Source organism: Pristiophorus japonicus, chromosome 9, assembly GCF_044704955.1.
Source record: "Pristiophorus japonicus isolate sPriJap1 chromosome 9, sPriJap1.hap1, whole genome shotgun sequence".
In the NCBI taxonomy this organism is placed as follows: domain Eukaryota; kingdom Metazoa; phylum Chordata; class Chondrichthyes; family Pristiophoridae; genus Pristiophorus; species Pristiophorus japonicus.
The window spans coordinates 108,982,162-110,135,594 of NC_091985.1; the positions used below are offsets into that span (position 1 = coordinate 108,982,162).

The following is a 1,153,433-nucleotide window of genomic DNA, read 5'->3' on the forward strand; positions in this document are numbered from 1 at the left end:
GACTGAACAGTCCAATACGGGAATTACAGTCTCTGCCACAGGGGGGGCAGACTGTTGGTGGAGGAAAGGGTGGGTGAGGAGTCTGGTTTGCCGCACACTCCTTCCGCTGCCTATGCTTGTTTTCTGCATGCTCTCAGCAACGAGACTCGAGGTGCTCAGTGCCCTCCCAGATGCTCTTCCTCCAGTTAGGGCGGTCTTTGGCTAAAACATGTGTTGAGCAGCAAGAAGGAGCCCTCGCCAGATCTATTTAAAGGGATCAGCAACAACTTGCAGCTGACTTGCTTTTTGGTTTCTACTGGCTCTGTGTAAGTTTGTGCAACTGTTTGGAGCTTTATACAGTTATGCAAAGTTGGTGAGGTGACTGAGAGTGGTGCTGCAAGTGGAGAACGCCTTGCTTCTCCTACCTATACTTAAGCCAGGAGCAGTGTATTCGGAGGCTCCGCTTCACCAACGAGGTGGTCACAGACACTGCCGCCTCCAGAAAACAGACCTGCAGCCTCAGAGCAGGGCACGACGGCACTGCCAGTGGCCCTCAGGGTGACCTTGGACCTCAATTTTTTTGCCACTGGATCCTTCCAGTCTGGAGCAGGTGACATAGCTAACATCTCCCAGTTCGCCGTCCATCGCTGCATCCGGGAGGTCACAGAGGCTCTCTACACCATGAGAACGGATTTAATTTTCTTCTCTCTGTACAGAGAAGCAGGAGGAACACGCATATGGCTTTGCCAGGATATTAGGCTTCCCCATTGTGCAGGGTACCGTCGACTGCACACATGTGGATTAGCGGGCACCACATATAAATCCTGAGATGATTAGTAACTACAAAGACTACCATTCTCTTAACGTGCAGTTGGTGTGTGACCATGCCCAGCACATCATGATGGTCATTGCCCACTACCCTGGCAGCAGTCTTGATGCCTTCACCCTGCACCAGTCCTCCGTGCCTGCAATCTTATAGCCACCACGTCAGACCCAAGAGTGACTGCTCGGAGATAAGGGCTATCCGCACTCCACCTGGCTGATGACTCGCCTCCACATCCCCACCACTTGTAGCCAACACTCATAAAATGAGAACCATACTGCCACGAGGAACCTCATTGAGCAGACCATTGGGATGTTGAAGCAACGGTTCTGCTTTCTTGACTGCTCGGGAAGAGCCCTCCAGTACACACCGTAGCGGCTGTCCCATTTTGTGATGATCTGCTGCATCCTCCACAACATGGCCATCAAGAGGGCGCAGCCCTTGCCACCACGGGTTCCGGGACTAGCTCAGCAAAAGGATGAGGAAGGGAGGAGACAGGCAGCAAATCCCTGTTCTGGATGGGCTGTCCACGAGCGCCTCATCAGACTCCGATTCCAATGAATGAAATTCAAGATTCGCTTGGCTCACATCTTCCCCATTTTACCTCCCCTCAGTCACGGAACATCACAGCATCCTCCTGGGCACAAAGCTAAAATGAGAGCCACCAAAAAACAAACGATCCAAACAAAATTTATAAACTTATTGGCACGTATCCTACATGGCTACTGTTGGTACTATCACAAGGTGTGCCACCAGAGGGCACAGCAGTGGGAGATTGGTTACCAGTACAGGTGTACCTGGCCTACAGCTCCTCAAGGAGCAGCAGCAACCCAGGCTGCAAAGAAAAGACACGGAGGTCACAGGCATCTGTGAACCTGCCCGACACTAGGAACCACGGCAACAGCCCCAAGAGCAGGCAACTTGAGCCAACCGGGTTCCCACTGTCAGCACTGGGCACCGCGCCAGCACCAGACTGCAGGGACACCATCCAGCAGTTCTGGAACTAGTTTGTCCTTACGCACCGGTCATCGCATCGATAATGTATCTCACCAGTCTAACGTACTTGTCTCACAACGGAACCACAAATGTAATGCAACCTTGTTTTTCTGAACTTGAATGTATATGAATGCAATGAGCCTCCAGCATAATCTATATGTGGTGGGGGGAGTGGAGGTGGCGGGGGGTGGAGAATGGAGTGATGGAGTGGTCAGGGATGCACACAACAGCAACCACCAGCACTCTACTGCATCAACCACTCACCCAAGATTGAAACGACCTGTCAAGGGTCAATCAGATAGAGCTCAGATAGAGCTAAGCCCAGAGCACAATCAATGCAGAGGCAATTTGCACTAAAGGCTTAGGGGAGAGTGATATCATGTATCCTACATGGCTACTGTTGGTACTATCACAAGGTGTGCCACCAGAGGGCACAGCAGTGGGAGACTTGTAGGTTACCTGTACAGGTGTGCCTGGTCTAGTATAAAAGGCAGGCCACCAGGTGTGATCCTCACTCTGGAGTTAGCAAATAAAGGACTAAGGTCACTACAGTTCAAGTACAACACATTGCCTCGTGGAGTCATTATCAGAGCATCTAAGGACACAACAATTGGCAACGAGATTACGAACTTTCACGCGAAGATGGCTACCCTTGGTACATTGCAGCAGTTTGCCGATGGTGATGATTGGGACGCCTTTGTGGAGAGGCTAGAACGTTTCTTCACAGCAAATGACCTGGCAGGAGATGACCCGGCCACACTGGCTAATAAGCGCAGAGCTATCTTGCTAGCCAGTTGTGGGCCCACCGTCTATAGCCTCGTCAGGGACTTGCTGGCATCAGTGAAGACAACGACCAAGACGTACAAGGAGCTCATAACCTGATCCAGGAGCAACTCAAGTCCAAGGAGAGCATCCTCACAGCCAGACAATGGTTCTACACCCACCGACGGCCCAAAGGCCAGGAAATCGCGAAATTACAGAGTATCCATCATAAGTAATGAAAAGTTGTGCGATGTAGGATTTCAACTGCACACAGCCAATGCAGCGGGCAGACACCCATCGGGAGCACACAGGTCCAGCGAACTACCCAATGCTGTAGCCTGCATCCCGAGGACCAGAGTTATGCACCATGGAGTGTGGCCACAAGCAGCCAATACACACGAGCTGCAGAGCAAGCGACCTCAGCAGGGCAACGGTACTGGTATCGATACCATGCCCCGTGTCGGCTCCACCTCTCAGGCACCCAATGGCACCAACCGCCACAAGCCTGAAAGAGCAGACTGTGCTAAGGCGCAGTCCTCAGACCCCATTGCCACCAAGACCATACCCATAAACGAAGAGTCACCCGCTACAGCCCCCCCGCAAAGGGGACCTGCACCAGCCAGGATCTCAAACCAAACAACGCCCAGGCTAGCGAGTCAGCAGTTCCCTGTGCAGTGCAAGACGACAGCTCCTCAGGAAGCAGCAGCGACCCAGGATGCAAAGAAAGGACAGGGAGGTCACAGGCATCTGTGAACAGGCCCGACGCGAGGAACCATGGCAACAGCCCCAAAAGCAGGCAACTTGAGCCAACCGGGTTCCCACTGCCAGCACTGGGCACCGCGCCAGCACCAGACTGCAGGGACACCATCCAGCAGTTCTGGACCTAGTTTGTCCTTACGCACCGGTCATCGCATCTATAATGTATTTCACCAATCTAACGTACTTGTCTCACAATGGAACCACAAATGTAATGCAAGTTTTTCTGAACTTGAATGTATATGAATGCAATGAGCCTCCAGCACAACCTATATATGGGAGAGGAAGAATAGAGTGGTCAGGGACGCACACAACAGCAACCACCAGCACTCTACTGCACCAACCACTCACCCAAGATTGAAATGGCCTGCCAAGGGTCAATCAGATAGAGCTAAGCCCAGAGCACAATCAATGCAGAGGCAATTTGCACTAAAGGCTTAGGGGAGAGTGATGTCATGTATCCTACATGGCTACTGTTGGTACTATCACAAGGTGTGCCACCAGAGGGCACAGCAGTGGGAGACTTGTAGGTTACCTGTACAGGTGTGCCTGGCCTAATATAAAAGGCAGGCCACCAGGTGTGATCCTCACTCTGGAGTTATCAATAAAGGACTGTCACTTGAGTTCAAGTACAACACATTGTCTCGTGGAGTCATTATTAGAGCATCTAAGGACACAACACTTATCAGTTTCAATATGACACAACAACGTCAACTAATTACCCTTGTGCATTTCCTTAGTGCCAGTCTTCAGTGTGACTTTGCCTGTCCTAGTGCTCCTACACAGTGCTACCCCAGTGGCTGCACCATGGCTAGTGGAAGGCCGCTGACTTTCAGTGGGGGAGACTGCAGATGGTCTTGGAGGACAACCTCGAGCAGCTCTGGGCCTGTAGACTGCACCATCTCGGCATGTGCTACAGCAGTCTGGGCTGGCTGGCTGACAGGCAGCAGTAAAAGCACTGGCGGAATGGCCATGGTGGGCGTCATCCTAAGAGAGATCAGGAGGTTCTTGCTTCACAGAGCTACTGCCATTCCCCTGGGGCGGCACCTCAATATTCCTAGCCATCTGTCGGAGAACAGATTGCTGGATTGCTATGAGACCCTGCAAGCCCATTTTGACACTTGTAAACCCAGCCTCGATGGCATGAGTCTGAGCTTGTGTGACAACAAGCTGAGACTGCAGGAGAGCACTCTGAGCTTTCACTGCAGCACTGAGATGTTATGACACTTCTGCCTATGCTGCAATAGAAGCTACGAGATCGGCCATCACACCCAGCATCATGGTTGGTTCCACAAGTTCCCTAATGGAATTTCCCGTCATTTCCATCCTAAAAATCATGGGCTCCAAGCTCCACGCAAAACCTCGTGCAATGTTGGAGCTGGACTCCTCCATGCTCCTCGACACTGACAAGAGGCTCTCTAGCAGGGTTGCTACAGCACCGAACATTTCTGTGTCCATGCCCATCACCCTTCTTCTGATGGCCACTCCATCGAGGTCATCATTTGAGTCCTGTACGGCAGAACTTGTGTGTGAACGTGCCTTCCAGGAAGCTGGCATCCAAGCTACCCTTTCCCCCTGGCCTGGCTGTACCCCACTTGGGCCCGGTGACTCACCATGTGCAGATCCTGCCTCTATACTGCCCTCTAAAGTCGACGCAGTGCCATTTTCTGAGCTTTTGCCTGTGACTGTCAGATTGAGTGATGGAACCTGTTCTCCTTCACTCTCTTCCTCCATAACTTCAGGAATAGGCTGGGCTAGTGGGACTTCTTGGGTATCTGAAAGGAGAAAGGCACAAGGATTGGGTTGTAATGAGGCGATTGGGGAAAGCAAGATGTACATGCTTACACCATCAGCAGCTTGTAGTGAGAAGAGATGGTGGGATGAGGGAGAAGTGCAATATGAGAAGAAGAATTAGGTTGAGCATACTGTCATCATCAACAATGCTTTTAACTTCGCCTCTCGCCACGGACTCAGTGTCGGCCTCTTCAAAACTGTCCTCTAGCTCTGCGAGGTTCTGCAATCAAGCTTCCCCTCCGCCCGTCTGCTGCTGCTCCCGACAGTTATGAGCCACCTTTGCCTGCAAGAGAAAAGGAAGTGTGTCAGTGCGTGTGATGCAATGTGTGTGGGTGATGTGACTGCAATGATTGAATAGCTGGCAGTGTGTGCAAGGTGTGTGATGTGTGTGTGAGGGTGAACTGAAGCTATGATTGTAAGGTATGAGTGGTGATTGCTAGAGATTGTTGGTAGGTGAATGATGGGGCTGTGTGAACAGTGTGTGAGGCTAATGGTGCAGTTGGTGGAATATGACATTCACTCACCTTGACCACTCGTGTGAGCTCATTAAACTTCTTGTAGTCCTGGGGACAACACTCGTGGCACTGACAGGGGGACAGGAGGCCTTATGCGTGCTGCCTGGAAGGCCTCCTGTCTCCCTGTGAGTAGAGGACCTGACATCGTATGTGACCTCCGTGGACTAAAGACTCCAGTACCACATCCGAAAACCTCCTCGTCCTCTCTCTCTTGACTGTTGGGCCATGGCTTCATCCACATTGACAATGAGGTGCTTCTGCAACAAAGGACCTCCCCTTTAAGTAGTGCAGAGAGGCTAGGCCAATTCTTATTGGCCAGTAGACTGCACCCAATATTGGCCCCTCTGTTTGGCACTAAGATCAGCACTACAATCATTATAATGAGCAGTTAGCATGAATTTTGCATGCAGCCTGCACCACTTTGAACGGGCATGGGCACATCGCATTCCCTGCGTCTGTTTTACCATAGTGGTAAGCTACTGAACTAGTAATCCAGAGGCCAGGATTAATAATCCAGTAGACGTGAGTTCAAATCCCACCACGGCAGTTGCGGAATTTAAAATTCAGTTAAATAAATCTGGAATAAAAAGCTAGTATCTATAATGGGGACTGTTATGTATGCAAACCTCACCAATGTGTAAGACTTGCCACCAGGGGGCACTCCTGTGGGAGACGTAAGGGTGCACCCTGGGCAAGCAGGTATAAAAGGCAATCCACCATGCTGCTTCCTCACTTTGGAGTTACATTAAAGAGACCAAGGTCACAATGGTTTGAGCTTACAACACAGTCTTGTGGAGTTATTCTGAACATAACAATTGGCGACGAGTTACAGATCACGAACTTTCACGCAGTAATGGCTGCCATTGGTATTCTTGAGAGATTTATTGAGGGTGATGATTGGGAAGCCTTCTTTGAGCATCTCGACCAGTACTTCGTGGCCAATGAGTTGGACACGGCTGAGACGGCGATCAAGCGCAGGGCGATTCTCCTCACCGTATGGCCTCATCAAAAATCTGCTGGCACCGGTCAAACCAATGGACAAGACTTACACAAAGCAGTGCATGCTGGTTCGGGAACACCTCAAGCCGAAGGAGAGCATCCTAATGGCTAGATATCGCTTTTACACGCACCATCACTCCAAGGGCCAGAACGTGGCGAGCTTTGTCGCCGACCTAAGACGCCTTGCGGGACAGTGCGAATTTGCCGGATCTTTGGGGGAAATGTTGCGGGACTTTTTCGTGCTTGGAATCGGCCACAAGGTCATTCTTCACAAACTGCTGTCTGCCGAATCCCTCGATCTGAGCAATGTCATCACGAAAGCCCAGGCTTTCATATCCACGAGCGACAACACGAAACAGATATCTTCACAGCATCGAAGCTCACCGGCAAGTACTGTGCATAAAATAATGCCTTCAGCAGGCAGAACTGTACATGGCGGGGCCTACACAACTGCAGAGGCCAGGCCTAGGGTGACTCAGAGGCCGCCGTAGGGTGTGAAGCGAATCCATTAACACCATGTTGGCACTGTGGGGGTAGTCATAGAGCCCATCAATATTGATTCAAGCACTATGTGTGCAAGGGCTGTGGAACAATGGGGCACCTCCAGTGAATGCGCAAATGACCTCTGACTCATCATGTGGCAGAGTCAGCAGAGGACGACCGATCCAACGTGGATCACGCTGAACGAGCAGGAGAGACTACTCAACCTGAGGATGAAGAGGAAGTGTATGGGGTACACACCTTCACCACCAAAAGAACTCCGATAATGTTAAAAGTTAAACTTAATGGCATTCCAGTCTCCGTGGAATTGGACACAGGGGCGAGTCAATCAATCATGAGCCAGAATAAGCATAGAAACACAGAAAATAGGTGCAGGAGTAGGCCATTCGGCCCTTCGAGCCTGCACCACCATCCAATATGATCATGGCTGATCATGCAACTTCAGTACCCCATTCCTTCTTTCTCTCCATGCCCCTTGATTCCTTTAGCCTTAAGAGCCACATCTAATTCCCTTTAGAATATATCTAATATGAACTGGCCTTAACAACTTTCTGTGGTAGAGAATTCCTCAGGTTCACAATTCTCTGACTGAAGAAGTTTCTCCTCATCTCGGTCTTAAATGGCTTTTCCCTTTATCCTTAGACTGTGACCCCTGGTTCTGGACTTCCCCAACACCGGGAACATTCTTTCTGCATCTAACCTGTCCAATCCCGTCAGAATTTTATATGTTTCTATGAGATCCCCTCTCATTCTTCTAAATTCCAGTGAATATAAGCCTAGTCAATCCAGTCTTTCTTCATATGTCAGTCCTGCCATCCCGGGAATCAGTCTGGTGAACCTTCGCTGCACTCCCTCAATAGCAAGAATGTCCTTCCTCAGATTAGGAGACCAAAACTGTACACAATATTCGAGATGTGGCCTCACCAAGGCCCTGTACAACTGCAGTAAGACCTCCCTGCTCCTATACTCAAATCCTCTCGCTATGAAGGCCAACATGCCACTTGCCTTCTTCACCGCTTGCTGTACCTGCATGCCAACTTTCAATGACTGATGTACCATGACACCCAAGTCTTGTTGCACCTCCCCTTTTTGTAATCTGTCACCATTCAAATAATATTCTGACTTCCTGTTTTTGCCACCAAAGTGGATAACCTCACATTTATCTACATTATACTGCATCTGCCACACATTTGCCCACTCACCTAACCTGTCCAAGTCACCCTGCAGCCTCTTAGCATCCTCCCCACAGCTCACACTGCCACCCAGCTTTGTGTCATCTGCAAACTTGGAGATATTACATTCAATTCCTTCATCCAAATCATTAATGTGTATTGTAAATAGCTGGGGTCCCAGCACTGAACCTTGTGGTACCCCACTAGTCACTGCCTGCCATTCTGAAAAGGACCCGTTTATTCCTACTCTTTGCTTCCTGTCTGCCAACCAGTTCTCTATCCACGTCAATACATTACCCTCAATACCATGTACTTTAATTTTGCACACTAATCTCTTGTGTGGGATCTTGTCAAAATCCTTTTGAATGTCCAAATACACCACATCCACTGGTTCTCCCTTGTCCACTCTACGAGTTACATCCTCAAAAAATTATAGAAGATTTGTCAAGCATGATTTCCCTTTCATAAATCCATGCTGACTTGGACCGATCCTATCACTGCTTTCCAAATGTGCTGCTATTCCATCTTTAATAATTGATTCCAACGTTTTCCCCACTACCGATGTCAGGCTGACTGGTCTATAATTCCCTGTTTTCTCTCTCCCTCCTTTTTTAAAAAGTGGGGTTACATTAGCTACCCTCTAATCCATAGGAACTGATCCAGAGTCTATAGAATGTTGGAAAATGACCACCAATGTATCTACTATTTCTCGGGCCACTTCCTTAAGTACTCTGGGATGCAGACTATCGGGCCCTGGTGATTTATCGGCCTTCAATCCTATCAATTTCCCTAACACAATTTCCTGACTAATAAGGATTTCCTTCAGTTTCTCCTACTCGCTAGACCCTTGGTCCACCGGTATTTCCAGAAGGTTATTTGTGTCTTCCTTAGTGAAGATAGAACCAAAGTATTTGTTCAATTGGTCTGCCATTTCTTTGTTCCCCATTATAAATTCAATTGATTCTGACTGCAAGGGACCTACATTTGTCTTCACTAATCTTTTTCTCTTCACATATCTATAGAAGCTTTTGCAGTCAATTTTTACATTCCCTGCAAGCTTACTCTCATACTCTATTTCCCCCCTTCTAATTAAACCCTTTGTCGTCCTCTGCTGAATTCTAAATTTCTCCAAGTCCTCAGGTTTGCTGCTTTTTCTGGCCAATTTATATGCCTCTTCCTTGGATTTAGCACTATCCCTAATTTCCCTTGTTAGCCACGGTTGAGCCACCTTCCCCATTTTATTTTTACGCCAGACAGGGATGTACAATTGTTGAAGTTCATCCATGTGATCTTTAAATGTCTGCCATTGCCTATCCACTGTCAACCCTTTAAGTATCATTCGCCAGTCTATTCTAGCCAATTCACATCTCATATTATCGAAGTTACCTTTCTTTAAGTTCAGGACCCTAGTCTCTGAATTAACTGTGTCACTCTCCACTTATGGAAGAATTCTACCATATTAAGTTCACTCTTCCTCAAGGGGCCTCGCACAACAAGATTGCTAATTAATCCTCTCTCGTTACACAACACCCAGTCTAGGATGGCCAGCTCTCTAGTTGGTTCCTCGACATATTGGTCGAGAAAACCATCACTTATACACTCCAGGAAATCCTCCTCCACTGTATTGCTACCAGTTTGGTTCACCCAATCTATATGTAGGTTAAAGTCACCCATGATAACTGCTGTACCTTTATTGCACACATACCTAATTTCCTATTTGATGCCATCCCCAACCTCACTACCACTGTTTGGTGGTCTGTACACAACTCCCACTCGCGTTTTCTGCCCTTTGGTGTTCCGCAGCTCCACCCATACAGATTCCACATCATCCAAGCTAATGTCCTTCCTTACTATTGTGTTAAACTCCTCTTTAACTAGCAACGCTACCCCATCTCCTTTTCCTTTCTGTCTATCCTTCCTGAATATTGAATACCCCTGAATGTTGAGTTCCCAGCCTTGGTCACCCTGGAGCCATGCCTCTGTAATCCCAATTACATCATATCCGTTTACCACTATCTGTGCAGTTAATTCATCCAACTTATTACAAATGCTCCTCGCATTGAGACACAGAGCCTTCAGGCTTGTTTTTTTAACACTCTTTGTCATTTTATAAGTCTATTGTAATGTGGCCCTATTTGATTTTTGCCTTTGATTCTCTGCCCTCCACCTTTCCTTATCTCCTTTCTTCCTTTTGCTTCTGCCCCCATTTTACTTCCATCTGTCTCCCTGCATAGATTCCCATCCCCCTGCCATATTAGTTTAAACCCTCCCCAAAAGCACTAGCAAACACTCCCCCTAGGATATTGGTTCCGGTCCTGCCCACGTGGAGACCATCCGGTTGTGCTGGTCCCATCTCCCCCAGAACCGGTTCCAATGTCCCAGGAATTTGAATCCTTCCCTCTTGCACCATTCCTCAAGCCACGTATTCATCTTAACTATCCTGCTATTTCTACTCTGACTAGCACGTGGCCAAAACTGAGCCCGATTCACACAACGCTGCGCATTTACACCAAAGAACTCTTAACCTGTTACCGGCAGTGCATCTGTGAAAGTATCGTACGACGGAATGGTGCATGATTTACCACAATGGATTGTACCAGGCGATGGCCCAACGCTGTTCAACAGAAGCTGGCTAGGGAGGATCTGATGGAACTGGGACGACATCAAAGCACTGTCTTCGGTGGATGATGCCTCGTGCGCCCAGGTGCTAAACAAATTCCCGGCGTTATTTGAGCCAGGCATCGGAAACTTCACAGGTGCCAAGGTGCAGATCCATCTTGTTCCTGGGGCACAGCCCATTCATCACAAGGCCCGAGCAGTCCCATATATGATGTGAGAGAAAGTCGAGATCGAGCTGGACAGACTTCAACGAGAGGGAATCATATCGCCAGTCGAGTTCAATGAGTGGGCCAGTCCAATCGTGCCGGTGCTAAAGAGCAATGGGACGGTCAGAATCTGCAGGAACTACACGATAACGATCAACCGAGTCTTGTTAAAGGACCAGTACCCACTACCTAAAGCAGAGGACCTATTCGCAACGCTAGCGGGGGAAAGTCGTTCACCAAGCTAGATCTAACCTCTGCTTACATGACACAGGAGCTGGCTGAACCATCAAAGAAATTGACGTGTATCAACACGCACAAAGCACTGTTCGTGTACCACAGATGCCCCTTTGGGATTCGCTCAGCTGCGGCCATCTTCCAGAGGAACATGGAGAGTCTGTGAAATTGGTTCCACGCACCGAGGTGGTCCAAGACGACATATTGATCACTGGTCGCAACACCACCGAACACTTGCACAACCTGGAAGAGGTTCTAAAGTGACTGGACAGAATGGAACTCGGGCTAAAACGCTCCAAGTGTGTTTTCCTGGTGCCAGAGATCGAAATTCTGGGGAGAAAGATTGCGGCGGATGGCATCAGACCCACGGACTCCAAGATGGAGGCCATCAAGACTGCACCCAGACCACAGAATGTGGAGCTGCGTTCGTTCCTGGGACTCCTCAACTATTTTGGTAATTTTCTACCGGGGTTGAGCACTTTGCTGGAACCCTTGCATTTATTGCTACACAAGGGTGACGACTGGATTTGGGGTAAATCTCAAGAGACAGCCTTTAATAAGGCCAGAAACCTGCAATGCTCTAACAAGTTAATTGTATTGTAAACGTTTAGTACTAGCTTGTGATGCGTCATCGTACAGGGTCGGTTGTGTGTTACAGCAAGCAAATGTGTCAGGCAAACTGAAACCGGTTGCATATGTGTCCAGAAGTTTATCCAAGGCTAAAAGAGCTTACAGTATGGTTGAGAAAGAAGCTTTAGCATGTGTATACAAGGTTAAGAAAATGTACCAATACCTATTTGGTTTCCGGTTCGAGCTCGAAACCGAGCATAAACCGCTTACTTCACTGCTCTCAGAAAGCAAAGGTATCAACACCAATGCTTCGTCCCACATCCAAAGATGGGCACTAACATTGTCTGCCTATGACTATATCATCCACCACAGACCAGGCTTTGAGAACTGCGCTGACGCCTTCAGTCGGCTACCATTGCCCACCAACGGGGTGGAAATGGCGCAACCCGCAGACTTGCTTCTGGTAATGGATGCTTTTGAGAGCGACAGGTCATCTGTAACGGCCCAGATCAGGACCTGGACTAGCCAAGACCCTGTGCTATCACTAGTAAAAAGCTGCAACCTTAATGGGAGCTGGTCAGCAGTTCCTGGGAAATGCAAGATGAAATTAAGCCATTCCACCGACGTAAGAATGAAGTGTCCATCCAATCGGATTGCCTCCTATGGGGGAATCGCGTGGTTTTGCCAAAAAAAGGCAGGGAAACGTTTATGCGCGACCTTCACAGTACCCACCCAGGCATAATCATGATGAAGGCTATCGCCAGGTCACACGTTTGGTGGCCCGGCATTGACTCCGAATTGGAGTCATGAGTATACCAATGCAACACTTGCTCACAGTTGAGCAACGCACCCAGGGAGGCCCCACTGAGCCTGTGGTCATGGCCCTTCAAACCGTGGTCCAGGGTCCACGTAGATTTTGCTGGCTCTTTTCTAGGAAAAATGTTTCTAGTGGCAGTGGACGCTTACTCTAAATGGATTGAATGTATAATAATGTCATCATGTACGTCCACTGCCATGATTGAAAGCCTCAGGACTATGTTCGCCACCCATGATTTGCCCGATGTCCTTGTTAGTGATAATGGACTGTGTTTCACCAGCTCGGAATTCAACGAGTTCATGACACGCAATGGCATTAAGCATGTCAGGTCTGCCCCATTTAAGCCCGCATTCAATGGTCAAGTGGAACGGACAGTCCAAACCATCAAGCAGAACTTGAAATGTGTAACGGACGGCTCGTTGCAGACCCGGTTATCTCGGGTCCTGCTCAGCTCACCGGGGTTCCCCCGGCAGAATTGTTAATGAAGAGAGCACTCAAAACCAGGCTCTCCTAAGTCCACCCAGATCTCAATGATCACGTAGAAACCTGGTGGCACCTGCATAACGCGTACCATGATCGCGTGGCTGTATCGCGTGACATTGAGGTTAATGATCCTGTGTTTGTTCTCAATTACGGTCATGGTCCCAAATGGATTGCTGGCACAGTTTTAGCCAAGGAGGGGGAATAGATTGTTTGTTGTTAAACTGTTGAATGGGCAAACGTGCAGAAAGCACTTGGATCAGACCAAACTGCGATTCACTGACAACCAAGAACAGTTTGAAGAAGACTTTACCATCTATGATCCACCAACACACACCCAACCAGCAATCAACCTTGCTGTCAACCACAAGGATGAACCCACCATGCCCGACAGTCTGATCAGACCAGCCGCACTGTCAAGCAGCAATGATCCGACAAATCAGCCATGCCAGGACTTCAACTCAGGCGATCGACCTGAGAACACAGAGCGCCAGATTGCCTCAACCTGTAAATAATTTGTACATAATACTTTGGGGGGGAGTGATGTTATGTATGCAAACCTCACCAATGTGTAAGACTTGCCACCAGGGAGCACACCTGTGGGAGACGTAAGGGTCACCTGTGCACCCTGGGCAAGCAGATATAAAAGGCAATCCACCATGCTGCTTCCTCACTTTGGAGTTACATTAAAGAGACCAAGGTCACAATGGTTACAACACAGTCTTGTGGAGTTATTCTGAACATAACAGGGACCATAAAACCGGATTGTCGTAAAAACCCATCTGGTTCACTAATGTCCTTTAGGGAAGGAAATCTGCCATTCTTACCCAGTCTGGCCTCCAGACCCACAGCAATGTGGTTGACTCTTAACTGACCTCTGAAAAGGCCTAGCAAGGGCAATTGGGAATGGGCAATAAATGCTGGCCTTGCTTGCAACACCCACATCCCAGAAACAATTTTTTTTTTAAGTCCCTAGTGGGGAAATAAAATCATGTTTATCTTTCAGAGCTATCCTCTTTTAGATTTAAATAATAATATAAGAAAATATGGAACAGGAAACGATCATTTGGCCCATCAAACCCATTCCATTCTCTGAGGCTGTGTGATCCATTCTCTACTTTGGATTCTATATCATCTATTTGCTGTGCTCGGGAATGGTTCTTCAGAGTTTCTCCCAGGCCATCAAAGTGAAATCAAACAAAATTCCAGAATCTTACACCCTAAACTACGAATCTTCCCTTCTATCTCTATCTGTACTTTTCCTAAAATCACCAACCCTGTTTCTAACTAGATGTTTATTCAGCTCTTTCTAAAAGGTGTTAATTGATACAGCATCAGCTGCTTTAACCTTCATCAATGTTCATATCCTGCCACCATTATGGCCGTCATCACCGCACGTTTCTGCACCACATGACACAGAGGGCATTTTACAATATTGTGATGTTTGACCCGAGTATAAAAAGGTTTCATAGAGGAATAAAGCATTATGTTGTACCACTAAATAACATGTCTGTACATGAGTACAATGCCAGTATAAAACCATCCTGTCCATTGGCTGAATCCACTGCCATCAACCCTTTCTCCTGCCGCACATGTGCAACTGGGAAGCTCATCGAGCCTGGGATACTGTGTAGTTTTCCTAGCCTCTCGCACGGCTCGTGTTATTAATGGAGAGTGCTCGTGGATCGGAGGCACAATAAAATCACTGTTCCTGTAGCTTTTCCTGTTAAAGTACATGGAACTGCAACATGCTGTACACGCCTTTAAAAGGGTATGATCAGTGCTTGAGCATTTTAAAGGATTGCTGTGGGAAAATATAACCATGGAACGAAATGGGTGTCATGGTACATCAGTCATTGAAGGTGGGCATGCAGGTACAGCAGGCGGTTAAGAAAGCAAATGGCATGTTGGCCTTCATAGCGAGGGGGTTTGAGTACAGGGGCAGGGAGGTGTTGCTACAGTTGTACAGGGCCTTGGTGAGGCCACACCTGGAGTATTGTGTACAGTTTTGGTCTCCTAACTTGAGGAAGGACATTCTTGCTATTGAGGGAGTGCAGCGAAGGTTCACCAGACTGATTCCTGGGATGGCTGGACTGACATATCAAGAAAGACTGGATCAACTGGGCTTGTATTCACTGGAGTTCAGAAGAATGAGAGGGAATCTCATAGAAATGTTTAAAATTCTGACGGGTTTAGACAGGTTAGATGCAGGAAGAATGTTCCCAATGTTGGGGAAGTCCAGAACCAGAGGTCACAGTCTAAGGATAAGGGGTAAGCCATTTAGGACTGAGATGAGGAGAAACTTCTTCACCCAGAGAGTGGTGAACCTGTGGAATCCTCTACCACAGAAAGTTGTTGAGGCCAATTCACTAAATATATTCAAAAAGGAGTTAGATGTAGTCCTTACTACTAGGGGGAATCAAGGGGTATGACGAGAAAGCAGGAATGGGGTACTGAAGTTGCATGTTCAGCCATGAACTCATTGAATGGCGGTGCAGGCTCGAAGGGCCGAATGGCCTACTCCTGCACCTATTTTCTATGTTTCTATGTGTCTTTGAAAAAATATAATGATAAGGCTTGTAAAAATGTACGCTTATACAACATAATAGGCACTATGGAGATATCCCCAAATAAAGCAGCTGTGGTCTGCAACGGGCAGCAGAATCCCCATTATGCTGCACACAGTGCAGCGTGTGTGAGCAATGTGATTCACAGAACTCTGATCTCCACTGCAGAAGAGATAAGTGAGTTTTGTTTATGTGCAAACAGCAATTAAGCTCTGAAATTCACAACCTGACAGTTGGTGCTCCAGGGCAGTCGATTCTACTTCCTGCAGATGGCTGCTTAATCCTTGCAGAGGTGATGAAACCTGAAGGCAAGCACCGAACAGGTGGTAATCGTGACTGACACAATGATGCCCTGTGTAGACATGTTACCCACAGACAAAAAAAACAGGTAGCTAACAAGACCTCTGTACGGTTTTTCCATGATCTTTCTCCATCGTCAGTCACAGACTGAAAGGAGCTCCTCACTGCTTATTTGTACAGTAAAAAAAATCACTGCTGCCAATATTTGGGGCTATGATAGTACGTTAACCGCAATTCCAAACTATCTAAACTCACTGACTGCACGATCAAAATTGTATAAACCAGCTTTGTTATTAAGAGTTTGTTGTCTATATTTTACAGAGACATGGGCCTAGCAATTCGTTTGCCCTTGAAAACAGGCGCGGGCATCGCGATGCGCAATGTAAGGGGTGGTCCCGGGGGTCAGGTTCACCTCTGACCTACTTGAGCGGTTCGAATCGCTCCCACTCCCTTGGGTTCTAGACTTGGGATTTATTGGGGGGATGTGATAAAGTGCAAAAGACCACTGGTTTGGTGCAAAAGAACTTTGATTTTATTAAGGATAAGAAAATACAATGTCACACTTATAATTACACTAATAAAGAACAGTACATCACACATTCAAAGGGGTTGCAGTGAAAATTACACCTCCCACCTCCAAAATACCTAATTCTAGCTAGGTTAGACTCCAGGGCAGACAGGGACTATGCTTACCAATCCTTTCTGGTCAGTTAGTGGTAGTTCACGATTTCGGGGTTCATTGGATTCTGTAGGTTCTGCTTGCCGTACCCCGAACATCAGAGAAGACTTCTTACTGCGCAATCTTCAGTTGGGTTGAGTCCGTTGATGCGGTAGGGCGCGTTTTGGATTTGTGGGGTAAGTACCCGTTTTCTTTCGTTAGAAATAGGTTTCAAAGTCCTTTTAGGTAACGTTTTCACCTGTTGGTCGTCAGGTCTAGATTGTAGAGTGGAAACTTTCGATTCTTCGGTTTCTTCCTTGTGAAGTTTTGTTTCGAGGTTGGTCGATCGCGGTGGTTTTAGTGGTACCACGTTGGCTGTGGTCGGTTGCTGCCGCGATGGGGATGTTTTTCCTTCCTTTTCGATTTCAGGACGTCGAAGCTGGAGAAGTTAGTTTACAACTGTCGGTTGGTTTCTCTCCCTTCTTGATGACACAGGCGTAGTATGGCATTAGCACTGGCACAAGCGCAAGCAGTGTCTCTCGAGGCAGTAGCATAAGCAGCAGCAAAGCATACCCTTTGTTAAAACAGGGGCCCAGTTATATTGTTTGAGCTGTCCTAATCTTTGCGCCAAATCAGTCCAGAATTCTTTGTTTAATTTTGGCGGGCCCGAGAATTCTTTGTCATATTTTGGCAGGCTCGTTAAAAGTTAATATGTCTCGGGTGGGCTAATCTTCTAAATCTGTTTCTTGATGGAAATATTAGCTTGATAACTACAATGTTCTTTTGTGCTTGGTTTTTGCATGCAGGCTAGAGTGGGCCTTTTGTTTTTATGCATAGGCTGAAAATGGCTTTCCAGGTTCAGGTTGATGGCTGGCCATCTCTGAGTTAATTGTTGCAATGTTGATGTCTCATGTGGAGAAGGGTTTTCAAGTATCCATTTTCCAGACAATTTACTTTAGTCTCAATGCCCCAGACAGTTTCAATAATCAAACTGGCTTCTTTAGTTCTCTAGTCCTGCCCATAGACTGAATTTGTCTTGTAAAATCACAAATTCGATTAAAGTTCGTAGTTTCTTCCATAAGCACTTTAGGATTTCAAACTTTCTGGTAGATAGTTCCAAATTAAATTTCCTTTCCAATGAGTCCAAACACTGGGGGGGCTTCCCATGAATTTTGCCCTTCTCTTACAGCAAGCAACCTGCGCCTGTTCAGAGGACTGCAGGCAGCACATGAACGTCGTGCTGCCTGCTCATTTCCACGATTGTGGCATTCAGCCCAGCACGGAACATGCTGCTAAGTGGCTGAACACTCAACAGAGGGCTCCAGTTCAGGCGAGGCCAGCACCAATTAAAGCTAGCCTGCACTACGTAAAGGCAACCTGCACCTCTTAAACAGGAGGTCCATTCTGCCTGCAGCAGATCATTGAACTGGCTGAGGAAGATGGTGGAAAGGAACTATTAATGGTGGTATCAAGGTTCTCTGATGCAACACTGGAGGCCTTGGTGAAGGAGGTCAATAGGAGGCGAGAGATCCTCTTTCCACAGGGGGGCATAAGGCCCTCCAGTGGTCCTAGTACTGACCCCTGGGGAATACCGCTGTATATCTTTCTCCAGTCCGAAAAACAACTGTCCACCATTTCTCCCTGTTTCCTGTCACTTAGCCAATTTTGTATCCATGCTGCCACTGTCCCTTTTATTCCATGGGCTTCAACTTTGCTGGCAAGCCTATTATGTGGCATTTTAGCAAACGCCTTTTGCAAGTCCATATACACCACATCAACCGTATTGCCCTCATCAACCCTCTCTGTAACCTCATCAAAAAACTTGATCAATTAGTTAAAACACAATTTGGCTTTCCTTAATTAATCCACACTTGTCCAAGTGACTATTAACCTTGTCCCGGATTTTCATTTCTAAAAGCCTCCCCACTACTGAGGTTAAACTGACTGGCCTGTAGTTGCTGGATTTATCCTTACACCCATTTTTGAACAAGGGTGTAACATTTGCAATTCTCCACTCCTCTGGCACCAGCCCCGTATCTATGGAGGATTGAAAGATTGTGGCCTGTACCTTCACGATTTCTTCCTTAACCTCCTTCTGCATCCTAGGATACATCCCATCCGGTCCTGGTGACTTATCAACTTTAGGTACTGACAGCCTTTCTAATACCTCCTCTTTATCAATTTTTATCCCATCCAGTATCTCCACTACTTCCTCTTTCACTATGACTTTGGCAGCATCTTCTTCCATGGTAAAGACAGATGCAACGTATGCATTTAGTACCTTAGCCATGGCCTCCGCCTCCATGCGTAGGTCTCCTCTTTGGTCCCTATGTGGCCCCACCCTTCCTTTTACTACCCGTTTATTGGTTATATGCCGATAGAAGACTTTTGAATGTAAGCCTGCACCTCTTGCTTTCCCTCCTCCCGTCGCCACAACCCTATCTTTGTGTTTTTCTCATTTCAGGGATCCAGAATTCCAACCTGCCCAGTCAGTGGTTCAAGAAGAGAGAGAATGACGAAGAAGATGAAACACCCTCTCTGCACAGAGTTTAGAAGGTAGCTTAGAGGCAAGATCTGCATGTGGTGAGTCACAAGGCACAAGTGAGCTGCAACCAGGACAGAGGGAAAGGGTAGCTTAGGAGCCAACTCCCCGGAGGGCAAGGTCGTACACTAGTTCTGCTGCAGAGGACTCAGAAGGGGACTTCTATGAGATGGCTTACAGAAGAACGCTAACGGATATGCACATTGAAATGCTTGGTGCATTGGCAGACCTGCCAGAAAGCCTGAGTGCAATGTCAAGGAGCATGGAGGAGTCCAGCACCAAACTTGCACAGGGCTTTGCACAGAGCTTGGAGACCATGATTTCCAGCATGGAAGGGATGAGTAGATCCATTAGCACACTTGTGGACCAACCATGATGCAAGGTCTGATGGCCGATGTCTCAGCTTCCTTTGCAGCACCAGCACATGCCACCCAATGTCTGAGTGCTGCAATGGAAGCTCAGGCTTCCGTCATGGAAGCTCAGACTGCTGCCATCGTGGCTGCATTTACCTGTGTGGAAAGGGGCTTGCAGGGTGTCACAGCAGTCCTGCAATCTGTCCTCCAACAGATGACTGGAAAGACTAAGGTGCCGCCCTGGGGGAGTGATCATGGCTCCATGGAGCACGAACCTGCTGTCCTCTCTCAGGATGATGGCATTTGTCCTCCCACCATGGCCACCCCATCAGTGCCCTTGCTGTTGCCTGTCAGCCTGGCAGCCCAGACTGCTGCCATCCATGCTGAGATGGTGCACTCCGCAGCTGGGCCTTGTCAGCCCAGACGTGTTCGAGGTCGAACTCCCGTCTCTCCCACTGAGAGTCAGCGGCCTTCCACCAGCCACGCTTCAGCCACTGGGGTAGCACTGCGTAGGAGCAGGCAAAGGCACATGGAAGACATCACTAAAGGGAATGCACAGGGTGATTAGTTGACTTTGTTAGGTTATATTGGATGCATTGATGGATAAAATTGGATTGGAATGTTCCTTTTGTGGTGACTTTTATTTCAGCATTGTGGCCACTGTGATGGTCAGTAACAGACGGAACTTGAGGTGTGGGACTATTGTTGAATGGGGATTTGGGGTTACGTGCACTGGCACCACTGTCAGATGAGTCAATCACGGACAGCCTGAGCAGAAAGGGGCTGTCTGGCTTGCTTCCTTCCTTCTGCTTCTCCTCCTCCTTCTTAGCTGGTTGCCGGATGCCCAGTGGCAAGGGTTGGGCTCTCATGATGGCGAGGTTGTGGAGCATGCAGCAGACCACAACGAATCTTGAAACGTGTTTGGGTGAGTACTGCAGGACTCCTCCAGAACGGACCAGGCAGTGGAAGCGTTGTTCAAGTATACCAATGGTCTGCTCTATCAGATTCCATGAGGCAGTGTGGCTCTCATTGTACGCGTGTTTCCCAATTGTGGTTGTGTTGCAAGGCAGAGTCTTGAGCCAGTTGGTCAGCAGATAGCCCTTTTTGCCGAGTACCACTCTGGTTTGTCTTGATGGCTCAAAGACTGAGGGAATAGTGGACTGGTGCAGAATAAAAGGAAGATGACTGTTGCCAGGATACCAGACATTCACCACCATAATGTGCTGGGCACGGCCGCACACCAACTGCGATTGTGGTTGTGGTATATCTCAGCATTTAGATACGGTGCCTTCAAAATCACGTGCATGCAGTCGATGGCGCCCTGCACCATGGGGAAGCCCACTATCCTGGCAAAGCCACGTACATGCTCCACCTGCTTCTCTCTGGTCAGAGAGAAGACAATGAAGCCCCTCTCCTGGCATAAAGAGCATCTGATATCTCTCTTATGCAGCAGTAGAAGGCAAACTGGGAGATGTTACAGATGTCGCCTTCTCCAGCCTGAAAGGATCCCAATGCGAAGTAATTCAGGGCCATCTTCACAGCCACTGGCATCACTGTCCTTGCCCTGGAATGAGGTTGCAGGTCTGGTTACAAAAGGTAGCAGAGTTCTGTGAGCATCTCCTTCGTAAAGCGCAGACGGCTCACACACTGCTCCTGGCTCAGGCTGAGTTAAGAGAATTGCTCTCAGAAAACCCTCGTTGGTAAGGCCTCCTGCTGAGAGCCCTTCTCCCCCAATCAACATTAAACAAAACAGATTATCTGATCCTTATCACATTGCTGTTTGTGGGAGCTTGCGTGTGCACAAATTGCTTGCCGCATTTCCTACATTACAACAGTGACTGCACTCCAAAAGTACTTCATTGGCTGTAAAGTGCTTTGAGAAATCTGGTGGTCATGAAAGGTGCTATATAAATGCAAGTATTTCTTTCTTCTTTCCTCCTCCTCCCTCTGTAAGCAGCTTGTCCTCTTCTTCACTACCTCTGCTCCATCTACCTGTCACACTGCAGCCCAAGGGGGATGACTCATATATTCTTTACCACCTCACAAACACACAGACTTTAAGATGGCTGTTAACTCCAGGAACTTGTCAGGTGACCTGTCACCTGATGCCTTTTTATTGTTAAAAGAACTCGCGCACAGGCATCTTTCACCCCTTCAAAATGAAGTTCGAGACCTGGAACGTCAGGACCCTTATGGACAACTCCAACAGCGACAGGCCGGAACGCTGCACCGCCATAGTTGCCCGGGAACTTTGACGCTTCGACATTAACATCACCACACTAAGCGAGACCCGGCGGGCAGGGGAAGGCCAGCTCACGGAACATGGTGGAGATTCCACCTTTTTCTGGAAAGGGAAATCAGAGGAAGAACGCCGCCTTCACGGAGTCGGCTTCGCCATCAGAAATGAGCTGGTCAACCGCCTCAAAGACTCCTCCTGCGGGGTTAATAAATGCCTCATGACTCTTCGACTCACCCTATCCCAGAACCAGTGTGCCACAGTCATCAGTGCATACGCCCCAACACTCGAAGCAATGGACGAGACCAAAAAGAGTTTTTACTCCAGCCTTGAAAAATCCTTGTCCCACAGCCCCGCAGACGACAAACTGATCCTCCTCGGTGACTTCAACATCAGGGTCAGCAAAGACACAGCCCTCTGGGGAGGCATGATTGGCAGAGAGGGGGTAGAGAAAGCCAACTCCAGTGGTAACCTACTCCTGACAAAATGCCTAGAACATGAACTCCTCATCACCAACACCTTGTTCCGCCAGAGGGACAAATACAAGGCATCGTGGCAATACCCTCGCTCCAAACACTGGGACCTGCTTGACTATGTCATCGTCCGAGCCAGGGATCGCAAGGATGTGCGCATCACCCGCGTCATGACAGGAGCTGACGACTGCTGGATGGACCACCACCTAATCCGATCCATCATTGACATCCTCAAAGCGGAGGGGACAGCAGAAGCAGTGCCGCAAAAAAGTCAATGCCGGGGCGCTTAAAGACGCAGCCCTTTACAGCCAGGGTCTCACAGCTAACTTGGCGTGCCTTGATGACCCTGAGACGCAGAATGCCAACAGTGCTTGGTCTGCCCTCTAGGCCTCCATAAGCAGTGCCTGAGAAGAGACACTTGGCCACTCAACCAGAAAACACCAGGACTGGTTTGATGAGAATGATCAGGAGATCCAAGAACTAATAGATCGCAAGCACAGAGCATTTCTGAGCCTTAAGCAGCAACCCAACTCGGGAGCTGCAAAGCAGCATTAGAGACGGCTCAAGGCTGAGGTCCAACAAAAAACTCAGGACCTAAAGAACAGATGGTGGATGGAGAAAGCGCAGGAGATACAACAATTTGCCGACAGCCATGGTGTGTGAGGATTTTTCATCACAGTCAAGGCTATCTACGGTCCAAACTCCCAAGGCCCCACCCCACTACTGGCCAAGAACGGGGAAACGCTCATCAAGGACACCGAGGTAATCAGGGCCCGCTGGAAGGAGCACTTTGAAGATCTCCTCAACCGAGACTCTGACTTTGACTCGAGTGTTCTCGACTCCATCCCGCAGCATGCGACCCGCCACCACCTCAGTGAAACTCCAACGTTGCACGAGGTAGGAAAAGCCATAAGACAGCTCAAGAACCAGGTTACAGGAGCAGATGGAATCCCTGCTGAGGCACTAAAATATGGTGGAGCGGCGCTGTTGGCACAAATACACGACCTCATCTCTCTCATCTGGAGGGAGGAGAGCATGCCGGGAGATCTCAGAGATGCAGTGATTGTGACCATCTTCAATAAAGGGGACAAGTCCGACTGCGGCAATTACGGAGAAATCTCCCTGCTATCAGCCACTGGGAAAGTTGTCGCTAGAATCCTCCTCAACCGCCTTCTCCCTGTGGCCAAGGAGCTCCTCCTGGAGTCACAGTACGGATTCCGTCCCCTATGGGGCACAATGGACATAGTTTTTACAGCACGACAGCTGCAGGAAAAATGCAGGGACCAGCACCAGCCCTTATACATGGTCTTCTTCGACCTTACCTGTCAACCGCGAGGGACTATGGAGCGTCCTCCTCCGTTTCGGATGCCCCCCAAAAGTTCATTAACATCCTCCGCCTGTTCCACGATGACATGCAGGCCGTGATCTTTACCAACGGATCTATTACAGACCCAATTCATGTCCGGACCGGGGTCAAACAGGGCTGTGTCATTGCCCCAACCCTCTTCTCAATCTTCCTCGCTGCCGTGCTCCACCCCACAGTCAATAAGCTCCCCGCTGGAGTGGAACTAAACTACAGAACCAGTGGGAAGCTGTTCAACCTTCGCCGTCTCCGGGCGAGGTTCAAGACTATCCCAACCTCTGTCGTCGAGCTACAGTACGCAGACGACGCCTGCGTCTGCGCACGCTCAGAGACTGAACTCCAGGGCATTGTTAACGTATTTAGTGAGGCGTACGAAAGTATGGGCCTCACGCTAAACATCCGTAAGCCAAAGATCCTCTACCAGCCTGTCCGCAGCGCAGACCACTGCCCCCCAGTCATCACGATCCACGGCGCAGCCCTGGACAACGTGGACCATTTTCCATATCTTGGGAACCTCTTATCAACAAAAGCAGACATTGATGAGGAGATTCAACACCGCCTCCAGTGCGCCAGCGCAGCCTTCGGTAGCCTGAGGAAAAGAGTGTTTCAAGACCAGGCCCTCAAATTTACCACCAAGCTCATGGTCTACAGAGCTGTAGTAATACCCACCCTCCTGTATGGCTCAGAGACATGGATCATGTACAGTAGACACCTCAAGTCGTTGGAGAAAATGCCACCAACGATGTCTTCGCAAGATCCTACAAATTCCCTGGCAGAAGAAATGCACTAACATTAGCATCCTCATCCAGGCCAACATCCCCAGCATTGAAGCACTAACCTCACTTGATCAGCTCCACTGGGCGGACCACGTCATCCGCATGCCAGACACGAGACTCCTGAAACAAGCGATCTACTCGGAATTCCTTTATGGCAAACGAGCCAAAGGTGGACAAAGGAAATATTACAAGGACATCCTCAACGCCTCCCTGGTAAAGTACACTCCTAGGAGTCTCCAGCCGAAGACCACCCTGGGTGGAGGAAGCGGATCCGGGAGGGTGCTAAGTACCTCGAGACTCGTCAGCAAGTACATGAGGAAGACAAGCGCAGGCTGCGGAAGGAACGTGCAGCAAACCTGTCCCACCCTCTCTTACTCTCAACGACTGTCTGCCCCACCTGTGGCAGGGACTGTGCTCTCGTATTGGACTGTTCAGCCACCTAAGGACTCATTCTAAGAGTGGAAGCAAGTCTTCCTCGATTCCGAGGGACTGCCTATGATGATGATGATGATGATTTTATTGTATTTACATCAATGGCTGCAATACCACAGTAGTCCACTAGGTGGAGCAGTAGTCCCCCAGCTGGAACTATATTACACATCTCCCTCCTTAATGAAGAAGTAATTATAACAAACAATCATCATACATAAGTTGCATGGTTATACATAACAAAAGATATAGACTTATTTTGCCATATTTATAAATCAAACTTAACCATAGGTTTTCTGTTTCAAAGAGGATACCTTCGCTCTCGAACAGAACCTTCCAAGCATGGTGTCGAAATTAGACTCATTCTCAGCTGATCCTGAGGAGAATTTGTCTCCAAGGAATGCCCTTGATCTACATTTGAACTCTCTTCTTCAGACTGTTTGTCTGCCTGACTCAGGCTCAGACTTAAATTCTGACTTTCTCTTGGACTTGTTTCTAGTGCATCTGATGTAGGATATGCTACTGATACTCTACTTGTAACAAAACTATCTGATGCGTCATAAATAATAGAATCATTCCAACTTTCAACTCCTTCCACATCTGTAGGTAAAATATGATCAATATGAACAAACCTAACCTGTCCATGATCAAACATCTTGACCAAATATGTGCGAGGACCACATATCTTTCCTTTGACTTGATGAGAACTAGCAAATTTTTCAGGGTTTCATATACCTCGGGGCCCGCTTCAGTTAGGAAAATAGTCCATTTTCTTTCCAACACCACCCGGTTACGGTTTTCATTATCGGGAACTTCAATGATACTATTCGCGGTGAATAACATTTCTAGCCACACTCCACATATGCTCCAAAAGTTTCACTGTCACGATGAAATTCACCTAAGCGGCCTATTATTCCCATAGGCCCGGCCATCTGGACTCTGGCAGTTCAGCCAAGTGTGCTTGTAATTTACCTTGGATTTTTAGCTGTTCAGCAAACAAAGGACCTCTCTAGTCTCTCTGTTGTTTGGCTGGAATCATCCACCAACAAAAATTTCAGCTAAGGAATCCGATTATCCTATCCTCCTCGCCAATGTGATATATTCTTTACGACCTCACAAACACACAGACTTTAAGATGGCTGTTAACTCCAGGAACTTATCAGGTGACCTGTCACCTGATGCCTTTTTATTGTATTTACAGCAATGGCTGCATTACCACAGTAGTCCACTAGGTGGATCAGTAGTCACCTAGCTGGAACTATATTACAATGACAACTGGAGCAACTATGACTGGGAGTAACTGAACCTTTGAAGCCTCCTTCACTTGCCGCACCATTCCCTGTCACCTCACCAACTTTAAACAACACTAGAAAGTGGCAAACACTTCCACAAACGTACACAGAGCCAGTAGAAATTAATCAGCAACTGACCTGAGATTGGTTGATGATCTTTTTAAATATTGTTAGTAGAGGGTCCATGCAGCTACTAAACGCATGTTCAGCTGTGCGAGGTTAACACAGGGCCTTACTTCCAGCGTTGAGGATGAAAACAGCAGTGCTGGCATGAAATCAGCACTCTGCACAACTTGCACTCTGGCACCACAATCTGCCGATGCTACATACTCTTGGCACACGCTTGCAACGCCGACGTTACCGCCCTCAACAAGAAGGCTCGCGGCAGAAATGTGCATGTGCTGCTTGGACGGCATTTTCGTCCAAAAAAGGCACTTGTGATGCCCAAACCATGGGCACTACACAATCGAATTTCTAGGCCTTTACATTCTAAGTTAACAAATGTTTTCACACCAGCAAGTTCTTTTTATTTCATCCACTCAATCGAAATAAGATTCAAGGTGGCTGTTTCCGACTGCCCTGAATTAACTGCATTGGTGAGATTGTTAACAGCTTTGACATGAGATTACAATGTCACGCTGCTGGTTAAACTACATGGTGAAGCTGGGAATTAGGAGCATTCAGAACATAATTATTTTGCTGGTGATTAAACAGGAGCTTTTTGTGTACTGGTTGGCAAATTGCACACAGTAAAAAAAAAATCACAAAAATACCTCTCTCTTCATTGCTAAAAGTGATTAAAAGAAGGATCCACAAGCAGAGTTATGAATGTTACAGTTGTATAGTGCTGATTGTTAAACCTCATCCGTGCCTTTGTTACCTCGAGACTTCATTATTTCAATACACTCCTGGCAGGCCACTCATCTTCCACCCTCCATTTACTTGAGATTAAGGGGCTGAAATTGGCCCTTTCGTTGAGGCCTCTGGCCGCCAGAAAGCGGGGGAATGGCCGCCGGGTTTCCGTGGAGGGGACGCCATTTTAGAAATTGCCTTTCCTCCGAGATCACCCCGTCCATTTTCCCGCCGCGGCGTGCACACGCTGACAACTTACCGTCTGGCAGGGACCCCCCTCGCCAAATTGGCCCTTACCTGAAATTGCCCCGCCGGAGCAGCATTGCCGCAGGCCGGTGTTCCCGACAGCTTTTACTGTCGGTACACTCTGTGTGATGTGGCAGCGCGGCCATTCTTAAAGGGGAGGGCGCACTGCCGCGGCCACCGTATTATTTTTTTTTGTCGGCCAACTGCCGGGTCAGGCCAACAATTATGCCACTGGGTTCTGCCAGGCCGCCAATAGGCAGCCTAGCACCCCGTCTTGAGTGGCAGGCTGCTGGCCCGGCCGAAACCCTCCCTGGTGGCCCGGTGGACCTAACTGAAATAAGTGCAGGGTTCGCAGCAGCTCTCCCCTTTAACTGAAGGGGAGAGACATTGTGACACGCCAGCACGATGATGTCATCAGTGGACACTCCGTCCCTCCCCCACTTCCAACCGGTAGTGACGGGCACTCTGCTCCGCTCCCACTTCCGCCCCCTTGATGATCTACTTCCGCCCCACTGGAAAAAACACCCCGAGCTGCTGAATTTCTCCAGATAGGCCGCTCCATCCTTTACGGCGGCCAGAACACCTCAAACACGGTTGATGCGCCCCGTTTCCGGTGGAGGGCAATTTCTACCCCTAAGTTTATGGAGGGCGGAAGATCGGAGGCTGACCAGGAGTGCATTGGAATAGTCAGATCTAGATGTAACAAAGGCATGGATGAGGATTTCAGCAGCAGCTGAGGCAGGAGTGGAGTCAGGCGCTGTCACGGAGGTGGAAATAGGCGGTCTTAGTGATGCCATGGCTACATGGTTGTAAGCTCATTTCGGGGTTAAGTACTACACCACATTTGCAAACTGTTTCATTCAGCATCATGAAAATGGCTAGGGAGAGGGCTGGAGTCGGTGGCTAAGGAATGGTGTTTTTGACAGAGATTGAAGACGGTGAAGACGGTGAGGGTTAAACTGGTTAGCCCCGGAAAACAGGCGTGGGAATCGCGATACCCAATTGAGTGGAATGCAGGCAGCACGTCGACTTTGTGCTGCCTCCTCATTTTAATGATTTCTGCATGCAGCCAGTGCTCCTCGTGCTGTTCATTGACTGCTCGCATCAGCAGGGGGCCGCAATATCGTTGTTAACTTGCACTACTTAAAGCTAGCCTGTACCTCTTAAAGAGGAGGTGCATTGTAGCTGGAGCAGGTGCTGGGAGTCATTCTGTAACTGAATCTGATCTGAGAAAGAGAATAGACTGGCTGATCGTGGGAGTGAGCGGGCCCCAGGTTTTCGGACGCTGCACTGGAGGTCTTGGTGGAGGAGGTGGCAAGGAGGAGAGATGTCCTTTATCCTCAGGGAGGGCAGGCTCTCGAAACATATGATACAAAGGTAGTGGGAACGGATAGCCGCGGAGGTTAATGCAAGGAGTGTAGCTTGAAGGACCTGGATATAGTGCCAGAAGATGTTTAATGACCTCACACGAGTGGTCAAGGTCAGTGAGTGCATCATCAAATGTCATATCCTACAAACTGCTCAATTCACCACACCCTCATCACTCACCGACCAACAATCTCTATCGATCGGGACTCATTCCTAACATTCATATGTTTCACCTCACTCTCACATACTTAGCACTATTGCAAGCCTCACACCCACATCTCACAGTTTGCACATGCTGGCAGCTATTCAACCATGACAGCCACATCACCCAAACAGATTGCACCACACTCACTAACACACTTTCCTCCCTATTGCAGGAGAAGGTGGCACACAACCGGAGGCAGCAAGAACTAACTGGAGGGGGAGAAATGCGTCTGCATGTTCGAACCCCCATGAAGGAGAAGGTACTGGCCATTATGGGAAGGGCCATTGTTGAGGCTGTAGCCACTGGTGGGAATGAAGCCACTGAAGATACGGTATCCTCATACCTAATCTTCCTTCTCACATCCCACTTCTCCTTCATCCCTAACCCTCTTCTGACTTACAAGCTATATATGGTGTAAGCAGGCACCTCGTACGTTCTCCCCTCCCCTCACCACAACCCAACCCTTTACCCTTTTTCATCTCAGCTACCCAAGAACTGTAGCCTGCCCAGGCAGTGCTGGAAGAACAGGAAGACAGTGATGATAAAGACACACCGTCGCTCAATTGCACACTTGCAGCTATCAGCTCAGAAAATTACACTGCGCGTAATCTAAAGCAGGGGTTCTCAACTGAGGGTCCGCAGGCCCCGAGGGTTCTGTGAAATGGTTTCAAGGGGTCTCCCAAAAATAATTAGACGATATAGATCCTCATTTATAACTAGAAAGTCTGATGTACGAGTCCCAGAATTGGTTACACCGTGAATTCGTCTCTCCCGGCTACAGTAAGTGTCATTTTAAAAAACTTATCAAACTGCTATGTTTTCCTCGGTGATCTTTCTTCAATCACCAGAAATATCCTCAGCAAAGCCGCTCCAATTGTTTTCTCTATATATATATATATATTACTCAAATGCAAACCTTTTCCTGTCCCCACACACTACAATTTACTGTTTCCTTCAAGTTTATCAAAACCGGTCCACCTCTGCTTTTAAAAACAGATAAAGGTTGGATTAGTTGGATCCTCTCTAAAACTTGCTTTTAAAATGTGCCTGTTTTTATCAATCATTTTCTTTGGGAGGGAAACACGCACTTCCCCCTCCTTCATTCATTCACTCAGCTTGCTGCTGACCATTTCCACACTTTTACGGGGAGATATTGGGGTTACCACCTTCGAAAGGAAATGGAGGGCAAAATAAAGTGCTCCACTTCCTTTCTGGGCTGGTAGCGGGGCGGACGGGTCAGGAGCAGGACGCAGAGCTAGGCACTAGGCCAGGTAGTACTGTCACGTAGGAAGAGCTCTTCCTTTAATTAATGAGAAGGGCCCAAGCTGAAAACTCTGCAGCAACAAAAGGGTCTCCCTTGACCACTGGGGAATGGAGGTGCTGTGCCAACAGCCCTCAAGCAGAGTGCCGCACTGACCGATCGCGGCATGGATCCTGCGTTCAAAGCGCCAGTGGGGTGTAGAAAAAAAATCTGAGTTTTTTTTTTAACCGCAGCACACCTCCCCTTTAAGTTTCGCCCCGCGAGTGGCCGGCTGCCCAGTACGCATCCCCTGAAGCTGTTGCTGCCATCGCCCGGCGCAGTTGCTGGGGACGATACCCAATTTAGTGCCCGAGGTGTTAACAGGGCGCTGCGCACAGTGATGACATCAGCATTGCCGGTGGAGCGAGGCGCAATGGGTCACCACTGATTTTAGCGGGAGTCATTAGTGGCGTCGTTTGCGCCACCAGGGGGGCGCTAAATGGAGGCGCAAATGATCCGAATTTCTCGGCCTTAATCTCTGTGTTCAGCGATCAATGATCAAAAGCTTCATCGTTTTATTCCCGTTGACTTTTTTTTGTTTTAAGAGTCTGAACGTTGTCTCTGAATTTACCTTTGCAAGAAAAATAAACTCAACACAGGGACCAAGCCGAAGCAATATGCATCTTTTATCTATCGATCGGTTTTAGTTCTTATTTCCCCAAAGTCCGGCTCCTGTTATATATATTTTTCAATCCAATCCATTGTTTTTTTCTCAGATTAAACAATCTTCCATTTCATTTTCTTTCTCTCATTGGATTTTCTCTCTCACTGCTGTCTGAGTAATTAACACAAGCAGCTTTCAGTGAGTTTGTATTTGCATTTAGGCAGGTCAAACACAGTTGACTACATATAAAATAGATGTCGGGGGTAAAGACAGCATAACTACTGGTACAAACAAGGCCAGATGGGGTAATGGAGCTCTTGGCTTGATGAGGAATCTATACAAATGACTTTGAATTAGTTTACTTTCATAGACTATTGTGTATGGGTGTGTAGGTTAGTCCTAAGTTTTTGCATAATATTAGCAGCAAAAATGTTTTTTTTATTCATTCCTGGGATGTGAGCATCGCTAGCAAGGCCAGCATTTATTGCCCATTCCTAATTGCCCTTGACAAGGTGGTGGTGAGCTGCCTTCTTGAACTGCTGCAATCCCTGTAGTAAAGGTACTCCCACAGTGCTGTTAGGGAGGGAGTTTCAGGATTTTGACCCAGCAACAATGAAGGAACGACAATATATTTCCAAGTCAGGATGGTGTGTGACTTGGAGGGTGTTACGTATTTAACCCTTTGTAACTTGCATTACACCTGACCACCAGAGGGCCCACCTGTTGGAATCCCAAGGGATCCCAGAATCCCTTGGGAGCACAGTATATAAGCAGGCCATCCACGAAGTACCTGCACTCTGGAACCTTAATAAAGGAGCTAAGGTCACACTTGCTCATTACACACAGTACTCAGTCTCATCATTTATTATGAGCATAACAATTGGCGACGAGGTAGCGAACAACTGCGCGAAAATGCAAAGAACAGTTGGCAACCTGGAGAAGTTCTCAGGAGGGGACGATTGGGAGGCCTTCGTGGAGAGACAAACCAATACTTCGAGGCCAATGAGCTGTAAGGGGATGAGAACGCCACCAAATGAAGGGCGATCCTCCTAACTGTCTGTGGGGCAACAACCTATGGCCTCATGAAGAATCTCCTGGCCCCGGCAAAACCAACAGAGAAATCCTATGAAGAATTGTGTACACTGGTCCGGGAGCACCTAAATCCTAAGGAAAGCGTTTTGATGACGAGATATCAGTTCTACACGTGTCAACGGTCGGAGGGCCAGAAATTGGCGAGCTACGTCGCCGAACTAAGGCGCCTCACAGGACATTGTGAGTTTGAGGGATTCCTAGAACAAATGCCCAGAGACTTTTTTGTACTGGGCATCGGACGTGAGACAATCCTTCGCTTGTTGACTGTAGAAACTCCGAATTTGAGTAAAGCCATAATGATAGCCCAGGCATTTATGTCCACCAGCTACAACACCAAGCAGATTTCACAGAACAAAGAAGTTTTGGCCAGTACTGTGCATAGAATAATGTCGGTTTTGAGCAGAAATGTACATGGCAGAACGTACACGCTGGCTGCTGTGGCCCGACCTCAACTGACCCAGAGTCTGCCATCATCTGTTAATGCGAGGTAGTTAACACCCTGTTGGCGCTGCGGAGGTGATCATCGGCCCCATCAATGCCTCTTTAAGCACTTTGCGTGCAATGGTTGCAGAACAATGGGACACCTCCAACGAATGTGCAGGTGAGCTGCAATCCCTGCAAACCCTGCAAATTACCATGTTGCAGAGGAAGATCGATCCACAGTGGATCAGACTGAGTTGGAAATTCATACGGAGGAGGCAGAAGTGTACGGGGTACACATGTTCATGACGAAATGCCCACCAATAATGTTGAAAGTTGAACTGAACGGCAGTCCATAATGAGTAAAAAAGCCTTCGACAGGCTGTGGGGAAAGAAGGCACACAGGCCCAAGCTCAGCCCCATTCACACTAAACTGAGGACTTACACCAAGGAACTAATCCCTGTAATTGGCAGTGCAGAAGTCAAAGTCTTCTATGATGGAGCAGCACACGAATTCCCGCTGTGGATTGTGCCAGGGGATGGCCCCACGTTTGGCAGAAACTGGCTGAGGAAAATCCGCTGGAACTGGGACAACATTCGAGCGGTTTCGTCCGTTGATGACGCCTCATGTGCCCAGGTTCTAAGCAAGTTCCCATCGTTATTCGAGCCAGGCATCGGAAGCTTCTTGGGGGCGAAAGTGCAGATCCATTTGGTTCCCGGTACGCGACCCATCCGCCAAAGGCTCGGGCGGTACCGTACATGATGCGTGAAAAAGTGAAAATTGAGCTGGACAGACTACAACGTGAAGGCATCATCGCATCGGTGGAATTCAATGATTGGGCCAGTCCAATTGTCCCGGTACTCAAGGAGGACGGTACGATTAGAATTTGTGGGGACTATAAAGTAACGATTAACCATTTTTCGCTGCAGGACCAGTACCCGCTACCCAAGGCAGACGAGCTATTTGCGACCCTGGTTGGAGGGAAGACATTCACCAAGCTGGACCTCACCTCGGCCTACATGACGCAGGAGCTGGAGGAGTCTTTGAAAGGCCTCACCTGCATCAACAGATCTGTTTTTCTACAACTGGTGCCCGTTTGGGATTCGGTCAGCCGCGGCGATCTTCCAGCAGAACATGGAGAGCCTGCTAAAGTCGGTTCCTTGCACAGTGGTCTTCCAGGACGACATATTGGTTACAAGTCGGGACACCATGGAGCACTTGAAGAATTTGGAGGAGGTTCTTAGTCGGTTGGATCGCACGGGGCTCAGGCTGAAACGCTCGAAGTGTGTTTTCCTGGCACAGGACGGCAAATTCTTAGGAAGGAGAATCGCAGCAGATGGTATCAGACCCACCGATGCCAGGATGGAGGCCATCAAGAACGCTCCGCGACCACAGAACATGATGGAGCTGCGGTCGTTCCTGGGACTTCTTAACTATTTCAGTAATTTCCTACCTGGGTTATCCACTCTGCTAGAACCCCTGCATGCACTACTGCGCAAAGGAGACGACTGGGTATGGGGGAATTCACAAGAGGCTGCCTTTAAGAAAGCCAGAAATTTATTGTGTTCTAACAAACTGCTTGTCCTGTAGAATCCATGTAAACGATTAGTGTTAGCTTGCGATGCGTCATCATACGGGGTCGGGTGTGTGTTACAACAGGCTAATGATTCGGGGATTTTGCAATCGGTTTCATATGCATCCAAGAGTTTGTCCAAGGCTGAAAGGGCCTACAGCATGGTTGAAAAAGAGGCTCTGGCGTGCGTTTACGGGGTAAAAAAAATGCACCAGTACTTATTTGGCCTCAAGTTCGAGCTTGAAACTGACCACAAGCCGCTCATATCGCTGTTCTCTGAGAGCAAAGGGATTAACACCAATGCCTGTGCATGCATCCTAAGATGGGCGCTCACGCTGTCGGCATACAACTATGTAATCCGCCACAGACCGGACACAGAGAACTGTGCATTCACTCTCAGTCAGCTACCATTGCCCACCACCGGGGTGGAAATGGCACAGCCAGCGGACTTGCTCATGGTCATGGAGGCATTTGAGAATGAGAAGTCCCCCGTAAGGACCCGCCAGATCAGGACCTGGACCAGCCAGGATTCTTTACTGTCCTTGGTAAACAAACTGTGTTCTACATGGGAGCTGGTCCAGTGTCCTAGTGGAGATGCAGGAAGCGATTAAGCCGTTCCACAGACGCAAAGACAAGTTGTCCCTGCAGACGGACTGTATTTTGTGGGGCAATCACGTGGTCTTGCCCAAGAAAAGCAGAGACGCATTTATTTGCGAACTGCACAACATCCATCCTGGCATCGTAATGATGAAAGCCTTAGCCAGGTCTCAAGTGTGGTGGCCAGGCATCGACTCAGATTTAAAGTCTTGCATGCGCCAGTGCAACACTTGCTCTCAGTTGAGCAATGCACCCAGAGAGGTACCGCTAAGTTTGTGGTCGTGGCCATCCAAACCGTAGTCAAGGATCCATGTAGACTATGCGGGCCCATTTCTAGGCAAAATGTTTTTAGTTGTCGTGGACGCTTACTCAAAATGGATTGAATGTGCAATAATGTCTGTAAGCACATCCACGGCCGCCATTGAAAGCCTACAAGCAACGTTTGCCATGTACGGCTTGCCTGATGTCCTAGTCAGCGACAACTGGCCGTGCTTCACCAGTGCTGAATTCAAGGAATTCATGACCCGCAATGGGATCAAACATGTCACATCTGCCCCACTCAAGCCCGCATCCAATGGCCAGACAGAACGGGCAGTTCAGACCATAAAGCAAAGCTTAAAATGTGTGTTGGAAGGTTCCCTGCAGACCCGGTTGTCCCGAGTGCTGCTCAGCTACCGTACCAGACTCCACTCATTCACTCGGATTCCCCCAACTGAGCTGCTCATGAAAAGGGTGCTTAAAACAAGGATCTCTCTTGTCCACCCTGATCTTCATGATCACATGGAGGGCAAGTGGCATCAACAAAGTGTGTACCATGACCGCGCAAATTTGTCACGCGATATTGAGATCAATGATCCTGTGTTTGTGCTCAATTATGGACATGGTCTCAAATGGCTTGTTGGCACGGTCACAGCCAAAGAGCGGAGTAGGGTGTTTCAGGTCAAATTAACCAATGGACAGACGCACAGTAAACATTTGGACCAAATCAAATTACGGTTCACCAACAGCTACGAACAACCTGAAGAGGATATCACCAACTTTGACCTTCCAACAAACACACATGTGGCAACTGACATCACAGTTGACCACAAAACCAAACTCATCATCCCCAGCAGCCCGGCAAGGTTGGCTGCCCAACAGTCCAGTGAAGAACTGACCAACTCACCCACACCAGCATTTGTACCGAGACGATCGACAAGAGAGCGCAAAGCCCCAGATCATCTCACCTTGTAAATAAGTGTACTGTTGACTTCATGGGGGAGTGATGTTATGTATTTAACCCTTTGTAACTTGCATTACATCTGGCCACCAGAGGGCCCACCTGTTGGAGTCCCAAGGGATCCCAGCATCCCTTGGGAGCACAGTATATAAGCAGGCCACCCACGAGGTACCTGCACTCTGGAACCTGAATAAAGGAGCTAAGGTCACATTTACTCATTACAGACAGTATTCAGTCTCACCATTTATTATGAGCATAACAGAGGGGACCTTGCAGGAGATGGTGTTCCCATGCACCTGCTGCCTTTGTCCTTCTCGGTGGTAGAGGTTGTGGGTTTGGGAGATGCTGCCGAAGAAGCCTTGGAGAGTTGCTTCAGTGCATCTTGTAGATGATACACACTGCAGCCACGATGGTGGAGGGAGTGAATGTTTAAGGTGGTGGATGGGGTGCCAATCGAGCGAGATGCTTTATCCTGGATGGTGATGAGCTTTTTGAGTGTTGTTGGAGCTGCACTCATCCAGGCAAGTGGGGAGTATTCCATCACATTCCTGACTTGTGCCTTGTAGATGGTGGAAAGGCTTTGGGGAATCAGGAGGTGAGACACTCACCACAGAATACCCAGCCTCTGACCTGCTCTTGTTGCTCAGTATTTATGTGGCTGGTCCATTTAAGTTTCAGGTCAATGGTGAACCCCAGGATGTTGATGGTGGTGGATTGGGCAATGGTAATGTCAAGGGCCGGTGATTAGACTCTCGCTTGTTGCAGATGATCATTGCCTGGCACTTGTGTAGCACAAATGTTTCTTGCCACATCAGTTCAAGCCTGAATGGCGTCCAGGTCTTATTGCACGCGGGAATGGATTGCTTCATTATCTGAGGAGTTGCAAATGGAACTGAACAATGTGCAATCATCAGCGAACATCCGAACTTCTCACCTTATGATGGAGGGAAGATCATTGATGAAGCAGCTGAAGATAGTTGGGCCTAGGACACTGCCTTGAGGAACACCTGCAGTGATGTCCTGGGGCTGAGATGATTGACCTCCAACAACCACAACCATCTTCCTTTGTGCTAGATATGACTCCAGTCAGTGGAGAGTTTTCCCCCTCATCAAACCTCCATGTGGGGAACACCTGCCCAGCTCTGATTATAATATAATTAGATTTAATTTTATTGGCCAATCTAAGGCTGCAGCCAATCTAATTTGGTCCTGAATTTTAAGAGGGCTAATTTTCAGTAGATTGGCAGCGATTGGGTGCAGAACCGGTGTCTGGCTGTGAGGATGCTCTCTTTTGGTTTGAGTTGTTACGAGCTCCTCGTGTGTTTTGGTCATGTCTTCGCTGGGGCTAGCAAGTCCCTGACGAGGCCATAGACAGTGGGCCCACAACTGGTGAGCAGGATAGCTCTGTGTTTATCAGCCAGCGAGGTCGGGTCATCTCCCGCCAGGTCGTTCGCAATAAAGAAGTGGTCGAGCCTTTCCACAAAGGCCTCCCAATTGTCCCCATCGACGAATTGTTGAAACGTGCCAAGGTTAGCCATTTTCGCGTGGAAATTCATAATCTCGTCGCCAGTTATTAAGCCTATAAGCACTCTAGTAATGACTCCACGAGGCAAGGTATTGTACTTGAACTGTGGTGACCTTAGTCCATTTATTACAACTCCTGAGTGAGGATACAGCATGGCGAGCTCCCTTTTATACCTGGTTGCCTGTTGTGTACAGGTGACCCCTAGGTTTCCACCAGTTGCACCCTCTGGTGGTACAAGCATAGTGTATACAGTGTGAAGGTACATCCAGTAGTCCAATGTAACTGTACATTGAGTGTACAAGGAGTATATTTATGTTATACATACACACCAGTCACCAGCTAATCTCCTGCCTTAGTTTCATCCTAAGACTTGACACTTTCCCTTTCTACTCGGTCATTCTCGGGAGCATGAAGATCCTGCAGAATACACCTCAGAGGAAGACAATGCCCCCTGAGGATGCACTGTCACACACTCCATCCTTCCCAAGCACAAGCTCAGACATTGGCACTCCATGTGGTTCATAGTGAGGCAGAGGGATCTGCACATGTTGAAACACCGTGCACCAGTGAGCAGCCTAGCAAGTACTTGGGGACAACTTGTTGGCCGAAGAGGTCCTGAACTGGACAGAGATGAGGACTTCAGGGATCCAGATATGAAACAAAAACTGCTTGTCTTTCACAAGTAGCAGTACGAGGTAGTGGGAGGCCTGCCAAGGAGTTTCTGCATGATGGCTGAAAGTGTGGAGGAGTCAACTTCCAGCCTGTGTGGTGTCATCTCACATGACAGCAGCACCTCCTGGGACACGGCAGTCAGGCCCTCACAAAAGGATGAGTGTCACCAGCCTTTGTAGCTTTGGTGGAAGCTCAAACTACTGCCATGCGGACTCTGGGCTCCACCTTGGCAGATTGGTAGACCGAATGCAAAGGAGTTTTCAATGAGTCACTCATCTTCTGCAGTCTGCTCTCCTGCAACAGCCCACAGAAACGGTAGCCTTGGGATAGGATAAGTGTGTGTTGCCATTTCCTCGGATGTCAGCACATCTGCTCCTTCACCAATCCCACAAACCAATACGTAGAAACGTAGAAACATAGAAAATAGGTGCAGGAGTAGGCCATTCGGCCCTTCAAGCCTACACTGCCATTCAATGAGTTCATGGCTGAACATGCAACTTCAGTACTCCATTCCTGCTTTCTCGCCATACCCCTTGATCATCCTAGTAGTAAGGACTACAACTAACTCCTTTTTGAATATATTTATTGAATTGGCCTCAACAACTTTCTGTGGTAGAGAATTCCACAGGTTCACCACTCTCTGGGTGAAGAAGTTTCTCCTCATCTCGGTTCTAAATGGCTTACCCCTTATCCTTAGACTGTGACCCCTGGTTCTGGACTTCCCCAACATTAATAAGAACATAAGAACATAAGAACATAAGAATTAGGAACAGGAGTAGGCCATCTAGCCCCTCGAGCCTGCCCCGCCACCTAACAAGATCATGGCTGATCTGGCCGTGGACTCAGCTCCACTTACCCGCCCGCTCCCCATAACCCCTAATTCCCTTATTGGTTAAAAATCTATCTATCTGTGATTTGAATATATTCAATGAGCTAGCCTCAACTGCTTCCTTGGGCAGAGAATTCCACAGATTCACAAACCTCTGGGAGAAGAAATTCCTTCTCAACTCGGTTTTAAATTGGCTCCTCCATATTTTGAGGCTGTGCCCCCTAGCTCTAGTCTTCCTGACCAGTGGAAACAACCTCTCTGCCTCCATCTTGTCTATCCCTTTCATTATTTTAAATGTTTCTATAAGATCACCCCTCATCCTTCTGAACTCCAACAAGTAAAGACCCAGTCTACTCAATCTATCATCATAAGGTAACCCCCTCATCTCCGGAATCAGCCTCGTGAATCGTCTCTGTACCCCTTCCAAAGCTCGTATATCCTTCCTTAAGTAAGGTGACCAAAACTGCACGCAGTATTCCAGGTGCGGCCTCACCAATACCCTATACAGTTGCAGCAGGACCTCCCTGCTTTTGTACTCCATCCCTCTCGCAATGAAGGCCAACATTCCATTCGCCTTCCTGATTACCTGCTGCACCTGCAAACTAACTTTTTGGGATTCATGCACAAGGATCCCAGGTCCCTCTGCACTGCAGCATGTTGTAATTTCTCCCCATTCAAATAATATTCCCTTTTACTGTTTTTTTTCCCAAGGTGGATGACCTCACATTTTCCATCTGCATTGCATTCCATCTGCCAAACCTCAGCCCATTCACTTAACCTATCTAAATCTCTTTGCAGCCTCTCTGTGTCCTCTACACAACCCACTTTCCCACTAATCTTTGTGTCATCTGCAAATTTTGTTACACTACACCTTGTCCCCTCTTCCAGGTCATCTATGTATATTGTAAACAGTTGTGGTCCCAGCACCGATCCCTGTGGCACACCACTAACCACCGATTTCCAACCCGAAAAGGACCCATTTATCCCGACTCTCTGCTTTCTGTTAGCCAGCCAATTCTCGATCCATGCTAATACATTTCCTCTGACTCCGCGTACCTTTATCTTCTGCAGTAACCTTTTGTGTCACCTTATCGAATGCCTTTTGGAAATCCAAATACACCACATCCATCGGTATACCTCTATCCACCATGCTCGTTATATCCTCAAAGAATTCCAGTAAATTAGTTAAACATGATTTCCCCTTCATGAATCCATGTTGCGTCTGCTTGATTGCACTATTCCTATCTAGATGTCCCGCTATTTTTTTCTTACTGATAGCTTCAAGCATTTTCCCCACGACAGATGTTAAACTAACCGGCCTATAGTTACCTGCCTTTTGTCTGCCCCCTTTTTTAAACAGAGGCGTTACATTAGCTGCTTTCCCATCCGATGGCACCTCCCCAGAGTCCAGAGAATTTTGGTAGATTATAACGAATGCATCTGCTATAACTTCCGCCATCTCTTTTAATACCCTGGGATGCATTTCATCAGGACCAGGGGACTTGTCTACCTTGAGTCCCATTAGCCTGTCCAGCACTACCCCCCTAGTGATAGTGATTGTCTTAAGGTCCTCCCTTCCCACATTCCTGTGACCAGCAATTTTTGGCATGGTTTTTGTGTCTTCCACTGTGAAGACCGAAGCAAAATAATTGTTTAAGGTCTCAGCCATTTCCACATTTCCCATTATTAAATCCCCTTTCTCATCTTCTAAGGGACCAACATTTACTTTAGTCACTCTTTTCCGTTTTATATATCGGCAAAAGCTTTTACTATCTGTTTTTATATTTTGCGCAAGTTTACATTCGTAATCTATCTTCCCCTTCTTTATTGCTTTCTTAGTCATTCTTTGCTGTCATTTAAAATTTTCCCAATCTTCTAGTTTCCCACTAACCTTGGCCACCTTATATGCATTGGTTTTTAATTTGATACTTTCCTTTATTTCCTTGGTTATCCACGGCTGGTTATCCCTTCTCTTACCGTCCTTCTTTTTCACTGGAATATATTTTTGTTGAGCACTATGAAAGAGCTCCTTAAAAGTCCTCCACTGTTCCTCAATTGTGCCACCGTTTAGTCTGTGTTCCCAGTCTACTTTAGCAATACCCGAGCATCAGCGTTAGTAAATCTCCTTTTAACAAAAGCATTATGGGTTGATCACTTGGTTGAGAAATGAATGGAAGACAATTAATATGTTTGCCATTAAATTAATTACCTTTATCACATTTGGCACTTTGGTCTGCCATGTGGTTTTAGAGCAGCTTCTGAGCCTGCATTGTCAGAATGTCATTGATATAGAAGCTTGCTGAATGGTTTCGATGTTCTTTAAAGCAGGATTAAGGGAGTGATGAAGGATGTAACAAGGACTGTTAATGCAGAGGGGCTTTGTGGAAATTCTCAGGGCAGGGGAATGAGCAAGTCGCCTGAATTGCTGAGCAATTACCTCACATCTCTTGCTGCAAGGCATTGAGGCTGTCGGTCTGCTGCTGCTTCCTCACCTCATTGGTCTTCTTCATTGACCAAGATGCTGCTGCTGTGCCACCTCCAGATTCAGGCCTCCATTTGGCAAGGTTGTCGATGGAGCTTAACATTGCTCTTTGTGGGACATATTGTAGAGAGCCCCCAGACCTGAATCTCAGCTTCAGCATCCCAACAGTGTGCTCAATAATGATCCTGGTGGCCCCTTGGCTTTGATTATACATGTGTTGCTCAGGTGTGGTGGGGTTGTGGAGCGGTGTCATGAGTCACCTCTTTCGGGGTATCCCTTGTCCCAATGAAGTCATTCAAGAATGTTCCAGAAACACTGGAGGGATAATAGACGAGTGCAGGATTAATGCATTGTGACAGCTGCCTGGGTACCTTGCATAAACGTGCATGATCCTGCTTGTATGATCAGACACAGCCAGGACATTAATGCATGGTGGCTTTTTCTGTTGACGAATTGCTGCTCGTTGGTGTCCTCGGTGAGTGTGACACAATGTATTTGGGTGATAAGACTATCATGGTTGAATAGCTGACAGTGTGTGCAAGCTGTGAGATGTGGGTGTGAGGCTTGCAGCAGTGGTAAATGTGTGAGGGTGAGGTGAATTTCTGAATGTAAGGTAGGAGTCGTGTTTGGTAGAGATTATTGGTAGGTGAGTGAAGGAGGTGTGGTGCACTGAGCAGTGTGTGAGACTAGTGGTATGTGGCATTTGAAGATGAATTCACTCACCTACCACTCGTGTGAAGTCATTAAACTTATTCCTGCACTGAGTCCATGTCGTCGGGGCAACCCTGCTGCCATTCACTACATTGACTATCTACTCCTATTGCACTTTTGTCTGTTGCCTAGAGGGCCCCCTGGCCCCTTGTGGAAATAGGACCGCTCTCCTACTATTGACCTCCTGCACCAAGGTCTCCAGTGCTGCATTGGAGAAACTTGGTGCTCACTCTCTGCCCTGTTGTGCTATCATTAATAGATTTTTCCTACTCTCTTCTGCAGCCAGTTTGATGATCTGCTGCAGGCAGAATGCACCTCCCCTTTAAGAAGTGCAAACTACCATTCAGTAGTGGAGACTAGCTGTAATTGTAGTTAGCTTCACATGAACTTGAGCCCCCTGCTGAGCGTTCAGCCACTCAGCAGTGCATTCAGCACTGGGCTCAACAACACAAGCCTGCTGATCAGCAGGCAGCACGCAAACTTGGTGCTCCGTCCTCTGAATGGATGCAGGTTGCTAGCACTTCGCAATCCCGCGCCCTTTTCTGGGGCAGACCAATTTCTAGGCCAAAGTGATCTGTCCCACCATGACATCGTCCTCACCGATCTCTGTAATCTCTTCCAGCACCACAATCCTCCAAGACCTCTGTGCTCCTCTAATTCTGGCCTCTTGAGCATCCCCAAGTTTAATCGCTCCCCTCTGGTGACTGTGCCTTTAGCTGCCAAGGTCTTAAGCTCTGGAATTCCCACCCTAAACCTCTCCGCCTTGCTACTTCTCTTTCCACCTTTAAAACCTACCTCATTTGCCCTAATATCTCCTTATGTGGCTCGGTGTCAAATTTTGTTTTATAACGCTCCTATGAAGCGCCTTGGGGTGTTTCATACGTTAAAGGAGCTATGTAAATGCACGATTTTGTTGTTATTTAACCCGAGCCTCATGATGTTTTCCACAACAATAACAGATTGGTGCCTCTAGCATTGTGAAACCCCATTTCAAACTGTCGTTTCTATAATTACTGAAATCAATTAACAGTGTGATTTCCTACCCTTGTCTGTTTATGATATTGTTCTTCTTTGTGCTTTAACTCTGAATACACTAAAGTGTTCTTTAAAAAATAATTGGTAGGTTTTCTCTAAATAGAGGTGTACAATATATACTATTTACATTTTTATTTTTCAATGAATGTAAGAACAGTGTAATGAAAATCTAAACTTGGTGATCTTATTTTCAGCAGTTGGTACATACCTGATCAACATAAAACAATTCCCAGCCCCAGTGGTGCAGAACTTTAATGAACTGACATGTCAACTACAAAGCGATGGATTGCAGTTTTGGCCTTGTGTGTCTACAGAGTGACCTCCCAGGCTCAACAGAGGGCATCTGGGGAGGATGGAACAAGCACAGAAGATGCTGCTTTTGCACACAACCTAGCAACCATTCAGAGTCACATAGGCAAAGGTCTGGAACAGATTGTCTGCTCTCACACAGGGGCTTATGGCACATACCAAATGTGGGATGGACACAACTTATGGGCTCCAGGCCCATAAGTTGGGCTGCTTGAGTCTGAGAGCTGTCAGCCATTTGAATCTATTTACCTCAGTCAGTTGAGTTATGACAATTCTTTTCCAGGTAGTAGATGGGGCAGTTTGCAGCTGTGAGTATTCCATGGGAAAGTGAAGTATTCTCATTTACTGTCGTTTCAAAGACCAGCTTATTTTCCAGAACATTTATGGAACCATCAGAAATGCTCAGGAAAATTAGCAGTATTAATAGAGAGAAACAGACAAACAGACAGATGGCATTGGTCCACTGTCTAATCTGTGAGGTCTAATTTTGAAGTGTCCCGGGCAGTTGGAATATGTAACTTAGGGGCCTAACACATTTTAAAGGACCCATTTGACAAATTGGTTACCTCATGAGCCTGGCCTGCCCCACTCAGGATTCTTCAGTGTCCCCCATGTCCACCAACCCAAGGTAAGTTTCAAAAACAACTTTGTTAAGAGGCAGGAGGAGCAGCAGTGCTCCCCAAACTCCACAGGAATCACGATCGCCACCTTTCCTGTAGCATGCTCCAACCCCCTCCTCCCAGGACTTACCTAAGTGCCATTGCTGGCACGGCAGGCAGCCTGAAATTGGTTTCTCCCGTGGGGAAAGCTGCCTGTACAGGCATGACTAGGCTAACCCAATTATTTAGCTGAGGCCCAAGGGCCGATTTATATTCTCGGGCCACTTGTTTCAGGCGGTGCTGTCTCTGCAGCACCACGTCTCGACCTAGACCCATTTCTAACCCATCATTTTCAGAAAATTTATAGACATTTTCAAAATTGTCCACTGATGTGTCATACTGATGAGGCCTGGGATGTATAGCACATTACATTGCACTTGCTCATTTGGTGTAATTGGGGTCAAATACTTGCGGGGTATTTTTATTCTGCAGGATCATTAACAATTTGTAATTGGGGAATGGGGAAAGGACATGGACGCCCCCACAGTCGTTGGCACCAGTGCAGATACAGTCTGAGCCAACAGCAGGCTGGCAGAAGTCAAGTTTTCATCCCGAGCCAAGATCCTCCCTGTTCCTGAGGCATCCTGCCCAGTATTACAGCAGAGAGATAATAAAACCTGTTCCATTTACAGGGCTATTATTAAGCCATACTTGAGTAAATAATTGCTTCAGAGTAATTCAAAATACACTAGAAAATCCATCAAAGTACATCAGATGTCAGTGTTGGTTTATTTTAAATGAGTACTGTACTATTAATAATGAAGCTGATTTTGTTAAAGCTCTAAAACCCTGTGTTGAGTCGAAGTAACAGAGGTTAAGTAGTCTAGAAAGGATAAAGGGTATGACAAGATTCTGTCTACCAAATGTCAGGCAATACTGGGATTCAAGCCCTCATTAATAGTAATGTCGATGAGAATCCCGGAAGATATGATGTTGGGCAAGGCCACTATAGACTTAAAAATAGGTTAAGCAAATTTTTCTGCAGATAAGTTAAACTTAAGTATCACAAACTCCACCAGCCATGGAGCAAGCAAAGAAATCAATTTCCGATTTCAACCAAAATGTCAAGTTCTCAATTGAAATGAGTGTACAATTTTCAAACAGATTGTAAATTGCCCATGGCATTACCCATAATCAGCTGATGAATATAAGTTTTATATAGAAGATGGTGACAGAGTTGAGGGAGCAACTCACTCACATCGATCCACCTAGTGGCCGTGCTTGCAACTGCATTGTGACAGCTGACATAGCAAAATTGAATTGGAAATATTGACATAGCAAGTTACAATAATAAATATTGTTAGAAAAGCTTGACAAAAAATGGTGACAATAAGAAGTAAGTTTGTGGACAAAATGTGTGTGCCGTATACAATATTTTCAATAGATAGATTAAGTGCATTTTGAATCAAAGATAACACCCATGCTAGAACATAACACAAGAATCCACACACGTGGACACAAGCACATTGTTGTCAATGTATACGTGGGAACAGTCCTGCATCACCTACAATGTGTGGGCCATTAGAAACACAAACTGAAAACCCAAACTAAATAAGTGCATTCCAGCCTAACTTCTGAAAGACAACATGCTGCCCCAAGGAAATTAGTGCTTTCATTGCAGAAAGTGTGTGAGTGTATGCAGCACTAAAAGCAATGTGTTAGTAAGTGAAAAACTACACAAAGCTTGATGACCTATGGAGGGTTTTGGGATCCACTTGTATCCCCAGGTCAGGCACTGAGATTTGGTTATTTCTGTATAAGCCGTTTGGGTATTCAATATGTGAATCCAATTTCTCCAGCATTTCTGCCCTATCCTCTCGTAGCCCCAGAAATGTTTTCTTTCTCTTTTTCCTCCCCCCTTCCCATTTATTTCTCATGCTGGTGATGGGTGATGTGCTACTTATTTAATTCCACATGCAGAAACCCATCACCTCAAACCAGCTACTAAGAAGTCCACGCGAGCACGTATATTACTCTTTGCCTCACTGCTGAGTGCCCATCCTCTTCCCCATAAGAACACGCCCCACTTGAGACACTACAATTGGGCCTCTCCGCCCAGGTGGGGAGGAGAAAATCAGCTGGATATTCTACTGATTTATTCACTGCTGGCCAATATTTAATCCTCAACAAACATCACGAAAACAGATTATCTCGTCATTATCTTATTGCTGTTTGTGGGAGCTTGCCATGTGCAAATTGCCTGGCACGATTCCAATATTGTAACAATGACTACACTTCAAAAGTATTTAATTGGCTGTAAAGCACTTTGGAACATCCTGAGGTCGAGAAAGGCGCTATATAAATGCACTTGTTGGTATTCCTTTTTTTCTTTCCTATGATGGCCTGTGGAATGTACTTTCCATCGGTCCACTATTTGCAGTTGTAATGCCTTCCTTGGTCAACAGTCTTAATATATTTGTGTGACTACAGCATGTACTCTGCAACAACTTAACCTCATCTCCATATCTGTCCTCTGCAGTTATGTTACACCAATATTCTTGCCTTACTTTGGTACTCTTTATTAATTCTGGAAACTTCCTTCAGACTTCTTCCTAGTCCCCCCCCCCCCCCCCCGCAAGGAGTCGACTCGACTTCACATGATTTGTAATTTATCACAGTGCAGCTTACCCATGAACATGTTTGTACAAGACGATGACAGAGTTGGGAGTGTGGCCTCAGCAACTCATTCCTCAGAGCCTGACCAAAAGGGTCAAGAGGATAATCTGATTTCTCCATTATTCCATCAACAAGGACATCTACGGCCAAATCAATGTAACAGACTTTATGAATTTGCCACTGAGCTTTTTCTCAAAAGCTTTGTGCACGTCATTCCTGAACTTGTTTCTTTTAAACCAGTTAAGTAGTTACTTGGTTGCTGAGAGGCGTCAATTAATCATTATTTGGGTATTTTGTGATTGACCAGGTTCTGCTCCTGCTGTCAAAATAATGTTGCCTAAAATTGCATGCAGCAAAATTACACAGACCTACCAGAGGACATGGGAACCTTAAAAAGCTATGAAAAAAAGGCTTTTAACTTCTCTGAAAAAAAGAGGAAAATAAGTCTAACTCTGGGTCTGACCTGGAGTAAAATATTGAGCTTTCAATGTGATTCTGCTGCGAAAGAATGCTGCACCAGATCATCGTTAGTGACCTTCCCAGGGATTTCAGGAACATTGGCTGGAATTTTTTACCGTGGTGTCGGGTCGGGTCGGGTGTGTGCAGGCCGCGTGGCGGGCCGGGAATGCAATGTTTGCTCAGCGCGTTCTTCAGCGCGACTTTAGCGTAATGGTCCCACTTAAATCAGTCGTGCACATTTCCCGGCCCAATTAAACGGAACAGGTCTGATTACATCATCGATGACTTGTTTCCGGCGCCGATATTCAAAACAGCCTTGCACGCAACACATTTGAAGGTTGCTGGAGGAGGGTGGGAGCTGAAATACAAAGGGTTGAGTGCTGTTCTAAATTATCAATGATGGATAGTCAGAGGCAGAGGGCAGCACCATGATTTTTTGCCGTATCCCTACGTACTTTGGTGGAGGCAGTGAGAGCACGCAGGGAGATCCTGTTCCCTGCAGATAGCCGCAGGAGACCTCCAGAAGACACCAAAAGAGCCTGGCTAGAGATAGCAGAGGAAGTCAGCAGCAGGGATGTGGTGAGGCAGACCTGGATGCAGTGCAGGAAACGATTCAATCTCATGACGTCAGGAAAGGTGAGTGCAATGCCACACTCACCTTCACACTGATGTGCCTGCGAACACATCCCCATCACTCTGCCTACTCCTGCATATCATTCCTCACACCAACATACCTTGCACGTCCACCCATCCTTCTCTCGCTATGTTGATATTCACATCCCCATCTGACTACCACACCTGTCATGTATGTACATGCTGTTTGTAGCCACCAGATGGTGTCATTGTTGGAGGCCACTGAGCACCACGCACATAGTGCTGCTCTGGTATAAAAGGCCAGCCATTTTGTGAGTCAGGCACTTTGGGCCATAATAAAGCAGAAACAAGGTTGTACCTTGCTTCGTTAAACAGTACTCAGTTTGAACCTTTATTGCATACACAACATTTGGTGACAAGAATACAAGAACCTTTGTTTGCAAAATGAGCATGATTGGATTTTTAGAGCGTTTTGTGGAGGGAGAAGATTGGGCAGACTTTGTGAGCCGTTTGAACCAGTACTTCGTGGCCAACAAAATGAAGGGGGTCGACGATGCAGATCGGTGCTGGGCCGTGTTCCTCACTGTGTGCGGTTCAAAGATATACAGTCTGATAAAGAATCTACTCATGCCTAGTGATCCAACAGAGAAAACATAAAGGAGTTGTGTACATTGGTATGGGAGCACCTCAAGCCAGATGACGGCATCATCTCCAGATACAGGTGTTATGCACACGTTCGATCGGAGGGCCAGAGCGCGGTGGAATTCGTTGCCGACCTGAGACGTCTAGCGGGACCGTACAAGTTCAGGACGGTGTTGGTAGACATGCTGCGGGACTTCTTCGTTATCGATATTAACCACAAGGTGATCCTGCACAGACTTCTGGTGGTGGAGGAGTTGGATTTAAAAAGGGCCATCGAGATTGCTCAATCATGTATGCCGATGGACAGGAGTTTCAAGCAAATATCGGTGAAGAACCGAACCTCGGCAAGTACTGTAAATGCGATTCATTCGGCGTTTGGCAGAGCTGCACATGGCAGGGCCTATCCGGCTGCGTTCGCGAAACCTGTGGCTGCCCAAAGTCCGCCAGCGGGAATGTATCTGACTTCTCCGTGTTGGCGTTGTGGGGGAAATCATCGGCACCAGCAGTGCTGATTTAAGCAATATAGTTGCAAAGGCTGTTCGAGAGTGGGGCATCTCCAGCGCAAGTGTCCGCAGATGAGCAAGCGAGCTGTGACACACCACATGGAGGATGAGAGTCAGACTAGTGCGGATCTGGATACACAATCCGAGATGCCAGAAGAGGAAGTGTATGGACTGTACTCCTTCATAACCAAGAGTAAACCGATTTTGATTAATGTGAAGTTTAACGGGATACCGGTATCGATCGAACTGGACACAGGGGCGAGTCAATCGATCATGAACGAGAGGGCATTTAATAAGCTGTGGGATACTAAGCCTGTGAGGCCCAGGCTGAGCCCTGTTAATGCCAAGCTGCACATGTACACCAAAGAACTGATAAAGGTGATAGGTAGTGCACAAATTAACGTGTCGTATAACAGTGTGATTCACGAGTTACCACTTTGGATTGTTCCAGGCAACAGCCCAACGCTGCTCGGCAGGAGCTGGTTGGAGAAAATCAGATACGGCTGGAATGACATAAAGGCATTGTCGGAGGAGGAAGATACATGTGTTCAAGTATTGAGCAAGTTCCCCCCGCTGTTCGAACCTTCGGCAACTTCACGGGAGCCAAGGTACAGATCCACATGGACTCAGGTGCAAGACCCGTCCATCATAAAGCTCAGGCAGTGCTGTATATGATGAAGGAGAAGGTTGAAATTGAACTGGACAGACTCCAGCGTGAAGGGATTATATCACTGGTCGAATTTAATGACTGGGCCAGCCCCATTGTTCCTGTGCTGAAAAGTGATGGCACAGTCAGAATCTGTGGAGACTACAAGGCTACGATCAACAGGGTTTCAAAACAAGATCAGTACCCGTTACTGAAGGCTGATGGCTTGTTTGCGACGCAAGCCGGAGGGAAGTCGTTCACAAAACTGGATTTGACGTCGGCCTATATGACGCAGGAGTTGGTCGAGACGTCGAAGAGACTTACGTGCATTAACACGCACAAAGGACTGTTTATTTACCACAGGTGCCCGTTTGGAATTCGCTCGGCTGCAGCAATATTCCAGAGGAATATGGAAAGTCTACTGAAGTCCGTTCCCAGAACCGTCGTGTTCCAAGATGACATCCTGATCACCGGTCATGACTCCAAGGAATATCTGAACAACCTGGAAGAGGTTCTACTGTGTTTGGACAGAGTGGGACCCAGACTTAAACGCTCGAAGTGCATCTTCATGGCACCGGAGGTCGAATTCCTCGGGAGGAAAATCGCCGCTGATGGCATCAGACCTACTGACGTGAAAACCAAAGCCATCAAGAATACACCCAAGCCGCAGAATGTGATGGAGCGTTTGTTCCTGGGTCTACTCAACGACTTTGGTAACTTCCTCCATAAATTGAGCACCTTACTAGAACCACTGCACGCTATTGAGAAAAGGCAACAACTGGGTGTGGGGGCGCAATGCAAGACAGAGCTTTCGAGAAAGCCACCAATCTGCTTTGCTCGAACAAGCTACTGGTACATTATTACCCATGTAAACCTTTAGTTTTGGCCTGTGGCGTATCATCATATGGAATTGGTTGTGTACTCCAACAAGCCAATGAATCGGGGAAACTTCAACCTGTCGTATATGTATCCAAAAGTTTGTCTAAAGCAGAAAGAGCCTACAGTATGGTAGAAAAAGAAGCTTTAGCGTGTGTGTATGGTGTTAAAAAGATGCATCAATACCTGTTCGGTCTGAGGTTTGAATTAGAGACCGATCACAAGCTGCTCATTTTGTTGTTTCCCGAGAGCAAATGTATCAATACCAACGCTTCATCCCGCATCCAAAGGTGGGCGATGACATTATCTGCCTATGATTATGTCATTCACCACAGATCTGGCACAGAGAATTGTGCCGATGCTTTGAGCCAGTTGCCGTTGCCTACACCGGAGGTGGAAACGCTACAACCGTCAGATTTAATGTTAATCATGGATGCTTTTGAGAGTGAAGGTACCCCTGTCACAGCTCAACAAGTTAAGACCTGGACCAGCCAGGACACGATATTATCGGTGGTAAAGGGTTGTATCCTCAAAGGGGATTGGTCTGCCATACCTAAGCAAATGTGCGAGGAGGTCAAGCAGTACATTCGTTGCAAGGTCAAACTGTCTATTCAAGCAGATTGAGTATCGTGAGGCAATCGAGTTGTAATGCCTAAGAAAGGGAGAGATAAGTTTGTGCGTGAGTTACACAGCACACATCTTGGTATAGTGATGATGAAGGCCATCGCCAGCTCCCACATATGGTGGCCAGGAATTGATTCTGAGCTGGAAGCATGCGTGCATCAGTGCAACACCTGCATGCAGCTCAGCAAAGCACCAGCGGAATCGCCACTAAGTCTGTGGTCATGGCCATCCAAACCTTGGTCCAGGATCCATGTAGATTTTGCAGGACCCTTCCTGGGCAAGATGTTTTTAGTGGTAGTGGACGCTTATTCAAAGTGGATAGAATGATAATCATGTCATCCAGTACGTCCATGGCAACCATAGAGAATCTCAATGTCATGTTCGCGACACATGGCTGCCTGAGATTGTGGTGAGCGACAATGGGTCGTGCTTCACCAATCAGGAGTTTCAGGAGTTTGTAAAATTCAATGGTATAAAACATGTAAGGTCAGCACGATTCAAGCCTGCGTCCAACGGGCAAGCAGAACGTTCAGTACAAATTATCAAGCAAAGCACGAGGAGAGTAATCCAAGGGTCACTGCAGACCCGCTTATCTTGCATACTGCTGAGTTACAGGACAAGACCCCACACACTCACAGGGGTGTCGTCTGCTGAACTCATGATGAAAAGAGGACTTAAGACCAAGTTATCTCTTGTACACCCGGATTTAAGTAATCATGCTGCATACAGAAGAGAGAGTCAACAAGTGCACCACGATCTCGCAACTGTGTCACGCGAGATTTATGTTAATGATCCGGTATATATGTTAAATTATGGTCAGGGTCCCAAATGGATCGCTGGTACGGTCATGGCCAAGGAGAGCAACAAAGTATTTGTTATTAAGCTTAAGAATGGGCAAACTTGCAGGAAACACATGGATCAAACAAAGCTGAGGCACACAGACGAGCCAGAGTAGTAGACGAAGAAACCATCGACGACCAACCAACCTACCAGCAACCTTCAGTGGACTCAAGGGTCATTAGTGAACCCGGAATTTCCATCATGGACTTGTTCAATAAAAATGGACTTGCAATTCCTGACATGGCCACTGCCACCCCCATTAAGTCAGCCATCCAGCCACGAGCCACAACAGACTCCGCAACTCACCCAAGGCCGGAATCGAACTGAGACGGTCAACCCGGGAGCATAAAGCACCGGACCGTCTCAACCTGTGAAAGACTGTGATAAGATCTCAGAGGAGGGTATTTTCATGTATGTACATGCTGTTTGTAGCCACCAGATGGTGTCATCGTTGGAGGCCACTGAGCAGCACGCACGTGGTGCTGCTCTGGTATAAAAGGCCAGCCATTTTGTGAGTCAGGCACTTTGGGCCGTAATAAAGCAGAAACAAGGTTGTACCTTGTCCAGTTAAACAGTACTCAGTTTATATCTTTATTGCATACATAACACCACCCTGACACTAACCCTCATCCTAATGCAATCATAGCAAGTAACACCACAAAAGGAGGCCATTTGGCATTGGCACCCCACTCCCTCATAGTCACCCTCTACAGATGTAATCCATCCATTCCTTATATTCATTCCATCACTCTCACTCAAACTTCTCTTCTTTTCCTCCATGCAGCAGAAAAGAGCCCACAACACATGGGAGAGGCAGAGAACCAGAGGAGGTGCTCCAGTATCTACCCAACTGACACCAGCAGAGGAAGGGACCCTGGAGGTATCAGGAGTTGCAAAGCTGTTGGTAGTGGGAGACGGAGAGAGGGGGAACTCTCAACAACCTGCTGACAATATTACATCTTATACATCATCATCATCATCATAGGCAGTCCCTCGAAATCGAGGAAGACTTGCTTCCACTCTAAAAATGAGTTCTTAGGTCACTGAACAGTCCAATATGGGAATTACAGTCTCTGTCACAGGTGGGACAGACAGTCGTTGAAGGAAAGGGTGGGTGGGATTGGTTTGCCACACGCTCCTTCCGCTGCCTGCGCTTGTTTTCTGCATGCTCTCGGTGGTGAGAATCAAAGTGCTCAGCGCCCTCCCGGATGCACTTCCTCCACTTTGGGTGGTCTTTGGCCAGGGACTCCAAGGTATTGGTGGGGATGTTGCATTTTTATCAAGGAGGCTTTGAGGGTGTCCTTGAAACGTTTCCTCTGCCCACCTTGAGCTCGCCTGCCGTGTGGGAGTTCTAAGTAGAGCGCTTGCTTTGGGAGTCTTGTGTCAGGCATGCGAACGATGTGGCCCACCCAACGGAGCTGGTCGAGTGTGGTCGGTGCTTCGATGCTGGGGATGTTAGCCTGGTTGAGGACGCTAACGTTGGTGCGTCTATCCTCCCAGGAGGTTTGCAGGATCTTGCAGAGGCATCGTTGGTGGTATTTCTCCAGCAATTTGAGATGTCTACTGTATATGGTCCTATCTGAGCCATACAGGAGGGCGGGTATTATAACAGCCCTGTAGACCATGAGCTTGGTGGTAGATTTGAGGGCCTGACTTTCGAACGCTCTTTTCCTCAGACGGCCGAATACAGTCACATCTCATACAGTCACATAGCATACAGCAGTCACTCATATGATGACTGATGTCAGCAGCCAGTGAAATGTCATCATTTGCAGAATGATAACTTTACTTATTCTTATTACAACACTTCGAATTCATCTCTTTACTCTCCCACAGGTCCAACAACTACCCCTCCCACGCCCCCACTGGCCAGCTGGAGGAAGAAGAAGACTCCTCAGAGGAACCTCCAGCCTCTGAGCATGCAACATCAGCAAACCCAAGCGTACCCAGCAGCAGCACAGATATGCACACCTTGTTGGGTGCTGTGTACCATACAATAGTGTTGTCACCTGATGTCTCACACTTCATAAGTGAACAAAAGCAAGTGGTGCTGACAGGGACAGCGGTGGAGACTCCTCGCCGCAGGGCACATGATGCTCAGAACTCTGCTGAGCTGTATGCAGATGCTGAGCCTCGGGGGCCATCAAGAAAGAGGGTGATCCTGGAGAGGCAGCAACAATTGCACGAGTCTCTGGCATCTTTTGCAGCCACGATGTCTGCAAATGTTCAGAGAATGGAGGAGTCCATCTCCAACATGAGCACCACCATGTCGCAGGCGATGGCGATGATGTGTTCTTCCATGGAAAAGATGGCCAGGTGTATGAAGCAGGAAATGGGCCAGTCATATGAGCACATGCTAGCTGTCGACAACAAATGGCAGACACTCATGGACCTCGGGGCCGAAATTCAGGTCCGCCCGAAATGGGGCACACCTACCGCTTTTTGGCCGCCATTACCACCGCAATGGTTGTGGTGGCCACTCGATCGAAATTCAGTGATTTTTTTTTAAATGGCGCACAGCGGTATTGGCCGGCTGGAATCGGCAGCGGTGTGGTTGGGGAGCTTGGAGCGGAGTTTCCACGGGAAAATTCACCTTCTGTTGATTTGGCCTTCACGAGCCAGCTGCTCCCTGGCCTTCTTAAAGCCCAGGGTTTGCAGCTCGGCCCTGAGGAGGGAAGGCGTTTGAGTGAAGGTCATGGCTGCTGCACCTGTACCAAGGAAGGCAACCCATTTTTCCAGTGCAGGTCTGGAGGCACTGATGCAGGCTATGGAGGGAAGGAGGCGAGTCCTGTACCCTGATGCAGACAGACCTACTCGGGAGGTTTTTACAAATGCCTGGAGATAGATGTGGACATGTCAGGGACCTCCATTCATGATCGGACCACAACCCAATGCAGAAAAAGGATGAATGACATAATTCGTCTGATGAAAGTGAGTACCTGTTCCACCAACTGCTGACCTTCCATCTGCGAGCCTCTCCTTCATCCATCTCTCATTTCCCGCCTTCACTGTATAGACACTGAAGCAGCATTTCAATGGGAGCTCAACAGCCTTCCAGCTTCCAAGCTGAGGTCACTGGGGCTACACTTCGTAGGAGCACGGGGATAGGGAAAGGCACAGAATACAGCACCAAGGTTGGGTCTTCATTATTTCTGTGAACTATTAGACACAGGTGAAAGTGAGTTGTTGGATAAATTGTTTTTTGCTCTGGATTTGGTATTGGTGTTGATATTTGTAGTGAAGTATTGTTGAGGCCTCATATATATATATATTATATGTGGATGTTCTCGCAGTGGAGGCCCCCGTTCATGTCACAGTTACAGCTGCATGTCTGGGGTACACACTTGTGCACTCATTGCTGAGGCCTCATGACACTGTTACTCAGCAACCATTCTTTGTTTTACAGGCCAAAGTTGCACATAATCGAATGGAGCAAAGGAGGGCTGGTGGTGGCAAGGCTCAGCTTCAGATCCTAACGCCTCTGGAGGAGAGGGTGGAGTCGCTAGTGGGCAGACATTCTGCCTTCTCTGTGGCCTCTGGTCAGCCGATCCCGCTGTGGCCAGCATGGGTAAGTGAAGGCCCTCCTTTAATGCTATCTCTCCCTGAAAGCGACAGCGACTACTGTGCCTTTCATTCCGAAAGTGTGTAAGTTGCAGCCTCCATGCGTCAATTCCCTACCTCCCCCTCATGGCAGCGCTCGTGCCATTTATACTTGCAGATGAGAGACCGAGTGAGAGCAAAGTCGAGGGTCCTAGTGCTGGTGCGAGTGGGAGGGCAATGCAGGGCGGCAGCTTTGAAGGCAGTTTCAGCCGAAGCCAGGGAGAGGATGACCTAGAGACTGAGAGGCGAGGCCTGGAGGACAGCCTTTTGAAGGCAGTGGCAGCCGAAGCCAGGGAGAGGATGAACTAGAGACTGAGAGGCGAGGCCTGGAGGACAACCTTGAAGGCAATGACAGCCATGGCGATCCTGACACCATGGAGGACATTGGGGGCTGGAGCCTGGATGGGAGTCTGGAGGCCACTCCATGTGTTGGTGCCATCTCAGATGAGGCAGAGGATGAGGGGTACAATGCTGTCAGCACTGTGTCACTGCTTCCTACAGTCACACGCTCCAGCTCAGATACTGGGAGTACACATTTGGATCTATTATACATAGCAGAGGAGTCTGCACTGAGTGTTGCACCAGGGCCTAGCAGGCTGCAACATGGTGACGGGCATAGGGAACTTCTGGTGCCATCTCTCCGGGGGGGCGAATGCACATGGGAATCCTGCTGAAGAGGACTCAGATGAGCCCATCGATGTTGAGGCTTATGAAAGGATGGAGGCCATACATTCCTAGATGTTGGGGTCAGTGGCAAGGGTGCCAGACAGACTGTTGCAAGTGGTCAGGAGTGTGGAGGAGTCCGCCTCCTGCATTGTCGACAGCTCTGCACACACCATGGAGCCCATCATTGCCAGTGTGCAGGTGATGGTGGATTCAGAGACGGTGCGGAGCCAGCTGTGATGCCGCGTCTCGTTGGTGATGTGGCAGCTGCCATTACAGCGCAGGCGCAAGTGAACAAGCGTCTCAGTGCTGCTTTGGAGAGGATGGCCGTGGCCCTGGAAGCTCAGGGTGCTCTTATGCACACTGGGCAATAGGCCACGGAGCGACTAACTGCTATTATCTCTGGTGTCTTGGAGACTGTGGCTGCTCTCATGCAGTCTCAGCTGGATGCCACCTGACACCTCAGTGTTGCCTTCGCGGCTGGGTCCACCACGGGCCACGGGGGATCTTCCGGTGTGGTGCAGCAGCACCAACCTGAACTCCCTCAGATTAGTGCCGGTGGTGGTGTGCTGCTCCGGGGAGTGATGCAAACTCCTCAGACCAGGAGCCTGATGATGTGCTCTCTCAGGATCACACCATTCCTGGTCCCAGACCTGTCATTCCGCCATTGCCTCCAAACATGGAGTCGCCCAAGCCAAGGCTGACTGAACCCTCCAAGGAGGGTGCTGCCCAGTCTCCAGCCGGCCCTTCCAGGGCCAGAGCTGGTCGAGGGCATCCTGGAAGGACATCTGTAGCTTCTATACAGGAAACACAGCAGCCTTCCCACACCCATGAGGCAGCCACAGGGGAGACACTGCGGCGTAGTAGCAGGATAGGTTTGCATAAAAGGGGTTATAAGAAGATGCACAAGGGTGAGAAATGATGTTGTGTCTGTTTCTTGCATCTTTCTTTATTAAGTAATAAATCTTTATTTTGTGTTCCTATATCTGGGCAAGTATATTATTTGACAGTGGGCAATGATTTATGAAAGGATTCATTGGGATGGCCATGGAAAAGCAAAGATCAAGGGTGATGTGGGCATTAACTCAGCGGAAACGAGCAGCGATGAGATGGGTCTGCACTTCCCTTGTAGGGTTGGGATGGTGACAGCGCCTCCTGGTCCTCCACCTCCTCCTCTTTTCCTCCTCCTGCTGCTATGCCTCCTCCTGAGGTGGTACTGCTGGATCGACCTCCAGCAGCTGGCCCCTCATGATTGCTAGGTTGTGACGCATGCACAAATAGGGACACTCCACCATTTTGATTTGAATTTGATAACTTTATAATTTTGTTTGGAATGTGTTGTGTGGTGGCTCTCATTTCAGCTTTGTGCTCAGGTGGATGCTGCGATGTTCCGTGAGAGAGGGATGGTATGATGGGATGTGGTGAGCAACAGGGATCTGGGGTTTGTTTCACTTGAATTGGAGTCTGATGATGCGCTCACGGACAGCCCGTCCGGAATAGGGATTTGCTGCCTGCCTCCTCCCTTCCTCCTCCTCTTCCTCCACCTGATCCTGCTCCTCCTCCTTGTCCTCCTCCTACTGAGGTGGTCCCGCAATCCCTGGTGGCAAGGGCTGCGCCTTCATGATATGGCCCTTACAGCTAAAGGGATCAAGGGGTATGCAGAGAAAGCAGGAAAGGGGTACTGAGGTGAATGATCAGCCATGATGTTATTGAATGGTGGTGCAGGCTCGAAGGGCCGAATGGCCTACTCCTGCACCTATTTTCTATGTTTCTATCTGTCATGTATTCAACCAGCATTGTAACCCATGTATAATCTGACCTAAGTTGTACACCGTGAGAACACTGGCCACTAGGTGGTGAACTTGTGGGAGACACTCCTAACCTAGACCTTCAGTTAGAAAAGGGGCAGCTCCACCCACTTGCTGCACTTGAGTGCTATGAAATAAAGGACAGGTCACAGACTGACCTTCTCTCAAGCATGGGCCTCGCTACAGTGTTGAGGAATGGTTGGGACAGAGATTCAACATTGTTAAAGCAGCACACAGTTCTCCAGGCAGACAGGGGCTATGGGATGGTAGAAAAGGAGGCGCTCGCACGTGTGTATGCGGTAAAGAAAATGCACCAGTACCTGTTTGGCAGGAAATTTGAGCCGGAGACAGATCACAAACCCCTAACGTCCCTTTTGGCCGACAACAAGGCCATAAATGCAAACGCATCGGCCCGCATACAGAGGTGGGCACTCACGTTAGCCGCCTATGACAATTCGGCATAGACCGGGCACCGAAAACTGCACCGATGCACTCAGCAGGCTCCCACTAGCCAGCACTAAGGGGGCTACTGAGCATGCTGCTGAGATGGTCATGGCTGTTGAAGCTTTCGGAAGCGAAGGCTCACCCGTGACAGCCCGTCAGATTAAAGTCTGGATAAATAGAGACCCGCTATTGTCTCTAGTCAAGAAATGTGTCCTGAATGGGAACTGGGCAGCCACGTACAGGGCATGCCCTGAGAAATTTAAACCATTTCACAGGCGCAAGGATGAACTCTCGATTCAGGCCGATTGCCTACTGTGGGGAAACCGCGTAGTCATGCCCCAGATGGGCAGAGAGGTGTTCATCAGAGAACTCCACAATGGGTACCCGGGCATTGTCATGATGAAGGCAATTGCCAGGTCACACGTTTGGTGGCCAGGGATGGACGCAGATCTAGAACTTTGTGTTCGCAGGTGCACCACGTGTGCCCAGCTGGGCAATGCGCCCAGGGAAGCCCCCCTTAGCCCCTGGCCATGGCCCGCCAAGCCTTGGTCACGCATCCATGTGGACTACGCAGGTCCTTTCATGGGGAAAATGTTTTTGGTTGTAGTAGACGCCTACTCCAAATGGATCAAGTGTGACATTTTAAATTCAAGCACATCCTCTGCCACGGTAGAAAGTCTACGGGCAATGTTCGCCGCCCACGGTCTACCGGACATCTTGGTCAGCGGCAATGGCCCGTGCTTCACAAGCACTGAATTCCAGGACTTCATGGCAGGCAATGGAATTAACCATGTCAGAACGGTACCTTTCAAGGCGGCCTCAAACAGCCAGGCAGAACGAGCAGTGCAGATAATCAAACAGGGGATGCTCAGAATCCAAGGGGGTTCCCTACAAACCCGCTTATCACGCCTCCTGTTGGCCTACAGATCCCGACCACACTCGCTCACAGGGGTTCCACCCGCAGAGCTGCTAATGAAAAGGACGCTCAAAACCTGGCTATCCCTTATACACCCCACCATGAAAGAAATTGTCGAGAGCAGGCGCCAGTCATAATATGACTACCATGACAGGAATGCGAAGGCGCGATGTATTGATGTAAACTACCCTGTTTTTGTCCTCAATTACGCTGCAGGGCCCAAATGGCTTGCAGGCACTGTGGTTGCCAAAGAGGGAAATAGAATTCTGGTAGTTAAACTTACCAATGGACAAATCTGCCGCAAACATGTGGATCAATCAAAAAGGAGGTTCAGCAATCCCATAGAAGAAGCAGAAGAAGAACACGATGTTGAGTTCACTCCAGCACAGGTGACCGAACACAGGAACCAAAGGGAGGAGAGCCCAGTCACTGTGGGCAGTTCGGACAGGCCTGAGGCACCGCAAACAGCAGACACTCAGGCCAGCGCCCAACAACCGGAGCCCCAACTCAGGCGCTCTACAAGGGAGCGTAAACCACCAGAGAGACTCAACCTGTGATCCCAATAAGACTTTGGGGGGAGGTGATGTCATGTATTCAACCAGCATTGTAACCCATGTATAATCTGACCTAAGTTGTACACTGTGAGAACAATGACCACTAGGTGGTGAACTTGTGGGAGACACTCCTAACCGAGACCTTCAGTTATAAAAGGGGAAGCTACACCCACTTGCTGCACTTGAGTGCTATGAAATAAAGGACAGGTCACAGGCTGACCTTCTCTCAAGCATGGGCCTCGTGTGCATTTATACTGTATAGTAAGGACGTATCACTATCTTTCTATGATGGCCAAGTTGTGGAGCATGCAGCAGAACCAGGAAATGGGACACCCGCTCCCTTTACTACTGGAGGGCTCCTCCCGAGCAGTCAAGGCAGTAGGATCGTTGCTTCAGCACCCTGTTGGTCTGCTTGATGACGTTCCTGGTGGCGGCATGGCTGTCATTATACGAGTACTGGCCACAAGTGGTGAGTTGTGGAGGGGTGTCACAGCGTAGAGTGAATAACCCTTGTCTTTGAGCAGGTACCCTCAGGTTTGACATGGTGGCTGTAAGATTGCTGGCACACTGGATTGACACAGGATAGCGGGCATTTTCACCATCATGATGCGCTGGGCGTGGTCACACAACAACGGCACATTCAGTGCGTGGAACACGCAGCATTTTTACATGGTGCCCGCAAAGCTCCGTGTGCGCTGCCGATGGCACCCTACAGCATGTGGAAGTCCGCTATCCTGGCAAAGTCGCATGCGCGCTCGTGCTGCCTCCCTCTGTTCAGAAGGAAGACAATGAAGTCTCTTCCCCTGGAGTGGAGCGCCTCTGTGGCAGATGTAGCGATGGACAGCACACTGGGAGCTGTTAGCTATGCCTCCTGCTGCAGACTGGAAGGATCCACTGCCGAAAGAATTGAGGGCCACGGTGACCTTGAGGGTCACTGGGAGTGCTGTGGTCACCCTGCCCTCAGGCTGCAGGTCTGGCTCCTGGAGGTGGCACAGTTCAGTGACCACCTCCTTGGTGAAGCGGAGCCTTCTAATACACTGCTCCTGGCTTAGGTGGATATAAGAGAAGCGCTCTCGGAACAGCCTAGGTGGGGAAGGCCTCCTGCTGAGAGTCCTCCTCCTCCTCCTTCTGCGAGCATCTTGTCCTATTCTTCGCTGCCTCCGCTCCCTCTCCCAAAGATACTGGAACATGAGGGGGACTGCAAGTAGAGCCCCCCCAGGACTGTGAGCAAGTGTTGTGAGCAGAAGCCTTTAAATTAGAATGAAGGCATTCTCCATTCGCACCAATACTTCCTGTCACTTCAGGAACTTTAAAGAAGTTTAGAAAGCTGCAAGAGTTGCAGAAAGCTCCACAGAGCCAATCAAACTGAGAAACCATGTCAGCTGCAAGTTGCTGCTGATGACCCCTTTAAATATCGCTGCTGGAGCCTCCTTCTTGCTGCGGAACGCTTGGTCAGCTGGTTGTAATTAAGAGAGGGCGGTTAGTGGAACAGCGATCTACAAAATGGCAGATCGTGCGTCAAATCAGTGTTGCACACTCAATGACGTCACGATCTGCCTCATTTCCATTTCTGCAGCGAGCATAGGCAACAGCAGCGCTGCCAACCTACTGAAGATGGCGGCCGCTGCTGGACCAGCCGGAAGCGAGTCGGCCGCCAGTTTTTCTTCAAAACGGGCCTCAACTGCCGCCGTTGAACCCCTGAATTTCTAGGCCTCAGGGCTTAGTATTTCATGTTCTTGGTAATTTTAGTGAAGAGAGTAGATTTTGAGTAGTGTTGTAGTTGCAGAAAGTGCTGACGGACTGTTACCCCACATAAAGGCCGCGATTTCACCAATCATGGCATGTCCGGGGCGGCCGGGGTCAGTGGCGGGTTGCGACCCCGCTCGTGGCTGCAGCCCACACTGTGAAAAAAATCTTCCGTTGATGGGGCTTGTTAAGCCCGCTGCAATGTATGCACCTGTGAGTATGCTCACAGGTTTGTAGCTGTAGACAGCAAAGACCAAATGGCCAAGCGGTCTAAAGTGCTGTGTTCAAACTGTAGTTTCCTTTGGAAGCGTAGGATTGCATCCCACGTTTGAAGTTTAAAAAAAAATGCCATTATTTAAAGGGGCTGCTCCTCAATTTCTAGCTGAACTTCAGTCCCACACTCCTGATCTTTGGGCACCCTGTGCGGAGGGGAGCGGGTAGGTCCGAGGGCCTCCTCGTAGGACTGTTCCTGGGCACGGCCAAGGGTGCCATCAGCCGGTCCAGGCAGCGGGCGATCGAGGGGGTTGTTCAGCCTGACTGCCTGCCTCTCTTCCGCGCCTACATCCGCGCCAGAGTGTCCTTCGAGATGGAGCACGCGGTGTCCATCGGTACGCTCGCGGCCTTCCGCGAGAGGTGGGCGCCGGAGGGACTGGAGTGCATCGTCACCCCTGGCAATTTGATTTTAAATGTTTTCAAGTTTCATTTGTTTATTGTGCCGGGTTTTAGTGTCCCCTCCCCTTTTAGCCAGGGGACACTTGTATAATTTGTGCTTTTAGTGCCTCCCCCCAAAAAAAACAAGGGGCACTTGTTTGAAAGTTTTTGGAGTGTCCCCCCCTTTAATCAGGGGACACGCGATTTAATTGTTTAATTGTCTTCAACCCAAAAGAGTTGTAGTTGTAGACACAACGAAAATAGTTGTAGTTGTAGAACTGTTGATATGTTCGCGCCAGGGTGTCCCTGGAGATGGAGCACGCGGTGTCCACCGGTACGCTCGCAGCCTTCCGCGAGAGCTGGGCGCCGGAGGGACTGGAGTGCATCATTACCCCCAGCAAACAAATTTTAATTTGATCATTTAAGTTTAAAGTTTAATTTGTTTAATTTGCCGGTTTTAGTGCTCCCCCCGCCCCTTTTTTAGCCAGGGGGCACTTGTATAATTTCTGTTTTTGTAGCTAGTTGTAGAACTGTTGACAACAAAATAGTTGTAGAACTGTTGAAACGTTCGCGCCAGGGTGTCCTGGAGATGAAGCCCGCGGTCTCCACCGTTACACTCGAGGTGGGCACCAGAGAGACTGGAGTGCATCATCATCCCCGGCAACCAAATTCTAATTTGACCGTTTAAGGTTCACAAAGTTTTATTTGTTAATTTGTCGGTTCTAGTGCCCCTTTAATAAGGGGGCACTAGGCTTTATAGTTTAATTAAAATAGTCATAGAACTGTTGGTTGGGAGTGGTTTAGCCAGTCAGGTGATGCTCACAACACTCAAAAAAACTTCAGCCAGTTGGCTTCAGGGGATCCACGATGGGCCAAACATTGCAGACCATTAGAGTGAACCCGATATTAAGCCCCCTCTCTTAAGCCAATACGCAGCATGTTTAGTACTGAGATCAGAGCTGCAATCATGTTAATAAGCAGCCAGCACAAATTTTCCTTGCTACCTGCACCACTTAGAAGAGGGGCATGAAATTTCGCTGGGCAGTGCCCCCTCCATTTTTGAACTTTATCCAGTTTCTAGGCCTAAGTGTCATTGTGAATACCAGGAAATCAGTATTATTCACAACAAAGGCATTAGAATAAAAGTAAACTACTATGGATGCTGGAAATGTGAAATAAAAATATAAAAGGCTGGTGCTGATGTAGAATTTATAATTAATGATTACTGTATCCATAATTAACAGGGCATGAATATAAGACCCAAATGTGAATCATTCCCAGCACTTCACAGGATGCCACAAAGACAAATGGCCAAGATTGTATTCCATTAAGTTGCTTTATTAGCGGTATTTACAAATTCAGCATAGTTGCATTGCAATTTCCCAGCACAATTTTGACAGTCTAGAAGTCGAATTTTAAATTGGTCAAGAACATTTCATCTATTTAGTCCAACAATACAATGAAATCTGTAGGTCAACAGCTTATCATTAGTTGTTACCCCATCCACTTCAAAGATCATATTTTCAAAAAATGGATCATCAAAGATAGGTTGGAATGGGGTACTCAAAAGGAAATCCATCAAAAGCAAATAGCCTCTTCAGAGAAAATTATACCCCAGTCCTCAGAACTCACTTCAATTTATATGGTTGGTCTGAGAAGGACCAGATACAAATTCTAACAGACAGCAAATCTACTGTAGCTGACATCAGCAAGAAATGTTGGGCAAGGTCATGTCCCATGTTAGCTCTTGCCATATGGATTTGATTTTATAAACAACATGGGTTGGAAATTCATTACGGCCCGTTATCACGTGCGTAACTCACGTCGTGCTTCCAGCACAAGCCCGAAGCGGGAGGGTTGAGGCTCAACAGAAAATGGGCCCCAGGCCTCATTGTAAAACTACCAGTGAGCTGCAGATTGTGTCACACAGCTCGCTGTGGTACCAATGAGGGCCGGCTGCCTTGTCCGAAGGGGGACCGAGGTAGTGCTGTGGAGCTGGGAGGAGTACACCTGCTCTTTTTGACTCCACACGAATATATGTAAAAAAAGGTTTGCATACCTTTTCCTCGGCGGACTCCAGCGGTCTCTCGTAGGTTAGGCCACTGAAAAACTGGAAAGATGAATCGTAATATGCACGGCACGGCACGGCTCCATCTAGTTTTTGACTAATTTCTGTGAAAGGGCCTAAAACAGTCATTAGACCTCTGATTTGCATGTACAAAGAGCCTAATGCCTGGTTCAGGCAGGCACCACGGATGCTTGGGTAACCTCATTGACCAATATGGCACCACCCATGCCCTAGATGCAAATCTGACGTGGGATGTTGCGCCCCAAAATATTACGCACAGAAACTGGGCTCAACAAGGACTCATTTCCCCACCTGCTATGTGTGCAACAATCTAAGAATTCTGCAGTGCTCAGTGAAGTGGAATATGTCCATGGGAAGGCTCTTCTCATTCCACAGCTGTTCAAATTACTTAGATTTTGGACTTTTCTGATCTACATCTATTTACTTCTTATATAAGCAAAATAAATAGTACGTTAGCTTGTCACAGAATATCCTAATAAATTGGTTATTGTAAGGCATACATCAAACATCAGCTGAGCACTACAAGAATATGGGATCGAAATTCAGTCTCGCCGATTTTGAGGTGGAGTCACCGGCTAAGAGGATATTTTACCGCCAGGCGTTAGGGGCGGCTCCAAAACACGAAATTCAATTTGGCGCCTGAATGCAATGTTAAATCATGGCGTTGCACACGTACCTGGAGGCAGTAAGCACCGATGAATGGGCCGTTAAGCGTGGCCTCACCATCCGGGCGTTAGGCAGCATTTGGAGCTGCACCACAGACATAGTGGCACCACCTGGATTCCACTGAGGCATTGATTGGGGGCCTCAACGCCTCGTGCTTATATTCGCTTCCTCCACACTCACTCAGACGGTGAGCATGACAGACCGAGCAGCAGCAGCTTGTCAGCATGCCTACAGGTTCTCGGATGCCACCGTGGATGCACTCCTTGATGCTCTGGAGAGGCAGCTCAGGACAGAGGCTGGGAAGAGACCACATTCACAGACACGGTGACATGGTAGCCAAGACAGCCACTCAATGCCAAAAAAAGTGCAGTGACATGACACAGCTGGTGAGGGTGTGCATCTTAAATCTTAAACATCAACATGCTATGCTCTGAGCACAATGTGCACTCTCTGCTCAATCCATGCTCTACATGAGTGAGGCCAGGTGGAAGGTTCCCATTTGAAGCCTCACCCACTGCAAGGGCCTGCATGCGCTGTTAACATTCCTACTCAGTTCTGCAGACCTACCCCTCATGTTGTTAACTCCTCAGTCTTCATATGCGTCTTGAAGATGGTAGCCTCCCCTTCACTGTTAGGTCCTGGCCCCCTAATTCAAGCTGCCACAGCAAGTCCACACAGCGAATAGAAGTTACCTTGAGCTGTGAAGACTCTCATACAGTAACATCTACTAAACTATGTAATGCACTTGGGACAGACTGATAGAAGGGCTCGAACTCAGACGTTCTCTTTAATCTTACAGGTGAAGCTCGCACACAACCGCAGAGAGCAGATGAGGACTGGAGGAGGGGACTCTGAACTCCGCTGCCTCGCTCTGTTGGAGGAATGCATCTTGGCCCTGATGGGCTTTCAAGTTGGTGCCTTGGCGGTGGGTGAGGCCGACCCCCCCTGGGGACAGTGACAGTGTGTTGAGTTCCTTTGCAGCATCTGGCAGGCCCCTTAGGCCTGACACCACAATCCTTCAGCTCTTTCCATGAGACTGGCATTCTTGAATGCCTTCACTGCTCCTGGCCCCCTCCCCTGCAGGTAACCAGTCTTCAATGTGTTTGTGCTTTCAGATGATCAACCAGATGCACCAAGGCCTTCACATCAGCCTTCCACTGGTGGAGATGCTGCCAAGGAGGAGAAGGAAGAGGAAGAGGAGGAGAACAACTCCTTCAGTGGCATCTGAGAGTGGGGCCAGCACCTTTGTTGATGAAGAGATGGTCAGGGATCCGGATGTGGGTGATGCTCCAGGACCCAGTCACCTGCAGCAACGCCACGGGGAAAGGGAAGTTCCGGGACCAGCTCCCCGGAGGGTGAATGCACGCCTGAGCGATGCTGAACAGCACTCTCATGATGAACTGGAACTAGAGGTTGTCGCAAGATAATCCCTGCAGTTGCACAGCGATCTGCTGGGTGCACTAGCAAGGGTGCCACAGAGTCTTGATGCACTCGCTGTGAGGATGGAGGAGTCCGCCTCAACTGTTGCTCATGTCTCTCAGCAGCCCACCGAGCCCATCCTTGGTAGATACCAATGGATGTTGGATGCAAACAATGACCGTGGGGTCCCAGACATGGTGGCATGGGCTATGGCTGACGTTGCAGTGTCCATTGAGCACCAGGGCAAAGCTATTGCAGACCTGCAGACTGTAATGTCATCAGTGCATGGTGGCATCAATCAGCTCTGTATTGTGCTGCAGTCGCAGTCAGTTTTAATGCAGAGGCAACTTGATTCCACGGACGCACTGACCATTGCCTTCGTGTCTGGGGCCCCATCAGTTCAACGGGGACCCAACCTTGCCCAACCAGAGCAGCAATCTATTCTCACCGAGATTGCTGCAGATGATGAGGCACCGTATCGGGCTTGTTGGAATGTGATGTGGTCTCTCAGCATGACATCATTCCATCTTTGCACTTGCCGCTCTCTACAACCCATCCACAACAGAGTGCTGCCGCCCATGCTGAGGTGAGGCAGTCCGAAGCCGGGCTTTCCAGAGCCCAAGCTGGTCGGCCATCATGTTTGGCTGTGGCTCCAAATCAGCAACCGACTACCAGCCTTGCTGCAGGACCTGAGACCCCATTGAGGAGGAGCAATAGGCATGAGAGGAAGGGATACAGGAAGGGGTGGTAAAGCACTGTAGAAGAGCAATGAAAGACTTGTGGGAAGGTGGCCACATATCCTCACCTAAGTTATGAACTCATATAACTGTATGACCCAGCAAACAATTGCTTGATAGTCAACAAAGATGGCTACCTTGTCGGAATGTGAGCTCATGTAAATTGTTGCATTTGGATGAACGAAGAAACAATTGTTTGCTAGTCATCAGAGATGGCTACCTTGTTGGAAAATGAACTAATGTTAATAGTTGCATTTGGATGTCATTGAGAATGTTTGAAGGGGTTTTGTGGGTATGATTATTTGTTGGGGATGAAGGCGTTGTCTTGTGCTTGCTTTCAGCACAACTTGGTTCACATGTTAAATAAACAAAGTTTACATTCTTCACATTATTGTGCTGCGAGTTATATATACAGAGGATTGCAGGGTGGCGAGCGACGTGTGTAGGTGCCAAGGTGTACAGGCTGGAAAATGAGCACGTCTTCAGTCATTCAGTGGAATCGATGCGCGTTGAGTCTCTAACGAGTAGCCCTTCCAGCTGCAGCAGTGTCAGGCTGTCTGCTCCTTGGCTGAAGCTCCTCATCTTCCTCTTCATCGTCATCATCCTCCTGAGGAGGGTCATCCATCCCTGGTGGTATTGGCTGGCCCCTCATAATGGCCAGCTTGTGCAACATGCAGCACGCAACAGTGAAGATGGAGACTTTATCAGGTGAGTATTAAAATGCCCCTCCAGAGCAGTCAAAGCAGCGGAAACGCTGCTTCAGGACCCTGATACTTTGTTCAATAATGGTCTGGGTTGTGGTATGGCTGCTGTTATAGTGCTGCGCGGCAGGGGTGGTGGGATTGCGGAGGGGTGTCATGAGCCAGGTGGTAAAACCATATCCTTTGTTGCCCAGGAGCCTGCCACGGCTGGAAGAGTCGTGGCACAGTGCCCTCCCACAGGATGAAGGCATCATGGCAGCTGTCAGCATATTGGGCATTGACAGTGAGGATCATCTGCCTGTTGGCGCAGATCAGCTGAACGTTGAGGGAGTTGTATCGGTTATGTATGCAATAAAGTTACAAACTGAGTACTGTTTAACTGAACAAGGTACAACCTTGCTTCTTCTTTATTATGGCCCAAAGTGCCTGACTCACAAAATGGCTGGCCTTTTATACCAGAGCAGCACCATGTGCGTGCTGCTCAGTGGCCTCCAACAATGACTACATCTGGTGGCTACAAACAGCATGTACATACATGAAAATACCCTCCTCTGAGATCTAAACACAGTCTTTCACAGGTTGAGATGGTCCAGTGCTTTACCTCCCGCGTTGACTGTCTCAGTTCGATTCCGGCCTTGGGTGAATGTGCGGAGTCTGTTGTGGCTGGTGGTTGAATGGCTGACTTGTTGGGGGTGGTAGTGGCCATGTCCATTTTTATTGAACAAGTCCATGATGGAAATTCCGAGTTCATTGATGACCCTTGAGTCCACTGAAGGCTGCTGGTAGGTTGGTTGGTCATCGAGGATTTCTTCGTCCGACTGCTCTGGCTCGTCTGTGTGCCTCAGCTTTGTTTGATCCATGTGTTTCCTGCAAGTTTGCCCATTCTTGAGCTTAATAACAAATAATCTGTTGCCCTCCTTGTCCATGACCGTACCAGCGATCCATTTGGGACCCTGACCAAATACAGGATCATTAACAGAAATCTTGTGTGACACAGTTGTGTGATCACGATACCCTTGTTGACTCTGTATTCTGTATTCAACATGATTATTTAAATCCAGGTGTACAGGAGATAATTTGGTCTTAAGACGTCTTTTCATCATGAGTTCAGCAGGCGAGACCCCTGTGAGTGTGTGGGGTCTTGTCCTGTAATTCAGCAATATGCAAGACAAGCGGGTCTGCAGTGACCCTTGGGTTACTCTCCTCATGCTTTGCTTGATAATTTGTACTGCACGTTCTGCTTGCCCGTTGGATGCAGGCTTGAACGGTGCTGACCTTACATGTTTTATGCCGTTAAGTTTTACAAATTGCTGAAACTCCTGACTGGTGAAGCACGACCCATTGTCACTCACCACTATGTTAGGCAGACCATGTGTCGCGAACATGACATTGAGATTCTCTATGGTTGCCGTCGACGTACTGGACGACATGATTATGCGTTCTATCCACTTCAAATAAGCGTCCACCACCACTAAAAACATCTTGCCCAGGAAGGGTCCTGCAAAATCTACATGGATCCTGGACCAAAGTTTGGATGGCCATGACCACAGACTCAGCGGCGATTCCGTTGATGCAGGTGTTGCACTGATGCACGCATGCTTCCAGCTCAGAATCAATTCCTGGCCACCATACGTGGGACCTGCCGATGGCCTTCATCATCACTATACCAGGATGTGTGCTGTGTATCTCACGCACAAACTTCTCTGTCCCTTTCTTAAACATTACAACTCAATTGCCCCATAATATGCAATCTGCTTGAATATACATTTGGTCCTTGAACTAATGTACTGCTTGACCTCCTCGCACATTTGCTTAGGTATGGCAGACCAATCCCCTTTGAGGATGCAACCCTTTACCACCGATAATATTGTGTCCTGGCTGGTCCAGGTCTTAACTTGTTGAGCTGTGACAGGGGTACCTTCACTCTCAAAAACATCCATGATCAACATTAAATCTGATGGTTGTGGCGTTTCCACCTCCGGTGTAGGCAACGGCAACCAGCTCAAAGCATCGGCACAATTCTCTGTGCCAGATCTGTGGTGAATCATTGGTAGATGATGTCATCGCCCACCTTTGGATGCGGGATGAAGCGTTGGTATTGATATCTTTGCTCTTGGGAAACAACAAAATGAGCGGCTTGTGATCGGTCTCTAATTCAAACCTCAGACCAAACAGGTATTGATGCATCTTTTTAACACCTTACACACAAGCTAAAGCTTCTTTTTCCACCATACTGTAGGCTCTTTCCGATTTCGATAAACTTTTGGATGTATACGCGACAGGTTGAAGTTTCCCCGACTCATTGGCTTGTTGGAGTACACAATCAATTCCATATGACGATGTGTCACAGGCCAAAACTAAACATTTACATGGGTCGTAATGTACCAGCAGCTTGTTTGAGCAAAGCAGATTGGTGGCTTTCTTGAAAGCTCTGTCTTGCAATGCGCCCCACACCCAGTTGTTGCCTTTTCTCAATAGCATGTGCAGTGGTTCAAGTAAGGTGCTCAACTTAGGTAGGAAGTTACCAAAGTAGTTGAGTAGACCCAGGAACAAACACAGCTCCGTCACATTCTGCAGCTTGGGTGTATTCTTGATGGATTTGGTTTTCACGTCAGTAGGTCTGATGCCATCAGCGGCGATTTTCCTCCTGAGGAATTCGACCTCCGATGCCATGAAGACGCACTTCGAGCATTTAAGTCTGAGTCCCACTCTGTCCAAATGCAGTAGAACCTCTTCCAGGTTGTTCACATGTTCCTTGGAGTCATGACCAGTGATCAGGATGTCACCTTGGAACACGGCGGTTCTGGGAACGGACTTCAGTAGTGCCAAGTATGAATAAAGAATCTGACTGGATACTGTGAGCTCAAAGTAAAGTGTGACCATATTCTTTTATTGCAGGTCTCCAGAGTGCCTCTCCAGCCTGTGAGGCCTCCTTAAGCACCTGTGCTCCCAAGGGATTAAGGGATCCCTTGGGACTCCAGGGGATGAGCCCTCTGGTGGCAGTAAAAGGTATATGATGTCCGAGGGGTAACATTTGCTAATGCAGTTCGGAAGTGATTAAACTAATAAGGCAAGGGGATGGGAACCTATGCAGCGAGACAGGGCGAAGTAATATGGATTCAGAAACAGATGGTAGAAAGGTAAAAAGCAATAGTGGAAGGCGGAGTAAGCAAAGGCAAGAAACAAAAAGGACCACACTACATCATAATTCTAAAAGGACAAAGGGTGTTAAAAAAAACAAGTCTGAAGGCTTTGTGTCTTAATGCAAGGAGTATCCGTAATAAAGTGGATGAATTAACTGTGCAAATAGATGTTAACAGATATGATGTGATTGGGATTACAGAGACATGGCTCCAGGATGATCAGGGCTGGGAACTCAACATCCAAGGGTATTCAACATTCAGAAAGGATAGAATAAAAGGAAAAGGAGGTGGGGTAGCATTGCTGGTTAAAGAGGAGATTAATGCAATAGTTAGGAAGGACATTAGCTTGGATGATGTGGAATCTATATGGGTAGAGCTGCAGAACACCAAAGGGCAAAAAACGTTAGTGGGAGTTGTGTACAGACCTTCAAACAGTAGTAGTGATGTTGGGGAGGGCACCAAACAGGAAATTAGGGGTGCATGCAATAAAGGTGCAGCAGTTATCATGGGTGACTTTAATATGCATATAGGTTGGGCTAACCAAACTGCAAGCAATACGGTGGAGGAGGATTTCCTGGAGTGCATAAGGGATGGTTTTCTAGACCAACATGTCGAGGAACCAACTAGGGGAGAGGCCATCTTAGATTGGGTGTTGTGTAATGAAAGAGGATTAATTAGCAATCTCGTTGTGCGAGGCCCCTTGGGGAAGAGTGAACATAATATGGTGGAATTCTACATTAGGGTGGAGAATGAAACAGTTAATTCAGAGACCATGGTCCAGAACTTAAAGAAGGGTAACTTTGAAGGTATGAGGCGTGAATTGGCTAGGATAGATTGGCGAATGATACTTAAGGGGTTGACAGTGGATGGGCAATGGCAGACATTTAGAGACTGCATGGATGAACTATAACAATTGTACATCCCTGTCTGGCATAAAAATAAAAAAGGGAAGGTGGCTCAACCGTGGCTATCAAGGGATAGTATTAAAGCCAAGGAAGTGGCATACAAATTGGCCAGAAATAGCAGCGAGCCTGGGGACTGGGAGAAATTTAGAACTCAGCAGAGGAGGACAAAGGATTTGATTAGGGCAGGGAAAATAGAGTACGAGAGGAAGCTTGCAGGGAACATTAAAACGGACTGCAAAAGCTTCTGTAGATATGTAAAGGGAAAAAGGTTAGTAAAGACAAACGTAGGTCCCCTGCAGTCAGAATCAGGGGAAGTCATAACAGGGAACAAAGAAATGGCAGACCAATTGAACAAGTACTTTGGTTCGGTATTCACTAAGGAGGACACAAACAACCTTCCGGATATAAAAGGGGTCAGAGGGTCTAGTAAGAAGGAGGAACTGAGGGAAATCCTTATTAGTCGGGAAATTGTGTTGGGGAAATTGATGGGATTGAAGGCCGATAAATCCCCAGGGTTTGCATTCCAGTGTACTTAAGGAGGTGGCCTTGGAAATAGCAGATGCATTGACAGTCATTTTCCAACATTCCATAGACTCTGGATCAGTTCTTATAGAGTGGAGGGTAGCCAATGTAACCCCACTTTTTAAAAAAGGAGGGAGAGAGAGAAAACAGAGAATTATAGACCGGTCAGCCTGACATCGGTAGTGGGTAAAATGATGGAATCAATTATTAAGGATGTCATAGCAGCGCATTTGGAAAGAGGTGACATGATAGGTCCAAGTCAGCATGGATTTATGAAAGGGAAATCATGCTTGACAAATCTTCTGGAATTTTTTGAGGATGTTTCCAGTAGAGTGGACAAGGGAGAACCAGTTGATGTGGTGTATTTGGACTTTCAGAAGGTTTTCGACAAGGTTCCACACAAGAGATTAATGTGCAAAGTTAAAGCACATGGGATTGGGGGTAGTGTGCTGACATGGATTGAGAACTGGTTGGCAGACAGGAAGCAAAGAGTAGGAGTAAATGGGTACTTTTCAGAATGGCAGGCAATGACTAGTGGGGTACCGCAAGGTTCTGTACTGGGGCCCCAGCTGTTTACATTGTACATTAATGATTTAGCTGAGAGGATTAAATGTAGTATCTCCAAATTTGCGGATGACACTAAGTTGGGTGGCAGTGTGAGCTGCGAGGAGGATGCTATGAGGCTGCAGAGTGACTTGGATAGGTTAGGTGAGTGGGCAAATGCATGGCAGATGAAGTATAATGTGGATAAATGTGAGGTTATCCACTTTGGTGGTAAAAACAGAGAGACAGACTATTATCTGAATGGTGACAGATTAGGAAAAGGGGAGGTGCAACGAGACCTGGGTGTCATGGTACATCAATCATTGAAGGTTGGCATGCAGGTACAGCAGGCGGTTAAGAAAGCAAATGGCATGTTGGCCTTCATAGCGAGGGGATTTGAGTACAGGGGCGGGGAGGTGTTACTACAGTTGTACAGGGCCTTGGTGAGGCCACACCTGGAGTATTGTGTACAATTTTGGTCTCCTAACTTGAGGAAGGACATTCTTGCTATTGAGGGAGTGCAGCGAAGGGTTCACCAGACTGATTCCCGGGATGGCGGGACTGACATATCAAGAAAGACTGGATCAACTGGGCTTGTATTCACTGGAGTTCAGAAGAATGAGAGGGGATCTCATAGAAACGTTTAAAATTCTGACGGGTTTAGACAGGTTAGATGCAGGAAGAATGTTCCAATGTTGGGGAAGTCCAGAACCAGGGGTCACAGTCTAAAGATAAGGGGTAAGCCATTTACCTAAGTTGAGCACCTTACTTGACAACAGTGTAACTATTTACAATGTAAGTTGATCTGGGGCTCTTCTTGTCCTGGTTGATCATCTCGGTTTGAAAGCTGGTATTAGAGAATCACTTGTTGGGCCCTCACTGGGCTGCTGTGCAGCTGCCTTGCTGGGCTGCCTGGTGTGGTGAGTCCTGCTGGGCTGCTGTGGATGATGGGTTCTGCTTCGTGGCCAACCGAGGTGCCGGTTGCCACTGGTGTGTATGTTGGGGGATCAAAGAAGGTAGGGTCCAAGGTGGGTTGCTCAGGATAGTCCGTGAATCTGAGTTTCATTTGGTCCAAGTGTTTCCGGTGAATGAGTCCATTTGAAAGTTTGACCCGAAACACGCTGCTCCCCTCTTTGCCCACAATAGTGCTGGGAAGCCACTTGGGAACTTGTCCATAATTCAATACAAATATAGGATCATTGATTTCAATTTTGCGTGACACATTAGCACTATCATGGTGTGTACTTTGTTGAAGCCACCTGCTCTCTACCTGTTCATGTAGATTAGGGTGAACTAACGAGGGCCTTGTCTTAAGTGCTCTTTTCATGAGAAGTTCAGCAGGTGGAATCCCAGTGAGCGACTGGGGTCTCGTGCGGTAGCTAAGCAGGACCCGGGATAGGCGAGTCTGCAGTGAGCCTTCAGTTAACCTCTTCAAGACCTGCTTGATGATTTGCACTGCTCTCTCTGCCTGACCATTGGACGCTGGTTTAAACGGGGCAGATGTCACATGTTTGATCCCGTTACGGGTCATGAATTCTTTGAACTCAGCACTGGTAAAACATGGCTCGTTGTCGCTCACCAGGACATCAGGTAAGCCGTGTGTGGCAAACATGGCCCGCAAGCTTTCAGCGGTGGCAGCGGACGTGCTAGCCGACATTATCTCACATTCAATCCACTTGGAGTACACGTCTACAACCACAAGGAACATTTTACCCAAGAACGGGCCTGCATAGTCGACATGTACCCTAGACCACGGTGCGGAGGGCCAAGACCATAAACTTAGCGCCACCTCCCTGGGTACATTGCTTAACTGCGAGCATGTATTACATCTGTGAACGCAGGACTCTAAGTCCGCATCGATACCGGGCCACCACACGTGGGATCGGGCTATCACTTTCATCATTATGATGTCTGGGTGGGTACAGTGGAGGTCATTGATGAAGGTGTCTCTGCCCTTCTTGGGGACCACTGCTCGATTGCCCCACAGAAGGCAGCCTGCCTATATAGATATTTCATCTTTGCACCCTGGAACGGCTTTATCTCTTCCTGCATTTCCACTGGGACACTGGACCAGCTCCCGTGAAGCACACAGCTTTTGACTAGAGATAATAAGAGGTCCTGGCTCGTCCAGGTTTTGATCTGCCGGGCAGTGACGGGTGATTGCTCACTCTCAAATGCTTCCATAACCATGGCTAGATCTGCAGGCTGCGCCATTTCCACCCTCGTGGTGGGCAATGGCAGCCTACTGAGAGCATCGGCGCAGTTTTCTGTGCCTGGCCTGTGGTGGATGGCGTAGTTGTATGCAGCAATGTGAGCGCCCATCTCTGGATGCGGGCCGATGCATTGGTATTTATCCCTTTACTCTCGGAAAACAGGGATATAAGTGGCTTATAGTCAGTTTCCAATTCGAATTTTACCCAAACAGGGTATTGATGCATTTTCTTTACCCCATAGACACACGCTAACGCTTCTTTTCCAACCATGCTGTAGGCTCTCTCGGCCTTAGACAGACTCCTGGATGCATAAGCAACCAGTTGCAGTTTCCCGAAATCATTAGCTTGTTGCAATACACACCCGACACTATATGTCGACACATCACATGCGAGTACCAAATGCTTACATGGATCATACATGACAAGCAATCTGTTTGAGCATAACAATTTTATCGCTTTTACAAAGACATTTTCTTGGCTTTTGCCCCAAACCCATTCACCCCCTTTTCGTAGTAAGACATGTAGTGGTTCGAACAGGGTGCTGAGACCCGGTAAGAAGTTACCAAAGTAGTTCAAGAGTCCCAGAAACTACCGCAGCTCCGTCACGTTCTGTGGCCTCGGTGCGTTCTCGATTGCCTCCATCTTCGCGTTGGTGGGTCTGATGCCATTCGCCACAATCCTCCCCAGAAACTCCACTTCAGGCACCAGGAAAACGCACTTCGAGCATTTTAACCTGAGTCCCACGCGGTTGAGTCAACTAAGAACCTCCTCCAGGCTCTGCAGATGCTCGACTGTGTTCCAACCTGTGACCAAGATGTCGTCCTGGAAGACCACGGTGTGCGGGACCGACTTCAGTAAACTTTCCATGTTTCTCTGGAATATGGCCGCCGCTGATCTGATTCCAAACGGGCATCTGTTATAAAGAATAAGATCTTTGTGCGTGTTGATGCAGGTGAGGGCCTTCGATGATTCCTCCAGTTCCTGCATCATGTAGGGTGAAGTCAGATCCAGCTTCGTGAATGTTTTTCCTCCCGCCAGCGTTGCAAAGAGGTCGTCAGCCTTTGGTAGTGGGTATTGGTCCTGCAGGGAGAAATGATTGATAGTTACTTTGTAATCGCCACAGATTCTGACGGTGCCATCTCCCTTGAGGACTGGGACAATAGGGTTGGCCCACTCGCTGAACTCGATCGGTGAAATGATGCCCTCTCGTTGCAGCCGGTCTAGCTCGATCTCTACGCTTTCTCTCATCATGCACGGTACTGCTCTCACCTTGTGATGGATGGGTCGCGCCCCCGGAATTAAGTGGATCTGCACTTTTGCTCCTTGGAATTTCCCGATGCCTGGTTCGAACAGCGAAGGAAATTTGTTTAAGACCTGGGCACATGAAGTGTCGTCAGCAGGCGATAGCGCTCGGACGTCGTCCCAGTTCCAGAGTATCTTTCCCAGCCAGCTCCTGCCGAGCAGCGTGGGACCATCGCCCGGTATCACCCAGAGTGGTAGCTTATGCACCGCTCCATCGTAGGAGACCTTTACGGTAGCACTGCCGATTACAGAAATCAGTTCTTTAGTATAACTTCTGAGTCTCGTGCGAACTGGAGTTAAGACTGGCCTTGAGGCCTTGCTGCACCACAACCTTTCGAAAGTCTTTTTGCCCATGATGGAATGGCTTGCGCCCGTGTCCAGCTCCATTGACACCGGGAGTCCATTTAGTTCAACCTTCAGCATTATTGGGGGATAATTCATGGTGAATGGGTGCACCCCATGTACCTCTGCCTCCTCTATCTGAGGCTCTGGTTCGTAGTGATCCTCCGTGGATCTGTCCTCCTCTGCAACGTGGTGATTTGCAGGTTTAACAGGCTTAGCAGCTTGCCTGCACACTCGTTGGAGGTGTCCCATTGTTCCACGGCCTTTGCAAACGTATCCTTTGAATCGGCATGAATGGAAACGATGATCACCCCCGCTGCGCCAACAAGGTGTTAATGGCCTTGCATTCATCATCCTTGGTGGTGGACTCTGAGATATCTGCGGATGTGTAGCTGCAGGTATGTGTGACCTGCCCTGTACGTTATGGTTCGAAAACAACATCACTTTGTTCACAGTATTTGGAGCAGCACTTGTGTGCTGAGAGATTTGCTTAGTATTGTCACTGGTGGCAATGAATGCCTGGGCTATCGCTATGGCCTTACTCAAGGTTGGGTCTCTTCGGTCAAAAGCTTGCGAAGAATGGTTTCCATGCCAATGCCATATGCTCCAAATGTCCTTCAAATTCGCAATGTCCTGCAAGGCGTCTCAGCTCGGTGACATAACTTGCCACTTCCTGGCTTTCAGACCTTTTGTAGGTGTAGAACGGGTACCTCACCATCAGAACGCTTTCCTTTGGGTTCAAATGCTCTCAGACCAGTGCGCACAAATCGCCGTGCGATTTCTCCATGGGTTTCGCTGGAGTAAGCAGATTCTTCATGAGGCCATATGTTGGTGCCCCACAGACGGTGAGGAGGATCGCTCTACGTTTGCCAGCGCACTCTTCCCCATCTAGCTCGTTGGCCACGAAGTATTGGTCGAGTCACTCCACAAAAGTTTCCCAATCATCTCCCTCCAAAAATTTCTCCAGGATGCCCACTGTTCTCTGCATCTTTGGGTTCGCTATCTGTATCTCGTCGCCAGTTGTTGTGTATGGAGAAAGAGTCAGACTGAACACTGTGAGTTCAAAGTAAAGTGTGACCTTAGTCTTTTAATGCAGGTCTCCAGAGTGCCTCTCCAACCTGTGAAGCCTCCTTAAATACCTGTTCCCCAAGGGATTATGCGATTCCTTGGGACTCCGGGGAATGAGCCCTCTGGTGGCTGGACAGAGTAAATAGAAGTCCATATATATAACATGTAGGTCACTGATGAAGGTGTCTCTGCCTTTCTTGGGGACCACTACCCTAGTCTGGCAAATCACTGCTCTTGCAAAGTAATGGCTGAAGCAGGTAGGTCAGACATTCCAGCAGCCAAAAAGGCAGGGCTCAAAATAATAGTTCAATGGTTCGGGAGGCGGAGCGGGGGATTGCTGAGGCCTACAAGAGGCCCGTTAGTCCGAGGAGCAGCAACGTCGATTCGGGAGGCCGACAAGAGGCCAGCCGGTACAGCTACAGCAGGGAGAGAAGGCAAAAAAGAAGCAGAAAGAAATCGAAAGGTGACGTCACAGCCAAGGGGGTAAGTGATTGGCTGGTGATTGTTAAGTATTTTTTTATCTTTTCTTTATCAGTAAGTAACCTGTCAGCATTCTTGTTTGCAAATTAAGTTAATCTATGGGTTAAGTCATGGCAGGAGAGCTCGGACACATGTTATGCTCCTTCTGTAATATATGGGAAGTCAGGGACGCTCCCAGATGACTACATGTGCGGGAGGTGCATCTGCCTGCAGCTCCTGACAGACCGCATTGCGGCACTGGAGCTGCAGGTGGATTTACTCTGGTGCATCCACGATGCTGAGAATGATGTGAATAGCATGTTAGTGAGTTGGTCTTACCGCAGGAAAAGGGTACACAGCCAGATAGGGAATGGGTGACTAACAGGAAGAGCAGTGCAAGGAAGGTAGTGCAGGAATCCCTTGCGCTCATCCCCCTACAAAACAGATACACCACTTTGGGTACTGTTGAGGGGGATGACTCATCAGGGGAGAGCAGCAGCAGCCAAGTTCATGGCACCGTGGGTGGCTCTGCTGCACAGGAGGGCAGGAAAAAGAGTAGGAGAGCTATAGTGATAGGGGATTCAATGGTGAGGGGAATAGATAGACGTTTCTGCGGCCGCAACCGAGGCCCCATGATGGTATGTTGCCTCCCTGGTGCAAGGGTCAGGGATGTCTCAGAGCGGGTGCAGAACATTTTGGAAAGGGAGGGCGAACAGGCAGTTGTCGTGGTGCATATAGGTACCAACGATATAGGTAAAAAACGGGATGAGGTCCTACAAGTCGAATTTAGGGAGCTCGGAGCAAAATTAAAAAATAGGACTTCAAAAGTAGTAATCTCAGGATTAGTACCAGTGCCACGTGCTAGTCAGAGTAGGAATCGCAGCATAGCTCAGGTGAATATGTGGCTTGAGGAGTGGTGCAGAAGAGAGGGATTCAAATTCCTGGGACATTGGAACTGGTTCTGGGGGAGGTGGGACCAGTACAAACCGGATGGTCAGCACCTGGGCAGGACCGGAACCAATGTCCTAGGGGGAGTGTTTGCCATTGAGGAGGAGTTAAACTAATATGGCAGGGGGATGGGAACCTATGCAGGGAGACAGATGGAAGTAGAATGGGGGCAGAAGCAAAAGATAGAAAGAAGAAAAGTAAAAGTGGAGGGCAGAGAAACCTAAGGCAAAAAGCAAAAAGGGCTACATTACAGCAAAATTCTGAAGGGGTAAAGTGTGTTAGAAAGACAAGCCCGAAGTCTCTGTGCCTCAATGCGAGGAGTATTCGGAATAAGGTGGATGAATTAACTGCGCAGATAGCAGTTAACGGTTATGATGTAATTGGCATCAGGGATCCATGGCTCTAGGGTGACCAAGGCTTGGAACTCAACATCCACGGGTATTCAACATTTAGGAAGGATAGAAACATAGACATAGAAACATAGAAAATAGGTGCAGGAGCAGGCAATTCAGCCCTTCTAGCCTGCACCGCCATTCAATGAGTTCATGGCTGAACATGAAACTTCAGTACCCCCTTCCTGCTTTCTCGCCATAACCCTTGATCCCCCGAGTAGTAAGGACTTCATCTAACTCCCTTTTGAATATATTTAGTGAATTGGCCTCAACTACTTTCTGTGGTAGAGAATTCCACAGGTTCACCACTCTCTGGGTGAAGAAGTTTCTCCTCATCTCGGTCCTAAATGGCTTACCCCTTATCCTCAGACTGTGACCCCTGGTTCTGGACTTCCCCAACATTGGGAACATTCTTTCTGCATCTAACCTTTCTAAACCCGTCAGAATTTTAAGCGTTTCTATGAGGTCCCCTTTCATTCTTCTGAACTCCAGTGAATACAATCCCAATTGATCCAATCTTTCTTGATAGGTCAGTCCCGCCATCCCGGGAATCAGTCTGGTGAACCTTCGCTGCACTCCCTCAATAGCAAGAATGTCCTTCCTCAAGTTAGGAGACCAAAACTGTACACAATACTCCAGGTGTGGCCTCACCAAGGCCCTGTACAACTGTAGCAACACCTCCCTGCCCCTGTATTCAAATCCCCTCGCTATGAAGGCCAACATGCCATTTGCTTTCTTAACCGCCTGCTGTACCTGCATGCCAACCTTCAATGACTGATGTACCATGACACCCAGGTCTCGTTGCACCTTCCCTTTTCCTAATCTGTCACCATTCAGATAATAGTCTGTCTCTCTGTTTTTACCACCAAAGTGGATAACCTCACATTTATCCACATTATACTTCATCTGCCATGCATTTGCCCACTCACCTAACCTATCCAAGTCACTCTGCAGCCTAATAGCATCCTCCTCGCAGCTCACACTGCCACCCAACTTAGTATCATCCGCAAATTTGGAGATACTGCATTTAATCCCCTCGTCTAAATCATTAATGTACAATGTAAACAGCTGGGGCCCCAGCACAGAACCTTGCGGCACTCCACTAGTCACTGCCTGCCATTCTGAAAAGTACCCGTTTACTCCTACTCTTTGCTTCCTGTCTGACAACCAGTTCTCAATCCACGTCAGCACACTACCCCCAATCCCATGTGCTTTAACTTTGCACATTAATCTCTTGTGTGGGACCTTGTCGAAAGCCTTCTGAAAGTCCAAATATACCACATCAACTGGTTCTCCCTTGTCCACTTTACTGGAAACATCCTCAAAAAATTCCAGAAGATTTGTCAAGCATGATTTCCCTTTCACAAATCCATGCTGACTTGGACCTATCATGTCACCATTTTCCAGATGCACTGCTATGACATCCTTAATAATTGATTCCATCACTTTACCCACTACTGAGGTCAGGCTGACCGGTCTATAATTCCCTGTTTTCTCTCTCCCTCCTTTTTTAAAAAGTGGGGTTACATTGGCTACCCTCCACTCCATAGGAACTGATCCAGAGTCAATGGAATGTTGGAAAATGACTGTCAATGCATCCGCTATTTCCAAGGCCACCTCCTTAAGTACTCTAGGATGCAGTCCATCAGGCCCTGGGGATTTATCGGCCTTCAATCCCATCAATTTCCCCAACACAATTTCCCGACTAATAAAGATTTCCCTCAGTTCCTCTTCCTTACTAGACCCTCTGACCCCTTTTATAGACAGAAAGGAAAAGGAGGCGGGGTGGCATTGCTGGTTAAAGAGAAAATTAATGCAATAGTAAGGAAGGACATTAGCTTGGATGATGTGGAATCGGTATGGGTGGAGCTGCGGAATACCAAAGGGCAGAAAACGCTAGTGGGAGTTGTGTACAGTCCATCAAACAGTTGTAGTGAGGTTGGGGACAGCATCAAACAAAAAATAAGGGATGCGTGCAATAAAGGTACAGCAGTTACCATGGGTGACTTTAATCTACATATTGATTGGGCTAACCAAACTGGTAGCAATGCGATGGAGGTGGATTTCCTGGAGTGTATTAGGGATGGTTTTCTAGACCAATATGTCGAGGAACCAACTAAAGAGCTGGCCATCCTAGACTGGGTGATGTGTAATGAGAAAGGACTAATTAGAAATCTTGTTGTGCGGGGCCCCTTGGGGAAGAGTGACCATAATATGGTAGAATTCTTTATTAAGATGGAGAGTGACACAGTTAATTCAGAAACTCGGGTCCTCAATTTAAGGAAAGGTAACTTCGATGGTATGAGGTGTGAATTGGCCAGAATTGACTGGCAAATGATACTTAAAGGATTGACGGTGGATAAGCAATGGCAAGCATTTAAAGATCACATGGATGAACTTCAACAATTGTACATCACTGTCTGGTGTAAAAATAAAACGGGGAAGGTGGCTCAACCGTGGCTAACAAGGGAAATTAAGGATAGTGTTAAATGCAAGGAAGAGGCATATAAATTGGCCAGAAAAAGCAGCAACCCTGAGGACTGGGAGAAATTTAGAATTCAGCAGAGGACAAAGGGTTTAATTAAGAGGGGGAAAATAGAGTACGAGAGGAAGCTTGCCGAGAACATAAAAAATGACTGCAAAAGCTTCTATAGATATGTGAGGAAAAAAGATTAGTAAAGACAAACGTAGGTCCCTTGCAGTTGGATTCAGTTGAATTTATAATGGGGAACAAAGAAATGGCAGACCAATTGAACAAATGCTTTGGTTCTGTCTTCACGAAGGAAGACACAAATAACCTTCCGGAAGTACTAGGGGACCGAGGTTCTAGTGAGAAGGAAGAACTCAAGGATATCCTTATTAGGCGGGAAATTGTGTTCGGGAATTTGATGGGATTGAAGGCCAATAAATCCCCGGGGCCTGATAGTCTGCATCCCAGAGTAGTTAAGGAAGTGGCCCTAGAAATAGTGGATGCATTGGTGATCATTTTCCCAAGGTCTATTGACTCTGGATCAGTTCCTATGGACTGGAGGGTAGCTAATGTAACACCACCTTTTAAAAAGGGAGGGAGAGAGAAAACGGGTAATTATAGACCAGTTAGCCTGACATCAGTAGTGGGAAAATGTTGGAATCAATTATTAAGGATGAAATAGCAGTGCACCTGGAAAGCAGTGACAAGATCGGTCCAAGTCAGCGTGGATTTATGAAGGGGAAATCTTACTTGACAAATCTTCTGGAATTTTTTGAGGATGTAACTAGTAGAGTGGACAAGGGAGAACCAGTGGATGTGGTGTATTTGGACTTTCAAAAGGCTTTTGATAAGGTCCCGCACAAGAGATTGGTGTGCAAAATCAAAACGCATGGTATTGGGGGTAATGTACTGACGTGGATAGAGAACTGGTTTGCAGACAGTAAGCAGAGAGTTGGGATAAATGGGTCCTATTCAGAATGGCAGACAGTGACTAGTGGAGTGCCGCAGGGCTCAGTGCTAGGACCCCAGCTCTTTTCAATATACATTAATGATTTAGATTAAGGAATTGAGTGTAATATCTCCAATTTGCAGATGACACTAAACTGGGTGGCGGCGTGAGCTGTGAGGGGGACACTAAAAGGCTGCAGGGTGACTTGGACAGGTTAGGTGAGTGGGCAAATGCATGGCAGATGCAGTATAATGTGGATAAATGTGAGGTTATCCACTTTGGGGGCAAAAACACGAAGGCAAAATATTATTTGAATGGCAGCAGATTAGGAAAAGGGGAGGTGCAACGAGACCTGGGTGTCATGGTTCATCAGTAAGCTTTCCATGTTTCTCTGGAATATCGCCGCCGCTGATTGAATTCCAAACGGGCATCTGTTATAAATGAAGAGACCTTTGTGCGTGTTGATGCAGGTGAGTGCCTTCAATGATTCCTGTAGCTCCTGCGTCATGTAGGCCGAGGTCAAGTCCAGCTTCGTGATCGTCTTTCCTCCCGCCAGCATAGCAAAAAGTTGTCAGCCTTTGGTAGTGGGTATTGATCCTGCAGGGAGAAACGATTGATAGTTACTTTGTAATCACCACAGTTCCAGCGTATCTTTCCCAGCCAGCTCCTGCCGAGCAACATGGGACCATCGCCCGGTACCGCCCAGAGTGGTACCTTGTGCACCGCTCCATCGTAGGAGACCTTTACAGTAGCACTGCCGATTACGGGAATCAGTTCCTTCATGTAAGTTATCAGTTTCGTGCGAATTGGAGTCAAGACTGGCCTTGAGGTCTTGCTACACCACAATTTTTCGGAAGTCTTTTTGCTCATAATGGACTGGCTCACGCCCATATCCAGTTCCATTGACACCGGGAGTCCATTTAGTTCAACCTTCAACATTATCGGGGGACACTTTGTGTAAAATGTGTGCACCCCATATACCTCTGCCTCCTCGGTCTGAGGCTCTGGTTCATCGTGATCCACCGTGGATCTGTCCTCCTCTGCAACATGGTGGTTTGCAGGATTAACAGGAGTTGCAGCTCGCCTGCACATACGTTGGAGGTGTCCCATTGTTCCACAGCCCTTGCAAACGTACCCTTTGAAACAGCATGAATGGAAACAATGATCACCTCCGCAATGCCAACAAGGTTTTAATGGCCCTGCATTCATCACCCTTGATGGTGGACATCTGCGGATGTGCAGCTGCAGGCATGTGGGGCCTGCTTTGTACGTTGCGATTTGAAAACAACATCACTTCGTTCACAGTATTGTAGCAGCACTCATGTGCCGAGAGATTTGCTTAGTATTGTCACTGGTGGCAATGAACACTTGGGCTATCGCTGTGGCAAAGTATCATTTCATGGCAGATGCTAAGTACGAAAAAGTCTCTGAGCATGTGCTCCAAATGTCCTTCAAATTCGCAATGTCCTGCAAGGCGTCTCAACTCGGTGACATAACTCGCCACTTCCTGGCCTTCAGACCTTTTGTAGGTGTAGAACCGGTACCTCGCCATCAGAACACTTTCCTTCAGGTTCAAATGCTCCCGGACCAGTGTGCACAAATCAGTGTATGATTTCTCTGTGGGTTTCGCTGGAGCAAGCAGATTTTTCATGAGGCCATACATTGGTGAGCCTCAGATGGTGAGGAGAATCACTCTTTGTTTGGTAGTGTTCACTTCTCCTTCCAGCTCATTGGCCACGAAGTATTGGTCGAGTCGCTGCACGACGGTTTCCCAATCATCTCCCTCCTAGAATTTCTCCAGGATGCCCACTGTTCGCTGCACCATTGGATTCATCATCTGTATCTCGTCGCCAGCTGTTATGTATGAATAAAGAGTCTGACTAGATACTGTGAGCTCAAAGTAAAGTGTGATCTTAGTCTTTTATTGCTGGTCTCCAGAGTTCCTCTCCAGCCTGTGAGGCCTCCTTAAGTACCTGTGCTCCCAAGGGATTATGGGATCCCTTGAGACTCCAGGGGATGAGCCCTCTGGTGGCAGTACAAGGTATATACAAGTTTACATATATAACAAGTAGACTTTCCATATTCCTCTGGAATATTGCTGCACCTGTGGTAAATAAACAGTCCTTTGTGCGTCTTAATGCATGTACGTCTCTTCGACGTCTTGACCAACTTCTGTGTCATATAGGCCGACGTCAAGTCCAGTTTTGTGAACAACTTCCCACCGGCTAGCGTCGCAAAAAGTCATCAGCCTTCGGTAATGGGTACTGATCTTGTTTTGAAACCCTGTTGATCGTAGCCTTGTAGTCTCCACAGATTCTGACTGTGCCATCACTTTTCAGCACAGGAACAATGGGGTTGGCCCATCCATTAAATTTGACCGGTGATATGATCCCTTCACACTGGAGTCTGTCCAGGTCAATTTCGACCTTCTCCCTCATCAGATATGGCACTGCCCGAGCTTTATGATGGACGGATCTTGCATCTGAGTCCACGTGGATCTGCACCTTGGCTCCCGTGAAGTTGCCGATACCCGGTTCGAACAGCGAGGGGAACTTGCTCAATACTTGGGCACATGTATCTTCCTCCGAGACAATGCTGTTCCAGTCGCATCTGATTTTCTCCAACCAGCTCCTGCCGAGCAGCGTTGGGCCATTGCCTGGAACAATCCACAGCGGTAACTCTGAACCGCACCGTTATACGACACATTAATTTGTGCATTGCCAATCACCTTTATCAGTTCTTTTGTGTATGTGCATAGCTAGGCATTAACAGGGCTCAGCCTGGGCCTCACAGTTTTAGTATCCCACAGCTTATTAAATGCCCTCTCATTCATGATCGATTGATTCTCCCCCGTGTCCAGTTCGATCGATACCGGTATCCCGTTAAACTTAACGTTAATCAAAATTGGTTTATTCTTGGTTATGAAAGAGTACAGTCCATACACTTCCTCCTCTGGCATCTCGGATTGTGTATCCAGATCTGCGCTAATCTGACTCTCATCCTCCACGTGGTGTGCCACAGCTCACTTGCTCATCTGTAGATACTTGCGCTGGAGATACCCCACTCTCGAACAGCCTTTGCAACTATATTGCTTAAATCGGCACTGCTGGTGCCAATGATTTCCCCCACAACGTCAACATGGAGAAGTCGGATACATTCCCGCTGGTGGACTTTGGGCAGCCACAGGTTTTGTGAATGCAGCCGGATAGGCCCTGCCATGTGCCACTCTGCTGAACGGCAAATCGATCGCATTTACAGTACTTGCCGAGGTTCGGTTCTTCACCGATATTTGCTTGAAACTCCTGTCCATCGGCATACATGATTGAGCAATCTGGATGGCCCTTTTTAAATCCAACTCCTCCACTGCCAGAAGTTTGTGCAGGATCACCTCGTGGTTGATACCGATAACAAAGAAGTCCCGCAGCATGTCTGCCAACACCGTCCTGAACTTGCACGGTCCCGCTAGACGTCTCAGGTCGGCAACGAATTCCGCCGCGCTCTGGCCCTCCAATCGAACGTGTGTATAAAACCTGTATCTCAAGATGATGATGCTGTCATCTGGCTTGAGGTGCTCCCATACCAATGTACACAACTCCTCGTACGTTTTCTCTGTTGGATCACTAGGCATGAGTAGATTCTTTATCAGACCGTAGATCTTTGAACCGCACACAGTGAGGAACACAGCCCGTCACCGATCTGCATCGTCGACCCCCTTCATTTTGTTGTCTACGAAGTACTGGTTCAAATGGCTCACAAAGTCTGCCCAATCTTCTCCCTCCACGAATCGCTCTAAAAATCCAATCGTGATCATTTTACAAACAAAGGTTCTTGTATTCTCGTCGCCATATGTTATGTATGCAATAAAGGTACAAATTGAGTACTGTTTAACTGAACAAGGTACAACCTTGTTCTTCTTTATTACGGCCCAAAGTGCCTGACTCGCAAAATGGCTGGCCTTTTATACCAGAGCATCACCATGTGCGTGCTGCTCAGTGGCCTCCAACAATAATACCATCTGGTGGCTACAAACAGCATGTACATATATGACAGTAGCTATCCCTTATGATTCCGAAACATCTCTCCATCTTGGGACGGGGATTTCAATGCCACATGTGTGCAATCAATGGCTCCCTGAACGCTGGGGAAGCCTGCTTTCCTGGCAGAGCGACGGGAGTGCTCACCTGGTTCTCCCTGGACATGCTGAACTTGATGTATTGCATTCATTTGGTGTAGAGAGCGTCGGTCCCCTGGCGAATGCAGCAATGTACTGCAAACTGTGAGACGTTGCATATATCGTCTACAGGAGACTGGAAGCAGCTGGTAGCAGCGAAGTTGAGGGCTACTGTCCTGGTGCCAATGTCAGCTGCCAGGTATGTCTGCAAGTGGTGGCAGAGCTCCGTCACCTCCTCCTTGCAGAACCTCAGCCTTTTTAGGCATTGGTCCTCGGACATCTGAAGGTAACCAATTATGTACACGGTAAACCCTGCGAGTGTACAGCCTCCTGCCCCGCCGTCTGGGGTCTCTCCTCTGGCAAGCATCCACATTTTCCATAAGCTGTCTCTGCAGCCGGCGCCTTTCAAGTCCGCCACAGGACGAAGTGGTGTGTGATCACTGCCCGCATAACTTTGCAGAGGTAACAGCGATATGCTAGTTGCAAATTTAACTGGTATTGAACCCACCAATGTCTCCGAAATGCGAGTACTGAAGCTTAGGAGTCAGTAGCCATTGGACACCATCACCTTTGAACTGTGCAAGCATCCAATGCAGCACGGACCATGAGCTTTCTGAGCTGGCTGCAACTCCCTTTAAATAACGCCCCGGATTAGTTTCCCCGCTAACTTTTTCAGGCATCTTCACCGTCAGCCGGTAAGTGAGACGGCAAAAGTGAATTTGGCGAGACCGGCGCCAAGGAAGCATTGCACACGTACTGATGTCAGGATTTCCATGGCAGTAGTCAGCGGGCCGGTAAATCTTTAGAGCCTTGAAAAAGGACAACCGAATTTCCCATCAGGCGGCACCCACGCATAACGCCGCCGGCCAGACGTTCACGCACTGTTGCCGCCTCACTCAGGCGGTATCAGCTGGCGGTAGCAACCGAATTTCGACCCCAATATCTTTATTTTTTATCACCACTATTACAGATAATAATATGATTTTGTTTTATCAGTGATGCTGGTGATTCCATTCCGATTTCATATCTATGCTTTCTAACAATATTGCAGTACTGCTAGATTATCCCAAGAATTTGAGGTCATTGAGGTCTTGTCTCAGAGGAGAAAATTATACAGGCATCATTCGAAGGCTCAATGCTGATCATATGGCATTGTTCCATTAGTCTTTCCAATATAATAGACTTTGAGAGACTTAACATTAACAACAACTTTTATTTATTAGCGCCTTATAAAGTAATTATAAAGTAATAAAACATCCCAAGGCGCTTCACAGGAAAGTTATTAAATAAATAGACACCAAACCATATAAGGAGATGTTAGGGCAGATGACAAAAAATTTGGTCGAAGAGGTAGGTTTTAAGGAGCATCTTAAAGGAGGAAAGAGCAGTGGAGAGGTGGAGATATTTAGGGAGGGAATTCCAGAGTTTAGCACCTAGGCAGCTGAAGGCACGACCCCCAATGGTGGAGCATTTAAAATTGGGGATGTCCAAAAGGCCAGAATAGGCAGAGTGCAGAGGTCGATGGGGAATTATAGGGCTGGAGGAGATTAAAAAGATAAGGAGGGGCGAGGCCATGGAGGGATTTGAAAACAAGGATGAAAATTTTAAAATCAAGGCATTGCTTAACTGGGAGCCAATGTAGGTCAGCGAACACAGGAGGGATGGGTGAGTGGGACTTGGTGTGAGTAGGAAATGGGCGGCAAAGTTTTGGATGACCTCAAGTTTATGGAGGGTAAAACTAGGGAGGCCGACCAGGAGTGCATTGGAATAGTCAAGTCTAGAGGTAACAAAGGCAAGGATGAGGGTTTTGACAGCGGATAAGTTGAGGTAAGCAGATGGATGAGATTACGAAGGTGGAAATGGGCGGTCTAAGTGATAGAATGTATATGAGGTAGGAAGCTCAATTCATGATCAAATATGGCACCAAGGTTGAGAACAGACTTGGTCAACCTTAAACATTTGCCATGTAGAGAGAATCAAATAAGTGGAAAGGAAACCGAGATTGTAGCGTGAACTGAAGACAATGGCTTTGGCCTTCCCAATACTTAATTGGAGGAAATTTCTACTCATCCAGTGCTGGATGTCGGACAAGCAGTCTGATAGTATAGAGACGGTGGAGTGTTTGAGAGAGATGAAGGACTGGTTGAGCTGGGTATCATCAGAATACATGTGAAAACTCACGTTGTGTCACCGGATGATGTCACTGAGAAGCAGCAGGCAGATGAGAAATAGGAAGGAGCCAAGGATATATCCTTGGGGGACATCAGAGTTTACGGTGCAGGATTGGGAAGAGAAGTCATTGCAGGTGATTCTATGGTTACGGCTGAAAAGATAGAAATGAAACCAGGCAAATGCAGTCCCATCCAGTTGGACAATGGTGGAGAGGCGTTGGAGCAAAAATTTGTGGTCAACCATGTGAAAGGTTCAGAAGGACGAGAAGGGATAGATTACCTTTGTCGCAATCAATTAGGATGTCATTTGTGATCTTGGTAAGAGCAGTTTCAGCAATGTGACAGGGGAGAAGCCTGATTGGAGGGATTCAAAGAAGGAGTTCTGAGACGGATGGGCATGAATTTGGAAGGCGACAACACTTTCAAGAACTTTGGAGAGGAATGGGAGGTTGCAGATGGGACAATAGTTTGCAAGGATGGAGGGATCAAGAGTTGTTTTTCTGAGGAGAGGGATGATGACAGCAGATTTGAAGGAAAGGGGGACAGTACCTGAGGAGAAAGAACCATTAACAATATCAACTAACATGGGAGCCAGGAAGTTGGTTGGTCAGTAATATAGTCGGAATAGGGTCAAGAGAGTAGGAGGTCAGTCTCATTAACAAGATGAGCATTGAAAGGGCAAGAGGGAAGATGGGAGAGATACTAGAGAAATATGCAAAGTCCATGAGCTCCTCACATTTATTGTTGCAGGTGAGGGAGGAGGAGACAGGGGAGAGTGGTTTGAGAAAACGCTTAGTGGTGGAGCAGAGAAGTCTGGTGTTATTTTTACCATCTGGGTTGACCTTAGAATAGTGGGCAGTGTTAATGATGGAGAGCAGGACCCGGTAGTGCTTTATATGATCTAACCAAATCTGCTGATGAATGATTACACCAGTTGCTCCCCAAAAACGTTCAACTTTGCGTTCCTTGGTCTTAAGGGAGCGGGGATGAGGGATATATAACTAGAGTAAGAGAGTGTAATGACTTTTGTGAGGACAACAGCATCAAAGATGATGGAGAGGGTGTTATTTAGTAAGTCAATGGGCTCAATTTTCCCCAAAACCATTTTTTGGCCTATTTCAAAAGTTACTCTCCTTTTTTTTTGACCCGACTACGCCAAAAAAAATGTCAAAGTTACCCCGTTCTAATCTTTGACATTGGTGCCGCACGGCCTGTCCTTTAGCTTTGGGTGGGTGGAGCCTAAAGTCTGCACCGAAAAAAGGAGGACCACCCCCACCCCGCTCTGCGCATGCGCGAAAAAATAATTACGTTTTCTACGTGACTGGTATGGGCGCACATGCCCAGTACAGTTCCCGGTCTGCATTCAGTCATTTTTAAAGAGCCAGTTGTGTGTGAGAACTTTTATTCCAAGTGGAAAAAAATTGGAGCTGCAATATGCAATGTGGCTCAAGGACCAATTGGAGGCACTAGTTATCATAATTGAGGTCAGATGGCATGAGCTGGACACCAGCAGAGGTCAAATAAAAGTTTCACCCAAAGAAATGAAGAAACACTGGAACCAACTTTCACAAGATTACTGTGCAATGGTGACCACTCCGAGGTCCGGAGGCCAGTGCAAAAAGAAAAGGCAGGACTTTGGTGTAAGTAATATTTTCATTTATTCACTGGAATTGCAATTGTAAATGTCTATCTATATATGTCCCACCCAGCAAAAAGTTATATTTTCATCTTTGCAGAGGAAGGTGGCACACAACAAAAGAGAGAGAACTCGAACAGGAGACCCGGCAAATCTGCACCCACTGATACCCGTGGAAGAGAGGGTCGCTGCTTTGATGGGTCCTGCCTGGAGAAAAGCAAGCACCACTGCACAAGCTGGGCCCACACTCGAGGGAGAGGGTAAGTCCTGCAAATTCCACAGTCTGGCTTTGCTAAATGTTAAGTACTGCGTGGGCTAGCCATGCTTCGGTTCATGGGGATGTCTCCGTCAGCTACGCTTCGATTGATACAATGTGCTAACATTCATCGTGGTCCTTCAAATGAGCCTGCTGCCTGCACTGTGTGAGCCTACTCATACCACCCACCCTGCCCCCTCCTCTGCTGCTAACCATTTGTCTGTTCTGTTATATTTTGCAGAACTTGAGGCCAACCCTGACGATGCAGAAGCCGCTGCAGATTAAGATTCAGATGCGAACGAGCCTGAAGAGGAGAACATCTTCCAATCCCACCTTTCAGACCAAGAGCATTTGGGTGAGGGGTAGGGTGAGGGGAAGGATGAAGCCCCCAGTGTTGTACTCACTCTGGTGGAGGCGCTGATGCCGTCCATTGAGGTGTCAGACCCTTTTCTGAGTGGTGCGAGTGTTGGGACATTTTATGGTTTCATACTGTCCGAAGCTGGGGATTCCAGTGGGGTGCAGCGAGCCACACCCAGGGTGAGGAGGGGAAGGAGAGCTTGACAGCACTTTCCTGAGATGCAGTATCTGACAGATGTGGTTCAGATGATGGCAATGAGTGCGGAGAGCTTAACCGAGCACTCCTGGACACCATCAGTGGGTGATGAGGTACTGGGACTGTTGGAAGAAGTAACAACACTCTCACAAGAAATGGGAACACTATCCAGACATATGAGGGAGGGAATGTCGCAGGCAGCTGATACACTGTCGATGAACATGAGGGAGGGAATGCTGCAGGTAGCTGGGACGCTGGCAGAGCACATGAGAGAGGTAATGTCAGAGTTAGTTGTTGCAATAAGGGAACATGCCCAGACCCCGCACCCATTGACAGAATCAACTGCCACTCGCATTCCAATCCCCAGACCAACCTCTGAAGAAGCCCAAGCCGGGCCTTCCACATTACCGCATGCCCACACCCCCCCACCCCCCCCCATCAAGAAGTGCGCACATTACCCGAGATGCTTGAAAGAATAAGCTTGGTACCAACCCGAGAAACGCTGCACCACCGCCTGCGGACAGGGGTGGAGTCACCAATACCAAGCGCAGCGGGCGGTCTTCGAATAAGGTGGAGGAGAGATGGGTGCAGCCTTTCTTTGCTGCTGTTGTAGTTGTTGTTATTATTGTTGTTACTGTTCCCAAATTAAAAGTTTTTTGTAAGTAATGTAAATTTACAAGTTTAAAAGTTTGTAAGTGATCTTAAAGTTTATAAGTGATCTTAACTGAATAGTTTAAAGTTTGATACAAGAATATTTTTATTACAGTCAAGTTAAGTACAAACAAGTGTTAAACTTTTGAATAAAATATATTTTAAATTATAACTGAATCACTTACATTATTTGTTCCATTATTAACACAGCGTTTTGAACTAAATAAGAATATTTACATTGTTGCTCCATTATTAACACAACACAACATTATGGAACAGGTCCAAACAGTAAACATGGTCTATTTTGAATAGTTGCCGTTGAGCCTTCAGGCAGCAAAGCATTCACGGATGAGCTGTTGGCACAAGGCTCGAGCAATTATTAAAGCGGCACGACAACCCACCCTCCTCTACCATTGTGCTCTGGGTTCAGGTAGTTGCATGGCTTCCTCGTCCTGCTCCTCATCATCTGCATCTTCCTCTTCATCATCAGCCACTCTCACTTCCAGGTGGGTCTTCTACTATCAGCTGCTGCTGCCTTATGATGGCTAAGTTGTGCCCCATATAGCACACAACAGTGAACTCACCAACAACCTCAGGGGAGTATTGCAAGTAGCCTCCAGAACGATCCAGGCATCGCAGACGCTGCTTCAAGATGCCAATGGTCCTCTCTATTATGCTGCACATTGCAATGTGTGACATGTTGTATTCCCGATCAGCTTTCATCGGGTTATGCGTAGGGGGCGTCATGAGTCAGGTGGCGAGGCCGTGCCCTTTGTTCCCCAACAGCCAACTCTTCCCTTCTGGCTGCTGCTGAAACATGGCAAATATAACGCTCACACGCAGGATGAACGTATCATGGGTGCTCCCAGGGTATCTCCCATCAACTGCCATGATGCGATGCCTGTCGTCACACACAAGCTGCACATTCATGGAGTAGAAGCCTTTTCTGTTCCTGTACATCTCAGAATTTTCCAAAGGTGCTCACAAGGCAATGTGGGTACAATCAATGCAGCCCTGTATCTTGGGGAAGCCAGCAATCCTGGAAAAGCCCACAGCCCTTTCACACATTGCCTGGGGAACTTTATGTAGTCATTCCTCCGAACATATAGTGCAGCAGTCACCTGCCGAATACAGATATGTGTTGCATGTTGAGAAATGGCGCACACATCCCCAGTTGTGGCCTGGAATGATCCAGATGTATAAAATGAAAGTGCAGCTGTAACCTTTACTTCAACTGACAAAGCAGTCCTCCTGACGCTTCTAGGCTGCAGGTCTGCTTTTATTAACTCACAGATCTCGGTTACAACTTCTTTGAGGAAACGCAGCCTTCTCACACAGTCTGCCTCAATCAGGTGCAGGTATGCACGCCTGTCTCGATATACCCGATGTGGGTAAGGCCTCCTGCCCATCATCCAACGTGCTTTGAGGTTCCTCAGGTGATGCTGTCTAATCAATCTTCTCCTCCGCAGCACCATCATGCAGAAGGCTTGCATGACATATGGCATTGTCAATATTGCCCCCATAATTAAATTGTAGCTTTGCAACTACCTCAAAACAGTAGGTCAAAGCACTCACACCTCTTCTTTCCTCTGTCTCTCCAAGGTGGACGTCCTAGTATGGACCACACCCTGGTCTGCATATGCGCAATAGGCTTGCTTACAATGGGACGTTAGGCATTCAATGAAGACATTTGGGGCAACAAAGTTTAATGTAATTCTTGAATTTTTGAATTTTTTCAAAGTACCACCCCACCACCGAACGTCTCCTCATCAGGCTCGAGGTTCGGAACACGGCCCGCAGAATTGCTCCCTCGCCCGGACGCAGGGGCTCAGCTTCCACACCCCTCCGGGCTTCTTTTGAAGCCGAGCAACAAGCCTCTGTGTCCGGACGAGGGAGCGATTCTGCCAGCCGACGCTCCGAACCTCGAGCCTGATGAGGAGAGGTTCAATGGTGGGGGTGGTACTTTGAAAAAATCAAAAATTCAAGAATTGCATTACACTTCCAATTTCTCCCGTTTGACTTTGAAAAAAATTAAGATTTATGATGCATATTCTCTGCCTTCTTCACTCACTCCAAAACTTTGGCTAAAAACAATGGCGTCTTTCTGCGCCGATTTTGTAATGTGCGCTGGTTTTTCTTAAGTGCCCAGAACGTTTTTTGGGAGTGGTCACATACACCGTCCGAGGAAAAATGTAAGTTGGCCAAACTTGCTTAAATGTCAAAAACTGGCGCAGACATCAGATTACGTCCCCTCTGACGTAGTCTAAAAAAATTGTACCTAACTGAATTACGCTGGCGCTGAAACTTTGGGTAAACTTGGAGATTTCAAAGGTAAACTATCCCTTCTCATCCTTCTGGAGCTGTCTGCAGCCTTTGACACAGTTGACCACTCCATCCTCCTCCAATGCCCCTCCATGAATGTCCAGCTGGGTGGGACTGCACTCGCCTGGTTCCATTCTTATCTATCTAACCATAGCCAGAAAATCTCCAGCAATGGCTTCTCTTCCCACGCCCACATCATTACCTCTGGTGTCCCCCAAGTATCTGTCCTTGGTCCCCTCTTATTTCTCATCTATATCATCTGAAAAAACAGAGTCAGTTTCCACATGTACGCTCACAACACCCAGCTCTACCTCTCCACCACTTCCCTTGACCCCTGCTTGGTCTCTAAATTGTCAGATTGCTTGTCCGACATCCAGTACTGGATGAGCAGAAATTTTCTCCAATTAAATATTGGGAAGACTGAAGCCATTATCTTTGGTCCCTGCCACAAACTGCGTTCCCTAACCACTGACTCCATCCCTCTCCCTAGCATCAATCTGAGGGTGAACAAGACTGTTTGCAACCTCGGTGTCATATTTGACCCGAAATGAGTTTCCAGCCACATATCCGCAGGGTAACTAAAACTGCCTGTTTCCACCTCCGTAACATTGTCCGCCTCCGCCCTGTCTCAGTTCTTCTGCTGCTGAAACCCTCATTCATGCCTTTGTTACCTCTAGACTTGACTACTCCAACTCACTCCTGGCCGGCCTCCCACACTCTACACTACGTAAACTTGAGGTCATCCAAAACTCAGCAGCCCATTTCCTAACTCGCACCAAGTCACAATCACCCATCACCCCTGTGCTTTTTGACTTACATTGGCTGCCGGTTAAACAACGCCTCGATGTCAAAATTATTATCCTTGTTTACAAATCACTCCATGGACTTACCCCTCCCTATCTCTGTAATCTTTTTCAGCCTCACAATCCCACAAGATGTCTGCGCTCCTCAAATTCTGGCCTCTTGAACATCCCTCATTATAACTGCTCAACCATCGGTGGACGTGCCTTCAGCTGCCTGGGCCCTGTGCTCTGGAACTCCCTTCCTAAACCTCTACGCCTCTCTACCTCTCTTTCCTCCTTTAAGACACTCATTAAAACCTATCTCTTTAAACAAGCTTTTGATCATCTGCCTTAATTTCTTCTGTGGCTCGGTGTCAAATTTATCTGTTGTGAAACGCCTTGGGACATTTTACTACGTTAAAGGCGCGATATAAATAAAAGTTATTATTATCACTATTATTATTTTTATTCACTCAAAAAAAAACATGCACGCAAAAAAGACAGCGCAGATAATTGGGGAAAATTGAGCCCAGTAGCTGTAGAAATGTCACAAAGAATTATCGGCCAAATGCTAGATAGTTGGGAATTAGAAAGTGCAGTGGTAAGGGACTTGGAAAAAACATAGGGGTTAGGAGAGGGAAGGAGTATATGGGTAGAGAGTGATATAAGCAAATGGTCAGAAATTGCCTTATCGCTAATGGTTACGGAGGGGATAGCAAGGCTATGTCAGATGATAAATTCGAGGGGGTGGCCATGAATATGGGTGAGGGAGTTGACATTAAAGGAGAGATTCGGGGAGGAAAGGAGGGCAGTGAACTTAGAAGGGAGGGAGCAGGAAGAGTTGATGTGAAGGTTTCAATCACCAAGGATGAGAAGTTTCTTGGTGTAGAGGCAGAGGGAGGAAAGTAGTGAAGATATCTGTGACAAAATTGGTGTGGTATTTGGGTGGGTAGTACAAAACAAATCCTCCCTAAATCAGGGATGGACTCTAGTCTCATTACAAACAGTTATAAGGATTATCAATTGAACAAAGATCTTCTTGTAGCATCTCACAGCTAGATATAAAAAATAATATATTAATTTCCTTTCCATAATATTTTTAGAGGATTTTCAGGAATCAACCCCACAATCAATTCAATTTGCTAATCTGAGTCTGTCCCAACCAGTCAGGAATCTTTAGATTCTTCAGATGAGGATGTCATCCTCTCCACATGAGAGAATTTTCTCAAATTATAAATGCGACTTTATAAACGAATTTTCTCTGTTCACTATAAATAGCAGCCAGTGGTGAGTTTTCAGTATCAGTTGTACAGTTATGGAGAAGGACAGAGCATAAGCCAAGCACTTCCCCAGATGGAGGGATGATACGCCAGAAGGGGAATCACTTGTGGCACAGTTGCATACCTTCTTGTGATAGCTTTTAAAGAACCATTGGCAGAGGCTTGGAGCAGATTACCTGCCAGCCTCCTTGATGGACTGTAGAGTTTGGCATAAGGGCGCAGGATGAGAAGTGGCGACAAACAACAAATACCTCACCAAAACATACTGGAGTCCCAGAAATGTCTCCAAATGACTTACATAACTTGCACAGTGACAACAACAAAAAAAAAACATTTGTATTTTTTAATTCACAAGCAAAAGCAGAATATTAATAAATCTTAATAACTTAATTATCAACAATGGCTTCTCTCAGGGCGAAAAGATTTATTTGAGTGATATTTGTTTTATTGGTGCTATTAAGTATAGTAGTTTTTTTCATTTCTGGCTCTGTGACCCAAGGGTTCATTTTAATCAATACCCAGCAGTCTCGAGTTGACATGTTCATTTTCAGTGGGACATGCCAACTTAAAGCAACTGAATGCTGATTAGAATTGAACCCTGGCACATTTGAAAGTTTGCCCTAAAGTTCAAAACTGACAGCTGCACTATTCAAACATACTTGTCCTTATAATTTATTTCATTTTAATCTGTCATACTCTTACAGTTATTAGTCTGAGCTTTTGAAAATCTGTAACTTACACAAGGTTTTTAGCCTTCAGCAGGCAACAAGAGTTAAAAGCATTGTTGGCGGCTCGTTTTTACTGCGGATTTCGTAAAACAATTCTAATTGCCTTCTATTGTTTTGATTATAAGTTTTAATTAAAAAATATTTTGTAGGACAAACTGTATTTGATAACTGACAGTCAAGTGGGATAACAGACAAATATTGGCTGTAATTTGCAGTCCCTATGGGCATGTTCGAGGTGGGCACGCACCCGTAGGGGCCACAAGAGTTCCGAGTTTCGGCATGCGCTGCGCGAGTGCTAAAACCCGGAACTTGCGATCTGTCAAGAGTTCTCTTGACTGATCATCCGCTTCCTCGGGAAAAGGGCCTCCGTGGGCAGAGAGTTGGGCTATTTGCGAATGCCCATGAAATTCTTACACCTGGTAAAAGCCGGCGTAAGGGCTGCTTTTACCAGCGTAAGAGTTTTAAAAACCAGGAAAATAAAATGTTATCAATTATTTATACATTTAAAAACCTGTGAAATAAGGTACGTTTAAAACATGTACATTTTTCAAAAAGTTAAATTTTTGTGTTAAATATTTAATTAAATGCCATTTTAATTAATTTTAAATGTGTGATTTTTTAAAATTTGATGTACAGTTATTTTGGGGGGTATTCCCATTCATACTTATAGGGTTTTCGTACATACTGAATCCCCATAAATATGAATGGGAATCCCCTTCTGTCATTCGTTTGGCCGGCCCACGTGATCCCGGGATGCTTGCGAAACACATGCGCCACTGAGATACATGGGCCTCTGCCCATGGGTACCCAGAGAGGCCCAGGAACACGAGTCTCCGTACTTCCCGGACCACCAGGTACGCTGGCATTTTATTTGCGGATCTGAGGCATTTCCCCGCGGGAAGCCTCCGACTGCACATTCAGGGCCACTCAGCTGACATTTTCGGGAAGTTGGCAGTGCTGCCGTTGTCCACACTCACTGAAGATATGTAGATTATTCAGATCGTGACGTCAGTGAGTGTGCAGCACTCACCTGATTCCCGATCTGCCATTTTCACGTTCGCCGCTCCACTTACCGGCCTGTGTTAATTACGACCGGCTGACCAAGCGTTCAACAGCAGGAAGGAGCTTCCAGCAGCTATATTTAAAGGGATCATTGTCAACAACTTGCAGCAGTTTGACGAGCTCTGTGGAGCTTTCTGCAACTCTTGCAGCTTTCAAAACTTGTTTCAAGTTCCTGAGGTAACAGGAAGTGTTGGTGCCAGTGGAGAAGGCCTTCCTTCTTATTTAAAAGCTTCTGCTCACACCACTTGATCATGGGGCTCGACTGGCAGACCTTTTGCGCTTGAGTATCTTCAGGAGAGGGAGTGGAGGCAGCAAAGAAGAGGAGAAAATGTGCACAGAGGGAGGAGGAGGCAGGCCAGGAGGGCACTCAACAGGAGGCCTTACCCATCGAGGTCTTCCAGGAGCAATCTCTTATGTCTACTTAAGCAAGGAGCAGTGTATTAGGAGGCTCTGCTTCACCAAGGAGGTGATGACAGAACTCTACCACTTCCTGCAACCAGACCTGCAGCCTCAGAGCAGGGTGACCATGGCTCTCCCAGTGGTCCTCATGGTCACCGTGGCCTTCAATGTTTTTGCCAGTGGATCCTTCCAGTCTCCAGCAGAAGGCATAGCAAACATCTCCCAGTGCGCTGTCCATCACTACATCTGAGAGGTCACAGAGGCTTTCTACTCCAGGAGAAGGGACTACATTGTCTTCTCTGACCAGAGAGAAGCAGGACGAGCGTGCATGTGGCTTTGCCAGGATAGCGGAATTCCCATGGTGCAGGGTGCCATCGACTGCACAAACGTGGCTTTGCAGACGCTGTATAGCAATCCTGAGATTTTCCATTACTGCATGGTTACCACACACTTAATGTGCAGTTGTTGCACGACCATGTCCAGGGTATCCTAATGGTCAACGCCCGCAATCCTGGCAGCAGTCATGGTGTGCCAGCAATTTTCCAGTCACCACGACAAATCCGAGCATGGCTGCTCAGAGACAAGGGCTATCCGCTCTGCACCTGGCTGATAACTCCCTCCGCATGCCCATCACTCGTGCCTAACACTCATATAATGAGAGCCATGCTGCCAGCAGGAACACTATTGAGCAGACCACAGGGCTGCTGAAGCAATGGTTCCACTACCTTTACCGCTCGGGAGGAGCCCTTCAGTACTCGTCAGAGTGGGTGTCCCATTTCATGGTGGTCTGCTGCATGCTTCACAACTTGGCCATCATGAGGAGGCAGCCCTTGCTAGCAGGATTGCGGGGCCACCTCAGGAAGAGGATGAGGGACAGGAGAAGGAGGAGAAAGAGGAGCAAGAGGAGAAGGATAAGGAGGTAGTCGAAACAGAAGGGAGGAGGCAGGTAGAAAATCCTCCTTCTGGACAGGCCGTCCATGAACACCTCATCAGACACCGGTTCAAGTGAATGAAACTCTAGATCCCCGTTGCACACCACATTTTTTTAAATTCATTCCTGGGATGTGGGAGTTACTGGCAAGACCAGCATTTATTGCCCATCCCGAAGGTGGTGGTGAGCCGCCTTCTTGAACTGCTGCAGTCCGTGGGGTGAAGGTACTCCCACAGTGCTGTTAGGGACTAAGTTCCAGGATTTTGACCCAGCGATGATGAAGGAATGGCGATATATTTTGAAGTAAGGATGGTGTGTGATTTGGAGGGGAACTTGGAGGTGATGGTGTTCCCATGTGCCTGCTGCCCTAGTTCTTCTAGGTGGTAGATGTCATGGGTTTTGGAGGTGCTGTTGAAGAAGGCTTGGCAAGTTGCTGCAGTGCATCTTGTAGATGGTACACACTGCAGCAACGGTGAGACAATGAAGGAACGGCGATATATTTCCAAGTCAGGATGGTATGTGACTTGGAGGGGAACGCCATGCACCTGCTGCCGTTATCCTAGGTGGTAGAGTATGGAGTTTGGGAGGTGCTGTCGAAGAAGTCTTGGAGAGTTGCTGCAGTGCATCTTGTAGATGGTACACACTGTGGCCACCGTGTGCTGATGATGGAGGGAGTGAATGTTTAAGGTGGTGGATGGGGTGCCAATCAAGCAGGTTGCTTTGTCTTGAATGGTGACAAGCCTCTTGAGTGTTGTTGGAGCTGCACTCATCCAGGCACGTGGAGAGTATTCTGTCACCCTCTTGACTTGTGCCTTGTAGATGATGGAAAAGCTTTGGGGAGTCAGGAGGTGAGACACTCGCCACAGAATACCCAGCCTCTGACCTGCTCTTGTAGCCACCGTATTTATGTGGCTGGTCCAGTTAAGTTTCTGGTCAATGGTGACCCCCAGGATGTTGATGGTGGAGGATTCAGCGACGGTAATACTGCTGAATGTCAAGGGGCTGTGGTTAGACTCTTGCTTGTTTAAGATGGTCATTGCCTGGCACTTGTGTGGCACGAATGTTACTTGCCACTTATCCGCCCAAGCCTGAATATCATCCAGGTCTTGCTATATTCGGGGATGGACTGCTCCATTATCTGAGGAGTTGCGAGTGGAACTGAGCACTGTGCAATCATCAATGAACATTCCCACTTCTGACCTTATGATGGAGTGAAGATCATTGATAAAGCATTTGAAGATGGTTGGGCCTAGGACACTACCCTGAGAAACTCGTGCAACGATGCCTTGGGGTTGAGATGATTGACCTCCAAGAACCACAACCATCTTTCTTTGTGCTAGGTATGATTCCAGCCAGTGGAGAGTTTTCTCACTGATTCCCATTGACTTCAATTTTTACTAGGGCTCCTTGATACCACACTCGGTCAAATGCTGCCTTGATGTCAATGGCAGTCACTCTCACCTCACATCTGGAATTCAGCTCTTTTCTCCATGTTTAGATGGAGAAAAGCATGTAATGAGGTCTGGAGCCGAATGGTCCTGGAGGAACCCAAACTGAACATCAGTGAGCAGGTTATTGGTGAGTAAGTGTCACTTGATAGCACTGTCGACGACACCTTTCATTACTTTGCTGATGATTGAGAGTAGACTGATGGAGCAGTTGTAGGCCGGATTAGGTTTGTCCTGCTTTTTGTGGGCAGTTTGTGGGCAGTTTTCCACATTGTCGGGTAGATGCCAGTGTTGTAGCTGTACTGGAACAGCTTGGCTAGAGGCGCGGCTAGTTCTGGAGCACAAGGGACCAGCAGAACAGCCGTGATGTTCTCAGGATCGACAGCCTTTGCTGTATCCAGTGCGCTCAGTGCGCACAAGGGGGATGTGAGATGTGAGAAGAAGGATTAAGATTGTCCATACCGTTATTGTCCCCATACCATTCAATCTCACCTGTTGCCACGGCCTCAGTGACTTCCCCTCCAATGATGTCGAGCACCATCTCCTCCAGCAGAGCTAGCCTCCAGTTTTAAATGCAGTCTGCACTTCTTAAAGGGAAGGTGCATTCTGCATTCAGCACCTTATTGTACTTGTCAGGGCAAATGTCAGACAGTTATGGCTCAACAGGGCAGAGAAAGAGCAACTAGGTTCTCAGGTGAAGCACAGGAGGCCTTAGTGCAGGGGGTTGAACTGAGGAGATAGGTTCTCTACCCATAGGGGGCCAGGAGGCCCTCGAGACTCAAAGTAAGGAGGCAGTGGGAATAGATAACTAAAGAGGTCACTGCCCCGAGGATAGGGAATCAGTGCAGGAAGAAGTTTAATGACCTCACACGAGTGGTCAAGATCAGGGAATTTATCTTCCAAATGTCATATTCCACCAATTGCTGCACTAGAGTCACACACTGCTCAATCAATCACGACTCATACCTCAAATTCACACCTTCACCTCACCCTCACACACTTACCATTGCTGCAAGCCTCACATCCACATCTCACAGCTTGCATACACTGCCTACTATTCAACCAATAACAGGCACAAACACGTTGCACTACACCAACTGACACACTTCCCTTTCTCTTGCAGGCCAAGATGGCGCCTAACAGGAGATAGCAACAGCTAACCGGTGGGGAACAGATACAGCTACATATACTGATACAACTGGAGGAGACTGTGCTGGACATTATTGGAAGGGCAGTCACATATACCGTGGCAATCGGCAAGGCTGGAACCATTGCTGATGATGGTATGCTCATACCTAATCCTTCATCTCACATCACACTTCCCCCTCATCCCATAATTTCTTCTCACTTACAAGCTGCTGATGGTGTAAGCATGCACTTCTTACTTTCTCACCCTCCCCTCACCACAACCCGACGCGTGTCTTTCTCCTTTCAGGTACCCAAGAACTTTAATCTTCCCAACCACTGCAGAGAGAACCAGAGGAGAGTGATGGAGATGAAGAGACACCGTCACTCGATCTGACACTCCCAGGCACCAGCTCAGATGCTGGCATTATGCATACTTTAGAGGGTAGTATAGAGGCGGGATCTGCATGTGGTGAATTACCGGCCACACGTGACTTGCAGCCAGGGCAGGGGGCAAGGGTAGCACAGGTGCCAGCTCCCCGGAGGGTCAGATCGCACTTGAGTTCTGCTGCAGAGGACTCAGATGAAGATTTCGATGGTCCAGCCTACAGAAGAAGGCTGATGACACAGAAATTCTTGGTGCATTGGCAGGCCTGCCAGAGAGCCTCTTGTCAGTGTCAAGGAGCATGCACAGTGCTTGCAGCCCATGATTTCCAGGATGGAAGTGATGAGAAACTCCATGAGAGCCCTTGTGGACCGAACCATAATGCATGGTCTGATGGCCAACGTCTCAGCTTCCATTGCAGCACAAGCAGTAGCCACCCAACATTTCAGTGCTGCAGTGCAAGCTCAGACTGCTCTCCTGTAGGCTCGCAAGATCAGACTGCTGCCATCGCAACTGCATTTAGCAGTGTGTGAAAGGGGCTTGCAGATTACTAGGATTGCTGAAGCGTTGCTCTGGGTGAGTGGCAATAGCTCCATGGAGCATAAACATGCTGTCCTCTCTTCAAGTGATAGCATTCATACGTCCACCACTGCCACTCCGCCAGTGCCTTCGCTGTTGCCAGTCGGCCAACCAGCCCAGACTGGTGCCGCCCTTCCCGAGATGGTGCAGTCTACAGTCGGGCTTTCTAGGCCCAGAGCAGCTTGAGGTCATCCTACAAGGCCAACTAAGTCTCCTCGATTCAAAGTCAGCAGCCTTCCACGAACCATGCTGCAGCCACTGGGGTAGCACTGCGTAGGAGCACTAGGACAGACAGAGGCACACGGAAGACAGACAGTAAGGATTACACAAAGGTGCAGTATTGGATTAAATGATTTATAAATTTGGTTTGGAATGTTTGTTTAGTGATGGCTTTCATTTCCTCATTGTAGCCAAGAGGGCGCTGTAATATTGCGTGACAGAGGGATGGTAAAGTGAGGAAGCGTTGAGCAATGGGGATCTAGAGTTTCATAGCATAGAATAATAGAATGGTTACAGTACAAAAGAATGCCATTCGGCCTGTTGAGCCTGTGCTGGCTCTGCAAGCGCAATTCAGCCAGTCCTACTCCTCCGCTCTTTCCCCGTAGCCATGTAAAATGTTTCCTTCAGGTACTTATCTAATTCCCTTTTGAAAGCCACGATTGAATCTGTTTCCACCACCCTCTCAGGCAGTACATTCCAGACCATAACCACTCGCTGCATAAAAAAGTTTTTTCTCATGTCGTCTTTGGTTCTTCTGCCAATCACCTTAAATCTGTGTCCTCTGGTTCTCGACCCTTCCACCAATGGGAACAGTTTCTCTCTACTCTGTCCAGACCCCTCTTGATTTTGAATACCTCTATCAAACCTCCTCACAACCTTCTCTGCTCCAAGGAGAACAACCCCAGCTCCCCCAGTCTATCTACGGAACCGAAGTCCCTCATCCCTGGAACCATTCTTGTAAATCATCTCTGCACTCTCTTTAAGGCCTTCACATCCTTCCTAAAGTGCGGTGCCCAAAATTGGACACAATACTTCAGTTGAGGTCAGACCAGCATTTATAAAGGTTCATCATAACTCTAAGGTTGTATGCTGGAAGTGGAGCACACCAACTGCTGGCTTCCTAGCACCATGTACAACCTGTGAGTCCCTCTCATTAGCACATGTCAGACAGGTTCTTTATTATTATATGATCATTGTGGAAGATGTCAGATTGTAACAAAGATGAGAAATCCATTATTTAATGTTGGGGGAAAAGCTAGGTAAGTGTGCAAGTGGTGGAGTTTCTTTACCGCAGTAGGCCAAGTGGGCATAGGGGAGGAATACATAGGGTGAGGGTAGAGCAGGTCATGGCTGAGGGGCTCGAAGTAGAAGCGGGATAATAGTGTGTGTCAATATGCAAACCGCTAGATAATAACTTAAAACGTATAAATATATTTAAAAACTCAAGAAAAACAGTAGTTGAGATAGACAATGAAAGCAGAAATTTTCCAAACTCATGCCTCTTTTGGTCACAATTTCTCTAACAATTATCTGTCAGGATTGGGTGGAATTTTCACGGCTTGTGTGAGTCAGTTATATGCAAAGAGAAATTGTGCATTGGCCTTTTCTCATTCTGATAGAACTCACAAAGGTCAGCAACAGTGTGTGTCTCCACAACTGGAAGACACAGTAACCTAGGATTTACATATCTTTTCTGTGACACTTGATGACAGGAAAGGCGCTTACAGGCCAATTTTGTGTGTGGAGGATTAGTTTTAATGGGGTTGCTTGCTGCCGGATATTAGCTAACACAGCAGGATCCCAGAATTAATGTCAGACCTGGATGTTGGAGAAAATATCCTGTGTGCAATGTCAGAAAACATCTGGCAGGTATCGACCTGGTTCCTATGGAGCAGTTTGCCTATTTCAGTATAGGGCATAAATGCGCAATAAATGAAATTAAATTACATCACTTTCAATCACTATACAATGTGGCGACACAATTGAAAAAGCTGATGGAATGCTAAGATAGTGGCCACGAAATTTGGCTCCGTAGCAGCCATTGTTTCGGTGCTACGTGTGCCGTTTGGATGGTGTCTGCGGCACGCGTACGCACTTCTGGTGTGAGTCACACCGGACGGCATCTTGGTGAGGGCGTTAGGGTGGGCGCGGTGAGCGCGCGCTGGAAGCATGCAGAGTAGGCAGATCATGACATCAATCAGCATGTAAAGCTGATTTGATGGCGGCGCTGCCATTTTGGAGCTCAATGCTCCAGTTAATGTCCTCTGCTGAGCGTGTACAGCTGAACGCGTCTTCAGCAGGAGGAAGGACCCCCCCACCAGCGCTATTTAAAGGTTATTTGCTGATTGATTTCGACTGGCTGTTGCTGAGTTTGTAGAACAGTTTGCGGTCTCTAGAGTTATTTAAAGTTGCAAAGTCTACAGGGGGTGGTGTGACAGGTACTGAAGGACTTTGTCCAGAATTCAAGGATTCTGCACAGACCACTTGCTCTCAGACATGGGTGCAGTAGGAAGCATTCCACTTGGCCTACAGCATGACAGAGAGAATAAGCCGAGGCCATACAAGCTGCTGGCAGAGGGAGGAGGAAGAGGTGCAAAAGGGCACTCAGCAGGAGGCCATATGAGCCTGGGGAGTTCAGGGAGCAATACTCCTACCTGAACGTCAGTGAGGAACAGTGTGTGAGAGATGTCTGCTTCACCAAGGATGTCCTCACTGAGGTCTACCACCTGCTGTAGCCATAACTCCAACCTCAGAGCAGGATGAGGACCGCATTGCCAGTGGCTGTGAAGTTAACGGTGTCCTTGAGCATTTATGCACTGGGCTCCTTCCAGGCTGGAGCAGGAAAAATTTGTATCATTTCCCAGTCTGCCATCTATTGTTGCATAAGGAAGGTAACTGAGGCTCTCTATTCCAAGCGAGCTGAATACATTTCCTTCTCTCCGGCCAGAGAACAGCACTCAGAGTGAGCATGTGGCTTTGCGAGGATTGCCGGCTTCCCCATGATGCCATTGACCGCACGCACATCACTTTGTGGGCGCCACATGTAAAATGAGATGTACCTCAACCAAAAGGGATTCCACTCCTTCAATCTCCAGCTGGTGTGTGACCATACTCAGCAAATCATGCAGGTCAACACCCGGTAAGCGGACAGCAGTCGTGATGCCTTCATTCTGCAATGTCCAATGTATCATGGGCCTTTGAGCCACCATGACAAATCAGAGGGTGGCTACTGGACGGCGAGGACTGTCCGTTACAACCAGCTTACCACTCTGGTGCTCAACCCATGCACACCTGGACAGCATTCATACAATGAAAGCCAGGTTGCCACACAAAATATCACCGAGCAGACCATTGGTGTGCTGAAGCAATGCTTCCGCTGCCTGGACCGCTCTGGCGGAGACCTGCATTCATGGTGGTCTGCTGCATGCTGCACAACCTCGCCATCGTGAGGACACAGTCCTTGGCACCAGCTATACGGCGAGCAGCTGAGGAGCAGGAGGAGGTGGAAGAGGAAGTGGAGGAGGAAGAGGAAGGGAGAAGACCACCGAGACAGCCCCATTCTGGCTGGAGTATCCGTGACCGACTCAACGGGATCCGAAACCAGTAAATGCAACCCCAATTCCACATTCACCAACAGTCCCAAATCCTACCTTCCCTCCATTACTAATGGTCACAGCGTCCACATGGCCACATTGCAAAAGTAAAAGCCAACACAAAATAAGCATTCCAAACCAAATTTATAAATCAAAGCATGCCATATTGCATACAAACGTAAACTAATCACCCTTGTGCTTTCCCTTAGTTCCTGTTTTCCGTGTGCCTCTACCTATCCTAGTGCTCCTATGCAGTGCTACCCCAGTGGCTGCAGCATGGCTGGTGGAAGGCTGCTGACTTTCAGTGGGGGAGCGCAGATGGCCTTGCAGGATGACCTTGAGGAGCTCGGGTCCTAGTAGATCCACCTGCGGACTGCACCCCCTCAGCAAGGGCGGCAGCGTTCTGAGCAACACCAGTATCCTTAGCCATGATGGCAGCAGTCTGAGCTTCCACTGCAGCACTCAGTCATTGGGTAGCTGATGTCTGTTCTGCAATGGAAGCTGAGACATTGGCCATCAGACATACACCATGGTTGGGTTCACATGTGTGATAATGGAGTTGGCCATCACTTCCATGCTGGAAAGGATGGGCTCCAAGCTCTGCGCAAAGTCCTGCGCCAAGTTGGTACTGGATTGATTCATGCTTCGTGAAGTTGTATGCAGGCTTTCTGTCAGGCCTGCCAATCCAGCAAGCATTTCATTATGCATACCCATCAGCCTCCTTCTGTAGCTTGTCCCATCAAAGCCCTCATCTGAGTCTTCTACAGCAGAACACATGTGCGACCTTGCCCTCCGGCAAGCTGGCACCTGCGCTGACCTTGTCCCATGCACTGGCTGCAGGCCACCCGTACCCAGTGTCTCACCATGTGCAGATCCCGCCTCCAAGCTGTCCTCTAAATGAGTTGCAGTGTTAGTACCTGAGCTGGTGGCTGCATGTGCAAAATCAAGTGACAGTGCTTTGTCTTCAGTATCACTGCCTTCTTCCTCTTCCACCTGTTGCTCATCCACCATTGCCTGGACATGTTGCAGTTCTTGGGTATCTGAAAGGAGAAAGGCACAAATGTAGGGTTGTGGTGCAGGAAGTGGGGAATGTACGAGGTGCATGCTTATACCATCTGCTGGTTTTAAATCAAAATAAATTGTGCGATAAGGGGGAAGTGGAATGTGAGAAAGAGGATTAGGTATGAGGATACCGTCACCTTCAATGGTTTCAACCTGTTATGTATGCATGCTTATAATGTTATGATGTACTGTAACACTGAATGTACCTTCACCCTGTACACACCTTACCTGTACACCAGAGGGTGCTGCTGCTGGAGACCTAAGGGTCATCTGCAAACTGCAGGTAACCCAGTATAAAAGGGAGCTCACATCTTGGTGTCCTCACTCTAGGAGCTACAATAAAGGACTACAGTCTTCACAGTTTAAGTACCATACCCCTGCCTCGTGGAGTCATTAACAGAGTGCCTACATACACAATAACTGGCGACGAGGTCACGAACTACATGCACAACATGTCGAATCTCAGCAACTTTCAACAATTCACCGTTGGGGAAGATTGGGACGCCTTCATGGAAAGGTTGGAACACTTCTTCATAGCCAACTACCTGGATGGCTATACTGCCGAACAAGCAAAGGGCCATCCTGCTTAGTAGTTGTGGACCCACTATCCATTGCCTTGTCAGGGACTTGCTAGCCCCAGCGAAGACAACAACCAAGAGCTATGGGGAACTTGTAACCTTAATATAAGAGCAACTAAAACCCAAAGAAAGCATCCTCACAGCCAGGCACAGGTTCTACACTCACCAGCAACCCGAAGGCCAAGAAATTGCTAAGTATGCTGCAGATTTAAGAAGACTAGCTGCACCGTGTGATTTTGGTGACCACCTTAACGAAGCACTAAGGGACATATTTGTTATCAGAATTGGCCATGAGGGCCTCCTCCACAAATTGCTCTCTGTGGACATCACAGTCACCCTGCAGAAGGCAATTAAAGTGAGCCAGGCGTACATGATTTCGGTCGGCGACTCCAAGCAAATGATGACCCACACCCAGGACACTAAACTAACGAGCGCAGTGAACCGAATGGCGAGTTCTAAAGGGAGAAATGCTGCCCCGAGTCCCTCAACCCTGAGTCCGCCACATGGGGCCAACCGGCTAACCCCGTGCTGGCGCTGTGGAGGAAACCACAAGGCCCACCAATGCCGCTACAAAGACTATACCTGCAAAGGCTGCAACGCGAAAGGTCACCTTCAGAGAATGTGCAGAAAAAGCTTTACTCACCATGTCTCTGAAGAGTTGGCTGATCACGTGGGCTCCGACACAGATGAAGACGAAGCTGCTGAACCCCTGGAAGAAGAGTATAGAATTTATACCTGCTCACCGAGAGTTCCCCTTGGAAGATGGAAGTGGACATCACCGGAGTTCCAGTTTCGATGGAGATCGACACGGGGCGAGCCAGTCTTTGATGAGCCAGACGACCTTTGAAAAACTTTGGATCAATCCCGCCAAATGACCAAAACTGTCTCCTGTCCAGGCGAAGCTGCTCACCTACACGAAAGGCAAAATCCCAGTCGTTGGCAGCATGGACGTCCAGGTCTCCCAGGGCGGCGTGATGAACAAACTCCCCCTGTGGATCATTGCAGGCTGCTGGGAAGAAGTTGGATGAAGCAGGTCCAAGTGGGTCGAAGTGACGATGGCCTCCGGGCTCCAGCAATCCACGTCCCATGCAGTCCCAAACATGAATCCATCACTGCACCTAGAAATCCTACTGTCCAGCTCGACTGCGCGGCAACGACTTCACAACACCGTGGCGAGATCACCAAAACCGAATGTCCAGACTTCACCTTCCGGGCCATGGCAGGACTCCAAGGGAAGAATATTGTCGAAAAAAGTGGATTCCTGACATCTGCGGCTGAACCTGAGAAGGAAAAGATCACCACAGCCTACCTGTAGGAGAGCGAGAAGATAGCGGCCGCACCACAAAGCAAAGAACCTAAAATCAAAATGGCTGCGACCAGACCATGAGGGACAGCATTGGAGGAGCGACACGTGGCACCGAGCGGTGAACCGGATTGGAAGGCCCCCTTAAAGGAGACTGGTATCCCAACGAATTTAAAGGGACAGTTTCACTCTAAAGATGACAAGGACTTTAAAGTTAAAAATGCAGTTAGCGAATGCAGGTATGATAATGTAACGTTGAATTGTGATGCCGGAGTAACTGATGAGAAAAATTAAATGAATGCTTGTGTAAGTAATGTTAAGAACAAGTTTGTAATGCTTAATGATGATGATAGAAATTTTAAAATGACAAATGTAACCATGTATGGAGAGACCGAGATACAAGAAAGTGATGTAAATGCTGTAAGTAACAATGTAAACAGAGATAACAGTGTAGACTCGACTATGTATGATCAGAGCCAATGTGTCATGTATGCAGGAAGTAGACTGTTAAAGGATACCGGGTTCTACAGGGACAATGTAAATGCCAGAGGAATCCTCCCGTGGGAGACCCCCAGGTTCAGCAGGCTACCTGACCATGTAGCTTGGACTTTTGGGACAAATGTGATGCCCCAGGAAGGGCTCACTCACACCCAGTGGGAGCAGACCCACTGCAGGGACAGCGGTCAATGGGTAGCACAGCCACCACCATGGGCAACCTGCGTCAGATCAGCCCTACACCCCCTGGCCACCAGGACCAACACCAGGAGCAAGAGGCCAGTAGCCTCCAGCTTTCCTGGCGGACCCTGGGATGACCAGACTTTATCACAAATGGAGGACAAGGAGCTCATACAGTCCTGTGGCCCTGCCCACCACCACACAATTATCCACTCTACAGAGTATGTACCCTACCCACTGCTGCACTGGCTCCCCCACAACAGTGACACCCACATGGTCTGTGTGTGAGGCGGGGGGGGCAATGTATGAGGCCAGCCTCAAGCACAGGGATCACACCTGGTACCCACAACTTCCCACAGCCCACTACTGATCACCTCCCCAGGTCATGGCAATAAGGACTTGAAAAATGCTTAGGGGAGAGTGTTGTTATGTATGCATACTTATAATGTTATGATGTACTGTAACACTGAATGTACCTTCACCCTGTACACACCTTACCTGTATGCCAGAGGGTGCTGCTGCTGGAGACTTAAGGGTCACCTGCACACCGCAGGTAACCCAGTATAAAAGGGAGCTCACCTCTTGATGTCCTCACTCTAGGAGCTGCAATAAAGGACTACAGTCTTCACAGTCTAAGTACCATACCCCTGCCTCGTGGAGTCATTAACAGAGTGCCTACATAACATACACAATACAACCCTGGTGTTGGCCATGGCTCCAATGATGGCGAACACCATCTGCTCCATCGGGGTAAGGCAGTGCAGCCATACTGTCCCTGGCCGGTTAGTTCCTGCTGCCTCTGGTTATGTGCAAACTTGTCCTGCAAAGGAGAGGGAGGTGTATGAGGGTGAGATGAAGCTATGAATGTTTTGTTTGATCGAGATTATTTGTAGGTGAGTGATGGGGGTGTGATGCATTGAGTAATGTGTGAGGTTAGTGGTGCAATTGGTGGGATATGGCATTTGAAGATGAATTCACTGACCTTGACCATTCTTGTGAGGTCATTGAACTTCTTCCTGCACTGCATCCGGGTCCTCGCGGCTTGACTAGTGGCATTGACCGCCACGGCTATCTGCTCCCACTGCCTTCCCAGAGTTTGTCTGGGAGACCTCCTGGCCCCCTGTGGATAGAGGACCTCTGTCCTCCTGTCCAACTCCTCCATCAAGGTCTCCAGTGCAGTGTCAGAGAATCTTGGAGCATGCTCTCTCCCCTTTTGCGCCATTATTCAGTGTCCTTCCTGCTCAGAGTCTCCTCCACAAAGATTTCCAGGACCTCCTCCAGCCAGAATGAGGTGTTCAGCGCTGGCTGAACTCTCCAATTATTTAATTTAGCAGAGAGCACGAAGTTTGCCTGCTGCCTGCATCGGAAGCAACCGGCACGGTTTAATTGTTGTGTGACTCCCTGTGCCCATTTTCGGGAGCTATCGAATTTTGCCCCCATAGTATAATAACACTTACACTTATTTATCACTTTATCATATTAAAATGTTCTAAAGGGATTAACATAATGATTTTTTTCAAACTACAGTGACTGTTGTCATTTTCTGCATACCAATGTTCCAAAAACAGCAATTATACAATTGATTAATTAGTCTGGTTTTGGTAGTACTGACACAGTATTTCTCCCTTCTCTTAGTGTCATCAGATCTTCACCATCCACCCGAAGGGACAAAACCGTGGCCTGGATTTTCTGCTCATTTACGCCCCATTTAGTGACTCTGGTGAGGTTGTTAAACTTTTTTCGGCACTGTGTGCCAGTCCCGAGCACAGTGATGGAAGCTGAGGCCCCGTCAGCTATCTCCCTCCAGATCGGTTTAAAAACGGCAGACAGAGTCTGGTTGCCACCCCCACTCCTCCCACATAGATGCAGTGCCACCCACCTCCTCTCCATCGCGGCCACCAACGCTTCATTGGCTTCATGCGTGAAACGCCTGACACACTGCCTTCCCTCTTCCTCCTCCGTCTCAGCAGAATGTTTGAAGTGGGTCGGTTTAAATGCGCATGTGCACAGGAAGTAGCCGCGCCCTGCATTACCGTTTGTACCATTTGCGACAGGAAACAAAACCAGGAGGTGAAAAAATAAGTGCATGCACAAAATGGCCGCCCCCTTCACCGCCGGAGGTTTCGGCTCTGGCCCACAGGCTCTGTCGTGCAACGCCGGACTTAACGCCAACGCTCCTCCAGAGCTTTCTCTCGCCGAAATTTCCCCCACTGCGTCGCTAACGTTATGCCAGTGCGAACTTTTGCGCTCCACCGCAAATTGTGCTCGGAAATCCTTAAAACCGAAAATCCAGCCCCTTGGCTTTACACATCATCCAAAGGAAAGTAGCATGTACAGTCATTCTTCAAAAGTTATCATAAATTTGGCCCATCGTGTCAGTGAAAGAGCTACCCAACTGGTCCCAGTCACCTGCTCTTTTCCCTTAGCCCTGCAACTCTCTCCTTTTTAAGTAGAGATCGAGGGCCCGAACTGGGTGGCCTTACCGTCCGCTGCCACCGACTGCCGCCTAGTTTTTTCGGCAGTCTCTCCTCGGTGCCAGTTTCAACTAGGCCTCCCGTCGGCGGGAGGGGGTTACCGATGAGAACCGCCCACTGACGGCCGCTAGCGCACAAGGCGCATAAGTGACCTCCCGCCCGCTGAGCTGGCAGATTCCACTGGTTGGGAGTTGGCGGCAGCAGGGGGAAGGACCACTGCATGGAGGCAGGTCTAACCCCAACGGTACGTATGAAGATCTGCAAAAAAAGGTTAGTGAACTTCTTTTATTTGTTTATTTTTCAGCAATTTATGTGGATGGGGACCCCTGAAGATCTTCTAGTTGGTTTTTTTTCTGTAAATTTTTATTTTTATATGCTCGCCCCTCCCTGGGCCCGACTCAATCCTCAGCGGCACTTTGGCGAGGATCGCATTTGCCGCCGAGATTAGGAGCTCCCCGCCTCTGCCGCCCAGATTCACGGCGTAAGTCCCTTTTTTGCCGCTGCGCAGTCTTTCAAGGACTTTTATACGAAACTCCCGCCCAAAGTACGGTCAGGTATCTCGGCGGTCCTTTAGGTAGCACCTGGGCGGAACTTGGCTTCCACCATGTTCGAGCCCCAAATTCCCTTTGGAAAGTTACTATTGAATCCGCTTCCACCAACCTTTCAGGCAGTACATTCAGATCATAGCAACTCGCTGCATAAAAAAACATTCTCCTCATCTCCGCCCTGAATTTTTTGCCATTGTTCATTTACTGTTTTGCTTACCAATGTTTGATTCCAATCCACCTGGGCCATACTCCTTTTCAACACACTGAAGTTAACCCTCCTCCATTTAAGTATTTTTATCCTATTAATAAAGCATACGGGATCATTGACTTCATAAATAAAGAGATAGAGTACAAAAGCAAGGAAGTTTTGTTAAATCTTTATAAATCACAGGTTAGATATATATTAATGATATATAGGGCATAATTTAAAAGTTTGCAGATGACATGAAATTCAGAAATGTAGTAAACCGTAAGTAGGATACTAAGAGACTGGTGAAATGGGCAGACACATGGCAGATGAAATATTATGTAGAGAAGTGTGAAGTGATAAATTTTGGTATGAGGAGAGGCAATATAAACTAAATGATACAATCTTAAAGGGGTGCAGGAACAGAGAGAGCTGTGGGTGTATGTACACAAATCTTTGAAGGTGGCAGGTCAAGTTGAGAAGGCTGTTAAAAAATATATGGGATCCTTGGTTTTATTAATAGAGGCATAAAGCAAGGAAGTAATGCTGAATGTTTATAAAACACTAGTTAGGCCCCAGCTAGAGTATTGTGTCCAATTCTGGTCACCACACTTTAAGAAAGATGTCAAGGCCTTAGAGAGATTACAGAAGAGATTTACAAGAATAGTACCAGGGCTGAGGGAGTTCAGTTATGTGGAGAGACTTGAGAAGCTGGACTGGTTCTCCTTAGAGCAAAGAAGGTTAAGTGCAGATTTGATAGAGGTGTTCAAAATCACAAACAGTTTTAACACAGTAAATAAGGAGAAACTGTTTCCAGTGGCAAAATGGTTGGTAACCAGATGATACAGACTTAATTGGCAAATGAACCAGAGGCAACATGAGGAAACATTTTCTAACAGAGAGTTATTGTGATCTGGAATGCATTGCCTGAAAGAATGGCGGAAGCAGATTCAATAGCATCATACAAAAGGGAAAAGGATAAATACTTGAAGGGAAAAAGAATTACAGGGCTACGGTGAAAGAGTGGGACTAATTGAATAGCTCTACCAAAGAGCCAGCATAGATGGGTCGAATGGCCTCCCTCTGTGCTATATGATTCTATAATTTTATGATTATCTACTGGTCCTGCCACCTTCAAAGATTTGTGTATGTGAACACCCAGGTCTCCTTGTTGCTGCACCCCCTTTTAAATTGTACCATTTCGTTGATACTGCCTCTTGACAATTTTCCTTCCCAAATGCATCACTTCATATTTCTCTGCATTAAGTTTTGTTTGTCATGTGTCTGCCAATTTTACAGTCTGTCTGTTATATATGCAAACCTGTAAATACCATGTTTAACCATCAGTGGGCTCAGCTCCTGGAGTCCCAAGGGATCCCACAATCCCTTGGGAGCACCTGTATATAAGGAGGCCTCACAGGCTGGAGAGGCACTCTGAGACCTGTAATAAAGGACTACGGTCACACTTTACTTTGAGCTTGCAATATCTAGTCTGACTCTTTATTCAAGACATAACAACTGGCAACAGGATACAGATGACGAACCCCACCGCAACAATGCAGAGAACCGTGGGCACCCTGGAGAAATTCTCAGAGGGAGATGATTGGGAAACCTTCGTGGAGCAACTCGACCAATACTTCATGGCCAACGAGCTGGAAGGAGAAGCGAATGCTACCAAACGAAGAGCGATCCTCCTCACCATTTGCAGGGCACCAACGTATGGCCTCATGAAAAAATCTGCTCGCTCCAGCGAAACCTACAGAGAAGTCATACGATGATTTGTGCACGCTGGTCCGGGAGCATCTAAACCCAAAGGAAAGCATTCTGATGGCGAGGTATCGGTTCTACACATACAAGAGGTCTGAAGGCCAGGAAGTGGCGAGCTATGTCGCCGAGCTAAGACGCCTTGCAGGACATTGCGAATTTGAAGGTCACTTGGAGCACATGCTCAGGGACTCCTTTGTACTTGGCATTGGCCATGAAGTAATACTTAGCAAACTTTTGACTGCAGAGACCCCAACCTTGAGTAAAGCCATAGCGATAGCCCAAGCATTTATCGCCACCAGTGACAATACCAAACAAATCTCTCAGCACACGAGTGCTGCTGCAAGTACTATGAACAAAATAATGTTGTTTTCGAATCGTATTGTACAGGGCAGGACTTACATGCCTGCAGCTGCACGTCCGCAGGTGACTCAGAGTCCACCATCAAGGGTGGTGAATGCAAGGCCATTATAACCTTGTTGGCGCTGCAGGGATGATCATCGTTTCCATTCATGCTGCTTCAAAGGATACGTTTGCAAGGGCTGTGGAACAATGGGACACCTCCAACATATGTGCAGACGAGCTGCAAACCCTGCTAATCCTACAAACCACCATGCTGCAGAGGAGGACAGATCATGATGGACAGATCCATCATGAGATGGATCATGATGAACCAGAGCCTCAGACTGAGGAGGCAAGGTATATGGGGTGCACACATTTACCACAAAGTGTCCCCCGATAATGCTGAAGGTTGAATTAAATGGACTCCCGGTGTCAATGGAGCTGGAAAATGGCAACGAGCCAGTCCATAATGAGCCAAAAGACTTTCGATAAATTGTGGTGCAGCAAGGCCTCAAGGCCAGTCCTGACCTCCATTCGTACTAAGCTGAGAACGTACACAAAGCAACTGATTTCCATAATCGGCAGTGCTACCGTAAAGGTCTCCTACGATGGAGCGGTGCACAATTTACCACTCTGGGTGATACCGGCGATGGCCCAACGCTGTTCAGCAGGAACTGGCTGGGAAAGATACGCTGGATCTGGGACAACGTCTGAGTGCTCTTGTCCGTTGACGACACTTCATGTGCCCAGGTCCTAAACAAGTTCCCCTCGCTGTTCGAACCGGGCATCGGGAAGTTCCAAGAAGCAAAAGTGCAGATCCACTTGATTCCGGGGGCGCGACCCATCCATCACAAGGTGAGAGCGGTACCGTACATGATGAGAGAGAGGGTGGAGATCGAACTGGACAGGCTGCAATGAGAGGGCATCATTTCGCTGATCGAATTCATCTAGTGAGCCAGTCCTCAAGGAAGAGGGCACCGTCAGAATCTGTGGCGATTACAAAGTAACTATCAATCGTTTCTCCCTGCAGGATTAATACCCACTACCAAAGGCAGATGACCTATTTGCGACGCTGGCGGGAGGAAAAATATTCACGAAGCTGGACTTGACCTCGGCCTACATGAAGCAGGAGCTGAAGGAATCTTCGAAGGGCCTCACCTGCATCAACAAAGCTTGCTGAAGTCGGTCCCGCGCACCGTGGTCTTCCAGGATGACATCTTGGTTACAGGGCGGGACACCGACGAGCACCTGCAGAACCTGGAGGAGGTTCTTAGTCGGCTTAATCGTGTAGGGCTCAGGTCAAAACGCTCGGTGCTTTTTCCTGGCGCCTGAAATGGAGGTCCTGGGGAGAAGAATCGCGGCGGACGGCATCAGGCCCACCGATTCGAAGACGGAGGCAATCAAGAATGCACCGAGACCACAGAACATGACGGAGCTGCGGTCGTTTCTAGGATTCCTGAACTACTTTGGTAACTTCTTACCGGGTCTTAGCACATTGTTAGAACCACTGCACTCGTTACTGCGTAAAGGAGATGAATGGGTATGGGGTAAAGCCAAGAAAATGCCTTTGAGAAAGCTAGGAAACTGTTATGCTCAAACAAATTGCTTGTGTTGTACGATCGATGTAAGCGTTTGGTACTAGCATGTGATGCGTCGTCATATGGTATCTGGTGTGTATTGCAACAAGCTAATGAATTTGGGAAATTTCAACCAGTTGCTTATGAATCCAGAAGTCTGTCTAAGGCTGAGAGGGCCTACAGCATAATCGAAAAAGAAACGTTAGCGTGTATTCATGGGGTAAAGAAAATGCACTAATATCTGTTTGGGCTCAAATTTGAATTGGAAACTGACCATAAGCCACTTATATCTTTCTTTTCTGAAAGTAAGGGGATAAATACGAATGCATCGGCCCACATCCAGAGATGGGCGCTCACGTTGTCCGCATACAACTACACCATCCGCCACAGGCCAGGCACAGAAAACTGTGCCGGTGCTCTCAGTAGGCTGCCAATACCCACCACAGGGGTGGAGATGGCACAGCCCGCAGATTTAGTTATGGTAATGGAAGCATTCGAGAGTGAGCAATCACCTGTTACCGCCCAACAGATTAGAACCTGGACGAACCAGGACCCCTTACTGTCCTTAGTAAAAAAAAACTGTGCTCCAGGGGAGTTGGTCGAGTGTCCTGTTAGAGATGCAGGAAGAAATAAAGTGGTGCAGAGATGAAATGTCTATACAGGCAGACTGTATCCTATAGGGTAATCGGGTAGTGGTGCCAAAAAAGGGCAGGGACAACTTCATTAGTGACCGCCACAGCACCCACCCAGGCATCGTAATGATGAAAGTGATAACCAGATCCCACGTGTGGTGGCCCAGTATTGACACAGACTTAGAGTCCTGCGTGCACAAATATAATACATGTTCACTGTTAAGCAATGCACCCAGGGAGGCGCCACTGAGTTTATGGTCCTGAACCTCCAAACCGTGGTCCAGGGTCCATGTCAAATATGCAGGTTCATTCTTGGGAAAAACTTTCCTAGTGGTTGTAGATGCGTACTCCAAATGGATTGAATGCGTGATAATGTCGGAAAGTACGTCCGCTGCCACCATTGAAAGCCTGCGAGCCATGTTTGCCACGCACAGCCTGCCTGACATCCTTGTGAGTGACAATGGGCCGTGCTTCACCAGTGCCGAATTCAAAGAGTTCATGACCCGCAATGGGATCAAACATGTCACATCTGCCCCATTTAAACCAGCATCCAACAGTCAGGCAGAGCGAGCAGTGCAAGCAATCAAGCAGAGCTTGAAGAGGGTAACTGAAGGCTTTGCGGACTCGCCTATCCCGAGTCCTGCATAGTTACCGCACAATACCCCACTCGCTCACTGGGGATCCCCCTGTTGAACTGCTCATGAAAAGGGCTCTTAAGACAAGGCTCTCGTTAGTCCACCCTGATCTAGACGAACAGGTAGAGAGCAGGCGGCTTCAACAGAGTACATATCATGATCGCGTAAATGTGTCACGCGAAATCGAGATTAATGATCCTGTATTTGTGTTGAACTATGGACAAGGTCCCAAGTGGCTTCCTGGCATTGTCGTGGCCAAAGAGGGGAGTAGGGTGTTTCTGGTCAAACTTTCAAATGGACTCATCTGCAGGAAACACTTGGACCAAACCAAACTCAAATTTATGGACTATCCAGAACAACCCACAATAGACTCTACCTTTTTTGACCCCCCAACACACACACAAGTGGCAACCGACCCAACGGTTGACCACGAAGCAGAACCCATCACCCGCAGCAGCCCTGCAAGACTCACCACACCAGGCAGCCCAGCAAAGCCAGCTGCGCAGCAGCCCAGCGAGGGTCCAACAAACAACTCACCAAAACCAGCATTTGCACCGAGACGATCAACCAGAAAGGAAGGCCCCAGATTAATTCACATTGTAAATAGTTACACTATTGACTTTGATGTGGGGGGTGATGTGTTGTTATGTATGTAAACCTGTAAATACCATGTTTAACCACCAGAGGGCTCATCCCCTGGAGTCCCAAGGGATCCCATGATCCCTTGGGAACACCTGTACATAGGAGGCCTCACAGGCTGGAGGGGCATTCTGAGACCTGTAATAAAGGACTACGGTCACACCTTACTTTGAGCTCACAGTATCTGGTCTGACTCTTTATTCAAGACATAACATTGTCTATGCCCTCTTGAAGTCTGATACTATCATCCTCACTACTTATTACATTTCCAAGCTTTATGTCAGCTGCAACCTTTGAAATGATGACCCGATATCCAAGTCCAGGTCATTAATATATATATTTTAAAACAGTGGCCTTAATGCTAACAATTGGGGGACACCACTGTGTAATTTCCTTCAGTCCTAAAAACAACCATTCACTACTATTCTCTGCTTTCTCTCTCACAGCCACTTTCGTATCTGCCACTGTCCCTTTAATCCCACCGGCCTAACTTCTGCTCATGTCTATTCTGAGGCACTTTATCGAACACCTTTTGAAGGTCCATATACACAACAACAACTACGCTACCTTCATCAACCCTCTTCATTATTTAATCGCAGAACTCAATCAAGTTAGTCAGACAGGATTTATCTTTAACCAATCAATTTTGTCTGTCATTTATTAACCAATGTTCTTCCAAGTGACAAATAATTTTGCTCCAGATTAAGGTCTCTAGAAGTTTCACCAACTTTAGGCTGTCTGGCCTGTAGTTACCGGGTTTATCTCGCTCCACTTTTTTGAAAAAGAGTGTAATATTTTTAACCCACCAGCCATCTGGCACCACTACCATATTATTACCATACAGTCTATTTTAGATCCAGTATTGTGCAATGAGAAAGGGTTAATTAATAACCGTGTAGTAAAGCAACCTTTAGGGAAGCTGACCATAATCTGATAGAGTTTTACATTAAGTTTGAAAGTGATTTCGTTAAATCCAAAAGGAGGGTCTTAAATCTAAACAAAGGAAACTACATAGGTATGAGGGAGAGTTGGCTAAGGTAGATTGGAAAACGACATTAAAAGATATGATGATCGACAAGCAATGGCTAGCATTTAAAGAATTAATACATGATTTACAACAAACATACATTCCGTTAAGACACAAAATCCCGACAAGAAAAGTGATTCAACTGTGGCTAACAAGAGAAGTTAAAGATAGTATTAGATCAAAGGAAGAGGTTTATAATGTTGCCAAAAATAGCAGTAATCCTGAGGATTGGGAAGATTTTAGAATTCGGCAAAGGAGAATCAAGAAATTGATAAAGATAGGGAAAATGGAATGAGAGTAAACTAGCGAGAGACATAAAAACGGACTGTAAAAGTTTCTATAGGTATGTAAATAGAAAAAGATTAGCAAAAGTAAATATGGGTCCCCTACAGGCCGAGACAGGAGAAATTATAATGGGGAATAAGGAAATGGCAGAGAAATTAAACAAATACTTTGTGTCTGTCTTCACGGAAGAAGACACAAAAGACCTCCTGGAAATAGTGGAGTATCAGGGGTCTAGCAAGAATGAGGAACTGAAAGAAATTAGTATCAGTAAAAAAATAGTACTGGAGAAATTAATGGGACTAAAAGACGATAAATCCCCTGGACCTGATGGCCTACAACCAAGGGTTTTGAAAGAGGTGGCTATAGAAATAATGGATGCATTGGTTGTCATCTTCCAAAATTCCATAGATTCTAGGATGATTTCTGTAGATTGGAAGGTAGCAAATGTAACCCCACTATTTAAGAAAGGAGGGAGAGAGAAAATGGGGAACTACAGACCAGTTATCCAGACACCAGTAGTAGGGAAAATGCTAGAATCTATTATTAAGGACATGGTAACAGGGCACTTAGAAAATAATAATAGGATTGGGTAGAGTCAACACTGATTTATGAAAGGGAAATCATGTTTGACAAATCTGTTTGGGATTTTTAAGGTTGTAACTAGCAGAATAGATAAGGGGGGACCAGTGGATGGATTTTCAGAAGGCATTCGATGAGGTGCCACACAAGAGGTTATTGAACAAAAAATTAGGGCTCATGGGATTGGGGTAATATACTAACATTGATTGAGGATTGGTTAATGGACAGAAAACAGAGTAGGAATAAACGGGTCATTTTCAGTTGGCTAGCTGTAACTAGTGAGGTGCCGCAAGGATCGGTGCTTGGGCCCCAGCTATTCACAATCTATATCAATGATTTGGATGAGGGGACCAAATATAATATATCCAAGTTTACTGATGATACAAAGCTAGATGGGAATGTAAGTTGTGAGGAGGATGCGAAGAAACTTCAAGGGGATATAGACAGGTTAGGTGAGTGGGCAAGAACATGGCAAATGGAATATAATGTGGAGAAATGTGAAGTTATCCACTTTGGTAGGAAAAATAAAAAAGCAGAGTATTTATTAAACGGTGAGAGATTGGGAAATGTTGGTGTTCAGAGGGACCCGGGTGTCCTTGTACACGAATCACTGAAAGTTAACATGCAGGTATAGCACGCAATTAAGAAAGCAAATGGTATGTTAGCCTTTATCACAAGAGGATTTGTGTATAAGAATAAAGACGTCTTACTACAATTATATAGGACCCCTGGTGTGACCGCACCTGGAGTATTGTGTACAGTTTTGTCGGCTGAAATTGGCCCTCTCCATAAGTTTCATTACCGCCTCTAAGAGACGGGAGCGGCGGCGGCACCAGTCGGTGCCACTGAAAGCTTTCCCCAGCGGGAAGCTGTCTGTGGCTGGGCAGCATGTCCACCCTTAAAGGGGAGGTCATGCAGCCGGCGACTCCATTTTATTTTTTATTATTAGCCTACTGCCATGTCGCGCCGACAATTATGGCCACGGGTTCAGCCAGGCCGCCAATAGGCAGCCTGGCACACCCCCTTGGGCGCCAGGTCGCTGGCCTGGCCAAAACCCTCCCCGGTGGCCCAGTGGACCTAAATGAAAATTCTGCAGCGTTCGCAGAGGCCCTCCCCTTTAACTGAAGGGAGGGACGTTGTGACCCGTCTGCGAGATGTGACACGTCGTCGACGCGCTGATGACTCGGAGTGGCGGCCGTTCCGACCCGCCCGCACTTCCACCCCGCTGACGACACGACATCCACCCCGACCAAAAAAAATTCCAAGTCCTGATTTTCTCCCATGGAATGGGGCAGAGAAAAACTTTTAAAACTTTTAAAAACGGTAGGTGCGGTGCTCAATTTTGTCCCCTTCGTCTCCTTACCTTACCAATTGCCATTGAGGGAGTGCAACGAAGGTACACCAGACTGATTCCTGGGACGTACGTCAGACTTGTAGATTAATGAAACTTTAAACAATGATGGAAAAGCACCCAAAATGCATAGAATTGCAGCAACAGTCAGAAGAAATAATCCAGCAACTAAACTGCAAGTAGTTGACAGTCCCCGTAAATAGCGCTGGTGTGGGATCCTTCATGCCATTGAAAGTGTGTTCAGCTGTGCGAGGTTAAGAAAACGGCGTAGGCTGGAACATGGAGCTCCAAAATGGCAGCTCTGGCATTAAAAATTTGGCATCGTGATCTGCCTGCTCTGCGTGCTGTCGGTGGTTGTTAGGTGCGCCTGCAAACCCCTTTACAAATGTGGCATCCCGCGCACTGAAGTGTGCACGCACCTCGTGGACGCTATTTTGGTACTTTAAGAACAGGCGCTACCAAGCCCAATTTGGGAGGATCACAAAGGAAGGGGACAGAGCAATGTTAAAAAAGGAGTTTGTTAGATCTTTTAATAAATGTAAGCAACAATAATAGCCTTAAGAATTGACAAGCAATTAGCTTGTGAGCTCGGCAATGACAAGACCATGAGGGGAGGGGGCACCTTGTCCCTGGTCTGTGCTCGGAGACTTCCGTGTGGCCGGAGCTAATGTCCCAAGTGTCCCAGGGCAGGCAATGAGCCAGGGCAGCTCTCCCTCAGTCCAGGCTGGGTCACTGTGTCACTGACAACAGCCGGAGAGACTCACACAGTCTGGGCAAAGCTGAGCGGCCCCCTCAGCACTCAGTCGTGCCCCCATCCACCAACCTAACCAAAAAGGAGACGGTGCCCAAGTTAAAGAGTTGCTCACAGCACACAAGCAGTGATATAATTTAATAATTCTCCTTCTAAACTAAAGTGGTAGAAATGCTGAGTGTTTGCGGTCTGTCTGTTTCCAGTCATTCCTTTGGCCTCAATTTTCAATCAAAGCGTTTAAATAATAATTAATACTATTGATTACGTTTAAGGCATCTCAGCAACATTAGAAAGGGCGCAGGTTCCGACTCCAGTCCAAATCTTAACAGAAGTTACCCAAGATTACCCAGCTTAATTACAATTCGGCAGATTTACATTCTAATTAATGAATCAGTGCATCATTACAATTATAAATGTAATAATTTAACACTTACTCTTGCGGATGAAACAAGACTGTTCCAGTGCTTGCGGCACTGGTCTGCCTCTCTTCTATCGCGGGCCTACCAATGAGAGTATCCGTCCATATTCTCTGGTATACTCTTGCGGGGGATGGGGGGGAGGGGAGGGAGTTTCCCATGTCCACCCGGATTAATTGGACCCACCGAGTCACCACCTCATGGACTAAGGCCTCATTTGCCTCTTCAGAAAAGGCTTCCGCCCTCCTTCTCCCTGCAACCTCCTCAACACTCTTCCAACTTCTCGTGCTCCATCTCCATTTGGAAAGCAGTGACAGGATCGGTCCAAATCAGCATGGATCTACGAAAGGGAAATCATGCTTGACAACGTTTCTAGAATTTTTTGAGGATGTAACTAGTAGAGTGGACAAGGGAGAACCAGTGGATGTGGTGTATTTGGACTTTCAAATGGCTTTTGACAAGGTCCCACATAAGAGATTGGTGTGCAAAATTAAAGCACATGGTATTGGGGGTAATGTACTGACGTGCATAGAGAACTGGTTGGCAGACAGGAAGCAGAGAGTCGGGATAAACGGGTCCTTTTCAGAATGGCAGGCAGTGACTAGTGGGTTACCGCAAGGTTCAGTGCTGGGATCCCAGCTATTTACAATATACATTAATGATTTAGACGAAGGAATTGAATGTAATATCTCCAAGTTTGCAGATGACACTAAGTTGTGTGGCAGTGTGAGCTGTGAGGAGGATGCTAAGAGGCTGCAGGGTGACTTGGACAGGTTAAGTGAGTTGACAAATGCATGGCAGATGCAGTATAATGTGGATAAATGTGAGGTTATCCACTTTGGGGGCAAAAACACGAAGGCAGAATATTATCTGAATGGTGACAGATTAGGAAAAGGGGAGGTGCAATGAGACCTGGGTGTCATGGTACATCAGTCATTGAAGGTTGGCATGCAGGTACAGCAGGCGGTTAAGAAAGCAAATGGCATGTTGGCCTTCATAGCGAGGGGATTTGAGTACAGGGGCAGGAGGTGTTGCTACAGTTGTACAGGGCCTTGGTGAGGCCACACCTTGAATATTGTGTTCAGTTTTGGTCTCCTAATCTGAGGAAGGACATTCTTGCTATTGAGGGAGTGCAGCGAAGGTTCACCAGACTGATTCCCGGGATGACATAAGAACATAATAATTAGGAACAGGAGTAGGCCATCTAGCCCCTCGGGCTGGCTCAGCCATTTAACAAGATCATGGCTGAACAGGCCATGGACTCAGCTCCACTTACCCGCCCGCTCCCCATAATCCTTAATTCCCTTATTGGTTAAAAATCTATCTATCTGTGATTTGAATACATTCAATGAGCTAGCCTCAACTGCTTCTCTGGGCAGAGAATTCCACAGATTCATAACCCACTGGGAGAAAAAATTCCTTCTCAACTGGTTTTAAATTGGCTCCCCCATATTTTGAGGCTGTGCCCCCTAGTTCTAGTCTCCCCGACCAGTGGAAACAACCTCTCTGCCTCTATCTTGTCTATCCCTTTCGTTATTTTAAATAAGATCACCCCTCATCCTTCGGAACTCCAACGAGTAAAGACCCAGTCTACTCAATGTATCATCATAAGGTAACCCCCTCATCTCCGGAATCAGCCTAGTGAATCGTCTCTGTACCCCCTCCAAAGCTAGTATATCCTTCCTTAAGTAAGGTGACCAAAACTGCACGCAGTACTCCAGGTGCGGCCTCACCAATACCCTGTACAGTTGCAGCAGGACCTCCCTGCTTTTGTACTCCATCACTCTCGCAATGAAGGCCAACATTCCATTTGCCTTCCTGATTACTTGCTGCACCTGCAAACTAACTTTTTGTGATTCATGCTCAAGGACCCCCAGATCCCTCTGCACTACAGCATGTTGTAATTTCTCCCCATTCAAATAATATTCCCTTTTACTGTTTTTTTTCCAAGGTGGATGACCTCACATTTTCCGACATTGTATTCCATCTGCCAAACCTCAGCCCATTTGCTTAACCTATCTAAATCTCTTTGCAGCCACTCTGTGTCCTCTACACAACCTGCTTTCCCACTAATCTTTGTGTCATCTGCAAATTTTGTTACACTACACTCTGTCCCCTCTTCCAGGTCATCTATATATATCGTAAACAGTTGTGGTCCCAGCACCGATCCCTGTGGCACACCACTAACCACCGATTTCCAACACGAAAAGGACCCATTTATCCCGACTCTCTGCTTTCTGTTAGCCAGCCAATTCTCGATCTATTCTAATACATTTCCTCGGACTCCGCGAACCTTTATCTTCTGCAGTAATCTTTTGTGTGGCACCTTATCGAATGCCTTTTGGAAATCTAAATACACCACATCCATCGGTACACCTCTATCCACCATGCTCGTTATATCCTCAAAGAATTCCAGTAAATTAGTTAAACATGATTTCCCCTTCATGAATCCATGTTGCGTCTGCTTGATTGCACTATTCCTATCTAAATGTCTCGCTATTTCTTCCTTAATGATAGCTTCAAGCATTTTCCCCACTACAGATGTTAAACTAACCGGCCTAAAGTTACCTGCCTTTTGTCTGCCCCGTTTTTTAAACAGAGGCATTACATTAGCTACTTTCCAATCCGCTGGTACCTCCCCAGAGTCCAGAGAATTTTGGTAGATTATAACGAATGCATCTGCTACAACTTCCGCCATCTCTTTTAATACCCTGGGATGCATTTCATCAGGACCAGGGGACTTGTCTACCTTGAGTCCCATTAGCCTGTCCAGCACTACCCCCCGAGTGATAGTGATTGTCTCAAGATCCTCCCTTCCCACATTCCCGTGACCAGCAATTTTTGGCATGGTTTTTGTGTCTTCCACTGTGAAGACCGAAGCAAAATAATTGTTTAAGGTCTCAGCCATTTCCACATTTCCCATTATTAAATCCCCTTTCTCATCTTCTAAGGGACCAACATTTACTTTAGTCACTCTCTTCCGTTTTATATATCGGTAAAAGCTTTTACTGTCTGTTTTTATGTTTTGCGCAAGTTTACTTTCGTAATCTATCTTTCCTTTCTTTATTGTTTTCTTCGTCATTCTTTGCTGTCGTTTAAACTTTTCCCAATCTTCTAGTTTCCCACTAACCTTGGCCACCTTATACGCATTGGTTTTTAATTTGATACTCTCCTTTATTTCCTTGGTTATCCACGGCTGGTTATCCCTTCTCTTACCGCACTTCTTTTTCACTGGAATATATTTTTGTTGAGCACCATGAAAGAGCTCCTTAAAAGTCCTCCACTGTTCCTCAATTGTGCCACCGTTTAGTCTGTGTTTCCAGTCTACTTTAGCCAACTCTGCCCTCATCCCACTGTAGTCCCCTTTGTTTAAGCATAGTATGTTCATTTGAGACACTACTTCCTCACCCTCAATCTGTATTACAAATTCAACCATACTGTGATCACTCATTCCAAGAGGCTCTTTTACGAGGAGATTGTTTATTATTCCTGTCTCATTACACAGGACCAAATCTAAGATAACTTGCTCCCTTGTAGGTTCTGTAACATACTGTTCTAAGAAACAATCCCGTATGCATTCTATGAATTCCTCCTCCAGGCTACCCCGTGCGATTTGATTTGACCAATCGATATGTCGGTTAAAATCCCCCATGATTACTGCCATTCCTTTTTCACATGCCTCCATTATTCCCTTGCTTATTGTCCGCCCACTGCGAAGTTATTATTTGGGGGCCTATAAACTACGCCCACCAGTGACTTTTTCCCCTTACTAGCTCTAATCTCCACCCACAATGATTCAACATTTTGTTCATTAGTGCCAATATCATCTCTCACAACTGCCCTGATATCATCCTTTATTAACAGAGCTACCCCATCTCCTTTCCCTTCTTGTCTATCTTTCCGAATTGTCAGATACCCCTGTATATTTAATTCCCAGTCTTGGCCACCCTGCAACCACGTTTCTGTAATGGCCACCAAATCATACCCATTTGTAATGATTTGTGCCTCAACTCATTTACTTTATTTCGAATGCTGCATGCGTTTAGGTCGAGTGTTTTAATACTAGTTTTTAAACCATGATTTTTAGTTTTGACCCCTCCTGCAGCCCCTTTATATTCATACATTTTGTCCCTTCCTATCACCTTGTGGTTTACACTTACCCCAGTGCTACTCTGCTCTGTTGCCTCCTGCCTTTTGAATTCTTTCTTGGGGTCCTGTTCATCTGAGCTCTCCCCCACTCTAACTAGCTCAGAGTCCTCTCCTGGGTTCCGAATACTCCTCGCATTGAGGCACCAAGCTTTCATGCTTGCCTTTTTATTACACTTTGACCCTTTAGAATTTTGCTGTACAATGGCCCTTTTTGTTTTTTGCCTTGGGTTTCTCTGCCCTCCACTTTTACTCAACTCCTTTCTGTCTTTTGCTTCTGTCTCCATTTTGTCTCCCTCTATCTCCCTGCATTGGTTCCCATCTCCCTGCCATATTAGTTTAACTCCTCCCCAACAGCACTAGTAAACACTCCCCCTGGGACATTGGTTCCGGTCCTGCCCAGGTGCAGACCGTCCAGTTTGTACTGGTCCCACCTCCCCCAGAACCGGTTCCAATGCCCCAGGAATTTGAATCCCACACTGCTGCACCACTGCTCAAGCCATGTATTCATCTGAGCTATCCTGCAATTCCTACTCTGACTAGCACGTGGCACTGGTAGCAATCACGAGATTACTACTTTTGAGGTCCTACATTTTAATTTAGCTCCTAGCTTCTTAAATTCGTCTTGTAGGACCTCATCCCTTTTTTTACCTATATCATTGGTACCAATGTGCACCACGACAACTGGCTATTCACCCTCCCTTTTCAGAATGTCCTGCACCCGCTCCGAGACATCCTTGATCCTTGCACCAGGGAGGCAACATACCATCCTGGAGTCTCGGTTGCGGCCGCAGAAACGGCTATCTATTCCCCTTACAATTGAATCCCCTATCACTATTGCTCTCCCACTCTTTTTCCTGCCCTCCTGTGCAGCAGAGCCAGCCACGGTGCCATGAACTTGGCTGCTGCTGCCCTCCCCTGATGAGTCAGCCCCTCAACAGTCCTCCCTGTTTTGCAGGGAGATGACTGCAGGGGACCCCTGCACTACCTTCCTTGCACTGCTCTTCCTGCTGGTCTTCCATTCCCTAGCTGGCTGTGGACCCTTTACCTGCGGTAAGACCAACTCACTACACGTGCTACTCACGTCATTCTCAGCAGCGTGGATGGTCCAGAGTGAATCCACCCTCAGCTCCAATTCCGCAACGCGGACCGTCAGGAGCTAGAGGCGGATACACTTCCCGCACATGTAGGCTGGACTGACATATGACTAGGCTTATATTCACTGGAATTTAGAAGAATGAGAGGGGATTTATTAGAAACATATAAAATTCTGACGGGAATGGACAAGTTAGATGCAGGAAGAATGTTCTCGATGTTGGGAAAGTCCAGAACCAGGGGTCACAGTCTAAGGATAAGGGGTAAGCCATTTAGGACCGAGATGAGAAGAAACTTCTTCACTCAGGGAATTGTGAACCTGTGGAATTCTCTACCACAGAAAGTTGTTGAGGCCAGTTTGTTAGATATATTCAAAAGGGAGTTAGATATGGCCCTTACAGCTAAAGGGATCAAGGGGTATGGAGAGAAAGCAGGAATGGGGTACCAAAGTTGCATGATCAGCCATGATCATATTGAATGGTGGTGCAGGCTCGAAGGGCCGAATGGCCTACTCCTGCACATATTTTCTATGTTTCTATGTTTCCATGTTATCTGATTATTCTTTTTATCAATTCTTTCAAATGCACGAGCCTCCACAGACCTTCCTTCTCTCTCTCCCTCCCTTTGCCTTCTGAGCATGCACAGATGACCCCTGACACCCCAGAATCGCGGGAAAAGTTATTTGCCTGGAAAAAAAAGCGCATGTGCAGAACGACCGTTGCGATGGATGCCAGCCTTGCACGACTGAATACATCGTTATCACCCATTTCACATCGTGAAGGTTATCGGCCAAATTAAAAAGGCGAAACTAGCGGTTTTTAAAATGGGCGATCCTGAAAAATAAAAAAAGCACTAATGCCGGAAATAACGCATTTTTAGGCGATAGCGATTGTTATGTACGTAAACTTTAATAGTGTGTAAGACTTGCCACCAGGGGGCGCACCTGTGGGAGACCCAAGGGTCACCTGCACACCCCGGGCAAGCAGGTATAAAAGACAGTCTACTCTGCTGCTTCCTCACTCTGGAGTTACATTAAAGAGGCCAAGGTCACAACAGTTTGAGCTTACAGAATACAGTCTTGTGGAGTTATTCTGAACATAACAGCAATCATAGTGGAAAGTCTAGCCGATGATTTGTTGCATTGTGCATATCATCCATTTTTGGTTCCTCTAAGATATCATAAGCTGAACTAATTGAACACAAATACTTTATTTTGATGCAAAGATTACAATGTGTTAACTCATCAGAATAAAATCAAGAAAGAAAAACAAATCTGGAATTAAAAAGCTGGTACCAGTAAAACCTGTTGGATTATTGCAAAAACTCAACTGATTCACTAATATATTTTTGGGAAGAAAATCTGCCGTCCTTTCCCGGTCTGGCCTATATGTGACTCCAGCCCCACATCAATGTGGTTAACACTTAACTGGCCACTGAAGTGGCCTAGCAAGTCACTCAGTTGTATCAATCTACTCTAAAGAAAAACAAGAATCAAACCAGACAGACCACTTTCGTAGAATCATAGAATGGTTACAGCACGGAAGAAGGCTGCTTGGCCTGTCGAGCCTGTGCCGACTCTCAGTTCGTCCCACTCCCCTGCCCTTTCCCCATAGCCCTGCAAATTACTTTCCTTCAGATACTTATCCGACTGCCTTTTGAAAGATAAAAGTGAGTCTGCCTCCACCACCCTTTTAGGCAGTGCATTCCAGATCTTAACCACTCGCTGCGTTAAAAAGCTTTTTTTTACGTCGCCTTTGGTTCTTTTGCCAATCGCCTTAAATCTGTGTCCTCTGGTTCTCGACCCTTCTGCTAATCGGAATAGTTTCTCTCTATCTACCCTGTCCAGACCCACCATGATTTTGAATACCTTTATCAAATCTCCTCTTAATCTTCTCTGCTCCAAGGAGAACAACTCCAGCTTCTCCAGTCTATCAACGTAACTGAAGTCCCTCATTCCTAAAATCATTCTCGTAAATCTTTCCTGCACCTTCACTTGGGGCCGAACCAGTGATTTCTACAGGTTCACCATAATTTCCCAATTTTTGGTATATCTCAATTTATGAAGTCCAGGATTCCGTAAGCCTTTCCAACTTCTTTCTCAATCTGCCCTGCCATCTTCTATGATTTATGCACATATACCCCGAGGTCTCTCTGTTCGTGCATCCCCTTTAGGATTGTACCATTTAGTTTATATGGCCTCTCCTCAATCGTTCTACCGAAATGCATCATTTCATACTTTTCTGCATTAAACTTCATCTGCCACATGTTCGCCCATTTCACAAGCATGTCTATGTCTTCCTGAACTCTCCTCCTCACTGTTCACTATATTTCCAAGTCATCTGCAAATTTTGAAATTGTGCCCTGTACACCCACGTCCAATTCATTAATATATATCAAGAAAAGCAGTGGTCCAGTCATCTGGAACCACCCCTGTATCTATGGAGGATTGGAATATTATGGCCAGTACCTCCGAGATTTCTGCCCTCAATTCTCTCAGTATCCGAGGGTGCATCCCATCTGCTCCTGGTGATTTTATTTACTTTAAGTACAGCCAGCCTTTCTAATACCTCTTCTTCATCATTTTTTATCCTATCAAGTGTCTCTACTACCTCCTCCTTCACTGTGTCTATGGCAGCATCCTCTTCCTTGGTGAACACAGATGCAAAGTACTCGTTTAGTACCTCAGCCATGCCCTCTGCCTCCATGTGTAGGTCTCCTTTTTGGTCCCTAATCAGCCCCATTCCTCCTCTTACTATCCATTTACTATTTATGTGCCTATAGAAGACTTTTGGATTACCTTTTATGTTGGATGCCATTCTATTCTCATACCCTCTCTTTGCCCTTCATATTTTCTTTTTCACTTCTCCTCTGACCTTTCTATATATAGCCTGATCCTCAGATGTATTTGCAACCTGACATCTGTCATACATGCTTTTTTTCTGCTTCATCAGATTCTCTATCTGTTTCGTCATCCAGGTAGCTCTGGCTTTTGTTGCCCTACCTTTCCCCCACATGGGAATGTACCTCGACTGTACCCAAACCATTTCCTCTTTAAAGGCAGCCCATTGTTCCACTACAGTTTTGCCTGGCAATCTTTGATTCCTGTTTACCTGGGCCAGATCCATTCTCATCCTATTGAAATTGGCCGTCCCCCAATTAAAATATTTACTCTAGATTGCTCCCTGCCCTTTTCCATAGCTAATCTAAACCTTGACCCAGAAATTGGGGTCGGAATCTTCCTGAGGGCGGATGCCTCTAACTGAAAACGTTTTTACAAAAGTACCTGGTGGTCCCGGAGGAACGTAGACTTGTGCTCTGAGGCTTCCCTTCACGTCCAGTGTATGGGCCCACAATTCCCAGCAGCTGTGTGCAGCCTGGGATCACGTGGGCTGGACCAAACAATGAAAATGGCGTATGCCCAATCACAGTAATGATGATCTCCGTTTGTATAGAGATCAACATTTCTCTGAATGGGGATACCCCCAAAAACACGTAAACATCTTAAGTGAATAAGAAAAACACTTCACATATTTAAAATTAATTGAACTTGAATTTAATTAAATGTTTTAGGCAAAAAATTATCTTTGCTGTCGGGATCGTTGGACCATCTGATTTCCCAGGTGGTCAGTGCGAGGCGCACTTTGCGGCGTACGGGTGGGGCTGAAGTTCAAACTTGTGCCGGTGTCCCAACCAGGGGCATTGCACACCGGGCGCAGCTCTTCCGGGTAGTGCTGCTCAACGCCACCGCTAAACCAGACCCAAGGATCGCTGCAGGGCGCTGGAGGCTGATCACCCAGCCAAAACACCTCACCACCACCATTGCCGCCGCTCCAGGGCGAAAAACGGAGCGGAGAAGTCCCGAAAATCAAGCACTAAAGTTCTTGCACCTCTCTGTAATTTCTCTGCAAATTTGCTCCTCCATATCTTTCCCACTATTTGGTGGTCTATAGAATACATCTAGTCATGTAACGGCACCTCTATTATTTCTTAACTCTAGCCATGTAGATTCTGTCGTTGACCCCTCCAGGTCCTCCTCCCTCTCCAGCACTAGCATTCTCCTTAACCGATACAGGTAGAGCGTCAAAAATTCGGAAGCCTCGGGACCGAGGCCGTTCCGGATTCTGTGTCTTTCCAGACTTCGGAACATCTTTCTGACGTCCCGAATCGGGAAACGCCCGAGCCCAGGTTCGGGTATTTCCGGACTTCGGAACGTCTTTCTGATGTCCCGAGTCCGGAAATGCCTGGGCCAAGGTAGGTAGGGGAGGTGGACGGTGGGGGGAGGGGGGGAGTCGGCGGCTGAGCAGCGGCAGAGGAGGGGTGGTTGGCCCGAGACGGGGGCAAGGTCAGCGGTGGTCCGAGGTGGGTAAGAGGTCAGTGGGGGAGAGGTCGGCAGCAGCCTGAGGTGGGGGAGTCCAGCGGCGGGAGGGGGGGGCGGCGGCTGGCCGGATTCCGGAACATTTTCCGGATTCCGGAGGACCCCACCATGGATCATCCCGGTGTCCGAATTCCAGAACAGTACAGATTCCGGAACTCCAGATTTTCGGCGCTGTACCTGTACTGCCACACTTTCCCTTCTTTCCTTCCCTATCTTTCCTGAACACCTTATAACCGGAAATATTTAATACCCAATTCTGCCCATTGAGCCAGGTCTCAGTTAATGCACAACATCATATTCCCATGTGGCTATTTGTGCCTGCAACTCACTAACCTTGTTTACTACACTCTGTGCGTTCACATACATACACTGTAAACCCATCTTAGACCCAGCTTGTTTTCTCTTTTAGTTGGATCCCACCCAATACCTTACTATTTCTTACTTTCGTGCTCTCTGCCTCTCCCAATCCTTTGAGCACTTTAATTCCCATTTCTCATGTTGCATTCTGATGCACATCCCCCACCAAATTAGTTTAAACCCTCCCCAACAGCACTAGAAATCTTCCCGCGAGGAAATTCGTTCCGGCCCTGTTGAGGTGCAACCTGTCCGGCTTGTACAGGTCCCACCTCCCCCGGGAATCTGAAGCCCTTCCTCCTCCACGATCTCTCCAGCCACGCATTCATCTGCTCTACCATCCTATTTCTATACTCACTAGCTCGTGGCACCAGGAGTAGTCCGGAGATTACTGCCTTTGAGGTCCTTTTTTAATTTCCTTCCTAGCTCCCTAAAATCTGCCTGCAAGACCTTATCCCTCTTTCTACCTATGTCGTTGGCACCAATATGGACCATGACCTCTGGCAGTTCACCGTCCCCTCTCAGAATATTCTGCAGCCAATCAGTGACATCCTTGACCCTGGCACCAGGGAAGCAACATACCATCCTGGAGTCATGTCTGCGGCCACAGAAACACCTGTCTGCTCCCCTAACTATTGAATCCCCTACCACTATTACTCTTCCATTCTTCTTCCTCCCCCGCCCCCCCTTTACAGCTGAGCCACCCGTGGTGCCACGGACTTGGCTCTGGCTGTACTCCCCAGATTAACCATTGCCCTCACCGGTATTCAGAACTGAATACTGGTTGGAGAGCGAGATGCACTCAGGGGAATCCTGCACTACCTGCCTGGTCTCCTTTTCTGTCGAGCGGTCACCCATTCCCTCTCTGCCTGTGCACTCCTTATCTGCGGGGTGACCACCTCCTGAAACGTGCTATTCACGAAGCTCTCAGCATTGCGGATGCACCACAGTGACGTCAGCTGCTGGTCAAGCTCCGAAACCCAGAGCTTGAGCTCCTCCAGCTGACAAAACTTCCTGCACACGTGGTTGTCCAGGACATGAGAAGCGTCCTGGATTTCTGGCATGGCACAGGATGTGCATTCCACTGGTCCGAGCTGCCCTGCCATGCTTTTATTTAATCGACTAATAACTAACTTTACAGAAATGTAAGACTACGGCGTATCTAATTCAAGTTATTAATATAATGTAGTATTGCAGTTACTAATTTTATATATTATTAACAGTTATTAAAATAATTTAATATTAACAGTTACTAATTTAATACAGTATTAAGAGTTACTAATCTCCAAGCTTCTGCTTTATTACTAATCAGCTATTTAACCCAGGCCCCTAACTTGAAGTTAAAAAACGGTGTACCCTTTACCAACCAATCAGTTACCAGCTATCCTGTGATGTCATTCTTTTTGGGGTTTTTCTGACCCTTGCTGAGACCGAGGCATTGAATCAAAACATGACAAGACACACCCAGCCCTGGTGACCCTGTAAGTTCCTCCTCTCCAACAGCTGGGGACTCATGCCAAAGTTGTTCCACTGGCAGGACAGACCCATAAGAGGTGTGAGTACAGTGGCATACAGTCCAGGGGGGGTGGGGTAGCCCTGGGAGGCCTCAACATTGACTCTGCACCCCGAGGTCTCATAGCTTTAGGTCATTACCACCTACTGCTGATTACCACTTACTGCACTCCCTCAGCTGATGAATCAGTACTCCTCCATGTTGAACACCACTCGGAGGAAGCACTGAAAACAGCAAGGGCACACAGAATGTACTCTGGGTTGCAGGAATTCAATGTCCATCACCAAGAGTGCTACAACAGTACCGCCACTGATCAATGGTGAACATCCTCCATCATATCATACGGCACTACCATTAAGATAAGTTAGATAGTTTAAGAACAGATCTAGCAGCTCAAAACTGGACATCCATGAGCTGCTGTTGGTGCAAAAGACAAGGCTAAAGCTTTTGTAACCATCTTCAGTCAGACATGCAAATGGATCTTTCTCGGCCTCCTCCTAAGGTCCCGACCATCACAGATGCCGATCTTCCACTGATTCAATTCACTCCACGTGACATCAAGAAACAGCTAAGTATACTGGACACAGAACAGGCTCCGGATCCTAACAACATCTCGGCTGTAGTGCTAAAGGTCAATGCTCCAGAACTAACCGTGCCCTTAGCTAAGTTGTTTAAATGCAGCTACAACACTGGTATCTGCCCAACAATGTGTAAAATTGCCAATATGTCCTGTCCACAAAAAGCAAGATAGATCCAACCCGGCCAATTACCATTCTATCAGCCGAATTCCAATCATTAGCAATGTGATGGAAGGAGTCATTAACAGTGCTATCAAGCGGCACTTATTCATCAATGCAGTTTGCAATCCATGAAAACCACTCAGCTCCAGACATTACAGCCTTGGTGAGATGACTTCAAGACTGCATTCAGTCGAGTGAATTGTATGTTGTCTTGATGTCACCTCACCAAGTAGCATTAGAACAACCAAGTTCATTGTGAATCAGGGGGAAACACTCCAGTGGCTGGAGACATACCTGGTACAAAGGGGGAAGGTTGCAGTTGTTGAAGGCCAACTATCTCAGGCCCAGGACATCGCTGCAGGAGTTTCTCAGGACAGTGTCCTAGGCCCAACCATCTTCAGCAGCTTCACCAATGACTTTCCCTCCGTCATAATGTCAGAAGTAGGGATGTTCACTGATGATTGCGCAATGTTCTGCTCCATTCGTAATTTCTCAGATAATGACGCAGTCCATGCCGACATGCAGCAAGGCCAGTACATTATCCAGGCATGGCCTGATAAATAGCAAGTAACATTCACACCACACAAGTGCCAGGCAATGACCATCTCCAACAAGAGCCTTAACAATCAATGGCATCACCATCACCACGTAACCCACCATCAACATCCTGAGGGTCACCATTGACCAGAAACTGAATGGACCAGCCACAGAAATCCTATGGCTACTAGGGCAGGTCACATGATGAGTATTCTGTGGTGAGTAGCTCACAGCCTGACTCGCCAAAGCCTCTCCACCACCTACAAGGCGCAAATCAGGAGTGTGATGGAATACTCTCCCCTTGCCTGGATGAGTGCAGCTCCAACAACACTCAAGAAGCTTGACACTATCCAGGACAAAGCAGTCCACTTGATCGACATGGCATCCATAAGCCTAAACATTCACTCTCTCTCCCATCGGCTTATCATGGTTGCAGTGTGCCCTATCTAAAGGGCGCACCGCAGCTGCTCATGAAGGCTTCGTCAGCAGCACCTCCCAAACCCATGACCTTCATCATCTGGAAGGACAAGGGCAGCAAGTGCATGGGAATACCACCACCTCCAAGTTCCTCTCCAAGTCACACGCCATCCTGACTTGGACATATGTCGCCTTTTATTCCTCTTCACTGGTTGAAAATCTTGGAACTCCCCATCCAACAGCATGTGGGATCTTCACCACACAGACTGCAGCAGTTAAATTAATGGGTTCACTGCCACCTTTACAAGGGCAACTAGGGCAATAAATGCCAGCCTTACCAGCGACACTCACATCCTGAGAATGAAAAATAAATCTCACGTCGCCATTTCTCACAGCACTTGTCAATGTAACCTTTGGCATGAATGATATCTTGATAGAATACACAACCACTTTCAGCAATGAGATGCACATTCAATGGGCTCAGGTTTTGCCCAAGCTCATTTTCTGGCATATTGCCAGAGTTACTCCTGTTTTTCTAGGCCAGAAATGCGGCGGAAATATTTTACCAAAGTTTCCCCGATGTATAATTCAAATTTGGCACCGCGCAGTGTGTCCAGTCGCCTCGGGGGGGGGGGGGTGGAGCCTGCTATCTGCGCCGAAAAAACGATGCCGCACCTTCTGCGAATGCGCAACAAAAAAAGTGATGTTTTTTACGTCATTGCAATGGAACGCATGCGCAGCACAGCTCCGGGTTGGCAAGCAGCCATTTTTAAAGAGCCAGTTGTATATGTGAGAAGGAGTGCTGTGTGAGAGCATTGGAAAAATCCGGTCTGCAGCAATACAAGATGCAACACGGTGCAAGGACCAGGAATTTCTTACAGGATGAAGTGGAGGCACCAGTTACTGTGATTGAGAACAGATGGCAGGAGCTGGACATCAGCAGAGGTCACATAAATGTTCCACTCAAAAAAGGAAGAAACACTGGAACCAAGAAGATTGCTGCACAATGGTGACCACCACGAGATCTGGAGGCCAGTGTAAAAACAAGTGGCAGGACCTTGGTCAAATACTTAGTGATGTGTCTTGAATAAAGAGTCAGACTCAGTACTACAAGCTCAAAGTAAGGTGTGACCCTAGTCCTTTATTATAACGCAACCGAGACTCCAGGATGGTATGTTGCCTCCCTGGTGCAAGGGTCAAGGATGTCTCGGAGCGGGTGCAGGACATTCTGAAATGGGAGGGAGAACAGCCAGTTGTCGTGGTGCACATTGGTACCAACGACATAGGTAAAAAAAGGGATGAGGTCCTACGAAAAGAATTTAAGGAGCTAGGAGCTAAATTAAAAAGTAGGACCTCAAAAGTAGTAATCTCGGGATTGCTACCAGTGCCACGTGCTAGTCAGAGTAGGAATCGCAGGATAGCGCAGATGAATACATGGCTTGAGCAGTGGTGCAGCAGGGAGGGATTCAAATTCTTGGGGCATTGGAACCGGTTCTGGGGGAGGTGGGACCAGTACAAACCGGACGGTCTGCACCTGGGCAGGACCGGAACCAATGTCCTAGGGGGAGTGTTTGCTAGTGCTGTTGGGGAGGAGTTAAACTAATATTGCAGGGGGATGGGAACCTATGCAAGGAGACAGAGGGAGACAAAAATGAGGCAAAAGCAAAAGACAGAAAGGAGATGAGGAAAAGTGGAGGGCAGAGAAACCCAAGGCAAAGAACAAAAAGGGCCACTGTACAGCAAAATTCTAAAAGGACAAAGGGTGTTAAAAAAGCAAGCCTGAAGGCTTTGTGTCTTAATGCAAGGAGTATCCGCAATAAGGTGGATGAATTAACTGTGCAAATATATGTTAACAAATATGATGTGATTGGGATTACAGAGACGTGGCTCCAGGATGATCAGGGCTGGGAACTCAACATCCAGGGGTATTCAACATTCAGGAAGGATAGAATAAAAGGAAAAGGAGGTGGGGTAGCATTGCTGGTTAAAGAGGAGATTAATGCAATAGTTAGGAAAGACATTAGCTTGGATGATGTGGAATCTATATGGGTAGAGCTGCAGAACACTAAAGGGCAAAAATCGTTAGTGGGAGTTGTGTACAGACCTCCAAACAGTAGTAGTGATGTTGGGGAGGGCATCAAACGGGAAATTAGGAGTGCATGCAATAAAGGTGCAGCAGTTATAATGAGTGACTTTAATAGGCACATAGATTGGGCTAGCCAAACTGGAAGCAATACGGTGGAGGAGGATTTCCTGGAGTGCATAAGGGATGGTTTTCTAGACCAATATGTCGAGGAACCAACTAGGGGGGAGGCCATCTTAGACTGGGTGTTGTGTAATGAGAGAGGATTAATTAGCAATCTCATTGTGCGAGGCCCCTTGGGGAAGAGTGACCATAATATGGTGGAATTCTGCATTAGGATGGAGAATGAAACAGTTAATTCAGAGACCATGATCCAGAACTTAAAGAAGGGTAACTTTGAAGGTATGAGGCATGAATTGGCTAAGATAGATTGGCTAATGATACTTAAGGGGTTGACTGTGGATGGGCAATGGCAGACATTTAGAGACCGCATGGATGAATTACAACAATTGTACATTCCTGTCTGGCGTAAAAATAACCGTGGCTATCTAGGGAAATCAGGGATAGTATTAAAGCCAAGGAAATGGCATACAAATTGGCCAGAAATAGCAGCGAACCTGGGGACTGGGAGAAATTTAAAACTCAGCAGAGGAGGACAAAGGGTTTGATTAGGGCAGGGAAAATGGAGTACGAGAAGAAGCTTGCAGGGAACATTAAGGCGGATTGCAAAAGTTTCTATAGGTATGTAAAGAGAAAAAGGTTAGTAAAGACAAACGTAGGTCCCCTGCAGTCAGAATCAGGGGAAGTCATAACGGGGAACAAAGAAATGGCAGACCAATTGAACAAGTACTTTGGTTCAGTATTCACTAAGGAGGACACAAACAACCTTCCGGATATAAAAGGGGTCAGAGGGTCTAGTAAGGAGGAGGAACTGAGGGAAATCTTTATTAGTCGGGAAATTGTGTTGGGGAAATTGATGGGATTGAAGGCCGATAAATCCCCAGGGCCTGATGGACTGCATCCCAGAGTACTTAAGGAGGTGGCCTTGGAAATAGCGGATGCATTGACAGTCATTTTCCAACATTCCATTGACTCTGGATCAGTTCCTATCGAGTGGAGGGTAGCCAATGTAACCCCACTTTTTAAAAAAGGAGGGAGAAAGAAAGCAGGGAATTATAGACCGGTCAGCCTGACCTCAGTAGTGGGTAAAATGATGGAATCAATTATTAAGGATGTCATAGCAGCGCATTTGGAAAATGGTGACATGATAGGTCCAAGTCAGCATGGATTTGTGAAAGGGAGATCATGCTTGACAAATCTTCTGGAATTTTTTGAGGATGTTTCCAATAAAGTGGACAAAGGAGTACCAGTTGATGTGGTATATTTGGACTTTCAGAAGGCTTTCGACAAGGTCCCACACAGGAGATTAATGTGCAAAGTTAAAGCACATGGGATTGGGGGTAGTGTGCTGACGTGGATTGAGAACTGGTTGTCAGACAGGAAGCAAAGAGTAGGAGTAAATGGGTACTTTTCGGAATGGCAGGCAGTGACTAGTGGGGTACCGCAGGGTTCTGTGCTGGGGCCCCAGCTGTTTACATTGTACATTAATGATTTAGACGAGGGGATTAAATGTAGTATCTCCAAATTTGCGGATGATACTAAGTTGGGTGGCAGTGTGAGCTGCGAGGAGGATGCTATGAGGCTGCAGAGTGACTTGGATAGGTTAGGTGAGTGGGCAAATGCGTGGCAGATGAAGTATAATGTGGATAAATGTGAGGTTATCCACTTTGGTGGTAAAAACAGAGAGACAGACTATTATCTGAATGGTGACAGATTAGGAAAAGGGAAGGTGCAACGAGACCTGGGTGTCATGGTACATCAGTCATTGAAGGTTGGCATGCAGGTACAGCAGGCGGTTAAGAAAGCAAATAGCATGTTGGCCTTCATAGCGAGGGGATTTGAGTACAGGGGCAGGGATGTGTTGCTACAGTTGTACAGGGCCTTGGTGAGGCCACACCTGGAGTATTGTGTACAGTTTTGGTCTCCTAACTTGAGGAAGGACATTCTTGCTATTGAGGGAGTGCAGCGAAGATTCACCAGACTGATTCCCGGGATGGTGGGACTGACCTATCAAGAAAGACTGGATCAACTGGGCTTGTATTCACTGGAGTTCAGAAGAGTGAGAGGGGACCTCATAGAAACGTTTAAAATTCTGACGGGTTTGGACAGGTTGGATGCAGGAAGAATGTTCCCAATGTTGGGGAAGTCCAGAACCAGGGGTCACAGTCTAAGGATAAGGGGTAAGCCATTTAGGACCGAGATAAGGAGAAACTTCTTCACCCAAAGAGTGGTGAACCTGTGGAATTCTCTACCACAGAAAGTAGTTGAGGCCAATTCACTAAATATATTCAAAAGGGAGTTAGATGAAGTCCTTACTACTCGGGGGATCAAGGGGTATGGCGTGAAAGCAGGAAGGGGGTACTGAAGTTTCATGTTCAGCCATGAACTCATTGAATGGCGGTGCAGGCTAAAAGGGCTGAATGGCCTGCTCCTGCACCTATTTTCTATGTTTCTATGTTTCTATTACAGATCTCAGAGTGTCTCTCCAGCCTGTGAGGCCTCCTTATATACAGATGCTCCAAAGGGATTGTGGGATCCCTTGGGACTCCAGGGGATAAGCCCTCTGGTGCTTAAACATGGTATTTACAGGTTTACATACATAATAACACTCCCCCCCCCCCCGCAAAGTCAATAGTGTAACTATTTACAATGTGAGTCGATCTGGGGCCTTACTTTCCCTGGTTGATCGTCTCGGGGCAAATGCTGGTTTTGGTGAGTCGTTTGTTGGACCCTCGCTGGGCTGCTGCGCAGCTGGCCTTACTGGGCTGCTGGGGGTGGTGAGTCCTGCTGGGCTGCTGCGGGTGATGGGTTCTGTTTCGTGGTCAACCGCTGGGTCGGTTGCCACTTGTGTGTGTGTGTTGGAGGGTCAAAAAAGGTGGAGTCTATTGTGGGTTGTTCTCGATAGTCCATAAATCTGAATTTGGTTTGGTCCAAGTGTTTCCTGCAGGTGAGTCCATTTGAGAGTTTGACCACAAGCACCCTACTCCCCTCTTTGGCCAAAACAGTGCCAAGAAGCCACTTGGGGACCGTGTCCATAGTTCAGCACAAATACAGGATCATTTATCTCAATTTCGTGTGATACATTTGCACGATCATGATATATATTCTGTTGAAGCCGCCTGCTCCCTACCAGTTCATGTAGATCAGGATAGACTAACGAGAGCCTTGTCTTAAATGCCCTTTTCATGAGCAGTTCAGCAGGAGGGATCCCAGTGAGTGAGTGGGGTCTTGTGCGGTAACTGAGCAGGACTCAGGATAAGCGAGTCTGCAGTGAGCCTTCAGTTACCCTTTTCAAGCTCTGCTTGATTATTTGAACTACTCGTTCTGCCTGACCGTTGGACGCTGGTTTAAATGGAACAGATGTGACATGTTTGATGCCATTGCGGGTCATGAAATCCTTGACCTCGGCACTGGTAAAGCACGGCCCATTGTCACTTACAAGGTCATCAGGCAGGCCGTGCGTGGCAAACATGGCCCGTAGGCTTTCAATGGTGGCAGCAGACGTGCTTGCCGACATTATCACACATTCAATCCATTTGGAATACGCATCTACAACTACTAAGAACATTTTTCCCAAGAATGGGTCTGCATAGTCGACATAGACCCTGGACCACGGTTTGGAGGGCCAGGACCATAAACTTGGTGACGCTTTCCTGGGTGCATTGCTTAACTGTGAACATGTATTACATTTGTGCATGCAGGACTCTAAGTCTGCATCGATACCGGGCCACCACAAGTGGGATCTGTCTATCGCTTTCATCATTACGATGCCTAATGAAAGTGTCCCTGCCCTTTTTTGGCACTTACTACCCGATTACCCGATAGGAGGCAGTCTGCCTGTACAGACATTTCATCTTTGCTCCGCTGGTACAGCTTTATTCCTTCCTGCATCTCTAACGGGACACTAGACCAACTCCCGTGGAGCACACAGTTTTTTTACTAAGGACAGTAAGGGGTCCTGGCTCGTCCAGGTTCTAATCTGTCGGGCGGTAACAGGTGATTGCTCACTCTCGAATGCTTCCATTACCTTAACTAAATCTGCGGGCTGTGCCATCTCCACCCCTGTGGTGGGCAATGGCAGCCTACTGAGAGCATCAGCACAGTTTTCTGTGCCTGGCCTGTGGCGGATGGTGTAGTTATATGCGGACAACGCGAGCGCCCATCTCTGGATGCAGGCCGATGCTTCGTATTTATCCCCTTGCTTTCAGAAAAGAGGGATATAAGCGGCTGAAGGTCGGTTTCCATTTCAAATTTGAGCCCGAACAGATATTGATGCATTTTCTTTACCCCGTAAACACACGCTAACGCTTCTTTTTCGATCATACTGTAAGCCCTCTCAGCCTTAGACAAACTTCTGGATGCATAAGCAACCGGTTGCAATTTCCCAAATTAATTAGCTTGTTGAAATATACACCCGACCCTGTACGACGACGCATCACATGCTAGTACCAAACGCTTCCATGGATCGTACAACACAAGCAATTTGTTTGAACATAACAGCTTCCTAGCTTTCTCAAAGGCATTTTCTTGGCTTATACCCCATACCCAATCGTCTCCTTTACGCAGTAAAGAGTGCAGGTATTCTCACAATGTGCTAAGACCCGGTAAGAAGTTACCAAAAATAGTTCAGGAGTCCTAGAAATGACCACAGCTCCGTCACATTCTGCGGTCTCAGTGCGTTCTTGATTGCCTCCGTCTTCGAATCGGTGGGCCCGATGCCGTCCGCCGCGATTCTTCTCCCCAGGAAATCCACTTCAGGCGCCAGGAAAATGTACTTCGAGCATTTTAGCTTGAGCCCCACACGTTTAAGCCGACTAAGAACCTACTCCAGGTTCTGCCCTGCTCGATGGCGTCCCGACCTGTAACAAAGATGTCGTCCTGGAAGACCACGGTGCGCAGGACCGACTTCAGCAAGCTTTCCATGTTCCTCTGGAATATCTCCATGGCCGATCGAATCCCAAGCGGGCATCTGTTGTAAATGAAGAGACCTTTGTGCGTGTTGATGCAGGTGAGGCCTTTCGATGATTTCTCCAGCTCCTGTATCATGTAGGCTGAGGTCAAGTCCAGCTTCCTGAACGTTTTCCCTCCCGCCAACATCGCAAATAGGTCGTCTGCCTTCAGCAGCGGGTATTGATCCTGCAGTGAGAAGCGATTGATAGTTACTTTGTAATCACCACAGGTTCTGACGGTGCCGTCTCCTTTGAGGACTGGAACAATCGGATTGGCCCACTCATTGAATTTGATCGGCGAAATGATACCCTCTCGTTGCAGCCTGTCCAGCTCTATTTCCACCCTGTCTCTCATTATGTAAGGTACTGCTCTCGCCTTGTGATGGATGGGTCGGGCCCCCGGAATCAAATGGATCTTCACTTTTGCTCCTTGGAACTTCCCAATGCCTGGTTCGAACAGCGAGGTGCACTTGTTTAGGACCCGAGCACATGAGGTGACATCGACGGACGAAAGCGCTCGGACGTCGTCCCAGTTCCAGCATATCTTTCCCAGCCAACTCCTGCCAAACAGCGTAGGACCATCGTCCAGTACCACCCAGAGTGGTAACTCGTGCACCGCTCCATTGTAGGAGACCTTTACAGTAGCACTGCTGGTTACAGGAATCAGTTCCTTTGTATACGTTCTCAGTTTAGTACGAATGGGAGTCAGGACTGGAATTGAGGCCTTACTGCACCACAACTTGTCAAAAGTCTTTTTGCTCATTATGGACTGGCTTGCGCACGTGTCCAGCTCCATGGACACTGGGAATCCATTTAATTCAACCTTCAGCATTATCGGGGGACACAATGTGGTAAATGTGTGCACCCCATATGCCTCTGCCTCCTCGGTCTGAGGCTCTGGTTCGTCATGATCAGTGGGGTGGGTGATAAGGTAGCGGGACTGTTGGGAGAAGTAACAGCAATCTCATGACAAATGGGAACAGTGTCAGTGACCATGAGGGAGGGAATGTCACAGGTAGGTGATGCGCTGTCAGCGAACATCAGCGATGGAATGTCAGATATAATGCAAAACTATCACTGAACATGAGGGAGGGAATGTTGCAGGTCGTTGAGACAGTTTTGCTCAACATGAGGGAGGAAATGTCGCAGGTCATTGAGACACTGTCAGGGTGCATGAGGGAAAGCACGTTGGAGTTAGCTGCTGCAATAAGGGAACACACACAGAACCCGCGCCCATTGACAGAATTAACTGTCACTCCCACTCCAATTCCCACACCAGCCTCTGAAGAACCCCAAGCCGAGCCCTCCACATTGTCGCCAGCTGCCCCCACCCCCGCCCCAACAGGTGAGCGCTACCTGAGATCTTAGAAAGAATAATCTTGGTACCAACCCCAGAAACACTACGCCACCGCCTGCGGGTAAGGGTGGTGGAGTCACCACGAACAAGCGCGACGGGCGGTCTTAGAATAAGGTAGAGGACAGATGGGTGCAGCCTTTCTTTGCTGCTGTTGTTGTTATTATTGTTACTGTTGTAACTGTTATTCTCGAATTAAAAGATTTTTGTAAGTTATGTAAATTTACAAGTTTAAAAGTTAGTAAGTGATCTTAAAGTTTTTAAGTGATCTTCGAGTTTGTAAGTGATCTTAAAGTTTGTAAGTGATCGTAACTGAAAACTTTAAAGTTTGATACAAGAATAATTTTATTCAAGTTAAATTAAGTACAAAGAACTATTTGTTAAACTTTTGAATAAAATATAGAACTAATGTCCTAGGGGGAGTGCTTGCTAGTGCTGTTGGGGAGGAGTTAAACTAACATGGCAGGGGAATGGGAACCAATGCAGAGAGACAGAGAGAAACAAAATGGAGACAGAAGCAAAAGACAGAAAGGAGATGAGTAAAAGTTGAGGGCAGAGAAACCCAAGGCAAAAAACAAAAAGGGCCACAGTACGACAAAATTCTAAAGGGTCAAAGTGTAATAAAAAGGCAAGCATGAAAGCTCAGTGCCTCAGTGCGAGGAGTATTCGGAACCCAGGAGAGGGCTCTGAGCTAGTTAGAGTGGGTGAGAGCACAGAGGAACAGGACCTCAAGAAAGAATGCAAAAGGCAAAAGGCAACAGAGCACAGTAGCACTGGGGTAAGTGTAAACCACAAGGTGATAGGAAGGGACAATATGTATGAATATAAAGGGGCTGCAGGAGGGGTCAAAACTAAAAATCATGGTTTAAAAACGAGTATTAAAACACTCTACCTAAACGCATGTAGCATTCGAAATAAAGTAAATGAGTTGACGGCACAAATCATTACAAATGGATATGATTTGGTGGCCATTACAGAAACATGGTTGCAGGGTGGCCAAGACTGGGAATTAAACATACAGGGGTATCTGACAATTCGGAAGGATAGACAAGAAGGGAAAGGAGGTGGGGTAGCTCTGTTAATAAAGGATGATATCAGGGCAGTTGTGAGAGATGATATTGGCTCTAATGAACAAAATGTTGAATCATTGTGGGTGGAGATTAGAGACAGTAAGGGGAAAAAGTCACTGGTGGGCGTAGTTTATAGGCCCCCAAATAATAACTTCACGGTGGGGCGGACAATAATCAAGGGAATAATGGAGGCATGTGAAAAAGGAACGGCAGTAATCATGGGGGATTTTAACCTACATATTGATTGGTCAAATCAAATCGCACAGGGTAGCCTTGAGGAGGAATTCATGGAATGCATACGGGATTGTTTCTTAGAACAGTATGTTACAGAACCTACAAGGGAGCAAGCTATCTTAGATCTGGTCCTGTGTAATGAGACAGGAATAATAAATGATCTCCTTGTAAAAGATCCTCTCGGAATGAGTGATCACAGTATGGTTGAATTTGTAATACAGATTGAGGGTGAGGAAGTAGTGTCACAAACGAGCGTACTATGCTTAAACAAAGGGGACTACAGTGGGATGAGGGCAGAGTTAGTTAAAGTAGACTGGGAACACAGACTAAATGGTGGCACAATTGAGGGACAGTGGAGGACTTTTAAGGAGCTCTTTCATGGTGCTCAACAAAAATATATTCCAGTGAAAAAGAAGGGCAGTAAGAGAAGGGATAATCAGCCGTGTATAACCAAGGAAATAAAGGAGAGTATCAAATTAAAACCAATGCGTATAAGGTGGCCAAGGTTAGTGGGAAACTAGAAGATTGGGAAAAGTTTAAACGACAGCAAAGAATGACTAAGAAAGCAATAAAGAAAGGAAAGATAGATTACGAAAGTAAACTTGCGCAAAACATAAAAACAGATAGTAAAAGCTTTTACCGACATATAAAATGGAAGAGAGTGACTAAAGTAAATGTTGGTCCCTTAGAATATGAGAAGGGGGATTTAATAATGGGAAATGTGGAAATGGCTGAGACCTTAAACAATTATTTTGCTTCGGTCTTCACAGTGGAAGACACAAAAACCATGCCAAAAATTGCTGGTCATGGGAATGTGGGAAGGGAGGACCTTGAGACAATCACTATCACTAGCGGGGTAGTGCTGGACAGGCTAATGGAACTCAAGGTAGACAAGTCACCTGGTCCTGATGAAATGCATCCCAGGGTATTAAAAGAGATGGCGGAAGTTATAGCAGATGCATTCGTTATAATCTATCAAAATTCTCTGGACTCTGGGGAGGTACCAGCGGATTGGAAAGCAGCTAATGTAACGCCTCTGTTTAAAAAAGGGGGCAGACAAAAGGCAGGTAACTATAGGCCGGTTAGTTTAACATCTGTAGTGGGGAAAATGCTTGAAGCTATCATTAAAGAAGAAATAGCGGGACATCTAGATAGGAATAGTGCAATCAAGCAGACGCAACATGGATTCATGAAGGGGAAATCATGTTTAACTAATTTACTGGAATTCTTTGAGGATATAACGAGCATGGTGGATAGAGATGTACCGATGGATGTGGTGTATTTAGATTTCCAAAATGCATTCGATAAGGTGCCACACAAAAGGTTACTGCAGAAGATAAAGGTACGCGGTGTCCGAGGAAATGTAATCGCATGGATCGAGAATTGGCTGGCTAACAGAAAGCAGAGAGTCAGGTTGGAAATCGGTGGTTAGTGGTGTGCCACAGGGATCGGTGCTGGGACCACAACTGTTTACAATATACATAGATGACCTGGAAGAGGGGACAGAGTGTAGTGTAACAAAATTTGCAGATGACACAAAGATTAGTGGGAAAGCGGGTTGTGTAGAGGACACAGAGAGGCTGCAAAGAGATTTAGATAGGTTAAGCGAATGGACTAAGGTTTGGCAGATGGAATACAATGTCGGAAAATGTGAGGTCATCCACCTTGGAAAAAAAAACAGTAAAAGGGAATATTATTTGAATGGGGAGAAATTACAACATGCTGCAGTGCAGGGAGACCTGGGGGGTCCTTGTGCATGAATCCCAAAAAAGTTAGTTTGCAGGTGCAGCAGGTAATCAGGAAGGCGAATGGAATGTTGGTCTTCATTGCGAGAGGGATGGAGTTACAAAAGCAGGGAGGTCCTGCTGCAACTGTACAGGGTATTGGTGAGGCCGCACCTGGAGTACTACGTGCAGTTTTGGTCACCTTACTTAAGGAAGGATATACTAGCCTTGGAGGAGGTACAGAGACGATTCACTCGGCTGATTCCGGAGATGAGGGGGTTACTTTATGATGATAGATTCAGTAGACTGGGTCTTTACTCGTTGGAGTTCAGAAGGATGAGGGGTGATCTTATAGAAACATTTAAAATAATAAAAGGGATAGACAAGATAGAGGCAGAGAGGTTGTTTCCACTGGTCGGGGAGACTAGAACTAGGGGGCACAGCCTCAAAATACGGGGGAGCCAATTTAAAACCGAGTTGAGAAGGAATTTCTTCTCCCAGAGGGTTGTGAATCTGTGAAATTCTCTGCCCAGGGAAGCAGTTGAGGCTAGCTCATTAAATGTATTCAAGTCACAGATAGATAGATTTTTAACCAATAAGGGAATTAAGGGTTATGGGGAGTGGCCGGGTAAGTGGAGCTGAGTCCACGGCCAGATCAGCCATGATCTTTTTGAATGACGTAGCAGACGCGAGGGGCTAGATGGCCTACTCCTGTTCCTAATTCTTATGTTCTTATGTTCTTATGTATGTAAACATTATAGCAGTGTAAAACTTGCCACCAGAGGGCGCACTTGTTGGAGGTCCAAGGGACACCTGCACATCTCAAGCAAGCGAATATAAAAGGTTGCCTGCCATGCTGCTTTGACACTCTGGAGTTTTATTAAAGAGACTAAGGTCATATCAGTTTAAGCTTACAGTACTCAGTCTTGTGGAGTTATTTTAAACATAACATTGTCAATTAGTAACAGATCACGAACTTTCACGCGGTTATGGCTGCCGTTGGTATTCTTGAGCGATTTGTAGAGGGTGATGATTGGGAAGCCTTCATTGAACATCTCCACCAGTACTTCATGGCCAAAGAGCTGGATGCGGACGATAAAGTGATCAAGCGCAGGGCGATTCTCCTCACCGTGTGTGGGTCTACAACATACGGCCTCATCAAGCACCTGCTAGCACCGACGAAACCAACCGAAAAGGCATATGATGAGTTGTGTACGCTGGTTCGGGAACACCTCAAGCCGAAGGAGAACATCTTAATGGCCAGGCATCACTTCTATACGCACCATCGCTCCGAGGGCCAGGACGTGGCGAGTTATGTCGCTGACCTGAGATACCTTGCGGGACCTTGCGATTTTGCTGGATATTTCGGGGAAATGCTGCGAGACTTTTTCGTGCTTGGAATCGGCCATGAGGTCATTCTTCACAAGCTGCTGTCTGCCGAATCCCCAGACCTGAACAAGGCCATCACGATAGTCCAGGCTTTCATGTCCACGAACGATAATACTAAACTGATATCTTCTCAGCATCGAAGCTCACCGGCAAGTACTGTGCATAAAATAATGCCATTAGCAGGCAGAACTGTACATGGCAGGACCTACACGTCTGCAGCTGCAAGACCTAGGATGACTCAGAGTCCGCCGTGGGGCGTGAATGCGAATCCATTAACACCATGTTGGCGCTGCGGGGGTAATCATAGAGCCCATCAATGTCGATTCAAGCACTACGTGTGCAAAGGCTGTGAAACAATGGGTTACCTCCAGTGAATGTGCAAACGTGCTGTGACTCACCACGTGGCAGAGTCGGCAGAAGATGGTCGATCTGAAGTGGATCATGCAGAACGAGTAAGAGAGGCAACTCAACCCGAGGCCGAGGAAGAAGTGTATGGGGTACATACCTTCACCACCAAGAGCCCTCCTATAATGCTGAAAGTCCAATTAAATGGCATTCCAGTTTCCATGGAGTTGGACACAGGGGCGAGTCAGTCAATTATGAGCCAGAAGGCTTTTGAGAAACTGGGGCAACAAGGCACAAAGGCCCAAACTGAGCCCGATTTATACGAAGCTGCGCACTTACACCAAAAAGCTCATACCAGTCATTGGCAGTGCGACAGTGAAGGTATCATACGATGGAGCTATGCATGACTTATCACTGTGGATTGTACCAGGCGATGGCCCAACGCTGTTCAGCAGAAGCTGGCAAGGAAAGATTCAATGGAACTGGGGTTGACACCTTGTGCGCTCAAGTGCTGACCAAATTTCCATCGCTATTTGAACCAGGCATCGGCAACTTCACAGGCGCCAAGGTGCAGTTCCATCTAGTCCCCGATGCAAGGCCCATTCATCACAAGACTCCTGTGGTTCCATATATGATGAGGGAGAAAGTCGAGATCGAACTGGTCAGATTTCAACGAGAGGGAATCATATTGCCAGTTGAGTTCAATGAGTGGGCCAGTCTGATTGTTCCGGTGTTGAAAAGCGATGGCGCGGTCAGAATCTATGGAGACTACAAGGTAACAATCAACCGAGACTTGTTACAAGACCAGTATCCACTACCCAAGGCGGATGACCTGTTTGCAACGTTAGTAGGGGGGAAGTCGTTCATCAAATTGGATCTAACCTCCGTTTACATGACACAAGAGCTGGCTGAATCTTCGAAAAGATTGACATGCCTCAACACGCACAAAGGACTGTTTATATACCACAGATGCCCTTTTGGGATCACTCAGCTGCTGCCATCTTCCAGAGGAACATGGAGAGTTTGCTGAAATCGGTTCCGCGCACCATTGTGTTTCAAGACAACATCCTGATCACCGATCGTGACACCATCGAACACCTAAACAACCTGGAAGAGCTTCTATGTCGACTAGACTGAGTGGGACTCAGGCTGAAATGCTCTAAGTGTGTTTTCCTGGTGCCAGAGGTGGAATTTTTGGGGAGAAAGATTGCGGCGGACGGCATCAGACCCACGGACTCAAAGACAGTGGCCATCAAGGATGCACCCAGACCACAGAATGTGACGGAGCTGCGTTCGTTCCTGGGACTCCTCAACTATTTTGGTAACTTTCTACCCGGGTTGAGCAGTTTTCTGGAACCATTGCACATGTTGCAACATAAGGGTGACGACTGGATTTGGGGTAAATCTCAAGAGACAGCCTTTGAGAAGGCCAGAAATCTACTTTGTTCTAATAAGTTACTTGTACTGTATGACCCGTGTAAATGTTTAGTACTAGCTTGTGATGCATCTTCGTACGGTGTCGGGTGTGTGTTACAGCAAACCAATGTATCAGGCAAACTGCAACCGGTTGCATATGCATCTAGAAGTCTATATAAGGCTGAAAGAGCCTGCAGTATGGTTGTGAAAGAGGCATTAGCATGCTTATACGGGGTTAAGAAAATGCACCAATACCTATTTGGACTCCGGATCGAGCTTGAAACCGACCACAAACCGCTCATTTCGCTGTTTTCAGAAAGCAAAGGTATTAACACCAATGCTTCGTCACGCATCCAATGATGGGCACTAACATTATCTGCATCTGACGATGTTATCCGCCACAGACCAGGCACGGAGAACTGTGCTGATGCCCTCAGTCGGCTATCATTGCCCACCACCGGGGTGGAAATGGCGCAACCCGCAGACTTGCTTCTGGCCATGGATGTTTTTGAGAGCGAGGGGTCACCCGTCATGGCTCGCCAGATCAGGACCTGGACTAGTCAGGACCCTGTGCTATCACTAGTAAAAAGTTGCGTCCTCAATGGGAACTGGTCGGCTGTTCCCGGGGAAATGCAAGATGAAATTAAGCCGTTTCACTGACGTAAAAATGAAATGTCCATCCAGCCGGATTGTCTCTTATTGGGTAACCGCGTAGTTTTGCCAAAAAAAGACAGGGAAACGTTTATACGCGGCCTACACAGTACCCACCCTGGCATAGTCATGATGAAGGCTATCGCCAGGTCGCACATTTGGTGGCCCGGCATTGACTCGGATTTGGAGTCATGCGTACACCAATGTAACACTTGCTCACAGTTGAGCAATGCACCAAGGGAGGCTCCACTGAGTCTGTGGTCATGGCCCTCCAAACCATGGTCCAGGTCCACATAGATTTTGCTGGCCCCTTTCTAGGAAAGATGTTCTTTGTAGTAGTGGACGCTTACTCTAAATAGATTGAATGTGTAATCATGTCATCATGTACGTCCGCTGCCATCATTGAAAGCCTCCGGGCCATGTTCGCCACCCATGGCTTGCCCAACGTCCTTGTTAGTGACAATGGACCGTATTTCACCAGCTCGGAATTCAACGAGTTTATGACCCACAATGGCATTAAGCATGTCAGGTCTCCTCCTTTTAAGCCCGCATCCAACTGTCAAGCGGAATGGGCAGTCCAAACTATCAAGCAGAGCTGAAACGTGTGACAGTCGGCTCCCTGCAGACCTATTTATCTTGGGTTCTGCTCAGCTACCGGACGCGACCCCACTCGCTTACCGGGGTTCCCCCGGCAGAATTGTTAATGAAGAGAGCACACAAAAACCAGGCTCTCCTTAGTCCACCCGGACCTTAATGATCATGTGGAAACCTGACGTCACCGGCAAAACATGTACCACGATCGCGCGGCTGTATCGCGTGACATTGATGTAAACGACCCTGTGTTTGTCCTTAATTACGGTCATGGTCCCAAATGGGTTTCTGGCACTGTCTTGGCCAAGGAGGGGAAGAGAGTTTTTATTGTCAAACTATGTAATGGACAAACGTGCAGAAAGCATTTGGATCAGACCAAACTGCGATTCACTGACAACCATGAACAACTTGAAGAGGACATCACCATCATCGATTCTCCAACACACACCCAACCAGCAATCGACCTCGCCATCAACCAAGAGGATGAATCCAGCATGCCCAACAGTCCGGTCAGACCAACATAAGAACATAAGAATATAAGAATTAGGAACAGGATTAGGTCATCTAGCCCCTCGAGCCTGCTCCGCCATTCAAAAAGATCATGGCTGATCTGGCCGTGGACTCAGCTCCACTTACCCACCCGCTCCCCATAACCCTTAATTCCCTTATTGGTTAAAAATTTATCTACCTGTGATTTGAATACATTCAATGAGCTAGCCTCAACTGCTTCCCTGGGCAGAGAATTCCACAGATTCACAACCCTCTGGGAGAAGAAATTCCTTCTCAACTCGGTTTTAAATTGGCTCCCCCGTATTTTGAGGCTGTGCCCCTTAGTTCTAGTCTCCCCGATCAGTGGAAACAACCTCTCTGCCTCTATCTTGTTTATCCCTTTCATTATTTTACATGTTTCTATAAGATCACCCCTCATCCTTCTGAACTCCAATGAGTAAAGACCCAGTCTACTCAATCCATCATCATAAGGTAACTCCCTCATCTCCGGAATCAGCCTCGTGAATCGTCTCTGTACCCCCTCCAAAGGTGACCAAAACTGCACGTGGTACTCCAGATGCGGCCTCACCAATACCCTGTACAGTTGCAGCAGGACCTCCCTGCTTTTGTACGCCATCCCTCTCGCAATGAAGGCCAACATTCCATTCGCTTTCCTAATTACCTGCTGTACCTGCAAACTAACTTTTTGGGATTCATGCACAAGGATCCCCAGGTCCCTTTGCACCGCAGCATGTTGTAATTTCTCCCCATTCAAATAATATTCCCTTTTACTGTTTTTTTTTCCAAGGTGGATGACCTCACATTTTCCGACATTGTATTCCATCTGCCAAACCTTAGTCCATTCGCTTAACCTATCTAAATCTCTTTGCAGCCTCTCTGTGTCCTCTACACAACCCGCTTTCCCACTAATCTTTGTGTCATCTGCAAATTTTGTTACACTACACTCTGTCTTCTCTTCCAGGTCATCTATGTATATTGTAAACAGTTGTGGTCCCAGCACCGATCCCTGTGGCACACCACTGACTACAGATTTCCAACCTGAAAAGGACCCATTTATCCCAACTCTCTGCTTTCTGTTCGTCAGCCAATTCTCAATCCATGCTAATACATTTCCGCTGACTCCGGGTACCTTTATCTTCTGCAGTAACCTTTTGTGTGGCACCTTATCGAATGTCTTTTGGAAATCTAAATACACCACATCCATCGGTACACCTCTATCCACCATGCTCGTTATATCTTCAAAGAATTCCAGTAAATTAGTTAAACATGATTTCCCCTTCATGAATCCATGTTGCGTCTGCTTGATTGCACTATTACTATCTAGATATCCCGCTATTTCTTCCTTAATGATAGCTTCAAGTATTTTCCCCACTACAGATGTTAAACTAACCGGCCAATAGTTACCTGCCTTTTGTCTGCCCCCTTTTTTAAACAGAGGCGTTACATTAGCTGCTTTCCAATCCACTGGTACCTCCCCAGAGTCCAGAGAATTTTGGTAGATTATAAACAATGCATCTGCTATAACTTCTGCCATCTCTTTTAATACCCGGGGATGCATTTCATCAGGACCAGGGGACTTGTCTACCTTGAGTCCCATCAGCCTGTCCAGCACTACCTCCCTAGTGATAGTGATTGTCTCAAGGTCCTCCCTTCCCACATTCCTGTGACCAGCAATTTTTGGCATGGTTTTTGTGTCTTCCACTGTGAAGACCGAAGCAAAATAATTGTTTAAGGTCTCAGCCATTTCCACATTTCCCATTACTAAATCCTCCTTCTCATATTCTAAGGGACCAACATTTACTTTAGTCACTCTTTTCATTTTTATATATCGGTAAAAGCTTTTACTATCTGTTTTTATGTTTTGCGCAATATTACTTTCGTAATCTATCTTTCCTTTCTTTATTGCTTTCTTCGTCATACTTTACTGTCGTTTAAAATTTTCCCAATGTTCTAGTTTCCCACTAACCTTGGCCACCTTATACGCATTGGTTTTTAATTTGATACTCTCCTTTATTTCCTTGGTTATACACGGCTGGTTATCCCTTCTCTTACCGCCCTTCTTTTTCACTGAAATATATTTTTGTTGAGCACTATAAAAGAGCTCCTTAAAAGTCCTCCACTGTTCCTCAATTGTGCCACCATTTATTCTGTATTCCCAGTCTACTTTAGCTAACTCTGCCCTCATCCCACTGTAGTCCCTTTTGTTTAAGCATAGTATGCTCGTTTGAGACACTACATCCTCACCCTCAATCTGTATTACAAATTCAACCATACTGTGATCACTCATTCCGAGAGGATCTTTTACTAAGAGATCGTTTATTATTCCTGTCTCATTACACAGGACCAGATATAAGATAGCTTGCTCCCTTGTAGGTTCTGTTACATACTGTTCTAAGAAACAATCCCATATGCATTCTATGAATTCCTCCTCCAGGCTACCCCGTGCGATTTGATTTGACCAATCGATATGTAAGTTAAAATCCCCCATGATTACTGCCATTCCTTTTTCACATGCCTCTATTATTTCCTTGATTATTTTCTGCCCCACCGTGAAGTTATTATTTGGGGGCCTATAAACTACGCCCACCAGTGACTTTTTCCCCTTACTGTCTCTAATCTCCACCCACAATGATTCAACATTTTGTTCATTAGAGCCAATATCATGTCTCACAACTGCCCTGATATCATCCTTTATTAACAGAGCTATCCCAACTCCTTTCCCTTCTTGTCTATCCTTCCGAATTGTCAGATACCCCTTTATGTTTAATTCCCAGTCTTGGCCACCCTGCAACCATGTTTCTGTAATGGCCACCAAATCATACCCATTTGTAATGATTTGTGCCGTCAACTCATTTACTTTATTCTGAATGCTGCATGCGTTTAGGTAGAGTGTTTTAATACTAGCTTTTAAACCATGATTTTTAGTTTTGACCCCTCGCGCTGCAGTGCAGCAATGGTCCAACCAACTCACCCATGCCAGGGTTCGAACTCAGGCATTCAACCAGGGAGCGAAGAGTCCCGGACCGCCTCAACTTGTAAACAACGTATATCAAAGACTTTGGGGGGGAGTGATGTTATGTATGTAAGCATTATAACTGTGTAGGACTTGCCACCAGAGGGCGCACCTGTTGGAGGCCCAAGGGTCATGCAAGCGAGTATAAAAGATTGTCTGCCATGCTGCTTTGGCACTCTGGAGTTTTATTAAAGAGATTAAGGTCACACCAGTTTAAGCTTACAGGAGTCAGTCTTATGCAGTTATTCTAAACATAACATATATTTTACATTAAATCTGAATCATTTTCATTATTTGTTCCATTATTAACACAGCAGGCAGGACAGATTCTTTGTTCTTTCCCCCCAAGGTCTGTATGGATGGACTTCTCTTACCGCCCCCCACCCTTTCCCCCCCCCCCCAACTCATTGCAGTCTTGTGACTTCTCCCCCCCTCCCCCCAACTCATTGCAGTCATGTGCCTAGTGCAGCAGCCTTCCAATCGCCTCCTTCCTCCCTTGACTCAGTGCAGAAGCCTTCCGATCACCACCTCCCTCCCCCGCCCCCCCCCCCACCCCCCCCCACCCCCCCACCCTCTGAGCTTGTTTTCCAGCCAAGTCCAGAGCCCCTGTGTCTGGGCGCGGGGCCAATTCTGACGGCCGATGCTATGACCCCTCCAGTCCTGCTTGAAGATGTTTGGTGGTGGCGTGTGAGTAAAAATAAAATGAAAACTTCAGAAATCCAAGAAACTTCCATGTACTCCTTTGAAAGCTAAAAAAAAGTTGAACTTTATTGTGAATATTTCAAGTGTTAGAGACTCCCTCCAAAAACTTTGATGAGAAACAATGCAGTCTTTCAGCGCCAGTTTTTCAATGTGCGCTGCTTTCTGTTAACTCACCAGAAGGTTTTTCGGGAGTAGCCAGATACACCGACCTAGGATAAAAAATTTGCGACAAATGCTGAAAACTGGTGCAGGCAAGAGGGAACCCTATGACGTCAAAAAAACCTAACCTAGAAAGATTGTAACTAAAGCAGTTACGCCGGCGCAGATTCCAGGGGGGAATCTTTGAATTAAATAATTATGCCAGAAAAAACAGTGCGTGCCAAAAAAACGGCGCAAGTGACTCTGAAAAATTGAGCCCATTTACTTTACACTTAATGCTGCTTGGACACTACAGGTGACAAGATTTATAAGGTATAGGTTCTGCTGTCATTTCCACATTTTTGTTCTGCATTCAAGTTTATTAGTATAAGAGCTCCTTGTAATCACTTCTGCAGTAAGGTTATTTGGCACTTACTTATGTTAGCAGGTTCTTACATAATTAAACAAGTAGTTGGTTGTTATTCAGAAATCTTTACACCTTATTTTAGCTCTTTATTGAATTGAAGTAAGCAGAAAGGGTACAGGACATAGTGATAAACAATTGAGCACCATGTGGTGTCTTTGTAAATCATTGTAGTTGTGACTAAAGTTTGATTCTTATTGCTGGAACCCAAATGGGAGAAGATCCAAAGGATATATGAAAGCTCATTCATCATCATCTCTTGGAGAACCATGGCTGCATTTCCAGGCTGGAATTTGGAGAAATTTCCTCACAAAACAGTTCTAACTCCTCTCTATGTGCTATTTATTATTAAAAATATTACATCTGTGCACTCTTCTTGTCTGCAATTCTGCTGTAACTCTTTTAGTCACACTTTTGTGTCAACTTTTCCAATATATGTTCCTATGTCCACATTTATGATGTAAAAGTGTTGTGATTTGTTTGTGTCCAGCACGCTTGATGTCACACGTGCAAAGCATTTGTCACATTTGGTGTGATTGGCTCAAATAACAAAAAAAATCAAAAAAAATAACTAAACTAAATGATGCTGATTGTCTGAACAGATAGGGCGGCTACCAATGAACAAGTACCAAGAGGATATGAAAACTACCAATCAAAAATCAGCAAACAGTTACCAATAATCTATTATCAGGGAGGAAAAGGAGAATCAATGAAATTGCTCAAGAAACATTTTGGAAATGTTTTTGACCATCATCTTCTTTTGTCAGTAATCTAAGGATATAGCACTAAAACTAAAATTTGTAACATAACGCATAAAAACTTAAATAATTCACAAAAATATTTAGAATTGCCCATAAAATTGTCCCTGTCCCCTTGGAAATCTGTTCAACAGGTTTTATCCCCGGAGGGGAGGACAAAATTGCCCCCCACTTTAAGGTCCATTACCGCCTCTAAGATCCATTACCGACCGGAAGCAGGCAGATGGTCCGACTCGTCCTAAATTGCCCCCGAGCCGGGGGTGGTAGAAACGTGTTTCCCGTCGGGCATGCACCGACCCCTTACCGCTCGGCTGCAACCCTTTTTCACCCTGCGAGGGGAATTGCCCCGCAGGAGTGGAGCCACCGATGCTCAGTGCCCCCGACAGCTTTTCCCAGCGGGAAGCTACCAGTGACTGGGTGGCATGTCCGACCTTAAACAGAGAAATTAAATGCAGGAGGAGGCCATTCAGCCCTTCGAGCCTGCGCCGTCATTCAATAAGGGGAGGGCGCACCACCGCGGCCGCCATTTTATATTAATTGTCGGCCGACTCCAACTCCTTTTGGGTACCGGGCTATTGGTCCGGCTGTCACCCTGTCTGGTGGTCCAGTGGGCGCTACTAAAGTGATTGCAGAGCTCACAGCGGCCCTCACCTTTAACTGAAGGAGCGGGACGTTGCTATGCGTTAACACGATGCATTGCGCTGACGTGCTCAGCGCGGTGCTGATGACACTGCCCGCCTTCCGCCCCGCTCCTGACGCACTTCCGCCCCTCAGTCATCCCAAACACCACCGCAACGATTTAGAAAAGTTAAGGAGGCCAATTTCCCTCTATTCTCCGCCCCATGGATTTGGGCAGAGATTATTCATTTAATTCGAATTATCTGCCCCGTTTGGGGCGGAGGGCAATTTCTTTCTGTTTCTCAGTGACTTGGAGCTTGAATTTGTTCCTTTCCTGGAGCTTGCTCTGTCCAGGTTACACTTTGCTCCCAATATGTTGGGTTGCCACCCTTATGTCTCAAGTGAAACTTTGCCATTGTTTGATGCTTGTGTATTTTATCATTTACACTAGAATGGTTCATGAGTGCTCAAGAGCAACCTGCAAAAAACACTGAATGTACCAATATTGAAGTTATAGAGGAAGGTTCTGAATAAAATACTTGCATTTTAAAATATTTATTTAATTAGAAGTACAGCAGTTATCATAGAATGTTACCAGAGAGAAACAGAACATTCAGACATTTAAGTCTGAGCCATGTTTTTCTCTGCACTGAGCCACCTTGTCTAATCATGCTCCCTTCCTATACCCTTTATTGTTCTCTTTTCAAGCAATTCTCTTTTAAAAGAATTTAAGGATTCTGCTTCTCAATGGTTTTTGGCACAGAGCTACATATTATCACCACCTTCTGTGTAAAGATTTTTCTTCTGACCTTTGCTTCATTTCTTTTTGATAACCTTAATGTGTGTCCTCTCATTGCCATATCACCAACCAAAGGAAATGGGCGATTATTATCACACTTCATAATTTTGAAGACCTCTATCAGGTCACCCCTTAACTTTCTCAGTTGCAATGAAACAAGCCCTAACTCCTCAGGAATTTCTTCATAACTGAAACCTATCCATCATCATAGGCAGTCCCTCGAGGTCGAGGATGTCTTGCTTTCACACTAAAAATGAATACTCAGCTGACTGATGAACTAATTTTAAACGGTGGAAGATGCCTGTGCGTGAATTCTCTTAACGTGGGGTGGCCGTTGCACACCAGCCATCAACGGGCTTGACGGAGCACGGTCTTGGTTCAGTGGCAAGGGGATCCAAGACGACTGGAGACCAGGCTCTGCTGCATGTGCCAATACATACACACAAACTCAAACATACTCCTACTGTCCTCCCTCCTTCCCACAGGCCCTCTCTCTACGTGGAATTGATAGTACGCAATGTGAGCCTCATGACCTCACAGCCTCACTACTGGCCCGTGCTGCGCCTTCCCTTGTTCTTATCCATGCTGCTCCACCTCTGGGCTCCGACCTCTCCGCTCCTCCATGCCTCGTCCGTCTTCTCCTCTCTGCTTCCGACCTCCGCTCCTCGGCACTTCCGACCTCCGCTCCTCGCCGCTCCCGACCTCCGCTCCTCGCCGCTCCCGACCTCCGCTCCTCGCCGCTCCCGACCTCCGCTCCTCGCCGCTCCCGACCTCCGCTCCTCGCCGCTTCCGACCTCCGCTCCTCGCCGCTTCCGACCTCTGCTCCTCGCCACTCCCTACCTCCGCTCCTCGCCGCTTCCGACCTCCGCTCCTCGCCGCTTCCGACCTCCGCTCCTCGCCGCTTCCGACCTCTGCTCCTCGCCACTCCCTACCTCCGCTCCTCGCCACTCCCTACCTCCGCTCCTCGCCGCTTCCGACCTCCGCTCCTCGCCACTCCCTACCTCCGCTCCTCGCCGCTTCCGACCTCCGCTCCTCGCCGCTTCCGACCTCCGCTCCTCGCCGCTCTCGACCTCCGCTCCTCGCCACTCCCTACCTCCGCTCCTCGCCACTCCCTACCTCCGCTCCTCGCCGCTTCCGACCTCCGCTCCTCGCCACTCCCGACCTCCGCTCCTCGCCACTCCCTACCTCCACTCCTCGCCGCTTCCGACCTCCGCTCCTCGCCGCTTCCGACCTCCGCTCCTCGCCACTCCCTACCTCCGCTCCTCGCCGCTTCCGACCTCCGCTCCTCGCCGCTTCCGACCTCCGCTCCTCGCCGCTCCCGACCTCCGCTCCTCGCCGCTTCCGACCTCCGCTCCTCGGCACTTCCGACCTCCGCTCCTCGGCACTTCCGACCTCCGCTCCACGCCGCTTCCGACCTCCGCTCCTCGGCGCTTCCGACCTCCGCTCCTCGCCGCTTCCGACCTCCGCTCCTCGGCACTTCCGACCTCCGCTCCTCGGCACTTCCGACCTCCGCTCCTCGCCGCTCCCTACCTCCGCTCCTCGCCGCTTCCGACCTCCGCTCCTCGCCACTCCCTACCTCCGCTCCTCGCCACTCCCTACCTCCACTCCTCGCCGCTTCCGACCTCCGCTCCTCGCCGCTTCCGACCTCCGCTCCACGCCACTCCCTACCTCCGCTCCTCGCCGCTTCCGACCTCCGCTCCTCGTCGCTTCCGACCTCCGCTCCTCGCCACTCCCTACCTCCGCTCCTCGCCGCTTCCGACCTCCGCTCCTCGTCGCTTCCGACCTCCGCTCCTCGCCACTCCCTACCTCCGCTCCTCGTCGCTTCCGACCTCCGCTCCTCGTCGCTTCCGACCTCCGCTCCTCGCCACTCCCTACCTCCGCTCCTCGCCGCTTCCGACCTCCGCTCCACGCCACTCCCTACCTCCGCTCCTCGCCACTCCCTACCTCCGCTCCTCGTCGCTTCCGACCTCCGCTCCTCACCACTCCCTACCTCCGCTCCTCACCACTTCCTACCTCCGCGTTGTTGATTCTGCTGCTGCGGGTGGCTAGATTGTTTTGATTTGCCCACAGCTCCAACCTTGTGCTCCAAACTGCTCCTCTGATTATCCCATGTGTGGTGTATGTAGGCACCTTTTTGTAATGACTCCACGAGGCAGGGTATGGTACTTAAACTGTGTAGACTGTAGTCCTTTATTTGCAGCTCCTAGAGTGAGGACACCAAGCTGTGAGCTCCCTTTTATACTGGGTTACCTGCAGTGTGCAGGTAACCCTTAGGTCTCCAGCAGCAGCACCCTCTGGTGTACAGGTAATGTGTGTACAGTGTAAAGGTACATTCAGTGTTACAGACATCATACAACAAAACAAGCATGCATATATAACAACCCTCTTCCCTAAGCATTTTTAATGTCCTTATTGTCATGACCTGGGGAGGTGATCAGTAGTGGGCTATGGGAGTTGTGGTGAGGGTTGTGTGGGTGCCAGGTATGATCCCTGTACTTGAGGCTGGCCTCGTACGATTCCCCCCCACCCCACACACAGACCATGTGGGTGTCACTGCTGTGGGATCCCTCAGTGGGGTAGCCAGAGCAGCAGTGGGTAGAGTCCATACTCTGTGGTGTGGGTGAGTGTGTCGTGGTGGGCAGGGCCACAGGACTGTGTGGGCTTCTTGTCCTCCATTAGGGATGAGTGTCTGGTCATCCCAGGGTTTGCCAGGGAAGTTGGAGGGTATTGGCCTCTCACTCCTGGTGCTGGCCCTGATGGCCAGGGTGTGTGGGGCTGGTCTGGGCAGTTTGCCAGTGGTGGTGGCTGTTCTGCCCATCGACCACTGTCCCTGTAGTGGGTCTGCTCCCACTGGGTGTGTGAGTGTGTGCCCTTCCAGGGGTATCACATTTGTTCCAAAGGTCCAGGCTACATGATCTGGTAGCCAGCTGGATCTGGGGGTCTCCAACAGGGGGATTCCTCTAGCATTTGCATGGTCTCTGTAGAACCCAGTGTCCTTTAGCAGTGTCGTACCTGTATACATGACACCTTGGCTCTGATCACACATAGTCGAGCCAACATTATTGACTGCCTTTACATTATAAATGACAGCATTTGCATCACTTTTTGGTATCATGGTCTCACTAGACATGGTTACATTAGGCATTTCAAATTCTCTGTCACAAACATCACACATAACAAACTTGTTCTTAACCTTACTTACACAAGCATTTACCTAATTTGTCACATAAGTTGCACCAGCATCACAATTCATGGTTACGTTAACATACTGGCACCCTTTTATTGAATCTTTGGCTTTAAAGTCCTTGTCCTCATTAAGTTGAAACTGTCCCTTTAAATATTTTTGGTTACCGGTCTCCTTTAAGGGAGCCTTCCAATTTGATTGGCCGCTCAGTGCCACGTGTCACTCCAGCAACGCTGCCCCTCGTGGTCTGGCCGCGGCCATTTTGTTTGCAGGTTCTTCTCCTCATGGTGCGGCCGCCATCTTCTGGCTCTCCTCCAGGTAGGCTGTGGTGGTCTTTTTTTCTTCAGGTTCAGCCATGGGCATTGGGAATCCACTTCTTTCGACGATGTTCACCTCTTGGAGTCCTGCCCCAGCCCGGAAGGTGGAGTTTTCAGTCCTGGAGATTTCGCCGCGATGTTGTGAAGTCGTCGCCGCGCAGTCGAGCTGGACGATGGGATCTCTGGATGCAGCGATGGACCCATGTTCGATGTCGATCACTGGAGCCCGGAGGCCGTCGCCACTTCGACCGACTTGGAACGGGTACATCCAATTCCTTCCCAGCAGCGTGGGACCGCCGCCGGCTACGATCCACAGGGGGAGTTTGTTCAACACGCCGCCCTGGGAGACCTGGACGTCCATGCTGCCAACGATCGGAATTTTACCTTTGGTGTAGGTGAGCAGCTTCGCTTCGACAGGATGCAGTTTTGGTTGATTGGCGGGATTTATCCAAATTTTTTCAAATTTGGCTCATCACAGACTGGCTCGCCCCTGTGTCGATTTCCATAGAAACTGGGACCCTGTCAATGTCTACTTCCATCTTCCACGGAGAACTTTCGGTGGAGCAGGTATAAATTCCATACTCTTCTTCCAGGGGTTCATCTGTGTTGGAGCCCCAGTGATCAGCCAACTCATCAGAGACGGGGTGAGTACAGCTTTTTCTGCACATTCTTTGAAGGTGACCTTTCTCTTTGCAGCCTTTGCGTGCATAGTCTTTGTAGTGGCACTGGTGGGCCCTGTGGTTTCCCCCACAGCGCCAGCACGGGGCCATCCGGTTTGCCCCATGTGGCGGACTCAGGGTTGCTGGACTCGGGGCAACATTTCTGCCAGTTTAGAGTCCTGGGTCAGTATTCGCCTGGAGTCGCCGGCCGAAACCATGTAGGTCTGGCTCACTTGAATTGCTTTCTGCAGGGTGACCGTGATGTCGGCAGAGAGCGATTTGTGTAGGAGGCCCTCGTGGCCGTTCCGATGACAAATATGTCCCTTAGTGCTTCATTAAGGTGGTCTCCAAAATCACACGGTGCAGCTATTCTTCTTAAATGTGCAGCATACTTAGTAATTTCTTGGCCAGTAAGTGTAGAACCGATGCCTGGCTGTGAGAATGCTTTATTTTGGTATTAGTTGCTCCTGTATAAGTGTTACAAGTTCCTCATAGCTTTTGGTAGTTGTCTTCACTGGGGCCAGCAAGTCCCTGACGAGACCATGGATGGTGGGCCCACAACTGCTAAGCAGGATGGCCCTGCGCTTGTTCGGTCGCGTAGCCAGTGTGTCCCCATCCAGGTCGTTGGCTATGAAGAAATGTTCCAATCTTTCTACAAAAGCGTCCCAATCTTCCCCATCGGTAAATTGCTGAAAGTTGCTGAGATTCGACATGCTGAGCATGTGGTTCGTATCCTCGGTGCCAGTTGTGGTGTATGTAGGCACCTTTTTGTAATGACTCCATAAGGCAGGGTATGGTCCTTAAACGATGTAGACTGTAGTCCTTTATTTGCAGCTCCTCGAGTGAGGACACCAAGCTGTGAGCTCCCTTTTGGTCTCCAGCAGCAGCATCCTCTGGTGTACAGGTAAGGTGTGTACAGTGTAAAGGCACATTCAGTGTTACAGACATCATACAACAAAACAAGCTTGCATATATAACACCATGAAGTCGGGCTTTTTTTAAATGAAACCTATAATGAAGTGTACAAAACAGTACACAATACTCCAACTAAGTCGAACTGAACTCTTGTACACATTCAACATTGCCTCTTTCCTTTTGTATTCTGTACTTCTAGATACAAAATCAAGGATTCCGTTCACTTTTTTTGGTCCCATCTACTTGCACTGCCACCTTTAATGATTTGTGTACCTGCACACTAAGGCCTCTCTGATCCTGCAGTCAAATTAAAATCTTAACATTTAAGTTATATTTCCCTCTCTTATTCTTACTTCCAAAATGTTTTACTTCACATTTCTTTACATCAAACTACATTTGACACCTATCTATCTGCAGTCGTTCAAAGTCTCAGTCACAATTTGCCATACTCCCACCAAATTTTGTGTCATCAGCAAATTTTGATACTGTTCTGTGAGGCCAATTGTTATTTAGTATCTCCCATTCCCTTATTGTCTGCTGTAAGCTTATCTCCTTCCTCTCTTCGTAACCTTATTTCTACCTTGACTCATCATCATCATAGGTGGTCCCTCGAACGAGGATGACTTGCTTCCACGAATTCACAGGTGTTTCGATGAAGGACCCAATGTTCCAGTCCTGAACTCCAATTGAGGGAGTGTGAAGATACCTGTGCGTGAATTTTTTTTAATGTGTGGTGACCATTGCACATCAGCCACCACACGGGCTTGACTGAGCTATGCCTCTATCCAGTGGCAAGGGTTAACCAGGACGACGGGAGACCTGCTCTGCTGCACAGACCCAGCGCGCACACATATCGCAGTGTGGGCTGGCCCGTGCTGCCCCTGGGCCCTCGGCTGTTCTGGGCCCTGTACCCTCATCTGTCACATCTCTGCCACGATCTCTCGGTGCTCCTCCGCCATAAACATTCACCGCATCTCGCCACAAACGCTCATCCGCCCCGACCTACCCACTCCGCTGTATCTGGGCCCTGCCGGTGTTCCTGCCCACGCTCCAAAACAGCGACCAGGGTTTTGATGACGTCACCCAGTCGCCCATCTCAAAATCGTCGCATACTTGGAACAGCTCGCGCTGGAGGTTGGAGTGTATGCCGCTCCAACTCTTTTATAGCCCGACCTTGATAAAATACCTTGACTATTCTCTTGCTAGTAATATGCCAATATAAAGCTTATTGAGGTAATATAAGGCATTCAGAGAGGACTGAAGATTATCTACTAATATCGGTGGTAGTGCCCCTCCATATGTTCTGATCCTCCTTCGGTGTAGGAAGGGAGTTCTCTATAAGTCTCTCGATGTCTTTGGTTTTACAGGTAAACTTCAGCCCAATTGTATGACTTGTGTATGATGCTGCACACTTCGCAGTATATTTTAATAAAATGTTAATTATAACCAGTTTCCTGTTCTTTTTGATTGAAATGGTGTTTGTAGTGGTTTAAAACATAATTTATTGTCTTGGGTGCATGTAGATGATGTGTAACACAACAGTACTGTCAAGCTGACCGATTATTTTGCAAAATTCATGATTTAATTTTTTTTAATCATTGCACGCACTCAATTTTACAATAATTCCAAAAATTCCAACAATTTTGAAATTAGAAATGCAAAAAATACATTATAGTCTCCTTTCGTGTGCGGCAAAGTGAAGACAGTGAGCTTTTGTAGACTGTTTTATGTTTTCTTAGATTGTTGAGTGTTTTTTTTCTGTGACTTTTTCATCTGGCTTCCAATCCTGCATGATCTCCCATCCTGGTGGGCCATCTGTTTTCCTTCTAGTTCTTCCTCTGCTCACATAATTTACGCTGTTTTCCCTGAGCTCCCTCTACATTCTTCTGGCTCCCTCGAGCCTGTTCTGCCATTCAACTGGATCATGGCTGAGATGTGTCTTAACTCGATTTACCCACCTAGGTTCTGTATCCTTTGATGTCGTTGCCTCGCAAAAATCTATCAATCTCAGTTTTGAAATTTTCAATTGACCTAGCCTCAACAGGTTTTTGGGGGAGAGAGTTCGAGATTTATACGACCCTTTGTGTGAAGAAGTGCTTTCTGGCATCACCCCTGAATGACCTAGCTCTAATTTTAAGCTTGTTCTGGACTCTCCCATCAGAAGAAATAGTTTTTCGCTATCTACCCTATCCATTCCTTTATTTTTGGCGCAGTGGCTCCGACCTGCAAGGACCATCAGCAGGTCGGGGCCTTCAATACCACTTCAAGGTACAGCACGTGCTGGAGAGTGACGTCTGAGAAGAGGGCAACTGGATTGGACGTCACCAAGGTCCAGGTCGCTGATTGGAGCGTAGGCAGGTACAGCAGGAGAGGCGAGGTTGGGGCGCAGGAGCGGCAAGTGACCATGGAGCGATGTGATCGGGGCCCAGGAGAGGTAAGGGCCCAGGGGCAGCACGGCCCAGCCCACACTGTGATATGTGTGCGCACTAGGTCTGTGCAGCAGATCTGGTCTCCAGTAGTCTTGGTTAATCCTTGCCACTGGACCAACACCATGATCTGTCAAGCCCGTGTGGTGGCTGGTGTGCAACGGCCATCACACGTTAAAAAAAAATCCACACACAGGCATCTTCCACCCTTCAACATGTAGTTCTGGACCTGGAATATTAGGCCCTTCATTGAAACACCTGTGAACTTATCCCTTTTTGGCGTGGAAGCAAGTCATCCTCGATACGAGGGACCGCCTATGATGATGATGATGACATTGAATGTTACAACACACAAACAGGCCATTCGGTCCATCAGTTCTATGTTGGTGTTCATGTTGCACATGAGCCTCCTCCCATCTTACTTCATCTCACCCTATCAACATATCTTTATATTCCTTTCTTCCACATGTACATATCTAGATTCCTCTTAAATGCATCTATGTTATTCGACTGAACCACTCCATGTTGCAGAGTACCACATTTTCACCACTCTCTGAGTGAAGACGTTTCTCCTGAATTCATTATGGGCTTTATTGGTGGCAATCTTATATTTATGGCTCCTAATTTTGGATTCCCCACAAGTGGAAACATCTCTATGTCTACCCTATCGAACCCCTTAATAATTTTAAAGACCTCTATCAGGTCATCTCAGTCTTCTCTTTTCTAGGGAAAAGAGCCCCAGTCTGTTGAGTCTTTTTTGATAATTGTACCCTCTTAGTTCTGGTATCATCCTTGTCCAACTCCTTCTTACCCCTCTTACGCAGACCTATCCTTACAGTACGCCGAAGTGTCTCCCCTGTGGCTGCCTCATAGCTTTGGGAAGCTGGCAGTGTGTGTGTAGAGGAAGCTGCAGATGACCTTCTCGGACGCCCTCGACCAGCTCTGTTGTGTATGTATATACCCTGTACACTCAACGTACAGTTACATAAGATCAATGAATGTATCTTTACACTGTATACAATATGCCTGTACCACCAGAGGGCGCAACAGGTGGCGACCTAGAGGTGACCTGCACACTGCAGGTGACCAGGTATAAAAGAGAGCCCACCTTACTGTAACCTCATTCAGGAGCTGCAATAAATGGACTAAGGTCACAACAGTTCAAGTGCAATACTTTGCCTCATGGAGTCATTACTAGAGTGCCTGCAAACACCACAATTGGCGACGAGAATACGAATTCCACGCGAAAAATTGCTAACCTTGACAACTTTCAACAATTCGCTGATGGGGAAGATTGGGATGCCTTTGTGGAAAGGCTAGAACACTACTTCATCGTGAACGACCTGGCTGGAAACACACCGACCTCGCTGGCTGATAAGCGCCGAGTCATCCTGCTCAGAGTTATGGGCCCATCGTTCATGGCCTTGTCGGGGACTTGCTAGCCCCAGAACTGACGACAACGAAAATGTTTACGGAACTCGTAACCCTGGTACAGGAACAGCTTAAGCCAAAGGAGAGCATCCTAACAGCCAGACACCGGTTCTACACACACTGTCGGCCCGAAGGCTAAGAAATCGCAAAATATTCTGCAGACCTAAGACAATTGGCTGCACCGTGTAATTTTGGCAACCACCTCACCGAAGCATTGAGGGACATTTTTGTTATTGGAATCGGCCACGAAGGCCTCCTCCACAGGCTGCTCTCTGCGGACACCATCGTCACCCTGCAGAATTAACGTGAGCCAAGCGTTCATGGCCTCGGTCTGCGATTCCAGAAGGATGATGACTCAAACCCAGGATTCTAACACGGCAAGTACAGTGAACTGAATGGTACCTTTCAAAGGCAAGACTGTGACCCCGAGCCCTGCAACCCTGAGTCCGCTGCAGGGGTCCAACTGGCCAGCCCCATGCTGGCACTGTGGAGGAAATCACAGAGCCCACCAATGCAGATACAGAGACTATACTTGCAAGGGCTATAACACTAAAGGCCATCTACAGCAAATGTGTAGCAGAAATTTTACTCACCGAGTCGCTGAAGAGTTGGCCGATCAACCGGACTCCAGCACTGATGAAGACGAAGAGAGAGTCCAGGAGGCAGCTCAGCCCCAGGTATACGGAGTGTTTACCTGCTCCACCGAGAGTTCCCCGTTGAAGATAGAAGGCGAAATCAACGGTGTTCCAGTCTCGATGGAGGCCAACACAGAGGCGAGCCAATCACTGATTAACCAGGCAGCCTTCGAGAAACTCTGGGACAATCCTATCGAATAACCTAAAATGCTCTCAATCCAGGCAAAGCTGCTCACTTACACCAACAACACCATCCCAGTCGTTGGCAGCGTGGATGTCCAGGTGTCCTACGGCAGCGAGATGCACAGGTTACCTTTGTGGATTGTTGCTGGTGATGGCCCAACTCTGCTTGGAAGAAGTTGGATGAAACAAATCCAAATCTGTTGGAGCTGGGAAAGTCTCCAGGCCCCACCAATCGACGTCCTAGGCAGCCCCAAATTTGGATCCATCGCAGCACCTGAAGATCCTACCATCCAGCTTGGCTGCACAGCGACGACACTGACCGCACTACCCAATGGCGAGATGATCCAACCCGAACAACCAGAACACACCTTCCGAGCCGTGGCAGGACTCAGAAGGGAGAAGATCGCGCAGAAGGTATTCCCCCGGCTTCAGTGGCAGAACCTGGGGAGAGAAGGATCACCGCAGCCTACTTCGAGGAGAGTGAAAAGATGGCGCCCGCACCACGAGGCGAAGTGCCTCAAATCAAGATGGCCGCGACCAGACCACAAGGGGTAGCGTTGAGGGAGCAACACGTGATGCCGAACAGCGAACCGGATTGGGGTAAAGATTGCAAGGCCCTCTTAAAGGAGAGCGGCAACCCAGAACAATTAAAGGGACAGTTCCACTTTTTGTACAGTGATGCCGGTGATACTAATGTGAGACATGTAATTCACAAATGCAAGTATTTAACTGTACCGTTGAACAGCAATGCCGGTAGGATACGTGGAAAAGGTGTAATTGATGAACACAAGTATCTAAATGTAACATTGTACAGCGATGCTAGTAATATACAGAGAGAATATGTAATTGAGGGTAAAGATGTAATTGACAAATGTGAAACATAGAAACATAGGAAATAGATGCAGGAGTAGGCCATTCGGCCCTTCGAGCCTGCACCACCATTCAATAAGATCATGGCTGATTATTCACCTCAGTACCCCTTTCCTGCTTTCTCTCCATACCCCTTGATCCCTTTAGCCGTAAGGGCCACATCTAACTCCCTCTTGAATATATCCAACAAACTGGCATCAACAACTCTCTGCAGTAGGGAATTCCACAGGTTAACAACTCTCTGAGTGAAGAAGTTTCTCCTCATCTCAGTCCTAAATGGCTTACCCCTTATCTTTAGACTGTGTCCCATGGTTCTGGACTTCCCCAACATCAGGAACATTCTTCCTGCATCTAACCTGTCCAGTCCCGTCAGAATTTTATATGTGTCTATGAGATCCCCTCTCATCCTTCTAAACTCCAGTGAATAAAGGCCCTGTCGATCCAGTCTCTCCTCATATGTCAGTCCTGCCATCCCAGGAATCAGTCTGGTGAACCTTCGCTGCAATCTCTCAATAGCAAGAACGTCCTTCCTCAGATTAGGAGACCAAAACTGAACACACTATTCCAGGTGAGGCCTCACCAAGGCCCTGTACAACTGTAGTAAGACCTCCCTGCTCCTATACTCAAAACCCCTAGCTATGAAGGCCAACATACCATTTGCCTTCTTCACCGCCTGCTGTACCTGCATGACAACTTTCAATGATTGATGTACCATGATACCCAGGTCTCGTTGCACCTCCCCTTTTCCTAATCTGCCGCCATTCAGATAATATTCTGCCTTCGTGTTTTTGCCACCAAAGTGGATAACCTCACATTTATCCACATTATACTGCATCTGCCATGCATTTGCCCACTCACCTAACCTGTCCAAGTCACCCTGCAGCCTCTTAGCGTCCTCCTCACAGCTCACACTGCCACCCAGCTTAGTGTCATCCGCAAACTTGGAGATACTACACTCAATTCCTTCATCCAAATCATTAATATATATTGTAAATAGCTGGGGTCCCAGCACTGAGCCCTGCGGCACCTCACTAGTCATTGCCTGCCATTCTGAAAAGGACCCGTTTATCCCGACTCTCTGCTTCCTGTCTGCCAACCAGTTCTCTATCCACATCAGTACATTACCCCCAATATCGTGTGCTTTAATTTTGCACACCAATCTCTTGTGTGGGACCTTGTCAAAAGCCTTTTGAAAGTCCAAATCGTACCTGAGAGCGATCGGAGCCAATGTATCATGAATGTAAACGATGTAATAATGTGTGATGCCGGGTTCAAGATGCACGCCGACAAAACCGAGGGCAATCTCCCGATTGAAGCACCCAAGTCCAGCGGGCTACCCAATCATATAGCCTGCGGCTCCGGGACCAATGTGATGCCCCAGGGAGTGTGGCCACACACAGTGGGAGCTTACCCACTGCAGGGCCAGCGATCAGCGGACGGCACAGGCACCACTACTGGCACCCTGCCCCAGATCGGCCCTGCCTCTCTAGCCACCAGGACCAGCACCGGGAGCAAGAGGCCAGCACCCTCCAGCCCTCCCGATGGGACCTGGGATGACCAGGCTCCCACTACCGCTGAAGGGCAGCAAGGAGACCCTGCAGCCCTCAAAGGAGGACAGGGAGGCCACACATTCCTGTGGCTCTGCTCACCACTGGGCAAGGGCAAAGGCCCTGAGACCCAGCCAAGGGAGCAATCTGAGCCCACCCAGCTGGCAGGGGGCGCAGCGCCGCCATCAGACAACTGGTCACTCAGAAACTAGTGTCCTCACCCACCTGCACCTACGCCCTAGGGGGAAGACTGTGATACCACGTATGTACCTTACCTGTAAAGTGCACTTGTTCCACTACTGTTAAACCCAAACAGTCATGTAACCAATCCTATTTTTTGTACATGCGTGTAAATGCAACTGTCGAGCCACACACATGGTCTATGTGTGGGGGGGGGGGTGGAATGGGAGTATGTAGCCATGGACACATGGATCACACCCAGAACCCACTCAAACCCCCACTTCAACCTCCAACGGTCCACTGCTGACCATTTTCCAATGTTCTGGCAATAAGGACTTGGGGTTCACAGGCACAGACAAAGTGCAAGGGCTTTGGGCACTCAAGTCGAGGGCCAGAGCACACAGTGCAAAGGCCAGTGGCACAAGACTTAGGGGGGAGTGATGTTGTGTATGTATATATCCTGTACACTCAATGTACAGTTACATAAGACCAATGAATGTATCTTTATACTGTACACAATATGGCTGTACCACCAGAGGGTACAACAGGTGGAGACCTAGAGGTCACCTGCACACCGCAGGTAACCAGGTATAAAAAGGAGCTCACCTTACTGTAACCTCCTTCAGGAGCTGCAATAAATGGACTAAGGTCACAACAGTTCAAGTGCAATACCTCGTGGAGTCATTACTAGAGTGTCTGCAAACACCACAAGCTCTGGCCCTGGAAAGGCCGGCTGAAGACTGGGCCGCGTCCTCCTGTGTGCCTTCTGTCGGAAGTGGCTGGGGTAAAGCCATGGTTGGCAGCAATTGGGAACTGGCAGCTCTCAGCTCAGGGCTGATGTGAACCAGAGAGGCAACTTCAGTATCCTGGTCAAAGAGCCAGCGCCACACGCCAGGGGCAGCACCCCACCTCCCTCACTAAGCTGCTGGAGCACAGGTCGGCGGGGTGTGGTGGCACCATTAGGCCCCCGGTGGACTGTGATGGACCCAGCTGCAATTGCAGCAGTCAGATGTCGCTTAGCCTCCAGCTGAGTCTGCATGACAGCAATCACATTCTGAAAGCCATCAGAATCGAAAGCAGTCAGAGGCTCCTTGTCCTGTTGCCCAGAGTGCATGAGAACATTCTGAGCTTCCAGGGTAGCGGCCATCCTGTGCAATGAAAGGTCAAGATGAACTGAAGACACAGCTGCAAAACCGGCCCTTTAAGAAGGCCAGGGAGCAGCTGCATCGTTAGCATGATGCTTTGCATTAAATGAATAGAAGGGGAATTTTGCAGTGCAAACTCCACACCACAGGCACACCGCTGAAAGCAGCCCTTACCACCGGTAATTAACACTCCGTTCCATTTCGGCCACAAAATAGAGCAATTTCTATCTTATTAACACCACATCCATATCGGCGGTAACAGACGGTAAAATGCGGTGCGGCTCTCCGTTTCAGGCGGGGAGCAATTTTGGCCCATTGGTGTCATATTTGGGGCCGAGATCAGCTTCCGACCGCATATCCATGCCAGCACTAAGACCACCTATTTTCACCTCTGGACCATTGCCCGACTCCACCCCTGCCTCAGCTCATCTGTTACTGAAACGCTCATCCGTGCCTTTGTTACCTCTAGACTTAACTATTCCAATGCACTCCTGGCTGGCCTCCCACATTCTACTCTACGTAAACTTGAGATCATCCAAAACTCTGCTGCCCATGTCCTAACTCGCACCAAGTCCTGCTCACCCATCATCATCATCATCATCATAGACAATCCTCAGAATCGAGGAAGACTTGCTTCCACTCCCAAAGTGAGTTCTTCGATGGCTGAACAGTCCAATACGAGAGCCACAGACCCTGTTACAGGTGGGACAGACATTCATCGAGGGAAGGGGTGGGTGGGGCTGGTTTGCTGCACGCTCCTTCCGCTGCCTGCGCTTGACCTCTTCGCGCTCTTTGCGTTGAGACTCGAAGAGCTCAACGCCCTCCTGGATGCACTTTCTCCACCTCGGGCGGTCTTCGGCCAGGGTCTCCCAGGTGTCAGTGCTGATGTCGCACTTTACCAGGGAGGTGTTGAGGGTGTCCTTATAACGTTTCCGCTGCCCACCTTTGGCTCGTTTACCATGAAGGAGCTCCGCATAAAGCATTTGCTTCGGGAGTCTTGTATCTGGCATGCAAACTATGTGCCCTGCCCAGCGAAGCTGATCGAGTGTGGTCAGTGCTTCAATAATGGGGATGTTAGCCTGAACGAGGACACTAATGTTGGTGCACCTGTCCTCCCAGGGGATTTGCAGGATCTTGCGGAGACAGCATTGGTGATATATCTCCAGAAATGCCTTCTATACATCATGCCTCAGATCCATACAGGAGGGCTTACCCATACCCCTGTGCTCACTGACCTACATCGACTCCCGATTAAGCAATGCCTCGATTTTAAAATTCTCATCGTTGTTTCCAAATCTCTCCATGACCCTGCCTCTCCCTATCTCTCCTCATTCAGCCCCACAACCATTGTTCCCTGGAATTATTTTTGGCATCACGTGGCCCATTTAGGGGGCTGCACGGCCCATTCAAAATATCATGCATGCATGGTTTTTGCACTGTAAAACCGGCAAGCCTGCTGCATGGGACCCCTTGAGTGCTGTGGGGCGGTGCTTATTCAGAACATAGCCCACAACCCTCTAATTCTGGTCTCTAGAGCATCACAGATTTTAATCGCTCCACCGTTGGTGGCCATCCCTTCAGCTGCCTAGTCCCCAAGAACATAAGAGCATAAGAATTAGGATCAGGAGTAGGCCAATCGGCCCCTCGAGCCTACTCTGCCATTCAATAGAATCATGGTTGATCTTCTACCTCAACTCCACTTTCCTGCACTATCCTCATGTCCCTTGATTCCTTTGATATTTAAACATCTATCAATCTCAGTCTTGAATATGCTCAAAGACTGAGCCTCCACACCCTCTATGGTAGAGAATTCCAAAGATTCATCGCCCTCTGAGTGAAGAAGTTTCTCCTCATCTCAGTCCTAAATGGCCGACCCCTTATTCTGAGACTGTGACCCCTGGTTCTAGACTCCCAAGCCAGAGGAAACATCCTCCCTGCATTTACCCTATCAAGTCCTGTAAGAATTTTGCATGTCTCTCTTTAGCTCCGAGTTGTACCATTTACGCCCTCTCAATAAAGAGCAGCAACTATCTACAATGCTGGATATACATTTGTAGGAAATGCTGTAAACATTTTTAAGTAGTTTTTATATAAAATATAGGTTTTGTTCCCCCAAAAGCTTTAACTTTTAGCTCCGTTTCCCAAGATGTCCCCGTTAACGCTGATTTCGATCGGACTCGACTAGGTATGGCAAGCTTTTTAAAAATGGTATTTATCACTGTCCTTAAAAAGATCCTAATTAGGGAAACTCTCAAAAATGGTGTTATCGTAGGGTTTGATGCCGAGTGACATCACAAAAACGGTTCTCAACAAAATCAGCCCTTATTTTTTAAGGACGGCGTTACACCATTGGCGAAACTAGCAAAATGGCCTTAAATTTATTTAGCTCCAAAAAAAACTTTCAGTTCCAAAAAAATGGAGCTAAATCGATTGTTACGGTGATGAATTTCTGGCCCTATAGGGCCTAGTCTACTTAGCTATTAAGCTTTGGAATTCCCTCCGCTTCTCTATCACTCTTTTGTCCTTTATAATGCTCTTTAACACTGACCTCATTAACAAAGCTTTTGGTCATCTGTCCCAATATCACCTTATGTAGCTTGGTGTCAAATTTTGTTTTATAGCGCTCCTGTGATGCACCTTGGGATGTTTTACTACATTAAAGGCGCTGTATAAATGCAGCAAGTTGTTGTTGTCATGAATGGTGCTTATCCAACCATTAGCTTGTTCTTCGGGACACAAACCTAATAAGAAGAATGACCTTTTTCAGTATAGGAGTTTCAGTGGTAATTTCTGAGATGGTTTATCTGCATTCTTTATTTATCGTCTGTTCAACTCACCATGCAATTGTTTCTAGTTTAGTTGATAGCATTGCAAAGATATATTTTACAAACTCTAAAGGTGTGGTCTGAATTAACAGGATCATTAGGTCTGGGAATAACAAGTCCTGTGCCTTTCTTTGGGTCTCTCTTGGAATCATTACAAAATCTCTTCTGCGCAGTCCTGTCACCTTAGCTGACATCAGATGTTATAATTTCCTCAACAAAGCATTTTTTCAGGAGTCATTTATTAATAAATTCTACACGAAGCTGCACGAATTCTTTTTCTGACATCCCCAATGGCTCAGTCAGTAAATATGCTGAAAAAGTCTCTGTTCATGTGTCACTCTGACTCATTGAGCATTGACCAATGAGTGGCACTAATGGTATCCATGGAGATGTCTACATGCTAGACTGCTTTGCCCTGCTGACCAGGGCAGCAGACACACTAATTTGGAAGGAAGCAAATAGTGGAGATAAAAAGAACTTATGAAAGAAAATTGCTCTTTTTGTTTTCTTTTCACAACCATTAGTTATCTGTCTCTGCTTTTCATTGCACTGCCCCATTCTTCGATTAAATAGAAAGCTATCTTTAGCTCAGTTTGGGTCATATTTTCACTGACATGTCTGTGCTTCTCTTAAAGATGATTTCACATTCTCTTTCAGGTTACTGCCACTCACTGCCAACATCCGTGCTGTTCGGTAGATGGGCACAACAGCTCAATGGATTAATTTAAGTTTTAACTGTAACTGATAAGATTTTAGCCATGGTGTTGGCCACATGTCAAACAAAGCTAGTGTCATCACTAACGCAACTGCATCAGACAGACATTCATTCAGGGTTGTCTCTTTTCTGCTGTTCATGTGTGGATAAAATTCCCTCGTGACAGATGCATCAGGTGCAGAAATAGCTCTCAATAAAGTCAAGTGGTCCTCCATTTTGTTGACAAAATGTTTGTAATTCAGTATGTTTTGTGGCTTAACATAAACTCTCCAGAATTAATGCTTGGTAATTGATCTATTTCATAGGATCATAGATATTTACATCACAGAAGGAGGCTATGTCGGTCCATCATGTCTATGCCGGCCAACAAGAGGTTATCCAGCCTAATCCCACTTTCCAGCTCTAGGTCCGTAACCCTGCAGGTCATGGCACTTCAAGTGCACATCCAAGTACTTTTTAAATGTGGTGAGGGTTTATGCCTCGACCACCCTTTTAGGCAGTGAGTTCCAGACCCCCACCACCCTCTGCGTTAAGAAATTTCTTCTCAAATCCCCTCTAAACCTTCTACCAATTACTTTAAATTTATGCCCCCAGGTTGTTGACCCCTCTGCTAAGAGAAATCGGCCCTTTCTATTTACTATATCTAGGCCCCTCATAATTTTATACACCTCAATGAGGTCTCCCCTCCGCCTCCTCTGTTGCAAGGAAAAGAAACCCAGCCTATCCAATCTATCCTCATAGCTAACATTCTCCACTCCCAGCAACATCCTCGTAAATCTCCTCTGTACCCTCTCTAGTGCAATCACATCCTTCTTGTAATGCTGTGACCAGAACTGCACGCAGTACTCCAGCTGTGGCCTAACAAGTGTTCTATACAGTTCAAGCATAACCTCCCTGCTCTTGTATTCAATGCCTCGGCTAATAAAGGCAAGCATTCCGTATGCCACCTTAACTACCTGGCCTATTACCTTCTCCAAGGTTCCTTTGTTCCTCTACACTTCTCAGTACCCTACCATTTGATGTGTATTCCCTTGCCTTGTTAGCCCTCCCCAAATGCATTACCTCACACTTCTCCAGATTAAATTCCATTTGCCACTATTCTGCCCACCTGACCAATGGATTGATATCTTCCTGCAGTCCACAGTTTTTTTCTTCATTATCGACCACACAGCCTATTTTTGTATCATCTGCAAACTTCTTAATCATACCCCCTATATTCAAGTCTAGATCATTGATGTATACCACAAAAAACAAGGGGCCTAGTACTGAGCCCTGTGTAACCCCACTGGAAACATCCTTCCAGTCACAAAATCACCCATCAACCATTACCCTTTGCTTCTAGCCACTGAGCCAATTTTGGATCCAACTTGCCACTTTGCCCTGGATCCCATGGGCTTTTACTTTCGTGCCCAATCTGCCATGTGGGACCTAAACAAAAGTCTTGCGAAAATCTATATACACTACATCGAACGCACTACCCTCATCGACCCTCCTTGTTACCTCCTCAAAAAATTCAATCAAGTTAGTCAGACACGACCTTCCCTTAACAAATCGGTGTTGACGTGTCTTTCTAAATGTAGATTTATCCTGTCTTTCAGGATTTTTTACAATAATGTTCCCACTACTGAGGTTAGGCTGACTGGCCTGTAATTACTCAGTCAATTCCTTTCTCCCTTCTTAAACAAAGGTACCACATTAGCAGTCCTCCAGTCCTCTGGCACCACATCTAAAGCCAGAGTGGATTGGAAAATGATGGTCAAAGCCTCTGCTATTTCCTCTTTTGCTTCACTTAACAGCCTGGGATACATTTCATCTGGGCCTGGGGACTTATCCACTTTCAAAGCTGCTAAACCCCTTAATACCTCCTCTCTCACTTTGTTTATTTTATCTAATATTGCACACTCCTTCTCCTCGATAGCAATGTCTGCATCGCCCCTCTCTTTTGTGAAAACAGACGCAAAGTATTCATTAAGAACCATATCCACATCTTCCACCTCCACACACAGATTACCCTCATGGTCTCTAATAGGCCCTAGCCTTTCTTTAGTTATTCACTTGCTCTTAATGTATTTATAAAACATCTTTGGGTTTTCCTTGATTTGACTTGCCAATAATTTTTCATGCTCTCTCTTTGCTTTCCTAATACCTCTTTTAATTTCACCCTGGACTTTCTATATTCCTCTAGAGATTCTGCAGTATTTAACCCTTGGTATCTGTCATAAGCTTCTCTTTTTTTATCCTACCCCGTATGTCCCTAGACATCCAGGGGGCTTTAGATTTGTTAGTTCCACCCATTTTCTGAAAGGGTACTTATTTGGCCTGAACCCTGCGGACCTCCTCCTTGAATCCCTCCCACTGCTCTGACACTGATTTACCTTTAAGTAGCTGTTTCTAGTCCACTCTGGCTAAATCACCTCTCAGCTTAGCAAAGTTGGCTTTTCCCAATTTAGAACTTTTATTCCTGGTCTATCCTTGTCCTTTTCCATAACTACCTTAAACCTAACTAAATTATGGTCCCTAGCACCTAAATGCTCTCCCATTGATAGCCTTTCCACCTGCCCAGCTTCATTCCCAAAAACTAAATCCAGAACCACTCCCTCCCATGTTGGGCTTGTAACATACTGGCTAAAAAAGTTCTCTTGAATGCATTTTAGGAATTCCTCACCCTCTATACCCTTCACACTAATTTTGTCCCAGTTAATATTAGGATAGTTGAAATCCCCTTACTATTACTACCCTATAGTTTTTGCACTTCTCAGAAATGTGCCTACATATTTGCTCTTCTATCTCCTTTTCACTGTTTGAGGGTCTATAGTACACGCCCAGCAGTGTGATTGCTCCTTTTTTATTTTTATGTTCAACCCATATCATTTGATGATCTCTCTAACATATCATCCCTCTTCACAGCTGTAATAGTTTATTTAATCAATACCGCGACCCCCCTCCCTTCTTACCCCCCTCTCTATCCCGTCTGAAAATCCTGTAACCAGGAATGTTGAGCTGCCATACTTGTCCCTCTTTTAGCCAGATCTCTGTAATAGCTATAATATCATACTCCCAAATGTCTACCTGTGCTCTCAGCTCATCTGTCTTATTCGCTATACTCCTTGCATTGAAGTATAGCCTTAGTACAGCCAGACCTCCATGTTGACTACTTTCTAGCCATTGTTTCCTCTGTCCTTCAAATTCACTTTTTACATTCTTGCTTTCCAATTCCAGCTTTACTTCCCTCCCGACTGAACCTATTCCCACGTTCCCATCCCCCTGCCAAGCTAGTTTAAACCCTCCCCAACAGCACTAGCAAAGCCCCCATTTCTTTATGCTGTACCTGAAACACATGTCTTTTGAGGTGAAATTAACTTTAGAACTCACTATTTGGATATCCTTTTCTGTTGCTGAATGCATGGAATTTCACACAGGTACTTGAATGGCCATAAAAATGCAGTCAATGCTGCCCTGTACACTGGGAATGCCAGACCTATCATTGAATTGTCTATGACTCTTTAGCAACTACTGCACCTCAATGCTGAGTGTAATGTAGTTACAAACTGTCATGTATTCAACCAGCTTTGTAACCCATGTATAATCTGACCTAAGTTGCACACTGTGAGAACAATGACCACGAGGTGGGAGACACTCCTAACCTGGACCTTCAGGTATAAAAGGGGAAGCTCCACCCACCTTCATCACTTGAGTGCTAATGAATAAAGGACAGGTCACAAACTAACCTTCTCTCAAGCATGGGTCTCTTGTGCATTTATACTGTATAGTAAGGACGTATCAATGGCGACGAGAAACTGGGATTTAAACCACGCAAGCATGGCCACTAGCAGAACAGACGAGAGGTACTGTGTTAAGGAATGGTTGGGACAGAGATTCAACATTGTTAAAGCAGCACACAGTTCTCCAGGCAGACAAGGGCAGTCGGGCATGCCCCAACATGTAGTCGAACCCAGAGGGGGAGTTCGACAGAGACAATGGCAAGTTGAACGGCGATTCATGTCATTGCAAGGGACAATGCGGCCAGTAATGCGGCCATCAACACCTGTTAATGGCGCACTCAAGGACAGTCACAGGGGCAGTCAGGGATGATCGACTGGCAAGGGACCTTTTGTTTCCAACAGCAGCTCATGTTGGAGGCGTGGAGGCACACACTCAGCCGGAGTTTGCAGAGATGAGCAAAATATCTGCAGAAATTGCAGAAATGAATGCTGGGGGAAATCGCTGGAAGCTGAAGTTCAGCGAGTTTATGTGGAGCACGTATACAGTTCATACACCAGGACGCCACCGATAATGATGAAAGTGCTCCTCAATGGCATCCCAGTATCAATGGAGCTAGATACGGGGGCCAGCCAGTCCCTGATGGGTATCAAACAGTTCAAAAAGTTGTGGGCGTCCAAGGTCAAGAGGCCAAAATTATCGCCGATTGACGCACAGCTACGGACTTACACAAAGCAGATCATTCCGGTGCTAGGCAGCGCCATGGTAGTCGTGACCCACAAAGATTCGGAGAACAGGTTGCCACTCTGGATTGTCCCAGGGGATGATCCCGCACTACTGGGGAGGAGTTGGCTTGCTGTCATGAACTGGAAATGGGGCGATGTCAATGCAATTTCCTCTGTGGAGCGAGTATCATGCTCACAGATCCTGGACAAATTTGACTCATTATTTCAACCCGGCATCGACACTTTCATGGGGACCAAGGTAGTGATTCACATTAACCCGGACGCCAGGCAAGTACACCACAAGGCCAGAGCGGTGCCATACATGATGCGGGAAAAGATAGAAGGCGAATTGGACCACCTACTGAAGGAAGGCATCATCTCGCCAGTCGAATTCAGTGACTGGGCGAGCCCGATCATGCCGGTGCTCAAGGCGGATGGGTCGATCAGGATATGTGGTGATTACAAGGCCACCATCAATCAGGTGTCACTCCAAGACCAGTACCCGCAACCGAGAGCGGAGGACCTCTTTGCGACGCTATCCAGTGGCAAACCTTTTTCAAAATTGGACCTGACCTCAGCTTACATGACCCAGGAGCTGGCGAGTGAGTCGAAGAAGCTGACCACCATCACGACACACAAGGGGTTGTTTGAGTACAACAGATGTCCGTTCGGGATTCGCTCGGCCGCCACGATCTTCCAACGAAATATGGAAAGCCTCCTCAAGTCGATTCCAGGGACGGTGGTTTTTCAGGACGACATCCTCATCACGGGTTACGATACTGAAGAACACCTCCACAACCTGGAGGAGGTGCTACGCAGACTGGACCGGGTAGGGCTGCGACTGAAAAAGGCAAAGTGCGTCTTCCTAGCTCCAGAGGTAGAATTCCTGGGGATGAGGGGAGCAGCAGACGGGATCAGCCCTACTGCGTCCAAGACGGAAGCGATCCAGAGAGCACCCAGACCCCGTAATACGACGGAGCTGCGTTCGTTCCTGGGGCTCCTGAACTATTTTGGTAACTTTCTTCCCAAATTGAGCACGCTGCTAGAGCCACTACACGTGCTCCTACACAAAGGTCGCGAATGGGTCTGGGGTGACAGCCAGGAAAGGGCTTTTAATAGAGCACACAATTTGTTATGTTCCAACACTCTGTTAACACTATACGACCCATGTAAGAAACTTGTGTTAACGTGCGATGCGTCGTCCTATGGTGTCGGGTGCGTGTTGCAGCATGTCAATGTCAAGGGTCAGTTACAGTCGGTAGCTTATGCCTCCAGGAGTCTGTCCCAGGCAGAAAGGGGTTACGGAATGGTAGAAAAGGAGGCGCTCGCATGCGTATATGCGGTAAAGAAAATGTACCTGTTTGGCAGGAAATTTGAGCTGGAGACAGATCACAAACGCCTAACGTTCCTTTTGGCCGACAATAAGGCCATAAATGCAAACGCATCGGCCCGCATACAGAGGTGTGCACAACCGTTAGCCGCCTATGACTATACAATTCGGCACAGACCGGGCACTGAAAACTGCGCCGATGCACTCAGCAGGCTCCCACTAGCCACCACTGAGGGGGCTACCGAGTATGCTGCTGAGATGGTCATAGCTGTTGAAGCTTTCGGAAGCAAAGGCTCACCCGTGAAAGCCCGTCAGATTAAAGTCTGGATAAATAGAGACCCGCTATTGTCTCTAGTCAAGAAATGTGTCCTGAATGGGGACTGGGCAGCCACATACTGGGCATGCCCTGAGGAATTTAAACCATTTCACAGGCGCAGGGATGAACTCTCGATTCAGGCCGATTGCCTACTGTGGGGAAACCGCGTAGTCATGCCCCAGATGGGCAGAGAGGTGTTCATCAGAGAACTCCACAATGAGCACCTGGGCATTGTCGTGATGAAGGCAATTGCCAGGTCACACGTTTGGTGGCCAGGGATAGACGCAGATCTGGAGCTTTGTGTTCGCAGGTGCAAAACGTGTGCCCAGCTGGGCAATGCGCCCAGGGAAGCCCCCCCTTAGCCCCTGGCCATGGCCCGCCAAGCCTTGGTCACGCATCCATGTGGACTACGCAGGTCCTTTCATGGGAAAAATGTTTTTGGTTGTAGTAGACGCCTACTCCAAATGGATCGAGTGTGACATTTTAAATTCAAGCACATCCTCTGCCACGGTAGAAAGTCTACGGGCAATATTCGCCGCCCACGGTCTACCGGACGTCTTGGTCAGCGACAATGGCCCGTGCTTCACAAGCACTGAATTCCAGGACTTCATGGCAGGCAATGGAATTAACCATGTCAGAACGGCACCGTTCAAGCCGGCCTCAAACGGCCAGGCAGAACGAGCAGTGCAGATAATCAAACAGGGGATGCTCAGAATCCAAGCGGGTTCCCGACAAACCCGCTTATCACGCCTCCTGTTGGCCTATATATCCAGACCACACTCGCTCACAGGGGTTCCACCCGCAGAGCTGCTAAGAAAAGGACGCTCAAAACCCAGCTATCCCTTATACACCCCACCATGAAAGAAATTGTCAAGAGCAGGCGCCAGCTACACTATGACTACCATGACAGGAATGCGAGGGCGCGATGTATTGATGTAAATGATCCTGTTTTTGTCCTCAACTACACTGCAGGGCCCAAATGGCTCGCAGGCACTGTGGTTGCCAAAGAGGGAAATAGGATTCTGGTAGTTAAACTTACCAATGGACAAATCTGCCGCAAACACGTGGATCAAACAAAAAGGAGGTTCAGCAACCCCATAGAAGAAGCAGAGGAAGAACAAAACGTAGAGTTCACTCCAACACAGGTGACCACACACCGGAACCAAAGGAAGAAGAGCCCAATCACTGTGGGCAATCTGGATAGGTCTGAGGCACCGCAAACAGCAGACACTCAGGCCAGCGCCCAACAACCGGAGCCCCAACTCAGGCGCTCTACAAGAGAGCGTAAACCACCAGAGAGACTCAACCTGTGATCCCAATAAGACTTTGGGGGGGAGGTGATGTGATGTATTCAACCAGCATTGTAACCCATGTATAATCTGACCTAAGTTGTACACTGTGAGAACAATGACCACTAGGTGGGAGACACTCCTAACCTGGACCTTCAGGTATAAAAGGGGAAGCTCCACCCACCTTCATCACTTGAGTGCTAAGGAATAAAGAACAGGTCACAGACTGACCTTCTCTCAAGCATGGGCCCCGTGTGCATTTATACTGTATAGTAAGGACATATCACAAACATGTCAGAATAGGGTATCTGCAACCATTGTAAGGCAGTTGTGAGACACAAACTGACAGATCATTGTGAAGTGCAATACCAGTGCCTGGAATGAATCAGTGGCATAAACCTGTGGTGCTAGTGACAATTTCACTGTGACAGGCAACACAGTGCTGATGTTGATCCTCGGCTACAGGTTAGTTCCAGTAGATGGCACAATTCATGAAAGGCATCCCTAGTGAGGCATAGCCTCTTCACAGTATTCCTCAGGGAGCTGGAAGTAACTCACTAGCCTGCAGTAGACACACTACCTGGAGTAGTAGTGAGTGCTGGTAGTGAGCCTCTTATGCTTTCTGACCTCTCTGGCCCTTCTCCTCCAACATATTTACAAAACCATATTGTGCTGTGTAATCATTCATTAACCATAACTCCATACAACACCTCCTTTGTACCTCTGGAACTTTGCTGGCTCCCTTAGCTGCTGGAATGCCAACTTTCATTGGGCATCAAAAAAACAATATGCACATGAAGCAAAATATGAGGAATTTTGCAGAAAACCCAGTTAATTGCCAAATAATGAGCCTTTAATACATCGAAACATGTTAAATTAAGAAAAAATAGGAGAGGGGTAGGCTATTTGGCCCCTCGAGTCTGCTCCACCTTCAATAAGATCATGGCTGATCTGATCTTGGCCTCAACTCCACTTCCCTGCCCGCTCCCCATAACCCTTGACTACCCTATCGTTCAAAAATCTGTCTATCTCTACCTTAAATATATTCAATGACCCAGCATCAACAGTTCTCTCGGGTAAAGATTCTTGACCCTCTGAGAGAAGAAATTCCTCCTCATCTCTGTTTTAAATGGGCAACCTCTTATTCTGAAACTATGCCCCCTAGTTCTAGATTCACCCACAAGGGGAAACATCCTCTCTGCATCTACCCCGTCCAGCCCCCTTAGAATCTGATACTTTCCAATAAAATTAACTCTCATTCTTCTAAACCCCAATGAGTATAGACCCAATCTGCTCAACCTTTCTTCATAAGAAAATATCTTCTTCTCAGGAATCAACCTAGTGAACCTTCTCTGAACTGCCTCCAATGCAAGTATATCTCTTCTTAAATAAGGAGATCAAAGCTGTATGCAGTACTCCAGCTGTGATCTCACCAATGTCTTGTACAGTTGAAGCAACACTTTCCTACTTTTATACTCTATCCCCCTTGCAATAAAGGCCAACATTCCATTTGCCTTCCTGATTAATTGCTGTACCTGCATACTAACTTTTTGTGTTTCATGTACAAGGACCCCCAGATCTCTCTGTACCGCAGCTTTTTATAGTCTCTCTCCGTTTAAATAATAATTTGCATTTTTATTCTTCCTACCAAAATAGATAACCTCACATTTTCTCACATTATACTCCATCTGACAAATTTTTGCCCACTCACTTAACCTATCTATATCCCTTTGCAGATTCTTTGCATCCTCCTCACAACTTGCTTTCCCATCTATCTTTGTATCATTAGCAAATTTGGCTACATTACACTCGGTCCCTTCATCCAAGTCATTAATATACATTGTAAATAGTTGAAGCCCAGCACTGATCCCTGCGGAACCCCACTAGTTACTGATTGCCAACCTGAAAATGATCCATTTATCCCGACTCTTTGTTTTCTGTTAGTTAGCCAATCCTCTATCCATGCTAATATGTTACCCCCAACCCCGAGAACTTTTATCTTGTGCAGTAACCTTATGTGCTGTGTGGCGGGGTCAGGTTGGTGGACACAGCATTGCCTCCCACCCCAGTCATCAAAATCCATGGCGCGGCCTTGGGCAACGTGGACCATTTTCCATACCTCGTGAGCCTACTATCAGCAAGGGCAGACATCGACGATGAGGTCCAACACCGCATCCAGTGCGCCTGCACAGCTTTCGATCACCTGAGGAAGAGAGTATTGAAGACCAGGACCTCAAATCTGGCACCAAGCTTATGGTCTACAGGGCAGTAGTGATACTGTCCTCCTATATGGCTCAGAGACGTGGACTTCATACAACAGACACCTCAAAGCGCTGGAGAAATACCACCAACGCTGCCTCCGCAAGGTCCTGCAAATCGACTGGGAGGATAGATGCACCAACATCAGTGTTCTCGATCAGATCAACATCCCCAGCAACGAAGCACTGACCACACTCGACCAACTCCGTTAGGCGGGCCACATCATCCGCATGCCCGACACGAGACTCCCAAAGCAAGCGCTCTACTCGGAACTCCTACATGGCAAGCGAGCATCAGGTGGGCGGAGGAAATGTTTCAAGGACACCCTCAAAGCCTCCTTGATAAAGTGCAACATCCCCACTGGCATCTGGAATCCCTGGCCCAAGACCGCCCTAAGTGGAGGAAGAGCATCCAGGAAGGTGCTGAGCACCTCGAGTCTTGTCGCCAACAGCATGCAGAAACCAAGCGCAGGCAGCGGAAGGAGCGTGCGGCAAACCAGTCTCACCCACCCTTTCCTTCAACGACTGTCTGTCCCACCTGTGACAGAGACTGTAATTCCCATATTGGACTGTTCAGTCACCTGAGAACTCACTTTTAGAGTGGAAGCAAGTCTTCCTCGATTTCAAGGGACTGCCTATGATAATGGCACCTTATTGAATGCCTTCTGGAAATCCAAATACACTACATCTACTGGTACCGCTTTATCCACCCTGCTCGTTACATCCTCAAAGAACTCTAGCAAATTTGTCGAACATGATTTCCCTTTCATAAATCCATGCTGACTCTGCTTGACTGTATTATGATGTTCTAAATGTCCTGCTACTACTTCCTTAATAATGGACTCCAGCATTTTCCCAACGACAGATGTTAGGCTAACTGGTGTATAGTTTCCTGCTTTCTGTCTCCCTCCTTTCTTGAATAGGGCGTTACATTTGCGGTTTCCAAATCCACAGGGACCTCCCCAAAATCATGGAAATTTTGGTAGATTATAACCAACGCATCCACTAACTCTGCAGCCACCTCTTTTAAGACCCTAGGATGCAGGCCATCAGGTCGAGGGAACTTGTCCACCTTCAGTCCCATTAGTGTGCTTAGTACTTTTTCTCTAGTGATAGTGATTGTTTTAAGTTCCCCCTCCCTATAGCCCCTTGATTATCTATTATTATTGCGATGGTTTTAGAGTCTTCTACCATGACGACAGAGACAAAATATTTGTTCAAAGTCTTTACCATTTCCCTGTTTCCCGTTTACTTTAGCTACTCTCTTCCTTTTTATATACCTGTAGAAGTTCTTACTATCTGTTTTTATATTTCTTGTTAGTTTACTCTCATAATCTATCTTCTCTTTCTTTATTATTTTTTTAGTCATCCTTTGCTGGTTTCTAAACATTTCCCAATCCTCTGGCCTACCACTAATCTTCACAACATTGTCGGCCTTTGTTTTTAATTTGATACCATCCTTAACTCCCTTAGTTAGCCACGTGTGGTTCATCCTTCTGCCACTGCTTTTCTACCATCTTACCTAGTTCGCTGGTTCGGCTGGGCCACCAATAGGCAGCCCAGCATCTCCTCTTGGGTGCTGGGTCGCTGACCTGGCCGAAGCCCTCCCTGGTAGCCCAATGGGCATCAAGGAGGCCTCGCTAGGCCGCGCTGAGCACATAACAATTTTTTTCCCCTTCCCTTTAAGTGAAGGGGAAAGACATTGCTACGTGCTCAGCGCGGCACTGATGACACCGCCCGCCCGCCTCCCAACTCTCTTCCGCCTCTCTGCCAACTCCAACACCGCCCCATTTATTTTTGTAGTCAAAAGTGCCCAATTTGCCTCTTTTCCCCACCCCATCTGTACTAGCGGTAATTCGCCATTTAATTTGAATTATTCGCCTCAAAAGGGGCAGAGGGCAATTTGGGCCCCCAAGGTGTATTAACTGCTTGAACTTCACACCGGTGGTTTATAGCACCACGGATTGTGTTCCTGCCTTGTAACTCCCTCCTTTTATCATCTTCCCACACTCTGCACAGCGCCATCTGGTGCATGCACATGCAATAAAGGTTATAGTTTAAACAGGATTAGGATTTCGACAAATGTTTGAGAGAGTGTTTGGGAGTGTAAATATGTTCTTTACCATAATTGTTATGTGTTTAGATGATTCAAAATTCATTGAATCATCTCGGTGAACTCAATGGATAAATGCACTGCCTGATGTAATCCTGAGCAGCAAGTTCCTGGTGTAATCCTGAGCAAGAAGTTTTCAGAGCAACCCTTGGCCTGTGCTGAAAGTGGCACTAAGGGAATAACAACGCACTTCAGTATCCCCGGGTCAAGGAGAGCAAAAATCAACCAGGGCACCTGCTCCAGATTGCTATCCAATGATTTCTGCTGGAAAAAGTGTGAATGTCAACTGCAATCATATTCCGGCTCAGTGTTGTGCCTCACATGGTAAAATAACCTGCCAATACTTACTGACTACGATCACCCTTGGTTGTGGTACAGGAAGGCTACATCCATCATAAATCAGCACCTTCAGGAGAGAAGAGGACAAAAGGGGGAAGGGAAACTTCATCACAACAAGGATTTTTTTTCCCTTGCTAATTTACTCATTAATTTCCTCACTCCTTCCCGCTCTTAACCAAAAAACATTTACTGGGTATGTTATCACTGACACTGGGCACCCTCCAGTAATTCAGACAATGAATAATGGTTTTATTTACTGTTCTATTCTTTTATCCATTTTAACTGTTGTATCAAGTTTGGCAAGAAGTTAACAATGGAATGCAAAATGGATTACAATTATAGTACTGTACAAAAGTCTCATGGTTGTTGTGGATAACTGAAAGTATGTTTATGTCATTGGCTTCATTACAATATACATATAATAGTGCAGCACAATAATCTTAAGAAAAGGACTTAAAAATCTTTAAAAAAGGACATAACAAAAAGGACCTTTAAAAGCAGAACAATGACATCCAGCAATACCGTACAGTATTTAATAGTTAATCATTTTTTTTAGAAGAGTTCATTATATGGTTTGAGCATTAGAACCTGATGAGACACTATTAGGAACCTAGGAACATTTGGAACAGGAGTAGACCATTCAGCCCCTCAGGCTTGCTGCACCATTCAATTAGGTCATGGCTGGTCTGCACCTCAACATCATTTTCCTGCCTTTGCTTCATATCCCTTGATTACCTTATCTAACAAAAAATATCGATCTGAGTCTTGAAAGCTCCAATTGTGCCTGCACCCACAGCTTGTTGGGGGAGTGAATTCCAGGTTTATACTGCCCTCTTTGTGAAAAAGCATCTCCTGATTTTGCTCCAGAATGGCCCAGCTCTAATTTTAATGTTCTTGATTCCCCACTAAAGGAAATAGTTTCGCCATATCTACCCTATTGAATCCTTTTAACATTTTAAACAGCTTGATTAGATCACCCCCAATCGTCTTCTTCTACACTAAAGGGAATACAAGCCTCGTTTATCCAACCTGTCCTCATAATTTAACCCTCTAAGGTCCAGTATCATTTTCACATCTAACCAAGTGCACTTGTCACATTGATTGCCAAAAATGCTTGAGCCCCAGCACCTGATGAGGTGAAAAGGGCAGAATCATTACTGAGAGGTTACTAGCTGATTCTCATATCTATACAGAAACACTTTTAAAAGGTGCTTAACACATTGATTGGCTAAAAGGGCTTAACACATCAGTTTTAGCGAGGGAGTACAACACTTAAATAAATAAATCCAGGCTTTTGCAATTCATTTAAATGTTTTATTCATTTAACAGTTATTTAGTTAACAGGGATATCTATCATTGGAAAAAACAGAAAAGGGATTTACACATGGAGATTTTATTCTCTTAAATGTTTTATTCTTTAATCAGTTATGTATTTAAGAGGGCTTAACTATTTTTATGTGTGACTCTTCGCTTAAGTACACTTCCAGTGGGAACTGCTGATGGCAATCAGGAACAGAAACTCTGGCTGATTTTTCTCTCTCTAACTTGAGGCCAATTGCCTTCTTCTGCCACCACCCCAGGAAGTAAACTGGGCACAGTCCTGGTCTTTATGCTCAGTGTCTCATTGGATAAAGGTGTTGAGCCAATAGAGAGCCCTAGGTTTTAGATTGCTGCTACTACATCAATTATTCATGGTAAATCAATAATCTGCTTTCGACATTACATTGATTTAACAGGAGTGTGAATTAAAACATTCATTTTCCGTGGTCAGCTCATATATAATAAAATAAAAATCTACACTTCAAAACTTTGCAGTTCCTTAAATCTTTCCTTTTACTTTGTGTTTACCTTTCCTTTAGGCCTCATTCTGTCATTTGGCTCTCCTCATCAAGTCTTGTAGTGTAAGTGTTCGATTGTTCATTTCCTGACCTGATAGTTGCAGATTTGAATACCAAATGGCTATTACCAGAGTCTGCCTACATAGAATTACATAGAATATACAGCACAGAAACAGACCATTCAGCCCAACCAGTCCATGCCGGTGTTTATACTCCACTGGCGTCTCCTCCCATGCTTCCCCATCTAACTCTATCAGCATAACCCTCTGTTCTTTCTTCTTTATATGCTTTTCTAGCCTCCCTTTAAAGACATCTATACTATTCGCCTCAACTATTCTCTGTGGTAGCGAGTTCCACATTCTTACTACTCACAGGTTAAAGAAGTTGCTGCTGACTTCCCTATTTGATTTCTTGGCGACTATCTTCTATTGGTGGCCTCTGGATTTGCTTTACCCACAAGTGGAAACACTCTCTCTGTGTCTACTTTCATAATGTTAAGGACCTCTATTAGGTCACCCCTCAGCCTTCTCTTTTCAAGAGACAAGAGACCCAGCCTGTTCTTCTTCCTCCCTTGATAGGTATAGCCTTGCAGTTCTGATATCATTTTTCTAAATCTTTTTTGCACGCTCTCCAATGCCTCTATATTATTTTTATAATATGGTGACCAGAATTGCACACAGTACTCTAAGTGTGGCCTAACCAAGGTTCGATATAGTGTTTAGCATAATTTCTCTACTTTTCAATTCTATCCCTCTGGAAATATACCTTAGTGCTTGGTTTGCTTTTTTTTAATGGCCTTATTAACCTACGTCACTATTTTCAGTGATTTGTGTATTTGTACTCCCAGATCCCTTTACTCCTCTACCCCATTTAGATTCTTATTTTCCAAGTAATATGTGGCCTCCTTATTTTTCTTACCAAAATGATTTACCTCACACTTAACTATGTTGAAATTCATTTGCCAATTATCTGCCCATTCTGCAAGTTTTTGAATGTCTTCTTGTAATTGACTAGCCCCCACCACCCCACAATTTTTTATTGACTGCAAATTTAGAATTGTGTTTTTAATTCCAAAGTCTAAATCGTTAATAAAAATTGTGAACAACAGTGGTCCCAACACTGACCCTTGTAGGTGCTCACTTCCACTTCTGTCACTGAATCTGCTTTCTGGCTTGCAGTCAGCTAGCTATCCAGGTGAGATGAAATGAATTGTATCTGTTCTGGGTCATCCTGCCAAGTGGAATACCTCAAGAATGTGTAGGATTCCACTTTGGAGTGAAGACCAGAAATGAGTGAAAATAGAGACTAGTTGACTCTCTTACCAATTACAAGAACACCTATCAGGCAAACCCAGAGTACTGTTGGTAATACAGTACTGGCAGCATCAAAGATGAGATTGAAAAGTTATGTTTTATTCAGAGTTGCATCTGTCTAACCACATGTAAGGATACTTCATACTAGGCACACAGATAAGAAAGCTTTTAGAGGGAACTGGTTAAACTCTGTGGACCTGTGTTTCAATATTTGTGGGAACAAAATTTCCTCTTCCTCAGACTTTAAGGGGCCAAAATTATCCTCTTCCTTAAGGTCCATTACCGCCTCCAAGAGGTTTACCACCTGAGGATAGGCCTCACTAACCGGGGGCAGGCGGATGGGCTGACTGTTCCTATATTGCCCCCAGGCTGGGAGCAGTGGAAATGGGTTTCTGCGCCGCCCGTATTGCCGCCCCGTCGGGCATGCACCGACCCCCTCTCGACCGGCGGCGATCCCCTTTTTGCCCCGCGTAGGATGTTGCCCAGCGGGAGTGGCGTCGCTGCCGCTCAGTGTCCCCGAAAGCTTTTTCCGGCGGGAAGCTGTTTGTGGCTGGGCGCGCGTCCGACCTTAAAGGGGAGGGCGCGCAGCTGTAGCTGCCATTTTATTTTAATTGTCGCCGACTGCAAGGTCGGCCCGACACTGGCGGCCATGGGTTCGGCCGTGCTGCCAACAGGCAGCCCAGCACCCCCTCTTGGGTACCAGTCTGCTGGCCTGGCTGAAAGCCCTCCTGGTGGCCCAGTGGATGCCACTGAAGTAGCTGCAGAGTTTGCAGCAGCCCTCCCCTTTAACTAAAGGGGAGGGACGTTGTGAGGTGCCAGTGCGGCGCTGATGATTCGGACCAACGTCCACCCCACTGCAAGACCACTTCCACCTTCAACACCATTCGGCAGGAGAAAAAAAAATAAAGTCCTGAATATCGCTCGATTCTCCGCCCCATGGATTGGGACAGAGAATATTTGTCAAAAAGGGCAGGTGCGTCTACTTTTAGACGGGGGGGGAATTTCCGCCCCTAAAGATCTTAACTAAACTAATTTAGGCAGTCTCAATCCAGTACCCAATATGCATGAGACATCACAGGACTGGCCACAAATCTTCACAGTGAGGATATAAATTTGCAGTCTCGCACTGAACACCCACAAGGATGGCTGATGTGAGAAAAGGAAATATCACTCTCATGTAGTTCTATTTGGGAAAAAAAAGACTCCTGGTGCCCTAGCCTACAATCTTCCGACCACCAAAAATTGATCATTCACTCCATGGCGATTTGTGGAATCTAGCTGTGTGCAAAATTGCTCCTGTATTTGCCGACATAGCAACAGTGACTGCATTTCAAATATAATTAATTGGATGTGTAAGACGTTGGAATGTCCTGAGACATTCAATGAGATGCTATATAAATGCAAGTTCTTTTTCTTTCAAAGTAAATGGAATCACAGAATGATACAGCAGTGACTAACACAGTGGATGATTATAGGTTCAATTATTCTCATTCTGCCAATGTCCAATCTGCTACACAAGGAAGGGCTGGCTGGAGGCCAGATATCCCCTGACATGGTGGAGAGAAAACCAGGGAACCGATTAGAATCATAGAATGATACAGCATAGAAGGAGGCCATTCGGCCCATCGTGCCGGCTCTTTGAATGAGCTAAGCAATTCGTCCCACCCCCCTGCCCTCTCCCCATAACACTGCAATTTTTTTCCCTTCAAGTATTTATACAATTCCTTTTTGAAAGATATGATTAAAAGTATATACCTACCATTTTTTAATAAAAGGTTGGTATCGCCATCAATTGTAGCGTATTTTTGAATTTACTTCACTTACATTCATTTTACAGAAGGATAATTTGCTCTTCAATAATTGGTACTTGGAAACATTTTAGAGAAATGAAAAAGTGGCTCATTACTGCAGTAACAGTACGTACAAAACAGCTAAAATTGAATGTTCGAATTCTAACCTGTGAAACATAATCTTCAGGTCTCTCCATTCCAAATTTAGTCTACATCCAGTCCATCCTCATCATCATCATCATCATCGGCTGTTTCTCGAAGCGAGGATGCCTTGCTTCCACGCCAAAAAGGGATGAGTTGACAGGTGTTTCAATGAAGGCCCTAATATTCCAAGTCCCGAACTACATCCTGAAGAGTGGAAGATGCCTGTTTGTGGATTTTTTTAACGTGTGGTGGCCATTGCACACCAGCCACCACACGGGCTTGACAGAGCTAGGTCTTGGTCCAGTGGCAAAGATTACCCAAGACGACTGGAGACCAGCTCTGCTGCACAGGCCGAGTGCGCACACATATCACAGTGTGGGCTGGCCCATGTCACATCCAGTCCATGCTATACGTGACTTGGGAGTGGTAACACTCAATGGAAAAAGTGCAACAATATATCCATCGTTATCTTGATTAGGATCAAATTCATGAAAATAGAAAGAATTCACATTTATATATCACCTTTCCTGTTCATAGGATGCCCCAAAATGTAGTCACTGCTGTTATGTAAATAAACACGGCAACCAATTTGCACACAGCAAGGCCCCAAAAACAGCAATGAATACAGGATAAGTACACTGCCCACCGTGTTGGATTGGGCTTTTCTGCTGGTTTCAGGAGCACACGTCAGACAAAACTATTTAAATTGGGATCCTGCATCTTGCAGCACCTTTTTCTGATTTTGTTTTACCCCAGACACATGCAGTCTTCACCCAAAGTCAGCAGGAAGGATTTCTCACCAGCGATATTTAAAGGGATTATACAGTGTTACAGGTTAGTTACTGCTTTATCATTTCAGGATGCTGGTTAACTTCTGGGTGTTTTTTGGTGTGTTTTATGACTTTGGAAAAGTCAGTTTGTCCACTGGTGTTGCTGGTGTTGTACTGTTGTTGGCTGCCTTATAAGCAGTTTGATTGCAGTCGTGTGCGGTGTGGAAGGGCTGCCTTTGGGGCTGGAGGAGAAGCGGGAACAGCAAGAAAGACAGCAGAGAGCAGAAACAGATGCAACGAGGGGCAGAGGAGGAGGGCACTGCACAGGAGGCCATATCCACAGCAGGTATTCAGAGAGGACTTTATCTACATGAACTTTACTGAGGAACAGTGTCTCAGGTGGCTTTGCTTCACAAAGGAGGCTATCACCGAGCTGTATCACCTGCTACAGCCACAACTTGAGCCTCGCACCAGGGCATGGACAGCACTCATAAGCGATTTGACTTCCTCAATGTACAGCTGGTGTGAGATCACATGTAGCATATCAAGGACAGTGGTAAGGATTGTGGGTCTGTTGGCTTATTGGGGATGGGAGGTGTTATATTTGCAGACTATAGAGATACTCTCTGTGTAGTCACTGTATAGTTGCATAATATGGAGACTTGTTTACCTGATGTATTATCAATAAGGTTTACACTGTTTATATAGTATGCTGGCACCACTAGAGGTGTGCAACTGGTGGAGACCGGGGTTTCCTGCTCTGATGGCAGAGGCCGTATAAAAGGCTGCCAACCATGCGGCTGCCTGGACTCTGGAGTTACGAATAAAAGACCAAAGTCACTACAGTTTGAGTACAACACATAGTCTCGTGGAGTCATTCATAAGTACATTACAGACATAATAACTGGCGACAAGTATACAGACTTTTACCTGATAATGGCTACCTTTGGCACACTAAAAGACTTCGCAGAGGGTGATGATTGAGATGCCTTCACGGAAAGGCTCGAGCAATGTTTTGTGGCAAACGACCTGGAATGGGAGACAGACACATTGGCGGAAAAGCGCAAGGCTATACTGCTGACTAGTTGTGGGCCCGAGGTCTACCGCCTCGTCAGGGACTTGCTGGCACCCACGAAGGCCAAGGATAAGACATATGATGAGCTGACTGAACTAATTCACGACCAACTAAAACCAAAAGAGAGCATCCTCACAGCCAGGCACAGATTCTACACTCACCGCAGACCTGAGAGCCAGGAGATTGCAAAATATGCTGCCGACCTCAGGAGACTTGCGGCACCGTGAGATTTTGGCACGCACCTCAACAAAGCATTGCGAGACATCTCCGTTATAGGAATTGGCAACGAGGACCTCCTTCACAAGTTGTTATCTGCCGACACCACAGTCAACCTGCAGAAGGCCATCAGCATCAGTCAGGCATTCATGACCTTGACCTGTAGCACCAAGTAAATTATGCATCCTGTGGACTCAAATCCGGCAAGTACTGTACACAGAATGGTGCCTTTCATAGGCAAGACTGTAGAACGTGGCTCTGTCCAGGGCAGAAAGCGCAGACCTCAGGGTTCCAGAACTCAGAGTCCGCCGAGGGGTGCTAATCGAGTTGCACCATACTGGCGTTGCGGAGGAAACCATAGGGCTCACCAGTGTCGGTTTGCTGAGTACGTATGCAAAGCCTGTAACATGAAGGGCCACCTCCAGTGTACATGTAAAAGAAATACGACTCACTGTCTAGCAGAGGAGTCGGTAGATGACTTTGAATCCAGCGGGGAGTATGATGATTTGGCTAGAGAGACAGCTCAGCCCCAAGAAGAAGTGTATTGAACATAAGAACATAAGAACATAAGAATTAGGAACAGGAGTAGGCCATCTAGCCCCTCGAGCCGGCTCCGTCATTCAACAAGATCATGGCTGATCTGGCCGTGGACTCAGCTCCACTTACCCGTCCGCTCCCCATAACCCTTAATTCCTTAATTGGTTAAATATCTATCTATCCTGATTTGAATACATTCAATGAGCTAGCCTCAACTGCTTCCTTGGGCAGAGAATTCCACAGATTCACAACCCTCTGGGAGAAGAAACTCGGTTTTACATTGGCTCCCCCGTATTTTGAGGCTGTGCCCCCTAGTTCTAGTCTCCCCGACCATTGGAAACAACCTCTCTGCCTCTATCTTGTCTATCCCTTTCATTATTTTAAATGTTTCTATAAGATCAACCCTCATCCTTCTGAACTCCAATGAGTAAAGACCCAGTCTACTCAATCTATCATCATAAGGTTACCCCCTCATCTCCGGAATCAGCTGAGTGAATTGTCTCTGTACCCCCTCCAAAGCTAGTACATCCTTCCTTAAGTAAGGTGACCAAAACTGCACGCAGTACTCCAGGTGCGACCTCACAATACCCTGTACAGTTGCAGCAGGACCTCCCTGCTTTTGTACTCCATCCCTTTCGCAATGAAGGCCAACACTCCATTCGCCTTCCTGATTACCTGCTGCACCTGCAAACTAACTTTTCAGGTGAACTCCAAAAAGAGTTTCATGCACAAGGACCCCCAGGTCGCTCTGCACCGCAGCATGTTGTAATTTCTCCCCATTCAAATAATATTCCCTTTTACTGCTTTTTTTTCAAGGTGGATGACCTCACATTTTCCGACATTGTATTCCATCTGCCAAACCTTAGCCCATTCGCTTAACCTATCTAAATCTCTTTGCAGCCTCTCTGTGTCCTCTAAACAACCCGCTTTCCCACTAATCTTTGTGTCATCTGCAAATTTTGTTACACTACACTCTGTCCCCTCTTCCAGGTCATCTTTGTATTTTGTAAACAGTTGTGGTCCCAGCACCGATCCCTGTGGCACACCACTAACCACCGATTGCCAACCTGAAAAGGACCCATTTATCCCGACTCTCTGCTTTCTGTTAGCCAGCCAATTCTCGATCCATGTTAATACATTTCCTCTGACTCCGCGAACCTTTATCTTCTGCAGTAACCTTTTGTGTGGCACCTTATTGAATGCCTTTTGGAAATCTAAATACACCACATCCATCGGTACATCTCTATCCACCATGCTCATTATATCCTCAAAGAATTCCAGTAAATTAGTTAAACATTAAGTGTATACCTGCACCACCGATTGTCCTCCAGTGAAGATGGAAGTCGAGATAAACTGCATTCCAGTCTTCATGGAAGTGGACACGAGAGCGAGCCAGTCAGTGATGAGCCAGGATGCCTTTGAGAGGCTATGGAACGAAAAACGACCTGAGCTAGTTCCAGTACAGGAAAAGTTGTGCACCTACACCAAGGAGCTGATCCCAGTCCTTGGTAATGCGGATGTAAGTGTAATCCATAATGGCGTGGTGCACAAGTTACCTCTCTGGATTGTTGCAGGTGATGGTCCAATGCTACTCGGAAGACGGTGGATGAGGAAGATCCAGTGGAAATGAGAAGACCTCATCACTCCAGCAATCGGTGTCCCCCATGCTCAGAGGCAGAGCAAAACCTCACCTTCGCTTGGGCCAGGCACCAGAGAACAGACCAGCGCAGCACCTGAGGCACAGACCGTCCATCATGACTGCGTGGCAATGATCCAACCGGAACAACCTAAAAGTACCTTCCCGGCTCCAGTGGCAGGACTCTTGGGGAGGAAGATTGAATTCACAAGCACTCTTCCAGCTTTTGTGGCAGAATCGTGGGAGAGAAGGATCAAGGCAGTCGACCTCGAGGACAGAGGCAAGATGGCGTCCCTGCTGCAACGAGGTGCAGCGTGGCTGAAAAAAAAGATGGCTACGGCAATACCACGAGGTGCAACGCTGAGGGACCAACACATGGTGTCTAACAAAGGATTTGATTGGGATAAAGCCAGCAGGGTTCTCTTAAAGGAGACCTGCAACCAACTGAACTTAAAGAGGCATTGTATGCATGGCAATCAATGTAACGAACTGATTAAGATTGTTAACAAAATGTTGTTGCGAGATGTCGGTAGTTTCCTAATGTAAAAAACAAAATGTTGTTGCGAGATGTTGGTACTATTCCTAATGTAAAGAACAAAATGTTGTTGTGAGATGTCGGTAGTTTCCTAATGTAAAGAACAAATTCGATGTATTACTACCCGGGATGTCGGCGTCACTAACAAGGCCAACATTTATTGCCCATCCCCAATTGCCCTTTCGAAGGTGGCGGTGAATCACTGCACTCTGTGTGGTGAAGGTACTCCCACAGTGCTGTTAGGGAGGGAGTTCCAGGACTTTGATCGAGCGATGATGAAGGAACGCGATATACTTCCAAGTCAGGATGGTGTGTGACTTGGAGGGGAATTTGGAGGTTGTGAGCTTCCCATGCGCCTGCTTCCCTTGCCCTTCTAGCTCGTGGGTTTGGGAGGTGCTGTCGAAGAAGCTTTAGTGAGTTGCTGCAGTGGATCTTGTAGATGATACACACTGCAGCCACGGTGCGCCATTGGTGAAGGGAGTGATTGCAAGCTCACTAACAGGCTGCACAGAGCACCAAACATTTCCTGGTTTATGCCCATCAGCCTTCTTCAGTAGGCTGAACCCTCAAAGTCAGCATCTGAGTCTTCTGCAGCAGAGGTGATCTTGTCCTCCAGCAAGTTGGCCCCTGTGGCATCCTAGCCCCTTGCCCTAGCATCTGTACATTTGTGCCCAGTGATTCACCACATGTAGACATCTTCTCTAGCCTAGTCTCTAAAGTAGACATGGTGCCAGTATCTGAACTGGTGCTTGCTCGGATCAGATCGCGTGATACTGCATCATCAGAAAGGCTGGCCTCTTCTTCCTCTACAGGCAGAGGTATGTCCACATCTTCATCACCTAAAATGAAAGAGAGGGACAAGGGTTAACAATTAGTGTGAAAGGGAAGCAAAGAGAGATCAGGGTCTGGTGAAAACACCTGCAGTTTGTCGTGCAGAGTATGTAGGGTGACATATATGTAAGAAGATTAAAAAGTGGAAGCGGGTGGAGAGTATTGTGAGAATTGCGGCTAGGGGCGGTGGAAGTGTGAGCAGAGAGTAAGAGAGCAGTGCTATTACCTTACCAATTCTGGTGAGGTCGTTGAACTTTTTCTGGCATTGCAACCATGTCTTTGGATATACTTACTTTGCCACCACTTCCCACTGGTCACAGAGTTGTTGCCTGGAGGGTTTTCGGCCTCCTGTCCAATGCCTGGACCAAGGCAGCATTGGTTCTGCCAGAACCACTCGGCTCCAGACCTCGTTACAATCTTGGTCCAAACATGGACAAAAGAGTTGAATTCAAGAGGTGAGTTGAGAGTGACGGCCCTTGACATCAAGGCAGCATTTGACCGAGCATGGCATCAAGGAGCTCCAGTAAAATTGAAGTCAATGGGAATCAGGGGGAAAACTCTCCACTGTCTGGATTCATACCTACCACAAAGGACGATGGTTGTATGAGGTCAATCATCTCAGCCCTCGGACATCGCTGCAGGAGTTCCTCAGGGCAGTGTCCTAGGCCCAACCATCTTCAGCTGCTTCATCAATGACCTTCCCTCCATCACAAAGTCAGAAGTGGGGATGTTCGCTGATAATTGCACAGTGTTCAGTTCCATTCGCAACTCCTCAGATAAAGAAACAGTCCATAGCTGCATGCAGCAGGCCGTGGATGACATTTAGGCTTGGGCTGATAATTGGCAAGTAATATTTGCACCATAAAAGTGCTGGGCAATGACCAACAAACAAGAGTCTAACCACTGCCCCTTGACATTCAACAACATTACCATCACTGAATCCCCCACATTCAATATCCTGGGAGTCACTATTGACCAGAAACTTAACTAGACCAGCCACATAAACACTGTGGCTACAAGAGCAGGTCAGAGGCTGAGTAAAAATACATAATTAGAGGAAGGTAAATTTCAATGGGATGAGAACGTATCTGGTCCGGGTAAATAGGAATCAAAGACTGGCAGGCAAAACTGTGGTGGAACAATCAGCTGCCTTTAAAGAGGAAATAGTTCGGGTATACTCAAGGTACATTCCCACTGAGGGTAAAAGTAGGGCAATTAAAGTCAGAACTCCCTGAATGACAAAAGAGATAGAGAGTAAGATGACTTAGAAAAAGAGCGAGTATGACAGATGTCATGTTGAGAATACATCTGAGAATCAGGCTGAATATAGAAAGTTCAGAGGAGAAGTGATAAAGAAAATAAGAGGGGAAAAGAGAGGGCATGAGAATAGAATGGCAGCTGACATAAAATGTAATCCAAAAGTCTTCTATAGGCATATAAATAGTAAACGGGTAGTAAGAGGAGGGGGGTGCTGATTAGGAAAAAAAAGGAGAGCTACGCATGAAGGCAGAGGGTATAACTGAGGTTAGAGGGAGGGTAAGTGGAGCTGAGTCCACGGCCAGATCAGCCATGATCTTATTGAATGGCGGAGCAGGCTCGAGGGGTTAGATGGCCTACTCCTGTTCCTAATTCTTATGTTCTTATGTTAAATGAGTACTTTGCATCTATCTTCACTGAGGAAGAAGATGCTGCAATAGACATAGTAAAGGAGGAGATAGAGGATATTCTGGATGGGATAAGAATTGATAAAGACGAGGTACGAGAAAGGTTGGCTGTACTTAAGTCACCAGGACCGATGGGATGCATCCTCGGATGCTAGGGGAAGTGAAGGAAGAAATCGCAGAGGTACTGGCCATAATCTTTCAATCCTCCTTAGAAATGAGGGTGGACCAGAAGACTGGAGAATTGCAAATGTTACAGTCTTGTTCAAAAAAGGGTGTAAAGACAAACCCAGCAACTATAGACCGGTCAGTTTAACTTTGGTAGTACGGAAGCTTTTAGAAACAATAATCAGGGACACGTATGGATTAATTATGGAAACCCAGCACAGATTTGTTAAAGGCAAATCATGTTTAACCAACTTGATCGAGGTTTTTGATGAGGTAACACAGAGGATTGATGAGGGCAATGCAGTTGAAGTAGTGCACATGGATTTCCAAGAGGCATTCGACATAGTGCCACATAATAGGCTTGCCAAAAAAGTTGAAACCCATGGAATAAAAGGAACAGTGGCAGAATGGATAAGAAATTGGCTAAGTGACAGGAAACAGAGAGTAGTGGTGAACGGTTGTTTTTCGGACTGGAGGAAGGTATACAGTGGTGTTCCCCAGGGGTCGGTACTAGGACCACTGCTTTTCTTGACATATATTAATGACTTGGATGTGGGTGTACAGGGCAACATTTCAAAATTTGCAGATGACACAAAACTTGGAAGTGTAGTGAACAGTGAGAGGATAGTGATAGATTTCAAGAGGACATAGACAGGCTGCTGGAATGGGCGGACACGTGGCAACTGAAATTTAACGCAAAAAAGTGCAAAATGATATATTTTGGTAGAAAGAATGAGGAGAAGAAATATAAACAAAATGGTACAATCCTAAAGGGGGTGCATGAACAGAAAGATCTAGGGGTATATGTTCGCAAATCGTTGAAGGTGGCAGGGCTGGTTAAGAAAGTAGTTAAAAAAGCTTATGGGATCCTGGACTTCATGAATAGAGGCATAGAGTACAAAAGTATGGAAATTATGATAAACCTGTATAACACACTGGTTCGGCCTCAACTGGAGTATTGTGTCCAATTCTGGGCACCACACTTTAGGAAGGATGTGAAGGCCTTGGAGAGGGTGCAGAAAAGATTTAGGAGAATGATTCCAGGGAAGAGGGATTACAGTTCCGTGGATAGACTGGAGGAACTGGCGTTGTTCTCCTTAGAGCAGAGAAGGTTGAGAGGAGGTGTTCAAAATCATGAAGGGTCTGGACAGAGTAGATAGAGAGAAACTGTTCCCATTGGAAGAAGGGTCGAGAACGAAAGGACACAGATTTAAGGTGATTGACAGAAGAACCAAAGGCGACAGAAGGAAAAACTTTTTTACGCAGGGAGTGGTTAGGATCTGGAATGCACTGCCTGAAAGGGTGGTGGAGGCAGACTCGATCACTGCTTTCAAAAGGGAGTTCGATAAGTACCTGAAAGATAAAAATTTGCAGGGCTACAGGGAATGGGCGGGGATGTGGAACTAACTGAGGTGCTCTTGCAAAGAGCCAGCATGGACTCGACAGGCCGAAGGGCCTTCTTCCGTGTTGTAATCATTCTATGATTCTATGAGTGTCTCACCTCCTGACTCCCCAAAGCCGTTCCACCATCTACAAGGCACGTCAGGAGTGTGATGGAATACTCTCCACTTGCCTGGATGAGTGCAACTCCAATAACGCTCAAGAAGCTTGACACCATTCAGGATAAAGCAGCCCGCTTGATTGGCAACCCATCCACCACCTTAAAGATTCACTCCCTGCATCACCGGCACACCGTAGCTGCAGTGTGTATCATCTACAAGATGCACTGCAGCAACTCGCCACCTAGAAGGACAAGGGTAGCAGGCACATGGGAACACCATCACCTGCAAGTTCCCCTCCAAGTCACACACCATCCTGACTTGGAAATATATCGCTGTTCCTTCATCGTCGCTGGGTCAAAATCCTGGAACTCCCTCCCTAACAGCACTGTGGGAGTATCTTCACCACAAGAACTGCAGCAGTTCAAGAAGGCAGCTCACCACCACCTTCTCAAGGACAATTAGGGATGGGCAATAAATGCTGGCCTTGCCAGCAATGCCCAATCCCAGGAATTATTTTTTTTAAACCTAGGGGCACAATCTGTAAATCTAGCAGCCATTTTGCTATTTCACTTACTTCATTCTGCAACCAGAATGCACTTCCCCTTTAAGAGGTGTTAGCTGCCTTTAAGTGGCATCAGGGAGACCCAATATCTGCCCCCCTCCACCCACCCCACCCAATCCCCAAGGAGATGTGCAGTTAATGAGCAGGCAACACGAATATTACATTTTGTCTGAGATAACACTAACAGGTGCATGCAGTGCACGCCCCACCCACTAAGTATTTCTGGGCCATGACAATGCAGCACCGAGGTGTCAGCCTGAATTACATACTCAAGTGTCTGGAGTTGGGTTTGAAACCAACAACATTCTGCCTCAAAGGCAAATGTATTATCACTGAGCCAAGGCTGACACTCAAGAAATCAGAGGCTAGACTAATTTGTATGTTTATATATTGGCATAAACATAGTTTTGCAGTTTAAGTATAAATTAATATTATAATTTTTCATTGACAAGAATAAGTTACATCATAGTTTGGGGAAGTCTCAACTTCAGTATCATAAAATTCACAATGAAATACATTCAAAACCAGCAATAGGCTTTTTTATATAACATGTTACATATATTTTATATGTTACTTCTATTATCTTTGGTTCAATAAAATTTCCATGCAATTTGCTTTAGGAGCTAGATATTTTAAAGAGTACTAGCAATAAAATAACACAAATTAAGGAGAAACGCTCTTTTAAGTAAGAGATTATGGAGATTTAAGAACCATTGTGATCCTCACACAAAGATCTTATCTATCCAGATGACCGCTTCAAAATTATATGAACCGCAAATTCTACATTAATATTCAGACTATTATCAATACAGTGGAGCTCTCCAACTATCAGAGTCAATTTACAAATCAAGTACATGATGTTAAGGGGCTAAGACATTAAGTGAGCTTATCAAAACAAATGAAAAAGGTAGTCATGGAACTTAATGAAGAAGAAATAAATGAAAATCAGAAGGCACAGCTGTACTTAGAAATATTTTTTTCCCATCTAGGCATCTCAGAAATTCCCATTACTTTCAATGATAACTACATGTTTGGCTTACAAACAATTTGAAAAGTGGTTGTTAAAGCTGTGGTACTATTTGGGCTGAAATCTTTATTTAATGCAGAAACAACTTTTTCTTTTGAAATGCAACAATGCTGTGTACATGAGTGTTAAATGGATCCCTGTGTTAAAGATCAGGCTTTATCCAACACTTTCCACATGCAAGTTGTTGGATAGTCTTTGTTAATAGACTACAAACCGTGCAAGCTGAAACCATATGGGGGCAAATTGTGCCCTGTTTGGGGGTGGTAACAACCACGAGGTGGGAATTCCAGGCGCGGAGGTCCCGTCCCGCTCTCGATATTGGAGTTATCACCCCCGAGAGGAAGTGATGCACAAAATAACGCACTGCACTTCCTCTGTGGGGCGTGAGCGGGGCGGAAGCACAGGGAGAGGGGCTCAGCGTCACGTGCTGGGACGCTAGGCACTGCCACGTAGAAGGGGCCCTCCCCTTCATTCAAGCGGAGTGCCGAGTTGCCAGACTCTGCATTCCACGATGCAACGGGCCGCGACAGGTAAGTCGGGCGATATTTTGTTTTGCGCATGCCACGCCACTTTAACTAGCGCCTCGTGAGCAGCCAACAGCCCGGTACGGGCACCGTGAAACTGTCGCTGGCATCGCCTGGCGCAGCTTCAAGGGGCGCTCCCGAATTCTTGTCCACGGTGAAAGCGGGTCGCTGTGCATGGTGATCGTCATCACCGGCTCATTGGAGTGGGGCGCTACCGGTTACCGCCACCGCGAAAGTCCCAGAGAATTTAGCGGTGCCGCGCCCAGCCGAAAGGTCATTGTGCCTCGTTAGGTGAAAATGACCCCAATTGTTCCCCCTTAGTCTTCAATGGTCTGCATAGGAACAAGAGTAAGTCATTCAGCCCCTCGAGCGTGTTCCACCATTCAATTCATCTACCTGCCTTGGTTCCGTAACCCTTAATACTCTTGCCTAACAATAAGCTATCAACCTCAGTTTTGGAATTTTCAAGTGACCTAGCCTCAACTTGGGGGACAGAGTTCTAGGTTTCCACTATCCTTTGTGTGAAGAAATGCTTTCTAACAACACCCCTGAACAGCCTAGCTCTAATTTTGCGGTTATGGCCCTGGACACTCGCACCAGAGGAAATAGTTTCTCTCTATCCGTCCTATCAAATCCTTTAATCACCTTAAACACCTCAACTAGTTCACCCCTTAATCATCTATATACAAGGGAATACAAATATAGGACTGGATTTTAGACTTTTATGGTTTTGGGGCGATAATGGCGGTGGGGCGGGAAAGTTGACAGCCGGGAATAGTTTGCACCTCAGTACGTAAGTTTGGGCAGCTGGGCCCTGCGTCCGGGGAACAGCGCTAAGGAAGGCGTTGTATACCTCTCTTGCGCAACGATGGGAAACTCCCGAGCTAAAGAGCCGGGCCGGGAGCGCACCAAAAGACGTCTGGAGGTGGGGGGGTGGGGAGGAACCTAAAAAAAAAACACTAAAACATTCCCAAAATATTGCCCACGCCACCACAACACAAATCGCTAAAAAAAATTAAAAGGAAAAACAATCACACTTACCATAGGAGTCCATTACTCACCTCTTTGCCGACAGGATGGGAAGACCGTCCTGATTTCCCAGGCGGTCATTGCAGGCGAACTTCTGGGCGGATGGATGAGTCGGGCAGAAGCTCAAACTCGTGCCAGTGTCGCAACCAGGACCATTGGACACTGGAACAGCTCTTCCAGGCTATGCTACTCCGCACTGCCACAAAATCAGACCCGAGGATCCCTGTGGGGCTGCCCAAAAGCCTTCACCGCCACCATTGTCGTCGCTCCGGGGCCAAACTTGGAGTGCAGAAGACTGGAAAATCCATCCCTTAGTCAATGCAACCTGTCCTCATAATTGAACCTTTTTAGCCCCAGTATCATTCTGGTGAATCTGTTCTGCATGCCCTCTGTTATGTATGTAAACCTGTAATTACCATGTCTAACCACCAGAGGGGTTATCCCCTGGAGTCCCAAGGGATCCCACAATCCCTTGGAAGCCCCTGTATATAAGGAGGCCTCACAGGCTGGAGAGGCTCTCTGAGATCTGTAATAGAGGACAACGGTGACACTTACTTTGAGCTTGCAGTATCTAGTCTGACTCTTTATCCAAGACATAACACACTCCAAGGCCAGTATATCCTTCCTAACGTGTGGTGCCCGGAACTGAATGCAGTACTCTAGATGGAGTCTAACCACAGCTCTGTACAAATGTAACATAACTTCTACCCCTCGGTTAGACCACACTTGGAGTTCTGCGCACAGTTCTGGTCTCCATGTTATAAAAATGATATACAGGTGCAGCGTTGAGAATCCGGAACCCTTGGGACCGAGGCCATTTTGGTTTCAAAACATCAGAAAGTGTGTGGGGGGGGGTGGGGTCCCCGCTGAGGAGCTGTTCGAGGAGCTGGCCCCATCGATGAAGTCGTCAGGTGGGACCCCACCGCCAAGGAGGTGTTCGGGCGGGCACCGCCGATTTTTACCGCTGGACGCATTTTGTAACGAAACTAAGGCCTTTAAAAAATTAGTGTGATTAGTGGAATTTGAGTAAAAAATGCCGAAAAATTACTGCTATGACCACAAAACTAATTTCTAGCCCCATATAGTGTCAGCCTAGAAGTGAGTGTCAGCGGGATATTCATCCATAGGGAGCCTTACAGTTGAGCGAATTCAGTACCAATATCCACATGTGCCACTTCCAGCAGGGGTCACCAGGTAACAGTTAGGAGCAGGTACCTTACCTGATTTTTCTTCTCCCTAGGTCAGAGGTGCTGAGACTAATTTTAACACCCCAGCTACCATCCTGACTAAGATAAAACTAACTCAGTACAGGCCATGGAGTGCACTTGAACTCTGTGGCCCATACTGCAACAAACGGTGCATTTACCGTGGAAATTCAATGACCCTCAGAAACTTCTATTACCTGTGTGCTCAATTGGGTTGGTTATCATTTTTATCCTGAAGACAGCGACTCATGTCAGGCACTCTCTGTTACCTTCCCTAAGCAGCTTTTCTCAAGCTATGATCTGAATATTGACAGGCTATATAACCATGAGAGGCCTCACAGCTTAGCCCAAATCTGCCCCCACCCAGCAGTCGTGTACATGCACTTTCCAGCAGAGGTCACTAGACATTGATCAGAAGCAGGAATCTGGCTGTTTTTTCGCCCTCTGTATTCTAAAGTTTCTGGACAATTGTTATGTCCCAACTGTGACCCATCTGAGATCATCTAGCTCAGTACAAATTGAAGATTTAACCTGTAACATTCCGAGTTGTAAGTCTACCTATACCAACTGAGACATCTGAGTTCATCTTGTTTATCTGTGTACCCATTACTGTGTACCCAGTTCCTGCATATCAATTAACTCGTGAATATTTTAAAACTGCTATATTATTTACACTGATTTTGTTTATCATATTTTTTCAGGCGCTTGTTATTTTAATAAGTGTTAAATACAGCTTAAAATGAGATTATAAAGCAGTTGGATTTGTATGAAAAGATCTTGCATCCATAGAAAAACTACTTCAAATTCTGATGAATATCAAATTTTAAATTACTGTTCAGATTTATAAATCACTCTGAATGATGGAGCTCTCTACCAGAAGCAATTGTATGATATTAAGGGGGCAAAATATCACGTGGACTTATTAAAACAAATTGAAATAATGTAATGACAGGACTAAATATGAAAGAAACAGGAAATCATGGCAACTCAAACAAGACAGATGCAAGGTAAATGAAGAAATGAGAACAGAGAGAATTGAAGAAATGCTACAGGAAAGTGAAAAGGGAAGGATTATTTATATGATCACAGTGAGTCACGTGCTAACAAATGAATGAGACTGCTGATGGAACAATTCCTTGCATATCAATACATATCAATACATATGAATATAATCACATAAAGTAGAAATATGAAAATATCAAACTGTTTTCTTGCTTTAATTGATGTACTTACTGGAAAAGGTTTCAACCAAGGTTATTATTATGTAAGTAAACCTGTAATTACCATGTCTAACCACCAGAAGGCTTATCCCCTGGAGTTCCAAGGGATCCCACAATCCCTTGGGAGCACCTGTATATAAGGAGACCTCACAGGCTGGAGAGACACTCTGAGATCTGTAATAAAGGACTACGGTCACACTTACTTTGAGCTTGCAGTATCTAGTCTGACTCTTTATCCAAGACATAACAACTGGCGACGAGATACAGATGACGAACTCCAACGCAACAATTCAGAGAACCGTGGGCATCCTGGAGAAATTTTCAGAGGGAGATGATTGGAAAACCTTCGTGGAGCAACTTGACCAAGACTTCATGGTTAACGAGCTGGAAGGAGAAGGGAACGCTGCCAAACGAAGTGCGATCTCCTTCACCGTTTGCAGGTCACCAATGTATGGCCTCATGAAAACCCTGCTCGCTCCAGCAAAACCCACAGACAAGTCGTACGGTGAGTTGTGCACACTGGTCCAGGAGCATCTAAACCCGAAAGAAAGCGTTCTGATGGCGAGGTATTGGTTCTACACATACAAGAGATCTGAAGGCCAAGAAGTGACGAGCTACGTCACCGAGCTAAGGCGCCTTGCAGGATATTGCGAATTTGAAGGACACTTTGAGCATATGCTCAGGGAATTCTTTGTACTTGGCATTGGCCATGAAGTAATACTTCGCAAACTTTTGATTGTGGAGACCCCAACCTTGAATAAAGCCACAGCGATAGCCCAGGCGTTTATCTCCACCAGTGACAATACCAAACAAATTTCCCAGCACACTAGTGCTGCTGCAAGTACTGTGAACAAAGTAACGTTGTTTTCGAATTGAAATGTATATGGCAGGACTTACACACCTGCAGCTGCACGTCTGCAGATGACTCAGAGTGCGCCATCAAGGGTGGTGAATACAAGGCAATTAACACCTTGTTGGCACTGCGGGGTGATCATCGATTCCATTCATGCCGCTTCAAAGGATACGTTTGCAAGGGTTGTGGAACAATGGGACACCTCCAACGTATGTGCAGGCGAGCTGCAAACCCTGCTAATCCTGCAAACCACCTGCAGACCGAGGATGCAGAGGTATATGGGGTGCATACATTTACCACAAAGTGTCCCCCGATAATGCTGAAGGTTGAATTAAATGGACTCCTGGTGTCCATAGAGCTGGATACGGGCGCAAGACAGTCCATTATGAGTAAAAAGACTTTCGATAAGTTGTGGTGCAACTAGGTTTCAAGGCCAGTCCTGACTCCCATTCGTACCAAACTGAGAACGTACACAAAGGAACTGATTCCCATAATTGGCAGTGCTACCGTAAAGGTCTCCTATGATGGAGCGGTGCACAAGTTGCCACTCTGGACCGGGCAATGGCCCAACGCTGTTCAGCAGGAGCTGGCTGGGAAAGATACGCTGGAACTGGCACGACGTCTGAGTGCTTTCGTCCGTCAACGACACCTCATGTGCCCAGGTCCTAAACAAGTTCCGCTCGCTGTTCGAAACAGGCATCAGGAAATTCTAAGGAGCAAAAGTGCAGATCCATTTGATTTCGGAGGCGCGACCAATCCATCACAAGGTGAGAGCAGTACCTTACATAATGAGAGAGAGGGTGGAGATCGAGCTGGATAGGCTGCAACGAGAGGGCATCATTTCGCTGATCGAATTCAATGAGTGGGCCAGTCTGATTGTTCCAGTCCTCAAGGGAGACGGCACAGTCAGAATCTGTGGTGATTACAAAGTAACTATCAATCGTTTCTCACTGCAGGATCAATACCCGCTATCAAAGACAGACGACCTATTTGCGACGCTGGCGGGAGGGAAAACATTCACGAAGCTGGACTTGACCTCAGCCTACATGACACAGGAGCTGGAGGAATCTTCGAAAGGCCTCACCTGCATCAACACGCACAAAGGTTTCTTCGTTTACAACAGATGCCTGTTTGGGATTTGATCGGCCGCGGCAATATTCCAGAGGAACATGGAAAGCTTGCTGAAGACAGTCTCGCGCACCATGGTCTTCCAGGATGACACCTTGGTTACAGGTCGGGACACCGTCGAGCACCTGCAGAACTTGGAGGAGTTTCTTAGTCGGCTTAATCGTGTGGGGCTCAGGCTAAAATGCTCAAAGTGTGTTTTCCTGATGCCTGAAATGGAGTTCCCGGGGAGAAGAATCGCGGCGGACGGCATCAGGCCCACCGATTCGAAGACGGAGGCAATCAAAAACGCACTGCAACCACAGAACCCGAGGGAGCTGCGGTCATTTCTAAGACTCCTGGACTATTTTGGTAACTTCTTACTGGGTCTTAGCACATTGTTAGAACCCCTGCACTCGTTACTGCATAAAGGAGATGAATGGGTATGGGGTAAAAGCCAAGAAAATGCCTTTGAGAAAGCTAGGAATCTGTTATGTTCAAACAAATTGCTTGTGTTGTACGATCCATGTAAACGTTTGGTACTCGCATGTGATGCATCATCGTACGGGGTCAGGTGTGTATCGCAACAAGCTAATGAATTTGGGAAATTGTAACCGGTTGCTTATGCATCCAGAAGTCTGTCTAAGGCCGAGAGGGCCTACCGTATGATTGAAAAAGAAGCGTTAGCTTGTGTTTACGGGGTAAAGAAAATGCATCAATATCTGTTCGGGCTCAAAGTTGAATTGGAAACTGACCATAAGCTGCTTATATTCCTCTTTTCTGAAAGTAAGGGGATAAATACGAATCAACGACCCGCATCCAGAGATGGGCGCTCACGTTGTCCGCATACAACTACGCCATCCGCCACAGGCCAGGCACAGAAAACTGTGCCGATGCTCTCAGTAGGCTACCATTGCCCACCACCAGGGTGGAGATGGCACAGTCTACAGATTTAGTTATGGTAATGGAAGCATTCGAGAGTGAGTAATCACCTGTTACCGCCCGACAGATTAGAACCTGGACGAGCCAAGACCTGTCCTTAGTAAAAACTGTGTGCTCCACGGGAGTTGGTCTCGTGTCCCGTTAGAGATGCAGGAAGAAATAAAGCCATACCAGCGGCGCAAAGATGAAATGTCTATACAGACAGACTGCCTCCTATGGGGCAATCGGGTAGTTGTGCCAAAAAAAGGCAGGGACACTTTAATTAGTGATCTCCACAGCACCCACCCAGGCATCATAATGATGAAATTGATAGCCAGATCCCACATGTGGTGGCCTGGTATCGATGCAGACTTAGAGTCCTGTGTGCACAAATGTAATACATGTTCACAGTTAAGCAATGCACTCGGGGAGACGCCAATAAGTTTATGGTCTTGGCCCTCCAAACCGTGGTCTAGGGTTCATGTCGACTATGCAGGCCCATTCTTGGGAAATATATTTTTAGTGGTTGTAGATGCGTACTCTAAGTGGATTGAATGTGTGGTTATGTCGGCAAGCACGTCCGCTGCCACCATTGAAAGCCTACGGGCCATGTTTGCCACGCACGGCCTGCCTGATGTCCTTGTAAGTGACAATGAGCCGTGCTTTACCAGTGCCGAATTCAAGGAATTCATGACCTGCAATGGGGTCAAACATGTCACATCTGCCCCGTTTAAGCCAGTGTCCAATGGTCAGGTAGAACGAGCAGTTCAAACAATCAAGTAAAGATTGAAAAGGGTAACTGAAGGCTCACTGCAGACTCGTTTATCCCCAGTCCTGCTTAGTTACCACACAAGACCTCACTCGCTCACCGGGGTCCCTCCCGCTGAACTGCTCATGAAAAGAGCACTTAAGACAAGGCTTTCATTAGTCCACCCTGATCTACACGAACAGGTAGAGAGCAGGCGGTTTTAACAGAATACATATCATGATCACGCAAATATGTCACGCGAAATTTAAGTAAATTATCCTATATTTGTGTTGAACTATGGACAAGGTCCCAAGTGGATTGCTGGCAAGGTTTTGGCCAAAGAGGGGTGTAGGGTGTTTGTGGTCAAACTCGCAAATGGACTCACCTGCAGAAAACACTTGGACCAAACCAAACTCAGATTTACGGATTATCCAGAATAACCCACAATCGACTCTACCTTTTTTGGCCCTCCAACACATACACAAATGGCAACCAACCCAGCGGTTGACCACGAAGCAGAACCCATCACCCACAGCAGCCCAGCAAGACTCACCACCCCCAGCAGTCCAGCAAGGCCAGCTGCGCAGCAGCCCAGAGAAGGCCCAACAAACGACTCACCAAAACCAGTATTTGCACCGAAATGATCAACCAGGGAAAGGAAGGCTCCAGATTGACTCACATTGTAAATAGTTACACTATTGACTTTGTGGGGGGGGGGGGGTGGGGGGTGGGAGTGTTGTTATGTATGTTAACCTGTAATTACCATGTCTAACTACCAAAGGGCTTATCCGCTGGAGTTCCAAGGGATCCCACAATCCCTTGGGATCACTTGTAAATAAGGAGGCCTCACAGGCTGGAGAGGCACTCTGAGATCTGCAATAAAGGACTACGTCACACTTACTTTGAGCTTGCAGTATCTAGTCTGACTCTTTATCCAAGACATAACAGTTATAATATAAGAAAGAAAGAAAGACTTGCATTTATATAGCGCCTTTCACGATCTCCAGACGTCTCAAAGCGCTTTACAGCCATTGAAGTACTTTTGGAGTGTAATCACTGTTGTAATGTGGGAAACGCAGCAGCCAATTTGCGCACACCATGCTCCCACAAACAGCAATGTGATAATGACCAGATAATCTGTTTTTGTGATGTTGATTGAGGGAGAAATGTTGGCCAGGACACTGGCGATAACTCCCCTGATCTTCTTCGAAATAGTGCCAGGGGATCTTTTACGTCCACCTGAGAAAGCAGACGGGGCCTCGGTTTAACGTCTCATCTGAAAGATGCCACCTCCAACAGTACAGCTCTCCCTCAGCATTGCACTGGAGGGTCAGCCTAGATTTATGTGCTCAAGTTCCTGGAGTGGGAATTGAGAGGAAACAAAGATAGTAAAATAGAGAGACGAAAAGAAAAAAGAAGGGAGTGGGAGAGAGAGAATGTGGCAGACAGAAGAGAGAGGGGCTTTTATATAGTGCCTTTCATAAGTAAGACATTTTAAATAGTTAAGAATAGTTAAGAACTGATGCAGATTTTACCAGAATGCTATGTGCTAATAGCACCATAATTTCATGGGTCTGCATAATTATTCACAACTCCAAGTGCAGACTTGGATGGGTAATGGAAAGACATTAGTATTGGGAATGGAAAGTTATGTGTAGATGGAACTTAAAGAGATCTGGACAATAAAGGGGATGCTGCAGAAAAGGGCCTTTGGAAGGCTCAAATAGCATCTGAATGCATTGGCAGCCTTTGCCAAGATGGAAGGGTGAAAGAGCTAAGAAGTGACAAGCAAAAATTAAGGAAAAGGAAATTCATTGTGCAAGTATGAGTCTGCAGGCAAGCTATGGAGTAGCCTGCAATGGATCTTTCTTTGTTACCTGTTGAAGTGGAGCTGCTGCTGCATGAGGTGGTTGTTAAGAGGTTTGTCTCTGTGGGGCACTCCACAGCACCATCCCCATAGGATAGCACTGTTTTGTGAAAAAGTGCTTCCTGATAACACTCCTGAAAGCCTAGCTCTAACTTTAAGATTGTGGGGGAGAAATTGCCCTATACCCCAATTGGGGGTGGTAACCTGCTTGGGATGTTACTTCCTGTGCCCGTACCCATGCCCGACCCACCCCCGCAGGGCCGGAGCCCCCTGGGATCGAATCCTCCACGGGATCAAGGATCGGACCTCCTGGAATCAGACTGGCCAGGATCAGGGATCGCCCCCTTGGGGTCAAGGATCGAACCCATTCCCGGGGTCAGGGACATGAACCCCTGGGATCGAACCCCCACCCCCCCTCCGAGATGAGGATCGGACCTCCCAGGGTTAGGGATCAGACCCCCACCCCCGGGTTCGGACTTCCCCAGGGTCAGGGATTGGCACCTTCCGGGATCGGGGCTCGGACATACCTGAGGCTGCGGTCTCTTCTCCAGTATTCCCCATGGGACTGGAAGCCAAGCCTGTCCATCAGGCCGACTTCCGGGTGGGGAACCTGTCAGTGATGTTTCATGCACACTGTGTGGAGTTAAAACTTCACAGCTTATGGGGAGAGCCGGACTTCCGGATTTTCCAAAACACATTACCTCCCAACACCACCCCCACCAGATCCAAAAGTTAAAATTCCCCATTTTGTCGCTGATGAGAGATGCCAGTAATTTCCCTTTAACACAGCGTAAACTTACAAAATCTGTAGTTTCCTGGTTTCCACCACCCTACTGTCTTAAATAATGGAGTGATATTTGTAATTTTCCAAATCAGGGACACAGCTTCCAAATCTTGAGAGCTTTGGAAAATTATGACAAATGGATCTGCAATTTCCCCTAGGATGAAAACCATCAGGTCCTGGAGATTTGTCTACCTTTAAATCCCATTATTTTCTCCATTACTATTTTAAATTTTATATTAAATCCACTAAGTTCAGCCCATTGACTTATTTTTAGGTTCCCTTATACCACTGAAATTGTGTCCACTTCCTGTAATGTGAAAACAGATACCAAGGATTAATTTAACAAATCTGCCATTTCCTTATTATCCATTCGTCTCGCCGACATCTGTCTTTAATGGTCCCATATTCCCATTACCAATCTCTTTCTCTTAATGTATTTGTTTAAAAACTTTTACCATTAGTTTTGATATCTCTTGCATAATCACTTTTTGCAGCTCCTACTTTCTATATCTTTTTTTTTATAGTTATCTTAGATTACTGGATTTCCACTTTTTCTTGTATTTTTGTAAGCCTTTTTTTTTAGCTTGATACTACAGGTTGGACCTTTCTGGTCCAGTATTCTCTGGTCTGAAAACATCCGTGGTTCGGCTTCGGCATCGGCATCGGCATCGGTTTCCCGCACTTCCTGGCTCTCATTGATCAGTGCGCAACTGCCGCTTTGCGTCCCGGTTTCCAGCTCTTCAGTGAGGTGGCCAGGCAAGGAAAGGAAAGGGCAGGCGGCTGACTGAGGCACTGAAGCTGGGCCTGAGGGAGAGGAAGGTTTATAAAAAAAGAGCATCAAACCAGAGCGTTAATTAATAAATGTGGCTGGGAGATTTCTACAGAGAGAGAGAGAGAGATAGCGAGGCCCGAGTTTCACAGCCTGAGCTGGAGCATGGCAGAAGTGTTCAGGAGCCCGGGTGCTGCCTTCAGGTAAGCCTCGGCTCGGCGTGACCTCCCCTGGTTTGGAAAATTCTCTGTTCTGGCACCGGTGAGGTCCTAAGGGTGCCGGACCAGAAAGGTCCAACCTATACCTCTTACCTTGTTTGGTGACCATGGTTGCTTAAATGCACATGTGGAACTGTTGCCTTTTAGGGGTATGTACTGGTTTTGTAATTCTCTCTTGCTCTCCTTGATTCTTTTCTCTCTAATCTGTTGTCTGTTTCTCTTTCCATTGTTGTTTTTCTTTTAATTCTCTTTCTTTCTCATTCCCATCCCTGTCATTTATTTTCTCAATAGTGTACTTCTTCTCTTCATAGGCTGTCTTGGGATACTTTTTTACATTAAAGGCGCTCTATAAATTCAAGTTGTTGTTGTTGTTTTGCTTTTGATTTGTTTCTTCTGGCTTTCATTCTCTTCTTTACTCCATATCGCTCATGCTCACTGCCTTCCCTTACTGGCAGAAACCAACTAATCAATTGGACATTGCGTCATAATAAAACAACTGCCATGATTTACAAAATATGTACAAGGCTTATGGGGTAGGATTTATTGTTCCTGCACCTGGGTGTATTGGGTCACCTGGACACAATATATAGAATAAAATTGTGCAGTGAGGAACGTATACCTGTGAGGGAATTGCCTAGATTTTAAATCCTTTTAATTCATAGATGGAAAATTGGGCTGACACTGTTTCCAGCTTACAATTTTTCTATATGTACTGCACTCGGGGGATCCAATATTCTCAAGTGCAGGGTCAGGAAAATCTGCCCTTATACTCTCTCAGAGCTCCCAATGACTCAGTTGATAAATGCACTACAAAAACCACAAAGGTTCCAATCTTAATTCCAAATCTGTGCTGAGTTGATTGATCTCAGTTGGGTGAACTATAGAAGAGCTATAATTGACCTCAGCACCCTCAGGTATGAAGAGGAAAATTCAGACAGTGTTTCTGCTCTTGATCTATTAATTGACTTCTGCTGGAAAATGCACGTGTTGAAGTCAGGTAACGACAAAATCGACAACAATTATTGTCCAGGCACACACATAGAAACATAGAAACATAGAAAATAGGTTCAGGAGTAGGCCATTCAGCCCTTCGAGCCTGCACCGCCATTCAATGAGTTCATGGCTGAACATGCAACTTCAGTATCCCATTCCTGCTTTCTCGCCATACCCCTTGATCCCCCTAGTAGTAAGGACTACATCTAACTCCTTTTTGAATATATTTAGTGAATTGGCCTCAACAACTTTCTGTGGTAGAGAATTCCACAGGTTCACCACTCTCTGGGTGAAGAAGTTTCTCCTCATCTCGGTCCTAAATGACTTACCCCTTATCCTTAGACTGTGACCCCTGGTTCTGGACTTCCCCAACATTGGGAACATTCTTCCTGCATCTCACCTGTCTAAACCCGTCAGAATTTTAAAGGTTTCTATGAGATCCCCTCTCATTCTTCTGAACTCCAGTTGATCCAGTCTTTCTTGATATGTCAGTCCCGCCATCCCAGGAATCAGTCTGGTGTGGAGAATGGTCACTTGCAAAAGGTAACAGAGGGCAGCTTGTTCCATGAGACTGCACTAAGGCACAACTCAGCGCCTTCAGGAAAGGAATCAAGAAAATTGGAGAGGGAGTTGTGGAAATTAGAGGAAAAAAGAGAACATTGGTAACTATTTTTGAAGGTTAGTAACCTTTAAAAAGATTTGCTTTTGTGTGTACTATCCTGTGTTTCAGAAGTGTCTTAAAGTAAATCACAGAATAAATGACTGTGTATTGCAGTGACTGTTATTATGTAGGCAAACGCCTAATTAATTAAAAGCCCATTGAACCTCTTTGTGGGAATCAGTCCCATATCCTTATTCTAATTGGGGAAAATGGGAATCACTGGGGAGATGGAAACAATAATGCAAGTAATTACGTTTTAATTGAATTGAAGGGTTCAGAGGACATTACAATCCTCAGTGAAGTTTGAGTGGTTAATGGACATTATCTGATCCTTTTAATTATTGCACACCTTTTACTCACTCTCTACCATCTATTATTTTTATGTATCTGCTGTAGCCTCAATAAAATGAAACACAGCTAACTATATTTGTTAGTGAAAAAACGTAATTGAGGATGATATGCGATTATTGTACAGTCATCATCGCAGAATAAGAGAACATTCAATTACGAAAGAAAATTATAAAGGTGATTCCAAGTGTTCTATGATATAAAGCACAGGAACATGGGAATCACAGGATTATAAACAAGTATTGTGGTCCTAGCCGGTACCAGAATTAAAAAAATGCCTTACTGCACTGTCTCAAATGTTTCTTTTGCCAAAAGATTTAACTAAAAATGGTTTGATTATAGGCAAGTTTCTTAATATATTTAGTTTTCCTGTGATGAGACTAACAATAATACAAATAATTAGGCTTTAGTTTAATTGAAGGATTCAGAGGACATTAACAATCCTCATATGTTTTCCTCCACTAATATTAGTGAAAAAGTAGAGGGTCTGAACTTGGTGGCTTTACCGCCCACTGCCACAGGCTGCCGCCGAGTTTTTTGGGCAGTATCCCCATGGTGACAGATTCCTCTAGGTCTCCTGCCGGCGGGAGGGGAGGACCGCTGGGAACCGCCCGCTGACGGTCGCTAGGGCGCAAGTCGCGTAAGTGTCCTCCTGCCTATCGAGCTGCCATATTGGTGCGGGCGGGAGTCAGTGACAGCAGGGGGAAGGATCGCTGTGTGAAGGCAGGTCTAACCCAACGGTAAGTAAGACGACCTGCAAAAAAAGGTTGGTGAACATCTTTGAATTTTTTTTCAGCGATTTATGAGTATGGGGTCCCCTGAAGGTCTTCCAGTAGTTTTTTTTTATTTTTTGTGAACATTTTTATTTTTAAGTGTTCCCCCCTCCCCGAGCCTGACTCAATCCTCGGTGGCACTTTGGTGAGGATCACATTTGCAGCCGAGATTGGGAAGTCCTGCCCGCTGCTGCCCAGATTGACAGCATAAGTTATTATTTGTCTGCCGGGCGGTACTGTCATATCTTTTAGAGGAATCTTCTTGGCAAAGTACCACTCGGTCTCTCGGCAGTCCTTGTCCAAATGCGGCACTTGGACGGGCCTTGGCTTTCACCAAGTTCGGGCCTAATGTTTAAAGTGATAGGCCTTCAATGGTAGTGCTAAACAGGTGATAACAAATCAGCAGCCCATTTTATACCCCGCCCGACTTTCTTATCCATTGATTTCACCAAAGACTAATTTCACCATGAAGGTTCCAACCTTAATTCCAAATCTGTGCTCAGTTGATTGATCTCAGTTGGGTGAACTATAGAAGAGCTATAATTGACCTCAGCACCCTCAGGTATGAAGAGGAAAATTCAGACAGTGTTCCTGCTCTTGATCTCTATTAATTGACTTCTGCTGGAAAATGCACGTGTTGAAGTCAGGTTACGACAAAATCTGATTAATTTGTGTTACCTCCCCAGGTTGCAGATCCTGACAACAATTATTGTCCAGGCACACACATGGAGAATGGTCACTTGCAAAAGGTAACTGAGGGCAGCTTGTATCATGGGACAGCACCTACGGCACAACTCAGGGCCTTCAGGAAAGGAATCAAGAAAATTGTTGAGGGAGTTGTGGAAATTAGAGTTCTGAACATCTGCAGAGCCACATAAATGTCCCCTAAGAGCTTGCCTAGTTGAGGGAGTAGTATTGGTGGGTCTTTTCTACCTCGTGCAGGGCTGGGGTTTTGCTGAGATGGTGACGGGTATCATGCTGCGGGATAGAGTCGAGGACACTCGTGTCAAAGGCAGAGTCTTGGTTAAGGAGATCTTCAAAGTGCTCCTTCCAGTGGGCCCTGACTGCCTCGGTGTCCTTAATGAGTACCTCTCCGTTCTTGGCCAGCAGTGGGGGGGGGGGGCCTTGGGTGCCTGGGCAGTAGGTGGACTTGACTGCGCTAAAGGAACTTTTACGACTGTCTGTCCCACCTGTGACAGAGACTGTAATTCCCGCATTGGACTGTTTAGCCACCTGAGAACTCACCTTTAGAGTGGAAGCAAGTCTTCATCAATTTCGAGGGACTGCCTATGATGATGATTGGTGGATAGCTGCTCAGCCAACTGTCGAGCCTGCAAGGGATAGAAGAGGACCAAACTCACTAGCTGCAATCTCCTGTTTTATCAACATCGGTGTTAGGAATCTCCTTTTGTTTTTAAAGCCAGCACTTTCAGCCACTTGAGCAATGTTACATGAGAACTCAGAACTGTGTGGATGTGACTACCAATCGGCTGCTCCTGTGCTTCAGCATAAATGTCACTGCTGGAAACTTTCTCCTCATGATCCCTACTGATCTGTCTCAGTACAGAGCACTGGAGATCTGTGAGTTATCTGAATCTCCTCTTCATGTAAAGGTTGTCTGTAACTATTCTCTACATGAGTTGAAGCTGGCCATTGCTGAGCCTTGGAATTTGGATGGCAAAACATCTAAAGCCACAGTGGGAGCATTCATGAGAGATGCTTCTACAATATCTATGTCCTACACCACTGATACCAATTCTACAGATGCCACTGCTGTTGCTTCCCAATCAGTGGCAGACTGCATTGCATTCTTCAAAACCTAGCTATACCACCTTCCACTGCTGTGTGAATGGCAAGTGAGTACTCAATACGAACCTTGTGTTATAAAATCCTCTGTTGAAAACAAGGACCATTAAGGTCTATAACCCAGACAACTCAGGAAAAGCTGGCTGATGTGGAAGAGGCGAGGGATTTAGGGGTTCCGGTTCACAAGCCATCAACATTCGCTCCCCAAGTGAAAAAGGCCATAAAAAAGCAAATGGAAAATGGGTTTTATGGCAAGAGGTACAGAATATAAAATTTAAGATAATATAAAACCTAAGAGTACAATTAGAGTATTGTTTTGGGCTCCACACTATAGGAAGGATGTTGAGGCCATGGAGAGGGTACAGCATAGATTCACTGGGATGCTGCCTGGTATGAGGAAAGACTTGAAAAATTGGGACTTTTTGTTAGAACAGGAATAATGGGGTGATATGATAGAGGTTTAAATTTATGAGGGATGGGGCAAATAGAAACTATGGCCTAGAAATTCGATTGGATAGCGTTGGTTCAAAAATGGCATCCGAGCCGTACGCGCACAGTTCTGGTGCGGGCCACACCAGACGCTATCTTGGTGAGGGCGGTAGCATCGGCTCTAGGAGCGTGTACCAAAAGTATGTGGAGTAGGCAGATTGTGATGTCAATTAATGTGCAATGCTGATTTGATACCAGTGCTGCCAATTTCGTTCTCAATGCTGGAAGTAAGGGCCTGTGTTAACCTCATGCGTTTAGCAGCTGCAAGGACCCCCTACCAACAATATTTAAAGGGATTATCAACCATGCTTAGGTCAATTACTGAGTAATTTCTATTGGCTTTATGTAAGTTTGTGAATGTGTTTATTACTTTCTAGAGTTGTTTAAAGTTGGTGATGTGACAGGGAATAGTGCTACAAGTAGAGAAGGCCTTGCTTCTGAATTCAAGGGTTCTAGTCAGACCACTTGCCCCCATCTAATTGTCATCCCCCTTGGCCTGCAGCAGGACAGGGAGATGGAGCAGAGGTAGCAAAGAAGACGACAAGCTGCTCACAGAGAGAGGAGGAGGAGGGGAGAAAGGCTCTCAGCAGGAGGCCTCACCCACCTTGGGTCTTCCGACAGCAATTCTCTTACCTCAGCCTGAGCCAGGAGCAGAGTCTGAGGCGTCTGCACTTTACGAACGAGATGCTCACAGAACTCTGACAGCTCTTGCAATCAGACCTGCAGCCTCACTCCAGGGCAAGAACGGTGCTGCCAGTGGCTGTGAAGGCTGTGAGGAGGAGGAAGTGGAGGCTGTTGTGTCCTTACACACTACAGCAAATCAACACGAGGCACATACTGGAGACAAGGTCACTCTGTGACCTGAACCTTTATTCACAGGACCAAGGAGTCCTGACCCTGCGTGGGACCTCCCTTTATATACCTGGATGACCAGGTGAGGAGTGTCTCCCACAAGTTCACTCCCTGTGGTCAAGGTGTGCATTTCTCAGGTGTATACAGTGTACAGTGTTGTTACATAACGTTTACAAACATGACAGAGGCGGAGGAAGCGAAAGAGGAAGAAGCGAAAGAGGAGGACCCAGAAAGGAGGAGGCAACCCAGATAGTCCCTTTCTGCCCGGGTTGACTGTGATCGACTCATTTGACTGTGGTACCAGTGAACACAACCCCAATCCCCCATTCAACAATAGCCCCACACCTTACCATTCCTCTGTTGCTGACCCTCACAGCGTCTGCTTGGCCACAATGCTGAAATAAAAGCCACCACAAAATCAACATTTCAATCCAACTTTATCCATCAGTCCATCCAATATAACCTAAGCAATCACCCTTGAGCATTCCTTTAGTGTCTGTCTTCAGTGTGCCTTTTCCTGTCCTAGTGCTTCTGTGAAGTGCTACCTCAGTGGCCGCAGCATGGCAGGTGGGAGGCTGCTGACTTTCTGTGGGGGAGACTGCAGATGGCCTTGCAAGACGACCTCGAGCACCTCTGGGCCAAGAAGGTCCTGCTGCAGACTGCACCATCTCAGCATGGGTGGCAGCAGTCTGGGCTGGCTGGCTGACAGGCAACAGCAAGGGCACTGGCAGATTGGTCGTGGTGGGAGGACAAATACTGGTATTCTGAGAGAGGACAGCAGGTTCAGCCTCCACGGAGCCACTGTCACTCCCCCGGGGCGACGCCTCAGCAGTCCTACCCATCTGTTGGAGGACAGATGGCTGGAATACTGTGACACCCCGCAAGCTCCTTTCCATACAAGTAAATCCAGCCACAATTGCAGCAGTCTGAACGTACGTTGGCAGCAAGCTGAGCTTTCACTGCAGCACTCAGACAGAGGGTGGCTTGTGTTTGTGCTGCAATGGAAGCTGAGACATTAGCCATCAGACGCTGGATGATGGTTGGGTCCACAAGTGCACTGATCTTCCCATCCCTTATGTTAAATATGGAAGAACTCCACAAGACTGAGTACTGTGAACTAAAACTGATGTGACCTTAGTCTCTTTAATACAACTCCAGAGTGCCTAATCAGCATGGCAGACAACCTTTTATACTCCCTTGCAGGGCTCAGTGCTGGGACCCCAGCTCTTTACAATATACATTAATGATTTAGATGAAGGAATTGAGTGCAATATCTCCAAGTTTGCAGATCACACGAAACTGGGTGGCGGTTGGAGCTGTGAGGAGGACACTAAAAGGCTGCAGGGTGACTTGGACAGGTTAGGTGAGTGGGCAGATGCATGGCAGATGCAGTATAATGTAGATAAATGTGAGGTTATCCACTTTGGGGGCAAAAACACGCAGGCAAAATATTATCTGAATGGCGGCAGATTAGGAAAGGGGGAGGTGCAACGAGACCAGGGTGTCATGGTACATCAGTCATTGAAAGTTGGCATGCAAGTACAGGAGGTGGTGAAGAAGGCAAATGGTATGTTGGTCTTCATAGCTAAGGGACTTGAGTATAGGAGCAGGGAGGTCGTATTGCAGTTGTACAGGACCTTGGTGAGACCTCACCTGGAACATTGTGTTCAGTTTTGGTCTCTTAATCTGAGGAAGGACGTTCTTGCTATTGAGGGAGTGCAGCGAAGGTTCACCAAACTGATTCCAGGGATGGCTGGACTGACATATGAGGAGAGACTGGATCAACTGGGCCTTTATACACTGGAGTTTAGAAGGATGAGAGGGGATCTCATAGAAACGTGTAAGATTCTGACGGGACTGGACAGATTAGATGCGGGAAGAATGTTTCCGATGTTGGGGAAGTCCAGAACCAGGGGACACACTCTTAGAATAAGGGGTAGGCCATTTAGGACTGAGATGAGGAGAAACTTCTTCACTCAGAGAGTTGTTAACCTGTGGAATTCCCTGCCGCAGAGAGTTGTTGATGCCAGTTCATTGGATATATTCAAGAGTGGGTTAGATATGGCCCTTACGGCTAAAGGGATCAAGGTGTATGGAGAGAAAGCAGGAAAGGGGTACCGAGGGAATGATCAGCCATGATCTTATTGAATGGTGGTGCAGGCTCGAGGGGCCGAATGGCCTACTCCTGCACCTATTTTCTACATTTGTACGTTTCTATGACCCTTGGGCCTTCAACAGTTACGTCCTCTGGTGGAAAATCTTGCACAGTTATAACGTTTACATACATAACATCATTCCCCCCCAAAGTCTTTGATACAAATTATTTACAAGTCGAGATGATCCGGGGCTCTATGCTCCCTGGTTGATCATCTGAGTTCAAACTCTGGCATGGATGAGTTGGTCGGGCCAATACTGCACTGCAGCACGGCTGGTCTGACAGGACTGTTGGGAAGGGTGGGTTCATCCTCTTGATTAACAGCGAGGTCGATTGCTGGTTGGGTGTGTGTTGGATCGATGATGCTGATGTCCTCTTCAGGTTGTTCCTGGTTGTCGGTGAACCTCAGTTTGGTCTGATCCAAATGCTTGCTGCACGTTTGTCTATTCAATAGTTTGACTATAAACACTCTATTCCCCTCCTTGGCCAAGACAGTGCCAGCGACCCATTTAGGACCATGACCGTAATTAAGGACAAACACAACGTCGTTAACATCAATGTCACGTGATACAGCCGCGTGATCGTGGTACATGTTTTGCCGGTGACACCGGGTTTCCACATGATCATTTCGATCCGGGTGGTCTAGGGAGAACCAGGTTTTGAGTGCTCTCTTCATTAACAATTCTGCAGGGGGAACCCCAGTGAGCGAGTGGGAATGCGTCCGGTAGCTGAGCAGAACCCGTTATAAACGTTTCAAGCTCCGTTTGCTAGTTTGGACTGCCCGTTCCACTTGACCGTCGGATGCGGGCTTAAACGGGGCAGACCTGACATTCTTGATGCCATTGCGGGTCATAAACTCGTTGAATTCCGAGCTGGTGAAACACTGTCACTGAGAAGGACGTCGGGCAAGCCATGGGTGGTGAACATAGCCCTTTCAATGGTGGCCGTGGATGTGCTGGATGACATGATTATGCATTCAATCCATTTAGAGTAAGCCTCCACTGCAACTAAAAACATCTTTCTGAGAAAGGGGCCAGCAAAGTCTACATGTTTGGAGGGCGATGACCACAGACTCAATGGAGCCTCCCTTGGTGCATTGGTCAATTGTGAGCATGTGTTGCACTGGTGTATGCATGACTCTAAGTCCAAGTCAATGCCGGGCCACCAAACATGCAACCTGGCTATAGCCTTCACCATGGCTATGCCTGGGTGGGTATTGTTAAAGTCGCGTATATACGTTTCTCTGCTTTTTTTTTGGAAAAACCACGCGATTACCCCATAAGAGACAACCCGACTGGATGGACATTTAATCTTTGCGTTGGTGAAACGGCTTAATTTCATCTTGCATTTCCCCAGGAACGGCCGACCAGCTCCTGTTGAGGACGCAACTTTTTACAAGTGATAGTCCTAATCTGGCGAGCAATGACGGGTGACCCCTCGTTCTCAAAAGCATCCATGACCAGAAGCAAGTCTGCGGGCAGCGCCATTTCCACCCCGGTAATGGGCAATGGTAGCCGACTGAGGGCATCAGCACAGTTCTCTGTGCCTGGTCTGTGGCGGATAACATAGTCATAGGCGGATAATGTTAGTGCCCATCTTTGGATGCGGGATGAAGCATTGGTGTTTATACCTTTGCTTTCTGAAAACAGTGAAATGAGCAGTATGTGGTCGTTTTCAAGCTCAAATCGAATTCCAAATAGATATTGGTGCATTTTCTTAACCCCATATACACATGCTAACTTTCTCGACTATACTGTAGGCTCTTTAAACCTTAGACAGACTTCTAGACACGAATGCAACCGGTTGAAGTTTGCCCGATACATTGGTTTGCTGTAACACACAACCGACCCCGTACGAAGATGCATCACGAGCTACCACAAATCGTTTACATGGGTCATACAGTGCAAGTAACTTATGAGAACAAAGTAGGTTTCTGGCCTTCTCAAAGGCTGTCTCTTGAGATTTACCCCAAATCCAGTCATCACCCTTACGTAGCAACATGTGCAACGGTTCCTGCAAAGTGCTTAACCCGGGTAGAAAGTTACCAAAATAGTTGAGGAGTCCCAGGAACGAACGCAGCTCCGTCACATTCTGTGGTCTGGGTGCATTCTTGATTACCTCTGCCTTTGAGTCCGTGGGTCTGGTGCCGTCTGCCGCAATCTTTCTCCCCAAAAATTCGACCTCTGGCGCCAGGAAAACACACTTGGACCGTTTCAGCCTGAGTCCCACTCTGTCTAGTCGACTTAGAACCTCTTCCAGGTTGTGCAGGTGTTCGGTGGAGTCACGAACGGTGATCAGGATGTCGTCTTGAAACACAGCGGTGCGCAGAACCGATTTCAGCAGACTCTCCATGTTCTTCTGGAAGATGGCAGCAGCCGAGCGAATCCCAAAAGGGCACCCGTGGTATATAGACAGTCCTTTGTGCGTGTTGATGCACGTCAATCTTTTAGAAGATTCAACCAGCTCCGATGTCATGTACGTGGAGGTTAGGTCCAACTTGGTGAACGACATCCCACCTGCTAACATTGCGAAGAGGTCATCCGCCTTGGGTACTGGTCTTGTAACGAGACTCGGTTGATCGTTACCTTGTAGTCTCCGCAGATTCTGACCGTGCCATCGCTTTTCAAGACTGGAGCAATTGGACTGGCCCACTCGTTGAACTCGACTGGTGATATGATTCCCTCTCGTTGAAGTCTGTCCAGTTCATAGAAACATAGAAACATAGAAAATAGGTACAGGAGTAGGCCATTCGGCCCTTCGAGCCTGCACCGCCATTCAATGAGATCATGGCTGATCATTCCCTCAGTACCCCTTTCCCGCTTTCTCACTATACCCCTTGATCCCTTTAGCCGTAAGGGCCATATCTAACCCCCTCTTGAATATATCCAATGAACTGGCATCAACATCTCTCTGCGACAGAGAATTCCACAGGTTAACAACTCTCTGAGTGAAGAAGTTTCTCCTCATCTCAGTCCTAAATGGCCTACCCCTTATCCTAAGATTGTGTCCCCTGGTTCTGGACATTCCCCAAAATCGGGAACATTCTTCCCGCATCGAACCTGTCCAGTCCTGTCAGAATTTTATACGTTTCTGTGAGATCCCCTCTCATCCTTCTAAACTCCAGTGTATAAAGGCCCAGTTGATCCAGTATTTCCTCATATGTCAGTCCAGCCATCCCTGGAATCAGTCTGGTGAACCTTCGCTGCACTCCCTCATTAGCAAGAACATCCTTCCTCAGATTAGGAAACCTAAACTGAACACAATGTTCCAGGTGAGGTCTCACTAAGGTCCTGTACAACTGTAGTAAGACCTCCCTGCACCTATACTCAAATTCCCTAGCTATGAAGTTCAACATACCATTTGCCTTCTTCACCTCCTGTTGTACATGCATGTCAGCTTTCAATGACTGATGAACCATGACACCCAGGTCTCGTTGCATCTCCCCTTTTCCGAATCTGCCACCATTCAGATAATATTCTGCCTTTGTGTTTTTGCCACCAAAGTGGATAAATACACATTTATCCACATTATATTGCATCTGCCATGCATTTGCCCACTCACCTAACCTGTCCAAGTCACCCTGCAGCCTCTTAGCGTCCTCCTCAGAGCTCACACCACCACCCAGTTTAGTGTCATCTGCAAACTTGGAGATATTACACTCAATTCCTTCATCTAAATCATTAATGTATATTGTATAGAACTGTGGTTCCAGCACTGAGCCCTGCGGCACTCCACTAATCACTGCCTGCCATTCTGAAAAGGACCCGTTTATCTCTGCTTCCTATCTGCCAACCAGTTCTCTATCCACATCAGTACATTACCCCCAATACCATGTGCTTTGATTTTGTACACTAATCTCTTGTGTGGGACCTTGTCAAAAGCCTTTTGAAAGTCCAAATACACCACATCCATTGGTTCTCCCTTGTCCACTCTGCTAGTTACATCTTCAAAAAACTCTAGAAGATTCGTCAAGCATGATTTCCCTTTCACAAATCCATGCTGACTTGGACCAATCCTGTCACTGCTTTCCAACTGCGCTGCTATTTCATCCTTAATGATTGATTCCAACATTTTCCCCACTACTGATGTCAAGCTAACCGGTCTATAATTACCTGTTTTCTTTCTCCCTCCTTTCTTAAAAAGTGGTGTTACATTAGCTACCCTCCAGTCCATAGGAACTGATCCAGAGTCGATAGACTGTTTGAAAATGATCACCAATGCATCCACTATTTCTAGGGCCACTTCCTTAAGTACTCTGGGATGCAGACTATCAGGCCCCGGGGATTTATCGGCCTTCAATCCCATCAATTTCCCTAACACAATTTCCTGCCTAATAAGGATTTCCTTTAGTTCCTCTTTCTCAGTAGACCCTCGGTCCCCTAGTACATCCGGAGAGTTATTTGTGTCTTCCTTCATGAAGACAGAACCAAAGTATTTGTTCAATTGGTCTGCCATTTCTTTGTTCCCCATTATAAATTCACGTGATTCCGACTGCAAGGAACCTACGTTTGTCTTCACTAATCTTTTTCTCTTCACATATCTCTAGAAGCTTTTGCAGTCAGTTTTTATGTTCCCAGCAAGCTTCCTCTCGTACTCTATTTTCCCCCTCCTAATTAAACCCTTTGTCCTCCTCTGCTGAATTCTAAATTTCTCCCAGTCCTCAGATTTGCTGCTTTTTCTGGCCAATTTATATGCCTCTTCCTTGGATTTAACACTATCCTTAATTTCCCTTGGTAGCCACAGTTGAGCCACCTTCCCCGTTTTATTTTTACTCCAGACAGGGATTTACAATTGTTGAAGTTCATCCATGTGATCTTTAAATGTTTGCCATTGCCTATCCACTGTCAACCCTTTATGTATCATTTGCCAGTCAATTCTAGCCAATTCACGCCTCATATCATCGAAGTTACCTTTCCTTAAGTTCAGGACACATGTTTCTGAATTAACTGTGTCACTCTCCATCTTAATAAAAATTTTTACCATATTATGGTCACTCTTCCTCAAGGGAGCTCGCACAACAAGATTGCTAATTAGTCTCTTCTCATTACACATCACCCAGTCTAGGATGGCCAGTTCTCTAGTTGGTTCCTCAACATATTGGTCTAGAAAACCGTCCCTAATACACTCCAGGAAATCCTCCTCCACCACATTGTTACCGGTTTGGTTAGCCCAATCAATATGTAGATTAAAGTCGCCCATGATAACTGCTGCACCTTTATTGCACACATCCCTTATTTCTTGTTTGATGCTGTCCCCAACCTCATTACTACTGTTTGGTGGTCTGTACACAACTCCCACTAGCGTTTTCTGCCCTTTGGTATTCCGCAGCTCCACCCATACTGATTGCACATCATCCAATCTAATGTCCTTCCTTACAATTACATTAATTTTCTCGTTAACCAGCAACGCCACCCCGCCTCCTTTTCCTTTCTGCCTATCCTTCCTAACTGTTGAATACCCTTGGATGTTGAGTTCCCAGCCTTGGTCACCCTGGAGCCATGTCTCCGTGATGCCAATTACATCATATCCGTTAACTGCTATCTGCGCAGTTAATTCATCCACCATATTCTGAATACTCCTCGCACTGAAGCACAGAGCCTTCAGCTTGTCTTTTTAACACACTTTGCCCTTTTAGAATTTTGCTGTAATGTGGCCCTTTTTGTTTTTTGCCTTGGGTTTCTCTGCCCTCCACTTTTACTATTCTCCTTTCTATCTTTTGCTTCTGCCTCCATTTTATTTCCCTCTGTCTCCCTGCATAGGTTCCCATCCTCCACCCTATTAGTTTAACTCCTCCCCAACAGCACTAGCAAACACTCCCCCTAGGACATTGGTTCCGGTCCTGCCCAGGTGCAGACCATCCGGTTTGTACTGGTCCCACCTCCCCCATAACCGGTTCCAATGTCCCAGGAATTTAAATTCCTCCCTTCTGCACCACTTTTCAAGCCACATCTGCGCTATCCTGCGTTTCCTACTCTGACTAGCACGTGGCACTGGTAGCAATCCTGAGATTACTACTTCTGAGGTCCTACTTTTTAATTTAGCTCCTAGCTCCCTAAATTCGTCTGGGAGGACCTCATCCCGTTTTTTACCTATATTGTTGGTACCTATATGTACCACAACAACTGGCTGTTCACCCTCTCTTTTCAGAATGTCCTGCACCTGCTCCGAGACATCCTTGACCCTTGCACCAGGGAGGCAACATACCATCCTGGAGTCTTGTTTGCAGCTGCAGAAACGCCTATCCATTCCCCTTACAATTGAATCCCCTGTCACTATAGCTCTCCTACTCTTTTTCCTGCCCTCCTGTGCAGCAGAGCCACCCACGGTGCCATGAATTTGGCTACTGCTGCTCTCCCCTGATGAGTCATTCCCCTCAACAGTACCCAAAGTGGTGTATCTGTTTTGCAGGGGGATGACCGCAGAGGACCCCTGCACTACGTTCCTTGCACTGCTCTTCCTGTTGGTCATCCATTCCCTATCTGGCTGTGTACCCTTTACCTGCGGTAAGACCAACTCGCTAAACGTGCTATTCACATCATCCTCAGCATCGTGGATGCTCCAGAGTGAATCCACCCGCAGCTCCAGTGCTGCAATGTGGTCTGTCAGGTGCTGCAGGTGAATGCACTTCCTGCACATGTAGACATCAGGGACACTGGAAGCGTCCCTGACTTCCCACATATTACAGGAGGAGCATAACACGTGCCCGAGCTCTCCTGCCATGACTTAACCCTTAGATTAACTTAATTTGGCAACAACAATGCTAAAGGTTACTTACTGACAAAGGAAAAGAAAAAGAAAAACTACTCAACAATTACCAGCCAATCACTTACCCCCTTGGCTGTGACGTCACCTTTCGATTTCTTTCTACTTTTTTGTGTACCTTCTGCCCCTGCTGCAGCGGCACCAGCTGGCCTTTATTGGCCTCTCCAACGCCTCCTCCTCCTTGACGCTGCCGCTGATCCCCGGACTCCCGCTGAGCCTTTTATAGGCCTCTCGACTTTCCCCCTCCTCATATATGGAACCGCTCGAGCCTTGTGATGAACAGGCCTTGCATTGTGGACTAGATGGATCTGCACCTTGGCGTCTGTGAAGTTGCCGATGCCTGATTCAAATAGCAACGGAAACTTACTCAGCACTTGGGCGCACGAGGCATCAGCCACTGAAGATAGTGCTTTGATGTCGTCCCAGTTTCATCGAATCTTTCCCAGCCAGCTTCTGCCGAATAGCATTGGGACATCGCCTGGTACAATCCACAGTGATAAATCATGCACAGCTCCATTGTTTGATACTTTGACTGCTGCACTGCCAATGACTGGTATGAGCTCTTTGGTGTGGGTGCGCAGTTTTGTCTGAATCGGGCTCAGTTTGGGCCTTTGTGCCTTGTGGCCCCACAGTTTCTCAAAAGGCTTCTGGCTCATAATTGACTGACTCGCCCCCGTGTCCAACTCCATTGATACTGGAATACCGTTCAATTTGACTTTCAGCATGATAGGAGGGCTCTTGGTGGTGAAGGTGTGTACCCCATACACTTCTTCCTCGCATTGAGTTGCCTCTCTTGTTTGTTCTGTGTGATCCGCGCCGGATCGATCATCCTCTGCTGACTCTGCCACGTGGTGAGTCGCAGCACTCTTGCACATTCGCTGGAGGTGCCCCATTGTTTCCCAGCCTTTACACACGTCATACTTGAATTGACATTGATGGGCTCGATGATTATCCCCGCAGCGCCAACATGATGCAAATAGATTTGCATTCACGCCCGATGACGGACTCTGAGTCATCCTAGGTCTTGCAGCTGCAGATGTGTAGGCCCTGCCATATGCAGTTCTGCCTGCTAGTGACGTTATTTTATGCACAGTACTTGCCGGTGAGCTTTGATGCTGGGAAGATATCTATCTGGTATTATCGCTCGTGGATATGAATGCCTGGGCTATCGTGATGGCCTTGCTCAGGTCTAGGGATTCGGCGGACAGCAGCTTGCGAAGAATGGCCTCGTAGCCGATGCCAAGCACAAAAAAGTCCCACAGCATTCCCCCCAAAAATCCAGCAAATTCGCAAGTTCCCGCAAGGCGTCTCAGGTCAGCGACATAACTCGCCACGTCCTGGCTCTCGGAGCGATGGTGCGTGTAGAAGCGATACCTGGCCATTAAGACACTCTCCTTTGGCTTGAGGTGGTTCCGAACCAGTGTATATGTCTTCTCCGCTGGTTTCTCCAGTGCTAGCAGATTCTTGTATATTGTGGACCCACACACGGTGAGGAGAATCGCGCTGCGCTTGATCGCTTTATCGTCCCCATCCAGCTCGTTGGCCATGAAGTACTGGTCGAGGCCTTGTCCATTTGTGTGAGGTCATTAAACTTCTTCCTGGACTGAGGCCATGTCCTTGGGGCAACACTGCTGGCATTTACCACATTGGCTATCTGCTCCCATTGCATTTTTTTATGTTGCTGGAGGGCCACCTGGACCCCTGTGGAAAGAGGTCCTCTCTCTTTGAATTGACCTCTTGCACCAAGACCTCCAGTGTTGCATTTGAGAATCTTGGTGCTCGCTCTCTCCCTTGTTGTGCCATTATGATTTGAGTTTTTGCCAATTGAATGATGATCTGCAGGCAGAATGCACCTCCCCTTTAAGAGGTGCAGACTACCTTTAAGTAGTTCATGCTGCTTTAATTGGTGCTGGCCTCGCATGAACTTGGGCCCCCTGCTGAGCGTTTAGCCACTCAGCAGCGCATTCAGTGCTGGGCTGGACTCCACAATCATGCAAATGAGCTGGCAGCACAAAGTTCACATGCTGTCTGCAGTGCTCCATACGGGTGCGGTTTGCAAGCACATTTTGATCCCCTCGGCCGTTAGCGGGGGCAAACCAATTTCTAGGCCTTAGTGTTTACAGTATTCATGCAGACATAGATATAAGATTAAATGTAAGAGATGTAGCACAAAGAACAGGAGAAATCTTTTTACAGAGAGGGTTGCAAGGTTGTGGAATGCACTAGAATTTGTGATTGAAGTAGTGACCATATCAATATTTAAGAATAGTAGATAGGTGGTTGAAGGAAAAGGGAATAAAGGATATACATAGATGGGTTGGTCTAATGGCTTGTTATCATGTTGTAATTTCTATGTAGTTCACATAGAATTGTAATTACATAAAGGAGGGACAGTCAGTACACTGAACCTCCACCTTGCATCTTTTGGCTGCTCATCAATCCTATTCTGCTATCTTTTATCACCAGGATACTGTGCTTCCTCATCACATCAATAGCTAATTGTTGCAAGGTTACTGTATCTGTGCTGCTTTATAATGTCAGTGTGTGTCGTGATGGTTAGTGCTTTGGTGACTTTGCTGTTTGATTACACACTGAACACATGCTTTTCTTTGCTCTACGAATGATGGAACGCCAAGAGTATGTAGCATATTTATCCATTTGGGTATTGTATTGTCATTACATGAAATATTAAGCACTTACAATCAATCAATGTTATGGATATTTTGAAGTAACATATAGCGTAAATCAGAGAATGTTTGATTAATATGGTACATATCAGTTGGTCTGCACAACTCTCCAATCCGCTCAGGCTCAATGCTTCTGAGGCTTCCCTCCCCCACCCCCCACCAAGTAATTCCACAACTCCCTGCTCATATTAGCTTCTCCTGATGTAGTCCAACACCTGTTCCATCCTGTGCCCTCCATTATGTGCAAGTTGTCTCTTTAAATGTAACAGCACAGTACATTAAGAGCATGATTTAGCCCAAGGAAAGTCATGCCATATAAAATGTAATTTTCATCAGTCTGCTATTTTTGCCTTTGCTACATTTCTCGCTATTTCCATCTTAACATATTTCTATATAAGAACGGTAATTTTGCATATATCCATAGCAAATACCACATAACTTAATATTGGGCCGAAAATTGCGGTCGGAGGTTTCCTTCGTATAAACACCTCTGACCCGAAAAAAATCTACGAAACTACCTGTCGGTCCCGGAGGAACATAGGATTCCAGTCTGAGGCCTTCATTCACTGCGCAGCGCATGGGAAGATGTCTTTCACGTACGAACACATTTGCTGGAATCATGTAGGCCTGGACCACCAGTCACTATCTCGTATTCTCATTGATAAAAATGGGAACTCTGTTTGTATGAGCTCCCATTACTATCACTGAGAATAACCCCCTAAAACAAGAAACACAGCTCAATAAATAAAAAAACACCTCACATATGTAAAATTAATTGAAATGTTTTAGAAAAAAAATATTTTTTGGAAATGTTTTTTAATGTGTTTTAATAGGGTTAAAAATAAACTTACCTTAATGGACAGGGTTTTTTTAATATAAAACTGAATGATTAAATTTAATTTTTCTATGTTTTACAAGTGTTACGCTGATAAAAAGAAAGCTAAACGCTTACTTTTACCAGGCGTAAAAGTTTGAATGAAATTTGCTGGGCATGAGTTGGGCAAATGGCCCAATCTCTGTCCCGCAGATGTCCTTCTCCCGGGGATACGTAGAATCTGTTTTGGCAGATCAGAAAAGCCGGCTCTCGGCGCATGCGCATCGTGTCCCGAGAACCAGCTTTAGCGAGGCCTCGCCGGGTGCGTCAGCCCAATCATTTTTTCCTATGTAGCTACTTTACAATAATATTCCTGCCTTATCTTGGTGTGCTTTCTTACATGATGCAACTTCTTCTGGACCTCCTTCCAGATACAGTAGCTGACACCAAGTTCACACGCTCCGTGATGTATTACCACGCTTGTTGTCTCTGGATCATACTTGTGGGCCATTCTCCCAGACCAAAAAGTTCATCCTATTTCTCCTTTGCACCGTTGATAAGGACTGGCAGGATTCAATCTGTGACATGGCCTTTATGAATTTGTCACTGAGCCATTAAGCAGAAATATTGTACACATCACAGTTGGATTCACAAACTTTTTTAGTCATTTATACCAGTTAAAAAGAAGGATCCAACTATTTGTACTAACTGAATGGCCGCCTTTTCTCTGATTGGCTCTCCAATATCACATGACCTATTGCTGATTGGACCCCTTGGAGGATAAGCCACACCCTGAAGTTTCTCCAGAATGTGTAAATGGAACCACCCAACCTAAGATCTGACTGGCTTTGCAAATTGTCATATGATCCTTTCTGACTTCAGAAGCCAGAGAGGACACATCTCGAACAACCCAGCAAAAGCCACCAAGTTCCAGCCGAAGTCCCCAGTGCAAGTGCTTCCTCCCTCAGCCGAAGTCCCTTACCCTAGCGCAAACGCTGCCGCAACCAGCAAAAGTCCCTTACCCAAGCACAAGTGCATGACCTTACCCCCACCGCCCCCCCTCCCCCCCGCCATAAATGGGGCATTGTGTGTGGATTGTTAACGGGTTTATTGGGTATGAAGTCAATAGTGAGTGGCGTGACTTCTGGATTTCATCCACTCCAACGATGTCCCTTGTAACACACGCACCGAGCTTTCCGAGAAATCGGGTGTGGGTGTAAAGGGGGTTAGAAGAATGCAATCCGTCTTCCCTGAGTTTCCTCTCTCCTCTCTCCCCTCCGATCCCCCCACCCCCCCCCCCCATGTCTCTCTCTTCCCCACCCCCGGGCTCTCTCTCTCTCTCCTACCCACCCTCCACCCACCCATCCCTCCGCCACCACCACTCCCCCCCCCCTCCCCTCCCGCCCCGGGCTCCCTCTCTCTCTCCTACCCTACCGCCCCCCCAGCTCTCTCTCTCCTCCCCGCCCCCAACCCACACCCCCTCCCCTCCCCCCCCGGCCCCACACCAGGCTCTCTCTCTCTCTGACGAAGACCTGAAACATTAACTCTGTTTCTCTCCAAACATGCTGCCTGACTTGCTAAGAATTCCAGCATTTTCTGTCTTTATTTCAGATTCCAGCATCCGCAGTATTTTGCTTTTGTCTCTCTCTCCCCGCCGAGGCTCTCTCTTTCTCCCCCCCAAGCTCTCTCTGTCACCCCCCTCCACCACCGCGGTTCAGCCGGAGGCTCGTGGCTTGGTCGGACAACATGGTCAGTTCAGAATGAACATGTTCAGGGCCCCACTTCCAGTTGGGGCAGGGGTGGAGTCGGGAGGATCCATGCACAGAAAGCAGTTAGTACAAATAGTTACTCTGTAAAAAGAAATACTTGCCTTTATATAGCGCTGTTCACGACCTGAGGAAGTCCCAATCGGCTTTACAGCCAATTAAATACTTGTGAAGTCCACTCACTGTGTAACATAAGGAACACAGCAGCTAAATTGTGCATACAGGGTCCCACAAACTGCAATGAAATAAATGATCTGATCATCTGTTTTTGATGCTGGTTGAGGAATAAATGTTGACCAGGAAACTGGGAGAGCTCCCCTGCTCTTCTTTGAAATAATGGCATGGGGTCTCATGTCCACCTGAGAGGACAGACAGTACCTTGATTTAACGTCACATCCAAAGGACAACACCTCCGACAATGCAGCACTCCCTCAGTACTGCACTGGAGTTTCAGCTAGATATGTGCTCTCAAGTCTCTGGAGAGGGGCTTAAACACACAACCTTCTGACTCAGAAGCAAGAGCACTACCACTATATCAAGACCTGGATAAGCCAAAGAATCCTACAGCTAAATTTCAACCATCCTCTTCGGTTTGTGTTATAATTCCCAAGCCTCAGGCCATCAATTTTCCCTGTTGCTATCTCAAGTTGTGTCAGCAGTTTGGAAGCTTGACATCCTGCTCAGCCCCAAGCTCAGCTTCCTCCCCCATATTCACACTGTTACCAAATCACTTCCTTCCACCTTCACCACACTGCCCATCTCTACTCTGTTATATATGTAAACTTGTATTTACTCTGTACAGCCACCAGAGTGCTCATCCCCTGGAGTCCCAAGGGATCCCATAATCCCTTGGGAGCACAGGTATTTAAGGAGGCTTCACAAGTTGGAGAGGCATTCTGGAGACCTGCAATAAAAGACTAATGTCACACTTTACTTTGAGCTCACAGTGTTCAGTCTGACTCTTTCTCCATACACAACAACTGGTGATGAGATACAGATAGCGAACCCAAAAATGCAGAGAACAGTGGGCATCCTGGAGAAAGTCACGGAGGGAGATGATTGGGAAACTTTTGTGGAGCGACTCGACCAATACTTCTTGGCCAACGAGCTAGATGGGGAAGAGAACGCTGCCAAACGAAGGGCGATCCTCCTCACCGTCTGTGGGGCACCAACATATGGCCTCATGAAGAATTTGCTCACTCCAGCGAAACCCACGGAGGAATCGTACGATGATTTGTGCACACTGGTCCGAGAGCATTTGAACCCGAAGGAAAGCGTTTTGATGGCGAGTTAACAGTTCTACACCTACAAAAGGTCTGAAGGCCAGGAAGTGGGGAGTTATATCGCTGAGCTAAGACGCCTTGCAGGACATTGCGAATTTGAAGCACATTTGGAGCACATGCTCAGAGACTTTTTCAAACTTGGCACTGACCATGAAACCATACTTAGCAAACATTTGACTGTAGAGACCCCAGCCTTGAGTAAGGCCATAGCGATAGCGCAGGCGTTCATTGCCACCAGTGACAATACTAAGCAAATCTCTCAGCACACAAGCGCTGTGACAAGTACTGTGCACAAAGTGATGTTGTTTTCGAATCACAACGTACAGGGCAGGTCATACATGCCTGCAGCTGCACGCCCGCAGATGTCTCCGAGTCTACCATCAAGGGTGATGAATGCAAGGTCATTAACATCTTGTTGGCGCTGCGGGGGTGATCATCGTTTCCATTCATACCGATTCAAACAATATGTTTGCAAGGGCTGTGGAACAATGGGACACATCCAACGCATGTGCAGACGAGCTGCTAATCCTGCTAAACCTGCAAACCACCATGTTGCAGAGGAGGACAGATGCACGGAGGATCACGACGAACCAGAGCCTCAGATCGATGAGGCAGAGGTACATGGGGTGCACACATTCACCACGAATTGTCCCCTGATAATGCTGAATTTTGAACTAAATGGACTCCCAGTGTCAATGGAACTGAACACGGGGGCGAGCCAGTCCATCATGGGCAAAAAGACTTTCGAAAGATTGTGGTGCAACGAGGCCTCAAGGCCAGTCTTAACTCCAATTCGAACGAAACGAAGAATTTACACGAAAGAACTGATTCCCGTAATTGGCAGTGCTACCGTAAAGGTCTCCTATGATGGAGCGGTGCACAAGCTACCACTCTGGGTGGTACCGGGCGATGGTCCCACGCTGCTCGGCAGCAGCTGGCTGGGAAAGATACGCTGGAACTGGGACGAAGTCCGAGCGCTATCGCCCGCTAACGACACTTCGTGTACCCAGGTCTTAAACAAGTTCCCTTCGCCTTTCGAACCAGGCATTGGGAAATTCCAAGGAGCAAAAGTGAAGATCCACCTAATTCCGGGGGCGCGACCCATCCATCACAAAGTGAGAGCAGTACCGTACATGATGAGAGAAAGGATAGAGATCGAGCGAGACCGGCTGCAACGAGAGGGCATCATTTCACCGATCGAGTTCAACGAGTGGGCCTGCCCAATCGTTCCTGTCCTCAAGGAAGACGGCACCATCAGAATCTGTTACAAAATAACTATCAATCGTTTCTCCCTACAGGACTAATGCCCAGTACCAAAGGCCGACAACCTCTTTGCAACGCTGGCGGGAGGAAAGACGTTCACAAAGCTGGATCTGACTTCAGCCTACATGATGCCGGAACTGGAAGAATCATCGAAGGGCCTCACCTGCATCAACACGCACAAAGGTCTTTTTGTTTATAACAGATGCCCATTTGGAATTCGATCAGCGGCGGTGATATTCCAAAGAAACATGGAAAGCTTACTGAAGTCGGTCCCACACACCGTGGTCTTCCAGGACGACATCTTAGTCACACATCGGAACATAGTCGAGCACCTGCAGAACCTGGAGGAGGTCCTTAGTCGACTCAACCGCGTGGGGCTCAGGTTAAAACGCTCAAAGTGCGTTTTCCTGGTGCCTGAAGTGGAGTTCTTGGGAAGGAGGATTGCGGCGGACGGCATCAGGCCCACCAACGCGAAGACGGAAGCAATCGAGAACGCACCGAGGCCACAGAATGTGATGGAGCTGTGGTCGTTTCTGGGACTCCTGAACTACTTTGGTAACTTCTTACCGGGTCTCAGCACACTGTTAAAACCACTGCATTTCTTATTACGAAAAGGGGATGAATGAGTTTGGGGCAAAAGCCAAGAAAATGCCTTTGTAAAAGCGAGAAAATTGTTATGCTTAAACAAATTGCTTGTGTTGTATGATCCATGTAAGCATTTGGTACTAGCATGTGCTGCGTCATCATATGGTGCGGGTGGGTATTGCAACAAGCTAATGATTTTGGAAAACTGCAACCAGTTGCTTATGCATCCAGGAGTCTGTCTAAGGCTGAGAGAGCCCACAGCATGATTGAGAAAGAAGCGTTAGCGTGTGTCTATGGGGTAAAGAAAATGCATCAATACCTGTTTGGGCTAAAATTCGAATTGGAAACTTACCATACGCCACTCATAGCCCTGCTTTCCAAGAGTAAAGGGATAAATACCAACGCATCGGCCCACATCCAAAGATGGGCGCTCACGTTGTCCGCATACAACTATGCCATCCGCCACAGGCCAGGCACAGAAAGCTGCGCCGATGCTCTCAGCAGACTGCCATTGTCCACCACGGGGATGGAAATGGTGCAGCCTGCAGATTTAGCCATGGTTATGGAAGCATTTGAGAGTGAGCAATCACCCGTCACAGCCCGACAGATCAAAACCTGGACGAGCCAGGACCCCTTTATGGCCCCAAGTTTCCACATGATTTGCTCCTGATTTTTAGGAGGAACTGGTGTAGAACGGAGTATCTTAGAATTCGGAATTCTCCACATTTAGTTTTCTGCAGTTCTAGTCAGGTAGAACAGTTTCACTTTGGAACTGAATTTTTTTTTCAAAAGGGGGCGTGTCCGGCCACTGATGCCTGATTTGAAAGTTTCCACAGTGAAAACGTACTCCAAACTAACTTAGAATGGAGCAAGTGAAGATTTTTGTAGGCTTGAAAAAACCTTGTCTACACATTAAAAAATCAGGCGTAGGTTACAAATTAGGCGTCGGGAACAAGGTGGGGGGAGGGGGGAAGGGAAGTCATTAAATTCTACAATAAATCCTTAGTTATACTTATACAAATATGATACAAATAAATCCAACCTGAATAAAAATTTATAAGCAAAGAAAAGATTAAATAAACCATGTTCCTACCTGTGTGAAAGTGCTTCAGGCAGGCCTTTCAGTCAGCGCTGTGGCGTCGGTCCCGACGACGGGAGGGGCAGGCAGGCAGCCGTTCCTGACGGCAGGGGGGGGAGGCAGGGAGAAGGCTGCAGGAAGCCTCATTACTTGAGGCAGCCGTTCCCGACGGCAGTGGGGGGGGGGGGAGGCAGGGAGAAGGCTGCAGGAAGCCTCAGTACTTGAGGCAGCCGTTTGCCGTCGGGCCCGACAGACGGCAGGGGGAGAAAGCTGCAAGAAGCCTCAGTGCTGATCATGGAGGGCAATGTGGTTTTATTAAAAAATGTTAAATATTACAGCTACAAAGAATTTGAATAGTCTCAAACAAGTGCATGTGTCCCGTTTATCACAGTCTATCTTTAATTACAGAATGCACTCCCTCACCCTCACACACAGAAATATCAAGAAAATTAAAATGCAAGCCTTTGCAAGGGTTCAATAAACAAATTTTCACTTTTTCTGCAGCACTTTTTAAAATGGCCGAGTGCCAATGTTTACTTCAGACTGCGCATGCGCGAACGCTCCAACGCGCACGCGCAGGGTTGCCGGCACGAAAAAAAACTCATTTAAATTGTACCCGCCCCCTCCTACTTACAAAATCGGCGCGAGTGGTAGGCTCCGCCCCCTGGGCGCCGCACCAAGCAGACATCGAGCTGCAAAGCGCTCGAGAATAGCGCGTTTTTTTTCAGGCGCCGTTTTCAGCGCGAAAAACGGGCGCCCAGCTCGGAGGGGCGCCTGTTTTGCCGCGTGTGGAAACTTGGGGCCATTATCCCTAGTCAAAAGCTGTGTGCTTCATGGGAGCTGGATCAGTGTCCCAGTGGAAATGCAGGAATAGATAAAGTCATTCCAGTGGAGCAAAGATGAAATGTTTATACAGGCAGACTGCCTTCTGTGGGGCAATCGTGTAGTGGTTCCCAAGAAGGGCAGAGACACTTTCATCAATGACCTCCACAGTATCCATCCAGGCATCGTAATGATGAAAGTGATAGCCAGATCCCATGTGTGGTGGCCCGGTATCGATGCGGACTTAGAGTCCTGCGTGCACAGATGTAATACATGCTCGCAGTTAAGCAATGTACCCAGGGAGGCGCCGCTAAGTTTATGGTCTTGGCTCTCTGCACCGTGGTCTAGAGTACACGTCGACTATGTAGGCCCGTTCTTGGGTCAAATTTTCCTTGTGGTTGTCGACGCATACTCCAAGTGGATTAAATGTGAGATAATGTCGGCTAGCACGTCTTCTGCCACTACTGAAAGCCTGCGGGCCATGTTTGCCACACATGGCCTACCCAATGTCCTGATGAGCGACAACGGGCCATGTTTTACCAGTGCTGAATTCAAAGTATTCATGACCTGCAACGGGATCAAACATGTCACATCTGCCCCGTTTAAACCAGCGTCAAATAGTCAGGCAGAAAGAGCAGTGCAAACCATCAAGCAAGGCTTGAAGAGGGTAACTGAAGGCTCACTGCAGACTCGCCTATCCCGAGTCCTGCTTAGCTACCACACGAAACCCCACGCACTCACTGGGATCCCACCTGCTGAACTGCTCATGAAAAGAGCACTTAAGGCAAGGCTCTCGTTAGTTCACCCTGATCTACATGAACAGGTAGAGAGCAGGCAGCTTCAACAAAGTACATACCATGACAGCACAAATGTGTCACGTGAGATTGAAAACCATGATCCTGTATTTGTATTGAATTATGGACAAGGTCCCAAGTGGCTTCCCGGCACTGTCGTGGCCAAAGAGGGGAGCAGGGTGTTTCGGGTCAAACTTTCAAATGAACTCATTCACTGGAAACACTTGGACCAAATTAAACTCAGATTCACTGACTATTCTGAGCAACCAACCTTGGACCCTACCTTTTTTGATCCCCCAACATACACACCAGTGGCAACCGACACCACAGTTGATCACGAAGCAGAACCCATTATCCACAGCAGCCTAGCAGGACCCAACACACCAGGCAGCCCAGCAAGGCCAGCTGCACAGCAGCCCAGCGAGGTCCCAACAAATGATTCAACAACACCAGCTTTCACACCGAGACGATCAACCAGGGCAAGAAGGGCCCCAGATCGACTCACATTGTATATAGTTACACTATTGACTTTGGGGAGAGTGTTGTTATATATGTGGACTTGTATTTACTCTGTACAGCCACCAGAGGGCTCAGCCCCTGGAGTCCCAAGGGATCCCACAATCCCTTGGGAGCACAGGTATTTCAGGAGGCTTCACAGGTTGGAGAAGCACTCTGGAGACCTGCAATAAAAGGCTAAGGTCACACTTTACTTTGAGTTCACAATGTTCAGTCTGACTCTTTCTCCATACATAACATACTCCATCTCTCCCCTTCTACATCAAAACCCTAATCTATGCCTTCATCACCTCAAGCCCTTTTTGCTAACCTCATTGCATCAACCTTCTAAAGCTGCAACCCATTCAAAATTCCACAGTCAGCATCCTCATCACAATATGTCCTGCACTCCTTTCAAGCTCTGCCCCAACTCTCACCCCCCCACCCTTGAAAAAAATTTGGTCCTCTTGAAGCTACACAAGATCCCTATGTCCCAGTGTATCACTTGTCCTTCTTGCTGTGAAGCACTGAAACATCTGATATGATCCAAATATCTTACTGAATTATTATATAGTCCCAGCTGAAATGTGTTTTAAAGTAAGTATTTAACCTCCCTCCTCCAATATACATACGCAATAAAATGTAATCCTCAAACTTTAATGATGTTTGGCACAACAATCTGGAACGATTTATTGTTAAAATTGGCCCCTGGAGTAGGTAAAGCAGCCTACAACTGATAATAGTCATTGGGCAACAGTTTTCTTTGCAACAAAGACTTTGGGCCCTGTTCACTAACACTTTGCAGTATCCACCTAATCCCCTCCCAAACTGGCTGATCTTAGGGTAAGTTTATTATTAAATTACCATTTAACAGCAGAAAGCTTTTGCTGCAAATTCATTGAGGCGGTATATTAAAGGGTGTGGTGACATGTCCATAACATTTCTGTGGGCACTTCATGCTGTACTTGTTTTGTTAGACTCTCAAATAGTTGTTGCATTTGGAAAAATAAATTGGAATTCTCTGTGCAGCAGCTCTTTATTTTGGTTTTAGGTAGTAGCCTCTGGCCATATATCCAGTAATTACTCCAGCAAGCGCCTCAATGGAGGCTGCACTGAAAATGGGTGGGCAGAAAGAATAAAAGTAATCTCTAAGTTTTCATGTTTTTTAAAAAATTTAGCTTCTTGGATATTTTGTATATTTTTACAGAATTCCTCAGGTGCCAGTGTTACATATTTGAAGTGGGAGAGGGAGAAGAGGGAGAGTAAAGCCTGTTAACATTCTCTTAGTGCTGCCACTGGTTGTCTCAATAAACTAGAGTTCAAAGACAGTCCACTGTCGGGTGACCTTTCGTAATAGCAGCTAGTCAGAAGTGAAATGAGCTTTTGTAGTCTCAGTCTAGTCATTATAGGATGTGAATTCATAGCCCAGAACATTTACTTTAGGCATTTTTACAATATAGAAATTCACCCAGCGGGAGATATATGTGTCTCCCTTGGCCAGCCACACTCTGGCATAAATGCTCGTGGAAGCAGCAGTATTGTAGACCCTCAAACAGGTGGGTCGATGAATATGCCATTGGATTAAGGGAGCCAAGTTCAGAACAGCAAACACAGGGAGCCAATCTCTGACATTTCAGTGATTCAGCAACTGGGTCTACACATTGTATACTGGACCTCAATGCTCATCATCATCATCATAGGCAGTCCCTCGGAATCGAGGAAGACTTGCTTCCACTCTCAAAGTGAGTTCTTTGATGGCTGAACAGTCCAAAACGAGAGCCACAGACCCTGTTACAGGTGGGACAGACATTCATCGAGGGAAGGGGTGGGTGGGGCTGGTTTGCTGCGCGCTCCTTCCGCTGCCTGCGCTTGACCTCTTCACGCTCTTTGCGTTGAGACTCGAAGAGCTCAACGTCCTCCTGAATGCACTTTCTCCATCTCGGGCAGTCTTCGGCCAGGGTCTCCCAGGTGTCAGTGGTGATGTCGCACTTTACCAGGGAGGTGTTGAGGGTGCAACCAATAGGTAAAGGGGTAGAATAACTCATGGATGTCACTCTCCCAAGATAGGAGAGAAACAACTAAGCAATATAGAGACATTTTTTGGGAGTGGTGGGAGTGGGGGAGGGTTGTATTCTGACAGATCTAGGGGTATATTTACCTTGATATTTTTTAATTGATGAGAAAGTATAGGTACATAAACAGTGGAATAATAACCAATAGAAAGCGGTTACAGAAGTTACCATTAGTGTCACTATTCTGAGTCTTGCTCTAATTCCAAAATGAGCCAAATGAAATTAACAAGAAAAAATGTTGCCTGTTAAGGACTGCTAAGCTTTGTAAAAGGCCAATCACAAGAAGTGCAGACTGAAATACGAAGGGTAGGATACAAGTGAAAAGGAGTCCTAAACTTACGCACAGATTTGACTTTGTTGAATGAAGATTTTGAAGTTTTGCAATACTGACAGAAATAAGTAATACGGGGGAGTTTCAGTCTCACAGAATGGGTGCAGCAACATTTTGGGGCCGAAATTTACCTACACCCGAAACAGGTTGCACCTTCCGCTCCAGAAGTATTTTTTCTGCCGCTCCAGATGAGGTTACCTCTTTCTGTAAATTCAGCTCTTTGTCCTTTTTTTTGCAGTGGACCAGAAGTCAGTCATAATGGGGGCAGAAGTGCGGCAGTGGGTACTCCTGAAGGATAAGTTCTTCTGGTGTCAGTCAACAGTGGAGCAGAGATAACGTGTGTGCATCACCACGCCCTCCCCTTCACTTAAAGGGGGGGCGTCTAGGGCATTTTAAAACTTTGGTCCACTGGGCCACCAGGGAGGGTTTCGACCGGGTCAACGGTCTGGCACCCAAGAGAGGGGTGCCAGGCTGCCTGTTGGCGACCCGGCCGAACCCAGGGGCATAATTGTTAGCCCGACCTAGCAGTCGGCCGACAAAAGAATAAACATGGCGGCCGCAGCAGTGCGCCACGCTGCCATGGCTCACAGAGTGAAACTGGTGCACCGGCAGAAAAAGCTGTTAGGGGCACCACCCGGAGTATTAAAGATTTTTGCTGCTAAATTTCACGAGCGGTGTGATGGAGGTGTGGAAGATCGGCGGTGCGCCCTTTGATGACGCACTTAGGACCATCGGAAGCAGCGGAGCGGAAGTGGGGACCGCCAGAAAAATCCCCGAGGTGAATTTCGATCGTGGCGGCCATTGTATCGGAAGTCAGCAGTCGCTTGACGCCGCCACTTTCTGGCGGTAAGTGTCCTTTTTGGGAGCTCAATTTCGGCCCCTTTATCTCTTAGAGCAGCAGGAGAGGGCAGTGAATGAAGGGAGAAGAAGTGGACTTACCACATCAAACTCTGCTGCTTGGGTAGAAGGGAGGATTGATGCCTAATGAGGATGTGATGGCAAAGAATTGTCACTGACTGTACATAGCATTTGCAACACAAGTCATTTGGTTCAACTGGTCTATGCCGGTGTTTATACTCCACACAAGCCTCCTCCCACTCTAACTGCTGGACTAGTGCTCCAGACAACGTGAATTCAAATCACACCATGGCAGTTTGTGAATTTGAATTCACTTTATTTTTTAACCTGGAAATTTAAATCATTGGTAACAGAAAAAGTGATCACGACGTGTTGAATTGTTGTAAAAACCCAACTGGTTCACCAGTGACTTAATATCCTTTAAGGAAGGAAACCTGCGGTCTTTACTTGGTCTGGCCTATAAGTGACTCGAGTCCTACACACCAATGTGACTGACTATTAACTGCCCTCTGAAGTGGCCTAGCAAGCCCTTCAAGTTATATCAATAAGGATGGGCAAGAAATGCTGGCCTTGCCAATGATGCCCACATCCTGAGAATGATTGTTTTTAAATGACGTCTCCCCAACCTGCCTTTGGATCCCTCCATTCCCTTCCCTTACATTGATCAATGCTATCTGCTTCCATCATTCCATGTGGTAGGGGGATCCACATTCTCACCATTCTCAATGTAAAGACATTCCTCCTAAATTCTTTATTTCATCTGTTAATCTATGAATGCCAGTTGATCACTCCAAAGTTCTCTGTGCATGATATTGCTGGAGACTATCTACTCACCAAGCTAACTGACTTCTCTAAGTATGAAACATTGGGCAGGTTTGAGGTCTTTGAATCCCTCCTTCATGATTGTCTCCAGCATTGTGCAAGTGAGTTGAAACCAATTACAGCTGTCTTACCCAACCTATCCATACCAGCTTCCACTGCCACATGTACAGAAAGTAAGGAAACAAGCTGCTCAACACATTCCCTATGTTCTAACATCGTCCATTGGAAAGTCCACCAACAATAGCCTTTATCACAGAGACAATGCAGGAACGGCAGGCAGCATGCCAGACCTCTGCCCTGCATATGCTTGACCTTCATCAATCTCTTCTTCTGCTAGTTCTACATCACCAGTACCCTGTGTTTCACTGAAAGTTCCCTCATGCACACCAATATATATTTGACATGAGGTGTCTGGATTTGCACTGGTGTTTGCTTCAAATGTGTCCGATGATGATTAGAGCACTGCTAACTGTTGCTCTCTGGCTGAACATTATGGCAAACCATTTGTTTCTTACTTTGTGAAGAGAACACATGATACCAAGCATTTGTTCACAATCAGTATAAATGGCGTAAATATGATGGCGTAAATCACAGAATGCAGTACAGTCGATTTGCAGTCATTCAATCTCATCAGGCTAAACACATTTAAGACCATCCAAGCTGTAACTGTGGAATTTCTGTTCTATGAGAATAGTATTTCTGCAGGGTTGAGGAGTCCACCACCAGTCCCACTCCTTGCTCTGCTATCATATACAAGTTTTGCTTTAAAACATAAGAATTACAAGGACTGATATGATTATTTATTACATGTTTTTTTTAATATCTAGAAACAGCTATTGTTTAACTTAGTCCTCATATATGTCCTTCAAATCTATATTAAAACAATGTGATTTACCACATGGATTTTCATTCCTTGTTTATGTGAACAAAGCATTTTTTTTTAATCTATGAAACAAATACCTCTTTACTTCATCTTCATGTATATCTTATTGCTGTTATTTTACAGTAATATTCTTGCCAAATTTTGGCACTCATTTCAAGGCATGACACTTGTTCTAGATCTCCTTTCAGTTCCTCACAGTAGTCAGGCCCAAGTTCACATGCTCTGTGATACATTGCCAAACATTTTGTCTCCAGAGTGTTCTTGTGATCAGTTCAGCCTGAGTGAAAAGGTACTCCTGTTTCTCCATGACTCAATCCACAAGGACATTCATAGTACAGTCACTGAAGCATTCCTTTCAAATTTGACACTGAACCGTTACTGTAAAGTTTTGTGTGCTTAACAGCTGGATTAATGAAACGTTCATCATTTAAATTGGTTAAGTGGCTCATTAGCTGCATGGGTAATATAAAATGCGTATTATTACAGGTGTATCATGTTTGGTCTATTTGTTGGCTTCACATTAATAAAGTTGTATTGCACAAAATCGCCCACAGCACTACTTCTCTTACTGGTCATTTGAAGCTGCCCAAAAAAGGTTCTTTATGTTTCTTTTTAAAAGAGGCAATTATGAACTCTAGTTGCCTAATTTGGCAGAAACAGGCCAAACCCAAATCCCTTATTGTGGGCATCTCACCGAATAAAACTAGTCATCAAACTATAAAGGTCTAAAAACTAGTGGAAAGGTACAAAAATAATTTAAAAGTCTAATGGAATGTTAGCCTTCATCCGGCATGGACATGATGGGCTGAATGCACTCCTTCTGTGCCATAAATTTCTATCATTCTATGATTCAAGGAGGTTGGAATACAAAGAGGTGGAAGTGATGCTACAGTTGTATAAAGCTCTGGTTAGACCCCATCTGGAGTACAGCATTCAGTTCTGGGCAGTCCACCTCAGGAAGGATATTTGGAGGGGATGCAACACAGATTCACCAGAATACCAAGACTAAAATGTTTACATTTTGAAGATAGGTTGCATAGACTAGGCATGTATTCCCCTGAATATAGAAGATTAAGGGGTGATCTAATTGAGGTGTTTAAGATTAAAGGATTTGATAGGGTCGATAGAAACTATTTCCTCTGGTGGGGAAGTCCAGAACAAGGGACTATAATGGTTAAATTAGAGCTAAGCCATTCAGGGGTGATGTCAGGAAGTACTTCTTCAAACAAAAGGAAATGAAAATCTGGAACTCTTTTCCCCAAAAAGCTGTTGATGTAAGGTCTATTAAAATTTTCAAAACTGAGATTGGTAGATTTTTGTTAGGTAAGGGCATTAAAGAATATAGAACCAGGGTGGGTAAATGGTGTTAAGACACAGTTCAACCGCGATCTAACTGAAGGACACTGAATGGCCAACTCCTGTTCCTATGGATTCAATTTTCCCCAAAGCCGTTATTTGGCATACTTGAAGAGTTACGCCCACTTTTTGGGGGCCCAACTATGCCCCCAAAAAATCATCCAACTTTCCCCGTTTGAATTGTTGATTTTGACGCCGCGAAGCCTGTCCTTTAGCTTTGGGGATGGAGCCTAAGATCAGGTTGCCAGGGTAACGAGGAACACACTGCAGGCTGAGGCTGGAAAGTGAAATATACAACACATTCTGGCCAGCTCACAGCAACCTGCACAAGCACCTTGCACATTGCAGCAGCCTTCCAAATTATTAAAGAGTTTATGCCAAAAGTCTATCCCCCCCCCTCTCCTCCCAGTGCCCAGTGCTGCTCCTAACCCTGGCCGAAAGGCTTCCCTCCCCTGCCGGTGCTGGTTGCCGCTGCTAGCCCTGGTTGAAAGGCCTCCCTCATCCTGGTGCCGATTACCGCTGCTAGCCCTGACCGTAAGGCTTCCCTCCCCTCCCGGTGCGCCAGTTGCCGCTCCTAACCCTGGCCAAAAGGCTTCCCTCCCCTGCCGGTGCCGGTTGCCACTCCTAACCCTGGCCGAAAGGCCACCCCCCCCTCTCCCCTCTCTCCTTTCCCACTCTCTCTGCTCTCCCCCTCTCTTTCCCTCTCTGCTGCTGCTGTCTGGGCCATGGAACTGCATCTGCTGCGTTGATTCTCTTACCTGCGCCGATTTTGTTAACTGCCCAGAAGGTTTTTCCAGAGTGGTCACATATGCTGTCCTAAGAGAAATTGGAGTAAATCGGAGCTGGCCAAACTTGCTTAGATGGGCAGAATTGGCGAAGGTGGCAGGTTACGCCCCCAATGAGGTAAAAAAAATCATAGCCTAAAAAAAATCCTACCTAAATGAATTACGCTAGCACAGAAACTTCGGGGAAACTTGGGGATTTGAATTTACTCAAAAAAAAACATTGCACGCCAAAGAAAATTGGGGAAAATTGAGCCTATGTTTCTATTGGCTACTTATCATTTTACATTTAAGCACAGAAGCTTTACTTTGTACTTGAGAGGCAAAGGAGATTGTAGTGGACTGGAAAGATGGAAGTCAGTTCTTCTATGCCAGTGTAGTACTTTTGTTTGGTAAGTGTTTGTGATTTCATATTTGTATGCAAATAAATTGAATTTAAAGGGAATACATTTATTGCTTTTGCCATGAGTCTCACATACAATTCTCCCTATTCACTTTAAAATTCTAATAATTAATTTAGGTTATCCTGATAGTCACTGGGGATGATTTTCAACTGCCACCCACCCGTTTCTTACCTGAAAAATGGCCAGCCGGCAGAGAAAAACCCACTCTTTCCTGGCTCTAGTTCAGCCTAAGATGAATAAAAACAAGAAAAATTATGTTCTCCTAATAACAGCTGAGAGGAGCCAAGTGGCGATCCAACATATGCTATCACTAAGAACATTGTTTGCTGGAATTTGGCCACTATGTTAAACAGCGGTTTGGATAATAACACAGGCCAGGAGCATCACATTGGTGATGTACTGCTGATCTTTCCTACTGAAGGTTATACCTAATCCATTTTAGTCCAACCCAGATCTTTTAGAACTAGATCAAAGGCAGATACCAATAGCTGCGCTTGATCATGACTTAAATGCCAGCCTAATCTTACCTGTGGTGTTGAAACAAAGGCTTGATCAACTCTTCTGAAATTTTCTTGAAGTATTTAATTTTCAATTAAACTGTCAACATTGCTCGGTTTTAAATACTAAGGTGACATTCAGTACGTAGGTGGTTAGTCGATAGCATTCTCACCTCGAACTCAGTGGGTGCAGTTTCTTGAGCAGAATTTGAACACATAATATACGTTGATGTTTCATGTGTCCTGGGCAATATTTATCCCTCAATCAACATAACAAAAAAAAAACAGATTATCTGGTCATTATCACATTGCTGTTTGTGGGAGCTTGCTTGTGCACAAATTGGCTGCCGCGTTTCCCACATTACAACAGTGACTACACTCCAAAAGTACTTCATTGGCTGTAAAGCGCTTTGAGACGTCCGGTGGTCATGAAAAGCGCTATATAAATTCAAGTCTTTCATCTTTCTATACTACTGCCGGAGTGCTGCATTATCAAAGGTACTCTCATTTTGATAAGAAGTTATACCAAGACTCCATCATCCTGTTCAGGTGGATATTAAAAATCCTATAGCCCTATTCAAAGAAGAACAAGTGAGTTCTTCTGGTGTCATGGCCAACATTCCTCCATACCCTAATACTCCCTAAAATAGATTAACTGAGCATTTGTCTTATTGCTGTTTGTCGGATCTTGTTGTGCACAAAATAGCAGTTGCATTTGCCGACATTACAGTTCCTAAATTTCCAAGCAATGCATTGTATGTAAAGCACATTGAGATGTTTCTGAATGCTGTGATAGGTACTATACAAATGCAAGTCTTTCTTGAATACAGGGTACTCTAATTATGTGGAATGTTCTCACAGTAGATCCATAAACAGCATGTCAGCATCTTGCTTAACATATATGCAGGACAGCACAACACTAAGCATAAACTAACAGATCTTGGTGTTCAGTGACCTGATTAACTAAGAATCTATACTGAGAAAAATTCACAAGCTCCTTTTATTTATTTCATTATGAACCCCCCCCCCCCCCACACCCACACCCCTACCACTCACTCCCTAACAATATATATGCTATGGCATTTTGTCATCTATTGCATTCATAGTGTACAGGGTGGAAGTGTACATGATACAGTGAGATAAGGAGTAGCCCTTACAAAGTGGATTGCAAAAGACCTTGGGCCCGAATTTGATGAAGGCCCCCGCCCGCCCAAGTGTAGCCCAAAGGACCGGCGATAGCTGCCGAGGTCCCTGATGGTTCTTTGGGCGGGGTTTTCATCACCCAGGTCCCTCGAAGGTCGGCGGCAAATTTGCGACGTACACTGCCAATCTGGGCAGCAGCGGGCGGGAGTTCCCATTCTCGGCAGCAGAGGCGCTTGCCACCCAAGTGCCGCTGAGGATGGAATCGGGCCCACGGAGGGTTGAAGAGCTGAAAATTAAATTCATCAGAAAAAAAAAATCCATTGGAAGGCCTTCAGGCGGCACCATTGAGGTAAGTCGCTGTAAAAAAATGTTTTTTTTTTAAAGTTTGCGAACTTTTTTCAGGATCGTCATACCTACTGTCGGGGACAGGCCAGCCATCTCTCAGCAGTTCACCCCCGTTCTGGCGTTGACTTCTCCCCGCATGAATCTGGCATCTCGACGGGCGGGAATCCATTTACGCCACTCGGCCATCCGCTGACGTCAGCCGGCGGTTCCCGGTGGCTCTCCCTCCTGCCCGCTCCAGCCCAAATGAAAAGTGGCACTGGGCAGAACCCGAAGAGGAATGTCGGTGGCAGTCGGCAGCAGTGGGCGGTGAGTCCATCAAATTCGGGCCCCTTGAGATTGTTTCTGGGGAGTGCTGATAGTGTTCGGATCCACTATTGTACTTTTCCACTGAGTAAATGTCTGGTGGATTTGGTAATGCAACCTTTGTGAATTATCACATTCAAGTGGAGTGAAATATGTTCTCTTGAATGGTACTTAGCCCTGTGGGAAATGGTGTCAATGTGTCAACCAGCTGCTGTCAATGGGCCAGATACGAGGACCAGATTTTGGAGAATTTCTCATGAGTCAGTTTCAATGAATACATGATTTTCTCAGACTAAGCTCTTATTATAATGTCTTCAACCCACAATGGTGGTTGTGACAGTCTGTTTGTTTTTGCTCAGTGGAATGCATTGCTGGGCCTTGGTTGGAGAAAGCCTAGAAACTTACTTGTCATGTTTGGGTCTGAGGGACTGAGTCAGCTTGGAAAGATATTGGGGAGAAATTTCAGGCAATGTGGTGAAAAAAATCTGTTATTACTGAACACAAGAAGGATTTATCTATGCAATGTGAGTCATGAAAAATATACCTGTACATGGGGGAAGAACCTGATTAGCTCGACTCTATATTGTGATTTCTTGGAGATACATCCTGACAGTGTTGAATTTCACTAAAAAGTATTTGTATCCATCTATTTTTGCTGTTTCAAGCAATAAAAGTTCAAGATAATAGTACAAGTCTAACTGTTGAGTGACAAGATAAATCTCATGTGAATTCATATGCCCTATGTTTGGGAAAGAAGGGAGAAGACATTTCTACTACTCTGTGGCCTAGAAATTTGGTTGCTTAGCGCCCATTGTTTGGGCACTACTGATGTCGAATTGGGATCAAAATGGCATCCGAGCAACATGCACACACTTCTGATGTGGACTACGTCGGATGTCCTCTTGGTGAGGGTGGTAGGGTGGCCGTAAGGAGCGTACGTTACAAGTATGATAAGTGTGCAATGCTGATTTGATGCCAGCGCTGCCATTTTCATCATCATTGCTGGAGCTAATGCCCTCTCTTAACTTCGCACAGCTGAACATGTGTTCAGCAGCAGGAAGGCCCCCCCCGGCCCCACCACCAGTGATATTTAAAGTGATCATTAACAACTTACAGGTAACTTGATTTTTGATTTCTACTGGCTCCGTGTAAGTTTGTGGAAGTGTTTGGAGGTTTCTAGAGATGTTTAAACTTGGTGAGATGATAGGGAGTGGTGGTGCAAGTAGAGAAGGCCTTGCTTCTGACTTCAAGGGTTCTGATCAGACCACTTATCCCAGTCATGGGTGCTGTAGTTGCCATCCCCCTTGGCCTGCAGCATGATAGGGAGATGGAGCAGATGCAACGAAGAAGAGGACAAGCTGCTTGCAGAGGGAGGAGGGGGAGCGGGCGGGGAGAAGGGCTCTCAGCAGGAGGCCTTACCCACCTACGGTCTTCCGAGAGCAATTCTCTTACCTCAGCCTGAGCCAGGAGCAGAGTCTGAGGCGTCCATGCTTTATGAAGGAGGTGCTCACAGAACTCTGCCACTCCTTGCAACCAGACCTGTAGCCTCACTGCAGGGCAAGGACAGCGCTGCCAGTGGCTGTGAAGGTGACCATGGCCCTGAATTTCCTTGCATCAGGACCCTTCCAGAATGGAGCAGAAGACATCTGTAACATCTCACGGTTCGCCGTCCACTGTTGCACAAGAAAGGAGACAGAAGCTCTTTAAGCTCGGAGAAGGGAGTTCATTGTCTTCTTTCTAACCAGAGAAAAACAGATGGAGTGTGCACGAGGCCTTGCCAGGATAGCGGACTGCCCCATGGTGCAAGGCACCATTGACTGCACGCACGTGGCTTTGCGGGCACCGTATATAAATGCTGAGATGCATCGCAACTGCAAAGGTTTCCACACGCTAAATGTGTGGTTGGTGTGCAGCTATGCTCAGCACATCATGATGGTCAATGCCTGGTATCCTGGCAGCAGTCATGATGCTTTTATTCTGCGCCAATCCGCTGTTCAGTCTTTGAGCCACCAAGACAAACCAGAGGGTGGCTACTGGGCGACAAGGCCTATCCCTTGACCACCTGGCTCATGACGCTACTCTGCAACCCAAGCAAACATGGACAGCATGCATACAACAAGAGCCATGCTGCCACACAAAACATCATAGAGCAGATCATTGGGCTGCTGAATCAACGGTTCCACTGCTTGGACCACTCTGGAGGAGACCCAGTACTCACTGGAGCATGTGTCTCGATTTGTCGTGGTCTTCTGTATCCTCCACAACCTGGTCATCATGAGGGCACAGCCCTGCCAACAGAGATACGGCTGTCAGCTCAGGACAGGAGGAGGAGGAGCAAGAAGATGAGGAAGCGGAAGAGGAGAAGGAGGGAGATAGAAACATAGAAACATAGAAACATAGAAAATAGGTGCAGGAGTAGGCCATTCAGCCCTTCTAGCCTGCACCGCCATTCAATGAGTTCATGGCTGAACATGCAACTTCAGTACCCCATTCCTGCTTTCTCGCCATACCCCTTGATCCCCCGAGTAGTAAGGACTTCATCTAACTCCCTTTTGAATATATTTAGTGAATTGGCCTCAACAACTTCCTGTGGTAGAGAATTCCACAGGTTCACCACTCTCTGGGTGAAGAAGTTTCTCCTCATCTCGGTCCTAAATGGCTTACCCCTTATCCTTAGACTGTGACCCCTGGTTCTGGACTTCCCCAACATTGGGAACATTCTTCCTGCATCTAACCTGTCTAAACCCGTCAGAATTTTAAACGTTTCTATGAGGTCCCCTCTCATTCTTCTGAACTCCAGTGAATACAAGCCCAGTTGATCCAATCTTTCTTGATAGGTCAGTCCCACCATCCCGGAAATCAGTCTGGTGAATCTTCACTGCACTCCATCAATAGCAAGAATGCCCTTCCTCAAGTTAGGAGACCAAAACTGTACACAATACTCCAGGTGTGGCCTCACCAAGGCCCTGTACAACTGTAGCAACACCTCCCTGCCCCTGTACTCAAATCCCCTCGCTATGAAGGCCAACATGCCATTTGCTTTCTTAACCGCCTGCTGTACCTGCATGCCAACCTTCAATGACTGATGTACCATGACACCCAGGTCTCGTTGCACCTCCCCTTTTCCTAATCTGTCACCATTCAGATAATAGTCTGTCTCTCTGTTTTTACCATCAAAGTGGATAACCTCACATTTATCCACATTATACTTCATCTGCCATGCATTTGCCCACTCACCTAACCTATCCAAGTCACTCTGCAGCCTCATAGCATCCTCCTCACAGCTCACACTGCCACCCAACTTAGTGTCATCCACAAATTTGGAGATACTACATTTAATCCCCTCGTCTAAATCATTAATGTACAATGTAAACAGCTGGGGCCCTAGCACAGAACCTTGCGGTACCCCACTAGTCACTGCCTGCCATTCTGAAAAGTACCCATTTACTCCTACTCTTTGCTTCCTGTCTGACAACCAGTTCTCAAGAGATGGGGAAAGCAGAAGGAAGAAGGCATCACAGACAGTCCCTTTCTGGCTGGAATATCCAGGATCAACTCATCCGTGACGAGAGCAGGAGAGTCCGTGGCGAGAGCGGGAGAGTCCATGACGAGAGCGGGAGAGTCCATGATGAGAGTGGGAGAGTCCATGAGTTGCAGGGAGTCCAATTTCAGGAGGTCGGCGATTCGGTAGGCCCTGAGGTCAGCGAGTTGGTAGCCCTGAGGTCGGCAATTCGGTAGGCCCTGAGGTCAGCGAGTCGGTAGGCCCTGAGGTCGGTGAGCCGGTAGGCCCTGAGGTCGGTAAGTCGGTAAGCCCTGAGGTCGGTGAGTCGGTGAGTCGATAGGCCTTGAGGTCGGTGATTCAGTAGGTCCTGAGGTCGGGAGTTCAGAGGCCGGGAGTTCAGAGGCGGAAGGTCGTTGAGGTGAGTTGGTAAGCAGCTCTCTTTTCCCGATTTTCTTTATTTCTTTTTAACTAGGTCGGGAGTTCGGAGACTGAAAGGTTGGGAGGCTACAGAGGTCGGTGAGGTGAGTTGGTGAGTAGCTCTCTTTTCTCTATTTCTTTTTAAGTAGATTTTAAACTAGATAAGGCTAACTAGAGGGATGGCAGTGCAGCTCAGTCCCATGGAGTGCACATCCTGCGGCATGTGGGAAGTCCTGGAAGCTTCGCGCAGCTTAGACAACCATATGTGCAGGAGGTGTCTCCAACTTCAACTGTTCGAGCTCCGCGTTTCGGAGCTGGAGCAGTGGGTGGAGTCAATAAGGTGCATCCGCGAAGCTGAGAGTTACGTGGATTGCACGTTTCAGGAGGTGGTTACCCCGCAGCTTAAAGGCGGCAGGTGATGGGGAAGTGCGTGACCACTGTTAAGTGTTGAATAAAGAGTCAGACTAGATACCGCTAGCTCAAAGTAAGGTGTGACCGTAGTCTTTTATTACAGATCTCAGAGTGCCTCTCTAGTCTGTGAGGCCTCCTTATATACAGGTGCTCCCAAGGGATTGTGGGATCCCTTGGGACTCCAGAGGACAAGCCCTCTGGTGGTTAGACATGGTATTTATCGGTTTACATACATAACAACACTCCCCCCTACCCCAAAGTCAATAGTGTAACTATTTACAAGGTAAGTCGATCTGGGGCCTTCCTTTCCTGGTTGATCGTCTCGGTGCAAATGCTGGTTTTGGTGAGTCATTTGTTGGGCCCTCGCTGGGCTGCTGCGCAGCTGGACTTGCTGGGCTGCTGGGGGCGGTGAGTCCTGCTTCGTGGTCAACCGCTGGGTCGGTTGCCACTTGTGTGTGTGTTGGAGAGTCGAAAAAGGTGGAGTCTATTGTGGGTTGTTCTGGATGGTCCGTAAATCTGAGTTTGGTTTGGTCCAACTGTTTCCTGCAGGTGAGTCCATTTGAGAGCTTGACCACAAACACCCTACTCCCCTCTTTGGCCTAAACAGTGCCAGGTAGCCACTTGGGACCTTGTCCATGGTTCAACACAAATATAGGATCATTTATCTCAATTACACATGACACATTTGCTCGATTATGATATGTATTCTGTTGAAGCCGCCTGCTCTCTACCTGTTTGCATAGAACAGGATGTACTAACAAGAGCCTTGTCTTAAGTGCCCTTTTCATGAGCAGTTCCACGGGAGGGACCTCAGTGAGCGAGTGGGGTCTTGTGCGGTAACTAAGCAGGACTTGGGATAAGCGAGTCTGCAGTGAGCCTTCAGTTACCCTTTTCAAGCTCTGCTTGATTGTTTGAACTGCTTGTTCTGCCTGACCGTTGGACGCTGGTTTAAACAGGGCAGATGTGACATGTTTGATCCCATTACGGGTCATAAATTCCTTGAATTCAGCACTGGTGAAGCACGACCCATTGTCACTTACAAGGACATCAGGCAGGCTGTGCGTGGCAAACATGGCCCACAGGCTTTCAATGGTGGCAGCAGACACGCTTGCCAACATTATCACGCATTCAATCCATTTGGAGTATGCATCTACAACCACTAAGAACATTTTTCCCAAGAAAGGGCCTGCACAGTTGACATGGACCCTGGACCACGGTTTGGAGGAACAGGACCATAAACTTAGTGGCACCTTCCTGGGTGCATTGCTTAACTGTGAACATGTATTACATTTGTGCACGCAGGACTCTAAGTCTGCATCGATACCGGGCCACCACACGTGGGATCTGGCTATCGTTTTCATCATTACGATGCCTGGGTGGGTACTGTGGAGATCATTGATGAAGGTGTCCCTGCCCTTTTTTGGCACCACTACCCGATTACCCCATAGGAGGCAATCTGCCTGTATAGACATTTCATCTTTGCGTCGCTGGTATGGCTTTATTTCCTCCTGCATCTCTAACAGGACACTAGACTAACTCCTGTGAAGCACACAGTTTTTTGCTAAGGGACAGTAAGGGGTCTTGGCTCGTCCAGGTTCTAATCTGTCGGGCGCTAACAGGTCATTGCTCACTCTCGAATGCTTCCATTACCATAACTAAATCTGTAGACTGTGCCATCTCCACCCCTGTGGTTGGCAATGGCAGCCTACTGAGAGCATCGGCACAGTTTTCTGTGCCTGGCCTGTGGCGGATAGCGTAGTTGTATGCGGACAACATGAGCGCCCATCTCTGGATGCGGGCCGATGCATTCGTATTGATCCCCTTGCTTTCAGAAAAGCGGCTCGTGGTCGGTTTCCAATTCAAATTTGAGCCCGACAGATATTTCCTTTATCCCGTAAACACACACTAACGCTTCTTTTTCGATCATACTGTAGGCCCTCTCGGCCTCAGACAGACTTCTGGATGCATAAGTAACCAGTTGCAATTTCCAAAATTCATTAGCTTGTTACAATACACACCTGATCCCGTACGACGACGCATCACATGCTAGTACCAAACGTTTACATGGATCGTACAACACAAGCAATTTGTTTGAACATAACAGCTTCCTTGCTTTCTCAAAGGCATTTTCTTGGCTTTTACCCTATACCCATTCATCTCCTTTACACAGTAAAGATTGCAGGTGTTCTAACAATGTGCTAAGACCCAGTAAGAAATTACCAAAATAGTTCAGGAGTCCTAGAAACGACCGCAGCTCCATCAAGTTCTGTGGTCTCAGTGCATTCTTGATTGCTTCCGTCTTCGAATCGGTGGGCCTGATGCCATCTGCCGCAATTCTTCTCCCCAGGAACTCCACTTCAGGCATCAGGAAAATGCACTTCGAGCGTTTTAGCCTGAGCCCCACACGATTAAGCGGACTAAGAACCTCCTCCACGTTCTGCAGGTGCTCGACGGTGTCCCGACCTGTAACCAAGATGTCGTCCTGGAAGACAATGGTGCGCGGGAGCGACTTCAGCAAGCTTTCCATGTTCCTCTGGAATATTGCCGCGGCCGATCGAATCCCAAACGGGCATCTGTTGTAAACGAAGAAACCTTTGTGCGTGTTGAAGCAGGTGAGGCCTTTCGACGATTCCTCCAGCTCCTGCGTCATGTAGGCCGAGGTCAAGTCCAGCTTCGTGAATGTTTTCCCTCCCGCCAGCGTCACAAATAGGTCGTCTGCCTTTGGTAGCGGGTATTGATCCTGCAGTGAGAAACAATTGATAGTTACTTTATAATCACCACAGATTCTGACGGTGCCGTCTCCCTTGAGGACTGGAACAATCGGACTGGCCCACTCATTGAATTCGATCAGCGAAATGATGCCCTCATTGCAGCCTGTCCAGTTCAATCTCCACCCTCTCTCTCATCATATACGGTACTGCTTCTCGCCTTGTGACGGATGGGTCGCGTCCCTGGAATCAAATGGATCTGCACTTTTGCTTCTTGGAACTTCCCGATGCCTGGTTCAAACAGCGAGGTGAACTTGTTTAAGATCTGGGCACATGAAGTGTCGTCGACGGACGAAAGCGCTCAGACATCCTCCCAGTTCCAGCGTATCTTTCCCAGCCAGCTCCTGCCAAGCAGCATGGGGCCATCGCCCGGTACCACCCAGAGTGGTAACTCATGCACCGCTCCATCGTAGGAGACCTTTACGGTAGCACTGCCGATTACGGGAATCAGTTCCTTTGTGTACGTTCTCAGTTTAGTACGAATATAAATCAGGACTGGCCTTGAGGCCTTGCTGCACCACAATTTATCGAAAGTCTTTTTGCTCATTATGGACTGGCTTGCACCCGTGTCCAGCTCCAGGGACACCGGGAGTCCATTTAATTCAACCTTCAGCATTATCGGGGGACACTTTGTGGTAAATGTGTACACCCATATACCTCTGCCTCCTCTGTCTGAGGCTCTGGTTCGTCGTGATCCACCATGGATCTGTCCTCCTCTGCAACATGGTGGTTTGTAGGATTAGCAGGGTTTGCAGCTCGCCTGCACATGCGTTGGAAGTGTCCCATTGTTCCACAGCCCTGGAAAACGTATCCTTTGAAGCGGCATGAATGGAATCGATGATCACCCCGCAGCGCCAACAAGGTGTTAATGGCTTTGTATTCATCACCCTTGAGGGTGGACTCTGAGTCATCTGCGGACGTGCAGCTGCAGGCGTGTAAGTCCTGCCCTGTACATTTCGATTCGAAAACAACATTACCTTGTTCACAGTACTTGCAGCAGCACTCGTGTGCTGAGAAATTTGTTTGGTATTGTTACTGGTGGCGATAAACGCCTGGGCTATCACTATGGCTTTACTCAAGGTTGGGGTCTCTAAAGTCAAAAGTTTGCTAGGTATTACTTCATGGCCAATGCCAAATACAAAGAAGTCCCTGAGCATGTGCTCCAAGTGACCTTCAAATTCGCAACGTCCTGCAAGGCGTCTTAGCTCGGTGACATAGCTCGCCACTTCCTGGCCTTCAGACCTCTTGTAAGTGTAGAACCAATACCTCGCCATCAGAACGCTTTCCTTCGGGTTTAGATGTTCCTGGACCAGTGTGCACAACTCATCGTATGACTTGTCTGTGGGTTTTGCTGGAGCGAGCAGATTTTTCATGAGGCCATACGTTGGTGCCCTGCAAAGGTGAGGAGGATCGCCCTTCGTTTGGCAGCGTTCGCTTCTCCTTCCAGCTCGATGGCCACAAAGTATTGGTCAAGTCGCTCCACGAAGATTTCCCAATCATCTCCCTCCGAAAATTTCTCCCGGATGCCCACGGTTCTCTACATTGTTGCAGTGGGGTTCATCATTTGTATCTCGTCGCCAGTTGTTAAGTCTTGAATAAAGAGTCAGACTAGATACTGCAAGCTCAAAGTAAGGTGTGACCGTAGTCCTTTATTACAGATCTCAGAGTGCCTCTCCAGCCTGCTCCCAAGGGATTGTGGGATCCCTTGGGACTCCAGGGGACAAGCCCTCTGGTGGTTAGACATGGTATTTCTAGGTTTACATACATAACAACCACCAGACGTAGTAAGTGTGCTAGGCAAGTAGCGCAGGAGTGCCCCCGTGAGTCCATCTCGCTTTCAAACCAATATACAATTCTGAGTATCAGTAAGGACAATGGTGCCTCTGGGGAGTGCAGCCAGAGCCAATTTCAAGGCACCACAGGTGGCTTAGCTGCACAGTGGGGAGGGGCGAAGAACCAAAAAGCCCTTGTGATAGGGGATTCTATATTTATGGGAACAGCCTGGCGTTTCTGCGGCAATAGACGTGACTCCTGAATGGTTTTGTGCCTCCCTACTGCCAGCATCAAGGATGTCACAGAGCGGATGCAGGGCATCTTCAGGGGGGGAGGGTAAACAGCTAGAGGTCATTGTCCATATCGGGACCAGCGACATAGGTAAAATAAGGGATGAGGTCCTACAGGAAAAATTTAGGGAGCTAGGAAGAAAATTAAAGGGTAGGATCTCAAAGGTAGTAATCTCCGGGTTACTACCGGTACCATGTGCCAATGAGTATAAGAATAGAAGGATAGAGCGGATGAACACGTGGCTGGAAAATTGGTATAGGAGGGAGGGCTTTAAATTCTTGAGGCATTGAGACCGCTTCTGGGGGAGATGGACCTGTACAAATCGAACGGGTTGTACCTCAACAGCACTAGGGCCAATATCCTCGCGGGGAGTTTTGCTAGTGCTGTTGGGGAGAGTTTAAACTAGCTTGGCAGGGGGATGGCAACCTGAGAACGAATTCAAAAGGGAAGTAAAGCAGAAGTTGGATAGCAAGAATCTAGAAAGCAAATCTGTAAGCGAAGAAACATGGCTTAGTATGTAGTAAGCAAGGAGGTCTTCCTGTGCTGAATGGTATATACTATAATGCAAGGAGTATAGCGAATAAGGCGGATGAGCTAAGAGCACAGGTAGACACTTGAGAGTATGACATCATAGCCATTACAGAAACATGGCTGAAAGAGGGGCAGGTTTGGCAGATCAATATTCCTGGTTACAGGATTTTTAGACAAGATAGAGAGGGGGGTAAAAAGGTGGGGGGAAGGAGTTGTGGTACTGATTAAAGAAACTATTACAGCGGTGAGGAGGGGTGATATATTAGAGGAATCATCAACTGAGGCCATATGGGTCGAATTGAAAAATAAAAAAGGGACGATCATACTGCTGGGAGTGTATTATAAACCCTCAAACAGTGGGAGGGAGATAGAGGAGAAAATATGTAAGCAAATTGCTGTGAAGTCTAAAAACCATAGGGTAGTAATAGTAGAGTTTTTAACTATCTAAATATTGATTGGGACAAATTTACTGTGAAGGGTACAGAGGGTGCGGAATTCTTGAAATGCATTCAAGAGAACTCTTTTAGTCAGTATGTAGCAAGCCCAACACGAGAGGGGGCGGATTTGGATTTAGTTTTGAGGAATGAAGCTGGGCAGGTTGAACGGGTATTAGTTGTGGTGCACTTGGATGCCAGTGACCATAATTCAGTCAGATTCAAGTTGGTTATGGATAAGGACAAGAATAGGCCTGCAATAACAGTTCCAAATTGGGGAAAAGCTAATTTTGCTACGTTAAGGAGTGATTTGGCCATAGTGGACTGGAAACAGCTACTTGTGGGTAAATCGGTGTCGGAGCAGTGGGAGACATTCAAGGAGGAGATCTGAAAGGTTCAGGCCAAACATGTGCCCTTAAATAAAAAGTCTGGGAAAAAAAGAGCCTTCTGGATGTCTAGGGACTTACAGGGGAGGATTCAGAAAAAAACGGGACGCTTAAGTCACATATCAACGGCTAAATACTTTAGAATCTTTAGAGGAATATAGAAAGTTAAGAGGCAAAATGATAAAGGATATTAGGAATGCTAAGAGAGAGCACGAGAAATTCTTGGCCAAGATTAAGGAAAACCCTAAGATGTTCTATAAATATATTAAGAGTAAGAGCGTAACTAAGGAAAGGGTAGGGCCTATTAGAGACCATGAGGGTAACCTTTGTGTAGAGGAGGAAGATGTTAGTAGGGTTCTTAACGAATACTTTGCATCTGTTTTCACAAAGGAAGGAGGTAATGCAGATACTGCCATAGAGGAGGAGTGTGATATTCTGGATGAAATAAATATAGTGAGAGAGGAAGTATTAAGGGGTTTAGCAGCTTTGAAAGTAGATAAGTCCCCAGATCTGGATGAAATGCATCCCAGGTTGTTGAGCAAAGTAAAAGAGGAAATAGCAGAGGCCTTGACCATTATTTTCCAGTCCTCTTTGGATATGGGCATGGTGCCGGAGGATTGGAGGACGACTAATGTAGTACCCTTGTATAAGAAGGGAAAAAGGGATAGGGCAAGTAATTACAGGCCTGTCAGTGGTGGGAAAATTATTGGAAAAAATCCTGAAAGGCAGGATAAATCTGCATTTGGAGAGGCAAGGATTAATTAGGGACATTCGGCACTGATTTGTTAAGGGAAGATCGTGTTTGGCTAACCTGATTGAATTTTTTGAGGAGGAAACCAAGAGGGTGGATGAGGGTAGTGCGTATGATGTCGTATATATGGACTTTAGCAAGGCTTTTGATAGGGTCCCGCATGGTAGGCTGGTCATGAAGATTGAAGCCCATGGGATTCAGGGCAAAGTGGCAAGTTGGATCTAAAATTGGCTTGGAGATAGGAAGCAAAGGGTAATGATTGATGGATGTTTTTGTGACTGGAAGGATGTTTCCAGTGGGGTTCCGCAAGGCTCAATTCTGGACCCCTTGCTTTTTGTGGTATATATCAACGATTTAGATTTGAATATAGGAAGTATGATTAAGAAGTTTGCAGACAACACTAAAATTGGCTTTGTGGTTGATAATGAAGAGTAAAGTCATGGGCTGCAGGAGGATATTAATCTACTGTTCAGGTGGGCAGAGCAGTGGCAAATGGAATTTAATTTAGAGAAGTGTGAGGTGATGCACTTTGGGAGGGCTAATAAGAAAAGGGTATACACATTAAGCGGTAGGCCACTTAATAGTGTAGATGAACAAAGGGACCTTGGAGTGCTTGTCCACAGATCCCTGAAAGTAGCAGGCCAGGTGGATAAGGTGGTTAAGAAGGCATACGGAATGCTTGCCTTTTTTGGCCAAGGCATAGAATATAAGAGCAGGGAGGTTAGGCTTAAATTGTATAATACTTTGGTTAGGCCACAGCTGGAGTACTGCGTGCAGTTCTGGTCGCCGTATTATAGGAAGGGCATGATTGCACTAGAGAGGGTGCAGAGGAGATTTACTAGGATGCTGCCTGGAATGGAGAATCTTAGTTATGAGGACAGATTGGATAGGCTGGGTTTGTTCTCATTGGAACAGAGGAGGTTGAGAGGAGACCTTATCGAGGTGTACAAAATATTGAGGGGCATGGACATAGTGGATAGTAAGGGTCTATTTCCATTGGTGGAGGGGACTATTACGAGGGGGCATAGTTTTAAGGTAGTTGGTGGAAGGTTTAGAGGGGATTTGAGGGGGGGGCTTCTTTACGCAGAAGGTTGTGGGGATCTGGAACTCGCTGCCTGGAAGAGTGGTGGATACATAAACCCTCACCACTTTTAAGAGATGGTTGGATGGGCACTTAAAGTGTCATAACCTGCAGGGTTACGGATCTAGAGCTGGTAATTGGGATTAAACTAGATGACCTTTTGTTGGTCGGCGCAGATATAATGATAAGTACTGCAGGGAATAGAATACGGCCAAGGTGATCGCCTGGACTAGTTTCGGTCGCTTGGATGGGTCAGAGAGGAATTTTCCCAGACTTTTTCTCCCTAAATTGGCCTGGGTTTTTATCTGGTTTTTGCCTCTCCCAGGAGATCACATGGCTCCAGTTGGGGTGGAGTGTCAATGTTTTTAGTATAAGGGGTGTTGCAGTGGTGTGGGGCAGACTGGTTGGGCTGGGTGCTCTGCCTTTCCGTCATTGTTCATGGGTTTGTATGTAACCTTTAGGGCTGTTGACAAAGGGCCGTACGGCTCTTTGTCAGCCGGTGCAGAAATGATGGGCCGAAATGGCCTCCTTCTGCGCGGTAAATTTCTACGTTTCTATGTTTCTGTTTCATTCGCCTGTGGTCCAACTGACCACAACCCCTTTCAACATTAGTTCCCCACCTTATCTTCCCTCTGTTACTGACCATCACAGCACCCCCTTGGCCACAATGCTGAAATAAAAGCCAACATTCCAATCAAATTTTATCCATCTATCCAACTAATATTACATCAAAAAATCAAAGGATCATCCTTGTGCATTCCCTTAGTGACTGTCTTGCATGTGTCTTTGCCTATCCTAGTAGTCCGACGCAATGCAACCCCAGTGGTTAGAGCATGGCTGGTGGAAGGCTGCTGATTTTCAGTGGGAGAGACTGCAAATGGCCCTGCAGGATGACCTCGAGGAACTTTGGGCCTTGTAGACCTGGCTTTGGACTGCACCCCTCGGCATGGCTAGCAGCGATCTGGGCTGGCTGGCTGACAGGCAACAACGAGGGCACTGGCAGAGTGGCAGTGATGGGAGGACAAATGCTGTCTTCCTGAGGGAGGACAGCAGGGTTATCCTCCACGGATCCATTGCCACCCCCCCCCCCGCCCCCCATCCCACCCAAGGGGCAGCACCTCAGTAACCTGCTGGACTGCTGTGACACCTTGCAATCCCTTTTCAACACTGGTAAACCCAACCACGATGGCAGCAGTCTGAGCTTCCATTGCAGCACTCAGACATTGGGTGCTACAATGGAAGCTGAGACTTTGGCCATCAGACATGGCATGATTGTTGGGTGCACAAGTGCGTTAATGGATCTGCCTGACCCTTCCACACTGGAAAGGATGGGCTCCAAGTTCTGTCCAATTCCTTGTGCAAGGTTGGTGCCGGACTCCTCCATGCTTCTTGATTTTGCATTCAAGCTTCCTGGCAGGCCTGCCAATGCACCAAGCATTTCGTTGTGCATCCCCTTCAGCGTTATTCTGTAGATCACCCAATCAAAGTCTTCATCTGAATCCTGTGCAGCAGAAATTAGATGCAAACTGTCTCTCCAGGGAGCTTACACCAGAGCTTCCCTGTCCTCCTGCCCTGGCTGCAGGCCAATCGTGCTCGGTGTCTCATCTCGGTGTGGCCCGAACCTGGACGCCTGTTTTTCGCGCCACAAAGTGCGCCTAAAAAAAACTTACCTATTCTCCAGCTCCCTGGAGGCCCTCTGGAGCTGGGCGCGGCGCAGCACAAGCTGTGGGGGGCGGAGCCAGGTCCCTGCGCTGAAAACGGTGCCGGGACCTCTGCACATGCGCTCTACAGTGGGCGCGCATGTGCAGTAGCTCCAGGCGCCCAAAACTGTGGGAGGGGCCCGAAGCACGCAGCCCCTAGCCCTGGCCGAATGGCCTCACTAGGGCTGTGTGGATAAGGCTGCCTCCCATCTGACCGGACGCGACCCGACCCAACCCGACCTCCACTCTCCCCTCCCCGGACCTCCGCGACTCTCTCTCTCCTCCGGACCTCCGCGACTCTCTCTCTCCTCCGGACCTCCGCGACTCTCTCCCTCCCCCGCCCCCGACCTCCGCGACTCTTCCCCGCCTCCCCCCGGACCTCCGCGACTCTTCCCCCTCCCCCACCGCCGGACCTCTGCGACCCCCCCCCACCCCGAGACCCGACGCCACCTACCTGTAAATCCAGCCCGAGGTCTTGGGCCCGGCTGTACAGTCTCCTTCTCTCCCTTCCCTCCTCCCTCTCTCCTTCCCTCTCCCCCCCTCAACCCCCCTCTCCTTCCCTCCCTCCTTCCCTCCCTCCCTCCTCTCTCCTTCCCGCCCTCCCTCCTCTTTCCTTCCCTCCCTCCTCTCTCCTCTCTCCTTCCCTCCCTCCTCTCTCCTTCCCTCCCTCCTTCCTCTCTCCTTCCCTCCCTCCCTCCTCTCTCCTTCCCTCCCTCCCTCCTTCCCTCCCTCCTTCTCTCCTTCATTTCCTCCCTCCTCTCTCCTTCCCTCCCTCCCTCCTCTCTCCTTCCCTCCCTCCATCCTCTCTCCTTCCCTCCCTCCCTCCTCTCTCCTTCCCTCCCTCCTCTCTCCTTCTCTCCCTCCCTCCTCTCTCCCTCCCTCCTCTCTCCTTCCCTCCCTCCCTCTCTCCTCTCTCCCTCCCTCCTCTCTCCTTCCCTCCCTCCTCTCTCCTTCCCTCCCTCCTCTCTCCTTCCCTCCCTCCCTCGTCTCTCCTTCCCTCCCTCCCTCTCTCCCTCCCCCCCCACCCCCCTTCTCCCCCTTCTCCCTCTCCCCTCGCTGTCAGAAACGCAGACACTGACAGACAGAGAGTGAGAGACACACACAGACAGACAGAGAGATAGAGACACTGACAGAAACATACTGGGGGGGCCGTCCCAGCACGCTGTTGGAGGACTCCCGCTGCTGCAATCGGTAAGTAGAAAATGTTTTATTTATTGATTTTTTTAATTTTTTATTAATTTTTTTTGATTGATTTATTGGTTGATTTATTGATGTACTTATCATTTATTATTGATGATGGCTCTTTATTTGTAAAGCTGAAGTGTTTAATGTTTGTAAACTTCCCTTTAAACCCCCCCCATTCCCTACGCCTAATTTGTAACCTGCGCCTGATTTTCTAAAGTGTAGACAAGGTTTTTTCGAACGTACAAAAATCTTCACTTACTCCATTCTAAGTTAGTTTGGAGTAAGTTTTCACTGCCTAAACTTTGAAAACAGGCGTAAGTGGCCGGAAAAATTCTGTTCCAAAGTGAAACTGTTCTAACTGACTAGAACTGGAGCAAACTAAATGCCGAGAATTCAAATTTCTAAGATACTCCATTCTAAACCAGTTGCTCCAAAAAAACAGGAGCAACTCAGGCCGAAACTTGGCCCCATAGATCCCACGTCTAACCTAACCTCTAACGTGTCAGTATCTGGGCTGTTAGCTGGGAGTGTGAAATCAAGCAACAGTGTTTCTTCTTCCTCTTCTTCACCCTCCTCTCACTCTTGTTTAACCATTGGCTGAGCAGACTGGATTTCTTGGGTGTCTGTAGTGAGAAAGGCGTAAGGGTAGGGTTGTGGTGAGATATGGAGGGGAAAGCAAGAGATTGTGGGATGGGGGGAAGCGAAATGTGAAAAGGAGGATAATGTATGTGAATAATATGTCAGTGAGTGTGGTGTAATAGAAACATAGAAACATAGAAAATAGGAGCAGTAGTAGGCCATTCGGTCCTTCAAGTTTGCACCGCCATTCAATATGATAATGGCTGATCTTCTATCTCAACACCATATTCCTGCTTTTTCCCCAAACCCCTTGATGTCTTTTGTTTCTAGAAATCTATCTATCTCCCTCTTAAATATATTCAGTGATTTGGCCTCCACAGCCTTCTGTGGTAGAGAATTTCACAGGTTCACCACCCTCTGAGTGAAAACATTTCTCCTCAGCTCAGTCCTAAATTTCCTACCCCGTATCCTGAGACTGTGACCCCTTGTTCTAGACTTCCCAGCTGGGGGAAACATCCTCCCCGCATCCAGTCTATCCAATGCCATCAGAATTTTATATGTTTCAATGAGATCCCCTCTCATTCTACTAAACTCTCGTGAATGCAGGCCTAGTCGACCCAATCTCTCCTCATACAACAGTCCTGCCATCCCAGGAATCAGTCTGGTGAACCTTCGCTGCACTCCCTCTATGGCAAGTATATCCTTTCTTAGATAAGGCGATAAAAACTGCACACAATACTCCAGATGCGGTCTCACCAAGGCCCTGTATAACTGTAGTAAGACATCCTTGCTCCTGTACTCAAATCCTCTTGTAATGAAGGCCAACATACCATTTACCTTCCTAACTGCTTGCTGCACCTGCATGTTTGCTTTCAATGACTGGTGTACAAGGACACCCAGGTCCCTCTTTACATAGACACTTCCCAAGCCATCACCATTTAAATAATACTTTGTCCTTATGTTTTTCCTACCAAAGTGGATAACTTTACATTTATCCACATTGTACTGCATCTGCCATGTGTTTGCTCACTCACTCAACCTATCTAAATCGCCTTCCAGCGTCTTTGCATCCTCCTCACAACTCACAATCCCACCTAGTTTTGTGTCATCAGCAAACTTGGAAATGTTACATTTGGTTCCTTCATCCAGATCATTTATATATATTGTGAATAGTTGGGGCCCAAGCACTGATCCCTCATCACTGTCTACCACCCCGAAAAAGACCAGTTTATTCCTACTCACTGTTTCCTGTCATTGTGTTTGGGTGATGTACCTTTCATGTTTGAATAGCTGACAGACGTGGATGTGAGGCTTACAGCAGTGGTAAGTGTGTGCAGGTGAGGTGAAGTTATGAATGTGAGGTGTGAGTCGAGTTTGTTAGGGATTGTTAGTAGGTGAGTGTTGTGGGTATGGTGCATTGAGCAGTGTGTGAGGCAAGTAGTGCAAATGGTAGGATATGGAATTGGAAGATGAATTCACTGACCTTGACCACTCATGTGAGGTCATTAAACTTCTTCCTACATGGCTAAACTGCTAGCGTTTACAACATCAGCTATCTGCTTCCTCTGAAAAGTTGTCTGTTGCCTGGAGGGCCTTCTGGCCCCCTGTGGGAAAAAGGACCTCTCTCCTGGAGTTGGCCTCCAGTGATGCATCCGAGAATCTTGGAGCCCTTTCTCTGTTGAGCCATTACTCCATTTTCTTGTTTATAACACTTACCTCCACAAGCAGTTCCAGCACCTGTTGCAGGAAGAAGGCACCTCCCCTTTAAGAGTTGCAGACCGTCTTTAAGTAGTACAGACTAGCTGTAATTGGAGTGAGCCTTGCACAAACGTGGGCCCCGTGCTGAGTGTTCAGTCACTTACCAGCACTCGGCCAAATGCTACAATCATGTAAAGTAGCAGGCAGCACAAAGTTTACATGCTGCCTGCAGTCCTCCGAACAGACGCAGGTTTCTATTGCATCGCGATTCCCGCATTCGTTTTCAGAGGATACCAAATTTCTAGGCCAAATGTTTAAACATTTACAACTGAGAGAGGTAGGACTAGGACAGAGTGATGTCAGGTTGAGTACTCAACACAAAGCTAGAGTAAGTGCCTGTGTTAAGCACAACACAGAGAATAGCATAGACATTCAATCCAAAATGGAGAACTTGTTGGATAAAATATTGGCACTGTCACCTCCAAAATAATATAATATATGTTTAATTTCAGTCAAACAGAGAAAAAGCAACAATACAATACACCTCTTCTAGACTTATCTTTTGTTTTTTTATTTGTCCCATGACCCTATCTCCTTTTGCTTTGTACTATCATCCCTTTTGTCATTTAATCCTTATTAAAGGTACAATAGAACCCACAAATTAACAAAAAAACTTTAAATGGAACTTTAACAGTTCAAATTAAAATTTTGTTGCCGGGGGTGCCCACCTCTCGCGGAAGGCCACAAGCGTAATAGTGGACACCCCGTGCTCCATCTCCAGAGAAGAGAGGAAGAGAGGCTGTCGGGCTGAATGACCCCCTCGACCGCCCGCTGCCTGGATCAGTTAATGGCCACCTTGGCTAGGGCCAGGAGCAGTCCTACGAGGAAGTCCTCCGACCTGCCCACTCCCCTCAGCTCCGCCCTGAAGTGCAACCAGAAATCGAGGAGCAGGCCCTTCAAATAATGGAATAGGGGCTGCAAACTCACGCATTTCAGATAAACATGGAACACGGACTCCTCCAGACCTCAGAAACTGCAGGCGGCCTGGGAGTCCGTTAACCGACTTAAAAACTTATTGCACGGGACTGCCCCATGCAACACCCTCCAGGCCAAGACCCCAATAGATAAAGGGGGGATTCCTGTATAGAGAGCCCTCCATCGGGGTCTCCCGCCTCCTCCAGACGGCAAAATGGTGCTCCATGGCATGTCCGGACGACAGACGAGGATGGCAAAATAGAGGGTGTGCAAGAGCAGCCCTTACAGAAATACCTCTCTGTGCAGAACTTCAACAGCTCTACAAACCTGTGAGCATACTCATAGGTGCATACATTACATTGGGTTTATAAATAGAGGCATAGAATATAAAAGCAAAGAGATCATGCTAGAATTTTAAACATCATTTGTTAGGTCTCAGCTGCAGTATTGTGAACAATTCTGGGCATCACACTTCAGGAAATGTAGAAGGACCTTAGAAAGTCATTATCATCATCATCATAGGCAGTCCCTCGAAATCGAGGAAGACTTGCTTCCACTCCAAAACGGGAGCCACAGTCCCTGCCACTGGTGGGACAGACAGTCGTTGAGGGTAAGGGAGGGTGGGACAGGTTTGCCGCATGTTTTTTCCGCTGTCTGAGCTTGATTTCTGCATGCTCTCAGCGATGAGACTCAAGGCACTCAGCACCCTCCCGGATGCACTTCCTCCACTTAGGGCGGTCTTTGGCCAGGGACTCCCAGGTGTTGGTGGGGATGTTGCACTTTATAAGGGAGTCTTTGACAAATTTGCTCGAGTTCTTTGAGGATGTAACGAACAGGGTGGATAAAGGGGAACCAGTGGATGTGGTGTATTTGAACTTCCAGAAGGCATTTGACAAGGTGCCACATAAAAGGTTACTGCACAAGATAAAAATTTACTGGGTTGGGGTAATATATTAGCATGGATAGAGGATTGGCTAACAAACAGAGAACAGAGAGTCGGGATACATGGTTCATTCTCTGGATGGCAACCAGTAACTAGTGGGGTGCCGCACGGATCAGTGCTTGAACCCCAACTATTTACGATCTATATTAATGACTTGGAAGAAGGGACTGAGTGTAACGTAGCCAAGTTTGCTGATAATACAAAGATGGGAGGAAAAGCAATCTGTGAGGAGGACACAAAAAATCTGCAAAAGGACATAGACAGGCTAAGTGAGTGGGCAAAAATTTGGCAGATGGAGTATAATGTTGGAAAGAGTGAGGTCATGCACTTTGGCAGAAAAAAAAATCAAAGAGCAAGTTATTTTTAAATGGAGAAAGATTGCAAAGTGCTGCAGTATAGTGGGACCTGGGGGTGCTTGTGCATGAAACACAAAAGGATAGTATGCAGGTACAGCAAGTGATCAGGAGGGCCAATGGTATCTTGGCCTTTATTGCAAAGGGGATGGAATATAAAAGCAGGGAAGTCTTGCTACAGTTATACAGGATATTGGTGAAGCCATGCCTGGAATACTGTGTGCAGTTTTGATTTCCATATTTACGAAAGGATATACTTGCTTTGGAGGCAGTTTCAGAGAAGGTTCACTAAGTTGATTCCAGAGGTGGGGGGATTGACTTATGAGGAAAGGTTGAGTAGGTTGGGCCTCTACTCATTAGAATTCAGAAAAATGAGGGGCGATCTTATCAAAATGTATAAGATTATGAGGGGGCTTGACAAGGTGGATGTGGAAAGGATGTTTCCACTGATGGGAGAGACTAGAACTATAGGGCATGATCTTAGAATAAGGGGCTGCCCATTTAAAACAGAGATGAGGAGAAATTTCTTCTCTCAGAAGGTTGTAAATCTGTGGAATTCGCTGCCTCAGAGAGCTGTGGAAGCTGGGACATTGAATACATTTAAGACAGAAATAGACAGTTTCTTAAATGATAGGGGGATAAGGGGTTATAGGGAGCGGGCGGGGAAGTGGAGCTGAGTCCATGATCAGATATGATCTCATTGAATGGCGGAGCAGGCTCGAGGGACCATATGGCCTACTCCTGTTCCTATTTCTTATGTTCTTATGTTCTTTGAGCGTGTCCTTGTAACGTTTCCTCTATTCACCTTTGGCTCGTTTGCCATGAAGGAGTTCCAAGCAGAGCGCTTGCTTTGGGAGTCTCGTGTCTGGCATGCGGACAATGTGGCCTGCCCAGCGGAGCTGATCAAGTGTGGTCAGTGCTTCAATGCTGGGGATGCTGGCCTGGACGAGGACACTAATATTGGTGTGTCTGTCCTCCCAGGGAATTTGTAGGATCTTGCGGAGGCATCGTTGGTGGTATTTCTCCAGCGACTTGAGGTGCCTACTATACATGCAAAGGAGGTTTACCAGGATGTTACCAATGAGGAGGGACTTCACTTATAAGGAGAGGCTGGTAAAATTAGGACTGTTCTCCTTGGAACAGAGACGGTTAAGAGATGACCTAATAGAGGTTTTCACGATGATGAGAGGTTTTGATAGAATAGAGAAAACCTGTTCCCTCTGGATTGTGGGTCAATAACCAGAGGTCATAGATTTAAAATCATTGGCAAAAGATCTAGAGGGGAGATGAGGAGACTTTATTTCACTCAGAGTTGTCGGGATCTGGAACATTCTACCTGAAAAGGTGGTGGAAGCTGATTCCATAAATAATTTTAAATGGGAGTTGGACAGGTGCTTGACAATGAGGAACTTACCGGGTTACGGACAAAAAGCGATGACTGCTCCTTCAAAGAGCCAGCAAAGGTACGACAGGCTGAATGACCGCCTTCTGTATTGTAAGTTTCTATAGGGCCGATATTGATCAAGGCTTCCGCCCGCCCAAGTGCCGTCCAAAGAGCCGCCGATGGCCGCCAAGGTACTGGACGTTACTTTGGGTGCGATATTTATGAAGAAAGTCCCTCGAAGGTCGGTGGGCGGCAAATGGCTGATGTACAACGCCAATCTGGGCGGCAGCGGGCAGGAAGTCTTATTCTCGGCGGCAGAGGCACTTCAGGGGATCCCATCCAGGTAAGTCGCTGTGGAAACAAATATATAAAATGTTCACTAACCTTTTTTTCAGGTTCTTCATACTTACCGTCGGGGACAGACCAGCCTCCTCGCAGCGGTCCACCCCCATTCTGGCGCCGACTCCCGCCAACTCCCGCCAACTCCCACCAACTCCCGCCCGCACCAATATGGGAACTCGGCAGGCGGGAGGTCAGTTGCACCACTCGACCGTCCACTGACGTCAGCGGGCGGTTCCCAGTGACTCTCCATTCCTGCCTGCTCCAGGCCACCTCGAAAGTGGCACTGGGCGAATCTGTAAGAGCAATGTCGGTGGTAGTCCGCTGCAGCGAGCAGTGAGTTGATGAATTTCGTTCCCTATGATTCTATGATTAAGACAGGTGACCAAAAGCTTGGTCAAAGAGGTAGGTTTTAAGGAGGGTTTTAAAGGAGGAGATAGAGGTGAAGAGGCGGAGAGGTTTAGGGAAAGAATCTCAGAGCCTAGACAGCTGAAGGCGTGGCTGCCAATGGTGGGTGAAGGAAGTGGGAGATGCATGAGAGGCTAGAGTTTGAGGAACGCAGAGTTCTCAGAGATTTGTAGGGCTGGAGGAGGTTACAGAGATAGGGAGGTGCAAAATCCTGGAGGCATTTGAACTCAAGAATGATAATTTTAAAATGGAAGCATTCCGGGACAGGGAGCCAATGTAGGTCAGCGAGCATTGGGGTGATGCGTGGACAGGACTTGGTGTGAGTTTGAATACGGAATAGAATTTTGGAAGAGCTCAAGCTTATGGAGTGTGGAAACTGGGAGGCCAGCTAGGAGAGCATTGGAATAGTCAAGTCTGGAGGTAACAAAAACAAGGGTGAGGGTTCCAGCAGCAGATGGGTTGAGGTAGAGGCAGAGATGCTCAATGTTATGGAGGTGAAATTAGGCAGAGTTAGGGATGATATGGGGTCAGAAGCTCAGCTCAGGCACAAATAGGATGCTGAGGTTGCAAACAGTCTGGTTCAGCCTCAGACAGTGGCCAGGGAGGGGGATGGAATCGATGGCTAGAGAACAGATTTTGTGGTGGCTGCTGAAGACGATGGCTTCGGTCTTCCCAATTGGAGGAAATTTAGGCTCATCCAGAGCTTGATGCTGGACAAGCAATGTGACAAAGCATAGACAGTGGAGGGGCCTAGAGAGGTGGTGGTGAGGTAGAGCTGGGTATCGTCAGTTTACTTGTGGAACCTGACATTGTGTTTTTAGATGGTTTTGCCGAGGAGCAGCATGTAGATGCAAAGTCGGAGTCTGCCAAGGATAGAGTGTAACATAGAGCTCCCCCTAGTGGACCACTGCTCCACCTAGTGGACTGCCGATGTAATGCAACGACTACTGTGAATACAATAAAAGGATCATGTGACAAGATCACATTTCAAGTTTCTGTAGAGCCATCTTGTGTGTAGTGTGCTGAGTGATGTCGTAAAGAATATATCACATTGGCGATGTAGGATAGGATAATCGGATTCCCTAGCTGATATTTTTGTTGGTGGATCATCCAGCCAAACAACAGAGACTTTGTGAGGTTCTTTGTTTTGCAGCACAGCTAAAATTCCAAGGTAAATTTCAAGCACACTGTTGACATTGCCAGAGTCCAGATGGCTACACCTATAGGAATAATAGGACCCGTGGGTGAGTTCCATCATGACCGAGAGACTTTCGGACATATGTGGAGCAGCTAGAAATGATTTTTACCGCAAATAATATCATCGAAGTCCCCGATGATGACAACCATAACCGGATGGTGTTAGAAAGAAAATGAGCCATTTTCCTGACTGAAGCAGGCCCCGAGGTGTATGAAATCCTGAAAAATGTGCTTGTTCCCGTCAAGCCGAAGGACACGCCAGTGATGGAAAAGGCAGTTGGGCCCCAAGACCTCAGCAACTGGCCAAGGTAACAATAAATTGAATCTGTACCCTGTATCTGGGACAACACATTGATCAAAGTTGTCCATATGTGAAGGCAGAGTGTTTCTTCTGCAAGAAAACAGGATTTCTTGCAAAGACTTGCCGACTGAAGAGTAAATCAACTTTCAATGTGATAAATAGAAATCACCAGACACTACTTAGTATTAAAGGGAAGCAACAGGACGAGGATTTTATGGAGATACATGTCATCAGGAACACGAGGGTATCTAACAACGATTCATGATGTATCATCATCCAAGTAGATGTTGCACGAACCAGGATACCCATGGAAATCGACACTGATGCACCCGTGAGCGTAGTACTGGAATCGCTATGTGTCGACAAGTTGCACGATTTTCGACTGGCGAAATCGAAGAAAGAGCTGCAGGCTACTCAGGAGAGCAAATTCCTGTTGTAGGACATATTACTATACCAGTGAGATACAAGGATCATTTTCAGAGCTTGCCTCAAATGGCAGGAAACAAGCCTTGATAGGTAGAAATTGGTTGGGATCACTGAAGTTGGATTGGAACGAGATTTTTCATGTAGAAACAAAATTTGCATTGAAACAGGATGTCATCAAAGAGTATCCAAAGGTGTTCTGTGAAACAGGCAATCCGATCCAAGACTTCAAGGCAAGTGTCAGAGGGCAGAAGGACACAAGACCAGTTTACTGCAAACCACGTCCCATACCATACACACTCAAGGAGAAAGTTGAGCAAGAACTCAAAAGACTAGAATCTGAGAGCATTATCTCTAAGGTAGATCTTAACAATTGGGCAACACCCATTGTTATTGTACCTAAGTCAGATGGTAATGCTGATGCTATATCCAGGTTGCCATCCCCATCACAAGTTACACCCAATAGGGAAGAAGTGTTCTATTTTTCATACATTGATGAACTTCCAGTCACAGCTGAAGAGATTGGTAGAGCAACCAAACGTGACCCAGTTATGTCAAAGGTGTATGATTACATAGCAAATGGCTGGGCAAATCAGGTATCAGAGAAAGATATTCATCCATGCTTCATTCGTAGGAATGAATTGTCCGTGGATAAAGATTGTATCATGTGGAGTGCAAAAGTAGTTATTCCAAATAAGTTCAGGTCCAAATTGTGAAGAGAACTTCATGACCATCACCTGAGAATGTGCTTGACCAACTTTATACATGCAGTTAGTTATGGTGGCCAGGTTTAGATAAAGATATAGAGTACATCATCAGTCAGTGTATGACATGTCAATCGGTAAGCAAGAAACCACCATCAGTACCATTACAGCCATGGAAATGGCCTCCCAGCCTGTGGCAAAGGTTACATGTAGATTTTGCTGAGCTAGAAGGTCAGAAATTGTTCATTGTGATTGATAGTCATTCGAAGTGGGTAGAGGTGTTTCCGATGCAAAAAATAACACAAGTAAAACACTAGATTTGCGAAGATTGTTTTCTTCATATGGCCTCCCAAAAGAAATTGTGTCTGATAATGGGCCACAATTTTGTTCAGAACAATTTGCACAGTACCAAATTTGCACAGTATTGTGAAACATACCAAGGTTCCACCATACCAACCTGCCTCAAATGGTGCAGCAGAATGCACAGTACAAATTATAAAACGTGCCCTAATCAAGCAAATGTTGGATCCAAATCCAAAAAAATGGCAATTGTCGTTGAACCATAAATTAGAAAATTTTCTAATTACTCCCTATACAACTACTGGTAGTGTTATGTATGTATGTAAACCTTACCAAAATGTAAGACTTGCCACTAGGGGGCACACCTGTGGGAGACCTAAGGGTCACCTGTGCATCCTGGGGCAAGCAGGTATAAAAGGGGATTCACCATGCTGCTTTCTCACTCTGGAGTCTGAATAAAGAGACCAAGATCACAACAGTTTGAGCTTGCTATATAGTCCTGTGGATTTATTCTGATCATAGCAGGTAGAACACCAGCAGAGTTGTTTCTCAAACGACAGCCACGAACCAGGTTCTCGTTGTTAAAGTCAAACTTGGCACAATCAGTAGAAGAGAAACAATTAAGACAGAAAGAGAATCATGATAGAGGTAGAGTAAGAGAGAGAAGTGTGACATTGAATCAGAAGGTTAGAGTGAAGAACCATGGTTAAAGTGGTTACCAAGAAGAGTAGTAAAGATATGTGGACCTCGCACATATTTGGTCAAGATGTTTGATCATGGAACAGTTAGATTTGCTCACATTGATCTTATTTTACACACAGATGTGGAAGGAGTTGAAAGTTGGAATGATTTGATTATTTCTGATGAGTCAGATAGTCTTGTTACAAGTAGAGTACCAGTAGCAAATCCTACATCAGATGTACTAAAAACAAATCCAAGAGAAAGTCAGAATTTAAGTCTGAGTCCGAGTCAGGCAGACAAAAAGTATGAAGTTGTAGAGAGTCCAAATGTAAATCAAGGGTTACCCTTGGAGGAAAACTCGCCTCAGGCTCAGCCTAAAATGAGTCTATAAGTTCAACACCAAGTTTGGAAAGTTCTTTTCAAGAGCGGAAGTCTCCTCTTCGAAACAGAAAACCAATGGTTAAGTTTGATTTGTAAATATGGAAACATGTGTCCATATTTTTTGTCGTGTGTAACCATGCAAGTTATGTATAATGATTATTTTGTTATGATTACATCTTCATTAAGGAGAGAGAAATGTAATATATAGCTCCCCTAATGGACTACTGCTCCACCTAGTGGACTACCGATGTAGTGCAACCACTGCTGTAAATACAATAAAAGTATTAGGTGACAAGATCACGTGACAAGTTTCTGTAGAGCCATCTTGTGTGTAGTGTGCTTGGTGATGTCGTAAAAAATATATCACACAGAAGGATAGTGCACCATGGTCATAGTCACATAGGATGCCATTTGTGACTTTGATAAGGGTTGTTTCAGTGCAGTGACAGGGCGGAAATCTAATTGGAGAGGCTCAATCAGGGAGTTGCGGGAATGGTGTGCAGAGATTTTGGAGACGAGAATATGTATAATAACTTTGGAGAGGAAAGGGAGCTTGGAGATGGGGCGGTAGTTTGTAAGCACAGAGGGTTCAAGGGTGAGTCTTTTGAGGAGAGGGTGAAGACGTCAGATTTGAAAGGGAGAGGGACAGTACCTGAGAAGAGGGAACCATTTCCAATATCAGCTAGCATGGGGGCCAGGAAGGGAAGTTGGGTCGAGGGTGAAAAAGGTGGGTCTCCTAGATAATATGAGCTTGGAGAAGGCAAGAGGGGAGATAGGAGAAAGACTAGACAAAGATGCGGGTTCAGGGCTAGGGCAGGAAGGAGCCTTGGATGAAGTTTGGTTAGGTGGACTAGGGGAATGGAGGGATGCAGCAGAACAGCTGAATGGATGATCTCAATCTTAGTGCAAAGAAATCCATGAGTTCTTCACACTTGTTGGAGGTGAAGGCGGAGGAGGCAGAGAGAAAGGTTTAAGGAGATAGTTGGAGGGGAAGGCAGAAGCCAGGTGTTATCTATGCATTCCATGGATGATCCTGGAGTAGTGAGCAGTTTTATCAGAAAAAAGCAATATTTGATGTGGTCCAGCCAGATCTTGCGATGAATGGCCAAACCAATACTGGACGAGTGGGCTATAGGCAATCTCCCGAGGTGCCTAGTCTCCTTTGCAAATGCAACTTACCTTTTTATAATACCTTTTTATATATGAAACTTCCCAAGTGCTCCACAAATGAAGGACAACGGACACTGAGCAAGACCTAGAAAAGATTAGCGGAGCCTTTTGAAGCTGCGGAAAGACATAACAAAGTTTTTAAAAGTTTAAGAAGAGAATTCCAAATGGAGTGCATTACAACTGATGCATGCACCACCAATGGTGGAGAGTGGTTGGGGGGGAGGAGATATCCTGAAATTCAAACTTAGAAGAGCTGAAGGTATTAGCTGGGACAAGAGGGACTGGGACAGAAAGTTGCGGAGATAGGGCGGGTGAGTCCATGGAATGATCTGTAAATGAGGGCAAGAATTTTGAACTGATTGTGCTGAGGATGCAGGTCAGTGAGAGTTTATGGTCGCGATTTCGGCAACGGTGGCAAGTCTGGGGCAGCTGGCATTGGTGGTGTGTGGGGAAGGCAGTCCCGGCTCCAGCTCACCCTCTCATAACAATCTTCCATTGATGGGGCTTGTTAAGCCTGCCCTGGGAGGTTCCAGGTCAATTAACAGGAAGCAGGTCTGATGATGTCATTTGATGACGCATCATCAGCCAGTTTCCTTAAAGGGACCATGGACATCTTTTTTTTGACAGTTGTTCTGTCAGTGTTTTGCAGCATTGAAGTGCTGCAAACACTGACAAGCACTGCACAAAGGTGTACGACTGCACCCAGGCTCTCCCATGACACCCTCTAGATGCTTATGGATGAGGGGTCACAGCACACAGGAAGGTTCTCTTTCCTTCCAATGGGTGGAAGAGACCTCCACAGGACACCAACACAGCCTGGTTGCACATTGCACAGGAGGGCACAAGCAGGGATGACGTCAGGAGGAACTGGCTGCAGTGGTGCAAACCTTTCAATGATCTCAGTAGATCACGAGATGTTACTGCAAAACCGCACTCATCCTCATCCTGCTGTGCTACTCATCACATCCCCCTCACTCTGTCTCCCCTACCCTACTCCTGCACCAACTTACCTTGCACCTCCACTTATCCCTCTCTATCTACATTATCACATCCACATCTCACTAGCCACCCCTAACACTCACCCTCATCCTAGTGCAAGCATACCAACTAACAAAACACAAGGGTAGACACTTGAGTGTTTTAGCCACTGTTCATGTAGAGTTTCTGCTAATGTATTGTCCAACATTGAAATCTTTATTTTCAGCACTTTGTGCCCTTGGACAGATTTGTGGGCACCTTTGGAAGTGGCTTAGTGAGTTGTAGTAAATGTTCTGACATAAGGGTACCCTGCATAATGGTGATGAGTGTGACCACGAGCTTGGTGGCAGTTTTGAGGGCCTGGTCTTCAAACACTCTTTTCCTCATGCGGCCGAAGGCTGCATTGGCGCACTGGAGGCGGTGTTGGATCTCGTCGTCAATACCTGCTCTTATTGATAGGAGACTCCTGAGATATGGGAAGTGGTCCACATTGTCCAGGACTGCACCGTGGATCTTGATGACTGGGGGGCAGTGCTATGCGGCGAGGACAGGCTGGTGGAGGACCTTTGACTTACGGATGTTTAGTGCAAGGTCCATGTTTTCGTACGCCTCAGTAAATACGTCGACTATGTCCTGAAGTTCAGCCTCTGTATGTGCACAGACGGAGGCATCGTCCATGTACTGTAGCTCGATGACAGAGGTTGGGGTGGTCTTGGACCTGGCCTGGAGACGGTGAAGGTTGAACAGGTTCCCACTGGTTCTGTAGTTTAGTTCCATTCCAACGGGGAGCTTGTTGACTGTGAGGCCTACAGGGCTGTAGTAATACCCACCCTCCTGTATGGCTCAGAAACATGGACCATATACAATAGACACCTCAAGCCGCTGGAGAAATACCACCAACGATTTCTCCGCAAGATCCTACAAATCCCTGGGAGGACAGACACACCAACATTAGCGTCCTCGACCAGGCTAACATTCCCAGCATTGAAGCACTGACCACACTTGATCAGCTCCGCTGGGCAGGCCACATCGTTCGCATGCCAGACACGAGACATAGAAACATAGAAACATAGAAAAAGGTGCAGGAGTAGGCCATTCGGTCCTTCTAGCCTGCACCGCCATTCAATGAGTTCATGGCTGAACATGCAACTTCAGTACCCCATTCCTGCTTTCTCACCATACCCCTTGATCCTCCTTGTAGTAAGGACTTCATCTAACTCCTTTTTGAATATATTTAGTGAATTGGCCTCAACAGCTTTCTGTGGTAGAGAATTCCACAGGTTCACCACTCTCTGGGGGAAGAAATTCCTCCTCATCTCGGTCCTAAATGGCTTACCCCTTATCCTTATACTGTGTACCCTGGTTCTGGACTTCCCCAACATTGGGAACATTCTTCCTGCATCTAACCTGTCTAACCCCGTCAGAATTTTAAACGTTTCTATGAGGTCCCCTCTCATTCTTCTGAACTCCAGTGAATACAAGCCCAGTTGATCCAGTCTTTCTTGATAGGTCAGTCCCACCATCCCGGGAATCAGTCTGGTGAACCTTCGCTGCACTCCCTCAATAGCAAGAATGTCCTTCCTCAAGTTAAGAGACCAAAACTGTACACAATACTCCAGGTGTGGCCTCACCAAGGCCCTGTACAACTGTAGCAACACCTCCCTGCCCCTGTATTCAAATCCCCTCGCTAAGAAGGCCAACATGCCATTTGCTTTCTTAACCGCCTGCTGTACCTGCATGCCAACCTTCAATGACTGATGTACCATGACACCCAGATCTCTTTGCACCTCCACTTTTCCTAATCTATCACCATTCAGATAATAGTCTGTCTCTCTGTTTTTACCACCAAAGCGGATAACCTCACATTTATCCACATTATACTTCATCTGCCATGCATTTGCCCACTCACCTAATCTATCCAAGTCGCTCTGCAGCCGCATAGCATCCTCTTCGCAGCTCACACTGCCACCCAACTTAGTGTCATCCGCAAATTTGGAGATACTACATTTAATCCCCTCGTCTAAATCATTAATGTACAGTGTAAACAGCTGGGGCCCCAGCACAGAACCTTGCGGTACCCCACTAGTCACTGCCTGCCATTCTGAAAAGTCCCCATTTACTCCTACTCTTTGCTTCCTGTCTGACAACCAGTTCTCAATCCATGTCAGCACACTACCCCCAATCCCATGTGCTTTAACTTTGCACATTAATCTCTTGTGTGGAACCTTGTCGAAAGCCTTCTGAAAGTCCAAATATACCACATCAACTGGTTCTCCCTTGTCCACTCTACTGGAAACATCCTCAAAAAATTCCAGAAGATTTGTCAAGCATGATTTCCCTTTCACAAATCCATGCTGACTTGGACCTATCATATCACCTCTTTCCAAATGCACTGCTATGACATCCTTAATAATTGATTCCATCATTTTACCCGCTACCGATGTCAGGCTGACCGGTCTATAATTCCCTGTTATCTCTCTCCCTCCTTTTTTAAAAAGTGGGGTTACATTGGCTACCCTCCACTCCATAGGAACTGATCCAGAGTCAATGGAATGTTGGAAAATGACTGTCAATGCATCCACTATTTCCAAGGCCACCTCCTTAAGTACTCTGGGATGCAGTCCATCAGGCCCTGGGGATTTATCGGCCTTCAATCCCATCAATTTCCCCAACATAATTTCCCGACTAATAAGGATTTCCCTCAGTTCCTCCTCCTTACTATATCCGACCCCTTTTATATCCGGAAGGTTGTTTGTGTCCTCCTTAGTGAATACCGAACCAAAGTACTTGTTCAATTGGTCCGCCATTTCTTTGTTCCCCGTTATGACTTCCCCTGATTCTGACTGCAGGGGACCTACGTTTGTCTTTACTAACCTTTTTCTCTTTACATATCTATAGAAACTTTTGCAATCCGTCTTAATGTTCCCTGCAAGCTTCATCTCGTACTCCATTTTCCCTGCCCTAATCAAACCCTTTGTCCTCCTCTGCTGAGTTCTAAATTTCTCCCAGTCCCCGGGTTCGCTGCTATTTCTGGCCAATTTGTATGCCACTTCCTTGGCTTTAATACTATCCCTGATTTCCCTTGATAGCCATGGTTGAGCCACCTTCCCTTTTTTATTTTTACGCCAGACAGGAATGTACAATTGTTGTAGTTCATCCATGCGGTATCTAAATGTCTGCCATTGCCCATCCACAGTCAACCCCTTAAGTATCATTAGCCAATCTATCTTAGCCAATTCATGCCTCATACCTTCAAAGTTACCCTTCTTTAAGTTCTGGACCATGGTCTCTGAATTAACTGCTTCATTCTCCATCCTAATGCAGAATTCCACCATATTATGGTCACTCTTCCCCTAGGGGCCTCGCACAACGAGATTGCTAATTAATCCTCTCTCATTACACAACACCCAGTCTAAGATGGCCTCCCCCCTAGTTGGTTCCTCGACATATTGGTCTAAAAAACCATCCCTTATGCACTCCAGGAAATCCTCCTCCACTGTATTGCTTCCAGTTTGGTTAGCCCAATCTATATGCATATTAAAGTCACCCATTATAACTGCTGCATCTTTATTGCACGCACCCCTAATTTCATGTTTGATGCCCTCCCCAAAATCACTACCACTGTTTGGAGGTCTGTACACAACTCCCACTAACGTTTTTTGCCCTTTGGTGTTCTGCAGCTCTACCCATATAGATTCCACATTATCCAAGCTAATGCCCTTCCGAACTATTGCCTTAATTTCCTCTTTAACCAGCAATGCTACCCCACCTCCTTTTCCTTTTATTCTATCTTTCCTGAATGTTGAATACCCCTGGATGTTGAGTTCCCAGCCCTGATCATCCTGGAGTCACGTCTCCGTAATCCCAATCACATCATATTTGTTAACATCTATTTGTACAGTTAATTCATCCACCTTATTGCGGATACACCTTGCATTAAGACACAAAGCCTTCAGGCTTGTTTTTTTAAAACCCTTTGTCCTTTTAGAATTTTGCTGTACAATGGCCCTTTTTGTTCTTTGCCTTGGGTTTCTCTGCCCTCCACTTTTCCTCATCTCCTTTCTGTCTTTCTGTAGAGACTCCCATAGCAAGTGCTCTACTCAGAACTCCTTCACGGCAAATGAGCCAAAGGTGGGCAGCGGAAGCTCAAAGGTGGGCAGCTCAAAGAGCAAGTTATTATTTAAATGGAGAAAGATTGCAAAGTGCCGCAGTACAGCGATACCTAGAGCTACTTGTGCATGAAACACAAAAGGATAGTATGCAGATACAGCAAATGATCAGGAGGGCCAATGGTATCTTGGCCTTTATTGCAAAGGGATGGAGTATAAAAGGAGGGAAGTCTTGCTACAGCTATATAAGGTATTGATGAGGCCACAACTAGAATACTGCGTGCAGTTTTGGTTTCCATATTTACGAAAGGATATACTTGCTTTGGAGGCAGTTCAGAGAAGATTCACTAGGTTGATTCCGGGGATGAGGGGGTTGACTTATGAGGAAAGGTTGAGTAGATTGGGCCTCTACTCATTGGAATTCAGAAGAATGAGAAGTGATCTTATCGAAACGTATAAGATTATGAGGGGGCTTGACAGGGTGGATGTGGAAAGGCTGTTTCCACTGATGGGGAAGACTAGAACTAGAGGGCATGATCTTAGAATAAGGGGCCGCCCAGTTAAAACAGAGATGAGGAGAAATTTCTTCTCTCAGAGGGTTGTAAATCTGTGGAATTCGCTGTCTCAGAGAGCTGTGGAAGCCGGGACATTGAATAAATTTAAGATAGATAAGGGATAAGGGGTTATGGGGAGCGGGCGGGGAAGTGGAGCTGAGTCCATGATCAGATCAGCCATGATCTTATTGAATGGCGGAGCAAGCTCGAGGGGCTGTATGGCCTACTCCTGTTCCAATTTCTTATGTTCTTACGTAAGGACACCCTCAAAGCCTCCCTGATAAAGTGCGACATCCCCACTGACACCTGGGAGTCCCTGGCCAAAGACCGCCCTAAGTGGAGGAAGTACATCCGGGAGGGCGCTGAGCACCTCGAGTCTCATCGCTGAAAGCATGCAGAAATCAAGTGCAGGCAACGGAAAGAATGTGTGGCAAACCAGTCCCACCCACCCCTTCCCTCAACAACTATCTGTCCCATCTGTCTGTGGCTCTCGTATTGGACTGTTCAGCCACTTAAGAACTCATTTTAAGAGTGGAAGCAAATCTTCCTCGATTCCGAGGGACTGCCTATGATGATGAGTGTGAAAGGAATGGGTTGGGCGTTGTAGGGATGCTTTATGGTGTTGGTGTGGGGTGGTGCCAATCTGGTGTATTATGTAGCAGCCAGGTTGTACAGCATCAAGTGAAGTTAATGTGGCCATGGTGAGACCATCCCTAGCATCCCAGGCCGCAATGTTGTCTGGTGCTGATGCCCTGTGTCTTGTGCAGCATCAGGTGATTGCAAATAAGGTTGGTGTTGTTGTTGGTGATGCTGGTGTGTTTGGTGATGTTGGTGTTGGGGCTGATTGAGGTAGGCTTCTGAGGACCAAGGTGAGATTTTTTTCAAGGGCACCGATGCTGCTGGAATAGATGACAGCTGAAATTTAGATGACAGAAGCGATCTGTCAATGGTGAGAGAAGTTGCTCCAAGGAGGTGACAGTGAATAGAGAGTTCACTGCAAATTCTTTCAAACTGCTTGCAGTTCAAAAGTAACTTCCAAATCCTGAAGGCTTCAGCTTCTGAGATTGGAAAGTGAACAGCTGTGAAATGGTAGCTTTTACACCACTTCTGCAGCTGTAAACTAGCCAAAACAATGGAGAGTCACTGAGAACCCTACACACTTACCTGGCGTGAAACCCAAGGGATGGCAAACTCGTTACAAACTTGGTAAAATGGTAAGTGCCTGATAAAATTAATTTGAATTACCATTAAAGTGCCTTTTAACAATCTTAATTGGCTGGCCCGCCGCTTGGTGTCGGGTCTGCGATCCGCAGGCAGCCTTGACACTTGAGAAACTGACAAGGAGGCGGGTTGAGAACAGATTTCCGACCCGCTGTTAATCACGGCCATTTTGACAGCGGGCCCACCTCCAAACCTGCACCTCACAGGGCTAGTAAAATTCCAGCCTATGTATTGGGTGAATGGTTCCTAGTGATATGATTTGAGTGGCAAAGTTCTGGATGAGTTGGAGTTTGTATAGCATGGAGCTTGGGCAGTTGGCTGGGAAGGCATTGAGAAAGTAAAGCCTGCAAGCGATAATGATGTAGTTGAAGGTATCAGTGGTGCTAAGGTTGAGGAAAGGATGAAGACAATTATGTTTTGGAAGTGGAAATAGATGATCTTGGTAACAAAACAAAAAACGAAAATACTGGAAATACTCAGCAGGTCAGGCAGCATCTGTGAAGAGAGCAAACAAGTTAATATTTCAGGTGTTTCTTCCAAATAGCCAGTCTGGGTATGAAATGGATGTGGGTACCCCCTGATGAGTCAGTGTCCTCAGGAGATGAAGGGAGAAATTTTGCAGTGGGGAATAAGTGCATCTTTTAGGGAGTATTCTGTTACAAGGTTAGGAATATGTCCAGTCTGCTTTTAGGAGAATTTAGGACATTTCTAGGATGTGCTTAAATAACCAAATGGTTTTCTTCATCCAAATCTGTCTTGTGATCATAGGATGATGTCAGTAGCGTAATGGTTTTTATTCATAGTTTACTCAACTACTGCTTGGCATCTGTTTATTTCAGTTCAAACGTTCATAAAACATGCAACCTAAAACGTTGTGACTCAGGGCTGGCTCAGATTTGTTTGGGTACTTAACTTAATTATATGCTGAGGCCTACTTTAGCTTCAGCAGCTACAGCACTACATAAAGATTCCCAGTATCTAAGCACTAATGTTAAGCAGTTGCAATTTTTATTTAAAAGCAAAAGCTTGATTTTAAATTGAAATAATTCATGTGTTAATGTGCTATGGAGACATCAACTTGTAAAATTACCCAAAATAGATAACAGAAAATAAGCAAGAAATCCTGGGGGGGAAATTGCCTTGTGACCCAATTGGGGGCAGTAACCTTCTGGGGCCGGGACGTTTATTGCCCGGTGCAGAAGTCCCATCCCCGCCGCAGAATTGCCCTTACCGCCCCTGAAAGGAATCAGAGCACAATCTCGTGCATTCCACTTTCTTTAGGGGCGATAACCGGGGCGCTGAAGGATGCTCCGCGAAGTGCTGACCCGCTTCAACGCCCCTCGCCTTCGATTAAAGGTGTGGGCTGCTGCACACTCTTCACGACCTCTGATTGCCTCCATTGGACCACCAGGGCACTGTGTGACCGGGCCTGCAGCCCAGCACCCAAGCCAGATGGCGGCCCGGGGCGCTGGCACCCTCCCCTTTAATGAGCGCCCCAAGAGCAGATGTCGGACAGCTTCGCAAAATGCGAAACTGCCGTTGATATACGCTCACGCCAGCCTTGCGGACCGCAGGGCAATTTCCCATGCGGGGTGGCATGGGGTCGGCACATGGCGGTGAGGTGTTGCCATGCACGGCGATAACGATGACCCTATGGTAGTGCCTTCGCAAACCCCTGGGCAATTTCCCGGGAGGCAGTAGTGCCCCCCTCCCCCGGGCAAACAGTGCCCGGAGGCGCTAACGGGGCTATAAAAAGGGGAAATTACGCCCCCTCCTCGTTCCTTAGCTCTATCCAGCAACCTCATTAGAGGAGTACATGTGAAGGAAGAAAACACCCCCCCATGCCCATAACCGAATAGCATGCTGGCACTCACGTTTAAGGGTCACTCAGGAAGAGTAGCAGTTGGACAAGGAAGAGAAACTTGCATTTAGATAGAGCTTTTCTATCCTCAAGATGTGGCAAATATGTTTTCACTGCCAATTAATTACTTTTGAAGTATAATCACTGTTTGTTTGTGGTCAAATGCAGCAGGTCCCATGAACAGTAAATGAGATAAATAACCAGATATTTTTTTTTGATGGTGTTGGCTGAAGAATGAACAGTTGCCAGGAAACCAGAAGAATTTCCAGCTCTTTAAACAGTGCCACGGTATCCTTTCTATCTATCTGAACAGGACCTCTGCCACCATCCTGCAGTGGGGCCTAAAAGCTTCTGACTCAGAAGCAAGACTACTATCAACTGGGCCAAGCCAACACTATTATAGAATCATAGAAATTTACAGCACGGAAGGAGGCCATTTCGGCCCATCGTGCCCGCGCCGGCCAACAAAGAGCTATCCAGCCTAATCCCACTTTCCAGCTCTTGGTCCATATCCTTGTAGGTTGCAGCACTTCAAGTGTATGTCCAAGTAGTTTTTAAAAGTGGTGAAGGTTTCTGCCTCTACCATCCTTTCAGGCAGTGAGTTCCAGACTCCACCTTCCCCCACCCTTTGGGTGAAAAAAATTCCCCTCAAATCCCCTCTAAGCCTCCTATCAATTACTTTAAATCGATGCCCCCTGGTTGTTGACCCCTCTGCTAAGGGAAATAGGTCCTTCCTAGCCACTCTATCTCGGCCCCGCATAATTTTATACACCTCAATAAGGTCTCCCCTCAGCCTCCTCTGTTCCAAAGAAATCAAACCCAGTCTATCCAATCTTTATCAGCTGGCACTTGGGCAAGGGACCTTAGGATGTCCAGTATCTTATAACTATTTCCCAACAAGTAGTCAGTGCACTCAGGAAAGGAGTGCAGGAGGGTGAAAAAATTGACAGAAAAATTTGAGAGAGAAAGAAAAAAAAGTAACATTACTTTGTTTCACCACCAGGGGGACAGGATTACCTTTTTCTTCATCCAATGCATTGTGGGAATTATTACATCATTGTCACCAGTTTATTCATCTTAACTACTGACTCAATAAAAAGTTCTAATTATTTTTCTGTCGTGAAGTTATTTTTAATGTAACTATATTATGAGCTCTTATTGTCTACAATGATGTTATCCAATTCAAAATTCATTCTAAGATAAAGGATCAATGAGAACCCTGGTTTGGAAATAATGCAGTGTCATAAACTGAATTATTCCACAACATGCAGCACATGGCTCAGAAAGCTTGGCAGTAGATTTTGTTCATGAGCAAACTACTGAAATACTAAGTATGAAAATACAGCTTAAATCAGGAGATGCTTATTTTAATGCAATCGTAAATCAAATTTCCACGAAATGACAACAGAGCTGTATGGAAAATATGGATGTGAGTACAGAGATGTATATATACACCAAGCTCAAAGTCTTTTGCTACTTCTCTCATACCCCATCTTGAACTGCAGGGTTTAGGCTGGAATTTGGACTGGAGCAGTCCCTGTGTACTAGCTGGCTGGTAGCAGGAGCCTGCTGGTACTGACTACAGTCTATCTATAGAGGATATATCTAGGTGGGCTGTGAAAAGAAAAATAGAGATGGAAAACAGAGGAAGAGGAGGAAAGGAGGGAAAATACAAGGAAAAGCAAAAGGCAAAGAAAAGAGACAGGAAAAAAAACAGAAAGCAGAGAAAATACAGCTTTTATACTGCACAAATGGCTACAATTTGGGCTGTATTTTTATGGCAAAGCAAGGAGAGAGCTTTGTTTTCACAGGCTGCTCACATTCTTGTGAAATTGGGGAAGGCAGAGCTTCATGCATGCATAATTGAATGCACACACAGCACTCCTCACTGGCCTCCCATCACTACTAGTGCAACCGTTAAAAACAGATGTGGAAATAGTCTGCTCTTTACAATTATTAAAAATTGAATGGTGGTGGAGTGGGATGGCAAAGTTCGCTTTCAAATTTATACGTTTACCATTTTTGGCACTGTTGCATACCAACTGCCTTTACAACAACAGTTGATGCCTGTAATTTCAAGGTGACTTCACTAACATTGCACCAATGTGTATTTCCCAATTTTTTTTACATGCACGTGATGATACCCTGCACCATTCCAATATCAAACATGTAGCATAAAAGCAACATAATGGGACTATTGCAAAATTCAGATCATTTGCAGGGGTCATAGGTTTAAGAAGTGAATTGCTGTGATGCACAGAAATGTGAAATTATGGTTGATCATTTGTTCCTGAGTTTTTAGGGCTCCGTTTCTGATTCACTGGTTCAGAGGCCAAGGTTTATAGTGGACAGGCTGAGCACATAGCTTGCCTGTGCAGCTCAGCATTGCAGATTCCTGATTGCTGGCCTATAGGGAAACTTTCTCAATGATCTTGGAAGCTTCGCTGGCGGCCTCAATTTTTATGGGGGTGGGGGAGGGCTCAGGAATGGTGTGCGCGTATCTGCTAGCTGGCAGCACACATACACAGGTCGGGACATGGAAGGATCTTAATGGCAGGACCTCATTTAAGTAATACTTTCTGGAGTCCAGCCCGACACCTGGCTAGATTCACTACCTGGACGGTTGGCAGGAGTGAGAATTTGGCCTCAGGAAGCCGCAGCCAAGAACCCATGAGAAAGGTCCCTGGATGTTGGTGGGAGGAGTGGTTCCAGGGCAATCGTGATCCACGATTGGGGAGGGGTGAGGATTCCTTTGTAGTTGCTGATTGGGCATTCCCTTGTGATGTGAGATCAGAGGGAGGCCGGGATGGGGAAAGCCCAAGGACCTCTTCAGAGGCCTAGGGCTCCTCCTATCCCACAAGGCCCACAAAGAGATGGACATTTTTGAAACTTACTTTGGTCTCTTCTGGCCAGTTTGGCTCCTGCCACTATGCTTCTGTGACCAGGCAGCAGAAAGTGCAGTACTTCCCCTGGCTTGTCATAAATATTTAGTTGCAGTTCTGATGATATAATTGGACCACGACTTTTACAGTTTAAGTAGGCCTCCTCCTCCTTTTAGCAGGAGCCTCACTGCTGTTAATATTACAGCGAGATTTCAATTTTCAAGATTTTAACCCCGTGCCCGACTGTCTCCTGCTCTTCGGGGGCAGTTACAATCGAGGCCAAAGTCTCAAATCGGACTTTCAAATAAAAGGGGTTGTGGGAGATTGTATATGGACAGTTGTTTTGTCTGTTGCCACCAATGCTTTGGAACCTACGCTGTTATATAATAGGGACAGATTATATAACACAAGGAGCCGACAGCATTCTCTTCTAAGCAATTTGATAACATTAACAGAACAGCAACAAAGGTATATATTTTTGGAAGGTTGTTTACAAAATTGCTGTTATCTTACCGATTTCTAGTGCTCCAAATAATGGAACACGTCCCTAGGTGTTGCTAGATAATTGCACCAAAACATTTCTTGACATAAAAGATTGTGGGGGCGAAATTGCCCCGTGGCGCGATAGGGGGCGGGGACTTTAATCGCCTGGCGCGAAAGTCCTGCCCCCGACGCTGAATCGGGCTTACCGCCCCTCAAAGGAAGCGGAGAGCTGTCTCCGGTGCTCCACTTCCTTTGGGGCGGGTCCCAGGGCGTTAATGTGGAAACGCCACGCGGATGTGCTACAACGCCCCTCCCCCTAGAGGGGCTAACAGGGCTATAAAAAGGGGTCCCCTGTGTGAGATAATAATATCTACACTCTGGAAGTCTCTTGCACACAATGGGTCAGTTTGCATACATCCGTATTCTAAACCTCCCTTTAACTCCTCTGTACCTTGGTTAACTGCATTTTGTTAATTCTATAGGTAAAGATACTACAATTTTCTAAATGTTAGAAAGAATCCCTCATGATAGTGAAATGTGTCATCTTCGGGGGGGCTAGTGGAAATCCTGACAGATCCCAACTTGTTTTTAAATGATGATATTGAAGCTGTCGCTTGTTCATCATTCTTCTAAAAAGACAAAGCTGCTTTTGGAACACCTTAGACAACCGAGCTGTACCGTGAGTGGTCTTCAACATCTAAGATGTCAGAGGAAATGGGAGTCTGTACAATGTTTAAAATATTAATCTTTTTAGAGTGTTTTAAAAATATGAGCCGCTTGCATTTTTTGTTACCCACCGCCCTGATGGCTCAGTGGATAAATACACCATCTAGTGCGGTCCTGCATTATATGGAGCGGGAAGTCCTCAGGTTTGATCCCTGGTGCTGAATTAGCTGAACTCAGCAAGTAATATGTTGGAGATGGTATGATTAACCTTACTGTTCTTGGACTAGTATGGGACAAAACAGCCATAGTCCTTCCCCCTCCCTCCATTCGTTGTTGAACACTGCTGTAAAATGCATGTCTATTGCTGCTGGTGAAAACAGGATAGGACTCAGTTGCAATATCTTCAGTCCAATAACCTGCCACACTCACTATCAAGCCTGAAGCATAAAAAATGGTCTCCTGGCTGAGTTTTGGAGAGCAGCTGCTCCCAGTGCAACTGTAATCCAGCGTGAATCACCACCTTCAGGAAAGAGGAGGAGAAATGTGAGAAAAAAAAGTTCATAAAAAAAACTTCTTACCTGAAACACATTTCTAAACCTGCTCAAAAATATTTTTCCAAAGATCGTGGCAGACTCCCAAATCTTCTACAATCTTTCATGTTCCTGCTTTATTTTCAAGTAAGAGTTTCTGAGATAGCAGACTATTTTGTTGAGTTTGTGGAAAAAGGTCTGCACAAGCACTACAGTTTAACCTAGTGCTGCTGCAATCACAAGGTACAAGTGGGCTTTTTTAGAGCAAAAAGCAAAGATTTAGCTCTATGCTATTAAAATGATAGTTCGGCATTCTATGGGCTGACACTCTTGCCCATCAACCGATATGTACAATGAATCTGCTAAACTCTCAGCTGGATTGTTAGGGCTGGAATCCAAACGCAAGTTATAAGCTGACACTGAGAGCGCCACACCTTCCATTGAAAACCATACAGCTTGTCAGCTGAGTTAGTTGCAGAGTGCCATTGGAGTCAGAAGCTAAGGAGGAATTTGTGGCCTGCTTGTCTGGTTCTTTCAGCTGTGGTTTGATGGTGTAGAACTCAGTGGCTTTATGATTAAAGCATATCTCATTTAAAGAAAAGATTCGGAGCATTGTAGGGAGACTTAGTGCAATGTATCTCAGTTATTAAAGACACAAGTATTTCATGGTTGGTAAAATCCTGCTGAAGTTCGCACATATTATCTGATATCCTGATATGCATTTTCAATATAATATTATTCATGGTCTAAAAGCTTTTGGATTTGTAGGATTATCTGTGATAATGTTCAGTCTAAAAGTTACGTTACTGGGTTTATAATATGCCCAGTAATTTCTATCCATAATCTCCTGTAAAATTGCTCAAAAACAAACTAATGCATTACATTTTAAAATACTAACAAAAATATTAAAATAATATACTTTTACCATAATTATTTTTATTTTGTTTGCTCTTCATACCAAATTATTTATAAAAATGTATTTTTTGTCTCTAATAATTGGCTTTCAATCTCCAGTTTACTTTTGTACTTGTGCTTCTTTTCTGCTTCCTTCTATTGTTTTGAAAAGCATTTACAAGTTGTGTGCTTGCCACTCAACAGCATAAATGATAATTAAATGTGTTTGGGTTTTCTGTTATTAAAACAATCAAAATGCTTCAGTATTTTAACCAAAATAGAAGAAAGACATGAGAGCAACTGTTGATATCCAAGGTGTGTTTGGACCAGGAGGAATGAAGGAATTGAATAATGAGGCCCAGGTTGGAACAAGACCGAAGCTGGAAGTGGGGAGCACACTGACCAAGGATAGTAAAAGGCACAAAGTTCAGAACAAGGGGCCAAGAGAAAGGGTAGCATGAACAGGGCTTATGTGATTTCTGAGAATGGATTGAACTAGGCCTGGGTAGAGAAAGCTTGGGACATAGAGGCAAACAAGTATTGGTTGGGGCTTGGATGGAATGGTGAAATATGATGCTTAGGAGTTTGGTGCGAGGTGGAAAGGGGGATTGTAGAGATCTGGAACCTATTGCCATTCAGTTGTTCGTAAGTGTAGTCTGGTTGCTTGATGATTTTGTATCACCCTGCAGTGTGATAAAGGGTGGGCCTTGCAGTAGCTCATGGGACTTGTACAGTGGTTGTATGGTTCAGAATGTCGGACCTCAGCTGGGTAGGTTGGACTGAAAAGTGTGAGAAAGGGATATTGCAATGGTCAGAAATTTTCACAAGGCCCAATTCAGTGTGCAGGGTCATACAAGAGCAGAACGTTGTTAGTGATTGGACTATGGAATGGTAAGTTTGTGATTTTTTTCCCCTAAATTGTTGCATATTTGTGTTTCTTATGTTACAACAGAATGTGTAGAAACTATCTCTGGGATTTTTTTTGCTGGATTGTGATTGGGTAGTGTTTCTTTGGCAGGGTGTGATTGGGGAGAAAATAGAAATTAGGGAGAAAAATTTTGCATAATGTGATTGTGAAGAACAAAACATTAAAATAGAAAATAACTTGCAAGAAAGCAGAAAAAGATTTAACACAAGAAAATTGACCAATAATTTGATGTAAACTGTCTGAGGCTGAACCAGACTGTTTGTGTCTTATTTGACCCTGAGTTGAGCTCCTGACCTTATCTCCATCACCAAGACTGCTTACTTCCACTTCCATAATATTGACTAACTGCCCATCTGTTGCTGAAACACTCATCATGCATTTGTTACCACCAGACTTGACTATTCTAATGCTCTCCTGGCCAGCCTCCCATTTTCCATCCTCTGTAAACTTGAGCTCATCCAAAACTCTGCTGTCCATATCCTAACTTGCACCAAGTCCTGTTCGCCCATCATCCCTGTGCTCGCTGACCTACATTGAATTTAAAACTCTCACTCTTGTGTTCAAATCCCTCTATGGCCTCGCCCCTCCCTGTCTCTGTAACCTCTTCCAACCCTTCAACTGTCCAAGATCTTTGGATTCTTCCAATTCTAGCCTATTGTGTATTCCCGATTTCCATTGCCCCACCATTGGCGGCTGTGCCTTCAGCTGCCTAAGGCCCTAAGCTCTGGAACTCCCTCCCTAAACATCTACGCCTCTCTACCTCTCTCTCCTTCTTTAAGACGCTCCTTAAAACCTTCCTTCTTTGACCAAGCTTCTGACCACCTGTCCTAATATCTCTTCATGTGGCTTGGTATCAAATTTGCTCATGTGAAGCGCCTTGGGACATGTTATTACATTAAAGGTGCTATGTAAATGTAAGTTCAACAGTTGCAAGAGTGGTTATACAAATTTGAGTGTGATATATGTATCAATAAAAAATCTGACAAAATCTAGAGATTTTTTCAACATAAGATATGTCGATTTTTCTTTTACACCTCAACTTTTTAATATTAAGCACAACTTTGTTTTCAAAAAATAACATGCATGGAAATTCTTTGTTGTTTCATACTTTCTGAAAACCTATTCCGTATCAAAAGGCCATTTTTAATTTTTATAAAAATAAAAATGAGTGATGACAATTTAACTTCCAGGTTGTCGAAGTAAACAGATTCCCTTTAAGTACTAACGTTTTCTCAAATTACCTCTCTTTAAATGTCTTCTTATCAGAAAGGGGCAGTAGATGTTGATGGTTACCACTGTAAAATAATGTATGATTAAAAATGTGTGCAGCTTTAAATTGCACTGAAGTGGCTGTTATAAGAACATGTTAATTTTCTTTTTATGATTAATTTTTTTACTTTAAAAAAAATTGTGCTGCCAAAGCAATCAATTTTACTTCCGCGCTGCAGCCTGAAGTACACAACAAACCATAATGTGGTTGTTTGAAGAAATTAGTTTCCTCCCTCCGAAAAAATACTGCTTGTCTTGCTATTCATTTCTTTCTTTCTGTTTAAATTCTATGGAATAACTGTGCAGCCTATCAGCTTATTTAAAATATTGAATATGAAACTGTTCTGGGCGTCATGAGCCCATCGATTTACATTGAAATGTCTTTTATTTGCCCCTTGCCTCTGTTGATCGAATTTCAGATCAGCCAGGATTTGCAACTAACCTTCCGGCATAACTGAACCCAACTGACGCTGGGAAACATAAAGATCAAAAAGCCTTCTACAACCATTTTTATTTCATACAAAATATCGCTGGATCACTATTGCAAACTTCAAATTCATTTGCAATAAGGGTTTCTTTTGCAAACGTCTGGATTATTTGATTGCAAATTGGGAAAAAGGAGAACAAAAGGGACATATCTTTTACCCAGGGCTGACGTCAGTTTGATTTTACTGACAACTATTGATGCGTGTGAAGCAATTGCAAGCAACTCCCTTTCATTAGGTAAATGAAAAAAACTGGTAGGATCTGACTGAAAACTTCTGAAATGGGTTTCAGTGTCGGCATAAACCAATTGGAAATAAATATCATACAGCATTTTTAGATTAAAAATAACGATTTTTCAAATTTGTTTTCAATGTAAAAGGACCTCCAGAGGGAGTGTATAGGAACAGCAAATAGGCACTGAGCAGAGCAGAGAATGCTTCAACCTAGGAATGTTGTTCATTACACTGAAGGAAAGGACACATTAGAGAAAATAGTCCCTGCTATTTTTGCTTGATTTTTCTTAATCCCCATTCTCAAATCTGAGTTGCCACACCAGTCTGGGATAGGTGGTTTTTGGATGAATATTTTTTGCTGGCAGAGTTTTGATTTGGATGCTGGCAGATGTGTATAAGTTAATAGCGTAAGGATCCAGTGATCCTGTGATTATGTCTAACTCTGAGGCTGGAGAGAAATAGATTGAACCCGGGGCAGGGAGAGAGCAAAGAACTGGACTGGATCATTCTGGCACACGCAATGTAAAAGGAAACATTAGTCACTTTTGTAAAATAAAATAACGAAAGAAATTTAGTCTTAATCAGAATATTTTAATAATGATATTTGCAACGATTATTGAAATAAATATAAACCTGTTAGATTGTTTTCAAAATAATATGGCTTATGCAGGGAAATCTATTTAACTGCAATATCATATTATAAAGACGTTGTTCATTAAACTGGTGTTTTCTAAATTGGAAACCAAGTTTGAAGTAGTTAAACTTAATACCAAGCGCATTTTGTTTGGTGGAGGGTCAGTTCTATAATGTTTAAAGCTTTGGCTAAGATGCATTCAATGTAGAACAATTATTTTTGTAATTAACAGTTAATGGCAAAATATTATATAATGAAAGAATTACAAACAAAAGTGAACTAGAATTAATGTTGTCATTGTTCCAGACAATGGAACAAAGATTTTGTCATAAAAATGTGAAAATTGCAACGAGTTCTTACAATAATTATGAATAAACACGCTCTACTAATGTTAAAGATGGATTATAAATATTAAAGGATATGAGAAATTGGAATCCAAATTCAATTAGGAAATGAATGGGAGTAAAAACTATATATTTTAAAGACTGATATGTTTAGTTTGCATACTGTATGTGTGAGAGAGGCAGGCTCCAGCCCGTGTTTTCGAGTTGATGTGCAGTAATAAGGGGAATGGATAATAGTTGTTGGAGTCCTCATGCCATGCTGGGCCAGAGGCTCAGCTAGATATGTATTTACCCATATCCGGGTTAGAGAGGAAAGGAAAGTTTGATTTTTAAAACAGATCTGGAGAAAGTTTTCTACCTATTTAACAAAAAGACGGAGAGAAAAATAGAATTTAATATATTATAATAATCACCATGCAACAAAAGAGAGCGTGAGCCTTTTTACTCTTGCTTTCAAACTGGAGGAGGACGAGTTTTTTTTTCCTTTTTAATAATATTTAATGATCGGGTGTAAAAGGAAGAGAAGAAGCAGACGTGTCTGTGTGTCTCTCCCGTCTCCCCTGCTCTCTCGCTCTGACTGATTCTCTGAGAGATGATCATGGCCGCTCAAGTAGCAGCAGCTCCGGCCAACAGTAACAACAGCGGCAGCAGCCCCGGCTCCGGCAGCCTGAGCAGCCGCGACTCCGACAGCATCAACAACGGAAAATCGGCCGCTCAGGCTCAGGCAGGAGGACTCGGCGGCGGAGATCCCAGCGGTAGCGGCTTGAACCTGAACAGCGTTGATCATCACCACCATCCCCGCCACCACCACCACCTTCACCCCCACCAGCAGCACCACGGCGAGCTGAACATGGCCAACTCCTCGGGCCCGGCCAACAACAACAACAGCGGCGGCGGCGGCGCTGCTGGAGGCTCGGGGTCGGCCCCGGACAACAACAACCCCAACCCCGAGCCGGCGCACAAAGAGCCCGCCTCGGCCTCGCCTTCCTCGGCATCCACCGCCTCCTCCTCGTCCGCCAGCGAGGCGGGGATCGTTCCCAATCACAAGCTGAAAGCGAGCGGCGCCGAGCTGTTGCTTGCCCCCCATCACCAAGGAGAAGGAGGCGGCGGGGCAGACGCTCAACATGGAGGCGGTGGCGGCGGCAAAGACAACAGTCTCCTAACCGCCGACAACCCGGGCAACAACAACAAGGCCGACGACGAGCTGCTCAAAATGGGCGACCAGCGATACGAGCACCCGGCAGCCGCGGGCTCCAACAACCAGGCGGGCCCGGCCCCCGGCGTCCCCGATTATAATCACTATTACCGAGCGGGGCCGGGGCCGGCGGCGGGGACAGGGACTGCGACAGGCCCCGGCCCTTACTTCGATCAACATGGCGGACAACAAAGCCCCGGGCTCGGCGTTCACCCTTCGAGCAGCCTGGAGCTGAGCGCCAGCCCGCTGCACAACTCGCACGACGGCTACTCCAACAGCTACAACCATTACTCGGGCTACAGGCCGGCCTACGGCAGCCCCGGCTACGGCATGATCAGCTCGCCCAGGGCCAACAGCATGGTGTCCAGCAGCGGCGCCACCAACAGCGGCGGCGGCCACCCTCACCACCACCACCACCACAGCAAGCAGCAGCAGCAGCAGCCGCCGCCTCTGGCCGGGGCCTTTCAGCGCTACTCGGGCCAGAACCAACACACGGGAGCCACGCCGACCCTTAATCAGCTCCTGACGTCCCCCAGCCCCATGAGAGGATACGGCTTCCCGGACTACAGCAACCCCGGCGCCTCGCAGGCCTCGCTCAAAGGGAGCGACATGGGTAGTCAGTACGGAGTAGGAAGCAGCCAGGCCTGGGGGGGAGGAGGAGGAGGAGGAGGTGGCGGAGCAGCAGTGGCAGGACAAGCCCGCAGCCACCCGGCCATGAGCCCCGGCAGCACGGCGCAGCCCCAGGGCAGAGCACAGGTAAATCGGCCTGTGTGTGTGTGTGTGTGTCGGTGTCTTTGCTGTGACCCCCGCAGCTGGAACAGAGCTGCCGGTTGTGCGATGTGAGGACATTGGAGAGAAAACACTCCGTGAAGCGCTAGCCAGGGCCGCTCTATTTTTCCTGTCACTTCTTGTTGGGAAGGCTAGAGCTTCAGCGATTCTGCCCGCTGTCTGGGTTTGGTGCTGCTTGTTTGTTTATCTTTTTGCCCCGGCCCCCGCGCCGAAAGGTGCCCCGCCATCGACTGTACGGGTTATTTCCATATTACTAAATTATTTTTTTTCGTAAATTTAAATTGCTATCTGCTATCTCTGTTGCCCTCCACCCATTTCTCTGTGTTATTTTTGCCCTCCAGACTACTCGGGTTGATTCTGGTTTGTGGTGCGTGTGTGAAAACTGGCAGTTCCGTTCAGCTCGCACTCGAGTCACTTCAACTTCTTTTGCAAGGTTTGCAAATTTGAATTGTGGAGGTAAAAGGCCTGGAATCGAGTCTCCAGACAGCTGCCTCCGAGTTGACATCTAATCTGCCATCTGATTGGCTCTCGCACTCACCACTGGGCATTTATCAGTGCTGATGTAAATACAAGTTGCTGAGCATCACAAACCCACAGCCAGCACCTTTCCCATTGCACATTCCCCAACAATCCACACAATTTACACAACACTTGCATAATTGGAAAACAGATTAAAAACTCGCTTCCCATTCCCTCCAACATTCTAGATATATATTTAAAAATCTAGCACTGTATTTATATTTTAATAATTGCAGTATTAAAAATATTTTTTTATTCAACTAACCATGTTCAGAAATTATAGACATTCAGATCAGAACAAAAAATAATTTGTTTAAAATCAAGCTGTTGAAAAAATATTTCTAACTTTCTGTAATAAACAACAGCTTGTGCAAATTTAGTAAAATCAAGTGTTAATTATAAACATTAGTAATTTTATGTAACAGCAATAGATTGTTCCGTATGTTTCAAAACCTGTTCCTCATAACCAAGGGATATAAATGCTTATTAAGCTAATTGATTATAAGTAAATTAGAGCTGTTTAGTATTTTATTGAAATATTCATGAAATGAAATCTATAGTACAAATGAGGTTATTTTTTTCTGGTTCATTCAAAAAATCTTACTAACTATTGTCAACGGTGTATTGCACGTGGAGTAATTTTTTATTGTAGAATATCATCTACCTATAAATGTTACAGCTTTTGATTCCACATCAATTGCAGTAATGCCAAATATATTAGAACTTTAATCTTTGGTTCTTAACTAAATAATTCCTGTATTTTGAAAAAAACGTTGCTGCCTGACTTCTCAGTTGGTAAATGCTGCGGTACAGCCATACAGACCAGGGATGTCCTCAGTTCAATTCCAGCTCCATGTTGTGTTGAATAGTTGTAACTTAGGCGATAAGTGTGCCATTTGTGGCTTCATATTTGTGGCTTCATCTCTTTGGCTGAGAGAACTGAAAATTGGTGAAGGTTCAGCAGCCCCTTCAGCAGGATAGGATTGTACTCTGAGTGTGATGGCTTCCTCAATAATTGATAAATTGCCAACTTGAATGGGTATTGGTCATTAAAGTATGCCATTTGAGGCAGGTATTGAAGTTATTGCTGCCTGTGGAACTATACCCTATATGAGTTGCTCTCTCTTGGAGAGAATGGGAGAAGGCAGAAAACGGAAGAATTTTTAAAAATTGAAGCTCAAATTGATTTATTAAAGGAAAAGTTTGATAATTCTATAAGGCAATTGATCATAAAAAGTAAGCAATTTCTTTGGGCAGAACACTTGGGGTGGAGTCATATACCTGCTATTGGATGTGGATCTATTTGAACAATATATTTTAAAACCGTATCTGTTTGAAAATTTAACTGAATTTTTTAATGATCTCCATGTCACTAGGATTTCACTAAAGTGTCATGAAAATTATAACATTTTACTATGAGATCCATTTGAATTGTGGAAAAATACAAATTACACTTGCAGATTGTGTCCTCCTAAACTCGGGTTGTGTCTGAAGAGGAACATTTGGAGCTTATTCCTGTAACTAAGTAATACTGATATTTGACTAGTTAATTGCTGGAGAAATCTTGGCATTTTTGCATGTGTGTTGTCTTGAGTGTATCTGTCAGATGGAATTAAATATTTTTTTCTTGTATTTGCAAATCGGCTACCAATTGGGAGTTTTATTTATATATATATATTATTGTGTGTGTGTATATATCACTCTATACACTAGGATGAAGTCAAGCATCAGTATGCAGGATCTGTGTTGAAGTCCAGATATTTTGGTGATTAGTTACATGTCAAATGTTGCAAGTTTGCTGCTTTTCAGTTTGTTCAGAGACAACTGGTAATAACAACACGTTCCCTGGTTTAGGTGCTCTACTATTTAAGGCAAAAATAAATGAGCAGTTATTATCACAGACCTGATTGAAACGGGAACATTTTAAAGCATTGGAAGAAACTTCTTTATAACTGAAGCATGAGAGTTAATCTTTGGTTTCTGTTTTCATTTTGATTGTATGCAACTAAGGGGAATATTTTAGTAATATAGACTTGCTTCATGATTTAATATTACTGTAGCATATTAGTTGTCTTGAAGTCTTCTACCAAGTGCTAAGTCGCTCTGTTCTAAGACTGAGTACAAGAGTTGGATAAGATATGGGATATACGTGTGCATAGAAATTACGTACTGTTTCTTTTCCTGGAATATACCTATTGGATATAATTTTTGGGGTCTTCCATTCACAGCCTCTTGCCTGAACCTACCATGCATTGTGGCTAGTTTGAACAACCAACCAACATGCTCCAAAGACTGCTGGTTTTCCTAATTTCTCTCCCTTTCCCTGCACCCCAACTGTGCCTGATATATTCTCAAACCAAACCATACAGCTGGAAATTTTTGAGACTTGCTCTGTAGCTGGCCACTAGGCGGTGTTTGAGAAAGGCAAGGGATGACTGATCTTGAGGTTATCCTGTTAGGTCCCTGCTTTTCTCCCTATTCTGGCACAATTGAGAGTGGAAACTGAGCATAAACCCACAGCGTATAATTCTATGGTTTTGGAACCCCAATATTCTGATCTGGTGTGTCACCTGTAACTACCTATTGGAGCTGCAGCAAAGCACTATTTGTTTTTTTTATTGTTCTCCCTTTTAGGGAATTACCAGACTTTTGCCTAGTTTTGTGTGGCCAAGTCTGGAAATATGACACATTATGGCCACAAAGCCTATATTGGACCTCTGGCCTAATGCATTGGAATGTGCTGCATTTTAGTGTTTGGCATTGGACTTGTATATTCAAACTTTGCACTCACTGCACTTTTCATAGGTGTCACTATGGCATAGAGAATATATAATTTATAGTTCCTCAACCCAGACTACTACTAGTACCTCAAAGAATAGCTCTGTTGCACCAATGTGTCTTTACAGTCTCGCACACTGCTTTATGAGCTGTCTGAGCTGGTGCTCATTCTCGGGTTTTGTATTGGTGACTAGATTACCTACTTAAACTGTGGCTCAGTTCCACACTAGGGGTGAATTTATCAAATGAACCATTTGAACAAGCATGATAATGTATGTTCTATCAGTGTAGTGTACCTCTTTCTATTCTTACCCAACACTCCTGAGCCTTTTATCATTCTGTAGACACATAAGTTGGGTGTGGAACAGCTGTTTAGAGAGAATGTCCCTTTAATTTTTACCTCTCGCCTTGGACAAAGAGAAAAAGCTGGGCTTCATTTGACCCCTATCTGTAGCAAGGCTAAACGTTGGAAGTTACTGGGGAGTAATCTAAAGGCACAGACCGTATCCTAGCATGGTACAACAAAATGTGTCTTCAGTTTGCTGCAGCAGTGCCATACTACCTAAACCCATTCAGCATTAATAGGTGTCATTTTAGGGTGGGGTAAGAAAGAAACTGTTGTTCTTTGCAGTGAGCCATGATGCTAGAGTTAATGGGGATCATGCAATGGGATATTTACAGTTAAATTGCTGAGGTGGCATTGTGCCATAAGGTGGGGGGGAGGAATTGATGGGTAGCTTTCCTATTAGTTCCTCCAATGTAATGATGCTAATTGAGACTAAAGAAACAGGGTTGTGCATCTGGGAGGGATAAGGGTGAAAAGTAATTTTAAATAATAGAGTATCGTTCATACTGTGCTGCTGATATTCCTTTGTGTGTGAAAAGAGTGATCTTGTGGATCTTCTGTTGAACTGAAAGAACACCAATATAATGGAACAACAGCAAACCATCAGCTGTTTGACTTGTCTTTTGATTTTTCATATGATCTGGTTCAAAGTGACCTTACTGGCTTGCTTTTTTGTCCTCTTTCTCCAAAGGGGTGTTGTCAGAAAATTCCAATTCTTTAAGACCCTATATGTTTTCAATAGCCCTAGTTGGTCATGCTTTGTGGATGGTGCAACAGTTGACCACTCCTGCTTTCCTAAAGCTGGTTTGTATTCCCAAAAGAAAAATTGATTTTAAGAAAGTACAGCATTCACATGTTAATGTGCCTTAATTTATCATAGAATTACATAGAACATACATCATCATGATCCAAATTTACTATAAATTTGTTTATAATTTGTAAATAAAACAGGTGAGAATGTTTAATCCATTTCTGTTCTCGGTTTACTACTTTTTGTTTCAAAACATGGGTTAAATTTTAACCGTCTAGTACATCATATGATGTGGACTGTTGAATGTGATAATTAACTTTCAGTTAATTATCATGCTTCAAGGGTGTGGGATTATGACTAATACCCATAGAATAAAACTTTTTAATGAGTTCTAGAATAAAACTTGCACTTGGATAACTTGATGTTATTACAGTTGAAAATTAGAATTATACAAATTGATTTTGGATTAAAAAAATATATATCAAATGCAGATCAAAATATCAGTGTTATTTATTCATGTTTTATCTGGGGTTTTCTGGCACCCAAGTTTCTATGTCTAAATTTGTTGTATTTTATTCCCCCCGCCTCTCCCCCCCTCCCCCGCAGTTATTTTTCTCCTTTCTGAAGACACTGACTCTTGAGTTTAAGTTTCATGGATGCCAGCAGCCCTCCTTACCCATTCGTCATGTGACATTAGACAGTGGGCATCAACAGGCTATTCAGTCTTGGAGAGCATCACTTCAGCCAGATCCTGTCCTTGCCCAATGTCCACACATGAACATTTTCTAGGTGGAGTCAATGAATGATGATCAAGAGACTTATAATTGCACTCCAGTTGACCTCGGTAGTGTGGTAGGGAGGGGAAAAATCTTCATGATGGGTATGTATTGGGGGACATAAGGCTCCCTGGACTGGCCAGCGCAAGATTGGGTTGTCTCATAATGGTGAATAACCCATTTACTTAATGTGTAGAATCACCCATGAAGAATGGTCATTTGGGTCAGATACCAGAGGATTCCCAGGTGCCCATGGCAATGTACTACAGCAAGAGGCAACACCTTAGGGAGATGTACATAGCTAAACTACAGGAGGGATAAAATGTACCTTGTCTGTCTTTTCCCACTACAAATATGCCTCCTATCGGATGATCACAGGGTAAATATTTTATGCAATTTGTGAAGAAACGTGTAGTCTGGGTCACTGGTATTAAAAGTAAGAGAAGGAGAAGGTAAAATCAAATAATTAACCAGGGTTTTGGTTCTGAGCTTGTTTGAGTAAAGCTGCTTCTAGTTTTAGATAAATATAGAAGCCCTAAAGTTAGTGGAGAAGTGCAATACAGTTGCTTAGTTTTATTATTGTTTCAAAGCAGCAAATGACCGAGAGATCTTCAGCTTGTAAAGTTGAAGGAGGAGGATGATTTTGTGTAGCTGTAACTACTGTTAACTCGAACTGAGCCTTGTTTCACAGTGGATAGCTATACTGGCACTTGCTATAATGGTGGTAGTGTCAGTTTTGATCTATCTGGTTATGACATTACTATATAAATTAAATCTAATGTTAATTGAGTACTGGTGATTTTCAGTTTTTTGGCAACTTCGTAACTTGGATCCATTTGTCAAGGGTAAATTACAATACATGCAGAAGGCTGCCATATGCCTTTTTAAAAATGTATATTTAATATACCCTAATATTTTTCATGATACCTAAATACCTTTTATGTTCTGAAAAAAATCCAGTGCAGCTTGTTCAGTCTCCATCTATATTGTATCTGGTTCAGCTGAAGTAGTGGACGCACCAGTGATGTTATTGTGACCCTTGCTGTATGTAGTGCATGAGGAGAGGCAGGCTACAGTGGATGAAAATCAAAATGGTGATCAAAATAAGGTAGCAGAAAAGTTACCATTTTTGGTGAACCCCTTTCACCCTCCCCAGTCTTGTCTAGTTATTATAGTGAATAAAATTGCTATTTGTTAGTGTGAAAATAACTTGCCTTGTTTTAAGGTATCCCCTTCTGCTGTTGTGCTTTTTCATTCAACTGGGATAGTTGGGTGTTCTGGCCCACATGATTTTCATGACTGTTGTCAGCTGGCTAGAGGTGTGCCTTAAATGATTGAGCAGGTTGATTTTTATTTTTTTTGCTCCAGTTAAATAGAATGTTCTGTAGCACTTCTATTTGACAACTAGCAAATACAGGGAGTGTGTGAAATTCATTTGAGTTTTGGATTCAAATTAATCACTGTCTGTTGGGGAACTTTGGTTACTGCGTCATGCGTATTGACTGGTTTTTAAACTTGGAAGTGATTGAGGAGGTGTAAAATGCCACCAAGGTACTCCGGTTTAGCAAGTTTTACCTTTTAATTATTGATCATATCAGTGTTTGTAATAATAGGCAATAAGATGTTATGGAGTATTAGAGAAAAAAGTAGTGTTGCAGAAGGAAAATGGACAAAAAGAGCAGGGGAATTCATAGAATCATAGAAGTTTGCAGCACAGAAGGAGGCCATTTCGGCCCATTGTGTCTTTACAGTCTCGCATATGGCCACCAAGAGGCTATCCAGCTAAATCCCACTTTCCAGCTCTAGGTCCGTAACCCTGCAGGTTACGGCACTTCAGGTGCACATCCAAGTACTTTTTAAATGTTTGACTCTACCACCCTTTCAGACAGTGAGTGAGTTCCCCCACAACCCTCTGCATGAAGAAATTTCCCCTCAAATTCCCCCTAAATCTTCTACCAATTACTTGAAATTTATGCCCCCTGGTTGTTGACCCCTCTGCTAAGGGAAATAGGCCCTTTCTATCCACTATATCTAAGGCCTCATAATTTTATACACCTCAATGAGATTTCCCCTCTGTTCCAATGAAAACAAATCCAGCCTACCTAATCTGTCCTCATAGCTTAGATTCTCCACTCCCGGCAGCATCCTCGTCAATCTCCTCTGTACCCTCTCCAGTGCAGTCATGTCCTTCCTGTAATGTGGTGACCAGAACTGCACGCAGTACTCCAGCTGTGGTCAGTGCTTCAATGCTGGGGATGTTAGCCTGGACGAGGACGCTGATGTTGGTGGGCCTGTCCTCCCAGGGGATTGGGTGTAACGTTCGATTGTTCAATGAGCCAAAGGTGAGCAGCGGAAATGCTACAAGGACACAGTCAAAGCCTCCCCCATCCCCACTGACACCTGGGAGTCCCTGGTCCAAGACCGCCCTAAGTGGAGGAAGTGCATCCAAGAGGACGCTGAGCACCTCGAGTCTCAACGCCAAGAGCATGCAGAAATCAAGCGCAGACAGCGGAAAGAGCATACGGCAAACCAGTCCAACCCACTCCTTCCCTCAACAACTATCTGTCCCACCTGTGACAGAGTCTGTGGCTCTCGCATAGGACTGTTCAGTCACCAAAGAACTCACTTCAGGAGTGGAAGCAAGTCTTCCTTGATTCCGAGGGACTGCCTATGATGATAATGATATGATCAGTTCTGTGGGAATCTCTGCTTGTATTCTAAATTTATCGTAAAAAAACACTTGCAGGCTCTGTATAACTGGGCCCAATTGAAAAATCTACTCCTGGTGTGACTGGAATGAAACTGGCACTGTTGTGGTTCTGGAAGCCAGAATAACTAAGATAGGATTATTTAAACGTTCCACATGTGGATTTGGTTGTGGTGTCTGGTCTCGGACAGAATAAGATAGCTTATGTTTATCTAAATAACAATGTGAGCTTCCTGGAGAATGATGGTATGATTTTTATTTTGTTGAGCAAAACAAAATTACTAAACTGGCACAGCTGCATTATCTTCAAGAATTTAATTTTTTTTTTAAATCAGAGAATCAGATGTGGGTTCATCGTGGATATAAAAGCATCTGATAACGTCTCAGTGAATATAACATAATTTATTCCTTGTTAAGTCACTATCTACTTTATAACGTAGCATTTGAAACAAAATGATTGTTTTCATTGTAATGGAAGATTGTTTGAGGTGCCAGGTTTGTATGTATTTTGTGGAACTTCTACTTCTGAAATCGTGAAAGTCATGCAAAAGATGTTCAGAATCTAGTAGAAATGTGTAATCTGGTCAAAAATTGTTAACAAAAATGAACTCGAGGTATTTGTATTAAATGAGCAGACACTGAAAACTACTTTCTATCAGTAGTCACTTATCCAAATGTTTCACTTGAATTGAGCCAATTGCAATATTTTTGTTAACATCTGCCGTGTATTTTTAATCAAAGAATTGTTGTAATAGTTTCTGGAGCTCGTTGTCCTTGCACTTTTATTTCCAACATTTTAATGAAATGATGCACAGTGAAAAAAGTTAAATATCAACAATAGTATTTTACTATAACTGCCACCAATTTGTTCATGTGAGTTGTAAAGGAGAAGGCACAGTTGAGTGCCAGGTGAATAGTGGGAAACCTGGTTTGTGAGACTATTGCAGGTTGAATCACATGGTCAGCTGTGTTGCTGTGTTTTTTGCTGCCAGAAGCTATCTATTGCTTTTCAGCAATCTCTCTTATTGGGCACTAATCCAAGATGTTTAAGACAACCCCCTATGTGAGCTGTTCCAAATTTAACCTCTTTGACTAAAGTGCCATGACCTTCACATATGTAGATTAGCCATGTGCTCTTTGAATTGAAACTTGCCTCAGGAAGAAAAGGCTTTTTACTTGTGAGAATTGACAGGCATTCATCTCTGACCTGGGGAGAAAGTGAGGAAAGGGAGATTAGGACTGACTGGAAACTATGGAAAATGGAATTGAGTGAGCAAAGATTCACTGCCACTACTTTTATTTTAACCCTAATCATTCCTTGGCCTCCACGAGAAAATAATTAAAATGTCCACATCTATTGTTTTATTTTGGTTTGATATTTATCCGAAGGCAAAAAAAAACTAGGTTGGTGGATGAAATCTTTTTTTGGTTGCACTGTAGTAATTTGTTTTTCTTAAAAGCTCACATTTTTTCCTCCTGAAAGCATTGATTTCTTCCCAGGTCTATAGTTCCGTGAGCACTGTCTGGTATTCTGTTCCAGTGGTCCGTCACCGTGCTTGTGTTTAGATGGTGATTGTTGGGTGGCTATTCCACCACCGGGGGAAGTGCAGCCAAGCAAGGTACTCCTCTCATAGAAACATAGAAAATAGTTGCAGGCGTAGGCCATTCGGCCCTTCGAGCCTGCACCACCATTCAATAAGATCATGGCTGATCATTCACCTCAGTACCCCTTTCCTGCTTTCTCTCCATACCCCTTGATCCCTTTAGCCGTAAGGACCATATCTAACTCCCTCGAATATATCCAATGAACTGGCATCAACAACTCTCTGCGGTAGGGAATTCCACAGGTTAACAACTCTCTGAGTGAAGAAGTTTCTCCTCATCTCAGTCCTAAATGGCTTACCCTTTATCCTTTAGATTGTGTCCCCTGGTTCTGCACTTTCCCAACATCGGGAACATTCTTCCTGCATCTAACCTGTCCAGTCCCGTCAGAATTTTTTATGTTTCTATGAGAACCCCTCTCATCTTTCTAAACTCCAGTGAATACAAGCCCAGGCGATCCAGTCTCTCCTCATATGTCAGTCCAGCCACCCCAGGAATCAGTCTGGTGAACCTTCGCTGCACTCCCTCAATAGGAAGAACGTCCTTCCTCAGATTAGGAGACCAAAACTGAACACAATATTCCAGGTGAGGCCTCACCAAGGCCCTGTACAACTGCAGTAAGACCTCCCTGCTCCTATACTCAAATCCCCTAGCTATAAAGGCCAACATACCATTTGCCGCCTTCACTGCCTGCTGTACCTGCATGCCAACATTCAATGATTGATGTACCATGGCACCCAGGTCTTGTTGCACCTCCCCGTTTCCTAATCTGCCGCCATTCAGATAATAATCTGCCTTCGTGTTTTTGCCCCCAAAGTGGATAACCTCATATTTATCCACATTATACTGCATCTGCCATGCATTTGCCCACTCACCTAACCTGTCCAAGTCATTTTGCAGCCTCTTGGCGTCCTCCTCACAGCTCACACCGCCACCCAGCTTAGTGTCATCTGCAAACTTGGAGATATTACACTCAATTCCTTCATCTAAATCATTAATGTATATTGTAAATAGCTGGGGTCCCAGCATTGAGCCCTGCAGCACCCCACTAGTCACTGCTTGCCATGAAAAGGATCCGTTTATCCCGACTCTCTGCTTCCTGTCTGCTAACCAGTTCTCTATCCATGTCAGTACATTACCCCCAATACCATGTGCTTTTATTTTGCACACCAATCTCTTATGTGGGACCTTGTCAAAAGCCTTTTGAAAGTCCAAATACACCATATCCACTGGTTCTCCCTTGTCCACTCTACTAGTTACATCCTCAAAAAATTCCAGAAGATTTGTCAAACATGATTTCCCTTTCATAAATCCATGCTGACTTGGACTGATCTTGTCACTGCTTTCCAAATGCGCTGCTATTTCATCTTTAATAATTGATTCCAACATTTTCCCCACTATTGATGTCAGGCTAACCGGTCTATAATTACCCGTTTTCTCTCCCTCCTTTTTTAAAAAGTAGTGTTACATTAGCTACCCTCCAGTCCATAGGAACTGATCCAGAGTCAATAGACTGTTGGAAAATGATTACCAATGCATCCACTATTTCTAGGGCCACTTCCTTAAGTACTCTGGGATACAGACTATCAGGCCCCGGGGATTTATCGGCCTTCAATCCCATCAATTTCCCGAACACAATTTCCCACCTAATAAGGATTTCCTTCAGTTCCTCCTTCTCACTAGACCCTCTGTCCCCTAGTATTTCACGAAGGTTATTTGCATATGCATATACTTTCCAGGAGGAAAGCTTTGGCTGACTTCCTCATCCCGACAACCCCCCCCCCCCCCCAAACCCTTAGATTGGGGCACCATAACTCCTCCTTTTGTTGTGATTAGTTAACTTTGCACAAACAAGGGATCAAACATGGGTTTCTCACACCACAAATGCTGCCTGGCCTGCTGAGTGTTAACAGCATTTTCTGCTTTTGTGTGGGACATGCTGGTCTGTTTCAATATGAATAGGGCCTGTCGTCAACCTCTTGGTTGAACAGTGAAAAGTAACTGGATGTATGAAAGTTGTAATGGAAGTTTGTGCTCTTGGGTAGTGGAGCATGTTTAGAGATGCATTCTAAATGCCTTGACATCTCTTTTCCACAGACCATTTGTAACTTTTTGTACAGTCTCCTTTTTATGATGGTAATTGGGCAATGCTTTTATAAATTTATTGTTAAATAATGTGTCAATGTTCTCTAAATTATTACCTTTTAAATCCTGACTCTCATCCTTTTTGACTGGAATTTTGAAATGTTACAAACACAAATTCTGAAACTTGGAATGCTGTCCTCAATGGTCATATTGACCTTAAAATATGAAGCTTCCCTCGTGTGACAGTTCTTTTGGAAAAAGCAGCCATGAATCTCATGAAATAATTGCTTCTGAAAATCGCAGCAATACCTTTCATATAACTAATATTGATCACTTAAGCAAAGCAAGATCACCTGCTTTCTCTATGGTTAAATGTACCATCCAGTGTGGTACAGACTAGGAAGGTCCCAAGTTCAATCCTGTGTCTGTGTGAAACTGTCTGAAGTGGTGTTGTTATAGTAGACCTTGGTGTTGAGAAAAGATCTGTTTGGTTCCTGCTCTTGATCACTTTCTTATAATTTCTGCTGCTGGAAAATGTGCTTGTGTGGACATCAGGTAAGGATAAAGTTAAGCACAGCTGTGATGTCCACTTATGGTCAAATAGTCTGGAAATATTCAGGTTGGCTTATGCATGAACAAATGGCCAGCTGGGAAAGATACCAGCGCCACCAGAATGTACCAGAACAAGAGTCAAGGCCTTGAGAAGATGGGAGAAAATTAGGGAAGTGAAAGTGAATATTATGTTAGTGTTAGAATAAGAACATTTGTGGGATGTTCTCCGAATGGCTCAGCAAGTTTGAGGCTCTGAGCAACACTGAGTAGGAAGGCCCTCAGTTTAGTCCCTAGTTTGTGCTGAGTTAACCGATCTTAGCTGGGGTAGCACTGGTGATACTATTTGCATGTGCACCCCAGAATTAGGGAGGGGAAAATCAGCCGTGCTTCACTATCCAATAATCCTTGTTGGGAAATGTGTGTGGGGATATTGGGCGAGGACAGGATCAAATGATGTTTACTGGCTGTATTCGCTATCCATAATCATGCATAAGTTAGTGACCACTTGGATGAGTTATTGAACAGCAAGTGATGCAGAGAGCTGCACCCCAGAAAGGACTGATGCTTTCAGAAGAGGTGCAGGGGGAGAAAAAAAAATCCTGATTGTAGGATTAATTACACTGCTGATTGAGAACTTTTATAACTTGAGATTGAGCATGCTATTGATTGGTGTACTCAGCAAGTCTCATTTAACATTTGATTGTGCACTCAGCCTCGCTCATTAAAAATAGACCAATCCGTGCTGCAGTTGAGCATAATGCTATATGCAATTCTACCAAATGTATCCAGAAAATGTTTGGCCCAACAGCCACATACTTAAGCACTTGTTTTTCTGCAAAGCAGCACCAGAGCAAAAACTCCAACTCTTGATGTAAGGCACAAAACATGCAAATTTCTCACTCCCCAACTTCTCAGGCTCTTTCCTTTTCCCGCGCTCCACTTTGATGATTTGTTTGTGCTAATCAAAGGAAGGGATGTCAGTGCTGGGGATTAGGATGCCAGTGACGCCCACATCTCATGAATGAATTAAAAAAAAAAAGAAAAGCATATAAGGTGGCCATTCGATCCGTCATGCCTGTGATAGCTCTTTCGTAGAGCTATCCAATTAGTCCCATAGCCCTGTAAATTTTTCCATTCAAGTATTTATCCAAATCCCTTTTGAAGGTTACTATTGAAGCTGCTTCCATCACCACCATCCTTTTAGGCTGTGTTTAAAAAAAAATGTTTCCTCATGTCCTCTCTCATTCTTTTGTCAGTCACATTAAAACTAAGTCCTCTGGTTACCGACCCTTCTGGAAACCATTTCTCCTTATTTACTCTTATTAAAACCCTTCATGATTTTGAACACCGTTATCAAATCTCCTCTTAACCTTCTCTGCTATAAGGAGAATGACCCCAGCTTCTCTGGTTTTCCACATAACTCAAGTCCCTCATCCCTGGTACCATTCCTATAAATCTCATCTACCCACCTCTAAGACCTTAACATCCTTCCTAAAGTATGGTCCCCAGAATTGAACACAATACTTCAGCTGAGGCCTAACCAGTGTTTTTTAAAGGTTAAGCATAATCTCCTTGCTTTTGTACTCTATTAATAAAGTCAAGGATCTCATATGTTTTTTTAACAGCCTTCTCAACTTGTTTCTGCCACCTTCAAAGATTTGTGTATATCCACCTCCAGGTCTCTCTTCCTGCTTCCCATTAAAATTGTACCTTTTAGTTCATATTGCTGCATCTCATTCTTCCTACCAAAATGTATCACTTCACATTTCTCTGCATGTCATTTCATCTGCCATGTATCTGTCCATTTCATCAATCTGTCTATGCCCTCCTGAATTCTGTTACCATCTTCATTGTTGATTACATTTGAGTTTCATGTCATCTGCAAACTTTGAAATTATGCACCAATATGCTATTTTCCATACCAGCTACCCTATGGCCTTTCAGAACAAAACTGCCAATAGGGACAGTTTGCGCTGTGAGAATGTTTTAATAGGACTCTTGCAGCCAATAGACAAGAAAATTAATTCATCAGTCTGGCTGCATTTAAACCTAGGTCCCAGAGATGAAAGGGAAATCTGCTAACCCACAGTACTACTCAGTCCTTTACATGTAGCTGTCTTCAGTTGGGAATGCAGGATAATGTTGAAAAGTCCACTGCACACTAGTTTTATTTTTCTAATTTATTCTATGTGCTAATGCTTGTTGGAGTACAGTTCCACAGGCGCCATCAGCCCTCTAGTGACCATGTGAGCTTAGCTAAAGCATGTTAGCAGACTATTTTACCAGGGAATTCATCTAAGCCCATATGCAATTTGTAGCAAGGATTACTGGCTCGTGACTTTTGAGATGGAGCCCTACTTGATTTATTTTTCCCTCCTTGCGCACTGACACCTACAAATTTGACTTGACTTCAGATCACCTAACTTACAGCAGACCAAAGATTAAACTTGGTTCAGTAACACATGTGATGCATTACTTCACAAAGCCATTGGATGCTTTTTCTGTGATGATCGTTTTTTTGTATTGTCAGCTAGTGATATTTAACATACCGGTTTGTGGTGTAGTGGTTAAACTCCTTTGGTGTGTATGCATAATTTAACAAAAGTTAACTCCATTTCAATGTACTTCAGAAAATTCTGTGAGCTGTATCACTACTTTAAAAAAAAAAGTAAATAAAAAGCCAGGTGAGGCAATTTTTGAAACCTAGAATATACGTACTGAAATAAACCATGTACCGTGATCAATGTAGAAATGTGAAATATTTCCATAAGGTATTCTAATTAGATCGGCAGTCACTGAGCTATGTACAGCTTCATTAAGGCCGTAGCACTCTTTTTGGATACCAGGTTTGTAATTTTAGTCATTCTCATGTAGCTTTTCTTCTTTCTAAATATTTAAAATCAAACCACAATTTATTTAAAGTGTTTAGTAAAGGGGTGAATCAATTGATAAATGAAGTTGTATGTGAGTCATGATGATTCTTGGTCACAAATGACAATTTGGATAGTTTAGTGGAAATTCACATTGGCCATGGGTATATGCTATATTTTATTAGAGAACATTCTAGGCATATATAGCCTTGTCCTATTTTTATTCAAAGAATACTTCCGTATTACTATTTTCTAACAAAAGTAGTTTATCACCTGTTGATGGGAACCAACATTTTTTTTTCTGTTTCTGGAGGTGGGTCAATGAAATGTAATGTTTCTGATTTCCTCCCCACCCTTGCCATCCACTTCTATTGCTTTCAGAAGTGATGTTATGCACAGTTGGTCAAGTCAAATTTTGAGTATTTTTTAAAAAATTACTGAATTTCATCTGAGTGCATATTTAGCTGAATGTTGTGCCATATCTTTACTTTATGAGTTGAGGGTTGTTCATAGTGGGAAATATACCTTCCTTCCCATTGCCAGCTTCAAGCATCTCCAGTCAGATATTGCACATTTAAATGCAAAGTGAAACTCCCTGCCCTCTATCCTAACATTTTGCCTTGGCCCCAAGCTCGAGCATTCCTATTGTAAGACTGGGAAATTGAGTTACCCCATTTCAACTGTTCTCTGACCACAGAGATTGAAATTATATGCTCTGAGACTGTCCAAACTCATTTCATTGAACACTCTTGTAGGCAGCAGAAAAAGGAGATATGTTCATTGTCAGTTTGGCTGGAATAAAAGCCAGGTAATCGAGATGAAGGGGCAGGATTTGTAACTCACTGTCACTTGCATTCTTGTTTTTTTCCTCCTCATTTTTTTTTCTAAAATCAATGCATTTTCTTTACCTAAGTATAAGGGAAGTAAAGTGAAAAGCTTTTTCACTTATGTGAAGAGTCACAGAACTGTCAAAGACTGTATTGGGCCATTGAAGGACATTCAAGGACAGGTTACAAAGGACTCACTGGGTATGGTGGAAATATTAAATGAGTACTTTGGATCGGTCTGAACTGTTGCAGATGATGCTCGACTATTAGAATTGAATAATGTTACTAACAAAACTAGTATGATTAACAGATGAACATATTGTTTCAGAACAAATTAAGACCTTGAAAATAGAGCAGCTGGGCTGGATGATATCCACCTGCGGGTCCTCGGGGAGATAATATATGCGCTGTGCGAGCCCCTGGCCTGTATTATTAATAGCTCACTGCACTCTGGAATTGTTCCCGTAGACTGGAAAGAGGCTAATGCAGTCCCCATCTTTAAAAAAGGTGACACGACGGACCTGGGTAACTATATGCCCATTAGTTTCACATCAGTAATAGGTAAAGATGCTTGAGGGAATCATTGGGAGTGTAATATATGAATGCTTGGAAAGAGATAGACATATTGGGGACACCCAACATGGCTTCATAAAATGTCACGTCTTACAAATCTAATTGTATTTTTTGAAGAAATTACAAAGTTGGTGGATAAGGGAAGCTCAGTAGACATTATTTATCTAGACTTCCAAAAAGCTTTTGATAAGGTATCACACAAGAGGCTTCTCTAAGATCGAAGCCTCTGGTATTAGTGGTAATATATAGAGCTGGATTGAGAACTGGCTGACAGGACATAAGCAAAAAGTAGTTAAAGATGGATTTGGATCTCTTTTGAGACCAGTCACCACAGGGATCGGTGTTGGGAGCGTTGCTCTTTACTATTTTTATTAATGATCTAGAAGTGAGTGTTGGGGGCACGATCTGCAAATTTGCACATGATACGAAGATCTTTTAGGACTGTAGACAATGCTCGTCTGCTTTAGGCAGGTCTTAATGTGTTGGGAGATTGGGCTCAAGACTGGCAAATAGAAAGAAAGAGTCTTGCATTTATATAGCGCCTTTCATGATTATTGGACGTCCTAAAGCACTTTACAGCCATTGAAGTACTTTTTAAAGTGTAGTCACTGCTGTAATGAAGGAAACACAGCTGCCAATTTGCGCACAACAAGCTCCCACAAATAGCGATATGATAATGACCAGATAATCTGTTTGTGATGTTGATTGGGGGACAAATATAGGCTAGGACACCGGGGATAACTCCCCTGCTATTCTTCGAAAATAGTGCCATAGAATCTTTTATGTCCACTCGAGAGAGCAGACGGAGCCTCGGTTTAATGTCTCATCCGACAGTGCAGCACTCCCTCAGCACTGCACTGGAGTGTCAGCCTAGATTTTTATGCTCAAGTCTCTGGAGTGGGACTTGAACCCACAACCTTCTGACTCAGAGGTGATGGTGCTACCAACTGAGACCGGGCTAACACAATGCACTTATCCAAGTTATTCATCAATGTTATGCATGTGGGCAGGACAAATGATCAACGTTCACACGCCCTTCAGGCAAAAGCATTAAAGAAGGTGGGGATGGAAAGAGATTTGGATATTCTAATACATACATCTCTAAAGATACATGAGCAATGCTATGAAGCGATAGCTAGGGGTGTATCCATAGGACAATTGCTGCAAGACGAGGCATACTATTTAGTCCTTGTACAATACCTTAGAATCATAGAATGGTTATAGCACAGAAGGAGGCCATTTGGCCCAACAAGCCAGTGGCAGTTCTCTGCAAACATAGAAAATAGGAGCAGTAGTAGGCCATTCAGCCCTTCAAGTCTGCACCGCCATTCAATATGATCGTGGCTGATCCTCTATCTCAACACCATATTCCCGTTTTTTCCCCATACCCCTTGATGTTTTTTGTTTCGAGAAATCTACCTATCTCCCTCTTAAATATATTCAGTGACTTGGCCTCCACAGCCTTCTGTGGTAGAGAATTCCACAGGGCCACCACCCTCTGAGTGAAAAAATTTCTCATCTCGGTCCTAAATTTCCTACCCCTTATCCTGAGACTGTGACCCCTTGTTCTAGACTTCCCAGCCATCCAGTCTAACCCAGTCAGAATTTTATACGCTTCAATGAGATCCCCCCACCCCCCCACCTCATTCTTCTAAACTCCAGTGAATACAGGCCTAGTCGACCCAATCTCTCCTCATACGACAGTCCTGCCATCCCAGGAATCAGTCTGGTGCACCTTCGCTGAACTCCCTCTATGGTAAGTATATCCTTTCTTGGGTAAGGAGACCAAAACTGCACACAATACTCCAGGTGCGGTCTCACCAAGGCCCTGTATAATTGTAGTAAGATATCTTTGCTCCTGTACTCAAATCCTCTTGCAATGAAGGCCAACATACCATTTGTCTTCCTAACTGCTTGCTGCACCTGCATGTTTGCTTTCAATGTCTGGTGTACAAGGACACCCAGGTCCCTCTGTACATTGACACTTCCCAAGCCATCACCATTTAAATAATACTTTTTCCTTATGTTTTTCCTACCAAAGTGGAAAACTTCACATTTATCCACGTTATACTGCATCTGCCATGTGTTTGCCCACTCACTCAACCTATCTAAATCGCCTAGCAGCGTCTTTGCATCCTCCTCACAACTCGCAATCCCACCTAGTTTTGTGTCATCAGCAAACTTGGAAATATTACATTTGGTTCCCTCATCCAAATCATTTTATACATTGAATAGCACTGATCCCTGTGGTACCACACTAGTCACTGCCAGCCTCCCTGAAAAAGACCTGTTTATTCCTACTCTCTGTTTCCTGTCAGTAAACCAATTTTCAGTCCATGCCAATACACTACCCCCAATCCTATGTACTTTAATTTTGCACACTAATCTCTTATGTGGGACTTTATCAAAAGCCTTCTTAAAATCCAAATACACTACATCCACTGGTTCTCCCTTATCTATTCTATCAGTTACATCCTCAAAAAAAACTCCAGTTGGTTTGTCAAACATGATTTTCCTTTCATAAATCCATGTTGACTTTTTTAATCCCGTTGATATTATCTAAGTGTGTTGTTATCACATCCTTTATAATGGACTCCAGCATTTTCCCTACTACAGTCAGGCTAACTGGTCTGCAGTTCCCTGTTTTCTCTCTCCCTCCTTTTTTAAATAGTGAGGTTACATTTGCCACCCTCCAATCTGCAGGAACTGTTCCATAATCTATAGAATTTTGGAAGATGACAGCCAATGCATCTACTATTTCCATGGCTACCTCTTTTAGTACTCTGGGATGCAGATCATCAGGCCCTGGGGATTTATCCGCCTTCAGTCCCATTAGATTCTCCAGCACTACTTTCTTACTAATTATCATTTCCTTTAATTCCTCTTGCTTACTAGAGGGTTCCCTAGCATTTCTGGGACGTTATTTGTGTCTTCTTCCGTGAAGACAGAACTGAAGTATTTATTTAATTGTTCTGCCATTTCCTTGTTCCCCATTACAAATTCTCCCGTTTCTGTCTGTAAAGAACCTACATTTGTCTTCACTAATCTTTTTCTTTTTACGTACTTGTAGAAAAACTTTGCAGTCGGTTTTTATGTTCCTTGCAAGTTTACTCTCATACTCTCTTTTTCCCCTCTTAATCAATCTCTTGGTCCTTTTTTGCTGAATTCTAAACTGTTCCCAATCCTCAGGCTTGCTACTTTTTCTGGCAACTTTGTATAACTCCTCTTTGGATCTAATACGATCCTTAATTTCTTTTGTTAGCCAAGGTTGGGCCACTTTTCCTTTTTGTTTTTACACCCGAAAGGAATGTATAACTGTTGCAATTCATGCATTCGTTCATAAAGTATTAGCCATTGCCTATCCACCGTCATGCCTTTTAATGAATCTTCCCAATCTATCATAGTCAATTCATTCCTTATACCTTCGTAGTTTCCTTTGGTTAGATTTTAGGACCCTAGTTTCGGATTGGACTACTTCACTTTCCATCTTGATAAAAAATTCAATCACGTTATGGTCACTCTTCCCTAAAGGACCCCGCACAACAAGACTGTTAATTAACCCCTTCTCATTACACAATACCCAATCTATGATAGCCTGTTCCCTAGTAGGCTCCTCAACATACTGGTCTAAAAAAACATCTCGTGCACACTCCAGGAATTCATCTGCCACAGTATTATTACTAATTTGGTTTGACCAGTCTACATGTAGATTAAAGTCACCTACGATTACTGTAGTATCCTGTTTGATGCCGTCCCCTACACTACCACTACTGTCAGGAGGCCTATAGACAACTCCCACCAATGTTTTCTGCCCCTTGGTGCTTCTTAGCTCCGCCCAGACTGATTCTACATCTTGATTTTCTGAACCAATATCCTTTCTCACTATTGCTCTGATTTCATCCTTTATTAACAATGCCACACCACCCCCTCTTCCTTTTTGCCTGTCCTTCCTAAATATCGAATATCCTTGGATATTCAGTTCCTAACCCTGGTCACCTGCAAGAGCCCTTCCTTTCCCCATAGCCCTGCAATTTTTTACCCTTCAGTTACTTATCCAATTCCCTTTTGAAAGCCACGATTGAGTCTGCCTCCTCCACCGTTTCAGGCAGTGCATTCCAGATCCTAACCACTCGTTGCTCATGTTGCCTTTGGTTCTTTTGCCAATCACCTTAAATCTGTGTCCTCTGGTTCTCGACCCTTCCGCCAATTTCTCTCTACCTACTCTGTCTAGACCCCTCATGATTTTCAACACCTCTATCAAATCTCCTCTAAACCTTCTCTGCTCTTAGGAGAACAACCCCAACATCTCTAGTCTATCCACATAACTGAAGTCCCTCGCTTAAAGACCTTGGTCAGAACTCTCTTGAGACAACTGTCTCCAGTTTTGGTCTCCTCACATGGTGGGTGATATTGAAGCTTTGGAAAGGGTGCAGAGGAGGGCCACGAGATGAATTCCCAGTTTAAAGCATCTTGGTGATCAAGATAGGCTAAAAGACTTGGGACTCTACACTTTAGAGAAGCGTAGGCTTAGAGGGAATCTGATTGAGGTTTATAAGATAATGAAGGGAATAGATTGTGTTCCAATTGACAGTTTACTCCAATTAAATAGGTTATGGAGGACCAGGGGTCACAAATTTAAGTTGTACAAGACTAGATCTAGGTTAGATGTCAGCAGCTGGTTCTTTTCCAGAGAATAGTGGACCTCTGCAACAGGCCGCAGACTCGTGCTGTGGATGCTGATTCGCTGAGTTCCTTCAAGCGAGAGCTGGACCTGTTTCTGGCTGGGGTGGAGATCACTTCTTACAGAATGCAGTTACTACAGAGTCAGTATGATAGAAACATAGAAACATAGAAAATAGGTGCAGGAGCAGGCCATTCAGCCCTTCTAGCCTGCACCGCCATTCAATGAGTTCATGGCTGAACATGAAACTTCAGTACCCCCTTGATGATCTGGACTTGTTTTGATTGCCTAGATGGGTTGGAGAGGAATTTCCCAGATTTTCTCCCAAATTGGCCTGGGTTTTTTGATCTGGTTTTTTGCCTCTCCCAGGAGATCATGTGGTTTTGGATGGGGTGGAGAGTATATATTGGGATACACCAGGTATCGCATTTGTGTGGGACAGACTCGATGGACCAGAGGGTCTTTACTTGTCTGTTATTTGTAAGTGCGTTGTAGAGCCTTCAGTTGGAGCAACTATTTTCTGTTCACCAATTTTTCTGACGGTTGAAACAAGGACATAAAAAGTAGTCTACTGTTTTATTTTATTTGTATATAAATATAAACTCCATTTTTACTTCCCCCGCCCCCATATCATGTTCTCTTTGACCAGTAGGGAAACTGAGAACCTGCTCCAAAGTGTCTATCTGTGCCAATTCTAAACTGATTTGCCTGGAAGTTCATGTCAATTTGTGTCCAAAACAGTGTTCTTTTGCAGTAAGAACAACGGTGAGGCTATGAGTGTTCACTGTTATTAAGGAGTAAATCGGACAGCAACTTCCTGCGTCCACACATGCGCAGTTAAATGTGGAAATCAGGAAGTTGCTGTCAGAATGGCCCTGCTCCTCCACAAGCTTTGCTACATTGGTACCTCACTAAGAGACTCGGCATTAAAACACATTAACGGCATGAGATTGTGGTACTTGCCCGCTAAACACGCCAGAAAATGCTAGGGCTTGTACATTCAAGTTTAAGTGAATTTTGAAGAAAGACTTGCATTTATATAGCACCTTTCAGGACCACCGACCATCCCAAAGCTCTTTACAGCCAATTAAGTACTTTTTGAAGTGCAGTCACTGTTGTAATGTAGGAAACGTAGCAGCCAATTTGCATCTTAGCCAAAAGACCGCACCACCAACAGTGCCGCACACCCTCAGTACTGGAGTGTCAGCCTAGATTTTTGTGCTCAAGTCCCTGGAGAGGGACCTCGAACACACAACCGTCTGACTCGAGGCGAGGGTGCTACCAACTGAGCCACAGCTGACACTACTGGCATATTAAGTCTTAATTACTACCTCTCAGGCATTGACATTTTACTTTTATAAGTGTGTGGTCTCAATTCCTTCAGATTTAAATTATTGTTGGGAGATGTTACAAAAAAAATAATCTTTCTTTCCCTCCTCTCTCTCTTGCTTTCTGTACATGATTTTACAACAAATTAAATATTCTTTCTGCACTTCCTGGTGGGAAATTGCACCGTGCCCCGTTTGGGGTGCACAATTTTGAATTTAATTAATATTTAGCGTCCGGCGAGATGGACTGCTATATGTCGCTGAATTGGGGTCTTTGTTTGAAAAATTTGTGCGGGGCAGTATCGGAAGCACGCGGCATTAGCGAGGCATGAGGCTCAGCGCTGTCGCGTCACAACGTCCCTCCCCTTTAAGGGCAGCCGCGATGCCCCATGACATCGCCCTGCGCCAGTCTCGTGGGCAATTTCCCCCATGGGACGATAAGGGGTCGGTGTTCACGGTGCTTACATCATTGCCATGTGCGCCCCTGTCCGGGACGAAAAGTAAGGGGCGCAGCGCAAACCTATTTTCGCCTGCAGCATCCTGGGGGCAATTCCAGACGAGTCACTTCCGCTGCCCGCCCCCGGGCAATAAATCATTAGCAGCCTTTACTAACGGGGCTATAAAAAGTGACAATTTCGGCCTGTGTGTGTCTCGGTAAGGATTCTTCAATCTGATTGGTTAAAGAGAGACACTGTTCACACAGCTCCTAAATTCCCTGTAGAGGATGCAAGGCTGAAATGGCTCTCTATTTGCCGTAAGTTACCGTGCAAAATCCCTCTGTCAGTGGGCAGCTATATGTGTAATGAATGGCGAGCGCCGTTTATTCACCACTGACTGCAAATGAAAGGCTGGAAACTACCTTCCAATTTTGTTGTTCCTAGGTTGCAGTAATTAAAGTGTACAAGTAATGAAGTCTTTCCATTTGTGTCTTCAAATTTAATCCATTTGACCAAGTAAGGTACAAATCATAGAATACAGAGGGAGTGGAGTATAGCTCCACAACAGTGTCATTATATTGCTTAGAAAGTTCTTAAATATATAATTTTAGATTAAGTGTTATGTATGTTAATGTATGCACTGTAACACTAGGCCACTGTACCTTCACACAGTATACACCATACCTGTACCACCAGAGGGTGCTACTGGCGGAGACCTAAGGGTCACCTGCACACTGCAGGTAACCAAGTCTAAAAGGGAGCTCACCTCTTGGTGTCCTCACTCTAGGAGCTGCAATAAATGGACTAAGGTCACGACAGTCAAGTACTATACCCTTACCTCGTGGAGTCGTCATTAGAGTGCTTGCATATACTACAAAAAGAAGTTAAAAGGCCTTGTAATTGGTCATTAACACGATGAGAGCAAGCTGGTGACTTGGGAGAGCTGTACTATTGTGTGAAGAAGTGGTGTCACAGTCAAGAAAAATTATCTAATTTTTATACACATAGCTTGTGAAGAGCACACAAAACATTCTGTCTGTTCTCGAAGACCCAGAGAACAGGAGTATTATTAGTACAGGTAATGGTGAATGATTAATTGGATGTTGTGCTTTAGAGAGATTTGACAGGACAATGCTGGAGCCATCCACTTTATCGTGGAAGCAGAGGGCACTTTAACGTTGTATTGTAATCGGCCTTTTTTTAAAAGCTCAGGCATAATCCAATTAAGTGCACAGGAACGTTTGGTGTAAATTGACATGGGCAAAATTGGCGTATGAATAAATATAAATTAGAGTGTAACTTCCCAGTTACACTGCTACAGGATATTCTACCCCATTATTGGGAAGTGTTCTCAAGTTTGGGAGGAATTTGTAGCAAGTACATAAACGTGAGTGACAACAGTTTGGTGTTCATAATTCCCAAATTATGTTCACTTTTTAAAAAACTGATAAACAGTGATGGTGTGAAAAATAGTATATGAATTTGCACGCACATATTCTCGCTCAACATTTATGCAGTCTCAGCCACACCACGCAGGAAAGCAAGTGTGCAGATTGGTGTAAAATTCAAATTATAGAAGCCAGGATTTTCCAATCATTATTATAAATGTTATATCTTTGACATTACAGTAACACAGATCAGAAAATCTAGGCTGTGCATGTATTCCTAGCTGACCTGTGTTTGCCAAAGCAGAGACCATGAAGCATGCCAAACAGTTCTAGTTTGTATTTTGGTATATAAACGGATTTTCTGTGTGAATGATAGCAATGGAGGTGTAATCCAAAAGAGTACAGTTGGCTTGAAGTATCATTCTCTCCAGCTGTGGGCAGTATAATCTTTTTCAGGCCAAAAGGAAGTTCAAAAGTGGAAAGGTAGTTTGTATTGTAGAAAATGTAAAATTGTTAAGAATTACTAGGACACCATGAATTTGGTTTCCTTTTATCAATAATTAGGCTATTTACCTGTGGAATCCATTTATTGACATGAAGCTGCAGCTTCTTAAAGAATATTCTGTAACTTGCCTGCTATGAAAAATAGCCTGGTGGAAAAAAATAGCAGTTTACTTTTGGATTATTTGTTTAAGAAGGAAGATTTGCACACAAAATGCATCCTTAGTTTTAGACATAAGAAGAACATAATGCTTCAGATACTTATGAAGTTGTTCCTTACAATGCTAACTATATTGTGTATTCTAATACAGTGCATTGGTAGCTTGCATGTATAAAGTTGCACAGCTTTTATATTCTGCAGTGTCTAGAATAAGAAACAGGAGGTTATCCAAATTTTCTGTGTTTTGCTTGCTGCCTGATCCCTGTCCAGGTTTTCAATAAGAAAAAAATTGCAGGCTTTGAAGATAAATTTCTTGGCGGTGGTATTGAATTTCATCAGGTCTCTCTATGATGTTGGGTAAAGGATTGGCTTTTGTGTACCAGTAATTAGGGCGATTTTTATCCTGGCTGCTTGGTGATTGTGGAGGGATTTGCTGCAAAGGAAGGTAAACATTTGTTCTACGTTTGGTGGAAAAGGCATCTTCATAAACAAATGCAGCTAAATTTTCTCTTTGGGATTTTGTTTGACTTCAACAATTAACCTGGTGACAGCTGTGGTAGTGTAGTTACCCTCTAGTGCAAATACAATTTATTTCCTCTCCTGAAGATTCTGACCTGTGTAGTTCCATAATTGTCAGCAACCTTCTGGTACCTCAGTCAAGAGGCTATTATATGGGGTTGAGCCCAAATAGTGGTGTTTCCAAGCTTTTGTATCATGGGTACATCACAGTTGAGCCAATGCTGTCCTTAGTAACACATGCACTTTGCTGTGGGATAATGATTGGGAATGGGAGCCATGGCTTTTTATTCATTCCTACCTTTCCCTAGCGCAGTGGTGCTCCTCTGAACTCCTTCACGGCAAACGAGCCAAAGGTGACCAGAGGAAGCATTACAAGGACACCCTCAAAGCCTCCTTGATAAAGTGCAACATCCCCACCGACACCTGGGAGTCCCTGGCACTAAGACCACCCTAAGTGGAGGAAGTGCATCCGGGAGGGCGCTGAGCGCCTCGAGTCTCATCGCTGAGAGCATGCAGAAATCAAGCGCAGGCAGCAAACCTGTCCCACCTTCCTTTACCCTCAACGACTATCTGTCCCACCTGTGACAAGGACTGTGGCTCTCGTATTGGACTGTTCAGCCAGCTAAGGACTCGTTTTGAGAGTGGAAGCAAGTCTTCCTTGATTCCGAAGGACTGCCTATGATGATGATGATGAGGGTGCAGAGGCCAATTGTAGTGCTTCCACTGTTGTCTCAGCTAAGCACAGACTTGAATCAGACCTGAGATGGTCCAAATTTTTATTGTAAATACAATTTACATGAATCATTTGTCTGCTGTGTCTTCATTTGAAATCTGGTGTGAAATAACTGTCGGGAAGTCCCTCTGCTCAAACCTGATCCTACTGTTTGTTCTGTGTCAGCTGGTCTGGATGACACCAGAAATGGGAACAAATGGAAATTCACCTTTATGTGAACATTGTTCTAAGTTAAAAGGCAAGGAGAAGTGTTTTAGGATCTATGACTTGATGATGGAGGGTATGTATGTGTAAAGTTTGTACCATGTAAAATTAATTTGAATGTTTCTGCCAGTTAATGCAATCTTTTAGTTTCATTTTGAAAGGAGTCATCATATCTTATTTTAGTGACCGTTGGAAAAGCAGATGCATTATTTGTGTCTGACAATGTCTTGTCCTTGCTGCAGAGTTTACCGTATTCTTGTAAAAGAATCCTGTCCTAGCTGATAATAGCTCAGTAATTGTTTTACTGAATTCCTCCCAGTACCAGATGATTTTCTGTTAAATAGACCCACGGGGTTAGTCTAACATTATCTATTAGTCAATTTCAACAGCAAAGTCTAGTTGTTGAGACAATGTACAGTAATCAATTGTGGCACTGTTTGTTAAAACTTGGACATTAAGATTATTGATCATTTTGTAAAGTTTAAATAAAAACCATGTTTACACGATTGGGACAGATCTAAGTGATGCAACATCTGTTTATAACCAAATGCATGAGAAAATAAATGGTTTGCATGGCATTCAAAGCTATGGCTTTAGGCTGAAATTTTAGTTTATGTGTGTAAACTGCTTGTGCCAAGTTAATGTTCGATTTGTGCAAAGTGAACAGTGTCTTCAGTACATTTACAACGCATTTATCAAATAAAACTTATTTGAGTTGTGCTGCATTGTTTGTCATTCAATTGACTGTCACTAGAATTTCCATAAGCTTCTAATCATGGCCTAAACATTGCTCATTGTGTGAAATACTGCCAATCCTGAGTCTGTTTTAAACTTCATTACCTGTGACATACTTTAGGACATTTATTTACTCTCGCATATGCTTTTTTTTTCTCAAATGTACTCTTTTCTTAAAATTTTTTAAAAAATTGTTTGTGCTCTTTTCTTTCTCTGCTTGTCCAACATCCAGTACTGGTTGAGCAGAAATGTCCTTCAACTGAATATTGGGAAGACTGAAGCCCCTGTCTTTGGTCCCTGACACAAACTCTGTTCCCTGGCAACTGTCTGCAGCTGAGCTTGACCGTTCGCATCCTTGGTGTTGCGTTTGACCCAGAGATGAGCTTCCGACCACATATCCACGCCATCACTAAGACTGCCTACTTCCACCTCTGTAGCATCGCCTGATTCCGACCTTGCCTCAGCTCACCTGCTACTGAAAGCCTCACCCATGCCTTTGTTACCTCAAGACTTGACTATTCCAATGCTCTCCTGGCTGGCCTCCCATCTTTCACCCTAAATGAACTCCCAGTCTGGCAATGCCTCCACTTCAAAATTCTCATCCTTGTCTTCAAATCCCTCCATGGCCTTTTCCTCCCTATCTCTGTTACCTCCTCCAGCCCTACAAGCATTCGAGATCTCTGATTCCTCCCATTCTGGCATCTTGCGCATCTCTGATTTTAATCGCTCCACCATTTGCAGCTGTGCTTCCAGCTGCCTTGGTCCTAAGTGCAGGAATTCCCTCTCTACCCCTCTCTTCCTTTTAAGATGCTCCTTAAAACCTGCCTCTTGCCCAAGCATTTGGTTTTCTGTCCTAATATCTCCTTCTGTGGCTCGTTGTCAAATTTTGATTGGGATGTTTGCTACGGTAAAAGATGCTATATAAATGCAAGATGTTTTTGTCTGTCTCTCGCTCTTGCCCTGCGTACTGTCTCTTGTTCTCGCCCCCACGTTCTGACACAGGCACCCGATTCCTCACTCTCTCACTGGATCTGGTCAGAAAGCACTGGGCCAAACAATTCAGAGGATGTGCACCACTGGAATTTAGTCTGATTGAGGAGCCAGTAAGATTGGCAGAATCAGAACTTTGTATAGCTAATGGTAACATTGATCATGTTTGCAAGAGCCAAATGGGATAGGTTTTGCTAATGTTATACTGTAAGGAGTTCTGAATCATCCAGTGTTTAATGTTGGAGCAACAGTCAGGTAATACAGCAGTTGCTTGGAGTTACTGGAGGTGACAGAGATACAATTGCTTGCCATTGGAAACTGAGCATGCTTATCAATGATACTGCCTACGGATGGCATAACATGGCAGATGCAACATAAATACAGCTGCTAGCACTTTGTCATCTGAGTTATCCAGCAGAAATGCTCAAGGAGGGTTTTGGTGCCTTTGGCAGCTCTGGTCTTACATTATTTGTGTTACTGGGTTCTCTCTGATAGCATTAGCATGTGAGTTTGAGGTCAGTTGCCTACAGCTTGGATTACAGAAGTTATTGGCTCTGATATTTTATTATTAAACCTCCCACACTAGATAATGGCAGAAGTAGCTTAAATTGAATTGCCCTATATTCTCCCAGGAATTCATTAAACTGGATTTGTGAAAGTAATTGTTTTTCACTTTAATACTCACCTAATTGGTTGAACTCAATTCAACAATTACCTTTTTTTGAATAGCAGTGATAGCTGTGTTTTGTCTCGGTGTGTGCAGTGTAACAAGTTACTGAGCACATAATAGATTCTGTTTACTGCCCAGGAGGAAATACAAACCTCCAGGCTAGTGGTGATGTTTTTAAAGAGAAAAATATCATAAAACTTTACCTGTGTGGGATCCTATTTTTTTAATATAGAATTATGGAAGTATGTTTCCAGACAAGTTTAAAACATTAGAACAAACTTGCATTTATATAGCCCTTTCGTGGCCCCAGGACATCCCAAAGCAGCCATTGAAGTACTTTTGAAGTGTAATCAATGTAGTAGGGAAACATGGGAGCCAATTTGCGCCCAGCAAGGTCCCACAAACTGCAGTGAGATAAACGACCAGATAATCAAATTGTGATGTTGGTTGAGGGATAAATATTGGACGTTACACCAGAAGAATTCTCCTACTATTCTTCGAATAATGCCATTGGGTAGATCGGGATTTTGTTTAATATCTCATCTGAAAGACAGGAACTCTGACAATGCAACACTCCCTCAGTACTGCACTGAATTGTCAGCCTAGATTATGGGCGCACTTCTCTGAAGTTGGCGTTGAGCTTATGACATCCAACTGCGATGTGAGAGTGCTACCACTGAGACACGGCGGACACCTTAAGGTACTTAAAAAGGCCATTGTAGGTGTTTATCCTCGGGTGGCCCATGTTGACTGCGAGCCAATACCACAGAACTGAACTCTGACCACCATGCTTTCCTTAGACATTATCTTCTACAAGCATGAAGCCAGTTTGTGCATATTTGCTAATGGAATCCAATTACATCTCTGCCACCTGCACTGACTCCAAGGCAATTGTTGTAGTATCCGATTGCTTCTTGAACATCAAGCCATTAGGTCTGGTCACTGTAAAATTGTTCTGAGTGAAATAAAACAAAATCTGAATATCATTCTGTTTTGATTTTGTAAACTATAAATATAATGTTTTGTAATGTTTATTGTATTGAAGTTTAGGCTCCATCACTCATTATAACTGGAACTACTTTTGTGACTGAGGAAATCATTAATTAATGGGAGAAATAAAAGAGAAAATGCTGGAAATACTCAAGCCTGTCAGATTGCATTGCCCCCGTCCACCATCTCTGCCATCCCCGGCCACCACCTGTGGTTCCTATTCTAGAATATTTCTGTTTTAAAGATTACAATCCATAATGTCTTGCCATGATAGGTGTATTTTCAAATATATATTTTTAAGCAAGTTATGTTACAACAAAGATGTTTATTCCTATTATTTACAATCTTCATTGGAAGACATTGGAGTTGTTAAAAAGGAAACTTGATTGAGTTTGCATAGGCTTTTGACTTTGAGAAAATGGGTTCGAATCCTGATGAGATGACAGTCTCTTCTATGTACTTAATATAAAAATCTGATGTGGGCTGCTTGGTGGACATGGGCCTGGAGTACAAAATTATCTCTAAATTGACAGTTTTGGTTAAAGATGACAAAATAGCTGATGTGTCAAACTGAAATAATACCACAGTGATGCTGTAGTATTACATAGAATGTACAGCACAGAAACAGTATGAGGTGCTCTTCTGAGTTGTGAGTTGAGATACATTGGGGTTGAGTCAAGGGAAATTTGCTTTGAATCTGACTGTCCTAAAAATTGGATATTCATTATCTGCAAAAATGTTCATGGGAATTGGGTTTGGATTTGCATAAACCACCTAAAATGTTATTGAATGTTTAGTTTTTACTCCTTGATATTACAGGCTGTGTTCTTGATCCAGTAGTGGTTGTTATCTGGATATTCAGTACCTGGAAGAATTTACTATTCAGGAATCTCATTTTTATAAAGAAAAACATTGATTATTTTTTATTCATTCTTGGAATGTGGCATTGCCGATGATGATGGAATGGTGAAAAATGTCCAGGTCAGGAAGAAGGGGAACTTGGAGATGATGATGTTTCCATGTATTTTTTCTGCCTTTCTCCTACTTGAGTGGTGGAGGTCATGGGTTTGCATGGTGCTGCAGTGCATCCTGTAGATAATATGCAATGCAGCCATGGTAATAGTTGATGTTAAAGCTCGTGGGTGGGGTACCAATCAAGCTGATTGCTTTGCTTTGTCCTGGAATGTATTGAACTTTTTGATCTGCACCCATCCAAGCATTGGAGATTATTCCATAACATTCTTAATTTGTGCCTTGTAGCTGGTGGATAGGCTTTGGGGAGTTGGGAGGTGAGCCATTCATTGCAGTATACCCAACTTCTGATCTGATATAGTAGCCACGTAATTTATGTGGCAGTTGCAATTGATTTTCTGGTAAATGGTGACCACCAGGATTTTGATGGTGGAGGACTTGGTGATGGTAATGCCATTGAATGTCAAGTGGAGGTGGTTAGGCTCTCTCGTGTTGGAGATTGTTATTGCCTGGCACTTTTGTGGCGCAGATGTTACTTGCCACTTATCAACCCAAGCCTGGATGTTGTCCAGATTTTGCTACATGCAGATATGGACTGCTTCATTGTGTGAGGTAATGTGAACAGAGCTAAGCACTGTGTAATCATTTGTGAACAGCCCCACTTCTAACCTTATGGAGGGAAGGTCATTAATGAAGCAGTTGGAAATAGTTGGGCCTAGGATGTTCCCCTGAGAAACTCCTGCAGCTATATTTCGTGGCTGAGATGCTTGCTCTCCAACAACCACAACCATGTTCCTTTGTGCTAGGAATGACTCTAGCAAGCCAATGGAGAGTCGTTTCCCCCCCACCCCGATCCTCACTGATCAGTTTTACTAGGGCTCCTTGGTGCCACACTCTGTTGAATGCTGCCTTGATGCCAAGGGCAGTCACTCTCATCTTGTCTCTGGAATTCAGCTCTTATGTCCATCTTGGACCAAGGCTCCAATGCAGTCTGGATTTGAGTGATCCTGGCGGAATCCAAACTAAACATCGGGGATCAGGTTATTGTTGAGTAAGTGCACATGCTGGGAACTTGATCAACCTAAATAGACCAACTAGAATTTCAAAAACTCATTCAGACAAAAAATATTGGGGGGGTGGGGGGAGCAGATTGTGCAGGGAGTCTATTATTTGCAGTTTTCATTATTCATTGAGGATGGGGGTTTATTATGGTGGATGATTGAGACTTGATGTGCCTCATTTAGGAGTGCCTTGATGCTGTCATTAGGTGCCTGAAAGTGTTCCATTTCCAATCTTAGCTTCTTACTTCAATGAAGCCAACTTTGCAACTGAATCTGTCGCCTATCTTTTTGTATTAACAAAACTGCCCTATTCATAGCAGGTAGTGTTTAAACTGGCAGGGAGCCAGAAGGCCCATTGCCTGATGTATTTTGTGTATTAGATGTGATACAAGATTATCATCTATTGGGAAGAATTTGGTATGACCAATGGGGAGGGAGATAAACTGCTGCTGTTTATGAAATGATCATGTATTGAAATAATTTCTGAGCAAGTACGTGACACACATCATCTATGAATAGCAGTGAGAATGTTCTGAGGTGTTTCCTAGCCTGTTTTTGCACTGAAATAGGATATGAATTACCTATATGTTGTAGTTGTTTAATATTTATCAGTTATCCATTGTTCTTGATGTAGGGCAATCCAATCGAACAGATGGGTATGAAAAGGCCCCAGCTATACGGGATGAACAACAATCCTTATTCGCAGCAACAGCAGCAACAACAACAGAGCGGACCTTACCCTGGGCAACCATATGGACCTCCCACACCACAGCGCTATCCAATGAGCATGCAAGGCAGGACTCAAAGTAGCATGGGGGGAATGCAATACCCACAGCAACAGGTAAATATAATTATATATTAAGCAAATGTTGAAATCGATTTTCGGCCTATTTTTCGATTCCAGCAGTTCTTGTATTCACTTTTTTTGGACAACTTGAAATTCATTTTTCTGTTGATCATGTCAGTTACTGATGGGAGTGGAAAACATTTCTTGGGTTTAATATTTGTGGACTCTCTAACGTATATGGGATTGAAGCATACTGCAGAGAAAACCATAGCACAGCAGGTAGTAAGTAGTTTGATCCAAGAGGTGCAGATAGCCGAAGTATCATGTGTGAAGTTTGAGTAGTTTATAACAGTCATCTAATTTCTGCAGTGAGAAGCTGCTGCCTTGAAACTGTTCCCATTCATCTGTCACTTTTTAAAATCATGACTGATGGAGTGGAGGCAGAAAAGCTTCCTTTTTCCTTAAGGTTGTCCCCTGTCTTGACAGATATCAACCACTATGCTGTTAAATGGGGGAGAATGCAGAAGCTGCAAGTATCTAAATCAAAAAAGACTCCCAATAGTGCATACAATAACTGCAAACCTAGAACCGAATCATGCTGTTGAGTAAAGCTCACGCAGAAGGATTAATACTTGCAAAAAAACCACGCAACTTTTTTGATTCTTATCGTGCAGTTATGATCAGAAAATATTTCCATTTATATCATAATGGTTTTAATGAATGGGTAAAATATCTGAAGAATCTTCACTGGGCTATGAAACTATAATGAAATCCATATTGTAAAGGAATTAATTATTTGACAGCCACATAAGAGAGATAATTAGACTTTGATCTAAAGCTGTGAATAATTCCAAGGCGTATAAGGGATAGAATTGTATATTTTCCATCCATGGTCTGTGTTGAGTTAACTGATCACAGTTGGAGCTATGGCAGCAATCCTACAGTTTGCCTCCATCTCTGAATTAGCTGGGGGAGAAATTGGGACAGGATTCCCATCGCTATATAGTGACTTCTCCCGAAAGTCTGAGTATAGAAACATAGAAACTTACAGCGCAGAAGGAGGCCATTTCGGCCCATCGTGTCCGCAGCGGCCGACAGAGAGCCGCACAGCCCTCGGTCAGCAACCCTGTAGGTTACATATAAACCTATGAACAATAGCGGAAAGGTAAAAAGCACCCAGCCCAACCAGTCCGCCCCACACAATTGCGACACCCCTTATACTGAAACATTCTGCACTCCACCCCAACCGGAGCCATATGATCTCCTAGGAGAGGCAAAAACGAGATTAAAAACCCAGGTCAATTGGGGGAAAAAAATCTGGGAAAATTCCTCTCCGATCCATCCAGGCGATCGAAACTAGTCCAGGAGATCACCCTGGCCATATTCAATTCCCTGCAGTACTTACCATTGTATCTGCGCTGGCCAACAAGAGGTTAACCAGTCTAATCCCAATTACCAGCTCTAGGTCCGTAACCTTGCAGGTTACGGCACTTTAAGTGCCCATCCAAGCACCTTTTAAATGTGGAGGGTTTCTGCATCCACCACCCTTCCAGACCCCCACAACCCTCTGCATGAAGAAGCTCCCCCCTCAAATCCCCTCTGAACCTTCCACCAACCACCTTAAAACTATGTCCCCTCGTAATTGACCCCTCCACCAATGGAAATAGGCCGTTGCTATCCACTATATCTAGGCCCCGCAAAATTTTGTACACCTCAATGAGGTCTCCTCTCAACCTCCTCTGTTCCAATGAGAACAAACCCAGCCTATCCAATCTGTCCTCGTAGCTAAGATTCTCCATTCCAGGCAGCATCCTAGTAAATCTCCTCTGCACCCTCTCTCGTGCAATCATGTCCTTCCTATAATACGGCGACCAGAACTGCACACAGTACTCCACCTGTGGCTTAACCAGAGTATTATACAATTTAACCACCTTGGATGTGGATAAATTCATAGAATGAATTACGACAGACTTGGTCTCGGTTGTGATCACTACCTCTCCTCGGTCAAATAGCCTATTAGTCACTATTGAGGCACAGTTTTATCTGTGAGCACTCAGATTTGCACATGGTCTCCAGCTGCACTGAGGTTTTTCAATAATTTTAAAGAACCAAAAGCAGAAGCTGCTTTTGTTTTGCCAATTCCTCCTTCCACCCCCGGCTGGTTCTGATTCTTGCTGGAGCACAGTTCACAGGATGCTAGCTGCCCTCCAGTGCTGTGTCCAAGTAGCCATTCTTCATGTGTGAGCCCAGAGTGTTGCCAGGCAACCTGACTGGGGTTATCACAGCTGACATCCAAACTCAGGTACTTTCCAACAGGAATCGCAGATAATGATCTGGATCGGAGAACTTTTTATAAACTACTTCTCTAATTTTTACCTGAGACCAATAATAGTGTCTCCTACTGGCACCTCATGTGAAATTACTTGGAATTTTATCTAGATCCTTCTGGTCATATGCCTCAGCTACATGATTCCTTTACTAATTAAGCCATTACGGAGTCAGCATAGTGAGCAGTTGATAGTTGTTAAAAAGTAAAGGCATTGCAACAGGCTGCCAGAATTGACCATTTTAATAGTCTGCATATGATATTATGCATTTTGCTACCAATCTCAATGTTTGTATTGCTGTTCCATGTCAAATGCAATGTTTCTTTTAAGCTGCGCAGCATTGAAGCTCCTGTGCAGCTGGTTCACTGGCTTTTAAATGGAAAAAAATGCATATATGCGGAATTTTGAATGGACCATGTGAGCCAAAGAAAATTTGAGGGAATATTGATCAAATGAATTGCATCGCGAAGGCGATTGAAACATTTTTGTGGGTGTTGTTTATGCTTCAAACTTCGAATGTAGATACTGATACAGTTGTACTTCATATTTCTCATTTGTATTGTGCACTTCAAAATGCATTAACTCTCCATTCCATTATTACAAGGTTGAAGCTGTCTGACTATTGTGATTTCCCACAATAATCCTAATTTGGGGAAAATAAACTATTTGGTTCGTATTGGAATCGTTAGTCTATGTGTGGGTGTGATGTGGACCACAGACTGCAGTCCACGATACTGACCACTTTAATGATAAATGAATGCAGCAAGTTTTATATTACATTACCACATCTCAGTAACTAAAGGGAATAGGAGATTGACTTTAAAAATAAAAATCTCAAAGTAGTGGCTATTTTAGGAAGTACTGTGCATAACTACATTTTATTTCCTATTTTTTTTTAATTCCATCTAATTTTAAAATGCTGCGGTCTCTTGATATTTAAATGTGGTGACATTTATTCTAGAATAATGAATTTTCTTGCATGTTGATACTGGATTTGAGAGATTGTTAATTGGCTCGAGATCTTCGGTTCCTGTGTCAAATTCAGTGAAACATTAATATCACTCGTACATATTAAATGTTTGGGAATGCAAGCTCCTATCGCTCATTAGTGCCTGTTGTCTTGGCTAATTCTGTCACTTGCAGTTAATTTATTTACTAACCTAATCTAACTTGAGATGTTGTTGAGTAAAATCTGATTGGCTGGTCAACAGTGATTGTTTCTTTTAGATTGAAGAATACATTTTAAAGTTCTTAAATTGACTAAAACAGCGCAGGAAAAAGAATCTTCCAAGACAACACAATAACTGATTCTAGCTTGCCAGCTGTGATTTAGTTGGTAGATTATGGGAATTGCCATCTATTAAAATATGATGGTGCTCTCGCGTGTCATTTATTTTAAAAGGGGATTTAAAAAGAACTTCTGGTCCTTACCTTTCTCCCTTCTTCCCACAACTATTCAGTCCATGTTTCAGAAATGGCAGCACTCAGAAAATTTCACAAGTGACAAGGATCAGTGATCTAACTAATAGGATAAATATTATTACAGATAGGAACAGCAATTGTAAATGAAGTAACACATATAACTGTTAAATGTGAACAGAAGCAGAACATACAGGAGCATATATATATGTGTATTAAAAAAGACTTTATTGAAAGATTATAACTAGTGGGTATTGTGGATGATGTATTTGCATTTTAATTAGTTAGGGTTATGTAATATATGTGCCTATTTGAGCCTGAAGTTGGAAATCGTTTTTCATCAGTGTTAATTATGATAACTCTATTTTGACTTCCATCAGTTGATGCTTTTGTCATGCTCATATTAGTGTTGTTCGTTGGTGAATTAAGTAAAGAAAGTTAACAAAGAACATAATGATCTGTGTTGCTGATTTTAAGTAAGCATCATGAAATGCCTGCTTTTGGACGTCTGTACTGACCATGGGTGTGGATACGTGCCTGTGAGTGAGCTGGAACAGCTGTAATGTTATAGTATGCCAATAAAATTTAGTCAAGTGAACAGAAATGGGAAAAGTCAATAATGAATCCAAGAGAGCAAAAAACTTGCAAAGACAGTCCATTAACATAAAACTCTGTAGTGTTTGCCATGGACTTGGTAACATAATTAATCATATAGGTAGTATTAATAGAACAACACTTGCAGTAGGTTACATTATCACAGATTTATCTTGAAAGTTAAGAACAATGGTGTGTTTCCATCAGGTTAGATGATCACGGAGTCCATTCTTATTCTCTACCTCAGAATAAAAACAATTGGAGACTTGAAGTTGGTGATGGGAGAAGAGACTTTGTACAAAAAGTATGGGAACACTCATAATATTTACTCATAAACTCTGGCTACAATGCTGGTAGTTCATTTTTTTAAAAATTCTAAACCAATTTTAAAAATGTAAATTTATTTAAAAAAAAAAAATCTGTTTCATACTACATTGTTAACACAAGTCCAGGTCAGCTTAATTTTAATATTTAATCAATTGTAAAATAAGGTCGGTCCCACAGGACCTTTTTTAGATTGTTCAGAAATACTCAGATAGCCATGTATTGGGTATGTGCTTTCTCATACATTAAAGAAGCGAACCTTTTTTTGAGGCGGTTGGGGAGTGGGGGTGGGGATGCGGGGAGCTTGAGATTTCCTGGCAGTGACATGACTATGCTGCACTTTGACTGAAGATCAGTAATAATGGCCAGCATTGAGAGCCCGAGTCAGCAATGTAATTATGAAGCCTGGCTTGGAGACAGGATATTGGTTTTCTGTTGTTGGGTATCGGCCACTGTTTCAATACTGCTCTGAGGATGCTGATTCAGGGCCTGAGCTGGCAAGGTCTGCTGATGTGCAGTCAATGGGGAGAGAAAATGCTGCATTGTGCTACCAGAAGCAGATCATTGAGTAATAGTTAAGGATTCTGATAGCGATAATCAGTTTTTGTTCCATATTGTTCCATAACGCACTAACTCGTAATCAGCATAAATTGACAGCAAATGTAACCTTTTGGCTTTCTGAAGTGGCTTATTATGTTTTATTTATGTTTGTACTGGCCACAGACTTAGCTGGTAATGAGCTACAAATTACTGCAAGTTTACTGAGAAATAATTACGTCACAGTCACTAATCCAGTCATTAATGTCTTTTGTACATCAACAGCATGGAGCATACTGGCAGCCGACAATTGTACTGGCAATGGTTGCTGGCACAAGAACAGACCTGAAACTGAATGAATTAAGCCATCTCATAAATGATCATACATCGACGGGATGCATCCCAGGTTGCTGAGGGAAGTAAGGGAGGCTCTAGCCGTAATCTTCCAATCCTTCTTGGACATGGGAGTAGTGCCAGACAACGGGAGGATTGCAAATGTTCCAAAAAGCAAAGGTTAAACCCGACAACTGCAGGCCAGTCAGCCTAATGTTGGTGGTGGGGAAACTTTGAGAGACATTAATCTGGGGCAAACTTAATTGCACTTGAAAGAATATGGGTTAATAAATGAAAAACAGCTCATATTTGTTAAAGGCAAATCGTGTTTGACTAACTTGATTGATTTTCTTCGATTAAACTAATTGAGAGGGCTGATGAGGGTTGTGCGGTTGATGTTGTGTATAAGGACTTTCAAAAGTCGTTTGATAAAGTACCACTTAATAGATTTGTTAGCAGAATTGAAACCCATGGGATTAAAGGGGGCAGTGGTTGCGTGGATATGAAATTGGCTGAGGGACAGAAAGCAGAGAGTAGTGGTGAATAGTTGGTTCATTTTCAGAATGGAGGCAAGTGTGCCCCCCCGCAAATTATATGAAACATGGAAATGTAGTAAACAGCGAGGAAGATAGCAAATTTCAGGAGGAAATAGACAGACTGATCAAATGGGCAGACACATGGCAGATGAAATTTAACAGAAATGTGAAGTGATTAATTGTGGTAGGAAGAATGAGGAGAGCCGATAACAAAATAAATCATACAATTTAAACAGAGACCTGGTTTGGGGGGGAGTGGTGGGTGGTTGGGGGGTATGTACACAAGCCTTTGAAAGTGGCAAGACAAGTTACAAAGGCATACAGGACCCATGGCGTTATAAATAGTGTCATGAGTACAAAAGCAAGGAAATTATAGTAAATCTTTACAACATGCTGGTTCGACCCCAGCTGGAGTATTGTGGCCAATTCTCGGCACCGCATTTTTTAGGAAGGATGTCAAGGTCTTGGAGAGGGTGCAGAGGAGATTTACTAGAATGGTACAGAGGGATGAAAGATTTGGGTTACGTGGAAAGACTAGAGAAACTGGGTTTGTTTTTCTTAGAGCAGAGCATGTTACGGGGAAATTTGATGATGGTGTTCAAAATAGTGAAGGGGTTTTAGTAGAGTAGATAAGGAGAAACTATTTCCAGTGGCAGAAGGTTGGTAACCAGAGGGCACAGAGTTAAGGTATTTGGCAAAGGAACCAGAGGCGACATGAGAAAAAGCAGATTTACGCAGTGAGCTGTTGTGATCTGGACGCACTGCCAGAAAGGGTAGTGGAGCAGATTCAATACTAACTTTCAAAAGGGAATTGGATAAATAGGAAACATTTGCAGGGCTATAGGGAAAGAGCAGGAGAGTGGAACTAATTGGATAGCTCTTTCCAAGATCCGGCACAGGTATGATGGGCCAAATGGCCTCCTTCTGTGCTGTATCATTCTATGATTCTATTCCACATACGTGCCTGATGCCAATTTTATGCCAGCAGTTTGTAAGGCATGTGTGTCCCGTTTTGGGGAGGTGGTACACTTAATTAAATCAGGCTCCCACAATGCCGATAGGGGCCTGATTTAACTTCCAACAGTTGATGGCTGGGTTTCCCAGGACTCTGGAAAATTGGCAGCGACGTGGAGATGGGAACATCTGGCTGCAGCAGGTATGTGCTTTTAAGAGCGGTCCTTGTGGACCAGGAGGGGCAGCAGTGGCATTCCTTCTGCGAGCGGCCGCCCTCCAATCCCTGACCTCCAGCCTGTTCTGGGATTGCCGACATCCATTTCCCCAACCTTCCCGATTGCTGGGCTCCGACACACCCCCTCACCATTGCTGGGCTCCGACTGCTACAACTGCACATGTACAAGATTCAGTTGTTTGAGAGTTGCAATTTGTAACTTTATTTCTTATAGCCATGCCTTGCCCAATATCTGGGAACGGTAGAGTTAGGCCATTGAACGAGATTCATATAACTTGTATTGCTGGCCCATACAGGCAGATTGGCCGTTTAGCTCATCTGTCATAAATAAAAGGAGCAGCTTCTCCCTGAGGTGGCAGCTTTTATTTGTCTCCATAACCATTACAGAGCAGCTCTTTAGGTATGACTCTCTGCCTTCAAAGGCAGCAGTACTGATACCTCAAGTCATCACTCATCAATGGAAGCACTGTGTGTAATGTATGTACCTGTGAGTATGCTCACAGGTTTGTTGAGTTGGGAGTGGCTTAGCCAGTCATGTGATGTTCACAAGACTCAATAAAACCCCAGCCAGTTGGGTTCAGGGGATCCACGATGAGGCAGGTGGTTGTGAGCCTGGTGGATGAACTGGTAATGTATAATGTGATTGTTAAACCTTTGCTAAACCAACTAGTTCTTAATAGCAACGTATTGCTATGAATTCTTAAGCAAATAACCCATGAAGCAAATACATTACACTATGAAAGGACATAATTTCTCGCAACATGACATTTTATCGTGAACTTGGTGTGTGGAAGAACCTGACCACTACATGGCAATTTTGCTAAGAAAACATCCCAAGGTGCTTCAAAGGTGTGTAATAAAACAGAAATTAACAATGAGCCAAAGATGGGGATATTCGTATAGCTGACTAAAAGCTTGGCAAAGAGGAAAGTTGAGATAGGTGAAGAGAAAAAAAGGAAGGAAATTCCAGAGCTGAGGGACAAGACTGCTGAAGGCAAGGCCGACAGTGGTTGGGGGAAGGGAGTGGAGGATCATAAGTCTTGGAGTTGGAGGAACGCAGAGTTCTTAACAGCTTGTAGATTTGGAGGAGGTTACAGAGATGGGGAGGGGCGCGGCCATGCAGGGATTTGAATATGACGATGAGAATTTTAAAATTGAGTCCTTAGTGGACTGGAAGCCATTGTAGGTGAGTGAGTGTGGGACTTGGTGAGAGTTAGGATTCAAGCAGCAGAGTTTTGGATGATTTCAAGTTTATGGAGGTTGGAAGATGGGAGGTCGACCAGGAAAGCATTGGAATAAATAAGTCTGGAGATAGCAAAAGTATGGATGAGGTTTCAGTAGTAGATCAGCTGAGGCAGGGGCAGAGATGGGAAATGTTATGGAGGTGGAAGTTGATGGTCTTTTTGATGAAGAGGATATAGGTTGGAATCTGACCTCAGGTCAAATAAGACACCAAGGTTGCGAACAGTTTGGTTCAGCCTGAGACAGGAGGGGATGAGCCAAAGACAATACTTCGGTCTTAGTGGGAGAAATTCGGTATTGTCCCGTTTGGGGGCGGTAACATATGGGAGGCAGGCATTACTGCCCCCGGAAGGAAGTGGCACTGCCACATCTGAGGGGCCCTTCCCTCAGTTAAAGGGAAGAACCTACACTGCTGACTCTGCAAAACAAAACGGCACCTATGTAGATCACCAGGGAATGGGGATGTCGCGCGATCAGCCCGGCAATCGAGCAGAAGAAACTGCATCAGGAGCAGCAACAAAAAGGTACGTTTTTTTTCTGCACTCGGCCACCTCCCCTTTTTAATTTTCAGCCCAATACGTGCCCCCTGAAGTTGTTGCTGTTATTGCCCGGTGCTGCTGCAGGGGACGAAAGCCAATTTTGGGACCGGGGCGATGCGCATGGCGATGTCGTCAAGATCTCTGGGCACAGGAGATCGGGGCGTAACGCCGTAGTGCCGCCGCTAAACTACCGCCTAATATGGCGGTTGTCATTAACAGCACAGCGCCTGGTTGCGAACTCATTTGCGCCCCATTAGTACTAACGGGAGGTGCAAAGGAGCCCACTTCCCCGTCCTTAATGTTTAATTTAAGGTATGTTCATTTTTTGGGAAATACCAATTTTAAAGTTGAGGAAAATACACTTTTTTTAAAAAAAAGTAAAGCAAACATTTTTAAATACTGATCAGGCATTTGTAAAGGATTTTTGATATTTGCAAATAGTTTTGAGTACGAGATAAAGATGGTTTGAATAAATCCTTTATGGTGATCGTGACAGTGAGCTAAATGGATTGAATGGTTTTCTCCTTATGTTGAACAGCATAAGCAGCTGTTAAACTTAAATAAAAGAAAGGAATTAAATGGAAAATCTTTATCAGCAACAGCATACATTTCTAAAATAATGTTTTCAATGCATGTTTCTTATTCAGTGTTCTAATATAATACAATATATTAGCAATTTATCACCATGTTGTGACATTCTCTACAATGCGCTTTTTTTGTAAAATTCCTCATTGGGGAAAGGCTACCATCTGGTGACAACTTGATATGTGGCAAATCGTGAAGGCGATGCAATGTCCTTCCATTCTGTTGCATATCACAGTGGTTCGCCAGTACTTTGGGTCATTACCAGATTACTTTTGGCGATATTGATGAGTTCAGATTTACTGAGTGTATGACTAATAAGTTTTTAATCAGCCATTTACGTCTGCCCTCTCAGGTGGATGCAAAATATCCCATTGCACAATTTGAAGAGGAGCAGGGGAGTTATCCCTGGTGTCCTAGCTAATAATTATCCCTCAATCAACACCACTAAATCAGATTATCTGGTCATTATCATGTTGTTGTTGGTGGAAGCTTGCTGTGCACAAATTGGCTGCTGCGTTTCCTACATTGCAACAGTGACTACATTTTTTCTTAAAGTACGTCATTGGCTGTAAAGTGCTTTGCGACCTCCGGTGGTCGTGAAAGGCTCTATAAACGCCAGTCTTTCTTTTTTTGGAAATCATATGATCTAAAAATAAAGTTACTTTTAGGTTGTCTTTTGGTTCAGTAAGTTCATCCATTGAGTAGATAAGCCTACCGACCCTTTATCCTTATGTCCTTGCAAAGAACCAAACCATCTCCAAACCCCCCTTTGGTCTCAAGACCTTGAACGTGTTGTCGCCTCCCAAATCCGTGTTCATCTTTCCTGCAACTCCATGCTTGAACCTCTCCAATTGGGTTTCCACCCCTGCCACAGCAATGTAACCGCCTTAATTAGAGTCACAAATTGCATCTTGTGTGACTGTGGAAGTGGTGCACTATCCCTCCTCATCTTTCTCAACCTTGTCTGCAGCCTTTGACAAGGTTGAGCACATCATCCTCCTTTAACGCTTCTCCTCCGTTGTCCTGCTAGGTTCCACTCTTACCTATCCAATTGTAGCTAAAGAATCTCCTGCAATGGCTTCTCTTCCCACCCTGCACTGTTATCTCTGGAGTCCCCCAAACATCTATCCTTGGCCCCCTCCAATTTTTCATCTACATGCTGCTCTTCGACAACATAATTTAAAAACACAACTTTAGGTTCTATTGTCTTCGGCACTCGCTACATTCCATCCCTTAGCTACCGATTCCATGCCCCTACCGGGTCACTGCCTCAGATTGAACCAAATCGTTTGCAACCTCGGCATCGTAATTGACCTTAAGCTGAGCTTCTGACCCCATACCCTCTCTGATAAAGACTGCCTACTTCCAACTCCGTAGTATTGCCTATCTGCTGCTGAAACTTTCATCCATGATTTCGTTACCTCCAGACTCGACTATTCTAATACAAAAACAAAATACTGCAGATGCCAGAAATCAGAAAAAAAAATGCTGGAAATATTCAGCAGGTCAGGTAACATCTGTGGGGAGAGAAACAGAGTTAACGTTTTAGGTCAATGACCTTGCATCAGAACTGGAAGAGGTTAGAGTGCTTAAGCAAGTACAGAGGCAGGGGAAGGGAGGAAAGAACAAAAGGGAACGTCTGTGATGGGGTGGAAGGCATGAGTGATTAAATGACAAAAGGAATGATCATACAATGCAAAAGGGAGGCAAGTGAAGAAACTTGTCCGGAGGAGCTATAAATGGCAACAGCAGAACCATTACCAGCACCTGCTGTCCAAAATTATGGGAGCAGTGGTTATGATCTCAAATTGTTGAACTTGATGTCGAGTCCGAAAGGTTGGAAAGCACCTCATCGAAAGATGAGATGCTGTTCATTGAGCTTCTGTTGAGCTTCATTGGAACAGTGCAGGAGGCCGAAGTGGGAGTGGGACAGAGAATTAAAATGCCAAGAGACCAGGTTCATGCTTGCGGACTGAAGTGAGCTGTATAGCAAAGCGATCACCCATTCTGCGTTTCCTCTCCCCAATATAGAGGTGACTACAGTATAATAAATTGAAAGATGTACAAGTAAATCGTTGTTTCATCTGGTAGGAGTGTTTGGGGTCCTGGACGGTGGGAAAGGAGGAGGTAAAATGGCAGGTGTTGTGTTTCCTGTGCTTGCCCTGAAAGTTACCATGGAAAGGGGAGCGGTTGTTGGGGGCTGATTGAAGAATGGATTAGGGTGTTGAAGAGGGAACAGTCCCTTCGGAATGCTGAAAGAGGAGGGAGTGGAACATGTTTTTGTTGGGGGCACTGCACTGGAGGTGGTAGAAATGGCAGAGGAATCCAATGCTATTCCAATACTGGCCTCCCATCTTCCATCCTCCATAAACTTAAGCTGATTCAAAACTCTGCTGCACCAAGTCCCATTCACCCTGTGCTCGCTGACCTACATTGGCTCCTGGTGCAGCAGACTACAATTTTAAAATTCTCATTCTTGTGTTCAAATCGCTTCATGGCCTCAACCCCCCCCCGCCCTGCCAATCCACATAGCCTCCTTCACCCCTCCGAAAACTGCATTCCTCCAATTCTAGTCTCTTATGCATTCCCCACTTCCTTCGCCCCACCAATGGCGGCCGTGTCTTCAGCCATCTAGGCCCTAAGCTCTGGAATTTCCTCCTTAACTTTTCATCCTGCTCCCTAAATTTTGGATCAGGTTTTTGGTCACCATTGCACCACCTTTGGCTCAGTATCAATTTTGTCTGATTGCGCTCCTGTGAAGTGCCTTGGGACATTTTAACTATGTTAAAAGTGCTATATAAATGCAAGTTGTTATTCTTGAGCCATTCAAGGAAGGTCCCAGGTTGGACTTCCATCAGTCTGTGCTGAGTTAGCTGATCCCATCTAGGTTTCTAAAGGTTCACAAAACATTAATGACAACACCTCAAAGTTGATCTGTGTGGAGTTGCATTCCTGATGCCCACTTGAAAGTGCGCATTTGTGGACATCCGGTGAGGACCGGGTGGGATTTAACTGTAACGACCAATGTAAAAATAGTCTGCCAAGGCTCGCTGTCGAGAATAAACATTTTTGAGCAGGTAGCAGACATGGTAGATGGGGGAATTGCAATTGGCATGGCGTGCATGTACTTAAGGCAACCCTTTGACCAGGTACCAATTGGGCGATTAGTAGAGAAGAATAAGGCATAAGGAATTGGGGAGAGGGTAGCAAACTGGATTCAAAATTGGTTACAAGGGAGAGGCAGTTTTTCAATGTGTTTGGAAATGGGTAGTGGTGTCTTTGAGTTCAGTTTGGGGACACTTCTGCTCACTGTATATCAATGGTTTGGATATAGTCCTCGAGGGAGTGGTGTTGAAATTTGCAGGTGATACCAAAATAAGATGGGCTAAAAAGTGGCAGATGGAATTCAATGCCAATAAATGTGTGGTAATCTGTTTTGGTTAAACAAAAATGCAGCTGTAATCACACTGGGTGGAAATGGGCTCGGCATTGTTGGAAGGGCAGAGGGACTTTGGGGAGGGGGCGGTGTATAGGTTCACAAAACATTAAAATCAACATCTCAAAGTTAATGAGGCTCTTGTTTAAAAGAAAATAGAATTATAGATTTTATCTTGAGAGGTATTGAATATAAAAGCCAAGAGATAATGATGAAACTGTAAAGACCCAAGTTAGAGTACCATTTGCAGTATTGGGTTCCATACTAATGGAAAGTTATTGAGGCTTTAGCGAGGGTAGAATTCATATTCACTAGAATGGTGCCTGGTATACAAATACAAAGAAAGACTTGAAAAATTGGGCCTTTTTTATTACAATAATGCAGGGCAATATGATTAAAGTGTTTAAAATTATAATGTATGTGATAGATTAGATAGAAGCAGACTGTTTCCAGTAATTGAGGAGTCAAGAACGAGGGCGAAAGATACAAGATTAAAGATCATTGAATGGCGGTGCAGGCTCAAAGGGCCGAATGGCCTACTCCTGCACCTATTTTCTATGTTTCTATAACCGATTTAGAACAGGACAAGAGAAACTTCACACACACACTTGTGAAGCTGTGTAATTCACTTCTAAGGCTAGTGATTGAGGCAGAAACTATTTCAAGATTAGGTGGATGAAGGAAAAGGAGTTGAAGGTAAATGTGATTAGATCTATTTGCTCACGTGGAGGGTAAACACCAACATGGACTGGTTGGGCCGAATGGTCTGTCTGTGTTGTTACATTTATGTATTTCTATTTATTTCAACACTCGCAAGTGAATAATGAGCACTTAAGTGAGATATTGGAGAATGCCAGTAGAACTGTATGCCAGCAAGTAGTTGAAGCTTTTAATAGAGAGAAAACTGGCAAGGCATTTAAAAAAAAAAGAGCAAATAACAACAAATGATCGACAGAGAAAAGTGGAATAAATAATACCAGCAGAATTGTGGTCAATGTGGGTCATGCTCTCAGAAAGGAGGATGGGTTAATTAGATTAATTCTTGACCACTTTAGTTATTCTTGGTGCTCGGAGTGACGGTTTTCGCCCTGAGCAATGGTGACCCCTTCTAGCAGCTTGTTGAGCTCCTTGTCATTGTGGATGACCAGCTGCAGGTGTCTGGGAATGATGCAGGTCGTCGTCTTGTCTCGTTGCCAGCCAGCTCGAGGATTTCAGCAGTCAAGTACAGCAGCCAGAGGTCTGGCACACACATGCTCAGCATAGTTCCCATTTCGCAGGAGGCTGTGAACACGGCCTATAGGGAACTCCAGTCCAGCCCAGGATGGGTATGACTTGGCCTGGTTACTATCATGTGTTTTTAATCTTCAAATATTGGTACATAGCACGAATATTGGGATTGATTTCAGCAATTCTATTTATTTTAAAGTTTTCTTGCGCCAAAATTGCACAAAACAAGCATTGAATGTATTTAAATATCTTCTAGATTCAGTGAAGAGTAAATTGGCAAGTCAGTTTCTATACTGGATTTTTTGAGTAAGAATTACAGTTCCTGTGGAACAGTCTGGTCTCTTATATTTGACTTATGATCAGAAGCACAGATCTCTGTTAGTGTTACTGCTCTTTTTCCCCCAACTTATTCCCATTTCCCTCCTCTCCTGAATGCTTAATTCTTTCTGTCTATCGTCAGCAGCAGTGGGCAGCTGGAAAGTGTGAGACTGGACCAAGGGCCGCAACAGTATCTCTGGCCTTGCCTTACAAGTGGAATCTCTATCGACATCCAATTGGTGTGCAGATCTGTCTGAATGTTGTTGTTACCTGCTATCGTTTTACAGTGTATATATGGGAACAGCTACTTGGACAAGCATGGACTAATAAAGCAGAGCCAACACAGAGTTGTTGAGGGCAAATCTTGTTTAACTAACTTGATTGAGTAACTGAGAGGGTGGATGAGGTCAGTGTAGTTGATGTGTATATGGAGCTCAGTCACAAGATAAACCCTTTAGACTTTACTCAATGGAGTCGTGCATTGCAGTGCCTGCATGTAATGTTTTGTTGGAGTTACCAGCTGGCTGGCTAAGGTTATTAACACTATATATGTGGTAAATTGAAATGTTAACACAAAAAGTTTTATTTTCCTCCCTTCTGCTTTGTTTACGGCCTACCCCAAAATATGTCGCACATCATTCGCTCATTAAGAGTGTGGGTTTCTTCCATGCATTTTTCTAGCCAGTTCCTGGGTGTCAAAACTGGCTCAACCTGATATCACTATGCTGCCAATTCCCAGAAACTTATTTGGGATTACTGGGGACAGAAACTTGCTTGCTGTGGCAGTGTAGGTCAGTGCCACTGAAAGATTGGAGTATCAGAACTGCACTTCTGTTTTTGTGTTTTACACCATTTAAAAACTGGCGCAAACAACTGGAAGTTACATTCCAATTCTCTGTCATGTTAGTGACAATTACACAGGCTTATAAGCCAGTTCCCTCTACTTGGGGTGGCGTGGGGGGGGGGGGGGGAGAGTGGAATAAAATAAGAATCTGATATTATTGACTTGTACATCAGTTTTTACTTTTTCTACTTGCACTTTTCTCCTCCATCTTTCACCCCAATGGGCTATTTTGCCCTCCAGCTGGGCTCTGGAGTTTCCTATGACTTTCTGTGGTTACTTAAAGTTGGTTGGGAGATTATGATGCCTGTCACTACTAAGAGTTAGGTTGATGCCTCAAATATTATGAAGTATAGCACTTCAACCGTTCTATGATTAGAGGCAAGTTACTGTGCATGCCTTTAATTCAGGATTGCACGCATTTATACACAGAGCGGCTATGGCAATGCTGAGTTGTAAATCCGGTTGAAGATTGTTAAGGAAAGGAATTATTTTGGGTTCATTGGTCAAAAAATTGATCACCACCACTCTTGTCTGTGGTGTGACAGTGGTGTTTGTTGTTCCAAGGTTACTTTGTGTCTTGATCTGTGGTTATGGGGAGGTGATGTAACTAGATTCCCTTGTATAAAGCAAAGGACCAGGGTCCACCCTGAGCATTCCTTTCATAAAGTTTTCAGAACAGTATTATACATTAAGCTATGATTAGTAGTTGTGTCTACTTTTAAGTAATTTTGTAAATATCACTGGAAATAACCAGAATGTAATTTTATTTAGTTGAGAGAATGCACTCTTTAAAATCTCCAAATAATCCAGCATTTTGCAACGGTGATGAGATGGACTGGTTATGACTTGGTTAAAACCATAAATTTCTTTGAAAGTAATGTAATTATACAATTTTTAACATGGCCATGAATATTTGAAGTTTATTTCCCAAAATGTAATTTTATCCTTAGAATCATAACAGCACAGAAAGAGGCTATTCGGCCAACCGTGCCTGTGCCCGGGTCTTTGAAAGAGCTATCCAATTAGTCCCACTCCCCTGTTTTTTTTTAAACTTCACCTTTTCAATTCCCTTCTGCAAGATACTATTGAATCTGCTTGCACCACATTTTCAAGTAATTGTCCAGAACATAACAGGTTGCTGTGTAAAATAATTTATCCTCATTTCCCCCCTGAATTTTTTTTGCAAGTTATCTTAAATCTGTGTTCTATGCATACTGACCCTCCAGCCAATGGAGTCACTTTCTCCTTCTCTATTCTATTAAAACAACTCAGAATTTTGAACACCCCTATTAAATCTCTCCTTAACCTCCTCTGCTCTAAGAAGAACAATCCCAGTTTCTCCAGTCTCTCCACAGAACTGAAGTCCCAAATCCCTGGTACCATGCTAGTAAATATCCTCTGCACCCTCTCCAAGACTTTGACATCCTTCCGAAAGTGTGGTGCCCAGAGTTGGACACAATAGTCCAGCTGGGGCCTAACCAATGATTTATCAAGGTTTACCATAATCTTCCTTGCTTTATATTTTATGTCTCTCTTTATAAAGCCAAAGATCCGGTATGATTTGTGACTGTTAACCCGCAGATCTCTCTCTTCCTGAACCCCTTTAAAATTGTACCATTTAATTTATATTGCCTCTCATTTTCCAAAATACATGACTTCATCGTCCCTGGATTAAATTTAATTTGCCATGTGTCTGCCCATTTGACCCGTCTGTTGTGCATGTGCTCCTGAAGTCTGCTACTATCCACCTCACTATTTACTACGTTTCCAAGCTTTGTGTCACCTGCACATTTTGAACTTTTGCCCCCTAAACCCAAGTCAAGTTATTCTTCATATATATCAAAAAGAGCAATGGTCCTAATAATAACCCCTGGGGGACATCACTGTATACTTGCTTCCAGCTCGAAAAACAACCATTCAGAATTACTCTCCTTGATTTCTGTCTCTTAGCCAGTTTCGTATCCACACTGCCACTGCCCCTTCAATTTTGCTAACAAGTCGAATATGTGGCACTTTATCAGAAGCCTTTTGAAAGTCCAAATGCAAAACATGGGTTATGATCAGTGTTCCCACTAATTTCTTTTGGGCCATGCGGCCCTTTTTAACAGGCTGTGTGTCCCATTCAAACTTTCACTACCTTTATTTCATTGAAGAACTCTAGGTTTGTCAGACACAATTTGCCTTTAACAAATTCATGTTGGCTGTCGGTTATTAACCCTTGTTAGAAAGTACTTCACACAAATAGATAGATTTTTGTTGGGCAAGGGTATTAATCAAGGCGGGTAGATGAAGATACAGATCAGCCAAGATCTAATTGAATTGCGGAAGAGGCTCGAGGGGTTGATTGGCCTACTCCAGTTCCTGTGTTCCGAAATATTCCTTCTCATTATTTGGTGTCGTATGCAGCCAGCAATGTAACAGCTCCTGTGCTACTCCTTAACTCTAACCAAATAGATTATTTCTTTGAACCCTCAAGCACATTATACCTTTCCAGGACCTTAACAGTATCTTTGATCGATATGGCCATTCCCTGCCTCCCCTCCCCCCCCCCCCCCCCTCCCCTTTTTTGGATCCCTATTCCTCCTGCAGACATTGTAGCCAGGACTGTAATGGTTCTATTCCTGACCTTGTGTGAGGCAGGTTTTTGTTATTGCCATTACATCATAACCAACGTTCCCTTTAAGCCACATGGCCGCGCAGCTGTCTCGATGTCCCGCGCAGCTGGCGGGCCGGCTTCACAATGCAAAAAAACGTGCATGCTCGGAAGTTTGAATGGGCGGCACAGGCTGTTAAAGGGGCCATGTGGCCTCCCCCCCCCGCCCCCAAAAAGAAAATTAGGGGGAACATTGATGATAATCCCATATGGCAACCTGTGCCTGCAGCTCACCAACCTTATTTGTCACACTCCGTGCATTTAAGCATGTGCACTCCAAACCCGCTTTAATCTGCTCAGAATTGCTCCTATGTCTGACCCTTCTCTTTCTGACCTATATTCTAATGCCATTTGTCTCTCCCAAACCTCTATGCACATTGTTTCTGCTCTGACGATTCATCCTGGTTCCCCTCCCCCTGCCAACAGGACTAGTTAACCTCTCTGCAAGCCATCCTTTTTTGAGTCTCTTCGTCCCGCAAACTATTCCTTGACCATTGCCAATTGTGAATTGTTGTTCAATGTGGCAAACGTATTGATTGATTTTGGTTTTGGATTTTCCTCTTCCTGAGCAGATCCGTTTTCCCTCAACCATGTGACATGTTGACGTAAGTTCGCTGTGGCAATCTTACACTCGAGCACAGCTAGATGTTCAGATCTGTAACTCAGCATTGTGTTTTACCCACTGCTTTAAGTTTGAGTATTGTGTGTTCCTTATTTCAACAACAAATACAACAACTTGCATTTATATAGCACCTTTAACATACTAAAATGTCCCAAAGCGCTTCGCAAGAGGGTTATCAAACAAAATTTTGCACTGAGCCACAAAGACAATTAGGACAGATGACCATAAGCTTGGACAAAGAGGTAAGTTTTAAGCAACGTCTTGAAGAATATGTGCGAGGTAGAGAGGCGGAGAGGTTTAGGGAGGGAATTCCAGAGCTTAGGGCCTAGGTAGCTGAAGGCATGGCTGCCAATGGTAGGCGATTTACAATCTCCAAGGTTTGTAGAGGACCTGGAGGAGGTTACAGAGTTAGGGAGGGGTGAGGTCTTGGAAGGATTTGAAAGCAACAATGAGAATTTTAAAGTTGAGGTGTTGCTAGACTCTGAGTCGGTGTAGGCCAGCGATCACAGGGTTGATGGGCAAATGGGACTTGGTGTGGGTTGGGATATGGGCAGCAGCACTTTTCATGAGCAAGTTTATAAAGGTGGAAGATGGGAGGCCAGCCATGAGATCATTGGAATAGTCAAGTCTGGAGGTAACAGAGGCATGGATGAAGGTTTCAGCAGCAGATGGTCTTCGCGCATTTGGTCTGGTTTTCATGTTCAGGTCTGTAGTGAACTCTGCACTAACCTGAATTAGAATAAGTAAGCTGAATTTTACTTTCCACACTTAAGCATTTAGAGGTCGAAATTCAGTGCCGTCGTTTTTGAGGCGGTGTCACTGCCTGAGTGCTGATTTTACCGCCAGGCTCCAACTGGCAAAGTCAATTTTTACACCCAAAGATGAGAGAACAGCACTAAAAAGTGGCGTTGCACACACATCCTCTGGCGGAATTTCGCATCTGGAGGCTGCTACCATGTTAGCTAGAAAAAGGGAAGGAAGAGAAAAAAAACCTAAAACTTCTCCGACCCACACAAACTTCCCCACTGTTACAACAAATGAAAAAAGGAAGAAATAAATACTGAAAAATATTTACCTTGCTCTCTGGCTGATTCCACCCGAGTTCCGCTGTTTACTCACCACTTTTTCCAGGTTGTAAGAATGCTTGCCGGGAAGGCCGATGTTGAAACAAAATATTGCAATAAGAGCACTCGGGAGGCGTTGCACGCTGGATGATATCACCACACTGATGGCGTTAGCCGGCGCAGTGTTGGCTCTTGACGCCTCTGCCAAAGAGTCAACTGAATTTCTGCGCAGGTATGGACGTCGCTTACCGTCTAAGGTAGGCCTTTGCCGTCCATTAGCTGTCTCCCGTGCGTGGTAACCGGTGGCGGTAAAAACTGAATTTCGACCCCTTAATGTTTAAAAACTTATAATTTAAATTCGACAGACTTGATTTTTTTTTTAATGTTCGTTTGAGACTTGCATGTCTTCACATAAGAGTCCCTGTGCTTTGTGCCATGCTTTGTTCAGTACAGGATGGAAATGTGCTTGTCTTCTGCTGGAAGAGTGGTTAAGGTCAACTATCCTTTGATTTTAAAAAGGAACAGAAAATGCTGGAAATACACAATGGGTCAGGCAGCAGCTGTGGCGAGAGAAACAAAGTTAACGTTTCAGGTCGATGGCTTTTCAGCAGAAGTTTGGTTTTGCTTGTTTTTGTTTCTCTTCCTGTCCCTTTAGGAAATGCTTACCCTTCATTTAGCTGTTGCCTTTCACTTTTGCTCCCACTGGATTGGTGGTTGAGATGGGGGAACGTGCAGCAGAATTTGATATGCAACTGTGCCATTTCATGATACGGGGTGCTAGAGCTCACTGTGTTTTCTCTCTAGTTGGTAGTGCCTTTGCTCACAGTCCAGGTCTCCATTCACAGTGGTGCTGGTCTTACATTAATTATGTTCGGTCACCGAGCCAGGAACTAGCGCATGCAGTTGATGTCATGTTCTCGACAATGCTAGTGTTTGGTTTGTACTTGGGTTCTGCTTGTAATGTACTGGAATTATTTTACACTGGAAAACAGACCCGAGACCCAGTGTGCGTTACATGCAAACAATTGTACAAAAACAGACCTTGAGGTGATTATAGTGTTTAGCTTGCACTGTTTAAAATTGGAACATAGCATTGTTACACACTAATGTGCAATTTTAGAGAAGCATTCTGGTATCAATCTACTGCTGAAATATCTGAGGGCTGTTCGAAAAATGAGCAAATAACTAATTTTGACTGCAGTTTTTGAATGATAAATATTTCATAAGTGATGGAGCTTTAAAATGCTACATGTCTCTGGTGTGTTGGTTTTGGCATGGCCAACAAATTTCATGTGTATTTTAAAGGTGCACTTCAAATGTACCTAGTTAGCAGTAAAGCGCTTTGGGATATCCTAAGTTCATCAAAGGTGCTATATAAATGCAAGTTCTTTATTTTCTATTTTTTTTCTTTGCTTTCTTTGAGATTGATAACGAGCTGTTTGTACTCCAATTTGAATAAGTTCCACATCTTTCCCAGTAATAATGGCTGATGTTTTGCGCAGTATAATACCTGTTGGAGCTTGAATGCTTCTGCTGCAGTTTGGCTTGAAGTCACAGGTGGAGCTTCTCTGAGCAAGTTCTAGCAGGTAATAGTTGGTTGATATGGGGGGTGGGTGGGGGCGCTGTCTCCTTTCTTGCACCTGGTCTAACATACTGGTGTTTGGTGCAGTTAGACATCCTTTGTCTGATGTCGATGATTTGTGAGTAAAAATTCAATTTGTGTTATCTAATTTAAAAATTATTCTGATTTACTAATTCTTTCTGATTTTGTTTTTTCACAGAACAAACTGGTGTGCTTGTAAGTTAATGACTTGAAATGCATATTGCTAATTTAAAACATTTTATTGCTATTATGGAAGCAGTGTATGTAGATAATTGTTGGTGTTCGCACGCAGATGCAAGAGGGCTGCTGAAATGCAGTCCAAGCATGCAAGTTTCAGCCCCACTTTTAATAATACTGCTTAAAAAAAAATTGATATGTAGAAATGGCAGTTGCTTACTGCTGTAACATGTTGTAGCATTATTATGCTATAAGTGGTCTGGGAGCATGCTGAAACACAGATTCAGAACCTCCATTTGCTGACTTCCCCTCTTGGTGTTTCTGCATCCCCAAGGCCAGAATCCTGCAATTTCCGTTGCTAAAAGGGAGAAAATCTTGTTCTGTTTTGGAGACCTGGACAAATGTGGGGGTCCAAATTCAAATTCAAATTCCTGGGACATTGGAATCGGTTCTGGGGGAGGTGGGACCAGTACACACCGGACGGTCTGCACCTGGGCAGGACCGGAACCAATGTCCTAGGGGGAATGTTTGCTAGTTCTGTTGGGGGGGGGGGGAGTTAAACTAATACGGCAAGGGGATGGGAACCTATGCAGGGAGACAGAGGGAAGTAGAATAGGGGCAGAATCAAAATATAGAAAGAAGAAAAGTAAAAGTGGAGGCCAGAAAAACCTACGGCAAAAAGGGCCACATTACAGCCAAATTCTAAAGGGGCAAAGTGTGTTAGAAAGACGAGCCTGAAGGCTCTGTGCCTCATTGCGAGGAGTATTCGGAATAAGGTGGACGAATTAACTGCGCAGATAGCAGTTAACGGATATGATATAATTGGCATCACGGAGACATGGCTCCAGGGTGACCAAGGCTAGGAACTCAAGATCCAGGGGTATTCAACATTTAAGAAGACAGACAGAAAGGAAAAGGAGGCGGGGTGGCATTGCTGGTTAAAGAGGAAATTAATGCAATAGTAAGAAAGGACATTAGCTTGGATGATGTGGAATCGGTATGGGTGGAGCTGCGGAATACCAAGGGGCAGAAAACGCTAGTAGGAGTTGTGTACAGTCCACCAAACAGTAGTAGTAAGGTTGGGGACAGCATCAAACAAGAAATAAGAGATGCATGTAATAAAGGTACAGCACTTATCATGGGTGACTTTAATCAACATATTGATTGGGGCTAACCAAACTGGTAGCAATGTGTTGGAGGAGGATTTCCTGGATTGTATTAGGGATGGTTTTCTGGACCAATATGTCGAGGAGCCAACCAGAGAGCTGGCCATCCTAGACTGGGTGATGTGTAATAGAAACATCGAAAATAGGTGCAGGAGTAGGCCATTCGGCCCTTCGAGCCTGCACCGCCATTCAATGAGTTCATGGCTGAACATGCAACTTCAGTACCCCATTCCTGCTTTCTCGCCATACCCCTTGATCCCCCTAGTAGTAAGGATTACATCTAACACCTTTTTGAATATATTTAGTGAATTGGCCTCGAACAACTTTTTGTGGCAGAGAATTCCACAGGTTCACCACTCTCTGGGTGAAGAAGTTTCTCCTCATCTCGGTCCTAAATGGCTTACCCCTTATCCTTAGACTGTGACCCCTAGTTCTGGACTTCCCCAACATTGGGAACATTCTTCATGCATCTAACCTGTCTAAACCCGTCAGAATTTTAAACGTTTCGATGAGATCCCCTCTCATTCTTCTGAACTCCAGTGAATACAAGCCCAGTTGATCCAGTCTTTCTTGATATGTCAGTCCCGCCATCCCGGGAATCAGTCTGGTGAACCTTCGCTGCACTCCCTCAATAGCAAGAATGTCCTTCCTCAAGTTAGGAGACCAAAACTGTACACAATACTCCAGGTGTGGCCTCACCAAGGCCCTGTACAACTGTAGCAACGCCTCCCTACCCCTGTACTCAAATCCCCTCGCTATGAAGGCCAACATGCCATTTTCTTTCTTAACCGCCTGCTGTACCTGCATGCCAACCTTCAATGACTGATGTACCATGACACCCAGGTCTCATTGCACCTCCCCTTTTCCTAATCTGTCACCATTCAGATAATAGTCTGTCTCTCTGTTTTTACCACCAAAGTGGATAACCTCACATTTATCCACATTATACTTCATCTGCCATGCATTTGCCCACTCACCTAACCTGTCCAAGTCACTCTGCAGCCTCATAGCATCCTCCTCGCAGCTCACACTGCCACCCAACTTAGTGTCATCCGCAAATTTGGAGATACTACATTTAATCCCCTCGTCTAAATCATTAATGTACAATGTAAACAGCTGGGGCCCCAGCACAGAACCTTGCGGTACCCCACTAGTCACTGCATGCCATTCTGAAAAGTACCCATTTACTCCTACTCCTTTGCTTCCTGTCTGACAACCAGTTCTCAATCTATGTCAGCACACTACCCCCAATCCCATGTGCTTTAACTTTGCACATTAATCTCTTGGGTGGGACCTTGTCGAAAGCCTTCTGAAAGTCCAAATATACCACATCAACTGGTTCTCCCTTGTCCACTCTACTGGAAACATCCTCAAAAAATTCCAGAAGATTTGTCAAGCATGATTTCCCTTTCACAAATCCATGCTGACTTGGACCTATCATGTCACCTCTTTCCAAATGCGCTGCTATGACATACTTAATAATTGACTCCATCATTTTACCCACTACTGATGTCAGGCTGAGCGGTCTATAATTCCCTGTTTTCTCTCTCCTTTTTTTAAAAAGTGGGGTTACATTGGCTACCCTCCACTCGATAGGAACTGATCCAGAGTCTATGGAATGTTGGAAAATGACTGTCAATGCATCCGCTATTTCCAAGGCCACCTCCTTAAGTACTCTGGGTTGCAGTCCATCAGGCCCTGGGGATTTATCGGCCTTCAATCCCATCAATTTCTCCAACACAATTTCCCGACTAATAAAGATTTCCCTCAGTTCCTCCTTCTTACTAGACCCTCTGACCCCTTTTATATCCGGAAGGTTGTTTGTGTCCTCCTTAGTGAATACCGAACCAAAGTACTTGTTCAATTGGTCTGCCATTTCTTTGTTCCCCATTATGACTTCCCCTGATTCTGACTGCAGGGGACTTATGTTTGTCTTTACTAACCTTTTTCTCTTTACATATCTATGGAAACATTTGCAGTCCGTCTTAATGTTCCCTGCAAGCTTCCTCTCGTACTCTATTTTCCCTGCCATAATCAAACCCTTTGTCCTCCTCTGCTGAGTTCCAAATTTCTCCCAGTCCCCAGGTTCACTGCTTTTTCTGGCCAATTTGTATGCCACTTCCTTGGCTTTAATACTATCCCTGATTTCCCTTGATAGCCATGGTTGAGCCACCTTCCCTTTTTTATTTTTACGCCAGACAGGGATGTACAATTGTTGTAGTTCATCCATGCGGTCTCTCAATGTCTGCCATTGCCCATCCACAGTCAACCCCTTAAGTATCATTCGCCAATCTATCCTAGCCAATTCACGCCTCATACCTTCAAAGTTATCCTTCTTTAAGTTCTGGACCATGGTCTCTGAATTAACTGTTTCATTCTCCATCCTAATGTAGAATTCCACCATATTATGGTCACTCTTCCCCAAGGGGCCTCGCACAACGAGATTGCTAATTAATCCTCTCTCATTACACAACACCCAGTCTAAGATGGCCTCCCCCCAAGTTGGTTCCTCGACATATTAGTCTTCAAAACCATCCCTTATGCACTCCAGGAAATCCTCCTCCACCGTATTGCTTCCAGTTTGGTTAGCCCAATCTATATGCATACTAAAGTCACCCATGATAACTGCTGCACCTTTATTGCATGCACCCCTAATTTCCTGTTTGATGCCCTCCCCAACATCACTACTACTGTTTGGAAAGGACTAATTAGCAATCTTGTGCGAGACTCCTTAGGGAAGAGTGACCATAACATGGTAGAATTCTTTATTAGGATGGAGAGTGACGCAGTTAATTCAGAAACTAGGGTCCTGAACTTAAGGAAAGATAACTTCGATGGTTTGAGGCGTGAATTGGCTCGAGTAGACTGACAAATGATACTTAAAGGGTTGATGGTGGATAGGCAATGGCAAACATTTAAAGATCACATGGATGAACTTCAGCAATTGTGCATCTCTGTCTGGAGTAAAAATAAAACAGGAAAGGTGACTCAACCATGGCTAACAAGGGAAATTAAGGATAGTGTTAAATCCAAGGAAGAGGCATATAAATTGGCCAGAAAAAGCAGCAAACCTGAGGACTGGGAGAAATTTAGAATTCAGCAGAGGAGGACAATGGGTTTAATTAAGAGGGGGAAAATAGAGTACGAGAAGAAGCTTGCCGGGAACATAAAAACTGACTGCAAAAGCTTCTATAGATATGTGAAGGGAAAAAGATTAGTGAAGACAAACGTAGGTCCGTCGCAGTCAGATTCAGGTGAATTTATAATGGGGAACAAAGAAATGGCAGACCAATTGAACAAATACTTTGGTTCTGTCTTCACGAAGGAAGACACAATGAACCTTCCAAAAGTACGAGGGGACCGAGTTTCTAGTGAGAAGGAGGAACTGAAGGATATCCTTTATTAGGCGGGAAATTGTGTTAGGGAAATTGATGGGATTGAAGTCCAATAAATCCCCGGGGCCTGATAGTCTGCATCCCAGAGTACTTAAGGAAGTGGCCCTAGAAATAGTGGGTGCATTGGTGATCATTTTCCAACAGTCTATCGACTCGGGATCAGTTCCTATGGACTGGAGGGTAGCTAATGTAACACCACCTTTTAAAAAGGGAGGGAGATAGAAAGTGGGTAATTATAGACCGGTCAGCCTGACATCAGTGGGATGAGGGCAGAGTTGGCTGAAGTAGACTGGAAACACAGACTAAACTGTGGCACAATTGAGGAACAGTGGAGGACTTTTAAGGAGCTCTTTCATAGTGTTCAACAAAAATATATTCCAGTGAAAAAGAAGGGCGGTAAGAGAAGGGATAACCAAGGAAATAAAGGAGAGTATCAAATTAAAACCCAATGCGTATAAGGTGGCCAAGGTTAGTGGGAAACTCGAAGATTGGGAAAATTTTAAACGACAGCAAAGAATGACTAAGAAAGCAATAAAGAAAGGAAAGATAGATTACGAAAGTAAACTTGTGCAAAACATAAAAACGGATCGTAAAAGCTTTTACAGATATATAAAACGGAAAAGAGTGACTAAAGTAAATGTTGGTCCCTTAGAAGATGAGAAGGGGGTTTTAATAATGGGAAATATGGAAATGGCTGAGACCTTAAATTATTTTGCTTCGGTCTTCACAGTGGAAGACACAAAAACCATGCCAAAAATTACTGGTCACAGGAATGTGGGAAGTGAGGACCTTGAGACAATCACAATCACCAGGGGGGTAGTGCTGGACAGGCTAATGGGACTCAAGGTAGACAAGTCTCCTGGTCCTGATGAAATGCATCCCAGGGTATTAAAAGAGATGGCGGAAGTTATAGCAGATGCATTCGTTATAATGTACCAAAATTCTCTGGACTCTGGGGAGGTACCAGCGGATTGGAAAGCAGCTAATGTAACGCCTCTGTTTAAAAAAGGGGGCAGACAAAAGGCAGGTAACTATAGGCCGGTTAGTTTAACATCTGTAGTTGGGAAAATGCTTGAAGCTATCATTAAGGAAGAAATAGCGGAACATCTAGATAGGAATAGTGCAGTCAAGCAGACGCAACATGGATTCATGAAGGGGAAATCATGTTTAACTAATTTACTGGAATTCTTTGCGGATATAACTAGCATGGTGGATAGAGGTGTACTGATGGATGTGGTGTATTTAGATTTCCAAAAGGCATTCGATAAGGTGCCACACAAAAGGTTACTGCAGAAGATAAAGGTACGCGGAGTCAGAGGAAATGTTTAGCATGGATAGAGAATTGACTGGCGAACAGAAAGCAGAGAGTCGGGATAAATGGGTCCTTTTCGGGTTGGAAATCGGTGGTTAGTGGTGTGCCACAGGGATCGGTGCTGGGACCACAACTGTTTACAATATACATAGATGACCTGGAAGAGGGGACAGCGTGTAGCGTAACAAAATTTGCAGATGACACAAAGATTAGTGGGAAAGCGGGTTGTGTAGAGGACAGAGAGAGGCTGCAAAGAGATTTAGATAGGTTAAGTGAATGGGCTGAGGTTTTGCAGATGGAATACAATGTCGGAAAGTGTGAGGTCATCCACCTTGGGAGGAAAAAAAACAGTAAAAGGGAATATTATTTGAATGGGGAGAAATTACAACATGCTGTGGTGCACAGGGACCAAAAAGTTAGTTTGCAGGTGCAGCAGGTAATCAGGAAGGTGAATGGAATGTTGGCCTTCATTGCGAGAGGGATGGAGTACAAAAGCAGGGAGGTCCTCTTGCAACTGTACAGGGTATTGGTGAGGCCGCACCTGGAGTACTGCGTGCAGTTTTGGTCACCTTACTTAAGGAAGGATATACTAGCTTTGGAGGGGGCACAGAGACGATTCACTAGGCTGATTCCGGAGATGAGAGGGTTACCTTATGATGATAGATTGAGTACTGGGTCTTTACTCGGAGCTCAGAAGGATGAGGGGTGATCTTATAGAAACATTTAAAATCATGAAAGGGATAGACAAGATGGAGGCGGAGAGGTTGTTTCCACGGGTCGGGGAGACTAGAACTAGGGGGCACAGCCTCAAAATACGGGGTGAGCCAATTTAAAACCGAGTTGAGAAGAAATTTCTTCTCCCAGAGGGTTGTGAATCTGTGGAATTCTCTGCCCAAGGAAGCAGTTAAGGCTAGCTCATTGAATATTCAAATCACAGATTTTTAACCAATAAGGGAATTAAGGGTTACAGGGAGCAGGCGGGTAAGTGGAGGTGAGTCCACGGCCAGATCAACCATGATCTTGCTGAATGGCGGAGCAGGCTCGAGGGGCTAGATGTCCTACTCCTGTTCCTAATTCTTATGTTCTTATGTATGTTCTTATGAAAATGTTGGAATCAATTATTAAGGATGAAATAGCAGCGCATTTGGAAAGCAGTGACAGGATCGGTCCAAATCAGTATGGATTTATGAAGGGGAAATCATGCTTGACAAATTTTCTGGAATTTTTTGAGGATGTAACTGATAGAGTGGACAAGGGAGAACCAGTGGATGAGATGTATTTGGACTTTCAAAAGGCTTTTGACATGGTCCCACACAAGAGATTGGTGTGCAAAATTAAAGCACATGGTATTGGGGGTAATATACTGATGTGGATAGAGAACTGGTTGGCAGATAGGAAGCAGAGAGTTGGGATAAACGGGTCCTTTTCAGAATGGCAGGCAGTGATTCGTGGAGTGCCACAGGGCTCAGTGTTGGGACCCCAGCTCTTTACAATATACATCAATGATTTGGATGAAGGAATTGAGTGTAATATCTCCAAATTTGCAGATGACACTAAACTGGGTGGCGGTGTGAGCTGTGAGGGGGACACTAAGAGGCTGCAGGGTGACTTGGACAGGTTAGGTGAGTGGGCAAATGCATGGCAGATGCAGTATAATGTGGATAAATGTGAGGTTATCCACTTTGGGGGCAAAAACGCGAAGACAGAATATTATCTGAATGGTGGCAGATTAGGAAAAGGGGAGGTGCAATGAGACCTGGGTGTCATGGTTCATCAGTCATTGGAAGTGGGCATGCAGGTACAGCAGGCGGTAAAGAAGGAAAATGGTATGTTGGCCTTCATAGCTAGGGGATTTGAGTATAGGAGCAGGGAGGTCTTACTGCAGTTGTACAGGGCCTTGGTGAGGCCTCACCTGGAATATTGTGTTCAATTTTGGTCTCCTAATCTCAGGAAGGACATTCTTGCTATTGAGGGAGTGCAACGAAGGTTCACCAGACTGATTCCCGGGATGAACGGACTGACATATGAGGAGAGACTGGATCAACTGGGCCTTTTTTTCATTGGAGTTTAGAAGGATGAGAGAGGATCTCATAGAAACATACAAGATTCTGATGGGACGGGACAGGTTAGATGCGGGTAGATTGTTCCCGATGTTGGAGAAGTCCAGAACCAGGGGACAGAGTCTTAGGATAAGGGGTCGGCCATTTAGGACTGAGATGAGGAGAAACTTCTTCACTCAGAGTTGTTAACCTGTGGAATTCCCTGCCGCAGAGAGTTGTTGATGTCAGTTCATTGGATATATTCAAGAGAGAGTTAGATATGGCCCTTACGACTAAAGGGATCAAGGGGTATGGAGAGAAAGCAGGAAAGAGGTACTGAGGGAATGATCAGCCATGATCTTATCGAATGGTGGTGCAGGCTCGAAGGGCCGAATGGTCAACTCCTGCACCTATTTTCTATGTTTCTATGTCTCTTGTTACTGGATCTATGTGAGTTGAGTCCTTTTATCCGAGAATGCTGTCACCAACAGGAGAGCCTTGCATCAACTGTTCACATTCCATCAAAGCAAGTTTCAGCAGTCGTCCCAGCCATATAGAGTGGGTGACCCTCATGAATGCATTTTCTTAAACTTTAAGCTTACTGCTTGTGTTTTGGCTAATTTTTGTCAATTACTCCAGAGCCACCTGCAGCATTTAACTCTCACTCTGTAGCGCGCCAATGTGAATTTGTTACTTTACAAGCTGATTCAGTTAAGGCTTTCTCAGTAAAGTTGCCACTTGAGGGCAGTTTTGTTCTGTGTCTCCTCTCCCGCTCAGAACTGAGTTGAGCGTGCTCAAACTCATTTCATGTCTGATCCTACAAGTGCCGAATTGAAATGTTCATCATATTAATTAAACCCAGGTTCCAGAGAAAAAGGAAAGACGTCCCAAAGCATTTTGCAGGCAATGAAGTATTTAAAAAAAAAAGCTATCGTCACTGTTTAAGTCAATGTTTGCGCTAATTTATTTTGAGTGCGTGACCCCTTTAATGGGCTGCACAGCCCATTCAATTTCTCGTGCACGCGTGGTTATTTCAATTGTAAAGCTGTTGAGCGGCCTGGCCTGCATAGGACCTGCAGGTCGCTGGAACTGCAGCTTAACAGCAACATTGGTTGTTATGTAGGAAATGTGGCAGCCAGTTTGCGCACTAGGTCCACAAACATCAATGAGATAACCACCGGATAATCTGTGTTTGTGATGTTGGTTGAGGGATAAATATGAGCCAGGACAAACGCGCTTCTTGAATAGTGCCATGTGATCTTTTATGTGCACCTGAGAAGGTAGACAGGGCCTCTGTTTAATGTCTTAGCTGAAAGATGGCACCTCCAACAGTGCAGCACTACAATGAAGTGTTCGCCGAGATTATGTGCTCAAGTCTCTAGAGTTGAACTTGAACCCATAACCTTCTGACTTGGAGGTGAGTGCTGCCACTGAGCCAAGGCTGACACCTTTAAAAGGTACAGTACCTAACACATTGTATTACCTATTCCTCCTGCAGTGGTTTTCTGCAATGATGTTTGTAGCTACCTTTTTAGCGATTGCCATTTACCGTGATGCACAATCCTGCAAAATATTGAACATGATAGTAGCATAAAATGTAATATTAAAGACTTAAAATTCCCATTTAATTGGGACAGCATGCAATGGGCCTTCACTTAACTCTCCAGGCCTTGCATATTGATAGAATGCAGTCAAGGGCAGTTAACTTAATATTCCTGCTGTTGACAGCACTTACTAAGTTATGTAATATTCCTGCTGTTGACAGCACTTACTAATCATAGAATCATACAGCACAGAAAGAGGCCAGCCCGTAGTGCTTGTGCCGGCGTCCTGAAAGAGCTGCCTATTAGTCCTACTCACTGGTTCTTTCCTCATAGCTGTGCAAATTTTTCATTTTTAAATAGATATTCGATTTCCAAGTTTCTATTGAATTTCCTTCCACCAGTTTCAGCCAATACATTTCAGATCATCATAATTTACTGAGTAAATAAATCTGTCCTCAACTCCACTGGCTTTTATGGCATTAAAAAAAAAAAATCTGTGTCCTCTGGTTACTGACCCTCCTCCCAATGGAAACAGTTTCTCCCTCTCTACTAAAACCCTTCATAATTTTGAACTACTCTATTAAATCTCCCCTTAACCATCTTTGCTATAAGGAGAATAATCCCAGCATCTCTAGTCTCCACATACCTGAAACCCCTCGCCCTGGTATGATTCTTGTAATTCTCCTCCGCACCAATATCTTGATGACTTTTAAATGTAGTGCCCAGAATTGGACACACTACTCCAGTTGAGGACTAAACAGTTATTTAGAAAGATGTAGTTTAACTTCCTTGCCTTTGTGCTCTATGCCCCTATTTATAAAGCTAAAACTCCTCTTTGCTTTCTGTATGCTTTTTTAAATAACTTTATCGATTTGTCCTGCCACTGTCAATGATTTGTGTATGTGAACCATCAAATCACTGTTCCTGTACCCATGTAAGATTTAATCTAGAAGATCAGATCTCTGTGACTGCATAGACATCCAAAATCCCCTTTTTAATGGACCAAGCAAGCTGCTGTTACACTCTGTACCTCCAGTAAAAACTTGCATATATGTAGAGTCCGTTCTGTTCAGAGCATCGTGATGTGGATCCATCCTGGATTGAATGGCGAACTTTATTCCTCAAATTTGCCCCCTCGTGTGAGAAATGCGGCATTCTTTTGCCATGCTGATTTTGTTTCCTGCCAGCCCCTTCGCGAAACGTTATTTGAAAATCTCTCTCTTCCTGCCTTCCACCACATCCACTGTAATGCTCTCCGCTTGCCTGATTCAATTTATGTTTCATACTACTCTGAATTTGCACTGTTCTAAGTCTTATTTTAATTATGCTCTGTGTCATATCCATGCCATTGGGAATTAAATCACTCAACTGCGCTGTTTCAAGCCAGTTGCTGAACTGGAATGTGGCCCTTTCATGGTGGGAGGGGCAGCTCTATACTTCACTTGTTATGGTAAGAGTGGAGTTCTTGGTGTGAGCTGCTCCTTATGGACATGTTGCCTCCCACTTTCCCTATAAGCAGCACGGGACCGGCGCTTCCAATCTGAAATTTTGCACATGAGTGGAACTTTAGGCCGCTCAGCCCAAAATAAATTGGAGGGAAGCAGGAACATTGGTTGTCTCCCAGTTGGTACTGGCAGTTTAATTTAAGGAGACTCAATTGACACATTGGGCTCATGACTGGAAAATTATATATAACTTGAATACGTGCAGTGTTATGCATGTGGGCAGGCCAAATGCTCAACATTAATCATCATAGGCAGTCCCTCGAATGAGGATGACTTGCTTCCACAAGAGTTCAGATGTTTCAATGAAGCGCCAATTGAGGGGGTGGAAGATGCCTGTGTGTGGATTTTTTTAACGTGTGGTGACCGTTGTACACCAGCCACCACACGGGCTCGACAGCGCTAGGCCCTTATCCAGTGGCAAGGGTTGAATAATATACCCTTCAGGGAAAAGCATGAAAGAAAATGGAGATAGAGATTTGGGCATTCTAGTGCATACATCTCTAAAAGTGCATGAGCAATGACAGCTCGAGCTAGAGTTGGGGTGTATCCATAGAACAATTGATTGTAACACGAGGCACACAACTTTATCCTTGTACAAGACCTTGGTCAGGTCTCACTTGGAAAACTGTGTCCAGTTTTCGTCTCCTCACATGGGTAATATTGAAGCTTTGGAAAGGGTGCAGAGGAGGGCCACTACACAAATTCCAAGTTTAAAGCAACTTCGTTATCAAGATAGACTCATCATCATCGGCAGTCCCTCGGAATCGAGGCAGACTTGCTTCCACTCCTGAAGTGAGTTCTCTGGTGGCTGAACAATACAATATGAGAGCCACAGATATTCGCCAGGGGAAGGAGTGTGTGGGGACTGGTTTACTGCATGCCCCTTCCGCTGCCTGCGCTTGACCTCTTCACGCTCGCGGCGTTGAGATTGTAAGAGCTCTACGCACTCCCGGATGCACTTTCTCCACCTAGGGCGGTCTTCGGCCAAGGACTCCTAGGTGTCAGTGGTGATGTCGCACTTTATCAGGGAGGCTTTGAGGGTGTCCTTGTAACGTTTCCGCTGCCCACCTTTGGCTCGCTTGCCGTGAAGGAGCTCCGCATAGAGCATTTGCTTAGGGAGCCTCGTGTCTAGCATGCAAACTATGTGGCCTGCCCAGCGAAGCTGATCGTGCGGTCAAAGTTCAATGCTAGGGATGTTAGCCTGGACGAGGACACTGATGTTAGTGCACCTGTCCTCCCAGGGGATTTGCAGGATCTTGCGGAGACATCGTTGGTGATATATCTCCAGCGACTTGAGGTGCCTTCTGTACATGGTCCATGCCTCTGATCCATATAGGAGAATGGGTATTACATGAGCTTGGTGGTAGATTTGAGGGCCTGGTCTTGATAGTACGGTTGGGAGGGCTTTAAACTAGCTTGACAGGGGGATGGGAACCCAGGAGAGGGCTCTGAGCTAGTTAGAGTGGGTGAGAGCTCAGATGAACAGAACCCCAAGAAAGAATGCGAAAGGCAGGAGGCAACAGAGCAGAGTAGCACTGGGGTAAGTGTAAACCACAAGGTGATAGGAAGGGACAATATGTATGAATATAAAAGGGCTGCAGGAGGGGTCAAAACTAAAAATCATGTTTTTAAAAACTAGTATTAAAACACTTTACCTAAACGCACGCAGCATTCGAAACAAAGTAAATGAGTTGACGGCACAAATCATTACAAATGGGTATGATTTGGTGGCCATTACTGAAACGTGGTTGCAGGGTGGCCAAGTCTGGGAATTAAACATACAGGGGTATCTGACAATTCGGAAAGATAGACAAGAAGGGAAAGGAGGTGGGGTAGCTCTGTTAACAAAGGATGATATCAGGGCAGTTGTGAGAGACGATATTGGCTCTGATGAACAAAATGTTGAATCATTGTGGGTGGAGATTAGAGCTCGTAAGGGGAAAAAGTCACTGGTGGGCATAGTTTATAGGCCCCCAAATAATAACTTCACAGTGGGGCAGACAATAATCAAGGGAATAATGGAGGCATGTGTAAAAAAGGAACGGCAGTAATCATGGGGGATTTTAACCGACATATCGATTGGTCAAATCAAATCGCACGGCGTAGCCTTGAGGAGGAATTCATAGCATGCATACGGGATTGTTTCTTAGAACAGTATGTTACAGAACCTACAAGGGAGCAAGCTATCTTAGATCTGGTCCTGTGCAATGAGTCAGGAATAATAAACGATCTCCTCGTAAAAGATCCTCTCGCAATAAGTGATCACAGTATGGTTGAATTTGTAATACAGATTGAGGGTGAGGAAGTAGTGTCTCAAACGAGCGTACTATGCTGAAACAAAGGGGACTACAGTGGGATGAGGGCAGAGTTGGCTAAAGTAGACTGGAAACACAGACTAAACGGTGGCACAATTGAGGAACAGTTGAGGACTTTTAAGGAGCTCTTTCATAGTGCTCAACAAAAATATATTCCAGTGAAGAGAAGGAATAACCAGCTGTGGATAACCAAGGGAATAAAGGAGAGTATCAAATTAAAAACCAATGCGTATAAGGTGGCCAAAGTTAGTGGGAAACTAGAAGATTGGGAAAATTTTAAACGACAGCAAAGAATGACTAAGAAAGCAATAAAGAAAGGAAAGATAGATTACGAAAGTAAACTTGCGCAAAACATAAAAACAGATAGTAAAAGCTTTTACAGATATATAAAACGGAAAAGAGTGACTAAAGTAAATGTTGGTCACTTAGAAGATGAGAAGGGGGATTTAATAATGGGAAATGTGGAAATGGCTGAGACCTTAAACAATTATTTTGCTTCGGTCTTCACAGTGGAAGACACAAAAACCATGCTAAAAATTGCTGGTCACAGGAATGTGGGAAGGGAGGACCTTGAGACAATCATTATCACTAGGGGGGGTAGTGCTGGACAGGCTAATGGAACTCAAGGTAGACAAGTCCCCATGTCCTGATGAAATGCATCCCAGGGTATTAAAAGAGATGGCGGAAGTTATAGCAGATGCATTCGTTATAATCGACCAAAATTCTCTGGACTCTGGGGAGGTGCCATCGGATTGGAAAGCAACTAATGTAACGCCTCTATTTAAAAAAAGGGGGCAGACAAAAGGCAGGTAACTATAGGCCGGTTAGTTTAACATCTGTAGTGGGGAAAATGCTTGAAGCTATCATTAAGGAAGAAATAGTGGGACATCTAGATAGGAATAGTGCAATCAAGCAGACGCAACATGGATTCATGAAGGGGAAATCATGTTTAACTAATTTACTGGAATTCTTTGAGGATATAACGAGCATGGTGGATAGAGGTGTACCGATGGATGTGGTGTATTTAGATTTCCAAAAGGCATTCGATAAAGTGCCACACAAAAGGTTGCTGCAGAAGATAAAGGTACGCGGAGTCAGAGGAAATGTATTAGCCAGCCAATTCTCGATCCATGCTAACAGAAAGCAGAGAGTCGGGATAAATGGGTCCTTTTCAGGTTGGAAATTGGTGGTCAGTGGTGTGCCACAGTGATCGATGCTGGGACCACAACTGTTTACAATATACATAGATGACCTGGAAGAGGGGACAGAGTGTAGTATAACAAAATTTGCAGATGACACAAAGATTAGTGGGAAAGCGGGTTGTCTAGAGGACACAGAGAGGCTGCAAAGAGATTTAGATAGGTTAAGCGAATGGGCTAAGGTTTGGCAGATGGAATACAATGTCGGAAAATGTGAGGTCATCCACCTTGGGGGAAAAAAAACAGTAAAAGGGAATATTATTTGAATGGGGAGAAATTACAACATGCTGCGGTGCAGAGGGACCTGGGGGTCCTTGTGCATGAAACTCTTTGAGTCTACCTGCAAAACATAAAACATTAAACCGTGCCACCCGACCTGGGTGACACACCAGACATTTACAAGGCCCTTTTTTTTCCTTTTTTTGGTTTTTTTTTTGTGTTTTTTTTTGAATCCCAAAAAGTAAGTTAGTTTGCAGGTGCAGCAGATAATCAGGAAGACGAATGGAATGTTGGCCTTCATTGCGAGAGGGATGGAGTACAAAAGCAGGGAGGTCTTGCTGCAACTGTACAGGGTATTGGTGAGGCCGCACCTGGAGTATTGCGTGCAGTTTTGGTCACCTTACTTAAGGAAGGATATACTGGCTTTGGAGGGGGTACAGAGACGATTCACTCGGCTGATTCTGGAGATGAGGGGGTTACCTTATGATGATAGATTGAGTAGACTGGGTCTTTACTCGTTGGAGTTCAGAAGGATGAGGGGTGATCTTATAGAAACATTTAAAATAATGAAAGGGATAGACGAGATAGAGGCGGAGAGGTTGTTTCCACTGGTCGGGGAGACTAGAAGTAGGGGGCACAGCCTCAAAATACGGGGGAGCCAATTTAAAACCGAGTTGAGAAGGAATTTCTTCTCCCAGAATGTTGTGAATCTGTGGAATTCTCTGCCCAAGGAAGCAGTTGAGGCTAGCTCATTGAATGTATTCAAATCACAGATAGATAGATTTTTAACCAATAAGGGAATTAAGGGTTATGGGGAGCGGGCGGGTAAGTGGAGCTGAGTCCACGGCCAGATCAGCTATGATCTTGTTGAATGGCGGAGCAGGCTCAAGGGGCTGGATGGCCTACTCCTGTTCCTAATTCTTATGTTCTTATTATGTTCTTACGGCTAAGGGGATCAAGGGCCATGGAGCGAAAGCAGGAAATGGGTCCTGAGGGAATGATCAGCCATGATCTTGTTGAATGGCGGTGCAGGCTTGAAGGGCCGAATGGCCTACTCCTGCACCTATTTTCTATGTTTATATGTTTCTATCCTCCAAAGTTTGCAATTGCCTTGTCAAGAAAATCATGGACATGCATTCGTTATTGGTCTGTTAATCATTGGAAGAATGCTGCGTACTCATGAGGTGGATTGACTTTGCGCTGGAGTTGATGCAATGCACAGAAATTACGCCATCTTAACTTGTCAAATGGATTTCCTAATTTTAGCAGCTATTGGCTTGCTGTAATGTCCATTTAGTGGTGTAAATGGGGTAGGGAATAACCTTTATTATTTTGCTGGACTCTGACAATGTTCTCTCTAATTTTCTTTTTGGTGTGTGGCCACTTTAAATTTGTTGAGTGGCCGGGGTATCTTTTCCAGTGGCAGCAGCTGATGAGCTGCTTGCGTACAATTGGTGCGCGGCCGTGTGCCCGTGCACCTTGGGGAGAACATTGGACGTGGTTAGATATTTTTATTTCTGAATAGATTATTTTCGCTCCCTTCAGGTTTCCTTCCTCCAAACATCATTGCCGACCTAAAAGGGTGGATAGACCAGGCTGCCATCTTATGTGACTTACGAGAATTTGGATTTATCTAGATTCTTTCATGTCCTCGCAACTTCCCAAAGTGCTTCACAGTCAATGAATTACTCTTGATGTGTAGTCACTGTTGTTATGTAGGGAAACATGGCAGCCAATTTGTAAACAAGCAGCAATTTCAACAATTCATGTCCTTTTGTCTTTGAAACACTCTACAGTGTGCATGATTTTTAAAAATTATTCGTTCATGGGATGTGGGCGTCGCTGGTAAGGCCAGCATTTATTGCCCATCCCCTAATTGCCCTTGTGAAGGTGGTAGTGGGCCGCCGCCTTGAACGACTGCAGTCCGTATGGTGACGATACTACCACAGTACTGTTAGAGGGAGATCCAAGCTTTTGACCCAGCGACGATGAAGGAATGGCGATATACTTCCAAGTCAGGGTGGTGTGTGACTTGGAAGGGAACGTGGAGGTGGTAATATTCCCATGCACCTCTTGCCCTTGTCCTTCCAAGTGGTAGAGGTCGCGGGTTTGGGAGGTCCTGCCAAAGAAGCCTTGGCAAGTTGCTGTAGTGCATCTTGCAGATGGTACACACTGCAGTCACGGTGCAGTGGTGGTGGAGGCAATGAATGTTTAAGGTGCTGGATGGGATGGCGATCAAGAGGGCAGCTTTGTCCTGGATAGTGTTGAGCTTCTTGTGTTGTTAAAGCTGCACTCATCCAAGCAAGGGGAGAGTATTTAATTACACTCCTGACTGTGCCTTGTAGATGGTAGAAAGGCATTGGGGAATCAGGAGGTGAGACACCGCAGAATACCCAGCCTCTGACCTGCTCTTGTTGCCACAGTATTTATGTGGCTGGTCCAGTTAAGTTTCTGGTCAGTGATGACCCCCAGGGTGTTGATGGTGGGGAATTCGGTGATGGTAATGCCGTTGAATGTCAAGGGCAGTGATTAGTTTCGCTTGTTGGAGATAGTCATTGCCTGGCACTTGTGTGGCGCGAATGTAACTTGCCACTTAAAGACTTGTTCGTCATTCCACTTCTTCCACACACTGTAAATTGATGTGTTCTGGGAGCATGGAAACATCATCATGTTCCTAGATGGTATAAAGCCATTTTGCTGGTTTGATTTTCCCTAGCTTAAATGCTCCTTCTGTCAGGCCTCATGGTGCCGGATATTTATGATAAATTTTACAGGAATAGGTTAGCTTAGGCATTAAGAGTATCAAACTATGTTTAAAAACTCAGACAAGCTGAATTGATTGTGTTTTTTTAAAAACGAATGACCCTTTGTCATACCCACTTACTTCTCAATCAGAGGAAATTATCTTTTCCTGTTCACCTTATCAAAACATGATTTTAAAAAGCTGCTATATCTCCTTTTAGACTTCTCTGCCCCAGTGGAAATAGTTCCAGTATCTCAAAGTCTCTCTTCAGAACTATCCTGATGAATGTATGCTCTTGTATTGCATTCTGTAGTGAGGTGCCGAACACTGCACACAAGGGGCCCAAGTTTCCACATGATTCACGCCTGATTTTTAGGAGCAACTGGTGGCGAACGGACTATTTTAGAAATCGCAATTCTCCACATTTTTTTTTCTGCAGTTCTCGTCAGGTAGAACAGTTCTAGTTTAGAACAGAATTTTTTCTTCAAAAGGGGGCGTGTCCGGCCACTGACGCCTGATTTGAAAGTTTCCACAGTGAAAATGTACTCCAAACTAAAGTAGAATGGAGCCAGTGAAGATTTTTGTAGAACTGAAAAAACCTGTTCTACACATTAAAAAATCAGGCGCAGGTTACAAATTAGGCGTCCAGAACGAGGTGGAGGGGGAGGGAACTCATTAAATTCGACAATAAATCCTTATTTATACTTCTACAAATAAATCCAACCTGAATAAACATTTATAAGCCAAGAAAAGATTAAATAAACCATCTTCCTACCTGTGTGAAAGTGCTTCAGCCAGGGAGAATTCTGCAGCCGTTCGTGCCGCTGAGCGGGAGGGGGAGAGAGGGGTAGAGGGAGAGAGGGGGAGGGAGGGAGAGAGAGGGAGAGAGAGAGAGAGGGGGCCGTCGGGTCGGGGAACAGGAGCGCGGGTCGGGTCAGTCGGGGGGGGGGGGAGCGGGTCTCGGGTCGGGGCGGGGGGGGGGGCGGGTCTCGGGTCGGGGCGGGGGGGGCAGCGGGTCTCGGGTCGGGGCGGGGGGGGGGAGCAGGTGTCTGGTCGGAGCGGGGGTGGGGGGTGGGAGAGCGGGTGTCTGGTCTCGGGTCGGGGCGGGGGGGGGGTGGTTAGCGGGTGTCGGGTCGGGTCTGGTCAGTGGGGGGGGGGGGGGGGTGGCGAGTGTCAGGTCTGGTCAGGCGGGGAGCAGGAGCTGGCCGTGGGAGGAGCCCCAGTGAGGCCATTCAGCCAGGGCTAGGGGCTGCGTGCTTCGGGCCCCTCCCACACAGTTCGGCGCCTGGAGCTACTGCACTTGCGTGCCGACTGTAGTGCGCATGTGCAGAGGTCCCGGCATTGTTTTCAGCGCCGGGACCTGGCTCCGCCCCCCCACAGCTCGTGCTGGCTGTGCCGAGGGCCACAGGACCTGTAAGTAGGTGCAGAATACCGAGGATTTTTTTAGGCGCCGTTTTAGGCGCGAAAAACGGCTGGGCGCCTGTTTTTTTTTCTTGTGGAAACTTGGGCCCAAGGATGCACCAGTCAGCACTGGTCAAGGAATCACTAGAAAGTATGCTAGACCGGGCTTTTGAAGAAAGCATATAAAAAAATAAAAGTTGTGCTCTTTACGTTGAATGGCAACACCAGCAACAGATTCTTCATTACTTTAACAGCCATATAGAGTGCAAATAGGGCTGGTAAAAATACATAAATGAATTAGCACACAAGGGTCTAATGCACAAATTGGAATTTTGCACTGAGCATAGAGAATGTGCGTAGCTGGGCAGTGGTTGTAAAGTATACCCTTCAGCATTACTTTGCCTGGATTAAAACTGAAGTCCCTCCATAGCTGGGTTAGCATCAACATCTGTCAAACACTGTGCTTAAGAATTATGTCTCATCCAGTCAGACATCACTGAATGCACATCAGCACCAATTAGCGCTGAGGAATTGAATGGTCAGTGCCACTTGGGGCCACTGTATTGTTGGTGTTGACCGGTACTGAATTCAATTTAATTTTAAGGGTTCCAAGGAAGAATCATAACATGACATCTCTCAGATGGGGACCTCTAAGCTCCCTGGTGCTGGTCAACAACCAGACCAAGTTCAGACTGTTGGATAATCAAAATGTAAATATTCGCTGAGGACATTAGATCTTCCAAACCATAATCTGAGCGAGTCTGTTGAAGTGGGTCTGACTATGCACTCGCAACCCCCACTTTGGGGGATGGGTAGCCCATGTAAATTTGCATTGAAGGCTCTTTCCGTACAACTTCCAGGACTCTGAGGAGGATTCGAAAAGACTAAGCAGAAATCTGGCACCCCCTCCACGGATGATATGCTCTGGAACCGCAGAGACCAGTTCAAGACTGAATCAGTTGGCTGAACAAGACCAATAACTTTGCAGAGTTAATAAAAGTTGTAACTGGTTGTTACAGGGCCAACGATGCACTTTGAAACAAAAATTGCAAATGCATTAAGATACTGGCCCTGAAATTCCAGGCGGAGGCTTCTTTTGGACGAACGTCTCTGCCCAGAGAATTTATTCAAAAGTACCTGATGGTCCCGGAGGAACTTGGAATTTCGGTAGGGAGGCCTTCTCTTCCCACGCTGCAAAGTGCGCTCCCGTCCTCAAGGTTCCCACGTAGAAGCGCAGTCACGTGTGACTGCTCAACCAATCAGGTACAGTATTCTCATTAATAGCAATGAGAATTCCGTATCTTCGAGTTCTCATTTTTATTAATGAGAAAAATAACACAAACACAATAACACCATAATAAATAAAAAACACACCTCACATAATTAAAATTAATTGAAATTAAAGTTAATAAATGTCTTAGAAAAAATTTTCCGATTTTTAAAAATGTATTTTTAATTATGGTTTAAAATATATTTAAGAGTAGGCAGGGTTTTTAAAACTATAATGTGTTAAATTAAATTTTTTATGTTTTAAGTGTGTTTTAAAACTCTTACGCCTGTAAAAGTAGGCTGTGCGCCTGCTTTTATCAGGCACAAGAGTTTTGAGGACATTTGCTGGGCAAGATATGGGTAAATACCGCAGTCTTGCCCTTGCAAATGTCCTCGCTCCCAAAATGCGTGCGATAAATTGTAAAAGCCAGTTTTCAGCGCATGCGTATTGTGCGCTGAAAACCGGCTTTTCCGATGTCTTTCCGCGTCCGTACGGACACGGGGAGGCCGGGATTTCTGGGCCAGCTTAATTCTAAACAAAAGCAAAATACTGCAGATGCTGGAAATCTGAAATAAAACCAAAAAATGCTCAATGCTCAGCAGGTCAGGCAGCATCTGTGGAGAGAGAAGCATCAGATCGATGACCTTTCATCAGAATTGGAAACAAATTAGAGATGTAGGAGGTTTTAAGCAAGTATGGAGGCAGGGAAAGTGGGAGCGGGAGGAAAGAACAAAATCGAAGGTCTGTGATGGGGTGGAAGTCAGGAAAGATTAAATGACAAAAGCGTTGGTATAAGGTGAAAGAAGATGGTAATGGGACAAGTAACGAAACAAAAATGGATCTAGAGGAGGTGTAAATGGGAATATCAGAATCATCAGCAACAACTACCATCCAAAAAACTGGGGGCAGAGGTTATGATCCGAAATTGTTGAACTCAATGTTGGGTCCGGAAGGCTGTAAAGTGCCTAAGATGAGGTGCTGTTCCTCGAGCTTACGTTGAGCTTCATTGGAACAATGTAGGAGGCCGAGGACCGAAAGGGTGTGCTCCAGTGAATTAAAATGGTAAGCGACCGGAAACTCGAGGTCGTGCTTGCGGACTGAACAGAGGTGTTCTGCAAAGCGGTCACCCATTCTGCATTTGGTCTCTGCATTGTAGAGGAGACTGCATCGTGAGCAGCAAATACTGTATACTAAATTGAAAGAAGTACAAGTAAATCACTGTTTCATGTGGAAGGAGTTTTTGGGGCACTGGACGGTGGGAAGTGGGGAGGTAAAAGGGCAGGTGTTGCCTCTCCTGTGCTTGCACGGGTAGGTGCCGTGGCAAGGGAGTAGGTGTTAGGGGATATTAGAGGAGTGGATCAGGGTGTCGTGAAGAGAGCGGTCCCTTCAGAATACTGATAGGGAAGGGGAGGGGAGGGATAGATGTGTTTGGTGGTGGGATCATGCTAGAGATGATGGAAATGGTGGAAGATGATCAGTTGAATGTGGAGGCTGGTGGGATGGAAGATGAGGACAAGGGGAACCCTATTGTGGTTAGAAACATAGAAACATAGAAAATAGGTGCAGGAGCAGGCCATTCAGCCCTTCTAGCCTGCACCGCCATTCAATGAGTTCATGGCTGAACATGAAACTTCAGTACCCACTTCCTGCTTTCACGCCATACCCCTTGATCCCCGGAGTAGTAAGGACTTCATCTAACTCCCTTTTGAATATATTTAGTGAATTGGCCTCAACTACTTCCTGTGGTAGAGAATTCCACAGGTTCACCACTCTCTGGGTGAAGAAGTTTCTCTTTATCTCGGTCCTAAATGGCTTACCCCTTATCCTTAGACTGTGACCCCTGGTTCTGGACTTCCCCAACATTGGGAACATTCTTCCTGCATCCAACCTGTCCAAACCCGTCAGAATTTTAAACGTTTCTATGAGGTCCCCTCTCACTCTTCTGAACTCCAGTTAATACAAGCCCAGTTGATCCAGTATTTCTTGATAGGTCAGTCCCACCATCCCGGGAATCAGTCTGGTGAATCTTCGCTGTACTCCCTCAATAGCAAGTATGTCCTTCCTCAAGTTAGGAGACCAAAACTGTACACAATATTCCAGGTGTGGCCTCACCAAGGCCCTGTACAACTGTAGCAACACCTCCCTGCCCCTGTACTCAAATCCCCTCACTATGAAGGCCAACATGCCATTTTCTTTCTTAATCGCCTGCTGTACCTGCATGCCAACCTTCAATGACTGATGTACCATGACACCCAGGTCTCGTTGCACCTTCCCTTTTCCTAATCTGTCACCATTCAGATAATAGTCTGTCTCTCTGTTTTTACCACCAAAGTGGATAACCTCACATTTATCCACATTATACTTCATCTGCCACGCATTTGCCCACTCACCTAACCTATCCAAGTCACTCTGTAGCCTCATAGCATCCTCCTCGCAGCTCACACTGCCACCCAACTTAGTGTCATCCGCAAATTTGGAGATACTACATTTAATCCCCTCGTCTAAATCATTAATGTACAATGTAAACAGCTGGGGCCCCAGCACAGAACCCTGCGGTACCCCACTAGTCACTGCCTGCCATTCCGAAAAGTACCCATTTACTCCTACTCTTTGCTTCCTGTCTGACAACCAGTTCTCAATCCACGTCAGCACACTACCCCCAATCCCATGTGCTTTAACTTTGCACATTAATCTCCTGTGTGGGACCTTGTCGAAAGCCTTCTGAAAGTCCAAATATACCACATCAACTGGTACTCCTTTGTCTACTTTATTGGAAACATCCTCAAAAAATTCCAGAAGATTTGTCAAGCATGATCTCCCTTTCACAAATCCATGCTGACTTGGACCTATCATGTCACCATTTTCCAAATGCGCTGCTATGACATCCTTAATAATTGATTCCATCATTTTACCCACTACTGAGGTCAGGCTGACCGGTCTATAATTCCCTGCTTTCTCTCTCCCTCCTTTTTTAAAAAGTGGGGTTACATTGGCTACCCTCCACTCGATAGGAACTGATCCAGAGTCAATGGAATGTTGGAAAATGACTGTCAATGCATCCGCTATTTCCAAGGCCACCTCCTTAAGTACTCTGGGATGCAGTCCATCAGGCCCTGGGGATTTATCGGCCTTCAATCCCATCAATTTCCCCAACACAATTTCCCGACTAATAAAGATTTCCCTCAGTTCCTCCTCCTTACTAGACCCTCTGACCACTTTTATATCCGGAAGGTTGTTTGTGTCCTCCTTAGTGAATACTGAACCAAAGTACTTGTTCAATTGGTCTGCCATTTCTTTGTTCCCCATTATGACTTCCCCTGATTCTGACTGCAGGGGACCTACATTTGTCTTTACTAACCTTTTTCTCTTTACATACCTATAGAAACTTTTGCAATCCGCCTTAATGTTCCCTGCAAGCTTCTTCTCGTACTCCATTTTCCCTGCCCTAATCAAACCCTTTGTCCTCCTCTGCTGAGTTCTAAATTTCTCCCAGTCCCCAGGTTCGCTGCTATTTCTGGCCAATTTGTATGCCATTTCCTTGGCTTTAATACTATCCCTGATTTCCCTTGATAGCCACGGTTGAGCCACCTTCCCTTTTTTATTTTTACGCCAGACAGGAATGTACAATTGTTGTAATTCATCCATGCGTTCTCTAAATGTCTGCCATTGCCCATCCACAGTCAACCCCTTAAGTATCATTAGCCAATCTATCTTAGCCAATTCATGCCTCATACCTTCAAAGTTACCCTTCTTTAAGTTCTGGACCATGGTCTCTGAATTAACTGTTTCATTCTCCATCCTAATGCAGAATTCCACCATATTATGGTCACTCTTCCCCAAGGGGCCTCGCACAATGAGATTGCTAATTAATCCTCTCTCATTACACAACACCCAGTCTAAGATGGCCTCCCCCCTAGTTGGTTCCTCGACATATTGGTCTAGAAAACCATCCCTTATGCATTCCAGGAAATCCTCCTCCACCGTATTGCTTCCAGTTTGGCTAGCCCAATCTATGTGCATATTAAAGTCACCCATTATAACTGCTGCACCTTTATTGCATGCACTCCTAATTTCCTGTTTGATGCCCTCCCCAACATCACTACTACTGTTTGGAGGTCTGTACACAACTCCCACTAACGATTTTTGCCCTTTAGTGTTCTGCAGCTCTACCCATATAGATTCCACATCATCCAAGCTAATGTCTTTCCTAACTATTGCATTAATCTCCTCTTTAACCAGCAATGCTACCCCACCTCCTTTTCCTTTTATTCTATCCTTCCTGAATGTTGAATACCCCTGGATGTTGAGTTCCCAGCCCTGATCATCCTGGAGCCACGTCTCCGTAATCCCAATCACATCATATTTGTTAACATCTATTTGCACAGTTAATTCATCCACCTTATTGCGGATACTCCTTGCATTAAGACACAAAGCCTTCAGGCTTGCTTTTTTAACACCCTTTGTCCTTTTAGAATTTTGCTGTACAGTGGCCCTTTTTGTTCTTTGCCTTGGGTTTCTCTGCCCTCCACTTTTCCTCATCTCCTTTCTGTCTTTTGCTTTTGCCTCATTTTTGTCTCCCTCTGTCTCCCTATATAGGTTCCCATCCCCCTGCAATATTAGTTTAACTCCTCCCCAACAGCACTAGCAAACACTCCCCCTAGGACATTGGTTCTGGACCTGCTCAGGTGCAGACCGTCCGGTTTGTACTGGTCCCACCTCCCCCAGAACCGGTTCCAATGCCCCAAGAATTTGAATCCCTCCCTGCTGCACCACTGCTCAAGCCATGTATTCATCTGCGCTATCCTGCGATTCCTACTCTGACTAGCACGTGGCACTGGTAGCAATCCCGAGATTACTACTTTTGAGGTCCTACTTTTTAATTTAGCTCCTAGCTCCTTAAATTCTTTTCGTAGGACCTCATCCCTTTTTTTACCTATGTCGTTGGTACCAATGTGCACCACGACAACTGGCTGTTCTCCCTCCCATTTCAGAATGTCCTGCACCCGCTCCGAGACATCCTTGACCCTTGCACCAGGGAGGCAACATACCATCCTGGAGTCTCGGTTGCGTCCGCAGAAACGCCTATCTATTCCCCTCACCATCGAATCCCCTATCACTATCGCGCTCCCACTCTTTTTCCTGCCCTCCTTTGCAGCAGAGCCACCTACGGTGCCATGAACTTGGCTGCTGCTGCCCTCCCCTGATGAGTCATCCTCCCCAACAGTACTCAAAGCAGTGTATCTGTTTTGCAGGGGGATGACCACAGGGGACCCCTGCACTATCTTTCTTGCACTGCTCTTCCTGCTGGTCTTCCATTCCCTATCTGGCTGTGGACCTTCTCCTGCGGTAAGACCAACTCACTACACGTGATACTCACGTCATTCTCAGCATCGTGGATGCTCCAGAGTGAATCCACCCTCAGCTCCAATTCTGCAACGCGGACCGTCAAGAGCTCGAGGCGGATATACATCCTACACACGTAGCGCCCAGGGACACCGGAAGTGTCCCCGAGTTCCCACATGGTACAGGAGGAGCATATCACATGGCCGAGCTCTCCTGCCATGTCTTAACCTTAGATACCCTTAAATTGGTAATAACAATGTTACAGTTCACTTACTGATATAAAAAAGAAAAGAAAAGCTACTCACCAATCACCAGCCAATCACTTACCCCATTGGCTGTGATGTCACTTTTTGATTACTTTCTACTTCTATTTTGCTTTCTCTCCCGCTGTAGCTGCACCGGTCGCTTTTGACAGGTCGCTCCCCTCTCACCAACTGCCGCTGGCTCTCGATCTCCCGCTGGGCTTTTGACAGGTCGCTCCCCTCTCACCAACTGCCGCTGGCTCTCGATCTCCCGCTGGGCTTTTGACAGGTCGCTCCCCTCTCACCAACTGCCGCTGGCTCTCGATCTCCCGCTGGGCTTTTGACAGGTCGCTCCCCTCTCACCAACTGCCGCTGGCTCTCGATCTCCCGCTGGGCTTTTGATAGGTCGCTCCCCTCTCACCAACTGCCGCTGGCTCTCGATCTCCCGCTGGGCTTTTGATAGGTCGCTCCCCTCTCACCAACTGCCGCTGGCTCTCGATCTCCCGCTGGGCTTTTGACAGGTCGCTCCCTTCTCACCAACTGCCGCTGGCTCTCGATCTCCCGCTGGGCTTTTGACAGGTCGCTCCCCTCTCACCTGGGAAGGAGGGAAAGGGGTGAGAGTAGAAATGCGGAAAATGGAGCGGACACAGTCGAGGGCCCTGTGAACCACAGTGGAAGGGAATCCTTGGTTGAGGAAAAAGGAAGACATATTGAAATCACTGGCATGGAAGCTGACATCGTCAGAACAGATGTGACGGAGACGGAGAAACTGGGAGACTGCAATGGAATCCTTACTGGAAGTGGGATGGGAGGAAGTGTAGTCCAGGTAGCTGTGGGAGTCAGTGGGCTTATCGTGGATATTGGTCAATAGCCTATCCCCATAAATTGAGACAGAGAAGTCGAGGAAGGGAAGGGAAGAGTCGGAGATGGACCATGTGAAGGTGAGGGAAGGGCTGCAATTGGAAGCAAAGATGATTAAACTTTTCCAGTTCAGGGCAAGAGCAGGAAATGGCACGGATACAGTTATCAATGCACCGGGAAATGAGATGAGGGAGGGAACCAGAGTAGGACTGGAATAAAAAATGTTCCACAAATCCCATAAAAAGACAGGCATAACTAGGACCCATATGGGTTCCCATAGGAAGTGAGTGGATTCAAAGGAGGAGTTGTTCATTGTAAGAACAAGTTCAGCCAGCCGGCGGAGATGGTGGTGGATTGGGACTGGTTGGGCCTACGCTCAAGGAAGAATCGGAGCGCCCTCAGGCCGATTAGTGGGGGATGGAAGTGTAGAGGGATTGGACATCCATGGTGAAAATGAGACAGTTAGGGCCTGGAAACTGGAAATTGTTAAAGTGGCGGAGAACATCGGAAGATTCGCGGATGTAGGTAGGGAGACCGGACAAGCGAAGAAAAAGAGTTGAGATAGGAAGGAATCCGTTCCACGTGGATCTTGGGAAAGAGGTAGAAGCAAGCCGTGCGGGGTTGGGGGACTACGAGGTTGGAGACCATGGAGGGAAGATCGCCAGAGGAAATGACGTCAGTGACAGTCTTGGAAACAATGGCTTGATGTTCAGTGGCGGGGTCATGGTCCAGGGGGATGTAGTTGGAGGTGACAGAGTTGGCATTCAGCCTCCAGAAAATGAAGGTCAGTTCACCAAATAAAAACAGCACCACCGTTATCAGCAAGTTTAATGACAAGGTTAGGGTTGGATCAGAGAGAAGACTGCTGTAAGTTTTGAGGGAGGTAGGCTAGAATAAACGAGGGAGCAGAAAAATTGAGATGACTGATGTCATGCCAGCAGTTCCCAATGAAAAGATATAAAGAGGGTAAGAGGCCAGGGGCCAATACAAGAGTTGGCATGACACAAGTCCCAATGGGAATTCTTTATTTATCGAAGGATCATGCTGTTTCAACTAAAAATAGAATTTCCAAAATCAGTTGCTGCCCTGATTGAAGACCAAATGGTGGCTGCTCCATTACAGTAGGAAGCAGCTATGCCCAGAAGCTTCTCCCAGTAATTCTCCTGTCGATCAAGACTGCCTAAGGCACATATCAGTAACTGGCCAAATATTCAGTTCCTACTTGCATAGGGAATGCTTATATGGGATATCATGGGTCCTATAGACCATCAGAAGGTTTCCCTCTTCATTTCACAAGTACACATCTGATTCCATGGGAACTCTTATAACAGTTTTGTTAGCTGAGATAGCGAAATACTAGCATCAGGAGTCATAAAAAGAATTCACTTCCGTCAAAAGGTTTCGACTCCAAGTATTCTCTATTTCTTACAAAAATGGAAGGAGTGTGGGCTGCACCTTTTTCCCTAGGTCACAGTGATTTCTAAAACAACAGAAGCCAAAGATCCCCACACTACTACAAATCGTTGAGGCAGTGTGCCGAGAGTACTGATTAGCTGCCATAGACTTAAAAGATGCAACTTGCATGTCATCATTTGGGAACACAGCCAGTGTTTTCAAAGTGCCGCCTTGTAGTCAAAATATATCTTGGGATGCATATTATCTATACTTGACGATTGGCTCACCAGAGTCCCATGCTAATAATCTACCAGCACAGCTGTGCAGTAGATAGATCGGGCGAGTTTCAAAGTTCGAACCAGAGGCGTTGCACACCGGCTCGCCTCTCTCGGGTGGTACTGCTCCACACCCCTGCATATCCGGCACTGAATGTCCTGGCTGGGCGATGGAAGCTGGCTGCTCGCCTGGAAATGCTTTCCTCCACCATTACTGCCCCTCCAGGGTAAAAACAGAGGCGGCAACGAACTGAAAGTCCAGCCTTCTGACTGTTAAGAGAAAATTTCCATTCACTGCTGGAAGGACCATAATAGTTTACAGCAGGGGAGGGAATTTGGCCTAGTTGTGTCTGTGTCAGTTCTTCAATCCAAATCTAATCCCACTGCCCGGCTCTCTCCTCATAGCCCTGTATTTTACTCTGCTTCGAATGTTTAATGTAATCTAATTCTTAAAAGATCCGATGGTTTCTGCCTGAACTCCTTCCTGTGGTAAAGCATTCTGTGCACCAATAACTTTTTATATAAGGACATTTTCCTAAGTCCTCTCCTTGCTCTCTCAATGATCATTTTAAATTGACCCGTTGTCACTTCCCAATCAGAGGAAATAAATCATTCCCTGTTCTCCTTATAATTTTCACTTCATAATCTTAAAAAGCTACTAAATCTCTGGCCTTCTCTGCTCCAGTGGAAACAGTTTCAGTATCTCAAAAGCAAAATATTGCGGATTCTGGAATTATGAAATAAAAACACAAAATGATGGAAATACTTAGTAGGTCAAGCAGTATCTGTGGAGAGAGAAAGAGTTAACATTTCAGGTCAATGATGAAAGGTCATCGACCTGAAACGCTAACTCTGTTTCGCTCTCCACAGATACTGTCTGACCTACTGAGTATTTCCAGCATTTTCTACTTTTATTTCATTATCTCAAAGTTGCTCTTCATAACTGTAGTATCCCAAGTATATCCTGATGAATCTGTACTGTATTGCTTTAACATCTTCTACAGTGAGATGCCTAAAACTGCTCAGAGTAGTATAACTGTTAATCATTATCGTGCATCAATTATTACCACTTCTTTACTCTTGTATTCTTGTGGCCTGCTTTATAAAACTCTTAAGGGCTAGAAATTGGTCTTTTGGCGATGGCGGTATTTTTCGGGCATTTTTCGTCAAAAATACCGCTAATCATTCTGCCATTTTTTAAAGGCCTAAAATTGGCACAAAAAAATATGCCCAGTGGTAAAAATCGGCATTGCACGAGGATTCGTGGCGGAGACTGCGGTCCACCCTAACTTTAGTCCGAGGTCGATTACCATTAAAAGATAGGCCCTAGGAGGGAGGAAAACACACAAAAATTGCAAAAAATAAAAAATCACAAGACATTCACAAGACACTTATCTAGCGAATCGCTGAAAAAGAATTTAAAAAATTAAAACTTTAAACTTTTTTTTGCAGGTCTTCATACTTACCGCTGTTTCTGGGGCTGCAATGCAGGCATTTTTTTTCACCCAGACTACAGGTGCGCCGAACGACCAATTTAAAGCGATAGCGCTTTTTTTCATCTTGCACGATGGCGGTTCGCTTTTCAGCGGTATTTCAAAACCGCCGGCGCAACACTTTGGCCAATTTACCTAATCACCTTTTTCCGCCAAAAACGGCAAAATATTGCCGAAAAGACAGGTGCAAAGCTGGCCAATTTCCAGCCCCTAAGTGCTGTTGGCCTTTTTATACGGATTTAGCTCATTACACTTGCACTTTTAAGGAGTTGTGTATTTGAACTCTGGTTTTGTTCAACATTCTTCAGATCTTTCCACTGAATACTGCTTCCATTTCTAGTTTTGTCTACAAAATGTAATACCTTACACTTCTCTGCATTAAATTGGACCTGTCACTCGTCTTTCCATTTCGCTAACCTCTTGTGTTCTTTCAGTGGGGAATTTAACAACGTACTTACTGCAGAAGTGTCGAATGCTACCTCCGTTTCCCTGATTTGGCTATTACGCAGATTGCCAGCTCTGTTGGTGGGGGGTGAGTGCAGCCTGTTTCGGAGATGTTAGTGACCGACCGCAACTTCAGGATTTCCACATGCGCCTGCGCATTCACCAAATCCCCAAGTTGTGGTCAGTTTCAAAGGCGGAATGACGGCGAACGCTGCCAGCTCGCCATCATCCCGACCGCAAATTCCTGGCCAGTAACTTCCATATCCTCCATAACTAGATTTTCCTTTTCATTCCTAAGCGACCAGGCCCCCTCTAACTGTTGTACTTTTAATATGCTTATAAAGGCCCCTTATTTTATTTTATCTTATCTGCTAGCTTTTTTATGTTCTCTTTTTAGTTATTATAATCCCTTTTCATTTCCCCCCTACACTTTTTATGCACCTCATGATTTTCTTTGGTACTATTAGATCTTACCTGACATTGCATGCAGTATGTGGCTGGGAGCCTTATGGGAAAATTGGTGGGTGAAGAAAACTTTTATTTGAAGTCTAGGAGTTGGTATTGGGTTCGGGTGGAAGTACAATTTAATAGTAATGTGATGAGTTGATAGCTAAAGACAGTTTTTAAACAGTTGGGTTAGGGTTGCACATGTGAAGTTGCAGTGGGGCAAAATTTTGAAAGAACTGGGTTTGGTGTATGTGGAGAGAGGAAAGTTTTAAAAACCTGGGGCCAGGACTGAGACTCTAGGGTGGGGACTCTGGGGAGGACAACATTTTCAACAGTGGATGGGGTTGGGGACATTTTGCAAAAAGGCAATAGTTTTGACGGAGGGTTTAAGGAGGAAGAAGCACCTCATTGTGAAAAGTTTCAAAAGCTCGGCGTTAGAGCTGGGAACCTGTGGTGGGGGGAGTGGGGGGGCTGCAGTAGGGGAAGAAGAGTTAAAAGTTTTGAAGAGGTGGCTGGGGTCAAGTTGAACATATGGACCAAGAGAATGGTTATTTTTTGCAGTTAGGGCGGGAAGCTACCGGCAGGGAAATCCTTTTTGAAAGAGTGGGGCCAAGGATTGCACCCAGGGTGTCAGAAAATCCCATGGCTGGGTTGGAGGCAGTCAGAAATGAAAAGAAGCCCTACTTTTAGGGGCCAGGCAGGCAGCCGGAAAAGGTTTAGATGTTTGGTGATAGGATTGCAGCAGGTAAAAGTTTATGTAGGGAATTGCCATTATAAATGTTTATATTACTGTTGTAAGTGTAAAGCATCACACAAAATCATGACCTAGGAAGCTGGACAGGAAGTGTGTGAAAACACAAGATTTTTAACAAAATGTATGTAGATAATAACCCTAGTTTAATCATATGCCCCTTTATTAAGTTTCAGTTTAGTTTCAATCTTTTTATCCATCATATATCTTATTGTATACTGTATCCATCCTTTATCCTTCTTGGCTCAGTGGTTGTTACCTTGCTTCTGAGTCAGAAGGTTGTGGTTTCAAGACCTTGGATCTAGTCTGGAGGCAACGAAGGTTGAACAGGTTCCCATTGGTTCTATAGTTTAGTTCTACTCCAGCAGGGGGGCTTGTTGAGCGTGAGATGGAGCATTGCAACGAGGAAGATCGAGAAGAGCGTTGGCGCGATGACGCAGCCCTGCTTGACTCCGAGTCCGGCCGTGAATTGGATCTGTGGTGGATCCGTTGGTCAAGATCACGACTTGCATGTTGTCATGGAGCAGGTGGAGGATGGTGACAAACTTTTGGGGGCAGCCGAAACAGAGGAGGACACTCCATAGTCCCTCACGGTTGACAGTGTCAAAGGCTTTTGAGAGGTCAAAGAAGGCCATGTACAGGGGTTGGTGCTGTTCCCTGCATTTCTCCTGTAGTTGTCGTGTGGTGAAGATCATGTCCGTTGTAACCCTTAGTGGATGGAATCCACATTGTGACTCTGGGAGGAGCTCTTCAGCCACAGGGAGAAGACGATTGAGGGGGATTCTAGCGATGACTTTCCCAGGTACCGACAGCACTGACCACACTCGACCAGCTCCGTTGGGCGGGTCACGTTGTCTGCATGCCCGACATGAGATTCCCAAAGCAAGCACTCTATTCGGAGCTCCTACAGGGTAAGCGAGCCCTAGGTGGGCAGAGGAAACGTTTCAAGGACTCTGTCATAGCCTCCTTGATAAAATGAAACATCCCCACTGGCACCTGGGAATCCCTGGTCCAAGACTGCCCTAAATGGAGGAAGAGCATCAGGGAGGGTGATGAGCACCTCAAGTCTCGTTGCTGATAGCATGCAGAGAAGAAGCGCAGGCAGTGGAAGGAGCGTGCGGCAAACCAGACTCCCCACCCACCCTTTCCTTCAACAACTGTCTGTCCCACCTGTGACGGAGACTGTAATTCCCGTATAGGACTGTACAGTCACCTGAGAACTCACTTTTAGAGTGGAAGCAAGTCTTCCTCGATTTCGAGGGACTGCCTATGATGATGGTGATGATGTGGTTTCAAGCCCCACACCAGGGCTTTACTTAATCTTACCTGACACTTCAGTGCAGTACTGGATTGTTGGAATGCTTTCTTTTGGTTGACATGTTAAACTGAAATTCCACCTGCCTGCTCATGTCGACTTAAAAGATCCCACGACACTTTTCTAAAATGAGCAGGTAGTTCTACCGATATCCCTCAACCAACACCACTAAATCTAACTAAATTATTATCTGAATGGTGACAGATTAGTAAAAGGGGAGGTCCAACGAGACCAGGGTGTCATGGTACATCAGTCATTGAAGGCTGACATGCAGGTACAGTAGGCGGTTAAGAAAGCAAATGGCATCTTGGCCTTCATAGCGAGAGGATTTGAGTATAGGAGCAAGGAGGTCTTGCTGCAATTGTACAGGGCCTTGGTGAGACCACATCTTGAGTATTGTGTGCAGTTTTGGTTTCCTAATCTGAGGAAGGACATTCTTGCTATTGTGAGTGTAGCGAAGGTTCACCAGACTGATTCCTGGGATGGCAGGACTGACATATGAAGAAAGACTGGATCGACTAGGCTTATATTCACTGGAAATCCTGACCGGACTGGACAGGTTAGATGCAGGAAGAATGTTCCTGATGTTGGGGAAGTCCAGAACCAGGGGTCACAGTCTAAGGATAAGGGGTAAGCCATATAGGACCGAGATAAGGAGAAACTTTTTCAGTCAGAGAATTGTGAACCTGTGGAATTCTCTACCACAGAATGTTGTTGAGTCCAATTCGTTGGATATATTCAAAAGGGAGTTAGATGTGGCCCTTATGGCTAAAGGGATCAGGGGGTATGGAGGGAAGGCAGGAGTAGGGTACTGAAGTTGCATGATCAGCCATGATCTTATTGAATGGTGGTGCAGGCTCGAAGGGACGAATGGCCTGCTCCTGCACCTATTTTCTATGTTTCTAAATCAGATTATCTCATTTGCTGTATGCAAGTTGGCTGCTGCAGCTGCCTACAGATCAGTAATTACACTTCAGAAGTCATTCCTTTGAAGTGCTTTGGGACATCCGGAGGATGTGAAAGGCGCAATATCAATACAAGTTCTTTTTTTCTTTATTATTCAGGGAGAACATCCACTAATACCGCTTATGGCACAAATTTAGAAAAGTTTGTTTAACAATCTACTAAGAAGTTTAGCCCTGTTCCTGTAATGCCTTGCATACTCTGTGGTATCTCCACAATTTATGCAATGTTGTTTTCAAAACCTTGTATTCACATTCATGATGCAGATATTTCAGTCTTTTATGACCTATTTGTGTTTGATTACCCATTGGTGTTCCGTTTTATGTAAGCGGTTTGGAATTTTATGTGCCGCTAGGGCCTTTATGGCTCCCATCTGGGACTCTTAATAGATCTTTATAATTTCATGTACCCAAGATGTGAGTTTAAGTTTTTAATGTGCAGCAAGCTGGATTGTTGTTGTTTAGTTTCATTTTGTAGAGTTACTGAATTGCAAGCCCTTATGGTAGATCATCAGGAATTTGATTTTGCTTTCTGTCAGAATGGTCCTTGGGACTCAACCAGAGTTTTTAAACTAGGGTCGTTTCCTAGATTCGTTTAGGTCAGGAAATTGTTGCCATGTGTCCGAATTGGAACATTGTTTCCACTATGCTTGCAGAGCCTAAATTGTCGTGTCTCTTGCACAGTAATTTAGGCAGTCTCAACAGTTATTTGTTTTCTGTGTGCAAAGACCCAAGGAGAACCGGTGATTAACTAGTGGACAGCCAAATGGTTGAGTGGATCCTACACTGCTATCATCTTGCAGGGCAGAAGCCCAGTGGGCAGGTTATGGGTCAGTCCCCTCATCCCACAACTGCTTTCTGGGCCATCTCTGAATTGATAGCTTATGCAGGGCTGCCACTTGGTGCAATCCTCATATATTTATAAATGTAATTGTGGTACATGGCAATACTTTCAGTAGGTTGGTCTTGACCAGTGTTATCTAATACTTTAGTCACTAACCACATGTGGCTGATTGAGAATATAGATGTGGCTGTTTGCATTTCTGATTAGTAAATCAAAAATGAGTAATAACCACTCTCCAATTGTAAATTTTCCTTACTTTGCGATGTTTGAAACCTATAGAATGAAAATAGATTCCTGCAGCATGCTTTCATCTTCGAGCAGTATGTTTCATCACACATCACAGACCCTCTATGCATTCCTGCAAGTGCATTGTGTTCTTTGGAGAGGGAGATTAGTATTACAGGATCAGTTAGTTTCAATTTAGCTTGACATCAAAATGAAGTGGTAAAATGGAACAACTGCTTGGATACAATGGTGGTGGATGTACTTCATGTGTATATTTACTTAATAAACATTTCACATCTACTTTATATATTATATACATGATACAACACAGGAGTAGGCGATCACTTGCAGTGCCATCTATCTGCGGTGTCATGAAGATGAGGTGGTGACCTGCTCACAGACCTCTACCAATGCCCCTGTCCATCTCATTATTTCTTCCTCTCTGCCCAGAAACATTTCTCCCGCTGTGTGGCACTTTGCCATGAAGGGATGATTCAAATTTTGTGTCTGGGCGTATGTTCTGTTCCTCTGTGGAATAAGCGGTTGGAATGCCAGTGTACTGAGCTGGATAGCTTCCCTCTGTTTGGTGTGATGGGTTTAGATTGCATCACGTTTAAAATTTAAACTGTACAGCAATGCACGTAGTATTCAAAACAAAATGGATGAATTGGAGGCAATAATTTGTAGAGGAGTCTGGATTTGATAGGGATAACTGAAGTGTGGCTACATAGAGAACCGGATTGGCAGCTAAATTTTGCAGGAAGGAAGGAGGGGTGGTGAAGTAGCTGTACTAGTTAAGGATAACATAATGGCAGTAGGAAAAAAGGATATAACTAGCCGTGAGGTAGGTACAGACTCCATATAGATTGAGTTAAAAGATAAAAAGGGATCTGATCACCCCAATAGACCACCAAATAGCGAAAGGGAATTGGAGGAAGAAATATGTAGGCAAATCTACGAGGTGAATAGAATAATCATTATGGGAGATTTCAATAGCTCCAAAATAAACTGGCAGGAAAAATAGCAATAGGAGAAAAGGGATCGAGTTTTTACAATGTATACAGGACTCGTTTTTCACTCCGTATATAAGTCCAACAAGAAAAGAATCACTGGTTCTTGCAATGGGTAAAGAATCAGAACAGATAGAACTGGGAGAGCAGCTTAGTAGTGATCACGACATACTGAGGTTAAGGATTAAGATCGCGAGTGACATAAGAAGGACAAAGACTAAGGAGAAGAAAAAAATTGAGAAAATGAGGGTGAAACTAAAGAAGGTAAACTGGGAGCAAATTTTGAAAAACAAAGATAGAAAAGCAATGGGAAACCTTTAAAAGAGTAATTAATCGAGTTCAAGAGAAATATGTTCCACTACAAGCCAAAAAATAAGCAAGCTAATTATGGATGAATAAAGAACTAAAGGGAAAACTGAATCCAAAGAAAAAGACGTGCAAGAAGTACTTGGATATTAAAGGGGAGGAGGGCAAAGGGGAATATTAAGAACTTGGGAGAGAAGTTTAAAAAAACATCAGGAAGACTAAGAGAAATTACAAAAACAAATTATCAAGGAATATAAAAGGAAATAGTGTTCATTGGACACATAGATAACAAAGGAAAAAAAGTAAAGATAGGGCCAGCTTAAATAGCAGAAGTATTGAATAACTACTCTAATTTTACTAAAGAAGATAACAAAATAGACACTTCAGTGAAGCATGAGCTTAAAAAGAATATTAATGCAGTTGGGATAGAAAGGGAGAAAATAATTGACAAACTAGCAAAACTAAAAGAGGATAAAAAAACCCAGGTCCAGATGGTATGCACCCATATGCATACTCAAGGGAACTAGGGGGGAGATAGAGCCATTCGTTTATATATACAAAAATTTCATAAAAGAGGGGGTAGTGCCAGAAGACTGGTGGACAGTTAATGTTGTTCCTATATATAAAAAGGGAGCTAGAACAAAACCTTGAGACTCTAGACCAGTCAGTTAAATCTAAGTGATGGTAAAGATACTGGAATCTGTACTAAATTAAGTGGTCGAAGAGCATCTAGGGATCGAAAATATAAAAAATAGATGGATTCAGAAAAGCTAAGTAATGCTTAACTAACATGATAGAAATTAGAAAGATTAGATAAGGATAACAATAGCAAAATACTGCAGATTGCTGGAAATCTGAAGTAAACAGAGAAAATGCCGGAAATACTCAGGAGGTCAGACAGCATCTGCGAAGAGAGAAACCAAGTTAATGTTTCAGGTCAATCACTTTTTGTCAGAACAAGTCATTGACCTGAAACATTAACTCTCTTTCTCTTTCCACGGATGCTGCCTGACCTGCTGAGTATTTCCAGCATTTTCTGAGTAGATCAAGATAATGCGGTAGATGTCATACTTGAATTTTCAAAATGTCTTGGATAAAGTACCACAAGGTAGACCCATGATAAAGGTTAGAGCATCTGGAATCTGGGCACAGAGAGCTGAATGGATAGCAAATGGGCTAAAAAAAAAAATAGAAAACTGTAGGAAGGGATAAATGGTAGTTATTTAGATTGGAGTAAGGTATAAAGTGGTGTTCCCCAAGGATCAGTGTGGGACCACTGTTGTTCATAATTTACATTAAGGATTTGGACTTGGGAACAAATAACCCAACATCAAAATTTGCAGATGATACCAAACTGGGTGTATCACTAACACTGAAGACGAATGCAGCATAATACAATAGGACATTTGAAAACTTATAGACTGGGCAAGTAAGTGGCAAATTAATGTTAACACAGATAAATGTGAGGTGATGCACTTTGGTAGGAAAAATAGAAACATCACCTACACTTCAGAAAATAAGAATTGAATGGGATAGAACAGCCAAGGGATCGAGGGATACAGGTGAACAAATCATTAAAAGCAGCATTATAAGTCAGCAAAGTAATTAAAAATGCACTGGGATTTATTTCTAGGGGTATAGTTAAGCAAGTTAAGTTAAACTTGTGTAGGACCCTGGTCAGGTCGCACTTGGAGTACTGTGCACAGTGCTGGTCTCCATACTAGAAAAAGGAACATGGCAACCCAGGGTCATTAGAAAGTATCGGTAGGGAAATTATTGCACGCCTGTGTAAGCAGTTTTAAAAATTCACATCAAAAGTTAACATTACAATGCTCTTTGATGCTGTACTGTGCTATGCTACAAGGTGCTAAGAGTTCCCTATCTTGGCTGTGCTGTTGGGGATGCACCTAGTTGAAACTTGGCACCGTGTTTAAGAAGCAATCGGGGAAATGTAGGGAGAAGAGCAAACAAATTCTTAAAATGAGGAGGTGGTGGAAAATGGCCATAAATTGAATAGCTTAATAATTGTATTTAATCACATAAAAACAACTTGCATTTATGTCTTTTGTAATTAATTAAATTTTGTTTACAAAGTGGGACTTTCTTCACTTGTTGCCTATTTAGTTGTGAGGCTGAGCATGCACCAAAATCTGCCAACTATGGAATGTAGCAGGTTAATGACTCTGGCACCATGCAAGAGGCTTGTGGCAAAGCTAATGGTATATGTAATTAAGGGGCATATAGCTATATGGATAGAGAAATAGTTGTAGGCAGAAAGCAAAGGTTAAGATAAAAGGAAGAGTCTTGGATGGAAAGGTACAACTCGTGTTCCACAGGATTTCAGTTGAGGCAAGTACGTGAGGGAAAAGTTTTGAAATTTGTTGATAGCAAATTGCAGGAGGGGTATGACAAATTGACAAGACCGCAGGAACATATATAGGTGAGGCAAGCAGACTGGAAGATGTAGTTCAATGTAGAAAAGTGTAAGTAATATATTTTGGAAGTAACGATAGGGGAAGGAAATACACTGTAAATGGTATAGGGGAGTAGAAGGATCTTCGTGCGCAGATAAGCAAATCATTTAAGGTGCCAGTGTGAATGGACACGGCTATAAAAAGCAAGTGGAATCATTGGTTTTATGTCTAGAGGCATAAAGTATAAAAGCAAGGACGTAATATTGAAATTGCAAAGACTGTAGTATGATATAATTGGGATTACGGAGGCATGGCTCCAGGGTGAGCAAGGCTGGGAACTCAACATCCAGAAGTATTCAACATTCAGGAAGGATAGACAGAACGGAAAAGGAGGTGGGGTGGGTAGCGTTGCTGGTTAAAGAGGAAATTAATACAATAGTAAGCCGAAATTAATACAATAGTAAGGAAGGACATTAGCTTGGATGATGTGGAATCTGTATGGGTAGAGCTGCGGAATACCAAAGGGCAGAAAACGATAGTGGGAGTTGTGTACAGACCACGAAACAGTAGTAGTAAGGTTGGGGACAGCATCAAACAAGAAATTAGAGATGCGTGCAATAAAGGTACAGCAATTATCATGGGTGATTTTAATCTACATATAGATTGAGATAACCAAATTGGTAGCAATATGGTCGAGGAGGATTTCCTGGAGTGTATTAGGGATGGTTTTCTAGACCAATATGTCGAGGAACCAACCAGAGAGCTGGCCATCCTAGACTGGTGATGTGTAATGTGAAGGGACTAATTAGCAATCTTGTTGTGCGAGGCCCCTTGGGGAAGAGTGACCATAATATGGTAGAATTCCTTATTAAGATGAAGAGTGACACAGTTAATTCAGAGACAAGGGTCCTGAACTTAAGGAAAGGTAACTTCGATGGTATGAGATGTGAATTGGCTAGAGTAGACTGGCGAATGATACTTAAAGGGTTGATGGTGGCTAGGCAATGGCAGACATTTAAATATCACATGGATGAACTTCAACAATTGTACATCCCTGCCTGGAGTAAAAATAAAACCGGGAAGGTAGATCAACCGTGGCTAACAAGGGAAATTAGGGATAGTGTTAAATCCAAGGAAGAGGCATATAAATTGGCCAGAAAAGCAGCAAACCTAAGGACTGGGAGAAATTTAGAATCCAGCAGAGGAGGACCAAGTGTTTAATTGGGGCGGGGAGGGAAATAGAGTATGAGAGGAAGCTTGCTGGGAACTCAAAAACTGACTGCAAAAGCTTCTATAGATATGTGAAGAGAAAAAGATTAGTGAAGACAAACGTAGGTCCCTTGCAGTCAGAATCAGGTGAATTTATAATGGGGAATAGAGAAATGGCAGACCAATTGAATAAATTCTTTGGTTCTGTCTTCACAAATAACCTTCCGGAAATACGAGGGGACAGAGGATCTAGCGAATCCTTATTAGTCAGGAAATTGTGTTAGGGAAATTGATGGGATTGAAGGCCAATAAATCCCCAGGGCCTGATAGTCTGCATCCACTATTTTTAGGGGCTATTTTAGTAACCCTAAAAATAGTGGATGCATTGGTGATCATTTTCCAACAGTCTATCGACTTTGGATCAGTTCTTATGGATTGGAGGGTAACTAATGTAACACCGCTTTTTAAAAAAGGAGGGAGAGAGAAAACGGGGAAAGAGAGACCGGTTAGTCTGACATCAGTAGTGGGGAAAATGTTGGAATCAATTATTAAAGATGAAATAGCAGCACATTTGGAAAGCAGTGACTGGATCGGTCCAAGTCAGCATGGATTTATGAAAGGGAAATCATGCTTGACAAATCTTCTAGAATTTTTTGAGGATGTAACTAGTAGAATGGACAAGGGAGAACCAGTTGATATGGTGTATTTGGACTTCCAAAATGCTTTTGACAAGGTCCCACACAAGAGATTGTTGTGCAACCTTAAAGCACATGATATTGGGGGTAATGTATTGATGTGGATAAGAGAACTGGTTGGCAGACAGGAAGCAGAGTCTTGGGATAAATGGGTCCTTTTCAGAATGGCAGGCAGTGACTAGTGGGGTGCCGCAGGGCTCAGTGCTGGGACTCCAGCTATTTACAATATACATCGATGATTTCGATGAAGGAATTGGATGTAATATCTCCAAGTTTGCAGATAACACTAAGCTGGGTGGCGGTGTGAGCTGTGAGGAGGATGCTAAGAGGCTGCAGGGTGACTTGGACAGGTTAGGTGAGTCAGCAAATGCATGGCAGATGCAGTATAATGTGGATAAATGTGAGGTTATCCACTTTGGTGGCAAAAACATGAAGGCAGAATATTATCTGAATGGCGGCAGATTAGGAAAAGGGGAGGTGCAATGAGACCTGGGTGTCATGGTTCATCATTCATTGAAAGTTGGCATGCAGGGTCAGCTGGCAGTGAAGAAGGCAAATGGCATGTTGGCCTTCATAGCTAGGGGATTTGAGTATAGGAGCAGGGAGGTCTTACTGCAGTTGTACAGGGCCTTGGTGAGGCCTCACCTGGAATATTGTCTTCAGTTTTGGTCTCCTAATCTGAGGAAGGACGTTCTTGCTATTGAGGGAGTGCAGAGAAGGTTCACCAGACTGATTCCCGGGATGGCAGGACTTACATATGAGGAGAGACTGGATCAACTGGGCCTGTATTCACTGGAGTTTCGATGAATGAGAGGAGATCTCATAGAAACATATAAAATTCTGACGGGACGGGACCGGTTAGATGCAGGAAGAATGTTCCCGATGTTGGGGGAAGTCCAGAACCAGGGGCCACAGTCTAAGGATAAGGGGTAAGCCATTTAGGACCGAGATGAGGAGAAACTTCTCAACTCAGAGAATTGTGAACCTGTGGAATTCATTACCGCAGAGTGTTGTTGAGGCCAATTTGTTAGATAAATTCAAAAGGGAGTGAGATATGGCCCTTATGGCTAAAGGGATCAAGGGGTATGGAGAGAAAGCAGAAAAGGGGTACTGAGGTGAATGATCAGCCATGATCTTATTGAATGGTGGTGTAGGCTCGAAGGGCCGAATGGCCTGCTCCTGCACCTATTTTCTATGTTTCTATGCACTTGGTGTATTGGGTGCAGTTTGGGCTCTCTTGATGGCAATCAATGGAAAGTTGCTGTGTAGATTTGCGACGATGTTACCAGATGTTAACTACGGAGAGAGATATGGGAAGCTGAGGTTTTTTTTAGACAGGATTGGAGACGGTTAAGAGGTAAATTGACAGGTTTTCCAAGATTATGAAGGATTATAAGATAAAATAGTGATACTATTTCAACTGGTGTTGAGTTGATAAAGAGGGGGCACAAATTTAAGATCCCAAACAGAATTAAAGTTGAGATTATAAAAATATTCCTTTCACAGTGTGGTTAGAAAGTGAAGTCTCATCCACATTGTTAGGAACAGGAGTAGGCCATTCAGCACCTCAAATTGATTCTGATGGGCTCTGTATTGCAAAAGCACCTGAAGGCCATCATTACAAAGGAGTTCACTATAATAAAAATTTCTTCCAAGCAGAAGTTTGGTGAAGTAGAAAGGTTCTTTGAAAGAGAATTTGAACACCACCTTTCTGTATGTTACAAGACAAGCAAAACTGACTCAATTAACCCAGTATGAATTGAGCAAAGATTTTTCAGTCACAATCTAGCTAGTGATTTGGTCATGAATTAAAATTGTTTGTATGTCCATGGTAATATAATTACTGAGAATTCATGCACATCCCATATGTGACTGTCTCAAGTACTTATTAATGTTACTGAAATTAATCAATTTTTATAATGAAATGGCTAGAGGTGAAATTAATAAGCTTTTTAATTATAAACACTGCAATGTGTTATTTAACCCTTCAGAATTGTGGATCAGAGTTTTCAGCAATATGTTACCAATTAAATTAAAATAATGTGAGCAGCAGAATGGAATGGAAATTATAAGTTGGCTAATTAAATTTCCTGGAGGTTGACTGCTTCCATAAGATTCCTTCTCTTGCATGTGTTTGTCAGACTTAGTGAGGGGATACTCCCTGTCTTGTATGTCAGTGTAACTTTTGAAGAGGGAAGTGACTGACAGACACACCTGCTGGCTATGTGGACAGCTGCTTTGCTGCTTGCTGCTAATTTCTTCACCAATCCGAGCAAATTGAGGGTGGGAGTTTTGTTCCAAGGGTAGGTTGAACTGCAGTTGGCTACTTCATCGTGAATCTGAAAATTCCTGCAACAATTGATTATTTTTACAGGAAATGCTTGAAATACTGAAATGGTTTGTACACGTCATTGTGTCCTATTAAATCATAATACAAAAAATAGATAAGCATGCATTTTATTTGATGGGATAGAGAATAAGTTATAAACCTTATTAATGGGACACTGTTGAGAGGAATGCATCCTATTTAAGATCGTTAGCAATGCTGTGTTGAATAGCATTGTATAAGATGGATTCACTGTTCTTTCCAGGCATTTCTGAAGGAATCGTGATCATTTTTTCAGTATTGATTGGTAGACTTGCCTGGAGACTTGGTGTGCTCCATTTGCATCCTAAACAGTGGGATATAGTGAGCTCCCCAAATACAGTACTACATTTTTGTATGGTTCAAGATGGGATGTCTAAAGTATTGATTAGAAGATATAAGGGTATCTGACCCAATTGTTGGTTCTTGATGGGTACTTGGAAGTTCTGTTGTATGCCAACTTTAGCTTGAACATAATTCTTTGGGGTGGCACTAAGAGTTGAAAAGGCACTTTGATCTATCGCCTGTCTTCAGTAACTGCAAAATTCCAATTCACGTTAAAGCCGATAGCATTTGCATGTTGAAACAGTTCTTTGTGGTTTGAAACTCTAAGATGTGTAACTGAAGGGCTTACTCTGGTCCATTATGAGATCCAAATCCAACCTGCAAGGGAAATTAAAGCAAAATGTGAAAGCAGTTGAAGAGAGGGAGGGAGAGAGGATGGGTGGGGGTTGGGGTGGTGCTTCAGCCTATAATAGTCTGTCATTCAGCACTCTGGTGGGCACTTTTCCAAAGCCCCTCATGGTGACTCTGATTAAGTAGTTGATGGCAAGTAAAACTGGCAGGCAGCAATGGACATGGGTGCCTAGAACGTCAAGATGATTGACACATTGCAAGCTATGTAGTTAGTAATGATCCTTGCAGCACACTGAAGGCAGATGCCTGTTGTACAGCTGATAAGGAAACTTGATGTTTTGAACGACAGCTGCAGGAGGTGTTACTTGGAGGCCAGGTATGAAAACCTACACTCGTATATCTCGGGTTCAGTGCCGACCACAATTTTCCATTTGGGTGATATGTCACCACAGATTTTTGGCAGGATGGGCTTTCTGTCTGCCCCAATGACCTGTGGTTTTCTATCCCCTACACGTTTACCTTTTCTTGTCATTAATGTGTCTTTTTAAGATGCAGAGCGTATTTGGGTGACATGTTCAACGCATGCTTTCTGATGGAAAATCCTGGAAGCAACTTTGGGGGACCAGTGGAACAATTCTCCATCTGAATTTCCTACCTGCCCCAGGTCCACCCAGAATTGAACAGATCGGAACAGATGAGCCTTGCAGTCCCTTCAGACAGATAACAGTAATAAAATAACACAAAGTTAAATGATTTCAGGACATTCAGCTAAATGTTTCGTAGCAAGAAATAATGAAAAGAGAAAGTCAGGAGATAAATTAGCTAGATATTAAAAAAAGAGAATTCACAGTACAGACCTGGGACCTGCTCTATAAGACATGGCATAACATTGGATGCTGCCTTTATGTGCACAGTAGTTGAGAGGAAGGATTAAATTCAGGAAGTTTTAATAAACAAAATAGGAGAGCAAGACTGGAACATTTGCAATTATGTATATTTTGAAGAAAATGGCCCAGGAGAAAAAAAACACATGGAAATAAAATAATCAAAAGAATACAGGAAACCAATTATAACTGTATTTTTCTCTCTTGAAAATGTGGCCTATGGGTTACTGTTGCTCACAAACTTGTTACTGGGTTAATCCTCACAGCCCCAACAATGGTTCGACTGGATGTAATGGTGTTTGTGTGCATCTCCTTCATTTCATTATTGGAAACCATCAGCCTAGTTTTAAATATAATCATAGGTAGCCCTGTTACAAATGTTGTTAATGTGGTGCGGGACTGAACTTGTTGGTGACAGTCCTTTATACAGGGATTGGGCCATGATCCTCTTGCAGTTTGTAATGTATTTCCACAAGTTTATTCTGACACTTAACCGTTGATGACAAACGACCAGAGAGATTTTAGGCTAAATTTGTTTTAAAATTTTCCCATAGTTACCTGTTTAGAGTCAGTATTGACCCAGCCAAGCATTTGGAGATTAAATTTGTACATGTGTTTAAAGCTGAGTCACAATTATGCAGTTAAGGTTGGAGTACCTAAGGACAGATTCTACTTGTCTCCTCTTAGCCATTATCAGTCATCTTTTTGATGAAGGTTGAACCTGAGGCTACATGACACGAAGAAACCTTGGAGTTTATCGCCAAAAGTAGAGATACAAAACCAAGAGGATAGCTTCAGAAATGTTTATAGACATGCTGGCCAGATTTTCATGATGAGACAGATAGTTGATAACTGCTGGGAGTTTACAAAAGATCCTATGGTTAAATACACCAGAACTTTCTTGTTATTTCATAGACTTTTAGCAGATGCATCACTCACTATGGCAAAATGGTATCTGGAAGTTGCTGGAACTGTATGGAATAACCAAAAAGATTACCAAACATCTAAAGGAGATACGCAAAGAAGCAAAAGCAGGTTTAAGCATTGGAAGAAAAAGATTTGTGTAAGGAATGAAAGGATGGTTCAGAGGGGAGAAATAGACTGTATCTTGCCACCAACTTGGTTACGTATTGTCATGGACTATGTAAGGATAGGCCATGACTTGGAATACGTGTCATTTTTGGATCCTTGTTTGCTGTTGAGATGACAGGACTTGTTTAGTGAAGATCAATACCTATTAGAAGGGGCTGAAATAAGTCCCATATGAGAACAGGCCACATGGCAGATCAAAACTGAGATGATGGGAATATGAACAGAGATACCTGAATGGAGGAATAGCAATGGATAAACAGCTGCAAGATCTAGCAGAGTGTAAAGCATGATAGTTCTGTCTTGTGATTGTCTGTAGAAACATAGAAACATAGAAAATAGGTGCAGGAGCAGGCCATTCAGCCCTTCTAGCCTGCACCGCCATTCAATGAGTTCATGGCTGAACATGAAACTTCAGTACCCCCTTCCTGCTTTCTCGCCATACCCCTTGATCCCCCGAGTAGTAAGGACTTCATCTAACTCCCTTTTGAATATATTTAGTGAATTGGCCTCAACTACTTTCTGTGGTAGAGAATTCCACAGGTTCACCACTCTCTGGGTGAAGAAGTTTCTCCTCATCTCGGTCCTAAATGGCTTACCCCTTATCCTTAGTTAGCTTAGTAATGACCACTGACAACATAAGAAAACAAGAAATAGGGGAAGTAGTAGGCCATACGGCCCCTCGAGCCTGCTTTGCCATTCAATAAGATCATGGCTGATCGACCGCAATTCCCCTTTCTTGCCCTATCTCCATATCCCTTGATTCCCGTAGTGTCTAAAAACCTATCGATCTCAGTCTTAAAGATACTCAACGACTGAGCATCACAGCCTTCCAGGGTTGAAAATTCCATAGATTCACAACCCACTGAGTGAAGAAATTCCTCCTCATCTCAGTCCTAAATGGCCGATTCTTTATCCTGAGACTATGACTTTTGGTTTTAGACTCTGCAGCCAGGAGAAGCCTCTCAGCATCTACCCCGTCGAGCTCTGTAAAATCTTATACGTTTCAATGAGATCACCTCTCATTCTTCTCATCTCCAGAGCATATAGGCCCATTCTTCTTGATCTTTCCTCGTAGGACAACCCTCTCATTCCAGGAATCAATCTAGTGAACCTTTGTTGCACCTCCTGGAAGGCAAGTATATCTTTCCTTGAGTACGGAAACCAAAACTGCAACCAGTACTCCAGGTGTGATCTCACCAAAGTCCTGTACAATTGCAGCAAGATTTCCTTACTCTTGTTCTTCAACCCCCGTTGCAATAAAGCTCAACATACCATTTTCTTTGATAATTGCTTGCTGCACCTGCATGTTAACTTTCTGTGTTCCATGTATAATGACACACAAATCCCTTTGAACACCAACATTTAATAGTTTCTCACAAATTTAAAAAATATTCTGTTTTTCCATTCTTCCTACCAAAGTGAATAATCTCATGTTTCCCCATATAATACTCCCATCTGTCACCACCTTGCCCACTCACTTAACCTGTCTATATCACTTTGGAGCCTCTTGCGTCTTCGTCACTGTTTACTTTCCCACCTAGTTTTGTATCATCAGCAAACTTGGATACATTACACTTGATCCCTTCATTTAAGTCATTAATATAGATTGTAAATAGTTGAGGCCCCCTCGCTGATACTTGCGGCACCCCACTAGTAACAACCTGCCAACCTAATTATCCCTACTCTGTTTTCTGTCATTTAACCAATCCTCTATCCATGTTAATATATTGCCCCCAACCCCATGAGCCTTTAACTTGTGCAACAATCTTTTATGTGACACCTTATTGAATGCCTTTTGGAAATCCAAATATACTACTTCCACTGGTTCCCCTTTATCTACCTTACTAGTTACATCCTCAAAAAACTCTTAATAAATTTGTCAAACACATTATTCCCTTTCCTAAAACCATGTTGACTCTGTTTAATCATATTATGGTTTTCAAAGTGCTCTGTTTACCACCTGCTTAATAATGGATTCTAGCATTTTCCTGAGGACTGACGTCAGGCTAACTGGCCTGTAGTTCCGTTTTCTCTCTCCCTCCTTTCTTGAATCTACTGGGATCATTCAGAATCTAGGGAATTTTGGAAGATCACAACCAATGCATTCACTATCTCTGCACCCACCTCATTTAGAACTCTAGATTGTAGGTCATTGGGTCCAGGGGATTTGTCATCTTTTAGTCCCATTAATTTCTCAAGTACTTTTTCTTTACTAATAATTGCTTTAAGTTCATTACTTTCATTAGACCCACTATTTCTGGTATGTTTGTGTCTTCCACTGTGATGAAGATGCAAAATATTTATTTAACGTTTCTCCCATTCCTTATTCTCCATTATAATTTCTCCTGCCTCAGCCTCGAAGGAACTCGCATTTACTTTCGCTACTCTCTTCCTTTTTACTTAGAAGCTCTTACAATCTGTTTTTCTATTTCTTGCTTGTTTTTGATCCATTTTTTGGTGATCTTTTGCTGTTTTCTAAAACTCTCCCAATCCTCCGCCTTATTAATACTCGTGGCAACATTATAAGCTGCTTCTTTTAATCTGTTACTATCCTTAACCTCTTGTGTTAGCCACAGATGGATCACCTTTCCTGTAGAGTTTTTATTTCTCAATGGAATGTGTATTCGTTGACGATTTTAAAGTATCCCACGATTATTGCATTACCTTTGTTACAAGCTCTTATTTCTTGATTAATACTCCGTTCAACAATGCTGTTAAGGGGCGAATAATTACTCCCATCAGTGTTTTCTGCCCCTTTATTCTTATCTCCACCCGTACTGATTCTATTTCTTATTCGACTGAGCCAAGATCCTTCCTCACTACTGTCCTTATGTCATCCTTTATTATCAGGGCTATCCCTCCTCCTTTTCCATTTTATCTGTCTTTTCAAAACATCAAGTACCCTGGATTATTTGGTTCCCAACCTTGGTCACCATGCAACCACCTTTCTGTCAAGGCTATTCGATAAAACTCATTTATCCCCATTTGTGCCATTCATTTGTTTATCTTGTTACAAATTCTCCATGCATTCAGATAATGCGCCTTTTAACTTTTTACCATTCACAGATGCACTATTACTGTTAAACTCTCTCCCTTCCTGTCACACTCTGCTTATCTTTACCCAAATCGCTACACTGCTCCATAGCCTTGATTTTTCTATTTAGATTTATAAATTTCCCCTCACCTGAAATTTCTTTCCTCACCCCCCCCCCCCCCCCCCCCCCCACACACACACCTTTTTAGTCCTATTTACAGCCCAAGTTACTTGATTCGGCAGGACACCTGTCCCAGCCCGGTTTAATTGCTGACTGTAATCCTTCGGGCCCAAGTTTCCACATGATTTGCGCCTGATTTTTAGGAGCAACTGGTGGAAAACGGACTGTCATGGAAATCGCAATTCTCCACATTTTTTTTTCTGCAGTTCTAGTCAGGTAGAACAGTTCTACTTTGGAACAGAATTTTTTCTTCAAAAGGGGGCGTGTCCGGCCACTGACGCCTGATTTCAAAGTTTCCACAGTGAAAACGTACTCCAAACTAACTTAGAATGGAGCAAGCGAAGATTTTTGTAGAACTGAAAAAACCTGTTATACACATTAAAAAATCAGGCGTAGATTACAAATTAGGTGTCCAGAACGAGGTGGGGGGGGAAGGGAAGTCATTAAATTCTACAATAAATCCTTATTTATACTTATACAAATATTATACAAATAAATCCAACCTGAATAAAAATTTATAAGCAAAGAAAAGATTAAATAAACCATCTTCCTACCTGTGTGAAAGTGCTTCAGCCAGGGAGAATGCTGCAGTCAGCCTCACAAGTTGAGGCACCGGTTCGTTCCGCGGGGGGGGGGGGGGGGGGGGAGGCGCCCGTTCGTTCCCGTGGGGGGGGGGGGGGAGGAGGAGGAGGAGACAGTGAGAAGGCTGCAAGAAGCCTCAGTGCTGATGGCAATGTGCTTTTATTAAAAAATGTTCAAAAATTAAACGGCTACAAAGAACTACAAAAATGGCCGAGTGCCAATGTTTCCTTCACACTGCGCGTGCGCGAACGCTCCAACGCACAGCGTTGCCGGCAGGAAAAAAACTAATTTAAATGGTACCCGCCCCCTCCCACTTACAAAATCGGCGCGAGTGTAGGCTCCGCCCCCCTGGGCGCCGCGCCAAACAGACAAGGAGCTGCAAAGCTCTCCAGAATCGCGCGTTTTTTTTCCGGCGCCGTTTTAGGCGCGAAAAACAGGCACCCAGCTCGGAGGGGCGCTCGTTTTTTATCGTGTGGAAACTTGGGCCCTTCATGTCCTTACTAGAACTGTGGTGCCTGAATTGGTTTAGCATAACTTCCTGGCTTTTAGACTCTGCCTCTGTTTATTATGCCCAGGATTCCATATGCCTTATTAACTGCTTTGTTAACCTGTCCTACCACCCTCAAAGATTTGTGCACAAATACCTCCAGTTGTCTCCGTTCTTGCACTCCCTTTAGAATTGTACTACAGGTACAGCATTGAAAATACGGAGTTCCTAAATTTGGACACCGGGCTGATCCGTGGCGGGGTCGTCCGGTAACCGGCAAGTGTTCCGAAATCTGGACTCCCCCTGCTCGGCTGCCCGACCTCCGGTTGCTTGGGCCCCCTCAGCTGCCTGTCCTCCTGCCACACACCCCCCCCCCCCCCCCCACTGCCCCTCGGCCGTCCGACCGCCCCCCCCCGGCGCCTTGGCTGCCCAACCTCCCCTCCCACTGCCTGACCACCTCGGCCGCCCGACCGCAAAGTACAAGCCACATTCAGAAAAAAAAAAATACAACCAAAAAGCAGCACCTGCTCCTTTTAGGGAAAAAAAAGCTTACTCACCTGTCCCTTTGCCAAAATGGGGATAATTGAAAAAGGACATTTGGTAAAAGAGTCTGATATAATGAGCTACATGTTTGAGATGTAATAAAGTTAACCTGTTTGGGGCAAGTTTTTAGTAAGAATATGAAAGAATGAAAGTGGATGTTACCATATATCTAGTACCGTCCTTTCAGAAATACCTCTGCCGCCCGACCTCCCCTCCTCTCCCCTGTGTACCTTGGTCCAGGCATTTGCGGACTCGGGACGTAGGAAAGATGTTCCAAAGTCCGAAAAAACCCGAACCTGGGCTTGAGCATTTCCGGATTCGGGACGTCAAAGACATTCCGAAGTCCACAAATATGCAGATTCTGGAATGGCCTCTGTCGTAAGGCTTCTGGATTTTCGATGCTGTACCTGTATTTAAATGGTATTGTTTCTCCTCATTCTTCCTTCCAAAATGTATCACCTCACACTTTTTTGTGTTGTATTTCATCTGCCAAGGGCCCACCCATTCTACCAGCCTATCCATGTCCTCTTTGAAGTGTATTACTATCTTCCTCACTGTTTACTATACTTCCAAGCTTTGTGCTATCTGCAAATTTTGAAATTGTGCCATGTACCCCAAGTCCAAGTCAATGGGCCCAAGTTTCCACATGATTTCCGCCTGATTTTTAGGAGCAACTGGTGGAGAACGGACTAGCATGGAAATCGCAATTCTCCACATTTTTTTTTCTGCAGTTCTAGTCAGGTAGAACAGTTCTACTTTGGAACAGAATTTTTTCTTCAAAAGGGGGCGTGTCCGGCCACTGATGCCTGATTTCAAAGTTTCCACAGTGAAAACGTACTCCAAACTAACTTAGAATGGAGCAAGTGAAGATTTTTGTAGAACTGAAAAAACCTGTTCTACACATTAAAAAATCAGGCGCAGGTTACAAATTAGGTGTCCAGAACGAGGTGGGGGGGGGGGAAGGGAAGTCATTAAATTCTACAATAAATCCTTATTTATACTTCTACAAATATTATACAAATAAATCCAACCTGAATAAACATTTATAAGCAAAGAAAAGATTAAATAAACCATCTTCCTACCTGTGTGAAAGTGCTTCAGCCAGCCTCACAAGTTCGTTCGTTCGTTCCCGACGGCAGCGGGGGGAGGAGGAAGCCATTCCCGACGGCGGGAGGGAGGGAGTGCGGGCCCGCCCGCCTGCCTGCCCGCCCGAACGCAGTTGGGGGGGGGGGGGAGGAAGACGTTCCAGACGGCGGGAGGGAGGGAGTGTGGGACCGCCCGCCCGCCTGAACGCAGCGGGGGGGGGGGGGGGGGGGGGAGAGAGGGAGGAAGCCGTTCCAGACGGCGGGCGGGAAGGAGACAGTGAGAAGGCTGCAGGAAGCCTCAGTGCTGATGGCAATGTGCTTTTATTAAAAAATGTTCAAAAATTAAACAGCTACAAAGAACTACAAAAATGGCCGAGTTCCAACGTGCACGCGCAGGGTTGCCGGCAGGAAAAAAACTAATTTAAATAGTACCTTCCCCCTCCCACTTACAAAATCGGCGCGAGTGTAGGCTCCGCCCCCCTCGGCGCCGTGCCAAACAGACAAGGAGCTGCAGGGCTCTCCAGAATCGCGAGTTTTTTTTCCGGCGCCGTTTTAGGCGCGAAAAACGGGCGCCCAGCTCGGAGGGGCGCCCATTTTTTATCGTGTGGAAACTTGGGCCCAATATGTTAGCAAAAACAGCAGTGGTTCTAGTACTGAAATCATCATAGGCAGTCCCTCGAAATGAGGATGACACGCTTCCTTGCCAAAAAGGGATGAGTTCACAGGTGTTTCAATGAAGGACCTAATATTCTAGATCCCAAACTACATCTTGAAGAGTGGAAGATGCCTGTGCGTGGATTTTTTTATCGTGTGGTGGCCGATGCACACCAGCCACCTCACGGGTTTGACAGAGCTCGGTCTTAGTCTAGTGGCAAGGGTCAACCAAGACGACTGGAGACCAGCTCTGCTGCATGGACCTAGTGCGCACACACATCGCAGTGTGGGCTGGCCTGTGCTGCCCCAGGGCCCATGCCTCTTCTGGGTCCCGAACTCGCGCCTCTCCTGGGCCCCGATTACATCCCTCTATGAACTCTTGCAAGAGTAGTACCGAAAACCCTGGGGAACACCACTGTATAGCTCCCTCTGGTCCAAAAAACAGCTATTCACCAGCTCTATTTTATATCCCTTAGCAAATATTGTATCCATGCTGCTACAGCCCCTTTTTGTTCCATGGGCTTCAATTTTACTAACAAGCCTAATATGGGGTACTTTATCAAAAGCCTTTTGAAAGTCCATATACTCAGCATCAACTGCACTGACCTCCACACCCTCTCTGTTACCTTATCAGAAAACTCAAATCAAGTTAATCAAAAACGATATGCCCTTAACAAATCCGTGCAGGCTCTCCTTTATTAGTTCAAGTAGCTGTTAATTTTCTCCCGGAATGTTGTTTCTAAAAGCGTCCCCGCCACCAGCGTTAAACTGACTTGCCTGGAATTGTCAGGTTTATCCTTCTCCCCTTTTTTTGAACAAGGGTGTAACATTTGCAATCCTCCAGTCCTCTGGACCTACCTTTGTATCTAAGGAGGATTGGAAGATTGTGGCCGACACCTCTGCAATTTCTACCCTTCCCTCAGCAACCAAGCATGCATTTCAACAGGACCGGTTGACTTAGTCACTTTAAGTACTGCCAACCTTTCTAGTAACTCCTCTTATCTATTTTTATCTCATCAGGTATCCTGACAACCTCCTCATTTACCGTAGCTTTGGCAAAGTCCTCTTCCTTTGTAAACACCAATGCAAAATTATCATTTAGTACCATGCCTTCGACCTCCACCAATATATCTCCATTTTGATCCCTAATTGGCCCCACCGCTCCTTTGACAACCTTTTTACTGTTAATACCCCTATAGAAGACCTTTGGATTTCCGTTTATGCCCCTTATTCTCATACTGCCCTTTTGCCCCTCTTATTTCCTTTTTCACTTCTCTGTGCTTTTTATATTTGGCCTTTCATACATCCCCTTTTTCTGCTTCATCCTACTCTCTAACTCCTTCATCATCCAGGGAGCTCTGGCTTTGGTTGCCCTCCCTTGCCATCTTGTGGGTATGCACAAAGACTGTACCCAAACCATCTTCTCTTTAAAGGCCACCCATTGCTCCATAACACTTCTGTCTGCCATTTTTTGACTCCAATTTACCCTGGTCTGATCATTCCTCAATTTGCTGAATTAACCCTCCTCCAGTTAGGTATTTTTATTCTAGATTGCTCCTTGTCCTTCTCCATAACTAATCTCAATCTTTTGATACTGTGATCATAATATGCAGCTCATTCCAGTTGGCCAGCCAGGCATCTGCAGTAGGGTTCAAATAGACCTTCAGGTACAGGAAGTGAGTGAGGTTGCTGCGCATGCTTCCTTCACAAGTCACAAGGATCGTCTATAATGACGAGCACAACTTGGGACACATGATGAGAGGACAACCTCCATGTCTGGCTCGCACAATGCCAGTCCGAAAACCTTCTTGCATAGGAGGCACAGGAGTGCTCTATGCAGGACCAATTAAAGTTTTGCTTCCTACCTTGCTCGGGTAAACATTAACTGAGGAAACAGTACTGAACACACTGAGAGAAATCCTCTTTCTCACTGCAAATATTTTCCATATCCCAGTCAAATCATTTTTGGAAAGTTTGAATCGGCAATTAGGACTATTTTTCATACTTCCATCTCTAATTTGTTTTCAAATTTAATCACAATTTCCTATGCACTGTTTGGCAGTGGATAAAATGCTCCCAGTAATTGGAACGATTGCTTGCTTATTAAGCTTAATACAAAAGGATTTTGTTTAGGCCACTTTTCTATTTAAATCCTTATGTTGTAATTCTTTAATATTGTCTCTAACTAATATTGCTGCCCTCCCCCCCCCTTCTTTCCCAATCCCCTTTATTCTCCTTTTTTGAACATGCAACTTCAGTACCCCATTCCTGCTTTCTCACCATACCCCTTGATCCCCCTAGTAGTAAGGACTTCATCTAACTCCTTTTTGAATATATTTAGTGAATTGGCCTCAACAACTTTCTGTGGTAGAAAATTCCACAGGTTCACCACTCTCTGGGTGAAGAAATTCCTCCTCATCTCGGTCCTAAATGGCTTACCCCTTATCCTTAGACTGTATCCCCTGGTTCTGGACTTCCCCAACATTGGGAACATTCTTCCTGCATCTAACCTGTCTAACCCCGTCAGAATTTTAAACGTTTCTATGAGGTCCCCTCTCATTCTTCTGAACTCCAGTGAATACAAGCCCAGTTGATCCAGTCTTTCTTGATAGGTCAGTCCCGCCATCCCGGGAATCAGTCTGGTGAACCTTCGCTGCACTCCCTCAATAGCAAGAATGTCCTTCCTCAGGTTAGGAGACCAAAACTGTACACAATACTCCAGGTGTGGCCTCACCAAGGCCCTGTACAACTGTAGCAACACCTCCCTGCTCCTGTACTCAAATCCCCTCGCTATGAAGGCCAACATGCCATTTGCTTTCTTAACCGCTTGCTGTACCTGCATGCCAACCTTCAATGACTGATGTACCATGACACCCAGGTCTCTTTGCACCTCCCCTTTTCCTAATCTGTCACCATTCAGATAATAGTCTGTCTCTCTGTTTTTACCACCAAAGTGGATAACCTCACATTTATCCACATTATACTTCATCTGCCATGCATTTGCCCACTCGCCTAACCTATCCAAGTCGCTCTGCAGCCTCATAGCATCCTCCTCGCAGCTCACATTGCTACCCAACTTAGTGTCATCCGCAAATTTGGAGATACTACATTTAATCCCCTCGTCTAAATCATTAATGTACAGTGTAATCAGCTGGGGCCCCAGCACAGAACCTTGCGGTACCCCACTAGTCACTGCCTGCCATTCTGAAAAGTCCCCATTTACTCCTACTCTTTGCTTCCTGTCTGACAACCAGTTCTCAATCCATGTCAGCACACTACCCCCAATCACATGTGTTTTAACTTTGCACATTAATCTCTTGTGTGGGACCTTGTCGAAAGTCTTCTGAAAGTCCAAATATACCACATCAACTGGTTCTCCCTTGTCCACTCTACTGAAAACATCCTCAAAAAATTCCAGATGATTTGTCAAGCATGATTTCCCTTTCACAAATCCATGCTGACTTGGACCTATCATATCACCTCTTTCCAAATGCACTGCTATGACATCCTTAATAATTGATTCCATCATTTTACCCACTACTGAGGTCAGGCTGACCGGTCTATAATTCCCTGTTATCTCTCTCCCTCCTTTTTTAAAAAGTGGGGTTACATTGGCTACCCTCCACTCCACTGATCCCGAGTCAATGGAATGTTGGAAAATGACTCTCAATGCATCCACTGTTTCCAAGGCCACCTCCTTAAGTACTCTGGGATGCAGTCCATCAGGCCCTGGGGATTTATCGGCCTTCAATCCCATCAATTTCCCCAACACAATTTCCCGACTAATAAGGATTTCCCTCAGTTCCTCCTCCTTAGTGAATACCAAACCAAAGTACTTGTTCAATTGGTCCGCCATTTCTTTGTTCTCCGTTATGACTTCCCCTGATTCTGACCGCAGGGGACCTACGTTTGTTTTTACTAATCTTTTTCTCTTTACATATCTATAGAAACGTTTGCAATCCGTCTTAATGTTCCCTGCAAGCTTCTTCTCGTACTCCATTTTCCCTGCCCTAATCAAACCCTTTGTCCTCCTCTGCTGAGTTCTAAATTTCTCCCAGTCCCCGGGTTCGCTGCTATTTCTGGCCAATTTATATGCCACTTCCTTGGCTTTAATACTGTCCCTGATTTCCCTTGATAGCCATGGTTGAGCCACCTTCCCTTTTTTATTTTTATGCCAGACAGGAATGTACAATTGTTGTAGTTCATCCATGCGGTCTCTAAATGTCTGCCATTGCCCATCCACAGTCAACCCCTTCAGTATCCTTCGCCAATCTATCCTAGCCAATTCACACCTCATACCTTCAAAGTTACCCTTCTTTAAGTTCTGGACCATGGTCTCTGAATTAACTGTTTCATTCTCCGTCCTAATGCAGAATTCCACCATATTATGGTCACTCTTCCCCAAGGGGCCTCGCACAACGAGATTGCTAATTAATCCTCTCTCATTACACAACACCCAGTCTAAGATGGCCTCCCCCCTAGTTGGTTCCTCGACATATTGGTCTAAAAAACCATCCCTTATGCACTCCAGGAAATCCTCCTCCACCGTATTGCTTCCAGTTTGGTTAGCCCAATCTATGTCCATATTAAAGTCACCCATTATAACTGCTGCACCTTTATTGCACGCACCCCTAATTTCCTGTTTGATGCCCTCCCCAACATCACTACTACTGTTTGGAGGTCTGTACACAACTCCCACTAACGTTTTTTGCCCTTTGGTGTTCTGCAGCTCTACCCATATAGATTCCACATCATCCAAGCTAATGTCCTTCCGAACTATTGCCTTAATTTCCTCCTTAACCAACAATGCTACCCCACCTCCTTTTCCTTTTATTCTATCTTTCCTGAATGTTGAATACCCCTGGATGTTGAGTTCCCAGCCCTGATCATCATGGAGCCACGTCTCCGTAATCCCAATCACATCATATTTGTTAACATCTATTTGCACAGTTAATTCATCCACCTTATTGCGGATACTCCTTGCATTAAGACACAAAGCCTTCAGGCTTGTTTTTTTAACACCCTTTGTCCTTTTAGAATTTTGCTGTACAGTGGCCCTTTTTGTTCTTTGCCTTGGGTTTCTCTGCCCTCCACTTTTCCTCATCTCCTTTCTGTCTTTTGCTTTTGCCTCCTTTTTGTTTCCCTCTGTCTCCCTGCATTGGTTCCCATCCCCCTGCCATATTAGTTTAACTCCTCCCCAACAGCACTAGCAAGCACTCCCCCTAGGACATTGGTTCCAGTCCTGCCCAGGTGCAGACCGTCCAGTTTGTACTGGTCCCACCTCCCCCAGAACCGGTTCCAATGCCCCAGGAATTTGAATCCCTCCCTGCTGCACCACTGCTCAAGCCACGTATTCATCTGCGCTATCCTGCGATTCCTACTCTGACTATCACGTGGCACTGGTAGCAATCCCGAGATTACTACTTTTGAGGTCCTACTTTTTAATTTAGCTCCTAGCTCCTTAAATTCGTTTCGTAGGACCTCATCCCTTTTTTTACCTATGTCGTTGGTACCAATGTGCACCACGACAACTGGCTGATCTCCCTCCCTTTTTAGAATGTCCTGCACCCGCTCCGAGACATCCTTGACCCTTGCACCAGGGGGGCAACATACCATCCTGGAGTCTCGGTTGCGGCCGCAGAAACGCCTATCTATTCCCCTTACAATTGAATCCCCTATCACTATCGCTCTCCCACTCTTTTTCCTGCCGTCCTGTGCAACAGAGCCAGCCACGGTGCCATGAACTTGGCTGCTGCTGCCCTCCCCTGATGAGTCATCCCCCTCAACAGTACCCAAAGCAGTGTATCTGTTTTGCAGGGGGATGACCACAGGGGACTCCTGCACTACCTTCCTTGCACTGCTCTTTCTGTTGGTCTTCCATTCCCTATCTGGCTGTGGACCCTTTCCCTGTGGTACGACCAACTCGCTACACGTGATACTTACGTCATTCTCAGCATCGTGGATTTGTATCATTGGCAGCACAGCCAAGCCATTTCTTGTCCTTAGCTGATTGCCATACATGCACACATTCTAGCAGGGCCTATGTATAGTGATTGAGAGCATGAGCCATGATTTTCAACTTTCTACCTTCCCCCGCCCCCACCACCAGCCCAAAGGAGCTGAGGCCAACTGTCAGTGTTCAATTAAGCTTAGCTAAGCTGCACACTAAGCATTTGAGCTTTGGAACTTCCTGGATTTTGTGGTTTACTACCACATTAGCTACCGCATTTACCCCATTTCACCTGAAGAAAAGCATCTAATGTCAAAGCCCTCCTTGAATAGCAGGTCTCGACCTCAGATGAACAGTACCCTTGGATTACGGTGACATTACTATGTACCACAGTCTGATCTTAAAAGTCTCTCTTTAAACAAGCTTTGAATCCAAGGGTGGCTTTGTAATTTAGAATTGTTTCCAGTTTCTCTTGGGAAGCTTCACACAGAGTCAGTGCCGTGTTGTTGTGGACTGAGACTTGCTATCAATGACCTTGGTTTCGATTAGAATCTTGTTGCCTTATCTTACACTTGGTTGTGATGTAACCAGAAATCTGGTGTGGTGAGCAGCACGTGGAAAGCTAGGAGAATTTTTCAAAAATATTTTTGTTCAAATTTATGTTCTAATTGAGATGAGGGATGTACACTCATTCCCACTTTGATCACCCACTATCAATGGGCTCAAAATTGGCCAGGAGTTGCTCCGTTTTTTTTTTAGAGCAATTTGACTTTTCTGGACTATCTTAAAAATTCCCATTTTGCACATTCAATTTGCGCCAGTGTAAGTGAGTTAGTTAGGATTTGTTTAGTTTAGTTTAGTTTTCTTCAAAAGGGGACATTACCAGCCACCTACGCTAGTTTTGGCCATTTACTTTGGACAGCTAATAGTTACTCCAAACTAACTTAGGCCAGCGTAGGTGGCCACTTGTGGCCCCACAGAAAACCCTTGCGGAGAGTTAAGAAATCAACGGAGGCCAGCAGAAGTTAATGACTTGACTAAAGAATGTGAATAGGATCAAACAGCTATACAGGACATCATATGACAAACTTCGCAAAGTTAATTTACTATACAACAGAAGCATTCATGGAAGCTTAAACTATAAAAATAAAAGAAGTAAAGAGACAAAACATATTTACATAATTTTTTCAAAATATCCAAATAAAAAATAGAAGTACCTCCTGTTCGTAATTCTTATGTTCTTATGTTCTCCCAGCCGCCTAAGCTCAGCCACCATCAGCCCGCCCCTTACAAACAACCCTACCTCCCGGGGTCAGGGATCAGACCCTCCAGGATCAGAACAGCACCTCGGGTCAGGAGAGATCGGACATGTCTGGGGATCAGATCTTCCCTAGGGGTCGGGAATCGGACAGCCTACAGGATCGGAACCCCCTACCCTCATAGGGTCGATGATTGAACCCACCCTGCGGTTCGGAATCCCACCCCCCCATCCCCGCCGCCCCGGCTAGGGCCCCGCACCAATCTGCTTGTGTGGCCGCCTAGCCCGGGAAGGCAGAGGGCCAGCCTCTGCAGGAAGCCCTCGGCCTGGGATAGGAGCAGGACGCATCGGGTACCACGCTACAGCACGCACATAGAGGCTGGGGGCAGGAGCTATTGCACATGCGCACACACTCCCAACGCGCGCATGTGCAATAGCTCCCCAATCGACTGGCTACGCCGCGTCAAGCCCCGGGAGAGACAACACAACGGCCAGAATTGGGGGACATTTTTTCGGCGCCCTTTTCAGCCTACAAAGTCGACGCATCTCTGGTGAGTGCGCCGGAAAAAGAGGTGGGCTAATTTTGAGCCCAACATACGGTTTTCTTTCTCAAGTCTGGGGCAGCTCCACTTACTGTGCCCCAATATTAACTTCAATTTCAGAACACTACCTACTTCCACCAGGAAATTGGGCTAATTTGGCAAATTAGGCTCAATTTTGTTCTGTGGATCATCATTCACAAGAATGTTGTTAGTTTTTGCACTGGTCATCAATTCCAACCAATATCTTGAAGAGCTGCTCTCAAGGGACCCAAGTTTCGGGCCGCGCCTAAAACGGCACAGCCCGGACCTGGACGCCCGTTTTTCGTGTCACAAAGTGCGCCTAAAGAAACTCACCTATTCTCCGGCTTCCTGCAGGTCCTCCGGAGCTGTAGGGGGTGGAGCCAGGTCCCTGCGCTGAAAACAGTGCCGGGACCTCTGCACATGCGCTACAGTGGGCGCGCTTGTGCAGTAGCTCCAGGCGCCCAAAACTGTGGGAGGGGCCCGAAGCACACAGCCCCTAGCCCTGGCCGAATGGCCTCACTGGGGCTGCGTGGATAAGGCTCACCTCCCACGCCCAGCTCCCTTCCGACTTGACTCCCGCTCCCCGGACCGGACCCGACCCCCGAGCCGACCCGACCTCCGCTCTCCCTCTCCACCTCCTGGCGACCCGACCTCCCCGCCCCCCCCCCCGACCTCCGCTACTCCACCCCCCCGGATCCGGGACCCGATGCCAACTACCTGTAAATCCAGCCCGAAGTCTTGGGCCCGGCCCGTTCAGCCTCATTCTACCTTCCTGCCTCCTCACTTTTCCTTCCTTCCATCCCCTTCCTTCCCTCCCTCTCTCCTTCCCTCCCTCCCTCTCTCCTTCCCTCCCTCCCTCTCTCCTTCCCTCCCTCCCTCTCTCCTTCCCTCCCTCCCTCTCTCCTTCCCTCCCTCTCTCCTTCCCTCCCTCCCTCTCTCCTTCCCTCCCTCCCTCTCTCCTTCCCTCCCTCCCTCTCTCCTTCCCTCCCTCCCTCTCTCCTTCCCTCCCTCCCTCTCTCCTTCCCTCCCTCTCTCCTTCCCTCCCTCTCTCCTTCCCTCCCTCTCTCCTTCCCTCCCTCTCTCCTTCCCTCCCTCTCTCCTTCCCTCCCTCTCTCCTTCCCTCCCTCTCTCCTTCCCTCCCTCTCTCCTTCCCTCCCTCTCTCCTTCCCTCCCTCTCTCCTTCCCTCCCTCTCTCCTTCCCTCCCTCTCTCCTTCCCTCCCTCTCTCCTTCCCTCCCTCTCTCCTTCCCTCCCTCTCTCCTTCCCTCCCTCTCTCCTTCCCTCCCTCTCTCCTTCCCTCCCTCTCTCCTTCCCTCCCTCTCTCCTTCCCTCCCTCTCTCCTTCCCTCCCTCTCTCCTTCCCTCCCTCTCTCCTTCCCTCCCTCTCTCCTTCCCTCCCTCTCTCCTTCTCCTCCCCCTCCCTACCCCGCTGTCAGAAACACAGACACTGACAGACAGAGAGTAAGAGAGACACACAGACAGACAGAGAGATAGAGACACTGACAGAGACACACTGGGTGGGTGGGTGGGGGGGGGCATCCCAGCTCGCTGTTGGAGGACTCCCGGTGCTGCAGTCGGTAAGTAGAAAATGTTTTGTTTTATTGATTTTTAAATTTTTTTTGATTTGATTTATTGATGTATTTATTATTTATTATTGATGATGGCTCTTTATTTGTAAAACTGAAGTGTTTAATGTTTGTAAACTTCCCTTTAAACCCCCCCCCCCCATTCCCTACGCCTGATTTGTAACCTACGCCTGATTTTCTAAGTGTAGACAAGGTTTTTCTGAGCGTACAAAAATCTACACTTACTCCATTCTAAGTTAGTTTGGAGTATGTTTTCACTGCCTAAACTTTCAAAACGCGCGTAAGTGGCTGGACACGCCCCCTTTTGAAAAAAAAATCTGTTCCAAACTGAAACTGTTCTAACTGACTAGAACTGGAGCAAACTAAATGCCGAGAATTGCAATTTCTAAGATACTCCATTCTAAACCAGTTGCTCCAAAAAAACAGGAGCAACTCAGGCCGAAACTTGGCCCCAAGAATACTATATAATGTACTACACCACAGAGTGAATAGAATTCCACAGGTGAGTTCCTGATTCAGATACCAATTGAAGGCAAGCTACTTCTTCCCAGGAAGAGAAGAAAAAAGTATGACCAATAGTTCTATTAAACACATGTATTTTTTTATAGGGCCTTTTTATATGTTGTTTGCAAACTAGGATATTCCCACTTCTTGATAGTTAATTCTGCTGGAGAAGCGGTATAGAATAGAAGAAAGGGCACAGCACTGAATCCTAGCTCAGGCAAAATCCTACAACCAGGTTGTGAATGAAAGCCCAGAAGCACATGGAGTAAAAAGTCTATAATGACTCGCAAGTTTTTTTTATTTTGAGAACTGGAGTCCTAAAATATCAGTTGTCTCTATAAACATTGTTGGGACTGTTGAAATTATGCAGGCGGTTCCAGACACTCCATCTGTGTTTGCCTACCAGAAGCTGTTTAAAATGTAGGTGTAATTATAGGAATCATTTTGTATTGCCTGATGTTAATGTGTGGTTTCATGACTTGTAGTCTAATTACAGATAACCCCCTCCCACAATTTTATACCTGTTCTTGAAGATTAGTGGGGACAACAGAATAGAACTCTTAAGATTTGAACTTTCTCGATTAATGCTCGACTATTCTGTATTGGTGTAATTGTTGTGAGGTGTATTTGCAGTTGAAACTATTAAAGACATATTTGTTCTCTTTTAATGGCTGTGATCCAGGATGATTGCAATGTGAAGACAGCTCTCATTCCTCTACACTGTTTACAAGATGGGTGTTTAAGGTTTTACTGAATTATGATGCTCAAGAAAATGGTTGCATGTTTGAAAATTGCATGTGTGTGTGTGTGTGCGTGTGTATATAAGTAAATAAAAAAGAGTTGACTGGAAGTATACATTGAGGAAACGTTTGTTGTGAGCTCTGTAGGCTGTTAATATCTTACTGCCAGGAAAATGTTTCATTTGGAAGAAATGAAACATCCTAGAACGAGCAATCCGTGTAATCAGTTGAACTGACGAAAACGTGAGCTTTTTCGATCTAATTGTGTTGTTAAACACCCAAATCAAAGTTAAGCCTTGTTGGAATAGTTGTAACTGGAGTTTTAATGGCTTATTGATTGCTGAACAAGCATTTTGGCCCTGAAAAATGAATGCTATATTTGTGGTATTTCAAATTTTTCCATTATGATAGAAAATTACTAGATATTAAAAATAATATACTTTTAATGTTTTTCAAATTTTGTTTGATATTTCAGCTTCTATCTTAAAGAAAGACTTACATTTCTATAGCGCCTGAAAGACTTAGTTTCTATAGTGCCTTTCACGACCACCAGACGTCTCAAAGAGCTTTACAGCCAATGAAATACTTTTGAAGTGTAGTGATGTGGGAAACGCGGCAGCCAGTTTTCACACAGCAAGTTCCCACAAACAGCAATGTGATTATGACCAGACAATCTGTTTTAGTGATGTTGATTGAGGGATAAATATTGGCCAGGACACCGGGGATAACACCCCTGCTCTTCTTTAGTGCCATGGGATCTTTTACGTCCACCTAAGCGAGCAGATGGGGCCTCAGTTTAATGACTCATTCAAAAGATGGCATCTCCGACAATGCAACACTCCCTCAGCACTGCCTACACTGGAGTGTCCGCCAGGATTTATTTGCTCAAGTACCTGGATCTGGTCCTGTATAATGAGACATGATTAATGAATTATCTCGTAGTAAAGGATCCTCTATAAAACAGTGATCATAGCATTTCAAATTCAGTTGGAGGGTGAGAAAGTTGGATCTCAAACCAGTGTTCTGGTCTTAAATAAAGATGATTACAAAGGTATGAAGACAAAGTTGGCTAAACTGGACTGGGAAAATAGATTAAAATGTAAGACTGTTGATAAGCAGTGGCAGACATTTAAGGAGATATTTCATAACTCTCAACAAAAATATATCCCATTGAGAAGGAAAGACTTTAAGAGAAGGGAGAACCATCCGTGGCTAACTGAGGAAATAAGGGATAGTATCAAATTGAAAACAATGACCTACAAAGTGGCCAAGATTAGTGGGAGGCCAGAAGATTGGGAAAACCAACAAAGGACGACTAAAAGAATAATAAAGACAGGGAAGATAGAGTACGAGAGTAAACTAGCAACAAATATAAAAACAGATAGTAAGAGCTTCTAACAGGTATATAAAAAAGAAGAGAGTAGCTAAAGAAAACGTTGGTCCCTTAGAGGATGACACTGGGGAACAGGGAAATGGCAGAGACTTTGAACAAATATTCTGTGTCGGTCTTCACGGTAGAAGGCAATAAAAACATCCCAATAGTGGATAATCAAGGGGCTATAAGGAGGGAGGAACTTAAAACAATCAATATCACAAAAGAAAAAGTACTCGGTAAAATAATGGGACTAAAGGTGGACAAGTCCCCTGGACCCTGATGACTTGCATCCTAAGGTCTTAAAAGAAGTGGCTGCAGTGATAGTGAATGCGTTGGTTGTAATCTACCAAAATTCCCTGGATTTTGGAGAGGTCCCAGTGGGTTGGAAAACCGCAAATGTAACGCCTCTATTTAAAAAAGGAAGCAGACAGAAAGCAGGAAACTATAGACCAGTTAGTCTAACATCTGTCGTTGGGAAAATGCTGGATTCCATTATTAAGGAAGCAGTAGCAGGACATTTGGAAACGTATGATTCAATCAAGCAGAGCCAGCATGGTTTTATGAAAGGGAAATCATGTTTGACAAATTTGCTGGAGTTCTTTGAGGATGTAATGAGCAAGGAGACAAGGGGGAATCAGTGGATGTGGTGTATTTGGATATCCAGAAGGCATTTGATAAAGTGCCACATAAAAGGTTACTACACAAGATAAAAGCTCACGGGGTTGGGGTAATATATTAGCATGGATAGCGAATTGGCTAACTAACAGAAAACAGAGAATCGGGATAAATGGGTCATTTTCAGGTTGGCAAACGGTAACTAGTGGGGTGCCACAGGAATTGGGCCTCAACTATTTACAATCTATATTAATAACTTGGATGAGTTATGTAGCCAAGTTTGCTGATACAAAGATGGGTGGGAAAGCAAGTTGTGAGGTGGACACACAAAATCTGCAAAGGGATATCGACAGGCTAAGTGAATGGGCAATAATTTGGCAGATGGAATATAATGTGGGAAAGTGTGATGTTATCCACTTTGACAGAAAATAAAAAAGCAAATTATTTAAATGGAGAGAAATTACAAAATGCTGCAGTACAGAGGGACCTGGGGATCCTTGTGCATGAAACATAACAAGTTAGTATGCAGGTACAGCAAGTAATCGGGAAGGCCAATGGAATGTTGGCCTTTATTGCAAAGGGGATGGACTATAAAAGCATCTTGCTACAATTGTACAGGATGTTGGTGAGGCCACATCTGGAGTACTGCGTACAGTTTTGGTCTCCTTATTTAAGGAAGGATATACTTGCATTGGAGGCAGTTCAGAGAAGGTTCACTAGGTTGATTCCGGAGATGAAGGGGTTGACTTATGAAGAAAGGTTGATCAGGTTGAACCGATACTCATTGGAGTTTCGAAGAATGAGAGGTGATCTTATTGAAACGTATAATATTCTGAGGGGGCTCAACAAGGTAGATGCAGAGAGGATGTTTCCCCTTGTGGGGAAATCTAGCACGAGGGGGCATAGTTTCAGAATAAGGGATCGCCCATTTAGCGCTGAGATGAAGAAGAATTTCTTCTCTCTCAGGGTTGTAAATCTGTGGAATTCTTGCCCCAGAGAGCTGTGGAGGCTGAGTCATTGAGTATATTTAAGGTAGAGATAGACAGATTCTTGAGTGATAAGGGAGTGAAGGGTTATGGGGAGCAGGCAGGGAAGTGGAGCTGAGCCTAAGATCAGATCAGCAATGATATTAAATGGCGGAGCATGCTTGAGGGGCCAAATTGCGCTACTCTTTCTCCTATTTCTTATGTTCTTGAACCCACAACCTTCTGATTCGGGTTAGTGTGCTACCAATTGAGACACAGCTGAGCACACCCCATGTGTGCATCTCAATCTTTATTTCACTCTGTTTAAAAAAAAAAGTAAAAATGAATTGAATCAGTGCTTTTTATTTCCTGGTTTGCTCTCTGAGAATGCTTTAATATGATTAGCAAATTAGACAGCTTGATCACATCACTCTTGTATCGCACTGGTGATACCTTTTTGACTGCACTACAATCAATTTAATGTCGAGAAAGCTTAAGATTTTGCGGGGTCTTTGTGGGTAGCTTGAAAGAAAGAAAAAAAAGCTTTCTTTGTGGTCAGCGGCGATCACCATTGTTTCAGTGCTGATCACAAATTCCGGGCCATTATGTATTCTTGAATTTAAAAATGGTCTTGTGGTTCAGCCCAATATGCATAACATGTCATGCAGTGAGAAAAAGCACTCTGAGCACATCTGTCTAGACCAGGCAAATATCTATTTAGTCCCACACTTGACACTATGTCGGCAATTCATGCATTAAAGTGATGGAACATGTGTTTTCCCTTTCGCACCGAAAGTACAAAAAAATATCCTGGCTGTAAATAGTTGTTATTGAATCTGTAAAATCTGCATCGAACATCTGCTGAGAATTCTGTATGATATAAAAAGTATGTACATTTGGTGAAGTGAAAAGGTCTTTAAGAGGCTTAAATGGACTGCATTCATTCTTATTCATGCAGTGGGCCAACATGTGTGTATTGAAATCAGCTGGAGAGATTTGGAAGTTTTGATTTCTGTGCCCTGAAGTTCTGAACTCTCTGGCCTCAAACTTCTCACCCCAGAGAAATCTAATAAATTGGATAAAGTTATCAGATTCAATGTTGTTGCAGTACACCAGGGAAATTGGATTTGACTAAAAACATGTACATTTTTGAATAGGACACAGAGAATGTTACATTTTGGGGATAATTGGTAATGAATAGTATAAATTATTGCAGTACCTATTTGTGGCTGCACATCCAGCATTATACTTGGTCTGTTCCTTGCACCCAAAAAACAGTAACAGAAGCGGGTGAATACTGTTATGGTTCCCTCTTGTTCCTCTCCCATCATGCGCTCATGTGCGCGCACACACACGTACACATACACTCTGTAAATAAAATGGGGAATTCAGGGGAAATGACATTTAAATTTAAAGGTAAGTTGACATTTAAATTTAAAGGCAAGTTATTTTTTGTGTCTTTAAATGACAATTTCAAGATGTCAGACTTGGCTCAATGTTAGCACTCTCGTCTCTGAGACAGAAGGTTGTGGGTTCAAGACTTATTCCTGAGATTTGAACACATAATCTAGATTGACACTTTAATGTAGTACTGAGTGACTTCTATGTATCTTAGATAATAGATACTCATATTGCTAAAGTTTTGCTTTGTACAAGGGTACCCATGGATAATCACCCACAACTTTCCCTGTTCTGTTTGATAATAGTTTCAGTTCCTCTTAATTTTTTCGTTTTATAGTTTTTTTGTGGTAAAGGAATGAATGCTGAGACTTTTGTTGTAAATTGTGGGAATTTGTATAGAAGTATATTTGTATCTGGATCTGACTACTGTGACGAGGATAAGGTTTTGTTTATGTAGAAACGAAATTAATGCTTAATATGTTGACATTCCTAAAAAGATGAGGATTTTCAAGGAAATAAATGTACTAATTTGGCATTGGTCTTAAGAGTTATTAATATTGGGATTTTGGCAGATTAATTTGCCTCCTGCTGTACTCTGTTATGGCTCTATTTTGATACTGATTGCCTTCACTTTGATCCCAATTTCCATGACACACATGATGAGCATTCTAGCATTGTGATATTCCCACACGAGTGCTCTACTCGGAGCTTCGACACAGCCAGCAAGTCCCAAGTGGGCAGAGGAAACACTTCAAGGACACCCTCAGCCTCCTTGAAAAAATGCAGCATTCCCACCGACACCTGGGAATCCCACGCAAAGTGGAGGAAAAGAATCCGGGAAGGTGCCGAACACCTCAAGACTCTACGTCGGGAGCAAGCTGAAGCCAAGCGTAAACAGCGGAAGGAGCGCATGGCCACCTAAGCACCTCACCCAACCACCCTTTCTACCACCATCTACCCCACCTGTGACAGAGACTGTAAGTCCCGCATCGGACTCATCAGTCACCTGAGAACTCCTTTTTAGTGTGGAAGCAAGGCACCCTTGACTCCAAGGGACTGCCTAAGAGAGATTCCAGTAGACTTGAAGATGGTGCAGGGAGACAGGACCAACTTGATTAATAGATCAGCTTTTCATCTGCCAAAAATAGCTACTTGTTGAAACAAATTCTATTTACATTTTGCACCTGAACTTACATTGGTTTCTTGTATATGGGTCCTATGTTGATGCCATCTGAACTGTTCTTTTTGCAGTGCAAGAATGGGTTTGTTCTCGCAGGTGAATTCTCCAGATGGTGCGAGTATGTAATAATCGTTTATCTACTATAATTATTTTGGTAGATTTGACATTTCCAATTGACCTTGACTCATTCATATTATCATCATAGGCAGTCCCTCGAAACGAGGATGATTTGCTTCCTCGCCGAAAAGGGATGAGTTCACAGGTGTTTCAATGAAGGACCTAATATTCCAGATTCCAAACTACAGCTTGAAGGGTGGAAGATGCCTGTGCGTGGGTTTTTTTAACGTGTGTTGGCTGATGCACACCTGCCACCACACAGGCTTGACCAAGCTAGGTCTTGGTCCAGTGGCAAGGATTAATTTTAGAGGGAGCAGCATGCAGCGGCCCGGCCCGGAAATCATTCATATTAAGAGGTCTACTGACAAACAGTGAAATCAATAGGAGCACCTTTGCCAATGGCCAAACTAATTTATGTTTCTACTGTTGAATTCTGTAAGATAGCATTTATTTCAAGGAAGGCAACGGAAACAATGCAATCCTGCGACACACACACTGAGGGCTGACCCTCGAAATCAGTTCATGTGCTGGAAGATATTAAATTATCTGCCTGGACAAATGAACTGACAGCTTTCAGAGCTAAAGTCCAGTCAGAGATGAGAATTTTGAACTTTACATCCCAGATCAGCACTGACATTTAAGACTGCGGAAATTTTATTTTGTCACGCAGTTGTTGAAAATGACAACCTGGCCGCTTGACAGGACGTGTATCAGCAGCCAATTTTGAAAGAGTTGTTAATTTGCAGCTACTAAATGGAGCTTTAGATTTGATGGTAGCTGTGGAATGAGCCAGTTGAAAAACATGCTGCTCATCTTTGACCACGAACCTCCAGATGAGTGAAGCAGACAGACTAATTGAGTAGCTTGCACTGCCTTGTGAAAATCTGGTAACCATTCTGCTTGTTTGAGATGACAAACTACCCAAAGCTGTCATTATAGTGTCAATTTTATACAAGTGTGAATCCCTTAGTGAGGCTGTATCAGTATAAAGCTGATAATGTAGCTCTGTATGCAGTGTTTAAACTTAATTGCTTGTACAGCAAAAAGCATGCAGATAATCTGTAGCGCATGTGTAAATATAAATATCCTTGAGATCTGTCTCGGGTGCACAGATCTCATTGCTAGTGGCAAGAAGATGGATCCCTCCACTGTGCAAAACCCTATGCCTCCTATCACAAGTATGTAGTTTGAACACTATCAGTCAGAGGATGTGATGTATGGCCCCTACCTAGAACTGGAAAAATGTCAAGCAGTCGAGAGCCCCATCTGAAGGCCTATACAACAGGTCCATCGAGTTCAACAATTTCATTACCTCTGCCCCTAATTTTTTTCACATGGCAGCTGTTGATGATTCTGCCATTCCCATTTACACCTCATCTAGACTCATCTTTTGTTTCTTAACATATCCCATTACCATCTCCTTTTGCCTTGCACTATCATCCCTTTTGTCTTTTAATCTCTCCTGCCTTCCATCCTGTCATAGATCGTCCCTTTTGTCCTGTCCTCCCTTCTCCCTCTCCCTACCCCTGTACTCGCTTAAAAACCTGTTACACCTCTAACTTTTTCCAGTTCTGACAAAGGGTCATTGACCTGAAATGTTAATTTCTACTTATCCGGCTCGGTGTCAAATTGTTTTTATCTCATAACACTCCTGTGAAGCGCCTTGGGACGTTTCACCACGTTAAAGGCGCTATATAAATACAAGTTGTTGTTGCAGTTTACAGCTTTTTTCCTCGCTATCAACCACGCGGCCAATTTTTGTAATATCTGTAAACTTCTTAATCATGCCCCCTACATTGAAGTCTAAATCATTGATGTTTGCTTTTCTTCCCGGCTACTCAATAATGAAATCAAGTTTCATTGCATAGCCCCCCGTTGGGACTAATTTTCTCAGGATTTCTAATTGCAGAGCACTTAAGAATGTGCTACACAGAGAGTCCTAGGTGCATGACACAGGGTCTCTGTCTCAGCTGCTTGATAAATGGCAGTGATTTGTTAGAATAAAGGAACAGAGAAAAGAATGGTCAGTGTTCTGGGCATTTTACCTCTTCCTCCATATAAACTCCCCTATCATTAGTGATGGCCACCCCCTTGAACTTGCCATCAACCATCGTCTCTGCACTCCTGATCACTGACGAGAACATCTCTAATCGCTTCCTTGCATCCCTCACCACCCATGTCACCGTACTCCTTTCCAACCTCACTTCCTTCTACATCTGTCTCGGGGTGGGTGGGGTGGGGGTGGGGGTGGGGGGATCTCCCAACCCAGTCGTTCCCCCTGGTATGGCTGCATCTTCGCTCCCTCAAGTCCAAGAGGTGTACATTCGAGTGCACCTCTTACAGAATTGATTTAGCCATTCGTCACCTTATCCAGCTGAACCACATCAAGTATTATCAATCCTTGTTCTTTCCTGCCCAAATCACCCACAACACTAGAATCATCCTGGAAAGCAACAGTTGTTTTCTCCATTAACAAGTGCCACCTTAAAACCCTCTCTCCGCTCCTCAAACACATCTCCAACAAGTGCAAGGAGTTCATGGACCTTTTTGTTACCAAGATAGAGCCCATCCGTTCAGCTGCCTCTGCTGCTCCCCCCCAACTCCTCTTTCCAGTCCTGACTATTCTCCACTATATTTTCAGATCCTAGTTGTTTTTCGATTATACTTTGAATAAAGATTACATTGGCCCAGAATTTGGGGTGGGTAATAATTCGCTGTTACTATCCCTTTGAAACTGACTGCAACTTCAGGATTTAGCGCATGTGAATTCTAATGCGGAAATCCTAAAGTTGCAGTCAGTCACTGCTCTGGCACTGGCTGCGTGTGCAACCCCCCCGACCTCGCCTGCCACGCAAACTTTTGCTTTTCCGCATTAATGTCGTTTTTAAATAGCCCATTTAAAAGTTGGAGCTTTTTGAATTAGGTGTAACTGCGGCTGTAACAGTGTATTGACTGCTAAACAAACATCATGGTCCTGAAAACCAATCTTAATTTTGTGAAGTGTCAACATTTTTAAATTTTGGCAAAAATTGCAATTAAGAAACTTCAAAAAAAAGTTATTCATATTTATTTCAGGTTTACCTTTCCCCAGTCTTTGCTTTGCCGCCTATAACATTCTTAAAACGTTAGATTAAAAGGAGCTTCATCATCCTGGTTCCCAGTCTGAGAATTCTGCATTGTGATTGGCTGCTTGGACAGCTTGTTGATGTCACAACAGCTCGCACTCGGAATTCCCCATTAAATTACACTGATCGGAAAAGCCTAACTTCTCGCCACAGAGATCGCAAGATCTTTGTGGGAAGCTGTCGGAGGGGCTAGCTGACAGCAAATTGCGGGCCATTATCTTTCCTGCCGCTAATGTTAATCTAACTGGTCTATAGTTCCCTGGATTGTTGTTACCTCCCTTTTTAAATATAGAAATAACATCAGCTGTCCACTATTACAATTTCTAATGAATTATATACATCTAATAGTACCTTTGCGATCTCATGCCTAACTTATTTAAATATGCGCGGATGCAATCCATCCGGACCTGGAGTTTTATTCTCTAAGTTTGGTTGGTTGATGAATTATCTACCCCTCCACCCCCCGACACACTTTCTATATTAAATGTCTTTATATCTTTTCTGATTTCTTCTAATCTAATTTCCATCTTGTTAGTCTCCCTGGTAAATACTGAGTCAAAGTCATTATTCAATATTTCTACCATTTCGCTGTCATTACCTATGAATTTATCTTGTGCATCTTTTAGTGGCTCTGTTCCTGTGCTGATTTTCCTTTTGTTATTTATGTGCCTGTAGACTACCAATTCTTTTTATATTCTTTGCTAGTATAATTTCATAGTTCCACTTTGCCTTCTGAATAGTTCTTTTGACTTCTTTCCTAATCTCTTTGTATTCCCTTTTGTTATCCTTCTCCTTGTACACCTCTGTTCTTGCAAACCACTGTCCAATCCCTCTCCCTCTCCCTCTCCAAAAGTCCTTGAAGATGTTCTCATCTCCCAGATCTGTGCCCATCTTTCACACAGCTCCCTTTTTGCATCTCTTCAATCAGGTTTCCACCCAGGTACAGCACAGAAACAGCCCCAACTAAAGTCGCGAATAAAATCCACTGTAACTTGTGCATTATCCCTCCTCATCCTCCTTGAACTCTCTCTAGCCCTTGGCACAGTTGACCATGAAATCCTCCTTCAGCACTTCTCCTGCAGTGTCCTGCTCATTGGGACTCCTTTGCTTGTGTCCACTCTTACCTATCCGATTGCAGCCAGAGCTTCTCCAGACATGACTCTGCTTCCCATTCCTTCATCATTAACTCCAGAGTCCTCCAAGGATTTATCCTTGCCCCCCCCATCTCAACTACATACCTCCTTTGCAACAGCATCTGCAGACATGTGGTCAGCTTCTACATGCTGACAATGCCAATGGGGGGGAGGAACGTAACAGAATCACAATCACTAAGGAGGTGCTACTCAGTAAGATAATGGGACTAAAGGCAGATAAATCCCCTGCACCTGATGGCTTGCATCCTAGGGTCTTAAGAGAAGTAGCAGCAGGGATTGTAGATGCATTGGTTGTAATTTACCAAAATTCCCTGGATTCTGGAGAGGTCCCAGCAGCTTGGAAAACTTCAAATGTAACACCCCTATTTAAAAAAGGAGGCAGACAAAAAGTAGGAAACTATCCACCAGTTAGCCTAACATCTGCTTGGGAAAATGTTGGAGTCCATTATTAAAGAAGCAGTAGCAGGACATTTGGAAAAACAGCATTCGGTCAGGCAGAGTCAGCATGGATTTATGAAGGGGAAGTCATGTTTGACAAATTTGCTGGAATTCTTTGAGGATGTAATGAACAGGGTGGATAAAGGGGAACCAGTGGATGTGGTGCATTTGGACTTCCAGAAGGCATTTGACAAGGTGCCACATAAAAGGTTACTGCACAAGATAAAAGTTCACGGGGTTGGGGGTAATATATTAGCATGGATAGAGGATTGGCTAACCAACAGAAAACCGAGAGTTACGATAAATGGTTCATTCTCTGGTTGGCAGTCAGTAACTAGAGGGGTGCTGCAGGGATCCGTGCTGGGACCCCAACTATTTACAATCTATATTAATGGCTTGGAAGAAGGGACCGAGTGTAACGTAGCCAAGTCTGCTGACGATACAAAGATGGGAGGAAAAGCAGTGTGTGAGGAGGACGCAAAAAATCTGCAAAAGGACATAGACAGACTAAGTGAGTGGGCAAAAATTTGGCAGATGGAGTATAATGTTGGAAAGTGTGAGGTCATGCACTTTGGCAGAAAAAACATCAAAGAACAAGTTATTATTTAAATGGAGAAAGATTGCATAGTGCTGCAGTAGAGCAGGACCTGGGGTTACTTGTGCATGAAAGACAAAAGAATAGTATGCAGGTACAGCAAGTGACCAGGAAGGCCAATGGAATCTTGGCCTTTATTGCAAAGGGGATGAAGTATAAAAGCAGGGAAGTCTTGCTACAGCTATACAGGGTATTGGTGAAGCCACACCTGGAATACTGCATGCAGTTTTGGTTTCTAAATTTCCAAAAGGATATACTTGCTTTGGAGGCAGTTCAGAGAAGGCTCACAAGGTTGATTCCGGAGATGAGGGGGTTGACTTATGAGGAAAGGTTGAGTAGGTTGGGCCTCTTCTCATTGGAATTCAGAAGAATGAGAGGTGATCTTATCAAAAGTTATAAGATTATGCGGGGGCTTGACAAACTGGATGCAGAGAGGATGTTTCCACTGATGGGGGAGACTAGAACTAGAGGGCCTGATCTTAGAATAAGGGGCCGCCCATTTAAAACAAAGATGAGGAGAAATTTCTTCTCTGAGGGTGGTGAATCTCTGGAATTCGCTGCTGTGGAAGCTGGGACATTGAAGAAATTTAAGACAGAAATAGACAGTTTCTTAAACGATGAGGGGTTATGGGGAGCGGGCTGGGAAGTGGAGCCGAGTCCATGATCAGATCAGCCATGATCTGATTGAATGGCAGAGCAGGCTCGAGGGACCGTATGGCCTACTCCTGCTCCTATTTCTTATGTTCTTATGTTCTTATGTTCTTATGTTCTTATGTTCTTATGTCCACCTGTCTCTGCCCTCCCACTGCTTTTGTGTTGTTAAACTGCTTGTCTTGGATGAGCTGCAGCTTCTTCCAGCTAAACACTAGAAAGTGTGAAGCGATCCTTGCCACCAATTCCATCCTCCTCCTGGTCAGTGTCTCAGGCTCAAGCACCATCCTATTCAACCCTGAGCTGAGTTTCTGACCCCATATCCTCTTCATCAGAAACACCACCTACTTCCACCTCTGTAACATTGCCTGCTTTCACCCTTACCCCAGCCCAACTGCTGCTGGAACCCACATCCATACCATCCTACACTACAACAGTGACTGCACTCCAAAAGTACTTCATTGGCTGTAAAACACTTTGAGACGTCCAGTGGTCGTGAAAGACGCTATATAACTACAAGTCTTTCTTTCTTTGTCACCTCCAGCCTCGACTATTCCAATGCTCTCCTGGCCTGCCTCACATTTTCCACCCTTCGTAATCTTCAGCTCTTCCACAACTCTCTTGTTCATATACTGTTCTGCTCACCCATCTTTCCTGTCATCATTGACCTACACAGGCTCTCAATCACCTGACATCTCAAATTTAAAATTCTCATTCTTGTGCTTAAATCCGTTCATAGCCTCCCCACTCTCTATCTCTAACCTCCGAAAACACAGTTCGCCGGACTCTCCAATCCTATTGTGTATTCCCCAACATTCACGCTGTCCTTCTCCCTACAAATGACAGCAGTGTTTCTAACTGCGTAGGTTTCACACTGGAATTTCATCCATGGCCTCTATTCCTGATCATTGACGAGGCCATCTGGAGTAGGGCAATTTAAGAACATAAGAACTAGGAGCAGGAGTAGGCCATGCAGCCCTTCGAGCCTGCTCTGCCATTCAATAAGATCATGACTCATTTTTGACTGCAAGGCCACTTTCCTGCCTGATCCCCATATTCCTTGATTCCTCCTGAGTCCAAAAATCTATCTATCTCAGTCTTGAATATACTCAGCAATTTTGCATCTGCAGCCCTTTGGGGTAGAGAATTCCAAAGATTCACCACATTGTGAGTGAAAAAATTCTTCCCCATCTCAGTCTTATAAGGCTAACCCATTATCCTGAGGCTATCCCCCTCGTTCTCGACTCTCCAGCCAGGGGAAACAATCTCTCAGCACCTATCCTGTCAATCCCCCTCAAAATCTTGGTATGTTTCAACGAGATTATTCTTCATTCTTCTAAACTCCAGAGAGTAAAGGCCCAATCTCCTCATCCCAGGAATCAATCTAGTGAACCTTCATTGCACCGCCTCTAAGGCAAGTATATCCTTCCTTAGATAAGGAGACTAAAACTATGCACAGTCGTCCAGGTGTTCTCTCACCAAAGCCCTATACAAGACTTTGTTACTCATGTACATGTACTCCAACCCCCTTGCAATATGACATTTGCCTTCCTAATTTCTGGCTGTATCTGCATGTTAACTTTGTGTTTCCTGTACAAGGACATTTAAATCTCTCGGAACACCAACATTTAATAGTTTCTCACCATTTAAAAAATATTCTGTTTTTCTATTCTTCCTACCAAAGTGAATAACCTCACATTTCCCCTCATTATACTCCATCTGAAACCTTAATTGCCCACTCACTTAACGTGTCTATATTCCTTTGCAGGCTCTGTGTCCTCCTCACAGCTTATTTTCCCACCTCGCTTTGTATCATCAGCAAACCTGGATACATTACACTCAGTCCCTTCATCTATGTCATTAATATAGATTGTGAATAACTGAGACCCAAGCACTGATCCTTGTGGCACCCCACTAGTTACAGCCTGCCAACCGGAAAATAACCCATTTATCCCTACTCTCTGTTATTTTCTGTCTGTTAACCAATCCTCTATCCATGCTATTGTATTACTCCCAACCACATGAGTCCTTATCATGTGGAGCAACCTTTTATGTGGCACCTTATTGAATGCCTTTTGGAAATCCAAATATACCGCATCCACTTGTTCCCTTTTATCTACCCTGCTAGTTACATCCTCAAGAAACTCTAATAGACTTGTTAAACACGATTTCCCTTTCATAAAACTATGTTGACTCTGCCTAAGCATATAATGATTTTTAGGTGCCCTGTTACCACTTCCTTATAAATGGATTCCAGTATTTTCCTGATGACTGATGCCAGGCTAACTGGCCTGTAGTTTCCTGTTTTCTCTCTCCCTCCTTTCTTGAATAGCAGGGTTACATTTGCTACCTTCCAATTTGCTGGGACTATTCTAGAATCTAGGGAATTTTGGAAGATCACAACCATCCATCATCTCTGTAGCCACCTCTTTTAGAACCCTAGGATATAGGCCATTGGATCCAGGAGATTTGTTAGCCATTAGTTTTACAAGTAGTTTTTCACTACTGATCTTAATTACTTTAAGTTCCTCACTCTTATTAGCCCCTTGGTTCCCCACTATTTTTGGTATGCTTTTTGTGTCTTCCACTGTTTAACGCCTCTGCCATTTCCTTATTCCCCATTATAATTTCTCATGACTCAGCATCTAAGGGACCAGTGCTTACTTTTGCTACTCTTTTTACATACACCAATGGATCACCTTTCCCGTGGAGTTTTTATTTCTAAATGGAATGTATATTAATTTAGAATCTTGCAATATTTCTTTAAATGTTTGCCACTGCTTAACGACAGTCATACCTTTTTAATCTAATTTCCCAGTCTACCTTAGCCAACACACCCCTCATACCATAGTAAAGTTTAAGACTTGTTTCGTACTGAAGTATTTCATTCTGAAACCAATGTGAAATGATATCATATTATGATCACTCTTCCCCAGAGGATCCTTTACTATGAGATTACTAAATTTAACCCTTTCTCCTTACACAATATAAGAACTAAAATCATGTGTTCCATGACACATTGTTCTAGGAAACTGTCTCAAATGCATTCCATGAACAGCAGAGGAGGACAAAGGGTTTGATTAGGGCAGGGAAAATAGAGTACGAGAGGAAGCTTGCAGGGAACATTAAGACGGACTGCAAAAGCTTCTATAGATATGTAAAGAGAAAAAGGTTAGTAAAGACAAACGTAGGACCCCTGCAGTCAGAATCAGGGGAAGTCATAACAGGGAACAAAGAAATGGCAGACCAATTGAACAAGTACTTTGGTTCGGTATTCACGAAGGAGGACACAAACAACCTTCAGGATATAAAAGGGGTCAGAGGGTCTAGTGAGAAGGAGGAACTGAGGGAAATCCTTATTAGTCGGGAAATTGTGTTGGAGAAATTGATGGGATTGAAGGCCGATAAATCCCCAGGGCCTGATGGTCTGCATCCCAGAGTACTTAAGGAGGTGGCCTTGGAAATAATGGATGCATTGACAGTTATTTTCCAACATTCCATAGACTCTGGATCAGTTCCTATGGAGTGGAGGGTAGCCAATGTAACCCCGCTTTTTAAAAAAGGAGGGAGAGAGAAAACAGGGAATTATAGACAGGTCAGCCTGACATCGGTGGGGGGTAAAATGATGGAATCAATTATTAAGGATGTCATAGCAGCGCATTTGGAAAGAGGTGACATGATAGGTCCAAGTCAGCATGGATTTGTGAAAGGGAAATCATGCTTGACAAATCTTCTGGAATTTTTTGAGGATGTTTCCAGTAGAGTGGACAAGGGAGAACCAGTTGATGTGGTGTATTTGGACTTTCAGAAGGCTTTCGACAAGGTCCCACACAAGAGATTAATGTGCAAAGTTAAAGCACATGGGATTGGGGGTAGTGTGGTGACGTGGATTGAGAACTGGTTGTCAGACAGGAAGCAAAGAGTAGGAGTAAATGGGTCCTTTTCAGAATGGCAGGCAGTGACTAGTGGGGCACCGCAAGGTTCTGTGCTGGGACCCCAGCTGTTTACATTGTACATTAATGATTTAGACGAGGGGATTAAATGTAATATCTCCAAATTTGCGGATGACACTAAGTTGGGTGGCAGTGTGAGCTGCGAGGAGGATGCTATGAGGCTGCAGAGTGACTTGGATAGGTTAGGTGAGTGGGCAAATGCATGGCAGATGAAGTATAATGTGGATAAATGTGAGGTTATCCACTTTGGTGGTAAAAACAGAGAGACAGACTATTATCTGAATGGTGATTGGGAAAAGGGGAGGTGCAACGAGACCTGGGTGTCATGGTGCATCAGTCATTGAAGGTTGGCATGCAGGTACAGCAGGCGGTTAAGAAAGCAAATGGCATGTTGGCCTTCATAGCGAGGGGATTTGAGTACAGGGGTAGGGAGGTGTTACTACAGTTGTACAGGGCCTTGGTGAGGCCACACCTGGAGTATTGTGTACAGTTTTGGTCTCCTAACCTGAGGAAGGACATTCTTGCTATTGAGGGAGTGCAGCGAAGGTTCACCAGACTGATTCCCGGGATGGCGGGACTGACCTATCAAGAAAGACTGGATCAACTGGGCTTGTATTCACTGGAGTTCAGAAGAATGAGAGGGGACCTCATAGAAACGTTTAAAATTCTGACGGGTTTAGACAGGTTAGATGCAGGAAGAATGTTCCCAATGTTGGGGAAGTCCAGAACCAGGGGTCACAGTCTAAGGATAAGGGGTAAGCCATTTAGGACCGAGATGAGGAGAAACCTCTTCACCCAGAGAGTGGTGAACCTGTGGAATTCTCTACCACAGAAAGTTGTTGAGGCCAATTCACTAAATATATTCAAAAAGGAGTTAGATGTAGTCCTACTAGGGGGATCAAGGGGTATGGCGAGAAAGCAGGAATGGGGTACTGAAGTTGCATGTTCAGCCATGAACTCATTGAATGGCGGTGCAGGCTCGAAGGGCCGAATGGCCTACTCCTGCACCTATTTTCTCTGTTTCTATGTTTCCTCCTCCAGACTACCTTTGCCAATTTGATTTACCCAGTCTGTATGAAGATTAAAGCCCCTCACGATTATTGTATTACCTTTGTTGCAAGCTCCTATTATTTGATGATTAATACTCTAACCAATGGTATAGCTACTATTTGGGGTCCTATAAACTACTCCCACCAGTGTTTTCCACCCCTTGTTTTTTCTTATCTCCACCCATACTGATTCTACTTCCTGATCTTCCGAGCCAAGATCGTTTCTCTCTACTTATGTCATCCTTTATTATCAGGGCTACCCCCACCCTTTTTCCATTCTGCCTATTTTTTGGAAACGTCAAGTTCTCTGGAATATTTAGTACTGAAGTTGGTCACCTTGCAACCATGTGTCTCTAATGGCTATTAGATCAAAGCTAATTATCTCTATTTGTGCCACTAATTCGTCTATCTTCTTATGAATGCTTCGTGCATTCAGATAACAAACCTTTAATTTTAACTTTTAACCATTATTCCCCATCTTTCACCTTATTCGCTGATGTACTATTACCGTTAAGCTCTCTATCCCTTGCTGTCACACTCTGCTTATCTTTACCCTAGTAGCTACACTGCTCCATTGCCTTTACTTTTTTCTTTAGGTTTCTAAATTTCCCCTTACCTGCCCCCTTCCCCATACTTTTTAGTTTAAAGCCCTATCTACAGCCCTAGTTACTCGATTCGCCAGGACATTGGTCCCAGCCCATTTTAAGTGGAACCCATCGAAACGGACCAGCTCTATCTTTCCCCAGTACTGGTGCCAGTGCCCCATCAATTGAAACCCCTTCCTCCCCACACCACTCTTTGAGCTACGCATTTAACCTCCTCATCTGTTTATCCCTATGCCAATTTGCACATGGCTCAGGTAACAATCCAGAGATTAATATCTTTGAGGTTCTACATTTTAATTTGGACACTTGCTCCTCAAACTCTCTCATCAGGACCTCATTCCTATGTGGACCACAACAACAGGATCCTCCCCCTCCTACTCCAAATTCTTCTCCAGCCATGAGGAGATATCCTTAACCGTGGCAGGCAACACAGCCTTCGGAATTCCCGATCGTGGCTGCAGAGATCAATATCTGTCCCCCTGACTATACTGTCCCCGACCACTACAACATGACTTTTCACTCTTTTCCGCCCCCACCCCTCCCCACAAACACTTGAATGGTCTCCTGTACAACAGTGCCATGGTCAGTTTGCTTATCCACCCTGCAGACTTTGCCCGTAACCCAGTACCCCCCCCCAATTTCTACCTTTACTTCCCTCAGCATCCTAAGATGCATCTCATCTGATCCTGGTGACTTATTTACTTTAAGTGCAGCCAGCCTTTCTTGGCACATCTATTAATTTTTATCCCATTCAATATCCCAACTACCTCCTCTTTCACTGACTTTGGCAGCATCTTCTTCCTTGGTGAAGACAGATGCAAAGTACTCATTTAGTACCTCAGCCATGCCCTCTGCCTCCACGTGTAGGTCTACATTTTGGTTCCTAATCAGCCCCACCCCATCTCTTACAACCCATTTATTATTTATATGCCAATATAAGACTTTTTTGGACTTTTTATGTTATCTACCAATCTATTCTCATACTCCCTCTTTGCCCCTCTTATTTCCTTTTTCACTTGCCCTCTGAACTTTCTGTATTCAGCCTGAGTCTCACTTGTGTTCTCAACTTGGGTCTCACTTGTGTTCTCAACCTGACATCTGTCATATGCCCCTTTTTTTACTTTACCTTACTCTCCATTTCTTTCATCATCCAGGAAGCTCTGGCTTTGGTTGCCCTACCTTTCCCCCTCGTGGGAATGTACCTCGACTGTACCCGAACCATCTCTTTAAAGGCAGCCCATTGTTCGATTACAGTTTTGCCTGCCAATCTTTGATTCCAATTCACCTGGGCCAGCTCTGTTCTCTACCCAATTGGCCCTCCTCCGATTAAGTATTTTGATTCTAGATGGCTCTTTGTCCTTTTTCATAGCTAACCTAAACCTTATGATACTATAATCACTGTTCCCTAAATGTTCCCCTACTGAAACTTGATCTATCTGATCCACCTCATTCTCCAGAACCAGATCCAGCAATGCCTCTTAATTCCATAAAGCCTTTCCACCATCCACAGGGCACAAGTCAGGTGTATGATGGAATACTCTCCAATTGCCTGGTAGAGTGCAGCTCCAACAACACTCAAGAAGCTCGACACCATCCAAGACAAAGCAGCCCGCTTGACTGGCACCACATTAAACATCCACTCCCTTCATCGACACACCATAGTTGCAGTGTGTACCTTCTACAAGATTCACTGCAGAAACTCGCCAAGGCTTCTTCCACAGCATCTCCCAAACCCGCGACCTCTACCACCTAGAAGGACAAGGGCAGCAGGCGTATGGGAACACCACCACCTCTAAGTTCCCCTCCCAAGTCAAACACCATCCTCACTTGGAAATATATTGCCGTTCCTTCATTCTCGCTGGGTCAAAATCCTGGAACTCCCTGCCTAACATCACTGTGGGAGTACCTTCACTACACGGACTGCAGCAGTTCACCAGCACCTTCTCCAGGGTAGTTAGAGATGGGCAATAAATGCTGGCCTTGCCAGTGATGCCCACATCCCAGGAACAATTTTTTTTTAAGGAAGCACTTTACACGAAGAGTAATGGAAATCTAGAACTCTCTCCCCAAAATGTCTAAACTGAAATTGATAGATTTTTGTTATGTAAGAGTATGAATGGTTATGGAACCAAGGCGGGTAAATGGAGTTGAGGTACCAATCAAGCAGGCTCTAATTGAATGGTGGAACAGGTTCGCGGGGCTGAATGGCCAACTCCTGTTCCTATGTTCCAAATAACCTGACTTAAACTGTTTGGGTCAGATCAAGTTCGCAATTCACAAATTTAAAACTTTGTTGTTTTCCAGAGTTAGAATTGAAATTGCTCAATGTGGTGTGCAGGTGAATATATGACTCTCTGGTGTTACTATTCCAGCCAAGATTTCTTGTAGTTAGCAAACACAATTTGTGGAGATAGTGTTATTTTAGTCTAACCCACAGCATGCCAGACAATGATTTATTCCTATTCTCTACTATATTTGAGTAAACCCAGATTAGTGGAATGCCCTGAGTGGAATGATTTATTTATGGTGTTTTGTGCTGACCTCTCATTTTTCAATCTTACTTAAGTGTCTACTGGCCTTTTGTTTCACTGTGCCAATATAGTTCCAATCTGGATAGGAACTAATTGACACCCATTCTTAAACAGAGTAACGATTACCGTACACATTGGCAAGCACAAATTCATTTGTTTGTCTAAATGAGTTTCTCAGCAACTAATTATTCACTGGCTGTTGGAATCTAGACCACTTAAATAGTCTACTAAATTATAACCGTCTTTGTAATTGACGTAGTGCATTTACCTTGCAGTGCTGCTGCCAGCTGCACCCCCAATTTAAACCATGGTTGGCTGGTAAATGAGATGGCACAGCAGCCTCAGGAGGAGCCGAGACCTATCAAGATGAGGTTTTCTGATGGTCTGCTTGAGGTCATAGAAATGGAGCACCAATATGAATGCACATGCCACCAAAGGTGTGGTGATGTATTTGCAGTTTCTCTTCCATGGCATTCCATGGTTGAGATTAATAATGTAGTGTCTTGGGAGCTGTGCTCTCCCTCTCTCACTGGCATTGTGCTATTGCTTCTTTATAAGAACATAAGGAATAGGAACAGGAGTAGGCCATACGGCCCCTCGAGCCTGCTCCGCCATTCAATAAGATCATGGCTGATCTGATCATGGACTCAGCTCCACTTCCCCGCCCGCTCCCCATAACCACTTATCCCCTTATCATTTAAAAAACTGTCTATTTCTGTCTTAAGTTTATTCAATGTCCCAGCTTCCACATATTTGCATCAAACATGTTTGTAGCAGTCAATGGATGGTCAGTAAAAATATATATTAGTATTTGTGAGTGGAAGTGCAATCTCTGTGCAAGCAGTGTTCAGATTGTCTCAGCCCCACACACCCTGTAAACCTGTTTTTGATTTTATGAATTCCACCTACCACCACTTTATAGCCTGTCAATCAAGAAATTAATTTGGTCTGTTCTGAGCAGTGCATTTCCTTTTTTTACAAAAGTTATAACAACTTGTAATCATGTTCCTGAGGAATAACTGAAGCAACAGGATCCTTTTTCACTCTCACTTTTCATCAAGCTTTGCTTTCATAAAAAAAAATAACAACTTCGTGTGAGAGAATACAATAGTCTGAATTGCAGTTTTTCGTTTAGCTTTGAAACTTTTTGATTATATTGGAGCTAAACAAATGTTCAGTTTAAACTTGCTGGTTTGATAACAACATAAAGCATGAGTGTATTATGGATTTCTTCCCCTCACAATTTGTAACTTTCAGCGGATAATTTTTCAACCTGTGTTAATTACATTGCAGACCAGAATAACATTGTGGATAGCCGAACCACTACAGCAGACTATCTGCTTAAATGGCTTGCAAATTCAAGAAATATGAAGTACTCCTGGATATCATACTGGGACAAAATACTGCTCTTTAGCTTTTTATACTGGTGCATTTTCCAACAAGGTTCATTGGATCGTGCACAAGAGTGAGAACCACTCCTTTTTCCCCCTTTTTATTCAGGGGCAGAGAGGTGAACTGGAACACTCCAGCTGCCAGCTCGGATCAGCTACTTTGGTGCAGACCAGGGATTTAACCTGGGAATTTTCTGGTCTAATGACTCCGCCTAATATTAAGCCATGCACCAGCTTCCAAACACTTCCGAAGGGGTTTTTCAGGGATCTTGGAGGAATTGTCGATTTTCATTTCCCTTTGTCAGACGGCCAGTGTACTTATGGCTCCTTACGTTGCGGTTGCTGCAGTACTGTGCTCAGCATACATGAGGTTTGATTGAATTTGGAGCAAGATTTTTTTTATTTAACAAATTAAAAGATAGTTTTGAGAGAAGAGAAATATCCTGAATCTTTCCCTTTTGAAAGTTGAAGTGATCTGTCATTGCACAGTGATTCATTTAGTGATTTGATCAAAAGCTATCCAGGAGCTTGATCTTTGCATGATTGCAGACTAGGGGCTAGATTTTCGGTTTTCAGCGAAAACGGTAGTTTTACGCCAGCATTACTGTTTTCGTTGCGCTACAGTTTTTAAGCCCACTTTTCGGCCTTTAATTCTGCACCATGAGGTAAAAATCAGCGTTGCACGAGGATTCGCAGCGCAAACCATGAATTTTGGCAACTTTAGTTCGGGGCCGATAGTGCTGCAAGAGAGACCTTGGGGTGGGGGGGGGGGGCGGTAATTGCAAAAAAAACATTCACAAAACCCTTACCTACTAAATCGCTGAAAAATAATAAAAAAAATAAAACCTTTAACTTGCCTTTTTTGCAGGTCTTCATACTTACCGCTGCTGGCAGGGTTGCATCGACAGGTTTGACCTGTCGCTATTCTGGGCGCAGAATACGGGTCCCGGGAGAGCCAAAAATCGATCGCAAACACAATTTGCGATGTTGAACGTCGGCGCACCTCTCCCCGGTGGTACGTGGAAGCGTCGCCGCAAAAAGGTACCCCGAAGATCCCGCTGACCGGTTTTCGCCACGGAGGGTCAAATCGCGGCAAAAACCCGGTCGCAAAGTTGTCTCACATCTCGCCCTAGGAGTCTGGCTGAGACTTTTAGACCTTTCACAACTGCACTTCACTACAGGATAATGATGCTTTGCTCATTTAGAATGATACCACTGATGCCCGATGTAAACTTGCAAAACTGCTTCCACTACAAGCGTTTTTATAATATATGCCAGTTCCCTTGCTGCTGAACCTGGCTAGTTTATTTTGCAGGGTAGATTTCAGCATAACTGCTACCTGGGTTTGCACACTTCATTTCCTAAAGTAGGGTGGAGGTCTGCTACACAGGCCAGCAATAATCAAAATTTGGTGTTGACCTGAACAGTTGAGTGGTCGATGCAATGCTGCTGACATGATGCCCAGAAAAATCCCCAATCAGAAAGACTCTTGAGCTACTTTTGTATTGAAGCCCAGGTCTCTGGAAAGCCAGTTGGCTTTGGTACTCATTATTATGCAATGTGAAAATGCTACTTCTTTAAACCAGCTACACTGCGAGGCCCCTACATTCTGTACTTCACAGGGCTGGCCGTAACTTTTGCCGCATATGCATGGAGTAGTGATGTCATTCCGTCACTATAAAGATAATGGAATTGTGTGTGATGACATCACCAGTAAAATCTGCTGCAGCAACGTGTAAGTCAGCTAGTAATTTAGACTTTTAACCAACTGCCCAAAAAAAGCCATATTTTATATTAATATATCAAGAATGCTTGGAAAGGAAGGGGAACTGTGCTCGAATTGTTAAACAAGCCTCGGTATCTTTTTTCTTCGAATTTCAGCATTTTATTTCCTGGAAGGTGAGAAATTGGCTTGCTTGTCTGATATTTCACAAACACCAATGACACGTTCTTCAAGTACTTAATCAAGCTGCTCAAAATTGATTAATTTCTGTTTTTTCTATTTTGTTTTGAAGAAATCTTTTGTTAGAATACATGGAAAATTCCACTGAGCAAAGCTCATTAGAAGTAGTTTCTGAGCCTGACGGTCACTGCTATAGCACCATGAGTTTAACAACACTATCTCTACTGATTTCAGCTCCCTCGCGCTCTCTGTCTCAGCAACAAAAGTTGCGGTCTCGGGCCTCGAGTTGGAGGGTAGTGTAATGATCCATGGATCCCAGGGACGCAGGTGGTGCGGAAGTGTACCTGGGATCACGTGGGCCCGGTCCTCCATGACAAAGCAGAATTCCATTTCAATCATTTGTGAAGGGAATCCCCTAATGAAATACAATGGAATCCCCAAATCTAATAATTATACCATGTACAGAATTGGCATTTTATTCGTAATTATCTTCATTCCACCAACCTTACTAAAAATTCAATTTTTTGATAACTTTATACATCATTAGTTGGGATATTGGATGGGTTAAAACTTGATAGTGTAACCCGGGCCAATATTTGCATAACCTCATTTAATATAGTGTATGTGCATAATTTAGGATATGAAAATGTTTAATTAAAACCTTAGATATTCCCTTGCTCTCTCAAGCCAGTGTGATGGCTGATGTGCAACAGTCCTCACACGTTTAAAAAATTCACGCCCCCTCAACTGGAGTTAAAGACTGGAACATCGGGTCCTTCATTGAAACATCTGTGAACTCACGTAGAAGCAAGTCATCCTCGTTTGAGGGAGCGCCTATGATTTTATGCATGCTTGCATCCACTGTAAGACTTCTGTGCTCAATCGCTGGCCAGTGGCTGAGCAAATAGTCCAACTCTGCACTAGTGATTGCTTTTTTGGGGCCCCTGCGGAAGGCCTTTCATCGCGTATGTTGACGGGCCGCAAGTTTTGGATTTCGCGCATGAACAAGCGTACGTGGAAATCCCGAACTTGCAGGGCATTTCAAAGGGAATATGATGGTGAGTACATCGTTACTGACACCGCAATTTCAGGGCTCCTATATTTCCTCAAAAATCTCTTATAGTGCTGATGCTCCAAGCTGCTTGTGCAGTTCATTGCTTATTTTCTATTTTGTAAATGAATGAAGAATAAAATGAAAGTCAAAATGTAATGTTAGGAATATTAAATGGGATTGTATTCTGAATAAAAGGAAAGTACCTGTAATGGAAAATTGAACTTTTCAACTATTGTACAAAACAACTTTACCAGCCCAAAAAATGAGATGAATTGAAAAATAAAAGTTACTCGTCTGCTGATTGATTGCATTCCTTCAGTTTGTCAACATCAATAAGCAAACAATATCTCCATCCAACTCCAGGTTCACAGTTCTTGAGGAGTGCAATAGATTTTATATTGGTTGTAGTTAGAAATCTCTTTTGTGCCCCTCTGTCTTTGTTGGACTGCGGTCTATTTTTTGTGTGTCGAAACCCATGACTATCGGTTTTCCCAACTGTGCTTGAAAATGCCACAATGTATTGAAAGTGCCACTTGGCTTTATACTTCACGAGTACTTTTTTTATAAAGTTACTGTATCACCTTTAAGCTGAACTTGAATCGTTTACTGGACTGCTGTGTTTTCTGCAATTGGCAGACATAGGCAGGTTGAGTTGATTGTGCAAGTTTTGGAGAGTATAGATTTGGCATGTGTAATGTATTGGTGTGTTTTCATTCCCTTTGAGGATTTATACAAAACTTTACTTCAGGTTTGGAGCAATAAAATGTTTTGAAGTAAAACTTACGGAGGTTTTTAAGTTGTGAAGAAATGTTGACGTAAGAAACCAATCAAGTAATTCACTACAGGTGGAATTAAAATATCTGATGCTTTTAGGAAAATGTATTCAGAATATTCTGAAACTTTCACTCCAGTGAGTGGACCTTTAAAGTCTATTATACATCCTAAAGATAACTTTAATTTTAAATGTATATGCATGATTTGACATCAATTTATCAAGGTGTTTAAATATGCTGGTAGTATAATTCTACATTGATTATATAAAAGGTGTGTAAATGTGGAACTTTTCAAATATATTACATAATATACACAGCATAGAACACACTATTCGGCCCAACTAGTCTGTGCTGGTGTTTATACTCCACGCAAGTCTCTTCTCATTCCATCCACCTCATCTCAGCCTTTCAGCACATCTTTCTATTCCATTTTCTCTCATATACCTGTACTTGTCCAGTGTACATTTGAATCCATCTAGGCAATTTGCCTTAACCACTTCCTGTGATAGCGAGTTCCACTCTCTGAGTAAAGAAATTACTCCTTATTTCCCTACTGGGTTTGTTAGCAACTATCTTGTATTTATGGCCGCTAGTTTTGGATTCTCCTACAAGTGGTAACATTCTCTCCACATTCTGTCCAACCTATTCATAATTTGAAATGCCTCTATCAGGTATCCTCTAAGTCTTCCCTTTTTTTAAAAAAAAAGTAAAAAGTCCCAACCTGTACAATGTTTCCTGATAACAGCAATATCTTAGTTCTGGTATCATCCTTGTAAATCTTTTTTGCACTGTCTCCAGTGCTTCTCGGGTCCTATACACGTTTAACATAACTAAACTACTTTTGAATTCTATACCCCTAGAAATAAATCCCAGTGCTTTATTAGCATTTTTAATTGCTTTGCTGAGCTGCGATACTGCTTTTAATTATTTGTTCACCTGTACCTCTAGATCCCTTTGCTGTTCTACCTCATTCAGATTCTTACTTTCTAAGGTGTAGGTGATGTTTCTATTTTATTACCAAAGTGCCACTTAACTGCCCAGTCTGCAAGCTTTTAAATGTCTTCCATTATGTTGCATTCTTCTTCAGTGTTAGCTATACGCCCCAGTTTGGTATCATCTGCAAATTTTGATGTTGGTTTACTCGTTACTAAGTTCAAATCATGAAAGTAAATTATGAATAACAGTGATTCCAGCACTGATCCTTGGGGAACACTGCTTTCTACCTTATTCCAATCTGTATAACTACCATTTACCCCTACCTACTGCTTTCTATTTTTTTAATCCATTCAGCTATTTGTTCTGAATCCACATCCTCTAATCTTTGCCAGAAGCCTAGTTGTACCTTATCTAAAGCCTTTTGAAAATTCAAGTAAATGACATCTACTGCATTACCCTTATCTACTCTGAGAAAATGCTGGAAATACTCAGAAGATCAGGCAGCATCATGGAGAGAGAAATAGAGTTAACGTTTCAGGCCTACTGCAATACCCTTGCTATTCTTTCCATTTCCCTGGCAAAGAAGTCTGTCAGGTTAGTTGAGCATGACTTAGCCTTTCAGAATCTATGCTGACTAATTTTTATTATATTTCCTTCTCGAGATACTCATCATTTTTTTTATATATAGATTTTCGTACATTTCCTATCACTTATGTTAAGCTGATTGGACTATAGTCCCCAGGATGTTTTCTATTACTGGTAAGCTGATTTAGTCTATAGGGTTCAGGTTTCGGCCTGAGTTGCTCCTATTTTTTTGGAGCAACTAGTCTAGAATGGAGTATCTTAGAAATTGCAATTCTCGGCCTTTAATTTGCTCCAGTTCTAGTGAGTTAGAACAGTTTCATTTTAGAACAGATTTTTCCCCAAAAGGGGGCGTGTCCGACCACTTACGCCTGTTTTGCAAGTTTAGGCAGTGATAACTTACACCAAACTAACTTAGAATGGAGTAAGTGTAGATTTTTGTACGCTCAGAAAAACCTTGCCTACATTTGGAAATCAGGCGCAGAGAACGAAAGATGGGGGGAGGGGGGGCTGCGGGGAGAGGGAAGTTTACAAACATTAAACACTTCACTTTTACAAATAAAGAGTCACCATCAATAATAAATGATAAATCAATAAATAAACCAATAAATCAATCCAAATAAATAAAAAAATTAAAAAAATAAAAAAATCACTCAATAAGGGAGAAGAGGGCGGGTGGGGGGGGGGAGGGAGGTAGAGAAGAAGAAGATGGGGGGGATGAGAAGAAGATGGGGGGGGGATGAGAAGAAGATGGGGGAGAAGAGAGGAAGGGGGGGAGAAGAGGGGAAAATGGGGGGGGGAGAAGAGAGGAAGATGGGGGGGTGGGAAGAGAGGAAGATGGGGGGGGGAGAAGAAGATGGGGGGGGGGAGAAGAGAGGAAGATAGGGGGGGTGGGAGAAGAGAGGAAGATGGGGGGGTGGGAGAAGAGAGGAAGATGGGGGGGGGTGGGAGAAGAGAGGAAGATGGGGGGGGTGGGAGAAGAGAGGAAGATGGGGGGGGTGGGAGAAGAGAGGAAGATGGGGGGGTGGGAAGAGAGGAAGATGGGGGGGGGAGAAGAAGATGGGGGGGGGAGAAGAGAGGAAGATGGGGGGGTGGGAAGAGAGGAAGATGGGGGGGAGGGGAAGAGAGGAAGATGGGGGGGTGGGAAGAGAGGAAGATGGGGGGGGGGAGAGAGGAAGATGGGGGGGTGAGAAGAGAGGAAGATGGGGGGGGGAGAAGAAGATGGGGGTGGGAGAAGAGAGGAAGATAGGGGGGTGGGAAGAGAGGAAGATGGGGGGGGGAGAAGAAGATGGGGGGGGGAGAAGAGAGGAAGATAGGGGGGTGGGAAGAGAGGAAGATAGGGGGGTGGGAAGAGAGGAAGATGGGGGGGTGGGAAGAGAGGAAGATGGGGGGGGGGAGAAGAAGATGGGGGGGGGGGAGAAGAGAGGAAGATGGGGGGGGGAGAAGAGAGGAAGATAGGGGGGGTGGGAGAAGAGAGGAAGATGGGGGGGAGAAGAAGATGGGGGGGGGAGAAGAGAGGAAGATAGGGGGGGTGGGAGAAGAGAGGAAGATGGGGGGGTGGGAGAAGAGAGGAAGATGGGGGGGTGGGAAGAGAGGAAGATAGGGGGGGTGGGAGAAGAGAGGAAGATGGGGGGGGGGAGAAGAAGATGGGGGGGGAGAAGAGAGGAAGATAGGGGGGGTGGGAGAAGAGAGGAAGATGGGGGGGTGGGAGAAGAGAGGAAGATGGGGGGGTGGGAGAAGAGAGGAAGATGGGGGGGTGGGAAGAGAGGAAGATAGGGGGGGTGGGAGAAGAGAGGAAGATGGGGGGGTGGGAAGAGAGGAAGATAGGGGGGGTGGGAGAGAGAGGAAGATGGGGGGGGGAGAAGAAGATGGGGGGGGTGGGAGAAGAGAGGAAGATGGGGGGGGTGGGAGAAGAAGATGGGGGGGGTGGGAGAAGAGAGGAAGATGGGGGGGGTGGGAGAAGAGAGGAAGATGGGGGGGGTGGGAAGAGAGGAAGATGGGGGGGTGGGAAGAGAGGAAGATGGGGGGGTGGGAAGAGAGGAAGATGGGGGGGGTGGGAGAAGAGAGGAAGATGGGGGGGGTGGGAGAAGAGAGGAAGATGGGGGGGTGGGAGAAGAGAGGAAGATGGGGGGGGTGGGAGAAGAGAGGAAGATGGGGGGGGTGGGAGAAGAGAGGAAGATGGGGGGTAGAGAGAAGACGACGAAGAAGAAGCCAGACCCTGCCGAGGACTTAAGGCGGGGCCCGCAAGCAGCTGATGCCGGGCCGCCGACGTCTCTTTGGACGGGGCCCGCCCCAGCAAGATGTGGGCGGGCAGGCCCCGCCGACGACTAGAAAGCCGGGCCCCACCGAGGACTTCGGGCGGGGCCCGCAAGCAGCCGATGCCTTGTTTTCGTTTTGTTAGTTGTCAATTATTTTCTCCTTTTCTATCGCATCTGCATTAATATTCCTTTTAAGCTCATTGGCTATTGATGTGTCTATTTCGTTATTTTCTTCAGTAAAAACTACGGTGAGGTAGTTATTCAATAGTTCCATCATTTTCTGAGAGTTTATCTTGCTTATCCTTTAGTGGCCCTATCTCTACATTCATTTTCCTTTTGTTATTTTTTTATTATTCGTTCATGAGATGTGGGCGTCGCTGGGAAGGCCAGCATTTATAGCCCATCCCTAATTGCCCTTGAGAAGGTGGTGGTGAGGAGATGCCTTCTTGAACCGCTGCAGTCCGTGTAGTGAAGGTACTCCCACAGTGCTGTTGGGGAGGATTTTGACCCAACGGCGATGGAGGAACGGCAATATACTTCCAAGTCAGGATGGTGTGTGACTTGAAGGGGGAATGTGGAGGCGATGGTGTTCCCATGTGCCTGCTGCCCTTGTCCTTCTAGATGTTGGAGTTCTCGGGTTTTGGAGGTGCTGCCGAAGAAGCCTTGGTGAGTTGCTGCAGTGCCTCTTGCAGATGGTACACACTGCAGGTACGGTGCGCCGGTGGTGGAGGGAGTGAATGTTTAAGGTGGTGGATCGGGTGCCATTCAAGTGGGCTGCTTTGTCCTGGATAGTGTTGAGTTTCTTGAGTGTTGTTGCAGCTGCACTCATCCAGGCAAGTGGAAAGTATTCCACCACACTCCTGCCTTGTGCCTTGTAGATGGTGGAAAGTCTTTGGGAAGTCAGAAGGTCAGTCACTGCAGAATACCCAGCCTCTGAACTGCTTTTGTTGCCATAGTATTTATGTGGCTGGTCCAGTTAGGTTTCTGGTCAATGGTGACCCCCTAGGATGTTGATGGTCAGGGGTTCAGCAATGGTAATGCCATTAAATGTGAAGAGGCGGTGATTAAACTCTCACTTGTTCGAGATAGTCACTGCCTGGCACTTGTGTGATGCAAATGTTACTTGTCACTCATAAGCTCAAGCCTCGATGTCGTCCAGGTCTTGCTGCATGCGGGTATGGACTGCTTCATTACCTGAGGAGTTGCCAATGGCACTGCACACTGTGCAGTCATCAGCAAACATCCCAACTTCTGACCTTGTGATGGAGGGAAGGTCATTGATGAACCGTGTTGAAGATGGTTGGGCCTTGGACTCTGCCTTGAGGAACTCTTGCAGCGATGTCCTGGGACTGTGATGATTGACCTTCAACCACCACAACCAACTTCCTTTGTGGTAGATATGATGTATTGTGGATGCATTGGTTGTAATTTACCAAAATTCACTGGATTCTGGGGCGATCCCAGCAGATTGGAAAACTGCAAATGTAATGCCCCTATTTAAAAAGGGGGCAGACAAAAAGCAGGAAACTATAGACCAGTTAGGCTAACATCTGTGGTTGGGAAAATGTTGGAGTCCATTATTAAAAAAGCAATAGCAGGACATTTAGAAAAGCAAAATTCGGTCAGGCAGAGTCAGCATGGATTTATGAAGGGGAAGTCATGTTTGACAAATTTGCTGGAATTCTTTGAGAATGTAACGAACAGGGTGGATAAAGGGGAACCAGTGGATGTGGTGTATTTGGACAACCAGAAGGCATTTGACAAGGTGCCACATAAAAGGTTACTGAACAAGATAAAAGTTCACTGGGTTGGGGGTAATATATTAGCATGGATAGAGGATTGGCTAACAAACAGAAAACAGAGAGTCGTATTAAATGGTTCATTCTCGGGTTGGCAATCAGTAACCAGTGGGGTGCCACAGGGATCAGTGCTGGGACTCCAACTATTAACAATCTATATTAACGGCTTGGAAGAAGGGACCGAGTGTAACGTAGCCAAGTTTGTTGACGATACAAAGATGAGAGGAAAAGCAATGTGTGAGGAGGACACACAAAATCTGCAAAAGGACATAGACAGACTAAGTGAGTGGGCAAAAATTTGGCAGATGGAGTATAATGTTGGAAAGTGTGAGGTCATGCACTTTGGCAGAAAAAAATCAAAGAGCAAGTTTTTATTTAAATGGAGAAATATTGCAAAGTGCTGCAGTACAGCAGGACCTGGGGGTATTTGTGCATGAAACACAAAAGGACAGTATGCAGGTACAGCAAGTGACCAGGAAGGCCAATGGAATCTTGGTCTTTATTGCAAAGGGGATGGAATATTAAAAACAGGGAAGTCTTGCTACAGTTGAACAGGGTCATCATCATCATATGCAGTCCCTTAGATTCGAGGAAGACTTGCTTCCATTCTTAGCATGAGTTCTTAGGTGGCTGTACAGTCCAATACGAGACCCAAAGTCTCTGTCACAGGTGGGACAGACAGTGGTTGAAGGGAAGGGTAGGCGGGGAGTCTGGTTTGCCGCACACTCCTTCCGCTGCCTGCGCTTCATTTTTGCACGCTCTCGGCGACGATACTCTAGGAGCTCAGCCCAATCCTAGATGCACTTCCTTCACTTAGAGCGGTCTTTGGCCAGGGACTCCCAGGTGTCAGTGGGGATGTCGCACTTTATCAGGGAGGCTTTGAGGGTGTCCATGTAACGTTTCCTCTGCCCACCTTTGGCTCGTTTGCCGTGGACGAGTTCAGAGTAGAGCGCTTGCTTTGGGAGTCTCGTGTCTGGCATGCGAACTATGTGGCCTGCCCAGCGGAGCTGATCAAGTGTGGTCAGTGCTTCAATGCTGGGGATGTTGGCCTGGATGAGGACGCTAATGTTGGTACGTCTGTCCTCCCAGGGGATTTGGTGAGGCCACACCTGGAATACTGCGTACAGTTTTAGTTTCTATATTTACGAAAGGATATACTTGCTTTGGAGGCAGTTCAGAGAAGGTTCACAAGGTGATTCCAGAGATGAGGGGGTTGACATGAGGAAAAGGTTGAGTAGGTTGGGCCTCTACTCATTGGAATTCAGAAGAATGAGGGGGTTATATCGAAACGTATAAGATTATGAGGGGGCTTGACAAGGTGGATGCAGAGAGGATGTTTCCACTGGAACTAGAGGGCATAATAGAATAAGGGGCCACCCATTTAAAACTGAGATGAGGAAAAATTTCTTCTCTGGGGATTGTAAATCTGTGGAATTTGCTGCCTCAGAGAGCTGTGGAAGTTGGGACATTGAATAAATTTAAGAAAGAAATAGACAGTTTCTTAACTGATAAGGGGTTATGGCGAGCGGGCTGGAAAGTGGACCTGAGTCCATGATCGGATCAGCCATGATCATGTTGAATGGCGGAACAGATTCGAGGGGCTGTATGGCCTATTCCTGCTCCTATTTCTTATGTTCTTATGACTCCAGCCAGTAGAGAGTTTTCTCCCTGATTCCCATTGACTTCAGTTTTACTAGGGCTCCTTGATGCCACTTTGAGTCAAATGCTGCCTTGATGTCACCTCTCCCCATACCTCTTGAATTCAGTCCTTTGTCCATGTTTGGACCAAGTCTGTAATGAGATCTGGATCCGAGTGGTACTGGCAGAACCCCAACTGGATATCAGTGAGCAGGTTATTGGTGAGTAAGTACCACATGATAGCTCTGTCGACAACATCTTCCATCATTTTGCTGATGACTGACAGTAGACTAATGGGGCGATAATTGGCCGGATTGGATTTGTCCTGCTTTTTGCGGACAGGACTAACCTCAGCAGTTTTCCACATTGTCGGATAGATGCCAGTGTTGCAGCTGTCTTGGCATGAGGCGCGGCTTGTTCTGGAACACAAGTCTTCAGCACGACAGCTGGGCTGTTGTCATGGTCCATTGCCTTTGCTTTATCCAATGAGTTCAGCCGTTTCTTGACATCATGTGGCGTGAATCGAATTGGCTGAAGACCGGCTTCTCTGATGGCGGGGACCTCAGGAGGAGGCCAATATTGATCATCCACTTGGCACTTGGCTGAAGATTGTTGCAAACACTTCAACCTCGTCCTTTGCGCTCACGTACTACGCTCCGACATCAATGAGGATGGGGATATTCATGGAGCCTCCTCCCGTCAGCTAGTTTAATGGTCCACCACCATTCACGACTGGATATGGCAGGACTGCAGAGCTTTGATCTGATCCGTTGATTGTGGGATCGCTTAGCCCTGTCTTATAGCATGCTGCTTCTGCTTTTTAGCTTGCATGTAGTCCTGTGTTGCAGCTTCCCCATGTTGGTGCTGCTCTGAGCATGCTCTTCTACACTCTTCATTGAACCAGGATTGGTCAGCTGGCTTGATGGTAATAGTAAAGTGAGGGATATGCCGGGCCATGAGGTTGCAGATTGCAGTGGTATACAATTCTGCTGCCGCTGATGGTCCACAGCGCCTCATAGATGCCCAGTTTTGAGCTGTAAGATCTGTTCTGAATATATCCCATTTAGCATGGTGGTAGTGTCACATAACACGATGTCCTCCGTGTGAAGATGGGACCGTCTCCACAATGACTGCGGTGGTCACTGAATCTGCGACACATAGGTTGGTGAGGACGAGGTCAAGTAGGTTTTTCTCTTATGTTGGTTCTCTCTCCGTCTGGTGCAGGCCCAGTTTGGCAGCTATGTCCTTCAGGACTCGGCCAGCTCGGTCAGTAGTGGTGCTACCAAGCCACTCTTGGTGATGGACATTGAACATAAGAACATAAGAAATAGGAACAGGAGTAGGCTATTTGGCCCTTGAGCCTGCTCCTCCATTCAATAAAATCATGGCTGATCTGACCATGGCCTCAGCTCCACTTCTCTACCCGCTCCCTATAACCCTTTACTCCCTTATTGCTCAAAAATCTGTCTATCTCCGCCTTAAATATATTCAATGACTCAGCTCCACAGCTCTCTGCGGCAGAGAATTCCATAAGCTTACAACCCTTTGAGCGCAGAAATTTCTCCTCATCTCAGTCTTAAATGGGTGGCCCCTTATTCTAAAACTATGTCCCCTAGTTTTAGTTTCCTCGTTGAGTGGAAATATCCTCTCTGCATCCACCTTGTCAAGCCTCCTCATTATCTTATAAGTTTCAATAAGATCACCTTTCATTCTTCTGAACTCCAATGTGTATCGGCTCAATCTATCCTTATAAGTCAACCCCCTCATCTTCAGAATCAACCTAGTGAAGCTTCTCTGAACAGCCTCCAATGCAAGTATATCCTTCCTTAAATATGGAGACCAAAACTGCGCAGTACTCCAGGTGTGGCCTTACCAATACCCTGTACAGTTGTAGCAGGACTTCTCTGTTTTTATACTCTATTCCCCTTGCAATAAAGGCCAACATTCCATTTGCCTTCCTGATTACTTGCTGTACCTGTATATTAAGTTTTTGTGTTTCATGCACAAGGACCCCCAGATGTCTCTGTACTGCAGCACTTTGCAATTTTTCTCCATTTAAATTATAATTTGCTTTTCTATTATTTCTGCCAAAGTGGTTAACCTCACATTTTCCCACATTATACTCCATCCGCCAAATTTTTGCCCACACACTTAGCCTGTCTATATCCCTTTGCAGATGTTTTGTGTCCTCCTCACAATTTGCTTTGCCACCCATCTTTGTATCATCAGCAAACTTGGCTACATTACACTTGGTCCCTTCATCCAAGTCATTAATATGGATTGTAAATAGTTGAGGACCCAGCACCGATCCCTGCGGCACCCCACTAGTCATTGTTAGCCAATCAGAAAATGACCCATTTATCCCGACTCTCTGTTTTCTGTTAGTTAGCCAATCCTCTATCCATCTAATATATTACCCCAACACCGTGAGCTTTTATCTTGTGCAGTAACCTCTTATGTGGCAACTTCTGGAAATCCAAATACACTACATCCACTGGTTCCCCCTTACGCCTACATCCTCAAAGAACTCCAGAAAATTTGTCAAACATGATTTCCCTTTCATAAAAACATGCTGATTCTGTTTGAATCATGCTTTTCCAAATGTCCTGCTACTGCTTCCTTAATAATGGACTTCAGCATTTTCCCAACGATAGTCCCCCATCTAGAGTACATTCTGTGCCCTTGCTTACTCTGTGATTCTTCCAAATGGTGTTCAACATGGAGCGGTACTGATTCATCAGCTGAGGGAGGGCAGTCGGTGGTAATCAGCAGGTTTCCTTACCCAAGCTTCATGGGGTCAGGAGTCAACGTTGAGTACTCCCAGGCCACTCCCTCCTGACTGTATACCACTGTGCCACCACCTCTGGTGGATCTGTGCTGCTGGTGGAGCAGGACATACTCGGATGATAAGAACATAAGAAATAAGAGCAGGAATAGGCCATACGGCCCCTTTTAAAACGATTGTGGCTGATCCGATCATGGACTCAGCTCCACTTCCCTGCCCGCTCTCCATAACCCCTTATTCCCTTATCGTTTAAGAAACTGTCTATTTCTGTCTTAAATTTATTCAATGTCCCAGCTTCCATAGTTCTCTGAGGCAGCGAATTCCACAGATCCACAACCCTCAGAGAAGAAATTTCTCCTCATCTCAGTTTTAAATGGGCGGCCCCTTATTCTAAGATTATGCCCTTTAGTTCTAGTCTCCACCATCAGTGGAAACATCCTCTCTGCATCCACCTTGTCAAGCCCCTCATAATCTTATATGTTTCGATAAGATCACCTCTCATTCTTCTGAATTCCAATGAGTAGAGGCCCAACCTACTCAATCTTTCCTCATAAGTCAACCCCCTCATCTCCGGAATCAACCTAGTGACCCTTCTCTGAACTGCCTCCAAAGCAAGAATATCCTTTCGTAAATATGGAAACCAAAACTTCCAGGTGTGGCCTCATCAATACCCTGTACAGCTGTAGCAAGACTTCCCTGCTTTTATACTCCATCCCCTTTGCAATAAAGGATGCAGAGAGGATGTTTCCACTGATGGGGGAGACTAGAACTAGAGGGCATGATCTTAGAATAAGGGGCCGCCCATTTAAAACTGAGACGAGGAGAAATTTCTTCTGGGGGTTGTAAATCTATGAAATTCGCTGCCTCAGAGAGCTGTGGAAGCTGGGACATTGAATAAATTTAAGACAGAAATAGATAGTTTCTTAAACGATAAGGGAATAAAGGGTTATGGGGAGTGGGCAGAAAAGTGGAGCTGGGTCCATGATCAGATCAGCCATGATCTTATTGAATGGCAGAGCAGGATCGAGGGGCCATATGGCTTATTCCTGTTCCTTTTTCTTATGTTCTTACGTACTTCTTGTATGTTTTTTTTTTAGTTTCAATTTTCCCTTTAGTTCATTATTCATCCATGGTGCCCCATAATTAGCTTGTTTGTTTTTGGCTTTTAGTATTTTTCATTATCCTTTTACATAAGAACAAAAATTGGAACAGGTGTATACCATACGGCCCCTCGAGCCTGCTCCGCCATTCAATAAAATATACACAGCGGATTTTGACCTCAACTCTGCTTGCCCACCCAATCCCCATATCCCTGATTCCCTTAGAGTCCAAAAATCTATCGATCCCTGCCTTGAATGTACTCAATGAATGTGCATCCACAGCCCATTGGGGTAGAGAATTCCAAAGATTCACAAATCCTCTGAGTGAAGAAGTTTCTTCTCATCTCGGTCCTGTCCCCTTATCCTGAGACTAAGCCCCCTAGTTCTAGACTCTCTAGCTAGGGGAACTAGCTTCTCGACATCTACCCTGTCAAGTCTTCTCAGAATTGTATATGTTTCAATGAGACCACCTCTCATTTTTCTAAACTCCAGAGAATATAGGCCCACTCTCCTGAATCTCTCTTCATAGGACAACCCTCTCATGCCAGGAATCAATCTGGTGAAATTTCGTTGAACTCCCTCGAAGGCAAGTATATCCTTCCTGGGGTACAGAGACCAAAACTGTACACAGTACTCCAGGTGTGGTCTCACCAAAGCCCTGTACAATTCCTGCATGACTTTCATACTCGTGCTCCAAACCCCTTGCAGTAAAGGCCAATATATTATTTGCCTTCCTAATTGCTTGCTGTACCTGCATGTTAACTTACTGTATTTCATGTACAAGGACACCCAAATTCCTCTGAACACCCAACATTTAATAATTTCTCACCATTTCTAAAAAAGTGTTTTTCTATTCTTCCCACCAAAGTGAATAACCTCACATTTCCCCAACTTTTACTCCATCTGCCACGTTCTTGCCCACTCACTTAACCTGTCTATATCCCCTTTGTGTCCTCCTCACAGCTTACTTTCCTATCTAGCTTTGTATTGTCAGCAAACTTGGATACATTATACTTGGTCCCCGCATCTAAGTCATTGATATAGATCGGAAATAGCTGAGGCCCAAGCACTAATCCGTGCAGCACCCCACCAGTAACAGCCTGCCAATTGGAAAATGACACGATTATTCCTACCCTCTGTGTTTTGTCCTTTAACGAATCCTTTATTTGTGTTAATATATTGCCCAACCGCTTGAGCCCTTATTTTGTGTAACAACCTTTCGTGTGGCATGTTATTGAATGCTTTTTGAAATCTAAATATGCGCTGTCTACTGGTTCCCCTTTATCTACTCTGTTAATTACATCCTCAAAAAAATCTAATTAAAAACCACATTGACTCTGCCTGATCATATAATGATTTTCTAAGTGCCCTGTTACCACTTTTTTATTAATACATTCGAGCATTTTCTGATTACTGATATCAGGCGAACTGGCCCATAGTTCCGTTTTCTCTCTCCCTTCTTTCCAGAATACTGATGTTACATTTGTTACCTTCCAATCCACTGGGACTGTTCCAGAATCTAGGGAATTTTGTAAGATCACAACCAATCCATTCACTATCTCTCTAGCCACCCCTTTTAGAACCCTAGAATGTAGGCCATCGGGTCATGGGGAACTTATTGGCTTTTAGCCCCATTAATTTCTCCAACACTATTTCTTTACTAATAATCGTTAGACCCTTGGTTTCCAACTAGTTATGGTATGTTTTTGTGTCTTCTACTGTCAAGGCAGATACAAAATATTTCTTTTTATATTTCTTGGTAGTTTACTCTCTCATTCTGTTTTCTCTTTATCAATTTTTGGTCCTCCTTTGCTGGTTTCTAAGGGCCCAAGTTTCGAGCCGCGCCTAGAACGGCGCAGTCCCGACCTGGACGCCCGTTTTTCGCGCCAGAAAGTGCGGCGAAAAAAACCCTCCGTATTCTCCACCTCTCTGCAGGTCCTCTGGCCCTCGGCGCAGCGCAGCAGGAGCTGTAGGGGGCGGAGCCAGGTCCCTGCGCTGAAAACAGTGCCGGGACCTCTGCACATGCGCTACAGTGGGCGCGCAAGTGCAGTAGCTCCAGGCGCCCGAAACTGTGTGGGAGGGGCCCGAAGCACGCAGCCCCTAGCCCTGGCCGAATGACCTCACTGGGGCTGCGTGCATAAGACTCCTCCCACGGCCAGCTCCTGCTTCCTCCCGACTCCTGCTTCCCGCCCCTGCCCCCGGACCGGACCCGACATCCGCTCTTTCCCCCCCCCCCCCCCCCCCCCGGACCGGACCCGGCACCCGCTCCTCCCCACCCCCGCCCCCGGACCGGACCCAATACCCACTCCCCCCCCAGTCTCCAGACTGGATCCGACCTGACCTCCCTCTCCCCCCGAACCGAACCGACATCCCTCCCACCACCCCCCCCGACCCGACCCAACGCCACCTACCTGTAAATCTGGTGCTGGGGACGGGCCCTGCCCGAAGTCTCGGGCCCGGCCCGTTCAGCCTCCCTCCCCCTTCTCCTCCCCCCACTCCCCCCAATCTCCTTCTCCCCTCACCCCCCCAATCTCCTTCGCCCTCACCCCCCCAATCTCCTTCCCCCCACCCCCCCAATCTCCTTCCCCCCCCCCACCCCCCCCAATCTCCTTCCCCCCACCCCCCCCAATCTCCTTCCCCCCACCCCCCCAATCTCCTTCCCCCCCACCCCCCCAATCTCCTTCCCCCCCCAATCTCCTTCCCCCCCCAATCTCCTTCCCCCCCCAATCTCCTTCCCCCCCCAATCTCCTTCCCCCCCCAATCTCCTTCCCCCCCCAATCTCCTTCCCCCCCCAATCTCCTTCCCCCCCCAATCTCCTTTCCCCCCCAATCTCCTTTCCCCCCCAATCTCCTTTCCCCCCCAATCTCCTTTCCCCCCCAATCTCCTTTCCCCCCCAATCTCCTTTCCCCCCCAATCTCCTTTCCCCCCCAATCTCCTTTCCCCCCCAATCTCCTTCCCCCCCCCAATCTCCTTCCCCCCCCAATCTCCTTCCCCCCCCAATCTCCTTCCCCCCCAATCTCCTTCCCCCCCCCAATCTCCTTCCCCCCCAATCTCCTTTCCCCCCCAATCTCCTTTCCCCCCTTCTCCCCCATCCCTCCCCCCTTCTCCCCCATCCCTCCTCCTTCTCCCCATCCCTCCCCCATCCCTCCCCCTTCTCCCCCATCCCTCCCCCTTCTCCCCCATCCCTCCCCCTTCTCCCCCATCCCTCCCCCTTCTCCCCCATCCCTCCCCCTTCTCCCCCATCCCTCCCCCTTCTCCCCCATCCCTCCCCCTTCTCCCCCATCCCTCTGCTCCCCCCCTCTCTCCCTCTGCTCTCTTCTCCCCCATCCCTCCCTCACCCCTCCCTCTGCTCCCCCCCTCTCTCCCTCTGCTCTCTCCCTCTGCTCCCCCCCCTCTCTCCCGCTACCCCCCACGTCCCCCTCCCCTCGCTGTCAGAAACACAGACACTGACAGACAGAGAATGAGAGACACACACACACACAGACAGACAGAGAGATAGAGACACTGACAGAGACACACTGGGGGAATATCCCAGCACGCTGTTGGAGAGCTCCCGGTGCTGCAGTTGGTAAGTAGAAAATGTTTTATTTATTGATATTTTAAAAAAAAAATTATTTATTAATTTTTTTGAATTGATTTATTGGTTGATTTATTGATGTATTTATCATTTATTATTGATGGCTCTTTATTTGTAAAACTGAAGTGTTTAATGTTTGTAAACTTCCCTTTAAACCCCCCCCCCCCCCCCCCCCCACATTCCCTACGCCTGATTTGTAACCTACGCCTGAATTTCTAAAGTGTAGACAAGGTTTTTTCGAGCGTACAGAAATCTTCACTTACTCCCTTCTAAGTTAGTTTGGAGTAAGTTTTCACTCACGAAACTTTGAAATCAGGCGTAAGTGGCCGGACACGCCCCCTTTTGAAAAAAAATTCTGTTCCAAAGTGAAACTGTTCTAACTGACTAGAACTGGAGCAAACTAAATGGCGAGAATTCCGATTTCTAAGATACTCCGTTCTACACCAGTTGCTCCTAAAAAAACTTGGAGCCTATAACTCTCCCAATCCTCAGGCTTGCTACTCTTCTTGGCAACATTATAAGCCTTTTTTAATCTAATACTTTTAAAGATTTCTCACTGTTTTTCTATCTTTATTTTTCAAGATTTTTCCCCAGTTTACCAACCTATGTCAATCTCGACTACTAAGATGCTGCCCCACTCTTACTTTGTACTATCTGTATGTATTAGAAACATAGAAACATAAAAAATAGCTGCAGGAGTAGGCCATTCGGCCCTTCAAGCCTGCAACACCATTCAATGGCTGATCATGCAACTTTAGTACCCCATTCCTGCTTTCTCTCCATACCCCTTGATCTCTTTAGCCGTAAGGGCCACATCTAATTCCCTTTTGAATATATCTAACGAACTGGCCTCAACAACTTTCTGTGGTAGAGAATTCCACAGGTTCACAATTCTCTGAGTGAAGAAGTTTCTCCTCTTCTCAGTCCTAAATGGCTTACCTCTTATTCTTAGACTGTGACTCCTGGTTCTGGACTTCCCCAACTTCGGGAACATTCTTCCTGCATCTAACCTGTCCAATCCCGTCAGAATTTTATGTTTCGATGAGATCTCCTCTCATTCTTCTAAATTCCATTGAATATAAGCCTAGTTGATTCAGTCTTTCTTCATATGTCAGCCCTGCCATCCCGGGAATTAGTCTGGTGAACCTTCGTTGCACTCCCTCAATAGCAAGAATGTCCTTCCTCAGATTAGGAGACCAAAACTGTACACAATATTCAAGGTATGGCCTCACCAAGGCCCTATACAACTGCAGTAAGACCTCCCTGCTCCTATACGCAAATCTTCTCACAACGAAGGCCAACATGCCATTTGCCTTCATTGTTGGATATACCTGCATGCCAGCTTTCAATGATTGATGTACCATGACACCCTGGTCTCGTTGCACCTCCCCTTTTCCTAATCTGTCGCCATTCAGATAATATTCTGCCTTCCTGTTTTTGCCCCCAAAGTGGATAACCTCCCATTTATCTACATTATACTGCATCTGCCATGCATTTGCCCACTCATCTAACCTGTCCATGTTATCCTGCAGCCTCTTAGCATCCTCCTCACAGCTCTCACTGCCACCCAGCTTAGTGTCATCTGCAAACTTGGAGATATTATATTCCATTCCTTCATCTAAATCATTAATATATATTGTAAATAGCTGGGGTCCCAACACTGAACCTTGCGGTACCCCACTAGTCACTACCTGCCATTCTGAAAAGGACCCGTTTATTCCTATTCTTTGCTTCCTGCCTGCCAACCAGTTCTCTATCCATGTCAATATATTACCCCCAATACCATGTGCTTTAATTTTGCACACTGATCTCTTGTGTGGGACCTTGTCAAAAGCCTTTTGAAAGCCCAAATACACCACATCCACTGGTTCTCCCTTGTCCCACTCTACTAGTTACATCCTCAAAAAATTCTAGAAGTTTTGTCAATTAGATTTCCATTTCATAAATCCATGCTGACTTGGACCAATCCTGTCACTGCTTTCCAAATGCGCTGCTATCTTTATTAATTGATTCCAACATTTTCCCCACTACCGATGTCAGGCTAACCGGTCTATAATTCCCTGTTTTCTCTCCTTCCTTTTTTAAAAAGTGGGGTTACATTAGCTACCCTCCAATCCATAGGAACTGATTCAGAGTTTGTAGAATGTTGGAAAATGACCACCAATGCATCCACTATTTCTAGGGCCACTTCCTTAAGTACTCTGGGATGCAGACTATCAGGCCCTGGGGATTTATCGGCCTTCAATCCCATTAATTTCCCTCACACAATTTCCTGACTAATAAGGATTTCCTTCAGTTCCTCCTTCTCCCTAGACCCTCGGTCCCCTAGTATTTCCGGAAGGTTATTTGTGTCTTCCTGAGTGAAGACCGAGCCAAAGTATTTGTTCAATTGGTCTGCCATTTCTTTGTTCCCCATTTATAAATTCACCTGATTCTGACTGCAAGGGACCTACATTTGTCTTCACTAATCTTTTTCTCTTCACATACCTATAGAAGCTTTTGCAGTCAGTTTTTATGTTCCCTGCAAGCTTCCTCTCATGCTCTATTTTCCACCTCCTAATTAAACCCTTTGTCCTCCTCTGCTGAATTCTAAATTTCTCCCAGTCCTCAGGTTTGCTGCTTTTTCTGCCCAATTTATATGCCTCTTCCTTGGATTTAATATTATCCCTAATTTCCCTTGTTAGCCATGGTTGAGCCACCTTCCCCGTTTTATTTTTACACCAGACAGGGATGTACAATTGTTCAAGTTCATCCATGTGATCTTTAAATGTCTGCCATTGTCGATCCACCGTCAACCCTTGAAGTATCATTCACCAGCCTATCCTAGCCAATTCACGTCTCATACCATCGAAGTTACATTTCTTTAAGTTCAGGACCCTAGTCTCTGACTTAACTGTGTCACTCTCCATCTCAATGAATAATTCTACCATATTATGATCACTCTTCCTCAAGGGGCCTCGCACAATGAGATTGCTAATTAATCCTCTCTCATTACACAACACCCAGTCTAGGATGGCCAGCTCTCTAGTTGGTTCCTCGACATATTGGTCTAGAAAACCATCCCTTATATACTCCAGGAAATCCTCCTCCACTGTATTGCTCCCAGTTTGGTTAGCCGAATCTATATGTAGATTAAAGTCACCCATGATAACTGCTGTACCTTTATTGCACGCATCCCTAATTTCTTGTTTGATGCCAACCCCAACCTCACTACTACTGTTTGGTGGTCTGTACACAACTCCCACTAGCGTTTTCTGCCCTTTGGTGTTCCGCACCTCTACCCATACAGATTCCACATCATCCAAGCTTAATGTCCTTCCTTACTATTGCGTTAATCTCCTCTTTAACCAGCAACGCTACCCCACCTCCTTTTCCTTTCTGTCTATCCTTCCTGAATATTGAATACCCCTGGATGTTGAGTTCCCAGCCTTGGTCACCCTGGAGCCATGTCTCCGTAATCCCAATTACATTCTATCCATTAACAGCTATCTGTGCAGTTCATTACCGAATGCTCCTCACATTGAGACACAGAGCCTTCAGGCGTGTTTTTTTAACACTCTTTGTCCTTTTCGAATTATGTTGTAATGTGACCCTTTTTTATTTTTGCCTTTGATTTCTCTGCCCTCAACTTTTCCTTCTCTCCTGTCTACCTTTTACTTCTGCCCCCATTTTACCTCCCTCTGTCTCGGCTAGAGTTTCTGCTTTGGGTGCCACTAGTGATCCATGTGCAAATCGCACATAACATTGTGCTAGTTTTGAGAAGCATTTTTTTTCTCATCAAGCTTCTGCTCAAACTCATTTGCCTATCACCGAACATAAAATCTGCCATGAACTTGCACAATTGGGCAGCTTTTTAGAAGGTAATTTAATAAAAACTGTTGATTCAAAATATATTCTGTGATATTTTTAAATGGTCACTTAGTGCAGTTTGATTAATATGGCTGAAAATTGGTTTATTTAAAAAAATAAGCACTTTTCTACCATTAGTGACTATCCTGATTTTAAATTACTGAAAACGACTTTAAAAAAGTATAAGATCCATTCAGTTTAAAAAAAAATTCAAGAGCTTTTCAAATGTGCCTATTAGTGTCCTTGCACCTAAAAAAAAACCTTAGTTTTTAGAGCCTCCTCGAAAGCCTGTAAATGAGCGCAATTAGCAGACACTCCCAATGGTGATTAATTCACTCCGGGGATGTGGTCAATTTTGTGGGCAGGGCTTCCAATGCAATGCTTTTTAAACTGTCGCAAAAGATCACGGAAACATAATTTGTGCTGAAGATTCTGTGATATTTTACACTAGTTTCACCAATTTCTGTCGAATTGCGCCAGAAAATCCAGCACAACCTAGTGGAATCTCCAGGCCTATGTGTTTAAGAAGGTCTTGTGTAGTTGAGAACTTTAGAGTTTCAATCCCTGGCAGCAAAACCGATTGGCTCATAGCAGCAGGTTGCATGATATAAGTTAGAACAGCTCCCAAGAGAGGAAAGGATAGAATTCCCCCTCTTAACAGTAAATTGTAGCTCTTTTGTCGTGTTTAACCATTACTTTAAAAAATTTGCAAAAGAATTTTGCGTTTGATTTGTTGTGAGGTAAATCTTGTAAACCACAATTATTTAACAACTTGTGATGAACAGACATTGGGCAGGCTTGCTTTGGTAATTGTTCATTAGTTTTATTCCACTGCTCACAGCTTTTTTGTGCTGTTCTAGTGAAAAGATGATTAGTAAACGTGAGGTTTCCGTTGGTTTGGAATGCGTATGGATATGTGTGAAGTTGGCAGTTTTGCTGCCAGCATTCTCACTTTGTGCATGGGATAGGCAACAGTTCAGTACAACCAAGTATAGCAAAAATGAGTGTATGTTGAATGGTGGCATACCATATTTGGACGTTCCACTCCTTTTTTTAATATGTCAGAACTATTGCAAGGGAAGAAAATAATTGCTGTTGGCTGAGTAATGGAATTTTGATTGTTGCTTAAGGCCCAATTCTTGTTGTCTTTCTGTGGAGAATACTTTTAATTACCTCGTTTTGGAATGTCAAGTTTTGTGTAATTGCCCTTAAAGTGGAATGAAAATGCTGCATTACAGTGTAGATCATAATTTCATCTGTTAGTGTGGGCCGGATTACAATTCATCATCTAATTGAGATGCGGTTGAAATGATTGTCTAATTGAGATCGAATGGAGTGTGTTAATGATGCAGTGTCATTGATACTGGACTATCCAGTGTCTTTTGCATAGTGACCATCAGTTTAAGTAAAAAAGCAAGAGCAACTTTGATCAGCCATGATCTTATTGAATGGTGGTGCAGGCTCGAAGGGCCGAATGGCCTGCTCCTGCACCTATTTTCTATGTTTCTAACTTTTACTTTCTATCCTGGAATATTTTGGTAACATTGCCTTTATTTGGTATTGGTAATATAAGCTCTGATTACATACTGAGGGCTAGAATTTCCTAACAATACGCCAGCGCCTGTTTGCCGACCAAAGGGCCGCTAAGATTCCCAAGATTATTGCCGGTGAAAAATTTCCCTAAAAAAGAAATCCGCCCAGCGAAGAAAATGGGCATTGCACCCCGATTCTCGGTGTAAAATTTGAATTTTGGGTTGATTGGGTGGTTCTTAAAGAAAATGGGCAATAATGAATACATTTATTAAAAATTTACACCGAGGCTGCGGCTTGGGCCTCGGAGGAGAAAAAGACGAAAAATATATTTTTTAAAACATAAAATAAAAAATCATAACATTCTCAGGACCCTTTCAACTTAAATCACTGCAAGAGAGTTTTAAAATAATTAGTAAAAATCCAATTACTTATCTTTTTCTTGCAGGGCTGCTCACTTACCGCCCAGCTCCGCTGATTCTCGTGGGCGTTTTAAAAAAAATACTTATCTACGGGTCACCTGAGCCAAAAATCGCGCCATGGCCTGGTCTGTGGACGGTGCATGCCGGCAGTCCGCTCCCCAGCGGTACTTCGAAACGGCCGGTGGAACTCAGCTGGGGAATTTTTCGCCCAAAACTGCCAATACCGCCGAGAAACAGGGCGGTGAATCACTAGAAATTCTAGCCCTATAAATCTTTGCTCTTATTGCACTTGTACATTAGCGTTGGGTGGAGTGGATTCTCGAGCTTTTCAATTTGTACCTGTATAACGTGTAAAGTAGAGATCAGCTAGACATATTTCATTATCCATCAGGGGTCATGGGGAAGGAGAGAATTGGTGTGTACTACCAAGCAGGAAGATGGTCATTGCTATGCATGGTGCTGCTGACATTGCAACTGGCAAATCCTTATACCACTGACCGACAGCACCTTGGAGTTGACCTCGTTTGAGTTGGCACCAGGAATGTACTACACCAATTTAGGAATGATCTTGTGAAGATGGAATGAAACCACTGAAGTATAGTATATGTATAATGAGGATGTTTGGCTCTTTCTACATTTCCTATTACTGGCTCATGACAAGTCTGTCATGAGGGTGACATAGTGTGATGGAGCCAGTTTCTGATCCTTACAGAAGTTCGGAATAGTCTTATCCATTCTTGTCTTGCAAAAAAAAAACTTTTTTAGTACAGGGTACACATGAACATGTGTGTACACACATACTCCCATTCCAGAGATTTGAGCGCAAAATTAAGTCTGACACTCCCATTCAGATGTTAAATTGAGGCCCTGTCTCAGGAGGACATAAGTGATTCCTTGACACACTTTTGGTTTTCCCAGTGTCCTAGCCAATATTTATCCCTTAACCCACATCACTAAAACACATTATCTGATATTGCTGTATATAAATTGGCTGCCACATCTCCTGTAGTCACTATCATTTAGAAGTACTTAATTGGCTGTAAAGCACTGGGACATACTGAGGTTGTGAAAGGTGCTATATAAATGCAAGTTCTATCTATCGTTAATAACGGAACATGTTGGTCTTCAGAAACAAAGAAATGCTTTCTAGTTTTCACTTCCCGTGAGATGCAGCACTTTGCAATATGCCGCTGTCTTTAGTACACCGGAAGGAAACTGCTAAGAGTGGCTTGGTGAAAACCGGCAGGTCACTTGGGTCAGTTTATGTTCTATCCAGGCAGTGTATACTGTCTGGCTCTCATCGGCATTCTCCTGCCCAGGTAAGAACTCTGTACACTTTGTGCTTCCAGGCTTGTACAGATGCTCCCTCTCAGTGGTTACAATTTATTGTTTTGAGAGCATAGGCAGGAACATCTGCACTTTCTCTAAACATTCAAATGAACTTTGATTATTTTTTTACAAATAAAACGTTCAGGGCATCCCATGGAAGGTACAATTATTTCTGCTGCAAGACTTTTGTGTCTGATCCTTTTGTACATCACTATTGTAAATTATTATTGCCTTTCTTGCCAACATTTTTTTTAAATCATGTATTTCATCTTATTTGATCATAGATGTATAGCTGCGGGTATTAATCCTGACTTGATGAAGTGTTAAGTGCTTAGGATAATGCTGCTAATCTTGCTAGCAGTCTGCCTGGTAATGTTTACTATTATTTTTAGGTTCCAGCAGTGCTTTCAGACCTGACTGGTGACTGGAAGGGCTGGCTGGACTCTTTCTCTTTCTTTCTCTTTTCTTGTTATCGCTATTGTGCATGAGTTAAGATTGGCACGTGAGCATTTGTGGAGCTATTCATAGTGCAGAAGTACCAGCATTGTACCAAAGGACCCTCATTAAAGTGTGCTCGTTGACCTCCATCTTTTGTACTTGTATTCAACAGCTGGTTGTCAAAAGCAAACTAAATAAGACAAACTAGAGCACTTTGTAAGACAGAAAGCAGAGTAGCTGGGCGGGCATCTGGGTTAATGAGATTTGATTGTAAATGTTTTGTTCCAAAATAATTTGCTATTGCAGGCAGTATAGAATACTTCTCTTTTTTTGGATTCTGCTCATTATTCATTCCAATAACATTTGATTCATAAACTATGGCTGTAACAAAGCTTCAAAAAAATAATTTAACCTGTCTTGAAGTTTCAAATGCCTGATGACTATATTCTTTGCCACCATTATGGTGAGGAACATATAATCACAAAGCAGGCAGGGAAAGGAACTTTGAAAGAACGTTTTTTTTTGCCTCTCAACCAGGATGGAGTGAATGAAAATCAATAAAGCTTCAGTAATAAAAACAGAAAATGCAAGAAATACTCAACAAGTCAGGCAGCATCTATGAAGAGAGAAACAGAATTTTCAGGTTGATACTCTTTCGTTAGAACCTTCACCACTTAAATAATGAGGATTGCTTATCTAGTTGGTGAATGCATCATCATTAGAGAAGATTGACTTAAACTAAAACTTGAAGGGTGAAGTAAATGTTTGAAGAAGATTGGAATTTATGGGCGGCATGATTGATAGATTAGTCTGTTGCTCTATTGAGGAGAAACAATATCCCAAAATTGTGGCTGTTTTAAATTCTTGTGAGCTCTTCTTTTAAGAATTTTTTGATTTAAATAATTCTGCAGAGGGAGTTATTTGGTGTTAAAACAGTGTTGGTAGCTATTTTGCCACTCCATCTTTTTATAATGTGTGTTCAGTATCTTGCACATTAAATAATGACTAGACTATTAAAATTGTGGTTTGCACCTTTTGGGGGAAAGAAACAGCAGTTCACTCTATACTCCTGACCTGAAGGGTTCCTTTTTTTCTTTGTTTTCCATTATGAACATTTCTATTTCATTTCAAGTGCCTTGTAAGTTCTGCTTTTTGTTCGTAATTTTTTTTCGTAACACTGATGTAGACAACATGACTGAACTCTTGCATCTCTCAATACCTGGTTACAGAACAACATTGGTAAAAGGCCTTGGAAACTGGTTGCCTCTCTGTCACGGAATGATGGGCTCAGGTCTCGGCTCGAGTTGCTCCTATTCTTTTTGGAACAACTGGTTTAGAATGGAGCATCTTGGAAATCGCAATTCTCGGCATTTAGTTTGCTCCAATTCTAGTGAGTTAGAATAGTTTTGTTTTAGAACAGTTTTTTTTTCAAAAGGGGACGTGTCCAGGCACTTACGCCATTTTTGCAAGTTTAGGCAGCGAAAACTTACTCCAAACTTAACAGAATGGAGTAAGTGTAGATTTTTGTATGCTCAAAAAAACCTTGCCTACACTTTATAAATTAGGCGTAGGGAACGAGAGATGGGGGTGGGGGGGAGTTAGTGAAGTTTGGGAATTTTACAAGCATTTAACACTTCACTTCTACAAATAAAGAGCCATCATGAATAATAAATGATAAATAAATCAAATAAAAAATAAATTAAATTTTCCTACCTGTCTGAAGCAGCAGCAGCAGGCCAGTACCGAGCTGTTTACAAGTTTGGCCGCTCGGCTAGGGGATAGGGGCAGCGTGAGGCAAGAGCGACGGCAGTGCAGCCCGGCAGCAGTAGGCTCCGAGCTGCGAAGACAAGTTCGGTCAGGGGATAGGGGCAGCGTGAGGCAAGAGCGACGGCAGCAGTAGGCTCTGAACTGCGAAGACAAGTTCGGCCAGGGGTTAGGGGCGGCGGGAGGCGAGAGCAAGGTCAGAACAGCCCGGCAGCAGCAGCAGGCTCCGAGCTGCGAAGACAAGTTCGGCTGTTCGGCCAGGGGATAGGGGAGGCGTGCAAAGCACCGGGAGGGAGAGCCAGCAAGTTTAAAAGTTTAATTTGTACTTCAATATGAGTGCTACATTATCAACACCACGGATTATGCAATGGTTCGCCATCAATTCACTGCATAGGAGAGAATTGATTAGAGCTCACCGCACCAGGAACTTCATAGCCGCAGGTTGATGGGCAGGAGACAATATCGAACCAGGCACTCGTACCTGGACATGAGCGAGGCTGATTGTGTCAAAAAGCTGCGTTTCCTCAGAGAAGTTGTCGTTGAGATCTGTGATATGCTGAGAGCAGATTTACAGCCGAGAAGCAGAATGATGACTGCCTTGTCTGTTGAAGTGAAGGTTACAGCTGCACTTTCCTTCAATGCCTCAGGATCGTTTCAAGCTACAACTGGAGATGTGTGCACCATCTCTCAACGTGCAATACATGCCTGCGTTTACCAGGTCATGGCTGCACTGTATGCGCGGAGGAATGACTTTATCAAGTTCCCAATGACAGGCCAAGCAATGATTGACAGGGCTGTGGGCTTCTCCAGAATTGCCGGCTTCCCAAAGGTACAGGGCTGCATTGATTGTACCCACATCGCCTTGCGAGCATCTGTGGAGGATTCCAAGCAGTACAGGAATAAAAAAGGCTTCCACTCCATTAATGTGCAGCTCGTATGTGACGACAAGCAGCGCACCATGTCAGTCGATGCGAGATACCCTGGCAGCACCCATGATGCGTTCATCCGATGCAACAGCATTATATCTGACATGTTTCAGTAGCAGCCAGAAGGGCAGAGCTGGCTACTGGGAGACAAAGGGTACGGCCTCGCCACTTGGCTCATGACGCCTCTACGTGTAACACGGACGGAAGCTGACCATCAATACAACATGGCGCACATTGCGACGTGCAGCATCATAGGGAGGACCATTGGCATCTTGAAACAGTACTTGCAATACTGTCCTAAGATTGTCGGTCACTTCACTGTTGTGTGCTGCATGCCGCATAACTTAGCCATCATGAGGCAGCAGGAGCCGGTAGTGGAACCAGAAGACCCACATGAGGGGAGAGTGCCCGATGATAGTAATTTGGAAGAGCAGGATGAGGATGATGACGACGATCAGGAAAGCATGCAAGTGCCTGATGCCGGAGCACGAGGTCGGAGGAGGGCGGTCCATCGTGCTCCTTTCACGATTGCTCGAGCCCTGCGCCAGCAGCTCAGCCGTGAACGCTTCAATTACTGATGCCTGAGGGCTCTGCGATAACTGTTGCGCATGGACATGTTTATTTTTTGGAATTGTTCCTATGTTGTGTGTTGTGTTGTGTTAATGGAACATGACCACTGGGATCCGCAACGTCGGAATCTGTGAAACCATGGAAGGTGGAACCAGAACCTATGCAAGGGTTTGAAACATTGACGTCCGTTGATTTGGGCTCATAAATATTAATTTCTAAGGTCTCCCCTGAAGACATTTCAGTCCACGCCCGCAGCCATCCTTGGTCTGGATCGTCCGCATCTGGTTCTTCTGGATCTTCAGGATTGGCATCATCTTCTGCAAAATATATCAGAACAGTCAAATGTTTAGCAGCACAGGAGGGGCAGGATGGGTGGCATGAGTACTCTCACATATAGCAGGCCAGGCAGCAGGTTGATTTGAAGGGCCATGATGCCCCCTCCCTCGCGTGCTGTGCTGTACTGATTGCTTTTCTCCATGTATGACTCATCAAAGCAGCGACTCTCTGTTCCAAGGGTGTCAGTGGATGCAGATTTGGCATGCCTCCTCCTGTTCGAGTTCTTTCCCTTTTGTTGTGGGCCAATTTCTTCTGCAAAGATTAAACTATAACTTTTTACAGAGTGCGTCTTTCTGCAGGATGGGACATAGACAGATGGTCACATTTCCATTGAAAAATGAAAATATTACTGACACTAACTACTTGACCAAGGTTGTGCCATTTCTTTTTACACTGGCTTCCAGATGACCTAATATGCACCACTGCGCAGTAATCTTCAACTTGGTTCCAGTGTTTTTCATTTCTTTGGATGACACTTTTGTGCGACCTCTATTGCTGGTATCCAACTCTTGCCATCTCTGCTCAGTTATGTTAACTAATGTCTCTACTTCCTCATGCAAGAAATTCTTTGTTCTTGGTGGATGTTGTTCCATTGCTGTGTTGAATTGATACTCTGATTTTTCAAAACACACAGTCCTTATTTTGCATGCATCTATGCAGCACTTGTTCTGGAAGTTTAGCAGCAACAAACAGCACTCACTGATTTCAGCAGGTGATTTCTTCCACAGTGCTGCTAAAAGCACTCCTTCAGGCACAAAAAAAATCACAAGTCTTTCCACAACTCCACAAAAGCAAACAGCACTGTTCTTTTTCTACCTTTAAAAATGGCCGAGTGCCAACGTTTGTGTCCCACTGCACATGCGCGCACGCTCCAGCGCGCATGCGCAGGGCTGCCGGCACTAAATGTGATGCTGTGAACTAGCCCCGCTCCCCTGCTGGCAGTTCTTCGACTCGACGCCTTGGCCCCGCCCCCAGCAGCTCCCGCTGCGCCGCGCCGACCTGGAACGGGCCTGAAAATATCGCAGAATACGGAGGTAGGTAATAGGTGCACTTTTGGTTCTACAAAGTAGGTGCGCTGTTCTAAAGGAAAGCCGAAACTTGAGCCCGATATGTCGCTGAGGGAGACGGAGTTTCCATCAAAAATGAAGTTAAATTAAAATTTTGAGAATTTAAAAGAAGCTTGCTTTTTTTTTTCGAGATCATGAGTTGAATAGATTCAGTCGTGCGATGGTGTGTGTGTTGCTATTCTGGTGTCACGTTCAGTGCTTCTCCTGCTTGCATATAGACTTTTAGTTTAACTGTTAAAAATGATTAGGATTTTCCAAAATCAATACCCAAATGCTTTGCAATAACTGAGCTGAAGTAAGTAGAAGTTTATTTTTTAATAACTTAATACACAGATGTTCACGGGTAGCTTAGTAGTGAATCCCATCAGGTGCTAATAAAAAGGCAAAAAGCTCTGTGATCATATTTGTGGGCTTTGGAACCTCTCGGGAGCCCCAGAAGTGGCTCAGATGTGTGTACAGCATTGTCATGCAAACACTGCAGCACTGTCATGCAAACACTGATGGACTGATGTGATGACAAGTTAATTAAGCCTGCTCTGCAGGACTGTAATGGCAAAAATCATTGCTTCTGCTAGTTGATGCATGTAATTGTTTACAGTTTTGTCCCAGAACAAGGTCTGTACAATTGGGCATGTGTGTGTTTTGTGAGTAAAGTTATATGAGAGAGTGGTCCTACGATAATGAAAATTTGCCATAGTACAAGCATATAAGAATTATGCAATCAAATATTTTTTTGGTCTGGCAAGCTTTTTCATTCTACAGACCATGCGTGAGTTCGGGGCCCAGAAGAGGCGAGGGTCCAGGGGCAGCACGGGCCAGTCCACACTGCAATATGTGCGCGCACTAGGTCTGTGCATCAGAGCTGGTCTCCAGTCGTCTTGGTTAATCCTTGCCACTGCACCAAGACCTAGCTCTGTATCTGTCAAGCCCGTGTGGTGGCTGGTGTGTAACGGCCACCACACGTTAAAAAAAATCCCGCACAAGCATCTTCCACACTTCAACATGTAGTTTAGGACCTGGAATATTAGGTCCTTCATTGAAACACCTGTGAACTCAGCCCTTTTTGGCATGAAAGCAAGTCATCCTCGATACAAGGGACTGCCTATGATGATGACCCGTAAAGTTTTAACTGACAAATTACAAATCATACTGCTGACTTCATTAATTGATGCAGTTCTAACCTGCATCCTTGCTGACAGTCTTCATATCTGTATCATATTCTTGTAATACTTAGGGGGTTACAGGAGAACTAAATTTATCTTACAATATGCAGTGCAAATGCTGTTATTATTTGTAAAGTGACAATTGTATTAACTATTTTCTTTCATCCTACTTGGACTCTTATTCATATAAAAGCACTATTATAAATTACATTGATATGTACAGAAATTTGTTTCAAACAGACTTGTTTGGACGAACTGGATAGGTAAGTGCAGTTATCAGAAAGTCTAACAACAACAACTTGCATTTATAAGAACATAAGAAATAGGAGCAGGAGTAGGCCACCTAGCCCCTCGAGCCACCTCCGCCATTTAATAAAATCATGACTGGTCTGATCATGGACTCAGCTCTATTTCCCTGCCCGCTCCCCAAAACCCTTTATTTTCTTATCGCTCAAAAATCTGTCTAATCTCCGCCTTAAATATATTCAATGACCCAGCCTCTATGGTTCTCTGAGGCTGAGAATTCCATAGATTTACAACCCTCTGAAAGAAGAAATTCCACCTCCTCTCAGTTCTAAATGGGCGGCCCCATATTCTGAGACTATGGGCTAGAATTTTCATTCTGCCCGCCAGGTTACCGCCCAGTTACCGCTCGTTTTTGCCAGAAATGCAAATTACCACCCGTTTTAGTCCAGAATATTGGCAACGGTAATTTCGGCCTACGATTGGGCGGGAAGCGTGGCTGCACATCGTCCGCCCACGCTTCCCGCCCAAATAATGAAGAAAATTCCCCCGCAGCGCTAATTGCCCTAATTATGCCGTTTTTAGTGCCCACTATCGCTGAGGAATATGTACCACCCATTTTTTTAGGTACTTACCATGCCTTGTCCCAGTGTTAATGCCTCCAGTTAGTTTTTTCTGTGGGGGAGCGGAAAGGCTGTGTAAAGTTGCCAGCATGCTGGAATGTATTTTTTTTGTGATTTTCATTGATTTTGAGTGATTTTTGGAGTAGTTATTAAGGGATTTTGAATATATTGTGGATAATTATGTGGATATTTGAATATACTTGTGTGCTTTCAAAGAAATGGGGCCTGTCGTTTCACTGCCAATATTGCTGACCCGTACAATGATTGTTACTCCTCATTTTCCAGAAGTGAGTGAGACACAGTACAAAAATAGTTTAGTTGAATAATTTTTTTAAATAAAAGTTGTAATTTGAATTAAACTTTAACAATTTAATAAAATAAAATAAATAAAATAATAACCAATTGTTCTGAATGAAAATTTTACAAAACAAAACATTATCAACAACAACCAGCAGCAACAACAGTAAAAACAACACTCAAACCACCCCTGCACCCTCCCACGATTCTATCTGCGGCCACCTTTCCCAGCGCCTTTCCTCCCCAATCCCCCCCTGACCCCTGGCCCTGCCCACGTCGGGACCACACGTCGTGCAGCAGAGCACCTCGAGCATGACTGCTGAAAGGAGGGCGACAGTGGCAGCTCTGGAAATGTGTGGAGGCTCTGGAGAAGCTGGGGGTGCTAAGGGACCCATCTTCAAAGTCGGAAGTATTCCTCCTGACGATCAAGTGGTGTCACCATTGGTGGTATGGCACCTTGGGGAACAGTGCCATATCCCACGACTGCCGATTGCCACATAGCATTGGCATTGACGGTCTGTGTATTCTCCCTCACTGCCGCAATCAGCTCGCCATGTCCTCCGATTAATTCGACCAACTCCGTTGGGTGGGCCACATCGTCCACATATCCGTCACAAGACTCCCAAAGCAAGTGCTCGACTCGGAACTCCTACACGGCAGGCAATCCCCAGGTGGGCAGAGGCAACGTTTCAAGGACAAGCCTCTTTGATAAAGTGCAGCATTCCTACCGACACCTGGGAATCTCTGGCCAGAGACTGCTCTAAGTGGAGGAAGAGCATCTGGGAGGGCGCTGAGCACCTCGAGTCTCGTCGCCGAGGGCATGCAGAAAACAAGCACAGGCAGCGGAAGGAACGTGCGGCAAACCAGACTCCCCACCCACTCTTTCCTTTGACTGTCTGCCCCACCTGTGACAGAGACTGTAATTCCCGTATTGGACGGTACAGTCACCTGAGAACTCATTTTTAGAGTGGAAGCAAGTCTTCCTCGATGTCTATGTATGATGTCCTCCGATTGACTGGCTGTTAAAGCAGCAATGTTTGCGGACAACACAGCAATGGCAATGCCCTGGAGGAGCTCTCGACTCAAGTTGCTGCTCATCCGAGACAGTCCCACCATGTCCAGGTTTGCATAAGTCAATCCCTTCATCTCCGGAATCAACCGAGTGAACCTTCTCTGAACAACCTCCAATGCACGTATATCCCTCCTTAAATAAAGAGACCAAAACTACGCAGTACTCCAGATGTGGCCTCACCAATACCCTGTACAGTTGTAGCAGGACTTCTCTGCTTTTATACTCTATCCCCCTTGCAATAAAGACCAACATTCCATTTGCCTTCCTGATTACTTGCTATACCTGCATACTAACTTTGTGTGTTTCATGCACAAGGACCCCAAGGTCCCTCTGTATTGCAGCACTTTGCAATTTTTCTGCATTTAAATTATAATTTGCTTTTCTATTTTTTTTCTGCCAAAGTGGATAATCTCATCTTTTTCCACTTTATACTCCCATCTAATAATTTTTTTCCCCACTCACTTAACCTGTCTATATCCCTTTGCTGATTTTTTGTGTCGTCGTCACAATTTGCTTTGCCACCCATCTTTGTATCATCAGTAAACTTGGCTACATTACACTTGGTCCCTTCATCCGAGTCATTAATATAGATTGTATATAGTTGAGGACCCAGCACCGATCTCTGCAGCACCACACTAGTTACTGTTTGCTGACCGGAAAATGACCCATTTATCCCGAGACTCTGTTTTCTGTTAGTTAGCCAATCCTCAATCCATGCTAATATATTACCCCCAACCCCGTGAAGTTTTATCTTGCGCAGTAACCTTTTATGTGGCACCTCAGCGAATGCATTCTGGAAATCCAAATGCACCACATCCACTGGTTTCCCCCTTATCCATCCTGCTCGTTACATCCTCAAAGAACTCCAGCAAATTTGTCAAACAGGATTTCCCTTTCATAAAACCATGCTGACTCTGCCTGATTGAATCATGCTTTTCCAAATGTCCTGCTACTGCTTCCTTAATAATGGACTCCAATATTTTCCCAACAACAGATGTTAGGCTAACTGGACTACAGTTTTGTAATACAGATTGAGGGTGAGGAAGTTGTGTCAGAAACGAGCGTACTATGCTGAAACAAAGGCGACTACAGTGGGATGAGGGCAGAGTTGGCTAAAGTAGACTGGAAACATAGACTAAACGGTGGCACAATTGAGGAACAGTGGAGGACTTTTAAGGAGCTCTTTCACAGTGCGCAACAGAAATATATTCCAGTGAAAAAGAAGGGCGGTAAGAGAAGGGATAACCAGCCGTGGATAACCAAGGAAATAAAGGAGAGTATCAAATCAAAGACCAATGCGTATAAGGTGGCGAAGGTTAGTGGGAAACTGGAGGATTGGGAAAATTTTAAACAATAGCAAAGAATGACTAAAAAAGCAATAAAGAAAGGAAAGATAGATTACGAAGGTAAACTTGCGCAAAACATAAAAATAGATAGTAAAAGCTTTTACAGATATATAAAACGGAAAAGAGTGACTAAAGTAAATGTTGGTTCCTTAGAAGATGAGAAGGGGGATTTAATAATGGGAAATGTGGAAATGGCTGAGACCGTAAACAGTTATTTTGCTTCGGTCTTCACAGTGGAAGACACAAAAACCATGCCAAAAATTGCTGGTCACAGGAATGTGGGAAGGGAGGACCTTGAGACAATCACTATCACTAGGGGGGTAGTGCTGGACAGGCTAATGGGACTCAAGGTAGACAAGTCTCCTGGTCCTGATGAAATGCATCTCAGGGTATTAAAAGAGATGGCGGAAGTTATAGCAGATGCATTCGTTATAATCTACCAAAATTCTCTGGACTCTGGGGAGGTACCAGCGGATTGGAAAGCAGCTAATGTAACAACTCTGTTTAAAAAAAAAAGGGGGCAGGTAACTATAGGCCGGTTAGTTTAACATCTGTAGTGGGGAAAATGCTTGAAACTATCATTAAGGAAGAAATAGCGGGACATCTAGATAGGAATAGTGCAATCAAGCAGACGCAGCATGGATTCATGAAGGGGAAATCATGTTTAACTAATTTACTAGAATTCTTTGAGGATATAACGAGCATGGTGGATAGAGGTGTACCGATGGATGTGGTGTATTTAGATTTCCAAAAGGCATTCGATAAGGTGCCACACAAAAGGTTACTGCAGAAGATAGAGGTACGCGGAGTCAGAGGAAATGTATTAGCGTGGATAGAGAATTGGCTGGCTTACAGAAAGCAGAGAGTCGGGATTAATGGGTCCTTTTCGGGTTGGAAATCGGTTAGTGGTGTGCCACAGGGATCGGTGCTGGGACCACAACTGTTTACAATATACATAGATAACCTGGAAGAGGGGACAGAGTGTAGTGTAACAAAATTTGCAGATGACACTAAGATTAGTGGGAAAGCGGGTTGTGTAGAGGACACAGAGAGGCTGCAAAGAGATTTGGATAGGTTAAGTGAATGGGCGAAGGTTTGGCAGATGGAATACAATGTCGGAAAATGTGAGGTCATCCACCTTGGGGGAAAAAAACAGTAAAAGGGAATATTAATTGAATGGGGAGAAATTACAACATGCTGAGGTGCAGAGGGACCTGGGGGTCCTTGTGCATGAATCCCAAAAAGTTAGTTTGCAGGTGCAGCAGGTAATCAGGAAGGCGAATGGAATGTTGGCCTTCATTGCGAGAGGGATGGAGTACAAAAGCAGGGAGGTCCTGCTGCAACTGTATAGGGTATTGGTAAGGCCGCACCTGGAGTACTGCGTGCAGTTTTGGTCACCTTACTTAAGGAAGGATATACTAGCTTTGGAGGGGGTACAGAGACGATTCACTAGGTTGATTCCGGAGATGAGGGTGTTACCTTATGATGATAGATTGAGTAGACTGGGTCTTTACTCGTTGGAGTTCAGAAGGATGAGGGGTGATCTTATAGAAACATTTAAAATCATGAAAGGGATAGACAAGATAGAGGCAGAGAGGTTGTTTCCACTGGTAGGGGAGATTAGAACTAGCCTCAAAATACGGGGGAGCCAATTTAAAACCGAGTTGAGAAGGAATCATTTCTTCCAGAGGGTTGTGAATCTGTGGAATTCTCTGCCCAAGGAAGCAGTTGAGGCTAGCTCATTGAATGTATTCAAGTCACAGATAGATAGATTTTTAACCAATAAGGGAATTAAGGGTTACGGGGAGAGGGCGGGTAAGTGGAGCTGAGTCCACGGCCAGATCAGCCATGATCTTATTGAATGGCGGAGCAGGCTCGAGGAGCTAGATAGCCTACTCCTGTTCCTAATTCTTATGTTCTTATGTTTACTGCTTTTTGTCTGCCTCCTTTTTTAAACAGGGATGTTACATTTTCAGTTTTCCAATCCGCTGGGACTGACCCAGAATCCAGGGAATTTTGGTAGATTACAACCAATGCATTCACTATCTCTGCAGCCACTTCTTTTAAGACCCTAGGATGTAAGCCATCAGGTCCAGGGGACGTGTTCGCCTTTAGTTCCATTATTTTACCAAGTACTACTTCATTGGTGATAGTGATTGTATTAAGTTCCTCCCTCCCTGTAGCCCCTTGATTATCCCCTATTGGGATGTTTTTAGTGTCTTCTACCATGAAGACCAATACAAAATATTTGTTCAATGTCTCTGCCATTTCCCTGTTCTCCATTATTAATTCCCCAGTCTCATCCTCCAGGGGACCAACATTTACTTTAGTCACTCTTTTCCTTTTTATGCCCCTGTAGAAACTCTTACTATCTGTTTTTATATTTCATGCCAGTTTACTTTCACAATCTATCTTCCCTCTCTTTATCATTTTTTTTAGTCATTCTTTGCTGGCTTTTATAAGTTTTCCAATCCTCTGGCCTCCCACTAGTCTTGGCCACATTGTATGCCCCTTGTTTTCAACTTGATACCATTTCTTATTTCCTCAGTTAACCATGGATAGTTATCCTTTCTCTTACAGTCTTTCCTTCTCATTGGGATGTATTTTGGTTGCGAGTTGTGAAATATCTCCTTAAATATCTGCCGCTGCTCATCAACTGTCTCATACTTTAATCTATTTTCCCAGTCCACTTTAGCCACCTCTGCCCCTCCTACCTTTGTAGTCTCCTTTATTTAAGCTTAGGACCCTGGTTTGAGATCCAGCTTTCTCACCCTCCAACTGAATTTGAAATTCAACCATGTTATGGTCACTCATTCCTAGAGGATCCTTTACTAGATAATTTATTAATCCTGTCTCATTACACAGTACCAGATCTAAGGCATAAAAATTGGCCAGAAATAGCAGTGAACCCAGGGACTGGGAGAAATTTAGAACTCAGCAGAGGAGGACAAAGGGTTTGATTAGGGCAGGGAAAATAGAGTACGAGCGGAAGCTTGCAGGGAACATTAAGACGGACTGCAAAAGCTTCTATAGATATGTCAAGAGAAAAAGGTTAGTAAAGACAAACGTAGACCCCCTGCAGTCAGAATCCGGGGCAGTCATAACGGGGAACAAAGAAATGGCAGACCAATTGAACAAGTACTTTGGTTCGGTATTCACTAAGGAAGACACAAACAACCTTCCGGATATAAAATGGGTCAGAGGGTCCAGTAAGAAGGAGGAACTGAGGGAAATCCTTATTAGTTGGGAAATTGTGTTGGGGAAATTGATGGGATTGAAGGCCGATAAATCCCCAGGGCCTGATGGTCTGCATCCCAGAGTACTTAAGGAGGTGGCCTTGGCAATAGCGGATGCATTGACAGTTATTTTCCAACATTCCATAGACTCTGGATCAGTTCCTATGGAGTGGAGGGTAGCCAATGTAACCCCACTTTTTAAAAAAGGAGGGAGAGAGAAAACAGGGAATTATAGACCGGTCAGCCTGACCTCAGTAGTGGGTAAAATGATGGAATCAATTATTAAGGATGTCATAGCAGCACATTTGGAAAGAGGTGACATGATAGGTCCAAGTCAGCATGGATTTCTGAAAGGGGAATCATGCTTGACAAATCTTCTGGAATTTTTTGAGGATGTTTCCAGTAGAGTGGACAAGGGAGAACCAGTTGATGTGGTATATTTGGACTTTCAGAAGGCTTTCGACAAGGTCCCACACAAGAGATTAATGTGCAAAGTTAAAGCACATGGGATTGGGGGTAGTGTGGTGACGTGGATTGAGAACTGGTTGGCAGACAGGAAGCAAAGAGTAGGAGTAAATGGGTACTTTTCAGAATGGCAGGCAGTGACTAGTGGGGTACCGCAAGGTTCTGTGCTGGGGCCCCAGCTGTTTACATTGTACATTAATGATTTAGACGAGGGGATTAAATGTAGTATCTCCAAATTTGCGGATGACACTAAGTTGGGTGGCAGTGTGAGCTGCGAGGAGGATGCTATGAGGCTGCAGAGTGACTTGGATAGGTTAGGTGAGTGGGCAAATGCATGGCAGATGAAGTATAATGTGGATAAATGTGAGGATATCCACTTTGGTGGTAAAAACAGAGAGACAGACTATTATCTGAATGGTGACAGATTAGGAAAAAGGGAGGTGCAACGAGACCTGGGTGTCATGGTACTTCAGTCATTGAAGGTTGGCATGCAGGTACAGCAGGCGGTTAAGAAAGCAAATGGCATGTTGGCCTTCATAGAGAGGGGATTTGAGTACAGGGGCAGGGAGGTGTTACTACAATTGTACAGGGCCTTGGTGAGGCCACACCTGGAGTATTGTGTACAGCTTTGGTCTCCTAACTTGAGGAAGGACATTCTTGCTATTGAGGGAGTGCAGCGCAGGTTCACCAGACTGATTCCCAGGATGACGGGACTGACATATCAAGAAAGACTGGATCAACTGGGCTTGTAGTCACTGGAGTTCAGAAGAATGAGAGGGGATCTCATAGAAACGTTTAATATTCTGACGAGTTTAGACAGGTTAGATGCAGAAAGAATGTTCCCAATGTTGGGGAAGTCCAGAACCAGGGGTCACAGGCTAAAGATAAGGGGTAAGCCATTTAGGACCGAGATGAGGAGAAACTTCTTCACCCAGAGAGTGGTGAACCTGTGGAATTCTCTACCACAGGAAGTTGTTGAGGCCAATTCACTAAATATATTCAAAAAGGAGTTCGATGTAGTCCTTACTACTAGGGGGATCAAGGGGTATGGTGAGAAAACAGGAATGGGGTACTGAAGTTGCATGTTCAGCCATGAACTCATTGAATGGCGGTGCAGGCTCGAAGGGCCCGAATGGCCTACTCCTGCAGCTATTTTCTATGTTTTTATGTTTCTAAGATAGCCTGCTCCCTGGTTGGCTCCGCAACATACTGTTCAAGGAAACTATCCCGGATACACTCTATGAACTCTTCCTCAAGGCTACCCTGGCCAATTTGGTTTGTCCAATCAATATGAAGGTTAAAATCATCCATGATTATTGCTGTTCCTTTTTTACAAGCCTCCATTATTTGTTGATTTATATTTCGTCCAACAGTGTAGCTACTGTTAGGGGGACTATAGACTACAGCCACCAGCAACTTTTTCCCCTTATTATTCCTGATCTCCACCCAACTGATTCAAGATCTTGATCTTCTGAGCCAGTATAGCACCTTTAACGTAGTAAGATGCTTCCCAGGAGCATTATCCAACAAACTTTGACACCGAGCTACATAAAGAGATATTAGGACAAGTTAAAGAGTCAGGTTTTAACGTGCATCTTAAAGGAGGAGGATAGAGTGGTAGAGGTGTTTAACGAAGGAATTCCAGAGGGCCGAGACAGCTAGAAGTAAGGCTGCCAATGGTGGGGCGATTAAAATCGTGGCTGCGCAAGAAGCCAGTATTGGAGGAGCGCAGAGATCTTGGAGGATTGTCGAGCTGTAGGAGGTTAGAGAGATGGGGAGGGGCAAAGCCAGGGAGGGATTTTAAAGACGAGGATGAGAATTTTAAAATTGAGGCATTGCTGGATCTGTAGCCAATGTATGCCAGTGAGCACAGGGGTGATGGGTGAATAGGAGTGGGTGTGAGTTAGGATATGGGTGGCAAAGTTTTGGATGAGCTCAAGTGTAAGGAGAGTGCAAGGTGCGAGGCTAGCCAAGAGAGCATTGAAATAATTGAGTCTAGAGGTAACAAAGACATGGGTGAAAGTTTAAGCAGCAGATGAGGTGAGGCAAGGGGCAGAGACAAATGATGTTACCGAGGTTGAACTATGTAGTCTTGGTGATGGAGAAGATATGGGGTCGGAAGCTCACCTCAGAGTCAAATCGGATGCTAAGGCTGTGAACAGTTTGGTTCAGCCTGAGACAGCAGCCAGGGAGATGGAGTTGAGGGCTAGGGAACAGAGTTTTTGTCAGGGACTGAAGGCAATGGCTTTGGTCTTCCCATTATTTAATTGGAGAAATGTTTGCTCCGCCTATGCTGAATATTGGACAAACAGCGTGACAAATTAGAGGCAGTGGAGGGAGTGGTGAGGTAAAACTGGATGTCATCAGCATACACGTGGAACATGGCATGTTTTTGGATGATGTCGCTGAGGGGCAGCATGTAGAGAGAAATAGGAAGTGTCCAAAGATAGATCGTTGGTGAACACCAGAGGTAACGGTATGGGAACAGGAAGAGTAGCTATTGTAGTGGTGATTTTCTGGCTATGACTGAATAGATAGGAATGGAACCAGGCAAGGGCAGTCCCTGGACATGTGTTCACCCATCATTCACTCATTAAAAATGTCCAATTTTTAACTTAATTTAGCATTAGGTGAAGAGTGTAAAACGTATAAAACTAAAAACTCTGATCTGTGTGACATAAAAATCTCGGCTTTGACAAAATGGTGAAGTGTGAGAAATGTTCCTATGGTAATCTGCGTATATATTTTATTTCCTCCCCTCTCATCCTCTCCTGAAGACGTAAAGTTCTAGGTGCAGTACAGTTCGCTGGATGATCCTCCCAAGAGCCCATCATTCATCTGTGAACTTTGGCAGTAAGTGGGCTTGGGGAATCACCACTGAGCCCAATCCTGTCCTCATTCAGATTGCACCCATTCACTTCTAGCATGGGTTGCTCGATACCAATCAGAAGTGAGAACTCTGACAGATTAGTCTCAACACCTGGATGCTGAGGCCCAATGGTAATGCCCTACCACCTCCCTGGCTGGGAACTAACTTAGCACATACCTGGAACCTGGAACCTTTCTTGACTGCATGGCTGAGCTACTCATTAGATAAACTTACTCGGCTATCTTTTTCTTAAAGAAAAATTGAGCAGTTGGTTGTGCTCTTGCACTTCTGCATCTTTTCTAACTAATGTATTCTGCACTTGGTTGCAATTAGCTGTGGGGAGTTACAGGAGAAACATGTCAGAGTTACAAGAAAGCTTGCATGTAGTGAAATTTAGAATATACCTTTTAGAAATTTAGTTACTGGATGAATCAGATTAAAATTGCTGTACTTAATTATTATCCAAGTTATACTGACTAAAGACATGATTTGCTGGAAAGTGACTGACTTTTTTGTGCTATTACAAGTCACTTGGTCTTTTAATCTTTTGAGAGTTAAGTTTGAGCATCAAAATATTAGATTGCCTTACCCGACTGATTTATTATGTGAGCGGAGATTGTCAGCTGGTATGTTCACAAGTGCTTTACTGACTTGACCCTCAATAGATTGTCCTTTCTCTATGCTTGTTAGCAACCTCATCGAAAATAAGTATTATTTGCCATTGCTTTGAGTCATTGAATGTAAACTAACTTCTTTCTGTTGATGCTAGTTTTGATAGTTGCTCTTGCATGCATTACATAGAAATGGGAAAACGGCTGTGTATATTAGTCTGTATTCATGGGAGAACACTGAGAGGATGCTGCACAAACCTACTCTCTGTGCTGAAATTTAAGTTTCCTGCAGTTGGTGTCTACCTGAATGACGAGAATTGATGATAAATCAGAATAATAGCTGCTTTTTCTTCTGTATTCTGTCACTTCTCGTCACCTGAATAAATTCTTTATACCACTGACTGTTGGAGAATATGGAAAATGGCAGAAAGTCTTATTGAATAAGTACATTAAATCCTCCTGTAAGATGAAATGAAAATTTATCTAGGTAGGGATACGGAACTGCTATTGCTGTGGTGACTGTCATGCCACTTAATTCTAGACGTTAGTTATTTTTACCTGTCTTGCCATCTCTCTTTCATAAGTATGCCTGTATACAACAACAACAACTTTTATTTATATAGCGCCTTGTAACGTAGTAAAACGTCCCAAGGTGCTTCACAGCAGCAAATCTAAGACAAAACAGATAAATTTGACACTGAGCCACATAAGAAGAAATTACAGCAGCTTGGTCAAAGAGGTAGGTTTTAAGGAGCGTTTTAAAGGAGGATAGAGAGCTCGAGGGAGGGAGTTCCAGAGCTTAGGGCCCAAGCAGCTGAAGGCACAGCCACCGATGGTTGAGCAGTTATAATCGGGGATGCTCAAGAGGGCAGAATTTGAGGAGTGCAAACATCTCGTGGTAAGAAAGGTAGGGAACTGAAGTATAAACTATTGATGTATATTATAAATTGCTAACAGTGAAATTAAGTTTTTAATTCAGCGTTTTGCTGATGTTCCTGTAGTTTGTTATCTGAACCCAACAATTAAATTTAAGTGCCAGCTATTTGTTATCTTGTATTTCCTACATGCATCCAATTGCAATGAAAACGTAAATAGAATATAAGCTGGGACTTCTAAATATGCAAAGCACAGAATAGCAAAGAAGTGAATTGCACCAGCTACGTAAGAAAAGATGCATATTCGTATGAGTAATATATCAACTCTAAATGCTGAAGTCAATGCCTTCACTTAAAGGGGGACTACAAGAAGTGTTCTGTTCAGTGACCAGAAATTGTTAATAAAAACCACTTGTTGATGGGACATGTGGCTCTCTAATTGGAGATATTGTATAGCAGTTAAACACTGTGTTCTCAATGCCAGACAGTGGTATAATTCTGTCTCTCGTGTGCAAATTAGATTTTCAACAACCAATCAAGATTCACTTGAGGAAAAAAAAAGTGATTTCTTGCTGAAATTTCAGAATGTCTTTGTATTCTGTTTCTAATGACTTTTTTTTCTTTTTGCAAATTTGACTGCATTTTTGAAGTATTTTATCTCCAAACTTCCGTTATTACAGGTTGAACCTCTTATCCGGGACTCCCTTATCCGGCACCACCCCTTGTCTGGCACCATTCCCGGGTGGCGCATGCGCAGAACGTGGCCAGTCAAATTCCTTCCTTACCCGTCTCAACATACATTTAAAAAAAAATTCGGACAGGGTACTTACCAATATAATCTTGCTCCTCAATGTCGGGGTTATTGGCTGCCTCCTTCTTGTCGCCCTGCTGGAACTCCTGCAGCCACAGTCCTCTGCCGGCTGCTCCTCCCCACAGCGCTCCCTCCGAGGGGTTGGGCCGGTGGGCCGTGTCCTTGGGCTGGCTGCTCCTCCGCTCAGCGCTCCCTCCGGGGAGATCGGACACGGTTGGGCCGCGCCGACTCTGGGCCTGCTCGGGCTGCGGATCCCCACACCCACCTCTCCAACCTTAGGCGAACCCCTCCTCCCCGACCTTGGGCGACCTCCTCCTCCTCTCTGACCTCTGGCCACCTTCCCCCCCCCCCAGGCCCGATGACCTCCCCTCATTCGGCGCAGGCCTGGTCCCGAGGATGCTGGTTAAGGGAGGTTCAATCTCTATAACTGTTTTGACTGCTGAGAGGCAATACAAACTAAAGGGGGTGCAGGAACAGAGAGACCTGGGGATATATGTACACAAATCATTGAAGGTGGCAGGGCAGTTGAGAAAGCGGTTAAAGAAAGCATGGGATCCTGTACTCTATGCTTCAGAAATAGAAGCATAGAGTACAAAAGCAAAGAAGTTATGATGAACCTTTATAAAACACTGGTTCAGCCTCACCTGGAGTATTGTGTCCAATTCTGGTCATAGCACTTTAGGAAGAATGTGAAGGCCTTAGAAGAGGGCACAGGAAAGATTTACAAGAATGTTTCCAGGGATGAGGGACTTCAGTTACGCTGATAGACTGGAAAGCTGGAGTTTGTAGGTTGAGAGGAGATTTGATAGAGGTGTTCAAAATCACAAGGGGTCTAGACAGAGTAGATAGAGCGAAACTGTTCCCATTGGCGGGTGGGTTGAGAGCCAGAGGAAACAGATCTAAGATGATTGGTAGAAGAACCAAAGGCAACATGAGGAAAAACTTTGTTGTTATGCACTGCCTGAAAAGGTGGTGGAGGCAGATGCAATCGTGCTTTCAAAAGGGAATTGGATAAGTACCTGAAGGAAAAACATTTGCAGGGTTACAGAGAAAGGGAGGGGAAGGGGGAGTGGGACTGGCTGAAGTGCTCTTGCAGAGAGCCGGCATGGGCTTGACTGACCGAATGGCCTCCTTGTGTGATGTGTAACTATTCTATGATTCTATGTTATTGTGATATTGATCTTGACCTAGAAATAGAATTTTAAATTTACTAAAAGTAAATTCTTCCTGTCCTATTTTTCTTCCTCAATTTCCTTTACCTCAGTCTGTGTCTATTTTTATTAGCCCAGTGGTGAATTCATGCCACAATTTGCTGGAAAAATAATTAGAATGCGCCGCAGCAAGCATATAGTGGTGGATCGGGAGTGGCGCAGTCACTGTCTGATACACATCCAAGGTACCGGGATCCAACACTGAATAGAACAACAGGTTATTGAACAGGGAAATGATTCTGAGCAATGGCTTCAATCTGATAACGGATGGGTTTCAGTGTGTATGGGCAGAGTATCCAAGTCATGTTTAATTTGAGTATAAATATATATATCGCTGTTAAGAAAGAACCCGTTTGTACAGGGTTGTCTGATGAACTGCATGCAATCCCTAGTCATATTTCATTGTATGAATCCATGCTTAGTGTACAAGCTTAGTAAATGGTAATATAAAAATATCAGTCGGGGGAAAATCAGAACATCCCTGGCTGTCAAAACGCTTATTTTATTACTTAATTGTGGTTTAGGATTTCAATTAAGTTCCTGGAACAAGTTGGTACCCTCGGGCAACCTGCTGAGCGATTGCATGCTTTACTAATTCTGAGCCCTCCAGTGCCAACCTGTAATGGTCTAAATGGCTGTGGCATTAATTCAGCAAACTCGATCTCGCCATTGATTTTAATGGACGTGGAACTTTCATAATTAGCTGTTTAACCTTTTCGGCGCGTGTCCCTGTGGAGCAGCACAAAAGTCCTAGCAAGTTCTGATGTGGCATACGTAAAGGCATAACTCACTCGCGCCATAATTTCCTGGAATTTCTGCACTATAATAATTGCATTTGCCGTAGATGGTGCAAGTTTTCAGTAAATTCAGGCCCATTATTTTAACTTTAGTTGTTGCCATCCTCTCACCTTTCAAGTTTAAAATAATTTCCTTGTTTCTTCTGCCTCCCTGCTCTCAATATATTTTGGAGATGGGTACAAGTTTTTGTTTTATGAATAACAGCAGTTTGACTTAAAAGACTCTGCAAATGCAATCCAGCCAATTGAATGGCAAAGAATGTAAAATTTGATAGCGTGACCAGGTCAGCTGTTGACGTGCAAAAATGACGAAGCAGGAATGGACTCTGCCTGACAAATCAGAGGAATTTGTCAAGTAACAAAACTTGACTTTTTGATCCCTTTCAAAACACTCGGGTATAGCTCATTCAAATTGTTCTGTAAACATTAAAAATTTGTGAATGCTTTTTGCACCTTGATAAATTCCATGCTGTAGGAACAAAACTAGGAGGTCTGAGCAGTTTCACACCTGCCAAAGATATCTTGACAGGTTTCGTGCAATTCATCCTGTTGAGAGGAAATGTATTGCCTTATTTCTACCAGACATATCAAAAGATATCTTGGGATGATTCTTTCCTGCTCTGTTCATTTCTAGTGAAGATTTCTATAATGCACTCCAGAAACCGGCATTTTCTGATGGAGAACACTATGATACTGAAAAATACTCTTATTGAGTAAGGTTGGTATGATATTGTTGGTTTGTGGATTCTGTGCTTTCTGACAAAGGTTAAATAAATGCTGGTGAGTCTCGTGACATCTGGCAATCCAATATTGTATGACTTTAGGGACACACATAGTTCACATAATATACCTGGCAAAAATGTTATTTACAATCTTAATGAAAATTATAGCTAAAAGGTTTTAAACCCTTGAAAATTGAAATTCCAGTTGTTTATATGAAGGTTAAAGTGATGCATATGCGAGCTGTATGCTTGGTACTTTCATTCAGCTGTCTCATGGAAATCTCTCTCTCGACTTTCCTTCAGCAGATGCCCCCTCAGTATAGTCAGCAGGTCATGAGTGGCTACTGCCAACAGGGCCAGCAACCTTACTACAACCAGCAGCAGCAGCAGCAACAGCAGCAGCCTTCGTACATGCAACAGGCACAGCAGAGGTACCAACCCCAACAGGTAAGCGTATCTGCTTACTGGAAGCCATCAGGGTTCCAGAGAATCCCAATGGACTGGCAGACACACATTAACAGAAGAAAAAAATAAATGAGTGAATTGTTTACCTTGCACTGAATACTTCCAACATTGATACCTAGATTCAACCTTGGACTAACTTCGCTAATGTGAAGTTGTGGTTAAATGTTTTTGTTACGGAAAAGTCAGTTTATTGGCTTATTGATATTTCTACTTTTGAAATCTTTTAAAGCGGTTACTTCTCCTGACTCCCAGTTATCTGTGACATTCTGATAGGGATGATTGCTTTGGTCAGTGCATGCAGTGAGATCATAACTACATTGAACAACACCAGCGACTAGAGCGAATCTTCCCCTCATTTAATTATTTACTTGGATTAAAAAAAAGTAGCAACTAACATTTCAGTTTTAGAAATTAAATGATTGCAGCTGAAATGGTTAGCTTTGAGTTTTAGTCTTCATAAGGCATAATGAGAATGTGTGACACCTGAAAAGCTAGGTATTAAAAGTTACTGTTGAGTGTTTTTACTGTTAATAATACTTGTGAAAATTCAAGAATTATTTCTGCCTTTGAAAGAAAATGGAAGATTTTTGTTTTCATTTTGTTTGTCCTTTGTCGTGTGCTTCATGCTGTTTCCAAAATGTATCTCCCAAATCCTAATTTAAGATTTCCCACAGTTAGAAATACATTTATTTTGTTTTTGTGACATTCTGATTACCACAACACAACATAGAGTAGAACATCTTAAATTATAAACACCACCATGAGGAGTAAAGTGAGCCTTTTATCGATTTTATTGAAAGGATGTATGCTGATTCCAAATGGTAGTAACCTGCCCTCGAAATTCCAAGAATTAAAATGATGCATTAATGGATTTTCATCAGGAAACTCTAATGTCACTTGGGCTTGTTAGGCTGTATTGGACTGCTGTATGAGAACGACGAGATTGTTTTAGTACATTTTGCACAATCATATTAAATATATCTTAACTGTTCATAAAACTAGTTAACATTCCTTGAAGAAGGTCACAATACTTGATTTAACGGCCTATAATTGAACATTTTTAAACACTTCCATCTATTAACACTTCCAGTGCAACAGGAGACAATTAGAAGGAGAAATGTAATCATTACCCTGGAAATCTGAGAGCCAGAATTAGCCATAACACCTGAATTGTATGTTGCTTTTTGTAATTCCTGCTATGGAATATTTAGAGTCTCCCAGGACAGACGGGTGAGGCCTTAACTTAACATCTTAACTGATAGTCAGTGTCTCCAGGAATAATGTGCCTGTAATATAGTAGTAAGATATCACTAGTTCAAGTTTTTGAACATAAAATATTCTGATCCAGTATTGGAAAGCAGGGCCAGCTAACACAAGAATATATAAATAATTAACATTCCCACCAACAGTGAGTCAGCTGACAGAGGTCTATTTTATTAGTTTGTCCATAAATCTCCCATGGTGTTGCTCATGGATTTGTATGGGCTTTACATCTGCCCCACTGGTTCTTGTGGCAGATGCTGAACTTGGTGTGAGAGAGCATAATGCTGGGTCCAAGGTGGTATTGTGGAGCCTGTGCTTTTGTTTTGAGTAGGAGGCTTGGCTTTAGTCAGGCAGGAAATGTCATGCCGTCAGTCTCTCCTTTTTTGCAAAATCTGATTAGTGAATCAGAAAATTTAGAAAGGAGGAAGGTATTTCTGGCAAATAATCTTTTGGTTGTTTTGTGGAACATGATTGAAGCAACCATCAGAAAGTGGAAATTCTCATGCACTTCCTAAAAATTAATTCTCGGGATATGGGTGTTACTGGCAAGGCCAACATTTATTGCCCATCCCTAGTTGCCCTCAAAGAAGGTGGTGATGAGCCTCCTTGTGTAGTGAAGGGACTCCCGCAGTGCTGTTAGATGGAGGGTTCCAGGATTTTGATCCAACGACGATGAAGGAATGAAGATATACGTTCAAGTCGAAATGGTGTGCGACTTGGAGGGGAACTTGGAGTTGATGGAGTTCCCATATACCTGTTGCCCTTTTATTCTATGTGGTGGAGTTTGTGGGTATGGGAGGTGCTGTCGAAGAAGCAGTTCCCATTGCGAGTGGAAAACTGAGAGCAAGAATTAAGGGTAGGTACTGGCAAAAGATGGGAAGTGGTGATCCACATGGATGGTTGCCAGGAACACTTTTGTTCACCATTTGCATAAATTATTTGGACTCTGGAATTGGAAGTACTATATCAAGATTTGAAGATAATACCATATTGGGAAGTATAGTTAACAATGAAGAAGACTGCGTCAAAATAAGTGTGAGGTGCTGCATTTTGGTAAGAAGAATAAGGCCCCAAAATTGCCTTTCGCCCCAATTGGGGGCAGTAACCTTCCGGAGCCCGGACTTAATGTGCCCGGCCCGGATGCCCTGCCCCCAATGCGGAATTGGGCCATGCACCCCTCAAAGGCACCCCTCCTTTGAGGGGCACTCCCGGGGCGGCAGCATAACACTGAGTCTAGCGGCATGCAGAGCAAGCCAACGCTATGCAGATGTTCCCGTAGCACTGACTCACTACAACGCCCCTCCCCTTCATTAAAGGACAAGGCCGCTGCACACTCTGCCACTGGGCCACCAGGGAGGCAATTGACCGGGCCAGCAGCCCGGCACCCAAAACGGAGTGCCGGGCTGGACGATGGCGGCCTGGTCGACGCAATGATCGCCATTGTTGGGCCAACACAAGAGTCGGTCGACCAATAAAGATGGCAGTCCGGGGCGTTAAAGGCCTCCCCTTTAATGGGCGCCCCAGCGGCGGATCCACCCGTGCCAGCCCCGCAGGGCACAAAGGGGTCAGCTTGGGATGGTGAGGGGTCGGCACTCACGACGTTAACATAATCGTCAGTTGCGCGCTGGCTTAGGGCACTAATCGCGAGTGCGCGCTGTCGGGACAGGGCCCCCAAACCTCTAGGCCAATTTCCTGGGAGGCGCTAGCCCCCCCCTCGTCCAGGTGAAAATGCCATTGCACCCTATTAGCGCCCCCCAGAGGTACTAACAGGGCTATAAAAAGGGGCAATTTCATCCCCTAAGAGTCTAAATCAAGTAGAGAAGCAAAGGGATTCAGGGGCACAAATACACAAATCACTAAAAGTAGCGATACAGATTAATGAGGCCATTTTTTTTAAAGCAGACAGAGCACTGGGGTTCATTTCTAGAGGGATAGAATTGAAAAGTAGAGAAGTTATGTTAAACTTATATAGAGAAGTTCTATGCACAGTTCTGGTCTCCATATTATAAAAAGGATATAGAGGCACTGGCAAAGATGCAAAAAAGATTCACAAGGATGATCCCAGAAGAGTGAGGTCATACCTATCAGGAAAGTTTAAACAGGCTGGGACTCTTTTCTCTATATAGCGCCTTTCACGACCACCAGACGTCTCAAAGCACTTTACAGCCAAAGGCTGTGAGGCATGAATTGTTAGAGGTCTATAAGATTATGAAAGGGTTTGATAGGGTAAAGAAGGTGTTTCCACTTGTGCAGGAGACCAAATAGGGGCCATAAATATAAGATATACTAATATATCTAATAAGGAATTTAGGAGAAACTCCTTTACCAGAGAGTGGTTAGAATGATTCCAAAAGTGAGAGGTTATACCTATCAGGAAAGATTGAACAGGCTGGAAATTTTTTCTCTATCTATAGCACCTTTCACAACCACTGGACGTCTTAAAGAACTTGCTACCACAAGGAATACTTGAAGCGAATAACATAGATACATTTAAGGGGAAGCAAGATAAGTACAGGAGGAAGAAAGAAATGAAAGGTTATGCTGATAGGGTTAGATGAAGAGGGGTGGGAGGACGTTCGTGCGGAACATAAACACCGACATGGGCCAGTTGGGCGGAATGGCCGATATCTGTGCTTGTATGTTCTATCATGTAAGTAGGGACCTCAGGATGAGGCCGGGAAAGATCGTGCACTCGGCACTTCTCTTTGAAGATGGTTGCAAATGCTTTAGCCTTGTCTTTTGCACTCGCATGCTGGGTTCTGCCATTATTGAGGATGGAGATGTTTATGAAGCTGCCTCCTCCTGTTAGTTGCTTAAATGTCCAACAGTATTTGTGACTGGATGTGGCAGGGATGCAGAGCTTTGACCTGATCTGTTGGTTGTGGGATCGCTTAGCTCCATCTGTAGCATACTGCCTCCGCTGTTCGCATGCACTACAGACACTTAACCAGTCATAAAGAATACACACACTAAAGACACATTGTAAAGATATATAATCTAACCGTTTACATCCCCCCCAATATTTTGCTTTCTTCTCCCCTTCCTTCCTTAAGTCACTGAATCATGCTGATCAGAATGTGTGTACTTGACAGGATGACACTCAGCGTTAAACTAAATGAGCACCTTGGTTGCATCTTATTGATGAATGACATTCCCTCAACCACAGTTAGAAATGCAGCAAATTGTCTTCATACTAAAAGAGATAATTCACCAATCACATATGAGTACTGTACCTTCTACTCCATTCAGGGGCCAATTAATCAGAAACCAAGTAAAATTTGTTGGGTTAATATTGTGTGTGTGATTAAGTCTTCTGAGCAGTTCTGGTCAGTATCTCCTCTTTCTTCCCTAATCTGTTTTATGGATGATTTCATGGGTGTGAGTATGATATTGGAAGCTTATTCATTGGTTTAAAACAGGTTTTTTTGGTCCCACCTTGTTTCCCTTTTTCATGTCGTCCACTCCTGAAGGCATTGACTCTCTTTGGGGTAGAGTGCCACCAGCACCAGTCACTGGTATTTCACTCAAGTGCCATTCTTCCCAGTTATTGAGCTATATGGGTTATCACAGTTGAGAATAGATATGAACATGCATGTGCACTTTTCCACAGGATTACTGGTAATTATCAGGAGCGGTAGAGGAGGGAGGAAGTAGAGCTATTGGACAGGATGAAAATAGCTAGAAAGGAGGATCTAAATAGGTTGGCATCACTCAAAGTTAACAAGCCACCGCTCCAGATGGGATGCATCCGAGTTGTTGAGCTAGGGTGCAGATAGCAGAAGCTCTAATGACAAACTTTCAGTCTTCCTTAGCTATGGGAGTGGTGCTAGAGGACTGAAGGATTGCAATCGTCACACACCTGTTCAAAAAAGGTGAGGGGGATAAACCTGGTAACAATCCGTCTAAAGTCAGTGGTGGGAAACTACTAGAGACCATTGTCGAGGACAAAATTAATTCTCACTTGGAGAAGCATTGGTTAATAAGGGACAGCCAGCACGTATTTGTTAAAGGCAAGTTGTGTCTTGTTGAGTTCTTTGATGAGTAACAGAGAGGGTTATAGAAGGTAGTGCAGTAGATGCTATGTTGATTTTTTTTAAAGTCATTTGATAAAGTACCACATAACAGACATTCAGAAAATAGAAGCACATGGTATCAAAGGAACGGTGGTAACTTGGGTACGTAATTCGCTAAGCGATAGGAGGCAGAGAGTGGTGGTGAACGGATGTTTTTCTGACTGGAGAGGAATATGCACTGATGTTCTCCACGGGTCTGTATCAGGACCATTGCTTTTCTAGTTGTATATAAATGACATAGATTTGGGTACAGGAGCACAATTTTGAAGTTTGCAGATGATCTAAAACTTGGCAACATAGTAAATAGTGAGAAGGATAGTAACTGACTTCAGGAGGACATAAACTGGTGAAATGGGCAGGCAGATGGAATTTAATGTAGATCAGTGTGAAGTGATGCACTTTGGGAGGACCAACATGGAGAGGCAGTATGATCTAAATGGTACTGTTTTGAGGGAGCTGCAAGAACAGAGGGCGTTGGCGGTGCATATTCACAACCTTTGAAGGTGGCGGGGCAAGTTGATAAGGCAGTTAAGAAAGCATATGGAACACTTGGCTTTGTAAATAGGAGCATTGAAGTCATGCTAAACCTTTACAAATCTCTGGTTAGGCCTTGGCTGGAGTATTGTGTACAATTCTGGGCACCATAAACAGGAAGGGGATGTCAAGGCCTTGGAGAGGGTGCAGAGGATAAGGGACTTCAGTTATGTGCGGAGATTGGAGAATCCAGGATTGTTTTCCTTAGAGCAATGAAGGTTAAGGGGAGACCTAATAGAGGTATTCAAAATTATGTGGTTTTGCTAGAGCAAGTAGGGAGAAGCTCTTTCTTTTGGCAAGTGGGTCAGTAACCAGACGATATAAATAATTCGCAAAAGAACTAGACGGGAAATGAAGAGAATTTTTTTCACACAGGGTTGTTGAGATCTGAAACACACTACCTGAAATTGTGGTGGAATCTGATTTCATAGGAACTTTCAAAAGACAATTGGACATAGGAACAAAAGAACATGGGGTCCAAATTTTCCCAGCAGTTGCTCCATTTTTTTTTTGGAGCAACTTGATTTTTCTGGAGCATCTTTTTAGTTGCAATTCTGGTCATTTAATTTGCGCCAGTGTAATTGAGTTAGGTTTTTTTTTGTTTTGTTTTCAAAAGGGGGCGTTACCAGCCACTTACACCTGTTTTGGCCATTTAAGCAAGTTTAGCCAGCTAAAGGTTACTCCAAACTAACTTAAGCTAGTGTAAGTGGGCACTCTTGTACGTTCAGTAAAACCTTGCGGTGACTTAAGAAATCAGCGCAGGCAGCCAGAGATTGGGGAGGGGGGGCGGTGAAGGGGGACCTTGCAAAGCACGAAACACCTTCACACAACATTAAAGAAGCATAAATACATTTAAAGCACCAAGCACTAAACAAAGCAGTACATTTGCACCAAGCACTAAAAGTAATAAGCAATTAATTAACAAATAAAAAATAGAAGGAACCCTTCACTTAAAGCACTAAGACCAAAGTAATAATCAATCAATAAATAACAAATTTTTTTTAAAAAAAGAAGGAACTCTGCACCTAAAGCACCAAGACCAAAGTAATAAGCAATCAATCAATCAGTAAATAAAAAATAGAAGTCCTACCTTAGGGAACGCAACGGGCCGCCGATGAGGGAGCCCATTCGGCCAGAGCTAGGGATGACGTGCTTTGGGCCCGTACCACATAGCCTGCAGCGCGCACCCATGGATTCGGCCTGCCAGGAGCTACTGCACATGCACGCATAGAGTTCCCGTCACTGTTTTCAGCGCTGGGACCTGGCTCCGCCCCCAATCCACTGGGCCACGCTACGCCGCCACCAAGGAGAGGCTGGGGAGCGGCCAGAATCGGGAGGAAGATTTTCGGCGTGCTTGGAGGTGGACAAAAGCGGTGCACCTTGGGTGAGGGCGCCAGAAAAAGGGGTTGGGGAAATTTGAGCCCATAAGAACTAGGAACAGGAGTAGGCCATATGGCCCCTCGAGCCTGCTCCGCCATTTAATAATATCATGGCTGATCTGACATGGACTCAGCTCCATTTCCCCGCCCGCTCCCCATAACCCCTTATCCCCTTATCGTTTAAGAAACTGTCTATTTCTGTCTTAAATTTATTCAATGTCCCATCTTCCACAGCTCTCTGAGGCAGCGAATTCCACAGATTTACAACCCTCGGAGAGAAGTTATTTGAAGAGGACTAATTCTGTGATTTTTATCAAGCCATGAACAATTTCTCCTCTGAAGCACAAAGTGCTGAGGCTAATTGTAACGCTTCTTTATTGTCACTCTGGCTGAGATTGCTGAGATGATTCAGCATAGACTGGGAGCCAAATCTGGGATGTTCAGGTTTATATAACTTAGTTGCATCTCTTTACCAATTGAGCTGTGGGACAGCTTTTAAAAGCATTCCGCTATATTCCTTATAATGCAATACCAGCCTGAGTACGGAGTATGCTAACGGACTTTCATAACTGCGAAAGGGAAGGAGGAAGAACTTTGCTGATATATGTTGATTCCATATATTGATTAAAATACAGGGCAATACTTTACTCCTTATACTTAATGTCACAAAAAATAGTCATTGGAAGCCCAGAGCAGATATGCTCACTGGCAGTCGTTGATGATAAATCGGGAAAGGACATTGAGAGCGGGAAACTGTCTACATTTTTGTTCGCCAGAGAGATAGGTTGCAGATTCTAGTTAGATATTTCAAATTCCGGATTTACAATTTATGGGCATGTTGGAGCTGCACCATGGTGAACCTGGAGTATGTGAGCCCTGAGGTTCTGAAGCTTGCAGGTAATGAATGCCAAGGCTTTAAAAATGAAATCTATTCCTTGGCATGAAAGCTAAAGAAAAGTTTAAAATTGGAATTGTTTCTAAAAGGTGCAACTGCTGTTGCTGGCATCATTCCTCACATTCTCAACTCTGATTGGCAAGAAAGGACACCAGATTACTCTTGAGCATTGAATTGCCTGTCTCAGGACTACCATCTCCTGTTAACTCAATGTAAAGATGTTTAGAGGTGGCTGGAAAGATATCCTTTTTAAAACATTCTTTTTAAAATTTTGTACAGTATGGCTGAGAGAGAGGGGGTTAAGTTTAAGTGATGCTGTACTGTGGACTCGGGTAAAGCTAAATTTGGGGACAGATCTTTTATGATGAAAATAGAACTGTGAAACTTTTAAGAAAGTGGAAGAATTCTGTTACAACCTGTTTTCCTTTTTATGCAATTTGCCTGAGATTGTGATCTTGTCAGCATGCACACAGAGACCGATTTTTTTTTTATAGAGAGGTTCCCATAGCTACGTGACAGTTGATCACATTTTTGAAAAGGACTAGCGTGCCACACCAACCTTCACTGAAATCCTGGTGACAACCTTGATATAAACACCATGGCCTGGAGTTTCTGTCCAGTTGCAGTGGTTTTTTTTGGGTGCTATTGGTCCAAAATTGGCGTAACTAATGCCAATCACAGAATTTTAAGCAGAAATTACGTTCAGTTCAAATCGAGTTTTCGTGGTCTTTTGTGCTAGTTTAAAAACGATGTAATTATTTGCTCAAACATGGGAGCCTAAACACTGCCCCGCCCTCACTGGAGCAGTGCATGCACACCCAGAGCTAGATTTTTGTTTTTTAGCGAAAGACAGTAGTTTTACGCCAAAACTACCGTTTTCGCTGCGCTACCGTTTTTAGGCCTAACTTTCGGCCTTTATGTCATCGGTAAAGTCAGCATTGCACAAGGATTCGCAGCGCAAACCGCGAATTTCGGCAACTTTAGTCTGGGGTCGGTAGCGCTGAGAGGCCTTAGGAGGGGGGCAAACCTCGCCAAAAAATTGCAAAAAAAACATTCACAAAACATTCAAAAAACCCTTAACTACTAATTCGCTGAAAAAGAATTAAAAAATAAAAACTTTAACTTGCCTTTTTGCAGGTCTTCATACTTACCGCTGCTGGCAGAGCTGCACCGACAGGTTTAACCCTCTCTGTATTCTGGGCGTGGCGTGAGGGTGGGAGAGTGCCGAAAGTGCGACGCAAATGCAATCTGCGTCATTGCACATCGGTGCACCTCCCGCCGACTGGGTTTTCGCCGCGAAGGTCAAATCGCGACGAAAAGCCAGTCACAAAGCCGTCGAAAATCCAGCGCCCAATGTTGCGGCTGTGCATGCGCACCAGAGGGCCCTTGTCCTCCCATCGCTGGCGGCAGAGGCCTGAGCAGTAGGACAGGCATCGAGGTGGGAGTCTGGGTGTTGGGAACAGTCTCAGGCTCTGCAGTCACAGAGCCAGAGCCTCGACACCGCTTACTGTCTGTTTGTGTATTTCTGGAGCGATTGTTTTTCCCCCACCCCTGGGTGGAGTAGTTGGGCTGAAGTTTTGTCCTGTTGATGCTGCACATGTTTGGGTAGACAGTCAGGGGATCAGAAAGGGGAAAGTAGAGGGGATCAAAGCGTGGGAGTGGAGCGGGAGGGAGGGAGACGGGCAGGAGCTCTCGGGGAGGAGGGGTGGGGAGAAAAGATCAGGAACTCGATAGTTGGGAAAGGTCAGGAACTTGGCAGGAGGATGGGAAGAGGTCAGGAACTTGGCAGGGTGTGGCTGACGGTCGGGAACTTGTTGGGTGGGGGCGGGTGAAATTCAGGAACTTGTTAGGGAGAAGGTCCTAACCCGGGAGGGTGAGCCCTGTCAGTTCTCTGAAAGCAGTCGTGGCTGCGTCAGCCTGGCTGTCCAAATGAATGGATGAAATTACACATTGCAAAGATCTTGATGACTCCAGCAGGCAGAATAGAATTATACATTCCAGACAAACTATTGGGTGTGTCTTCTCCTCCAAGAGTATTAACCAGAAATCTGGTGTTGCAGCCTTTAAAAAACAGTGTAACGATTGGCACTGCACTTTTTTTGACAGACATGTGTCTGTCAAGCTCCATCCCCCCCCCCCCTTCCTGGCCCGAATCATTCCCTCCACGTGATGCAGGACCTGAGGTCCTGACTACTTTCACCTGCTCAGGCCCTCTCCCCTCCTCCCACCCCCCAACCTCCCCCGGTGGGCCTGGGGCTGAGAGCAGCGGGCCTGGGGCCGAGAGGATCCGTGGGCGGCCAAGAGGGAGAGGCTGGTGGCGAGGGGGGCGACGGATCACATTCTTCCAACCCCCTGCAGGGGACATCGTTGGTGTGGATGATATCCAGAAATCATGACACTGTCACTATTCACTTCACTTCGTACCCAATAAACCTGTTAACAATCCGTACGCAATGCCTGCCCCATCTATGTGGGGGGTGGGGGGTGCAAGGCATGCACTTGGACTGGGGTAAGGCACTTTGGCTGGCCCTTGCTGTCTTCTAGGGAGCTCTGTCTCCTGTCGCTTCAGGTTGTCAAAGTGAATCGAGTTACAATTTGCAAAGTCAGTGAAACCTTGTGATGGGCGGTTCCAGTGACACATTTCTGTGAAACTTCAGGATGTGGCTTATCCTCCAAGGGGACCAATCATAGACAAAGGGTGGAGCATGGTGGCCATTTTTGCAGTATAAATAAGCACATCCTTTGAGCGAGATGCTGATCCCCCTCCCCCCCCCCCTGCAGAACAGGCCACACCCCACATGGTGAATTAATCACCATTGGGAGTTTCTGCAAATTGCACTCGTTTACAAGTCTTCCAGTTCAAAAATTAAGCTGGTTCTTTTGGGCGCAACTTCACTAATGGGCACGTTTTTAAAGCTTTTGAATATGTTTTTTAGTTTACTAAGAAACTGTCTCTTGTGCCGCAAATAGTTCTGTATATTTTTAAATCATTTTCAGTGATTTTAAAATGGGTTACTCACAGGTGGCGAATTGACATTGTGATTAAAAATGCTTAATTTTTTTGATAAACTCATTTTCAGCTGTAATAATCAAACTGCATCGACACTTAAATATATCAAGGAGTTCCACATTCTCACCACTCTTTGGGTTAAGAATTTTCTTCTGAATTCCCCATTGGATTTCTTGGTGACTATCTTATATTGCTGGCCTCTAGTTATGCTCTTCCCCACAAGTGGAAACATTCTCTCTCTATCCAGTCTATCAAAACCTTTCATAATTTTAAAGACCTCTATTAGGTCACCCCTCAGCCTTTTTTCAAGGGAAAAGAGACCTAGCCTGTTTATCCTTTCCTGATATGTATGCCCTCGCATTCCTGGTATCATCCTTGTAAATCTTCTCTGCACCCTCTCCAGTGCCTCTATATCCTCTTTATCATATGGCAACCAGAACTGTATGCAGTGCTCCAAGTGTGGTCTAACCAAGGTTTGATACAGGTTTAGCATAACTTCCTTACTTTCCAGTTCTATACCTCTAGAAATAAACCCGAGTGCTTGGTTTGCATTTTTTAATGGCCTTGCTAACCTGAGTCGCAACGTTTAGTGATTTGTGTATTTGTACTCCGACATCCCTTTGTTCCTCTACCCCACCTAGACTCGCACCCTCAAGTAATAAGTGACCTCCCTATTCTTCCTACCAAAATGTAATACCTCACATTTATCTGTGTTGAACTTCATTTGTCAATTATGTGCCTATTCTGCAAGTTTATTAATGTCCTCTTGTAATTTGTTGCAGTTCTCCTCAATATTGACTATCCCTCCGCCCATCCCCCCCCCCCCAAATTTGGTGTCATCCGCAAATTTAGAAATTGTGTTTTTGATTCCAAAGTCTAAATCGTTAATATAATTTGTGAACTACAGTGGTCCCAGCACTGATCCTTGTGGAACACCACTACCCACCTTCTGCCACTGTGAATAGCTACCTTTACTTCTACTCTCTGCTTTCTGTCTTGAATCCAGCTAGCTATCCATTCTGTTACTTGTCCCCTGACTCCGCATTCTCTGACCTTGTTCATCAGTCTATTATGGGGCACCTTATTGAAGGCCTTTTGAAAATCTAGATAAATTACACCTACTGCATTACCATTGTCTACTCTCTCTGTTACCTCTTCAAAAAATTCAATGAGTTGGTCAAGCAAGACTTTCCATTTTAAAATCCAAGCTGACTATTCATTACTTTTTTTTTGATTTCTAGATGTTCTTCCATTATCTCCTTCAGTAGGGATGCCATTATTTTTCCTACCACCAATGTTAAGCTGACTGGTCTATAATTCCCTGGACATGTTCTAACCTCCTTCTTAAACATAGGTACCCTGTATTATGTTAGCTATCTGCCAGTCCTCTGGCACTACACCGCTTTCGAACAAATTATTATATGTGTGGTAAGGCCTCTGCTAACTCTTCCCTAGATTTTCTTTTAAAATGCGTGGAAGCAATCCTTCCGGAGCAGGGGTTTTATCCGCTTTAAGTTTGATTCGTTTATTTAATATAACCTCTCTTTTTATTTTAAATGCACTTATCTCATTGCTAATCTCATCATCCAATGTCAGGTCCACCTGTCTATCTCCATGGTAAATACTGAAGCAAAGTAATTATTGAATATTTCTGCCATCTCTCTATCGTTAGCTGTGGTATTATCCTGTCTATCTCTTAATGGCTCTATTCTCCTCCCAACATTTCTTTTTTATTGATCAGCATGAGCCTGTGGGGTCCCCGCAAATTCCGGGTTTAGGTATGCAAAGCACGTGCGCCTAAAACCAGCACTTGCAATCTGTCAAAAATTCTTTTGACAGATTGCATGAATCCAAAATTAAAGGGCCTCCACGGGCAGGGAGTTCAACTCCTGCTCATTGAATGTCCTTCAAATTCTTACGACTGAAAAAAAGCAGGCGTAAGACTTCTAAAATACAGAAAAATACATTTTTTTAAATACTTCAAACATTTAAAATCCTGTTAAATAAGGTTATGTTTATTTTTAGACTCTTTAAAATATGTAAATTTAGTTTTCCAAAAATTAAATTTTTGTTCTAAATAACTAATTACATTCCATTTTTATTAATTTTTAAATGTGATTTTTTTTAATTTTGAGTGTTTTTGGGGGTATCCCATTCATAATTATGGCAGCTCCATATATACGGAATTTCCATAAGTATGAATAGGAGTCCTCCTACTCTGATAGGTTGAGCTGGCCCATGTGATTCCATTGATGCGTAGGAAACCCTTACACTCCTGGGATATGTGTGCTTCTATGAAGGCTATCATGTAGAGAGCCAGGACTGCAAGCCTACGAACCTCCGGGACCACCAGGTAGATTTGTAGAAATTTTTCAGGTCGGCCATCCGCAATTTTTGGGCCATTGTTTTTTACTTGCGCGCACTTTTTACCTCCAACAGTTCTACCAAAGGAGGACATTGAAGGATTTGAGGCATCAGTGATATTAAATGAGGGATAATTGTTGGCCAGGACACCAGAAGAACTTCCCTGCCAAAAAGTACATTATAGACATCTTGCAGTACAGTTCTCTTTATTGATTGATGTTCCACTGTGAGTCGGCAATACCAAAATTTGCTAGCAACACAAAAATAAGGAGTAAGGTTAACCTTGAAGAGGGCTGTAAATGACTTCAGGGAGAAATAGGCTAGTAGATTGGGCAAATAGATCTCATGAAATTTAATGTGGAGAAATGCAAAGTGATACATTTTGTGAGGAAAAAATAATGTGAATTTATGTAATGCCTTTCTCATCCTGAGGATGTCCAAAAGCACTTTTAGAGCTAATTAATTCCTTTTGAAGTGTAGTCACTGTTATGTTGGCAAATTTGCACACAGCAATATTCCACAAATAGTAAATCAGAAAGATGACCAGGCAATCTTTTTTGGAGATGAAAATTGAGAAATGATTGGTAAGGGCACTGGGAGAAGTCCTCTGCTCTTCTTTGAAAAGTGTTGCGGGATATTTTATGAGGCAGATCTGTTTAACATCTCAGCTAAAAGATAGCACCTCTGACAACACAGCACACTCTTATTTACTGCATTGAAGTGTCTGCCCCACATTATTTGTTCAACTCCTGTAGTGGGGCTGAAATCCATGACCTTCTGAGGAGGAATAAGGAGAGGAAATAGACACAAAAATGTAAAACTATAGAAGTAGAGGAGCAGAGAGACTTAGGAGTTCAGATACACAAATCTTTAAAAGTAGCCAGACTGTTAAAAATGGCCAGACAGATTAATAAAGCTTTGCGGGAGGGTGGGTGGGGAGGGGGGGCGCGGGGGGGTGACATTCTAATATTTATAAATAGGGGCAATGAGTACAAAAACAGAGGTAATGCTAAACCTATACAAATTATTGGTTAAGTCAGAGTTAGAATATTGTATGCAGTTTGGATGCTTTACTTTAGGAAGGATGCAACAGCCATGGAATGCAGTGGAGGAGGATTTCCTGGAGTGTATTCAGGATGGTTTTCTTGACCAATATGTCGAGGAACCAACGAGAGAGCTGGCCATCCTAGACTGGGTGTTGTGTAATGAGAAAGGACTAATTAGCAATCTTGTTGTGCGAGGCCCCTTGGGGAAGAGTGACCATAATATGGTAGAATTCTTTATTAAGATAGAGAGTGACACAGTTAATTCGGAAACTAGGGTCCTGAACTTAAGGAAAGGTAACTTTGACGGTATGAGGTGTGAATTGGCTAGAATACACTGGCAAAGGATACTTAAAGGGTTGACGGTGGATAAGCAATGGCAAACATTTAAAGATCACATGGATGAACTTCAGCAATTGTACATCCCTGTCTGGAGTAAAAATAAAACGGGGAAGGTGGCTCAACCGTGGCTAACAAGGGAAATTAGGATAGTGTTAAAGCCAAGGAAGAGGCATATAATTTGGCTAGAAAAAACAACAAACCTGAGGACTGGGAGAAATTTAGAATTCAACAGAGGAAGACTAAGGGTTTAATTAAGAGGGGGAAAAGAGAGTACGAGAGGAAGCTTGCAGGGAACATAAAAACTGACTGCAAAAGCTTCTATAAATATGTGAAGAGAAAAAGATTAGTGAAGACAAACGTAGGTTTCTTGCAGTCGGATTCAGGTGAATTTATAATGGGGAATAAAGAAATGGCAGACCAATTGAACAAATACTTTGCTTCTGTCTTCACAAAGGAAGACACAAATAACCTTCTGGTTGTACTAGGGGACAGTAAGTCTAGTGAGAAGGAGGAACTGAAGGATATCCTTATTAGTTGCGAAATTGTGTTCGGGAAATTGATGGGATTGAAGGCCGATAAATCCCCGGGGTGAGTACTTAAGGAAGTGGCCCTAGAAATAGTGGATGCATTGGTGATCATTTTCCAACAGTCAATCGACTCTGGATCAGTTCCTATGGACTGGAGGGCAGCTAATGTACCACTTTTTAATAAAGGAGGGAGAGAGAAAACGGGTAATTATAGACCGGTTAGCCTGACATCAGTGGTAGGGAAAATGTTGGAATCAATCATTAAGGATGAAATTTGGAAAGCAGTAACAGTATCGGACCAAGTCAGCATGGATTTATGATCGGGAAATCATGCTTGATGAATCTTCTGGAATTTTTTGAGGATGTAACTAGCAGAGTGGACAAGGGAGAACCAGTGGATGTGGTGTATTTGGACTTTCAAAAGGCTTTTGACAAGGTCCCGCACAAGAGATTGGTGTGCAAAATCAAACCGCATGGTATTGGGGATAATGTACTGATGTGGATAGAGAACTGGTTGGCAGACAGGAAGCAGAGAGTCGGGATAAACGGGTCTTTTTCAGAATGGCAGGCAGTGACTAGTGGAGTGCCGCAGGGCTCAGTGCTGGGACCCCAGCTCTTTACAATATACATTAACAATTTAGCTGAAGGAATTGAGTGTAATATCTCCAAGTTTTGTGGATGACACTAAACTGGGTGGCGGTGTGAGCTGTGAGGAGGATGCTAAGAGGCTGCAGAGTGACTTGGACAGGTTAGGTGAGTGGGCAAATGCATGGCAGATGCAGTATAATGTGAATAAATGTGAGGTTATCCATTTTGGGGACAAAAACACGAAGGCAGAATATTATCTGGATGGCGGCAGATTAGGAAAAGGGGAGGTGCAACGAGACCTGGGTGTCATGGTTCATCAGTCATTGAAAGTTGGCATGCAGATACAGCAGGCGGTGAAGAAGGCAAATGGTATGTTGGCCTTCATAGCTAGGGGATTTGAGTATAGGAGCAGGGAGGTCTTGCAGTGAGGGCCTCACCTGGAATATTGTGTTCAGTTTTGGTCTCCTAATCTGAGGAAGGACATTCTTGCTATTGAGAGGGTGCAGCGAAGGTTCACCAGACTGATTCCAGGGATGGCTGGACTGTCATATGAGGAGAGACTGGATCAACTGGGCCTTTATTCACTGGAGTTTAGAAGGATGAGACGGGATCTCATAGAAATGTATAAGATTCTGACGGGACTGGACGGGTTAGATGCGGGAAGAATGTTCCCGATGTTGGGCAAGTCCAGAACCAGGGGACATAGTCTTAGGATAAGGGGTAGGCCATTTAGGTCTGAAATGAGGAGAAACTTCTTCACTCAGAGAGTTGTTAACCTGTGGAATTCCCTGCCGCAGAGAGTTGTTGATGCCAGTTCATTGGATATATTCAAGAGTGAGTTAGATATGGCCCTTACGGCTTAGGGGATCAAGGGGTCTGGAGAGAAAGCAGGAAAGGGGTACTGAGGGAATGATCAGCCATGATCTTATTGAATGGTGGTGCAGGCTCGAAGGGCCGAATGGCCTACTCCTGCACCTATTTTCTATGTTTCTATGGAGAGGTTACAGAAGAGATTCACTAGGATGATACCAAAATGAGCAGCTTTAAATATGAGTAAAAACTAGGGAAAATGGGTTCTTTTCGTTAGAATAAAGAAGATTAAGAGGAGATCTGATTGGGGTTTTCAAAGCTCCAAAGGCTTTTGCTAAGGTAAATGGGGTAAAACTATTTCCACTAATAAATACTAAAACTATTTCTACGATTAAGAGTTACCTATAAGTAGAGAGCATAATGGAATTGGTGTTCCGTCGAATTTTGGGGGGCCACAAAGCCCCTCTAGAGCGCTGCGCCTCCGCACAGCTTAAAGGGAAAGTTGCATGGAATGTCCCACCAGAAACAACGGTAGATCTAAATTCCATAATAACTTTTAAAAAGCCTTAGTGGATAACCTAAATAGTATGGGGGGTAAAGCAGAGGAATCGCTTTTACACAGACCTGGCATAGACACAATGAGCCGAGTTGATTCCTGTAAAATTCTATGATTCTGTGTTCCGTATGGGTGTGCTGACACATAGCGTTAGCTTGGTTTGGTGGCAGCATTCTTATCTCTGAGTCATAAGGACGTAAGCTCGAGCCCCATCACAGGACTTCAACACATAATCTAGGCTGGCGCTTGAGTGCAGTACTGAGGGAGTGCTGCACTGACAAGGTGCGGTCTTTTAGATGAAATACTAAATTGAAACCCTGTCTGCCCCCTCAGGTGACCGTGAAAAATCCCATGGCACTATTCAGAGAGCAGGGAAATTCTCCGTGTCCTGGGAAATACTTGTCCCTCAAGAAACATACCGATTACCTGGTCATTCATTTCATTGCTGTATGTGGGACCTTGCTTTGTGCAGATTGGCTGCTGCTTTTGCCCACATTATAACACTTCAGAATTACTTAATTGATTGTGAAGTGCTTTGGGATATACTGAGGATGTGAAAGGCGCTACATAAATGCAATTTTAAAATTTCTTTTCAAGTCAGTCATATCATAGAATCACACAGCACAGAAGGAGTCCCATCGTGCCTGTGCCGGCTTTTTGAAAAAACTATCCAATTATTCCCACTCCCCTGCTCTTTTCCTGCAGGCCCTACAATTTATTCCCCTTCAAATATTTATCCAATTCCCTTTTGAAAGTTACTATTGAATCTAGTTCCAGTTCCCTTTCAGGCAATGCATTCTAGATCATAACAATTCGCTGCGTAAAAAAAAAATTCTCATTTCCCCTCTGGTTCTTTTGCCAATTACATTACTTCTGTGTCTTCTGGTTATTGACTCTCCTGCCAATGGAAACAGTTTCTCCCTATTTATCCTATCAAAATCCCTATAATTTTGAACTTCTCTGCTATATCTTCCTTTAACCTTCTCTGCTCTAAGGCGAACATTCCCAGCTTCACTATATTCCCAGCTTCACTATAATTAATGTCCCTCATCCCTGGTCCCATTCTAGTAATTCTCCTCTATACCCTCTCCAAGTCCTTGACATCCATCCTATGGTGTGGTGCCCAGAATTGGACACAATACTCCAGCTGAGATCTAACCAGTGATTTATAAAACAAACTTTTTTACCTTTGTCATCTGTGCTTCCAGTTATAAAGCCATATGCTTTTTCAACAGCCATATCAATTTGTCCTGCCACCGTCAGAGGTTTCTGTACATAAAACCACAGGACTCTCTGTTTCTGCAACCCCTTTAAAATTGTAGTATTTAGTTTATAATGTCTCTCCTCATTCTTTCTTCCAAAATGCATCACTTCATACTGCTTTGCATTAAATTTCATCTGCCATGTGTCTGCCTATTTCACCAGTCTGTCTCTGTCCTTCTAAAGTCTGCTACTATCTTCCTCATTGTTTACTACATTTGCGACTTTTGTATCATCTGCAAATTTTGAAATTATGCCCTTTATCCCCAATTCCAGGCCATTAATATATATCAAAAAGAACAATGGTCCTAATACCAACCACTGAATACTTCCCTCTGGTCTGAAAAGCAACTGTTCACCATTACTCTCTTTTTTGTCCCTTACCACATTCATATCCACACTGCCACTGTCCCTTTTAATCCCATGGGCTTCCATTTTGTTAACAAGTTTATTATCTGGTACTTTATCAAACGCTTTTTGAAAGTCCATTTACACAATGTCAACCAAACTACCCTCATCAACCCTTTCCATTACTTCATCAAAGAAATCAATCAAGTTTGTCAGACACGATTTGCCTTTAACAAATTCGTGTTGGCTGTCATTTATTAACCCATGTTTTTCAAAGTGACAGTTAATTTTGTCCTAGATAATTGTCTCAAAGTCTCCCCACCATCTACATGTGGCTTACTGGCCTGTAATTACTAGTCCATTAACATAACCAGTATGCTACTGTACAGGTCCTTACCTGGTCTGTCCTATGTGACTCCAAACCCACAGCAATATGGTTGACTTTTAACTGCCCTCTGATATGGCCTAGCAAGCTACTCAGTTGTACCAAACTGCTACAAAAAAGAATAAAATCTGATAGACCACCTGGTATCGACCGAGGCACCGGACACGACAAAGGCGTATCCAACCCAGTTGACCCTGCAAAGTCCTCCTCACTAACATCTGGGGACTTGTGCCAAAATTGGGAGAGCAGTCCCACAGATCAGTCAAGCAACAGCATGAAATAGTCACACTCACAGAATCATACCTTTCAGCCAATGTCCCAGACTCCTCCATCACCATCCCTGGGTATGTCCTGTCATATTTCAAGAAGATATGAGTATAAGAGTAACAATGTCTTACTACAATTATATAGGGCCCTGGTGAGACCGCACCTGGATTATTGTGTACAGTTCTGGTCTCCTTACCTAAGGAAGGATATACTTGCCATAGAGGGAGTGCAATAAACTGATTCCCAGGATGGGGGGGGGCGGGAATGTCCTGTGAGGAGAGATTGAGTAGACTCGGCCTATATTCTCTAGAGTTTAGAAGAATGAGAGGTAATCTCATTGAAATAAACAAACTTCTTAGGGCTTGAGAGGGTTGTGAATCTTTGGAATTCTCTACCCCAGAGGGCTGTAGATGCTCAGTCATTGAGTATGTTCAAGACCGAGATCGATAGACTTTTGAATATTGAGGGAATCAGGGGATATGGGGATAGTGCAGGAAGGTGGAGTTGAGGCAGATCATCAGTCATGATCTCATTGAATGGTGGAGCCTACTCCTAATTCTTATGTTCTTATGAAAAACCTACTTGACCTTGTCATCGCCAGTCTAAGTGTTGCAGATGCATTTGTCCATGACAGTATTGGTAGGAGTGACCAGCACATATTTCTTTATTTGATGACAAGTTTGTGTTGAATTAGCTGATCTAATCCACAGAGGCAGCAAGAAACTATGCATTGAAACCTGTACAAACAGACACTTACTGACCGTCCCAAATAACTTGCATTACAATAGATACAAACTGCCCCTTGCAAATTACAAACTACAAGGTACATGAGCAATGCCGTGCAGCGATAACTAGAGCAAATAGGGTGTTGGGGTGTATCCATAGGACAATTGAGTATAAGACGAGGCGTACTGTTTTGTCCTTAGTCAGGCCGCATTTGGAATACTGTGTCCAGTTTTTGGTTTCCTCACATGGTGGGTAATAATGAGGCTCTGGAAAGGGTGCAGAAGAGGGCCACAAGACTAATTCCAAGTCCAAGTCGAAAGCATCTTAGTTATTAAGATGGGTGAAAAGAGTTGGGACTCTTTACCTTCGAGCAGAATAGACTTATGGTGGGGGTATATGATTGAGGTTTATAAGACAATGAAGGGAATAGACAGTGTTCCAGCTGACAGTTTATTTCAATTAAATAGGTTAGGCAGGACCAGGGGCACAAATTTAAGTTGTATAGGGCTCGATCTAGGTTAGATGTCAGGAGGTGGTTCTTTTCAAAGAGACCTCTGGAACAAGCTGCTGTTTCAAATGGTGGATGCAGACTCGCTGAATTCCTTCAAGCAAAAGCTGGATTTGTTTCTGGCTGTGGCGGATATCGCCTCTTACGGAAGGTCGGTACTGCAGGGAATTTACTGGCCAGCGTAATCTCTTGGACTAGTTTTGATCGCTTAGAATGATCGGAGAGGAATTTCCCATATTTCTCTTTTTCCCCCCTCCCAAATTGACCTGGGTATTTTATCTTTTTTTTGCCTGTCCTAGGAGATCACATTTGCGGGAGTTCTTTGAATGTAACGAGCAAGGTGGATAAAGGGGAACCAGTGGATGTGGTGTATTTGGATTTCGAGAAGGCGTTCGATAAGGTGCCACATAAGAGGTTACTGCACAAAATAAGAGCTCACGGAGTTGGGGTAATATATTAGCATGGATAGATGATTGGTTAACTAACAGAAAACAGGGAGTCAGGATGAATGGATAATTTTCCGGTTGGCAAACAGTAACTAGTGGGGTGCCGCAGGGATCGGTGCTAGGTCCTCAACTATTTACAATCTATATTAATGACTTGGATGAAGGGACTGAGTGTAATGTAGCCAAGTTTGATGATGATACAAAGATGGATGGGAAAGCAAATTGTGAGGAGGACACAAAAAAATCTGCAAAGGGATATTGACAGGCTAAGTGAGCGGGCAAAAATTTGGCAGATGGAGTATTATCCACTTTGGCAGAAATAATAGAAAAGCAAATTATAATTTAAATGGAGAAAAATTGCAAAGTGCTTCAGTACAGAGGGACCTGGGGGTCCTTGTGCACGAAACACAAAAAGTTAGCATGCAGGTACAGCAAGTAATTAGGAAGGCAAATGGAATGTTAGCCTTTATTGCAAGGGGGGTAGAGTATAAAAGCAGAGAAGTCCTGCTACAACTGTACAGGGTATTGGTGAGGCCACACCTGGAGTACTGCACACAGAACAGAAGAGCTCGGTCGTGTGATATGCTCCTCTGTACCATGTGGGAACTCGGGGACACTTCCGGTGTCCCTGACGACTACGTGTGCGGGAAGTGTATCCGTCTCTAGCTTCTGACGGACCGCGTTGCAGAATTGGAGCTGAGGGTGGATTTACTCTGGAGCATCCACGATGCTGAGAATGACGTGAGTAGCACGTGTAGCAAGTTGGTCTTACCGCGGGTGAAGGGTCCACAGCCAGCTAGGGAATGGAAGACCAGCAGGAAGAGCAGTGCAAGGAAGGTAGTGCAGGGGTCCCCTACGGTCATCCACCTGCAAAACAGATGCAACGCTTTGGGTACTGTTGAGGAGGATGACTCATTAGGGGAGGGCAGCAGCAGCCAAGTTCATGGCACCGTGGCTGGCTCTGCTGCACAGAAGGATGGGAAAAAGAGTGGGAGAGCTATAGTGATAGGGGACTCTATTGAAAGGGGAATAGATAGGAGTTTCTGTGGCCGCAACCGAGACTCCAGGATGGTATGTTGTCTCCCTGGTGCAAGGATCAAGTATGTCTCTGAGCGGCTGCAGAGTATTCTGGAGAGGGAGGGTGAACAGCCAGTTGTCGTGGTACATGCTGGTACCAACGATATAGGAATGAAGTGGGAAGATGTCCTACAAGCTGAATTTAGGGAGCTAGGAGTTAAATTAAAAAGTAGGACCTCAAAGGTAGTAATCTCTGGATTGCTACCAGTGCCACGTGCTAATCAGAGTAGAGGGAGCAGGATAGTTAGAATAAATACGTGGCTTGAGCAGTGGTGCAAGAGGGAGGGATTCAAATTCCTGGGACATTGGAACCAGTTCTGGGGGAAGTGGGACCTGTACAAAAGGGACGGTCTGCACTTGGGCAGGACTGGAACTGATGTTCTAGGGGTAACATTTGCTAATGCAGTTCGGGAGTGTTTAAATTAATATGGCAGGGGGATGGGAATCTATGCAGCGCGATAGGGCGAAGTAATATGGAGTCAGAAACAGATGGTAGAAAGGTAAAAAGCAGTAGTGGAAGGTCGAGTAAACAAAGGCAAGAGACAAAAAGGGCCACACTACATCATAATTCTAAAAGGACAAAGGGTGTTAAAAAAAACAAGCCTGCAGGCATTGTGTCTTAATGCAAGGAGTATCCATAATAAGGTGGATGAATTAACTGTGCAAATAGATGTTAACAGATATGATGTGATTGGGATTACAGAGACGTGGCTCCAGGATGATCAGGGCTGGGAACTCAACATCCATGGGTATTCAACATTCAGGAAAGATAGAATAAAAGGAAAAGGAGGTGGGGTAGCATTGCTGGTTAAAGAGGAGATTAATGCAATAGTTAGGAAGGACATTAGCTTGGATGATGTGGAATCTATATGGGTAGAGCTGCAGAACACCAAAGAGCAAAAAACATTAGTGGGAGTTGTGTACAGACCTCCAAACAATAGTAGTGATGTTGGGGAGGGCATCAAACAGAAAATTAGGGGTGCATGCAATAAAGGTGCATCAATTATCATGGGTGACTTTAATATGCATATAGATTGGGCTAACCAAACTGGAAGCAATACGATGGAGGAGGATTTCCTGGAGTGCAAAAGGGATGGTTTTCCCGACCAATATGTCGAGGAACCAACTCGGGGGGAGGCCATCTTAGACTGGGTGTTGTGTAATGAGAGAGGATTAATTAGCAATCTCGTTGTGCGAGGCCCCTTGGGGAAGAGTGACCATAATATGGTGGAATTCTACATTAGGATGGAGAATGAAACAGTTAATTCAGAGACCATGGTCCCGAACTTAAAGAAGGGTAACTTTGAAGGTATGAGGCGTGAATTGGCTAGGATAGATTGGCGAATGATACTTCAGGGGTTGACTGTGGATGGGCAATGGCAGACATTTAGAGGCCGCATGGATTAACTAGAACAATTGTACATCCCTGTCTGGCGTAAAAATAAAAAAGGGAAGGTGGCTCAACTGTGGCTATCAAGGGAAATCAGGGATAGTATTAAAGCCAAGGAAGTGGCATACAAATTGGCCAGAAATAGCAGTGAACCTGGGGACTGAGAGAAATTTGGAACTCAGCAGAGGAGGACAAAGGGTTTGATTAGGGCAGGGAAAATAGAGTACGAGAGGAAGCTTGCAGGGAACATTAAGACGGACTGCAAAAGTTTCTATAGATATGTAAAGAGAAGAAGGTTAGTAAAGACAAACGTAGGTCCCCTGCAGCCAGAATCAGGGGAAGTCATAACGGGAAACAAAGAAATGGCAGACCAATTGAACAAGTACTTTGGTTCGGTATTCACTAAGGAGGACACAAACGACCTTCTGGATATAAAAAGGGTCAGAGGGTCTAGTAAGAAGGAGGAACTGAGGGAAATCCTTATTAGTCGGGAAATTATGTTGGGGAAATTGATGGGATTGAAGGCCGATAAATCCCCAGGGCCTGGTGGACTGCATCCCAGAGTACTTAAGGAGGTGGCCTTGGAAATAGCGGATGCATTGACAGTCATTTTCCAACATTCCATAGACTCTGGATCAATTCCCATGGCATGGAAGGTAACCAATCTAACCCCACTTTTTAAAAAAGGAGGGAGAGAGAAAACAGGGAATTATAGACCGGTCAGCCTGACATCAGTAGTGGGTAAAATGATGGAATCAATTATTAAGGATGTCACAGCAGTGCATTTAGAAAGAGGTGACATGATAGGTCCAAGTCAGCATGGATTTGTGAAAGGGAAATCATGCTTGACAAATCTTCTGGAATTTTTTGAGGATGTTTCCAGTAGAGTGGACAAGGGAGAACCAGTTGATGTGGTATATTTGGACTTTGAGAAGGCTTTCAACAAGGTCCCACACAAGAGATTAATGTGCAAAGTTAAAGCACATGGGATTGGGGGTAGTGTGCTGACGTGGATTGAGAACTGGTTGTCAGACAGGAAGCAAAGAGTAGGAGTAAATGGGTACTTTTCAGAATGGCAGGCAGTGACTGGTGGGATACCACAAGGTTCTGTGCTGGGGCCCCAGCTGTTTACATTGTACATTAATGATTTAGACGAGGGGATTAAATGTAGTATCTCCAAATTTGCGGATGACACTAAGTTGGGTGGCAGTGTGAGCTGCGAGGAAGATGCTATGAGGCTGCAGAGTGACTTGGATAGGTTAGGTGAGTGGGCAAATGCATGGCAGATGAAGTATAATGTGGATAAATGTGAGGTTATCCACTTTGGTGGTAAAAACAGAGAGACAGACTATTATCTGAATGGTGACAGATTAGGAAAAGGGGAGGTGCAACAAGACCTGGGTGTCATGGTACATCAGTCATTGAAGGTTGGCATGCAGGTACAGCAAGCAGTTGAGAAAGCAAATTAGGATTTATTGGAACAGTTGACAAGACTTAGGACATGTACATTTCAATGACACCAACATAAATATTTGTGGGAGCAAGTGAAATATTAATTACATTTGTTCTTGGTTAGGGTAATGAATGCACCCGTGAGTATGCTCACAGGTGTGTAGAGCTGTTGGAGGTGTGGTCTAATCATTTGGAGCAGTGAGCTGGTGGAGAGAGGAGCTTACTGAAAGTACTCCAGCCTGGAAACCTGTGTGTACCCAGGAAGAGGAGGAAGGGGCTCCTGAATTCAAACACCTTGAGGGAGAGGAGGAGAGCAAGAACTTCAACAACACTGCCACAGAGAGTTGGAGAGAGGGGGAAAAGAACAATATCAACAACCTGAAAAATACCATCCAGTGTGGAAAGAGGGAGAGCCACTATTCTACATCATCGACAGGTGGGTGTATTGGTGCACTCCCCAAAAAGACTTTGTTTTAGCGGTGGGGGGAGAAAAGAAGATTGACTCGAAGGCCGGAACATTGTGGGGGGTGTGTGTGTGTGTGTGTGTGTGTGTGTGTGGAAATGTGGGGCTCTTGCTAAAAATTTGGCCCCACACACCACTAAAGCACCCCACCCCCATTGCCTGGCCCGGGTTAGCTGGAGCTACCTGGGTGAAGAATCGTTAACACCCTAATTAACATTGTTGGGAGTACTGTGTCTGGGTAGTTCCAGCTATCCCGGGTGAAGACATCTTTTTCCCCCCCCCACCCGAAGACCATCTACTAAGACTTTGTCGAGTGTTTTACCATCTGGGGAGTGCACCCCTGCGAACACCCACCCATCGCTGTGACGTGGGACCTGTTCCCACAGCTTCCCGCTTTCCCATCTCTCTCTCTCTCTCTCTCTCTCTCTCTCTCTCTCTCTCTCTCTCTTTCCCCCCCCTCTTCTCTCTCTGAAAGGCCCCTTTCTCCCCTAATTAATTTAATTAAAAAAATAAAAAGACAACTGAGCAGAGGGAGAAAGACCCCTCCCCAATCGTCAAGTACGGGAGAGGTGTGCCTTGTTAAGAGCTCCCTCTGCTCAATAATTACAATAAGGCCAATTAAGACACATCAGGCCTGTGACCTTGGAGTAAGTACAGCTCTTAAAGGGACCCCATAATGGCGACCCCCATCTACGCCGGTGGCAGGGCCAACAATGAAATATGTGCACGTAGTGTCCACAGCCACGGCGCCTCCTGCTGCCCTGCCACCATTTAAACTCATTACAAAAAAAACACAGGGTCAAGAGCTGCACTCGCCCCAACATGAGCATCGAGGTGTGCGTGAGGGCAGTAGCTGGGGTAGTCAGCCCCTCGGCCATTGTCGCAGCCTCCAAGATGTCCGGTAAGGCTATGTTCTTCCTGAGGTCGGAGCGGGCGGTGTCCCTGGCCCTTCAAAAGGGGCTCACGGTGGGCGGAACATTCCTGCCAGTGGACCCTCTCGAGGCCACCGTGCAGAGGGTCATCATTTCGAATGTCCGCCCTTTGATCCCGCTGAACTCCTCCTCCCCCACCTACATCAACTGCGGGAGGTAAGGTCGGGGGTCAATCCCATACCGCTTGGTCTCGGAGGCCAGCCTCCGTCATGTGTTCTCCTTCCGCCGTCAGCTTTTTGTTCGGCTGGTGCGGGAGGAGACCACCGAAGGATCCTTTAATGTGGTCCACGAGGGGACTGCCTACCGCGTCTTCTGGACGTCGGATGGCGTGCGGTGCCACGCCTGTCGGGAGATGGGGCACGTTCACAAGAATGCCCCGCCTCCAAGGCCGCTAAAACAACTAAAGCGGCCAAGGCTGGCGCCGCCGCCACTACTCCTCCCCCTAGTACCGTCCACATGCCGGGAGCTGTAGGTGCACGGGCATCGTCAGAGGACTTTGTCTTCGGCCTCCAGTGGTGGGGGAGGGAGTGCGTCCGGATGGGAAAAAGGCGCGGCGTAAAACTAAACACCTCGAGGCTAGTCCCCTCAGTGGGCCAGACAGCCCCATCACCGCGCTCAAGCCACCCCTTTCACCGGCGAGCGTGGGGTATCCCGAGCCCGAGCTCTTGACCGCTACCGCGGAGAGCTTACCACCCGCGGTAGGGCTTGGGTGCGGGCAAGACAATTCAAAGGGGGGACTGGAGCCAGAGGCCTCGGCAGACATGGAGGTCTCCCTGCTTTCGCCACCCCCAGACATAAAAGGAGGCACTGCTCCAATGAAGCGGAGGAAGAACAACGTACCTCCATGGAGGAGTTGGTGCCCGCCGCATGTCCCGTGTCCCCCAACAGTGCTCCCAAACCGCACCGAAGGCTGGGGGGGGCGAGTCCATCCCCGGGGAGGGTGAGACAGCCGAGGGTGCCCAGCCTCTGCCTCCCGGGGATAGGGAAGAAGATCTGCCTATTGCAAGGGGTGCGGGGCTGCCGGATCGAGCGTCCCGGGGACTGAGGCGGGTGAGGCCGAACCTGAGCCCGCCCAGCCAATAACCAAAATCCCCCGGGATCTGCTCGACCAGGCAGAAAAATAAAATGAAATATTAAAAATAAATGAATTTCAAGAACCCGCACCAGCTGGGCCGGGAGTTGGTGGCAAGGAGGGTGATGAATCCCAACCTTCATCCCTAACTTTGGAGCCGGGGGACTTGGAGGAACTGGAGCGGTACTTCGGCCTGGTTTCTCCGTGTTCCCCAGTGCCTGGGGCGGAGGGGGACCCCCGTCTACTGCTGCATCCCGACCCGGCTTCACAAGTAAAAGAGCCCAGGGGGGACTCCTCTGCTGACTATCCGGGACCTGGACCGCGGCTGCCCCTTCTCGCTTGGAAAAAAGACAGGGGGTCCGTAAGCAGCTCTTGACACTGCTGGCCAACGACGGATCTCTTGTCTGGGATCCGGAGGGCATCAGCAACAGACCCTGAGACTATTGCAGGGCTCTGTTCTCTCTGGATCCGTCCAGCGAGGAAGTGCGTCGAGTTTTGTGCTGAAGGTCGGCCTAGAGGGCCTGGCGGAGCTGACCGGTGTCCTTGACCAGCTCTCGAGGGGAAAAACCGTGGGGCTGGACAGGCTGACCGTGGAGTTCCACGGGGTGTTCTGGGACATCTTGGGGGGGGGGGGGCGACTACACGCGGGTCCTGGGAGAAAGTCTGGCGACCGGGGAGATGCCCCTCTCTTGGCGCAGGGCAGTCATCGTCCTGCTGCCTAAGAAGGGCGATCTCCGCCTACTTAAGAACTGGCGCCCGGTCTCCCCCCTCAGCACGGATTACAAAATCTTCACCAGGGTGATGTCTGCTCGCCTTGGCGCCGTGCTGGACCACAGATCCACCCCGACCAGTCCAACACGGTCCCGGGCCGGACAATCCACGATAACATCCATCTGATCCGGGATCTGATCCATCACTCCCAGGAGGCTGGTCTGTCGGTCTCCTTCCTATCCCTAGACCAAGAGAAGGCGTTCGACAGGGTGGATCACGAATATCTGTTCGGAACTCCGCGCGCTTTCGGCTTCAGGACGCATTTCGTCGTCCGGATCCGACTTTTGTATGCCGCCGCGGAGTATCTGATTAAGGTTGATGGGTCTTTGACGGCGCCCCTTCGCTTTGGGAGAGGGGTGCGCCAGGGTTGCCCATGTCCGGCCAGTTATATGCCACCTGCGTGGAACCTTTCCTGCGCCTCTTGCAGACGAGGTTGACGGGACTGGCTCTGCAAAGGCCGGGCGTGGAGGTCGTTCTCTCGGCTTACGCCGATGACATGCTCCTCATGGTCGAGGATCCAGTTGACCTGTGGAGGATGCGTGATTTACTCGGCCGCATCCTCCGCCAGGATCAACTGAGAGAAATGTTCCGGACTCCTGCTGGGTCAGTGGCGGGTGGACTCCCTGCCGGAGGAGCTCAGGCCTTTTGCCTGGAGCACGACCCATCTCCTCTATCTGGGAGTCTGCCTTAGCCCCGACGAGGAAGCCTGGCCGGCGAACTGGCAAGAGTTGGAGGCCAAGGTCGCCGCTCGCCTAGGGCGCTGGACAGGACTGCTCCGAGTGCTGTCCTACAGGGGTCGAGCGCTAGTCATAAACCAGCTGGTGGCCGCTATGCTGTGGTACCGGCTGGTCACTTTGACCCCTTCCCCTGCGTTTGTCGCCAAGATACAGAAGAAGCTGGTGGACTTCTTCTGGAACAGCAGGAAGCACTGGGTCTCTGCTGCGGTCTTGAGTCTCCCACTTAGGGAGGGCGGTCAGGCGTTGGTGTGCGTCAGCGCCCAGCTAGCGACTTTCCGTCTTCAGACCCTGCAGAGATACCTTTACGTCGAGCCCCCTCCTAGGTGGCGTGCGCTGGCGAAGTATTTCTTCTGCCAGCAGTACAGCCTCAATTACGACACGCAGCTCCTGTTTGTGAGCTTGCGGGGCGTCAGGACCGCCATACGGGGGCTGCCTGTCTTTTACCAGGAACTCATCAGGGTCTGGAACAGAGTCGTCACCGTCTGGAGTGGCGACTGTCCTGCAGAGCCGCTGCTCAGGAATCCGTACCTCCGCGACCGGGGTTTTAGGTGGCAGGCGGATGAGAGGACTGGCTGGCGAGGTGACCAGGGTCAGGGACCTGCTCGATGGTGGAAGCGCGGGCTGGATGGTGCCAGACGTGCTGGCACGGCACCTAAACTGGGCCGACGTCCGGCGCGTGGCCGATGCCATTGAGTCGCTAAAAACAGCACTAGGCCCTGACTCCATTAGGTGTGTCGAGGAGGCTCAAGCACGTGGGGAGATCCCGTCCAAACTGACACCCATCCGGACGGAATTCCTCATCGGTGCCAAGCCCCGAAACCTCCCTCGGGAGCTGGCGCCTCACAACTTGAGCTGCCTCAGGGAAATCCCCTCCGTGCCTTTCAGTTCTGCGCGGAGGGGTTTCCTGCACAGGCTGCTCCTGCACACTCTCAATCTTGCCATCCTCGTCTGCCATCTGGACACGCCATGGCGTACCATCTTGCCGTCCAGAGGAGGCGGGGGTCCCCGATGGAGTGCACTATACGCGGGAGTCCTCCCCCTATTTATTGGGGACTTGGCCTGGAGGGTGGTGCACGGAGCAGTCCCGTGCAATAAATTTTTAAGTCGGTTCATGGGCTCCCAGGCCGCCTGCAATTTCTGCGGTCTGGAGGAGTCCTGTGTTCCACGTTTTTATGGAATGTGCGAGGTGGCAGCCCCTGTTCCATTATTTAAAGGGGCTGCTCCTCAAATTCTGGTTGCACTTCAGTCCCACACTCCTGATCTTTGGGCACCCTGTGCGGAGGGGAGTGGGTAGGTCTGAGGGCCTTCTCGTTGGACTGCTCCTGGGCACGGCCAAGGGGGGCATCAGCCGGTCCAGGCAGCGGGCGGTCGAGGGGGTCGTTCAGCCCGACTGCCTGCCTCTCTTACGCGGTTACATCTGAGCCAGGGTATTCCTGGAGATGGTGCACGTGGTGAACACCGGTACGCTCGCGGCCTTCCGCGAGAGGTGGGCGCCGGAGGGACTGGAGTGCATCATAACCCCTGGCAATCAAATTTTAATTTGATTTTATATGTTTCAAAGTTTAATTTGTTTTATTGTGCCGGGTTTTAGTGTCCCCTCCCTTTTAGCCAGGGGGCACTTGTATAATTTGTGGTTTTAGCGTCCAAAAAAACCACACAAAAACAACCAAAAAAGGGCACTTGAAAACTGTTTGGAGTGCTCCCCCCTTTTAATCAGGGGGCACTTGATTTAATGTTTGTTTTGTTTGCAACAAAATAGTTGTAGAGCTGTTGCATTGTGAGTGGCTTAGCTAGTCACGTGATGCTCACAAGACTCAATAAAACCCCAGTCAGTTGGGTCTCGGTCATCCATGATGAGATACGCAGTTGTGAGCCGAGTGGATGAACTGGTAACGTGTAGAGTGATTGTTAAACCTTTGTTAATAAACCAACTCGTTCTTAATATCAATGTGTTGCAATGATTTTTTAAGCAAAGAATCCATGAAGCAAATACATTACAGTTAGGCTATTCTGTTCACCAGCAAATTTTACATTAGCAAACAAAATTAGGAAAACGACCATTAAACAGAAGAGTCCCATAGCTTTAGACAGGGCAAATCCAAGAATAGCATACAAGAACAACTGCTCCTTCAGAGAAGGTTTCTGGCATAGTCAAAAACTGTTCCAATACCTGCACTGGAACCAGCCAATCCTACTGTGGCAGCTCTCGCACCAATAAGCTTTGCAGTGGTGCCAATGTCCTGCCTTGTAGCACTTGTCTGAAACTCTCTGAGTACTTATTGAGTAAATGAATTCTAGCCCTGGGTCCTTCTCAGAAGTTCTGTGTTTCCCTCATCATATTTGTGTACCTCACAATAACAACAGTGAAGGACTGATAGTTGTTCACCCACTTGCAGATGGTTCAAGGCTCAGTGGGCCCGGATGACAGAACCTTTAGTGTGAACATGACTGACACTGAAAGTAGTTACAAAGAGCTCTAGACCCATTGTGAATTACTGCTGCGGCCGATACAGCTTTACTGTGCAATTAAACATCACAGCGGTGAAACGGTCAAATCCGAACAGTCACCAGCCGAGACCAGCAAAATCCACTGCAGCGGCAGTCTTTTTCCCTCCCTCCTTTTCGTCGTCTTGCAGGGCACAGCCGCTGCTGTCACCATATTCACCACCCTGTTCAGCAGCGCCTGGCCGCTCCGCACTGGCTCGCTCTCCATTACGGATTGTTTCTTTTTTCGCGGACCCCCTGTAAGGTCTCCCTGGATGCCAGTTTGCGAACCACTGGAATAATCAAGTCTAGAGGTAACAAAGACATGGATGAAGGTTTCAGCAGCTGATGAGTTGAGGCAGGGACAGAGTCGGGCGATTTTCCGGAGGTGGAAATCGGCGGTCTTAGAGATGGCGTGGATATGTGGTTGGAAGTTCATTTCAGGGTCAAATATGGCACTAAGGTTGTGAACAGTCTGGTTCAGCCTCAGACCGTTACCGGGAAGAGGGATGGAGTTGGAGGCTATAGAACGGAATTTGTCATGGGGTCCGAAGACAATGGCTTCAGCCTACCCAATATTTAATTAGAGGAAATTTCTGCTCATCTAGTACTGGATGTCAGACAAGCCGTCTGACAATTTAGAGATAGTGGAGGTGTTGGGAGAGGTGATAGTGAGGTAGAGCTAAGTGTCGCCGGCATACATGTGGAAATTGACACTGTCTTCGGATAATGTCGTTGAGGGGCAGCATTTAGATGAGAAATAGGTGGGGGCCAAGGATAAATCCTTGGGGGACACCAACAGTGCGGGAGCAAGATGAGAAGCCATAGATAAGAAAAGACCCAGGTGAATGTAGTATCACCCAGCTGGACAATGGTGGAGAGACATTTGAGGAGGATTCTGTGGTCACCCGTGGCAAAGGCTGCAGGCAGGTCAAGAAGACGAGGAGAGATAGCTTACCTTTGTCACAGTCACATAGGATATCATTTGTAGCTTTCATAAGAGCCATTTGGTACTGTGGCAGGCGCGGAAACCTGATTGGGGAGATTCAAGCGTTGAGTTCTGGGAGAGATAGGCACGGATTTTGGAGGTGACAACAAGTTCAAGGACTTTGGAGAGGAAAGGAAGATGGGGGCTGGTAGTTTGCAAAGACGGCGAAGATCAAGGGTGGAGGGATCAAGCATTATTTATTTGAGAAGAGGGGTGGTGACGGTAGATTTGAAGGCGAGGGGGGCAGTTAACAATGTCAGCTAACATGGGAGCCAGGAAAGGAAGTTGTGTGGTTAGCAGTTTAGTGGGAATAGGGTCCAACTGAGCAGGATGTGAGTCTCGGGGACAAGATGAGTTCGGAGAGGGCATATGGGGAGATCGGAGAGAAACTGGAGAAAGATGCGAGTTCAGGAATAGGGCAGGAGGGACCCCAAGAGGAAGTTTGGCCTGATGGGCTAGGGGGAGGGAGGGAAATGGCAGAGGCAGCTGAATGGATGGTCTTGATCTTAGTGACTAAGATGTCCATGAGCTCCTTGCACTTGTTGGAGGTGAGGGTGGAGGAGACAGTGGAGTGGGGTTTAAGAAGACGGTTTGTAGTAGGGAAAAAAAGCTAGCCTTTATCTTTGCATTCCACGTCGGAGGAGCAGTGCTTTCGAAGGCTGAGGTGGTCACGTCAGGTGGATGCAGACCTCTGCAGCCCCCTACTGGAAGACAAGTTGCCTGCTGGACTTGGCCGCCATGCATTACTAATGGCTGTGAAAATCACACTGCCCTCAATTTCTTCGCCTCCAGCTTCTTTTAGGCCTCGACTGGAGACAGTGCGATGGTCTTGCAGTCGGCGGCACATAAATGCATCAGGCGGGTAACGGACTGATTGTTTCTCATCATTGGGAGGTATATAAGCTTCCCCTGTGTTAACAGTATTCAGAATGAGTGGGCACTGGGATTTGTGTCTCTGGATGGCATCTCATAGGTGCAAGATGCCATTGACTGAACACAAGTGGCAATCCAAGCACCTCCTGACCAACCAGGAGCATTCATCAACCACAAGGGATTTAATTCAATCAGTGTGTAACCACAAAGAAAGGTTCATGCAGCAGTTTCCATGGGAGCTGTCATGATGCATTCATACTGCAGCAGTCTAACATCCCCAATATGTTCAAACCTGGAATGAACCTTCAAGTGTGTCTGCTAGGCGACAAAGGATACCCCCTTCAAATCTGGCTGATGACACCTCTGAGGAACCCCACCGATGAGCACCAGGAGCGGTACAACTCAAGCCATATGAAACCAAATGTATCATCGAGCATGCCATGAGCGTGCTCACGTTGCACTTTCCAGTGGCTATACAAGTCTGGAGTTGCCTTTCAGTACTCACCAGCGAGGACCTCGAAGATAATCATCGTCTGCTGTGTTCTGCACAACATAGCACAGCAGCGAGGCTAGAGATCCAGGAGGAACAAGACATTCAGCACTCCTCATCTGCTGAAGATTCCAATGGTCAGTATTGTGTTCCTAACACAGATGAGGCTGCACACAGGGAGGTTAAAGTAACAGAGACCTCAGTCTTTAATAAAACACTCCAGAGTGAGGAACAGGCCTTAGGGGCCGGCTTATATACAGTGCTCCTAAGGGATGCTGGGATCCCTTGGGACTTCAGGGGATGAGCTCCCTGGTGGCGGAACATGGGAGTGCATGCTTTACAGATACACAACATCACTCCCCCGGCCCCCCCCCCCCCCCACAAAGTCAAAGTGAAAACTATTTCCAAGGTGAGGCGGTCGGGAGCCTTTCTTTTCCTGGTGGACCGCCTCGGTACAAATGTCTGTTCTGGTGTGTTGGCTGTGCCCTCGCTGGGCTGGCGTGTTGTTGGTCCTGCACGGCTGCTGGTTGAGCCTGGGCTGTTGGGCGTGATGGGTTCGATTTTCTGGTCCGACGTGGTGTAGTTAATCCTTTGGGTGTGTGTTGTGGGCTCGAAAAAGGTGGTGTCTGCTGTGGGTTGTTCAGGGCCGTCTGTGAACCGCAGTCTCGTTTGGTCTAGGTGCTTTCTGCAAATTTGTCCATTGTCTAGTTTGACTACAAACACCCTACTCCCTTCTTCAGCTATCACCGTGCCCGCGATCCACTTGGGACCATGTCCATAGTTTAGCACATACACAGGGTCATTCAGATCAATTTCCCGTGACACAGTGGCGCGACCATCGTTTACATTTTGTTGCTGCCGCCTGCTCTCTACCTGATCATGCAGGTTGGGGTGAACCAGCGAGAGTCTGGTTTTAAGTGTCCTTTTCATGAGTAGCTCAGCTGGGGGCACCCCTGTGAGCAAGTGGGGTCTCGTGCGGTAGCTGAGCAGTACTCGGGACAGGCGGGTTTGGAGTGAGCCTTCTGTGACTCGTTTAAGGCTCTGTTTGATGGTTTGTCCTGTCCGCTCTGCCTGCCCATTGGAGGCTGGTTTAAACGGGGCCGAGGTGACATGTTTGATCCCATTGCGTGTCATGAATTCTTTAAATTCGGCACTGGTGAAACATGGCCCGTTGTCACTGACCAGTATGTCAGGCAGGCCGTGGGTGGCAAACATGGCCCTCAGGCTTTCAATGGTGGCGGTGCTTCCCGACATTATTTCACATTCAATCCATTTTGAAAAAGCATCCACCACCACCAGGAACATTTTACCGAGAAACGGGCCCGCATAGTCGACATGGATCCTCGACCATAGTCTGGAGGGCCAGGAACATAAACCTAGTGGTGCCTCTCTGGGCGCATTGCTCAACTGAGCACATACGCTGCATTGCGGTACACAGGACTCTATGTCAGAGTCGATACCGGGCCACCGCACGTGGGATCTGGCTATCGCTTTCATCATTACTATACCCGGGTGTGTGCTGTGGAGATCCAAGATGAACGTCTCCCTGTCCTTTTTTGGGAGCACTACGCGGTTACCCCACAACAGGCAGTCTGCCTGAATGGACAGCTCGTCCTTTCGCTGGAACGGCTTGATTGGCTCTTGCATTTCAACGGGGATGCTGGCCCAGCTCCCATGCAGTTTTTTACTAGGGACAGCAGAGGATCTTGGCTGGTCCAAGTCCTAATCTGGCAGGCCGTGACAGGTGATTTATCATTTTCAAACGTTTCCATGACCATCAACAAGTCTGCGGGCTGCGCCACCATCAACAAGTTTGCAGGCTGCGCCATTTCCACCCCTGTGGTGGGCAATGGTAGCCGACTGAGAGCATCCGCACAGTTCTCGGTAACTGGCCTGTGGCAGATGGTATAGTTATACGTTGATAGCGCGAATGCTCACCTTTGTATGCGGGCTGAGGCATTAGTATTTATCCCCTTGTTTTCAGCAAACAGGGATATGAGGGGCTTGTGATAGGTTTCCAGCTCAAATTTGAGGCCAAACAGGTACTGATGCATTTTCTTTACCCTGAACACACAAGCTCATGCCTCTTTCTCAATCATGCTGTAGGCTCTCTCGGCCTTAGATAAGCTGCTGGAAGCATAGGTGACAGGTTGCAACTTCCCCGCAACGTTAGCTTGTTGTAATACACACCTGACACGTCACATGCTAGCACAAGTCTTTTACACGGGTTATAAAATACAAGCAACTTGTTGGAGCATAAAATGTTTCTGGATTTCTCAAAAGCAAGTACTTGTTTTTTTTCCCCATACCCAGTTCTCACCTTTGCACAATAACACATGTAGGGGCTCTAAAAGAGTACTTAACCCTGGTAGGAATTAACCAAAATAGTTGAGCAGTCCCAGGAACGACCGCAGCTCCATGACGTTCTGTGGCCTGGGCACGTTCCTGATAGCCTCTGTCTTGGCATCTGTGGGCCAAATGCCGTCCACTGCGATCTTTCTCCCCAAAAACTCCACTTCTACTACCATGAAGACGCATTTCGACCTCTTCAGCCGCAGCCCTATGCGATCCAGTCGCTGGAGGACCTCCCCAGGTTTTGTAGGTGCTCGGCGGTGTCCCGACCCGTGACCAATATGTCGTCCTGAAAGACCACAGTGTGTGGTACCGACTTGGGTAGGCTCTCCATGTTTCTCTGGAAGATTGCTGCAGCCGACCGAATTCCAAACAGGCATCTGTTGTAGATGAACAGTCTCTTGTGCATGTTGATGCAGGTGAGGCCCTTCGAAGACTCCTCCAGCTCCTGCGTCATGTAGGCTGAAGTCAGGTCGAGCTTGGTGAACGCCTTGCCTCCTGCCAGCGTCTCAAATAGGTTGTCTGCCTTAGGTAGCGGGTATTGGTCCTGTAGCGAGAAACGATTAATAGTTACTTTATAATCGCCGCAAATCCTGACCGTGCCATCACTTTTGAGTACTGGAACAATCGGGCTGGCCCACTCGCTGAATTCCACTGGGGAGATGATGCCCTCGCGTTGCAGCCTGTCCAGCTTGATTTCCACTCTCTCCCTCATCATGTGAGGTACCGCTCGCGCCGTGTAGTGAATGGGTCATGCCTCTGGGACCAAGTGGATCCACACCTTCGCCCCGGAAAAGTTTCCGATGCCTGGCTCAAAAAGGGAAGGAAATTTGTTAAGAACCTGGGCACATGAGGCCTCATCGACATGTGATAGCACTCGGATGTCATCCCAGTTCCAGCGAATTTTGCCCAGCCAGCTCCTTCCAAGCAATGTGGGGCCATCGCCCAGGAAAATCCAGAGTGGCAGTTCGTGCACCGTGCCCTCGTAGGTGACCTTGATCATGGCGCTGCCCAGGACAGTGTATAAGCTCTTTGGTATACGTTCTCAGTTTCGTGTAGATGTGGCTCAGGGCTGGTCTGAGTGCCTTGTTGCACCACAGTCTCTCAAACATCTTTTTACTCATGATGGATTGGCTAGCGCCAGTGTCCAGTTCCATGGCTACGCGTAAGCCATTCAATTTTACGTTTGGCATTATAGGTGGACATTTCGTCGAAAATGTGTGCACCCCATGTACTTCAAGCATCTGCCTCCTCTCTCTGAGGCTCGAAATTGCTTTGATCCACCATGGACCGATCTTCCTCTGCCACGTGGTGGTTAGCAGGTTTTGCAGAGCTTGCAGCTCGTCTGCAAGCTCGTTGGAGATGCCCCATTGTTCCACAGCTCTTGCAAACATACCCTTTGAAGCGGCATGAATAGGCTGAATGGAAGCCTCCACAATGCCAACAAGGTGTGGAATTGCCTTGCATTTATCCTTTGTTGGGGAGAGGGGAGCGACCTATAAAAGGCCCAGCGGGAGATCGAGAGCCAGCGGCAGTTGGTGAGAAGGGATCGACCTATCAAAAGGCCCAGCGGAAGATCGAGAGCCAGCGGCAGTTGGTGAGAAGGGATCGACCTATCAAAAGGCCCAGCGGGAGATCGAGAGCCAGCGGCAGTTGGTGAGAGGGGAGCGGCCTATAAAAGGCGACCGGTGCAGCTACAGCGGGAGAGAAAGCAAAATAGAAGTAGAAAGTAATCAAAAAGTGACGTCACAGCCAATGGGGTAAGTGATTGGCAGGTGATTGGTGAGTAGCTTTTCTTTTATTTTTTATATCAGTAAGTGAACTGTAACATTGTTATTACCAATTTAAGGGTATCTAAGGTTAAGACATGGCAGGAGAGCTCGGTCACGTGATATGCTCCTCCTGTACCATGTGGGAACTCGGGGACACTTCCGGTGTCCCTGACGACTACATCTGCAGGAAGTGTATCCGCCTCGAGCTCTTGACGGTCCGCGTTGCGGAATTGGAGCTGAGGGTGGATTCACTCTGGAGCATCCACGATGCTGAGAATGATGTGAGTATCACGTGTAGTGAGTTGGTCTTACCGCAGGAGAAGGGTCCACAGCCAGATAGGGAATGGAAGACCAGCAGGAAGAGCAGTGCAAGAAAGATAGTGCAGGGGTCCCCTGTGGTCATCCCCCTGCAAAACAGATACACTGCTGTGAGTACTGTTGGGGAGGATGACTCATCAGGGGAGGGCAGCAGCAGCCAAGTTCATGGCACCGTAGGTGGCTCTGCTGCAAAGGAGGGCAGGAAAAAGATTGGGAGCGCGATAGTGATAGGGGATTCGATGGTGAGGGGAATAGATAGGCGTTTCTGCGGACGCAACCGAGACTCCAGGATGGTATGTTGCCTCCCTGGTGCAAGGGTCAAGGATGTCTCGGAGCGGGTGCAGGACATTCTGAAATGGGAGGGAGAACAGCCAGTTGTCGTGGTGCACATTGGTACCAACGACATAGGTAAAAAAAGGGATGAGGTCCTACGAAAAGAATTTAAGGAGCTAGGAGTAGTAATCTCGGGATTGCTACCAGTGCCACGTGCTAGTCAGAGTAGGAATCGCAGGATAGCGCAGATGAATACATGGCTTGAGCAGTGGTGCAGCAGGGAGGGATTCAAATTCTTGGGGCATTGGAACCGGTTCTGGGGGAGGTGGGACCAGTACAAACCGGACGGTCTGTACCTGGGCAGGACCAGAACCAATGTCCTAGGGGGAGTGTTTTCTAGTGCTGTTGGGGAGGAGTTAAACTAATATGGCAGGGGGATGGGAACCTATGCAGGGAGACAGAGGGAGACAAAAATGAGACAAAAATGAGGCAAAAGCAAAAGACAGAAAGGAGATGAGGAAAAGTGGAGGGCAGAGAAACCCAAGGCAAAGAACAAAAAGGGCCACTGTACAGCAAAATTCTAGAAGGACAAAGGGTGTTAAAAAAGCAAGCCTGAAGGCTTTGTGTCTTAATGCAAGGAGTATCCGCAATAAGGTGGATGAATTAACTGTGCAAATAGATGTTAACAAATATGATGTGATTGGGATTACGGAGACGTGGCTCCAGGATGATCAGGGCTGGGAACTCAACATCAAGGTCGTATTCAACATTCAGGAAGGATAGAATAAAAGGAAAAGGAGGTGGGGTAGCATTGCTGGTTAAAGAGGAGATTAATGCAATAGTTAGGAAAGACATTAGCTTGGATGATGTGGAATCTATATGGGTAGAGCTGCAGAACACTAAAGGGCAAAAATCGTTAGTGGGAGTTGTGTACAGACCTCCAAACAGTAGTAGTGATGTTAGGGAGGGCATCAAACAGGAAATTAGGAGTGCATGCAATAAAGGTGCAGCAGTTATAATGGGTGACTTTAATATGCACATAGATTGGGCTAGCCAAACTGGAAGCAATATGGTGGAGGAGGATTTCCTGGAGTGCATAAGGGATGGTTTGCTAGACCAATATGTCGAGGAACCAACTAGGGGGGAGGCCATCTTAGACTGGGTGTTGTGTAATGAGAGAGGATTAATTAGCAATCTCATTGTGCGAGGCCCCTTGGGGAAGAGTGACCATAATATGGTGGAATTCTACATTAGGATGGAGAATGAAACAGTTAATTCAGAGACCATGGTCCAGAACTTAAAGAAGGGTAACTTTGAAGGTATGAGGCATGAATTGGCTAAGATAGATTGGCTAATGATACTTAAGGGGTTGACTGTGGATGGGCAATGGCAGACATTTAGAGACCGCATGGATGAATTACAACAATTGTACATTCCTGTCTGGCGTAAAAATAAAAAAGGGAAGGTGGCTCAACCGTGGCTATCAAGGGAAATCAGGGATAGTATTAAAGCCAAGGAAATGGCATACAAATTGGCCAGAAATAGCAGCGAACCTGGGGACTGGGAGAAATTTAGAACTCAGCAGAGGAGGACAAAGGGTTTGATTAGGGCAGGGAAAATGGAGTACGAGAAGAAGCTTGCAGGGAACATTAAGGCGGATTGCAAAAGTTTCTATAGGTATGTAAAGAGAAAAAGGTTAGTAAAGACAAATGTAGGTCCCCTGCAGTCAGAATCAGGGGAAGTCATAACGGGGAACAAAGAAATGGCAGACCAATTGAACAAGTACTTTGGTTCAGTATTCACTAAGGAGGACACAAACAACCTTCCGGATATAAAAGTGGTCAGAGGGTCTAGTAAGGAGGAGGAACTGAGGGAAATCTTTATTAGTCGGGAAATTGTGTTGGGGAAATTGATGGGATTGAAGGCCGATAAATCCCCAGGGCCTGATGGACTGCATCCCAGAGTACTTAAGGAGGTGGCCTTGGAAATAGCGGATGCATTGACAGTCATTTTCCAACATTCCATTGACTCTGGATCAGTTCCTATCGAGTGGAGGGTAGCCAATGTAACCCCACTTTTTAAAAAAAGGAGGGAGAGAGAAAGCAGGGAATTATAGACCGGTCAGCCTGACCTCAGTAGTGGGTAAAATGATGGAATCAATTATTAAGGATGTCATAGCAGCGCATTTGGAAAATGGTGACATGATAGGTCCAAGTCAGCATGGATTTGTGAAAGGGAGATCATGCTTGACAAATCTTCTGGAATTTTTTGAGGATGTTTCCAATAAAGTGGACAAAGGAGTACCAGTTGATGTGGTATATTTGGACTTTCAGAAGGCTTTCGACAAGGTCCCACACAGGAGATTAATGTGCAAAGTTAAAGCACATGGGATTGGGGGTAGTGTGCTGACGTGGATTGAGAACTGGTTGTCAGACAGGAAGCAAAGAGTAGGAGTAAATGGGTACTTTTCGGAATGGCAGGCAGTGACTAGTGGGGTACCGCAGGGTTCTGTGCTGGGGCCCCAGCTGTTTACATTGTACATTAATGATTTAGACGAGGGGATTAAATGTAGTATCTCCAAATTTGCAGATGACACTAAGTTGGGTGGCAGTGTGAGCTGCGAGGAGGATGCTATGAGGCTGCAGAGTGACTTGGATAGGTTAGGTGAGTGGGCAAATGTGTGGCAGATGAAGTATAATGTGGATAAATGTGAGGCTATCCACTTTGGTGGTAAAAACAGAGAGACAGACTATTATCTGAATGGTGACAGATTAGGAAAAGGGAAGGTGCAACGAGACCTGGGTGTCATGGTACATCAGTCATTGAAGGTTGGCATGCAGGTACAGCAGGCGGTTAAGAAAGCAAATGACATGTTGGCCTTCATAGCGAGGGGATTTGAGTACAGGGGCAGGGAGGTGTTGCTACAGTTGTACAGGGCCTTGGTGAGGCCACACCTGGAGTATTGTGTATAGTTTTGGTCTCCTAACTTGAGGAAGGACATTCTTGCTATTGAGGGAGTGCAGCGAAGATTCACCAGACTGATTCCCGGGATGGTGGGACTGACCTATCAAGAAAGACTGGATCAACTGGGCTTTTATTCACTGGAGTTCAGAAGAGTGAGAGGGGACCTCATAGAAACGTTTAAAATTCTGACGGGGTTTGGACAGGTTGGATGCAGGAAGAATGTTCCCAATGTTGGGGAAGTCCAGAACCAGGGGTCACAGTCTTAGGATAAGGGGTAAGCCATGTAGGACCGAGATAAGGAGAAACTTCTTCACCCAGAGAGTGGTGAACCTGTGGAATTCTCTACCACAGAAAGTAGTTGAGGCCAATTCACTAAATATATTCAAAAGGGAGTTAGATGAAGTCCTTACTACTCGGGGGATCAAGGGGTATGGCGTGAAAGCAGGAAGGGGGTACTGAAGTTTCATGTTCAGCCATGAACACATTGAATGGCGGTGCAGGCTAGAAGGACTGAATGGCCTGCTCCTGCACCTATTTTCTATGTTTCTATGTTTTCTATGCTCTGAGTCATCTGGGTCACCTGAGGCCTGCTGGCAGTTGCAGACTCGTGGGTTCTGCCCTGTACATTTCTGCTCGCAAACACAGCTCCAGTTAATTTATGAACATTGCTAGCACTTGTGTGCTGAGAGATTTGTTTGGTGTTATCACTGGTAGACATAAACGCCTGTGCTATCGCAATGGCCTTACTGTGGGTCGGTGTCTCTACAACCAAAAGTTTTTGTCGGATGGTCTCATGGCCAATGCCCAGTACAAAAAAGATCTCTGAGCATTTGCTCCAGGTAGCCATCAAACTCACATTGTCCTGCAAAGTCGCCTTAGTTCGGCGACGTAGCTCGCCACTTCCTGACCTTCAGATCGCTGGCACGTGTAGAACCGACACCTCGCCATCAGCACGCTCTTCCTCGGGTTAAGATGCTCCCGAAGCAGTGTACACAGCTCCTCATATGACTTATCTGTGGGTTTCACCGGAGCCAGAAGATTCTTCATGAGGCTGTAGGTCGGTGCCCCGTAGACTGTGAGAAGGACCCTCTCCTTTTTGCAGCGCTTCCTTCTCCGTCCAGCTCGTTGGCTACAAAGTACTGGTCTAGCCGTTCGACATAGGCTTCCCAGTCCTCACCATCCGAGAACTTCTCCAGGATGCCCACAGTTTGCTGCATCTTTGCGTTGGATTCGTATTCTCGTCGCCAGTTATTGTGTTCCTAACACAGATGAGGCTGCACTCAAGGTGGTTAAAGTAGCAGTGACCTCTGTCTTTAATAATGCACTCCAGAGTGAGGAACAGACCTTGGGAGCCGGCATATATACAGTGCTCCCAAGGGATGCTGGGATCCCTTGGGACTTCAGAGGATGAGCTCTCTGGTGGCGGAACATGGAAGTGCATGCTTTACAGATTTTCAACAATGAGGAGGAAGATGTCCAATGCAAGACTAGCCAATCACATTGCTCCTCAAGGTGCCAGGAATGTCTTGATAGCCCGAAAATTCGGTTTGTCACTCACAATGGACCAATGTCACGATAACACCCACCGCTCCACCACACCCCACCCCCAATTCCCCCGCTTGCGCAAGCAATTCTGTAACCATCCATTCACAGGTTCTACATCCACCAATTGTTGTCAGTCAATTCATCTCTCCACCTTTAGCCCCAAAGAAATGAAAAGCAAAATGGGCACTCATCATTCAATAATGGGGCACACGTGGAAGTGGTGTAAATTTATAAATTTCATCTGATCCAACAACTAAAATATGAATAACAAATATAAAAAAAAACAATGTGCCACCCTTGGTGAACTATAAAGACTTTATTTTTCTGTCTCTGCAATATCCACATTGTATGACCCTTGTGGCTTCAGTCGAGGTAGTGGCAGGCTGCTCTGTGCCCTGCTGTGTCTTATGAGGTGCTTGCAGGCAACGGCATCTAGGTGTTGGAGCCCGTGAGTGTCCTTCCAATGACTTATGCACCTGTGGAGGGCAGACTCAGCCATCGGGAGAGGAGGTAGCATGTCGGGTACTGGTTGGGGGAGGGGGGAAACGGTCAAGATGTGCAAATGTTTTGAGACGAGTGTGCACTTTGCACTCTCATCACCATCCACCCTCCTCTGGGCTAGCGACACATTACTCCTGCCCCATGAGATCCACAACCTCATGGTGACGCTCCTGCTGCTCACTCTATCTCAAGTGATGCCTTCTTTGTGTTGGCAGCAGGTTTGTTTTACCAATTGCTGGGAAACACAACTTCCCTCCTGTCGCTTACTGTATACCCAGCAGAACATCCCTGGACGACTCAGTGAATCTGGCCTTTGCTCTCCTTCCACCCATCTCAATGTTCTCCTTCCAATCCACTACCTTTCAAGCTCCAAATCTCCTTCGTCTCTGAACTTGGGCCATTAAATTGTCTAGGTGAAATCGTGTCCTGCGCAGTGGAGAGGCGAAACCTGGAAGTAAAATGATAATCAGGCATCCCTGTTGAAATCAGACCCCTCCCATGATGTTGCCCATTCGGCACTCGCAATCTCCCCCTCACCCACCCCCCACTCCATTCCCGTCTCCATGTTAACATTGGGTTCTATGTGTCTGCGTAAGTAGACTGGAGGAGGGGATTAAGTCATTGCTGTTGCACGTCTCGTCTCAAATAGTTTTAATTCATGTGTCTATATTCTTTGATGGAGCAAGTTGGCTCACCTGCCACCTTTTATTTTTAAGTATTCTGATGCAGTATTTTGAACAATCTGCTAATTATTGGACAAAGGTGATCAGATTTCAGTTTGAAGATGATACAGCTTCAATATTATAATCACACTTTGGATTGGTGCACATTATAAATTGGACATTATGCAAAATATGACCAATTTTGATCTGGTTCAAGTGTATGCTTATCCAACCAAGACTGTATTCCTTCTAGGTATGATGAATCCATTGCAGTGTGTTGCTGCAATTGCATTGCTGTGTAGTGTGTGGAAATCTTTTTACAGCTGTAACTCCCTATCTTTATATGAGAGTTAATTAAAACAATTCAAAACCTGCTGCAAAATGTGTTAACCTCATTGAATTTCTGAAGTGATTGAATTTCATTTACTTTGTCAAAGTTGCAGCAAGAACATGGATGAAGATAAGAATTAGGAGCAGGAGTAGGCCATTCGACCCCTCGAGCCTGCTCCACCATTCAATAAGATCATTGCTGAACTTCTCCCTCAACTCCACCTTCCTACACTATCCCCATCTCCCTTGATTCCCTTAATATTCAAAAATCTAGCAATCACTGTCTTGAATATACTCAACGACTGAGTATCCACAGCCCTCTGGGGTAAAGAATTCCAAAGATTAGCTACCCTCTGAAGAAATTTCTCCTTATCTCAGTACTAAATGGCCGACCCCTGTTCTCGACTACCAAGCCAGAGGAAACATCCTCCCTGCATCTACCCTGTCGAGCCCTGTAAGAATTTTGTTTATTTCAATGAGATCACCTCTCATTCTTCTAAACTCTAGAGAATATAGGCCGAGTCTATTCAAACTCTCCTCATAGGACAGTCCCCCCCGCCCCGCCCCCCCCCCCCCCCCCCCAATCCCAGGAATCAGTCTGGTTAATCTTGGTTGCACTCCTTCTAAGACAAGTATATCCTTCCTTAGGCAAGGAGACTAAAACTGTACACAGTACTCCAGGTGCAGTCTCACCAAGGCCCTATATAATTGCAGTAAGACGTCTTTACTCTTGTACTCAAATCCTCTTGTCATAAAGGCCAACATACCATTTGCTTTCTTAATTGCTTGCTGTACCTGCATATTAACTTTCAGTGATTCGTGTACAAGGACACCCGGGTCTCTCTGAATACCAACATTTCCCATTCTCTCACTGTTCAAAAAAAAACTCTTTTTCTATTTTTTCTACCATAGTGGATAACTTCATAGTTCTCCACATTATATTCCATTTTCCATGTTCTTGCCCACTCATTTAGCCTGCCTATGTCCCTTGAAGTCTCTTTGCATCCTCCTCACAACTTAACATTCCCACCTAGCTTTGTATCATTAGCAAACTTGGATCTATTAAATTTGGTCCCCTCATCCAAATCATTGTTATAGATTGTGAATAGCTGGGACCCAAGCACCGATCCTTACAGCATCTCATTAGTTACAGTCTGCCAACCCGAAAATGACACGTTTATTCCTCTCTGTTTTCTGTCCATTAACCAATCCTCAATCCATGCTAGTATATTACCCCCAATCCCATGAGCACTAATTTTGTTAAATAGCCTCTTGTATGGCAACTTATTGAAAGACTTCTGAAAATCCAAATACACCACATCCACATCCCTTATCTATTCTGCTCGTTACAACCTCAAAAAACAGATTTGTCAAACATGATTTCCCTTACATAAATCCGTGTTTACTCTGCCCAATCCTATTATTATTTTCTAAGTGCCCTGTTAACTCGTCCTTAATAATAGATTCCAGCATTTTCCCTACTCTTGATGTCAGGCTAACTGGCCTGTAGTACCCCATTTTCTCGCTCCCTCCTTTCTTAAATAGAGGGGTTACATTTGCTACCTTCTAATCTGTGGGAACCTTTCTAGAATCTATGGAATTTTGGAAGATGATAACCCATTGCATTCACTATCTCTATAGCCACCTCTTTCAAAACCCGAGGATGTAGGCCATCAGGTCCAAGGGATTTATCGGCTTTCAGTTCCATTAATTTCTCCTATACTATTTCTTTACTGATATTCATTTCATTCAGTTCCTCATTCTCGCTAAATCCTTGCTTATCCACTATTTCCGTGAGGTTTTTTGCGTCTTCCATGAAGACAGACACAAAGTATTTGATAATTTCTCTGCAATTTCATTATTCTCCATTATAATTTCTCCTGTCTCAGCCTGTAAGGGACCTACATTTACTTCTGCTAATCTTTTCCTTTTTACATACCTATAGAAGCTTGTTTTATGTCTCTCGCTAGTTTACTCTCATATCTATTTTCTCTTTCTTTATCAATTTCTTGGTCCTCCTGCTGAATTCTAAAATCCTCACAATCCTCAGGCTTACTGCTCTTTTTGGCAACATTATAAGCCTCTTTGATCTAATACTATCTTTAACTTGTTAGCCACGGTTGGACCACTTTTCCTGTGGTGTTTTAGTGAAATCCTAGTACCAAGGAAGTTTGTCCACATCATTGAGCTGTTTCATGACAACATGACAGGTGAAGTGCTCTCAGACGGTACAACCATGGCCCCATTTGCCATCTCAAATGGAGTGAAACAAGGTTGTGTACTTGCTCCAGTTCTGTTCAACCTATTCTTTACCTGCGTCTTGAATTATGCCATAAAAGACTTGGAGTTTGGGGTCTACCTGAAATATCGATTAGATGGTTCACTGTTCGACCTCCGCCGCCTTGCTGCAAAGACCAAAGTACGGAAACGACTCATCCTAGAGGCACTCTTTGCTGATGACTGCACCCTTATGGCACACAAGGAGAGTGACCTACAATTCATACTCAGCAAATCTGCTGAGGCAACAGAATTGTTTGGCCTAACCATCAGCCTTAGTAAAACCGAGGTTCTCTATCAGCCTGCCCCTGGCACCACAGCACCTGCTCCCACAGTCTTGATCAGCAGTATACAACTAAAGACAGTGGACAGCTTCAAGTACCTTGGCAGCACCATATCAAGTGATGGGTCCTTGGACAAGGAGATTGATGCAAAGATCTGTAAAGCCAGCCAGGCACTTGGTCGCTTGCGCACTAAGGTGTTGAGTCACCACCACATCTGACTGTCAACTAAACTGTTGGTGTATAGAGCAGTCGTTCTCTCATCTCTCCTTTATGGATGTGAGACCTGGACACCCTACAGGCGTCACATCAAAAAGTTGGAAACTTTCCATATGCGCAGTCTCAGATCTATACTCCACATACGCTGGCAAGACCAGGTGTCAAACTTTGAGGTTCTGGAGAGAGCACAATCAACTAGCATCGAGGTGATGATCATGCGAGCCCAGTTCCGGTGGGCTGGACATGTCATCCGCATGGATGAGTCAAGGATTCCTCGTCAGCTTCTTCATGGCGAGCTCTGTGAAGGTCGGGGACACCAGGGGCGCCCCCGCAAGCGCTACAAAGATTGCATACAGGCTAACCTCCAGTACTGTGGCATCCGACCAAAGGACCTCGAGAATACAGCAGCTAATAAAATCCAGTGGCGAACCCTCACGAGGACTGCCTGCCAGACCTTCGAAGAAAGCCGATGTCAACGCCTGCGGGACACTAGAGATAGACAATATCAGGTGGCAGTACTGTCAGCATCAGGCACATCGAACTTCCCTTGTCCAAAGTGCAAGAGACTATGTGCATCCAGAATTGGCCTATACAGCCACTTGAAGACACATGCCATTGATGATTAGCACATCAACGTCTTTGTTGGATACGACAGACTACCAAGAGTGCCAACATTGTTTCCAGACCTTGTTGGGCTTTGATTGGGACAAGCACATACAAACTATTGACGGTTAATGTTTACTTGAATTCTATGCTCGCTTTACTCAGCAGCAGGAAGTTTTCAACATTGGTCCTAAAATATATATCTGTTGCTGGATTGGGAATGATACTGGGTCTAAAAAAAAACTTGTTAATAAGTACTGCCACAATATTGTTCTAATGTGGAACAGTTTAATGAATAAGAGACTTCCTTTCATTCGATCCTACATATAATTGAGAACTCTTAATATAATATTTACATAACATGCATTAAGTTCAGAGCTGGCACAGGCAAGATTTGTTAAATGGCTTCTACATTGCAATTCCTGTGTGTGACTCTGTGTACGGCCAATTGTCCCATTGTGCCTATATCACTACTGACCCTCCAACATGAGCTGTCCATTCTAATACTGCTTTCCCTCCCTGACCCCATAATCTTTAATATTTTTCCTCCTTGAATGCTTTACCTTTTGTACCTGTACATGAGCTCGGTTATCAAAAAGACTAATTAAGAGTCTATTAGCCTTTATCTCAAGGGGAGGAAGTTATGCTTCAGTAGTGTTGAGCCTTGGTCACTCCCTATCTGTAGTACTGTATTGCGTTCAGATTTCGGCAAAGCACCACAGGAAGAATATATTGGTCTTGCGGGGGAGGGTACAGCGCAGATACACCAGAATTATATTGGGGTTTAAATTATGAGGAAAGGTGCATAAACTTGGTTTGTGTTCTCTTGAGTTTAGAAGAGATTCAATAGGGTAGATAAAAATTATTTCCTTATGGGGGAGTCCAGAACAAGGGGACATAATCTTAAAATAAGAGCTAGAAAATTCAGGAATGAAATTAGGAACCACTTTTTCACACAACGGATAATGGCAATCTAGAACTCTTTCCCCGAAAAGGCTGTGGATGTTGGGTCAATTGAAACTTTCAAGTCTGAGATCGATAGATTTTTGATTGTTAAGGGTATCAAATAATATGGATCAAAAATATGAATATGAATAATATGAATATGGATCAAGGGGGTACGGTAGCCATAGTGGTTATGTTACTGGACTAGTAACCTTTAGGGAAGGACATCTTCCGTCCTTACCTGGTCGAGTCTGTATGTGACTCCAGACCCACGCCAATTTGGTTGACTCTTAAATGCCCTCTGAAATGGCCTAGCAAGCCACTCAGTTATATTCAAGAAGCCGGCTCCCCACCGCCTTCTCGAGGGCAATTGGCGATCGGCATTAAATGCTGGCCTTGCCAGCGACGTCCACATCCCGTGAATAAAAAAAAAAGTGGAGGCACAGGGCAGATTAAACAACAGAACAGACTTGAGGGACTGAATGACCTCCTTCTGTTCCTATTTAATTTCTTTTTCAATTATTTAGTTTTTGTCTAATTAACCACTCTTCCTGTGAAAATAATTCTTATTTCTCTCTGCTTGTCTTATGATAATTTTGAATCTGCTACTTATTTGCCAAACAGTGAAAACAATTTTTCATTATTTGTCCTCAATATCTTTTGTAATTTTGAAAACCTTACCTATTTTCCCTCAAAAATTCCATCTCTGTTCCTGCAAAAATGCCCTGATCTTTTGAGTCTTTTTTCATAACTAACTTCTCATTGCTGGTATAATTTGAGTGAATCTTTTGTAGTCTTTCCAGCTCTACCAAGGCGCTTACCTTCCTGTAAAATATATTGTGAATTACAGTATAAAATAATGACAGGATGTTGTTTGGTCTTAGGGGTTCAAACTGCATGCATTAACTATTTCAGCTTCAGTCTTGTTTCCATTATTTGAATCTGATTATAAATGTGGAGCCTTTTTCTAAGCGTACTTTTCCTTTCGGTCTCGCGTGCCCTCTCCCTGCCTGGCATGCCCTCTGTCTCTCCCTTTCCTGCTTTCGCCCCCTTCCCCTGCCCCCGTGCCTGTCACGCCCCCTCCCCCTGCTTTCCCCTTGTCTCCCGCTGCCTGGCATGCCCTCGGTTTCTCCCGCTGCTTGCCCCCTCCCTCTGTTCTGCCCCCTGCCTGGCGCACCCTACGTCTCTCCCTCTGCCTAGCACGCTGAATAAACTTGCTGATCCATCAGAGAGTTGGCAACTTTCAAGTGCTCATTTTTTTAAATATATAGACTAATCTGTTCAGAGGAATTGTCGATCGTAAATCAGATGCTCAATGGGAATAGAAAGGCTGTTTGTTTCAGGAATATGAATGACCTTAACACGTGAATAATAGTGAACACATTATGAAGAACTAACTGACAAATGAAGTAACTATCTTACTATTTTCCCCATGGTGTATTCATTTTATAGTGTAAGTAAAATAGACATGAGCCAATATTAAATTTTTTTATAATGTTTTAATTATTTGTAGAGCAAAATTAATTCTTCAAATTATGTTAAGGATGCCTGTTCCCTGCACCAGAAAACATCCGTTGCCTCAGAGAACCCCTCCTAATTATGTGGAAAATTTTTCACAGAAGCAACTTTATGATTTGATACTGTGAGAAAGTTGTTGATGATTGTCTAAGATATGACTAAGAAAAGAAAGTGCCCTTAGGAGACATTTTGAGTTGTGAAATGGTAACGGTTTCAGTGGTTTTCACTCCATGGCTGTATATAAACAAAGTTTTTTAAAAAACTGTGTGAGGAAGGTACTCCTGCATTTTTTTAAAAAGAAGCAAAATTGCCTCATTTACTAGTACTTTTGTATCCTGCTATTCGCTCTCATGTTTATTTGTAAAAGAAAAGTTCAGCTGGTAACGATCTCTTTTTCAACCTAAGGGCGATGACAATTCAGCCTTGGAAACATGCAATTCTTGTAGCTGTCGATTCATGCCATTCCAGCCAACCAGTTCCACTTTTAACAGTAGATCCATCCAATTCAACCAACCAATTCTGCTGTAAGCAGTAAATTCATACCATCCTACTCAGCTGGCTTTATTCAATACTTGATCTACACAGTTAGCTTGTTCTTTTAAAGCCATTTTGGATTCCAGGCCCTGTAGAAAATGTAAAACAAGTGCATTTAAATGTTTAGAATCCCTCAGTATGAAAGTTGGATAGTGACATGCTATACTTGTACTAGGACTTTGTACAGTACACTCAAAGAAGCAAGCTGAAACTTTGTACAGTTGACATTAATGAGGAAATGTCTCTGTTTTAAGCATGCTGCACCACTACTACACTGCAGAATGAATTTAAATTTCTAGTGAATTAGCACAACTACTTCACATACATGCAATACCGATGGGATTCTCTCAGCAATCTGATGTTGCTATTAAGATTTGTGTTAATTATTTAGACCAACTTTTTATATGTTGTAATCGTAACAATATTCCACTATATTTGTCTTTAAAAATTATTTCAACTTTTTTGGAGAATTTTAATCAGAACTGTCCCAAAATTTTGGCATAAAATGTTTACAATGGTGGGAAATGAACAGTTTCGCACTTTCAATCTGATAACTCTATTAAATAACTTGGGTCAGGTGTAGCATGGGTCAGCAGTAATGGTAGTTTTAATGTCAGACCATTTTAATATTGCTAAGTAGATCTAAAATACATCTTTTTATTGCGAAGAATGTATGGCTGACAGGCTTCAGAGATCAAAAGAATTAATGTACTTTAATGTTTGAAATTTGGTCTTTGTTGTATGTTCTCTGACCAAAGGAGAGGTTGGAGTTAGATTAACCCTCTGTGTACTAAATTGCAATGTAGCATCAGCTATATTGCCAACCCTACCACCTCATAAATCGGGAGGCAAACTCTTTAAAAATCATGAGATTTGGTATAGAAATCATGAGTTGCTATTTTTCCCTGACCCAAACCCTTGCTATCCATTGCGCCAAGGCAGGAAGCGCTTTCCACGACCTTTGCTCCCAGACAGGAAGCGCATTCGGCCATCACTAACCGATTACTGACATAAGAAATAGAAGCAGGATAGGTGAATTGGTACCCCCCCCCCCCCCCCCACTGTCACGTCACTCGTAGACCGGCCTTGCTCTGCCTTTGACTGTTAATCTTTACGGAACTGTGGTCATTTATTAACTAATAAACAAAAGCGTTTAAAGAAAGTGACAAAAGCGTGCACATTTTTTGAATGACTATTATTTTTCTCCCAGGTGTTGCTCGCAGCAGTGCCCAGGAGATGAATCTTTAATTCCTGGAGATTCCAGAGCAATCCTGGAGGGTTGACAACCCAAAACAAAGGCCTGTGTTGAACCAGTAAACTAATTTATTTATTATTTTTTTTTACTGCTTTAGAACCATAAAACTCCTTGACCCTATTCCCTGTAACAGTGGTTCCCAAATGCACTGAGTGGGTTATTTTTTAATTAGGTACATAATTCTTTTAATCTCTAATTTCATAAACCCATTTCCAGTTGCAGATGTACAGAAAATGACTGTCATATTCAGGCAGTTAAACCATTTATGTTCCTTAACATGCAAGTTAAGAATTTGTTTTCCCCTCATTGAATTCCTCTGATTCCTTATCAAAAATAGGTGTGCTGGAAACTGGATCTATAAATACCCAATTTTTAGAAACATAGAAAATAGGTGCAGGAGTAGGCCATTCGTCCCTTCGAGCCTGCACCACCATTCAATGAGTTCATGGCTGAACATGCAACTTCAGTATCCCATTCCTGCTTTCTCGCCATAACCCTTGATCCCCCTAGTAGTAAGGACTACATCGAACTCCTTTTTGAATATATTTAATGAATTGGCCTCAACAACTAAATAACTTGAAATTCTTTGATTTAAATGTATTCAGTAGCTTGTGTTTGGCTAACTGTTTTTTTTTATCTCCTTAAACACAGAAAAAGTAGAGTAGGTGCGGTCCATTATTTAATGTATAATTTCAGAAAAAATCTATTTCTCTCTGCAATAATTTTGAGCTTACAACTGGTTTCTGCCAGTGTGAAGCAGCTCCAGCGAAGTTGAATCATTTTAATTAACGACTGGAGAAATAAATACAAGGAGAGTGAAAAGTAGTAAGCAAACCATTAAGTGAATTTAGCACCAGTAGATTCTCACTTCTTGACAATTGCAAGATTGTGTAGATTTCTCTCGTGGCATGTTTTTTTGTTTTTGAATGATTTCCCAAAAGCAATCTCTTGACACATGCTAATGAGAGATTTTGGTGACTATTTCTCACATTTCTATATTGAACATTAGTATTTCCATTTGGGGGGGGAAAGTTGTTTAGGTACTTGGTTGAAGCACCAGAATTGAGGTAGCACAAAGTGGTGGAATGCAGGACAGATTTCCAACTCTTGAGTTCTTGGCTGGGGGACAACCTTAGCAGATCCCATGGGCTGTATTTTTGGCTTGTTGCCACCTCTGTTTTCGCCCCGGAGCGGGGGCAATGGCGGCATAAACTCTTGCGGATGGGCGGCTAGCTTCCAGCGCTCCGCTGGGATTTTCGATGCTGGTTTCGGCAGGACGCGGAGCATTGCCGTCCAGAAGAGGCGAGCCTGTGTGCAACACCCCTGGTTGCGACACCGGCTCAATTTTTGGCTCCCGCCCACTCCGTAGAGCTCCGTCGAGTGCCATGCTTGGACCGCCTGTGAAAGCGGGTGGTCCGAGCTGTAGCGGCTGCAGGGAGGTAAGTAATATCGACCAAAAGTAAGTGTGATTGTTTTTTTTTGCGATTTGTGGTGGCTGAGTTATTAATTAGGAATGTTTATGATGGGGTTTTTTTTTCTCCCCTTTTTTTTCTCCCCAGGTCTCTCTCAGAGCGCTCTAAGGCCGTCTTTTTAGCTAGCACCTTACGAGCGGTGTGCAACGCCTCCCTTAGCGCTCCGCTCCACACTCGGCCCAGCTGCCAAATTTTACTGACTGAGGCGCAAACTGTTCCAGGGCGCAAACTTTACCATCCCGCCGCCATTACCGCTCCGAAATGAGCAGAACTGAAAATCCAGCCCTATAAGTTTACTTAGCATCCTATTAAATCCCAGTATACAAATAGCTATAGAGTGACACAGGCAACTCAGGAATGGGCCATCTTTCTGCCCTTTTGACTGCCTAGGAGGTGTGTAATGTGTTGGCAGACTGGCGGAAGAAGTCATCGTCAGAGGAGGAATTTGCAATATTAAAACAATTCTTTTGAATGCTGTTGGGCTTAATTTTTATTCCATTTGTAAATCCTTTTGCCATTGATTTTGAATAGGATATTCTTCTATACCCTATTCAAAATCAGTCTGATATTCTGAACCTCTTGTTATGCCAGGCTATTTGTCTTAAAATCTAATGCTACTCGCGCTGCTCAATTGGAGTTCTTGTAACTTCTGTTTATCACCATTATCATAGCTTTTTTTGCGGGAGAGGTGGTGTTTGAAAGAAACTTAGCTAGTACTCAATGCTCCCCTAATTTTTGGGGGTCGCATGGCCTCTTTAAGGGTATGCGCATTACCCGCGCCATCAACATAGCCCCAAAGCGGCGAGGGCAGCAGAAGCAGTGCCGCAAAAATGTCAATGCCGGGGCACTCTAAGACCCAGCTAAGAGAGCCCTATACAGTGAGTGCCTCACAGCTAACCTGGCGTGTCTTGATGACCCTGAGACGCAGAAGGCCCACAGCGCTTGGTCTGCCCTCCAGGCCTCCATAACCAGTGTCTGTGAAGAGACGCTCGGTCACTCAACCAGGAAACACCAGGACTGGTTTGATGAGAATGACCAGGAGATCCAAGAGCTAATAGATCGCAAGCGCAGGGCATTTCTGAGCCTTAAACAGCAACCCAACTCTGGAGCAGCAAGGCAGCATTACAGACGGCTTAAGGCCAAGGTCCAATAAAAAACTCGGGACCTAAAGAACAGATGGTGGATGGAGAAAGCACAGGAGATACAGCAGCTGGCTGACAGCCATGATGTGCGAGGATTCTTCACCACAGTGAAGGCCACCTACGGGCCAAACACCCAAGGCCCCACCCCATTGCTGGCCAAGAACGGCGAAATATTCATCAAGGACACCGAGGCAGTCAGGGCCCGCTGGAAGGAGCACTTCGAAGATCTCTTCAATCGAGACTCTGCCTTTGACTCGAGAGTCCTCGACTCCATCCCGCAGCATGCTACCCGCCATCACCTCAGTAAAACCCCAGCCCTGCACAAGGTAGAAAAAGCCTTAAGACAACTTAAGAACAACAAGGCTACGAGAGCAGATGGAATCCCCGCTGAGGCACGGAAGTATGGCGGAGAGGCACTGTTGTCGCGAATGCACTATCTCATCTCTCTCGTCTGGAGAGAGGAGAGCATGCCGGGATGTAAGTGGTTTCCCTTGGGTGTTTTCGACGCACCCCCACGTTACACTAATTCTAGACGTGGGAGTGATTACTGTACTGAACAGATGAATGAGTCACGGACAAATACCTCGGTCTCAACCGGCAATGCTTTATTAAAGCTAAACACACACCTGCATTCAGTAAAACCACACACACCCTGGTGTGTAAAACAAACAAATGCAGTACAATACACAATATGGCATGTCGAACAAGCCCCTAACGCAAAGTACCCATATATAAACCCCCCCCCCCCCGAAAACCCCAAAGAATTTGGTTGGGAGAACGCACGATACTCCCTCACATCGTGGCTGTGATCTTAAAAGATGTGTGTGCAGAAATGCTCACCGATTTCACTGGCTTACTCGCTGCTTTTTCCGATGAAAAGATGTCTCTACTGGTTTCTTCTCTCCGTCCAGTATGGAGGGTTAGATTCTTGTAGGGGTAAAGCAGCGAGGCAAGAGAGAGAGCTGTGTCCACATGGTCTTCTTTTATACCCAGTGCTGTTTGCCTTTCCTGGGTCATTGCTGTTGAGGCATCCTGTGGGTGTGTCTTCCTTTGGCCTTTATTTCAAGGTTTTCCGTGAGTATGTCTTCTGCTTTTACGCAATAAAGTTCCTTGTTTTCGAGTTCCTGCGTTTGAGTCCAGTGATGGGTTTTCGCTTCCAGGCAGTCTGGGCTTAATGGCTCTCTATTGTTCTGATAACTCATCCAGGTAATCACTGATTGACGAGGTCACCTTGCCTAACAATGAACTCCATTAGCCCACCTCCTGCCTTATGTTGGCCATTGTCATTCCAGACTCCCTGTCCATCATTCTAAGTCCAACATGGAGCCGCACCTGGGCCCCTCCCACAAACAGTTTTCTTTCTGCGGTGAGAAAAATATTAAACGCAATGTCCAGACAGTGTCCAATAAATCCTTGGGGGTTCGATGCTTCCAGTCCTTACACATAAAACAAAGGTCCTCCACCAACCTGTCCCCACCGCACAGCACTGCCCCCCCAACCCCAGTCATCAAGATCCACGGCGCGGCCTTGGACAATGTGGACCATTTCCTATACCTCGGGAGCCTCTTATCAACAATGAGACATTGACGATGAGATTCAACACCATCTCCAGTGCGCCAGTGCAGCCTTTGGCTGCCTGAGGGAAAGAGTGTTCGAAGACCAGGCCCTCAAATCTGCCACCAAGTTGGTCTACAAGGTTGTAGTAATACCTGCCCTCCTGTATGGCTCAGGGACATGGACCATGTACAGTAGACACCTCAAGTCGCTGGAGAAAAACCACCAACGATGTCTCCGCAAGATCCTGCCAATCCCCTGGGAGGACAGACACACCAACGTTGACGTCCTCGACCAGGCCAACATCTCCAGGACTGAAGCACTGACCACACTTGATCAGCTCCACTGGGCTTGTCACATTGTTCGCATGCCAGACACGAGACTCCCAAAGCAAGCTCTCTACTCTGAACTCCTTCAAAGCAAACGAGCCAAAGGTGGGCAGAGAAAACGTTACAAGGACCCCCTCAAAGCCTCCCTGATAAAGTGTAACATCCCCACTGACACCTGGAAGTCCCTGGCCAAAGACCACCCTAAGTGGAGGAAGTGCATCTGGGAGGGCGCTGAGCATCTCAAATCTCACCGCCGAGAGCATGCAGAAATCAAGCGCAGGCAGCGGAAAGAGCGTGCAGCAAATCAGTCCCACCCACCCTTTCCCTCAATGACTATCTGTCCCACCTGTGACAGGGACTGTGGTTCTCGTATTGGACTGTTCAGTCACCTAAGGACTCATTTTTCGAGTGGAAGCAAATCTTCCTCGATTCCGAGGGACTGCCTCTGATGATGATGACTCAAAACAGCCCTTTTTTTCTGAGCAGAGCTAATTTAATTGTACCAACTATAATTGACGCTAAATTGGAAATTTCACCTGTTGGCTGCTTCTGATGGTTATACTCAGTACTGTTGGATAAATATGCATTGTTGGTGAGAGAGAAGCTATTAGTCATTCCTCGTCCCATTGCACTTCCCCGCTTGCCCCCTTACCCCTTCTGTCTCACTCCCACCTAGTTCCTGTGGCATAAAGAGTCAAATCTGGGCATGCAACTACAGGGCTGTAGACTTAACACCTGGCTATCCAGGACCAGGGATTTAAATAAAATAAATCTACCGCTGCAAAGCTCAAATTCATCACTGGGTATGTAGCTAAACACATTATTCCTTCCAAGGCTGAGTACATAGGAATGGTTTGGAGCAGAGACGTACAGTAATCTCCTGGCCAGTCTGGTCCCAATGTAGAGTAATTTAAACATGAAGCATTGCACAGCAACAGATGCACTCGCTGAGGGCTGAAAGAGTGCAGTTCTCTGACTTCGCCGTTTGGACAGCTCCCCCCCCCCCCCCCCCCTCGCATTACCATTGGTGGCTGTGCCTTCAGCCGTCTAGGTCCATGCTCTGGAATTCCCTCCCTTAACCCCTACACCCTATACCCCTACATCTCTCTCCTTGGAATGCCTCCTTAAAAGCCACTTCCTTGATCCGTCACCCCTCTTAATAGCTCCTCCTTTGTTTCAGGGATCCATTTTTGTCTGATTAAGTCTCCGTTGAGTGCATAAGGAAATGTTTTTAATGTTATAAGTGATATTAAATGCAAGGTGCTATGTTCCAAAGATTGTGGTGTTTGACAGGCTAAATGTTTGATTCATGTTAAGCAAGTTTATAAAAATAAATCTGAAGCATTCAACTTTATACCGCCATTTATAAATGACCAAATTTATCTTGAACTCTAACCTCTGCTTGTCATTATTAGATACCCAAGCACTTTTAGCCAATTGACACTAAAGTAAACAAGACCTACCTTGCTGGTACATACTGTTCCAGTCCCAGTTCTCACACAAGCAGGTATTTGCTATTATAAGTAGAATCAGGACTTGTGACCCAAAATCAAAACACATTTGCTGAGAAGCATTGCTGTACCCACCTGAACCAGCCAGCAATTGTAAAAAGCTGCATGTACACTCTGTGTCTAATGCAGGGGTGGGCAATTATTTGGGCTGGAGGCCCATTTAACATGGTTGCACATCAATGTTCCCCTAACGTGTGCAATCGCACACCAATTGCGAGGTCCCATGCAGGCCGCTCACCGGCTCTTGCCGCTGGAAGAGATACTGTGCATGCAGTATTGTTAAATGGTCCTCCAGCCAAATAATTGGCTACCCCCTGAGTAAGAGCTTTTGACTAAGAGCTGCGTTCGCACTATCTTTGAAAACATGCAGGGGTTACGTGTTTGTGCAGCTGGCGGTTTGCCATGTTATTTCCAGTACTCCATGCAGGTATCTATAGTTCCTTATTTTGCTATTGATTTCAAGGCTACCTCTATACAAGGCTATTCTCGAAATGACTCACTGCACAAAACCCTTCATCAGCCCCAGCACAGTCCAAAATCCGTAGAAATTCCAATTAGCATGAACACTGACCCAGCGAGCAAAAATAAACCCACATCACAGTGCTCCAGCGACAGTAAGGTTGACATGAAGAGCCCTCTATTATGATGGAAACAATATTGACTACAAAAATGATGGAAGACTAAACGCGTTGCTGTATAAGCAATGGGGGCATGTGCAGTATCTAATATCGCCTGCTATTACCTGGAGTCCTGTGCTCCAGGAACCACTCCCATGTCGAAGACGGCGATGAGAACTTCCCTGCCATCGTACTCTGGGTACCGGGAGAGGAAGGACGCAGCGCCGGTCTCTTCGGTAAAAGAATCATGGAGATGTGCAACCATGACTCGACTCTAAAGTGGATAGGGCATATTGCAGTATGCAGTACATTCTGGGTACGGACATTCGCCATTGGGCCCCAGAATTGTGGAATAGATCCTTTTAAAATCGGGCTGGGGAGATTCACTTTTGCATATAGATAAATTGAATTAAGTATTACTGTGTGTTTCCTGGCTGAAGTTCTGGTTCGTCTCTGATCCATGAGAAGTGAAAGTGAGCTTCAGCTCGCATTCAATTTTTGTCCCGTCTAGCGGGCTGGATAGAATGACTTGGCAGGTTGGATACGGCCCATGGGCCTTATTCTGCCCACCACTTGTCTAATGACTTATGACTGTGTATTGCTTGTGTTTGCAAATCTATATAAACTAAACACACAAACTCAGTCAAGCTGCGTAGCCTTATAAAACAGGCAACTCCAGAGGTGTCAGTCTTGGCTCAGTGCGAGCATTCTCGTCTTGAGTCAGAAGGTCATGGATTCAAGCCCCATTCCAGATTTGAGTACATAATCTAGGTGGACACTTCAGTGCAGTATTAAGGGAGTGCTGGATTGTTGAAGATGCTGTCTTTTGGATGTCATACTAAACTGAGACCCTACCTGCCTGCTCAGTTGGCCTTAAACAAAATGTTTTAAAAATCACCTTTTTACAGTTCTAGTGGTATCCTCAGCAGCATTCACCGTCAACCAACACAACTGAAACAGATTAACTGCTTATTTATTTCATTCTTGCCTCTGAATCAGAAGGTCATGGGTTCAAGCCGTACTCCAGGACTTGAGCACATAATCTACGTTGACACTTCAGTGCAGCACTGAGTACTGCATTGGAGATGCTGCCTTTTGATGAGACGTTAAACATCTGCCCTGTTAGGTGGTTCAAACATATCCCAGGGCACTATTTGAAGAAATGCAGCTGATTTGTCCCGGTGTCCTGGCCAACATTTATCCTTAACCAAAAACAGATGAACTGATCATTTAGCTCATTGCTTTGCACAGATTGGCTGTAGCATTTGCCTGAAAAACAACTGTGACTACACTTCAGAAGTAACTCATTAGCTGTAAAATGCTTTGAGATATCCCATGGATGTAAAACACACTATATAAATATAAATTAAACCATGTGAGTGCATTTGAATGCAGAGCATGAATTACTGCGCGGGATCTTAACATCAGCAAGATTCAAAAAGAAATTAAGCTACCTCCAATCGCTCGTTGGTTAATGAACCCCGTCTGACACTGATCCATGCAAATTGGGTGGATCCTTTTGTTTCCCAAGCTTGGGTGAGGTAAATGATCTTGGCTAAGCTGGTAGATGGGGTATTGCATGTGGCCTTGGTGCTCTTGAGCTCGGGAGAGGAAAAATCAACCAGTTTTCCTGCTCCAGACTGCTATTCAGTGGTCTCTACTGGAGATTATGGGCCCAAGTTTCGAGCCGCGCCTAGAACGGCGCAGTCCCGACCTGGACACCCGTTTTTCGCGCCACAAAGTGCGCCTAAAAAAAACCCTCCAGATTCTCCAGCTCCCTGCAGGTCCTCTGGCCCTCGGCGCAGCGCAGCAGGAGCTGTAGGGGGCGGAGCCAGGTCCCTGCGCTGAAAACAGTGCCGGGACCTCTGCACATGCGCGCTACAGTGGGCACACAAGTGCAGTAGCTCCAGGCGCCCGAAACTGTGTGGGAGGGGCCGAAGCACGCAGCCCCTAGCCCTGGCCGAATGGCCTCACTGGGGCTGCGTGCTTAAGGCTCCTCCCACGGCCAGCTCCTGCTTCCTCCCGACCCGACTCGACTCCCGCCTCCGGACCCGACCCCGCCCCGGCTCCCGCTCTCCTCCCCCCTCCCCCCCCCCGGACTGGACCCGACCCGATTCCCGCTCCCCCCCGCCCCCGGACTGGATCCGACCTGACCGACCTCCCTCTCCCTCCCCCCGAACCGAACCGACCACCCCCCCCCCCCACACCCCTCCGACCCGACCCGACCCGACCCAACGCCACCTACCTGTAAATCTGGTGCTGGGGACGGGCCCTGCCCGAAGTCTCGGGCCCGGCCCGTTCAGCCTCCCTCCCCCTTCTCCTTCCCCCCCGCCCCCCCCCAATCTCCTTTCCCCCCCCCCCGCCCCCCCAATCTCCTTTCCCCCCCCCCGCCCCCCCAATCTCCTTTCTCCCCCCACCCCCCCATCTCCTTCCCCCCCCCCATCTCCTTCCCCCCCCATCTCCTTCCCCCCCCCCATCTCCTTCCCCCCCCCCATCTCCTTCCCCCCCCATCTCCTTCCCCCCCCATCTCCTTCCCCCCCCATCTCCTTTCCCCCCCCATCTCCTTTCCCCCCCCCATCTCCTTCCCCCCCATCTCCTTCCCCCCCATCTCCTTCCCCCCCATCTCCTTCCCCCCATCTCCTTCCCCCCCCCATCTCCTTTCTCCCCTTCTCCCCTTTATCCCCTTCTCCCCCCCTTCTCCCCCATCCCTCCCCCTTCTCCCCATCCCTCCCCCTTCTCCTCCATCCCTCCCCCTTCTCCTCCATCCCTCCCCCTTCTCCTCCATCCCTCCCCCTTCTCCTCCATCCCTCCCCCTTCTCCTCCATCCCTCCCCCTTCTCCTCCATCCCTCCCCCTTCTCCTCCATCCCTCCCCCTTCTCCTCCATCCCTCCCCCTTCTCCTCCATCCCTCCCCCTTCTCCTCCATCCCTCCCCCTTCTCCTCCATCCCTCCCCCTTCTCCTCCATCCCTCCCCCTTCTCCTCCATCCCTCCCCCTTCTCCTCCATCCCTCCCCCTTCTCCTCCATCCTTCCCCCTTCTCCTCCATCCCTCCCCCTTCTCCTCCATCCCTCCCCCTTCCCTCCCTCTGCTCCCCCCCTCTCTCCCTTTACCCCCCTCGCTGTCAGAAACACAGACACTGACAGACAGAGAATGAGAGACACACACAGACAGACAGAGAGATAGAGACACTGACAGAGACACGGTGGGGGTGGGGGTGGGGGGGATCGGATCCCAGCATGCTGTTGGAGGGCTCCCGGTGCTGCAGTCGGTAAGTAGAAAATGTTTTATTTATTGATTTTTTTAAAAATTCTTATTAATTTTTTTGATTTATTGGTTGATTTATTGATGTATTTATCATTTATTATTGATGATGGCTCTTTATTTGTAAAACTGAAGTGTTTAATGTTTGTAAACTTCCCTTTAAACCCCCCCCCCCCCCCACCATTCCCTACGCCTGATTTGTAACCTACGCCTGATTTTCTAAAGTGTAGACAAGGTTTTTTCGAGCGTACAAAAATCTTCACTTACTCCATTCTAAGTTAGTTTGGAGTAAGTTTTCACTGACGAAACTTTGAAAACAGGCGTAAGTGGCCGGACACGCCCCCTTTTGGAAAAAAAAATTCTGTTCCAAAGTGAAACTGTTCTAACTGACTAGAACTGGAGCAAACTAAATGACGAGAATTCCGATTTCTAAGATACTCCGTTCTACACCAGTTGCTCCGAAAAATCAGGAGCAAATCATGTGGAAACTTGGGGCGTATGTGTGTAGGGATGTTGAGCAGGATTGGGCTCAGCTGTGATGCCTTCCCATCGTCGAATTGTCTCCTGACATTCATTCACCATCCTCGCGCATGATAATGTGCACTTAGGTGAGATCAAAAATATCTGCCACCATCATCATCATCATCATCATCATAGGCGGTCCCCAAAGGAGGATCATTTGCTTCCACACCAAAAGGGATGAGTTCACAGATGTTTCAATGAAGGACCCAATATTCCAGTCCTGAACTCCAGGGTGGAAGATGCCTGTGCGAGTATTTTATTAACGTGTGGTGACCGTTGCATATAAGAACATAAAAAATAGGAGCAGGAGTAGGCCATACGGCCCCTCGAGCCTCCTCCGCCATTTAATACGATCGTGGCTGATACGATCATGGACTCGGGTCCGCTCCCCATAACCCCTTATTCCCTTATCAGTTGCACATCAGCCACCACACGGGATTGACAGAGCTAGGCCTTTATCCAGTGGCAAGGATTAACCAGGACGACTGACGACCTGCTCTGCTGCATGAACCTAGTGTGTGCACACACATCGCAGTGTGGACTGGCCCGTGCTGCCCCTGGGCCCTCTGCTCTTCTGGACCCCGTACCCCCATTTGCCGCTCCTCCGCCCCGATCTCTCACTGCTCCTCCGCTGTACCTGGGCCCCGCCGATGTTCCTGCCCACGCTCCAAACGCCGACCTGGATTTTGATGATGTCACCCAGTCGCCCTCCTTGAAGCCATCGCGCACTTGGAGTGGCTCGCGCTGGAAGTTGTAGTGGTGCCCCACAATGTTCCAGGGCCCGTGCTCGATCTTTTATCCTCCCGACCTGTGGTGGTGTCCTCTCGCGGGTCAGGGTGACCACGATGTTCCAGGGCCTGCGCTCGCTCTTTTATCCTCCCGACCTGTGGTGGTGTCCTCTCGCGGGTCGGGGTGACCACGATGTTCCAGGGCCTGCGCTCGCTCTTTTATCCTCCCGACCTGTGGTGGTGTCCTCTCGCGGGTCGGGGTGACCACGATGTTCCAGGGCCCGCGCTCGATCTTTTATCCTCCCGATTGCCTGTGCCATCAGCACACACTGGTGCATTCAGGAGAGAGGGGAGAAAATGGGAACAATAAATGGAATGTGTACTTAAAGATAGAGAAGGAAAATTGTCAAAATATTCCAAAATGGGAGTAAACGTGTGGTGTGGACATCTATCTGCACAGTAATGTGTTTGACAGAACAGACGCTTCTGAGTGCATTTGTCTGTTTGATCCAGGTTAGTGGTGTCGAAGCTTTCGTTATGGACGCTTAGCTATGCTCTTTATGCAATAGTGACCAAAACTGTGGAATATACACCTGTTACTTTAAAGTTTTTTTATTTACTGTTTTTAGTTTACCCTATAAAGGATAGAACTAGCTTGTTTCTTGCCATCAAAAATTTTCAAATTCTATAATGGCTAAAGAAATAAAATTACTATCTGACAGTTATGGTCTCCACTTTTGCTGATATATATTCAAGATACCTTGTGGTAGAGACATAAATGCAACATTTATATACCATTTGCGTTGTCATTACCATCAAATATGACATGCAATGAAACTGAGCCCCAATTATTTTAGAAGCTAAAAATAAAAATTAATTTGTCAGCTGTAAATGGCCTGTCCATTGTAAAAAAAATCATCATTAAAGTTTACATTTCTGTATATATTTAAGATGCAAAATTGCTAAAACCTGTAGATGTGAAAATAGTTAGTCTTGCAGTATTTGAAATAGCAGGAAGTGACAAATCAACTGAAAGGGACATGTCTATGACAATAAAAGATTCACAATTATGTGACTCCCTCTGTTACCTAAAAGTTGGCAATTTTAGAAATGGTTTCTTTAGGTTTTTGTGGAGTGGATTCAGTGTCAGGTTTTGTTACTGAGGGGATTTCTCACTGATTTTTTTTTTGAAAGTGAGAAATAAATTCCCCCCATTTTCATTATACACAAGTGAAACATTTGAATATATTGGGGAAACTATAAGTGCGTGAGCTGAAAATTATAGAATAAATCAGTATCACAACAACTTGTACTTATGAGTGCCTTTATCTGTTATGATAAGTGAAAAGAAAGAAAGACTTGGATTTATATAGCACCTTTCACGACCACCAGACATCTCAAAGGGCTTTACAACCAATGAAGTACTTTTTGGAGTGTAGTCACTATTGTAATGTGAGAAACGCAGCAGCCAATTTGCGCACACCAAGCTCCCACAAACAGCAATGTGATAATGAGCAGATAATTTGTGTTGGTGATGTTGGTTGAGTAATAAATATTGGCCAGGACATGGGGGGGGGGGGGGGGGGGGGGGGTAATTTCCCTGCTCTTCTTCGAAATAGTGCCATGGGATCTTTTACGTCCACCTGAGAGGGAAGTTGGGGCCTCGGTTTAATGTCTCATCTGATATCTGTTACTTGGCTTGAAATTACCAATAAAAACTCAACCTGAGATCGGAAAAGTTTTTGTGTATAACAAGAAAATTCCATTCAGTCCAGCAAGCTTGTCCCTTTTCAGCAGGTCATTTATAACTTACAATTTATAGGGCTCAATTTTCCCCAAAGCATTATTTTGGCGTACTTGAAGAGTTACGCCCGATTTTTTTTTTTTGGGCCTAAGTACGGCAAAAAAAATTCCAAGTTTCCCAGTTGGATTTTTTCATTTTGATGTGGGGGTGGTTTGGGGGTGGAGTCTTGATCGGCGCTAAAAGGATCGGGCTGTCATGGTAACCAGGGACACAATGTGAGCTGAGGCTGCAAAGTGAAGCATACTGTCAGCTCCCAACACATTAAAAGAATTGAAAAACACACGGCAGCAACTTATCTCCAAACCCACCCGAAGGACTTGCCGGTCTGGTCCCATTCTCGGTCCCTGTTCTCCCGGTCCAGTCCCATTCTAGGTCCCCGGACACACACACACACCCACATACCTCTCTACCTACCTCTCTCGTGCTCTCGTTCTTGCTCTCTCTCTCTCTCTCTGGGGACCAAGAATGGAACCGGACTGGGAGAACGGAGACTGAGAATGGGACCGGACCAGCAAGCCTTCAGGCGGGGTTGCTGTATGTATTTTTCAATTCTTTTAGTGTGTCCGGGCATCTGCTGTGCCGATTTCCATACCTGTGGCGATTTTCTTAACTATCCGGAAGGTTTTTCTGGAGAGGCCACATACACTGGCCTAAGCAGAACTGGAGTAACTCCCAGCTGGCCAAACTTCCCTTGGCGTAGGTGGCTGGTTGCGCCCCTTTTGGCTGAAAAAAAAACTGACCTAAAAAAGTCGTAACTGACTGAGTTACACTGGTGCAAACTGATTGGGGCAACTGTGGTTTTTCAACTTAGGCCAAAAAGAGCAGCCTGCTCCATTTGCAGCCTGCAAATCACTGGGGAACATTGAGCCCATAGACTCTCCCAAATGTATTTAGTTTCCTGAAGGCAGCAGGGATTCCACAGGGTTTTGGTACATCACCTCGGTGGGCATTCTTTGTGTCTGAACTTAGATACTGTGAAGCAGACTATTTGACTGTGGGTTTGAGGGTCTTGCAATTGAATCCAATACTGTCCTTGCCAGAAATCCTTGTGGATTTCCACTGAGATTTCTGACTAGTAACCAGACAAGGTACCTTGGCTAATGCACTTCCTCCCTCCTAACGCCAGGTAATGTGAGTACAGCTGCCCTTGCTGCCACACTCACTGAAATTAACCAATGCCACATGGACCACGGATTAATCCTTGGACCTTCCTAGTCTGTATGACCCGGTGCCATATCAGGCGGTGCATTTTTTAAATCTGTTACCTGTCGGCTTTGTCTAACTAATTTCTCCAAGTCTGCTCGAATGTTTCAGTCATCCTTACAAGTCACTTGGATCACACAACGTGTCAAAAACAAATGTTTTAACTCTCCTCAATATGTTAAGAGATCACTAATTGGAAATTGTGTTTACACGCAGTTTTGGTTGTTGCTAATCTGTCCACTTTATATTGGACATATTGGGCTCAAGTTTCGGCCTGAGTTGCTCCTATTTTTTTGGAGCAACTAGTTTAGAATGGAGCATCTTAGAAATTGCAATTCTCTGCATTTAGTTTGCTTCAGTTCTAGTGAGTTAGAATAGTTTCGTTTTAGAACAGTTTTTTTTCTCAAAAGGGGTCGTTACCAGCCATTTAAGCCTGTTTTGTAAGTTTAGGCAGCGAAAACTTACTCCAAACTAACTTAGAATGGAGTAAGTGTAGATTTTTGTACACTCAGAAAAACCTTGCCTACACTTTATTGGCCCAAGTTTCGGGCCGCGCCTAAAATGCCGCAGCCCTGACCTGGACGCCTGTTTTTCGCGCCACAAAGTGCGACTAAAAAATACTCGCCTATTCTCCGGCTCCCTGCAGGTACTCTGGAGCTGGGTGCGGCGCAGCACGAGCTGTGGGGGGCGGAGCCAGGTCCCTGCGCTGAAAACCTCGCCTATTCTCCGGCTCCCTGCAGGTACTCTGGAGCTGGGTGCGGCGCAGCACGAGCTGTGGGGGGCGGAGCCAGGTCCCTGCGCTGAAAACAGTGCCGGGACCTCTTGCACATGCGCGCTACAGTGGGCACGCATGTGCAGTAGCTCCAGGCGCCCAAAACTGTGGGAGGGGCCCGAAGCACGCAGCCCCTAGCCCTGGCCAAATGGCCTCACTGGGGCTGCATGGATAAGGCTCCTCCCACCCAACCCGCGACCCGACCGACCGCCCGCCGCCGCCCCCCCCCCCCCCCCCCCGGCGACTCGACCTCTGCTCCCCCCTCCCCCTCCCCCAGCAACCTCTGCTCCTCTCTCCCCCCCCCCCCCCCCCCTCCCCGAGACCCGACGCCACCTACCTGTAAATCCAGCCCAAAGTCTTGGGCCCAGCCGTTCAGCCTCCTTCTCTCCCTCCCTCCCCCCTCCCTCCCTCCTCTCTCCTTCCCTCCCTCCCTCCTCTCTCCTTCCCTCCCTCCCTCCTCTCTCCTTCCTTCCTTCCCTCCCTCCTTTCTCCTTCCCTCCTCTCTCCTTCCCTCACTCCATCCTCTCTCTTTCCCTCCCTCCATCCTCTCTCCCTTCTCCCTCTCCATCCTCTCTCCCTTCTCCCCCTCCATCCTCTCTCCCTTCTCCCCCTCCCCCCTTCTCCTCGCCCCTCCTCTCCTCTCTCCTCCTCTCCTCTCCCCAACCCCCTCCTCCTCTCCCCCCAACCCCCTCCTCCTCTCCCCCCACTCCCCCTCCGCCTCCTCTCCCCCCCACCCCACCCTCCTCCTCCATCCCACCCCACCCCCCTCTACCTCCTTCCTCCCCCTTCTCCCCCTCCACCCCCTTTCTCCCCCTCCCCCTCCACCCCCCTTCTCCCCCTCCACCCCCTTCCCACCCCCCTTCAGAAACACAGACACTGACAGAGAAATAGAGACACTGACAGAGACACACTGGGGGGGCCGTCCCAGCACGCTGTTGGAGGACTCCCGGTGCTGCAGTCGGTAAGTAGAAAATGTTTTATTTATTGATTTTTTTTTTTAATTTATTTTTTATTAATTTTTTTGATTGATTTATTGGTTGATTTATTGATGTATTTAGCATTTATTATTGATGGTTGCTCTTTATTTGTAAAACTGAAGTGTTTAATGTTTGTAAACTTCCCTTTAAACCTTCCCCCCCCCCCCATTCCCTACGCCTAATTTGTAACCTACGCCTGATTTTCTAAAGTGTAGACAAGGTTTTTTCGAACGTACAAAAATCTTCACTTACTCCATTCTAAGTTAGTTTGGAGTAAGTTTTCACTGATGAAACTTTGAAAGCAGGCGTAAGTGGCCGGACACGCCCCCTTTTGGAAAAAAAAATTCTGTTCCAAAGTGAAACTGTTCTAACTGACTAGAACTGGAGCAAACTAAATGCCGAGAATTGAAATTTCTAAAATACTCCATTCTAAACCATTTGCTCCAAAAAAACAGGAGCAACTCAGGCCGAAACTTGGCCCCAATAAATTAGGCGTAGGGAACGAGAAATGGGGGGGAGGGGGGAGTAAGTTTACAAGCATTAAACACTTCACTTTTACAAATAAAGAGCCATCATCAATAATAAATGATAAATAAATCAATCACTATAATGTTTTGAAAATTATTACACCATCCCACACCATAACTATTTTTTGACGTAGTAAATTTGCTAATTAACTGTTGACATGCCTAATCACAACCATCTATCTCAGCCAGTTCCTCCGAACGTATGTCTTGGATTACAAGCTTACTGCTTCATGCATTGCTAAATCAGACGTGCTTCAGAACTGCCCCTCCTTTACCATATTGATTGCTTTTACAGAATCCTCGGTAAACTAACACAAATCTACACACAACAGATAGGTGGAGATAAAAGCTGCATAAAGTACAGTAACACAGGATCTTTACACCCTCAAGTGATTTTTGTATAGTTTATCAAATTATTTGAAGCTGTCTGCTCAACACTACATTTTTAGCTTTGTCATTGTAAACTCCCAAATGGCTGAGCTCATTGTAATTGCTTCTTCAGAAATTAATGCAAAAACACACAACTCCATGGGGTGGGGGAGAACAGACACATGTTTAGGAACAAGCCCATCCCTTTTTAAATAATCTCAACCCCAGAAACCTAGCTTTTCCCCATACCCTTCAATCATTTTCTCTCCAGAAACTTACCTTAAACTCATTTATTTCAGACTTTATGTTCTTTATAGTACTCTCAGCTGAACGCGGCAGGCACTGTTCGCGCAGGTCGCGGCGGGAAGCCCATTCGGCCAGGGCTAGGGACGGCGTGCTTCGGGCCCTTCCCACACAACCTGCACAGATTTGGGCTGCGAGGAGCATGTGCAGAGGTCCCGGCACTGTTTTCAGCGCCGGGTCCTGGCTCCGCCCCTTGTGCTGCTCTACGCCGAGGACCTTCATCGTTCCAGCTGTGGGGAGAATAGCAAGGTAACTTTTAGGCGCGGTTTTTGTTCTAAAAAGTTGGCGCAGCTCACGGAAGTGCGCCGTTCTAAGCGTGGGGGCAAACTTCGGCCCATGGAAGAGCCCGCACCCTGGGTGACTTGTCATTCCCTGCACCTTTCCTTTTTTGATCAACCACTCCAGTTATCTGTTCATTTTGAGTTAGTCAATAACAGTTGTAAATTATTGTTTATTGCTGTGATTAATTAACTTCTATCTAAATTGCTTCAGCCATCTTTCTTTCTGCACCAATTTGTACCCATTCAATGACCATTATGCTCTCCTTTACAACTAATGCCACTCACTTTGCCAACTTTGTGCTTTGGTGTCTTTGTTGCAAAATATTGAAACCCCTCTTGGTTTAATCTCTTATCCACCTTCTGCTTCTAATGTCAATACCTTTGTTAGCTTTTATATTCCTTGCATATGTACAAAAGCATTTAAAGCTTATAATCAACACTTTTGTATCCTTACTCTGAAGAGACTTATTTCCTTCTGTCTCTTAGTAATAACCATTTGCGTATCTGTTTGCCAGAGACTTAGCCTCTTCGCTAAGACGGCATGCACACAGTGGGGCCATGGTGATGCCTTGTCTCATATTGGCTACTTTTATAAGAAGACTATCAATTACCTAAGAATTAGGAGCAGGAATAGGCCATACGTAGGAATCGAGCCTGCTCCACCATTCAATAAGATCATGGCTGATCCTCCACTTCAACTCCACTTTCCTGCCCGATCCTCATATCCTTTGATTCTCCTCGAGTCCAAATATCTATGTATTTCAGCCTTGAATATACTCAGTAATTCCACAGCCACAACCTTTTGGGGTAGAGAATTCCAAAGTTTCACGAACCCTCAGTGGCGAAATCCCTCCTCATCTCAGCCTTAAATCATGAGACTACGCCTTTCTAGTTCTAGATACTTTAGCCAGGGAATACAATCTCTCAGCATCTACCCTGTCAATCCCTCTCAGAATCTTGTATGTTTCAATGAGATTACCTCTCATTCTTCTAAACTCCAGAGAGTATTTGCCCAATCTAATCAATCAATCATAGGACAACTCTCTCATCCCAGGAATCAATCTAGTGAACATTTATTGCACTGCCTCTAAGACAAGTATATCCTTCCTTAGATAAGGAGACTAAAACTGTGCACAGTACTCCAGGTGTGGTCTTACCAAAGCCTGTACAATTGTAGCAAGTCTTCCTTACTCTTGTACACCAACCACTTTGTAATAAAGGCCAACATGCCATCAGCCTTCCTAAATTGTTTGTTGTACCTGCATGCTAACTCTGTGTTTCTGGTACTAGAACACCTAAATCTCTGAACACCAACATTTAATAGGTTCTCACAATTTTAAAATATTCTGCGGTTTTTTCTTCCTACCAAAGTGAATAACCTCACATTTCCCCCACATTACACTCCATCTGCTACCTTATTGCCCACTCACTTAACGTGTCTATATCCCTTTGCAGGCTCTCTGTGTTCTCCTCACAGCTTACTTTCCCACTTAGCTTTGTATCATCAAAAACTTAGATACATTGCACTTGGTCTCCTCATCTAAGTCATGAATATAGATTGTAAATAGCTGAGGCCCAAGCACTGATCCTTGTGGCACCCCACAGTTACAGCCTGCCAACCTGATAATGACCCGTCTATCCCGACCCTCTGTTTTCTGTCCGTTAACCAATCCTCTACCATTCTAATATATTACTCCCAACCAAATGAGCCCTTCTCCTGCCTAACAACCTTTTATGTGGCATTTCTATCTTTTCACTTTGAATTGATCAAACGTTGGTGATTTGCACAGCCCAGCACACACACACTTGTTTGGTAGTGGTAAAGTGATAAGTTGGATAGTGGCGAGGCTTTAACCAATTATTTTGGATTTTGAGTGTGCATTATATTGAAGCAGTGAATTCTGTTTGTAGTTATAGAAGTGAGCTACAGGCAACCAGCCACTACTTCAGCTGTGGTTCAGTGGGTAGTACCCTTGCCTCTGAGTCAGAAGTTTGTGGGTTTAAGTCCACCTCCAGGGATTTGAGCACAAAACAAAATCTAATCTGACACTCCAGTGAGTGCTGAGGGAGAGCTGCATTGTCAGAGGTGCCATCTTTCGGATGAGACGTTAAACCAAGGCCCCGTCTGCTCTCTCAAGTGGACGTAAAAGATCCCATGGCACTATTTTGAAGAAAAGTATGGGAGTTGTCCCTGGTGTCCTGGTCAAATTTTATCCCTTAATCTACATAACAAAAAACAGATTATCTGGTCATTATCACATTGCTGTTTGTAGAAACTTTCTTGTGCGCAAATTGGCTGCTGTGTTTCCTACATTACATCCGTGACTACACTCCAAAAGTACTTTATTGGCTGTAAAGCGCTTTTGAGACGTTTGATGGTCATGAAAGGCTCTATAAATCCAAGTCTTTTTGGAATAATTTTGGAGAGCCAATATAGCCTCTGGCTTCTTTACTCTCCTACTAACTGTCTCCTTAAACCCCTCTTCCATGCCCTCTCCATCCTCACCTCCAACAACAAATGCAAGGAGCTCATCGACTTCTTTGTCACTAAGATTGATCGGTTCAAGCTACCTTTGCTGCTTTGAAGAAAAAGCTCCCCACGCCCTTTCCCTGATCTTGTGTCTTTCTCTAGTTTCTCTTCTAAGTCCTCTCATACCCTCAGAAGACCTATGCAGCCACGCTCTCTCGACCCTATTCCCACCCAAATTACTGATGATTCAATTTTCTTCCCTCTTCCTTATCTACTTGCCGCTCCTTGGCGACATCAGCTGCAGACATGACTGCTCCAAGCTCTACCCCTGTACCACTTGTCTTAACCCCTCCACTGCTTGTCTGGCATCCAGTCTTGAGTGAGCTGCAGTTTTCTTCAGCTAAGCATGGCGATGACTAAAATCATAATTTACGGCCCCCGCCAGACTCTGTATACTTGCCATTGATTCCATCCCTTTCTCTGGCCACTGTCTCGGGTTGATCCAGACTGTTCGCAACCTCGCTGTACAGTTTGACCTGAGGTGAGCTTCCAACCCAATATCTTCTCTCTCACAAAGACTGCCTACTTCTACCTCCATAATAACATCACCCACCTCTGCACCTGCCTCAGTCCATCTGCTGCTGAAACTCACATCCGCTGACTGCTGACCTACATTGGCTCCCGGTTCCCCAGTACCTCCAGTTTAAAATTCTCATCCTCACCTTTAAATCCCTTCATGGTGTCACACCTTCCCATCCCTGTAACTTCCTTCAGCCCTTGGAAACCCCTTTCAACCAAACTCTACGTTCCTCTAACTAGCCTTTTGTGTCCTTCCAGAAAGAATTGAGTCTTCAAAAGTCATTAGATGTGAACTCAGCTTGGAACAAATGACACTGTTTTGTACCTTAAAATATGTGAGGAATGATTCTTATTTTGATAGGTAATGTTTCCTGAAGAAAGTGTCCAGTGGAATTGCAATTGGTTGGTCAAAACATCAGCAATACATTAATAATAAAAACAAAATGCTGGAAATCTCAGCGGGTCAGGCAGCATCTGTGGAGAGAAGCAGAGTTAACGTTTCGGGTCGATGACCCTTCGTCAGAACTGGAGAGTACATTAATCTCTCTTATAATAGCTATATATGAAATAAGTCTGCAAATGGAACTGCTGCAATTTGCCCAGGACTATTTCCCGTTCCAGTAGAGAAGCGGAGAAATTTGCCAAATACAAATGTCTCAGCTGATGTGCTGCAGAATACTTTCATTGAATCCATTCATTCAATTTCAGTGCATTTTATAAGCATACACAGAAAGTAATGTTGTCTAAAACTAGATTAGCAAGTCCTGTGATCAAGCTTTTGAATGTTTGGAGCAGACACACAAGCACATTGCATGATTATTAGTAACACTTAGGTGCATATTTTTGTTCAGGAAGTTGGAGTCCAGATCTACCATGTGGAGCAAAAATATACATTTTCTTTTCAAATAAAGATTAGCTTAAAATTTGTTCACAATTTGGTGTTTGGTTTGTGTGTGTGTGCACATGTAATCTATAATGAAATTAATCAGTAACAGTTGAGCCAGACCAAAACACGGTTGTTTAAGCTCACAGCAGGGGTGCACAGTGGGGTTCCCTTCCTGCAGGGGCTGTGGGTTTAGCTTTCTGAATTTGAAAGTATTTAACCTTTTACAGCCCACAGTTAACAATTTTGTTTAGCCAGAGAGCACTTGAATCCTATTTAACAGTATTTAGTAAGTCCGGAAGCTAATGATGGCCAAGGTCAGTAGGAACCTAAAGAAAATTTTCATAAATTCTGAGTGATACTTTGTATATTTTAGCAAGTAGAGCAGCAGAACTCGCCATAAAATGTGTGAATGTGTGTATTGCCATCATCTTTCTGACCATAGCTTAACCTTTAAGTTGTAGTTCCACCAGTTAGATGTGTGGAAATTCAGTAGCAACGCTTGGTTTCTCTGCAAGAAGGTGCTAATATAACGCTGGAAATCTCAGCAGGTCAGGCAGTATCTGTGGAGAGAAAAGGTTTCAGGTCAGAACAAAGGGTCATCGGCTGAAACGTTAACTCTGCTTTCTCTCCACACATGCTGCCTGACCCGCTGAGATTTCCAGCATTTTCTGGTTTTATTTCAGATTCCAGCATCTGCTGTATTTTGCTTTTGTATGTGTTATTTATGCTCAAGATACCCGGCCTCCAGGTAATGCCTTTCAGCAGCTGTCATCCTGAGTGTGACTTTCCTTAACAGCGAAATGATGAGCATAATAGTGAAAGGATCTACTTGGGACATCTTATAATAAAACAGTCATGTTCAATAACCTACAGAAGGTTTACATGTCACAAACTGCTTAATCCAGGTCCTCATACAAGGCAGTGTGACTGTTGAGGCTGACTGCCCCGCCATGATACTCAGTCACAGGTTGGCATAGACGCCCACTCTCCCTACAACTGTGTTTTCTTCATACCAGAAATCTACCATAGAGCTTAGTCCCAAATCTCTTGCGTAGATCAATGGAAGCACTTTATGTTGCTGAGGAGCTCTGAACCATAAGAAAACACTCATTTTTAATAGGCAAGAGATAAATGCTTATTACACAGAATAAATTAAAGATTTTTGACAAGCCAAAGATTCTGTGACCTGAAAGCAATCCCAGAAACCCTCCCCATTTACAGATTTAGTTACAATGCATCTTAATGACTTTATTGTGTCTTCACCCTCATAACATTTTCCTCTGGTTGGAAGATCTATAAAGTGCCAATTTGATGCAGGATTTATTTAAGAATAAAACCTTAGGGGCTAAACTTTCCTTTCATTTTCGGCGGGTTCTCGGCGATTTTCTCGGCGGTACAGCTGTTTTTCCGCCCGGCGAAAGTTTCTCCTTTTGTTTTTCAATGTTATCTCCCAAATCTGAAAACGCCCGCGGGACCAAACAGCCGGCGTGCACCGCCGAGAAAATCACCAGGGCGTAAGTTTTGTCTCAACGGAAGCCCGTCCGGATCACTGAGGGAACTGCCCTGTGAAAGCTGCTTACTCAGAGCAATAGGTGAGTACTCTGCAAAGAAAGGTAAGTTAAAGGTTTTTTTTTATTTTAAAACGACGATTAGGTGTAAAAGTGTCTTGGGAATGTTTTTTAACTTTAAAAAATTTTTTTTAGTGAAATTTAAAAAAAGTTTTCCCCCTTCCTAGGCCCAACCGCAGCCTTGGACAAATTTTTTTTAAAAACGCCCGTTTTACTTAGTTTCCACTTAACCGCCGAGAAAACCGTCGAAATGGTGCAAGACCCATTTTCTTGCCAGACGATTAGTTTTAACTTAAAAGTGGAAATTTTTGCCAACGTTACCAAACGTTAGCAGTTTTTCTGGACGGGCAATAGGGCGTTGAGGGGCTCTCGGGAAAGTCTAGCCGTGGTCTTCTAGGTTTTGAGAGAGACTGCAGGAATATGTAGAAATTCTGTTACGATGATTATTCACTAACCTGGCTGGTGCTTGTGTGAGCAATTTTGAGTGTTGGCTGCAATATTTTGACCATGTTGATGATCAGAGTTGTGACAGAATGAAATATTTACACTGTTTCCTATTTTTTCCAGTTTTATTTTTCTGCTCAGTTAATGCTTCAAATGAATAAATGTTCTCCAGGTTAGTCCAGTTCTACTGGATGTTCAGTTTGGAAGTTTGCATGAAAGGTTTGGTAAAGGTGTTTTGAATGCTCAAAATGGTTTTGGGAAAACATATCCTAGTGGGTGATCTTTTAGTATGAGCCCAAATTTCTGCCAATGTTATTTTGGGTCAGGTTTTAACACTACAAATAACTTTGAAGGTAGCAAGACAAGTTGAGAAGGCTGTTAAAAAAGCATACAGGATCCTTGGCTTTATAAATGGAGGCGTAGAGTACAAAAGCAAGGAAGTTATGCTAAATCTTTATAAATCACTGGTTAGGCCCCAGCTGGAGTATTGTGTCCAACTCCGGGCACCGCACTTTAGAAAGGATGTTAATGCCTTAGAGAGGGTGCAGAGAAGATTTACTAGAATGGTTCAGGGATGCAGGACTTCAATTATGTGGAGAAATTAGAGTAGCTGGGATTGTTCTCCTTGGAGCAGAGAAGGCTAAGGAGAGATTTAATAGAGGTGTTCAAAATCATGAAAGGTTTTGATTAACTAAAGATGAACTGTTCCAGTGGCAGAAGGGTCGGTAACCAGAGGTCACAGATTTAAGGTAATAGGCAAAAGAACCAGAGGCGAGATGAGAATTTTTTTTTTACGCTGCGAGTTATTACGATCTGGAATACACTACCTGAAAGGGTGATGGAAGCCGATTCAATAATAATTGTCAACAGGGAATTGGATAAATATTTGAAGGGGGGAAATTTGCAAGGCTATGGGGAAGGGCCAGGGAATACTGGTAATTGGATAGCGCTTTCAAAGAGCTGGTGTCGGCATTATGGGCCGAATGGCCTCCTGTGCTGTATGATTCTACAAATCCAAATCCAGTTTTTCTTGAGTCAAGCCTCTAGAAGTATTAGATGAAACTATTCTAGTGCTGTCTTTGTTGCCCATAACCCACCCTCTAAACTCTAATTTATCCAAAACACTATATTGTCCTGCAATAAATGCCTCTTGCTCATTCACCCTGGTCTTTTCTAATCTTTACTGTCTCCCTCTGCTTTAACACCTTCATTTTAAAATCCTTGTATGCTTCTATAAATTTCTCAATGACCTTGCCCCCCTCCGAGAGTCTTTCAGGCCTATATGCTTTTCATGCGGCTCCATTTCTCTGTCCATCCCTACTTCCCTTCACCCACCTTTGATGGAAGAGCTTCCTGGCTCATTGTCTGATTTCCTAATGCCTATTTGTGAAGTGCCTCAGGATAATTCTGTGCATAAGTGGTGTGATATAAATGCACATGGGTTTTGTGTTATTAGTCACTTGAGTTGAGCAACCAACAGTGACTGGATTAACTTTTTAAAGTTTTAACCAATGACATTGATGGGCAAAAGTGAAGCCTGCCATTTATCTTGTAAAACCTTTTGTTAATTGAGAAAGACGAGGAATATAATGTCGGAAAGTGTGAGGTCATGCACTTTGGCAGAAAAAATTAAAGAGCAAGTTATTATTTAAATGGAGAAAGATTGCAAAGTGCCACAGTACAGCGGGACCTGGGGGTACTTGTGCATGAAACACAAAAGGATAGTATGCAGGTACAGCAAGTGATCAGGAAGGCCAATGATATCTTGGCTTTTATTGCAAAGGGGATGGAGTATAAAAGCAGGAAAGTCCTGCTACAGCTATATAAGGTATTGGTGAGGCCACACCTGGAATACTGCGTGCCATTTTGGTTTCCATATTTATAAAAGGATATACTTGCTTTGGAGGCAGTTCAGAGACGGTTCACTAGGTTGATTCTGGAGTTGAGGGGGTTGACTTATGAGGAAAGGTTGAGTAGGTTGAGCCTCATTGGAATTCAGAAGAATGAGAGGTGATCTTATCGAAACGTATAAGATTATGAAGGGACTTGACAAGGTGGATGCAGATAGGATGTTTCCACTGATGGGGGAGACTAGAACTAGAGGGCATGATCTTAGAATAAGGGGCCGCCCATTTAAAACAGATGAGAAATTTCTTCTCTCAGAGGGTTGTAAATCTGTGGAATTCACTGCCTCAGAGAGCTGTGGAAGCTGGTACATTAAATTTAAGACAGAAATAGACAGTTTCTTAAACGATAAGGGATTATGGGGAGCGGGCGGGGAAGTGGAGCTGAGTCCATGTCAGATCAGCCATGATCTTATTGAATGGCGAAGCAGGCTCGAGGGGCCGTATGGCTTACTCTTGTTCCTATTTCTTAGGTTCTTATGTTATAATACAGGACACCACTAGGGGTGAAGATTTGAAAAGGTGAGCCAAATCAGAAAATAGAGATTAGGTGACACGAGACTGGGGTTTCAAAAGCCTGAAGATTGTAGAAAGAAATGAAGTCTGATGAAATTGAGATGTTCCACAGCTTTGAAGTCCCGCGAGTGAATTAGAGTAGGAATAATACGATGAGTTTCTATTTCAAAACACTTCAGAATAAAAGTAGGAGCAGTATTTAGGACAGCGTATTTACAATTTCCAAAAAACATAAAATAAAAAAATCAGAAAACATTCTCGGGACCCTTTTCAACTTAATCGCTGTAAAAGAATTTTAAAATAATTATTAAAAACCTTTTAACTTACCTTTTTTTTGCAGGGCTGCTTAACTACTGCCCAGCTCCGGCTGCTTCTCGTGGGCATTTTTTTCAATCTTCCCTACGGGTCACCACTGAGCCCAAACTTGGACGGTAGCGTTTTTTGGATGATGCACACCGGCGGTCCGCTCCCCAGCAGTATTTTGAAACCGCCAGCGGAACGCTGTGGAAATTTCTGCCGGGTGGTTTTCCACCCAAACCGACCAGTACCGCCGAGAAACCGGACGGAGATGCAGTAGAAAATCCAGCCCTTTAAGATTATGAAAGGGATTGATAAGATAGGAGTAGAAAAGGTGTTTCCACTTGTGGGTGAGACCAAAACTAGGGGCCATAAATCCAATAGGGAATTCAGGAGAAACTTCTTTAACCAAAGAGTGGTTAGAATGTGAAACTCGCTACCACAAGGAGTAGTTGAGGAGTGTAGTATAGATACATTGAAAGGGAAGCTGGATAAACACATGAGGGAGAAAGGAATAGAAGGTTATGCTGATAGGATTAGATGAAGAGGGGTGGGGGAGGTTTGTGTAGAGCATAAACATTTACCAGTTGGGTACCTGTGCTGTACATTCTATGTAATTTACTATTGAATCTGCTTCCACCACACTGTCAGGCAGTACATTCCAGATTATAACTCATTGTGTAAAAAATGTTCTCTTCTCGTTCTTTTGCCAATTACTTTAAATCTGTGACCTCTCGTTACCAACCCTTCTACCACTGGAAACTGTTTCTCCTTATTTACTCTATCAAAATCCTTCATGATTTTTGAAATCCCCTATCAACTCTCCTCTTAACCTTCTCTGCTCGAAGAAGAACAATCCCAGTCTCTCCACATAACTGAAGTTCCTCATCCCTGGTACCATTCTAGTAAATCACCTCTCTACCCTATCCAAGACCTTGCTATCCTCTGAAAGTGTGCTGCCCAGAATCTTTTTTTCTCTTTTTCTTCCTCTTTTCTCTTCTCTGTATCTCTCTGTCTCTCTTAGCTGATCTCTTTCTCTCATGCTCTTGCTCTTTCACTTTCTCTACTCTCCTTCGAAGGATTGATGTATAAAGAGGAATTGCTAACATTTGAGTCAGTTTTGCAAAACAATGGATTGTGGATTTGAGTGCAACTCTATTCAGTTGACTTTTGTGACTGAGGAAAGGCATGTATCCTGGTTTCAGATTCCACTGCCAGCACAGCAATGTTGAAGAGTTAAGCATGGCTTTAGTCCTTTTTATCCTTTTTTCTTTTTTTTTCTCACTCTTTATCTGTCGCTGTTTCTTTACCCTCCCTTCCCCTGCAGGATAATGTTATTGTCCTAGCCAAAGTACCAACTTAACCATTTACATCTCTGTCCGTGCTTAATCAATTTCAAATCAATTTTACCCTATTTAACCGTAACATAGGTCAGATTGCTTTCTATCAAAGATAGTAGTGGCAGAGACTAAGGCCTTGATTTTTGCATGTAGTGGACGATACACCCGGCAAGGTCAAGAACGTGGAGAATCTGTTGATTTTACTGGCTAGACTTCATTTGAATAAATAGTTGCAGCGTCCCAATTAGATAGATAAGAGTGGAACCAGGTGAGTGCAGTCCCACCCAGCTGGACGATGGTCGAGAGACACTGGAGGAGGATGGAATGGTCAACTATGTCAAAGGCTGCAGACAGGTTGAAAAGGATGAGGAGGGATAGTTTACCTTTGTCACAGTCACAAAGAATGTCAATTGTGACTTCGATGAGAGCCGTTTCGGTACCGTGGCAGGAGCGGAAAGAGAGGGCGATAGGCCTCCAGCTGTCTGTCCGATCGAGGCTGGTACCAGCTGCTTGTCACAGTCGTATGTTTTTGCTGTATATCTAGTGTATTATGTTCTGTCTTAAACTTCAATTAAGCACAATATACACACCATATTGGTTGCACTCGATCCTGATTATTTGAATTCCAGAGAGATAAGTTAATCTCAACAACAAGGAGTTCAAAGACAGACAAAGTTTTAAAACTTACCTGGGCTGCTTCTGGTCAGTCGGCTCCTCTGTTGTTGCTGCTGCTGGACAGAAGACAACGCAGGACTCTCCCTGCGCAGTCCTTAAAATGATGTCATGGTGCTGATGACAACATTGGGCTGCGACTTTAGAATCTTAAATAGGCTGCCAACTGCTTTTAGTGAGAGCCTCGTTTCGGGCCTGAATCACTGCCATGAATAATGGCCTAGAATTTGCTGGGAAAATAAATAAGTTAAATGCACACGCCGTTATTTGTATGTACGATAAAAACAGCAATTCGTGGCAAGGCAGAGACACGCTGTGAGTTGCAAATCGCCACAAGTTGTTGGTTGATTCCACCGTTTGCCTCATGAAAATGGGAGCTTGCCATCAACCTCTGAGTTTCAAGAAATTGCTGCATTTGCACTGTTGAAACAAAATTAAACGCCACAGAAATTTGGGTATTTAACGACGTGATGACCCTTTTAATGATGAGATGTACGTTGCTGCAATGCCACTCAACCTCAGAGGCGCAGAAAGGGAACAATTGATACTCTGAAGTCTCTCTCCTGCAGGTAATAAATTGTTCCTAATGTAAAGTCCTTACACAATACCACAAATCCACACGAGACACATTCTAAGGACAAGGTCACTTCATGACCTGAACCTTTATTCACAGGACCAAGAAGTGATGACCCTCCGTGGGACCTCCCTTTATATACCTGGATGACCAGGTGAGGAGTGTCTCCCACAAGTTCACCCCCTGTGGTCAAGGTGTGCATTTCTCAGGTATATACAGTATTGCAGTGTTGTTACATAAAGGTTACATACATGACACCTAGAGGTATTTAATATTTTTAAAACTCTCTTTTCCTTTCCATCTCTTTTCTCTCTCTTTCTCTCTCTCTCAACCCAATTTCCTCCCTCCCCTCCATGTATTTCTCTTTCTATATCTAATTTGACTGTAATTTCTTCTTTGTCATTCCTCTGTTTCTTTATCTATCCTTAAATTTAATTGGTTAAGGAGATAGATTGTTGCTCCTGTTGTTCAACAAGGTCTCGGATGCCCCGTTAACCTCGCTGTGCCATTATTGGCTGAGACTTCTAGCAATATGCAGTGCAAAAAATTTTCGAGCTGAAGTACTAAGGGGGAAAAAAAACAATTTTACGGGACCTGTTCCAGCAAATTCTGACCTGTTGTGGTAATCGGGAAGTAATATGTTGTTGTTTGAATTGAGTGCTAAATGTGTGCTATAGCAAAAATACTTTACATTGTTGACATAAATGAAAATTAAATTTAGAACAGAAGCTTTGCAAATTGTGTCCTTTTAACTTCCAAGGTTTCAGTGATATTTGTCTATGTAGACATTTACTTTGAAGGCATTTTGACTCCTTTTAAAATTGTATTTTCTGAGGACCTAGACCTTTATAACGGAGCGTGAAGAGGAAAAGGTTTTGCTACTTTTATGTGTGTATTTTGTTCCTTTTTTTCTTATCTCGCATATGTAACTGTCAGTCTCGACAGAAAAAAAACAAATGGGATGCAAAGTCAGTGCTTGCTCATTTTGTTTGCCCATTGTAAAGCTGTCTAACTTTGGGTCCTGTTATAGTGGGGTGGGGAGATTTCAAAAGAAACCTCAGACATTTGTTGGTTTTAAACATCACTGTTAATCCCTTGAAACCTGCTGGGCTACGCAGTGGGAGGTTATTGTGCCAGAGGAAACCGTGTCTAGCAGTGGAAGATAATCACTTGTCTGCTTTTGTCACCCTCTAGTTGAATTGTTTCCCTCTGCTGGTTATCTCATTACATTGCTAGCCTTTTGCCCTGATGGCTGCTCATGATTCATGCTTACAGGTAGATGGAGCTTTTTTTAAAAAAATGAGTTTTGTTTACACAGGATATATCTCAGGAAAGCTATGGAACTCGGACTGCGCCTCCATTGACATCTAGCAAGCCCAACCATGAAGATTTGAACTTGTTACAGCAGGAGAGACCATCGAGTTTGCCCGTAAGTGACTCATGATGTTGCTTGTAACTCAATTGACGTTCACTGTTTAGAGATACTATTAAAAAAAAATTGATATTCTGGTAGAACTAGAATAGTTTTATCAAATACTTCTAATGGCTTGGCTCCAGAGAAAAATGGATTTGGATTCATAGAATCATACAGCACAGAAGGAGGCCATTCAGCCCATCATGTCTGTTCCGCCTCTTTGAAAGAGCTATCCAATTACTCCCCTGTTCTTTCCCCTTAGCCCTGCAATTTTTTCTTTTTCAAGTATATATCTTCTTCTCTCTTGAAAGTTACTATTGAATCTGCTTCCACCACTCTTTCAGGTAGTACATTCCAGGTCATAACTCGCTGCATAAACATATGTTCTCATCCTGTGCCGCCAGTTACCGTAAATCTGTCCTCTGGTTACTGACCACTGGAAACTGTTTCTCACTATCTACTCGAGCAAATTCCCTCAGAATTTTGAATACCTCTATTAAATCTTCCCATAACCTTCACTGTTCTAAGGAAAACAATATATGTACACACACACACACCTGCCCCAACACTTGTAAGTTAAATCATTATAGTCTAACCTTTGTAATTATCAATGAGTGAAAAAAATCAAAAGTGAGAAAGTTACTTACTTGGTCATTGAGTATTATGTTCAGCCATGAACTCATTGAATGGCGGTGCAGGCTAGAAGGGCAGAATGGCCTACTCCTGCACCTATTTTCTATGTTTCTATGAATGCAATTTAGAGTAATTGCTCTTCACTTATTGCGTATTTATGTTGAGACATTAGTTTTCTGTTGCCTTTGGACTTTTGAGAGCCAGTCTTGCAAATACGTAGCAAGTGTACCAATGTGATTACTTTCCCATCGTATGGGTATCCTTTGCAGCCCTGGAAGTTTAAAGACATATTATGATATTGGACCAGACACCTGATTTCAGGGAAGGGATACTAGTATGATCTCCTTGATTGGAGGAGTATATTTTCCAACCAGTTGGGGAATTGCTGGTTTTAGATTGATTTAGAATTAAATTTTTTTATATTAATTGAGTCTGTTCACTTGCTGCCTATAAGAACCAGTTCTTTTTTCTATGATCTATGAAGCCAGCTTTCTACATACACACACATGCGCGTATATAAATATATATAGTATAGCATTGTTTGAAAAACAGAAAGGATTACGAAGTTATAATGAAGGGTCGACTCAGTTACAAATTGAGTATGTCAGTTAGAGCTATACAGAGATTGCTCCTTAGGCCAAATGGGGCTACTTGTGAGTCTATTTTGAATATAAATTGGTTAAAATGTATTCCAAGAGTAGGGTCTTTTTCTGTCGGAAAAGTAATTTGGAGACATTTACCCCTAACTTGTTTTCCAGCTGAACTTTCAAATGGATAGGTGCCCCATAATGGATAGTTCTGATAGCCCAACTGCACAAATAGTGGCCAGGTGTTACTGGCATTTTGCCAGTATTTGACTCCTGCGATGGCTAATGATGTTGTAAAACTGCCGCAGCCATTTGTATAGTTCTCTACATGGTTTAAATCTTAAACTGCAAAAATAATTTGTGCAACAAAGCTACATCTTCTCAAGTTTCATAATGTTTGAATCAAAATTTATTTCATTGAAACAGTTTTTAATGAGTACACAGTTTTAAAGCAAGACCAAAGCGGAAATGTAAAATGAAACATCAGGCATGATTTGTATTGAGGATTTTTTTAATACTTGGTAAACTTTGTGTTCACCAATATTTAAAAAAATGCAGTGTTGTCAGTAAAATTTCAGTAAAGCCTCATGGGTATGTGAAATGTTTGTATTAAGTCCACTTGAATTGTAACAATTAGCCAAAGTACAATTCTAGATATCATCTTTCTGAACATTGGTTGTGCCTAGAGAGAACATTTTGAGTTGTAAATTTACCAAAGCTAGAAATTCATTTTTCTATACCTGGTTGGTACCGAGTGCAACTGAGTTATAAAGAAAGACTGGGGGAAACTGACTTTTCAGTTTTGAAAGGTGACTAAGAGGTAACCTTAAAGAGAGATGCACGATTATAAATGGTATGGAAAAGGTAGATCTCAAAACAAACCATGAAAGTAGGGCATGGGAACACCCATTCAAAGTGGTAAATGGAAATTTTTGAACTGATCTTGAAGTTCTTCACACAAAGTAATCAACACATGGAATGAACTTCTGGTTAGGTTAGTGAGGCAAAAACCCTAGAATCATTTAAACAGCAGTTGGATGCCTTAATAGGGGGACTATAGGGCCTTCCTGGATGAATAAGCTAAGATGGGCCAAATGGCATTCTTCATCTGTCTATCTTGTAATCAATACACTAAGTAAGCCCAGTGACAACATTGGGATGTAGGTGCTGGTTAATGCACAATTTCCAAATTCTTTCCACCTAGTATCTGAGTTCAGCACAGAACCAGATATAGGCCCCAAGTTTCCACATGATTTGCTCCTGATTTTTAGGAGCAACTGGTGTAGAACGGAGTATCTTAGAAATCGGAATTCTCGTCATTTAGTTTGCTCCAGTTCTAGTCAGTTAGAACAGTTTCACTTTGGAACAGAATTTTCTTTTTCAAAAAGGGGCGTGTCCGGCCACTTATGCCTGTTTTCAAAGTTTCGGCAGTGAAAACTTACTCCAAACTAACTTAGAATGGAGTAAGTGAAGATTTTTGTACGCTCGAAAAAACCTTGTCTACACTTTAGAAAATCAGGCATAGGTTACAAATCAGGCGTAGGGAATGGTGGGGGGGGGTGTTTAAAGGGAAGTTTACAAACATTAAACACTTCAGTTTTACAAATAAAGAGCCATCATCAATAATAAATGATAAATACATCAATAAATCAACCAATAAATCAATTAAAAAAAATTAATAAGAAATAATTTTTTTTTTTAAATCAATAAATAAAACATTTTCTACTTACCGACTGCAGCACCGGGAGCTCTCCAACAGCGTGCTGGGATGCCCCCCTCAGTGTGTCTCTGTCAGTGTCTCTATCTCTCTGTCTGTCTGTGTGTCTCTCATTCTCTGTCTGTCAGTGTCTGTGTTTCTGACAGCGAGGGGAGGGGAGCAGAGGGGGAGAAGGGGGAGGGATGGGGAGAAGGGAGGGATGGGGGAGAAGGGGGAAGGATGGGGGAGATGGGGGTGGGGGGAAGAAGAAGGGGGAGGGAGGCTGAACGGGCCGGGCCCGAGACTTAGGGCAGGGTCGTCCCCAGCACCAGATTACAGGTAAGTGGCATTGGGTCGGGTTGGGGTGGTGGAGGGAGGGAGGTCGGTTCGGGTCGAGGGGAGGGAGGGAGGGAGGGAGGGAGGGAGGGAGAGGGAGGTCAGGTCGGGGGGAGGGAGGTCAGGTCGGATCAATCCGGGGGGGCGGGGAGGGGAGTGGGTGTCTGGTCCGGTCCGGAGGCGGTGGGGGGGGGGTGTAGAGAGCGGGTGTTGGGTCCGGTCCGGGGGCGGGGGAGAGCGAGTGTTGGGTCCGGTCCGGGGGCGGGGGGGGGGAGCGGGTGTCGGGTCCGGGTGGGAGGGGGGGCGCGGGTGTCGGGTCCGGTCCGAAGGCGGGAGTCGAGTCAGGTCGGGAGGAAGCAGGAGCTGGCCATGGGAGGAGCCTTATTCACGCAGCCCCAGTGAGGCCATTCGGCCAGGGCTAGGGGCTACGTGCTTCGGCCCCTCCCACACAGTTTTGGGCGCCTGGAGCTACTGCACTTGCGTGCTCACTGTAGCGCGCATGTGCAGAGGTCCCGGCACTGTTTTCAGCGCAGGGACCTGGCTCCGCCCCCTACAGCTCCTGCTGCGCTGCGCCGAGGACCTGCAGGGAGGTGGAGAATACGGAGGGTTTTTTTTAGGCGCAATTTGTGGCGCGACAAACGGGCGTCCAGGTCGGGACTGCGCCGTTCTAGGCGCGGCTCGAAACTTGGGCCCATAGGGTGCAATTTCCTCTTAATTCACACTGGCATTGTGCCTTAGCCCCAACTTCAGAACACCCTCTACTGCATCAGTATACATTTTTTTTAATTTCCATTGACAAACATGTGGCAAATCTGAAATAGATTGCCAGTTTGATGTCAATCCATGTTGAAGTGAAGAGGTTTTTATTATGAATATACTCTCGTGGAGATTTGTTGAAACTGGGTGACTTATTTTGCTTTGGACCCTTACTGCCAACAGAGGGAAAAATACTTTCATCCATCAACTGGGGCTTCATATTTTGCTCCAGATCCCAGTAGTGAATCGACATTGTTCCAGACATGTCCCCAGAGGTCTCTTTTCGTGTTTATTCTTTCTGTGTTGAAAAGAATAATATATCTAAAACTGTATGAGAATTTTGATTTGTACCAAGCTTTTATTTTAATTGTCAGTCATTGTTTGGTAGGTGAGCTCTTTGTCATTTTATATTTATGAATGGTTTAAATCTTGTGATCCATTTTTTCTCACCTTCAATTTTCCGCTCCCCTAAAGGTGCTCGCTTATGCTGGATTACAGTTCCATCAGAATAGGTATCCTCCAGTACCTCACCCAAATGATTGCGAGCATAAACCTTTGTCAGATGTTTCCTATCTGCATCCTCTAATCTCCCTAGAAAATAAACTCACCCCCTTCAGTGATTTCTGCACTTTCGGATTGCTCCCTTACAATAATTTTGATGAACAGGTGCAGTTTAAGTTATCACCTGCACATGTCCCACTTTCTTCTCAGAGGTAATTATTTATTCAGAGATCTCAGCTGACACCTCTCCAGTTTCCTCTCGGCTGGGAGGGGACCAAGGCTATGACTCTGCATGCCTTTAACTCCCCAAACTGGGCAATAGGTTAAATCTCAAACTTTTAATATCCCACAGGCTAGTATTATTCAGGGACCTTATTGCTGAATAGAGCTTCTCCACAAAATCCTCTAGTTAGGCATGGCGGTGAGTGCCACTACGCACGCGCAATTTCGCACGCACGTGCACTTTCGCTCGCACGCACGCGCACTTTCGCTCGCACGCACGCGCACTTTCGCTCGCACGCACGCGCACTTTCGCTCGCACGCACGCGCACTTTCGCTCGCACGCACACTTTCGCACGCACGCACACTTTCGCTCGCACACTTCCGCACGCACGCACACTTTCGTACACACTCACTCACACTTTCACACGCACACTTACTCACTTTCACATACACACTCACTTTCACACACTCACTCACTTTCACACACACACTCACTCACTTTCACACACACACATTCTCTCACACACACTCACACTTTCTCTCACACACTCACACTTTCTCTCACACACTCACACTTTCTCTCACACTCTCTCACACTTTCACACACACACACATACACACTTTCTCTCACACACACACACACACACTTTCTCACACACACACACACACACACACGTTCTAGCACACTTTTACACACACACACACTCTCACACTCACACTCACTTTCAGTCACGCGCGCACTTTTTCTCACACACACACACACACACACACACACACACACACACACACACACACAATCACACTTTCAGATCAGTGATGAAACAGTGTATTGCATGTTGCCTTAAATTATGATTCCCTTTATCTGCACTGAAATAATTTTTTCAAAAGCAATTTGCTGACAACAACAGTAACATTAACTTGTATTTATATGGCGCTTTTAATATAGTAAAACATCCCAAAGCACCTCACGGGAGTATTACGAGACAAAAAATTTGACACCGAGCCACATAAGGAGAATTTAGGGCTGGTGACCAAAGGCTTGGTCAAAGAGCTAGGTTTTAAGGAGTGTCTTAAAGGAGGAAAGAGAGGCGGAGAGGTTTAGGCAGGTAATTCCAATGCTTGGGGACTAGGCAACAGAAGGCAAGGCCACCAATGATTGAGCGATTATAATCGGGGATGCTCAAGAGGGCAGATATCTCGGGGTTAAACATAGAAACATAGAAAATAGATGCAGGAGTAGGCCATTCGGCCCTTCGAGCCTGCACCGCCATTCAATAAGATCATGGCTGATCATTCCTTCAGTACCCCTTTCCTGCTTTCTCTCTATACCCCTTGATCCCCTTAACCGTAAGGGCCATATCTAACCCCCTCTTGAATTTATCCAATGAACTGGCATCAACAACTCTCTGTGGTAGGGAATTCCACAGGTTAACAACTCTCTGAGTGAAGAAGTTTCTCCTCATCTCAGTCCTAAATGGCCTACCCCTTATCCTAAGACTATGTTCCCTGGTTCTGGACTTCCCCAACATCGAGAACATTCTTCCCGCATCTAACCTGTCCTGTCCCGTCAGAATCTTATGTTTCTATGTGATCCCCTCTCATCCTTCTAAACGCCAGTGAATAAAGGCCCAGTTGATCCAGTCTCTCCTCATATGACAGCCCAGCCATCCTTGGAATCAGTCTGGGTTGTGGGGCTGAAGGAGATTACAGAGATAGGGAGGGGCCAGGCCATGGAGCGATTTGAAAACAAGGATGAGAATTTTGACACACAATATATTTGAAATTACTTTAGACGCAAGTACACGGATGGAGAGCAGTTTAGATTCTTTTTGGACCTTGATGGAAAATGATTTATGACATTTGTATATTGATAATGTTCCATCAATAGGAGGTATGGCGTACCACTAATGCTATTAGCACGCTTAAAATTTGTGCGTCTTTTTTGGGTCCTGAATGCAGTCATTCAAGGTTGTGGAAATTGCGGTCAGAGGCTTCCCACGGGCAATTGCCTCCGACTTGAAACATTTCTACAAAATTATCTAGTGGTTCGGGAGGAGCCTGCGATTCCGTTGGGGAGGCCTATTCTTCCCACGCTGCAAAGCGCCGTCCTGTCCGAAGTGTTCCCACGCAGAAGATGCAGTCACATGTGCCTGCTCAGCCAATCAGGTACTGTATTCCACAGCTTTCCCATTAATAGCAATGAGAACTCCGTATCTACAGTTTCTCATTGCTATTAATGGGGGAAAAAAACACACTAATGAAAAATAAAAAACAGACCTCACATAATTAAAATTAATTGAAATTAAAGTTAATAAATGCCTTAGAAAAAAATTAAGTTTTTCCTATTTTTTTAAAAAGTTTTGTAATTCGGATTAAAAATAAACTTACCTTAGTGGGCAGAATTTTTAAGCAATAAAATGTGTTTATTTAATTTAATTTAATTATATTTGTGTATGTTTTTAAACACTTATGCCTGTAAAAGTAGACTATGCACAAGAATTTGAGGACATTTGCTGGGCAAGATATGAATAAATATCGCAATCTTGCCCAAGCAAATGTCTTCACTCCCGAGATGTGGATCATCTGTCAAGCTCTAGCTTGAAAGATCGGAAAAGCCTGTTTTCAGCGCATGAGCATTGTGCGCTGAAAATCAGCTTTTCCGATGTCTTCCCGGGTCCGTAGAAATTTCGTACAGACCCGGGGAGGCTGGGATTTCCAGGTCATGGTCTTATTCTTTTGGTCCATCAATCATCATCATCATAGGCAGTCCCTCGGAATCGAGGAAGACTTGTTTCCACTCTAAAAATGAGTCCTTAGGTGGCTGAACAGTCCAATACGAGAACCACAGTCCTTGTCACAGGTGGGACAGATAGTCATTGAGGGAAAGAGTGGGTGGGACTGGTTTGCCACACGCTCTTTCCGCTGCCTGCGCTTGGTTTCTGCATGTTCTCGGCGTTGAGACTCGAGGTGCTCAGTGCCCTTCTGGATGCACTTCCTCCACCTAGGGCAGTCTTTGGCCAGGGACTCCCAGGTGTCAGTGGGGATGTTGCACTTTATCAGGGAGGCTTTGAGGGTGTCCTTGTAACATTTGCTCTGTCCACCTTTGGTTCGTTTGCCGTGAAGGAGTTCCGAGTAGAGCGCTTGCTTTGGGAGTCTTGTGTCTGGCATGTGGACAATGTGGCCTGCCCAGTGGAGCTGATGAAGTGTGGTCAGTACTTCAATGCTGGGGATGTTGGCCTGGTCGAGGGGACTGATGGCACAGTAGAAAGGGGAAAGCAGTGCCTAGAGCATGTGCTCTGAGCAACAATATAATAAGGGCATTAGATACGGATTTCAGGAATCTAAACCAATTGCATTTGGCTCCACTTGTATAGGATGCAGATATAGTGGACAGCCGCTTACAATGGAAAAAAAACTCAAATCCCAAACCTGTGGAGTTCAGTGATAAATCTGTTGCTTACAACTCCCATTAATGCCATTTTATTAAAGGCCTTTGCGGCCACTTTAAATGATTAATTTGTTTTGCGATGTGAAGTTTGTGACTTTTAACTGCATTCCAGTGATTCTAATTGCTTTGGCAGATTTGAATGCAGGAAGATGTGTGAAAAATATAGTGGTGTTGAATTGTAGCATGTCGGTCAGATAAATAGGAGGGTCATCAACTGTAGCATGCTAACGAGGTCAGCTGGATCCAGGATTAGAAATTATCTCCTCCACTAATAAGGAATTGATCAGATGGCAAGAATGTAAACACAATTGCTCGCTCATTCCCAGGCCCCATATCCTAGAACTTCTTTAAAAATCTTCACTAGTGCAGTTAAAACATTTTTTAGCTTAGATCTTTTAAAAACTAACTTCAAAATGTTAATATTTTATGGAAAGTTAGTCTATTTGTTTAAATCTGTGGAAGGAATAATGTAGGCCACTGTTATGAAAAAGCCACTGACTATAATTACTCTTAACAGTAAGATCTGTTAAATCCCAGAAAACTGCAGCCCTCTGGGTCTGGCTTCGTGCATCCCCCAGTCCCTTTGCCCACCATTGGCATTCATGCATTCAGCCATCTAGGCTCCAAGCTGTAGAATTGCCTCTTAAACTTTTCTACTTCTCTCTCCTTTAAGTACCTCCTTAAAACCTACCTCTTTGACCACACTTCTGGTCACCCCTCCTAATATCTTTGTTAGCTCTGTATCAGTTTTTGTTAGATTACACTGCTGAGAAGCTTGGGACATTTTTCTACGCTAAACACACTATAAAATGCAAGTTGTTTTTTTGTCTCCTGGCGATTGTGTGAAAAGGTCATTATCAACCTGTAACCAATGCTTATCCTCAGTCAAGTCTATTTACGTAACTGATTTTAAAGTTATACTTCATTTATAATTGCCAATGGAAGATGGTTCAATGCATGCTTGAACACCCATTTCCCATTTTAGATGCCAGAATGTCTCTTACCTAAACAAAGGTTGGACTGAAAAAAAGCAAGTCACTCTTGTTTTACTGCCACTAACGTGGTGGTGATCATTTTGACTACTGTTTTCTCCCTTTTTATAAAGCTATCTTGCCGTAGAAATGAGACTGTTTTAGCAATGAAAATCCTCTCTTCTCCCTCCCCCTGACACACTATTTACAAGAGCTGCACCATCTAGTGGACCTGTCAGAAACTGGTAAAACTTACTCCCAGCTGTAACGGGCAGATTCAAGTGACGCTGCTTTAGGAGCCCCTGGCCATCTGGTTGTAAGTTCGGCACTAATCCAAGGTTGTTTTAAATACTTTCAAGTAATATATTTGCCAAAGTAACACATTGGGCAGGATTTGGGTTTTTTAAACGGGTTTAAATATGGGTTACTATATTTCAATATTTTATAACTCTGAACATAGACTGTATAGCTTTATATCATGCTAACATTAAGTAAGCTTTTCCCTTTGTGTGCTAAAGTACATGCTCTAAAGGGTTTGTTTCTGTGGAAAATACCACTTATTCAAAAGGGCTTCGTATAACTTCTACTTGGTTGCAATGGACAGCAATATTATGTATTTTTTTGCTGTGTGGTAGTGCCTTTCTTTGTAGATTGGAATAATAGTCTGAGCTTGCCTCATCCAGTATTCTTCTCCCTACTCCCCCAGAAGCATATGGTCATATGGTACAGGCTGTCATCTGACCACTCTGATATTTTCAGCAAATCTCATCAGGTGACATGGTCAGGGTAGAATTTTCCTGCCGCTCCCTCTGGCTGTTGGAAGCCTGAAATTACATCTGTGCCTTTGAAGTTGGGCAAACTGTTAGGGTTGCCATGGCGATAGGTTGGAGAATAGCCTCAACAGGCAGGAGATTGGTATTTAGCGTCTGAATGTTGCTGTACAAAGAGCTTGATGGGGGCCTATATTCTCTGAGCTGAACCGCTGAAGTTGAAACAACTGATTCCTGGAAAATAAACAACCCACCAAACTGTTTAATCAAAACTTTACACTCGGGTTATTTCTGCATATCAAAAATAGCATTTAGTTCCATTTGATAAGTACAGATACTGAGAGCAGTTATATAAGGGGCGGGGGGGAAGGGAAGAGGGACAATGGGGTTGTCTGGTGTCCTTAATAGGTGCTTAAAGATAATAAGCTAATTTTGATTTACTGCAGCACAGGAGTGCTCTGCATGAGGCCATGTCCCTTGGAGATGATTTAGTAACAAATCCTGCAATCAGCTCCTACAGGCCCAGCTAATTTAATTAACTGAGTTTTTCTCACCTTCAACCTTTCACAAAGGTCTCTCCCACCAACCAAACATACAATCTATGTTTTGTAAGATTTTTCTGCGGCAAACCATATGTGCTATAGAGTTGAGTTTCTTCTTGGTCAGCCAGGCGTCTGACATGCATGAAAAACTATGCTTCGGAGAAACCCAAGTAAGAAGTACAGTATCTGTTTGTCTGATAACAGACATACGCTCACCCTGTAGGGATATACCCTACCTGCCTAAGCCCAGAAAGTATGATTATAGGCTGGCAAGAACTGGCTAAGACTATGCAACTTCCCAGCGCAAGACACTGATCAGGTTTCTGCTCCTTGCCCACCTAGGGTCACCCAATCCAGTAAGACATTGACCTGCAGGGTTACGTGGAGCTGAGTGGGAAGAATCGCAGCCCTCGCTGACAGGTCTACTCCTCCAGTGCCCATCAATGAGTCAGGCTGACTGGTCAATCATCAAAAGTGTAATGGATTACTATGGACCTTCCTGGCTCCGATATTGGATTACCGAGCCTGATCAAAAAGGTTAATGGAATGTAGGTCTTTATCTCAAATGGGTTGGAATACAAAAGTGAGAAGGTAATGTTTTGATTGTAACAGAGTCCATTTGGGATACTGCAATTGGCCTTGGAGGAGGTGCAGCACAGATACACCAAAATTATGTGGACAGGTTGCATACATTTGGTTTGTATTCCCTTGAGTTTAAATCATCCAGGGGTGATCAAATCAAGGGGTTTAAAATGTTAAAAAGGTTTGATAGGGTAAATATGGAGAACCTATTCCCTCTGGTTGGGTAATCCAGAACAAGATGGTACATTAGATTTAGTGCTAGGCCAGTTAAAAGTGAATCGGGAAGCATTTTTTCCACACACAGGGTAGTGGAAATCTGGAGCTCTCTCTGTCAAACAGGCTGTTGATGCTGGGCCAATTGAAAGTTTCAAGACTGAAATCGATAGACTTTTGTTAGGTAAGGATACCATTTTGCAACCCCACCGTCTCATAAAATCATGATCAAGCTCTTAAAAAATCATGAGATTTGGTAAGAAATCATGAGTGGCTATTTTTTTAATTTATAAACCTCAATTAGTGGCTTTATTTAATCACTAACAGCTCACAGCTCTTTGCAAAAGCATCTGAAAATGCTTCACAAAAACCTTTAAAAAGAATCCTACCTGTTATTACCACCCTTTGCGAATTGGGGTAGATTTTCATTAAAAAATTGTGTGTTGAGAGTTGTATGTACTATGTAATAAATGGCTGCAGTTACTTGGATTTGACCTTTTAGAACAGATATACGCCAGGTTTACAGCTAAATAACACAAATATGCTCCAGATCTGACATTGTGCAAGTAAAAACCACAAGAGGTGTGCCAGCTGTTGGTTTAAAAGTGTGAACCATTTATATAATTCTCATGGACAAAACACCTCCCATATATTCAAATGGGCGGGCAATCTTTCACTTCCTTTTGATTAAAAATCTCTCTCTCACCATTTCCTCATGGTGACAGCGTGTAATGTTTACATAGCAAAATAACATTTTTAAAGCTATCAAAATCCTGTACGCCTCCAGAAGTGCCTCAGCTCTCTTTGTGGTTTATATGCATCCAGTATTATTGAATAAGATTGAGATCCATGTTGTGGGTGTGCAGATGAATAACGCTGCATTATGCAATGCAGCACTGCGCTCACGAGAACAACAAACCTGGGATTCATGATCAACGTAGAATGACAAATAAAATAATCGCCAAAGTCCTTACAACAGCCTCACTGGGCATTTAAAGAAGGAAAAGCCTTGATGGGGTATTGTTTTGAAAGTACTTCTTGCGTTTCACGCCTCAAAATGAATTTAAGTGTTGTTTTAGGATTGTATGGTGATTTTAGGAGGCCATTTGGCCCATCATGCCTGTGCTGGCTCTTTACAAGAGCTTGCCAATTAGTCCCATTGCCCTGCAATTTTTTTCCTTGAAGGATAGATCGAATTCAGTTTTGAAAGTTGACGGGAATTTCTGTACACTTTTTTAAGTCCCATGTTTTTATTCCTGTCCTCGGGCTATTTAAAAAGATAAATCCACTCTGCCTCCCAGTCCCCTCTTTACTGGCATACTTGTAAAGGGTGCTGGAAACCTTTTCTGCTGTCTGAGCTGTAAGACTGGAGCCCTCTGGTTCGTTTGATAAAATAAATCTTTAAAAAAAACACACACACACACACACACACACACCTCAATCCCCATTTGAGAAGAGAGAGAGAATATTGGTGACGCACTCCAAGAACCAGAACTTGTGTCTTTGAGCTAACTTTGTGGGGAGGGAGGGGGAAAAGAAACAGCGCAGTACTTGTGACTTAAGTCTAGCTTGGCGGAGCAGGGAGAGGGTCAGTGCGAGACAGTCTGTAACGAGTCTCAACTAGGCAATGAAAAAAGGGTGAGGAAGGTTTGGTTGCTCACTGAATGCATAGATCAATACAGCCTTTTCTCCTCCTCCACTGAACAGGGCCCTACTTTCCACCAGTTCCACTCTCCCACCAACCCCCCGCCCCCCACCATGAAAATCTGACGTACAGATCTATTTCTTGTGCAGAGAGAGGGACAGACAGAGAGCCGGGTCAGCACCATGCGTATGCTCTCTTGCTAAGGTGCCACTTTCAGGTCTGTGGTCGGTCCGTGCTTCACTGGTACAGTTAAAATTGTCGGGTTCCGTTCCAGTGGGGCGGCGGGTTTGTAAAAAAAACATTTCCCAAAATCATCAACCAAGGCACAGCACTGCCGTTTGACTGCAGAGACTTCATTCACACCTGGAAGTCTATGGAAAGCAGCCCTTTGCCCCAACTTCCTAATTTAAACAATGGCGAGGAAAAGAAAATCGTGGCTTTTGACAGTTTAATCGCGACTTGGAGTAAATTTTTATTAAAAATTGTGTATCTCGTGATTAATTCATGAAAGTTAGCATTACTGAGGATATCAAGGTATATAGAGCAAATGCCGGAAAATGGTATAGAGGTATAGATCAGCCATGAGCTTATGAGGTGGAACAGGCACGAGGGGCTGAATGGCCTACTCCTGTTCTCATAGAAACATAGAAAATAGGTGCAGGGACCGGCCATTCGGCCCTTAAAGCCTGCACCACCATTCAATATGATCATGGTTGATCATGTAATTTCAGTACCCCACTCCTGCCTTTTCTCCATACCCCCGATCCCTTTAGCCGTAAGGGCCATATCTAACTCCCTTTTGAATATATCCAACGAACTGGACTCAACAGCTTTCTGTGGAAGAGAATTCCATTAAGTTCACAATTATGATAAAAGGATAACCATAAATTGTTATTGGATGACATGAGGTTGAGCCTACCCCAGAGGATCAATGGGTACCAACAATTCTTTTCATACGAACATATGAAAATGACAGGCAGGGGGAAAAAAACTGCTCCAGCAAGCCTGCCCCACGCAGTCGTGATGCATAAAGTATTATGATTAGACATTTCCGACCCACCAGAAGCTATGTAATGTCCTGGGAGAGGGAAAAAAAACTGATTTAAAAAAAACCTAAGGCCAGTTAGAGAAAATCCCTCTTCAAGTCCCTTAAGCAGTCAAAAATTAGTCTAGGAGACCACATCGACAGTATTGCCTCGTATTTCACCTACCTTTTTATGACGTGATTTCTGCCCATCAAGGAACTGGGTCTGGTCTATTTTGAAGGTTGGCAAACGAGCCAGCAACGTGTTCCAAAGATCAATTACTTTAAAAAGAAGAATAGCCTAACATCCAAATTAGCCCTATCCTTCTGTAATTTATATGCATAACCCTTGGTTTTCCCCAATCTACTAAATTGAAATAAGAACATCATTTAATCCTTTCACCATTTTATATACTTTATATATAAAGTTTTTTATGCTGGAAATCATTCCTGTGGACCTCCTTCCAAAGCCTCAATATCATCCACCATATGAATAATGGGACTAAAAGCCGACAAATCCCCTGGACCTGATGGCCTAATTCTTAGCATTCTAAAAGAGGTGGCTGCAGAAATGGTGGATGCATTGGTTGTGATCTTCCAAAATTCCCTAGATTCTGGATCGGTCGCAGTGGATTGGAAGGTGGCAAATATAACACTGCTATTCAGGAAAAGAGGGAGAGAAAAAAACAGGAACTGCAGGCCAGTTAGCCTGACATCAGTTGTCGCTAAAATGCTGGAATCCATTATTGAGGAAGTGGTAACAGGGCAATATTAGGCATTGTCAGCATGGTTTTATGAAATGGAAATCGAGTTTGACAAATCTATTCAAATTTTTTGAGGATGTAACTAGCAAGATAAAGAGGAACCAGTGGATTTAGTATATTTGGATTTTCAAAAGGCATTCGATAAGGTGCCACACAAAAGGTTATTACAGAAGATAAGGGCTCATGGAGTTTAGGATAATATATTAGCATGGATAGAGAATTGATTAAAGGACTGAAAATAGAGAGTAGGGATAAACGGATCACTTTCAGGTTGGCAGCTGTTACTAGTTGGATGCTGCAAGGATCAGTGCTGGGGCCTCAGCTATTTACAATCTACGTTAATGACTTGGATGAAGGAACCGACTATAATGTATCCAAGTTGCTGACTATACAAAACTAGGTGGGAAAATAAACTGTGAGGAGGACACAAAGGGGTGCAAATTCAGTCGCACCTCTGTTGAGGAATTAATCTGGGCGGAGAGGCAAATTTTGCGGCAGCAAATGGATTGCGTCAGCTGCTGCAAAATTCATCAGCTCGGCCCTGAGTTTGGAGCGGGAGCGTTAAGGGAGGCGTTGCACTGGCTGAGCAAGTGAAAATCCCTAGCTAAACAGCTGGCTCGGAGCTCCCTAAGAGAGGCCTCTGAGGGAATGAGGGGGGGGGGGGGGAGGAAACATGAAAAAAAAACATCTAAAACATTCCCAATAAATAACTCTCACCACCACAACATAAATCTAAAAAAAAAAAAAATTAATCACACTTACCTGTCAAGATTACTTACCTTACTGCAGCCACTACAGCTTGGGAATGCTAGCTTCCCTAGGCGTTCCCAGTAGGGCGCGCTACGGAGCGCTATGGGTCAGGAGCCAACCGAAAATCAAGCTGGTGTCGCAACCAGGTGCGTTGCACACCAGCTCGTTATTTCCGGGCGGTGATGCTCTGCGCTCCCTCGAAATGGGCACCGAATGTCCCGCCCGGAAGTGCTTATCGCCGCCATTCCCGCCCCTGTGGGGCGCTAACAGGGGCGGCAGAAGACTGAAAATCCAGCCCAAAAAGTCTGCAAAGGGATACCTATTCATTTTGGTAGAAAGGATAGAAAAACACTTTATTAAATAGTGAGAAAGTATTAAATGTTGGTGTTCAGAAGGATTTAGGTGTCCTTGTACATGAAACACAGGAAGTTGACATGTAGGTACAGCAAGCAATTAGAAAGACAAATAGTGTGTTGGCCTAGCAAGAGGGTTGGAGTACAAGAGCAAGGAAGTCTTGCTGCAATTGTACTGGGCCTTGGTGAGACCACGCCTGGAGTACTGTGTGTGGTTTTGGTCTCCGTACCTAATGAAGGATATACTTGCCTTAGAGGGGGTGCAATGACGGTTCACTCGATTGATCCTGGAATGAGAGCATTGTCCTATGAGGAGAGATTGAGTCGATTGGGCCTATATTCTCTGGTTTAGAAGAATGAGAGATTATCTCATTGAAACATTCAAGATTCTGAGGGAGATTGACAGGTTAGCTGGAGAGTCGAGGATTAGGGCCACAGTCTCAAGATAAGAGGACAGCCATTTCGGACTGATGAAGAGAAATTACTTTACAGAGTTTTGCCCCACGGGACAATCAAAAAAAAATTCATTCTCATGATGTATGCATAAAGCAGTTTGCAGCTTTACACTATTGCATAGAAACATAGAAAATAGGTGCAGGAGTAGGCCATTCGGCCCTTCGAGCCTGCACCACCATTCAATAAGATCATGGCTGATCATTCACCTCAGTACCCCTTTCCTGCTTTCTCTCCATATCCCTTGATCCCTTTAGCCGTAAGGGCCATATCTAACTCCCTCATGAATATATCTAACAAACTGGCATCAACAACTCTTTGCAGTAGGGAATTCCACAGGTTAACAATTCTCTGAGTGAAAAAGTTTCTCCTCATCTCGATCCTAAATGGCTTACCTCTTATCCTTAGACTGTGACCCCTGGTTCTGGACTTCCCCGACATCGGGAACATTCTTCCTGCATCTAACCTGTCCAGTCCCGTCAGAATTTTATATGTTTCTATGCGATCCCCTCTCATTCTTCTAAATTCCAGTGAATACAGGCCCAGTCGATCCAGTCTCTCCTTATATGTCAGTCCTGCCATCCCAGGAATCAGTCTGTTGAACCTTCGCTGCACTCCCTCAATAGCTAGAACGTCCTTACTCAGATTAGGAGACCAAAACTGAACACACTATTCCAGGTGAGGCCTCACCAAGGCTCTGTACAACTGCAGTAAGACCTCACTGCTCCTATACTCAAATTCCCTAGCTATGAAGGTCAACATGCCATTTGCCTTCTTCACCGCCTGCTGTACCTGTATGCCAACTTTCAATGACTGATGTACCATGACACCCAGGTCTCGTTGCACCTCCCCTTGCAGTACGTTGTAAGATGCAGGGGTAACACGATTTGCTTTTGGTGTTTTAACTAGCTATCAGCAGCTAATCAGTCTCTTAGTGAATCAAAAATTGTCATCTGTTCTCTTTCACTCTTTCCGTTTTGCCCCCTGCATTTTGCATTTTCTTCCCTCTCCCTTCCTATTGAATACATTGGGGCCCAAATTCACCGTCCCCAAAGGGACGGCTACTGCGGAGTTTGGGCGGGTGACTGATAAAATCGATGGGCCGCCGCAGTCAAATGATTTTCCCTCCCCGAGCCATATTCAGCTTGTGGGGGGGGGGATTTGAGCAGTGTGCACTTCTGCCGGAAATGGTGCGGTGAAGCCACTGTAAAGGAGACATTCCAGCGGAGAGCTCTGCAGTGTGCAAGCCACTGGAAAGCAGCAAGGACCAGGATTTTCAGCTGCAAAAAGGTAAGACTTTTCCCAGCAGTGCCTCAGCGAGGTATTCGAGTTGGTGCTCGAACGGGACACCGCTGGAATGTTGCCGCGATCGGGGCCCTTTGGTAGGGAAATCGTTTTATTAATTATTCGTGATCTTATTTAAAATTACAGCATCCACTGTATTTATCTTTTAATAGTTGTATTAATTATTAGTGGTTGTATTTAAGATTACAGTATCCACTGTATCTTTTAATAGTTTTAATAATTGTTTTGGCTCCATTCAACCTGCTGAGTGCTGCTCAGAGGTTTGTACAACTTTCAGGTCTGACTCTTTAGTGGAGTCCTGTGGGCTGCAGAGACCTGTTTGGCAGGGTTCACCCTGAGGATGGGAGGAATGTTGGGAGGGCAACACCTGGTATACCTGCTCAGAAGTAGGGTGACATGCAGGAGATGGCGTCGCCGTCAGCACCGTGCAGTCAGGCAGCGGGCAAGGGATACAGCAGCCATGATTCGTACATTCTGTGCCAGACCAGTGTGCCCACCGTCTTCACCGGCCCGAATCAGGATTACGGTTGGCTGCTTGGGGACAAGGGATATCCCCTGTACACTTGGCTGCTCACTCCTCTGCGGAACCCCAGGATAGCGCCAGAACATGCATACAATGACGCTCATTGTGCCACCAGGTGCATCATCGAGCAGTGCATAGGCAGAGGTTCCGGTGCCTGGACCGCTCTGGTGGCACCTTGCAGTACTCTCCTCAATGGGTCTCCATAATCGTCGTTTCTGCTACATGCTGCACAACCTGGCTATCAGGAGTGGACAGCGCTGGAGGTCGAGCCAGCAGTACCACCTGAGGAGGAGGAGGAGGAGGAGGAGGTGGCGCAGGAGGAGGAGGAGGATCCCTGTCGCCCCAGAGCTAGGAGGCGTCGACCCATCGCCACCCTGGAAGGGCCGGGTGCAGACTGGCCAGCACCCTCTTGGGAGGGTGCGTCCTCACATATATGGAGGTGCTTGACACCTCCCCTGCAATCTGCCTCCATGCATTATGTACTGGTGGTCTGCCAGGTTTCCCCACGTAAGGAAACAGTATTCTTCTGTACTCTACACCGTCCATCAGTGTCTCCAGCTCCATATCACTGAACCTGTTGGCTCTCCTTGCACCTCTTACACCAGCCATCCTTCCAAACTCCTTCCCTCCCTCTGGGCCTTGCTGCAAACCCTGGCCTTTAAAAAGACCAGGGGGCAGCTGGCTTATTAGAAACCCTTACCTGCATGCTGAATTTCTCAGTGATGATAACGCTCAAATTAAGACAGATACACCACTGAAAAATCCACTTTGGAAGGGTTCATTAGCGCTGGAACCCATTTGTTCACTTTTGGAGCTGAATATGGGGTGGCCCAGCCACGAAAAAATGTTGGCACTAATGGCCACAAAAAGGTGGGGGGAGCACCAGCTTTCCAGCGGTACTGAATTTCGGGCCCATTGACTCTTGCTGAGGTGCTGTTCCAATCTGGTACCTGGCCCAAGTGAATCAGCAATTTTCAGTATAGACTGGATCCTTCTGCTCAATTATGTGCCACCTTTATCAACTGAACCATTGGATCAGCTGGCCATTTTTGCAATGAGCTTTTTATAAAGCATTAATTGTACAATAGTCTATTGCTTCCTCATACAGTTTATTGGGTGAATGCACCACCTGGTTTGATACTAAACAATATAGAACAGAAGGTCCCAAGTTTGAGAAATGGCCAATTAAATGGACTGCCAGCACATATGGAATAGAAGCCCACAACTCAACATGTTCAGAAGTTGGGGGACAGTCAGCAATTTGCGTGTTCTGGATTCAAATTTAGCTCAAGGCAGGTTTTATTGACTAGATTAACATCTTTTGTAGGTTGTACTTAGCCATAACCTTAAATCTTTGGGTCATTTTAATACAGCAATGATTAAAGTAGTTCACTGATCAAATTGACGAGAGGAAAGTTATTTGCATGGAGTAATGTTGATCAGGTATTTTCCTTGAAAATGTACCACAGCCAAAAAGTAGATTTTTAAAAAAAATATTCCCAAAATGACTATAAAGAGTCGACATGACCGTTGGTCTCTATGATTACAGCTCTACAGGCTCCAGACCTGATATTTTCTGATATTGGGAAGTCTGAGGTAGAACTCAAGATAGAAAGATATAAATGCAAATGAGTAATTCTTTATGATTGTGATAGCTCTCTACTGTTCAAGAAGAGAGCACTCGAAGGGAGCAGTGGCATTTATGTGATTATGAAGAGCATTTGGATATTTTCTATTTGAGTCAGAAAATAATAGTTTCTGAAAAGTCCTGCATTAAAAGTCAGCAAATGACTGCATATTTTTTCTTCCTTGAGGGAGTGTGAATAACAATTTGTTATGAAGATGAAGCATTATTTTGTGGGGTAGAAAATTGTGCAGTGTTGTAATATAAGTATTTTAAAAAGGCACTGCCTTTTTTTAACCTTTTAGTTCAAGTTACTACAGCATTGAATACAAAATTACCCACTCCTTGGCACAATATGTTCTTCGTGTTTTATAAAATCAATCTTAGCTTCAAATTGTTATCTTTTGGTGGGTCCCACAAAATAATAGATTTGATTTCACTTGAAATTTGCTGTACAGGCAGTCTTTAGTTCAAGTAAGTAAAGCTGTACCTGTATAAAACAACAGTGTTGTAGCTATCTTGATGAGATGCTTCTCTGCACAGTAGTTACTGTACTCATTTGCATTGTAGTTACTATGTAAATGTTGGATGCCTGTAACAAAAGTGAGAAGAAAAGTTTAATTGCTGTGCAATGTATTGCTATTATACACTTAATGGGCTCAAAATTGGCCAGGAGTTGCTGAGTTTTTTTTTGAAGCAACTTGATTTTTCTGGAGTATCTTAAAAATCCCCATTTTGCACATTCAATTTGTGCCAGTGTAAGTGAGTTAGTTACAATATTTTTAATTTAGTTTTTCTCAAAAGGGGGTGTTACCAACCACTTACGCCAGTTTTGGCCATTTAGGCCACTTTGGCCAGCTAATAGTTACTCCAAATCTACTTAGGCCAGCATATGTGGCCACTTCAGAAAACTCTTGCGAAGAGCTAAGAAATCAGCGCAGGTAGGTACATCGGAGGCCAGCAGAACTTAATGACTTGACTAAAGAATGTGAATAGGATCATACAGCTATACAGGTCATCATATGACAAATGTCACAAAGTTAATTTACTATACAACAGAAGCATTCATGGAAGCTTAAACTACAAAAATAAAAGAAGTGAAAGATAGTTGAATTAAATTGCCCAAATCTCTCAACTAATTTAACAACTATTTGTTTGCAATGATTATACTGGGCCAGAATTGAGCCCATGTTATCTAAATAAAGTCTACTTCAATAAATAAGATATTCTCTCAGTGTTCCTCCCGTCACTTATGTTGTTCTTTCACAATAGCACCAGGTGAATAGGCTTGACAAATGGTCACCACAATTCACAAGAGACAAAACATATTTACATCATTTTTTCAAAATATCCAAATAAAAAATAGAAGTAAGTAAGTCTTACCCTACCTTCATCTTCAGCCCGGGAAGGCAGCGGGCCGGCCTGGGCGGTAGGCCACTCGGCCTGGGATAGGGGCGGGACGCACCAGTAGCCGGTATGTTGATGATGATGATCGGGTCCCACGCTGCAGCAACACACTGAGAGGCTAGGGGTGAGGAACTACTGCTCATGCGCGCACGCTCCAACGCGCATGTGCAGATGTCCCGGCACTGTTTTCATTGCGGGACGCTGGCTCCGCCCCCGACCCGACTGGCCACGTTGCGCGAAAATCCGGGAGAGGTCGGACAGCGGCCAAAGTGGGGAGCGATTTATTTATTTTTTTTCGGAGCACTTTTCAACGCAGAAAAGCGGTGCATCTCTGGTAAGTGCGCCAAAAAAAGGGGTGGGCCAATTTTGAGCCCATTGAGGGTATAAACGTAACTGAACCGCATTTGCTGTGACTGAAAGTCCAGTGCAAAACTGAAGCTAGAAAAATGCAGCATTATATTTACAATAATAGGGTAGATTGGGGCAGTGCAATGACATTTACAGTGGGTAGACTCTAGCAGTTCATGACTAATGAGGTGTTAAACTGACCGGTTTAAATGAACAATTAATAGATTAACATTTGCAAAGATTAGGATGTGAGCCATTTATCTGCCGTTCAAGTGTACATTGTGTGTGTGGACTACAAAATTACCCTTATTACAGATTTGACAGAATAAGCTACCATGAAACAAATGGCAAGAATATTGGCTTTATATAAACGCTAAACCTCTAATGAGTGAGTATCTGCCATTGAGAGTAGTAGTAGACCTGCACCAAAAGTACAGAAGCCTCATATCAGTTTGTAAAATGTATACTATTAGGGGTATGAGCTTAGAATAGTGACACCACTATTTCCAGCCAGAATGGAGATGATTGGGGAATTCCCCATCAATCACACTGCTGTAAGTGACTGGGAATAATTTTACACACATATGTAACTACCCTCCACACTGCAATTTTCTGAAGAAATAAACAATTTTTATTATGCTACCATTCTCCACTCACTGCACTTTGCTGAGCAATCACTCTGCTTTTATCAGGAGAAGTTGCTGTGGTTTCGGTCATGAGTTCTGTATGTTGTAGTTCGTAGAGACTTTTTTTAGACTGTTTGCTGTTGTGTGCTAGTAAATAGATTGTTTGCTGTAAATCTGCCTCCAACTCATTGGCTGACATAGTCCAATGCCTGACATCCCAAGGAAACTAATATTGAATCAAGGGCATGGACTCTCCATAATTAATGTAAGCAAATTAACAGCAATGAAGAAAATAATGGCACTAAAGACTGACAAATCCCCAGGACCAGATGGTTTTCATCCCAGGGTTTTAAAGGTAGTAGGTGAACTCATTACAGATGCCCTAACTGTGATCTTCCAAAGTTCTCTCGATTCAGGAACCTTTCCTTTAGATCGGAAAACTGCACATGTCACTCCGCTATTTAACATAGAAATATAGAAAATAGGTGCAGGAGTAGGCCATTCGGCCCTTCGAGCTTGCACCACCATTCAATGAGTTCATGGCTGAACATGCAACTTCAGGATTGTTCAGCCAGAAAGTTAAGCGAGGGAAACCAGGGAATTATAGACCAGTTAGCCTAACAGCTGTTGTTGGGAAATTACTAGAGTCTATAATTAAAGATCGATTGACTGAACACCTTGAAAATTTGCAGCCGATCAGAGTGAGCCAGCATGGATTTGTAAAGGGTAGGTCATGCATGACGAACCTGATTGAATACTTTGAAGTGATGTCTAAAGTAGTGGACAGGGGAATGTCTATGGATGTTATTTGAATGGACTTCTGGAAGGAATTTGATAAAGTCCCTCATTAGCGACTGTTAGCTAAAGTTGAAGCCCATGGAATTGAGAGCAAATTATTGACCTGGTTAGGAAATTGGCTGAGCGGCAGGAGACAGAGAGTAGGGATAATAGACAGGTACTCTTAATTGGCAGGATGTGACTAGAGGCGTTCCACAGGGATCTGTTTTGGGGCCTTAACTATTCACTATTTATTAACAACTTGGATGATGGAATAGAGAGCCACATATCCAAGTTTGCCGATGACACAAAGATAGGCGCCATTGTAACCAATCAATGTAGATGGAAGCATACAATTACAAAGAGGTATTAAAGATTAAGTGAATTGGCAAAACTGTGGGAAATGAATTTCAATATAGACAAGTGTGAGGACATCCACTTTGGACCAAAAAAGGATAGATCAGAGTACTTTCTAAATGGTGAAAAGCTAGAAGCAGTGGAGGTCCATAGGAGTCCATGTACATAGATCATTAAAATGTCCTGGACAAGTACAAAAAGTAATCAAAACGGCTAATGGAATGCTAGCCTTTATATCTAGAGGACAACTATACAAGGGGTTAAAAGTCATGCTACAGCTATACAATGCCCTAGCTAGACCACACCTGAAGAACTGTGAACAGTTCTGGGCACCACACCTTAGGAAGGATCTATTGGTCTTGGAGGGAGTGCAGCGTAAATTTACTAGAATAATACCTGGACTCTAAGGGTTAAATTACGAGGATAGATTACACAAACAAGGGTTGTATTCCCTGGAATTTAAAAGATTAAGGGATGATTTCATTGAAGTTTTCTAGGTATTAAGGGGCACTGATAGGATAGATTGGTAGAAGGTATTTCCGCTAGTTGGAGAATCATGGGACGAGGGGAGAAAGCCTAAAGTTGGAGCCAGGCCTTTCAGGAGTGAAGTTAGGAAACACTTCTACACATAAAGGGTGGTAAAAGTTTGAAACTCTCTTCTGCAAATGGCAGTTGATGCTGGGTCAATTGTTAATTTTAAATCTGAGATTGATACATTTCTGTTAAGCAGGGATATGGTGCAAAGGCAGATATTTGGAGTTAGGTAACAGATCAGTCATGACCTCATTAAATGACGGTACACCCTTGAGAGGCTATATGGCTTACTCCTGTTCCTATGTTCCCATGTATGGAATTGACAATTTTTCTGAGTTATTGGACACTGGAAAGGGGCTGGTTGATTGGAAGTGGGCGACTATGGTGCCCACTTTCGAAAAGGGTGACAAAACAAGCCATGGATATCTACAGACCAACTTGGAGGTTAACTGTACAATAATAACCTCATTAACAACAGCCAACATGGATTCAGAAGGGGTAGATCCTGCTTGACCATCTTCTTTGAGAAAGTGAAGCTCAAGTGGACTGTGGAAAGCTCTATGCGTGTTGTATCTGGTTAAGCAATGCCTCGATTTTAAAATTCTCAGCCTTGTTTTCAAATCCCTCCATGGCCTCACCCCTCTCTGTAATCTCCTCCAGCCCCACAACCCTCTGAGATATCTGCTTCTCTAATTCTGGCCTCTTGAGCAGCCCTCATTTTAATCGCTCCACCATCCGAGGCCGTACCAAGGCCCTAAGCTTTGAAATTCCCTCCCTAAACCCCTCTGCCTCTCTTTCTTCCTTTAAGACACTCCATAAAACCTACCTGTTGGACTAAACTTTTGGTCATCTGTCCTCATACTTCCTTATGTGGCTCGGTATCAAATTTTGTTTTATAACGCTCTTGTGAAGTGCCTTGGGACGTTTTACTACATTAAAGGCACTATATAAATGCAAGTTGTTGTATCTAGTCTTATCAAAAACTGTTTGCTAAAGCTCTACATGAGAAACTATTAGTTAAGCTCAAATCTGCGAGGTCTGAGGAAAAATCTCAAATGGAAAGAAACAGGTTAAAGGGTATAAAATAATAGGTACTTGTGAGAGGAGTTATGCTGTAGTGGCGGTGGGGTGGGGGGAAGCGTATTGAAGAGGGATCAGTGTCGTGACTGCTACTAATTCTAATTCACATCAATGACTTGAATGCAGAAACTCAAAGCAAATTGTTACAGAATAAATTGGATAAAATATATGTGAGCAGAGTCATACATAGAAGTATGTAGATGTTACAATACAAAAACAGGCCATTCGGTCCAACTCGTCCATGTCAGCGTTTACCCATACACAAGCAAATAATCACTCTTGCCCACCCTGTTCCCATATCCCTTCAACCTCTTTTCCTTCATCCACCTATCCAACCTAAAGAATTCAACATTGTGTTTGCGTTGTTGAATGGTTGGACAGTTGAAATTTAATGCAGACAAGTGTAAAGTACTTCACCAGTACGAAAAATGGGCATTGGATGTTTTCCATGGATGGGGTTGAAATAGCTGTGGATGAATTTGAAAGAGACCTAGGAACGTTAATAAACTTAAGACTGAACTTTTCCAATCAATGCAGCATTCAACAAAGCAAATAGAATTTTGACACAAAAGCAAAATACAGCGGATGCTGGAATCTGAAATAAAAACAGAAAATGCTGGAAATCGCAGCGGGTCAGGCAGCATCTGTGGAGAGAAAAACTGAGTTAACATTTCGGGTTCTGACAAAGGGTTGTCGACCCGAAACGTTAACTCTGTTTTTCTCTCCACAGAAACGGCCTGACTCGGTGAGATTTTAAATACAATTTTGAACTACCTGCCGGAAACAGTAGCAAACAAGTCAGGAAGTCATGGTTGTTCTGGTCTGCTCATTAACACACAAGTGAGACATTCAGGTGTTGGAGACATTTGGAAGAAGAGTCATGAGACCGAACCCTAGTTTTGAAGTTTTGAATTATGCGGAAAATAAACTTGGACTTTTCAGCCTTGAAAGAAGACGCTGTGAAAAATTATGAGAGTTAACAGTATGTTAAAAGTAAACCAGTAAAATTATTTTAAATGAAAGTGCAAATGAGTCACAGCCTGAAACTGGTATAAAAGGCATGTTTAGGACTGATATCAGAAAGTTGTTCACATACACACCGATAAGTGCATAATATGGATTTCCGGACAGAGTAGTGAAAATGAAACCCCTGGATTCATGAAGGAGCCATTTGGATATTGCAGTGAAGGGATTTTAAGGTCTTGGTGAATAAATTAAATTGGGTTGAATAGGCTTCCTCATCCATTATTATCTTGTGAATACACCCACTTTCCAACAACGTGATCAGTGGACAGCCAGCAGGACCCGGATCTCTGGCCCACTTTTCCCCCCGACCTTCCCTGGTCCAGGAGCACTGAGGCCAATTATAGCACCCAGAGGAAGCTCTTTTTGAAGTGTGGTAATGTAGGAAACGTGGCAACCAGCCCGCGCACAGCAAGCTCCCATAAACAGCAATATGACAATGACGAGACAATCCTCCTTAGTAACATTGATTGAGGGATAAATACTGGCCCCAGAACACCGGGGATAACTTCCCTGCTCCTCTTCGAAATAGTGCCACGGGATCCTCCACATTCAGCACCGACGAGCGTAGACGGGGCCTCGGTCCAATGTCTCAGCCTAAAGACCGCACCTCCGACAGTGCAGCACTCCTTCACTGGAATGTCAGCCTCAATTTCTATGCTCAAGTCCCTGGAGTGGAATTTGAACCCACATCCTTCTGACTTGGAGGCGAGGGTGCTCCCAACTTTAGAAGCTCTTAAAATACCTTTTGTAAATGTAAGCATACATTAATTGATGTAATTATTTTTTAGAACTGTTCAGTGTTTTCCTCTCCATTTCTCTCCTTACAGTCCTTTCAATCAGTGGGGTGAGATTGTCTGGGCAGTAGGTGCTTCTGCAGCCACCGTTGATGCTGTTCAAGCTGGTCAAAGTTTGACTCTGGAATAAAGATTTTCTCCTGCAAAGATAGTTGGTTTCTGGGGTCGGTGCAGAATTGGGTATATTGGGATTTAACCTCAATAGAATGGCTGTATTTTGTGTATGTCAATGGAGACTGACTCCAACATATATTCAAAAAATGAAAACTGTCATTACAGCGAGTTTACTATGGACCAAACCCTGCACTGACCCCAAATCCAACGGTGTTAACTCCAGAATCTTGACAAAAATCAGACTTTGACCAGTTTGAACAGTGGCTGTTGAGCTGCAGTTCACTGTATTGTGTTCAGGTGAACTTGTAGAGCAAGTATAGAATCATAGAAATTTACGGCACAGAAGGAGGCCATTTGTCCCATCTCTGGATTTAATTCAATTTGCCACTTTTCTGCACACTTGACCAGTCCACTGCCTGTGGTCTATAGCAATCTTCCTCACTAATAACCACAAGGCCAATCTTTGTACCATCTGCAACATTCTTAATCATGACCTCTACATTGAAGTCTAAATCATTGATATATACCACAAAAAGCAAAGGACCTCGTACTGAACCCTGTGGACCCCCATTGAAAACAGACTTCCAGTCACAAAAACACTTGTTGACCATTACCCTTTGCATCCTGCCACTGAGCCAATTTTGGATCCAACTTGCCACATTCCCTTGGATCCCAAGGCTTTTACTTTTCTGACCAACCTGCCATGTCGGACCTTGTCAAATGCTTTACTAAAATCCATGTAGACTACATCAAATGCACTACCTTCATTGACCCTCCTTGTTACCTCCTCAACAAATTCAATCAAGTTAGTCAGCCACAACCTTCCCGTAACAAATCCATGGTGACTGTCCTTGATTAATCTGTGCCTTTCTAAATGACAATTTATACTGTCCCTTAGAATTTTTTCCAATAATTTTCCCAGGCTGACTGGCCTGTGATTACTCGGTCTATTCCTTTCTCCCTTTTTAAACAATGGTACAATGTTAGCAGTCTTCCAGTCCCTCTGGCATCACGCCTGTAGCCAGAGAGGGTTGGAAAATGATGGTCAGAGCCTCTGCTATTTCCTCCTTTGCCTCTCTCAACTTGGGATACATTTCATCTGGGCCTTGCAATTTATCTACTTTCAAAGTTGCTAAACCCCTCAATACTTCCTCTCTCACTATGTTTATCCCATCTAATATTTCACACTCCTCCAAGTACAATATCTGCATCATCCCTCTCTTTTGAGAAGACAGATGCAAGTATTAATTAAGAACCATACCCACATTTTCTGCCTCCACACACAGGTTACCTTTTTGGTCTCAAATACGTCCTACTCTTTCCTTAGTTATTCTCTTGCTCTTTATGTATTTATTAAACATCTTTGAGTTTACCTTGATTTTAATTGGCAATATTTTTTCAAGCCTTCTTTGCTTTCCTAATTTCCTTTTTAATTTCACCCCTGCACTTTTTATACTCCCCTGGGTTTTCTGTCTCCTTCTTAGGCAGTCCCCTGGAGTCGAGGATTACTTGCTTCCACACTAAAATGAGTTCTAAAGTGACTGATGAGACCAATGCAGCATATACAGTCTCTGTCACAGGTGGGGCAGATGATGATTGAAGGGACGGGTGGATGGGATGCTTGATTTGTCCTATGTTCCTTCCGCTGTTTGTACCTGGCTTCCACGTGCTCCCGCCGAAGAGACTCGGAAGTGTTCGGTGCCTTCTCGGATGCTTCTCCTCCACTTTGAGCAGTCTTGGGCCTGGCCCAAGAGTCGGTGGGGATGTTACATATTTTCAAGGAGGCTTTGAGGGTGTCCTTGAAGTATTTTCTCTGTCTCCTCGGGCTCACCTGCCGTGACGTAGCTCGGAATAGGGTGCTTGTTTCGGGAGTCTAGTATTGGGCATGCGGACAATGTGGCCCATCCGTCGGAGCTGATCGAGCGTGGTCAATGCTTCGATATCTGACATTAAGCTCTCGGTATCTGACATAAGCTTCCCTTTTTTTTCTTATGCTATCCTGTATGCTCCTTGACCCAGTATATTTGTGGGAACTTATTTGTTCTGAACCCTCACTATCTTCTCCTTGAACACCTCCCAGTGCTCTGATACTGATTTGTCTTCAAGTAGCTGTTTCCAGTCCACTTTTGCTAAATCACTTCTCAGCTTAGTAAAATTGGCCTTTCCTCAAGTAAGAACTTTTACACCTGGTCTGTCTTTGCCTTTTTCCATAACCATAGTAAATTTAACTGACTTATGATCACCACTACCAAAATGCTCTCCCATTGATATTCCTTCCACCTGCCCAGCTTCAATTCCTAAAAGGAAGTCCAGAACTGCCCCCTCTCTTGTTGGGCTTGCTACGTACTGGCTAAAAAAAAGTTCTCCTGAATGCATTTTAAGAATTCTGCGTCCTCTATTACACTAATTTTATCCCAGTTAATATTAGGGTAGTTGAAATCCCCTACTATTACTGCCCTTTGGTTTTTACACTTCTCAGATATTTGCCTAAATATTTGCTTCTATCACCCTCTGATTGTTTGGGGGTCTAGAGTACACTCCCAGCAGTGTGATTGACCCTTTTTTGTTCTCATATGGCCTCACTTAATGATCTTTCTACCATATCTTCCCTCCTTACAGCTGTATTGGTTTCTTTAACCTGTATTGGAGAACCCCCCCTTTTTATCCCCCTTTCTATTTTGTCTGAAAACCCTGTAACCAGGACTATTGAACTGCCATTCCTACCCTCCTTTAATCCATGTTTCAGTAATAGCTATTCATACTTCCATGTGCCTACCTGTGCCTTCAGCTCATCTGCCTTGTTCACTACAATAACAACAACTTGTATTTATATAGCACCTTTAATGCAGTGAAACTTCCCAAGGTGCTTCACAGGAGTATTATGTGATAAAAATTTGACACCAAGCTGTACAAGTAAAAATTAGCGCAGGTGCCCAATAGCTTGATCAAAGAGGTATATTTTAAGGAGCATCTTGAAGGAGGAGAGAGAGGTAGAGAGGTTTTCAGGAAGTTCCAGAGCTTGGGGCCTTCGCAACAGAAGGCATGGCCACCAATGTTTGAGCAATTTCAATCAGGGATGCTCAAAAGGGCAAAATTAGAGGAGGGCGGCTGGAGGAGATTACAGAGATAGGGTGGTGCAGGGCCATGGGAACTAGAGGTGATCCAAACCTCGGATGCCCATATCCTAACTCTCACCAAGTCCCGCTCACCCATCACCACTGAGCTCGCTGACCTCCATTGGCTTCCGGTTAAGCAACACCTAGATTTCAAAATTCTCATCCTTATTTTCAAATCCCTCCATGGCCCTGTGCCACCCTATCTCTGTAATCTCCTCCAGACAGGCGATGTTACGGAGGGAGAAATAGGCGGTCTTGGTCATACTGCGGATATGTGGTCAAATATGACACCAAGGTTACGAACAGTCTGGTTCAGCCTCAGACAGGAGTTGGGGAGAGGGATGGAGTCAGTGTCTAGGGAACGGAGTTTGTGGCAAGGACCGAAAACAATGGCTTCGGTCTTCCCAATATTCAATGAGCATAAAATTGAATATTTTACTTGCTAATATTTTTTCATGCTCTCTCATTGCTTTCCTAATTTCTAGACTTCTTGCATCGAAGTATGTACCATTAAGCACTGCCAAATTTCTTTGTTGTCTATTTTCTAGCCTTTATTTCCTCTGCCTTCCAATCTTGCTTACTAATTTTCTGCCTTCCATTTCCAGCTTTGCTTCTCCCTCTTCTAAATCTACGCTCAGGTTCCCATCCCCCTGTCAAGCTAGTTTAAACCCTCTCCAACAGCACCAGCAACCCCCAGGGAGGATATTGGTCCCGGCGCTGTTGAGATGTAACCAGTCCGGTTTGTACAGGTCCCATCTCCCCTCTCCCCCCCCCCCCCCCCCGAACCGCTCCCAATGTCTCGGGTAGTTAAACCGATGCCATGATCTTCCTAAAGCAGTAAATAGAGGATGTCTCGGCAGTAATGTTGAATTAGAGCAGCTCTTTCATTAGAGCAGCTCTTTCATTTGTGAAAGTCGCATAATTAATGAGGCCTGTAAGCACCAGTGAATTATAATGGTCTTAAGCAAAAGAACACCTGGAAACCAGTGTCAGTTCAAGGTACTTGTGTTTGCTTTATGGCTGGGTAGAACCTGAAGAGTTTCTTTAAATGAACTCTGGAACACTCTGCGCAGTTGCCAATTGTTTGCTGCCAATTTACAACATGTGAAATCTATTTTCTGGGCAATGAAAATCTTGATTACTCTAATAGAGGTGCCATTACAGCTCGTCTCTAGTTTGGCATTCTGAAAGTTACTACAAAAAAATAAAAGAGCTAGAAATCTAAATTAAATCAAATGAGAAATCAATTGTATTTTGACCTTTAATATAATCTCTACATCACTATATCCTCTCAAAAAAAACAAAATTTGTGCTGCATTCTGATGAAACCCTCATCTATGTCTTTGTTGCCTCCACACTCTACTATTCCAATACTCTTCTGGCTATCCATTTTGGGGGCAAAAACACGAAGGCAGAATATTATCTGAATGGTGGCAGATTAGGAAAAGGGGAGGTGCAACGAGACCTGGGTGTCATGGTTCATCAGTCATTGAAAGTGGGCATGTAGGTACAGCAAGCGGTAGAGAAGGTAAATGGTATGTTGGCCTTCATAGCTAGGGGATTTGAGTATAGGAGCAGGGAGGTCTTACTGCAGTTGTACAAGGCCTTAGTGAGGCCTCACCTGGAATATTGTGTACAGTTTGGTCTCCTAATCTGAGGAAGGACGTTCTTGCTATTGAGGAAGTGCAGCGAAGGTTCACCAAACTGATTCCAGGAATGGTTGGACTGTCATATGAGGAGAGACTGGATCAACTGGGCCTTTATTCACTGGAGTTTAGAAGGATGAGACGGGATCTCATAGAAACGTATAAGATTCTGATGGGACTGGACAGGTTAGATGCGGGAAGAATGTTCCCGATTTTGGGGAAGTCCAGAACCAGAGGACATAGTCTTAGGATAAGGGGTGGGCCATTAAGGACTGAGATGAGGAGAAACTTCTTCACTCAGAGAGTTGTTAACCTATGGAATTCCCTGCCGCAGAGAGTTGTTGATGCCAGTTCATTGCATATATTCAAGAGGGGGTTAGATATGGCCCTTACGGCTAAGGGGATCAAGGGGTATGGAGAGAAAGCAGGAAAGGGGTACTGAGGGAATGATCAGCCATGATCTTATTGAATGGCGGTGCAGGCTCGAAGGGCCGAATGGCCTATTCCTGCACCTATTTTCTATGTTTTTATGACCAATCTCCCATTCTCTACTCTCCGCAAACTTTAACAACTTGTAGGTATGCTGCGCTATATAAATGAAAGTTATTGTTGATCTTCCATCAGATTTGTGTGTTTGGAGCCCAGGAGACATCGGAGCCCTTCATCATTTAACATAAATGAGATGTGCAGCAGTGGAGTTAATAGTCATTATTTAGATTTCAGCAAAATTGTGTATTGTAGCTTGGCATGTGAAGCATAGACTTTGCTTTCTTTTTACTATTTCTTCTCCTTAAATATCTTCATATTTGATTTATTTGTTTGCTACTTATTCCTTTCCGACTTTTTCAATCTGATTTTCTGTCCTTTATCTGTACTCAACATTGTTTTTAAATTTGTTGGTTTTTGTTATTTGTCTCAGTACTCCCTTCAGTTTTGTACTAATTGAGGCAGAGCTCACCTATACTCCTGGGTGAAAGTGAAACAGTTGAAATAGTTACGATAAGTTATAGAGTGATTATACTTCATGATCCAAGTCACAACGATGAGCATTTGGGGTTCAGACATACATGTTCCCAGTCTTTCCAGACCTGCCAGAGGTTAGACTTTTTCTACACTTTCCAGTGTTATAATGACTATAACAAGTACTACCGGAGGTCCAAGGTGACTTCATGTTTTTTTGATCCATTTCGTGGGGTTCATCTACAGTCTGTTATCTAGGAACATAGAAATAGGAGTGGGCCATCAATCTGTTCTGAAATTTTCAACCTCAACAGCTTTTTGGGGGAGAGGGTTCCAGATTTCACCCACCCTCTGTGAAGAAGTATTTCCGAACATCACCCTTGAACTGCCTAGCTCTAGGTTATCTCTCCTTGTTCTGGTCTCCCCCACCAGAGGAAATAGTTTTTCTCTATCCATCTTATCAAATGCTTTAATCATTTTAACACCTCAATAAGATCACCCCTTAATCTTCCATACTCAAGGGAATATAAGAGTAGTCTATGCAACCTGTCCTCATATAATTTAACCCTTTTAGGTCTGATATCATTGTGAATCTGCACTGCACTCCCTCCAAGGCCAATATATAATTCCAGTGGTGTGGTGCCCAGAACTGAACACAGTACTCCAGGTGGGGTCCAACCAGAGCTTTATATAACTAACATAACTTGTATTTCAGTCCCCTTGAGATAAAGGCCAACATTCCATTAGCCTTTTAATATTTTTTTGTACCTGTCCACTAGCTTTTAGTAATTTCTGTACATGAACCCCTAAATCTCTCTGCTCCTCCACAGATCCTAACTTCTCACGATACTCCGTTCCATCTTTCTTGGGTCTTAAAGTTCCTCACACTTCCGCACACTAAACATCTGCCACAGTTTTGCCCACTCACTTAATCACTCAATGTCCCTTTGCAACTTACTGCTCCCATCTATGCTATTTACTGTGCCACATAATTTAGCTGAGGCTCTGGTACATATTCCTTGGGACACCACTAGTTACATCCTGTCTATTTGGATACATAGAAACATAGAAAATAGGTGCAGGAGTAGGCCATTCGGCCTTTCAAGCCTGCACCACCATTCAATAAGATCATGGCTGATCATTCACCTCAGTACCCCTTTCCTGCTTTCTCTCCATACCCCTTAATCCCTTTAGCCGTAAGGGCCATATCTAACTCCCTCTTGAATATATCCTAACAAACTGGCATCAACAATCTCTGTGGTAGAGAATTCTACAGGTTCACAATTCTCTGAGTGAAGAAGTTTCTCTTCATCTTGATTCTAAATGGCTTACCCCTTATCCTTAGACTGTGACCCTTGGTTCTGGACTTCCCCAACATCGGGAAAACTCTTCCTGCATCTAACCTGTCCAGTCTCATCAGAATTTTATATGTTTCTATGAGATCCCCTCTCATTCATCTAAACTCCAGTGAATACAGGCGCAGTCTATCCAGACTCTCCTCATATGTCAGTCTTACCATCCCGGGAATCAGTCTGTTGAACCTTCGCTGCACTCCCTCAATAGGAAGAACGTCCTTCCGCAGATTAGGAGACCAAAATTGAACACAATATTCCAGCTGAGGCCTCACCAAGGCCCTGTACAACTGCAGTAAGACTTTCACTTTCTCCTATACTCAAATCCCCTAGCTATGAAGGCCAACATGCCATTTGCCGCCTTCACCGCCTGCTGTACCTGCATGCCAACCTTTAATGACTGATGCACTATGACACCCAGGTCTCGTTGCACCTCCCCTTTTCCTAATCTGCCACCATTCAGATAACCTGCCTTCATGTTTTTGCCATCAAAGTGGATAACCTCACATTTATCCACACTATACTGCACCTGCCATGCATTTGCCCACTCACCTAACCTGTCCAAGTCACCCTGCAGCCTCTTAGCATCCTCCTCACAACTCACACCACCACCCAGCTTAGTGTCATCTGCAAACTTGGAGATATTACACTCAATTCCTTCATCTAAATCATTAATGTATATTGTAAAGAGCTGGGGTGCCAGCATTGAGCCCTGCGGCACCCCACTAGTCACTGCCTGCCATTCTGAAAAGGACCCGTTTATCCCAACTCTCTGCTTTCTGTCTGCCAACCAATTCTCTATCCACGTCAATACATTATCCCCAATACCATGTGCTTTAATTTTGCACACCAATCTCTTGTGTGGAACCTTGTCAAAAGCCTTTTGAAAGTCCAAATACACTACATCCACAGGTTCTCCCTTGTCCACTCTACTAGTTATATCCTCAAAAAAATTCTAGAAGAATTGTCAAGCATAAATCCATGCTGACTTGAACCGATCCTGTCACTGCTTTCCAAATGCGCTGCTATTTCATCTTTAACAATTGATTCCAACATTTTCCCCACTATATATGTCAGGCTAACCGGTCTATAATTCCCCGTTTTCTCTCCCTCCTTTTTTTAAAAAGTGGTGTTACATTAGCTACCCTCCAGTCCATAGGAACTGATCCAGAGTCGATAGATTGTTAGAAAATTATTATCAATGCATCCACTATTTCTAGGGCCACTTCCTTAAGTACTCTAGGATGCAGACCATCAGGCCCTGGGGATTTATCGGCCTTCAAGCCCATCAATTTCCCTAACACAATTTCCCGCCTAATAAGGATATCCTTCAATTCCTCCTCGCTGGACTCTCTGTCCCCTAGTATTTCCGGAAGGTTATTTGTGTCTTCCTTCGTGAAGACAGAACCAAAGTATTTGTTTAATTGGTCTGCCATTTCTTTGTTCCCCATTATAAAGCCACCTGATTCTGACTGTAAGGGACCCACGTTTGTCTTCACTAATTTTTTCCTCTTCAAATATCTATAGAAGCTTTTGCAGTCAGTTTTTATGTTCCCAGCAAGCTTCCTCTCATACTCTATTTTCCCCCTCCTAATTAAACCCTTTGTCCTCCTCTGCTGAATTCTAAATTTCTCCCAGTCCTCAGGTTTGTGCTTTTTCTGGCCAATTTATATGCCTCTTCCTTGGATTTAACACTATCCCTAATTTCCCTTGTTAGCCACGGTTGAGCCACCTTCCCCGTTTTATTTTTACTCCAGACAGGGATGTACAATTGTTGAAGTTCATCCATGTGATCTTTAAATGTTTGCCATTGCCTATCCACCATCAACCCTTTAAGTATCATTCGCCAGTCTATTCTAGCCAATTCATGTCTCACACCATCAAAGTTACCTTTCTTTAAGTTCAGGACCCTAGTTTCTGAATTAACTGTGTCACTCTCCATCTTGATAAAGAATTCTACCATATTATGATCAGTCTTCCCCAAGGGGCCTCGCACAACAAAATTGCTAATTAGTCCTTTCTCATTACACATCACTCAGTCTAGGATGGCCAGCCCTCTAGTTGATTCCTCGACATATTGGTCTAGAAAACCATCTCTAATACACTCCAGGAAATCATCGTCCTCCACCGTATTGCTACCAGTTTGGTTAGCCCAATCTATATGTAGATTAAAGTCGCCCATGATAACTGCTGTACCTTTATTGCACGCATCCCTAATTTCTTGTTTGATGCTGTCCCCAACCTCACTACTACTGTTTGGTGGTCGGTACACAACTCCCACTAGCGTTTTCTGCACATACCCATTATCCCTACTTTCTCTCTCTTACTTCTTAACCAATCTCTACCCATGTCAGCATAGTGGACACCCTTCGCCCCCTGGTGAAATTTGGCAGATAATCAAAAGTCTCCAAATGGTAGTTTTGCATGTATGGTACAGTATGGTATGCCCTGCACAGGGAATGAAGACAAGTAGAATATAATTACCAGAAATTGAGTTTCACTTTTCCTGATTTGAGGTTGATTTATGTGGGATGGTGGCAGTAAGTGTTCATAGGTTGCCCACGCAGGTAGTTCTTTCGCACACGGTTTTGTCCAACATAGATTCTGGCGGGAACTAGTTGTATAGTTTCATGAACATTCCACTGTAATTTGTGTTTTTTCTTTTAAAACCACAGATCTTCATTGTGCTGTTGTAGCAGAAGTGACAATTCAGACTATACCATGATTTTGTGATTATACAAATTGTTCTTTTGGCAGAGTTATTTCTATCTTACCACATTTGATCCAATCTTGTTCTGTATTGTATCATACCCAATGTAGCTGATGTTAAATGTGGATCAGCAAGCATATACAGTGCTTGAAGTGGAGGAAAGCCTGTGAGGGTACGAGAGTTGCCTCGGAAGCACGTGTTCCCATGAGTGCTCCATTGGAGAGTCAGTTTTATAACACTTGAACCATCCTGGAAAAATCTGGTATCATAAAGTTTCCATCTCCTGGTGGGCGCTTTTGGCTGAAGGAATATGTCAAATTTGTAAATTTAAAAGACCAAAATACAGAAAAACCTGGAGTCGGGATTTGGGGAGAGCAAAGCACCCGAGAAGGGAGAAACAAAAGGAGGCATGACTGGGTAACTGGATGGGGAGGAGAGTCCATGAAGTGTAAAGAGAAAAGAACTAAAAAGGGAGAGACAGAAGTAATGGGCTTGGTTCCAGATCAACGGTCAAAATGTGCAAAAAGTAAATAAGAAAACTTTTTAATCTCACTTGCAGATTTCCTGTGATACTGCTCAGTCAGTTGGAGCATACGTTTTAGGAGCATAATACCATACTTGAAATGCATTATTTAATACTAGCAGAAGTCCAATGCGTGTTGCCCAAAGTGCATCAGAGGTTATGTTGTTGCAAGGAGGGATGAGCATTCACATCTCCATGGAAAGAATTAAAGAGAAGTTTTTAAAGAGATCAGCTCAAATATGGTGAAGTAAGTTTTTGATTGGTTCCTGGGAAATAAATAAATATCCACTGTAGGTAGTTAATTCCTTACACACACAAACCTAAAACGTATGCTCCAACTGACTGAGCAGTATCACAGGAAATCTGCAAGTGAGATTAAAAAGTTTTCTTATTTACTTCTTGCACATTTTGACCGTTGATCTGGAACCAAGCCCATTACGTCTGTCTCTCCCTTTTTAGTTCTTTTCTCTTTACACTTCATGGACTCTCCTCCCCATCCAGTTACCCAGTCATGCCTCCTTTTGTTTCTCCCTTCTCGGGTGCTTTGCTCTCCCCAAATCCCGACCCCAGCCCATCACTATTCCTCTAACTTCGTACTCTCATGCCACTGTCCCAGATTTGACTCTGTCTTGGATAAGCCCACACCTTCCGCCTGTGCCTCTCTTGATATTATCTAAAGGGTCCATCGAGGCAATTAAAAAAGAAGTAAATCTGCCTGGGAAAGGCAGTGGGCCGGCCTGTGCGTGAGGCCATTCGGCCTGGGATAGGGGAGGGAAGACGCGCACCGGAGAAGTCACAGCTGCTGGGCCGGGGCGTCTTGCCGGGGGGGGGGGGGACGGGACCGAATGGAGGAATCACAGCTCCTGGGTCTGGAAGTCTCATCCCCCCCCCCCCCCCCCACCCCCAATCAAAAGTCTCGAGCACAGCCACTAAATAAAAAATAAAAGTGAAGTCCTCCTGGCCCGGGAACTCAGCCGGCCGGTGCAGGAGTCCACTCGGCCGGGGATAGGGTGTGGCGAGATCGGGCGTCCCTTTGGCCTGGGATAGGGGCTACGAGTATCGGGTCCTGCTCACAGCCCACAGGACGTGCTGGGAGGATCTTACTGAATGGCGGAACAGGCTCGAGGGGCCAAATGACCTACTCCTGCTTCTATTTCTTATGTTCTTATGACTGTCCTTGCAAACTGCAGACCCATTTCCAACCTCCCTTTCCTCTCAAGTCCTTGAATGTGTTACTACCTCCTACATCCATGCCCATCTTTTCCACAATTCCACGCTTGAACCTCTCCAATCAGGTTTCCGCTCCTGCCACAGCAGTGAAACGGTCCTAATCAAATGTCACAAATCACATCATCATCATAGGCAGTCCCTCGAAATCGAGGAAGACTTGATTCCACTCTAAAAGTGAGTTCTCAGGTGACTGTACAGTCCAATACGGGAATTACAGTCTCTGTGGGCAGACAGTAGTTGAAGGAAGAGGTGGGTGGGGAGTCTGGTTTGCCATATGCTCCTTCCACTGTCTGCGCTTGATTTCTGCATGCTCTCAGTGACTAGACTCGAGGTGCTCAGTGCCCTCCCAGATGCTCTTCCTCCATTTTGGGCAGTCTTGGGCCAGGGATTCCCAGGTGTCGGTAGGGATGTTACACTTTATGAAGGAGGCTTTGAGGGTGTCCTTGAAACGTTTCCTCTGCCCGCCTGGGGCTCGCTTGCCATGTAGGAGTTCCGAGTAGAGCACTTGCTGAGGAAGTCTCATGTCTGGCATGCAAACGATGTGGTCCGCCCAAAGGAGCTGGTCGAGTGTGGTCAGTGCTTCGATTGCCCGAGCGAGAACACTGACGTTGGTGCGTCTATACTCCCAGTGGAGCCCAGCACAAATCACTACCTATGTGATGGTGACCATGGTGCACAATCACTCCTCATCCTTCTCAATCTATCTGCAGCCTTTCACTTGTTGACCACATTATCCTCCTCCAACCTTTCCTCCCCTGTCCACCTGAATTAAATTATACCCTCACCTGGTTCCACTCTTACCTATCCAATCGTAGCCAGATTATTTTCTGAAGTGGCTTCTCTTCCCACTCCAACATGGTTACCCCTGGTTCCACGTGTATATTGACAACACCCAGCTCACTACCATCTCTCTCAACTGCTCCACAGTCTTTGTGTTGTCAGACTGCTTGTCAGACATCCAGTCCTGGATGAGCTGCAAATTCTTCCGATTAAACATAGGGAAGACCAAACCATTGTCTGTTGTTCTTGCAACAAACTCTGTTCCCTCGCCACCAATTCCATTCCTCTCCCTGGAGCTGTCTCAGGCTGAACCAGACTTTTGCAATTCGGTGCCCTATTTCACCCTGAACTAAGCTCCTAGCCACACGTTTCTTGCCTTTCACTTCTGTAACATTGTCCATATCTGCCACTGCCGCAGCCTCCAGACTTGACTATTCCAATGCTCTCCTGGCCAGCATCCCATTTTCCACCCTTCATAAACTTATGCTCATCCAAAACTCTGGTGCCTGTATCCAACCTGCACAAAGGCCTGCTCACCCATCATCCCTGTCCTTGTGTTCAAATCTGCATGGCCTCGCCGCTCCCTATCTCTAAAACTTATTCCTCCAAGACTTTTAAGTTCCTTCAACTCTCGCCTCTTGTGTATCCCCTGCTCACTTTGCCCCACTGTTGGCTGCCATGCCTTCACCATTTAGGCCCTGAGCTCTGGAATTCCCTCCCTAAACCTTCTGCCTCACCACTTCTCTCCCCTGCCTCTTTGACCAAACTTTTGGTCACCCTTCCTAATATCATCTTCTTTGCCTTGGTGTAAATTTTTGTCTGATTACACACTTGTGAAACACCTTGGGATATTTTACGACATTAAGGGTAAAATGAGTGCAAGTTGTTGTTTTGAAACTCTAAACACAATAAAAATCTGATGGGTATTGCATATAGGTGGTAATGGTTAATAGAAATTGCATATTTCAGCAGAGATCTGATGCTGGTAAACATGCCTAGAGAAAGCTTTCTGTTGAGTTTCTTAATTATCCCATAAATCTTTGTAGACCGTGGGCCGAATGAAGCCTGTTTTCTTGCCTGGATTTTTAGTTCTGTAGTCTCTGTTTAGGAAGTACCTAGAACCATGCTAAATATGTTAAACATATGTATCTGAAGCAAAAACCAAATGTTCCCAAGTCTGAAAATTGAGTGTTACCAAGAAATGGCTAAAAATAAAGAAAAACATAAAAATGATTGCTATAGACTTTCTTTTCCCTAGCAACGGTAACATATCAGTGCTATTGCTAAATTTTAAGCATGCATAGTGTAAGAATTGGTTAAAGGAAGTATCACTGAGGACATCTGAGGTCTGGATGCATCATATAGTGCAGTTATACATAAATCTAAGTTTTATTTTCATATCCGTTGCTAAGAAGGAAATCTAGCATAGCAACCATTTATTTCATACACACTTATCGACATTTCAGACAGACACCAGCACTCATTTGTCAACCATATAATTATAATAATAAAAGTAATAGTATTGATTTTTTTTTAAAGATAGAAGTACTGAAAAAACAAAATAAATGTGAAAAAAGTAAGAGGCTGAAAAGGAATGCATATCGATGAATCATCATTAGAATCAAGGGTATCTGTTCCCTCAGCCATAGAAGTCTCGGACAAAGATGCAACATTCTCACAACCTACACACGAGCAGATGTCGGTGCAAGGTAGCTTGTTAAGAAGACGAGCACTTTCCTTGTGCACTCTGGGTCTTTTTGCATGAACAAATGTGCAAGCTCCATTACACTTGCTGGAGGAAGTATCATCCAGTCTGTGACAAGTATATCATCTTCAAGTTTCCACCCATGATCCTTTGAAGATGGGATTTCCAGCATGTTCTCAAGACATTGCTTGTGAATTGCAGACTGGTCATTGGCACGCTGTATATGCTTGTACAATGAATCTATGGGCCCAAGTTTCCGCCCTCTGGAATAAAAAGGGCAGCAAAAACTTACCTTGTGATTCTGCGAGCTCCTCAGGACATCTTCGGTCTCGGAGTGGCGCAGCAAAAGGGGTCAGGGGCGGAGCCAGATCACGACGCCGAAAACAGTGCCGGGCCCTCTGCGCATGCGCGCTACAGTGTTGCGCGCATGTGCAGTAGCTCCTCACAGCCCGAATCTCTGCAGGCTGTGTGGGAGGGGCCCGTAGATAGCCGTCCCTAGCCCTGGCCAAATGGGATCACAGGGTATTGAAGATTGGGACTTGGACTTCCCTCCCGTTCAGCACCTCCCCCCCCCACCCCCTCCCATTCACCTCCCCCCCACCCCCTCCCGTTCAGCCCCCCCCGTTCAGTTCTCTCTCTCTCTCTCTCTCTCTCTCTCTCTCTCTCTCTCTCTCACTTTCTCTCTCTCTCGCTCTCTCTCCCCCACCCCCCTCCCATTCAGCTCCCCCCCCCCCCGTTCAGCTCCTCCCCCACCCCTCCCGTGCAGCTCTCTCTCTCTCTCTCTCCCCCACCCCCCTCCCATTCAGCTCCCCCGCCCCCCCCCCCCTCCCGTTCAGCCCCCCTCCCTCCATTCAGCTCTCCTCTCCCGGCCCCCCCCCCCACCTCCCATTCAGCTCCCCTCCCCCTCCCGTTCAGTTCCCTTCCCCTCCCGTTCAGCCCATTCCCCCCCCTTCTCCTCCTCCCTCCCTCCCCCCTCCTCCACCCTTCCCTCCTCCTCCTCCCCGTCCTCTCGCTCCCCTCCTCCCACCTCTCCGCCCCCCACTCCTCTTCCCCTCCTCCCTTTCTCCCTCCACCCCTCGCTGTCAGAAACACGAGTGAGACACTGACAGAGACAGAGAGAATGAGACACTGACAGAGACAGAGAGCGAGAGACACTGGGGGGACCCTGTCCCAGCATGCTGTTGGAGGGCTCCCAGTGCTGTAGTAGGTGAGTAGAAATTGAATTTTTTATTTATTGATTTTTTTTTAAGTTTTAATTTTTTAATTTTTTTTGATTGATTTATTGATTTATCATTTATTTTTGATGATGGCTGTTTATTTGTAAAAGTGAAGTGTTTAATGTTTGTAAACTTCCCTCTCTCCACCACCCCCCCCCCCCCCCCCCCCCCCCATCTCTCGTTCTCTACGCCTGATTTATAAGTGTAGGCAAGGTTTTTCTGACCGTACAAAAATCTACGATAGTTTGGAGTAAGTTTTCACTGCCTAAACTTGCAAAACAGGCATAAGTGGCTGGACACGCCGCCTTTTGAAAACAAATCTGTTCTAAAATGAAACTATTCTAACTGACTAGAACTGGAGCAAACTAAATGCTGAGAATTGCAATTTCTAAGATGCTCCATTCTAAACTAGTTGCTCCAAAAAAATAGGAGCAACTCAGGCCGAAACTTGAGCCCAAAGGGTGACAAGCACTTCTCTGCATAACTTCCGATCTTGAACATTTGACTTCTGGCTTGGTTCACATCTCTGAATCCAGTCTGCCCCTAGAGTTTGCAAGTGTACGCCTCTAGTTCTTCACAAACAGTTTGTAAAACAGCAAACAAGGTCCCTAACTTCTCAAATGTCGAACAGTGCTCTTTGTTGGCGATCAGAACGTTCACTGATTTCACCTTCCCCATTCCATACAGAGCACACACTAAATCACATCCTGAAAAACAGTGAAACCCTATGAGAACAAGCACGTACATCTTTGAAAAAAATCTTTTTTTGCTGTGCTTGTGCGTGTTATGACCAGAGCGAGAAGTTTAGAGCCAGTCAGTCTACACAGATAAAGTATATGGAACAGAAGCAGGCCCCAAAATGGAACATGTCAAATGGTATAACCATTGAACGAAGGAACGAAAGTACAAAAGTTGGATATAAATATTTGTAGGCTGACACAGTTTCAAAGGAAATACTGTAAAATCATGTGTACTCATGTTCATAGTTCTGATTTTCCCTTCCTTGCTTCTTCTTGGCTCTGTCGATCCTGGATTTATCAGTGAAACGCATGTAGGACTGCTGATGATATCCAATCAAATGTGGGATTGTTGCAAGTCTTCCTGGTGCAATAACCAATTCCAGATCTAAACTTTCGATGGCATTCTCTGCAATTTTAGCTTTTCTAGTTCCAGTAAGTTTCCACTGATGAACGCCTGTGAAAAATATTATCCAGCTAGAGTCCAAAAAATAAATTATGTTGCCTTTGGCTCCCGCAACTATGTGCATGCAGCACGCCATTGTTTCGGTACATGCAATCACTGACTAATCGAACTAGTGCAGAGATTGTGACTGGCTGATTTTGCGGTATTGACAAAGACAGCAAATGTGATTGGTCATTTAAGTAACTCGTAATTACGTCATCATTCTGGGTTTTGACGAGATTTCTGCCTATTTTCTAATGTAAATTTCTGCAAAATGCTCACTTTTTGAAGATGGGTATATTGATTTTTTTGATCAGTGGTCCCTAAACTAATATTGGTGTGAATATGAAGTACTTCCACAGAGGAGACTATGGAAAATAATATTTTTGAGACTCGGCCCATGGTCTATTAAACTTTCATGTATCCATTGTATTCTCCTTGGTTTTGACTCTGGCTAAGGTATAGTCTGTTACCTCAGCCAAGTGGTAATTCTTCATATGTGAACCTAAAACGGATGTGGCAGACTGGCCATAGAGAGCATAGCATCATTGCAAAAACCAATCCTGTTCTTATCAAACATCCTTATGCATTTTCTGTGGGGGATTTCCTCCAGCCTGGTTTTTAATTTCAATATTTTTAAACACCAGTCAGCAGAGACTTTAAAGCCTCAGTTCAGGATAACGTCCATAGCTTCAAAACCTCACATTTCTGGTTTATTTTGGCTTTAAGAGTTGAGGTACCACTGAAATGCTGCATGTTCGTAACGGAAAAACTGTTCCGTTTTTATATTTTTATTGTCGCAGTTAAAAATCATACAACAAATGTTGCAGCATATTATTGAATTTTGTTAAGTGAGTTCCATTTACTTGGGTGTTTGTGATGAGTGAGTAAAATCTGTAACCATTGCTGAAAAGAACATCTGACAGTGGGCAGCATTTAAATTAGGATTGAAAAGGTGAACAAAGTGAGAAAAGTCAACAAATTCCTACAAGTTCACAACTGAAATTGTGGAGTATTTTACATCTGCAGCTGGTTGCAAGGGAAAAAATAAAGTTTAGTGGGTGGGCAAAATGTGTTTAAATCGCTTCTTTATCTTGTATGACATGATGCAGATTTCTACCTGTTAATTTCCTCCGATTTTGTGGAAAGATGGTTGACTGAGCTCTTGTGATAAACAGCCAACAAAATAAATTAATTAGCCGACTAAAATAATTTTAAGTTTATGCCCTTGTTTACATTGGATAAATTGATGGCATATAGGTACAAATGTACAGTAAAGGGCTGATTTCATCTGGTCTTAATCATGTGCTAGCTCCAGTTTAACAGCAATTTTGGCCCAGATTGTATTTTGATAGTTTCTGTGTAATCACACTGCATGTTTGGATTTGCACACAACTTCTGGACCCCAGTCTTCAACCATAGGTCATTTGAAATAAAGGTTTTTGATCTAGTGTGTTTTGCAACTTTTTGCGGAGGATATTTATCTCCAGTGAAGTATGTTTGGTGCTAACTTTCACATGGGCTCTGACTCCATTGACTCAAAGGCCGCCACTACAATCATCAACTGCCAATTCAACATTAAGACCTGAATGAGCAGGGATTTCTTCCAGCTTGATGTTAACAATACTGAAACTACCTTCTGCTGCTGCTGCAAACATCTACACCCTTTGGCTTTAATTCCATCGATTTAGGCTGAGAATGTGGAACTCAATGTACTGGTTGACCCAAGCTGAACTTCTTCCCCACATCCATTCTCATCTCAAGATGCCTATTGTTCGCCTCTGCACTTTTACCCATAACTATTCTGCCCCACTTCCACTGCTGTCAAAACCCTAGATCATGCCCTTTTATCACTACAAACCTCTTCAACCACACTCCTATCCAGCTGCTCACCTTTATAAATTACAACTTATTAAGAATCCAACAGCCTGTTTCCTCACTTGCATTGACTCCACATTCACATCACACCATTTCTTTGCTCCCCATGCCCCAGCAATTTGAGTTCAAAATTGTTGTATACGCAGTCAAGTCACTCCCTAGCCTTGTCCTACCCGATCTTAGCAATCTCCTCCAGCCATATAACCCTGTGCATACCCTGAGCTCCACCCCTCTGAAAGTAGGTTACTCCTTGTCTTCCACTCTACATGGGTCTTCCCCTCAGCCAGCAAGCCCTGTCTTCTCGAACTCTCTCCCTAGTTTTCACCACCTTGCCACCTCCCTCCCTTTGACCATGCTTTTACCCCCCGCCCAAACTCTTCCACTTTCCCTTTTCTTTCTGCTTGATCTCTTCTTGCGCCAAGATAAATTTCTGTATATGCTGTAGAAATGTATGTTTGTGGTGAGCTATCCTTCTATATCCAATGTACCACCAGGAGGGAAAGGGGGGCTGGCTTCCTACAGACTAGCAATCTGGGAAGAACTTCTCACCCAGTGGAGAAGTGCCCTTAGCACTTCACTAAACCCAGTGTACTACGTAGCTTTAGATTGAAACAAGATCATGTGGCAGAATTGACCTTGCTGCAGTTTGTAAACTGCTCATGTGTGAGACCTAGTACTGTAATTACATAAGTGAGAGGAAATATCAAATTGGACAATAATTACAAATGTGAGTTTCTGTAAGAAACGTCTTAAATTCTTTAAATCTGTGGAGGTGTGGCAGCTTCATCACATCCAAATTATATTGTGTGGACTGAGTTGCTGAATGAATTCAAATCTTAACCCGATCGTCAAGTCCACATATTTAGTCTGCTCATCACTGATGGATCACATTTGGAAAGTTGAGCAGTAAATTTAGAGAAAGCTTATTATTTTGTTCTTGAAATTTCCACAGTGGAGTGCACTGCTTTTACATTTGATTTGTAGCATTCCTGCTTCATTGTGCAGTCCAGTTCCATAATTGTCAAAAATGGAACCTGTTGGTTGCTTTGTATTTTGTTTTGACATCCACATATTGGCAAATATTCAGCACCTTATCATATAATTGTCAGCCTTTCACCTTTCACTTTCACCTTTTGAGTCAGAAGGTTGTGGGTTCAAGTCCTATTCCAGAGATTGAGCACAAAAATCTAGGTTGCCATTCCAGTACTGAGGGAGTGCTGCACTGTCGGAGGTGCTGTCTTTCGGATGAAATGTTAAATCGAGGCCCCACCTGCCCCCTCAGGTGGACGTAAAAGATCCCATGCCACTATTTCGAAGCAAAGCAGGGGAGTTATCCCCGGTGTCCTGGCCAATATTTATCCCTCAACTAACACAACAAAAACAGATTATCTTGTCATTATCACATTGCTGTTTGTGGCAGCTTGCTGTACACAAATTGGCTGTCGCATTTCCTACATTGCAACAGTGAGTCCGGTAGCCATGAAAGATGCTATACAAATGCAAGTCTTAATAAATCTCTCAAGTTTCACAATGAATTACTTTTGAAGTGCAGTAACCTGTGTAAGCACCTACAGAGGCACAGGTTTGAATCTCAGCCATTGCATCCCACCCTCACGTTCAGTCTTTGGGCATTCCACAGGCTCAGGAAGGAAAATCTAACCAGATTTTCACCACACCTGTCCACTAATCCTGGAGTTGCATTGACTATAATAGAAAAGGAAACCATTTTACTGTTCCAGCTGTAGGGGAAAATTGGTATGTACCATTAACATTTCAGAATTAAATGTATGATTGGAAGAGAATGGGAACAAAATGTAGCTAATTGAATGATATATTTCACATTACACTTCCAGATCTTCATGATTGAGCTTGAATTCAAATTTAAAAAGTCCACTAGATTTAACAATGAGGAACTTTCTTTTTCAGTATGTGGATGAACTCAGTACAAAGCGAAAAATTGCATTGAAGCTGGATTTTGTCTGCTGTATTGCCCGCATGCTAGTTTAGAAAAGCTGTTTCATTCATTAAGCTGCGTAGGTGGCCAATAGGAAACAGTTTGCCATTAAGGTTTTGGTATATTCAGTTCTGCCACTCTGTAGCTTATCACTCTAACTGGTGGAAACATTGAGTCTTGAATGCCAGTTGAGGTGTATTTCTTGCATTTAAAAAGAAACTCCCCTTCACTGTTTCCTATCTGTCCTCTAACCTGGAAATGTTTCTTGTCTTACACCCAATTTATCTCACGGAACTACTTTTTTGGCTGCTGTTCAGTAATGTAATAATGTTTCCTTGATTCCCATTTATACTGCAGTGTAAATTCGGCAGCAGTGGGTAACTACATAATAACTGATTTATGTATATGTAGCTGTTCTGAAGAAAAAATGAACTTGGCATTATATAGCACCTTTCATGATCACAGAACGTCCCAGAATGCTTTACAGCCAATGAAGTACTTTTGAAGTGTAGTCACTGTTGTAATGTAGGGAAACGTGACAGCCAATTTGCACATATCAAGGTCCCAAACAAACAGCAATGGGGTAATGACCAGATAATCTGTTTGTGTGATGCTGGTTGAGTGGCGAAACATGAGTGAGGTTCCCTCACCTGATTGCTATCCAGCAAGCCAACTGCTGTTGCACAGTGCACCCTGCCATTCCCAGAGTCAATGTTTGCTGTTGAGGCTTATACATGAAGAACGGCCATTTGAGACCGTGCACATTACCAGAGATTTGACATGCCCTGTGGAACTGAACCCCAATATGAGTGAACACCCCTGAGAGGAGGGAGAACATTGGGCTAGGTAGGGGCATGTCAATTAAGAAATATTGAAAGGTTCTAATGTTGAGCTTCAATGATGATGTGACTAGAGATGCTTTTCTAAAGAAGTATTCAAGTTCAGTTGGTGTCCTTGGAAATAATTCATGGGAAGGAATCTTTTGTTTTCAGATGACATCATAACTATAATGAAATCAACACTAATTTTTGCATAAATTGGGAAGGCGGCAGATTATTGTTCTCGGTTCCAAAAGCAGATATTCAATTGGTAAATAAATGCTGCCAATGTTCGGTCAAGAATTACCATGTCCTATCTGAGAAGACAGGCAGGCAGTTGTGAATATTTCCAGGGTCTCTCCCAAGCTGCTATAACCCAGAGTGAGATCTGTGATATTTTTCTTCTATTGGGGTAGGTAATTACCTGTGCTTGACAAACTATAAGACATAGTAAACTAACTGTGTAGTGGAAGCTAGAGGGTGAAATTCAGCAGCGGTCAGGCTGCTAATTTAGAATCATAGTGGCTGTGTGTCCTCCTTTAACCCCAGCCTAAATTGGTTTCCCTGATGGCACATACTGCTTGGGCGGTCTTTGGCCACATGATCATCTCCATGCTGTGCTTTAACACCATCATCATCATCATCATAATAGGCAGCCCCTCAGAATCGAGGAAGACTTGCTTCCACTCTAAAAATGAGTCCTTAGGTGGTTGTACAGTCTAATATGAGAGCCACAGACTCTATCACAGGTGGGGCAGATAGTCGTTGAGGGAAAGGGTGGGTGGGACTGGTTTGCCGCACGCTCTTTCTGCTGCCTACGTTTGATTTCTGCATGCTCTCGGCGATGAGACTCGAGATGCACTTCCTCCACTTAGGGCAGTCTTTGGCCAGGGACTCCCAGATGCCGGTGGGGATGTTGCACTTTATCAGGGAGGCTTTGAGGGTGTCCTTGTAACGTTTCCTCTGCCCACCTTTGGCTCGTTTGTCATGATGGAGTGCTGAGTAGAGCACTTGCTTTGGGAATCTCGTGTCTGACGTGAACTTTGTGGCCTGCCCAGTGGAGCTGATCAAGTGTTGGCAGTACTTCAATGCTGGGGATGTTGGCCTGGTCAAGGACACTAACGTTGGTGCGTCTGTCCTCCCAGGGGATTTGCAGGATCTTGTGGAGACATCGGTGGTATTTCTCCAGTGACTTGAGGTGTCTACTGTACATGGTCCATGTCTTTGAGCCGTACAGGAGGGCGGGTATTACTACAGCCCTGTAGACCATGAGCTTAGTGGCAGATTTGAGGGCCTGGTCTTCAAACACTCTTATCCTCAGGTGACCGAAGGCTGCACTGGCACACTGGAGGCGGTGTTGAATCTTGTTGTCAATGTCTGCTCTTGGCTGATATTGGCTCCCGAGGTATGGGAAATGGTCCACATTGTCCAGGGCCGCGCCGTGGATCTTGATGACTGGGGGACAGTGCTGTGCGGCGGGGACAGGTTGGTGGAGGACCTTTGTCTTACAGGTGTTTAGCGTAAGGCCCATTCTTTCATACGCCTCAGTAAATACATTGACTATGACTTGGAGTTCAGCCTCTGTATGTGCGCAGACGCAGGCGTCGTCCGCGTACTGTAGCTCGACAACAGAGGTTGGGGTGGTCTTGGACCTGGTCTGAAGACGACGAAGGTTGAACAGGCTATAACACTATATTTGACTAATGAAGTGCTGACATTATGTCTGAATTAAATGTTCATTACACTAGAAAAAAGCAGTTATAGCTCATCTGATGGCTCACTGGGTAATTGCACTGTCTAGTATGGTCCCATGTCATATAAACCCAAAGTTCTCTGGTTCAGTCCCTGGTTTGTGTTAAGTTAGTTGATGTCAATCAGTGCAAATAGAGAGACACAGCAATTGGCCAGAGAGTAGGGAAAACCATCCAAGACTTCTGCACCTGATTGCTACCTAGTGAGCCCCTCCCCCATACTGGAAAATGTGCTTATATATAGCAGATTGGCTGTGATAGCTGTATACAAATGGGTAGCCTGTTAATGTTTACTGTCTAGACTTGTATATGAAGATATTTGACATGAACACATTTGACACAGTAACAGCAAGCTGCTGGCAACCATGGAGCTGTATATCTCAGCATGTGTTACTGCCTTCAGAGAAGATGGGAGATTTTAAAAAGAATTTGCTGTGCATCTCCCTCTCTTGGGAAGAATATAAGTAATTGCATGTTTTAATTAAAGATAGTTACACGTAAATACCATTTTTAAAACCCCAGATGTCCTTTTCTTTATGGCAATAAACAGGTAAGCAAGTAAATCAATAATTATGGCAGTTTAACAGAAAAGTTGGGAAGATGATGGCTTTGCACAGAAACAAAAACGGGCGATATTTAAGAACATAAGAACATGAGAATTAGGAACAGGAGTAGGCCATGTAGCCCCTCGAGCCTGCTCCGCCATTCAACAAGATCATGGCTGATCTGGCCGTGGACTCAGCTCCACTTACCCGCCCGCTCCCCATAACCCTTAATTCCCTTATTGGTTAAAAATCTATCTATCCGTGACTTGAATACATTCAATGAGCTAGCCTCAACTGCTTCCTTGGGCAGAGAATTCCACAGATTCACAACCCTCTGGGAGAAGAAATTCCTTCTCAACTCGGTTTTAAATTGGCTCCCCCGTATTTTGAGGCTGTGCCCCCTAGTTCTAGTCTCCCCGACCAGTGGAAACAACCTCTCTGCCTCTATCTTGTCTATCCCTTTCATTATTTTAAATGTTTCTGTAAGATCACCCCTCATCCTTCTGAACTCCCAACGAGTAAAGACACAGTCTACTCAATCTATTATCATAAGGTAACCCACTCATCTCCGGAATCAGCCTAGTGAATCGACTCTGTACCCCCTCCAAAGCCAGTATATCCTTCCTTAAGTAAGGTGACCAAAACCTGCACGCAGTACTCCAGGTGCGGCCTCACCAATACCCTGTACAGTTGCAGCAGGACCTCCCTGCTTTTGTACTCCATCCCTCTCGCAATGAAGGCCAACATTCCATTCGCCTTCCTGATTACCTGCTGCACCTACAAACTAACTTTTTGGGATTCATGCACAAGGACCCCCAGGTCCCTCTGCACCGCAGCATGTTGCAATTTCTCCCCATTCAAATAATATTCCCTTTTACTGGTTTTTTTTCCAAGGTGGATGACCTCACACTTTCCGACATTGTATTCCATCTGCCAAACCTTAGCCCATTCGCTTAACCTATCTAAATCTCTTTGCAGCCTCTCTGTGTCCTCTACACAACCCGCTTTCACACTAATCTTTGTGTCATCTGCAAATTTTGTTACACTACACTCCGTCCCCTCTTCCAGGTCATCTATGTATATTGTAAACAGTTGTGGTCCCAGCACCGATCCCTGTGACACACCACTAAACACCGATTTCCAACCCGAAAAGGACCCATTTATCCCGACTCTCTGCTTTCTGTTAGCCAACCAATTCTCGATCCATGCTAATATATTTCCTCTGACTCCGCGAACCTTTATCTTCTGCAGTAACCTTTTGTGTGGCACCTTATCGAATGCCTTTTGGAAATCTATATACACCACATCCATCGGTACACCTCTATCCACCATGCTCGTTATATCCTCAAAGAATTCCAGTAAATTAGTTAAACATGATTTCCCCTTCATGAATCCATGTTGCGTCTGCTTGATTGCACTATTCCTATCTAGATGTCACGCTATTTCTTCCTTAATAGTTTCAAGCATTTTCCCCACTACAGATGTTAAACTAACCAGCCTATAGTTATCTGCCTTTTGTCTGCCCCTTATATTTCCAGGAAGTATTAATATTCTTCCAAGCCATTGTTATATAATGACAGATTTTTTTTTTTTAAAGATCAATTGTTGCATTATTTAGAATAATCTGACAATGACATGCCTGGTAAAAAAAATATTAGCTGTTTATTTTTGAGTTGAATGAATTTCTTCTGTGTTTGGTATACAGGTACAGGCCAAGGTCGTAGTAGCAATTGCACTACTGAATAGAGTAGTGTGGTAATCTGATTTAGGGGGCCTATATTCTGGGCAAGATTTTGATTTCACCACACTAAACTTTGGTGATGTAACTTGGATTATAGAACAGGAGAAAGGAATGAATGAGAGAATGGTCCCACCCTGTAAACAAACTTCACTCTTTTACATGTAAAATTCTAGCAATAATACCTGTGGAAAACAGCATGATGAACAGCCCCAACCATTGCTGTTTTGTTGTACTTTTATGCACAAGATAGTTCATGTAATAAATCGGCGTGTTCCTTTCCATCTTGTGTAAGGTCCAGTGCAATAATGCAAATGTTTTGTTTAAACCCAAGGTGCAAATAAATTGTTTATTAATTGTTAACTAACAGTCTTCTTTTCTCCACTCCTATAGTTCCATAATAATAAATAATAACGTTTATTTATATAGCACCTTTAACGTAGTAAAACGTCCCAAGACATTTCACAGCAGTGTTACAAGACAAAACAAATAAATTTGACACCGAGCCACAAAAGAAGAAATTAAGGCAGATGACCAAAAGCTTAGTTAAAGAGATAGGTTTTAAGGAGCTTCTTAAAGGAGGAAAGAGAGGTAGAGAGGCGTAGAGATTTAGGGAGGGAGTTCAAGAGCTTAGGACCCAAACAGCTGAAAGCACGGTCACCGATGGTTGAGCAGTTGTAATGTAGGATGTTCAAGAGGCCAGAATTTGAGGAGTGCAGACATCTTGTGGGGTTGTGAGGCTGAAAAGGATTTCAGAGATAGGGAGGGATAAGGCCATGGAGTGATTTGTAAACAAGGATGAGAATTTTGAAATCGAGGCATTGTTTAACCGGGAGCCACTGTAGGTCAGAAAGCACAGGGGTGATGGGTGATTTTGACTTGGTGCGAGTTAGGACACTGGCTGCTGAGTTTTGGATGACCTCAAGTTTACATAGTGTAGAATGTGGGAGGCTAGCCAGGAGTGAATTGGAGTAATTAAGTCTAGAGGTAACAAAGGCATGAATGAGGGTTTCAGCGGCAGAAGAGCTGAGGCAGGGGCGCAGGCGGGCAATGTTACGGAAGTGGGAAAAGGCGGTTTTAGTTATGCCGTGGATAAGTGGCTGGAAACTCATTTCAGGGCCAAATATGACACCTAGGTTGCGAAACAGTCTTGTTCACCCTCAGATTGATGATTGGGAGAGGGATGGAGTCAGTGGTTAGGGAACGCAGTTTGTGGCAGGGATCAAAGATAATGGCTTCAGTCTTCCCAATATTTAATTGGAGAAAATCTCTGCTCATCCAGTACTGGATGTCGGACAAGCAGTCTGACAATTTAGATACCATGGAGGGGTCAAGGGAAGTGGTGGAGCGGTCGAGCTGGGTGTTGTCTGCATACATGTGGAAACTGACTCCGTGTTTTCAGATGATATCTCCAAGGGACAGCATATAGATGAGAAATAAGAGGTGACCAAGGACAGATCCTTGGGGGACACCAGAGGTAACGATGCGGGAGTGGGAAGAGAAGCCATTGCTGGAGATTTTCTAGCTACGATTAGATAGATAAGAATGGAACCAGGCGAGTGCAGTCCCACCCAGCTGGACGATGGTTGAGAGGCGTTGGAGGAGGATGGAGTGGTCAACCTTGTCAAAGGCTGCAGACAGGTCCAGAAGGACAAGGAGGGATAGTTTACCTTTGTCACACAAAGGATGTCATTTGTGATTTTGATGAGAGCCGTTTCGGTACTGTGGCAGGGGTGAAAACCAAATTGAACAGATTCAAACATTGAATTAATGGAAAGATGGTCATGGATTTGGGAGGTGACAACATGTTCAAGTACTTTGGACAGGACAGGAAAGGGAGGATGGAGATGGGGCGATAGCTAGCAAGCCAAAGTGGGGTCAAGGGTTGGTTTTTTGAGGAGAGGGGTGGTGACAGCAGATTTTGCAATCCAGAATGATCTTGGAATAGTGAGCAGTTTTTGTAGAACCGATAATGTTTTATGTGTTCAAGCCAGATCTGGCAGTGAATGGCCAAACCAGTTGTCCACCACATCCGTTCAAGTCGGCACCCTTTTGACTTGAGGGAACGAAGATGAGGGCTGTACCAGGGGGAACAGCCAGCGTGGGAGAGTAATCTTTTTAATAGGGACTAGGGCATCAAAGGTGGTGGTGAGGGTGTGGTTGAGCAGATCGGTGGCTGCAGAAATGTCATTGTTCAGAGGGCCAAAGGTTGGACAGTTTTGAGTTGATAAGTGCAGTTTTAAGAGAGCTTGCAGAGAGTTTTTTCCAGCAGCAGATGCAGAAGAAAGTAGGCTTGGATTGAGGAAGGGGAATGTTGGTCGAGAGCGATACAAGGAAATGATCAGAGATGGCTTTATCCTTAATTCACACGGTTACTTAAATGATGCCATGATGCCACTTACTCTGATACTTACAATCAAGTGGCCATTTCTTTGTGTAGGAGCCTAGGCAATGAGTGCAAGGTGGCTATTCGATCATTGGAGTATTGCAGCTGAGCTAATTTCACATATGCAAATTTTCCAATCAGAGTCACTTAAGAATGGTTAAAACCAAGCAGTTTACTGCTCTGAAGGAGCCTATTCGGCCCATTGTGTCTGTGCTGGCTCTTGGCTAGAACTTGCCAGAGGTGAGAAACCTCAGCTGATTTTACCTTTTCCTCCTGCCCCTTCCTATGGCACTCGAGATTGCTTGCTGTACCTCTTAATGTTTTAACTGGCTGAGATCAACAAACATAGCACAGGCGTCAAGTCTGTGACTTTTTTAGACTTTGTGGCTTAATACCATACAGAGCAGTGCGTTTACCCACTGATGCATTACAGTGAACTGCTGTCAGATTCGGACAGTTGTCACATAGCACTAGTTAATGACCCAGTAACTAGATTAACCAGTGACTAAATTAATTTTTGCTCTGGTATATTAGGCATTATCTAAATTTACTCAATTGCATGAAACTTTTCTGTCATGAGACTGTCTGTTTTCTATCTGTGTTTGACAGAATTGTTCCATGTGCTGTTAGAGTGAAATAAAATTCTCTGTCCAGTGGATCTGCTAAACTGTTTGGATTGAGTGTGCCTTATATAGCAGCCCCTCGCGCACTGTCGCATTTATTGAACAGAGCAGTCCCCTTGGATTAAATGGACTAATTTATTGTGTACCTTTGATGGAAAATAAGCACACTGGTTATGTGGTAAATTCACAGCTTGTCACACAGTCTTCTCTCTCACACGGGTTAAGGGTCAAACATGGAACAGTTCACTCATGCATAACAACTTCAGTTATAGTAGACATGCACTGGAGATTAAGTTAGGCATTGACCCAGTACTTATAGAATAATATTTTTAACTGAAAACCGCCCAAAAATGCCTTGTGAATATTTTCTGTATCCGTAAAAAAACAAAGGCTGGAATTAATGTTTTCTGATGGTGGTTTTGCCTCATGTTAAATACACTAAATACTAAAATTTATAAGGGCAATAGTTGCAAGTGAATTATAAGATAGTGATTTAATCAAGCAATTCTAGATGTGCGATAAGCCCAAAGAATGATCAAGTGGTTTAGGAATTGCAGCACGACTCTTCTGATGGCTCAGCGGATTTATCCAATTAATACCTGAGAAATATGGATAGGTTCATATCGGGTTCGATCCTTGGTCTCAGCAATAGCCACAGTGGGAGTCCTAAAATTAGTCTCCAAGCCCTTGGGTCAAGAAGGGAATATACAGCGGGCAAGCCGCTCCCAATTACTATCTGGCAAACTCTGTTAGTAGTGTGATGTGTGGACCTTGGGTGAGGACAGGATCAGATTCAGCTATGGTATCACCATGGTCGAATAACTTGCTGTCGAAACTTGCACATGAATAATTCCTACTTGGATGATGTACCAGAGGATGTCATAGTACCCCAACAAGGAATGAATGCCATCATTCAGCAAAAGGATAAAATTGCTAAGGAAAATCATGACTCCTAGAAAGGATTACTGACCGATGTTACTTGATAACTTAGTGGGTAAATGTGTTGCCAGTGTAGACCTGTAGACCCTGTGCTGAGTTAGCTAATTTCGGTTAAGGCAGCAATATGGGTGCCACAGTTAGCATTAAAGGTGGAAAAATCAGTAAGAGTTTTCATTCCTAACCACTCTCCAGTAAGCCTTCCTGGAAAGTGCATGTGTGTATCTTGGGCTGTGATGCTACCTTCGGTTAAATAATCTGATACTCATCATGTGCCAGCATGAGTCATCACCTTGAGAAGATGTTTGAGGCTCAAACATAGAAACATAGAAACATAGAAAATAGGTGCAGGAGTAGGCCATTCGGCCCTTCTAGCCTGCACCGCCATTCAATGAGTTCATGGCTGAACATTCAACTTCAGTACCCCATTCCTGCTTTCTCGCCATACCCCTTGATCCCCCTAGCAGTAAGGACCTCATCTAACTCCTTTTTGAATATATTTAGTGAATTGGCCTCAACAACTTTCTGTGGTAGATAATTCCACAGGTTCACCACTCTCTGGGTGAAGAAGTTCCTCCGCATCTCGGTCCTAAATGGCTTACCCCTTATCCTTAGACTGTGACCCCTGGTTCTGGACTTCCCCAACATTGGGAACATTCTTCCTGCATCTAACCTGTCTAACCCCGTCAGAATTTTATATGTTTCTATGAGGTCCCCTCTCATTCTTCTGAACTCCAGTGAATACAAGCCCAGTTGATCCAGTCTTTCTTGATAGGTCAGTCCCGCCATCCCGGGAATCAGTCTGGTGAACCTTCGCTGCACTCCCTCAATAGCAAGAATGTCCTTCCTCAGGTTAGGAGACCAAAACTGTACACAATACTCCAGGTGTGGCCTCACCAATGCCCTGTACAACTGTAGCAACACCTCCCTGCCCCTGTACTCAAATCCCCTTGCTATGAAGGCCAACATGCCATTTGCTTTCTTAACCGCCTGCTGCACCTGCATGCCAACCTTCAATGACTGATGTACCATGACACCCAGGTCTCTTTGCACCTCCCCTTTTCCTAATCTGTCACCATTCAGATAATAGTCTGTCTCTCTGTTTTTACCACCAAAGTGGATAACCTCACATTTATCCACTTTATACTTCATCTGCCATGCATTTGCCCACTCACCTAACCTATCCAAGTCGCTCTGCAGCCTCACAGCATCCTCCTCGCAGCTCACACTGCCACCCAACTTAGTGTCATCCGCAAATTTGGAGATACTACATTTAATCCCCTCATCTAAATCATTAATGTACAGTGTAAACAGCTGGGGCCCCAGCACAGAACCTTGCGGTACCCCACTAGTCACTGCCTGCCATTCTGAAAAGTACCCATTTACTCCTACTCTTTGCTTCCTGTCTGACAACCAGTTCTCAATCCATGTCAGTACACTACCCCCAATCCCATGTGCTCTAACTTTGCACATCAATCTCTTGTGTGGGACCTTGTCGAACGCCTTCTGAAAGTCCAAATATACCACATCAACTGGTTCTCCCTTATCCACTCTACTGGAAACATCCTCAAAAAATTCCAGAAGATTTGTCAAGCATGATTTCCCTTTCACAAATCCATGCTGACTTGGACCTATCATGTCACCTCTTTCCAAATGCACTGCTATGACATCCTTAATAATTGATTCCATCATTTTACCCACTACCGATGTCAGGCTGACCGGTCTATAATTCCCTGTTTTCTCTCTCCCTCCTTTTTTAAAAAGTGGGGATACATTGGCTACCCTCCACTCCATAGGAACTGATCCAGAGTCAATGGAATGTTGGAAAATGACTGTCAACGCATCCACTATTTCCAAGGCCACCTCCTTAAGTACTCTGGGATGCAGTCCATCAGGCCCTGGGGATTTATCGGCCTTCAATCCCATCAATTTCCCCAACACAATTTCCCGGCTAATAAGGATTTCCCTCAGTTCCTCCTCCTTACTAGACCCCCCGACCCCTTTTATAACCGGAAGGTTGTTCGTGTCCTCCTTCGTGAATACCGAACCAAAGTACTTGTTCAATTGGTCCGCCATTTCTTTGTTCCCCGTTATGACTTCCCCTGATTCTGACTGCAGGGGACCTACATTTGTCTTTACTAACCTTTTTCTCTTTACATATCTATAGAAACTTTTGCAATCCGTCTTAATGTTCCCTGCAAGCTTCTTCTCATACTCCATTTTCCCTGCCCTAATCAAACCCTTTGTCCTCCTCTGCTGAGTTCTAAATTTCTCCCAGTCCCCAGGTTCGCTGCTATTTCTGGCCAATTTGTATGCCACTTCCTTGGCTTTAATACTATCCCTGATTTCCCTTGATAGCCACGGTTGAGCCACCTTCCCTTTTTTATTTCTATGCCAGACAGGAATGTACAATTGTTGTAATTCATCCATACGGTCTCTAAATGTCTGCCATTGCCCATCCACTGTCAACCCCTTAAGTATCATTCGCCAATCCATCTCAGCCAATTCACGCCTCATACCTTCAAAGTTAGCCTTCTTTAAGTTCTGGACCATGGTCTCTGAATTAACTGTTTCATTCTCCATCCTAATGCAGAATTCCACCATATTATGGTCACTCTTCCCCAAGGGGCCTCGCACAACGAGATTGCTAATTAATCCTTTCTCATTACATAACACCCAGTCTAAGATGGCCTCCCCCCTAGTTGGTTCCTCGACATATTGGTCTAAAAAACCATCCCTTATGCACTCCAGAAAATCCTCCTCCACCGTATTGCTTCCAGTTTGGTTAGCCCAATCTATGTGCATATTAAAGTCACCCATTATAACTGCTGCACCTTTATTGCACGCACCCCTAATTTCCTGTTTGATGCCCTCCCCAACATCACTACTACTGTTTGGAGGTCTGTACACAACTCCCACTAACGTTTTTTGCCCTTTGGTGTTCTGCAGCTCTACCCATATAGATTCCACATCATCCAAGCTAATGTCCTTCCTAACTATTGCCTTAATCTCCTCCTTAACCAGCAATGCTACCCCACCTCCTTTTCCTTTTATTCTATCCTTCCTGAATGTTGAATACCCCTGGATGTTGAGTTCCCAGCCCTGCTCATCCTGGAGCCACGTCTCTGTAATCCCAATCACATCATATTTGTTAACATCTATTTGCACAGTTAATTCATCCACCTTATTGCGGATACTCCTTGCATTAAGACACAAAGCCTTTAGGCTTGTTTTTTTAACACCCTCTGTCCTTTTAGAATTTTGCTGTACAATGGCCCTTTTTGTTCTTTGCCTTGGGTTTCTCTGCCCTCCACTTTTTCTCATCTCCTTTCTGTCTTTTGTTTTTGCCTCCTTTTTGTTTCCCTCTATCTCCCTGCATTGGTTCCCATCCCTCTGCCATATTAGTTTAACTCCTCCCCAACAGCACTAGCAAACACTCCCCCGAGGACATTGGTTCCGATTCTGCCCAGGTGCAGACCGTCCGGATTGTACTGGTCCCACCTCCCCCAGAACTGTTGTAATAAAATAATACTTGCATTTATGTAGTGCCTTATCATATTACAATATCTTTATGCTTTATTCAATTAATTATCTTTGAACTATAGGTGCTGTTGTGTAGACAAATGTGTACATTGATCTTCTGAATGCCTCGTTTGGATCTCTCGCCTTCTAACTCGCTTAGATATCTGTTTTACAATCTTTGCCATCAGCATCTGCAGCCTCATATAACTTGTAAACATATCTATCACTACAATGTGATTTGTACTGTTTCAGTTTTTGTTTATTGGGGTTTGAAACTTTGGACATATTGAACAGTAGTTTCTGTGCATTTTGGAAGCTCTGAGTGAGAACTCTGTGGGGGCAGAGCAGGAGAACAGGAAAGAGGATGGTAATGGAGCTTTGAAGTTGACCTCTGATCATCAAAGCCATGCTAAATGGATGAATCTTTAAAGCACCACTTTAATTAAAGCAAGATGAAAAATCTAATGTCCACACATGTAGGAGTTTTTCTGCAGGACCAGTACAAACGAGGCGGTTGATGTTCAAATGAAGATTGCATTTTGTGAGAAGTGATATACTTGTTTAAATGCTCACTGGATTCCTAACTGCAAGCATTTCAGCTAAACTTCTTTCCATAATATCAGCAGAATTTAGTACTGGCCCTTCAATGAAATGTTTGAATTTGTACACTGTGAACAAATCTGCTACTTGCTATTAATCAGTCTCAGTTATTCTGTATTCCGTGCAAAGTTTTCGATCTTGGTTTACTGTGTTTTCAAATTTTCTCCCCTTACCTTCTCTCTCGAAGCTGGAAGGTGCAATTTCCAGCAGGAGTCATTGGATAGCAATCAGGAGCAGGAGCCCAGCTGATTTCCCCCTCCCAAGCCCAGGGATGCTGGAACCTATTGTAGCACTCTAATTGCTGCCTGGCAGAGATCAGTTACTAGGTACAAACTGAGAATCAAACCTGGGACTTTCTGCTATGTATAGCTTAATACTCAGGGCCTTTACTCACCAGGTCAACAGGGGAGCCATTGTTTTCTTGAAAATGCTCATGTCATTACATTTTTGTAGCATTTTCAGCTCCAATGTGCTGTACCCTTGATTGTTGGAATGCAGGATCCAATGCTGCTACAGACCAGGAAATCCCTCCAGAAGGGAGAGGCAGTCACCTGATGTTGTTGGTCATCTAAAAGAGCAGCATTAATGGTAGCCTGGGAGCAGCTGTTCTGCCTAACCTCTTAGCCAGTGAAGGTTGAAGTGTGAAAATATGGATTTTGGATGTGCGTCCTCTCTTCCACCCACCTGATTGCCGATTGTCTGTGTGGTGAAACAGCCTGCTACTTATTGTTGAGACTTGTGTGCATAATGGTCTTTTCAGTGCATTGCTGGAGAGCAACCAGGGATACAGGCACAACGTCCAAAATCCGGAATCCTCGGAACCTAATCAGTTCCAGTTTTGAGTTTGTTCCGGATTCTAGACAAGAAAATCAACAGTCTGAAATCCATAATCCTCAACTGAATCCGTGCCGGGTTTTGAGTGGTGATGTCCAAAATTCGGCAAAATTGAAAATCCGGCACGGATTCGGTCAACGATTCCAGATTTCAGACTTGATTTTCTTGTCTGAAATCCGGAATCCTTGACCAAATCCATGGTTTTGCCGCAAAATGTCCGTTTTTTGGACAATTCCGGTTTTCGGAGTTCCGGATTCGGGACGTTGCACTTGTACCAGCAAGAAATTGATGCCTCGGGAGGAGAGAAATGGTGAGAATTATAGCCCCTCTAGGAATATATTCCATTCGATGCATTGCTGTCTCAGATAAGTCCTGTGGTAGGTGCAGGATAATGGTACAGCACATTAGAGCACACCGGTGTGTAATGTCATGGGTGTAGGGATCAGGTTTCCCCACTAACCTGGATTTCAAATCTCAAAATGTTTTATGTAGGGAGATACTATGTGGGGAGTAGAACAGATGGGACTTCCCTCCAGGCTGTTTGAGTCCCCTCCTGCATTCCTGGCTGCACCCGCACCACCATCCCCATCCCCACTGCAATTAAAAGTGCCAATATGAAAATCAGCATGTTTATTTTTGACCCAGAAGTCATGTTGATGTCATTGTGGCCTGGGACGTTGTTGATCGCCAACATTAATGAAGGAAAATTAAATTATGTAAGCTATGGAGAATACACCACTTGTAACATCAGAAAGTATCCTTCAGCTATGTCAATTACACCTGCCCAGCATGTGCCAGGTTGTTTTCTACATCCTAAAATATACACATCTTGCCAATATTGTCTGTTGGTCTCCTGTGTATTTTTTGACCATCAGATCCTCAATAGGTTATCTTATTAGGCAATCCTACGCAAGGGGAGTGGGGTAGGGAAGTGGAGGAAATCTGTCAATAGGGGTTTCCAGCGATGGGGCAGGACCTTTTAAATCCTGAGAATTACAGATGGCCCAATCATCTCTGACTGACTGAAGTCACAGAGTCTTTAAAACTGCAGGCTAATAACATTTTCTTTTCTATGGTGTGGGTTGTCATTATAAGTATCTTAGAACACTTGTATAATTGGAATTTACAGTGTATTTCTGAATCAGCTGTTTTATGTAAACAAAATGCCACTGTAATGTATGAATAGCTTATAATAAATCATGCTGCAAGTACTTGGTCATCACAGTTGTAAGAAATAGGAAAGGAAGCACAGAGACTGAATTGCCAAGGAAATTAGAATTAGGTCATTGTAGTATCATTCCATTCAAATTAGGGCACTCTGCAGGAGTATACGTGTCCCAGAGAACCTGGCATCAGCTCTGTCACATTTAACCCTATCCTGATGTGCTTGCAGTTTTGCAGCAGGACAGTGGCAGGTTGTAATCTTTCAGTTTACTCAGTACAGGTACTGCAAACAAAATTATATGATGATGCAGCAAATGTCTTTAATCCTGCCTTCCACAGCTCAAGAGTGGAAATGCACTGAATCTCAAGTGGTAGGAGAGCAGTGTGTTTAAAGATGCCAAGGGAGGATCACTGCTTCATGGCTGCAACATTGGAATTGTAAAGATAAAGATGGTATAGTTTTTGATTTTTTTTCTCCAGCAAGACGAGTTAGAATTGCTTAGCAGAACAACTTACATTTATATAGCACCTTTCCAGTAGTAAAACATTCCAAGGTGCTTCACGTGAGCATTATCAAATAAAATTTGACACCTAACCACATGAGATAGAAGGATAGATGACCAAAAGCTTGGAGAAGGAGGTAGGTTTTAAGGAGAGTCTTGAAGGAGGAGAGAGAGGGAGAGAGGTTTAGCAAGGGAATACCAGAGCTTACAGCCTAGGCAGCTGAAGGCACAGCTGCCAATGGTGGAGCGATTAAAATCGGGGCTACCCAAGAGGCCAGAATTGAAAGAGCGCAGAGATCTCAAAGGTTTGCATGGTTGGAGGAAGTTAGAGAGATAGGGAGGGACGAGGCCATGGAAGAATCTGAAAACAAGGATGAAAAAGCAGTAATTGAAGTGTTCTACTGGTAACAGCAGCATGAAAAGTAATTTTTCTCCAATGCGAAAACTGCCATTCCTAACCTGCCTTGTTAGGTTTTTTTTTTAAACTAGGGTTCAACAAATGTAGACTGTTGAATGTTTGGCAATATAAGAACATAAGAAATAGGAACAGGAGTAGGCCATACGGTCCTTCGAGCCTGCTCCGCCATTCAATAAGATCATGGCTGATCTGATCATGGACTCAGCTCCACTTCCCTGCCCGCTCCCCATAACCCCTTATCCCCTTATTGTTTAAGAAACTGTCTATTTCTGTCTTAAATTTATTCAATATCCCAGCTTCCACAGCTCTCTGAGACAGCGAATTCCACAGATTTACAACTCTAAAAAAAGAAATTCCTCCTCACCTCTGTTTTAAATGAGCCACCTCTGTTTTAAATGAGCGGCCCTTTATTCTAAGATCATATCCTCTAGTTCTAGTCTCCCCCATCAGTGGAAACATCCTCTCTGCATCCACTTTGTCAAGCCTCCATCATAATATATTTCTCTCCTTGCCCCCCCATCACAAATGATGCTGTTTCTCTGACACGCATTGCCAGTGATGTACTCTCTACTGCAGCTACTGCCAATATTTATCCCTCAACCAACATCACTAAAACAGATAACCTGTTCATTTATCTCATCGCTATTTGTGGAACCTTGCTATGTGCTACATTTCCCTACATTACAACAGTGACTATACTTCAAAAGTACTTCATTGTAAAGTGCTGTAGGATGTGCCAAGGTTGTGAAAGGCGCTGTACATATATGCAAGTTCTTTTCATTCTTCCTTTTGTTCCCTTTCTGCCATTTTTTAAGGTTAAGATTAAAGGCACTGCTATCACTAATGCCCCAGGGTTCCAGGAGACCTGCTAAAATTTAATTCACTTTTCTAGGGAGAGGGCAAGTCAATATTTTCTCTCGTTGGCCAGCCAGGCTACTTATTCATTCCAAGTTTAAATGCAATGAGTCCAGTTGATTGTGATTTTTTTTTTTAAATAAAGCAACTGACTGTTCTTGACTCCAGATCACAGCAAGGATTATTTTGCATTTCACCTCCATTGTCTATTTGCCAGGTACGGTTCCACAACTGACCAAATGTTTAAGGAGGTGTGAACCTTGATGGTGACTTGTTAGCAGGCTACTTTCATGTGGCATCACAGCAAATTCGATCCGGTCGTCATCTGAGATCCAAACATGTGTACCCAGTAGATAGCAATCAGAGCAGAAACTGTGGCCAATCTCCCCCCACCGCCCCCACCTTCTAATCCAGCATACAGAGTGCAATTTGTAGCACAACTAATGCAGCCTTGGCTGAGATTTGCGAACTCAGCAAAGACCAGGAATCAAACCGTGGTCCTCTCTGGTCTGTATAACTTGATAAATTTGCTAAGCCAGCAAAGATTCTCTGCACCAATATTATAATCAGCTCCACACAATACTACAAAATAATAGCCACGTAGGCCTGTAATGTTTCCATTTTGGCAACTCAACCTCTGTTTTGATGATCTTGGGCTACTAAGGCGCTGCTAATGTTTATCCATGGCATATGATGATAGTGGGAGTTCTGCATGAGCGTTAAATATTAAATACACACTGAAAATTATGTTTCCTCATGTTTTAGTATTCAGTATTTAACTTGTAATTTAAAATTCAGCCCTTTCACAATGTGCAGCACTGATATGTTTCTCGCCTCCTTCCAGTCCAATAGTTGCAGCTACCATTACAATATCAAGTATTTATCAAATGTTCCTTGGTATGTTCAAGTGGAAAGAAATGGGTGCAAACTAGTTTCATATTTAATTTTATTGATTTTTTTTTTATATATAGATACCCACTTGGTTAGTCTCTTGTGGAACTGATTCCGTTGTGACATCAGTATCTAGACTGGTTAGTTTTCTGAGGGAAGCTTTTGTATTTGAAGAGGAGGGTTATTTGTACAGGAGTGAATGAAGTGAAGTCAGCAAAACTTATGATTGTCCGCATTTTGCGGTGATAATAACGGCGAAACTGTCATTACCCCTTCGAAACTGACTGGATATCGTTTATGCACAGATAAACACAGAAATCCTGAAGTTGCGGTCAGTCATTCCCTGCTCCACCACAGGTTACGCTGTGAAACTCCCCAGAGCCGACAAACACTGAAATCACTTGAACCGATGAAAACTTCCCCCTTTCTGCTCTAATATTGCTGTTAAAAACCCCATTATTCACTGAGGTCTAACTGGGTTTTTAGTGCCGTTTTAAGCAATAGCTACTGCTGAACAACCGTTCTGGCCCTGAATAAACTAATTTTATATTTGTAGTATGTCAAATTTCTCCATTCTGATAAAAAATTTCCCGATTTAAAAAAAAAAAAATATATATATATATATATTTTTTAATTTGTTTGATATTTTAACTTCTACCGTAACTCCATGTGTATGTCCCAATCTTTATTTCACTGACCACAAGTTCCAGGCCAATGGGTTAGTGTGAATTTGTGATTACATGTTCTGTGACGTTTGTGAGGGAAGAAGTAGCGAGGAGATTTTGATTTATTCGTAGGCACCACCGACTATGATCAAAGTGAACTATTTTCACATAGTAATTTTCTTTTCAGCATGCTGAAGTTACAATGGCAAGGACTGAAAAGTTATCAATTTATATAATGAGGTTTTAAGAATTGTAGGGAAAAATGCATAGAAGTTTGATATTATATGTGTTTTATAAATTTACTTTAGTCGGCAACTTCCTGCCCCCAAAACTTACGAACAGTTTAAAGATTGAAAATGTTAACTAAGTGAAATGAACTCCTGTAATGTGCTGTTGCTTGTTTTATTGGTATCTCTTCTGTTGCTCATTTCTGCTCTCCGTCTTCCCCTTCTGTCATTATAAACCCCGATGAGCAGAAGGCCAGCACTAAAGCTTTGCCTACTGCGGTGGGGCATTTGAACTGGGATCCCCATCTGTCAAGCCTGTGCATTTTATAAAGACTGCAACAGCTGGCCATGTTCTTCACTAATCCATTCATATCATCTATGCTTCAGAAATGTGTGTTATTTCCTTTTAGTCTGTGGAAGTTTGGGGAAAATAAGTGTGATTTTGTTCGACCAGTGGTGAAAAATTTGTGAAAACCTAAAGAATGATGATTCTTACGGTTTGTTTGCCTTTGAAGAACAGCATTCAGAACATTTGCAATTCAGTCTAATTGCATTACGGTCCTTTCTGTTTCAATCTATCCCACGAGCAGTCACATGGGACTGCAGGATATAGGGGAGAGCTGACAGCCTGGTGGAAGCAAATCTACCACAGGGCTGACATTCCAGTCAAAGTGGAAAGGTTCAAAGGAGGGACTAATGCAATATTTCTAATAAAATTGAATCAGAATAGATTATGCTAATACTGTGTCACCTTCAGCTGCCTTCCACGTTTTGGTTTGAAATCATCTACAGTAAAGCACTTGGTCTAAAGGCGAGTAATGCACAATTGCTACACAGCAAAGGCAAGCTTGTTAATTTACTTCTGGCTGTAATAGTCACAGTGTGGCTGTTACACTTGATGCTACCTACTGACTTTTTTTTAATGGAAAAAGTTTTTAAAAAATCAATGTAAACAATGCCTATTTCGTTGTTTCTGTCAAGGTTTGCCCTGCACTACTGGAGGAAATTTAAAAATAGAAATTGTCTTTTGTTCTATGGAGCTTTGTTGAGTTTCAGTTGAATGGGAGAAAAGACAGTGGTATGTAGTTTCCGCTGGGGGCGCACTCGGTAGAATGTGCTGTATACTGCGCCAGTTTTGCTGAGGTGAAGTTGCACTAGTTTCCCCACAAACTACATTGGCATAAATTTGTACGTAAAATCTCCCATGAATCAATGCAACCAAGCAGAGTTATCGATCGTAATCGATTAGTGACTGGAACAGGGCATTCTCCAGCAACACAAAGAGGAGTGGGATTGCCAGGAAATGAGCCGCTCTTCAATTGACTGATTTAATGCTCTTGGTCTTACTCTTTAATTGGCTTCACTTGATTGCTCTGATCTGCCCTTGCTATATAAGACCTGTGACCAGCAATCAACAGGTGTGCCCTGCTCTGCCAAGATGGACTGAATTTAAACTAATTTAAACTGAATTTAAAGTAATTGCAGTCAAAGCAGGAAAAACACAAGGAGGTCAGGCTTTAACTGACAGCTGGTCACTGCAGGTACAGGTGATTTACACTGGATTCATGTGACCACGGATGCCGATCGCTCGAGATTCTGGGTGCAATTGGCGGCAACTTTTCATGCCAACCTGGCGACCTGGCCAGGTTTGTGGACAACGACTGCTTCGGGTGGATAGACTTTTGAACCGCCGTAAATGATCACGGATACTCTGTGTAAAGTGGTTATGGCACACCTCGTACGTTTAAAATTCTGTGATCTTTAGCACTATTTCATTCGATTCCTCCCAGATTACACTGATATCTGGGGGAAAATCATACAGGAACTCCAAGCCAGTGTTTCTAAGCAGCCAAGTGGTTACATATTGGTAAAGGATTACAAATATAACTTAACTTTGTGTCCTCCAGTTTTATTGCATTTTGTCAATTCTTCAGTGATAGTTAAGATATCTTGAGTTGCTGTGGAAGGCTAACACAGCCTATCTAATCTCATCTACAAACATAATTATTATTGCAGTTATCCTTCACTTTATTTGTTATAGGTTCTGCCACTATCACATACTATTCCCCTACAATGTATGTTTACTTCCATTGCTGCCTTGTGAGCACTATTGATGGTAGCCATGAATAAGTCTGTAGCATAGATTATTCTCTTTCGTCTAAAGAAGGCTGCATGCAGCAGTAGGCTTTGTAGCAAACCAAACAACAACTTGCATCTTTAGCATAGAAAAACGTCCCAAAGCAATTCACATCAGCGTAAGGAAAAGAAGCGATGCCAATCCAAAGAAGGAGATAGAGGACGGGTGATCAAAAGCTGGGTTAAAGGCATGGGCTTTAAGGCGCATATTAAAAGAGGAGAGAGAGGTGGAGGGGTTTAGGGAGGCAATTCCAAAGCATGGGACCTAAGGAGCTGAAGATCCACCTGTCACTTTTGGAGTGAAGGGGAGGTGCACAAAATGCCCAAGTCATAAGGACACAGTATGGGCAGGTATGGGTTATAGGGCTGGACGAGGTTAGAGGCAGGAAGTGGTGAGGCCCTGGAGAAATGTAAACACTAGCTTGAGAATTTTAGGTGCTGGGGGACCTGGAACCAATACAGGCCAGTAAGGAAGGAGTGATGGAGAAGTGCGACTTGGCGTGGGATAGAATATGGGCAGCATGGTCTTGGATGAGTTTATGGAGGGTGGAAGATGATAGGCCAACCAGCAGAGCAGTGGAGTTTGGAGGTGACAAAGGCATGAATTGAGGATGGTTTCAGCAGCAGGTGGGCTGAAGTAGAGATAGAGCTGACAATGTTAGAGGTGAACATGGGTGATCATTGTGATGGAGTCGACATCTCTCCTTGAATAGAGTGCTGCAGTTGTGAAGACAATTGTTTAACCTGAGATGGTGACTGGGGAAGATGATGGAGTTGGTCGCGAGGGTATGAAGTTTATGGTGAGGGCCAAAGAGTGGCTTTGGGCTTCCCAATGTTTAGCTGGAGAAAGTAATGGTTCATCCAAGTTTCAATCTCATAAGGAGTTTTAGTCTGAAAATGCAGTGTCAATGGAGGGGTCGAGAGAGGTGGCGGAGAGTTGGTGCTGGATTTCGTAAGCAAGCATATAGATGATGTTGCCAAGGGGCAGTATGTATAGGAGGGGGCCATCTTTGGGGAACTCCTGAGGTGTCTGTCATGGAGTGGGAAGAGCAGTCATATGTAGAGATGCTCTGGCTAACATTGGGAACAGAGGTTGGGAAATAAGAGAATTAATCTAACTGAGAGCTGAAAATAATTATTTTCATAGGCAGTAAATTAACTCATAACGGATTTTAAAAAAGATTAGAGGGGAAATTAATAAGTCGAAACAAAGAAAACGTTGGCGAATCCTGTAGTCTGGGGAATATTGTCTTGAAGTGATTCTATGAAAAGGTAAGCAGGGAGATTCTTTGATTATTATTTTCTAATGAATCTCATTGATGATCATGGTAAATGACTAGCTGATTCCTCTTGCTGACTAACTGCATTTCACCGGCTGTGAGTTGGAAGGAGAGGTCACCTTTGTGGTGCTGTGATTGGTTGGAGACTTTCAGTAGTTGGCACTTTGCCCAGCTCACTGCAAGCACATTATGATATATGTGGAAACTAGTTTGCTCGTATCTCCAGCTAACATTGCATGCCCACCCCCACCCCCGGCCACACACACACATTCAGTTCTATCCAGATAATTTTCCTAACTTTAAAAAAAAAATCTTCCGAAATATTTTATTGCTAAAACTTGATGTAACAACATAAAGTAAGTTTAATATTAATTTATAAATTAATAACAAATGCTATATGCAAGAAAGGGGATACGTGCAAACCATTCTCCAAAAATTGCCTAACGGTCACTGTACTTCAAAAACTAATTGAGTGAAGTGCTTTGAGATATTTCAGTGTGATAATGGGCAATATAAATGGAATTATTGTTCTTGGAGTTTCCAAACTGCAAATGCCAGTAGAATATTTGTGGGCCCTTTGGCAATCTGAGCCTTATTTATATTATATTTATATATTCTCTTGTTGTATGAGGTAAGGTGAATCCATTATGAAACAAATTGTTGTATAAATCCTGCTAGTTTATGAGTTCCATAGTCTTTCAAAAGGGGAATTAGATATATATTTGAAAAGAAAAAATATGCAAAGCTATGGGGAAAGAGCAGGGAAGTTTAGCTAATGTGACTGCTCTTTCAAAGAGCCACCAATGGGCTGAATGGCTTCTTTCTGGGCTATATGATTGATTGTAAGCCTATATTTCCTTTCTCCATACATCAGTAATTTTGTAGTACATGTGCACAGTGCACATTTGAGCAGCAGATTAATGGGCCTGATCTTAACCTCTGCAAATGATAAACCATTAAATAGGCCTTTGCAATAAATGATGACCACTTTGTTATTGACTAACTAGTACTTTACCCAGTGGAAACAACACTCTTGATGCCAACCCTTTGCAGTCCATTGTATAATACATTGTTTTACAAAATGGTATATGTGGTATGCGGAATCTTGTTTTATGCCAATCTTACAGAATACATCAGTAATCTACAAACTATCTGTACTGTAATCAACAGAATAACATTGGGGAAGGGGTTCATCGTAGAAATAAGTAAGTTTCAGAGCTCTGAATATTTTGAGTGGGTTGGGGCTTTAACCTTCAAAATCTTAAAAACATCTTGGAATTTATTTCAGAAAAATGAATGTTTCATTCTCTTCCCCAATCCTTTTACAGTGTACAGTAATATTTATAGGAAATTAACAAATTTAAAAGTGTTCAGATTCTTGCTCCATGTATCACAAAAGACTTAACCGCAGTATTTTTATTTAACATATATAATTGTAATACAACAGCATGATTTATTGATCTTAATAAATGTGTTTACTAAGCACTGTACTAGAATGCATGGAGCTTTATTGCAAAACTTCTTGGATTGAGGAATGTTGGGGTAAAAGGAAGACTTCTCTCCCTCGGGGCGGACTACCTGATAGAGATAATTGACACCTCGCCCGTTGCCCTCTGTATAACGACCATGGAATCAAACAAACAAAACCTTCAGTTTAGCCAGCTTTATTTCGAGCAAATGCAAGGGGGGAGGTTCAATCGTGGAACCTTCAAAGTACAAGAGGTTTCGAATATAATTTATACAGGTTTTGGAGAGGAGCGACCCTCCTACAAAATCGATAGGTCTATTGCTGTCAGCGGAGTTACATTGATTTGTCGACTCTAATCAGACTGGCTCTGAGTGATACATGCAATTGTCCATCTCCCATCATATGTTAATTGTGGTGTTCCATGATTTGCACTTTGCCATAGTCTATATGATACCTAAAGTAACTTCCCAAAGTACTGGCTTTCTTATCTCTTCCTCAGAGACTTCGAATCAAAATTGTAACTGCTGACTTCGGCTGTTTTGTTAAGTGTTACTAAGGTTAACCATATAGTTTTAATGTGATATAAGTGTACTATACCTCCATAAGCAAGTATTACATACATAGGCAATTATTCCTCAGACTCTCCTTATACTGATTAGTTCACTCCCTTCAGCATTTTGTTATGACCACCTATCTGTCTGCTCTTTGCCTGCTACAATTCTATATCCCTTACAATTCCGCACCCCCCCCCCCGCCCCCCGGCCCCCTTTATGACCCTTGGCTGTATGCCCAAGATAGGCCATTTCCCAATTAATTCCTCATGGGTGAGTTTCCAGGGTTGTCCTTTCGCTTGGCTAGCGCTACTTCCCGAGCTGCAGGACCTACCTGTTGGCTTTCCCATCAAGATTATACTAAATAAGTCCTTTCTACCGGACTGTCTATATTCAATGTTTTAACTATAGTACAGGCTAGGGCCTGCCTCTTACGTCGGTTACACCTTTTTACAGGATAATACTAGCAAGATGAGTTCCCTTAGACTACAACCAGTACATTGAATTCAGCATAGTTCATGTATAAGTCCTTTCTAGCCAACATTTTCTCGGTGTTCGAATTATGCACCGCCTGGGGTATCCTCTGTTTCTTCTATCTTCCACTTGGGGTCTTCTCTATGTTGTCGAATGGTGTCCAATTTAGTCGAGTTTGTACCTCTTTTAGTTTGAGTATCGGTTTTCCTTGTCTTCGCATAACCTCCTCGGGTAATGTCCATTATCGATGGTTTCCTCCTTTAGTTCAGGGGTTATAATAAACCCGTTTATATCTGTCTCGTCAAGCGGAGTAAAGCAGAAGTCAGTATGCATGAGGTGTTCTTTTCTTCATTTCAGTTGCCGTGGTGCTCACACATCAATCTCCATTTCCTCGTGGAACAACGATAATTTCGTAGTCCTGTGTTAGGGGGGTGATACTCGAGGTGCACACCGTCCACTTGGTCATATCCACAGTCATCTTTGATCATTAGTAGTGGATCTCGACATAAAGCAACTTGGCTATTTTTATAACCATCATCTATGCTGAGACTCTTATGGCCCCAAGTTTCCACATGATTTGCTCCTGATTTTTAGGAGCAACTGGTGGAGAACGGAGTATCTTAGAAATCGCAATTCTCCACATTTAAGTTTTCTGCAGTTCTAGTCAGTTAGAACAGTTTCACTTTTGAACAGAATTTTTTTTCCAAAAGGGGGCGTGTCCGGCCACTGACGCCTGATTTCAAAGTTTCCACAGTGAAAACGTACTCCAAACTAACTTAGAATGGAGTAAGTGAAGATTTTTGTAGGTCTGAAAAAACCTTGTCTACACATTAAAAAATCAGGCGCAGGTTACAAATTAGGCGTCCAGAACGAGGTGGGGTGAGGGGGGAAGGGAAGTCATTACATTCTACAATAAATCCTTAGTTATACTTATACAAATATTATACAAATAATTCCAACCTGAATAAAAATTTATAAGCAAAGAAAAGATTAAATAAACCATGTTCCTACCTGTGTAAAAGTGCTTCAGGCAGGGAGAAGACTGCAGGAAGCCTCAAGTTGAGGCAGCCGTTCCCGATGGCATGGGGGAAGGGGGAGGCAGTAAGGGCCCGACCGACCGCAGCGGGGGGCAGGCAGGGAGGAGGCAGCCGTTCCCGACGGCATGGGGGGGGGGAGGCAGTAAGGGCCCGACCGACCGCAGCGGTGGGGGGAGGCAGGAAGGAGGCCGCAGGAAGCCTCAGAAGTTGAGGCAGCCATTCCCGACGGCAGGCAGGGGGGGTGGGGGGGGGAGGCCCCCCTGCCGTCGGTCGGGCCCGTCGGGAAACGGCTGCCTCAACTTCTGAGGCTTCTTGCAGCCTACTCACTGCTGCAAGAAGCCTCAGTGCTTATCATGGAAGGGCAATGTGCTTTTGTTAAAAAATGATTAAAAAATGAACAGCTGCAAAGAACTACAAAAATGGCCGAGTGCCAATATTTCCTTCACACTGCGCGTGCGTGAACGCTCCAACGCGCATGCGCAGGGTTGCCGGCACGAAAAAAACTCATTTAAATGGTACCCGCCCCCTCCTACTTACAAAATCGGCGCGAGTGGTAGGCTCCGCCCCCTGTGCGCCGCGCCAAGCTGACATCGAGCTGCAAAGCGCTCGAGAATAGCGCGTTTTTTTTCAGGCGCCGTTTTTGGCGCGTAAAACGGGCGCCCAGCTCGGAGGGGCGCCTGGTTTGCCGCGTGTGGAAACTTGGGGCCTTAGAACTGTTGTTCTTTTCAGTTACATTTCTGGATTGTCATGATACCGCACAAAAGTTTCTCCTACATTTCTCTCCAACAATCCCTGTTGGGTTCGTGTTAGAACGTCACCTCGATCATCTATAGTGTTTACCGCCGCGTATCCCGCGCCTACCATTTCTAGTATCCCTCATTTTCCCTGGTCCCGCTTTTTACCTGATCCTCTTTCCACATTACACTTAATGGTTTTTGATTCAGGGCCTTTAAGTGCCCGCAGGGTCAGGTTTTTATACAGGCTTATAGTTTTTAATCCGCAGAAGTTGGGGATGGTTATTTAGGAATACAGTGATTATTCGCTGACGTACCCTGAATTGTATCTTGTCCTTGGTCTGCCTTAACAATCCCCCTTTTTCCCCAGCGTTCATAGTTGGACACATTTGTGGCACTGGGGGTGTGGTGGTCGGGGCCCTGGTCATGCTCACTGTTGCTAAAGTAGTGGGTGGGGCTGTGTTGGTGGGTCTATCTCGGAAAATATCCCTCCACCATCATTCATAGATGTTGTCAAGTATTGATGTTTGGGGTCACTAGACACCAGGGGGCGCCACTGTTGGAGGTCATTAGGCTGTACGCGCATGTACGGGCCATGGTATACAAGTGCTGGTACCATGTCTTGTAGTCACTTTTGGGTGCAAATAAAGTGGACCAGGTTTACACCTGAATGAGTTTACAGTAACAAGTCTCTTGAGTCATTATATACACAACATTTGACGGGGGCAGGGGGCGGAGACAGGCGCTGTTACGGAGGGGGAAATAGGCGGGTTTAGTTATGCTGCGAATATGCGCTGCAGTCTTGTCTCGGTACACACGAGCCTCGATTTTACCTCGGGGGTTGTGAGCACGGAAGCGCCGGTTAAAATGGCGCAGGAGCGCAGGCGAGACGTAAAGGCGATGACCACCAGCCCCTTTCTCCGACCTTTTACCTCCACTGGGCCTGTTTTACTCCGGCGCACAGAGTTAAAATCTGTGTAACTTAAGAACCTTCGCATGCACAATGGGCACTATTGGATTTCTGGAGAGATTCATGGACGGCGAGGATTGGGCAGATTTTATCGACCACCTGGATCAGTATTTTGTGGCCAACAACATGGCGGGAGACGATGACTCAGTTAGGCGCCGGGTGGTTTTCCTCACTGTTTGTGGCTCAAGAATATATGGCCTCGTGAAGAACCTGCTCTCACTTGCACGTCCAACGGACAAAGAATACGAGGATTTGTGTGCTTTGGTACATGACCATCTAAGCCAAATGAGGGGATCATCATATCACGCTATCGCTTCTACACACATGTTCGTGCTGAGGGCCAGGATGTGTCGAGATTCGTTGCCGACCTGTGACATCTTGCTGAGCCGTGTAAGTTCGGGACCGTGTTGGAAGACATGCTGAGAGATTTCTTCGTGATGGGCATCAACCATGATGCGGTTCTCCGGAAGTTATTGGCTGCAGAGACGCTGGATTTGAACAAGGCCACCGCGACTGCCCAGGCATGCATGACGACTGATAATTTGAGGCAGATATCATCGAAAAGTCGGAGCTCCACGTGAAGTACAAGTACTGTAAACAAGATTGTGTCGTCGTCTGGCAGAGCTGCTTATGGCAGGGCCTACTCGACTGCCGATGCGAAACCTGTAGCTGTTCAAAGTCCGCTAACTGGTACGAATCCGATTTCACCCTGTTGGCGTTGTGGGGGCAATCATTGGCCTCATGAGTGTCGGTTTAGGCAGTACATCTATAACTGCTTTTCCAGAGTGGAGCATCTTCAGAGAATGTGCCCACAACTGAGCAAGTGTGTTGCCGCTCATCACATTGGTGATGACGACCAGTCTAGTGCTGGCCCGGATGCACAACCCAAGGAGGAAGTGTATGGTCTGTATTCGTTCTTGGGAAAGAGCCAGCCAATAATGGTTAATGTGAAACTGAATGGCGTGCCGGTATCGATGGAGCTGGACCGGGTGCGAGGCAGTCGATAATGAGCCAAAGGACATTCGACAAGCTGTGGGACACTGAGGCGGTGAAGCCTAAGTTGAGTCCAGTCAGTGCCAAGTTGCGTACTTACACCAAGGAACTCATACCGGTGATTGGCAGTGCAGTCGTCAAGCTGTCATATGATGATGTGGTTCATGATCTTCCGTTATGGATCGTCCCAGGCAATGGTCCAACGCTGTTCGGCAGGAATTGGCTCGAGAAAATCAAGTGGAATTGGAACGATATCAAAGCGTTGTCATCGGTGGATGACACTTCGTATGCTCAAGTGTTGAAGAAGTTTCCTCCTTTGTTTGAACCGGGCATTGGAAATTTTACAGGAGCCATGGTGCAGATTCATCTGGATTCTGATGCAAAGCCTGTCTATCATGAGGCTCAGTCTGTTCCCTATATGATGAGGGAGAAGATTGAAATTGAGCTTGACGGACTCCAATGTGAAGGGGTCATATCACCGGTCGAGTTTAACGAGTGGGCCAGTCCTATTATTCCTGTGTTGAAGAGTGATGGCACTGTCAGGATTTGTGGAGACTACAAGGTTACGATTAACCGAATTTCGAAACAGGATCAGTATCCATTACTGAGAGCTGATGACCTGTTCGCCATGCTAGCTGGTGGAAAGTCGTTCACTAAACTGGATCTGGCGTCGGCCTATATGACACAGGAGCTTGTCGACACTTCGAAGAAACTCACCTGCATCAACACCCATTTGTCTACAACAGGTGTCCTTTTGGAATTTGCTCGGCTGCAGCCATATTTCAGAGGAATATGGAAAGTCTACTAACGTCCGTCACTAGAACTGTTGTTGTCATGTATGTAACATTCATGTAACTGTAACCTTCATGTAACAACACTACATACTATGTACACCTAAAAAATGCACACCTTGACCACAGGGGTGAACTTGTGGGGGACACTCCTAGCCTGGTCTTTCAGGTATAAAAGGGGAAACTCCACCCACCTTTATCACTTCTTGGTCCTGTGAATAAAGGTTAGGTCACAGAGTGACTTTGTCTACAGAATGTACCTCGTGTGAATTTATAGTAGTGTGTGAGAACATAACATTTGGTGACGAGAAACGGGAATCAACGACCCACAAGAATGGCTGCCGGTAGTACAGATGAAAGGTACGGTGTCGGTGAGGACTGGGACGATTTCATTGAGAGGCTCCAGCAGAGCTTTGTCACGAAGGACTGGTTGGGAGAGGCAGCGGCTGACGAGCAAAGAGCGCATCTGCTGACCAGCTGTGGACCTAAGACGTACGCGCTGATGAAAGACCTGCTCGCACCCGAGAAGCCGGCGGACAAAACGTTCGAGGAGCTCAGCAAACTGATCGGTGAGCATCTCAAACCGGCGAGCAGTATACACATGGCCCGACATCAATTCTATACCCACCGACGTCTGGAAGGACAGAGCATACCGGACTTTGTTGTGGACCTTCGGCGCTTGGCCAGCCTCTAAGTTCACAGACGCCTGCAGGGGGGAGATGTTACCGGATTTCTTCATTGAGGGCATTGGTCATGCCGGGATTTTCAGAAAGCTAATTGAGAACAAGGACTTGACCTTGGAAGTGGCAGCGTTGATGGCTCAGACCTTAATGGCGGGGGAGGAGGAAACCAAGATAATATAGGCGCGCAACTCTGCTCCCAACGTGGCGATGGAGCAGGGAGTTAACATTGTAAACGCGACTCAGAACCCCGCAGGCAGGCAAGGGCAATTCGACACCACACAGGCAGCAACAGACTCTAGAGTGGGTCCTCAACAGAGACAATGGCAGGTTGAACGGACATTTACACCATCACAAGGGACAATACGTCCCGGGATCCGACTATTGACACCCACAAACAGAGTGCTCAAGAGTAATCAAAGAGACAATGAGAGAGGAATGCCTGGTAACAGCCCTTTTGTTAACAACAATCTCAGCTCATGCTGGAGGTGCGGGGGCAGACATGCTGCAGAAACCTGCAGGTTCCAACAATTCATCTGTAGAAATTGTAACTTCAGTGGACATTTAGCCAGAATGTGCAGGAAGCCCGCAGCGAGGCTAATTTACGAGGCAGATGAACCACAACAGGGGTCTGCAAGGCAGGGTAATGCTTGGGACACAGCAATGGATGCTGAAGTTCAGCGGGTTCAGGTGGTAAACATCCACAGCTCATATACAAAAACACCACCTGTGATGATGAAAGTCCTATTAAATGGCATCCCGGTACGCATGGAGCTGGACACAGAAGCCAGCCAGTCACTTATGAGTGTCCAACAATTCGAGAAACTATGGCCACTCAGAGCTAGCAGACCCAAACTAGAACGCATTGACACGCAATTACAGACGTACACCAAAGAGATCATCCCAGTGCTAGGCAGTGCTATGTTGGTGGTCACACATAATGGATCAGAGAACCGGCTGCCACTCTGGATTGTCCCGGGAAATGGTCCCGCGCTTTTGGGGAGGAGCTGGCTAGCCAAGGTGAACTGGAAATGGGGGGATGTGCACGCCATTTCATCTGTGGAGCGAAGTTCATGCTCACACGTCCTACAAAGATTTGAGTCACTATTGCAACCTGGTGTCGGGACTTTCAAAGGTACCAAAGTTGTGATATGCATCACCCCGGACGCACCATAAAGCTGGAGCTGTGCCGTATGTGATGCGGGAGAAAATTGAGAGTGAGTTGGACAGGTTGCTAAGAGAGGGCATCATTTTGCCCGTTGAATTCAGCGACTGGGCACGCCCCATCGCCCCTGTCCTAAAAGCGGATGGCTCGGTCAGGATCTGCGGCGACTACAAGGCCACTATCAACCGGGTGTCCCTACAAGACCAATACCCGCTTCCGAGAGTGGAGGATCTTTTTGCCACGCTGGCAGGCGGCAAGCTGTTCACCAAGTTGGACCTCACTTCGGCCTACATGACCCAAGAACTGGCCGCAGAATCCAAGCTACTGACCACCATCACCACGCAAAAGGGGCTGTTTGGTATTCGTTCAGCAGCCGCTATCTTTCAGAGGAACATGGAAAGCCTGCTCAAATCCAACCCTGGAACAATCGTATTTCAGGACGCCATCCTTCTCACTGGTTGAGACACCGAGGAACACCTCCACAACCTGGAGGAGGTGCTACGCCGACTGGACCAGGTAGGCCTGCGACTAAAGAAGTCCCAAGTGTGTGTTTTTGGCCCCAGAGGTTGAGTTTTTGGGCAGGAGGGTTACCGCAGATGGGATCCGGCCTACCGAATCCAAAACTGAGGCGATTCGTCGTGAGCCCAGGCCTGGCAACACATCGGAGTTGCGATCATTTCTGGGACTCTTGAACTATTTCAGGAACTTTCTGCCGAACTTAAGGACATTGTTGGAGCCGCTACACGAGCTCCTGCGTAAGGGTTGCGATTGGTTTTGGGGGGACTGTCAGGAACGGGCATTCAATCGGATGCGGAACCTACTTTGTTCTAATAAGCTATTGACCCTGTACAACCCCTGTTTTTAAAAAAAAAAAAAAAAAAATTGGTTTTGACATGCGATGCATCACCCTATGGGGTTGGGTGCGTGTTGCAGCAGAGCAATGATGAGGGCCAACTCCAACCTGTGGCTTATGCCTCCAGGTCGCTCTCCCAAGCAGAAAGGGGACATGGGATGGTTGAAAAGGAAGCACTCGCATGTGTCTACGGGGTGAAAAAGATGCACCAGTACCTTTTTGGCAGAAGGTTCGAGTTAGAAACTGACCACAAGCCCTTAACATCCCTGTTGTCAGACAGCAAAGCTGTCAATGCCAGTGCGTTAGCTCGCATATAGCGATAGGCTCTCACGCTGGCTGCGTATGACTACACCATACGGCACCGGCCAAGTACCGAATATTGCGCTGACGCGCTCAGCAAACTTCCACTGGTCACCGCTGAGGGGGCGGCGGAGCAAAGCGCTGAGCTGGTCATGGCTGTCGATGCTTTTGACAGCGCAGGCTCCACCATCACAGCCCCTCGGAGATCCCCTCCTATCCTTGATTAAGAAATGTGTCCTGACTGGGGATTGGGCGCCCGTACACGGAGCATGCCCTGAGGAGGTCAGACCGTTTCACAGACGGATGGATGAGCTCTCCATCCAAGCCGACTGCCTACTGTGGGGCAGCCGGGTAGTCATGCCCCAGAAGGGAAGGGAAGCATTCATCAGGGAACTCCACAGCGAGCACCCAGGCATCGTGCTAATGAAGGCCATTGCCCGGTCAAATGTATGGTGGCTGGGAATTGACTCAGACCTGGAACACTGTGTTCGCAGGTGCACGACATGAGCCCAGCTGGGCAATGCCCCCAGGGAGGCCCCACTCAGCCCGTGGCCCTGGCCCACCAGGCCATGGTCACGTATTCACGTAGACTACGCGGAACGGTTCATGGGAAAAATGTTCCTCATTGTTGTTGATGTGTACTCGAAATGGATCGAGTGCATCATATTGAATTCGTGTACGACATCCACCATTGTGGAGAGTCTGCGTGCAGTCTTTGCGACCCACGGCTTGCCGGACATCCTGGTTAACGACATCGGCCCGTGTTTCACTAGCTATGAATTCCGAAAGTTCATGTCGAGTAATGGCATCAAACATGTCAGGTCAGCACCGTTCAAGCCGGCCTCCAATGGCCAGGCGGAACGTGCGGTCCAAATCATAAAACAAGGCATGCTCCGGATTCAAGGACCGCCTATCGCGCCTCCTGCTGGCCTATAGGTCCCGACCGCATTCGCTCACGGGAGTCCCGCCCGGGAAACTACTCGTGAAACGTACACTAAAAACTCGGCTGTCCCTCATTCATCCAGTCCTGTCGGACATTGTTGAGGACAAGCGCCAGTCCCAAAATGAGTGCCATGACCGTAACTCAAAGGGGAGATGGATAGAAATCAATGATCCTGTATTTGTTCTTAATCACGCTTTGGGGCCCCAAGTTGGCAAAGAGGGGAATAGGGTCATAGTGGTCAGACTTAACAATGGACAGATATGCCGCAAGCATCTGGACCGAGTTTAAAAAAGAAGGTTCAGCATGGACACAGAGGAACCTGAGGAAGATCATGAGATATTGCCCACACCACAGCCAGTGAATGAGCAACAAGAACTTTCAACAGCATGCACAGTCCCTGCGGCCAGCCCGGGCGAGCCGGAATCACCACAGAGGACAGAGACGCATGCCAAGGTTCCTGAAAGACTTAATCTTTGACCCCACAAGATGTGGGGGGGGGGGGGGCGGGGGTGGTGGGGTGTGGGGGGGGTAGGGGGGAGGTGATGTCATGTATGTAACCTTCATGTAACAACACTACATACTATATACACCTAAAAAATGTACACCTTGACCACAGGGGTGAACTTGTGGGAGACACTCCTAGCCTGGTCTTTCAGGTATAAAAGGGGAAAGCTCCACCCACCTTCATCACTTCTTGGTCCTGTGAATAAAGGTTTGGTCACAGAGTGACTTTGCCAACAGAATGTGCCTCGTGTGAATTTATAGTAGCCTGTAAGGACACAACAGTTGTGTTTCAAGATGACATTCTGGTCACAGGTTGCGACACTGCTGAACATCTGAACAACCTTGAGGAAGTTCTACATTGACTGGACAAAGTGGGACTCCAGCTGAAATGTTCAAACTGTGTCTTCTTGGCACCTGAATTTGAATTCCTGGGGAGGAAAATTGCTGCTAATGGCATCAGGCCTACGGATTCGAAAACCAAGGCCATCAAAAATGCACCCAGGCCTTAGAATGTGACGGGAGCTGCATTCATTCCCTTGGGCTACTCAACTACTTCGGTAATTTTTTACCCGGATTGAGCACTTTACTAGAGCCACTGCACACGCTGCTCAGAAAAGGCGACACCTGGGTCTGGGGTGTATCAAGATAGATCTTTTGAGAAAGCTAAGAATCTGCTCTGTTCAAACAAGCTGCTGGTTCACTATGATCCGTGTAAGCGTCTTGTATTGGCCTGTGATGCCTCATCATATGGGGTTAGCTGTGTACTCCAACAAGCAAATGAGCCGGGCAAACTGCAACCTGTTGCGTATGCTTCGAGAAGTTTGTCAAAAGCGGAAAGAGCTTACAGCATGATAGAAAAACAAGCTTTGGCCTGTGTGTATGGGTTTAAAAAAAAATGCATCAGAGTACCTGTTTGGTCTTTGCTTTGAACTTGAAAAGGATCACAAGCCACTCATTTCACTGTTTGCGGAAAACAAAGATATTGATACCAATGCATCCTCCCGCATTCAGAGGTGGGCGTTGACGCTGTCTGCCTATGATTATGTTATTCGTCACAGACCGGGCACTGAGAATTGTGCCAATGCACTGAATCGTCTGCCTTTGTCCACATCAGATATGGAGTCGCCTCGACTTGCAGATCTATTGTTAGTAATGGAGCAGTGACTCCTGTCACTGCTCAACAAGTTAGGATCTGGACCAGCCATGACCCTATTTTATCGGTTGTAAAACATTGTGTCCTCAGTGGTGATTTGTCTGCAATACCCATGGAGATGTGTGATGAGACCAAACCTTACAACCGTCACAAAGATGAACTGTCCATTCAGTCAGATTGTCTACTGTAGGGCAACCGTGTTGTTATGCCCAAGCAAGGCAGAGAAAAATTTGCACGTGAACTACATAGCACTCATCCTGGCATTGTCTTGATGAAAGCCATTGCCAGGGCTCATGTTTGGTGGCCTGGAATTGACTCTGATCTGGAATCATGTGTGCATCAGTGCAATACTTGCATGCAGCTAAGTAAAGTACCAGCGGAATGTCCGCTGAGTCTTTGGTCGTGGCCATCTAAACCATGGTCAAGGATACACATCGATTTTGTGGGCCCTTTCCTGGGAAAGATGCTTTTTGTTGTGGTGGATGCATATTCTAAGTGGATAGAGTGTATTATGATGTCATCCATGATGTACGTCCACAGCTACCAATGAGAGCCTTCGTGTCATATTTGCTACTCACGGTTTGTTGTGACCGACAACGGATCTTGCTTCACAAGTCTGGAGTTTCAAGAGTTCATGAAACTCAATGGTATTAAACATGTGAGGTCAGCCCCATTCAAACCTGCTTCTAATGGTTAAGCAGAGCATGCCGTTCAAATGATCAAGCAGAGCATGAAACGTGTAATGCAGGGTTCACTGCAGACTCGTTTGTCACGCATATTGCTTAGTTACAGGACACGACCTCTCATGCTTACCGGGGTCTCCCCTGCTGAACTACTGATGAAGAGAAGTCTCAAGGCCAAGCTCGCTCTCGTTCATCCCGATTTGAATGATTGTGTTGAAAACAGACGTCAAAGTCAGCAATTGTATCATGATCGTGCTGCTGTGTCACATGATATTTCTGTCAATAATCCGGTTTATGTATTGAACTATGGTCAAGGTCCAAAATGGATCGCCGGTACTGTCATAGCCAAGGAGGGTAACAGAGTGTTTATTGTCGTGCTCAAGAATGGGCAAACATGCAAGAAACATGTTGATCAAGAGAAACTGTGGCACACTGATGAACTGGAACCGCTTGAGGAAGATGCTGTCAGTGACCAACCAATCAATGGTCACTCATCAGAGGACTTTGCTGTCATTACCGAACCTGGATTTTCAGTCTCTGACATGGTCATTACCACTCCCATCAGATCGACTACTCAGCCTCCAGTCATAACTGACTCAGATCACTCGCCCAAAACTGGAGTTGAACTGAGACGATCAACTCATGAGCGGAAAGCCCCAGACCATCTTAATTTGTAAAGAGACTGATACCAAGATCTTGAAGGGTGATGTATTGATGTTTGGGGTCACTAGACACCAGGGGGCGCCACTGTCTGAGGTCATCGGGCTGTGTGCACGGGCCCTGGTATATAAGTGCTGGTACCATGTCTTGTAATCACTTTTGGGCGCAAATAAAGTGGACCAGGTTTACACCTGAGTGAGTTTACAGTAACAAGTCTTTTGAGTCATTATATTACACAACAGATATTGAGTGAAATCTATACCCCCTTCCCACGGCTGCAGTATCTTTGTCCCCCCTGATTATAAAACACACCGTGGTCTTATTCCCACTAATTATTGGTCCTGTATTACTGGCCCATCCCTAATGTTTTTTCCTTGTTCCGTTATTTTATGCCCGTTATTTAAGTCTACTATTGCTCCATCCGTCACCATCAGTGTTTTTGATTCTTTATTAAACTAATGTCGCCCGAGTCCCTGTAGTACAGACCTTGCCGTCCCTCAGCCTGTTGTCCTTGATATGAGGCTGCGTTACCCCACGTTGTTTCCACGAGCACTAGAGTCCTGCAAAAAAACAATATTTCCCGGTCGTCACCGGTTAGTTACTGACCATGCTTTTTTAACTAGGTCCAGTGTTTCCACTTGCCGATACCCCTTATAACTACGCAGGCGCACATGTCCCTTACCATCCTCACCATCACCTGATTGGTCCCTTTGGGGTATTTGGACCTTCTATTCCTCAGTGTTGTTCTCGAAGTCCTTGATTACTTGCTGATCTCTAGCCTGTGCCTTTAAATCATGTAACTGCTTACAGAGTTCCATCACAAACCTCCGTATCCTGTCTTTATAAGGTCCTTCGTCCTCGTTTCCTGTAACCAAGACTTCTGGCAGTCTCATTAGTTCAAAGGGTGTCAGTCCTGTCATCTGACTAGGGGTTGCCCTAAGCTTCATCAGTACTCTGGGTAACATCTTTACCCACCCTTTCCCAGTTTTCTTGATCGTTTTAGCTAGGGCTACTTTTAAGGTCCTATTCATTCGTTCCACCAATCCGGAGGATTCCGGATAGTATGGGATAGGGAACCTTTGCCTAATCCCTAGTAAAGCGCAGCCCTGTTCCATCACCCTCCCTGTGAAGTGGGTATCTTGATCTGAGTCCAGCTGCAGTGGCATTCCCCATCGGGGTATTTACTTCCGCTAGGATCCTGGCCACGGTTTCTGCTGACCAATTTCTAGTGGCGAAAGCTACTACCCACTTCGTAAACTGGTCTATTATAACTAGGCAGTATGTCTTCCCTTTGTTGCTGGGTAGCGGTCCAGTAAAATCTATGTCCCATTCTAACCTTACTTTTCCCCTCTGGGTTCTATTTTGCGAATGTCAGGCACCTTCTACAGTGGTTCTCTATATCTCTACCCATTCTCTTCCACCACCAGCATCTGGATGTCGAGCTTATCATGTTGGTTATACCTGTATGGACATATCTGTGGTATAAATTTAATGGGCTCCCCTGGATGCATTCCAGGGCCACCATATTCCCATCTTTCCTCCATATCCCGTCGGTCCCTTGTTGGCCCCTCTCTGCTTCCACCCCTCCTTTTCCTATGGAGTGGCTTCTCCCTGTACCTTAAGCATGTTTACTTCCTCAGGCCCGATGGTACATGCTCTGATCTGGGCTTCCCCTGCCAGTGTACCTGTCTCCGCCACCTGCTTGGCTGCCTCGTCTGCCCATGCATTTCCCTGTTGATGTTGATCGGTAATGTTTATGTGCGCTTTGACCTTTATTATCGCACACTTTTAGGGTAGGAGGGAGGCTTCCACTAATTTTTCAAAAATATCCTTGTGTTTTATTGTCCCTCCTCCCGAAGTCATGTATCCCCGGCTACTCCAGGCTGTCATATAATTATGCACTACTCCAAAAGCATACTGACTGTCTGTATAGATGTTTACTCTTTTTCCTTTAGCCATCCTCAGAGTCTCGGTGAGAGCCACCAATTCAGCCACTTGAGCTGACAAGCCCCCTTCAGCCATCCTTCCCTTCGAACCTGTCTGCTGCTATCTATCACTGCCCATACTATGTATGTTATTGTATGTACTGTAACACTAGACGACTGAATGTACCTTCACCCTGTATACACCATACCTGTACCACCAGAGGGTGCTACTGCTGGAGACCGAAGGATCACCTGCACACTGCAGGTAACCAAGTATAAAAGGGAGCTCACCTCTTGGTGTCCTCACTCTAGGAGCTGCAATAAAGGACTAAGGTCATTACAGTTCAAGTACTATACCCTTACCTCGTGGAGTTGTTATTAGAGTGTTTGCATATACCACAACTGGCAACGAGGTTACGAATTTCCACTTAGCCCTTTGCACATTGGATACCGGTTTTAGCCTTCCTGCGTTAAGCAATTCTACTAAGGTATGTTGGGTATTGTCATGTATTCAACCAGCATTGTAACCCATGTATAATCTAACCCAAGTTGTATACTGTGAGAACAATGACCACTAGGTGGGAGACACTCTTAAACTGGACCTTCAGGTATAAAAGGGGAAGCTCCACCCATCTTCATCACTTGAGTGCTAAGGAATAAAGGACAGGTCACAGACTGACCTTCTCAAGCATGGGTCTCTTGTGCATTTATACTGTATAGTAAGGACGTATCAATGGCGACGAGAAACTGGGATTTAAACCACGCGAGCATGGCCACTAGCAGAACAGATGAGAGGTACTGTGTTAAGGAATGGTTGGGACAAAGATTCAACATTGTTAAAGCAGCACACAGTTCTCCAGGCAGACAAGGGCAATCGGGCATGCCCCAACATGTAGTCGAACCCAGAGGGGGACTTCGACAGAGACAATGGCAAGCTGAACGGCGATTCACACCATTGCAAGGGACAATGCGGCCAGTAATGGGGCCATCAACACCTGTTAATGGCGCATTCAAGGACAGTCACAGGGGCAGTCAGGGACGAGTGACTGGCAAGGGACCTTTTGTTTCCAATAACAGCTCATGTTGGAGGCGTGGAGGCACACACTCAGCCGGAGTTTGCAGAGATGAGCAAAATTCCTGCAGAAATTGCAGAAATGAACGCTGGGGGAAATCGCTGGAAGCTGAAGTTCAGCGAGTTCATGTGGAGCACGTATACAGTTCATACACCAGGACGCCACCGATAATGATGAAAGTGCTCCTCAATGGCATCCCAGTATCAATGGAGTTAGACACGGGGGCCAGCCAGTCCCTGATGGGTATCAAACAGTTCGAAAAGTTGTGGGCATCCAAGGCCAGGAGGCCAAAATTATCGCCGATTGACGCACAGCTACGGACTTACACAAAGCAGATAATTCCGGTGCTTGGCAGCGCCACGGTAGTCGTGACCCACAAAGATTCGGAGAACAGGTTGCCCCTCTGGATTGTCCCAGGGGACGGTCCTGCACTATTGGGGAGGAGTTGGCTTGCTGTCATGAACTGGAAATGGGCCGATGTCAATGCAATTTCTTCTGTGGAGCGAGTATCATGCTCACAGATCCTGGACAAATTTGACTCATTATTTCAACCCGGCATCGGCACTTTCATGGCGGCCAAGGTAGTAATTCACATAAACCCGGATGCCAGGCCAGTACACCACAAGGCCAGAGCGGTGCCGTACATGATGCGGGAAAAGATCGAAGGCAAATTGGACCGCCTGCTGAGGGAAGGCATCATCTCGCCAGTCGAATTCAGTGACTGGGCGAGCCCGATCGTGCCGGTGCTCAAGGCGGATGGGTCAGTCAGGATATGTGGTGATTACAAGGCCACCATCAATCGGGTGTCACTCCAAGACCAGTACCCGCTACCGAGAGCGGAGGACCTCTTTGCAACGCTATCCAGTGGCAAACTTTTTTCAAAATTGGACCTGACCTCAGCTTACATGACCCAGGAGCTGGCGAGTGAGTCGAAGAAGCTGATCACCATCACGACACACAAGTGGTTGTTTGAGTACAACAGATGTCCGTTCGGGATTCGCTCGGCCGCCGCGATCTTCCAACGAAATACGGAAAGCCTCCTCGAGTCGATTCCAGGGACGGTGGTTTTTCAGGACGACATCCTCATCACGGGTTACGATACTGAAGAACACCTCCACAACCTGGAGGAGGTGCTATGCAGACTGGACCAGGTAGGGCTGCGACTGAAGTGTGTCTTCCTAGCTCCAGAGGTAGAATTCCTGGGGATGAGGGTAGCAGCAGACAGGATGAGCCCTACTGTGTCCAAGACGGAAACGATCCAGTGAGCACCTAGACCCCGTAACACGACGGAGCTGCGTTCGTTCCTGGGGCTCCTGAACTATTTTGGTAACTTTCTTCCCAAATTGAGCACGCTACACGTGCTCCGACGCAAAGGTCGCGAATGGGTCTGGGGGGACAGCCAGGAAAAGGCTTTTAATACAGCACGCAATTTGTTATGTTCCAACACTCTGTTAACACTATACGACCCATGTAAGAAACTTGTGTTAACGTGCGATGCGTCGTCCTATGGTGTCGGGTATGTGTTGCAGCATGTCAATGCCAAGGGTCAGTTACAGTCGGTAGCTTATGCCTCCAGGAGTCTGTCCCAGGCAGAAAGGGGTTACGGGATGGTAGAAAAGGAGGCGCTCGCATGTGTATATGCTGTAAAGAAAATACACCAGTACCTGTTTGGCAGGAAATTTGAGCTGGAGACAGATCACAAACCCCTAACATCCCTTTTGGCCGACAACAAGGCTATAAATGCAAACGCATCGGCCCGCATACAGAGATGGGCACTCACGTTAGCCGCCTATGACTACACAATTCAGCACAGACCGGGCACCGAAAACTGCGCCGATGCACTCAGCAGGCTCCCACTAGCCACCACTGAGGGGGCTACCGAGCATGCTGCTGAAATGGTCATGGCTGTTGAAGTTTTCGGAAGCGAAGGCTCACCCGTGACAGCCCGTCAGATTAAAGTCTGGACAAATAGAGACCCGCTATTGTCTCTCGTCAAGAAATGTGTCCTGAATGGGGACTGGGCAGCCACGTACAGGGCATGCCCTGAGGAATTTAAACTATTTCACAGGCGCAGGGATGAACTCTCGATTCAGGCCGATTGCCTACTGTGGGGAAACCGCGTAGTCATGCCCCAGATGGGCAGAGAGGTGTTCATCAGAGAACTCCACAATGAGCACCTGGGCATTGTCATGTCACATGTTTGGTGGCCAGGGATAGACGCAGATCTGGAACTTTGTGTTCGCAGGTGCAACACGTGTGACCAGCTGGGCAGTGCGCCCAGGGAAGCCCCCCTTAGCCCCTGGCCATGGTCCGCCAAGCCTTGGTCATGCATCCATGTGGACTACGCAGGTCCTTTCATGGGAAAAATGTTTTTGGTTGTAGTAGACGCCTACTCCAAATGGATCGAGTGTGACATTTTAAATTCAAGCACATCCTCTGCCATGGTAGAAAGTCTACGGGCAATGTTCGCCGCCCACGGTCTACCGGACGTCTTGGTCAGCGACAAATTCCAGGACTTCATGGCAGGCAATGGAATTAACCATGTCAGAACGGCACCGTTCAAGCCGGCCTCAAACAGCCAGGCAGAACGAGCAGTGCAGATAATCAAACAGGGGATGCTCAGAATCCAAGCGGGTTCCCTACAAAGGCGCTTATCACGCCTCCTGTTTGCCTATAGATCCCGACCACACTCGCTCACAGGGGTTCCACCCGCAGAGCTGCTAATGAAAAGGACGCTCAAAACCCGGCTATCCCTTATACACCCCACCATGAAAGAAATTGTCGAGAGCAGGCACCAGCCACAATATGACTAACATGACAGGAATGCGAGGGCGCGATGTATTGATGTAAATGATCCTGTTTTTGTCCTCAACTACGCTGCAGGGCCCAAATGGCTCGCAGGCACTGTGATTGCCAAAGAGGGAAATAGGATTCTGGTAGTTAAACTTACCAATGGACAAATCTGCCGCAAACACGTGGATCAAACAAAAAGGAGGTTCAGCAACCCCATAGAAGAAGCAGAGGAAGAACACAATGTAGAGTTCACTCCACCACAGGTGACCGAACACCGCAACCAAAGGGAGGAGAGCCCAGTCACTGGGCAGTCTGGATTGGCCTGAGGCACTGCAAACAGCAGACACTCAGGCCAGCGCCCAACAACCGGAGCCCCAACTCAGGCGCTCTACAAGAGAGCGTAAACCACCAGAGAGACTCAACCTGTGATCCCAATAAGACTTTGCGGGGGGAGATGATGTCATGTATTCAACCAGCATTGTAACCCATGTATAATCTGACTTAAGTTGTACACTGTTAGAACAATGACCACTAGGTGGGAGACAGTCCTAACCTGGACCTTCAGGTATAAAAGGGGAAGCTCCACCCACCTTCATCACTTGAGTGCTAAGGAATAAAGGACAGGTCACAGACTGACCTCTCAAGCATGGGCCTTGTGTGCATTTATACTGTATAGTAAGGACGTATCAGGTATGTGTCCCGACATTATTATGCCACTGACCTATGCCTGTCCCCATGTAATGATCTTTACTGTGGTGGGTATAGATGCGAAAGGGCCTTTTCTGGTTAGGTAATCCCAGGGCTGGAGCACTTGTGAGAGTTTGTTTTTTCTGCAGTAGTTGAATAGCCCCAGTACCTGCCTGACCCCTTTCACGGTTCCTGGCCTGGGTATTGATCGAATTGCTTCCTTTCTGTCCTCTGGCATCTGTCTCTTCCCTTGTGATATTATGTATCCTAGATATGTTACTTCGCTCCTTCCTACATGCACCTTCCTCGGATTTATTTTTAATCCCGCACTCTGTAGAGCTCCTAGCAATGTAGTTAAAGCTAGTACGTGTTGTTGTTCTGTACTGGAGGCAATACGGATATCATCCATATACTGCAAAAGGGTGCTCCCTTCTTTGCCTGTTGGGGGCCTTCCTGTGCCTGCTCCCTTATTGCAGCTAAAACATATCAGGGGAGCTGCACGGGGGCGTGTTTCTGCTGCTACCATCGCTGCTGCTATTTTGTTCTGACTTTAACTCCTCTATGTGTTCTGCCCACTCCAAAGTTTCATCCCGCACTCTAAATCCCAACTTCGTTATTTTTTGATGGGCTTCTCCGAGCCGATCTTTAAACATCCCGTACTTGAGGAATTCCAATTTTTGCATTTTTTGCTACGGCTGTGCACTGCACTATCCGTCCGGTCCCGTCTTTTATCTCTTCCAGCTTATTTATCTTGGCTTCCAACTCTTGAATTTGTTTTGTTTGAGTATCTATTTTTATTCTGACTATCCCATCATTTCCTCTGTCTGTCAGGTGAGTCTTCTCGCTGCCATCCTTGCCTTTTCATTTCTTTTAAGAAACCCAAATTAATAATGTCCAGTATAAAACAGCTGTCAATGGAAAGGGTTAACTCCTTTGCAGGTTTGTAAGAAGGCCGGACATCATTACGTAACTTCGCGTAATTTTTCAAACCTTTCCTGATATCAGAATTTTTTCCCAAGTCTTTATGCCTTCAAAACTTGCTTAGAAATTAGGAATCCGTTAAAACAGCAGAGATCATTAATAAAGCTATCATTAGCTTTAAATAAAAAATTATCATCGAGAAAGACAGCATTTTAGATTAAACTCCAATTGTTTCTAAACTTCCGATTCAAATACTTGCCAAAGATTTTTTTAATTGATTTAAAACGAGCCCACACATTTTTAATAGCTATTTTGTTTACTGAAATCCAATTTAAAATAAAGTACTGGCAACTGTGGCTTATTTTTCTTAGCTCTGTAAATCATAGTCAAAACAATCAGGGAAACGACCACACTTTTTACATTTTCACACAAGCTATATACATTCCAGCATTTCGTTTTTTACGGTCCCGTTCACTGAACAAATCTTGTGTTTTATATCTCTCGGCACAAAAGGTAAAATTTCCGTGCCGATTCAATCTTTTTTTTAAATTGTCCTCTCATCAACATTTTCTATTCCCAGTTTTTTTTTCCTTCCTTTGCTGAGTTCGCATAGCTTAGATCTTTTCCCCTCGTTATTTTCAAAACCCTCTCCTGCTTGTTTGGACCGTTCGGGACTTTTCCTCGATAAGCACCGTCGATTTTGAAAAGGTTTTCAAACCCGAAATTTAAATCTCCTTTACTGCAGTGAAACTTTCTCGTAATTTAAAATCATTATCAACATAGAGTGTCTTTTATCTAACAAACATTTTACACAGAGGGCTTGTGTCTCCGTGAATTTGTTAATAAGACAATTGCAAACACTTTTTCCCAATTAGACGTTCAATTTGTTTTGTTTTTAGCAGTCTAGCTTCAAGGTTGCATTTTTATCTTTTGATTAAAAACAAGCTGTCCTTTATGAATTTAATGTTTTTTCCAGCACTTATTCAACAGTCAAGAAAGTTTCCACGCGAACACTTTCACTTAAAGACAGACATTCACACCAAATTTTCATTCAATACAGCTTATCCTATGTTTTTTCCAGCAACTTAATGCATGCCATTTTATTTTTTGTCTTTCCTGCTAGCATTTATACCCTGGACCCTTTTGGTCCATATCTCAGAGACGCCCCTTGGTCTTCATTTTATCCCACTGGCCAGTTTTCCTAAACATCCTGGGGTCCCAACCCCCTTTTTAGGTTGTATTCCTTCTTTTTCAGGCAATACACCTATCCCCAACCTTGGTTTTTGTCCTTCCGTGGTTCACTATAACTTTGTTCTACAGATTACCCCCTTCTAGTTCTTTATACAGATTACCTCCTTCCCTGTTAATGCTACAGCTGCGGATGGTACAAAAAACATACTGCCATTGCTAGCTGTCACATCCTCCAGGTCGGAGGGTCTGCACCCTGCTCGCAGCGCCAATTGTTGGGGTAAAAGGAAGACTTCGCTCCCTCGGGGCAGACTACCAGATATAGGTAATTGACACCTCGCCCGTCGCCCTCCATATAACGACCACGGAATCAAACAAACAAAACCTTCAGTTTAGCCGGCTTTATTTCGAGCAAATGCAAGGGAAGGTTCAATCGTGGAACCTTCAAAATACAAGAGGTTTTGAGTAAAATTTATACAGGTTTTGGAGAGGAGCTACCCTTCTACAAAATCATCGATAGGTCTATTGCTGTCAGCGGAGTTACATTGATTTGTCGACTCTAATCAGACTGGCTCTGATTGATACATGCAATTGTCCATCTCCCATCATATGTTAAATGTGTTGTTCCATGATTTGCACTTTGCCATAGTCTATATGATGCCTGAAGTAACTTCCCAAAATACAGGCTTTCTTATCTCTTCCTCAGAGACTTCTAATCAAAATTGTAACTGCTGACTGGCTGTTTTGTTAAGTGTTACTAAGGTTAACCATATAGTTTTAATGTGGTATAAGTGTGCTATATCTACATAAGCAAGTGTTACATACATAGGCGATTATTCCTCAGACCCTCCTTATACTGATTAGTTCACTCCCTTCAGTATTGTGTTATGACCACCTATCTGTCTGCTCTTTGCCTGCTACAATTCTATATCCTTTACAAAGAGCTATCAAATTAAGGACATAAAACAAAGGGCTACCTGCTGCCCCAACTCTAACTGGCACATTGAGTTTATGCAGTGCATAATGGAGCCACTTAAACCAAGAAAAATTGTTCCTAGTCTGTTCTGAATTACCCCATTTTAGCTGGGATCGAAGTGTTGCAATTGGACTCTGAGCCCCTGGACCAGAGAGGGGCAATCACATAGTGTTCCCAGCGACCCCTGGAATTGTTCATGTGTGGATGTTGATTGAGAACAGGATTAGGTTTGGCTGTGATACCGACTGCCACTCACTATTGGGTGAATAATGACCACTTTGATAGAGTACTGGTGGTTGCCAGTTTCCTGAGGGACAAGACCCTAACACGGAATCTGTGCCTTCAGGAAAGAAGGGAAGGGGAGAAAATTGGCAAAAGATTTTGAAAAAGGAAAATTGAAGTGAGAAATGGGCCTTTTATTTGGGGCCGAAATTCCCCTATTGTGCACCTCCCGTTAGCACCTCCAGGGGATGGGGGCACTACCAGCTCCCGTGAAATTGCGCAAGAGTTGGCCAAGGCACGAAAACGGTAGCGCCATGGGCTCTGGCGATGACATCATTGCCATGCACGGTGACCTTTTTTTGCCCGCGGCGGAAATTGGCCAGCGCCACATGAGGCTGCCTGGATCGCATACCCATCGTGGGCAAAACTTAAACAGGAGGTCCGTTGTGCCACGCCCCGTCATTTTCTTTCCATCCTTACCTTTCGACCCGCTGTCCAGCGATGTCGCAAGGTCTGAGCCACGATCGTGCAGCCCATTTGGGTGCCGGGCTGCGGCCACAGCACCCCTTAGCCCTAGTGGCTCACTGGAGGCCATCAAAGGGCCATGCAGAGCTTGCAGCATCCCTCGCCATTAATGGAAGGGGAGGGACGTTGAAACGTGTCAGCGCTACGCAGAGAGGCTGCATAACGCTCCGCGATGCACCCGGATAACGTCCCCGATCACGCGACATTGGACTCCACTTCCTGTGAGGGGCGGTAACCCGAATTTCGCTTCCGGTGCGGGATTTCTGCGCCGGGTGCAGAATGCCCGGCCCCGGAGAAGTTACCGCCCACAACCAGAGCGAGAGGGAATTTCGGCCCCTTCGTTTTTAAACACAGCAATTTTAAAAATACAAAATTGGGTCTTTTTTTTAAAATTTGTATCTTCGGTTATTAAAAGGACATCAGGTTCCCCTACTCTGTTCTGGAGTATTTACACGGGTTTGTTCACAACAACCACAAACTAAAATGTCACGCTTCCTGAAGGTGCAGCTCCCAAACCGGTTGGGTCTGAGTGATGTACTGTGCTGCAGTGTTAGGTTTCACATCACCAAAGGCTTTGTAGATTGAACTCCTCAAGTGTGATGTTAACGATGCCTGAATCTGGTTTGGGGTAGATGAAAGGGAGCATGTGCTTTTGTGCAGGATGAGCGATGTGAAAATCAAATTCACCTTGAGTTGTCCTTTCCCCACCATCCCCCCCCCCCCCCATTTTCTTTGAAAAGAGTGCTGATAAACTGAAAGGGATGAGCTTCTGGCTCTTCAAGGGGAGTGCATACCAAATGATAGCTGCTTTAGTCAGACTCAAACGGACCTCTGTCAGAATCACTAAGGCATCTTCAGTTCTTATCCTGTTTAAAACAATGAAAGCAAATCCAAGGATGGCTGCTGTTACAACTCTGGTTACCAGTGTTGTTTTCAAGGTAGCCATTTTAGAACAGTTGTAGAGTATGTGGGTGGAAATTCAGCAAATTAGTTTTAGAAAATAGCACTTTGAAATAATATTCAGAGGAGTGTAACAAATATCACAGTGTACGGGGTAATTTCTATGTTATGTATGTTGTTTATCTTCAGCGCCATCATCACTCACTGATGAATGGGGCCATTTTCTACACTTCCCACTGCTGACCCACAGTATATTACCTTGGAGACACTATTCAAAGTTTTAAACACAACTATTTATACTTGTACAAAAATAGAAATAAATTCAAATGTAAAGTTATACAAACTAAGGGTTCAATGTTTACTATGGACACATTGTCTATAAAATTAAAGTTCATTAAGAAAAAAGACAGCGACCTTGATATTAACAGGTAGACTGTGGGGGAACCAAACAGTGGCTGATAGACCTGGTAAGGCCGGTGACAAGGTGGCCCTGCAGATTTTAATGGAAGGGTAATAATATATTAACATGGATAGAGGATTGGCTATCTAACAGAAAACAGAGAGGCGGGATAAATGGGTCATTTTCCGGTTGGCAAACTGACTAGTGGGGTGCCGCAGTGATCGGTGCTGGGTCCTCAACTATTTACAATCTATGTTAATGATTTGGATGAAGAGACCAAGTGTAATGTAACCAAGTTTGCTGATGATACAAAGATGGGTGGGAAAGCAAATTGTGAGGAGGGCACAAAACATTTGCAAAGGGATATTTAGACAGGCTAAGTGAGTGGGCAAAAATTTTGCAGATGGAGTATAATGTGGGAAACTGTGAGGTTATCCACTTTGGCAGAAATAAAAGCAAATTATAATTTAAATGGAGAAAAATTGCGAAGTGCTGCAGTACAGAGGGACCTGGGGGTCCTTCTGCATGAAAAACAAAAAGTGAGTATGCAGGTACAGCAAGTAATCAGGAAGGCAAATGGAATGTTGGCCTTTATTGCAAGGGGGATAGAGTATCAAAACAGAGAAGTCCTGTTATAACTGTACAGGGTATTGGTGAGGCCACACCTGGAGTACTACATACAGTTTTGATCTCCGTATTTAAGGAAGGATATACTTGCATTGGAGGCTGTTCAGAGAAGGTTCACTGGGTTGATTCCGGAAATGAGGGGGTTGATTTATGAGGATAAATTGAGTAGGTTGGGCCTATATACATTGGAGTTCAGAAGAATGAGAGGTGATCTTATTGAAACTTATAAGATAATGAGGGGGCTCGATAAAGTGGATGCAGAGAGGATATTTCCACTCATAGGGGAAACTTAAAACTAGGGGACATAGTCTTAGAATAAGGGACCGCCCATTTAAAACTGAGATGAGGAGAAATTTCTTCTGAGGGTTTTAAATCTATGGAATTCTCTGCCCCAGAGAGCTGTAGAGACCGGGTTATTGAATATATTTAAGGTGGAGATAGACAGATTTTTGGGTGATGAGGGGTTATGGGGAGTGGGCAGGGAAGCGGAGCTGAGTCCATGATCAGATGAGCCATGATCTTATTGAATGGTGGAGCAGGCTTGAGGGACCAAATGACCTACTCCTGCTCCTATTTCTTATGTTCTTATGTCCGCGGCAGTTAATGAGGATCTGGCCACGATCAAAGGAGTGGGGAGGCCGTGGCCATGATCCATGATCGGGGTGGGGGTAGGGGTGGTCGGGCCGTGATCAGCGTGGAATTGTTTTCTGTACGTAAAACTAGAGTGCTAAACAATTAAAAGGATTATTGGTGAATCTCCCCAAATACTTAAGTTGGCAAAGCTGCCAGAAAGTCCTGGGTTTGGTTCCCTAGTCTGTGCCAAGTCTGCTGATCTCAATTTGGGGCAACCTTTGAGAAGTGAATGCTACAGTTGGCTCCAGTATTTCTGGGTTAAAGGGAAAACAATTCCTAAATTCTGTTCTTCAACCCTGGCACTTGCATGGATGCCAGGTGAGGAATGAACCTGAGCTTTGCTGTGATACCCCCAAGGTAAAATAGTCTGCCGAAACTCCATAGCCAGGCTCACATATGGAGAATGGCCATTTAGATGAGGTGCTGGAGAGCAACTGCCACTTGTGAAACTGTACCCTGGCAAAGAAAGGAGAGAGGAGGGAGAAATGACAAAAAAAAACCCGGTTGGCCACTTCATTTCATTTTCCAGTGGATATGCAGGTCTTAGAAGCACTTCTGATCCACGAGCGCCTTTGCTGTGCAAATAGGGCCTCGTGAGGGGGCTTCCATATCGCTGTAAGTCTCAAATTAAAGGAAACTAGTAAAGTGTAGAAAGGAGGGTTTAACTTGAGCATTTGGTGACCCTATGGGATTGTGTGTCAGATGATGACTTTCTTACAATTAATACAATTGATCTAACTTAGATTTAACTGTCTTGCGTCTGACATAAAAAGGGAACCAGCATCTATATATTTAAAACATTCAGAAATGCCATTCATTAAATGGATAAACCAACAAAAACTTCTTTCGATACTTTGAGTGTATTTGTTTGAAGAATTGTTCTCATTTCTGTTGTTTTTTTTAAATCATTTATTGGAAACAAATTGGTTTTGTCATCTTGTCTCAGGCTTTAGATGAAGTAGCTTGGATTGTGTTTTAGATCCTATTTTTTTCTAGCTCTGCTCAAATCATGAGGTAATGCAGTTGTGCTTTCCACAGTTCACGTTTCAAAGAGGGTAGCCAGGGCCTTTTTCTCCTGTTTTGATGATGTCCCATGCTATTGGCTTTTCGCAGGTCCCAGCAGATACGATTATTAATTATAAATACCAGCTGATAAATAGAGCCTATCCTCCAAAGGAGAAACCAGTCTGTATTGCTGTTTGAGACCATTCTGCATAATTACAGTCATCAATCATAAGTAGAATGGGATATTTTTAAGGAAGCCACATAAAATTCTGTTTTAAAGTATTAATTTTATTTAAAGTATTTAACAAATTAGCTATGTAAATTGTAATAAGCTATTGACGAGGGTGTAATGGGAAAGAAATGCAGTTGTCAAGGTTGTGTTACACTTTGGAATAATTTAGATTGAACAACAACATTTATATGGCACCTTTAATGTAGTAAAACATCCCAAGGCACTTCTCAGCAGCATAATCAGACAAAAAATGGACACTGTGCCAAAGAAGGAGATATTAGGGTTGACCAAAAGCTTGGTCAGAGGTAGGTTATAAGGAGGGACTTTAAAGAAGAGGAAGATGGAGAAACAGAGGGAATTATAGAACATGGGCCCTAGATGGCTGAGGGCACTGCTCCCAACAGTAGGGCAAAGTGAGGGAGGGGCACAAGGACAGAGTCGGAGGTACAGAGAGTTATGGGGTGATTTTAGGCTGGACAATGTTGCAGAGTTGGGGCGGGATGAGGCTACAAAGAGATTTAAATAGAAAAATTGTAATTTAAAGTTGGAGGCATTATGGGGTTGGGAGCCAATGTAGGTCAGCAAGGACATGGGATGATGGGGTGAGTGGGGCTAGGATACGGGCAGAAGAGTTTTGGATGAGTAATAGTTTACAGTCGAGTATGGAGGATAGGTGGTTGGGCAGGAGAGTATTGGAATCATTAGGTCTGGAGATAACAGTGGCATGGATGAGGGTTTCAGCAGCAGATGGGCAGCGGCAGGACGGAGGTGGGCAATATCACAGAGGTGGAACTTGGTGCTCTTAGTCATGGAGGGTATGGGATTGGAAGTTCAGCATAGGTTTGAATAGGGTGCCGAGGTTGAGAACAGTCTGGTTCATCATGAGACTGTAGCGGAGAGGGGGATGGAATTAGTGCAAGGGTACAGAGTTGGTGGCTGATGCCGAAGACGATGGCTTTGATCTTCACCTGTTGAACTGGGGGAAATTGTTGTTAATTTAAGACTAGATATCTGACAGTCTAACAATGCAGGTAGTGGAGGGGTCGAGACAGATGATGAAAATATGGAGCTCTTTGTTATCAGTGTACATGTAGAAAGTGACCCTATTTCTTCAGACGATATCACCAAGGGGAAGCATGTCACTGAGAGAGGAGTGGACCAAGCATAGACCTTTGGAGTCTCCAGAAATAACTGTTATAGAGAGTGAAAAGTGAAGCTGTTGTTGGCGCTACGCTATGGTGGATAAATAAGAGTGGAATAAAGTGAGGGCAATCCCACCTGAGCTGGATAGCGGAGGAGAGGCACTGGAGGAGGATGATGTGATCGACCATGTCAAAGGCTGCAGAGGTCGAGGAGGGAAAATGCACAGAGGATGTTATTTGTGACTTTGATTAGGACCATTTCGGTACAGTGTCAGGAGCGGAAATCTGATTGGAGAGATTCAAACATGGAGTTGCAAAAAAGATGGACACTGATTTGTGAGCTGACAGCACCTTCAAGGACTTTAGTGGAAAGGGAGGATGGAGATGATTCAATCAAATTGAAATTAACTTATGGCATTGAGCAAAGTTCTGACTGAGCACAGTTGCATTATTTTGTTATATATAATTGCACAAATCCTACTAGTTTTTCAGCCCGCTGCATTGAAATCTTGCAAATAGTAAAACGATTTTTAAAATGTTTAAACTTCATTTCAAATTATTCTCAGCATTTATCTCATGTGTATGTTTTAAAAATCCATGAATTAGCAGTTAGTTTGGGAGAGGAGAGATCATAGTGTTTTATTAGATTTTTTTTGATTGGTTGGTGTCCAGCTTTCCCAAAAGGCAAACCATATGGTGAACAATATATTTGATGCTGTGAGTTGGAAGATATCGGTCCACCCTCTGTGGATTGTGCATTGGCAACAACATTTTTTAAAGTACATGTTCAAATTCTACACCAAGTATATACCCTTCCATTGTTGCATTAGTGAAATCAGGAGTGGAATCTGCAGTCAAGATGAAAGATTCCTCTGGCACCTTTTTGTTTACAGTAGCTTTGAGAGTATAGAAATTCTCAAGTTAGTTTTCAGAAAAGTTTTACCAATGTAAGAGTGATTCTAAAATTAAATTTTTCCTAAATTGAAATTACTCAAAATGAATCTTAAATATGTTTTCAAAATGTGCCAGAACTGAAGTTTACAAATGTTAAAATGAACACTTCACTTGTGTACTGTAGGACTCTTATGATGTGTTTCTGTTCATACTTCGTTGGGTTTTTTGCAGACTCATGATTTTTGCTGTAAATATTCACTTTTTAGAAATGAACATACATGGCAGCACATTAAAAATGGGGATTTTTTTTTGCGTCCATTAGAAGTGACAGCTTTGGTTAGTTCCGCTGCACTGGAGCCTCCTTGTGAGGGCCCCTTTCTCCTTTTTCCTCCTTTTTTTCCTCCATTGCTTGTTCCTTCTCTCTGTTACATTTCTTTCCCCCCCACCAAACCCCAGACTATGTCAGTTCAGAGTTAATCATTCATTGGGATGACAAGTTGTTTACTAAAATCTCAGGCACTAATAATAATGGCGAAGCCTGAAAAAATTAGGAATAAAAGCAGCCCTGACTAATCAACTACTTTGTTGTGTGGGTTTTACTAGGGGAAGGAAATTGAAGCATTTAAATTGCTCAGGAGTGAATCGGTCAAAGAGAAAATGAGCAAAGCGGGAGGACATAAAGAGGAGAAACTCAATTGAGAATTCTAAGCATGAGATGATTAAAAGGTCTTGTGAGGGATACATGCCCGGCACTATTTTCAAGCCCAGTACTAGCTGTAATAAATAAACCATTACTGCAATGCCTTATTTTAAAGGGAAGGCTGCAACGGAGGTGCAAGTTGGGGAAAATGCAAGAAATACTTCTCCCCCCAATATAATTTTCTCTCCCCCTTTGTTTCTAGATTGTATTTTGACGATTTTCGTTACAGCTCTTCCCTCCCCCGCACATAACACTGACACACACACAAAAATTCTCCTAGCCTGAATTGAAAATCTGCCTCGTTTCCTCAGAAACCGCAGCTGCTGCTGGTGGAAAACACGTCAGACTGGCCCTCTAACACGCACAGATGTGCCTTTGTAAATCCAGAGAAATGCGGAGATGGATTGCGTGCTGAGGGCAAATATACTCCCTCAGAGGAAGGAGCCAATGCTAATGGCAGGCTTGCTTTTTTTTAAAGACTTGTTTTCTAGCCCCTAATCTCAGCACATATTGTGCTAAAGTTTTAAGCATATAAAAAAGGATAAAGCCATGGCCGTTCACTGTAGCTTTTTGTTTTTAACCGAGAACCGTGTCAATATTTATCAGGTTCCGCAGTCATTGTTCCCTTGAATGTCCTTGTATTATAAAAATAATTTCAGGGACTTTCCCTCCTCCTTTTTGTAAAAAGCATTCTGCTTTTTTTCTTTCATATCTACTCCTATCATGAGTTCCTATTTCTCTCCTTTTAATGCCCTCCCCCTTGACATTTTGCTGGCTGTAGATTTATTGGTATCCGCTGACGTGCTGCACTTTGAATAATGTCCCATTTAATTTACTTTTAGGAGAGGAGTGTTGTTTATCATGCCATCTCCTGCCAGATCTCCACCCTTTTTTTCTCCTTTCCAAGCCAGATGAGTTGCAGCTCGTTCTATGTAATTAAAATGAGTGCATGAGGGTGGTTGAGAGGAAGGAGAAAAAAAACACGAAGCTAAGAGGGTTGAAGCTCTGCTGAACCAGACAAAAACAGGGCTGGTTGTACGAGTGTGGAGGAGGGGTGCCTGTGCTGTGATTGGCTGAGCTCTGGGCTTGGAGCAGCTGTGGGAGCAGAGCGGTAGATGGCAGTTACTGCTAAAGCACTTTAGTTCCATTTGTTTAATAGATGCTAGTCAGAGCCAAATGCATGTTCATCAGCCATGACTGGCGGGAAAACTGAGTCAGGGCATATTTTTTGTAAAAAGCGGGAGGAGGCGAGGGCAGGCTGAGCCTGTGGGCATTTTCATCTTAAAAGGACATTGTTGACCTTGAAGTCGCTGTGCTCCCTTTTGTTCGTACATGCAGACGCTATTTGGAAACTTAAAAAACTCTCAACACAGCATCCTGTTTAACCCTTTGAGGACTGAATTTGTCCTGAAGTATGTTTTGTACAGTAATTATGTGAAATACTGCAACTTGTATAAAGCGAATGGGAGATCATTTAGGGAACTTCAACAAGGTGATCCAGAAAAATTTGGGATGGGGTCTGTGGGAATATTATACTGAAGTGCTACTAGATATTTATAAAAGAAGTGCTGAGTCTTCCAGAAAATGTCTGGAGGCTGCTTTTGAAGATGTTTCTAGATGATCTAAAACCCCCTCATATCTACACAGACCCAGAGAGAGTCTTGCTTTTCCCAACCCCTCATAGTACCCCATTCCCTCAGTTTGTAGTTGACATGAACAAAGGTTCCTAATATGGATAAAATATAGTGAAAGATGACAAATTTCAGAAAAATTAGGGGAGGGAATTTTATGGCCTTTTATGCCATTTGTTATCATACTGTGGGTTGTCATGCCCAAGGTAGACATAAGGCACAGCCAGTAGGTGTGTAATCCATGAGAATAAGCTATGCCCAAGGTGTAAGCCAACAACGAGGGCAGGATATAGCTTGGCATAACTCCAACTTGTTCTCAATGTGTTTTGAAGCTAACAAAGCTAATTGGGCTTTGAAGCTTTGTAGAAAGGTTTTTCTATTTGAAGCCCTAGTCTTGCTGTGGAGTACTCTTAGCTTTTCACATTGCCAGACACAATGCATTGAGAAAAGAAAGTGTTTTCACTTCATTTATTTCTGTCCCTAAGTTGCTCTTATTTCTCCCCAAGTGGGGTATGGTTCCATGGGTACAAACACTCCTTCAATAACTCACTGAGACGGTCATTCTTCAAGCTTGAACTTCAACCATGAATGTAAGTAAGATATTCAAGCATGGAGCACAACACCGCACAGCCCTATCCTGCCCTAACTTGATCGTGCTTCACAATAGCTGTAATCCTAGCTGATTCTCTCCACCTGCACTCAAATACTGAGGCCAATTATAGCATCCTGACTGCTGCCACGATAAGCTCACTCACCAGAAGTAGGCCATTGAACTTGGGACTTTGTGGTTGAGCATTATACCAGATGGGGGGTACCTTTTTCCATTAGGCCATTGGGGAAATTATTCATGTTTAATTGTAATACAGGTAGTTACTGGTTTGGTTTGCTCTATTGGTAAATCCCTGTTCTAAAGTACTGAAATCTAAATTCTCCTGATGTCCCGGTTTGGTGCAAAGCCATGCCAATCAGAAAGTCCAAGATTCAGCTTCTGTTTCTATTTTCTCACACCTCCCTTCTTTCTGCCCCATTAGTGGCAGAGCCTTTAGTTAGTAAACACTTGCATTATGGAATTCTCTTGCCAAATCCCACCATCTTCCTGCCTCTCTTCCCGCCTTCTATTAAATCTCTCAATTAAAATTCTTGTTCTCTACCGCTCACCCAAATACGATAAAAATGTTATTTCCGAGATATCTTCACTGGTTTCTTTGCTCAGCCTCTGTGCCAAGTGCCTTCTCATCCTTGGTGATTTCAACATCCATCTCAATTCATCAGGCTCTCTCTCCCGAGTTCACTAGCCTCCTATCCTCCCTTAATCTCTCCCTCCATGTAAACTCCCCAACCCATATTCACGGCCGCGCCCTCGACTTTACCATCTCTCATAGCCTTGCTACCCATCGTGTCAATTTCAGATAAGACCATGCCTGACCACTTCCTCGTATCGCACACTACCCACATCTCCCTTCCCTCCCTTCCCCCCAACCCTACTTCTGTGTCCCCTGGAAAAAGAAACTCTCCCGACTCTCTTACAACTGTCCAGCCTTTGGCCCTCCATTCACCACGACATTTCTGCAGCCACCGATCTGCTCAACGGCACACTCGCCACTACCTTTTGATGTCCTAGTCCCCATTAAACAGTTACTCTCTCTCACCCTGGCTGTTCCCCCGGTATAACTCTCACCTTCGCTCACGTAACTTCAAGGGACGCAGAATTGAACAGATATGGCGAACAATTGGTTTAGCCATTCACCACCAGGTCTGATTGGATCTCACAAAATATTATCGGGCCCTGCTCTCATCTGCCAAAACTGCTCACTATTGCAGCATCATTCTTAAACCCCTCTCCCCTGTCTCCTCCATCCTCACCTCTGACAACATGTGTGAGGAGCTCATGGACTTGGTTGTCTCTAAGATTGAGACCATCCGTTCAGCTGCCTCTGCCTCTGCCTCTTACCTTCCTTCCCTTAGCCCACCGGGCCAAACTTCCCCTGAGGTTCCCCCCTGTCCTTGCCCTGAACTTGCATCTTTCTCCAGTTTCTCTCCGATCTCCCCTTGACCGCTGCGCACTCATTTTGTCCAGGAGACCCACCACCTGCGCTCTCAACCCTATTCTCACCAAACTGCTGACCACTGAACTTCCTTTTCTGGCTCCCATGTCAGCTGACATTGTTAACGGTTCTCTCTCCTCAGGTACTGTCCCATTCTCCTTCAAATCTGCTGTCATCAACCCTCTCAAAAAACCAATCCTTGACCCCTCTGTCCTTGCAAACTACCGCCTCATCTCCATCCTCCCTTTCCTCTCCCAAGTCATTGAACATGTTGTCGCCTCCCAAATCTGTGCCTAGCTTTTCCGCAACTCCTTGTTTGAATCCCTCCAATCAGGTTTCAAAACAGCTCTCGTCAAAGTCACAAATTCCATCTTTTGTGACAATAACAAAGGTAAAATATCCCTCCTCATCCTTCTTGACTTGCCTGCAGCCTTTGACATGGTTGACCACTCTATCCTCCAACGCCTCGCCATCGTCATCCAGTTGGGTGGGACTGCACTCTTATCTGTCTACTCGTAGCCAGAGAATTACCTGCAATGGCTTCTCTTCCCGCTCCCACATCATTACCTCTGGTGTCCCCCAAAGATCTATCCTTGGCCCCCTCCTATTTCTCATCTACATGCTTCCCACTTGGCGACATCATCGGAAAACACAGCATCAGTTTCTACATGTACGCTGACGACACCCATCTCTACCTCACCACCACTTCTCTCAACCCCTCCACGGTCTCTAAATTGTCAGTCTGCTTGTCTGACATCCAGCACTGGATGAGCAGAAATTTTCTCCAGTTAAATATTGAGGAGATCGAAGCCATTGTTTTCAGTTCCCGCTACAAAATCCGTTTCCTAGCCGCTGACTCCATCCCTCTCCTTGACACCTGTCTGAGGCTGAACCACACGATTCACAACCTTGATGTCATATTTGAAATGAGCTTCTGATTACATATCCAGGGCATAAGTAAGACCACCTATTTCTACCTCCGTAACATCGCCCGTCTCCGTCCCTGCCTCAGCTCATCCGCTGCTGGAACCCTAATCCATGCCTTTCCTCCTTTAAGACGCTCCGTAAAACCTACCTCTTTGACTAAGCTTTTGGTCATCTGCCCTAATTACTCCTTTTGTGGCTCGACGTCAAATTTTTTACCCTGTGAAGCATCGTGGGACGTTTTACTACGTTAAAGGTGTCGTATAAATACAATTCAAAAACATCTTTGATCATGCTTTCAGGGACCTTGCCTAACACCTGCTCGGTGTCTTTTTATTCCCCGCGCGCCATTGATGCACCTTGAGAGGTTTTTTGCTACCTTAAGGATGCTATATAAGTGTAAATTGCTGTTGGGCCAGTAGTGAGGTGCTGCATTTCATCTCCATGCCCCTTTGCTGTTGAGCATAGGGGGAAGGAATTAGCTAGGATTCTCACTAATGACTATGATCCATTGACTCCTATTGGAAAGCGTGGATGTCATGGTGACCGGATCTGGCTCAGCTAAAGCACACGTTCCTGTTCCAACAATGGTCACGTAGTGCTTATACTGTTGAAGCTTGTGTAAAGAATGGCCACTTAGATGAGGAAGCTAGGGCAACTACTACTCAAGAAACTTTATCTCAGCATGAGGTTACGAGAAAATTGGGAGGGATTGGGAAAATATTGAAAAATCAGATTTGCTGTATCTGTTCCTGTGGAAGTCTTAGGTTAATAATCAGCGCGATGCTCTGTCGACAAGCTGTGACTGTGCAGTCTCTGTTCTTGCAATTGCAAAACATGGAATACGGTTAGTGTAAATGCCAGTCTAAGCTCTCAAGTTGTTCTAAACTGTTGTATTATTGTCAATGTACAAGTTTGTATACTGCATTGTACCAAGTGATAGGAGCAATTTGATGTCGTAGAGTAAAGGTGCTGAACTCACATTTGAAGAGTTTGAGTTTGAATCTTCATTCAGACTTAATTTTGCCTTGATGGAGGAGTTTTACTAGATCCAGGATGGGCTGCACTGTTTTAGAAGAGAAAAACCTGACGGCACCAGTCGGGACTTACAGAAGTGCCCCACTATTTGCTGATCGTGTGATGGCATTGAAGTCTGCTGTGGCTGATGGGGGTGGGGGAGGGAAGTTAGCATATAAATATAGAATGCAAGAGGTGTTCTTGACATTTACTGCCATTTTGCAAGACACTTCATTGTGTATCTGTACAGTATATATATTTTAAAGTGCGCTTTTCAAATTTTTAATAGATCCTGTATGTTAGACTTTTGGTGTTATAAGGCTCTGGTACCATGTCTCAGCCACTTGAGGTCCTCGGTGAGCTATGTAAGTGGAGCTCCCTATAACGATGGAAGATATCAAAGCATTCTTTGGTCGTTGAAATTGTCCACTCCTGCATTTTTTTTAAGTGGATAATCAGTTCTATACCTAACGAGGACACTGAAAAAGTTGTCATAATACTGAGCGCCAGTAGCTTATCATTTCCATTGTCTCATATATTGGTTCTTGAAGCTGCTTTAAAACTTGAGCAGAAATTACTTTTATCATGACGAGACCATCACTATTTTTCCTGCTGGAGTATTAAACTCACAGCTCTCTTAATCTTGGTAGGTTTTGAAGCATTTATTTTAACTAATTATAAGCAGTGATCGCACAAGTAGGCTAGAGTTCCAACCTGATAATTTGGGAATCGCAGTGCCAGTTTGTTAAAGCTCCAACGAGCTGTGCTGGAACACTCAATCACAGAATTGAGTTTGACTTAGTCACCCTAAACCAGTGGCCTTGAATATCTGTCGTTCTCTCCCAGGATTCAACACATTGAGAGTTCCATATCTCGACCATGTTGCTATGGGAAGTAAATGGAAGCCAACTGCTTTCCCAAAGGGACAGAAAGTTAACCAGAGAGCAGTTATTGCAGACTGCATTAAAAAAAAGACTTGCATTTATATAGTGCCTTTCACAACCACTGGAAGTCCCAAAGTGCTTTGCAGCCAATGAAGTACTTTTTGAAGTGCAGTCACTGTTGTAATGTGGGAAATGGTGCAGCCAATTTGCACACAGCAAGATGCCACAAACAACAATGTTTTTATAATGTTGATTGAGGGATAAATATTGGCCAGGACACCAGGAATAACTCCCCTGCTCTTCTTCGAAATAGTGCCATAGGATCTTTTACGTCCACCTGAGAGGGCAGGCATGGCCTTGGTTTAATGTTTAATCTGAAAGACAGCATCTCTGACAATGCAGCACTCTCTCAGTATTGCACTGGAGTGTTGGCCTAGATTTTTGTGTTCAAGTCTCTTGAGTTGGATTTGAACCCACAACCTTCTGACTCAGAGGCGAGGATGCTACCGCTAAGCCACAGCTGACACTGTGTACCTCATAAGTACCAGATAATCTAGGTTTTTTGTTACGTTGACTGAGGGATAAATATTGGCCAGGCCACTGGGGATAACTGCCCTGCTCTTCTTCGAAATAGTGCCATGGGATCTGAATGAGTGAGGACCAAGAAGATGATTGGTACCGATGGAACTGGATCCAGGAAGAAAGCAATGCCTTCATAAAGGAAGGGAAGAAAATTGGTGGAAAATGAAAGCTACTTGAATGTTCAGTTGGATGTCCTATGCTTAAAATAAAAGGGGTTTAGTGTGGAACTGTGTTTCCAGGCTTATAACACAAAACAGTCAGATCCTTAGACACTTTTTTTTTAGAGCGTTTAGTGCTACAGTAGTGGTTTATGGCAGGGGAAATATCCCCAAGAGCTGCATAAGTACCATAATGCTTCCTCCAGTTATAGAAAACTACAATAACAACTTGTATTTATATAGCGCCTTTAACGCAGTGAAACGTCCCAAGGCGTTTCACAGGAGTATTATGAGATTAAAAAATTTGACACCAAGCCGCATAAGTAGAAATCAGTGCAGGTGACCAAAAGCTTGGTCAAAGAGGTGCATTTTAAGGAGTATCTTGAAGGAGGAAAGAGAAGTAGATAGGTTTAGGCAAGGAGTTGCAGAGCTTGGGGCCTAGGCAACAGAAGGTACGGCCACCAATGGTTGAATGATTATTATAATGGGTGCTCAAGAGGGCAGAATTAGAGGTGTGGGGCTAGAGGAAATTACAGAGATAGGGTGGGTTGAGGCCATGGAGGAATTTGAAAATAAGGATCAGAATTTTGAAATAGAGGCGTTACTTAACCGGAAGCCAATGTAGGTCAGCGAGCACAGAGGTGATGGGCGAGCAGGACTTGGTGCAAGTTAGGATATGGGCAACCGAGTTTTGGATCACCTCTAGTTTACGTAGAGTAGAATGTGGGAGGCCAGCCAGGAGTACATTGGATTAATCAAGTCTAGAGGCAACAAATGCATGGATGACGGCTTCAGCAGCGGATGAGCTGAGACAAGGGCAGAGACGGGCGATGTTACAGAGGTGGAAATAGGCGGTCTTAGTTATGCTGTGGCTATGTGGTCGAAAGCTCATGTTAGGGTCAAATATGACACCAAGGTTATGAAGAGTGTGGTTCAGCCTCAGACAGAAGTTGGGAGAGGGATGGAGTGAATGGCTAGGGAACAGAGTTTGTGGCGCGGACTGAAAACAATGGCTTCGACCTTACCAATATTCAATTGGAGAAAACTAATACTGAAACGTTTTATAATACTCACCAGGTCTAATAGTTTTTATACAGGTATTTTCTGCACGTCTACCCCTGATTGCTAGTTGATTTTCGTACCTTTAGTAGTATTGGTTTCAATTACAGATAGAAATTTGCTGTCAATGTTCACTGTGTACCCTGGTGACCCCTCATTGTTTTTATTATGCAGGTCATTGTATCGCCATGTATTTCATCAATGTCCTCATGAAAAGGAAAGGTCCGTTCCATTCCTCATGTACAAAAAACTTGATGGCTTAAGAAAAAACAATTTCAGTCCATAATATAGCTGTTCCTTTCATAAATGGATAGATTTCTTATTTTATTGATCAGATACATGCTGCTAAGATGAGATTGGGTGCAATTGTTTAAGGCCCTATGTTTCAAATTATATTAATGTGGAAAAAAACACATCACAAATGAATTAAGTTTGGGCAGTCACCAGAAACATGCTGGTTTTGGAAACACCAATGTTCAAATATTCAGGTCCTTGGGGAAGACTTGAAAGATCTGTTCAGTATCGTACTGGTGTAGTCCATGATTTTGAACACTAGGGCCTAATAAACACTGCAGTGTCCTCTCGTGGTATCAGTTGGGTACTGCGCCATGTACTGATTCCAATAGTCTGATAGAGGTTCTGAAAGTCTCGACCACATCCCCAGACCAGAACTATCCTAGATTTCAGATGAGCAGAATTGTGAATCCTTTAGTCTGTGTTTGTCTTTTAATTTGGCCAGAGTCTCAACGATGGAGGGATTCAAGAATGACATAGAATTACACAGAATGTACATTACAGAAACAGACCATTCTTCCACAAGTGGAAACATCTTCTCGAAATGTGTACCCTAACAAACCCTTTCAAAGCCTTTGTGATATATTCACAGAACACAGCACACACAGCTCCTAACATGGCAGGCAGCTCTCTCGGAAGCCTCCATAAATCTGCCTGGTTCTGATTATTAACCCTGCAATTGCAGTACACCGTACGTCCACATCCAGAGTGTGGAGCTACAAACATTACAAGCTTACATTCATTACACTTCTCCCTCCTTAATGAAGAAGTTCTTATAACAAACATCATACCTAACTTTCATGTTTGTACATAACACAGGATAACTTTTTTTTCATATTTACAAATTTAACTTTACCACTTGTTTTCTGATTCGTAGAAACATAGAAAATAGGTGCAGGAGTAGGCCATTCGGCCCTTCGAGCCTGCACCGCCATTCAATAAGATCATGGCTGATCATTCCTTCAGTACCCCTTTCCTGCTTTCTCTCCATACCCCTTGATCCCCTTAACCGTAAGGGCCATATCTAACTCCCTCTTGAATATATCCAATGAACTGGCATCAACAACTCTGCGGCAGGTAATTACACAGGTCAACAACTCTCTGAGTGAAGAAGTTTCTCCTCATCTCAGTCCTAAATGGCCTACTCCTTATCCTAAGACTATGTCCCCTGGTTCTGGACTTCCCCAACATCGAGAACATTCTTCCCGCATCTAACTGTCCTGTCCCGTCAGAATCTTATATGTTTCTATGAGATCCCCTCTCATCCTTCTAAACTCCAGTGAATAAAGTCCCAGTTGATCCAGTCTCTCCTCATATGACAGCCCAGCCATCCCTGGAATCAGTCTGTTGAACCTTCGCTGCACTCCCTCGATAGCAAGAACGTCCTTCCTCAGACTAGGAGTCCAAAACTGAACACAATGTTCCAAGTGAGACCTCACTAAGGCCCTGTACAACTGCAGTAAGACCTCCCTGCTCCTATATTCAAATCCCCTAGCTATGAAGGCCAACATACCATTTGCCTTCGTTACCGCCTGCTGTACCTGCATGCCCACTTTCAGTGACTGATGAATCATGACACCCAGGCCTCGTTGCACCTCCTCTTTTTCTAGTCTGCTGCCATTCAGATAATACTCTGCCTTTGTATTTTTGCCCCCAAAATGGATAGCCTCACATTTATCCACATTACACTGCATCTACCATGTATTTGCCACTCACCTAATCTGTCCAAGTCACCCTGCAGCCTCTTAGCGTCCTCCTCACAGCTCACACCGCCACCCAGTTTAGTGTCATCCGCAAACTTGGAAATATTACACTCTATTCCTTCATCCAAATCATTAATGTATATTGTAAAGAGCTGGGGTCCCAGCACTGAGTCCTGCGGCACCCCACTAGTAACTGCCTGCCATTCTGAAAAGGACCCGTTTATCCCGACTCTCTGCTTCCTGTCTGCCAACCAGTTCTCTATCCACGTCAGTACATTACCCCCAATACCATGCGCTTTGATTTTGTACACCAATCTCTTGTGCGGGACCTTGTCAAAAGCCTTTTGAAAGTCCAAATACACCACATCCACTGGTTCTCCCTTGTCCACTCTGCTCGTTATATCCTCAAAAAATTTCAGAATTTCGTCAAGCATGATTTCCCTTTCATAAATCCATGCTGACTTAGTCCGATCCTGTCACTGCTTTCCAAATGCGCTGCTATTTCATCCTTAATGATTGATTCCAACATTTTCCCCACTACTGATGTCAGGCTGACCAGTCTAAAATTACCCGCTTTCTCTCTCCCTCCTTTTTAAAAAAAAAAAGTGCCGTTACATTAGCTACCCTCCAGTCCATAGGAACTGATCCAGAGTCGAAAGATTGTTGGAAAAAGATCACCAATGCATCCACTATTTCTAGCGCCACTTCCTTAAGTACTCTGGGATGCAGACCATCAGGACCAGGGGATTTATCGGCCTTTAATCCCATCAATTTCCCTAACGCAATTTCCCACCTAATAAGGATATCTTTCAGTTATACCTTCGCTATCGAACAGAACCTTCCAAACATGTTGTCGATTTTCATTTGAACTCATTCTAACTTCAGGCTCTTTGTTTTCCTGACTCGGACTCAGACTTTCATTCTGATTCTCTCCTGGATTTGTTTCCAGTACATTGGATTTAGGATTTGCTACTGGTGTATCAAAACTATCTGATGAGTCAGAAATAATTGAATCCGTCCCACCTTCAACTCCTTCCATGTCTGTGGGTAAAATATGATCAATATGAACAAACCTAATCTGTCCATTATCAAACATCTTTGCCAAATATGTGCGAGGACCACATATCTTCACCACTCTTCCTGGTAACCACTTTAACCATTTATGGTGATGGTTCTTCACTCTCACCTTCTGGTTTAATTTCACACTTCTCTCTTTTACTCTACCTCTATCATGATTCTCTTTCTGTCTTGTGTCTCTTCTACGGACGATGCCAAATTTGGCGTTAACAACGAGAATCTGGTTCGTAACTGTCGTTTGAGAAACAACTCTGCTTGTGTTCTACCAGTAGTTGTATGAGGAGTATTTTGATATGTAAGCAAAAAATTAGCCAATTTGTGATCCAATGACAACTTTAGTTTCCTTGGATTTGGATCTAACATTTGTTTTATGAGGGCACGTTTTACAATTTGTACAGTGCGCTGTGCTGCACCATTCGAAGCAGGATGGTATGGTGGAACCGTGGTATGTTTCACACCATTTTTGCTCGTGAATTGTGCAAATTCTTCTGAACGAAATTGTGGTCCATTATCCGAAACAATCTCTTCAGGGAGGTCAAATGAAGAAAATAATTTTTGTAAAATGTCCAATGTTTTACTTGTTATTTTCCACATTGGGAACACCTCAACCCACTTCGAATGGCTATCAATCACGATGAACAATTGTTGTCCTTCTAACTCAGCAAAATCAATATGTAGCCTTTGCCACACCATGGGAGGCCATTTCCATGGCTGTAATGGTACTGGTGGTGGTTGCTTGCTTACCGATTGACATGTACACTGAATCACGATGTACTCTATATCTTTATCAAGACCTGGCCACCATAAATAACTGCATGCAAAACTCTTGGTCAAGCACATTCCCAGGTCTCCTAATAATTTGGACCTGAATTTATTTGGTATAACCACTCTGACACCCCACGTGATATAATCTTTATCGACTGATAATTCATTCCTACGAATGAAGAATGGATGTGTATCTTTGTCTGTTACCTGGTTTGGCCATCCATTTGCAATATACTCATACACCTTTGACATCACTGGGTCACGTTTGGTTGCTCTACCAATCTCTTCAGCTGTGACTGGCAGTTCATCAATGTGTGAAAAATAAAGCACTTCTTCCCTATCGGGTGTAACTTGTGATGGGGAAGGCAATCTAGACATTGCATCAGCATTACTGTGATCAGCTGATCATCTGTATTCAATATCATATGTATATGCTGACAAAATCAAAGCCCATCTCTGCATTCGGGCTGCAGCTAATGTTGGAACTGGGGACTTTGGATGGAGGATTGCTGTTAGGGGCTTATGGTCCGTGACGATGGTAAACTTACGACCATACAAGTATTTGTGAAACTTCTTGACCCCAAAAATTAATGCCAAAGTTTCCCTTTCAATTTGCGCATAATTACTCTCACTGGCACTGAGAGTGCGTGAAGCAAAAGCAATTGGTCTCTCCTCCCCACTACTTAATACATGAGAGATTACTGCCCCAACTCCATATGGAGAGGCATCACATGCTAGCTTAATCTCCTTGGATATGTCATAGTGAACTAACACGGTGCTCTCTACCAATTTGCTTTTACACTCCTTGAATGGTGTATCGCATTCTTTTGACCACTTCCAATGGACCTGTTTTTTCAAAAGTTCATTCAGTGGATGTAATACTGTAGCGAAATTTGGTAGGAACTTCCCATAATAGTTCAAAAGACCCAAGAATGAATGAAGTTCAGTGACATTCCTGGGCGTGGGTGCATTTCTGATTGCTCCAATTTTTCCATGGTTGGATGTAAACCATCTTTGTCTACTCTGTACCCTAAGTACTCCACTGAGTTTTTAAATAACTCACACTTATGAGCAGACGCTCGTACTCTGTGCTTCTCTAGGCATTTGAGGACTTCATTCAATATGCTATTATGAGTTTGCCTATTTGGTGCCGAAATTACTATGTCATCCAAATAACATACTACCCCTTCAATACCTTGCAAAATCTGGTTCATCACCCCTTGGAATATGGCAGGGGCGAAAGACACTCCAAACAGTAGCCTATTAAATTGATATAGGCCTAGATGAGTATTTATAGTCAAACATGACTTGGACTCCTCATCTAGTTCAAGCTGTAAGTAGGCATTCGTAAGATCCAGTTTTGAGAAGATCTGACCACCTGTCAGTGTTGTGAACAAATCTTTTATATTTGGCAATGTATTGGGGACATTACCCTCTAGAACCTGGTTTACGGTTACTTTATAATCACCACACAATCTTACCTTACCATTGGACTTAGATACAACAACAATGGGTGCAGCCCAATTACATCGATCTATCTTACAAATAATGTTCTCAGTCTCTAGTCTTTTGAGTTCTCACTCAACTTTCTCCTTGAGTGCATATGGTACGGAACGTGGCTTGTAGTAAACCGATCTAGCATCCTTCTGTACCCTGACACTCTCCTTGAAGCCTTGGATCGGACTGCCCAATTCGCAGAACACCTTCGGATACTTCTTGATAACCTCATCCGTTGATGAAAATCTCGCTTCCACACAGAAAATCTTACTCCAATCCAGCTTCAGTGAGCTCAACTAAATTCTTCCTAGTAAGGCAGACTTGTCTCCTTTCACTACTGTTAGAGGCAAGTTCTGAAATTGATCTTTATATTTCATCGGTACAGTGATACGACCTACCACAGGAATTTTCTCTCCTGAGTAGCCAGTTGGAAATCATGCAATTTGTCGAGGTACAGCGACTCCGGTACTACACTCACGAATGCACCCATGTCAATTTCCATTGGTATCTTGAATCCAGCAGCATCTATGTGGATTTTGATGCTTTCCGAATCGCTGTCCGTTAACCTCGTCCTCCTGATGACGTGTAACTCTAACATCTCCTCGTCCTGTTGTTGTTCTTCCATGCTATGTAGTCTCTTGGGATTTCTACTCATAGCTTTGAACGCTGCACTCATAGCTTTAAAAACTGGTTTACCCTTCAGTCGGCATGCCTTCGCAAGATGCCCAGTCTTCCTGCAGAAGAAACACTCTGCCTTCACGTATGAACAACTTTGAGCAATGTGTTGTCCCAGGCATCTATAGCACGACTTCGACGCTCTGTTAGAATTTCCAGTTTCTGAGACTTTGGGCCCCCACCATCTTTTATTTTGAACCTGCAGGTGATTTACCTCAGTTGACTGACGACCGTAATTATTATTTAATTCTCGGGAATATTGTTCGGCCATGTCCGTCGACCTCGCTGTCTGACAAGCAATCTCAAAAGTCAAGTCATCCGTCATCAATAACTTCCTTCTGATCGCGTCATTTTTCACCCCACAAACAAAACGATCCTGTAATGCTCGGTTTTGAAAGTTTCCAAAATTACAGTGCATCGATAGCTTTTTTTAATGCTACGATGTAATCGCTGATACTTACATCAGCCTTTTGATTCTGAATCCCGAAACGATAGCTTTCAGCAATTTCTAATGGATAGTGCTGATCCAGCTTCGTTAAAATCTCTTTAAGCATTGTGTCCTTTGGCTCATCAGGCACAAGCAGATTTACAAGGGTTTCGTATAATGCCGGACCCACCACAGATAAGAAGATTGCTTTCTTACGTTCCAACACAGCCCGGTTCTGGACTGCATTGTCTGGAACTTCGATTTTGTTATTTGCAGTGAAATACATTTCTAGCCGATCCACATATGCTTTAAAACGTTCCCGGTCATGTCTATATTCACCAAAATGTCCGATTACACCTGCCATATTAATCTCGAGCTGTTCACACGTGTGCTGTATTTTACCTCGGATTTTTGTAGCTTTTTCCAAAGACAGAAACTTCCAAAGTCTCTCTGTCGACTCGCTGAATCCTTCACCAACAAAATTTAAGCTTTAAATCATCTGAAAAATCCCATCTCACCGCCAAATGTGATATGTTCGCAGAACACAGCACACACAGCTCCTAACATGGCAGGCAGCTCTCTCGGAAGCCCCCGGAAATCTGCCTGGTTCTGTTTATTATTAACCCTGCAATTGCAGTACACAATACGTCCACATACACAGTGTGGAGCTACAAACATTACAAGTTTACAGACATTACAGCCTTAAAGACCTCTATCAAGTCACTCCACAAAGAAAAGAGTCCCAGCCTATACAGTCTTCCCTGATAGGTATAACGTGTCAGTTCTGGTACAGTTTAAACTCCCTTATCCGGAACCCTCGGGACCTGACCTGTTCTGGATAAGGGATTTTTCCGGACGAAGGGTGGTCAAGTTAAATTGGATGGTACAGGTACTGAGCAAGGGGATATCGGGGCTTGGAGTGCAACAGAGAGTTCATGGGAGGGGGGTTTGCGGTGGATCGCGGGGCCAGGCCAGCGATTGTGGGAGTCGGCAGCGAGGAAGGACGTCAATTTGTTCATGTTGAAGTTCTGCGCATTCGCCACCCGGTGGCCGGGAATGGTTCTGGATGTGGGCTGGTTCTGGATAAGGGAGGTTCAATCTGTATCTTCCTTGTAAATTTTTTTTGTACCTTTTCCAGTGCCTCTATATCTTTTTTAAGATGTGGAGTCCAGAAATGTGTACAGTACTGCAAATGTGGTCTAACCAAGGTTCTATACAAGTTTATTAATGTTTTCTTGTATTTTGTCATATTTTTCCTCAGTATTAACTATACCCCCAATTTGGTGTCATCCGCAAATTTTTTAATTGTCCATTCTGGTTCCCGAATCCAAATCGTTTATGTAAATTGCCAGCACCGATCCCTGTGGAACACACTTCCCACCTTTTACCAGTCTCAGTAGCTTCCCTTAAATCCTACACCCTTTTCTGTTTCATAATCATCTTGCTATCCATCCGCTACTTGTTCCCTGACTACACAATGAAGCTATCCAACTGTGAATGGCATGAGATATGGATAGTATTACAAAAACAATAAAATCAATATTCAATTTCTTATTGTGGAATGATGTTTTCTCTAATTTTTCACTGTGCCAGCTTGGCTCAGTTGTTGGCGCTCTTGTGGCGTCGAACTATAGTACCCAGATGGCGCTTGCATCTGCACGCATTCAGAGGCTGAACTTCAAGCCGTCGTCAACATCTTCATCGAAGCGTACGAAAGCATAGGCCTTACACTAAACATCCGTAAGACAAAGGTCCTCCACCAACCTGACCCCACCACACAGCACTGCCCCCCGGTCATCAAAATCCAAGGACAACGAGGACCACTTCCCATACCTCTGCAGCCTATCACCAAGGGCAGACATCGACGACGAGATTCAACACGGCTCCAGTGCGCCAGCATAGCCTTCTGTTGCCTGAGGAAGAGAGTGTTCGAGGATCAGACCCTCAAATCTGGCACCAAGCTTATGGTCTACAGGGCTGTAGTGATACCCGTCCTCCTGTATGGCTGAGACATGGACCATATACAGTAGACACCTCAAATCGCTGGAGAAATACCACCCATGATGTCTCCACAAGATCCTACAAATCCTCTGGGAGGATAGATGCACCAATGTCAGCGTACTCGATTAGGCCAACATCCCCAGCATCGAAGCACTGACCACACTCGACCAGCTCCGTTGGGTGGGCCACATTATTTGCATGCCCGACACAAGACTCCCAAAGCAAGCGCTCTATTCGGAACTCCTACACGGCAAGCGAGCCCCAGGTGGGCAGAGGAAACGTTACAGGGACATCCCCAAAGCCTCCTTGCTAAAGTGCAACATCCCCACCGACACCTGGGAGTCCCTGGCCAAAGACCGCCCTAAGTGGAGGAAGCGCATTCAGGAGGGCGCTGAGCATCTCGAGTCTCATCGCCGAGTGCATGCAGAAATCAAGCGCAGGCAGCGGATAGAGCGTGCAACAAACCAGTCCCACCCACCCTTTCCTTCAACAACTGTCTGCCCCACCTGTGACAGAGACTGTAATTCCCGTATTGGACTGTACAGTCACCTGAGAACTCACTTTGAGTGGAAGCAAGTCTTCCTCGATTTCGAGGGACTGTCAATGATGATGATAATGATGATGTACCCATTTTTCAATGTTGTAGATTCAAGCCTCATAAAGGGCTTGCACACTCCAGTACAATCCCGAGAGAGTATTGCACTGAGAGGTTGTGTCCTTAGGATGATCCGTTCAACCACTGGAACAGGTTTAACTGAACGTAACCATCCCATTGTTTGATGAAGAGCAGGAAGCTTTTTTGGCAAACACTCCTCAACCAGCATCGCCATAAAAGCAGATAATTGGTCATTCATCATGTTTGTGTGCAGAATGGTTGTAGAGTTTTGTCTACATTATAGTCGCAGTACTTGTGAAATTTATTGTAGGAAGCGCTTTGAGATGTTTCAGAATGACATGGTACCAGGTGAGTGTAAGTGAAACACCAGAGTTAATTCCGAGAGACATCTGTCCTTGTTACATTTGTTTCCGGTTGTACAATATTGTAGTGACATCTCGCACGAAAATGTCTCGATCAACCTTGTAAGGGCCAAAACTTTGGGATAGTGGAGTCATCCTTGTGGAAGAAATGCAACCAATCCCTTATGAGGAGTAAATTGCCCTTTTAACAGTCCTGTCCTTGAGCTGCACTACTTCCTGTGCATGAGAAAACAGCTCAGTTTTGCCATGAGCAGAATGTAATGAATGAGCATTGAGAGGAAAAAAGACTGCGGCTGGGTTAGAGTTTCAAGTGCTGTTGCTTACAAAGCTTTTTGCATTTCAGCGTTTGAAGGTGTGTTTTCAAACTGAGCTTGATAGATGTTTGAAAATGCTGCTTTTCCCCCTTAATGCTGTATAATTTCTGAATAGCTAATCAAAGTAGAAGGTCAGTGCTGGCAAATTAATTTCCATAATCTTTCATACTGTGTTGGCAGTGGAGCTGGAAGCAATGCAGAATAAAATAGACTGGCAAGAATTTCCATATTGCAGTGCAGTGCTATGATGCAGCAGTCAATCTCCTGTTCACATGTGCTTTGTTCCTTCCTGATTTAAATTATTTGGTCAACCTCACATGAGGGTTGAAAATTAATGTGTTGGACTAATAGCTGACTTCATTTGTTGGATCTGTAGTAAAGTAACAAAGTTCACCAATGTTCCCAAAACAGTTCTATACGGGCTCTGTCCATCAGAGGGCATACACTAGCCCCGTTGCACTTCCATTGGTCCATCACTACTTTTTCTGGTATGAATCAAGCAGACTCACATTTTGACCTGCAAAGGTTAGTTGTGAACCATGTCTCTGTATGATCAGATTGTACCTCATCCTAGTCATTGAGAACAAAGTAGTTTCTCATGCAATGATCATCAAACAGTATTCCTGCAGACCCTGTCAATTAGGCAGTCTTTGGGATCCATGCAAAAATGACCAAATGTGTGAGGAGCATTGCGTGTCCAGTGGAGCTATTTTACGCATCCTCTGTGTGAGAAATCTTTAAAAACTGTTCCCTGCATCGGTGACTGTTCTAGTCAGTGCATATTATAAATATATAGCTGTGTGACAACATTACAGGAGCAAGGAAAAAGGAGATGATCTACTAGAGATTCTGAAACCTTGAGCGCCTTCAGACTCTCCGTCCTGTTTTCAAAAGTTCAAGATTTAAATATATAGTCAGAAAGTCGGACTCTTAAGTTGGTACAGTAGTGATGCTATACCTGAAGATGCCTGCAGCATATTTTGTAAACAGTATTTACTAAATGTACCAGCACTGCAATAATGGTTAAAACTAAATTAACAGGTTGTTCACTTTAGACACAACATTTTCAGCGGTAGAACCTCCGCAAATGTGGCTGATATATACAGCTGCTTCCTTTTGTTAGCTGAATTTAGTTGATTCCCTCCTCTGGTATCCATCCCCCCCCCCCATCCCCCCTCCAAATCTCTTGCATCCAACAAACCTGTTTCAACTGGGAGGGTGAGGCTGTATATGACTGGTTCATGATCACCTGACAGAATGAGCAATTTTCAAGTGTGATACACACTTAACTCCCCGCACCCCCAAAAAATTCTTCTTGTATTCCTAAACTCTCCTTACATTTGCAGGTCAAAATGTGAGTATATGAAAGTGTACTATCCTCAATTTGTAGTGGGAATTAGAGCCAATTCCTCAGCCAAGACAATGTCCATTGCAACCCTAGCTGAAGTTCATTAAAGTTCATTTCATATTCTTAAGCTGCCTGTTCCTGTGGTGGGGGTTTCACACATCCAGCAGTAACATGAAGAAATCGTTAAGCCAAGGACCCTTTTATTAACTTTATCTTCCTGCCTAACGCTGATCTTTCTGCAGCCAGCAAACACGCTGTTCCAGAGATAGAAGCGGTTAGGTCATTGTCCCAAGACCCAGGCTGCAGTATAACAGCCCAGAGCAGGAATCAAACTTTGGAACTTCCTGATCTTTGTAATTCAGTACTACACTGCCTGGTGCATTTGCACATCGAGCGTGCATCTCTGCTTAAGGTTTGATGTTACCGTGTACCTTTTCTCCACTCTCATCCCCGTAAACCAAAGTAGTCGGATTTTGACAGAGAAAATTCTCAGGAAATTGAAGCCTCTGGAGTCTGACATTACCATTGTATATAATTTTAATTTAAAAATCTGTTTGACGCTATCTGTGGATTATGTGACTTTGATATAGGGACTGCCTGTCGGGTTGTGGATTACTGATCTGCACCATTTGACAATTCTCTGATGACATACTGGTTCTAGCACATGGTAGCAACTTGATCGGAAATATATAGTTTTGTCCAGCATTATTGTGTGTTTACCAGGAAATGGGTAGACTTTGTTTAGGCACCACCAGTATGTAACTTAGATCCTGATTAAAGGCCATGTAGTTCGAAGTTGGCTTCTTGAGGCTACGTAATGACTGCAGAATACTGAAGCCAGAGAAAGAAAGACTTGCATTTATACAGCACCTTTCATGACCTCAGGTCATCCCAAAGAGCTTCACAGTCAATGAAGTACTGCTTGAAATGTAGTCACTGTTGTAATGTAGTTTACAAGAGTCAATAATTCATCTATTTAAGTGAAATACTTCATTTTTATCTGTAAACAAATTACTGGGAATGTTTATTTTTATTTATCATAAAAGTGTAAATGCCTGAAATGCAAGTAACTAAGTAGCATACTCCTGTAAAATAGATTATATTAGCACCTCCTCAATGTATTTATGCACGTGTAGCGGAAATGTGCTCATGGATAACCTGTCTCTGTGTAAATATGTATGTGCTAACAGGTGGAGGGTTCACGTGTGGGCTGAAGGGACAGGGTGGGAAGTGAAACACTAGAATTTCATTTGTTCTGATTGTAATGCTATTTTTTTCAGATAATCAGCACTGTGAAGCCTATTAATTGCTGCCAGTGTTTTATTCTGCCACCCACTGGGCAATCTGAGAATTGCAATACAAACCTCCCCACCCTTGTTTTTCAGTTCATTTCTTCCACTACTGCATGTTCGAGGGGAGGGAAGAACAATATTTTTCGTTGGGTTGCCAAGGCTGGGGTTTGATACATGCACATCATTTTCAAAGTGCTGATGCCTTTTCTTTCTATAAAATCTCTTTCTTTGAATTATGATTTTTCTATCAAACTAAAAGCAAGCTTTTCTTGTTGAATTGATGTGGCATCCTTGAACTTCGAAAATACTGTAAGATGTAAGGCTGTTTTATTTCTACTTACAAAAACTTGTCTTTTAAAAGGCCAATAAAACAGATATGGTTTTAAATTGCACTGACAAGAGTCACGTGGTTTGGGCTAAATAATATACTCGAGACTAAACAGAACATCGGAGTTGATTTCAATTATCACAGAGAATGAAGCTAATACATTTTGCGCACAGATGAGACTAAGGCTGTGGAGATCTAGCAGTTACTGGAGGGCTGCTTTTTTCTCTCTCTCTCTCTTTTCCTCCTTCCCCCATGCGAGTAGACTATCACTTTGTGTCAGCAGTTTGTGTGCTGCATAGTTAATGAAGGCAGCCGTTCAGCTCGGCACAATCTTCTCCTTACGTTAACAGAATTTCGATTACATGAGATTTTCCTTGGGAGAAGGAACTGGAGCACAGTATTAACCTGGAGCTTTTTAGTATGGGAAAACGGGCTTTTCCCTCTTTACATTCAAAAAAAATTATACATAATTTTTTAAAATTTGAGAGCAAACCTGTTAAATAGGGTGCAAACAGCTGACTCCAAATCATGGACAAGAGCATGGCTTGTCTGATCTGCCACTCAGATTTTATTCTGCAAGAAGGTTTGTGATTAGTGCAGCTTTTGCCCAATTATGCCGTGATTATTCCACCGCACTGTAATTGACTGGGGAGATATGCTAATGCCTGTCATTTGGGATGATAAAGGATGAGTGGAGGATGCAATGCATTATTTAGCTAGCTGTGTGATAGATGAGAGATGCTCAGAGTGCTTTAATTGCTGAGAAGAGGTTAAGCTGAGGGAAGGGATGAATTGGAAATGAGCTTTTTTTAATAGAACTACAGAAAACAAAACTTTCATCAATCTGCATAAAATTGGAATTGTAAATAAAAGCACCCAACAATGGCTGGTCAGATATTAAACTCTATTCTGCGACCTGGACGTCAGGCACTTGAATTCAATAAATCGGGAACAAAATTTAATCAACTTCCTTTCAAAATAGTGTTACAAAAGCTTTTGGGGAAAGGAGAAATGCAGCACCAGCAAGTACCGCAAACGTCTAGTGTAAAGTGGCATTAAATCATAAGCTGTTAAAACAGTGGAACCCATGACAGAGGCATTACATCTTCAAACTACGTTTTAAAGGATTGTTGTTCAACTGTCCTAGCACATTTACACATAGCAAAGTAACAATTGTGGACTACATTCACTATTTTGCAGAAATTTATTTACTCAAAAGACAACGTGACAATTATATTTTAAAGATTTGAGCAACTTCCAGCTAAAATATTATTTGCTTTTGTTAATAGTTATTTTCCAGTAACTCTACCACACAAATGTTGCACAGCTCACTTGTAAGGGAATTTGCCTATGTAATGTGATTGCTCAGTCGAAAAGATATAATGGCTGTAAGTAGAAAAGAATACATTCTTTTCTTACTGTAGAGTTTGGTGTGTTGGTGCCCAGTGGCTGGCTAGCTCTTTGTTTTGTAGTGCTTTCAAAGATTTGAATGACTTATATCAAATTTGCTTCAGATGCTAGGAGACTTCACAATACTGTTGGACAGAAATTGCATGTGCATTTCTAGCACATCGTGAGTTCCATTTACACACTACCCCATGACAACAACACCAGAGGTAAAGCTAATCATTCCCCACAGACACCAGGGAAAACCTAATGAATCAGATCGCGTACCTTGAGGAGAACTCGAGTGCTATTGACAGGGACGTAGGAGAAATTGCCTGCCTCTAGGATGCCATGTGAGTTAAACATGGCATGAGGAGGCCAAAAGAGAAGAGATCTTGTAACTGATTCGAAGAATAAAATCACTTTTCGATGAGTTAAGTAGCTTTTTAAAAGCTTGATCACCTGATTACGTTAGCATATCAGGTGTCTGTCTTGGCTCAGTGGTGGAATTCTCGCCTCTGAGTCAATGGATTTTGGCTTCAAGTCCCACTCCAGAGACTTGAGCACACAATCTAGGTTGACACTTCAGTGAAGTACTGAGGTAGTGCTGCACTGTCAGTGGTGCCGTCTTTCCGATGTTATGTTGGCTGCCCTTCAGGCTGGTGTGAAAGATTCCGTGGCATTATTCGAAGAAGAGTAGGAACGTCTCCTGGTATCCTAACCAATACTTATTCCTCAACCAACATCACCACAATAGATTGCTGCCATGTTTCCCTACATTACAACAGTGACTAAGCTTCAAAGCACTTCATTGGCTTTGGAACGTCTTGAGATCATGAAAGGCACTATATAAATACAAGTTTATTCCAAATCCAGCCACTACCTTTTTGTGTTGAATTCTGCCAATTCATTTTTTTAGTTTAAGGTTGATCTTACATTTTTTTTCCAAGACATGTTTCAATTAATTGCTTTTTCAGTTAAGTATTTAAGTCTTCAATCACAACACTTTGCTCATTTTCCAGCAGCTAGTTATATTTGTTTAAATTAGATTTTCTGTAAAATTAGCTTGCAAGGCAATCAAAGGGAAAAAAAAATGTCTTTTTGTATAAAAGTATTATATCTGGAGAAAGTGACATGTTTGTGGGGTGCAAAGCATTCCTAGTTGTGCAGAATAGCCAACATTCAACAAAAAACTTCCTTAATCTCTAAGGAAATTGCCAGAAAAAATGTATCTCAATCGTTTCATTCATTTCCATTCCATTTCCTTTTATTTCCATCACATCAGTGACTACACTCCAAAAATAATTCATTGGCTGTAAAGCGCTTTGAGATATCGTGAAAGGCGCTATATAAATCAAAGTCTTTCTTCCTTTCTTTTCTTTCAACCACTATGTTGCTCCCTCAACACACATCTTTATTTTGCCTCATTTCATTCCTCTTCTGTAGATTTCAACACCTGAAAGCTCTGCTCTTTCACTGCTGTTACTCCTGGTGTGAGGGGGAAAGAACTCTGTTCCAGGTCATGGTCCATTCCCACAGACAGCTGCTGCCTCCTGTACAAAGCAACGGGCCGAAGGCCATTGCTCCATCCCTTCCCCCTAGCATCACTTCCAAGTGCTGCCCATTTGCCATGCGGCCTGTCTTCAGTATTCCTGCTGCGCTCCTTGGCTGACCTGATGGGATCTCAGGCCCACCAATCCAATTCTCTCACTCAGCAGCTGCAGATCCAGCCTTTCCACGGTACCTGTATTCCTTTGCTGTTAGGGTGAACATCATTGGAAGACAGCAGCTCAAGTATTGGAGATGACTTGGTTTAGATCCTATTCATAAGGTAAGAATCCTGGTAGCAGGGTAGATGAGACAAGGATGCTTTAATCAGGAGCAGCACCACCCAAGGCTTGGGAGCCAAACCTTGCACTGGTCCAACATGTATTAAACATTATTTAAAATTTGTTGTATCTCTTATCAGAAATGTTTGTATGCATATATATGTACACATTATAAATAATTCAAAGAATCATAAACATTTCAGTACAGTAGGCTATTTGCCCATCGTGCCTATGTCTGTGCCTTCAGAGCTATCTAATCTCATCTCCTTGCCCTTTACCTGTACCCTTTAATAATTTGCTCTAAATGTTCATCTAATTCTCTCTTAAATGTTGCGATTGAGCTTCAATATCCACTTGTAATAATAACTTCCCATATCCTAAAATTCTTCTAACTTTCTCCCTTTATGCTTCTCGTAGTAATCTTTAATTTATGCCCGCTTGTTACCGATTTGTCGACTAGTGGAAATAATCTTTCATTCTTTACCATCTCAACTCTTCAAAATTTTGAGCACTTCTGTTAATTCTCCCCTTAATCTTCTCTGCTCCAGTAAATACAACCTTAGCGTTTGCAAATCTCTCATCATAACTGCACCCTCTCATCCCTGCTATTTTCCTAGTGCATCTGAGATGCACTTTGGCATGGCTCTAATATCCTTTCTATAACGTGGTGCCGAAAACTGCAGATACAACTCCAAAGTGTAAAGCCATCTTACATATTCATTACCTTTTGTGATTTTGTACTTAATGCCTTTGTATATAAAAAAACAGAAGCTAATTTTCCCTTTTTTTAACCACCTACAATCCTGCTTTTAAAGATCGATTGGTCTGTTCTCCTTGATCTCTCTCTTCCTCGATTTCATTAAGAATTTACCTGTTCATATTTTCCCCAAAATATACAACATCATATTGATCTGCATTTGCTAAAAAGCTGTCTGTCCTCCTGGAGTCTTCCTCACAGTATGCCATTCCTCTTAATTTAGTACCAACAGATTTTGATATTCCCTATAAGCCCAAGTCTAAATCATTTATGTATATGGAGAGCAAGAAAGATCCCAACATACATCATGTTTCTTATACAAGAAATACTGTTTTACTCATATTTTCTGTTTTAAGACTGAGGAGCAGGAGTAGACCATTCAGGCCTTCGAGCCTGCTCTGCCATTCACTAAGATCATGGCTGATCTCCGACCTCAACTCCACTTTCCCGCCTGATCCCCATATCCCTTGATTTCCCTAGAATCCAAAAATCTATCACTCTCAGCCTTGAATATACTCAATGAATCAGCTTCCACAGCCCTTTGGGGTAGAGAATTCCAAAGATTCACAACCCTCTGAGTGAAGAAATTCCTCATCTCAGTCTTAAAAGGCCTTATCCTGAGACTATGCTCCTAGTTCTAAACTCTCCAGCCAGGGGAAACAACCTCTCAGCATCTACCCTGTCAATCCCCCTCAGAATCTTATATGTTTCAATGAGATCACCTCTCATTCTTCTAAATTCCTGAGAGTACAGGCCCATCCTTCTATCCATGATATTTATTTACCTTTAATGGCATGGAACTTAATCTACATGTCTGTTGTGGAACTTCATGAAATGCTTTTTGAAAGTCAAAATATACCATATCCCCTGCATTTTCTTTGTATATATGCTTGGTAATTTCCTTGAAGAATTTGATTAAATAAGTCAAGCATAATCTGTCCTTTATAAATCTCTGTTGGCTGTCCCTAATTAGCCCACACAAGTCGAAGTGTTCACTAGCTCGCGGGAGCCGGAGGGGGAGCTTTTAGGCACCCTGTACCAATAAAGGGAGAGTGACTAGTGCAACCAAAGTGTCACCGCGTGGGGAAAGAAAGTCGGGTCTGCATCACCGGTTCAGTCCCTGCGGAGCTCACAGTGGCCGTTCGCCGAGGTCCTGACGACAAGCCGCCAGGCAACACTCGAGCCCGCAGAAGCTCCCTTAAATTCGACTGTGATGTAATGTTACAAGACGGTGGCAAGTCCAACTAGTGTTATCCCTTATTATTGTCAGTATTAGGAAAACTGCTAGCAACGTGAGGCTAACTGGTGTATGTTACCTCGCTGATCCTATTTCCATTTTTGAAAGAAGTGTAACCTTCATCTACTCCTTTGGTACAGTTCCTGTTTCCAAAGAATTTTGGTTAGTGCTTCCACTATTTCATCACTACCCTGAACACCATCATAAACAGATAGATGAAATATTCCGAGGAGCTTCATAAGAGTGGGGAGGAATCGGACAGCAAGCAGAAATTGGGAGAAAGGTGACTGCAGGCTTGGCTGAAAAGGTGGATTTTGAGAAAGCTTTTTGAAGATGGAGAAAGATGAATCTGTGTTGAGAGACTTAAGGAGAGGATTCTAGAAAGCAGGAGCATGATAGCTGGAAGCTCAGCCAGTGATGGCGGGCCAAGGTGGGGGCGAAGGCATACAAATATTAAGGAGAGCAGAGGATGAGAGCTGCGATGCATCCTGCCTGAGTATACTGACTGAAGTGCAGATCATTATTAAGTAATAATTACACCTAAAATGCAATATCTAAATTGTTCACCGTTTTGTGTAGATGATTAGGTTTCTTTTTCGTGTTCATTTAATCAATAAATGCTTAAATTGAATATTCTTCTGTTGCATTTAGTGTAAAGGTTGTACAGATTGAATCTCACTTATCCGGCACCCTCAGGACCTGGCCTGTGCCGGATAAGGAATTTTACCAGATGAGGGGAGGTCATGTTAAATTGGATGGTACAGGTACTGAGCAAGGGGATATTGGGGCTGGCTGGCTTGGGGCTGGGAGTGCAACAGAGAAATCGTTGGGGTGGGGCGGGAGGATGGATCGCGGGGTCAGGCCAGCGATTGCGGGAGTCAGCAGCAAGGAAGGACTTCAATTTGTTCATGTCGGAGCGGCCAGGAATAGTGCCGGATAATAGAGTCCCGGATAAGGGAGGTTCAACCTGTATATGAAGCACTAATTGTAGATAAAATGAACAATCTAATTGTGTTACAACAACTTTCATTTATATTAGTGCCTTTAACCCTTAAGGAAAATCACAAGAGGCTTCACAAATTAAATAGATTAGGGATGCTCGCAATAAAGGTACAGCAGTTATCATGGATGACTTTAATTTACATATTGATTGGGCTAACCAAACTGGTAGCAATTCGGTGGAGGAGGATTTCCTGGAGTGTATTAGGGATGGTTTTCCAGACCAATATGTTGAGGAACCAACTAGAGAGCTGGCCATCCCAGACTGGGTGATGTGTAATGAGAAAGGACTAATTAGCAATCTTGTTGTGCGAGGCCCCTTGGGGAAGAGTGACCATAATATGGTAGAATTCTTTATTAAAATGGAGAGTGACACAGTTAATTCAGAGACTAGGGTCCTAAACTTAAGGAAAGGTAACTTTGATGGTATGAGACGTGAATTGGCTAGAATAGACTGGCGAGTGATACTTAAAGGGTTGACGGTGGATCGGCAATGGCAAACATTTAAAGATCACCTGGATGAACTTCAACAATTGTACATCCCTGTCTGGAGTAAAAATAAAACTGGGAAGGTGACTCAACCGTGGCTAACAAGGGTAACTAAGGACAGTGTTAAATCCAAGGAAGAGGCATATAAATTAGCCAAAAAGCAGCAAACCTGAGGACTGGGAGAAATTTAGAATTCAGCAGAGGAGGACAAAGGGTTTAATTAGGAGGGGGAAATAGAGTATGAGAGGAAGCTTGCTGGGAACATAAAAACTGACTGCAAAAACTTCTATAGATATGTGAAGAGAAAAAGATTAGTGAAAACAAACTTAGCTCCCTTGCAGTCAGATTCAGATGAATTTATAATGGGGAAAAAAGAAATGGCAGACCAGTTAAACAATTACTTTGGTTCTGTCTTCACGAAGGAAGACACAAATAATCTTCCGGAAATATTAGAGGACCGAGGGTCTAGTGAGAAGGAGGAACTGAAAGAAATCCTTATTAGGCGGGAAATTGTGTTAGGGAAATTGATGGGATTGAAGGCCGATAAATCCCTGGGGCCTGATAGTCTGCATCCCAGAGTACTTAAGAAAGTAGCCCTAGAAATAGTGGATGCATTGGTGATCATTTTCCAACAGTCTATTGACTCTGGATCAGTTCCTCTGGACTGGAGGGTAGCTAATTTAACAGCATTTTTTAACAAAGGAGGGAGAGAGAAAACGGGTAATTATAGACCGGTTAGCCTGACATCAGTAGTGGGGAAAATGTTGGAATCAATTATTAAAGATGAAATAGCAGCACATTTGGAAAGCAGTGATGGGATCGGTCCAAGTCAGCATGGATTTATGAAAGGGAAATCATGCTTGACAAATCTTCTAGAATTTTTTGAGGATGTAACTGGTAGAGTGGACAAGGGAGAACCAGTGAATGTGGTGCATTTGGACTTTCAAAAGGCTTTTGACAAGGTCCCACACAAGAGATTGGTGTGCAAAATTAAAGCACATGGTATTGGGGGTAATGTACTGACGTGGACAGAGAACTGGTTGGCAGACAGGAAGCAGAGAGTCGGGATAAACGGGTCCTTTTCAGAATGGTAGGCAGTGACTAGTGGGGTGCCGCAGGGTTCAGTGCTGGGACCCCAGCTATTTACGATATACATTAATGATTTGGATGAGGGAATTGAGTGTAATATTTCCAAGTTTGCAGATGACACTAAGCTGGGTGGCGTGTGAGCTGTGAGGAGGATGCTAAAAGGCTGCAGGGTGACTTGGACAGGTTAGGTGAGTGGGCAAACGCGTGGCAGATGCAGTATAATGTGGATAAATGTGAGGTTATCCACTTTGGTGGCAAAAACACGAAGACAGAATATTATCTGAATGGCGGCAGATTAGGAAAAGGGGAGATGCAGCGAGACCTGGGTGTCATGGTACATCAGTCATTGAAAGTTGGCATGCAGGTTCAGCAGGCGGTGAAGAAGGCAAATGGTATGTTGGCCTTCATAGCTAGGGGATTTGAGTATAGGAGCAGGGAGGTCTTACTGCAGTTGTATAGGGCCTTGGTGAGGCCTCACCTGGAATATTGTGTTCAGTTTTGGTCTCCTAATCTGAGGAAGGACATTCTTCCTATTGAGGGAGTGCAGCGAAGGTTCACCAGACTGATTCCCGGGATGGCAGGACTGATATATGAGGATCAACTGGGCCTGTACTCACTGGAGTTTAGAAGGATGAGAGGGGATCTCATAGAAACATATAAAATTCTGACGGGACTGGACAGGTTAGATGCAGGAAGAATGTTCCCGATGTTGGGGAAGTCCAGAACCAGGGGATATAGTCTAAGGATAAGGAGTAAGCCATTTAGGACTGAGATGAGGAGAAACTTCTTCACTCAGAGTTGTTAACCTGTGGAATTCCCCACCGCAGAGAGTTATTGATGCCAGTTCATTGGATATGTTCAAGAGGGAGTTAGATATGGCCCTTATGGCTAAAGGGATCAAGGGGTATGGAGAGAAAGCAGGAAAGGGGCATTGAGGTGAATGATCAGCCATGATCTTATTGAATGGTGGTGCAGACTCGAAAGGCCGAATGGCCTACTCCTGCACCTATTTTTTATGTTTCTATGCTTATTGCTTTAGGTGCAGGGCTCCTATTTTTTATTTGTTAATTAATTGCTTATTACTTTTTGTGCTTTGTTTAGTGCTTTGTAAGTCTTGGTGCAGGTCCTCTCAGCTTCCTTGTATTTTTTATTTGTTGTTGAATGCTTATTTTTATGCTTTGTTTAGTGCTTGGTGCTTTTAATGTGGTGCTTTAAATGTACTGCTTTATTTCGTGCTTCAAATGTACTTATGCTTCCTTAATGTTGTTGTGAAGGTGTTTAGTGCTTTGGAAAATCCTCTCACTTCCCTGCCCCCACCCTCCCCCACCCCCAAATCTCTGCCTACCTGCGCTGATTTCTTAAGTCTCCGCAGGGTTTTTCCGAGTGTACAAAAGTGGACACATACGCTGGCCTAAGTTAGTTTGGAGTAACCTTTCGCTGGCTAAACTTGCATAAATGGCCAAAACAGGCGTAAGTGGCCGGTAACGCCCCCTTTTGGGGAAAAAAAAGGGAACTAAAAAGAAACTGAACTAACTCACTTAAACTGGAGCAAACTAAATCGGGAGAATTTCGATTTTTAAGATACTCCAAAACAAAATTAGTTGCTCCAAAAGAATGGGAGCAACTCCTGGGGAAACTTGGGCCCATAGTAACTATAAAAAATAAATCTGATCTTGCAATCCCGTGCTTGATGCTCTGAGACCTATACTGTGATGTTTTGTTTCTCGGTGGCATTGCCAGTTAATTGTCCAAAATGAAATCATGCAGTCTGTAGTTCTCTAATTCTTTTTCTCTCATTTCAACTTGTAATGACACAATTATGTTGCAAGCAGCTTCAAGAATGGGTTCTGTAATTTTGTGTGAGGATCCTCGCAGTGTGAAATCCACCCTTTTAGGTAGGCTGCATAGCAAAGCAACTTTAAAGTTACTGTTAATGATTTTGCACTTAGTTGCCAATGATAGTATTGTGCTCCTAACACAGATGAGACTGCACACAGGGAGGTTAAAGTAACAGTGACCTCAGTCTTTATTAAGACACTCCAGAGTGAGCAACAGGCCATAGGGGCCGGCTCATATACAGTGCTCCCAAGGGATGCTGGGATCCCTTGGAACTTCAGGGGATGAGCTCCCTGGTGGCAGAACATGGGAGTGCATGCTTTACAGATATACATCATCACTTCCCCCCCCGCCCCCCAAAGTCAAAATGAAAACTATTTACAAGGTGAGGCGGTCGGGAGCCTTTCTTTCCCTGGTGGACCGCCTCGGTACAAATGTCTGTTCTGGTGTGTTGGCTGTGCCCTCGCTGGGCTGGCGTGTTGCTGGCCCTGCAGGGCTGCTGGGTGAGCCTGGCCTTGTTGGGCGTGATGGGTTCGATTTCCTGGTCCGGCGTGGTGTTGTTGATCCTTTGGGTGCGTGTTGTGGGCTCGAAAAAGGTGGTGTCTGCTGCGGGTTGTTCAGGGCGGCCTGTGAACCGCAGCCTCGTTTGGTCCAGGTGCTTTCTGCAAATTTGTCCAATGTCTAGTTTGACTACAAACACCCTACTCCCTTCTTTAGCTATCACTGTGCCCGCGATCCACTTGGGACCATGTCATAGTTTAGTGCATGCTTTACAGATACACAACAGATGGGGCAAAGTATTTGTAAGTCAGTGAATGTTGACAACATGGCTGAATGCACCTCTGATACAGGTGCACCATAGAAAACCACCTTTCACTTGAGTCCAGGACCTTTTGAGAGGCCTCTTCATTGACTGTGATGCACTGTTGTCAAAGCTGTGGTTGTTATATGTGGAGCTCTAGTGAAGTGCCTTGGAACATTTTTACTATGTTATGTGCAAGTTGTTATTGTAGTACTATAAGATAATTAGAACATTAAATGATCTCTTCATGCTTTTTCTTCTTACTGTTGCAGCAGGAGCTTTTCTCTTCTCTTTACTGTTACTTGGTACCCTGTACTGATAAAAATGTTCCAGGCAAGGGAGTTTAACTCAGTTGCCAAATGTTTTTTATGCACAAGGTGTAATAATGAGAGTTTTGCTATTAACAACGGGTAATTTGTTTAATATCTCTCACCTGGAACCTTTTAATTAAAGTACAAGTGTAACAATTGAGGATAACAGCTTCCTTTGGTTAATGTTACAATTTCATAGATAAAAGGCAAGTAATCTGAGGAAATTGCCAAGTGACCTGGAATTAGAGGAAAAAATAGTGAATGGAAAATGTGAAATGTTGAAAGGGGTATAAAAGCTCACAAGATGTCTCATAAACTCAATTTGCATTTGTAGTGTTTCTGAAAATTGTTTCCACCTCAAAAGTAGTTGTTTTTCCTTTTGATTCAAAACTAGGTAATGCATTAGCTAGCAGAACTACAGTATACAAACGGGTTTGCCAGATAATACACAGACCATCAACAACAGCACCCCAAATTACAAATTGGGTTTTAAATGGTCAATTTGCCCAGCCTTCCTATCATTTTCCACCATGTTGTTTTTCATGATGTGCAGACTGCACATTACCAACCATGTGTTTTGTTGAACATTATAGCGTTCTACCACTTTATTCACATTGTGATGGGGGATTGAACTGCTGCTAACACAGGTCAGTTTTCAGGATGGAATACCTTGGGGTTCAAGAAGCAGTTCCAGAGGCTGTGTAGGAATTGAATCCCTCATCCACGATTAGTGCAATCATTTTAAAATTTAAATTTAAATTTTTTTAAATTGCAATTTGAATTATAAAAGTTTGTAACTAAGGCAAAAATCTTCATACTATACAATTTTAACCCCAGCTTCCCCCACCCCCAAAGTTCCCCCACCGCGTGGCAGGGAATTGGAACTGTGCTGTAAACTTTCAATCAAATACAGCTAGCATTCCTCAGATGGTGTGAAACAAGAATTCCCAATTATATCATGTTGCAAAGCTAATGAAGGTGAAAGACTCCAAAGCTGAATACGATAAGCTACAGGGGAGTTGAATAAACTTGGGATTTGGGCAGATAGGTGGCAGATAAAACTCAATGTAGAGAAATGTGAAGTGCTTCATATGGGGGCATAAATTCCAGGAAGGGGCTATTTCTGAAATGGGAAGAAAATGTGTATGGAAAATGAATGAAATTTGAGGGTCCTGATCGACAACAAATTGAAGCTATCACAATATTGATCATTGATGGTGAGTAAAGCTAATCAGATCTTGGGATGTATTAAGAGGTCAGTATTGGGCTGAAGTAGTGAGGTAATCTTGCCATTTTGTAAATCATTGGTGTGACCGCAGGTAGAATACTGTGTAGAGTTCTGGTCGCCTCAATACTGAAAGGCTCTTGCAGATATTGAAACGATACAGAAGAGACTAACCAGAAAGATTGAGGAGATGGAGGGATTGGATTATGAGGAAGGACTATGTAAATTGGGCATGTTCCCACTGGAAAAGTGAAGGTTGAGAGGTGATTTAATTGCTGTTTTTAGGATTCTAAAGGGACTAGATAATGTAGACCATTATTTCACCTTGTACAGAACAGTAGAACCAAAGGACACGACCTGTGCTTGAAACAGGCTAATTTCAAAACTAATCTGCAGAAACAATATTTCAGTGAGTGAGCAGTCAATGTATGGAAGAGGCTCCCGAGGGAGACGGAGGAAGCAGTCAGTATTGATTCATTCAAATATAAATTACATAGATTTCTTTCAGAAAATAAGATTTTGGGTTACGGTGTATGAGTAATTTGAGACATGAAGTGTAGCATGCATGGGAGGAACAGGTGACTTTGGACCTATGGTTCCTTAAGCTCTCCACCCACTGGGGTTTTGTCTGTCTGGGTCTGTTGTAGACCAATTGATCAAGATTGATCGCTATGATTAGTCAACAACTCCATTATCATTGTATCATGTGGCGACCAGGATAGTAGAAGGCGAACCAGATGGAACTTTGTCTTTTTTCGTCTAGCAGTTCCATTGGGCCCAAATTTGCCCAGGAGTTGCTCCATTTTTTTTGGAGCAACTTGATTTTTCTGGATTATCTTAAAAATCCCCATTCTGCACGTTTAATTTGCACAGTGTAAGTGAGTTAGTTAGGATTTTTTTTAGTTTTCTTTTTTTCAAAAGGGGGCGTTACCAGCCACCTACGCATGATTTGGCCATTTAAGCCAGTTTGGACAGCTAATAGTTGCTCCAAACTAACTTAGGCCAGCGTATGTGGCCACTTGTGGCCGCACAGAAAATCCTTGCGGAGAATTAAGAAATCAGCGCAGGTAGCCAGAGATGGGGGGGGAAGGGAAGCTCAGAGGACCTTGCAAAGAACAACACCTTCACAACAACTAATACAGATCTTCTACTGTAACTTTTGCATAATTTACACATTCCAGTATATAAAGCTTCATAAAATATGCACTTTTAATATCATTTATATCAGAAGACAAAGGGTTTCATAAAACCATTTATGAATCAATTATTAGTGTAATCTGTTACTTTCATTATTTTAATCATTCTACCAGTACTGTGAAATTGGAAAACAAAATACACAGTACAAGAACAGAAAATCAAGTTATATTGAAGCACAGTCAATCCTTGAGGCTAAATCTACATCCAAGGAATTCTTGTCAGTGAAGCCACTCAGTTCTGTCTGAGGTAAGCTTTATATGGATTATGTACACTCGGCCATTTCTCCTCTTAAATGTAATCGCTCAGCTTGGGTTGGCTTTAAAATCCACAAATCTGAATTTCTGCAGTATATTATATGGTTTGCAGTTGAGTTTTGATGGTGCTGACTGCCTTTCTTACTGTTCTTATCAGCAAACAGTCTAGGGACAACTTTTTTAATTCGAGCAGCTTGTTCTTTTTCTAAATCATTTAAAGAAACTCTCCTCCTTCTTCCCCCACCCCCATCAAAACTCTTTCCCCCCCCCTTACCCGGATCAAAAGTCTCCCCGCACCAACCTGTTTCTTGTAGCCCTCAGCGCAGGAAGGCAGCGGCCGGCCACTTGGCCCGGGATAGAGGCGGAGCGCATTGGGTCCCACGCTGCAGGCACGCATCATCATCATCATGGGAGAAGCTACTGCGTATGCGCAAACACTCTACTGCGCATGCAGACAGCTGCCGGCACTCTTTTAGGTGCAGGGCCCTAGCTCCGCCCCCCCCACTGTGATTGCCACGCCATGCCAAGCACTTGGACGGTCCACAGAGTGGGGAGAATACAGTGATATATTTTCAGTGCCGTTTTGTGAGCAGAAAGTCAGCGCACCTCAGGTAAGTGCGCCGAAAGAACCGGAGGCTAAATTTGGGCCCTATGTCATGGAACTCTTTATCAAAAGGAAATCGCTTTTTCACTCAATATGTGTATATTGGAACATTCACATGTGCTGAGAGCTGACTCACAAAGAAAATATCTATCTACAGTCATTAAAGAAATGTAAAAGTATCAGTTGCTGATGTGCTCTTGTGGGGCATGCAGAAGATCTAATTAAGAAATTAAGCACAAAGTAAGGCCGGGAAACTGCTATGGTGCTGAGCAGAAGTGGCCGAGGGAATGCAGCATTCACTGGCAAAAATGAGTAGAGCTGGGTGACAGGCAGAATATGGGCTTCAAATTGGCTTTAAAACAGAAGTTAAGAATAGGTGGTCAATCCTCTTTCTTCCTGCCCCCCTCCCAACATAATTTTTAAAAAGCACAAGATTATTCATTCACAGGATGTGGGCGGTGCTGGCAAGGCCTCATTTATTGCCCATACCTAATTGTCCTTGAGAAGATAGTGGTGTGCCGCCTTCTTGAACCACGACATTCCGTGTAATGAAGGTACTCCCATAATGCTGTTATGGAAGGAGTTCCAGGATTTTGACCCAGCGACGGTGAAGGTACAGCGATATATTTCCAAGTCAGGATGGTGGAGGTGGTGTTCCATGCGCCTTGTCCTTCTAGGTGGTAGAGGTTGTGGGTTTGGTAGGTGCTGTCGAAGGAGCCTTGACAAGTTGCTGCGGTGCAACTTGTTGATGCTACACACTGCACGATGTGCCAGTGGAGGAGTGAATGACTAAGGTGGTGGATGAGGTGCCAATCAAGTGGGCTGCTTTGTCCTGAGCTTCTTGAGTGTTGTTGGAGCTGCACTTATCCAAGCAAGTGGAGACTATTCCATCACACTCCTGACTTGTGCCTTGTCGATAGTGGAACAGCTTTGGGGAGTCAGAAGATGAGACACCTGCCACAGAATACCCAGCCTCTGACCTGCTCTTGTTGCCACAGTATTAATGTGGCTGGTCCAGTTAAGTTTCTGGTCAATGGTGACCTCCAGGATGTTGATGGTGGGGGGTGCGTCAACAGTATGCCTTTGAATTTCATGGGGAAGTATTTAAACTTTCTCTTGTTATAGACCGTCATTGCCCAACACTTGTCACTTGCCCAAGCTTGGATGCTGTCTAGGTCTTTCTGCATGCGAGCATGGACTGCTACATTATATGAGGAATTTCGAATGGAACTGAAAAAATGCAATTTTCAGCGAACGTCACCACTTCTGACCTTGTGATGGAGGGGATTTCATTGATAAAGCAACTGAAAATGGTTGCACCTAGGACACTGCCCTGAGGACTCCTGCATTGATATCCTAGGGCTGAGATGATCGGCCTCCAACAACCACAGCCATCTTCCTTCGTGCTAGGTATGACTCCAGCCAGTGGAGAATTTCCCCCCAGATTCCTATTGACTTCAATTTTACTACGGTCTCTTTGGTACTACACTCAGTCAAATTCTGCCTTGATGTCAAGGGCAGTCACTCTCTCCTCACCTCTGGTATTCAGCTCTTTTGTCCATGATTGGTCCAAAAAGGTTTGGAGCGGAGTGGTTCTGGCAGAACCCAAACTGATCATCAGTGAGCAGGTTATTGGTGAGTAACTGCCACTTGGAAGATGTCGTCGACACCTTCCATCACTTTGCTGATGATTGAGAGCAGACTGATGGAGCGGTAATTGGCCGGATTGTATTTGTCCTGCTTTTTGTGGACAGGATATACCTGGGCAATTGTCCACTTTGTCGCATATATGCCAGTATTGTTGCTGTACTGGAACAGCTTGGCTAGAGGAGTGGCAAGTTCTGGAGCACAGGTCTTCAGTACTACTGCTGAGATGTTGTCGGGGCCCATAGCCTTTGCTGTATCCAGCGCACTCAATCATTTCATCCACTCGGCACTTCTGGCCGAAGGTGGTTGCGAACACTTCAACCGTGTATTTTGCACTCACATGCTGAGCTCCGCCATTGTTGAGGGTAGGGATGGTCATGGAGCCTCCTCATTCCGTTAGTTGTTTAATTGTACACCACTGTTTATGACTGGATGTGGCAGGACTGCAGAGCTTTGATCTGATGCATTAGTTGTGAGATTGCTTAGCTCTGTCTATAGCATGCTGCTTCTGCTGTTTAGCATGCATGTAGTCTTATGTCCTTAAAAAAAAAAAGACCGACTTCATGGGACAGTCAGAGGAGCAGTTTGGAGTGCGAGGTTGGAGCTGTGGGCATATCAAAAAAAACTAGCCACCACAGCAGTAGAATCAAAACGCGGAGGTCGGAAGCGGCGAGGAGAGGACAGACAAGGCACAGAGGAGTGGAGAGGTGGAGCCCAGAACTGGAGCAACGTGGACAAGACCAAGGGAAGGCGCACCACGGGTCAATAGTGAGGCTGTAAGGTCGTGAGGCTCACATTGCGTACTATGAATTACACGTAGAGAGAGGGCCTGTGGGAAGGAAGGAGGACAGTAGGAGTATGTTTGAGTTTGTGTGTATTTATTGGCACATGCAGCAGAGCCTGGTCTCCAGTCGTCTTGTATCCCCTTGCCACTGAAATAAGACCATGCTCCGTCATGCCCGTTGGTGGCTGGTGTGCAACGGCTACTCCATGTTAAAAGAATTAATGCACAGGCATCTTCCACCGTTTAAAATTAGTTCATCAGTCAGCTGAGTACTCATTTTTAGTGTGGAAGCAAGTCATTCTCGACCTCGAGACTGCCTATGATGATGATGATGATGATGAGTCCTATGTCCTATGTAGCTTCATTTTAAGTGCACCTGGTGCTGCTTCTGACATGCTCTTCTACACTCCTCATTGAACCAGGGTTGAACCCGTGCATTGATGGTAATGGTAGAGTGAGGGATATGCTGGACCATGAGGTTACTGATTGTGGTAGAATACAATTCTGATGCTGTTGAAGGCTCACAGCACCTCATGGATGTCCAGTTTTGAACTGCTAGACCTGTTCTGTGGTAGTGCCACACAACACTATGGAGGATGTATCTGCAGCGAGCCATTTCCCTCCAGATCAGCAACAGACAGAACATGGAAACATTGCAACTGCTGTGATATTGGCTGTAAAATACTGTATTTTAAGTATTTCATAACTGTTTATTGACAGATCGCAGAAAAACAATAAAATAAAAATTTGCACCGTGGGCTGTTAAAGTTTTGATCTTTTCTGCAGTACTCTGTTGTGCATGGTTATCATGTGAACTGGAGTCCAAGTTCGATTTCCGTCTGACGTATAAATGTAGTAACCATTGCGCAGATATCTTGAATGGGGTCGTGGACAAATCTCATTTTAGATGGCCAATGTGTAACTTCCATTCTCTGCCTTGGAGAGAGCAGGTCAGATAAGTAGTGGAAAATGCAGTGATTGCCTAGCACTTGTCTAACTTGCTTCTCATCTCATCAAGCCACAGAAATGTTTCAGAAAACCGCAAATCGTTTTATTTAGAAGCATAGTAACTCTTTCTCTCCGCCGCCCCCCCCCCCCCTTAAAAGTACATCCACTTCCATTGATGTCAATTCTAAGTCATGATCTGATTAGTTATCGCATTGCTGTTCGTGGGACACCACACCTCAGTTACCGCTACCTTATTGAAACAGGGTTTACAAATACTAACCAGCCAAATAATGCTTTACAGACAGGGGTGTGCTATTGTGGGAGTCCAAGCAGCCTGGACCCTAGCTGCTCCTTGGATTTATATTTTGCAGTTGTATTTGATGAACAATATCCTGCCCAATATTATTTTGACTTCTGCATAAATATCACAAAATGTATAACTTCTGCCATGATCATGTGTAAGCTTTTCAGGTTTATCTATTAGTTTTCAGCTCCTGTCTGTGTCAAAAATTCCATTTGAAGTATCTTGGCCACTCTTCATTGCTTTCCCTTTTCCTCCCCAAAGTTCTCTGTTTCCTGTGTTGTGGTAAAACATAAGAATTAGGAGTAGGCCATACGGCCCTTTTAGCCAGCTCCGCCATACAATAAGATCATGGATGAACTTTTACAGTAACTCCACTTTCCCGCCCTATCCCCATTTCCCTTGGTACCCAAAAATCTATCGATCTCAGTCTTGAATATAGTCAATGAAAAGAACTTGAATTCATATAGTGTTTTTCACATCCTCAGATCGTCTCAAAGAACACCACAGCCAATGAAGTAGTTTTTTGAAGTGTAGTTGCTGTTGTTATACAGGCAAAAGTGGCAGCCAATTTGCATGCATCAAAGTCCCACGACCAGCAATGCGATAACTAATCAGATAATGACTGGTACAAAAGCAAAATACTGGACAGCTGGAAATCTGAAATAAAATCAGAAAATGCTGGAAATACTCAACAGGTCAGGCAGCATCTGTGGAGAGAGAGAAAAGCAGAGTTGACGTTTCAGGTCGATGACCTTTTGTCAGAACTAGAAAAAGTTAGTTGTAAAAGATTTTAAGCAGGGTCATGGAAAGGGGGTGAGGGGAGGAAAGAACAAAAGGAAAGGTCTATGATCGGGTGGAAGGCAGGAGTGATTAAATGACAAAAGATATGATGGTACAAAGCAAAAGGAGCTGGTAATGGGACAAGTAAAGAAACAAAAGATGAGTCGAGAAGAGGTGTAAATGGGAATGGCAGAATCAGCTGCCATGTGAAAAAATAGGGGCAGAGGTTAAGGTCGGAAATGATTGAACTTGATGTTGAGTCCAGAAGGCTGTAAAGTGCCTAATCAAAAGATGAGGTGCTGTTCCTCGAGCTTACGTTGAGCTTCATTGCAACAGTGTAAGAGGCCGAGGACAGAGAGGTCAGAGTGGGAGTGGAGCGGAAAATTAAAGTGATAGGCGACCGGAAGCTCAGGGTCACGCTTACGGACTGAACGAAGGTGCTCCGCAAAGTGGTCACCCAATCTGTGTTTGGTCTCCCCAATGTGTTGGAAACAGCATCATGAGCAGCGAATAAAGTATACTAAATTGCAAGAAGTACAAGTAAATCACTGTTTCACCTGGAAGAAGTGTTTGGGGCCCCTGGACTGTGGGAAGGGAGGCGGTAGAAGGGCAGGTATTGCATCTTGTATGCTTGCACGGTAAGGTGCCGTGGAACGGAAGGCGGTGTTGGGGGTGATTGAGGAGTGGACCAGAGTGTCGTGGAGGGAGCGGTCCCTTTGGAATGCTGAAAATGGAGGGGAGGGGAAGATGTGTTTGGTGGTGGGATCACACTGGAGGTGGCAGAAATGGCAGATGATCCATTGAATGTTGAGACTGGTGGGGTGAAAGGCGAAGACAAGAGGAACCCTATCGTGGTTCTGCAAGGGAGGGGAAGGGGTGAGAGCAAAAGTGCAGGAAATGGAATGGACACAGTCGAGGGCTATGTCAACCACGGTAGAGGGGAATCCCAGGTTGAGGAAAAATGAAGACATATTGGAAGCACTAGCATGAAAGATGACATCGTGAGAACAGATGCGACGGAGATGGCGAAACTGAGAGAATGCAATATTAGTCTATGCAGGAAGTGGGGTGGGAGGACGTGTAGTCCAGGTAGCTGTGGGAGTCAGTGGGCTTATAGTGGATGTTTTGTCGATAGCCTATCCCCAGAAATGAACACTGAGAAGTCGGGAAAGGGCAGAGTCGGAGATGAGCCATGTGAAGGTGAGGGACGGGTGGAAATTGGAAGCAAAGTGAATGATATTTTCTAGTTCAGAGAGAGAGCATGAAACAGCACCAATACAGTCATCAATATACCGGAAAAAGAGGAGAGGGAGGAGATCTGATTAGGAGTGGAACAAAGAATGTTCCACATATCCCAGGCAGGCATAGCTAGGGCCCATGCAGGCTTCCATAGCAAAACTTTAATTTGGAGAAAATGAGTGGAGTTAAAGGAGAAGTTATTCAATGTGAGAACAAGTTCAGCCAGGCGGAGGAGAAGGGTGGTGGTGGTGGATGGGGACTGGTTGGGCCTCTGCTCGAGGAAGAAGCAGAGCGCCCTCAGGCCATCCTGATGGGGGATGGAGCTGTAGAGGGATTGGATGTTGATAGTGAAAAGGAGATGGTTGAGGGCCAGGAAACTGAAAACAGTTAAAGTGGTGGAGGGTGTGGAAGAGTCGAGGATGTAGGTGGGAAGAGACTGGACAAGGGGAGAAAAAAAAGAGTCAAGATGGGAAGAAATGAGTTATGTGGGACAAGAACAGGCTGAAACGATGGGTCTACTGGGGCAGTCCTGTTTGTGGATATTGGGAAGGAGGTAGAAGTGGGCTGTGCGGGGTTAGGGGACTGAGGTTGGCGGCCATGGAAGGATGATCTCCAGAGGAGAGGAGGTCAGTGACAGTCTTGGAAACGATGGCTTGATGTGCGGTAGTCCAGGTAGGAGGAAGTGTCAGAGAGTTGACATTCAGCCTCCACAAGGTAGAGATCGGTTCATCAAACAACAACACCACCACCCTTGTCTACAGAGGTTAACTAACATTGCAGAGGAACTGACACTAAATTGTATCTGGGACTTTTTTTCAACACCTTGAGAGAGATTGTTGTAGTACTACAGCACCAAAACAGGACATCGAAATGTGTGTGTGCTTTTTAAACTCCCAGAATATTAAGGATTAAGCAAATTTGTTGCGGCTCTACAAATCCTATTTGTAATAATTGCTTGAAATTAGTAAATAGTTTTGCTGTATAGGGGTATGTTTTGAAAGCAGAAAAAGCATTTCAGTCATTCAGAGGATTTGGCTCAGAAATTGACGTATAATGTGTAATGACTTATAAATGCAATATGAATGTGCTGTGCTTCATTCAGCAGAATGGTAATACAATACTTTAACTGAACAGAATTCCAGCTGTGCATCTAACAGGGAAGGAATACCATCTTCACTGGTTTAATGTATCTTTGAATAACTACGCAATAGTTTTGAGGAAGCTATTTACTTACATACTGCGTGAGCACAGTCCTGTGTGTTGAAGTTTTTCAATGGGTTAAAATAAACCACTTTGGATAGGCAGCACACAGATAAAAGAAACCCATCTGTTGGCTCCAATCGGCTTTAACAGTAATTCTGCTGCCCCAGTGAATTTTTGATCAGACACAGAATTGTGAGATGGTGTTCCTGTGGTTAGCTAAACCTGTGAGAAATGGACCAGAAAAGCCAACCTGGAGTGCTAATAATGAGAACTGACAGGACGATCCTGCGGTGTTTATTTATGACCTTAAGCTTTTGTTAGCTCTTTGTGAGAAATTTCTGTCTAAACATAATATAATTGTGGTTTGACACTGTACAGAGGATCCTGCTGAACCCTGAGGCCAGCATTTGGCAGAATTTCAACACTGAACCATTTTTAATGATTTTCATATTTAATTTTCCTTGCTAATAGTTGTATTTTATATATCCCAAATGATCACTTCAGTTTAGTTGCAATATTTGTATAATGCCAGTGGAGAGCAATCTCCTCAGATATATTTTCCAGCATTGAATGCAAGTTTATAACTTCAAACCGGATCCACTCTGAATTGGTGAATCTTGGGGCACTCTAATTTGCAGAGGGGCCTCTGTTTCATGGCGCATTAAACTGATTCTTCGAAACAGACAGAACAAATGGTCTTATTTTCATCCAGAGTACTGTAATACAGAGTGCTCAGATATAGGGATTATAGCCACCACTTTCCCACAAGAAAATAAGTTGAAGACAAGTTATCTTTCTTGTAGTAACTGGCTTACGGTCAGTATTGGCAGAGACCATGGATAGATAGTTTATTTGTCCTGCTGACCAGGGAGTGGAACTTGGGGAGGAAGGTATACTCCTAAAAAAGTTTATGGGACTGTATTATTTCACACCCTCAGGATTCCTGCTGCATCATGGTAAGTTGGAATGGCAGTAATGAAGGAGTGCACTTGCATCCTGTTTGTTTCATCAAGTGAGAGTAAAAATAGGTTTGAACAGTTTGGGAAGTTTAAGGATCTTTTCTTTCCATGTTTTAAGATATCAATTCTTTTTTCAAATTTCTATTATGTCATTTGATGTGGTCTGTTAGTAAAGTAATTGAGCCCTTTCAAGCCATCTTGTAACTGAGTGCAGTCCCATAGTTGAGGCCCTCCCTAATGACCTAGTGGATAAAGGCAATGCCCAATATACAATACTACTGGACCATAATAGACCAGAAAGTCCTAACTTTTACATGGGTCTGTTAGCTGACCTCAGCTGTAGCAGCAATTGGGATGCTGCAATTGATCTTGAAGCTCTTTGGCTAGGGTTAGGCTTGGCTGTGAAAGTTGTGATGATAGAATGGTGTCTGCGAATGCCTGTGGAATCATGCCCTACCTGCCAGTAAAGAGGGGAAATTATAAATTTGAAGAAGATAATTCGAAGGATAAGCCATTTGTGATGGTAGACCACATCTTCCCACTGCCATGTCTTTTGCTACTGAAGAAACTGCTTTAGAAATGTGAATGTGTCCAAACTCCTGCTGACAATCCCTGAGAAGTGTCTTGTGAAGAAGAATTCATAAGAAAAAACTGCAAAAGCAAAGACACAGTATTATCACTATAGGGCCCGGAATTTCCTATAAAATTGTGCCAAAATAATGGCGTAATCGCAGCGTAATACTAATTTCTGGTACAAAAGATTGAGGAAATTCTGATGTAAGTGACTTGCGCCCGTTTTGTTGCTACGCCCGAATTTCCTTTTGCGCCAGTTCTTTGATACCTGCGCCCCGAATTAACATAGCTCTGGTCGCATGTGAAAGTTGCGACATTGCGAATTTCCTCCATTTATCCTAGCTCAGATCATGTGTAAATTTATACCCAATAATTTCAGGCACACAGGGAGCTGTAGACTCTGATCTTGGCATAAATCAGCAATTCCAGGAAACATTCGGGCTCTGCTTGATCCTGGCATTCTCAAGTTGATTTCTCTCGTGCTCTTTTCAGTTGCAATGGTCTATTTATTGATGATATCCCTTTTAGCCATAAGAGTGAAAGAGGAAGGAGGAGCAGCAGAGGTAAGAGGCCCAGAGTGTAAAGTGCCAGGATGGAGACACTTGCCCATACAATATTATTCCTGCCAGAGAGTTTGGAAGCCATTCAAGGAAATGTCGGAGGAGCTATGGGTTCGACGGGTTTATTAAGGAAGCCACTGGCCGTCTCTGAGACGTTCTCCACAATGACCTCCAGCCATGATCAAAATACTGCAGGGTGTTAACAGTTGAAATGAAGGTCAACTTTTATGTAATAAAAACAGAAAATGCTGGAAATCTCAGCAGATAAGGCAGCATTTGTGGAGAGAAAAACAGAGTTAACATTTCAGGTCAATGACCCTTCGTCAGAACTGGCGAATGCTTGAAATGAACAGATTCTTAAGAAGCACTGAAAGGGGATGGGGAAGAAAGAACAAAAGGGAAGGTCTGTGATAGGGTGGAAGACAGGAGAGATTAAAGAGACAAAAGGGATGATGGGCTGACTTGAAATGGTAATGGTAGAAATTAGAAAAAGGTTAGTCTAGATAGGGTGTGAATGGCGGAATAGTTACCATCTGCCATTGGAGACAGAGAGAAAAAAAATGACCTAAGATCGGAGGGGTGGGTGGGAGCCAAATATGGGCAGAGGTTATGGTCTGAAATTGTTGAACTCGATGTTGCGTCCAGAAGGACTTTTATGGCTCTGGTTCGTTCCAAACATTAAGTTGATAATGCTGTTAAAAAAGCATGTGGGATTTTGGGCTTTAAAAATAGAAACAGAGAGTACAAAAGTATGGAAGTTATGGTAAACTTTTATCAGTCACCAGTTAGCCTTCAGCTGGAGTATTGTCTCTAATTCTGGGCACCCCTCTTTAGGAAGGATGTCGAGACCTTGGAAAGAGGGTAGAGGAAATTTCGAGAATGATACCAGGAATGAGGGACTTCAGTTATGTGGAGAGACTGGAGAAACTGGGGTTGTTCTCCTTGGAGCAGAGTAGGTTAAGGGGAGATTTAATAGAGGTGTTCAAAATTATGAAGGGTTTTGATAGAGTAAAGAAGGAGAAAGTGTTTTCCGTGACAGGGGGTCAGTAACCAGAGGCCACAGATTTACAGGAATTGGCAAAAGAACCAGAGAATCTTTTGTTTATTATGCAGTGTGTTATGATCAGAAATGCACTGCCTGAAAGGCTGGTGGAAGCAGATTCAATAGTAACTTTCAAAAGGGAAAAAGAAAGATTTGCAGGGCTAAGTGGAAAGAACAGGAGAGTGGGACTAATTGGATAGCTCAAAGAGCAGCACAGGCATAATGGGTCAAATGGCCTCCCTCTGTGCTGTATAATTCTATAACAGCAGGAATCTTTGCAACATTAGTGAGGGAGCTGTGAGGACCTGCATCCAGAAATATCCACATAAAGGAATGTTGATCATATCTTCTTACTGTTTGTTCTCTACATTGATAGATACCCCATATTTCTTTGTTTTCAAGTTATAACACCAATGTTAGAAATGAAAAATGGCAGTTTAAAGGAGAAAAAGATGAAAAGTTGTGAGTGGGTAATAGGATAGTCGTTTAATGTTCCCAGCACTTTGCCTTGATATCTCTGTTACCCCGGTACCCGACTGTGTACATTGGCCTTTATTACTGACTTCTTTGTGGTGTCTTGGTTTGAAGATGGGAATCTAAATTAGAAAATTGTTAGATTCTAATTATTTGGCTATACAGGTTGAACTTCGCTTATCCGGAACCCTCGGGACCTGGCCTGTTGAGGATTTTGCCGGATGAGGGGAGGTTACGTTAAATTGGATGGTACAGGTACTGAGCAAGGAGATATCGGGGCTGGGAGTGCAGAAGAGAGCTCATGGGGGAGGGGGAGGGGGAGGGGGTGGATCGCGGGGTCAGGCCAACGATTACGGGAGTCGGCAGCAAGGAAGGACTTCAATTTGTTCATGTTGGAGTTCTGTGCATGTGTCATCCGGTGGCCGGGAATGGTTCTGGACAAGAGGTGGTTCTGGATAAGGGAGGCTCAACCTGTATTATAAATGCCCAGTTCATATTCTGTTATGACCAGCAGTTTTTTGCATACTTTAGAACATATTCATAAATATTTTGGCACAGTACTTTGCAGATTATCAGTTGTTATCCTCAAAGTAATGAAGAAGGCATATGGATCTCCATAATATGGTGCAGCATTCACTATTCATCTGAAGCCTAAATATCCTTTTAAATAAATTCTTAACCCTGAAGCAGTGTTTCTGTAGGAGCCATTGTTTTTATTTGTAGTTTGTTTCTTTAATGAAATGAGTTGTATGAATATGGAATTGAATGCATGATCTCTGCATTTTCCTGTAGATTGTCTGGACTGATTTTACCTCGAGTAAGCTTCCTGGTCATTTGTGTTTGTCACAAAGTTATTTGTACTTGTTCTTGAATGGTCTAAACCTGACAGCCTACTTCTTAAACCATGTTCTGTGTTCTTAAATTGGCACAGACCCACCCACTGCAGTTCTCATTCTGGTGCGTCATACTTGCATACCCAATCTACCTCCACGGAGCTTGCCCATAAACAAGGCAGTCCATAACAAAGCAAGAAGTTAAAGAAAGAAAACTATTCTACCGAGATTTCTAATCACATAGACCATGTGCAAATAGTCCGATCATGAGGATTACCCAACCCGACTTATTAAATCTAACTAAGAAATGTTCAAATGATTCCTCTGACCTCTAAAGTTAGAACATGAAATATGACTGTGATTAAGAGGTATCTGGTCGCAAGGTTGATAAGGATGTGCGTGATTATTGCTATTTGTTAACAGTTTACCGTCTGTATAAAGTTATAAACAAAGCTAATCAGATATTGGGATTAGTTTCAAGGTCATTTGACTGACTGCAAGTCAAAGTGAACCATTTCATGAGAGAGCATGCCCAGAGCAGCACCAGGCATACCTGTACCTGGAAAATAAGATGCTAACCTGATGAAGCTACAACACAGTACTAAACAGTGAAAACAGCATGCTATAGACAGAAAAACAATTGCAGAATGCTACAGATGCAGGAAATCTGAAATAAAAACAGATAATGCTGGAAACTCTCCCTGGGTCAGGCAGCATCTGTGGAGAGAGAAACAGAGTTAATGGTTCAGGTCGATTACCTTTTCATAAGAACAGTTCGACCTACTCCCAATCCTTTTGAGCAATTCCCTCCTTTTGCCCCACCATTGGCAGCCATTTCCTCAGCGGTATAAGCCTTATGCTTTGACATTCCCTGTATCATCCTTAAAACCCACCTTTGATCAAAGTTTTGGTTACCCCTTCTAACATGTTGTTCTTTGGCTGGGTGGTTATTTCTGATTACATTTCTGTGAAGTACCTCGGGACATTCCTCTATGCGATATAAATGCAAATTGTTTCTTCTTCTGTGCTTTCTTATTCTACAATTATCAAATTCCACTGAATCTGTCCATGGTAACTATTGTCTTAGCATTGCTGAGGAATAGTTAGTATTAGTCAGCAGTAAAAGTGCTTGTATTTTGACTTTTTTTTAAGACTTCTATCACTATATAAGCACACAATTTTTCTTGCTTATACCAATCTCTCTCTTTTTGTTTTGGTCTTTACCCACCAGGCATTAATCCCTGACTAAGAAGGTGCAGATAACCTGCTTCCTGCCCTGTGATGAAGTTGGTTGTTAAGGATGCCAATAGTTGCTTATGACCGACATCACACAATCAATCCTTAATGTTGGGAAGCAGCCAATCGTCGCTTGTAACTACCTCTCCCTCTCCAACTGTAATACATCTGGGGCTGGATTTTCGAGAGGTTAGCGACTGGGTTTTTGCCGCGATTTGACCCTCTGTGGCGAAAGCCCGGTCGCAAAGCCTGGCCGGGATCCTCGGGTACCTGTTTGCAGTGGCACTTGCAAGTATCGCCGGGGAGAGGTGCGCCGACGTGCAACGACGCGATTTGCGTTTGTGTCTAACTTTCGGCTCTCTCCCAACCCGTACGCTGCGCCCAGAATACCGATAGCCCTGCCAACAGTGGTAAGTATCAAAACCTGTAAGAAAAAAAAGGTAAGTTAAAGTTTTTATTTTAAATTTCTTCTCCAAAGATTAGATAATTAAGGATCTTGTAAATGGTTTTGGAATTTTTTTCCCCCCCTCCCAAGGCCTCTCTTGCAGTGCTCCCCGCCCGGACTGAATTTGGCGAAACTCACATTTCTGGGCCACACATTCTCATACAACGCCCCCCTTACCGATGTGCATCTGTCGCAGCCGTACAACCAGAAAGTTCGGCCTAAAAATGTTAGCGCAACATAGATGTTAATTTTCACACATAGCTACCGTTTTCACCGAAAAAAAACGGAAAGCCGAAAATCCGGCCCCTAGTATCGGGAATTTGCTTTGCTGGCATTTTCAGGGGTTGCAAGCTCACATCAGGCATTTTGTGGCACAGTGCTCTAGAGTTTATTTTTTAAATGGTTTGTGGGTCTGTGTATAGAAGAAAGATTTCCATTTGAAAAAGCATGCTAGAGTTATAATCTTTGGGGAAATCATGTCTTTAAAAAACATGAGGCTACTTTTGGGCAACAAATAAGAGCCAACTGAGATGTCTTGTGTTATGTATTTTAACTTCCTTCCACTTCTATGCCTCTGTACGAAGATCCCTTATCTCGATTCCCACCCTGGTGAAGCAGCTACGATTAGGGAATCATGTGCATAAAATCTATGCTCTGTCTCTTTGTGACCCCTTATTGGACATTTCATTCATCATAATCATAATGGCGGTATTTTTATGGAAATTTTGCATCTACTTTTCTTTTTGAATAATTTGTTGAGTCTTGCTTTGCATTGTACCATGAACATTAATTGAATTGTTTAACCAGAACTTGAGATTGACTTGAGAGATATTTTCTGGTTGTAAAACCTGTGTTTCAGTTATGATTGTGGAGGTGAGCAATCTGTGCACACCACAGTGAAAGGCATTTCACAAGCAAGTTTTACCATCTGCCTCTGAGCATGAGATAACTTTGTTTTTGTGTTGCAGGTATTTTTGTATTTGTAATTATAAATTATTTTTAGCTTGCAGATCTGAATCTTTGTCTGAAAGTGTGTTGGCACATCTTATAATAGTTTCCAATGCAGGTAAAGGCTTCCCTTTATGAACAGTACCTCCTCCAGCCACCACCAGCCCAATCGCCCTCATAATTAGGGAGAGTACACTCTTGGGTATTCTTGATATATGCAGAAGCCGTGCTTGAAAGTCTCAAACCAAACTGCTAAGAAACCCACTTAAGTAGAGTTTCTATGTACTCATCCTCCCCATAGGAATGCACTCTATTTTGAGGCCAAAGTTTAGGGCTCGGTCCCAAGTATGCACAGGGGCACTGCTGGATTTAAACTTGTGACACAGGGCACTGATATACTTCTGGTTGGTTGTCTAAATGGCCCACACAACCCAAAGTTATCTGGAACGATGAGAAAAATCCCAACCCCATTGACGGGACTTATCTATGAGCCAGGCTGGCTAATCGATTATCAAGAACATTCTGGCCGACTGCAGACTTTCCTGGCTCAGCTATTGAATTATAGGAACAGGAGTAGGCCATGCAGCCCTCACAAATGCTCCGCCATTCAATTAGATCATGACTGATCTGTATCTCCACTCCATTTACCTACTCAGTTCCATATGCCTTTACACCCTTGCCTAACAAAAATCTACTGATTTCAGTCTTGAAAGCTCCAATTGTCCCAGCATCCACAGCCTTTGGGGGGGAGGAGATTTCCAGATTTCTACTAATCTTTGTGTGAAAAGTGCATCCTGATTCCCACCTAAATGGCCTAGTTCTACTTTTAAGGTTATGTCCTCTCATTCTTGATTCCTTCTCAAAAGGAAATAGTTTCTCTGTAATTACCCTATCGAATCCTTTTAACATTTTTAACACCACGATCAGATCACCCCTCAATTTTCTATAATCAAGGGAATACTTGATGAGTTTATGCAAAACTGTCACAGGACGGGAGAGTGGAGAGCACCAGTTCCAACTGTCACAGGACAGAGAGTGGAGAGCACCAGTTCCAACTGTCACAGGACGGGAGAGTGGAGAGCACCAGTTCCAACTGTCACAGGACAGAGAGTGGAGAGCACCAGTTCCAACTGTCACAGGACGGGAGAGTGGAGAGCACCAGTTCCAACTGTCACAGGACGGGAGAGTGGAGAGCACCAGTTCCCACTGTCACAGGACGGGAGAGTGGAGAGCACCAGTTCAAACTGTCACAGGACGGGAGAGTGGAGAGCACCAGTTCAAACTGTCACAGGACAGGAGAGTGGAGAGCACCAGTTCAAACTGTCACAGGACAGGAAAGTGGAGAGCACCAGTTCCAACTGTCACAGGACAGGAGAGTGGAGAGCACCAGTTCCAACTGTCACAGGACAGAGAGTGGAGAGCACCAGTTCAAACTGTCACAGGACAGGAGAGTGGAGAGCACCAGTTCCAACTGTCACAGGACGGGAGAGTGGAGAGCACCAGTTCCAACTGTCACAGGACAGGAAAGTGGAGAGCACCAGTTCCAACTGTCACAGGACAGGAGAGTGGAGAGCACCAGTTCCAACTGTCACAGGACAGAGAGTGGAGAGCACCAGTTCCCACTGTCACAGGACAGGAGAGTGGAGAGCACCAGTTCAAACTGTCACAGGACGGGAGAGTGGAGAGCACCAGATCAAACTGTCACAGGACAGGAAAGTGGAGAGCACCAGTTCCAACTGTCACAGGACAGGAGAGTGGAGAGCACCAGTTCCAACTGTCACAGGACAGAGAGTGGAGAGCACCAGTTCCAACTGTCACAGGACAGAGAGTGGAGAGCACCAGTTCCCACTGTCACAGGACAGGAGAGTGGAGAGCACCAGTTCAAACTGTCACAGGACGGGAGAGTGGAGAGCACCAGATCAAACTGTCACAGGACAGGAAAGTGGAGAGCACCAGTTCCAACTGTCACAGGACAGGAGAGTGGAGAGCACCAGTTCCAACTGTCACAGGACAGAGAGTGGAGAGCACCAGTTCAAACTGTCACAGGACAGGAGAGTGGAGAGCACCAGTTCAAACTGTCACAGGACAGGAGAGTGGAGAGCACCAGTTCCAACTGTCACAGGACAGGAGAGTGGAGAGCACCAGTTCAAACTGTCACAGGACAGGAGAGTGGAGAGCACCAGTTCCAACTGTCACAGGACAGGAGAGTGGAGAGCACCAGTTCCAACTGTCACAGGACAGAGAGTGGAGAGCACCAGTTCCCACTGTCACAGGACGGGAGAGTGGAGAGCACCAGTTCCAACTGTCACAGGACAGGAGAGTGGAGAGCACCAGTTCCAACTGTCACAGGACAGAGAGTGGAGAGCACCAGTTCCAACTGTCACAGGACAGGAGAGTGGAGAGCACCAGTTCCAACTGTCACAGGACAGAGAGTGGAGAGCACCAGTTCAAACTGTCACAGGACAGGAGAGTGGAGAGCACCAGTTCAAACTGTCACAGGACAGGAGAGTGGAGAGCACCAGTTCCAACTGTCACAGGACAGGAGAGTGGAGAGCACCAGTTCAAACTGTCACAGGACGGGAGAGTGGAGAGCACCAGTTCCAACTGTCACAGGACAGGAGAGTGGAGAGCACCAGTTCAAACTGTCACAGGACAGGAAAGTGGAGAGCACCAGTTCCAACTGTCACAGGACGGGAGAGTGTAGAGCACCAGTTCAAACTGTCACAGGACGGGAGAGTGGAGAGCACCAGTTCCAACTGTCAAAGGACGGGAGAGTGGAGAGCACCAGTTCAAACTGTCACAGGACGGGAGAGTGGAGAGCACCAGTTCAAACTGTCACAGGGCGGGAGAGTGGAGAGCACCAGTTCCAACTGTCACAGGATGGGAGAGTGGAGAGCACCAGTTCAAACTGTCACAGGAGAGAGAGTGGAGAGCACCAGTTCCAACTGTCACAGGATGGGAGAGTGGAGAGCACCAGTTCAAACTGTCACAGGAGCATCCAGTCGTGCCCCAGTAACTGCCCCCAAAGGAAGTGGAGTGTGGGAAATTGCACTCCGCTTCCTTTGAGGGGTGGTAAGGCCAATTCTGCGGCGGGAGCAGGACTTCCATGCTGGGAGATAAAATTCCCTGCCCCAGAAGGTTACCGCCCCCAAGATGGGAGCCTGTGCGGGGAGGCAGAGAGAAGTTGAGGGGAGACGGGGGCGGGGGATGGAGGGGAGAGTGGTGGAGATGGGGGGGCGGAGAAACGCAGGGCGGGGGACAGGAGGGGCCAAATTGCAGCGGAGGTCTGGGGGGGCGAAGTGTGTTGGAGGGATGGGCCTGGGGGCTCTGTGCCTCGGTGCGGGGAGTGTTCAGAGTGGGGTGGACGGGTTGACTGTGCAGATGGCAGTTGGTGGATGTGGTGTGGTTGGTGTCGCGGGGGCGTGGCTCTGGGGTGGCCAGGGCTGGCAGCTCGACATCCGGGGGTGTTCGGCATTTGGGAAGGATTCTGATGGGACGGGGCAGGTTGATGCGGGGGGAGTGTTCCCGGTGTTGGGTGGGTCCGGAGCCGGGGGGGGGGAGGAGGGGGGCACGGTCTTGGGATGAGGGGTGGGCTGTTTGGGGCTGGGATTGGGAGAGACTTCTTCACTCGGGGAGTTGTTGGCCTATGGGGTTCGCTGCTGCGGAGAGTTGATGCCAGTTTATTGGATGTGATCGGGAGGGAGTTGGATGTGATCCTTGCGGCTGGGGGCATCAGGTGGGTGTGGAGGGGAGGTGCTGGAGTGGGTGATCAGCCATGATCTTGTTGAATGGCACTGCAGGCTCAAAGGGCCGAATGGCCTACTCCTGCACCTATTTTCTATGTTTCTATGCAACCTGTCCTCGTAATTTAATCATACTGGTGAATCTGCATCTGACACAGAAGATCAACTTGTAAAAAGAAAAAAATCTGGTAACCTCTATATGGGGTTCCATAGCAAAAGATTAATGGATGCGTCTATTTGTACTGCCAAAATGGCCGCCTTGTCTCTGATTGGCTCTCCAATATAACTTGACCTATTGCTGATTGGTCCCCTTGGAGGATAAGCCACACCGTAAAGTTCCTCTGGAGTGTGTAATTGGAACAGCCCAACCCAAGTTCTGACTGACTTTCCAATTTGTAATTCGATCCATTTTTACTTCAGAAGCCACAGAGAATAGATCTCCCCAAAAGCCACCAAGTTCCGGCCGAAATCCCTTACCCCAGTGCAAGTGCTGCCTCCGCCAACTGAAGTCCCTTACCCCAGCAAATGTGTTACCGCCCCCAGCCGCCAAAGTCCATTACCCCAGCGTAAGTGCATCCCTCCCCCAGCCGAAGTCCCTTGCACCAGCGCAAGTACATGTCCTTACCTCCCCCAGCCGAAGTCCCTTACACCAGCGCAAGTACATGACCTTACACCCCCCCCTGCCGCCATAGATGGGACATTATGTGTGGATTGTTAAGAGGTTTATTGGGTATGAAGTGAATAATGACAGTGTCATGACTTCTCAATTTCATCCACTCCAATGATGTCCCTTGTAACACACGCACCGAGCTTTCTGAGAAATCGGGTGTGGGTGTAAAGGAAGTTAGAAAAACCTCTCTCCCTTTCAATCCGCTCCCCCCCCCCCCCCCCCCCCCAATCTCTCTCTCTCTCTCTCTCTCTCTCTCTCTCTCTCTCTCTCTCTCTCTCTCTCTCTCTCTCTCTCTCCTCCCTCCCTCCCTCCCTCCCTCCCTCCCTCCCTCCCTCTCTCTCTCTTTCCCCCCCCCCCCCCCCGTTATATCTTCAGATGCTCTAAAAATGACTCCACGAGACAGTGTGTTGTGCTTGAACTGCAGTGACCTTAGTCCATTTAATGTAACTCCAGAGTGAGGATCACACATGGTGGCCTGCCTTTTATACTAGGCCAGGCATACCTGTACAGGTAACTTACAAGTCTCCCACTGCGGTGCCCTCTGGTGGCACACCTTGTAATAGTACAAGCAGTAACCTGTAGGATACATGACATCACTCTCCCCCAAGTCTTTAGTGCAAATCGCCTTTGCATGAATGTGCTCTGGGCTTAGCTCTATCTGGTTGACCCTTGGAGGGTCGTTTCCATCTTGGTTGAGTAGGTGGTGTTTTGTTGGCGATAGAGGTGCTGGTGGTTTCTGTTTGTGTCCATGACCACTCCATTCTCTTTTCCCCCCCGCCCCCCCCCCCTTCCCCCACACATACAGATTGTGCCGTTGGCTCATTACATTCATATACATTCAAGTCCCCTAAAAAATTAGCATTTTTCAGTATTGCATTCATGGTACCGTGGTGAAGTAAGTACATTTGAATGGTGAGGTACATGCTTGGAATATACTTGGAGTCAGTGCTGGGTGCGTGAGGCCAAACTAGTGCCAGAACTGTTGAAAGGTGTCCAGGTAGTCTGGTATTGGCGTGGTGCCCACTGCTGGCAGAGGGAACCCGGTTGGCTCAAGTTGCCTGCTCTTGGGGCTTTTGCCGTCGCTTCTAGCATTGGGCAGGTACACCTCCCTGTCTTGCGCCTCGGGTTGCTGCTGCTCCCTGAGGGGCAGTCGTCTAGCAGTGCACAGGGAACTGCTGACTCGTTTGCCTGGGCATTATTTGGTTTGGGATCCTGGCTGGTCCCAATCGCATTTGGGAGACCCGTTGCAGGTGACCCTTCATTCCGGGTGTAGCCTTGGTGGCGATAGGATCTGGGGGCTGTGCTTTAGCGCAGTTTGCTCTTTCAGGCTTGTGGCGATTGGTGCCATCGTGTGCCTGAGAGGTGGAGCCAATCGGGGACAGGGTATCGATACCGTTGCCGTTGCCCTCCTGAGATTGCTTGCTCTATTAGCTGCTTGTGGCCACACTCCGTGGTGCATCACTCTGGTCCCAGGGAAGCAGGCTGCAGCATTGGATAGTTCACTGGACCTGTGTGCTCCCGATGGGTGTTTGCCCGCTGCATTGACTGTATACAGTTGAAATTCTACATCGCACAACATTTCATTACTTATTGTATATAACCTCCGATCGCAATCGTGCGATTTCTCCTTGCTTATTGTATGTACGCAACTCTGATCATCAATTACACATTTTACATCTAACTCACAGTTGCTGTTACATTGAGAGGGTGGAACTGTCCCTTTAAGTGTGGTGGGTTGCAGGCCTCCTTTAAGAGAGCCTTGCTATCTTTACCCCATCCTCTTCTTCGCATGGTGCCACGTGTTGCTCCATCAGCGCTGCACCTCGAGGTCCGGCCGCCGCCATCTTTTTCTTTAGCATCTCACCTTGTGGTTTGGGCGGCATCTTTTTTTTTTATCCACCATGTCGACTGCTGTGATCCTCTGCTCCCCGGGTTCCTCCACCGAAGCTGTGAAGTTGCCTCTGGGTCCGATTCACTTCCTCCGGAGTCCTGCCACTGGAGCCTGGAAGGTGTGTTTGGGTCGTCTCAGCTGGATCATCTCCACACAGTCGTGCTGAGTGGTCTGTGCCTCGGGTGCTGTGCTGGTCTGCTCTCTGGTGCCGGATCCAACCTCAGGTGAGGGTTTGCTTTGCCTCTGAGCGCGGGGGACGTCGATCGCTGAAGGGATGAAATCTTCCCAGCTCCAATCGATCTTCTCCATCCACCTTCTTCCGAGAAGCGTTGGTCCATAACTTGCAACAATCCACAGAGGTAACTTGTGCACCGTGCTATCATGGAGTACCTTAACATCCGCACTACCAACAACTGGGATAAGGTCATTGGTGTAGATGCGCAGCTTTGCCTGAACCGGGACCAACTTGGGTCATTCAGCTTGATTGTCCCATAGCCTCTCAAAGGCTTCTTGATTCATTACTGACTGGCTCTCCCCCATGTCCACTTCCATGAAGAGTAGAACACCATTTATCTCGACTTCCATCCTCAATGGGGAACACTCGGTGGTGCAGGTGAACATGCTATACACCTCATCATGGGGCTGAGCTGCCTCCCTGACTATCGCTTCATAATCCGCGCTGGATTCATGGCCGTCTGCAGGCTCTTCATCAACACAGTCATATTTCTTTTACACATTCACTGGAGGTGGCCCTTGGTGTTGCAGCCTTTACATACATAGTCTTTAAAGCGGCACTGGTGAGCCCTGTGAGTCCCTCCGCAATGCCAGCATGGAACTACTCGATTAGCCCCCCCTCAGCGGATTCTCGGGGGCCTGTTCTCTCTCCCCTGAGAAGATTCATGTTCTACAGTCCAGCCTCTAAAAGACGCCTCTCTGTGCACAATACTTGCCGGGTTTGAGCTGAGAATGAGTCATCCGCCTGGAGCCGCAGGTCGAGGTCATGAATGCCTGGCTCATGGAGATGGCCTTCTGCAGTGTGACTGTGGTATGAAGGCCCTCATGGCCGATTCCGATGACACAGATATCCCGCAGCGCTTCGGTGAGGTGGTCGCCGAAATCACCCGGTGAGGTGATCGCCGAAATCACCCGGTGAGGTGGTCGCCGAAATCACCCGGTGCTGCCAGCCTCCTGAGGTCTGCAGCATATTTCGCGATCTCCTAGCCTTCGGGCCGTCGGTGTGTATAAAACCGGTGTCTGGCTGTGAGGATGCTCTCTTTGGGCTTGAGTTGTTCTTGGATCCGCGTTACAAGCTCCTCGTAAGTCTTGGTCGTTGTCTTCGCTGGTGCCAGCAAGTCCCTGATGAGGCCTTAGATGGTTATCAGCCAGTGTGGCCGGATTGTCGCCTGCCAGGTCGTTTGCTGTGAAGAAATGGTCGAGCCTCTCCACAAAGGCTTTCCAGTCATCACCATCAGCGAACTGCTGCAACGTATCAAGGTAAGCCATTTTCGCGTGAAGGTCCATAATCTCATCACCAGTTGTTATATCTTCAGATGCTCTCATAATGACTCCACCAGACAGTATGTTGTGCTTGAACTGTAGTGACCTTAGTCCAATTAATGAAACTCCAGAGTGAGGATCACACTTGGTGGCCTGCCTTTTATACTAGGCCTGGCACACTTGTTCAGGTAACCTACAAGTCTTCCACTGCAGTGCCCTCTGGTGGCACACCTGTAATAGTACAAGCAGTAACCATGTAGGATACATGACACTCCCCCCCCCGCCCCTTCCCAAGCTCACTCGCTCGCTTCCACCGCCCCGCCCCCCTCGGCTGCCTGCCACCGCTGCCACTCAGCAGGAGACTTGGGGCCCACTGGGAGGCTCATGGGCTTTCGGCTCACAGGAGGCTCGGGGCAAGGTCGGAGGCTCGAGGCTCAGCGGCAGGGCGGTCGGAGGAGCAGCAGCTTGGTCGAACAATCCATGGAGCAACAACGTGGTCAAACTGATTGCAGGATCCCATTTCCAGTTTGGGGCCCCACTTCCGGTTCTGGTTTCGGATGGGAGGCATCAGGGGCGGTGTCTCGAGAGGAAGCAGGTGCAGAAGGACAGAAATAGTGCAGTACAAATAGTCAGTCCCAAGATTAATGCAGTGCTTGAAAAGCATGGACTGTTCTTCCAAGAGCTGCGTGTGCACTAAGGAACTTGCTTATTGGCCTAAAAAACTTCCTGTGCACTGTGTTTTCTTAAAACCACCTCCAACATCTCACTGTATTCACTGTAATAGAGATGATCAAGATGGCATAAACATTAGTACTCGAAGCCTAAAGGGGAGGGTTAGCAGGATTTTTTAGAACAGTTACAAAGGTATTGAATGCTTTTCCTCAAGTGATTGTTGAAGTCCAGAGCAGAGGAAATTGGATAAATGCTTGAAAAAAAGTAATAAAGGATCTAAGGAAAGAGCAAGGAGATGGCATGAGAATTGATAATTCAATAAAAATAACTTGTATTTATATAGCGCCTTTAACATAGTAAAGCTTCGCAAGGCGCTTCACAAGAATGTTCTAAAACAAAATTTGACACTGATCCATGTAAGAAAACATTAGGGCAGGTGACCAAGGTAGGTTTCCTCCTCTTAAAGGAGGAAAGAGAGGTAGAGAGGCGGAAGAGGTTTAGGGAGGGAGTTCCAGAGCTGAAGGCACGGCCTTCAATGGTGGGGCGATTTAAAATCGGGGATGCTCAAGAGGCCAGAATTAGAGGAGCGCAGATATCTCAGAGGGGGAGCTTGTAACTGCACAGGAATTATGATGATGGCAGGGAGGGGAAAAGTCTTGATGCTATAAACATGTGTGTATGAAGTACAATATTTGCATTTTTAATTATTTTACGTCAGTGTACCAGTGAGCTGCCTTAGCTGTATGCTCTTATCCTGTGGTTCTGAATGCATTGGAATTGTTCACTATAGTGCTGTCAGATTTTTGTACGGTCCAGGAGCACTCCAGTATTGGTGCTGGTTAGTTTCCTCGATGGCTGAGCTGTGCAATACAATGATACTGAACCCATACAGACGAGTAAAATCTTGGGCAGAGAGAAAATCAGAAAAGTGAATTTAGGCGAATAAAAAGCACAATGCCAATTTCCCTACATTAGTGACTATACTTGAAAAGCACTTGATTGTATGTGAAGCACTTTGGGACAACCTGAGATCGTGGAAGGTGCTATATAAATGCAAGTTTGTTTTTTTCATTACTATTCATATCCCCACCCCACCTATTCTAATTTATAGTAGTTTGCATGAGAACATTCCACAAACAACGTAACACATTTGCTTATGACTCCTTCATTTGGGAAAGCCCTTTTTCCAACTCTGCTGGGCTTGGAGCTTAATATATAGTAATCCTCGAGTGCCTCAGTCCCACGCTACTGTTGAGACTTTCGAATAGCTGTATATTTGCCAAAACCGTGATAGATTAAGCTTTGAAGTTGCTTTGTCTACAGGAACATACTGTAATATTGTATGGATTGGAAACACTTTTTAAAATAACCTTGAGGACTGGAATGGTTGTGAGCAAGACATTCCTTCACTAAAAAAAGAAAGTGCTTTTTAATGTTGACTATCCACCCATTTCCTAAAATAACATGCAGGTTCTGTATTTTTATCTTTCTGCTTTCCTCAAGAAACTTCAGGACATAAGAAGGTTGTTATTAGTCATCTAGGTTGTCAACTGTTACTTTTTCAGATACTAGTAATTAATTCTTTTTGTGCCATTTTTGCAGATTATCCCCTTATTAGAGATTGAATCTATGCTAGACCATATAGTTTAATACTGTAGGTATTTTCCATAATTCATGCATATCTTTCCCCACTAGAGTACAGGCCAGTGCGACTGTAGTTAACGTTTTAGAATTTGAGTCACGAACACAGCACACAAGTAATGATGTGGTTCCTTAGCAACCTGCAATGTAAACAATCAGATTTTTGGCAGTTTCTGTGGAGGGACTGCTCCATTGCTTGCTTATGTATAGATAAGATTAAACTGGGAGTTACTTGCCACAAACAGCTGGAGATGTGATATTTTGGGGCTTTCAAACTGGATGATCAACACAAGAAATCTGCTCATGGTCCACCTTTCCAAATGAACACAGCAGTGGCCTAGTTTGAGAAGCCTCATAAAGGCTGAGAATAAATTGCCAAATCTGCTAGAGACTGTTAACATGGAGCCTTTTATCTCATTTTGTATGTTACTTGATAACTGTGGTGTTTCTGTGTGAAGTGATAACTTGGAGTTGGGGTTTGAATGGATGAGTTGCTTGTTCTCGCTCAGAACGTTAACAGCTGGATAGAGGGTGATTCATGTACAATGTAGCAAACCTCAGGCTGCCAAAAGCAAATGAATTGAAATACAAGATGGGCAGCCGCATGGTAATGTCATGTTACCCTTTCACGTTGCATTTATCCTGAAGGCGAGTGGCACAGATCAAAGGCAGACTCCACTTCTGTCTTTGCCTGTGTTAATTCTAATAGGCCAGTCTGAAATGCCCAGCTGCAGAGGCAAGCTGTTGTAACTTTACACCATATACTAAACTGTACACAAAATATAGATGAAGCAAAGTTGGGTATACTTAAGTGAGTAAGCCTATGTAACTACTTGTTTTCACGTCATAAGGCAATTAATTCTTCAGCAGCTTTTTGAGGGTTGTATAGTTTTTATTAGTTTTCGAAGCTATGTATGTAAGCACCATGTGCACAACCTCTGGCTCAACTCCTTGATTAAATCAGCATTTTGAACATGTTGTTAGATTCTATTCATATGGGTGCAGTGATCATATGGACACAATGCAGATCACTAAAGAAAAGATGTGGGTGCAGGGTAGGAGACAATTTAAATTCTCTGCCCCAGAGGGCTGTGGATGCTCAGTCGTTGAGTATATTCAAGACAGAGATTGATAGTGTCATGTATCCTACATGGTTACTGCTTGTACTATTACAACGTGTGCCACCAGGGAGCACCTCAGTGGGAGACTTGTAGGTTACCTGTACAGGTATGCCAGGCCTAGTGTAAAAGGCAGGCCACCAGGTGTGATCCTCACTCTGGAGTTATCAATAAAGGACTACGGTCACGACAGTTCAAGTACAACACATTGTTTCATGGAGTCATTATCAGAGCATCTAAAGACATAACATAGATTTTTGGATATTACGGAAATCAAGGGATATGGGGATAGGACAGGAAAGGGGAGTTGAGGTCAAAGATCAGCCATTATCTTATTAAATGGCGGCACTGGCTCGAAGAGCCAAATGGCCTATTCCTGCTCTTAATTCTTATGTTCTTAAGTTCTTTATTTTAGAAAAAGGAATGAGACCCTTGAAGGCAAACTTGTACAAAGTGAGGTTAGAAAGTACCTTTTCAGGCAGAGAGTGATCAATACTTGGAATATTCACACTCTTGCATTTTAATTCCCTACCACCCTAGGTCACAAAGGCACTCCGGCCTATCTGGAACCATTTCAAAGAGACACTGTACCCGTCTAACTCTCCACCCTTTCACCAAGAGACTTTCTTCTCCTCTAAAATGCCCCCTCTTGCTCTGTTCACACGGATATTCTTCTCCGGCTCCTTCATTCGTTCAAGCTGACTCTCTTCTGCTCCAACCCAGTAATGCTGGTACCCTTGTTCCACTACTTGAGTTAAAGCTAGCACTCACTGTCACACTCTTCCCATTTCCAATTGGTGCTGGTACTCCTTCCTCCCCCACCCCACTCCCAGCTTCTCTCCTTTTCTCTCACTGAAACACCCTGCTTGCTTCCGTCTCCTCTTCAGTACCACATTGCCTTTTTCCTCTATTCCCTCTTCCCCGCTAGTAAGTTCACCAGATTAATGCACCCAAGCAGGTCCCTGGTTCCTCTTCGTGCCAGTACTAAATGCTGGAATTGTTGCTTGTATGTACTGTAAGCAGGAACTCACCTTCTCATGAATTCCCACTCACAATATACAGAGACTGAAACCCCAGCCATTCGTGCTGGAACTGGCACGGAGAGGAGGCAGGGACCTCTTCATGTGTATTAGCTACTGGAGGAGGCAGACTGGAGAAAATAGATGGCAAATGCAGGCTCACTGTCTTGGCCCCCATAATTCTAATGATTGACATGGTATGATTGATCTCATGCATTTTTAAAAATTAATTCATGGGATGTGAGCATGGCTGCGAAGGCCAGCGTTTATTGTCTATCCCTAAATTCCCTTGAGAAGGTGGTGGTGATCCACCGCCTTGAACTGCTGCAGTCCATGAGGTGAAGGTACTCCCACATTACCTGTTCCAGGATTTTCACCCAGCGACGATGAAGGAATGGTGATATATTTCCAAGTCTGCATGGTTTGTGACTCGGAGGGGAACTTGGATGTGGTGCTGCCTTTGTCCTGCTATGTGGTAGGTGTTGCGGGTTTGGGAGGTGCTGCTGAAGAAGCCTCGGCGAGTTGCTGCAGTGCATCTTGTAGATGGTACACACTGCAGCCACGATGCATCGGTGGTGGAGGGAGTGGTGGATAGGATGCCAAACAAGCGGGCTGCTTTGTCCTGGATGATATCAAGCTTCTGGAGTGTTGTTGGAGCTGCACTCATCCAGGCAAGTGGAGAGTGTTCCATCACACCCCTTGACTTGTAAATGGTGCGAGTCAGAAGGTGAGTCACTCGCTGTAGAATGCTCAGCCTCTGATCTCTTGTAACCAGAGTATTTATGTGGCTTATCCATGGACGTTGATGGCGGGGAATTTGGCGATGGTAATCCCATTGAATGTCGAGGAGAAGAGGCTGGAATCTCTCCTTTTGGAGATAGTTATTGCCTGGCACTGCTGTGGTGCGGATGTTACTTGCCACTTATCAGCCCAAGCCTGAATATTGCCTCGGGTGCTTCATTATCTGAGGAGTTGTGAATGGAACTGAACACTGCAATCATCAGCAAACATCCCCAATTCTGACCTTATGATGGGGGGAAGGTCATTGGTGAAGCAGCTGAAGATGGTTGAGCCGAGGATACTGCCCTGAAGAACTACTGCAGCAATGTCCTGGGACTGAGATGATTGGCCTCCACCAATCTCAACCATCCTCCTTTGAGGTAGGTATGACTCCAGCCAGTGGTGAGTTTTCCCCCTGCTTCCATTGACTTCAATTTTACTAGGGCTCCGTGATGCCACACTTGGTCAAATGCTTGATGTCAAGGGCAGTCACTCTCACCTCACCTCCGGAATTCAGCTCTTTTGTCCATATTTGGACCAAGGCTGCAATGAGGTCTGGAACCGAGTGGTTCTGGCGGAACACGAACCGAACATTATTGGTGAGTAAGTGCCGTTTAATAGAACTATCGACCCGCCATCACTTTGCTGATGATCGAGAGTTGACTGATGGGGCGGTAATTGTTCAGATTGAATTTGTCCTGCTTTTTGTGGACAGGATATACATGGACAATTTTCCACTTTGTCGTGTAGATCCTAGTGTTGTAGCTGTACTGGAACAGCTTGGCTAAAGGCATGTTTATGGGATCTTGCTTTGTGCAAAATGTAAATTTCAAACTAATTAATTTGGTGAAACATCTTGAGATGTGATGAGGTGCTAGATTTAAAAAAAATTTCACGCCAAGGAAATGGCAATGAAAAAAGACTGAGAGAAAAAGGGCAAGAAAAGAGTGAATTAATTAACCAGTTTATCTGATATTTGAAACAATTATTTTGGTTTATCCCAGCTTCAGATATATCAGGTGGTTATTCAGAAAATATTTCATTAGAGTTTGCCACTCCCTGATAATTGCTTTTTATTATTACAAAGACTCTGATTTCCCTGCTGTCATTCCCTCTGTGTGACCCTGTAACCCCAGAAAGTTCTTTCCTGTTTGGGCTTGTCTTTTTCTTGTTATCTCTACTGATCCAGGCAAAATGAGTCAACCGTTTCAGAAATGCTCACTTGGGACACACTGCAGAGTCCAGGGACCAGCAGTGCATTTGTGGAGCCCAGATACGAGCAGCACTCGGCACCAGTTTTTTTACTTGCTCAGTGTTACCAACCAAACTCACACAGGAAAAGCATCTTGGTTATCAAGATAGGCTAAAAAAAAGTTGACTTCGAGGTGATCTGATTGAGGTTTATAAGATAATGAAGGGCATATATTGTGTTTCCGTTGACCGTTGGTTTCACTTAAATAGATTTAAGTTTTATAAGACTAGATCTAGATTAGATGTCAGGAGGTGGTTCTTTTCCCAAAGACTAGTGGACCTCTGGAACAGGCTGCCATCTTGTGCAGTGGATGCTGATTCGCTGAGTTCTTTCAGGTGAGAGCTGGATATGTTTCTGGCTGTGGCGGAGATCACCTCTTACAGAAGGTAGGTACTGCAGGCTATTCAGGGCCAGTATGATCTCTTGGACTAGTTTCAATTGCCTAGATGGGTGGGAGAGGAATTTGCCAGATTTTCTTCCCCAAATTGGCCTCGGTTTTTTAATCTTTTTTTACCTCTCCCAGGAGATCACGTGGTTTCGGTTGGGTGGAGAGTATATGTTGAGATACACAAGGTATCACAATTGTGTGGGACGGGCTTGATGTACCAGAGGTTTTTACCTGTCTGTCATTGTTCATATGTTCATATGAAACATGTTGTGCAAGCACCTAGTTCATGGGGAGACCCGGGAGGACCGTGGAAAATTTGATTTCTTTCGATTTCAAGCCACAAGCATGGATATTGGCAGGAGCAGGGTCTAAATGCTGACAGTCATTTGTGGTTATGATAGCTGCCTGGTCAAAATCAAAATAAAAGCCACTTTGTTCCCCTTTCTGATTTTGAGAGCACGATGGAGTAAGCAATTGTTTGGAGGCTGCAAGAAGAAAAGATAAGGATATGGACCATATTTTCTCCTTCCTTTCTTGATGTAGGTTGGGAATGCTCAAACAGTGTAAAATGGAAAAAATACATATACACTATTGAAATCAAAATTTTACAGACTAGAGGACCATTTGAAGTTTTATTAGTCAAGTATTTTATTTTAATAAAACTACTTTAGCTAAACCAAGCAAAATTGTACAATAAATGTGTAGTTATTTTATTCCTTTAGCATTTGGCAGAAGTGTTTATTATCGGGTAGTCTTATGGAAGAATATTAGAAAATTATAATAAAAACCATAGAGAACAGCAGCAATAAAGTGAAAGACTTGAATAGCAACAGGAGTAGACCAATCAGCTCCTTGAGCATGCTCCGTCATTCACTTAGATTATTGCTGATCTGTATTTTAACTCCATTTACCCACCTTGGTTCTGTAACCCTTAATATCCTTGACTAACAAAAATCTATCAATCTCGGGTTTGAAATTTTCAATTGACCTGGCCTCAACAGCTTTTTGGACATATTTTAAGGTTCTGCCTTCTTTGGTTCTGAACTTTCCCATGAGGGAAAATAGCTTCTCTCTACTTCCCCTCGAGGGGCCGTATGGTGGTCTACTCCTAATTCTTATGTTCTTGCGCCTGGTTTGCTTAATTTCGTGTTAGAGTCACTTAAATAGCAAAAGTGAATCAATAGTTGAATGAAACCTTCAGCATTTAAATTTACAATTGACAAAATAAATAATCTAACATTGTCTGTTACTTCAAAGTATAGTAACTGTATTACGAAGGAATTAATTAGGTTTCATAAAAGGAAGAAGTGGAATATTGTAAAATCTGATATGTCCTCAACTGTCATACTTATTCAGCAGTAGCTAAGTGCCACACCAGGTTGGAAAGAAAGCAAGATCTTACATTTATATAGTGCCTTACCAGGTTATTAGACTGTCCCAAAATCACTTCACATCCTGTGGTGCACAGTATGTGGCAGCACTAAGGAGTGCACACCGGATCTTGGGATGTATAGCCAGAGGGACAAAGCACTAATCCTAGGAGCTGATGAGACTGTGTCGACCCACACCTGGAGAATTGTTCAATTCTTGTTGGGAAAGGTACCTGGCTTAAGGCATCTGAGTTATGAGAAGTTGAAGAACCTGGGATTGTTTACTCTGGACAAGAGAAAGCCGAGGGGAGATAATTTGTTTACGAATATCACAAACACTAAACCAGGAGACATGATTTCAAGCTTAGAAAGAGGGAAGCTGCACAGACAGTTTAGATTTAACTATTTTACACATAGGATAGTGCACTTGTGGAAACATTTAAGAAAGAATGGATAAAGGTTTGAATGAGCGATTGAGGAGTATTAGTTTTGGACCTGCATAGTCTTTTCAGTTCTAGTACTTTTCTAAGTTCATAATTACTTTTAAAGTGTAATCACTGTTATGCAGGCAAACACAGTGGACAATTTGCACACCAAGATCCCGACAACAATGGATGAGATGAATGATCAGTTGATTTTTTTTTGGTGTTAGTTGAAGGAGTAATGTTGGCTGAGACACCATGAATGCTCCCGACTGTTTTTTGAATAACACCATGGGATCTTTTACATTCACCTGATTGTTCTTACTGCTGGAAAAGAAAATCTGATATGGTGACAGATAATGGTAAAAATGTGTTGCCTATAAATACCCTTAAATTTAAGTTCCAGTGCATGTTTTATGCAGAGTTGGGATATTGTAATACTCATGGAGTTTCCCAGGATCTGATTGTAATGGTAGCCTCTGGCCACGAATGCGAATTGCATGCAGCTTTGAGAGTGAATTGCTTCATCTGTAAAATGTGCTTCCTTAAACTGAAACTGAGGAGGTATTAATATGTTAAACCTCAGAATGTTAGTTTACAGGATATACACGGCCAGTCGGAAAATTCTTAACATTTCTGTTTTATAGTGGTAAATTTGAGTAGTATATGGGGAAAGCAAGTGTGAAATAAACTGGACCACTCCCCGACTGCCTATTTTCCCTGTTAATCCTATTCTGTGGAGTAGAACTAAACTCAATGACATTCCTCCCATTCCCTTATACTCCTGAATTTTATGTCATGAACTAGTGACACTCCTGTTGCACTCCTCATATTGAGTTGCAGGATACATGTAAATTTAATATATATAATAACAGGAAAAGCAGGATTCATAAACAGACATGGAATTTGGAAAAGAGTGTTGGATGAAGGTAGAAATGCACTCAGTTCCAATTAAGTGTTTGTTGATTTGTTCAAATGGAGTTAGTTGGAAAAACGCAACATTATTTGCGCTGCAGACCCATTTAAAGTGTGGTGCACATGCAATTTTTTTTATATATATATGAATTTATGGATGATATTTACTTTACAGGCACAAAAGGAAGAACTTGCTTTTATACATCAGTCATAGGCAGTCCCTCGAAATCGAGGAAGATTGCTTCCACTCCAAAAGTGAGTTTTCAGGTGACTGAACAGTCCAATTCGGGAATTACAGTCTCTGTCACAGGTGGGACAGACAGTGGTTAGAGGAAAGGGTGGGTGGGGAGTCTGGTTTGCCGCATGCTCCTTCCGCTGCCTGCGCTTCTTTTCTGCATGCTCTCGGCGATGAGACTCGAGGAGCTCAGCGCCCTCCCGGATGCTCTTCCTCCACTTATGGCGGTCTTTGGCCAGGGACTCCCAGGTATCGGTGGGGATGTTGCACTTTATGAAGGATACTTTGAGGGTGTCCTTGAAACGTTTCCTCTGCCCACCTGGAGCTCACTTGTCGTGTAGGAGTTCCGAGTAGAGCGCTTGCTTTGGGAGTCTTGTGTCCGGCATGCACTGTTGGCCCGCCCAACAGTGCTTTAATGTCCTAAGTATGTGCCAAAGTGCTTTATAACCAATGAATTACTTTTGAAGTGCAGTCACTGTTATGTAGGAAAACTTAGCAGCCTATTTGTACTCCACAAGCAAATGAATGATCAGCAAATCTGTTTTTGGAGTGTTGGTTGAAGGCAAACAAAGAAAAAAATATCTTGACGATCTTCAAATTGTACCAAGTGATCTTTTATATCTACTTGAATGATTCAATGTCTCATCTAAAAGGTAGCACCTCTAACAATGTAGCATCATCTCAGTACAACACTGAAGTGTTAGCCCAGTTTATATGATTAGGTCCTTGAGTGGGGCTTGAACACATAATCCTGTGGGTCAGGGGTAGGGTGTTAGCAACTGAGCCAAAGTGACACTTAATGACTAATATATCCTCTTCTGGATACTAGGTATGTACAGGAGCAGCTTTTGTAAGCCTAGGTTCCTTGTATGATAATTATTTGGTCCTGAAAAGTTTGGATTTCCTCTGCATGTTTCCATATTTTACTACTGCTAATTCCTGATAGCAATTCAATAGGTTTGCCATCAATTACACAGCTCATGTTATCTTTGGCCCAGAATTTGCAGTGGGTAATAACAACGAACGGACAGTGTTCAATGTTATTATCCCTTTGAAAAGGACCACAACTTCAGGATGTAGCGCATGAGCATCCTAACATGGAAATCCTGAAGTTGTGGTCAGTCATTCACAGCTCCGACACTGGCTTTGCGCTGTGTCCCCCTCACCCCCTCCCCAAGCCGGTAATCTGTGAAATTGGGGAAACTGACTAAAACTTCAGCACTTATATGGTAAGATTGCTGTTAAATGCTCCATTAAAAGTTAGACCCTTTTGGATTAGGAGTAACTGGGTTTTAATAGTGTATTGACTGCTAAACAAACATTATGGCCCTTAAAAACTAATGCTAATTTTGTGGAGTATCAAATTTAGCCATTTTAATAAAAATTAACATTCTGAAGAAACTTTAAAATATATATATCTTTTTTTAAAATGCTTGTTCATCTTTATTTCAAGTTTACCTTATCCCCGTGTGAGAGCCCCAATCTGTGTTTTGCTCTCTAACATTTTTTTAAAGTTAGAATCAAAGGAACTTACTCATTTCCTGGTTATCAGTCTGTGAGAATTCTGCCTTGTGATTGGCTGTTTAGACAGCTTGTTGACGTCACAGCAGCTCGCATTAAGGATTCCCATTAGCTTATGCTGATTTCAACTGAACGTCAGAAAAGCCGAACTTCTCTCTACAGAGATTGCGAGATCTTTGTGGGGATCATACTTTGGGGCCAGCGGCAAACGCCTTTGCTTCACCGCTGACTGCAGATTATGGGCCATTGATTCAATAATCAATCAAAACAAATGCAACTGAAAACCCTTCTAAAAACTTGGCTTCACAAAAAATAGGTTTGACTTGCAAAAGGTCTGTAGCCTTTAGGTGAAACTGGCAATAGATTGACTTGGTTCAGTATGCAGTTTGGTAATTAAAACAGTGTTTTATTGCTAATGTTTACTGCTATATTGGGGATTTTACAAAATGTGAGTGGGGAGGTGGTTTGGTAAGCTGAAACTCTAAGCTTGGGGTGAAATACTGCTTAAGTGTGTTATGTTTGTTTGCAGTTAGTAGCATTTTGGAAAGTAACATTTCACTCCACAATTTTTTTTTTGCCTTGATACCACAAGTGGCCTATAAATTTCTTTGGCAGGAATCCAACCAGACCCATAAATATGAAGGAAATTCCAGGAAGATGGAAAACAAACCCATGGAGGTGGGCAGTACTAATAACACAGATCCTTGGTTACTAACAGTGTAAATTTTAGAGCCATGTACATCATGCAAATCATCTTTATAAAAAAGTGCCGAAGGTCACTGGTGGCAGAGAACAAGTTAAAGCTTTCAGCAGTTGTTGAAGCTGTCTGTGCTGATTTAGTTTGATGTAGTACAGTACATGGGAGGAGGAAGGGGAAGGAAGAGGTCATGTGAGAAACTTGTCTGTGAATGAGTTGCGTCAGGTTTGTGAGGGATATTCCTGAAAGGCATGCACTTGAGGAAATGCCTGTGACCTGTCATTCATTCCTCCCTGCAGGGATTAGTAAAATGATAGCTGCTAACCTGACTTGATCGGAAATGACTTGAAACCAAATAGAACGGTCTGATTTATGGATATTCCACAAGCTACGCAAGTGGTAGTAACACTCCCTGTGCTACTAAATAGATCCCGTTCCATCTCCAGAAGTAAAGAACTATTATGATACTGTTTACAACATATAATAGTTATAATACCATACCAAGTACGTAGGGCAAAGATCTTGGAAGTACAGAGATTAGTCTGTACTGAGCAGTAAGATATTTAGCACTTACATCACTTGACCAGTGTAATGAAGACACGAGGAATGAACATGAAAGTTGCCAGTGAATATTTCTAGTTCAAATGAATTATCCAGCATATCTGATATAACAACTTATGTCCCATACATTGATCTTCTCACAACCCCTGTTTTTAAAAAAAAAATGTTGAAACTTAACATATGGCGATTAGTAAATAAAAATGAGAACTGTGACTTGAATTGTGTTTGTTCTGGGGATGTGGCCTTTTGCGAATCATAACTGACTCTCCTATGTGTAATTGGATTTTTCATTTGCGCTAACGTCTAACAATTGCATCCCAGTACAGATTGTAGTGTTCTTTCTCATTGTATTTGATATGAACTTTAATATTCTCTATAGGTCAAGTGTCAGTCAAGCCTCAGACTATGGATTTAAATGGTGATGCTGTTCTTTCTGAATAATTTCATCAAGTTTGAGAATTAGATGAATGAAATGGCTATGGAATGAAATGTGGTTCCACAATTAGTTTAATATTCATGTACTTCACAGGATGGTCCATGTGCGATGTATGGGTTATGGTTAGGTCTAAGCCTAAATAAAGGTTTGAATCGGTCAAGCAGTTAGAAAAACTAACAATAGTGACGGTTTCACTATGTCTTGGACTTGCCATCATTGTGTTGGAGCTCTAAAGTCAGGAGTATCACAGCCAGCAGCAAAATGTTTTGATCATTGTTGTTACTGAGAAACAGTAAATACGCTTCTCAATAATTTAATGGAAATAAATTCAAAAGATCCATTTTTATGTAGAACCTAGTACTTTACTGTGGTCATGTAAAAAGTCCCAAGTTTGGTAAAATCTTCTATTATTGGGTAATTGAAGTACTTGGTATCGTATTATGATAAAAAAAGCACCTAATTGTTACTTCTTTTTTTTTGCTAGGATTTGTCTGGATCCATTGACGATTTGCCGACGGGGACAGAAGGAACATTAAGTTCTGGAGTTAGTGCTTCAGGATCCTCAAGCGGCCAAGGAGAACCGAGTAACCCAGCACAATCTCCCTTCTCCCCTCATGCTTCCCCTCACCTCTCTGGCATCCGGGGTCCCTCCCCCTCCCCTGTTGGTTCTCCTGTCGGAAGCAACCAGTCCCGGTCTGGACCCCTGTCTCCAGCAGGGGTACCAGGTAATTTTATATTTTTCCTTTTTGGTAAATGTTCTAGAATCATAGACTGTTACTGCACAGAAAAAGGCCATGTGGCCCATGAAGTTCATGCCATTGTTTTTCTCCACATGAACCACCTAGGCTTTTGCACTCTCCTGCTTGCTTTTGATATTTGTCTTTTTCACGCAACTGCCTCATTTATTTTAAAAGGAATGTTTGGACTCTGCTTCAATACCAGTTTCTTTCAAAACATTCCAACCACTTCAATGTAAATATATATTTTTAAACTTCTCAAATTCTTTTTGTGAATACCTTAAATTTGTGCCATCATGTTACCATTTTACCAACCAGGGGAAATGATCTGTCACTGTTACCTTATAATAATCCTTCACACTCTTGAAGTCAGGTCACTCCTTAACCTTTTCAGCTGTAGCAAAAAAAAAAGTCTCAGCTTCTCAATCTCTCTTGACTCTTAAGTCATCATCCCAGGTAACATTCTAGTTAAGCTACACTGTACTGTTTCCATTGCTTTTACATGCTTCCTATAATGGGATGCCCCAAACTAACGAGAGACATAAAAACAGACTGCAATATCTTCTATAGGTATGTAAAAAAGAAAAGATTAGCAAAAGTAAATGTGGGTCCCCTACAGGCTGGGACAGGAGAAATTATAATGGGGAATAAGAAAATGGCAGAGAAATTAAACAAATACTCTGTGTCTGTCTTCATGGAAGAAGACACGAAAAACCTCCCGGAAATAGTGGAGTATCAGTGGTCTAGTGAGAACGAGGAACTGAAAAAAAATAGTACTGGAGAAATTAATGGGACTGAAAGCCGATAAATCTCCTGGACCTGATGACCTGCATCCTAGGGCTTTGAAAGAGGTAGCTACCTCTTTCAAAGCCCTAGGATGCAGGTCATCAGGTCCAGGGGATTTATCGGCTTTCAGTCCCATTAATTTCTCCAGTATTATTTTTTTTTAAACTAATACTAATTTCTGCTGTGTGTCCCGGGTCCTGGCGCGGCGCTCCTCGTGGAGTGGGGGGGCGGAGCTACAGCCCTGCGCCGAAAACAGTGCCGGCAGCTGCGCAGTAGAGCAGTCGCGCATGCGCAGTAGCTCCTCCCATGATTGTGATGATGATGCCTGCAGAATGCGTCCCGCCCCTATACCAGGCTGAATGGCTTGCCACATAGGCCGGCCGCTGAGGGCTGCAAGAAACAGGTTGGTTTGACTGAGTTTTGATCGGGAGGGGGAGAGGTTGGTTGTCTTTGGCTGCAGTCTAGTGGTTTGGACCGAGGATAGCTTGTCGTTTAGCGACGTAGCTTGCCATGCTGGGCTGGCTTTGCGTTCGTTTAGTTGGATGGCGCTTTGCCAAAGAGTTTCTGTAGTGCCGTGTGTTGCGCTGGACTTCGGTGTCCTTGCACACGTGGCCCACTTGGCTCTAGCACACTTGCCGACCGCTGAGCGTGCGCCCAAGTCAGTCCCCGTACATCTCCCCCACCGTCGCTGCTGCCTGCTTTTATCCTCCCGACACTCTGCGCTGCCCAGCCACTGCTTCTGGCCTTTCTATTTCTCTCTCTCTCTCTCTCTCTCTCTCTCTTGCTCCGATGCCGCCTGTCCCTCTGGCACTCTCTCTATCTCTGAATCGGGACTCCAGAGCGGTGTGAGCCGAGCCCGAGCTCCAGTGCACTCGTGCACCCACCCGCAGTCCGTCCGCCTGTACTAGCCTGCCCGGGTTGGTCTTGAGGACAGCGGTGTGCGTGTTGTGCTGGAGATGCCGGCCGGCGCCGCCAAAATACCTTTCTGCCTACAACCTACGACCCAAGGGTTGAACTCGGGCGTGTCGGCCGATCTCCGAGCTCCTTTCGGGGCTAAATAGAGTCGTCTATGGTCCCTCACACGAGGGGGCCGAAGACCCATGCCTCTGCCAGTTTTCAGGCTGCCATTTTTAAAGCCCGACCAAAAACCTAAAAAATGGGCAAAAAGGCAAAATATTCCTGCCGGAAAAGGGTTGAAGGTCGGTGGGGCGGCAGCCGCATTCTCCCGCACCTATCCCAGGCCGAAGGAACTCCCACACGGCCAGCTGCTGCCAAGTTTAGTTGAAGGTAGGATTTACTTCAGTTCTTTATTTTTTTATTGAAGCTTATTACTTTTTGTGCTTTGTTTGGTGCTTAGTGGTGCTTTAAATGTAGTTACTTGCGCCAATTCCTTAACTCTAGCTAAGGTTTTTCTGTGCGGACAGAAGTGGCAACATACGCTGGCCTAAGTTAGTTTGGAGCAACTGTTTGCTGGCCAAACTCGCCAAAACAGGCATAAGTGGCTGGGAACGTTCCCTTTTGGGAAAAAAAAACTAAACTTAAAAAAAACCTAAGTAACTCACTCACACTGGCGCAAATTAAATGGCCAGAATTGCAACTAAAAAGATACTCCAGAAAAATCAAGTTGCTCCAAAAAAAACAGAGCAATTCCTAGGGAAATTTGGACCCATAATGTGGAGAAATGTGGTTATTCACTTTTGGTGGGAAAAGTAGAAAAGCAGAGTATTTTAAAATGGTGAGAGATTGGGAAATGTTGGTGTTCAGAGGGACCTGGGTGTCCTTGTACATGAATCACTGAAAGTTAACATGCAGATACAGCAAGCAATTAAGAAAGCAAATGGTATGTTGGCCTTTATTCGAAGAGGATTTCAGTATAAAGAGTAAATTCTTACTGCAATTATATAGGGCCTTGGTGAGACCACACCTGGAGTATCGTGTACAGTTTTGGTCTCCTTACCTAAGGAAGGATATACTTGCCATTGAGGGAGTGCAACGAAGGTTCACCAGATTGATTCCTGGGTTGCGGGGATTGTCCTATGAGGAGAGATTGAGTAGACTAGGCCTATATTCTCCATAGAGTTTAGAAGAATGAGAGGTGATCTCAGTGAAATATATAAAATTCTTACAGGGCTGGACAGGGCAGATGCAGGGGGGATGTTTCCTCTGGCTGAGGAGACTAGAACCAGAGGTCACAGTCTCAGAATAAGGGGTCAGCCATTTAGGACTGAGATGAGAAGAAACATCTTCACTCAGAGGTGGTGAATCTCTGGAATTCTCTACCCGAGAGGGCTGTGGAGAATCAGTCTTTGAGTCTATTCAAGACGGAGATTGATACATTTTTGGATATTAAGGGAATTTAGGGATAGGGGGATAGTGCAGGGAAGTGGAAACATAGAAAATTGGTGCAGGAGTAGGCCATTCGGCCCTTCGAGCCTGCACCATCATTCAATATGATCATGGCTGATCATGCAACTTCAGTACCCCATTCCTTCTTTCTCTCCATACCCCTTGATCCCTTTAGCCGTAAGGGCCACTTCTAACTCCCTTTTGAATATATCTAACGAACTGGCATCAACAACTTTCTGTGGTAGAGAATTCCTCAGGTTCACAATTCTCTGACTGAAGAAGTTTCTCCTCATCTTGGTCCTAAATGGCTTACTCCTTATCCTTAGACTATGACCCCTGGTTCTGGACTTCCCCAACATTGGAAACATTCTTCCTGCATCTAACCTGTCCAATCCCGTCAGAATTTTATATGTTTCTATGAGATCCCCTTTCATTCTTCTTAATTCCATTGAATATAAGCCTAGTCGATCCAGTCTTTCTTCATATGTCAGTCCTGTCATCCCGGGAATTAGTCTCGTGAACCTTCGCTGCAACCCCTCAGATTAGGAGACCAAAACTATACACAATATTCAAGGTGTGGCCTTACCAAGGCCCTGTACAATTGTAGTAAGACCTCCCTGCTCCTATACTCAAATCCTCTTGCTATGAAGGCCAACATGCCATTTGCTTTCTTTACTGCCTGCTGCACCTGCATGCCAACCTTCAATGACTGATGTACCATGAAACCCAGGTCTCGTTGCACCTCCCCCTTTAACAATCTGTCACCATTCACACAATAATCAGCCCTCCTGTTTTTACCACCAAAGTGGATAACCTCACCTTTATCCACATTATACTGCATCTGCCATGTATTTGCCCACTCACCTAACCTGTCCAAATCACCCTGCAGCCTCTTAGCATCTTCCTCACAGCTCAAACTGCCACTCAGCTTAGTGTCATCTGCAAACTTGGAGATATTATTTTCAATTCCTTCGTCTAAATAATTAAATATATTGTAAATAACTGAGGTCCCAGCACTGAACCCTGCAGCACCCCACTAGTCACTGCCTGCCATTCTGAAAAGGACCCGTTTATTCCTACTCTCTGCTTCCTGTCTGCCAACCAGTTCTCTATGCACGTCAGTACATTACCCCCAATGCCATGTGCTTTAATTTTGCACACTAATCTCTTACGTGGGACCTTGTCAAAAGCCTTTTGAAAGTCTAAATACACCACATCCACTGGCTCCCCTTTGCCCACTCTACTAGTTACATCCTCAAAAAATTCTAGAAGATTTGTCAAGCCTGATTTCCCTTTCATAAATCCATGCTGACTTGGACCGATCCTGTCACTGTTTTCCAAATGCGCTGCTATTACATCTTTAATAATTGATTCCAACATTTTCCCCACCACCGATGTCAGGCTGACCAGTCTATAAATTCCCTGTTTTCTCTCTCCCTCTTTTTTTAAAAAGTGGGGTTACATTAGCTACCCTCCAGTCCATAGGAACTGATCCAGAGTCTATAGAATGTTGGAAAATGACCACCAATGCATGCACTATTTCTAGGGCCACTTCCTTAAATACTCTGGGATACAGAATATCAGGCCCTGGGGATTTATTGGCCTTCAATCCCATCAATTTCCCTAACACAATTTGCTGACTAATAAGGATTTCCTTTCGTTCCTCCTCGCTAGACCCTCATTCCCCTAGTATTTCCGGAAGGCGATTTGTGTCTTCCTTAGTGAAAACAAAACCAAAGTATTTGTTCAATTGATCTGCCATTTCTTTGTTCCCCATTATGACTTCACCTGATTCTGACTGTAAGTGACCTACATTTGTCTTCACTAATATTTTTCTCTTCATGTATCTGTAGAAGCTTTTGCAGTCAGTTTTTATGTTCCCTGCAAGCTTACTCTCATATTCTATTTTCCCCCTCCGAATTAAACCCTTTGTCCTCCTCTGCTGAATTCTATGTTTCTCCCAGTCCTCAGATTTGCTGCTTTTTCTGGCCAATTTATATGCCTCTTCCTTGGATTTAACACTATCCCTAATTTCCCTTGTAAGCCACGGTTGAGCCACCCTCCCCGTTTTATTTTTACGCCAGACAGGGATGTACAGTTGTTGAAGTTCATCCATATGATCTTTAAATGTCTGCCATTGCCTATCCACCGTCAACCCTTTAAGTATCATTCGCCAGTCTATCCTAGCCAATTCACATCTCATACCATCGAAGTTACCTTTCTTTAAGTTCTGGACTCTCATCTCTGTATTAGCTGTGTCATTCTCCATCTTAATGAAGAATTCTACCATATTATGGTCACTCTTCCCCAAGGGGCCTCGCACAACAAGATTAATCCTCTCTCGTTACACAACACCCAGTCTAGGATGGCCAGCTCTCTCGTTGGTTCCTCTACATATTGGCCGAGAAAACCATCCCTTATACATTCCAGGAAATCCTCCTCCACCGTATTGCTACCAGTTTGGTTAGCCCAATCTATATGTAGATTAAAGTCACCCATGATAACTGCTGTACCTTTATTGCATGCATCCCTAATTTCCTGTTTGATACCATCCCCAACCTCATTGTGACTGTTTGGTGGTCTGTACACAACTCCCACTAGCGTTTTCTGCCCTTTGGTGTTCCGCAGCTCTATCCATACAGATTCCACATCATCCAAGCTAATGTCCTGCCTTAATATTGCGTTAATCTCCTCTTTAACCAGCAATGTTACCCCACCTCCTTTTCCTTTCTGTCTATCTTTCCTGAATATTGAATACCCTTGGATGTTGAGTTCCCAGCTTTGGTCACCCTGGAGCCATGTCTCCGTAATCCCAATAACATCATATCTGTTTACCGTGATCTGGGCAGTTAATTCATTCACCTTATTACGAATGCTCCTCGCGTTGAGATACAGAGCCTTCAGGCTTGTTTTTTTAACACTCTTTGTCCTTTTAGAATTATGCTGTAATGTAGCCCTTTTTGATCTTTGTCTTTTATTTTTCTGCCCACCACTTTTACTTTTCTCCTTTCTACCTTCTGCTTCTGACCTCACTTTACTTCCCTCCGAGTGGAATTGAGGTAGAAGATCAGCCATGATTTCATTGAATGGCGGAGCAGGCTCGAGGGGCCGAATGGCTACTCCTGCTCGTAATTCTTATGTAAAAGGGTGCATAATACTCCAACTGAGGTCTAACCGATGTCTTGTGTAAGTTCAACATTACCTTCTTCCTTTTGTATTTAACGCCTCTAGATAGAAAACCAAGGATTCCGTTTGCTTTCTTATGATATTATCTACTTAGCAACCATCTTTAATGATCTACTTACCAAGATCCCTTTGCTCCTCCACTCTGTTTCCTTTCCCTAGTCTTACTTCCAAAATGTATTTATTCACACTTTTAATGCCTGTTTTTGTAGTTTTTGGTATTTCTGCTGTGCTTTTACAGTGGGCCTCAGGCTCTACCAAAAATGTCAGTAATCTAATGCCAACTAAAACAGCATACAGCTTCTTTAAAGGGGAAGAAGTCTTTACCCGAGCCTATTGAGAATTTTTTGTAAAATCACAAAAATGTACACCATACTAATGTTACATTGTATTCAAAAAATCATATATTTCCAAAATGGTAAACTTCCTATGTCGTAAAAATGTATGCGCAGATTCTATTTGATATTTATTGTAACATTTCACTAGACTTGGTATGTCTCCCCAGCTATCTTTTAATTTTAACTAAACGGATTAGTTTAGAAACACTGAGGACCTTATGTGTACCTTTTTAGATGACGTTTGATCCAGATCCTGAAACCGAAAACAAAACCCATTTGTCATAAGCCTCCTTTTTCTGTTGTATTTTAACTTTGATTTCCTTGGTCATCCAGGGTACATTAGCTTTTGATGCTCTACCTTTTCCTTTCAAAGGAATATGCCTAGTTTGTACCTTAACTGTCTGTCTCTTCCCTGAATTCCTTCCATTGCTATGTTACTGCTTTACCCTGCAATCGCCTTTTCCAATCTGACGGTGTGAGGTCCCTTCCTAAATCACTGAAATTATCTCTTTACCATCAATATCTTCTGGTCTCTTTCCATAATTACTCTAAACCGAATTAGATGATCTCCTACTGTAACACAATTCACTTGCCCTACTTCATTTCCCAGAACCAGATCCAATACTGCTTCCATTCTTGTAAGACTGGAGACATAGGCTCCTATTTTCACCACAATTGGATGCCGGTGCCGACCATTTGCGGCAGTTTAAAATTGTTTTGCCGCAGACACGAGTCAAAACGGGACCGGGTGTCGTTTTTCTGGACTTAATAGATTTTGGCCACCCACGATTTTTTTCGGTGGCGCACACTGCCCCAAAAGCCCTGCAAAGGTTACCTTAAGGAATCAGCGCAGGGCACAAGAGGACAGGAGCGACGCAATAAGAATACACGATAAGACATCTTTTTTTTTTCCACAGGGAACTCTTTTTGGAGCAAGGGAAGAAGATTTCTGGGCCGAAAGGACTGCTCCCCCATGCTGCATTCCCGGGCCGAAAGGACTGCTCCTGACCGGCTGGACCCGCTGCATTCCTGGGCTGAATGACCCCCCCACTCAGTCCCGCTTCCCCTGCAAGTTGAAGTTTGGGAGCGGGAGGGCCATTCTTCTGGGAATGCAGCGGGTCCAGCCGGTAGGGAGCAGTCCTTTCGGCCCAATAATGCAACTGGTCCAGTGGGAGTGGGGCCGGGCGGGGGGGAGGAGGGGTGGGGGTGGGGAGCAGTGGCCGTGGATCCAGCGGGGGCGAGAGGTCCTTTGTGGCCCTTTCGGCAGCGGTGGGGGAGCAGGCTTCAGCTTGCTTCAGCGTCTCTGGTTGCCCTGGCAACTTCAGCTTTTTGCGCATGCCTAGAGAGTTTTTAGCACAGACTTGAAGCTCCGACCCCCCCAGACTAACTTCGGAGAGTGCAGCGCCAAATTCAAGTATTTCTTTGGCTAAAGTTCCGATTTTCTTTTTCTGGCGCAAACGTACACAAAAAAATCGTACATTAACATGCGCGAGCACCAAAAATCCAGCAAGTAAAAACTAGGGGCCAAAGTACCAAAAATTCCAGCCTCACCGGGTCCCTACGAAGTGCTGACGGATCCGGCGAGGTCTCACAAATGTTTTCGTAAAACATTTTCGGGTCGGAGGCGTTCGTCCGGAGGAAGCCTCCGACCGGAATTTTTCCCCCATTTTGATCGAGAAAGTTCTCCTTCACTACTCTTAGCACTATGTTTTTACCAGTCTATAACAGGGTAATTAAATTCTCCTAATATTACTAATCTTATTTTTATTACACACCTTTAAAATTTGCTAATAAATTGGCTCATCTTTCTCCTTCTCACTGTTTGGAGCTCTCCAAATAAAAACTCCCAACAATGTAACAGCTCTCCCTCTGTTCCTCAACTCAAACCAAATAGATTCACTCCTACAACCATCTAGTATATCCTATCTATTTAGAAATGTAACATCATCCTTAATCAATACAGGCACATAGCTTCCTCTTTTTCCTCATCTATCATTCCTGAATCCTTGGTAACCAGGAATATTAAGAGCCCATTCCTGGCCTTGTTTGAGCCATGCCTCTGTTAATGCAACCACGTCTTAATCCCATGTGGCAATTTGTGCCTGCAGTATACCAACTTCATTAGTTACACTACAGACATTGTCATACATACAATTTAATACCGCCTTCGTCACTTTATAATTTTGGGTATATTTCTAATTTTACCACTGTTTATATCGCTATCACCTCTGATCTCATTACTGCTCCTTTTTGCTATTTTCTGGCTCCCCTCCCATGCCAAAATAGTTTAAACCCTCCCCAAAATTACTATTTAACCTCAACGAGATTATTGGTCCCAGCTCTGTTCAGATGCAACCTGTCCATCTTGTACAGATGCCCCATTCCCCAGAACTTGTCCCAATCTCCCAACAATCTGAAACCTTCCCCCCACCCCCACCCTGTACCACTTCTCCAGTCACGCATTTACCTGCATTATCATCCTGTTTCTATATTCAATAGCACGAGGCACTGGGAGTAATCCTGAGATTACTACCTTTGATGTCCTGTTTTTTAATCTTTTTCCTAGCTCCTGAAACTCTGAAGGATCTCAACACTTTTTCTACCTTTGTCATTGGTTCCAATGTGGACCACGACTTCTAGCTGTTCCCTGTCCCCTCACAGAATGTCCTACACCCACTTGGTGCTATCCTTTATCCTGAGACTAGAGAGGCAACATCATTCTGAAAATCGCATTTGCGGTTACAGAAACACCCATCTATGCCCCTAGCTATCGAATCCCTATGACTACTGCATTTCTAATCTTTTTCCTCTGAGTGCAGTCAAATCTCCCGCAGTGCCGGGGGTTTGATTGTTACTGCATTCCTCCAAGGAGTCATCACCTTCCAAAACTGGAATTACCTGTGTCTTCCCCCTACTCTGTCTGGTGATCACCCACTCCCTCACCTCCTGCGCCTTCTGTGACAGTAGGGTGATCACTTCATGGAGCCTATGATCCAGGAAACTCAGACTCCCTGATGCCCTGCAGAGACTCCAGCTTGAGCTCAAGCAGCACTTCCTGCACTCATGGTTATCCAGGATGCATGAAGTGTCCTGGAGTCCCTACCAATGATCCCTGTCATTTTTTGAAGGCTGTGCGGCCCCTTTAATAGGCTGAGATACTAAAATTGTAAAAAAGTTAACTAAGAACATTGGAATCGATGGTAATCTCAACACAACGGAAACTACCATCAAGTGAAGTTCTCATAAGAACATGACTCAACGTTTATTGGTTTGAAAATCTGCGTTTTATATCCTGCAATCCCTCGATTTGCAAACTGGGAATTGAGGTCAGCTGTAGGGTTGAACTCCCATTACAAATGCAACCAGTTTCTGTCTCTAAATTGACGCACCGTTTTAAATTTTTACTGTTACTCTTGATTTGGACATGATTTTGAAATTTGGACATGGTTGTTTTCAGCTAATATGTTCATCTGTAATGTAAAATATGCCAGAAGATAACAAAAAGCAATGCTGTCTTACTACAATAGCAAAATACTGTGGATGCTGGAAATCTGAAATAAAAGCAGAAAATGCTGGAAATACTCAACAGGTCAGGCAGCATCTGAGGAAAGAGAAACAGAGTTAATGTTTCAGGTCTGTGACCCTGACCACCTGAGTATTTCCAGCATTTTATTGCTGTCTTACTGCTTGAAGGTGGGCTTTGTTTCTATTAAGTCATTCATTGAAAAAACAAACTCCGAACACACAGCAATTTGGACATTTATTTTATTCTCCCAGTCCTTTAAAATATTAAACTGGTAAGTAGTCCCAACCCTCTGAATATTTCATCAGGAGTATTCAGATAACCAACAGTTTCATTACATTTATGTTGTGGTATTGACCTTTCCACCTAGCCTCCAGTTGAAACATAGAAACATAGAAAATGAACACTTTTTTAAGGTTTTAATTCAGAGCGAAAGCATGAAGCTAATTTTTCCGTGGTGCATTGTGGAGAGTGCTTCCTGGCATTGGATTTATACTACAGCCAATGCACACCATTAAATATATGAGGCCACCACATCCAGACTGGCTTGTCATTGATGCCAACTTCACAAACCTATAAAATCAGCATGCTGATACTGTACATTTGCACTGGTATGGTGTGAAAATCACACTGTACTAAGCTCAAATAACTAGGATATTAATGTTAGCTGCTTAGCCCATCTAACACCCTGCTCTTTGTTAGGCTCAGTGATTTCAAAAATTTAGGTAACATTACCGCACAAATAAAAAGAAAATTGGATATTCTAAAAGACCGAAAAAATTAAATTCTGGAAATGCAATGTAACATTTGCCTACCTGTTCCCTTTACAAATGCTGATGGACAAACTGCATTTCTAGCATTTTCTGTTTTCAATTTAGGTAACATTGCAGTCGGGTTTCAGTTATTTTATTGGAAATGAAATGGTTACATTATCAGTCCATTCACATTAGTTTGAAACCCATCTATAATTATTTTAGTACTTGGGAGATAGTTGATGCTTAAGAAAATGTTCACTATCTTTGAACATATTAACTTGGATGCACATTATTTGGTGTTAGTAAGCTTAAAGGGCTTCTCAGTAGTAGGGAACAAAATAAACCTTTTCATCAACGGCAGAATTGAAGACGAGAATTCCTGAGACATAGGCCTAGTCATTGCAGTTCTCCAGTCCTTGGCTTCCCTTATCTGCTGGCAGTTTTTTTTAAACAAAGGCGCAGTTGTCTGCGCTGAAATTGAACGTTTATGTCGGACCAGTGTCGAACCCATTATGCCACCTTGCTGCATTACCACTGGGGTTTTAATAATATAAAAAGTCTTGGGGGCTGAAATTGCCCTCCACCACGTTTGGGGCGAATAATTCGAGTTAAGTGATGCTTCACCACCCGAATCAATGGGGGCGAAGAATTGATCGAAATTGCTCTCTTTTATAAAAAAAAAAAGAATCCGGGCGGCTGAGGGTGGAAGTGCGTCAGGAGTGGGGCGGAAAGCGGGCGATATCATCAGCACCGTGCGGACATGCCGCGTCGTGCTGATGTGTAGTAACGTCCCTCCCTGTCACTTAGAGGTGAGGGCAGCCCCTTGAAGGGCGGACGCACTGCCCAGCCAATGCCAGCTTCCCACCAGGAAAAGCTGTCGGGGGCACTGTCCGGCGGTGGCTCTGCTCCCTCGGGGCAATTTCCCTCATTGGGCGGAAAGGGGTCGCTGCGTGCCCGACAGCGCAGGGGTCCCCAGCCTGGGGGCAATTTCAGATGGGTTGGACCATCCACCTGCCCCCAGTCAGAAAGGCTCTACCGCCCCCTTGGTAATTGACCTTAAGGAGGGGGGCAATTTCGGCCCCTTAGTTTCAACTTTTCGCCCAGTCTGTGTTACGCAATGTAGAATTAGGTTTGGTGACCAACCGGTTGTAGTTGTAGCCCTGTGAGAGAGCAGGACAAAAATGGACAAACCTTATTACAAACTATTTTTTGCTAGTGCTCCAATGGCTTAATGTATAATTACACTACTTCATTTGAAACTCAGCCATACAGGCCAAGAAAGTCCCATGAGCTGGCTAATTTTAGCCTGGGTGGTGATGAAATTGCTCTCCATGCCCTTACTGTCTGTCCCCAGTCTAGAGAGGACAAAAATCAACCAAGATTTCTGCTAATCATTGTTGAGTAACTTCCAGTGAAATTGCCGTGTGTGGACATTGGATGAGACTTTCTTGTTATGCACTCCATAGTTACATAGTCTGCTGATGTCCAGTATGTGAATGCCAAATTTCCAGAAAGCTGTCAGTACCTATGGAGCTGTACCTCACCTTATACCAATGCCTTCTAGACTGTCAGAAAGAAGATGGGATGGACTTTTTTTCACATCACACTTTGGTCACCTTCACCTATCTCTTCAGTTAAAATATTTTTTATTTCCTTTGAATTATACTGTTTAGTAGCTGAATTTAGTTCCTTTGAACCTCCTCATTTTATGCTGTGTTAATATGTCTTTAACCTCTGATTCTGCTATGGAAGTTGGTGTGGATCATGATTTCCAAGCAGTTTATATTCCAATCTGTGTGGTTTTAGAGAAGGGGTTTCTCACCACAAAAAACAAAAGACAGATTGCAGCATGCTTAATTTATCATGAAGTAGATTTTCTTTGCTTCCTAGGAATTTCGAATCACTAAATTATAGATTTACTTTTTCTTCTATTCTGCAGCTAATAAACTAAAATGCTGTTGCATTTATCTGGATCCTTTTTTCACAATGCAGGAAATCAGATGCCAGCTCAGCCTCCCAATAGCCAATCAGATGCCAGCCCTCATCCCGCCATGAGCCAGTCACCTATGTCACAGGATCGAGGTTGGTTGCTTTAATGTAATTTCTGTTTTAAATGGCATGAGATAAACAGCATGCATATTTTTTAATTTCAAAAAATATATATTAAATACCTTCTTGGACAAAGCTTAACACCAAGTTATCAGCTACATGTTTTATGGAGCGTGTACATTTTACAAACTGGCACTTTGGCAACTGCTAATACAATTTTTCCATGTGACAACAGATATGACTAGTTTTTAAATAAATCAGCAGATGACAGTTAATCTTTGTGGACTGCACCTTGGTGGACCACAAGTATGAGATTATGATGTAAAGCAAAAATTAAGAGTTAGTGTTTGCATTACAAATTAACCACCTTTTTGTCAGTACAACAACAGTTACTGCATCTTAAAGTAATTCACTTTGAGACGTGACAAGGTGCGATATAAATTCTTTCTATTTTGTCAAAATGAAAATACTTGCTTTCCAAGTCCTTAATTCTAAATGGCACAATTTTCTTTTACAGCTAATACATTTTTCTGTATATTTGTGAAACTGAATATAGCATAATAGAATTAAGGTTACAGGACGTCTCTCCAGTAGTGTATTCTGCTGTTAATCCAAAAGGTTTGCATCTCTGATGCTATTTATTTTTCAAACTCTGGCAGTGTCTACAGAATTAGCAATCTTAATCAGCCATACCATTTTTTTTTTAAATGACAATTTGCTCTCCAGGGCCAAAAATTGCGGTTGGAGGCTCCCTTCGTATGAACGCCTCTGATCTGACCCGAAAAAAATCTACGAAACTACCTGTTGGTCCTGGAGAAACGTAGGATTCTGGTCTGAGGCCTTCATTCGCTGCGCAGCGCATGGGGAACTGTCTTTCACGTACGAACGCATCTGCTGGAATCACATGGGCCTGGACCACCAATCACTATGCAGTATTCTCATTGATAAAAATGGGAGCTCTGTTTGTACGGGCTCCCATTACTATCAAGGGGAATAATCCCCTAAAACACCGAAACACAGCACAATAAATTTTTTTTAAAACCTCACATATGTAAAATTAAATGTTTTAGAAAAAAAAATTAGGGGAAATGTTTTTAAATGTGTTTTAATAGGGTTAAAAATAAACATACCTAAATGGACAGGGTTTTTAATATAAAAATGAGTGTTTAAATTTAATTTTTCTATGTTTTAAAAGTGTTACGCTGGTAAAAGTAAGCTATATGCCTGCTTATACCAGGCGTAAAAGTTTGAAGGACATTGGCTGGGCATGAGTTGGGCAAATAGCCCAATCTCTGCCACGCAGATATCCTTCTCCCAGGGATGCGTAGAATCTCGAATTTTTGACAGATCGGAAAAGCTGTTTTTTCAGCGCATGCTCATCGCGCCGCAAGAACCGGCTTTTGCAAGGCCGCAATTTTCAGCTCATTAACATAATCAATTTTATCAAGATCAATGAATTCATAGAATCTTAAAGCACAGAAGGCGGCCATTGGGCCCATCATGCCTCTGCAGATTCTTTGAAAAAGCTACTCAATTAGTCCCACTCTCCCACCCTTTCCCCATATCCCTGCAATTTTCTCCCCTTCAAATATTTATCCAGTTACCTTTTGAAAGTTACTACTGAATCTGCTCCCACTACTCTTTCATGAACTGTGCTTCTAGTTTCCCCCTTTAATTCTAGTTTCTGTTTTGCAAACTATACATATATTTGAAAGGGGTTGGGGAAATTTAATATTCAAACTGTTCATTAGAAATTGCCAGTTAGCTCTTTCTGTGAACATCTTAGGCTACGAAGTAGCCTTGAATTTGATTAAACGGATGCTCTTCTATTTTACCCACCCACATCAATGTAGATGGACTAACTTATTCTATTTAACTTAATGTTTTATGCATTTAGTGTAAAATATCAATTATTTGATCTGGGGATGCAACAAATGCTATTGTCAATTGCTCACACTGTAAAGGTAGGCACTGTCACTTAGGAAGGCTTTTGAATTATGTCAGAGATGCACAAGATCAACCAAATGAGTGACCAAAATTTGATTATAATTAGATAACCTCAAGGTTTTGTAAAGTCTTGTACAAAATGTGTAAGAACTGTGTTATGAATGGTTTTACTGACATTTATTTAAAGATCTTTTTGGGGTGAGAGGATAGTAAGTACTGTTTACTTCACTAACGTTTTGATCTTTACTTCCCTGCTGTAAACTGTAAGGCCCTGTAATCTTTTGAGAATTAAAAGTTCTTCACAGCTTTCAAAGCAGGTACAAGAATTTTGGAAACCACAGCAAGTAATTTAGCATGTGGAAAAGAAAAATGAGAATCCATGAGAATCTATAGATTCCTGACGATGGGTCCTGCCCAAAATGTAAACTATCCTTTCCTTTCAGATCCTGACTTGTCTGCTGTATTTTTCCATTATATTCTCTATTATTATTTCAGATTTACACATTTCTTTTATTTCTTTTCAAAATGTATTAAAGTAGGAATGCTGGTAACAGAGGAGTTGTTTTCACAAAGCATGTGTACATTCAAGAATGGTGTTGATGCAAAATTCAGTCTGAGCCTTTTGCTCATTCACAAAATTGAATTTGGCCAGTATACATCTGCCCAAGGCCACTGTGTACAATCAGTTTGTATGATCCCAAATCAGAGGGCCCTCAGTGCTGCACAAACGCTGTGGATTACAGTGAAGGGTCACACAGGTTAAGCAGAGCAACAGTTTGAATGAGTCACTAGTACTACAAAAAGTTAAAAACAATCCCAACCATCCAACAGATGCTAATGTTAAACAGTCAAAAAGAGCAATAATTTGCATTTATGCAGCGCCTTTAACATAATAAGATGTCCCAAGGCACTTCTCAGGAGTGTTATCAGACAAAATTTGACACACAGCCACATTTGGAGCAGGTGACCAAAAGCTTAATCAAAGAAGGAGGTTTTAAGGAGTGTCTCAAAGGAGGAGAACCAGGAGGAGCGGTATACAGAGGGAATTCCAGAGTTTGGGACCTAGGCAGCTGTAAGCATGCCGGCAATTATAAGGGATGCACAAGAGGCCAGAATTGGAGGTTGTAGGGCTGGAGGAGTTTACTGAGATAGGGAGGGGCAAGGCCATAGAGGGATTTGAAGACAAGGATGAGAATTTAAAAATAGAGGTGTTGCTGGACCAGGAGCCAGTGTAGGCCAGTGAGCACAGGGATGATGGGTGACCGGGACTAGGTGCAAATAAGGCTAACGGCAATAGAATTTTGGGTGAACTCAAGTTTACGGAGGCTGAAAGATGGGGTGCTGGCCAGGAGAACATTGGAATAGTCGAATCTGGAGGTAACAAAAGCTTGGATGAGGGTTTCAGCAACAGATGGGCTAAGACAGTTGTGGAGAGGGGTGATATTACGGAGGTGGAAGTAGGAGGTCGAGGCGATGGAGAGGATATGCGGTCTTAAATCTTAGTTAAGTCTGAAACTAGGGTTTTAATTCTGAAGAAAACAACCTAGAAAGGTTTGATAGGCGAGTTGGCGAAGGAAGATTGGGAAACTAGATTAAAAGATATGACGGTAGATAAGCAATGGAAAACATTGAATGAAATAGTTCATAATTCACAACAAATATACATTCCCTTAAGGAATAAAAACCTCAAGGGAAAAGTGGTAAAAGTGGTCCAGCCGTGAGTAACAAGAGAAGTTAAAGATAGTATTAGATCAAAGGAACAGGCTTATAATGTTGCCAGAAAGAGTAGCAAGCCTGAGGATTGGATGATTTTAGAATTCAGCAAAGGAGGACCAAGAAATTGATAAAGAAAGGGAAAATAGAATGAGAGTAAACTGGCAAGAGATATAAAATCAGATGGCAAGAGATAATAGATATGTAAAAAGTAAGATCAGCAAAAGTAAGCATGGGTCATGTTGTGTGTCTGTAAAGCATGCACTCCCATGTTCCGCCACCAGGGAGCTCATCCTCTGAAGTCCTAAGTGATCCCAGCATTCCTTGGGAACATTGTATATAAGCTGGTTCCTAAGGCCTGTTCCTCACTCTGGAGTGTCTTATTAAAGACTGAGGTCACTGTTACTTTAACCTCCCTGTGTGCAGCCTCATCTGTGTTAGGAACACAGTAACTGGCGACGAGAATACGAATCCAACGCAAAGATGCAGCAAACTGTGGGCATCCTGGAGAAGTTCTCGGAGGGTGAGGACTTGGAAGCCTATGTCGAACGGCTAGACCAGTACTTTGTAGCCAACGAGCTGGACAGAAAAGGAAGTGCTGCAAAAAGGAGAGCGGTCCTCCTCAGTCTGCAGGTCACCGACCTACAGCCTCATGAAGAATCTTCTGGCTCCGGTGAAACCCACAGATAAGTCGTATGAGGAGCTGTGTACACTGGTTCGGGAGCATCTTAACCCGAGGGAGAGCGTGCTGATGGCGAGGTATCAGTTCTACACATGCTAGCGATCTGAAGGTCAGGAAATGGCGAGCTACGTCGCCGAACTAAGGCGACTTGCAGGACAATGTGAGTTTGATGGCTACTTGGAGCAAATGCTCAGAGACTTTTTTGTACTGGGCATTGGCCACGAGACCATCCTACGAAAACTTTTGACTGTAGAGACACCGACCCTCAGTAAGGCCGTTGCAATAGCACAGGCGTTTATGTCCACCAGTGATAACACCAAACAAATCTCTCAGAACTGTGTTTGCGAGCAGAAATGTACAGAGCAGAAACCACGGGTCTGCAACTGCCAGCAGGCCTCAGGTGACCCAGATGACTCAGAGTCCCCAACAAAGGATGAATGCTAGGCAATTCACACCTTGATGGTGTTGTGGAGGCTTCCATTCAGCCTATTCATGCCGCTTCAAAGGGTATGTTTGCAAGAGCTGTGGAACAATGGGGCACCTCCAACGAGCTTGCAAACGAGCTGTGCAAGCTCTGCCAAAACCTGCTAACCACCACGTGGCAGAGGAAGATCAGTCCATGGTGGATCAAAGCAATTTCGAGCCTCAGAGAGAGGAGGCAGATGCTGAAGTACACGAGGTGCACATATTTTCGACGAAATGTCCACCTATAATGCCAAACGTAAAATTGAATGACTTACCCGTGAACTGGACACTGGCGCTAGCCAATCCATCATGAGTAAAAAGATGTTTGAGAGACTGTGGTGCAACAAGGCATTCAGACCAGCACTGAGCCCCATCCACACGAAACTGAGAACGTACACCAAAGAGCTTATCACTGTCCTGAGCAGCGCCATGGTCAAGGTCACCTATGAGGGCACGGTGCACGAACTGCCACTCTGGATTGTCCCTGGCGATGGCCCCACACTGCTTGGAAGGAACTGGCTGGGCAAAATCCGCTGGAACTGGGATGACATCCGAGCGCTATCACATGTCGATGAGGCCTCATGTACCCAGATTCTTAACAAATTTCCTTCCCTTTTTGAGCCAGGCATTGGAAACTTTTCCGGGGCGAAGGTGCGGATCCACTTGGTCCCAGAGACACAACCCATTCACCACAAGGCACGAGCGGTACCTCACATGATGAGGGAGAGAGTGGAAATCGCACTGGGTAGGCTGCAACACGAGGGCATCATCTTCCCAGTGGAATTCAACGAGTGGGCCAGCCCGATTGTTCCAGTACTCAAAAGTGATGGCACGGTCAGGATTTGTGGCGATTATAAAGTAACTATTAATCGTTTCTCGCTACAGACCAATACCCGCTACCTAAGGCAGACGACCTATTTGCGACGCTGGCAGGAGGCAAGATGTTCACCAAGCTCGACCTGACTTCGGCCTACATGACGCAGGAGCTGGAGGAGTCTTCGAAGGGCCTCACCTGCATCAACACGCGCAAGGGACTGTTCATCTACAACAGATGCGCGTTTGGAATTCGGTCGGCTGCAGCAATCTTCCAGAGAAACATGGAGAGCCTACTCAAGTCGGTACCACACATGGTGGTCTTTTAGGACGACATATTGGTCATGGGTCGGGACACCGCCGAGCACCTACAAAACCTGGAGGAGGTCCTCCAGCGACTGGATCGCGTAGGGCTGCAGCTGAAGAGGTCGAAATGCATCTTCGTGGCAATAGAAGTGGAGTTTTTGGGGAGAAAGATCGCGGCGGACGGCATTCGGCCCACATACGCCAAGACAGAGGCTATCAGGAACGTGCCCAGGCCACAGAACATCACGGAGCTGCGATCGTTCCTGGGACTGCTCAACTATTTTGGTAACTTCCTACCGGGGTTAAGCACCCTTTTAGAGCCTCTACATGTGTTATTGTGCAAAGGTGAGAACTGAGTATGGGGAAAAACCAAGTAATTGCCTTTGAGAAAGCCAGAAACATTTCATGCTCCAACGAGCTGCTTGCATTGTATAACCCGTGTAAAAGATTTGTGTTAGCATGTGACGCGTCGTTGTACGGAGTCAGGTGTGTATTACAACAAGCTTACATTGTGGGGAAGTTGCAACCTGTCGCCTATGCTTCCAGAAGTTTGTCTACGGCCGAGAGGGCCTACAGCATGATTGAGGAAGAGGCATTAGCGTGTGTGTTCGGGGTAAAGAAAATGCATCAGTACCTGTTTGGCCTCAAATTTGAGCTGGAAACCGATCACAAGCCCCTCACATCCCTGTTCGCTGAAAACAAGGGGATAAATACTAATGCCTCAGCCCGCATACAAAGGTGGGCACTCGCGCTATCGCCGTATAACTATTCCATCCGCCACAGGCTAGGCACTGAGAACTATCAGTCGGCTACCATTGCCCACCACGGGGGTGGAAATGGCGCAGCCTGTAAAGTTGTTGATGGTGGCGCAGCCCGCAGACTTGTTGATGGTCATGAAAGCGTTTGAAAATGATGAATCACCTGTCACGGCCCTCCAGATTAGGACTTGGACCAGCCAAGATCCTCTGCTGTCCCGAGTAAAAAAAACTGTGTACTGCATGGGAGCTGGGCCAGCATCCCCGTTGAAATGCAAGAGCCAATTGCGCCGTTCCAGCGGCGAAAGGACGAATTGTCCATTCAGGCAGACTGCCTGTTGTGGGGTAACCGCATCGTGCTACCAAAAAAGGACAGGGAGACGTTCATCTCGGATATCCACAGCACACACCCGGGTATAGTAATGTTGAAAGCGATAGCCAGATCCCACGTGTGGTGGCCCGGTATCAACTCTGACTTAGAGTCCTGTGTACGGCAATACAGCGTATGTGCTCAGTTGAACAACGCGCCCAGAGAGGCACCACTAAGTTTATGTTCCTGGCCCTCCAGACCATGGTCGAGGATCCATGTCGACTATGCGGGCCCGTTTCTCGGTAAAATGTTCCTGGTGGTGGTGGATGCTTTTTCAAAATGGATTGAATGTGAAATAATGTTGGGAAGCACTGCCACCGCCACCATTGAAAGCCTGAGGGCCATGTTTGCCACCCACGGCCTGCCTGACATACTGGTCAGTGACAAGGGGCCATGTTTCACCAGTGCCGAATTTCAAGAATTCATGACCCGCAATGGGATCAAATATGTCACCTCGGCCCCGTTTAAACCAGCCTCCAATGGGCAGGCAGAACGGGCAGTACAAACCATCAAACAGAGCCTTAAACGAGTCACAGAAGGCTCACTCCAAACCCGCTTGTCCCGAGTGCTGCTCAGCTACCGCACAAGACCCCACTCGCTCACAGGGGTGCCCCCGGCTGAGCTACTAATGATAGGACACTTAAAACCAGACTCTCGCTGGTTCACCCCAACCTGCATGATCAGGTAGAGAGCAGGCAGCTGCAACAAAATGTAAACAATGGTCGTGCCACTGTGTCACGGGAAATTGATCTGAATGACCCTGTGTATGTGCTGAACTATGGACATGGTCCCAAATGGATCGCAGGCACGGTGATCGCTAAAGAAGGGAATAGGGTGTTTGTGGTCAAACGAGACAATGGACAAATTTGCAGAAAACACCTGGACCAAACGAGGCTGCGGTTCACAGACTGCCCTGAACAACCCACAGCAGACACCACCTTTTTTGAGCCCACAACACACACCCAAAGGATCAACAACACCACGCCGGACCAGGAAATCAAACCCATCATGCCCAACAGCCCAGCAAGGCCAGACTCACCTAGCAGCCCTGCAGGACCAACAACACGCCAGCCCAGCGAGGGCACAGCCAACACACCAGAACAGACATTTGTACCGAGGTGGTCCACCAGGGAAAGAAAGGCTCCCAACCGCCTCACCTTGCAAATAGTTTTCACTTTGACTTTGCGGGGGGGAGTGATGTGTATCTGTAAAGCATGCACTTCCATGTTCCGCCACCAGGGAGCTCATCCCCTGAAGTCCCAAGGAATCCCAGCATCCCTTGGGAGCACTGTATATAAGTTAGCCCCTAAGGCCTGTTCCTCACTCTGGAGTGTCTAATTAAAGACTGAGGTCACTGTTACTTTAACCTCCCTGTGTGCAGTCTCATCTGTGTTAGGAACACAATTGGTCACTTACAGGCAAAGATAGGAGAAATTATAATGAGGAATAAGGAAATGGCAGAAACATTAAACAAATACTTTGTATTTGTCTTCACGGTAGAAAACATTCCAGAAATAGTGGGGAGCCAAGGGTCTGGTGCGAATGAGGAGCTTAAAGAAATTAGTATTATTGAGTAAATATTACTGGGGAAGTTAATGGGACTAAAAGCCGACATATCCCCTGGATCTGATAGCCTCCCAGGGCTTTACAGGAGATGGCTACTGAGATAGCGGATGCATTGGTTTTGATCTTTCAGAATTCTCTAGATTTTAGAACGGGCCCGCGGTTAGAAGGTAGCAAACAGAACTCCACTATTCAAGGAAGGAGGGACAGAGAAAACAGGGAACCATCGGCTATCATCAGCAATTGAGAAAATGCTAAAATCTATTTTTAGGAACGTGTTAACAGGGCACTTAGAACATCATAATGGCTCGGAATTTGCAGTCATCGGCGAAACATAGAAAATAGGTGCAGGAGTAGGCCATTCGGCCCTTTGAGCCTGTACCACCATTCAATAAGATCATGGCTGATCATTCCTTCAGTACCCTGTTCCTGCTTTCTCTCCATACCCCTTGATCCCCTTAACCGTAAGGGCCATATCTAACTCCCTCTTGAATATATCCAACGAACTGTCATCAACAACTCTGCGGCAGGGAATTCCATAGGTTAACAACTCTCTGAGTGAAGAAGTTCCTCCTCATCTCAGTCCTAAACGGCTTACCCCTTATCCGAAGACTATGTCCCTTGGTTCTGGACTTCCCCAACATCGGGAACATTCTTCTTGCATCTAAACTGTCCACTCCCGTCAGAATTTTATATGTTTCTATGAGATCCCGTCTCATCCTTCTAAACTCCAGTGAATACAGGCCCAGTCGATCCAGTCTCTCCTCATATGTCAGTCCTGCCATCCCAGGAATCAGTCTGGTGAACCTCCGCTGCACTCCCTCATCAGCAAGAACGTCCTTCCTCAGATTAGGAGACCAAAACTGAACACAATATTCCAGGTGAGGCCTCACCAAGACCCTGTACAACTGCATTAAGACTTCCCTGCTCCTATACTTGATGGCGTCAGGCAACTAAGGGTCCAAAATAGTGAATGCGCTTATTCCGTGCCTGCCATATTGGTTTGGGCTGCTCAGTAAGCATCTAGGGCACGTGCCTGAAATTGGTGTCAGGCCCCTGATTTGCATATGCAATGGACATACTTGGGGTAATTTTAACCTACAAAAACAGGTGGGATTGTAGTCAGGTGGGAAGTTACATTTTTTTACATTTCCAAGCCACTTCGAAACAGCCCACTTCCGATTTTAACGGAGGCAGCACTGGGGTTGGGCGACTGTGATCTCTGTCTACCTGCTGCTTCACTGTGTCCTTCTGCTGCAGTCTTTTTCACCCGCTGCACAGCTAGCGTGTCAATCAGCCTGGCTGTCGGGCGGGGAACCTGGAGAATTTGTTTTTAAAGGCATCCTGCAGCTCATTTGGGAAACCTGTACTACTGGGTTTCCCATCCATAACACCTCCTCTCACCACCCACCCCCCTAATTCATGCTACAATCAGTTTTTCCAGCCACATTTTAGTCAAACTAGACCGCTGGAGGCTGCCATCCGAAAGGTATGTTTTTAGTTTGTTATTTACCTTATTGTAGAGCCAGATTAGCAGGAGTATTCCTCCTGGCTCCACATTAAAACTGTGGAACCCTGCCAGCCATCGATTCTTTTGCCCCACCCCCCGTTCCCACCTCCTCCCAACTGCCTCCACCGTCCTCCCAGATCCTCCTGACTCGGGTGCTGGCCAATCTTGTTGGCCCCCGCAACTCCTTTTGGGGCAACGAATGCCACCTGCAGCTCAACAGTACTAATGAGGCCAGTGGCCTATTTTCCATGTTCCTGCCATTGGCCTTATCAGGCACATGTAGCATGTGCTGCACCAGGATTACACCCCAATTCGGGTGCGAACCAATCTCTAGACTATGATGTCTATCCAGAAAAAGTGACAATACAAGGAGAAGAGATTAAAGATGTTAATGATTCTGATGATCTGATTTTGAATGGAACTTGAATAAAGTTGGTAATGCAAATCCTAAGACAACAACTAAAGTGAAAAAATGCATTCAAGGAAGCTAGGTCATTCCCAAACGTAAGATTGCCAGCCACTTTTACTTTGTGAGACTAATGCTAACAGAGCTGTAACTACATATGGCAAAAAGACAGAGACTGAAATGCGAAGGTGATATTGGATGACCAGTCCAGGATTCATACACATCAAATCAGTATGCCTGAAGTTGCGACTGAAATACTGCAGTGGTTGTGAAAGGAAAAGATGTGTGATTATATTACCAAAGTGCTTAATTAGCATGCATAAATTCACCCACAAAATACACCCAGATCCTAACTTTGCAGCTGGATCGATATAATACCTGAAGCATCAAGCAGTCATAATCGGACCCTTGCATGCCAAATTATATATATTTCTTTATATATATGGGAAAGTGTACATTTCAGTCAGCTTCCAGCTACCAACAAATGTATACTAACATTGATGTATCGAAATTAGAGTGCAGCTGCCTGAATACAATTGGGGGATAGTGTAAGCATCATAATCACTACTCCAAAAGTAATTCATTGCGTGAAAGGCTTTGAGATGTTTCAACTTGAAAAGGTGCTGTATAAATGCAAGTGTTATTAAAAAATGACAGGATTTCTCTGTTTGTCATACTTTCAATGATAAAACTGCCACAGGAAGGAGCCTTGAGTGAAATTCAAATTGAAGTGAGTGAACCACATGAGTGTGGTAATGGCATTTGGGAAAGGTACTAGTGTATCCTATTCAGGCCTGGCATACATTGTCATAAAATTTCCCCTACCAGTCCACTCCCATTTGTACAGCTTTACTACTTTGAGGCTGTGATATATTCACACAGCACAGTGCACACAGCTCCTAACATAGCAGGCAGCTTTCTCGGAAGCCTCCGGAAATCTGCCTGGTTCTGTTTATTATTAACTCTGCACTTGCAGAACACAATACGTCCACATCCACAGTGTGGAGTTACAAACATTACAAGCTTACAGACATTGCACTTCTCCCTCCTTAATGAAGAAGTTATTATAACAAACATCATACATAACCTTCATTTTTAAACATAACACAGGATATAGACTTATTTTCTTTCGCATATTTACAAATTTAACTTTACCGCTTGTTTTCTGTTTCGAAGAGGATACCTTCGCTCTCGAACAGAACTTTCCAAACCTGGTGTCGATTTCACACTCATTTGACGCTTATCCTGAGGAACGTTTTCCTCCACGGAATTTCCTTGATTTTCATTTGAACTCACTCTAACTTCAGGCTCTTTGTTTTCCTGACTTGGACTCAGACTTTCATTCTGATTCTCTCCTGGATTTGTTTCCAGTACATTGGATTTAGGATTTTCTACTGGTGTATCAAAACTATCTGATGAGTCAGAAATAATTGAATCATTCCCACCTTCAACTCCTTCCATGTCTGTGGGTAAAATATGATCAATATGAACAAACCTAACCTGTCCATTATCAAACCTCTTTACCAAATATGTGCGATGACCACATATCTTCACCACTCTTCCTGGTAACCACTTTAACCATTTATGGTGATGGTTCTTCACTCTCGCCTTCTAGTTTAATTTCACACTTCTCTCTTTTACTCTACCTCTATCATGATTCTCTTTCTGTCTTGTGTTTCTTCTACGGACTGTGCCAAATTTGGCTTTAACAACAAGAATCTGGTTCATGGCTGTCGTTTGAGAAACAACTCTGCTTGTGTTCTACCAGTAGTTGTATGAGGAGTATTTCGATATGTAATCAAAAAATTAGCCAATTTGTGATTCAATGACAACTGTCGTTTCCTTGGATTTGGATCTAACATTTGTTATATGAGGGCACGTTTTACAATTTGTACAGTGCACTCTGCTGCACCATTCGAAGCAGGATGGTATGGTGGAACCTTGGTATGTTTCACACCATTTTTGCTCGTGAATTGTGCAAATTCTTCTGAACGAAATTGTGGTCCATTATCCGAAGCAATCTCGTCAGGGAGGCCAAATGAAGAAAATCATTTTCGCAAAATGTCCAATGTTTTACTTCTTGTTATTTTCCACATTGGGAACACCTCAACCCACTTCGAATGGCTATCAATCACAATGAACAATTGTTGTCCTTCTAACTCAGCAAAATCAATATGTAGCCTTTGCCACACCATGGGAGGCCATTTCCATGGCTGTAATGGTACTGGTGGTGGTTGCTTGCTTACCGATTGACATGTCGTACACTGACTTATGATGTACTCTATATCTTTATCAAGACCTGGCTACCATAAATAACTGCGTGCAAAACTCTTGGTCAAGCACATTCCCAGGTGCTGGTCATGGTGGTCGTCTCATAATTTGGACCTGAATTTATTTGGTATAACCACTCTTGCACCTCACATGATACAATCTTTATCGACTGATAATTCATTCCTACGAATGAAGAATGGATGTGTATCTTTATCTGTTACCTGCTTTGGCCATCCATTTGCAATATAATCATACACCTTTGACATCATTGGGTCACGTTTGGTTGCTCTACCAATCTCTTCAGCTGTGACTGGCAGTTCATCAATGTATGAAAAAACACTTCTTCCCTATCTGGTGTAACTTGTGATAGGGAAGGCAATCTAGACATTGCATCAGCATTACTGTGATCAGCTGATCTTCTGTATTCAATATCATAAATGTATGCTGACAAAATCAAAGCTGCATTCGGGCTGCAGCTAATGTTGGAACTGGGGACTTTGGATGGAGGATTGCTGTCAGGGGCTTATGGTCCGTAACGATGGTAAACTTACGACCATACAAGTATTTGTGAAACTTCTTGACCCCAAAAATTAATGCCAAAGCTTCCCTTTCAATTTGCGCATAAATACTCTCTCTGGCACTGAGAGTGCGTGAAACAAAAGCAATTGGTCTCTCCTCCCCACTACTTAATACATGAGAGATTACTGCCCCAACTCCATAAGGAGAGGCATCACATGCTAGCTTAATCTCCTTGGATATGTCATAGTGAACTAACATGGTGCTCTCTACCAATTTGCTTTTACACTCCTTGAATGCTGTATCGCATTCTTTTGACCACTTCCAATGAACCTGTTTTTTCAAAAGTTCATTCAGTGGATGTAATACTGTAGCCAAATTTGGTAGGAACTTCCCATAATAGTTCAAAAGACCCAAGAATGAACGAAGTTCAGTGACATTCCTGGGAGTGGGTGCATTTCTAATTGCATCCAATTTTTCCATGGTTGGATGTAAACCATCTTTGTCTACTCTGTACCCTAAGTACTCCACTGAGTTTTTAAATAACTCACACTTAAGAGCAGACACTCGTACTCTGTGCTTCTCTAGGCATTTGAGGACTTCATTCAATATGTCATGAATTTGCCTATTTGGTGCTGAAATTAGTATGTCATCCAAATAACATACTACCCCTTCAATACCTTGCAAAATCTGGTTCATCACCCCTTGAAATATGGCAGGGGCGAAAGACACTCCAAACGGTAGTCTATTAAATTAATATAGGCCTCGATGAGTATTTATAGTCAAACATGACTTGGACTTCTCATCTAGTTCAAGCTGTAAGTAGGCATTCGTAAGATCCAGCTTTGAGAAGATCTGACCACCTGTCAGTGTTGTGAACAAATCTTCTATATTCGGCAATGTATTGGGGACATTACCCTCTAGAATCTGGTTTAAGGTTACTTTATAATCACCACACAATCTTACCTTACCATTGGACTTAGATACAACAACAATGGGTGTAGCCCAATTACATTGATCTATCTTACAAATGATGTTCTCAATCTCTAGTCTTTTGAGTTCTTACTCAACTTTCTCCTTGAGTGCATATGGCATGGAACGTGGCTTGTAGTAAACCGATCTAGCATCCTTCTGTACCCTGACACTCTGCTTGAAGCCTGAGATCGGACTGCCCTTTTCGCAGAACACCTTCGATACTGCTTGATAATCTCGTCTATTGATGAAAATCTCGCTTCCACACAGAAAATCTTACTCCAATCCAGCTTCAGTGAACTCAACCAATTTCTTCCTAGTAAGGCAGACTTGTCTCCCTTCACTACTGTTAGAGGCAAGTTCTGAAATTGATCTTTATATTTCACCGGTACGGTGATACGACCTACCACAGGAATTTTCTCTCCCGAGTAGCCTCGCAGCTCTATCTTGGATTTCTCCAGTTGAAAATCACGCAATTTGTCGAGGTACAACGACTCCGGTACTACACTCACGGATGCACCCGTGTCAATTTCCATTGGTATCTTGAATCCCACAACATCTATGTGGATTTTGATGCTTTCCGAATCGCTGTCCGTTAACCTCGTCCTCTTGATGACGTGTAACTCTAACATCACCTCGTCCTGTTGTTGTTCTTCCATGCTATGTCGTCTCTTGGCATTTCTACTCATAGCTTTGAACGCTGCACTCATAGCTTTGAACGCTGATTTACCCTTCAGTCGGCATGCCTTCGTAAGATGCCCAGTCTTTCTGCAGAAGAAACACTCTGCCTTCGCGTATGAACAACTTTGAGCAATGTGTTGTCCCAGGCACCTATAGCACGACTTCGACGCTCTGTTAGAATTTCCAGTTTCTGAGACTTTGGGCCCCCACCGTCTTTTATTTTGAACCTGCAGGTGATTTACCTCGGTTGACTGACGACCGTAATTATTATTTAATTCTCGGGAATATTGTTCGGCCATGCCCATCGACCTCGCTGTCTGACAAGCAATCTCAAAAGTAAAGTCATCCGTCATCAATAACTTCCTTCTGATCGCGTCATTTTTCACCCCACAAACGAAACGATCCCATAATGCTCGGTTTTGAAAGTTTTCACAATTACAGTGCATCGATAGCTTTTTTAATGCTACGATGTAATCGTTGATACTTACATCAGCCTTTTGTTTCCGAATCCCGAAACGATAGCTTTCAGCAATTTCTAACGGTTTGGGGTTATAGTGCTGCTCCAGCTTCGTTAAAATCTCTTTAAGCATTGTGTCCTTTGGCTCGTCAGGCACAAGCAGATTTACAATGGTTTCGTACAATGCCGGACCCACCACCGATAAGGGGATCGCTTTCTTATGTTCCAACACAGCCCGGTTCTGGACTGCATTGTCTGGAACTTCGATTATGTTATTTGCAGTGAAATACATTTCTAGCCGATCCACATACGCTTTAAAACGTTCCCGGTCGTGTCTATATTCACCCAAATATCCCAATACTCCTGCCATTTTAATCTCTCGCTGTTCACACGTGTGCTGTATTTTACCTTGGATATTGTAGCTTATTTCCAAAGACAGAAACTTCCAAATTCTGTCAGCTAGCTGAATCCTTCACCAACAAAATTTAAGCTTTAAATCATCTGAAAACTCCCATCTCAATCGTCAAATGTGATATCTTCACAGAGCATAGCACACACAGCTCCTAACATGGCCGGCAGCTCTCTCGGAAGCCTCCGGAAATCTGCCTGGTTCTGTTTATTATTAACTCTGCACTTGCAGTACACAATACGTCCACATCCACAGTGTGGAGCTACAAACATTACAAGCTTACAGACATTACAGAGGCGAAAGGTTTCTTTCAAATATTTTACGTGCACTCTTGTGGTGAAATAAAGCCAGTTGTGTTCACCTTCAGTGACATCTCCGATGAGAATCCCTGCTTCCTGAGAGTAGCAAAGTACTTCAAAACTTACAACCTAGATGTTATATTTCTTGTCTTCCATGCAGATTCAGGGATCAACACCATTCCAGATAGCCAGAATGAGAAATACAAATACAGTTCATGTCAGGCATTTGAGCTTTTTGCTTGAAGTTGTTTGCTGCAGTATCATTCGTTTTTGCAGTGTTTAGTAAACTAATTTCCGTCAAGTCCTTTGAAATAGATTGCTGCTTTCACCTGCACAGTATACCAAAACCAGTAATGGAATAGAGCTGAGGAACATGTATGTTAGAGAAGCCAGTTTCAACAGTTTCCTCCAGCAGTTCTGATGCCAGAGAGTGCAAACTATCTCTACCATTCAGGCAAACATATACAGCACTTTACCATGTCCTCAGGAAGTCCCGAAGCACTTCACAGCCAATGATTACTTTTGAAGTGTAGTCATTGTTACTATGTATGCAAACAATTCATTTGGTTTTGCCCTACCATGGTGGACAAATTGAGTACTTGTGGTTTACCCCTCTAAGGCCGCTCATCTAAAACATTTCCAAACTGCACTGGGGAGCTTGAGTGGGTAGGCCACCAGCATTGTGACCATAAAAGGCAATGGAAAATTCTGAAGAATCTAATGGAGAAATTATGCTGGAACTAGTTCTACGGTCTGTATTGGTCATGCATGTTATCCAGGAGAAACAGCTGGGGATAGAATTTGAAACGCTTGGTAAATTTAACTCATTGGATTTGAAATCCAAATGAAATGCTTGGAGCTAATTTTTTTGGAGGTGGTTGCAGAAGAGAAGAGATTGAATTTGTATGTGTTTGATGATGATGATGATGTTGGGACAATTGGGAAAATATGACTGGCAACTGGAAGGGGAACAAAAAGTCAGGAAATTCAGTGCATGTATTTCAGAGTAGACCCCCAAGAACTAATTTGCAACCAACCACAACTCTCAAATATCAAAAAGGAGAAACAAAACATAAAGAACTGTATATCATTTCTTTACACAATTTTCTAATAATTTTAAGGAAAAAAAACGGAATTGCATTTTCAACCCTTCCACAATTGTGCAATGCCCTATTACTGCACAACTCTGCTCAGAAATGCCCAAATCTGGCCAGATGTGGAAAACATAGATGTTAACAGGTTCTACCACTTACCTCAGATATTTACCCCAAAGGGTAGTGTCGTAATTGTGCTTTGCAGATCTAGGGGAAGCAATCTGATGTTAGGGGTGCATTTGCTATATCTATCTGTGGTGAAGTTGTGACATGTGCAGTATTGACCTCAGTATCTTGCTGCTGGTTGGGCAGTACAACTCTACTGCACAACTTTAGATTTGCCTTAAAGCAGAATTATATCTTGTCTTCAGAGTTACAGTCAGTACATAGTTTGGAGCTGGGACTGTATACAATACTGAGGCAGCTTCAGGCAAGCAACCTTCAAAATCTGTACGTTACTTTATTCAACGCTGCATGTGAATAATGTACATCATTTTTTTATTCGTCTTCCTCCTTTCACATTAATTATAGATTACGTAAGTTTTCCACATTGCTGTCTGTGTTGTACTGGAACAGCTTGGCTAGAGGCATGGCTAGTTCTGGAGCACAAGACTTCACGACAGTCGGGGTGTTGTCGGGGTCCATAGCCTTTGCTGTATCCAGTGCGCTCAGCCGTTTCTTGCTATCATGTGGAGTAAATCGAATTGGCTGAAGACTGGCTTCTCTGATGGTGGGAAGGTCAGGAAGAGCCTGATATGGAACATCCACGTGACAATTCTGGCTGAAGATGGTTGCAAACACTTCAGCCTTGTCTTTTGCACTCACGTGCTGGACTCTGCCTTCATTGAGGATGGGGATATTCATGGAGCCTCCTCCTCCTGTTAGTTGTTTAATTGTCCACCACCTGGCAGAACTGCAGAGCTTTGATCTGATCCATTCGTTGTGGGATTGCTTAGCTCGATCTATAGCATGCTGCTTCTATTGTTTAGCATGCATAACTAAGGAAGTAAAGGATGGTATCAAATTGAAAACAAAGGCATACAATGTTGCGAAGAATAGTGGAAGGCCAGAGGATTGGGCAATTTTTAGAAACCAGCAAAGGACGACTAAAAAAATAATACAGAGAAAAGATAGTTTCAGAGAGTAAACTAGCAAGAAATAAACGTTGGTCCTTTAGAGGATGAGACTGGGGAATTACTAATGGGAGACAGGGAAATGGAAGAGACTTTGAACAAATATTTTGTATCGGTCTTCATGGTCAAAGGCACTAAAAGCATCCCAATAATTGATAATCAAGGGGCTATTGGGAGGATGGGGGGTCTTAAAAGAATCACTATCACTAGAGAAAAAGTACGAGGCAAACTCATGGGACTAAAGATGGACGAGTTCCCTGGACCTGATATCCTGCATCCTAGGGTCTTGAAAGAAGTGGCTGCAAAGATAGTGGATCCATTGGTTGTAATCTACCAAAATTCCCTGGATTCTGGAGAGGTCCCAGCGGATTGGACAACCGCAAGTGTAACGCCCCTTTTTAAGAAAGGAGGAAGACAGAAAGCAGGAAACTATAGACTAGTTAGCCTAACATCTGTCATTGGGAAAATGCTGTCGTCCATTATTACGGAAGTAGTAATAGGACATTTAGAAAATCCAAGTACAGTCAAGCAGAGTCAGCTTTCTTAAACAATAAGGGGTTACGGGGAGCGGGCGGGGAAGTGGAGCTGCGTCCATGATCCGATCAGCCATGATCTTATTGAATGGCGGAGCAGGCTCGAGGGACCATATGGCCTACTCCTGTTCCTATTTTTTAGGTTCTTATGTTATGAAAGGGATATCATGTTTGACAAATTTGCTGGAGCTCTTTGAGGATGTAACGAGCAGGGTGGATAAAGGGAACCAGTGGATGTGGTGTATTTGGATTTCCAGAAGGCATTCGATAAAGTGCCACATAAAAGTTTACTGCACAAGATAAAAGCTCGCACGGATGGGGGTAATATATTAGCATGGATAGAGGATTGGCTAACTAACAGAGAACAGAGTCAGGATAAATGGGTGACTCGCTTTTTATTCCAGATTTATTTAATTAACTGAATTTAAATTCCACAGCTGCCATGGTGGGATTCGAACTTGCATCTCTAGATTACTAGTCCAGTAAAATAACCACTATGCTACCATTCCCCTAAGTCAATGGGAATCAGGAAGAAAACTCCATTGGCTGAAGTCACATCTAGTACAAAGGAAGATGGTTGTGGTTGTTGGAGGTCAATCATCTCAGCTCCAAGACATTGCTGCAGGAGTTCTTCAGGGCAGTGTCCTAGGCCCAACCATCTTCAGTTGCTTCATCAATGGCCTTCCCTCCATCATAAGGTCAAAGGTGGGGATGTTTGCTGATGATTGCACAGTGTTCAGTTCCATTCGCAACTCCCCAGATCATGAAGTATTCCATGCCCATCTGCAGCAAGACCTGGATGACATTCAGGCTAGGGCTGATAAGTGGCAAGTAACATACTCGCCACACATGTGCCAGGCAATGGCTATCTCCAACAAGAGAGAGTCTAACCACCTCCCCATGACATTTAACGGCATTACCATTGCCAAATCCCCTACCATCAATATCCTGGAGGGGGCCACCATTGAGCAGAAACTGAACTGGGCCAGCCACATAAATACTCTGGCTGCAAGAGCAGCTCAGCGGCTGGGTATTCTGCGGCAAGTGTCTCAACTCCTGATTTCCCCAAAGCTGTTCCACCATTTACAAGGCACAAATCAGGGGTGTGATGGAATACTCTCCACTTGCCTGGATGAGTGCAGCTCCAACAACTCTCAAGAAGCTCGACACCATCCAGGACAAAGCAGCCCATTTGATTGATACCCCACCCACCACCTTAAACATTCACTCCTTCCACCACCGGCATACCGTGCCTGCATCGTGTACCATCTGCAAGATGCACTGCTGCAACTCACCAAGGCTTCTTCGACAGTACCTTCCAAATCCGCAACCTCTACCACTTAGAAAAACAAGGGCAGCAGGTGCATGGGAACACCATCACCTGCAAGTTCCTCTCCAGGTTGCAGACCATCCTGACTTGGAAATATATCGCCATTCCTTCATCGTCGCAGGGTTAAAATCCTGGAACTCCCTCCCTAACAGCACTGTGGGAGTACCTTCATCACATAGACTGCAGCGGTTCAAGAAGGCGGTTCACCACCCCCTTCTCGAGGACAATTAGGAATAGGCAATAAATGCTGGCCTTGCCAGCAAAGACCACATCCCAGGAATGAAATTTTTTTTAAAAGGCCAGTGAAAGGAAATAATTCAGCATTGGGTGAAACCAGCAAATGTGTTTATTTTTATACTGTATATAGCCAGGTTGTAATGCTGAACAGTAAAATAAATCATGATTCAGAACTTCTGAGAACAGTCAACATCAGGCTGCTTACATTATGTCCCTGGGGGAGTGGGGGCGGGGGCTGTAGCTGTCACAAAGAAAGGGTAAAATTAGTACTTCGGGAAAATAATTTGAATTCTAAAGGAAGCTGCGAGCTAGAGACTGGTTATTGCTTCATTCTCTTGACATATTGAGAAGGTATAGCCCCCATGCAGCCAAAGTATCTATTCAAGTTAATGCTTCCTTCAGCCAGATTTGTATTTACCCAACTAAGGTGAGATCTCCACTATATTTAAGTAGTATGAAGAATCGGGTTATCTATTGTTTTCCATGTTGATGCACTCATTTGTTTTCCTACCTTATAATAATTTGCCTCGCAGAGCCTATGTTTAAACCTTTGTTGCAAATCCCCACCCTGCAAATAGAGAATAAATAATTTTAAAGGTAAAGGCCAAATAGATAGCAGAATAGTGGAACTTAACCTAGAATATGTTGAATATGGCTCTCTCAATAGATAAGTAGGTAATACACCATGTAGTGGTTGTTCTTAGTACATATCAAGAAGGTCTCAAGTTAAATCCCTGGTCCGTGCTGAGTCATTAAATATCACTAAGACACTGGTGAAGGCATTACAGCAGGCTGCAGTATTTAATGTCTACAGATAAGGGGGTAAAAAATCTTGCTCCTAATTGCTGGAATGTGTGGAGGTGCAATGATGTGCTGGGGCTCAGCTGTTATCCATGTGATTCGAACCATTTAGATGAGATAGCTGAAGGCTTAATGGTGCCTATAAAACAGCATCCCAACAGGAATTCACCCTCCCCCAAGAAGAGGAGGGAAGAAAAAGTTGACTACTTTTAACATTCCCATAATCTGATCGCTCTAGTTACATTTCTCAATTAGAAAGCTAACATTTTAGAATATTGGTTTTAAAGTATATTTTTTGTAATTAACACATTACCCCAAGATAATGCTGCTTTTGTTTGTGTTGCTTCTTTCTTTTCCCTGGTCAGTTTTTCTCGCCTTCCTTCCTTAAGATGTTGACTCCTTACTAAGGTATAGTTCCATGAGCACCACAGTCATCGCAACCGAATCAGATCCTTTCCCCCAACATTTACCTACATGTTGCAGCAGGAGTTGCTGAATAGCAATTAAGCGCAGTGTTCTCGGCTGACTTTCCCCCTCCTCTCCCTAGCCTAAGGCGCCAAGATCAATCGTAGCTCTATATTGTTCTTCAGCTTAGATTGACTAACTCAGCACAGATCGGGGATCACAACCAGGATCTTGCAGGTCTGCATGATTCGACTACTCGCTAGATAAGTTCACCAAGCTATTAGGAGAGCCTATTGTGTTGTATCTTGCAAAAAAATGTGTTTCTCATTAGGTTTTTATGACTACACTGATTAGTACAAATGGTCCTGCTGTCTGAAACAATAAAAACATGCAACCTAAGGCTGTATGAATGATGCAGTATTCCTTTTTCAGTGACCGTCCAGACGCTGACATTTGAAAACTTGTTTCTGTGATAAAAAAAAGCTTTGTTCTCTCGTCTGGCTTTTGATCTGTTGTTGCCATACCCCAGTTAGTGTTCTTGCTGGTAGACCCCAATGGAAACATTTCCTGTTCAATAGAATCATAGAATTGTTACAGCACAGAAGGAAGCCACTCAGCCCGTCGAATCCTTGCCAGCTCTCTGCAAGAGCACTAAAGTTAGTCGCACTCATCCGCCCTTTCCCTGTAGCCCTGCAATTGTTTTTCCTTCAGGTACTTATCCAATTCCCTTTTGAAAGTCATGATTGAGTCTGCCTCCACCACCATTTCAGGCAGTGCATTCCAGATCCTAACCACTCACTGCGTAAAAAGGTTTTTCCTCATGTCGCCTTTGGTTCTTTAGCCAATCACATTAAATCTGTGTCCTCTGGTTCTTGACTTTTCCGCCAATGGGAACAGTTTCACTCTACTCTATCTAAACCCCTCATGATATTGAATACCTCGAGCAAATCTCCTCTCAACCTTCTATGCTTTAAGGAGAACAACCCCAGCTTCTCTGGTTCCTCATCCTTGGAATCATTCTCTCAAATCTTTTCTGCACCCACTTCACAACCTTACTAAAGTGTGGTGCCCAGAATTGGACAGAGTACTCCAGTTGAGACCGAATCAGTAATTTTTAAAGGTTCATCATAACTTCATTGCTTTTGTACTCTATGCCTCTATTTATGAAGCTCAGTCTTCCATATGCTTTTTTTAACCGCTTTCTCAACCTGTTCTGTCACCTTCAACATACCCCCAGGTCTCTCTGTTAATGCACCTCCTTTAGGATTGTACCCTTTCGTTTATATTGCCTTTCCTTGTTCTTCCTGCCAAAATGTAAGACTGTTCACGATACTTCCAAGTTTTGTGTCATCTGCAAATTTTGAGATTGTGCCCTGTACTCCCAAGTCCAAGTCAATAATATACATCAAGAAAAGCAGTGGCCCTGAGGGATACCACTGTATATCTTCCTCCAGTTTGAAAAACAACCTTTCACCACTATTCTGTTTCCTGTCACTTAGCCAATACTGCATTTATAGGAACAGGAGTAGGTAGTTTAGCCCCTCGAGCCTGTTCTGCCATTCAATGAGATCATGGCTGATCTGTGACAAAACTCCATATGGCCTTTGCCCCATAACCCTTAATGCCTTTGCTAAACCAAAATCTATCAGTCTCAGATTAAAAAGTAACAATTGATCTAGCAACAGTTACCGTTTGCGGAATAAAGGTCCAAACTTCTAGCACCTTTTGTGTGTAGAAGTGTTTCCTAATTTCATGGCTGAAAGGTCTAGCTCTAATTTTTTGCTTATGCCCCAACTAACAGAAATAGTTTGTCTCTACCTGCCCTATGTGTTCCCATTAATATCTTGAAACCTTCGATCAAATCAACCCTTTAACCTTCTAAATTCCAGGGAATACAACCCTAGTTTGTGTAATCTCTCCTCATAATTGAATCCCTGGAGTCTGGGTGTCATTCTGGTAAACCTGCACTCCCTCCAAGGCCAATATATCCTTCCTGAGATGTGATGCCCAGAACTTCTCACAGTTCTCCAGGTGTGGTCTAACCAGGGTTTTGTACAGCTGCAGCATAACTTCTACCCCCTTGTATTCTAGTCCTCTGGCCTTTTTGATTAGCCTTTTGATTATTTTCTGTACATGTTCATTAACTTTTCATGATCTATGTACCTAGACCCCAAGTCTCTTTGGACCTTCACTGTTTTTTAGCTTTTCACCATTTAGAAAGTACCCCCTTCTATCATTTTTAAATCCAAAGTGGATGATCTCACATTTGCCTACATTGAAATCCATTTGCCACAGTTTTACCCATTCATTTAATCTATCAATATCTCTTTGTAATTTTATGATTTCATCTACACTACCTGCAATGCCACCTATCTTTATGTCAGGGCAGATTTAGCTTTCTATTCCATCATGCTCACTGATGTCCAGTTTGAGTTTCACCAGGACCACTTGGCTCCAGACCTCATTACAGCCTTGGTCCAAACATGGACAAAATAGCTGAATTCCAGAGGTGAGGTGAGAGTGACTGCCCTTGATATTAAGGCAGCATTTGACCGAATGTGGCATCAAGGAGCCCTAATAAAACTGAAGTCAATGGGAGGAGGGGGGGTGGGGGAGGTACTCTCCACTGTCTGGAGTCATACCTAGCACAAGGAAAGATGGTTATGGTGGTTGGAAGTCAATCATCACAGCCCCAGGACATCACTGCAGGAGTTCCTCAGGGCCATGTCATAGGCCCAATCATCTTTAGCAGCTTCATCAGTGACCTTCTATCCATCTTAAGTTCAGAAGTGGGGATGTTCACTGATGACTGCACAGTGTTCAGTGCCTTTAGATAATGAAGCAGTCCATGCCCGCATGCAGCACGACCTAGACTTGGGCTGATGGGTGGCAAGTAACATTTGTGCCACACAAGTGACAGGCAATGGCTATCTCCAACAAGCGAGAGTCTAACCACCGCCCCTTGACATTCAGTGGCATTACCATCATCGAATCCCCCACCACCAACATCCTGGGGGTCACCATTGACCAGAAACTTAACTGGACCAGCCCATAAATACTGTGGCAACAAGAGCAGGTCAGAGACTGGGTGTTCTGCGGCGAGCGTCTCGCCTCCTGACTCCCCAAAGCCTTTTCACCATCTACGAGGCACAAGTCAGGAATGTGATGGAATACTCTCCACTTGCCTGGATGAGTGCAACTCCAACAACACTCGAGAAGCTTGACACCATCCAGGACAAAGCAGCTAGCTTGATTGGCACCCCATCCACCACCTTCAATATTTACTCCTTCCATCACTGGCGTACCATGACTGCAATGTGTACCATCTACAACATGCACTGCAGAACCTCCCAAACCCGCAACCTCTACCACATAAAAGGACAAGGGCATCAGACGCATGGGAACACCATCACCTCCAAGTCACACACCATCCTGACTTGGAAGAATATCACCGTTCCTTCATCGTCACTGGGTCACATTCCTGGAACTCCCTCCTCAACAGCACTGTGGGAGTACATTCACACGGACTGCAGCAGTTCAAGAAGGCATCTCACCACCACCTTCTCCAGGGCAATTAGGGATGGGCAATAAATGTAGGCCTTGCCAGCGACGCCCATATTGCATAAATGAATACAAACTTTTTTTTAGTCGTTAATAAATACTGTGAATAATTGAGGGCCCAACACTAGTCACATCCTGCCAATTAGAGTACCTGCCCATTATCCTTACTCACTGTCTCCTGCCGCTCAGCCAATTTCCTAACCAGGTCAATAATTTGCCATTAATTCCATGGACTGCAACCTTAGTTAACAGTCTCTTATAAGGGACATTATCAGATCCCTTCTGGAACATTCATAGACATTCTACTTTAAGAGACCTCTTCAAAAAAAATTGATCAGCTTCATCAGGCATGACCTACCTTTTACAAATCCATGCTGGCTCTCTGATCAGCTAAAAATTTTCAACATGTTCAGTCACCCTATCCTTTTGGTTTCACCCTTTTCCTAGCTTATTTTTGATATATTTAATAGATATAAATCTCCACTGTTCTAGTTGGGATGGAATGGTCTGGGGCTACACACTTCTCTGTTCTCACTGTTCACAATGTTCACCGATTGGATGATAGTTTTCCTATGGGAAGCTTCATCGAGTAGGTAGCTTCGGTGAGCAGCATCACCACAGCTATGTGGACACTCTTAGCCTCCGACTTGCAGCCTTCTGGTTGCCAGTTGAGCTACAGATACAGTTCATCTCTATCCTCATCCTCAAAAGTTTATTTCCTATATATAATTGCTGTTGGCTATGATAAAAGTTGTATTATATAGCTCCATAAAAAAATATTTTTATAGAGAAAATCAAAATAACTAAAATTTAAACTAACAAGTGTGTTCCATCACCTTTGTACAGATGGATTGGTAAAGGGATTAAGAGTTTAAAATGTTTTCAGGTTACATAAAAGTGTCTCTCACTGCATGATGTTAGCACTAAACCATGAAAATTGTGTTTCTCATCTCTTGACTTTCACTCATGTTTTACAATGGTTTCTTCAGGAACTAGACTGAAGTAGAAACTCGAGGACTTAACTTTTCAAGTATATATTCATAACACATACCTCATTGCACATCTAAATTCTCACTGTTGTTTGTGTGCCACCTTAAACATAATCACTGTGTATCTAAGCCACTGAAAGTCAGTTTTTCAGCGTAAACCTTTAGTGAGCATAATGGCAACGCAGGTTATCCATGGTTTTCATTAAAGAAACAAGTTTGCAGTATTACTTGGTCAGCTTCAGCACTGTGACTCAGTGAAGCTTGGCTGATTTGGTAATAAGGTTAATTGATAGAAAAGAGAGAGGATGGTGAGAGCATTCTGTTCTGTGAAATTTGGCTATGGAAGAGTTGGTGCCTTAATTTTCAAAAAGGGCTGAACATCCTGAGGTATTGTTAGCTTCCAAGCTCTCTGTAATTTGCTGTTATAATTAACTTTCTCTTTTTCTTTCTCTTGTATGTCTCTGTGTGTCTCTCTCTCACTTTTTCTCTCTCTCTCTCTTTCTTGCTCTCTCTTTCTCTCTATGTAGGTTTTATGCCAGGTGTGCAAAGAAACACACAAATATCTCAGTATGGATCTCAGCAACCCGGTCCTCCTATGTCTCCACATCCATCGCCCGGAGGACAGATGCACCCTGGCATGGGTCCTTACCAGCAGAGCAACTCCAGCAGCACTTATGGTCCCCAAAGTGGCCAGTATGGACCACAAGGTAAGAAAAGAAAAACAACTGAAAATTAGTCAAAGTCAATAGAGACTACTTTAAAATGTCTAGCTATAAATAATGACAAAAATAGGGTCTTTAGGTAGCTCATTAAATATTGAGAGGTTCATTAGAAAGCATCTTGAGACTAATGACAGAGTCTCTATGCTTACAAAAAAAAACAGCAGTGGGCCAAAAAGCAGCTTCATCTATCTACTTTTTTTTACCTTGGGTGCTCCTCAAAGATATTTCATTCTGACATATAAATGATTAAAACTAGGAAACCCAACTGTTTTTGTGGCTAATCTTTATTGTCACAGCATGGGATTTGAAATTCACTTGCGTTTTATTTTTGTATGTATTAAACGTAATGCTGCCATCTGTAGATATCAAACATGGAAGATTCTTTGACTGCTATTGAGGAAAGCAAGCGAACATGAGCTGTTTTACAGATTAATAGTTTGATTCCATATTTGCTGAGCATATCCATGTAATAGATTCTTTTACCTGCTGTTTAACCCAGATTTTTTTTAAAAACTCATCATTGACTAAGATTAGAAATGCTGCTTAAAGAGCTAGTCTTTTGAGTACTATGTACAGCTTTTATGCACATGCTATCAAACAGTTGTCAATAAATTTTAAATGTGTTAAACTGTAGAACCCTTTGTTAAATAATTGGAAACCTGGCATCCAAGAACTGACTCCTGGCATTTATATCATTAAACCCATAACTGGTGACAGACGTGGACCTGGATAAAACTGGCTATAAACACTGGGAGCTAGTTCATTGACACTGGGCTCCTAGAATCTGAATTGAAAGACCAATGTAAAAGTAGCTTAATATACCACACTATTGAATACCAGAAGAGCAGAATAGCTCTGTGTCTATTTTTACGTAACAACTTAATGAGTCTTAATCTTGCCTGGGACATTCTCATCATGTGGTGTTCTCTCAAAGTATAATTGCAATTACAGATCAGCAAAGCTGGAAGTCATAGGAAGTGAACATAGAGGGAAAGTCAGGCCAGGTTCTTTCAAACACCTTCTAGTAGCAGGCTACAGAGCAGCATTTGTACTATTGGCTGCTTACCTTCAGCTGGGAAATAGCAAGTTCCAGAAGGTTGTTAGAATCTGGAATGCACTGCCAGAAAGGTTGGTGGAAGCAGATTCAGTAGTAACTTTCAGAAGGAAATTGGATATATACTTGAAAAGGAAAAAATTGCAGGGCTATGGGACTAATTGGATAGCACTTTCAAAGAGCCGGCGCAGGCACGATAGGCCAAATGGCTTCCATCTGTGCTGTATGATTCTATAAAGGATAGCTGCATACGTGCCAATGTAGAAAACCTGTAGAAGCTGACTAGCAGTTTCACAAAAGTTGACAACTCCAACCATGTTGAATGTAGTCCTATGATGTATATAGTTACATCAAAAGTGCAGTGGCACATGGGCTTCTCATAACTAAATTTGTATAGTAGAACATTGTGGCAAAATTGAAAGGATTTGCCCTCATTTCTTATGGAGAAATTATGGATATGTATTAAATCAGATAAATTGTTTATATATGCTTGTCACAGTGAGGCATTAAGACATTATTCTTTCCCTCAAACCACCTCCTCCCTCCTCCCCCCACACATTCACATTGGCACTCACCTCCCCTTGTCATCCCCAAAGGTTTTGCTGGTACTTTTCTCTCTTTTCCCCCCTCGCCAGCTCCTATTTGATGCTGCTGCAGCTCCAGGGGATATAATTTTGCTTAAAACTGTGAGGGTGAATTCCTGATCTGACAAAATCATCTCAAGAATTCCCATCCACTGCAGTCAGTAGAGTTTCGCTCCCCAGGCCAGCCGCAACATCAGCTAAAAGTGGCAAGTGGCAGAGCTGTGAGCAATTTGATTCTGATTCATAAACAGTCAATTGGGTGAAACGCAGATAGTTGGCATGTTTGGATTTGATGAGGGGAAAGAAAGAAAATCTTAACTTGATTTTTTTTTATGAATGAGCCCTCATCAATGTTGAAGACATTAGGCAGTAAGTAGTATTTTCAACACGAAGGATCCTTTGCAGAAAAGTAGTCTGACTTCTTGAATAAAATTAAGCTGCCACCTAATTCAAGCTTGATTCTGATATCTGTAAATTTAAGTGTTCCTTTTATCTTTTTTTGAATTAAAAAAAAACACTCCAAAAGACTGTTTACATTGCAGTGTCTCCAGATCATACAAAGCTCTTGCACAGTGAATTGAGAGGGATTTAGGGAACCTCAGGCACAACTCTTAATACTGCATGAGCAAAGTTCATTACAGGAGCCAGAAGCATCAGTTTCCTCCAGGTAATTAGAAAGTTGAATTGGCAAAATTTGCAGTTCCTTTAATGTCACCAGCAGTTTGGCAGGAACACTGGGATAAAAATGTGTTTGTTAGTACCACCCGTGGGCGCTAAGTGCTTGCCGCCCGAGCACTGTTCATGTCTGACACGAACATCATTGGTGGTTTAGTGGCGGCGCTTTCAGTTAGCGCTGCGCGCTCCAGCGCCACCCACTTGGTGACGTCATGATTGCAACGCGATGTTAGCGCCACGATCCCAAACTTCACTCCTTTCGCCTGCCATAACGCCTGCCGCTGTCACTGATAGGGAGAGCAGGCATTCTGTGGAAGCTCCTGGGGTGATATTAGAAAGCAGGAGCAGGTGGGTGGTCAGTGTAAAATCTTTTAACAGTACTTTGATTCTGTGAAGTCTGACATACTGCTGCTGTTTTCAATGCTCCCTTCAACTTTCTCTCATTTTTCAGGTGGTCCAGCTGACCTCCCCTTTAGGCGCTAAGCTGCCGGTTTCCTAACGCCAGAACTTGATTTTCCCTGCAGTGCTACTGTCCCGTAGTGCCCCGAGAGTAGGGTGGAACACTTCCCTTAGCACTCAACTCCCCTTTTCGGGCGCTAATAGTGAATATCCCGGTTTGAGGTGGTAAACATCACCCCGCGCTAAAATTAGCATCTAGGCAGTGTCACCGCCTCAAACCGGGCTATAACGAATTTTTAGCCCACTATGTTTAACCATAGAGGACCTTTTCCTTTCTGTCATAACACCTTTGTAAAAGTTTCCCAGTTGGAAAAAAATTCACCTCAACTCTTAACTAAAATTAATGGTTCTCCTCAATTTTTATTCGCCAAACAGGAAAACCCTTTAAAAGTGAGAGTTGATTATGTATGACGAAAGAAAGAACTAGACCACTTTGTGGTTTTTTTTGCACGCGCAATTTTTTTCAAAACCACAGGGGGGTTACCATTGCACATAAGAAGCGCTAATCACATATGGGATGGGGAAATGGTCTTAATTTCCCAGAGGTGCAAGCAAAAATGCTTTTCTTTTACCGATGGTGGGGGGGCAGCAAGATATTTTAGCCGCCATGCAGGTTTTGGCTGTGATTCATTTTGTACCATCTCGTTAGGACCACTTTACTTCAAAGGCTACTGCTTTCAATGTTTTTTTAAATCTTTCCACTATGCGTTGTTTTATGGCCTTGATCATACAGATCATTGGCCCTGAAATTGCATTCGGAGGCGTACCTCCGGAGCACACCTATGATCCGCGAAACAATTACGGAAGTACATGCTGGCAACCAGGCAAAGAAAAGTTGTCATCTCGGGGTGGAGGGCAGCATAATGGTCCACAGATCCCAGGGACATTAGAACATAAGAAATAGGAGCAGGAGTAGGCTATACGGCCCATCGAGCCTGCTCCGCCATTCTATAAGATCATGGCTGATCATCGACCTCAACAACACTTTCCCGCCCCATCTCCATATCCCTCAATTCCCCTAGACTCCAAAAATCAATCTATCTCCGCCTTGAATATATTCAGAGACTCAGTATCCAAAGCACGCCGGGGCAGAGAATTCCAAAGATTCTCACCCTCTGAGTGAAGAAATTCCTCCTTAAATAGCTTTCCCCGTATCCTGAGACGGTAACCCCCTAGTTCTGGACACTCCAGCCAGGGGAAACAACCTCTCAGTATCTACCCTGTCAATCCCCTTCAGAATCTTGTATGTTTCAATGAGATCACCTCTCATTCTTCTAAACTCCAGAGAGTATCGGCCCATTCTACATGATCTCACATCATAAGACAGCCCTCTCATCCCAAGAATCAATCTAGTGAACCTCCGTTGTACCGCCTCCAAGGTGAACCTTTGTTACACTCCCTCTGTGGTAAGTGTATCCTTCCTTAGATAAGGAGACCAGAACTATACACAGTATTCCAGGTGTAGTCTCACCAAGGCCCTGTACAATTGTAACAAGACTTCCTTACTCTTATACTCCAAGCCCCTTGCAATAAAAAACAACATGCCATTTGTCTTCCTTATTGCATGCTGTACCTACATGCTAGCTTTGTGTTACTTGCACAAGAACACCCAAATCTCTCTGAATACCAACTTTTAAAAGTTGGACACAGCCGGTATGGAAGTGTATCTGGAATCACGTGGGCCCGGTCCTCCATGACAAAGCGGAATTGCATTTCAATCATTTACGAAGCAAATCCCCTAATGATGATATACAATGGAATCCCCAAATCTAATAATTATACAATATACAGAATTGGAATTTTATTCATAATTACCTTCAATCTTCTAACCTCATTAAAAATTTAATTTTTGATTTTATACATGATTAAAAGTATAATCCAGGCCAATATTTGTATAACTTCATTTAATACAGTGTATGTGCATAATTTAGGATATGAAAATGTTAATTAAAACCTTAGATATCCCCGTACGCTGATGCAAACAGGCCCTGTGCCTACTTGCATCAACCGTAAGACTTCTGTCCGCAATTGAATGCCAGCTGCTGGGCAAATAGCCCAATTCTGTGCCAGCGATTGCTTTTTCGGGGCTCCCACAGATGGCGTGTCAACGCGTATGTTGACGGGCCGCAAGTTCCGAATTTCGCGCAAGCACCTACGGAAACTTGCGGAACATTTCAAAGAGAATACGATAGCCTACTCTCATGTCACCACAGACACCGCAATTTCAGGGCCAATACATACGTCACATGCCATTTCAACAAATCCTACCATTTGTTGCTGCCTTCCATGATAGCTGCTGCAAGTATGGGATTTAATGAAAACAAAATAACTTTCTCCTCACCACCATCACCTCCACCACCCCACCCCTACCGCCACCTTTCCCCAGTGTCTTAACCTTTTAATATGCTATAAACAGAGTGTTTTTCAAAGATGTGTAAATGATGATGAACCATAGGTATCTCAACCATTGTGTTACTGCCTTGTATGCACACCAATATGTAAATAAAATCTATTCATGTGAAAAGAAGTGATACTGTTTTTCGGTAAGCTCTCCTTCCTGTAAATTGACGCCTTCTTACCCCCTCCCCCCCCCCCCCCCCCCCCGAAAAACAAAACTGTTGTCATTTCTATTAACCACTTACCACCGCTCTTAGTTGTTACACTTCAGAAGTAGTGGCAGTAATGGAAGAGACATGGTTTTTTTACTGTAATAATTTTACACCTTTGCGCTGCTAACTCTCCCAAAGTATTTCCTAAAGGTACTGACTCTTGCAGTTCCATGGCAGCCCTTTTATACCTCATCCAACCGGCGCTCATGTAAGCTTAGATAGTGAGTATCAACAGGCTGCTGTGGAGGGTATCCCACCAAACCTGATGCTATCCATATGCGCATAACTTTCACCTGGAGCCACAGGATAGTAAACAAGAGCAGAAATCCTGGCTGACTGTTTACCCTCCTCCCTGGCTCAGGGACACTGAGGGCCCATGTGAGTACAGACCAGGGATTTGAATGTGGAACCTTTGTGCTTTGTGTATGATTAAGTTCGATGCTGGCAATGATTTGCCAAATTAGTCATCAAGCTAATTCCAATGAGCATCTAATTTGAAAACTCTAAAGACATAAACAAAATTAAACAGCAGATTATTTAAATAATTTGGAAGTGTATTGAAAGTGCTGAAATAATCTTGGGATTTGGGTGACTGTGCCAAGTGATGGAGCTTTGCTGTTAAGATTTGAACCCATTCATTTTATTCACACCCTTTCAAGTAAAATGTAACCTGGAGGATATTGTTGAAAACAGCTTTGCCATGCATTGTACAAAGTTTCTGATAGTACCTGGAGGGACTGGTAGCATTGCTGAAGTGGACCATATTTACAATATAATATTGTACAATACATCTATAATATTATGGTATCAAGGATGAGGTATTTCAGTTATGTGGAGAGACAAGAGAAGCTGATGGTGGTCTCCTTAGAGCAGAAAAGATTAAGGGTAGTGAACACAGAAATGCTGGAAATACTCAGCAGGTCAGGCAGCATCTGTGGAGAGAGTGACAGATAACGTTTCAGGTCGATGACCTTTCATCAGAACTGGAAAAGGTTAGAGATATAACCGGTTTTAAGCAAGTTCAGAGGCAGGGAAGGGGAGGGAGAAGGAAAGAACTAAAGTATAAAAGTATAGATCCGTGGAAGGCAGGAGAGTTTAAATGCCAAAAGGGATGATGGTGCAAGGTGAAAGTAGATGCTAATAGGACAAGTAAAAAAACAATATTGGTCTAGTGGGGGTGTTAAATGGGTATAGCAGAATATAAGCAACAGCTACCATCTGAAAAAATGAGGGCAGAGGTTATGATCTGAAATTGTTGTATCTCCTGCTCTTGCACGGGAAAGGGAGTTGGTGTTGGGAGTGATAGAGGAGTAGATCAGGGTATCACGTAGGGAATGGTCCTTTCGGAATGCTGAAGGAGGAGAGGAAGATGTGTTTGGTGGTGGGATCATGCTGGAGGTGAAGCTGGAAATTAGAAGCAAAGTTGATGAAATTTTCCAGTTCGGGGCGAGAGCAGGAAACCAATACAGTTATCAGTATACTGGAAAAAGAGACGAGAAAAGGGACCCGAGTAGGACTGGAAGAAAGAATGTTTCACATATCCACTGAAAAGGCAGGCATAGCTAGGACCCATACAAGTTCCCATAGCAACAGGTCAAAATGAGTGGCGTCAAAGAAGAAGTTATTCAATGTGAGAACAAGTTCTGCTAGGTAGAGGAGGGTGGTGTTGGATGGGGATTTGTTGGGCCTCCTTTCAAGGAAGAAGAGGAGAGCCGTCGTGAGATTTGATAGAGGTGTTCAAAATGATGAGGGGTTTTGATAGAGCAGATAGGGAGAAACTGTTTCCACTGGCAGGAGGGTCAGTAACTAGAGGATACATATTTAATGTAATTGGTAAAAGAACTAGAGGGGAGATAAGCAGGCATTTTTTACACAGCAAGTTGTTATGATCTAGAATGCATGCACTGTCTGAAAGGGTGATAGAAGTAGATTCAGTAATAACTTGCAAAAGATGAAAAGGAAATATTTACAGGGCTATGGGGAAAGAGCAGGGGAGTGGGACTAATTGGATAGCTCTTTCAAAGAGTTGGCACAAGCACATCTTCTCTGCTGTATGATTATGATAGTCCTCAGAATTTCCAAAAGCAGGGATGCCTATGCCATGTGTAAGTTCCCACAAAGATCTCCTTTGCTGCCAGGCAGTCAACAGGAAAGTGAAAAGCTCCCTTTGTAGTTATCAAAGTATCTAAGCCAAGAAAGAAGGTAGGCGAGATGCGTTTATTACCAAGGGTGTGCCAATTAGGTGTCACCTTTGGTTCAGAGGTAACACTCTCACTCTGAGTCAGAGTCAGAAGGTTATGGGTTCAAGTCCCACTCCAGAGACTTGAGCACAAAATCTATGCTGACATTCCAGTGCAGTATTAAGGGAGTGCAGCACTGTCGGAGGTGCCGTCTTTCAGATGAGACATTAAACTGAGGCCCTGTTTGCCTCCTTAGTTGGATATATAAGATCCCATGGCACCGGAGCGTTCTCCCGGTGCCGTGACCAATATTTATCTCTCAACCAACATCACCAACACTGATTATCTGGTTATTTATCTCATTGCTGTTTGTGAAACGTTGCTATGCGCAAATTGGCTGGCGCATTTCCCTACATCACAACAGTGACTATGCTTCATAAGTAATGACTGTTATGTGTTCTAGGATGCCCTGAGGTTGTGAAAGGCGCAATATAAATGCGTTATTTTCTTCTTTTTCACTGCCAAGTCCACGATGAATGAAATGGGTTCCATTCTGGAGTCACTGTAACTTTAAACTGTTTTAAATGCATTTTTCTGTATTGCCAAGAAAGAAGGGATTGATTTGATTGTCATCTGTGATGCAACTCGAAGCCATTTCCCTGAGATCAGGTGGATCTGTACCCACCCACTGTTAACTCTCAGCTTAGGAGTCCTGATTAATTACACCCTGCCAGTAGTTCTGAGATCTAGTGGTTAGTATTTGACCCGAGAGTTCACTTAATGCTACCTGCTTAGAATTCCAGTTAATATGCATGATATGCAACTACATGCGAGTTCAGAAGCGTTTAGCTCTGCAACAAAATTGAATTTAAAAAAAACATTCTCATTGGTCCTGAATCATCATCACATTATTTAAATTATTGTCTGATAAACGCCCTACTAAGGTGCGACCAGACCCTGAGAGGACATTATTCTATTTTTTCAACCTACTGAATGATACCACAGTGCGCTCCTGTTCCTTCTGCTTGTGTTATTCTGAGAAAAGCCGTCCTCTTATGGACAATGAACCACAGCTCCTGCCAGATTTGCAGTAAAATGAAAGCTCCTTTGGGCAACAGATGCATCAGGGAAAAGAGATGTACACGGGAATGAAAATCACCCACTCACTCCCCATCTCGTCTCCCAGGGAACAGCACAAATGTTGCAGGAAATACAAGGGAGCCGTATGGCAAAGACAGATAGAGAGGGGTTAAAAAGAGATGTTGACAAGAAGAGAGATAGTCAAAACACAAGTGGGGGGTAAGTACAAAATAGAAAAGGAAGGAAGGATTGAGTCCAGAGTTTCCGACTCCTGACCTGCTGCTGCCTCTCGCCCATTTGAATCTGGCGCGAGGAGAGTGGGAGGAAATTATTAATAATTTGGCAGCTGAGTTGTGAAGGAGACAATGCCATGGCCCTTGTGTTTACTGTGGATTCTCCTGGAGCAGGTTGTGCCATGACAGTTAAAAGAAATGGCAGCACTCATGGAGCGGAAGGAAAGGAAAGGGGCGCTGTCGGTCTGGAAGTAGTAAAGATCATCGACGGAAACATTGGAGGTAAGTGAAAGAAAAAAAGCACAAAGAGGGGAGTTGAGCACTTGGTATACACAATAAAACTAGAATGCAGAACAAAGGGGAAGAGGGCCAGTAACTTGTCAAAACAAAGCAAATTAGATTCATGTGGGGGGCGGGGGGCGCTGGGGGGGAAAGTAAAAGAAATGGAGAATTTTGAGACCAGAATCTAGAGACCAGACATAACTTGAAGTTAGAATTATGAAGCCTATTATTTTGCGAATACTAGATTACCACAACACGCAGTTCACCATACAATTGTAAAATACTGCGGATGTTGGAATCTGTAATAAAACAGAAAATGCTGGAAATACTCAGCAGGTCAAGCAGCATCTGTGGAGAGAGAAACAGAGTTAACATTTCTGGTCGATGACCCTTCGTCAGAACTGTAAAATGTTAGAGATGTAACAGGTTTTTAAGCAAGTGTTGGAACAGGGAGAGGGGAGGAAAGAACAAAAGGGAAGGTCTTTGATAGGATGGAAGGCAGAAGAGATTAAATGGCAAAAGACGATGGTAATTCATCATTGTGCGTTAGATTCTCCAGTCAGTGACTAAATATTTAGACCAATTGTATCCACTCCACACTGCTGAAAAATGCACCAAATGTAGTCAAAAAACAAAACTTCCAGCTTCATTACTCCAGGTTCCCCATAGATTATAAAATAAATCTAGTGAAGTGAGAGGCAGTGAAAATTTTGACTGTGGCGTAGCCAAAAATGTTTCGCATAAATGTTGGTATACCATCTAATGCTCTTAATTCAAACGTGCTTATTTCAAATTATCTGATATTTCAATTATTTTAGCACTAAATTTGAACTTTGCTGTGTTATACATGTTGATGAGTTCAAATTATTAGATAAACCATTTTTAAGCATAAAATATTATGTTTAGATATCAGGAGTAGATTATAGCTAGTTGGCAAAACCAAATCTCTGATGTATATTTAAAGATTGCCAAGAGCTTCATATTATAACTTCTAGTGCTTGCAGCTGCTTTTGATTGACTGCTGTAGTATTGAGCTGCACGAATACATATCCTTAATAGAAAATTTGTTCCTTGGCGCATTGAGTGTATGTACATGGCTAAGAACTGGTTTGAGACTGCCCATACTCAATTTACGTAAGCCACATGAGTGGCTTTTAGATTAGCCTAGCTTTAGTTTGGGGACCAGCAACTGTAAGCTGGTTCCTGATGTTTATCACATTGGCAGATTTCGAGACTTATGGCCCAAATTCCGATTAGATGCTGGGGCTAGAGTTGGAAGGATCACCCAAAGGGGACCAGGCTTTGGGCAAAACCCAGTTCCACTGAGGTTCTGCCCTGTTCCATGTCTTGCTTTGAATTACACCCAGGGAAGGAGGCAGGCTAATTTTCCATCCCCGGCCCCCCCCTCACCCCCCCTACCCAACATCATCAAGTTGATGTGTCTGGGGGAGCTTCTGGGTTATTCATAAGGCATGTTACAAGTTTAGGGTCTTGCGTTAAATATTCTATCAGATAGAGCAGTGCAGGTTACTCCAGTGAGCAGTCTGAGCATTTTACATTTAGGGGTGTGCCTTTACTGTCCAATATCTAATTATATAATAGTGTAACCCAGGGGCATAACAATAAGATCCTCTTGCGATCTGAACCGGATGTTCACGTTTTTCCCATGTATCCCTCCAATTGTTTTGAAGGCAGACTGAAAAAATACTTGCCGAGACGAGGCCAGATACTAATTAAATCACTTTATTTCACAATAAGTGAGAACATACAGAGGAACAGTTATGATCAGACATATTTAAGCTGATCAATCCAATTTGTGTACAATATTACAAAAATGACATGCAACAATACCCCACATCAGTGGGTCATCTAGCTTGACTTAAAACAAAATAATTCCAAATTATGCTCCTGCATTCTCATTCTGAGCCTAGCGAAGGCATGTCCTGACAGGTTTCTGTTAAAAAGCTCAAATGACTGCTTGTGTCCCTATCTCATTTTTTATTTCCCTGTCATCATCATCATAGGCAGTCCCTCGTATCGCGGATGACTTGCTTTCACGCCAAAAAGGGATGAGTTCACAGGTGTTTCAATGAGTGACCTGATATTCCAGGTCCCGAACTGCATGTTGAAGGGTGGAAGATGTCTCTGCGTGGATTTTTTTAACGTGTGGTGACCGTTGCACACCAGCCACCACGCAGGCTTGATAGAGCTAGGTCTTGGTCCAGTGGCAAGGATTAACCAAGACCAGCTCTGCTGCACAGACCTAGTGCGCACACATATCGCAGTGTGGGCTGGCCCGTGCTGCCCTGGGCCCTCTCCTCTTCTGGGCCCCGAACTCACGGCTCGCCTGGGCCCTTTATTTCCCTGTATTACCCTGCATTTACAACCCGAGATGAGGGCCTATCCCAAACAACCTCTGACAAGCATTTGGTATCGGGACCTTCCAACAGAATGGGTGTGAACCATTTATTGATTGCGGAGACAGGCTAACAAATCACTTAATGTTTACAATCTTTGAGGAAACAACATAAAATCCTAGCTCATAGCATTTTAACTATCTTCTATTGCAGTGCAGTATCTTTTTTTTAAAACTTGTATGAATTGCAAACACACAACTCTTAAACGCAACACACATTTTTGCCAACTTTTTGTGGAATAATGGTCAAAAAATCAGAAAATGTGAGGTCTCAGTGGAACTCTTGCCAGCTAAGAGCTGGCAGAAGTTTTTTGAAGCCTTTGGTAAGGCCACAGAAGGTGACTAAGGTAATCAATCCCCGAAGAGATTGATTACCCTTATCCACTGAGTTTATAGCTCTCTTAGGAGCTGAGGATTGTAGAAGTAGCCAAAGTTCATCAGCATGGGAAGGGCCTCAGGGGACGTCTAGTGGAGCAGCTGTGAGCCATTCTATCTTACAATGGATCGAAGCAGGTGCAGGTGGCAATGCAAATGACCCCCATCCCTGGGATTTGGATGGGGTCTGAGTCCATCAATTTGCACATCTGTAAGGTCTGCTCCATTGTGCCCTTAGTCTTTAGTGGTTCTAGTAGTTGCCACTGGGATAAACCATCTGGATTTAGCAGTGCAAATGCTGGAATTCAAACTAAAACTGTGCCAATATAAAAGCAACATTATAATTAAAAGAGGGAGAAACATTGATTCTCATCCATTGTATTTGGGCTTGGTTTGAATTTGACTCTGAGAGGACAGTATGCTAACTCACTGAGCCACCCTGTGCCTGGAACCATTGTTTTAAAAATCGTGTGCTAAAAGTAGATAACATGCTGCTGGGGTCTGAATGATGCTTATGATCTTGATTTATAACCATCAGAACTCCTTAAATGTGGAACAAACTAAACGTCTGTTGTCTGTGTAAAAACAATCCAAAGCCTGCAGTCATGCAATTATTAAAGTGGTGTTCATACCCCCGTAACTTTAAATATTACCCAGTCGTCCTGTTTATGATGAGTAACAAAAAAGTGAGCCTTCTCTTCAATTCCTGATAGATTCTTCAAAGCTGATTTTCCTGTGAGAAGCTCTTTACTATAGAAACTTTTACCAGTACCTTAGGAGGAAATTGAATGTTCCCTGGGTCCAGCTGAACTCTATTGGTCAGGCATCTGTTCAGTTGATTCAGTTTACACTTAACCATCTGTTGCCCATCAGTATTTATGCCAACAAATTACAGACCAATTAAAATAACATGAAAACATGATTACACGCTGCTTTCTGGGGTGCTTGCATTTTACTCATGCCACTTGTTGGTATCTAATTTTGAGACTTGTTACAATCCACTTACTATAATGTAAATACTGTAAACTATTTTCAGTTTTAATAGTATGGTATATTTTCAAATTACAGCAGTCCTGGGCACTGCCTGACAACAATTATATACATTCCAACAATATCTGTGTCTTCCATTGAACAATTATAATCAACTTCAGGCAAGCATAAGAATCCTTGCTGCCAAAAATCTTTTTTTTAATCCATTACTTATTGAAAAAAACACACCCGCTTTCCACAGTGTAACCTGTACACATTGTACTCAATTGAGTTCTGATGCTGGATAACTTAAACTACGATCAAGAAAAGATCTGCAATCTGAAATCAAAAAGCTTCTTATAATTACTCCTCGCCCAAAATCAGTAAGTTATGCTGAGGTGTCATTTAGCTCCACTGCAGGACTTGAGTGTATAATCTAGGCTGACACTTTAGTGCAGTGCTGAGGGAGTACTGCATTGTCGGAGGTGCATTTTTTGGATGAAGGGTTAAACTGAGGCCCCGTCTGCCTGTTCAGTTGGGCATAAACGATTGCTTCATGACTACCCCTGCCTCTTCCATCGCCCTCCCCCCATCCCCCACCTTACCCATCCCCCACCTTACCCAACAGAACTAAAACAGATCTTTATTCGCTATTTGTGGAACTTTACTGTGTGCAAATTGGTTTCCACATTTGCCAACATAACAGCGATTGCACTTGAAAAGTAATCAATTGGATATGAAGTGCTTTGGGACATCCCAAGGGCATAAAATGCACCATATAAATGCAAGTTATTTTCTTTCTTTCAAGTAGTGATTCTTCATATATGAGCCTGGTCAGTGAGTATTGGGGGTGGTGAGGGTCACTACAAAGATCAATTCTGTCTTTAAATAGAGGTTACTGGATTATAGTCAGGGATGGGAACATTATCTGATCTGCCCCCTCATGTCTAAATTTTTTAATCTTGAGGACAGAGTTCAATTTTAGTGCCTAACTGAGATCAGTTGACTCCAGATCCATGCCAGAATATTCTGGGTTTGTGTGTCCACATCATGCATTGCATATATCCACAAAAATAGTCGATGATCTTGTTATATAGATTGAACCTCAAAACCGGCACTCTATTATCCGGCAACCTCCCTGGTCCGGCATCATTCCCGGCCCAGGGGTGGTGGGAGAGCATACGCAGAATGCGGCCGGATCATTGACAGCAGTGTTGTCAACATTACCCTTCGTCAATGTTTAATACAGCAGCTGCTTTCCATTCTTTAAATCGTTCCTTCTCTCTCCGTCCCCTCCCCACCACCCCCCAACGGTCGCTGGGCCTGAAATGCTGTGCAGTAGTCTTCTGCACAGCGCATGCGCAAATCCAGCTTCGGTGTCGGGAGGCCATCTTGTGAGGCAAAGTTCAATAAAGCAGTGCGGAGAAGTAGCGTGGCGGGAGTTTTGGAGCCGGAGCGAGGTAGTCAGGGGCACGAGTGCTGTCATCAGGACCGGGTAAGTCGAGGGTCAGCGTGACCTCCCGTTGTCCGGCAAATTCTCTTGTCTGGCACAGGCCAGGTCCCGAGGGTGCCAGATAAGAGAAGTTCAACCTGTGTTTATTTTCCCTGTTTTCTTCCCTCCTCGGTGAAGATGCTGATTCATCCATAGGTGCCACCAGTAACCCTATCTTGTGTGCACCTGAACATGGTGTGACAGTAGGCTAGTTGTTCATGGAGAGCATCACAGCCAAGGCTAATCCTTCCTCCACTAATGCCCACATACTTGTGCTGTTCTGCAGTGATCACTGGATAGCCATCAGGACTTGGAGGCCGAGCTGAATTTTTTGCCTGCTGAGGGCAAATCTTGTTTCCCAATTCTTGTCCCAGCTGAGGTCACATAGCCATCATAGGTCAAAGAATGAAAAAAGGCCTTCTGGTTTGTATAGCTTAGCTCTACACCGGGCGGTGTCCTTGTTCACTAAACCATCGGGGAATCATATTTTTACTTCTATAACCAAAATGCAATCAAAGTCTTAAATTGGCACTTATGTAAAGTAACAACAAATAAATCTCTGAATGAACCCACTACCAAAATATATAAAGACAGTTATATAGATGAATATTAATTATTAAATGTTGCCACTTAAAAGATAATTCACCTGTTTTGCTTTGTGTAAGCTGCCATCAACTGAGTTTAAATACAAGTTGTCGCTAAATATTTGATTTGGTTGGATATAACCTGTAAGGATGCGTGGAATCATGTATGATTCCACACATCCTTTTAGTTCAGAATGTTAAAACATTGCACAATTTGAAAAGGCATACTGTGGGAAAATTGTCAGGGAGAGAGATGCCATGGTTATCAATTGTACTAAGCATCTAGGAACTCAGCAGATAACCCTGACTCACCCCCGTGAAATGCTTTCTGTTTTAATCTTTGTGGCAATTCAGCCGTTTAGAGGCTTGCCGTAATATATTTTGCTCTGCTGGTAATCTAACATGAGTACACATAGATCCATTTTTATTGTAATGGTGAAGCTACATTCTGTAAATAATGTTGTTGCCGCAATATATATAACTTCAACTTTTCTTCAAAAGCAAGTGTGCAGAAAAAAAGCTATTACCTGAGTGAACTGGAGGTTTATTTACAACAGTACAATTATTGAAGGTTTAAAAGACTTGAAATTATGCCCCATGATTACCAATTGCAGTAATTAAATAACCTTGACGTTCTTGCAGACATTCTATAGTGCATTTCCTAGAGCTTCCTTCAGTTATTTTGGCAGAAAGCACTTCACCTCACTGTCTGAAAACTGAGAATGGAATGGCCCTTTCTGTTTTTTATGACAGCGAACAGAAATAAGCCTTAACTGTTTTAAGGTTGAGTGCGGTCTGGCGCAGGGGTGGGCAATTATTTGGGCTGGAGGGCCACTTAACAAGTTTTGGTGAGCTGTTGGCCGCATATTATTGTATCCCCTAAGGTGCGCAGTCGCACACCAATCGCGAGGTCCCACACAGGCCACTCGCCAGTTCCTGCCGCTGGAGGAGATACGGCACATAAAATTTAAAGGGACCGCGCACAAAAAAAAAATGAGAGGGAACTGTGCATAAACATAAGCATAAATTCAGAGATTAGTCAGATACTGTCTTAAATACACAAAATATAGTGTAAAGTAATAAAATCTTCCATTATTAAATGAATGAAATGTTGTACTGAAAGTCTACGTGTCTCGAGTCTGCGGGGCCTCTGACGCAAGAGGTGTTCTCTCTTTAGTGTGCTGTTTGCAAGGCCTGAACTACAATCGCATTACCTGGTGTCCTTGTGCTCCCGGATCCACCCCCATGTCTAAGTTGCCGATGAGAATACCCCTGCCGTTGTACTCTGGGTACTGGGAGAGGCAGTGCCGGTCTCTTTCTTAGGTAAAAGAGTCATTAAGATGAGCAGCCCTGACTTGACTCTAAAATGGATAAGGAAAATTCGAGTACGCAATGCATTCTGGGTGCAGACGTCGCCAATGAGGTTGAGAATCGTGGAACGGATCCTTTTCAGATCGGGCCGGGTAGAATCCCTTTTGAGAATTATTAATTTGAATTAAGTATTGCTATGTTTTTTCCTTGGCTGCAGTTGGGGTCCATCTCTGACCCATAAGAAGTGAAATTGGATAGACAGACGAATGTGCAGATTGAGCGCCGGCTCGGGTTCTATTTCTGTCCCGTCCAACGGACCGGATAGAATGACTTGCCCACCACTGGTCTAGCGGGAGACCCAAAAACACAACAAATACTAAATTCTTTCGACCATTAGAAAATTAATTTTCATGTTTTTTTATCCTTCATGTGAAAGTACAATTGTGTTCCATTTTGATATGAAATGGTCTACGGAAGCCTATGAAAAGTTGGACCATACCTCCCAGCCCCCTCCATCCATTCACACTACCAGAAAGCCTGCGATCAACCAGCAGTTGGGTGGCCTTAGCACCCACTGCCCATTTAAAGATCCAATGTGTTACATGCAGCCCAAACCTCACCCATACCCAATGACCAGAGAGCCCCCAACCCTCTCTGGATGCTCAACCTAAGCTTCCTATTCGACAAAGGAGTTAGAATCATAGAAGAATTGTGGAAACTTGCACAGCACAGAAGGAGGCTATTCAACCCATCGTGTCTGGGCTGGTTCTTTGAAAGAGCAGTCGTGCTTAGTCCCGCATCCCCGCTTTTTGTCTGTAATCCTGCAAGTTCCTCATCCTTGAGTATCTGCCCAACTTCCTTTTAAAATATTTTGGAATCCGCTTCCAACACCTTTTGAGGTGGAACGTTCCAGATTCCGACAACTCTCTGAAAAAAATTCTCATCTCCCCTCTAGATCTTTTGGCAATGATTTTGAATCTATGACCCACATGCCAAAGGGAATATTTTTTCCCTATTTACAGTATCAAAGCCTCATCATTTTGAAAACCTTTATTAGATCACCTCTTAACCACCGAGTGGCTGCAGGGAATTCTGGGGGGCCAGAGGGTGAACAGCCAGAGGTCGTGGTCCATATTGGTACCAATGACATAAGTAGAAAGAGGGATGAGGTCTGCAGGCAGATTTTAGGGAGCTAGGAGAGAGATTAAAAAGCAGGACCTCAAAGGTAGTAATCTCCAGATTACTCCTGGTGCCATGTGCTAGTGAGTACAGAAATAGGAGGATAGAGCAGATCAGTGCATGGCTGGAGAGATGGTGCAGGGGGGGAGGGCTTTAGATTCCTGAGGCATTGGGACCGTTTATGGGGGATGTGGGACCTGTACAAGTCGGACCGGTTGCACCTCAACAGAGCCGGGACCAATATCCTCGTGAGGGTAGGTTTGCTGGTGCTGTTGGAGAGGGTTTAAAGTAGCTTGGCAGGGGGATGGGAACCTGAGAATAGGTTCAAAAGGGAGAGAAACAGAGCTGAAATTGGAAAGTAGAAAATGCATTTGGAAGACAGAGGAAACAAGAACTAGAAAATAGACAGCAAAGGAGTTTGGCAGTGCTAAATGGTATATACTTCAATGCAAGTATAGAGAATAAGGCAGATGGACACTTGGGAGAATTATATTATGGCTATTACTGAGACATGGCTGAAAGAAGGGCGCAGGTATGGCAGCTCAACATTCCAGTTTATAGGATTTTCAGACTTGGATAGAGAGGGGGGTAAAAAGAAGGGGGCATCACAATATTGATTAAAGAAACAATACCGTTGTGAGGAGGGATGATATGTTGGATCATCAAATGAGGCCGTATAGGTTGAATTGAAGAACAAAAAAGGGGTGACCACACTGCTGGGATTGTACTATAGACTCCCAAACAGTCAGAGCGAGATAGAAGAGCAATTATGTCGGCACATTTCTGAGAAGTGCATAAACTATAGGGCGGTAATAGTAGTGGATTTCAAGTACTCTAATATTAACTGGGATAGAATTAGTGTGAAAGGTATCGCGGGTGCGGAATTCCTAAAATGCATTCAGGAGAACTTAGTTAGCCAGTATGTAACAAGCTCAGCAAGGGAGGTGACGGTTCAAGACTTAGTTTTAGGGAATGAAGCTAGGCAGGTGGAAAGGGTATCAGTGGGAGAGCATTTTGGTGCTAGTAATCATAATTCAGTTAGATTTAGGATAGTTAGGAAAAAGGACAAAGATAGACCAGGAATAATAGTTCTCCATTGGGGAAAAGCCAATTTTGCTAAGCTGAGATGGGATTTAGCCAAAGTTGACTGGAAACAGTTACTTAAAGGTATATCCGAGGCAGAGCAGTGGGAGGGATTCAAGGAGGAGATTCTGAGGGTTCAGAGCAAGTATGTTCCCTTAAGAAAAAAAGGGTGGGACTAACAAATCCAGAGCCCCCTGGATGTCAAGGGACATACACGGTAAGATAAAAAAAAAAGGGAGGCTTATGACAGATACCGAGGACTCAATACTGCAGAAACTCCAGAGGAGTATAGAAAGTGCAGGAGTGCAATTAAAAAGGAAATTAGGAAAGCAGAGAGAGCATGAAAAAATTTGGCAAGTAAAATCAAGGAAAACCCAAAGATGTTTTATAAATACAATAAGAGCCAGCGGATAACTAAAGAGAGAGTAAGACCTAATAGAGACCATAAAGGTATTGTGTGTGTGGAGGCGGAAGACATGGGCATGGTTCTTAATGAATACGTTGCATCTGTTTTCATAAAAGGGAGGGGCGATGCAGGCATTGCAATCAGGGAGGAGCAGTATGAAATAGTAGATGAAATAAACATAGTGAGACAGGAAGTATTAATGGGCTTAGCAGCTTTGAAAGTGGATAAATCCCCAGGCCCAGATGAAATGTATCCCAGGCTGTTAAGAGAAGAAAAAGAGGAAATAGTAGAGGCTCTGACCATCATTTTTCAAACCTCTCTGGCTACAGGTGTGTTGCTGGATGAGTGCAACTGTTGTACCTTTGTTTAAAAAGGGAGAAAGGGATAGACTGAGTAATTACAGGCCAGTCAGCCTAACCTTGTGGTGGGAAAATTATTGGAAAACATTTTGAGGGACAGGATAAATTTTCATTTAGAAAGGCATGGATTAATCAGCATGGATTTGTTAAGGGCAGGTCATGTCTGACTAACGATTTAATTTTTTGAGGAGGTAACAAGGAGGGTCGATGAGGGTAGTGCGTTCGATGTAGTGTATATGGATTTTCGCAAGGCTTTTGATAAGGTCCCACATGGCAGACTGGTCACAAAAGTAAAAGCCCATGGGATCCAGGGCAAAGTAGCAAGTTGGATCCAAAATTGGCTCAGAGGCAGGAAGCAAAGGGTAATGGTTGATGCGTGTTTTTGTGACTGGAAGGCTGTTTCCAGTGAGGTTCTGCAGGGCTCAGTACTAGGTCCCTAGCTTTTGTGCTTTATATAAATGATTTAGACTTGAATGTAAGGGGTAAGATTAAGAAGTTTGAAGATTATACTAAAATTGGCTCTGTGGTTGATACTGAAGAAGAAAGCTGTATACTGCAGGAAGATATCAATGAACTGGTCAGATGGACAGAACAGTGGTAAATAGAATTCAACCCAGAGAAGTGTGAGGCAAAGCATTTGGGGAGGGCTAACAAGGCAATGGAATACACATTAAATGATAGGACACTGAGAAGTGTAGAGGAACAAAGGGACATTGGAGTGCATGTCCACAGATCCCTGAAGATAGCAGGCCATGTAGGTAAGGTAGTTAAGAAGGCAGATGGAATACTTGTCTTTATTAGCCGAGGCATAGAATACAAGAGCAGGGAGGTTATGCTTGAACTGTATAAAACACGAGTTAGGCCACAGCTAGAGTACTGCGTGCAGATCTGGTCACCACATTACAGGAAAGATGTGATTGCACTAAAGAGGGTACAGAGAAGATTTATGAGGATGTTGCCTGGACTGGAAAATTTTAGCTATGAGGAAAGATTGTATAGACTGGGTTTGTTTTCTTTGGAACAGAGGAGGCTGAGGGGAGACCTTATTGAGGTGTATAAAATTATAAGGGGCCTAGATAGAGTGGATAGGAACGACCTTATTTCCCTTGGCAGAGGGGTCAACAACCAGGGGCATAGATTTAAAGTAATTGGTAAAGAGATTTAGAGGAGATTTGAGAGGAATTTGATTCATCCAGAGGGTCGTGGGGGTCTCGAACTCACTGCCTGAAAGGTTGGTAAAGGCAGAAACCCTCACTACATTTTCAAATGTGCACTTGAAGTGCCGTAACCTACAGGGCTACGGACCAAGAGCTGGAAAGTGGGATTAGGCTGGATAGCTCTTTGTCAGCCGGAGCGGACACAATTTTCTGAAATGACCTCCTTCCGTGCTATAAATTTCTATGATTCTATAATTAACCTTCTCTGTTCCAAAGAGAACTAAAATTTTTCCAACCTCTCATAACTGAAGTCCCTCATCCCTGGTAACATCCTGGCAAACCTCCTCTATACCCTATTTGATGCCTCTGCATCTTTCCTGAAGTGTGGTGCCCATAATTGTCCATAGTACTCCAGCTGAGGCAAGAATAACAATTCAGGAAAATATATATACATTGCCTAATGCAATAAAATTGCTTGTTTTAAGTGTTAGGCATTGGACGCTCGGTGACTCTATCCATTGAGCAGCTGAGCTATGCAGTCCAGTTAACTCCTGCATTTTGTCCCTCGTGTGTGTTGATGTAGCTGAAATCAGCCACAGTTGGCCTCAACACCCTTGGTGAGTGAAAATAAAATGTACCCCTGATGGGGATGTGCACATGTGTGGATGTTGAGTAAGGACAGGCTTTGATTGTGATGTTGTATACAGGTACATTACATGACTAGCTTGCTGACACTAGGATCACCCACAAATAATCAATATTTGGATGTGATACCAGAGAGTGACTACATCCCAGTGGAGAAATTGGTGAAAAGCAAAGACAAAGTAACGTGTGAGGTTTCTCTGATAATTTAGTGGATAAATGCAGCATGTGATATAGCACTCAGCCGTGCAGTCCAGAGGGTCCTGATCAATCTGTACTTGCCAGAGTGACATTCGGGTGCCATAGTTATTCTCACTGCCTCTAGGTTAAAGAAGGGTGAAAAAGTCAGCCAGTGTTTCTGCTAGATTTTATCCAGTGTGCCTCTCTCTTCCCCCCCCCCCCCCCCACCTTCCTTTCCTGGACAGTTTTGTGTGTGGAGGATGAGGTCAGTTTTGGATTTAACTATGATGCCTTTGTTCTTTGATTACTGAACTGCCTGCTGAGCTTTGTCTAGTTTCCTGAATGGCTAATTGGGGGTTTTTCATGTCTATAAAACCTGTACTCCAACAACAATCACTACATTTGGGAAAGGAAGGGAGCAGTTGTGAGGGGAAGTAATGGAGGTGGGGGGGGGGAGAATAATAATGATGACAATCTAGAGAAACCTGGAATTGTTTTTTTACAGCCCATATATTAGCCCTTAATTATTTGCACCACCATCTTTAATTACATCTATCTAGACACCAAGATCCTTTAGCTCCATTTAAAATTACATTTGTGGGTAATTTTTAGTTTTCTTACTTCTAAAACTGACCATATCCTGTCCTTATCTGCATTAAGCTGCACCTGCCACATATGTGCATAACCTACTCATCTATATCCTGTAGTTTTTCACAATCTACCACAACCCTCAATTTGGTGCCATCAGCAAATTTCAATAAGTCCAGATCATTTAATAAAGTAAATAAAATAAATACGGACCATGTGGAATACATCATTCAGCCTTCCAATCATATGCCCACACTCTCCATAATTTCATGTGCTATTATCTTTGTTATAAGTCTCTTATATGGTGCCTTATCGAAAGTTTTTTTCTTAAATCTATATAAACCATTCAACTGCATTTCATTTACCCATCCTCTCTTTTCTACAAAGAATTCTATAAGGTTGGTCAGCATGATCTGCCTTTTAAAAATAGAAGTTGACTAGCTCTGAGTAATTCATGTTTCTCAATGTGTTAAATAAGATGAATGTCCAGTTAATCTGTTTTTTGCTGGTCCTAGTTGAAAGAGGAATATTAGCCAGGGCATGAGGAAAACTTCCTATCTCCTTCAAAATAGGATATTTTACGTTCAGCAGAACAGGGAAACAGCCTCAGTTTAGCATTGGTGTCCAATTTGACCCCGAGTTTCCCACCCCATATTCTTTCCATCACAAAGATTATCTACTTCCACCTCCACCCCTACCTCAGCCCATTTGCTGCTAAAACCCCCAATTAAGCCTTTGTCACCTCTAGCTATTCTATTGCTATCCTGGCTGGTTTCTGATCCCCTACTTTCCATAAACTGCAGCTCAACCAAAACTGACCATATCCTGTCCTTCCTTATCTGCATTGGCGCCCTGTCCCCCAATGCCTCAGATTTAAAATTCTTATCATGTTTAAATTCCTTCATTGCCTTGCCTTAGCCTATCTCAATAACCAACCCTACACCCTCACACAAGAAATCTGCACTCCTCTGATTCTGGCCTGTTGTGCCTCTCTATCTGGCTGGCTGCGGGTGGAAATCAAATTTGATAAATGCAAATCAGGCCCTGCAGTAAAATTCGGCCGTGCCTGCGGGAAATCCGTTCGCCCGGGTTTCCCGACCGTTTCCTAACCCACCAACTCCCAACCTGCCTCCCGATTAAAATTCCAGCGAATATCTCTGACAATGAAAGACTCCTTCAGTACTGCAATGATGTGTTGCCTTAGATCATTTGTTTAGATTATTTTACATTTCTGGGCAAGAGTGTACCAACTGAGCCAAGCAGTGATGTTTTTTCAAGTTGTTTCTTTGTAACTCATGTTCAGTTTTCAGAGATATACATAGTGCATTGCTCATTTTCTACTTGTCTGTGGATAGCATTGAACTGACGATATTGGGGCGTAGCTCTTTTAATGTGACTGTGTGTGTTGGGGAAGATCTCCTAAAATATTATACTGGCAGTTACTAAAAGAGGGTTGACAAAACTCAAGATATTGCATGTGAATCTGTGTGCATTTTGTAGCCAAGGCAATCTTATACTAAAAGGTTTAAGGGAAATAAGCATTTAACGGAAATGGTCTCTGCAGTATAACCCAGAAATAACACAATAAATCTGAAGTATTCCACAGGGCACATTTAATATTCATTATTTATTGTTAATAGAGATAAATGCAGTAGTGGTCTAATGCCAAGGGCAAGTGGCATTTTTGTACACTAACATTAAGGTGATTAGATAATATTTGCTTATACTAAACTATTCAAACAGGGTAAAGCACCATCACTCTGTGTCTATCCGGGGACTGGTGTAAAATGCTATGATTAAATCGTTGAAAAATGTTGCAACATATCTGCTCATTCTCCATCATAGTTTCTCTCTTTCACTAGCTTTTCAGATTGGTTAACTATTATGCTGAAGTCAGATGCTGTGTTTTTAGCTCTTAGAGTGTTCAAGGTTATGCCATGTCTCAACAGCTGTTCAGGTTTAATTTGGGTTATTTTCCACTAATGAGATATACATTTTGGTGTCCAAGCTAGATCCATAACACACCATGATGTGTAAATATTTCTACAAAGTGAAATGTGTTTGTCTTTAGTTCTATTTGATACAGGTTGTCGTCTCCTGATGATGTACACAGAGTTTGACACTTATTTAATGCATTAATTTGTACTGGCAAGAAAGAGTTTTGGTTTTCAGCTGGGACACTAACCTCAAAAGGAAAACATAATTTATGGCAGTACTGGTTCAAAAGCCAGACCAAAAGTCAAAATGCTTTAGACTCCTGGGTATTCTTTAAGGGTATGTCCATTATACCATGGAAACTTTTAACCTGTTGAGAGAGAAACATCTCCTTCATATTCAAAAAATTAATTAGCCAACAAGATTTCATTCTGGATATTTGATTAGATCTTCAAATCCAAATCATCCAATGAGATTATGTGATTTTTCACAATCCTGCTGACAGTTGAAGTTGTTGCAGGTTTTTTGGTAAAGTACTGGGTTTCTGCCAACGGAAGCTCTCAATATGGTATGTAAGTAGAGCTCCTCTTTGTGACTGAAAACTAGTAGCACAGCATTTTAGTTCACTTCACAGAGATTTAACAGAAATTTTCAACACTTGAGGGACTTTTGGACTTTTGGAATTTCTTGTTATAAATGTGTTCCTTACTTACCTTCTTTAAAGAAAACCAAAAAAAATATTCAATTGAAACTAATAATTAAGCTGTTAAGTGGTCTGCAGCTTTAAAGCTGTGATCTTTCAAGTATTGTTCCAAGATGAAATGTCACTTTTAATGTCTCCATGCTGCTTCCCAGGCCCAGTTGCCCAACACATTAATAGTTGTCACTTCAATTCATTGTAATGTAAAGGTTGTACAGGAGTCACAACTAATTTAAATGGAGAGCAGTTATAACATCTCAGTTTTTCAGCCATAGACACCTTATAACAGGCTGGCACGAGACCAACTTGTTTCATTTTTTTTTTGTTTTAGGTAATTATCCCAGACCGCCAAATTATGGTGCGGTACCGAACACCAACTACAGTGGTCCAGGTCCAGGCATGGGTAACAACATGAGTATGAATGTGAACAACCAGATGCATGGTCAGGGTCCAGCTCAGCCTTGCAGTAACATGACAGTGGGGAGGATGCCATCATCAGGGATGTCGAACTGGCCGTACTCTGGCAACATGAGTAACATGACCCCAAACTCTCCAAACATGTCACAGCAGGTTGGCGCAGGGATGGGTCCACCGATGGCAACCGTAAATCGCAAGGCACAGGAGGCTGCTGCTGCAGTGATGCAGGCTGCAGCAAACTCTGCTCAAAACAGGTATGCAAAAAAAAACAACTGGTCTCTGAACACTAGAACCAGAATCTGTATACTTTTTACATAACTGTTCTAATGAAGAAGGCCTTAATGAATACAGCATTGTCAGACTTTCAGGTATATTCTGTCTTTGGCCATCAATCCTCACGTTGGTGTTTCTTTCTTTGATTGCAGATATGTGGCTGATTTTATTTAGGCATAATGACACTTGGTAGTATTTTGAAGAGCTGGTATCCTGCACTGTGCCAGTCTCTTGCACTGCGCCATTAGTTTTAATTTTAAAAGAATGGCAATTTATTTGTACATTGTTAGATATTAGATTTGACTTGATGTATCATGTGGCATTTGGAAAACAATCAATTTAATGCTGCCATAATATTTATATGGGCTGATTTATGTTGGTCTGGTCACTCAAGTGTTTCAGAATTAAGCTCCAAACCGGAAGGTTGAGAATTAGCGTCTCAGTGCTGCCTATCATTTGCACAACATTTCTCAGTTTTGTTAGCTCGCAACTGGAACACCTTGCAGTGGACTTGAGGCACTTTATTTGGGAGGAAAAACAGATCTGGCCTGCCATGCACCTCTTAAGTTATTTTCTTTTGGGTGATCCTGCAACAATATTGATAGCACCCAACAAAATAATGTTTTATTCCTTTGGTTTCACAGAAGGTTTGTTTTGGCTAGCAGACTGCAAAGGCTGGGGGAAGGGATATCGAAAATAGAAAACGAAAGCATGATCTCCCTTGATTTATTTTCTGTGTGCCTTGAACTTCTGAGATTGGTTGCAATTTAAAAGAAAGTTGCAAGGAAGTGAAGATAAGCAAGTTTCTTAATGCAGCTTGTGTTACCCTCCAAATGACGTACTACCTCAGCAACAACAGTGAATGTTTAAATTAGTTTCTGAATATGTGCAGTAATTCCCCATAAACTACATGTCACATTGTGTTGTGCCATTCCATTCAAATAGTTGGCCATGTGGCTGATACTACCCTGCTGAGGTGCTTTTCTGAACCAAAAGACAGAAAGTAACAGAAACTTTTTCTGTTGTAGGTCACTCACCTCTACATGCCTCTCCTTATAAAATAAACACACCATAGTCTCCACTTTTAGCCATTCTCAGCATAATGAAACAACCCAGCTTTTTCCATTTGCTTTGTAAATGTTACACGTATCCATATATGTTTCTTAAGAATATATTCATTCTAGTGGCAGATGCACGGCAGAATTACCTAAACATTTCCCATGATTCATTGTTGACCAGTGATGTTCTCTGCTTAGAAATTGAATTAAATAGTCTGTACAGGACACTTGTGAAGAGCACACATTTACAGTGAGTCTCTGGCAGATTTGAATGAGAAACAGCCATGGGAATTGCAGCTTAAACTGTTTGATTAGAAACAACACTGTAACCACAAAACTCCAGGAAAGGCTCATTTTCATATTAAAAATGATTGCCAAAAATGTTGCTTCACCTTCATCTCTGTCTTCATGCAGGAAAACAACTAAAACATTGCCAAGAGATTTAACATTCAATCGATACATTTAAAATGTTTCCAATAATCTGAATTTCTAGGCGATAGTTTCTTGTTTTTAATGAGGCAAATAATATACTTAAGGTAATTTGTGAACAAAATCCAATTCTGAGGATTTCAACATACACCTAGTTGCAAGAATGAAGTGTGTTCATAGAAGACAGCTATTTCAGATACAAATGATAGCACATACTTCTGTAGTCTCATTGTGGTTTAAGTAAAACGCATTATAATGGTCTCATAACCTCGGTACCCTTTTAGTTTAACATTTTTGATATTATTTCATCCCCTTTTCACTAGCTTTCTGTTTCTACACTATCTTTTGTTGAATGATGTCAGATTCTGGGCTAGGGACTTAGTCATGTACACTCCAGTTGTTGGCTCACAGGGACTTTGCCTCTACAACGCAGGATAGGTAACTGTTTTTTCCTTTCCCAGATAGAGTGTCCTGCCACATTTGAAGTCTAAATCTTGATTTTCTGAATTGAAAAACTAACATTAATAGACCTACTCAGTGGCTAGCTTATAGCCTAATAGAATCAGTTTCTATAGATGTCCAATCAATTATGTTATGCTACTTTACACCGTGGTTTTGCTCTAATAGAGAGTGGAGAAGGAGGAGGAATAATTCCTCCGTGAAACAAATAGATTTTTGGGGGGTAGGTCATTCGTCAGTGGCAGAGGATTAAGATAATTTTCTTTGGCAATATTGAAATGTTACTGAAGTGGTTTCGTGTGTGCAGTGATTTGCGTGAAGCAGCTCTTGAATATAGTTCCAGTTCTGCCAGAATATGTTGCTTTACACTGGATCATGTCCAAGATGTTTGTTGCGCCGTTACATTGAACAATTGTGTGTTCCGTGTGAGAAATGATATGTGATTGTTAGTGTAACATTTTGTTCCCACAGTTACACTGTTGTTGATCATTATCAACATTGGTTGAATTTTTGATTAACTGACTGTCGATGTACATAGCAATATAAATAATGTACGTTTAATGGAGCTGCTGTTTGATTTGTCCAGAATATGTTTTCCATAGATATTTAATGTATCCTGTAGATCACAGTGGTTAGCAGACAGCATAAGAAGATGCATTTTAAACAATTAACACCACAATTTGTGTAGCCTTGGAGCCAAGTGGTGAGAATGCTGGGCACCTAATCATATGTGAGTTTGAGCCTGATTTGGGGCTCCATTATGGCCTGTCCAGCTGTGGTGATTCATTACTATCCTTAGTCGGGTAGGTGCACCTTGTGGAAGCAGAGTGCACCATCTCTGCAAGAAGGGGGCAGAAACCTAATTCATTGTCATGAACCACTATCTCCTATTGGATAGTCTTAGAATGCAACTGTTTTATGGTTCCCTTTCAGCTGCACAAGCATGTAGGTTAGTAGATCAGCTGGAGTGGAGAGGGATGAAAAAAATATTACATTAATAAACAATTATGTAGACATTCCAGCATTGAAGATCAGAAACTATCCTGGTACTACACCACTGCAAGGCTTGTAAGAGTTCTGCTCTTCTCATAATTTAATTACTTTAAAATCATTATTATTCACATTTTCTTTGAATATATGTCTTACAAATCTAGTTAACATTAAGCATATTGAACTCTCTTCTATTAACAATATTTCATATTTTAAAATAATTTCAATAACATGTCTTGAAGTTTGTAAGTGTACAATTAGCAGTTTTCACAAAAATTAAGCAAATTGTACATTCATAAAACCACAAGTAATGGAGCATTAAATCAGCAAATGAAATTAATAACATTCTTAAACTGTGCAGTGAGGTGATTAAAATGAAGATAAACAACAGAGGTGTATTTTCTGGCTGAAATAATTGCAAAGTTGCAGTTTACCTCAGAAATGTTAACCATTTTATATGAGCCTTTTAATTTGAATAATAGATTTCGTTGAAATGCTGTTTTAAGTGGATTGCTAGGAACTGTACATGACTGAGAGTCTTGTCATCTTCCAGGAAAAGCCCTGGACTATTGCAGTTTAGTGAGACAAGCAGCTTAAAGAGCTCTGAGAGTATCTGTATGGGTTACTGGTAACTGTTTATTTACCACTGTTCAGAAGTGGCATCTAGCCAAACTGTAAACCCATTCGTATACATGTTTTGGATTTACTGTTTTGTGGGTCATGTTCTAAACGTTCTTGCAGATCTATTTTAAAGTTTGAGTATTGGATTCTTTTGGAGGATGTAAATGTAGAAAATATTATTTACATAGTATCTTTTTAACAAAAGAAATCAGTTACAAAAAATTGTAATTCAAAAGCTTTATTGATTTAAAATTTAGGATGTTTGAATTGGCTGCTTGATATTATCACGTAACTGAGTAACTAGCATCCATTTTGAAAAGTCAAACCCATTCCCAAAGTAAAGCAGGTTGCATCTTATTATATCTAATACAGTGTACTCTGGTTGGCATATGAAATGTGCAAAGATGTAGGGCATTAACTTACTTCTTTGAGTTTGTGGATAGTGCTAAGGATTGTCCTCAGTTGCTTTTATATATTATATATGTGTGTTATTTAATTTTCTCCCCTTTTCTTCCCTCCTCTCCTGAAGGTGGTGACTGTCCTGGGTCTCAACAGCACTCATATATCTCGTTCAAATTGCCTTTCTTCCTGATTGGAATTTAACCAGGGAGTGTCATTCAAGAGGGGAGGGGAGGAGACAACAGACAAAAGCATTGGAGCAAACCCCAAACCATCCTTTCCTAATGTTCACTCGTGCACGTCACACCAGGAGTCACTGGGTAGCAATCAGGAATAGGCCAAATAAGCTGATTTTCATTCACACTACCCCAGGGTGTTGCAGGCAGTAATAATAAGAGATTGAGCTGGGACCTTTGTGGACTGGGTAGTTCACCAAGACACCATATTGTGCATTTAACCAGTTAAGGTATCAGGGAAGCAGCTTTCATTAAAGGAGAATATTGCATAGCTTATTTTGTACAAAACCTTTCTTGAAAGAACGCAATCAAAAGTCACCTGTACTATAATGATAGCGTTGCAGCAGCATACATTCAGAAAACCTTCTATGCTCACGTTTCCATTGATTCTAATGGGCTGAATTGGAATTGCTTGGAAACAAATTTGAAGAGGTAATGGCCAATGGATAAAGACACTACCCCAGTGTAACACTTTAAGCCATACAGACCAGATTGTCCCAGATTTGATTCCTGGTCCATGCTAAGTTAACAGACCTCAACCAGAATAGGTGTGATATTATAATTGGCCTCAGTGCCTCAAGCTGCTCACTATTTAGTGGCCCCTGCTGAAACCTGCATGTGTGGACATCTGGTGAAAACAGGATCAGACTCTGCTGTGAATCCATCCACATTGGAATAGTCTGTCAACATTCACTCCCTGCGCTTACACACATTGAACGGCCAACTGGACAAGGTACCAGAGAGTTGATGCAGTCTGGAACTGAAACCCAGCAACAGTTAGCACCTTCAGAGTGGGGGGAGGGGAGAGGTGGGGATGGGAGGAGAAGAGAAAAAAGCAAACTTAGGATCTCATCCAAATTCATGATTACTTTGGTAATCGATTGAAATGTTCAAGAATCCAATACTTTAACCTTAAATACTTGTCATTTTAAAAAAGAGAAGAGTACTGTGCAAGTTAAAAATGAACTAAACTAAAAACCCATTTTGCTTTAACAGGTTATTAAATCTTCAGATTTCATTTTAATTCTTGAAATAGATGGGTGTTAATTAGATGTTTCATGAATCTTAACAACTAAACGCAGAACTGACACAGAATAAAAACAAAGGAGCTATTTCTTTCCTGATTTAGGCCACCGTATATTAGGTCGCCTGGTTATCCCAGTCAGACTGGGCCTGGTGGACGTCCTGTGTTTCCACCACAACATCCCAACTATGGCAACACTCAGGCTCCCATGATGTACCAGCCTGACCAGTACGGGTAGGTAGCTGTTGTGTGATTGGATCTGCTGTGGGGACCATGGCGTTTCCAGGCAGGACTTGTAACCCAACTGCAAAAAAAATTGTTGTTTTGTGGTTTTCTTTTTGGTTCTGTTTAGTTTTGTTTTGTACTAACCAGAGCAATGAGAGAATGAAAAAAAGCTGCATGCCTCACACCTGCATGGCTTCTGGCATGGCTGCTCCTCTTCCTGCCTAATGGGGAAGTTGTAAACTGCAGTGCAGAGCTATTACATTGCAAAGACCAGGAACTGTGTAGTGCATTGCAAAATTGAACGGCCATCTCACAACACAGTTATTTTGAAGTCCTATTTGTTGTAAGCCTGTAAAACTGTGGAAAATTAAATCTGACTCTCAGACGGGTCCAGCCTTCAGACAACTTTAACTGAACAGCTGTAGTTATTATTGTGTACAAAATTATGCAGGTCTGTAGCAACTCACCTTAAAGAGTGATCCTCTGTATTGATAACCTTGTTTACTGGGGGAGGGTCAGGCGAATGCCCTCATTTGTCTGCCCCATGTTGAGGTCACTTGTTCCCTCTATCAGAGTGAAGACAGGATGCCTGCTTCCTAGCTTCAACCAGTATCACTGGGCTAGTTGCAGAATAGTCTGGAGATGTGTCCCAAGTTTTTTTATCTCCCACTCTAGGAAGGAATCTGGCCTCTATTCAGCACTTCTCCAGAGTAGCACAGCCAGGATCAGTGACTGAGCAGGAATGAACCACCTGGCTCTCCCTTTAAATTCAATCATACATTACTATATTTATGTTCATGAGTTCTGATAAAAGGTCATTGACCTGAAACGTTAACTCTGTTTCTCTCTCCACAGATGCTGAGTATTTCCAGCATTTTTTGTTTTTATCTCAGATTTCCAGCATCCACAGTATTTTGCTTCAGTACTATGTTTAACATGTTTTATCTTTGTTTAATAGAAGAATGTTTTTGTTTAAAATAGTAAGTGCTGATGAAATCATTAGGGAAACTATTTGGAAGCAGTTACTGAACCCATCAGTCTGAGAGAGTTGAATTAAACCTGCAGAGTTGGTTGTTGACTCAGGGTGTCTCAGCAATTGTGCCATTTCACTGTGTATATTCATCCCTCTCCCTGACACTATCTCCCACAATGACTCATCTCTGCTACTTTGCCAGTGGAGGTCATCAGTATTCATTATTTTAAGCAAATTCCTTTTTACAGAAAAAGACATAGCACAAAAAAATTGTTACAATTCTTAGTAATCTTCGCATTTTTACCAAGGATACAAATGGCAAAACTCGCTCTTTAAGAAAAGTTCATACAGTACTCATTTAAAAAAAATAATAATTTAGATGCGCATTTGTAGCACTACAAAATTCTTTTAACATGTGTGAATGTGTTAAATTTGTTAACCAAAAAGAGTTTGACTAACTTGCAGTCCAAAGATGTGGCAAAATGCTGAGTTCAATACTAAGCTTCTTAATTATATGTGATATGTGTTTGAAGAGCCCTGCTTAAAGTAAGCAATATCCCATAATTAACAGACTATAATAGTTGATACATTGAGGTCTATTGTGCTGAAACAAATAAAAACTCTTTCTGTGCTGTACTATTCTATGATTTGGTAAGTATCGCAGAATGATCATTCCTAAAGATTTGATGCCAAATATTGTAAAAATCTAGGTATATACATAGACGTTACAGCACAAACACAGGTCATTCAGCCCAGCAGGTTTATGCTCCACACTTTTCATCAAGAACAGTGGAACACAGCTCCTACCACCTTACTTCATTGCATCCAATCACCATATCCTTCTGTTTCTTTCTCCCTCATGTACATGTCTAGCCTCCCCTTAAATGCATCTATGCTATTTGCCTGAAGGCACTCCATGTGGCAGAGGGTTCCACATTCTCACCACTCTCTAGTTTCTCCTGAATTCCTTATTGGATTTATTAGTGATTCTTATATTTATGGACCCTAGTTTTGGGCTCCCCCACAAGTGGATCCATCTTCTCTATATTTACCCTATCGAATCCCTTCATAATTTTAAAGATCTCTATCAGGTCACCTCTCTTTCTTTAGAGAAAAAGGCCCCCAGCCTGTTCAGCCTTTCCTGATAGTTGTACCCTCTCAGTTCTGGTATCATCCTTGTATATCTTTTTAGCACTTTCTTCAGTGCTTCTATATCTTCTTTGTAATATGGAAACCAGAACAAGCACACTACTCTGTAGGGTAGAAATTCATCTTCGGTGGTAGAGTGAAACGGGCGGTGTCACACGGGCTACCTGTTCTACTCCCTGCCCGATATTCACTTATGTGGAAGTCAATGGGACTGATTTTCAAGCATGGGTATAACAGGCAGCCGAGGCAATATCGCTCGTTTATCCCTACCACTCAAGACAGATTTCTACCCCTATATCTTTTCGGATATAGGTCACACCTTCATGCCGATTTTTATGATCTGTAGTCCCGAGGTGAATCTTGCGCACTGATGCAATGCACAGATTTATGGAAAAAAGTATTAGTCAGATTAGAAAGGGCAAAAAACAGTGCTTGCATTATCTTTTACCCCTGTTGTTTGAAATCTTGTCAGTAATTCCATTAGTTGTATGCAATGCTATTATTTTGAACTTGTCTCAGTACACTTTTTGGCAAGAGAACAGTTTCCATGATAAATATTCACGTGTTCCTGAGGTTGTTGCCGTTGATTCTACTTACAGCGAATATAAGATGGGATCTATTGAAAAGTACTGCGAAACTGTGTGGCAAGCATTTGTGTTCCAGGACAATGATTAAATGGAGGATAAAACAGCCAGAACCAAAGAAACATGATTAAATCAAACTGAAAATGCTAGAAATCTGAAACGAGAATAGAAAATGCTGGAAATATATATCGAGTTGGTCAGTATCTGAAAGAGAAAGATGGGTTAATATTTAGGGTGAACCCTTCATCAGAACAAGCTCCAGCCACAACATTACCCCTTCTTCACCCTTTCAGATGCTGATTAACTGTGTATTTCTACACTTTCTGTTATTTATGATAAATCTCACCTGAGACCCTCGTTGAATCATAAAGACCTGTGCAGAGCTGAATTCAACTAATGGAAAATGCGCCTGTGAACACGGATCAATTACTGAAATATCGTCTGGGCATGTTGTGTTTAATCAGTTTGAATTTAGGGGTGGATCTAGTCCTATATTGAGCTACTAGTCATTCAAACTACTAATTAAGCCATGAAAAGTGGAACAAGGATGCATAGATAAAACTATTGAAAGGTAAATTTTGGACTTTTATTAGGTGTCAACTGTGGCTCAGAGGTAGCACTCACCTCTCAGTCAGATGTTTTGGGTTCAAGTCTCACATCAGAGATTTGAGCACATAATCCAGGCTGACACTCCAGTGCAGTACTGACGGTGTGCTGCACTGTCGGAGGCCCCATCTGCACTCTCAGTGGATGTAAAAGATCCTACAGCATTATTGTGAAGAAAAGCATGGGAGTTCTCCCTGGTGTTCTGGCCAATATTAATCCCTCAACCAGTACCTTAAAAACAGATTATTTGGTCATTATCACATTGGTGTTTTTGGGACCTTACTGTGCACAAATTGGCAGCCATGTTTCCTACAATTACAACAGTGACTACACTTCAAAAGTACTTCATTGGCTGTAAAGTGTTTTGAGATGTCCTGAGATTGTGAAAGCTGCTATATAAATGCAAGTCTTTTTATTCAGCGAGAAATCAACACTTGGAATTGACTTCTGTGTCAAGTAATAGAGACAAAAACCAAGACATTGTTTAAGAAACAGTTGGGTGGTGTGAGGATTATAGGTTTGGTCTGAGTGGTTGAGCTCAGTTGCACAAAATGGCCTTCCTCATCAACATCTAAAGTTAATGGGAAAGTACAAGATTGGAGAAGATCAGTGCAATACATCTGACCAGTCCCAAAGTACTATTCTAACTTCTATATCATATTTCTTTCATCAGAAAAACTATCTAGCTCCCTCTTGAATTTGCTGACACTATTCCTGATCAGCCCCTACTGCCTCCATGGGAAATCTGATCCAAACATTCATCAATCTCTCTGTGAAGGAAGTAAATCTAAACTGTGTTTACTTTCATTTCTCTGAGCTTGAATCCATGCCCTTGGTCACAGTTTGAAATGTTGTCAAACTATTTATTAGGGTCCTGTTTATCTATATCCCTCAGAATCTTGGAAAATGTTATGGTCTCCCCTTCTCCACTTGTTTATATTTTCAGTTTATTTACTCTCTCCTTGTAGCTCAGGCTGCGAATACCTAGTTTTAGTTTAGTTGCCCGAATCTGTAGCCGCTCTAGCCAAGATGTTTTCACCCTATTACCGTGACCTAAATTGTACATGGTACTCCAGCTTGGGCTGAACTAGTGCTAAATAGAAGCTCACTGTTAACCACTATCTTCTACCTCTCTGGATAAATACCCTATAGTCTTGGATTTCAGTCTCAGTATAGTGCAGGGCTGTTGCTTCACATTTCTGTAGCACTTGAGGGTCTCACAACTCTACTCTCAAATGTGAGGAAGATGTTTTCCTAGCATTAAGGAGAACAAATGTCTGGGAGTATATCACACAGTCTGCTTTTGAACGATGTGGCAAAAAATGCAGGTAATTCTTGAAAGGGTATTGAATCTTGAATTAATTCACAGCACAGTACAACAGTTTAGTCATTTTTATTTTTCTAAAAACAATGCTTTTTTGAGTTTTATCATCCGTGTTTGGATCTTCTGCTGTTGCCTCCTAGGCCTCTTTGTACTGCTGGACTTTCTTTGCTGCCCAGTGATGGGCTGAGGAACTTTACTTTATTATGAAATATATTTAGAATGAGGCTCAGATGATGAGGACGATACTATCCTATTTCACAGAGATACAACATTTTTAATATAGTATACTGGTTTGCAGAGATATAACACTTTTGTACAGATAAATCTGCTCAGTTCTATAGAGGAGTAATTTCTGTAAGTACTGTGTTACAGAGGAATTACACTCCTACACTTGTTCTAAACAGAAAGTTCCCACAGTTTTAATGTTGTTACTGTGACTGTTTCTTGTTAAACTGGGTTTAGCAATAAGTGGAGCGGAGTGTTCTTTCTCCAACAGCAGCAGTTGCTGCCATCTATTGAGAGCTGTGAAACATTCAGTTGTCTTAAATAAAGTTTGAAGTATCTAATCCAGATCGCAGTGTTACAGCTGGGCAGGCATTTCTTATGTGTTAATAGATGGTCTGGGATTTGTTCTAAACCAGTAACTCACCAGGAGTTTGGGAAGGCAACGAGATGATGAACATAATCTTCCTGCCTTGGAACACACCACAGACTTTTTTTTATATTCATTCATGGGATGGAGGTATCGCTGGCAAGGCTAGCATTTATTGCCCATCTCTAATTGCTCTTGCGTGAGCCGCCGCCTTTAACTGCTGCAGTCCGTGTGGTGAAGGTACTCCCACAGTGCTGTTAGGGAGGGAGTTGCAGTATTTTGACCCAGCAAAAGTGAAGGAATGGCAACTTATTTCCAAGTCAGGATGATGTGCAACTTGGAGGGGAATTTGCAGGTGGTCGTGTTCCCATGTGTCTGCTGCCCTTGTCCTTCTAGGTGATAGAGGTCAGAGGTTTGGGAGGTGCTGTCGAAGAAGCCTTGGCATGTTGTTGCAGTGCATCTTATAGATGGTACTCACTGCAGACATAGTGTGCCGGTGGTGGAGAGAGTGAATGTTTAAGGTAGTGGATGGGGTGAATGTTTAAGGTGGTGAACGGGATGCCAATCAAGTGGGCTGCTTTGTCCTGGATGGTGTCGAGCCCGAGTGCTGTGGGAGCTGCACTCATCCAGGCAAGTGTAAAGTATTCCATCACACTCCTGACTTATGCCTTGCAGATGGTGGAACAGCTTTGGGGAGTTGGGAGGTGAGTCACTTCCCGCAGAACACCCAGCCTCTGACTTGCTCTTATAGCCACAGTACTTTTGTGGCTGGTCCAATTAAGTTTCTGGTCAATGGTGACCCCCAGGATGTTGATGGTGGAGGATTCGATAATGGTAATGCTCAAGGAGAGGATGCTGGACTTTCTCTTGTTGGAGATGGTCATTGCCTGGCACTTGTGTGGCACGAATGTTATTTGCCACTTAACAGCCCAAGCCTGAATGTTGTCCAGGACTTGTTGCATGTGGGCATGGACTGCTTCATTATCTGAGAAGTTGCAAATGGAACTGAACACTGTGCAGTCATCAGCGAACATCCCCATTTCTGACATGATGGATGGAAGGTCAGTGATGAAGCAGCTGAGATGGTTGGGCCAATTACACTGCCCTGAGGAACTCCTGCAGCGATGTCCTGGGGCTGAGATGATTAACCTCCAACCACCTCAATCATCTTCCTTTGAGCTAGGTGTTACTCCAACCATTATTTTCCCCTTGATTCCCATTGACTTCGATTTTACTAGGGCACCCTGATGCCACACTTGGTCAAATGTTGACTTGATGTCAAGGACAGCCACTCTCAAGACACATCTAGAATCCAGCTCTTTTGTCCATGTTTGGACCAAGACTGTAATGAGGTCTGGGTCCAAGTAGTCTAGGCAGAACCCAAACTGAGCATTGGTGAGCAGGTTATTGGTGAGTAAGTGCCGTTTGATAGCACTGTCGACGACACCTTCCATCACTTTGCTAATGATTGAGAGTAAACTGATGGGGATGTAATTGGCTGGATTGGATTCGTCCTGCTTTTTGTGGACAGGACATACCTGGGAAATTTTCCAGATTGTCGGGTGGCTGCCAGTGTTGTAGCTGTACTGGAATAGCTTGACTAGAGGTGCGGCTAGTTCTCGAACAAGTCTTCAGCACTGCAGCCAGGGGGTTGTCGGGGCTCATAGCCTTTGCTGTATCCAGCATGTTAAGTTTCTTAATATTACATCGAGTGAATCGAATTGGCTGAAGTCTGGCTTCTTATCTATTATTGTTTTGTCTTTGATATTCTAATCTGTTACTTTTTTTGTTCATGTGTTCGCATGTTAAGGAAGGATGTAAAACTGATTCCTATGATAGAATCACAATTAGCTTAGAAATAGTGTCAAGATTTATTTTACTGCATCGATGAGCTAAACCAGAAAACCAAAGCCATCATTTTTGGCACCCACCAATAACTCCCATCTCCCTCCCTAGCCACTATCTCAGGTTAAATCAAACTGAGCTGTGATTCCGACCTATCCTCTCCATCGCTAAGACCACCACCTGACACAATTACAGTTAAAATTATTCTGCCATAGAGAAAAGTAGAGAGTAAATACAGGACCCTCTCCCCAACTGAAGTTACAATATACCTTAGCATCTCTGCAATTGCAGAGCAGCTTGCTCTCGTTTTTTAACCTTGAACTTCACTGGCAAAAACATTGGCGGGTTGGTCTCCAGACACTGGGAGAATCGAGCTTAAAAGTTGTTTGACTTTAGACGCCTCCATATTGAAATTAATTTCATGAGTAATTATAATCTTGCAGCATAAGGAACATTACTCCATTACAGAATTGTTGATTATGCTGCCTTGTGGTAGGTGGTGGAACCCTGTACATGAGATTTTGTAGTGTCATCCAACATTTCTTCTGACGCATGAAATTTGAGTGGTACTATGGGGCCAGGCCTCTCCTCTCTATGGTAACGATTAGCCATTACGCTGAATCTCAGACAGTAGTTGTTGTGAAGTTCTTTTTCAATTTATTTAAAAGTTAATTTCTCTGGATTTTGTTTCATTAGTTTCATTGAAATTCCTGATTGAGCACTGAGATTTTGAAACCTGTTTTTACGCAAGCGAATTTATGAAAGCAAGGCACATCTTAGGATAAGTTTTTTCTTTTTCCCCCATCTGTTTTCTTCAATAATCTCCAGAGGTCGCAGATAATTAAAATTGAGTCTCTGGGATAAAGCACATTTGGAGCAAGGAAAACTTTTCAGAATCAGGAAGTGGTGCCTTTATCTCTATTGGGCTGATGTACCCTCTTGTGTCACATGATCTGACCTCAGCAGTGCGGGTTAATGAGAAATAATCTGTACACTAAATGATGTTTCACTTTATGGTCTTTTAGGGCAATCTTCAGTATTTTTTTACATTCTTCTGAAGTTGACTGAGGATCACAGATTGCCTGCAGTGGATGAAAGTACTGTATCAAAGCAGCATACCTATATATAATTCATACCCTGGCTGGATAGTGCCAGCAAAGCACTTTTTGCCCTCTTATTTTCTCAGAAGCCCTGGTAATGTGGTAGTCATGATGGGCTGAAAGTTGCTGGGAACATTAAAATAAATGCATGCAGCGCATTAAAACGTCAAAGCAAGTCTAGGTTTTCACAGAATGAACTAAATGTATGCATTTAGAGAGTAAAGTTTTTTTTTAGCATTTTGAGCTTAATCTACACAAAAATGGTCTTTAAATCCATTACAATTAAATTTGAGGCTTGTTATTACTGCATTCTCATCATTCAACATCTGAATTGTTTTATGACTTATTGAATTGTATTACTCGGCTTACACAGAAAAATATGTCTTTTACTGTCTAGCTGTACATCTATCTTTTGAGACAATGGTCCCCCTAATTTCTTTTTGGGTGCGTGACTTCTTAAACTTAACATTGAAAAAGCCGGTCCTAGACTGTGCGGGAGAGATTTGCGCTTACAGGGAACGTTGCTTTAAGACTAGCCTTTTCACCTTAGTAACTTTGGCCCCAAGTTTCCACATGATTTGCTCCTGATTTTTAGGAGCAACTGGTGTAGAACGGAGTATCTTAGAAATCGGAATTCTCCACATTTAGTTTGCTCCAGTTCTAGTCAGGTAGAACAGTTTCACTTTGGAACAGAATTTTTTTTTCAAAAGAGGGCGTGTCCGGCCACTTACGCCTGATTTCAAAGTTTCCACAGTGAAAACTTACTCCAAACTAACTTAGAATGGAGTAAGTGAAGATTTTTGTACGCTCGAAAAAACCTTGTCTACACTTTAGAAAATCAGGCGTAGGTTACAAATTAGGCATCCAGAATGAGGTGGGGGGGGGGGGGGGGAGGGGAAGGGAAGTCATTAAATTCTACAATCAATCCTTAGTTATACTTATACAAATATTATACAAATAAATCCAACCTGAATAAAAATTTATAAGCAAAGAAAAGATTAAATAAACCATGTTCCTACCTGTGTGAAAGTGCTTCAGACAGGCCTTTCATGTTGGAGACAGGCAGCGGTGTGGCGTCAGTGTCTCGACGGCAGCGGCAGCAAGCTTTGAGCTGAGCTGCAGTGCTTGAGGCAGGCCTTCATTCTCTTTGTGGCTGGCCGCGAAGAAGCAGCACCGGACGGACCCGAGGCCATTCGGCCATGAGATGTCAGTGGCTGGCCGGCAGCCGAAGAATCAACGCAGGACACATGCAGCTCATTAAGGTTCTTGAGGCCATTCAGCCACACTTTAGGGGCGGCGTCAGTGGCTGGCCGGCAGCCAAAGAATCAGCAGCGGACGGACGTGAGGCCATTCGGCCATAGGATATCAGCGGCATCAGTGGCTGGCCGGCAGTCGAAGATACAGCAGCAGCCTTTGAGCTGTGAGGGGGACTGAGGCCATTTGGACAGGGAGAGGCAGCCACATCAACTGTTTTATATTTAAATTTGCAGAATGGGTGCTGCATTGTCAACACCACGTATTATTGCAAAGTTGAATTGGCACTTTTATTTCTCCAAACACACAGTCCTTACTTTGCATGCACCAATGCAGCACCGGTTCTGCAAGTTTAGCAGTGAAAAGCTGAACTCACTGATTTCAGCAGGTGATTTATTCAGCAGTGCTGCTAAAAGCACTCCCTCACACACAGAAATATCAAAAAAAATTAAATTACAAGCCTTTTCAGGGGTCCAAGAAATAAATCTTCACTTTTTCTGCAGTATTTTTAAAAATACCCGAGTGCTAATGTTTGTGTGAGACTGCGCGTGCACGCACGCTCCAACGCCGATTTTCTAAGTAGCAGGGTTGCCGGCACCACGAAGGCTAATTTAAATTGTACCCGCCCCCTGCTACTTAGAAAATCGGCGCGAGTGTTAGGCTCCGCCCCCTGCTGCGATGAGCGTGCCGCGCCAAGCAGACATCGAGCTCCAAGGAGCTCGAGAATATCGGACTTTTTTTTAGACGCAGTTTTCGGCGCGAAAAACAGGCGCCCAGCTCGGAGGTGCGCCGTTTTCGCCGCGGCACGGAACTTGGGGCCTTTAAAGCTCTATGGATACTGTCCATATCTCAAGTACTTTCCTCTGGACAAACTTTGGATTATCCCCTGAAATGGATTTGCTGAGAACCATGTGTTACATTTGTCCCTCTGAAGATTATGAAGTGTACTAGTGACAAGATTGGTTTATTAGATTTTGCCCATAGTCTTTGGTGTCACAGTACTGAAACGGCTCTTATCAATGTCACCTCCTCCAATACCTCTCCACCGTCATCCAGCTGGGTGAGATTGTACCTGCCTGGTTCCATTCTTATCTATCCACTTATAGCCAGAGAATCACCTGCAACGGCTTTGTTTCCTGCTCCTGCACCATTACCTCTGGTGTCCCATAAGGATCTATCCTTGTCCCCCACCTATTTCTCATTTACACGCTGCCCCTCAGCGACATCATCTGAAAACACGGTGTCAGTTTCCACATGTACGTTGACAACACCCAGCTCTACCTCACCACCATCTCTCTCGACCTTTCCACTGTCTCTAAATTGTCTGACTGCTTGTCCGATGAGCAGAAATTTCCTCCAACTAAATATTGGGAAACAAATATTGTTTTCGGTCCCGTCCACAAACTCCATTCCCTAGCCACTGACTCCATCCCTCTCGCTGGCAACTGTCTGCGGCTGAACCAGATTCTTTGCAACCTTGGTGTCGTATTTGAGCCCGAGCTGAACTTTCGATCATATATCTGCGCCATCACTAAGACCGCCTATTTCCACCTTCGTAACATTGCCCGACTCCACCCTTGCCTCAGCTCCTCTGCTGCTGAAACCCTCATTCATGCTTTTGTTACCTCTAGACTTGACTATTCCAATGCATTCCTGGCTGCCTCCCACCTTTCACCCTCCATAAACTTAGGGTCATCCAAAACTCTGCTGCCTGTATCCTAACTCGCACCAAGTCCCGTTCACCCATCACCCTATGTTCGCTGACCTACATTGGCTCCCAGTTAAGCAACGCCTTGATTTTTAAATTCTCATCCTTGTTTTCAAATCCCTCTGTGGCTTTCCCCTCCTATCTCTGTAATCTCTTCCAGCCCTACAACCCTCCAAGAAATATTTCAATTCTGGCCCCTTGCGCATCCCTGATTTTAATTGCTCCACCATTGGCGGCCGTGCTTTCAGGTGTCTAGGCCCTGAGCTCTGGAATTCCCTATCTAAACCTCTCTGCCTCTCTTTCCTCCTTTGACCAAGCTTTTGGTCATCTACCCTAATAGCTCCTCATATGGCTCAGTGTAAAACTTTATTGATAACACTCCAGTGAAGCTCTTTGGGACGTTTTACTACATTAAAGGTGCTATATAAATGCAAATTATTGTTGTTGTCTCCTCCAGTTAGCCTTGGGTTCCTTCTGAAGATAGCTACACTGGAAGCCTGCAGCATGACCAGCTTTGTACCTGTAAATGTGTTGTGCATGTAAATGAGGTGCCCTGCTACTGAACCTGCAAACACTGCCACTGACAGATGCGATCCTAACAGGGCCCATGGAATTTCAGGGCCTCTGTGTTTTTGGAAGCTTATAGGAACTAAGGTGTATTCCCAAGTTACCTCAGTTGAGAGTTTCTAGTGGGAGCTGTAACAGCATTTAAGAAAACTGTTTGTGGTTAGTAAGCTTGGATGAAACCATTTTGAGTAAGGATTACATTTATTTCTTGAAGAAAGAGATGTTCTTCTGCATATATGGGGAGTAATTATTTCACTGGGCTCTGAAAGTTGCTGTATTTCCAACTGAAAACCAATAAACTTTAGAATTGTTTTACTAACTTATAAGCTGAATTGCTTTTAGGAAACAATAAAATTAGAGTTTTTCAACAATTGCTGGCCGTTCCCACATTACAACAGTGACTGCACTCCAAAAGTACTTAATTGGCTGTGACGTGCTTTGAGACGTCCAATGGTCATGAAAGGCACTGTATAAATGCAAAGCTTTCTTTTCTATCCCTTTTAGTCATGTGGACAAGTTATCATTGAGAAGGGGGGGAAACAAAATCCCTGGCTCATAAACCACTGTTTGTAATTCTAGTGGTTTGCTATCCGACTCAAATGTGTTTTTCTTAAAAAGCAGATAATCCATTTTGCAGCAATAACAACAGAACTTGCATTTATATATACATAAAAAAATAGTTTATATGTCTACTTTTTCTCTTGATTGCACTTCGACTGTTGCTTTAAACCTAAAAGGGGGAAAAATAGGTAATTTGCATGCAATTGACACAGAAATGAATTAATGCACATTGGTTAGGTTTGTGGAAGTGATACAAAATACACATGATGTGTTTTCTGTTTGATAAATTTGCTGTGTTGGTTAGCCCACATATCTCTCCTTATCACATTGTTCCAATTCTGTCCAAGATTATTTGGAGGAAGGAGGGATCAGGCAGATTCATTAATTTCTGTGTTACTGACATTTTTTTTGTGATTGGCTAGCAACAACTTCCATGGCAACGTTTACAGACCTTGCAGTGACTGATTTGTCACCATGGCAATTGTGGTTAGCCAATCAGAAAATTTGCTGATGAGGTGGAAAGACAGGTAACCCACACTTGAGAGGAGCCTGATGGGACATCAGAACTTTTTCTCTGGAATTGCTTCAAAAGCATTTTTTCTGTCATTAAAGAGGTTGAATCAGCTGCCGATTAGTGCAACCATTCCCATTGTCATTATGCCTGCAGCACACCAGAGTCAACATAACACTGTGTGTGTTTATGCATGCACACAGTCAGCAGTATCCCAAAGGCTCCATTTTCCAGCCATCTTAAAGAAAATAGGAGTCTTCTACTTGTGCAATTCCAGGCCTGTAGAAACTGCACAGAGCCGCTCTGAGATACAGCCATTTGTTGCTCCTTCCAAACTATATGTAGTTTTTAGAGCAAATGGTGTTTGTTAAAAACAGAAATAGTGCAATTTAAATTTTATCTACTGCTAACCCCAGAGATAGGGTCTGTGATTGCTCTATTTTCCCCTGAACATTCACTTCTCAATTAGAAGAGCTACTGGGTCTAAGCCTTAAGGTAATTTTTTGTTAATGAGCTGTTAACTGCTGATGCACAGCATTCCCACAGTCAACGGGTCTCTTAATATAAATGCCCTGACTGTCAAAGATCATCATCATCATCATCATCATAGGAGGCAGTCCCTCGAACGAGGATGACTTGCTCCCACGAGAGTTCACAGATGTTTCAATGAAGGACCCGATGTTCCAGTCCTGAACTCCAGTTGAGGGGTGGAAGATGCCTGTGTGTGGATTTTTTAACGTGTGGTGACCGTTGCACATCAGCCACCACACGGACTTGACAGAGCTAGGCCTTTATCCAGTGGCAAGGGTTAACCAGGATGACTGGAGACCTGCTCTGCTGCACGGACCTAGTGCGCGCACACATCACAGTGCAGGCAGATCCATGCTGCCCCTGGGCCCTCGGCTCTTCTGGGCCCCGTACCCTCATTCGCCGTACCTCCACCACGATGTTCCAGGGCTCGGCGCTCCAGCTCTATTTATAGCCCCGACCTGCGGTGGTGTTCTCACACAGGTCAGGGCGGCCCACAGAGAAGCACTGTAAGCAGTCGGTCTGCTGTGGATGCCAATTTCTGTGTTAGGAGTAATCACGAACCCAGAATGAACTAGGAATAATTTTTTTCATGCAATTTTGAGATGTGATGAGAAAAAATAATTTCATGATAAAAGAATGCAAAATAAGAATTAGATTGTAGGCGAAATCACAGCCAAAGAAGATGGAGCAGTCTGAAGGAAAAAGCAACACTAAGTTTAAAAAAAAATCAAGGAAGGAATGCATTCAATTAGTTGCACTCTTAAATTGCAGTCAGAGTGGCTAATTAAAAGTTATACTGCATCAGAGATCCACATATTTGTTGGTCTTATGAGTTACCATTGAGTCTAATGTTAAAATTAAAGGCACAGAGCTGGGTCATTTCCTTTTCAGCTATGGAAATTGTGTTCTTTGGATTTGATTAGGCAAGCTAGAAGAGAAGTAAATCAGGGAGAGCATTGCATGGAGTACCCATTTGAACATCATTCCCCCAGGACCAATTTATCTATAACTTTAAAAGAGGTGTTAAAAGCTTAAGCTTTTAGTGCAATTAGGCCTCTATCTGCTTTCTGAGCTCTTCATTTTTCTTTACCATTTAGGATACAGTTCAAATGGCTAGTGAAGCAAAGCAAATGTAACCCCACTATTTAAGAAAGGAGGAAGAGAGAAAACGGGAAACTGCAGACCAGTTAGCCTGACATCAGTAGTAAGGAAAATGCTAGAATCTACTATTAAGGACATGGTAACAGGGCACTTAGAAAATAATAATAGGATTGGGCAGAGTCAACATGGATTTATGAAAGGGAAATCATGTTTGACAAATCTGCTAAAGAGTTTTTTGAGGTTGTAACTAGCAGAATAGATAAGGGGGAACCAGTGGATGTGGTGTATTTGGGTTTTCAGAAGGCATTCGATAAAGTGCAACACAAGTGGTTATTAAACAAAATTAGGGCTCATGGGATTGGGTAATATACTAGCATGGATTGAGGATTGGTTAATGGACAGAAAACAGAGAGGAATAAACGTGTCATTTTCGGGTTGGCAGACTGTAACTAGTGGGGTACTGCAAGGATCGGTGCTTGGGCTCCAGCTATTCACAATCTATATCAATGTTTTAGAAGAGGGGACAAATGTAATATATCCAAATTCATAGAATCATAGAAATTTACAGCACAGAAGGAGGCCATTCGGCCCATCGTGTCAAATAGCTATCCAACCTAATTCCACTTTCCAGTTCTTGATCCGTAGCCTTGTAGGTTATGGCAATTCAAGTGCATATCCAAGTACTTTTTAAATGATATGAGGGTTTCTCCCTCTTTCAGGCAGTGAGTTCCACACCCCCACCACCCTTAGGGTGAAAAAATTTCTCCTCAAATCCCCTCTAAACCTTCTATCAATTACTTTCAATTTACACTCCCTGGTTATTGACCCGTCTGCTAAGGAAAAAAGGTCCTTCTTATCCACTCTGTATAGGCTCCTCGTCATTTTATACACCTCAATTAGATCTCCCCTCAGCCTCCTCTGTTCCAAAGAAAACAACCCCAGCCTATCCAATCTTTCCTCATAGCTAAAATTCTCCAGTCCAGGTAACATCCTCGTAAATCTCCTCTGTACCCTCTCTAGTGCAATCACATCTTTCCTGTAATGTGGTGACCAGAACTGCACGCAGGACTCCAGCTGTGGCCTAACTAGTGTTTTAAATAGTTCAAGCATAATCTCCCTGAGCTTATATTCTATGCCTCAGCTAATAAAGGCAAGTATCCCGAATACCTTCTTAACCATCTTATCTACCTGTCCTGCTACCTTCAGGGATCTGTGGAAATGCACTCCAAGATCCCTCTGTTCCTCTATATTTCTCAGTCTCCTACTATTTGCTGATGATACAAAGTTACGTGGGAATGTAAGTTGTGAGGAGGATGTAAAGAGGCTTCAAGGGGATATAGACAGGCTAAGTGAGTGGGCAAGAACATGGCAAATGGAATATAATGTGGAGAAATGTGAAGTTATCCACTTTGGTAGGAAAAATAGAAAAGCAGAGTATTTTAAATGGTGAGAGATTGGGAAATGTTTGTGTTCAAAGGGACCTGGGTGTCCTTGTACACGAATCGCTGAAAGTTACCATGCAGGTACAGCAAGCAATTAAGAAAGAAAATGGTATGTTAGCTTTTATTACAAGAGGATTTGAGTATGAGTAATTGGGCTGGATTTTTGGCTTGTTGCCGCCTCTGTTTTTGCCCCGGAGGGGCGTCAATGGCTGTGGTAACTTCTGAGCAGGCAGCCAACTTTCAGCGCCCCGCTGGAATTTTAGGGGCCGGTTTCGGCGGGGCGCAGAACATTACCGCCCCTGGTTGCGACACCAGCTCGATTTTTGGTTCCCACCCGATCCGTAGTGCTCCGTAGAGCACCGTGCAGGGACCGCCTGTGAAAGCAGGTGACTGAGCTGTAGCGGCTACAGTGAGGTAATATCGACCTCTGGTAAGTGTGACTTTTTTTGCGCTTAATGGTAGAATAATGACCATCTGCCATTGGAGACAAACAGAAAAAAACCATGAGATGGGGAAGGGGGCTTGGGGAAAGGGAACCAAGATGGCCAGAGGTTATACTCTGAAATTGTTGAACTTGATGTTGAATCCAAAAGGCTGTAAAGTGCCTAAACGGAAGATGAGGTGCTCTTCCTCGAGCTTCATTGGAACAATGCAGGAATCTGAGGACAGAGATACCGGAGTGTGAGTGGAGTGGAGAATTAAAGTGACAGGCAACCGGAAGCTCAGGGTCACACTTACAGACTGAACGGAGGTGTTCCGCAAAGCGGTCACCCAATCTATGTTTGGTCTCCCCAATGTAGAGGAGACCACATCGTGAGAAGCAAATACAGTATGCTAAATTGAAAGAAGTATAAGTAAATTGCTGTTTCATCTGGAAGGAGTATTTGGAGTCCTGGAGGAAGTAAAAGATCAGGTGTTGCATCTCCTGCGCTTGCACGAGAAGGGGGCCCTGGGAATGGGAATGGGAGTGGCTGCGGAATGGACCAGGGTGTCACGGAGGGAGCGGTCCCTTCGGAATGCTGAGAGGGGAGGGGGAGCGGAAGATGTGATTGGTGGTGGGGTCACGCTGGAGGTGGCGGAAATGGTGGAGGATGATCCGTTGAACGTGGAGGCTGGTGGGGTGAACCTTGTCGTGGTTCTGGGAGGGAGGGGAAGGGGTGAGAGCAGAGGTGTAGGAAATAGAACGAACACGTTCGGGGGCCATGTTAACCACGGCGGAGGGGAATCCTCGGATGAGGAAAAATGAAGACATGTCAGAGGCACTAGTGTGAAAGGTGGCATCGTCAGAACAGATGTGGCGTAGACGGAGAAACTGGGAGAATGGAATGGAGTCCTTACAGGATGTGGGGTGGGAGGAAATGTAGTCCAGGTAGCTGTGGGAGTCAGTGGGTTTATAGTGGATACTGGTCGAAAGTCTATCCCCAGAAATGGAGACAGAGAAGTCGAGGAAGGGAAGGGTCGAGTCGGAGATGGACCATGTGAAGGTGAGGGAAGGATAATAATTGGATGCAAAGCGAATGAAATTTTCTGGAGCAGGAAACGGCACCAATAAGATCATCAATGTATCGGAAAAAGAGGTGAGGGAGGGGACTCGAGTAGGACTGGAACAAAGAATGTTCCACATATCCCACGAAAAGGCAGGCATAGTAGGACCCATGTGGATTCCCGTAGCAACACCTTTAATTTGGAGAAAGTGAGTAGAGTTCAAGAAGAAGTTGTGCAATGTGAGGACAGGTTCAGCCAGGTGAAGGGTGGTGGTGGATGGGGACTGGTTGGGCCTCTGCTCGAGGAAGAAGCAGAGCGCCCTCAGGCCATCCTGATGGGGGGGATGGAAGTGTAAAGGGATTGGACTTCCATAGTGAAAGGGGCCAGGAAACTGGAAACTGTTAGTGGCTGAGGGTGTCGGAAGAGTCACAGATGTAGGTGGGAAGAGAATGGACAAAGGGAGAAAAAATAGAGTCGAGACAGGAAGAAATAAGTTCTGTGGGGCAAGAACAGGCTGAAACGATGAGTCTACCGGGGAAGTCCTGTTTGTGGATCTTGGGAAGGAGGTAGAAGCGGGCTGTGTGGGGTTGGGGAACTATGAGGTTGGTGGCTGTGGAGGGATGATCTCCAGAGGAGATGAGGTCAGTGACGGTCTGGGAAATGATGGTGTGCTGTTCAGTGGTGGGATCATGGTCCAAGGGGAGGTAGGAGGAGGTGTCAGAGAGTTGGCGATCAGACTCTGCAAGGTAGAGGTCGGTTTGCCAAACAACAACAGCGCCACCCTTGTCAGCAGGTTTAATGACAAGATTGGGGTTGAATCTGAGCGAGCAGAGTGCTGCAAGTTCAGAGGGAGGTAGGTTGGAGTGAGTGAGGTGGGCAGAGAAATTGAGACTGCCGATGTCCCGTCGGCAGTTTACAATAAAGAGGTCGTGAGAGAGTAAGAGGCCAGAGGGAGGAGCCCAGGTAGAGCAAGAATTCTGAAAAGGGAGAAAGGGTCAGCTGTGCGGAGGGAAGACTCCTGGCCGAAGAAGTGGACACAGGTGAATGCAGCGGAAAAAGAGCTCGGCATCGTGCTGAGCTCGAAATTCATTGAGGTGGGAGCGTAAGGGATGAAGCTCAAGTCTTTGCTGAGGACTGATCGTTCGGGGTCAGAGAGGGGAAGGTCAGAGGGGATAGTGAAAACACGGCTGGGGATGAGATTGGAAGAAGAGATCCCTGCTGGCTCTCCTTAATTAACTTGAACCTCTCCAAGTGCCCGTTAATTTTTTCCCTGATTATTGTTTCTAAAATCTTACCCACCACTGATGTTAAACTGACCAGCCTGTAGTTACTAGGATTATCCTTGTACCCTTTCTTGAACAAGAGTGTCACATTTGCCACTTTCCAATCCTCTGGAACTTCCCCCGCATCTAGGGAAGATTGGAAGACTATAGACAGCCCTTTCGCTATCAGCCTTGATCTTATTGAATGGCAGAGTAGACTTGAGGGCCCAATTGGCCTACTCCTGCTCCTATTTCTTATGTTCTTACAAGGTAACACATATATTTGGAGTGCTCTTCATTTTGTTGCCATATCTCACCCCTTTCAAATAAAAGCAGTTTGACTTTCAGCTTCCGACTTTCCAATCTTGTCTTTCTCCCTGAAAAAAATCTTAACAGAAGTTCCAATATTAAAAACTCATTTTTTGTGATATTTCAACATTGGATCCTAGTTAATTCTTTCTTAATGGTGCAAAATTGTAAACCATGTCCTCATAGAGTAAACCTAAGTAAGATCGTCGCTAACAGCACTGAGATTCCAGGGCTTCTTCTGAGAATCACTGCAGGAACTGTTCCATCAGTCATCTATTTAGTTGAAATGTACAGTGTATTGGAACAAAAGTGATCACCTGCATACTAGACTCTTAATGACTGATGAGGTGAGTTGCATACCCAAACATTTCCACAGGCTGGTCTTCCCATCTTGTGTTTCTTATCACCTATTGCATCGTTAGATGCTGTTAAGTAAACAACAGACGCTTAGTCACATTGTCTGCTTTGAGAAAAATGCTAAAAATCTTAACTAATTGGGCCTGTATAGTGATGGGTGACCATCACTGTAAGTCACCTAATGTAAAGTGGACTGTCTTAGGATGTTTACTGTCCATTTGTGTCCATCAATTCATGTTTTTATGAAAGCATTAGAATAAAGTGTGTGATGAAAGCATATGGTTTTTAATTCAATCATTTGGCAATCCAAGTTGCCATTAGTAGATTTAGAAAACTAGATGGACTTCTGATATGTGAAATTGGCTTCAAACTAAACAGTTGTAAAGTACCATACTATTACCCCTCCACATTTCCACCAGCAGCAGCAGTAACATATAGCCAGAATAATAATGTGTTAAAGCAAATTCTTCACAGCTTTAATTGTGGACTATTAGGATCAAAACCTCATGAAAAACCTGATGTTTCTTTTAAAGTGATAATAGAGATTGATCGCCCTCTGTGCAGCATTATTCAAACAGTGTCTAAAGCAGTTCCATACATCTGTCTGGAAAGGGAGTAGTATTATAAACAGCATTATGATGGGGAAATAGCTGGAAAATACATGGGATAAATATAGATGCTTGGATATAAATGCAAATTTGTTAGTATTTTTTTAAAGGAAACTAAAAATATGTCTGTTTAGAATATTATTCTGACAGTCAACGACAGTAGTCCAGCGGTACCCACTGGTTGCAAAACCCTTGAAGTTGATCACCTCGTGATCCTGCTCCAAGGTTACCCAGCCATGTATGAGTCCTTGGAATAGGGGTAAGCATCCCGAGGACCTCCCGCTATCAATTTTATGGATCATGGGCCTCTGGACGCATACTTTCTTTCACCAACTAAGCAGTTGCTCTGAGTGGTTCAAAGCAGGAGCCGCATTAATAGTTTAAGAAGTTGACATCTTCCTATTTTGCCAGTTGTCACGTTGGCATGATTATTCCAGCTGGCAGGGAATTAAGGAAGGGGATACATTAATGTCATAAATTAGTTGGAATGTTTAAGTGTGGTGCACAGTCTCGTGTTGCAAGTCAGAAATTCCTGTATGGAACTGATGGATTTAGCAGATATATGAATCTTGAACTGTTTCCTGGTTGTCCTCCTCATAGGAAAGCTTTCACCTGAAGATAGCTTCTTTTTATAACTTTTCCAAAATTTAAAAATTAATGCAGACTACTTTACCTGTTGTCATATTTGGCAATTCTTCGCTGACCACTGATTTGCAAACTTGAAATTCTGGCAACAGTGCACTTCTAAATTGTGGTCTCCTAATAGGAAGGATCTGGAGGTGAGCCCAGTACTTTTGGTGTGACTCGCTGCATCTTGGAATGTTTGAATGTCGGCTTCACAATTCCCAAACAGTGTGATCTTAAGCTTCAGCAGCCCTGCTGGAGGAGGTGTGTGAAACTCCTGCCAAAGAGAAGTGAGAAAATTAGAACATGCGTCAACCAACACGTCTGTTCTGCACCTCTGAATAGCATTGCAAACAGCCATGGTGACTTTTTTGTTGATCCTATTCACTTTTTAATGATGAAATTAAGGTATAATGATGTAAATATTTTTTTAATTCAGCATTGTTTAGTTAGAGAAGAGCATGTGCCATTGATAGAAATGAGAGACAATTCTCTTACAAAACTGGAATTAGAGAGCACAAAGAAAGAGTGCATGCCTGAGACTAGAGTTATTCACCTAATTATTTTCAATAAAGATTTTTCATTTAAAGAAAGCTGGAGTTTTGATGTGTTCAAGGTGAGTCGTAACAGTGCAAGGTGAATGCCCACTTTTAATTTGGGCGATCTATGTAAGCATCACAGACTGCTGGATTTGGTATTCCATGGCCAAATGCAATGAAATGCCCCTACTCTGTCCAGCTATATGTGTCTTTGCTCCAACTTTCAGTGAGTACCCGATATTGTACCAGTGCTTTTCTACTTCCCACACCACCTGTTTCCATGAATGCTGTGTGCTCTAGTTCAGTATCAAACTGGGAATTTTGTACTGTGGGAGCATGCCCGCTAGTAATTAGATCGAGGTTACCACCACTTCCATTTTATGTAGGACTTTGGTGATTTCAGAAAGACTTTAATGTCATTCAGTTGTGCTGAGTTGAAATAAAGTCCAAGAGATCAAGAATACTGTTTTTTCTAAATCTATTGCTTTTCCCTAATTGCCCTGAGATGGTGCTCGTGGGACTTCTCCTTGAACTGCTAATGTCCTTGTGCTGATACTACTCACGCCATAGTATTTATTGAGTAAGCAATTCCAAGATTTTGACCATCCCACTAGACAGTGATAATCCAGGAGTTGTAATATTTTCTCTTAAATATTGTTAAAATGCATCATACTTTATGGAAGCTGAGCACAATTATGCCTCTGCTTCGCCTTACACGCTATACATTGTTGTTACAAATTTGCCATAGATACTTTCTCAGTTTCAGTGGCATTAGTTGCTCCCGTAACAGTCTGAGTATCTTACTTTTATGGGAGTTGATGCATGGTGCCATACAGCTACTTGAATGATAAAATAACGGAAGGATTTAACAATAGTACTCTATTGTGACATGGAGTGTACATTTCTGTCTTTTGAATGTGTATTAATTATCTCTGAAGGCAGATCGAGCAAACACTTGGTGAGGTGAGTCTTTAAATTGCTTCATTTCACATCAGGTGAATGTACAGAGCAACAATTGTGATTGGTTTCACTTATTTCAATTTTCAAGTAATAATGTAAAATAGTAAATACAGTACACTTCCCCACATCAGTGGGCATTCTTAATTAACTTAAACAGGATAGCTCTTCTGCATTCTGACCTACATCCCTGGGCAAAATCACTTCTCCCTGCTTTCTCCTGTGTTTTTCTGGGCATGACTTTACTGGGGCCTTTCTCTTCACAGATGAAAGATTTCCAACACAGTTGGTGTGAAGTGTTTTGTTTCCAATTATTCAGGGAAGCAAAGGATTTGATTATTGTTTACACTCTGGGGGAAACAACTTCTATTCAGCATATTAACCATATTTTGTTTAAGTTTTTTTTTAAAGAAAATTTGTTTTAAAAAAAAAATAAAACTAACTCATATTTTCAAAATTTTGGAATATGATAGTTGTACTTTTGTAACTGTGTAATTCTTTCCTCAACATTTAATACATATTAAGAATACGTGCACCTAAATGAGTACATATAACACATGCAAGAAATCAAAAGCTTAGTTATTTACAAACAAAGCTGGGTTTTATTTACAGGAATGGAACACTTTCGGGTTGTTTGAGTCTAGTGCAAGGTTAAGATTGATATCCACAGTAATGGGAATAGGGTGGGACTGCACAACTGTATCCACAACAGAAAATTACTCTCCTCATTATACGCATAACCAAAAGAGACTTCTATTGAAATAAATGAGGGGACAATTTGTATTTTTCAACAACTCTACACTTCACAACACTAGCAGATATGCACGAAGTGAAACTAAATGTGCTTCACCTGATTATTCAAATCTAGAAAGCATGGCTTTAAAAAAGTATGCTTTTTCCCCCCCAACCCAGTGTATTGTCTTAATTTGTTTTAGGATTAACCTGTATCTACATTGCTATAACTTTGAATGGTATTGTTAGTAAAAGCTGCCTTTGATTTATTTTGGAAGTCTGGTGGTAAAGCATGAAAAAGTACCTTGTTATACAGTCAGAACACTTTCAAGTTCTTACACAAGACTGGCATGGACCAACATTGTTTCACATTTTCCGAATAATAATCCCTATTTTTGTTCTCTTACACTTTTGTGTGTTCAACAAAAATTATTTTGTTTCTTCAAGATGTGACAACATTTGTAACCATATGTCTGTTGCCGCCACAAACACGATGGGCAGAATGGCCTCCTTCTGTGCTGCAAATTTCTGAGATTCTATGAAATTTTGACAATCATAGAATCATAGAATGATACAGCACAGCAGGAGGCTCTTTAGTAGAGCTCTCCAATTAATCACGCTCCCTGCTCTTTCCCCGTAGCCCTGTAAATTGTTTCCCTTCAAGTATTTATCCATTTCCATTTGAATTATTATTGAATCTGCTTCCACCACCCTTTCAGGCAGAGCATTCCAGATCATAACAACTTGAGTTCTTTTACCTACTATGTCACTGGAAACAGTTTCTCCTTAATTACTCAATCAAAACTATTCCTGATTTTGAACACCTCTATAATAATAGCAACGTGTTTACATAGTGCCTTTAACGTAGTAAAATGTCCCAAGGCACTTCACAGGAGTGTTATAAGACAAAACAAATACATTTGACGTCGAACCACATAAGAGCTTACGGCTGATGACCAAAAGCTTGGTCAAAGAGGTGGGTTTTAAGGGGAAATGAAAAACACAGAAACATTGGCCTGTATTTTCTGGGGCCTACAGGTGCATACGCGCCCACAAGGGCAGCAAGTTTCGGCTTTTTGCGCACAAAGCGCATGAGCGAAAACCCGGAACTTGCGATCTGTAGCCATCCCCGGGAAAAGGGCACAGGCGGGGAGTTGGGCTATTTGCCTAACGACTGCCCAGTGATAGTCCGTGAAATTCTTATGCCTGGTAAAAGCAGATGTATGGTCTGCTTTTACCATTGTAAGAGTTCAAATGAATATAAAAATAACTTTTTTTCAATTATTTAAACATTAAAACACCTGTAAAATGGTTATTTTTAGCCCCTTTAAAACGTTTACACTTATTTTTCAAAAAATTTAATTTTTGTTTTAACTTGTTTAATGAAATTGTATTTTTTATTAATTTTAAATATGTAATGTTTTTTTATTTGGTATGTAAATATGTTTTTTATATAATCCCCATAAGCATGAATGGGCAACCCTTTTTTCATTGATTGGACCGGCCCATGTGATCCCTGGGCACTTGCGAACCGTATGTGCCCCTGAGATACGTGGGCCTCTACTCATGTCTACGCGTTGAAGCCGAGGAGTGCGAGTCTCCGTGAATCCCCAGACAGAACATAGGCATGGATTTTATTTGCGGATCGGAGGCATTTCCCCGTGAGACGTCTCCGACCGCAAATTCAGGTCCATTTATTTCAGTGAGTGAGCAGTCAATGTATGGAAGAGGCTCCCGAGGGAGACGGAGGAAGGCAGTCAGTATTGATTCATTCAAATACAAATTAGATGGATTTCTTTCAGAAAATAAAATTTTGGGATACAGTATATGAGTAATTTGAGACCTGATGTTTAGCAAGTGTAGCATATTTGGGTGGAGCAGGTGACTTTGGGCCCTAAGGCTTCCAAAGCTTTCTATCACTGGGGTTTTCCTTTAGTCATGTCTGGTCTGCTGTAAACTAATTGATGTATATTGATTGTCATGCTTAGTCAACAACTCCATTATTGTTGTATCATGTGGCTACCAGGTTGGTAGAACACAAGAAATAGGAGCAGGAGTAGGCCATTTGACCCCTCAAGCCTGCTTTTGCCATTTAATAAGATCATGGCTGATCTGATTATGGACTCAGTTCCACTTCCCTGCCCGTTCCCCATAACCCTTTACTCCCTTATCGCTCAAAAATCTGTATCTCCACCTTAAATATAGTCAATGACCCAGCCTCCACAGCTCTCTGGGGCAAAGAATTCCATATATTTACAACCCTCTGAGAGAAGAAATTCCTCCTCATCTCAGTTTTAAATGGGCAGCCCCTTATTCTGAGATTATGTCCCCTAGATTTAGTTTCCCCTGTGAGTGGAAATATACTCTCTGCATCCACCTTGTCGAGCCCCCTCATTATCTTATATGTTTCGATAAGATCGCCTCTCATTCTTCTGAAGTAGAGGCCCAACCTACTCAACCTATCTTCATAAGTCAACCCCCACATCTCCAGAATCAACCTAGTGAACCTTCTCTGAACTACCTCCAATGCAAGTATATCCTTCCTTAAATACGGAGACCAAAACTGCATGCGGTACTCCAGGTGTGACCTCACCAATACCCTGTACAGTTGTAGCAGGACTTCTCTGCTTTTATACTCTATCCCCCTTGCAATAAAGGCCAACATTCCATTTGCCTTCCTGATCACTTGCTGTACCTGCATACTAACTTTTTGTGTTTCATGTACAAGGACCCCCAGGTCCCTCGGTACTGCAGCACTTTGCAATTTTTCTCCATTTAAATTATAATTTGCTTGTCTATTGTTTTCTGCCAAAGTGGATATCCTCACATTTTCCTACATTTTCCCACATTATACTCCATCTGCCAAATTTTTGCCCATTCACTTAGCCGGTCTATATCCCTTTGCAGATTTTTAATGTCTTCCTCATAATTTGCTTTTCCACCCATCTTTGTATCATCAGTAAACTTGGCTACATTACACTCGGTCCCTTCATCCAAGTCATTAATATAGATTGTAAATAGTTGAGGCCCCAGCACCAATCCCTGCAGCACCCCACTAGTTACTGTTTGCCAACTGGAAAATGACCTATTTATCCCAACTCTCTGTTTTCGGTTAGTTAACCAATCCTCAATCCATGCTAATATATTACCCCCAACCCTGTGAACTTTTATCTTGTGCAGTAACCTTTTATGTGACACCTTAGCGAATGCCTTCCAGAAATCCAAATACACCACATCCACTGGTTCCCCCTTATCCACCCTTCTTGTTACATCCTCAAAGAACTCTAGCAAATTTGTCAAAATGATTTCCCTTTCAGAAAACCATGCAGACTTTGCTTGATTAAATGAAGCTTTTTTAAATGTCCCGCTATTGCTTCCTTAATAATGGACTCCAGCATTTTCCCAATGACAGATGTTAGGCTAACCGGTCTATAGTTTCCTGCTATCTGTCTTCCTCCTTTTTTAAATAGAGGTTGACATTTGCGGTTTTCTAATCCACTGGGACCTCCCCAGAATCCAGGGAATTTTGGTAGATTATAACCAATGCATCCACTACCTCTGCAGCCACTTCCTTGAAGACCCTAGGATGCCAACACTGCCTTCATACCTTTTGTCATGTATTCAACTGTCATTGGAATCCATGTATAAACTGACCTAAGTTGTACACTGTGAGAACACTGACCACGAGGTGGTGAACTTGTGGGAGACACTCCAAACTGGACTTTCAGGTATAAAAGGGGAAGCTCCACCCACCTTCATCATTTCAGTGCTGGAATAAAGGTTACTGGACACAGAGTGACCTTCTCTCAAGTATGGGCCTCGTGTGCATTTGTACTGTATCGTAAGGACATATCACCTTTGTAGTCTTTAGTTAAGCTTAGGACACTGGTTAGAGATCCAACTTTCTCAACCTCCAACTGAATTTGAAATTCAACCATATTATGGTCACTCAATCTTTACGAGAAGATTGTTTATTAATCCTGTCTCATTACACAGTACCAGATCTAAGATAGCCTGCTTCCTGGTTGGTTCCGCAACGTACTGTTCAAGGAAACTATAAGAACATAAGAACATAAGAATTAGGAACAGGAGTAGGCCATCTAGCCCCTCGAGCCTGCTCCGCCATTCAACAAGATCATGGCTGATCTGGCCGTGGACTCAGCTCCACTTACCCGCTCCCCATAACCCTTAATTCCCTTATTGGTTAAAAATCTATCTATCTGTGACTTGAATACATTCAATGAGCTAGCCTCAACTGCTTCCTTGGGCAGAGAATTCCACAGATTCACAACCCTCTGGGAGAAGAAATTCCTCTCAACTCAGTTTTAAATTGGCTCCCCCCGTATTTTGAGGCTGTGCCCCCTAGTTCTAGTCTCCTCGACCAGTGGAAACAACCTCTCTGCCTCTATCTTGTCTATCCCTTTCATTATTTTAAATGTTTCTATAAGATCACCCCTCATCCTTCTGAACTCCAACGAGTAAAGACCCAGTCTACTCAATCTATCATCATAAGATAACCCTCTCATCTCCGGAATCAGCCTAGTGAATCGTCTCTGTGCCCCCTCCAAAGCTAGTATATCCTTCCTTAAGTAAGGTGACCAAAACTGCACGCAGTACTCCAGGTGCGGCCTCACCAATACCCTATACAGTTGCAGAAAGACCTCCCTGCTTTTGTACTCCATCCCTCTCGCAATGAAGGCCAACATTCCATTCGCCTTCCTGATTACCTGCTGCACCTGCAAACTAACTTTTCGGGATTCATGCACAAGGACCCCCAGGTCCCTCTGCACTGCAGCATGTTGTAATTTCTCCCCATTCAAATAATATTCCCTTTTACTGTTTTTTTTTTCCCAAGGTGGATGACCTCACACTTTCCGACATTGTATTCCATCTGCCAAACCTTAGCCCATTCACTTAACCTATCTAAATCTCTTTGCAGCCTCTCTGTGTCCTCTACACAACCCGCTTTCCCACTAATCTTTGTGTCATCTGCAAATTTTGTTACACTACACTCCGTCCCCTCTTCCAGGTCATCTATGTATATTGTAAACAGTTGTGGTCCCAGCACCGATCCCTGTGGCACACCACTAACCACTGATTTCCAACCCGAAAAGGATCCATTTATCCCAACTCTCTGCTTTCTGTTAGCCAGCCAATTCTCGATCCATGCTAATACATTTCCACTGACTCCGCGTACCTTTATCTTCTGCAGTAACCTTTTGTGTGGCACCTTATCGAATGTCTTTTGAAAATCTAAATACACCACATCCATCGGTACACCTCTATCCACCATGCTCGTTATATCCTCAAAGAATTCCAGTAAATTAGTTAAACATGATTTCCCCTTCATGAATCCATGCTGCATCTGCTTGATTGCACTATCCTGGATACACTCTATGAACTCTTCCTCAAGGCTACCCCGGCCAATTTGCTTTGTCCAATCAATATGGAGGTTAAAATCACCCATGATTATTGCCGTTCCTTTATTACAAGCCTCCATTATTTCTTGATTTCTACTTCTCCAATAGTGTAGCTACTATTGGGGGGCCTATAGACTACGCCCACCGGTAACTTTTCCCCTTATTATTCCTTATCTCCACCCAAACTGATTCAACATCTTGATCTTCTGAGCCAATATCGTTTCTCACTAACGCACTGATCTCATCTTTTACTAACAGAGCCAGCTCCTTTTCCTTTCCATCTGTCCTTCCGAATTGTCAAATACCCCTGAATATTTAGTTCCCAGCCTAGGTCGCCTTGCAACCACATCTCTTTAATGGTTATCAGATCATACCCATTTATAACTATTTGTGCCGTCAACTCATCTATTTTGTTACGAATGCTGCGTGCATTCAGATAAAGAGCTTTAAAAAAAATTTTTACCCTTTTTTTTCCTTCTTTGACCCCACTTTCTGATTCACTTTTATGTTTATACATTCTGTGAAGGTGAACTCGATGGCCCGTGGTCTTTTTCCGTCTAGCAACCCCTATGTTTCTATAAGGAAAGACTGAGTAAAATATGGATTCACTTGTTTTCAACTGTGCCACCAAACAGAATGGTTCGCCTCTGTAATAGGTAACTGTTTCTCCCCAATTGCCATTCTTTACTAGTGAGTTAGACAGTGAGTCTTGACAGGCTTATTCAACTTTGAAGGGCATCATAGCTGAACTTAATCCTGGCCTTGCCAAAACATTCATTATTTTTTTTAAATTCAGACTCGTACACGGACACTTTTCAGGAGGGATCACTGGGCCGCAGTGACATGAGTAGCAGGAGCCCTGATTTTCTTCCTTCCTAGTGCAGGTGTGCTGAGGTCACTTGTAGCATCCCAACTACTGTGCTGACTGACATCAGCAACCAGTTGGGCCATTGAGGGAACATCTGACTACATTGACATAGTCTCGGAAAAAATTAATTTGGAAGGATGGGAGAAGGGTGGTTGCTGCACCAACACTGTGTAGGAAGAGGGTTTTTATCCATACTTCCAAAAGCAACCCAGAAAGGGAAGACTTAATGTCATCTGTCTGTACCATCGTTAGAGATCTGCTTAAAATAACTGCTCTTGTGCAAATACAGAATTGGAGTGTGCCTTGGGCAGCAAGATGTCCCTTAAATAGAAGCTACCAAGAAGTACAAGATCGTACATGTCTGCCATCTTGAGATCATGGCAGTTCAGGCTGAAACACTCATTGATACATTCACCTTTGTTCGTTTTGGCTGTGTATTATACAACAAACTTTGTAACTGTATTGAAGCTGGTTTGAGAATCTCCATTTATGGAGCTGCTGGATTACTCTTAAAATCTTTGCTCAAGGTGAACAGATAAAGGCATTTCTAGGATAATAAATGACATATTTTAGTGCCCGAAACACAAAAGAGCACAGGTGTTTTATCTTGTACAGTGGAACACTGCTAATCTGAACAATTCAGGACCAAACAAAATTTGGACCAGCAGATTGTTCAATAAATGACTCGATGTGGAATTTAATTTATGGGATACTGTTGGCTGTAAAGAAAACAGAGTAATGTGAATAGCTGTTTAAGTTTTGAATTTTAAGCACAGTCATTGTCACTATCACTGCTTAAAATCAGCACAGGGAGTCAGACCTAGCGTATTGAGAGGGAGAGTCGGCATTTAAATATTCAAAGTGCTTAACTGCATGAAAATTTTTGTGTCCTTCTGCACATGCAGTAGGACCCGCCCCTATTGCGCATGCGCACCCCATCACCTTCTGCGCATATGCGCTGGCATCGAGGTCTGGCCGCACATGCGCAGTACCCCACAGTGCAGCGTGGCCCACGCTTTGTTCAGCTTCATAAATCAAGGTCAGGGGAAACTTGGATCAAAAGGGGAGAAATGGGGGATCGGAGAGAGAGAGAGGGGTGGAGACGGGGGGGGGGGGGGGCGCGGAAGAGAGAGGGGGAGGAGGAGAGAGAAAGAGAGAGATGGGGAAAGAAAGACTTGGATTTATATAGCGTCGTTCACGACTACCGGACGTCTCAAAGCGCTTTACAGCCAATAAAGTACTTTTGGAGTGTAGTCACTGTTGTAATGTGGGAAACGCAGCAGCCAACTTGCGCACAAGCAAACTCCAACAAACCGCAATGTGATAGTGACCATATAATCTGTTTTTGTTATGTTGTTTGAGGGATAAATATTGGCCAGGACATCGCGGATAACTCCCCTGCTCTTCTTTGAAATAGTGTTATATTATCTTTTACGTCCACCTGAGAGAGCAGACAGGGCCTCGGTTTAACGTCTCATCCGAAAGACGGCACCTCCAACAGTGCAGCACTCCCTCAGCACTGCACTGGAGTGTTAGCCTAGATTTTAGTGCTCAAATCCCTGGAGTGGGACTTGAACCCACAATCTTCTGACTCAGAGGCTACCCACTGAGCCACAGCTGACACTGGGGAGAGAGAGAGAGAGAGTGGGGTGGAGGGGGGGGTGGGGGAAGAGAGGGGGGGGGGGGGAAGAGAGGGAGAGAAAGAGAGAGAGAGAGAGAGAGAGGGGTGGGGGGGAGAGAAGAGAGAGGAGAGAGAGAGGGGCGGGGTAGGAGAGAGAGAGAGAGGGGGGTGGGGACAGAGAGAGAGAGAGGGGGGGAGACAGACAGAGAGAGGGGCGGGGGAGACAGACAGAGAGAGGGGGGGAAGAGACAGACAGAGAGAGGGGGGGGGAAGAGAGAGAGAGGGGGGGAAGAGAGAGAGAGGGGGGGGAGACAGAGAGAGAGGGGGGGGAGACAGAGAGAGAGAGAGGGAGGGGGGAGAGAGAGGGAGGGGGGAGAGAGAGGGAGGGGGGGAGAGAGAGAGGGAGGGGGGAAGAGACACGAGAGAGAGGGGTAGGGGAGAGACAGAGAGGGGGGGGAGAGACAGAGAGAGGGAGGGGTAGGGGGGAGAGAGAGAGAGAGAGGGAGGGGGGAGAGAGACAGAGGGGTAGAGACGGGGAGAGAGACAGAGAGAGATGGTGGGAGAGAGAGAGAGAGAGAGAGAGAGGGAGGGGGAAGAGAGAGAGACAGAGGGAGGGGGAAGAGAGAGAGACAGAGGGAGGGGGAAGAGAGAGAGACAGAGGGGGGGGGGGAGAGACAGAGAGAGGGAGGGGGGCAGAGACAGAGAGAGAGAGGGAGGGGGGCAGAGACAGACAGAGAGAGAGAGGGAGAGAGAGGGAGGGGGGAAGAGACAGCGAGAGAGAGAGAGGGAGGGGTGGGGAGAGAGAGAGGGAGGGGGGGAGAGACAGACGAGAGGGAGGGGGAGAGAGAGAGGGGTAGGGGAGAGACAGACAGAGAGGGAGGGGTAGGGGAGAGACAGAGAGGGGGGGAGAGACAGAGAGAGGGAGGGGTAGGGGAGAGAGGGAGGGGGGAGAGAGACAGAGGGGGAGAGAGAGAGAGAGAGTGGGGTAGAGACAGAGAGAGATAGGGGGAGAGAGACAGAGAGGGGGGTGGGGGGGAGAGACAGAGAGAGGGGTGGGGGGAGAGAGACAGAGGGTGGTGGGGGGAGAGAGACAGAGATGGGGGTGGGGGGGAGAGAGAGGGGAGGGAGAGAGAGGGGGGGCGGGAGGGAGAAAGGGGAAGGGGAGAGAAGAGGGAGAGAGAGGGGACGGGGGAGAGAGAGAGAAAGGGGGGGGGAGACAGAGAGAGAGAAAGGGGGGAGACAGAGAGAGCGATGTGGGGGGGGGAGAGGGAGACTAGAGGGAGGGAGAGAGGGACATTTGTGGGAGGGAGAGAAAGAGGGGCGTATCATAGGGAGGGAGAGAGAGGGATGGAGGGGGAGATCAAAGGAATCGGAGGGGGTGGGGAGGGGGGAATAAAGAGTATCGAGAGTGCAGTGAGGATGGCAGAAGAACGTGATCCAGGTCTAAAGGGGAGGTTGAGAGCGAGAATGTGATCCAGATGGTAAGACTGGACAAAATGTCACAGCACTGTCACTATTCACTTCATACCCAATAAACCTGTTAACAATCCGTGACCTGCATACAATGCCCCATCTATGGCCAGGAGGGGGGTGAGTAGGTCATGAATCCGTGGGGGATGAACTTGGGCAGGGGGAGAAGGCCAGGAACCTGGGGTGACGGTGGGGGAAGAGAGTCAGGAACTTGGGCAGGGAGTTCAGGAACTTGTGCTGGGGGGGAAGGTCAAGAACTTGGGGGATGGGGACAGGAACTTCTTTGAGGGGTGGGAGAAGGTCTTAACCCATGAGAGTGAGCCCTGTCTATTCCAAGTGAGCTCTGTTCTGTCTGGAGTTGGCAGTCAGAATGACTCAAATTACACTTTGCAAAGAGAAACAGCTGGGTGTGTCTTAGCCACCGAGGGGCTAAGACACACCCAGCAATCAGGACTTGTCATCAAGGGGGCCCAATCAAAGCTTTAGGTGTTGCAAATTAATGCACCCTTAAATATTGCAGAGCTGAAGGAGCAGAGCAGGGAACCAGCTGACAGCAGTGTGTTCCATTCCTCTAATGCTGTTTGTTAATTCTATTTCTCTTTCCTTACTTCATTCCAGCTACTGTTGCTGATTTTAATTCTGATTATTAAATGTGATTTCTTGTTGTCTCATTAGGCATTGCAGCAGTCACATTTCCATTATCATTTTTTCTTAGCTAAATTTGTAGGTCCTGTTCTAAGTTCTAGAGGAATTTTACTTATAAATGGTTATTGTACATTTTACAACTACAAAGTAAAGTAAACTTGACAGAAGACTGCACCAATGCTCTTAACAATAGCAAGTGCTTTTTGAAAGCCATGATCCGTTTAGGTGACTGACTTTGTGGACTAGTGGCATTTGGATTATCAATGTTCTGTATACCTTAGAGAATACTTTCACATGGATAGTCATATATATATATATATATATATATATATATACATTACAATACCATGTACTGGGACATAAATAGAAAATGCTCCTTAATAATCAAACCCATGCAGTTTGTGATGGTTCTGGTAATTCTGTGGTGTAAATGTGTCTGAAATCTGCCACTAGTATTATGAGTGATGTGTAGTAGGCTTAATGGCAATCAGTTTATTTGAACTAATGCTGTCCCAGTGTTGTGCTTGCTGTTGCTTAACACTTGACTTTTTTTTCATTCTTTCTCTTTCTCCTTGCCCCTCTTTGGTGTTCCACACTTGCTTTTAATCCAGCATTTGTCTCCAATCCTGGAGTCTTCCCCCACATAACTGATCACAGAGCATGCTCCTGCTGTCAAGTTTCTACCTGTCATTTGTTTTGCATTCTTAGTAAATCTGTGTCATGTTTATGCAAACAACTATGTACGCTGTCTCTTTTTTAGGCAAGCTGGATATACTGGCATGACCCAAAGTGCTGTGATGGGCTCCAGCTCCCCCTACAGCCAGTCTATGAACAACAGCTCTGTAATGATGAACCCTCAGAATACTTCTTACAACATGGCATCTAACATGGTGAACAGCTCCTCAGGTAATGTACTTTTAAAGTGGGGAGAATTATATTTTTGAAAAGCGCATGTTTTTTTCTGAAAAAAAGAGACACTTTGTTTTATAGAGGCATAATGAAGTAAATGTTTGAATTCTGACAATTCACTGGCATTTTTAAGAGTATAGTACACACACAAGAGTTTTCTTTCAAAGTGAAAGGAAGAGGCACAGAAAATGAACTTGTGTGAAGACTCCCAACGCTTAGCAAATTTGCTACCTTATTGTGTCTGCAACATAATTTTATTGACCTAAAAATATGAGAATTGTCTATTTGCCTCCTTTTTCTGCAGATTTTTATCCCTTTCTCCTCAGAAGACAATTCCTTGCTTGGAGTATGGTTCCTCGGATATTGGCCAGTCTGGCGCCTAGCCCAAGGGCCAGTTTACATGTGTGAGTCAGGATAGTAAATGTTGATATGCTGTTTTACCACAGCTAAGCCCAAACCTGCACTCACCCAGATTTCATGTGTGCACTAGCAAAGTTCATTGGGTAGTGATCACGAGCACAAAACATAGAAAAGGTTACAACACGGAAGAAGCCGTGCCGACTCTGCAAGAGCACCTCAACTAGTCCCACTCCCCGCCCTTTCCCTGTAGCCCTGCAATTTGTTTTCTTTCAGGTACTTATCCAATTCTCTTTTGAAAGCAGTGATTGAATCTGCCTCCACCATCCTTGCAGGCAGGACATTCCAGATCCTAACCAGTCGCTGTGTAAAAATGTTTTTTCTTATGTCGCCTTTGGTTCTTTTGCCAATCACCTTAAATCTGTGTCCTCTGCTCTCGACCCTTCCGCCAATGGGAACAGTTTCTCTTTATCTACTCTGTCTCGACCCCTCATGATTTTGAACACCTCTATCAAATCTCCTCTCAATCTTCTCTGCTCTAAGGTGTATTTGGACTTTCAAAAGGCTTTTGACAAGGTCCCACACAAGAGATTGGTGCGCAAAATTAAAGCACATGGTATTAGGGGGTAATGTACTGACGTGGATAGAGAACTGGTTGGCAGACAGGAAGCAGAGAGTAGGGATAAACGGGTCCTTTTCAGAATGGCAGGCAGTGACTAGTGGGGTGCCGCAGGGCTCAGTGCTGGGACCCCAGCTATTTACAATATACATTCATGATTTAGATGAAGGAATTGAGAGTAATATCTCCAAGTTTACAGATGACACGAAGCTGGGTGGCGGTGTGAGCTGTGAGGAGGATGCTGAAAGGCTGCAGGGTGACTTGGACAGGTTAGGTGAGTTGGCAAATGCATGGCAGATGCCGTATAATGTGGATAAATGTGAGGTTATCCACTTTGGGGACAAAAACACGAAGGCAGAATATTATCCGAATGGCGGCAGATTAGAAAAAGGGGAGGTGCAATGAGACCTGGGTGTCATGGTACATCAGTCATTGAAAGTTGGCATGCAGGTACAGCAGGCGGTGAAGAAGGCAAATGGTATGTTGGCCTTCATAGCTAGGGGTTTTGCGTATAGGAGCAGGGAGGTCTTGCTGCAGTTGTACAGGGCCTTGGTGAGGCCTCATTTGGAATATTGTGTTGAGTTTTGGTCTCCTAATCTGAAGGAGTGCAGCAAAGGTTCACCAGACTGATTCCCGGGATGGCTGGACTGACAGATGAGGAGAGACTGGATCGACTGGGCCTTTATTCGCTGGAATTTAGAAGGATGAGAGGGGATCTCATAGGAACATATAAAATTCTGACGGGACTAGACAGGTTAGATGCAGGAAGAATGTTCCCGATGCTGGGGAAGTCCAGAGCCAGGGGACACAGTCTAAGGATAAGGGGTAAGCCATTTAGGACCGAGATGAGGAGAAACTTCTTCACTCAGAGTTGTTAATCTGTGCAATTCCCTACTGCAGAGAGTTGTTGATGCAAGTTCGTTGGATATATTCAAGAGGGAGTTAGATGTGGCCATTATGGCTAAAGGGTTCAAGGGGTATGGAGATAAAGCAGGAAAGGGGCACTGAGGTGAATGATCAGCCATGATCTTATTGAATGATGGTGCAGGCTCGAAGGGCCGAATGGCCTACTCCTGCACCTATTTTCTATGTAAGGAGAACAACCACAACTTCTCCAGTCTATCCACGTAACTGAAGTCCCTCATCCCTGGAACCATTCTCGTAAATCTTTTCTGCATCCTCTCTAAGGTCTTCACATCCTTCCTAAAGTGCGGTGTCCAAAATTGGACACAATACTCCAGTTGAGGCCGAACCAGTATTTTATACAGGTTCATCATAGTTTCCACGCTTTTGTTCTCTATACCTCAATTACTGAAGCCCAGGATCCTGTTAGCTTTTTTAACTGCTTTCTCAACCTGCCCTGCCACTTTCAATGATTTGTGCACATATACCCTCAGGTCTCTCTGTTCATCCACCCACTTTAGGATTGTACCCTTTAGTTTATATTGCCTCTCCTCATTCTTTCTACCAAAATGTATCACTTCTTACTTTTCTGCATTAAATTTCATCTGCCACGTGTCCGCCCATTCTACCAGCCTGTCAATGTCACCTTGAAGTCTATCACTGTTCACTATATTTCCAAGTTTTTTGTCATCTACAAATTTTGAAATTATGCCCTGTACACCCACATCCAAGTCACTAATATGTATCAAGAAAAGCAATGGCCCTAGCACTGACCCCTGGGGAACACCACTGTATACCTTCTTCCAGTCCGAAAAACAACCGTTCACCACTACTCTCTGTTTCCTGTCACTTAGCCAATTTCTTATCCATGCTGCGACTGCCCTTTTATTCCATGGGCTTCAACTTTGCTGGCAAGTCTATTATGCGGCATTTTGTCGAACGCCTTTTCGAAATCCATGTACACCACGTCAACTGCATTGCCCTCATCAACCCTTTCTGTTACCTCATCAAAAACCTCGATCAAGTTCGTTAAACACGATTTGCCTTCAACAAATCCATGCTGGCTTTCCTTAATTAATCCCCACTTGTCCAAGTGACTGTTAATTTTTCCCTGATTATTGTTTCTAAAAGCTTTCTCACTACCGATGTTAAACTGACTGGCCTGTAGTTGCTGGATTTATCTTTACTCCCTTTTTTGAACAAAGCCTGGCCAATTTTACTTTTCCCCTGTCCTTATCCAGGGGCATTGAGCCCAATTCTCGGCGCTCTGCCAGTGCTCTGGCTGAGATCAATTAACTTGGCACAGACTGGAGATCGAACCTGGGACTCTACTCGTCTGTATGATTATTTAACCAGCTGAGCAAGAATGGGTTCTATTTAGTTCCTTATGCATCCTCTTTTCTCCTCATCTTCAGCTGTGTTTCCCAGCCTATTTTAAAGGGGCTGTGATGGATATCTCAGAAACACCAGCTTCCAATAATTGTACCCCTCAAAGGAACCAGGAAGGAATTATAGATGTGATGTAATTCATTCCTTATGCAAGCACTATAATACCCATATATATTGTAAAAAGGATTTGGTGCCTTAAAAGTAGGTATTAAGCTGCTTACAGTCATTAATACTCGAGGCGGGGTCTGATAATGGTAATAATACAAGTCTGCATTTACTGAGGCTGCCAGGCTGTAGTTAGAATGCTGGATGGAATATAAGCAGATTTTACAATCAGGCGTTGGTTCTCTGCAGACATGCCTGGCTTAAAACATCCAGCATGGCACTGGTGTTGACCCATCATGAGGGCTATTCTGGATCTCTGAACTAAGAACCATCCTGTTCATTAAAGGTGTGGGCAATTAAACCATGTTGAGGCAGAATGGCACTTGTGATGTTTAAACCTGCTAAATGTGCCATGTTAGCAGGTTTAAACATCACCACCTAGGTAACACACCAGTAAAATAGCGACAAAAATTCTGAAGTTAATGTCATCTCAACCCATGAATGATGCCAGAGTTCTGGGGATTCCAATCTCAAAAGTGGATACAAAATTTTAAAAGTTGCAAGCATATACTAGCAGTGAAGGGTGCTGCCCTTTTGCCTAGCCTGAGTCCTTAGGGTCTCTACAACAACAACACCACCTTGTACTTATATAGCGCCTTTAACGTAGTGAAACATCCCAAGAAGCTTCACAGGATTATTATGAGATAAAAAATTTAATACTGAATCACATAAGGAGAAATCAGGACAGGTGACCAAAAGCTTGGTCAAAGAGGTAGGTTTTAAGGAGCATCTTGAAGGAGGAAAGTGAGGTAGCGAGGCAAAGAAGTTTAGGCGGGGAATTTCGGAGCTTAGGGCCTAGGCAACAAAAGGTACTGCCACCAATGGTTGAGTGATTATAATCAGGGATGCTCAAGAGGACAGAATTCAAGGAATGCAGCCATCTCGAGGGGTTGTGGAGCTGGAGGAGATTACAGAGATAGGGAGGGGTGAGGCCATGGAGGGATTTGTAAAAAAGGATGAGAATTTTTGAAATCGAGGCGTTGCTTAACCAGGAGCCATTGTAGGTCAGCGAGCTCAGGGGTGATGGATGAGCGGGACTTGGTGTTAGGACACGCGCAGCCAAGTTTTGGATCATCTCTCGTTTACGTAGGGTAGAATGTGGGAGGCCAGCTAGGAGTTCATTGGAATAATCAAGCCAGTGGTAACAAAGCCATGGATGAGGGCGTCAGCAGCAGATGAGCTGAGGCAAGGGCAGAGACGGGCGATGTTACCGAGGTGGAAATAGGCGGTCTTAGCTATGCTGCGAATATGTGGTTGAAAGCTCAATTTCAGTGTCAAATGTGACACCGAGGTTGCAAACAGTCTGGTTCAACCTCAGACAGAAGTTTGAGAGAGGAACGGAGTTTGTGGCGTGGGCCGAAAACAATGGCTTTGTTTTCCCAATATTCAATTGGAGAAAATTTCTGCTCATCCAGATGGACAAGCAGTCTGACAATTTAGAGACAATGGAGAAGTCAAGATAAGTGGTAATTAGGTAGCGCTGGGTGTCATCAGTGTACATGTGGAAACTGATGCTATGTTTTCAGATGATGTCACCAAGGGGCAACATGTAGATGAGAAATAGGAGGGGGGCCAAGATAGATCTATGCAGCATATAACCTATCAGAGCAGCACACCTGCACCTGTCGGAACTGCACATCTACCCACTATCAGGCAATAGGCTGGTAATAGGAGCCTTCCAGGAAGGGGCCATGAGAACTATCTGGCAAACAGTCAACGCTGTTAGACAGTTTGGATTACCGTTAAACCTGGAGAAGCCCCATATGAAAGCTTCCCAAAACATTGTCTCCACAGGAGCCTTGTTCCACATTATTCCAGGGGTATTCTTCATATCAAAAGAGCCTGTAAAGTGCAGTTGACTAATCCACTGGTAAACACTTGACCTTTGACTCTAGTAAATTTAAGACTTCATTAAGTTTTAAATTTCTAAATTACTTTCCTCAGAGTATTTATAAAATAGCTTAGTAGGAACCTTCTGTTTTGCCTCCTGATTTATGTATGTTTGCATTAAGCACATATAAAATGCAGTACAGAATGAAAATCTCTTAAGGGGATGTCAGTTTTTAGCGATTTTTCTTCTGGGATTACTTCGTATATCCATGACACTGAAAAATGGGGAGCACTATACCTGAATATCACCTTGTCACTTCTGGGACTAAAACCATTATGGAAGTTCAAACATGATGAGTGACACACTGTCATCAGATGGTTTAGTTAGTAAATGAACTGAAAGCCATACTTCTGTGTTTGTGTAATATGCTCAAACATAAACTTGTGACTTAATCGCATTTACAGCACCTTATCCTGTTAAAACATCACAAAATAACATCACTTACTCTTTAAAGTGGAGAGCCTATTATGTAGCAACTAATTGCACCAAAGCATTCTACAAACGGCTATCAGATGAATAATCTGCTTTAGGGAATTAGTTGAGGTAAGAATGTTGGCCAGGATACCAAAAACTACCTGCTCCTCTTGGATAATTGCATGAGACCTTTAGTATCCACATTAACAGGTAGATGGGACCTCAGTTTAGTCTCAGGTAAGGTATGGCACCCCCAGCAATGTATCAGTCCCTCAATACTTCACTGGAATGTCAGTCTAGATCTCCCTATTTTGAGACTTGAAGCTATGATTTTCTGACCCACAGACGAGAATATTAGCAAATGAACCAAGCCTGCACTGGATGACTTGGGACCCCATGGATATTGATCAAATTTGTTAATTACTTCCTCTGGTCATATTAAATTAAAGTGAAATATAGGACTGATTTCTGTTTGTGTATATGGATTCTAATTTAATCCCCTAGATGCTGCATTAAATTAGGGCCATCTCAGAAATACCAGAATGTTTATCCTTGTTACATTGTGACTTTTTATAAGATTGCCACAACCTTCTCCAGCAACACTTCTTATAAAGTGAGAGTTGTGTGAGTGTTTCTTGCTGTTGTATGTTATTGGTAAACTTAAATGCCTCAATTGTAGTGTTAGTGGAGAAGGGATGGGAGGATGCATTGCTTTAAATGTGATTCTAGTGATTCAAAAGTTATGAGACGGGTACTGCTGCAGCAGATTATCTCTCCCAGCAGTAATTTCAGTTTGACCCAGAGTGTGAGGTAAGCAAACGGCCGTGCAGTCTGTGGGGAGAGAAGGAAGCATGTCAAGATGACAAAGTGCTAAAATTACCACTCATTAGTATCATACAGGAAATGCTGTGTAGCAGGCAGCAAGCTGCAGATCACTTCAGCACTTGCTTGTTGGTTCCGTTAAACTGAACTGGAAATAGCCCTGACAAACACATAGGATTTGACAGTGACTTGTAGCTCATGTGACAGCATGGACTTGGCTTAAATAGCGACTTGTTCACATCTTGTAAAGAAAGTCCAAGCAGTTTAGCATGTTGTTAAGAGATATAATAGTTTCTATGGGCTCTGACTCTATTGGAAATGTCATTAATATTGAATCTGCTCAGGATTCTTCTTGCAGCAATTTTCTCATGAGATTCAAGGTATTTAATAGAATTTTTCTAGGTTTTTGTTCATGTCCACAGATTTTGAAACCGTTGTAAAGTTGTCTGATTTGATGGTTTGAAGCCTTCCTAGAAGAGGAATAAAGAAAAATCTTAAGCAAAAACATAAAAGCATCTATGTAGTAACACTTATAAATGATTTGGTCATGTTTGAATTTTTCATGAAGCATTGCATTGAGTTAAATATACTATTACCAGTGTTATTTCACGTTTGAACAATACACCCAGGTGATCCAGAGTAATGGATTTTATGCTAGTTATCACAATGTAGAAAGCTGTCTTTATTTTCAAACTACAGGATCCCATTGTTAAAAATCAAAGTGATGCTCTACCCTGTTTGACCATTGCTATTACAATAAAGGCTTGGAAAAACTTGTACCTGACCCAACCACAGCATTCTACTGTACCATTCCCATTTACTCTCATTATGGAGAAACTGTGAAACAAATAAGAAATTTGTTATGCAGTTATCAGGATTCAGCTATATTTCATGCTAATCGTTTATCTGTAAAAGGGACATAATTGTCTCACAGTAACCTATTTACTGACAGTTCCACTTGTTAATCATCCATAGTATACACAGATCATGGGTGGATTGATTTTACATGTGTGAAATTGACTTAAATTTTTCACACAGTTCATTGAAAAAAGAGTAACACTTTATATTATTATATTTTAACTCCTCTCGTCCTTGCCCCCCCCCCCCCCCCCCCCGGCCCCCGGCCCCCAATCACTATTTTTCCTGCCAGTTTACCTTTATGCATTCACTATCAGTCAGAAAGTTGGGATAGGCTGCAATGGGAACTTCACCATGTTTGCTGTCAAAGTTATACCATCTTTGGTCAGTAGGGAAGCAAGAGAGGATTTTGGCTTTCAACAGCAACATCCCCTGACACCCACCCTACCCCACCAAAAAGAAGAGTGAAATCCATGGCTTGTGTTGCCCATGTACCCAAGCAAACGATCAGCTGCTGAAATTTACCCAACCAAAGGGAGCAAGGTCTCAGCAATCATCAGTTCTGGCAGTTGAACCCATGACCTTCCAATTGAGAGACCAGTTTGGCTAATTGAGTCTTCTTTTCAAGCTGACCATCATAGCTTAGCTTCAGGTTTGTGAAAACTGGCTGTCTAATCCTGTGACTGATTCTTTATTCATTTGCTTATTCTTCCTTACTTTACTGAGCCTGAGATTAACCTATGCTGCCCTAAAGGATGTTTGAACTTTAGAGTTTACTCTTGAGGGCAGTGTGTAATGCTGACAGGGTTACTTACATTTCTGCACACAAGGTTACCAGGGTCAGTGGTTTTTCTGTAAGAGGATAGAAGCTTATGCTTACACATACACAGATGCATGTATCCTTTGTAGGGATATGTGTAAAAAGTCACAAAATTACCAAGCTAACTTTTCATTGAGATCTTGGCTTTTACCAACATAATTAAGGATTTATTTTTGTATAGTGAATTTCACCAACTTCATTATGGATTTCAATTTACATAGCTGTTTAAAGGGAAGGGTAAAGTGCATAGCAGAGTTTCACCAGTCCTGGCAGTTGCTCCAGGGAGATAAGACATTTAGTGGTACTAAATGAATCTGTGATAGTGACTCAGTTTTGGTAGGATGGTGTCCATTATTAAGAATTTGAATTGAGAGGTATAAATTATGGAGTAATTTTCATTTGAACCTGCTAGTGTTACACAAATGTGCATTCATCTGATCTACTCATTCAAAATACTGCTGAGATTGCTGTAACAGAACACAAACATTGTGTATTTTTTACTGCGTGTTTGTGTTGGGCTTTTCATCCAGTTTTTTTAATTCCAATTTTCTCTGCTGACTTGCTAGAGACAGTTCCACAGACCATACTCCATACCTTGCCCACCTGGCTATTCTTCATGCTTCAGCAGTGTCAGTGATTGGTGATGTTCAACTGTAGACTCTGACCCTGTTCTCTGCTAATGGCCCAAAAGCGCGCAGACACAAAGGGCCCAAGTTTCCACATGATTTGCGCCTGATTTTTAGGAGCAACTGGTGGAGAACGGACTATCTTAGAAATCGCAATTCTCCCCATTTTTTTTTCTGCAGTTCTAGTCAGGTAGAACAGTTCTACTTTGGAACAGAATTTTTTCTTCAAAAGGGGGCGTGTCCGGCCACTGACGCCTGATTTCAAAGTTTCCACAGTGAAAACGTACTCCAAACTAACTTAGAATGGAGCAAGTGAAGATTTTTGTAGAACTGAAAAAACCTGTTCTACACATTAAAAAATCAGGCGCAGGTTACAAATTAGGCGTCCAGAACGAGGTGGGGGGGGAAGGGAAGTAATTAAATTCTACAATAAATCCTTATTTATACTTCTACAAATATTATACAAATAAATCCAACCTGAATAAACATTTATAAGCAAAGAAAAGATTAAATAAACCATCTTCCTACCTGTGTGAAAGTGCTTCAGGCACAGAGAATGCTGCAGTCAGCCTGAGGCGCCCGTTCTTCCCGCGGGGGGGGGGGCGGTGGGAGGAGGCGCCCATTCTTCCCCGCGGGGGGGGGGAAGGAGGCGCCCGTTCTTCCCGCGGGGGGGCGGAGGAGGCTCCCGTTCTTCCCGCGGGGGAGGGGGAGAAGGAGACAGTGAGAAGGCTGCAAGTGCTGATGTGCTGATGGCAATGTGCTTTTATTAAAAAATGTTCAAAAATTAAACAGCTACAAAGAACTACAAAAATGGCCGAGTGCCAATGTTTCCTTCACACTGCGCGTGCGCGAACGCTCCAACGCACAGCGTTGCCGGCAGGAAAAAAACTCATTTAAATAGTACCCGCTCCCTCCCACTTACAAAATCAGTGCAAGTGTAGGCTCCGCCCCCCTGGGCGCCGCGCCAAACAGACAAGGAGCTGCAGAACGCTCCAGAATTGCAAGTTTTTTTTCCGGTGCCGTTTTAGGTGCGAAAAACGGGCGCCCAGCTCGGAGAGGCGCCCGTTTTTTATTGTGTGGAAACTTGGACCCAATATCTTTCTGGGGCCACTGGATAAATATCATGAGCAGAAACCTCAGCTGATTTTTTTGCTGCCTAGCCAAAGGGCACCCCAGTTGCTACCCTAGCTAATGGTGATCTTGGGACAAGTTAGGAATCAAACTTTTGACTGCCTGGTTTTTGTGACTTATGACTACACCAGATGGTGCCTATCCACTAGGTCTTCATGGGAGCAGTTTTTTTTAAAAACTGCGCATGTTATTGCCTACCACCTGAATTAACCATAAATCAGACTAGATAGAGTCCCAAGTCAAGTAAAAGAAGAAAGTTGTGAACGAGGTTGGCACCTTCAACGTGAAAGCAAATCAAATGCTAGTAAATTAGAGATACTAGATTAAATGGATAATCTAAATCAGTTTTAGGTATCTTCAGCATAAGATTGGAATGTTGTTATGAATGGCACTAAGCATGTATTTAATCAAGAAGTTGTGCAGTGTCTGTTTAATTGTCGGGCAGACTCCTGTTGAGAACAGGTTCACTTTGTCAATGAGAGACCTTGCCTGTGGTAACCCTAAATCAGGAATTATGCTCATTAGTGCTGTTACTAATTAATGAGGGATCTTATAATTTGGGCATATGCTACTGTTGAACCACATGTTTTTAGTGGAAAAACCAATAAAGTACAAACTAAAAACCACAGTAATCCCTATTTGAAAGTTAGCAGTTAAACTTCCTTGGTTTTCTTGCCGTTGCAACGTTTTTTTAAAAACCTGCATTGGAATGAGTAAAATCTGTACATGGAATAAAATTGTTCTTCGCAAACTTGGATTTAAAGGAATGTTCCAGGAAAGGCTTGTTATATAATAATAACTTATTTATGTAGCGCCACAACAGTGTTACAGACAAACAAATGCATTTGACACCGAGCCACAGAAGAAATTAAGGCAGATGATCAAAAGCTTGTTTAAAGAGGTAGGTTTTAACGAGCATCTTAGCGGAGGAAAGTGCGGTAGAGAGGCATAGAGGTTTAGGGAGGGAGTTCCAGAGCTTAGGGCCCAGGCAGCTGAAAGCATGTTATATGTTATGTAATCTGCAGTTTATACTTGTATGTCCATTAGATTTCAATTTGTCACCAATTGTCCTATGCATCCTAATTGGTGCTGCCTGTTCTATACAGTTCTGATCTCCTTACCGAAGGAAAGGCATACTTGCCTTCGAGGGTGTGCAGCAAAGGTTCACTAGATTGGTTCCTGGGATGAGGGATTACCCTATTAGGTGAGATTGAGTGGACTAAGCCTATATTCCTTAGAGTTTAGAAGAATGAGAGGTGATCTAATTGAAATATATAAAATTCTAAGGAGCTTGACTGGGTTAATGTTGGGAAAATGTTTTCCTTGGGAACAAAGGGAATTAAGAGATATAGGGATAGTGTGGAAAGGTGGAGTTGAGGTCGAATATCAGCCATGATCTTGTTATTGACAGAGCAGACTCGAAGGGCCAAATGGCCTACTCAGCTCCTAAATGTTATGTTTAGTCATGTTATTCCCATCATAATTTTCAAAACACAAGAAGATAATGTAGATTCATGTCCTACCTCCCCAACAAAGTGCCCATGGCTTCTTCAAAATCTTGATTATAAGAAGTTTTGCCTTTGTGGTGGTGAAGAACTGAATCAGATTGAACTAACATCTTATTGCAATGGCGCAGCTCTAACTTAAAAGCAAAGCATTGTTTCGTGTGTGAGGTTACTAACTCCATAAAAAAATCAATTGTCACAGCCCTAGTTAACTCTATGGGCTAGAAATTCACCTGAGATCGCTGGCGCCGGATCCTTAGCGGTATTCCGGCGGTTGCATCTTTTGAACCGCCGGAATACCACTGGTGCTCGCTGCCACGGTTTTCGGTTCTTCAGTCTCAGCAGTGACAAAGCGTTGCGATAGCGGGCGGTGGCGGAGGCCAAAAACTGGGTGATCTGCTTGCCTTAAACACTGCAAAAACGGGCAGTTTGGCTTCTCTGCGCGGACTCTGAATAATAGCTTGGAAACTGTGGGACTCCTGTGGGATTAGCTTCTCCTGTGCTTTATTTGGCTGTTTTGGAGGCTGTTTCTTTGGCCAGTCAGATTGAGACAGTCCTCTAATAAGCATTTCATGGACATTTCCAATATCTGCTCCTGTTCTTTCTCTGTGTTTTATCCGGAGAATATTTGAATTTGAGTTCTATGTGAAATGAGCCAGCGCAGCTCAGAAGCAAGAGGTGGCTCCGGCAGGTGAGTGCGAGTAAAGACTTCATGTAACGTTGGTATGTAATGTTATGGTTTAAAGGAGCCGGTAATGGTTGACATGTGTACGAGGGGATTGGAGGGAGGGGAAGTGGGGTGGGGGGTGGTGGGGTGGGCCTGCTTTGGAGCCAGAGTGTTTTTAAAAAAACAAGAAGCCGAGAGCTAAGGGAATGAGGGAAGAGAGTGCAGAGCAAAGTAAAGGTCCCGAGGGATTAGAAGGGCAGGCATATGAGATCACAACATGCTTCAGCTATGCACCTGTCCCAGACAGTTTGTATATTTTTGGGGAAAATTTCCAAATTTTCCACAGACACTTCTCTTGACGATTGGCTGAGTTCTGCCATGTTTCGGTCAATATGAGGCTTTTTATTATAAAATTTTATCACCAACAATATGGCATTACAGCCTAGTGATCGGCAGTTAGCTTCTACTTTTAGTGATGTCTAACAGATATGGAGGTTTTGTTGATTATCAATGGTCTTCTGGGCAACTGTAAATATCTTCAATGCTAAAACAAAATGGAGGGAGGCATAACGCTGGGCTCAAGTTAGGTAAGTACATAAAAAATGGGCGCTTTTGATCGGAGCGATAACAGGCAGTAGCGAGTGTTAAAAAATATTTTTTTGTGCAAATTAGCGCTGGGGTGGAATTTTGCGCGATTTCTGGGTGGCAAATGTGGGCAGGTGATTTGCAGCAACGCCGGCGGTAATCATAAGCCGAAATTACCGCCGGTGATAATCGGGAGATGAAATGGTCAGTAATTTACATTTTTGTCCAAAACGGCCGTTAAGCGGGTGATCCCAGGGGAAATTATGAATTGATTGGCACAGCCCTCGTTAACGCTTTATGAATTGATTGGCACAGCCCTAGTTAATTCCGTATAAATTGATTGGCACAGCCCTAATTAACGCTGTATGAATTGATTGGCAAAGCACTTAGTTTAGTTTGTGTGGCAATTTCTTCAGGATTCCGCTGCATCTTGGGGTTTTATATAATTTGTTTGATTCCCTATATTCATTCCCAGAGGTAACAGACATGTGTTTCCTACAATGCAGCTGAGGAAACTGTTTCATCCTAGCACGAGGTGCTCACATTAGATGATGAACAAACCAGCATTCTGCCAAAATCTGAAAGGAAGAGAAAATAAAACTAAAGCAAAATCCATTCACAGATTAGCCACTACAAGATACTACACACCTGTATATGAACATGTTTTACAAAAATAATTAATTGTAATTACACCAAGTAGAGAGCAAGGCTCTGGCGAATAAGCTGGCAAGCTGTGTGGCATCAGTTTGCCAATACAGTACACATCCCTAAAGATTCTGGGTAAAGTCTGCCAAAACCACACTGCCACTTACCTGTGTTCTCTCCAATATGCATTGTGGGTATGATTGAGTTGCTTTGAACTAGATATAAAATACTTTTAGCACTACCTCTATGGCAATGTCTTCAATAAACCTTTAGACTTCCCTTTTAAGTTGCTTAAAAACACAAAAACTTTTCAACTTGCAGCTGAAATATTTGTCATGTCGAAGTCAAAGTTGTTACAATATATACATGTCTGATGTGTGCAGCCATCCCGTTCAACACTTTATTGACCTCCTATCTCCCGGGGCTCCTCTTTGTCACTATAACTCAGTCCCTGCAAAGGGATTATTGCTGGCACAACTCTGTTTGTAGTTGTGTGTATGCGTATTTTTAAAATATTTAATATATGGTGCCCGTGCTAATAAAACCTCTCCTCACTGCCATTTACACAGTACATTGAACCACAGTGCCACCTCTAGACTAACTTATGCAGTGTCACCTAACCTTTCTCTTGCTCGAAACATTTTAACATTTTTATTTTTTAAGCCAAAATTATTCTACCCAGTAATAAAATGACATGCAAAATCCGAGACAAAAGTGTAACAATGATAAATAAATTCAAAGAAATTTGATCTGTTCAAACAATTTACTGTACATTTTAACTATCTGAATGGATCTTTATTATGCAACTAATAGAAGTGCTGACTATGGATTGCTTCAATGATGGCATTGAGCATCCCTATGACGGCTTCATGACATTCAAAAACTTATTGTCCTTCATCCAGGAGAATAGCTTAATGGATGTGAACTTGTCCACTGAAAGTGCCAGTAATTTAGTGACAAACTAGCACTAGGTCTAGATGGGAGATGAGAATTTTTTAAATTTGGTACAGGTACGGTACAGGTACTTGGGGATAAGGAACTTACAAGGTTACGGACAAAGAGCAGGGGTGTTGGACTAAGCACAGCTGTTCTTTCAAAGAGCCAGTGCAGGCACAGAGGGCCGAATGGCCTTGTGTGCTGTAAGTTTCTATGATTCTGTAATGCTGCAATGTGAGCCAAGTATGATTTTTCCCTTCCAATTGTTGACTTTGTTCAGTTGGTAGGAACAATCACCTGAGTGAGAAGATTGTGGGTTAAATCCCACTCAATCTAGGCTAGCGCTGCAGTACTGTGGAAGTGCTACATTGTCAGAGGTGCCACCTTTCTGATGAAACAAACATCTACTTGCCCAGATAGCTGTAAAAGATTGCATGGCACTATTCAAAGAAGAGCAGGGAGTTCTCCGTGTCTTAGTAAACATCCTTCAGTCAAAACCACCAATAACAGATTATCTGGTCATTTGTTTATTTGTTGTTTTTGGAATCTTGATGTGTGATAATTGGTTACTGTGTTTGTCCACCTAACGATTGATTGCATTTAAAAAGTAATCCAAAAAGTAAAGTGCTTTGGGATATCCTGAAGATAAGGTGCCTTTATAAATGCAAGTTAATTCTATCTTTCCTCCTATATGGACTGTCACCCACATAATGAGAGGCACCATCTTTCACAAGGGTGCCTAGCTGTATTTTGGTAGAGTCCACTGAGCTAAAGGGAGACTTAAGTTCATAAGTGTGTGCAGTATAATAACATTTGATCATCTCTTGATGGGTTCTTTGAATCCACAGCAATGCATTAGTCCAAAAATGAAAGTAGATATTTCAGAGCCCTTGTTACATATCCTGCCAGCTGTGGTTCTAGAAATTAAACTGAATGCAAATGTATAATGGAAATTAAGCCATTAACTAAGTTTGTGTGTACCAGACTAGATTGATATCTTCTGGACATGACACTTTTTAAAAAAAAACTGTTGGTCCAAGTCTTCTGTTTATGCACCATGATGCCACTGCCTACATACTTTACATACAGTCCGTTTAAACAAACTACTGGATCAGGATAGTATTTGGAATTAAAACATTTTGTCACTAGACACTCCCAGACAAGAAGATGGTCCAAATGTTTTTAAAAAGTTCAGTGACCCAAAGTCTATTTACAGGTGCAGGTGGAATGATAGCATCAGTATTGTCATGCATGGAGGCTGAATGTAAACAAATAGCGAGCATCTTTATTTACAAGCAGCAACATTTTAATTTGTTAACATTTGAAAAGAAATCCAGTTAAAGCAGGATTTTTCAGGCTCTCAATTTTGTACATGCAGTTGATTTTTTCCCATTAAATTATATGGGGAACCTACATGTTTAAATTGAGTGTAAATGCAAACATGGTTTAGAAAAACTGGTTCATATCTACAACTGGCATGAACTGTATATATTTTTTATTTGTTCCGGGATGTGGGCGTCACTGGCAAGGCCAGCATTTATTTATTTTTTTTGAAATTCGTAGCCAATCGTTCCAATTCTTTGTCAAATCACAAACGCCAGAGGTCACCTTGGGCCCATTCAAGGATCACTCTGCGCTAATGCTCTTAGCCAAAAGGCCTAGAGCCACTGCACCGTTCCTGGAAGTACTGCAATACCAGGTTCGTGCCATGGAGGTGGATGGGTCAGGTCCCCCACACACCTCCGTGGAGGTGGATGGGTCAAGCCACCCCACCCACCTCCTATCAAGGCCAGCATTTATTGCCCAACCCTAATTGCCCTTGAGAAGGTAGTGGTGAGCCGCTTTCTTGAATCGCTGGAGTTATTGTGGTGAAGGTACTCCCACAGTGCTGTTAGGGAGGGAGTTCCAGGATTTTGACCCAGCGACAATGAAGGAACGGTGACATATTTCCAAGTCAGGGTGGTGTGTAACTTGGAGGGGAACTTGCAGGTGATGGTGTTCCCATGTGCCTGCTGCCCTTGTCCTTCTAGGTGGTAGAGGTCACGGGTTTGGGAGGTGCTGCCGAAGAAGCTGTGGTGAATTGCTGCAGTGTATCTTACAGATGGTACACACTGCAGCCATGGTGTGCCAGTGGTGAAGGGAGTGAATGTTGAAGGTGGTGGATGGGGTGCCAATCAATCGGGCTCCTTTGTCCTGGTTGGAGCTGCACTCATCCAGGCAAATGGAGAATATTCCATCACACTCCTAACTTGTGCCCTGAATACCCAGCCTCCCGCCCGCTCTTGTTGCCACAGTATTTAGGTGGCTGGTCCAGTTCAGTTTCTGATCAATGGTGACCCCCACGATGTTGATGGTGGGGGATTCGTCGATGATAATGACGTTGAATATCAAGGAGCGGTGGTTGGACTCTTGCTTGTTGAAGATGGTCAATGCCTGGCACTTGTGTGACGCGAATGTTACTTGCCACTTACCAGCTCAAGCCTGAATGCCGTCCAGGTCTTGCTGCATGCGGGCATGGACTGCTTTTTCTGAGGAGTTGCAAATGGAACTGAACACTGTGCAATCATCAGCGAACATCCCCACTTCTGACCTTATGATGGAGGGAAGGTCATTGATGAAGCAGATGAAGATGGTTGGTACTAGGACACTGCTCTAAGGAACTCCTGCAGCGATGTCCTGGGGCTGGGATGATTGACCTCCAACAACCACAACCATCTTCCTTTGTGCTAGGTATGACTCCAGCCAGTGGAAAGTTTTCCCCGTTTCCCATTGGCTTCAATTTTACTAGGGCTCCTTGATGCCACACTTGGTAAAATGCTGCCTTGATGTCAAGGGCAGTCACTCTAACCTCACCTCTGGAATTTAGCTCTTTTGTCCATGTTTGGACCAAGGCTGTAATGAGGTCTGGAGCCGAGTGGTCCTGGTGGAACCCAAATTGGCATCGGTGAGCAGGTTATTGGTGAGTAAGTGCCGCTTGATAGCACTGTCAACGATATCTTCCATCACTTTGCTGATGATTGAGAGTAGACTGATGGGGCGGTAATTGGCCGGATTGGCTCTAATCTGATTTTTATGGCCAGGACATACCTGGGCAGTTTTCCACATTGTCGGGCAGATGCCAATGTTGTAGCTGTACTGAAACATCTTGGCTAGAGTCACGGCTAGTTCTGGAGCACAAGTCTTCAGCACGACAGCCGGGATTTTGTTGTGGTCCATATCCTTTGCTGTATCCAGTGCGCTCAGCCACTGTTTGATATCGTGTGGAGTAAATCGAATTGGCTGAAATATATATTGTGTATATGCATTTTGAAAATCACTGAATAGAGTGGAATTGGATTTTCAAGAGGAGCAAAGAACATTCAGACTACCCTGACAGTTTTTTTCCTTTTTAAAGTATTTTTTCATCCTTTTATACTCTCAGTTCTAAGTTTTATATTAGTATATTTGAAGTAACAATTATGTGTGTTTATCCCTGTCTGTTCGTTATCAGCTTTAAGCTTGAATGAGATTTGTATATACATTTTAGGATTAATTTTAGTTGCCCAAAATGTTTTTGTGAATAGCTTCTCTGGGTCTTGGAGCAGACTTGATGACACAGAGCGATTCCAAACTGCAAGTACCTCAGAAAATGGACATCAAAGAAGAAGGACCCCCTCCAACTGAGACCAAGTCTAAGGTATTTCTCCAGCACGAATGGTGTTGGTTCGGCTGAACAAGTCTGCTATGTTACATCATTTGGTTTTCAGCCTCTATTTTCTACTTTCTGCATGTCATCTCCATTTGTGTGTCCTATCCCTCCATCCTATGTGGATCTGAAAGCTACTGGTTCTAAAGGCACTTAAAACAGTGGTAAATTTGGCTTTAAGGTGGTAGAGAGACTCTTGCCTGGTTTTATAAACTGCAGCCGTTTTCTCTGCCTCCAGTTATGGCTTCCTGTGCAGCAACAGCAAAGGCATACTTAATAATTTGCTTTCCCGGCTTTTTCGTAAAACTGGGTAAATGGCTTCCTTCATGGGGAAAACTCCTGTGCTAAGCATCTCATATAAGCTTAAAATTAAGCATGGCGGCTCAGCGAAGCATCCAGCAATTTTCCGAGTTTATACCGATTATAAATGCTATGTGATTGTTTTTATCCGTAAGTTAAAGTTGGACAAATGTAAATTTAGTTGATGTAACTTTTTTTCTTCTTTTGAATGAACCTTGTCCTGCCTTTGTTGTATTTTTGTCCCTCTACCACAGGATAGCTACAGCTCTCAGCCCCAGGGTATTTCTCAGCCCCCTACCCCAGGCAACCTGCCAATCCCTTCCCCCATGTCCCCAAGCTCTACTAGCATCTCCTCATTGCATGGAGATGAAAGTGATAGCATTAGCAGCCCAGGCTGGCCAAAGACTCCGTCAAGCCCCGTAAGTGGCTCTGTTTTATTAACCTGTATGTTTTGTAATGTTTGTGTGCTGTGTTGAAGAATAATTTAAGTCAAAAAAAATGTTTGAAATCCCCACATGACTTCTAATTGTGATACAGTAATAGCTGAATAGCAATTAACCGTGGACCACCACACCTTTAGAAATGTTCTCAAGGTGTACAAATTGGAGGCTGAGTAATGTTTTTTGAATACTCGTAAAATTGTAACTGTTCAACTGACTTAAAATTCTACGTATTTTTTAACTTGAAATCATTCATATTTGTTTTGTGTAATCATTTATAGTTTTTAAAAAAAATCAATGAAACAAATGATAATAGGAAATGAAAGTGAATATTTCTCACACTTTATCACCATTCCTTCTTGTCCTAGACCTTTGCAGGTAAAACAGGGTCTACAAATTTGGTCTACAGAAACCAGATTTAACAACATAAATGTTCAGAGCCATCTGTAGGTTCCCACTCAAAAGATCATTATAACAGCAATATTTCTGAGGTGCACTTCCTATCCCCTTTCAGCTACATAACATAGGAACTCGAGCCTGTTCCGCCATTCAGTTAGATCATGGCTGATCTGTATCTTAACTCCATCTACCCGCCTTGGTTCCATAATCCTTAATACCCTTGTCGAACAAAAATCTATCAATCTGGTTTTGAAATTGTCTGTTGACCTAGTATCAGTAGCTTTTTGGGGGGATAGTTCCCGATTTCCACTATCCTTTGTGTGAAGAAGTGTTTTTGGCATCGCCCCTGAATGGCCTAGCTCTAATTTTAAGATTTTGCCCCCTTGTTCTGGACTCTCCCACCAGAAGAAACAGTTTCTCTCTATCTGCCCTATCAACACCTTTAATCATCCTAAACACTTCAATTAGATCACCTCTTAATCTTCTATGTTCAAGGGAAAACAAGCCTATTATGTAACCTGTCCTCATAATTTAACTCTCTTAGTCCCGGTATCATTCTGGTGAATCTACCATTATATCCTTCCTGAGTTGCGGTGCCCAGAACTGAATGCTACTCCAGGGGGGTCTAACCAGAGCTCTGTACAGCTGTAACATAACTTCCTCCCTTTGTATTCCAGCACTCTTGAGATAAAGGCCAACATTCCTTTAGCCTTTTAAATTACTTCTGTACCTGTCCACTAGCTTTTAGTGATTTCTGTACTTGGAGCTCCAAGTCTCTCTGCTGCTCCACAGTTCCTAGCTTCGCTGATCTATCTTTCTTTGGTCCAAAGTGGATGACCTCACACTTTCCAACATTGAAAGCAATCTGCCACAGTTTGCCATCTACACTGTTTAATGTGCCATGTAACTTAGAGTTGCAGCACACTTAGATACACGGCTCTCTCTTCCTTCATCCAAGTCATTTATAAATATAGTGAAACGCTGAGGCCCCAGGCCAGATCCCTGGGGATACCACAAGTCACATCCTGCCAATTGAGTACATACCCATTATCCCTACTCTCTAGCTCCTACCTCCTAAACAATTTCGGATCCAAGCCAATAGAGGTTGGCTCCAATTCCATTTTTATTAAAAGTCTCTTATCTGGACCCTTGTTGAATGCCATTTGGATGTCCATACTGTATGTTAAATCAACTTTGGAGCTTCAATGGCCTATTGGGTAAAGGTACTTCCTAGTCTAACACTAAATCATACAGAGAATATGGTCATAGGTTTGATTTCCCAGTCTGTGCTGAGATAATTGATCTCAGCTGTGGCAGCATTTTGGGAACCACAATTGGCTATAGGCCATTGGACCAGAGGAAGGCAAAATCGGCCAGGGTTTCTGCTGTGCACTGTCTAGTGACACTCACTGGAAAATTCATATCAGGGATAATCTGAGTTAGTCTCAGATGCTTTCCACACTGGAATAGCCTGCTGATCCTCACCATTTCGCCTCACTTGTAGAACAGCCACTTGGATGAGGTACCACCAATAGAACTGAATTCCTGCAGGAGTTTGTGCCTTCAGGAGAGATGGGGAATAAATAATTGTGTTCAGGTCTAAATCCCACTGTCCTACAAGTGTAATGAAAATATTCAGGATGAACTGAGACAGTCCTTTGTTTTGGAGAGAAGCACATATGTCATTAAAGGAGAACGCTCTTGAATGAGATTATGGAGAAGATTATGCTCACTAAAATGTTATATGTTAATCTTTTTTAAAAAGTGTGTTGAACTATCATTTTTTTTTTAAATAGCTGTATGTTATTCTGTGTTCAATGATAGTGATATCATCAAATATTACATAATCAGCTTCATATCTCCAACTTGAATCTTGGGTAAAAATAATTTTTAAAAATAATGTTTTTAATGGTGCAGCTCTCTCAAAAAAGAATCAACTGTAAAATTGCATTAAAGAACATTTTGGGCTCACATCTTGGATCAATCTCCTGACCAACTGAAACTACCATGAAGAATTAAACATGTAGACATTTTTACTTTTGGCCCCTTTAATTGGTTCTGAATGGTCCAATATTCTACTACAGTTCACTCTGTTACTGCACAAGTACTGTTACTCTACTTTTATTCGATCAGATGACCATAGCACAAGCCTGACCAAAAAAAAAATTAACATTGCATGTGCCTTAATTGACCTAGCCGATCAGAACTCCAGCTCAGTGACAAAGAAAATAAGATGACAAATGTTCTGTTGTGATCTGAAACTCAAAAAGCAGTTTGGTGGTAGGTATGGCCTGTAGTAAGACTGGTTATATTTGTGGTACATGATAGTAACAGTATAGTATTGGATGATGAACAGGTAGAGATGGATAAGTGTATGGTCAAAACTTGTGCTTTGATTGTATCAAACCATGCAGGATTTTTATTTGGCCTGTGGCCACACACCCGAATTACTGAGCTAAAGTTCTGGTTGTTAGACTGATGAAATATGAGCAATATAATTGAAATGCAATAATGGACTGTTCACTTTGTGTGTGCCAGAACTAGTAGCCTTCATTCCTTACAGTTTGTTTTTTCAAGGAGTAGCACAATATTTTTAATTAGAAAAAAGACTTCATATTTCCTGCTTTGTTGTGCCTGTTCATTGCAGAAATCAAACTCTTCCACAACTGGTGAGAAGATAACCAAGCTGTACGAGCTGGGGAACGAGCAGGAACGCAAGGTGTGGATCGACCGTTATCTGTCCTTCATGGAGGAGAGAGGAACGCCGGTGGCCACTTTACCTGCTGTGGGCAAGAAGCCATTGGACCTTTACCGACTTTACATCTGTGTTAAGGAAATTGGTGGTCTGGCACAGGTAGGTGCTGAGAAATATAGTTGTAGCAGTTCAGAATTATTTGTTGGTTATGTTTTGGCTGACACTTGGACTTTGTTGCTACTAAATATGTTTTTTTGCATATTGATAAAAGTTAAACTTGTGGAGAATTGCCTGTCCATTAATTTGAACCCTAAATAAATAACTGCTACAGTGAAAGATTTGAAGATGTTTCAAAGAATCTTGCTGCAGTATATGAAATAGGCCAAATATAAATGCAGAATTAAAGGCTTGTTTTGTCAATGCTGGCTGGTCACTTGGACCACTGTAATAGCATCAGTACATGCAGGTAGGTTTCAATGCCATCTTGTAATCTCACTGAAATAAAAAAAGCAGCATTTTACCAATTATCGGCAGCTTTTATTCTTGCTGTGGATCTGTGCCCTCTAAGAACTAGGTTTAAACCAATCATTGTTAGTTCTTGTTTTGTAAAATATGTTCATGACAGCTTTCTATTATATGACTCAATATTAAATTGAATTCTGTGGCGTTTGGAGATTTCTATGTATATATTAATTTGTATGTTGGTGTGGTGTGAACCTCACTACAACAATGTCTTGAGAATTATGACGTGGAATTTTTGCTAGGGGCACAATTGGTAAAATGCCTCCAGAATGAGCAGAGCACTGCACAATTTTACTGAGGTAAAGTTTCCGCACAAACTCATTAGCATAAGCCCCAACGTAAAATCATCCATGAATCAGCACAATCATGCAGCTCAATCAAACGTAATCAATTCATGATTGGAACAGGACCAATGGGGCCTCCAGGTGCTGGGTGGGGTCATTTAAAAGGCAAGGAAAAAAACATTTCCCTCCAGAGTGAGGCTGAAGATCATAAGGTTATTTAACAATTGACTGATCACTGCTGTCTTCAATTAACAAATTACTGCAGTAGAGCAGTACACATGTGCGGGTTCAATTGACTACTGGTTCAGGTCTTTGATAAACCAAGGGCAGATCAATTAAATTAATTTAAACTGTTAAAAATATTTTAAAGTAACAGCAACAGGAGTAACAGACCTGGGTCAGGCTTCAATTGGCTGCTGGTCACTGCAGGCCAGGCGATTGGTGCTGGATTCATGTGACCACGGGTGCCTGTGCGCCCGAGATACTGGGAGCAATGTGATGAACACCCCCGAATGGGCGCAATCGGAGGAAACTCAGCATTCCAACCTGAGAGGGTGGGCAGTGGCTGCTTTGATCGAATGGACTTTTGATCCAGCGTATACGATCATGGATACTCCAGTGTAAAGTGATTACGACGCAACTCATTTACGTTTAAAATTCTGCGATCTTTACCGCAATTTAATTCGATTCTGCCCAGATTAAGCTGATATCTGGGCAGAAATCATGTACAAACTCCAGGCCAATATGTTCATTTTCACTTAAAGATCCCCCAAATGTACAAATTGAAAATGATTGACGAATAAATAATGGAATATAAAGATACAACTGGAATGGAACGCACCCCCCCATAAACTTTGAAGGGCAGATTTTCTGTCATTTCTGTGCATCTGTACTCACTGAAGAGAATATCTGAATACAGTTGCCTGTTTCCTCTTATCCCCTCCCTGCAAAAAATAGAGAACCCCCTTGTTTACAGCATTCCAACTAGTTAGTCTGACAAAATAGGACTATACTCATTCAGGGGAGTCAGTTTTAGGCAGCTGCAATTCTCCAAGTTGTGACTCTTGAGCTATATGTTCTCTCTGCTGCTGATGTTTCCCACTTCCTCTCAGCCCCACCCCAGCCCAACTCCCAGTCAACTAAATTCCTTTGTCGAAGATAGTTTGGACCCTCAAAAGTGATCAAAGGTGGTTAGAAAGATGAAGTGCACAAAATCAGTTGAATATTGTCATTCAAATTCAATTGAATGATTTATCATGGGAGTATGTGATAATATTCGATCAAATTCGCATTGAATGATTTTAACATAATCTCCTTAGGTTAACAAAAACAAAAAATGGCGTGAACTGGCGACGTCCCTGAGCGTAGGTACTTCGAGCAGTGCAGCCAGCTCACTAAAGAAGCAGTACATTCAGTACCTGTTTGCCTTTGAATGCAAGATTGAACGTGGAGAGGAACCCCCTCCCGAGATGTTCAGTTCTGGTGAATCCAAAAAGCAGCCTAAAATACAACCGCCTTCTCCTGGTAAGTACTAACTAGCACTGGACTCTGCTAAAGCTACAATATTTCCACTGTGTTAGCTTAAAGACTCTACTTATCAACTACAGAGAAAAGCCTCTTCTGAGCTGACTGCTTCTTGTAACTCTTGCTTACTTTGTTTAATGACACCACAGTGTGGGCATACTTGCATTCCTTCTCAGGCTTCAAACAAGAAAATTATGATTAAATATTTTGAAACTATATTCCCTTTAGGGCTCATATTGCCACACATGTTGAACTAATTGTAAAAGGTGGGAGTATTATTTTTGAACAAATCTTTAGGGTGTTACACTGTGTGTGTGTTTGGTATTTTATTTTTTAGCCCTAATAGAAACACAGAATTTGGAGACAGTGATGAACTGCCAGTCTGTGCTCTACAAATATACATGATTGGAAGCAGGTTAATGTTTATGTGTTTGAGTTGCAGGTGCAGTGGGCTAGATTGTTTTGGCTCCGTGAAAAGGTTTCCTGGTGTGGAGACCAGGGAGAGTGATAAATGTGTACTTTGTTTCCCTGTTAACAAGAACACAAGGCTGACACCTGCTGATTTGGCCATGTTTCAAAACACATGTGGAATTCATGTTCACTGAGATGAATGCAAATAGAACAAATAGCTGATGTTTCCATGCATTTTGTAGTGGCCCCTCATTTGAAACAAGCCCATTTTCTCTATTGTTTAGAGATAGAATCACAAAAAACAAACTACAGACGAGCTGCAATCCAGGAGTTTTCCCTGTCTTTGAATCTCGTAGCATCCGAGCACCTTTTCAACATATACCTTAAAAGAGAGAAATTGTGTCAAATCAGCTGTCCTGGTAATTCATTTTAACAGTACTGGATGTGAGATTCTCTCTTCTAAATGTACATCTTTCCCCCTTCAGATTGTTTGAATACCCGTGCAACCTTCGTCAAATGTTTATTTGACTTTGCACCCAAACTCTCTCTAGTCATAGTCATGTCATCAGTGGACCCCACAGTGAGGGAGAGCAGACTGAATGACAATCACCACAGACTGCTCTTGTGCAACTCTCAGCAGCTGTTTAATAGACGTCTGTAATAAGTTTCTCTTTCAGCCAAGAAATAATTCTTGTTGTATATTGCGAGGGTTTCACAGTTTAAAAATGACTGCTGCAATTTGAAACTGCAGCCATGTCAACATCTATGCAAAAACTTTTAAAGTACTGTAATTTAATTTCACAGAAAACCCCATGGCAAAAACAGGTATTTCTTTAAATTTGATGTAATTAGGACATCCAAGCTTTTTATTTATCTGATATTTGTTGGGAAATTTAAACAAGAATAATGTCTGTTTGGAGTGTTTTGCTGATTGAAGTGTTAGATCAAGGAATTCTAATGTATATAAGATTTTGAAAAAAAAGTTATTCTGTTGCTGCTGTTCAGGCTGAAATCAAGACTGCGGTTGATTGCGACCTCTGGATTGCTGTCATAGGGTAACAGTGGGGCCTGCTGCTGATCGTCCTGATTTTATAAACTGTCTGAAACTGGTAATAAAAACAGACTTGAGTTGTACTATGCCTAGCTTGGCGAGCATTAAATAACTGCTGATCGTAGAAATTATGAGAGTTAGGTCAGTCTGGATTTGTACGGAGGCATTGTGTCATACAGTCAGTAGTCTGTGACAACATTGTTGCCCTATTTTTCCTTCCTCTTTCCACCAATTTTCTTCCTTCCCCTCCTATCTTAAAGACATGGGCCTAGAAATTCAGCCACTGAGGGCACTGAACGGCAAACTAAGCTTCCAATATAGCTGGCCGGATGTGCGGTGCCTGCCATATTGATTAATGTCAGGAGCGCATGTTGACAACATTTAAAATGCAGAATAACTCACTGAATTTTGATTCACCCCTGCGCTTCACTTGTCACGTGCTGAACTCGCATAGCACAACAAAGCTAACCGGCAGGAAGGCCCCTTACTTACTTGAATGTGGAGATGGCTCCCCGGCAACCACTAGCAGCCTGATCATCCAATGCTACCTCACCCCGGCCATCGCTTGCTGGCCCAAGGCCCAATCCTCATTTATCTGTGGGCCACTGCGACACCAGCAGAGGCCCGATCTTCAGTCACCATTCGGCGGTAACTGTGCAGCTCGCCGGCCCCGTGAAAACGATGCACGAGGTCCAATTATTTACATAAACGATTTGGACTGGGGAATTGGAAATTCGTAGTTTTGCAGTTCACGCCAAATTGGGCGTTGTAATTAATACTGAGGAAGACTACGACAAAATATAAGAAAACATTAACAAACCTGTAGAATGGACGTGTAGACGGCAAATTAATTTCAATGCAGATAAGTGAGGTGCTGCATTTTGGTAAGAGGAATAAGGGGGCCACCTACTGGAAAATAAGAGTCTAAATGGGGTAGAAGTGAAAAGGGATCTAGGAATTCAGATACACAAATCACTAAATGTAGCTATGCTACTTAATAAAATCATAAAAAATGCAAAGTACTGGGGTTTATTTATAGAGGAATATAATTCAAAAGCAGAGAATTTATCTTAAACTTGTCTAATACCTCAATTAGACCACACTTAGAATACTGTACACAGGTCTGGTGTTCATATTAGAAAAAGGAGAATGCAAAAAAATATTGCAAGGACGATACCAAAACTGACATGATACAACTATCAGGAAAGACTGAACAGGCTGGGGCTCTTTTCTCTCAAAGGAAAGACTGAGAAGTGACCTGATAGAGGGCAATTGAATTTTGAAGATGTTCAAGCATGGATCACACATTCAACCCATGCCACAGAGAGCTCAGGAGGATAGTAAGTAGGAGGCCATCTGGCAGGGTAGGAAGAAGAGGCAGGTAGTGCAGAAATCCTCCCGGAGTGTGGCGCTGAACAACCCGTTTTCAGTGCTCAATACCGGTATGGGTGACGACACCTCAAAGGACTGCTGTCCAGGACAAATTCACAGCACAGTGGAGCAAATAACTGCAAATCACAGCAAAATGTAAAAATGCAGTGGTTATAGGGGATTCGATAACCAGGATGTTAGACAAGGGTTTCTGCAACCGCCGACATGAATCTTGCGTGGTGTATTGAGACAAATAGTGTGAGAATAAAGAGTAGTTCAGAACTGGGAGGGATCAGACGGTGAGGAAATTCAAGACAGACGAAGGTGGATTTGGAGTGCATGTGTGTAAACTCGCAGAGCATGGTAAATAGGATTGGTGAGCTGCAAGTACAAATTGCCACATGGGATTAGAATATAGTGGCAATAACAGAAACCTGGCTTAAACAAGGAGAGGAATGAGAACTTAATATTCCTGCCTACAATATGTTCATGAAGCAAAGGGAGAGGGTAGGGTGAGTGGGAGTGGCAGTGTTGATCAAAATGACTGTTGCAGCACTGGAAAGGGATGATGTGCTTCAGGAAAGACAGAATCTATTTGGGTAGAGTTAAGGAACAGAGAGTAGCTGTTACGCTGCTGAGCGTATACTGTAGGCCACCAAATAGTGGGAAGGAGATGGAGGAGCAAGTTTTCATGCAAATTTCAGAAAGATGCAAGAACAATAGAGTAGTGATAATGGGGGACTTCAATTGTCCAAATATAGACTGGGAAAATAACAGTGTAAAGGGCAAAGAGGAGAGGAATTCCTGAAATGTGCATGAGCGAACTTTCTTAATCAACCCAACAACTAGTGCTGGATCTAGTTCTGGGGAATTAAATGGGGAAAAGGGAGCATGTTTTCAGTGGGAGAACATTTGGGAAACAGTGATCACTATATCATTAGGTTTAGAGTAGTTATGGAAAAGGGCAACAAACAATCAAAGGTGAAGATACTCAACTCGAAGAAGGCTAATTTTAGTAAGTTGAAAAGGGATCTGGCCATGGGAGATTGGATTGGCACCTAAAGGAGCAATGAGAAGCCTTCAGAGAGGAGATAGTTCAAGTACAGACTGTACACATTCCCACGAGGGGGAAAGGAAGGGCATCTAAAGCTGGAGCTCCCCAGATGACTAAAGGTGTAGAGATTAAATTAAAGAGAAAAAGTCGTCGTCGTCGTCATCATCATAGGCAGTCCCTCGGAATCGAGGAAGACTTGCTTCCACTCTTAGCATGAGTTCTTAGGTGGCTGGACAGTCCAATATGAGAACCACAGTCTCTGTCACAGGTGGGACAGATAGTGGTTGAAGGGAAGGGTGGGTAGGGTGTCTGGTTTGCCGCACACTCCTTCCGCTGCCTGCGCTTGATTTCTGCGTGCTCTCGGCGATGAGACTCGAGGAGCTCAGCACCCTCCCGGATGCACTTCCTCCACTTAGGGCGGTCTTTGACCAGGGACTCCCAGGTGTCAGTGGGGATGTTGCACTTTATCAGGGAGGCTTTGAGGGTATCCTTGTAAAGTTTCCGCTGCCCACCTTTGGCTCATTTGCCGTGGATGAGTTCCGAGTAGGGCGCTTGCTTTGGGAGTCTCGTGTCTGGCATGCGAACTATGTCGCCTGTCCAGCGAAGCTGATCAAGTCTGGTCAGTGCTTCAATGCTGGGGATGTTGGCCTGGACGAGGATGCTAATGTTGGTGTGTCTATCCTCCCAGGGGATTTTTAGAATCTTGCAGAGACATCATTGGTGGTATTTCTCCAGCAACTTGAGGTGTCTACTGCACATGGCCCAGGTCTCTGAGCCATACAGGAGGGCGGGTATTACTACGGCCCTGTAGACCATGACAGTTTTGAGGGCCTGGTCTTCAAACACTCTTTTTCTCAGGCGGCCGAAGGCTGCAATGGCGCACTGGAGGTGGTGTTGGATCTCGTCGTCAATGCCTGCTCCTGTTAATAGGAGGCTCCTGAGATAAGAGAAGTGGTCCACGTTGTCCAGGGCAGCGCTGTGGATCTTGATGTCTCGGGGGGGCAGTGTTGTGCGGCGAGGAGAGGCTGGTGGAGGACCTTTGTCTTACTGATGTTTAGCGTAAGGCCTATGCTTTCGTACGCCTCGGTAAATATGTCGACTATGTCCTGGAGTTCAGCCTCAGACGCAGGCGTCAGGTTGGAGTGGCCTTGGACATAGATAGAAAAAGTAGTCTTCTGATAAATATCAGGTTCATAATATAGTAGAGAATCAAGCTGCATAAGGAAAGTGGTGAACTAAAAAAGGAAATAAGAGGGACAAAGAGAGTGTCTGAGAATAGATTAGTGGGTAACATAACCGGGAACACTGACGTCTTTTAGAAATATGTAAATAGTAAAAGGACTGTCAAAGGAAGGGTGGAGCCAATTTTAAAAAATTTGTTAGCCTAAATTTCTGTGCTGAAGTCCCTGGAGGAGTAATTGCCTGGAACTTGTGTGGCACGAATGTTACTTGTCTGAATGCTGTCCGGATCGTGCTGCTTGCGAGCGCAAACTGCTTCGTATTCTGAGGACTTAGAATGGAACTGAATACTGTGCAGACATCTCCACTTCTGACTTTGTGATGGAAGGATGGTCATTGATGAAGCAACTAAAGATGGTTGTGCCTAGGACACTGCCCTGAGGAACTCCTGAGGATGTGCTGGGGCTGAGATGATTGGCCTCCAACAGCCATCTTCCTTTGTGCTCGGTATGAATCCGGCCAGTGGAGAGTCTTCCCTGATTCCCATTGACTTCAATTTTACTAGGGCTCCTTGATACCATACTCGGTCAAATGCTGCTTTGATGTTAAGGGCAGTCACTCTCGCCTTACCTCTGGAATTCAGCTCTTTTGTCCATGTTTGGACCAAGAAAGAAAGAAAAAGAAATACTTGCATTTTCTGAAGCGCCTTTCACAACCATCGGACTTCTCATTGCATTTTTCAGCCAATGAAGTACTTTTGGATGTGTAGTCACTGTTGTAATGTGGTAATGAGGTCTGGAGCCGAGTGGACTTGGCGGAACCCAAGCCTTGGTGAGCAGATTAATGCTGAGTAAGTGCCGCTTGATAGCACTGTCGATGACCCCTTTCATCACTTTGCTAATGACTGAGAGTAGACTGATGGGGTAGTAATTGGCTGGATTAGATTTTTCCTGCTTTTTGTGGACAGGACAAACCTGGGCAATTTTTCACTTTGTCAGGTAGATGCCAGTGATGTAGTTGTACTGGAATAGCTTGGCTAGAGGTATGGCTATTTCTGGAGCACAAGTGTTCAGCACTACAGATAGAATGCTGTCGGGGTCCATAGCCTTTGCTGTAAGCAGTACGCTCAGCAGTTTCTTGATATCACATGGAGTGAATTGAATTGACTGAAGATTGGCATTTGTGATGGTGGGGATCTCAGGAGGATGCCGAGATGGATCATCTACTCGCCACCGCTTGCTGAAGATGGTTGCAAATGCATCAGCCTTGTCTTTTGCGCTCGTGCTGGGCTCAGCCATCATTGTGGATGGGGATATTCATGGAGCATCCTCCTCTCGTTAGTTGTTTTAATTGTCCACCACCATTCCCAACTGGATGTGACAGGACTGCAGAACTTTGATCGAATTACGTTGGTTGTGGAATCGCTTAGCTCTGTCTATAGAATGTTGCTTCCGCTGTTTACCATGCAGGCAGTCCTTGTAGTAGCTTCACCAGGTCAGCACCTCATTAAGGACCAAAAAGGAGATCATCATGTCGAGGCAGAGGGCATGGCTGAGGTACTGAAAGATTATTTTTCATGTGTCTTCATGAAAGAAGAGGATGCTGCCAATGTCAAAGCAGAAAATTTCCTGATCCAGATGGAATGCATCCCAGGTTGTTGAGTGAAGTAAGGGTGGAAATAGCAGAGGCTTTGGCCACAATCTTCTAATCCTCTTTAGATGACCTCAACTTTGCGGAAGGTAGAATATGGGAGGTCGGCAAGGAGTACATTGGAAGTATCAAGTCTAGAGGTAACAAAGGCATAGATGATGGTTTCAGCAGCAGATGAGCTGAGGCAGGAGTGGAGGTGGCAGTAGACGGTCTTCGTCGGAAGCACATGACACCAAGGTTGCGAACAGTTTGGTTCAGCCTCGACAGTTGGAGGGAGTTATTGGCTAAGGTATGGAGTTGTGACGAGGACTGAAGACAATGGCTTCGGTCTTCCCAATATTTATTTGGAGGGAATTTCTGCTCATCCAATACTGGATGTCGGACCAGCAGTCTGACAGTTTAAAGACAATGGCATGTTCGAGAGAAGTGGTGGTGAGGTAGAGCTGGGCGTCGTCAGCAAACACGTGGAAACTGACGCTGTGTTTTTGGATGATGTCGCCGAGAGGCAGCGTGTAGATGAGAAAGAGGAGGGGGCCAAGAATTGATCCTTGGGGAACACCAGAGGTAACGGTGCAGAAGCGGGCAGAGAAGCCATTGCAGGTGATTCTCTGGCTATGACTGGATAGATATGAATGGAATCAGGCGAGTGCAGTCCCACCCAGCTGGATGATGGCGGAGAGGCGTTGGAAAAGGATGGAGTGGTCAACCGTGTCAAAGGCTGCAGACAGGTAGAGAAGGACGAGAAGGGGTGGATTACCTTTGTCACAGTCACAAAGTATGTCATTTGCAACTTTGATGAGAGCTGTTTCGGTACTGTGGTTGGGATGGAAAATTAATTCGAGGGATTCAGTCATTGCGATCTGGGAAAGATGAGCATGATTTGTGAGAAGACAGCACTTTCAAGGACTTTGGAGAGGAAAGGGAGGTTGGAGGTTGAAGATTGGGTTGTAGTTCACAAGGACATAGGGTTCAAGGGCTGATTTTTGAGGAGAGGGTTGATGACGGCAGATTTGAAAGAGAGGGGATCAGTATCTGAGGAGAGAGAACCATTAACAATGTCAGCTAACATGGAAGTCAGGAGGAGAAGTTGGGTGGTCAGCATTTTAGTGGGAATAGGATCAAAGGAGCAGGAGGTGGATTTCATGGACAAGATGAGCTTGAAGAGGGCATGAGGGGAGATAAGTAAGACTTGGATTTATATAGTGCCTTTCATGACCACCGGTTGTCTCAAAGCGCTGTACAGGCGATGAAGTACTTTTTGGAGTGTAGTCATTGTTGTAATGTAGGAAATGTGGCAGCCAATTTGCGCACAAGCAAGCTCCCACAAACAGCAATGTGATCACGACCAGATAATCTTGTGTTTTTGTTACATTGATTGAGGGATAAATATTGGCCAGGACACCGGGGATAACTCCCATGGTCTTCTTCAAAATAGGGCCATGGGATCTTTTACGTTCACTTGAGAGAGCAGATGAAGCCTCGGTTTAATGTCTCATCCGAAAGACAGCACCTCCGACAGTGCAGTGCTCCCTCGGCACCAGGGACTTGAACCCACTACCTTCTGACTCAAGAGGCGAGCGTGTTACCCACTGAGCCACAACTGACACTCAGATGGGAAAGAAACTAGAGCGATGCGAGTTCAGGGCTAGGGTGGGGGTAACCTTAGAGGAAGTTTGGCCCGCTGGGCTAGGGGAAGGGAGGGAAGAGGTACCTGATCGGATGGTCTCAACCTTAGTAACAAAGAAGTCCTCACACTTGTTGCTGGAGGTGAGGAGATACGGGTTTAAAAAGACAGTTTGCAGTAGAGAAAAGAAGCCAGGGGTTATCTTTTCCTTACGGAATGATCCTGGAATAATGAGCAGTTTTAGCAGACGAGCAGGATCCAATGTGGTCCAGCCAAATCTGTTGCCGAATGGTTAAACCAGTTATCTGCCATATCCGTTCAACTCTGCGTCCCTTGGACGCAAGGGACCAGAGATGAGGGCCATACCACGGGAATGGCCAGGGTGAGCGAGAGTAATGGTTTTAATTAGGACTAGGGCATCAAAGGTGGAGGTGAGGGTGTGATTGATCAGATCAGTAGCTGCAGAAATATCGTGGTGAATGGAGGGCCAAAGGCTGGACAGTTGGGATTTTGAAAGTGCAGATATAAGTGAATTGGGAGAGAGTTTTTTCCAGAGATGGACACAGAAGGAAGTGGGGTTAGGAGAGGGAAGGGGGATTTGAAGATGATGATTTTCACTCTGCAGTTTCATCTCAATCAGCTCCTTTTAAAAAGGAGAAACTTACATTTATATAACGCTTTTCACAATGTCGGGACACCCCAAAACACGTAACAGCCAATGATGTACTTTTGAAGTTTATACATTGTTATAATGTAGGAAATGCTGCAGTCAGTTTGTGCACAGGAAGGTCCCATAAACAGCAATGAGATGTTGATGACCAGATGATCTGTTTTAGTGATGCTTGTTGAGGGATAAATATTGGCCAGGTCACCAATGAGAACTCGCCTGCCTTCTTCGATTAGCGTCATGGGATATGTTACATCCACAACAATTGCATTTATATAGTGTTTTTAACGTCGTTTTCAGGAGCATTATCAAACAAAATTTGGCACCTAGCCACATAAGGACATATTGGGACAGGAGGGGAAGGTTTTAAGGAGCATCTTAGAGCGAGGCAGAGAGGTTTAGGGCAGGAATTTCGGAGGTTAGGACCTAGAAAGCTCAATGCAGCAATTAAAAGCCCAATGGAGCGATTAAAATTGGGGATGCGCAAGAGGCCAGAATTGGAGGAGTGCAGCGATCTCATGGCGGGGGGAGGGGTGGTTGTAGGACTGAAGGAGGTTAGAGATAGGGCGGCGTGAGGCCATGGAGAGATTTGAAAATAAGGATGAGAATTTTAAAATCGAGGAGTTGCCAGACCAGGAGCTAATGTAGGCCAGCGAGCACAGTGGTGATGGGCGAACAGGACTTGGTGCAAGTTAGGGTACAGGCCGCAGAGTTTTGGATGACCTCAAGTTTATGGAGAGTGGAAGATTGGAGGCCAGCCCAGGAGAGCATTGGCATAGTTAAGTCTAGAGATAACAAAGGCATCGATGAAGGTTTCAGCAGCAGATAAACTGAGGCAGGAGCAGAAACGGATGATGTTATGGTGGCAGAGTAGGCAGCCTTGGTGATGGAGCGGATATGGCTTTGGAAGCTCATCTGGGTCATATAGAACTTCACAGGTGTGAACGGTCTGGTTCAGCATGAGACAGTGATTCGGGAGAGGGATGGAGTCGGTGGCCAGGGAACGGAATTAGTGATGGGGTCCAAAGACATGGACATGAACCCGCAACCTTCTGACTCGGAGGCGAGCTTTTGTTGCATATGAGGGCAACAGAATATCCAAAATGGATTTAAACTTGGGATACATTTATGATTTGGATCCACTCAGAATTTTTCATTTTCTATCATTTCATACAGCATCTCTTTACTGAATTGCAAAGTTCCAGATGGGCCTGCACAAGGGAAGCATTCAGAGCACAAAACTTAACCAACAAATTCAACACTGAAAGAAGGAAACAGTTGAATTGTTGTCTAGGACTTTATAAGCAGATCCTGCCAGTTTGTAGCCCACAGCTGGAGCTTTGCAATCCATATTATGGAGTACAGTGCATATGGACTGAATGTAGAAATTTCAAGCGAATCCAAATTTTAAATACATTCCAGCAATTCCGTTCAAATCTAAATCCTTGTCAGAGCAACCGCAAACCTTGTATACAAAAGCCTACCTCAGATCTGCCAGGCATCGGGTTGCTAACCCTCCCGCTTTGCTCGCAAGCCTCCCGGAAAGGGTGATTGGTCTCCCGAGCACTGCTGCTGGCGACCTGGAAGAAACAATCCTTGTATGCGTGGTTCACACATACGCAGTACTTTGGCTGTCATGACTTGCAGCCAATCACAATCACTGGCCCCTGCTGCTCATTTCGGTGCCAGAAATTCGACTTGCTGCACTTCTGGTGAAGTTATGTTAGTGGTGGAGGGACCCGTTGGAGAGTGCGGCGTTCAAGAGAGAAGTTATGGTGGTGAAGGTTACATCTGTAAATTAGTTATATGAAGTTAGATGGAATCAGCAATGATCTCATTGAATGGCGGATCAGATGAGGAACTCAATGGCCCATGCTCCTCTACCTTTGTCCATTTTAGTACTTCTTTGTTTTTATTTTCTCTCTCGCTCTCTCACTAGGCTATTTTGAAATGATGACTGCCACACAGATTCACATGTACCACCAGTTTTTTTTAATCTCCTTTCTCAGTTGACTTGTGGTAGATACTTCATTTGATTACCCAAAATCTACATTGCCAGTAGTAATTTTTTTCCCCTATCCCCTTCTTTCCCTCCCCACGTAAAGTTGCCAGCTCTTGCTGAGTTTTGCTCCCATGGGTACGAGGACCACTCTGATTACTCGCCCGAGCAGCCATACTTCATTTGTAAACTTGTCAGCAGGGCAGTTACTGTGTTCTCAGCCAATTACCACTCATGCACTTTTCCCAAAGGTTTCTGCATAGTGATCAGGAGGGGTAACCCCAGTTATTCTTTTTCCCCCCTACCTAGCTCTGGGATGCTGAAGTTGAGTCTCTCTTGCTGCCTGGCAGCATGAATCGTAACAAAACATGCCTCTTGTCTTCTGACAGATGATGTCACTGAAATGTCATGTGCTGAGATGGGGAAATTCCCAGAGCAAGATAAATTAGATGGGAGGGATCTTCAATATAAACAGAAATGACCTCCAAATGACCTCTGATCAATGCAGATTAACTGCTGATCCCGTGACATTCGGCTCCTAAAACTGGGGCAGTGAGTTCATGCTGAGCAAATGATCTTCCCAGCATGATAGCTGGCTGTATAGTATGTGAGCATACTTAACCTCCAGTAACCTTTCCTTTGTTTACTTTAGTGAATACATTGTAGCTTCTGGCAAAAGGTAGGGAAGGATATCCTTGCAGTGTGCCAGCTCTTTATTAGGAAGGGTTTAATGGTCTGATTTCACATGTTCTGAAGTAAAAATATTGGCAGGGCATGTGGGATTTGTATGAATGAATCAAATTCTATTAAACTGCTCTGGCCCAGGGCTCCTACTCACTTACTAGCCAGATTATTTCCAAAATAATTTTCTGTTTAAACTGTAACAAATTAAACCCAGTTGATTTAATCAGTCCCAGATTAGTATTTTAAGGACAACGTATAAGAAACTATCAGTAATTATTATCTTTATCATAGGAATCCAAATAGTAATTCTCAGATCATAATCTGCCTTTTATATGTTTTATATTTTTCTTAGGTTTTCCCTTTATTCCATTAACAATTTTCATGAGCCAGATGAGAGGCACACACCATGGCATAGAAACAGATTTTACCACATGTCATTGTATGCCTGAATCATAACACCAACACCCTACATCTGATGTGTAGTCCAGCTATTCTATGCAGGATATAGTAGAATCTGTGGGGGATTTTCCATAGAAATGATCTAATCTTCGTGATGCTGAGTCTGTTGGGGATGGAGCAGACCACCTATCTTTCTTTTCACTGTGTGCTTGTCTCATTTTTTGTCTTTAGTTGGTTAGAAAGGAGGCTTCAAGGTTTAGTTAGAATTTATTGGGATGTGTACCATACTTTATCATTCTGATGTTATTTCATGTTGAACTGGATGTCAGCCTATGTTTATACCATTGAATGTTCTTGTAGTTTTTAGTAGTGTGGAATGAAATGTATAATTATTCATAAAAAAGGTGGAAATATTAAAACTCGAAAATATTTTAACATGTGTTTCATTAGGTAAGATGAATATTTCATTTTGTGTGGTTGATGGTCAGTATCCAGTTTAAAAGCAAAATATGTTGAAGTTTGGGATGAACTAATATTTTTTGATACAAAGAAATGATGTTTAAATTTTCATAGATCTGTCTGCTTTTATTTTCATCCTTCTTTCTCCCTCAAACCTTCCACCGTCCCCCCAGCCCGTCCCCGCCCCATCGAATACAAACAGTCAAACTGTGAAACTGTCACCTCTAATTGCAGCAGTTCTCTTGCAGTGGATTTATAAATGTATGTTCTAAAAGGGGAATTGATCTTTATCTTACTATTCTCTCTCATTCGTTGTGCATTTCCCTTGAGTATTTTTCTCTAACATTGATCTGCTGCAGAGACCAATTGTCTTCACGTAGCCATTTTCAGCGTGGAGAATAGAGTGGTACTAAATGCTCCTCAACCACTGGCAGAAACACTTGGTGATTGGACAGTAGGAGAGATAGTTGAAACAGGACATGTTGATTATCTCCTGCTACTCAGTGTGGAGCTCCCCCTCCATGTGATGTTCCAGAAAGTAGCCTCGAAACTCTCAAGCTTCTTGCATCTTCAGAACACAACTGCGGGATTGTTGTCTGGTTATAAGGCAGATGTTCAGCCACGAATCTCATAGGAAGCTTGATTATTTGTGTGGGGTAATAAGGCGTGGAATGTCATTTTTCATTATGTAGCATTCCTGTTCTATCTACACTGTGAACATTTTCAATAATAAGGTGCCAGAATTATTTTATACAGATTGGCAAGCATTACTCAGTAGTTGTAAATCACCATACAAATCAATTAGTAGATTCACAAGCAATATACAATATAGAAAAAACTCTCTCTCTCATTTTATAGCAGGTTCAGGTTCCTTGCAAGGACCGCAGACGCCACAGTCCACCAGCAGCTCAATGGCGGAAGGTGGGGATTTGAAGCCGCCAACGCCTGTATCAACACCACATGGACAAATGACACCCATGCAGGGGAACAGGTATGGATTAAGCAAAACATCATAACTGTTTTTGTTGGTATTGCCTAATGAGAAATTAATTACTTTTGCCAAGCTAGAAAATGTGGAAGCATTGGATAAGCTTTATGCTGACCTTTGGAGTCAGATCATCGATTTGAGCTGCTAATGCCATGGGCAAGATATTCTGTCCTGCAGAAGTGTTTACGGGAAGTGTTCAAACTGTTTTTTTAATAGTATGGTTAGAGTAGAGCACGTACCATGTAGATTTACCAGGATGATACCAGAGATGGTATCTCTGTGAGGAAACACCAGCAGCAGGTTGGGGCCATAAAAGACAAGCAGCCCCTGGACAGCGTGGCAGCATACCACTTCAGGAAGCAGCACGAGCTGGTGCAAGAGGGCGATGGCAGTGAAGGGGGCGACTGGATTGGATGTCAGCAAAATCCAGGTCACTGATTGGAGTGTGGCAGGTACAGCAGGACCGGCGAGATCAGGGCGAAGGAACGGCGAGTGATCGTGGAGCGATGTGTTCGGGGCCCAGCAGAGGCAAGGCCCAGGGGCGGCACGGGCCAGCCCACACTGCAATGCGTGCGCGCACCAGATCCATGCAGCAGAGCAGGTCTCCAGTCATCTTGGCTAATCCTTGCCACTGGACCAAGACCTAGCTCTGTCAAGCCCGTGTGGTGGTTGGTGTGCAACGGCCACCACACGTTAAAAACATCCACGCACAGGCATCTTCCACCCTTCAACATGTAGATCGGGACCTGGAATATTAGATCCTTCATCGAAATACCTATGAATTCATCCCTTTTTGATGGGGAAGCAAGTCATCCTCGATACGAGGGACCGCCTAAGAAGACCAGAGATAGGAAATATAGTTATGAGGAGAGAAGGCTGTGAGGAGTCTTAATAACTAATTTTAAAATTGTGATGAGTTTTCTAGAAAAAAGAGGGAATGACTATTTGCTCTAATTGTAGGGAGTGGTTATGATCTAGAATGCACTGCCTGAAAATGTGGTGAAAGCAGATTCAATAGTAACTTTCAAAGGGGAATTGGAGAAATTTGCAGAGCTATGGGGAAAGTGCAGGGGAGTGGGACTAATTGGATAGCTCTTTCAAAGAGCCAGCACAGATACGATGGGCCAAATGGCGGCCTCCTGTGCTGTATGATTCTAATTGGGAATTCAATGACAAAGGAGCATCAATTTTAAATGATCACCAAGAGATTGGGGAAATTTCTTCATACATAGAATGCTTTGCCACTAGTAAGTTGTATTAATTTGAAAAAAAAGATAGACAGGAGAAAGGAAATCAAAGCTGTATTTAATTATTTTTCAACATAATTGGGCTTCAAGCTGAAAACTTTTTTTAATTTAAAAAAAAAAGCCAACCCATGGAGGCTTGAATTTATTGGATCTGGAGCACTTTAAGGATCAACACTAAATGGCTTATTCAAAGACCCATCTATGTAATACAAATCTTTTGTCTGCTAGCACTTCCTGTCAACTTTTCCCATTATAAATTTCTATATGCACATTTATAATAGAAACTGACAATGTAAACTTATCACATTGTAATTAACATTAAAAAAATGAATTGAGCTGTTAACGAATAAAACCTGGCAAGCCAAAGATTTTATGTATCATTTAGTTGACAGACTTAAATAAGCCTAAATATTAGAACACCAAAAATCATTATGGTGTAGACTGACTATTGAAGAATCCTTGCACACCAAAATTAAAGAAACAATAGGACATCCAACTTTCATGCCCAAAGTTTCCTTGACAGGTTCTGGTTTAAGGGGTAATTCAAATACTTTACTGTCTGGTGCAGAACAGCATTGCAAATATAGTGTATATATAAAATAAAATAAAATTGTGCTGTACTGCCATCTTATTTTTAAAAAATCTACCTTGAAATAATGATGAGCAGTGGGCCAGAACATACGCATGTCATGCCCAATTAACATCCACAGGTAGCTCCCTTTAAAGTTTGACCATTATGGTTTGTAATGTGTGTCATCGCACAGTACTAATTGGAGCACTACTGTTGGACTTTAATTGTCTGTGACCACAGTATTGGTTGAGGTCACTGGATTCCTTCTATAAATACGAGTGAAATGAGCTCTCAGCAGTCTATCTCTATCTAGATCTAAAGCCATGTCATAACAATTTTTCAGTTCCTTGGGGCATTGATAACTGGCTCTAACTAGCTTAGAGTGGCATTCGGCCTAATGTCAGGTCAGGCCAGTTCCAGCCCTTGTCTACCACAACAATGGTGCAAAAGTCTAGTGGATCACTGGCAAAGATTCAATGTGTTACATTTCTTGTCTCTTTTGTCTTTTATGAATTATGCTTGTATCCATCTAGTCAATTTCAGCTGGAAGGGTAGAGCAGTCTGAACTCTGAACATTCAATGACCTCCACAGTCTCAATCAGACCTACTGAGCAATTGCTCAACACAAGACATAGTTCTATCAGAATGAAAAGAGTTAGACATTTTCTTTCATAATCACCATCCCTATTTCCTGCCCATTGGAAGAGAAGGGACACGACTGCCACTTGGTCTTTGTACTGGTGACCCAAATGTAAGCTGGCAAAACCAGCTGAATTGAGTGAACTCACATTTGGGAGCCCCCTTCAGAAATCAGGAATGCAACTGGCTGAAGTAGTCGACTGATTTTTGATTGACCATAAGAACATAGGAAGATAGAAACAGGAGTAGGCCCTTCAGTCCCTCGAGCCTGCTCCACTGTTCAATTAGATCATGACAGATGTGTATCTTAACGCCATTTATCCACCTTGGTTCTGTAATTCTTAATGCCCTTCCTAACAAAATTACATCAATCTCAGTTTTGATATTTTCAATTGATCTAGCATCAACAGTTTTTTGGGGGAGAAAGTTCCAGATTTCCACTACTCTTTGTGTGAAAAAGCACTTCGTGACATTACCCCAAATGGCCCAGTTCTAATTTTAAGGTAATTGCCCCTTTTTCTGAACTCCCCCTCCAGAGGAAATGGTTGATTTTTAGATACCCTTTCAATTCCTTTAATCATCTTAAACACCACAATGGATTTATTTAAGTTCATTCCTGGGATATGAATGTTGCTGTCAAGGCCAGCATTTATTACCCATCCCTAATTGCCCTTGAGACAGTGGTGGTGAGCCATCTTCTTGATCCACTGCAGTCTCTGTGGTGAAGCTACTCCCGCAGTGCTGTTGGGGAGGGAGTGCCAGGATTTTGACCCAGCGACAATGAAGAAACGGCGATATACTACCAAGTCAGGATGGTATGTGACTTGGAGGTGATGGTGTTCCCATGTGCCTGCTGCCCTTATCCTTCGAGATAGTAGAGGCCGTGGGTTTGGGAGGTGCTGTCGAAGAAGATCACCCTTAATCTTCTATACGCAAGGGAATACAAGCCTAGTCTATGTAACATAACCTCACAACTTAATCCTTTTAGGCCCGGTATAATTTTGATGAATCTGTGCTGCACCTCATATAAAGGCAATATAACCTTCCTGAGGTGCTTGCCCCAAACAGAACACAGTACACTAAATGGGGTCTAATCAGAGCTTTATAAACAATTTAAAACATTGAAATAAAAGCAGTTTAAAATGTTTTTAATTTGTCTGAAATTATTGATCTGTATGAGTTTGCGAGTATCAGCTTCTCTATTTTTAATTTGAACAGGAATAATGCAATCAGTGTGCAGGATCCTTTCTCGGATGTTAGTGACCCAGCATTCCAGAAATGGGGCTCCATGACGCCGAATACACAATACCAATCAGGCATGAATATGCCTGAAATGATGGGTCGAATGTCATATGAGCCCAATAAGGATCCCTTTGGTGGTATGAGGAAAGGTAGTTCATTTTCTTTTAATTGTCCAACTTTAAAACTACAATGGAGATGTGAAAATAGCACTGAGGACCTACGGCAGTCATTGCACAAGAACATGCAGAGAGGCTGAGGGATCACAGTTAATCTAAATATATCTCACTCATTGAATTAAATGTATTTTGATAAGGGAAACCTTTCTGTGTACCAGAAATAGATGTAATCAGTGTGACCAGTTGAAAGCATGTATGTATATAGATATTTATAGATCTGTTAATGGAAAGAGGATCTATTTTGTAAAATACAGTTAAATCCTGTTAGAAATGTGTGCACATCTAAAAATAAATGATACATTACCTTGATTGGAAATTCCCATAAAAAATAATCATTTAAACTCTGCTACATAATTTTAAAAGGAATCAGCTGTTGCCTAGTTCTGTGTAGTAATCATTCTATACCTGTATGGAGGGTATGGTGAAGAGGGTTTGTCCTTATCACCCACACCTCTCCAGTGTTTATACCTGGGGAGAATCTCTCTCATATTTTTCTATGTTGTGCATTGATTGAAGATGAAATAAGTACAAATACTTACAATAGTGTGACGGACTGTCCATTATGAACCTTCCACATTCTTGAGATGCAGATAGCATCATAATTTGTCATTACGGTATTGATGTATCTGTGGGGGCATCACAGCCAAGTCCAGTCATATCCTCATCCAATGTCCATACATACACAGGGGTCAAGTTTCGGCCTGAGTTGCTCCTGTTTTTTTGGAGCAACTGGTTTAGAATGGAGTATCTTAGAAATTGCAATTCTCGGCATTTAGTTTGCTCCAGTTCGAGTCAGTTAGAACTGTTTCATTTTGGAACAGATTTTTTTTTCCAAAAGGGGGCGTGTCTGGCCACTTACACCTGTTTTGAAAGTTTAGGCAGTGAAAACTTACTCCAAGTTAACTTAGAATGGAGCAAGTGTAGATTTTTGAACGCTCAGAAAAACCTTGCCTACACTTAGAAAATCAGGCATAAGGAAGAGAGATGGGGGGAGGGGAAAGGGAAGTTTACAAACATGAAACACATCACTTTTACAAATAAAGAGCCATCATCAATAATAAATGATAAATAAATCAATAAATCAATCAAAAAAAATTAAAAAATAAAATTAAAAATTTAAAAAAATCAATAAATAAAAAACTAAGGCCCCAAGTTTCCACATGATTTGCTCCTGATTTTTAGGAGCAATTGGTGTAGAACGGAGTATCTTAGAAATCGGAATTCTCCACATTTAGTTTTCTGCAGTTCTAGTCAGGTAGAACAGTTTCACTTTGGAACAGAATTTTTTTTTCAAAAGGGGACGTGTCCGGCCACTGACGCCTGATTTCAAAGTTTCCACAGTGAAAACCTACTCCAAACTAACTTAGAATGGAGTAAGTGAAGATTTTTGTACCCTTGAAAAAACCTTGTCTACACTTTAAAAAATCAGGCGCAGGTTACAAATTAGGCGTAGGGAACGAGGGGGGAGGGGGGAGGGAAGTCATTAAATTCTATAATCAATCCTTAGTTATACTTATACAAATATTATACAAATAAATCCAAGCTGAATAAAAATTTATAAGCAAAGAAAAGATTAAATAAACCATGTTCCTACCTGTGTGAAAGTGCTTCAGGCAGGCCTTTCAGGCAGGGGTGTGGCGTCAGTGTCTCGACGGCAGCGGCAGGCAGCAAGCAGCCTTTAAACTGAGCTGCGGTGCTTGAGGCAGGCCTTCATTCCCCGCGAAGATGCAGCACTCGTACGGACTTGAGGCCATTCGGCCATGGGATTGCAGCGGCGTCAGTGGCTGGCCGGGAGCCGAAGAATCAATGCAGGACACACGCAGCTCATTAAGGTTCTTGAGGCCATTCGGCCACACTTTAGGGGCGGCGTCAGTGGCTGGCCGGCAGCCAAAGGTACAGCAGCAGCCTTCGAGCTGTGAGGGGGACTGAGGTCATTTGAACAGGGAGAGGCAGCCAGATAGACAGTTTTCTTTTTAAATTTGCAGAATGGGTGCTGCATTGTCAACACCACATATTATGCAATGGTTTGCCATCAATTCACTGCATAGGAGAGAATTGATTAGAGCTCACCGCACCAGGAACGTCGTAGCCCGTAGGTTGATAGGCAGGAGACCTTACCCACATCGACAATATCGAACCAGGCGCTCGTACCTGGACATGAGCGAGGCTGATTGTGTGAAAAGGCTGCGTTTTCGCAGAGAAGTTGTCGCTGAGATCTGTGATATGGTGAGAGCAGATTTGCAGCCCAGAAGCAGAAGGATAACTGCCTTGTCTGTTGCAGTGAAGGTAACAGCTGCACTTTCTTTCTATGCCTTGGGATCATTTCAGGCTACAACTGGAGATGTGTGTGCCATCTCTCAACGTGCAATATATGCCTGCGTTTACCAGGTCACGGCTGCACTGTATGCGCGAAGGAATGACTTCATCAATTTCCCAATGACTGCACAAGCGATCCATGAGAGGGCTGTGGGCTTCTTCAGGATTGCCGGCTTCCCAAAGGTACAGGGCTGCATTGATTGTACCCACATAGCCTTGCAAGCACCTGTGGAGGATTCTGAGCAGTTCCGAAATAGGAAAGGTTTCCACTCTATCAATGTGCAGCTCGTGTGTGACGACAAGCAGCGCATCATGTCAATCGATGCGAGATACCCTGACAGCATCCACGATGTGTTCTTCCTACGCGACAGCGTTATATCTGACATGTTTGAGCAGCAGCCAGAAGGGCAGAGCTGGCTACTGGGAGACAAAGGGTACGGCCTGACCACCTGGCTCATGACGCCCCTACGCGTGACACGGACAGAAGCTGACCGTCAATACAACATGGCGCACATTGCGACGCGCAGCATCATTGAGAGGACCATTGGCATATTGAAACAGCGATTCCGATGCCTGGACCATTCCGGAGGACAGTTGCAATACTCTCCTCAGATTGTCGGTCACTTCACTGTTGTGTGCTGCATGCTTCATAACTTAGCCATCATGAGGCAGCAGGAGCTGGTAGTGGAACCCGAAGACCCACGTGAGGGTCCAGTGCATGATGATAGTATTACGGAAGACCAGGATGTGGATGATAACGACAATCAGGAAAGCATGCAAGTGCCTGATGCCGGAGCACGAGGTTGGAGGAGGGCCATCCATCGTGCCCCTTTAACGATTGCTCGAGACTTGCGCCAGCAGCTCATCCGTGAATGCTTCAACTACTAATGCCTGAGGGCTCTGTGACCACTTTCGCATATGGACATGTTTATTCTTTGCAGTTGTTCCTACGTTGTGTTGTGTTAATGGAACATGAAACAGTTTTAATGAAAAAATATTTTATTGAAAAGTTAACGTCACTCTAATAAAATATTTGTTGTATCAAACTATAATTTTTAATATGACTCTTGAAGATCACTTAAAAACTTTAAGATCACTTATAAACTTGTAAAGTTACAAAAGTTACAAAACACTTTCTATGTGAAAAATGTTACACTCTGAAGAACACTTAAACTTCAGGATCACTTTTTAGGTGCAAAATTAAATAAGATACAGAATGTGAGAGCATTTACACGATAAGATCACTTGAAAACCCTGAGATCACTTATATGTTGTAAAGTTACAAAACTTACAAAACAGTTTCATTGTGAAAAATCTTACACTCTGAAGAACACTTAAACTTCAGGATCACTTTTTAGGTGCAAAATTAAATAAGATACAAAAAAATGTGAGAGCATTTACACTATAAGATCACTTAAAAACCATAAGATCCCTTATAAGTTGTAAAGTTACAAAACTTACAAAATAATTTTAATTTGAAAAACGCTACTACAGCTACATCAAGAACAAGAACAAAAGCAGCAAAGAAAGGCTGCAACCATGTCTCATCCATATCTCAGTGAATGTTCACTTCCTCATGGGGGTGTCATTTGATTGGCTGGGCTGTGTGCCCTTATTGCAGTAGCTACCTCAACTAGGCCCACCCTGACGGTCTGTGCCGACACTTGCATGCCTTCCCTGATGGCCTGTGCCGTCGATTGCACTCCCTCGGACATTCCCTCCCTAAGTTCCCGTGTCATTACTGCTATTTCTCCTGTCAGGACCGTCAACTCTTCACCTACTGCATTGACGCCACCGATGAGTGATCGGGTAAGCTCATTGGTCTCCATACCCAATGCCACAATCTGAGCCGCATCTGTTGCATGCTGCATCTCAGGAGAGCGTGTCTCCAATCTCCTTCTCCTCTGCCTGGGTCTGCCTCGTGGCACCACTACACAGGGAGGCGCGGGCACGGACGGTGGGATGCTCGGTGTTGCAAACGGCACGACTACACAGGGAGGCGCAGGCTGGGACTGTGGGACGCTCTGTGTTGCAGACGGCAGAACTAGAGGGAGAGGCTCGGGCTGGAACGGTAGGACGCTCGGTGTTCCAGACAACAGCACTCGAGTGCGAGCCGTGGGCTAGGATGTTGGACGAATGGGTGTAAACTGCTCCATGATATCAGCAGCGACACTGGGACCCGAAGCGTCGGAATCAAAACCATAGTAGGTGGAACCAGAACCTATGCGAGAGGGAGGCGCAGGCTCGGACGGTAGTGCACTGACTGTAGAATGCTGCATTATACCAGCAGCACCACTGGGACCCGCAACATCGGAAGCGAAACCATGGAAGGTGGAACCAAGACCTATGCTAGGGGTTGAAACTCTGATGCCCCTTGATGGGGGCTCATAAACATTAAATTGGAAGCTCTCCCCTGCAGACATTTCAGTCATCGCTGCCATCATCCAGTCTGGTTCGTCCGCAGCTGGTTGTACTGGTTCTTGTTCTGTACCTTCAGGATCCTCAGGGTTGGCAGCAGCAGCAGCATCATCATCATCATCATGTTCTGCAAAATACATCAGAACAGTCAAATGCTTAACAGCAAGGGAGGGGGCCGGATGGGTGGCATGAGTACTCTCACACATAGCAGGCCAGGCAGCAGGTTGATTTAAAGGGCCATGATGCATTTTCAGGACTTACCCTCTTCCTCGCGTGCGGGCCCAGCTTGTGCTGTACCGATTGCTTTACTCCATGTCCGACTCATCATAGCAGTTACCCTCTGTTCCAAGGGTGTCAGTGGATGCAGATTGGGCGTGCCTCCTCCTGTCCGAGTTGCCTCCCTTTTGTTGTGGGCCAATTTCTTCTGCAAAGAGTAAAATATAACTTTTTACAGTGTGTCAGTCTGCAAGGTGGGACATACAGATAGCCAGGTTACAATTACGATTAAATTAAAAATGGGAAATATTACTTACACTAACTACTTGACCAAGGTCGTGCCATTTCTTTTTACACTGACTTCCAGATCTCCTGGTATGCACCACTGCGCAGTAATCTTCTGCAACTTGGTTCCAGCGTTTCTTCATTTCTTTTAGTGGCACTTTTATGCGACCTCTGTTGCTGGTATCTAGCTCCTGCCATCTCTGCTCAATTACGTTGACTAATATCTCCACTTCCTCATGCAAGAAATTCTTTGTTCTTGGTGGACGTTGATCCATTGCAAAGTTGAATTGGCACTCTTATTTCTCAAAACACACAGTCCTTAATTTGTAGGCACTGGTTCTGCAAGTTTAGCAGTGAAAAGCTGAATTCACTGATTTCAGCAGGTGATTTATTCAGCAGTGCTGCTAAAAGCACTCCCTCACACACAGAAATATCAAGAAAATTAAAATACAAGCCTTTGCAGGGGTCCATGAAACAAATCTTAACTTTTTCTGCAGCATTTTTAAAAATGGCCGAGTGCCAATGTTTACTTCAGACTGCACGTGCGCGAACGCTCCAACGCGCACGCGCAGGGTTGCCGGCACCAAGAAGCCTCATTTCAATTGTACCCGCCCCCTCCTACTTACAAAATCGTCGCGAGTGGTAGGCTCCGCCCCCTGTGCGCCGCGCCAAGCAGACATCGAGCTCCTAATACCGCACTTTTTTTCCGGCGCCGTATTCGGTGCGAAAAACAGGCGCCCAGCTCTGAGGTGCACCTTTTTCGCCGCGTGTGGAAACGTGGGGCCTAAGTTTCTACTCACCGACTGCAGCACCGGGAGCCATCTATCAGCGTGCTGGGATGGGCCCCCCCCAGTGTGCCTCTCTCTATCTCTGTCAGTGTCTCTCTCTGTCTGTCAGTGTCTCTCTCTCTCTCTGTCTGTCAGTGTGTGTCTCTCTCTACCTCTGTCTGTTTCAGTGTCTCTCTGTCTGTCAGTGTCTCTCTCTGTCTGTCAGTGTCTGTGTTTCTGACAGCGAGGGGAGTGGGGGAGAGGAGGAGGGGAGGGAGGAGGAGGTGGGGGGAGAGGAGAGGGAGGGGGGGTGAAGAGGGGGGGGTGGGAGCAGCAGGCAGCGGAGCGGGAGCTGCGGGTGGGGGGAGCAGGAGCTGGGGGGTGGGGGAGGTTGTGGGGAGAGAGCGGCAGGCAGCGGAGCAGAAGCTCGGGGGGGTGGGGGGGGGGGAGCTTGGGGTGTGTGGGGGGGAGTGGGAGAGAGCCAGAGGGAGCGTGAGCTGGGGGGGTGGGGGGGAGCCACAGCCAGAGCAGGAGCTGGAGGAGGGAGGTGCAGTCCGATGTGAGCCTATTTGGCCAGGGCTAGGGACGGCGTGCTTCAGGCCCCTCTCACACAGTTTCGGGCGCCTGGAGCTACTGCACATGCGTGCACACTGTAGCGCGCATGTGCAGCGATCCCGGCACTGTTTTTAACGCAGGGACCTGGCTCCGCCCCCCACAGCTTGTGCTGTGCCGCGCTGAGGGCCTGGATCGACCTGAGGGAGTGGAGAATACCGAGATAAGTTTACGGTGCGGTTTTGAGCACAGAAATCAGGTGTGACTCGCAGGGCGAAACTTGACCCCACACTTTCCAGCATCAGCCCCTTTCCCTAGCCCGGGTTTCCAATTCCAATTGTAGCACTTCCGTTTCTCATATCAGCTAGCTTAGCACAGATCAAGGATCGATTCTGGGATCTTCCTGTTCAATATGACACAGTCTGCAATGGTCTTGCCAACTCAGTCATCAGAAACCTCAGCCTGTTTACAGTTAGAATCAAATGCACTCAAGCTTGACCCTGCCTTGTGGGAATGATTTCAGTTAAATGGATACTTCCAATGATTGCTTGGTCGAATCCAAATCCTTTCTATCTTTGCTAATGCAAAGTAACATAAGAACATAAGAAATAGGAGCAGTCGTAGATCATACGGCCCCTCTAGAGTAACCTGGGTGACACATGACTACTGGAATGCAAAACCATCTGTGATTGGTGGGCACTATATATGTTTTGTCTTATTTGTCTTGGTTTTAACTGAGATTTGTCCACAGTCTGGATTTGTGAATAATTGAGTTAACATATCTGCCATTTTCTGATATCCCATAATATTTCTACACAACATTTCCCTTATTCAGTTTTTAACACTGTCTACGTCTTAGTTCAAACAATCTATTACCTATCTAGGTATCATTCGAAGTTTAGTGTCTGTAAGAATATAGAATTGTATACCTGGAGAGAGGATATGTGTAAGACTGCAGAGGCCTCTAGTGCTGCAAATTCATCTATGCTAACCAAGTGGCACCATAGGTCACATGGTCAGGATAGATCAATTTTAACCCCAAACCAGAAACTGAAACCTGGCATGACAATTCTCTGCCAATTTCATCTTCAACCTGTATGACCGGTACCAGAAATATATTTAAAAAACCAGATGAGTGCTGTAAAGAGTTCACCCACCAATTCTTTGTGCATCCCCTGTGACTCTAGCCATTCGACTCCACTGACAACCTGTCTCTCACCTGCATTCTTTGCCCTAACCTGTCTTCAATGCCCTGCCTTCTAGCCATTATCTCCAGTGACTCAGACACACTCCACACTCCATTCTGAAGCAGCTGCCTGCTGCTTCAGAGTGGAAGCAGACGTTTTAAGTGCCCTCATTCTTGATGAGCTGATTTCCAGGTAGCCAACCCTACAGCGTCTTAAAACAAAATGAACTCAAAAGCAATAGGATTTGTGCTGTGCCAATCAGCAATGAGCAGAGCTCCAGGAGATCTGCTAGAAGCTAAGATATTCTTGTTTCCATTTCTAATGCTGCATATTTTCACCCTCAAACCTGTCAGGTGTCAGCCTTGCCTCAGAGGTTGCACTCTTGTTTCTGAGTCAGAACGTCATGAGTTCAGACCCCACTCTAGAAATGTGAGCACTGCAGTACTGTACAGTTGGCTGACCGCTGCAGTACTGAGGGAATGCTGCACTGTCAAAGGTGCTTTGTTTCAGATGAGATGTTAAACCGAGTTTGCCTTCTCAGGTGGATGCAAATGATCCATGACATTATTTGAAGAAGAACAGGGGAGTTCTCCCGGTGTCCTGGCCAACATCCCTCAACCAACATTACTAAAATAGAATACTATTGGTGGGACCTTGCTGTGTCCAAATCTGCTACTATGCTTGCCTACATTACAATAATGAATACGCTTCAAAAGTACTTTTTTTTAGTCATGAAGCACCTTGTGACATTCTGTAGTCGTGAAATGTGCGAGATAAATGCAAGTTCTATCTATCCAATGTTTTTTAATTATTATCCACAACTAATGGATAGTAATCAGTAGCAAGGAAGTTGGTCAGTTTTCCTTCCCTAACCCAGGTGCACTGCGGCCAGGGAGTCTCCTGATCTGTATAGTTCAGCTGCTCGCTGAATAAACACACTGAGTCACTGGGAGCACCCTGCAGATTTTCTTTGGCCAAATAACTTTCTCAATAATGCCAACTCACATCTTCTCATAAATCATGAGACAAACTCTTAAAAATCATGAGATTTGGTAAATTATGAATTGCTGTTTTATTCTCACATAAATCATACATAGATTGGTAGTTTGTTTATAAACCTCATTAGTGACTTTAATTCATCTCTAACCGGTCACAGCTCTTTATAAAAACTATATTACTGCATCCGAAAATGCTTTACAAAAAACCTTTTAAAAATCCTACTAGTTATCACCATGCTGCCAGGCATCTCAGTTTAAGGTTACGATGACTAATATAAATGAGTTATACAATTAAGCATATATATTTTTTGGCTTGGCCCACCTGCCAGCAGGAAGAGGCGAGCATTCTGCTCACTGCATGTCTGTTTGATACCTGCTGTTAAAATCAAGCCTCAACTCTTGTGAACCAATACCAAAACCTACACTATTATACATGCTCTGTCTGAGATAGTCCACAAGTAACAATGCCTTTTATCGTTGTTTTTGGCCAACACCATAATCTCTGCTCCTTGTCACTGACTCCATCCTCCTCCCCAGCCACTCATTCAGGCTGAACCAGACAGTACGAAATCTTGACCTCTGTTTGATCCACAACTGAGCTCCAAACAGCATAACTTCTGGTTTCCATCTCTGCAATATTGCCTGCTTCTGCTCTCACCTCAACTCCAGGACTGCTGAAACTCTTTATCCATGCTTTTGTCACCGACAGAATATTTTTCTCCATTGCGCTCTTTATGGCTCTGACTCTCCAATCTCCATTATTTCTGGCATGTCCAAAACTTAGCCACTCTTACTCTTTTCTGCCCTCAATCCTGTTCACCCATTATCCACATTTTCACAAACTACCTTTGGCTGTGTGTCCCCCAACACTTTTTAAATTTAGAATCTTTGTCGGTATCTTCAAATCTCTTCACAACCTCAGTCCAACTTTCTGCACCCTCCTCCAGTTCTATACCCCCTCTTGCATCCTTTAGCCTTTTGATTCTGGGCTGTTATGCATTCCCAGTTCCTTTGCCTCACCATTGGAGGCAGAACCTTTAGCTGTCTCGTCTCTCTTTCTCTGGAACTCCCTCGCTATGCCTCTTCACCGCTTGTTCTCTTCCCACCTTGAAAAAACAGCTCAATGCACTATGTGCAATTTTAGCCAAAATAAAATGAAGACAATTTAAGAAAATTAATGTCTGATTCCTTTGACTTGATAGCTTGCACATTACAATTTTTCAATGCAATGTTTCTTATACACTGTGGCCTTTGTGCAAGATTTAGTGTTCATATTTCCTGCACCAACCTTCATAAACTATTTCCCCTTTTTGCTGCAACTTCGCACACAGCTTAGTTTCTGGATTTCACACAAGGATTAAAGGAAGCCTTCCGTTGCACACCTCATAATTTTGAACCATAAAGAACTGTTTTGACACCCATCTTGTACGCCACATACTTAACCTGCATTGAAACTTTGTTATATAAGAAAGATCAAAACTCCTCAACCAATTAGCGGACAAGCAATTAGCCCCACCCCCTCCCCCTGGATCATCCTGCAGGGTCAATCAGTCAGTGTCTTACTGGCACAGTTACACCTCCTTTATGCTTTGCGAAGATTCCATCAAAATGTACCTGTCAATCAATCAGTGTCCAGGTAATGGGAACCCGTCCCCTTTCGGAATTGGAACACTATATATAGACTAGAGGAGTGCGGGCGTTTGCTTTTTTTTCTGTACAGAAGTTCTGGTTTGGAATTAACCATTCAACTCGCGAATTTTCTGAGGTGAATCGCAAGTTGGAGGGATTTTCATTAAAAATCGCGTGATTCGCGATTAATTCGGGAGAGACTGCTTTCTGCCTGTCTGTTCCCCACGAGTGATGGAGTAAAAGTTGTTTATTACCCTTATTACTAAATTGACTTGAGACAGTTATGCTACATAATCTTGTTATATGCTACGTAAAATTATTCTATGCTTCCATTAAAATGTGGATTGTATGTTTACTTTTTTGGTCACTTGTACAGTCAGTGTCACATGATCAACTCCATGTGCCTCCTTTAAAATCTTAAAAAACTGAACCAAATGTTATCCCATGTTCTCCTCCCCTCCCCTCTTGCTGTCAGTTAACAATTAAGTGCTCAATAAGTGACATTCCAAAAAATTAGACTTATGAACATAGGAACAGGAGTAGATTATTGACCCCTTGAGCGTGTTCCTCCATTCAATTCAAGACTGATTGGCAACCTAAACTCCATATTTGGCCCATATCGCTTAACAAAAATCTATCAATCTCTACCACCTTTTGTGTGTAAAAATGTTTCTTAATTCCACTCCTGAAAAGTCTGGCTCTAATTTTTAGACTATGTCCCCTAGTCATAGAATCCTCTACCAGCGGAAGTCGTTTCTCTCTAGTTCCCCTTAATATCTTGAAAACTTGAAGCAGATCACCCCATAACCTTCTAAATTCTAGGGAATACAACCCTAATTTGTGTAATCTCTCCTCGTAACTTAACCCTTGGAGAGCGGGTATTATTCTGATAAACCTACGTTGCACTCCCTCCAAGGTGTCCAGAACTGCTCATAGTACTACAGGTGTGGTCTTGTATAGCTGCAGCATAACTTCTATCCCCTTGTACTCTAGTCCTCTAGATATAAAGACCAGCATTCCATTAGCCTTTTTGATTATTTTCTGTACTTGTTCATAACATTTAATAATCTTAATGATTCTATGTACCTGGACCTCCACTGTTGTTAGCTTTTCACCATTTAGAAAGTACTATCCTTTTTAGGTCCAAAGCGGATGACCTCACATTTGCCTATATTGAAATCCATTTGCCACAGTTTTTTCCCCATTCACTTAATCCATTGATACCCCTTTGTAATTTTATGCTTTCATCCACACTGCCTACAATGCCACACATCTTTGTGTCATCGGCAAATTTGAATATATGACTTTCTATGCCATCCTCTAAGTCTTTAATAAATACTGTGAATAGTTTTATGCTGTCCCTCACCTCTTTAGTTGTCCATGGCTGTTTTTTATGGCACGTAAAGTTCTTGCCCCTCAGGGTATCATCATCATCATAGGAAGTCCCTTATGTCGAGGATGACTTGCTTCCACGCCAAAAAGGGCTGAGTTCAATGAAGGACCTGATATTCCAAGTCCCAAACTACATGTTGAAGGGTGGAAGATGCCTGTGTGTGGATTTTTTTTAACGTGTGGTGGCCGTTGCACACCAGCCACCACACAGGCTTGACAGAGCTAGGTCTTGGTCCAGTGGCAAGGATTAGCCAAGACGACTGGAGACCAGCTCTTCTGTTGCATGGACCTAGTGCGCACACATATTGCAGTGTGGGCTGGCCCATGCTGCCACTGGGCCTTGTCTCTTCTGGACCTCGAACTCACGCCTCTCCTGGGCCCCAATCACGTCGTTCCATGATCACTTGCCGCTCCTGCTGCTCCTGCTGTACCTGCCCACGATCCAACAAGTGACCTGGACCTTGGTAACGTCCAATCCAGTCGCCCTCTTCACAGCCCCAACCCCATTCCTCTATCGGGCACCCAAGATCTCCCAATACTGGTGCAAGCAGCTGCTGAAGGTACGTAACCCCTCCTAACCCTCAGTACTCCAGTGGGGTCATGAGCAGAGGTCGCCGGTGCCCGCTCCATCATACTTATGCCAGTGGAGCTGAGGGTTTTCAAAGCCTCCCCACAAACACACATTCATACCACAAGCACACTCACATGCATAAATTACATTGAAGGGTATAAACTGGTTCTGTATCACCTTGAATTATTTTTTGAACATCTCCCACTGATCATCTGTCGTTTTACCCATTAACAGAATTGCCCTATGGACATCTCTGTCTCATCCTGTTGAAGTGGGCCTTAGCCAAATCTAGAATCTTAGTGGCTCTTTTTGTTTCTCCCTTTCAAATGCTACGTTGAACTCGATCATGTTATGATCGCTATTGGATAAATGTTCATGCACAGTTAGGCTCATTACTCATTACTAAATCTAATATGGCTTGCTCGCTTGTTGCCTCTAGGAGATATTGTGGTCGAAAACTATCCCGGACACACTCCAGAAATTCACTACCTTTCTGACAGGTGCTAGTCTGCGTATCCCAATCTAGATGAAAGTTAAAATCCCCCATTCTGCCTTTACTGCATGCTTGTCTAATCTCTGCATTTATACAATCTAACACTTCACAGCTGTTGCCACTTCACAACTCCCACTACAGTCCTAAATCCTTTCCTGTTTCTTAATTTTATCCATAAAATCTCCACTGCCTGCTTACTTCTCAGTTATATCCTCTCTTATCATTGAAGTGATTTCATCCTTTTTCACTGAGGCTACTCCTTCCCCTCTGACATATTTGCTATCTTTCCTATTGACCTTATAACCTAGTATATTTAGTTCCCATCTTGCAGCCATGTCTCAGTAATGGCTATCATGTCATACCCTCCAGTTTGAAATGGGTATAAAATCGGCTAAGCCCGTTTATACCGGCATGAATTTGGGTCGGGTCGGTTGTAGGAGGGTGGGAAATCGGCCGGCTTCTATACTGAGCTAGCCAGTAGGTCGAGTCTTGTGGGGGTTGCCGATCTTGGGGAGGACCTTGAATAGGCAGACAATGGGACAGAGTTTTTTTATGGGCCCAGGGGGAGCACTCCTGCTTCTCATGCCCACAAAAATAAAACTCAAAATTTCCTGGGCCCTTCATTGAGCAGCTTCCAGCTGGTTATTTTACCTGATTTTTATGATGTAGATCCGACAATATTCAGCTCATGGCTGCCTGGTTTGCACCTGAAAAATGGGTGGCCGGCCACATTGACACCCAAGGCTCGCATGATGGCATATTCACCTAAGATTCAAGCAACCCTGTTTCGGGGGGAGGCAGACTGGTCACCCATTTATTTACCCATCTGAATATATCATCATGCACGCCTTGGGTCAATGCAACAGCTGGGGTGCTTTTCTTCCCCTGCTCTCCGCCTCCTCCCTTCCATTTTCAATTGTTGGCCACCCATTTTTTCAGGTAATCAACAATATGTTTGATGTTGACAATGGAGGTACTCACTATGTTAGACCAAATCTAGCTGCATCAGGGCATCTCACTGCATATGCTGTAAATTGGACCTTTTCCTGCATGCTTCAACTCAAACATTTGTGCTGTAACTTGCTGGAAGTATGAGCTGTTAATGGTGTGGCGAGGGCAACGGAGCATCTGGAACCTTAGTGAATGGTGGAAACAACAGTCTATATCCTTAACCAATGAGATTTAAGGATTAAGAAAGAAACTGTTTTTCAAACAAGAATTTGGCCCATTAGGTTTATAATCCGATGTGGGAGCAATCTTTGCTAGCTTTAGAAGTTACATATTTCATTTTTATATATACTCAAGGATATACAACTTATAATCATGCAACTTGGATGTGGTGGAAGAGGAGAAGGGAGAAGCCATTCCCCATTAAATCTGATACAATGTTCTGACTGAAAGCCCCAGAAGCTTGTCATATAGCCACATATCCGCTCCATCACCAAGACTGCCTACTTCCACCTCTGTAACTTCGCTCGACTCCGACCCTACCTCAGCTCATCTACTGCTGAAACCCTCATCCATGCCTTTGTTACCTCTAGACTCGATTATTCCAATGCTCTTTTGACCGGTGCTCCAAGGCTTATTTACCCATCATCCCTGTATTTGCTGACCTATACTGGCTCCCGGTCCAACAATGTCTCAATTTTAAAATGCTCATCCTTGTCTTCAAATCCCTCCATGGCCTCGCCCCTCCCTATCTCTGTAACTTCTTTCAGCCCTACAAGCCTTTGCGATATCTGCACTCCTCCAATTCTGGCCTCTTGCACATCCCTGATTTTGATCACTCCACCATTGGTAGCCATGCTTTCAGCTGCCTTGGCCCTCAGCACTGGAATTCCCTCCCTAAACCTCTCTACCTCTTTCTCCTCCTTTTAAAATGCTCCTTAAAACGAACTTCTTTGATCAAGCTTTTGGTCAACTGTTCTGATATCTTCTCCTGTGGCTCAGTATCAAAAATGTTTTTATTGACATTGCTCTTGTTAGTCGCCTTGGAACGATTTGCTATGTTAAATGAGCTATATAAATGTAAGTTGTTGTTACATAAATTAGTCTAATACAACCTTAGCCCCTGTAATAATTCTATATGGTTATACTTCAACATTGTATGAAAAAAGATCTGAAGTCCAACTTGAATAAGGAGATAAAAGACGAGCTGTTTATTACAATCTCCTTTTCCAGCTGGTCCTTGTTCTGGAGCACTTTCATAAACACAAATAAAGAATTGCAATATATATAAATAAATAATCTATGGTACTGCATCAGGGATTGAATGAATAAGCCCCTCCACATTTCCACAAATAAGTATAATGAGACAAGTGAAATCAATTAGTACTAGTTCCTGAGCTAGTTGATGAGGTGTATGCTATATGACTTGAGAGCAAAACCAGAAAGGAACTAATTAAGGCTATTGTAATAATCAACATAATCGGGACTTGTAAAGGTAACAGTTCTGCCAATTCTGAAACTATTCGGTGTATCAGATATCCATTTATTGCATATGGGATGTGTAGAGATAAATTTTCAGAAATTGTTTTTACATTAGCAGTATTCTATTTAATTTGGTATTTGTGCCGTAATGAGCTGTTTTTTAAACTAACTTGACCTATTTCACCATAGTGCCTGGGAGTAATGACCCTTTTATGCCTCCTGGAGTAATGCCTAACAGTGGAATGCAGGATCTATACAACCGTACTCCATCAGGAGGAATGGCCAACTTGAGTATGGCTCAGCGGCAGCAGTATGCTTATGGACCTGGCTATGACAGAAGGTAAATATGGTATCATTGTGATGAATTTTTTAATCAAAAATAATGGTACATTACTGGTGAGAGATGTCAGAGCTAGGGATAGGATGCTTCACTTTTTGTTCCTAGTGTCAACATCAATAATTCTCATAGTTTAAAAAAAAATTAATTCTCGGAATGTGCTCATCACTGGCGAGGCCAACATTTATTGTCCATCCCCAGCTGATATGAGAAGGTGGTGGGCTTTCTTCTTGAAACGCTGCAGTCCATATGGTTGAAGGTGTTCCCACACCGCTGCTAGGCAGGGAATTCCAGGATTGTCCTTGATGGTGATGTGATGGAACACTCTCCTACTTGAGTGTTGTTGCAGCTGCACACATTCAGGCAAGTGGAGAGTATTCCATCACATTCCTGACATGTCCTGTAGGTGACGGAGAGGCTATGGGAAATCAGGAGTTGAGCCACTTGCCACAGAATACCCAGCCTCCGACCTGCTTCAGTAGCCACAGAACTTATGTGACTGGTCCAGTTCAATTTCTGGTCAATGATGACCCCAGGATGTTGCTAGTGGGGGATTTGGTGATAATGCCATTGAATATCAAGCAGAGGAGGTTGGAGATGGTCATTGCCTGGCACTTGTGTGGCGTGAATCTTATTTGTCACTTTATCAGCCCTAGCCTAGATGTTGTCCAGGTCTTGCTGCATGCGGGCTCGGACTGCTTCATTATCTGAGGAATTGCAAATGGAACTGAACACTGTGCAATCATCAGCGAACAAACCCACTTCTGACTTTATGATGGAGGGAAGGTCATTGATAAAGCAGCTGACCATAGTTAGGCCTAGGGCACTGCCCTAAGAAACTCCTACAGCGATGTTCTGGGGCTGAGATGATTGGTCTTCAACAACCACAACCATCTCTAGTGACTGAGGTCATACCTGGCACAAATGGACATTTTTCTACCTGGTCCCATTGACCAGTTTTTCTAGGGCTCCTTGATGCCACACTTGATCGAATACTGCCTTGATGTCAAGGGCAGTCACTCGCACCTCATCTCTGGAATTCAGCCTTTGTGTCCATATGTCGACTACGGCTGTAATTAGGCCTGGAGCCAAGTGGTCCTGATGGAAACCAAACTTAGCACCAATGAGCAGGTTATTGGTTAGTGTTCATGGCATCTTCTGCCAGTTTGCTAATGATTGGGAGTAGGTGGATATGGCGGTAATTGGTTGGTTGGATTTGTCCTGCTTTTTGTGGATAGGGCATGCCTGGGCAATTTCATACATTGTCTTGTAACTGTATTGGAGCAGCTTGGCTGCAGCTAGTTCTCGAGCACAGACCTTCAGCTGGGATATTGTCGGGGCCCATAGCCTTTCCTGTGTCCAGTGTACACAACAGTTTTTTGATGCCACGTTGAGTGAATCGGATTGGTTGAAGACTAGCATCTGTGATGGTGGGGAGCTCAGGAGGAGGCAGAGAAGGATCATCTACTTGGCACTTCTGGCTGATGATGGTTGCAAACTCTTCAGCCTCGTTTTTTGTACTCGTGCTGGGCTCCACCGGTGTACATGGAGCCTTCTCCTCCTGTTAGTTGCTTAATTGTCTACCGCCGTTCACAACTGGATGATGCAGGGCTGCAGAGATTTGGCATGATCCATTGGCTGTGGGATTGCTTTGCTCCGTCTATAGCATGCTGCTATTGCTGTTTAGCATGCATGGTGATATAGCAGAACCAGCTGCAGTGTGCTTTGAACCCAATCTCAAGAGTACCACCTACAATAGGCTGAACTTAGCCATTTACCAGAATTGCTGGCTATTCTTTTGATGTGGACCCTCATCCACTAGATATTTAGAATGCTCAAGTACATTTCATGTAGTGCCCTTAGAGCTGACAGCGAAAGGTTTAAATTTCATTGGTGTGGACTGGATTTGAGTCGATGTGCCAGACTAAGAGAATAATATGTACTGATCGCCAGCACCATCCACCAGTCCCTACCACCGTTGATTGTCTTGGACATCTGTTTGTTCTTACCTCATTTTGTTGATGAGATATTTAAGCAGCTTGGTGCCTACTTGGTTCCACTTCTCTACCTTCATGACCACTGAGTCTGTGTTAGTTTTCTTTCTCATTGATTATGTATTTTTATCTAATTGGCTATTTCTACTTTATTCACCCATCATTATGCAAAAATCGTTCCTCCTTCGTCACATTGCGCCAAAATGGTCTATACCGTCATGTTACAGCAAACAAATAGCTGTTTCAGGATGCTGCTGTCATGACACTCCGCACTTGGGGCCCAGACCAAGAAAAAAGCTTTTATTCATGGTGTTGTTTTAAATGTGGTGAATTCTACAATAAATGGATTATTACATGTTCCAAGGAATAAAATGGTAGAGAGATTAGCTGCATAAACCTGCCACTTCATTTATAGCACTGTGATTTAGGAACATTTGGGGATCCAAAACTCTCAGACTCAATTCAAGGACTTTCCACCCTACCTACCTGCACTCCACTCCTAATTCTCATCTGTATTTCACTTCCAGGCCGAGCTTGCTTTCTTCTTTTTTTTGTAAATCAACCTGTCTCCCCAACATCCAGCCCTGCTACCTACGCACCCCAAACTTCAGCCCAGAATCCAGTATTGACTCCTGCCCATGCCGGCTCCTTCCCACACCTAACCATCCCAGATACAAAGCCTGATCTGTTCCTCATCAGTTCGTGAGCAGTACTGTGGGAGATCTGCTGGTATTTTAGCATTTGTCACTGTAAAGTGCTATGATTTTTTTTTAATGAGAGAAACTAAGTGATGATTGGATAGAGAATATTTATGTGAAGATGTTCTGTAAAAATCAGGGGAGCAAAATTGCCCTGTTTTGCGACGCCCGCAATGCCTCCGGAGGGTGCTAGCGGGGCGCAAAACAGTTTTCGCCCGGGGGGTGGGCACGACCAACTCCCATGAAATTGCATGGGAGATAGCGGAGGCGCTGCCACAGTAGTGCCATGCCCCGCTGGTAGCGCCTCAGGGCAACCAGCGATGATATCATCGGAGTGTGCAGCGACCCCTTAGCGCTGCGTGCCGATCCCTTTCCACCCTGCGGCGGACATTGCCCTGTGCCCCGTGAGGCTGCCGCGGGTGGTGTCGGCGCCAGCCTCGCGGGTCGCAAATCGCATGCTGACCTCCGCTCGCGGGATGGAAGTTAAAGGGGAGGTGGGGAACGCCCCGCGCCGCCATCTTGGCGGTTTGGCACACTCACTGGTTGGCCTGAATTCTGCCTCCCTTGCGTGCCGCCTTCATGCAGCCCGGCACTCCGTTTTTGGTGCCAGGCTGTGGCCTTGGCTCCACGTCGCCCTGGTGGCCCTCAGAGGCCCAGCAGAGTGCACAGCAGCCCTCCCCTTTAACTGAAGGGGAGGGGCGTTGAAATGCGTCAGTGCTACGCGGAGCAGCCATGTAGCGCAGACCGACTCGCCCCAGTAGAGCCCCGGAATCCACCCCTACAGGAAGTGGAGCGTGCGAGATTGCGTCCATTTCCTGTGAGGGACAGTAACCGCGGGGCGGGACTTCCGCGCTGGGCGCAGGAAATCCCGGCCAGAGTTGTTACCGCCCCCAATCAGGGCGCTGGGGAATTTCTCCCCTCAGATGTTTTGGTCACAGCCTGAAATGATAACTTTGTGGACGTTGATTTTCTGCATCAAGCTGAAGGTTGATTCATATACCTTGGAATTTACAATATCCAAGTATGAGACAATCCTATCACCATCCAAAGCCAATTTGTGAATGTCTGCTAACTGTTGTGCCTATTGTATCTTGTTTAATTGCTACTTCTATTTTTCATCCACGTGCTACCCCTCGACAATATCATCCGAAAACATATCAAGTTCCACATATACACCGACGACACTCAGCTCAATCTCACCACCATCTCTCTGGACCCCTCCACTGTCTCTGATTTGTCGCACTGCTTGTCTGACTTCAACATTGGATGAGCAGAAATTCCCTCCAACTAAATATTGGGAAGACTGAAGCCATTGTCTTTGGTCCCTGCCGCAAACTCCGTTCCCCGACTACTGTTTCTATCCTTGGCAACTGCCTGAAGCTGAGCACCTTGGTATTGTGTTTGACCCTGAGCTGAGCTTCTAACCGCGTGTCCGCTCCATCTCCAAGACTGCCTACTTCCATCTCTCTAACATTGACTGGCTCTGATTCACCTCAGCTGAACGTAAGAACATAAGAAATAGGAGCAGGAGTAGACCATTTGGCCCCTCGAGCCTGCTCCGTCATTTAATAAGATCATGGCTGATTTGATCATGGACTCAGCTCCACTTCCCTGCCCGCTGCTCAAAACCCTTTATTCCCTTATCGCTCAAAAATCTGTCCATCTCTGCCTCAAATATATTCAACGACCCAGCCTCCACAGTTCTCTGGGGCAGAGAATTCCACAGATTTACAACCCTCTGAGAAGAAATTCCTCCTCATCTCAGTTTTAAATGGGCAGCCCCTTATTCTGAGATGATGTCCCCTAGTTTTAGTTTCCCCTATGAATGGAAATATCTTTTCTGCATCCACCTTGTCGAGCCCCCTCATTATCTTACATGTTTTGATAAGATCACCTCTCATTCTTCTGAACTCCAATGAGTAGAGGCCCAACCTATCTTCATAAGTCAATCCCCTCATCTCCAGAATCAACCTAGTGAACCTTCCCTGAACAGCCTCCAATGCAAGTATATCCTTCCTTAAATACGGACACCAAAACTGTACGCAGTACTCGAGGTGTGGCCTCACCAATACCCTGTACAATTGTAGCAGGACTTCTCTGCTTTTATACTCCATCCCTCTTGCAATAAAGGCCAACATTCCATTTGCCTTCCTGATTATTTGCTGTACCTGCATACTAACTTTTTGTGTTTCATGCACAAGGTTTCTCAGTACTGCAGCACGTTGCAATTTTTCTCCATTTAAATTATAATTTGCTTTTCTATTTTTTTCTGCCAAAGTGGATAACCTCACATTTTTCGACATTATACTCCAACTTCCACATTTTTGCCCACTCACTTAGCCTGTCTATTTCCCTTTGTAAATTTTTTGTGTCTTCACGCTTTGCTCTCCCACCCATCTTTGTATCATAGAAACATAGAAAATAGGTGCAGGAGTAGGCCATTCGGCCCTTCGAGCCTGCACCACCATTCAATGAGTTCATGGCTGAACATGCAACTTCAGTACCCCATTCCTGCTTTCTCGCCATACCCCTTGATCCCCCTAGTAGTAAGGACTACATCTAACTCCTTTTTGAATATATTTAGTGAATTGGCCTCAACAACTTCCTGTGGTAGAGAATTCCACAGGTTCACCACTCTCTGGGTGAAGAAGTTTCTCCTCATCTTGGTCCTATAAATGGCTTACGCCTTATCCTTAGACTGTGACCCCTGGTTCTGGACTTCCCCAACATTCTTCCTGCATCTAACCTGTCTAAACCCGTCAGAATGTTAAACGTTTCTATGAGATCCCCTCTCGTTCTTCTGAACTCCAGTGAATACAAGTCCAGTTGATCCAGTCTTTCTTGATATGTCAGTCCCGCCTTCCCGGGAATCAGTCTGGTGAACCTTTGCTGCACTCCCTCAATAGCAAGAATGTCCTTCCTCAAGTTAGGAGACAAAACTGTACACAATACTCCAGGTGTGGCCTCACCAAGGCCCTGTACAACTGTAGTAACACCTCTCTGCCCCTGTACTCAAATCCCCTCGCTATGAAGGCCAACATGCCATTTGCTTTCTTAACTGCCTGCTGTACCTGCATGCCAACCTTCAATGACTGATGTACCATGACACCCAGGTCTCGTTGCACCTCCCCTTTTCCTAATCTGTCACCATTCAGATAATAGTCCGTCTCTCTGTTTTTACCACCAAAGTGGATAACTTCACATTTATCCACATTATACTTCATCTGCCATGCATTTGCCCACTCACCTAACCTATCCAAGTCGCTCTGCAGCCTCATAGCATCCTCCTCGCAGCTCACACTGCCACCCAACTTAGTGTCATCCGCAAATTTGGAGATACATTTAATCCCCTCGTCTAAATCATTAATGTACAATGTAAACAGCTGGGGTCCCAGCACAGAACCTTGCGGTACCCCACTAGTCACTGCCTGCCATTCTGAAAAGTACCCATTTACTCCTACTTTTTGCTTCCTGTCTGACAACCAGTTCTCAATCCACGTCAGCACACTACCCCCAATCCCATGTGCTTTAACTTTGCACATTAATCTTTTGTGTGGGACCTTGTCGAAAGCCTTCTGAAAGTCCATATACACCACATCAACTGGTTCTCCCTTGTCCACTCTACAGGAAACATCCTCAAAAAATTCCAGAAGATTTGTCAAGCATGATTTCCCTTTCACAAATCCATGCTGACTTGGACCTATCATGTCACCTCTTTCCAAATGCCATCCTTAATAATTGATTCCATCATTTTACCCACCAACGATGTCAGGCTGACCGGTCTATAATTCCCTGTTTTCTCTCTCCCTCCTTTTTTAAAAAGTGGGGTTACATTGGCTACCCTCCACTCCATAGGAACTGATCCAGAGTCTATGGAAAATGACTGTCAATGCATCCGCTATTTCCAAGGCCACCTTCTTAAGTACTCTGGGATGTAGTCCATCAGGCCCTGGGGATTTATCGGCCTTAAATCCCATCAATTTCCCCAACACAATTTCCCGACGAATAAGGATTTCCCTCAGTTCCTCCTTCTTACTAGACCTTCTGACCCCTTTTTATATCCGGAAGGTTGTTTGTGTCCTCCGTGAATACCGAACCAAAGTACTTGTTCAATTGGTCTGCCATTTCTTTGTTCCCCATTATGACTTCCCCTGATTCTGACTGCAGGGGACCTACGTTTGTCTTTACTAACCTTTTTCTCTTTACATATCTATAGAAGCTTTTGCAGTCCGTCTTAATGTTCCCTACAAGCTTCCTCTCGTACTCTATTTTCCCTGCCCTAATCAAACCCTTTGTCGTCCTCTGCTGAGTTCCAAATTTCTCCCAATCCCCGGGTTCGCTGCTATTTCTGGCCAATTTGTATGCCACTTCCTTGGCTTTAATACTATCCCTGATTTCCCTTGATAGCCATGGTTGAGCCACCTTCCCTTTTTAATTTTTACACCAGACAGGGATGTACAATTGTTGTAGTTCATCCATGCGGTCTCTAAATGTCTGCCATTGCCCATCCACTGTCAACCCCTTAAGTATCATTCGCCAATCTATCCTAGCCAATCATCAGTAAACTTGGCTACGTTACACTTGGTCCCTTCATCCAAGTCATTAATATAGATTGTAAATAGTTGAGACCCCAGCACCGATCACTGCGGCACCTCACTAGTTACTGTTTGCCAACCGGTAAATGACCCATTTATCCCGACTCTCTGTTTTCTGTTAGTTAGCCAATCCTCAATCCATGCTAATATATTCCCCTCAACCCCGTGAACTTTTATCTTGTGCTGTAACCTTTTATGTGGCACCTTATCGAATGCCTTCTGGAAATCCGAATACACAACATCCACTGGTTCCCCCTTATCCTGAAACCATCATCCATGCCTTTGTTAGCTCTAGACTGACTAATCCAGTGTTCTCTTGGCTGGCCTCCCATCTTCCACCCTACACAAACTTGTGCTCATCCAAAACTCTGCTGTCTGTACTTTAACTCGCTCCAAGTCTCACGTATCACCCCTGTGCTTGCTGACCTTCACTGGCTCGCAGTCCGTCAGCGCTCAATTTTTAAATCCTCATCCTTGTTTTCAAATCTCTCCATGGCCTCGCCCATCTCTGTCTCTGTAGCCTCCTCCAGCCCTACAAGCCTTTGAGGTCTCTGCACTCTTCCAATTGTGGTCCCTTGCGCATCCCCAATTTTAATCACGCCACCATTGCCGACTGTGCTTTCAGCTGCCTTGACCCTATCCTCTGGGATTCTCCCCTAAACCTCTCTGCCTCACTACCTCTCCTTTGAAATACTCCTTAAAACCTCCCACTCTGTCCTGATACCACCTCCTGTGGCTTGGTGTCAAAAATTTTTTTATTGATATTACTCTTGTTAATCGCCATGGGGCATTTTGCTACCTTAAATCACTATATAACTGCATGTTTTTGTTGTGAATTGTGGCTTCAAACAAGCTTCTCACATGGTGTTTGTAAAAGCACAGGGAAAAAGTCAGCAAAACATTTAATAACTGTTCTATACAAAATAATGGAATTGATAGAACAATATTCGCAATGTTAAATAGACCATTGCTATTGCTGTGAAGTATTTCACTTTGTTGAACAATTTCAAAAATTGATATTCAGAGAATCCGACCTCTTCTCCCCCCACCCCGGCCCCCATTGCCCATCCCCCAACCATGACTTTGTACAAAAATGCACTGCCTGATGTCCCACAATGCCATGCATACCTGGAAGGCTCCAGGTTTGATCCATGTCTAGGTTGAGTTTGCTAGGCAATTAAAGGGTGCCACAATTGCCCTCGTGCCTCTAGAAATATCAGCTAGTGACCCCTGCTTGAATGGATGTGTATATGTTTAGTGAGGACGGGTTTGCACTCAGCTGTGTTGTCTACTAAAGTTGAAGGGATTGTCAACACTGACAAAGACTGGCCATTTGGACACGGTGCTATACAATACAGTATTAAGGTCAGGATGTTCGAGAGAAAACAAGAAAGTTCGAAGGAGGGGGACTATTTTTATAGTGCAAGAGCAAACAATGATACAGTTTTGTCTCCATTTTTGACTGTTTCTGCTGTCAGTAGAAAGGGAAAATGACATGATGGGAGAAATCAAGTTTTCCATTGTCATCTATGTAACTGCCAATTCTTCAAAGCTTCCTTTAGTATCAGTAATTTATCAGGTTACTTTGTGGAAGTGCTGTGATAAATTACTGAGGCTCTGTAAAGCAAATAGAGGTGTGTGAAGCTATGAAAGATAATTAATTTAAAGTATTGTCTACTGCTGTTGGGTGGATCCTAAAGGGAGGGCAGGATGAGCAAACATGCTGAAATCACATAGGCATCATGAATGATGCATTGGTCTCAGAATTGCAGTCCTGACACAGTAGCTAAATTTGCAGATGGTTCTAAGCTAATGAAGATGGAAGACTGGTCAACACAATACCAAAAAATATGGCAGCTATTGCCAGGGTACAGAAGAGAGCAACCAGAATGATTAAGAGGATGGAAGGATTGGATTATGAGGAGTAAATATGTAAATTGGGTGTTCTCATTGGAGAAGAGAAAATTGAGAGGTGACATAATTGCTGTTTTTAGAATTTTAAAGAGACTAGGTAATGTCGACCATAATGAGCTGTTTCACGCCCAGAACAGTAGAACCAGAGGACACGGCCTGTGCTTGAAAGGAGGTAAATTCACAACTAAGTTTGCAGAAACATTGGGCCCAAGTTTCCACATGATTTGCGCCTGATTTTTAGGAGCAACTGGTGGAGAACGGACTATCTTAGAAATCGCAATTCTCCACATTTTTTTTTCTGCAGTTCTAGTCAGGTAGAACAGTTCTACTTTGGAACAGAATTTTTTCTTCAAAAGGGGGCGTGTCCGGCCACTGACGCCTGATTTGAAAGTTTCCACAGTGAAAACGTACTCCAAACTAAGTTAGAATGGAGCAAGTGAAGATTTTTGTAGAACTGTAAAAACCTGTTCTACACATTAAAAAATCAGGCGCAGGTTACAAATTAGGCGTCCAGAACGAGGTGGGGGGGGAGGGGGGTGGAAGGGAACTCATTAAATTCTACAATAAATCCTTATTTCTACTTCTACAAATATTATACAAATAAATCCAACCTGAATAAACATTTATAAGCAAAGAAAAGATTAAATAAACCATCTTCCTACCTGTGTGAAAGTGCTTCAGGCACAAAGAGTTCGTTCCCGTGGGGGAGGGGGGGAAGGGAACAGCCGCTTCGTTCCCGCGGGGAGGGGGGAAGGAGACAGTGAGAAGGCTGCAAGTGCTGATGTGCTGATGGCAATGTGCTTTTATTAAAAAATGTTCAAAAATTAAACAGCTACAAAGAACTAAAAAATGGCCGAGTGCCAATGTTTTTTTCACACTGAGCATGCGCGCACGCGCAGCGTTGCCGGCAGGAAAAAAACTAATTTAAATAGTACCCGCCCCCTCCCACTTACAAAATCGGCGCGAGTGTAGGCTCCGCCCCCCTGGGCGCCGCGCCAGGCAGACAAGGAGCTGCAGAACGCTCCAGAATTGCGAGGTTTTTTTTTTAGGCGCCGTTTTAGGCTCGAAAAACGGGCGCCCAGCTCGGAGGGGCGCCCATTTTTTATCGTGTGGAAACTTGGGCCCATTATTTCAGTTCCAGTCTATGGAACAATCTCGTGAGACAGTGGAAGAAGTTAGTATTGATTCATTCAATTGCAAATTAGATAGATTTATTTCAGAAAATAATAGCCCGTAATCTGCAGTCTGCGGTGAAGCAAAGGCGCTTGCCACTGGTCCCAAAGTAAGCTTTCCACAAAGATCTTGCAGCGAGAAGTTCGGCTTTTCCAACCAACAGCGTAGTTTAGTGTGATTGACGTCAACAAGCTGTCAAAGCAGCCAATCACAATGCAGAATTCTCACAGACTGAGAATCAGGAAGTGAAAAAGCTCCTTTGATTCTAACTTTAAAAATGTTATAGCGAGCAAAACAAAGATTGGGGCTCTCACATGTAAACCTGAAATAAATATGAACAAACTTTATAAAAAAAAGTTTTTTTTTAAGTTTCTTAAAATTTAATTTTATTAAAATTGAAAATTCAAATTGGTTTTTCAGGGCCATAACGATTGTTTAGCAGTCAATACTCTATTAAAACCCAAGTTACACCTAATCCAAAGGGATCTATCTTTTAATGAGGTATTTAACAGCGATATACCATGGAAGAGCTGAAATTTTCATCAGTTTCGCTGATTTCACAGATTACACTGATAGCCGGCTGTGGGGTAGGGGCCACAGCGCAGTCTGTGTTGGAGCAGTGAATGACTGACTGCAACTTCAGGATTTCCGCATTAGGATGCGCATGCACTATATCCTGAAGTTGCGGGCAGTTTCAGTGGGGTAATAACAGCAAGCGTTGTTCATTTGCTGTTATTATCTACTGTAAATTCAAGGCCATTATTTTGGGATAATTTGAGTAATTTGAGACATAGCATGTTAAGTGTAGCATGCTCAGGAGGAACAGGTGACATTGGACTGATGGTTCCCAAAGCTCTCCCACCGCTGTGGTTTTCATGTCTGTGTCTGTTGTCGACTAATTGTTAGAGATTGATTGCTATGATTAGTCCTCAGCTATTACCTGTGTATCAGGAGATGTCCAGAATGGTAGAAGGCAAACTCGATGGACTTTGGTCTTTTTTCATCTGGCAATTCCTATATGTTGGAGGCAGAATTATTTGAGTCTTGCAGAAATTGTGCAGTAAATATACTGGAAGCACCAGTAAGAGTGTCACTTCAGAACACTGCAATGATTATCTTTTAAGAGTCCACTTCATTTGAAGTTCTTTTGTGTTAAAGTCTGGAGATTTGCTGACCTCATATTAGGTGACTGCATCCTTTGTAAATATTCCATTTCTGTGCTATCGCAGGATTGGAACCCCAAGTCTGGCTCCGGGTATTCATAAGAGGTGAGAAGAAAGGGAAAAACATCCAGAGCTTCTGTGAAGGACGTTGAAATATTTTTGTATGTTAAAGATGCTATATAAATGCAAGTTACTGCTGTTGAGAAAGTGTGAGTGATATACAGAGGAGAGTGAGAAAAAGAGTCAGACTGACAGAGAAAGCATATAAGAGCCTTCGGGGGAGAAATTGGCTGCACTTGCACTTCCTGTCACCGCCCCCGGGAGGCACTAATGGGGCACAAATGCCTTTGCAACAGGGCACGGTGCTGACATCAACTCACGCCATATTCGGCAGGATTTTAGCGGTGGCACTACAGCGTTGCGCCCCGATCGCCTGCACCTCGCCTCCATAGCCCCTCCCAATCAGAAATTCACTTCTGCCAGGCGAAAGCTCCGACAGCTGCAGGAGGCATAGATCGGGCAGCCGGCCACTAAGGGGGCGATGCTTAAAGACGAGGTGGCCGAGGCAAGTAAAAAAAAAACTTACCTTTTTTGCTTTTCTCGTGGGTTCCTGCCCGCAATTGTTCAGCCCGGCACTCTGTTTGATAGGTCCAGGTAGGCCCCCTTCATATTGCAGAGCCTGCAACGATGGCCCTTCCCTTTAAGTGAGGGAAAGGCCCTTTGAACAAAGCGCTGCATGGCCCTGTGTGCAGCAGTGCTGAGGTCTCCGGCCTGCTGGCTTCCAAGAAGGAAGTGGAACGCTAACTCAAGCGCTGCACTTACTTATTGGAGCGCAAAGGGTAAAAAAAAATTATTTGAAATCGTTAGCGCCTGGCATTAACTTTTCAAACTTAAAAAAAATTAGCGCCCCAAACGGGATGATAATGAATTTCTCCCCCTCAGTGACAGAGAAAATCCAGGAACTGAAGAGTGAAAGTTGAACAGACTCAGTTTAAAAAAAAGATTTGTCTCAGCAATGCCACGGGAAGTCAGCCAATCCTTTATAAATTGATACTAGATTATATGATATGAGCATAGTATTACAGTAACAAATTGGATTATATGCATTAAAATAGAATCTGTTCTGTAACTTAGTACTTTTCACTTGAATCAGTAACACGGAATTTCCCACTGCTTGATATTTTACAAACTGGAAAAATAAAATGTGTGTGTCTTTATTCTAGGCCTGAACATGGGATGGGTCCTGAAGGCAGTATGGGACCTCCAGGAGGTCAGTCAAACATGATACCTTCCAACAATGACCCAAGCATGTACTCGCCAAACCGCTACCCTGCACAACAAAGGTAAATTACAACAAATATTGTCTTTTAGTATTAATTCAATTGATTATTAAAACATTTTTTTTATTCATTCATGGGTTGTGAGCGTCGCTGGTAAGGCCGGCATTTATTGCCTATCCCTAATTGCCCCGAGAAGGTGGTGGTGAGCCGCCGCTTTCAACCGCAGACGGCAGTTAGGAGTCAACCACATTGCTGTGGGTCTGGATTCACATATAGGCCAGACCAGCTAAGTACAGCAGATTTCCTACCCTAAAGGACATTAGTGAACCAGATGGGTTTTTACAACAATCCGGTGGTTTCATGGTCATCATTACTGACACTAGTTTTTTATTCCAGTTTTATTTAATTCAGTTTAAATTCCCCAGCTGCCGTGGTGGGATTTGAACTCGCGTCAATGGATCATTACTCCAGGCCTCTGGATTACTAGTCCAGTAACATAACCACAATGCTACTGTACCCCTCGACATCAATTTTTGCCGTCCTTCTGCTTTTACTCATCTGAATTTTAATAAATAGACGAAACAGCTGATCCACTGCACCTCCAACTCTACAATGTTTAGCAATACAGGAAATAGATCACAGTGGCTAATGAGGCAGTTCACCTGCAGGCCCTGCAGTGTTGCTGTGTCTTTTTCAAAAACTGCATTCAATTCCCCCTGTTCTCCCACTCCCAGCCCCCAAGACAAAAGGGATCATTTTCATTCTGTTTGCCAGCCAGGACAGTTCTATGGATCAAGAACTGTTGCTAGTGCCTCTGTTTGACCCATCTATTCTGAGGGTTTTAAATGTTGTTTTAAACATACTAAACACTATTTTCACCTGGGCTAAATGTTTTCGTTTTGGCAACTATGCCTTGAAGCTCAAGCTCCATTTTAGCTAGGCTTTTTTAAATGGCGGTCCACGTGCTGCATACAATATCCCAGTATATATAAGTATAGGTGCAACAAAATAAGAATGTTGCACCTTACCTGTCATGCCAAGAAAACTTGATGTTAATTGGAGGTGTTTATGCTACATCTGGGTAAGATAAAGAAAAAAAAGGAAAGCTTATGACAGATACCGAGAACTCAATACTGCAGAGACTCTAGAGGAGTATTAAGAAGTGCAGGGGTACAATTAAAAGAGATATCAGGAAAGCAAAGAGAGAGCATGAAAGAATGTTGGCAAGTAAAATCAGGGAAAACCCGAAGATGTTTTATACATACATTAAGAGCAAGAGGATAACTAGAGAAAGAGTGGGGCCTATTAGAGACCATAAAGGAAATCTGTGTGTGGAGGCAGAAAACGTGGATATGATTCTTAATGAATACTTTGCATCTGTTTTCACAGGGGCAATGCAGACTTTGCAGTGAGGGAGGAGGAGTATGAAATATTAGATGAGATAAACATAGTGAGAGAGGAAGTATTAAGGGGCTTAGCAGCTTTGAAAGTGGATAAACCCCCAGGCTTGGATGAAATGTATCCCAGGCTGTTAAAAGGAAATAGCAGAGGCTCTGACCATCATTTTCCAATCCTCTCTGGCTACAGGTGTGGTGCCAGAGAACTGGAGGACTGCTAACGTTGTACCTTTTGTTTAAAAAGGGAGAAAGGGATAGACAGTAATTACAGGCCAGTCAGTCTAACCACAGTGGTGGGAAAATTATTGGAAAAAATCTTGAGGGACAGGATAAATCTTCATTTCGAAAGACATGGATTAATCGAGGACAGTCAGCATGGATTTGTTAAGGGCAGGTCATGTCTGACTAACTTGCTTGAATTTTTCGAGGAGGTAACCAGGATGGTAAATGAGGGCAAGTGCGTATGATGTAGTGTATATGGATTTTAGCAAAGCTTTTGATAAGGTCCCACATGGCAGACTGGTCACGAAAGTATTAGCCCATGGGATCCAGGGCAAAGTGGCAAGTTGGATCAAAAATTGGCTCAGAGGCAGGAAGCAAAGGGTGCTGGTTGATGGGTGTTTTTGTGACTGGAAGGCTGTTTCCAGTGGTCTTCCGTAGGGCTCAATGCTGGGTCCCTTGCTTTTTGTGGTATATATCAATGAGTTGGACTTAAATGTTGGGGGTATGATTAAGAAATTTGCAGATGACACTAAAATAGGCTGTGTAGTTGATAATGAAGAAGAAAGCTGTAGACTGCAGGAAGATATCAATGAACTGGTCAGGTGGGCAGAACAGTGGTAAATGGAATTCAATGTGGAGAAATGTGAGGTAATGCATCTGGGGAGGGCTAACAAGGCAAGGGAATACACATTAAATGGTACGACACTGATAAATGTAGAGGAACAAAGGGACTTTGGAGTGCAGGTCCACAGATCCCTGAAGGTAGCAGGCCAGGTAGATAAGGTGGTTCAGAAGGCATATGCAATACTTGCCTTTATTTGTCGAGCCATATAATACAAGAGCAGGGAGGTTATGCTTGAACTGTATAAAACACTGGTTAGGCCGCAGCTGGAGTACTGTGTGCAGTTCTGGTCACCACATTATAGGAATGACGTGATTGCACTGGAAAGGATGCAGAGGAGCCTGGACTGGAAAGTTTTAGCTAGGAGGAAAGATTGGGAGAGGCTGGGTCTGATTTTTTTGGAACAGAGGAGGCTGAGGGGAGACCTGATTGAGGTGTATAAAATTATGAGGGGCCTGGATAGGAAGGACGTGTTTCCCTTGACAGAGGGGTCAACAACCATAGATTTAAAGTAATTGGGGGGAAGTTTAGAGGAGATATGAGGGGAAATTTCTTCACCCAGATGGTGGTGGCGGTCTGGAACTCACTGCCTGAAAGGATGGTAGAGGCAGAAACCCTCACCACATTTTAAAAATACTTGGCTGTGCCGTAACCTACTGGGCTATGCACCAAGAGCTGGAAAGTGGAATCAGGCTGGATAACTCTTGGTTGGCTGGCGCAGACACGATGGGCCGAAATGGCCTCCTTCCGTGCTGTAAATTTCTATGATTCTATGAACAACAAGTTGCCTGACTGCTGATATCTATGAATTCTCTTTATTCAAGTAATTATTTTATCTGCTAACTTAATTAGTATAAATTATCTTTTCAAAATACTATAATTTTTTCAAAATAAAGATGGCTGTAATTATATTGGAATTTCCAACAGCCCAGTCAACCCTGCAAAGTTCTCCTGACCAACATCTGGGGACTTGTGCCAAAATTGGTAGAACTGTCCCACAGACTAGTCAAGCAACAGCCTGACATAGACATACTCACAGAATCATACCTTTCGCCAATGTCCCAGACGCCACAGAACCATCAGGGGTGGCGGCAGAGTGGTCTACGGGAGGGAGGAGTGGCCCTGGGGGTCAACATTGACTCTGGACCCCATGAAGTCTCATCGTATCAGGTCAAGCATGGGCAAGGAAACCTCCTGCTGATTACCACCTACCGCCCTCCCTCAGCTGATGAATCAGTAGTTCTCCATGTTGAACACCATTTGGAAGAATCACTGAGGGTAGCAAAGGTGGGGGGACTTCAATGGCCATCACCAAGAGTGACTCGGTAGCTCTACTACTGACCGAGCTGGCCAAGTCCTGAAGGACATAGCTGCCAGACTGGGCCTGCGACAGGTGGTGAAGTAGAACCAACACGAGGGAAAAACCTATTTCACCTCGTCCTCACCAATCTACCTGTCGCAGATGCATCTATCCATGACAGCATTGGTAGCAGTGATCACCGCACAGTCCTTGGGCAGATGAAGTCCCGTCTTCACTCTGAAGACACCCTCCATCGTGTTGTGTGGCACTATCACTGTGCTAAATGGGATAGATTCAGAACAGATTTAGCAGCTCAAAACTGGGCATCCGTGAGGTGCTGTGAGCCATCAGCAGCAGCAGAATTGTATTCCACCACAATCTGTAACCTCAGGGCCTGGCATATCCCTCAATCTACCATTACCATCAAGCCAGGGGACCAACCCTGGCTCAATGAGGAGTGCAGAAGAGCATGCCAGGAGCAGCACCAGCCCTACCTAAAAATGAGGTACCAACCTGGGGAAGCTGCAACACAGGACTACATGTGTGCTAAACAGCAGAAGCAGCATGCTATAGACAGAGCTAAGCTATTCCACAATCAATGGATTAGATCAAAGCTCTGCAATCCTCCCATATCCAATTAAACAACTAACTTGAGCAGGAGACAACATGAATATCCCCATCGCCAGCTGTGGCTCAGTGGGTAGCGCTCTCACCTCTGAGTCAGAAGGTTGTGGGTTCAAGACCCACTCCAGGGACTTGAGCACAAAAATCTAGGCTGATACTCCATTGTAGTGCTGAGGGAGTGCTGCAATGTTGGAGGTGCTGTCTTTCGGATGAGACGTTAAACCGAGGTCCCGTCTGCGCTCTCAAGTGGACGTAAAAGATCCCATGGCACTATATCGAAGAAGAGCAGGGGAGTTATCCCCCGTATCCTGGCCAATATTTATCCCTTAATCAACATAACAAAAACAGATTATGTGGCTGTTATCACATTGCTGTTTGTGGGAGCTTGCTTGTGCACCACGTTTCCTACATTACAACAGTGACTACACTCCAAAAGTACTTCATTGGCTGTAAAGTGCTTTGAGAAGTCCAGTGGTCGTAAAAGGCGTAATATAAATCCAAGTCTTTCTTTCTTTTATCCTCAATAATGGGCGGAGCACAGCATGCAAGTGCAAAAGACAAGGCTAAGGCGTTTTCAGCCAGAAGTGCATGTCAGCCTCCTCCTGAGCTCCCCACCATCATAGAAGCCAGTCTTCAGCCAATTCGATTCACTGCACGTGATATCAATAAATGACTGAGCGCACTGGATACAGCAAAGGCTATGAGCCCCGACAACATCCCGGCTGTCGTGCTGAAGACTTGTGCTCCAGAACTAGCCGCACCTTTAGCCAAGCTGTTCCGGTACAGCTACAACACTGGCATCTACCCGACAATGTAGAAAACTGCCCAGGTATGTCCTGTCCACAAAAAGCAGGACAAATTCAATCCGGCTAATTATTGCCCCATCAGTCTACTCTCAATCATCAGCAAAGTGATGGAAGATGTTGTTGGCAGTGCTATTAAGTGCCACTTATTCACCAGTAACCTGCTCACCAATGCACAGTTTGGGTTCCACCAGGACCACTCGGCTCCAGACCTCATTACAGCCTTGGTCCAAACATGGACAAATGAGCTGAATTCCAGAGGTGAGGTTAGAGTGACTGCCCCTGACATCAAGGCAACATTTGACTGAATGTGGCATCAGTGAGCCCTAGTAAAATTAAAATCAATCGGAATCGGGGGGAAAACTCTCCACTGGCTGGAGTCATATCTAGCACAAAGGAAGACAGTTGTGGTGATTGGAAATCAGTCATCCCATCCCCAGGTCATTGCCATAGGATTTCTTCAGGGCAGTGTCCTCAGCCCACCCATCTTCATCTGCTTCATCAATGACCTTCCCTCCATCATAAGGTCAGAAGTGGGAATGTTCGCTGATGATTGCACAGTGTTCAGTGCCATTCACAACTCCTCAGAAAATGAAGCAATCCTTGCCCGCAGCAAGACCTGGACGACATTCAGGCTTGAGCTGATAAATGGAAGTAACATTTGCGCCACACGAGTGCCAGGCAATGACCATCTCCAACAAGCAATAGTCTAACCACTTCCCCTTGATATTCAACAGCATTACCATCACCATTACCAGCAAATCCCTCACCATCAACATCCTGGGGGTCACCATTCTCCAGAAACTTAATTGGACCAGCCACATAAATACTGTGGCAACAAGAGCGGGTCAGGGGCTGGGTATTCTGCAGCGAGTGTCTCACCTCCTGACTCCCCAAAGCCTTGCCACCATCTACAAAGCCCAAATCAGGAGTGTGATGGAATACTCTCCACTTGCCTGGATGAGTGCAGCTCCAACAACACTCAAGAAGCTTGACACCATCCAGGACAAAGCAGCCCACTTGATTGGTATGCCATCCACCACCTTAAACATTCACTCCCTCCACCACTGGCGCACCATGGCTGCAGTGTGTACCATCTACAAGATGCACTGCAGCAACTCGCCAAAGCTTCTTCGGCAGCACCTACCAAACCCGTGACCTCTACCACCTAGAAGTACAAGGGCAGCAGGCGCACGGGAACACCACCACTTGCAAGTTCCCCTCCAAGTTGCACACCATCCTGACTTGGAAATATATCACCGTTCCTTCATTGTCGCTGGGTCAAAATCCTGGAACTCCCTCCCTAACTGCACTGTGGAGTACTTTAACCACAAGGACTGCAGCAATTTAAGGTGGCAGCTCACCACCAACTTCTCAAGGGCATTTAGGGATGGGCAATAAATGCTGGCCTTGCCAGCGATGCCCACATCACAGAACAAATAAAAAAAAATGTTTGTCTTCATTCAGATGGAGCCTGAAACTGCTACCTTAATTAAAATTATCGATGACAAACTTTTGGTATGCATTCAAATTATTTTTTTTTTATCAACAAGAAACAATATATTTTGCCCATCTTGGGAAGATACAGAATTCTGCAATAAAATATTTTTGTTACAGGCACGATCCTTATGGGCAACAGTACCCAGGCCAAGGTCCCCCCTCAGGGCAGATACCATATGGAGGCCATCAGGCTGGAATGTATCCTCAGCAGCAGGTAAAGCAATTTGTGAAGTTCCCACTGTTGCATATAAAAATAAAACCATGAAGTTCACATTTAAAATAAAGTTAAATGATTGTGAGCAGTGATTATATTTCATTTTTGAGTATCTTACAACTGCTGTGTTTTAAATAATATCAAATTGCATAATACTTCCACAGGTAATAAAAGCTGCCTCTTCACAAAAACAGTTATTAGTAAATCATTATTAAGTATGAGTGATTTTTTCATCACCATCATCATAGGCAGCCCTTCGAACGAGGATGACTTGCTTCCAAAAGGGATGAGTTTGCAGATGTTGCAATGAAGGACTCGATATTCCAGTCCTGAACTCCAGGGGTGGAAGATACCTGTCCGTGGATTTGTTTAACGTGTGGTGACCGTTGCACATCAGCCACCACACGGGCTTGACAGAGCTAGGCCTTTATCCAGTGGCAAGGGTTAACCAGGACAACTGGAGACCAGCTCTACTGCATGGACCGAGTGCGCACACACATCGCAGTGTGGGCTGGCCCGTGCTGCCCTCAGCTCTTTGGGCCCCGTACTCCATTTGCCGCAGCTCTGCCACAAACATTTGCCGCACCTCCGCCGCGATCGCTCACTGAATTTCTGCCTCGATCTCTCGCTGCTTCTCCGCCTCAATCATTCGTCACCCCTCCTCCACGATCTCTCGCCGCTCATCCGCCCCAACCTTCCCACTCCTCTACTGTACCTGGGCCCCGCCGATGTTCCTGCCCACGCATAAATTGGTTTTAATGACATCACCCAGTCGCCCACCTCGAAGCCGTCGCACACTTGGAGTGGCTTGCGCTGGAAGTTGTAGTGTCATGCTCCAGCTCTTATCCTCCCGTTCTGTGGTGGTAAAAATGATTTTTTTTTTTTATAGAGTTGTTGAATAACGAAATGCTCTCCTTAAAGAGGAGAGAAGGTTTGCAGAAACCACCTTGGGGTGGAAATTCGGTCGCACCTCTGTTGCGGAGCTAATCCAGGCGGAGCGGTAAATTTTGCGCCGGCAAATGGTTTGCGTCTGTCGCCGTAAAATTCATCAGCTTGGCCCTGAGTTTGGAGCGGAGCGATAAGGAAGGTGTTGCCCACCTCTTTTAGGGTGCTAGACTAGCTGAGCAAGTTAAAATCCCTCGCTAAACAGCTGGCCTCTGAGCAACCGAAGAGAGGCCTAGGGGCTGGGGGCGGAAATACCCAAAACATTCCCAATAAATCACCCCTGCCACCACAACATAAATCGCAAAAAAAAATTTTTAAACAATCACACTTACCTCAGATCAACATTACTTACCTTACTGCAGCCGCTATAACTTAGAATGCCAGCTTCCATAGGCGTTCCCACCAGGGCATGCTACGAGGCACTAAGGATCAGGCGCGATCCAAATATCGAGCCAGTATCGCAGCCAGGGGTGTTGCACACCAGCTCGTCACTTCTGGGCGGAAATGTTCCGTGCCCCCTCGAAACTGGCTGGAAGCTGGGCACCTGGGGTGCTAACAGGGGCGGCAAAAGACCAAAAATCCAGCCCCTTGTCTATTAAATGTGAAAATTTCTCACATTCACAAAAACCCATCATGTTCGATCCTTTTACATAAGAAAATAAGAATACAAGAATTAGGAACAGGAGTAGGCCACCTGGTCCCTCGAGCCTGCTCCGCCATTTAATACGATCATGGCTGATCTGATCATGGACTCAGCTCCACTTCCCTGCCCGCTCCCTAGAATCCTTTATTCCCTATTCGCTCAAAAATCTGTCTATCTCCGCCTTAAATATATTCAATGACCCAGCCTCCACTGCTCTCTGGGGCAGAGAATTCCATAGATTTACAACCCTCAGAGAAGAAATTTCTTCTCAGCTCAGTTTTATTTAGGCAGCCTCTTATTCTGAGACGATGTCCCCTAGTTTTAGTTTCCCCTATGAGTGGAAATACCCTCTCTGCATCCACCTTGTCGAGCCCCCTCATTATCTTATGCTTCAATATGATCACCTCTCATTCTTTTGAACTCCAATGAATATAGACCCAACCTACTCATAAGTCAACCCCCTCATCTCTGGAATCAACCTAGTGAATCTTCTCTGAACAGCCTCCAATGCAAGTATATCCATCCTTAAATAAGGAGACCAAAACTGTACACAATACTATAGGTGTGGCCTCACTAATACCCTGTACAGTTGTAGCAGGACTTACCTGCTTTTATACTCCATCCCTCTTGCAATAAAGGCCAATATTCCATTTGCCTTCCTGATTACTTGCTGAACCTGCATACTAACTTTCTGTGTTTCAGGCACAAGGACCCCCAGGTCCCTCTGTACTAGAATACTTTGCAATTTTTCTCCATTTAAATTATAATTTCCTTTTCTATTTTTTCTGCCAAAGTGGACAACCTCACATTTTCCCACATTATACTCCATCTGTCAAATTTTTGCCCATTCACTTAGCCTGTCTATATACCTTTGCAAATTTATTATGTCCTCCTCACAATTTGCTTTCCCACCCATCTTTGTATCATCAGCAAACATGGCTACATTACACTCGGTCCCTTCATCCAAGTCATTAATATAGATTCTAATTAGTTGATGACCCAGCACCGATCCCTGCAACACCCCACTAGTCACTGTTTGCCAACCGGAAAATGACCCATTTATCCTGACTCTGTTTTCTGTAGTTAGCCAATCCTCTATCCATGCTGATATATTACCCTAACCCCGTGAACTTTTATCTTGTGCAGTCACCTTTTATATGGCACCTTATCGAATGCCTTCTGGAAATCCAAATACACCACATCCACTGGTTCCCCCTTATCCACCCTGCTCGTTACATCCTCAAAGGACTCCCAACAAATTTGTCAAACAGGATTTCCCTTTCATGAAATCATGCTGACTCTGCTTGATTGAATTATGCTTTTCCAAATGTCCTGCTGCTGCTTCCTTAATAATGGACTCCAGCGTTTTCCCAACGACAGATGTTAGGCTAACTGGTCTATAGTTTCCTGCTTTTTGTCTGCCTCCTTTTTTAAATAGGGGCGTTACATTTGCGGTTTTCCAATCGCTGGGACTACCCCAGAATCCAGGAAATTTTGGTAGATTACAACCAATGCATCCACTATCTGATCCAGGGGACTTGTCTGACTTTAGTGCCATTATTTTACTGAGTACTACTTCATTAGTGATAATTATTGTATTAAGTTCCTCCCTCCTTATAGCCACTTGATTATCCACTATTGGGATGTTTTTAGTGTCTTCTACCGTGAAGACCGATACAAAATATTTGCTCAATGTCTCTGCCATTTCCCAGTTCTCCATTATTAATTCCCCAGTCTCATAATCTAGGGGACCAACATTTACTTTAGCCACTCTTTTCCTTTTTATGTACCTGTAAAAACTCTTACTATCTGTTTTTATTTCGTGCTAGTTTACTTTCATAATCTGTCTTCCCCCTCGCTATCATCATTTTAGTCGTTCTTTGCTGGCTTTGATACCAGCCCTTATTTCTTTAGTTAGCCACAGATGGTTATCCCTTCTCTTACAGTCTTTCCTTCTCATTGGGATATATTTTGGTTGCGAGTTATGAAATATCTCCACTGCTCATCAACCGTCCCATACTTTAATCTATTTTCCCAGTCCACTTTAGCCAACTCTGCCCTTATAGCTTTGTAGTCTCCTTTATTTAAGCTTAGGACCCTGGTTTGAGAACCAACTTTCTCACCCTCCAACTGAATTTGAAATTCAACCATGCTATGATCACTCATTCCTAGAGGCTCCTTTACTACATTTATTAATCCTGTCTCATTACACAGTACCAGATCTAAGATAGCCTGCTCCCTAATTGGTTCCGCAACGTACTATTCAAAGAAACTATCCCGGACACACTATATGAACTCTTCCTCAAGGCTACCCTGGCCAATTTGCTTTGTCCGATCAATATGAAGGTTAAAATAGAGCCATTATTATTGCCGTTCCTTTATTACAAGCCTCCATTATTTCTTGATTTATACTCCATCCAACAGTGTAGCTACTATTAGAGGGCCTATAGACTACGTCCACCAGCGACTTTCTCCCCTTATTATTCCTTATCTCCACTTAAACTGATTCAACATCGTGATCTTCTGAGCCAATATCGTTTCTCACTAACGCACTGATCTCACCCCTCCACCTCCTTTTCCTTTCTGTCTGTCCTTCCGAATTGTCAAATACCCCTGAATATTTAGTTCCCAGTCCTGGTCACCTTGCAACCGAGCCTCTGTAATGGCTATCAGATCATAACCATTTGTATCTATTTGTGCAGTCAACTCATCTATTTTGTTACGAATGCTATGTGTATTCAGATAAAGAGCCTTTAAATTTGTTTTTTTACCATTTTTTTCCTGCTTTGACCCCACTTTCTGATTCACCTTTATGTTTATACATTCTGTCCCTTCCTGGCACGCTCTGGTTTTCATTTCCCCCACTGCTACCCTGCTCTATTGCCTTCTCCTTATTCTTCGACTTTTTACATTTTTGCTCACCTGAACCCTCCCCCCGCCCTCCACCCCCCTCCCCCACTAATTACGATTTGCCAGGACCACTGATGGATAGCTGCTCCAGACTGATCCATTGAATATCATGAGGGCCGAAATATCCACTAGGGAACTGCTTTGGAAAGACTTGAACGCAGTAAACCAAGGATGTTTTCTTTGTGGCGAGCAGTTCTAGAGTGGAAATTGCCACATTTTTAGTGAAGTCACTCTGAGGCCATTTCCCCTTTATCTAAATCATCAGAGCAACATAGCAGTAATCGGACCCAACCTGAAACTAGTGAATCTTTTTATCCCTATTATTCCTCTATGCATAATGGGAGTGGGGGTATTTTGAATCAAAAGTCCTCCCTCTAGACTTCTGTTCTCCTTTCATTTCAGTTTTAGGTATTAACTTGGATAATGATAGGAATTAAGAATAATTGCTATATGTTCTCTCTTTAGTGTACAGTTTGCTTATCCAGTTTTTCAGGGAAGGGAGGTGGATGAAAAACCTGTTCACGAAAATGGAATATATTGATGTTTTGAAGATGAGCAAATTTAATCTTGATGAGTTTTTAAACAGTGAAACATCCTTCTGGTTATCTTGATTAAAGTGACCTCCAAAGCAGCTAGTTTTTCTTTGAGCTATGGGATTCCCATTTCCGTAATCCATAATTAAATAACTACTCTTTACCTAAGTGTACAGCTTGGTTATAATTTAGATTGTATTTCTAGCTGGCGATAGACTGATTAGAAGGTACAGTGTTCCTTTAACGAATCAAGTGATATTGATCCCTTAAACTCATTGTGCTTTTAAAAAAAAAAAATTTGGATTCTTATGTGCACCAGTAACCATATTCTTTTTTGGATGTGCAGAATTATAAACGGCCCAATGATGGCATGTATGGTCCGCCACCAAAGCGCCACGAGAGTGACATGTACAACATGCAGTATGGCAGCCAGCAGCAGGAAATATACAACCAATATGGAAATGCTTATTCTGGACCAGACAGAAGATCCATGCAAAGCCAATACCCATTGACATACAATAGAGATAGGATGCAAGGTCCAGGTCCAATGCAACAACATGGAATACCACCACAAATGATGGGAGGACCAATGCAAGTATCCTCCACTGAAGGGCCACAGCAGGGCATGTGGCAATCACGGAATGATATGCCTTACCCATACCCAAACAGGCAAGGCCCCGGAGCACCTCCGCAGGCATCGCCATATGCAGGGATGAATCGCACTGATGAAATGATATTACCTGACCAGAGAATGAACCATGAAGGTCAATGGCCTTCTCATGCGAACCAGCGTCAGCCTTCGTACATGTCTTCAGCTTCCATGGCTCCTATCACACGACCCTCTCAGTCCTCCTATCAGACTCCTCCTTCAATGCCAAACCACATTTCCAGGGCTCCCAGTCCAGCCCCCTTTCAGCGGTCTCTAGAAAACCGAATGTCTCCCAACAAGTCCCCTTACATGTCGTCCATGAAGATGCAGAAAGTTGGTCCTCCAGTTCCAGCCTCTCAGGTTGCTGTTCCACATCACCAGCCACCCCCATTAAGGCGGGAAATTACATTCCCTCCCGGTTCCGTGGAAGCGTCACAAGCAGTCTTAAAAGCAAGACGAAAACTTACCTCAAAAGACACTGGTAGGTAAACTGAAAAAACTTTTCCATTTGAATTAAATTTAAGTTCAGTATATAATTATATTGGTACTGATATCAGTGAATTTCAGTGCTTTTGATTGGTTGAATGAAAATACCTCAATAGCTATTAAATTGGAGGTTTTGGATATCTTGCAAGTGATAGAATATGAAGGGATTTTTTTAAGGCAGGACGTGGGATGAATGTTTTATTGTCAAATGCTAAAAGGTATGAAATTATGTCAGACATTATTTTTTTGTTTATGCAAAGGGTGGGTTCTCTAAGTAAGCTTACATTTTTGCTTGACACCAATTGGAATTGCTCCAACTTGCTATGCTTGTAAGTCAAATATTTAAGCGGCATTCCTCCAAACTGACTTGAAGAAAAAAAGTGTGGTCAAAATACCAGGTTGTACTACAGTGCAGAGATGAGCATCAATGAACTGAATGGCCTTTTCACATTCCTGACTTTGCTTATGTTCTAATCTTGCCTGCCAACGTCGTTTCATGCAAATATGCTCGTTTTGAAATATATTCAAAATTGTGAGGGGCAAGGTTGTTCCAAACAATAGAGGCAATAATTTCAACACATCATTTTGTAGTCTCCATCCTTCTGCTCTTTCCTCTCCTCCACCCAAGCAGCTCCGGGTTTCAAATAAATACTTATTTAACGTGGATGGCATGGCACTTTCTCTGGCACTAGAAACATAGAAAATAGGAGCAGTAGTAGGCCATTCGGCCCTTCGAGCCTGCACCGCCATTCATTATGGTTGTGTCTAGAAATCTTATCTATCACCTTCTTAAATATATTCAGTGACTTGGCCTCCACAGCCTTCTGTGGTAGAGAATTCCACAGGTTCACCACTCTCTGAGTGAAGAAATTTCTCCTCATCTCGGTCCTAAACTTCCTACCCCATATCCTGAGACTGTGCCCCTTTTTCTAGACTTCCCAGCCAGGGGAAACATCCTCCCCGCATCCAATCTGTCCATCAGAATTTTATACGTTTCAATGAGATCCCCTCTCGTTCTTCTAAACTCTAGTGAATACAGGACGAGTCAACCCAATCTCTCCTCATACGATAGTCCTGCTATCCCAGGAATCAGTCTGGTGAACCTTCGCTGAACTCCCTCTATGGTAAGTATATCCTTTCTTGGGTAAGGAGACCAAAACTGCACACAATACTCCAGGTGCGGTCTCACCGAGGCCCTGTATAACTGTAGTAAGACATCTTTGCTCCTCTACTCAAATCCTCTTGCAATGAAGGCCAACATACCACTTGCCTTCCTAACTGCTTGCTGCACCTGCATGTTTGCTTTCAATGACTGGTGTACAAGGACACCCAGGTCCCTTTATACATCGACACTTCCCAAGCCATAATACTTTGTCCTTATGTTTTTCCTACCAAAGTGGAAAACTTCACATTTATCCACGTTATACTGCATCTGCCATGTGTTTGCTCACTCACTCAACCTATCTAAATCGCCTTGCAGCATCTTTGCATCCTCCTCACAACTCACAATCCCACCTAGTTTTGTGTCATCAGCAAACTTGGAAATATTAAATTTGTTCCTTCATCCAAATCATTTATATATATATTGTGAATAGCAGGGCCCAAGCACTGATCCCTGTGGTACCCCGAAAAGACCCATTTATTCCAACTCTCTGTTCCCTGTCAGTTAACCAATTTTCAATCCATGCCAGTACATTACCCCCAATCCTATGTGCTTTAATTTTGCACACTAACCTCTTATGTGGGACTTTATCAAAGGCCTTCTGAAAATCCAAATACACTACATCCACTGGTTCTCCCTTATCTATTCTATCAGTTACATCCTCAAAAAACTCCAGTCGGTTTGTCAAACATGATTTACCTTTCATAAATCCATATTGACTTTGTCAAATCCTGTTGATATTATCTAACTGTGCCTTAATCACATCCTTTATAATAGACACTAGCATTTTCCCTACTACTGATGTTGGGCTAACTGGTCTGTAGTTCCCTGTTTTCTCTCCCTTTTATGTTTAATATATGCATCACAAGAGAATGGTCCTCAAATGGAGAGCTGCAGCCTTCATGCATCACTCTCCTCTACTTGTGTTCATTGGTGCACATCTGCTCAAAAAGATCTTACTATTTAAAAGAAAGTGTAATTGGAGTGATCCTGTAAACGTGGGTTTACTGCAGCAGGGTCTCTAGAAGTCACCAGGTTTATACTGTCTACAGAACCACTCTCATGGCAAGAGAACCATGCATCAACATTGTAATTTTAGCTCAGCTCAGATGGTAACACTCTCGCCTCTCCATCAGGTGGTTGTGGCTTGACATCTTATGCTGAAGATTTGGGCACATAATCTAAGTTGACACTCCATTGTTCTTTGAATGAGAATTAAACAGAGACCCCATTTGTTTTTGCTGTTGGTAAAAGTCACAAGGCACGACATGGAGAAGAACAAGAGGTTTCCTGGTGTCCTGGCCAATGTTTCTCCCTTAACCAATAACAGCAAAAAAAAATTGGGTGATTCATTTTTATCTCTCTTTGTGGGATCTTGCTGTGTGCAAAAGTTGCTGCCGCATTTGTCTACATAACGATAGTCATTGCATTTCAAAGTAATTAATTGTACAACAAATGATTTGAGGTATTTGAGAGGTAAAGATACCATATAAAGGCAAGTCTGTGCCTGAATATAAAAGCCCTGAAGTTGAAATTCAGGAGTACATGCAGTGAATATATGAGGTACAAAACCTCGAAGGCGTGAGAACAAGAGCACTTGCCTCCATAGCTGTCTACTGATTTCTTTCTCTGGTCAGCACAAGAAAACATTTGCAAATCCCACAGGTGTGAAGAGAGGAAGAGAAATACAGAGAAAGGCAGAGAGACAGAAAGAATACATCAGTGCCACTTGTGGTTCATGTGACTGATGCAGTTTTCTGGTTTTAGCCATGTTTGTTCTTGCCACTAAACAACACTTCAGATCTATGATGGAAAGTGTAATAGCTAGGATTTACTGCTCTGATACGAGGTGGTATCAGGAAGAGCCTGGAAAGATTTACTTCTTAGGAGAAACTTTAGCAGTGGATCCCCGTTAAGATCAGTTAATCATTTAAATTTGACTAAGAGATTTTTCTCTCAGTATTAGCTCTCCTTATGTTTTTTTTATATATCAATACATTTACTATCTTGATTCTGTGCGCACTTTTTGTCAGCTTTTTCCATGATAGATTTCTATGTTCACATTCATAAAAGTAGCACTTTCGCCTCTTGAGTCTGAAGGATGTAGATTCAAGCCACACTCCAGAGACTTGAGCACATAATCCAGGCTGACACTTCAATTCAGTACTGAGGGAGTGCTCTACTGTCGGAGGTGTCGTCTTTCAGGTGAGACGTTTAAACGTGGGTCTGTCTGTCCTCTTGGGTGAACATAAAAGATCCCATGGCACTATTCAAAGAAAACCAGGAGAGTCCTCCCTCAACCAGCATCACTAAAACGATGATCTAATCATGTATCTCACTGTTGTTGACAGGACCTTGCTGTGCAATAATTGGCTACAGCATTTCCTGACATTATGATAGTGACTACACTTTAAAAGTACTTCATTGGCTGTAAAGCTCGTTGAGACGTCCCGAGATCATGAAAGCACAATGTAAATGCAAGTTTCCTTCCTTTATAATGAAATCTACCTCTGGATACCTGTTGTGTTGTAATTACACTCTCCAGCCAGTGGAGGTGCTGCAATGTTGCCACTGGCAGAAGGATGTAATTACGTCATGACAAGTTTACAGGCAATTCTATTAGACATGTGGATATAGAAATTTATAGTAATAATACATAAAAAATAAGAATTGAATGTATGACTTTTAAATGGGGATTGAATTACATTATTATGCAAGAATTTACCACTTGCACAAATCATGTTTCTATAGGAATGGGGTACTGGAGTTGCATGTTCAGCCATGAACTCATTGAATGGCGGTGCAGGCTAGAAGGGCCGAATGGCCTACTCCTGCACCTATTTTCTATGTTTCTAAGCATTAATGCTGAGTATCTTTTGATATTCAAGCTAACACTGTTTATAATCTTGTACACTGCCTCTCCTGCTTTTTACACACATTACCGCAAATTCTGAAAAGTTTAGCTTGTTGAGCCCTCATTGAAAGCCAGTTTCGGCTGCTTTGTGAAATTTTATGCAGCAATTCATTTCATGCCTGATAAAACCCACCACTTGAGTCATCGAGACCATTTTATGCTTAAAGCTATATGAGAAAGAAAGAATTTGCTCCAGACAACATTGATCTGTATTTCTCCTCTTCTCGTCAGACCTGACCTACCTTTGGAAATTGTAAGTATTCACAAGCATGGGTACAGCATGCACTGTAGCACTGATAGAAGCCTGAGACATAAGAAATAGGAGCAGGAGCAGGTTATTCGCCCCTCGACCCTGCTCCACCATTCAGTAAGATCATGGCTGATCTCCCTCAATTCCACCTTCCTGCACTATCCCCATATCTCTTGAGTCCCTTAGTATCCAAAAATCTATCGATCTCTGTCTTGAATATACTGAACGACTGAGCACCCTCAGCTCTCTGTGGTAAAGAATTCCAAAAATTCACAACCCTTTGAAGAAATTTCTCCTCAGTCCTAAATGCCCGACCCCTTATTCTGAGACTGTGACCCCTAGTTCTCGACTCTTCAGCCAAGGGAAACATCCTCTCAACAAATATAGGGAATAGAGGCCTAGTCAATTCAATCTCTCCTCATTGGACAATCCTCTCATTCCCAGAATCAGCCGAATGAACCTTTGCTGCACTCTCTCTACGGCTAACTGGCCTATAGATGAGCTGGATTTTCGGTTTGGCGAAAACGGCATTTTTGCCTAACTTTCGGCTTTTACATCGGTAATGTCGGCGTTGCACGAGGATTCGCTGCGCAAACCGCGAGTATCGGCGGGTAGCACTGTGAGAGAGGCCTTGGGAGGGAGGAACAAAAAATTGCAAAAAAAAAAAACCCTTACCTACTAAATCGCTGAAAAATAATTTAAAAATAAAAACTTTAACATAACTTTTTGCAGGTCTTCATACTTACCGCTACTGGCAGGGCTGCACCAACAGGTTTGACCCTGTCGGTATTCTGGGCATGGCGTAAGGGTCGGTAGAGTGCCGAAAGCACGACAGTAATGCAACCCGCGGCATTGCACATCATTTCATGTTGGCGCACCTCTCCCCGGCGGTATGTGGAAGCGCCGCCGCAAAGAGATGCCCGAAGATCCCGCCAACCGGGTTTTCACCACGGAGGGCCAAATCGTGGCAAAAACCCGTTCGCTAAGTCTGTTCCCTGTTTTCTCCTTCCCTTCTTGAATAGTGAGGTTACATTTGCTACCTTCTGATCCACGGGGACCGTTCTGGAATCTAGCGAATTCTGGAAGATCAAAACCAATGCATCCACTATCTCTGTAGCGACCTCTTTTAAAACCCTAGGATGTAAGCCATCAGGTCCAGGTGATTTGTCGACTTTTAGTTCCATCAATTTTCCCAGTATATTTCTTTACCAATACTAATTTCATTAAGTTCCTCATTCTCACTAGAACTTAAAAACATAAGAAATAGGAGCAGGAGTAGGCCGTACGGCCCCTCGAGCCTGCGCCGCCACTCAATAAGATCATGGCTGATCATCGACCTCAATTCCACTTTCCTGCCCAATCTCCATATCCCTTGATATCTATCTTAGCCTTGAATATACTCAAAGACTCAGCATCCACAGCCCTCTGTGGCAGAGAATGCCAAAGATTCACAACCCTGTGAGTGAAGAAATTCCTCCTTATCTCTGTCTTAAATGGCCTACCCCACATCTTGAGACTATACCCCCTAGTTCTCGATACTTCAGCCAAGGGAAACAACTTTTCAGCATTTACCCTGTCAATCCCCTTCAGAATCTTGCATGTTTCAATGAGATCACCTCTCATTTTTCTAAACTCCAGACAGTGTAGGCCCATTCTACACAATCCCTCATCATAGGACAGCTCTCTCATCCCAGGAATCAATCCAGTGAACCTTTGTTGCACCGCCTCCAAAGCAAGTATATCCTTCCTTGGATAAGGAGACCAAAACTAGGCTCATGCATCCCTGCTATTTCAGGAATTTTTTAGTGTCTTCTACCATAAAGGCAGATACAAAGTATTTGCTTAATGTCTCTGCAATTTCCTTATTCCCCTTTATAGACGAGGAGGTGGAAATGAAGATTGGCATATCAAAGATTCAACCATTAGACCTGCCCATAACTCTTGCATCAATTGTATCACTCTAGCTACCTGGAAAGTTCTGTATTGTTACAGTCCATCATCTGTTTGCTGTGGTCAGATACTTGAAGTTAGCCATCTTGATATTTCTTCTTTTGAGCAAGGAGTACGGCTGTTTTTTGTTCATTAAAATCCATGAAAATAAAATGGACTTCAACATGTAAGAGTCTGCTGCATTAGTGCAATAGTGTATGTGGTGCAAAATGTTCAGTGTGGTGTAAATATATTCAATGAGATGTGCTCCTGTCCTGTCCCATTTCTCTGTGAATAAGGATGCAATTCTACGTTGTGAAGAAGTGAACCACTAACTGAAGGAGTAGATGAGGTGTATGCTCTTGAGATGGCATTGCTAGCTTCTTCGGAATGTGCTAACTACCAGTAGCCCAGAGGGCCCTAAATTTACGCTAGAACTGTCCAGTGGCATACTTGTTGTTAAGGGACTGCATGCTTTCAAGTTTGTTTCCTGTCACTGGTGTAGAGCCATGTGTTGGCACGCTACTAATGCCAACCTGAAGAGCCAGCCGTCTGTTCTAAACTATTCCACATGTGCCCCTATTGAAGGCCAGTTCCTCATGTATGCCACCAGTTTGAACACAGGCCATAACACTGCTACAAGGTCTCTGAATTACACCCCAGCAGCTCAGCACCATCTTTTGTGTTGCCATTACCCACACCTTCTATGGCTTCCCTGCCAACTTATGCTGAACATTAGCCCCTAAAAGGAGGCAAGAACTCGAACTTAGGTGGGCATCACCATTCCTGTTGTCCATGTGCATAAATACAAGCGTGCTGTACATTGGAGTAGATTTTTGTCTTCACCACTTGGATGGGGAGCATCACACATTAGTTAATTTAAATGGATGGAAAATCAGGCAAGTCTCTATTATCAAAGTGCGATGCTCCATGTCGATTTACCTTTTTGCGGTCCGCCCAGTCGATGCCCAGTGCCCAGTAACAGAGGCAAAATTTACCCCATCATCTCTTCCATGATAGTTGGTACAGTGTTGTCTCTATAAACTTACTTGCTGAACCACTACCACATTAATGCCTATCCGCTTGCCAATTCATGTTGTGGCAACAGATATTTTGTGTATATTTATTTCTGATGGATCTTTCAGGCTTGTTCATACATATAGTTAATATGCATTGGTCACTTTTTTTCCCCCCATGTATCACATGATCACTAGAAGGCTCTGAGTATAGCTAATTCCATGTAAAGAAAGAGCATGTGAAAGCTAAGAGCATCAGGTCTTTTTTTCATTTCTCATTACTGTTCTTTGTTTTCTTTGGAATTCTCATTGGAATACTTCAATTCATGTGTGTTGTCAGAATAATGATATTGATAGAGATAAATGTTAGGTGTTGCCTTCTGTCCTGTTCGTGTAAAATGTAGTTGAAAAATTTTGAGTAGCATTCCTTACTTGCCCTGCAGTTCTAGCATGAAACATCCCTTCGACTTCATCCTAAGTGCATGGCACCTTTGCTATCTACTCCCATGCTTTGCATATTTTGTTGGTTGTGCATCCCTTATCCTTACAGAGGTGAATTCACTATTTCCTTCCATCTAAAAGCACCTGAAGGGCAGCATCTCTAAACCTCGCCTTTTGATGCTACTTTTGCTTCTTTTGGAGCAATTTTCTCTAGTCTTAGATTACCAGAAAATGTGTTTTAAAATGACTCAACAATTATACAGGTGCAATCTGATATCCTTGAGTATTGGAGATACCACATCCCAACTCAAAAAACACTGATAAAAATCATATGATTGTGTGTGTTTTTAAATAATCAGAATGAAAAAGATAATCGGTTAAGACATGTTTCTGGTGTAGAGTAGCTTTGAAGTCTGGTTGGAACACGATTGCCCAAATAAATCCCAGCAATGAAGGATTCATTGTTTCTTATGTTAACCAATACTGTTGTTAACGACATTGAAGACCCTGTTCATACAACTATTTAACAGGCTTCAGAAGGACATGGAACTTGATTTTAAATGATTATGGACCAAATGAGCTTGCTTAAACAAAAGCATAAGTTGGTTATGTTTTATTTCTCATGTGTATCTTAATCAGGATTGGTCTAGAGCCTTGTAAAGACTGATTTTTTTTTTTTACAGCCTGTTTAGGCCTATAATCTGATTCTCTGCAACTCAGCCTAAATTGCTCAGCCCGGTAGCATAATTACATGCTTAGTCTTAAAAGCACTCTCTGTTGCGCAATAATTTTACCTAAACTCCGACTCTTATCTATTTTGCAGTCTTGCCATTAGAGGAAGTACAGTAAACAACCCGACACCAGTACCATCAGTAGCAAAAAACCTCACCTTTGGGAAGAGATTTCATTTTGAGACCCTGCCTCCTGGGTCAGCTGATAAACAGCTATTGTTGCCAGCACTGAGATTGGGTGTTGCCCTGGGCAGGCTGGCATCTGAACCTGATGGTACATGCCAACAATGTGACAGCTGTCTTGTAAAATCCTTTCATAAGAATATGAGTACACCATTCAGCCCCTCGAGCCTGTTCCACCATTCAGTGAGATTATGGCTGATTTGTATCCTCATCCATTTACCCGTCTTGACTCCATATCCCATAATAACTCTTGCTAACAAGAATCTATCAATCACAGATTTAAAATTATTAATTGAACTAGCACCTACTGCTTTTTGTGGGAGAGAGTTCCACGCTCCAGCACCTTTTATGTGAAGAAGTGTTTCTTAACTTCTCTTCTGAATGGACTGGCTCTGATTTTGAGGTTATGTCCCATTGTCCTAGACTCTCCCACAAGTACGGAGCTGCCACTCTCAATAATTGCAACAGCATTAACAGTACAGTGAACAAGGAAGCACTGCTATCTCCAAAGGACGCAGGAACCACCAAATGTGGGAGCAGGAGTAGACCATTCAGCCCCTCAAGCCTGTTCTGACATTCAATGAGATTATGTTTCTGCAGGTGCCTCCAGGCACAGTTGTGCCATAAAGAGGTGGCCATGTTTTTTAGCCACTGGCATTAGTTTTGCCTGCCGTTATTGACAAGTAAAGCAGTCACTGGCCCCTCGCACATTCCTCAGCTACAGACGGAAGCAAAGTTACCAATCAGAACTTAAAAATTGCACATGCTTATTTGTGTCTCTGATGCACCTACTGTGGAATTTGCCCCACAATTCAGTAGAGTGGCTTCCACCTACCTGAAGTTTAAGACAATATTGCACAACCACTGCTGAAGTGATTCTACAATCTAAACGTGCCAACAGAGCAACTGCAATTTAGAATGACACACTTCTACTAAAAGGCAAGCTCAAAACACTAAAAACCTTCCTCCTTTTAAGGAAATCTAGTCTTTTTTGTGGCCCATTTAAAAGAAAAATGTAACTCTTGGCCTGACCTACAAGGGGACTCCAGCACATATTCATAAGGACCAACAAGTTCCCTTTGCTTTAAATAAAGTGATCTATTTGATGTGTGTCACTCATTTTTTTCAAAAACATACTTGGAATCCTAGAACAATACAGCACAGAAGGAGGCCATTTGGCCCATTGTGTCTCTTTGGAAACAGTCCAATTAGACCACTCCCTGCTGTTTCCCCATAGCTCAGCAAATTTTTCTTTTTCAAGTATTTATCCACTAACCATTTGAAAGTTACTATTGAATCTGCTTCCACCACCCTTTCAGACAGTGTATTTCAGATCATCATAACTCGCTGTGTAAAAATGAAAAATGTTTCCTCATGTCACCTCTGGTTCTTTTGCCAATTGCCGTAAATCTGTGTCCTCTGGTTACTGACCTTTCTGTAACTGGAAGCAGTTTCTCCTTTTTACTCTCATCAAAACCCTTAATGATTTTGAACACCGCTATTAAATCTCCCCTTAATCATAGGTTAGGTGAGTGGGCAAATGCATGGCAGATGAAGTATAATGTGGATAAATGTGAGGTTATCCACTTTGGTGGTAAAAACAGAGAGACAGACTATTATCTGAATGGTGACAGATTAGGAAAAGGGAAGGTGCAACGAGACCTGGGTGTCATGGTACATCAGTCATTGAAGGTTAGCATGCAGGTACAGCAGGCGGTTAAGAAAGCAAATGGCATGTTGGCCTTCATAGCGAGGGGATTTGAATACAGGGGCAGGGAGGTGTTGCTACAGTTGTACAGGGCCTTGGTGAGGCCACACCTGGAGTATTGTGTACAGTTTTGGTCTCCTAACTTGAGGAAGGACATTCTTGCTATTGAGGGAGTGCAGCGAAGATTCACCAGACTGATTCCCGGGATGGCGGGACTGACCTATCAAGAAAGACTGGATCAACTGGGCTTGTATTCACTGGAGTTCAGAAGAATGAGAGGGGACCTCATAGAAACGTTTAAAATTCTGATGGGTTTAGACAGGTTAGATGCAGGAAGAATGTTCCCAATGTTGGGGAAGTCCAGAACCAGGGGTCACAGTCTGAGGATAAGGGGTAAGCCATTTAGGACCGAGATGAGGAGAAACTTCTTCACCCAGAGAGTGGTGAACCTGTGGAATTCTCTACCACAGAAAGTAGTTGAGGCCAATTCACTAAATATATTCAAAAGGGAGTTAGATGAAGTCCTTACTACTCGGGGGATCAAGGGTTATGGCGAGAAAGCAGGAAGGGGGTACTGAAGTTTCATGTTCAGCCATGAACTCATTGAATGGCGGTGCAGGCTAGAAGGGCTGAATGGCCTGCTCCTGCACCTATTTTCTATGTTTCTATGTTTCTATCTCTGGAGAGAACAACCCCAGCTTCTCTAATACAAAAGCAAAATACTGCAGATGCTGGAAATCTGAAATAAAAACAGAAAATGCTGGAAATACTCACGCATTCTGACAAAAGATTATCGACCTAAAACGATAACTCTCTTTCTCTCCCCACAGATGATTCCTGACCTGCTGAGCTTTTTCTGTTTTTGTCCCAGTTTCTCTATTCTTTCTACGTAACTGAAGTCCCACATCCCTGGTACCATTCTAGTAAATCTCCTCTCCATCCTCTCTAAGGCCTTGACATCCTTCCTAAAATGTAGTGTCCACAATTGCCCACAATGCTCCAGCTGGGGCCTAACCAGCATTTTATAAATGTTTACCATAACTTCCTTGCTTTTGTAATCTATGCTTTATTTATAAAGCCAAGAATCCTGTATGCCTTTTTAACAGCCTTCACAACTTGTTCTGCAACCTTCAAAGACTTATGCACATATAACCCTAGGTCTCCCTGTTCCTGCATCCCCTTTAAAATTGTACCGTTTAGTCCTTATTCTTCCTACCAAAATGAATCACTTCACACTTTTTTGTGTTAAATTGCATCTACCATGTGTTTGCCCATTTCACCAGTCTGTCTATGTCCTCCTGAGTCTGTTACTATCCTCCTCACTGTTTACTACATTTCCAAGTTTCATGTCATCTGCAAACTCTGAATACCCAAATCCATGTCATTAATATATTATCATACTTCATGGGTTTACGCCACTCTTGACAATCATGAATCCCATTCTTAACATTTCCCTGATGTTGACAGCTATATGCCTGTCCTTTCATTATTTAAAATACAGATATACCAACAATTGATGTTAATTTGATTCATTGGAAAATTCAAAGTACAGGTCTTACAAATACATTATTCTTGATCTATTAATGATTTTGCAGGAGCCCCAGAGGCATGGCGAGTTATGATGTCCCTCAAATCTGGTCTGTTAGCTGAAAGCACTTGGGCTCTGGACACCATCAACATCTTACTTTATGATGACAGCACTGTAGCCACATTCAACCTCTCCCAGGTAAGTGAAATTCCTTGTAATTAAGACATTCTGTTGTACAGTTTTAATCCTGTGAACAAAGACTGCCTGTTTCTCTCAAAGTCCGATCTGTAGTGTCAGTAGCTGTAGAATTATTTTCCTTGCCTACTATATCGTAATCTTTTTATGTAAACTTGTATGTTCTGTGGTTCTCCTGCAACCATTATAATTTGCAAGTCCTTTTCGGCTGCAGAAATCAGAGAAATTAGACTAGCTAGTTGGGTTTTGACGTGATGATTAATTCCATTGTACAGTTTCCAACTGATGGAGTCAGATGGTAGTATTCTTCATTGTCCTGTCAAGATACTGTGGTCAAAACCAAGAAGGGTACGAGATGAAACAGTAGAGTGCAGCAACAAATGTGAAACAGTGTGCAGCCATGTGTTTTGACGTCTTACTAATGGAAGTCCTGCAACACTAAGGCTGTGCCAGTTAATTCATTATTGAGAAAATGAGCAACTATAAATTTAAATTGATCAAGTTGTCAAGCTATCTGGTAGGGTATGGTAAAATAGTCTGTGCGCATTTGACCTTAAGCACGCAGTAGTATTTTGGGGCTTCAGTTTATTAACTAGCTAATGGACAAAAATACTGAAAGAAAAATGTAATTTGAATCATAGAATCATACCGCACAGAAGGAGGCTATTGTGCCTAAGGAAAGCTCTCTAATTAGTCCCACTCACTTACCCCTTCCCTATAGCCTTGAAAATTTCCCCCTTCAGGGACGTAGTAATAGGGGAATCAGGAGAAACTTTTTGAACCAAAGAGTGGTAAGAATGTGGAACTCGCTATCACAAGGTGCATTTACGGGGAAGCTAGATGAGCACGAGGGAGAAAGGAATAAAAGGATTTGCAGAAAAGATTAGATGAAGAGGGATGAGAGGAAACATAGATCAGTTGGGCCGAATGGCCAGTATCTGTGTTGTAGATTCTAGGTAAATATATGTCCAATTCCCTTTTGAATGTTATTATTGAATCTGCTTCCACCATGCTTTCAGGCAGTGCATTTCAGATCATAGCAACTGACTGCGTAAAAAAAATTCTCATCTCTGCTCTGGTTCATTTGTCAACTGCCTTAAACCTGATTACCGAACCTCCTGCCAGTGGAAACAGTTTCTCCCTATTTACTCTATTAAAATCCATCATAATTTTGAACACCTCTATTAAATCTCCCCTTAACCTTCTCGGCTCTAAGGAGAACAATCCCAGCTTCTCCAGTCTCTCCAGATAACTGAAGTCCCACATTCCTGGTACCATTCTAGTAAATCTCCTCTGCACTTCTTCAAAGCCTTAAACATCTTTCCTAAAATGTGGTGCCCAGAATTACACACAATACAATGAGGCCTTGCCAATGATTTACAAAGGTTTAGCATAGCTTCCTTCATTTTGTACTCTATGCTGCTATTTATAAAGCCATGGATCCAGTATGCATTTTTAGCAATCTTCTCAACTGGTCCTGCCACCTTTAAGGATAAAATATATAGTACAGAAACAGGTCATTTGGCCCAGCAGGTCTATGTATGTAAGCACCCAATCTCTCTGTTTCTGCACCCCCTTTAAAATTGTACCATTTCGTTTATATTGCCTCTCCTAATTCTTCCTTCCAAAATACATCACTTCACACTTCTCTGTATTAAAATGAATCTGCCATGTGTCTGTTTTCACCAATCTGTCTGTCTTTCTGAAGTCATCTAGTATCTTCCTCACTATTTACTACATTTCTGAGTTTCATGTCATCTGCAAACTTGAAAATTATGCTTTTTATCCAGGTTATTAATATATATCAAAAAGAGCAGTGGTCCTAATACTGACCCCTGGAGGGCTGACCCTAGTATACTTTGCTCCAGTCCAAAAAACCACTACCCCTCCCTTTCTGTCCCTTCGCCAATTTCGGATCCAAGCTGCCACTGTCTCTTTAATCCCATTTTGCTATTATGTGGCACTTTATCAAATGCCTTTTGAAAGTCAACATACACAACATTAACCTGCACTACTTTCATTAATCCTCCCTGTTACTTGATCAAAGAACTCAATCAAGTTTGACAGACACAATTTGCCTTTAACATATTCATGCTGGCTGTTATTTATTGATCCACGTATTTCCAAGCGACAATTTTATCCTAGATTATTGACTCTAAAAGTTCCCCACCACCGATGTCAAGCTGACTGGCCTGTAGTTGCCGGGTTTATCCCCCTCCCCTTTTTTGAACGGGAGGGGGGTAACATTTGCAATTCTCCAGTCCTCTGACATCACCACCATATCTAAGAAGGATTGGAATATTGTGGCCAGAGCTTCTCTCACTCTGTAACCTAGGATGACTTTTCTACTTTGAGCGCTGCCAAACTTTTAAATGCCTCCTTTTTATCTATTTTTATCCTATCTAATTTCTCTACTACCTCCTCCTTTACCAGCATTGGCAGAATCCTCTTCTTTCATGAAAACAGATACAAAATACTTATTTAGTACCTCAGCCATGTCCTCTGCTTCCACAAGATCATCTTTTGGTCCCCTAATCAGCCCCACCCTTTGACTACAGTTTTATTACTTATATATTTATGAAAGACAGAAAGTGTTTCTGTTGTTCATTGAGCATGACAATAGGCTGTAAACAGGCTAGATGTTTATGATTTAATGTATCTAAATACTCTCATTTCAGTAATCAATTAAATAATCATTGTATTGAAATCATTGTATTGTAATACTGTCTTGATATTATTTTAAATATTTCCCTTCAATTATGTCATCTCTAGACATTCTGCTCTGGTTTGATGCTGGAGTCAGCAATGTGGGGGGAGGTACCCTTTCAGCTGTCTTTCAACATGCAAAACCATATATTCATGCCTGGTACATGAACAATTTTATAGCACAGATAAAGGAAAAAAATGCACATGTTCTGTTGTCTAATCCCACCTGAAATGGCAACCTATCTTTCCCTTTAGACGCTGAGTGACCTGGTTTGTATTTCCAACATTTTCTGTTTCTATTACAGTTTTATAAGGCATTGACTATTAAAGTAAAAAGCAATGGAGTGGCTTCTAGAGACTATGCATCTACAGGCATGTAAACGGAGGTGCAAACAACCGTGTTTCCTAGCCATCAGCGGGCTGAACTGCTCAACTGACCTGTACGGGTCAATGAAGCAGTTTTTCACTCACAGCCTGTACGTATCATACCAAACCATTGGGAAAGCACAGAGACAAGAAACATAGTAGTGAACCTTGACTAAAAACATTGTTCTTACATACTGGCTGCTGTGAGAAGTGGGTGGTACAGATGTATCAGCTAATTCTGCAGAATATTCCTAAAGTGGCTTTTCTAATGAGCACTGTTATTAACAAGTCCCTCAAACCTTTTACTTCAAAGTTTACTTCAAAGTAATTGTGGAAAGTGTATTCTTGACCTGAAGTGTCCCAAAATCTATCAGTGTATCTTGTTTTTTTTTCCTGTTTTATATTTAGTTCTTCAGAGGTGAACTTTGCAAACATTTGTGAAATGCTTTTGTTCAACTCTGAAAAGCTAGTAATTGTGTTTTAATTCTGCTGCAGTGGCTTTCAAAATTGTGTGTATGGAGAACCGCTGTAAATTTTGACATACTCCTGTCCCAATTTCTGAAAGACTGTCAGCTACCCAAAAAAGTGCTATAATTGAAGAACTTTTTTTATTACTATAAATACACCAATAAAAATAACATGCTACTAAAGTCAACAAATATAGAAAAATAGGAAGAGAATATATAGAATATCGAAACATTGCACTTCGAGCACATGGTATACCTGGCCCAGTATATATAGTTGACCATGACAGAAATCTAATGACCTCACGAACACCCTCGGATCCTAATGCAGATCACATAGGCATATTTGAAAGCCCATATTTTAAAATGAACTGTTGCTGATACGTAAATTAAGTAACTGCAGAAGGAATATGCTTGGAACTCTGAATTTAAGTCCTTTTATTTCTGTTTTTGTTACAGTTGTCTGGTTTCCTGGAGCTTCTGGTAGAATATTTCAGAAGATGCTTGATAGAAATATTTGGAATTTTAAGAGAGTATGAGGTTGGAGATCCAGGTCAGAAGGCTCTCCTTGATCCAGGCGCATTTAAGAAAGATGATAACCATACCAAGGATGATATTAGGAAGGAGGAGGAGGAGGAGGAAGATGAAATTGATGATGACAATGATGATGATGACTATGATGATGATGACAACAACCAAGAGGAAGATGAAGATGAAGAGGAAGGTGGCCAATCGGAAAGTGAAGACAGCCGAGTAAACTTTGTAGCAAATGATTCACAAGCAGATGCTGAAAAGCCAAAACAAGCTAGTAAATTTGACAGGCTGCCATTGAAGATTGTGAAGAAGAAGGATCTTTTTGTAGTTGACCGCACAAATAAATTTGGCCGAGTTCAGGAGTTTGACAGTGGATTGCTCCATTGGAGAATTGGTGGAGGTGACACAACAGAGCATATTCAGACCCATTTTGAGAGCAAAATGGAAATGCTATCACGCAAGAGGGTGATGGGGTGTTTGAGCATCCCAAGTAAAGAGAAAAAGACAGAAGAACACAAAAACAATGAAAACATCAATACAGAAGAGCAGCCAGAAAAGAGTATCACAGCAACGATAGATGATGTATTGTCAGCTCGGCCAGGAGCCCTGCCAGAAGACCATTCCGATGGTTCGGTTTCTGAGATAAAAAGCCGTAAGTTTCTCTTTGGCATCCACCAAGCAACAAAACACAGAAATATAACGTTATTGGAGGATGAGCCTTGCAGCCGTGATGAGACTCCATTTTGCACAATCTCTGACTGGCGGGACTCTTTGGCAAAGCGTTGTATTTGTGTATCAAATATAGTTCGTAGCTTGTCTTTTGTACCTGGGAATGACGCTGAAATGTCAAAGCATTCAGGTCTAATACTCATTTTGGGGAAGCTGATTTTGCTTCATCATGAGCATCCAGAAAGAAAGCGAACACCGCGGACGTATGAGAAAGAGGAAGAAGAGGACGAAGGGGTAGCTTGCAACAAAGACGAATGGTGGTGGGATTGCCTTGAGGTTTTACGGGAGAACACCTTAGTTACATTAGCCAACATTTCTGGGCAGCTGGACCTGTCTATATACCCAGAAAGCATTTGTTTGCCAATTTTGGATGGCTTGCTACACTGGATGGTATGCCCTTCAGCAGAAGCCCAGGATCCTTTCCCAACAGTGGGACTTAATTCAGTCCTGTCACCGCAGAGACTTGTGTTGGAGACCTTATGTAAACTCAGCATTCAGGACAATAATGTGGATCTCATCCTGGCAACTCCCCCTTTCAGCCGTCAGGAGAAACTATATGCTACTTTGGTTAGGTATGTGGGAGACCGGAGAATTTCAGTCTGCCGAGAAATGTCTGTTGCTCTGTTGTCAAACTTTTCCCAGGGGGACACGTTGGTGGCAAGGGCTATTGCTGTGCAAAAAGGAAGCATCAGCAACCTGATCAGCTTCCTTGAGGACGGCCTCACTGTGGCCCAACTTCAGCATAGTCAACCTAACCTGATGCACATGCAGCCTCCGCCCATTGAGCCAACCAGTGCGCACATGATGTGTCGAGCAGCCAAGGCTTTGCTTGCCATGGCTAGAGTAGAAGAGAACCGCTCGGAATTTGTTTTACATGAGGGTCGCTTGCTAGATATTTCTATATCATCTGTTCTGGACTCTATGGTTGCATCTGTCATTTGTGATACACTGTTCATGATTGGTCAGTTATGACAGAAGTGGGAAGCCAAGCATGTGTGAGTGGAGACAAAGAAGTTGCATTTGATTGGCTGTTTCTGTTATTTATCCAACAACAAAAATAATCTTTGCTCCTCTGCCCCATTTACTAAAGAAATTGGGCTTTAAAAGGGTAGTCAATTCGGTCAGATATAAGATGGAAATAAATATTTGCTGTCTATGTGTATAAGTACTTTTTAAAAACATTTTTTTAACCAAAGTTGCTGTCTAGTACAGTCGGGGTTATCTTTATCCCTAGATTCCCTTTGGGTGTTTCTTTCATGTTTGTATGATATTTTTGGAAGCAAAAAAGGTGAATTTTGAAATGTGGCAAACATTGTACAATTAAATATTCTTTACCACTTAAAAAAAGAAAAAGGAAAAAAAAAGGAAAAAAAAAAAGCACCAGAATAATTGGAAATATGTACACACCACAGAAAGCGCTGTGCAATAGAACTTAGTGATCTAGGTGTAGGGGATCAAAAGAAGGTGTGCATAGTCCACTGTAAAACACAGAAGAAATTAAAATGCATTAGTCTAGCAGCAAATAAACTGTTGACCTGGGTTGGGGGGAGGGAGAGAAAGCGATAACAAACACAAATTGCTTCCTCACGATACTGTCATATTCATACCTTCCTTGACCCTCCACAGTATGACAGTCCTCAGCCGTCTCTTAGTTCACTCAGTTTATCTTTTGATATTTTTTTCCTACAGCCAAAGGGCTGTAATGTATATAGAAGTTGTACATTGCACATACCCTCAAACTATTTCTGTTGTGTTTGTTTTTTTTGTTTCTTTTAGAATGAGGTTTACAGTTTTTCTTTCTCCATGATGTGGTAAGGTTTAAAGAAAGTGGTAGATTTTAATTATTTTTTTTATGATATATTTTTGGCCATATCTCCTATGAGGGTGATGTACAAGTTTCTGTATGTATAAAGTCGTGCTCTATTTCAAGGAGAGCAGCTGATCACATTTTGCTTCATAATCAAGGTGTGGAAAAGGTAATGATCAGAAATTTAAAAAAAATGAAGAAACACAATTTCAGAAATTTTTCAGTGATGCGAATCAGCATATTTGTATTTCAAATAATGTAGTTAAAAACTTGATGTAAATTCCTCCTTTTCCTCTGGCTTAATGAATATCATTTATTCAGTATAAAATCTTTATACTATATGTTCCACATGTTAAGAATAAATGTACATTAAATCTTGTTAAGTGCTGTGATGATTGTTCTTGAATATTTTTTTAAATGTTGCAAGTGCTTTGAAAGGTTCCGTCAGCACTGCTTGGAAGTGAATCTTTGGGTGGAGAAATGTAACCGTACTGCAGGGAAGGTTAGTTACCTAGGCCAGCAACTTCTTTTCTGTCAGTGCTCTAATCCCTGCAGACCCTGATGTAGCACAGGTCCCAGAAACAGGATGTACTGATCATTGATGCTTACTTTAAAATACAGATGTTAAACATAGTCATGGATGATTTGAAAGGAGATACGTAATAATACAATAGATTGGTTCATCCGACCTCATATTGGGCTCAATTTTCCCCAATGCAGTTTCTTGGCATATTTGAAGAGTTATGCCTGTTTTTTTTTGGGCCCGACTATGCCAAAAAAAAAGTTGAAAGTTTCCCCGTTTTAACTTGTGAATGTGGCCCGGCGCACATTGTCCTTAAGCTCTGTGGGTGGAGCCTAAGATATGTCCCAAAAAGATCGAGTTGCCAGGGTAAAGAGGGACACACTGCGGGCTAAGGCTGGAAAGTGAAACATTACAAGACATTCCGGCCAGCTCACAGCAACCTGCACATTGCAGCTATTTAAGGCAGCAGCTTACCAACATGAAAATATTAAAGAGTCTTTGTGCCAAAATTCTATCCTGTAAACTGTAAGAATTGGAAAGGTCCCCCTCCCACCCCCCGGAGCCGGTGCCGTTCCTAGCCCTGATTGAAAGGCCTCTGCTGGAGCTGGTGCCGCTCCTAGCCCTGATTGAAAGGCCTCTGCTGGAGCCGGTGCCGTTCCTAGCCCTGATTGAAAGGCCTCTGCTGGAGCTGGTGCCGTTCCTAGCCCTGATTGAAAGGCCTCTGCTGGAGCTGGTGCCGTTCCTAGCCCTGATTGAAAGGCCTCTGCTGGAGCTGGTGCCGCTCCTAGCCCTGATTGAAAGGCCTCTGCTGGAGCTGGTGCCGCTCCTAGCCCTGATTGAAAGGCCTCTGCTGGAGCTGGTGCCGCTCCTAGCCCTGATTGAAAGGCCTCTGCTGGAGCTGGTGCCGCTCCTAGCCCAGGCCTCCCCCGCCGCTGCTGCTGACCCCCTGGCCATGGAACTGGATTTTCTGTGCTGTTTCTCTAACCTGTGCTGATTTTGTTAACGGCCCAGAAGATTTATCAGAGTGGTCACATACACCGTCTTTAAAAAAAATAGTTGTTGGCCAAACTTGATTAAATGGCCAGAATTGGCACGGGTGGCAGGTTATACCCCCAATGAGGTAAAAAAAAAACGTAGCCTAAAAAAATCGTACCTAAGTGAATTATGCTGGCGCAGAAATTTTGGGGAAACTTGGAGATTTTAATTTATGCCAAAAAACGGTGCAGATAATTGGGGAAAATTGAGCCCATTGTCTGATCTCTGAAAATGTTGATGCAGCTTTTCTTCCAACTGTTTGTTTTTGTTTTACCGGATATACAGTTTTGAGTTATTTGTGGAAGTTTTTAATTTACAGTGACTTGCATCAAGCTTTGCATTCAGTGATGCCTCATCTTTCTGCTGTGATGTTGTGAATGCATACATCAGAAACCTGTGCATATGACAAAATGTCATATTGATCATTCAGCCGGTTGGAAGATATTATCAGGTAATGGGACATTGGACTGTTCTCCTTACATAGTGTGTAAAATGTCCTGATATTCCATTGGTTTGAGGGGTTTGGTTCACTGACTGGTAGGGCATGTCAGGATTCAGTTGTTCTTACCAAGCCTGCTATAATCAAATCTTAGTTAGTGACTTGAATTTTGTATAACATGTGATTTCATGCTGCACATTAGCAGTTTGAACATTTATTTTTAATGGACAACCAGAGTTCTGTATTTATCCCAGTTCTCTCATTAAGAACAGCTATCGAGAGTCAGTGATATCTTGGCTGCTGTCCTTGACGGCCTTTTTATTGAAAGTTGAAGCACTGGAAGAGGCTTTTAAACCACAGAAATTTCACATAAATAAACCACAAACAAATAAAAGCTAAACCGCTACTCTCTTACTATAGGAACATTATCTGTAACTTCAAGAGCCACTTGGTCATAAGTGACTTAATAGCATTGCCCATTAAACCTTTAAAAAAAACACAAACCAGAAGTGGTGCTCAAGCACTTCTACTTATTTTTTAAATGTGAAGACGGTTATAGGTGTGTCATGTATTTGCATGAAGCAAAGAGTGTTTGAAGCATCAGATAAGAAGCCCTGTATATTAATAAAATACTGTTGACTAGATTTATGCAGCAGTTTTTTGCTGGTCACTGTTGGTTGTTTGGTACTGTGCTGGAGACCTCTAGTGGCAGCTCAAAAGTAATCCAAAAGCCTCTTCAAGGAACCTAGTCAATAGCATTAAGGGCCTGATTTGGTGCTTCTGTGACTCGATCCCTTGTTGCACTGGAGTAGAAAAGTTATATTAATAAAACTTAGTATCAGAACTGATTTAATCAGTATAGAGCAGGATACGAATCTTGCTTGATCTTGTTCAGATTACAGAGCCTGTAAATAAAAGTACTTTTGTAGCACAGAAGGTGCATCATAAAATTGTTTTATATTGAATTCCCAAATCCTAATAAAATGATTGTCCAGGTACCATCACTGTTTACCTTTCCTCTTCTGAAGGCATTGACTCAAACTGAGGAGTGCTTTCATTGGCCAAGCGGCCCCCCCCAATATCTCCCATTCTTCATGCGAGACCATATCTTTCATCTGGCATATGTGCTGTAGTTTGGATTGCTGTGACTCACGGAACGGGACATGATTCTCTCGAGCACTCTCCAAACACGGCAATTTCTGATGGACCAGCTGGTGGAAGGGAGCGATACATGGAGCAGGGAGAGAATGAATAGAGACTAGGGGTTAGGAGATTGGGAAGGGGAAGCGTATCGAGTCAGGAGATTGGGATTTGGGGAGGGGGGGGGGGTGAGTGGTGGGGTGGGAGATTGGGAATTGGCGGGGGGGGGTGGGAGATTGGAATTCGGGGGTATGGGACATTAGGATTTGAGGAGAGTTCAGAGATTGGAGGGTCGGACAGGAGACTGCGATTCAGAGGGTCGGTCGGGAGAATTGGATTCAGAGGGCATTGGGAGGTTGGAATTTGGGGGGCATTGGTAGGTTGGCATTTGGAGTGAGTTAGGAGATTGGGATTCAGCTTTGGGGGAGTTGGGAGATTGGGATTCGGGGAATGGTTGAGGTTTGGAGGTCAGTTGGGAGATTTGGATTCGGGGGCCGGTTGGGAGATTGGGATTTTGGCCGTGGTCGGGTTATTGGGATTTGTGAGCGCATAAGGAGATTGGGATTCGGGGGCAGTCAGGATATTGGGTTTCGGGGGAGTTGGGAGATTGATGTTCGGGACAAGTGGGTCGGGAGATTGAGGCGGGGGCAGAAGCTGATGGGACTGGGGATCAGGGGTGAAAGAGAGATTGTGGAATAGGGTTTGGGTATAGGACCTCGAGTGGGGAGAGAGATGATGACTGGGGATCGGGGCGATTTGGGCTTGCGAGGATTGGGCGTGAGGCCCAGCATTTCCTATGGAGCCAGCAGCAGCAGCAACAACAACATGGTGAATGGGAGCAGTGCTGAGAAAGGAGCAGCTAGTGAACTTTACTGTGAGTAAATAGTGAATGATTGCTTCCACTGATGGGTGAATGGGGAACAGGGGCACAGAGGATTCTCATTGCCTGTGAGAAGTTGCAGGCCCTGATTTTACATCTCATGATCCAACAGCTGCCATTCAAGCCGGGCTGGGAGACGAGGAGCTGCATTCCCGCTCTCTCGGCCCAGAAATAACCCTGGGCCTTACTTCCCCCGTCTCAACTGTTGACTCCCTGCTCGGGGCCTCGCAGAGTTTGTAGCCAGAGCCCGAGCTTTAAACAGCAGCACGGGGAACAGATGAACAATGGGAGTTGAGGGGGATGACTGGCTGTTCTAGCGACAGCGATATTTTTCTAAATTGTGTTTGAGTAACATATTTGTAAACATTTTTTGAACAGTAGCTCCTCCATGTATTCTTTCATTTTTGAATGTTTGGAATGATAGCAAGATGGATTGAGTATCTTTCAACAGTGTAGGCAGGAATTGGGAGGCGGGTCGGGAGCAGGGGACTAAGATGCGGTTAGGAAACCAGGAAGAACGGCTTTCTGGCAGGCCATGCCGAATTTAACGCTAGTGCCTGATTTGCATGTGCAACCTCTATTTCCGACCCGCAGCCAGCCAGATGGAGAGGCAGACTGGCTGTGGACGTGTAGGCCTGCAACACTAGGCTGCAGAGAAGGGAAAGGGAGGGATCGGGTGGCGGTCGGGGGCCGGACTCTAGCATCGGGGGTGGGGAGAACATCAAGGGCCTGGAGAAAGATGGGGGATGGCCAGGAAGGCGATCAGAGGCCTCTTGGAGTGGTGGTGGTGGTGGGGGGGGGATTCTCCAATTGCATGGGGGTGGGAAGCCAGCAATGCTGAATTCGGGAAGTAAGTGTAAAGGCACTTACCTCCTTGATGCTGCGGTCCTCACCTTCCATTAACCGTTGGGTTTCCCATGACATGTAAAACCCGAGCAGCCACAGTTAAATTTGAAGTGCTGGTTAAATCTGAGGCACCAAAGCCTCGTTATCATTTTTAAATGGCCGACCTGCCTCCTGGGTGTGGGTTGGCTGTCCTGCCTCAGTTAAAACCGAAGTTGGGATTCAGATTTCTTACACTAACTTCCTGCCCGACCCCAACCCATTCGTTTTTGTGGTTAAAATGTGGTGAATGGATTTGTTTTTTTTATCTCTTGTGTATGTTAATCCTGCATAGCTTGCTTAAGAAGTTGCACAAGCCCTGGTTCTGGGTTGTTGTCTTGTTAGGTCCAGGTGTAAATTGGTTTTGATTTAGGCGATAAAAATCTAAATCCCACAGTACAGTAAATGTGCTTGGTATATTATACAGCATGTCAGAGTAGCAGCACATTGCACATCAATTCTCTTCCCTTTTTTGTTTGAATTACAGAAGTAAAAAAAAGAAAAGGAATTGGTGAGTTTGTAAAGTAAGACCATCCAAAATAGGCTGAGCTAAAGTCTAGTTTTGAAACACAATCCAGAGAGAGAGATGGGAGCAGAAACCTCAAAAAATAATTAACACACAATGTGTATGAAAAATAAAAAGTTATTATGCAGGTACAGAAAGTAATTAGGAAGGCACATGGAATGTTGGTCTTTATTGCAAGGGGGATGGAGTATAAAAGCAGAGAAGTCCTGCTACAACTGTACAGGGTATTGGTGAGGCCACACCTGGAGTACTGTGTACAGTTTTGGTCTCCGTATTTAAGGAGGGATATACTTGGATTGGAGGCTATTCAGAGAAGGTTCACTAGGTTGATTCCGGAGATGAGGGGGTTGACTTATGAGGATAGGTTGAGTAGAAGAATGAGAGGTAATCTTATTGAAACTTATAAGATATTGAGGGGACTCAACAAGGTGGTGCAGAGAGGATATTTCCACTCAGAGAAAACGAAAACTAGGGGACATAGTCTTAGAATAAGGGGCCGCCCATTTAAAACTGAGCTGAGGAGAAATTTCTTCTCTGAGGGTTGTAAATCTATGGAATTCTCTGCCCCAGAGAGCTGTGGAGGCTGGGTCATTGAATATATTTAAGGCGGAGATAGACAGATTTTTGAGCAATAAGGGAATAAAGGGTTATGGGGAGCATGCGGGAAAGTGGAACTGAATCCATAATCAGATCAGCCATGATCTTATTGAATGGCGGAGCAGGCTCAAGGGGTCAAATGGCCTACTCCTGCTCCTATTTCTTGTGTTCTTAATGCTGGGGATATACTCTGACCCTGTAGATGTGAAAGAAAAATGTAGATTTATCTGATTTTGTTAGAACTACACAATTATGACTTTATAACTAAAGTCTGATTAGAGGGGAACATTTTTTTAATAATTCACAAGATGTGGGCATCACTAACAAGACCACTATTTATTGCCCTTTCCTAATAACCCTCGAGGTGGTGTTGGTGAGCCGCCGCCTTGACAATGAGTGGCTTGTTGGGCCATTTCAGAGGGCAGTTAAGAGTCAACCACATTGCTGTGGGTCTGGAGTTACATGTCGGCCAGGCCAGGTAAGGATGGCAGGTTTCCTCCCCTAAAGGACATTCGTGAACCAGATGGGTTTTTACAACAATCTGGTAGTTTCATGGTCACCATTACTGATGCTAGCTTTTTTTCCAGATTTTATTTAATAATTTAAATTCCCCAGCTGCTGTTGTGGGATTTGGACTCACGTCTCTGGATCATTCGTCCAGACGTCTGGATTATTCATCATTATAGGCAGTCCCTTGAAATCGAGGAAGACTTGCTTCCAATCCTAAAGTGAGTTCTTTGGTGGCTGAACAGTCCAACACGAGAGCCACAGACTCTGTCACAGGTGGGACAGATATTCGTCGGGGGAAGTGAGGGGTGGTACTGAATTACCACATTATTAGTCAATCATCATCATCATCATAGGCAGTCCCTCAGAATCAAGGATGACTTGCTTCCACTCTAAAACTGAATTCTCAGGTGACTGAGGAGTCCAATGCGGGACCTACAGTCTCTGTCACAGGTGGGGCAGACAGTTGTTGACGGAAAGAGCGATTTTCTGCTTGTTCTTGGCGATGGGACTCGAAGTGCTCAGCATTCTCCCGGATGCTCTTCCTCCACTTTGGGTGGTCATGGGCCAGAGATTCCCAGGAGTTGATGGCGATGTTGCACTTTATCAAGGAGGCTTTGAGTGTGTCCTTAAAGCATTTCCTCTGCCCACCTGGGGCTTGCTTGCTGTGTCGAAGCTCCGCGTAAAGCGCTGGCTTTGGGAGTCTCGTGTCGGGCATACGGACGATGTGGCCCGCCCAATGGAGCTGATTGAGCGTGGTCAATGCTTTGATTATGGGGATATTGACCTGAGCGAGAACACTGACATTGATGCGTCTGTCCTGCCAATGGATTTGCAGGATCTTGCGGAGGCAGCGATGGTGGTACTGCTCCAGCGTTTTGAGGTGTCTGCTGTATATAGTCCACGTCTCTGAGCCATATAGGAGGGTGGGTATCGCTACTGCCCTGTAGACCATGAGCTTGGTGCTGGACTTGAGGTCCTAGTCTTCAAACACTCTCTTCCTCAGGCGACCGAAGGCTGCGCTGGCGCACTGAAGGTCCTGTTGGACCTCGTCGTCAATGTCTGCTCTTACTGACAGTAGGGTCCCAAGATAATGGAAAATGGTCCACGTTGTCCAAGGCCTCGTCGTGGATTTTGATAATCGGGCGGGGGGGCATTGCTGTGTGGCGGGATCAGGTTGTAGAGGACCTTTGTCTTAGGGATATTTAGCGTAAGGCCCATGCTCTCGTATGCCTCGGTGAAGGTGTTGACGATGGCTTGGAGTTCGTCGAGTGTGCGCAAACGCAAGCGTCGTCTGCGTAATTTAGTTCAATGACAGAGGATGGGTCGACCTTGGATCTGGCCTGGAGGCAGCAGAGGTTAAACAGATTCCCATCTGTTCTATAACTTAGCTCTGCTCCATCTAGTCCAGTAACATAACCACTATGCTACTGTTCCCGTTCAAGGGAAACAGCTGACAGATGGGATTGGAGGAAGAGAGTGTCTTGGTGGCTGGGATTTTAACAATACAAATTCATAAATCTTGGAGCGATAGATGTTTAAATCCATTGTTAAAGTTTTTAATTCAACAATTTACTTTACTCCTGATGATAAAGCTTAACTATTCAATATTTTAATTTAATAATAACCGCTGATTTGCCTTTGCTACTGATTCACTTGTAAGAGTCAATTACTACCAGCTTCACTGTCTGTGTTACAAAAGAAAGTACAGCTTTTTTTCAAAAGCGAAAGTAATTATTTTTAAGCTCTGACAAAAGATGTTGCTGTAACTTTGCACTCCCGCTCTTTAAATGTGGAGTTTGTAACCCAGAACACATTCAACACCAATTAGATAAATTGCCAGAACAGTAACATGAATTATGTATTTTTTGTGGGTTTAAATGGAAAGCCTATGTATTTGATTTGTAAGCAACAGGTAGCTGTGGTGAAACGCTATAACATTCAAAGGCACTACGAAGTAAACAATGCTCAGGAATATGTTGAGTACACGGGAAAATTCTGTAAAGAGAAATTTTCTGAAATAAACACTTGTTTATAACGCAGCAATCAGTATTTGCTAATGCACACCACATAAGTGATGCTGCTGTTGAAACGTACTATGTGATTACTCATGAAATAACTGTCATCAAAACCATTTTCTGAGGCAGAGGTTTAGAAGAACTGAATGCTAAAACGTGCAGAAATGGTGGGATGAAAATTCAAGCATGGCCAGCAGCAGGGGCCCAAGGCTCATCTGGAAGTGAGGTGCCAGTACCAGAGGCAGCTCGCCCGACATTGGGGATTAGATTTGAGTCTGCGGCATTACATAAGAACATAACAAATAGGAACAGGAGTAGGCCATACGGCCCCTCGAGCCTGCTCTGCCATTCAGTAAGATCATGGCTGATCTGATCATGGACTCAGCTCCACCTCCCCGCCCGCTCCCCTTATCTCCTTATCGTTTAAGAAACTGTCTTTCTGTCTTAAATTTATTCAATGTCTCAGCTTCCACAGCTCTCTGAGGCAGCTAATTCCACAGATTTCCAACCCTCTGAGAGAAGAAATTTCTCCTCATCTCAGTTTTAAATGGGCGGCCCCTTATTCTAAGATCATGCCCTCTAGTTCTAGTCTCCTCCATCAGTGGAAACATCCTCTCTGCATCCACCTTGTCAAGCCCCCTCATAATCTATATGTTTCGATAAGATCACCTCTCATCCTTCTGAATTCCAATGAGTAGAGGCCCAACCTACTCAACCTTTCCTCATAAGTCAACCTCCTCATCTCGGAATCAACCTAGTGAACCTTCTCCGAACTGCTCCAAAGCATGTATATCCTTTCGTAAATATGGAAACCAAAACTGCATGCAGTATTCCAGGTGTGACCTCACCAATACCCTGTATAACTATAGCAAGACTTCCCTGCTTTTATACTCCATCCCCTTTGCAATAAAGGCCAAGATACCATTGACCTTCCTGATCACTTGCTGTACCTGCATACTAACCTTTTGTGTTTCATGCACAAGTACCCCCAGGTCCCGCTGTACTGCAGCACTTTGCAATCTTTCTCCATTTAAATAATAACTTGCTCTTTGATTTTTTTCTGCCACTTTTTTTTTCTCACACTTTCCAACATTATACTCCGTCTGCCAAATTTTCGCCCACTCACTTAGCCTGTCGATGTCCTTTTGCAGATTTTTTATGTCCTCCTCACACATTGCTTTTCCATTGCTGTTAAGTCCTGCGAGATGCAGCAGCGGGCCAAGTGCAAGTCGGCAGCGGCTCACAGTAACGTTGCTCCTCCACACTCGACAGAAGGGGAAGTTTAAAAAAAAATATCTTTACCATTTGTTCAGCAGTTTCTTTAAAGACTGCTGTAGAACTGGAAAAATTAGTCAGAGATTGCACAACATATGCTCCGCCTAGTCTTCACGCATTTTTCAGAACAGTCCTGAAACAGGCACAGTGCCCTTTGTATATTTAAATTGATCTACTGCTGATTTCAGGCAGCTGTCAGGGATGCCTAAATACAATGAGGACCAATATGGCAGCAGCCATGCAGGACCTCACATCCAGAAATTGGTATACATTGCGCCCGTATGACATCCAAAAAACAGGTGAAACACATGCCAATTTCTATCCCAGTGTGTCCAAATAACTTCAGTTGAATACTGAGCACGCTAAGTGCCAGGATGTCAAACTAGGCCCACCATATACAATGAGTTTGACATCCCTGCTCTAGACAGTGTGGGAAGTGGAGCCAAGCCTGATCATGTCATCTTCCAGTATCTCACTTCCAATAGGAATCACTAGTTAACATTCTGAAGCAGGAACTCTGGATAATTAATTGAAAAGGTTTAAACAAACTTACTGTTCACGCATCTGTGAAAAGTAAAATTGGTGAGTGGGGAGATGGAGCTAAGGAAATGGAAATCACATTGATACTGCTGAGACATTGAGTAGGTCAGAGTCAGGATGGAAAACAATTAAAAAAGGAATAAAAGGGTTTTTCAAACTTAGATGAAAGGTTTATCAGAGCAAAACAAGCATTTGGGACTCCCAGAGACGGGTCTCAGCAAGAGCTGCCACTCACCGACATTTAAATATAAGTGGGCTCAGCTGATAGGTTAGAGAGTTGAATGAGTTTATCAGGTTAATTGCTGTGCCATTTAAACCTGGAAAGTTCCACATTCAATCCTCAACCTGTGCTGCATTTGCTGATCTCAACCAGCATACAATATTGTCACTGAGTTAGCAGAGGAGAAATCTATTCAAAGTTTCTATTCTTGACGGCAATTCCATGACTTCGCTAGAACTGCAAATGTATGAACATTGAATGGACTTGGTCGCAATGACCCCAAGTTGAATAGGCTGTTTAAACTCACTTGTCAAGGTTCACGTATCAATAACAGCCACTTGGCACCAGTGGAATTGTACCCAGCAAGGAGTCAAACTTTTCAGACAAGGGAGAAAATTGTTGAGAGGGACTGGTTAAAAAAAATATATATATGGATGTTTGGTACCTTCATTAAACAGCTAAAAAATGATCTTTGCATGTTAGGATTAGAATTTCAAAAATGTATACAGGAGAACTTTCTTAATCAGTATGTTTCTAGCCCAGTGAGGAAGGAATACGTGCTGGATCTAGTTATGGGGAATTAATTAGGGCAAGTGGAGTGTGCTTCAGTGGGAGAACATCTGGGTAATATTCGTCTTAAGATAATTAGGCTTTAAGTCGTTATGGAAAGGAACAAAGAAAAATCAATGGTGGAAATACTAACTGGAAGAGGGCCAATTTCAGAGATTTGAGAAGGGATCGAGCACAAGTGGACTGGACACAAAGATTGGCCAGGGAAACAGTAAAGGAGTAATGGCAGGCCCTCAAGGCAGAGATAGTCCAGGTACAAACCAAGCATATTCCCTTAAGGAGGAAAGATGGGGCATCCAAAGCCAGGGCTCTTTTGATGACAAAGGAAATAGAGATGAAAATAAAACAAAAAAAGGAGATTTATGACAAATGTCAGGTACAAAATATAATCAAAAACCAAGCAGAATACAAAGAGTGCAGGAGGAAATTGATAACGGATATTAGAAGGGAAAAGGGAGAGCATGAGAAAAGATTAGTGGGTAACATAAAAGGGAACCCCAAAAACCTTTATAAAGATATAAAAACTAAAAGGATAGTTAAAGGAATGGTGGGGTGACTAGGGACCAAAAAAGAAATCTTGTGGAGGTAGAAAGCATGAGTGAGATACTGAACGAGTACAATGCATCTGTCTTCATAAAAGTAGAGAATATGGTTAATGTCATAGTAAAGGAAAGGGTTTTTTTTGGTGGGGGGGGGGGGCGTGGGGTAGGTGGGTGGGAAGTAGAGAAATTGGATAGGATAGATAGAAAGGAAGTGCTAAATAGGTTGGCATCACTCAAAGTTAACAAGTCACCTGGTCCAGATGGGATGCACTCTCGGTGCTGAGCAAAGTGAGGGTGGAGATAGCAGAAGCTATGGCTACAATCTTTCAATCCTCCCTTGGATATGGGAGTGGTGCCAGCAGACTGGAGGATTGCAAATGTTGCACCCCTGTTCAGAAAAGGGAAGAGGGATAAGCCTGGTAACTACAAGTTTATGTCAGCCTAATATCACTGGGGAAACTTTGAGAGATAATAATCTGGGACTAAATTAACTGTCACTGGGAAAAACATGGGTTAATAAGAGACAGCCAGCATGGATTTGTAAAGGCAAATCATGTCTGACTAACCTGATTGATTTCTATGATGAAGTATCAGAGAGGGTTGATGAAGATAGTGCAGTAGATGTACATAATAGCTTTAAAAAGGCATTTGATAAAGTACCACATAACAGACCTATTTGGAAAATGGAAGCACATGGTATTAAAGGAATGGTGGTCATTTGGATACGTAAATGACTACGGTAGACAGAGAGTAGTGGTGAACGGATGTTTTACTGACTGGAGAGATGTATGCAGTGGGATCCCCCAGGGGTATGTATTCGGACCATTGCTTTCCTTGTTATATATAAATGACCTGGACTTGGGTATAGGGAGTACAATTTCAAAGTTTGCGGATGATACAAAATTTGACAATGTGGTAAATAGTGAGTAGGTTAGTAACAGGCTTCAGGAGGATATAGACAGACTGATGAAATGGGTAGACACACGGCAGATGCAATTCAATGCGGATAAGTGTGAAGCGATGCATTTTGGGAGAAACAACATGAAGAAGCAGTAAAATCTAAATGGTGTTATTTTGAGGGGGTGCAAGAGGAGAGGGACCTGGGGGCACATATTCACAAACCTTTCATGGTGGCTGAGCAAATTGATAAGGTGGTTAAGAAAACATACAGGATACTTGGCTTTGTAAATAAGGGCATTAAATAAAAGAACAAGAAAGTCATGCTAAACCTTTACGTGTACAATTCTGGGCAGCATACTTTCGGAAGGATGTCAAGGATACAAAGGAGTTTTACCAGGATGGTACCAGGAATGAGCGACTTCAGTTATGTGGTGAGATTGGAAAAGCTGGGATTGTTCTCCTTAGAGCAGGAAAGATTAAGAAGAGACCTAATAGAGATATTCAAAACTGAGGCATTTTGATAAAGCAAGTAGGGAAAAACAGTTCCCTCTGCAAGATGGCCGGTAACCAGAGGTCACAGCTTTAAAATAATTGGCAAAAGAACGAGAGGGCAACGAGGAGAAATGTTTTCACACAAGGGCTGTTAAGATCTGGAACACACTCCACGAAGGAGTGGTGGAATCAAATTCCATAGGAACTTTCAAAAGACAATTGGACATGTACTGGAAGAGGACTACTTTTCAGGGTTATGGGGCAAAAGCTGGGGTGTGGGACTAAATTGGACAGCTCTTTCAAAGAGCCGGCACAGGCATGACTGGATGAATGGCCTGCTAAAACAGATTATCTGCTCATTATCAAATTGCTGTTTCTGGCACATTGCTGTGCACATTTGGCTGCCGCCTTTCCCTACATTTACAACAGTGACTACACTTCACAAATACTTCATTGGCTGTAAAACGCTGCTTGGATGTCCTGAGGTCATGAAAGGTGCTATAACAATGCAAGTCTTTCTTTCACTCTCCTGGCTCTCTGTTCACAATCATTCCCTTATTACCAATAACCATAACTTGCATTTAGATAGCGTCTTTAATGTAGGAAAACGTCCCAAGGCACTTCACAGGCGTGTAGTCAGACAAAAATTAACACTGAGCCAAAGGAGGAGACATTAGGACAGCTGACCAAAAGCTTGGTCAGAGAGGTGGGTTTTAAGCAGTGTCTTAAAGGAGGAGAGAGAGCTGGTGAGGCAAAGAGATTTGGGGAAAGAATTCCAGAGCTTGTGGCCTAGACAGCTGTAGGTAGCGTATCAAATAGTGGGGCAAAGTAAGTGTGGGATGCATAAGAAACCAGAGTTGGAAGGGCCCAGAGTTCTCCGAGGGATGTAGTGCAAGAGGACAGAGATTGGGAGGGGTTAGGCCATGAAAGGATTTGAACACGAGGATAAGAATTTTGAAATTGAGGCATTGCTAGACATTTGTTGCCGAACCAATGTAGGCCAGCGGGTAGGGTTATTAGGTGAATGGGACTTGGTCCGAGTTAGGATACAGGCAGCAGAGTTTTGGGTGAGCTCAAGTTTGTGGATAAATTTGCCAGTAAATGTTGCAAATGAAGTTAATTATGGCATTTGAGGCTGTCACATACAGAGTAAACATGGTCATTTTGTTCTGGCATGATGGAAGTATTGAAATCTGTGGGTACATGATTTTTTTTTCACCATTAATACTAACTGGTTCCAACAAGTACTTGGTTCTGCCAGAGAAGGAATGCAAGTAATTATATTAATTGCTTTGAGAGCTCCAAAATATCCAGGGGATTGGACTGCAGACAACTGAACAAACTTATTATAAGGAATTGATAACTGAAATGTTCTAAATTGATTCTCAAAATATTCAGGTAGTCTGCAGGTGCAAATTAATAGGCTGTGATAGACCTCAAACATTTCTATTTCACTGTTGATTTTCAACACAGAAAATTGCTGAGTTTCATAGACGAGATATTTCACTATTCCCGAGTGTTGCAATGTCTACGGGTTCAGCCAATCTGTAGCTGCAATACTTGTGTATATATGACCCTGTCTAGACAATTGGCACTTGAGAGTTCATTCCTGATAAGCCACCAAGACGGCACTTAAAAAACAGTCTTCATTTTTCATATGCCTGATTCTGTTTCTGTAAATTTTCTTCCAGACTAATCTTTCATACAAAGTGGTCTCTCTTTCCAAAGGTCAAAGCTCTTCTGCAGAGCACGGCCATTGTAACCTAGGTGTGTTGGCATCATATATTTTCTTAGCAAGATTGTTCAAGACATCTGTAGCTCATTCTGTTATTCATAGTTAGTAACAGTTGGCCAGGCTTCTGCTATGGTCTTTAGCTGCCAGACTTAAGAGCAGAATAATAAGTTTACAGCCCCCTCCACCATCTCTTACAGTGATGTGATACATTCCCTGACATATTGGGAGTCCCACATGTAGAACACATGGACCCAAAGTATTGGGAATTCAACTGAGTCACAACTATTATGTACACTGTGGACAGACAGCACCACTGTAGTCAGGAGGATGTCATTCATGATGCTTTTTTTTTCTGGATGTCTCATGTTTACCAACAGTATCAGAACTATATAGTTACCTTTACAATCCAACATTTGATTAAAGAAAATCAATGGGCTGGATCTTGCTGTAGATATAATGGTGAGGCTAACACCATTATTAAAGTGCAAATCGGGCATCAATTTCCAGCGACCGCACATGCACAGTTAAATGCGGAAATCAGGAAGTTGCTGTCTGAATTGCCCTGCTCCTCCAGAAGCTGCGCTATAATAGTACCTTGCTAAGGGACTCGGCATTGAAACACATGGAGCAGTTTGAGGTTGGTGTACTTTGGTGATATATACCCACTAAACTCGCCAGAAAAAGTTAAGGCATGTCCATTCCGGTGTAAGTACATTTTTAACCGCATGATAAGTCTCAATTACTGCCAAATAACCTCTCTGGCATTGAAAATTAACTTTTGCAAATGTGGAGTCTCATTCCTTCAGATTCTAATTATTGTTGGAGATTTAAAGAAAATTAAAAAATCTATTTTTCTTGTACTATTTCTGTCTCTTTGAATTCCACCTTTCTTTCCCTTTCTTTATTTTGGTTTCTGTGCTGATTTGACATTGAATTCAGTATTTTAACTGACACTTCCAGGTTCAGACTGCACTGCTCATTAACGATTATTCGTTCTGATTGGTTAAGGAGATACACAATTGTTTACCTTGTTCACACAGGTCCCAGATCCCCTGTAAAGGGCGCTGCACCGAAATGGCTCTCGAATAACAATAAGTTCCAGTGCAAAATCCTGTAGAAAGTCTGTGGGTAAGTGTAATGAACAGCAGGCGCTATTCATTCGCCACTGAGAGCAAAATCCGGCCCAGTATAGCTACTTGGTTTACATGGTTTACCAGCATGAGTACACATTCTTCAGGTTGGAGAGTATGCAACAGCCCTCCAGAATTCTGAACTAAATCTATTGTGACCTCAGGCAACATTTAATTCCCAAAGTTCTTTTGCAAAAAAGATAAATGAGCATTGATTTTTGATGAACGGTTCTCTTAGAAGCACAGATCCATTTGTACTTCCTTTCTTCAGAGTCTTGGGGGGGAAAAATGGAATAAAGGTTGCAAAATGAGTTGGATAGCCCCTTATTGGCCTTGAAAACCTTTGTTCTCTAACATCCTAATGGTCAACATTGTCAGCTATCTGCTCATAGACAAGATCTGTTATCTAATGATGCCTGAACTCAGCAGGTTTCTTTGACAGCCAGCCTATTGAAAGGGAACAGTTAATAGCAAAAGGGCTTTAACTTACTATGGTGACTGCTTTTCACTAATAAATTGTGCCGTTCACAGCAACAGAAATGTTTCATCCAGTGTACGGCTCGGCATCTAGATCCTTTACAATGTGAAATCTGAGTTTTGGAGTTCCTTCAGGTTTAAAAGACAGTTCTATCAGTAGACGTACTCTAACTATCATCTTACAAAAGACCTTCTCCAATTAAATTTAACAAAAGGTACATGAAGCGCTATTACTGCCTGAGTCCGTGACCTGGTCAAACAGCCATACCTCATTGATGGGACTGGTATTTGGTGCTTTTTGTCAGCGGGCAGTGTGTTGTGTAACAACTAGAGAACTGCTTTTGAGGTAAGTAAAATAATATTTTAGAGAAGGATTTATCAGATTTAAGATGCAAAATTTAGGTATACCAGGCAAATATGTGGCTGAGTTCTGTTTTACCTTCTTTTCTTAGATTCCACATTTTATAAGCGTTATCAAGATAAAGAGCAACTTCATTTTTTTCCCTTCAGAGCATTTGTCGCAGTTTGAACCTAAAAACAAAAGTCTATTTGTTTGGCAAGAGAACAGGGCTGTGCCTAGGTCTCATCCTACTTAAAAGTTTGTAAGTTTCTAGACCGAGTAATTACAGGCCAGTGAGCCTAACCTCAGTGGTGGGAAAATTATTAGAAAAAATTCTGAGGATCAGGATAAATCTTCATTTAGAAAGACACGGATTAATCAAGGACAGTCAGCATGGATTTGTTAAGGGGAGGTCGTGTCAGACTAACTTGATTGAATTTTTTTGAGAAAGTAACGAGGGTCGATGAGGGTAGTGCATTTGATGTAATGTATATGGATTTTAGCAAGACTTTTGATAAGGTCCCACATGGCAGACTGGTCACAAAAGTAAAAGCCCATGGGATCCAGTGCAAAGTGGCAAGTTGGATCCAAAATTGGCTCAGAGGCAAGAAGCATAAGAAATAGGAACAGGAGTAGGCCATTCGGCCCCTTGAGCCTGCTCCGCCATTCAATAAGATCATGCCTGATCTGATCATGGATTCAGCTCCACTTCCCCGCCTGCTCCCCATAACCCTTTATCCCCTTATCGTTTAAGAAACTGTCTATTTCTGTCTTAAATTTATTTAATGTCCCAGCTTCCACAGCTCTCTGAGGCAGCGAATTCCACAGATTTCCAACCCTCAGAGAAGAAATTTCTCCTCATTTCTGTTTTAAATCGGCGGCCCCTTATTCTAAGATCATGCCCTCTAGTTCTAGTCTCCCCCATTAGTGGAAACATCCTCTCTGCATCCACCTTGTCAAGCCCCCTCATAATCTTATACATTTCGATAAGATCACCTCTCATTCTTCTGAATTCCAATGAGTAGAGGCCCAACCTACTCAACCTTTCCTCATAAGTCAACCCCCTCATCCCTAGAATCAACCTAGTGAACCTTCTCTGAACTGCCTCCAAAGCAAGTATATCCTTTCGTAAATATGGAAACCAAAACTGCACGTAGTATTCCAGGTGTGGTCTCACCAATACCTTATATAGCTGTAGTAAGACTTCCCTGCTTTTATACTCCATCCCCTTTGCAATAAAGGCCAAGATACCATTGGCCTTCCTGATCACTTGCTGTACCTGCATATTATCTTTTTGTGTTTCATGCACAAGTATCCCCAGGTCCCGCTATACTGCGGCACTTTGCAATCTTTCTCCATTTAAATAATAACTTGCTCTTTGATTTTTTTCTGCTAAAGTGCATGACTTCACACGTTCCAACATTATACTCCATCTGCCAAATTTTTGCCCACTCACTTAGCATGTCTATGTCCTTTTGCAGATTGTGTCCTCACACATTGCTTTTCCTCCCATCTTTGTATCGTCAGCAAACTTGGCTACATTACACTCAGTCCCTTCTTCCAAGTCATTAATATAGATTGTAAATAGTTAGGATCCCAGCACTGATCCCTGCGGCACCCCACTAATTACTGGTTGCCATCCAGAGAATGAACCATTTATCCCGACTCTCTGTTCTGTTAGTTAGCCAATCCTCTATTCATGCTAATATATTACCCCCAATCCCATGAACTTTTACCTTGTGCAGTAATCTTTTATGTGGCACCTTGTCAAATGCCTTCTGGAAGTCCAAATACACCACATCCACTGGTTCCCCTTTAACTACCCTGTTCGTTACATCCTCAAAGAACTTCAGCAAATTTGTTAAACATGACTTCCCCTTCATAAATCCATGCTGACTTTGCCGGACCAAATTTTGCTTTTCCAAATGTGCTGCTACTGCTTCTTTAATAATGGACTCCAGCATGTTCCCAACCACAGATGTTAGGCTAACTGGTCGATAGTTTCCTGCTTTTTGTCTGCCTCCTTTTTTAAGTAGGGGCATTACATTTGCAGTTTTCAATGGTTGATGGGTGTTTTTGTGACTGGAAGGCTGTTTTCAGTGGAGTTCCACAGGGCTCAGTATTAGGTACCTTTCTTTTATGGTATATATCAATGATTTAGACTTGCATGTAGGGGGTATGATTAAGAATTTTGCAGATGATACAAAAATTGGCCGTGTAGTTGATAATGAAGAAGAAAGCTGTAGACTGCAGGAAAATATCAATGAACTGGTCAGGTGGGTAGAACAGTGGCAAATGGAATTCAATCCGGAGAAGTGTGAGGTAATGCATTTGGGGAGGGTGAACAAGGCAAGGGAATACACAATAAATGGTAGGACACTGAGAAGTGTAAAGGAACAAAGGACCTTGGAGTGTATGTCCACAGATCCCTGAAGGTAGCAGGACAGATAGATAAGGTAGTTTAGCAGGCATACGGGATACTTTCCTTTATTAGCCGCGGCATAAAATATAAGAGCAGGGAGGTTATGCTTGAATTTATAAAACACTAGTTAGGCCACAGCTGGAGTACTGCGTGCGGTTCTGGTCACATTAAAGGAAAGGTGTGAATGTACTAGAGAGGATACAGAGGAGATTTGCGAGGATGTTAGCCAGACTGGAGAATTTTAGCTATAAGGAAAGATTGGATAGGCTGGGGTTGTTTTCTTTGGAACAGAGGAGGCTGAGGGGAGACCTAATTTTTGTGTTTCTAATTATAAGGGGTGGATAAGAAGGATCTATTTCCCTTTACAGAGGGATCAATAACCAGGGAGCATAGATTTAAAGTAGTTCGTAGGAGGTTTAGAGGGGATTTGAGGAGAATTTTTTTCACCCAGAGGATGTTGAGGGTCTGGAACTCACTGCCTGAAAGGGTGGTAGAGGCAGAAGCCTTCATAGCATTTAAAAAGTACTCAGATATGCACTTGAAGTGCCGTAACCTACAAGGATACAGACCAAGAGTTGGAAAGTAGGATTAGGCTGAATAGCTCTGTCAGTTGGCATGAAAATGATGGGCCAAATGGCCGCCTCCTGTGCAGTAAACTTCGATATTTCTATGATTTTCCTTAAACAAGAAATCACTAGTTTTTATTCTCCAGTGTAAAAGAAAAAGTGTAATCGCAAACCCAAGCCAGTGGTACTACTCCTTCAGCGCTGGCCCATGCAGTATAACTCCCACTAAAAGTAAAAAGTCCAAATACTGAGCCCTGCTATAGTGGAGTCACAGGTTGGCAACACCTAGATCTGACTCATTAATGATTGTGCTCTATAGCGGACTGCACCGGTGCAGATTGGGATGAACTGGCTGAAACCATTCACCAGTCCATCCCCTCCTTCCTAATCTCACTGGTTTACTCCATGCTACTAGTACAATTTAGGAAGACTAAACTCTTTGCCACATTTGTAGATCATTACCAGCAATGTTCCCATTCAAAAATTCGCACATGCGCGGTTTTTGAATTTAAAAGCCGGTGAGCCAGCTACTACGGTCTTCTAGAGCGCTGCACAGCCGCGCAACTTAAAGGGAACGTTGATTACCAGATATCTTTACTCGCTGGTGTCAACTTATGGAAGTTCTCCAAAAACTACTGTCCAATTATCAGGAAGTTCTTCACCGTCTTATTTCCATTGCCTCTGCTGGCATCGTGTTAATCAGACATGAGAAAAGCCACTAAACCAGATATCAATCCAGAACTTCTTGATCATGTCAGAAGACTCAACTAAAGGGATAAGCGGGATTTCCAATAGTATTGAGCATGGATCTGGATCATTTGCCACCAGATGCACTGGGCTGAGATTCCTCATGAGTAAACCGCACTGTTCCAGACTGCGGTGAAAATGGCTAACGGCTCTCTCGCACTGATCGAGGTCAAGCTTCAGGTCACTTCACTCCAGCAGCAGGCTGAAATGTAAGCCTTGGTCACAGTCGCAGGGGGAATGTTTTAGCAGATGTATCTTTCAGTCTTCCATTTTGGAACTGCCACAATCACCGTTGCAGCTGCCCTTTAACAGAAAAGGACTGTTGGGGAACATAGAAGCCATCACATGTCATCAATAGATCCACCCACCAAGGCAGACACTAATTTCAGCAGCTTCAGCTAGACCTCACGCCATCTTCTACTATCGTATGTGGGATCGAGAAGGAGGAGCAAATCTGTAGGCAAATTTCAGAAAGTTGTACAAATAGAGTAGCGATAATAGAGGACTTCAATTATCTTAATATATTAATCTAATATAAACTGTGGAAAAAAAAGTGTCAAGAGCAAGCAGGGAAAGGAATTCTTGAAACGTGGAAAATTTTCTTGATCAGTATGTTCACAGCCCAACGAGGAAGGAAACAGTGCTGGATCTAGTTCTGGGGATTGAAGTGGAGCATGTTTCAGTGGGAGAACATTTGGGAAACAATGATCAAAATATCATTAGATTTAGAGTAGTTATGGAAAGAGACAAGGATAAATCAAATGTTTAAATACTCAACTGGAAGAGCGCTAATTTCAGTAAACTGAAAAGGGATCTGGCCCAGGTGGATTAGAAACAAAGATTGGCAGGTAAAACAGAAAATGAGCAATGGGAGGCCTTCAAAGAAGAGAGAGTTTCAATACAGATTAGACACTTTTCAATTAGGGGGAAAGGGAGGGCTTACAAACTAGTGCTTCCTAGATGTCTAAAGATTTAGGCCTAGAAATTCAGATGGTTAGTGCACCCATTAGCACTATAAAATGGCAAGAAAACGGCAGCCGGTATTCTTCCACCCGCTGGTGGTGGGTCCCATGGCGGCCGCCATTTTTTACAGGTCAGCAGTGCTGCTATTGCCTGCTATCAATGAGGGTATTTTAATGAATTAAAGCATGACAACAATTGCTGTGCAACGCCGAGTTGATGCCCGCTCATCCATTTTGGAGTTCTCCGCTCCCATTGCCGCCCATGCTAAATCACGCCAGTGCGAGCTGCTGCTAAAAGATCTTTCAGCAGTGTTAACAGCCATGAGAAGTCTGACAGGACGAATGAGGATGGACACCAGAACTTCAAAGGCCTCCTTTGCCAAGGTGGTTCTTTTAAACTTTCATTTTTTGCCCATTAGTGGCGGTGGGGGATTGCATTTTCTGGCAGCTTTCTGGGAGGCCTACAGTGTTTCTGGGTCAGCAAATCAATGGGTTAACTCCATTGCAATGATTGAAAATGATCTGTGATGTGATATAATCCATGTCATAAACAAACAAAAAAATCAACAAACATTGGGTGGCAGCTAATATTTTTGGAGCAACTGTTCAGGTCGCTCCTTTCTTCCCCGCTCCCCTACACTGCAAATGAGAGACAGAGGCGACCTTTGGCCTCCTTCTGAGATTAGCGCTGTAAAGAGTGTGTTGCACTAGATAATCACTGCCATGCTGATAATGAGCAGGCAGTACCAAAAGGCCTGCTCGCTCTCGGCTGGTGGCCGTTATCCCTGGCCACCAATGATATCGGCAGGTTTCCAGCGTTCCCCAATTTCTAGGCCGTAGAGATTAAAATTAAACAGAAAGGAGGCTTATGATAAACGTCAGATTGATAATACTGTAGAGAATCAAGCTGAATATAGAAAGTGCAGAGGGGAACTGAAAAAGAAAATAAGAGGGGCAAAGAGAGTGCATGAGGGAAGATTAATGGATAACATAAAAGGGGAACAGTAAAGTCTTTCATAAATATATAAATAGTAAAAGGATAGTCAAAGGAAGGGTGGGTTGATTAGAGACCAAAAAGAAGATCTTCATGTGGAGACACAGGGCCTGGCTCAGGTACTATAGGCTCAATTTTCCCCAAGCCCACTTTCTGGTGTATTGCCAGAGTTACGCCGTTTTTCTAGGCCAGAAATGCGGCAGAAATATTTTATCAAAGTTTCCCGATGTATAATTCAAATTTTGCGCCACGCAGCGTGTCCAGTCGCCTCGGGGGGGAGGGGGTGGAGCCTGCTGTCTGCACCGAAAAACTAAGCCGCATCTTCTGCGGATGCGCGGGAAATAAAAGTTACGTTTTTGACGTCGTTCCAATGGACGCGCATGCTCAGAACAGCTCGGATTTGGCAGTCGGCCATGTTTAAAGAGCCAGTTGTGTGTGAGAGAAGGAGTGCTGTGTGAGAGCATTGGAAAAATCGCAGCTGAAGCAATACAAGATGCAACTGGTGCAAGGACCAAGAATTTCTTACAGGAAAAAGTGGAGGCACTAGTTACTGTGATTGAGAACAGAGGTCACATAAAAGTTCCACCCAAGTTTATAAGTGATATTAAAGTAAAGTTTGATACAAGAAGAATTTTATTTAAGTACATTGCAAACTTTTGAATAAAATATATTTTACGTTAAAACTGAATCATGTTCCATTAACATAACACAACATTACGGAACAGCTCCAAACAGTAAACATGTCCATATGGAATAGTTGTCGCTGAGCCCTCAGGCATCAGTAAAGCGTTCACGGATGTACAGGAACAGGAAAGGCTTTCATTCCATTAATGTGCAGCTCGTGTGTGACGAAATGCATCATATTGGCAGATGGAGTATAATGTTGGAAAGTGTGAGGTCATGCACTTTGGCAGAAAAAAATCGAAGAGCAAGTTACTATTTAAATGGAGAAAGATTGCGAAGCGCTGCAGTACAGCGGGACCTGGGGGTATTTGTGCATGAAACACAAAAGGTTAGTATGCAGATACAGCAAGTGATCAGGAAGGCCAATGGAATCTTGGCTTTTATTGCAAAGGGGATGGAGTATAAAAGCAGGGAAGTCTTGCGACAGCTATACCCAGGGTATTGGTGAGGCCACACCTGGAATACTACGTGCAGTTTTGGTTTCCATATTTACGAAAGGATATACTTGCTTTGGAGGCAGTTCAGAGAAGGTTCACTAGGTTGATTCTGGAGATGAGGGGGTTGACTTATGAGGAAAGGTTGAGGAGGTTGGCCTTCTACTCATTGGAATTCTTATCGAAACGTATAAGATTATGAGGGGGCTTGACAAGGTGGATACAGAGAGGATGTTTCCACTGATGGGGGAGACTAGAACTAGAGGGCGTAATCTTAGAATAAGGGGCCGCCCATTTAAAACTGAGATGAGAAATTTCTTCTCTGAGGGTTGTAAATCTGTGGAATTCACTTCCTCAGAAAGCTGTGGAAGCTGGGACATTGACAGAAATAGACAGTTTCTTAAACGATAAGGGAATAAGGGGTTATGGGGAGTGGGCAGGGAAGTGCAGCTGAGTCCATGATCAGATCAGGCATGATCTTATTGAATGGCGGAGCAGGCTCGAGGGGCCGTATGGCCTACTACTGTTCCTATTTCTTATGTTCTTATGTCATGTCAATCAATGCAAGATACCCTGGCAGCATCCATGATGCGTTCATAGCATCTTCCACTGCGATATGTGTGCGCACTAGGTCCATGCAGTAGAGCAGGTCTCCAGTCATCCTGGTTTACCCTTGCCACTGGATAAAGGCCTATCTCTGTCAAGCCCATGTGGTGGCTGATGTGCAATGGTCACCACATGTTTAAAAAAAATCCACGCACAGGCATCTTCCACCCCTGGAGTTCAGGACTGGAATATCGGGTCCTCCATTGAAACATCAGTGAACTCATCCCTTTTGGTGTGGAAGCAAGTCATTCTCGTTCCGAGAGACTGCCCATGATGATGATGATGATGAAATTTAATCAATTGTCTCCAACATAGCACCATGATGCAGAAGGCTCGCACAAGATATGGCATTGTCAGTATTGCCTCCATGTTTAAATTTAACCTTTGAAAGCTCAAAACGGCAGGAAAGCAGGCAGCACAGGTTCGCAGTTCTCGCCAGGACCACACTCAAAGATCTTGTGACTTCTCTCTTTCCCCTCCCCCCTTTACTAATTGGAGTCCTGTGACCTCTCTCTCCCTCCCCGGGCTCCAAGCCTTCCGATCGGCACCTCGCTCCCTCTCCTCTTTCCCCCCCCCCCCCCCACAGCTTGTTTTATAGCCGAGCCCCTGTGTCTGGGCACGGGGCCGATTCTGCCGGCCAAACTTACGACCCTCCAACCTTGCTTCAAGACAATCGGTGGTGGCGTGTGAGTGAATAAAAAAAATGAGAGAACTTCTGAAATCCAACAAATTTACACTTCTACGTTGACAGATAAAAAAAAGTTGAATATGATTGATTTTGACAGAGTTCTTGACTCCCTCCAGCATCTTCGATTTAAAAACAATGGCGTCTTTCAGCGCAGATTTTTGAATGTGCGCTGGTTTTCTTAACTCACCGGAAGATGAGTGGCCGGATACACCGACCTGAGAGAAAAAAATGTTGGCCAAATTGCGAACAATTGAAAAAAGCGGCGCAGACATGACGTCAAAAAAAACTGGCCTAGAAAAATCATAACTAATCAGTTAACACTGGCGCAGATCGCAGGGGGAATCTTTGAAAAAAATAAATACGCCAAAAAAAAGGCGCGCGCCAAAAAAACGGTGCAAATGAACAGGGAAAATTAAGCCCTAAATGAGTACTTTACATCTTTTGTCTTCACTAAAGAGGATGCTGCCAACACCACAGTAAAGGAGGAGCTGGTAGTGAAATTAGACAGAATACAAATAATGAGGAGGTACTTTAAAGGTTCGCAAAACTCAAAGTAGAAAAGTCACCTGGTTCAGATGGGATGCATCCTAAGTCGCTGAGGGAAGTAAGGGTGGAAATAGCAGAGGCTCTAGCCATGATTTTTCCATCCTTTTTAGATTTGGGGGTGGTGCCAGAGGACTGGAGTAGTGCAACTGTTACACCCTTGGTTGAGTTCTGACCCCAGCTCCAAGCACACATCCGTGCCCAAAACCTAGACCGTGTACTTCCACGTCCATAACATCATCTGTCTCCGCCCCTGCCTCAGCTTATCGGCTGTTGAAAACCTGATCCATGTCTTTATTACCTCTAGACTTGACTTTTCCAACACACTCCTGGCTGTCCTTCCATCTTCCACATTCCATAAAATTGAAATAATCTGCAACTCTGCTGCCGTATCCTAACTCCCGTTTATCCATCACCCCTCTGCTTGCTGACCTACTTTGGCTCCCGGTCCAGCAACACCTCAACTTTAAAATTCTCATCCTTGTTTTCAAATCCCTCTATGGCCTCGCCCCTCTCTCGCTCTGTAACTTCCTCCAGCCCTATAACCCTCTGTTCTCCAATTCTGGCCTCTTGTGCATCCCCTATTTTAATCACGCCACCAATGGCGGCCATGCTTTCAGCTGCCTGGGCCCTGAGCTCTGGAATTCCCTCCCTAAATATCTTTGCCTCTCGACCTCACTCTCTTCCTTTAAGATGCTCCTTAAAACCTACCTCTTCTGTCCAAATATCTCCTTATGTGGCTCAGTGTCAAATTTTGTTTGATACACTACTATGAAGCGCCTTGGGATGTTTTACTATGTTAAAGGCGCTATATAAATACATGTTATGTCTAAAGAATACTTTACTATTTCTCTTTACATTCTTTGATACTTTCATTTCATATTTCTTATTTGCCTTCCTAATTGTCCTTCTTACCTCTTTCCTAAACTGATTATATTTCCTTTTGTCATCCTTTATTGTTTATGTACTTTGTGTATGCCTTTTGCTTTAGTTTAGGGCTGTCAAGAGATTTAAACAATTAATCATGATTAATCTCACGATTAAAAATAAAAGAACTTAGTTAATCTTGGTTTTAATTGCATATTTAATTGATACAATTACTGCGTCCATTTCAAGTTTTTTTTATGACTGCTGATATTAACATCCAAAAACAACCCAGCATAAAAACCCTGTTTTCCTATTTCTGGATTCAGATTCTTAAACCTTGGGTCCAGCAATGTTGTGATCTTCAGCTATGTGAGATTGCTACTTTCGTTTTGTTTAGTTAAGTCTGCAGTGAACCGAACAACATATGCAGGGTTCCGATTAACTTCCGATTAATGCACGTTATAAAATTAATCATCCAAAAAAATCGCCATTAATCGCAAAAATTAACTGCAATTAAGTGACAGCCCTTCTTCAGATTCAATTTTATCCTCAACTCTTTATTTATCCATTGCATTTTATTCTTGCCCAGTTTGCTCTTATTTTTCAGTGGAATACATTTCTCCTGAATATTGATCTCTCCTTTAAATATTGCTCACTGTTGTTCTACCTCTTCCCTGTCAATATTTTTCTCCAGTTCACTTTCCTTAGTTCCATCCTCCTTCCTCATAGTTGGCAGTTTTTCCATAGACTTTATAATCTCTGTCTGCCTACTATTGTCTTTATTATCTTAAACATTATATTGTGATCACTATTCCCTCGCCTGAAGTTGCTATACCATTTATACATAGTTAATGGCGAGCGCCATTATCCTCAGCTTCCATTTTACAGCAGATTCTGGCCCAATATCTTGTGACTTTCCAACACATTAGAGTTTTCATGAAGTGTCACACCAGAACTGGTAATCCATCTTTCTCTCTTGATTTTCTGTTCACTTCTAGCATTTCCTGTTTTTATTTCAGATTTCCAGTGACTGTGGTTTTTCTATTGAAAGCCTTGATATTCATGACCTCATGTCCAAATATTATGCCCTTTCATCACAATGTTTGTAATTAAATTAATTAGTCTGTTTCAGTTACCATTTCTCATGCCCAAGTCTCTCTTTGAACTTTTTATACCTGAACCTGCAGAAGGACAAACTGTGTGACCCTATCTTACATCACAGGGTATTTCCGCTAGATCTTTGCATAAGCCTCTTCTACCATTTTCAGCAAAAGAGGTTGCTCGGGTCATTGATTCCGGTGCAATCATCAATCCCTCCAGTTACTTTTTCATCCATACCAATACAAACTGCACATGTGACCAGTTTTAATGCAGTACTGCTGGGGCTATTACTAACATACCTTCTAGGCTGAAATAGTTTTAAGAACTCATCATAACCCAGGAAGAAACAGTTTTGTAATCTCAGAATGGCTGATGTGGGAAACCCTTTACGATAATCTTGGTGCTATTTTAGGAGTTGGGTCTCCTAATAAACCTGCAAAACTCGAGTTCGATCCTTCTAGAATTCATAACGGCCAGAATCAAACCAAAGTGAATGCTTTTGACACTGTAGCAAAGTTGATTTCTGCGGCTTGTCCCATTTTTTGTTTCAGTTCTTTACCATTGAGCTGTCAACCGTTCAATCCTATTGAGCCCTTTGAGCAAACATCCAATCAAACTAAATTTGTTGCTGTTATACTCTTCAATGTACACCACGAGTTGATCCTGCCCAAGTTCATCATGGACTTCTTGCTAAATTTTCCAGGGATAATCTCAAAGAAAAATTGTACTGAAACCCTTCCAACTCAATCATAAGTCCACTGGAATATTTAAAATAGAAAGAGTGATAATGATTTATGTTAATCGTTCTTTCTCTTGAATGTATTTATTTTGTATTTTGCATATATGTTGTACTGTTTTTTCTTTTTTCATGTGAATAGTTGGAACTCTTAATTCAAACATGACTACCTTTCATATTTTCCCCTGGGAAGTACTGGATTCATTTTGAAAATGTACATTTTGGGAACTATATTCTGTATGGATAATCAGTTTTGTCATCTTTATATTATCAGTTGTTAATCAAGCAAGACTATTTATTTTGAGCTTTCTGTCTTTACCTTGGTGCTAAAAGCAACCTCTTTGTTCTTGGAATTCGTTGTGCATAGTGAGTAAGTGTAACTTCCTTTTACCTCTGGACTCTGACGTTGAATCCAGTCCAGATTAATGTGATGAAAGACTCTTCCTTCGGTTAACTGTAAAGGTATGCAAAATACTTTCGGGCAGTCTCATCTAGCTCCTAGTCATGGTGGGCCCAGGAAAAAATAAGACAAAGTTGAAGAACTCTCATGTAAACTTCCTGTAATTTGAATGAATTGTTTTATAAGCAAACAGTTGCCTTCCAAAAAATAGTTTAAATGCATCTTGATTTACAATTGTTACATTTCCAGTACCAGAATCCTATTGATTAATACAGCATGAGTTGGTCTGTCTTGAATCTATTAAAATTGATATATACTAACTGTATGACTGGAAATAGTGTTTTAATGAATTCCACAAAGAGTCCTTCTCTATCATATGTATATATTTAATAACCACCTTGAACTGTCAAGGGGACTTGTTAGTTTTGCTAATATTCTAGATAGTTTTTTTTTTGGGGGGGGGGGGTAAGTTAATCTCATTGCCAGGATATGGGGTATTAAGATTTCCTCTCTGTAGTATGACTGATATATATGTTATGTAACATGAACTGTAGAATTAGTGCCACAGTGAGGTACTTCCACTTGTACTTATAAGTTGCTGCTCAGTGAGCAGCACAAACATGAAATCAGAAGCTGTCACTCAGTACTAATACTGGGCATCACAGTGACTTATTGCAATCTTTCTGCCACCCTGTAAAACAGAAAAACACTGTTCAAAAAGGAATCTCAATAACAGAGTTTCCACCTACTCTGCTCAGACATATGTTGCTTGAATAATATGAGCTGAAAAGAAAACAGTAGTATTTCAAGATGACCTTGTAACTTTAGAGCGTTATCTGGAGCTATTTCCTGCCACTTACATAGTGCCTTCCTTAAACATTATCCCATGCTATCAAACTAGATGACATTGGTTGAACATTCCATTCTGTAGTGCTTTGGAGGAAGTTAAGAGATTACACTACATACACTGAGTTAAGTATTACTACTTGTTCAAGTAATTGTTAATCTACTTGTGCGAGAGCGAATTTTTCAAGAGTCAAAAGGTTAAACTTTTATTTTCAATTTTGTAAATGTTTAACCCATTGCCTCTCAAAAAGATCTTTCTGCCATGAATGATTGTTTCAGGTGATCAATTTGTTGCTAGGGTGAACAAAAATGTGTGACTCATATTCTAATGAGTTACTTTGGAGTCCAGTGACTGTTATGTATACAACATTGCAGCCATTTCGCACACAACATTGAAATGAAAGACAATTAAATCTGCTTTTGGTATTACTGGTTGAGGGAGGAATGTTAGCTCGGAGAACTTCCTGCTTTTGTTCAAAATATTTTCATGGGAACTTTAACATTCACCAGAAAGAGCAAGATGAGATCTTGGTTTGACATCTGATCTGAAGGACAGTGACTCTGACAGTGCAGCACTCCCTCTAACATACCCTGCAATGAGGAAAATCAGGGGGATCCTTGTACCTGTGAGAGACTTTCTTTCAAGAATCCATGTAATTTTCCTTTACTCTCTCTGAAAATTTGTTAAATTTATACTCGTGGAGACTAGTTTATCCTCTACAAGTTATTTGAGAGAATCCCTGAACATCTGTGCCAGATTCCAACATCCATTGTTCTAGGTAAACCTGCGCCAAACAAAGCAACGAACATGTGTATGGGGGAAGTTTGCCTGCCAGACCAGAGGTGTAAGGTATAATAATTCTGAGATCACAAGTTTAAATAACCTGCTTACATCTACTTCATCTGTGCCTTTTAGTATTTTAAAGACCTAGATCATGTCATCTCTCCATCTTCAATGAAAATAAATCCAATTCTGTGATACTCTTTTCAACACCAGAGAGTTATACGCTCCAGAATCATCACTGTTCTTTGAATCCTCGGTTGAAGGCAGAGTAACCAAAATTATAAAGTATTCTGAAGCAGTTATACAGCTAAAATAGTGTTTTTGACGTATAGTCAAATGCACTCGAGTGAATAGAATCATAGAAATTTACAGCACGGATGGAGGCCATTTGGCCCATCGTGTCCGCGCCAGCCGACCTAAAGCTATCCAACCTCGACCAAGAGTTATCCAGCCTCAGTGCATCTCAGTACTTGATCAGTCCAATTGATAATTTTATATTAACTGGAGCTTTCAGTGATCCGTCAATAATGACCCCAAACCATTTTTTCTTCTCCACCTTTGCCACCAAACAACTTTCCCTGGATGTCTGAGTGGGTAAATATATAGGTTGGTGCACCTTTGATCTAAAGAGATCAAAAAGGTCATTGGTTTGATCCGTGATGTGTCCACATTAGTTTAGGAGTGGCACTTGATGATGTGTAGCAATCCTACAATTTACTGCTCTGACAAAAATAGACCCATCTTTTGTCTGTGGATGTTGTTAGTACCATCGTCCATTATCTTACATTTATTCACATTAACATCTACTTAGCCTGTCACGTAATTGGACCCAACCTTTCAGTGCTGTCAATCTTCCCTGGAATAGTTATCTGGCCATATAGCTTGGCATTATCAACAAGCATTAGAATGTTACTCCTTTTTTTCACGTCCTTTCCCTCAGACTGCCGGTTTCAGGTATAAATGTGAGTTGTTTCACTAGCACAGATTTAAGTTCTGCAAAACAATAGTTACAGCTTTTGTATTGTAATAGTGTTCTGTTTCTTTACAATTTTTGGGGAAATACCTCTATTTTATGCCGCCTTCTACTTTCAAACGCTAGTTCTGAGAGTCTCAATGGGCATGGGAATGGTAGCATAGTGGTTATGTTACTGGACTAGTAATCCAGAGGCCTGGACTAACGATCTGGAGATATTGAGTTCAAATCCAACCACAGCGGTTCCAGCGGCGGTCACCATATTCGTGGGCCCCTCTGCGCTGTTGGTAACCAGCAGCGCCCTGTAAAAAAAAAAAAAAAAAAAATGGCATCATGGTGACACACGCCGACTTAACATCACCTATGCGAACTTCGGCCCTAGTGCTCCATTCAGCACTGAGTTCTAAGGGAGTGCTGCTGGACGCTTGCAAGGGCTTGGATGGTAAGTGAACACCGTTGCGAAGATAGAAAATGCTGTGAATAATGAGCAAGTCACACTATATCCGTAGATTTCACATCTCGGGTTGACATGCTGCCTGACCAACTGAGTATTTGCAACATCTTATGCTGTAATTTCACATTTACACCATCCACTTGCAGAGGGAAGAGGATAACGCAGAAAAGGAGGGATCAGACGAAAGGATGCATCCCAGACATCCTCTTTGTACCCGGGATATCCGGGATGGAATCATCTGCCTGCAGTCCCACTGGCTGAGCAGACTGCATTTCTTGGGTGGGTGAAATGAGGAAGACACAAGGGTAAAGTTGTGCTGATGGGAGGGCGGGAAACCTAGAGGTGCAGGCCAGAAGGGGTATAACGTTACGAGGATACCCGCATCTTGCAACCTTCCAGCTCCGCTGTTGGCCAAGGGCTCAACCATGCCCCTGCCAAGAATGTCTTGCACCGTCTCTTCCAAGGGAGTGAGATGATGCTAGGAATGGTAGATGTGCCTCATCATTTGGTGCAGATTGTTGGTCGGGGAGTGATTGGGGGTTGTGCATTGAGAAGTGTGTGAGTCTAGTGGTGCAGTTGGTAGGTGACAGCTTTTGAAGATGCATTCACTGACCTTGACCAGTGGTCTGAGGTCATGAAGCTTCTTTGGGCACTGGAGTCAGGTGATGGGAGCAACACTGCTGGCAGTGATGGCCTTGGTAATGTACTCCCATATTCTTTCTGGAGGGCCCCTGTGGGTAGAGGGCCAGTCTTGCAGTGTTGGTCCGCTGCACAAAGCTGTGTGCGAGATGCTGGGAGTTTCTTCCCTGGCTTGCTGAGCCATTTGTGTTAGTGCTGAGGCAGTTTTACCATTTGTTCAATTTAGGAAGGTAAATCAGCTTTAAGAGCTGAATAATCATATTTAGAACTTATTTTAAGTATGTAAAAAGACAGAAAGGGCTGAAAAATGTATTGAATCGGTGCATTTTATTTTGTCTTGCTTGGCCCCTTTAAATTACAGAGCTCCTCAATGCCCACAATGCATTGCGAGCTTCGCAGCCTCGCACACAGACGCTCGGGGAAGCAGCAACGTCGCACCAGGGCTACAAATTCTCCAGGATCCCTCGTGCAATGCCACCAGGAGGGCATTGTGCCTAAGGTTAGCGCTGCGCTGTGCTCCCGACCTCCATGTCCCTGACCAATTTAAGTCGGTTAGTGCTATGGCCATTTTGGGAGGCTGTTAACAGCAGTTGGCGGTGACACCTACTGCCTTGCTGGTGATCACCAATTTTTCCCCCATTGTACACAAAGGATTGGGAGGGACAGATAGCACTAGAGTAAGAAATAGTAAGGTATTAGGTAGGGACAGACTAAGAGGGAATACAAGAAGGTCTAAGATGGGTTTACACTGCATATGTGTGAATGCATGGTGTGGTAAATAAGATTGGTGAGTTGCAGGCACAAATAGTCTCATGGGAACATCATGCCATGGTGATAATGGAGATCTCGCTCAAAAAGGGGCAGGATTGGATATTAAATATTCCTGGATATAAGGTATCCGCAAAGATAGGGAAGGAAAGATGGGAGGTGGGTTGTAGTATTGGTTAAGGAGAATGTTACAGTGCTGGGGAGAGAGGGAGTCAAAGGCAGAATCTATTTGGTTAGAGTTAAGAAATAATAGATGTGCCATTACACTAATAGGTGTATTCTATAGGCTGCCAACTAGCGGGAAGGATTTAGAGGAGCAGAGAAATTACAGAGAGGTGTAAAACTACACAGTAGTGATAATGGGGGACTTCAACTATCCTAATTAAGGCCGTTTTTTTGCATATTTCAAGTGATATGCCCGTTTTTTGGGGGCCCGACTATGCCAAAAAATGTGTTTTTAAGTTTCCCTGTTCTAATTTTTGAAATAGGCAGCGCGCAGCCTGTCCTTTAGCTTCGGTGGGTGGAGCCTAATACTTGTGCTGAAAAAAGGATGCCCCCCCTTCTGCGCATACGTGGGGAAAACAATGACATTTTTTACATGACCTGCTATGCATGTACATGCCCAGTACAGTTCCCGATCTGCATTCAGCCATTTTTAAAGAGCCAGTTGTGTGTGAGAACTTTAATTCTGAGTGGCGTGTGAGAACTTAAAGTCGGAGCTGCAATACAACATACAACGCGGCTCAAGGACCAAGAATTTCTCACAGGACGAAGTGGAGGCCCTGGTTACTGTAACTGAGGTCAGATGGCACAAGCTGGACACCAGCAGAGGTCAAATAAAAGTTTCACCAAAAGAAATGAAGAAACGCTGGAACCAACTTTCACAAGATTACTGTGCAATGGTGACCACCCCGAGGCCAGTGCAAAAAGAAATGGCAGGACCTTGGTCAAGCAGTTAGTGTAAGCAATATTTTCATTTATTCACTGGAATTGCAATTGTAAATGTGACCATCTGTATATGTCCCAGCAGAAAGACACTCTCTCTTAAAAAGTTATATTTTCATCTTTGCAGAGGAAGGTGGAACACAACAAAAGAGAGAGAACTCGAACAGGAGGAGGCCCGGCAAATCTGCACCCACTGACGCCCTTGGAAGACAGGGTCACTGCTTTGATGGGTCCTGCCTGGAGAAAAGCAACCACCACTGCACAAGCTGGGTCCACACTCGAGGGAGAGGGTAAGTTTTGCAAATCCCACAGTCTGGCTTTGCTAAATATTAAGTACAGCGCGGGCTAGCCATGCTTCGATTCATGGCGATATCTCCGTCAGCTACACTTCGGTTCATGTAATGTGGTCCTTCAAATCAGCCTGCTGCCTGCACTGTGTGAGCCTACTCATGCCATCCACCCTGCCCCCTCCTCTGCTGCTAACCATTTGTTCTGTTATTTTTTGCAGAACTTGAGGCTGAAGCCGCTGCAGAAGAAGATTCAGACGCGCTGAGCCTGAAGAGGAGAACATCTTCCAATCCCATCTTCCAGACCAAGAGCATGGGGGTGAGGGGGAGGATGAAGCCCCCACTATTGTACTCACTCTGAAGGAGGTGCAAGACCCGCCAATTAAGGTGTCAGGCCCTTTCCTGAGTGGTGCGAGTGTTGGGACATTTCATGGTTTCACACACTTCAAGGCTGCGTGTCCCAGTGGGATTCAACGAGCCACACCCAGGGTGAGGAAGGGAAGGAGAGCTCAACACTGTGCTCCTGAGGTGCAGGATCTAACAGATGTGGTTCAGATGATGGCTGTAGTGTATGTAGGCACCTTTAGTAATGACTCCATGAGGCAGGGTATGATACTTAAACTGTGTAGACCTGTAGTCCTATATTTGCAGCTCCTGAGTGATGACAACAAGCTGTGAGTTCCCTTTTAGACTGGGTTACCTGCCGTGTGCAGGCAACCCCTAGGTCTCCAGCAGCAGCACCCTCGGGTGTACTGATAAGGGGTGTGCAGTATAAGGGTACATTCAATGTGGCAAAACAGTGTTACAGACATCACACAATAAACAGGCATGCATACACAACAATGACAATTCGGGGGGAGTGCATTGACCTTACTCGATCAATCCTGGACACCATCAGTGGGGTGCGTGATAAGGTATCGGGACTGTCAGGAGAAGTAAACAGTCGCGCGAGAAATGGGAACAGTATCCGGGTACATTAGGGATGGAATGTCGCAGGTAGTTTCACTTGCAAACTGTGCTGATAATGTAATCTTCATTTTGGGATTTGGACTGGCTACCTTTGTGGGAATTTTGCATTTATTTGAAATGTATTCTTTGTAGACGGCTCTCTCTTGGGGAGATATTGCCGCTGAATATGAGAGAGGGAGTGTCGCAGATAGCTGATACACTGTCGGTGAACATTAGGGAGGGAATGTCGCAGTTAGTTGCTGCAATAAGGGAACACGCCCAGACCCCGCGGCCATTGACGGAATCAACTCCCACTCCAATCCCCAGACCAACCTCTGAAGAGGCCCAAGCCGGGCCTTCCACATTACCGGCTGTGCCCCCCGCCCCTATCAAGAAGTGCGCATTACCCGAGATGCTCGAAAGAATAAGCTTGGTACCAACCTGAGAAACACTGCCAGCGCTTGCAGGTAGGGGTGGAGTCAACAAGACCAAGCGCAGCAAGCGGTCTTAGAATAAGGTGGAGGAGAGATGGGTGCAGCCTTTCTTTGCTGCTGCTGTTATTTTTGTTACTGTTGTAACTGTTCTCAAATTAAAAGTTTTTTGTAAGTGATGTAAATTTACAAGTTTAAAAGTTTCGAAGTGATCTTATAGATGGTAAGTTGGAATAGATGCCACTGAGCCTATAGGCAACAAAGCGTTCACGGTTGAGCTGCTGGTGAAAGGCTCGAGCAATTGTTAAAGCAGCACAACGGCCCACCCTCCTCCACCGTCGTGCTCTGGGTTCAGGTAGTTGCATGGCTTCCTCGTCCTCCACCTCCTCGTCATCTGCATCTTCCTCCTCATCATCAGCCACTCTCACCTCAGGTGGGCCTTCTACTGCTGCCTCATGATGGCTAAGTTGTGCAGCATGCAGCACACAACAGTGAACAGACCAACAATCTCAGGGGAGTATTGCAAGTAGCCTCCGGAATGGTCCAGGCAGCGGAAACGCTGCTTCAAGATGCCAATGGTCCTCTCTACTATGCTGCGCGTCGCAATGTGTGACATATTGTATTCCCGCTCAGCTTCCATCGGATTACACGTAGGGGTGTCATGAGCCAGGTGGTGAGGTTGTACCCTTTGTCCCCCAGCAGCCAGCTCTGCCCTTCTGGCTGCTGCTGAAACATGGCAGATATAGCGCGCTCGTGTAGGATGAACGTATCATGGATGCTCCCAGGGTATCTCGCATCAACTGCCATGATGCGATGCATGTTGTCACACACGAGCTGTATGTTCACATAGTGAAAGCCTTTTCTGTTCCTGTACGTCTTGGAATCCTCCAAAGGTGCTCGCAAGGCGATGTGGGTACAATCAATGCAGTCCTGTACCTTGGGGAGGCCAACAATCCTGGAGAAGCCCACAGCCCTGTCACGCATTGCCTGGGCAGTCATGGGGAACTTTATGTAGTCATTCCTCCGGGCATATAGTGCAGCAGTCACCTGTCGAATGCAGATATGTGTTGCATGTTGAGAAATGGCGCACACATCCCCAGATATGGCCTGCAATGATCCAGATGCATAAAATGAAAGTGCAGCTGTAACCTTTACTTCAACTGACAAAGCAGTCCTCCTGACGCTGCTAGTGTGCAGGTCTGCTTTTACAAACTCACAGATCTTGGTTATAACTTTTTTTCGGAAACACAGCCTTCTCATACAGTCTGCATCACTCACATGCAGGCATGAACGCCTGTCTCGATATACATGATGTGGGTAAGGCCTCCTGCCCATTATCCTACATGCTCTGAGGTTCCTCAGGTGGGTCGAAGGGCCAAATGGCCTACTTTCTGCACCTATTTTCTATGTTTCTATGATGCTGACTAATAAATCTTCTCCGCAGCACCATCATGCAGAAGGCTTGCATGAGGTATGACATTGTCAATATTGCCCCCATAATTTATTCGTAGCTTTGCAACAAGCTCAAAACAGCAGGACAAAGTACTCACACCTTCTTTCCTCTCTCTCTCTCTCTCTCTCTCTCTCTCTCTCTCCAAGGTGCATGCTCTAGTATGGACCACACCCCGGTCTGCATGCACAATGGGCTTGCTTTGAATGTAAAGCTAGGCATTCAAAGAAGACATTTGGGGCAACAAAGTCTAATGCAATTCTTTAATTTTTGATTTTAGTTCAAAGTACCACCCACCACCGAATGTCTCCTCACTGGGTTCAAGGGTTGGAGCGTTGGCCAGCAAAATTGCTCCCTCGCCCGGACAGAGGAGCTTGGCTTCCACCCCCTACCCCCCTCCCCCCAGCTTCTTTTGAAGCTGCTGTATAGCCTAAGGGTTCTCATCCCTTATATAAGTGGCTGGCAGTTCAGTTCTGCTTCCACCGTACCTGTCCCCCACTCCCCCAGGCTTCTTTGAAGCCAAGCCCCTGTGTCCGAACCTCGAGCCCGGTGAGGAGACATTTGGTGGTGGGGTGGTACTTTGAAGAAAACCAAAAATGAAAGAATTGCATTAGACTTCCATTTTCTCCCTTTTGACTTTGAAACAATTAAGATTTATGATGCATATTCTTTGGCTTCTTGATTCCCTCCAAAACGTCACCTAAAAACAATGGCGTCTTTCTGCACCGATTTTGTAATGTGCGCTGCTTTTTCTCAAGTGCCCAGAAGGTTTTTTGGGAGTGGCCACATACACCGTCCGAGGAAAAATGTAAGTTGCTTAAATGTGAAAAACTGACGCAGACATCAGGTTACGACCCCTATGACGCAAAAAAATCATAACCTAAAAATCGTACCTAACTGAATTACGCTGGCGCAGAAACTTTGGGGAAACTTGGAGATTTTTATTTACTCAAAAAAAAAACGGTGCACGCCAAAAAAAACAGCACAGATAATTGGGGAAAATTGAGCCCATAGCCCGGGATAGTAATACTGTAAAGGTCAGAGAGAGGGAAGAATTTCTGAACTGTGTCCAGGAGAACTTTCTTGATCAGTACGTTTCTGGCCCAACGAGGAAGGAGGCCTTGCTGGATCTGATCCGAGGGAATGAGGTGGGTCAAGTGGAGCATGTGTCAGTCAGGCAACATTTAGGGAACAGTGATCATAGTATCATAAGATTTAGATTAACTATGGAAAAGGACAGGGAGTAATCTACAGTAAAAATACTTCATTGGAGGAAGGCCAATTTCAGTGGGTTGAGAATGGATCTGGCCCGAGTAAATTGGAATCAAAGATTGTCGGGCAAAACTGTAATCGAACAATGGGCTGCCTTAAAAGAGGAGAAGGTTTGGGTACAGTTGAGGTAGATTTCCACGAGGGAGAAAGGTAGGGCAACCAAAGTCAGAGCTCCCTGGACGACGAAAGAGATCGAGAGTAAGATGCAGCAGAAAAAGGGGGCATATGACAGATGTTAGTTGAAAATACAAGTGAAAATCAGGCTGAATATAAAAAGTTTAGAGGGGACGTGAAAAGGAAAAGAAGAGGTCAAAGAGAGAGTATGAGAATAGACTGGCAGCTAACATAAAAGGGAATTCAAAAGTCTACTATAGGCATATAAATAGTAAATGGATAGTAAAAGGAGGGATGGGGCTGATTAGGGACCAAAAAGGAGACCTACGCTTGGAGGCAGAGGGTGTGGCTGAGGTACTAAATGAATATTTTGCATCTGTCTTCACCAAGGAAGAAGATACTGCCAAAGTCATAGTGAAAGAGGAGGTAGTGGAGATACTAGATGGGATAAACATTGACAAAGAGGAGGTACGAGAAAGGCTAGCTGTTCTTAAAAGTAGATAAGCCACCAGATGGGATGCATCCTAGGATGCTAAGGGAAGTTAAGGTGGAAATCACAGAGGTACTGGCCATAATCTTCCAATCTCCTCAGACACTGGAGAATTGCAAATGTTACACCCTTGATCAAAAAAGGGTGTAAGGATAAACCCAGCAACTCCAGGCCAGTCAGTTTAACCTCGGTAGTGGGGAAGCATTTAAAAATGATAATCAGGGACAAAATTAACAGTCACTTGGACAAGTATGGTTCAATTAAGGAAATCCAGCACGGATTTGTTAAAGGCATATCGTGTTGAACTAACTTGATTGAGTTTTTTGATGAGATAACAGAGGGATGATGAGGACAGTGCGGTTGATGTGGTGTACATGGACTTGCCAGCAAAGTTGAAGCCCATGGAATAATGGCAGCATGAATATGAAATTGGCTAATTGACAGGAAATCGAGAGTAGTGGTGAACGGTTGTTTTTCGGACTGAAGGAAGGTATACAGTGGTGTTCCCCAGGGGTCGGTACTAGGACCACTGGTTTTCTTGATATATATTAATGACTTGGACTTGGGTGTACAGGGTACAATTTCAAAATTTGCAGATGAAAAATTTGGAAGTAGAGTGAACAGTGAGGAGGATCGTGATAGACTTCAAGAGGACATAGACAGACTGGTGGAATGGGCAGATGAAATTTAACGCAGAAAAGTGCGGTGATACATTTTGGTAGGAAGAACAAGAAAAAGGCAATGTAAATTTAAGGGTACAATTCTAAAGTGGGTGCATGAACAGAGAGAACTGGGGGTATTTATGCACAAATTGTTGAAGGTGGCAGGGCATGTTGAGAAAGTGGTTAAAAAAGCATACGGGAACCTGGGCTTTATAAATAGAGGCACAGAGTACAAAAGCAAGGAAGTTATGATGAACCTTTTATAAAACACTGGTTCGGCCTCAACTGGAGTATTGTGTCCAATTCGGGGCACCGCACTTTGGAAGGATGTGAAGGCTTTAGAGAGGGTGCAGAACAGATTTATAAGAATGGTTCCAGGGATGAGGGACTTCAGTTACATGGATAGACTGGAGAAGCTGGGGTTGTTCTCCTTGGAACAGAGAAGGTTGAAAGGAGATTTGATAGAGGTGGTTCAAAATCATGAGGGGTCTGGACAGAGTAGGTAGAGAGACACTGTTCCCATTGGTGGAAGGGTCAAGAACAAGAGGACACAGATTTAAGGTGATTGGCAAAAGAACCAAAGGCGACATGAGAAAAACTTTGTTAAGCAGCGAGTAGTTAAGATCTGGAATGCACTGCCTGAGAGGGTGGTGGAGGCAGACTCAATTGTGGCTTTCAAAAGGGGATTAGATAAGTACCTGAAGGGAAAAAAAATGCAGGGTTACGGGGAAAAGGTGGGGGATTAGGACTAGGTGAAGTGTTCTTGCAGAGAGCCAGCACGGGCTCGATGGACCAAATGGCTTCCGCATGTGCTGTAACCATTCTATGCACACAAGGAGTGTAATATTTGCAAAGAAAGCCAAAAAAGCTTTAAAATTGCTTCCCCCAGTGATGACTGATTTTTGGATAGTGACATCAAACCTGCCCTTCTCTTGTTAACCCCACTGAAATGAAAGGGTTATTATGTAAGATGGTCTGACCCTACTCATCAACAATTCCCAACGCCTCTCTCTTCATCCCAAAGAATGGTGATCATTTTTACTAGGTTTCTTGGAACCCACTAACCCAGAATGCAAAGTATTGTTTGTCACCTTCTGGGGATTCTCTTTTCCTCGCCAAGACGATGTGCTGCTAAATGAACAAGTTTATTGCACATTCTATCTACTCAGAAAGTACCATATGTTTGAAAGGATAATTGTTGATCACTCTTTAAAGAGCAAAGGAGAGAGGTGGGGGGTGGGGGATGTTGGGGAAGGAAAGCTTGACTCATGGATATTGCAATAGAAAAAACAAAATCCCAATAACTGCCTAATATCCCATAGGTAAGACAGCAGTGCTGTAACTTTAGGAACATAATCTTACAGGTGAGCCATTCGCAAGAAATAATATACCATTGACTCTGGTACATGAGGGTGACCTCAACAAGACACAAACTGATGGTCATGGGCTGCACCATGATCCAGGATCCAAGTATTTTTGCACTTGAATGTAAGAAACAGGAGCAGGAATAGGCCTTTCAAGCTTGATCCGCTATTCAATGGCTGATCTTCTACCTCAACTTCACCTTGCGCTATCCCCTTATCCCTTGATTCCCTTGGTATCCAAAAATCTATAGATCTCAGACTTGAATATACTAAACGACTGAGCATCCACAATCCTCTGGGGTAGAGAATTCCAAAGATTTACAACCCTCTGAGTGAAGAAATTTCTCCTTATTTCAGTCCTAAATAACCAACCCTTATTCTGAGACCTGGTTCTAGACTCCCCAGCCAGGAGCAACATCCTCCCTGTATCTACCCTGTCAAGCCCTGTAAGAATTTTATATGTATCTTGGCAAAAAATGTTCCTGTTCACTTTTCTCAGAACTAATTTTATTTTTATTCAGATATAAAAATGAAAGCCAATAGTGCAGGCACTGCCAAAGTTGGACACAGTAAATATATTAGAAGAAAAGTTTAAGTTTCAAACAGCTGCTGATTATAGTATGGCTAGGTTTGGATGAAGATCAGAGCGGTCCATTGATATAGTGGGAGATAAGATAGAGCCTTGAAAAAGCCCCGAGTTAATTTTAAAAAGTCAGAAGATAAGGAATCAGGAATGTTCGAGTGATATGAAAAGACACTAGATAGCCATGCACAAAGGTTTCATGAGAGACCATAGGATAACAACTAGTTTAGAAAGTTCTCAGTGCCAGATCCTGCCAAAGGATTTGGAGATGTCCAAGGCAATGGCAGATGATTTAATAAAATGTTCACCGGCAAAGTTCCAGAGAATATGATATAAGTGATACGATTACCAGAGGAGCAATCTTGCCAAATACTATGAGGGTGACGGTGCTATTCTTGGCTCTTGTATTGGCACAGGAGGGTAGATTTTCTAAATTCTCACATAGGGCGAGGTACCTCGCATGCCACAATAGGCATCAGAAAATGTTCTTGTGCACTTTTCAAGTGTGCATGGGTTAAGAAAATCTATCCTTGCTTGCCACAGTGGCTGAGCTACGCTTTCTCATTTCATATGAGAAATATCATCACACCAACCCCTTCTCGATCTTCCTCGCTGCAATCCTCCATCTCACGCTCACGCTGAAGTGGAACTAAACTATAGAACCACTGGGAACCTGTTCAACCTTCGTCGCCTCCAGGCTAGATGCAAGATTCTCCCATCCTCTGTCATCGAACTACAGTACGCGGACGACGCTTGCGTCTGTGCACATTCAGAGGCTGAAATCCAAGCCAACGTTAACATCTTCACCGAGGCATACAAAAGCATGGGCTTTACACTAAACATCCGTAAGACAAAAGTCCTCCATCAACCTGACCCCACTACACAGCACTGCCCCCCAGTCATCAAAATTCACGTCGCGGCCTTGGACAACATGGACCACTTTCCATGCCTACTGTCAGCAAGGGAGACATCTATGATAAGCTCCAACACTGCCTCCAGTGCGTTAGCGCAGCCATCGGTCGCCTGAGGAAGAGAGTGTTCAAAGACCAGACCCTCAAATCTGGCATCTGGCACCAAGCTTATGGTCTCAGGGCTGTAGTGATACCTGCCCTCCTGTATGGTTCAGAGACGTGGACCATATACAGTGGACACCTCAAATCACTGGAGAAATACCACCAACAATATCTTTGCAAGATCCTGTAAATCCCCTGGGAGGATAGAGGCAAGATCCCCAGCATCGAAGCACTGACCACACTCGACCAGCTCCATTGGGCGGGCCACATTGTTCGCATGTCCGACATAAGACTCCCAAAGCAAGCGCTTTACTCGGAACTCCTACACGGCAAGCGATCCCCAGGAGGGCAGAGTAAACATTTGAAGGGCACCCTCAAAGCCTCCTTGATAAAGTGCAACATCCCCATCAACACCTGGGAATCCCTGGCCAAAGACCGCCCAAAGTGGAGGAAGTGCATCCGGGAGGGTGCTGAGCACCTCGAGTCTTGTCACCGAGATAATGCAGGAAACAAGCGCAGGCAGCGGAAGGAGCGTGCGGCAAACCACCCACCCTTCAACCACTGTCTGTCCCACCTGTGACAGACTGTAATTGGTATTGGACTGTTCAGTCACCTGAGAATTCACTTTTAGAGTGGAAGCAAGTCTTCCTTGATTTTGAGCGGCTGCCTATGATGATAGGCAATGCCAATAATTTGTAATGGTTTTTGTCATGTATTCAACCAGCATTGTAACCCATGTATAATCTGACCTAAGTTGTACACTGTGAGAACAATGACCACCAGGTGGGAGACACTCCTAACCTGGACCTTCAGGTATAAAAGGGGAAGCTCCACCCACCTTCATCACCTGAGTGCTAAGGAATAAAGGACAGGTCACAGACTGATCTTCTCTCAAGCATGGGCCTCGTGTGCATTTATACTGTATAGTAAGGACGTATCAATGGCGACGAGAAACTGGGATTTAAACCACGCGAGCATGGCCACTAGCAGAACAGACGAGAGGTACTGTGTTAAGGAATGGTTGGGACAGAGATTCAACATTGTTAAAGCAGCACACAGTTCTCCAGGCAGACAAGGGCAGTCGGGCATGCCCCAACATGTAGTCGAACCCAGAGGGGGAGTTCGACAGAGACAATGGCAAGCTGAACGGCGATTCACGCCATTGCAAGAGACAATGCGGCCAGTAATGGGGCCATCAACACTTGTTAATGGCGCATTCAAGGATAGTCACAGGGGCAGTCAGGGATGATCGACTGGCAAGGGACCTTTTGTTTCAAACAACAGCTCATGTTGGAGGCATGGAGGCACACACTCAGCTGGAGTTTGCAGAGATGAGCAAAATACCTGCAGAAATTGCAGAAGTGAACGCTGGGAGAAATCGTTGGAAGCTGAAGTTCAGCGAGTTCATGTGGAGCACGTATACAGTTCATACACCAGGACGCCACCGATAATGATGAAAGTGCTCCTCAATGGCATCCCAGTATCAATGGAGCTAGACACGGGGGCCAGCCAGTCCCTGAAGGGTATCAAACAGTTCAAAAAGTTGTGGGAGTCCAAGGCCAGCAGGCAAAAATTATCGCCGATTGACGCACAGCTACGAACTTACACAAAGCAGATCATTCCGGTGCTTGGCAGCGCCACGGTAGTCGTGACCCACAAAGATTCGGAGAACAGGTTGCCACTCTGGATTGTCCCAGGGCACAGTCCCGCACTACTGGGGAGGAGTTGGCTTGCTGTCATGAACTGGAAATGGGGCGATGTCAATGCAATTAACTCTGTGGAGCGAGTATCATGCTCACAGATCCTGGACAAATTTGACTCATTATTTCAACCCGGCATCGGCACTTTCATGGGGGCCATGGTAGTGATTCACATAAACCCGGACGCCAGGCCAGTACACCACAAGGCCAGAGCGGTGCCGTACGTGATGTGGGAAAAGATAGAAGGCGAATTGGACCGCCTGCTGAGGGAATTCAGTGACTGGGCGAGCCCGATTGTGCCGGTGCTCAAGGCGGATGGGTCGGTCAGGATATGTGGTGATTACAAGGCCACCATCAATCCGGTGTCACTCCAAGACCAGTACCCGCTACCAAGAGCGGAGGACCTCTTTGCGACGCTATCCGGCGGCAAACTTTTTTCAAAATTGGACCTGACCGCAGCTTACATGACCCAGGAGCTGGCGAGTGAGTCGAAGAAGCTGACCACCATCACGACACACAAGGGGTTGTTTGAGTACAACAGATGTCTGTTCGGGATTCGCTCGGCCGCCGCGATCTTCCAACAAAATATGGAAAGCCTCCTCAAGTCGATTCCAGGGATGGTGGTTTTTCAGGACGACATCCTCATCACGGGTTACGATACTGAAGAACACCTCCACAACCTGGAGGAGGTGCTACGCAGACTGGACCGGGTAGGGCTGCGACTGAAAAAGGCGAAGTGCGTCTTCCTAGCTCCAGAGGTAGTATTCCTGGGGATGAGGGTAGCAGCAGACGGGATCAGCCCCACTGCATCCAAGACGGAAGTGATCCAGAGAGCACCCAGACCCCGTAACACGACGGAGCTGCGTTCGTTCCTGGGGCTCCTGAACTATTTTGGTAACTTTCTTCCCAAATTGAGCACGCTGCTAGAGCCGCTACATGTGCTCCTACGCAAAGGTCGCGAATGGGTCTCGGGGGGACAGCCAGGAAAGGGCTTTTAATAGAGCACGCAATTTGTTATGTTCCAACACTCTGTTAACACTATGCGACCCATGTAAGAAACTTGTGTTAACGTGCGATGCGTCGTCCTATGGTGTCGGGTGTGTGTTGCAGCATGTCAATGTCAAGGGTCAGTTACAGCCGGTAGCTTATGCCTCCAGGAGTCTGTCCCAGGCAGAAAGGGATTACGGGATGGTAGAAAAGGAGGCGCTCGCATGTGTATATGCTGTAAAGAAAATACACCAGTACCTGTTTGGCAGGAAATTTGAGCTGGAGACAGATCACAAACCCCTAACATCCCTTTTGGCCGACAACAAGGCCATAAATGCAAACGTATCGGCCCACATACAGAGGTGGGCACTCACGTTAGCCGCCTATGACTATACAATTCGGCACAGACCGGGCACGAAAACTGCGCCAATGCACTAAGCAGGCTCCCACGAGCCACCACTGAGGGGGCTACCGAGCATGCTGCTGAGATGGTCATGGCTGTTGAAGCTTTCGGAAGCAAAGGCTCACCCGTGACAGCCCGTCAGATTAAAGTCTGGACAAATAGAGACCCGCTATTGTCTCTCGTCAAGAAATGTGTCCTGAATGGGGACTGGGCAGCCACGTACAGGGCATGCCCTGAGGAATTTAAACCATTTCACAGGCGCAGGGATGAACTCTCGATTCAGGCCGATTGCCTACTGTGGGGAAACCGCGTAGTCATGCTCCAGATGGGCAGAGAGGTGTTCATCAGAGAACTCCACAATGAGCACCCGGGCATTGTCATGATGAAGGCAGTGGCCAGGGATAGACGCAGATCTGGAACTTTGTGTTTGCAGGTGCAACACGTGTGCTCAGCTGGGCAATGCGCCCAGGGAAGCCCCCCTTAGCCCCTGGCCATGGCCCGCCAAGCCTTGGTCATGCATCCATGTGGACCTCGCAGGTCCTTCCATGGGAAAAATGTTTTTGGTTGTAGTAGACACCTACTCCAAATGGATCAAGTGTGTCATTTTAAATTCAAGCACAGCCTCTGCCACGGTAGAAAGTCTACGGGCAATGTTCGCCGCCCACGGTCTACCGGACGTCTTGGTCAGCGACAATGGCCCGTGCTTCACAAGCACTGAATTCCAGGACTTCATGGCAGGCAATGGAATTAACCATGTCAGAACGGCATCGTTCAAGCCGGCCTCAAACGGCCAGGCAGAACGAGCAGTGCAGATAATCAAACAGGGGATGCTCAGAATCCAAGGGGGTTCCCTACAAACCCACTTATCACGCCTCCTGTTGGCCTATAGATCCCGACCACACTCGCTCACAGGGGTTCCACCCGCAGAGCTGCTAATGAAAAGGACGCTCAAAACCCGGCTATCCCTTATACACCCCTCCATGAAAGAAATTGTCGAGAGCAGGCGCCAGCCACTTTGGCCCCAAGTTTCCACATGATTTGCTCCTGATTTTTAGGAGCAACTGGTGTAGAACGGAGTATCTTAGAAATCGGAATTCTCGTCATTTAGTTTGCTCCAGTTCTAGTCAGTTAGAACAGTTTCACTTTGGAACATAATTTTTTTTTCAAAAGGGGGCGTGTCCGGCCACTTACGCCTGATTTCAAAGTTTCGTGAGTGAAAACTTACTCCAAACTAACTTAGAATGGAGTAAGTGAAGATTTTTGTACGCTCGAAAAAACCTTGTCTACACTTTAGAAAATCAGGCGTAGGTTACAAATCAGGCGCAGGGAATGGTGGGGGGGGGGGGGTGTTTAAAGGGAAGTTTACAAACATTAAACACTTCAATTTTACAAATAAAGAGCCATCATCAATAATAAATGATAAATACATCAATAAATCAACCAATAAATCAATCAAAAAAAATTAATAAGAAATAATTTTTTTTTTTTAAATCAATAAATAAAACATTTTCTACTTACCGACTGCAGCACCGGGAGCCCTCCAACAGCATGCTGGGATGCCCCCCTCAGTGTGTCTCTGTCAGTGTGTCTATCTCTCTGTCTGTCTGTGTGTCTCTCATTCTCTGTCTGTCAGTGTCTGTGTTTCTGTCAGCGAGGAGGGGGGTAGAGGGAGAGAGGGGGGGAGCAGGGGGAGGGATGGGGGAGAAGGGGGAGGGATGGGGGAGAAGGGGGAAGGGAAGGAGGGGGGAGAAGGGGATAAAGGAGAGAAGGGGGAGAAAGGAGATTGGGGGGGAGGAGGAGATTGGGGGGGGAGGAGGAGATTGGGGGGGCAGAAGGAGATTGGGGGGGGAGAAGGAGATTGGGAGGGTGGGGAAGGAGAAGGGGGAGGGAGGCTGAACGGGCCGGGCCCGAGACTTCAGGCAGGGCCCGTCCCCAGCACCAGATTTACAGGTAGGTGGCGTTGGGTCGGGTTGGGAGGGAGGTCAGTTCGGTTCAGGTCGGGGGGAGGGAGGGAGAGGGAGGTCAGGTCGGGGGGAGGGAGGTCAGATCGGATCCAGTCTGGAGGCGGGGGGGGGGGGAGCAGGTGTCGGGTCCGGCCCGGGGGTGGGGGGGGGGGGGAGCGGGTGTCGGGTCCAGCCCGGGGGGGCGGGGAGCGGGTGTCGGGTCTGGTCCGGGGCGGGGGGGGTGGGGAGCGGGTGTCGGGTCCAGTCCGCGGGGGGGGCGGGAAGCGGGAGTCGAGTCGGGTTGGGGGGGAGCGGGAGCTGGCCGTGGGAGGAGACTTATTCACGCAGCCCCAGTGAGGCCATTCAGCCAGGGCTAGGGGCTGCGTGCTTCGGGCCCCTCCCACACAGTTTCGGGTGCCTGGAGCTACTGCACTTGCGCGCCCACTGTAGCGCGCATGTGCAGAGGTCCCGGCACTGTTTTCGGCGCAGGGACCTGGCTCAGTCCCCTACAGCTCCTGCTGCGCTGCGCCGAGGGCCAGAGGACCTGCAGGGAGGTGGAGAATACGGAGGGTTTTTTTAGGCGCACTTTGTGGCGCGAAAAACGGGCGTCCAGGTCGGGACTGCGCCGTTCTAGGCGCGGCTCGTAACTTGGGCCCAATATGACTACCATGACAGGAATGCGAGGGCGCGATGTATTGATGTAAATGATCCTGTTTTTGTCCTCAACTACGCTGCAGGGCCCAAATGGCTCGCAGGCACTGTGGTTGCCAAAGAGGGAAATAAGATTCTGGTAGTTAAACTTACCAATGGACAAATCTGCCGCAAACACGTGGATCAAACAAAAAGGAGGTTCAGCAACCCCATAGAAGAAGCAGAGGAAGAACACAATGTAGAGTTCACTCCACCACAGGTGACCGAACACCGGAACCAAAGGGAGGAGAGCCCAGTCACTGTGGGCAGTCTGGATAGGCCTGAGGCACCGCAAACAGCAGACACTCAGGCCAGCGCCCAACAACCGGAGCCCCAACTCAGGCGCTCTACAAGGGAGTGTAAACCACCAGAGAGACTCAACCTGTGATCCCAATAAGACTTTGGCGGGGGAGGTGATGATGTATTCAACCAGCATTGTAACCCATGTATAATCTGACCTAAGTTGTACACTGTGAGAACAATGACCACTAGGTGGGAGACACTCCTAACCTGGACCTTCAGGTATAAAAGGGGAAGCTCCACCCACCTTCATCACTTGAGTTTTAAGGAATAAAAGACAGGTCACAGACTGACCTCTCAAGCATGGGCCTCGTGTGCATTTATACTGTATGGTAAGGACGTATCAGTTTTGCCCAGGTTGAACCTTGAGTTCTATCAGCTAAAGAACTTCAAAACTGCTGCCAGTATTTTTCTGAGTTGAGTTGGCTGTCCGACTGGTCTGAAGTCCTGACTATATTGCATTTGGTGGATCCCATCAATTACATTATGGAGAAGACCTGCCATCCATGTTATTTTCCCTCCTTTTCCCACCAATTTTCTCCTTTCCTTTTCCTCTTCTGAAGCATTGACTCTTTGCTGGAGTATAGAATCATAAAATGTTACAGCAAAATAATAAACCATTCAGCCATCAGGTCTCTGCTGCTGTTTTATTTCACAAGTGACCTCGTCTACTCCCGTTTTCTTGATCTTTCTGCATATTCCTCATTTTAAGCAACTAATTCCCTTTTAAAGTAATTGCAACACAATTTACAGCAGAAAGTTCCACATTCCAACATTCAGTGTAAAAACATTTTTTCTAGGCTCCCCTTATTTTTAATAATTATTTTCAATTTGTGACGCCCCTCATTACTTGCTCAATGACCAATGAAAGCAATCTAATACCACCTTTATAATCTTGACAACATGCCTCAGGTCACCGCTTAATCTTTACAACTATATTGAAAAAGTTGTAACTTCTCAAGTCTCCGGGCTCAATTTTCACCAGTTATCCGTGTCGCTTTTTTTGGCATAGATTAAAATGTCCAAGTTTCCCCAAAGTTTCTGCGCCAGCGTAACTCAGTTAGTTCCAATTTTTTTAGGTTAGTATTTTTTTGCGTCATAGGGGGCTTAACCTGATGTCTGCGTCACTTTTTCACATTTAAGCAAGTTTGGCCAAGTTACATTTTTCCTACAACAGCGTACGTGACCACTCCTAAAAAACCTTCTGGGCACTTAAGAAAAAGCAGCGCACATTAAACAATCGGTGTAGAAAGGTGCCATTGTTTTGAGGCAAGTTTTGGAGGCGGTCAAGAAGACAAAGAATATGCATCATGAAGCTTAATTGTTTCCAACTCAAAAGGGAGAAAATGGAAGTCTAATACAATTCTTTAATTTTTGATGTTTTTCAAAGTACCACGCCACCGACCGAACGTCTCCTCACCGGGCTCGAGGGTTGGACCGTCGGCCGGCAGAATCGCTCCCTTGCCCAGACACTGGCTTGGGGCTCGGCTTCAAAAGAAGCCTGAGGGAGTGGGGTGGGGGTGGATGCCGAGCCCCTGTGTAAGGTGAGGGAGCGATTCTGCCGGCCGACCCTCGAGCCCGGTGAGGAGGCGTTCGGTCGGTGGTGGGGTAGTACTTTGAAAAAAATCTAAAATTAAAGAAGGCGGGCCGTCGTGCCCCTTTAACAATTGCTCGAGCCTTGTGCCAGCAGCTCATATGTGAACGCTTTTCTGCCTGAAGGCTCAGCAGCAACTATTCCACATGGACCATGTTTATTGTTTGGACCCGTTCCGTAATGTTATGTTGTGTAAATGGAACAAATAATGGAAATTATTCAGTTATAATTTAAAATATATTTTATTCAAAAGTTTAACACTTGTTTATGCTTAACTTTAATAAAAATATTCTTGTATCAATCTTTAAAGTTTTCAGTTAAGATCACTTGCAAACTTTAAGATCACTTGCAAACTTTAAGAACACTTAAAAACTTTTAAACTTGTAAAGTTACATAACTTACAAAAAACTTTTAATTTGAGAACAGTTATAACAGTACCAACAATAATAATAACAACAGCAGCAGCAACGAAAGGCTGCACCCATCTCTCCTCCACCTTATTCTAAAACCGCCCGCTGCACTTGGTCTTGGTGATTCCACCCCTGCCCACAGGTGGCGCAGCTTTTCTCGGGTTGGTACCAAGCTTATTCTTTCAAGCAGCTCAAGTAATGCGCACTTCTTGATAGGGGACGTGGACAGGTGGTAATGTAGAAGGCCCGGCTTGGGCCTCTTCAGAGGTTGGTCTGGGGATTGAAGTGGGAGTGGCATTTGATTCTCTAAATGGCCGCGGAGTCTGGGTATGTTCCCTTATTGCAGCAACTACCTCCGACATTCCCTCCTTCATGTATACCGACAGTGTATCAGCTACCTGCAACATTTCCTCCCTCATGTGCCCGGACAGTGTTCCCATTTCTTGTGAGAGTTGTTACTTCTCCCGATGGTCAGTTACCTTATCACCCACCCCACTGATGGTGTCCAGGAGTGATCGTGTACGGTTAATGCTCACCGCACTCATTGCCATCATCGAAACCACATCTGTTAGATCCTGCACCTCAGGAGAGTGCTGTCAAGCTCTCCTTCCCCTCCTCACCCTGGGTGTGGTTCGATGCATCCCACTGGGACACGCAGCCCTGGATGTGGTTCGCTGCATCCCACTGGGACCCGCAGCCCTGGGTGTGCCTCGCTGCATCCCACTGGGACCCACAGCCTCGGAAGGTGGGGCCCTGGGTGTGCCTCGCTGTATCCCACTGGGACCCACAGCCTCGGGGCGGTGGGGCCTTGGGTGTGCCTCGCTGCATCCCACTGGAAACCCCTTCCTCGGACTGTGAGAAACCATGGAATGTCCCAACACTCATACCACTCAGGAAAGGACTTGGCACCTCAATGGGTGGCACCTACACTTCCTCCAGAGTGAGTACAAGAGTGGGGGCTTCATCCTCCCCCCTTCCCCTCACCCTAACACCCATGCTCTTGGTCTGGAAAGTGGGATTGGAAGATGTTCCCCTCTTCATGCTCGTTCGCGTCTGAATCTTCTGCATCAGCTTCAGCCTCGTCAGAGTTGGACTCAAGTTCTACAAAATTTAACAGACAAATGGTTAGCAGCAGAGGAGGGGGCAGGGTGGGTGGCATGAGTAGACTCACACAGCGCAGGCAGCAGGCTCATTCAAAGGACCACGATGAATGGTAGCAGATTGCATCAACCGAAGTGTAGCTGACGGAGACATCCCCATGAACTGAAGCATGGCTAGCCTGTGCAGTACTTAACATTTAGCAAAGCCAGACTGTGGAATTTGCAGGACTTACTCTCTCCCTCGAGTGTGGGCCCAGCTTGTGCAGTGATGGTTGCTTTTCTCCAGGCAGGACCCATCAAAGCAGCGACCCTGTCTTCCACGGGTGTCAGTGGGTGCAGATTTGCCGGGCCTCCTCCTGTTTGAGTTCTTTCCCCTTTGTTGTGAAAATATAACTTTTTAGAGAGGGTGTCTTTCTGCTGGGTGGGACATACAGATGGTCACAGTTACAATTGCAATTCCAGTCAATAAATGAAAATATTACTTACACTAACTACTTGACCAAGATCCTGCCACTTTTTGCACTGGCCTCCAGACCTCTGGGTGGTTGCACAGTAATCCTCGGCAAGTTGGTTCCAGTGTTAATTTCTTTTGGTGAAACTTTTATGTGACCTCTGCTGGTGTCCAACTCGTGTCATCTGCCCTCACTTACAGTAACCAGTGCCTCCACTTCATCATGTGAGAAATTCTTGGTCCTTGAGCTGCGTTGCATCTTGTATTGCATCTCCGATTTTTCCACTGAGAATTACAGTTCTCACACACAACTGGCTCTTTAAAAATGGCCGAATGCAGACCGAGAGGTGTACTGGGCATGCGCGCCCATAGCAGTCATGTAAAAAACGTCATTTTTTTCCCGCGCATGCGCTGAAGGGGGAAAGGTGGGGGGGCATCATTTTTTCAGCACAGACATTGGGCTCCATCTTCTGAAGCTAAAGGAGAGGCTGTGCAGCGCCAATTTCAAAAATTAGAACGAGGAAACTTTCAAGTTATTTTTTTGGAGTAGTCGTGGCCCAAAAGAATGGGCAGAACTCTTGCAAAATGCCATAAAAACATTGGGTAAAATTGAGCCCTTTGTTCTATTTTGAAAAAGAGCTGGGGAGTTCTCCCTGTGTTCTGGCCAACATTTATTTCTCAACCAACACCACCAAAAACAGATTATCTGGTGATTTATTGAATTACTATTTGTGGAATCTTTCAAATTGGATGCTGTGTTTCCGACATTATAACAGTGACTACAATTCAAAAGTACTTCATTGGCTGTGAAGCACTTTGGGACATCCTAAGATCGTGAACAGGTAATGTACACTACTTAAAAAAAAAAAACACCCTTGACCCCCTCCGTCTTGCAAACCAACGCCCTATATCCAACTTCCTTTCCTCTCCAAAGTCCTTGAACGTGTTGTTGCCTCCCAATTCCATGCCCATCTTTCCTGCAACTCCATGTTTGAACGGCTTCAATCAGGTTTCCACACCTGCCGCAGTACCAAAAAGGCTCTTATCAAAATTACAAATGACATCCTTTGTGACTGTGACCCTGGTAAACTAGCCCTTCTCATCCTTATCAACCTGCCTACAGCCTTTGACATGGTTGACCACACCATTCACCTCCACCTCTCCTCCATTGTCCTGCTGGATGGATCTGTCCTCGCCTGGTTCCATTCCTACCTATCCAATCATTTCAGAGACTCTCCTGAAATCGATCCGGAACGTTAACTTTGGAGTCCCCCAAGGATGTATCCCTGGTCTCCTCTTATTTCTTATCTACGTGCTTCCCCTTGGCGACGACATATGAAAATATGACGTCAAGTTCCGCATGTAGGCTGACGACACCCAGCTCTACCTCGTCACCGCCTCTCTTGATCCCTCCAATGCCTCAGATTTGTCATGCAGTGTTGGATGTGCAGACATTTCCTCTAATTAAATATTGGGAAGACTGAAGCCATTGTCTTCAGTCCTGACACAAACTCAGTTCACTATCCACCAACTCGATCTCTTTCCCTAGCCGCTGTCAGAGGCTGAATCAGACTGTTCGCATTCTTGACATCCTATTTGACCCGACCCAACCTGAGCTTCCGACCCCATATTCTCCCAATCACCAAGACTGCCTACTTCCACCTCCATGACAACACACCGCCTCAGCTCACCTGCTGCTGAAACCTTCATCCATGCCTTTGTCACCTCGAGACTCCACAATTCCAATGCTCTCCTGGGCAGAGTCACACCTTGCACCCCCCGCCCCATAAACTTGAGCTCATCTAAAACTCTGATGTCCGTATCTTAACTCACACCAAGACCCGTTTACCCAGCATCCCTGTGCTCACTGACCTACATTGGCTCCTGGTCTAGCAATGTCTCAATTTTGAAATTCTCATCCTTGCTTTCAAATCCCCCCATTGCCTCACCCCTCCCTATCTCTGAAAGCTCCTCCAGACCTACAGCCAATGTACCCGCGCAGCCAGTTCACCGGCTTTTAAATTGACACACCGCGCATGCGTGGAATTTGGAATGGGCTGCGTAGCCTGTTAAAGGGACCATGTGGCCCCCAAAAATTAGAGGGAACATTGCCTACAACCCTCCGACATATCTGTGCAAGAATCCTGGCCTCTTGCACATCCCTGATTTAAATCGCTCCACCATTGGCAGCCGTGCCTACAGCTGCCTGAGTCCAAGTTGTGGAATTCTCTCCCTAAACCTCTCCGCCTTTCTTTCCTCCTTTAAGACGCTCCTTAAAACCTACCTCTTTGGTCACCTGTCCTAAAATCTCCTTATGTGGCTCAGTGTCAAATTTTGTTTTATAACACTCCTATGAAGCGCCTTAGGATCCTTTACTACATTAAAAGCGCTTTATAAATGCAAGTTATCTCTTTATCTATGTCCTTTCAATGTCTTTCATACTCCTTGTCACATTTTTCCAAATCACCAATTTAGTTTAACCAACAAATCCTAAACCCAGATGTTTATGTACATAGTAAATAAGAACATCTCCGACACTGATCCCTATGAAATAGCACTAACTGTATGTTTCCAGTATGAGATGCTTCCTTATTCCATTTGCTTTCTGCTCTCCAACTATTTCTCTATGTGGCTATATTCCCCTTCATTTTATGTGACTTTATCTTTGCCATGTTTCTTGTGTGATGCTTTATCAAATGTAAGGATTTCAGAGTGCAATATTTTGCCCAATTGGCCATTTTTATGTGCAAGCCTAATCATTAAATCGCAGCAGGCTCTTTGACCACTGTCAAATCAGGCAGCTGAGCCCGATCCTACTCTCAACCATGATTCACAAAAACATGACTGTTCTGCACTATAGCCCAAGGATGCAGAGATCAACTGTAGCACATCATCACGTATTATGATATTCTGACCATTTTTCTACAGAAAGATTTGAAAAAGAGTTACTTTAAATATGTTTTAATGCACAGTGTTTAAAAAGTGGCCTGAGATCACAGAATCATAGAATGATACAACACAGGAGGCCATTCGGCCCAACGTGTCTGTGCCGACTCTTTGAAAGAGCTACCAATTAGTTCCACTCTCCTGCTCTTTCCCCATAGCCCTGCATATTTCCCCCCTTCAAGTATTTATCCTTTTTGAAAGTTATACTGAATCTGCTTCCACCTTTCAGGCAGTGCATTCCAGATCATAACAACTCAATGCATATATTTTTTTTCTTGTCACCTCTGGTTCGTTTGCCAATTGTCCTCTGGTTACCGACCCTTCTTGATTTAAAAAGGTTTGGCATAACTTCCTTGCTTTAGCCCTCCTCCAGTTGAATATGTTCCTTGTCCTTTTCCGTAACTACTCTAAAACTAATGATACTGTGATCACTGTTTCCCAAATGCTCCCCAACTTAAACATGAGCCACCTGCCCCTAGTAGTTCTAGTAGATAATTAAAATGTTAATGAGTTTGTCGTAGCAAACTGCTGCATAGGCAGTCAGGTTTTTAAAAGAGAAAGTTGTGAAGGCTTTCATCAAGACTCAGTTCAGGAATGCTAGAGGAACAGTTAGAAATAATGTAGTTTAAGTCAATATACTTATGTGCGGGAGTGTGGTGTGTCCTTTATTTTACACCATTATACGGAGATAGGCTGTACTTTTTAAATTAAGTGAGTCTGATCATAACTGCCATTCTGTATGTTCATCTTCGAGTGAAATAAAAGAGTCTATCAGTTCCTTTCAGGCCTCATCTCACCAAGTGTTTGTTCAGTGTTCCTACTGAAAGATTGAAGAAGCATTTGTGCAAAGGTTTGAATATCCATGCCAGATCAAAAGAGGATGCTGTTATTGTGTTCCTGGTTACACTATGAAGTAGATACAGGGCAGTGAGAGTAAATTTCCATAAAAATTAGATGCTCGAGCTGCTTACGGAAGCAACTGATGCTACTGAATCAGAGAAGGTATCTGTGTCAGACCCGAATTTGTAATGCACATCTAGCTGAAAAGAGGTAACTCATCATGGAAAAGGCATTGAACCTGGGGCCTTCCTTATCCACCGAGCTCAGCAGCTCACTTAACCAACCGAGTTATCAGGGAAGTATTAGTTGATGCTTCTCAAAGTCAGTAAATATTTTCAGAACATTTAATTTTTTTCAATATAAAAAGCAGTACTTTAAAGTCCACTCTCAACTTTCCTTTTTAATTTCTAAGCTGATGCAGTTCCAGTGGTGCACCCCATTAAGTCTCCAATTTAATGTAAATAGCAGGATTTCAGATTTTGAGAGGAAGCTTGCCAGGAACATAAAAACTGACTGCAAAAGCTTCTATAGATATGTGAAGAGAAAAGAATTCGTGAAGACAAATGTAGGTCCCTTGCAGTCAGATTCAGGTGAATTTATAATGGGGAACAAAGAAATGACAGACCAGTTGAACAAATACTTTGGTTCTGTCTTCACGAAGGAAGACCACAAATAACCTTCCGGAGGTACTAGGGGACCAAGGGTCGAGTGCGAAGGAGGAACCGAAGGATATCCTTATTCGGAGGGACATAGTGTAAGGGAAATTGATGGGATTGAAGGCTGATAAATCCTCGGGGCCTGATAGTCTGCATCCCAGAGTACTTAAGGAAGTGGCCCTAGAAATAGTGGATGCATTGGTAATCATTTTCCAATGGTCTATCGACACTGGATCAGTTCCTATGGACTGGAGGGTAGTTAATGTAACACCACTTTTTAAAAAAGGAGGGAGAGAGAAAACGTATAATTATCGACCGGTTAGCCTGACAACAGTAGTGCAGAAAATGTTGGAATCAATTATTAAAGATGAAATAACAGTGCATTTGGAAAGCAGTGACCGGATCGGTCCATGTCAACATGGATTTATGAAAGGGAAATCATACTTAACAAATCTTCTGGAATTTTTTGAGGATGTAACTAGTAGACAAGGGAGAACCAGTGGATGTGGCGTATTTGGATTTTCAAAAGGCTTTTGACAAGGTCCCACACAAGAGATTGGTGTGAAAAATTAAAGCACATGGTATTGGGGGTAATGTACTGACGTGGATAGAGAACTGGTTGGCAGACAGGAAGCAGAGAGGCGGAATAAACGGGTCCTTTTCAGAATGGCAGGCAGTGACTAGTGGGTTACCGCAGGGCTCAGTGCTGGGACCCCAGCTATTTACAATATACATTAACGATTTAGATAAAGGAATTGTGTGTAATATCTCCAAGTTTGCAGATGACACTAAACTGGGTGGCGGTGTGAGCTGTGAGGAGGATGCTAAGAGGCTGCGGGGTGACTTGGACAGGTTAGGTGAGTGGGCAAATGCATGGCAGATGCAGTATAATGTAGATAAATGTGAGGTTATCCACTTTGGGGGCAAAAGCACGAAGGCAGAATATTATCTGAATAGCGGCAGATTAGGAAAAGGAGAGGTGTCATAGTACACCAGTCATTGAAAGTTGGCATGCAGGTACAACAGGCGGTGAAGAAGGCAAATGGTATGTTGGCTTTCATAGCAAGGGGTTTTGAGTATAGGAGTAGGGAGGTCTTACTGCAGTTGTACAGGGCCTTGGTGAGGCCTCACCTGGAATATTGTGTTCAGTTTTGGTCTCCTAATCTGAGGAAGGACGTTCTTGCTATTGATGAAGTGCAGCGAAGGTTCACCAGATTGATTCCCGGGATGGCTGGACTGACATATGAGGAGAGACTGGATCGACTGGGACTTTATTCACTGGAGTTTAGAAGGATGAGAGGGGATCTCATAAAAACATATAAAATTCTGACGGGACTGGACAGTTTAGATGCAGGAAGAATGTTCCCGATGTTGGGGAAGTCCAGAACCAGGGGACACTGTCTAAGGATAAGGGTTAAGCCATTTAGGACTGAGATGAGGAGAAACTTCTTCACTCAGAGGAATTCCCTACCGCAGAGAGTTGTTGATGGCAGTTCATTGGATATATTCAAGAGGGAGTTAGATATGGCCCTTACGGCTAAAGGGATCAAGGGGTATGGAGAGAAAGCAGGAAAGGGGTATTGAGGGAATGATCAACCAAGATCTTATTGAATGGTGGTGCAGGCTCGAAAGGCCGAATAGCCTACTCCTGCACCTATTTTCTATGTTTCTATGTTTCAGGTTCAGCCAAGACTCCCAAGTACTGAATAACCAAGTTTTCTGTCTTCCTGTTATCTATTACATTGTATTTACAGCACAGAAACAGTCCATGCCGGTGTTTAAGCTCCAACCGAGCTTCCCCCCACCCTACTTCATCTAACCCTATCAAGATATCCTTCTAATCCTTTCTCCCTCATGTGCTTATGTAGCTTCCCCTTAAATGCATCTGTGTTATTCACCTCAACTACTCCTTGTGGTAGCGAGTCCCACATTCTAACCACTCTCTGAGTAAAGATCTAAAATGATAGCAAGCACTTAAAGTGCACAAAATAAATGAGAATAAGGAAATAATGGTTATGAAGTAATAGTTTGGATTGAGAGAGGGTTGCAGTTAGCTGTGAGCTTCTGCTGACAACAGCTCAGCAGCACCACCAGCAGGTGAATAATTTTACTGTATTTATTTGTGATCATAGAATCATAAAGACTAAACTTTCCACTTCACCGCCCATATATCGCCCAAAATGGTCTTTCATCGCCCATTTTGACGAAAAAGGTGAAAATTGAGGCTGGATCATCGCCAAAAAATGATCCCGCTCACATCGCTGAGGTGATCACCCGCACATCGCCCAGTGCAACTTTCGGCACATCACCGGGCTGAAGAATAGTTGCTTTTTCCTGGCCATCCTCACAGAACTCAGCACTACGGACGCCATTTTGAACGTCGGAGGAAGGGCGATGGCTGCAAAAACAAGGGGCTTTTAACATCCTTTGACAGATCCACTCACACTTATATTTATATTATATTTAAATATACAACAGTTGCATTAATGTTTTAACTTAACTTTACATAGGTTATTAAAAGACAATGCACAACAATTGTAAGATTCAACACAATTTTATTATTAACAATTTCAATTTTAAACACCACTCTCCCCCCGCCCCCCCCCCACCAATAGCAAGAAGAACAACAAGAAAAACACGAACAACAATAACACCCCTCTCCCTACCAGTGGCCAACGTTTCCCTCCAGATCCTGGACCCCGCTCCGTGTCCTAGCCCCACCTGCCCGTTTTTGTCCCCCAGAACCGAGACGACACGGGCGTGTAGCGGGCAACGGCAAGACTTCCTGCCGTGGTGGGGGTGAGGGTGGCACGATTGGCTGTTGGAGGGGACGGCGAAGTACGGGCAGGGGCATCGTCTTCAAAGTTAGAAGGAAGTGCTTCCTCCTGACTCGCTTGTGTGCCGGAGGTTGTGCTTCGATCGATCACGGCACCTTGGGGTGCAATGCTGAGCTCAGCCAGCAATGCACACTGCAAGGCATTGGTGGGCGGCGGTCTGTGCACGCATCTCCTCCAGTATCTCCGCTTGGGCAGCAGACACCCGGGAAAATTCCCGCGCGAACCGCTGGAGATGCTTGCGATTTATCACGACCGTCTCCTTGCACGGGGAGATCAAGCCCTCTATCCAATCGTCCACTGCAGGCGAGTGCTGAGCTCGCTGGTCCGACCTTGGTGGGGTCAGCGTGCCACTATAATGCGCCTTGGCATTGCTGGCTGCATGCCGCTTGGTCCTGGTGCCTCTTCAGTCACAATAGCAACTTCCACGGTGGCCGCAGGTTCATTCCCCTCTGTGGCTTCCTCCATCCTGTCTGGCGTAAAAATAAAAAAGGGAAGGTGGCTCAACCGTGGCTATCAAGGGAAATCAGGGATAGTATTAAAGCCAAGGAAGTGGCATACAAATTGGCCACAAAAAAAGCAGCGAACCCAGGGACTGGGAGAAATTTAGAAAGCAGAGGAGGACAAAGGGTTTGATTAGGGCAGGGAAAATGGAGTACGAGAAGAAGCTTGCAGGGAACATTAAGACGGACTGCAAAAGCTTCTATAGATATGTAAAGAGAAAAAGGTTAGTAAAGACAAATGTAGGTCCCCTGCAGTCAGAATCAGGGGAAGTCATAGCGGAGAACAAAGAAATGGCAGACCAATTGAACAAGTACTTTGGTTCGGTATTCACAAAGGAGAACACAAACAACCTTCCGGATACAAAAGGGGTCAGAGGGTCAAGTAAGAAGGAGGAACTGAGGGAAATCCTTATTAGTCGAGAAATTGTGTTGGGGAAATTGATGGGATTAAAGGCCGATAAATCCCCAGGGCCTGATGGACTGCATCCCAGAATATTTACGGAGGTGGCCTTGGAAATAGCGGATGCATTGACAGTCATTTTCCAACATTCCATAGACTCTGGATCAGTTCCTATGGAGTGGAGGGTAGCCGATGTAACCCCACTTTTTAAAAAAGGAGGGAGAGAGAAAACAGGGAATTATAGACCGGTCAGCCTGACATCGGTAGTGGGTAAAATGATGGAATCAATTATTAAGGATGTCATATAGGAATTATTAAGGATGTCATATAGCATTTGGAAAGAGGTGACATGATAGGTCCAAGTCAGCATGGATTTGTGAAAGGGAAATCATGCTTGACAAATCTTCTGGAATTTTTTGAGGATGTTTCCTGTAGAGTGGACAAGTGAGAACCAGTTGATGTGGTGTATTTGGACTTTCAGAAGGCTTTCGACAAGGTCCCACACAAAAGATTAATGTGCAAAGTTAAAGCACATGAGATTGGGGGTAGTGTGCTGACGTGGATTGAGAACTGGTTGTCAGACAGGAAGCAAAGAGTAGGAGTAAATGGGTACTTTTCAGAATGGCAGGCAGTGACTAGTGGGGTACCGCAAGGTTCTGTGCTGGGGCCCCAGCTGTTTACATTGTACATTAATGATTTAGACGAGGGGATTAAATGTAGTATCTCCAAATTTGCGGATGACACTAAGTTAGGTGGCAGTGTGAGCTGCGAGGAGGATGCTATGAGGCTGCAGAATGACTTGGATAGGTTAGGTGAGTGGGCAAATGCATGGCAGATGAAGTATAATGTGGATAAATGTGAGGTTATCCACTTTGGTGGTAAAAACAGAGAGACAGACTATTATCTGAATGGTGACAGATTAGGAAAAGGGGAGGTGCAACGAGACCTGGGTGTCATGGTACATCAGTCATTGAAGGTTGGCATGCAGGTACAGCAGGCGGTTAAGAAAGTAAATGGCATGTTGGCCTTCATAGCGAGGGGATTTGAGTACAGGGGCAGGGAGGTGTTGCTACAGTTGTACAGGGCCTTGGTGAGGCCACACCTGGAGTATTGTGTACAGTTTTGGTCTCCTGACCTGAGGAAGGACATTCTTGCTATTGAGGGAGTGCAGCGAAGGTTCACCAGACTGATTCCCGGGATGGTGGGTCTGACATATCAAGAAAGACTGGATCAACTGGGCTTGTATTCACTGGAGTTCAGAAGAATGAGAGGGGATCTCATAGAAACGTTTAAAATTCTGACGGATTTAGACAGGTTAGATGCAGGAAGAATGTTCCCGATGTTGGGGAAGTCCAGAACCAGGGGTCACAGTCTAAGGCTAAGGGGTAAGCCATTTAGGACCGAGATGAGGAGAAACCTCTTCACCCAGAGAATGGTGAACCTGTGGAATTCTTTACCACAGAAAGTTGTTGAGGCCAATTCACTAAATATATTCAAAAAGGAGTTAGATGTTGTCCTTACTACTAGGGGGATCAAGGGGTATGGCGAGAAAGCAGGAATGGGGTACTGAAGTTGCATGTTCAGCCATGAACTCATTGAATGGTGGTGCAGGCTCGAAGGGCTGAATGGCCTACTCCTGCACCTATTTTCTCTGTTTCTATGTTTCTATTCAAGGGAGAGTTAGATATGGCCCTTATAGCGAAAGGGATCAAGGGGTATGGAGAGAAAGCAGGAAAGGGGTATGAGGTGAATGATCAGCCATGATCTTATTGAATGGTGATGCAGGCTCGAAGGGCTGAATGGCCTACTGCTGCACCTATTTTCTATGTCTATTTCTTCCTCCTCCTCCTCCTCTGGCTCAGTTGTATCCTCCTCCTCCTCCTGTGTGGCCTCCACTTGCGCTTCTGGTTGACCTTCAAAGCACAATTGAGCCTATTGAGCTTATTAGAACAGAAGGGTACACAGTACAGACAAGACTTTACATATTAAGGTATAATGTGGATTTAACTGCCCCAGAAAACCTGCTGCAGCTGCATCAGTCGCAAATGGACATGGGTTTATGGGGAGCGCACAGAGAAGGGGACATTTGGCCAGATGACCTTCCCCTGTTCTTATTGCTTATGTTCTTATGTTATCAACCTGAGAGTAGCACAAAGGCTGCATTCATGACATGACCTGACATCATCCATACATTGCATTTTAATTAAATGATGTTACATTACTTTTAAACTGTTTCACACATTATTCACGTGACACACAGGAGGGTCCCGCAACACCACGGGTGGTGGCCGAGCAACTGGTGGTCCCCACCAGCTCCTCCAGCTCATTTAAAGTCTGCATGTGAGCAGGGCCCCCTCTGGTGCACCTCCGCTGCGCTCTGTTTTTCGATATCTTCTGCAAATGTGAAAAGAGCATGCATAAGCTAATTGACTAGGTAGTTTCAGAGAAAGACAACAGCTCCAAACGTTACATGCAAATGAGATCCACAATTGATGCATGGTTACAACAAAGATCAGTGTGTTTTGGATCTACATATGTATATATGCGTCTGTATGTATGTAAGAATTTACAAAATTTAGTTCAATCCAGGAGATTTACTATTACAATTTTAATTACAATCTTCATCAATACAATATAAAATCTGCACTTACTCTAGCTGACACCACAAGGCTGTTCCAGCGCTTCCGGCACTGGTCGGCCCCCTCGCCTCCTGGGACGCTGAAGAGATGACGTCCACAATCTCGGACCACAGCTTCCTGTACGTCCGGGGTGGAGGTTTGCTCTTAGCACCCTGGGTAAGTTCTGCCGAATTGGTTGTCCTCGTCTGAAAACGACTTTGCCCTTTTCCGACCCCCATCCACGCTCTTGGATGATGATGACATCTCTACAATTTATCCAAATCTCCAACTCTCCAAAGGCAACAAACACTTTATCCAACTCTCCAATGGCAAAAAACACTTTATCCAACCCTCCAATGGCAAAAAACACTTTATCCAAATCTCCAACGGCAAAAAACTTCTCAAATCTCCTCCCTCCAACTCCAACAACTCTCTCCTTTATCTTTCCTCTCTCTCTCCCCAACGGCCTTCTGCGCATGTTAGGTGAGTGGCCAAATGCATGGCAGATGCAGTATAATATGGATAAATGTGAGTTTATCCACATTGGTGGCAAAAACACGAAAGCAGAATATTATCTGAATGGTGGCAGATTAGGAAAAGGGGAGGTGCAATGAGACTTGGATGTCATGGTACATCAGTCATTGAAAGTTGGCATGCAGGTACAGCAGACGGTGAAGAAGGCAAATGGTATGTTGGCCTTCATAGCTAGGGGATTTGAGTATAGGAGCAGGGAGGTCTTACTGCAGTTGTACAGGGCCTTGGTGAGGCCTCGCCTGGAATATTGTGTTCAGTTTTGGTCTCCTAATCTGAGGAAGGATGTTCTTGCTATTGAGGGAGTGCAGCGAAGTTTCACCAGATTGATTCCCGGGATGGCAGGACTGACATATGAGGAGAGACTGGATCGACTGGGTCTGTATTCACTGGAGTTTAAAAGAATGAGAGGGGATCTCTTAGAAACATATAAAATTCTGACGGGACTGGACAGGTTAGATGCAGGAAGAATGTTCCCAATGTTGGGGAAGTCCAGAACCAGGGGACACAGTCTGAGGATAAGGGGTAGGCCATTTAGGACTGAGATGAGGAGAAACGTCTTCACTCAGAGAGTTGTTAACCTGTGGAATTCCCTAACGCAGAGAGTTGTTGATGCCAGTTCATTGGATATATTCGAGAGAGAGTTAGATATGGCCCTTATGGCTAAAGGGATCAAGGGGTATGGAGAGAAAGCAGGAAAGGGGTTCTACGGTGAACAATCAGCCATGATCTTATTGAATGGTGGTGCAGGCTCGAAGGGCCGAATGGCCTACTCCTGCACCAACTTTCTATGTTTCTCTGTGTGGTTGACCCCTGACCTCCCGAAACGCGCAAAATGCTGTCAACTGGGGGGGAAAAAATCGCATGCGCAGAAGGCCGTTGCTAGGGAAGCTTTTGCCTTCCACATCGCTTGCCGTTCCTTGGGCGAGCGTCACATCGCTGTCCTTTTGCATCGCCCATTGACATCGCTGGCCTATCGCCGAGTGGAAAATCGCCATCCAAAAAATGGACGATGAGCTTGCGATCGGTAAGGCTGGTACATCGAACATCACTGGAACATTGCCCATTTTTTGGATGATAGACAGCAAAGTGGACAGTCTAGCCATAGACATTTACAACACTGAAGTAAGCCATTTGGCCCATTGTGTCTGTAGGCTGAAAAAGATCTATCCAGCCTAATATCACTTTTGAGTTCCTGGTCTGTAGCCTTGTACGTTATGGCACTTCAAGTGACGTGCATCTCCTTTTATTTATATATTATATGATATTAAAGCTTTGTGTATATATGAATGTAGCAATGTAGGTTTCCACCTTCCTTTCTGATTGGTCACATGGTATTGGTCTGGTGGCCAGTAGTGACCAAATTGGACAATGAAAAATCAATAGTGTCCATGACCGTTCAGAGCCAACTTCATCTTGAATTTCTACAGCCAGCCCAAGAAAAGTATAGGGAAGAGGTAAGTGCTACAAAATGGCTTAACTTCCAACTCTGTAAATGTTCCCCCGATAGTCTGAACTCCTGACCCACCTGCTACTGCTTGTCCTACCTCACATCCACTCCCTCCACACTTCCCTTCCACTGTCAGCTCCAGCCAGTCCTGCCTCCCATCCGCGTGAGCTGTAGTAATTGTTATCTTTTCCTTACTGTAATGCTTTGAATTATAATGCTGCTGTGCAGATTACCACTCACACGTCTCTCAGAAGTAGGCTTACCTGCCTCATCTACTGTTTGATGTCAGAACAGGTAGTTGGATAGGACTGCGTCAGCCCTGGAGTCATGTTGGCGGTAGAGAGGTAGCGTTGGATTTTGTCAGTGTATGTGATGTAGATGGTGTTAGAGAGAGAAAACATTTAGTAAAATCTCTTCAATTTATTCTAATATTTCTCATCTTTTGCATACTAAAAGGTCTCTGTAAAAATGAAGTAACCTAGATTTATGCAATTTGCTACCTGATGTATATAGAATGTATGCAATTTATTACCATTATACGGTGCACAAATTTCACACTACAATCAGTCCAATTCACTGTATAGTGCATGTAATTCACTATACACTATAATGTCTAAATTATCTCACCATATAGTGCAATGTTTCACGATATAATTTATCCAGTTCACCTTAAGCAATTATCTCACTTTATATTTGTGCAGACTTTTTCATTAACGCTAGTGAACAGAATAACGTGTGTGTGAGAGGCTGTATGATGTATCAATTTTGTTCAGATTTTAATTGATTTCATGTAATAAAGTTATCTGTTTACAGGCTTTAAATTACAGCCCTTCACATTAAGCTTACTGTCTCAGTGACATATGGAAATCTGCTACCTTGCCCTGTTCCTTTATTGCCAAGCAGGAAGCATATTGCCCCTAATGTAGTCAGCCTGAAGAGTTTGTCCATTTGATTAATAAAATAGTCCTACTGAGTTTTCAATGACCATATACAATTCAGATCCAATGGCCTTGAATATGCAGATAGAACTGATTACATTTATTTGGCCAGTTGTCAGTTGCTGCAATCTCAATATTGTATGGTTTAATTTATGTGAGATGCGGTCGGAACCATGCCTAATGCAGCATACGGAGACATTACTGAGATCGAGATTGAAACTGAATTAGCAAGGTAATGCTGAAAGAGTAAATTTTCATTTATCACTTTAACATAAATGAACAGCAATTTTTATCTGCAGTTACAATGCTTGATGAGTAATTGCAAGTGTTAGCTATAATGTCATCATTCTGCACACATTAGGTCATTCTTGCATGTTAAATGAAACTGTTTTAGCACCTAAAATATTAAATAATGACTTTGTTCATTTTTCTTTGTTAAGACGTAATATGTTTTTCATCAATCATTCTGATAGGGGGCACAGTGCAGGTAAGTGGACTCCTGAGAGACACTGTGTGAGTGATAATCTGCACAGCAGCATTGTAATTCAAAGCATTACAGTATGGAAAAGATAGCAACAGAACGTCTGAGAGCTCTGTTTAAAAGTTGTGTCTACCGTTTCAGTTTATAATGCCTTGATTACTTGCCAATGGCTCTCCCCTCAAATATAAGCCTGAGCGCTAATGGTGCCACTTTTGGACAAATATGGACATCCAATAAGAGAAGCTATTATGGGGCAGTACATTGGTGCCTGGGATGTGGGCGTCGCTCACAAGGCCAGCACTTATTGCCCATCCATAATTGCCCTTGAGAAGGTGCTGAGCTGCCGCCTTGAACTGCTACAGTCCGTGTGGTGAAGGTACTCCCACAGTGCTGTTAGGGAGGGAGTTCCAGGATTTTGACCCAGCAACGATGGAGGAATGGCGATTTATTTCCAAGTCAGGATGATGTATGATTTGGAGTGGAACGTGGAAGCGGTGGTGTTTCCATACACCTGCTGCCCTTGTCCTTCGAGTGTGAGAGGTGCTATCGAAGAAGTATTGGCAAGTTGCTGCAATGCATCTTGTAGATATAGAAACATAGAAAATAGGTGCAGGAGTAGGCCATTCGGCCCTTCGAGCCTGCACTGCCATTCAATAAGATCATGGCTGATCATTCCCTCAGTATCCCTTTCCTGCTTTCTCTCCATATCCCTTGATCCCCTTAGCCGTAAGGGCCATATCTAACTCCCTTCTTGAATATATCCAATGAACTGGCATCAACAACTTTCTGCGGTAGGGAATTCCACATGTTAACAACTCTCTGAGTGAAGAAGTTTCTCCTCATCTCAGTCTTAAATGGCCTACCCCTTATCCTAAGACTGTGTCCTCTGGTTCTGGACTTCCCCAACATCGGGAACGTTCTACCCGCATCTAACCTGTCCCGTCCCGTCAGAATCCTATATGTTTCTATGAGATCCCCTCTCATTTTTCTAAACTCCAATGTATAAAGGCCCAGTTGACCCAGTCTCTCCTCATATGTCAGTCTAGCCATCCTGGGAATCAGTCTGGTGAACCTTCACTGCACTCCCTCAAAAGCAAGAACGTCCTTTCTCAGATTAGGAGACCTAAACTGAACACAATATTCCAGGTGAGGCCTCACCAAGGCCCTGTATAACTGCAGTAAGACCTCCCTGCTCCTATACTCAAATCCCCTAGCTATGAAGGCCAACATACCATTTGCCGCCTTCACCGCCTGCTGTACCTGCATGCCAACTTTCAATGACTGATGTACCACGACACCCAGGTCTCGTTGCACCTCCCCTTTTCCTAATTTGCCGCCATTCAGATAATCTAGCTTCGCGTTTTTGCCCCCAAAGTGGATAACCCCACATTTATCTACATTATACTGCATCTGCCATGCATTTGCCCACTCACCTAACCTGTCCAAGTCACCCCGCAGCCTCTTAGCGTCCTCCTCACAGTTCACACTGCCACCCAGTTTTGTGTCATCTGCAAACTTGGAGATATTACACTCAATTCCTTCATCTAACTCATTGATGTATATTGTAAAGAGCTGGGGTCCCAGCACTGAGCCCTGCGGCACTCCACTAGTCACTGCCTGCCATTCTGAAAAGGACCCATTTATCCCGTTTGCCAACCAGTTTTCTATCCACGTCAGTACATTACCCCCAATACCATGTGCTTTGATTTTGGACACCAATCTCTTGTGTGGGACTAGTTACATCCTTAAAAAATTCCAGAAGATTTGTCAAGCATGATTTCCCCTTCATAAATCCATGCTGACTTGGTCCAATCCTGTCACTGCTTTCCAAATGCGCTGCGATTTCATCTTTAATAATTGATTCCAACATTTTCTCCACTACTGATGTCAGGCTAACCGGTCTATAATTACCCGCTTTCTCTCTCCCTCCCTTTTTAAAAAGTGGTGTTAAATTAGCTACCCTCCAGTCCATAGGAACTGATCCAGAGTCGATAGACTATTGGAAAATGATCACCAATGCATCCACTATTTCTAGAGCCACTTCCTTAAGTACTCTGGGATGCAGATTATCAGGCCCCGGGGATTTATCAGCCTTCAATCCCATCAATTTTCCCGAACACAATTTCCTACCTAATAAGGATATCCTTCAGTTACACCTTCTCACTAGACCCTCGGTCCCCTAGTACTTCCGGAAGGTTATTTGTGGTCTTCCTTTGTGAAGACAGAACCAAAGTATTTGTTCAACTGGTCTGCCATTTCTTTGTTCCCCTTCATAAATTCACCTGAATCTGACTGCAAGGGACCTATGTTTGTCTTCACTAATCTTTTTCTCTTCATATATCTATAGAAGCTTTTGCAGTCAGTTTTTATGTTCCCGGCAAGCTTCTTCTCATACTCTATTTTCCCCCTCTTAATTAAACCCTTTGTCCTCCTCTGCTGAATTCTAAATTTCTCCCATTCCTCAGGCTTGCTGCTTTTCTGGCCAATTTTTAAGCCTCTTCCTTGGATTTAGCACTATCCTTAATTTCAATTGTTAGCCATGGTTGAGCCACCTTTCCCATTTTATTTTTTACTCCAGACAGGGATGTACAATTGCTGAAGTTCATCCATGTAATCTTTAAATGTTTGCCATTGCCTATCCACCGCCAACCCTTTAAGTATCATTTGCCAGTCTATACTAGCCAATTCACTCCTCAAACCATCGGTTACCTTTCCTTAAGTTCAGGACCCGAGTTTCCGAATTAACTGTGTCACTTTCCATCTTAATAAAGAATTCTACCATATAATGGTCACTCTTCCCCAAGGGGCCTCGCACAACAAGATTGCTAATTAGTCCTTTCTCATTACACATCACCTAGTCTAGGATGGCCAGCTCCCTGGTTGGTTTCTCGACATACTGGTCGAGAAAACCATCCCTAATACACCCCAGGAAATCCTCCTCCACCACATTGCTACCAGTTTGGTTAGCCCAATCAATATGTAGATTAAAGTTGCCCATGATAACCGCTGTACCTTTATTGAACGCATCCCTAATTTCTTGTTTGATGCTGTCCCCAACCTCACTACTACTGTTTGGTGGTCTGTACACAAACCCCACTAGCGTTTTCTGCCCCTTGGTATTCCGTAGCTCCACTCATACTGATTCCACATCATCCAAGCTATAATGTCCTTTCTTACTGTTGCATTAATTTCCTCTTTAACCAACAATGTCACCCTGCCTCCTTTTCCTTTCTGTCTATCCTTCCTAAATGCTGAATACCCCTGGATGTTGAGCTCCCAGCCTTGGTCACCCTGGAACCATGTCTCCGTGATGCCAATTACATCATACCCGTTAACTGCTATCTGCGCAGTTAATTCATCCACCTTATTCCGAATACTCCTCACATTGAGGCACTGAGCCTTCAGGCTTGTCTTTCTAACACACTTTGCCCCTTTAGAATTTTGCTGTAATGTGGCCCTTTTTGCTTTTTGTCTTCGGTTTCTCTGCCCTCCACTTTTACTTTTCTTTTTTCTATCTTTTGCTTCTGCCCCCATCCCCCTGCCATATTAGTTTAACTCCTCCCCAACAGCACTAGCAAACACTCCCCCTAGGACATTGGTTCTGGTCCTGCCCAGGTTGCAGACTGTCTGGTTTGTACTGGTCCCACCTCCCCCAGAACCGGTTCCAATGTCCCAGGAATTTGAACCCCTCCCTTCTGCACCACTCCTCAAGCCACGTATTCATCTGAGCTATCCTGTGATTCCTATTCTGACTAGCACGTGGCACTGGTAGCAATCCTGAGGTTACTATTTTGAGATCCTACTTTTTAATTTGGCTCCTAGCTCCCTAAATTCGTCTTGTAGGACCTCATCCCATTTTTTTACCTATATAGTTGGTACCTATATGCACCACGACAACTGGCTGTTCACCCTCCCTTTTCAAAATGTCCTGCAGCCGCTCCGAGACATCCTTGATCCTTGCACCAGGGAGGCAACATACCATCCTGGAGTCTCAGTTGCGGCCACAGAAATATCTATCTATTCGCCTTACAATTGAATCCCCTATCACTATAGCTCTCCCACTCTTTTTCCTGCCCTCCTGTGCAGCAGAGCCTCCCACGGTGCCATGAACTTGGCTTCTGCTGCCCTCCCTGAAGAGTCATCCCCCCCAACAGTACCCAAAGCGGTGTATCTGTTTTGCAGAGGGATGACCGCAGGAGACCCCTGCACTACCTTCCTTGCACTGCACTTCCTGTTGGTCACCCAATCCCTATCTGGCTGTGTACCCTTTACCTGCGGTAAGACCAACTCACTAAACATGCTATTCGCGTCATTCTCAGCATCATGGATGCTCCTGAGTACATCCACCCGCAGCTCCAATGCCGCAATGTGGTCTGTCAGGAGCTGCAGGTGGATGCACTTCCCACACACGTAGTCGTCAGGGTCACCGCAAGCGTCCCTGACTTCCCACATAGTACAGGAGGAGCATAACATGTGTCTGAGCTCTCCTGCCATTACTTAACCCTTAGATTAACTTAATTTGGCAACAACAATGCTTAAGGTTACTTACTGATAAAGAAAAGAAAAAGAAAAACTACTTACCAATCACTTAACCCCTTGGCTGTGATGTCATCTTTCGATTGATAGCGGCCTTGTAGTCGCCACAGATCCTGACAGAACCATCCGCTTTTAGGACGGGAACGATGGGGCTCGCCCAGTCGCTGAATTCAACGGGCAAGATGATGCCCTCTCTCAACAGCCAGTCCAATGCGCTCTCAATTTTCTCCTGCATCACATTCGGCACCACTCTGGCTTTGTGGTGCACTGGTCTGGCATCCGGGGTGATGCGTATCACTATTTTGGTACCTTTGAATGTCCCGATGCCAGGTTGGAATAGTGACTCAAATTGTTGTAGGACTTGTGAGCACGAACTTCGCTCCACAGATGACATTGCGTGCACATCCCCCCATTTCCAGTTCATCTCAGCTAACCAGCTCCTTCCCAACAGTGCGGGACCATTGCCCGGGACAATCCAGAGCGGCAGCCGGTTCACTGATCCATTGTGTGTGACCGCCAACATTGCACTGCCTAGTACTGGAATGATTTCTTTGGTATACGTCCGTAGTTGTGTTTCAATGCGTTCTAGTTTGGGTCTACTGGCTTTGTGTGGCCATAGCATTTAGAATTGTTGAACGCTCATGAGTGACTGGCTGGCTCCTGGGTCCAGCTCCATGCATACAGGGATGCCGTTTAATAAAACCTTCATCATCATTGGTAGCATTTTGGTATATGAGCTGTGAATGTTTGCCACACGAACCCGCTGAACTTCAGCGTCCATTGATTTGCCCCAAGAGTCATCCTGCATCACAGACCCCTCTTCTGGTCCATCTGCCTCGGAAATTAGCCTGGTTACAGGCTTCCTGCACATTCGAGCTAAATGGCCACTGAGATTGCAAATTCTGCAGACGAACTGTTGAAATCTGCAAGTCCTGGCAGAGTGTTTGCTCCCACACCTCCAGCATGAGCTGAGATTCCCATTGTTGTGAACAAAGGAGCTATGACTCGGCATTCCTCTCTGATTGTCCCTTTGACTGCCCTTGAGTACTCTGTTAGTGGGTGTCAATGGCCCCATCCCGGACTGCATTGTCCACTGTGATGGCGTAAATGTCCATTCAGCCTGCCATTGTCTCTGTTGAAAACCTGCTCTGGGGTCTGTTGCTGCCTGGGGTGTGTCGAACTGCCCTTGCCTGCCTGCGGGGCTCTGAGTCGCGTTTATGATATTGACTCCCTGCTCCCCCGCCGCGTTGGAGGCAGAATTGAGCGCGTATATTATTTTGGTTTCTTCCTCCCCCGCCATGAAAGTCTGAGCCATCAACGCCGCTGCTTCCAGCAGTGTCCTTGGTCCCAATTAACTTTTGGAAAATCCCCGCATAACCGATGCCCTCAATAAAGAAATCCCTTAACATCTCCCCCCCTGCAGGCGTCTGTGAACTTACAGAGGCTGGCCAAACGCCAGAGGTCCGCAACGAAGTCCGGTATGCTCTGCCCTTCACGATGTCGGTGGGTATAGAAACTGTGTCGGGCCATGTGTATGCTGCTCGCCGGTTTGAGGTGCTCACCGATTAGTTTGCTGAGCTCTTCAAAGCTTTTGTCCGCCGGCTTTTCGGGTGCTAGTAGGTCCTTCATGAGCGCGTAAGTCTTGCCACCCAGCTTAGTGTCATCTGCAAACTTGGAGATATTACATTCAATTCCTTCGTCTAAATCATTCATTTATGTGTAAAAAGCTGGGGTACCAGCACTGAACCTTGAAGCACCCCACTAGTCACTGCCTGCCATTCTGAAAAGGACCTGTTTATTCCCCCTCTTCCCTTCCTGTCTGCCAACCAGTTCTCTGTCCACGTCAATACATTACCTCCAATACCATGTGCCTTAATTTTGCACACTAATTTCTTGTGTGGGATCTTGTCAAAAGCCTTTTGAAAGTCCAAATACACCACATCCACTGGTTCTCCCTTATTCACTCTATTAGTTACATCCTCAAAAAACTCGAAGATTTGTCAAGCATGATTTCCCTTTCATAAATCCATGCTGGCTTGGACCGATCCTGTCACTGCTTTCCAAATGCGCTGCTATTACATCTTTAATAATTGATTCCAGCATTTTCCCCACTACCGATGTCAGGCTAACCGATCTATAATTCCCTGTTTCCTCTCTACTTCCTTTTTTAAAAAGTGGGGTTACATTAGCTACCCTCCAATCCATAGGTACTGATACAGAGTCCATGGAATTTTGGAAAATGACCGCCAATGCATCTACTATTTCGAGGGCCAATTCCTTAAGTACTCTGGGATGCAGACTATCAGGCCCTGGGGATTTATCGGCCTTCAGTCCCATTAGTTTCCCTAACACAATTTCCTGACTAATAAGGATTTTCCTCAGTTCCTCCTTCCCACTAGACAACTCTGAACTGGGAACCTCTGTAATTGGACTTCACATGTCAAAACCATCCAGTACAAACCGACCTGAACCAAACCGAGATATTGTATAAAGGACAGTAGGGTCGGTGTTGAGGGCTTCTCACAGGGCTCATCGTTTGAAATTCAGCTCAGCACCAACATTTCTAAACCACTGTCTCAGCTTGTACTCGATAAAAGAAAGTTTTCATAGAATTATAGAAATTACAACACAGGAGGCCATTCCTCCCCTGGTACTGGTGCTCTCTCCTGTAAACCTCTGCGCCCCCTCCCCCCGCCCTGCACCCACCCCCAAGATCTTTTTATATTTCTCCTATTCAAATATATATCCCATTCTTTTAGAAATGAAGTTTCAGTCTGTGCTTCAATAGCCACATGTGGTAAAGTATCCCATGGTCTAATAGCCTTCAGTTCAAGACCCTTCCTCCTTCTTCCAGTTAAAATTCTTGGTTTCCATTCCCGAGATCCCCATTCGCCCACCTGTGGAAACAATCTTTCACTATTTACCCACATCAAGGTCTCTGGATTTCACTGATCTCGTGACTGGATGCTCCACTCTCAGCTTTCTATTGGGCAATACTGCCGTAAACATTCCTTGCCCTTTAAATACTCTGCATTGTTGTAGTACATAGTTCTAGCCCCTGGGTGGCATGGTACAGTATCCTGGAAAGAACAACCTAATGCATGGTCGATATACATTGACACCCAGTGGCTCAAACAAGATGCTACAATACAGAAAGAATATGGCCGGCCATTAAATCCATACAGCTAACTCAATAGTCATATCATACAGGCAAGGCATGTACTTTATTTTTTACACTTAAAGATTTTCAGCTTAATAAAATAGCTCTAATGAAAATTTTTATAGAAGAAAATCAATAGAAGCTGCCTTTGGATGCCATCCACGTGTGCACTTCCAGCATGTGTTACTAGACAGTGGTTAGGAGTGGGAACCCTGGCTGATTTACCCCCTTCCTAGCCCAGTGGCACAGAGACCAATTGTATTTTTGCTATTAATTTTTCTATGCTATAATTCATTTTCTCCTTTTTATATATAGATGCCCTGCCAAGCACACACTGTTCCCTGATTGGATTGTAGACTGGTACCCTGTTCTCAAATATCTGACAATTCCTGTTCTGTAAGCAACTGCTGGGAGATGCAGGAGAACAGCATTAGTTAATACATCTCATTTTCTCTCTCTCACTTCCTGTGGTGAAACGCCTCCAACTGGAAACAACCACTGAATGTTACAGGCTCAATTACTCTTAAAGGACATCGAGGGTGTCATGTATGTAACCTCTATATAACACCACTGCAATACTATATATACTTAAGCAATGCACACCTTGACCACAGGGGGTGAACTTGTGGGAGCCACTCCTTACCTGGTCATCCAGGTATATAAAGGAAGGTCCCATGCAGGGTCAGCACTTCTTGGTCCTGTGAATAAAGGTTCAGGTCATAGAGTGACCTTGTCCATAGAATGTGCCTCATGTGGGTTTTGTACCATTGAGTAAGGACTTTACATTAGCGACGAGAAACGGGAATCAACGACCCACAAGAATGGCCACTGGTAGCACAGAGGAACGGTACTGTGTTGGTGAGGACTGGGACGATTTCATTGAGAGGCTTCAGCAGAGCTTTGTCATGAAGGACTGGCTGGGAGACGCAGCGGCCGACAAGCGAAGGGCTCATCTACTGACCAGCTGTGGACCTAAGACGTATGCGCTCATGAAAGTCCTGCTAGCACCCGAGAAGCCGGCAGACAAAATCTTTGAAGAGCTCAGCAAGCTAATCAGTGAGCACTCAAACCGGCGAGCAGCGTACACATGACCCGACACAGATTTTATACCCACCGACGTCGGGAAGGACAGAGCATACCGGACTTCGTTGAGGACCTCCGGCGCTTGGCCAGTCTCTAAGTTCACAGACGCCTGCAGGGGGAAGATGCTAAGGGATTTCTTTATTGAGGGCATCGGTCATGCCGGGATTTTCAGAGAGTTAATCGAGACCAAGGACTTGACCCTGGAAGCGGCGGCGTTGCTGGCTCAGACTTTTATGGCGGGGGAGGAGGAAACCAAAATAATATATGTGCGCAACTCTGACTCCAACGGATCAGGGAGTCAATATCATGAACGCGACTCAGAACCCAGCAGGCAGGCAAGGGCAGTTTGACACACCCTAGGCAGCAATAGACCCCAGAACAGGTTTTCAACAGAGACAATGGCAGGCTGAACAGACATTTACACCATCCCAGTGGACAATGCGTTCTGGGATGGGACCATTGACACCCACTAACAGGGTGCTCAAGAGCAGTCAAAGGGACAATCAGCGAGGAATGCCTGGTAACAGCTCTTTTGTTCACAACAATGAGAATCTCAGTTCATGCTGGCGGTGTGGGGACAGACATGCTGCTAGGGCTTGCAGGTTTCAACAGTTCGCCTGCAGACATTGTAACCTCACTGGCCATTTAGCCAGAATGTGCAGGAAGCGTGCGACCAGGCTAATTTATGAGGTGGATGGACCAGAAGAGGGGTCTGCGAGGCAGGATGACGCGTGAGGCAAATCAATGGACGTTGAAGTTCAGCGGGTTCATGTGGCAAACATTCACAGCTAATATGCCAAAACGCCACCGATGGTGATGAAGGTCCTATTAAACGGCATCCCAGTACGCATGGAGCTGGACACGGGGGCCAACCAGTCACAATTGCGTTCAACAATTCGAAAAGCTATGGCCACTCAAAGCCAGCAGACCCAAATTAGAATGCATTGAGACTCAATTACAGACGTATACCAAAGAAATCATTCTAGTGCTTGGGCAGTGCAATGTTGGCTGTCACACACAATGGATCAGTGAACCGGCTGCCACTCTGGATTGTTCCGGGCAATGGTCCCGCACTGTTGGGGAGGAGCTGGTTAGCTGAGATGAACTGGAAATGGGGGGATGTGCACGCAGTGTCATCTGTGGAGCGAAGTTCATGCTCACAGGTCCTACAGCAATTTGAGTCACTATTCCAACCTGGCGTCTGGATGTTCAAAGGTACCAAAGTAGTGATACGCATCATCCCGGACACCAGACCAGTGCACCACAAAGCCAGAGCTGTGCCGTATGTGATGCGGGAGAAAATTGAAAGTGAATTGGATCGTTTGCTGAGAGAGGGCACCATCTCACCCGTTGAATTCAGCGACTGGGCGAGCCCCATTGTTCCCGTCCTAAAGGCGGATGGCTCGGTCAGGATCTGTTTTGACTCCAAGGCCACTATCAACCGGGTGTCCCTACAAGACCAATACCCGCTTCTGAGAGCGGAGGATCTTTTTGCCACGCTGGCAGGCGGCAAGCTGTTCACCAAGTTAGACCTCACTTCAGCCTACATGACCCAAGAACTGGCCGACAAACCCAAACTACTGACCACCATCACCACGCACAAGGGACTGTTTGTTTAAAACAGGTTGGCATTCGATCAGCGGCCGCGATTTTTCAAAGAAACATGGAAAGCCTGCTCAAATCCATTCCCGGAACAATCGTATTTCAGGATGACATCCTCATCATGGTTCGAGACACCGAGGAACACCTCCACAACCTGGAGGAGGTGCTATGCCGACTGGACCTGGTAGGCCTGCGACTCAAGAAGTCTAAGTCTGTGTTTTTGGCTCCCGAAGTCGAGTTTCTGGGCAGCAGGGTTGCTGCAGATGGGATTTGGCCTACTGAATCCAAAACAAAGGCGATTCGACGAGCACCCAGGCCCTGCAACACATTGGAGTTGCGTTCATTTCTGGGACTCTTGAACTATTTCGGGAACTTTCTGCCGAACTTAAGCACATTGTTGGAGCCGCTACACGTGCTCCTGCGTAAGGGTTGCGATTGGTTTTGCGGGAACTGTCAGGAACGGGCTTTCAATCAGGTGCGTAACCTACTCTGTTCAAATAAGTTGTTGACCCTGTACGACTCCTGTAAGAAACTGGTTCTGACATGTGATGCATCGTCCTATGGGGTTGGGTGCGTGTTGCAGCAGGGTAATGCTGAGGGCCAACTACAATCTGTAGCTTATGCTTCCAGGTCTCGCACTCAAGCAGAACGGGGATATGGGATGGTTGAGAAGGAAGCACTCGCATGTGTCTATGGGGTGAAAAAGATGCACCAGTACCTTTTTGGCAGGAGGTTCAAATTGGAAACAGACCACAAGCCGTTAACTTCCCCGTTTTCAGACAACAAGGCTGTCAATGCCAATGCGTCAGCTCGCATACAGCGATGGGCTCTCACGCTCGCTGCGAATGACTACACCATCCGGCCTGGCACTGAAAATTGCGCTGACGCGCTCAGCAGGCTTCCACTATCCACCACTGAGGGGGCAGCGGAGCAAAGCGTTGTGATGGTCATGGCTGTTGATGCCTTTGACAGCGCAGGCTTCCCCATCACAGCCCGCCAGATCAAAATCTGGACCAACAGAGATCCCCTCCTATCCTTGATTAAGAAATGTGTCCTGACTGGGGATTGGGCGCCTGCACACGGAGCATGCCCTGAGCAAATCCTTCTAATTTCAAACATTTATTGCTCTCTCACCTTTTAAATAATATTCTGCTTTTCCAATGGATAATTTCCCACTTTCCCACATTCTACTCCATCTGCCACCTTATTGCCCAATCACTTAGCCTGTCTATATCCCTTTGCAGCCTCTTTGCATCCTTCTCACAGCTTATTTTTCCACTTAGCTTTATATTGTTAGTAAGCTTGGATACATTACGCTCAGTCTCCTCATCTAAGCCATTGATATAGATTGTAAATAGCTAAGGCCCAAGCACTGAACGTTGCGGTATCCCACTAGTTACAGCCTGCCATCCCGAAAATGACCTGTTTATTCCTGTTTTCTGTCGTTAAGCAATCCTCAATCCATGCTAATGTATTACCCCAATCCCATGAGTAATAATCTAGGTGGACCTTAAAGCCCCACCCCCACCACCAATGCAGCATCTAATTGGTTCTTAAATGATTGCAGGGTTTTCACCTCCACTATTCTATCTGGAAGTCCATTTCATATGTTGATCACACTGCGTGATATCCTTTACTTGTCCCATTGCCATAATTTAGTTTGAAGTAGTTTTCTGCATTTGCCTTCTTCACATCATTAACCTATTTATATATAAGATCACCTCTCAAACACCTCTTTTCAATGGTGAAAACTGAACTAAGCTGTTAACAGCCAAACCCACAGAAAAATAGTGGAAGGTATTCAAAGAAGTATTTAGCACAAGACAAGACCAATACATACTCCGAAAGAGCAAATGTTCTGCTTGTGCAGTCAAGAAACTGTGGTCAGCATATGAGGTAAGACAGAGTATAAAACTTAAAGAAATGGTTTACACAAATGCCAAGAGAAGTGGTAATCCAGCAGACTAAGAGAAATATAGAAAACAACAAAGGCACTAAATAAAATATTAAGAGCTGCAAAAATGAATACAAAAAGAACTTGCATAAAGGTTAATAGTAAAAGTTTTAATAAATATGTTGAGAGTTGGAAAATGGCTAAGGGAGATGTGGGCCCATTAAAGACAGACGCAGTGATACTGTAATGGAAAACAAGATAATGGCAGATTTATCAAACAAGTACTTTGTATCCGTTAACGGCTCTCTTTCCTTCGGTATTGTCCCCCTTTCCTTCAAGTCTGCTGTCATCACGCCTCTCCTCAGAAAAACAACCCTTGACCTCTCCGTCCTTGCAAACAACCGCCCCATCTCTAACTTCCTGTTCTTCTCCAAAGTTGTTGCCTCCCAAATCCATGCCCATCTTTCCCGGAACTCCTTGTTTGAAGCTCTCCAATCAGGCTCCCGCCACCGCCACAGTACCAAAACTGCTTTTACTAACATCACAAATGACATCCTAATTGACGACAACAAAGGTAATCTATCCCTTCTCATCCTTTTCAACCTGTCTTCATCCTTTGACATGGTTGACCACAAAATTCTGCTCTAATACCTCGCCACCATCGTACCTGGATGGGACTTGCCTGGCTTAATTCCTATCTTTCCAGCCTTAACCACAGAATCATCTGCAATGGCTTCTCTTCCCACCCACATATTGTTGATGTCCCCCAAGGGTCTATCCTTGGCCCCTTCCTATTTCTCATCTACCTGCTGCCCCTCAGTGACATCATCTAGCAACACAACATGAGTTTTCACATGTATTCTGATGATACCCAGCTCAACCAGTCCTTCAGCTCTCTCGAACACTCCACCGTCTCTATACTATTAGATTGCTTGTCTGACATCCAGCACTGGATGAATAGAAATTTCTTCCAATTAAATATCGGGAAGACCGAAGGCATTGTCTTTGGTTCACACCACAAACGCCGTTCCCTTCCCACTGATTCAATCTCTCTCCCGACAACTGTCTAAGGCTAACCAAGTCTGTTTGCAACCTTGGTGTCATATTTGATGACGAATTCAGCTTCCTACCTCATATTCATTCTATTACCTTTTAATTTAGCCCGTCTCCGCCCTTACCTCAACTTCTCTGCTGCCCAAATCCTCATCCATGCCTTTATCACCTCTAGACTTGACTATTCCAATGCATTCCTGGCCGGTCTCCCTCGTTCTACCCTCCATAAACTTGAGGTCATCCAAAACTCTGACCCCCGTGTACTAACTCACTCGCCCATCTTCCCTGTGCTTGCTGACCTATATTGGCTCCCACTTAAGAAACGCCTCGATTTTAAAATTCTCATCTGTGTTTACAATTCTCTCCATGGCCTCATCCCTCCTTATCTCTGTAATCTCCTCCGGCTCTATAATCCCCATAGACCTCTGCGCTCCTCCTATTCTGGCCTTGGAACATCCCCAATTTTAAATTGGCAGCCTTGCCTTCAGCTGCCTATGTCCTAAGCTCAGAAATTCCCTCCCTAAACGTCTCGGCCTATCTACTTCCTTTCCTCCTTTAGGCGCTCCTTAAAACCTACCTCTTCGACCAAGTTTTTGGTCTTCTGCCCAAACATCTCCTTGTGTGAATCAGTGTCAAATTTTGTTTATTTTTGATAATGTTCCTGTGAAGCAACTTGGGATGTTTTATTATGTTAAAGGTGCTATATAAATATAAGTTGTTGTTGTTGGATAAGGGTTAGTGTTAGTTGCAATGTAAGGTTTTTAGGGCTAGATTTTACACTTTTGTGCAGATTGCCCAAAAATGGGTGTTATTTCCAGCGTGGGCGGTAAATATGGGTTTTCCGATAGCCGGCTTGTCGCCCACTTTCAAACCCCCTAGTTTCCATTTTATAAAATGGCCGTTACCGCGAGCGATCTGAAATGGGCGTTAGAGTTAAATCTCTCTGACCTTCTGCCTTAAAGCGTCACCGTCCTTAGCAACGGCATGGCAACGCTCAATTCCCGTGATTCAGGAGGTCAAGGGTCATCATTACATGCGCCTAAGAGGAGACAAAGAGAGAGGGAGCTGAGAGGGTGAAGGCGTGTGTGGGTGTGGTGTGGCTGCTTTGGGAGGAAGCAGGGAGAGTTTCGAGCTTTATAGCAAATGGTGCCAAAAAACTTAGCTGTTGTAAGGGGAACTTGGGGTGTGGGTTCGAATCCACACTCCCCTGAGGTTCTGTACGTGCGATTTATGAGGATGAGTGAGTAACGAGGCACCAGACACAGTGGGTAAGAGTATAAAATGGCTAATGTTGTTTATTTAGAATAGTGAACACAAAGATAGACGGCATAGGAAGAGGTCGTAAATAGCGGTAATGGCACAATCTCACTCAACAACACGAAAAATTCTCGCAACAGGGAAGGGGAAGATAAGAGGTTGAAACATTCCACTCACACACAACCACACATCCCACTCCCACCCTTCTTACCAATTCCTATCCTAAATTGAGTCTGTGAGGGGGTTTGGGCTGTACTCACAATCCTATCAACTCCGGGGTTCCGGGGGGCACTTATTTCAGCTCGGGGTCCCTCTGGGGTGGGTATTACGTTGTTGGTCGGTTCGGTTTTCCTCCTCGATGTTGCGTCGATTTCTTCTATTAGCCTCTCGGTTGCCTCCTAAGCAAAAAGCTGCTGGAGTTAAGCACACCTTCCCCAGAGCGGAGGGCCCTGTGAAGAGCTGACTCAACTCCCCTTTAACTCAACTCAACCACAACGAAAACCGACTCCCACCTTCTTAACTCAACTCTACAACTCAATGCAAAAGCTGACTCCAACCTCCAACCTCCAATTTCCAACCTCCAAACCCCCAAAAAAACCTCCTTGTGTGTTTTTGCAGCTTTTTCTTATAGTCCATTCATCCTCGCGCCAAAACTGCATGCCATTGTCTTGGGTCTTCCTTGAATAAAAAAGGGTGTGAATGGCAGTTCGATGTGTATCGATCTATCTGGAATGGGAGATTAGCCACACCTCCTGTATCCTGTCGCTCGCTGACGGAGTGAATAAAGATGATTGTTCGCTATCTCGACAGAGGTGCCACTCTGTCTGGGCTGGCCAAAATGATTGCATCAGCCCTATGGGCCTTTGTTTAATTATTCAAACTGATATCCTTTGTGTTGCCTTGTGTCTTACTGGGGAGATTTTGCCTGGACATGTTGCCTCTTCTGTGAGGGTTTTACACGAAAAGCTGGAGAAATGTCCTTTTTAAAAAATATAAAGTTGCCTTGCATCCATTTTCCTGGAAGAACCGAATGTACACTCTTCCCCTTACGGTAGCTGGCTCATCCCCTGTCCAGTTCCGTGCCCCTGTAACACTGTCTGTTACTGTACAGGGTGGCCAGAGTCCCATCATCCTCCGTGGTTTACAGGCTGTTGGCTGCAGTTGGTCATTTTAAACATGGCATCTTCCCATTCTCCCTGCCACATGTCTCCGTGGTTGGTTTTGCAGAACCTTACACTGTTACCAGCTAGATATTTTCCCAAATTTGGTGCCTATAATGGAGGGAGTGGAGGAGGTGACACAGCATGCTGTGGAGACTGATGCTGGCGAGTGCAATGAGGTGGGAGAGGAGCAAATTGGAGGACGCAAAAGAGCGAGGAGGCTCTTGGACGAGGCTAATGTCTCCCTCATGCAGGAGGTCGAGTCATGCTGGGTGATTTGACACAGGGAGGGCGTGGGAAGCCCACCCCAAAGGCCTACCAGAGGATATGGGCCGAAATAACAGAGGTGGTCTCGTCGGCGACCAACTAGGTGCGTGAGGGCAACCAATGCCGAAGGCGATGGAACGACCTTGTCGGATCCGCAAGAGTAAGTATTAAATTTATTTACATGTACTTATGTATTTATATAATTTGATTTGTAAGAGTCATGAATGACTATTGTTGGAGCAGATTTTTGGACATCATAAAGCCTAGGGGGACACTTGACGAGTATACCAAACATTTGTCCCCCTCGAATGAATTTTGTAAGAGACAATACTGATGCATTATAGTATGCTTGCCTTTACTGGTTATAGGAAGCCTGCCACTTGTTTTTTCTGTGATAACAGGGGAATTAGTCCTCTTGTATGTGTATACTGGCCTGTCCCAATGCGAGGCTGGCTTATATCAAGAGCCCAGCCTTGAACGGTAATTGTATGAAAAGCTTTGTAAACCTAGTAATGCGATGATTGGATATAAGGACTGTTGCTAAGGCACGTGATATAAAGTGACGTAATTTGTAAGATAAAGGAACCTCACGGGCGATTTCAAATTGAGAAGTTGGTTCAGCAGACGCAGGTCTCGAACACTTCTCCCAAAGCTTTGTCTCCGATTTAATAAACCTCTCTTTAAATACAGTCTCGGAAATATTTTTCCACAACATAATGGCGTCACGAACAGGATACTGTCTGATCAGACGTGATCAATTAAGACAGTATCTGGAATCTGGTGTTAGAGACTGAAAGAGAGGCGTACGGGCACGACGGGATAGTGTATAAGGTACGAGTAGGTAGATAGCGGGAGGAGGCTGACTAACCAGTTTGATTTTTTTCCTTTAGTAAATAAGGTCGGTGCGGAAGGGAGCTGATCACTCCAACCTAGAGCTGAAACTCTGGTGGTAAGGAAACACGCTAGCTTTGTTGCGAAGACAAAGGGTCCCCACAGAGTAGTCATGGCCGTGAGTATTACAGGAACAAAGGGAAACATCTGAGACTGGCGAACATGAAAGGTAAGGAAGGGAATGTAAAACGCGGGTCGTTAATTAATTAATTGTAACTTGCGTAATTACGTAATGCCATAAAAAGCTGATAGTGACTATCTTAAGCGACATATGGATCCAAAAATAGAGCCGGCCAACCAATTAATAAGCATTGTTGAATGAAGAGAGCCTTTTGTGAATGTCTGTCTTGAGTGAAAGTCCTGTGTGATTTTTTGACTGCAGAATGAATGTTTCTGAAAGTCTGTTTGGAAAATTAGTGCAGCTCTACCCACTTTTCCAAACAGAGTGAAAGTTTATTTAACCCTTTGTAGTGTTGTCCTGTATGTGGGAAGTTTTAAGACATTTTAAGGAACATTTTAGGAACGCAGGTGTGGATATATTCGGATGATAAGTTACGGAGCTAGGAAATGCACAAAGGATAGGTTTGTTGAGTAAAAGATAAAAAATACATGGTCCCGGTGGTCAAAAGAAAACATGCAATGATTGATTACATTGGGTTGAAAGACATAAATTTAGTCTAGGAATGAGATAAAGAATGCCTTTTAAAACGCTCCCATTTTCCTTTGTGTAAAACCTTGACACGAAAGCTTCTAGCTCAGTTTAAAAAAAAAAAGGGTTTTAAATTGGCATTACAAAATTTGAAGCAGGATTTGGAGATATTAAGAGAAGGCACAGCAAAATACTGAGATGGATTCTAAACTTAAAAAAAAATTAATTAAATTATATCTGGTCTCTTAAAGAAAAAAGGAGGAAATAAAACTAAAAGGTTTGGAAACAATCTAGAAATACCTTCAGGGATCAGGTCAAACTCCTGGGCGAGTGGCGAACTATCTGCGAAGGTGTAAAAGGGACTTTTGAAAAAAGGTTAAAACTGCAAGCTTTGGCAGTTTAGAAAAGACATTTTAACGACCTTGCAACTGGAATTTGAGATAACGAAAAGCAGCCCTCAAAGCCTACGTGCTAGACTCTGTTCTAGTTATGGAGAAAAGAAAAAGATAAAGATGCAACTTTGAAAGTAAACAAATTGAACGATTGGAAAGAAAAAGTGTCTTCGATTGTCTGATGATTTTAAATTAACAAATTTACGGAGTCACGAGCCCTCCGTGTAAAATACAAAACCTAATTTGAAGAAAGGTGATCTGAAAAAAAAGACGTAATGCATTAATTAGGCGCTGGAAAAATAAAAAGGGGTGTTTGCGATGGAAAAAGACATAACTTACTAAATACCAGTTGACATCAGCTGAGAATAGAAGCTCTTTTAGCAGCCAGTAATAAACCAAAACAGGTAGCGGTTATTAAAATTAAAGCCCACAGGAGGGAGCCGGACCGAACCAGTCCAGATTGGCTGAGTCACCGGGGAAATAAAGCTGCACACGTAGCTGCACAGAAGGCATTAGAACAGGAAGAGTGTGAGGAAGCCTCAGTCAGTGCCGCTGGGGCCCGAGACCAACAGATAAGTATTGAGAAACTACACCAGGACACTTCTGAGGAGGAAATAGGTATGTGGACAAACGCAAGGGAAGGATAACGTTTGGAGACGAAATGACAAGGTAATGGCGCCTGAATGCATACAGAATCCCTTATTGGAGTTGCATCATGGCCTGTCTCATTCAGGATGAGAGGCCATGACCGGGAGTCTTGGGAGAGATTGGTGGTGGAAAGGGATGGGGAGAGATATTGCCAAACAGATATTGCCAAATCGATGCGTTACGTGCGCACAATATAATCCAGGCAGGCCCATTAAAATTAAAATGGGACACCAGCCCCATCCACGGGGGCCTGGGAACACGTACAAATTGATTTTGCAGGTCCTTTGCCCCCATCCCATGGAACAAGATATTGCCTAGTGATTATAGATCAATTTACCCGGTGGGTGGAAGCTTTCCCCACACGTGATTGCACTGCATCCACAGTGGCAAGGATATTGACCGAGCAGGTGATTCCCCGATGGGGAGTGCCTCTTCAAATAGATTCCGACCAAGGCACCCACTTCACCGGGAAGATTGTAAAAACAATATGTCACTGATGGGCATAAAACAAAAATTCCACATCCCCTACCACCCGCAGAGTTCTGGAATGGTAGAGCGCATGAACCGTACCCTCAAAAACGCCCTGGCAAAGGCCATGCAAACATCAGGAAAAACGTGGACGGAAGTATTACCCATTATATTGATGAAGTTAAGAGCCACAACAAACCGGACAACCGGATTAACCCCTTATGAACTAATGACTGGAAGGGCGATGCAATTACCAGAGAACATCATAACAGGTGGGGCCAATGTAGGCCCATTAAAAGACAAAATAAAACGGTATGTTTTGGAACTAAGTACTCAATTAAAAGGGATGCGTAAATTAGTTAGGGACAATCAGGAAGAAAGAGACGCGGAAGCAGAGCTTACAAAGCTCCCTGAAGTCCCGTTGGTGGGAAGTCACGTTATGGTAAGGATCCTCCAGGGAAAACCGGGATTTGCCCCAAAATGGATAGGACCGTATGAGGTTATAATCCGTGGGGATATTTGTGCCTGCATCGATATTAAAGGGAACGGGCAATGGAAATATCGGACCCAGCTTAAGGTTTTTGAACCAGCCGTTTAGCACATGTATTAGTTGTTGTTGTCCATTTACAGATTGACTGCGAGAGATTCTTCAAACAAGCCATACGGCCATTTTGCCTTTGACTATTTGTTAAATATAGAGTAACAAGATGAAATTATATGTTGCGATTGGTGCGATTATCATAGTTTGTGTTCGGTCCGGCCTGCTAGCTAGACCGAAGCGAGAGTTATATGTGAATACCTTTTTGTACATGTCTTATATTTATGCGCAAATTGGGAACCTTTCTAGTTGCTGGGTATGTTTGCACATCCCCATACATAGCAAAGGAGGCATCCCCTTGAGGTCAATCTCCCTTAACATTTCGGAAGTAGCGGAGTGGGTAATGCGACAAAACAGTACAGGGGAAGTAAATGATACTTGGAATCAGAGTGGGGATAAAGAAACGTGGAGATCAGGGGGGTTACCTTTTGGATGCATTTGACGGATGGTACCAGCCGGAATATAATAGGTCGGTACGACCCCCGTCCCTGGTTTTGACCAACACCTCAGGAGTTGGAAGGCCCACAGCTGACATTTGTTTCACTAGAAACCTGACTGGTGAGAAAACAGGTTTTGTAGCAGGATATAGCAATTGTACGCAATACTTTAACCTCACCAGGTGGAACATAACAGACAGCAAAACAAGAAACCAGGGGTTCTTTGAAATGAAGGGTTTGAAGAATCAGACAAGTAGCCAGGACTGGGAGCCTAAAATTAGGTGGCGACGGGGGCTGAGAGAGAGATTGGGATCGAATCTAACAGCATACAATGGCACTTATTTTGTGTGTGGGCACAAGGCCTACCCCTGGTTGCCTCAGGACGGGAGGGGATCCTATTATTTGGGATATGTGGTCCCCTTCGTCAGATGGGTATGTACTTTAGCAGAAGTACAAACGCCAGATCGACTAAGACGAGATCTTACCCCAGTAGAGAGGCTATTTGGGGTCATGATGCTCCCATTCGGGATAGGACGCACCATGGATGAATAACGTAACCTAGAGAGAGTACTGGAACGGATAGCTAACGACACTGCTGAAGCAATGGAGGGCATAACGGCTGAAATGGTAGCCATACGCACAATGGTACTCCAGAACCGAATGGCCCTAGATTATATACTAGCACAAAGTGGGGACACATGCGCCTTAATTGGAGCTAAATGTTGCACTTACATTCCCGATAATTCAGAAAACATAACCAACCTCGCTGATCACATAGAAGGGAGGTAAAGAAGTTATCCACAACAGCAGGAGGACCTGGCTGGTTTGACTGGCTATTAGGGGAATCCTGGGGGTCCTATCTTATGCATGGAATAATTATTCTGGTTGTAATAATAATTGCTTGCTGTCTGATTATCGGGTGTTTTAATATCTGCTGTAAAGTTATGATGGCCCGACTGATGCCAGTAGCCAGTGTAATCGCCGAAGAAGAAGCACACCTGATGGAAATACCTGAAGACACAAAGGATGAAGAAACAGATGACGTTGACACCGACCACTATCTTTGAAGGGTAGCCTAGAGCTACGGGCAAGGTGAACATACGGAACACCAGGGAAGTAACATACCCCAAAGGCCGTATGTTATATATATAACAACATGCTACCATCATTGTGGTCATCTGGATTTCGTGAACATCCTCCAGGACCAAAAGGGGGAACTGTTGGAGCAGATTTTTGGACATCATAAAGCCTAGGGGGACACTTGACTTGTATACCAAACATTTGTCCCCCTCAAATGAATTTTGTAAGAGACAATACTGATGCATTATTGTATGCTTGCCTTTACTGGTTATAGGAAGCCTGCCACTTGTTTTTTCTGTGATAACAGGGGAATTAGTCCTCTTGTATGTGTATACTGGCCTGTCACAATGCGAGGCTGGCTTATATCAAGAGCCCAGCCTTGAACGGTAATTGTATGAAAAGCTTTGTAAACCTAGTAATGCGATGATTGGATATAAGGACTGTTGCTAAGGCACGTGATGTAAAGTGATGTAATTTGTAAGATAAAGGAACCTCGCAGGTGATTTCAAATTGAGAAGTTGGTTCAGCAGACGCGGGTCTCGAACACTTCTCCCAAAGCTTTGTCTCCGATTTAATAAACCTCTCTTTAAATACAGTCTCGGAAATATTTTTCGACAACACTATCATCAGATGTGAGGTGTTTCACTTTTACCGGGAATATTGTACTCAAAGCCTGCGGTCACGTTGCACGTCTTTAGGTAAAGAATGATAATTATCATAATAATCCTGATTACATCTGTCGGTTATGTGTTGCATCAGTCTCTGTGACAGTACCTAGCAATGATATCACGCAATGATCTCATGCCATGTCGTCCTGTTACCTTTTACAGAAGAAGCTCTCGATGATTAAGTCCGAGCCGAGGCAAACGGATGGGGGGCCACCAGTCACCAGCGACATCACTGAGCCGGAGGAGCGGGTGCTCACACTCGTGGGGAGGCACCCCCAGACGGCCAAGAAGGCAGCTGCAGACCCTGAAGTGATGCCACACGAGTAAAATATACACCATTGCGTAATGTAATGTCAATAGATGTCACACCCACTCATATCCGAACAATAATATATGATAGATGATTTCTAAAAGTGTCCTATAAATAATGCTGGCCTCATGAGAATCATTGCAGTGCAGAATTTGTTGCTGGTCATGAAATGTAATGTCTGTGATGATTTTGATAGCAGTGGTGCTTTTGTCGTGCATATGCTGTGTGTAGCGCTGGGCTCACCTTGTGACTCTAGCACCCCCTTCTGCTCTAATAACATCATTTGTGTTTTGCAGCTCAGCCAGCAGCGCGTCCCAAGGCAAGACCACAGAGGCCAGAAGGTGGGGGCACGGGGCCGGATTCGGTGGACGATCCAACATCTGCTGCTGAGAAGCTCCAATACTCGCCTGTCAATCAACTGGGTCTGTTCTCCACGGATGGGAGTGCCGACTTTGAGGAGCCTGCATCGCCAGGCTCCAGAAGGCATTCCACCCCAAGGCCATCTACTGCTCCTCCGGCTATTCCCACCTCCACTCTGGAGGTACCGGGCCCAAGCACCTCGCCACAGGGCACCCCAGGTGTCCCCAGGATGGTGCCGACTTCGCGGAGGTTTCGTGGACGTGGCAGGTCTGCTCCACGAGTGCCGTATGAGAGCGGAGAGATGGTACAGTTGTACACAAGGACTGTTGACATAGGTGACCAGATCATAGAGGCACTGGGGGACATATCCCGATAGCTGGCCTGCATCTCCGGCACCATGACTGAGTATGTTCCGTAGATGGTGGAGGCCCTGGAGGCGATAGCCAGGAATACTGGTGGCACAGGCCTCCCAGTGGTCCCGGAGCATGGCACTCTACCCTTAGGTTCCGCACCCCAAGTGCCAACGACACATGAGAGGCAGGAGCAAGATCCTGCTTCTGCATCTGATAATGTTGCCACCTCAGTAGGCCCCCCCAGCTCCCGGATCCATGTGACCACCGGCTCTACCTTCATTTTCCCCCTCCTCCCCCAATGAGGCACCGCCTGAGGAGCTCCTCGGCCAGGCGGCGGGGAGCGAGGACGGGAAGGAGTAGAGGGGGGAAGGAAAGTGAGGTGCATGTCCGCAGGTGATGGCTTTGTTATACAGGTTGAGCATCCGAAATCTGGAAACCTCTGGACCGAGGCCATTCCGTATTCTGGAACGTCTTTGCCTGGGCCGAGGTAGGTGGGGTTGGTCCACCGAGGCAAGGGGGAGGGGGGAAGGCGAGGTCAGGCCGCCGAGGGCCGGAGCGAGGTCGGGCCGGGCGAAGATGCGGCGAAGCCGGGGCGAGGTCGGACCACCGAGGGCCGGGGCGAGGTCGGGCCACCGAGGGCCGGGGCGAGGTCGGGCCACCGAGGGCCGGGGCGAGGTCGGACCACCGAGGGCCGGGGCGAGGTCGGACCACCGAGGGCCGGGGCGAGGTCGGGACACCGAGGGCCGGGGCGAGGTCGGGCCACCGAGGGCCGGGGCGAGGTCGGACCACCGAGGGCCGGGGCGAGGTCGGACCACCAAGGGCCGGGGCGAGGTCGGACCACCGAGGGCTGGGGCGAGGTCGGACCAGGCGAAGATGCGGCGAAGCCGGGGCAAGTCCGGCCAGGGCGAGGTCGGGCCGCCAAGGACCGGGGTGAAGTTGGGCCGCCGAGGCGGGGGAGTCCGGATTTCGGAACATTCCGAATTTTGGAACTCCGAATTTCGGATGCTCAACCTGTATCTCCATCTGGGTGTATGCAATTTATTGTAAGGTATGGGGGGAGGGGGCCACCCTGTTGGGTTTGCATCTGTGTTCTGTGTTGCTGGACATGTTGACCAATTGATTGATGTCAATGTTCTAAAAAGTGGGGTGGGGCTGGTGTGTTTTTGCCCATGATACATGATTTCAGACCAATGGTTGTATTAAATGTTTTTTGTTCAACATAGCCTTGTTGCGCATTGTCTCAGATAATTGGACTGTTACACACTGGTGATTCCTTAACATGAAATTGTATGATTACACTTAACTTGAATCAAATTAAACTTTAACTGGCACCAAGGTGATGCCCACCATTGATGTCTGAGCTACACAAACAGCAATGTGTCAGCTTTGTCAATAACAGAAACGTTCTTTCAGGCAAATCACTCATTTATGAGCTGCTGACGTAAGAGTCTTGCAGCTATGTAGCCACCACGGGCCCTTTTCTGCGGTCTGGAGGCGGGTGTGGGCATGGTTGCATAGTCAGCCTGATTGTCTGGGCCGAGATCAGCGTCCAGCCCCTCGTCCTCCTCTTCCTCTCTCTCCTGAGATGGAGCATCTGGCAATTCTTGTCCCTTCCTGATAGCCAGGTTGTGCAGCATGGAGCACACAACCACGAATTGAGCTACCTGATCAAGGCTGTATTGTAGCTTCCCTCCTGAGTGCTCCAGGCATCTAACGCGCTGTTTAAGCACAATAATTGTTTTCTGGACCACATTGCATGTGGCTCTGTGGCTCTCGTTGTATCGCGTCTCGGCCTCGGTGTGGGTGTCATGCAGGAGGGTCATCAGCCAGGTGGCTAGGCCATATCATTTGTCACCAAGCATCCAGCATTGTCCTTTTGGCTAATTGTTAAACATGTCAGATACAGCGCTCTCACACAGGATGTGAGCCTCATCGAAGCTGCCCAAATATTTGGCATTCACTGCCATAATTATCTGGTTGTGGTTGACAACTAGTTGGACCTTCAGGGAGTGAAATCCTTTTCTGTTGCAAAAAACCTCTGGGTCCTGAGAAGGTGCCCGCATGGCGATGTGCGTACAGTATATTGCTCCCTGCATCTTGGGGAACTTAGCAATGCAGTAGAATGCTCTGTCAGTCTGAGCCGCCATGGTCATAGGGAAGCAAGTCCATCCTACGCGCGTACAGGGCTTCTGTGACCTGGCATGCTGAGATATAGGGGAAATGTCGACCGTGGAGGTCTGAAAGGAACCGGACACGTAGAACGATAGTGCCACGGTGACCTTGACCTCGACAAACAGTGATGTCCTGAAGGTGCTGGTAGGCTGCAGATCTGCCCTAATGAGCTGGCATTTTTCACTGATAACCATTTTGTGGAAGCGTAGTCTCCGAAGGCAGGTGTTCTCGGATAAGTCGAGGTAAGACCGCTTCTCCCTGTAAGTGTGGGGGGTGTATGGTCTGGGTCTGGACCTCCACCTCAGTCTGGCACGTTTTAGATTGGGCACATAATGCTATGCATTAGACGTTGTGGCATTTGCACTCTGCAGCATCTGTGTTGTAATCGATGCAGGCTGAGAAATGGCTGGTCCCATTCCAATAAAAGTATAATAGCGATTGTTCACAAGCAATAAATTTCCCCACTAAAATACCTACAGTAAAACCCAATCATCCACAGTCTGAAAAGATGTCTGTTGAGATGGTCACTTCACCTGAGAAGAACTCCAGAGTAAATCCAAACTCGCCCGAAGTTGAAGCAGCCTTTTCAATGAAGCGACCTGCAATTTACAAAATGGCGTCCACAGCGCTGTGATTAGTTCAGAACAGTTCCACTTTTTCAGAGCGGTGTTTTCGGCGAGCGATATTGAGGGCGAGATGCGTGCGAGGTGCTGAAAGTGACGCTGGGAGATATACTGGGCACTAGTTTCGGCAAATGTGATCTTCACGCCAGAAAAAAGTGGGTGGACGGTATTATTGAATCTCGACGTTAATTACGTGCTGAAAGTAATGCTGGCCGATATTATGGGCGTTGGGTTCGCCCATTTCTGATGATTCCACCCAAAAAAAGTGGGCAGGCGGTATTATTTTTTCTCGGCGTTATGTACATGGCGAAAGTAACGCTCGGCGCTATGTGTCCAAGAAATGGGCGTCAGTTTCCATTTTGTGGCTAAATGAGCGCTATCTGGGCATTATACCTCATTTCAGCATTAAAATGGAAGTTAAGTGGGCACTATGTATGCAAAAATAATGGAAAATCTAGCCCATAGTCTTTCAACAACAACTTATGCATGATTTTCACCCAAGTAATTTTAAACATCAAGCTTTAATATATTGATTAATAACAGTCTTGTTCTTATACAACTGTTCTACAGTATTACATGAAATGAGAAGCAATTAATACAACTAGGTTTTCTCGCGGACTTCAAGATGATTAAACGCAACCTCTGTCATTAGACCATGGCTTCCTGACTATGCTGAAAGCTCTAACTTTATGAGAGAACAGGCTCTACCTTTATACTATTCGGCTAACCTGGGCTGCATGTATATATCCTTGCCCTTATCTTTTAATCATTAATCCCACCACTATGCCAACTTTGACTTGCTGACTGTGGATGGGGTGTGCCACACATTACCATGTATTTCCATCTTGGCTGAAGACACAGCAGGGTCCCTCTCAGTAACGCGTAAGCTTCTGTTATCAGAATACCAACTTATATTGGCCTCACATGGCGCCTCCAAGCCTTACTACAGTGCAGTTTTCCAAGTTATAAGTCTTTAAGTATGTGGATCTCTTGGCAACCAGCCCCTTATCTAGGTACCTGCCATCTCTTGCCTTGGGTGTTATCATTCTGCAACTTCAGCATTCTCCGTCCTTTAGATTCCAAGCTATCTTCTGTTCACACACAGAGACACAACACAGCTCCTCCTCCTTCCACTGACATTCGCCCTCTTGCTAAAAGCTGGAACAAAGGGAGCTGGAATACTTGAATATTTTCTTAGAATATTTTTAAGTGGTTTAAATATAATAGGTAGGAACTCTGAATGATGGGATGTGACAAGTGGTGTTCTCCAAGGTTATGTTCTGGGGCCTCAATTTTGCTCCATATTTTTTAATGACTTGAATGAAGAAATAGATAGTTGTATATCCAATTTTGCAGATGCCAACAAATTAGGAAACACAATAAATAGTTCAATTGGAGCAGGAAGTTGAAAAGGAACTGTTGTAGAGCCACCTAGTGGACTACTGTTGTTGAGCCACATAGTGGACCGCTGTTGAGGGGGATGATTCATCAGGAGAGAGCAGCAGCAGCCAAGTCCGTGGCACCGTGGGTGGCTTTGCTTCTTAGGAGGGCAGGAAAAAGAGTGGGAGAACTATAGTGATAGGGGATTCTATTGTAAGGGGAATTGATAGACGTTTCTGCGGCCGCAACCGAGACTCCAGGATGGTATGTTGCCTCCCTGGTGCAAGGGTCAAGGATGTCTCGGAGCGGGTGCAGGACATTTTGAAGAGGGAGGGCGAACAGCCAGTTGTCGTGGTGCATATAGGTACCAACGATATAGGTGAAAAATGGGATGAGGTCCTACAAGACGAATTTAGGGAGCTAGGAACTAAATTTTAAAAGTAGGACCTTAAAAATAGTAATCTCAGGATTGCTACCAGTGCCACGTGCTAGTCAGAGTAGGAATCACAAGATAGCTCAGATGAATACGTGGCTTGAGGAGTGGTGCAGAAGGGAGGGATTCAAATTCCTGTGACATTGGAACCGGTTCTGGGGGAGGTGGGACCAGTACAAACCGGACTGTCTACAGCTGGGCAGGACCGGAACCAATGTCCTAGGGGGAGTGTTTGCTAGTGCTGTTGGGGAGGAGTTAAACTAATATGGCAGGGGGATGGGAACCAATGCAGGGAGACAGAGGGAAGTAGAATGGGGACAGAAGCAAAAGATAGAAAGAAGAAAAGTAAAAGTGGAGGGCAGAAAAACCCAAAGCAAAAAGGGCCAAATTGCTGCAAAATTCTAAAGGGGCAAAGTGTGTTAAAAAGACAAGCCTGAAGGCTCTGTGCTTCCATGCGAGGAGTATTCGGAATAAGGTGGACGAATTAACTGGGCAGATAGCAGTTAACGGATATGATGTAATTAGCATCACGAAGACATGGTTCCAGGGTGACAAAGGCTGGGAACTCAATATCCAGGGGTATTCAACATTTAGGAAGGATAGACAGAAAGGAAAAGGAGGTGGGGTGGCGTTGCTGGTTAAAGAGGAAATTAATGCAATAGTAAGGAAGGGCATTAGCTTGGATGATGTGCAATCGGTATGGGTGGAGCTATGGAATACCAAAGGGCAGAAAACGCTAGTGGGAGTTGTGTACAGACCACCAAACAGTAGTAGTGAGACCATAATATGGTAGAATTCTTTATTAAGATGGAGAGTGACACAGTTAATTCAGAGACTAGGTTCCTCAACTTAAGGAAAGGTAAATCGATGGTATGAGACGTGAATTGGCTAGAATAGACTGGTGAGTGATACTTAAAGGGTTGATAGTGGATAGTCCATGGCAAACATTTAAAGATCACAAGGATGAACTTCAACAATTGTACATCCCTGTCTGGAGTAAAAATAAAACGGGGAAGGTGGCTCAACCGTGGCTAACAAGGGAAATTAAGGATAGTGTTAAATCGAAGAGAGAGGCATATAAATTGGCCAGAAAAAGCAGTGAACCTGAGGACTGAGAGGATTTTGTAATACAGCAGAGGAAAACAAAGGGTTTAATTAGGAGGTTGAAAATAGAGTACAAGAGGAAGCTTGCTGGGAACATAAAAACTGACTGCAAAAGCTTCTATAGACATGTGAAGAGCAAAAGATTAGTGAAAACAAACGTAGATCTCTTGCAGTCAGATTCAGGTGAATTTATAATGGGGAACAAAGAAATGGCGGACCAGTTAAACAAGTACTTTGGTTCTGTCTTCACGAAGGAAGACACAAATAACCTTCTGGAAATACTAGGGGAAAGAGGGTCGAGTGAAAAGGAGGAACTGAAGGAAATCCTTATAAGGTGGGAAATGGTGTTAGGGAAATTGATGGGGCCTTATAGTCTGCATCCCAGAGTACTTAAGGAAGTAGCCCTGGAAATAGTGGATGCATTGGTGATCATTTTCCAATAGTTTATCAACTCTGGATCAGTTCCTATGGACTGGAGGATAGCTAATGTAACACCACTTTTTAAGAAAGAAAGGAGGGAGAGAGAAAACGGGTTATAGACCGGTTAGCCTACATCAGTAGTGGGGAAAATATTGGAATCAATTATTAAAGATGAAATAGCAGCATATTTGGAAAGCAGTGACTGGGTTGGCCCAAGTCAGCATGGATTTATGAAGGAAATCCTGCTTGACAAATCTTCTAGAATTTTTTGAGGATGTAACATGGACAAGGGAGAACCAGTGGATGTGGTGTATTTGGACTTTCAAAAGGCTTTTGACAAGGTCCCACACAAGAGATTGGTGTGCAAAATTCAAGTACACGGTATTGGGGGTAATGTACTGACGTGGATAGAGAACTGGTTGGTCCTTTTCAGAATGGCAGGCAGTGACTAGTAGGGTACCGCAGGGCTCAGTGCTGGGACCCCAGCTATTTACAATATGCATTAATGATTTGGATGAGGGAAATGAGGTAATATCTCCAAGTTTGCAGATGACACTCAGCTGGGTGGCAGTGTGAGCTGTGAGGAGGACACTAAAAGGCTGCAAGGTGACTTGGACAGGTTGGGTGAGTGGGCAAACGCGTGGCAGATGCAGTATAATGTGGATAAATGTGAGGTTATCCACTTTGGTGGCAAAAACACGAAGGCAGAATATTATCTGAATGGCGGCAGATTCAGAAAAGGGGAGGTGCAGCGAGACCTGGGTGTCATGGTACATCAGTCATTGAAAGTTGGCATGCAGGTTCAGCATGCGGTGAAGAAGGCAAATGATATGTTGGCCTTCATAGCTAGGGGATTTGAGTATAGGAGCAGGGAGGTCTTACTGCAGTTGTACAGGGCCTTGGTGAGGCCTCACCTGGAATATTGTGTTCAGTTTTGATCTCCTAATCTGAGGAAGGACGTTCTTGCTATTGAGGGAGTGCAGCGAAAGTTCATCAGACTGATTCCTGAGATGGCAGGACTGACATATGAGGAGAGACTGGATTGACTGGGCCTGTATTCACTGGAGTTTAGAAGGATGAGAGGGGATCTCATAGAATCATCTAAAATTCTGATGGGATTGGCCAGGTTAGATGCAGGAAGAATGTTCCCGATGTTGGGGAAGTCCAGAACCAGGGGACATAGTCGAAGGATAAGTGGTAAGCCATTTAGGACTGAGATGAGGAGAAACTTCTTCACTCAGAGAGTTGTTTACCTGTGGAATTCCCTACCGTAGAGAGTTGTTGATGCCAGTTCATTGGATATATTCAAGGGGGAGTTAGATATGGCCCTTACGGCTAAAGGGATCAAGGGGTATTTAGAGAAAGCAGGAAAGGATACTGAGGTGAATGATCAGCTATGCTATTGAATGGTGGTGCAGGCTCGAAGGGTTGAATGGCCTACTCCTGCACCTATTTTCTATGTTTCTATTTTACTGACTCATCATCATAGGCAGTCCCTCGCAACGAGAATGACTTGCTTCCACGCCGAAAACGGATGAGTTCACAGGTATTTTCAATGATATTCCGGATCCCAAACTACATCCTGAAGGGTGGAAGACGCCTGTGCATGGATTTTTTTAACATGTAGTGGCTGTTGCACTCCAGCCACCACACAGGCTTGATAGAGCTCGGTCTTGGTCCAGTGGCAAGGATTACCAAGACGACTGGAGACCAGCTCCGTTGCACGGACCTAGTGCGTACACAATCGCAGTGTGGGCTGGCCCGTGCTGCCCCTGAGCCCTCGCCTCTCCTGGGCCCCGATCACATCCCTCTATGAACTCTTGCCGCTCCTTCGGCCCGAACTCGCCAGTCCTGCTGTACCTGCCCACATTGCAGTCAGCCGTCGCCCTCCTGCAACAGCACGCGCTGCTCCCTGAAGTGGTATGCCGCCGCACGTTGCTCCCACTAATAGCCCCTGCTTACTGATAGTCTGACTACTGACTACTGACTACTACTACCTTTGTGAGTTAAATTATCACTCCTCGTCCTTCTGGACCTGTCTGCAGCTTCCATCCTCCTTTAATGCCTCTCCACCAATATCCAGCTGGGTGGGACTGCACTCGCCTGGTTCCATTCTTCTCCATCTAATCGTAGCCAGAAAATCTCCTGCAACGGCTTCTCTTCCCACTCCCGGATCGTTACCTCTGGTGTCCCCCAAGGATCTGTCCTTGTCCCCCTCTTATTTCTCATCTATATGCTGCCCCTTGGTGATATCATCCAAAAACATAGAGTCAGTTTTCACATGCACACAAACAACACCCAGCTCTACCTCTCCGCCACTTCTGTTGACACCTGCTTGGTATCTAAATTGTCAGATTGCTTGTCTGATATCCAGTACTGGATGAGCAGAAATTTTCTTCAATTAAATATTGGGAAAACTGAAGCCATTATCTTTGGTCCCCACCACAAACTGCGTTCCCTAACGACTGACTCCATCCCTCTCCCTAGCATCAATCTGAGGGTGAACAAGACTGTTTGCAACCTAGGTGTCATATTTGACCCTAAATGAGTTTCCAGCCACATATCTGCGGCATAACTAAAACTGTCCTTTTTCTATCTCCGTAACATTGCCCGCTTCTGCCCTACCTCAGCTCTTCTGCTGCTGAAACCCTCAGTCATGCCTTTGTTACCTCTAGACTTGACTACTTCAACTCACTCCTGGCCGGCCTCCCACATTCTACACTACGTAAACTTGAAGTCATCTAAAACTCAGCAGCCCTTGTACTAACCCGCACCAAGTCACAATCACCCATCACCCCTGTGCTTTTTGACTTACATTGGCTCCCAGTTAAACAACCCCTTGATTTCAAAATTCGTATCCTTGTTTACAAATCACTCCATGGCCTGGCCCCTTCCTATCTCTAATCTTTTTCAGCCTCACAACTCCACAAGATGTCTGCGCTCCTCAAATTCTGGCCTCTTGAACATCCCTCATTATAACTGCTCAACCATCGGTGGACGTGCCTTCAGCTGTCTGGGCCCTAAGCTCTGGAACTCCCTCCCTAAACCTTTATGACTCTCTACCTCTCTTTCCTCCTTTAAGATGCTCCTTAAAACCTATCTCTCTAAACAAGCTTTTGGTCATTTGCCTTAATTTTTTCTATGGCTCGGTGTCAAATTTATTTGTTTGTCTTATAACACTGTTATGGGATGTTTTACTACGTTAAAGGCGTTATATAAATAAAGGTGGTTATTATTATTATTATTATTACTGATGTAATAACAATAAAGCCATGTACTCTGCACAGTTCTTATCCAGGAGGTAAGTTGTGCAGCTGTGTGTATTGACTGTGTCTCAAGATATCACAGATTGGCGATGAGGATGCGATAACAGATTCCCTAGCTGAAATTTTTGTTGGGAGGATAATCCTGCCAATTGACGGAGGGATTGTTAGAGGTTCTTAATTTTGCAGAAAAGCTTAAAACTCTGAAGTAAATTTTGAGCACACATGGCTGAACTGTCTGATGTTGCCAGAGTCCAGATGGCTATGCCTGTGGGAATAATAGGGTGTCTGGGTGAGTTCCATCACAACCAAGAGACTTTCGGAGCGTATGTGGAGCGGCTAGAAATGTTTTCCACCGCGAATAGCATGTCCCCGATGGTGTAACCCGTAACCGGGCAGTTTTAGAAAGAAAACGGGCTATTTTCTTGACTGAAGCAGGCCCCGAAGTGTCTGAAACCCTAAAAAATGTGCTTGTTCCTGCCAAGCTGAATGGCATGCCATTAGAACAGCACTACAGTCCTGAGCCCCTTGAAATTGCTGAAAGCTATCGTTTTGGAACACACACTCATCATTTAATTGATCGCATCAGTGAGTACATTGCAGTTTTTAAAAATCTATCCATTCAATGTCATTTTGGAAACTTTCAGGACCGAGCATTGCATGACCGCTTTGTTTGTGGGCTGAAAAATGAACAAATGAGAAGTAAATTGTTGACAACCCCTAACTTGACTTTTGATTTAGCTTGTCAGACAGCTATGTCAATGGATTTGGCCAACTGATATTCCCAAGATTTCTGCGCCACTTCCAGTCGTCAGACAACTGAGGTGAATCGGCTCCAGGCTAAAAGTAAAAGGCAGTTGGGCCTCAGGCCTCAGCAACTGGCCACGGTAACAGTGCATTGAAGTCGTGCTATCGGTGCCTGGGACAACACATCACTCAAAGCTGTCCATATGTGAAGACAGAATGCTTCAACTGCAAGAAAACTGTGCATCTTGCGAAGGCGTGCAGACAGAAGAGTAAACCGACTGGCAATACTAAAAGTGGAAATTGCCAGAGCCCACATAGCATGAAGAGAAGCAGCAGAACGAGGAGTTTCTGGAGATTTACGTCATCAGGAGCACGAAGGTATCTAACAGCGATTCGCAAAGTATTGTCATCTATGTAGACGTCGCAGGAACCAGGATACCCATGGAAATCGACACTAATACATCCGTGAGCGTTGTAACGGAATCGCTATATCATGACAAGTTGCGTGATTATGGACTGGAGAAATCGAAGATAGAGCTGCGAGGCTACTGAGGAGGGCTAATTCCTGCAGTAGGAAGTGTTACCATACCAGTGAAATACAAGGATCTGTATTAGAGCTTGCCTCTTATAATAGTGTCAGGAGACAAGCCTGCCTTGGTAGGTAGAAATTGATTGGGATCACTGAAGCTGGATTGGAAGTGATTTTTTTTGTGTGGAAGCGAAATTTGCATCGAAAGATGATGTCGTCAAGCAGTATCCAAAGGTGTTCCGCGAAACAGGCAGTTCAATCCAAGACTTCAAGGTGCGTGTAAGAGTGCAGAAGGAGGCAAGACCAATTTACTGCAAGCCACGTCCTGTACCATACGCACTCTAGGAGAAAGTTGAGCAAGAACCCAAAAGACTAGAAACTGAGAACATTATCTCTAAAGTAGATCTAAGTAATTGGGCTACACCCATTGTTGTTGTACCTAATTCAGATGGTAAGGTAAGGTTGTGTGGTGATTATAAGATAACTGTAAACCAGTTCTAGAGTGTAATCTCCCCAATATGTTGCCACGTGAAAGATTTGTTCACAATGCTGATAGGGGCCAGATCTTTTCAAAGTTAGATCTAGCTACCTACAACTTGAGTTAGATGAAGAGTCATGCTTGACTATAAATACTCACCTAGGCCTATATCAGTTCAATAGGCTACCATTTAGAGTGTCTTCCACCCCCGACATATTCCAGGGGAGTGAGAACCAAATTTTGCAAGGGATTAAAGGGGTAGTGTGTTATTTAGATGACATACTCATTTAAGCACCAAACAGCCAAATCTATGATAATGTGTTGAATGAAGTGCTCAAACAGCTAGAAAAGCATGGAGTACGAGTGACTGCTCACATGTGTGAGATGTTTCAAAACTCAGTGGAGTACTTGGGGCACAGAGTAGACAAAGATGGTTTACATCCAACCAAGGGAAAGCTGGATGCAATCAGAAATGCAACCACTCCCAAGAATGTCTCTGAACTTCGATAATTTTTGGGCCTTTTTAATTATTCTGGAAATTTCCTCCCAAATTTGGCTACAGTGTTACATCCACTGAATGAGCTGTTGAGAAAACAAGTCCCTTGGATGTGATCAAAAGAATACGACACAGCATTCAAAGAGTATAAAAGCTAGTTAGTAGAGAGTACCATGTTAGTTCACTATGACGTATCTAAGGAGATCAAGCTAGCATGTGACGCCTTTCCGTATGGAGTTGGGACAGTGATCTCTCATGTGCTAGATAGTGGGGAGGAGAGACCAATTGCTTTTGCTTCACTCACTCTCAGTGAGAGTGAGCGGAATGATGTGCAGATTGAAAGGGAAGCTTTGACATTAATTTTTGGGGTCAAGAAGTTTCACAAATATTTGTTGGTTGTAAGTTCACCATAGTTGCTGACCATAAGCCCCTGACAACAATCCTCCATCCAAAGTTCCCAGGTCCAACCTTAGCTGCAGCCCGAATGCAGAGATGGGCTTTGATTTTGTCAGCATATACATATGACATTGAGTATAGACGATCAGCGTTGCACAATAATGCTGATGCTATGTCCAGCTTGCCAACCCCATTACAAGTTACACCCAATAGGAATGAAGTGTTCTATTTTTCTTACATCGATGAGCTGCCAGTCACAGCTGAAGAGATTGGTAGAGCAACTAAACGTGACCCAGTTACGTCAAAGGTATATGATTACATAACAAATGGATGGCCAAACCAGGTATCAAAGGAAAATATTCATCCATACTTCATTCATTGGAATGAATTATCATTGGATAAAGATTGCATTATGTGTGAAGCAAAAGTGGTTATCCAAAATAGGCTTAGGTCTAAACTGTTAGGCGATCTTCAGGACCACCACCTAGGAATGTGCTTGATCAAGAGTTTTGCACGCAGTTACTTATGGTGGCCAGGTTTAGATAAAGAGATAGAGTACATTGTCAGTCAATGTACAACATGTCAATCGTTGAGCAAGAAACCACCATCAGTACCATTACAGCCATGGAAATTGCCTCCCAGGGTGTGGCAAAGGTTACATGTAGATTTTGCTGAGTTAAAAGGACAGGAATTGTTCACAGTGATAGTCATTTGAAATGGGTAGAGGTGTTTCCGATGTGGAAAATAACAACAAGCAAAACACTAGACAATTTGTGAAGATTATTTTCTTTATACCGCCTCCCAGAAGAAATTGTGTCTGATAATGGGCCACAATTTTATTCAGAAGAGTTCACACAGTTCATGAGCAGAAACGGTGTGAAACATACCAAAGTTCAACTGTACCACCCTGCTTCAAATAATGCAGCAGAGCATACAGTACAAAATGTCAAACGGCCCTCATCAAGCAAATGTTGGATCCAAATCCAAAGAAATATCGGTTGTCATTGGACCACACTGGCAAATTTTATGAAGACCATACTAGTAGAATACCAGTAGAGTTGTTTCTCAAATGACAGCCATGAACCAGGTTCTTATTGTTAAAACCAAACTTGACACAGTCAGTAGAAGGGAAACAATCAAGGCAGAAAGCGAGTCATGATGAAGGTAGAGTAAGGGAGATAAGTGTGAAGTTGAACCAGAAGGTTAGAATGAAGAACCATCACCATAATTCGTTAAAGTGGTTACCAGGAAGAGTAGTGAAGATATGTGGCCCTCGCACATATTTGGTCAATATGTTTGATCATGGAAAGGTTAGGTTTGTTCACATTGATCATATCTTGCTTACAGATGTGGAAGGAGTTCGAAGTTGGGATGATTCAATTTATTCCAATGAGTCAGATAGTCTTGTTCCAAGTAGAGTACCAGTAGCAAATCCTATATCAGATGTATGAGAAACAAGTCGAAGAGAAAGTCAGAATTTTTAAGTCCGAGTCCAAATCCGACAGATAAACAGTCTGAAAGTGTAGCGAGTCCAAATGTAGATCAAGGCCAGTCCTTGGAGAAAAACTCTTCTCAGGCTCAATCTAGAATGAATCAAAGTCCTACAACATGATCGGAAAGTTCTGTTCAAGAAAGAAGGTATCCTCTTTGAAACAGAAAATCAGTGTTAAGTTTAATCTGTAAATATGAAAAATAAGTTCATATCTTTTGTTTGTGTTACAAAATTCTATAGTAGAATTTGGAAACATAAAATGGGTTCCATTTGAGACATGTATATCAAGAGTTGTGTGTATACCATGCAAGTCATGTACAATGATTATTTGTTATGATTAACTTCTTCAATAAGGAGGGAGATGTGTTGTAGAGCCACCTAGTCGACTACTGATGTAATTACAATAAAGCCATGTGCTCTGCATGTTGTGCAGCTTTGTGTATTTACTGTGTCTCAGGATATCACAGGGTGTAGACAGATCAAGTGACTGGGCAAAGCTATGGAAAATGGAATTTAGTGTGGGCAAGTGTGAGGTTATCTACTTTCGAACCAAGAAAGCAAAATTGGAGTATTTTCTAAATGGTGAGAAATTTGGAACTGTGGAGGATCAAAGAGATTTGGGAATCCAACTACACAAATCGTTGAAAACTAGTTTTAGAAGATTAAGGGGTAATCTGATCGAGGTGTTTAAAATGTTAAAAGGATTTGATAGGGTAGATATGGTGATATGTTGGGGGAATCGGGTCATAATCATAAAATTAGAATTAGGCCTTTCAGGAAGCCCTTTTTCATACAAAGGGTAATAGAAATCTGGAACTCCCCCCCCCCTCCCCCCTCCCCACCCCCCAAAAAAAGCTGTGGATACTGGGACAATTGAAGCTTTCAAGACCTTGATAGATTTTTGTTAGGTCAGGGTATCAAGGGATATGGAGCAAAGATGGGAAATTGGAGTTGAGGTGCAGATCAGCCATGGTCAAATTGAATGGCAGAGCAGGTTCGAGAGGCTGAATGGCCTACTCCAATTGCTAATGTTCCTAAACTCGAAGTTTCTCCAATCTTTCCTCGTAATGTCGATTTTTGACACTAGGGATAAAACTAGTGCCAAAGATCTGAGTTATGAGGAAAGACTGGAGAAAGCTCTCTGCATTGTTTCAACATTTGAATGTGTCCTGTGCCTTGATGACCAGAACGGGACACAGTACTCGAGATAGAGTCTGATCACAGTTTGAGCATAACTTCATCTAACTTGTACTCTACTGTTTTGGCTTTATAGCTCAACATTCTTTTGGCTTTGGGAATCCTGGTCTGCACTGGTTGGACATGTTGAGTTTATTAATACTCTTGAGTCTCTTTCAACTTCCAATTGGACCATAATGTGTGTGCTGTGCTCAACTCTCAGTGCACCAAGATTTGTTCCAGACCTGGAGACAGAACAAGTCCTGCACCCTTTGGAGTAGGGTTTGACAAACAGGAGTTTCTGGTTGTTGGTGCAGTGCTCTCTGGGGCAGAGGGATGTCTGTGACTCTACTAATTTCTTGCTGAAGTATAAACTCTGTGATAATTAACAGCAATCCTTTGAGACTGTCACACCACTCCAGGGAGCACAGCACAATGAGGCAGAGAAACCATCAGTCCTTCATGAGGCAGAGAAACCATCAGTCCTTCATGAGGCATGAGAACTGTTCTGCCATGCATTAAGTCAGTGAAGTCAGTGCTAAATCAAATGTGTGCCTCTTATTCTGTATGCAGAGAAAAACATTAGATAAATGGGAAGATATTTTAAACCGAGCTGATGCTGGAGAATGACTTGAGTTTAATCTAGAATGAAATGTTAATAGTATAACTATGAAAAAAGACTTTGATATTTACAGTGACAAATTTCTAATTTAAATCATAGTTTAAACTTCGGACATGAAAACCCCATTTTAGTTGCTGAAAACCATATTTGATTCGACAGGGTTCATAGACTGAAAGAAAAATTGAATTACTGAATAGTTGGTGTTGATGAAAGTTATTTGGTTAAACCTGAGGCAACTTCACACAAAGGAGCAATTTTAAATGCATTAGGCAGTGATAAATTATTTAACAGAACTACTGGAATACAAAAGTAGCGAAGAAGGGCATCTTGTGTATTTCTACAATGGTAATTTGGTGATGTGATTGAAGCTACCCAGTGCTAATGTAGACTAGTGTGCAATGGTAACGTGTTGGAGGATGCGTCTTTCTATTTCATTCAGAAAAAAGGATGCCAAATAAAACTGGTCAAAAACAGAAAATAACATTTTCTGAAATTGAAAAAAAGTACAAAAATGCTGCAAATCTTTTTTTTTAAAAAGAGGAAATGCACATATCTGAAAGAAAAAAATTGTACGACAAGAATAGAGTTTTATTCTGAGGCCTGTGTATTTTTTAAATATACTCGTCAGTCTCCCAATGTTATCTTCAAGTGATGTAGGGTTAAAGGGTGATGAATAATTAGACCAAGACATGCAGTACAGCAGTATGGGGAGCACAGACGTAGAGTTGGTTGGAACACGAGAGTGTCTCTGCAGTGCAGGCTGAGCTGGAAGATGTGAAACTGAGGCTCTATAGTGCAACTACTGGCAGGATGGAGTCATTACAGTGCAACAAGTTTGCATTGCAAAGATATGACGACAGGAAATAAAATTAGACTTAATCTAAGTTTTTTTTAAAGTAGTAATGGAAAATATAATGAGGCTAAAGATAGACAAATCTCCTATAAAGGCCGCGAGAGGCAGCGGGAGTTTGTGGTCGCTGAGGCGTGAGTCCGGGGATCGGCAGAGGCCTATAAAGGCCGCGAGAGGCAGCGGGAGTTCGTGGTCGCTGAGGCGAGAGTCCGGGGATCGGCAGAGGCCTATAAAGATCGCGGGAGGCAGCGGGAGTTCGTGGTCGCTGAGGCATGAGTCTGGGGATCGGCAGAGGCCTATAAAGGCCCAGCTTGTGCAGCTACAGGTAGAAGGCAAAAAAGAAGTAGAAAGAAAATGAAAGGTTACGCCACAGCCAAGGGGGTAAGTGATTGGCTGGTGATTGGTAAGTAGTTTTTCTTTTTCTTTTTATATCAGTAAGTAACCTTTTAACATTGTTGTTGCCAATTTAAGTGTATCTAAGGGGTAAGTCATGGCAGGAGAGCTCGGACACGTGTTATGCTCCTCCTGTACAACGTGGGAAGTCAGGGACGCTTCCGGTGTCCCTGATGACTACGTGTGCGGGAAGTGCATTTGCCTGCAGATCCTGACAGACCACATTGCGGCCCTGGAGCTGCGGGTGGATTCACTCTGGAGCATGCACGATGCTGAGAATGACGTGAGTAGCACGTTTAGCGAGTTGGTCACACCGCAGGTAAAGGGTACACAGCCAGATAGGGAATGGGTGACCAACAGGAAGAGTAGAGCAAGGAAAGTAGTGCAGGGGTCCCCTGCGGTCATCCCCCTGCAAAACAGATACACCGCTTTGGGTACTGTTGGGGGGATGACTCATCAGGGGAGGGCAGCAGCAGCAGCCAAGTTCATGGCACCGTGGCTGGCTCTGCTGCACAGGAGGGCAGGAAAAAGAGTGGGAGAGCTATAGTGATAAGGGATTCAATTGTAATGGGAATAGATAGGCGTTTCTGCGGCCGCAACTGAGACTCCAGGATGGCATGTTGCCTCCCTGGTGCAAGGGTCAAGGATGTCTCGGAGCGGGTGCAGGCCATTCTGAAAAGGGAGGGTGAACAGCCAGTTGTCGTGGTGCATATAGGTACCAATGACATAGATTAAAAAACGGGATGAGGTCCTACGAGATGAATTTAGAGAGCTAGGAGTTAAATTAAAAAGTAGGACCTCAAAAGTAGTAATCTCAGGATTGCTACCAGTGCCACGTGCTGGTCAGAGTAGGAATCGCAGGATAGCTCAGATGAATACGTGGCTTCAGGAATGGTGCAAGAGGGAGGGATTCAAATTCCTGGGACATTGGAACCGGTTCTGGAGGAGGTGGGACCAGTACAAACCAGACGGTCTGCACCTGGGCAGGACCGGAACCAATGTCCGAGGGGGAGTGTTTGCTAGTGCTGTTGGAGAGGAGTTAAACTAATATGGCAGGGGGATGGGAACCTATGCAGGGAGGTAGAGAGAAATAAAATGGAGCCAGAGCAAAATATAGAAAGGAGAATAGTAAAAGTGAAAGGCAGAGAAACCCAAGGCAAAAAACAAAAAGGGCCACATTACAGCAAAATTCTAAAGGGGCAAAGTGTGTTTTAACAAAAACAAGCCTGAAGGCTCTGTGCCTCAATGCAAGGAGTATTCGGAATAAGGTGGATGAATTAACTGCCCAGATAGCAGTTAACGGATACGATGTGATTGGCATCACGGAGACATGGCTCCAGGGTGACCAAGGCTGGGAACTCAACATCCAAGGGTATTCAGCATTTAGGAAGGATAGACAGAAAGGAAAAGGAGGCGGGATAGCATTGCTGGTTAAAGAAGAAATCAATGCAATTGTAAGGAAGGACATTAGCCTGGATGATGTGGAATCGGTATGGGTGGAGCTGCGGAATTCCAAAGGGCAGCAAACACTAGTGGGAGTTGTGTATAGACCACCAAACAGTAGTAGTGAGGTTGGGGACAGCATCAAACAAGAAATAAGGGATGTGTGCAATAAAGGTACAGCAGTTATCATGGGTGACTTTAATCTACATATTGATTGGGTTAACCTAACTGGTAGCAATGCGGTGGAAGAGGATTTCCTGGAGTGTATTAGGGATGGTTTTCTAGACCAATATGTTGAGGAACCAACCAGGGAGCTGGCCATCCTAGACTGGGTGATGTGTAATGAGAAGGGACTAATTAGCAATCTTGTTGTGCGAGGCCCCTTGGGGAAGAGTGACCATAATATGGTAGAATTCTTTATTAAGATGGAGAGTGACACAGTTAATTCAGAAACTTGGGTCCTGAACTTAAGGAAAGGTAACTTCGATGGTATGAGGCTTGAATTGGCTAGAATAGACTGGCAAAGGATACTCAAAGGGTTGACGGTGGATAAGCAATGGCAAAAATTTAAAGATCACATGGATGAACTTCAGCAATTGTTCATCCCTGTCTGGAGTAAAATTAAAACTGGAAAGGTGGCTCAACCATGTCTAACAAAGGAAATTAAGGATAGTATTAAAGCCAAGGAAGAGGCATATAAATTGGCTAGAAAAAGCAACAAACCTGAGGACTGGGAGAAATTTAGAATACAACAGAGGAGGACGAAGGGTTTAATTAGGAGGGGGAAAATAGAGTATGAGAGGAAGCTTGCAGGGAACATAAAAACTGACTGCAAAAGCTTCTATAAATATGTGAAGAGAAAAGGATTAGTAAAGACAAACATAGGTCCCTTGCAGTCGAATTCAGGTGAATTTATAATGGGGAACAAAGAAATGGCAGACCAATTGAACCAATACTTAGGTTCTGTCTTCACGAAGGAAGATCCAAATAACCTTCCGAATGTACTAGGGGACAGTGGGTCGAGTGAGAAGGAGGAACTGAAGGATATCCTTATTAGGTGGGAACTTGTGTTCGGGAAATTGATGGGATTGAAGGCCGATAAATCTCCGGGGCCTGATAGTCTGCATCCCAGAGTACTCAAGGAAGTGGCCCTAGAAATAGTGGATGCATTGGTGATCATTTTCCAACAGTCTATCGACTCTGGATCAGTTCCTATGGACTGGAGGGTAGCTAATGTAACACCACTTTTTAAAAAAGGAGAGAGAAAACGGGTAATTATAGACCGGTTAGCCTGACATCAGTAGTGGGGAAAATGTTGGAATTAATCATTAAGGATGAAATAGCAGTGCATTTGGAAAGCAGTGACAGGATTGGACCAAGTCAGCATGGATTTATAAAGGGAAAATCATGCTTGACGAATCTTCTGGAATTTTTTGAGGATGTAACTAGCAGAGTGGACAAGGGAGAATCAGTGGGTGCGGTGTATCTGGACTTTCAACCTTGGGGAAGTTCGGATGTACTCTGGAGGTCTTTGGAGGCGATGTGAACATCTGAACAAACATCTTTATCACACTGTGGACGATTGGAATTTAATAGGTGTCTTCATGGGACATTCATTCCTTGTGACAAATCGGTGGAAAACAGATAGCTATTGGAATGGGGCCTATCCTTTCTCACCCTTTCTTGATGATCACTTACATGCTGCAGACTCGAGATGGCAGAAGGTACGTTCGACAGCATTATGTGCCCAATGTAAGACGTGACAGACTGATGAGGAGGACCAGACCTTACACCCGCCCGCAAGTACAAGGAGAAGCAGTCTTACCTCGACTTGCCTGACACCACCTGCCTTCGGAGACTGCGCTTCCACAAAGAGGTTATCACTGAGGTATGCCAGCTCATCGGGGAGATCTGTAACCTGCCAGCACCATCAGGACCACACTGTCCATCGAAGTTGTGGTGTATGTAGCACACAAATCACTGACTCCACACGGTCTGGTGTAAGTCTAACTGCTGTGACCTCCGTCCTTTATTGTTCAGCTCCAGAGTGCCTCCCAGGTGTGGTGGTCAGCCTTATATAGTCCTTGTTACAGGTGCTACCAGGGTTTCCCACTGCAGCGCCCTCTGTGGTGTGGCATAGTACTTACATTAAATTTAAGGTACTGGGACGATACACACATCATTACATAACATCACCTTCCCCCCCCCCCCCCCCCCCACCTGGACGCAGGACAACGATACACACATCATTACATAACATCACACTTGTCCAACGGAAGGCAGGTGGGCATAGACAGTGCGTTAGTATGGTACATATTATCTGGTACATTAACTGGTTATTGACTGGTAGCGGAATCTTGATTTCCTTGTTAGCCGTTATCATTAATTGTACTTCATCCATTATTTTACACAAATACAGTGGCCATTCAGCATAAAAAAGGTAATTCTTATTATAAATTCACTATCTCACATTAACATAGCTCATTTAATGTGAAACAGAAGTCCTTTGTGGGGACCACCTCTTTGTAAGGCCCTTTTAAGTCTCCCAGGTGCATTTCCTCTTTAAGGCGCCATCTTTGATGCAGGAGGATTCCATGAGGCTTCTCCTTGGGCGCCGCCTTCTTTGATGCTCTGCAGCTCCGACACGATGCCGCCGCCATCATCTCCTCCGCCGCTCCGAATGCTCTCCGCCGTCGCAGCCTCCGCTCCCCTCCGCTGCCACCTGACTTGCCGCCTCTCCTGCAGCCGTCGTGTCCTCTCCAGCGGCCGCACTTGCCGCGTCCCCCGCGGCCTCCGTAGCGGCCTCCCCTGCAGCTGCCATGGCCGCCCGACGCTACCAGCTCCTCGGCGGGGCCCGCCCAGCGGCCTCTTCCTCTGCAGGGCTCTTCCGAACCACCAGCCCCTGGATCCCTCAGCACCCCGCCCGCAGCGCCCCACCGGCTCACCCCCCACCCCCACTAGGCCCCTCTGTGCAGGGCTGCTTGCCTGTGGGGGCTGAGGCTGCAGGGTCTCTGTGTGAGGCCCGGGCCTGGGACTTGCCTGTGGGGGCTGAGGCTGCAGGGTCTCTGTGTGAGATCCGGGCCTGGGACTTGCCTGTGGGGGCTGAGGCTGCAGGGTCTCTGTGTGATGCCCGGGCCTGGGACTTGCCTGTGGGTGGATTGAGGCTGCAGCTCCAGCTCGGTCGGCGCTGCTCTCTGGGGACCCGGGGCACGGCAGCACCCCGGGGAGCAGCAGCCTGTGGAGGAATGAAGTCTTCCCAGCTCCCACGGACCTTCCCCATCCACCTCCGGCCGAGGAGCGTCGGCCCATCGCCTGCAATGACCCACAAAGGTAAAGCGTGTGTCTCGTCCCGGTGGGATACCTGCACCATCGCTCTGCCAAGAACAGGTATCAGTTCCCTGGTGTAGGTACGCAGCTTCACCGTGACCAGGACCAGCTTGGGTCGTGCAGCTGGGTTAATCCACAGTTTATCAAAAGTTCTCCGACTCATCAACGACGGACCCGAGCCCGTGTCCACTTCCATACACACTGGGACTCCGTTGATTTTTACTTCCCTTATCACTGGGGGCGAATCGTCGGTGCACGTATACAGTCCAAGCACCTCATCTTCTTCTACCTGCTCCTCGCTGAACAGTGGCTCATCCCCCATCTCCTCAGCCACATGATGAGTCTGATTTCTTTTACACATACGCTGAAGGTGACCTTTAACGTGGCAGGTATTGCACGTGTACTCCGCAAACCTGCACCGGTGAGCCCCATGGCTTCCTCCACAGCGCCAGCATGGTGCTGCTTGATTGGCCCCTCTCGGCGGAGTCTGGGCTCCAGGATCCCGAGGTCCGTGCTCTCTGCCCCGGGCAGAGCCACGTTCTGCAGTTTTGTCCGTGGTGGGCGCTATCCTGTGGACAGTGCCTGCCGGGTTCGAGACTGTGTAGATTATTTGCTTGGTGCTGCAAGTCGAGGTCATATGTGCCCGGCTGATGGCGATGGCCTTTGTCAGAGTGACTGTGGGTTCCGTGGCCAGCAGCTTGTGAAGGAGGCCCTCGTGGCCAATCCCCATAATGAAAACGTCCCGCAAAGCCTCGTCAAGGTGTGCCCCAAAATCACACGGCGCCGCGAATCTCCTGAGGTCCGCAGCATATTTGGTGATATCCTGGCCCTCAAGTCTGCAGTGATGGTAAAATTTGTATCTGGCCGTGAGGATGCTCTCCTTCGGTTTCAACTGCTCACGAATGAGTTCAGTCAGTGCCTCGTATGACTTGTCCCTGGCACTCCCAGGTGCCAGCAAATCCCTGACGAGACAGTAAACCTCATCTCCACAACTGGAGAGCAATATCGCCTGACGCTTCTCTCTCAATTACGTATGTGTCCTCCGTTAGATCATTTGCTGTGAATAGTACTCGAGCTTTTCCGTAAAGGCCTCCCAATCATTGCCCACGGTAAAATCCTTTAGCGAGCCCAGAGTAGCCATGGTTGCGTGGAGTTCGTCCGCTTCCTCGTTGCCAATGTGGTGTATGTAGCACACAAATCACTGACTCCACACGGTCTGGTGTAAGTCGAACTGCTGTGACCTTCGTCCTTTATTGTTCAGCTCCAGAGTGCCTCCCAGGTGTGGTGGTCAGCCTTATATAGTCCTTGTTACAGGTGCTACCAGGGTTTCCCACCGCAGCGCCCTCTGTGGTGTGGCATAGTACTTACATTACATTTAAGGTACTGGGACGATACACACATCATTACATAACAGAGGTCAAAGTCACCGCGGCACTGTCGTTCTATGCGTCGGGTTCTTTTCTGGCCTCAACTGGCGACATTTGTGGTCTGTCTCAGTATGCCACACATTGTTGCATGAGACAGGTCACTGAAGCCCTGTACGCACGCAGGATGGACTTTATCAGCTTCCCTATGACCGGGGAGGCTCAGACTGAGAGGGCTCTAGGATTCTACCGAATTGCAAACTTCCCCAAGGTGCAGGGAGCAATAGACTGTATGCACATCGCGATGCGGGCACCTTTTCAGGATGCAGAGACTTTCAGGAACCACAAGGGATTGCACTCCCTGAATGTGCAACTCGTTGTCGACCACCAGCAAATTATTATGGCAGTGAATGCTAAATTTCCGAGCAGATTCATGATGCTCACATTCTGCGTGAGAGCACTGTATCTGACTTGTTTAACAATCAGTCACAAGGTCAATGCTGGATGCTTGGTGACAAAGGATATGGCCTCACCACCTGGCTGATGACCCCCCTGTGTGACACCCACACTGAAGCCGAGAAGCGATACAACGAGAGCCACTCGCAATATCTCAAAGAAAATCATTGGAATGCTTAAGCAGTGTTTTAGATGCCTGGATCACTCAGGAAGCGAGCTCCAATACCACCCTGAGCAGGTAGCTCAATTCGTGGTGGTGTGCTGCATGTTGCACAACTTGGCTATCAGGAGGGGACAAGAATTGCCAGAAGAGTGTGACAGTCCACCTCAGGAGAGAGAGGACGAGGAGGTGAACGCTGACCTCGGGCCAGACAATCCGGCTGACGCTGAAGCCATGCCCCCGCCCTGCCCCCCTGTAGACTGCATGAAAGGCCCTGTGGTGGCATCATAGCTGCAAGAGCTTTAGTCAGGAGCTCATAAATGAATGCTTTGCCTGAAAGAACATTGATGTTATTTACAAGGCTGACACACTGCTGGGTGTGCAGGTCATACATCAATGGTGGACATCAGCTTGGTGACAGTTAAAGTTTAAGTAGATTGAAGTTAGGTGTAATTATACCCTTTGATGTTAAGGAATCACCAGTGTGTAACGGTGCAGCTATCTGAGCCAATGCACAACAAGGTTATGTTAAATAAAAAACATTTAAACCGAACATTTGTCTGAAATCATCAGTATATCTGTAAAAACCAACCCTTCCCTCCCCCTCCCCCCCCCCCCCCCCACTTCTCACCCCCGCCTCTACCCCTTCTCCTCCTGACTCCAAGCCGCCTGGTCGAGGAGTTCCTCAGGTGATGCTTCATTGGCGGGCGGTGGGGGGGGATGATAGCCGAACTGCTGCTTGGACGGATACAGGAGAGGATGATCCCGAGATGGCAACGTGCTCCGAGCCAGAAGCAAGATGTTGCTCCTGGCTTTCATGTCATTGGCAATGGGGGTGCGGCACCTTGGGGTGCAGTGCCGCACTCCGGGACCACTGGGAGTCCTCTGCCACCAGTATTCCCGGCTACCAGCTCCTGGGCCTCCTCCATCCCTTCCATGTTGTATATTATTTGCTGGACAAAAACTCGGTACCAACTATGTTCTGGGTGTTTAGTCGGCTTTTTGCTGCTGGTGAATCTCCCTCGTGTCTCCCACAACAGCCAAACAAGCACACACCATAGCCACATATGCCTTCAGTCCCTCTCTGCTCCCTCTCTCTTTATCTCCTCTTCTGCGCATGTAACGATGACCCCTGACCTCCTGAATCGCGGGAAATGAGTGTTGCAATGCCGTTGCTAAGGATGGTGACACTTTGCGGCAGAAGGTCAGACAGATTTAGTGCTAACGCTCATTTCAGATCGCTCATGGTAACGTCCAGTTTTTAAAATGGAGACTAGGGGCTTTGAGAATGGGCGACAAGCCGGCGATCTGAAAACCCACTTTTACCGCCCACGCTGTAAATACCGCCCATTTTTGGGCGATCTGCACAAAAGTGTAAAATCTAGCCCATGGAACCAAGGTGGGTGGATGGAGTTAAGATACAGATTAGCCATGATCTAATTGAATGGTGGAACAGGCTCTAGAGGCTGAATGGCCCATTCCTGTTCCTATTTTACACTGCTGTGACGTGATGTGCAGAGCAAGGCTGGCGTGTCATTTCTTGTCCAATGACTGAGGCTAAGCATTTGATCAATTCATACATACAGTATGTTGGCATGTCTTCAGTTGAAATTAAATGAAATGTGTTTGAAAAGTGATATTACATTGAGCGTAGATATTGTTTTTTTTTTGTTAATTCTACAGATCAATACATCTAAAAATACTAAATATTTTCTGAGAGAAATTTTGCAGAGAGATTTTCCAACAGGCAAGTCTCTTGAAACATATTGTCTTTGTAAACATTTTTGTGAGGTAAAGCACACACTTGTTTCTCGCTACCTCCAGAGTTTACCTGTTCATGTGTTAAACTGTACAGTGACTATTGGCAGGCTCTCTAATCTTATAGGAGAAGGTATCAGAGGTAATCCTAATCCTGTCCACACACAGCATCCACACACAGGCAGTTTCCAGCAAGAATCCGAAGATAGTGATCAGGTGCAGCTTGTTGTTTTTCCCCTCCCTGGCCCACAAACACTTTTGCTCTTGTCTTGCTGAGATCAGTTAACTCAGCCCAAACCAGGGATCAAACGCAAGACTTTTGTGCTCCATGCGACTTTGTACTACACCAAGTAGTGTCGTAGCCCATTGAGCCATCAGAACGCCCACAATAGTCAATCTATTTCAAAGTGGGAGCTTTCTTGTCATGCTTATATGCAGATGTTGCATGTAATCTCACCCAAATTTATAATTTAATGTGTGGCGCCTCAGTCACACTCACATCAATAACTATAGTTTAGATCAAAGACAACAGCGAGCCACAAGCCAAAAAAATGCGTTAGATGTAATCTGCAGAAACATTTTAAAGCATTCCTGCCTTTAGAAAACTGCAAGCGCTTAAGTGAAGACTGTTCAAAGTAGTTGAGTTCAAAGGCATATTCCGAAGATTCTGGTCTATTGCAGGTATAATCAGGACAATAGAAAATGGACCTGATAGGAATCCTACAGGAATATTCTGTCATCGAGAACATTTTAAAAATACAATCGTTTTACTTTATTTTAAGAACAATTATGAATATATACTTGTTCTAGGTTTCTATATTGTAACTGTGTGTTTTTACTGTAATTGTGGGAAATATTTGGCTGTGTTGGGCAGAGTTGTTTCATTACTTTTTTCAATCTATAATGTAGAAAGTTATGGAAGTTTCTAGATAAATCTAGAACAATTCTAGTTGGTAAAAGCCTTGAGTGTAATTGTTTTTATTTCATGGAAAGTCACTTATTTTCTTGCTAACGTTGGTGCAGGAATTGATTGTTGAGACTCCAGCAGAGATTCTGGGCTGGATTTTCGGCTTTTGAGATTTCGGGGCATTAATGACGGCGGGGCAGTCCTGATATCGCATGGAAAAAGTTTGCACCCCTATCTGTAAAATCTGGCAGAAAATGAGGTTCAAATGATTGGGTGCATTAAATCAGCTGTTACACACCTATGCTTGGCCACACCAGCCGGAAATCACAGCGTTAAAAACCCTCTACATTTTACACATGCGCGGACGTGTTCGAATCACCAGCCACACAGATTGTACTGAACACATTTGCACTTCCAGACAGTGACAGCTATTCGACTATGGAAGGCACATGTGGCTCACGAGGAGCTGCACACTTACTCTCAACCCTTTTTCTTCTCTTATTGCAGGCAAAGTTAGCGCATAATCGGAGGGAGCAGCATCGGACCAGAGGCGGGCAGCCTGATCGGCAGGACCTGACTGAGGTAGAACAGAGAGTGTCCGCCCTCATGGGCACCCCAGTTCGCACGGTGGCCGGCGGTGAACCTATGGCTTCTGTGACGGTATGTGAATGGTATTTGCGATTGATGTGATTTCCTTGACCCTAATATCAAGTGGCCTAGCCCCTTTACATATACATGTCCAATGCCACCTTCCCCTTATCTGCTTGCCCTCTCCCCCTGCTGCTAACCACACGTCTGTTGCTTTTGTGCTTACAGATGACCAGCCATTAGCACAGCAGCCTGCCCCTGAGCCGTCGACATCTGGGCATGGGGGCAATGATGAGGGAGGGGAGGACAGTTTGCTCCCTGAGCGTGCAACCCCATCAGTCCCACCGAGTGGGAACACAACATCAGGGAGGCGGATGATTTTGAGCGGTTTGAGGACTCTGATGCTCCTGGCCCTAGTTGCCTACAGCAGCGCCCAGTGGGAGGGGAAGCTCGGAGGCCAGCTCCTCGGAGGGCGAGTCGGCCCAGTAGTCCTGCTCGGAGACAGGCAGATGTGGACCTGGACTTGGTGGCTCTGTCCAGGGAGAACATGGAAGTGCACCGTGACCTCATGGGTGCATTGGATAGGGTCCTGCAGAGCTTGCTGTGAGTGTGGTGGAGGCTGCCTCATGCATTGTGCATGAATCTGAAGACTCTAGCGAGTCCATCCTTGCCGCTCACAGAGGCAGATGGGCTCCAGCAGCGAGTCCCAGAGGGGATGGCGCGTGCCATGGTTGACGTGGCAGCAGCGACCACATTGCAGGCACAAACCACGCTCCAACTAGGTGATGTCATGCGAGCACTGACCACTGCCATCCTCTCTCTCTTCCCCACTGTCCAGCAGGGAAGTGATGATGCAAAAGCAGGCCAGCAATGTGTGCTCACACATCATGCTCTGGATGCTGAGGCTCCGCCCCGTGTGAGTGGCAGTGGTCCCCAGAAAATGGAAGGTATTGTCCTTCCTCATTCTGGCTCCCACACTGCCTCGCCAATCTTGCACCTAATGCAGTCCACTCCCGATCCATCAGAGACTGCTGTCGCCAATGTTGAGGTGAAGGAGGCTGCAGTTGGGCCTTTCAGGACCAGAGTTGCTCCAGGGCATTCTCGTGTACTGTCTGGTCCACTAACACAGCAGCCCTCAAGCAGCCTTGCTGTAGGTACTGAGGCCTCAGTAAGAAGGAGCAGCAGGCGTAGGAGGGTGATAAAGAGTAAGGGGGAGGTGGGGGGGCAAAGCTCAGGGAAAATCGGATTAAGGTGCAGAACCACGTTGAGGAGATGCACTGATTTTATTAATGCCATTTGTAAATAGTTACGGTAAAATTGCTGCACTTCATTGTTGTTGAGTGAGTTGCAACAGGACGTTGTATATTGTATGTTTTTTTGGGGGGGGTGGTGTTAGTTTGTTCCAGTAAAATGTGACTTTGACCATTTGTCATTGGCGTCTTGTGTGTCATTCCAAAGTTCACCGGAGATGTGCCTTTTTGGTGGCACATAACGTGACCAGTATTTGCTCCATCCCTCAGCTTCCTCCATTCAAACAAACCGGTCGATTATGAGCTGCCTATGTGTGGCTCATGGACCGGCAGTAAACCACGCTGCCTCCCCTGTGGATGGTGTGGCTATCCAATGGGGGCCTCGCCAGGCTCCTCTTCATCGTCCTCCTTCTCCTGAGGTTGGCCTGCAATCCCCTTGGCAATGCCTGGCCCGTCATGATGGCCAAGTTGTGTAGCAGGCAGCACACCACAATGAATTCTGAGACCTGTCGAAGGGAGTATTGAAGGCTGCCTCCAGAGCGGTGCAGGCATCGGAAACGCTGCTTGAGCACCGCTGTTGTCTATTTGATGATGTTGCGGGTGGTTGCACGGCTCTCATTGTAGTGATGCTCAGCTTTTGTGGTGGGGTTGTGGAGAGGGGTCATGAGCCAGGTGTCCAAACCATATCCTTTGTCCCCGAGGAGTGAGCCGTACCGTTCCCTTGGTGGGCGGAACAATCGTGAAACACTGCTCTCACGCAGGATGAAAGCATCATATGCGCTCCCTGGATAGTGGGCATTCACTGTGAGGATGCACACCAGCTGCATGTTCAGGGAGTGGTACCCCTTTCAGTTTCTAAATACCTCTGCGTTGTGTAATGGTGCTCGCAAGGCCACGTGTATGCAGTCAATGGCTCCTTGAACCCTCGGGAAGCCCGCAATTCTGGCAAACCCACATGCCCACTCATTCTGGCTCTCCCTGCTTATTGGGAACGTTCTGAAGTCCATTCTGCAGGCGTACAGAGCCTTGGTGACTTGGCGAGTGCAGCGTATTGAGAGATACGCTGCACATCGCTGCATATGTTCCCTGCTGCAGCCTGGAAGGAGCCGGAGGCATAGAAGGCCAGCGCCACAGTGACCTTCACTGCAACAGGCAGTGCAGTCATGTTGACACTGTAAGGCTGTAGGTCTCTCTATAGGAGATGGCATATCTCTCAGCACTTCCTTTCAGAAGTGCTGCCTTCTCACACACTGCTCCTCAGAGAGCTGGAGGCAAGAACGTTGGTGCTTGTAAACCTGTAGGAGGTAAGTCCTCTTCCCCAGACGTCTTAGGCCTTTTCTTAACTGTGGGCAAACATGGCCAAGAGCCCTTCTTTGATCCTGACGCCGGCGAGCAAGAGCATGGAGCATGATTCGCTAGCGAACTAGTAATGCCCCGATTAAATTCTCTCACTGAAGTTGTAAGGACACTGTAATGACAGATAAACCTACCACTTTCAAGTTGGAGCTTCACGCAGCATGCTGTGTGCAAATGTTGCAATCAATGTGACCTGCGATTTTGATCCTCCTCCCTCAATTTACATATGCAGCAAATATCGCCTGCTCGACTATGGGACCGCCTGTTTTTTCAGGCGTCACTTGGGGCAGATGTTTAATGTGGCGTTAGGGCCTAATTTTGTAGCCGGGGCGCTAGCGGGATGTTGCACGACGATTGACATCATGATCTCATTGAAACGACAGGGTGGGGCGGTAAGATTTTATACCGCCGCAAACCCTGAGCTGAATTTGCCGGCTGGGCGGTAAAACCTGCCCGCCTGCCGTTATGCCTTCACCGTTTACCGCCGCTCCAGGTCACGACCAGAGGCGCAAGGGAGCCGAATATCCAGTCCATGCTGTTTGCCTGACTTTCTCCTTTCTTGCATATGTTTTGTAACCTGTCATTTATATTATTGCTGGGAAACTCTTCTGCAAAAATTCATTCCTGTAGCACCCCACTAGTTACTGTTTGCCAACCTGAAAATGACTCATTTATCCCGACTCTCTGTTTTCTGTTAGTTAGCCAATCCTCTATCCATGCTAATATATTACCCCCAGCCCCATGAGCTCTTATCTTGTGCAGTAACCTTTTATGTGGCACTTTATCGAATGCCTTCTGGAAATCCAAGTACACGACATCTAATGGTTGGTTCCCCTTTATCCACCTTACTCGTTACATCCTCAAAGAACTCCAGAAGATTTTTCAAACATGATTTCCCCTTCATAAAACCCTGCTGACTCTGCTTGACTGTATTATGATTTTCTAAATGCCCTGCTACTACATCCTTAATAATGGACTCCAGCATTTTCCCAATGACAGATGTTAGGCTAACTGGTCTATAGTTTCCTGCTTTCTGTCTCCCTCCGTTCTTTAATAGGGGCGTTACATTTGCAGTTTTCCAATCCGCTGGGACCTCTCCAGAATCCAGGGGATTTTGGTAGATTACAACCAATGCATCCACTATCTCTGCAGCCACTTCTTTTAAGACCCTAAGCTGCAGGCTATCAGGACCACGGGACTTGTTCACCTTTAGTCCCATTAGTTTGTCTAGTACTTTTTCTCTAGTGATAATTGTTTTAAGTTCCCCCCCCCCTTTCAATAGCCCCTTGATTATCAATTATTGGGATACTTTTAGTGTCTTCTACCATGAAGACCGATACAAAATATTTGTTAAGAGTGTCTGCCATTTCCTTGTATCCCATTATTATATCCCCAGTCTCAGCCTCTAAGGGACCAACATTTACTTTAGCTACTCTCTTCCTTTTTACATACCTGTAGATGCCCTTACTCTCTCTTTTTATATTTCTTGCTGGTTTACTCTCGTAATCTATCTTCCCTCTATTATTTCTTTAGTCGTCCTTCGCTGCTTTCTAAAAAATTCCCAATCCTCTGGTCTCCCACTATTCTTCGCAACATTGTATGCCTTTGTTTTCAATTTGATACCATCCTTTACTTCCTTAGTTAGTCACGAATGGTTCTTCCTTCTCTTAGAGATTTGCTTTCATACTGGAATATATCTTTGCTGAGAGTTATGAAATAGCTCCTTAAATGTTTGCCACTGCTCATCTACCGTCTTACCCTTTAATCTATTTTCCCAGTCCACTTTAGCCAACTCTGCCTTCATACCTTTGTAAATGCCTTTCTTGAAGTTCGGAACATTAGTTTGAGACCTAGCTTTCTCACCCTCAAACTGAATTTGAAATTCTACCATGCTATGATCACTCTTCCCAAGAGGATCCTTTATTATGAGATCATTAATTACTCCAGTCTCCCTACACATTTCAAGTGCAGCGTCGAAAACTCAGAGTTCCGGAATCCGGACTCTGGGACGATCAATGGCAAGGTCGTCCGGAATCCGTAAAATATTCCGGAATCCAGACCCGCCGACGCTGCCGACCTTGGAGCCCCGCCGCTGCCCGACCTCAGCGCCCCGCCAATGCCCGACCTCGAGCCTTGCCCCACTGCCGCTGCCTTTATTTTGAGGCCACCTCGCCGGCCCGCCGACGACCTCCTTGGTGGGGCCCGCCCGAACACCTCGGCAGGGCCCTCTCTCCTCAGCGGGTCCCTCCCCCCCCCCCCCCCCAACCCCACCCAGTCGTTCTGACATTCCGAAATCTGGAAATACCCGAACCTGGGCTTGGGTGTTTCCGGATTCATGACGTCAGAAAAACGTTCGAAAATCCAGAAAAACACGAAGTCTGGAACGGCCTCAGTCCCGAGGGTTCCGGATTTAGGTGCTGCACCTGTACCAGATCTAAAATAGTCTGCTCCCTGGTTGATTCCACAGCGTATTGTTCCAAGAAACCTTCCCGAATACACTCTATGGACTCCTCCTCAAGGCTACCTTCACCAATTTGATTTGTCTAATCAGTATGAAGACTAAAATCACCCATGTTATTGCCGTATCATTCTTACAAGCCTCCATTATTTCTTGATTTATGCACTGTTCTACAATGTAGCTACTGTTTGGGGGCCTGCAGACCACTCCCACCAGTGACTTTTTTCCCTTATTACTTCTTATCTCCACCCAAACTGATTCTACATCTTGATCTTCTGAGCCAATATAATTTCTTACTACTGCCCTGATCTCATCCTTTATTAAAAGAGCTACCCCACCTCCTTTTCCTTTCTGCCTATTCTTCCGAAATGGCAAATACCCCATAATATTCATTTCCCAGCCTTGGTCACCTTGCAACCATGTCTCTGTAATGGCTATCAGATCAGACCCATTCATGTCTATTTGTGCCGTCAACTCATCTATCTTGTTACGAATACTGCGTGTATTCAGATAAAGAGCTTTTAATATTGTCTTATTACCATTTTTCCCTACTCTGGCCCCTCTTTCTGATACACTCTTATGTTTGTACGCTCTGTCCCTTCCTGTCACACTCTGTTTATCATTACCCCTAACACTACCGAGCACTATTGCCTTCTCCTCTCTTTTTGATTTTTTAATTTCCGCTCACCTGATCCCACCCCCCAATATTTAGTTTCAAGCCCGATCTGCAGCCCTAGATATTCGATTTGCCAGGACACTGGACCCAGTCTGGTTCAAGTGAAGTCCGTCCCGACGGAACAGCTCCCTCTTACCCCAGTACTGGTTCCAATGCCCCGTGAGTCAAAACCCATTTCTCCCACACCAGTCTTTGAGTTTAACGCTCTGATCTTATTTACCCTATGCAAATTTGTTCGTGGCGCAAGTAGTAATCCAGAGATTATTACCTTTGTGTTTCTGCTTTATAATTTGGCCCCTAGCTGCTCATAATCCCTCAGCAGAACTTCTTTCTTTGTCCTACCTATTTTGTTGGTATGCACATGGACCATGACAACTGGATCTTCCCCCCTCCTACTCTAAGTTCCTCTCCAGCCCAGAGGAGATGTCCTTAACCCTGGCACCAGGCAGACAGCACAGCCTTCGGGACTCATGGCTGCAGAGAACAGTATCTATCCCCTTAAATGTACTGTTCCCACCGCTACCACATTTCTTTTTGCTCCCCCAACTTGAATGGCCCCCTGTACCACAGTGCTGTGGTCAGTTTGCTCATCCTCCCTGCAGTCCCTGCTCTCGTCCACACAGGGAGTAAGAGCCTCGAACCTGTTAGATAATTGCAAGGGTTGAGGCTCCTCCATCACTCCATCCTGGATCCCCATAGCTGCATCATCTAGTCACACCCTCCTGACCCTGACCATGGACCAAATTTGAATTATTTAACCTAAGGCATGTGACTCTCTGCTGGAACACACTATCCAGGTAACTCTCCCCCTCCCTGATATATTGTAGTGTTTGAAGCTCGGACTCCAGCTCATCAACTCGGAGCTGAAGTTCCTCGAGCTGCCAACACAAACTGCAAATGTGGTCGCCGTGGATCACACTGATGTCCACCAGCTCCCACATGCTGCAGCTGCAACACATCGCCCGCCCTGTCATCTCTCATGTATTTTATTTAATTAATTAGGTATTCAAGTTTGGAATTATCAATTATCTATGTTTAGTTTTTAATCCTGGCTCTTAATTTAAAGCAATGCCCAAGTGTAGAAAAAAAGAGAGAGAAAGACCGACCAACCGATCATTTACGTGCTTTCCTGTGACGTCACACTTTGATTTCTTTTTATACTCTCAGTTTTGAAATCTTCAATTGATCTAGCCACAACAGCATTTTGAGAGATTTCAGTTTGAGTTCCACTACAAAGTGCTTCCTGACATCACCCCTGAACCACCTAGCTCTAATTTAAAAGTTATGCCCCCTTGTTCTAGACTCCCCCACCACAGAAAATAGTTTCTAGCTACCCAATCAAATCCTTTAATCATCTTTAACACTTTAATTAGATCACCCTTTAATCTTCTGTGCTCAAGGGAATACAAGCCTAGTCCATGCAACCTGTCCTCATAATTTGACCCTTTTAGCCCCGGCATGGTTTTGGCAAATCTGCGCTGCAATATATCTTTCCTGAGGCACGGTGCCCAGAACTGGACACAGTACTCTAGATGTGGTCTAAATGGAACTCTATACAACTGTAGCATAACTTCCACCCCTTTCTATTCCAGCCCCCTTAAGATAAAGGCAAACATTTCTTTACCTTTTTAAATTATTTTTTGTATCTGTCCATTAGGTTTTAATGATTTGGTGCATGAACCCCTAAATTTCTTTGCTTCTCCACAGTTCCTAGTTTTTCATCATTGAAAAAATACCTTGATCTATTTTTCTTAGGTCCAAAGTGGATGATCTCATACTTGAACTCTATATGCCACAGATTTGCCCACTCATTTAATGTATCAATATCCCTATGCAACGTTCTGCTCCCATCTACACTTCTAAAATCATCATTACTTTCATTGTATTTCTAACCTTCAATCTTGCTCCCAGACTGTTAAGAAAATGATTGTTCTATCAATTTCCCATTTTGAACGGAGATACTTCAAAATGTACACGGTTCACAAACTGGTAAAGTGTTTGAGCCATGTTATCTCTCCTGACTGGAAAAAATCTGTGTGGGTGACAAAATGTAGAAGTTTGTGTCCAGCTGTTTCCCAATCATTTGGAGTTAACATCCCTCCTAGAATCATAGAATGAGGCCATTCTTCCCATTTACCTGTCCCAGCTCTTTGAAAGAACTATTCAATTTGTCTCACTCCCCACACCCCTGCAAATTTTTCCCCTTCAACTATTTATCCAATTTCCTTTGGAAAGTTATTATTGCATCTGCTACAGGCAGTGTATTCCAGATCATCATAACTCGCTGCGTAAAAAAATTCTCCTCACCTTGGCTGTTTTTATTTTGCCAAATTACCTTAAATTAGCATCCTCTGGTTACTGACCTCCTGCCACTAGAAACAGTTTCTCCTTATTTATTGTCTCAAAGCCTTTTATGATTTTGAACATCTCTACTAAATCTCCCTTTATCCTTCTCTGCTCTAAGGAGAACAAGCCCAGCTTCTCTAGCCTCTCCACATAACTGAAGTCCCACGTCCCTGGGATCATTCTAGTAAATCTCCTCTGCCCCCCTCTAAGGCCTTGACATCCTTCCTAAAGTTTGGTGCCCAGAATTAATCAGAGGTAAAGGCTTTGGACCAGATAATTCTGCAAGCAGCACTAAAATTGTATTCAATTAGGCTAGTAAGCTCAAGTGTCAGTTAAAGTTGCATTTAAGACAGCATGAAATGGAAAAGTACACAGTCCATCAAGACTGCTGTTACGGGCCATATAACAGTCTTCCCTATCGCACTCTACTCCATTCAATTAATCACCAGAAGGACCCTTTTATCAAAACTTCTTGACAAAGCTTTACATCTATCTACAAGTCCAGCTCCATTATTCGGTATTGGCTTTTCACTGATAATGCAGTTTGATACAGAATGGGATTGAAGATTATAGGGATAAGTATGGATAGAGATGATTAAATATTACATGAAGTGTTACCTATGAAAAGCTACCAGGGTGCCAGCCAGGCTTTAGGTATTGGAGATGGATAAATATTATGGAATTAATTTTGAAGAACTTCTCTATTGAAATATTAAAAAGTGGGGTAGAGTCAATGATTGTACATGGTTTTTAAAAGAAATAATCTTGATAGTTTAAATGGCCTTTTTTGCCCATATATCTTGTATGTTTTAATTACATAAACAAGTTACCATCTTCTGGCCTCCTATCAGAACTATGTTCATGTTATTCATTTCCTCTTGAATTGCTTTGCTTGTGCTGCTGTTGATGTTTCATCCACTGATTCTTTCCATTAACTTAGCTGTTCCCCAGGGCTCTGCCCTCCTTTGCAATCAGTTCTTTCTTCATATCAGTCACCTCTTCCACTCATCATTAAACCTAGTACACTTTTCTGATGATCCTACTTTCCTTCACTTTGAATCACTGCCCTTAATGTGCTTGCTATGCAATAACTGAATCATTACATTTTATCGTCCCTTGTCATTCAGTAAGGCAATGAAAATGACTTCTTCAACAAAATTGTTTCTTTATGTCTCTTGTAAGTCTAATCATAGCTACCAACTCTTATACTTGATAGACTACACTTAGACCCTCATCATTGTCGATATTTCTGGCCATGCTATCTCCTTGGATCTTAGATGGAACTTTCTTTTACTAAAGCTAGCCACAGAAGCTTGGATTTCTCTTTTGTGCCAAACACTTATTTTTCCCTCAGCAACTCTCAACTTTCTATGAAGTCCAAATCTATTTAAAATGTGAATACTGCATTCATATCTGGGGAAACTCGTGTGACAGCACTCATACGGAATACAAGAACAAGCTTGTAGTTTTATTGGTGATTTCTCTCTGCAACCTTCGCCTTCCCTCTCTTGTCTGTCTCTATTTATAGATACAGTCTGTGCTCCTCTCAACTGTTCTCTTGTCAGCTGTGGCTCAGTGGGTAACACACTTGCCTCTGAGTCAGAAGGTTGTGGGATCAAGTACCACTTCAGGGACTTGAGCACATAAATCTAGGCTGACACTCCAGTGCAGTGCTGAGGGAGCGCTGCACTGTCAGAGGTGCCGTCTTTCGGATGAGACCTTAAACCGAGGACCCGTCTGCTCTCTCAGGTGGATGCAAAAGATCCCAAGGCACTATTTCGAAGAAGAGCAGGGGAGTTATCCCCGCTGTCCTGGAAAATATTTATCCCTCAATCAATATCACAAAAAGCAGATTATCTGGTCATTATCACATTGCTGTTTGTGGGGGTTTGCTGTGCACAAATTGGCTGCCACGTTTCCCACATTACAACAGTGACTACACTCCAAAAGTAGCTCATTCCCTGCAGAGTGCTTTGAGCTGTCCAGTGGTCATGAAAGGCACTATAGAAATGCAAGTCTTTCTTTATTTTTCTTTCTTTCCAAGTACAAAATATTTCATTATAAACATACTTCTTCGTCCCTACTTTATATAATCGTATAGCACAGAAGGAGGCCATTCGGCCTTCATGCCTGAATTAATCCCACTCCCCTGCTCTTTCCCCACAGCCCGACAAATTACTCTTTTTCAAGTATATAATGAATTCCCTTTTCAAAGATACCGATGAATGTGCTTCCACCACCCTTTTAGGCAGTGCATTCCAGATCATCATAACTCGCTGCATTAAAAAGTTGCCTCATCTTCCTTCTGGTTCTTTTGTCAATTACTTTAAATCTGCCCCTCCTGCCAGTGGAAAAAGTTTCTCCCTATTTACTCCACCAATGTCTTTCATAATTTTGAACTCCTCTATTAAACCTCTACTTAACCTTCTCTGTTTTAAGAAGAACAATCCAAGCTTCTGTAGTCTCACCGCATAACTGAAGTCTCTCATCATTGGTATCATTCTGGCACATCCTCTCTGCACCCCTTCCAAGGTCTTGTTAAAGTGTGGTACCCAAAACTGAACACACTATTCCAGCTGAGGCCTATCCAGTGATTTTATAAAGGTTAAGAATAACTTCACATTATATTCATGCTGCTTGTTTCTTTAAATGATTTCTGCGTGCAGCCAGCGTTACCCGAACTGTTCATTGGCTGCACACATCAGCAGGGGCCTCAATATTGCGTGTGTGTAGTGCTACTCAAAGACAGCCTATGCTTCCGAAAAAGGAGACTTGCACTTTGGCTGCAACAAGTAGTGGGAGTTTTTTCAAAACTGAATCAGTGCTGTGATGCTTTAAGCAATGGCTGAACATGCGATAGATCTGACAATGCACTGGAGGCCTTGGTGGAAGAGGTGGAAAGAAGGGGTGATGTCCTCTATCCTCAGGGGGCAGGAAGCCCTCCAGACACAAGCTCAGGAGGCAGTGGAAGAAATAACGATGGAGTGTTGCTCCTCGAACCTGGATGCAATGCAGGAAGAAATTTAATGATCTCACACGAGTTGTCAAGGTGAGTGATTTCATCTTCAAATGGCATATCCTCCTAACTGCATCAATTAGTTCATCCACTGCTCAATCCACTACATTTCCCAACAATATCTATCAATCAGGACTCAACCAGTGTTCCCTGAAAGCTGCACTTTGTTCTGCACGGCTTGCTTCTTTTAGTGCGTGGTCCCTTTAAATTTCTGCACGGTATTTACAATGGGGAGGCCGGTGGTGAGTGGCCTGTGTGGGACCTTTCCTATTGCTGCATAGCCGCGCAGCTGAGAGGGAACATTGGACTCAACCCTAACATTCATCAGCTTTACCTCTCCCTCACACACAAGCGCGCCTGCATGTTTTAACACCCATGGAGGAGATGGTGCTGGCCATCATGAGAATGGGCAGCACTGAGGCTGTGACCACTGGTGGTGCTGAAGTGCTTGATGATGAAGGTATCCGCATACCGAATCCTCCTCCTCTCATCCCACTTCTCCCTCGTCTGTCAATCTCTTCTGAATGAGATGCTGCAGAGGGTGTAAGCATGCTCCTCTCCCGTCGCCACAACCCAACCCATGTCCCTTTTTCATTTCAGATAACAAAGACCTTGAACCATCCCAGTCAGTGGAGGAAGAGAAAGAAGAAAGTGAAGATGAAGAGACACCGTCACTCTACACACGCAGCTCAGATAATGACACCGCGCATATTTTAAAGGTTGGGATAGAGGCGGAATCTGCATGTGGTGAGACGCTGGGCACAAGTGTGCAGGAGCCAGGGCAGGGGGAAAGCATAGCGCAGCTACCACCTTGCCAGAGGACGAGGTCACACACTAGTTTTGCTGCAGAATACTTAGATGAGGACTTTGATGGGCCAGGCTACAGAAAAAGGTTGATGAGTATATGTATCCAAATGTTTGATGTGCTGGAAATCCTGCGCTCAATATCAAGAAGTATGAAGGAGTCCAGCACCAACTTAGCACAGGGTTTTGAGCAGAGCTTGGAGCCCATCCTACATCAGCACACCTGTAGAACCAAACATGATGCAGCGCCTGATGGCCAATGGCTCAGCTTACATTGCAGCACAAGCAACTTCCACCAAAGGTCTGAGTGCTGCAGTAGAAGCTCAGACTGCTGCCATCATGGCTCTGGATGCCAGTGTTCAAAGGAGCTTTCAGGGCATCGCAGCGGTTCCATCAATCTGATGTCTGACATTACTAGGATAGTAGAAGTGCCGCCCTGGGAGAGTGGCTGCATGGAGCACAATCCTGCTGTCCTCGCTAAGGGTGACAGCATTCGTGTTCCCACCTCTGCCACTCCACCAGTGCCCTTTCTGTTGCCTGTCAGCCAGCCAGCTCAGATTGTTGCAGCTCAGGCTGAGATGATGCAGGCTGAAGCCAGGCCTTTTAGGCACAGAGCTGCTTGAGGTCGCTCTTTAAGGCCATCTGCAGCCTCCTCAATTGAAGGTCTGCAGCCTTCCACCACTAGTGCTGCAGCCATGGGGGAAGCACCTCATCGGAGCACTAGGAGAGGCAAAGACCCACGGAAGAGACACTGGGGCCAAGTTTCGGCCTGAGTTGCTCCTGTTTTTTTGGAGCAACTGGTTTAGAATGGAGTATCTTAGAAATTGCAATTCTTGGCATTTAGTTTGCTCCAGTTCTAGTCAGTTAGAACAGTTTCCGTTTGGAACAGATTTTTTTTTCAAAAGGGGGCGTGTCCGGCCACTTACGCCCGTTTTGAAAGTTTAGGCAGCGAAAACTTACTCCAAACTAACTTAGAATGGAGTAAGTGTAGATTTTTGTACGCTCAGAAAAACCTTGCCTACACTTAGAAAATCAGGCGTAGGTTACAAATCAGACATAGGAAATTGGGGGGGGGGTTTAAAGGGAAGTTTATAAACATTAAACACTTCAGTTTTACAAATAAAGAGCCATCATCAATAATAAATGATAAATACATCAATAAATCAACCAATAAATCAATCAAAAAAAATTAATAAAAAATGTAAAAAATTAAAAAATAAATAAATGAAACATTTTCTACTTACCAACTGCAGCACCGGGAGCAATCCAACAGCATGCTGGGACGGGCCTCCCCCCAGTGTGTCTCTGTCAGTGTCTCTATCTCTCTGTCTGTCTGTCTGTGTGTGTGTCTCATTCTCTGTCTGTCAGTGTCTGTGTTTCTGACAGCGAGGGAAGGGGGGGAGGGAGGGGGAGAAGGGAGGGAGAGATGAGAGGAAAGGGAGGCTGAATTGGCCGGGCCGGGCCCAAGACTTTGGGCGGGGCCCGTCCCCCGCATCGGAGTTAAAGGTAGGTGGCCGGGGGTCGGGTCGGGTCCTGGGGGCGGTGGGGGGAGTGGGAGCGGGAGTCGGGTCAGGTCTGGGAGCGGAGCGGGAGTTGGGTCGAGTCCGGAGCGGGAGTCGAGCCGGGTCAGGTCTGGGGGGGTGGGGGGAGGGGGGATGAGGGAGCGGGGGTCGGGTCCGGGGGGGGGGGGGAGTGGGAGTCGGGTCGGGGGGGGGTAATCGAGTCGGGTCGGGTGGGAGTCGGAGCGGGAGCTGGGGGGGACTTTGAGAGAGCCAGCTGAAGCAAGGAAGCAGAAGCTGGGCGTGGGAGGTGCAGCCTGATCCACGCAGCCCAGTGAGCCCATTCGGCCAGGGCTAGGGGCTGCGTGCTTGGGCCCCCTCCCACAGTTTTGGGCGCCTGGAGCTACTGCACATGCGCGCCCACTGTAACGCGCATGTGCAGAGGTCCCGGCACTGTTTTCAGCGCAGGGACCTGGCTCCGCCCTCCACAGCTCGTGCTGTGCTGCGCTGCGCCCGGCTCCAGAGGACCTGCAGGGAGCCGGAGAATCGGTAAGTATTTTTTAGGCGAACTTTCCGCAGCGAAAAACGGGCGTCCAGGTCGGGGCTGCGCGTTCTAGGCGCGGCCTGAAACTTGGGCCCACTATATGCACATAGGTGATAAGTCTATTTTTGTATGCATCATGTCATGATTTAATTTATAAATGTAGATTGGAATGTGCCTTTTCTGGTGGCTTTTATTTTTGTGTTTTGGAAAGAGGATGATGCGGTGGTCAGTGATAGAGGAAAGGTAAGGAGCGTGGGACTGTTGGTGAATGGGGAAGTGTGGTCGAGTTTACTGATATCGCTCATGCATTATTTGATTTCATAGATCCTGGGAAGAAAGGGGCTATCTACATTCTATCCTTTCTTCCTCTCCCTGTTCCTCCACTTCCTGTTGTGCTTTCTCCTCCTCCTCCAATTCCTGTGCTTTTGCTCCTCAGCTTCTCACCTGATAGGTGGTGGCAAGGGCTGTTTGCCAGGTTGTACAGCATGCAGCATACTACCACAAATCTTGATACCCGCTCAGCTGAGTACTGCAGAGCTCCTCCAGAGCGGTTGAGGACACTGATGGTGTGCTCTGTAATGTTCCTTGTGGCAGCCTGGTCTCATTGTTTGCCCGCTGTGCACGTGTGCCTGGGTCCCAGACCAGAGTCATGAGCCATGTCATTAATGGATAACTCTTGTCGAACACTAGCCAGCGTTTCACTAGCCAGCGTTTGACTTGCCATGGTGGGACAAATACAGGTGGCACAGAGGACTGCTACAGAATGAAGGAATCATGACTGCTGCCAGGATAAGGGGCATTCACCTGCATGATGCGCTGCCTGTGGTCACACGCTGGCTGCACATTGAGGGAGTGCGATCTCTTTTATTTCGGAAAAATGGCTGAATTCACATGAGGGGAATGCTAAGTAATGTGCGGGCAGTCAATGGCATCCTGCACCATGGGGAAGGCTGCAATCTGAGCAAACCCTTGTGCTCGCTCCGCCTGCTTCTGTCTCTGGCAAGAGTGAATGAGATGAAGCTGTCTCTCTTTGTAGAGAGTCTCAGTGACCACTCCTGTGGGGAAATATACTGCAAACTGCGAGATGTTGCTTATAGCTTGAGCAGCAGCCTGGAAGGAGCCTGACACATAAAAGTTAAGAGCCACCTTGACAGCCACAGGCAATGAGATCCTTGCCCTGCTTTGAGGTTGCATTTGTGCCTGCAGCAATTGGTAGATTTCAGTTACAGCCTCTTTAATGAAGCGAAGACATCTCGTGCATTGGTCCTCGCTGAAGTTCAGGTAAGAGAATTGCTCCCCAAAGATACTGGGCGGATATGGCCTCCTGCTGAGAGCCCTTCTCCTTCTCCTTCCTCTTCTAGCAGCTTGTCCTGCTCTGCATGACCTCTCTTCATTCTCCCAGTCATGCTCAATTCCCAGAGGAAGGCCTACCAGGCCTCCCATGTCTGGAAGCAACTTGTTTCAGCATAAGCCTTTACACCACCAAAAAGTACTTCAGTATCAGACCACTCCCTGTGGGCTATTGAAAATTTAGATGTGCAGGAAAGCTCTAAAAACACGTACAATTGCACCAACAGCCAGCAGAAATAATCCAGCAACTAACCTGTATGATCCCTTTAAGTATTCTTCTTCTTAGGCAGTCCCTGGAAGTCGAGGATGACTTGCTTCCACACTAAAATGAGTTCCAAGGTGACTGATGAGACCAATGCGAAATCTACAGTCTCTGTCACAGATGGTGGTTGGAGGGACGGGTGGGTGGGGTGCTTGGGTTGTCGTATGTTCCTTCCGCTGTTTGTACCTGGCTTCCGCGTGCTCCTGGCGAAGAGACTCAAAGTGTTCGGCGCCTTCTCGGATGCTTCTCCTCCACTTTGAGCGGTCTTGGGCCAGGGATTCCCAAGAGTCAGCGGAGATGTTACATTTTTTCAAGGAGGCTTTGCGGGTGTCCTTGAAGCATATAGGAGGGGCGGGTATTACTACTGCTCTGTAGACCATGAGCTTGGTGCCGGGTTTGAGATCCTGGTCTTTGAGAACACTTTTCCTCAGGCTGGTGGGAGGTTCTTCATGCCGTTGAACGTGTGTGTTTAGCTGTGGCAGGCAGGTTGGCTGGACCGTGGCATTCAAAAATGCCAGCACTGGCTTCAAATTAACATTACACACTGATTGACGTCATAATCAACCTGCTCTGCATACTGCCGGCAGTCATTAGGTGTGCGCACACGAGACCAATATGGTGTCCGGCGCATTTCCTGTCGGATGTATGTGTGCGCATCTAGGATCCGATTTTTGCCCATTAGGAGGCCGATTAGTGATTAAATAGGGGTGATACAGAGCCCAATTTCTCCCCCTGCACCTCTATTTATAAAGCCTTGGATCCCGTATACTTTTTTAACAGCCTTATCAAGTTGTTCTTCCACTTTCAAAGATTTATGTATGAGAACCCCCATGTGTCTCGATTCCTGCACCCACTTGTACCAGTTAGTTTATATTGTGTCTCCTTGTTCTTCCAAAATGCAGCATTTCACACGTCTCTGCATTAAATTTCATCTGCCATGTATCTGCCCATTTCACCAGTCTGTCTATGTCCTCCTGATGTCTGCTACTATCCTCCTTACTGCTAACTACATTTCAAGCTTTGTATCATCTGCAAACTTTGAAATTATGCCCCTTATATCTAAGTCCAGGTTGTTAATATATATCAAATGGAGCAGTGATCCTAATATTGATCCCTGGGGGACACCACTGTATACTTCCGTCCAGTCCATAAAATTACCGTTCATCCCATTTCTCTGCTTTCTCTCTTAGCCAATTTTGTATCCACGCTGCCACTTTCCCGTTAATCCTATTGGTTTCTCCACAGTGTTGAAATAAAGACTCATTCACAGTATTCTGTACCACCTCAAACTTTCCTTCCGCTCCAATCTTTATGGCTGGATTTTGGGCTTTTTGGATTTCAGGACGTTAATCACGGCGGTACGTTAAAGCTAATGCCTGAAAATAGTTTGCATCTTTGACCGCAAGTTTTGGCGAAAAAGTAAGTTGGAGGAACGATGGCGTTAAGCCAGACGTTGAACAATGATCTTTGTGCGCCCGAGCCGAAAAGGAGGCAGCCATTTTGTGCATTCGGAGTGTTCCTTTCCTCCCCGGTCACAAACACTAATGCAGGTCGCGGCAGCTTCCTGCGCACATGCACATATAAACCGCCCCACTTCAGTCACTTCTGCAGAGATGGAGGAGCAGGAGGGAAGGAAATGGAAGGAGCTGTCCTTCCTCAGGATGTCAGCATTCCAGCTCCCACCACTGACTCGCCAACCTTGCACCATACACGGTTGACACCCCAGCCACCAGTGACTGCTTCCGCCAATGATGAGGTGCAGCAGTCCGTAGCCAGGCCTTCCAGGCTAAGAGCTGGTCCGGGACGTCCTCAGACGCTGTCTGCATTGTCTGGTCCCCCAACACAGCAGCATTGTTGTAGGCACTGAGGCTTAATTGAGCAGGAGCAGCAGACGTGGGAGGGGGCCGAGGGGGGGGGGAGGGGGGGGGGCGAAGTGTGGCTAAGAACCATTAAGGGCTGGCATAAGTTTGTGCTTATGGATGTATGTAGAATTTTTTAAATGGTAAATAGTTATGTGATAACAATTGACTTATCTTGAATTGTCTTGCTGCATACAGCAGTTTACTGTTTATGTTTTGTTGACTGGAGGATGCAGAATAGTGTTTGTTTACATTTTGTTGACTGCAGGAAGCAGTTTTGTCTTTATTTACTTTTACTTTAATCATTATATAATTTTGGATTTTTGAGGCGGAACCTTGGCCTAGAAATCCCGGGTGGCTGGTTCCCGCAGGCGCTCGACAGAAAAAGGTAAAAAAGATGTGCACCTACCTGTTCCTGCTGCACCCACCAGCGATCCCGGTCCTGAGGCCTCCACTCATTGCGCATCGGAGCGCGTGCATGTTGGGATATCCGTATGCTGGAGCTGATGTCACATGGCACTGGGCAGCCAATCCTGGTACAGTATTTTCTCATTCATAATAATGGGAATTCCGTAAGTAGGAGTTCCCGTTATTATGATTGAGAAACACCCCCCCCCCCCCCAACAACAAAACAAAAATTTAAAAAATAGAAAAAATTTACCACATATTTAAGATTAATTTAAATTAAAGTTAATATTTTTCCGATTTAAAAAAAAGTTTTTAAATTATGTTTTAAAATAAACTTATTTTAGTGGGCAGGGTTTTTAACATTAAAATGTGTTTTTAAAATGTTATTTTACTCTGATTTTATATGTTTTAAAACTCTTACGCCTGTAAATGTAGGCTATGTGCCTGCTTTTATCAGGCACAAGAGTTTTCAGGACATCTGCTGGGCAAGATATGGGTAAATACCACAATCTTGCCCATGCGAATGTCCTGGTTGTGGAGATATGGACTATCTGTAAAGCTTGACAGATCGGAAAAGCCGGTTTTCAGCGCATGTGCATTGTGTGCTGAAAACCGGCTTTTGCGATGCCTTCTCGGAATTTCTAGGCCATTGTTAATTATTCATGTTTATAAAAATGTTTGTTTGACCTTTGCCACTGGTGTCTTGCGGCTCATTGCAGCATTCAGTGGAGACTAGCCAGCATGGGGGCATAGAGTAGCGAGTCAACGCTGCAAACCCACCTTTCCCATTCCAGAAAACTGGTCAATGATGAGCTGCCGACATAAGGCTTTTGTTGCAGCCGCATCTGCATGCTGCCTTCCCTGTGGTTGTGGTGGCACCGCAATAGGTTCCTCGCCAGGCTCCCCTTCCTCATCATCATCATCCTCCTCCTCCTCCTCCTCCTGAGGTGGTCCTACAATCCTCACTGGCAATGCCTGGCCCCTCATGATGCTAAGTTGTGGAGCATGCAGCACTCAACAATGAATTCGGAGACCTGTTGAGGGGAGGATTGAAGACTGCCTCCAGAGCAGTCCAGGCATCAGAAGCGCTGCTTGAGCACCCCAATTGTCTGTTCGATGATGTTGTGGTTGGCTGCATAGCTATCATTTTAACGCTGCTCGGCTTCTGAGGGGGGCCATGAGCCAGGTGTGCAGGCTGTATCCTTTGTCCCCGATCAGCCAGCCCTGCCCTTGTCTTTGTCACTGAAACATTTGTGAGACACTGCTCTCATGCAAGATTAAATCATCATGTGCGCTCCCTGGATAGCGGGCATTCACTGTGAGGATGCGCTGCGTGTGGTCGCAGATCAGCTGTACATTTAGGGAGTGGTATCCCTTTTGGTTTCTGAAGATCTCTGCGTTGTGTAATGGTGCTTGCAAAGTGACGTGTGTGTGGTCAAGGCACTCTTATAAAAGAACCTTGGAGAAGCCTGCAAATCATCCAAACCCTCTCATTCTGGCTGTCCCTGCTCATTGGGAACTTTATGAAGTTCATTCTGTGTGCATACAGCGCCCGTCTAACCTGGCGAATGCAGCAATGTGCAGCATGCTGAGAGATACTGCATATGTCCCCTGCTGCTGCCTGGAGGGAGCCGCAGTCATAGAAGGCCATTGCCACAGTCACCTTCACTTCGACGGGCAGCGCAGTCCTGTTGGCGCAGTAGGTCTGCCTGTAGGAGCTGGCATATCTCTGTCAGCACTTCTTTTCAGAAGCACAGCCTTCTAACACATTGCGCCCCTGAGACGTGGAGATCTGAGCGATGTTCCCTGTAAACCTGTGGGGGGTAAGGCCTCCTCCCCATACGTCTGCGACCTCTTCGAATCCGTGGCCCAACATGGCCAAGAACCCTTCTTCCAGCTTGAAGACGCCTGCCAATAGCAACCAGCATGATATGCTGGCGAACTAGTATTGCTCCCATTGAAATCTCTCATTGACCTTGTAAGCAAAGTGTCATGGCACATAAAAGTGCCGTTTGCAACTCAGAGCCTCATGCAGCGTTCTGCACGCAACCGTAGTCATTGACAACTGCGATACAACATCCTCCAGCCTCCGTTTAAATATGCCGCCAGTAGCGCCTGCTGCACCCTGGGACCGCCAGGTTTTTTGACACATTTCCTGGGGCGGGCGCTAAGGCCGAAAGTTCCATCCGGGAGCTAGCGTAGCCTTGCACGACGATTGACGTCATAATCATGAAGAAAATGGAGGGCGGGGCGGTAAGCTTTTGCGCCGGCGCAAACCAATAGCCAAATCTTCCGGCCGGGCGCTAAATCTTGGACGCCCAGCATTACGTCCCAAAACAGCATTTAATGTCCCTCCGGGGCGCTAAACGAGGCGCAAATTAGCCGAAAATCCAGCCCTCTGAGTTTAAAACCACATGCTTGTCATCACCTAATCACTACTCTCTGATTTATCTCGTCTCTTTTCAACCTTGGTGGAGTCCTGTACCTTTCTCAATTTAAATTTAAAAAATTTAACTTTAGGAAGCCAATGTGATTTTACTTACTGTGCATACTGTAAATAAACATATCAGAATCAAAGGAGACTTCAGAGCTTAATGGGGCAGGTTAGGGTCAAAGCTGTAGTGTTTCAAAACACTCCTATAAAAGTACTGATATTGCATATGCAACTATCTGCCTCTAATGGAGGGAGCTGCTCACCAATTCACTAATGCAGTGTTAAATATTAGGAGGGAGAAATTTGGCATGTTGGCGCCCCCGGAGGCGCTCAGGCAGTAGTGCACGGGGCAAAGTCACTGGCCCTGTAATGCCTCAGCATCTTTTGCCATGCAGATCATGACTGCAAACTTCAATAGCGGCAGGGAGCGGAGGCGTGAACCAGCCGGCTGGTGGGGCGCTACTTAAGGGGATGTGCCCCAGCTGTCAAAAAGCTTCCGTTCCAAAGGTCAGTTATGAGTGACAGAGCACAGGATCGCAGGGTGTTTCTGTAGTCAAATAAAGGCTCCATAGTCCCCAGAGTGTTGCGGATCGTCAAAGGCCTTTGCATTTCATCCCGCAGCATATCGCTGTTCTGGACTCCCCGAATCATTGGGGGCTTTCTGTGCAGACTCCAGTGACCCTCCCCTTTAATGGCTGGAAGGCACCTATGGCATTGTTCACTCCCGATTACACAATACCTTATATTTGTTATCGCTTGGGGCCTAACGCCACTCACCTTAGTGCCTGATTTAGTGCTCCCCTGCATTCTTTGAGCGCTGAGACTGAATTTAGCAGGCAGTAAGATTGATTAGCGTCTGCCGCTAAGCTTCCAACTTCTCAAAAGTTAACGCCCCAACTGGGGCGATACCGAATTTCTAACCCGAGAGTCATTCGGGCTGAAATTCATCTTAGGTGGTAATGCAAAATGATGGTGTCTATTGCTCATTTTTTACTTACTGATCAAAAATGCAACTGGCCACATCTGTACTCCAAATTAGCCACATGTGGCTCCAGGCTAACGCATTGGTCAACATTCACTTACATCTATACCACTTTCTGCTTCAAAATTGACTACACATAGGAAATACTTTAATGTAATCAACCTTTTGCTTTTGTTGCAGAGTTCCACATTAGCCAGGAGATGGTGCCATTGCCCACGTGACTCCTAAAACCGGTTGCAGTTTTAAGATAATTTCCATGTAGTCCATGCTGGATTTCACTTGTTCCCAGTGATTGTGGTGCCATTTTTCTAGACTTTGTGCATGTTGAATACAGTACCCTCCTTTCTCATCTGAAATAAATAAAATACAAAGTAAAAAAAAATCAAATGTTTCCACTTTCTCCTAAGTTTCTATTAGAAAGAAAGAACTTGTGTTTTATGGCATCCCTCACATCCACAGGACATCTCAGATGATTAGGTTGTCCTTATTTCATGAGTAAATATTATTTTTATTAAGACTATCCCTCCTCCCACCTCTTCCATGTTAAAAAATGTTGAAAACTGAGTAGGAGACAAGCATAAGGCATCATATCACGTCAGTGGTGTTACCATATCACATACACAGCGTTACCAGACTTTTATCATGCACTTGTTGCACACCTGATTGGGGCTTCCCATAGAAGTTGGGAAATTAAACTCTCCAGTGTTATTAAGCTTAAAAGTTTATAGGGTCGAAATTGGCCCTTTGCGCAGTGCCAGTTAGCGCCGCTGGCCAGCGTTAATGGTGCACTAATGTGTTAGCGCAGCGGCTACATTGACACGAGTGGACTTGCCCCTGGGGCTCCGCCGGCGAAATGTGGTTTGTGCCGCACTCTGCGATTAGCACACCGGCCGCGGCCACGCACGGCGATGAAGTCATCGCCGTGCACACCAACCTCTTATCGCCCTGCACTGACCCCTTTGCGTAGTTCAGGGAAAATTGCCCCGCGTAATGCGAGAAGCTGTGGCACCCCAGCCGCCCTTAAAAGGGGGGGTGGTAATGTGGCAGCTGCCATCTTTTTCTGTTGGCCATCTTTTCAGTCGGTCCGACAATGACGGCCGCTAGTTCGGCCAGGCTGCCAACATGCAGCCCGGCACCCCCTCTTGGGTGCCAGGCTGCTGGCCCGGCCGACACCCTCCCTGGTGGCCCAGTGACTGCCACTGAAGAGGCTGCAGAATCCGCAGCGGCCCTCTTTAAAAGGGGAGGGATGTTGTGAGGCGGCAGCGTGACGCGGCATGTCTGCATCCCACTGACATTATCAGCGCTGTGCTGATGTTCTGAGCGTCACGCTGCAAGAACACTCCGTTGTCGCAGCAGCAAGTTTTTTTTAACTCCACGAGCCCAAATCCGTGCTAGTGCGGGCCCTTTTTGCACCGGAGCACAAAAAGCTAATTTGAACTGTATGCTGAAAACCCAGAGCAGGGCAAATTTGGCCCCCATATGTCACAAGGTTCTGATGGGAACATAAACTGCAAGTTAAACTTGAACAGAAGCTTGTTAAAACAGTAGAATGTGAGTACTAATATATTTTCAAGCCTGGCGCTGAATGATGGTTGGGTGATTGATGGTGGTGGTGGGGAAAGCTCCAGCAGTACAAAGATATTTCCTCCCTCCTCATTGTAGGCTTTAGAGACAATAGCAGAAAATGGCTAACACAGGCATTATGGGTGAAAGATATTAGGCGGAGTGCAGACACACAGCTGGCTACAGTCACACAATGGGTTTCTGCTGACCCAGGAAGAGAGATTCTTCAGCAAACCAGTCAGGCTGTTTTTTTTAATTCGTTCATGGGACGTGAATGTCACTGCCAAGGCCAGCATTTATTGCCCATTCCTAATTGCCATTGAGAAGATGGTGGTGAGCTGCCTTCTTGAACTGCTGCAGCCCGTGTGGTGAAGGTACTCCCACAGTGCTGTTAGGGAGGGAGTTCCAGGATTTTGACCCAGTGAAGATGAAGGAATGGCGATATATGTCCAAGTCAGGATGGTAACTTGGAGGGAAACTTGGAGGCGGTGGTGTTCCCATGCACCTGCTGTTCTTGTCCTTTTAAGTGGTAGAGTTCACAGGTTTGGGAACAGCTGCCTGAAGAGGTAAATTACAATTCTTTATAATAATTAATTGTGCCATTTTAAAATGAAGCTAACAGATTTTAAAATGGAACCCATGGGCTGGGAACATTCCTAGGAGAAGCAAAAAGTTCTAGTTCACAGACCAAAGATCTTGGGAGGCAAAGTGAAGAGAGATAACATAGAAACTGCATGAATAACAAGATAAAGATAAAATAGAAACGAAAACTATAGCAACTGTCCGGAATTAGCCAGACAGAAGCCAGACTGGAGGAAGCGCTGTACCAATATATCAATCAATCATCATGTATTAATTGTAACTTGCGTAATAACGTAATGACTTAATCTGAAATTATATAAAGGAAGATGCCTCCAGCCACTTTTTTGAGCGTTCCTTACGGAATAGCTCCCGCTAGCTTGTATCTATTAATTAATAAAAACTGCATTTAAGGCTAATGGACTCCGAGTGGTGGTTTGAAGTTAACCCTAACAACGTGGCATAGTCGGCAGGATCTGCTGGATGGGCAGATTCGACTCAAAAGCCGAACCAACATAAAACTGAGTGAGTAGAGAATTACCTTGAGAAATTCTCCTCCCAAGAGGCCAGGCCAGAGATCCAACGAATCTGAAGCGGAGTCCGTGCAGCCGGTAAATCCAGTTGAGGGGTGCATCAGGACACTAAGTAAATATGTGTGTCAGGAGAATAAGTACTTATACGAGATACCGGGAATCCCTGATGAGGGCAGACTAGCTATTCAGCCAGAAACGAGGTTCCTCAAAAGTAAAGGTGGAAAAAGGTTCCACATAAGTAAAGGGAGAAAAAGACTCCGCATAAGTAAAGGTGGAAAAGCGGGAACTGGGGAAAACTCCCCGGTGTAAGAAATGGCAAAGGAAACTGCCAAGGCCCTTGGAGGGGTGAGGTATAAACTATCAAAAGAGTTTCTGAGAGATAAATATGACAAGGTTAAGAGGAAGATGGTTAAGGAAGGATATGATGAAGGAAAAAAGATACCTTGGAAACTCAACCGGTGGTTAGAAAGAAAGGGAAACAAAGGGAAGGAGGTGGTTGTAGTGTGTATAGAGATTTCACAACTGCAAGGAGAAAAAGAAGTGGAAGGACAGGTGTAGAGGAACAGAGCGCATTAAGCAACAAGCAGAGGATTTGGTACAATGTCAGGAAAAATGCAAGGAGCTGAAAGATAAAGTTAGCCAGCTCACTAAGGTAAGTGAGGACAGGAAAAAGATCATTTTAGCAGCCGTACAGACGAATAGAAAGATACCCGAAGGTGAGACGGACTGAGAAAGTGATAAAAGGCAAGAGGATGTCAGTATAAGAATAGATATAGATGACAAAAGAGAATGGACAGAGTAATTTGGCCCAAATTTGTTTCCCCCACTAACCGACTTAGGATTAGGACCCGAGGAAATTAAAGAATTGATGAGACTCGCCCCAGTCACTGTCCGTAGGACGAAAATTCCTGCCACAGAACATGCTGCAGAAAGGACAAATGTAACAGATTCACAAGCCTTTCACTTCCGGCGAGAAACAGATGATACTGGCAGATTTGCCCATGCTAAAACTGTCGCATGGCAACCCAGAGTTCTGGACTAAACTAGGGGGAATGATTGGGCTCCACCAAATGCATGAGAAAGATGTGCATGCATTGGTTAAGGCTAAGTGCCTGCAGAATAAGTGAGAAAGTATGATTCCCGATATTCAGAATGGAACATGGGGCAATGAGGATCAGGCACAGGATGTGAAGATCCAGAACTTCTGTACAGCAGTGGGACAAGGACACAGCAACTGGGGAAGTATTATGGAGTAATCCAGGGCAAGGATGAGATAGTGACAGATTATGCAAAACGAAAGTTTAAAGCTCATGAGGAATATTCGGGTCTAGCAAGGCCCGGGACGGATGACGAGGTCTTTCTAAAAAATGCTTAAAGAAGGGCTAAGCTCCCAGCATCAAAGTGTGTTAGACCTTGGACACCCTGTAGGAACTAATTATGGAGAAATATTAGCCTGGGCATGTGAAATAAAGCGGCGGTGGCTCTGGGACCGGCAGACTAAGGGGAAGGTGAAGGCAGCGGCCCTGGAAGCTATAGTAGCCGCAGTCGGGACCCAAAAAGCAGGAGGAGGAAAGGGCTGGGCGTGCTATGGGTGTGGTTCCTACAATCACCAAATACGCAATTGCCCCAATAAACAGATGGGGGCTAGGAATAAGACGACAAAAGGGGAAGTAACGGGTAACAATTGCGGGAAGAAGGGACACACGAAAACGCAATGCTATGGGAAAGGAGGGAAAAGCCCCATGGCAGCAGAAGGGAAAACCGGGGGGAGACAGTCAGGGAGGTAAACAGGGCGGGGTACTGACCGAAGAGCAGATCCTCAAAATGATAAAGGCGGCCATGCAGGAGGACTAGGTGGCCTTGGCCCTTGGGGCTGGTACCTGAGGAGCTCTTGCATCGATGTCCTGGGATGATTGACCACCAACCATCAGAACCATCTTCCTTTGTGCTAGGTATGAGTCTAGCTAGTGGAGAGTTTTCCCCGTAATTCCCATTGACTTCAGTTTTACTTGGGCTCCTTGATGCCACGCTCGGTCAAAAGCTGCCTTGATGTCAAGGACAGTCACTCTTACCTCACCTCTGGAATTCAGCTCCTTTGTCCATGTTTAGACCAAAGCTGTAATGAGGTCTGGAGCTGAGTGGTCCTGGCAGAACCCAGACTGGGCATCAGTGAGCAGACTATTGGTGTTCACGCACAGGCATCTTCCACCCCCTCAATTGGAGTTCAGGTTGGAACATCGGGTCCTTCATTGAAACACCTGTGAACTCGTGGAAGCAAGTCATCCCCGTTCCAGGGACCGTATATGATGATTGGTGTGTAAGTGCCGCTTGATAGCACTGTCGACGACACCTTCCATCACTTTGCTGATGATTGAGAGCAGACTGATGGGGCAGTAATTGGCAGGATTGGATTTGTCCTGCTTTTTATTGACAGCACATACCTGGGCAGTTTTCTACATTGTCGCATAGATGCCAGTGTTGTTGCTGTACTGTAATAGCTTGGCTATAGGTGCTGCTAGTTCTGGAGAACAAGTCTTCAGCACGACAGCCGGGATGTTGTCGGGGCCCATAGCCTGTGCTGTATCCAGTGCATTCAGCCGTTTCTTGATATCATGTGGAGTGAATCAAATTGGCTGAAGACTGGCTTCTGTGATGGTGGGGACCTCAGGAGGAGGCAGATATGGATCATCCACTCGGCACTTCTGGCTGAAGATGGTTGCAAACGCTTCAGCCTTGTCTTTTGCACTCGCGCTGGGCTCCGCTCTCATTGAAGATGGGAATATTCATGGAGCCTGCTCCTCCCGTTAGTTGGTTAATGGTCCACCACCATTCCCAACTGGATGTGGCAGGACTGCAGAGCTTTGTTCTGATCTGTTGACTGTGGGATCGCTTAACTCTGTCTTTGGCATGCTGCTTCTACTTTTTAGCATGCATGTGTTGCAGCTTCTCCAGTTGGCACCTCATTTTTATGTACACCTGATGCTGCTCCTGGCATGCTCTTCAACACTCCTCATTGAACCAGGGTTGGTCCCCTGGCTTGATGATAATGGTAGAGTGAGGGATATGTCGGGCCATGAGGTTACAGATTCTGGTGGAATACAATTCGACTGCTGCTGATGGCCTACAGCGCCTCATGGATGCCCAGTTTTAAGCTGCTAGATCTGTTCTGAATCTATCCACACAACACAATAGAGGATGTCCTCAGTGTGAGGACGGTACTTCGTTTCCACAATGACTCTGAGGTAGTCACTGCCACAAATGCTGTCATGGACAGATGCATCCGTGACGGATAGATTGGTGAGGGCAAAGTCAAGTTTTCCCCTCATGTGGGTTCTCTCACCTCCTACCACAGGCCAAGTCTGGCAGCTATGCCCTTCAGCGCTCGGCCAGCTCGGTCAGTAGTGGTGCTACCGAGCCACTCTTGGTGATGGACATTGAAGTCCCCCGCTCAGAGTACATTCTGTGCCCTTGCTACTCTCAATGCTTCTTCTAAGTGGTGTTCAACATGGAGGAGTACTGTTTCATCAACTGACTGAGGGCGGTAGGTGGTAATCAACAGGAGGTTTCCTTCCCCTTGCTTGGCCTGAAGCCCTGAGACTTCATAGGATCCGGAGTCAATATTGAGGACTCCCAAGGCCACTCCTTCACCACTGTGCCACCACCTCGGGTGGGTCTGTCCTGCCGGTGGGACAATACATACCCAGGGATGGTAATGGAGGAGTCTGGAACATTGGCTGAAAGGAGGGTCGATGAGGGCAGTGTGTACAATGTAGTGTATATGGATTTTAGCAAAGCTTTTGATAAGGTTCCACATGGTAGACTGGTCATGAAAGTAATAGACCATGGGATCCAGGACAAAGTGGAAACTTGGATCCAAAATTGGCTTGGAGGCAGAAAGCAAAGGGTAATGGTTGATGGGTGTTTTAGTGACTGGAAGGCTGTATCCAGTGGGGTTCCGCAGGGCTCAGTGCTAGATCCCTTGCTTTTTGTGGTATATATCAATGACTTGGATTTAAATGTTGGGGGTATGATTAAGAAGTTTGCAAATGACACTAAAATCGGCTGTGTGGTTGATAATGAAGAAGAAAGCTGTAGACTGCAGGAAGATATCAATGAACTGGTCAGGTAGGCAGAACTGTGGCAAATGGAATTCAATCTGGATAAGCGTAAGGTAATGCATCTGGGGAGGTCTAACAAGTCAAGGGAATACACATTAAATGGTATGACACTGAAAAGTGTAATGGAACAAAGGAACCTTGGGGTGCAGGTCCACAGATCCCTGAAGGTAGCAGGCCAGGTAGATAAGGTAGTTAAGAAGGCATATGGAATACTTGCCTTCATTAGTCGAGGCATGGAATACAAGAGCAAGGAGGTTATGCTTGAACTGTATAAAACACTGGTTAGGCCGCAGCTGGAGTACTGTGTGCAGTTCTGGTCATCACATTACAGGAAAGATGTGATTGCACTGGAAAGGGTGCAGAAAAGATTTACAAGAATGTTGCCTGGACTGGAGAATTTTGGCAATGAGGAAAGATTGGAGATGCTGGGTCTTTTTCATTGGAACAGAGGAGGCTAAGGGAAGACCTGATTGAGGTGTATAACATAGAAACATAAAAAATAGGTGCAGGAGTAGGCCATTCGGCCCTTCGAGCCTGCAGCGCTATTCAATGAGTTCATGGCTGAACATGCAACTTCAGTAACCCATTCCTGCTTTCTCGCCATACCCCTTGATCCCCCTAGTAGTAAGGACTATATCTAACTCCTTTTTGAATATATTTAGTGAATTGGCCTCAACAACTTTCTGTGGTAGAGAATTCCACAGGTTCACCACTCTCTGGGTGAAGAAGTTTCTCCTCATCTCAGTCCTAAATGGCTTACCCCTCATCCTTAGACTGTGACCCCTGGTTCTGGACTTCCCCAACATTGGGAACATTCTTCCTGCAACTAACCTGTCTAAACCCGTCAGAATTTTAAACGTTTCTATGAGATTCTCTCTCATTCTTCTGAACTCCAGTGAATACAAGCCCAGTTGATCCAGTCTTTCTTGATAGGTCAGTCCCGCCATCCTGGGAATCAGTCTGGTGAACCTTCGCTGCACTCCCTCAATAGCAAGAATGTCCTTCCTCAAGTTAGGAGACCAAAACTGTACACAATACTCCAGGTGTGGCCTCACCAAGGCCCTGTACAACTGTAGCAACACCTCCCTGCCTCTGTACTCAAATCCCCTCGCTATGAAGGCCAACATGCCATTTGCTTTCTTAACCGCCTGCTGTACCTGCATGCATACCTTCAATGACTGATGTACCATGACACCCAGGTCTCGTTGCACCTCCCCTTTTCCTAATCTGTCACCATTCAGATAATAGTCTGTCTCTCTGTTTTTACCACCAAAGTGGATAACCTCACATTTATCCACATTATACTTCATCTGCCATGCATTTGCCCACTCACCTAACCTATCCAAGTCACTCTGCAGCCTCATAGCATCCTCCTCGCAGCTCACACTGCCACCCAACTTAGTGTCATCCGCAAATTTGGAGATACTACATTTAATCCCCTCGTCTAAATCATTAATGTACAATGTAAACAGCTGGGGCCCCAGCACAGAACCTTGCGGTACCCCACTAGTCACTGCCTGCCATTCTGAAAAGTACCCATTTACTCCTATTCCTTTGCTTCCTGTCTGACAACCAGTTCTCAATCCATATCAGCACACTACCCCCAATCCCATGTGCTTTAACTTTGCACATTAATCTCTTGTGTGGGACCTTGTCGAAAGCCTTCTGAAAGTCCAAATATACCACATCAACTGGTTCTCCCTTGTCCACTCTACTGGAAACATCCTCAAAAAATTCCAGAAGATTTGTCAAGCATGATTTCCCTTTCACAAACCCATGCTGACTTGGACCTATCATGTCACCTCTTTCCAAATGTGCTGCTATGACATCCTTAATAATTGATTCCATCATTTTACCCACTACCGATGTCAGGCTGACCGGTCTATAATTCCCTGTTTTCTCTCTCCCTCCTTTTTTAAAAAGTGGGGTTACATTGGCTACCCTCCACTCGATAGGAACTGATCCAGAGTCTATGGAATGTTGGAAAATGACTGTCAATGCATCCGCTATTTCCAAGGCCACCTCCTTAAGTACTCTGGGATGCAGTCCATCAGGCCCTGGGGATTTATCGGCCTTCAATCCCATCAATTTCCCCAACACAATTTCCCGACTAATAAGGATTTCCCTCAGTTCCTCCTTCTTACTAGACCCTCTGACCCCTTTTATATCCGGAAGGTTGTTCGTGTCCTCCTTAGTGAATACCGAACCGAACGTTATGAGGGGCCTGAATAGAGTGGATGGGAAGGATGTGTTTCCCTTGACAGAGGGATCAACAACCAGGAGGCATAGATTTAAAGTAATTGGGGGGAGGTTTAGAGGAGATATGAGGAGAAATGTCTTCACCCAAATGGTGATGGTGGTCTCGAACTCACTGCCTGAAAGGATGATAGAGGCAGAAATCCTCACCACATTTAAAATATACTTGGATGTCCACTTAAAGTGCCATAACCTACAGGGCTATGGGCCAAGAGCTGGAAAGTGGGATTAGGCTGGATAGCTCTTGGTTCGTCGGCACGGACAAGATGGGCCAAAACGGCTTCCTTCCGTGCTGTAAATTTCTATGATTCTATTTGTTGCATTTTGTTAAATAGCGGTTCTAAATCTTATTTGACTGCACCATATTTGCAGATTGGATTAGAAATCAATATTTTTTATATTGCTTAGCAGCAGGGAGTTTTGGTTCCACAGATGAGTAGAAGGCACATTCTAGTATGTATGATTATTTTCCCCGTCTCAATATGGGTAAATTGTGCTTTAGCTTCAGAAAATCTCAATCCATGCACTTGGTTCCCAATCCCTCCAGCACAGAAAAGAAATCACAAGATAGATTCTGCTGCTAGCCTTTGGAAGCTACTGAACTTGACAATAAAGCCTGAATCATGTTAAGCCCACGTATTTTCCCAGTCTTCTTCTTCTGTTATTTCTCTAGTGTCCCATTTCTACACTCAATGTAGTGAATCAGTATTTTCCATTTGGCCAACAAGCCATAGGTGTAATAACAGTAACATGGAGGGTTAGTACTAACTGCAGCTGACATCTAGTCAATATGGATAAGAGAGAGCAGGATATTAGACCGATGTGCTTGTAGACAGCGCGTGGCTTATATATATTTAGAATCATAAAATCATAGAAATTTACGACACAGAAGGAGGCCATTCGACCCATTTATGTCTGATTTCTCCAGCCAATATTTTTAGTAAGTATTTTAACATCTATTGTTTGTTAATTCTTGTTAACTTAATCTAGTCTGTCTTAGCTGCTTAGCTGCTTCCTATCTTACCACACCCACGGGAACTAGTAACCAGAGGCCTGGACTCATGATCCAGAGACGTGAGTTCAAATCCCACCACAGCAGTTGGGGAATTTAAATTCAGTTAATTAAATAAATCTGGAATAAAAGCTCGAATCAGTAATGGAAACTATCGGATTGTCGCAAAAACCCATCCGGATTCACTAATGTCCTTTAGGAAAGGAAATCAGCCGTCCTTACTTGGTCTGGCCTACATGTGACTCCAGATCCATTGCAATGTAATTGACTCTTAACTGCCCTCTGAAATGGCCGAGCAAGCCAGTCAGTTGTAACAAAAATCCCTACGAGAAACAATAAGAATTTAACAAATGGATGGACCATCAGAATCAACCGCGGCACCGGCTACAGACACAACAACAGCACACCCAGCCCAGTGAGAACGGATGCAATGTATTCATTAAGAATCCTACCCACCTCTTCCGCCTCCACACACATTTCCTTTATGGTCTCTAATAGGCCCCACTCTTTCTCTAGTTATTCTCTTGCTCTTAATATATTTATAAAATATATTTGGGTTTTCCCTCATTTTACTTGCCAACATTCTTTCATGCTCTCGCTTTGCTTTCCTGATATCTGTTTTAATTGCACCCCTGCACTTTTTATGCTCCTTGAGAGTTTCTGCTGTGTTGAGTTCCCAGTATCTGTCATAAGCTTCCCTTTTTTTCTTTATCTTACCCTGTATGTCCCTTGACATCCAGGGGGCTCTAGATTTGTTAGCCCCACCCTTATTTTTTTAAGGGAACATACTTGCTCTGTACCCTCAAGATCTCCTCCTTGAATGCCTCCCACTGCTCTGACACTGATTTACCATCAAATAGCCGTTTCCAGTCCACTTTGGCCAAATCCCATCTTAGCTCAGCAAAATTGGATTTACCCCAATTGAGAACTTTTATTCCTGGTCCACCTTTGTCCTTTTCCATAACTACCCTAAATCTTACTAAATTATGATCACTAGCACAAAAATGCTCTCCCACTGATACCCCTTCTGTTATGTCTTGAATAAAGAGTCAGATTAGATACTGCAAGCTCAAAGTAAGTGTGACCGTAGTCCTTTATTACAGATCTCAGAGTGCCTCTCCAGCCTGTGACGCCTCCTTATATACAGGTGCTCCCAAGGGATTGTGGGATCCCTTGGGACTCCAGGGGATAGGCCCTCTGGTGGTTAGACGTGGTATTTATGGTATTTACAGGTTTACATACATAACACCTTCCACCTGCCCCTTTTCATTCCCCAAAACCAAGTCCAGAATTTTAGGAATTCCATACCCTCTGTACCATTCCCACTACCTTTTTCCCACACAAAGAGAGTGACCTACAATTCATCCTCAGCAAATTTGCTGAGGCAACAGAATTATTTGGCCTAACCATCAGCCTTAGTAAAACCGAGGTTCTCTATCAGCCTGCCCCTGGCACCACAACACCTGCTCCCACAGTCTTGATCGGCAGTATACAACTAAAGACAGTGGACAGCTTCAAGTACCTTGGCAGCACCATATCAAGTGATGGGTCCTTGGGCAAGGAGATTGATGCAAAGATCTGTAAAGCCAGCCAGGCACTTGGTCGCTTGCGCACTAAGGTGTTGAGTCACCACCACATCTGACTGTCAACTAAACTGTTGGTGTATAGAGCAGTCGTTCTCTCATCTCCTTTATGGATGTGAGACCTGGACACCCGACAGGCATCACATCAAAAAGTTGGAAACTTTCCATATGCGCAGTCTCAGATCTATACTCCACATACGCTGGCAAGACCGGGTGTCAAACTTTGAGGTTCTGGAGAGAGCACAATCAACTAGCATCGAGGTGATGATCATGCGAGCCCAGTTCCGGTGGGCTGGACATGTCATCCGCATGGATGAGTCAAGGATCCCTCATCAGCTTCTTCACGGCAAGCTCTGTGAAGGTCGAAGACACCAGGGGCGCCCCCGCAAGCGCTACAAAGATTGCATACAGGCTAACCTCCAGTACTGTGGCATCCGACCAAAGGACCTCGAGAATACAGCAGCTAATAAAATCCAGTGGCGAACCCTCACGAGGACTGCCTGCCAGACCTTCGAAGAAAGCCGATGTCAACGCCTGCGGGACACTAGAGATAGACGACATCAGGTGGCAGTACTGACAACATCAGGCACATCGAACTTCCCTTGTCCGACGTGCAAGAGACTATGTGCATCCAGAATTGGCCTATACAGCCACTTGAAGACACATGCCATTGATGATTAGCACATCAACGTCTTTGTTGGATACGACAGACTACCAAGAGTTGAAATCCCCCACTATTACAGTTCTATAGTTTTTGCACTTCGCAGCAACGAATAAAAACAGAAAATGCTGGAAATACTCAGCAGGTCAGGCAGCATCTTTGGGGAGAGAAACAGAGTTAGCGGTTCAGGTCGATGACCTTTTTTGAGAACTGGAAAACGGTAGATGTAACAAATTTTAAGCAAGTGCAGGGGCAAAAAAAGGGGGAGGGGAGGAAAAAGGAAAGGTCTGTGTTAAGGTGGAAGGCATGAGTGAGTAAATGACTAAATATATGATAGTACAAAGCACAAGGAGGTGGTATTGGGACAAGTAAAGAAACAAAAGATGTCGAGAAGAGGTGTAACTGGGTATAGCAGAATCATCAACAGCTGCCATGTGAAAAAATAGGGGCAGAGGTTATAGTCTGAAATTGTTGTACACAATTTTGAGTCCAGAAGGCTGTCACGTGCCTAATAGAAAGATGAGGTGCTGTTCCTCGAGCTTATGTTGAGCAAGAGGTTGAGGTCAGAATGGGAGTGGAGTGGAGGATTAAAGTGACAGGCCACCGGAAGTTCGGGATTATGCTTACGGACTGAACGGAGGTGTTCCGCAAAGCGGTCACCCAATCTTCGTTTGATCTCCCCAATGTAGAGGAGAACTCATCCTGAGCAGAGAATACAGTATACTAATTTGCAAGAAGTACAAATAAATTGCTGTTTCACCTGGAAGGAGTGTTGGGGGTGATTGAGGAGTGGATCAGGGTGTTGTGGTGGGAGTTATCCCTCTAGAATGTTGAGAGGGGATGGGAGGGGAAGATGTGTTTGGTGGTGGGATCACGCTGGAGGTGAAGTAAATGGCGGAGGATGGTCCGTTGAATGTGAAGACTGGTGGGGTGAAAGGTGAGGACAAGGGGAACTCTGTCATGGTTCTGGGAGGGAAAGAGGTGGGAGCAGAAGTGCGGGAAATGGAACAGACATGGTCGAGGGCCATGCCAATCACGGTAGAGAGGAATCCTCAGTTGAGGAAAAAAGACATATCAGAAGCACCAGTATGGAAGGTAGGATCGTCAGAACAGATGTGACGGAGATGGAGAAACTGGGAGAATGGAATTATGTTCTTACCGGAAGTGGGATGGGAGGAAGTGTAGTCTAGGTACCTATGGGAGTCAGTGTGCTTAGAGTGAATATTTGTTGATAGTCTATCCCCAGAAATGGAAATAGAGAAGTCGAGGAAGGGAAGGGAACAGACAGAGATGGACCATGTGAAGGTGAGGGAAGGGTGGAAATTGGATGCAAAGAGACTGACATTTTCTAGTTCAGGGCGAGAGCAGGAAAGGGCATGAATTTTAGTCATCAGTGTACTGGAAAAAAGAGGTGAGGGAGGGGACCCGAGTAGACTGGAACAAAGAATGTTCCACATATCCCACGAAAAGGCAGGCATAGCTAGGACTCATGTGGATTCCCATAGCAACATCTTTAATTTGGAGGAAGTGGGAGGAGTCAAAAGAGAAGTTGTTCAATGTAAGAACAAGTTCAGCCAGGTGGAGGAGAGTGGTGGTGGATGCGAACTGGTTGGACCTCTATTCAAGCCTTTATTGAAGATTCAGAGCACCCTCAGGCTGTCCTGGTGGGGGATAAAGGTGTAGAAGGATTGGACGTCCATAGTGAAAAATGGTGTCATTAACCCAACCTTGGTCTGCTGAGTCAGACTTAGACCTCCGAAGGAAAATAATAGCAACAAAGAGCTACATGCCGACGAAAACAATGCGCTCCTGGCCGGCCTCCCACCTTACATGCTTTGCAAACTTCAGCACATCCAAAATTTTGCTGCCCATTTCCTAACCCACACCAAATCTTGTTCATCCATCACCTCTGTGCTCGCTGTCTGACATTGGCTCCCAGTCCGGCAATGCCACGATTTTAAAATTTTCATCCTTGTGTTCAAAATCCTCCATGGTCTTGGCTCATCCTATCTCCATAACATCCTCCAGCCCTACACTCTTCCGCGATCTCTGCGCTCCTCCAATTCTTGCAAATGGGGCCTCCCCGATTTTCATCTTTCCACTATTGGTGGCTTGCCTTCAGCTGCCTAGGCCCAAAGCTCTTGAATTCCCTCCCTTCAGCTCACTCTCCTCCTTTAAGAGACTCCTTAAAACCTACATCAACCAAGCTTTTGATCACCTGTCCTAATGACTTCTTATGTGGCTCGGTGTCCAATTTTGTTCGATAACGCTCCGGTGAAGCGCCTTGGGATATTTTTACTACATTAAAGGTGCTATATGCAAGATGTTGGTGTTGTCAATACAAGGAGGTGCAGACTATAAACACAAGACTGGACGACTTCCTCCTACCCCCACTTCCACAATTTCAAATTGTTAAGTTACATTACTCCTCTGAATAAGATAATGAACCATCACGTAATTGATAGATAGGCTGTGTGTACAGTCTGTATTTGAGGAGTTAACTGATCTCTTTGTTCCTACCCGATTTCGATATACTGTTATTTACTGAAATTCATTAAATCATCTAACTACCGGAAGAAAATTGGTATCGGGATCAAAAGGTTTTAAGAATGTTACTCAGATCGAGGAAGTGGCGCGGGAGTCCGGGGGAGGCCTATAAACGGCCCAACGTCGTCGGAGCAGCAGGAGATCGAAGAGATGGCTCCACATCATAATTCTAAAAGGACAAAGGGTGTTAAAAAAACAAGCCTGAAGGCTTTGTGTCTTAATGCAAGGAGTATCCGTAATAAGGTGGATGAATTAACTGTGCAAATAGATGTTAACAGATATGATGTGATTGGGATTACAGAGACATGGCTCCAGGATGATCAGGGCTGGGAACTCAACATCCAAGGGTATTCAACATTCAGGAAGGATAGAATAAAAGGAAAAGGAGGTGGGGTAGCATTGCTGGTTAAAGAGGAGATTAATGCAATAGTTAGGAAGGACATTAGCTTGGATGATGTGGAATCTATATGGGTAGAGCTGCAGTACACCAAAGGGCAGAAAACGCCAGTGGGAGTTGTGTACAGACCTCCAAACAGTAGTAGTGATGTTGGGGAGGGCATCAAACAGGAAATTAGGGGTGCATGCAATAAAGGTGCAGCAGTTATCATGGGTGACTTTAATATGCATATAGATTGGGCTAACCAAACTGGAAGCAATACGGTGGAGGAGGATTTCCTGGAGTGCATAAGGGATGGTTTTCTAGACCAATATGCCGAGGAACCAACTAGGAGGGAGGCCATCTTAGACTGGGTGTTGTGTAATGAGAGAGGATTAATTAGCAATCTCGTTGTGTGATGCCCCTTGGGGAAGAGTGACCATAATATGGTGGAATTCTACACTGGATGGAGAATGAAACAGTTAATTCAGAGACCATGGTCCAGAACTTAAAGAAGGGTAACTTTGAAGGTATGAGGCGTGAATTGGTTAGGATAGATTGGCGAATGATACTTAAGGGGTTGACAGTGGATGGGTAATGGCAGACATTTAGAGACCGCATGGATGAACTACAAAAATTGTACATCCCTGTCTGGCGTAAAAATAAAAAAGGGAAGGTGGCTCAACCATGGCTATCAAGGGAAATCAGGGATAGTATTAAAGCCAAGGAAGTGGCATACAAATTGGCCAGAAAAAGCAGCGAACCCGGGGACTGGGAGAAATTTAGAACTCAGCAGAGGAGGACAAAGGGTTTGATTAGGGCAGGGAAAATAGAATGAGAGAGGAAGCTTGCAGAGAACATTAAGACGGACTACAAAAGCTTCTATCGATATGTAAAGAGAAAAAGGTTAGTAAAGACAAATGTAGGTCCCCTGCAGTCAGAATCAGGGGAAGTCATAATGGGGAACAAAGAAATGGCAGACCAATTGAACGAGTACTTTGGTTCGGTATTCACTAAGGAGGATACAAACAACCTTCTGGATAAAAAAGGGGTCAGAAGGTCCAGTAAGAAGGAGGAACTGAGGGAAATCCTTATTAGTCAGGAAATTGTGTTGGGGAAATTGATGGGATTGAAGGCCGATAAATCCCCAGGGCCTGATGGACTGCATCCCAGAGTACTTAAGGAGGTGGCCTTGGAAATAGCGGATGCATTGACAGTCATTTTCCAACATTCCATAGACTCTGGATCAGTTCCTATGGAGTGGAGGGTAGCTAATGTAATGTAGCTAATAAAAAAGGAGGGAGAGAGAAAACAGGGAATTATAGACCGGTCAGCCTGACATCGGTAGTGGGTAAAATGATGGAATCAATTATTAAGGATGTCATAGCAGCGCATTTGGAGAGAGGTGACATGATAGGTCCAAGTCAGCATGGATTTGTGAAAGGGAAATCATGCTTGACAAATCTTCTGGAATTTTTTGAGGATGTTTCCAGTAGAGTGGACGAGGGAGAACTAGTTGATGTGGTGTATTTATTCTTTCAGAAGGCCTTCAACAAGGTCCCAGACAAGAGATTAATGTGCAAAGTTAAAGCACATGGGATTGGGGGTAGTGTGCTGACGTGGATTGAGAACTGGTTGACAGACAGGAAGCAAAGAGTAGGAGTAAATGCATACTTTTCAGAATGGCAGGCAGTGATAGTGGGGTACCACAAGGTTCTGTGCTGGAGTCCCAGCTGTTTACATTGTACATTAATGATTTAGATGAGGGGATTAAATGTAGTATCTCCAAATTTACGGATGACACTAAGTTGGGTGGCAGTGTGAGCTGCGAGGAGGATGCTATTAGGCTGCAGAGTGACTTGGATAGGTTAGGTGAGTGGGCAAATGCATGACAGATGAAGTATAATGTGGATAAATGTGAGGTTATCCACTTTGGTGGTAAAAACAGAGAGACAGACTATTATCTGAATGGTGACAGATTAGGAAAAGGGGAGGTGCAACGAGACCTGGGTGTCATGGTACATCAGTCATTGAAGGTTGGCATGCAGGTACAGCAGGCGGTTAAGAAAGCAAATGGCATGTTGGCCTTCATAGCGAGGGGATTTGAGTACAGGGGCAGGGAGGTATTGCTACAGTTGTACAGGGTCTTGGTGAGGCCACACCTGGAGTATTGTGTACAGTTTTATCTCCTAACTTGAGGAAGGACATTCTTGCTATTGAGGGAGTGTAGCGAAGGTTCACCAGATTCCCGGGATGGCAGGACTGACATATCAAGAAAGACTGGATCAACTGGGCTTTTATTCACTGGAGTTCAGAAGAATGAGAGGAGATCTCATAGAAACGTTTAAAATTCTGACGGGTTTAGACAGGTTAGATGCAGGAAGAATGTTCCCGATGTTGGGGAAGTCCAGAACCAGGGGTCACAGTCGAAGGATAAAGGGTAAGCCATTTAGGACCGAGATGAGGAGGAACTTCTTCACCCAGAGAGTGGTGAACCTGTGGAATTCTCTACCACAGAAAGTTGTTGAGGCCAATTCACTAAATATATTCAAAAAGGAGTTAGATGTAATTCTTACTACTAGGGGGATCAAGGGGTATGGCGAAAAAGCAGGAATGGGTTACTGAAGTTGCATGTTCAGCCATGAACTCATTGAATGGCGGTGCAGGCTTGAAGGGCCGAACGGCCTACTCCTGCACCTATTTTCCATGTTTCTATGTGGTCCGGGGGAGGCCTATAAAAGGCGCAACATCATCAGGGCAGCGGGACATAGAGGAGGTGGCGCGGGAGTTCGGGGGAGACCTATAAAATGCCAGTGGCAGTCGGAGCAACAGTGAGACATCGAGGAGGCCAGCTGGTGCAGGGAGAGAAGGCAAAAAAAGAAATAAAAAGAAATTGAAGGGTGACGTCACAGCCAAGGGGGTAAGTGATTGCTGAGCAGTTTTTCTTCTTTTTCTTTTGCTTTATCAGTAGGTAACCTTTGACATTATTGCCAAATTAAATTAATTAAGGGTTTAGTCATGGCAGGAGAGCCCAGACCTGTGCTATGCTCCTCCTGTGCTATGTGGGAAATCAGGGACGCTCCCAGTGTCCCTGACGACTACATGTGCAGGAAGTGCATCCAGCTGCAGCTCCTGACAGACCACATTGTCACACTGGAGCTGCACATGGATTCATTCTGGAGCATCCACGATGCTGAGGATGTCGTGAATAGCATGTTGAGTGAGTTGGTCACACCGCAGTTAAAGGTTACTTGGGTAGATAGGGAATGGGTGACCTTCAGGCAGAGCAGTGGAAGGATGGTAGTGCAGGGATTCCCTGTGGTCATCCCCCTCCAAAACAGATACACCGCCTTGAGTGCTGTTGGGGGGGAATGACTCACCAGGGGAGGCAGCAGCAGCCAAGTTCATGACACTGTGGGTGGCTCTGCTGCACAGGAGGGCAGGAAAAAGAGTGGGAGAGCTATAGTGATAGGGGATTCTATTGTCAGGGGAATAGATAGACGTTTCTGTGGCCACAATCGAGACTCCAGGATGGTATGTTGCCTCTCTGGTGCAAGGGTCAAGGGTGTCTCAGAGCGGCTGCAGGACATTTTGGAGGGAGAGTGTGAACAGCCAGTTGTCGTGGTGCATATAGGTACAAAGATATAGGTAAAAAAATGGGATGAGGTCCTACAAGTTGAATTTAGGGAGCGAGGAGTTAAATTAAAAAATAGGACCTCAAAGGTAGTAATCTCAAGATTGCTACCAGTGCCACGTGCTAGTCAGAGTAGGAATTGCAGGATAGCCAAAATGAATACGTGGCTTGAGGAATGATTCAAATTCCTGGGACATTGGAACCGGTTCTGGGGGAGGTGGGACCAGTACAAACTGGACGGTCTGCACCTGGGCAGGACCGGAACCGATGTCCTCGGGGGAGTGTTTGCTAGTGCTGTTGGGGAGGGGTTAAACTAATATTGCAGGGGGTTGGGAACCCATGGAGGGAGACAGAGGGAAGTAAAATGGGGGCAGAAGCAAAAGTTAGAAAGAAGAAAACTAAAAGTGGAGGGCAGAGAAATCCAAGGCAAAATACAAAAAAGAGCCACTTTACAGCAACATTTTAAAGGGGCAAAGTGTGTTAAAAAGCAAGCCTGAAGGCTCTGTGTCTCAATGCGAGGAGTATTCGTAATCAGGTGGACGAATTAACTGCGCAGGCAGCTATTTACGGATATGATATAATTGGCATTACGGAGATATGGCTCCAGGGTGACCAAGGCTGGAAACTCAACATCCAGCGGTATTCAACATTCAGGAAGGATAGACAGAAAGGAAATGGAGGTGGAGTTGCGTTGCTGGTGAAAGAGGAAATTAACGCAATAGTAAGGAAGGACATTAGCGTGGACGAGGTGGAATCTGTATGGGTGGAGCTGCGGAATACCAAAGGGCAGAAAATGCTAGTGGGAGTTATGTACAGACCACCAAACAGTAGTCGTGAGGTTGGGGACAGCATCAAACAAGAAATTAGGGAGGCGTGCAATAAATGTACAGCAGTTATCATGGGCGACTTTAATCTACATATAGATTGGGCTAACCAAACTGGTAGCAATACAGTGGAGGAGGATTTCCTGCAGTGTATTAGGGATGGTTTTCTAGACCAATATGTCGAGGAACCAACTAGAGAGCTGGTCATCCTAAACTGGGTGATGTGTAATGAGAAAGGACTAATTAGCAATCTTGTTGTGCGAGGCCCCTTGGGGAACAGTGAACATAATATGGTAGAATTCTTTATTAAGATGGAGAGTGACACTGTTAATTCAGAGACTAGGGTCCTGAATTCAGGGAAAGGTAACTTCGATGTATGAGACGTGAATTGGCTAGAATAGATTGGCGAATGATACTTAAAGGGTTGATGGTGGATAGGCAATGGCAAACATTTAAACATCACATGATGAACTTCAACAATTGTACATCCCTGTCTGGAATAAAAATAAAAAGGGGAAGGTGACTCAACCGTGGCTAACAAGGGAAATTCAGGATAGTGTTAAATCCAAGGAAGAGGCATATAAATTGGCCAGAAAAAGCAGCAAACCTGAGGACTGGGAGAATTTTAGAATTCAGCAGAAGAAGACAAAGGGTTTAATTGGAGGGGGAAAATAGAGTATGAGAGGAAGCTTGCTGGGAACATAAAAATTGACTGCAAAAGCTTCTATAGATATGTGAAGAGAAAAAGATTAGTGAAGACAAACGTAGGTTCCTTGCAGTCAGAATCAGGTGAATTTATAATGGGGAACAAAGAAATGGCAGACCAATTGAACAAATACTTTGGTTCTGTCTTCACGAAGGAAGACACAAATAACCTTTCAGAAATACTAGGGGACCGAGGGTCTAGTGAGAAGGCGGAACTGAAGGAAATCCTTATTAGTCAGGAAATTGTGTTGGGGAAATTGATGGGTGAAGGCTGATAAATCCCCAGGGCCTGATAGTCTGCATCCCAGAGTACTTAAGGAAGTGGCCTTAGAAATAGTGGATGCATTGGTGATCATTTTCCAGCAGTCTATCAACTCTGGATCAGTTCCTATGGACTGGAGGGTAGCTAATGTAACACCACTTTTTAAGAAAGGAGGGAGAGAGAAAGCGGGGAATTATAGACCAGTTAGCCTGACATCAGTAGTGGGGAAAATGTTGGAATCAATTATTAAAGATGAAATAGCAGCACATCTGGAAAGCAGTAACAGGATCGGTCCAAGTCAGCATGGATTTATGAAAGGGAAATCATGCTTGACAAATCTTCTAGAATTTTTTGAGGATGTAACTAGTGGACAGGGGAGAACCAGTGGATGTGGTATATTTGGACTTTCAAAATGCTTTTGACAAGGTTCCACACAAGAGATTGGTGTGCAAAATTAAAGCACATGGTATTGGGGATAATGTATTGACGTGGATAGAGAACTGGTTGGCAGACAGGAAGCAGAGAGTCGGGATAAACGGGTCCTTTTCAGAAAGGCAGGCAGTGTCTAGTGGGGTGCCGCAGGGCTCAGTGCTGGGACCCCAGCTATTTACAATATACATTAATGATTTAGATGAAGGAATTGAGAGTAATATCTCCAAGTTTGCAGATGACACTAAGCTGGGTGGCAGTGTGAGCTATGAGGAGGATGCTAAGAGGCTGCAGGGTGACTTGGACAGGTTAGGTGAGCGGGCAAATGCATGACAGATGGTATAATGTGGATAAATATGAGGTTATCCACTTTGGTGGCAAAAACACGAAGGCAGAATATTATCTGAATGGCGGCAGATTAGGAAAAGTGGAGGTGTAACGAGACCTGGGTGTCATGGTACATCAGTCATTGAAAGTTGGCATGCAGGTACAGCAGGCGATGAAGAAGGCAAATGGCATGTTGGCCTTCATAGCTAGGGGATTTGAGTATAGGAGCAGGGAGCTCTTACTGCAGTTGTACAGAGCGTTGGTAAGGCCTCAGCTGGAATATTGTATTCAGTTTTGGTCTCCTAATGTGAGGAAGGACGTTCTTGCTATTGAGAAAGTGCAGCGAAGGTTCACCAGACTGATTCCTGGGATGGCAGGACTGACATATGAGGAGAGACTGGATCAACTGGGCCTGTATTCACTGGGGTTTAGAAGGATGAGAGGGGATCGCATAGGAACATATAAAATTCTGACGGGACTGGACAGGTTAAATGCAGGAAGAATGTTCCCGATGTTGGGGAAGTCCAGAACCAGGGGACACAGTCTAAGGATAAGGGGTACGCCATTTAGGACTGAGATGAGGAGAAACTTCTTCACTCAGAGAGTTGTTAACCTGTGGAATTCTCTACCGCAGAGAGTTGTTGATGCCAGTTCGTTGGATATATTCAAGAGGGAGTTAGATATGGCCCTTACGATTAAAGGGATCAAGGGGTATGGAGAGAAAGCAGGAAAGGGGTACTGAGGTGATGATCAGCCATGATCTTATTGAATGGTGATACAGGCTCGAAGGGCCGAATGGCCTACTCCTGCACCTATTTTCTATGTTTCAGATTAAGGGCACCGATTTTTTTTAAATTGTACTATTTAGTGTTTATTTTCATAGTAACTTGCAACGTATCTTTCAATTTTGCAACCAAATTTGATGTGCCTCTCACCAAAGATTCACTTCTTTTTGTAGATTGCTATAGAAGCAGAATTCAAAACAAATAAGTGCTGATCTGTGTTGGCAAACACTGCAAAGGTAGAATTTGGGAAAGCCTAAATCAGTGTCAAAAGCTCACAATTGGCATGAGTATGTGATCTTCTGTTGGAATTACATCAAACAGACTTAGTTATTAAGGATTTTGGTGTTTCTTCCATAACTGAATGGTTTTACTGGTATTGGTACCTGAGCCTTGCTGTGGAACCAAAAGTGCAGCAAATCTGAATCTGTGTGTAAGATTCCATAAGATCTGCAAAGAAATTCAGCTGAACATTTCAGGAAGAAAAATTCCATTTATGAAGCCCAATTGCTCCAGGTTTGTATTTGTTTTGCCATTGCTCTGACAAACAAGTGCTTGGGGTTCAAGAGGGAGAAGGGTGAGTCACAAACTTAGCTTTTAAACTTGGATACAGTGGAGGGATGAGGCAGAGATTGATCACAATAGATTGGGCAGAACTATTAACAGAGAAAACTACAGGTGAACAATGGGAGATGTCCAAAGAAGTACTGTATTTGATAGAATACAAGACCTGTTCATACCCCTAAAGGGCAAGAGCTCTACTTATGTATTAACCTTGGTCAATATGAGAAGTGAGAGATAATATAAAACTAAAAGATAGGGCTTATACGAATGCAAACAACAGTAGAGATCCCAAAGACTGGGAGAGATATATGCAAAGGGATACAAAGAATATATGAAGAGCTGCAAAAAGGGAATACTAGAAAAAACTTGAGGATAACAATAAAGGTTTTCAAATGTATATTAAGAGAAAGAAGATGGTGAAGAATGATGTGGGCCCTTTAAAGACAGACACAGATGATAATGTAATTGAAAATCAGGAAATGATAGACTTACTAAACACTGACTTTGTATCTTCAAAGTAGAGGATGTGGATAAAGTACCAAAGACAGGAGAAAAAATAAATTAACTTACTAGATTTAATATAAATTTTTAAAAATGATAATGGAGACAATAAGGAGACTAAAGATATACAAATCTCCAGGACCTGATTGTTTCCACTCCAGGTATTAAAATAAGTAGGTAAGGAAATTGTATATGCACTAGTCATGATCTTCCAAAGCTCTCTTGATTCAGGATTTGGAAAATTGCCAATGTCCCTCTGTTACTTCAGCATTGGAGAGATAAACTAAGAAATTATAGGTCTAATGTCCCTTGTGGGGAAGTTACTAGAATCTATTATTGTGGACAATGTGACTGAGTATTTGGACAAATATGAACTGATCAGGTAGAGCTAACCAATGTTCCCTGTTAAAAAAAATGTTGGTGCGCGCCCTTTAACTGGCTGCACAGCCCATTCAATTTTTCACGCAAGCGCAGTTATTGCCATTGAAAAGCCAGTGAGCAGTCTGCGTGGGACCTTCAGACTGCTGTACAACCATACAGCTTCGCGGGAATGTTGGGGTCAACGTGGATTTGTAACGATCGGAGAGGCTGTCTCCTCCACAAGTACAATGGTACGCACTGGAGAAAGGTGTCGTAAGAGGTGGAATGGCCTGGTGAGGGCAGCAAGTGTAATGATTTTATTTATGCTCCACTCATGTGCTATGTACCATATAAATGTAGGTTCAGTGTCACCCTGATGATATTTATCTGAAGGTTACAGTGATATATTTGTGCTTCAGCACGTTGGGGTTTTCCCTCACAAACTGTATGAGGCTTCATTGTACATTGGTTGGACATTAATGGTAGATTTAAATAAGGACTGGTGTTTTGATGTGTGTGTGGTGTGTGAACCTGTGTGTGTGCGATGTTAAATGAATTGAAGATTTTTACTTTCATTTCTGCAGAAGACATTTGCAATAGCAGCTCATCGGCGGTGCAAGGGAGGAAGGACCCCCAATGCAAGAAGCCTTAATGGAAATTGAGACCTGTGCCCTATCGCTGGTCGGGGATAGAAACCACACCACCATCAGCATTGGAGCTGACCCACCCACACAGGATGGTCAGTTCAATATAATCCCCGGTCTGTGTTGCGGTCGTGTAATGTCATGTAATGTAACTGTAACTGTAATGTTGGCCTCATGTAATGTAAGTTTATTGTACTGTAATGTTGGGCTCATGTGATGTACTGCAATGTTGGGGGCATGTATCGCAATGCATATGTATATATATGTATTCTCTGTCTGCAATATGTAATGCAGTAACGCAGCAGTGGTGGACATTTAAGTAAGATTGCGCTACATGGCTGTGCTCATGTACTCGTGTAACCCTGACCCCTCCCCTGGTGCCAAACACTTAAATGTTGTTTTGTACTTCCAGACTTGGAGGATTCAGACCAGACCTCTGCAGTGACCCGGCGACAGACCCACTGTCTCCACCTCTGGTGTCACCCAGCCCTCTTCTGACTTCACCCCTGCCAGAGATAGAGCAGCTCATCCTGGAGCCGGTGGAGATGGAGGAGGAGATAACAGTTGCATCTGGGCCAGCTGGAACATCCTCCACCACCAACTCTATATTCAGGGGATTCCCCCATGCCTCCTTGGATTCTGCAGGACCAAGTGATGTGCAGCAAAGCACCCCCAGCATTGCAGCGCCTTTGCCGCAACGACGGAGGTTGGTGCAGAAAGGTCCGTTGCTGCAAGACAGATAGGCGCGTACCAGGACATGCTGCGTCTGTCATAGGTCAGCGTCAACATAGGTCAAGAGCTGCTCAAGGCCATAGCTACGATAGCTGGACACATCGCGGCGCTATCAGAACGACAGTCGGAGGCTATGTCACGTCTGATCACCGCGATGGAGCGAACTGCTGACTCCATCGATGCCACGCGGCAATCGACAGGATCGGGATATGGCACGGAATACCCCCGTGCTATAGTAGTTGGGTCGGGTGGGGAGCTGCCAACAGCTTCCAGCCCTGAAGCCGTGCTTTCTGGATCACGAACTTCTCCTGAGGCCCCATTCATTGTGCCTACAATGTCTCACCCCCAACGACAGCAACAGCACTCGGGTGCACTGCTGCACACCGGCTTGGTACCACCACAGGGAGGTCTGAGCTCAGGGGCAGTGAGAAAGGGAAAGGCGGGAGTAAGAAGGGGGGCGGGTGAGTCCGAAGGGTGGGGGAGCACGCGGTCGAGGTCAAGGACAGTAAAGGGTGCTTTGTTGTATAGTCAATTGTTCATTGTTAATTTTAAACAGCTGAAGTTTGATTTTTTAAAGTTTATTAAAGTTGTTAAAGTTGTTATAGTTTTACAAAGTTTTACAATTGTTCTATATTTTGTACATTTTTACATAAATGTTTCAATTGAATTTAAGCACTTTTGTATAGTATCAAACTTTTGGGGTAACAGTCATCAGCGTCCCACACATTGTGCAGAAAAAGATGAAACGCAGCTCCTCACATTCATTTCTGAGCTGTTGACGTAACAATTTTGCAGTGGCATACGCTCCGTGAGATCTCCACTGTGGTGTTGGGTGGGGGTGGTGGTGCATATTGTGTTCCTAACACAGATGAGACTGCACACAGGGAGGTTAAAGTAACAGTGACCTCAGTCTTTATTAAGATACTCCAGAGTGAGGAACGGGCCTTAGGGGCTGGCATCCCTTGGGACTTCAGGGTATGCGCTCCCTGGTGGCGAAACATGGGAGTGCATGCTTTACAGATACACATCACTCCCCCCACAAAGTCAAAGTGAAAACTATTTACAAGGTGAGGCGGTCGGGAGCCTTTCTTTCCCTGGTGGACCGCCTCGGTACAAATGTCTGTTCTGGTGTGTTGGCTGTGCCCTCGCTGGGCTGGCGTGTTGTTGGCCCTGCAGGACTGCTGGGTGAATCTGGCCTTGCTGGGCTGTTGGGCGTGATGGGTTCTGTCATGTATGTAACCACAATGTAACACCACTGTATTACATAGAAACATAGAAAATAGGTGCAGGAGTAGGCCATTCGGCCCTTCGAGCCTGCACCGCCATTCAATGAGTTCATGGCTGAACATGCAACTTCAGTAACCCATTCCTGCTTTTTCGCCAATACCTCTTGATCCCCCTAGTAGTAAGAATTACACCTAACTCCTTTTTGAATATATTTAGTGAATTGGCCTCAACAACTTTCTGTTTCTCCTCATCTCGGTCCTAAATGGCTTACCCTTTATCCTTAGACTGTGACCCCTGGTTCTGGACTTCCCCAACATTGGGAACATTCTTCCTGCATCTAACCTGTCCAAACCGTCAGAATTTTAAATGTTCCTATGAGGTCCCCTCTCATTCTTCTGAACTCCAGTGAATACAAGCCCAGTTGATCCAGTCTTTCTTGATAGGTCAGTCCCGCCATCCCGGGAATCAGTCTGGTGAACCTTCGCTGCACTCCCTCAATAGCAAGAATGTCCTTCCTCAAGTTAGGAGAGCAAAACTGGACACAACACTCCAGGTGTGGCCTCACCAAGGCCTGTACAACTGTAGCAATACCTCCCTGCCCCTGTACTCAAATCCCCTCGCTATGAAGGCCAACATGCCATTTGCTTTCTTAACCGCCTGCTGTACCTGCATGCCAACCTTCAATGACTGATGTACCATGACACCCAGGTCTCGTTGCACCTCCCCTTTTCCTAATCTGTCACCATTCAGATAATAGTCTGTCTCTCTGTTTTTACCACCAAAGTGGATAACCTCACATTTATCCACATTATACTTCATCTGCCATGCATTTGCCCACTCACCTAACCTATCCAAGTCACTCTGCAGCCTCATAGCATCCTCCTCGCAGCTCTCACTGCCACCCAACTTAGTGTCATCCGCAAATTTGGAGATACTACATTTAATCCCCTCGTCTAAATCATTAATGTACAATGTAAACAGCTGGGGCCCCAGCACAGAACCTTGCGGTACCCCACTAGTCACTGCCTGCCATTCTGAAAAGTACCCATTTACTCCTACTCTTTGCTTCCTGTCTGACACCAGTTCTCAATCCACGTCAGCACACTACCCCCAATCTCATGTGCTTTAACTTTGCACATTAATCTCTTGTGTGGGACCTTGTCAAAAGCCTTTGAAAGTCCAAATACACCACATCAACTGGTTCTCCCTTGTCCACTCTACAGGAAACATCCTCAAAAAATTCCAGAAGATTTGTCAAGCATGATTTCCCTTTCACAAATCCATGCTGACTTGGATCTATCATGTCACCTCTCTCCAAATGCGCTGCTATGACATCCTTAATAATTGATTCCATCATTTTACCCACTACCGATGTCAAGCTGACCGGTCTATAATTCCCTGTTTTCTCTCTCCCTCATTTCTTAAAAAGTGGGGTTACATTGGCTACCCTCCACTCCATAGGAACCGATCCAGAGTCTATGGAATGTTGGAAAATGACTGTCAATGCATCCGCTATTTCCAAGGCCACCTCCGTAAATATTCTGGGATTCAGTCCATCAGGCCCTGGGGATTTATCGGCCTTCAATCCCATCAATTTCCCCAAAACAATTTCTTGACTAATAAGGATTTCCCTCAGTTCCTCCTTCTTACTAGACCCTCTGACCCCTTTTGTATCCGGAAGGTTGTTTGTGTTCTCCTTTGTGAATACCGAACCAAAGTACTTGTTCAATTGGTCTGCCATTTCTTTGTTCCCCGCTATGACTTCCCCTGATTCTGACTGCAGGGTACCTACATTTGTCTTTACTAACCTTTTTCTCTTTACATATCTATAGAAGCTTTTGCAGTCTGTCTTAATGTTCCCTGCAAGCTTCCTCTCGTACTCTAGTTTCCCTGCCCTAATCAAACCCTTTGTCCTCCTCTGCTGAGTTCTAAATTTCTCCCAGTCCCCGGGTTCGCTGCTATTTCTGGCCAATTTGTATGCCACTTCCTTGGCTTTAATACTATCCCTGATTTCCCTTGATAGCTACGGTTGAGCCACCTTCCCTTTTTTATTTTTACGCCAGACAGGGATGTACAATTTTTGTAGTTCATCCATGCGGTCTCTAAATGTCTGCCATTGCCCATCCACACTCAACCCCTTAAGTATCATTCGCCAATCTATCCTAGCCAATTCATGCCTCATACCTTCAAAGTTACCCTTCTTTAAGTTCTGGACCATGGTCTCTGAATTAACTGTTTCACTGTATTACTGTAAACACACAACCTAGATGCACACCTTGACCACAAGGGGTTAACTTGTGGGAGACACTCCTTATCTGATCTCCCAGGTATATAAAGGGAGGTCCCATGCAGGGTCATCACTTGTGGAGTGCTGTGAATAAAGAGTTGAGGTCACAGAGTGACCTAGTCCCCAGAATGTGCCTCATGTAGTTTCATGCTGTCGAGTAAGGACTTTACATTGGTGACGAGAAATGGGAACTCACGACCCACGAGAATGGCCACTGGTAGTGCAGAGGAAAGGTACTGTGTTGAGGAGGACTGGGACGATTTTGTCAAGAGGCTTCAGCAAAGCTTCATTTCCAAAGAATGGCTGGGGGATGCAGCGGCCGATAAGCGAAGGGCTCATCTCTTGACCAGCTGCGGACCAAAGACTTACGCGCTCATGAAGGACTTACTTGCACCCGAAAAGCTGTCGGACAAAACCTTTGAAGAACTTACAAAACTGATCAGGGAGCATCTCAAACCGGCGAGTAGCATACATATGGCCCGACACAGATTCTACACCCACCGACGTCGTGAAGGACAGAGCATATCGGATTTCGTAGCGGACCTCTGGTGTTTGGCCAGCCTCTGTAAGTTCACAGGCGCCTGCAGGGGGGAGATGCTAAGGGACTTCTTTATCGAGGGTATCGGTCATGTGGGAATTTTCTGCAAATTAATTGAGACCAAGGATTTGACCTTGGAAGCGGCAGCGTTGATAGCTCAAACTTTCATTGCGGGGGAGGAAGAGACGAAAATAATATACGCGCGCAATTCTACCTCTAGCGCGGCGATGGGTCAGGGAGTCAACATCATCAATGCGACTCAGAGCCCCACAAGCTGGCAGGGGCAGTCCAACATTCCCCAGGCAGCAACAGACCCCAGAGTAGGACTCCAACAGAGACAATGGCAGGCTGAACGGACATTCACGCCATCACAGCGGACAATGCGGCTCGGGATGGGGCCATTGACACCCACTAATAGGATACTTAAGAGCAGTCAAAGGGACAGTCAGCACGGAATGCCTGACCATAGTCCCTTTGTCCCCAACAATGGAAACTTTAACTCATGCTGAAGGTGTGGAGGAAAACACTCAGCCAGATCTTGCAGATTTCAACAGTTTGTCTGCAGAAACTGCAATCTCAGTGGCCATTTAGCTCGAATGTGCAGGAAGCCTGCAACCAGACTAATATATGAGGCAGATGGACCAGAAGAGGGTCCTTTGAGGCAGGATGACTTTTGGGGCAAATCGATGGACGCCGATGCAGCGAACAGTTCATACACCAAAATGTCACCAATGATGATGAGGGTTTTATTAAACGGCATCCCAGTACGCATGGAGCTGGACACTGGGGCCAGCCAGTCACTCATAGGCGTTCAGCAATTTGAGAAGCTATGGCCACTTAAAGCCAGTAGACCCAAATTAGCACATATTGAGACACAATTACGGACTTTCACTAAAGAAATCATTCCGGTGCTAGGCAGTGCAATGTTGGCTGTCACACACAACGGGTTAGTGAATCGGCTGCTGCTCTGGATTGTCCCGGGTAATGGTCCCGTGCTGTTGGGGAGGAGCTGGTTAGCCGAGATGAACTGGAAATGGGAGGATGTTCACGCAATGTCATCTGTGGAGCGAAGTTCGTGCTCACAAGTCCTACAACAATTCGATTCACTATTCCAACCTGGCGTCGGGACTTTCAAAGGCACTAAAGTAGTGATACACATCACCCCGGACGCCAGGCCAGTGCACCACAAAGCCAGAGTGGTGCCGTATGTGACGTGGGAAAAGATCGAGAGCGAATTGGACCGACTGTTGAGAGAGGGCATCATCTCGCCTGTTGAATTCAGCAACTGGGTGAGCCCCATCGTTCCCGTCCTAAAAGCGGATGACTCTGTCAGGATTTGTGGCGACTACAAGGCCACCATCAATCGGGTGTCCCTACAAGATCAATACCCGCTCCCAAGAGCGGAGGACCTTTTCGCCACGCTGGCAGGCGGCAAGCTGTTCACCAAGTTGGACCTCACCTCAGCCTATATGACCCAGGAACTGGCCGACGAATCTAAACTACTGACCACCATCACCACGCACAAGGGACTGTTCGTTTATAACAGGTGCCCCTTTGGCATGTGATTAGCAGCCACGATTTTTCAAAGAAACATGGAAAGCCTGCTTAAATCCATTCCTGGAACGATCGTATTCCAGGACGACATCCTCATCACGGGTCGAGACACCGAGGAACACCTCCACAACCTGGAGACAGTGCTACGTCGACTGGACCGGGTAGGCTTGTGACTCAAGAAGTCTAAATGTGTGTTTTTAGCTCCTGAGGTTGAGTTTCTGGGCAGGAGGGTTGCTGCAAATGGGATTTGGCCTACCGAATCCAAAACAGAGGCGATTCGACGAGCACCCAGGCCCTGCAACACATCGGAGTTACGTTCATTTCTGGGAATGTCGAACTATTTCGGGAACTTTCTGCCGAACTTGAGCACGTTGTTGGAGCCACTACATGGGCTCCTGCGTAGGGGTTGCGATTGGTTTTGGGGGGACTGTCAGGAGCGGGCTTTTGATCGGGCGTGAAACCTGCTTTGTTCAAACAAGTTGTTGACCCTGTACAACCCCTGTAAAAAATTGGTTCTGACATGTGATACATCGTCCTATGGGGTTGGGTGCGTGTTGCAGCAGGGCAATGCTGAGGGTCAACGACAACCTGTGGCTTATGCCTCTAGGTCGCTCTCTCAAGCAGAACGGGGATATGGGATGGTCGAGAAAGAAGCGCTTGCATCTGTCTATAGTGTAAAATAAAATGCATCAGTACCTCTTTGGTCGGAAGTTTGAATTAGAGATGGACCACAAGCCATTAACATCCCTGTTGTCAGACAGCAAAGCTGTCAATGCCAATGCATCAGCCCACATACAGCGATGGGCTCTCACGCTGGCTGCTTATGACTACTCCATCCGGCACTGAAAATTGCGCTGACGCGCTCAGCAGGCTTCCACTGGCCACCACTGAGGGGACAGCGGAGCAAAGCGCCAAGATGGTCATGGCTGTCGATGCCTTTGACAGCGCAGGCTCCCCCATCACGGTCCGCCAGATCAAAATCTGGACAAACAGAGATCCCCTCCTATCCCTGATTAAGAAATGTGTCCTGACTGGGGATTGGGCGCCCGCACAGGGAGCATGCCCTGAGGAGGTCAGACCGTTCCACAGACGGATGGATGAGCTCTCCATCCAAGTCGATTGCCTACTATGGGGCAGCCGGGTAGTTATGCCCCAGAAGGGCAGGGAGGCATTCATCAGGGAACTCCACAGCGAGCACCCAAGCATTGTGCTGATGCAGGCCATTGCCCAGTCACATGTTTGGTGGCCTGGAATTGATTCAGACCTGGAACACTGTTCGCAGGTGCACGACGTGTGCCCAGCTGGGTAATGCCTCCAGGGAGGCCCCGCTTAGCCCGTGGCCCTGGCCCCACAGGCCACGGTCACGCATTCATGTTGACTACGCAGGCCCGTTCATGGGAAAGATGTTCCTTATTGTGGTAGATGCATACTCGAAATGGATTGAGTGCATCATTCTGAATTTATGCACGTCATCCACCACCGTGGAAAGCCTACGTGCGATCTTTGCAACCTATGGCTTGCCGGACATCCTGGTTAGTGATAATGGCCCATGCTTCACAAGCTACGAATTCCGGGAGTTTATGTCGGGCAATGGCATCAACCACGTCAGGACTGCACCGTTCAAAGCTGGCCTCCAATGGTCAGGCGGAACGTGTGGTCCAAATCATTAAGCAAGGTATGCTCAGGATTCAAGGACCCTCCCTACAATGCCGCCTATCGCGCCTCCTGCTGGCCTATAGATCCCGATCGCACTCGCTCACGGGGGTCCCGCCCGCAGAGCTACTAATGAAACAGACACTCAAAACCCGGTTGTCCTTCATTCACCCAGTCCTAACCGACATAGTTGAGGGCAAGCGCAAGTCACAAAACGAGTACCATGACCACAATTCGAGGGGGAGATGTATAGAAATAAATGAACCTGTATTCATCCTCAATCACGCCATGGGGGCCAAATGGCTTTAGGGCACTGTAATTGACAAAGAGGGAAATAGGGTCCTCGTGGTAAAACTCAACAATGGTCAGATATGTCGTAAGCATCTGGACCAAGTAAAAAAAAAGATTCAGCATTGACACAGAGGAACCTGAAGAAGACCATGAGATGGAGTTCACACCACCGCCAGTGAACGAGCAACAAGAGCAATCAGAAGAATGCACAGTCCCTGCGGTCAGCCCGGACAGGCCGGAATCACCACAGGTGAAAGACACTCACGTCAGTGTCCAACAACCAGAGCCCCAACTGCGGCGCTCCACGGGGGAGCGTAGACCACCTGAAAGACTAAACCTATGATCCCAACAAGACTTTGCCGGGGGGGGGGGTGGGGGGGGAAGGTGATGTCATGTATGTAATCACAATGTAACACCACTGTATTACTGTATACACACAACCTAGATGCACACCTTGACCACAAGGGGTGAACTTGTGGGAGACACTCCTTACCTGATCTCCCAGTTATATAAAGGGAGGTCCCACACAGGGTCATCACTTGTGGAGTGCTGTGAATAAAGAGTTGAGGTCACAGAGTGACTTTGTCCCCAGAATGTGCCTCGTGTGGTTTCATGCTGTCGAGTAAGGACTTTACAGGTTCGATTTCCTGGTCCGGGGTGGTGTCGTTGATCCTTTGGGGTGTGTTGTGGGCTCAAAAGGTGGTGTCTGCTGTGGGTTGTTCAGGGCAGTCTCGTTTGGTCCAGGTGCTTTCTGCAAATTTGTCCACCATCTTGTTTAACTCCAAACACCCTGCTCCCTTCTTTAGCTATCACCGTGCCCGCGATCCACTTGGGACCATGTCCATAGTTTAGCACATACACAGCGTCATTCAGATCAATTTCCCGTGACACAATGGCGCGACCATCGTTTACATTTTGTTGCTGCCGCCTGCTCTCTACCTGATCATGCAGGTTGGGGTGAACCAGCGAGAGTCTGGTTTTAAGTGTCCTTTTCATGAGTAGCTCAGCCGGGGGCACCCCTGTGAGTGAGTGGAGGTCTCGTGTGGTAGCTGAGCAGTACTCGGGACAGGCGGGTTTGGAGTTAGCCTTCTGTGACTCGTTTAAGGCTCTGTTTAATTGTTTGTACTGCCCGCTCTGCCTGCCCATTGGAGGCTGGTTTAAACGGGGCCGAGGTGACATGTTTGATCCCATTGCAGGTCATGAATTCTTTAAATTCGGCACTGGTGAAACATGGCCCGTTGTCACTGACCAGTATGTCAGGCAGGCCGTGGGTGGCAAACGTGGCCCTCAGGCTTTCAATGGTGGCAGTGGCGGTGCTTCCCAACATTATTTCACATCCAATCCATTTTGAAAAAGCATCCACCACCACCAGGAACATTTTACCGAGAAATTGGCCTGCATAGTCGACATGGATCCTCGACCATGGCCTGGAGGGCCAGGAGCACAAATTTAGTGGTGCCTCTCTGGGCGCGTTGCTCAATTGAGCACACACGCTGCATTGCCGTACACAGGACTCTAAGTCAGAGTCGATACCGGGTCACCACACGTGGGATCTGGCTATCTTTATCGCTTTCATCATTACTATACCCGGGTGTATGCTGTGGAGATCCGAGATGAACGTCTCCCTGCCCTTTTTGGGTAGCACTACGCGGTTACCCCACAACAGGCAGCCTGCCTGAATGGACAGCTCGTCCTTTCGCCGCTGGAACGGCTTGATTAGCTCTTGCATTTCAACGGGGATGCTGGCCCAGCTCCCATGCAGTACACAGTTTTTTTACTAGGGACAGCAGAGGATCTTGGCTGGTCCAAATCCTAATCTGGCAGGCCGTGGCAGGTGATTTATCATTTTCAAACGCTTCCATGACCATCAACAAGTCTGCGGGCTGCGCCACCATCAACAAGTTTGCAGGCTGCGCCATTTCCACCCCCGTGGTAGGCAATGGTAGCCAACTGAGAGCATCTGCACAACTCTCGGTGCCTGGCCTGTGGTATAGTTATACGCTGATAGTACGAGTGCCCACCTTTGTATGCGGGCTGAGGTTTTAGTATTTATCCACTTGTTTTCAGCGAACAGGGATATGAGGGGCTTGTGATCGGTTTCCAGCTCAAATTTGAGGCCAAACAGGTACTGATGCATTTTCTTTACCCCGAACACACAGGCTAATGCCTCTTTCTCAATCATGCTGTAGGCCCTCTCGGCCTTAGTTAAGCTCCTGGAGGCATAGGCGACAGGTTGCAACTTCCCCGCAATGTTAGCTTGTTGTAATACACACCCAACTCCGTACGACGACGCATCACATGCTAGCTCAAGTCTTTTACACGGGTTATACAATACAAGCAGCTTGTTGGAGCATAAAATGTTTCTGGCTTTCTCAAAAGCAAGTACTTGTTTTTTTTCCCCATACCCAGTTCTCACCTTTACGCAACAACATATGTAGGGGCTCTAAGAGGGTTAATCCCGGTAGGAAGTTACCAAAATAGTTGAGGAGTCCCAGGAACGACCGCAGCTCTGTGACGTTCTGTGGCCTGGGCGCATTCCTGATAGCCTCTGTCTTGGCGTCTGTGGGCCGAATGCCGTCCGCCGCAGTCTTTCTCTCCAAAAACTCCACTTCTATTGCCATGAAGACGCATTTTGATCTCTTCAGCCGCAGCCCTACACGATCCAGTCGCTGGAGGACCTCCTCCAGGTTTTGTAGGTGCTCAACAGAGTCCCAACCCATGACCAATATGTCGTCCTGAAAAACCACCGTGCACGCGCCCGACTTGAGTAGGCTCTCCATGTTTCTCTGGAAGATCGTTGCAGCTGACCGAATTCCAAACGGGCATCTGTTGTAGATGAACAGTCCCTTGTGCGTGTTGATGCAGGTGAGGCCCTTCGACTGCGTCATGTAGGCCGAAGTCAGGTCGAGCTTGGTGAACGTCTTGCCTCCTGCCAGCATCGCAAATCGGTCGTCTGCCTTCGGTAGCGGGTATTGGTCCTGTAGCTAGAAACGATTAATAGTTACTTTATAATCGCTGAAAATCCTGACCGTGCCATCACTTTTGGGCACTGGAACAATCGGGCTGGCCTACTCACTGAATTCCACTGGGGAGATGATGCTCTCGCGTTGCAGCCTGTCCAGCTCGATTTCCACTCTCTCCCTCATCATGTGAGATACCACTCGCACCTTGTGGTGAATTGGTCATGCCACTGGGACCAAGTGGATCCGTACCGTCGCCCCAGAAAAGTTTCCAATGCCTGGCTCAAAAATGGAAGGAAATTTGTTAAGAACCTGGGTACATGAGGCCTCATCGACATGTGATAGCGCTCGGATGTCATCCCAGTTCCAGCGGATTTTGCCCAGCCAGCTCCTTCCAAGCAGTATGGGGCCATCGCCCAGGACAATCCAGAGTGGCAGTTTGTGCACCGTGCCCTCGTGGGTGACCTTGACCATGGCACTGCCCAGGACAGTGATGAGCTCGTTGGTGTACGTTCTCAGTTTCGTGTAGATGGGGCTCAGAGCTGGTCTGAGTGCCTTGTTGCACCACAGTCTCTCAAACATCTTTTTACTCATGATGGATTGGCTAGCGCCAGTGTCCAGTTCCATGGCTACGGGTAAGCCATTCAATTTTATATTTAGCATGATAGGTGGACATTTCATTGAAAATGTGTGCACCCCATGTACTTCAGCATCTGCCTTCTCTCTCTGAGGCTCGAAATTGCTTTGATCCACCATGGACTGATCTTCCTCTGCCACGTGGTGGTTAGCAGGTTTTGCATAGCTTGCAGCTCATCTGCAAGTTCGTTGGAGGTGCCCCATTGTTCCACAGCTCTTGCAAGCATACCCTTTGAAGCATACGCTGAATGGAAGCCTCCAAAACGCTAAAAAGGTGTGAATTACCTTGCATTCATCCTTTGTTTCGGACTCTGAATCATATTGATCACCTGAGGCCTGTTGGCAGTTGCAGACTCATGGTTTCTGCCCTGTATACTTCTGCTCACAAACACAGTTCCAGTTAATTTATGAACATTGCTAGCACTTGTGTGCTGAGAGATTTGTTTGGTGTTATCACTGGTTGACATAAACGCCTGTGCTATCGCAATGGCCTTACTGAGGGTCGGTGTCTCTACAGTCAAAAATTTTCGTAGGATGGTCTGATGGCCAATGCCCGGTACAAAAAAGTCTCTGAGCATCTGCTCCAGGTAGCCATCAAACTGACATTGTCCTGCAAGTCACCTTAGCTCGGCGACGTAGCTAGCCACTTCCTGATCTTCAGATCGCTGGCACGTGTAGAACCGATACCTCGCCATCAGCATGCTCTTCCTCGGGTTAAGATGCTCCCGAACCAGTGTACACAGCTCCTCATATGACTTATCTGTGGGTTTCCAAGGAGCCAGAAGATTCTTCATGAGGCTGTAGGTCGGTGCCCCGCAGACCGTGAGGAGGACCGCTCGCCTTTTTGCAGCGCTTCCTTCTCCGTCCAGCTCGGCTACAAAGTACTGGTCTAGCCGTTCGACATAGGCTTCCCAGTCCTCACCCTCCGAGAACTTCTCCAGGATGCCCACAGTTTGCTGCATCTTTGCGTTGGATTCGTATCCTCATCGCCAGTTATTGTATTCCTAACACAGATGAGACTGCACACAGGGAGGTTAAAGTAACAGTGACCTCAGTCTTTATTAAGACACTCCAGAGTGAGGAACAGGCCTTAGGGGCCAGCTTATATACAGTGCTCTCAAGGGATGCTGGGAACCCTTGGGACTTCAGAGGATGCGCTCCCTGGTGGCGGAACATGAGAGTGCATGCTTTACAGATACACAACAGTGCCATGGGTTCATTGCTGTCATGTATGTACATGCTGTTTGTAGCCATTAGATGGTGTCATTGTTGGAGACCACTGAGCAGCACGCAATTAGTGCTGCTCTGATATAAAAGGCCAGCTATTTTGTGAGTCAGAAACTTTGGGCCTAAATAAAGCAGAGCAAAGGTCGTACCTTGCTTAGTTAAACAGTACTCGGTTTGAACCTTTATTGCATACATAACATTTGGCGACGAGAATACAAGAATCTTTGTTTGCAAAATGTACACGATTGGATCTTTCGAGCGATTCGCGGAGGAAGAAGATTGGGCAGACTTTGTGAGCCGTTTGAACCAGTACTTTGTGGCCAACAAAATGAAGGGGGTCGATGATGCAGATTGGTGCTGAACCGTGTTCCTCACTGTGTGCGGTTCAAAGATCTACGGTCTGATAAAGAATCTACTCATGCCTAGTGATCCAACAGAGAAAACGTACGAGGAGTTGTGTACATTGGTACGGGAGCACCTCAAGCCAGATGATGGCATAATCATCTCGAGATACAGGTTTTATACGTACGTTCAAGCGGAGGGCCAGAGCGCGGCGGAATTCGTTGCCGACCTGAGACGTCTAGCAGGACCGTGCAAGTTCGGGACGGAGTTGGCAGACATGTTGCGGGACTTCTTTGTTATCGGTATCAACCACGAGGTGATCCTGTGCAAGCTTCTGCCGGTGGAGGAGTTGGATTTAAAAAGGGCCATCCAGATCGCTCAATCATGTATGACGATGGACAGGAGTTTAAAGCAAGTATCGGTGAAGAACCGAACCTCGGCAAGTACTGTAAATGTGATCGATTCGGCGTTCGGCAGAGCGGCACATGGCAGGGCCTATCCGGCTGCATTCACAAAACCTGTGGCTACTCAAAGTCCGCCAGTGGGAATGTATCCGACTTCTCTGTGTTGGCTTGTGGGGGAAATCACCGGCACCAGCAGTGCCGATTTAAGCAATATAGTTGCAAAGGCTGTCTGAGAGTGGGGCATCTCCAGCGCAAGTGTCCGCAGATGAACAAGCGAGCTGTGACACACCATGTGGAGGATGAGAGTCAGACTAGCGCGGATCCAGATATGCAATCCGAGATGCCAGAGGAAGAAGTGTGTTGTGTCTGTAAGCACTCTAGTAATGACTCCATGAGGCAAGGTATTGTACTTGAACTGTGGTGACCTTAGTCCAATTATTACAGCTCCTGAGTGAGGGTACAGCATGGTGAGCTCCCTTTTATACCTGGTTACCTGTAGTGTACAGGTGACTCCTAGGTCTCCACCAGTTGCACCCTCTGGTGGTACAAGCATAGTGTATATAGTGTGAAGATACATCCAGTAGTCTTATGTGACTGTACATTGAGTGTACAGGGTATAATCTTATGTTCTACATACACATCACTTTCCCCTAAGTCTTGTGCCACTGGCCTTTGCATTGTGTGCTCTGGCCCTAGACTTGAGTGCCCAAAGCCCTTGCATCTTTGCCTTGGCTCTCTCCCTGTAGACCCCCAAGTCCTTATTACCACAACATTGGGAATTGGTCAGCAGTGGACAGTTAGAGGTTGCAGTGGGGGTTGACTGGGTTCTGGGTGTGATCCATGTGTGACCATGGCTACATACATCCATTTCCTCCCCCCCATACATAGACCATGTGTGTGGCTCAACACCTGCATGTGCATACATGTACAGACAGAAAGAACAGAAAAAGAACATATGATTAATTACATCACTGGTTTTGCAGTAGTGGAACAAGTACATTTTACAGGTAAGGTACATATGCAGCATCACAGTCTTGCCCCTGGGTTGTGTAGGTGCAGGTGGGTGAGGACGCTAGTTCCAGAATAACCGGACTGTGTCCAGGTTGTTTGATGGCGGCGCTGCGCCCCCTGCCAGTGGGTGGGCTCGGATCGCGCCCCTGGCTGAGTCTCGGGGCCTTTGCCGTTGCCTAGTGGTGGGCAGAGCCACAGGAATATGTGGCCTCCCTGTCCTCCTTTGAGGGCTGCAGTGTCTCCCTGCTGCCCTTCAGCGGTAGTGGGAGCCTGGTCATCCCAGGTCCCGTTGGGAGGGCTGGAGGGTGCTAGCCTCTTGCTCCCGGTATTGGCCCTGGTGGCCAGAGAGGTTGAGCTGATCTGGGGCAGGGTACCAGTAGTGGTGCCTTTGCCGTCCGCTGATCGCTGGCCCTACAGCTGGTATGCTCCATCTGTGTGTGGCAACGCTCCCTGGGGCATCACATTGGTCCTGGAGGTGCAGGCTACATGATCGGGTAGCCCGCTGGACCTGGATGCTTCTCATGGGAGATAGCCCTTGGTTTTGTCGGCGTAGGTGTAGAACCTGGCATCGCACATCATTTCTTTATTTACTGTTATAATATATTGGGTCTGACCGCAATCGCCCGACTCAACACAGTTTGTTACATTTACATACTTGCATTTGTCAATTACATCTTTTCCATGTGTATTACTGGCATCGCTGTACAAAGAGTGGACCTGTCCCTTTAATTTCGATAGATTGCCGGTCTTCTTTAAGAGAGCCTTGCAATCTTTACCCCAATCTGGTTCACTGCTCGGCATCACGTGTTGCTCCCTCAATGCTGCCCCTTGTGGTCCGGCCGCCACCATCTTTACTTCAGGCGCTTCACCTCGTGATGTGGGCGCCATCTTCTTTCTCTCCCCAAGGTAGGCTGCGGTGATCCTTTTCTCCCCAGATTCTGCCACGGCAACAGGTAAGTTGCCTTCTGCGCCGATTTTCTTCCTCTGGCGTCCTGTCATTGGAGCCTGGAAGTTGAGGTCAAGTTGTTTGGGCTGGATCATCTCACCGTTGGGTTGAGCGGTCTGTGTCATCTCCACGCAGTGGGTTTCTCGGGTGTTGTGCTGGATCCAAATTTGGGGCCGCGTAGGACATCGATTGCCAGGGCCTGAAGGTTTTCCCAGCTCCAATGGATTTGTTTCATCCATCTTCTTCCTAGCAGCATTGGACCATCACCAGCAACGATCCACAAAGGTAACTTGTGCATCACGCCGCCATGGGACACCTGGACATCCATGCTACCAACGACGAGGATGGTGTCGCTTGTGTAGGTGAGCAGCTTCACTTGGATTGGGATCATTTTAGGTCGCTCGATTGGGTTGTCCCAGAGTTTCTCAAAGGCCACCAGATTCATCAGCAATTGGCTCGCCCCTATGTCCATCTCCATCGAGACTAGAACACCGTTGATTTCAATGGCGAGTTCTCGGTGGAGCAGGAAAACACTCCGTACACCTCTTCGTGGGGCTGAGCTGCCTCCTGGACTCTCTCTTCATCATTGCTGGAGTCCGAATGATCAGCCAACTCTTCAGCGACTCAGTGAGTAAAATTTCTCTTGCACATTCTCTGTAGATGGCCCTTCGTGTTACAGGCTTTGCAATTATAGTCTTTGTAGCGGCACCGGTGGGCCCTGTGATTTCCTCCACAGCGCCATCATGGGGTTGGCCAGTTGGCCCCATGTGGCTGACTCAGGGTTGCGGGACTCGGGATTCTGCTCTCTCTACCCTAAGAGAGACGGCTTGCAGCAGACTTGCCTCTAAAAGGTGACAGTCGGTTCACAGTACTTGCCGGGTTAGAGTCCTGGGGGTGAGTCATCCGGGCCTGGCTCACGTTAATTGCCTTCTGCAGGGTGACTGTGGTGTCCGCAGAAAGCAGCCTGTGGAGAAGGCCCTTGTGGCCAATTCCAATAACGAAGATGTCCCTCAGCGCTTCGGTGAGGTGGTCGCCAAAATCACACGGTGCAGCCAATCGTCTGAGGTCTGCAGCATATTTTGTGATTTCTTGGCCTTCGGGCCACCGGTGTATGTAGAACCGGTGTCTGGCTGTGAGGATGCTCTCTTTAGGTTTGAGCTGTTCCTGTATCATCATTACGAGCTCCACATACGTTTTAGTTGTTGTCTTCTCTGGGGCTAGCAAGTCCCTGACAAGACCATAAACGGTGGGTCCACAACTGCTGAGCAGAATACCTCTGCGCATATCAGCCAGTGAGGTCGGTGTATCTCCCGCCAGGTCGTTTGCAATAAAGGAGTGTTCGAACCATTCCACAAAGGCCTCCCAAACTTCCCCTTTGGCGAATTGTTGAAAGTTGCCAAGGTTAGCCATTTTTCGCGTGGAATTTCGTAATCTCGTCGCCAGTTGTTGTGTCTGTAAGCACTCTAGTAATGACTCCACGGGGTCAGGTATTGTACTTGAACTGTGGTGACCTTGGTCCATTTATTACAGCTCCTGAGTGTGGGTACAGCATGGTGAGCTCCCTTTTATACCTGGTTACCTGTAGTGTACAGGTGACCCCTAGGTCTCCACCAGTTGCACTCTCTGGTGGTACAAGCATAGTGTATATAGTGTGAAGGTACATCCAGTAGTCTTATGTAACTGTACACTGAGTGTACAGGGTATATGTTATACATACACAACAAAGTGTATGGACTGTACTCTTTCATAACCAAGAATAAACCAATTTTGATTAACGCGAAGTTTAACGGGATACCGGTATCGATGGAACTGGACACGGGGGCGAGTCAATCGATCATGAACGAGCGGGCATTTAATAAGCTGTGGAATACTAAGACTGTGAGGCCCAGGCTGAGCCCTATTCATGCCAAGCTGCGCACGTACACCAAAGAACTGATAAAAGGTGATTGGCAGTGCACAAATTAACGTGTTGTATAAAGGTGCGGTTCACAAGTTACCGCTGTGGATTGCTCCAGTCAATGGCCCAATGCTGCTCGGCAGGAACTGGTTGGAGAAAATCAGACGCGACTGGAACGACATAAAAGTGTTGTTGTCCGAGGAAGGTACATGTGCCCAAGTATTGAGCAAGTTCCCCTCGCTGTTTGAACAGGGTATCGGCAACTTCAAGGGAGCCAAGGTGCAGATTCACGGTGGACGCCGATGCAAAACCCATCCATCATAAAGCTCAGGCAGTGCCGTACATGATGAGGGAAAAGGTCAAAATTGAGCTGGACAGACTCCAGTGTGAAGGGATCATATCACCGGTCGAATTTAATGAATGGGCCAGCTCCATTGTTCCTGTGCTGAAAAGTGATGGCACAGTCAGAATCTGTGGAAACTACAAGGCTACGATCAACAGGGTTTCGTAACAAGATCAGTAGCCGTTACCGAAGGCTGATGACTTGTTTGCAACACTAGCTGGAGGGAAGTCGTTCACAAAACTGGACTTGACGTCGGCCTATATGACGCAGGAGTTGGTTGAGATGTCGAAGAGACTTGCGTGCATTAACGCGCACAAAGGACTGTTTATTTACCACAGGTGCCCGTTTGGAATTCACCCGGGTGCAGCAATATTTCAGAGGAATATGGAAAGTCTACTGAAGTCCATTCCCAGAACTGTCGTGTTCCAAGATGACATCCTGATCACCGGCCGTGACTCCAAGGAACATCTGAACAACCTGGAAGAGGTTCTACTGCATTTGGACAGAGTGGGACTCAGACTTAAAAGCTCGAAGTGCGTCTTCATGGCACCGGAGGTCAAATTCCTCGGGAGGAAAAATCGCCGCTGCTGGCATCAGACCTATTGACGTGAAAACCAAAGCCATCAAGAATGCACCCAAGCCGCAGAACGTGACGGAGCTGTGTTCGTTCCTGGGTCTACTCAACTACTTTGGTAACTTCCTACCTAAATTGAGCACCTTACTAGAACCACTGCACATACTATTGAAAAAAGGCAACAACTGGGTGTGGGGCGCATTGCAAGACAGAGCTTTCGAGAAAATCACCAATCTGCTTTGCTCGAACAAGCTGCTGGTACATTATGACCCATGTAAATGGTTAGTTTTGGCCTGTGACACATCGTCATATGAAATTGGTTGCATGTTACAACAAGCCAATGAATCGGGGAAACTTCAACCTGTCGCGTAGGCATCCAAAAGTTTGTCTAAAGCAGAAAGAGCCTACAGTATGGTAGAAAAAGAAGCTTTAGCATGTATGTACGGTGTTAAAAAGATGCATCAATACCTGTTCGGTCTGAGTTTTGAATTAGAGACCAATCACAAGCCACTCATTTCGTTGTTTTCCGAAAGCCAAGGTATCAATACCAACACTTCATCCCGCATCCAAAGTTGGGTGTTGACATTATCTGCCTATGATTATGTCATTCACCACAAACCTGTCACAGAGAATTGTGCCGATGCTTTGAGCTGGTTGCCGTTGCCCACACCGGAGGTGAAAACACCACAACAGGCAGATTTAATGTTAATCATGGATGCTTTTGAGAGTGAAGATACCCCTGTCATGGCTCAACAAGTTAAGACCCGGACCAGCCAGGACCCGATATTATCGGTGGTAAAGGGTTGCATCCTCAAAGGGATTGGTCTGCCATACCCAAGCAAATGTGCGAGGAGGCCAAACTGTCTATTCAAGCAGATTGCATATTGTGGGGCAATCGAGTTGTAATGCCTAAGAAAGGGAGAGATAAGTTTGTGCGTGAGTTACACAGCACACATCCTGGTATAGTGATGATGAAGGCCATCGCCAGGTCCCACTTACGGCGGCCAGGAATTGATTCCGAGCTGGAAGCATGCGTGCATCAGTGCAACACCTGCATGCAGCTCAGCAAAGCACCAGCGGAATCACCACTGAGTCTGTGGTCATGGCCATCCAAACCTTGGTCCAGGATCCATGTAGATTTTGCAGATCCCTTCCTGGGCAAGATGTTTATCATGGTGGTGGATGCTTATTTGAAGTGGATAGAACGCATAATCATGTCGTCCAGTATGCCCACGGCAACAATGGAGAATCTCAATGTCATGTTCGCAACACATGGTCTGTCTGACATAGTGGTGAACGACAATGGGTTGTGCTTCACCAGTCAGGAGTTTCAGGAGTTTGTAAAACTTAACGGCATAAAACATGTAAGGTCAGCACCGTTCAAGCCTGCATTCAACAGGCAAGCAGAACATGCAGTACAAATTATCAAGCAAAGCATGAGGAGAGTAACCCAAGGGTCACTGCAGACCCACTTGTCTTGCATACTGCTGAGTTACAGGACAAGACCCCACACACTCACAGGGGTGTCACCTGCTGAACTCATGATGAAAAGAAGTCTTCAGACCAAGTTATCTCTTGTACACCCAGATTTAAGTAATCATGTTGAATACAGAAGACAACAAGGGTACCACGATCACGCAACTGTGTCATGTGAGATTTCTGTTAATGATCCTGTATATGTGTTGAATTATGGTCAGGGTCCCAAATGGATCGCTGGTAAGGTCTTGGCCAAGGAGGGCAACAGAGTTTTTTTTAAGCTCAAAAATGGGCAAACTTGCAGGAAACACATGGATCAAACAAAGCTGAGGCACACAGATGAGCCAGAGCAGTCGGACGAAGAAACCGTCGATGACCAACCAACCTACCAGCAACCTTCAGTGGACTCAAGGGTCATCAGTGAACCCGGAATTTCTGTCACGGACTTGTTCAATAAAAATGGACTTGCAATTCCTGACATGGCCACTGCCACCCCCAACAAGTCAGGCATCCAGCCACCAGCCACAACAGACTCCGCACATTCACTCAAGGCCGGAATTGAACTGAGGCAGTCAACCCGGGAGCATGAAGCACCGGACCGTCTCAACCTGTGAAAGACTGTGATAAGATCTCAGAGGAGGGTATTGTCATGTATGTACATGCTGTTTGTAGCCACCAGATGGCATCATTGTTGGAGGCCACTGAGCACATGGTGCTGCTCTGGTATAAAAGGCCAGCCATTTTGTGAGTCAGGCACTTTGGGCCTAAATAAAGCAGAGCTAAGGTCGTACCTTGCTTAGTTAAACAGTACTCAGTTTGAACCTTTATTGCATACATAACAATCGCGAAGCTCTTCCTCATCCTCCTCCCCTCTCCCCCCATCTTCCTCCTCTGTCTCCTGCATTCCTCAGGTGATCCTGCAGTTCCCTGTGGCAATTCCTGTCCCTGCATGATGGCTAAATTATGTAACATGCAACACACTACTGTGAACTGAGCAACCTGCATTGCAGCCTGCCTCCCAAGTGGTCCAAGCATCGAAAGCGCTGCTTCAGCACTCCAATTGTCTTTTTGATAATATTAAGTGTGGCTAGATGGCTCTTATTATATTGTTGCTCGGCATCCATCTAAGGGTTCCGCAGCGGGGTCAAGAGCCATGTGGCGAGGCCGTATCCTTTGTCCCCCAGCATCCAGCATTTACCTTGTGGCTCAGACTTCAACAGTTCAAACACAGTGCTCGCACGCAAGATGTGCGCATCATGAATGCTCCCTGGAAAGTAGGCATTCAATGCCATGATGTGCTGTGTATGGTCACAGACGAGCTGCACATTGAGGGAGTGGAATCCCTTACGGTCTCGGTACACTCCGCCTCCTGTAATGGTGCTCACAGGGCAATATGGGTACAGTTAACAGCTCTCTGCACCTTGGGGAAGCTGGCAATGCGTGCAAAACCCAAAGCCCTCTCACTCTGTGCCTCCCTGGGCATTGGGAAGTTGATAAATTCCAACCAGCGTGCATACAGAGCTTTGGTTATCTGTCGAATGCAGCAATGAGTAATGTGCTGTGAAATGCAGCATATGTCCCCAGCTGATGTCTGAAAAGAGCCACATGCATAAAAGGAAAGTGCCGCAGTCACCTTCACCTCGACAGAGAGTGCAGTAATGGTGGTGGTACTGGGCTGCAGGTCTGCTTTAATGAGCTGGCAAATCTCATTGATCACACCTTTTTGGAAGCGCAGCCTTTGAATGCACTGTGGATCGGTCAGGTCCAAGTATGAGTGCTTCTCCGTGAAAATCCTTTGGGGGTAAGGCCTCATCCTTCTCCTCATCAATCTGCGACCTCCTCCATTACCCTGATAATTCTGCTCAATAAACCTGCTCTTATCTGGATCCTGCATTAGACAAGTAGTCAGCAATACAGGCTGAGATAGCACTGGCCCCATTCTTTTTAAATCTCCAGAATCTCCTCAAATATCCTGAGATAAATGTTTCAATAAAAAAAAATAAACTCAAATGCCTTCCATCTTATAATGTACTCAGTACCAATATAAATACCTCTCCCACTGTAATTGTTCACCTCTGAATTCTGAGGTGCTGCCTTTGTTGAGTGTTCCCAATTTCAAAATGGCGGCACTGCCCACTTAAGATCGAGTAAAACCACCTTCTCGAGGATGGTATGCAGCTCCGGCAGTATGTCATCAAACTTGCACTTTTTGGGTGGTATGTAGGCGGTTCTACATGGTGGACGGTGTGCATACTGCTCGGTATATGTCAATCATGAATCTTCTGCCGAGTAGTATGTCGGAGTTAGGTACCTGTTCTTTGACGAAACTTGTATTTTTTGGCGGTAAGCGGGCGGAATGTCAATTAATTTCGGGCCCAAAGACCATCCTCTTCACTATTTACTACACTTCCAAGTTTTCTCATATGCAAATTTAAAAACTGTGCCCTGTACCCTCAAGTCCAAGTCATTAATGTATATCAAAAACAGCACTGGTCCTACTACTGAACCCTGGGGGAACGCCACTATGTACCTCCCTCCAGTCTGACAAACAGCCATTCATCAGAACTCTCTGGTTTCTATCCCTTAGCCAATTTTGTATCCATACTGCTACTGACCCTTTTATCCCACAGGCTTCAATCTTGCTAACATCATAGGCAGTCCCTCAAAATCGAGGAAGACTTGCTTCCACTCTAAAAGTGAGTTCTTAGGTGACTGAACAGTCCAATACGGGAATTAGAGTCTCTGTCACAGATGGGACAGTCATTGGAGGAAAGGGTGGGTGGGGAGTCTGGTTTGCCGCATGCTCCTTCCGCTGCCTGCGCTTGGTTTCTGCATACTCTGGGTGATGAGACTCGGTGCTCAGCGCCCTTCCGGATGCTCTTCCTTCACTTGGGGCGGTCTTTGGCCAGGGATTCCCAGGTGTTGGTGGGGATATTGCACTTCATCAAGGAGGCTTTGAGGGTGTCCTTGAAACATTTCCTTTGCCCACCTGGGAATCGCCTGCTGTGTAGGAGTTCCGAGTAGAGCGCTTGCTTTGGGAGTCTTGTGTCAGGCATGTAGACAAAGTGGCCCGCCCAACAGAGCTGAGGATTTGTAATCCTCCAGTCCTTTGGCACCTCCCTCGTATCTAAGGGGGATTGGAAGAATGTGGCCTGCACCGCTGCAGTTTCTACTCTTACTTCCCTCAGTATGCATCCCATCCGGACCAGGTGATTTATCACTTTAATTACCGCCACCCTTTCTAGTATTTCCTCTTTATCTCATCCAGTATCCCAGCAACCTCCTAGTTTACCATAGCATTGGAAAAGTACTCTTCCTTGATAAACACCAATGCAAAGCACTCATTTAGGACCTCAGCCATGTCTTCTGCCTCCACCAATATATCGCCATTTTGGTCCCCAGTTGGCCCCACCACTCCTCTGATCAACCTTTTACTGTTAATATGCCTTTATTTTAGCCGCCAATCTATTCTCTACACTCACTTTGCCCCTCTTATTTCCTTTTCCACTTCTCTGTACTTTATATATTCAGCCCGATTCTCCCTTGTATTATCAAGCTGATGTCTGTCATACATCCTGTTTTTCTGCATCATTCTACTCTCCAACTCCTTCAACATTCAGGGAGCTCTGGCTTTGGTTGCCCTCCATTTCCCCCTTATAGGAATGTACCTAGACTGTACCTGAGCCATCTCCTTTTAATGGCTGCCCATTGCTCCATTACATTTTTGCCTGCCAATCTTTGACTCCAATTTACCTGGGCCAGATCCCTCTTCAATTTGCTGGAATTATCCCTCTTCCAGTTAAGTATTTTTATTCTAGATTGCTTCTCGTCCTTCTCCATAACTAATCTAGACCCTACGATATTATGTTCACTATTTCTGAAATGCTTGCCAACTGTGGCATTCTCCCCTTGACCTACTCCATTCCCCAGGATTCGATCCAGCAATGGCACCTTCCTTATTGGGCAGGAAATATACTGATCAAGAAAATTCTCCTGAACACACTTCAAAAATTCCTCCCCTTCTCTGCCCTTAACACAATCACTGCCCCATTCAATATTGGAGGAGTTAAAGTCTCCCATTATCACTATATAGTTCGTGCATCATTCAGTAACTTCTGTGCAAATTTGTTCCTCTATCTCCTTTCCACTATTTGGTGGCCTATAAAGTACACCAAGTAGCATAATAGCTCCTTTATTGTTTCTCACCTCCAAATAAAGATTCTGTCTTTTATCCCTCAAGGACGTTCTCTCTTTCTAGCATTGTAATATTTTCCTTAATCAAAACTGCTACCCCTCCTCCTTCCCTATCTTTCCTGAATACCATGTATCCAGAATATTAAGCATCCAATCTTCCTCCTTTTTGAGCCAGGTCTCTGTTTTTGCTACTACATCATATTCTCATGTGGCTATTTGCGCCTGCAGCTCGCCAACCTTATTAGTCACACTTCGTGTATTTACACACCTAACTTAAACCTCTTTGTATTTTCTACGATCCCACCTAATTCTGTTTTATTTCTAACTCTCCCAGACCTCTGTGCACCTTGGTTCTACTTTTTATATATTACATTCTGGTGCCCAACCCTCTGGTGAATTAGGTTAAACCCACCCCTACAGCACTAGTTAACCTGACCGCAAAGATATTGGTCCCAGCTCTGTTGAGGTACAATCTGTCCATCTTGAACCGGTCCCTCCTGCCACAAAACTGGTCCCAATGTCTCAAGAATCTGATGGCCCCTTCTGCACCAAGTCTCAAACCATGCATTAACCTGACATATCTTCCTATTTCTACTTTCACGACCACATGGCACTGGGAGTAATCCAGAGATTACTACCTTTGAGGTCCTGCTTTTTAACATCCTAGCTCCTTAAACTCAGACTGCAGGATCTCAAATCTCTTCCTCCTTATGTTGTTGGTTCCGACATGGATCACGATTTCTGGCTCTACCCCTCCCCCCCCGCAGAATGTTCTGCACCCTCTGTGACGTCCCTTACACTGGGAGGCAATATACCATATGGGTCTCGCGTTGACAGTAGCAGAACTGCCTGTTTGTTCCACCTATCTAATCCCCAATTACTACTGCATTCCTACACATTGCTGTAGCCCCCTGTGCAGTCCTTTGCCTTATGGTGTCAGGCTCGGACTTTGAGGTGTCATCACCCTCATTCGTATTCAATGCTGAATATTGGTTTGAGTGTGCCACACACCCAGAGGATTCCTGTACTTCCCGTCTCTTCCTGCCCTTCTGGGTGGCAACCCACTTGCCATTCTGAACTTTAACTGGCTGTGGGGTGACCACCTCCTGGAACCTGCGATCCACGAAACACTCAGCCGCCCTACAGTGAATCCAGCTGCCCCTCAAGCTCAAAAACCCTCAGTGTGAGTTGCACTGGATGCACTTGCTGTAAACATGGGCCTCCGGGACACATGAAGCTTTCTGAAGTTCCCATATGGCACATGAATTACAGGCTATGGGTCATAGCTGTCGCTATATTCTAATTATAAACTTAAAAATAAACTACTTGGATACAAGGTGATTTATATCATTGCTGTTAACTAGCAATTTTTCTATTCGCTCCAAAGATTCAATTATTTACTCAAGCTTAACAAGAACGACTGAGATACTAAATATTATACACTTAACTTAGAATTCTCCGATTCTGTGGCTCCACTCCGTCTTTTGAGGTTCACTTGAGAAGCAGCCTTCGTCCTCGCCACCGAATTCCTACTATCACCAAATTCCCAGCTTCCACTCTGTTTGAGATTCACTCCAATTACAGTTTACATAAGTGTTGTGTATGGAGAAAGAGTCAGTCTGAACACTGTGAGCTCAAAGTAAAGTGTGACCGTGGTCTTTTATTGCAGGTCTCCAGAGTGCTTCTCCAACCAGTGAAGCCTCCTTAAATACCTGTGCTCCCAAGGGATTATGGGATCCCTTGGGACTCCAGAGGATGAGCCCTCTGGTGGCTGCACAGAGTAAATACAAGTCCACATATATAACAATAAGAACATAAGAAATAAGAGCAGGAGTAGGCCATTCGGCCCCTCGAGCCTGCTCCGTCATTCAATAAGATCATGGCTGATCTGATCTTGGCCTCAACTCCACTTCGCTGCCCGCTCCCCATCTTTACCCAGCTCTGTCTCCAAGTTCTGTGCTCAAGCATACTGGGTTGAGGGGTTGAATGGCCTACTTCCATTCCTATGTTGCTTGGCCTTTGTGAAAGATACTTATCTTTAAAATATTAATTGAAACACTAGTGTTCCAAAGATTCAATTTTAAAGCAGTTCCCAGAATACTGGAATTGCCCGATTGCCTGGTCTTTGTTACACCAATATACTTTTATTGTCCCCCTCCAGACAAATATTTTTCTTCCCTTCCTTTTTCTTGAAACACCCTCTATCATGAATAGCTTCCACAATGTCACTCCGAAGCAAGGTCAAATGGGAAACCCACATCTTTACTGTAAGAATATAGATATCTTTTTACAGTATTTATAACATGGAATGAAAACAGAACAGTTAATGTAGAAATAATGTTAAACAACATGCGATGAACACAATTGGTTTAAACTGTGTGCTTGCAAATCCTAGCTTTGATCACAATGACACTCCTGAGTAGTCATAGGACTAGAATTTCATATCAGCCCGCCAGCGCCTGATTGCCGCCCAAAAAACCGCTAAGGCTGGGAAGATTATCGCCGGCGAAAACTTCCCAAAAATTTTTTTAAAATCTGCCCACCGAAAAATATGGGCCTTGCACCCTCAATCTGGGCTAGATTGGGCGGTGCCTAATGGGCAAAAAAGTTTTAAAAAAAAAAAATTTATAAAAATTTACACCAAGGGTTGGGCCTAACACACCAAAAAAAAAATTTTTTTTTTCAAAAAACCTAACTAAAAACATTCCCAAGATACTTTTAAATTAAATCACAACAAATTTTGAAAATAAATAGTAAGAAAACAATCACTTACCTTTTTCTACTTGCGTACCGCCCAGCTCCGCTGATCCTTGTGGGTGGTTGAAAACATTTTTTTTATACTTACCTATGGGTCCCCGCTTTGCCAAAGATCGCGCCATGGCGATATGTGGACGGTGCACGCCGGCGGTCCGCTCCCCAGCGGTAATTCAAAACCGCCGGCGTGCCTCAGCTGGGGAATTTTTCGCTGACCCAGTTCTTGCCCAAAATGGCCAATACCGCCAAGAAACCGGGCAGTGAAACATTGGAAATTCTAGCCCTATATAATTTGGGAAGAGAAAAGATAGGAAGCAAAGGTTACTGAGATAATATTGGAAAAGGATGGAAACTTTAGACAATGGATCAGGATATTAATAAGGGTAAGGCCCCTATGGTTATGTGTTTAGCAACCTTCAATTTGATGACCCAAGGGTCAAGCATCCCACAAGGTTGAACTTAATGACCAAAGGGTCGTAAGCTAAAAACATAATGGCTTAAGCTGATGAATTGTCACAAATGTGACCATATATGGGCAATTAAATTACTTTAATAAAGGGGAACAAAGCTCTTGCTATTTGTCACTTCAAGAGAATGCAGCTGAAACCAGCCGAGTGTTCCAAGCATGCAAGTCTGTAGTCAACTATTTAATTGCTGCATGTACTGGGTCTGATAAGACTTTTGTTAGCTGTCTGCTTAATGTTGTGTCCAACTGAGTTTGCATGGCCTTTGATTAATAAAGTAATATGTCAAACTGACACCTCATGAGTTAATTAGATCCCAAAACCCACCTGATTTTCATTCCACTGATTTCAATGGAATGATAATCACACACGTTTTATAAAAGTCGATCAATCCGCTCTGCCAGATTACCACGCAGGCGAAGATGAAAATCTATCTCTCTGTGATGGATGTGATTTGGAGCCATGAAATTGTATCCCAGTGAGGAGAGAAAATTGATGAACATTTAAATAATATAGAATTTGTGCTTAGCAAAGCTGCTGCTGGGAATTCCCTAGGCTCCTTGCATTAAGCGCTTATATTCCATGTATAGTAGTCAGTCATATGCCAAGTTAGGCACTCTCAATTATGAGCTTCAGTCTCAACCTCAAAAGAACATCCCTACGGCACAGGTGTGACAATTTTCTATTGTGGTCTCATCAGAGTGAGAATGCAAATATAGGGATACTTTTGTGTTGCAGAAGCATGCCTTTTGGAACAAGATAACCTACTGTCTAGGGTTTTCATTATTCTTTGAATATCATCTCTCATACACAGAAAAACATGTCCAGTGTTGACTGTCATAAGGAATTACATGTTATTCTTTTGTCCTGATGTCAGTTGTCCCACTCCCTCATCTGACCACCTGCTATCAACTTGTATCATCATCATAGGCAGTCCCTCAGAATCGAGGAAGACTTGCTTCCACTCCTGAAGTGAGTTCTTTGGTGGCTGAATAGTCCAATATGAGAGCCACAGACTCTGTAAAGGTGGGACAGATAGTCGTTGAGGGAAGGGGTGGGAGGGACTGGTTTGCCGCATGCTCTTTCCGCTGTCTGCGTTTGATTTCTGCATGCTCTCGGCGTTGAGACTCGAGGTGCTCAGCGCCTTCTCGGATGCACTTCCTCCACTTAGGGCGGTCTTGGGCCAGGGACTCCCAGGTGTCAGTGGAGATGTCGCACTTTAACAGGGAGGCTTTGAGGGTATCCTTGTAGCGTTTCCGATGCCCTCCTTTGGCTCATTTGCTGTGAAGAAGCTCCGAGTAGAGCACTTGCTTTTGGAGTCTCGAGTCTGGCATGTGGACTATGTGGCTTGCCCAGGGGAGCTGTTCGAGTGTGGTCAGTTCTTCTATACTGAGGATGTTAGCCTGAATGAGGACGCTGATGTTGGTGCGCCTGTCCTCCCAGTGGATTTGTAGGATCTTGCGGAGACATCGTTGGTGATACTTCTCCAGCAACTTGAGGTGTCTACTGTACATGGTCCATGTCTCTGAGCCATACAGGAGGGCAGGTATTACTACAGCCCTGTAGACCATGAGCTTGGTGGCAGTTTTGAGGGCCTGGTCAACTTGTATAGAAGTGTGATAGCTCATTCTTTCTGATCTATGCTAACTTAGTCCTTAAAACTCTCTAACCAAATAACAACGTACATTTATATAGCACTGTTAACATGGAGAAAGTAGTTAAAAGGAAGTAATGGACAACATGGTGTGAGATATGAGAGGTGACTAAAACCTTGGTTGAAAAGATGGGTTTCAGAAGGTTTTGAAAGGGGGGAGAAAAATTGAAGGGCAGAAAGATTTAGAAAGAGAGCACCAGAGAATAGGGTCTTAGGCAGCTAATGGCTCTACCGGTTGGGAGGAGGAGCAGTGCAAAAAGGCCAGAGTTGGAGGACTAAATAATGTTGGATAGTGGAGCTTGCAAGATAGGCTGAAGCCAGGCAAGGGAGGAATTTGAAGATAAGGACAACGATTTTAAAACCAATCTTCAGAGGAACCGGGAGCTATGCGAAAACCATTAAATGTGCTGGGCTGTATCTGGTACAATATTTGAAGATAGGATTGGAACTGTTGGAGGAACAGCATTTAATCCCTGTGCCATTTTGGCTTAAAATGCCTCTGTAACCTTAGAAATAGCCCTAATAATATTCCTACTCAAAGCCTCAGGACCCTCTTCATTCATATTCCAGGAGACTTCACTTTTAGAAGAGATAGACAAAATGGAACAGGAGGGGGTTGGCCTTGATAAAAGATGGGATAACAATAGCAGAGATATATTATCTTGGCTCAGAAAATCAGTTCGGGTGGAGCTAAGAAACAAAAGGAGCAGAAAACACTGGTGGGAGTAGTCTATATGTCCCCTAACAGTTGTAGTGTCAGGAAATTAGAGGTGCATGTAATAAGGGTGATACAGTAATCATGGGGTATTTAAATCTTCATATAGACTGGGCAAACCAAATTTGCAGTAATAGTGAGGACAAGTTCATGGAATGCATTTCAGGTAATTTTCTAGATCAGTATGTTGAGGAACCAACTAGGGAACAGGCTATTTTAGATCTAGTATTGTGCAAGACAGGGTTAATTAATAACCTTGTAGTAAAAGAGTCTCTGGGACAGAGTAATCATTATATGATAGAATTTTATATTGAGTTTGAGAGTGAATTAAGCATGAAACGATGGTCTTAATTCTTAAAGCAAATTACGTAGATATGAGGGGGATGAGTTAGCTAAGATACATTGGAAACTAGATTAAAGATATGATGGTAGAAAAGCAATGGCAAACATTTAAATAATTAATTCATAATTTGCAACAAATATACATTCCCTAAGGAATAAAAGTCCCATGGGATTAGTAGTCCAACCGTGGCTAACAAGTTAAAGTTAATATTAGGTTAAAAGAGGCTTATAATTTTGCACAAGAGCATAGTAAGCCTGAAGATTGGGAGTTTAGAATTAAGCAAAGGTGGACCAAGAAATTGATAAAGAAGTAGAAATGAGTGTATGAGAGTAAACTAGCAAAAGACATAAAAAGATTGTAAAAGCTTCTATAGGTATATAAAATGGAAGAGATTAGCGAAAGTAAACATGGGTTCCTTACAGGCAGAGACACGAGAAATTATTATGGGGAATAAGGAAATGACAGAGACATTAAACAAATTCTTTGCATCCGTCTTCATGGAAGATACAAAAAAAAATCCAGAAATAGTGGGAACCAAAGTTCTAGTGAGAATGGGGCACTTAAAGAAATTAGTATTAGAGAAATAGTACTTAGCTTTTAGTCCCATTAATTTCCAACAAATCCTGGACACGATGGCCTACATCCTAAGGTTTTAAAAGAAGTGGCTATAGAGATAGTAGGTGCATTGGTTTTGATCTTCCAAAATTCTTGAGATTTTAGAATGGTCCCTGCAGATTGGAAGGTAGCAAATGTAACCCCGCTATTCAAGAAAGGAGGGAGAGAGAAAACAAGGACCAGTTAGCCTGACATTAGTAGTAGGGAAAATGCTAGAATCCATTAGGGAGGTGGTAACAGGGCACTTAGAAAATCAGAGTCAACACAGATTTATGAAAGGGAAATAGTGTTTGACAAGAGTTTTTTGCGGTTGTAACTAGCAGGGTAGATAAGGGGGAACCAGTGGATGTATTTGGATTTTCAGAAATTGTTCGATAAGATGCGACACAATAGGGTATTACACAAAATTAAGCCTCGTAGGATTGAATGGGTTATATATGAACATTGATTGACGATTGGTTAATGGACAGAAAACAGCGAATAGGGATAAACGGCTCATTTCCAGGTTGGCAGGCTGGAACTAGTGGGGTACCGCAAGGATCAGTGCTTGGGCCTCAGCTATTTACAATCTATACCAATGACTTAGATGAGAGGACCGCCTGTAATATATCCAAGTTTGATCACAATACAAAGTTAGGTGGGAAAGTAAGCTGTGAGGAGGACGCAGAGAGGCTGCAAAGGGATATTGACAGGATAAGTGAGCGGGCAAGAACATGGTGGATGGAATATAAAAAAAGACTTGCATTTATATAGCGACTTTCACGACCACCGGACGTCTTAAAGTGCTTTACAGCCAATGAAGTATCCTCGGAGTGAAGTCACTGTTGTAATGTGGGAAATGTGAAGTTATCCGCTTGGGTAGGAAAAATAGAAAAGCAAAATAGTTTTTAAAATGGTGAGAGATTGGGAAATGTTGGTATTCAGAGGGACCTGGGTGTCTTTGTACAAGAATTGCAGAAAGTTAACATGCAGGTACAGTAAGAAATTAGGAAAGCAAATGGTATGTTAGCCTTTATTACAAAGGGATTGGAGTTTAAGAATAATGAGGTCTTACTACAATTATATAGGGCCTTGGTGAGACCACACCAGGAGTACTGTGTACAGTGTTGGTCTCCTTACCTAAAGAAGGATATACTTGCCTTAGAGGGAGTGCAACAAAGGTTCAACAGACTGATTCCTAGGATGTTTGGCCTGGTGTGGGGGGGGGGGGAGAATTGAGGAGAGATTGAGGAGACTAGACCTCTATTCCCGAGAATTTAGAAGATTAAGGTTATTTCATTGAAACATAAATTATTAAAGGGCTTGATAGGGTGGATTGCTGGGAGGCTGTTTCCCCTGGTTGGGGAGTCTATAGAACTAGGGGTCACAGACTTAGAATAAGAGGTCAGCCATTTAGGACTGAGTTGAGGAGAAACTTCTTCAGTCAAAGGCGTTGTGAATCTTTGGAATTCTCACTGTCAGAGGGTTGTGGATCTTCAGGTCTTCGAGTATATTCAAGAAGATAGATTTTTGGATATTAATGGAATCAAGGGATTTGGGGATAGTGCAGGGAGGTAGAAGATCAGCCATGATTTTACTGAATGGCACAGGCCCTGCTCCTAATTCTTATGTTCTTATAGTAACCCATGCTGGAAAGTGTGCATGTAGATGTTACCCGTCGATAGTCTACCAACAGTTGCTGTCTATGCCCAGCATATTAAAATGGCTTTTTGATTATGCGGGGATGCCAACTTCTGCAAACCGTACTCTAATAAAAGTTGCTGCCTTCAGAAGATGGGAGAATTTTTTTTTTAATATGAAAGATTCACGTCATTTGAAGAACTCTATTCTTCCCAATATTTGCACAGTATTTTCAAAAAGTCAGTATATTGAAAATCAGCACAATAATGTTCCAGAATGCATAAAAGGTGCATTAATTTATACTGTTGGGGAAGAGAGATAGTGGGGTATCACGTGCACTCTTCACTTTAATCACCGTCATATTACTTTGATTTGAACAGGTTTTCCCAACTGAACTGCTCAGCAACCTCTGATATGTCTGTGCTTTTTGGAATTTCAGGAAATGTCGATTGCATCTTTTCTCTGAATTCTGTCAGCTGCAAAAGAGAGGGGAAAGAATCAATTATTCAGAGTGAAATTCACAATGATAAAATTTTTGAACGCATGCTTATTAAACGTCATTTTGGTTTGTTTAAATTCACATTCCAATCTATGGAAGGAGAGAAACTGAGAAGAATTTATTTTGTTAATATTTGTGGAGAAATAATCTTTTGGGGTTTAAAATAAATTCTGATTGTCATTCCTTTGAAGTTAAATGTAATTATGTTTCAGAATGGCTATCAATTTGCTTCCATTTCTTGGGATGCTTAATACTTAACTGGGGATCATATACAAAATCAGTTTCCGAACATTTGTATGTGGTTATCATCAGCATCAGGAACATCATGAGATTTCAATTCTTGCAGTTACACAGACTTTAAAAATAGGTCCTCAGTGTTTGTCTGTTCCTACCCAAATTCAATACAACCAAGGAAGACTTTGATGGGAGATTAAAGCTCTATTTAAAGCTGATTGAATAGAATGGAATCAGATCTGCTCAGTTGAGGAAAATGGTAATTTCATTAGCAGGTGTGCAGCAATAACACTATTTTTCTTTTAATTCAATGGCAACAAGTCACAGCCCTTTACAGTTATCCGTATGTATTTTGCTAAAATTCTATGGTTAAGGGCATTACAGTTAAGCCTGGCGTCATTGTATGCCATCCATAAGGCATGTACTTTCCAGAAGGAGTCACTAGATGACAATGAGATGCAGGTAATCCTGGGTGATTTCTTTTCATTTCATTACTCTAAGGGTCCTGAGGCCAACGGTAGTGGTCCATCTGAAATAAGTTAACTTAGCAAAGACCGCTTAAATATTTGACAAGATTACATTTGGAATCTTGTACTTTGCACAAACCCTACCTAGTCCTTCATAGATGCGACAGTAGTGGGTAGGGAGCAGCTGTCCCCAAGTAGATCGACTATAGCTTCCTAGGAATGGAACAGGCTTCTTTTCTGAAAATACTCCTAACCCAATAAACATTTTGCAATTGGTCTGTTCTAAACTGTGCCACACAGTTCTAAAATAATTCTATCTGTAATAAGAGCATTTGCATAATTTTATTTATTTAGATTTTTAAAACTGAATAAAATCCAGGGTGAATCTACATTTTCAATATCTTTATTAAGTAGTCTGTATTGATTTAGCAACTCTTCTAATTCTACTTGCTGCAGTATCCCGTACAGGTTGAACCTCACTTATCCGGCACCCTCGGGATCTGGCCTGTGCCGAATAAGAGATTTTGCCGGATAAAGGGAGGTCAGCCCCAGGGGGTGGAGGAGGGTGGGGGGGAAGAAAGTCGGTTCCCCAGGCGGCTGGAAGTGTTGGCAGGCCCCCAGCAGGCTGAGTGTCGGCAGGCCCCAAAGACGGGGTGGAGGTTGGCTGCATTCTGCACATGTGCCCCCGGCCATGAGAATCATGCCGGACGAGGGGTGGTGCCGGATAAGGGAGATCCAACCTGTACATGTCATATCTTAATAACTAGTACCACCCCTGCCCACCCCGGTAAGGTTCCTTGGAAGGGGCAGGGCGGGGGGGGGGGTGGGAGGTGATGGATGTTTTACTGGCCAAATCCAACTTTTCTGTGCCTGTAGTGTGGTCATGTGACTCTGCCTCTGTAGAAAACCAATTATTGGAGGAGCTGCTGTTGACCTCTTGCTGCCATCCTACAAATATTGTAGTAACATAACTAATGCTTTTACAGTAGCTGGATATCAAAGTTAAAAAAAATCACAGGTGTCAGACTAATCCAATATGGTTGAATACATTAAACGCAAATAACGTACTTTCCCAAGAACCTCTTGGTGTTTTTGTAATTTTTTTTAAATTGGAAAGTCATCTGAATACACTCAGTTAAATATCGCCAATAAACTTTTATCACTTTTGAAACGCAAGTGATGTGAAGTTTCTCAAAGAATTCAATCTGCAATTGTTTCCCCAGAGAAGGTAAAATGCATACCCTTCATTTAGTCACTTCTCTATTTAGAGTTTGGAATAATTTTGTGAAATTGTAAAGAGATAAAAAAACATTTATTGATTTACTTATTTTCTTCCTTAATTGCCAGCTACTAACAATCATGTGCTCACTGAAAATGATGCAGGAATTGGTTCAGTTGAAAACCATAGTATTTCAAATTAAAGTTTTAGTACAGGTATTTTAATATAAAATCTTAAGAACCAGAGAGCACTGAGTAGGCTATGCAAGATACCCTACTCTTATATACATAGGATTATGTTTAATCGCATATGATTAAGGTTTTTGCTGTCTTTTCACTTATAAACAGCTTGTAGTCTTGCATTGTAGCTAGAAATAATAAAATGATCATGTTGCTCATATCCAGAATGCTTTAGGGTATGAATGACATTTAGCAAGAAAAGCTTCATCATCAAGGAGAGATCTATTGTTAGCAAGGAATGATTAATAAGGAGTCAATGGTCTTCTAGATAAGAGGGTAGCCCAAAATTACAAAAAACAAGACAATGATCAACTGATTAGTTAGAAAAACAACTCTTATCACACCATAATGAATCATCAAGGTTACAGGGGATGGGTGTATGGACTAGAGCCCTATAAAGATCTTAAGCTTTCCTTCATATTTTGTCGAGAGACACAAGAATCGACAATGGTTACATTGCTACCCAGAGTGAAAGTGGATAGCATTATTTCTCTGTATGACTATTGCTTAAGACATTAAGCGCGTCAAGCTCATCTCTTCCAGCAGACCCAGCTTGATGTCTCAGATTTCCTTCTTCACCCAACCATTATTCCTTGCCCCATGTGTGGCAACTTTGTAAATGGTTTCCTCTGCTCAGACATCTTTCTCCTTCGATTCAAAATTGATTCATGTCAACCCCCTCCCCAAAATGCCTATCTGTGACACATCCCACCGCAAGCCTCCATTTCCTTTGCAATATCTTTGAATGTGCTTACATAGGATATACCACACAGAAACAGGCCATTCAGCCCAATCTGTCATGCTGGTGTTTATGCTCCACTCGAGCCTCCTCCCATCTTTCCTCATCTAAATCTATCAACATAACCCTCTATTCCCTTCTCCCTCATATGCTCGTCTAGCCTCCCCTTAAATGCATCGATACTATTTGCTTCAACTACTCCCTGTTAGATTTCTTGATGACTCTTTTACTCTTTTATTGATGGCCTCCAGTTATGCTTTTCCCTACAAGTAGAAACAGTCTCTCTGAAATCACTCTACCAAAACCTTTTAGAATTTTACCCCTCAGCCTTTTTTTTCCCCCAAGAGAAAAGAGACCCAGCCTATTCAACCTTTCCTGATATGTATACCCTCGCATTTCTGGTACTTTTCAGAATGGCAGGCAGTGACTAGTGGGGTACCGCAAGTTCTGTGCTGGGGCCCCAGCTGTTTACATTGTACATTTAGACGAGGGGATTAAATGTAGTATCTCCAAATTTGCGGATGACACTAAGTTGGGTGGCAGTGTGAGCTGCGAGGAGGCAAATGCATGGCAGATGAAGTATAATAAATGTGAGGTTATCCACTTTGGTGGATAAATGTGAGGTTATCCACTTTGGTGGTAAAAACAGAGAGACAGACTATAATCTGAATGGTAACAGATTAGGAAATGGGGAGGTGCAACGAGACCTGGGTGTCATGGTACATCAGTCATTGAAGGTTGGCATGCAGGTACAGCAGGCGGTTAAGAAAGAAAATGGCATGTTGGCCTTCATAGCGAGCGGATTTGAGTACAGGGGCAGGGAGGTGTTACTACAGTTGTACAGGGCCTTGGTGAGGCCACACCTGGAGTATTGTGTACAGTTTTGGTCTCCTAACTTGAGGAAGGACATTCTTGCTATTGAGGGAGTGCAGCGAAGGTTCACCAGACTGATTCCCGGGATGGCAGGACTGACATATCAAGAAAGACTGGATCAACTGGGCTTGTATTCACTGGAGTTCAGAAGAATGAGAGGGGATCTCATAGAAACGTTTAAAATTCTGACGGGGTTAGACAGGTTAGATGCAGGAAGAATGTTCCCGATGTTGGGGAAGTCCAGAACCAGGGGACACAGTCTAAGGATAAGGGGTAAGCCATTTAGGACCGAGATGAGACGAAACTTCTTCACCCAGAGAGTGGTGAACCTGTGGAATTCTCTACCACAGAAAGTTGTTGAGGCCAATTCACTAAATATATTCAAAAAGGAGTTAGATGTAGTCCTTACTACTAGGGGAATCAAGGGGTATGGCGAGAAAGCAGGAATGGGGTACTGAAGTTGCATGTTCAGCCATGAGCTCATTGAATGGCGGTGCAGACGCGAAGGGCCGAATGGCCTACTCCTGCACCTATTTTTTATGTTTCTATGCATCATCCTTGTAGATCTTCTCTGCACCCTTTCGAGTGCCTCTTTATCCTTTTTCCTACTTGATAAAATGCAACATCCCCACCAACACCTGGGAGTCCCTGGCCAAAGACCGCCCTAAGTGGAGGAAGAGCATTCCAGGAGGGCGCTGAGCACCTCGAGTCTCGTCGCCGAGAACATGCAGAAAATCAGCGCAGGCAGCGGAAGGAGCGTGCAGCAAACCAAACTCCCCACCCACCCTTTCCTCCAACGACTGTCTGTCCCACCTGTGACGGAGACTGTAATTCCCGTATTGGACTGTTCAGTCACATGAGAACTTACTGAGTGGAAGCAAGTTTTCCTCGATTTCAAGGACTGCCTATGATGATGATATCCTTTTTATAATATGGCGACCAGAACTGTACACAGTCTCTGGTGTGGTCTAACCAAGGTTTGATACAGGTTTAGCATAGCTTCCCTACTTTTCAATTCTATATCTCTAGAAATAAACCCTAGTGCTTGGTTTGCTTTTTTATGGCCTTGCTAACCTGTGTCGCAATGTTTAGTGATTTGTGAATTTGTACTCTGAGATCCCTTTGTTCCGCTACCCCACCCAGACTCGCACCCTCCAAGTAATATATGTGACCTCCCTATTCTTCCTACCAAAATGTAATACCTCACATTTATCTGCGTTAAACTTCATTGGCCAATTATATGCACATTCTGCAGTCTACCTCGGTATTGACGATCCTCCTCCCGCCCCCCCGCCTCCAATGTGGTGTCATCCACATATTTAGAAATTGTGTTTTTGATTCCAAAGTCTTCATTAATGTAAATTGTCTCAGCACGGATCCTTGTGGACCACTCCCCACCTTCTGCCACTGTGACTAGCTACCCTTTACCCCACTCTCTGCTTTCTGTCTTGAAGCCAGCAAGCTTCTTATCCCGACTCCGCATTCTCTGACCTTGTTCATCAGTCTATTAAGCGGTACCTTATCGAAGGCCTTTCAAAAATCTTGATAAATTACATTTACTGCATTACCATTGTCTACTCTCTGTTAACTCTTCAAAAAATTCAATGAGGTTGGTCAAGTAAGACTTTCCCTTTTGAAATCCATACTGACTATTCGTTATTATATTTTTATGGCCTTGCTAACTGACCTGTGTCGCAACTTTTAGTGATTTGTGTATTTTGTACTCAGAGATCCCTTTGCTAAACCTGTATCGAACCTTGGTTAGACCACTTTGAGTACTGTGTACAGTTCTGGTCACCATATTATAAAAAGGATAGAGAGGCACAGGAGAGCGTGCAGAGAAGATTTACAAGGATGATACCTGAAATGCGAGGGTATACATAAGTCAGGAAAGGATGAACGGGCTGGGTCTCTTTTCTCTTGAAAAAGGAAAGCCGAGGGATGACCTAATAGGAGGTCTTTTAACATTCTGAAAGATTTTGGTAGAGTGGATTTTGTTTTGGTTTCTCGATGTTCTATTTTCTCCTTTAGTTGGGATTCCATTATTTTTCCTGTGGTCTATAATTCTCTGGACGTGTTCTATCCCCCTTGTTAAATATAGGTATTACTTCAGCTGTCCGTCAATTCTCTAACACAACACCTTTTTCTAACAAATTATTACATATGTGTAGTAATGCCTTTACTATCTCTTCCCTAGATTCTTTTAAAATGTGTAGATGCAATCCATCTGGACCAGGGGTTTTATCCTGAGTTTGATTAGTTTATGTAATATATTCTTTTTAAAATTTTGAATGAAGTTATCTCATTACTAATCTCATCAACCAATGTCATGTCCACCTGTTCTATCTCCCTGGTAAAATACTAAAGCGAAATAATTATTTAATATTTCTGCCATCTCTCTATCGTTATCTGTGCTATTATCCTGTCTATCCCTTAATGGCCCTATTCCCATCCCAACCTTCCTTTTTTTTGCTGTCATCTTCCAACTCTGTGCTCACCACTTCCACGTCATGTCTGAATCCCTCAAGCCGAGCTTCTATCCCACCCACAGCTTTAAGATTGCTCTGGTTAAAGTCAGCAATTATATCCTCTTTGACTCTGTCTAGAACTCATTATCCCTTCTTGTCCTCTCTGCTGTGTTGGATAAACCAGAATCTCCTCCATCTGAATAGCGGGTAGACTGGTACTTGAATTCAAGTCTCACCAAAAACTCTGCATTGTTTCCATCAACTTAATTTCACTGCTCATTCAGGATGCAGCAGACTTATTTACTTACTTACTTAACAGATAGTAAAAGCTTTTACCGATATATAAAACTGAAGAGAGTGACTAAAGTAAATGTTGGTCCCTTAGAAGATGAGAAGGGGGATTTAATAATGGGAAATGTGGAAATGGCCGAGACCTTAACAATTATTTTGCTTCGGTCTTCACAGTGGAAGACACAAAAACCATGCCAAAAATTGCTGGTCACGGGAATGTGGGAAGGGAGAACCTTGAGACAATCACTATCACTAGGGAGGTAGTGCTGGACAGGCTAATGGGACTCAAGGTAAACAAGTCCCCTGGTTCTGATGAAATGCATCCCAGGGTATTAAAAGAGATGGCGGAAGTTATAGCAGATGCATTCGTTATAATCTACCAAAATTCTCTGGACTCTGGGGAGGTACCAGCGGATTGGAAAGCAGCTAATGTAACGCCTCTGTTTAAAAAAGGGGGCAGACAAAAGGCAGGTAACTATAGGCCGGTTAGTTTAACATCTGTAGTGGGGAAAATGCTTGAAGCTATCATTAAGGAAGAAATAGCAGGACATCTAGATAGGAATAGTGCAATCAAGCAGATGCAACACGGATTCATGAAGGGGAAATCATGTTTTAACTAATTTACTGGAATTCTTTGAGGATATAACGAGCATGGTGGATAGAGGTGTACCGATGGATGTGGTGTATTTAGATTTCCAAAAGGCATTCGATAAGGTGCCACACAAAAGGTTACTGCAGAAGATAAAGGTACGCGGAGTAAGAGGAAGTGTATTAGCATGGATCGAGAATTGGCTGGCTAACAGAAAGCAGAGAGTTGCGATAAATGGATCCTTTTCGGGTTGGAAATCGGTGGTTAGCGGTGTGCCACAGGGATCGGTGCTGGGACCACAACTGTTTACAATATACATAGATGACCTGGAAGAGGGGACAGAGTGTAGTGTAACAAAATTTGCAGATGACACAAAGATTAGTGGGAAAGCGGGTTGTGTAGAGGACACAGAGAGGCTGCAAAGAGATTTAGATAGGTTAAGCGAATGGGCTAAGGTTTGGCAGATGGAATACAATGTTGGAAAAGGTGAGGTCATCCACCTTGGGGAAAAAAAAACAGTAAAAGGGAATATTATTTGAATGGGGAGAAATTACAACATGCTGAGGTGCAGAGGGACAATCCCAAAAAGTTAGTTTGCAGGTGCAGCAGATAATCAGGAAGGCGAATGGAATGTTGGCCTTCATTGCGAGAGGGATGGAGTACAAAAGCAGGGAGGTCCTGCTGCAACTATGCAGGGTATTGGTGAGGCCGCACCTGGAGTACTGCGTGCAGTTTTGGTCACCTTACTTAAGGATATACTAGCTTTGGAGGGGGTACAGAGACGATTCACTAGGCTGATTCCGGAGATGAGAGGGTTACCTTATGATGATAGATTGAGTAGACTGGGTCTTTACTCGTTGGAGTTCAGAAGGATGAGGGGTGATCTTATAGAAACATTTAAAATAATGAAAGGGATAGACAAGATAGAGGTAGAGACGTTGTTTCCACTGGTCGGGGAGACGAGAACTAGGGGACGCAGCCTCAAAATACGGGGGAGCCAATTTAAAACCGAGTTGAGAAGGAATTTCTTCTCCCAGAGGGTTGTGAATCTGTGGAATTCTCTGCCCAAGGAAGCAGTTGAGGCTAGCTCATTGAATGTATTCAAATTACAGATAGATTTTTAACCAATAAGGGAATTAAGGGTTATGGGGAGCGGGCAGGTAAGTGGAGATGAGTCCACGGCCAGATCAGCCATGATCTTTTTGAATGGCGGAGCAAGCTCAAGGGGCTGGATGGCCTACTTCTGTTCCTAATTCTTATGTTCTTACTTTCACCTCTACAACGACACTCACCCAAATCCTTACCTCACTTCTTTCTTTCACTTCTAACATAGCTGAAACCCAAATCCACACTTCTGTCACCTCCAGACAGGATTTCTTTGATTTCCTCCCCATTAGCCTCCCAAGCTCCACCTTCAATAAATCATGTCGTTTGCATCCTGCCTCGCACCAAGTCCCACTTGTTCATTCCATCAGTCCTCATCGACCTCATTGGCTCTCTCTCCCCCAATGTGTAGATTTCCAAATTCTCATTCTTATCTATAAATCCTTCCATGATCTTATCACACCATAGCCCTCTGCAACTTCCTCCACTGTATGCCTCATCCCAAGACCTTCATTCCTCCCTCCACTTCACTCTGGATTGTTGCAGTCCTGCTCTCCCAAAAATGCCTCTGCCTTGCCTTTCAACACTTAATTTACCAATTGGCACCTCTGCTAGCTCCCCCACTAAGCTCATTTTCCATTTATTTATTCCTCTTAGTCGCTTTCAGATGTTACATATAATTGTACAGCACAGAAACAGGCCATTTGGTTTATGTGTTCTGCTCTACACTGGCCTCATCCCACCTTACTTCACCTCACCCTAACAATATATCCTTCTATGTTGTTATAATACATATAAAATGAAAGTTTGTTGTTGTAATGAGAAGAATTCAGAATTATAGTTGCAATTCAATTCACAGTTCACCAAATTACAAAAACATGCCAGCCTCTGATGCAATGTAGAATGTGGAAGTTGTTGTGTATCCCTTGGGAGCACTGTATATAAGCCGGCCCCCTAAGGCCTGTTCCTCACTCTGGAGTGTCTTAATAAAGACTGAGGTCACTGTTACTTTAACCTCCGTGTGCAGTCTCATCTGTGTTAGGAACAGAATAACTGGCGACGAGTATATGAATCCAACGCAAAGATGCAACAAACTGTGGGCATCCTGGAGAAGTTTTCGGAGGGTGAGGACTGGGAAGCCTATGTCGAACGGCTAGACTACTACTTTGTAGCCAACGAGCTGGACGGAAAAGGAAGTGCTGCAAAAAGGAGAGCGGTCCTCCTCACAGTCTGCGGGGCACCGACCTACAGCCTCATGAAGAATCTTCTGGCTCCGGTGAAACCCACAGATAAGTCATATGAGGAGCTGTGTATACTGGTTCGGGAGCATCTTAACCCGAGGGAAAGCGTGCTGATGGTGAGGTATCGGTTCTACACGTGCCAGTGATCTGAAGATCAGGAAGTGGCGAGCTACGTCGCTGACCTAAGGTGACTTGCAGGACAATGTGAGTTTGATGGCTACCTGGAGCAAATGCTCAGAGACATTTTTTGTACTGGGCATTGGCCAAGAGACCACCCTATGAAAACCTTTGACTGTAGACACACCGACCCTCAGTAAGGCCATTGCGATAGCACAGGCATTTATGTCCACAACTGATAACACCAAACAAATCTCTCAGCACACAAGTTCTAGCAATGTTCATAAATTAACTAGAACTGTGTTTGCGAGCAGAAATGTACAGGACAGAAATGACGAGTCTGCAACTGCCAGCAGGCCTCAGGTGACTCAGATGACTCAGAGTCCGCAACAAAGGATGAATGCAAGACAATTCACATCTTGTTGGCATTGTGAAGGCTTCCATTCAGCCTATTCATGCCGCTTCAAAGGGTATGTTTGCAAAAGCTGTGGAACAATGGGACACCTCCAACAAGCTTGCAAACCTGCTAACCACCATGTGGCAGAGGAAGATCGGTCCATCGTGGATCAAAGCAATTTCGAGCCTCAGAGAGGAAACAGATGCTGAAGTACACGGGGTGCACACATTTTCGACCAAATGTCCACCTATAATGCTCAATGTAAAATTGAATGGCTTACCCGTAGCCATGGAACTGGACATTGGCGCTAGCCAATCCATCATGAGTAAAAATATGTTTGAGAGACTGTGGTGCAACAAGGCACTCAGACCAGCCCTGAGCCCCATCCACACGAAACTGAGAACGTACACCAAAATGCTTATCACCGTCCTGGGCAGCGCCATGGTCAAGGTCACCTACGTGGGCACGGTGCACGAACTGCCACTCTGGATTGTCCCGGGCGATAGCCCCACACTTGGAAGGAGCTGGCTGTGCAAACTCCACTGGAACTGGAATGACATCCGAGCGCTATCACATGTCGATGAGGCCTCATGTACCCAGGTTCTTAACAAATTTCCTTCCCTTTTTGAGCCAGACATTGGAAACTTTTCCGGGGCAAAGGTGCGGATCCACTTGGTCCCAGAGGCACGACCCATTCACCACAAGGCGCGAACGGTACCTCACAAGATGAGGGAGAGTGGAAATCGAGCTGGACAGGCTGCAACGCGAGAGCATCATCTCCCCAGTGAAATTCAGCGTGTAGGCCAGCCTGATTGTTCCAGTACTCAAAAGTGATGACACGGTCAGGATTTGCGGCGATTATAAAGTAACTATTAATCGTTTCTCACTGCAGGACCAATACCCGCTACCAAAGGCAGACGACCGATTTGCGACGCTGGCAGGAGGCAAGACGTTCACCAAGCTCGACCTGACTTCGGCCTTCATGACGCAGGAGCTGGAGGAGTCTCCAAAGGGCCTCACCTGCATCAACACGCACAAGGGACTGTTCATCTACAACAGATGCCTGTTTGGAATTCGGTTGTCTGCAGCAATCTTCCAGAGAAACATGGAGAGCCTACTAAAGTCGGTATCACGAACGGTGGTTTTTCAGGACGACATATTGGTCACGGATCGGGACACAGTCGAGCACCTACAAAACCTGGAGGAGGTCCTCCAGCTACTGGATCGCGTAGGGCCGCGGCTGAAGAGGTCGAAATGCGTCTTCATGGCAACAGAAGTGGAGTTTTTGGACAGAAAGATCGCGGCGGATGGCATTTGGCCCACAGATGCCAAGACAGAGGCTATCAGGAACGCGCCAAGGTTACAGAACGTCACGGAGCTGCGGTCGTTCCTGGGACTCCTCAACTATTTTGCTAACTTCCTACCGGGGTTAAGCACCCTCTTAGAGCCCGTACATGTGTCATTGCATAAAGGTGAGAACTGGGTATGGGGAAAAATAAACAAGTAATTGCTTTTGAGAAAGCCAGAAACATTTTATGCTCCAACAAGCTGCTTGTATTGTATAACCCGTGTAAAAGACTTGTGCTAGCATGTGATGTATTGTTGTACAGAGTCGGGTGTTTATTACAACAAGCTGACGTTGCGGGGAAGTTGCAACCTGTCGCCTATGCCTCCAGGAGCTTGTCTGAGGCTGAGAGGGCCTAAAGCATGATTGAGAAAGAGGCATTAGCGTGTGTGTTCGGGGTAAAGAAAATGCATCAATACCTGTTTGGTTTCCAACTCAAATTTGAGACCAATCACAAGCCCCTCCTATTCCTGTCCGCTGAAAACAGGGGATAAATACTAATGCCTCAACCCGCATACAAAGGTGGGCACTCGCGCTATCAGCGTATAACTATACCATCCGCCACAGGCCAGGCACCGAGAACTGTGCGGATGCTCTCAGTCGGCTACCATTGCCCACCACGGGGGTGGAAATGGCGCAGCCTGCAAACTTGTTGATGGTGGCGCAGCCCGCAGACTTATTGATGGTCATGGATGCATTTGAAAATGATAAATCACCTGTCACAGCCCTCCAGATTAGGACTTGGACCAGCTAAGATCCTCTGCTGTCCCTAGTAAAAAACTGTATTGCATGGGAGCTGGGCCAGTATCCCCGTTGAAATGCAAGAGCTAATCAAGCCGTTCCAGCAGCGAAAGGACGAGCTGTCCATTCAGGCAGACTGCCTGTTGTGGGGTAACCGCGTAGTGCTACCAAAAAAGGGCAGGGAGTCGTTCATCTCGGATCTCCACAACACACACCCAGGTATAGTAATGATGAAAGCGATAGCCCGGTATCGACTCTAACTTAAGAGTCCTGTGTATGGCAATGCAGCGTGTGTGCTCAGTTGAGCAATGCGCCCAGAGAGGCACCACTAAGTTTGTGGTCCTGGCCCTCCAGACCATGGTCAAGGATCCATGTCGACTATACAGGCCCGTTTCCCGGTAAAATGTTCCTGGTGGTGGTGGATGCTTTTTCAAAATGGATTGAATGTGAAATAATGTCGGGAAGCATCGCCACCGCTGAAAGCCTGAGGGCCATGTTTGCCACCCACGGCCTGCCTAACATACTGGTCAGTGACAACGGGCCATGTTTCACCAGTGCCGAATTTAAAGAATTCATAACCCGCAATGGGATCAAACATGTCACCTCGGCCCCGTTTAATCCAGCCTCCAATGGGCAGGCAGAGCGGGCAGTACAAACAATCAAACAGAGCCTTACACGAGTCACAGAAGGCTCACTCCAAACCCGCCTGTCCAGAGTATTGCTCAGCTACCGCACGAGACCCCACTTGCTCACAGAGGTGCCCCCGGCTGAGCTATTCATGAAAAGGACACTTAAAACCAGTCTCTCGCTGGTTCACCCCAACCTGCATGATCAGGTAGAGAGTAGGCGGCAGCAACAAAATGTAAACGATGGTTGTGTCACGGGAAATTGATCTGAATGACCCTGTGTATGTACTAAACTATGGACATGGTCCCAAGTGGTTCGCGGGCACGGTGATCACTAAAGAAGGGAGTAGGATGTTTGTAGTCAAACTAGACAATGGACAAATTTGCAGAAAACACCTGGATCAAACGAGGCTGCGGTTCACAGACTGCCCTGAACAACCCACATAAGACACCACCTTTTTCGAGCCCACAACATACACCCAAAGGATCAATGACACCACCCTGGACCAGGAAATCGAACCCATCACGCCCAACAGCCCAGCAAAGCCAGGCTCACCCAGCAGCCCTGCAGGGCCAACAACACGCCAGCTCAGCGAGGGCACAGCCAACACACCAGAACAGACATTTGTACCGAGGCGGTCCACCAGGGAAAGAAAGGCTCCCGACCGCCTCACCTTGTAAATAGTTTTCACCTTGACTTTCGCAGGAGGGGGGGGGGGGGGGGTGGGCGGGGGGCGGAGTGATGCTGTGTATCTGTAAAGTATGCACTCCCATGTTCCGCCACCAGGGAGTGCATCCCCTGAAGTCCCAAGGGATCCCAACATCCCTTGGGAGCACTGTATATAAGCCGGCCCCTAAGGCCTGTTCCTCACACTGGAGTGCCTTAATAAAGACTGAGGTCACTGTTACTTTAACCTGCCTGTGTGTAGTCTCAACTGTGTTAGGAACACAATAGAAGTTAGTTAACTTTATTTTCTGGTTTACTACATCAGTTGCGAGTTTGGAATCACAGTTGCATCAACATAAAGATTTCAGTATTAATTTGAAAAAAATATAATCTGATAGAAACATGATCAGTTTGGTAAAAAATCCAGTTAAGAATTTTTAAATGCATCAATGGGACAAATCTGTATTCAGGAATCATAGGCAGTCCCTCGGAATCGAGGAAGACTTGCTTCTACTCTTAGCATGAGTTCTTAGGTGGCTGTACAGTCCAATACGAGAACCACAGTCTCTGTCACAGGTGGGACAGATAGTCGTTGAGGGAAAGGGTGGGCGGGGAGCCTGGTTTGCTGCACGCTCCTTCCGCTGCCTGCGCTTGATTTCTGCATGCTCCCGGCGACGATACTCGAGGAGCTCAGCGCCCTCCCGAATGCACTTCCTCCATTTAGGGCGGTCTATGGCCAGGGATTCCCAGGTGTCAGTGGGGATGTCGCATTTTATCAGGGAGGCTTTGAGGGTATCTTGTAACGTTTCCTCTGCCCGCCTTTGGCTCGTTTGCCGTGGCCGAGTTCCGAGTAGAGCGCTTGCTTTGGGAGTCTCGTGTCTGGCATGCGAACTATGTGGCCTGCCCAGCGGAGCTGATCAAGTGTGGTCAGTGCTTCAATGCTGGGGATGTTGGCCTGGACGAGGACGCTAATGTTTGTGCGTGTGTCCTCCCAGGGGATTTGTAGGATCTTGCGGAGACGTTGCTGGTGGTATTTCTCCAGTCATTTGAGGTGTCTACTGTACATGGTCCACATGTCTGAGCCATACAGGAGGGCGGGTATTACTGCAGCCCTGTAGACCATGGTCCTCAACATGCCAATTTTCAAACCCCATCTCGAGTTAACAAGAGGACGGCAGCTCAGAAATAAAGCTATATTACTAAAGGGATGAGCTAGATGAAAGCCACTACAGCAGAACTGTTACTAAAAAAGATTAGAGGTCCTGATTTAAATTCCCCCGCCAGGTGGGGGCAGTTAAAATGAGGGCAGTCACTTACTGATCCCGCTGCCTTCCTATCGTGTTTTGAGCATGCGAGTGGGACATCTGCAGACTGGAAGCAGGGTCTTTCTTTAAATATGCAGATTGGATCTTGATGATGTCATTGGGAGCCGACTGCAATATTGAGCGGGGGAGCAGTGACAGCTTCCCAGTCAGGCCAGACCTTCTGGGAGCTGGATAGCCGTCCAAAAGAGACTCAGCAAGGTAGTATTTTGCTTTTGTTCAAAATTTAATTTTCAGTTTCCTTGTCGGCTAGAAGGAGCAGGAGTACCCTTCCTGGTCTCCCAAGGAAGCCTTGGACCCTCCTTTTCCCAGCTCCTCCCTCTCATCCCAATTGCCTCCAGAGCCCGTCCTGCCGAACTCACCCACCACAAATTATTGCTCGAGCTCATTCCCACAGGTCCCTGCTGCAGAATTCCCGCTCTCGCCGCTGACAAGGTAGTGAATCTGAGCAGGACTCCGGGAAGATTTATGGAAATTAATATCGGCTAGGCCTGCACATCCCCCAGACTCTACCTGCACTCCCATTTAAAATCGGGGCAAAGGAGTCGGAAGTCAATTATCCAGGATGATAAAGTAAAATTCTGAATTACTGAAAAAAATCATTGGTATGACAAATTACATTTATGGACCAAGGCATAAACTGTAAATCTTCTCCTTTGATGATGCAGGAGATTAAAAGAAATAAAATACTTACACTGTGTACTCCTAAAGCCTTCCAGACTGCAAGGCTAAGCAAACCAACCCCGCACCAGGCGTAAAGAGAACCCCAGCCTAGGGCCCTCAGGGCCAGTGATGCCCCACTCTCAGGAACAGCAGCTGTTGCAATCACCCCCTAGAAGAGAAAGGAAAAATATAAAAGACTCGCATTTATATTGCGCCTTTCACAACCTCTGTGTCCGAAAGCGCTTTACAGCCAATGAAATACTTTCGAAGTGTAGTCACTGTTAAATAGCGGTGAATTTCCCACCCACCCACGACAGGTTTGAGGGGATGGAGGTGGGGAAGGTGGTTAAATAGTCAAATGCAGGAAACCCAGTGCCAACATCAACCGCAAGCAATTTCAGTCTAGCAATTTTCAGCTGGTGTGTGCAGTGGAGTATTATAAAGATACTCGACAAGTCTGTTCTGGAGAAAAGAATTGTTTATTGTGTACTCGATCGAGGGAGAGACAACTTCTACACGAGTTCAGTAACTCGGTGACCCAAACCAGCTGTTCTCTCCGAACAATCGTTGGGTTACTGTTTTTATACAGTCAAAATACATACAAAATCATGAAGTTCCCCGCGGAGGCTTTCCATTTGTTGTTTCCCTGCTGCGTCACAACATTTTCGCCTACCTACTATGATTAATTGGTTAATACAATTATATTGACAGCAAGCTTCATTACCTCCCCTGTGTGCCTTTTATCTGATAAATTACGTGCCGCATCATTCTCGGGTCTGCGAACTCTTGTCCTCTTGGCCTAACTGCTTTCAACCAGTTGAGATGTTTTTCAATCGTCTTTTTTTTCCCGTAATCTCTTACCACCCCATGTGACCTAGTCTTGGAGTGTATTTTTCCCAACTGTCTGCTTTATACTGTGATAATATGATCTATCTTCCTGAGGGTTCTAATTTTATAATTTTCCCTGTGTTTGTAGCACGTATTTTTTCTTTTTTCTCACAGCCTTGCT

At 44.8% G+C, this 1,153,433-nt stretch overlaps 2 protein-coding genes and 1 pseudogene across 9 annotated transcripts in view; 1 reads left to right on the plus strand and 2 right to left on the minus strand.

Annotated features, from left to right (window-relative positions):
• The first annotated feature begins 297,503 nt into the window (after positions 1-297,503).
• On the plus strand, positions 297,504-943,513 carry arid1b (AT-rich interactive domain 1B). 7 transcript variants are annotated; one of them, XM_070889678.1, is made up of 24 exons: positions 297,504-299,203; positions 331,626-331,832; positions 484,254-484,397; positions 566,757-566,867; positions 736,862-737,102; positions 750,038-750,127; positions 776,840-777,019; positions 786,083-786,190; positions 801,898-802,237; positions 807,578-807,706; positions 841,203-841,348; positions 859,248-859,360; positions 859,924-860,088; positions 863,156-863,362; positions 865,329-865,533; positions 878,940-879,072; positions 882,745-882,917; positions 898,388-898,538; positions 910,139-910,177; positions 911,296-911,415; positions 917,938-918,034; positions 923,412-924,195; positions 936,130-936,260; positions 940,253-943,513. In XM_070889678.1, exons 1-24 carry the CDS (start codon positions 297,845-297,847, stop codon positions 942,026-942,028), a joined length of 7,149 nt encoding a protein of 2,382 aa, XP_070745779.1. In that variant the 5' UTR covers positions 297,504-297,844; the 3' UTR covers positions 942,029-943,513. The 7 variants fall into 7 exon arrangements, with proteins under 7 accessions (XP_070745779.1, XP_070745780.1, XP_070745781.1 ...); XM_070889679.1 differs by lacking the exon at positions 910,139-910,177; XM_070889680.1 differs by lacking the exon at positions 859,924-860,088.
• Positions 515,599-525,055, minus strand: LOC139272858 (ATP synthase F(0) complex subunit C2, mitochondrial pseudogene; annotated as a pseudogene).
• Positions 943,514-1,136,737: 193,224 nt separating the features above from the next.
• Positions 1,136,738-1,153,433, minus strand: part of tmem242 (transmembrane protein 242) — a 55,712-nt gene continuing 39,016 nt past the window's right edge. For both annotated transcript variants that reach the window (XM_070889685.1, XM_070889686.1), the window contains 2 exons: positions 1,152,456-1,152,593; positions 1,136,738-1,137,059 (listed from right to left, as the gene is read on the minus strand). In XM_070889685.1, the coding sequence (XP_070745786.1) occupies positions 1,136,946-1,137,059; positions 1,152,456-1,152,593 (252 nt within the window). In that variant the 3' untranslated portion in view covers positions 1,136,738-1,136,945. The remainder of the gene's footprint in view (positions 1,137,060-1,152,455; positions 1,152,594-1,153,433) is intronic.

What these genes read in the sequence shown, in the direction of transcription:
- arid1b (XM_070889678.1), top strand. Translation starts at nt 297,845, where the DNA reads ATGATCATGGCCGCTCAAGTAGCAGCAGCTCCGGCCAACAGTAACAAC. An exon ending in GTCTCCAGCAGGGGTACCAG is followed by an intron (nt 737,103 to 750,037) that starts GTAATTTTATAT and finishes TTCACAATGCAG; the next exon opens with GAAATCAGATGCCAGCTCAG. An exon ending in GCTCCGGGTATTCATAAGAG is followed by an intron (nt 910,178 to 911,295) that starts GTGAGAAGAAAG and finishes TCTTTATTCTAG; the next exon opens with GCCTGAACATGGGATGGGTC.